The sequence below is a fragment of the Choristoneura fumiferana genome, chromosome Z (assembly GCF_025370935.1).
Source record: "Choristoneura fumiferana chromosome Z, NRCan_CFum_1, whole genome shotgun sequence".
Lineage (NCBI taxonomy): Eukaryota > Metazoa > Arthropoda > Insecta > Lepidoptera > Tortricidae > Choristoneura > Choristoneura fumiferana.
Window position 1 is genome coordinate 15,867,362 of NC_133472.1, and position 1,065,794 is coordinate 16,933,155.

The 1,065,794-nt window shown below is 37.6% G+C and overlaps 46 protein-coding genes, 2 long non-coding RNA genes and 2 pseudogenes across 105 annotated transcripts; 26 read left to right on the plus strand and 24 right to left on the minus strand.

Moving 5' to 3' along the window:
• Positions 1-7,527: 7,527 nt before the first annotated feature.
• On the minus strand, positions 7,528-21,028 carry LOC141429209 (uncharacterized). The gene is made up of 7 exons (XM_074089483.1): positions 20,610-21,028; positions 19,135-19,264; positions 17,513-17,728; positions 15,930-16,119; positions 15,482-15,708; positions 11,843-12,020; positions 7,528-10,108 (listed from the first exon to the last, which is right to left on the minus strand). The coding sequence occupies exons 1-7, from the start codon at positions 20,950-20,952 to the stop codon at positions 9,542-9,544; spliced, it is 1,851 nt and encodes a 616-aa protein (XP_073945584.1). The 5' UTR covers positions 20,953-21,028; the 3' UTR covers positions 7,528-9,541.
• A 578-nt stretch (positions 21,029-21,606) lies between these two features.
• Positions 21,607-78,372, plus strand: hyd (E3 ubiquitin-protein ligase hyd). The gene is given in 52 exon segments (XM_074089495.1): positions 21,607-21,890; positions 29,010-29,359; positions 30,343-30,497; positions 33,083-33,306; positions 33,561-33,727; positions 33,935-34,125; positions 38,877-39,027; positions 39,568-39,703; positions 40,664-40,821; positions 41,031-41,173; positions 43,907-44,069; positions 44,184-44,377; positions 44,475-44,663; positions 45,367-45,540; positions 45,899-46,087; positions 47,236-47,347; positions 47,551-47,658; positions 47,872-48,022; positions 48,112-48,255; positions 48,333-48,570; positions 48,870-48,935; positions 52,500-52,672; positions 52,980-53,170; positions 53,393-53,547; positions 53,862-54,028; positions 54,334-54,579; positions 55,934-56,164; positions 56,478-56,656; positions 56,939-57,140; positions 57,278-57,456; positions 57,550-57,733; positions 57,811-57,968; positions 60,929-61,128; positions 62,367-62,532; positions 62,856-63,005; positions 63,189-63,307; positions 63,583-63,698; positions 64,919-65,058; positions 65,419-65,507; positions 66,021-66,142; positions 72,686-72,908; positions 72,991-73,313; positions 73,455-73,568; positions 73,794-73,920; positions 74,005-74,109; positions 74,191-74,353; positions 74,795-74,862; positions 74,864-75,036; positions 75,122-75,328; positions 75,680-75,827; positions 76,915-77,145; positions 77,550-78,372. Coding segments are annotated over 52 exon segments (8,727 nt in total). The 5' UTR covers positions 21,607-21,828; the 3' UTR covers positions 77,763-78,372.
• Positions 78,373-85,337: 6,965 nt separating this feature from the next.
• Alg3 (Alg3, alpha-1,3- mannosyltransferase) lies at positions 85,338-87,062 on the minus strand. The gene has a single exon (XM_074089505.1). The coding sequence runs from the start codon at positions 86,853-86,855 to the stop codon at positions 85,356-85,358; it is 1,500 nt and encodes a 499-aa protein (XP_073945606.1). The 5' UTR covers positions 86,856-87,062; the 3' UTR covers positions 85,338-85,355.
• Positions 87,063-89,655: 2,593 nt separating this feature from the next.
• On the plus strand, positions 89,656-93,533 carry LOC141438762 (uncharacterized). Its single transcript, XM_074102714.1, has 7 exons — positions 89,656-89,689; positions 89,818-89,908; positions 91,237-91,498; positions 91,626-91,759; positions 91,869-91,932; positions 92,559-92,673; positions 93,117-93,533. Exons 2-7 carry the CDS (start codon positions 89,827-89,829, stop codon positions 93,300-93,302), a joined length of 843 nt encoding a protein of 280 aa, XP_073958815.1. The 5' UTR covers positions 89,656-89,689; positions 89,818-89,826; the 3' UTR covers positions 93,303-93,533.
• A 1,808-nt stretch (positions 93,534-95,341) lies between these two features.
• Positions 95,342-103,939, plus strand: CycC (cyclin C). 2 transcript variants are annotated; one of them, XM_074089524.1, is made up of 4 exons: positions 95,342-95,469; positions 95,591-96,181; positions 98,244-98,336; positions 101,170-103,939. In XM_074089524.1, the coding sequence occupies exons 2-4, from the start codon at positions 95,591-95,593 to the stop codon at positions 101,290-101,292; spliced, it is 807 nt and encodes a 268-aa protein (XP_073945625.1). In that variant the 5' UTR covers positions 95,342-95,469; the 3' UTR covers positions 101,293-103,939. The 2 variants fall into 2 exon arrangements, with proteins under 2 accessions (XP_073945625.1, XP_073945617.1); XM_074089516.1 differs by having other exon boundaries at positions 95,342-96,181.
• Positions 103,940-111,305: 7,366 nt separating this feature from the next.
• On the plus strand, positions 111,306-113,649 carry LOC141438767 (uncharacterized). Its single transcript, XM_074102727.1, has 3 exons — positions 111,306-111,437; positions 112,213-112,450; positions 113,388-113,649. The coding sequence occupies exons 1-3, from the start codon at positions 111,334-111,336 to the stop codon at positions 113,541-113,543; spliced, it is 498 nt and encodes a 165-aa protein (XP_073958828.1). The 5' UTR covers positions 111,306-111,333; the 3' UTR covers positions 113,544-113,649.
• A 3,776-nt stretch (positions 113,650-117,425) lies between these two features.
• On the minus strand, positions 117,426-120,811 carry LOC141429254 (uncharacterized). The gene is made up of 4 exons (XM_074089536.1): positions 120,497-120,811; positions 118,058-119,305; positions 117,670-117,985; positions 117,426-117,594 (listed from the first exon to the last, which is right to left on the minus strand). The coding sequence occupies exons 2-4, from the start codon at positions 119,295-119,297 to the stop codon at positions 117,447-117,449; spliced, it is 1,704 nt and encodes a 567-aa protein (XP_073945637.1). The 5' UTR covers positions 119,298-119,305; positions 120,497-120,811; the 3' UTR covers positions 117,426-117,446.
• LOC141429263 (phosphatidate cytidylyltransferase, mitochondrial) lies at positions 119,358-120,503 on the minus strand. Its single transcript, XM_074089546.1, has one exon. It carries the CDS (start codon positions 120,447-120,449, stop codon positions 119,439-119,441), a length of 1,011 nt encoding a protein of 336 aa, XP_073945647.1. The 5' UTR covers positions 120,450-120,503; the 3' UTR covers positions 119,358-119,438.
• Positions 120,812-121,359: 548 nt separating the features above from the next.
• Positions 121,360-128,514, plus strand: CSN6 (COP9 signalosome subunit 6). Of its 4 annotated transcripts, none has more exons than XM_074089579.1 (7): positions 121,360-121,376; positions 121,884-122,141; positions 123,305-123,436; positions 124,057-124,208; positions 124,284-124,449; positions 125,663-125,856; positions 126,180-128,514. In XM_074089579.1, the coding sequence occupies exons 2-7, from the start codon at positions 121,898-121,900 to the stop codon at positions 126,318-126,320; spliced, it is 1,029 nt and encodes a 342-aa protein (XP_073945680.1). In that variant the 5' UTR covers positions 121,360-121,376; positions 121,884-121,897; the 3' UTR covers positions 126,321-128,514. The 4 variants fall into 4 exon arrangements, with proteins under 4 accessions (XP_073945680.1, XP_073945674.1, XP_073945668.1 ...); XM_074089573.1 differs by lacking the exon at positions 121,360-121,376 and adding an exon at positions 121,441-121,525; XM_074089567.1 differs by lacking the exon at positions 121,360-121,376 and adding an exon at positions 121,581-121,680.
• A 2,826-nt stretch (positions 128,515-131,340) lies between these two features.
• On the minus strand, positions 131,341-153,293 carry LOC141429302 (uncharacterized). 4 transcript variants are annotated; one of them, XM_074089611.1, is made up of 17 exons: positions 153,075-153,293; positions 142,636-142,767; positions 142,326-142,522; positions 142,091-142,232; positions 141,919-142,012; positions 141,482-141,661; positions 141,105-141,269; positions 140,767-140,932; positions 140,073-140,219; positions 139,451-139,675; positions 137,662-137,893; positions 137,431-137,571; positions 137,232-137,351; positions 136,673-136,853; positions 136,236-136,487; positions 135,457-135,645; positions 131,341-134,126 (listed from the first exon to the last, which is right to left on the minus strand). In XM_074089611.1, exons 2-17 carry the CDS (start codon positions 142,764-142,766, stop codon positions 133,956-133,958), a joined length of 2,733 nt encoding a protein of 910 aa, XP_073945712.1. In that variant the 5' UTR covers position 142,767; positions 153,075-153,293; the 3' UTR covers positions 131,341-133,955. The 4 variants fall into 4 exon arrangements, with proteins under 4 accessions (XP_073945712.1, XP_073945703.1, XP_073945719.1 ...); XM_074089602.1 differs by lacking the exon at positions 153,075-153,293 and adding an exon at positions 152,182-152,397; XM_074089618.1 differs by lacking the exon at positions 153,075-153,293 and adding an exon at positions 142,866-142,886.
• Positions 145,826-147,745, plus strand: Ak3 (Adenylate kinase 3). The gene has a single exon (XM_074089655.1). The coding sequence runs from the start codon at positions 146,274-146,276 to the stop codon at positions 146,931-146,933; it is 660 nt and encodes a 219-aa protein (XP_073945756.1). The 5' UTR covers positions 145,826-146,273; the 3' UTR covers positions 146,934-147,745.
• Positions 153,294-164,009: 10,716 nt separating the features above from the next.
• On the plus strand, positions 164,010-171,514 carry LOC141429372 (uncharacterized). The gene is made up of 3 exons (XM_074089666.1): positions 164,010-164,399; positions 169,828-170,020; positions 170,822-171,514. Exons 1-3 carry the CDS (start codon positions 164,121-164,123, stop codon positions 171,121-171,123), a joined length of 774 nt encoding a protein of 257 aa, XP_073945767.1. The 5' UTR covers positions 164,010-164,120; the 3' UTR covers positions 171,124-171,514.
• Positions 171,515-173,474: 1,960 nt separating this feature from the next.
• LOC141438776 (uncharacterized) lies at positions 173,475-178,558 on the plus strand. The gene is made up of 4 exons (XM_074102736.1): positions 173,475-173,777; positions 175,066-175,330; positions 176,455-176,587; positions 177,509-178,558. Exons 1-4 carry the CDS (start codon positions 173,532-173,534, stop codon positions 177,678-177,680), a joined length of 816 nt encoding a protein of 271 aa, XP_073958837.1. The 5' UTR covers positions 173,475-173,531; the 3' UTR covers positions 177,681-178,558.
• A 970-nt stretch (positions 178,559-179,528) lies between these two features.
• Positions 179,529-181,995, minus strand: LOC141438783 (uncharacterized). The gene has a single exon (XM_074102747.1). It carries the CDS (start codon positions 181,712-181,714, stop codon positions 179,912-179,914), a length of 1,803 nt encoding a protein of 600 aa, XP_073958848.1. The 5' UTR covers positions 181,715-181,995; the 3' UTR covers positions 179,529-179,911.
• A 751-nt stretch (positions 181,996-182,746) lies between these two features.
• Positions 182,747-184,270, minus strand: LOC141440994 (uncharacterized). The gene is made up of 2 exons (XM_074105598.1): positions 184,203-184,270; positions 182,747-184,077 (listed from the first exon to the last, which is right to left on the minus strand). Exon 2 carries the CDS (start codon positions 184,070-184,072, stop codon positions 182,747-182,749), a length of 1,326 nt encoding a protein of 441 aa, XP_073961699.1. The 5' UTR covers positions 184,073-184,077; positions 184,203-184,270.
• A 4,840-nt stretch (positions 184,271-189,110) lies between these two features.
• Positions 189,111-202,078, plus strand: LOC141429380 (uncharacterized). The gene is made up of 3 exons (XM_074089678.1): positions 189,111-189,797; positions 196,729-196,897; positions 200,657-202,078. Exons 1-3 carry the CDS (start codon positions 189,246-189,248, stop codon positions 200,977-200,979), a joined length of 1,044 nt encoding a protein of 347 aa, XP_073945779.1. The 5' UTR covers positions 189,111-189,245; the 3' UTR covers positions 200,980-202,078.
• Positions 202,079-212,612: 10,534 nt separating this feature from the next.
• Positions 212,613-232,839, minus strand: LOC141429389 (MFS-type transporter SLC18B1-like). Of its 2 annotated transcripts, none has more exons than XM_074089685.1 (12): positions 232,256-232,839; positions 226,707-226,947; positions 225,961-226,034; positions 224,379-224,595; positions 224,080-224,170; positions 223,596-223,830; positions 223,413-223,511; positions 222,996-223,091; positions 220,035-220,206; positions 218,773-218,959; positions 218,060-218,592; positions 212,613-216,344 (listed from the first exon to the last, which is right to left on the minus strand). In XM_074089685.1, exons 1-12 carry the CDS (start codon positions 232,516-232,518, stop codon positions 216,264-216,266), a joined length of 2,289 nt encoding a protein of 762 aa, XP_073945786.1. In that variant the 5' UTR covers positions 232,519-232,839; the 3' UTR covers positions 212,613-216,263. The 2 variants fall into 2 exon arrangements, with proteins under 2 accessions (XP_073945786.1, XP_073945793.1); XM_074089692.1 differs by lacking the exon at positions 232,256-232,839 and adding an exon at positions 230,832-230,933.
• Positions 232,840-235,374: 2,535 nt separating this feature from the next.
• On the minus strand, positions 235,375-246,217 carry eIF2A (eukaryotic translation initiation factor 2A). The gene is made up of 12 exons (XM_074089703.1): positions 246,051-246,217; positions 245,737-245,878; positions 245,433-245,568; positions 244,835-244,914; positions 243,660-243,838; positions 243,241-243,395; positions 242,918-243,002; positions 239,385-239,560; positions 238,619-238,794; positions 237,016-237,269; positions 236,349-236,524; positions 235,375-235,650 (listed from the first exon to the last, which is right to left on the minus strand). Exons 1-12 carry the CDS (start codon positions 246,073-246,075, stop codon positions 235,525-235,527), a joined length of 1,710 nt encoding a protein of 569 aa, XP_073945804.1. The 5' UTR covers positions 246,076-246,217; the 3' UTR covers positions 235,375-235,524.
• An 810-nt stretch (positions 246,218-247,027) lies between these two features.
• On the plus strand, positions 247,028-251,781 carry LOC141441003 (uncharacterized). The gene is made up of 4 exons (XM_074105612.1): positions 247,028-247,497; positions 247,592-247,762; positions 250,004-250,246; positions 250,305-251,781. The coding sequence occupies exons 1-4, from the start codon at positions 247,389-247,391 to the stop codon at positions 250,769-250,771; spliced, it is 990 nt and encodes a 329-aa protein (XP_073961713.1). The 5' UTR covers positions 247,028-247,388; the 3' UTR covers positions 250,772-251,781.
• Positions 251,782-255,362: 3,581 nt separating this feature from the next.
• On the plus strand, positions 255,363-259,981 carry Fcp3C (Follicle cell protein 3C). Its single transcript, XM_074089716.1, has 4 exons — positions 255,363-255,470; positions 257,601-257,766; positions 258,720-258,899; positions 259,762-259,981. The coding sequence occupies exons 2-4, from the start codon at positions 257,626-257,628 to the stop codon at positions 259,933-259,935; spliced, it is 495 nt and encodes a 164-aa protein (XP_073945817.1). The 5' UTR covers positions 255,363-255,470; positions 257,601-257,625; the 3' UTR covers positions 259,936-259,981.
• An 11,857-nt stretch (positions 259,982-271,838) lies between these two features.
• Positions 271,839-356,946, plus strand: LOC141429439 (uncharacterized). Its single transcript, XM_074089747.1, has 5 exons — positions 271,839-272,125; positions 272,258-272,316; positions 345,869-346,321; positions 349,880-350,125; positions 350,490-356,946. The coding sequence occupies exons 3-5, from the start codon at positions 345,910-345,912 to the stop codon at positions 350,645-350,647; spliced, it is 816 nt and encodes a 271-aa protein (XP_073945848.1). The 5' UTR covers positions 271,839-272,125; positions 272,258-272,316; positions 345,869-345,909; the 3' UTR covers positions 350,648-356,946.
• Positions 320,658-345,762, plus strand: ttk (zinc finger and BTB domain-containing protein ttk). Of its 3 annotated transcripts, none has more exons than XM_074089730.1 (3): positions 320,658-321,131; positions 331,360-332,436; positions 333,251-341,564. In XM_074089730.1, the coding sequence occupies exons 2-3, from the start codon at positions 331,572-331,574 to the stop codon at positions 334,048-334,050; spliced, it is 1,665 nt and encodes a 554-aa protein (XP_073945831.1). In that variant the 5' UTR covers positions 320,658-321,131; positions 331,360-331,571; the 3' UTR covers positions 334,051-341,564. The 3 variants fall into 3 exon arrangements, with proteins under 3 accessions (XP_073945831.1, XP_073945824.1, XP_073945839.1); XM_074089723.1 differs by lacking the exon at positions 320,658-321,131 and adding an exon at positions 321,382-321,552; XM_074089738.1 differs by lacking the exons at positions 320,658-321,131; positions 333,251-341,564 and adding exons at positions 321,390-321,552; positions 341,728-345,762.
• A 2,945-nt stretch (positions 356,947-359,891) lies between the features above and the next one.
• On the plus strand, positions 359,892-361,462 carry LOC141429604 (MRN complex-interacting protein). The gene is made up of 2 exons (XM_074090004.1): positions 359,892-360,117; positions 360,545-361,462. The coding sequence occupies exons 1-2, from the start codon at positions 360,067-360,069 to the stop codon at positions 361,274-361,276; spliced, it is 783 nt and encodes a 260-aa protein (XP_073946105.1). The 5' UTR covers positions 359,892-360,066; the 3' UTR covers positions 361,277-361,462.
• On the minus strand, positions 361,452-437,176 carry Sulf1 (Extracellular sulfatase Sulf1). The gene is made up of 17 exons (XM_074089793.1): positions 436,894-437,176; positions 398,458-399,295; positions 397,986-398,125; positions 381,217-381,368; positions 380,026-380,195; positions 369,379-369,517; positions 369,073-369,260; positions 368,414-368,578; positions 367,770-367,944; positions 367,407-367,578; positions 367,099-367,250; positions 365,529-367,003; positions 364,969-365,083; positions 364,670-364,889; positions 364,409-364,540; positions 362,916-362,988; positions 361,452-362,178 (listed from the first exon to the last, which is right to left on the minus strand). Exons 2-17 carry the CDS (start codon positions 399,138-399,140, stop codon positions 362,097-362,099), a joined length of 4,233 nt encoding a protein of 1,410 aa, XP_073945894.1. The 5' UTR covers positions 399,141-399,295; positions 436,894-437,176; the 3' UTR covers positions 361,452-362,096.
• An 8,219-nt stretch (positions 437,177-445,395) lies between these two features.
• LOC141429463 (uncharacterized) lies at positions 445,396-464,468 on the plus strand. Of its 2 annotated transcripts, none has more exons than XM_074089774.1 (21): positions 445,396-445,524; positions 446,800-446,858; positions 447,650-447,829; positions 448,871-448,904; positions 449,112-449,141; positions 449,226-449,249; positions 450,468-450,762; positions 450,939-451,106; positions 451,806-451,996; positions 453,603-453,790; positions 453,953-454,061; positions 455,263-455,375; positions 455,871-456,056; positions 457,514-457,701; positions 457,780-457,901; positions 460,149-460,254; positions 461,707-461,866; positions 463,841-463,883; positions 463,973-464,052; positions 464,173-464,229; positions 464,322-464,468. In XM_074089774.1, exons 1-20 carry the CDS (start codon positions 445,518-445,520, stop codon positions 464,191-464,193), a joined length of 2,304 nt encoding a protein of 767 aa, XP_073945875.1. In that variant the 5' UTR covers positions 445,396-445,517; the 3' UTR covers positions 464,194-464,229; positions 464,322-464,468. The 2 variants fall into 2 exon arrangements, with proteins under 2 accessions (XP_073945875.1, XP_073945883.1); XM_074089782.1 differs by having other exon boundaries at positions 453,606-453,790.
• On the minus strand, positions 464,271-483,727 carry LOC141429447 (uncharacterized). 2 transcript variants are annotated; one of them, XM_074089765.1, is made up of 8 exons: positions 483,200-483,727; positions 482,979-483,119; positions 479,181-482,159; positions 478,691-478,850; positions 478,361-478,466; positions 475,648-475,728; positions 475,306-475,443; positions 464,271-471,479 (listed from the first exon to the last, which is right to left on the minus strand). In XM_074089765.1, exons 1-8 carry the CDS (start codon positions 483,470-483,472, stop codon positions 471,320-471,322), a joined length of 4,038 nt encoding a protein of 1,345 aa, XP_073945866.1. In that variant the 5' UTR covers positions 483,473-483,727; the 3' UTR covers positions 464,271-471,319. The 2 variants fall into 2 exon arrangements, with proteins under 2 accessions (XP_073945866.1, XP_073945857.1); XM_074089756.1 differs by having other exon boundaries at positions 464,271-471,482.
• Positions 483,728-484,905: 1,178 nt separating this feature from the next.
• LOC141429599 (transcription factor E2F7-like) lies at positions 484,906-496,792 on the plus strand. The gene is made up of 3 exons (XM_074089990.1): positions 484,906-485,387; positions 491,223-491,556; positions 491,869-496,792. The coding sequence occupies exons 1-3, from the start codon at positions 485,200-485,202 to the stop codon at positions 492,352-492,354; spliced, it is 1,008 nt and encodes a 335-aa protein (XP_073946091.1). The 5' UTR covers positions 484,906-485,199; the 3' UTR covers positions 492,355-496,792.
• An 805-nt stretch (positions 496,793-497,597) lies between these two features.
• Positions 497,598-506,314, minus strand: LOC141429613 (prenylated Rab acceptor protein 1). Of its 2 annotated transcripts, none has more exons than XM_074090025.1 (7): positions 506,217-506,314; positions 505,934-506,087; positions 503,897-503,999; positions 503,719-503,822; positions 503,326-503,410; positions 499,856-499,964; positions 497,598-497,877 (listed from the first exon to the last, which is right to left on the minus strand). In XM_074090025.1, the coding sequence occupies exons 2-7, from the start codon at positions 506,002-506,004 to the stop codon at positions 497,777-497,779; spliced, it is 573 nt and encodes a 190-aa protein (XP_073946126.1). In that variant the 5' UTR covers positions 506,005-506,087; positions 506,217-506,314; the 3' UTR covers positions 497,598-497,776. The 2 variants fall into 2 exon arrangements, with proteins under 2 accessions (XP_073946126.1, XP_073946117.1); XM_074090016.1 differs by having other exon boundaries at positions 505,913-506,087; positions 506,217-506,313.
• Positions 506,315-507,347: 1,033 nt separating this feature from the next.
• Positions 507,348-511,311, plus strand: LOC141429624 (protein cereblon-like). The gene is made up of 4 exons (XM_074090038.1): positions 507,348-507,681; positions 507,767-507,984; positions 508,193-508,358; positions 510,893-511,311. The coding sequence occupies exons 1-4, from the start codon at positions 507,555-507,557 to the stop codon at positions 510,928-510,930; spliced, it is 549 nt and encodes a 182-aa protein (XP_073946139.1). The 5' UTR covers positions 507,348-507,554; the 3' UTR covers positions 510,931-511,311.
• Positions 511,312-511,855: 544 nt separating this feature from the next.
• mtd (TLD domain-containing protein mustard) lies at positions 511,856-692,934 on the minus strand. 23 transcript variants are annotated; one of them, XM_074089886.1, is made up of 27 exons: positions 692,854-692,934; positions 692,104-692,230; positions 667,936-668,243; positions 577,515-577,577; positions 575,589-575,686; positions 570,716-570,777; positions 570,145-570,280; positions 568,176-568,268; positions 565,630-565,733; positions 564,045-564,238; positions 563,300-563,372; positions 562,673-562,822; positions 562,369-562,461; positions 561,972-562,220; positions 560,626-560,820; positions 556,007-556,140; positions 555,329-555,421; positions 551,959-552,086; positions 549,773-549,935; positions 548,108-548,243; positions 545,092-545,148; positions 544,125-544,217; positions 516,460-516,578; positions 515,840-515,999; positions 515,063-515,210; positions 514,129-514,234; positions 511,856-513,185 (listed from the first exon to the last, which is right to left on the minus strand). In XM_074089886.1, the coding sequence occupies exons 3-27, from the start codon at positions 668,154-668,156 to the stop codon at positions 513,050-513,052; spliced, it is 3,204 nt and encodes a 1,067-aa protein (XP_073945987.1). In that variant the 5' UTR covers positions 668,157-668,243; positions 692,104-692,230; positions 692,854-692,934; the 3' UTR covers positions 511,856-513,049. The 23 variants fall into 23 exon arrangements, with proteins under 23 accessions (XP_073945987.1, XP_073945971.1, XP_073946003.1 ...); XM_074089870.1 differs by having other exon boundaries at positions 692,799-692,886; XM_074089902.1 differs by having other exon boundaries at positions 692,844-692,860.
• Positions 541,228-544,105, minus strand: LOC141429634 (uncharacterized). Its single transcript, XR_012451558.1, has 2 exons — positions 542,206-544,105; positions 541,228-541,434 (listed from the first exon to the last, which is right to left on the minus strand). It is a non-coding gene; the product is annotated as an uncharacterized lncRNA (long non-coding RNA).
• Positions 692,935-693,441: 507 nt separating the features above from the next.
• On the plus strand, positions 693,442-696,621 carry LOC141429637 (ankyrin repeat domain-containing protein 13C). The gene has a single exon (XM_074090057.1). It carries the CDS (start codon positions 693,837-693,839, stop codon positions 695,169-695,171), a length of 1,335 nt encoding a protein of 444 aa, XP_073946158.1. The 5' UTR covers positions 693,442-693,836; the 3' UTR covers positions 695,172-696,621.
• Positions 696,622-702,216: 5,595 nt separating this feature from the next.
• Positions 702,217-721,871, minus strand: Ccdc39 (Coiled-coil domain containing protein 39). Its single transcript, XM_074090069.1, has 25 exons — positions 721,753-721,871; positions 721,545-721,681; positions 721,356-721,464; positions 720,488-720,635; positions 719,717-719,874; positions 719,495-719,614; positions 719,303-719,404; positions 718,679-718,870; positions 718,021-718,146; positions 717,739-717,828; positions 717,332-717,458; positions 717,024-717,112; positions 716,521-716,618; positions 715,564-715,693; positions 715,056-715,250; positions 713,895-714,034; positions 712,716-712,791; positions 712,169-712,328; positions 711,057-711,222; positions 710,330-710,477; positions 709,547-709,722; positions 708,501-708,556; positions 707,752-707,870; positions 704,337-704,361; positions 702,217-702,701 (listed from the first exon to the last, which is right to left on the minus strand). Exons 2-25 carry the CDS (start codon positions 721,670-721,672, stop codon positions 702,592-702,594), a joined length of 2,988 nt encoding a protein of 995 aa, XP_073946170.1. The 5' UTR covers positions 721,673-721,681; positions 721,753-721,871; the 3' UTR covers positions 702,217-702,591.
• A 1,773-nt stretch (positions 721,872-723,644) lies between these two features.
• On the plus strand, positions 723,645-728,668 carry LOC141429652 (uncharacterized). The gene is made up of 4 exons (XM_074090080.1): positions 723,645-724,557; positions 725,635-725,832; positions 727,151-727,254; positions 727,991-728,668. The coding sequence occupies exons 1-4, from the start codon at positions 723,705-723,707 to the stop codon at positions 728,468-728,470; spliced, it is 1,635 nt and encodes a 544-aa protein (XP_073946181.1). The 5' UTR covers positions 723,645-723,704; the 3' UTR covers positions 728,471-728,668.
• Positions 728,669-732,245: 3,577 nt separating this feature from the next.
• Positions 732,246-824,999, plus strand: ctrip (E3 ubiquitin-protein ligase ctrip). Of its 6 annotated transcripts, none has more exons than XM_074090249.1 (38): positions 732,246-732,592; positions 770,812-771,121; positions 775,554-776,452; positions 776,624-776,737; positions 776,986-777,077; positions 781,482-781,580; positions 783,473-783,578; positions 783,699-783,772; positions 783,842-783,938; positions 785,072-785,305; positions 785,497-785,687; positions 789,125-789,313; positions 789,631-789,779; positions 789,872-790,007; positions 792,337-792,501; positions 797,800-797,974; positions 799,187-799,408; positions 800,648-800,826; positions 801,496-801,750; positions 802,700-802,829; positions 803,131-803,248; positions 803,641-803,816; positions 804,801-804,972; positions 808,933-809,125; positions 812,700-812,884; positions 813,425-813,602; positions 813,998-814,095; positions 814,417-814,551; positions 814,899-815,023; positions 816,754-816,906; positions 820,215-820,471; positions 820,558-820,649; positions 821,134-821,839; positions 821,921-822,109; positions 822,590-822,758; positions 823,147-823,263; positions 823,479-823,658; positions 824,184-824,999. In XM_074090249.1, the coding sequence occupies exons 2-38, from the start codon at positions 771,060-771,062 to the stop codon at positions 824,378-824,380; spliced, it is 7,008 nt and encodes a 2,335-aa protein (XP_073946350.1). In that variant the 5' UTR covers positions 732,246-732,592; positions 770,812-771,059; the 3' UTR covers positions 824,381-824,999. The 6 variants fall into 6 exon arrangements, with proteins under 6 accessions (XP_073946350.1, XP_073946375.1, XP_073946365.1 ...); XM_074090274.1 differs by having other exon boundaries at positions 803,131-803,212; XM_074090264.1 differs by having other exon boundaries at positions 803,134-803,248.
• Positions 825,000-832,272: 7,273 nt separating this feature from the next.
• Positions 832,273-834,270, minus strand: LOC141429662 (transmembrane protein 256). 2 transcript variants are annotated; one of them, XM_074090091.1, is made up of 3 exons: positions 834,078-834,270; positions 833,633-833,908; positions 832,273-832,784 (listed from the first exon to the last, which is right to left on the minus strand). In XM_074090091.1, the coding sequence occupies exons 1-3, from the start codon at positions 834,147-834,149 to the stop codon at positions 832,641-832,643; spliced, it is 492 nt and encodes a 163-aa protein (XP_073946192.1). In that variant the 5' UTR covers positions 834,150-834,270; the 3' UTR covers positions 832,273-832,640. The 2 variants fall into 2 exon arrangements, with proteins under 2 accessions (XP_073946192.1, XP_073946199.1); XM_074090098.1 differs by having other exon boundaries at positions 834,152-834,268.
• Positions 834,271-839,933: 5,663 nt separating this feature from the next.
• LOC141429772 (inter alpha-trypsin inhibitor, heavy chain 4-like) lies at positions 839,934-876,050 on the minus strand. Of its 8 annotated transcripts, none has more exons than XM_074090319.1 (22): positions 875,890-876,049; positions 868,395-868,511; positions 867,849-868,069; positions 867,193-867,303; positions 866,567-866,820; positions 864,030-864,133; positions 863,661-863,786; positions 863,107-863,307; positions 862,262-862,433; positions 861,933-862,139; positions 861,220-861,363; positions 856,826-856,992; positions 856,429-856,575; positions 854,327-854,506; positions 852,776-852,863; positions 850,862-850,882; positions 850,712-850,765; positions 847,167-847,265; positions 845,593-845,685; positions 842,297-842,589; positions 841,609-841,760; positions 839,934-840,526 (listed from the first exon to the last, which is right to left on the minus strand). In XM_074090319.1, exons 2-22 carry the CDS (start codon positions 868,506-868,508, stop codon positions 840,460-840,462), a joined length of 3,015 nt encoding a protein of 1,004 aa, XP_073946420.1. In that variant the 5' UTR covers positions 868,509-868,511; positions 875,890-876,049; the 3' UTR covers positions 839,934-840,459. The 8 variants fall into 8 exon arrangements, with proteins under 8 accessions (XP_073946420.1, XP_073946411.1, XP_073946403.1 ...); XM_074090310.1 differs by having other exon boundaries at positions 842,297-842,628; XM_074090302.1 differs by having other exon boundaries at positions 842,297-842,637.
• Positions 876,051-893,600: 17,550 nt separating this feature from the next.
• Positions 893,601-895,161, minus strand: LOC141429682 (histone-lysine N-methyltransferase SETMAR-like). The gene is made up of 2 exons (XM_074090122.1): positions 895,070-895,161; positions 893,601-894,898 (listed from the first exon to the last, which is right to left on the minus strand). The coding sequence occupies exon 2, from the start codon at positions 894,650-894,652 to the stop codon at positions 893,816-893,818; it is 837 nt and encodes a 278-aa protein (XP_073946223.1). The 5' UTR covers positions 894,653-894,898; positions 895,070-895,161; the 3' UTR covers positions 893,601-893,815.
• Positions 895,081-895,351, plus strand: LOC141429689 (uncharacterized). The gene is made up of 2 exons (XR_012451566.1): positions 895,081-895,164; positions 895,322-895,351. It is a non-coding gene; the product is annotated as an uncharacterized lncRNA (long non-coding RNA).
• Positions 895,352-897,847: 2,496 nt separating this feature from the next.
• On the minus strand, positions 897,848-901,440 carry LOC141429675 (uncharacterized; annotated as a pseudogene).
• Positions 901,441-903,172: 1,732 nt separating this feature from the next.
• RasGAP1 (Ras GTPase activating protein 1) lies at positions 903,173-947,978 on the plus strand. Its single transcript, XM_074090141.1, is given in 17 exon segments — positions 903,173-903,694; positions 924,070-924,190; positions 932,390-933,194; positions 933,311-933,423; positions 934,039-934,231; positions 936,725-936,873; positions 937,411-937,627; positions 938,083-938,286; positions 938,598-938,741; positions 938,847-938,941; positions 939,598-939,708; positions 940,656-940,792; positions 942,036-942,177; positions 943,363-943,553; positions 944,022-944,154; positions 944,332-944,900; positions 944,903-947,978. Coding segments are annotated over 17 exon segments (4,326 nt in total). The 5' UTR covers positions 903,173-903,609; the 3' UTR covers positions 945,820-947,978.
• On the minus strand, positions 934,912-936,661 carry LOC141429702 (uncharacterized). The gene has a single exon (XM_074090154.1). It carries the CDS (start codon positions 936,459-936,461, stop codon positions 935,619-935,621), a length of 843 nt encoding a protein of 280 aa, XP_073946255.1. The 5' UTR covers positions 936,462-936,661; the 3' UTR covers positions 934,912-935,618.
• A 2,647-nt stretch (positions 947,979-950,625) lies between the features above and the next one.
• LOC141429826 (uncharacterized) lies at positions 950,626-958,621 on the plus strand (annotated as a pseudogene).
• A 779-nt stretch (positions 958,622-959,400) lies between these two features.
• LOC141429834 (protein cereblon-like) lies at positions 959,401-961,245 on the minus strand. Its single transcript, XM_074090401.1, has 5 exons — positions 961,196-961,245; positions 960,796-961,108; positions 960,480-960,679; positions 959,834-960,008; positions 959,401-959,463 (listed from the first exon to the last, which is right to left on the minus strand). The coding sequence occupies exons 2-5, from the start codon at positions 960,923-960,925 to the stop codon at positions 959,417-959,419; spliced, it is 552 nt and encodes a 183-aa protein (XP_073946502.1). The 5' UTR covers positions 960,926-961,108; positions 961,196-961,245; the 3' UTR covers positions 959,401-959,416.
• A 651-nt stretch (positions 961,246-961,896) lies between these two features.
• Positions 961,897-965,856, plus strand: Plekhm1 (Pleckstrin homology and RUN domain containing M1). Its single transcript, XM_074090367.1, has one exon. The coding sequence runs from the start codon at positions 962,101-962,103 to the stop codon at positions 964,195-964,197; it is 2,097 nt and encodes a 698-aa protein (XP_073946468.1). The 5' UTR covers positions 961,897-962,100; the 3' UTR covers positions 964,198-965,856.
• A 2,298-nt stretch (positions 965,857-968,154) lies between these two features.
• On the minus strand, positions 968,155-976,359 carry mtDNA-helicase (mitochondrial DNA helicase). Its single transcript, XM_074090379.1, has 9 exons — positions 975,645-976,359; positions 974,213-974,713; positions 973,736-973,883; positions 973,056-973,212; positions 972,543-972,692; positions 971,429-971,617; positions 969,920-970,102; positions 969,312-969,398; positions 968,155-968,510 (listed from the first exon to the last, which is right to left on the minus strand). The coding sequence occupies exons 1-9, from the start codon at positions 975,904-975,906 to the stop codon at positions 968,235-968,237; spliced, it is 1,953 nt and encodes a 650-aa protein (XP_073946480.1). The 5' UTR covers positions 975,907-976,359; the 3' UTR covers positions 968,155-968,234.
• A 2,793-nt stretch (positions 976,360-979,152) lies between these two features.
• On the minus strand, positions 979,153-1,020,862 carry LOC141429709 (mediator of RNA polymerase II transcription subunit 12-like). Of its 9 annotated transcripts, none has more exons than XM_074090213.1 (50): positions 1,020,635-1,020,862; positions 1,020,327-1,020,538; positions 1,019,947-1,020,106; positions 1,019,674-1,019,865; positions 1,018,014-1,018,127; positions 1,017,819-1,017,923; positions 1,017,423-1,017,606; positions 1,016,981-1,017,162; positions 1,016,522-1,016,904; positions 1,016,291-1,016,440; positions 1,016,115-1,016,202; positions 1,015,669-1,015,814; positions 1,014,533-1,014,686; positions 1,011,173-1,011,280; positions 1,010,613-1,010,738; positions 1,009,388-1,009,524; positions 1,008,741-1,008,877; positions 1,008,572-1,008,654; positions 1,006,957-1,007,163; positions 1,005,861-1,005,973; positions 1,004,300-1,004,482; positions 1,002,918-1,003,062; positions 1,001,498-1,001,687; positions 1,000,854-1,000,945; positions 1,000,672-1,000,780; positions 998,621-998,841; positions 997,515-997,694; positions 997,012-997,152; positions 995,528-995,648; positions 994,575-994,613; positions 993,351-993,536; positions 993,064-993,151; positions 992,485-992,648; positions 991,630-991,753; positions 990,984-991,096; positions 990,417-990,570; positions 989,604-989,848; positions 989,017-989,212; positions 988,435-988,515; positions 987,920-988,059; positions 987,560-987,662; positions 987,288-987,389; positions 986,250-986,373; positions 985,927-985,983; positions 985,048-985,157; positions 984,862-984,959; positions 984,514-984,781; positions 984,124-984,420; positions 983,574-983,651; positions 979,153-981,629 (listed from the first exon to the last, which is right to left on the minus strand). In XM_074090213.1, the coding sequence occupies exons 1-50, from the start codon at positions 1,020,639-1,020,641 to the stop codon at positions 981,432-981,434; spliced, it is 7,335 nt and encodes a 2,444-aa protein (XP_073946314.1). In that variant the 5' UTR covers positions 1,020,642-1,020,862; the 3' UTR covers positions 979,153-981,431. The 9 variants fall into 9 exon arrangements, with proteins under 9 accessions (XP_073946314.1, XP_073946305.1, XP_073946295.1 ...); XM_074090204.1 differs by having other exon boundaries at positions 1,006,957-1,007,172; XM_074090194.1 differs by having other exon boundaries at positions 1,015,669-1,015,835.
• Positions 1,020,863-1,022,918: 2,056 nt separating this feature from the next.
• On the plus strand, positions 1,022,919-1,030,085 carry LOC141429844 (peptidyl-prolyl cis-trans isomerase NIMA-interacting 4). The gene is made up of 3 exons (XM_074090410.1): positions 1,022,919-1,023,185; positions 1,028,815-1,029,303; positions 1,029,879-1,030,085. Exons 1-2 carry the CDS (start codon positions 1,023,122-1,023,124, stop codon positions 1,029,132-1,029,134), a joined length of 384 nt encoding a protein of 127 aa, XP_073946511.1. The 5' UTR covers positions 1,022,919-1,023,121; the 3' UTR covers positions 1,029,135-1,029,303; positions 1,029,879-1,030,085.
• Positions 1,030,086-1,031,925: 1,840 nt separating this feature from the next.
• On the minus strand, positions 1,031,926-1,046,873 carry LOC141429855 (uncharacterized). Of its 2 annotated transcripts, none has more exons than XM_074090426.1 (5): positions 1,046,853-1,046,873; positions 1,038,999-1,039,134; positions 1,035,944-1,036,104; positions 1,034,189-1,034,377; positions 1,031,926-1,032,557 (listed from the first exon to the last, which is right to left on the minus strand). In XM_074090426.1, exons 2-5 carry the CDS (start codon positions 1,039,129-1,039,131, stop codon positions 1,032,384-1,032,386), a joined length of 657 nt encoding a protein of 218 aa, XP_073946527.1. In that variant the 5' UTR covers positions 1,039,132-1,039,134; positions 1,046,853-1,046,873; the 3' UTR covers positions 1,031,926-1,032,383. The 2 variants fall into 2 exon arrangements, with proteins under 2 accessions (XP_073946527.1, XP_073946519.1); XM_074090418.1 differs by lacking the exon at positions 1,046,853-1,046,873 and adding an exon at positions 1,040,790-1,040,890.
• Positions 1,046,874-1,048,693: 1,820 nt separating this feature from the next.
• Positions 1,048,694-1,055,244, plus strand: LOC141429871 (SPRY domain-containing protein 7). The gene is made up of 4 exons (XM_074090433.1): positions 1,048,694-1,048,986; positions 1,049,462-1,049,632; positions 1,052,372-1,052,680; positions 1,053,246-1,055,244. Exons 1-4 carry the CDS (start codon positions 1,048,884-1,048,886, stop codon positions 1,053,341-1,053,343), a joined length of 681 nt encoding a protein of 226 aa, XP_073946534.1. The 5' UTR covers positions 1,048,694-1,048,883; the 3' UTR covers positions 1,053,344-1,055,244.
• Positions 1,055,245-1,065,794: the final 10,550 nt, after the last annotated feature.

The following is a 1,065,794-nucleotide window of genomic DNA, read 5'->3' on the forward strand; positions in this document are numbered from 1 at the left end:
ATCACAATGTCATGAGATCTAGACCCAAAGTCGTACATATCCAATAGAAGTTTAATTTTAACTAAAATTAACAGTAATCAATAAAACGATTTACCACCGTAGCTTTTGTCGCGAATGTAAAGTCATACATGTATTTTAAAGCCAGTCGCGTGCTTTTTACCGCAATACACGCCACCTGGGCTACTACGAAACTCGAAATCGAATTCGTATCGTACAGTCACGTCTAAAAGTATGTATACACAAAAAAAATTTGAAAAAATATGTAGCCACACATTTTCATCATAAATATGTATCTATTACTGACACCAAAAAATTGTATTCATTAAACTGTTTCAGTATTATGTAATCACAAAATGCTTCAGAAAGTTGCATACTTAAATAAATTCCATTTAAATGTATCCACCTCGTAGGCAAAAATAAGTATACATGAATGGGTTCCATATACATATAACCACACCAATTTGGCAATATTTGTATACGCCGTTTGATTCATAAATATGTATCCAGACTGCAACAACAAACTTGTCTGACTGGCATAGAATCGTAAGTTGTATATTTAACTGATTTGACAATTCACGAAAACAGTGCGGACTTGTCACTGCATACGTCTATCTCACGATTATTCTATGACGCACTTGACAGTCCTTAGATTGAATTGACTTGTAAATATGGAGTATTTCAGTTTAGGGTCATTCTCAGAAAGGTGCACTAAGCATTTTTTTGTTTTTATTTTAATTATATTGTTAATTGTTAGTGGTAGAGCCGCACTGTAGCCAGTTCTTGGTTTGCAGTACGAATGGGCGAGACATCATTTGCACTTGTCCACACTTCCAACACTTCACATTAAAGTGAATAGATAAAGATGTATAGACTAAAGATAGAAAACACTACCTATTTGTAACTTCAGATAGGTTATATATTATAAAAGAAAGTCACTGGCTTCATGGAAGAACTTCATTTTAAAATCAATTACTTACATATACTTATACTGTCAAGTGCAAGATCGCCATTCTGTCATCGTCATTCAGAAGCTGTCTTCTATAATTAAAATTACAATGATTAAAGATTGCAAATTATAGATGCTTCAGTGGATCTGTCCTCAGTGGATGACCCGAACAACTTGATCGCTTTGGCTTAGTCGATATTAATGACCACTCTGGACGTATCCAAGTATTTGGTGATCTTGATGGCGTATAAAAAATTAAATATATCCATACCAAATTTCATCCAGCTCACTCCAGTCAGTTCATCCCCCATTTTCTCCCCTTAAGGGTTGCTTTTGGAGATAAAAACTAAGTACCCTATGTTCAGCCCCTTGACAGTCGAAACCAGTCGGTTTCGACGTGATACCGGAACAGACAGAGTTACTTTCAATTCATCACTCCATAGTATAAAACAAAGTCGCTTTTTTTGTCTGTACGCTTAGATCTTTCAAACTACGCAACGGATTTTGATGCGGTTTTCACAAATAAATAGTGTGATTCACGGCGTCTATGTATACCGTAACCGTGTTGTGCCGGAACGGGTCACCAGTATATAATATTATTTTAATGGAGTATGGATTCGTAGTATGTATGTCCCTGCCCGCATGCAGGTTACGAAAGAGACAGACATGTAATCTTAACAAAACAGTAATTCTTCAAAACGAATCAAAATATCAAATCGTGTTTACATATTTATGAATCAAACGGCGTATACAAATATTTGCCAAATTGGTGTGGTTATATGTATATGGAACCCATTCATGTATACTTATTTTTGCCTACGAGGTGGATACATTTAAATGGAATTTATTTAAGTATGCAACTTTCTGAAGCATTTTGTGATTACATAATACTGAAAAAGTTTAATGAATACAATTTTTTTGGTGTCAGTAATAGATAAATATTTTTGATACAATGTATGACTACATATTTATGCAACCTTGTTTTTGTATACATATTTTTAGACGTGACTGTACCGTCCCGCTGACGCTTATATTATTTAATACGAGAGTGATAGGGACGGTACGATACGAACTTCGATTTTCGAGTTTCGTAGCAGCCCTGCAGGGTTACTACCAACGCAATGAGGGCTATCGTTTTTTGTCTCACCAGATGGCGCACTGTTGCGTGAGGTTTTAAGTGTGGCTTTCAGAGTCTGTTATTACGGGCGTTAAAACAAAGTTTAGATTAAAATCATATTTAATACACCTTAAAACCGTACCATAAAAATATCCAGCAACCAGTGTAGCTTAGTCCCGTTTTGTTCGGAAAAAAAGGGAGGACAAAAGTTTCCGAAAGACAAAACTGTCTCAAAACACAGACATTCATTGCGCCGTAACGCATAATTGCCATAATTAATTTCAGGTAATGCAAAATATTCACAAAATTATTCTAATTATAAATAAACCCGCGTAGCTCACCCAAAAACTATGAGATTTGACATTTCGGAGACCTCACGCTACACTAGCGCCTCTAGCGGCGAATTCATTCTATAAAAGGATCCAAAGCACTGTCATGTTATTCTTAAAATTGGCTTTTGTTCCTACTGAAAGTATAGATCCAAAATTAAAAAAAACTAATTGTTGAGGGTTGGATCCTTTTCGTTAAACTAGGTCCAATTACAAATGCAAATAAATAAAGATGAGAGGGCAGAGGGCTATCGCGTATGAATTCGCCACTAGAGGCGCTAGTGTAGCGTGCGGTCTCCGAAATGTCAAATCTCATAGTTTCTGGTGAGCTACGCGGGTTTATTTATAATTAGAATAATTTTGTGAATATTTTGCAATATCTGAAATTAATTATGGCAAATATGCGTTCCGGGGCAATGAATGTCTGTGTTTTGAGACAGTTTTGTCTTTCGGAAACCTTTGTCCTCCCTTTTTTCCGAACAAAACGGGGACTATGGAACACTGTGGCATGCTCGATATTTTTATGGTACGGTTTTAAAGTGTATTAAATATGATTTTAATCTAATCTTTGTTTTCACGCCCGTAATAACAGACTTTGAAAGACATACTTAAAAACCTCACACAACAGTGCGCTATCTAGTGAGACAAAAAACGATAGCCCTCATTATGTAAAATTGTCATGGTTATGATTATGAAACAAACAGATATAATTTTATATTCTTTTTTTTTTTAAAGATGCAGAGCGGCTATTACCTACGGGTGGCCGCAACCCACCTTTATATTGGCGCTAATAGCGATTTTATTTTTTAACATATACGGTAAGAATTAAATATTTTTCCGTATTAGTAGTTCAGAATAGTTTCGATAGGTAGTCGCAAAAAGTAGCTAGCTTCGCTATTATTCATGGTTTCATGGATTTAAAATGTCGAATTCTGTAAGTAACAAAGCGACCAAGAAGAAATATTCTGTGCGTTCAAACATGTAATAATACTATTCATCAATTTCTCAAGTTATTTAACATTTGCATGGAATCCCATGTGATTGCGTGATTGCGTCAAGTAGATGGGTGATTAAGATTGGTTTTTGGAGTCTTTTGTATTTTTTATTTCAACTCCAAATTTAACTTTTACGGTCATCCCGTAAAATCCATATCGAAAATACAAACTGAAACATAGATGCACAGACAAACCAGAAAAGAGAATAATAAATCTTAATTTGATAGCGACATCACTTGTCCGGGGATACGCAGCGGGCCTATGAGGCCCTCAGGGTCCAGTACAACAATGCGTTCCGGGAGTTGATGGGGCTGCCTCGTTTCTGCAACGCATCAGGGATGTTCGCGGAGGCACGCGTCGATTGTTTTTACGCGGCATTGCGCAAGCGCGCTGTGTCCCTGGTGCGCCGGGTGCGCGCCAGCCCCAACCGCGTCCTGTCAATGATCGCGGTCAGGCTGGACTGTGCCTATATATGACACATTGTGGGAAACTACATGTCCCCACTAGTGTCATAATGTGGTGAACTCCCTATTTATCGTTAATTTAATATATATGTATAACTAACACTTAGATTAAGTCAAACTAACAACATATGTATCTAAAAAACATGAGATAAATGGTTTTTATTTTTTTATTTTAGTTCCAATGGAGTGTTGAAAGTTTCTCGATGAAGGCTACAACATAAATGTCGCTAGTGTCGCTGCTTAAGTGACTTAATAAGAAAACAAACAAGCTGAGACATGTGGTGCATGGGAGAAATTTGTGTCTGTACTCCTGTCCAGTGGTTTGTAGAGGTATATTATAGCACGCAGCACGGAATGCAGAGGACCTGGGTTCGATTCCCAGCGCTGGTCTCTTTTTCTGGTTTTTCTGTGCATCTATGTTTCAGTTTGTATTTGCAAATGGGTGATGTCCAGCAGAGGTCAAAGATATCTTTACACTTTAGTACAACCTCGTGACAAGGTCCTTGTCACTGTATGTCCTCTGTCCAAACATGAAGTAACTGTGACAAGGTAGTAAAGTGTAAAGATCTTTTGACCTCGACTGTCTTAGTACTACTAGTAGACTCAGCAAGCAAAAAACAAATGGTCGTATTTGCCTTTGACCCATTCACATCTATCTACACATGTTAACAAGATACAAGGTGTAGCTACTGTTCGAACATAGATTAATTAATAAAAAGAAAATACCTTCTTATATCTTATGTTCGCGTGAGTTCTCAATATTTAATTAGTCATTATTTGGATTGTCTAAAAGTAATACTAGAGGTAATATCTTCTGCGTAACATACACTGCTCAAAACAAAATAAGGGCCACACGAATTTAAAAAATACTAATAAATATAACATTCCTTGTCTAAAAATGGTTTTATTAATACAACATACCACAGTACAAATACTTTTCATTCAATGAAATGTATTCAATTAAAAACCCAAACATATTTATGATTTAGTTTTACTGGTAAACTTCAAGTGGCCCTTATGAATATAGTATTTGAGTACCTAGTATATAATTTTGATCTTTATTTCTGTAACAGTTCTGTCGTGATTCAGAATTATCGACGAGAGGAATGAAGGGCTAAACAGTTTTTTTTTTAATAGCATCCTCTCACAGAGAACCTCTTTACAGGGAACTAATTTTTTTTCTAAAACTTTACAAAAAAACCACTATCACAAAAAAACTATTCTTTTGAAACCAGCTTGCATCGAACTAAAAAGTTGTTTGCTGTGTATGTAAACCTGTAAAAGATTATCAGTATTTTTTTAACCCCGTAGTTAATATTTACACAGTACCTACACAGTCTGACTAAAGCAATGGACAGTTAATACATTTGTAAATTTAGTATAAATACAAATATGTTTGAAACTCAGGTGTTTGTGACTAATATTAACCCTTAAATAAGATTCACAGCACTAAACATTAACATCATTCAAAGAGATAACCAAAACCAATAACCCTAATTCGGGCAGTCGAGTAAAAAATAAGAGAGATTTACTGCTTATAAAGCATTACTGTGCGATATGTTACAAAGCGTTCAAATTCAATTTTTTTTTTGTAAATTTTGCCTCCCTCATTAACATGTAAAAAATAGTGAACAATATGAAAAAAATGTCGTATTAAAATAAGCTACTCGCAGTTTAGTTAATTTAGTAATATGCAATACCCGAAATATATACTTAATAGCATTTTAGTGACAACACTTTTGCAGTATAAGTTATAAAACTTACAAAATATAAAATGGCACCTTTAATTTTATGATTATATATCTAAGTTTTAGATCTGCGTCTAAATTTCTGATTAACCTAATTTAATTTAGGTATTTGATTCCTTAATTCTACAAGGACTTATTTGAGGCTGAGAAATCTGAAGATAATAAACTGATTACCCTTTTTTATAAATTTTAACAAAATTAAAAAATCCTAAAGGAATTTTACATCGTTAAAGACAGAGTTTAAAAAAAGATCAGTTATTATTTAATAAATATATTAAAACAAAGTAACAGCAGCATGCAAAGCATTTTTTCACAACAATTATTAATACCTACGCCAAAAACCTTTGCTTGCATATTATGCCTTATGGGTTAGTGCCTTCCTGTTAATGCTTTAGCTCCAAAGATTATAATATTTATAATAGAGAGTATGAAGTGACAGCGACAAGGTAGTAAAGTGTAAAGATATCTTTGACCTGGACTGTATCTACTCAGCAAGCTCATGTTTTATATTAAAGTGATTTTGTTGTTATACAGGTTACAGGTTACGTTCGAATCACAGCATAAATTTCTTCATCTACATATGATGATACGATTTAAAAGTCATACATTTTTGATGCGAACTTACGGGTGACACTTTCCCGACCCGGATATGTGTCACCCCAAACTTAATAAACTCTTAAATGCATGATTTCTTGTCTCCTTTTGATACCAGATGGCGTAATAAATATGAGAAATAATAAAAAGTCTATGGATTTATATTGTGAATATTGTAATAAAATAATTAACAAATGTTAAATGCAAAATCAAATAGTTCGTATTCACGTGTATGATAGATTCGAAATCAAAAATGTTTGAGCGAATATATAAATACAGTCTCCTTTTTATAGACTAACAGATGTCCAATTAAAACAAGAATTTACTCAACACCCGAATATTGACTAAAAGTCACCTGCAATTTTATATTTCGTTGTTAACCACTTGCATTTAAGGGTTAAAGGATTAAGCCTTTTCGAAGTATTTTTGATATGTATTTTAAATAAACCCTTTTGTAACATATATTTCTTTCTATACAAAACTAAAATGGTTGATCTAAAGTTTACATAGCTATAAAAAATATCGTTATCACTACCGGAAAAGTTACATTTCGGACTGATGTACCTAGTTAAATAAAACGAAATTAAATAAGTTTCATGTAAGCAAGAGTTGACATAAAAGTACAGGGAACTCACTATGTATATCAAACGATAAACTCACAAGTTTTTTATACTATTAATAATCAATAATTTAGCGCCTTTAACATAGATTTAAACGTGAAACCTACAAATTAAATGAAATAAACGCATTGTTTTATTTTTATCGCACAAAATCAAGATAAAATAAAATTTAGATAATAAATTAATAAAGTTGAAGTGGGCTAAGATCCCATGTAATGTCAACCATCTTCGCCCATCTGTCTACTAAAACTATTTTATAACAAAGATGACGTGTATCTTTATATATTGCAAATGAATTTCTAAAAAATATGGCCCAGGCCATAATTACAAATAAACATCTGTATTACTTGTTTACCAACAAATTAGATTTCAATTATTCGGTAAAAAGATAGGCGAATGTCGACTTTCTACGTATCCTCTACTAGTTATGCTACATTTACACGCTTGCCGAGGCTTGCCAAGCATCTACCAACTCCAAACCTATACAAAAGCTTGAATGCCATTTACAAGCTTGCAAGCGCGTCAGTGTATTCCGGACAGGCAAGCATGGCAGACGTGGATCTCGAAGTTGCTTCGGCTCTTGTGTTGAGCTTGACATATATTTTTATTTAAAGAGAAAGGGTAAAATTTCTTCGTTCGTCCTATTGGACTGGCATTCATAATGGTCACTATAATTTATTTCAATGTACATCCGTACGGCGTGATCTCCTGAGCGACACTAATCACTTAACACGAGCCAACGTGTAAACACGTCGCAAGCGCTTGCCGCAAGTTCCTTTGATCTGTGTTGAAAAACCGACTCCGGCCCGGATCGGCGGCAAGCGCTAGCAAGCTCACGCAAGCCTATCCAAACGGGCCGTTTACACGCTTGTGCTGGTGAGAGCTTGCCGAAGCTTGGCAAGGGTGTAAATATAGCATTAGAATCAACTGCCATCACTGCAACGCAGAGCTTTATTCCGTAATAACCATTACATACGTACCCATGCAGTCGTTTCGGGAAATCTTAGTTTTACGAAGTGGTAATTGAAAAATTAAAACGTTAGGTACTTATTATTTTTTTATAGTTCCATATCTCAAGAGGAAATAAACAAGGACCACACTTGTGTCCATCTGTAATAGCCTATTCGCTCCGAATCCACCACCGCTTAAGTAGAAATATGGGGATTGATTCTGTAAATCACGTCTGTAAAAATAAAAATTATTGTTGTGACCCAAACACGGACATACAATGGTCATATCAAATGAAAGGATTTTTATGTTATGACGATTTGTTATACAAGTTTTTAAATATTAAATACAGTTATTTATTTACTTCGGTATGACATCTTTTCTACTAAGTTTTAAATGTACTTCGATCAAAAAACTAATATACCATTACCACATGCCTGGACTCCTTCATTTATTTTGATAGTAAAATAATATTATATATAGGTACCAAAAATTATTAGGAATTTCTCTTACATATATACACTAGGTTTAATAAAATTCACATGTGTTATAGGTAGTGCCGCGACAGTTGAAGTGAATGATCACACACACAGCTACATAAAGAACTGATTGCATAAAAGGAGAATGAATTAAATGTCACTACATGACATGTTCTCGTGTGCGTAACCTCAACTCTGGTGGCACTACCTTTACCTGCATTTGTGTAAGGATTGTGTTAAAAATTCACGACTATTATTGTAAAATTTCTGGGGGCCATATTCTTATTATAATTTAAATTTATCTTGGTGTTAAAAATTATGACAGTGGTAACAAATTAGTGCTAAGTGCTAACAGATGGGAACAGTCCAATTTTTTGGCCATAAGCTTCCTAACCATAATAATAATAATCATATACCTGCTCCTCAGTAAAATGATCATCTAGTAGTAACTAACAATTACATATCATAACTTGATTGATGTTATCTGTGATGATCTATGATGTTTCTGAAAGACTATAATTGGCTCTCCATAATTGTGTGGCCCTTTCTTAATTGCGTTTTCTGTGCAGGAACAGCAGGACTACTACGAAACTCGAAGTTCGTGTCGTGCGGTCCCTCTCGCTCTCGTATTATAAGTGTCAGAGGGACCGCACGACACGAACTTCGAGTTTCGTAGTAGCCCTGCTAGCCCTATACTACGAAGTGCAAAATTCGAATTTCCTACCTTGCCGTCCCGCTGACGCTAATAATTATTATTTAATACGGGAGTGAGAGTAGTGAGATTTTCGAATTTCGTAGCAGCCGCCCCATTATCTAAGCGCATTATTTTGCTTGGTTATGATCTTTTAATGCGTGGCGGTAGATTTACATTTTTAAATACCTTTTACCCCAAAAAAAATGTTCATTTCATCACACCATTGAAAAATAAAAACAGAAAAATGGGTTAGTTACCGTTTCGCCGGATTCTTGTTTCGTCGGATTCTTGCTTGTTTGTTGTTGCATCTTCGATTGCCTAGAAATCGGTTAGATTCATATTTTTAGGGAAATTGCATAATTTTTCAGGAAAAATACCACTTTAGTCCTCAATAATATGATTTAAACCACGACATTTCCATAGTTTTGTTTAAATGAAAAATTCTGACGAAACAAGAATCCGGCGAATCGGGAACTTACCAAAAAAGACGATATTTCTACATAATGTTTTAGGCGTTTGCTTTATAATATATAGATTTTTTCTTACGTTTGACTGAAGGGCCGCACTTGTATTTTAAGTCGATTACAGTCTTTGTAATGTGGAAGATTTAAGCCTTAAGTTTTTTAGCAGGCCGTAGAGCATAGGAGAGCGGCACGTGGCGCTTGACCGCCGGGCGGCGCAGGCGCATACGTCCGTTTAACTCGGCGTCTACCTTACACGCTAACTCTAGGTCAGTTTTTTCCTGCTCCATTTGTTTGACAATGCGAAGTTGTTCTTCAAAAATCTTCTTAACATCACAATGCTGCAATGGACTAGATAAATTCTTTACAGCTAAGTTTACCTTATTATTATTAACAGAGTCTGTATTTAATGATGGGCTTTTCAGTTCTTTTTTGGCGTTCAGTTTTTTGGATTCACTTCTCAAGTATGGTTTTTTTTCTGATGATACTTGCCTGAGTTTGGGCTTTGCTTTTTTTGGAGTTGTTTCGTTTTCTTCTTTTGGAATGCTTCCCATAGAGCGTGTACGTCTTAAAGTACTTTCTTCATTTAATTTAGTGATGCCATCAACTTGAATGGAATGTTTACCTTTAGATAACGAGGGCCGAGTTGAACATGTAGTTGTGCACTGCTTTACTCTCGATTTCGTACGTGATTGGCTTTTGTTTGTATGTTCCTGAAATTTATTTTATTCAAATAATAACATGTACTTCGCTATGTTGGGTTACTTTTGGTACGGAACCCAAACGGTTTAAAACGGATATAGTTCTTTTGCTATATTTAGGGGCTGTTTCACCATCCATTGCTTAGTGTTAACTGGCGGTTAAATGTGATGCCGTCTCCGTCTATTCGAACAAAACAAATAGAGACGGCATCACATTTAACCGTCAGTTAACACTAATCAATGGATGGTGAAACAGCTCCTTAATCTTTGTCATCCTACTATTCCCACTAATATTATAAATGCGAAAGTTTGTGAGTGAGTGAGTGAGTATGTTTGTTACTCCTTCACGCTAAAACGGCTGGACGGATTTGGATGAAAATTAGTATGTAGATAGTTGGACATCTGGAATAAAACATAGGCTACTTTTTTCCCGATATTCCCACGGGATAGGGATAAAATCTCGAAATAACAACCACTGAGCTTAGAGTAATAAAATTTGGGATGGTTGTTTTTAATGCAACGTCAATGAAAACCACGATCATCATCATCATCATACTTGCATGCTTGCTTTGCTTACATTATTGCTTGCACTTTTGGCAGTATGCTTGCTTGATCTTTTGATTGCATGCTTGCTTGCATTCTGGCTTGCATGCTTGCTTGCATGCTTGCTTGCAACTTTGGGAGTATGCTTGCTTGATCTGTTGTTTGCATTCTGGCTTGCATGCTCGCTTGCATGCCTGCTTGCATGCCTGCTTGCATGCTTGCTTGCATGCTTGCTTGCATTTTGGCTTGCATGTTTGCCTATATGCTTGCTTGCATGCTTGCTTACGTGCTCACTCGCATGCTTGCTTGAATGCTTGCTTGCAAGCTTGCTTAGATGCTTGATTGCATGCTTGCTTGCATGCTTGCTTGCATTATTTTTTTCACATTTGAGACCATGCTTGCCTGATTTTTGGTTTGCATGCTTGCTTGCATGCCTGCTTGCATGCATGCTTGCTTAAATTAAATGCTCACTTGCATGCTTGCATGCATGCTTGAATAGAGCCTTGAATGCAGCTTGAATACAGCCTTGAATGCATGCTTGCTTGCACTATTTTTTGTACATTTGAGACTATGCTTGCTTGATTTCTTGTTTGCATACTTGCATGCATGTATGCCTATATGCTTGATTGCATGCTTGCTTGCAAGTTGGCTTAGATGCTTACTTGCATGCTTGCTTGCATTCTAGCTTGCATGTTTGCCTATATGCTTGCTTGCATGCTTGCTTACATGCTCACTTGCGTGCTTGCTTGAATGCTTGCTTGCAAGCTTGCTTAGATGCTTGATAGCATGCTTGCTTGCATGCTTGAATACAGCCCTAAATGCATGCTTGCTTGCACTCTTTTTTTCACATTTGAGACTATGCTTGCCTGATTTTTTGTTTGCATGCTTGCTTGCTTACATGCCTGCTTGCATGCTTGCTTGCATGCTCACTTGCATGCTTGCTTCTTTAAAATGTTTATGGTTCACGCGAGCGAAGCATGCTCACTTGCAAGCTTGCTTAGATGTTTGCTTGCATGCTTGCTTGCGTGCTTGCCTGCGTGCTTGCTTGCGTGCTTGCTTAATTGCTTGCTTCTTTGAACTGTTTTTGGTTCACGCAAGCGAAGCTGCGGGTAAAAGCTAGTTTATTAGATAAGACTTTCTACTTTGGCACTGGGCACATTGTTGGAAACGAGTTATTTTCTAAAGTACAACGGAAACTCTTACCTTATTGAGTGCTATAACAAACGCGGAGGGCAAGTTTTGAGCAAGGGACAAATTACGAAGAAGGCACAACCCTTCGACGTACTGCATACGTGTAGGCGACTCCTTCTGGGTGAGAGCTGTTGACTTCTCCAAACGCATAACGGGAACACGAATTGGAAAACCGCGCTTAGCATTATAACTGAAACAAACGTTTCTATTTTTAATAGTTTTTAATTTCACAGTTAACTTAATCACTTACGGGCCACTTGCAGCAAAAAACTTCACATTTGTTCACATTTTTGGACATTATTGACCCGTGCCGCCTGGGGTTATTTTAGATGATTACTGACATAGCCAGACAGACGAAAAATAACATTTTCAGACCTTTCTTACTAGTTGTGTTGGGCTATAAGATCTACATAATCATAACAAATTTCAAGTTTCTAAGACAAATGGATTTTTGCCTAAGCGGCTAGACGGTTTTCAACATGACATATCATTAAGCCTAGTTTAAACCTAAAATATAAATGTAATTTGCATTGCATTGCGAGGCCGTAGCGAACGAGTATAAAGTGGTTAATCGAACGCCTCTTAATGCAACTTGCACGATTATTCTTGCAGGTCTCAACTGGGCTTTAAATTCATCAACAGTCGGAGTGACATAGGGTATACAATATTTAAAATGGCGGCCGCGAAATAAAAGTGAGGAGGAGGATTCAATATTTTTTTACTTTTAACAATATAGGTATCAAATCAAATGATGTTAATAATTAGCCTCTTCCAAATATACCTGTATGCTATAAGACTTTTAAGCCACCCTTTTTACAGAAATATCAAAAACAAACTTAGGAAATAAAAAAATGAAAAAAAATCAAGAAACCCAAATACCTTACTAACTTTAAATAGAAACTAAAAACGAAAAACAAGCCTAACATTCTAAACCTTTGTTAAATAGGTAACTTGAAGTTAATTAAAGTAGGTAACCGTTACTGGAAATTAATATTTGTTACGATTTCACTATTTAAGTGCTCAACCGATCATGACCATTTTTGGTATGAAGATAAGTCATGCTCCCAGGAAACCCCAGTCTGTTTTGTGATTTATTAAGACATAAAGCTGATGTACGCAATATGTACTACAAACATAGCACTATAGCCTTTTTATAGCGGCAACATTTCTTATTGTTATTTTTACTAATTATGTGTCATTGCTGTTATAAATAAATTATTTTGTTTCTTTCTTTCTAAAGGAGGCGTTTTGAGGGCACATCAGTTGGTAACATTTACAAAAAATACATTTTAATATACTAGTATCCGTGCTAAGTATTTATAAATTACCTAGTATTTTAACTCGTTATGTCGAAATAATGTAAATATCAAAATTAAATCTGTCTCAATTTGACAACATAATGCGTAAAAAATGGACTGTCAAAACATTAGAAAAAATATTAATTATGTATTTCCAATATATGCCAAGGTAATATATAAAATCCATATATCCATACTAATATTATAAATGCGAAAGTGTGTTTGTATGTTTGTGTGTTTGTCCGTCTTTCACGCCGTAACGGAGCGACGGATCGACGTGATTTTTGGCATAGAGATAGTTTATGGGCCCGAGAGTGACATAGGTACATAAAGCACAGTTCCCGAGGGAACAGCGCGCGATAACCGAATACCACGCGGGCGGAGTCGCGGGCAAAAGCTAGTATTTATATAATGTTCTATATCTATCTATCTATCTAATACCTTTAAACGAGCAATTCTTGTATATACATATAAATATATACATTTCTGGGATCCCGGAAACGGCTCCGACGATTTCAATGAAATTTCGTATGTTGGGGTTTTCGGGGATGAAAAATCGATTTAGCTTGGTCTTATCACTGGGAAAACGCTTGTTACCGAGTTCCAGCCCGAGCTCGGTCGCCCAGGTACTTACTTGTTTTATTTAAAACATATTGACTTTTGTACATTCGGCTACCTAGGTACCTAACGTACAGCACCTATTAATAAGTATGGAGTAAAAATACTAAGTATAAATACTGTCTTCTGAAAACTCGAAAATTCCTCTAGTGCTATGTTTGGACTTTTAGTACCTACCTACTTTAAAAAAAGTACCTCAACATAATCGAGAGTACAATAAACTGAATTTGGGGTTGCTGTAGAGCATCTCTCCTGGAATTCCAAAATTAAATTTAAGTCTCATGGATACTTAGTTTTTCAGTAAACAAGAGGACAAAAAAATTGTACTGCGGTTATTACTGTTAAATAAGTTGGTTATGTTATGGCCAGGACGCGAGCAACTCCACTGCAGTACTGTTGGTATTTAATCAAAAAACCGGCCAAGATAGGGTTCTGTAGCCATAAAATGAAGTAATAGTTTAGACGCTCGGTTTTTATGAAAATTTGCTCTTTAGATTGAATACTTCGCAAACAGATTATTGCATCGAAAAATTTTCGTCTGTCACAGGGCTCTATCTCTTGCGCCGTAATAGCTAGGCACTTAAAATTTTCACAGATTATGTATTAACAGTGGCCGCTACAACAACAAATACTAAAAATAAAATAAAGTTACAAATTAAAGGGGGTCGTCATACAAGAAACGTGTTAGGCTGCCAAGATGACGGCCGTCAGTTGCTAGGGGAAACGCCAGTGACCCTATGTTGTTTTGTTTAACTACTTATTAATTTGCGATTTTATTAGTGCTATTTTGTAATGTTTGTTCTCGGGTCTTGGGTGTTTAATATGTATTTAAGTATGTATCTATATAATTATATTTATCCGTTGCTTAGTACCCATAACACAAGCTTTGCTAAGCTTACTTTGGGACTAGGTCAATTGGTGTGAATTGTCCCGTGATATTTATTTATTATTTTATAAAACCTTCGATAATTATAATAATTGTCTCTAAGACCGTAGTTTATTTTTTTGTGCAGCATTAAGACTATATAACAATTTATGATCAACAAACCACCGACACACACTACACACACTTCACAAAAGCCAACTTCAATAAAGCACTCACAGCCGCTGTGTTACACACAAAAACATTTTACTTTACACTAAAAAATGACTGTTATAATTCATACTAAGTAACACTATTAACATAACTTTTATTTATGTAATCTTTTTGTTTTTCCTTTTTGTACAATAAAGAGTATAAACAAACAAACAAACAAACAAACAAACTATTTATTTACAAGGTCAAAATTTTAAATCAGGTTAAGATTTCACTATTATTAATTTACGCGTCTGTGAACTTTTTGTGCAATGAAGGAGAATGCGAATTTATTACACTTTAAAATATAATAATTGTGCATTTTGCCAATGTTGAAATCGTCGCAAGATATTTTCTGTGGCAAATTTGTAATATAACAATGACATTAACATTAAAATATTTTAGTTATTATTAATTAATTTCCATTCTTCCTGTTTCATTCTCAACAATAAATCCAACAACTAGTTACGAATGCCACTATAGTTTTTTGTGCATAAGCCATAGTTGACTGACAACCCTAAAGCGAACGCCGAGCGTAGGTATGAAAATAAAATTAAAACAAACATCCATCTGATGTTTTTTTTTTTAATCTGGTGATTTAAAACCCGTTATATATTTAAAATTGTTATGTACATAAAACAGGTAAATGCATATACCAACCTCGTAGCAGTGGTACCTTGTACTGGCTTGAAATAACATAACTCTTGCCGCATGGAGTCAACGCTTCCGCTTCCAATGCTTCTTTTATCTATTGTATTAATCTTATGTTGAAGTATACCAGTGTACGGAAGAGACACCGGCAAGGACTGGGTAGCAGTTTGAATTTTATCCAAATCTTTAACATCCGTGGAAAGTACATTATTTAAGTGAGGTAGTAATTCGGTTTTCTGAAAATATTTTTTTTTCTTTTATCTACTCAATAAAAAAAAACAAGCATCGCAGAGGCTTAACACACAGATGCGTAAATATGTTAAGAGTTTAAAGAGTATTGATCATTCATATTACACAAATTATTTTACATATAAATCGGAAATAAAGAGTGTTAAGAAATAACTAAGAAGGTAAATAAAAGGTGATCTTATTGTTCTGTAGTAAATTAAAAATTTACCTTTGTTTTATAGTTGTCACCATTTTCTTTATTCCAAAACCCAGAAAAGTTACGGACTTTTTTATCCAACTTGTTTTTTAGAAATTTACTATAACTTGGAACCATTTCCGGTGATCCTCGATCTTCCGAGTGTGCTGGCGACTTTACGGAATCTGAACTATTTGTACTGTCGTCTATTAGGACTGCAGTCCTGAAAGTTAGTAATGTAATTACATTGTAAGTATTTTTATAATTCAATGAACTAAAAGAATTTCCTTGCTCATTCGCGACCTTACGATAGCTAAGCTTATGCAAAATATGCGTGTTCATGCAACAACAACTGACAACTGGAGTCTAACAACTGGTAGCATTGTGTACGGTTGTGTCACTCTGAAGATGAGCTCTGGTTGAGTTCGAAACGCGTCAGTGTAGTGTGGTGGTGGTGATGGATGGGTTTGTGTGATTTGTGTGTGTTCTTACAGTGTGGAGGTGGAGGAACTGCATGAACACGCATATTTTGCATAAACTTAGCTATGGTAAGGTCGCGGGTAAGTAAGGAAATTCTTTTAGTTCATTGATATGGACCTCCGCAAAGTAACACCTGATTCAATAAATTATTTTTTATAATTCAACCTTTCCAGACTATATTGGTGGATCAGAATATCATTGGTATTATATATAACTAATTAATACAATTACAATGCAGTATCAATTTTTTATGATAGGTGGTAATATTTGTGTTAATTGCAATGAAATATGTATGTATGTAAACAGTTTATTGTACAAAAATAAGGAAACAAAGAAAATTGTCAAAAATTTAGCTATATTTATTTATGTATAAAGGTGAACTCCTTCTCACTCTTTCTCTACCAGTTAAACTATGAGTGGACGAGTGTAATATATCAAAGTGTTTTAGGGCGTTTTAAAAAAGAGTGTAAGTACCCATTCTTTTTTTTTTCAAATTTTGGAAAAAATTGGTTTTTCCTACTCAGAATCCGGGGTACACGATCGATTCCGATCGTTTATCCACTCACATGCTTTCGGCAAATCTAGTTGCCTGTCACAAGTACTGCCTTTTCGCAACATAACGTTTGGCAACCGGTTTCATTTCGCAAACTCTAAAACTGTAAATATTTCAGGATCTATTTCAGGGCCATCATGTAGAACCCTTTAGGTTAGGTTAGGTTAGTTTTATAAAAATCCTGAAATATTTACAGTCTCAGAAATATTAAACAGTTGAGAAATGAAAAGTTGCGAAATGAAACAGGTTGCCAAACGTTATTCGCCGAAACATTAGTAAACCTGCCTGTCAATGCTCTTATTTTGTTAATGAATAGAGTTCAACTCAAAATTCAAAGCATGTGAGTGGTTATAAAAATATCCTCATTTTTTCATACAAAATTTTATGAGTCAGTTTTGTCACGCCCATACTGTGTATGAAAAAAAGTCGCAAAACTGTCAATATTTTTTTGGGGACATCTTTTTAAACTATCGAATCGATTGTGTCCTTGATTCTGAGTAGGACAAACCATATTTTTTCCAAAATTTCGAAAAAAACTTACTTTTTATAATGGTTAATTTTTCACCACTTCTTAAATACTTACGTTTTCATGAAACTAGGTGTTGACTTTTTGGTTAAGAAAGCATCTATCTTGGAGGATTTCAATCTTGGTTTTATAACAGCTTCAGGTTGACTAAGTTTTTTCACGGAAGTACCACTTTTATTGTGTTCTTTTTGGATTTGTTGTGCCAAACTTTCGTCTTGTTTGCACCTGTTAAAATACTTCTTACGAGTTTCAGCCTCCTCTTCCTGAATTTTCCTAAAATTATTTCAATAAAAATAAATTATCAAATAAAGCAGGAGCTTAATCTTACTTAGAACAGGAACTGGCATGAACTTTATTTTATAAATACACCTTGTTATTATTATTGATGTTAACTTTATGGGAAGCTATTTCTGGTGAATTGATATTAATATTCTTGCTTGTTTTGTTTTTGTTTAAGGGATAAAATGAAATCAGTAATGCTTGGTAAACCATTGACCATTGAGCTAGCTTCCTTGTTTAACAAGGAGATTAAAGAAGTCAGTTTCTTTCCATTAAGTTTTTTTTTTTCTATTATGTCTCATGTCAAAGTTGTGGTTTAACCAAATGAAGTGGCCAATTATCGGCACAGTAGTAGTCTACGAAAAATAATGGCATGTTATGGTGGTCAAGTGGTGATCAACTAAAAAAAAAACAATGATTTACTTGACACTAACTTTTGACTAACTGTAAAGGGCTATTTATGTAAATAAAAAAATTGCTAGTTCTTGTTATATGTAGCTAGTGATAACAATAGTTGAAGTATGAATGTTATTGCATTTTTTGTGTCTATCCGGAAGTTCATTAAAAAGAAGTTGTTGTGTTGTGTGAAATGAAATATTTTTTATTCACAATGAACATATGGTTAGATTAGTTGTTATATTATTATACATAGTATATTGCTTCCCATGACATGTTCAGCCAAGTTAGGCATGTGAAAATCTGAGGTTGGTGATTTTGTCACCCAGACACAAGTAGGGTCTTTTGACTTAGTAATTATTACCTAATTAAATTGTGTTTGAGGCATACAATAAATTAATATAATGTCATTGCAAGCATATTAAGATAAAATTTATTAACGTCATAATTATTCTGAATATAATATGTAAAATAAAATCATGAATTGTTAAATAAATTTCTCTAATAATAAAATAGAACAGAACAAATGTCACTAAAATAAAAAAAATCCAAACTATACTCAGCAGCACAAAATTTGGCCCACCCTTCATACAAAATTACTGATTCTGCATACATTTGAGGGCCCGATTTTCAGCCGCTCAGTATATTTACATTATTCTGTATCATGCATCTCTTCAAATTTGTGTATTAAAAATTCCTTAATACTATAGAATCATTTTTCAGTGAGCATTTTGCATAACTTGGTTTTAAATTCATGACATGGTAATATTCTAAAGGCGCTAGGTAATTTATTAAAAATGTTTATGCATTGCATTACACACAACAGAACACACACATTATATAAATGAAAACATGAAAATTAATTAATTCTGTTCAGGTGAATCAGGTGTCTCTTGTTCAGGAGTATTCAAACAAGTACATTTGTAAAAGTAAAAATAAAACATTTTAAAAGCATAATGAAATCAGAGTCCAAAAAATATTAATATTGAATGATATTTACTAACTTAATTAAGACTGTGGATTCGTGAAGTTGTTTTTGCTCAAGCTGTAGTCGCTCCTCCTGCAACCTCTTGAGCTCGGCTTCATATTCTGCCCTGATTTCTCCTGGCTCACTCAATAATACTCTAGATTGCTCTGAAAACAAAAAAATTACAATGATTCAGACTGTAGTTACAGAAAACTAAAAATATCATAATTTTTAGGTTTCTGTAACTATACTCTTTACCAGTTTTAAAATAAAATCCAAGTGTGTATCAAATAATCCATAATATTAGAAGTAGATTGAGTAATTCAAGAGGTTGTTGCAAGTAAGTACACTCTTATACATTAGTAATCATCTAGGCTTATGTATATCCCACTGGAGGGCACAGGCCTCCTCTCAGAATGAGAGAACATAGGACATAGTTCCTATGCAAGCTCAGTGTGGAACAATTTATAGTAGGTAATAAACTGTCTAAAATTATCTTAACAAGTAATAAATAGTAAAATGCAGATTTTTCTTTTCTATTAACACTAAACTTCATATTTTTAGCTTTGCAGAAAATTGATAAATCCAGTGACAGCATTTAGTAGAAAATATTGCTCTTTATTTCCAAGTGGTTTATATTGACAAAAAATTCTTACTATTATATATTTTTTTATTAACAAGATTATGTGAATTAACTCTTTTAAATGATAAATGATTTTAGAACATCAAGAACTATCAAACAAAGGAGGGAGGTATCAATTTAAAAGTGCTAGGGATATTAAGAAACCTGACCAAGTACAAGTCTAGTCTAGTCTAGCGCTCAGATTTACAGTACCAGGCGCTAAAGATTGCACATCGGTCTTTGGAAAGAGACAATTGGCTGCTTACAACACTGATCCACAGGGTAGCAGACCTGAGTATTTTATATAAATTTCAGCTTGAAACCTCCCCACGTTCCTGAGAAAAGTTTCTTAACAGGCGTACAGACCAGTGGTGTAGCTATCGTAGGGCCAGTAGGTGCAGTGTACCAGGGCCCCGGAACTCAAGGGGCCCTCAAAAGTCCCTCAAACAGCCCTTCAAAAGAGGAGCATAAAAGAAAAAGACAAAAAATAAATTGTGAGCAGGCTCAAACCTCAATCCTACCAGGGATAAGTTCAACTCACAGTATCCTATTTTTATTCCAATCTATAATTTTGAAGGCCAATATGAGTTCAAGCTATGCACGTGAAGAGAGGGGATGGGGGCCCAATTCTTTCTCTATGCACCGGGGCCTTTGAAAACCTAGCTACGCCACTAGTACAGACTACAGACAGACAGATGGACAAGAAAATGACTATAAGGGATCCGTTTTTGCCAACTGAGCTAATGGAGCCCTAAAAGCAATGTATTTTCGTAAATCTTGCTTAACAGGAGCCAAATATAACCTAGGTCAAGGAACAAAACAATTTACTAGTTACTAGTTATCTACCAGTAGAATACAGATAATCCAATATCAACATTAAAGTAGCTTACCTTGACTTAAGACTACGTCTTCTCCTAGAGATTTAGCGTTGACTTCACGCGGAAATTTTGACTTGATGAAGTCCCAAAGCTTAATGTTAATTATCTTCTCTTGTTTAGTTGCTGTTCTTAGCCAAGACCCGATTCGCAACCGACATAGAGGACAACACAAAGCATTATTTTCTATGCTACCTTTGAAGCAACAATGACAAAAGTTATGGTGACATGGTAACGTCACCGGTTCTAAAAGAATGGACTGGCAAATTGAACAGATGATATCACTCAATTGAATTTTATCGAATTCTAATAATTTATTTTCAGATTTGAGGAGTCGTTTCCTTGACTTGGCCGCCATTTTTCCAACTATTTATTTTCTTCCTGAGTTGACATTACAGACGTGACAGACCAAGAGAAGCACAGACTGGCACAGAGCCACAGACTACTATTATAAGAGTAAGAGGCACAAGAGAAGCACAGACTACTAAGAGATGAAGAGAAGAGACTTTTATTTTTATTTTTTCTGCGCGCTCTAGGCGCATTTAGCCAAACGGGGAAACGGAATTAGATAAGGGAAATGCGTAAGGATCGGCATTTCGAAAAATGGGCTGGAAAAGATCAGGTAGGGTAAAAGATAAATTATAATACTTAGGGGCTGTTTCATCATCCATTGATTAGTGTTAACTGGCGGTTAGGTGTGATGCCGTCTCTATTTGTTTGGTTCGAATAGACGGAGAGGGCTTCACATTTAACCGGCGGTTAACACTAGTCAATGGATGGTGAAACAGCCCCTTATAGTTTTATATTGTTATGAGATATAAATGTATATACAGCTTTAAATATATATAAGGAATTATCATTAATTAAAAGAAGGGATGGAACAGATACGGGAAAAGAGTTAATATCTGGTAATGTGCGCCAATGTTTAGTTTAAGTTTGATAATTAATGGAATCTTTAAAGTAATACCAACATACACATAATTACGCTTTAGTTGCCATGTTGATATTTTCTTTCTTTTTCCGTCACGCACCGCCTCACATGTATTTGAGACGAGAACGACATCGAGAAACGATCGCGAAAGAAACCACGAGAACAATGGTGGCTGTTGAATTATTGTAGATGGTGGTGTTCTCTTGGGTATGGCAGTATCGTGTCATTTCATTAAATGGATTTAACAAATGTTAAAGTTTAACCGCAGAAATCTATTACGAATACAGAACAGGACCTTTGGAAATGTCTACAATGCATTTTATGGTCCATCCTTTGCCTGGCACTGAAGATCAATTAATAGACAGGTAAGCATATTTTTAAGTGTATGTATTTTACACAAGTTTCATGCAAACTACAAATGAATTGGGATATACTTTCCACATGCAGACACCATTAAAGTTTCGTGATCGTTGCTATATCTATGGAGGCCACGTTTTGATTATTTCGTAAATATTGTCGCATTTAAAAATGTCGCCTGTCTTAAAACGCGGATGGTGGATGAAGGTTTGCCAAATGGAGACATGATGGCGTAATGTATTTGAGAGTTGTCGCGATCAAATCATACACCCTGAATTTGTCAGTACCTACATGACTAAGATGCTATGACCAATATTATAACTAACGCATACACATGTACCTGTATCTTTTATTGTAGGTACTTGTATAGTTTTTAATAATATCAATATAAATATCACTGATGTCAATTTGTCAAATATTTACCTGATATCCTTATCTTCTTAGCATAATAATTTGAAATAAGCATTGTTAAATTACCCTCTAGCCTTCTATTTATATGACATCAAGAATTTTCCTCTGCAGTAGTGCCTTGTCTAGAAAACATGATTTTTATCTTTTGAGTAATAATTAATTCAACAACAGTGATCAGCCTCTTTCAGTTGCATTTGTATGGCATTTTTGATTTAAGATAAAAATAAAAAGTAGTGGAAGTAAAATTTCCATACAAACTTATTTGCCATATTCAAGCATGACCAGTGGCATTTAATTACTACTTAGTATTATCAAACAGTTAAGTATTATTTTACTATAAAATAATGGTATTCATTACAATGTGATTAATATACTTTTACTACTTGATTGCCCAACAAAATGCAATAAGCTTCTATAGTTGAAGATTTGTTATATAAAAACTGTAATTGCAAAATCTCTTGTATATTTTCTTATTTATCTATGTATGTTAAACAAGGTATCTTAACATTTATTCAGAATATGTCAGCAGATGGTTGGTTTAGTTTTACTGAACACTAAAAGTTTTAATTTTTGAACAGGCCTTTATTTGACTTGCTATGTATGTATGGGTCAAATATCTTACAATTGAACTTTGACCCACCTCCAGTGGTCAGATTTACGATTTATGGAAATTTGGTGACAATACAATAATCTGGCAGTTACAACCTTGTGGTCTGGTCAGGATTGTCTCAAATATTATAGTCTCAATGATTAATGGCATGGACTTGGTATGGATATGTACTAGTTTAGATGACAATGCAACTAGTCAACAATAAAAATAAAAAAAATCAAGAACCTGACTGCTTAAAAACTAAAAAGAAAAAAACCGGGCAAGTGCGAGTCGGGCTCGCGCACCAAGGGTTCCATACACATTTATAGGTATGTAAGTAAACGGGAATTGTGTGTGTCTTGAAGATATTTCTCGCTTTTTACGAGTGATTTAATACATCCAGTGTATGCAGAGCCCTACTCTTAAGCAAAATGTACGCAGTGTGGGGTCAGATTATATTGGTCATTGATATTTACAAACAGACAAAAAATCATGATTTTTCAGACTTTTCTAGTTGGTTGTGTTATATGCTACCTTCATACAAAATGTCAAGATTCTGAGTTCACGGGAAGTGTTGATTCCCTTGCGAGTTTTGAAAATTTGCAGCATAAACGGCTGCATCTTTTGATTTTGTTGGCTTAGAAGTTTGATTTTTTCACAGCTCCAAGGGACAGTAGACCTCAGTATTTGATATAAATTTCAGCTTGATACCTCCTATACGCGTTCCCGAGAAAAAGGGTCTTGACAGATAGACAGATGGACAAACGGTGATCCTATATGGGTTCCGTTTTTCCTTTTGAGGTACGGAACCCTAAAATATAAGTTTAGTGGTCTAGAATCTGTTAAGTAATTTAAAGTTTAACAGCCAGGACCTATGCAAAATCGTGACCAGCTCTAAAATTCTTGGTAAAGGGTCCCAACTGTCCAACTAAGTTCAACATTTAATATAATAAAACTAGCTTGTTGCTTGTTGTATAATAAAACTAGATTTTTTTTATCTCTATCCTGCGGGAACTATGCAATTTTCCAGGAACTCTTACTATCTATATATCGAATTCCATCCGAATCGGTTCAGCAGCTTAGACATGATGAGGTAACAAACAAACTGACTTTCGCGTAATATAATATTAGTGGGATACTGATAATATTTTAGACAAATATTTAAAAAGCATATCTGACTGAGGCTTCCCCAAACAAGCTTAATTTATGTATGCCCAAATGTATGACTAAGTGTAAATTATGGAGTTTCATGTAAAATAAATATTGTTAGGGTACCTTATACCTCAAAAGCAAAAGAGAACACTTAAAGGATCACTTTCATGCCTGTTTATCTGCATATCCATTTGCCTGTCACAGCTAATTTTCTATCATCATCATCATCCCAGCCTATATAGGTCCCACTGCAGGGCACAGGCCTCCCCTCAGAATGAGAGGGCTTGGGCCATAGTTCCCACGCGGGCCCAGTGCGGATTGGGAACTTCACACACACCATTGAATTGCTTCAATTGCTTGGATTAAATAAACTGATAAATTTAAGGAATCAAAAACCTGACTGTCCCTACAGTTGAAGTTATTATTTAACAAAGGATTCTAGACTGCTAGACTTGTTTTTTCCTTTTTTGGGTTCTTGGGTAAAAACAGAACCTTATAGTTTTAATGGTTTTAAAGTCGAGCGTTCCCCCTCCCTACTTTCTAAAAGCTAAACCGTTGGTTATAAAATTTTGAAAAAAATCATGATCGTAGTAAGTATATCAAACTTACAAGGAAAATTATATAACAGCTAAGTTTGCTTGAGAATTTTTACTAGTTTAACAGTAAATAGTATAAAATATACCTAAACTTAGAGGATTCCGAACAAAATAGCTACAATTACTACATTTTATCATAATGGCCCCTATCTTGGGCGTGTCGGACATGCTCTGGAGCGGTTTTTTTTTAATTTCAACTAGCTGTCTTGTCGAACTTCGTCCTGCCTACTTAACAGACAATGAATGTCGTGTTAACTTTTAGCTAAACTTTTGATGTACGATTTTGTTAACGTAATTAAATGAGTACCAATAAATCTTAAGTTAATAGTTTATTAAGATATATAAGTCAGGTTAGGACACCAGTATTATAACAAGAGAACAGAATTAAACTTATCAACCTCCGAATTTCGATATACATACATATATCAATACACAACATAGGTACTAAAGAAGATTAAAAGTAGAGGTTAACAATAGGCGGCCTTAAGTTAAAGAGCGATACCTTCCAATAAACTTTCGAGCAGTTGAAAATGTGAAATAGGCATGACATAAAAATGAAATGAAATGAAAAAATAAATTATATGAAATGAATGGATAACAATTTCTAATTTAATAATTTCAGTTCAGTTTTTTTTTCAACTTCATGTGTAAATTCTTCTGTTGTAATGTTAACAGTGTTCCTTTAATGTCACTATAAAATAGTTTTTTTTTTCATATTTTCCAGTTTTAAATTTTCCCTTTTTCAGGCTATAGTACATAATTATAGCAACCACATAAACATAGTAAAAGAGCACAAGTAGGCTCACTACGAACAAAAGTACATCGCGCCGGTACGCACGCACCCGCCGCACGCACCTGCCGCACGCACACACTGATAATTTTTTTAAGGAGGATTAAGTTTTCTTCAGTCATGGCTGCGCTTCCGTCGGTGCCGCACGTTTCGATTTTAGCTCGTTCGTCTTGCGCTCGCTTCGCGAGATGATCACCTTTTACGTTCGCGTTCTCGTACTTACCTATTTTTTGTATTAAGTATAGTTGTAAATTAGTGGTATATAAGTGTAGTGTAATAGTTTCGTGCAAGGACACAAAAAATAATAGATACCTACCTACCTATAAACAATATAATTATAATAAACATGAGTAGTATGTATACAGTCGCCATCACCATTACAGCGAATTTATAAATAATATTTTTAAATTTAGTATAATAATAATATGGTATATGACAACTTCTGATTTTGCCATATCTTAATATTATTATGAAAATATAGATAAACAGATAGTGTTTAGCGAAGAGAAAATTTAAATCGGTTGAAAATTGGATTTATAGTGATTTTTTGAAAAATCTATATACGCGTCTCTTTCTCAAACGCTTTTCTCTATGCAGCAAGTATGGCGGTATTGGCGTGTGACGTCACATGCCAGTATGTCTTTCTCTGTCTAATCTTGAATTTCAAACCTTTATAACTTTGTTATTTATAAAGGTAGCTTAAAAATTGTTCTTCCATTCTATAACAGGCATTTAATTACATATACAAAATAGTCAAATATCGTATTATTATAAAGGCATACAATCTGTCTCTAGACACAGACATTAGACAATTTTAAGTTAACTTTCGTGCTAAAATTATTTGCCGGTAGGTAATTAATCTAAAAAAGACATCGACAACCTTAAGCGTCCGCGCCGGAGTAGGCAGTTAAGTCTCCTAAAGGGTCGGAGTGCACCTACTTGTTCTCTTACTATGACCACAGAATATAAAATAGTAGCGCAGATTGCAGGAAAACCGCAGTTACTACTTTATATATCGAAAATACCATAGGTGTCCTACAATATTTGAAGTTCCCTTGATTTTTTTTTTAGGATCCAACCATCCGATCCTGATTTTATGCTTATGGGAATTGGAGTATTCCTACACAAACGATTTTTTTTTTCAAATCGATTCATAAGTAAATGACGGGAGTTCTGAGGTAACAACCAAAAAAATACAACCAAATTGATAACCTCCTTTTCTTTTAAATCGCTTACAACAACAAGCTGTCATTATCAATATATGACACGTCATTGAATAGATGTAAGAAGTGATCCGTTTGAACGTCAGTCAGGTTGTCATCTGACATTGCATCACGCGAGCCAACCAATCCCTGCATTCTTTCTGAATTTTAACCAATCAACAAGCATGTCTATTTGCAACCTCGAAATTGATCGTATTTGAATCATAAGTCGTCTTGGCTTTACGTATGGCCACTTTTTGTGTGGAATTTGTTCAGAGTTACGCTTCCTGATATTATTTGTTCGTAGGTATCCTGAAAAATAACGCTTTTACATAACATGATATCATCATTATCATCATCATACCCGGAAAACGTCCACTGCTGGACAAAGGCCTCTCCTTTAGAACGTCACAATGATCGACAACTGGCCATTTGCATCCACCGGTTTCCCGCAACTCTCACGATGTCGTCAGTCTACCTGGTGGGAGGCCTGCCAACGCTTCGTCTTCCGGTTCGTGGTCGCCACTCGAGGACTTTTCTCCCCCAACGGTTATCTGTTCTTCGAGCGATATGGCCTGCCCATTGCCACTTCAATTTGCATATTTTTCAGCTATGTTCTCTCTATGTCTGTTCCAGTGGTTTTAGTTCTTCGACGAATTTCCGTATTCCGGATTCTATCGCGCAAAAAAACTCCAAGCATAGCTCTCTCCATAGCTCGTTGCGTGACTCTGAGCCTCTCTTAGAGGCCAACAGTCAAGGACCACGTCTCAGCGCCATAAGTCATCACTGGCAACACACACTGGTCGAAGACTAGTCTTCAGGCACTGCGGAATAACATGATAAGTGTTTAAGACGATCTAAAGTCTAATATATCGACATCACTTAGGTAGAGTCGATAAGTGAAAAGTCACTATGACAGGTCAAAAAATGCTATGAAAATTCCGCTCTCTGATTTGACTGGCCGGACAGATTTTGATGGATGGTAACTAAAATTGACTGAATGATCTGTAATCTAATGATTGAAACCAATGGATTAGACATTTTTAATTCAGATGGTATTACGTCGCTTACTATATCCGCAACTAAGTTGTATGTATTTTTATTGCCGAATCATAATAAAATAAAAATAAAAAATTTGGGTCGGGCCGCCATTAACACTTAGGGGTATGAAAAATAGCTTGTGTCCTATTCCCAGACCTACCTAATATACACAAAACAAAACATAAAAATCGGTCAAGATACCTTAGGCTGCTATTTACTCTTAAACTTCTAATAATTCTCAAGCAATTTTAGCCGTTATAATTTTCCTTGGAAGTTTGATATACTTACTACCATCCTGAATTTGTACAAATTTTTCCACCCAACAGTTTAGATTTTAGGGGGGGGCTCGATTTAAAAAAAAAACTGTATGGAAGGCACCCTAATATTTTTTTTTTATTTTTCTTATTTTATTTTACCACCGTCGTCGGTGTAACTGATTTGCATATTCATGCCAAATTACAGCTTTCTAGTACTAACGGTCTTTGAGCTCAGCCGCGGACGGACGGATAGACAGATAGACGCACAGACATGGCGAAACTATAAGGATTCTTAGTTGACCACGGAACCCTAAAAATATAGAGCCAGCAAGCTATAACGTAAATCTGTTCCCTAAGTTGAATTACAACACTAGATCGCTACCATTACAGCTTATTGGAAAATTTATATGTAAACTAGCCAAATCAATCCGCGCAGAATTCTTTTATCACTGTCCAGAGGGAACTATGCAATTTTCCGGGATAAAAACTATCTTATGTCCTTCTCCGGGACTCGAATTATATGTATACCGAATTTCATCTTAATCGGTTCAGTGGGCTTAGACGTGATGAAGCAACAAACAAACAGACTTACAAACTCGCATTTATAATATTAGTAGGATGTTATAGCGGGATAAAAAATTGTTCTCACTTCTCATGCTCGTAAAGTTGGTGTTTATGCTGGATCTAGGCGACATAAAATGGCTTTTTATGATCTAGTGCATAAAGTAAAATCTTCTAAGACCAAGGCAATCAGGTGTAAACAGCAACAAACTAAGAAATTTCTACATATTTTTTTTTAAAAATAAAACTGAAAGTCAATCAAATCAATCAAATTGGATCAATAAAACTTATAATTATAATAGTAATGCGTGAACAATAAAAGGTACATACTAAGTGAACAATTGTCTCCACTGTTGCAGTGTAAAACTCAAGCATTAAACCCAATTTCCCCTTGACGTGTCTATCCACCCTCACCATACCGGCTCGGGTGGCTATATGAACGTCTTGCGTAAAATGGCTCGTTTTATGCTCTTGTTGTATAATGTACTATTTATCATGATCTATTTAATAAGCCATTACTTTTTCCAGACTTAAAGAAGTAGCAGAGCGTTGGAATCGGTATGGGACCGGTGCTGGGTCGTCGGCTCTCAGTTCCCTACGCGGCGTGCGGGCAGTGGCCGCAGGCCCGGCCCATATCGCCTGCTTGCTCGAGGACGGCACCATATGCCGTGCCGCTTTCTCTATCATCCCGGATCGACTAGACTTGAGCAAGACTGACGCCAGCAAGAGCGGCGGAAATGGAGGTGGGGGTAGTGGGGGCGGAGGCACAAGTGGAGGCAAGCAGAGTGGCAGCGGCGGAGGATGCGGCTCTAGGCAACAACCCCGTACCAGAGCCCGTATTATGAGGAACACTATTCGCACTGCCACAAGCTCACAGGGTAAATTAATAAAGCAATTTCTACAATAGAAAATTTTATAACAAAAAATTGAACCAACTACTAAAAACCATGAAAATATTTTTCTGCCAGTCTGAAGTCGGTGCCTCAGCACGAGCCAGCAGGAGTAGACCTATAGTCGTCTACCTCACCTTTTTAGTGTACTTAAAAGATCTATGATACAATAGTTTAATGTCAACTGCTCATCACCTTTTACGAAAAATTGCTTTTTCCGATGCAGAGATGTTCATTATTGAGGAGTCCTGCTGCTTCATCTCCCGTTCCATTTCACCATATGCATTACGATGAGCATAAATTGCATAGCAACTGTGTTAAAGTACTTAATTGAAATTCAACCCATGAAGTACTTGTTATTGAGTAGTTGCTCCGTTGGTCAAATGTGCTCTTCATCATCAGCTCCAGTTCGCCAAATAATGATTTTCAAAAGCAAATGCACAAGTTACTACTACTATATCGAAATTACCATAGGTGTCCCTACAATATTTGAAGAGTTCCCTTGATTTCCTTAGGATCCAATCATCAGATCTTGATTTGGTGCTTATGGGACCTAATTGAAAGCATTAGTAGACGAACGAAAAAATTGTTTTTTCAAATCGGTTCATAAACGACAGAGTTCTGAGGTAACAAACATAAATAAAACAATACAACCAAATTGATAACCTTCTTTTTTTGAAGTCGGTAAAAAAAAATGCGGAGAGCCAAAATTGGTGGATATCTCACTCAACAGGAGGTAGTCAAGGCAATAAAGGTCTCCTGTCTGAGGTTTATGTTACTTGAATGAAAGAGATCGGACATATTTTTTTTCAGTCATTTGAAGTTTTGGAAAATAAAGTGGTACAAAATGCTCTATCCATAATATGTCGATGTTTACTTCTAATATTGCCATTAATTTGGCCAGTTTAATAGCAGTTTTGACATTTTATTGATAGCTTGAAATATTACACACGATACCTAAATATGTTTAGGTTCTACGAGCCGCGCTGCGGGTGTTATAATTGGAGCGTCGGGGTCTGGACGCGTGGTTTCCGTGCCGGCGCCTTTCGTACCCGAAGACCTGGTCACGCAGGCGCAAGTGGTTCTGCAGGGGAAGAGTCGCAGTCTCATTGTTAGGGAATTACAAGTGAGTGAACATTTTGTTTTGCAGTTAATAGAATTTCACATTAATTTATACAGTGTTTTTTTATTTCCTTTAACTTTTAGTAAGGGAATATTCGGCAGATCAACTGAAGTTAATTTCTCCAAGACTAGTGGCCTACCTAACTCTTAGGGTCTGTTTCACCATCCACTGATTAGTGTTAACTGACGGTTAAATGTGATGCCATCTCTATGTGCTTTGTTCGAATAGACGGAGACGGCATCAAATTTAACCATCAGTTAACACTAATCAATGGATGGTGAAACAGCCCCTTAATGTTTAAAAGATAACCTCGAATTAAGTTATGCACAGTGAAACGGTATAAAAAAAGTGTTCACACGTATTTAGCAAAAGAAGATTAAAGAGTGAGTTTTTGACGTCTCTCGTATGTGTCACGAACGTCACTGGTCAAGATAGTCAATTTTATCCATGACTGAACTTATATCACATAATAAATAAATCATTTTTTTTTTTCATTTAGGTCATAAGCTATATATAATTTAATTACCAGGTAGTTTCTATCAATGAATTGAGCTGTCTGTCGTAGTTAACGGAATTCAAGAAAAACACTATGTATACAGGGCAGCCCATTTAGATCGGTCAGTCTATGGCCATTGGCCACCTATATTATAAAATCAAGATGAGAATACCATTCGAAAGTACCGCTAGCACAGCAGCACATACTCAATAAATATAATGATAAAGTTAATCTATGATATATTCATAGTTTGAGCGCAGACACTTCTAGATAATAGATTTACAAAGTATGCTCAATCATAATCGGTCACTATACTTGGTTTGGATAGGTATTTAACTAAATGTAAACAAACTTCAACTGCCAGAATTGGTACACACATTCAAGGATTTAATAGTTATTTATGTGGCTGGTGCATAATGAGAATTGAGAGGCATTAAAGTAGGAAAGTGGTTTTATGAAACGAGCCGAAGGCGAGTTTCATAATAAGATCACACGAGTGTTTTAATGCCTAATTATGTATAGCCGCATACATAACTTTATCTACATGCATATCATAAGTTTTCTATAATATGTTCAGATATGGCCTGTATTTTGACTTTGACTTTGACTTTGACTTTGCCTTTGACTTTGACTTGACTGACTGACTTTGAATAATAATTATTATCTACATACATGTATCCTCATTTCAGATAGTAACTGGTAGTTATCCCACCGAAAACTGGCTGATTATCTAACAAGTCGTCCACCTACCCATTGTGTCTCTGTCAACCTCGACACTGGCAGAATCATCAAAAAATTGATGGAGCCACTTTTTCTAAATTTGAATTGAATACATGCATGTCATAAGTTTTCTACAATATGTACAGATATGCATTGTTAAAAAAAGTATTACCGATACTTTAATGTAAACATTAAGATGCACTGTACTTTAATGTGAACATAAAGATGCACCCGCAGATACCAGGTTTCTTAATAAAGGCCATTTGATAGTCGTTTCTGAACATATAATAGGGAAGCTATGATATGCATGTAGATAAAACATTTTACTTATCTATCTATCATTGTAATACGAACTAGACTAGTGTATTTCTATACACTAAGTAAATGATTCATGGGGGAATTTCAATGTTTAAGACACCAATTGACGTTGTTTTGTTTACATTTCGTTAAATACCTATCCAAACCAAATATACGTATGTATTTATAATAACTCAATTCTTGTTGGATGCTGTGTTGTGTCACTTTTTTATATAAAAAATATTAAAGTATTTGACAAATTTGTCATTATTTTTGTAGTAATTTTCGTTTTATTGATTCGCTGTATTTATCAAAAATAAATTAATAAAAATATATTAATTGTAAAGGATTTAACAGTATCCCTATAATAACTTATTTAATTTAATAATATAATTTAAATATTAGTTAATAATACAAATTATATTTTTTCTTACCTTTTGAACATCTTTGTACTAAAATAAGTACATATTATATTATCATTTACCTACACACTACCATTGGCAATGTCATGTCATGTAATAATTCAAAAACGACATATAATATTTGCTCGATCGTATTCTAATCGCGATTTTGTATACACAACATTGAAATAGAAATAATGTAAATTTTTTGGCTCCAATATTGCCCGAGCTCGATTCCTGAACTGAGTAAGAGTTTTTTTTTATGTATGAGTGCAGTTTTTCTTTTCACTAAAATCGATCACATATAGTTCCTTAGTACAGATCTTTCTGTATCTTATATATTGCAGAGTTCCTCACTCTGTCTGACCCATCTATATAGGTTATCCTGTATATTTTCGAAGAAGTTATTCTACCTGGTTGTTATTGTTACTAAATTATTCAGCATGGACATAATGCAGTCGCATAAGGAGATTCATTTCGGAATTAGGTAGAGATAATAAGCTGGAAACTCGTATACAGCTTCATTTTGGTGTCCTTTTTAATATGGGTGCAAATCTGACAAGGGGGCGGATCCGCGTATTTTTGTTTGTCTTATTCGTGCTAAAACCAACTTAATTACAAGCATTAAAATGAGATTTGTGAAAAATTACGTATTGTGTCGTATTGTGATGCAGCGTACAAACCTGGACGTGAACTTGGCGGTGAACAACCTGTTGTCCCGCGACGACGAGGAGGGCGAGGAGCCGGAGAGCGGCGAGGGCGGCGACGGGTACGTGCCCGAGGACCTCATCTCGCTGCTGGACGGCGGCTTCCACGCGGCGCAGCAGGACAACTCCGTCATCATCGACGCCGACGCCATGTTCTCCGAGGACATCTTCGGGTACGCGGCCATCAGAAGGTACACCCGCCACGCTCTGCTCTCCTCTCTCTCCCCGCCTGACCTGCTTCTACTACACGTTAGATGCCGACACCTGCCGCACAACCCGTTCTAATGGCACGCTCTCATGCTTACGCCGTTCTATTGTTTAATCATTGGGTGACGTTGTTTTATTTTGTTTTTATTTCGCACTGTTTCACTTTTAATTTGTTTTTCTTAGATGCTTTTTGTGGCTTTCTCGTTAAAAAATGTGGTAAATAATGATGATTATGTAGTCGCAGTGGCGGTAATAACAGCGGGCGCGGTGGCGCCAACCGTGAGAGCAGCAGCTCGGGTCAGGAGCGCCCGTCTGAGTTCAGCCGGTGGCGCGATCGCCAGTACTTCGGCCCGCGCAGGTGGCTCGAGTCGGCTCTGCGTGACACATCTTGGGACAAGGACAACAGTAAGATTTTATGAGATACAATGAGAATTATTAAAATAAAATTGATTACAATTGTTTCTTGAACGTTTATCACACAGTCTTCTTGTCTTATTTTGTCGCTGGGTCTCAGCAGCCGACTGCTCCTCCTTAGCCATCTATACCTACTTATTTAGAGAAATTCGTGCATGTTCTCAAATAGTTTCCAATCATAGTTTTTTTTTCTTTTAGCTGAAAGCAAGAAGAAAGATTCGGCTATGGCCGCATCCCCGCTTTGGGTGTCCGAGGAACTGGAGTATTGGGACAGCAACATCAGATTTACGCACATTGCCGCTACTTACAGCGAGCTCGTCGCCATTTCCACCCAGGGACAGCTCCACCAGTGGCGTTGGGCTGACGCTCATCCGTACCAACGCACTGACGTAAGTATATTTATTTATTTATAATATTTCTCTTTGTCATGAAGGTGCCCGACCGAAAATTAATGTGATAATTAGGATTAATTTAGGATCATACTCAACTCTGATATTCTTTTTGAGTTTAAGTTGGCTTTCTCTTTCAAGTCTCTTGTAAAAAAAATTTAGCATAGCGAATTAATGTAGTGGTTTTGGGAAAATTCATTGGATATACATAAAATTATGTAAGTGAATGTTTTTAAATTATGTAAACATTATTATTAATAAAAAAACACGTCTTAAATGCTTTTACTGCCTGGCGAACAGTATTCCCGCTGCCGTGCTATTTAGAAATATTAAATAAATATTTTTATGTGTCATAATCAATATTCTAGTGATGTGGTGAATGAGACAACAAAAATACGTTTTGTTAGAAATTTCATTTATAATGCAAGTTTTTTTTGCATTGTCATCCAAACTATACATCTATACCAAATTTCAAGTCAAACCAATTACCAGAAGTGAATGAGATTCGACTTGCAAATATTTGATTTTAAGTAATAAATAAATATCATTTGACACCAATTGACCTAGTCCCAAACTAACAAAGCTTGTACATTGGTACTTGGCAACGGGTAAATATTATTACGTCCAGGACCCGAGAGCATATATTCGTATTATTCGTACAAATATCTTCCCCGACTGTGGATCGAACCCGGGAGCGATCGAGCTTCATAGTCAGATTCTCTAACCACTTGGCCATCCGATCGTCGAATATACTACACCTACATAATTATTTATTACTAGCTTTTACCCGCGGCTTCGCACGCGTAAACTTTTCGGTCTGGTAGTTGCAATTCAAATTTTCGGGATTTTACAAAATTCCCCTGGAAATTTTCAAAATTTATATCGTGGTCTTCATTGAGGTTGTGTTGTGAATGACTGTACAAAATTCAAGACCCTAAAACCCAGTGCTGAAATTTCAATTTTTTTCCCAAGCCAAATTCAAATTTAAAATTCAAATTCATTCATTCAGTAAATAGGCCGCAATGGGCACTTTTACACGTTATTTTTAAACTACCAGCGCTTTCGGAAAGACCATCATTGCCAAGAAGAATGCGCCGCAAGAAACTTGGCAGAACGTCATTTTTTCAAAATAAAATACTTAAAACTACAGTATACAGTTAAAGAAATAAATACAAAATAATAATAATAATAATATAGGGATGTATGGGGTCCCTTAGTTACAAAACTATCCCGTGGGAATATCGGGATAAAAAGTAGCGTATGTGTTATTCCAGACGTCCGGCTACCTACATACCAAATTTCATGCCTCTAAGCCCAGCGGTTGTTATTTCGACATTTTATCCCTAGGTATCCCGTGGGAATATCGTGTCAAAAAATCGTCTGTGTTTTTTTTTACCAAATTTCATGACTCTAAGCCCAGCGGTTATTATTTCGAGATTTTATCCCTATCCCTATAAAAAGTATCCTATGTTTTAATCCAGGTTATAAACTAACTTTTCGCCAAATTTCATCCAAATCCGGCCAGCCGTTTCAGCGTGAAAAAGTAACAAACATACTCACTCACTCACTCACTCACAAACTTTCACATTTATAATATTAGTAGGATGTACATACAAACCCTTGCACTTGCAGAGTACGTTGTCGGCACACTGGCATGCTATTGGAAGCGAATGAATTCAAAAACTTCTGTTTCCTACATTTTGATTTTTTCGGATTCATATCACTTATTTATAATATATATTATTATTATATTCAAAAAATTGGTCAATAATAATAAAAAAGCAATATACAATTGCAGCTTTGGTGATCCTTTGTGTTGACGTACTCACTAACTAAATTAGTACAAACTCAAGTCAAGCCCACTAAAGAAAGAAAAAAAAAACAGAAAATTAAGCATTTTCATTCAAGCAAAGATCTACTCTGGGTGTAATTGTTTTTCAATCAATGTCAAATTTCAATTTTCAGTCTCATCAATAAAAAAAAATATGAATCTATTTAATTTTATGTTTAGTTTTGATGTTGAATCCGTCATATTTCAGGCAGGTGTTGCCTTATTCAAGTTTATAACCCTGCAAAAAAAAAACAATTTATGAAAAGAGTAAACAAAGACGCCATTTATTCGACTGCAGACATTCAATGATGTGAAAACCTAGAACCTATTGCAAAATAGTTAATCTGTTCAGTAAATCGATTAATTTATTAATTGAATAGATCAAAATATTTTCGTCTATTTTATTATTTACAATACTTGATTTTATTCCAAAGACTATTTATTCAATTATAAAAGCAGTAACTATTTTTTCATTTTACGGAAACTAAATAAAAATCGCTTATACATCCGCGCATTAATCGATTTTTAAAATGTCAAATTTTCCACCATCTCTACGCTAGTCTATGCTACTATAGATTATACACATGTTTCAATCAAGAAATAACATCAGATTATGACGAAGATTTTTCAAATGTAAAATAAATATTGAAATCAAGTGAATTTTGGTGAAAACAGTGATTAGACATCTAGTTAAAAGACACGAATTATAGATAAATGTGTTATTGATTCGATCCAGTGAGTGTTTATACAAGAATTTTGATGAAATCGGTTTGTTTACACTTCTCATAAATTGGATCGAAATACAATATAGTCTTAAATGGAGATCGGCAAATGTTTCATTTTATTTGGTAAATGTTTCAAGTGTAAGGCATCAAAAACGTGACATCACTAGAAATTGTAAATTTCTGTGCAAAATCTTTGCAAGGAAAGACACAGTCGCGGAATGAAAAGGTAGACCACCTTAAGGTCTGTTTTTGCTTGCTCAGTATAACTGCTTTATCAACCGACTCTTCGCTAGAATGTAATTTTTGTCCAAATCATCGTCTGTCATAATTTTTTTCCCACTGAAACCTTACAGTTTTCTGAAACTTTTAAATGGTCATCCTATAGATAACTATAGGTTAGGTTTGTTTTATAACAATTCTGAATAATTATTGGATTCAGAGAAAAAAGAATTATGACAAATGATCTTTTTGACAAACATTACATTCGGTCTTCCAATTAATGTGCGAGCCGATATGGACCCATGACATTTTCCGTCATAAATAGTCATTACGTCATTCAAAACATGTGCTTGCAACGTCTAAACGAATTTATTTGAAAACTAGTCAACCTTAATTGCGCCACTGTACGGTCACGAGCGTTAATTTGGGACCCATTTCGTCAAAAAATCCTTTGAATTGTCATACAAAATGACAGATAGTCGATCTTAAGTGGATCCTAAATTAACGCTCGTGACTGTACTTGCCCAAACCTTTGCTAAAATAGCCTGGATTAATTTTATAACACTTTGTACTTCCGACATGAATATTAAGTTCAAGTCTGTTCAACAGATTGTCATCATTTCTTTTTTTCTTCATTATTAAATTTTGTGTTCGTCTATACTAATATTACAAAGAGGAAAGATTTGGATTTTCGGATGTTTGTTACGAATAAACTCAAAAACTACTGGATCGATTTCAAAAATTCTTACACTATTAGAAAGCTAAATTATCCTAAAGTGCCATAGGCTATATTTATTACCAGAGAAAAATAGAGTTCTGTACTAAAACTTAAATAAATCATTTCATATTCAAGACTGTTTCAATACTTGTAGATTACTTTTTGAATTATTCAAATCGGACATTCCATTCAAAATGAATTACGAATTTTAAAATATCTATCCAATCAAAAAATGCATGAGATTTAGTTTATAGTTTTTGGGAAAAGGAGCTGAAAAATATGTGTGAAGTGCCTTTGAGATCTTTTTACTGGACTGTCCAAAGTAAGGTTATTTTGAAAATTTTACCCTTGAAGCCGGGGCGGGGCGCTAGTTATTGATAAAATAATAATTACAAGCTAATTTATGATCATGCGATTTTATTATTATTTCGTGACTGCTGGGAAAATAAGCCCGTATCCCAAAATCAATAAACTACCATGATTATTTTACTTCATTTGTTTTAAGATTCAGTTTGCTTTGCTATTCAATTTCAGATACGAGCTTTTTTATGTGCTTTATTTCACTTAAGTTACAATTAACTTGTGAGAACATTATGATAAGGCGTCTACATCGAATGACAAATAAGTTTAATTTTTACTTTTTGTTACTAAAAAAGATCCGTAGTAATTTTAGTATTTTATTTATTTTTACAGTACCTGGGCGATAAAACTCGATAATAAGCGTTTTCCCAGAGATAACACCAAGCTAAATCGATTTGTCATCCCTGAAAACCCCCACATACCAAATTTCATTGAAATCGTTGGAGCCGTTTCCGAGATTCTGGTTATACAAGTATACAATAATTGCTCGTTTAAAGGTATTAGGGGGCGTTCAATACGTAACGCAATTTTTGGAGATTTTTTATGCAACACCTCTGGTATCCCACTAATATTATAAATGCGAAAGTTTGTAAGTCTCTTATTTGTTTGTGCCTACCTTATCACCATCACATCTAAACTGTTGAACCGATGAAGATGAAATTCGGTACATAGATAGCTTAGAGTCCCAGGGATGGACATAGGATAGTTTTTATCCAGGAAAATTGTAAATTGTATAAAATTGTCAGAACGGTTACAGTGACAAGGTACTAAAGTGTAAAAGATATTTTGACCTCGACTGTGTACAGGCGATTACATCTGAATCATGTATTTTTTTTCCGCGTTCAATAGTAGGTTCCGAACTAGTTATTTGAATGAGGCACTATGTTCTGTTTTCAAGGCGTCGGGGTTGGGCTGCGCGTTCCACCCGCGCTCCAACTGGCTGGGGCTCGCACTCGGCGAGCGCATCGTCAACATCGGCGCGGCCGGCATCCGCGTCTCCGTGCTCACTGACACCGGGAGGATTGCCACCTACCTCGATGAGTCCATTGGTAAATAAAACTACTTACTATGGATAAGTACAGAATAATGACAGAGATCACAGGAACAGTTCAAGTAGTTCCTACATTACCAGCGGATAGAATACACGAACTATGCCAAATTATTATTTACATACGTACATAAAATCACGCCTTTTTCCCAACGGGGTAGGCAGAGACTACGTCCTGCCATTTGCTACGATCCTGGCATACAACTCTCGCTTTCTCTACATTAATCAATCTTTTCGAGGACATTCTGAAGAAAGGTCCTGTCAGGAGTACTCAAAACCGACGTGCATGCAAATATTATTTGATATCTGCTGTATTGATTTATGCATAATACTATAGTCATCACATTGTAGGGTGAGAATTAATCCGTCTCAGAATAAGGCTGTCATCTTTTTTGTTGTGTTCTTAAACTACCGTAGTATTTCACGATAAAATGTAGATTTAGGAACTATCTACCATTCCTAGTTCAGTATGTTTTAAAATAGTTACTTTCTTAAAGTCTTTTACTGTTCTGAAACTTAATCAAATCTATGTTTTTTACAGCTCATGCCTTAGGTGCATCTCGCTTAGAACATCCTTTACAGACATTCTCGGAATTTGGCTCCGACAGGGCTATATCACTGCACGTCTGTTCACTGTATACTGTTGCTAGACTGGAATCTGGAGCACTTTATTGGTGGTGAGTAAAACTACATTTTAAGATGTAGGTAGTGGAATAATCTTCCTAATTAAGAGTTAAGATTTTGTTAAATTTAGCATTGAGCTATGAAAGTTGGGTAGGGTGAACTAGAACACAGAAAACTTCAATCACATGAGCGTGCTAGATCAGGTTCTTACTATACATGTAACGTTTGGACATAAATATGGAATAATAAACACTGCATCTGAAAATATTCGTTTTTAAAGTCAAATCCAGCTGTTCCACTTTCATTAATGAATATGTGATTTGCTGATGACGATAGTATTATTCTAGCGATCATTGTGAGCAAAATCATGTTGCTGGGGGGTATATTATATACGTGACTTGGTATTTTTTTCAAAATAAATATATATTTTATAGGAATGTTAAAGATAAAACCTTACTACAGATCTGAGTACATGATATACTATTGGCATTGTTTTCTTTAGCCTGTAGAATGAGTTATCACGGAAAATTCAATAGTTAATGCGGGCCCGCTATAAACGAATTCTTCTCAGACGAATTCATGGGCAACAGCTATACTTCGTTATTTTTAGCATTAGAAAAAGGGTAAACAACCTTGACGAGTCTTTTTATTCAAAAACGTTTCAAAGAAAATAGTAACTATTACTTATGATACCAAAACCATGTAAATGATCATATGTCCTTGCAAATTGTTACATATTTAATATTTGCTATGACTTATTTTTCAAAAAATTTTGAATAAGAAGACACGTCAAGATCGCTTACTTTTTTTCTAATGCAAAAAAAAAACTAAGTATATTGATAAATCTGATTTTTTCTTTGAAATTCCTTCATTTTTAAAGTTAATCCGGCAGTTATCTAAAAAGTGTTTGTGAATGAAACTACAACACAAGATAGTTAAGCAGTAACTAGGATAGTTAAGTATGTAGGTAAACTTTACTATGTCGATATATTAAATGCGAGCGCGGTGCGCAGGGGCGTATTGCCGCTGGGTCAGCGAGCGCGGTTGTGGGAGAAGCATCGCGCGCGCTCGCGCAAGCAGCGCGGCCACGCGTCCGCGGCCCCGCAGGACCTGCAGGCCGGACAAAGCGTCACTATGAAGAACGCCCCAATGTACCAGCCTGGGGCCGTCGGTAAGTTCACAACATTTTATTCACTTTTGTACTGAACAATCGACCACATTGCATTAGTTATTGCAGTAATTGCGTATTTTTTTGTGAAAGGACAGTGTGATATGTTTGATGCATACATCTTGAGGTTTGATGTAGTGATCAGTGATTTAATTGACTAGCATGGATCAACTCAGTTAAGCGTAATATTCAGAATGACCTTCTATTTTTAGGATTTAACATGTCGACGGGAGTGCCAAAAGTAGGCGTCCTACAGAATGCAGCTTGGAATCTGTCCGACACTTGCCGGTTCAAGTTGCTGCCTCCGCCGCAACCAGATCGGTCACTATCCGATAAGGACAAGCGAGATTTACAGGTGAGTCTTCGCAATCAAATCATCGAGTACTATACTCAACGCCGTATTTAGATTCCAAAAAAGTTACTAAAGATGGCCGAACATCACTGTCACAAGTGTCATTGTCATTGTGGCGTTCCAGATGTAACCAACCCATGCACATTAATAAAAAAATATTTTTATAATATTTTTTTTTTTAAGACCTTAAATGGGTCGGTACCGCAACAGAAAACTTAACAGGAAACAAAAACTGAAGAACGAAAATTACCACGAGTATAGAAAGCATTCGATCAATCCAAACGTCAGGCCATCTACGAAAAATAATAAGTCAGGAATTGTAACTGCGTTATAAAAATGGAAACTGTGTCCTGCGCTAAGGTGCGCATGCGTGTCATTTAATTTTGACTGAAATTAAAATAAATAAATATCATGGGACACTTGACAGCAATTGACCTAGTCCCAAACTAAGCAAAGCTTGTACTATGGACACTAGGCAACGGATAAACATACTTATATAGATAAATACATACTTAAATAAATACATATTAAACATCCAAGACCCGAGAACAAACATTCGTATTATTCATACAAATATCTGCACCGGCCGGGATTCGAACCCGGGACCTCAAGCTTCGTAGTCAGGTTCTCTAACCACTTAGCCATTCGTCGTCGTCGTCGTCGTTCGGTTATTTTGCAACTTTAGTGAGTTCACGTCAAATTTTCGCATTTTTGATTGTGAACAGCTCCTATTATCATGCCAACGTGTGTTATGAAGTGGTGCAGGAACGCAAAATTAAAATGTCCAAGGATCACTTTCCACTAGTAAGTAGTAAAATTAGATTTATATTAAAAAATGTTCAGATACATTATCAGTTGGAGTTGGTCAGTATCAAGTCTGTGGTCTATGGCTCACATAATGTAAATGACAGTTTTCTCACCCCTCTTCATACTATGTTTGGCTCAGGATGACTTTGTCCACAGTCCCATTTCGTCACCTTCTTAAATCGTCCACAGTGTTATATGTCGTTAGCCTACAATTCTTAAATCGTCACCTTCCTAACTCGTCCACTTTATGATATCGTCCATATCCCATTTTGTCTACATTCCTATTTCGACCACAGTGTCAACTCGTCCACTTTCTTTTATAGACCACAGTACTACTTGGACAGCAGTGCCAACTCTTCCACGTTTAGCAGTCGTTGTCTCACAGATATGGTCAATTTAAGCGCTTAAATAGCAAAATATCCCGAGAATAATTTGCAAAAAAGCCCCTTTTCAATAATCATTTATAGAGCATTTATATTAGTCTGGATAGTGAACGATGCAATAATATTGACGAGTTGGCACTGTGGTCTAAATTGGAATGTTGACGTGTTAGCACTGTAGTCGAAATAAGACTGTTGACGACTTGGTACTGTGGCCCACGTAAGAAAGCGGACAAGATAGGAAAGTAACGATGTGGGAATGTTAGCGAATCAGAATAGTAGACTGTATGAGAATGAGGACGATTTAAGAAGGTGGCAAAATGGGACTGTGGACGAAGTTTATATTTTTCACGATTTTTTATGTGAATAATATAAGATACAATAGTTTGTTTAATGTCAACTGTTCATCACCTTTTCCGAAAGATTGCTTTTTCCGATGCAGCGACGTTCATTATTCAAGAGTCCTGGTGCTTCACCACCCGTTCCATTTCACCATGTGCATTACGAGGAGCATAAATTGCTTAGGAACTGTGTTAAAATAATTGAAATTAAACCCGTGAAATACTTGTTATTGAGTAGTACCTAACTCCGGTGGTCAACTGTGGTCTTCACTTATCTTTATCATTAGTTCCACTACATCAAATGATGATGTTTAAGAGAAAATGCACGAGTTACTACTAAATATATCCAAATTACCATAGGTGTCCATCTGTAGTAACTCGTCTATTTGTAACCTTGAAATTAATTCGTATTTGATTCATAAGTCGTTTTGGTTTTAGGTATGGCCACTTTTTGTGTGGAATTTGTTCAGAGTTACGTTTCCTGACTATTATTTGTTCGTAGCAGGCCATACTACGAAGTGCAAAATTCGAACTTCGTAACTTGCCATCCCGCTGAGGCTTAAGTCATTTAATACGAGAGTCAAGAGAGACAATACCAATATTACCAATACGATACGAACTTTGATTTTCGAATTTCGTGGTAGTCCCTCAATGAATAGTATATAGTATATACGCAAATTATGAGATTAATATAGTATCCAAATGTTGTTTAAACCTGAAGTATTACCACTGCAGCACTGTAATATGAACTTTTCTTCTTCTAAACAGTTTCAACCATATATCTGTTGGTGAAATTAATTATTATTATTATTGTTAGCCTATTCTGTCCCACTGCTGAGCAAAGGCCTCCCCCCAATACTGGTGAAATTAATATTAACATTAAATTATTTATTTATGCAGTTGCATTTAATTTTAGCTTTACAATTATATAAATAATTTACTTATGTAAGTACATTATCTAGAAAAGTTAGAACTTACCGAATGCAAAACTTTTTCATTGTATTGGCAACACATGAGTAGTTTTTTTGGAATCTGTATACGGCGTTGAGTACAGTTCCATTGAAGCATACCTACCAAAAAATCGATAAGCGTACTGTTTAATCTAAACATATTTGTGTTTTCGTTGATATACAACGAAAGTAATTCTTTATGTTAATTTGATATAGTACACGATGAAACACTAAATTCCTAAATGGTTGTTTACACAGAACCAGTCCCCGCTCACAGTATCTTCAGTGAAAGCGTCATCATCTAGCAGTTCTAGTAAGGACACAGGCAAGGACAGTAACAAGGATATGGCGGACCGACTCGACATGCCGCCGCCGCCCAGTCCCGCCTCGTCTACTTGCAGTGACACTAGCACCTCCCACAGTAAGTAATAGTTATACAAAACATCTTTTTTCTTTCTTTCTGAATATACAGGTTTTCATAGACGCCTATTCTCACATTCAATGTGGTTAGTTTACTTAAAGATGCTTATTACAGAACGTGCTAAACGCGTGACCGTCCGTGGAGAGGAGGGTTCATCGAATGATGGTTCCAAACGCGACGAGGAGGAATGGCCGCTCAAGGAGGTCGTATTTCTTGAGGACGTCAAAAGTGTGCCGCTTGGACGCGTCCTAAAGGTTGACGGCGCCTATGCTGCTGTTCGCTTCCCGACCATTGGCAAAGATGGCAAGGTAACTAACTCTTCCTTTTTTTTCAAAATTCTCTTTTCTATTGTTGATCTTGAGCTTCCTAATATAAAACAACTAATACATACATTGGATACCATAGGAGGTTGTTCCATCTACGCCTGAAGATTGGACGGCTTTACTGCAAGATTGTCGGTTGGTCCGCAAAGATGACTTAGTTGCTGCGAAGTGGGGATCGTGTGGCACAGTGGGCCCCCGCGGCCCGGATTGTCTGCAGCGTTCACCGAGAAAAATTGCACTTCCAGCTGACGTCCAAGTTATTTCGATTGCCGTAAGTATTACTTTTTAACCCTTAAGCAGGTTCAACTGAAGTAGCCCCAGAATTTAAAAATCAATTACAGCGCCCATTCTCATTCATAATGGACTGTTATACATATAATGTACATATTATGTATACCAGTCCATTAAACCCCATTTAGACCATTCAAGAACTTGCATACAAGTTGCATTAGGTACATCGCATACTATTGACGAACAATGAATTACTCATAAGTTTATTAAACAAATACCGCAAAGTAGTGAAACTTGCATGCAAGTTCTTGAATGGTCTAAAAGGGGCTTTACCATATCGCTTTTACCCGCGCAATAGTGTCACGGTAATTAAAGTGAGTGCACAGATGAATGAGAATGTACATTGGCGTGAATTGGGTCCATTCCAGGGTAGGCAGTTGGTAGTTTCCGCCGCGGCAGCGCGCCACCATCGCTAGCGCTGCCTACCCTGCTGCCTACTCAATAGTTTTTGAATAAATTGAAATTTCATGAAATGTATCATGTTGATACAAATTTCAATATGTGGTTAATAAATCACCTCTACCTTGTGATAAGGGTTAATTTATATATCATTTTTCCCATTTCGAACTTTGCCGTAATTTTCAGTCCTCGTTGCTTCGGTATCAAGTTTCAATGAGTCCTCAGCATTCATAATGATTGTAAGAGTTTGTTTGAGATATGTATTACTTGTGTGTTGGTGTCAGGTGGACGGACGCGGAGTGCACGCGGTCGTGCGGCGGCCGGGCGGCGCGCTCGCGTACGCCGTGTACGCGGTGGGTGCCACGCGCGCGCTCACGGACAGCGCCTTCCCCACCGACCACCAGGCGCTGCTCGGACACTCCAACGGGCAGGCCATACAGCTCACCACTGCCGCGGAGGTACGTTTGCCAACTAGCCGACAGCGTGCCGTGAACGCTTGACCACTACCGTTACTTGCTCAGCTGCTGGCGGTGTTGGATGACTACCCTCATTGCATGCTGACTAGCCTTTACATTACCCCAGCTTCGCTCACCTCATAGGAAATTAAATGAATTTTAAAAAGGTACAAACTCATTCCCATTATTTCAGGGGCACTTTTACTATTTTTCTGTGGTAGCGCATTAACTACAGTTTTAAAAACCTACAACAGACAGATTTCAATTCTTTTTTTTCTTTTTTTTTTCGATATCTTCAATGTCAGTATCATCGGCTATTTTATTATCATTTGCTGAAATGAGTGTTGCGTTTGTGATGTAGGGTAGCGAGCCAGTGGTGATGATGTTGGACGGCAACGGCGCGCTGTACCCGATCGGGCGCGACTGCGTGGGCATGGTGCGCGAGCCGCCGCCGCTGAACCTGCCGCCGGCGCGCGCGCTCGCCGCGCACGCGCTGCCGCTGCACCCGCACGGCGCCCACCACACGCACCACACCGCGCTCAAGTCACAGGTAAGGGAGCCAAGGGCGAATGATAATCTTGTAGACTTGTGACGACACACTTTCACGGTCCATTTCAAATTGATGCGCGGAAAAAAGGAAATAATTAAATTCAAAAGTCGTTCATGAGTGACTTCGTATGAGTCTGATTCGCGCTTGGCCGATTTCCAGGTGGCTGTGACTGTGACTACAATCTTTTTTGAGGGCTGGATCCGTGCCTAAAGGCAGCCAGACTTATTTTAACTTAGCACGCTAATGTGAGCTCCTATTTAGCTGAACTTGGACTGACGTTAAGGGAGAACAGCAAACTGATGGATTCTTTATATTACCATCGTTTTGGAAAGTCTACATCACGCCTGGCTGCGAGGAAACGAAGAAACTCAGTCAGGCTGTAGGTCATGCATAATACAGGCCCTCTAACACCGTGGGTGTATTGGCGAACATACGGCCTAGAAGCAGCCGCAACGCGATCAATTGAATTTTCTTAAAAAATGTCGCGTGCAAAGAGTCGCTAAATATAATGTAGACAATGGAAAAAAAAACCGCGGTTCTGTTTGATAGTTCACACTGCTAATACAAAAACTAGGATAATAAATGCTTTGTACATACGCAACGCATTGTCCCCTCTTCATTGTTGCTGGTAAAAGTGCTTGTACGCAATTTACTGTTGCGAATAAGACAGAGGGCGCTCCGCTCACACTAGAAACCCCAATGACTCCCATAGCTTAGCCGGGGGTGACTGGGCGTTTCTGTTTACGAAATAGTCACTCTCAGTACCAGTACGTTTATTGGTTTATAAAAACACCCACATTTTTTTTTATTCGACTGGATGGCAAACGAGCAAGTGGGTCTCCTGATGGTAAGAGATCAGCACCGCCCATAAACATCTGCAACACCAGGGGTATTGCAGATGCGTTGCCAACCTAGAGGCCTAAGATGGGATACCTCAAGTGCCAGTAATTTCACCGGCTGTCTTACTCTCCACGCCGAAACACAACAGTGCAAGCACTGCTGTTTCACGACAGGATTAGCGAGCAAGATGGTGGTAGCAATCCGGGCGGACCTTGCACAAGGTCCTACCACCTGCGAATGCACATGGGTGTACTTTTAGAAATACTCTTTTTCTGCCAGTAAAATAATTACATGTTACGATTTTTTAGGTGGCGCTTATAATTTTGGTGCCCGAGCCGCAGTTAATGATGCCACGTGTGTTACGCTGTGATCTTGATGGGATTCGTCAACTTCTGCACCAGTTGGAATCAGACGTCACCAGTAAGTCATTGACTGAAAAATAATTACTTCTTTAAGCCGAGCGCAAAAACGCACGGCCGCCGTGATATTAAATGTGAACAAAAATAGTGTAGACATTAAATACACCAAGAATCACTAAAGTTATGCTCCAACATTATTCATTGCGGAGTGAATGCTACTGACTAGAGTTTTGTAATATGTATATCGTTTTTTACTTTTTCTAGAGCAACAAGTTCTATCCATACTGCAAGAACGTTGCGATGGCAACAGGAACATACTACATGCCTGCGTACACATGTGTGCGCCGACATCGAATAAAGAACCTGATATCGGTATGTATTTAGTCTCATCATAAACGTTTCTAAATAAATAAATCTAATATTCCATAGTTTAATAAATATAAAGTATTATGCCTTCTTGGTTGAAAATGTGACCTTCTGCCGAAAACTGAGAAAACGTGATTTAATCGTATTTATCTCATTTATTTACCAACATGTGCATATCTATCGGGTTCATGGACATTCCGCTTTTTTTTTGTTGAATAGTGGAAAATGCTACCACTTTGCCTAACCTGGCCGTGGCTACCGGCGGGAGCAGCTCTAGCGCCGAAGAAACTGTACCGGCGCTTTCATGGCCGCCAGAGACCTTTGAAGCCTCTGGCGACGAGGACAGCCTCATGGGGCTAACTAGTAACGGGTGAGTGACTCTCATTACAGCGCAGTTATGGCCAATATTCATTTATAGTACTGTAAATAAAAGCAATGTAATAGGACTTTCATTTACAGAAAAATGCAAGGTGGTAGCAATAACGGCGGAGGCATAGTCAGCGCTGACCCGGCCGAGCGGCGCGGCAACGCACTCTCAGCGTTGAGGGCCATGTGCGAGAGCCCTGCCCTGCAGCCCTATCTCATGCAACTGCTGTCTGCAACGTAAGTGATGATTGGCATTTAGGTGGTAGAGTGTGTATCATCGTATCCTGGTGTAGCTGATCAAAGTATTGTGACAGCGACGGCATGGGGCAGACGCCCCTGATGGCGGCGGTGGCGGAGCGCGCGTACCGCGCGGCGGTGGTGCTGCTGGACGCGATCCGTGCGGGCTGCGAGGGCGAGGGCGAGGCGCAGGACGCGCAGCGCGCGGCCGCCATCTTCCCGCCCAACGCCCACCCCGACCACTCGCCGCTGCTCGTGCTCTGCTGCAACGACACCTGCAGCTTCACCTGGACGGGACAGGAACATATCAACCAGGTACGAACTGGGCTTATACATACAAATCTTTCAAAGGGTTCCTTACCTGAAAAGGTAAACGGAACTCTTGGATGATCGCTCGTAAATCTTTCTTCTAATGCTGGTACGTGATGCATTTGTGCTATAAATGTATACATTATTACTATGTTGCGTTGGCGCGTCGTGGCCAGAGACAGACGATTTACATCACGAACATAAAATAGTCTTATAGTATGTACGTCATGTTTAACGTCAGTCTATATTCATGACGCGCCAACTCAACGTGATAATACTGTAAAACAATTTTATTTTCTTCTCAGGACATTTTTGAATGTAAAACATGTGGACTGACCGGATCTCTATGCTGCTGCACGGAGTGCGCCAAGGTAATGTTCTACCGCAACCTTCGGCGTTGCACAGCTTTAAGTTTGGTTATGGGTCTCCACTATCTAAATCTGGTGTTGGAAGGCGATGCTTTGCGAGTAGATTTAACTAATACATAAGTAATAATAGTAGTAGCGCCGGCAAGGACGTAATGAAAAATTTAAAAATAAATTAGTATGTAGTTCGATAAACTCCGCATGCGTGTGAATTCTGTGGCTGATGCCAGTGGTAACTCAGTATAACACCACTTGCATATGAAGGATATGTACCTAGTCAAAATACATTTAGAAAGTTTGTAAAACTTTTTATACCTAATTTCAGTGTGGCCTCAATCTTGCTTTATGCACGTTCAAAACACTTTGTGACTTTAGTTAGAGAAACAGGTCTGATGTGGTCATGATCATCACTACATCACGAACGGCGTGTTTAAATTCCTGTATTCTTGCCTAAGACAGGACTGCGATAAGCATGCAAGATCAGCTCTTAAGCATCACCATAACTAATAAACAAATAAGTAGCTCCAATGCCAAAAAAACTTGCAGGCGTTTACTTTTGTTTTTCAGTTTTTTTCTTTAACTTGTGACAGGTTTAACAAAAACATTTCAATCTAAATTAATTGGAGAAAAAATTATAAAATAGTAGGACTTACTGGTGATATGAGATCCCGTCTGCCTTTCTGGCGTTTCGGGTATTATTAACGCACTTTTTTATCACGCAAGACGGCATTTTTTACTATATTTTTCCTTGAGAATCTCCTGTCACGGGCATTAACAAACTAAAGTGCGTCCGTTTACCAAATCGCGATTCGCGATTGTGAACTGCTATGATGCGCCGTTTTACTGTTATGAAACATGCAGTCTATTGATAGATGTCGATGGTCGAACGATTTGTTCCACAAAAATGCTTGTATTTTCCGATTAAAAAAAGAAGTAGGTGGTAGCGTAATGCCATACTTCTCCGGTGTGACTTACAGCCCGCCATACCGATGCGAATACATTAATAAAAAAAAAACAATCAACCATTTGTTCCAGGCTAATTTTTGCACAGCTAATCATCGTCGAGTAGCCTTTCACGGAAATCACCTTGCCATACTTTTCCGACGATTCCCAGTGGCCGCCATACCGCCGCAAAGGAATATTTTTTTTTGCAAAACGATTTGTACCAGCCTTATTTTTTTTTAACAATCTGAGACGAAAGATATATCATCTCCAAATAGTGTTATAAGACTCTCAAAAGGTGATAATTTTCAATTTTCCTTTTTTAATATAATATTTATGTCCCATAGATGATAGAAGTATTATGTACTTACTGGTTTATATATAACAAAAACTGCATATTATTATACAAAATATTACTCGAAATTAAATAAAAGTTTAATAATTAAATTAAGTAAAGAGGACCGGGAGACGAGCTGACGGTAGGCCTCCATTTAATTGGAGCGACGACCTGGTTAAGATCGCGGGATCGCGGTGGATGTGGAAAGCACAAAACCGGTCTGAGTAGAGAGCCTTGGGGAGGCCTATATCCAGCAGTGGACGCCTTTCGGCTGACTTGATGATTATGAAATAAAAGTTTTATCCATCTTACGCTTTCGTGACCATATCCGCCCTTTACTTATTATTATTATGAATTTATAAAGCTCGTCACAGAAAAGACTTACTTACGGGCGGTAAGTTAAAACACGTAGTATTTTATTTCAGGCTTTACGATGAAGCATAATTAATAGTGACAATTTATCTTCCTTTATCAAAATTGTAGTGATAATATCACTATCACAAACCATGATATTCAAGTTAAATATTACTTGTATAATTAAGATATGGGGAAGAACAGGACAACGTTTGCAATGGTCGCAACACAGAGTTGTCTCGGATGTGTAAACATCAAGATTCTCAGTTCTCAGGTATGGGGTGTCGTTCTACTTTCTAAAAAAAGGACCGTGTCCGTGATAACTGCGTACGATGATTGTTAAATTTGTGTCACTAAAAAAAAAGTACGGTGACGATAACTTGAATAAAAGTCTTACAAAATTCCGTATTGGCTGTGGGCCCAGGTCAGTTATCCTAAGAACAGGCAGTGTCTTGGCCATGACTCACTGCAACAGTAGAAAATAAAAAAAACTTTAAAATTTAGTAGGTAGTGTTATACTTACAGGTTGGCTAGGGATGTAATTTAGATCATTTTATGCTAACTTACTGTAGTTCAATTTAAAGTTATTTTTTTCGTTAATAATCTTATAGTAAGTTAAGTTAAAATAGATGGGCCAACAAACGTAGCCTCTTGTCCAATAGTTTAACAGTTGCTGTAGCCGAAATCGGCCCAGAATTCCGTTAACGAGTAAGGTGCAAGATTCAGAATGATCGCTGCTAATAATTAATAATTATCAGAGTGTTTCGATTATAGGTATATTATGAAACTCTTCATAATTTAATATTATAAAGAAAATTGACGTCTCTGTATTTATTTTAGAACGTAACCAAACCTTTACTATTAAAACTAAGGCGGACAGGACAAGGATTGTTTATTTGTTATTCATTCGTATTGTTGCTTTTGTCACTGCACTCACAATTAATTGTTTGCACATTTACAAACATATTTGCAACTAAGCCGCAAATGCTGCCTACCAAAACTCATAATGCTTTTTCATATGTATTTGTTCATCCAGTGTAATCAAGTATTGCAACTCAATCATCAATATTACTAATTTAAGATTTTTATGTAAGGCTCCATTAAGTCATTACATTATTTTTGTTTGGTCAAGGATATTCATTATGACTGGTCTTCTTCAGTAAGCTCCAAATGGACGTACTAGCAAGATATTCAGCATGTTTCTTCAATAGATTTTTTACAGGAAGTCATTAAGGGAATCTTATGAATTTAAGAATTCATGGAAGGTGCCTAATTTATCAGAACTTAGAAAACTACTAAAATAATAACCCTGTTATTCATAAACGCTTAATTTTATTTACATTGTAACGCAAACCTGTATTCCATGTTATATTAATGAACACAAGCTTTTACGAGAAAATTGGTGAAATTTGTTTATTGGTATTAACTTTGCAAATCAGCGTATTATATAAAAGAAGTTTATAACCGTTTATGAATACGGGGTAAGTATTTATCATTTGTTAGTTGCAACGTAGTTCACATAATGACCTGTGCAAATCGATAACTTTTTGAAAGGCGTATAGATTGTTTGTGTATGCCAAAGGCATTATTGATATAACCTGGGCCTGGATTTTATCCTTTTTTCCATTTGGCAGTTTTATTGGCAATTTTTGGAAATCGCGGATAATTCTTGTATGCTAAAATGCACATTCGTATGTCTGTTTGGATCAGATTCCTGTTTGCACTTGTAAAATCATTAATTGGAATGAAAGTTTGTCAAAAATTATTTACTGCCTACTCATCTTAATCATCAAATTGACTGGGTAAGCTATTCCATAGCATTGTCGTAATGATTTCTAACGTGCACAGAGCTAAACAAAGAGTTGAAAGTATAGCCTTGAAGTTTTGCCCTGGGATTTATAACAGATACAATTATTTAAGATTGATTATTTTCACAGGTTTGCCACAAAGGCCACGATTGCAAGCTAAAGCGGACCTCGCCTACGGCGTATTGCGACTGTTGGGAGAAGTGTCGCTGCAAGGCGCTTGTTGGCGGCAACTGGGCAGCTCGTTGCGATTTGCTTATTCGGCTCGCCAAGGATACTCAGCTTGCAACACACTTCAATTCAAGGTCAGCGTTAATGATATTAAAGCACATTGAAACCTACGCATTACCTTTTTTTCACGTTCCATGTTTGAATCAAAAAACGAAAACCTAAAAGACTCACTTGTGTATTTGTCTAGTTGCACAATTTTGCACAGAATATACACTTGGTTAAATTGAAATTTGATACACGTACAAAAAATATGACTGGTAGGTAGGTACTGATCCCATTCAGCAGGGGTAATGTTTAGTTGTAAGTGTTTCTCATTGGTCTAAAGTCGTTTAGGTTTTTCTAAGATGTGTTTTAGATTCATCTAACCTGTGTTATTTTCAGGGGCGAATCGATCCTGTTATTCCTCGTCCAAACGGTCGGGCGTCAAGCGGTCGAACAGCGACAGTTCAGGGCCGGCGGCGGGCGCGGCCGCGGCCCGCGCAAACAGCCCGGCTCGGACGCCGAGGTCGATGCGCCAGACCACGATTTGGAACCACCAAGATTTGCACGACGTGCCCTATTGTTCTTACTGAGTAAGTGCTAATGTATACAATCCTATTAACATTATAAATTCGAAAGTTTGTGAATGCGTGCATGCATTACGTGAATCTGTGCTAAAAATGTAAAAAAATTAAAACATTATAATGTGTATGATGCTTAAATTTATAATTATTTTACATTATTTATTAACTGAAGGAAGTTTCATTTAATTACACTTTGAATTACTTTTTCACGAGTTGCTTTGTTTGTGTTAGGTGATTGGGCAGCGGTAGAAGCGGCCGTATCATGCGGGGCCGGGGGTAGCACCAGCGAAAGTGACAGCCGCCCTGGCAGCCCTGCGCCGCACCAGTCGGGCACTACATTACTTGACAAATTCACACATGCACTAATCGTCAAGTGCACCAATGAAGTAAGTCAACGATTTATGAAACTGGCTCTGTCATGCGTTGGGCCAGGACGGGCGCGCTTCGCATTTTAAGTATGAAGCTACAAGTACCAGGCGGCATCGTCTGAACGGACTAATTTCAAAAGGCTTCCGCGCGCCCTTCGGGGCGCAAAACTGTCAGCCTGTTGTCAGTTGCTTAATCGCGTGATAAAAAACGACTTGAAAAAAAATGTCTTCGTATTGAAACAATTCACGTATTTGTATTCATCCGCTTACTGCCTACAGTTAGTTATTAACAAGTCTGAAGTGCACAAGTCAGTGACATATTTGTTTTTCAGATGCTGGACACTCTTTTGAACACATTAATTAGAGAGCAACAAAATGACACCATCCCCGGACGGCCAGAAAGGGCACGCGAAGTTGCGCGGAGATTTGTACGCTCCGTCGCTCGGATATTTGTAATATTCAGTGTTGAAATGGCACCTGGCGCCGCTAAAAAGAAAGGGTAAGTTAACTCGTGTATTTCGACTGAATTGCTTTTGCAGTTATGTAATAGGCTAGTGTCCTTAAAAAATCTAACTAGTCCGTCAGTTAGATTATCTATCACAACATATAATGATTTATTGAATCACAATGAAATAAAATAATTTCTTTGCTCGCCCAAAAAATAAACAAAAAAAGCAAAGAAATTCTTTTAGTTCATTAAATAGAATAATATTTTTTTACTCAGGAAACTACCCAATTGACCCGTCTATAAATACGTTTTTCACCGAGTGCAGATGGAAAATACAATCGTAGTCTTGTCCACAGACCTCTATCGATAACATCTTCCTTAGTCCGCTGCCGACGCGTGTTCGCTGCATTAGTTGCACTCGCCGTGGAAGAGCTAGTTGAAGCGGCTGACGCACTGCTGGCCCCCGTGCGTTTAGGCGTCGTGCGTCCTACGGCTCCTTTTCCACTGGCGACCACTTTCGTGGACCTCGTGAACGGAAGCGAAGATCTGTTTGGAGTTGAGCCACTTTCCACTGCTGCCACTCGTCTTGCGCATTCAAGAAGGTACGTCAATTTTTATATTTTATTTGTCATAAAAATCTCTTTATTCAAATAGATTTAGATGCCAATTCATTTATTGATCCACTACACTTAATATAAAAAAATGACCATAGTAAACATGTCGCTCGTTTCGACATTTTAGATTGTGCAGAATTTTGACTTGTATTCAGAATTTATTAATTTTACATCGGTTTTTTTTTTTAAACAATCTTGAATTTGGGTGCTGCCAGATGTAAAAAAATAATTAAAAAGTGATGTTTACAGTTCTTATTCTTAATTGTGCTTCTTATTCTTAACTATTTGACTTCTGATAAATAAGGATTACACTTTGTCACACACGTGGTCAGCTTAAAAAATGTTCGTTTAATAGATTTTTTAAAAATGGTAAATATTAGAAAAAAGCACAAAGTAAGCTAGTATAACTACCCAAACTAACTTGAAACGCGAGCTGTATCAGAATAGATTTAATGCATTTAGTTTAGAGCTTTTAAAATCTTCGATTTCAGTTATTTTATCCACAAAGTAAAACGGCAAGTACTAACAGGAATCGCGCATCAAATGTTCCGGATTAATTTGTGTATTAAAAATAGTACGATGGATGCGTCAACCTTAATAAAGACCGAATTAGGCCGGGTGATTGATTTCTTATCCCCAAAACATACATTGTGCTATAACAGGGTAAGACACTGCTAGAAGGAGTAAATTAGTGTTGGGGTATTCCTGGACATTCACTGTTCAAAAATTTCTTGTTTAATTTTCAGTCTATACTAAATATTTTAATTGAAATCTTCCATCTTGCATTTTATTCTTGTAGCATTTTAATTTCTTATTTTGTTTTAGTTTCCATATCCTGTTATTAATTCTCTTCAATATTCACCTGGTCTTCATTCTTCAAACATTTTTTAATTTTTCTGCACTTCATGTGTTCTTGATGTTTGTTTTTGGTAGCTCGATGGTGCATTCTGTGTACAGGATCGCTATAATAGTCTTACTCTAGTCTCATTTATCGCTAGCGAGGAAATGGTCGCGATGAGAGACCTGATTATGTAAACTAAAATAATCAAATTTGACAATATAACCCACCGCGAAGGTGATGCGTTATTGCACTCTTTTTTTTCTCGGATAAGTTCATCTTCGTGTGTGTGTTGACGAATGATCCTAATAGGTACTCCTACCATATGACCTCAGTGCTGGTAAATCACTACCCTAAAATGCAAAAGTACTGCTTTGGTCGTTGTATCAGCTCGGCCTTGGCTTACTGGGAATCGTTACACCAGCGTTTCTCAGGGGTGCCGCGAGGTCGACTCATTTTGCATAAAATGCATAACGCTTCTGTAACGCGCATTGCCTTGTTTAGAGAGTCCAATGCAGCGCCGGGTCGTGGTACAGCTGCCGGTGGCACTTCGATGGGCAGTTCAACGTTAGTTGCGGACAGATCGTCGACCCCGGTGGCGACCGAGTATGCGGATGAAGTTGCAGGCGAAGCTCTAGGCGGCGATGACGACGCCTCCGAGACCGACGAGCCCATTTCTGCGGCTCCCGTGCCGCCCGCCGATAACCAACACCATGATGACCCTATGGGTGATAGGTAAACGCGACGTTCTCACAACGACGACGCTTGGGCTTTGCACAATGTTATACAGTTCTATTTTTGCTGTATATTATTTAGGTATTTTTTTTGTTTCTGCTTGCTTCTTTGTGTTCTACAATAGTATTAACTCGCTAATTCAGTAGAGCATGACTTCCTCATCGGTAATCGACAAGCGAGTGAAACGCTACTACTAAATAACTCTTGTAGTCCTGTGACAAAATAATATGGTTGTGTTTTTTATGTTTACTTTAGGTTTATTTGTTAGGATTGCTGTATTCTGATTTTATTTAAATGAATCATATTTTTTCAGGGGTCAAGATCAACACGTAGTGGTAGAAAATGGTACCGAACGCGTGGAGGGTGGGGAAAGTGAGAGTGAATTGGACTTGCTGGCTGAAGCGGAAACTGAAAGCGATTCCGATGACCAGGACAACACTGACACTGCCCAGAGGAGTGTCCAGGCCGGAACAACTCAAGGATCAGATGCAGGTAAAACTTTAAACCAAAATTATCAGTAAGTTGCCAAATGGTTATATTTACCCGGTGCCATTAAGATTGAGCAATTAAATATTAAAGTATAATTACCTTAACAAATCGTCCTATTTAAACATAAGAATTTGATCAAGTCACCTTAAAATCAACTTCTGTGTTTTATCTATACAATTTATTTTTCTTGCGGAATGAATTCAACAAGCTGTAACATCATGTAGCTTTCTTAGGGCTTCCAATGGGCTCAGAGTCCTTTGAGAAAAGGAAAATTTTGTTGTACAGGAATCGCTTCTCTTCTTCTATACCCAGAAGACGAGAGCGGCGACTCGACGCAGCCCGAGGACGAGGACTCGGAGGCGGGGGAGACCGACGAGCAGGACGCGGAGACCGAGCCGCCGCTGCACGACGGCGAGCCACTGGAGCGCCGCAGCGCGCCGCCGGCGCGCCCCAACCTTGCGCCGCACTCTATGCAATGGGCTATTCGGTAATTATGTGGTGACATAAAGACAAAGTTAACACTGATTCTTTGAGTTTTTTTTTCTTTACTAGTTGTTGGCATTGATATCATTCATCAAGTGTTAAAGTTGAATTGTAATTGCAAGAGTGTATCGTCGTCGTCAGGTCCCGCGAGAGCGCGCGCGGCACAAGCAGTAGCGCGGGCGGCGTGCGGCTGGCGGGCGGCTCCTCGCTGGTGTTCATAGACCCCGCGTCCCTGCGCCGCTCGGCTGCCGCCGCCGCCGCGGGCGCGCACGATCCCCACTCAACTTCCACCACCGCTTCCTACCTGGCCAGAGCTTTCGGTTCGTATATAAACCATAGATATAAACAAAAAGGGTTATTTTGACAAATCATGGTCATCGCTAATATTAATTAATTCGTTTTCTCTCCCACAGGAATAGTTGTCCGACAGATTGCTGACCTACTCTGGGAATATGAGCGCGTCACACTACCGATACCGCGCATGCTACCACTTTCATATCGAGAAGCACTACGATTGCAATGTTACCTCGAGAGGCAGCTCAAACCAACTTGGGATTGGTTAGTGACCGTCATGGACGCTACAGAAGCACAACTGAGGTAACTATTAGGTCCTACAAAAATTGAATTAGATTTTACTGACTTCCAGATTACTGTAATGATGTTGTTTATTAAAGGTTTGGGGCATCTTTGACTTCCAACAACGCTACGCCAGCAGCAGCCGAAACTGGTCGGCCGAACGCACCTGCTGTGAGGCGCGCGACGTCGTTCACTTCCACTGCGACGAGGATTATAGGTTTTTCAGAGGGACCCCGTACTAGAGACCGTGAACAAGGTAAATCCTAAAACTATGTTTGTATAAAAGCATGTTTTTTTTGTTATTATTTTAAACGAACCTTAAGCGGAAATTACACTTTGTTGTTCGCCTAATGCGGTCGCCGAACTTGTTTCAAACTACTTCGGCGAACGACCGTCGCCTTTACATTAGTCTATCCATCTACTGCGGCGGCCGTATTAATGCGGTGGCAGCTGTCGATCGTCGAATGCGGCCGACTACAGTGTTCTTCACACTTTTGCGGTCGCCGCATGCAGCATGCGGCGAACAACAAAGTGTAATTTCTGCTGTAGTCGAGAGGATTGTGATATAAATCCGAAAAACTATCCTTATCGTACAAACGATGATAACGGTTCCCAACCCCTAAAACTTTAAGGTGGGGCCACATGCCGTCGCTCGACGTTGGTTTCCAACGTCTAATCTGGTCACGTGACATGTAGCGATAAAGCTGAAAATGTTGAGCTTTATCGCTGGCAAAAAAACCTTCAATTTCGGTAAAAACGAGTGTTATTTATTTTTTTATTCACTCTAATTTCTTTTATTTGTACCACTACCACGACTACTACTAAATGAGATTAAGAAATCAGCTGTAAAGACCAAGACTATTCCTGCAAGCAGCCATCTTGTCGCTGCGGCGGCGGCAGCGGCGACCTGACGCTACTTTTTTGAGTCGCGGGAAATTCAAAATCACCTTTAAAATTTCACGTCACGTGACCAGATTTATCGCTGCAAACGAGCGACTAGCGACTGTTTGGGGGCACCCTTACTTGTCAATCAAAAGAAAATGTTACTTCGTACGTTTTACTTCTTGAAACATTGATTATTAATTATTAAATACAATTTCCATGAAAACGGAGTCGGTTTTACTTTTTTGTTAAAAATTTTCTTTATTTCTCACTTTTTAGTGATTCGTAGCCAAAGAACATCTCACAATGACTCCATTAAGCCCAAACAGTTAAGTTATAACAGAGTTCCGTTGCCTACCTTCCGGCTTCAGCATCAGATCAGTTCGAAAGAATCATTAACTTAAAGCTCCTTCTTAGTCGCTTATATAGGTATATTGATCATGATCGTTTATAGACGAGAGAGCATTACTTAGCTTTGACGAGTTCCATTGGTCATCTACGGTCTTCTTCATCAGGTCCAGTTTACCAAATGATACTTTCTGAATGTAAATGCTTATTTTAATGCTAAAAATGCCAAAATCGTCATAGGTGTACCTGTAAAATTTGAGGTTTGCCCTCGATTTCCTTTGGATCCCGTCATCAGATCTTGACTTGGTGACAATGGGACCACCTCAGAAGAGTACCCTTTCGAATAAAAAAAGAATTTTGAACACAATTGACAGTGAGAACATACATAAAAAAACCTCCTCCTTTGTTGGAACATAAAACCTCCTTTTTTGAAATCGGTTAAAAATGAAAGTTATTGAAAAATAAACCTTCAATCCTAGCTTTAGTGTTGACTAACAAAACGTCAAAATATTGGACAAAATTTTATACTGAATCTTCCAAGTTTAGGTATATTTTATACCTTAGGCTGCTATTTACTCTTAAACTACTAATAATTCTCAAGCAAACTTAGCCGTTATAGTTTTCCTTGAAAGTTTGATATACTTACTATCATCCTGAATTTTTTCATTTTTCTACTCACCGTTTTAGATTTTAGATTTTCATGAAAATTTGCACTTTAAAGTAGAATATTTTGCAAAGAAATCGCTGAATCAAAAAATTGACTTCGCAAACCCCTAATGGTTTTAAAAGACCTATCGAACGATACCCCACACTATAAGGTTGGATGAGAAAAAAAAAGCACCCCTACTTTACGTCTATGGGAGGTACCCTAAAAAAAATTTTTTTTTTATTTTTTTATTGTACCATTTTGTCGGCATAGTTTACATATATATCCGTGCAAAATTACAGCTTTCTAGCATTGATAGTCCCTGAGCAGAGTCGCGGACGGACGGACAGACAGACAGCCAGACATGGCGAAACTATAAGGTTTCCGTTTTTGCCATTTTGGCTCCGGAACCGTAAAAAGGATGGGTAAAAAAAATGTAGCAATGCACACAACGAAAAAATGTTGACTTTATTAAGAATGCATGGAGTTGGACCCATTAGGAAAATTGACGGCAACTTGGACCAATTTCAATATAAAATTATACTGAAGGAAACCATGTTACCGTATGCTGAGGAACATCTTCCGGTTATTTAAACGTCCCAGCATGATAATGACCCGAAACATACTGCAAGATCAGTCATGTTCCTTACTAGTTAATCGTATTCGTTCTAGATTGGCCTGCGAATAAAAATAAATAAAAAAAATGTGGATTTGCTACAGTTTATTAAAAATTACGCCATCGTAACCTGAAATGGTTGATATTTTTTACACCTTATAAGAAAACACATGTTTTCTTTACTAAATTTAAATTTATTTTACTATTTTGCTGGTGTCCCTAATTAAATGTCCAGCTGTATGTGGGACTTGAAACATTTCATTCTTATTTGTGATGACATATTTTACACTTGCCAGTTTTCATTTCTGTATGTTTCTATGGCATATAAATCTAAGTAAGCACTGTAAATAATTAAGACAGGAAATTAATAGGTTTCGTAATTTTAAGTTCATAATCAGACGCTAACTCATTTTTCCACACAGGTTCCTAATTAGTTGTCCACAACTGTATATGACCACCATTCAACTCGAAATTAATCCTTCTGCAATGGAATTAAAAATCAAGTTGATTTGTCGCTGGTTTTTTTCCTGTGGCGGTGAAGAGGCTAATGTATTTCCTACATTCTCCGACTTGGATAAATAAGAAATATTCTTTATCTATCTCGTGTTCTTATGGATTTGTGTGACAGCAACAATGTTTTGTCCTCGCTCGATCTTTTGTCTGACCGCTCCCAGCTCCGGCTGCATTGGAGCGATATTAACAATAGAGGTGCCGTTTCCAGCAGGCGTGGAAGCGGGCAGCGCGCGGCGCGAGTTCCTAGCGTACTGCCTGTCGCTGCTGCGCGCGCACAGCGCCGAGCACGCGGAGCAGCTGCCGGTGCTGGACGTGGCCGCGCTCAAGCACGTCGCGTACGTGCTGGACGCGCTCGTCTACTACATGCGCGCCGCGCAGCCGCAGCCGCACCACCACCACCTCTGGTCCTCGGTCAGTACGCAGCACACTACACTACCCAACACAACTCCATACACTACCACAGGGCGGCCACGCCATACAAAATACGCGTTCTTGAATCTACATAGGCACGACGACGTCTGTACTCGCGTCAACGTGTGCGTAAGATACACAGGGCTGACTATCGCAAAACCCTAGTACTATAGGGTATGTAGGTATGGCTTAGATGTGTAAATAAATGTAATCGTTAATCATATATTTTTATTTAAACCTACTTAAAATGTGTCTGTCTATGTATTTAAGCATTATTATTTTACATTACAATATATCCATTATAATATGACTACAAACTTGAACGAATTATTCGGTACATACCTAATTAGTTATTTCATGTACTAATCGCGATACTTTTAGACAATTTGTTGTAAGACGTCTATTTATACATTATAGGTACACACTTTTAAACCTAGGTATTGGTTTTTTCCTCAGTTACCTAATACCTAAGTACATTGTACATGTTGCTAATTAAAGTTGGTTAGGTACTTTACCTACCTTTTTTCGTCCTTCGGAAATCGAAAAAAACTCCTTTTTTTGTCTTTGGCTGTTGACAAACACCCATACAACGCACAGTACATCACCATTTCGCAAAGTTATGGCTCCCGAACTTAGTGCCGTGCGACGGTGCGACCGACATACATCGCGTTGCGCACCCGACTGCTTTCCTGCGGTTTTCCTGCAATCTGCGCTTGAGGGGTGGGGTAACTCGAACAGGTGCGGGGCGGAGCGTGGCCATTCTGTACGTCAGTACTATTTTATATTCTGTGACACTACTTAACACGAGGCTGCGACTACAACTGCGGTATACTATAACAACACTCACTCACAGATTAGTGTTTGATTTTCTGAGTGAGGTTTCGACGCAGTAACTGTTCGAGTACACAATCCTTACTAGGCAGCCTCACACATTTCGGTACAGCTAAACAAGACGAGACGCAACACACACGACTGATGACCGAGTGTTGGGTGTTGCGTGTTCGCGGTTCTGGCGTGCTGTCTCATGTCAAACAAACTGCACCAAGCGGCATCCACGCTAAATTGTTGTTCGCATTTTTCGGACTTGAAAACCTAAACAAATACTACAGATGCGACTCAAACGGGTTAATCACAATACATGTTGGATTTTAAATTGATATTTATGCTATTAATGTATACATATCCACTGTGCACTCATTGTGTGAACCCTGTCATTTTGAAAATTACCGATTTTACAGGATGAAAACGAGAACGAGGAGGGTGACGAGGATATGGTCGTCGGTGGCGCAGCGGCGGCCGAATCCGATGGCGAGGGAGAAGGCCCGCGCGGCCGCGCGCACAACTTCTTCCAGCGTTCTGACTCCACTCTGTGTCTGGGTTGCCCGCCTCCGGATCCCTTCAACAGTAAGTTTACCATCGAGGCCTTTACTCGCGGCCATTTCATGAGCGCACATTTGCATCGATCGTAGGGCCCAAACAAACGGCCAATTAGGTATTTATGCTTATTCTATGAGATGAACAAACTGCAGGGCTACTACGAAACTCGAAGTTCGTATCGTACCGTCCCTCTCGCTCTCGTATTAAATAGTTTAAGTGTCAGAGGGACCGCACGACACGAACTTCGAGTTTCGTAGTAGCTTTGCTGGATTTATGTTCGACAGTGATTATTTGTTACCATGTCTTATGAATGTTTTAAGGCGTAATCACCAATGAATGTTTGTTCACAGTGACGATGCAAGAAGCGCTGCCGCTGGCTGACCAGCCGCAACTTCTGCAACCAAACGCGCGCCGCGAGGAGCTGTTCGGGATGCCGCGCCAGCCCGTCACCGTGCCCGCCGCCGGAGACGCGCCGCCCGGCGTTAACAATCCACTCGAAGGTTTCACCATAAACTTATTACTTATCTTAATAAAAAGATACCATTATTCGATTATATCGTTACAATCCGCAATTTAAATAATCAGCTGTTCAAGTTGAAGCTTCAAATCCGTAGATATGAGTGGGGATACGGTAGAGTTTAGCTTTGATGGAGCATAGCGTTAAATCAAGTTTGTATTGGCAGTGGTGCCTCGCCGTCTCGGGCTGTCGACGCGCGGCGCGGAGCGCAGCTGGTGGCCGCCGGCGCGGCCCGCCTCCGCGCCCCCGACGCACTCGCATTCCATGGGCCGGGACGAGCCTCAGGTAACACGATTTGACCACTCTTTGCGTAACAATCTCAATGTAATTATAAATAGATAAGTGTACAAATGCTATACTGATAAGTTTTGGATAAATACCTAATTTTTAATACAACCTTTTTGTGCTGACTGTACTTTATGTTGACTGTTCTTGTATTGTCATCCAATCTATATTTTATACAAAATTTCAAGTCCGCTAGGTAATTTTTAATAAAAACCAGCCAAGTCCGTCTTTCACTTGCCTTGTTTTATTTTATTAATTGTATCTTTTTCTACCAGGATTTATCTTGCGCAAAGGACGCTTTAGGCAAAATGGATGTCGACACTGATGGCGAATATTTGTCCGACTCTGATTCAAATGAAGCGCGTCACATCTCTAGAAAGAAACCTCACAGGTACTATACTAATTTATTGTATTTCTTTAATGGTAACGCTTAGTGGAGCGCTAAACTTTGTTTTCTAATTCATGTTTTCTCAGAGAAGACACATACTTATACGTGAACTTTTCTCATGGGATCGATTATCCGCCCCCTAAAACCGATTTCCGAAATAAATAACTACTACACAAATATATGATTAGATAACTCATTTGACGCCAGAAACAGCCGTCCAAGTTTTCACTTTTGGCCACATCAAGCACAGCGATCGCTTTCGTTGTTCCTACTCGACCCATGCACCTAGCCAATAGCGTTAGGTATTTCGGCTAGAAAAATAAATCTCTATAAATAAAGTTGATGTAATAAAGGCCCTTCGGCTACTTTGGAAACCAAAGGTTCAAGACCAATTTAGAAAACAGAATTGTTTTTCTTTTCCAGAAACCTGGTTTCGAATGAAGAAAAATAATTCTGTTTTCTGAACTGGTTTCCCATACAGAATATAGAATCTTCGTTTGAAGCTTATTCACGCATTATGTAATAAAGTATACAATCTTATTTTCACAATCACGTTTTGTTTTTCCATTTTAATCGACACAGAAACAGGTAGGTTTAGGTTATGTTAAGTTTGCATCAGTCCGAAGGGCCAAAACTACACAAAAGTACACTGTGCCTGTGTTGAATCTGATTGAAAAAAATGCTACTGTGAAAATAAGCTTCAGTAAAAAAACCAGAAGTCGATCACTGATCATAGTTTCGCGCAAGATCAAAAAGTGTTCTTTGGTAACTGGTATCGTATAAAAATGGTTTTTGTTCGCAACCGCTTTCGAACAAGACCGAAAAAAAATTCTTCCGCAACTGGTTACGAAACTCCGGTTACGTACGGGGCCGAAGGGAATAAAGGCGACGGATTGTTTTGTTAATAACTTTTGTCAGTGTCAGTATATGAAATGTATAAGAAATTCGATTAGTAATTTTAGATAAATGTCCTAAAGTAGATGTTACACTACATGACTCGTTACTGTACTCCAAAATAGATGAGATGACACAACACATACACACAGAATACACCCATATTCCAACACATACCAAATATTCAAATTTCATATAGGAGGTTGACTCAGAGACCCGTTGTTCTATCTTTCATACCACTTTTACAATGGGCTTGCTACCATCCCAATTAAACATATGGGCATAAATGATGTTGCGACGTAAAGTAGTAGTTTTTTGTTTTCGTTGAGACACCCGCATTCGGTGACGAGTGGGTTAGGCGCACTGGCTGAGCCTACGCCGCCCTCCGAGTTCCACACGCTCGTCAACACAGCTGTCTCCATCATCGAGGCTCCACACCGGCAGGGACTCGCGTCCTTGGCTTCTCCAGGTATGCCATGTACACCACACCATCTATGCAGAATACGATATTTGTTTTTCTTTTTCAATGTTGAAATCACTATCTGACAATGCATATTATGATATTATCGAATAGAAAAATGCTAGCGTCACACCTCAGTAGTGCCATACCTACTGCTTTAAGAACTGCGTTTTATAAAGAGACATAAAATATATAGTATTCGACTGATTCTTTTTTCGCTACATATTGTCTGTGTGTATTGATAATAAAAATAATATAAGATAATATATAATATAGGATATTGCAAATTTAGGAGCTGTTAAATACCTTATTAACTTCAGTCATTTATTAGCTTTATTGCAGTAATTCTAGCCTTGTATTTGATCGCAGGTCCGAGCGGATCGGGTGTCGGCATCGCCATTACAGAGCCGCGCGCGTCGTCCTCCCGCAGTCCGATCAAGACTGTCATTGTACGTGCTGTAAGTCACTCCACTTTTATGGGGGACTTTACTTATCAAAATTAAACCCTGATCCTTCTATTGGAATTTGCTCCCTTCAGCCGCCTGGCATTTCGATCAATAATAATATAATGCGATAAATAAAATGACCTCCACTAGTGAAGTGCCACTGCGTAAGTTTTCTGTCTTTGCTCATTTACTTTTTCGCTTCTTCGTGATTTTTGTTAATAATTTGATTCTTAGACTAACGTCAAACCATATAACAATGAATGTATTCAATTGATCAATTCAGGGTGACGTTACTGAGGTCGATGTCAATGAATAACCTTTTGCCTAGCTACTCCGCAACCACTGTTCATTGCGGGTGGTAGTAGGTTGCGGAGTAGTGAGGTAAAAGGTTGGATGGTTTATTAACAAATGAGGAAATATTTATTCACATTTTCTTATAATCTCTCAGCGATCAGTGGCGAAATGGTTCTTCAGTCATTGACACGTTGTTATTGCTCGTGAAATAAAACTTAGCACTCAATACAGGGCGAGTTATTGAGCGCGGCAGATCCACTAGAGTCCCAAGAAATATCAGCGCACGTCACCGTCGAGACCACCGGCCTGCCACCGCCGCCGCTGCTGCCGCAAATCAATACTCCGCAACAACCGTAAGTCATTTACGACGGAAATTTATTGCTTCTTGTAAGATCGCCATAAACTTTAAAGTAAAATAATTGTTTGAAATTTGAAATTGAAATTGTTTATTATAAAGAAGTTAGTAAGCGCTGAAACTATGTCTAGGTTTTAGTAAACAATAAACCGATATACTAGGTACACTTTTGACTCAATATAATACAAGTGTGTAGAGCTAACTAGAACACTGAGTACCTAAACGTAATACAATATCATGCTAATTCATAAATAACTGAGGGTTTATACCTGCTGAGCTGGCAACGTTGTATTTTTGTTAGTTTTTCTCGATTATTCCATAAAAATTGAATGAAAATTAATAATGTTGTCTGATAGAACCTTTCTTAATATATAAGTTAATGTGTCTACTCCAATTATTATTCATTAGACTTTTTATAAAAAAAAACTGGTCATAAACATTAATTCGTTTTTAAGGAACATAAAAGTCTATCACGAATAATTATTGGAGTAGACACATTAACTTATATACTAAGAAGGGATCTAACAGACAACATCATTAATTTTCATTCAATTTTTATGGAATAATCGAGAAAAACTAACAAAAATGCAACGTTTCCAGCTCAGCAGGTATAAACGCTCTTAAATGCCTAAACTAGGATACAAAAATCGGTCAAGTGCGAGTGCGAGCGACTCGCGCATGAAGCGTTCCGCACCTCCGTACAGTCAGCCAAGAAATTGGTCTACCACCCTACGGTCGATGTTTATTTGAACGTCATGAGACAACAAGGTCGATTTCCCCTTGCAGTAATGTTATGACAGTGACAATTGCTCTCTTTTTCATTATGTATTTACGTCATGTGATGTGTCAAGTTTGAATTGACAACTGACATCGTCGTGTTTTGTTTAAGCATTATTTCAATAAGAGTCTGCCACTTCGTAAACGGCTGAAGTTACTATGGGGTTCAAAAGTCACTTTGGTTATTCTCGAATTAACTAATTCAATTATCATTTATTATCGCGAATTTAGAGCCAATTTTCAAGTTTATTCCTATCTATCAGCGTAACTAGAACAGTGCTCGTCTATGAATATATTTGTATTAAAATGTAATTTTTTGCTCTGTTTTATTTACTGTAAAATAATTAACAATGATAGAAGAAACTTCAGCTGTCAGTCTTTATTTCTGGTTGTGAGAAAACAAAAATATAAAATTATCCTATTAATATCTAGTGTATCCGCCATCAGCGTCAATTACTGCTTGAAGACGGTCTCTCATTGAGCCTACTAGCTGTAGGCAGAGATCGGACCCGCGGGTTGCCTCCCATACTTCATTACAGTGTCGCTCAAGAGCTTCGCGTGTTCGCTCGTGGCGGTTGCACCATCTTTGAACCATAAGGCCCCAAAGGTTTTCGATTGGGTTTAAATCAGGGGATTTTGCTGGCCAAGCAATTAACCTTATTTCCGGGTGTGCATCGAACCAGGCACGCGTCACCAACGCTTTATGCAAAGAAGAATTGTCCTGGCAATAATTAAATTGTGGCATTTCATTTTCTGGATAAAAAGTCCGGACAGTGGGCAACATTGAATTTTGCAGGACATCTACATAATCAAGTGCCCTTGCTCGCGGTGGCATACAGCACAGCTCTCCAACTCCGTCAGCAGTCATCCAACCATAAATGTTAACCGAAATGCGGCCCGATTCCTTATTCGGTATAACATGGTCTTCTGTGTAACGTGTCCCATCGCGACGCCATAGCTGTAAACGTCCATGCTGGCTGGACTTAAAAGTTTTCTCGTCGCAGAACACAGTATTACTCCAATCGAAATCTAAGTGCTGTCTGGCAAAATTCAATCGAGCATTTTTATGATTTTCAGTCATATCAACTTTTTTTGCGTAATGTCTATAATGCAAGCCCACATAATGCAAGTGATTTCTGATTGTTTGAGTAGTAACGTCAAACATTGTTGCAAAATATTTAGTCGGCACGAAACCATTATTATCATATTCACGTCTCATCATTTCTCTTTGATCGTCTGAGATTTCACGACGTCGACCGCTGCGATGACGATCATTTAAGTTTCCCTCTTCGCCATCACGTGTAATCCATAAACGAACTGCTTGCCTCTAAAATTAAGACTTAAATAAATATAGGAGTAATAAGAATAAGTGTAATGTTTAAACTACGTCAGCGGTGGCCTCAGGGGGTGGCGGACAGGGCAATCGCCCGGGGCCTCGCTCTTGCAGGGGCCTCGCACAACAACCCAAGCACATTTAAAAACTATGGATTTATTTAACTATATTTTCGCTTCACATACTTTTCACGAAGGACAAAGGACCTCGTAAAGACCTGCCGCCCGGAGCCTCGCAATGGGTAAGGCCGCCGCTGAACTACGTCGTGGTGAACTAAATGACACTTACGGACACATTTAGATGCCTAGAAATCCAACTATTACTGAAGCCCTCGTTATGGAGTGCTATAATATTAGCTCGTTCGGCTCTTGATAAATTACGAGGCATTACCGAAAGAAATTAGAATAATATATAAGAACACTTTTGTTGAATTTACGTCGATAAAAATACGTGACACTTGTCAGTGATAATTTATTTTTCAGTTGCAAAAAGTTTTTCTTGAAAAAGATCGAAATGGTTTTAATTGAAGGGAATCATATTATAACATTACCGCAAAATAATAGCCTACTGCATTTATAACAAAGGTCAAAATCAAAATAATATATGACTTTAAATGTCAGGAATCTCAAATAATAGACGATACGTCATATTTGTGCATCTCTTACACTCCGTTAGAAAAGTCAACCTTAGTGATAATTTGATCTCACAGAAACTTTTGTCAAAACTGGTAGACCACTTTCTTGGCCGACTGTACAATGTTTTAAAAACAAATAGTTCAGTAATCATTTTTTGTAAAAAAATCGAATACAAGCTTTTTTGTTGGCGGTGCTTTTTGCCCCTGGTTACCAAAGTAGGTAGTAGTCAAGACGAAACAAATGAGACCAAAATCGATGCGGTCGTGTCGTTTTATTACAGCGTTCCTATGGCCAACATCTAACTTCATCATCAGATCAGCTCTACGTCATAATAATATTGCATTGTCATCGGATTTATACTTCATGCAAAATTTCAGCTCCATCGGTTGAATATATCTTCAACCTTAAGTTGAAATATTTAATATTTAAGATTTTAATATTTTATTTAAATTATTTAATTCCACCTGAACAAACATAATTAGTTACATTACATTACAAGTTAATAAAAACATATCACCAAAATGTAAGCACTAGGTGCAAGTATTTTGAATAAAGAACAATTTTAAATTCTCATCCTCTTTGGCTATCGCCCTGTCGGAGGCTGGATAGCGCTTTAGACTCTTGCCCTGCGCCGAAAAAAAAAATTGGCTGAACGCAGTAATTCGGCCGAACGGCGCGTACTTATTATGAATTAGTGAATAAATCTAAACCTGATTTTAAATTTTGACCTTGTAAATAAATAGTGTTACTTAGGGGCTGTTTCACCATCCATTGATTAGCGTTAACCGACGGTTAAATGTGATGCCGTCTCCTTCTATTCAAACAAAACAAATAGAGACGGCATCACACCTAACCGCCAGTTAACACTAATCAATGGTTGGTGAAACAGCCCCTTAGTATGAATTATAAAAGAACATTTTTAATGTAAAAAACATTAAATACAGCAGCTGTGAGTGCTTAATTGAAGTTGGCTTTTGTGAAGTGTGTGTCGGAGGTTTGTGGATCATAAATTGTTATATAGTCTTAATGCTGCACAAAAAAATAAACCACGGTCTTAGAGAAAATTATTATAATTATCGAAGGTTTTATAAAATAGCACTAATAAAATCGCAAATTAATAAATAGTAAAACATTTAACAACATAGGGTCACGGGCGTTGCCCCTAGCAACTGACGGCCGTCATCTTGGCAGCCTAGCAATCAAAAACCGCTGAATGAAACACGTTTCTTGTATGACGACTCCCTTTAATTTGTAACTTTATTTTATTTTTAGTATTTGTTGTTGATGCGGCCACTGTAATACATAATCTGTGAAAATTTCAAGTGCCTAGCTATTACGGCTCAAGAGATAGAGCCCTGTGACAGACGGACGGACAGACAGACAGACAGACAGCGGAATCTCAGTAATAGGGTTCCGTTGGCACAAAAAGGCAAATAAAAATGTGGGCTTAAAACATAACATAAATGATAGTAACAATTTATTTCATCGCGTTTCGCAAATATACAAGTAAAAAATTAAGCTATACAACTATCATAAGGTTTTCAGTTTCCTCATAAGACATGTCCATTAGCCACTCTTTTAGTTTCAATATACAGCTACGATAGTTTAAATCATAAATAATTAGAAGTCTGTTAATTTTATTGTAAAGTAGCTTTTACGCGCAGCTTCGCACGCTTAAACTATTCGGTCTGGTAGTTGCAATTGAAATTTTCGGAATTTTACAAAATTCCCCTGGAAATTTCCAAAATTTATATTGTGGTCTTCATTGAGGTTGTGTTGTGAATAACTGTACAAAAATCAAGACTCTAAACCCAGTCTGAAATTTCAAAAATTTTCCCTATCCAAATTCAAATCATTTATTCAGTAAATAGGTTGCAATGGGCACATTTACACGTAATTTTTTAAACTACCAGCGCTTTCGGAAAGAACATCATTGCCAAGAAGAATGCGCCGCAAGAAACTTGGCAGTTTTTTTTTTTTCAAAATAAAATAATTACAAATAAAATACTTAAAAACTACAGTATACAATTAAAGAAAAAAACTCTAAACTCAGTGCTGAAATTTCAAAAATTGTCCCTATCCAAATTCAAATCATTTATTCAGTAAATAGGCTGCAATGGGCACTTTTACACGTAATTTTTTAAACTACCAGCGCTTTCGGAAAGACCATCATTGCCAAGAAGAATGCGCCGCAAGAAACTTGGCAAAAAGTTTTTTTTTTTCAAAATAAAATAATTACAAATAAAATACTTAAAAATTACAGTATACAATTAAAGAAAAAAATACTAAATAATAATAATAATAGTAATACAGGGATGTATGGGGTCCTTTGGTTACAAAACTATCCCGTGGGAATATCGGGATAAAAAGTAGCGTATGTGTTATTCCAGAGGTCCAGCTCCTACATACTAAATTTCATGGCTCTAAGCCCAGCGGTTGTTATTTCAAAATTTTATCCCTAAGTATCCCGTGGGAATATCGGGTCAAAAAGTCGCCTATGTGTTATTCCAGACATACAACTACCTACATACCAAATTTCATGACTCTAAGCCCAGCGGTTGTTATTTCGAGAGTTTATATCCCGTGGGAATAGCGGGATAAAAAGTATCCTATGTTTTAATCCAGGTTATAAACTAACTTTTCGCTAAATTTCATTCAAATTGGTCCAGCCGTTTTAGCGTGAAAAAGTAACAAACATACTCACTCACTCACTCTCTGACTCACTCACAAACTTTCACATTTATAATAATTATAATATTAGTAGGATGAGAGGACCCGAAAAAGTTGAGAACTTGCGCATAAACGCGGAATTGGCGCGCGGTTTTTTAAAAACTATGTCCGATCGCCTTTTTTATAGACATCGGGGTTGTAGGGGGCAAGTTTATGCTGTTCTAAGATCAAATTCATGATAAAAAGCTGGCCAACCGTGAGCACTTCACATGACTGGAACAACTCTTTGGTGGGAAAGAAGAACGGTCGGAAAGTTGACACCTTTAGAATAGCTCTTTGAGAACAATAAGCGAAGAAAAAATAATACTTTGATGTTTGATTCTCCAGTAAGTTAGGTAACCCGTGTAACTGCTAAAGCTGAGTATCGTCAATCAAATAGTTAACTACCTACGTTAATCACTAATTACTTACATATCGGTACATTAAAAAAAGGTAACGTTAATCATTAACTGGTGATAGTAATTCTAACTTACATGATATTGCGTTGGTATTACATTTTTTCTACTCCTATACTGTAATCTGTGATTAACTTAATCACGAACAGTAATACAACAGCATACAAAACAACATTCTGGAAAATTCTATATTGTGTATTCCCCATAACAGCACTGTATCGTAATGTTGTTAAAACGATACTGCAACCACTTGCTTTTTTATTATTAATTCGTACGTGAGGACAGGCTAAGGTGCAGCCAGTTACATATTTTATATGGTTTTTATACAGAATAATAGGCTGGGATGATGGGAACATATATAGGCTGGGATGATGAATAATTATTTAGAGATCAAGATAAAATAAAAACAGTGCAGATCCGTCGACGCGATGTCTTTGGCGAAAAGTAGGGGGAATTAACGCTTTAACCGCCATTGTCTGAATTATAAGAAAAATTATCCAGCTCATTTCGCCGCAGTCTTATAATTAAGACAAAATGTCATATAGTTTCGGTGTAGGTGGCGATACGGGCTCGTACAAATGAAAACGTATTGGCGGTTAAAAGGTTAAGGATTAATGGACGCTTTTGTAACTGTTTTGTAACGTTTGTGTAACGTGTGTTGTGGTGCGCAGGCGCGCGTGTCCGTCGCTGGGCGCGTCGGTATCGCACGACCTACTGCTGGGGCGCTGGCGGCTCTCACTTGACCTGTTCGGCCGCGTGTTCACCGAGGATGTGGGCCTGGAGCCTGGCTCCGTGGTGGCCGAACTCGGCGGCTTCCCCGTTAAGGAGGTCAAGTTCCGTCGCGATATGGAGAAACTACGCAACTCGCAGCAGAGAGATCTCACCCTGCACAAGGTAATTCGTTGATTCTCACGTTACACTTATCTTATGTCTGGACTTTTTTCCTTAGTTTTGGTATCACCGTTTTATTGTTTAGATGGAGCGCGATCGTGCCAAGCTCCTCCAGCAAACGTTTGCCGAACTGAACAGTGCATTTACTGGGCAAAACCGACGCGTGCATAGCGCGCAGCCACCGCTGGCTGTCAACCGCGTGAAGGTGACATTCCGCGACGAACCTGGCGAGGGCAGCGGCGTCGCGCGGTCTTTCTACACCAGTGTCGCCGAAGCGCTGCTCGCCAATGAGAAGCTGCCGCCGCTCGAGCCCGCGACCGGCAGCGGCAGTGGCAGCGCCGGCGCCACCGGGGCCGCTGGTGGCGCTGCCGGCCCCGCGGGCAGCGGCGGACCTAACACCGGAACACGGTAAATATTCTTATCCTATACAGAGACCCTGTTGTGCTTATTTATTTTATAGTTCTTTATTTTGATGATTGCTTGTATTTTATGTCATGACAATTTCTTGGGTCTCGGCGCTGACTCAAACTAAGAATGATTGTATATCAGGGGTGTAAGTGGTCCCCGGATGAAGAATTTAGCCCGTCGGTCTCCGACGACTGACGGCGCGTCTAGCGCGGCCGGCGCAGCTGCTGGCGGAGGGAGCAGCAACAGTGGCACACGGTAAATAGACAACAATAAACAAGTATTAATTATCCTTATTCGCTTTCTAATCGCAATCCAAAGTCACCATGAAAGTGGATTAGTAAAATGAAGGAACATAATATGCTCTTTTATTAAATTATGTATTTTTAATCTTTCTTCACGCACTGTATTGCATTAGAACATGACTTTAATTTGAATGTGTTCGTCTTCTGGTATTGATTATTTTGTGCTCGGTTGTGGCAGCAGTGGGCCCGGGCCGCGCATGAAGAACCTCGCGCGACGCTCCCCGAGCGGACCCGCGCCGCGCCCGCCCGCCTCCCGCGAGCCGCGTCGCGCGCTCAGCGTAGACGCACGACCATACTCGCCACAGGTGCCTTATTTATACCTCAAATAGTTTTTATTTATATATGAAACTCTTCAGATGTTATATAAATAACTTATTGCATTTTACTAGGCCGCGCCAGGTACGGAAGGAGCTGGTTACAGTGGTGATAGACAAGGTCATAACGAACATCTGACATTACATCAAGCTCAGCTAGGCGAAAGGCTATATCCAAAAGTAAGTAAAGCTTTTGAGAACATGGATAATATTATTATTGATAAAGCAGCCTCATATTTATGCCCTATTTACTTTGTTAAGGTACATTCACTTCACCCTTCCTTTGCTGGTAAAATCACTGGCATGTTGTTGGAGCTGACGCCGGCGCAGCTGCTGGTGCTCCTGGCCAGCGAGGACGCGCTGCAGCAGAAAGTGCGGGAGGCCATGGACCTCATCGTCATGCACCCCTCCGAGGCGATACTGGGTGAGTGCTCGCAGGCCTCGCTGCTCATAGGCACGACCGCATCTTTCCTTTGTGGCAACGCATTTTATCTTATAATTGCACTCATATTACAAATGCAAAAGCGTGTGTATATTATCTCAGCTAGAGCTGGGGACACACATAGGGTACTTTTTATTCCAATATTCCCACGGGATCAAAATATATTCTAAACCACTAAGGAAACATAAAATGTTGCGCAGATGTTCACCATACAATGTAAATTTTGGTAATTCTCATGACAATACCGGATTTTCAATACAATTACTATGCAGACCTAACGGTTCAAAAGAGCGAAGCGATATTTCTTTCAGAATAATTTATGCGTTTGATTAAAAAATTATTTATTTCATTCTTAAGCTTTGGGCCACGCGTATGACTTCGAGCAGTTTAAAATGTGACTTCATATAGTTGTTTTGGGTGCAGATCTCGACGTATTTTCGCTATCGGAACGTAGTGCTGCTGCGGCGGCCGCGAGCGGGGCGGGCGGGGCGGTGGCGGCGCGGGGGCGGCGGCGGCGGCGCGGGCGCGGGGCCGCCCGTCGCGGCGCCCCCAGTGCCCGACGACGCCGCACCCCTCTTCTATTCGCCAGGCAAACGTGGCTACTACTCTCCGCGGCAAGGCCGCGCGACGCCCGAACGGATTAACGCCTTTAGGAATGTCGGCAGGTGAGGAACAAGACAATATACTACAAAATGAACTTTATCCACCACATAATTTTTCGGCTGTTAATGCATTATTTATTATTTACAGAATCATTGGTCTCTGTCTGCTGCAAAACGAATTGTGTCCAATGTTCCTGAACCGACACGTATTGAAATATGTCCTCGGTCGGCCAGTTCGGTTTCACGACCTGGCATTCTTCGATCCCGTCGTGTACGAAAGTCTCAGGCAGCTCGTCGTAGATGCCGAAACGGGAGATTCTCATTCGCTGTTTGCTGCTCTAGATCTCAACTTTAGGTAATTGCTCTGATTATTCATTTGTTACCCCAGATTAATGTAGCCATTCATACTTTCCCGAAAGTATGAAGTATAAAATAAAATATTCTAAGAACAGTTGTAAATCTTAACTTCCTGGCACCACTCTTGTTTAACCCTTTTCCAGGTTCCGCTAATTTGAATAAGCTAATTCAAAATGATAATGAATCATAGTTTTATATTATTTAGGGTATTTTAACGACATCAATTTAATTTTGTACCTTATTGTAAATTGAGTAAAGTCGAATATTTGTGTATATTTATATACTAAACGCACTGCCTGGAAAAGGGTTAAAAAGCTTCAGAGCTCAACAACATTAACTTGTGTTACAGTTTGGAAATGTGCGAGGAAGAGGGAGGCGGGTGCGTGGAGCTGGTGGCGGGCGGGCGCGAGCTGGAGGTCACTGCCCTCAACGTGTACGACTACGTGCGCAAGTACGCGCAGCACCGCATGCTGCTCTCACAGGAGAAGGCGCTCGAGGTACTTGCCTTTGAGTTTATTAGCAGAACGAGATGGTCCGGGATGTAATAGTGCCCTCAGCATTAATCTCATAGTGATGTCTTTCTTACGTTGTTTTTCCTTCAGCGAAAATCTCATGGTCATTTTGGGACGTTATTTCACGCATAGATTACAGAAAACTACAAAATTAATGAGAAAATCAAAAATTATATTTAAATTTAGTAATTTTCTTATGAAAGATTTCAATCGTTTTTATCACTGGCAACACACACTGGTCGAAGACTCTATTCTTCAGGCACTGCGGAATATTGGACGAGAAGATATCACGAAGTTTCCGGAACGTTGGTGGTCTTTTTCGTGTGTTGCCAGTGATGACTTATGGCGCTGAGACGTGGTCCTTGACTTTTGGCCTCTTAGAGAGGCTCAGAGACACGCAACGAGCTATGGAGAGAGCTATGCTTGGAGTTTCTTTGCGCGATCGAATCTGGAATACGGAAATTCGTCGAAGAACTAAAGTCACTGACATAGCTGGAAAAATATACAAATTGAAGTGGCAATGGGCAGGCCACATCGCTCGAAGAACAGATAACCGTTGGGGGAGAAAAGTCTTCAAGTGGCGACCACGAACCGGAAGACGAAGCGTTGGCAGGCCTCCCACCAGGTGGACTGACGACATCGTGAGAGTGGCGGGAAACCGGTGGATGCAAGTGGCGAGTTTTCGTTCATTGTGGCGTTCTAAGTGGACGTCTTCCGGCTGATGACGATGATGATGAATCGTTTTTATGTTATATTCATAAAATCCATAATGTTATTTTTGGGAATTCCTACGATTTTTCGAAATCCCGGAATTTCAGTTCAACTGCTAATCCCAATCCGCGAAGCGGCTAAGACCAGTAGATCACATTATAATAAATACAGTGCCTAAATACAGTGAACAATATGGACATTCTAGTAGCGAAAAACGGCACATTTTGCGAAAGGTGCCGCCCAGTAACGTCCGGTCAATACCAGAACCATAAAGCACGCAAGCACGGTTCTACATCAGGTTGCCAAAACAATTTATTTGCAGAAAAATTAACACTAGCTTTTGTTTAATCTGTGGTTGCAGGCAATGCGCGTAGGAGTGCTAGACGTGCTGCCCGAGTCCGCCCTGGAAGGCTTGACGGCAGAGGACCTGCGGCTGCTGTTGAACGGCGTCGGCGACATCAACGTGGCGGCGCTCGTCTCCTACACGAGCTTCAACGACGAGAGCGGAGAGCCCCCCGAGCGGCTCGCGCGCTTCAAGCGCTGGCTCTGGGCCATTGTCGACAAAATGACGCATCTCGAGAGACAAGACTTGGTTAGTTATTTTACTTAACCGCAGGCGCGAAAAGTAAAAAAAAACTGCATTCTAAATTCGTTTGTCTCAAATGATGTAAAGTTAAACGAATTCATATGTTATATTAAATGTTAGCTAACGTTTCTGTTAATGTTAGTGTTTGCTAGTTATCGTGAGGTCCGTTTGACATCTTAACATTTGTATCAAGTTTGTGATTGTTTAAATAACTGAAGAACTCATTGCTTTTGTAAATTCATGGAAAAAAAAACAAATGCAATTCCTTCAAGTCCCAATTACTACCTGAATCACTATTGCCCAAGCACTAACGAAAGTGAAAAAATACACGTAATGTGAAATGTTGGTGATTCAATTTAATATTTATTTTTTAAGTAGTATTAAACACGATACGTGGTGTTGTAACGCAGGTATATTTCTGGACTGGGTCGCCCGCGCTGCCGGCGAGCGAGGAAGGGTTCCAGCCGATGCCGTCGGTGACGATCCGGCCGGCCGATGACGCGCACCTGCCCACCGCCAACACATGCATCTCCCGGCTCTACATACCGCTTTACTCCTCCCGGCACGTGCTCAAGCACAAATTATTACTTGCAATCAAAACGAAAAATTTTGGTTTCGTATAATTTAGCATTCATTCATTATATATTTTTCCTTTACTTTTAAGCCCAGTCTCAAGACTTGTTATTATATGTATTTCGCGTTTATTTTTCTATTCACTGAGGTGATGGGGATCCGTAAAAACGACTAGTCCTTCCAATGTGCATCGATGACAAATCAGTTTTCATCTGACGCAACAATAAGAAATAGCCAAGTGCTAGTAAATAGCACAAAAAAAAACTAGCAACCGCTAACCTTCGTTTTCATTATCTTACTTTCCCTTATAAACGAGTGTTTAATTGATTCACTCATTATCAAAATAGAAAATTTTGGCGGACTATGGCCATCATTAAACTTAATTTACCCAATTTTGTGCTAAGTCTAGTTTTATTTTCTGACTGATTATATCGTTCTTGAATTTCGCGTCGAATTAAACGTTTACAAGTTGTAATATCAGTTTTTATTATACCGTATGGGAAGAATTAAAGCTAAAAATTATAAGACACAGTCCTTTTGGATCCTATTTTTAGATAATTTGACCTCTTAAGATGAATATTAGTATGTATTCATAAGCGCGCTGCGCCGCACCTCCTACCTGCTTTACTTAGTTATATTAAATGAGCGTGTGCATATAACTACGATGTGTTTCACTTGTGTTCCACTGACGTACTAGTTATCAATTATCATACATATATACTAGTTGATCGATAAGGCTTGTATCAAAAACTAAAATAAACCTGCTGCCATAGCATTAAATGCTGCTTAAGATAAGTTCCCGACCTATTAACTATAACAATTCTCAAAATTCATGCTGCGGCTAGGTTTTAGAACAGTTATAAAAAAAAACGAGGAAACTTTTATAAACCGCTCACTTTCACAAAACTATTGATAATTTATTTGTAACGAAGCAAAACTTTGTAAGTCTTACTTGAAAATATTAAATATTATTCCTAAGAAAACTGATACTCATCCCGCCACATGCTGTTTTTTTAATCATTTAAGTAACCGTAAACATTACATTTGTGTATCAGATCCTATAGTTACAATTTTTTCCGAGTCGCTTATGATGCTGATCTATGAATAACACCTTTAACGTTTGTGACCTCGAGCGCGTGCACGATATTTATTCAGCATTTATAGCGTAACAACTCCGTTAAAATTCAGAACTACAGAGTCTGACTCACACTTGCAAAAGACAGTTATTTCGTCTTGAGATGTAATTTGACTAGACAGCCTACTGGTGTCTGGACAACTATGATTTTGTTGATTACTTAATTATCTGCTGGTACTCTATTAAACTTAGAATAGTAAACTTAAATACTTATAGAACTGTAAATCATAAATAAAGCATTTACTTTTTTTTTCTGCCTATTCAGTGAGCAGAATCCAAAATAGGTACTTTTATTAATTTTCTATTATTATGATGATTATGGGTTTGAAAATAATGTTTATTGCCTGTGCTCAGCTGTGCGACTGCGACTGTACAAGGGAGCATTGCTTTTTTTCAAAATGGCTTTTTTCGAGAAATCAAGGTAAACTTCTAAACACGGGTTACGTTTCAATATTTGTATTATTAAAAAAATAAGCCATTTGATTTTTGAACAAAGATACTTTTTAGAAACTTACGTCTTACAGAATATATAAATAAATAATTGGTCTGTTTTTCATAGTTTACAAAAGTAAAGGTGGAAATTAGCCCTTTTGAAAAGATTACTCAGTTTTACTATTTTGTATAGTAACTGTTTTAATGAACTGAATTTAACTGTCTTTGAGAATACCGTTTTTTACGAGGTACCTATGGTGATTCACGTACCATTTCGGGAGTAGGTTTTCTGGTAAAGTTTCAGTCATCGTATTTCATAGTAATGTAATAATGTTTTATACAGTTAATGCAGGTAACTTTGAGACTTTAATTTGTTTTACTTTTAAAATTAATATGAATATTGCCAAGAGTATCGAGATTAAGAAAATATTATAATGTGTACAGTCTCGCATAAATACAGTCGGGTATAAATATCTATACAGCTCTAGCATCAAATATATGTAGACATCGACCTTATGGTTAGTGGCATAAAGGTGAATAGATATTTTTGACGTCTTGCTGACTGTACCTTGCCACTTGCCAGGCATGCATTCAGAAATTTCCGTTTGTAAAAAATTTTTTGCTACATTTTGTTGATTACCACTATATGATTCTAATGCAAATTTGACGCTTAATGTAATCTAAGTAAGCACAAGTTGTAATTTGCACTGCTTGTTAAATAATAAACGGTGTTAAACTTCCTAGATCGCCGGTGAAAACAGATGGCGAGTTAAACACTGAAACTAGAATTAAATTTATAATATTATATTTTAATAAATGCGTAATTACTTTCGCACTTATCTACGTCAAACACTACCTACCCCTTAAATATTTTTTTAAAAAAAGCTGTCATAGTGTACCACTTATGGACAAAAATAAACTTCATGATGTTTCCTCTTATTGTTTTTCGGCATAGAACTTCATCAACTTTATAGTCCTACTAATATTATAAAAGCTTACTTCATCACACCTAAACTGCTGAACGGATTTAGATGAAATTCGGTATGCAAATAGTTTGAGTCCCGGGGAAGGACATAGGATAGTTTTTATCCCGGAAAATTGCATAGTTCCCGCGGGATAGCGATAGCCCAATTCTACCCAGACAGTCACGGGTAACGGCTAGTATAAAGTCTGTACACGATAAAATTTGGCCAATGCTAATTTTCAAGCAGCACTTTTTTAAGTAATTAGTGGTTATGAAACTACTACAATCATAATAAAATGTCAAGGGCGTCTGTGAGTTTAAGCTTTATGTATTTCACTGTGACTAAATTATTTTGTAAAGCGTTTTTTGATAATCTTCACGTGTTTCCAACTCCAATGCCACAATTGTATTTATTTATATTGTCACAAGCTGTTTTAAGCTCATCACATAAAGATAATATCACTTTTAAATTATTATTATTATTATTAACAGCCTATACTGTCCCACTGCTGAGCAAAGGCCTCCCCCCGATACTTCCACTGCTCTCTGTCCGCTGCATATAAGGGCCGGTCCTTCTAGAAGTCGTCCAGTTCATCCCGCCATCGCCGTCTAGGTCTGCCAGGTCGCTTTCTCGATTTGGTGGGCGTCGACTCGGTGGTTATCTTGGCCCAAATAGGCTCTGTGAAATATAAAGCTAAAACTCACAGACGCCCTAACTTTTTATTATGATTATATTTTTATTCTGTAGTTTCAACCATTAAAATAACTACTAAAAATGTGCTGCTTGAAAATTAGCATTCATTGTAAAATAACACCAGAGGCCATATTGCCTAAAGTTTCTGACGCTCGCGATCGCAATCAAATGACAGATTTCGCATACAAAAACTGTCATTTGATTGCGATCGCGAGCGTCAGAAACGTTAGGCAATACGGCTTCAGATCATGCATGGCCAGATTTTATCATGTACAGCTTTAGTAAAAAGTCTACACTGCAGACGCATATGATTCCTTTGAGAAGTCGTTATATTTTGTTAAAATGTACCTATTTCAACGTAACCATTTTTTATTGGTATGCCTTCGGTCCTACTTACAGCGTATTTTCTTTACTATCATAGCTAATGAAATTAAAACTCAACAATAAGTAATTTTGAACTGAACACAGAATATTGAAGCACGTCGAAATGCACTTCTTCATGGCGAGATATGCACAAAATTATTAGCTCTTGTTATTTCTACTTAATGACCACTTACTGAAAAAAAATCTCGATTTACTGTTCAACTCTGTTTGATATTGTCAAAGTGAACACATGATATGGACTGAACGTTAATTATCTTTTACTTAAGTTTTATAGCATTTGTTCAAAGTTGCCTCCAAATTCAAAGTTACTCGCATTAACTGTAACGTTTCAATCTTTATTTAACTGAGCTCAAAATCCATGCGCGATACAGGTTTGGTACTTAAACTTCTTTGTATGTCCGTTATGAGACCATGGCTCTTATAATAAGTGAAAATTATTTATTGAAAAGCGACATTAAATGAATATATTTTCAATTTAATGTTGCTTTCTGGGACTCGCCCTTTCAAAATAAATATGCAATAAACTACAATAAATCAGTATCTATTTAGCATGGAAATAAATTAATACATAAAACAAAAGATTTATTAATTTATTCTACGTCACTACTTTGAGTTCTTTAATCACATAATAATTTGAGATTTATTTTTGGATAAGAGCTTTTTTATTTAAAGAAGTGATGTCGCACCAATTTAATTTCAAATGAGAACGAAAAAGCCTACTTAAATTTCCGATCGACAGGTAGGGACGGCTCTTGTGTTCATTTGGTACCAATCCATTCTGGGTTTTTTATCTTTTGTTGTTTGAATTATATTATACATACGTTTGACGCATTTTCGGAGGGAACCGGAGCAGTACTATTAGTTATTCTGGGCCGGAGCTATGGCAACATCGATAAACGATGCAGTTCACTAGTGTTGTGACTTGTATGATACCCACCCTGGCATCTGGGTACCTACACGATTCAGTTTCCTCGACTGTGACTGTACCTTTTCATAATATATTTCACTATGATTTCTTCGGCAAATGTATGGCATGTCAACATGATGTTAGTAACACAAAAGTTCCACACAGTCACCATCAGATATTTCGGATTATAGAATACTTTGAGGTCATGTCTTTGTGGTAGTTGAGCCCTGCCATCGTGCCATCAATAACTTCATAGCCCTATACACTATAATTTTGTTTTCCAGTTCTGTCAGTAACGAAGCGCCAATCGATTAATTACTGCAAAAATGTTAAACTTAGGTATCCTACTAATTACTGAGCGGCAAAAAATCTGGCCCTCAAATGTAAGTAAGTATGCAGTAACAGGTAATATACAGGGTTATTGGTAAGTCGTCCAATTCCCGTTAAGGGGTTATAGGGGAGGTCATTTGCAATCATTTTTGTCCCATAAAGCCCCATGCAAAAGTCAACCATTTCTGAAATAATCGCAATTATTTTTTTTTGAAAAAAAAGTCAGGTACCTACGCATCTTAAAAAATAAGCAATATTCTTAATTTTATCTACATGACAAAATTGCTGTATTATGCAATATTAAAAGTAGAATTATCTGTAGGTACACGTTTAAGAATGCGAGAACAAAAAGTTAAAAAAAACGGCCAAGAGCGTGTCGGACACGCCCGAAATAGGATTCCGTAGCCATGACGAAAAAATTACTTAAGTAATATTTTTCTAAGGATTTCGTATTTTGTACGGAATATTCCAAGTTTAGATATATTTTATACCTTAGGCTGCTATTTACTCTTAAACTACTAATAATTCCCAAGAAAACTTAACCGTTATAGTTTTCCTTGTAAGTTTGATGTATTTACTACCATTCTGAATTGTTCAAATTTTTCCAACCACCGGTTTAAATTTTTCCACCCACCGGTTTAGATTTTGAGGGGGACGCTCTATTTTAATGAAAATTTGCAATTTAAAGTTCAATATTTTGCATACAAATCATTGAATCGAAAAATCGTTTTAGCAACCCCCGTGTCGTTTTAAAAGACCTATCCAATGATACCCCACACTACAAGGTTGGATGAGAAAAAAAATCCCCCCCACTTTACGTCTATGGGAGGTAATGTTAAGTGCATAAAGTCATGTATATATATTTTTGCAACTTTGGCCGTGTCGATATCTTTGCCCTTGACTGTACCTAACCTAAAAAATAAAAATTATTGTACCATTTTGTCGGCATAGTTTGCATATATATTCGTGCAAAATTACAGCTTTCTAGCATTGATAGTCCCTGAGCAAAGCCGCGGATGGACAAACAGACAGACAGACAGGCAGACATGGCGCAACTATAAGGGTTCCGTTTTTGCCATTTTGGCTCCGGAACCCTAAAAACGAAAACATATTTTTGATTTCATTTTACTGGTAAAATTCAAGTGGCCCTTATATTCTTTTGAGTAATAAGTAATATCACAAAGTAGATAATGTAATATGTAAGTTTTTATTTTATGTAGGTATAAGTTTGTTAAGTATAGGACTGTTTTTGATTGAATACATTTAATATCTATACACCTACTTCCATAGGCTGGAGCGATTAGACATTTGATATAAGTAAATATTTAAGTTGGATTACAAGTGCATTGTACCGAGTAATAAGTATATTTACATGCAATGTAATGTAACTAACTATGTTTGCTCGGGTGGAATCTTTCAATCAACTCAAATTTGAAGTGGATATCTTCAACCGATTGAGCTGAAATTTAACACGCATGTATGAATCCGATGACAATGCAATATTATTATGCCATGGAGTTGATTTGATGATAAAGCTAGAGGGTGACCATAGGAACTCTTGTGATGAACAACACAAATGCATCGGGTTTGGACTTGTTTGATTTGTCTTGACAAGTACTTTGGTAACCAGGGGCATAAAGTACAGTCAGGAAAAAAAAGTTATTTTAGAAGAATTTTAGGAAACATTTACTGAACTGTTTACGGAACCCTTCATGTACGAGTCCGACTCGTACTGGACCGATTTTTTAGTATCACCTGTCCCGTTGTCTGTCTGTAATCAAATCTTGCAAGTTAAATTAGACCAAAATTCAGTAGTTGGATTGACTTGAAATTTGGTATACTTATGTAAATGCGTGACAATACAATAATCTGGTAGTGACATCCTGGTAGTCCAGCCAGGATTGTCTCCACAGGATGGATACTCTCCAACGGTTAATGGCATAAACTTGAAATTTGGTATGCTAATAAATAACAAGTACAGTCCACGAAAAGTACAGTCGACAAAAAAAATCTTGTATTAAAAATGATTTTTTTACCAAAAACTTGTTTATTAACCTATAGAAACGCTTCATTTACCTCCCCTCGCTCCGCTCAGCTGTTGCACTACTTTGCACCAGAGAATGCTGTGCGTTGATGGATAAATGAATTGAAGTGTTTCTATTGGTTCATGAAAACACATTCCTCGCACATCTTTGGTGGAAACGCAGTTTTAGGCTGCTGAGGTAAACAAAGACAACCGAGGCATCTTTAGGCACACATAGTGACGTTGAAGCTTACCTAAGGCTGGCAAAGCAGCCTCAGGGCTTCTATACCTAACCGAGCCATGCCGATAGTGGGCCTTTACTACTGCAATAAGGTTGATGTAAGTACTTTTGCCACACTGTGTGGGTATAAACAGCCACCACCACAGTTAACACTGGCAATGTTGGCTGAACGTGGCTATGCTAAAGGTGAAAATGCCCGCAGAAATCGTAATAGGTAATATTCCAGGTGACTATTACAGCCTCATAGGTGCATACATAGTTTCCTTCTCAAGGAACAAATCAATAAAATGGTATATGCTGTTTGCCTTGTGTGATGATGATATTGCGAGTGAGAGGAATGGTGCAATATGAACCTCAATCTATGAATTTAGTAATAGTCCCCCTGCTTTGTTAGTCAGGCCATGGAGTCCCCAAGGACTTCTTCTCAGGACACATTTTAATAACGTATGGGACAAGTCATCAAACTCCAAGATTTGATTACAGCAATCACAGGATAAGTGAATGAAAACAAAAGCTTGTAAAATAGTTTAATTTTATTGTACTTTAGAAGCAAATTTTAATTCTGTTGATATTTTAGTATAAACACCAAATAAGATAGATAGATGACATAAATGCAACAGCAGGCTAGATAACACAGTACTTGGGTAGGTATTCCATGAAAATTCAATCAGAGCTAATATTAAAAATTTAAAAATAACTGAATAGTTTGTGGACCACAAAAGGTAAGGCAAGCTGTGGAAGTACCAAGAATAGAACTGATAATGAAGACTTCTTGCACACACAATGCCAATAAAGTTCACTATAAACATAGGCAAAATAAACAATTGCGAAAGTATATCGAAATTAATGTGATATTTTGTTTGTTCTTTCACCTCAACTGGTTTTTTAACCTTTTTGTGGTGGGTGCCTTTCTGAGAAGACTTTTGTAACATGTTTTCAAAGGAGTTTAAAAAGTCTTCTTGTTCTTTGGTTAAGTTTTCAGCTTCCTTTGCAACAATCTTGCTCTCTTTACTGTTTTGCTTTTTTTTAAGTTGAGCTTTTCTAACATTAGCCCGATTCTCTGCATCAATTTGGGGTTGAACTTGTTTCTCTACATACTTCAAACGACAATAGGTTTGGAAGTATTTAGTACAAAGAGGCAGAAATATAAGGAGGAGTATCACATGTATTGCTAATAAGGTCAAATGAAAGCACTGGTTTTCAAATATGTCAACCTCTAAGAACCTGTAGTTAACTGTCCAAGTGTGATTAAAAACTCTACCAATATCAAAGCTTCCTTTTAAATATGCCACTGGATCACTTAGCAGAAAAGGTGTGCCTAAAATTAATTGAATCATGCCACAAACAAATAGCTGCTTAATGGTTTCCTTCCAACCCAAATTAATCAGATAGAAAAAAAAGAGGGCTGGAGCATAAAGCAGTATGTTCATCTTGACTGACACCCCCAAACTATAAAATATGCTACCAAAGTACCAGTAATTATCTATAAACAAATTTAATGCAGCATACAGAAAAAGAACAGCAATTGGATCATTGAACAGACGTAACACATAAATTGAATGAATTCTATATGATGTGAGAATTGTAAATGCTAGAACATATGGTGGTACTTTCTTGGTTTTTATATAAATTCTAAGTACAAGAAATAGTTGCATCAAGTAAATCACTATAAACATGTACTGAGCAAGAACAATGTTTTTACCCTGGTCAGTTAGGAAGTAAAATAGAGAATAAATGTACACAAATCCAGCTGGATAAACCAGAGGGCCGGTGTCACCACGAAGCTTGCTGTAGTCGAAAGTTCCATTCAGAAAGCCTTCACATTCCTGCATGTATGCCTTCCAATCGATCTCGGTGTACGGCACTCGCTCAACCACCAAAATGTTGACCACTAAATCAATAACCATAATCAGAATCGCCACGAACCATAGCTGCGCTGGGTTCACAACCAGACCTTTCACATAATTCCACGTGAATATCTTCTTGAAGTCCAGCTCCAGAAACATGTCTTGCACTTTGTTTCGTTTGTTCATAATGGACACCTTCGAGAAAGCATTTAATTTTCAAGTAATAGTTACGTAATAAAATTCAGAGCACTTCGATAGCTCATTAATTTTTCTATTTTTGGATTAGGTCACCGTGTAAAGTTATTTACGATTACAACCTAGCGGGATACGGGGACAGTAAATAGAATAGGCAGTGCTAGCTAGCTATAGTGCCGGCCACAAAGGTTAAAGTTGTCACTGTCAAGTCAACTGTCACTTCTAAACTGCCCAAGTTCTATTTTTCCCTGCCGGATAAAAATGAACTTGTAACAACTGCAAATTTTCTGCAAGAATACATTGATACCCGCCCTGTCCTACTCAATATCTTTATTTCGATACCTTTATGTTATTTCGGCTCTGCATGCATACACCAAAGAGTAAAACTGTAAAATAATGTTATGTTACTATGCTAAAATTTACTGTCGTGTCCACTCTACTTTGACATTTAAATGCGCTTTACCATTACCCATACCATATATACCATTTAAATGGTACAATACCCAATTATTACCTAATGTTTCTGACGCTTGCGATCGCAATCAAATGACAGTTTTTGTATGCTAAATATGTCATTTGATTGCGATCGCGAGCGTCAGAAACGTTAGGCAATACGGCCTCAGAATAGGCTACGCTGTACCACAGATTACTAATATGTAGCGCTGTACGCTACACTTTCTACATAGGTACTTATACTCTTTGGCTGCACTGCAACGAGGCAGGCAGTGCTTTTCCTTTATCTTAAGTAGGTAATTAGTAATTAGCGTATTTTAAAATGTCAAACTAGAGTACACTCTTCTTCTTCTTCTTAACAGGGTAATGAGGGCTATCGTTTTTTTGTCTCACTAGATGGCGCACTGTTGCGTGAGGTTTTTAAGTATGGCTTTCAAAGTCTGTTGTTACGGGCGTGAAAACAAAGATTAGATTAAAATCATATTTAATACACCTTAAAACCGTAGCATAAAAATTTCGAGCATGCCACAGTGTTGCATAGTTCCCGTTTTGTTCGGTAAAAAGGGAGGACGAAGGTTTCCGAAAGACAAAACTGTCTCAAAACACAGACATTCATTGCCCCGGAACGCATATTTGCCATAATTAATTTGAGGTATTGCAAAATATTCACAAAATTATTCTAATTATAAATAAACCCGCGTTGCTCTCCCAAAAACTATGAGATTTGACATTTCGGAGACCTCACGCTACACTAGCGCCTCTAGTGGTGAATTTATACGCGATAGCCCTCATTACATTCCCTGAATATACTCCGTGACTCGTGAGCTCTTAAAAAAACCTTCGGATTTTAGAAGCATGCTTCGGGTCGGAAATTGACGAAGACACGCGATCGTGTTCATGATAAGTAGGTATGCGGGTCTGTTCTGTTATATAAACTTGCAAAACTTTTCAAAGTTAAGTAAAGAATAACCATGAGTAAGTAGGTACAAAAAAAACCTTACTGTAATAATATTACTTACGCTTCTTTCTTTTTCTAATTTGAATACTATATTACTTTTTGTCATGATACAAATAAAACAAAATCAGCATTTTCGAATTCTGCATCGTTAATTTAAATTGAGAACACCCGGCCTTAACACTATTTTATTTGCTGTTGTTATACTGTATATAATTCTCTTGGGTATGTCCTGTGGATTGCTACTAAGTCAAAAAGACAATTATCATTTTCTACCTTTGTTTTCTACTAACGAATCCTTCCGATTTCCCCCGAAACCCGAAGGTTTTTCTAAGAGCTCACGGATTGTACCAGCGGGACTACCACGAAATTCGAAGTTCATGTCGCTCCGTAACTTTCAGTCTCGTATTAAGTAAATAATATAAGCATCAGCGGGACGGCTAGATACGAAGTTCGAATTTTGCACTTCGTATACTCCATGTTTATTTTAACATTTGAAACTTAACGGTATAATTTGTACACTTATTTAAATGAAACAACGGTACCTTTGAACGGAACTATCACGCAAGGCATGACACCTCACCGCCAGCACAGAATAAGTAATATGCCGCCAGTTAACACTAGTCAATGGATGGTGAAACAGCCCCTAAGACTAAATAGCAGCAAGGTATAAAAATATAGGTACCTACCTAAACTTGGAGGATTCCATACACAATATATACGTAAGAAATCATTAGAAAAATATTACTTGTTTTGTTCGTACCTAATGGCTACAGAAACCTATCTTGGGCGTGTCCAATACGCTCTTGGCCGGTTTTTTTAACTAGCCTGTAGGGCTATACGAAACTCGAAACTCGAAGTTCGTATCGTACCGTCCCTCTCGCTCTCGTATTAAATTGTATAAGTGTCAGAGGGCCGCACGACACGAATTTCGAGTTTCGAGTTTCGTAGTAGCCCTGCTGGTCCAACTTCTGGGCAAAGGCCCCTCTTCTTGACCTCCACACCTAGTCTAGAGCAATGTCAGGCCAATTCCTTGCTAGGCACGTGTCCCAATCGTCCCGCCATCTCCATCTCTACCTGCCTCGCCCTCAATGAAGGTCCTGTGAGGTACTTATCGAGTACTAACACCAAGTGCTACCACTAAATACTTAGGCTTATACTACCAATAATTTCTTTATCTGACAATACATAAGTATTGTAGGTACTTTTATTGCAAAGCAAAATCTGTTAACATGTAATCCATTAGGATTACACACTAGATAAAAACTGATGAATAGATAGATTGGCCCACCTACCATGTAAATTTTAATCGAAAACAGCTGCTTATCTTATCCTGTTTCTGATTGATTGACAAACAAACATATTAAAAGGAAGCTTTAACGACTAATGAATTCAAATTGACTAAAAGCTAAGACAGGTATGTACTTACCTACTCGTAGACTGGAATTTAAAGATTCTCTTTTAAATATTATATTGATGACAAGTAGGTAGTAGTTGTTTTAGCGTAAAATTGCTATCTACTAACTTTATTTATTTATTTTACAGTGTTTAAACATGAAAGCCCTATTTCTGGTTCCTATGTTGCTGTGCACATACGTGCAAGCGGCTGTCTTAGTCAATAATGAGGCACCCGTTGGTACGTACCATCTTGATTACCTATATAAGTTGCTATGCTATATGTAAAATAGCTCAATGTCTACGGACGGATACCCTTGGAGCAGGTCCGACTACTCTAAGTAGACTACCACTATGCTGCGCACGAGCGCAGTCCCGGCCTTGTGGGCTGACCTTACACCAAATTTTTTTTTGTCAACCATTAAAAGCATGAATTAAAAACTACTTAGGATATTCATACAAACGGTAGGTAATAACGTTTTTGCGTTAACGTTTGACGTCAATGCAAATTATTTTTATTATAGAAACATTAACGCACTCTTAAAAAATCTTTCACTGCTGAAAAGGTAGGTACCTAACCGCTGATGAGCAATCTCTTTTATAAGTGTTACACTCAGAGTGGTTGTGGCTTGAGGACCCGTAGCGTGGTGGTGTCCCCTTACCTACCTTCCACGCCGTAGTGCTGGAGTCCGGAGTTCGTAGTTGGCAATAGCGAGCGATGCTGCCCGCTCTCATATCCGAGGCCTTACTGTCTAACGCACTTGAAATCACAATCATTTTCACCACTTCTTTCTAAGCCGCCTTTTATGATATCGACAGAAAGAGATGGGTTCGTCCTGTGGATTCGTTCGTCCTATTACGGCACGGACATTATCCTATTTATCCCAGGAAAGTGCAAAATGTCCTAGGGACTAATTTTAATTAATAAGTTACAAACATGAATAAAGTAATTTTACTCGTACGTATATATATGTTAACTAAATTATCATTCTTATACTAAGCGTCCACTGTATCGGAATCGAGCCGTACGAAACGGACGGATTTGTTGCTTTGTATATATTTCTATGGTACCTACTGTGTGCACTGGATCGGCATTTCTGCGCCATAGAAATATATACAAAGCAACAAATCTGTCCGCTCCGTACGGTGCGTACGCTTATATTTCGATGCATTGGACGCGCAGCTTTATAATCGGGAGTAGAAACTGCGTGATCGTCGTTTGTTTATAAGCCGTGAACTGTCATCAACATCATTTCGGCCTAGATAAGTACATATCTTTGATAAGTATTCGTCCTCCTGCAGACAGATCTCCTCTTAGAATAAATAGGCTTTTGCCGTAGTTCTCTCGCGGGTCCAGTGTGGATTGGGAACTTCGCACACGCTATTAAATTTCTTCGCTGACGTGTAAAAGTTTCCTCAAGATGTTTTTCTTCACCGTAAAGGTCATGATAAATTTTAAATGTAATCGCACCTAAATTCCGAAAAACGAGTTACAAGCCCGAAGAACTTTTGTTGTTTGTGTGTGAACTAACACAACACTTTTAAATTGACGAAGATATTTTTTTTTAGAGTCCGCTACCACATGCTTCAAAATCGAAGATATGCATCTTAATATGTTAGCTGCGAACAGTGCTTTTACTAAGGAAGACCAGTTGACAGCAGATGAATTGTCAGCCTTAGACGCAATGGCTTTAAATGCTGTCGAAACCATGATTCGGGACCTTCTCGAAAGCTTCAGACCGATCGTCGTCAACGGCAATGACTATCTGCCGCCTTTGGATCCTTTGATGATAGAGTCTGCGGGCCCCTTCGTGGTGGAAGTGGCTACTGGGTCAGTACATATTTCTCTGAAGATATTGTTTAAGAATAAAATTGAGGTAGGTATATAAGTACTTATTTTCTATTTAAAGTAAAATTTTCAGTGTTCCGGTAACGATAACAGGTTTTTTTTTACTTAGAACTCGGGCCAACATAGCCATCCACAACTTCCTAATGGACGGGCTTCGCTGGTATGTCGTGGACGACGTCAATTTCAGCCCCCTTCGCCTCACCTTTGGCTTGCACATGACCCTGCCCTGGCTTACGTTCACTGGTAAGTAATTAAGTAATAATTAAAATAACAATCAAAATATATTGCCGCATTAGTTAACATTCGATTTCAAACGATACCTATTATTACTAGACCACAAACAATTTTTCAGGTAGCTACGAAGCTGACGCCAGGATTGGACCTCTAGTAGTGCATAGAGCTAGTGGTAACTACAGGTATGTATTGATAATGAATGACGTAATTTGGTGTGAATTGTCCCATGATATTTATTTATTTATTATTTATAATTTCACTAGAGACGCGGGTACTTAATTAAAGGTTGAGAGAAACATGGCGGATCTAAATTTGCCGCGGGTAAGATATTATAGGTACCTACCATATTATACTGGGCGGCAAAAAATCTGGCCCTGAAATGTATGCAGTTGGTAACAGGAAAATTTGTATGTGGCATGGGCACGATAGCCTTTTATTTGGGCAACTTGGGCTATTCTATTTGGACTATTGTTGGGCCCTTTCGAGTCGTGAGGCCCCTCGGACTGCGACACCGCGAGGCCGTAGCCGAGGGGCTGCTTTGCCCCCGCGTATGCTAAATATATATAAATATCTATGTAGATACTGGTCACAAACACAAATTTTATTATAATCAACGGATCGACTGCCTACCTGTTACCAATAATGATAGTAAGTATACCTATTTGACAATGACCCGCAACACACGCTATCTTGCGATTTTCACTTAAAATACTCGATTTTTTTTATTCTAGGTAAGTATACGACGAGTATATTATATATTCAAATACTTTTTACCAAAAAAAATATACAAAAATTTATTTCATTGCAGAATTTTCATCAATCGTTTTGAGTTGGGCGTAGAGATGAGACTCGGAACCAACTTGTTAGGTGGACACCTGCTGCTCAGGACCCTTGACATTAAGCTCGACGTCCAGGATGTCAACGTAAGTTAATGCTAATTACATTATGAAGTTTTGATTTCTCTGCATTTAGAAGATACTTTAACCAACATACCTATTACATGTAGGAAAAAAATGTAGCTCGAATTGCAGCCGTGGATTAGACCTAGGAAATGTTACCTACTATTATTGTAGGTATAAGCATCAGCGGGAAATTAGAATTTTGCATTTCGTAGTATAGGGCCAGCTCATTTCCGACGTCAATGGCTTTGTGTCAATGCTTCGATCAAAAATTAGTACTAATTTTTGATCGAAGTGTCAATGGCAATGGCAATTTTAAGGAGCCATAACTTCAATCGTTCGTTTCAATTCGTGATATTGAACGGTTTTGATACCTACCTCATCCAACTAGGAAGAACTATGACCTATGATGTAAAAATTATTAATAAATGTTTCGTCAATTTTTTTCATTTGTTTTTTTTTTCCAGATCCGAGTCGATGGTATGGTGGGGTCCAACCTGATCAACGCCTTTATCAACAACTTGGTGCAGAGCATCACCCAGGACGTCGTGCAAAATGAAATGGAAAACATAAGCCAAATGCTCAGCGAAGAATTATTTGACGTTATCAATGAATTCCTAAAAGACTATACTTTGGCGGATCTCCTTGACTAATTAGAACAAAATTGTACTTACTGCAAAACAACCTTTGTTTCATGTCCTTATTACTCGTAGGTATGTACCTAGGTACATATACCTACCTAGATGAAGCTGAATAAAGTAAATCAGTGCTGTGATTGCCTGATTGAGTAAAATAACTGGCTATAATTATTTGATATTGTAAGATGATAACTACTCTTATGTCTATTACCTAATCCGATTAAAATTTTAATCCTTCTTAGACTACCAACGATTATTTATTTCGGGGATCACGCGTAAAGGACTCTAACCATTTCAATGAAATTTAAATTGCTGTGTGGATATTCGGGAACGAACAATTGATCTACCTATATATAGCTTGGTCTTATGTCTGGGAAAACCCGGAAAACCAACGGAAAACGCGTGTTCAAATTATCCCATGACCCGTTCGCAATATGCTCCAATCGCAAAATGTGCTGTATACCGCTTAAATTATAATATACAATACAATACCATGACTCTTTATTGTACACCAGAAATAGTAAGCGATACATAAAACAGGTACACGTTACACAGAGAGAAAATTACAAGGTACCTACCTAAGCAATAGACGGCCTTATTGCGATCTCCATACCTACTTAATTAAAAAAACATGAATACTTAAGCCAACACATTGAAATAAGCTCACAAGCTAGCTACCTAGATCTTTTTAGGCTTACCTATATGTATACCTACCTAGTCCGTATAAGTATGTTGTATGTTGTATCTTCTGTGGTACTACTTATGTGTGTACCTATGATCTGATCATGAGGAAAATCATGCTTGGTTTCATGGTAATTCTTGAGGTCGTAAATAAAAACTAATACTTATTTCAACATTTACCTAGTCCATACTCCACACCATGTAGGTACACCTACTGTAGGCAGTACAATACAAATATTTAATTAACTGTTGCCAGCAGCGGCAGTAACTGCGTCCCCGGGAACTTTGCACGAGACGAAAAGTGGCTTATGTTAATCAAGAAATAGTTATTTAAGATAATTTCATTCCGCAAATTTTAGGGACTACCTACCACCAGAGGCCACACCTACTTATACACCTTACCTTACTCTTGGAATCACAATCGTTTTTACCACTTCTTTCTGTCACATGGTATAAGACGAGGATATTCATCATTCCTGTCTCATCTCATCCAATGTACGGTCACCCTGTAGTTAGGTACCCCAAGGACACTCATATTTTTACGTCATGGAGTCGCGTATTTACCTACTAATGGCTGACTGGCAGATATTCCTTCAGGGATAAGTCCACCTTTGTACTTAGCACTTTTTTATAATCTTTTCGTACAATAAAGAGTAGAAACAAACAAACTTACCGCATCCATCAAGCTGGGAGCTGAGACCTCTTTCTTGTTTTTTTTTTACTTAAACTTTAAAAATGTGCTGATAAAAAATAAATATTTAATAAATTTGCCCGACAGGGCAATCGAACCCGGGACCCAAAGCTTCGTAGTCAGGTTCTCTAACCACTAGGCCATCTGGTCGGGTGACACTCTTTCCCGGCCCGGATAATACCGAGATGGAAATACCGACCCTATTTTTCGTTTAAACGCCCCAAACACGCCCATAGAAATTGACAGGAGCTTCTATGGGCGTGTTTGGGGCGTGTACACGAAAAACAGAGTCGGTATTTCCATCCCGGTATTATTCGGGTCGGGAAAGAGTGTCACCCCATCTGGTCGTCTGCTAAATATGAAAATGAAAACCATAGTGATGTACCAACCAACATACGATCTATTTCAGGGGTTGCCAACTTGATAAGACCCAAGATCTAATGTTTAGTGACGAAACCCTGTGCGATCTATCATGTACTAATTAATTACATACTTCTTGAAATCTTAAATGAAACAGCATAGTTCAGTATTTATATTTTTTCACCTGCCACGTTCGACTGGACTAGCGATTGACTGGTCTATTTTAAATTCGATTATCAGACTCGCTGCTGTATAGGCTTAGTACCTTTTGTCGATGTAGGAGGGATCTTAAAAAAAAAAGTTTGACGTTTTCCCGTTTCGTTTCGGGCTCGTTTGGTTGGTTGGCTTAGCTTGGTTGGTATCATAACCAAACTGGTAAAGCAAAAAGTATAGCTAAATTAGCAAAGCAAGTTTAATTTAAGCAAGGATCTGAGACAACACTTCAGAAAGGTAAATTTGGAACCCTCGAGAATTCATCATCTAGTCGTTAAAGGCAGGTGATGAGCAAAGCAAAAGACTGCAGATTGTATTTATGACAAGGCCGTCCTTTTCATTTTACTTTTGCTTTAAGATGGCAGGCAATTTTTGGCAAAGTTCACATCATCAGCAATGGATATTGGATAAACAAGACCTCATTAGAGACCGCCAACATGACCTTAATATATTGACAGAGGAAGAATACCAAAAACTTTTCAACTTCTTTGCTAGCATCATACAGATTTTAGGAGAGCAATTGAAGCTTCGCCAACAAGTGATCGCCACGGCAACAGTTTACTTTAAGAGATTTTATTCTAAAAACTCGCTAAAATGCATTGATCCATTGCTATTAGCCCCGACATGCGTATTTCTCGCGTCAAAAGTGGAAGAGTTTGGGGTTATTTCTAATTCTCGCCTTATAACTACTTGCCAAACAGTGATCAAGAACAAATTCAACTATGCATATGGCCAGCAAGAATTCCCTTACAGGACAAATCATATTTTGGAATGTGAATTCTATTTACTGGAGAACTTGGATTGCTGTCTCATAGTCTATCAACCATACAGGCCACTGCTGCTCTTTGTGCAAGATATTGGTCAAGATGACCAGCTTCTCACTTATGCATGGCGAGTAGTGAATGACTCACTGCGGACTGATGTTAGTTTGCTTTATCCACCTTACCAGGTAAGTGATTAACATACTTAGTACATAGTTTTTCTTTAGCTGAAGTAACAATGTTTTATATAGGACATGGAAACTGTTCTGTTAACCGAGAATACCGAGCAACCGTCCAGTTTGGAACCCAGTTTTCAACTAAAGCAAACCTGGGTTTTTTGGTTTTGCCAAAAACTTTTTAAATGTATGGTGTAGTCGGTGTATTGTGGTGTAATGAGCCATTTTCGTTACTAATAGCGCCATCTATCAGTACACTGGAACTGGCGTATGTTGCAAATATTGCATTATGCGCTTCAGTCGGACACAGTCTGCTTCTTTAGGTTTCTCCAAACTTTGTGAGACTACACAAACAGCATATGCAATGTCAGGTCTAGTGCATACCATCAAGTAAGCCAAGGCTCCAACGATTTGCCTGTAGTTACTCTTCAAGTAAGTCATATCCACTTTCTCACTTGATGTACCATCTTTTACGATTGGCGTAGAATTCAGCATTGAGGTGATTTAAACCATAAAGAGTTTCCGTAAAAGACAAACTGTACCAGAGTCATCATCATAGCCTTCCGGTTATTTCATTAAAAAAAAAATCTAGGGAGCCAGATATATACAGAAAGGCAGTCGAGAACTGTAGCATAGCCATTCCTTCGTTAGCTGCTACACTCAGCCAACAAACAGTACCCATCCTGGTGACCGGGCTAAATGTTTGCTCATAGTCAATCCCCTTTTTCTGATGAAAACCTTTTATGCCCAGTCTTGCCTTGTATTTGTCTATAGAGCCATCAACATCTTTACTCGAATTACCCACTTGCTTTTTGTCTCTTAGGTAGACTTACAGGCTTCCACTTATCATTTTCCTGTAAAGTGTTCATCTCATTATCCATGGCTTCTTTCCATAAACTTTTCTCTGGGCTTCTAAAAGCATCCTTATGCAACATTGGTTCGTTGTATCCTATTATAGCACTCATTATAGTCTTTGAATCGATCTGGAGGACGTAACAAAGAACGGTCTCGAAGTACCATCTGCTCCCGGAACACATTTTCGTGATCATCACTCCTCTCTCCTCTGCTTTGGTACATGCGCATAACAAGGCGAGTCGATTATCCTCAAGTGTTTTATCTGAGGTTTTTTGTTTAACCAAAGCTCATAAAGCAACTTAAGTTCCACTAAAGTTGGTCCTGTCCTGTTTAATATATACACAGCAGTGTTTACCATCTCTACATTACATTACATTACAATGAATAAATAAATGAATTACATCCATCTCGTTGCCGTAAACTTCAATCTTCAGTTTGGACAAGCTTACCAAAGCGCACCGAAAGCATGCTATTACTAGGTAGAATTTTACAGACATACACTTGGAGTCCACACAAGGGACAATTTGGTCCATTTCCGAACTTATTCTCTCCCAAAGGCACTGGACTTTACACCGCACTAAAACCAGAATACCTAAGTACTAATTTATTTTTAAATTATTGCATCAAATCACAACGCACGCTACGGCCCACGGTTCGAAATAAACAATCATGAAATTAGTTTCTCGCCCGCGCACTCGTGTTCCAAACCAAACGCAACAAACTTCACATCACACTGTAAGCCAGATTCAAAATTGCAAAGAAAGTGCTACATATGCAGCTATACATAGATATTTGAAAAACTAACGTTTTCCTAAGTATGAAGAAAGCGTTTGGAAGCCCCGTAAAAGCCCACGAGAGCGAGCGAGATGTCGTGCTATTTACAATGTACGCCACTATCGCCGCGTAGACTCGCCGCGCCGCCGGGCGGTCGGGAAGGGACCACAGACGTCTGAGTGTATGCGTTTACCAGGTTTTGTAGCTTTTTCGCGAACACCAAATGGTTGCCTGTGCGCTTTGAGCACACTCATAGACAGATGTAGAAATCAAGAGGTTAGGCTTTTGTCCGGCAGTGGTACACTTACACCGACTAATAAAAAACAATGAAAATACTTGATTGTCTGAAACCAGGTTATCTGAAAAAGAGAAACCGGAAAACCGATTTTTTAAATGACTCGGTTTACGCATGCCCTAGTTTTATATAATTATTCAATTTTTTCAGATAGCGATTGCAGCCCTTCACATAGCTTGTGTGATGTTGGGTAAAGAAAATCTCAAGCCTTGGTTTGCTGAACTAAATGTTGATTTGGACAAGGTAATACCAGCAAGCTGCCTTCCGTTTACTGCACAATACATATCTATGTGACATAAATGAATATATAAGTAAGTCAGTCAGTCAGTTTATATATATATAGCTTTATATATATATCTTATATCTATATATATAAAAGAAGAAACTGACTGACTGACTGACTGACTGACTTACTTATAGATCAACGCACAGCCCAAACTGCTGGGTCTAGAAACATGAAATTTGGAATATATGTTCCTTAATAGGTGTAGACGCGCACTAAGAAAGGATTTTTCGAAATTCCATCCATTATGGGATAGGGTATAAATGGGATCTATATTTTCACTTCAAAATGGCCCTATTTCCGTAACTATAATTATTAGAAACTTCAAATTTGGCATGCAAGTAGGTAATACTAACAGCTAAGAACACTTTTCAGGATTTTACGAAATTCCCACGGGATAGTGAATAAATGGGATTTGTATTTTCACTTTTAATTAATTACCCTATTTCCGTAACTATAATTATTAAAGACTTCAAATTTGGCGAACAAGTAGGTAATACTAACAGCTAAAAACAATTTTCAGGATTTATCAAAATTCCAATGGTATGGGGAATAAAATGGAATTTATATTTTCAATTCAAAATGGCCCTATTTGCGTAACATAATTATTAGAAGCTTCAAATTTGGCTGCAAGTAGGTAATACTAACAGCTAAAAACGGTTTTCAGGATTTTCCATAATTCCCACGAGATAGTGAATAAATGGGATTTGTATTTTCACTTTCAATTATTGACCCTTTTACCGTAGGTAACTATAATTATTAGAGACTTCGAGTTTGGCGAGCAAGTAGGTATACTAACAGCTATAAACAATTTTCAGGATTTATCAAAATTCCTACGGGATAGGGAATAAAATGGGATTTATATTTTCGCTTCAAAGTGGCCCTAACTCCGTAATTATAAATATTAGAGACTTCAAATTTGGCATGCAGGTAGATAATACTAATCGGTAAAAACTGTTTCAAAGATTTTCCGAATATCCCATGGGATAAAACGAATAAAGAGGATTTTATATACCAACTGAATCAGAAAACGCACAAGCTAAACCAATAAAACTGGGAACTGGAGATTAGGCAAACTGATGTAAATCTGGTAACAATTATTTAGCAGTGACATACTGCTCATCCTGGCGAGGATCGTCTCCGTAGAAGGGAACTCCTCAAAAGTTAATGGCACACGCAAGACTTTACGTGATTGTTAAATTTCAATGACAATGCGTTTATATGATATACACCGCCTGATGCTGAAGCCAGGGTCGTCTGCTGATGACGGAACTCCTCAAGGGCTGATAGCATAGATATGAAATTTTACATGTACGTTCAACGAGCTGACACAATTACTTTGCTCACCCGCGACCATGCAATGTGTGTTCATGCAGTTCCTCGACCTCCACACTGTAAGAACACACACAAATCACACAAATCCATCTATCACCACCACGACTTTACATGACGCGTTTCGAACTCAACCAGAGCTCATCTTCAGAGCAACATAACCATTCAGCATGCTACGGTGTGAAATTTGGCATAGATGGACCTAAAGTAATACAGAGGTGTACTAGGGAAAGATTTTTAGAAAATCCCATCCCATTTGTTTGTTGGGGGTAACCTCTAAAACTATTAAGCTGATTTAAATAATTCTTCTATCAATAGAAAGATACACTATTCCTGATTGACAATAGACTACTTTAAAAATGCAAACTTTCTGCAGAATAAAAATAAGTTTCAATTTTGAGGCTGATTTTCAAAAATTATTTCAATAATAGAAAGCTACAATGTGTCTCTAATCGATAATTAAGAATATTAAAATAGATCATAACAGTAATTAATGTCCCGCGGGAACTTTACAATTTCTCGGCATATAATCCTATATTCGCGATGAAGTCGCGGGCAAAAGAGACGCGTAGTACTTTAACGTTTTCTAAAATTCCAAGCCTGAATCAGCGAAGCAGGGTTTCAAAGTTGGTAAGAATCATAACTAATTACGTATGTAGGTTGATTTTTATACTACAATACATACCCTTATACACACTTGCAAGTTAAATAAAAGTTGTAAAATGTATTTCCTTTCACTTATGATCCACACAATCCGAAATAACAACGAAAAAAATGAGCAGAGATGATAACATACTTTACAGAGATTTTGACCAGGTTGATTCCCATTTCCCGGTTATGTATGAGAGTAAAATAAAAAAAAAAATTAAATGCCATTTTTATTAAATCTTAAATCGAAATCATGTTTCCTAAGACCAGATTTCGCTATCTCTCATAGTTTCTGACTTCTCCCTATTGACCCATTTGGATTGATCATCCTGTATATATCATACCTTCAGTAGTACAAGGCCATAATTGTCTATAAATCTAAAAATTACTTATTATCGCACCTTTGATAGAACAAGGGCATTATTGTCTATATGAAAAAAATAGAAAAAGTGGATTATGCCTTTGTTCTACCGCATGATGATAGTTTATCGGAAAGGCCAATCAAAAGTATCTGAACTGAATTGGCAAAAACACAAAAAGTCAGGTTTATTTATATACATTATTTTAACCATTTTCTTGGCATTGTATCATATACTTATGATACATAATTTTAGACTATCTTTTAGTATTTTTGTCAAGTTATTTTTTTTAGCTCCACAAGAATCCATGAGGCTTGAATTCAGTACACTTGTTTCAACTTGCCAAGATAAGGGTTAAGAGTTTTGCTGGCGCTTTTATGGTGCCTGTAGCTCTCAATTTGTTCTGTCACTTGCAGATTGAAACAATACAAAGAAAAATATTATTTGTTTCCAGATACAGGAGATTGTAAGATCCATTATCAACTTGTATGAAATGTGGAAAAGCTATGATGAAAAAAAAGAGATCCAAGGCTTACTGGGCAAGATGCCTAAACCGAAACCTGCACCACAAAGATAATATCCGAGATAATATCTACAGTAGATGATTTGAATAACAATTGATGACTGTAGATAAAGTGACTGCATTAAGAAGTGAGTGACTTGAACAGTAATTTACTCTGGTGTTGTTGAACATAGCTCTTGTACACTAGTTTGGTTTGTGAATACACAGGTGGGTAGATATTTACTCATGCTACTTGCAAGAACAAACTGTAGGGAGTCTTATTATCCTGACTTCTGTGAATTTACTTCACTTTTAAGTCATAAATTCATAAGCATGAGTAGATTTAAGAAAAACTGCACTAAGTAACTACGTTAAAAATAATATGGTAAAATATTATCAACTTATTTCCTTAAATGAACTTTATATTTTACTGACAAGCTATTTATCATTTAGTTGATGTTTTTATCAGATTATCAGTTTAGAAAATTAAGTTTAAGCAGAAGTAGAATAATTGTCAGATATTGATGTGATGGTTACATATGTGTATAGATTATAGGCAAAGTAATTACTTAAGCACTAAGAAAAATTACTTGGTGACATTATATATATATATATTTAATCAATTGAGCTGTGTTTCTGTATTATGAAGCTCCATAGTCCATGACTTGTATCAAACTAATATATTTTCAATGAACCGAAACAAACTTTGCTCACCCGCGCCCTTAAGGCAGTGAGCCAAGTAAAAATTGTTTCATTTCATTGCTATGGACCTGCACAAAGTAACGCCTGATTCAATCAATTATTTCATATATTTTCGTAAGGCAATTCAGTTAAATTTAAGTTGATACTGAGTAATATTAAAAAATACATGAAAACCCCTTCTACAGGGCCCTATTTCCCACGCTGACGGGTGCAACTATTACTTTCGTAGAGAGCCATTTTGAAAATACGCCTATGTTTACACTTTGGACACTAAAAATCCTTTTTTAGTGTCCAAAATGATTTATTTTTCACAATTCAGTACCAATTTCACGTGAAGAGGCGATCATTGTTTAAAAAAAAGTAAAACAATTTACTTATAATATAATTTACTGGGCCGAAACTATTGCAAACTAGCTCTACCAACCTTCTTAAAGGAAAGATTAAAATAAACAGCGTGTTTCTACTCTGCTGCTGTCTTGTTTTACATAGCACCTAATTTTAACTTACCTATATTGTCGCTTCAACTGTGACGGTCCTGTATGGTGTTGCCTAATGGCTGAGCACATCGTAGTGGATCATGCTGTAAGACTTACAGCATGGTCCACTTACAGTGTAAGTGAATATGTATAAATTAATCAATCAAATATATTTCTGGTAGGGGATTGTTTTTGTGTTTGATGTTTTATAAAGTTATAAGTATGTGTATCAGTTTATTACTTATTATAGGGCTAGCAATTGACTGTATAAAAATGTATAGTTTTGATTTTCATAATGTAGGTATACTAGCAATCCACTGTACCATGAAATAAAAAAAAACAGTAGGTAGTAGATATATGTGTAGGTCTGTTATGGATTATCAGTTGTCATATATTATATTAAAATAAAGAAATGATGCTACACTTGTACTATGTATTTATACACCGAGTTGTTGTGCAACATGGACGGGAAACTACGTTAAATATTATTAGGATATTTTGCTTTATCGAAACTTTGTTAGCATGATTGATTATTATTATGTATGAACCCACCCATATCAAATAACAGATTTCTAGTATTAAGAGTCTGAATGCTTTTAACCGCAGATAGACAGGACAGACAGACTGACGGACACGGACAAGGCGAAACTATAAGATGGGTAAAAATTATACCTAACTTATAGTTTCATCTTGTCCGTCCGATTATATTGTATAATTGGGGTACATTCCCTCCATGTCACTTAGCCGTGGACGGCCTGAATGCTGCAAGCATGTTAAAATATTTTTTGGAACATGGTGAGCACAAGTATGTATATAATACTGGGTGTGGCCTGTAATACAAGCAAAAAATTAAAACATAGATCCTCTCGTCAAACTGAACATCTTCAGTTCAGCGACTTTTAAAAATAATGGAGTCTTTGAATCTTCCTTTTTTCATACAAATTACGCTCCAAAGATCAATCAACAAAAACGGTAATAAAAATTAAAAAACAACTACATATTTTTAAAAGTCGCTGAACTAATGGTGTTCAGTTTGACGAGGAGGATCACATATATAGTACCACATGTATACAGTTTTATCTGCCTAGGTTTTACACGATAATTGTATATTTTACAACAACATGATGAATTATTGCCATGGAACCACAATCAAGTGCATTCTTACCTTGTATCTTTGTACACATTGCAGAGCTATAATTTGTAATTATTTTATACGGATTCTCTAAGCTTAGTTAATTTCATTATTAGCCCGGTCCCCACTGAGCGACAAGCCTCGCGAGATAAGCGCATGAGACATGACTTTGTTCGAGACAGGGCTCAAAGTCGTACCGAAAATGAGCTGCCTCGCTCGGAGAGGACCCGGCAATTCGTGTTCTTGTATTGAAATCGTCTGTTCGTTTACAATACATAAGATATGTTGGAGCGGCCAAGGTGATCAAAAATATCGAAACATGAACTCTAATAGGTACCTCAATAATAGAGTGCATGTTCCCATATTTTTGACTACCTTGGTCGCTCCGAAATATATGATGGTGACTGTACAATGACTTTTTATTGAACACCACAATACCTATAGAAAGCAGCACAGGTAACCTAACCTAACCAACAAAAAGTTGGAAAAATCCCCGACATTGTCACTTCAAAGTTCAATATCTCAAACTGAACCGATTTTGATAAAAGATGTCTAAGAACCATCGCTAGAAAACCTGTTTTCAATTGAAAAAAAAAACCGCATTCTTATCGATCCACCCGTTTAAGAGCTACGGTGCCACAGACAGACAGACATATAGACACACAGACACATAGCGGTCAAACATAACACCCCTCTTTTTTGCGTCGGGGGTTAAAAACAGGCGTAGGTAAACATAGAAAAATTACCAAGATAAACTATAGGCGGCCTTATCGCTTCAAAGCGACTTCTTCCAGGCAACCAGGCAAGTTTAATTTTTTAATTACTTTTTTATTTCTGAACGATTAGCCATTGCAGTTGAAACAATTACGACGTACGGAGCCCATCGTTACGCGTGATCCGACACGCACGATTGTGATTTGATTACGTTTGTGACAAAGTTGAAAAATCCATTAAGCATTTAAGACCTGTTTTGCAATTGTCTTAGCTTTGGCTTTGAACTATTTTTAACCGACTTCAAAAAAGATGTATGTTCGCCGATTATACAGTCAATTGTGGACCGATTTTCAAAATTCTGTTTTTATTCGAAAGGGTACTCTTCTGAGGTGGTCCCATTGTCATCAAGTCAAGATCTGATGATGGGATCCTAGGAAAAACGAGGGCAAACCTCAAATTTTATAGGCACATCTACTTATGGCGATTTTGGCATTTTTAGCATTAAGATAAGCATTTACATTCAGAAAGTATCATTTGATAAACTGGACCTGATGAAGAAGACCGTAGATGACCAATGGAACTCGTCAAAGCTAAGTACCTAATGCTCGCTCGTCTATAAATGATCATTATTAATATACCTAGATAAGCGACTAAGGAGCTTTAAGTTAATGATTCTTTCGAACTGATCTGATGCTGAAGCTGGAAGGTAGGCAACGGAACTCTGTTATAAAACAACGTACCTAAGCAGTGTTTTGGCTTAATGGAATCGTTGTGAGATTTTCTTTGGCTACGGATCACTAAAGAGTGAGAAATAAAGATTTTTTGAACAAAAAACTAAAACCAATTCCAAAAAAATAACAAAAAATGGAACCGACTACAAAGCCCTTGAATATATTTTTCTAGCACTAGGTACCTACTAACTCGAAGTCTGTGTCTCAGCACGATCCAGCGGGATGGATTGATTCAATCAATGGTTGGTTTTGTACTGTTCCATTTTTATTTTTAATTTTTTGGAGTCACTTTTACTTGTTTGTTAAAAAAATCTTTTGTGTTGTACCTTTATCTTTGTACTACCACCACCGACGGACGGACTTAGTACATTATATCATAGTGGACGACATAAGGTAGTTATGTATGATAAGCGAGCGTGTCTATTTTTGAACACTTCATTAGCACATACATATCAGTTAAAAATATATATGAACATTTTGTCAGCCGCGGGATTTACGAGTAATGAGATTCGCATAACGCACCATTGCTTCTGTTAAATTTACGCGTCGTATGGCAGCACAATTTAACCACAGTATATTATAAGCTAAAGCAGTATGGAAGCTAGGCATATTTTTTGAGATAAATACCTACGCTCCAATGGAGCGTTATGGTTGTCCACTTATTTTTGTAAATTTGAAAATAAAATGTTTAGTTCGCGCTGTATCTCAGCTTATTTGGCCTTTTATTACAAGCTTTTAACTTGCAATTGTATGTATTGTGTCAGTATATTTGTATATTCTGGTCAAATCGGGATTGTCTGGGGCGCACGCAATGAGGGCTATCGTTTTATGTCTCACTAGATGGCGCATTGTTGCGTGAGGTTTTTAAGTATGGCTTTCAAAGTCTGTTATTACGGGCGTGAAAACAAAGTTTAGATTAAAATCATATTTAATACACCTTAAAACCGTACCATAAAAATATCGAGCATGCCACAGTGTTGCATAGTCCCCGTTTTGTTCGGAAAAAAGGGAGGACAAAGGTTTCCGAAAGACAAAACTGTCTCAAAACCAGACATTCATAGCCCCGTAACGCATAATTGCCATAATTAATTTCAGGTAATACAAAATATTCACAAAATTATTCTAATTATAAATAAACCCGCGCAGCTCACCCAAAACCTATGAGATTTGACATTTCGGAGACCTCACGCTACACTAGCGCCTCTAGCGGCGAATTCATTCGCGATAGCCCTCATTGAAACAACGCAACGCGGCCACTACTCGTCTCGACGCGTCCCTCGCGACTGCAGCAGGGCTACTACGAATACGATACTCGAAACTCGTGTCGTGCGCTCCCTCTGATACTTACACTATTTAATACGAGAGCGAGAGGGACCGCACGACACGAACTTCGAGTTTCGTAGTAGCCTTGCAGTACCGCGAGACCCCCTTAGGGGCCGTGTAGAGCGCGCGTCTGCAGGGCTACTACGAAACTCGAAGTTCGTGTCGTGCGGTCGCTCTGACACATACTATTTAATACGAGAGCGAGAGGGTCAGTATGATACGAACTTCGAGTTTCATAGTAGCCCTGCTGCTGTGTGAGTGTGTTCGTTTCGATCGATTTGTTCGTAGCTTCCCTACTGCTTTAGCATATTATATATACTTGACTACTGTTCAGTCAGGCAAATTCAAGTTTGACTCAGGGTTAATAAAATAACAATATAATTAAAACAACAATAAACACTGATTTATTCGAATGAAATCGATTCTGTTTTCATATTTTTTTAAGTCGGAAATTAATTAAATTATTCTAAAATCATTAATTAAATCATTATTTCGATTTAGTAATTTTGATGATAATTTTATTTCCTTGTGTTACTAACCCTTTTAAATGAGATTACATGTTACTAACAATCTATGGACCCTGGTCTGCAATAAACGTTTATTATTATTATTGTTATTAAATACCGAACCAATTCCCCTATGACAATGCGTAAATTCCCTGTAGTAGCGTCCCAATACCCGCAAGATAGGTGTGTAAGAATTGGCCTCTTTTACATACATATTCGTATAGGTCCATGTTTGTGTTTGTCACACTGGGCCATGAACATGAATGCTAGGGCTAAGGTATTAACACGGACTTGAAATACTAGGATGTAATTATATTTCAGTTTAAAAAGTTATTTTGATTGAATTATACCTACTTGTAAGTACACGATAAACATGTAATATGGTCTGAAATACAAATTAAATTATATTGATTGTTTTATTTTGTCTCATTTGAACTCTTTTGAAATCCACATTTGAAGGAGCAGTGTTCTAAAAATATTAATCTTTTGCAGTTCGTAAACCATTTCTTTTGTCGATGTTCTGTTAATATTTCAGGCGGGTTGCCTTACATTTTAGATGTCTAGAACTAATTAATATTATATTTTCGAAATTCGTTCCGGTGGTTTGACAGGCGTATTTAGTTCCTAGTCTCTTGAGACTAACTCGATCCTTGGGCGGACCCAGATGGGGGCGGGGGGTCTTGGGGGCCATAATCCCCTCCTGGCCCTGAGCTGGGTCTAGGCAAACAGTAAGAAGATATTTTTCCAAACTCGTTAGTTAATTTTAAATTTTTCTGTCTTTCTGCGACAAAAGAGGAGAATGCATTTTGTTAGCGAAAAAATAACTAAATATCTAACATTTTGGGTTTTTTGGGTGGTATGGTACCTTTTAATAGGTGTTCCTAATTTCTATAAAATGGAAGCAATTTCGTTTTAAATTTCTTATCAGAATGGGGTTCTCTTTTTGGTAATCCTTTATTATATTTGATGGTAAAAAGTAGGTAAGTTAAGTTAGCACTAATCTTATATTTGATGATCAATCCTGGAACCTGGAACAGAACACCTGGAGTAACACATGGCTACTACTACTATACATTTTTTAAATCTCATCCGCTGGCCATGTGGCACGGTTGTTTTTAATGTACCTTATGTCAATGAAGACCACGAGTCATTTTTTGTGAATTCCCACGGGAATTTCTTTTTGTTAGGTACACTACCACGCTAAAACGAAATTTGGTATGTAGATAGCTGGGGGTCTGGAACAACACAGGTTGGTTTTACCTCGATATTTTCACAGTTATATATTAAAACCCCGCAATTTCAATTGAACTGCTAAACGCTAGTATAACGGTTACCCTTACCCTATACTCCGTTTAATTTAAGGTTTGAATTAACGGTCAAATTGAATACACGTTTCTCGATATTTCGAACACAAATAGCCTAAAAATACCTACATGTACATTTATTAGCGTTATTTATTATGTTTTTATTATAGGAGTTCACACAATTTTTAACAGTTCCGTTGTTTCATTAAAAAAAGTGTGCAAATTTTACCGTTAAGGTTCAAAAAAATAAATGGAGTATAATTAATTTTATGGGTTTCTGAAAATGCTAATATGCAGGTTCACTAAACTATGGTACAAACAAAAACTCATTGGGAAGAATATCATCATCAGCACAAAAGCATTGTATGGCATGGTTAGTAGTACCGTGGTAGTACCTACCTGCAGGTGTCAATGGCTAATAATGGTTTCCGTACATGATATCATTTATATCATGTGATCGTATGTAGTGGTCTAATTACTTATACAAATCCGGTAATTGCTTATTGTATAGACTTGTATAACCACAACAACACGCTCTCCAACTCGAAGCAAATTGAAAACATCGCACCGACCGTGAAACACTAGCCATGCTTTCGAAATCTTGTAGACATTCTTCGCTTTAGTTGGTTAATTTTACATTCAGTCTTAAATAAGGAAATAAATAAGTTACTAGACGATTTACAGCTATAGGTAAATTTGGTTCCAATTTAATGCAGGCGTGCAATATAGGAGGAGACCTGTGGGGAGAGGCTGCAGTAGAGAGATCTCTCTCCAGGGAGAGCCCAATTGCATACTAAAGTATAGTAGGGTAGACCGGGGACAATAGAAACACGTCATGATTGAAACAAGTCAAATTTCTCGATAACTATAATACCTACGGGTACCTATGACCCAACACTCAGAACACGCGGTCGGCCACGGCTGAATCCTCGACCAATAGCGCTCGAGCGACCGAGCGGCGTGGTCTTGTCGAGGAACCGTCGAAATTTTTCGCAGTCATAAGCAAGAATTTGTGATCAACTATGTTTTCATATAACTTTGTTTACTCTTGTATTTTGACTGATTAAATTATTGGAGGGTTATAGTAAGGAATACGGTGTTTTGATTGTTATGGATCAGCTTTAGAGTGTCTTTGATGAGTAATATTTGACCTTGAATTAAAAAATGTGATGTGGGTACGGTAGAAATAACTTGCTTGTCGACGATTGAAACGTTTCTATCGTCCACGCGTTTTAATCGTCCCCAAAAGTAACCCACTTCAAATATAAGGTTCTGTGTTCGATGCACATGCTGTTCACAAACATTACTGCTATTTTTGACCTAGTTAAAATATTTTATTTAGTAGTGTCAATTTAAAACCGCTAAATAATAATACTTTTTAATATATATTTGAAAGGATAGTATTTAAACGCACATAAAAAAAACTTTTTTTACCCAAAAAAAAAAATCCGGATCAAAATTACGGATAACACAGCAAAATACTCCACTCAAAATATTACGTAATACAAAAAAAATACAACACCTTGTAACTTTTTTTTTATCGAAAATACGAACTGAGACAGTATTTTTTTTAATATAGCTTCTATTTTTGTACATCAAATATATAATTACCTATCAATTTATTTTTAGCATGTATAGGTATATTTTTACATAACCAGCGCTAGTAGGGGCCAAATAAATAAGGTTCTGGTCACAATTGTACCTAACGCTCGTCATAGGCGTATAGAGGGGGGGCCGGGTGGGCCGTGCCCACCCCCAGTATGGTCTATTGCCCACCCCAAGCTGTTGGACTACCGATTCAAATTCTATAAAACTGATATCCACACAAAAATCGAGGCCAGGCCCTTCCTGAAAAATAACTCTAGATACACCAATGACGCTCCTTCTCGCTCCGTTCGCCGTCGTACCTACCTAATTTTCTGGTGCCAAATTAACAGTAAAAGTTATTTTGCTATGAGAATGAGTATCATCTACGCACGCTCTAGTTAATTTGCCGTGGAGTCAGTATTTTTGATGTGATTGTAGTATTTTTGTATAGTTTGTGTTGATGTATATTTTCGAATTATCTGCAGTACTAGTTTTGTTAAACATTTAGTTTATTTGAAATGATGTCGTTCGAGCTATTCAGCGATTCGCGGAGTGGGTGGCAACCAAAAGTGACAACCAATACACATTATAGACTGTTAGCCGGCAAAAAAAAAACCGGTTAATTCCATTAATATGTACCTTAGTCGAGATAAATTGCAATGTGGCTTTATTTTATAAGGGAAGAGATGACAACTCTGTCGAAAGTGCGATTAAAAAAAAACTAAGCCAAAGGGAGCGAAATATCTAAAATCGCGATTTTTGTTACATCAATGGATACTTTAAAACGCAACGCACAGCATAGGGGCGTAAGGGCGTTATTTTGGTTTAGCGTTTATTCTGGTCGTTTTTGGCATACCTACTGACTGATGCGCTTACACGCGCGTTAAATTAAACAGAAAGCGCGTGTAATGAAACGCTACTCTGAACCGCCCTAAAGCAAAGAACGACTCGAAATTTGGCAGACATATTTATTTCTTGAGGGTCATAGATAGAGGAAGGATAGATAATAAGGAATAGATGGGATTTACGTTTTAATACTTTTATCCTACCTATCGCCGTTACTATAAGGGAGCTATGGAGACTCAAAGCCGGGCATATTGGCGAAAATCTTAAAAATAGGTACTTCAGTATTATCGATTTGTTTTGGAAACGAAAACCTTTAAAGTAGTGAAGAGTTGTGAGCAAAAATTTGATCAAAAATATCTGAACACGCTTCTACCTACGCCGCTAACAATAGACTCGCCATCAGATATTTTTGATCCAAATTTTGCTCACAAGTTTATGAACTCCTACTCCTACTTTTTGTCAAGGAAATCACAGTGAAATTGATTATTAAAAGGTTCCATTATGGTATATGAATCAGTTATTCGACTGTATCTACCTACATAACACCGAATTTAAAAGGATATTGAATGAAACCACACACTGCGCGTAGCCGATACGGACTTAGCCGGTTTTATAAAAACTAGTGGGAATATATGATTTTGTAGAGCGTTCGGATGTACACTTCTAAGTTACAACTGAAGAATATAAAGCGAATGTTTGTCATGTCTGCATTGATGCGGTAGCGTGTATACCCTACGGCGGCGGCAAGCGCGGGTATATATCCCACGGGCGGTCACTCCCCCGACATCTACCGCCATGTCTTCGCTCAAGATGCTCGCCTGCATCAACGCCGGCCTCATCCTGCTTTTTGGTCTCACTCTCGCGCTGCCAGAACAGGAACAACCACCGCAGCCAGATAGGTAAAGTGACTTACGGCATCTAATACCAGGGCAGCCTGAATGCGTAGGAATACCAATCTGTTCCGCCTTATGCAACCCGCAGCAGTCGCTAGCTGCTTCTATTTAGAAACATGAAAATTATTAATTTAACCCTTGAAATTAAAACAACCTTGTTGTTATACCTATCTAGTGTTTTGTTTAAGTATCCATACTAATATTACAAATGCGAAAGTGTGTGTGTTTGTATGTTTGTCCGTCTTTTACGTCGAAGCGGAGCGACGGATCGACGTGATTTTTGGCATAGAGATAGTTTATGGGCCAGAGAGTGTAGGGTACTTTTATTCCCGAAAAATTGCAGTTTCCAAGGGAACAGCGCGCGATAACCGAATTCCACGCGGGCGAAGCCGCGGGCCAAAGCTAGTTTGTAAATAAATTTTCAAGAACACAATAGTATTATCGATTTGTTTTGGAAACGAAACCTTTAAACCATAGTGAAGTTGAACAGTCGAGTTCATAGAAATGTGAGCAAAAATTTGATCAAAAATATCTGAACACGCTTCTACGCCGCCATCAGATATTATATTATATTCAGATATTTTTGATCAAAATGATTCAATAAAGTATTATTTTTGTCGCATCAGTATTAACATTTATGTGATTGATTTGCATCGATTTCGTTAATGTATATCCGAAGAACGACTAGGTATGTAGCTCGAATTCTATAAAGCAGAAGCAGTTGGCTATAGAACATGAGTGTTTCAGAGCGGAGTAAAATTATACTAACTGTTTTTGGCAGCACAACATCAGCGGGAGACGATGGTCCAAGAGGCAACTGCTCGTGCGGTGGTTTCCCTACAGCTACGCCTAACGCTACCCAGCAGCCGCTACTGTCGCAGACGCCCGGCCTCGTGGTCAAATGCGGCGACGAGGGCAACAATACCTGCAAAAACCTTTGTACCGCTCTCGCGACAGCCACGAAAGCTAAGGGGCCAGAGATATTGTGCAATAGGCTCAACAATTGTGATGAACTGAAGGTATCGTGATTATTTTGGTACTTTATGATGGGCACGTAAGTACCCTGCCAAAAGTATCATTGAGGAGGGGGTCCCCATAGAAAACAGTAGCACAGAAAGTTCAAGCCAAAAAATATATCCGAAAGTAAATTTACTAATTCCTATATTTATTCACTATCTTGTCACCACAGTAATCTTAATAGAACAAGTAAAGTATTTTTCATTTTAAATTTTGTGTTGTTTTATGAGCAATTAGAGCAATTTATAATTTGAAGACGCGTGAATCTTTAAGATCTTTTTTTAAGGAACAAAAATATCGTAACCCAGGCGTCGCTTTATGTTTTTGAAATAATCATGTATATTAGGAAGAGCATATGTGATTTACCCACTAATGTCGATAAGCCAAAGGCTACTAGAAACACAGGGAAGCTTAAAGTTCCATCTTACAGACTGGCTAAACCAGAAAGTCGTTTCCGGGAAGTTGCATACGTTTTTATAATAAAATTCCCAAAAATATTATAAATGAAACGGACGGGAAAATTCAGATCTAAGTATTGTCAAGAAGACATTAATATCTAAGGCGTACTATAAAGTTAATGATTATATCATGGACAGGGATATTTGGAAATAATTCCGATCCGCATTGGCGATCCCTTCCCATAGCGAACCTACTGTGTTAAATACTTGTGATGTATCTAGATATCATCACGGCGTCTGCGTCGACGCATTTTTGTACCGATACAAACGCGATACGCATGCGAGTTGTATAGCTGCTCTATGGAAAAAAACGCGCTGAATCGCGCGCCGACGTGTTTAAAAAACACAGAAATCTACTTATAAGTAGGAAACTTAGATTTTTGGGTACTCAAATAAGCATAAGAATCATTTTTGCTTGTCGGTGTCACAAAAGAACGTGTAAAATTTGAGTACAGTTACAAATTAAACATTTTTTGTGCAGCTCTCCGCATTCTACAAGATTTGTGACGGCCCGTGGGTTTACGCAGACATGACGGCTGAGGAGCCGCTGTGCTGCGAAGACTCCAAAGTGAAGACCTGCGCCTCCACTAAGACCGTCAATGCAACTCAAACCGTCGACGCAAACACTCCCATGTAAATGAGGTGCCTTCACCGACCTCCGTCCCAAATGGAATGGAATGTATCACAAAGTGTTAATTATTCATGATTAATAAATATTAAAGCTACAAGGCCATTGATTTTAACGCCAAACATTTCATTTTTTGAGGAAAAATAAACAACGTTTCCTTGAGACCATGTACTTATTACATTTACTTAATCAATAATTTAAAATTTAATTTTGCTTAAAATAAATTTATTTGTATATACTTATATCGGTTAAAAGAAACATAAAAGTCGCTGGAGCCACAAAAAAAGTTGTAGTCATTTTTATTTCATCGTTATTATTGCTGTGATCTACTTAGGGTTACCATTTAAAAATTCGACTCGTCCTGACTAAAAGCCGGACAAAAGTTACAGGGCATAATAGCTTGAGGGGGGGATTGACGACGACTGCGCGGCAATGGTGTCAAGTTACCAAATTTATACAAGAAAACAATTATTATTTTAAATTATGTAATAATCCGGACTATGGGCTTAAAGTCTGGACATGTCTAGGTAACCCTATGCGTACTACATTCTATTGGAAATAACAATTTACATAGCAGTTGTATGCGACTTTAAAACTTTCGAAGTGGGTATAATAAGGAGTATAACATTTAGCGGTACCGAGTATTTTGAATAAATTTAACCATTGATAAAGTGTCTTACAAATATTTTGCTTCGCGGATCCTATAAGATTTGATGTTTGCGCCTCGTCGAACCTACTTGCAGGTCCACGCGGCTGAACCGCCGTTCCTGCTCGCTTTGTCAGATTTCTACAAATTCATAATTAATGAAAATAACGGTAGATTTGTGTACAGCCCAGCCTCCTTACCTTCTTTTTCTTTTTTAACTTCCTTTCATGCATTTCGAGTAAGGATTCATCTGTTTGGGAACGTTTTTTAAGTTTTACTTCTGTTTCGTCCCGTCGTGGCTATAACGATCGCCCGACAGCTTCCCCGTCTTCTGTCAGATATACAGCTTCTAACGTGTACACGAATTTCCATGTATTAGATTTGGGTAAATCCTACGAACCTCAAGCGGAATCGTGACCTTTCAAAACTTTAACTCCGACTTTTCGAGCGGCTCGCCTCGCTCTTTCATCGCTCCGTTTTTCGTCGGCGGATCGGATCGAGGGCTCTTGAAGTTGTATCGTACCGTTTCCTTGTATTAAATAGTATAAGTTTCGTGTTCGATTTTGGAGTTTTGCGGATGGATCTTGGACTTGGTTCTTATTCTTTCGGCCCTGCGGACCGATCCCCGGCCTCGGTACTTGACTAACGAACAAATCTTTCTCTCTCTCCGTTCTGTACTTCAGTTCAGTCAGCGGGGTACCGTACCGACAAACCGGAGCGGATCATAGTTTAAAATCGCTCGAAAGAACGATTCAATAGGGGAAAGATCTATATCCCCGCGGAGTGATAGTCGGTGTTATACAAAATGTACCCATTCCACCTAACAAATATTCGACCTTGCTAAATTTACAATATGGTATAAAATCAATGAGGGCTATCGTTTTTTATCTTTCTAGATGGCGCCACTGTTGCGTGAGGTTTTTCAGTTTGACATTTCGAAGACCTCACGCTACACTAACGCCTTTAGCGGCGAATTCATACGCGATAGCCCTCATTGAAATTAGTGATGTAACGAATATTTCTGCATATTCGCATTTGCATTCGCCAACTTTCTGCGAATGTTTTGCGAAAATAAATATCATAAAAAGTACAATTATTACATAATAGATAGGTTAATAAAATCAAAATACATTCATTTCTTATGTTTTTTATACAAAAAAATAACTTAATCTCGTAATCACATTATCAGTCTTCACTTAATCATTTGGTATTATTTATTTATTTACTTTGCGATGCGTTCGTATAAACTGGGTAATTCTCGGAACAAAGTACAAACGGAACGCACTTCGTTCGAACGACTGCCATAGACAATTTGGCGCCAAAACGAAAAACTGAATCGCGAATGCGAATTGTCGGTAGCTGATAATCGTATTCGCATTCGCATTCGGAATGTTAAAAAAATTACATTCGTTATATCACTAATTGAAATCGTCAAAAATATTATTAGTTTTTAAATTAATCCCTTATAGGTTAACAATATTTAACTGTGATCCATTTTGTGGTAGCTTATCTAAATTCACGGGGCCTGGAAAATGGTAAAATTAGTGGTAGCCTTGTGAATCCAAAATCACTATACTAGGCTACAATACAACTCTGAGAGACCATGAGGTTAAATCAGTGATTAACCAGATGATTGTGGGTTTATTTCTGTTTTTCAGAATTTATGTGGAAAATAACATTTTAAATATACCTACCATAACTTTTTTTCGTGAAGGAAAACAGCGTGAGGCAACTTGCGCACACCTGCGACGCAGTTTAATGTGTGCGCGAAGTAGCAATAAATACTGGACCCTCGCGGGTACTAAAACACTGCTCATCTTATTCTGAGAATAGGCCTGTGCGTGCCCCGTGCCCCAGCAGTGGCATGTATACATTGACTGGGCGTATACATTATATTGGCTGGAGACCATTTTAGCTTTCTCACGACCATGAGATGTGTAAGGACTGCAAGATCGAAACGTCATAAACTTGACTAACTGTTATTTTATTTGCAAAGATAGCAAATAAATAAAATAACCCTAAAGTTGTATTTCAATACAGACTGAGCTAAAGGTCGATGCAGATATTGTAAAGGGTAATTATGGAATGCATTTAGATTATTTCTATACAAACAAACCTACTTTTGGACAAAAGTTTACGGTTATCGAGTTATTCATGAATTTTCGATTTTCGGAAAACTAATTTTTTAGGGTTTCATATTTCAGTTGGCAAAAATTGAACCATTATACTCGTATCAGATCATTTTGAGGTCCGTCTGTCTTTCTCAAGAACACGTGGAGCAATCAAGCTGAAGTTAATATCAAATAGTCAGGTCTGCTACCCCTTGGAGCAGTGAAAAAATCTAACTTGTAAGTCAACGCAATTTAAAGATTTCTATCCCACTAATATTATAAATGCGACAGTTTGTAAGTCTGGTTGTTTGTTACTTCATCACATCTAAACCGCCGAAACGATTTAGATGATATTCGGTATACAGATAGTTTGCCTCCCGGGGAAGGATATAATAATAATAATAATAATAATAATAAATTTATTTCATAAGCCTCTTAAAAAAGAAATAGACAATATGAATTCAAATATTAATAATATACGGGGCCTGCTATTATAAATACAGTAAAATTGTTCCCTGGCCTTCATGCTAGGGTAACCTGTGATATGAAGGACAGTGGTTTGGAGCTCGAGACACGGGTTAGCACTTCGAAGCATGGATTCGAAATTCTATAATACTGATATCTTCACACATAAATCCAGGCTAGGCCCCCCCTCAAAAATAACCCTAGATACCTACGCTGATGAATTTTTAGAAGGATAAAATTACGATTATTAAATTGTGTGTATATGTGTGTGTGTGTGTGTGTGTGTGTGTGTGTGTGTGTTTTTGTGCGTGTTTTATGTTGGTGAACTCATGTGATGACAATATTTACTTGCATTATGATAATATAGGATAGTTTTTTATCCCGGAAAATTGCATATTTCCCGCGGATAGCGATAACCAAATTCTACGCGGAAGGAGGCGCGGGTAACTGCTAGTTAACTAATAAAAAAGGTGTTTCCATAGAAATTGCCGGGGAATCATTATCATAACCCTATAGGGTACTACCAGTTGTCCCAGCCTAGAGACTTGAAATTTAGTAAGAAAATAGTTCTTATAGCTCAACCAATAAGAAAAGTGTAAAAACCTTAATTTATCATGTCTGTCTAAATCTATAGCCATCTAAAAGGACCCCAACTGCGTACATTTTGCTTAGGAAAGGGGTTATATAGACTTACCTGACTGCCCTCTCTTGGTCCTCATCTCTGCTGGCGATCTGACGAGTTCTTGATTCTTGCTGAAGCACTACATCCAAGTCTTCTTCTTTTTCCAGCCCAGCTCTCTTTCGAGCTTTCTGTTCTGGGGTTTCAGTCCAGCTTGACCTAGAATATGAAATTTATTAAAAGCAATCAAAATAAATAATTGAAGAACAAAAAAAAATTGTTTTTCTTTTGTACCTATCTGACATATCAGGCCCTTCTTTCGCCCTAAAACTACGAGCTTCAAGACCTAAATATTTCGCTTTTGCCTCAGGCAGCTCCAGCATCCATTCTTCTCGAGATTTGACCTTGGAGGTGTGCATTGAACGCCCGTCCATAGTCCTTATTTTCATGTCCAAAGCCCTTTCCTCTAACTGTCGATGCGCATCAGACCACTTTTCTTCAGCCCCAACAGGTAGTGGACCAATCCCATCGTCGTCGGAACTCTCGCATTTGATTATTTCGCAGTTATCTTTTGCTAATTCGATGCGCAATTGATCAGGTATAGAGGGCCCTGTAAAAAAGAAGTTTGTTAGTGTATGTGTTCTGCAATCAAAAATAGGAAACCAGATGTGTAAAAATTTACCTATTTTCCTCTCAGATTTACGAAGGTGTGGAGGCAAAGCTGGCCCTTCAGTTTCAGCAGAGCGGCGTTTATTAGTTTGTTTCGCCAAGTGGGGAGGCAATGCTGGCCCACAAACATCAGATTTAAACTTTACTTTTTCACGTAAATCCATTGATTCAACAGCTTCGGCTTTCGGAACAGAGCGTTTCAGTTTATGACGCAGATCAGATGGGTCAATATCTAAACCAGTTTGGGATTCGTCATCACTAATTATTTCTCCTTCTTCATTACTTTCTATTTGACTATTTTTCTGTGTGGATGTTACTTCTGCAGTGTCAACATGAGTACTGGAATCCCCAATTTTTATTTTATCTTGAATATCAGTGGTACTAGTCACTTCAACAGGTGTTGGAGTTTCAATATCTTTATCATCTTTACTGGACTTGCCTTTCTTTCTGTGTTTTTTCTTGTGTTTCTTCTTCTTTGCTTGATGGAGCTCTTTTTCCAAATTTAAGAGTTTAGCTCGGAGTTTTTCATCATCAGAAGAATCTATTTCACTTGACTCCTCTGATTTTTCTTTGACGACAGTTGGCATCATGCTATAGTAAGAGCCTGGTTGGACTTCCTCTGAAACATTACCATCACTATCTTTTTCTTGGACAACTATAGGGCTTTTGCTTTTCCTTCTGTTTTCTGTAGGAGCAGGTTTATATATTTCAGATTTTTTTACATTAACCTCAAGAGAAGATGAACGCTTGTCTCGAGATCCTCTGTCAAATTTATCTGAGCTTTTTAGTTTTGTAGACAACAGGTTAGTTTTTTCCTCTCTAGGGACACACTTAATTTCTTCTCTTATATCCCTTCTATGCTCAGCTGGTTTGTGTGATCTGGACCTAGACTTACGACGCCTGTCTCTACTATTACTTCTATAGTCTTTTACTTTTGATCTTTCTCTTGATGTTCTTCTATGCCTTTCATGAGATTTTTTTCTATTTGGACTTCTCTCAGCAGAACGTCTTCTTCTTATGGGTGAATGTCTGGAATATCTAAGTCTTTCTCTAGGTAATCTGTCAGATCGATCTTTATCATCCCATTTCCTATCAATATCCCTACGAAATCTATCATTTTCAGAATGTCTATCTCTTCCAGTGGATCTGTGACTATCTCTTTGGGTGGTACTTCTACTTTGTTGGTCTGTTTTTTCGGATTTACCTTTGAATCTACCTGTCTCTGAATCACTGCTAGATTCATCAGAAATCATTTTGGAACCTAGAATCAAACAAGGTTTTGTTAAACTAGGTAGGTAAAAATAGACTACATATATTTTAAATACTAACTTTATTAAGCTATAGTAAATATTAAGTAAAATAATTAACACTTCAAAGTGACAATATTTTTACTTTTAGAACATTTTTGCAATTTTTTTAGCACTATATCTAATAGACTTGAGGAATCCTGCAGTAAGAACCCCTTTTAACGACTGCCTTACACTTGATTGCCATACCAAATCTTTAAGAATTTGACGTAATATTATAGCACAGTCTATATCATATGCAACAGCACGGAGAACATCTTCCATATCTTGTTGAATACCGCCATGGTTCCAAAACTTGACTATCCGTTGTTGTGGTACCATGGGCAGCTGCATCAAATGGTGGAGTTTTGTCTCTGGATGCAAATCTTGATGGCACTGAGCTTCTCCAGTAGGAAAGTCTACATAGGAATGGAATTGTTGCAAGATCGGCCTGTAAAGCTCACGAAAATTTGCTAATTGAGGCTGCACAATGTTCCTTACTTTATTCTTATTTTCTCCAAACGTCATTCTAAAGTCCCCAGCATAACTCAAATTGGAAATGGCAAAGTAAAAGTCATACTCCGAAAATGTTTCTGGTAGAATAAGTAAGGTAGTGTGAACAGCTGCACGCAAGTTGGACTGCAAGGCATTTTGTAACTGGGAACTGTTGGTCTCCTTGATAATCTCCACAGGTTTATGAAGCCGACCTGCTAGATACAGATCATTCCAATCTAGAAGATCAGCAATTAAGTCTTTTTGTGAAACTACTCCATATTTAATAGTTACATTTTCTTCTTTGAGTTCCACTAAAGTGTTAAAATAAACCTTAGCTCCCCAGTTTTCTTGAAATCTCGCAACAAATCCTTTGCCTAAGTATCGTAGCGCAGAGTAATGTGCGGGGTTTTGTTCGATGTTAGCTCCATGCCATCGGTGCGAGTTATCAACGCAGTAGATTAGGTCGATCATATTGTGCTTTTTCACATTGCCTATTTGTGGTTTTACAGCTGATCCGTACGCAAAGCAAAACGTGAAATTTTGTGGAAATTTTGATAGAATTCTATAGTATAAAGGGCATACGTCTCTTGCTATTCCTGCCACTTTTACCGCTGCCGATGTCATTTTAAAATTTGTACGATATATTTAAGATTATGAAGTTAACAGCTGACCTGCAAAGTGGCCAAGGAGTTAATCTGATCAGTTGAAGGGTCAACGCTGAATAAGATCGATTTCTTGATCGAAGAGAAGCACGTAGTCTGCTTTTTCTTCTCTTTTCTTTAGACAAACTGCAATGTTCTTAAGAGTATATGCAGTTAATTGATGTAAGTTTTAATAAATGCTCACAAACACGTTGATTTAATAACGTACACGCACATATAAGATAACCCTGATAAAACACATTTCTGGTTTTCTGGAGTTATGCTTTTTCGCTGCCGACTTGGTTGGGTCAAGAAGCAACAACCATAGTAATAGTCAGTCAGACAGCCTTATAGAGTTGCCAGGTTTTAACAGTTAGCTAATTTAGCTACTTCTTGCGATCATTCCTCATCTAGTTTTAAAATTGGGTATTTTCTAGCATTTAATATTTTGCATTGTTGTGGACTAAGAACCTAACATTACTATAATTAAATATTAAAAGTCAAGAAATTATGGGTTCAGACCGTAAAATTTTATATTTCTACTATTTTATTCACTGTTATTTCTAACAGCTTATTTTTTTTTCGAGACGCTTGGCCACATTTAGCTATTTGACTTCAAACTACCACGCTGCTTTAAGTTGTTCGCATCGCATATGCCACCCTCTGTGACCCTCTGCGGGGCTACTCCGAAATTCGAAAATCGAAGTTCGTGTCGTTCCACCCCTCTGACACTTATACTATTTAACACGAGAATGAGAGGGGCGGTACGATATTATTTCGATTTTCGAGTCTCGGAGTAGGCCCTCTGGTGTTTGCATGGTGTTTGTCTTTGTCAATGGTACACTTCTTACCACAGATAGAGTAAAGAACGAAAAATATTTTACGGTGATTTGTTAAAGCCATCAAAATAGTAAGTATTACTATTTATTTCGATGGTTTAAGCACATGATAACTTATAACGTAGCTGATCTGGCCATGTCTGGACTGGAACCTTTACATTTTATATAGGGTCTAGTTGTTTACTTTAGAGCTATATTAGATCCGTTGTTTAAATTTTCGGTACGTATTATAAAAATATAGGAAGATACGAAGCGGTATGGACTAAGACTTCTTAGTCTTTTCCAGAGGGAGGGGACAAAAAAATATGTCGATGACAATTTTTTTGGTATTTCATCCCTATTCAGCCAAAAGTCAAAAACCTACTATTATTATAGGTACTATTACTATTTTGATTTGACATTAAAAATTTCAAGGTAGGAATGAAATTAGCTGTTACTTCTGTTAGTCTTGTTTTTGTAGGTTTTTTTTCACCAACGTTACTACCAGTATAATATCCTCTTTGCATTCTTAAAACTGTACTATAGGTAACGTTTGATAGTTTATCTTTCATGTTAAGGGAACGATTTTAAATATTTAGACTGATCACACATTATGTCGAGTGCGGACCGGATTGATTTCGAAATGGAAGTCGAGGTAGAAAGTGCTTCGTCGGGTCCTGCTGCGGAGCCTCCGAACCCGACGTCTCCGGCAGCGCCCGTCTCCGCCGGCAACAAGAGCGTGGTGGTAACCACGGCTACTTCAGGCTCCGTCACTGTATCCTTGCACCCTTTAGTCATTATGAACGTGTCTGAACATTGGACTCGACTGCGAGCACAGGAAGGCTCACCACAAACCGGTAAGCTATAAAAACAAGTGTGGTACAGTAATATTGTGTTTTATTCAAAAAGTGGATAGACAACCTAACATTTTAACCTCAACTTGAATTAAACCTGAGCGTTGACATGTTATTTGTTCATTGCTATTGATAATTCTATTATATTATAAATATTGGATATTGTTATAACCAGAGTCGTCATAGGGAACGCCAAGGCCCTTGGGCATCGACAAATATGGAGACTCATAACAAATTCATTAGTTTTGTGTATATCCAACTTGTAATTTACCAATTTGATGCATCAATGTTATTTACTTCAAGCCCTAGAATCCTTTCCCAATCATTTTTATACTATGACTCTCTTTACATGCTGTATTTTTCCTGTGTTGCCCTTGTTAAAGAAAGTTGCTGCGTGTAGCTTATGCATGCAACCAAACACCATATCACAATGCCCAATGCAGCAATATGGAATCCCCATGCATCTAGTCACTTAAATATCATGCTTGCCTGTCTAATTATCATTTAGTTATTTTAGTTGATCCGATACACCTATTAGTAACCTATGTAGTTTGAATAACATTGGATTGTTAGTTTGAAAAACAGAGTTGCGGCTTGCCGTAGCATTATGCTGAGTCGGGCCCACTTTATACTATTTGATTTTATTTTTTTATTCTTTCCATCTATTGTATTTTTATGTGTATCGAATATGTGTAAATAAATGTTTCTCTCTCTTTTAGTTGATCATTTAAACCGAAATTCACCCTTGTAACCATTTCTAAACTGTTTGCTTTGAAAAAATAAGTAAATGTGCAAAATTTTAGATGTCTTTAAAATCAATTATTCTATTGATGCAGGGCCGGAATAATAGGTAACTGCCTAGGGGCCCCACTTTGGCTAGGGCGCATATACTAAAGAAATTGAGAATGTTTCATGAATTAAAATCTATTGAAAAATATGCATCCTTTCCTCGCATTCTGTCAGTTAATTTGATTGAACTTTGAATAAAGAGCTGATAATCTTCTAATGGCTGAAAGGGGCCCCGAGAAGTTGCATTGCCTAGAGGCCATAACATGGTTAATCTGGCCCTGGTTTGATGCCCTGTTTGTGTAATCCCAAATAGTCATGTTGTATGGGGTAGTAATGCCTTAGTTATTTACGTTTAATATTTGTCTTGTTCTTTTCAGTAATTGGAGCTTTAATAGGAAAGCAAAAAGGCCGTAACATTGAAGTTATGAACTCCTTTGAATTAGTCTTCAGTGTTATTGAAAATGACATTATTATAGAGAGAGATTATTATAATTTAAAAGAAGGACAGTGTAAGTAAAAAAAAAAAACCCATAGAATGTCCAATTATTTTAATTCACCAATACAATTTTAGTATAAGTAAAGACACATTTCTTACCTACAATTTTACTCTAGGTTACAATCCTGTTCACTACTCATGATAACTTCATGCTGAGTATCATGTGGAAAAAGATGTTCTTGTGTTTACAGACAGCATACTATGTCATAGGGTGACATATGCTTATTACAGTCTATAAGTAATAATCAACTAGTCTGCATGTTTTTGGCAATCATGGTCTTTCTGAAAGTGCTGGTAGTAAAAAAATGTGGCATGTCAAAGCCTACTTACAGAATAAACACTTGGGTTTTGATTATTACCATAAATTTATCTCATTGAAGAGAAATATAGTTTACTAGCTTTTGCCTGCGGCTTCGCCCGCGTGGAATTCGGCTATCGCGCGCTGTTCCCTCGGGAACTGCGCATTTTTCCGGGATAAAAAGTTGCCTATGTCACTCTCTGGCCCATAAACTATCTTTGTGTCAAAAATATCGTCAAAACGGAGCGACGGATCAACAAACACACACACTTTTCCGTTTATAATATTAGTATGGATATTAAAGGAAAAGAATAAAAAGCTTTGTCATTTTCCAGTCAAACAAGTCTTCTCGGATATGGACTTCTTGGGTTGGTATACCACAGGAGATACACCCACAGAGCGAGACATTGCAGTGCATAGACAAATTTGTGACATAAATGAGTGCCCTGTCATGTTAATGTTAAACCCTGCTGGGGGAAATGGTGATGTGAGTGTTGTTATAATTGCTATCTTTGTTGTGGTTTTGATGCTTGTTTTTATTCAAACTGTATTTTTTTTTCAGCAACTTCCTGTAGTATTGTACGAGTCTGTGATTGATGTTGTGAATGGCAGAGCAACAATGCTGCTAGCACCACTCACTTACACATTGGCTGCAGAAGAGGCAGAGAGGATTGGTGTGGACCATGTGGCAAGAGTATCATCTGGAGAAGCTGCTCTGAATAGTTTAGGTAAAATATAGTTTTTGAATCAAATATCAAATTAAATATGTGCAAGGTTAAAATAAATAAATATCATGGGACACTTGACACTTGACCTAGTCCCAAACTAAACAAAGCTCACAGTAATTTAATTTGTATTAGTGTTGATATTGTGATACTTGTATACAATGAACAGCCACAATAATAGTACATTACTGCAGAGGCCGGGAAAGAAAGGCTTGCAGGCCGAGTATGTATAGACATATGATAGGTATACGAGGCTGGCATGTTCTTTCACGCCGAGGCTTGTAAAGTGCTTTTCTCAAACATGCACTAAAATAAATAAAAACTCCTAGAATTCAATGTTTTATTCTCAAGACAACTAAAATTGTACCAGACTCAAATTATAACTACCATCTAAATAAGTGTTTATTTCATTCTAACATGAATTTTTAAAACATAAAAATAATCCCAAAAAAATCGCATTGCTTTAAAATATGTAGATATAAAGGACTGCAAAAATAAAAAAATCACGTATCACGTTTCTAAACGAAACTTGAAATGACAATGGCACTTAATTGCAAAATGGCTAAAGCCCAAGTCCAGTCCATCTTTGACGTTTTGCATTAAAACAAAAGACTGTTGTCTTGCAGGCCTAGGCCTGCAACAGTATATTTTGAAGCCGGTTTTAAGGAACACAACATAAACATTACATAGCATGTTTGAGAAATAAAAATTGGAGCTGGTATTAAAAAGCTAGCATGGGTGCTTAGCACCATGACACCAATTGATTGAATAATTAATTTAAAAAATATCTATTCTACTTAACTCTAATAAATGTAAAATGCGAAAATTCGTGCGTCTCTGTGTAGCTGGATGGATCTAGTAAACAACACAGGCTACTTTACACTGATATTTTCACAGGATAACTGGTTTTTTAACAGGAAGGATTTCTTCTCGTTAGAAAACGAGCTGGGATCTGGAACTGAACATTGATGTTATTATAACAAAACCAGTTTTTGCCCGCGACTCCGTCCGCGTAGAATTATGAAAAATAGTTTACGTCCTATTCTCAGATCTACCGAATAAAAATTTCATTGAAATCGGTCACAAACATTATGACACGAGAATTTTGTATATTAGACAATATTTATATCAGTAGGTGTTATTTATTAATGTAAAATACTATTTAATTGCATACAACTTGGCGGGAGTATATTAATGTGCGGTGTTTGATATGCAGTGGCGGAGCACCTGACGGCGCAGCGGTCGGCGATCAAGATGCTGGTGTCGCGCGTGCGCGCGGTGCTGGCGACGGTGCGCGCGATGCGCGACGGCGCGCTGCCGCCGCGGCCGGCGCTGCTGCGCGAGGCGCGCGCGCTCGCCAACCGCCTCCCGCTGCTCACCTCGCACCAGTTCCGCACGCATTTCTACCACGTATGTCCTATGCTCGCCTTGTTACCCATCTTCAACACGGGGCCGGATTAACCAGCGCGGCGCCCCTAGGCAATGCAATTCTCTGCTCTTTTCAAATCAACTGATAGCATGTGTCGACAAAAATGAAATACCTACTAGCTATTGGCATTAACAATATTTTCTAATATTTTTTTTACTCTATAAATCACTTAATTAAAACTGTTTACGGTTTTGTGCTTTCTTTCGATTTTCTGACGGCTGAAAATTGCAGTAATATTCCCTAATATGTGGTTCGTATTAGATAGGCTCAACCATGTATCATTAAATTTGAATCTTGTTTACAGCAATGCAATGATGTGGCCCTGATGACATACCTCGGCACCATAACGAAGGGGTGCAACGCTATCAACCAATTAGTAAATCGGTTCAACGTTCTCTACGACAGACAGGGGATGGGCCGCCGCATGAGAGGCCTCTTTTTTTAAGTTTAACAGCACTTTAAACAACGGGTTCATAATAAACATCAATAACAGACTAACTGCCTGCCTTGTTTCAAGTTTATACTGAGACTGTAATTGTTCTCACAAACTGACCGATAGAGAGGATGATGATTTGCTTCATAGTGAAATGTGTATATAGCTATGTTGATGTACCCATTGAGCTGCGTCTCTCAGCCTATCAGGTAAAAATGTGAGTTTCATTAATAATGTGCACTGGGAATAGCTATTTATAAATCATACAATTAAAACGATCACCGTATGGAGAGTCTTATTAATTTACATCTCATGCTCTCTACGATAACAGTAATTTTACGATGATCCTTGATGCAGGGTTTCCAAACTTAAGTATATTTCGCCAAGGCTCCCCTAACAAAAAGAAATATTTTCATGCCCCCTTAAGTTTCAACAAAAATAAGAAACACACATCTTGCGATTGACGGCAATTCGGAACAGCGTTAAATAGTTTTTTTTTCGGAAATGCAAAGTTTCCTATTACGCCCCCCCAGGGGAGCGTGCCCCCTTGGTTGGGAAGTCCTGCTTGATAGTATGTAACACTTTAGAAACAAAATATCGACTTTTTGACCTCACTATGAAATTTATTAATTACTGAAAGTGTTTCACGGATCATTGTAATAAAAAATGTCTATCGTGTGGTAATTTCTTCTGTATTAATTCAGAATACCTACTCTGATTCTCCCGAGTAACATTAATTTATTTCAAAATACTAGCCTTATGGTATGGCACAATATATATAGGCTTTATATATATTTTACTTAATGTCCCTTGGCACATTTAGGAATTGTAATGAGCCACGAAGAATAAATACTCTTGTTAGTTTCAATACCTCGTCTAATTACAAAAATCATCGACAATTTTAGAGTTCTGAATTGCAAATTATGCAAACACACGCGGCAGGCACTTGGCAGGTATGCACCATGCGCGGGTCAGTCAATGGATAATTATATTACGTTTAGGTAATGCTAGGATGCTAGGGATTTTTGGGCTCACGCTGTTTTTCAAATATATTTTGTTTTGTAGATGGAATTAGTAAAAATAAAAGAAGACGACAAAAATCTTACTTATAGATATGATCGATTCTTATCAACATAATTATTTATGTATAGATATAAGTGTTATAAATATACCTATAACATCCTAAATCGTCTTGAAATAGTATCTTAACATTTTGTACTTTTGCTGGAAAATTGGTAATCATTTATAAACAGTAGTGCCTTTGCGAATTGAAACAACAATAGTGACTTGTTCCCAATGTGTCTTACAATAGTTAAAAATATAGCTTCAATTTCTTAAACTTACTTTATCTAGTTGTCAGAACGACTAATTAATGCTTATTAATTATTATTAATTTACGTACATAGCTCTCCTTCTAGTCCAGCTATACTTGACCTGCCGCCCGCCGTGCATCTATAACTAGAATAATCTAACCATAAAAAAACATTTTTAATACAAGCTTTTTATGCTGACTATACTTTTAGTTAACTGTACCTACTTGCATTGTCACCCAAACTACATTTGAATATCAAATTTCAAGTCGATGCTATTAGCGGTTGAAGAGTTCCGTCCTGCGGAGACGATCATGGCTGGACTACCAGGATGTCACTAGTGATAATCAATGCGTTTCGCAGCACCATTGTTACAACTCATTTGTAGCACATACCAAAAAAGGTTGAGCATGGCTGCTCTAGCCCTTGTTCTCTATGCAAAACTTTAATCTTGTTCCACGAATCTTACATTACCTGAATGATAGTAACTTACAGTTTATGTGCAGGAGTTACCAGTCTGCTATTTACCTAGAACTAATTTCAGTTCCAACTCTTCTAAATTGACAGCAGATTACTACGAATAAGTAGATAGAGGTGCGCATAACAATGAAAATACATAGAGGCGGCCAGTCGTGCAGGCCTTTTCATGATAAAGCATTCATTTATTTTTTTCCAATGGTTACGCACTACGTAGGTACACTCAAGTTTTAATCCAAAGTTCAAAAAAATATGCATCAAGAACAAGATACAATAAAAATATTATTGCATCCTATTCTTGGGACATTGTGCTGTATACCTACTTATTGGATACCTTGACGGATTTCATTGTGTAGTGCTGGAATATTTTTTTGTATATTTTTTTATATCAAATAAATAAAATAATGTTTTAAGTGCAATGTTTGGTTTTCTTTTTAGATCAGTACCTAAGTACGATTTCGTTACCCTACTATTTATTAGGTAAGCTTGATTTATTACTATTCTTTTGATTGTTTATTCTTATTTAATGTGAGGTGGTCGCGGGACTCACCGTTAACAGCTATAATATGCAAGCCTGCTCATTTTTGCAAACTGCCGGCCCACGTGCGTCTTATACAAATCGACACAAGCGTGCACGCTGGCTACTAGCCCAGCAGGAACTTGTGCAAGCTAAAGCCACGTGTGCGGTGTATCTCTGTTCTTTTTACTTCAATGCCTTCTTCTTCTTTGCTTGTGCGAAAAACAATACCTTGCTTTTTTGCTTACGCGAATACTTAATGTGAATTTAACATTGAAGTGGGCAATGGGTAACTTCAGTTGGTTGGTATAATGTTGGTATTAAATATCGTAACGGTTTCCGTCCCCTTAAAGAATTGGTAATTGGTATATACCTATATTTAAATATTATTTACTTACCTACTAATGGACCCAACATCATGTGGTTTAATTGTGGATCGATTTTGAATCGTAGATAGATTGTACAATAAGTGCATTGTATAAAACTTACTATTTTATCCGAGGCGTATACATACAGGTGATCAATCCAAATGGGTCAGTAGGAAGAAGTCAGAAACTATGAGAGATAAGTAGCGAAATCCATTTTTAGGAACCACGCCATCGATTTTAGATTTAGACAAAATGGCATTAATTTTTTTTAACCGGGATTCGAACCCAAACTCGAAATTAAATGAGATTTTTTTTTATCGTCATGTCTAGAGCTTTTTTAATCGGTCTAGCTGTAGTAGGCGTTTATTTGAATTTATTTTGAATAGCTAACACTAAAAATTAACTCAATACAGGCTCTACAGGGTGTTAAATAAAAAAAAAACTGGCGAACGGAGTAAAATTAAAAAAAAACTTATATCGAATAAAAAAGTGAATATCTCTAAAACCGTGAAACTTAGCACTATCGTAAATGTGGTCAAAAATGTTCAGAATGGCTTTAACTAACATCCCTAAAAACCCCTACACCCGACTAGCAAACACTGCATATTATCGAAAACATTTTTTTAAACTATCGGTATTGATTGTGCTCTTGATTATGAGTAGGAAAAACCATATTTTTTCCAAAATTTCAAAAATAATGAAAGGGTACACGTTTTTTTTCAAAACGCCCTTATATGGGAATTATTTATAATGCACAGGCATTATGAATTATGATTACCTATACTGGGCAAAGCAATAATTAATATCTAAACTTCATTATTTAACACATTGTCCGGTCATTACATGATCGTTGGGCAATTTGATCAGTTGTAATCTTTTGACCAACTGAAGTCTAATTCAATCAATCGGGAAGTTAGGTGCGACGACGAGCGAGGAGGAGCGTGTTAGATTGAACTGCCACCAAAACAAGAATTGAATTTGACAAGTATAGGTAACTTACTTTACAGGTTTTGATAGATATTTCATTATATGTATAGATAAATGAATCTTTAAAACGAAGGAATTTCAAGTCAAAAATACAAAAAATAAAATGAAGCATATTATTTTTATTACTCTGCCCAATAGGTGATAGGCATTATGTGTAATGTCCGGGCAATTTAATTATTTTAACAGTTATTATCAAATTGCCATCTAATGTTGGTCATTTTACATAATGCCTGGGCATTATGAAAAATGCCCGATTTATCACTTGGTCCACAACATATTCGTTACCAAAACGTTAAAAATATCTATGTAGGTGGCAGATCGTAAAATCCGCCACACAATGGCGCCATTTTATGATTTGGCTAAGGGATTTCCGCCATATCGTTAAAAACTCACCGTTCAACGATTAGCCTAGTGACGTTTAGACAGATCATTTTGGTAGAAAATTTCAAGCAAAAGTACCTACCTATATAGTATGGAGCCAGGACTTAAAAAATTTGAAGTACATTTTGATCAAACAATAGCTAAGGTTAACGACTTAATTCGGTTCTGGCACTTCGCCGGCCGCTGCAACGGCACGCTCGCTTCGCTCGCTCGGCTCATGCGTGTGATCACAATTAATAATAACCACTCCTCGCTTCGCTCGTCGTACCTAAATTATTTTGGATTACAGAGATAGATTTATTTTCATCACACTTGCTCGTAAACAGTGTCGTAACATGCAGGCTACCTTGGTTGCAACCTGCCAAATAAAACCCTCGACCTTAATGTGCTTGTCCGTTGTCATGAAACCCGTGGTCGGTAAATGAGTCATTGCACGTACTTATTTTCTTGTCATGAAGCCCAAGGTCGGTAAATGAGTCATTGCACGTACTAATTTTCTTGTCATGAAGCTCAAGGTCGGTAAATGAGTCACTGCCCGTACTGATACTGCTGCGCGCGCGCCAGCAGGACCACATGCACACGCACATAAGGCGCATGCTGCGGGAGGGGGAGGGCGGCTTTTTAATTTTTTTCTCGCAAATGTGATAAAAAATATTGTATGAGGCACGGGCGGTACTAGAATTACGAACATCGACTCAATAAAGCCCCCAGTCTTCAACTTCAGGCTTCTAATAGACTCTCGTTCGTAATTCCTTATTTACCGCCCTTATTAAGACACAATGTACTATTATGCCTTCGACTGTACCAACAGAAGGTGTATCTAGCATAGGTGTAGGGCAGGTAGTATATTTATAGTATAAATTTAAAATAAATATTTACTTAAGAAAATATAAGAATAGGTAAGTACGACCTAAGTAAAAGGAATATAAAGACGTTCCTATATGAGCTGGGATGATGATGAAACGGGATATAAAGCGAAGAAAAAAAAACGATTTAATATTACGCAATAATTTTATTCTTTTCAGCAATAAAATTATTTCCTCAAACGAGGTCCAAGTTCAATATATGGGTATGCAAAATGTATTTCATTCGAGCACATTACTAGGAACGGAAGACTATTGTGTTAATTTGTTTTATACAATTTCTGTAAATTGGTGAAACACTGAGCGACAACTGAGCAGCAAAAACTTAGTGCTGTGATTTATTAACAGAATCACTGAAAGTGTACCTCAAAAGTGCTAATGCTAATGACCACAATAGCAAAGCCGGACCAGTGCGAGTTAAACCGAGGGTTTTGTACAGTCGCCATCTGTTATTCACTTATTTCGGAGTGGACAGAGATTTTCAAGGTAACAGAGTACATGTTTCGATATTATTATTGTTTAAAATTTGGCCCACTCTACGTACAAAATTACCTATTACTGCATACATTTGAGGGCCAGATTTTTGCCGCTCAGTATATATTTTTGTTACCTTAGCCACTCTGAAATAACTGATGGCGACTGTACCAACCACCAAATAACATTTATGTACAATCACTATACCTATATCGATCGGCTAACGTGTAACGTGCTAAATCTTTCAATCAATAAAGAAGGGCCTTGAGAATTTTGCAATTATTTTATAAATAGAACTTATAATGGTAGGTACAACTGGTTCAAGTAATCCTTGCAGTCAATGTCAAACTTCGAAAACGTAATAGGTAGGTACAGCTAAGAGGTACCTGCATTATGCACGTAATACTACTGTACAGCCTTGGATTAACTAATTAATTCACTAAAGACGAAACCGAGAGTTCTGGTAAGGACGTATCATAGGGATGGCATTATTATAGCAAACATTATGTACAAGAATTTTCTTAGTTTCGTTTTTAATGTTACTAGCTCTGCCGGTCGTAGCACACGCAACTCGCACTGACTGATGCTCGTTCTACTGTAGGTAACTTTCTATTCTTTATGATTCATTCCATTAATATGTTCGTCTAATGATGACTCGAGTTTAAATATTGCTTTTAATTGTAGGTACCTAGTTGTACTTTAATTGATATTCCGTTTCAATTATATTTAACCAGTACTTAGATAATTTTATGTATTTATCTATTACTTATTGCTATACAAAGTTACTGTATCTACCTATTAGGTAAAGATAATCACCGATTTCGTAAAAAATGTTAGCTGAGGGTTTTATACCTAAAATATTTGCTTATGTTAATTTGATTGCTATATTTTACTCGCTTATTTCACATATTATTTGTATAGATAATATATGTGACCCCTGTACCCTGCACACCTAACATGATATCTATAGACCTCGTACTGTAGGGCGCTAGTTAGGTATATTAAAGTTTAAATGCAAAACAGTAAACACTAGATATCAGATTCAGTTTACGAGTTTTAATAATATGGTTAATTAAAAAGTAGTTGGCTGTCCGTTTTTCGGGTTCCGTAGTCAACTAGGAACCCTTATTTATAAGTACCTATGTAAGGATAGCTAAAAAACTTTAAAGGAAGGCCCCTTTCGCTAGTACCTTAACCGTGACAGTTTAGACAAGTTGGCGTTCCAAATTAGGAAAATCTGTACATGACCTAAGTACTAAATACAGGAATTGCCTTTCTCAAGTTTTTCATCTATAAATATTTATAATAATAATTAAGTATTATGTTCTGTACAAGGCGACTTTATTCACGAAGGCTATTGGTTTGAACTTCATGAATTTAATGTTTCACCATATTTTATTAATCAGAGGGCTGATTTTTTAAATCATATCTGAAAACCGAGTGCAGTACTTAGCAGAAAATTACCGGCCTATAGTTCACTTCCAATACAAAGTAGTAAAGAAATTAACTGGAGCAGTAGTAATTAATTGAATCAGGCGTTACTTTGCGGAGGTCCCATATCAATGAACTAAAATAATTTCTTTGCTCATTCGCGGCCTTACGATAGCTAAGTTTATGCAAGATATGTGTGTTCATGCAATTCCTCCACCTCCACACTGTCAGAACACACAAATCACACAAACCCATCTATCACCACACCACACTACACTGACGCGTTTCGATCTCAACCAGAGCTTCATCTTCAGAGCAACACAACCATGCTACCAGATGTTAGACTCAAACTTGCGGGTGAGCAAAGAAATTCTTTTAGTTCGAGCAGTAGTTTTGGAGTACCTACCTAGTATCATCAGCCAAATATGTGGTCTACGACCCTAAAGTTGATATCAAATCGTTTTCATGTCATAAAACAATAATGCCAATAGACGTGTCTGTCAACTTGAAAGTTGCATTTGATAGGAACTTGTTTAAAAATTGATAGACCATTTATTTGGCTGATGGTACCTAAGTACCTACATACACTACACAGACTCACATGTTCGGATATCATTCACAGATATGGTTTCAAAAATCGGTCCCCAGGCCTATGTTATGGCCTAGTATAAACACTTTTGCAAGCTGTATTTCGCATACAAGGTATATAGACAGTCTGCCCACGTCTGCCTCTGCTTTAGAGCGGGCGAGCGAGATATTACTAAACTCCACCACCCAGACAGAGCTTGAAAGCGTGCTCATTCCTTGTATTTTTCGCCGAACAGCTTGAGATACTGCTGCTAGAGTTCCTCGGGTATTTTCTCGATGCCGATGAGGTCGTCGAAGAGCGAATGTGAGTCGTGCGGGGCGCGCGGCTCCCGCAGCGTGCGGCGCGCGTACTGGAGCACCGCGCGTGTTAGCTGCCCCACCGTCCACTTGCGGTCCACCACCACGCGCGCCACCGTGTCCAACTAAAAGTTATCACCATGGTATCTTAGGCTGCGTACGCAGTATGCGGCTAACCGTGCGGTTTGAGCGCGTCGTCTCTTTCTCAAGCGATAGGTACTTTGAAGAGGGACGGCACGCTAAAACCGCGCGGCTAACCGCATATTTAGTGCGTACGCGGTGTAGAGACTCCTAGCGCCATCTAGTGAGCACTTTTTTTTTATTCGACTGGATGGCACACGAGCAAGTGGGTCTCCTGATGGTAAGAGATCACCACCGCCCAAAAACATCTGCAACACCAGGGGTATTGCAGACGCGTGGCCAACCTAGAGGCCTAAGATGGGATACCTCACGTGCCAGTAATTTCACCGGCTGTCTTACTCTCCACGCCAAAACACAACAGTGCACGCACTGCTGCTTCACGGTAGGATTAGCGAGCAATATGGTGGTAGCAATCCGGGCGGACCTTGCACAAGGTCCTACCACCTGGAAAACCTCAACCATGTTCTACATCGCGCATTTATTTACATATAGAAACTCCAACCATGTTTTACATCGCGCTATCGAAGTTTCACAACTCGGACGCGAATATACAACTACCGACGCTCGTCCTTCGGACTTTCGTTCCCAGGCATAAAGGTGGTTTTCCACTGGCGAGGCGAGACGAGAATTGAAATTTGTATGGCGGCGCCCGCAGCGGCCTGCGGCGGCTCGCGGCGGGCGCGCGATAATGCATACATATTTCAATTCTCGTCTCGCCTCGTCTCGTCTCGCTTCGCCGGTGGAAAATCACCATAACACCTGCCTGGAGAGAGATCTCTCTATTGGAGCCTCCCCCCTCAGCGGCCTTAAAGCTGCGCGTCCACTGCATCGGAATCGAGCTGTATAGAGCGAACGGATTTGTTGCTTTGTATAGATTTCAATGGTACTGCGTGCAAAGGACCGGCATTTCTGCGCCTTAGATCACAAAGCAACAAATCTGTCTGCTCCGTATGGTGCGTTCGCTCAAATTTCGATGCAGTGGACGCGCAGCTTTAGTCTGACCTATGGCCCTCAGAGCTAGTATGGACATGGACGGTGCCGCTAGGTATTCATAATTTAGCCGTATTTTACATACACATAGTAAAAATATTGTCATTAATAAACCAGAATAGCATTACACGGCTTAATTACGAACATTGGCAAGTAGCTGAAGAATTACGGTTCGCGACTGTACGTTCTGTAATTGACGATCTGAAATGAATGATATGTATACAAGTATATACATATAGTATATACATATCTGCCCCAGCCGGGAATCGAACCCGGGACCTCATGCTTCGTAGTCAGGTTCTCTAACCACTTGGCCATTGTTACCTTGACCAGTTTCTCGTTCGCGTAGGTGTAGTATATGAGCGCGGGCACGCCGGCGACGCTGGCGGCGAGCCACTGCAGCAGCAGCTTGAGCTGCGGGTGCCCGCGCTGCCGCTGCCCGCAGCCCCAGTTGCCCGTGGCCACGGGCCTGCACGACCCGCCCGATACTATCTTGTGAGCCAGTTGGCTCAGCTGCAGGCAACGGAAATGATTTCTCCAGTTGTATATAATTATTATGCGGCGATGTTAATAAATAACTAGCAGCTGACAACCGAGCAGAGTGAGTTTTAAACTATGGAAATTAAATAAATTGTACGAGTATGTAGTTAAATGACCAACAGAGGCTAGGGGTGTATTCAAACTGACTAGGATTCTGTTGCTATTTGGAGGTCGGTAGAAAAAAGGTCGACGTCTATGTAAGTGATTAAATCAAAATTCCTAAAGCGTACCTACTTGGATGCCACCTATGTTGAATACTCAAAGGAAATTCACGATAATTTGCGTTATGTACACCTATACTACATAATAGTAAGACTGTCGTAGGTAGGTATCTACTTAACTTAGTCGATGATTTGAGTTACAGTGCAGTTGGTGATGTCATGCAAATTGTAATTATTAGCCGATAAAGCAAAGCCTATAAGAAGGATGTAAACTGCGGTGAAGTTAAATTAGGTAGATATTTAAATAGACATGTTACGTGTCGATGATAAGTTACAATTAATTTACTGGCATGGTTCGTTTTGATTGAAAATTAGCGACAGACGAGAGCAGTGCCTGCTAACCTTTGGTTTTTTTAGCTTAATTGTTACCGGTTCACATTCAACATGTTCTTCTATTGTTTCTACTATCATGTTTATCATCCAATTTAACTTTTTCTTTCTGATACTCGGGCATGATACTTGTGTGGAGTTTGTTTCTGTGGAATTACTAAACGAAGTCAAATCGAGTTCGTTTGTTTCGAAATCGCCATCTGTGTCACTAGTCAGCTCTTTTTGTAATATCTTCTCCGGTACAAATTCTTTTATTTTGCGTTTCTGTCAAAACACATTTAAGTAATTTGAAATCACGGTGCTCCTGGACCGCGAAAGGTTCCGCGATCGATTGATACCAGGCGCAAATAGGCTTGTTGTGGCAATGCGATATTGATACATTTTACTAAGTATTATGCGTGTTTCTATGCATTGGGCAGTGTTGAACATTGGATGGGATCGCAACTTACCAGTTGGGCGGCCAGGCGGTGGCGATGGCGTGCCAGCTCGAGCGACAGCGAACGCGCGGCGAGCGCGAGGCGGCGCGGCGCGGCGCGATCGCGCGGGTACAGCTCCGCCGCCTCGGCCTCGTCCGTGCCGCCACCCGCCACAGATTCACTCAGCGTGCGCTTCAAAAGCGAACCTGCGAATCTGAAACAAAGTTGCAGGTATATAAATTTTAGTTCGAATTGTCCAGCAAATGTGAGCCGCCATACAGCATGTCACCGTAACAGACCTAGAGATCTTACTTACTTACGCTAGTTAACAGTTGTCTCGTGTGTACTTCCTTATGTAATGCGGGAACTGACATATCAACGGGGAACGAATGAACTGATTTTAAAGTGCTAAGAGTACTTAAATGTATGCATGCATACGTGCATACTGTGGGAGTGCTGAAAACTGCGTTAAATAAGTAGGTAGGTAAGTATCATGATTATTACAAGACCTAGGTACCTACCCGGTCACTAAGTAGGTACCACTTAATTTAGGTCAAGTTCTTTTGATAAATTTATCTCTTACTTTACCGACCTTATTACAGCTAAGTCTCGTGAGTCCATTTCACGTGGTTTGTGTTCGCCTGATTCACTATCAACTATAGGGTCGTTTAGCCAATGATTAAATTGTTCATAAACTTCTTCTAGTTCCGATCTGAAACAACAAACAATATTTTTATTATTCATAGTTCACCCAAGATCCTATTCAGTCTTTTATAGGTAAAAGTACTAACGTGTATTCAGTACTAAAACTATACTTGGAACTGTTGCCGGTTTCTTTTCTTCCTAGAGGGCGATGTCTTGGTGATCGATTGCCATTGCTGACCGTTTCCTTTTCTGTCAGCACGAAACCGACGGAACCGCCCCGTTTAACTCTAAAACATACCAAAATAACTATTTATGAAAAAAGGGCTTACGCAAAGTGAAATAGGGGGTCGATTTTCAAATTTTAAATAGACACTGACCTAATGTCGTTATCATTAAGTTCAGCGCCGGATATGCTAATACCGACGGCATAGCTGGAGCTGTCTGTGGACCAGTCGCCGGTGGTGCTGCTGGAGTTGTCCGCCTCGCGTTGCAGCGCCTCGCGCAGCCGGCCCGCGAAGCTTAGACGTCTCTCCTCGGTCGATAACTCTTTACAATATTGGAATGAATTTGGCCGAGCACTCTCGCCCTTTCCCTCGTCTTCACTACCATCTGGAAGATTAGTGCCGCACTCTTAAATAATCATTTATGAACGAAATTAAAATGTGAGGTACTTAATGTTTCCACCCGCGGGTGCTTCTGTGGGTAGGTAGTTACCTAAAGCGTCAATGACACTACTTCGTTCACCTTCCAGGTGGTAGGACCTTGTGCAAGCAATCCGGTTGCTACCACCATCTTGCTTGCTAATCTTGCCGTGAAGCAGCAGTGTTTGCACTGTTGCGTTTCGGCGTGGAGAGTAAGACAAGCGGTGAAATTACTGGCCCTTGAGGTATCCCATCTTAGGCCTCTAGGTTGGCAATGCATTTGCAATCCGCCTGTTGTTGCAGGTGTCTATGGGCAGTGGTGATCTCTTACCATCAGGAGACCCACTTGCTCACATGCCATCCAGTCGAATAAAAAAAAACCTAACGGTCGCCGCACTTGTGTTAAATACTTCTTTCAACTAACGTCGTCTTTACATTAGTCTGTCTTCCTACTGCGGTGCGGTTGCCATCATACATAACAGGATGTTGTATTTAGTTATCGCTATCGCTATTTGAATGCGGCCGGCTGCCGTAGGTATTCTTTTCTTTGCACTGTTGCTGTCACCGCATGTTGCATGCGGGTGACACTATTTACCGGCACGGATAATACCGACATGGAAATAACGACCCGATATTTCGTGTACACACCCATACAAACTGGTGTCGAAGTGTGTTGTACGTCCGGGAAAAAGTGTCACCCTTGCATGCGATTTTCCACCGGCGAGGCGAGATGAGACGAGGCGAGAATTGAAATCACACTGGCCCTTTTCCACTAAAAATTTACGTTAATAACTACTAGCCCGCGCGAGCTCGCGATTGGCAATAAGTAATAGTCACCGCGGGAGTTAAAAAGTGGGTACCTACTTACTCCATGAACACAAAAGAGCCGTGCAACCATCTACGCCACGCACAAATACGATACTTAAGTATGATAAGGACGTTCATGGCTTGTACTAAAATTTAAGTTCGTATCGGAGCGTCCCTCCGAAGCTTATATTATTTAATACGAGAGTGAGAAGGACGGCATATACCATAAGAAATTAGATTTTTAGTAGTAACACCTATCGCGCGAAGCGTGTTGCTGTTGCATTCTCGCGCGCCCGCCGCGAGCCACCGCGGGCCGCCGCGGGCGCCGCCATACAAAAATTTCAATTCTCGTCTCGTCCCTCCTCGTCTCGCCTCGCCGGTGGAAAAGCACATTTAATTTATACTCTATGTTGGAAGCAATACGGTTTATTTTTACAACAACAAATATTAATATATAATATATGGTGCGTGCGAAGTTCCCAATCCGCACTGGGCCCGCGTGGGAACTATGGCCCAAGCCCTCTTGTTCTGAGAGGAGGCCTGTGCCCAGCAGTGGGATGTATATAGGCTGGGATGATGATGATGATGAACTATTAAAAGTTGAATCAAAGCTTTGGTCGTAAAGATAACAAAGACTTTTTTCGCGCAACCTTTTGCGTCATAATCATAACACATTATAAAAGTGTTCGAAATCATGCATAACGAAGAGTTTATTTACATTTTCCGTAATCAAAGCTATCATTGGCACTGTGGAACTCTTCATCGCTTGAGTTGCAACTCGAGTAGAGGCTGTCCTCCTGGCCGTCGAGTTGTCCGTGGACTGGACTCCTCGTCACTGGAAGACATTCGCCCGAAGATCCTAGGACTATGAACCTGCCTCGACGATTGTTCAGAGTCGCGACGTCTGGTGTTAACCAGCATTTCCGTTTTAATATTTCAACACCTAAAAATAATAAAAATATTAAGTATTACTTAATTTTTGCCCGTGTAACTTCATCACTATCGCGCGCCCTCAAGAATGATTCAGATTTCGGGATAAAATGTACCTATCCTTCTTTTTATTCTTAACTTCTAATATGATGTAAGTATACAACAATTCATGATAAAATAATGTTTATTTGCATGTCTTAGTGATAAATTACGCATACGCTTTTTAGCTGAAACGCGAAGTTCAAGCCTAGTCACTTGGAGAGTGTCTAAATCAATGAGAGGAATAATAAGGAATGGCGAATACTTATAGCTTGTATCACAGTTAAACTACAGTCTTGCCAATGTATTGAGAGCAGTGAGTAGGATGATTGCAACGTTGTTTAGAATATTCGACGGATTTTGTAGCTTACTCGGGTCGTTAAGATTGAGCGTGTTGGCGCAATAGTTTTGCGGCGACGGACTCCGGCTGTTGCAGCTGTTCAGAGTGCTGCAAGAGGACGCCTGTTTTATTACTACACTGGCTTCTACTTCGGGAGGGGTGTGACTGAACGATTCCCCTGGAAATAGATGTACATTCCTGATTAGTTTTTATATTATAACTTTATAGTACTTACCATAGTATGTAGGTAGTTAATATTTAGTAGCTCAAATGGAAGTTACGATCGTCTTGTAGCAAAATCAAATTAAATAAAATAAATGTAATTTTTGTTAAGTTTACTTCCATCAAAATATATATGAGACAGTCAAGCTTTAAACCAGGTTAAAAAAATAAATCAACCTTCAACTTTTGCTGCAAGTCTCCATAAGAAATATCAAAAAGTGCTTATAATGTGTACGCAATCCAAATTTAGATATTTTAACTACTTATGCCTTCGTTCCAGAACCTCCATATAACACAACTTCCTGAATTTAGTAGGTACCTAATCGACTAATCTTAGGTAGAGAAAGTCCCACTGGAAGATCAGATCACAACACAATTTCCTTGAGAAAGGTTCTCTACAACGTGGGTAGGCAAGTAGGTAAGGTAAGAGTATAGTTGATTCGGGATTGCGCTTCTCGGAAGGTTCGTTGAGATTTGGAATTATTAAATTAAAATGAACTAACCTATTGGAGACAGCCTTCGTTCATGCCTCTGAGTATCACGAGATTGCATGGGGGTTTGTTGAAAACCGAGAAGACACTTGTTGAGTTCACGCAAAACGTTGTCTTCTTCCCATTGACTTAATGGTAAAGCGCTATAATCTTCAGCGTCCATCATACACACTGTAACCTGTTTGAGCAAAAACATACAGTTAGGTAGGTACTAAATTACATGAAAATCCAATATTAACTAACACAAGAAAAGTATCAAGAACAAGGAGCATCCACTTTTCGCAAACAATTAAAATCAATGTCTATTTAAAATGCGATTTTTCAATTCAGGTAAGTAAATAGCTAGTTACCGTTGTGGGCTCCTCCAAAAATTCTATGTTGCTTTTGTGTTTCCTATCTGAGATTCTGCTAAATATTCTGACGTTTTCCACCTTTAAAACTTCATTATCTTCTAGAGCTTCTACCGATAACATGACCGGCAGGAGTTCGGGCATCATGAACATGGATAGAGATTCCTGTAATGAAAGCAGAACAGCGATTCATCAAGAGCATTAAACGATCCCTTATTTCTGCTCATCCACGTTTCCGGTGCAGCGCGTGCGACAACTCACATTGGTTTGGACGCAACACTCATTAACGCATCTTGCGGACGCTATGAGTAAGTAAGGTACGCTGCGCTCAAAAATGAATGAATGAAAGGCAAAAAAAACTTATGAATACAATGAACCTGAGATTCTCCGTCAATGAGCACATCTCCGCCAACTCGGTTCGTGGCAAAGCAGACCCTGAGAGCATCCTCGCTCTCGCAGCGCTCCGGCCTTCCCTCATGCCGCACCAGCAACTTGCACAGCGGCAGCGTACACTCCAGCCAGTCTTCAATAGTCAACCATTGTTTTGCGGTCATCACCTGAAACCATTTATACAAAATTGGCAGTGCTGTCACGTCAAATTGATTTAACACAATATTTAATCTACCAATTCGCAAGTGCATATTACCGAATCATATATATTAAATAGGTATACTATCTCAGAACCCATATGATGAATGTTGTGACCTACTTAAAGTTTTTTTTTTAAATTTGCAGTAAGTATTGGTTAAAAATGTACTTTAGTGGATTAGTAAAATTAATAACTACGAAATGTAAAATCGTGAGAAAAAATTACCTGGCGGCTTATCTTTATGGATCCCTCATTATTGTTTTTATCTAACCACTCAAAATAGTGAAGTAAGCTTTTTAGCTTATGTATTTGTGATTTCCTGTAAACATTTTATAAAACTTATAAGATTGTATTCATTAAAAAATAGTATATCACTAAGTCCCAAATAAAGGAATACCTGTGTAAATTTTTAAAAAAATTGGTAAAATTGAAGTCTTGTAAAGTAGGATGCGTCTTTAACGTCCTTTTAGGAAGGGTCGAGAAGAAAGCATGAGCTATCAGAGAAGATACGAAATTGTATTCTAATTCAGTCACGTCACCTGCAAACATTGAGCACGAAATAATAACTATAGTCCAGGTTCAATTCAGGATCGAAATTAACGTTTCGGTAAAAATATAGAATAGTAGCGTACTTTGCTGCTGTAAACTGAACATAAGTCCTTTCGGGGGCCGCCATCTTTTTAAATGTAATGCTCGATTCACCATAATTCTAATAGTATTATCTAAAAAATGTCTGCGCTCCTCTTCCTCCATTTCTTCAGTTAGGAACTGTTCTAAACCTTTCATCAGCTCAGGATCTTTGACATCGTCTTCTGGATCTATTCCAATGCTGTAACAGGATTTTATTTGAAGATATAACTTATACACTTACTGATCTCATTCATTTTTTTACGTAAATTTTAGAAAAATATGTACTTATATGCAAATTTTCGAAAAACCTACTTGCACATGTCGTGAATTTTTAACATGCTGGCCGCCAGCTTAGCAGGAGACGACGCAAGTAGGAGGTGCTTGAGGTGACGCTGCACTGATGTCCACCAGGGCAGGTCACACGGCAGCATGACAAGAGCCATCCTGGAAAGAAAAAGTTAAGATAGATTAACTTTCAAATGGTTTTTTTTCGAGACGTCATCAAATACATAAATATAAAAGACAAATAAGAAGGTAAATACTCAAAAATATCTACAAGACTAGACCATTAAACACTTAATAACTTTTTTGATCGCTGAGATGGGTATGAATTGCACCTAGGTATAGGTGCAATTCATAGGCGTAGCCAAGTTTTGATATAGGGGAGGAGGGTAGTTCAAGAAAACAAAGCAAGGCAAGGTTAGGCAAGGTTTGTTTGAACTGAACCCCAACCAACACCCACTCTACCTCGGTGGTGCAATCAATTCAAAAATCGAGTTCTAAGTAAATAAGTATATGTAATCCTTAATTACATCATGATTGTATAATACTTGTAGTTAAGTTATTTTTAGAATAGTTTTTACCACAGCATAAGTAATAGTACCAGATTTTACTTCAATTTGTATCATCATACTAATGAGTGTGCTTAGATAAATTAGATGAGTGCAGATAAAAGTCTCGAGAAAGGACATGACAGTTTTATCTCGGAAAATGTCATAGTTCCGTAAAAGTCATCTGGTGTAAAATACATAACTGCTCTTACAAAAATGTCTACGATAGAGAAATAAAGGTAGGTACCTGCCTACATAGGTAGGTTCATTCTAAAAAAATACAACGACCGTGTTTAGTTGTTTAGTCATCATCATCATCCCAGCCTATACACGTCCCACTGCTGGGCACAGGCTTCCTCTCAGAACAAGAGGGCTCGGGCCATAATTCCCACGCGGGCCCAGTGCGGATTGGGAACTTCACACGCACCATTGAATTGCTTCGAAGGTTTGTACAGGTTTCCTCACGATGTTTTCCTTCACCGCAAAGCTCGTGGTAAATTTCAAATGTAATTCCGCACATGAATTTTGAAAAACTCAGAGGTGCGAGCCGAGGTTTGAAGTTGAACCCACGACCCTCTGCTTGAGAGGCGATAGGTCAAACCACTAGGCCACCACGGCTTGTTTAGTTTTTTAGTTGTTTAGTATTCGGGTTAATTTGCTTGTGAACGCACTTATTAGGATTCCAGAAGTAGGTACCTATGTAGATATTTATATTAGTTATTCATCTTACTTATTGTCGATTAAAGTTCTTTTTTTTCTTAAAGAATGACAAGCATTGACAAGCATTAGATAAAGATGAATAGGTATTATCTTCATCGATACGGTGTAAGATTAGTTCTGTATACCTACCCATACTGAGACTCAAGGCTATAATGGTAATTTTCCACCGGCGAAGCGAGACGAGACGAGGCGAGACGAGAATTGAAATTTGTATTCATTCTCGGGCGCCCGCCGCGGGCGCTGCCATACAAAGTTCATTTCTCGTGGAAAACCACCTTATGGCTAACAATAAGATAAGAATTTACCTGAAAAGGTAGAGGTTCTTCTAATAGTAACTATTTAGGTAGGTACATTTAATTTCCGATTGTCAAATGTAGTTACTTATAAGTACTACACCTACTATTTGATGAACACAGAAAGCCAGAAAAGGAAACATTACGAGTATTAGACGTACACAATGCGTACACAATAAACGCAACTTGGGGTGCTGTGCAGGCGAACGAGTTAGATAAACATTTGGTAGAAGCGCCAGAAGGGTAGTACGGGAGGGGTAGTGTACCTAGTAGTAAGACAAGTGCGCTATGTATGTAATTTGCACTTAAACATTCTCATTAGGTATAACTTTACTTGATGTTTTGAAATCTCCAATTAACGGTGGATTTAACACTAGGTATATACATATCTCTGTAGATATTATTTCTCAGCACCCTTACACGACAAAATTAAATAATATAATTATACTTGGTTTGGATAGGTATTTAACTAAATGAAATATAAATAAAACAACGTCAATTTTATTGGTGTCTTACATATTGAAATTTCCCCATTAAACTATATAAACAGCTACATTTCTGTATTGAAATACACTAGTCTAGTTTGTATTACAATGATAGATAAGTAAAATGTTTAAAAACCTTGAATGTACCAAATCTGGCAGCTGAAGTTTGTTTATATTTAGTTAAATACCTATCCAAACAAAGTACATAGGTCTCAGTCCCACATTTTTATCATTTCTTTCTAATATGATCAATATTGTATTGATCAAATACTTATGTATATATAATAAAATATTATATGTATGAATTAATTAGACCAGCAATTCTGCTGGAAATATGAAATAGTCAAAAATAATTTATTTAATAGCGGTTGTAGGTAAATCGCAATACTTAGGCGGAGCCACTTTAAAATAAACCATTTTATTAGGTATTGTGTCGGCTTTTATTTATGGTTCTTATGTATAGCTTTAATACTGATCCTATACTAGGAAGTGCACAACTCTAACTTCGTATGTTCCTTTCGCTGACGCTTAGGTATGTCATTTAATACGCGAGTGAAAGGGATGGCGCGTTTCTATTTGCGAGTTTCGTAGTAGCTCCTCTATACCTATAGCCTCTGCTATAGCCCCATAGTCTATAGGCCCTCTGGCCTACTCCGAAATTCGAAAAATCGAAGTTCGTATCGCACCGTCCCTCTCACTCTCGTATTAAATAATATAAGCGTCAGCGGGACGGCAAGAACTAAGTTCGAAATTTGGACTAGCAGGGCTACTACGAAATTCGAAAATCGAAGTTCGTGTCGTTCGGTCCCTCTGACACTTATACTTACGAGAGCGAGAGGGACGGTACGATACGAAGTAGGCCCTCAGGCGTTGGCAGCCCATGCTCGGGAATTAATTATCACCGAATCACACCTTGGCTGGTTGTTATAATTTCCCCAGAATTTCCCGCGATTTTGTGTTTCAGTGAAGTTAGAAATAACCATTAATGGTGTTTACTGTGCATCGCACTTATTAATTTGGATTATCATTTGTGTTTTTTATAGTTGTCGATGTAGTATTAAAGTATTAATAGAAGAGAATAGGTCAACTTTAGACGCTTTTAGATCCTTGCAATCAGTGGGCGACAAACGGTGGGCTACTCGAACCGACTACTGAGCGCGCCGTGCTGTCAGTTTGATTTGACATTTCAATTCAAGTTTTATTTGAAGTTTGCACTTTGAACACTGAACTTGCGCAAAATTTAAATTGCATATTAATTTGTTACATTACCTGGATTAGTGTCTGAATACATAAACACACATGCAATTATATCTGAGACTGTGACATTTATATCAACTATACGAAATTAATTAAGTGACCTTTGGCGCCTTCCCAAGTTACGAAGTATTTATTGATACTGCAAGTTACGCGAGGTACTTTATTTCATTTATTTTTATCTAATTCACTAATTAGTTAAGTGGTATTGACCTTATACATATCAATTGCTTTCAATTCATCGTTTTAATTAATCCTGTTGACTGTTATCTGACTTGTATAGTATAGGTTATGTCGTGTAAAATAGTGCAGGTGTAGATAAACGATAAGCATTAAGTAACGAGTGGAGCAAAGGTCGCTAAATAATCATGACGCTAAAAGCAAAATTATTAAAAGCCCTAATTTTGGGTGCACCTGCCTCTGGAAAAGGCACAATTTCATCTAGAATTGTGAAAAAGTACAAGATAGAACATGTATCCAGTGGAGACAAGTTAAGGGATCATATACAGAACCAAACAGACCTTGGAAAGGAAGTGAAAAAATATTTGAATGACGGCAAACTAGTTCCAGATGACTTAATGATCAAGTTTATGACAACGGAACTGAAAAAGGTTGACAATAAGCCATGGTTACTAGATGGTTTCCCCAGAACTGTTGGACAAGCTGATGCTTTATGGAAAATACAACCAGTGGATGTAGTGCTGAATCTGGTGGTGCCATTTGATGTCATTATCGACAGAGTTAAGAATCGCTGGGTCCACCTACCTTCAGGCAGAGTTTATAACATTGGTTTTAATACCCCAAAAGTTGCTGGTAAGGACGATGTGACCAACGAGAACTTAGTGCAACGCCCTGATGACAGGCCAGAGGCAGTGATGCAACGTCTTCAGATATATGATGATATTACTCGTCCAGTTATTAATTATTATAAGGAAAAAGGAATTCTAAAAGAATTTGAAGGACGCACTTCGGATGAAATATGGCCTAAGGTTGTTGCCTTCTTAGATCCTTTATTTGATAAGAAATAGCGCTCAGAATATCGCAATAGAAATAAAATAAAAAACTTGGTGCTAGGCAGGTTAGAAGTTAGGTTGACTTTATTAGCTGTGTCTGTGTAAAAGTTCTGTTCCAAAAAAGTCAAGTAGATTGAGTAGATACAAAAGTTATACAATTTGCTTAGTCATGTAAGGTAATAATTAGTGTTTTCATTTTATTTATAGTTAAATATTTAAGATTCAAGTACCAAAGCAGCTGTATGCACAAAACTGCCATAACTTGTGGTGATGAACATGGATAATTAAAGCCATATTAGTGTCAATGAACTTTTTTTGATGGTTATTATGTATATACATAGATAATAATAAGCATAAATTTGTTAAATTGGTTGCCTACTTTTTGCTAAACATATTGTAAGTCTTCCATATTTCTAAGACTACAATAGTTTTTTGTGTGAATGTAAAAATGTACAATTAGTAATAGGGATACAGACAAAACATAAATTATTCTTTTAGATAAATATTTGAACCATTTTATCAGGATGGCCACTGTGGCTATATTTTTATCATTGTAGCCATGTTATGATATACATTTTAGTTAAATATACAATGTTAGACAGAAATGTTGTTTTTTTTTTAACTTTTCACCTAATGTAATTTTTACTAAAATAATACATTTTGACCATTTCTGTATTTATTGTATATGTTGTGGATCAAGTGATAAATTGGTTATTTTTCATAATGCCCGGGCAATATGAGATAGCAATTTGATAAAAATCATTCAATTAATTACTTTGCGGGCATTATACATAATTGGGAAAAGTAATAAAAAACATGTCTCATTACTATTTTTTTTATTTTTACATTTAATTTAATGAATCTATAAACATCTATAAAAATCTGTAATTTAATTCTGGCACTGGCCAGCCGCTCCCGCGATTTACCCAAGACTTTATTGATTTATATAAAAGTAAAAATCAATCAAATCAATCAAAATAAATCAATAAAACTATAAATTTATAATTATTTATATAGTATTGCATGAAAAATAAAAGGTACATAGTAAGTGAACAATTGTTTCCACTGTTGCTATTTAATTTCCTCATAATCCAAGTGAAAAGCAGCGTAAAAGCTAAGCTTACTTTGGGACTAGGTCAATTGGTGTAAATTGTCCCGTGATATTTATTATTATTATTATTTATTATTTATTTGTATGGATGTTTCTTTTTTAGTGACTATCTTCTGATCGCGTTGACACAGAAGTTTTATTACCTAATAATTCAAAGCTTGAAAGTTTGTAGATGCTCCCATTTTCCCAATTATTCTGTTAACTAGATTATCAGAAAAAAATATTGGTCAAGTATTTTTTCTTTCCACGTGAAGTTACTTTGTGCGACAATTTGAAGCACGGCGTCACGTGACGTCACACGGCGCCCCCCACTCCCGAACTTTGACGCGCTTCATCTTAATCTTTGTCATTTTTATTTGATTGGCAAAAGAAATAATACATAGGTAAGTATCTAATATTTTCTGATAATCTATCTGACCTACTAAATTACCCGTCACGCGTCCCAGAGACTACATTACTTAGTCCCTAACTTTTTTTGTGCGGGAAAAGTCCTAGAGACTACTGGTAGTCTACCAGTTTGGGATATAATGTTTTTTTTACCCAGGAAACTATAGATAACCAATTGGCCCAAAGCAAACACTCGTACGTCGTACTGTGGGAGCGACATTAAGGCTCCTATACCTAGTATAGGTAGTGCCACGAGAGTTGAAGTGAATGATTGATTATTACACACACAGCTACAACAACAACATATCGTGTAATGACAGCAGGATTTTGACATTTACTCATTCATTTCATTCTTTCCCCTTTTGTGCAATCAGTTCTTTTTGTAGCTGTGTGTGTGTAATCATTCACTTACACTCGTGGCACATCTACTCGTAAGTATACTTTCTTTTTGCAACCGACTATTATAGTACCTACCTTCGTTCTCGTATTCTATTTCTCTGTTACGAGTACTCACTCTCCTTATTATATTGTTACCATTCTTGGATTTTATTTATTACCTACGTTACTCGCTCATGCTCGTGGCTTTGCCCTTGTGAGTGACTAAATGACACCTATGTTAGTTCCCTATTTAATTAATTTAAAAATATCCGTTCTTGTACCCGTTTGCGATACAATTGTAAGCCCAAAATTCAGGTTTTTAGTTTTATTGTCGTTTTGGTCGTGCGTTGCGTTGATAGATCAATCAGTGAGGACAAAAGACATTGTAAGTTTAAATATGTAAGATGACAAGGTGCACAAGTTGTTAGTTATTTCGTTTAAGTACTTATGTCGATAGAATTAGTAGGTACCTATTTAGTACCTCTATTTAAATTTCGTTGGTACCTCAATGAGGGTTATCGCGTATGAATTCGCCGCTAGAGGCGCTAGTATAGCGTGAGGTCTCCGAAATGTCAAATCTCATAGTTTTTGGGTGAGCTACGCGGGTTTATTTATAATTAGAATAATTTTGTGAATATTTTGCATTACCGTAAATTAATTATGGCAATTATGCGTTACGGGGCAATGAATGTCTGTGTTTTGAGACAGTTTTGTCTTTCGGAAACTTTTGTCCTCCCTTTTTTCCGAACAAAACGGGACTAAGCAACACTATGGTTGCTGGATATTTTTATGGTACGGTTTTAAGGTGTATTAAATATGATTTTAATCTAAACTTTGTTTTAACACCCGTAATAACAGACTCTGAAAGCCACACTTAAACACCCCACGCAACAGTGTCGCCATCTAGAAAGACAAAAAACGATAGCCCTCATTGGTTTAACAGTGCCTCCAGTGAAAAAGGGAATAACTCAAAATAGCTTACTTTTCAGTAGAGGCAAAAACCTTTCTTTGGTCGTTTTTTAGGTCTTTAGATTTTTTTATGGTTTCAGGCTATATAGGCAGGTATAGGTTACAATTTTGTTTAATGGGTATTGTTTTAACATTTAGTTATTCTATACACATATTTTTTAAGTTTTCTTTTAGTTATGCTCTTTGTCACTAAAGCATAATGGTATAACAGGAATTGACAAGATTTCATATTTCTAAGACTATAATTTGATTCGTTCTCTGTATTCTGTTTGGAAAGAGAAAGACGCTGATATTTTTAAAATTTCGCTACGATTATTAATTAATTTATTTTTTAAAGATGTGCTTATTCTAAAAGGGCATAACTCCAAAACTACCACATAATAGATCCATTACTTTGGTCTAGTCTCTATTAAAAAAAAGATCACGTAAATCAAGCGTAAATCCAAAGATATATTATTCCACCAGTCTCTCCTTCCTCTTTGCTCTTTGCGTAAATCTGACGTAGACGATGTCAAATTTATGACAGCTCTTTTTTCTGGTGAAAAAGGCAAAGGAAACATGTCTATTCTGTGGTAGTGTTGGCAAATTCAGATATATTTTTTAAATTTTTTGTATTTTTAAAAATGGAGAAATAAATTATAATAAATATTTTCCCATGTTCAGGAGGCAAAACTCTTTCGATTCCTTTAGTAATTTACAGGTGTTAAAAAATGTAATCTTGTCAATTGTGTTAGTTCATATTGTGATACCTTAAACATAAGACGACTGATCTATGGTTACAACAATACTTATTCTACCCTAGTTATGCCTTTATGTATGTCTATTTATGTCCACATTGTTACGGAACAACACAAGTTATGTCTTTGTAAAAAAAAGATAACTGCAGACGTGTCTATAGGATGGATGTTTTTTTGAGTTAAAAGCACTTGTACCTTTAGACTTATAGAAAATTGCAGATAAGTAGAAATATGCCTTTAGAAACGGTGAGTTATGCCCATAGCGTAATCGAAAAAACTGGGTGAGAGGATAGCTAGATATATGTCATTTTGTCACAATATATAACCAAACACGCTGAATCCAATGGTGTAATAAAAACATAAGGGTATAACTCCGGCATATAACGGTGTCATCTTTATTGGTTAATGTTAGATCTATATAAGTTTGTTAGATCTAGGTTAAATTGCACCGTTTGTGCCCAAATAAACAATAAAACACCTATGGCTCACGCAATTGCGTGATTTAAATCACGCAAAATAGGCGCACTTAGACGTCGAATTGCGGAAAACAGCCCGCTAATACCTACCTATACCTATACCTAACAACCTATGGCTTCAGATACTGTTAGAGCAGAGGTTCGTGAATTCGAACTCAAGCTCGCACCATTAAGTTTTTCGTACAATTGTAATTTAATACAAATTTTGATGGATGGAATCAGGATGTTGGGCTACCGATTCGAAATTCTATAATACTGATATCTTCACACAAAAATCCAGGCTAGGCCCCCCCTCAAAAATAACCCTAGGTACCTACGCCGATGAATTTTTAGAAGGATAAAATTACGAGATATTAAATTGTGTATGTGTGTGTGTGTGTGTGTGTGTGTGTGTGTGTGTGTGTGTGTGTGTGTGTGTGTGTGTGTGTGTGTGTGTGTGTGTGTGTGTGTGTGTGAGAAGTTCCCAATCCGGAGGCCCGCAACTGTGGGACTGTGGGAACTACAGCTCAAGTCCTCTTTTTTTTGAGACGACGCCATGTCCAGCAGTAGGACATAAGGTATATATATGACGGCCGTGCTGATCTGGTTAATGGACTCTGAAATATAGTCTATATTTACTACATTATATATTAGGACTAATTAATTAGTACTTAGTATTATAATGCTTCGAAAAAATTAAAAAAATGTCTGTGAATGACTAAGATTGCAAATATTTTTGAGTTCTTGTTTACGCTGTCATTTTGTGACGCCGATTGTACATATAAGTTATTTCCGAAGTACTTAGCAAATATGAGCACTACTAGACCTTGGCATGGTTAGTTTACAAAACGGATAAAAAATAATCTGTTTAACATTTATTCGTTGGTTTTTTTCATAGGTACCTAGGTAGTCCTTGGAACCGATGTTTGAAATTAGATCAGTCGAAAATACCGTTCGAAAGTGGTAAATCCGAAATTTAATACTCGATTACTCGATTACCTAGTTAGTTTACAATGTTGATTTAAGCTGTAATTTTTTACTAGCTACTCCTCGTATTACAAATTCAGCATGATTTTTCAGAGCTGTTATTTCAAATATCGGCCCCTTCGAGTCACTTCAGTGGGTTGGGTTAGCAAAAGTTAACAGATCCGGTTGCATCTAATAATTACCGTGATCCAGCGTGGTAAATAATAAAGTGATTTATATAGTGAGCTATGCCTCCTCACCTGTGGCGAGTCCTACTCCGTAGGAGCCGTAAACATGAACTGTACCGGAGTCACTGTTTATGTTGAGCCGCTACGCGACAATCTCCTTTTTACGCACTTTTTTCATTGTCTATAAGAGACCCGTCCACAGATCTTACTTTGCACATACAACATCTTATTGCTTTCTTATAGACAGAAATAGTGTAGTGAGTGAAAACGCGGCCGGCCGCGGGCGAGACGCGAGCGCGCGAACCCCAGTTATTTTTAGCCGCTTTCATGCATCGATGCTGAAATTAGATTGTAAATAAAAATTTTGGGCTACAAAGTCGTAGTCCTCATTTTCCACGCAGCTAGGTCGTTATATGCTGCCTTACTGCTCGCAAAGTCTAGTACTTTAGCAATAGTTGTTTATTCCCTTAGGTGCCTTACGTTTATCTAGAACAGATGAAACCTCAGTAAAATGCCTGGCCGGACATTTCATGGCCACTACGAGTAGGTTACACTCACGTTACACTATTTGAAGTAAAAATATTTTTGGTGCATTTTTAAATTTTAATTTGCTAAACGATACCTATCTTCATTTGATAATTTAATTTAATTTAATTTAAAATTAAGTAATAATCACTTAGTACCTATTTACTTATGTAGGTACTTACTATGTCGATTTTTTTTCTATTACCTAAGTACTTAAATATGTTTTTAATTCATAGATTTATTTTTAAAACTTTCTTTTGGTTTTAACCAGATACGTAACATGATTATGAAAGTAACGTTTTCAGACTAACGCACTAATGCACAAAAAACTTAGTTAAAGATTAGGTACCGCAGGAAATTCGGAATTTCTATCAAAATCGAGAGAACATTATTGCATTATATTGGTAGGTTACGTATTTAAACTAATACTTAACACTCACTTGAGACACAAAAACGAGTAGCGACGCTCTGACTTGTACTTTTTCAGTAATTTATTCTTCTTAAAATAACAACAAGACACGAAAATTGCAGGTTATTTTGCTCGTAGTACATATTGGTATCGAGGATTAAAGCGTGCGGTTCAGCAAGCGATTCCGGCTGTACTGACGTCGTTGTGCCGACTTTCACTAGGGGAAGGCTACGACTACCCTTGCCCTGGCGGCCGGCGCGGCCGGAGCACCCTCCACCCTCGCGCGTGACGTCACTCGAGCCGCGTCACGACCTACGATGCCGGCGACGCGTCTGCCCGCCGTGCTGCCTCGTATCCACATCACGACAAATACAACCTACTTGCTAGTTCGTTATGTCGGTACTACCTTAGCTGCTATCCCACTAATATAAGTTTGTAAGCCTGTTTGTTTGTTTATTTGTTTGTTACTGCATCACGTGTATACCGCTGAACCGATTTAGATGAAATTCGGTATACAGATAGTTTGAGTCCCGGGGAAGGACATAGGATAGTTTTTATCCCGGAAAATTGCATAGTTCCCGCGGGAGAGTGAAAACCAAAATTTACGCGGACGGAATCGCGTCGAGTCCCGGGATAAAAATTATCCTATGTTCTTCCCCGGGACTCAAAATATCTGTGTAAACCATTTCATCTAAATCGGTTCAGCGGCTTAGATGCGCTGACGTAGGTAACAAACAAACAGACTTACAAACTTTCGCATTTATAATATTAGTAGAGAAATTATTTTTAAGTTTCACTCTTACACACGTCTTAAAGTGACGAGTACCTACCTAAGTATGTGAGACTGTGGCCCTTGTAACTTTTGTGGTAGGTTAGGTATCTACATAACATCTACATATACAAAAGTAGGTTTTGTATCCTGACATTTCAGCACATCGAGATATTTTTAAACTATTTCGCTCCGATAACTTTATAATTACTTACCTAATTCAATTTATTTATTTATCATAACATTTACGTATCAATGTAGGTAGGTACGTAATTTATTTCAGCCGCCATCACATGGCCGGTTCGTAGGGAAGCCACTTTTTAATTGAACGTCTTTTTAAGCGTCCCAATTACTATACTTAGAAGGCTATGAAGCCTAATAACGGCTACACGTGATGCCACTGAGCAACACCCTTCGCCAAACTTTGGGCATCTATGAGTTACTTAAATTTATGCCTACAGCGTGTATTTTTGTTACAACCGCAAACTTACAGACTTAGGGTAGTCGTAATAAAGGCCTTAATAAACATTATTTTAATGTTTTATTAAAAAAATACGACTTATTGAAGAATATATTATTTATTCAAGAACAACATACATTATTGTAATGATACAATGTAAATTAAAAACTATCCTAAAAATAACTAAGTACAAAAAAATATATATATTAATTTTGTTCCTAACGAACGAACTTGTTCTGTTTGTTTTCTAACGAAACGTCGCTATTTCTGACAAGACTATACCTATAATTTGAATTCAATGGAATTAAGCAATCTGGTAAACAAATGTGGTGACTGACATTGACACTTGACTGACGACTGGCTGACTGACTGACTGACGTTGGCTCTAGTGATGTGAAAGCTCTTTCAGATACTTCAATCAGCAGTAAATAATTATTTTGAATTTACTCATATTTCATTATTTAATGTTTTCCCTAAGTTTAATTTTTAAAAGTGGCGAATCACGTATTCTCTTAGTCCTGCTCAAGAGTCATTCACAATGTTTCCATGTCCCTTTTAACTTAAAACTTTTACTTCCATTTTTGCCAATTGAGGTACAGAATCCTAAAAAGGAAAGTTTTGAATAAATTGAAGAATCAGATCATGCAATTATTTTTCAGTTTACGTGCATTTTTAACCCCCGACGCAAAAGAGGGGTGTTATAAGTTTGACCTATATGTGTGTCTGGCTGTCTGTCTGTGGCACCGTAGCTCTTAAACGGGTGGACCGATTTGAATGCGATTTTTTTTATTTGAAACCAGGTTTTTTTCAAAATAGATTTTTGGACTGTATTTTGGTAAAATTCGTTAGTTTTCTGCTTCTCTGTCATCAACTGACACTCGTCGAGTGTCGGATACCTCATTGCACATCACCGTACTAGATTTACGCACGACTCGATCGCCGCACGCCGTGGGAATGAGGGCGCCCACCCAACGCTGCCGGCTGGCACATCAGCAGGGTTACTACGGAACTCGAAGTTCGTGTTGTGCGGTCCCTCCGCAGCAGGGCTACTAACGAAACTCGAAACTCGAAGTTCGTGTCGTGCGGTCCCTCTGACACTTATACTATTTAATACGAGAGCGAGAGGGACAGTACGATACGAACTTCGAGTTTCGAGTTTCGTAGTAGCTAGCCTGACAGTTATACTATTTAATACGAGAGCGAGAGGGACGGTACGATACGAACTTCGAGTTTCGAGTTTCGTAGTAGCCCTGCAGCATTGCTGCTGGCTTTTTGTATTAGGCTGTCATAAACGTGGGGTGGAACCGGCTATCTGAGCGGTAAATGGTCGGTTAATTATGTTTGCATTATATGGTAGGTAGGTACCTACATATAAAACAACTAGCTTTTACCCGCAGCTTCGCTCGCGTGAACCAAAAACAGTTCAAAGAAGCAAGCAATTAAGCAAGCACGCAAGCAAGCACGCAAGCAAGCACGCAGGCAAGCACGCAAGCAAGCACGCAAGGAAGCATGCAAGCAAACATCTAAGCAAGCTTGCAAGTGAGCATGCTTCGCTCGCGTGAACCATAAACATTTCAAAGAAGCAAGCAATCAAGCAAGCATCCAAGTGAGCATGTAAGCAAGCATGCAAGCAGGCATGTAAGCAAGCATGCAAACAAAAACCGGCCAAGAGCGTGTCGGACACGCCCAAAATAGGGTTTCGTAGCCATTACGAAAAAATTAAGTAATATTTTTCTAAGGATTTCGTATTTTATACGGAATCTTCCAAGTTTAGGTATATTTTATACCTTAGGCTGCTATTTACTCATAAACTACTAATAATTCTCAAGCAAACTTAGCCGTTATAGTTTTCCTTGAAAGTTTGATATACTTACTACCATCCTGAATTTTTTCAAATTTTTCCTCCCACGCGCTCGATTTTAGTGAAAATTTGCACTTTAAAGTTGAATACTTCGCAAACAAATCACTGCATCGAAAAATTGTTTTAGCAATTCCGTAATGGTTTTAAAAGACCTATCCAACGATACCCCACACTATAGGGTTGGATGAGAAAAAAAATCACCCCCACTTTACGTCTATGGGAGGTACCCTAAAAAAAATTATTTGTTTTTTTTTTCCTTGTACCATTTTGTCGGCATACAGCTTTCTAGCATTGATAATCCCTGAGGAAAGCCGCGGACGTACTGACAGACAGACAGACAGATATGGCGAAACTATAAGGGTTCCGTTTTTGCCATTTTGGCTACGGAACCCTAATAACTCGCTCGTCGTCACACTCTTGGCCGGTTTTATTTTGTAACATAGTTAAGTTTATATATAGTTTTAGTTTTGGAGGTTAGATAGTATTTATTTTACGCTTAACATATTTTTTTTGGATTAGAGTAAGTTAGTTTTAGTTATATTTTTATTTATTTTTGTTATTAAAGTAATATAGCGCAGGCACAACAAAATTTTCTGTGAAAGAGTTTTACATTGGTTTACGATTCAGTCGGTTCGATAGTATTAGGTACTAAGTACTTAATTTACTTATTTAAGGTCCCTAAATTAAAACGGGTGCGCATTTTTTTACATAACTTTTTAAGTCCTATTATCGGAAGTCCGAAAATGTTTCTCATACCATTTTACATCAGAACGATCACTTCATATTTTTTTTTAATACTAACGATCGGAACTCATAATCATCAGAATTCATAATATCACTAATCATACACCTTGTTCATAGTAATATTGGTTTTCATATAATTTCTTATACTAACGATCGAAACTCCTAATCATTCTTATTCATAATGCCAACATTCATAACTTTGTTAATACTAATATTTGTTTTCATATGACGCGCAGACGCGCAGGGACTTGGAAAATTTCCATTGGTGCAAAATGATGTATTTAAGGAAGGATTCCGTTAGGTACGACGACGAGCGAAGCAAGGAGTGTTAGGTAGAACTGTGACCCTACAGTGCGCTAGCCAAGCGAGCGAAGCGAGCGTGCCGCGGGAGCGGCCGGCGAAGCGCCAGGACCGAACATATTTTTCAAGTAATACTAATATAATATAAAATTAAATAATTAACGATAAAAGTAAATCTTATTTTGAATAGGTAGTTAACGTTATGAAAATGAGTTCAAATGTTTTCTTATCAATGCCATTATTATAAAGAAAATTAAGATACTTATTCGTCTGTTATGAAGAATTTTTTTCTGAAAAACAACATTATGAGTTGAGATGTGTTCTTAGTAATGACATTATGAGTAAAAAAATATGAATACTATCTGTTATGAGTTCCGAAGTTAGTAATAAAAATGTATGAACTAAAAAATTATAAAGAAAAAATTATGAATAGTGATTATTATGAACACAAATCGGTAGTAAAATAAAAAATAGGAATAAGAATTTTATGAGAGTCAATATGGACCCAATTAAAAGTGGTATAACGGCGCATTCGGCAACAAAGCGAATCAGGGTAGACTTATCGTGCGAACCGTTCGGATAATAAACAATACAAAAGTTCAAATTAATGGAGCCACGCATCGTGACTGCGTTGCGTTGAATTGGTTCAATAAATTTAACGCACGTTCATTCGAAATCGATGCTCAGCCTCGCTCGAGTGACGTCATAGGGCACGATATTGATTTTCTTTGCCGTACTTTTTCTCGTTCTTGTTGTCCTAGTACAAGCGGGGAACAAGGAAACCGTTTAGTCGTGGGAAACTCATAATGCCACAGAATACGGAAAACCTATGATTACCTACCTACATGATTGCAAGTCAGGAACGGTCCCACTAGTTTCGATCTATAGTTATATAAATCACTAGCCTGCTGCCCGCGACACCTCTGCGTAGCTAGAGTTCGTTTAACGCTATCCCGCGGGAACTATGCTATTTTCCGGGACAAAAACTACCTATCCTATGTTCTTCCCCGGAACTCAAACTATTTGTATACTTACCGTACCTATTTCATCTAATCTGATGAGGTAACGGAACGGAATCGTTTAAAAAAATAATTATGTCACAATAGAAAACTAAAATCGGCGGGAGCAACGCAGTCTTTGGATTGTTATTGTTTGTTTTGTGATACCTAAATGTTTTTATTTCCTTGCAATGGGCGTGAAAAGCACAATAAGGTAACGGGGCCTATTACCGGGGGTATCGAAATCGACGGCCATCACCGCGGCAATTTAAAATACGCATTTTATAACCAAACCGATAGATTTCTTAAAAAAATATATTTTACAAGACAAAAGCTTATTTAGTCGACTCACGTATCTATTAGCGCTAGTGTATGTGAATGAATCAAACATCTCGCAATTCGTGATTTTCCGAAATGGCACCGACGGAAGAGGATTTGCCAAACTAACGCGTGACACCACGTACAAGCAGACTCGAATCTTATTTAGTGTTTTACAAAATATTTATGGCAATTGAACCAATGTTATGGTTTTTAAATGGCTTTTTATAGTTTTTTATACAAGTTCTGAATACTTTTTGTACATTTTTGGGCCCGGAAATACGATTAAAATGGAAAATAAAATACAGCGGCGATAGGCGCCATTTTTAACTGTTGATTGTAATACCGTGGTATATCACGGTAATAGTTAAAGTGGTAGTTTTGGTTCTTCAAGCTTTATTTTTGGTATAAATTATCGTTTATATAATTTGTTACAGTTATTCCAATCTGGATCTATTCACGCTTTTAAAAAACTATTTCCGTGGTATAAAAAGTATTAACAAACTCTTAATTTTTAGCAAAAACTTCAATACTGAATTTGTAGTTTCTATAGAAACCGTTATTTTGCCAAGTTGTTTAAATATTGCGATGAAATTTTATATTTACTTACCAGTAATGTAATTTTGGTTATATGCCAAGGATGCAATAAGTATATTTGATTTGTAATTCAAACACAACTCTATCCTATAGTTTTTATAGGTCGGAATTAGATTTTGCAATACTCCAAATTAAGCCAATTAACGATGGTATGATCGCATAACCCTCGGTAATAGAATGTTTGGGAATCTATTACCGACCCATTCAATTGTCTTTGGGTCGGTAATAGGTTCTTAAAGAAGTCTCTATTACCGAGTGACATTTTATTTTTCTGTTAAAATAATTCACATTTGGGGTACCGTAAGTGCAGATTTTTTTGATAAAGTTGTGACTTTTACTCAGCATGCATACATCAAACTACAACTGGTGGCATGAGCATAATAAAATACAATGGGCTCGATACACTATTCGAATCATACTTTAGTTTTTTATTTAAATTTTCTCAAAAAATATTTGATGTACAATATATTATACAGAACCAAAGCCATTACCCTTTTTTAATCCCTCGGTATTAAGTTCCAAAACATGTGTCGGGTTCCTTTTACCGATGGTAGAAAATTGCCGTTTGTTTATACCCTCGGTAATAGAAGCTCAATTCGCGGTAATGGAATCACAGCCTGTCCATTACCACGGTAATAGAAGATTTGGGTATTTTGATTTCAATAATTATTTTATCAAATACTAATAACTAAAACGAGCCCAAAAAGTAACTGAAAGTTCAATAAACGCTCATAAATAAAAAATATATTCTCGTTTGTTAAGGAGCTTTGATACCCTTAATTTTTGGGACTCATTTGAAAACTTCCTTAAGTACCACGGTAATAGGCGCCGTTACCTTATTTAGTCTCGGCCAAAAATGCAACAGATGAACTCGTATTATCGAAGGCCTCCCCTTCGGGTCGGCCTTCGAACTAACTCGTTCATCCATTTGCTTACTTTCCAACCTCTACAACAACGTACAGGTACTATTGGTGCTTGGATTAAAAAGTTTTCCCGACTCCCCCAAGTAGAAACAGCACATCATCAATTTTTTGTGGAAAGATAATATATCCTGATGAGCGTAAAACAGCTTGTGAAAATATAAATACAATTTTTTTTTAATTTTTTTTTTATTTGACTGGATGGCAAACGAGCAAGTGGGTCTCCTGATGGTAAGAGATCACCACCGCCCATAGACACCTGCAATACCAGGGGGATTGCAGATGCGTTGCCAACCTAGAGGCTTAAGATGGGATACCTCAAGTGCCAGTAATTACAATTGTGGCATTGAAGTTGGAAACGAGTGAAGATTATCAAAAATGCTGCACTTACAAAACAATTTAGGTACAGTGAAATACATAAAGCCTCACAGACGCTCTAACATTTCATTATGTTGTATTTTTACATAACCACTTTCATAACAACATTCAACTACGTTTTTGTGATTCTTTATTTTAAGTAGTAGGTACTTAAGTTTTACAGCTAAACTCTAGTTTTGTATCGCGTGAGGTCTCCGAAATGTCAAATTTCATAGTTTTTGGGTGAGCTACGCAGGTTTATTTATAGTTAGAAATTTTTTGTGAATATTTTGCAATATTTGAAATTAATTATGGAAAATATGCGTTCCAGGGCAATGAATGTCTGTGTTTTGAGACAGTTTTGTCTTTCAAAAACCTTTGTCTTCCTTTTTTTCCGAACAAAACGGGGACTATGCAACACTGTGGCATGCTCGATATTTTTATGGTACAGTTTTAAGGTGTATTAAATATGATTTTAATCTAAACTTTGTTTTCACGCCCGTAATAACAGACTTTGAAAGCCATACTTAAAAACCTCACGCAACAGTGCGCCATCTAGTGAGACAAAAAACGATAGCCCTCATTGTATAATTTTTTACTGGTTCCCCGCGTTACAGGCGAAGCCTAGTGCGGGGACCTTAAAGACATTATCATAAGAACCACGGCACGCGTCATCGTGAATGACTCTACCTATATATGTCATGTAACCAGATTTGACAATGGAAACGAGCGTCGAGCGGCTGCATGCGACCGCACCTTTACAAGTTATAGATTATGCTGCATTCTTTATGTCTTGCCATATGTTAAGGGTTAAAGCGTTTTGAGGAATTGATTTCCAGCAAGCTGGAAATCCTTTTAATACCTTCATTTGGTATGGTTTTTGTTTGGTCATTTGGTCCCCTTTCCAGGTGTGCATAATACTTTTGAGAGCCAAAATATAACCTCGAAATTTATGCTCTTTTTACAGTTTTTTGCTCCTAGCAGAAAACGGTACGTCCGCCGGATATGCCATTCTATTAATATTAAAGAATGTAAAATTATGCGCCCGATATTATAAATGTTATTAAACCTTTCAATATGATTTTATTAAGATTTCTTTTACATAAACATAAATAGATTTGTTACAAATTCATTCAATTTGACAAATATTTATTCCAAATGTAGAGGCAGTATACGGAATTCTTTTATATAAAAAAAAAACAAGAGAAGCGGTTTTCGTGCAACGAGGTTGCATACTTTGTTAAAAGATCGGGAAAATTTACATTTTAGAAATATTTCGTTGTTATGTAATTTATTAGGTATCGATATATTTTTAATACCACAAATTTAATTTAAGATCAACACATTTGATACTCTCTCTCGCTTTTTTCGTGTTGAAGTGAAAGTGACAGATCAAAGTGAATTTCAAATATTTGGGATTCAGTGAGTAGACCCAACACTGTACTCAGTATTTAAAAAAAAAAATTAAAAAGTTACTTTGTCTCACGGAGTGAGCAAAATGCGATTTTGCTCACTGATTTCTCATAGCAAAACCTGCCTGTTTGAGGTGCTGAGGTGAAAACGTGATTTTTGGCGTTTTTTTGCTAATGTCTAATGTTGTACCTATATATAACGTCCGACTCGCACTTGGCCAGTTTTTTGTAAATTTTGCCCGTTAAAACTACGGGCTGCCGGCTCAGATTACCTACCTACACCCTGTACAGGTACAAAAATATTTTCAAAAATCTTCGTGCCTCTTGTAAAAAAAAATAATCCTCGAAAAAGTAGCTACCAGCATATAAATAAAGTACCAGTGCAATAAGTATAAGTACAAATTGTGGTGTCTATATAACGTGATATTGCATTCACTACTTTATTTTTCATTTCTCATGCTCTAAAAGTAGGTCAATTTAGCCGTACGAGGCGGGAGTAAAGTGAGTACTAGTCCCTAGGGAGTAAAAGTTTTTTTTTTAATTTACTTCGATTGACTTAGATAAACTCAAACAGCCAGTACTTGCTTAGTTTTTGGCATAAAATAACATTGTGTGTGGACCATTTTCATGACGAAAATGTTACGTTCTTAGTCTCATTCACCGATGCGATTTTGTTATATCTGTGTCTGACTGAAAAAAAAAAATACTTACCGCGAAAACTTTGAAATTGTTGTAGAGCGTAAATCATAAACGATTAAAATAAATTGATTATTCGCACAATGTCGTCAAGTGATAGTGAAAATTATGATGTCGAGCAAAGAACAAAAGATATAATTGATAATCTTTCGCCGACGAAATCTAGAAAGATTTATTTAAAAACCTATGAGAGTTTTATGGACTGGAGGAATAAGAAACGCATTAATTCTTTCACAGAAATGACTATTTTTTTCTCGCGATTTGGGCTTCACAGAAAACCAGCATTACTGCACATAATGTGCGGCAACACATGCTGAGTGGAGACCCTTTTTGGTATCCTGTCGTGTCACCAAGTAACATAGTTTTTTAACATAGTTTTAATGCTAGTTTTAGTCTTAGGAGGTACTTATGGAGCCAAAATAAATCTTTCTTTCTTTCTTCTTCAATCGAAGTGAAAAATAGAGTTTTAACCTCGAGACTAAACGTCAATATAAACCCTCGGATAAATAGACACCCTCGCTGAAGCTCGAGTGGCTAACCACCTCGGGTATATATTGGCGTAGTTTAGTCTCTCAATAAAAAATATACTATTATTCTATGGGGTTTTAAACAGGAGTAGGTAATCTGTTTCAAAAATGTGCATGTGGAAAGTTTGCACATTATTAAATGAGAAGTTTTCTCGGTTTCTATCGTTTGATTTCGGCTGTGCCACTGAATCGAATTTGAAGCTTTAGCTGCTCATTTTATAGTCTATTTTTTTGTTATAAATAATGATTGTTTGGGTGGGTACCTACTCTAACTTGAACAGTTTAGGTACCTAAAATTACACTATAAATGATGCCCTGATTTTAATTTCATTTTCCTAAATTACTCGAAAACAAAAGAAGACCGAGGATTGATATTAAGCATAGAATGTTCTTAGGGCCTGCCAAGTACACCACCTGAAAGAATGATCAAATCCGCCGTCGTCGCTACTCTAAAGTAATGCACACCTCCTGGAGAGGCGCAAACTCTGACTACTCTATTACTATTTAGGAATCATAGAAGGTGATTTCCAGCTTGTTGAAAATTAATTATTCGAAAAAAATCTAATTCTGTTGGCCTAATAGTTCCAATTTAAAGTTATATTATTATCCCAAGGGAACGCATCATTGGGATTTTAAGTACCCTACGATTCAATCCAGATCTTTGTATATCTGTATGCTAAGTTTTATATAAATTCGTTGTATCGTTATTTCGTGATTGAGTAACAAACATCTACAACTAAAGATCTTAACAAAATTGTTCATTTATAATATTAATTACCTACAGAGGGTTACGTCGCAGTCGCACAATAACCGCACCCATAAAAAGCGATTACGATTTTTTTTTGTTTAATCGTGACGATTTCCCCATAAAAGTGGAATAAATTCATCATTAAATTAAATGACTATTCTAGGTATGGAGATAGTGTTTTTCACGGGCCGCCTTCAATTGTATACTTATTTCAACGGCCGCCCACGTTCTGAGTTGAGCGGATCGCCTTGCCTGTTAACTTCCCAGTTAATCTATCAGACACCACCGCTCGCGTCTGGTCGCCTGTCTAGAACTCCCGGCTCGCTATATACGAACGTTTAAACTATTACTTATCAGTTATTTTCTTAGTATGTTTGGACAACTTATCCAAATGACATACAAACCATATATTGTGTTTTTCTTATGCTTAGGGTATGTCCTGTGCTACAATTATAATCACCAAAGTGGTTATAACTTTCAAAATCATGAGTACTGCGACGACCTGTCACCCTACCATGGAAATATAAGCCTGGACCAAATATCCGGCGTGTGGTACGGTGTTGAAAAAATACCGCATACTAAAGGCGAATATAGAATAGAACGTACTAAGGAATGTTTCTATATAGACATAAAGGAGCAAAACATTCAGGTAAGTATTAAAACAATATCCTTAATTATCATATTTTGATTATTGTGAAAAATATGCAGCGCATTTGCGAAGTTATTGCGCATTTTGAACCCGTCGCTTGTTTTAATTGAAGTTCGAAAGATTAGAAATAACAGAAACTGCATGTAGCTTTGCCTAATCATTAGGTAGGTACCTATACTTGTTTTAATAACTTTATAGCCTGTGGTCCGATTTTGGAAATCACATCAAAAATAGTCGAACGTTTTGAAAATGATAAAAATCAGCGTAAGTACCAATTGCAACAAAACGACAAATAAAGTGATGACGAGACTAATTAATATAATTACTCGAACTTCAAATTATACACCACTATTTTACTTAATGTTACTTATTTTCCAGTGACTTGATTTCATGAAACGGTGCTCAGATAATGTTTGTGATCTTAAAATGGGAAAAACCCTAATTTTTAATTTGAGTGTGTCGTTTTGAATAATACTTATTTCATATAATTTTGATTCGTATAATCTTATTTTGTATAATGTTTGATTGACATAATTATTTTTCGTCTAACACAAGTCCAGTTCTGGCGCTTCGCTGTTGTGGTCGCCCTTCTAACCTAACTGAACCTAATTTACTTAAAATAAAAATCGACAAATTAAGTAAGTTTAAAATAAAATAATATTCGACAAAACAAGTTATGCCGGCAGTCCTCGAGCCCAGCGGGCTGGCCAGGGATGACGGCAAGGAGGCCTGACGGATTGTCGCTGGTGCCTTGGAGCATGGGTCGGCCGCTAGTTTGGGATGCTACTTACGTTGATTACCCTGGCACCGTCCCATGTTCCAAGCACCAGCGTCACCGCTGGCGCTCCGGCATCCGCGGCTGAAAGCCTCAAACGCCGCAAATATGCCGCCCTAGGAACCAGCTACATGTTTGCGGCGTTTGGAGTTGAAACCATGGGGACAAGTGCGCGTCGGCTATTGACAAAGATTTGTCGACGCGCCTAATAGAGGCCTCGGGCGACCAGAGGGCTGGCCACTATTTCGCACAGCGAATAAATATCGCTATACAGCGAGGAAATACGGCCAGCCTTCTGGGCACCTTGCCCATTGACGGCGATTTAGGCCAAATTTTCTACCTATATTTTAAGATTTATTATGTTTGTTTTTGTTTATTCTGTGGAAAACAAAGTTATAGTTTAGTTATGAAAATGATCATTTAGGAAAAACGAAATTCGACAAAATAATAATTAAGTAAAATTAATATATACATATTGAATTACCTATAGTACACTGAAATTACACAAAATAAATTAGACAAGTCAAGGGAACACCGGAATAATCTTGTGGTAGCACAGGCTTATTTCACAACGTAGTTTATAACTGTAAATAATAAAAATAAAAAACATCTTGGGACAAATTACACCAATTGACCTAGTCCCAAACTAAGTAAAACTTGTACTATGGGTGCTAGATAGCGGATAGACATACATATATAGATAAATAATACTTAAATGCATAGAAACATCCAAGACTCAAGTACAAACATCCGTATTCATTAAACCTATAATAAAATTTAATTGAATTCTTCTTACATACTTACATTTATACCTAATACTTAGTTAAATCTTCGGATTGTGACTAATATGTACTTATTAGCCGGGTGGTGTAGAGCTAGGTACTTTTATAACTCCGAGCTAGCTCCCTCAGGTTAAGTAGAGTCAAAATGTATAAAACCTTCCACCCTAACTCAGGTATATCTATTTTTTTTTAATTCGCACCTTGTTAGTCTGCCCTAAAGATGTGCTACTCACTTTTTTCCTCAACCGTCACCCCGGTTTTCTTCTTACTAGATTTTTTTTACCTACATATTATGTACAGTCAAGGAAACTTAATCACCACCAAAATGGAACCTTTTCGTATCTTAACCAATTTCGCTATAATTTCTTTGGCAGATGTATGAGATGTCAACATGACTTTAGTAGCACAAAGGTACGTCCACCCTGGTACGTGATTCAGTTTCCTTGACTGTACCTAACATTAAAGCATGGTTCAGTTAGAATTGGCACATAACTAAATAATTAGGGATAAATTAAAAACTTATTCGTACCGTGTCGAAAAAAAAGAACATCGCAATTTGATGACAAGACTTTGACCTTTAAATGCTGAAACCGGTTTAGGGCTTGCTTTATGCATATTTTAGTTTTCGACACTGGGAATCGAAAATAGGAAATTAATCGTGAATAACGTACATAGAAAATCCTATTTTTTCCGGATACAAGATTGCTAAGGCCCTTAAAATTCTGTAAACCACCGTCTGCAGAATTATAAAATGATACAATACAAGGAGACCTTATCTTTCGATAAAGAGATTCAAACGAATCGAAGATCTGGCACCAAGGACAAAAACCTGTAGATGAAAATTATAAGGTCAGTTAAGCAAAATACTGGACTATCTGACTACGATTTAGCTCGAAAATTTAAGAAAACCCGGAGTATTGTAAGAAGGATTCACCTTCGAGCAGGCTACACAACCAAAGCCACAAACAGAACCGAACAGCCAAAAATCGAGCTCGACTACTGTACAACCAAATGTTGCCAAAATTTAACGGGTGCTTGTTGTTGGACGACGAGATGTAGGTACGTGAAACTCGATTTCAATCAACTACCGGGTACTAAATTTTATATGACGAACGCAAGAGAAAATGTTGATGAGAAATATAAGTTAGTCAAACATGAAAAGTTCGCAAAAAAAATGATATAAGTAGAGAGGAATCTGCAGCTGCGGTCTCAAGACTGGATTACGTACTGTGGGGACAGGGACTGTATTTCTCTAGAGCTTAGGTACGTGGAATCTACGTGCGTGGTTTTAAACTTAATCAAATATAAAGGATATTTCTTCAGTATCTTGTTTTATTCCTGTTACAATAATACTTTACAAAGATAGATTGAGGACGATTTTATCCATCAAAAACTATTGCGATCATCAAGAATTGGACCGCTGAACAGAAGCGAGTAGTTATCGCATTATACTTAGAGGGACCCGCGTTGTCCTGGTACAAGGCCAATTTTACGACATTGGAGTCGTATGATTTAATGAAGCAGAAATTGGCAGATTGCTCCCGAGTACTCACGACGGCCTGAAGGGCTGGATCTATCTTTGTAAAGTATTATTATAACAAGAATAAAACAAGAGACTGAAGAAATATCCTTTTTTAACCGACTTCAAAAAAGGAGGAGGTTATCAATTCGGTTGTATTTTTTTTATGTTTGTTAGAACTCCGTCGTTTATAAACCGATTTGATTTTTTTTGCGTTCGTCTAGGAATGTCTTCAATTGGGTCCCATAAGCGCTAAATCAGGATCTGATGATTGGCTCTTAAGGAAATCGAGGGAACTCTTCAAATGTTGTAGGGACACCTATAGTAAATTGGATATATTTAGTAGTAACTCGTGCATTTGCTCTTGAAAATCATAATTTGGTGTAGTGGAACTGATGATGAAGACCACAGTTTGACCATCGGAGTTACTACTCAATAATAAGTATTTTACGCGTTGATATTAAATTATTGTTATCTTAGATTATTTACACTAAAAAGCGTGAAAAAAAAATTATAACAAAGAATTGAACTGACTACAAAAAACCATGACAATATTTTTCTTCCAGTCTGAAGTCGGTCGGTGCCTCAGCACGAGCCAGCAGGAGTGATTGAAGCCCAATATATAGTATGTAGGTGAGGTAGATGACTATAGTTCTACTCCTGCTGGCTCGTGCTGAGGCACGGACCGACTTCAGACTGGTAGAAAATTATTTTCATGGTTTTTGTAGTCGGTTCAATTTTTTTTTAATTTTTTTTATTTAATGAAGTTTAAAGCCACGCGCGTAGATTCCACGTAGGTACCTAAGCTGTAGCAAAACTACATACCCCACAGTACCCAAAAAGATGAATCTCCCAAATTCTCCTCAGTGTAGACCAATCGAAAATTACTCTGGTCAATTTTATTATGAAGGGAAAATTAAACAAGACCGGCAAAATTGTTCAAAACATCGATTCATTACGATCCAAGTGGAACCAAGAGGCCAAGAAAGTGGACAAAAGTGTTGTTCAGACGAAGATGAAACCGATCACGACAAAACTCCGAATTTTTTTACACAACAAAGAAAAATTAATATCTCGTTACTTATAAATAATATATATAGCAGCAGGATGAGGGACAGAGGAGGTGAGGTGACCCCCGTTCCGGGTCGTACTTGGTCCAGCGGGTCTCGTTGGCCATACAACGGGGCAATGCCGCTGGAGTAATGGGTACGTTTGGGCCAAGTAGGTACGATGCGGACGGGTATGGAGTAGTTTTTGTTTTACTTTATTATATAATTTATTCTCTTTTTTTTGTGATTTTTGTCATTTTTTAATTGTATAAGTAACTGTTTTTTTATTATAATTATGATTAATGTTTTATTTCTTATATACTTAAGTACTTAATATATTTAGTTTCTACCAAAAAAAATTTTTTTATTGACAACTTCAAAATTATGAGTCCTTTGTTCCGTACGAATTCTAAATGTACTATGCTTTAATTATAGTGATTACTCGTATATTTATAAGTTTTAGTACTTTAAGTGTTTTATGACTTAAATAAGCTCCAGCTCCGAAATACGGTATTTTAATTATAGTATTTTAGGATCCCATACCTACGTACTAACCAATGCTCCAGAACAGGGTCACAATTATCTCGGCTGCACTAATTAGGAAATGTCTTATGCAGGTTCACCTCGTTGATTGGTGGGTCAGTAGATGACATTAGTTAATTTGATTAACAGCAGCATCTAGTCATAGTCCTCTCACCCCATCTCGAGCCGTAGGCGACCGCCAATGCGCTAGATTCAATAACCCGTCGTCCATCTAACATTTTACTAGTCTATTGTATGTAGATTAGATAGGTACCTATGTAATTCTATTGCACCCTTAAATAATTAATTATCTCTTTAATCTGGCTTGACACTTGCACTGCGAATAGCTACTGTCGATATACTGTCTACGTCGATATTCCTAGCTATATACCGGGCACATCGTGATAATGCCGAAAAAAGACAAATTTGTTTACGACGAGCGAAGCGAGGAGTGGTTAGTATGAATTGTGACCATAACGCACGAGCCAAGCGAGCGAAGCGAGCGTGCCGCGGCAGCGGCCGGCGAAGTGCCAGAACCGACATGGCGGCGTTTCATGATATGCCTAGGGATTTCGTAATCTGCCTAAACTGGACAAATCATGAATTGGCGGCGTTTCATGATATGCCTAGGAACCCTACCAATACCTTCAGATATTGCTCCTTTCAGATACAGATTTAAGAGGACAGTATTGTTGATATTCCCTTAATGATTGGTCATAAAATAGGTGTGCTACTTGTATACTCGTAGTGCTGACTGACTGAGTTGATATTTGTTTCACAGCCCACTCCTCCTCCACCATACCCTCCGCTGACCCACCCGTATGCGAACGCCGCTTACGGCTACGGTCTGTCGGAGCAGCATCGGATCAGATACTTCGTCCTCGAGTGGCACGAGGGTCTGTGGCAGGATGACTACCATTTTAAAGTTAACACGTCACACAAAGGGTTCTGGCAGACAGACGTCCCTAGCACTGGTATGTTGACTAGTACAAAAATAAAACATACGTGTTGACTTAAGTTATCAAGAATCTCCGTTTTTTTTCCGTCGGCGGAAAAAAGGTTTATCATACTTACTAAAAAGATCAAACGCGTAATTTTACAAGTTAACTGCGGTACATTAGTATGGGAATATTTTTCACTAATGTATTTTCAACACTTTTTTGTACAACGTTAACGTCATCAAGCAGATATAATGAGGGTACCGTTTTCGCGCTCACCAGTTGGCGCCCCTGTAGACAAAGGTCCTGCCTGAAGTAGGTATAGTGGTTAGTTTGTTATTACGGGCGTGAAAACAAAATTTACATTTAAATCATATTTAATGCCTTAAAACCGTACCATAAAAATATCGAGCATGGCGCAGTGTTGCGTAGGTACTTGCGTAGTTTCGTTTTGTTCGGAAAAAAGGGAGGACAAAGGTTTCCGAAAGATTAGTGTCTCAAAACACAGACATTCATTGCCCTGTAACGTATATTTGCCATAACTAATTTCAGGTATTGCAAAATATGCAAAAAATATTTTAATTATAAATAAACCCGCGTAGCTCACTCAAAAACAGTGACATTTGACAATTCGGGGACCTCTCGCTACACTAGCGCCTCTAGCGGCGAATTCATACGCGATAGCCCTCATTACCTAAACTTTTTTTTATATCCCATGATCTGTCTAGAGGTTATCTATAAGAAACTTGAATTTACCTTTCTACTGCAAATTATACCCATGTAATGTAAACTTATGATTATGATGATATTTCCTAACAACATCATATATTATTTCAGCCGTGGAAAACATGTACCGCTTTTTCGGCGGCGTGATTCAGGTTCTGAAGGTGGCCAACAACCACTTGGTTCTCAACTTCTGTATGAGGTTGCCGCACTCGCAGTTCTACAGTGTCGTGCTGTCAAGGAACGAGAACCAACTCACCCCCGAGGATCTGTCCAGCATCCACAGCATCTTCACCAGCAAACACCTCTCTACTTCAGCTCTGAAAAGAGTATGCGACAATTCAGGGGTAGCTCTTAAATTCTCCAGTCTTGCATTTGTACTAACTTGCATTTTAATTTGGAGGTCTAGGGCTTAAGTAATAAAAAATAAATAAACTACGACTAGGACGATAATTAAATTTTATGTCAATTACTTAGGCAAACTTGTAGGGAATTCGTTGCAAGATAAGCATCTACATCTACGTAATTTGTGTGTAATCTGAACTGAGTAACTGAGTAGTAATTTTAGTGAAAGAAATCGTAATAGGGATTTACCTAGATGTAAGTAAAAATATCTGATGTTTGTAAAATTCGATAGTTAAATAAACTGTGGACAGTAAACACTGACGTAATTCCCTTTAACTGTTTATAAAATTGCCAAGATTAGAGCTACACTTTATATATTTTGAACATGTATAATATTCTTGTTTTTGTATTTCTTTTATAGATATTGAATTTGTAAATTTATTTTTTATTAAACATGTACCTACTACTAAATAAATATGTCTGTTTCATTGTTTGAAAACCCATTTTGGAATAAGTGTAACTGTAGTTTACCTACCTACTCTCGGTCAGTATTGTTACTATGTCACATCGCTATAAGTGTATTGGTAGAGACAAGAGACATAATTTTTGTTAAAAAAATTACAAGCATTCTATTACTGACTGTACTTTAGTTGAGTGTACTAGCATTTTTGTCGGTATCTACCAAATTTCAAGTCAATCCTATCGTTGGATGTCGCTGAAATTCGACTTGTAAGATTTGAAAACCTCTTTTGAAGATCATGTCTTATACTCACGAGCGCTTAAGTGACACTAGGTATACAGTAGGTACAGTACGATTACTTGGAGTCAATGGAGTTAAAACTTGACAGATGGGCGTGCCTTCAGTCAATTTTCAACTTTGAGGTCATACAAATAAAATAGTTTTTACATAATCTGTAAATGTGGGTAGCTGTATACTCGTACTAAAAATGGCTTTATTTGTATGAAGTCAAAGTTGAAAATTGACTGAAGGCACGCCCATATGCCAAGTGTTAACTCCAAGTAATCATACTGAACATAAGAACATTGCGAGTGAAATAAAATTAAAAAAAAACTGTAAACTGTCTAGTTTATCACTAGAGCGACAGATAAGTAATGACTTATTGACCCAAACCCGAATAATAAAACACCAAGTACGAGTAGGTATACTGATATTATTGTGACCGTGATTGCTGAGCCTGGCATTAGAAGGTTATTTGAAGCGATTATAGATAGTAGGTACCTTATGTACTAACTGAAAATCCTACAGGTAACGAAAAATAAGTATATAATTGTTGTAGGTTCCCAGAGACATTAATCCATTTTTGGTAGTCTTTATTAGTACTAGACTTTAAATTTTCACAGATAATTTCCGTTTATTTCCGTTAAAATCTGAATACGAGTTGTACCAAGTTTATATAGGTTACGGTGGAACATAAAACAAACGGAGGTACATAGACTACAGAACTTTTTAGGCTTTGCCATCGTCGGGTAAAAATAAAAATAAAAAATATAATAAGAAATCAAACCGACTACGAAAAATCCATGAAAATATTTTTCTAGCAGTTTGAAGCCGGTGGCCTCAGCAAGAGCCAGCAGGAGTGATAGAAGTTCCAATAAATACTTTGCAGGTAAGGCAGATGTCGATTTCTTCAAACATATACTAGTATTTTCTAAATAGTGCTTTAATTAAAAAAACTCTAAACTAAAAACTATCTAACTAAAAAGTCTGGCTGCATCACATGCCGATTGTGGGATTTGGTGCAATTCTCAGCATTGTCTAGTCTCTACTTTTTGACTTTTTGCATACTATGTCTGAAACAAGGTACTGTAGGGACTAGGCTGTATACCGCTGGCAGGTGGTAAAACTGACCACCTGGCAGCGGTATACAGCCTAGTAGATGGCTCCCGACAGCCTGAGCGGCTGGACCTATCTCTGTAAACTAATAATAAGCTCTACAATAAATGTAAATAATTGAAGAAATATCCATTTTATTTGAACTAAGTTTAAAGTCACGCGCGTAGATCCCCATTACCTAAGCTCTTACCAAGTTACAGTCCCCACAGTACCTACCTGATTGTTGCCTATTGTTCCCTCTCTGCTTAAATTAAAGTATAAGGGGGCATAACTTTATACATGATGGGTCAAACTGCAGGAATATGGAGTACCGAACTACTCATAATATCTGCACACAGCACGAAAAAGTAAGATAAGTTAGTTTTTTTATTTAGTTTGTCATCGATCACAATACGACCGATCGGGCTACTAGAACTTTACTAGTTTCATTTAAGTATTGATGTTCATTCAAACAAACGCCCATGCACATCATCCGCCGTGTTGCACTGGGCTGCAAAGGTCACCACCACGTTGCAACATATTACCAAGTGATTGTTTTGCTTCTACCTGGGCCAGCCTGCTAATTGCTCGGTCGCGTCTTGGACTCGCGCTTTATCCCATTACGCGTGTAGCCCTGACGAGATCATGTTCATTGCGCTGCCATTTTGCTTAATGATTTTATCGATTGCCCTTCGAGTGCAATCTTTTTGCGGTGCTAGCGTGCGGTGGTCTCACTATTTGAATATCGAGGATGCTTACGGGGTGTGGTATGGCGTGGGTTACGCGCAGCACACTCCAGACATGACAAACAAACCTATAAGGTTAGGGTGCATCACCCTCTACGTAACTGATGCGACGGCAGGCCTACGAGACGATTGGAAGGACTGGTCCGTAAGTAGCCTTTACAATATTCGCTATCGATTGTTTTATTTAGAAACACCTACCTATGTGTATTAAAATTCATTCAGGACATTATAACAGATGTTTGCAAATTATTTTCAGGATTTTTACATTATAGTTAAGGATTTTTCCCCATTTATAGATCGATGTTCAAAGTGTACGGCGTCAAAATGGATTGCTTTTCTTCATCTAGGTAGAATCAAAAAATCAGATGAAAACTTTTACTGTGTAAATGTGCAATTGCTGAGATAACTATTCCACATATGTTTAAAAACACCTTGATAATACTCTTCGTTTTTCGATAAATTTATAGGTAGGTATTTAAGTAAACGCGATAGCCATGCTAGAATAAGTATTCGCGATAGAATGATAATAAATAGAGCACTTCAGTTGGAATCACTCTTTCAATTCTCGCACTATACTTCAGTTGAGATTTACATGCTTCATTAATTCAGTAATATCTATATCGTTTTGTTCCCCAACCCCAACTCAATCAGCCTTACCTAGTCTGAATCCTAGTCATGTATGAGGTAATTTTTGTGGTAGGTACTTGAGTGTAGACCGGTATTAACTGTGTAAATAACTGGGTATTGACTGTGTAAAACGTGCCGCGAGATGACTGTGTAAAACGTGCCGTGAGACGGGCGCAGGCTGAAAATCAGCGCTGCCGGTTGTCGACCGGCAGCTGTGAATGCTGAGCTTGAGCCTATTGCCACATATTTGTAACGTGTCTGTTGTTTTTTATTTTTGTATTTTTTTTTTAATGTGGCAATAAATGTCTTTTTATTTATTATTAAAATGAATTCTAAATACGTATTTTGGATTAAGTTTAAGTATCTATTTTAATATCTCTTTCCGCCGTTTGTCAGTTAGATAATTTTTCATGAAACGTTATTATTTGCACCATGTTTTTCTGACAGATAACTTAGTTTCTTGATAGGAACTACCCGGTTTTTAAATTTTTGGTCAAGTCGAAACATACAAAACATGTGTATCAATTTTCGTAAAATTTAATTTTAACCTCGGTGGTTTGACCCGCTGGAGTAGTTAGTATGTAGGTAGATACTAAAACGAGCTTTCGGCACCCAAAGCTACCGCATATTAGCAACCACAGTTGTTTTCATTGTCTTTTTCTACCTTCACCTCAACACATTTGACAGAGAGACACGATGATTGCAAATGCGACTGTGTGCGAGTAAACCAATAAGCATGTATATTTGTCTTGTCTTGTCTGATCTGTTTATAAATATTTATATACCTAATTAGTAAAACTTTGCAGATAAGACGAAGACTTCATAACGATAGTAGCTGGCGGTCACACAAGAGCAATCCTTGGTCTGGTAACTCTTTGTCAGGCTCATGGCGGGATGTGCGGTTCAAGCGGAGAAAGCGCGACATGTACCAGGAACGACGCCTACGAGTGTTGTGGGACGAAGACGGGCAAACCATGGAACAGACATACGTGTATTCACCGGACGAGCCAGGGCTCTGGACGGCTGAGCAGTGGAGGCCTGGGGAGAGGGAAATGAGATCCAGGGGTGTAGGTTGGTCCTTTTTGCAATGAAAATCAACAATACCCAAACCTTATTTATACCATTATCGAATCATTCGTATGGCTATCATCGTGTTCCTGCCTGGTAGCCACAATGCTAAAGACTTATAACTATTTTTTGTTATGCTCTTTGATAGGCATTTGTTAAATACTCTGCATTACTCATTATTCATCTCATTATTATTAATGTCGCTTTGTGTGGAATACCTATAAGATGCGAAGTGACCCAGCACAGCAGTTTTATTTTGCTCGTTAATGCTTATCTATCTATGACTTTAAATGAGAAATTTTTGTATACCACCGTATTTTCTTTGATATCCGTTAACTTTGGCAGACGACTCAGTTCATTGATATGAACTACCCGATAATAAACATTTTCAAGTAGTTGAAAAAAAAAATATTTTTCGAAATAATAATCTTTTTTTCTTGCATATAAATAGCTTCGCATTCATTTTTAATTGTTAAATTGTAAAATATACAAACTTGGCAAATTACATTGACGTGACACATAAGAGGCATCAAAAAAATCCACATATTAAACTTTCTTTTGCTACTCGTAAATATGTGTGAATTAAATACGAATTAGTTTTTGAAAAAAAAACATAAATTAAGGACCTTTACGCTGTTTTAATCCCAATAATTAATTATCTTAACTCTTGATTATCTTTTAAACAGTAAAAGTAAGGCCACTAGCGTCTTAGAGAAATTAACTTCATTTGAGCTGTGTAAATTGTCCCCTTAAAGTTAACGGATATCAAAAAAAAACGGTGTATATATACATATAATCAGAATCTCGGAAACGGCTCCAACGATTTCGATGAAATTTGATGTGTAGGGGTTTTCGGGGATGAAAAATCGATCTAGCTTATTCTTATCTCCGGTAAAACGCTTGTTACCGAGTTTGGAGCTCGATCGCCCAGGTACTACGAGTATTTATTTCTAATACAAAGAGCCATACGTCTAAAACACGATAACGAAAAGCGTTAATACCTAATGAATTAAAAATACAGTTTCTTTACTTATTTTTTTTCCATTTTGACGTCATTATTTTACCAGCAAGAAGGTGGTACTTAATGATTTTATTGTTTCTCAATTTTGCTACCGTATTTGTTTAAGACATGTGGTACCCGGACGATCCACCGCGACACCCGGAAGTCATCAGAGTTTTGAAACTCACTCCTGACAAGATGATTATCAACCACTGCACGGAGTTGGGGGATGGCGGGAGTTTCTCTCTAATTCTGCGCAGGTCTGTTGCACCTTTGTTATGTTGACTTGACATTGATACATTATCATGGAAAATGCAAATCGATCATGAATTATTACAATGAATAGAAGATAATTTTAATGGTGTCGCGACAACTTAATCCGTAAAACAAATAGGTACTTTTCACTGCATTAAATATGCGACATGCGACATGATTTTGATAATAACTATGTCTCTGACAGTTTTCAAATGATCTGTAATGTGAAACAGCGCTATTTCAATTAATAATAATCGCGTCGCTGCGGCATCACCGAGTGTCGCCATCGCTTCATCATTTAGGCCCCGACCTTCGTTTTAGTTAGATGTTTAGAGTTAAAAACTTAACCAAAGATCCCCCTACATCTTCTTAAAATGTGGACCTGCAACCCATGTAATGATAATTTATTTATCGACATATTACTAATTTACTTTGTTTTGCTAACTTAAATACTTAAAGGAATTGTTATTTACCGTAAACTACTTCAACTTTGCCCTCTGGCCCCAACATTGCCTGATTTGATTTAGAGTCGATAATTTAGCACTCTTATGGGTTTTAAACTTTTATCTACACGGGAATTATTATTACGGGGGGATAAAAGTTTAAAAACCTAAAGGGTGCTGAGTTATCGACTCTAAATCGAATCAGGCAATGTTAGGACCAGAGGGCAAAGTTGAAGTAGTTTACGGTACGTAACTATTGTTTTGAAAAAAAAAATGGCTATCTGCCAAGTTTCTTATGGCGCATTCTTCTTGACAATTACGGTCTTTACGAAAATGCGGGTAGTGTAAAAAAAATATGTGAGAGTTTGTGACCTATTAAACTATTAACAGAATAATCGTTTTGATTTTGTTTTGATGTTTTATCTAGTTGTGCTTTATAGGGTTTGCCTGTATTTAACAGTAAATAATTATATTCTTATTTAGGTCGCCAGTGAGGGTGGACCGCTGGGAGAAAAACGAATGGCAAAAGCTGCTTCTAAGCTACGGCCTCACCAACCCATACCGGTATATAGCCGTGTGCGCCGCCTGTGTTCAACTTAGTTCCTTAGTCAATTTATTTGTTATGCTATTGTTAATGTTTTTGCTATCACTATAAATATGCCCAACATATGAATAGCGCGTGCATTGTAAAAAAATATTGACTTTTTAATTGGTTATAGTATACGTTATGCCTATCCAATTTATTTAAAGTAAACCAAACCTATTTCATCAAAATTCTTGTATAAACACCCACTGGATCGAATCAATAACACATTTATCTATAATTCGTGTTATTTAACTAGACGTCCAATCACCTTTTTCACAAACAATCAATTGATTTTAATATTTATTTTTCATTTAAAAAATCTTCGTCAAAATATGAAGTTATTTATAGTTATTAGCGTTGAGATGGTGGAAAATTTGTAATTTTAAAAATCGATTAATGCGCGGATGAATAAGCGATTTTTATTTACTTTCCTTAAAATTAAAAAATAGCTAATGCTTTTATAATTGAATAAACAGTTTTTGGGATTAAATTAAGTATTGTAAATAATAAAATAGACAAAAATACGTTGATCTATTTCATTAATAAATAATCGATTTACTGAACAGATTAATTATTTTGCAATAGGTTCTAGGTTTTCACATCACTAAATGTCTCTATGGTTGGTTGGCGTCTTGGTTTACGCTTGTCATAAATTGGATTGGAATACAATATATCAGATTAGACGGATCCTGTCCAACTTAAAATAAAATGGAACGCAGTTAACTGCGCGTCATAGTGTGAACTGCAGGACACATTTGAACATCGACAATTCGAACGCACATAGCCGGCAGCCTTAAATCGATGAGTGGTTTACCTAATGTAAATGATATACTTTTACCATCGTGTTTATATTAATGTATATAATTAAGTAACTCGCTTATTGAAATAGAGATGTTTTAAAAGTGTTGACATATTTTTATTATCATTAAAACTAAAATTAAGCAAAATGTGTTTACTTACCTACTATTTACCCGCCCCTTGAAAGGAAGGAAACCTACGGCCTCTTCTGATTTGTTTCTTAATTAAAAAAAAACCGGCCAAGAGCGTGTTGGACACCGTCGTGTAGCCATTACGAAAAAAATCAAGTAGGTAATATTTTCTAAGGGTTTCGTGTTGTGTAGGTACGGAATCTTCCAAGTTCAGGGATATATTTTATGCCGTAGGTTATGCCGTTTACTCTTAAACTGCTAATAATTCAAGCAATCTTAGCCGTTACAATTTTCCTCGTAAATTTGTTCTTCCTTAATTTTTCCACCCAACAGTTTATATTTTATATGGGGCGCTCGATTTTAATGAAAATGTTCACTTTAAAGTTGAATATAAAGCAAATACATCTCTGAATCGAGTCTTCGTCCTGGCAACTCCCCAATGGTTTTAAAAGACCTATCCAACGGAACCCCACCCTATAGGATTAGTTGAGAAAAAAATCACCCTACTTTACGTCTATGGGAGGTAGGTACCCTAAAAAATTTTTTTATTTTTTTATGTTACCACTGTCGGCGTGACTACTATGTATATTCTTGCCAAATTACAGATTTCTAGTACTAACAGTGTCTGAGCTTAGCCGCAGATGGAAAGACAGACAGACAGACTGACAGACGGACAGACATAACGAAACTATAAGGGTTCCTAGTTGACTACGGAACCCTAAAAAGGCCAAGTACGAGTTGGATTCGGGCAATATAAAATTTATATGGGCGTTTTACCTTACAATAAAACGCTTATTAAATACTTACCTTATTCGAAGCCTACCAATATAATGAGAGAGGCGCTTCCGTTTCCTTAACGTATCATATAATTGTCTGTAGATTTTATTATCTCGCTACCCCCTCCACCGCCAGCCCTGGCGAGCGAGCTTATTTGTATTGCGCTGCTCGCTCCTTGCCTCATTGCGGCTCATTTTTCGCCAGGCAGGGCTTATTTGGTAGGCTTCGAATAAGGTAAGTATTTAATAAGCGTTTTATTGTAAGGTAAAACGCCCATATTAAATCCTGTACCGTTATTCGAAGCCTACCAATATAATGAGACGTGTTTGTTATCGCCTGGCGGTGGAAGACAAGACGCCAATGTGACCCCAAGTCGGGAGAGACACCCGTCTAACAGAAAACCTTATTATTTACTTAATTGACTTAGTAATTTACAGGTAAAGGGTAGCCTTAAAAATGCAATATTTACGAAATCATAGGTATTTATTTTCAATATAATATAGAAAAATCAAATTGATCTATGTCAGTGGCAATAGATGGAATATAATCAAGAATTATAAATTAAATTAACAATGAACTTCCATTCTTACATAATTATGTACATTGAAAAAGATTACTCAAATTATTTGATTCAACTCTAGGATTTGATTGAATGACTTCTCGACGGTAAAATAATCTGAAAGTGTCACCGGACCGCCAGTTACCTTGTTCCAAGATACTATCTAAGGGAAAATTGTCTACCCAATTCTTAGAGGCAACTGCTGCTCGAACACTTCCTGGTGTTGCTTTGATTCCAGCGTCACGTAGCATCGTTTTTACCCATCCTGCAATGATTGTTCGTGAAGCTGGTCTGGGGATCCCCGTGATAGTGAGAAAAAGATTAGAATTTTTACATACTTCTCGGCGCGGTTTAGAAAGTTCTATGAGCCTTTTGATCCAATAAACGGGATCTGCCGCTTGACATAGATTATTGGAGAAAAGCTTCCAGCCCGATTGTCTATAGTCGGCAGAGTCTGTTTTGGATCCAAATCGTGGCCACAGGATAGTGTGATCATCGGATTCAGTCATGTGGTCAGGATCAATGCACAAAAGCGTTAGGTCATGTACCCTTCTACCTGAGCATAAGAGTAGTATAGTAGCAGTATGTCTTGATACGTCATATAGATTTTCAGATCTTATTTGTCTAGATGACATGTAGGATACCAAAACCGAAGTATCCCACACTGGTGGTTTTGCGATTTTAGGCTTTTGTAGGGCAATTGCTTTGAGTACCTGTTTCACCAGCTTGTGAGAACTTAAAGTACCTGAATCATCAGCGTTACAAAGGGATGATACCACAGATTTATGTACCAAAATAGTACTGTAAGCAAGGCCATCCTTCTGATGTAGATCTGATAAATATCTAGCCAATATGGATCCTGTGGGCGCCGTGTGATTCACATTGTTATTCTGAGCCCAAAGAAACCATCGCTTCCATGCCGCTTCGTATGTTTTTAAGGTCGAAGGGCGCCAGCTCGATAAAAGCAGGGATTTTTGCTGCGTGGACCAGGTTTCTATATCCCTAGACCACCCCCACATCTCCAAACTTCCAGTGTCATGTCCCCCACCTTCGTCGGGGGATATCCGGTTGCAACGTCTATCAGAACCTTCTCTAGGTTCCATATCGTGTGTGGGGGTGACAGAGCTCGGCTCTTCAGATCCGCCCGCCAAAATACTCTGTCCCACTTCGGGGCTACGATTAAATATATCCCCGTGGCCTGATTCATATGGTGAAGGACTCTGGGAATTAGGCACGGTGGCGGGAAAACCCAGGCTAGCTTGAAGTTCCAAGTTTGGCTTAAGGCGTCGTAAAACGCTGCTTGATCGTCGTTTTGGTCTAGCGTGCAATAAACTGGTGTCACCTGTGCGATTTTGGATGCAAACAGGTCTATCTCCGGCGTTCCCCACTTGTGGAATATGGTCGCCGTTGCTTGCGGCAGCAAGTGCCACTCTGGAAGTACCTGGAGCCTCGAGAGATGATCGGCCTCGACATTGTATATTCCGGGGAGGTGGTAGACTCTTAGCTGAATCTGATACATATCCAAAAGCCGGAAAACTTGGTAAGTTAATTCCATTAATGTGTCCGATCGAGTGCCGCCTTCGTTTCTTAAGTACGCTACGACCGTTCGGCTGTCGCTCTGAACAAGTAATGAGGCTCTGAATAGTTCCCGCTTGCACGCCTGCTGTAACGTTTTGATTATGGCCATCATTTCCTTTTTGTTGCAATGAAGTTCCTTCTCGCGGGTAGTCCACAGACCCGAAAAATGCAGATTGTTTAGCTTTCCACCCCATGCCAAGTCCGATGCGTCGGTTGTCAGATAATGTGTAGGCGGGGGGATCTGTATTGATGACGAGCATTGGCAATTGCTCATCCACCAATCCATTTCCTTCACTAGTTCCTCGGTAAGTGGAAAACGCTTCTTCGAATCCTGGTGAAGAAGTTGGTTTATTCTTCTCTGTATGTATCGATAATTTAGGCGACCCCTTGGTACCACGAAACTGGCAAAATTCAATAACCCGGCTAGGGATTGGAGCTCCTTGAGAGTCGCAGACCTTTGGTGAAGAATTTTTGTGATGAAATTCAGGATTTTTTGTATTTTCTTTTTGGGGAGACTCTTTTCGTCTTTCCAGGGGTCCCATGTTACACCTAGATATTCGAGATAAGTCTGGGGGAGCAGAACGGATTTTTTCCAATTTATCTCCCATCCTAGTTTCTGCAGAGTTTTTACTGCCAGATCTGTGTGAACTTTTAGGGTATCGAGGCTCTGGTGAGCGATCAAAAAATCGTCCAAATAGACCAGGATTCTTGCTCCACTCTCCCTTAGAACCTGGGCAATCCAGTTCGAGACCGCCGCGAATATCTGAGGCGCCGAACTCAAGCCAAATGGTAGACAAGTCATTTGCAATAATTGGCCGTCGTAAACAAGGCGAAGGAACCTTCTGTGACTGTTTACAATTGGAATATGAAAGTACGCTTGTGACAGATCTATTTTCACTAGCCAGTCGTTGTTTTGAACAAAATCTGCGACCTTCATAACATTTATGAGGCGAAAACTCTTGGTTCGTACGAACCAGTTTAGGGGTCGAAGATTGAAAATAGGTCTGAGCGAGCCGTCGCTCTTTGTAACCATAAACATTGTTGACAGAAAACTGGGACTTTGTTTGACAGGTTCTAGAGCGCCCTGGTCCTTTAGTTTCTGAATTATTTCTGTCATCTCCGGTGACTTTGGCATCGAAAATCTCGAGTCTTGAGAAGGCATTATGAGAGGCGGTTTTTCTATGAATGGGATGCGGTAACCCCTTATTATTTTTAAAATGAACGGCGGAGCCCGTAATTTCACCCAGTGCTGGTAATAGGTTTGTATCTGACCCGCCTGAAAGGTCCCCGAGTCAAAACCGCCTCCGTTTTCCATACCTCTCCTTGTGGGTAGGGGATGCGCCACGTTTGGCGTTACGTGGCTCTTGTACGCCTCTGTTGGACCGCCAATTCCTGGGACGATAGGTGTTATTATCGGGTCGTGGATGTGCCCTCTGTCCCCCAAAATTGTTTGATCCTTGCGCAGGACAATGTTGGCAAAAACTGGAGCTTGGTCCCTGCGCGGGATGGTGGTTGCACATACCCTGCGCGGGTGTGCTTTGAGGAGGGCCACGCCTCTTATGGAATTGAACGCCTTGCGCAGGCAAATTAAAAGCGTTTGACCCCTGCGCGGGACGCTGCATGTTTCCACTGCTACCTGCTTGCGCAGCAGAAGCACCTGTGGTATGCTTCGGTCGGGGCCAGAATGCCTTGCGGACTCCGCCCGCTTTCTCCAATGCGGCTGTGAAACCCTGGGGCTCAAACAGGTTTGAAGCGGTAGGAGGGATCTTGCGTAAATTGGATTTGTCTAGGGGGTCCTTGACTGATCTCAAGATATGCTCGCGTCTTTGTTGAATCATGTCGGCTCTGTGGCCACACACAAGCTGCAAGGTATCGACGGAGACTTTATGAAAGTCCCCCGCGTCAAAAAGGCCCTCTAATTTGTTCTTAATTTGCGAAAAAGACAGTTCGTTACTATCTCTAGCCCAGTCAAGAAAAACACGTATGTTGTTTTCAATTGTTTCTTTCTGTTTGAGTAACGCAAAAGTAAGCGCAGCATACGACCTCTCCGTGTAAGATAACGTCTTGGATGTATCATAAGCTAATACCTCTTCATTAGTTTCTAACTCCACAAAACCCGGAGAATGAGTGTATTGTTTTTGTACGTCCAAATATCTAACCTCAGACCATGTCTTACTGGTGAACCGGTTTAATTTTTGTAAAACTTCGAGATAATTATCCGGGGTTCTAGGAATTGTAGGTTCCTTTAGAGAGGTCTCTAAATTTATTGAGAATAAGGACTGAGCCGGAGTTTCAGAGTCAGCGTTAATTTCGGGTTCTACGTCTTCATATAAATCGCGACTAATATTATGGTCAACGTACTCTGAATTCTGTTGAGAATGAGGGTAGATCGGGGTACTAGCGGTAGGATGATGAACTAAGTTACGTAATAGACTCACCTCCTTCGCTAATCTCTTTAACGCACGGTTCGAACTATTTTGACGGCGGCTTTTACGATGTCGCTTCTTTTTCTTTGATGATGATGAGTCACTACTGGAACTTGATGACGATGATGAACTTGAACTATCGGAGTCCCTTTGTTTCTTTGCCTCTTCCATATCGTCACGTGACATGTTCATCGTCGCTGCAAAATTAGTAACTGCACACACAATTTTCCCTACAGACGGGTTAAAACAGTTAATATTAGACACGAACGGCAATTACCGTTAAAATTGCTCAAAGTTCAAAGTAAAAAGTTCAAAAACTTACGATACGTAGAAGTAGCGGTCTTTTTTCGTAATTTAAAAATTGTAGCTAGTCTTAGTGACAGAGCTCGACCGTTCTTGACGGGAAACAAAACGCCAATGAGGCAAGGAGCGAGCAGCGCAATACAAATAAGCTCGCTCGCCAGGGCTGGCGGTGGAGGGGGTAGCGAGATAATAAAATCTACAGACAATTATATGATACGTTAAGGAAACGGAAGCGCCTCTCTCATTATATTGGTAGGCTTCGAATAACGGTACAGGATTTAATAAGTAATTACTTAACAAAGGCCATAGTCGGGTTTACGTAGTAAGTCGGCCCTTATCCTTATACCCGGTTCGGTTCACATTATTCCAGTAAAATCGTACCAGTGTAGCGATACATTGGAACGGTCTTACTGCCATGGAATAATGTGAACCGGGCATTACATCAAATGGGCTTGGGTTTTTTTTTGTGAGTACCTCTTATAGTGAAGAATATTTATGCTGAGTATGAACATCCTGCTTGTGACAGTTTTTGACTTATGACTTTTTTAAAGATTTCTTTTATTTATTTTTTCAAATTCAAATCCATTTATTGCCAGATTTACTTTTTGTTATAATTTTAACTTAGTCTAGTATATCATGTATAATGAAATTTGTCAATTAAAATTTAAGAGAATATTTTTTTATTTGGTCTATTTTTTCACACGGTATATACCTTACCTATCTATCACTACGTAGAAAGCTTGTAGAAAGTGATAATTTCACAGGCGTTTGAAAATCGATCCCTCTGCGCGGCAAGCGAGAAAATGGTATCTGTGCTACTTGACTGTTCCAATAATTTAGGTACATTAATCACTAGCCAGATTAACGTTTCATATAGGCGACATACTTACTTATGACCTCATCTCCAATGATTCCTCAGAGGTGAATATGTAACTGGGTTGATGAGCGTTAACAATTCTGTTTGTCAAGATGGACATGTGCCCCCCGACCTGGACGCAGGGCACGGGTCACGAGTTGACAGCGCGTCCAGGATCATGGCTTGCCAACAAATTTTATTCAATTACACCATTTAACATGTCTTAGTAGTAATGAGGAGGTCGTAGCCAGTAGAATTAATCGTAATACCTAGCATCCTGTATGACCAGCGTGCTCCCTGACCTGATTCTCACCTTGTTGTACAGTCATATGGGACTATTAGGCCACCGTGGAACCGTTTCGCAATAGTATGGTAATAATAATAATTGCCTGCTAATGAACATTAATTTATTTATTCATGTAGAAGATTAATTTGTTAGAATTACGGGTAATCTGTTCTAAGTAGTACCTTGGTGACTAGCTTTGTTTGGAGTTCTTTTATGGAATACCTAGTTTTAGTTTCATGGAAGTTAAAAAATAATTAGGTACCTGCTAAAAAAAAAAATAGTATAAAGAAATATAAAAATACTTCGTTAGGTAGGTATTTCTGAAGGGCATTCGAATTCGAAACCAAGACACCAATTTGTAGGGTACCTACTCGTACGTTTAGATCAGTGATTCCCAAAGTGGTCCAGGTGGACCCCCAGGGGTCCACGGGAGACTTGCTGGGGGTCTACGTAGGCGTGAACAAAAAATGGGGGTCCATAAGATGTTAATGGGGGTCCACGAAAATTTATCTGCTTTTGATATTAAAGAGCCAAAATGTAAGCATAGTTTTTATAAGGGCCTACCTACATTGTTTTAAGTACCTAACTAAGCAGATAAAATTTTAATAGGGCAAGCGACTGGACAGAACTCAGAAGCGACATAATTTTTATTTTTTGGCGACTTTAAGAATGTGGTAGAAATGTAGCAGCAGGGGGTCCACCGAAACCAGTAAAATTTTGAAAGTGGTCCACGAGAAAAATAAGTTTGGGAACTACTGGTTTAGATGAAAAGCGCTTAACACGCGTTTTGATAACGCGTGTTTACAACTACTTACATACATTTTATTCGGGCCGTAGGTACAAATGCTAATGTTATTAAAACGCTCGTTAGGATATGTACGGCCTGAATAAAATGTAGGTATGTGCCTAGTTGTAAACGCGCGCTGTCAAAACGCGCGTTAAGCGCTTGTCATCTGAACTTAGCCTTACCTATTAGAACGAAACCGACACAATTCAAAATGTTCTAATTTTAAAACTTGATCATGTTTTGTTTTATACAAAGTTTATTTTAGTAATGTGAATATTTCGTATTGTGTCGCTTTCATTCTAAAGGTGCGCTATATAGCCAGGCGACCGCGTTCTCGTTAATGGGAGGGAATGCAACTATCGATCTTATTGCGCACGAAAGGAAAACGAACGAAAACTCGAAAATACGCGTTTTCCTAGAATAAGACCATAGCTGGGATTGCCCGCCCCCGAAAACCCCCACTCAGCAAATTTTATCGAAAGTATTATACGAAATAAATAATTATACAAGAACTAGCTGTTGCCCGCGACTCCGTATACGCGTAGAAGTATGGAAAATAGTTTACATCCTATTCTCAGATCTACCGAATATAGGTACTTACACTTACAATAAATATTTAAGGTGTGTTCCCATAATAACGGCAACAGGTAGTTGCTTGAAATATTCATAGAATATTTATTTGTAAAAATAAATATTTAAGGTGGGCTCCCATACGGCAAACGTTTTATACTAATGTCTAATGTTGTAAAGTACGGAACCCTTCGTACGAGAATCCGACTCGCACTTGGCTGTTTTTTTTTTTACTTTGCCCGTGCAAGGCCGGGGCGGGTCGCTAGTCTAAAATAAAACTAGTACTTATATGTAACAAATTTAACTATCACAGCCTAGTAAGGCTTTACAAGTTAATGCGTAATATTCGATCTCGAACACTTAATACTGCGACAATTGTCTTTTTGACTTAGTAGTATTAGCAATCGATCACGCGAAGAGTGCACTCGTTGTGTTTTCATTGATTTATATAGAGCAGTTTAAACCACTACTTATTTATTTAGTTTGTTATTATTCGGAAATTGATTTCCATGGGGAGTCAACTTAAACAAAGTATTTCTGTAAATAGCCAATCACCGGAAATTGTTTATAATGTATATAAATATTTTGTAAAGTAACGATTAACGATTAATTAACGATTCGAGGCGGTCTTTTTTATAATATAAAATAGTTATTTGTGCAACAAGAGAGCAAAGTTGTTTTTTGTTGCGAGTGTTGATTTTGAATCCCGAGTAAGCGAAGGATTCTATAATTGAATCACGAGCGTCAGCGAGTGATTCTAGGTTAGAATCCTGAGAGCAACAAGGGATTCAAATACACGAGATGCAAAAAAACTTTGGTCTCGTGTGACACATACAATTTTTCACCTCAGCAGCGAGAACATAATTTAAATGTAACATAAGAATAAAACCACATATACCTACCTGTTTACAAAACAAACACATTTTTTTTAAATAGAATCCGAATATTAAAACAAATATACTTAATAATAACATTTAAAACCATGAAAAAGTGTCCAGTAGATACAATGCAAATCTCATACTCATAACATGCATTGTAAGAACTTCTTGTACTAATGTCACACTTATTTTTTAATACTGCAAAAAGCCTCATCTTGGGGTCATTAAAAAGGTTGAACAATAAACGTATAATTTATTATAAATGTTATTAAACCTTTAAATATGAATTTTATTAAGATTTACAAATTAAATTATATATTACATAAACATAAATAGATTTGTTAAAAATTAATTCAATTTAACAAATATTTATTCCAACTGTAGTAGTATACTGCCTAGTATACGGAATTCTTTTATAAAAAAAAACAAGAGAAGCGGCTTTCGTGCAACGAGGTTGCAAACTTTATTAAAAGGTCGGGAAAATTTACATTTTGGAAATATTTCGTTGTCATGTAATTTATTAGGTATCTATATATTTTTAATACCAAAAATTTAATTTAAGATTGTAATCAACACATTTGATCATATCTATCTCTCGCTATTTTCGTGTTGAAGTGAAATTATGACAGATCAAAGTAAAGTTCAAATCCTCTTTGGTTAAAATATTTGGAATTCAGTGAGTAGACCCAACACTGTACTCAGCATTTAAAAAAAAATAATTAAAAAGTTACTTTGTCTCACGGAGTGAGCAAAATGCGATTTTGCTCACTGATTTCTCATAGCAAAACCTGCCTGTTTGAGGTGCTGAGGTGAAAATATTATTTTTAAGTTAGCTAGTAGATTTATTATTTAGTAGTATTTAGCTCTTAGGTATATGATTGTATTTTCTATAAGTTTATATTGGTAAATAAATTTATTCATTCATTTTGTAAATAAACTGAAAGTTTCAAGAAAAGTGTTGATCGTAAATATTTTAAAAAGGTTCAAGACCGAGTTATAGAAGCAACGGGGATTTCGAAAAGTATTTTTTTTTATTAAAGTGTGTATTAGTGTGTTAAGGCGGAGTGTTCTCTATTTAAATTAACGATGGAAGAATTCGAAAATGCTGATTTTGTTTTATTTGTGTCATGACAAAAAGTCATATTGTGTTAATATTAGAAAAAGATAAAGAAGCGTAATATTATTACTATAAGGTTTATTTTGTACTGATGGTTATTTCTTTACATAACTTTTCACGGTAACTTTGAAAAATTTTGCAAGTTGATAACAGAACAGAACCGCATATCACGATCGCGTGTCATCGTCTATACCCGAAGCATGCTTCTAAAATCCGAAGGTTTTTTTAAACACGGAGTGTATACGGAACCCTACACTGCGCGTGACCAGACACATACTTGACTGGTTATTGTGTGCAAAATATCTATACTTTTGCACCTGTACGTTGGATATGATTTGCTGCACTTTCCGAGTATGAGAGATGAAAAGGCTATATATCTAATGGACATCCTGTGCACAGCAGCGGCTGGTAGTTATCTCTCCCACTATTAGCTCCGCCCACGAATGTTATCAATCTTAGTTAATTTACATCCTACTTCGTGGACTGTCTCAAGTAGTCACACATTATAGACCACTAAGTATCACGCGACGTGGGTCACTCAACGAATTTTAACGAATTATTTCGAAAAATGTACATTGTATTTATAATATTGAGTGTATTATTTCGCATCGGTAACTGTGCAAGTTATCAGCGCTACGATGAGAGCACCAGTGGGTATCCGGCGTACACATCTTTAAACGGCTACAATCAATATCAAAAACACCTGAATTATGAAGATCTCGCTTCCTTGCCGGAAGGTACTCGGTACCCAAATTATAACGTGCAGTCTTCTACGTCCAGATACAACAGCATGATCAACAGCCCTGTCTCAGACAATGCTTATTACCAAAACGGGTACAACACGCCGCGATATGCGGCTGGCTACGGGCAAAGCTACGGGCAAGGTTACGGACAAAATCCTGGCCAAAATTTCGGACAGGGGCTAAGTTCCTATGAATTACCGTTTGTTAGGAACAACAGGGACTATTGTATTAACAGGGTGCCTCAAACCGGGATCTGGGTGGACCGCCTGATGGGAATATGGTACGGAGTAGAGCTAGTTCAGCACTTGGCCGGGGATTCCAGGGTGGACTATGGCAGAACTTGCATCGTCATACACATATCAGAGCCAAAGGACGAGGTGAGAAATTTAAACATATTTGAAATTGTTGTCTAAAAATTTACCGCTGCCGAGCTCGAAAAATTTAATTACCTAAATCGAAATGGCGATTCACGATTTAATTTTTTTTTACATCGGAAATAATCAAATTATTTAATGACGTCTCATAACTGTAACACTATCAAGAACCTGCTATATTTTTGTTTAGATATGTTGCCAATGTTTTAAAATAAATTTGATTTGTTTTTCTTACCTAAACATAAAATGGTGATGATGTTTAAATAACGAATATTTTTATGATAATAATTAGCTTATGACCTTTATCAGCTTTATCTCTAATGCAAATGTTAGGTACAGTATCGTGCCTACTCTTACTTTTTTAAATGACCATTCGTACTACGAGTACGTGTAGGTAGGTACACAGTCAATGTTGTAAAAGGTTCTTGAAACTTAGCTAAGACCAATTCATTGACAGCAACGAATGTCATGTCCAGGTGGTATTAACGAGTATGTTCATTGTTGAACAATGCAAACACGTAATTTTATTCCAATAATAAACCCCAAATGAATTGTTTGTTTACTTTGATCGTAGGAGACAAGCTCGGGTTATCATTATCATGTCTGCGTGCATTTTACCCGAGCTGCGGCTGCGGCGAAATAGCCTAACAAAGACAATTAGGATTCATTCACATCTTGATCATGCGACGAGGCAACTCTCTTTATTGGTTGTATAGACTTCAGAAAGTGAAATACCTACTATTATACAACAAATAAAATATTCTTTTTATGTACTAAATATTTTGATTTTATGGATTTGTTTCGCAAAAGGGATATTTGTTTTCACGAAATTTTATATCAAAAATATATTTTATTTTTTATAACGCAATGCCGTACAGACGCAAGGAATAAGCCATCAATACTTTCACGGAGTGGTTTTGAACAAAATTTATTACGGTAGGTAGGTTAATGCTAGAAGGTATATATGTTGTGGACCAAGTGATAAATCGGACATTTTTCATAATGCCCGGGCATTATGTAAAATGACCAATATATTCAATTAATTACATTGCCCGAGCATTATACATTAATAAATAAATTATTATTATTATTAATATCTTTCCCCTATTGGGCAAAGTAAAAAAAAACAGGTCTCATTACTACTTTTTTTATCTTTATGTAAAATTTATTGAATCTATAAACATCTATTAAAATCTGTAAAGTAAGTTATTTTAATGGTAGAATTTAATTTAAATTAAATTTATGGTCACAGTTGAACCTAACATGCTCCTCGCTGCGCTCGTCGTCGCACCTAACTTTCCGATTGAATGAATCAGAAATTTCCCAACGATCATGTAGCAATATTCATAATGCCCGGACAATGTGATAAATAATCAAGTTTAGATAATAATTATCACTTTGCCCGGTATAGCTTGTCATTATTCATAATGCCCTTATTAATCGCTTGGTCCATAACATATATAATACTTGATTTCCAATTTAACTATTTTTGCTTAGTAAATACTTAAAATCTAGATACAAATTACATTTCAACGTATCCTTGTTATCCAACAAAATTGGACGACATAGGACCTACTCACTACTCCACCAACAAAGCCATTACTTATTTGCAATCGGTCTCCTTCCATCTGGAATGAAGCATATAGTTCAGAAAGTAGTGCCAGAAATTAAAATGGTACTTCTATTTGTATTTAACCGCGGGGTCAAATGATTGCGTCCAACGCAAGAGGCAAGCGCGCGCGCATCGACTGTCAGTAGACGTCGATCAGTTAAACAAGATATATTTTCGCGAACGCAGACCTTTAAAAACAAAACAGTTTTATAACTATATATGGTGTATCAATAAACAATGAAACTAATTAGTCCATTTCAAGTACGTTTTGTATTGCTTAACGCATTGTTAACTTTTGCTACTGACGGACGCGATTTAAACGAAACTAGTAGTGTGTCCTGCCACAATCAACATTATTATGATCAAATGAATATTAGTGAAGTACTAGGGACGTGGAAGGCGCTCGAAATATATATGCATTTATCGAGAGAAGGAGTTATTGTCATTAACAAGTGTCCGGTTGTCAAGATATGGGAATATTTCGAGGTTGGTATGATTGATGATAAATACTGGTACTGGTTAAGCCGTTCTTGAGATCAGCGGGAATATCTAAACGCACAGACATAGAGACAATAAATCTTAAAATCATGGTTATTGGTCCTATTGCGCTCATATAATAGTAAATATCCAGTAACAGTTTTTTAAATGACTTTCAACATACAGGCATCGACCAGTTACAGTTTCATTATATATAGATTAGTGCAAATTGAAAATAAATCTAAATAGATGGACGGAGACTGTGAAAAACTGGTTATTTTCCGATATATCCGGCCAGATGGGAACCCTAAACACGTATCCACTCATTAGATTTCATACGTGATTGATCCCTATACACGCATTTGACATGTTTATCTTTGTACTAACAAAATTTTATACTAACATACAGGATTATTCAACCATTGATCTGCGTTACTGGTGCAACTTTATTTTTATCCACATACTTATAATAATCAATTAGGTTTAAAAATTAAACTTAAACTTAAAAAAGTATGTGTGTACACTCTTTACTTATTAATTTTTTTAAGGACAAAATATTTTCGTTGTATAGTAAGAATTTTTTGAGGTGCAATTATAGGTAATAAAAAACGTCTAGGTACCATAAATTAAAAATGTGGAGAACTACAAGGAGATTGCTACCAAAAACGTCCATGCGGAAGTCGCTCCATAAAATATTTGTTTACCCCAGTGACACTTTTACAAATTGAAATTATGGCACTATCGATCTGACATATTTTTTTTATTCTACTGGATGACAAACGAGCAAGTGGGTCTCCTGGTGGTAAGAGATCACCACCGCCCATAAACATCTGCAACACCAGGAGTATTGCAGATGCGTTGCCAACCTAGAGGCCTAATATGGGATACCTCCAGTGCCAGTAATTTCACCGACTGTCTTACTCTCCACGCCGAAACACAACAGTGCAAGCACTGCTGCTTCACGGCAGGATTAGAGAGCAAGATGGTGGTAGCAATCCCGGCGGACCTTGCACAAGGTATGTTCCTAGTGTGACCATGCAGCTTGCGATGACTCACTACGCAGCGGTCGCAATAAAGAATACGCAAGCATTTTTTTTGTTTGTTCAAATAATATTACTAGCGGTTGCCTAGATGCAACTTAGTCTGCGAAGAATTTGTTTTTTTTACCGTCCCGGGCGGTATACAGTTTTTTTGGAATTAAACTATCCAACGTCCTTCTCAGGGTCTCAAACTATTTCCATACCAAATTTCATCAGTGCCCTTAGCGTAAGTTTTCGGTTACAAAATACGTCTCGATCGCGTTCGCGTAAAATCTCAATTTGTATGGAAACACGAACAGCGCCTCTAGCGGAACGTTTGCGATGTTCGTGTTTCCATACAAATTGAGATTTTACGCGAACGCGATCGAGACGTATTTTGTAACCAAAAAATTACACTAAGGGTACAGGACCGGTTGTCTACTTTAAGCATTTAACACAAATGAAGATACTCACATTTGCTTTTATAATATTAGTAGGTAAAGATTGATGACAAACCAAGTTAAGGTAGCATTTTTCTAATATCTTAATAAAATAGGAAGGGAACGTTTTATATTTCAATTAGGTAGAAAGAGAGATCTGGCGTTGACTATGACGTTATTTGACATAACTACGATAAAAAGTACAATTTTTTTTGAAGCAGATAGATGGAAACTTCAATTTTGTATCTGTTGTTAGATGTTTAATAGAAAATTGCTTAGCTTAAGTACCTGCAGCAAGGCAACGAATTTTTTTAAGCCTAACTTAGTAGTAGTAACTACTAAGGTTTAAATAATTACTACTAATTTTGTAAACTGTTTAACTTCAGGCATATTGCGGGATTGAATTGAAAACACCCGCTCGCTATTTCCACGGAGTTGCAGTTGTCCACAGCAGTTGTCGAAATATCGGACACAGTAGTTTTGTCTAGACATCGGGTGCTCGTGAATAACTTGCTAAAGTCAATTTTTGTAGCCAAAATGGCAAAAACGGAACCTTATAGTTTCATCGAGTCCGTCTGAATATAAATCCACTTTTTCCTTTCTGTAGGAATTTTCGAAAATTCTTAAACCTGTTTTATACAATTATAATCACCTACTTCTGTTCCAAATTTGAAGAGTCTAGTATTTATAGTTCGCAGGATTCCGTTGAACTGAATATATAAATCCCGTTTTTTCCCGTTCCCGTGGGAATTTCCAAAAATCCTTCCTTAATGGGTGCCTACATTGTATAAGGTATCTATGTGCAAAATTTCAAGTCTCTAGGTCTATCAACAGTCAGTCAGTTTAGAATTTTATATATAGATGTACATACTTCTTATTCTATATCAAATTCGAGTTCCCTATCGTGTATCGTATATGTTCGAACTCCCGATACGTGGTGCTGATACAAAATGCTTCTTCATCCGGGTGATTTGGGTAATCAACACCCTGCTTCCGATACGACGCTTCCCCGCTTCGGAGAGTCGCTCTCTACCTACACCGGCCTCATTATTTAATAACATCGTGCAGGAAAAATGTATGCGTCACATAACTACAAACTTCATTTCACTGATCTGGACCCTTAGTTTAGTTTAGTTTATTTATTCATTCAATACATCATTACATTATAATTTACATAAATGTCAGTTATAAGAATTTGTATTGAAATCGTCAAAGGTAATATGATTAGTAATAATTATAAAAAATAAAATTCTAAGCATGTCATGTGAATGGAAACAAGGTAATGTACTAGTACTATTTTTTACTCTCTAATTACGTGCATATGTAATGTACCTACAATACGATTGGTACGTAATTGGCCAATTGAGTCTCAAAAAGAAATAGGCACTTAAGAAGTTTTATTTCCAGACAAGCCTGTGTCATATAAATTGGAAAAAATAATATTTTTTTATTTTAATTGGCTAATATTTATTTTCGTTAGACACTTGAGAACTCCTTCAACAATTATTTCTCCATTGTTTTTACGATGAAATTCTTAGCATAAGCCTTACTTAAAAGCTTAGTTGATTGGCTTATAAAATAACAAAAAATAAAGTCGCTCTTTCAATAACAAAGAGCTTAGCTGAAAATAATCTTCTTCCTGTTGTTGATCTTAAGGTAAATACCTGGGAATTACTTAATTTTGAGCCGTAATTTATTTGTTCAGTTATTAGTACAGTCTAGAATTAAGTATGAGGATTTACAAGCAGCAGAGACGGTATTGAGTAGAATATTATGTACAACGTATGCTTGCCTGTTTAATGTTATTTATTGGAACAATTAATTTTGACCCGGACTAAGCAAGAGTGCCAGGACCCAAACTCCTACGCAAATTACGTAGTTGTGTGACTCAGACTATCAATGACATTGAAAAGGTTAAACTGACTAACCCACTTTGTACGCAATGCTCCGGCATAGTTTACACTGATGCGCTCAACTCCGTCCGTCCGCGGATTAGCTTTGAGACTGCTAGTGCTAAAAAGTAGTAAGTTTGTACGAGCTAAATACTTTAACCACGCTAACAAAGTGGTAAAGTAAAATAAAAAAAAAAGACGGGACCTCCCGTACACGAAGTGGGGTAATTTTTTTCTTGCCTAAACTCATAGTGTGGGATATAGTTGGACAGGTTTTTCAAAAATCATTTTATGTTTGTAATTTCTTGGATCCGTTTGCAAAACAGGCTTAAAGTAGGTACAAACATAGGTATGTTCCATTGCCAGTACTATTTTAGAACCCTATTATAGTACTGTCAATAGAACTCTTGGGAACACACCCGTACATACAATTTCTGTTAGAGCGCAGAATAGAGAGGTAATAGTGTTAGAGGGAAGTGCCCTCCTACCCCTTTCACAAGCTGAAGTGTTGGTTTGAAAAATCTTGATAAATCATGATGATATATAGGAATTTATAAGGAAAAATATAATCAGGTTAACGAGTAATAGTCGATCAAAACTTAATATTGATTATTTGCCGCATATTAGTCCGGACGGAATCCTACACCGCGCGTGACCCGACATGTGTTGATCCAATTCTTATTTTTAATAAGTGTCATGTTATAATTTTGTAAATTTTGTAATGCCAGTTAGATATTACAAAATTTTATTTAATTTCAATTGATATAGATACTTATTCTCTGCAGTCAGAATAATATTTTTAAAGTTTTAGGTATTTTTAGTAGTGATGTAACGAATGTCATTTTTTGAACATTCGCGAATGCGAATGTGAATGCGAATATTCAGTTTTTCGTTTTGGCGCCAAATTGTCTATGGCAGTCTCGTTCGAACGAAGTGCGTTCCGTTTGTACTTTGTTCCGAGAATTACCCAGTTTATACGAACGCATCGCAAAGTAAATAAATAAATAATACCAAAGATTAAGTGAAGACTGATAATGTGATTATGAGACTAAGTATTTTTTTTGTACCTATAAAAACATAAAAATCGATTTTATTAACCTATCTTTTATCTAATAATTGTATTTTTTCTGATATTCATATTCGCAAAACATTCGCGGAAATTTTGCGAATGCGAATACGGAAAAATATGCGAATATTCGCGAATGCGAATGCGAATGCGAATATTCGTTACATCACTAATTTTTAGTACTATATGTTGTACCTACTTGTACCTACATAATGAGCTTACTGCAATCTTAAGTGTAGTTTGAAGGTTTTAGGAAGGTCGTAATACGGATAGCAAAAGTGCATTACAACAGAATTTACTATGGTTCGTTGTGTCTTTGGAAACAGGGGGGCCTTTAGCTTTAAGTTTATGTATTGAATTTTACCTATCTGTAAAATTATTTCTAAAATAAAACGAATTTCCAAAATTTTCCAATTTTTTGTTTCCAGCTCATCACGAACAGGCAGTTGCACCACGTGGAGGCGCTAAATGCGCGCTTCCGGCAGCGATACCGGCACCTGCGGCTGCTGTGGGACGAGGAGGGCGATACCATCGAGTACTCGCTCTACTTCACCAACGACTCCGCCGGCTACTGGCAGGCTTTTGAGGGACAGAACGGTGAGCGCTGAGGGCCTACTCCGAAATTCGAAAACCGAAGTTCGTATCGTACCGTCCCTTTCACTCTCGTATTAAATAGTATAAGCGTCAGAGGGACGGAACGACAAGGATTAGTCGCTACTTAGTTTGGGTGTTAAATAATAAAAATAAACGTGTGACGCGATAACACCTTTCAAACGACTTTAATGTCCCTAAGTCAACATTGTCGCAAATAATCACTGAAATTGCAGAAACTATCTCCCCCCCCCCCCCATCTTCCAAACAGTTCAAAAAATATGAAAATATGACAATTGTGGAAATTAATTAATATAGTGTAAATCTTCCCAGGTGAATTTTTCGCTTCGAGCCCTTAATCTTTCAAACAAAGGCCATTGCCTCTATTATCGCAAAGCCGCTAGCTACCGAGTTAGCACGTGCCGCTACAACATTCATATTGAAAAACAAACGGTATCATCATAGTATTAAGGTTCAAATTTAATGTCACTGATATTCTAGATATTACGTTTTGGTTGTGTAGGACGATAGACCACCCCGAGGCAATACGGCACTCATATTATTTTGATACTTGGTGTTAAAAATGAAACACGGTTATTTGGTTATGGAACAATTACTCACCTGCGACCTTATGATAGCTACGTTTATGCAAGAAATGTGTTTTCACTTCCACACTGTAAGAACACACACAAATCACACAAATCCATCTATGACCACCAACACACCAGATGTAACATCTGGTAGCATGTTGAACGGTTGTGTTGCTCTGAAGATGAGCTTTGGTTGAGTTCGAAACGCGTCAGTGTAGTGTGCGGTGATGATAGATAGGTTTGTGTGATTAGTGTGTGTTCTTACAGTACCTACGTATTTACTCGTATCTATACAGATAACAAAGGCTCCATCCAGAAATGGTCTAATCAATCGAATAATCAATCTAATCTAGGTAACATACATAATGTTACAGAATCTTTTAACTTGATTTGCACCCACTTTTTAGGGTTCTGTAGTCCTTCCTACAAATGTCTGATGATGGCGCAGTTAGGCAGGCTTACCATTATAGCGTGTTTTTTAGTTTTTAAACCATGAAAAAATATATGATACGTGCAGAAGTTGATAAATTGTTGTACAAATAAATAAAACTGTATCTTATCTACTTCTGCTACCTACCAAATACGAAAATGGGATTAAAACACATGCATCACCGAGTTTTGTTCTAAGGATCGATAATTTACCTAGCGTACGTAGCCTTAATTTCGTTCAGTACCACTACCATGAGTTTACAGTGACCGTACTCGATAGCGACGGCGTAAATTATTTGTATGGAGAATTGTACAGCGCCTCTACAAATAATTCGGCGTAGTACGGTCACTGTAAACTCATGGTAGTGGTACAGTTACTTACCTATTCATTTTTCTGAATAATAATCATCTGCAGCAAGTAAATTAGAAAAAGTTACAAGGACATTTTTTTGCCACCCTTTGTTTTAAAGCAGAGTGGCAATAAGCTGTTGTGAAACCATCAATCAAATAAATAACTATTTTGAGGCCTCAAAGTGCGATTGTATAGTATTGTGTTTGGTTGTGTGAACTGAGACGTCAATATAGTCAATAGGTAAAATGCAAGCATTTTTTTTATTTACGTCTCTTGTTTGAAAAACCGGGTGTTCCTTCAACAACCCGGTGGCGGTTATTATTGTAACTCTTGAGTTTATAAAAGTCTAAAAAATTACGATAATATGGGCGTTTAAATTATCATTTAGACAAAGAGATCTGTCATGTAAATACTCGTACTATGACGTCATATAATATGTTTTCACCAGAATATTGATGATTTTTAGGATTCCGTATTACGTTATACGTTTTATTTGTATCACCGAGCATCACGTGAACCTATTTAAGGGATAATTCACTAACTGTACCTATATGTATTTATTTCTAAAATGGACACTAAAAAATAAATTTACAGGTAATGGAAACGGCCATTCTCATTTTATCGTGCACCTGTCTAATTAATGTTTTGTCAGGCAAAAGCGACACGGCACTGAAACTGAGTGCACATCTAGAAAAAGGCTGGCTGCCATTTACATTTAATTTATCTGTGCACTCAAGTCTCTAGTGCGGGAAAGAAGCGGTATGGTTGCACAATAAAATGAGAATGGCGGGAAAATAGATTAAGAAAAAAATATTTTGTAATATAGCTCTGTGTCTTGAAATTACTGGCAAATGATGTCAAACACCCTACTTTTTGTGTGGTTAAATGCAAGTGCGAAATCGAGGAAGAGGTCGAATTTAGATATTTAATTATTAACCTAAACTCAATTCCAATTAAATATTATAAATATATTTAGTAACTTTGAAACTTAGCGATTTTTTTACAAATATAAGATTATGGTGTCGATTTGCTTTATTGCTACGCCTTTTCAAAAACAATTTCAATAAATAGTATTCATAGGTGCTCAGATAACAATTTTATATTTCATATAGGGAATTATTATATAATAAATACCTAAATTTTGTCTGTGGTATACTATATTTATGTGCGCATGCATTTATTTTGTTTGCTCTGCGGATTTTTGAAAAACGTGAGCAAGTGCTAGTATATTGTATGTGCAATAGGTATTATGGAAATGCAATTCAGCGTATCTGTGGTGTGCGTAAATCCTGCACCTACTCGTACTACGTGACTGAGAGACCTAATCTAACTGCAATTAGGTAGGTAAGGTACTTAGATAATATTCTAAAACAAAGCAGTACCTGGCCACCTAGACTTAGATTAAAGTGTGTATGATTCCTATACAATCTAAAATTAATACGAAACGGAAAAAATCTTTTGCTAACGCCCATGCTCTAAAAGTAGGTCAATATAGCCTTACGAGGCGGGAACAAAGTGAGTACTTTAGTCCCTAGGGAGTAAAAGTAATTATTTTTTTACTTTACTTTGAGTGACTTAGCTAAACTCAAACAGCCAGTACGTTTTTGGCATAAAATAAGATTGTGTGTGGACCATTTTCATGACGAAAATGTTACGTTCTTTGTCTACGTGGTCTTAGTTCTATGCTTTTTCCGCATAGAAGGTGGCGCCATTCTATTTATTCAAGTTTGTGTATGATTCATTTCGCCGATGCGATTTTGTTATATTATCTGTGTCTGGTTGGAAAAAAATACTTACCGCGAAAACTTTGAAATTGTTGTAGAGCGTAAATCATAAACGATTAATGACTATTTTTTTCTCGCATTCGAAGTGAAAAATAGAGTTTTCACCTCAAAACTGAAAGTCAATATAAACCCTAGGATAAATAGACACCCTCGCTAGAGCTCGGGTGGCTAACCACCTCGGGTATATATTGGCTTATTTTATTCCCTCGATAAAAAATATACTATTGTATTCAGCCCAAGAAAACAAAAACTTAACTAGGTAGGTACCTACTAAATATACCACTTTTAAATTTTAAAAACTTGGCACGCCTGCTTATCGGAATATATTACTTATACGAAAGCAGTTAACTTTTTTCTGGATATGTACAAGAAATTAGAACAATAAATTAAACATTACCTACTGTAAATGTTTTGAAATATTCAGGGGCGGCTTGGGTTTGATTGAACTCCCAAAACCCTGAGCCTAGAGGTCTACGGCCGTATCTGCATAAACAAAGTTACTTTAGTTTACCCGTATATTTTTCTTGGGATGAGCTTAATTGGTGTTTAGTTCATAGTCTCTGATATAGTATTGTAAGAAGTTTACCCCTTAACGGTATTCCTATTACAGGTACAATGTCGCAACGTAATTCGTACAAGCAGTTTTCTGGCGTAGTGCAAGTGCTGAAGGCAGTGAACGATCACCTGGTGCTGAACTTCTGCCAGGAAGCCACGAACGGGAAGTCAGCAGAGTTGTACTCCGTATTGTTCTCGCGGGACCCTCGCGGCATGACCCGCTGGGAGGTAGAGTCGGTGCACAGTCTGCTGCAGAACAAAAATCTCTCCGTGGCCTCCCGGCGGATGGTGTGCGGAAACAGCGCTGGAAGACACTTCAATAGCTTTATGCTCTCGTTTTTGACGTGCTTATTTGCTTATATTGTTTGTTCTTCGTAAGTGACTAATTATAACTGCAGTAGCCAGCATTCTTAATTATGGTAGAGTCGTTTTATAATGATCTTGTCACAGTACGTAAACCTTCGTAAAAAAGATTTATCGACTTTTTGAATTTACTCTATCTATAAGAGCTATAATTGCAAGTGTCACAGGCATATTCGTGAAATGACTATGTGTTGGCGCATGAACCAAGGCCGGACCTATATTGAAGTGGTTGATATTTTAAGTACGGTAAAATGTAGGTACCTATGAGAATCCAACCCCAAATTTGTGATGACTGACTTGGTTTATGTAAACTTAACTTTGATATAAAAATAAGACTTAGGACGTGTTTATGATACGCGAAATAGCTCGACTGGCATCAATCACTTGGGTCCGTGGTACCATTTTTCTGATACCTGGGCCAATCAACTTTTTTTACCCACACTAACCTGTCCGCGACATTTTTCAAACAATTGCAGATTTTTGTAAGTATACCTAAACATGTTTTTTTCTGTAATTAATTATTTTTTAACTAAATTTAATACCGTAACTTTAATAACCGTGATATATCTTGTTGGAAGTACGATTTTTTGGTAACGCAGGAGACGCCCAAAGTGTCGGTAAAATAGTTGATTGGCCCACCTACCAAAATTAATACAAAAGTTTTTTTTTAATTCAAGTCAAGTGTTGCAAAAATACTATTTTATTGACCTTGGGTAACATGTTGCTTGCTTTAGGTCTGCTACGGAGTTGCCTGCACACCTTAAAATGTAATAAAATACGAACCGAAAAATAAAATACAAATATTAGTTGATTACCTTCACACTACATTAATTCGCATGTTATAGAAATGGTTATAAATGTAGTACGATGTGACCATTATTATTATTAATTTAATGCAGACTGTTTATTTTTAGGAGTAATAAATAATATTTACTACTAAGTTTTTTGTTAGAGTGTATTAATATCAAAGTATTTATTAAAAGTTCAAATATTTATATAATTACATATTTCTTAATAAATATACCTAGGTAGTTGTAATTGAGTTCACAAATAATATTATTTATGTGCTTACTAAGTACGTATTTTAGCATAACTATCAATTAAAAATGTACAGAAAGTACCTAATATTTTTCATTGCTTATTTAGAATAGAATAGAATAGAATAGAATAGAACATATTAGGCAACGGACCAGTGACTCTCCTTGAGGAGTTGTACTCATGGGTAGTGGTGTTCATTTCCCATCAGATGACGCGCTTGCTCGTTAGCCTCCCTCTCACAATAAAAAAAATATATTTTGAACAACTAAAATAATACAACTAAATTTTAAAACCATAAACATATGCATGAATGTAGGTAGGTAGTTGATACAAAAGAAGGACACCCCTCAGCATATTATACTATACTGGCTTTTGCCCGCGGCTTTGCCTGTGCATTTTTCCGGGATTAAAAGTATAGCCTATATCACTCTCTGGCCCATTAACTATCTCTATGCCAAAAATCACATCGATCCGTCGCTCCGTTTCGACGTAAAGACGGACAAACATACAAACACACAAACATACAAACACACAAAAACATACACTACTTAATAATATTACTAGCGTAAATAGACCAACATTGGTGCGTGTGAAGAAACCGATCCTTACGGCATAAGCTATGTGTGGGAAAGAGTTAAAATCAAAATGACAGCATGACCCGTTTTGAATCAGTTAGCCTCCTTTAGCCTCCAGTCAAAATTTTCGTCGTATTTGTTTTGTGTTTATTTCTGCAATCCTTTCGATTTTTTTCATACAGCGGTAGGATTCCAGAATGGTGTCGTGTTCTGTGTTGTGTTGTGATACAAGCTACTGCAATAACCCAAATAAACATACATTTCGCAGGTAAATATGATTGTTACAAGTACCATTTTCATAGCTCTTATTTTCATTGAATGTACCTATTCTCAAATTTACTTATTAATATGCTAATATGAAGCGGTAAACAGTCTATTTTATAAATATGGCTTGGTTTCTAATAATTGTGTCAAATAAAAATATATTGTATCCGTGAACTTAAGCACTTACGGCGTAGTTTGTTTATTTTTTATCGATACCTATATCGATATTCTTCCAATAAAGTTTTGTACTAAAATTTGTAGCTGCTTTTCTCCGATTTAAAGATTTGAGAAAATAAAAGTAAAATAACTTAACTTTGAGCGTTTAATGATTTTAAGTAAATAAAATAATTTTGAATATGAAACTACCGTGCGACTCATATTAAAATTTTGACCCGGATAACTCACGTCTTAAATCGAGTTTATATAGCTCGACATGTTTCGTGCTAACGTAGCCCTTCGTCTTCGGAGCAACGCGACTCAGCGGCTGCTGCAAGACGCGCACAACTAAAACAAAAAATAAACTAATAACTCTTTGTTTTCATTCAAAAATTCACTGTTTTTTTTTTTAGGTTTCCGTACCCAAATGGTGCCAAACGGGACCCTATTACTAAGCCTCCTCTGTCTGTCTGTCTGTCTGTCTGTGCGTCTGTCGCAGAGCTGTATCTTTGGAACCGCAAATAGGTAGAAATACTTGAAAAAAAAACTTCCAGGTTTCCTGTCAACCCAATGATCAAAGATAAGTGGATCAGAATTTTGAATCGAATAGGCTGGGAGCCTCACAAGAAATCTGTGGTGTGTAGTAAGTGTGTTTTATTCATTAGCTTACTATTTACGAATAATAGGTACCTAACTGTCTAGTGTAAAGTTAACGACGAGTGACATGAGTGGGAGTGACAGATATTTGCTGGCAATTTTTTTTTAATTTAGAAATGTTTATGAAGTTTCTAGTACCTACTTTACTGCAACAGCCCTTAAGATTTATTTGTACTGTGTACCTTAGGTACCTATTATGACGATACTGGATATACGGGGATAGTCAAAGTCAAATTCATGGGTGTATGTACGTATAGTACGGTGACTTTATATAGACGTTTATTTGCATCGCACCAAGCTTTTAGTGTGTTCAACCTTTTTTGAACAAAATCGTATTGGGTTTCGGGTTTTCAAACATAATTAATTATGCCTTCTCCGAATTGCTTTCTCCCGTGGCGAAAATTTGGTTGGCGTCTTCTTGGATGTTAAAGCGGCATATGACAATGTGGATCTTCCAATACTCAGGCAGAAAATGCTCAAGCTGAGTATCCCGGCGAGGATTATTAACATTGTTTGCAATATGTTCATGGGTCGATCCATTTGTGTCCGGCATGGCGGGAAGTTAACCCCTCCTCACTTCGTGTGGAAGGGGCTTCCGCAGGGGTCAGTTCTTAGCCCTCTTCTCTACAGCTTGTATACTGCTGACCTGGACACCTCAGTCAACTGCTTCTGCAAAATTCTCCAATATGCCGACGACATTGCCCTATATACATCTTCAAAATCTGTAACAGAATCTTCCAACTCCCTCAACTCTGCCCTCTACTATCTAGATGCCTGGCTCAGCGACCACGGTCTTTCTCTCTCCCCAGAAAAAAGTAGTGCCGTCGTTTTCACCCGCAAAAGAGCCGTCCCAGATGCAGACATCCTAGTTGACGCACACCCAATTGTAACCCAGGAAAAAGTAAAATTTTTAGGTATTATTTTGGACTCTAAACTATCAGGAATCGATCATCTAAATTACATTTGCCAAAAAGCCGAAAGAAACATTAATATCCTGCGTGCACTATCTGGTGTCAGGTGGGGCTCTCACCCGTACAGCCAGAAGCTTCTTTATAACGCGATCATTAGGAGCCATTTTGATTACGGAAGCTTCCTTCTGGAGCCCTGTAGCAAGTTGGCGTTGGCCAAATTAGACAGGATACAGGCTAGATGCCTCAGGATAATTACGGGTGCAATGAAATCCTCCCCAACAAAAGCCCTACAAATTGAATGTCTGGATCCGCCTTACCACCTCCGGAGACAATTTCTAGCAGATCGCTTCTTGCTAAAATCTCTTCAAATTTCCTCCCATCCCTTACTTCCCATCGTTGAGTCCCTTTCGCAGTTCGTTTCTTCTTCTCCTTATTGGTCCCATAAAGTTAAACCGTTGCTTGTAAACAGCTTTCAAAAAGTAAAAGACCTTCCTGTTCCTCTATTCCAAAGCTATAAAAATCCACTCTATGAAACAGACTACAATAGCTTAGTCTTCCAGCCAAATGTCCTTCTCAGCCTTGGCATTAAAAAAAATCAGATCAATGCTGACTGTAGCTTCAATAGAGTGATCGGAGAAAATTGGTCGGATTACCTTTTATTATTTACCGATGCGTCAAAACTACGGGAGGACGGCCCGGTGGGTGCCGCCGTGTGGATCCCTAAATATAAAATAATTTTAAATTTTAAGCTTTCTCCTGTTAATTCTGTTTTTTTCCGGGGAGGCAGTTGCCCTGCTCGAAGCCATCCTTTTTATCCACTCTCATAAAATTCCGAAATCCCTCATCCTCTCTGACTCCTTAAGTTGCCTGCAGGATATTGTAAAGCGTCCATTCCACGCTAAGGAGAATTTCTGCATCACGCTTCAGATAAAAGAAAGCCTTCACAAATGCCACCTCCAAAACCAAAAGGTAGTTCTTGCTTGGATCCCGGGTCACAGTGGCATAAAAGGTAACGAAGCTGCAGACTTGTGTGCTAAAGAGGCCATTGAATTAGGTTCTGACAAATACAAGCAGTGTTTCCCACGCGATGCGAGAGCGCTCGCTTTACCACAAATGCGTGATGCCTGGAACGCTAACTGGCAGGTTGCTCGCCTTCGTGTAGCCAAACATTATGGGATACTTCAACCAGAGCTGCCCACTAAGCCGTGGTTCTTCATATCCAGAACAATCCCCAAAGATATCACGTCCACTATTATCCGCTTACGTTTGGGACATGTTTGCTCCCCCAGTATTCCTTGCCAAAATACGGGTCCGAGACCATTCCATGTGTTAATGTGGCATGGACGAGGGCACCCTCGAGCACTTGTTCTTTCATTGCTCCAAAATAACCACTCCCTTATATGACCTCCTCCCTCCCCGATTCCCTCGCCCCGTAAACATAAATTTCCTTCTTGCTCTAGCACATACCCGTCTTATTAATGTATTATTTAAGTTTATAAAAATTAACAAACTATATTTGTAGGTAGTTTAACAAAATTTATGTTTGTGTTGTTTATTTTAGGTTCTCATCCGAGTACTGACCACCGGAGCTACCGTACAACGGCCAACCGATAGTGTCTTTTTCAACCTCGACATTGGCGGAATCATCGATAGTATCGATGGAGCTATATTTTTTTCTAAAAATTGAAGCAAATCAATCCCAAAATAACTTTCTACCCCTTTTTAAATGCTTTAGGGACTGAATTTCAATAAAATATGAAACACGTCTTCCATCAATTCTGTTAAAGAATGTTTATGCAAGATTTGAAGTAGATTGGACCAAGGAATCACGCTGTCTCATACAAACTTCGTCCCCCTTTTTCACCCCCTTAGGAATAGAACTTCGGAAAATCCTTTCTTATTGGATGCCTACGTCATACAAAGAACACATCATCCAAGTTTCAGGTCTCTACGATCAGCGGTTTAGGCTGTGCGTTGATCCGTCAGTCAGTCATACAGGACAAAGCATTTTGTATATGTATAGACTAGCTTTTACCCGCGGCTTCGCACGCGTAAACTATTCGGTCTGGTAGTTGCAATTAAAATTTTCGGGATTTTACAAAATTCCCCTGGAAAATTCCAAAATTTATATCGTGGTCTTCATTGAGGTTGTGTTGTGAATAACTGTACAAAATTCAAGACTCTAAACCCAGTGCTGAAATTTAAAAAAAAAATCCTATCCAAATTCAAATCATTTATTCAGTAAATAGGCCGCAATGGGCACTTTTATACGTCATTTTTTAAACTACCAGCGCTTTCGGAAAGACCATCATTGCCAAGAAGAATGCGCCGCAAGAACCTTGGCAGAAAGTCATTTTTTTTTTCAAAATAAAATACTTAAAAACTATAGTAAACAATTATAGAAAAAAAATCTAAATAATAGTAATAATAATAATACATGATGTATGGGGTCCCTTAGTTACAATACTATCCCGTGGGAATATCGGGATAAAAAGTAGCTTATGTGTAGGTATTCCAGACGTCCGGCTACCTACATACCAAATTTCATGACTCTAAGCTCAGCGGTTATTATTTCGAGATTTTATCCCTATCCCATGGAAATATCGGGATAAAAGTAGCCTATATGTTATTCCAGAGGTCCAGCTACCTACATACCAAATTTCATGGCTTTAAGCCCAGCGGTTGTTATTTCGACATTTTATCCCTATAGGTATCCCGTAGAAAATATCGGGTCAAAAAGTCGCTTATGTGTTATTCCAGACGTACAGCTACCTACATACCAAATTTCATGACTCTAAGCCCAGCGGTTATTATTTCGAGATTTATCCCTCCTATCCCGTGGGAATATCGGGATAAAAAGTAGCCTATGTGTTATTCCAGAGGTCCAGCTACCTACATACTAAATTTCATGGCTCTAAGCCCAGCGGTTGTTATTTAAGATTTTATCTCTAGGTAGGTATCCCGTGGAAATATCGGGTCAAAAAGTCGCCCGTGTTATTCCAGACGTCCAACTATCTACATGCCAAATTTCATGACTCTAAGCCCAGCGGTTGTTATTTCGAGATTTTATCCCTATCCCGTGGGAATATCGTGATAAAAAGTATACTATTTAATCCAGGTTATAAACTAACTTTTAGTCAAATTTCATCCAAATCCGTCCAGTCGTTTCAGCGTGAAGAAGTAACAAACATACTCACTCACTCACGCACTCACAAACTTTCCACATTTAGGGGCTGTTTCACCATCCATTGATTAGCGTTAACCGACGGTTAAATGTGATGCCGTCTTCGTCTATTCCAACAAAACAAATAGAGACGGCATCACACCTAACCGCCAGTTAACACTAATCAATGGATGGTGAAACAGCCCCTTATAATATTAAGTAGGATTATATTTTAATAGGTAGGTACTTACTAGTTAAGTAATCTGAATATCCTGAATAGTTGTATTGAATTGAGGCCACAAACCCAGCAAGGCACCTGCGTAATATAATGCGTAAGTTGTAACAAGTATAGTAAATAAACAATGAAAGTATGTGTAAATAAATCTATAATATTGGAAAACCGTTTAAGCAGTTAACATTCATTACAAGATTACTTACAATGCGGATTAAAACCACTGATCTCGACCGATCGCGTAAATTAAATAAATGTAGTCTCTATATTTAGGGTATAAAAGTTCCTTCTTCTTAGTCGTAATAACCAAGGCAAAGTACGAAGCCAAATGTCAGTTCAGTGGCCCGTCGACGATGACGTCATTGCCCCTCCCAAAGGGGAGGCAGCGCAGCAGCTCCCTGCTGTCACTGGAGAGGGGGGTGAGAACACAGCAAATCTTTTTGATTGTACAATTAATTAGTTGTAGCATTAGTAGCCGTTACGTACTTGAAAAATAACAAGTGTTGTTAGTTTTCATGTTTTACCCGACATACCTACTACTTAATAAATATTTCTTTATTCCTTTGTCTTTCAAATATGTGGCGAACCGAACTGTATTTAAAAACATTCTCAAAAGCATAAATTTGATATCGATGCAATAAGGTTTTGCTTCCGTTGCAGCTATCAGCAAAATGCTTCATGTCGAAAGGGAAGTATTTTTTCCGAAACCTTTAAAATTTATCGTATAACTCGAAATCACATAATTTAGACCCATGCTTGATTGGACCTTTTTTTTTTTGGCTCTTGTTTAACCTCCTATAAGGAATAGGTCGAATCACCAGTCACCCTTTATATTATATATAATTAATAATCTACTCATTCGAAACTTACCTATCTATTTTCTGTACTTGACTAATTAAATAATAAGCGACCTTTTTTTAGTATTTCTTTTCCTTTTTTCGATTTATTTCCACCTCCATTTGTCTTAATCAGAATCTATGATGAGGCAAAAATAACCAACCACTAAACAATCCTAGAAGGAAACAAGAAAACTTAGAATAACAAAAATTAGAATCGCGTCTTTCTAACATTTTGGAGTAACCTTGACTGTTTACTTGAAAAGTGTTTCCCGTTTAAACGCTTACCCAATATCTCTTAGCATTCTGTAGCTTTCTCGCACATCCGTTCCACAGGCTTAAAGCACTCGTATAGTGTGCTAATATATGATAAGAGAAGTCGCAGTGAATGCAAGATAAGGGTGCGACGTCACCGCGGCCCGGGTGGCGCTCTCACGCGCCGGCGTGCCTCTCCCACCACTGCCCACTCCACTGTACTCGCGCAACCACCCTGACCTTGGTCAGCACATACACAACATCATATCACAGGCACTGAGTTCAAAACTATCTGATCAGGACTGCTTATTACTACAGGAAAAATAGCATGTTTTGGCGGCAAGATATGTACCTACATCATGATTTTCATGATGTATTTCATGATTTGACAAACTTTGTGTAGTTCAACTTCAAATTTTTTGCTTAGTGGCAATCGGTCGCTTTTGGTTAGCGTCCATTACTGCCAATGACACCTGACTGATTTCTTTTTTTTTTAACATACGTTTCGCCAGGGCTGTGGTCTTTTTGAATGCGAGAAAGTTATCCAGGGACATATTTCCACAATATGCTCTCTCGGCTTCGTTCCTTTGGCGACTCATGTCCGGACATTCAGAATCCCACCAAGGTGGAGAGGACCTAGCCTTATAACGTTTTTTAGGGGGAATATTTGTGTTAGCTGCAAGTCTGCAACTATGAAGACATCGATCAGATTGTCGTGACAAATAGAAGCGTTTTCAGGTAAGACAGTGGGCATCTTGCTTACTGCTGCGTCCAAGTCCGCCGCGAACTGGTCCCAATCTACCTTGGGCAAGAAGTAATTCTAGTAGGTACTTCTTGCCCAAGTAGATTGGGACCAGTACTTGCGCAGCAGTAAGCAAGATACTGTCTTACTGAACGCTAATTCTAGTCGAATATATATATATATATATATATATATATATATATATATATATATATATATATATATATATATATATATATATATATATATAAGCTAAAGCAGTATGGAAGCTACGAACAAATCGATCGAAACGAACACACTCACACAGACGCGCGCCCTACACGGCCCCGAAGGGGGACTCGCGGTACTGCAGTCGCGTGTGCGTGTGACGCGTCGAGACGAGTACTTAGTGCACAAAAAACACGAAAAAAAATAGCACTAGGCCACTGATTACTGAACTTTTACAAACTAGGCGAGTGAGGTGGCATTTTGTAATTTTTTGCGCTGAACCGAATGAGACCGTGCCCATACTTTTAGGATCAATATTTTGCAAGATAGGAAGGGTTTTTGTTGCGGTACTAAATTTGACCCCTCCCCCCCCCCTCGTACAAAATTACCTATTACTGCATACATTTGAGGGCCACATTTTTTGCCGCTCAGTATTGTCAGTATATAATAGCTTGTATCCCACTGATAGATAAAAAAAAGTGTGCTCGTGTGTAAGTATTATTTTATTTCAGTGCTTACAATATGTACAGTTACAGAAACAAAAAGGCTCCGTCAACTGGGATCACTGGCGGTATAAGTATACCCAGAATTAACTTAATTTATTATAACTTTGAAACTGCCAATATACCTACTTAATTAGTAATTAGGTACCTATAGTAACTCGCACGTTCCCGGAACCAATTTGACTATTTCATCAGGGTCGGAGTAAATAATATTGTTTTCACCATCGAATGTTATACCAAATACGTTACGTATGTTCGCAATTTCCTCTAAATTGTGGCTTTGTTTATTGACAACATAAATGGAATGATTACCACAAAAGTAAGCTTCTCCGTCATTATTCAATGCTGCTCCACGGAAAAGTTTTTTATTAGAATAATGGATATGTTCTAATGTATCGTTTTTGATCCCGAACAGACCTTTGTCGGTCGTTATAAATTGATCACCATCTTTGTCAATGACGAATTGGTAAATCTTCTCTGTAATATGTGTCTGATGTTTGGGGGTTGCTTCTTTTTCACCAGTATCATACTTGTAAAGTTTTTGGGAAGGAAATTCGATAAAGTACAGATAATGACTTTTGAAGAACATATACCAAATGTTATGGCCGCTAATTACTTGATGCACTGCTTCTTCTTTCTTCTTTTGGTGGTAATTGTAAATGCCGTTACTGCCTCCTAGGTACACGTGATGGTTCGCTTCGTCCACCGCTGAAGCAAAGCCATTCTTTACTTTCGATATTTCCGTGAAATTCTTCTTATCTTTTTCAATATAGCCAAGTTTGAATGTATCTTCTACTTGTTTCCCGACGTTGTAACTAAAGAAAATTTTATGTTCCGGTTTATAAATAGACAGTTGGTAAGGAAGATCTAGTCCGCCAACCAAAACATCCTTTTTATGGTATTTACCGTGGACCAAAACTTGTTCACATTCAGTATCAGGATTTTTCTCGTCAGCAAAGACAAAAGCCACAGAAATAATTAATAAAATTTGTTTCATTGTGGGCGTCAATAATTGAACGCCGCCAACGGTATTCTGGTTGGTCTGGTTATGGTTCCAGTGCTATCAAAGTCGGTTCGGATTACTAGATTACATATCATTGAAAAAAAAAACAGTTACAAGGGGCGTATCATCTGAGTACTTGTTTATTGCGGAATCTGAATGGTTTTACCCTATGATTATAGTATTTAATTAACACTAAAGACTGTACACGATATAATCCATGCTGGGCTGGCGTGCATGATCTGGTGTTACTTCGCAATGAATGCAAATTTTCAAGCAGCACTTTTTTAAGTAATTAGTTATTATGAAACTACATAATCAAATATAATCATAATAAAAAGTCAGGACGTCTGAGAGTTTTAGCTTTAAATAAATATTTAAATCATAGTGCCTAAATTATTTTGACCAACATCTTCTGACGGTCTTTGCTAGGTTTTCATGTAAAAAATATATATATTTCTTAAATTCGACAATCTAATTTATAGCTTTACATGTTCTTTTGAGAACGTTGTTACACTTTTCTTACATTTGAAAACTGAATTACCAGGATCGCATGTTCACAAGAGTATGGATGCCTGAATAGGACAGAAATATCACATCTCCCTCACTCGGACTATGAGAGGGGTTGATTCCGTTATTTGAATTTCTCCACCCACACCCTCTAAACCCAAATGCGCCGCTTCCGCGAGACCGGTTAATATACATACATTTATATTGAGTAGGAACACAGATGTTTACAGATACATTAACAGAATATGAATGCCCAAACGGAGGGCTGCATTCCCCTCCGGCGTCTTACGTCAAAGTCGTAAAATGTCCAGGTGCCCAGGTTTTAGAATGGCCAGGTAGTAGAATGTCATGATCGTAAAATAACCAGGTCGTAGAATGTCAAGATCGTCAAATAACCAGGTAGTAGAATGTCAAGGTCGTAAAATAACCAGGTAGTAGAATGTCAAGGTCGTAATATAACCAGGTAAGTAGTAGAATGTCAAGATCGTAACATAACCAAGTAGTAGAATGTCAAGATCGTAACATAACCAGGTAGTTAAATGCCAGGTGCTGAATTGATATTAATAGTACATGGTACGAAATTTTAAATGTTAGAACCCTAAAGAAATATCACGATGAGAGTTAATAGAATCAACTTACAAGGAAAACTATCACGGCTAAGTTTGGATAACAATAAGTATGAAAAAATAAGTGCGAGTCGGACTCGCGCACCGAGGGTTCCATACATATTTATAGGTATGTAAGTAAAGGGGAAGCGTGTCTTGAAGATATTTCTTTGTTTTTCCAGAGCTCTACTCCTAAGCAAAATGCGCAGTATGGGGTCAGATTATATTGGTCATTGATATTTACAGACAGACATAAAAAAACAAGATTTTCAGACTTTTCTAGTTGGTTGTGTTATATAATAGTACCTTCATACCAAATTTCAAGATTCTGAGTTCACGGGAAGTACCCTGTAGGTTTTGATTCCCTTGCGAGTTTCGAAAATTTTCGGAAATTTGCGGCATAAACGGCTGCATCTTTTGATTGTGTTGACTTAGAAGTTTGATTTTTTCACAGCTCCAAGGGACAGTAGACCTCAGTATTTGATATAAATTTCAGCTTGATACCCCCACGCGTTCCCGAGAAGAAGGGTCTTGACAGACAGACAGACAGACAGACAGACATACGGACAAAAAGTGATCCTATATAAGGGTTCCGTTTTTTCCTTTTAAGGTACGGAACCCTAAAAAGTAAAAAAAAACTGAAACTTGACTACGGAAAAAATCTTTATTGTTCATTTTATATATTGGCTTGAAAATAATGGTTTATTTTAGGCTGTCTGGAAATACACTTGGACTTTCGGAGCTCATAGCTGATCAACACTTAAGTATCTTAAGCCAAAAATCTACTAAGAAACGTCTGGATCATTTTTTAAGACCTATCTAATTAGATAATATAATTATACCAGACGCGTCAGCTTACGATACAAAAATATTTTCAATAGTTCATTTTTTTTAATGTAAAATCAGACCCAATTTTTTTTAGACTGCTTTAATCATTACCTTTCTTTTTAGCTTTGCCGTCGGTAAAAATATGTAGTACAATAGTACAATCATATGTTAAAATTATATGCAACGACTTTTTCGTTACGGCTACGGAGCCCCGTCCTGGACGTGTCTGACAGCCTCTTGGCCGGTTTTTAATACTAAGTTAGACATTCCACGATTAGGACCGTCCGAGACATAGACATTAGTAAAGATTGGACATTTTACTACTTCGTCATTTCGCGATTTGGACCGTCCGAGACATAGACATTAGTAAAGATTGGACATTTTATTACTTAGACATTTCGCGATTTGGACCACCCGAGACTTGGACGTGGCACGACTTAGACGCTGTACTGTAAGACATGGACCTCTCACGATGTGGACGCAATTTCGACACTGAACATTTTACGACTTTGACGTAAGACGCCGGAGGGCTTCCAACGTTGGTGGCACTTGACAAAAAAAATGATTCTGATCTTCTAAGTATATGAGATATAAAAAAAAAAAATTAACAAAAAAGTAAAACCGACTCCAAATCATTACTCTTCCTTTGGCTTTGCCGTAGTCCAGTAAAAAATAAAAAATAGCAAAAAATGGAACCGACTACAAAACCCTTGAAAATATTTTTCTAGGTACCTACTAGCTCGAAGTCGGTGCCTCAGCACGAGCCAGCAGGCATGGAACAATATTCGTCTAACTCACCTATATCCTATGGGTTTCAATCCATCCTGCTGGGTCGTGCTGAGTCACCGACTTCGAGCTAGTAGGTACCTAGAAAAATATTTTCAAGGGTTTTGTAGTCGGTTCCTTTTTAGTTTTTTTTTTTTGGAGTCTGTTTCACTTTCTTGTTAAAAAATTCTTTATTTCTCACTTTTTAGTGATTCGTAGCCAAAGTACATCTCACAACGATTCCATTAAGCCCAAACACGGCTTAGTTACGTTGTTTTATAACAGATTTCCGTTGCCTACATTCCGGCTTCAGCATCAGATCAGTTCAAAAGAATCGTAGCTTAAAGCTCCTTCTTAGTCGCTTATCTAGGTATATTAATCATGATCGTTTATAGACGAGCGAGCATTACTTAGCTTTGACGTGTTCCATTGGTCATCCACAGTCTTTTTCATCAGGTTCAGTTTACCAAATGTTACTTTCGGAATGTAAATGCTTATCTTAATGCTAAAAATGCCAAAATCGCTATAGGTGTGCCTATACAATTTGAGGTTTTCCCTCGATTTCCCTAGGATCTCATCATCAGATCTAGACTGGGACCACCTCAAAAGAATACCCTTTCGATTAAAAAAATAATTTTGATAATCGGTCTACAATTGACTGAGTAATCGGTGAACATACATAAAAAACAACAACATTGGAACATAGAACCTCCTCCTTTTTTTGAAGTCGGTTAAAAATAATTAGTATATCAAACTTTCAAGGAAAACTATAACGGCTAAGTTTGCTTGAGAATTATTAGTAGTTTAAGAGCAAATAGCAGCCTAAGGTATAAAATATACCTAAACTTGGAAGATTCAGTATAAAATACGAAATTCTTTGAAAAATATTACTTAATTTGCTACGGCTACGGAACCCTATTTTGGGCGTCTCCGACATGCTTTTGGCCGGTTCTTTTATATATTTGGTAAGTGATCTGTCCACCTATTTTCCATTTAAGTTTGTCGTAGGTACTACTCACGGGACACCCTGCAGGATATAGTATTTTATGCAACAGTTGTATAACAGGGTTCAAAAAAGGTGAGTGGCGTGAGTTACGATGTGAGCTTTAGCGAACATCGTAAGAAAAAGACGCCACGAGCTTTTTTTGACTTACTTATACAACGTTGCATACAATAGGTACTTTTTTTTCGACTGGATACTTATAAATTACAATACAAAATTAGCCCGTGCGACATACAATGTTTTTCATCACATTTGCGAGTAAAATTTTATATTTCTAAAAGAAAAAATATTATTCTTCCAAATATTGGCGATATCATAGGCTGCGCTTTTGGCAGCGTCGCCCTCCCCCTCCCTCAGCATGTGCCTGAGCCGCGTGTGCATGTGGTCCTGCAGCAGCGCGCGCAGCACCATCAGTACGGGCACGGACTCATTTACCGACCTTGGGCTTCATGACAACAAAATTTGTACGCGCAATGACTCATTTACCGACCACGGGTTTCATCACAAGCACAGTAAGGTCGAGGGTTTTATTTGGGGGGTTGCAACCAAGGTAGCCTGCATGTTACGACGCTGTTTACGAGCAAGTGTGATGAAAAATATGTAACTGGCTGCACCTTAGCCTGTCCGAACGTACGAATTAAGAAAAAAAAAGTAAGTGGTTGCAGTTTGCAGTATCGTTTTAGCAACATTACGATACAGTGCTGTTATGGGGAATAGACAATATAGACTTTTCCAGAATCTTTTTATGTATGCTGTTATATTACTGTTCGTGATTAAGTAAATCACAGATTACAGAATAGGAGTAGAAAAAGATCATTACGAGTATGCAATGTAAGTTTCCATCTTTGCGTATCTGCTCTACGCAGATCAAAAAACATTTTTGCTATTCTAAAATTAAAGAAGTATGAGTAGAGTGTGAAGAATTATGCTAAGAGAACACAATGTGGATATTATTAAAGTTATCGTTCATTTTTAATCAACTGGTAAGTCCTTACAAAACATACCAAAATAAAATAATAAATTTAAATTGAAATTAAAATATGTCCGATCTAAACTTCACATGCGCCTGTTGAAGAAACTGCCACTGTTCCTCTGGCGTACGTGACCTCATCTTTGCACCCACAAGCGTTCTGTAAACAAACAAATGACGTTTTTTCATACAAACATTGTCCCCTGTTTTCTCCCTGGATAATGCCAATAGAGCATTTTTTTTTCAAAAATCAATGGCCACTATTAACATGTCCCTATGTTTTTATTTTTTTCATAAATTAATTATTAAAAGTGATATTAGCCTTTAAAAACCTAAAAAATGCCAGGTTTTCCGCTATTTTCAACAACCAGAAAACAAAGTTGCCTAAATTATATACCTAAAAAAAGGAAAACATAGGAACAAGGCCAAAGCCTTTCTTTAATTTTTACTGAAAACATTAGATAAATAGGCCAAATTTTGCAATAGAAATCAGGGGACTACGAAACGTTGATTTCATGTACTTTTAATAGGTATTTTCGGTCCAAGCTACAGTTATCTGTATCGCGCTCTGCTCGCGGTTGTTCGGCCACTGCGCGACAACAATAGATTTTATAAATACCTATTTGTACAATTCTCTCATCCTTGGACTGCGTTCTGACACGGCGGAAATCGCGCGATTTTGAGCGCCCTGTCTCTTTTCATAGTATTGCTTGAGAAAGAGACGGTGTACTTAAACCGCGAGATTCCCGCCGTGTCTGAACGCAGCCTTAGTGTTTCCTCTTGACATTATTAGGTAATATTTATTTTATAAACGATTTTAATTAAACTTCTATAAATTACATAGGTATATAGCAATCAGTCCCTTATTGATACAAATTTTGTATTTGACCAACCTTATAAAAAAATGCACTTTTGCAAACGGTTTCTTGGCCCCCAGTGGCTACATAACTACTCAGGTTACCCTTTGGAATAGTGAAAAACTCAGGCTTCTATGTCAACGCAATCAAAATACATACAATAGGTACAGTACAGTCATCGAAAAATGTGTTTCCAAACAATTAAAATCTTTATGGTAGGTAGGTACTTCCTGCTGTCCTAAAAACTTACCACACACACACACACACACAACACACACACAACCAATAAGAAAAAAATTGAAAAACTTGATCATTTTTGGGTCCGACTATAACAGTAACCAATCTTAAATGATTCACACTGCGTTAGCACTGCGTACCTACATTTTACTTAGGAACTGGGCAATGCTAACAATTCATAGTCCTACAAACGCCAATATTCATTAGTAAAAAAACAATTAACAATACAATAAAGGCCTTTCTTCCCGGCTGATCGACACCTCTGGGGACCCAAGAGCTGGTACGTATTTATCCCAGCGGATCGCACTTGCGGTCCAAAGGGATAATGCGGCCAGCATCATGGGAACTCTGCTTTGGCTTGCTTTGGCTTTGGTTTTGGACGGGGTTTTCTTTTTATAATTTTTATTTTTATAGTAACATATAGATATATTTAGTTAAGGTTTCTTAGGTAAGTTTTCTTTGTCTTCTTATTATTAGGTATATAGTAGTATATAGGTAGTATTAGGTATTCCTAAATAAATTTTTAATCAAATTATGAAACATGATCATAAGATAAAATTTTGCCATTTAAGACAATTTTAAATAATAAATACCACCATTAACAATTTGAACAACGGAATACTAACAAAGAATGCCAGTAGGAGATATAGGTAGGTAAGTATGTGCTATATTGCAACTGCTCGTTTATTACTTGAATCTATCTTCGATTAATTATATTGGTACGTACCCTTAAATATACGCATATAAATAAGTTTATTATTAAATCTAAGTATTTACTTACAAAAGTGTTTCCAGGAGAGCATTGATTATTTTTCTCGTAGAAATTAACTTTTTCCAGATTATGTCTGATAATATCTTCGGATCTCATCATGCCGGCATTGGGGTTCTCCGTTTTGGAGACCAAACCGTGGTGGTGTCTCTTGACCAGTAAATTATCAAGGTTCAAGTGTTCTAGGACAGCAGGGCTGCCGAAGATAGCGTTCTCTAGATACGAGCAGTAAGTGTCAGCGTCAGGGGTAGTTAGCTCGTCTGTTTTGTTATTGTTTTCGTTGATACAGCTGCTGGTTAGTGTCTTTTTAATAACATCACCTTCTTCCCGTTTCAAGTAGTCTTGATATAGATCAGAGTTAGGAACACGAACATTTGAGTTCACAGGCTTAGATTTTTTGCGGATTTCAACAATAACATTCGTTACGTATTGGAATTTTAGAATATTAACAACCGTGTCTGTAATACTGGCCGAACCACTTTTATTTGGGCTTTTATGCTTGATACACAGGCCTATCGGGGTAGATGTCGCGTTGGGATAATAACCTGTAACAATAAGAAAATATCAAACGTATTTCCGTTTTCCTTCTCCTTTAACAATGGACGTTGCACTTGCAAGATGTGCTGCTGGAGCCACGTCATCAGGAATATCCACTGGCTTTGTTCATGTTCTTCGGACGACTATTTGCGACTTGGACGGCAGCATAATTATCTACTAAGGCTCACAGTTCTTGGAGTAGCGTGAGCAGGATGTGAGCAGCGGCGAGGTGTCCAGGCGGGAGGGCGCGCTCCGGGTGCAGAATCGACTGCTGGTCCACGTGGAGTCCGAGCTCGGCAGCGACTCCGACCATGACTCAGTTGACAACCATTTTGACGACTCACGTAAAGTGAAAAAAGTAAGCGCTACCACGGCCTACAACAAAAGAAAGTAACGACGAATATTTGGTGAGACTTATAAGTATATTCTCACAGAAGTACTTAAATAGAAATTAAGGAGGTACTAAATCAACGGAAACAAATCAATATACTGCAGGCTGAGGAAACATGTTATTCGTTATCCAATAAATCAATGATTATTACAAAATCATATACCTAAGTATAAGTACAATAACATAACATGAGAAAGTACTGGCATTATGTGAAAACATAACAGTCTAAAATTTACACAATAAAATATTATTTTCAACTATAGTATACCTAGTAAATAAACAAAGATTATAATGAAAAAACGCCCTACCCTAAAGCTGTTGCTGGCGGCTATAATTGCAAAACCACACTTTTTATACTTTGCCGTGAGTGTTTTTTTTTTCAATTATTGTGCACTTTCTGTTCTTATTTAATAGGGGAAGAGAGAAATGCGGTGCGCTGAAGAATAGTACATTGATAACCAAGGGTGGAAAGTGACCCATTTCACCCGAGATGTTTCTGGCGCTCTCACTAAATAGTTCAAGGGGAAATGGGTAATTTCCCCTCGAACTGTGAGGAAAGTAAAATACTACACGCACATTTTATAAAAGAAGCATATTAATAAATATCAGTTAAAATTTCAAATGGATGTTCGGCGTTCAATCTTCAGTGTTGTATATAATAAGCTCCTTGGTCACGACGTGCATCAAGATGGCCATGCCGAAACGTGAAAAAAAAGTGTCACAGTATCATGGCATTATGGCGGGCAGCAGAATGGAAGAATTATTTTAATGTTGAATTTCTGTATTTGCGAAAAAAAATTAGACCAACTGTAAAATGTTTTTTCATCTCTCCTGTTCGGAAAGTTTAATTTTCATGGGTAGATAGCCGGGTGGAAAATTGCGTTTTCATCTCTAAAAATAAATTACTTTCCACCCTAGAGATGAAAACGCAATTTTCCACCCGGCTATCTACCCATGAAAATTAAACTTTCCGAACAGGAGAGATGAAAATTTGATTTTCCGCTTTTGAAAGGGCTCTTATCTTATCAACAAAAGTTGCGGGTGTAAACTGGGTTTTACCATGGTGAAGCAAGCCCCTGCGCAGATGGTGGCGCCGAGTGCGAACCCGTAGCGCTGGACCAGCGCGCCGCCCAGCACGGGGCCCGTGACCTCGCCCAGGGAGTAGCAGCACGACCACACCCCCGCCACCGCGCTGTACGTCGCCAGCGCCTCCGGACATCCCCCCTCGTAGCTGCGGACACAAACTCTCAAATACATTGTCATATTTATCAGATACCTAATTTATTAGGGTCTCCGCTAACACGCGCGGGTGCATGGCTGTTTTAATAGAGCAGCCCCGCCTCATTTGGAGCCCGCCTCGGATTTGTTCCTGATTTGTCATATTCTTAATTGTTCATGTTCAAACTTATAGGATTAGCAAATATACTTATATATATATATACATTTTTACTTTTGGTTAAAGCGGCAATCCCTAAACGCACAACATTAAAAAAACATACCTTTGTTACAATAGTAGATTATTGTCGTGGCCTGCAAGTAGGCAATTGCTGGCTGAGTATGAGTATTAAACGGACGAGCTTGCGAGAGAAAACACCACAAGCTATTTCAGACCCAATAGAAAAAGTCCGGAGTTCCAACTAAATATCTGATACCGGCCATTAGACTTGGCTGTATACGACTTGTGCCAACATTTCCATGGCCTTTTTAACTTTAAAAAAAAATGTGACTGATTGCAGGCGCGCTAATTCATTATTGTCGAGCTAGCGCGCCTGCAATCTTTTTAACTTTTTAATTTTTCGCTGACCATAAACTATGCACTTCACCTTCTGATATGTAAAGAATAATGTCAACTTTTACGGACATTTTTGAGAAAAATATTTAGCAGTCCAAGAAGAGCATTAAGTAAGTCTAACTAAATACACCTATTATGATTTGGACACAATTATTACTGGCTTTAGCTAAACGCAGAAAACAGTTTTTTTAATCAAGGTTTTTGTACGTGACTATGGCTGGCTGTATGGTGAATTTTCGGTCTTGGATGAAACTAAAAGTAAAAAAAAAATTGTAACAAATAATGGAACCTACTTCAAAAACCTTGAAAATAATTTTCTACAAGTTTGAAGTCGGTGCCTCAGCAGGAGCCAGCAGGAGTGGAACTATAGTCGTCTACCTCACCTACATACTATGTATTGGGCTTCAATCACTCCTGCTGGCTCGTGCTGAGGCACTGACTTCAAACTAGTAGAAAATTATTTTTCAAGGATTTTGAAGCCGGTTCCATTTTTTGTTAAAAAAATTTTTTTCTTAATTTTTAGTGTTTTGTAGCCAAAGTGCATCTTACGACGATTCCATTTAGCTCAAACACAGCATAGTTACTTATATCATTTTATAACAGAGTACCGCTACCTACGGTCTTCTTTATCAGAGTCTAGTTCACCTAATGATACTTTCTGAATGTCAAAATCGATATAGGTGATTTCTCTAAGATCCCATTATTAAATCCTGACTTGGTGTCAATGGGACCACCTCGGAAGTATGTGATATAGAACTAAAAAAGAATTTTGAAATTCGGCCCACAGTTGGCGGAGTTATCGCGTAACAAACATACAAAAAAAACATATACTTGAATTGAGAACCTCCTTTTTTGAAGTTGGTTAAAAACCTGCACAATAATAAACACTTCCCGGACATGTCCGGGAAGTAATGCCACTTTTTAGGGTTCCGGAGCCAAAATGGCAAAAACGGAACCCTTATAGTTTCGCCATGTCTGTCTGTCTGTCTGTCCGTCTGCGGCTTTGCTCAGGGACTATCAATGCTAGAAAGCTGTAAATTTGCACGGATATATAAGTAAACTATGCCGACTAGTGTGGGGTATCGTTGGATAGGTCTTTTAAAACCATGGGGGTTGCTGAGACGATTTTTCGATTCAGTGATTTGTTTGCGAAATATTCAACTTTAAAGTGCAAATTTTCATAAAAATTGAGCGTCCCCCCCCCCTCTAAAATCTAAACCGGTGAGGGGAAAATTTTAAAAAAATCAGGATGGTATTACTACCATCATGTATCATCCTCGTATATCAAACTTTCAAGGAAAACTATAACGGCTAAGTTTGCTTGAGAATTATTAGTAGTTTATGAGTAAATAGCAGCCTAAGGTATAACATATACCTAAACTTGGAAGATTCCGTATAAAATACGAAATCCTTAGAAAAATATTACTTAATTTTTTCGTAATGGCTACGGAACCCTATTTTGGGCGTGTCCGACACGCTCTTGGCCGGTTTTATTTATTTATTATCGCATCAACGCATATAACGATGGACTTCCCGGTCGATTTTTTCCAACATTAATGAGAACATTTCCGAGCAAGTTGGAGATAACATTTTTTACTGTATAAAGGTTGTATGTACTATAGTTTTTTTTTTTTACTTTAGGTTGTTTAAAATTGACTACATGCATAGGGCCTATATTTTTGGTTAGCCTTTTATCAACTGCTTTAAGTAAATAGATCATTATATGAGTTAAATTTTGCGGGTACCTATCAGGTCCGTTCTAATCACTATACCATCTTTTATACCTAGTGCCATCCACGAAGACGCGTGATTTTGTCAAAATTAGACATTAACGACATTGTATCTAATAAGAACCACGGCACGCGTCATCGTGAATAACTTTACCTCTACTCGCTAATTATACCACCAAGCAGCAGTGGTTGTGCTCCGGCGTTTAGACTATGACCGCCGGTGAAATTTGATGCACATAAGGAAGGTATTCTATCTTTTACCAGAAAGTTTTTTTTCTGTGCTGACTGTAGGAAATTTTTAAGCTCCAATGTTTGTTTAACTACAAACATCTTATGTTGGAACTATAAACAATTACATAATTAAAAGAATACCTACCTATGTTATGTAAGGAGGGATTATTAAATCCCTGTAATCACGAAATAATATTAGTAAATACGAAAATCACTAAGCACGGCAGTTTGCCGTTAATTTTTTAGCAAATATCAGCGAAGACTCACATTGAGCTGGCTAACACTCCTTGAAATGTAGGTAGAAGAGTCAACGCGACCGATATGCTTAAGATCGATAACGCCACTAAATCTAGCCAAAGATCTCTGAAAACAAAAGCAAAAAGTTAAAACCTTACATCTACACGATACTTATATAAAGACCAACGACTGGTAGTTGCCTAAAGATAAACCTTTATAAATAATGAATTGAATAAGTTAATTATTACTTGCGATATTTTACAGCAAAAAAATGATTTCTTAAAATAAATAAGTAACAGTGGTTAGCAAATATATCGAACCATTGCGTTGCTTTTGCGACCTATTTTTTAAAGTAATAAACTATGGTAAAGTACTAAGTCTAAGTAGTAGTATTTAGTAGGTACTTTTAAATTGAAATGTGCTTTATTTAATAGTTTATTTGCTTACGTCGGAATGCCGGGGATAAACGGGCAGGGTCCAAGCAGCAGCAACCCGAACGTGGTCAGGAACAGTCCCCAGACCATCATGCACCAGTGATTGTGTACCCTGTTGCGCAAACAATACAGGTTATTAAAAAAACTATATAACATTTCTACATAAACACCAAAGTTGCATTATGGTGGAACTCACCGATCCGCCACCCACCCCCAAAGAGGGCTAAATATACCATACAGGCTGGAAAACAACAGGAACACAAGTCCAATTTGTTTCGTCGACAGACCGAACTGTCGCAAATGTGGCTCCAGCGTGGGGTCGAGGAAAGCCCATGTGTTGGAGACTACCACGATCACCAAGCCTGTGATTATAATCGAAGGAATCTTGAACAAGCACAAAACAGAAGCAGATTTTGTGGTGGCCACCAATCCTGAAACAATTAAAAGCATAATTTATTTATTTATTTATAAAGTACATCCACATCACGTATATTACAATTTGAGCCATATTATAAACTATTTACAGGTACATTATTCCAATATACATGTCAATTGCGGATTACATTTCATTGACCATAAATGCGAGATTGCATAAATAATTGAAATGCCTAAGACTTCATAAATAATATTACAGATAAGTAAGTTTAGCTTGGCATATTGTTAAAATCACTCATACATACCGTCACAATCCGACAGTAAGAAGAAATTGATAGGCACCGTTAAGCACATTATAAAGCCGAGAGTGTAAAATGGCAGACCGAAACCTCCGATCTAACTGAAACAATTGATTAAACATTTTAGACATGGGTTGCTGATTTAAAATATAAATACGCGCAATGTTCCTACGGGTCAGCCATTACTGTTTATATGGAAATAACAAAGATTATGAAATCATTTCATCATCCCTTGTTGCGGAATCATTTGAACCGCTGACTGCAAAAAAAAATTGCCCAAGTGATTGGTTAATTTGAATGCGTACCGAATAGAGAAGCCCGCCGATGGCCGGGCCAACGGACATGCCGAGACCGACGAACGTCTCGAGAATGCCCAGCACCGAGCCGATGGCGTCAGGAAACGTCTGCACCACGAAGACGTAGCTGGCCGTAGAGTACGCGCTGGCACCCAGTGCCTCCGCGCCGCGCACCACAAAGCATAGCACGGTGAACATTGTCGTATCCTCAATCATCACCAGACTTCTGTTCATTCAAATCGAAGTATATAATCGTATTAGTACAGTTCCCATCAGATATTTGGGAGCGGCCAAGGTGGTCAAAAATATCGGCACAAACACCCTCTCTTATAAAGGTTTTGCCCGTGGCTCCGCCCGCGTGGTATTCAGTTATCGCACGCTGTTCCCTCGGCAACTGTGCATTTTTCCGGGATAAAAAGTAGCCTATGTCACTCTCGGGCCCATAAACTATCTCTATGCCAAAAATCACGTCGATCCGTCGCTCCGTTACGGCTTGAAAGACGGACAAACACACAAACACACTTTCGCATTTATAATATTAGTATGGATTAGAGTTCATATCTCGATATTGTCACCTTGGCCGCTCCGAAATATCTGATGACGACTGTAGAAATAGTTGGCCAATGTATGTATTTACTTAACGATTTAAAATATTAATATAATAGACTGAAAGATGACAAAGGAGAAGTTAGGTATCAATAAAAAGAGACCTCTCCCAACTTGCTCAGGGACTATCAATGCCAGAAAGCTGTAATTTTGCACGAATATATAATGTAAACTATGCCGAAAAAATGGTACAATAAAATATTCAAAAAAAAATTTTTTGCCGTACCTCCCATAGACGTAAAGTGGAGCGATTTTTTTTCTCATCCAATCTTGTAGTGTGGGGTATCGTTGGATAGGTCTTTTAAAACCATTAGGGGGTTGCTAAAACGATTTTTCGCCTCAGTAATTTTTTTGCAAAATTTTCAACTTTAAAAGTGCAAATTTTCATTAAAATCGAGCGTCCCCCCCTCCCCCCTCTAAAATCTAAACCGGTGGGTGGACAAATTTGAAAAATTCAGGATGGTAGTAAGTACATATCAAATTTACAAGGAAACTATAACGGTTAAGTTTTCTTGAGAATTATTAGTAGTTTAAGAGTAAATAACAGCCTAAGGTATAAAATATACCTAAACTTGGAATATTCCGTACAAAATACGAAATCCTTAGAAAAATATTACTTAATTTTTATCGTAATGGCTACAGAACCCTATTTTGGGCGTGTCCGACACGCTTTTGGCCGTTTTTTTTTTAGTTTTTTAAGAGGAGGAAATGTAAAATGAAATACTATACCTACCTACTCACTACTAATGCACAGAATAGGCATGTAACTACTCGTAAGTTGTGGTTTAAATGTTGTAGGTACCTCAAAAATCAAAATCAAAATCATTTATTCAGTAAATAGGCCGCAATGGGCACTTTGACACGTCATTTTTTAAACTACCAGCGCTTTCGGAAATACCATCATTGCCAAGAAGAATGCGCCGCAAGAAACCTACTGTACATAACATAGTTTTTAGGTTTAATTAATAGATATGAGATAACTTACCCAAATAAGACGTTACAAAATCCCGCTATAAACATCCCAGCGATGAACATAAACTTAGCACCCACCAACGGAATCTGGAATATAACAAAATTAGTCTTATTATAGTTGATAGATCTATTTCTGAATATACATTACGTATAAATTTATCCGTCTGATTATTTAATAATATAAAGGGAAATCAATGCTTAATTTGACCGTACTTTAATAGAAATAGGGAAGCTATTCGCATGCGTCAAGTTAGCGTACCTGCTCGTACCTACCTACTGGCGAAAGAGAAGCTATTATTATTCGCGATTTAATATTTCCGATAACCTACAGAGACAAGGAAGGTACGGATATTCTTTAATCCCAAAGATTACTAAGCTGCTCTTCGAAACCAAAAGGCGCTATCTCAAAAAAAAACACTGGATTTGGAGTTATCAACACCATGTCATTGTGATGAAAGAATCTCAAAAGCCGAGTTTAGACTTGCAAGAAAAATCGTGCAAGTTTCATTACATTGCGGCGCTCGATTAACCACTACAAACTCGTTGGCTTTACGGCCTCGCAATGTAGGTAATACAACTTGCACGATTTTTCTTGCAAGTCTAAAATCGGCTTTAAGCTACACAATAGTGCCTATTTAATAATTCAAAAGTGTTTTTTTGAGATAGCGCCTTTTGGCTTAGGAGGGCAGTAAGGTAAGCATTATTAATAATAAATCAAAGTCTTAATAGGTATAGGTATTTAATTTTAATTATTCTTACGAATTTCCCCAAAATCGGCGACGTTATGAATATCACCACAGCATAGAAGCTGAAGACGAAGCCACAGACGGTATTGGAGAGGCCCTTCTGGGAGGCTTCTCCGGGGAAGAACGGGGCCATGACGCTCATGGAGCAGAAGCTCATGAAGTCGACCAGCGCCAGCGACGCCAGGGTCAGCTGCTGCCGCCGCGACAGCTGTCGCATGGCCTCGGGCCGAGGCCGAGTCTGTGTACGCACTAATCTAAGTAGAAACAATGAGTGAATAGGTACATTATAGGTGTATTGGCTTTTTTAGGAAAGTTCTTTTGGAGCATACGAGTATATTGTGTACAGTTATTGCACTGCATAATTTAGGTTTATACCTACCCTAATTCAAAACTCAGTTTATTACCACACAAGTGCTATTAACTTTGGTACAATATTTATTTTCACAATCATGTTTTTTTAATCTATGTAGACTTTTATAATACTATGTATGTATGTATACAGGCACCGCACAGTCTTCAATAGCTGATTTATTCAACTGCCGTATTTAATTGACAAGTCTAGTACATAAATAAAATGGAGTATTACGAGAAGTAGTTACATTTACCTACTTGTCAATCTATCTACCTACCTTTGAAATTTCAACGCAAATTCATTTCTTTGAATATTTTTTTTTATTCGACTGGATGGCAAACGAGGTAGTGCCAGTAATTTCACCGACTGTCTTACTCTCCACGCCGAAACACAACAGTGCAAGCACTGCTGCTTAATGGCAGGATTAGCGAGCAAGATGGTGGTAGCAATCCGGGCGGACCTTGCACAAGGTCCTACCACCTGCAAACCTGAGGAGGTGGATGGATATTGCTATGAACATTTCATATAAAAAATAAATAATTCAACCATTAATATAAGTAGGTAGGCACACGCACTTTATATTGGGCTTCAATCACGTCGTTGGCTCGCGCTGAGGCACCAACCGACTTCAGTCAGACTGGTAGAAAATTATTTTCATGATTTTTTGTAGTCGGTTCAATCTAAGATACAATAGTTTAATATCAACTGCTCGTCACCTTTTACGACAGATTGCTTTTTCCGATGCAGAGACGTTCATTATTGAGGAGTCCTGGTGCTTCACCCGTTTTACCATATGCAATACGAGGAGCATAAATTGCTTAGCAACTGTGTCATCGTAATTAAAATTTAACCCGTGAAAACTTGTTATTGAGTACAAACTCCGATGGTCAACTGTGATGATGATTTACAAGAGCAAATGCACGAGTTACTACTAAATATATCCAATTTACTATAGGTGTCTCTACAACATTTGAAGAGTTCCCTCGATTTCCTTAAGATCCAATCATCAGATCCTGATTTGGTGCTTATGGGACCCAATTGAAGACATTTCTAGACGAACACAAAAAAAAACAAATCGGTTCATAAATGACAGAGTTCTGAGGTAACAAACATAACAAAAATACAGCCGAATTGATAACCTCCTCCTTTTTTGGAGTCGGTTTAAAATAAGCACAATTCTTTAAGTATGGCGATGGATGGACGTTTGTTACTCTTTCACGCTGAAACTACTGAACAGATTTGCATGAATGCTCCACCCCCACCCATCAGTACTTTTAGTATGTGGTTTAAAACACCATTCCCTACAACAATGCCAAAATTCGCTCATATACGAGTTTTTTCTCCTGAGATGCAGTTTTTGGTCTTCGTTGGGTAGGCTAATAATACAGGAAGCTTCTTAACGATAAATACAGTAAATGACTCAATATTTTTTTTTTACAAAACGGGAACGTTAAGCACCACCACCACCCATGATATCAGTATTTTATGATTGAATTTACTAAATTATTTCAGACGCTCTTGCTACTGTAGTGCCGCTCTGGAGGGATTTGGATTGGATAATGTGAGTGCAAACTGCACACTTATGAAACTTTGTACGGAACCCTCGGTGCGCGAGTCTTACTTACGCTTGGCCGGTTTTTTTCAATGGACCTCCTGAAATATGTACACCTTCAATAGGCCTAAATAATAAAGCCTTTGAAGACAAAAAAAACAAAAATGTTATTCCTATAGGTACAGTCGAGTTCATAAACTTGTGAGCAAAATTTTAATCAAAAATATCTGAGCACGACTCTATTGTTAACGGCGTAGGAGCGACTGTACAATCAGCGACTACCCTTTACAAGTATGGCTAGGTAATAGGTAGGTAAGTAGATACATATTTAAAAATCCAGTTGCAAATAGATACGTAGGTACATATCTTACTACTGTTTAAATAGTGTCGTTTATCTTAATGATAGCCATGATATGTAAGTGTTCAGAGGGCCTTCTACTGATTTTGCAGTGTACCTAAGTCTGTTATCTGCGATATTACAGGTTTTATAATACACATGTACAACTTCCATACTACTTAATTTATTTTTCTAATCATGTGCGCTTAAAAGGTAATTTGAAACTAAAATCACATAATTGTTAACGTTTATTTTGTTTTTTATTTACTTATAAAGAAAGCTTTTGATGAATAGCTTAATTTAGCTGATTATTTTATTTCATTTTTGTCAACATGTGAGTGGACGGCGGTCGGCGACACTATCGTAAGGCTCGGTTAGTTACCTAGTTAGAGTGTGCGTTGCGGCTACGTTGCCCACGCCGACAATTCCTTGCTAGGCGCCGTTTCCAGGTTTCCAGTGAAATTTGGAAGTACAGATGTCTTGTCAAAGCCGCTTAGTTTTGTAGTTAAATAACAAAAATAAATATTTATAGGGGGGGCACTCCATACACGTAACAGAAATTGAAAAAAAAAATTTAACTCGCATCAACGTGTGGCACATAGTTCGACAGCTCTTTTGAAAAGATAGTAAGGTTTCTCAAAAACTTTTTAAGTGAAGATTTCCAGAAATAATCGCTCCCAAAGTAGCAAAAATTGTGTCCCCCCCCCCCTATCTTGTAAACCGTTTGTCCAAATAATATTCAAAAAATATGTAAAGGTAACGTAATTGGTTTCAACATGATCGGATATACCATTTTGAGTTATTGCCGAAAAACTGCGCTTCTCAACAAAAGGACGTAAATGCCGTGAAGATACGCTCTTTTTCTGGTACTTAATAGATTTTAAGACTGTAGTGTTTTAATTGTGTTATAACGCACATATGATTTTGTTCGTAATGGCTACGGAACCCTATCTTGGGCGTGTCCGACACGCTCTTGGCCGGTTTTTTTAATTTTCGTCAGAAATTAGGAAGAAAATTACATGACGTGAACGTACTAACAAATAAGTACGGAAAATTGCATTTACGTGTAATAGACCAGCTTTTGCCCGCGACTTCGTCCGCGTGGAATAGTAACTTTGGGAAGTGTTTAATTTATTTAGAATACCTATTCTGCCAATAATAATAGTACATAGAAACTTCTACGGTTTACCGAAAACAACCTATTTTAATACATTGATATAAATATAAACTAAGTATTTTTTTTGTTCTTCCATCCATCCATTCATCCGATGTTCTTTGGTAAAATATAAATGTTTTGCGGGTAGCCACATTTTAGCAATACGACGTGTATCTACCCTGCCAACTCAAAAGGACTAATTTGACTTGACACCTGACGTTTATTGTAAGTTAGGAGTTTATTGCAAGTTTAATAAAGATTCATCGATTTATCTTCGATAATGACGACCTTCCATATAAACTTTCATCCCCTATTTCATCCCCTCACAGGTCGAATTTTCAAAAAAGCTCAAACAAATATCGACTTATTTCTTATTAAGTGCCTAAATGTCAAGTTTCATGGTTTTATCTTCGACAGCGACGAACTTCTACCGTATAAACTTTCATCCGCTATTTCAACCCCTTAAAGCATCTTTTTCGCGATAAAAGATAGCCTATGTTCTTTCCCAAAGTCTACTCTATCTCTGTACCAAATTTCATCAAAATCGGTTCAGCGGTTTAGGCGTGAAAGCGTAACAGACAGACAGACAGACGAGTTACTTTCGCATTTATAATATTATATATTAATAATTAATATAAAATATATAAATAAAAGTATGGATTAGTAGGGATAGACAAAGGATGCATGGTTTCTGGCTTTAGCTTTTCACACAGGATAAAATAAAAATAAAAAACATCTCACCTCATTTGTCAAATTTGTCAAGTAATATTTAATGAAACAAATATTCTTAGAACCAAATTTGTATTTTGTACTCGTATTGAAGTCTATCAACCTATCAACTTAACAAATCAATGTCAAGCAAAACACAATATCTGATGGCCAGTAAAAGCATAGGTAAAATAGGACTATATACGACAGTTAGGCGGCAAAACATGTAGGTACATCAATGAAACTTTAGCTTATAACTTTATGGACATTTCTCTCATTTCGTGCAATAAGCAATAATTTGCCTTTACCCTCTACCTACCTGAGTTGTGCGCGCTTAGGATAGACGCTAATGCAACTAGGTAGTCCAATATGCACTTTGAACATGACATCGAAATTAGCACAGTTTTGTTTACAACAAGTTACATTACAAGCATGTGTGCGAAAATATTTCAGTCGCCGCTGCCTTGTTGTTAAAAGTCAGTCAAAGTATTTTTTTAATTAAAATACGTCTGAAACTTAGTAGGATATATTACAAATTTCACGCTATTGGCGGTATGTTCATTTTTTTTTAATATCCACATTTTTATTCATAATAAAACGTGGTATTTGCTCACTAACGCCATCTACTGGCGCTGTAGTGCCTAGCTGACCGTGACGAACCACCTTCCATGTTTATTCTATATCTACCTTTATTATTTTATATTCTATTGAACAAGGCAGAACGCCTTAGGGCATGTCGGGGCACAACGAATATCCGTTGGAACAAAAAAAGTGATCACTATTGACAAAATTCACTGTTCTGTGTAAGCGAATCGAATACCTACATCGCAGTTTCGGGAAGGCTGTGTGGTCGGGTCCCTGGGCGTGGACCCGTGCCCTTAGAGGACTTATTTATTTTGCGTGACCGAAAGAGAGTCATAAGTACCTATGCCGTTTGTAGCGTGATCGACGGAGATGCGACAGTAAAGCTTTGGTTTCCTAGGATCAGCGGTGCCGTCATATAGCGGTCGTAATTGATACCGATCCTCCTCCTCCTCCTCCTAGAGAGCGGTAATTGACACCGCTCTCTAGGAAACCGCGCCATTTTGTTTACAGACAACGTTCTAGTGATGTTATTCACCGCTTATTACGGTCGCTATAATGACGGCACCGCTTGTCCTAGGAAACCAAAGCGCTACGAACTCATCACCCACTAAGTTAGGATGGTTATTAGGATATAGCTGAGTAAAGAGGGTAGTTAGTGCAGTATTTAGCCAAGGCAAAAGCTAAATTAAACAAAAATGCATCATCGTACTTACCTACAAGAGTTCTCTGATCTGATCGAAAAAATATTCAAAATAATGAGTGTCTCAAAACTATAACATGATTAATTTTAAATTGATGAATTAAGTATGGTGAAGAATACTTTGTTATTCTTGGCATTGATATCGAAGTTTACTGACACCTAAGTAGCTTACCGTTCTCGCAGTATTCTGATTTCGGAGCTGCCGTTGTCTGGTGGCACCGCGGACCAGGAGTGTGCCCGGCGGCGGCCCGTGCTCGGCGACGACGGCCGCCGTCCACCACACGCGCCCGCCATCGCTACCGCGTCCCAACACGCCTTCATCTCATCCGGGTCAGATCCAGTCGGCTTAACACTTGTCGAAGCACCATCATTCCTATTAACACCATTTGTAGTCCGAACATCAATTAAAGGCGATCTCTCACTCGGCGGTTCCATTTTGAAACGTTAGTCCTGATGCGAATATCACCACAATATACCGCATAAGCAACTCACGAGGCGTAACTAATGTAATAATATCCCGATCGTAAACAAATCACGTTATCAGTGTCAATACACCGCCCGACTGCTGCAGACGGAGCCTTACCTACTCGCTTGGCATATCAATTATGTATCGATATCTTATCATGTGTAAACAGAAGTCTCCGCAATAAATCGAGCACTAAATGGTGGTTAATTCTAGAACTGATGAAACGCCACACGTCAAGAGTCTTACGTTCGACAAAGAGGACGACGTCGTTGATAGGTGAATACGTAGGTAAATAAGCGAAGCGCGAAATCATCTCTACCCACGTGGGCTGCTGCATTTTGCTACTTGAATTTGTATTGTAGGTATGTACTCGTTAGTATAATCGACAGCAAACAGGCGTAGGGGTTGTAAATAAACTTTATTATCAACTGCTTCATACAGCTACTTACGCAATCCTTTTTGCACCAGATTTCTAGCGTGCCCGGAAACGCTGATTTTTGTGCTCGCTTTTGTGCCAATATGCAAAAATACTAGTAGTTTCGTCATGTTGGTTCGATTTTTTCTCCTTTCTCTATTATTAACCCGAAGAGAATCAAGACTCAATTGATCTATGATATGATATTGCCGCCAGTAGAAAATGATAAAAATTAAAATTTGATAATAGGTACTAAAGTGAAGGTCCAATATAAATGAAAGTTTAGAGATAGGTAGGTAGTTAGATTTCGAGACACTTAAGTTAATTAATTAAATTTATTTTCCGCCGCGGAAATCTCCAGCATGCGTAGACTGACATGTGTTTGGCTGGCTTTTTTAACTGTAGGCACAGAATATATAATAGTACTAACGTACAGCATGGCCACGCTCCGCTCCGCACCGGTTCGAGTTACCCCACCCCTCAAGCACAGATTAGATTGCAGGAAAACCGCAGGAAGAGGAAAGCAGTCGGGTGCGCAACGCGATGTAAGTATGTCGGCCGCACGGCACTAAGTTCGGGAGCAATTATTTTGCGAAATGGTAACGGTACCCTACCTACTTCCTTTTTCTAAATAAATAATGATTTCTGAAATCATCGCGATTAATACATGAAATAACTACCTACCGAATAATTCGTTTAAGTTTGTAGTCGTATATATCTATTGTAATTGAAAATAATAATGCTTAAATACATAGACAGACACATTTTAATTAGGTTTAAATAAATAGGTAAGATTACCGCTTACATTTATTTGCACTATCTAAGCCATACCTACATATAAGTACCTTTAAATGTCATTGGTAGCACTTATTAGGGTTTTGCGATAGTCAGCCCTTTGTTTTTTTTATGGTATAGGGGGCAAACGAGCAGGGGGATCGCCTGACGGTAAGCGATTACCGTCGCCCATGGACACCTGCAACGCCAGAAGAGTCACAAGTGCGTTGCCGGCCTTTAAGGTAGGAGTACGCTCTTTTCTTGAAAACTCGAAGGTCATATCGGTCCGGGAATACCGCAGGCGATAGTTCATTCCAGAGTTTTGTTTTGTTTTGTTTTGAGTTTTGTATCTTACGCACACATTGACGCGTGTACAGGCATCGCCGTGCCTATGTAGATTCAAGAACGCGTATTTTGTACGGCGTGTAGGTATGGTTAAAGTCAAAAAAAATTATTTCATCTCATAGTCTATAACATTTCACTGACATACGATCTGGGGGCACGGCAGTGCCCCCGCCAAGTCGAGCATTCATTTTACTTGACGTTTGAAAAAACTTTTTTCCCTACATTTATACAGTCGAAGAAAGTGAATAAAACCCTGTAACTGTAAATTGCATGATGACATTCCATACATCATGCAAAAAAATCGACGTGTTGCAAAAAGATCCGTCCTAGTGCGCGATCCAGTTTCCTCGACTGTACATGTACTTATTATTTATTACATTATGCTTATGTGTTATTAAATAATTATGTGTCCTTACAATGAATGGATAATGGTATGATTAAAACGACAAATTATGAGAAAACATTTATTTTAACTCGAAAAATAATTAATTACACTTAGATAATTAAACTAACAACAGTATAAAAGTAGAAGAATTTGATTATATCTCTTAATGCACGTAAAATTAATGAATTAATGGAAATTACGGGATATGTTGTTAATTATAAATTAATTTCATAGTAAGAGCCATTCGTTTTAGGTATTAGATATTAAAATATCTACTGATTATCATTAATTGTCATAAACGGTTTTCGTTTAATTATTTATTACTATGTTATCGCAAATATATAGCGCGACACCAGAACAGCACCGAATCAACTCAATCTCGGTTTCTCTCTTTCAATAGGCCATACAGCACCCAAATTTTCGTTTACAACCGAGATTGTGCAAGTCAGTTTGATTTTGAACACAGACACATGGCGCGCCATCGATTTAAAACACAAATCTTGCTCATATGGCAACATTCATTTATTTTACCTTAACTACAAAAACTGACGCTCGAGAGTGAATATATTTCAGTCCATTCGACCAGCAAGAGTCACTAGTGAACAATCCGTTTAGTCGCGGATAGACGATAAAAGGCGATACAATTTGACGCGCGGATATAATGGTGATTTACGACTTTTTGTCGTTCGACTTAAAATGATAAACTCAATCTAACCACAATCGATCGAAGTTCCACCACATGTCCGAACCTTACAAAATAATGTTTAGGCTTTACAAATAGAGATAACTACATGAGCGGTGTAAATACGAAGTGATGACTATATCAGAAGTGACGTTGTATCCCAAATGCAGGCTCAACAGGAAACTTAACATGTACACTAACATTGTTTACAAGAATATTTATTAAAAAAAAAACAATGCAACGAGTTATATTTAACAAGCGTTCATGGTTTCCATTATAGTAATAAGAAACGGCATAAGCTAGGAAAAAGGAGAAAACAATGCATAATTTTGCTTACAGCTATTCTGATTTTAGTTAGCCGGGTCCGAGTGTGATCATAACCGCAACTGTTCCAGCTCCTTAAGTAAAGCAGCCTCGCCTTCGATCTTGGCCTTCTGGTTAATCTCCAAAGCCTTTCCTGCTGCCTTGAGCTGCTTGAGTTTCTCAATGTCACTCAATTTCTAAAAATAAAGGTTAAATCTTAATGTAAAGTCCAGACAATGGAAGATTTACCCTTCGTACCCTTAGGCAAAAGGATCTGTGTAAAATTAAAAGCTAGCTGCTATATTTTTGGTTACATTTTTATTAATTCCCTGCACGTGTCCCCTAGGTGGTGCTAAACGAGTGACAAACATTAAGGCGATATACAAATAGGCAAATTAATATCAAAACAAACAATTAAATTAATATCAAATATTTGAGGCTAATGATACTAAATGGCACTTTTTTTTACCTTCCCCATACAAAGGGTAAAAATGAATAACTCGCTCCAGTCGCGTCAAATAGTGGTGTCAAATTTCGAATAGATATGATAAATAAATAAATAAATATCATGGGACACTTGACACCAATTGACCTAGTCCCCAACTATGCAAAGCTTGTACTATGGATACTAGGCAACGGATAAACATACTTATTTAAATAAATACATACTTACATACATATTAAACATCTAAGACCCGAGAACAACCATTCGTATTATTCATACAAATATCTGCGTCGGCCGGGAATCGAACCAGAGACCTCAAGCTTCGTAGTCAGGTTCTCTAACCAATTGGCCATCCGGTCGTCAAATATGATAATATTAAAACTATGATATTGTTGTCGTTCTTTTAATGTTGTATTGGAGTCTGGCGTCCTGTTATTTTAGTCAACTGACCTTATTAATATTCTTGATCTTCTTGTCCTTTTCCGGGTCGCCGGTGGAGACGAAGGCGGAGCGCGGCGGCGCAGGCGCCGGCGGCGACGTGTCGCCGGTCGCGCGCTCCTCTGCCTTACGAGCCTTGCGCGCCTCTCGCTTCTCCTTCTGCTTGATGGCTTGCTTCGACGGCGCCGCTGAAAATAAAAAAAATACTATGAATACCCACCTTTACCCGCGGCTTTGCTTGCGTGAACCATTACATCTGGCAGTTGAATTAAAATTCCGGGATGTTGCTAAAATCCCAAGAATACCGCGTGTACCGCGGTATTTATTTACGTTCACAAGGTATGAAGTACACGTTACTCGTGCAAAATTTAATGCATCCAGAGTTAGCAGGTTAAGATAAGGATTTTTATATGGATCCTATGGGAATTTTAAGATTAAGTTTCATATTTTCACGAACGTCTTTTTTGAAACTATGAACTATTCAGGATATATTTTCAGGAGTATCTTGTAGAAACATATAGGACTATAGGTTATGCTACAAGTTAGGTTAGTTTTATACGTACTAATAAGCGACGTAATAACAGTAAAATCCGCTGGGCAGCCCCTTAAGTTACATTAAACTTGTTTGATCGGCTTAAGAAGATTCCGCTACGGTAAACATGGGAAGATTCTTAGTTACCATTCGCATTTTCGCCAGGACGATGCGGCTTTTCGTGCTCGTGGAAGGTGAACGTAGAAGGCTTGTTCCTCGCACCGGGCGGGCGGTAGGCACCAGTGGGCGCGATGACGGCCTGCTCGATCCCGCGCGGCGCCGCCCGAGACAGCTCGCTCTTGGGGAACGTGCCGGGCTGCCAGTTGATTGCTAGCAGGACCTCCTTATCCGTACACTCACGTTTGTGCATTAGAGCGCCGGTGTAATGCCAAATTTTGTATCTGCGGAAAAATTATCAATAATGCTTTACAACATGCTTTTAAAAGCTTCACCTTGCTATTTGTAAAGTAATCAAATTTTGGAACCCAATTTTAACATACTGATTGTCGTATCGATTTGAAAAATGTCAGTTACACGTAGTTCTGATGACAATACAATAAATAAAATATCATCAAGCTGATCTGATGAGGGAGCCAAAAGCTGAACATCGGAACTATTCAATGGCTACTAGTAAAAACCTTCGAGTTTGGGCTCATTTAAACAATTTTGACAAATCCCACTTGGCAAGGGGAGATGATGGTGGAGCCAGGAGTTGGATAAAGCAGCATTTCCACCAATAATGTGCGAGGATGTGTTGCGAGGAATGTGTTTTTCATTAACCAATAGAAACGCTTCATTTACCTCGCCTCGCACAGCTCATCTCTGGTGGAAACAGCTGAGCGGAGCTAGGCGAGGTAAATGAAGCGTTTCTTTTAGTTAATGAAAAACACATTCTTCTCAACACATCCTCGGACATTATTGGTGGAAACGCTGCCTAAAGATGATATTCTCCGAAACTCCCAAGGGAGAGAAAGCTAGCCGAATTATTTTTATGCAACCGGAGCGAAGAAGCAAGAGGATTACTGACGAGAGTCTATTCTAATGACTCAAGTTTGTAATCCCCTTACGGCCCGTGATACACACAATGATTTTCATCACATTGCGAGGAAAAAAATGCAAAAAATTAAATTATTTTGTATCCAAACACTTCACAGCTCAGCAAAAGAAAGACGCTAAGCTAAGAAAACAACTGAATAAAATAATGGCTACTCCGCAATACAGGGGGCTACTACAAAATTCGAAAATCGAAGTTCATATCGTACCGTCCCTCTCACTCTCGTATTAAATAATATTAGCGTCAGGAAAATGGTATGATTTTGTAGTAGCAATGATTGTCACTTTTTTCGAGTCATCTACCATAGATACTATTAAGAACCGTGTTTAGTTTAGAATTCGAATGGTCTTACGACCAGATTATTCCAACATGCTAAAAACTATTTACTAAAATTATTGCAAAACAATTTATATAAATTTAAAATATAAAAATAACGAAGTTTCAGGAAGCGCGGCAAATTTTTATAGTGTAAAATTAGGTTAGTTATAGCTAAGTTTTAAAGATGTAAATAAAACGTTGGCTGACTTGAAACCTCTTTAGTCTCAAATGACGTACCTTACCTTGACGTAACTTCTTAAAACTAGTCATAACTCCCTTGGGGAGGAAAACTATACGTAAATCCATAATTCCCGCGGGCAGGCATGGAATAACATCATTGACGACCAAGTGTGATGAAAATAATAAAGTGTAGCTTACCCATTGCCAACGGTGAGCCGCGGGTAAGTAGTAGCGGTAAGGAAGCACTCCCCGCGCGGGTCCCACTGCAGCGCCGTGGTGTCGGGCGCCGCGCACTTGCCCAGCCGCTTGTACCCGCGGATGTCCCACACCTCGATGTGGCCCGTCGCTATGTTCCCGAAACCACCCAGCAACACATGTGCGCACGAGTTAAGGTTTTGCCTGCTAAAAGTCACGAGGGTCGTACTACGCACTAACCTTGCGAACAAACTATCTGTGTGTAATAAAAAATGTTGAACGTGTGTTGAACACGTGTCACTTTATATAAAACTGTAATTGTAGGTAACACCTAGACGCGTTAAATTTCTAGTCCAGCTGTGTTGGATTAAAGCATTTTTATCTCACCAAACCTACTTTTCCTTTATAGTCATATCCATATCATATAGGTAACCTAATCATAGTCAAACATGACCTCTGTTAATATTTTTTTATCATAATATGACACACATGCTTCTAGAACTCTGGGAAATATCTATATGTGCGTTAACACACATTCATGGTTGATAATGAATCAGAGTAGGTACATATACGAAGTAGAGGGAGCAGGTAAAATGGGTAGGCAGGTCATTCAGAGTTGGTACATTTTATCGGTGTCCAAATTCGCCGTTATCCGCCAATCTTCTCAAAGTCAATTAATATTAATATGAATTTAATTGACCTTAAGGAGAAGACGTCTAGTTCTAAATAATTCAAAAATTTGTATTGACGGTGGGTATTTAAAAAGGATATGAGTTCCCTCAGGAGGATAGTAAATGGTGTTCCATGATCCAGTTCCGAACTCGAAGAGCGGGTCGCATTTGGCGTTGAAGAGTGTCGCCTTGGCGGGAGCGTGGCCATATACCGCAAGCCACTCGTTCCAGTTGCCCGGGTTCCAGGCTAACGCATGCACTGGCCCTTCCTTATCTTAAACAACAATGAATCATTATAATCTAAATCCCCCTATATAGCAGTGCATGATGGCGGACAATGAGGGCTATCATTTTTTGTCTCACTAGATGGCGCACTGTTGCGTGAGGTTTTTAAGTATGTCTTTCAAAGTCTGTTATTACGGGCGTGAAAACAAAGTTTAGATTAAAATCATATTTAATACACCTTAAAACAGTACCATAAAAATATCGAGCATGCCACAATGTTGCATAGTCCCCGTTTTGTTCGGAAAAAAGGGAGGACAAAGGTTTCCGAAAGACAAAACTGTCTCAAAACACAGACATTCATTGCCCCGGAACGCATATTTGCCATAATTAATTTCAGATATTTCAATATATTCACAAAATTATTCTAATTATAAATAAAAATAATACTGACGCAAATGATCTCGCATTTTAATACCCATAAAATCATGCATCCACAGCAGTTCGGATTCACAAAAGGCAGGTCTACTACAGACGCGGGTCATAGTTTAGTTAAATTCATATTGCAAGCGTGGGAGGAATCACATGACGCTATAGGTGTATTCTGCGACCTTCGAAAGCTTTTGATTGTGTGGATCATGATACTTTAATTTGTAAGTTAAATTTTTATGGCATTCGTGGCCTCGCTTTAGAACTCATTAAATCTTACCTCACACAAAGAAAGCAAAAGGTAGCGATTAACGGAACGGTATCGGAGGGATCTGTGGTCGAAATGCCTCAAGGATCCATTCTTGCCCCATTCCTGTATCTTATTTATGTAAATGACCTTACTTATATGGTAAGCCAAAAGTCGGGTATAGTTATGTTTGCTGACGACACGTCTTTACTGTTCAAGGTTAGTAGAAAAGATACCGACTTCATTGAGCCCAATGAAACCCTGTCCGTGATATCCGCATGGTTTGCTGCCAATAATTTGTTACTAAATCCTAAGAAAACTAAATGTATTAAATTCTCGTTGATAAATTCATCTAGCTCGAATTCAGTTTCTAATATAAAGTTAAAGGGTCAAACTATTGAATTTGTAAAATCAACAGTATTTTTAGGAATAACGCTCGATTCTAATTTCCCTACAGTGGGGACCTCACGTTACAGCAATCGCGGGTAGATTGAGCTCTGCTGCTTTTGCAGTTTGGAAAATACGGCAGCTAACCGATGTGGCGACGGCACGGTTGGTGTATTTTGCTTACTTTAATAGCATTATTTCGTACGGCCTTATTTTATGGGGATCTGCTGCAGACATTGAGTCAATTTTTATCTTACAAAAGAGAGCAATTAGAGCAATTTATAATTTGAAGACGCGTGAATCTTTAAGATCTTTTTTTATGGAAACAGATATCCTAACCCTGCCGTCGCTTTATGTTTTTGAAATAATCATGTATGTTAGGAAGAACATATATATGTGATTTTCCCACTAACGTCGATAAGCCAAAGGCTACTAGAAACACAGGGAAGCTTAAAGTTCCATCTTACAGACTGGCTAAAACCAAAAAGTCTTTTCTGGGAAATTGCATACGTTTTTATAATAAAATTCCAAAAAATATTATAAATGAAACGGATACAAAATTCAGATCTATTGTCAAGAAGACATTAATATCAAAGGCGTATTATAAAGTTAATGATTATATCATGGACAGGGATATTTGGAAATAATTACGATCCGCATTAGCGATCCTTCAAATAGCGAACCTACTGTGTTAAAAATAAAGTTGTGTTAAATACTTGTGATGTAAGTATACATATCATTTAATAATATTGTAAATCTGTTTTAAAAAATATATATATATACCTCGTTGAGTTTCTTGCCGGATTCTTCTCAGCAGAGGTTTTTCGAACCGGTGGTAGATTTTTTTTTGACATTCATAAGTGCTTGTTATAGCCTAAATTGAATAAAGATATTTTGACTTTGACTTTGACTTTGACTTAAACCCGCGTAGCTCACTCAAAAACTATGAGATTTGACATTTCGTAGACCTCACGCTACACTAGCGCCTCTAGTGGCGAATTCATACGCGATAGCCCTCATTGCCATAGTAAAAAGAACCGTGGCGAGCTTTAGTAATGTAGCGATGGCGGTGCACGGACCATTGTTTACAAAAGCCATAATATTTATTATTTGTATTTATTTATTTATTCAGAAACAAGCAGTCTCATAGCTATATACGAGTATAGCAATACATTTTTTATGAAAACTAGACTTACAGTTTCCTGAAGAAAAAATTGCAACCTTACATTTATACTACAAAAAACTAAATAAATTACTAAGTGAAGCTGAAGCACCTTTACATACCAAAACAAAGATAAATTGTAATGTACGTATATTAAATGAAAGCTCAGCCTACTCACATTCTGCTATACACTGCATGAACTGTCTTTCAAACCTAATTAACTTATTAAATTAACCCGGGTTGGTCCTTACGAGAGTTGGCAACCCTAGATGCTTAGATTCAGTGTGCCGTGTTCTACGTAATCTTTACTTTTGAATTGTTTTCGCTCAGCTTATACTCGTATGTTTCCCATCACTAAATTACACTCATGACGTCAAAGTATCTACACTCTCGGTCTCCAAATAGTGCTGAACTCACTCATAAACTTTGTTTTTTTTTTTAATAATTTGATTTATAATTAGATTCGATAAAATCTTTATATATTAAGATCAGAGTCTAAGCGGAAGTTTTTTTTTTATTAAGTATTGAAATAAACAGATGAAATATTTTTTTTTTTTACTCCTACTATTTCTGCGCTAACAATATTATCCATGGTCACTCGGTCAGGTTCGCGTTCGCGTTATTATCATTGATTGCCTTTTATATATATAGATAATTATCAGCACGTAATTATCGACATAATTAGAAAAAAAGAAAGAAGAAATTTATTCACATTCACAAAGACACACAAATACAACAAAATCAAAACAAAAAAAAACAATAAACAGCAAACACAAATAAAACAAAAAGAAATACAAAAATAAAAATACACGATTTTGTGTGTCCCCGCAAAAGTGAAACGGCCGCTGACTCAGCATAATGCTGAGGCGTTAGACGCCTGCAGCGTTGATATTCTGTCAGAACTGCCATCTTGACAATTACCCCATGCAACCCTGTGCGTGCATGACAGTCCACGAATATTAGATTTTCGACTCGGCACAAGTAGCGGCTGATTTATGTTATCTCCAAAAAGAAAATTAAAATTCTTACAGTACAAGTTTCTTCTGTTTGGGGCACAAACAAAACCTTAAAATGGCTGAAACCAAAACCCAAGCCTTGGTCAGTGAAATGTAACCTGTTTAATATTTCTAGCACTGTGAAAAACCAGGTTGTAATACAAATTTAAATGAACTAAATCCACTTACTAAAGACCATGTTTCCTGCGTTTCCTTTCACATCCCCATAAGACAGTGATTGCTTTCCATAGTAAGACCCACCAGTCTTGTCTACCTACAAATAAAAATATATTAGACTCATACTTTGTAAATGTTGTAAACTAGCATTTGCTTGCGCGGCTTTGCCCTAATGTAGAACTCTCTATCACGCGGGAATTCCGCAAAACCTGTCGTTATTCTGTCATCTACAATATAAAAGTAAAAAAAAAGAAATGTGGTAAAGTTTAACTTAGTTTACTGACAAACATGTCAGTCAGTAAGTCAAGAATTCTGATGAATGTTTAAAAACTTACATCAGTTTGAGTCAAAGTGAGAATATTAGTGCCCCTGCGGTTCCAATAAAATTTGGCTTTGTCTGCTTGAAAACAAGTACGGCTGACCAATGCTTTATCTAGTTCGAAATTTGGGTATTGCAGTACTCTCCACACAGAAGGTTGGCCTGACTTCCCTGCAACAATATCATTATTAAGAAAGAAGTAAGAGTTATATGTATATAATGAAACAAAACTTGCTTGTAAGGTTTACTATTTTCGCTCCATATTAAGTTTTATAAAGTATATATCAGAGAATCTGCAGTATATTATAATAATGAGTTTACAATAATCATTTGTAATCATTTTTTTTATAATTGATTTGGTATTTCTTTAATTCAAACTTAGGTTTGACATCAGTCTAGGCCCTAGGCTAAAAAACAAATCATAGTGCTACTTACCCAAAGCAAAAATGGAGAAATAATAAGCAGGAGTTGTGCTTGGAGCAATGCTGAAGCAGTGTAGCTTCTCTGCATTAATTGTATGTGTGAATCTCTCCAAATTACCATCTTCATACACTAAAACTCTATTTCCAGCTTGAATGGCAAATAATTTTTCATCTTGTGACCATTTTGGTTCCCTGTAAATATAAACTGGATTAGGTATTTATTATAGTGATTTGTATTCTTCGCGAAATATAGAAGCAAGAGCATGATTTGGGCGATTCAAGTATAAATATATGTCGTTGAATGTCAACCAAAACTCACTAAGTACATGTTTATGAAAATACACTTTTTTTGGGTAGAAGGTACTATTCTTTTATATTTTAGCTACTAACAAACTCATAAATCTCATGCAAACAATTTATAACTAACTTATATTTTATAAATCATTAAAAACATATGTCAAACTACATTTGGCAGCAAAAACTCACTCACTCAGCCAAACTTGGATGAATCAGAATGGAGTGAATTTGAGTCCGAGTAAGGATTATTTGATTAGTTTTAAATGACAAATTATTTAATTTTATACCAAATAGGTTTCATTTTTGGTTAAAATGTATAATTAATTAAATTTTATTTGCTCACATATTTACTTATGTAATATTTCACTATTATACACTCTTTCTTCCAATATATGGCAGCTAAAAGTCACTAAGCACAATTACTAACAAACTATTGATAATATTATATAAATTTGTTTTTTCATATATCGGCCATAGTTACAAAAACTGAAATAAATATGTTTCATTTAATTTATTTCTTTAATTCTTTTAATTGTTTCTTTCTATTGTATCAATTTGGTACTTAGTGAGTATTGGGGGAGGCCTATGTCCAGCAGTGGGCATCATTCGGCTGACATGATGATGATGATGATGAGTATTGGTTGTCACCTGACAATGTATAAAGAAGTCTTAGGTAATTTTTGACCCCTTCCTTCCACTAGCCAGCCAAAGTAAGCAAATAAAGTACCCTACTATGATGTTTACATATTCAGCTTTTTTTTCATAATCTGTAAGGTTCAATCGAGATGGATTACCCAAGTCTTTTGGTGCTTACATAACACTTGAACAGTCTCGGCATTGACAATGTTTAAGTACTATAGATGAATTCCAAAGTAAAAGAATTTAACTTACCAACCAGTTTGATTTTTTTGTGTGAAAGATGCAATAATTTTTCCCTTTGCAATGTCGAACACATGTAAATTAGGTTTGCCCTGCAATATGAAAAATTTAGATTATACATAAAAGTGATTCAATTAGTTATAATATACTAGTTATAAGTTTATGAATAGTAATTTAAATATTTAATAAATGGATATTGTATCATTGTTCAATAAATAAATATTGATAAACTTTGATTAAGTTGATTTTTATTTGGGTATAAACTATTATGGTGCACCTGTTATAATTTTGTACATACCCATGTCAAATATTATGTTGTTTAAAATATTACTCATTTAATGTGCTACTAAAACCCTTTGGCTTTGATCCAACTACCTAGCTTGCTGAATTCCACTTTTCTATTGTTTGCATTTACAACCACATGCATACATAGAATTATTGATTCATATAATCAGTTGACACCATCGTTTTCCAATTCAATGATAAGAATATACCTATACTAATTTGTAATTGAAAATATGTATGTATGTGCTTCAGTTCATAAAGTTTGTATCTTGTGTTTTAATTTATTGGCTCAGTGTTTACTTTAGAAACTAAGGAAAGATCTTACCTGAGGTAGTTCCTTAGTAGCAATAAACATTTCCCAAACCGTAAAGTAGTTGTCCAAAGGAGAAAACAACATATCTTTTATGTTTCCCTCTATGGAAGCAGCTACAGACCAATCTGCACATTTTATTACTTCAGCCCTATAGAAAGAAGAATGGTTATTAACACGACAGTGGGACTGTAGGCTTTATTATTCAGGAAGACTAAATAAAAGGAGAGTTGAATTACATTGTTAAGTGTACAGTTAGGTTTACAGTCACAGCTGACCTTATTTATTTTGTAATGTATTAGAATTAGGTTTTTAATACCTTTTATCCGTTCTGTAAGCAAGATATCCGCCTTTTGTACTAAATATGATGCTACGAATATTAGTTGTAGTTTCATCTCGAAGATTTCGTTCAACATATGGTTCTTTAAACTCTACTAAGAAAATGTTCTTATTTGTTAAACCTGGAAATAATCGTAAAAATTAAGTACTTTAAGTATCTGACAATAATCTCATTTTCTAATTTATAATCCCAAGTCGGAGAAAACGACAATTTATATACCTGGTAAAGAAACACAACCTTAAATAAAATGTAAATTCTTATCACATGTTGCAATGTAAATAACATGAATATACCTGCAATGTGCGGTAAGGTCCCCATTTTATAAATAAATACTATACAATCTATTTAAAAAAGTAAATAACAAATTATTTAATGTAATTCTATTAGGTTATTTCGCCGTAACATATTTCTTCTTGACAGACAGGGTAGTAAGTGAGTAGTGTGTGTGTGTAGTGCACAGACTAAAGAGATAGTGTAGTGATGCGGCTCACTCGAGTCGAGCCGTTTTATTACTCGAGCGACCCGCTCGAGTGAATTTGTTAAGGCGCTGACGTTTGGTGCGTGTCTCTTGTAATAATTAATTAAATATTTGTCATAGACTATTTATAATACATGCAACTTATGTAAAAACATGTGAGAAACGTCATGCAAAGTGAAAAAAGAACGCAGCCCTGATTTTGAATTTATTATTAGCATATATTCGCCATTATCACAGCCATTATTGAATTTTCGTGGATTGGCCCATTTGTTTATATCCTATTCCTGACAAAGACAAATGTAAAAACACCAAAGTCATAAAATATACCCTTAATTTAGGGTAAAATACCCTGATACGGGGATACTGATATGAAGTGACAATAAAACAAAATGGAGGATGGCGTCTCTTCCGAAGTTAAGCATTTTTATCGGAAAGTTTCAAGAAAAACTTTTATTTAAAAATTAATTTCGTATTGAGTTTCTTTCTAACATCGATATTAAGTTTTTTTTTAATATCGATATACAGCACTGGCGTAACTGTGGCAGCATTTGTATGTAATGAACTGTCAAGTTCTGAGGGCAAGTTGGTTCGGTCGTACACTGTCTGTGGGTCGGTTGGACTCTCAGAGGAAATAAATCTATGGTTGGTTGGACCATGGACTTTGGACTCAAGCTCAGAGTCAGCAGGGCTACTACGATACGAAACTAGAAACTCGAAGTTCGTGTAGTGCGGTCTCTCTCGCTTTCGTATTAAATAGTGTGTCAGAGAGACCGCACGACACGAACTTCGAGTTTCGAGTTTCGTAGTAGCCCTGCAGAGTATAAGTCAAGTCATGTGTAAGTGTAAATTGCCCTCCGATGGACAGAGCCATATTTTTTTTACAATCAGTAGTCTGGGGGGGCTACCACGAAATTCGATCTTTGAAGTTCGTGTTCGTAATCTAACCGTTTTTTTAAGGTTTTGTTGGAAATTCATTGAGAGAGATGTGGCAACATTTCAACAAAATTTCGTGTATTGTGTTTTGTTTGGCTGGATTGGATTGGATCAATAAAATGGCGTCGGTAGCACATTTCAGATAATAGTGCGACGTATTTATTATCATTGTATAAAAATATTCAGTCAGAGCAAATGCTGATTATCAGCTGCCATTTCAATGTTCTCTAGTAATCAATATCTTCGGAAACGTACTCCTGAAAATGGTACTGACCGAGAAGATTTTTTGACGTTGCTAGTGGATGAATATTTGAATTCCAATTCATATGGTAATTATGTATTATAATCTAGACTGGTCTCAGCTGAATTTGTTCGTTAAAATTGCCTCACATATAAAATTAATATGTCCAATATTATTTTTAGATGCTAAGTGTCAAGTTCTAGCAAATCTGGCAAATTTTGGATACGACCCTGTGAACTATGATTACATACGTAGAGTTGGTGTGCTAGACGTACTCCTACATGTATTGAGGAATGAATCTAATGCTAAACTGCTTCATTTCGCCTCGGCAGGAATTTGCAACTGTTGCGTAGGTAAGATGGGTTTTTCTATGTAAACACTGAATATTGTCAATGGAAAACTTTTCATCCTTTAAGAGAGCATAAGTATGTGCGCAATAAATAATGCAGCAAACAATAAAGAAGTCTAAATCAATATCTATAAACTTCGGTGTATAATATAAATACTTGAAACTAATTGTTGTCTTTTTAATTAACTAATTCAGAATTGTTTAATATGTGTACTCTAAACATAAAATCTCAATATTTCAAATAATTATTGCTAATGTTAAACTAGTTAGAAGATTTTCAAAATAATTTCTTTCTCTTAAGCTGGTATAGTCAGCACCACACCATTTTTATCATTTTACTATATGCTGCCCAATTGCGAACTTGTATTGTGATGCATTGCACTAAAATGTAAGCTGTTAATTGTAATATTTATGGTTATTTCTTTGGTAAAAAAATGGTTGGTTAAAAGCAAGGCTGAATTCTGAGATGTAGGTAAAGGTAAAACAGCAAAAAAAAAAGTTGTTTGCTGTTTACTCGTCGGAATTTGAAAAAGAAACCTAAGTTTCTATTGTGGGTGCCCCTCTTTTGTTGCCCTCCCTTAATTCCGGCCTAACTATGTTGTGGGAACATTTAATTAAATATTAGCCATAAAATTAACTATAGTCTGTCGGTCGGTGCCAGGACAGTCATATTTGAAAAGGAAAAATCGTTTTATTTTATTTAGAATCTGTATTAATGTTACTTCTTGGTGTTTAATACTAATATTTAATACCTTACGATTAGAGATGTCACAAGTGTCTTAATAATCTAATAATAATCCTAAATTGCATTCACATTTGTATCACATTTGCAAATGTGAATATGAATATTAGGATGTGAATGTGCAAATGTGAATGCAAATATTAAGGAAGTACAGTAAAAACTCAACTTACATAATAACTTGTAATCATGTACCTACATATAATCATGCTTATTACATGAACACTCTTTAAGTGCACTCTCAGCGCTGAGGCAGAACGCCCCACCATCAAATAAATTTGACTGCATACAATACATTGCATGGTCTCGGTCTATAGTCGTAAAAAATCCCCATATTTCACCCTTCTTTCTCGGTGCCATAGTCTCAAATCAGTCAAAATAAGTCAAGAGTCTGAAGACTATTGAAAACACACTTATTTGTTTGTGTAAGCGCAACAAGTGACTGACTTGTAAGTGTGATATGTACCAAAAGTCCAAAACAAAACTAATCAAGCAATCACAAGCTACCTTCACAAGTAAAAGTGCTTTCTATTGGTCAAAATTAATCACTCTTGCTTACCTTGCCCATATTTGCATTCGCGAAATACTTGCATCGTTTTATGCGAATGCTGCTGATGCAAATATTTAAAATGATGCGAACTATACGGATATGCAAATGCGATTACAAATATTTGTGACATCCTTGCTTACTGTAAAAAATGGCAAGCAAAATTTTATTTTTATCGAATTATATATTCAACATTTGGTGTAATACTTATTTAGAATGCTTATAGACAGGCACTTGTGCACTAATTGGAAAATCATTGTCCTTGGCTTTTTTTGGAAAAACTTGTCTAGATAAATGCCAAAAAATAGTGTTTCTGTGTCTAATATTATATTCTGAGTGGCAAAAAATCTGGCCCTCAAATTTATGCAGAAATAGGTAATTTTGTATGTAGTGGGCCAAATTTTGTGCCGCTGAGTATATTGTACCAAAAATAAAACTACCTATTTAATTACAATTTTTCATAAACCTTTAAAAAACAGGCCCCTGACATGTCCCAGAATTTGATATGTATCAGATTATATTTAATGTCTTATCCTTTTTCTCCCATTACGGCCTTATTGACAATTTATATTGCTATTTTATGTTAGTAGTTTATGTATTGTATAAGTATTGCATGTATTATTATTGATTTTTTGTTTGTTTTTATTTTCTGTTTCTGTTTCTGCCACCTATTTTTGTAACACATAATTTCTTGTACCCAAATGGTTGTCTGGAAAAGATCGCTTTTAAGCGATAAGACCGCCTATTGTCTACCCTTAATCTAAGTGTTTATATTATAAGTTTTTTGTACTGCTTTATGGTGTGCAATAAAGAATATTTGTATTGTATTGTATTGTATAGTATAATGTATCCAATGGTCAAAAACGCTATTGCACCACAATGCCTCAGCATAATATTTGGTGAAGGAAATTTGTGATTATTAGATTTAATATTTAATATTTAAATTGCTGTACTTTCAGATCCATTGAATGCTGAATATATCTTGGCAAATGCTGGATTGAAGCATATAGTAGCTCTACTAAAAAGCGAGCATAGTGAAACATTGGCTGATGTAATCACTATTCTGATCAGTTTATTCAACGAGGAGACCAAATCTGAAATCAAGATCCCAGAAGTAATTGAGCGCATGACAGAAATTTCGAAATCCAACAATAAAATTCTTATAAATCTAGCTACATTGTTCTTGGAAAATGTTTGTAAAAGTAACTAAAGATATAAATTTGAGTACAAGATAGATTAGAAGTTGATAAACAAACATAATGTTATCAAACAGATTTCCATTTATAGTGGTGAACAATAAGAACTACCAGAAGATATGTAAATTACACACAACCTCATTCAGCAGCACAGCCTTTAAGGCTGGGGATAAAATACGAATACAGAAAACATTGACTCAAAAAGATTTAGACGCATTCTCGAATCTCACCAGTGATCATAATCCTTTGCACAAAAACAATGGTAATAAGAGGCCTATTGTGCACGGTGCCCTGCTCAACGGCTTGGTGGCTGGCCTGATTGGCACGCACCTACCTGGGCCCGGCACCGTCGTCGTTTCTCAAACCATGAAGTTTCCCAACAAGTGCTTTGTTGGAGAAAAGCTTACTATAAGCGTGGAACTAGTGGACGTGAGAAAGATCCTCAAAGTGAAGTTCTTTTGTATTGTTGAGGAGGAAAAGAAGGTTGTGTTTGAGGGGGAGGCTAAACTCATGTTAGCCAAAGACTGTTAATCATAAGTTAATGATTTTATAATAAGACATTTCCATATTTATTAAATCTTTAATAAAGTTTATAAGCGTAAGCGCTAATTACTAGTTACTGTTTATTACTACTGCATGTAAGGACAGAAAATACAATATGTGATGTAACATTTTTAACAGTGTGCCAATTAATTGTAATAAATACCATATAAGATTATGGAAATTATAAAATTTGTGAAGTACAATTAAGACATTATTTCATGGTAATTATATTGATAATCGCTGGTTAAACGCAATTAATGACTTTCAGTAAAAATGTCCATTAAATTCTATGATTGTAGTCAATAACCTGTTAAGACTGATAGTCCTAATTTTTATTTAGGTATTGTTTTTGCAACTGTTCACATCATTGAGATTGTAATTTTTAAGTTCAATGTGTGCAAGCCACAAACATGCAAAATGCATAGCCAACAGTGCTTTTTTACGTATTGTTAACATTATTCGTATAAAATGACTTTATCATTATCAATAACATTTCATATTTTTAAAACACTTCTACTAGGCATGTAGTGCAGATAAGATCGCGTTGAATAAGCTCGAAACATTTGAAATATTATAATTTTTAATGTTTTTACTATTATATTGCTTTGTCAATTCGTTTAAATATAGGTAGGTATGTGTAACCAATTGGCTCGGTCACGAGACTGGCAGTGCTCAGCGTGCAAGAGATTTTGAACAAATGTAACTGTATCAATATTTGCTACTCTTGTTAATGAGCAAATGTTTTATCTTTAATGTTTAATTTATTATAAATCATTAACTTTTGCATTTATTGCGTTTATTTATTTCAGTTTTATTTGCCACGTAACCAGCCAATGGGATCTCGCCGATCTTGTTATGGTATCGAACGGTTTCAAAATTGTCTCCTTTAACCTAACGGGCATATGTTTTGTTGTGTTTGATTTCTTGCATTTTATAAACGATTTTTCACATTTTTGCCAAATCAGAAATTTATGAAATAAAAAATGTTTTGTTGTTTTTCTAATTGTTTGCTAACTCAAAGAAATTGTTTCTTTTCCTGAACCTGTTTGAAGTTTAAGCATTGTACACTATTTAATCCCTAAACCACCGTAGAACGTTTTGACAGTTTTAATCGTACTTCGTATGTTGCCGTCCCCCTGACGCTTATCTCTTGTCATTTAATACGCGAGTGAAAGGGACGATGCGATACGAACTTCTGAATTTCTTCTGTTCTGAATTTAAAAATATTGGTTAACTTTTTTTGGAACATAACGTTAGCTTATATATTTCATAATATACATATATCGGTAGATAGTAAAAGAGGCTTGTTAGTGTACATTCGGAGGAAGCGTTGCGGGATACATAATTGTTGCATTTTAAACGAGTCGATGATAATTTAAGGTGTTGTTGCTACTAGAATCACCGGCCAAGGGTAATTAATTATGGCATGCGAAAAGTTACAACATTTTCTAAGATTAACATGAATACAACTCTTTGTAGTTGACTGTACCTGGGCGGCCGAGCTTCGCTCGGGCTAAAACTCGAAAACACGCGTTTTCCCAGAAATGAGACCAAGTTTGATCGACAGTTCGTCCCTGAAAATCCCCACATTTCAAAATTATGCATCATGCAGACGCTCGATGCTCGTTTCTAGCGTCAAATCGCTGGAAAAAAAAGTTATTATTTTTTTAATGCACTCCAATTTCTTTTATTTGTACCACTGCCACTACCTTTAGATTAAGAAATTAGCTTCCAAGACCAAGATCATTCCTGCAAGCAGCCATCTTGACGCTGCTGTTCGACGTGGCTACTTGACGCTGGGCTACTACGAAAATCGAAGTTCGTATCGTATCGTCTTTTTAGTATTTAATTATTTATTTGGCAAAAAACATAAAATACATAAGGCCTTATTCTAATAAGTCTATAATATTATGCACCCTGGTAGGGTATAGCCACATTTATAATAACTAAAAAAAACTTTCCCACTCATGTGAAATACTTAATAATTATTAGCGTCAGCGGGACGGTGATACGAACTTGGAATTTCGTAGTAGCCCTACTACTTTTTTGAGTCGCGGAAAATTCAAAATAGGGTCACGTGACCAGATTTATCGCTGGAAACGAGCGTCGAGCGATTTGCTTGTGGCCGCACCTTTACGTACAATTTCTTTGCGATTTTTTTACAGCCAGTGCGGCTACTTGTATAACATTCAATGTGTTACGCCAAAAACAAAAGAAAAGTGTACGTAACACACAAATTATTATTTCGGGCAGTATAAATAGGTAAGAGGTTAATTTTATCCCATGCCACCCACATGCATTTGTAGCGTCCCTAGGTACTAGGTATAGCTAATATAATATAGGTTTCATGAACAAATTGGTCGATTTTGGCAGCGCAGAAGATGCAGCGGTTGAAATGCTGAGAGGCCCTACTCATTTATAAATTACAGCCAAAACCGTGCCAAGTTTTACATGTAGTTTATTTTAAAAATATTTATCATATAAAGATGAATGTTGCTAACATAAAGCAATATCATCGATGGCTAACCGAGGGCGAATGTGGTTGATTAGTTTGTCAAATAGAAAATGAATAGGTATATAGGTAGGTATGTATTTTTTTAGTGGGTGTCGAGCCATGCGCATTGTAGGGTTTCGTAGGTACTAATTTAATTTGAGGCAAATATTGAGTATTAAGTTTTGACACTCGTTAACTTTTAAAACCTGCCGGGCTGCACTGCGCGTGGCCCGACGTATAGGTAGGTAGGTAGGTACTCGACAGGTTTCATACGACGAAAATCTCTAAAATCGAACTTAGGTGCCAGTGTAGGAACTGTATGTATGAACATTTTTGTTATGGTGGGTAGGGTACACACCGGCCCATCGAAAGCCAGCGAATGGGTTTCGTTGGTCCTGTCTGGACGGCTTAGCGAACGCCAACGATACGATTGTTCGTTGGCGTGTGCCGGCGATCCGAAGCGTGGCGGTAACATCAAAGGAATCGTACTATTACATCGAACTCAGTGTGGACGGTCGCCGAAGGCCAGCGAACGAACGAACGCTCAAGTTGAAGCGAAAGAGCGTAGGTAGCTTGCAGACGTCTGATTTATCCCTCTCGTATACCCCGTTTATATTTCACGCCGTTTACGTCACTTAAGTATGGAGAGCTCGAATCATTACAGTATATTAAACTATCAAATATAACCATAATCGTCGTCGTCCATTTTCAAATTGGGAATGCAAGCCGAAATCAGGTGCCAACGATCGCTTGCTTGACCACTAAATGTATTTTGACGCACCGTCGAAAGCCAACGAGCGTGCGGTATCCAACGTTGAATATCCTTCGTTGGCGTTCGTTGGGCCGGTGTGTACCCATCATTACATAACGCAATTTTTGCTTAGTAAAACTTTACGACACAACTGCACACTGACTGCAATTTAAATGTATGGGCAGTCGGCACTTGACAGTTACGTTGCAGCTGGAGTGCAGTCCGTCTATACTGGCCCTTACATGGGGGGGGGAGAGAGGGTCAATAATCTTCAAAAATTACGTTATTTAGGTAATATTTGAATCGCCCAAGATAAGGTTCCGTACGCATTACGAAAGAGTCAAGTAATATTTTCTTAAGGATTTCTAATTTTGTACGGAATTTTCCAAGTTTCGGTATATTTTATATACCTTAGGCTGCTATTTACTCTTAAACTACTAATAATTCTCAAGCAAACTTAGCCGCTATAGTTTTCCTTAAAAGTTTCATATACTTACTACCATTCTGAATTTTTCCAAATTATCCACCCACCGGTTTAGATTTTAGAGGGGGGGGGGAGCTCGATTTTAATGAAAATTTGCAATTTAAAGTTGAATATTTTGCAGACGAATCACTGAATCGAAAAATCGTTGTAGCAACCCCCTAATGATTTTCAAAGACCTATCCAACGATATCCCACACTTCAAGGTCGGATGAGAAAAAAAATCACCCCCACTTTACGTCTATGGGAGGAACACTAAAAATATTTTTTTTTCAATTTTATTGTACCATTTTGTCGGCATAGTTTTCATACATATTCGTGCAAAATTACAGCTTTCTAGCATTGATAGTCCCTGAGCAAAGCCGCGGACAGACGGACAGACAGACAGACATGGCGAAACTATAATGGTTCCGTTTTTGCCATTTTGGCACCGGAACCCTAAAAACGGCTTGAAATTTTGAAAAAAGTAAATAGCATCTTGGGTATAATTGTGACCACATAAGTAAATTTTAAATACGAGTACGGCGTACACTAGCCTATAATGACACATTTCTACGAATTAACATGAGTTGAATAAATGTTGAACGGTTGACTAAGTTTTTGTGATTGATAACCCCTAAGTACCTAGTGTGTGATAGGGCCCGGAATTGTCTCATGGAAAACAAGGTAAGTATTATGATAGAAATTTGCTGACGTTCAAAGTATCTTTATCAATCGGTTGTAAATCTGATTACCTTAGCATCACGTATTTACGTGAACTTCGCCGACGCACGTTTCGCGTTGAACCAGAAAACTGAGCTGTCAATTTTTATCAGAGCCACCGATACCTACCTGAGGAAACCTTATATACTCCAAGACGTGTTTTAACATTTGCAGTAGTGAATCAACCAAGGAACGGTTTGGAACGTTACAATCTATTTCAAAGTGTGATTTGGAAACCAGTGTCGTCGCCAAGTTTGAGGTACGTCTCAATCTCAAAGTATTATTTGCCTACATGGATAGTTACTTTTTTAGGGTTCCGTAGTCAACTAGGAACCCTTATAGTTTCGCCATGTCTGTCTGTCTGTCTGTCCGTCCGCGGCTAAGCTCAGAGACAGTTAGTACTAGAAAGCTGTAATTTGGCATGGATATATACATATCCGTCACGCCGACAGTGGTAAAGTAAAAGAAAGTAAAAAAATAATTTAAGGGTACCTCCCATAGGCGTAAAGTGGGGTGACTTTTTTTTCTCTATACTAACCCTATAGTGTGGGGTATCGTTGGATGTCTACCATTTCAACTTTAAAGTGCAAATTTTCATTAAAATCGAGCGTCCCCCACGCCCTCTAAAATCTAAACTGTTGGGTGGAAAAATTTGAAAAATTCATGATGGTGTAAATACATCAAATTTACAAGGAAAATTATAACGGCTAAGATTGCTTCCGTACACAATACGAAACCCTTAGAAAAATATTACTTGATTTTTTCGTAATAACTACGTAACTCTATCTTGGGCGTGTCCGACATGCTCTTGGCTGGGTTTTTTCATATTCTTGATAATGTACCAGTTGTCCGTCCGGCTATGTTTTTTTTTCTGTTGTTTTTTTTTTTTTTTTTTATTCGACTGGATGGAAAACGAGCAAGTGGGTCTCCTGATGGTAAGAGATCACCACCGCCCATAAACATCTGCAACACCAGGGGTATTGCAGATGCGTTGCCAACCTAGCCTAAGATGGAATACCTCAAGTGCCAGTAATTTCACCGGCTGTCTTACTCCCCGCGCCGAAGCACAACGGTGCAAGCACTGCTGCTTCCCGGTAGGATTAGCCAGCAAGATGGTGGTAGCAATCCGGGCAATCAATGTGTTTAAAAAAACACTGACAATCAGGCATAAAGATCACCTGTACCACTACCATGAGTTTACAGTGACGGTACTAAACATTTAGGTAGAAACAAATTATTATCGTGCCATACCTAATACATAATTTAACTTTGTGCAATTTCAATAATAGAAATATATTTTTTTTAAGTCTAGTATTTTTTAAGTAGTTTTTAGGCAGGGCTTTTAGTTGTGTATTAGATTTTAATTTCATACACAATAATTGTGGCTATACCCTACCAGGGTGCATAATTTCTGTAAGTACTAGTATTTATAAGTCTTATGTTTTTGCCAAATAAATGAATACTGAATACTGAATACTCGATAGCGACGGCGTAAATTATTTGTAGAGGCGCTGCACAAATTCTCCATACAAATAATTTACGCCCTACGGTCACTGTAAACTCATGGTAGTGCAAACATGGAATCTTTTCAATGTTTATGTTAATGTCAGTTCTACCTACATATCATATTATTGTTGCTAACGGCACGGTCGTTTTACTACTAACATCTTATTGGATCTAGATACCTCTCTAACTAGAAGGAACGCAACATTGATAATACACAAACATTATCATTAGGTTGCTTAGATGAATGATTGGTCTCGCGCGCTCGCTCAACTAGATACCGCCGGCGTACTTGTCAAATGCGGCAACAAATAGTACGTCGAATTCGGCGTACCCGAGCCCGAGTCGAGTCAGTCGCGTTGCAAACTGCGTAAGGTGAATGTACCGAATGTTTTAAATGATGTTATAACGGATAACTCACGTCTTAAACCGAGTTTAGCTCGACATGTTTCGGGCTATTTCGTAGCCCTTCCTCTCAGGAGCACGCGACTCGGCGGCTGCCGCAACACGCACACTACGCGCCACCGCTCTGCTCGCACGACTCACGTCGTCGGGGGTCGTGCGAGCAGAGCGCGCGAGACCAATCATTAATCTAAGTTAGGTTGTATATTTTTAACATATGTCATGGCAAGGGCTGTCACATAAGAAGCTACCGGTGGCAACGACAAACGGCCTGCTGACAGTGTACTAGGGTGTAGCGGGTCTAACCACTCCCTCGTAGATACAATGTATTAATAATGACGGCCATAACTATGTCTGTCGGTACCTGTAGCCTAAACCGTAAGCAGTAAGGTAAGGATAATCTTGCCAAGTATTTTCGTAGACGCTCGTCGGTGTTCGTAGGTTCTGGCGCTACCTAGAGCCTAATAATTTAACTCGCCTTCAGGTTAACCTGCAAGTGGCACAGCACAATGTGTGGTAATTGGTGGTGGATTGTGCTGGGCCTGAGCCTCTGCCTGGCGGTAGCCGACGCGCACCGCAAGACCAAGAGAGATGAATTCGAGAGTCTGAAGTCGACCGAAGACGGGGAGTATGATGACGATATCGATGGGGTAAGTGAACCTGCGCAGACTTTTTAGTAGATTGATAAACAAGGGTTGTAATTGATCATTTACACTCGAGTTGAACACTACTTTTCATCACAAATGCGACGAAATAAAGAAAAACCGTTATAAATGTATACGCAATTTGTACCAGAGCGGAAGAAAATTTATCGCGCCAAACCGTCTTTTGTTTTTTTTAATGGCCTCACGCTTTTTGGCTTTGGCACATTCAGCCAGCACTGGCCAGCAGCATCGGTTTGGAGGTAAGTATTACGCATTACAATCTCTTTGTTTACCTAGTTCGTGGATACAAAGGAGCACCATTCGATTTTTAATAGTACATTGTGTCTTAAGGGCGGTAAATTTGGAATTACGAACGAGAGTCGACTGAGGGCTTTAATGATTCGATGTTCGTAATTAATTCTAGTACCACCCGTGCGACATACAATGTTTTTCATCACATTTGCGAGCAAAATTTTATATTTCTAAATGAAAAACTATAATTGTTCCAAATATTGGCGATACCTTAGGCTGCGCTCTTGCGGTTTTACTCGCCCGTCGATCAGGGCCTTAAAGATGTAAATCGAATTTACAACACGGATTTTAAGTTAAATGCAACCTACTTTCAGAGTTTAAGTGATGAAAAGTACTTTTAATTAATCGTAGAAAAAATAGTACAGTACCTGAAAGGAATTTCTGCCAGTCAACCTTGTCTGTCTTCGTAAAGCCAAAAGCTGATATACAATATAGTATCTCGGCTTTTGGCTTTACGAAGACAAACAAGGTTGACTCTACACTGCCTATCTCTGAATAATTTGTAAAATAACATTGCTTACTGACTCTTCTAAAAAATAGAGTAAATAGGGAGCATTTTCCGATAATTAGATACTGCAGTTTTTTGTAGATTGAGTACAGGTGCACTTAAAGCTAGAAGGATATATCGAGTTAATTTTATCTGTCAGGTGGAGCCGTGCCAGTGCGGCGTGTTCATGTCGCAGCAAGTCGGTATCAAGGAGGGTCGCCGCGGCCGGCCGCGCGGGCCGCCGCAGGGCGAGCCCGTCGTCACCTACGACACCGACGCCCCCAGCCTGCCCTGCGGCTCAGCTGGCTTCAAGCACTGTATCAGCAAGTGCCTTGACGTGGTAAGTAACAGTTTGCAATGCTGTGAAGAAAACATTTGTATCACGAGTAGGACAGGCGATTCGCACAGTTCAACTTTTATCTAGGTAGATACTCTGATGCGTAAAGGCCCCTACACACTATTTTGACGGCCTTGCAGGCTGGTATGCGTTCAAGTAGGTAGGCAAGGGCCACTGTTTTTGCTCCCTTCATTCACACTTAAGAATATGCCATTAGAGTTTAAAGATTTGGTGAGCTGTTCATAAGGGAATCTACGAGTAAGTATACTTAATTAATTAGGTATACACCGAGAAGTGAAAATAAAGCCCGAATCGATTAAACTACTAATAAGTAGTAGGAAAAAAATGGCACCTTTACTATAAAATTACTATTCTAGATCTTTTTCGATTGTCCACAATATTGTTAACTTGAAGATTAACATAGATATGTGTATTTTTAGATAAACAAAGTATTCCCTTCGATATTATAACCTTTTAAAAGGTTTCACTGTCATCTGACATCCACAGGTGCCACCGACGCACATGTGCGTTCAAAATGTATGAATAATTATGATAGCGGCACTGGGCGAAGTTCCGAAAACGCATATACGCGTCGGTGGCAGTGAATGCGTTAAACACTTATGAAGGTAGTATGCTTAGTTTTTATTTATCATATTCTTCGATATAAATATATGTAGGGAGTGCTTTACGCTTGATGTTAAGTATATGAACTTTCGGTGACGTGTATCAAGTATGTGCTACAATACAAAACGTCGTCGTATTCCGAAGAGTAGGTACGAGTATAGGACTTCGGATTAATAATAATCATAATTACAATAAATAACCTCGATTAGGCATTGAAATTTAATCCTTAATTGATCGGCAGATTCTCAAGTACCTCCCTCGAGCGGGCCCCGTTATCTGCGGTGCGGTGGAGCGCGACGTGCACCGTGAGAAAGCATTTCTTTACATCAAGAACTGCGGCGGAGAGTGGACTCCCACCAACTTTTCTGCCGGCAAGGAGTTCTGTTGCACGGACGGGCAACACCACAAGTGCTGATGACGCGGCGACAGTATATACCAGGAAAAAAGCTTTTACGTACCCCACCTTCTCGCTATATAGATAGAGTCATTGCGATAGTTTTGCATCATTCGATTAAAAAACTTGCATAGTAACGACGCAATTTAGGTAGGTACTTTAGAATCAACTGAATTGTGATTGTGACCTACTATGGTACATTTTTCCAGAAAATATAAATATAAGATAATCATATATTATAAGATTTACTGTAAGAACGTTCAACAGTGGGTCGGAAAAGATAGAAATCAAATGGTTCGACTAAACATCGTCGGTACATACATAAATAATTTCTATCTTAAAGAAATAGGTATCACATAATCTATATGTATAAGCGTGTTTTTTTTATACGACGACATCACATAGCTCGAGGTAAGCAATATGATATATTATTGTGCTGATCCATTACTAGGTTTATTTTTAATATGCGTTGCGTAAGTATAATTGATGTGAAAAACAATGTTTTCGGAAATAATTGCTAATTATCTAGTAGGTACTTATATTATTATTAGTTCCGTCCTTCTTTATTTAAATATCTTTGAGTTGTTCATAAGTTATTTTATAATCTCTTAATTTGTTTATGATACGTGATCTAGAATAAATCAGCAGGGCTACTACGAAACTCGAAACTCGAAGTTCGTGTCGTGCGGCCTCTCTGACACTTATAATATTTAATACGAGAGCGAGAGGGACGGTACGATACGAACTTCGAGTTTCGTAGTAGCACTGCAGGTACGTGCATCAATCAATCAGTTGTCACTTTCAAAGTTCTGAGTTTAAAGAAAAAACAATACTAAAACAGACGTTTTATTTACCCTACTCCTTTAGCTATATAATATTATATAAAATTCAAAGTCCTGACTGACTGACTGATATATCAACGCACATCCCAAACCGCTGAAGCTAAACACTTGAAATTTGGCATTCATAATAATATACCTTAAGTGAACAAGAAACTACATTGAGATACTCATAGACCGGATAACTCATTTAAATCGAGTTTACCACATGTTTCTAATCCTAGCCCTTCGTTTCGGAGCAACGCGACTCAGCGGCTGCTGCAACACGCGCACTGCAGTGCGAGTGTTAGCCGCTCGTTGCTCCGAAACGAAGGGCTACGATTAAAACATGTCGAGCTAAACTTTTAAGACGTGAGTTTGTCCGGGTCATTTATTTAAAATACCTTAAGTGACGTAGAGATAGATAGATTTAGGTCCATTGATTTAAATTGTACGCGCAATGACCCATTTACCGACCACGGCTTTCATGACAAGCACATTAAGGTTTTTATTTGGCAACCAAGGTAGCCTGCATGTTTCGACACTGTTTACGAGCAAGTGTGATGAAAAAACAATTTTCAGAATTTACCGAAATTCCCACAGGATAAAGAAGAAGACTAGATGATTTAGAGACTTAATTGATATGACTTTCTGCCAAGTTTCTTGCGGCGCATTCTTCTTGGCAATGATGGTCTTGGTTGATGGCTGGTTGTTTAAACAATGACGTGTAAAAGTGCCCATTGCGGCCTATTTATTGAATAAATGATTTGAATTTTGAATTTGTATTTTGAATTTGAATTTTAAATTTGAATATGAATTTTGAATTTTGAATTTTGAATTTTGAATTTTGAATTTTGAATTTTGAATTTTGAATTTTGAATTTTGAATTTTGAATTGTAATTTTAATTTTTTGAATTTGATATTTGAAACATACTTACTTATATTGCCAGAGTCATAGGTAGGTAAAAGGCGAAATCGCGGGCAAAAGCTAGTTTACTACAAATCCTTAATTACCGTCTTAGGGAAACTAGGGGGACTTAGGGCCTAACTTATTATACAAAGATAGGTGTCTCTTTCATAGTTTTTGTACCTATGTCTATTATTATTATTAAATAATACAATAGTTCCAATGAATATTTCAAGCCGGTAAGTACTTTAGTACCTATGGCACAAAACATGGTAGAAATTAAATGAGAAGACGGCGCCACTTTCCTTGTAATTATTACACTTGTATCGAAAAATTCTTGAATATGAAAACAATTTCATATAGGTACCCACGAAAGTTTTATTTCCTCCTATATCCGTCTTTTCCTGTTTTAATCGTACTCTAGTCTAGGTACTATTTCTAACTAATTTAAATGATCCAATAAATCGATTTTCTCTAGCTACAGATCTTGTGTTATACAAACTTACCTTCCTAAGAATTGAAAAAATCTAGAAAATTCTTGATCATGCATCAGTGTGGAACCTTTTCACAATAAATTTCATAATAGTAGCTTAATAGCCGTGGGTTGCCATTATTATTTTATAGCTCACCCCTTTAAAACTAAAATGAAAGAATCCGATTTTTTTTTCATTTAAAAATTCCACCAGATAGTGTTTTATTTAAAGTTCATTTTGGAAATGTGAATATATAAAATTGTTTCACTTTAATTTTAAAGGTGCGAGCTATTCAATTCATGTTGAATTTTTCGGCTTCAAGTAGCAGTAGCGTGGATAAAACAATGAGGGTTTTCACAGAGGCGAAATATTGCTAGATGGCGTTAATATCGTGAGGTCCGTTTGACGTTTGCTTGCGATTGGCTCATTTAGTTATTTAACCAATCACGAGCAAACGTCAAACGGATCTAACGATACTAACGCCATCTAGCGATATTTCGCCTCTATTAAACCCTTATTACTTTAAGCAACCCGGAGTAAGAAGCGTTTATCAGGTTTATTTTCACATGCAATACTTGCAGTTAGTCAAAGACTTTGCTTGCCGTACATGGCAATCACTGATGTTAAGTATCTACTCAAAGAAGTTTGGCCAACCCGATGACGGTGCCACGTCAGTGCTGCGTTCAGCAGAAAAAAATATTTAGGTGTTAATTTTTGTTTATGTTTACAAATTCAAATTCAAATTCAAATATTTATTGATAGGTTGTGAGGTTAGTATACATAGTTTCTTATTGTTACATTTAGTACGTCACAATCTGCCAGGGTCCAGCATACAATATTTCAATCTTACAGACTTACAGTTTCATGCCTTATGGCTCTATTAAACTGAGCAAGTGTCCTTTATGGCGGACACTAGGTATAGGTGCCCAAAATTACTATTATTATTATTATTAATTCGTTTTATTTTTATTATTGTTTTGTTGTTTTCTTTTTGTATTATTTTTGTGTTTTAAGTACAATAAAGTATTTACATACATACATACATTACCCTTAATACGCTGAATCGCAGTCGACGATAAAGACATACGAGTATTCACATCCGCATCTTAACTATCGAGATACTAGGTATATTACTTACCTAATCCTACATAAAAAATATTAAGTTGAACTTAAATTTCACTCATAAGAGCGTCTTTTCTATTATTTCAAACGTTATACTCGCTCAATGACGGCGCCCGTATAAGCTGTGAAGTCCTGTATTCTGTGCGACAAGGAGTGCCTTATCCGTTGACCCGGTTCCATTATGGTGTCAATATAGTTCCCTTATCAAGGGCTAGTGTTAACTATTACGCACATGAAGTGAAGTGGCTAGGAGAGCGGGCGGGGTGAGGAGGGGAGAGCGGGGAACGCCGCCTGACCCGGATCGACAGGGTGAACAACCCCGACACGTGCCACTTTCTAAAAAGAAACGCGCGTCCGCGCATCCTTGCGTGGATGGCTGGATCTCTGTTTTTTCTATTACAAGATCCGTTTGACGCACCTGACTATAGCGTAGGGCTAGCAATATTACTAACTAGGTAGAGTCTTACTTGTTCTAGAGAAAAGGGAACGGATTTAAGTCCATTTTTAAATTTATTTTGAAACTAAATAACTACATAAATCAATCAGGACTCTTTTATACTATAAGTTATAAGAAGTTGAACTTTGTTCGTTTGTTTTACTATATTTTATTATTACATATTTTATTTTATTATTATAATCTATAGATACCACATGTTTATTTATAAACCGATTCTGTTCTTTTTTTCACTATTGTAGAATGCTAGACTATTACCTGCTTAGGCTACCTTTATTATTACTTAATTTAAGTACTTAATTCCAACACAGGACGAAGAGGAAGCTGCAGGCATCAGGTATATATTAATAGGTATTTAATGATATGATGATATTAATACAGACCGAATTGTAACAAAGATTGGTGTCTACTTTGTAACAATCAAAACTTTAACTATTTGGGTAGGTAGGTAGATACGACGTTAAAACCGTATATGGAACCGGTATGGAATTATTATACACGTGATCTTCTAATTCTTCACTCATCGAACATGAATTTTTCAAAGTACCAATGCAATAAAAAAATAAAGAAAAATAAGTACGGCGGTGAATTTTATTTTTCGCGCAGGTGACATGAACAAAACCGATAAATAAGCTACTAAAGTATTATAAATGTATTAACTTATAATATAGTTTGTATTTTGGTTATGCATATTAAGATTAATTTCGAGATAAAAAAAGAAATTCGTTGAGATGAAATATTAATTTATCTCTTTGAATGATTATTCACAGTTTTTGGACATAAAAAGTAAATTGAAATCAGAAAAAAGTACTTATTGCGATAATGTGCAGGCAGTCCACAACAAGTTTAACGAATCGATCGACTTTATTTAAATGAATACTTAATAATGTGAGGGACATCCAAGGAACATCAGTTCCTAGTTATGTAACCCATTCCGATATCTGATAATGAGTAGGTACGGGACTTGTCACGTCACTGTTCCCTGAATCGGTGCGCGCGGCGGATGACCCCGGGCGGCGCGGGCGCTGCGACCGCGGCACGCAATGTCGCGTTATTGTAATGCGTTGCGCAATGCACCGCCATCGCCCTCCCGGTTCCCCTGGCCATACCCCGAGACTCCGACTCATCTTATGCGGCTTAATGTTGGTACCTCTCTACAGGCTTTGGTTTCGTTAGAGCATAGGTTGTGTTGACTCAACATCTAAGGTTGGCTTACAATTACAATGAGAAAATAAATTATATTTTACGTTTTTGATGCGTCAAAAATTTCGCCTTGTTGCTAACTTTTAATAACTGACCTGAGCATAATTTATATTATGTCTTAAATTTTAGGGGATATTTGAAAACAAGAAATTTACTGACACGTCTATGATCTCTTGGTACCTACTGAATGATCTCAGTAGGTACTGAAAATGTGTTAAATAATTCGTAAGTGTGCATTAGACTTCAATTGCCAAGTGGCTCCAATCATTCAGTCCACTCATGATTATAATAATGAAATGCGGATGGTGTGGTTCAATACGTAAGGTCAACTATAAAATACATGAGCATCATTTGCCTCTTAACTGTATGCACAAACTTGTATTTAAATAACTACGTCCCTAGTTCGACGGAAAACTATAAAATGCATATATGGATGTTTTCCAACAGAGAGCGGGCGGCGGCGCGGGGTGCGGGCCGCGGGCGGGCCCGTCGACACACTTTCTGAAGGGCTCTAAAACTCCGGCTTTTGTGGCCGTCTTTATGAGCCATCTATTCGTGGACCTTTGATTTATCACTAACAGTAAGAGCTACCTATACCTACGTGATATTATGTGATGTCGACCTAGACGACCCATGCGGCCATGTTATTAAGTATTCAAGCTGTTGGTTTTTGTACCTTCTCAGAGGACCTCGTAATCTTGACGTAGTTTTCAGAAAGATTTTACATAAATATTGTTCATTGTGTGCCGGATTTTTCGAAATACCATCACACTCTTACAACTCTTACTCTTGCAACTTAGTGTATGTTTTAGCAAAAATAAAAATAATTGGTTTGATTTGATTTGACTACTATACCTAACAACTAGGTACTATACTTGTAATGTTACTTATTCTGTGGTACTACTAAAACATGAAATTAGAATTAGGGTAATTGTTTTAAATATTTGTCTTTTTGAGGAGCATAACTCAAACTTAAATGGCTGCAGTTCCAAGAAAATGTCACGTTATCACTCCAGCAACGTGATCATCTACTTACGTGCGACTGGGAATGAGTTTCTTATTCGAACAAACGAAACCGCATCTTCTCTGAGATAGATACATATTTTGAACTACTTATTAGCAAGTTTATTGAACGATGGTCAGTAATCTAATCGCTTAAACCAGGGCACGTTTACGCTAACCTTGGTACCTATACTTACTTACCTATGTATTTATATAGTTAAAAAATCTAGCTATGAATGTAGGTAAGGTAGGGTACCTTACCTTATGTACTAAATTTGGTAACCTATGTTTTATTTATTTTCGATTCCCATAACTAACAATTGGCCGCCGAATAAATATAAACTCTCCGCGGTGGGCTGTTTAATAATTCAGTGCGAACTTTATATCTATCTTTAACATAACAATCGAAATACCAATGCAGATAAAATTAACTTAAATATGCATGTGCAGACTGGGTACAGGTGTTTTACAACGCAAGAATATTTTAAGTGAAAATCAGAAGTGGAATACTCCTTTTCGAAAAAACGTAGTTCTCGGTGATATAGACATATATGTAGGTATGTACGTATATATTACCGACAACGTCGGAGGCAAACGACGCGAACATAAAAGAGGGAGGAAATAGGATAACGGTGAGGCTGCGCACCGCCTCGGCTTGCGCAAGAAGTTGTCAATATCTCGAACGGTTCCCGCGTCTGCCAGCAACAATGTGTCATTATAGTGGCACCGGTGTACGAGGCCTTCTCACCGCCCCCCGGCCGGCGCTACCAGGGTCGCAGCGGAGCGCAGCGATGCCTCACGCGGGCTCCTTTCTCATCGGTGGCCGCAGCCGCTGCTTCGGCGGTAGTCGCAGTCGTTGCTCCGCCCGTTGCTCCACCGTTCTCAACTTTTTGCTGTTACAAATGGAAAATGACAAGACACTAGGGTATATTGAGGCCAATATTCTAAGAAAGTACGTAGATTTGATTAGATAAAACTAAAATTGTAAAGCTGTGGCCAAAAAACTGAGTCAATAATATCTAAGAATTTTTAAAATTTTCAAAGACTATTTTATACTATTACTAGCTTTTGCCCGCGGCTTCGCTCGCGTTAAATTTGGGGTAACATAGATTTAATTTCTACGAATCTTTTTTCCGGGTTTTGATTGATTTTTCGGAGGATTACCTATATGGAAATACAAATAGAGGCAGATGTTTCAGACAGATGGTGCAAATTTTCGAATTAAAAAATCAACCTACTTACATAATCGTAATTCATACCAACTTTGAACTCCAGCTGTTTCACATATTCAGGAGCATTGAGGTACCTAGTGTTTCTTTTGACCGACACTTCGTACACGATAGTTATTAGATAATTCCCACGAGATAAGAATTAGGAAATACTATAGAAAGCTATTACTCTGTTTTAATTTTTTTTATCTTTATAGCCATTTCAGTCTTTCATTAAGTCATGTGTATCATCAAAACTGAACGTACATGACTGTAAAATTCCGTATCAGAGCTATCAACCTATGAGGAGTTCTCGTGGGCAGACGAGCTTTTTTTGGCTTTAGCATCAGATGGTGTCTATTAATATGAATTGTCATGGAAATAAATTGAATAATCTTGCAAAGTTTCTAGTGTGTGCCATTAACTTTTGAGGAGTTCGTTCGTGCGGAGACGATCATGGCCGGACTACCTGGATGTCACTGCCAGATTATTGTATTGTCACCAGATTTACATAAGTATGATAAATCTTACAGTCCTTAGGTTAATTAGTTTAGCTTGTGCGTTTTATGATTCAGTTAGTTTATACGTAAAATCATCTTAAAAACGTTTTAGCCCGTGGGAATTTTGGGAAATCTTGAAACAGTTTTTACCTGTTAGTATTACCTACCTGCATGCTATAAATATCTGAGGTGCGCTTTGAAGCGAAAATTTAAATCCCATTTATTCCCTATCCCGTGGGAATTCAGAAAAATCCTGATAATGGTTTTTAGCTGTTAGTATTACCTACTTGCATGCCAAATTTGAAGTCTCTTATAATTATAGTTACGTAAATAGAGCCATTTGAAAGTGAAAATGTAAATCCCATTTATTCCCTATCTCGTGGGAATTTCAAAAAATACCTTCTTAGTGTATCTCTATGTCACTTAAGGTTTCAGTTTCAGTTTCAGTTTAATTATTCAAAAACAATTTACATTGTGTATGAACAGAATACCTCAATATAAAATAATAAATAATAAAAATAAAAAAACAACCATTCAATGGTACACCTATAATCACCATTAATCAATTCTAAAAATAAAAAAATTACAACAATAAATTAAAACAACAAAAAACAAATCCATCAAAAGTCCAATATAAATTTACCTAAGCATGTACTCGTCTATACTGTAGTTAGCACTCCTTTAACAAAAACTGCTTTAAGCTATGTTTAAATTTATAATAGCTCACCACTTAATGTATATGTATGCCAAATTTCAAGCCTTTAGCTTCAGCGGTTTGGGCTGTGCGTTGATATATCAGTCAGTCAGTCATTTTAGATATATAAAATATACGGTATATAACTACGTTTTTTTAAAAAAATTGTGAATATTTAAGCTAGATTTATTAATTTTCAATAAACTTTTGACAAAATCATAAAGTAAGTTTGTTTGTGTCTACTTACAAATTAAATCGGCCAAGTGCGTACAGGGCCACGTGCAGTGCAGTGTTGGATTCGTTGTAGCAAATATTCAATACTGAGTTTTTATCGACAAGTACCTACTCTATAATTTACTCTAATATTTTAGTTATTATTAAGTAATTTATATTTCCTTTCTTTCCGTTTCATTCTCAACATAATAAATCCAACAACTAGATACGACGTGTGCCACTACCGTAATAGTTTTTTTTGTGTATAAGCCATAGTTGACAACCCTAGAGCGACCGCCGAGCGTAGGTATGAAAAGTGAAGTACTAGTACATACATGAGATTGACTTCTGTGCCTATCTGTTTCGTGCTTCTTTAGGGCTTACTTAGTTGAAAACGGATACAAAGGCCGAGAAACGGTTTTAGCAAACTTACAATGTCCTATTAAACTTATTAAAGGATACCACCACAGAAATAGTAAAAAGAGGATTTATTATTACTTCTGTGGATACCACAAACTATGGATTTACAAAAAGAAATTATCTCCAGATTACGTGCAGGGGACGTACCTAGGTAGGTCCTTTATAGCATACGGAACCTCAAAAGTTATGTTCTGTTATGGAACCAATACTCAATCGCGCTCAATATCTGACAAAATTAACTGGTAACACACGCATTTTGGTTTCTAAATAACTATAAAAGAACCAAAACGACTTTGATTCGCCCATGTTCTCTATGTTCAGCATTAATCTTTCGTTTACTTAACACACAGCCGTGAAGGAAACTAATTTAGTTTTCACAAAATAAGTATCTAATATTAATCAAAATCTACAACTTGCGCACGGTCACTGTACCACAGAATATGTAAGTAATTGTACTGTACTCGATAGTAAAGTTTCTTACTCGAGTACCTAAGCACTTCGCAGATATAATCACCCCCAATAAAAAGAACACTATCTCCTTTCACTCAATTCAATAGCTTATATTATGTCGCGGTAATAAGTTAATCTTTATGTCAATAAGGAAACCGTGTGCATTGCAAAGCAACTGATATTTAAGTATGCGCTATATAGCGTATGTTAGTGGGTGTGGAGACGTGCTCTATGCTGAAGAGGACAACAATAAGTAAATAATAGTTTTCACACAAGATATTTTTTTTAAATATGTAGGTTTATTTATGTTTAGTAATTCGTGCGTATCATTGATTGTTACTTTGTTAATGTATGAGTGTCCTAATACCAAACCGCTGATCTTCATAACAGGTTATCCTAGCATGAAGATCAGAGGATCTTTTCTTGAAGTATTTAACAAACCTTTTCATCTAATGCCTTTACTTTCATTGTTATGTATAATTCTTGCAACTAGATCTTATTATAGTTAAGATCTCAGATTTGTAAGTGCATGCGTGGTTTATTATCCAATAAATTATTATTATTTATTATTATTATTATTTTTATATTATATTAATTATAAGTAACTTTGCCTTTTCGGCTTTACAATTTAATTTTTTTCACACGAATAACCGGTATTAGTACAACGAAGAAGGAATCATTTTTAAATTGCTCAATTCTGACTTGTTTTCATTTACCAGCTGTGCTTGCTGTAGCAACTGTGTACTTACCTATTATACTGCTAACCGTGCGCAGTGCAAGTGCAACAACGCAGACATAAGAATCCTCAAGGGAGTAAGAGTAAGAGCTTTAATGTATATTCAACTACTGCTAATGCTACATAGCACGCATTAACTACTTCACAGGTATAAAATGAGCTGATAAAAATTAAGTTGTACCTACCTTTAATAATTGTCTGTTCTAAATAAGGAATTTTATTAAGTCATAAGCGTCATTTTAAGCGTCGCTGTTAAAATGTATTACTTAAGTGTTCAATCAAAGTATTATGTCTATGTGTATTAATTAATGGATCCATCTGAGCAAAATTATCCCTTATTAAATAGGAAGTTATTACTCTAATTACTTATTTATAACTGAATAGTACTTCAAAAAGGAGTGGGTCATTGACTCAAGTCTAATTTTTTTATACAAGTTAGTAGGAATGTCGAATTTCCTCGGCCCAACGATTCAAATGTTCAAGCGACGCCATACCTAAGTGTATGGCAATCCAATGGACTGCCCCGTATAACACGGAATGCACCGGCGCTTGCGCAACCGAAGCCGGGCTCTCAAACTTGTTGGTACACGAGGGAGACATAAAACGAAATATTTTATTGCTGAGCTACGGCGGTACCGCTAAATGTTCGGCAGGAGATAGCTCAGTGGCGTGGGCGAGAGCGCGGACAGTCCATCATTACGGCTGCATCACGGCACGGCTACGACTACCCTATGTACGCGCGACCCGCGGTGCGCTCAGTGTTTTTTCTCTGTTCATCGCGTTTGTTGCAAGGTTACTACTGTGCTGCGAGCATCTCGACCGTGCAGTGAACAGAGAAAACGCTCGACGGGCCGATCTGGTCGCGCGTACTGTACCTACTCGTGGACGGACTGTCACACGGGCCATAGCTGAGCCGGCGTTGGAAGCGGCTGCGCAGGCTGTGGATAAAGCACCACGGCTTATGAAAATACACAAAAAAAAGAACTAAGTAACCTTGTTTATGCTGAGCATTTCCTTTTCTTTCTCTATATGAATTCAACTTGAACGGTTTTATGAAATATTTCTAATCTTATTTATCTAATTATTTTAAGCAGGCTAGGCATTAATAGAGGCATGACGTGCTGATTGGTATAGGTGGCGCGGGCGCGGGCGGGTGCGACCTCGCAGGAAAGGGCAGGGCCGCGGTGACGCTGCGCCTTTGTGATAATTGAGCTGGTGCTGGTAGACCTATGAACTAGACGAAGCTGGTTCTACACTGATGCTAGTTAATTACATCCTTTATTAAATGATAGATATGGTACAGTAGCGTATCGTCACGTTGCAATATTATTACGAAATAAAATTTAAGAAATTTACTCAGTTTAAATTAACTGGTTAGGAATGAGCCCCTTTTTCATCCATAATTAATATCAATAAAAACCATGTTTGAAATGTTAAAAGTAATGTTTCGAAATATTTTTTTGCATTTAGTTAACAAAAGTATCATGCCATGTCTATTATTGCTGAAGGTGGCAGCGCAGCCGACAGCGACGTTTCCTGCCCGAGGCACAGTTTTACGGTGTCCGCGTTATATGTAAACACTGCACAAGCACCACTATTTAACAGAATTTAATTAAAACTTATTAAAATAATCTCAATCTTATCTCCATTAAATAATCTTTTCTTCTTTTCTTGAAAAAAAAGACCATGGTATACTGGTTTGAACTATGGCCTCTTAATCAAAGGATCGTGAATTCGAACCCATGTCCGAGTGGGAATTACAGAGCATAGGAATGATTTCACCAATCTTCATTTGCATGAATACTTACTATTAATCCTTAGGAACGCAGCTTAAAACTCCTTTGTCGGAGAATCAGCCTTAAGAAGACTAGCAATCTGTGTCCGTTCCGTACTAGTAGAGTAGGAAGCGTGCCGAGTGCCGGCCGACGCACGGGCCGGGCACGGGCGGTGAAGGTCGAGAGTCGCCCACGCTGCGACGCCAGCACCTATTCCACGAGTGGCAAAAATACAGGTCACATTATTTACTTTTAACAGAAACCACATACTATTTCATTAATATTATATTTACAACACCCTAATTGGTGTTCTAAATATTGAGATGGTAGGTAGATGTAAATGTTTTTACCCCTATTATTTTTTTCAGACATGTTGGCAAGCGCATCCAAAGTTAGGCGAACGCGATCCGGCAATACAATGATGTAGGTAAGTTTCGGCATGGCCGAAAGATTCGGCAATTTTTTTACATATTTTATAACAGTTAAAGTTATAGTTAATAATGTTATGCATATTTCAATTGTGCGTATTCATTATTATGCTAAAAAAGTGTTAAGTATGCTTCTTTATAACTATGCAAGTTCGCTGTTATGCACAATTATGTTATGCCAAATCTGTTATGCGAATTCATATTAGGACAATAAATTTTATGCGAAATAAGGGGCACACTTATTTTACAAAACATCAATTTATAAATTATTATTTGACAAACCTATTTAGGTACATAACATGTTTACATTGGTAGGATTTGGTTCTTATGGCTTGTTCTCGTTTCGCACTCCTTACGGTTGCAGTTCTAACCTAACCCACTCAACTACACTATAAAGTAACTACACTATGTCTCTGTACTGCTTTTGGTGATCAATAAAGAATATTTGTATTGTATTGTATTGTACACGACAGTAGTTAGTTTTTCTATGGGTCGCCGTTCTAACCTAACCTAACCTAACCTACTGTACTGGCAGCAGTTCGTTTTTTCTTAGGGTGCCAAATTATGCATTTCATTAAACGTTTTTTTCAAACGTTGATTTGACAAACGTGGTTTTGCCAAATGACGAAAATAATAAATTAATAGTTTGCCGGTCATCGTTCATCCACCATTACCTCTCATATTTCGTTTTCTAGAATTTTTATTACCGTACAACGGCAAAAACTACTAGACACTGGCAAAATTGTCCTCCGATGGACAGAGCCATATTTTTTTTTAAAGAAACAACAATAATAGTTTGCCAAGTAATAATGTTTTGTCAAATATTGTGTATGATGTATATTGGTTATATTATGATGGTTTGTCAAATAAAAAGTTTGTGAAATGATCAACGAAATGAAACGTTGTTCTTAAATGAATACCTATTTTTTGCCAAATGATTGGATACCGTGCAGAAGATACCAAGATAACATGAAACACCGCCTCTAATTTGACCTATAGGTAGGTAATTCATGCTTACTACTGCTTGTGCTTTACCTATGGTTACCTGGTTGAAATATGAATCTTAAAATGTGAATTTTCATTTTTTTCAAATGCCCTAACTCCCAATTAAATAGTTAGTTATGGAGACGTGAAAAAACAGTAAAGTAGTCTTTACTTTACAAGTTAAGAAGTATAGTCGATCTAGATTCAACATTGGATATTGGACGCATAGTTAGTACGTCACGGAACCACGCAGCTCTCGTGACCCGACACGCATTTTGGCCGATTTTTTTCTATTCGAGATTTTGCTTCCAAACATATTCGTCGTACTACAATCTCCTTCGTTCACACGATTACGCGAACGGCGAACACGGCCATCATTAGACGCACGAGAAGATTTGTTCTTGTTCCTTCACTCCTCTTGTTGAGTTCATTTTAATTTTTAAACAGTTAACGTGATATTTACGTGCTTTTCTTTCAAATTGTAGGCAGGCTTTCATTTTTAATTTACAACGACCTTTATACTTACCTATATTGTATTTCGATCCAATTTATGAAAAGTGTTAACAAAGACGCTATTTATCGGACCACAGACCTTCAATGATGTTAAAACATAGAACTTAAATTATTATAATAATAATACAATAATTCATGCTATTAAAGGGTCATAGCATTTTGTTAGTAATAAGAGCCTTAAAAACTTAAATTGAATAGATCAAAGTATTTTTGTCTATTTTATTATTTACAGTACTTAATTTCAACCCAAAGACTGTTTATTGAATTATAAAAGTATAACTATTTTTTAATTTTAAGGAAAGTAAATAAAAATCGCTTACTCATCCGCGCATAAATCGATTTTTAAAATATCAAATTTTCCACCATCTCTACGCTAGTCTATGCTACTACAGATTATACTTACACATGTTTCAACAAGAAATAACGTCAGATTTTGACGAAGGTTTTTCAAATGAAAAATAAATATTGAAATCAAGTGAATTTTGGTGAAAACAGTGATTAGACATCTAGTTAAAAGACACGAATTATAGATAAATGTGTCATTGATTCGATCCAGTGAGTGTTTATACATGAATTTTGATGAAATCGGTTTGTTTACACTTTTAATAAATTGGATAGGCATTCCTTTGTCGTCGGATAAATACTACATAGTACCTAATTTAGTCGTACAATTCAGTCCGATAAGGTCTTGCTTATTAATTGACTAGTAACGCGTTTAAATACAATTAGTCTGAACCGCTGCTGCGGTAAAGCACTTCGGCGAATGTATTAATAAAGCCTTCCAATGTATACTACATTGAATAAAGATGTTATTGGTCCCACTCAAATAGATTCATACTTTATTTACCCTTTGGTGTACGATTTTGTTTTTCGATCTTGTTGCTACTTTGATATAAAGAAACACCAACCTAAATAATCAAGATGTACTTAATGTAGTTTCAATCTAAAATTTAGATAAAGCTACAAAAAAAATTGCAGCATTTAGATTCTAAATGCAATTACTGGACCGTATTCTGGAATGGACGAAGAAGTGGTTTTTGACATTGAATGCTGATAAGTGCACTGTACTTCATATTGGCAACAATAATCCCAGGTATACCTACGTATTGGTCCAAAACCCTTACATCACGTTTTTTCTCAAAAGGATCTGGGTGTAATCATTACTGAAAACATAAAATGGGAAGAACATATATTAGGTGTTACTAAGAGAGCCAACTCCCTGTTATACGTAATTCGAAATTCCTTCCATCACATATGGACAAGAACCTCTTCCTTAAACTCTACAAGACTTATGTGAGACCATTGTTGGAGTATGTCTTCCAGATTTGCAACCCATACTACAAAAAGGACATTACCCTTTTAGAAAGAGTGCAAAGGAGAGCTACAAAAAATGTACTATGTCTGCGTAACAGGGAGTATAATAATAATAATATTTATTTCTAAACTCGAGGCTTCATATTAACAAAATCAAAATCAAAATAAAGGAATTACATGTCAGAGTTAGTAGAGTTGCCTTACGTCTAGTGTTAGTATGCATTACTGCCTGAGCGCACTGCAGTGGTTGAGATACACTCCATCCAACCTGCTGGCAAACATTGCTAGGATGCTGTTGGCGCTGGCTAAATGCATTATTATATTGGACTAGTAAGGCGAAGTACTGTTTCTGCGTGTAGTTCACCCACAGGCTAATTGTATAATAGAAAGACGTGCAGTATGAAGACAGGTTGAGAGAGTTGGGACTTACCACTTTGGAGAGGCGGAGGCAGCGTGGCGATATGATCGAAACCTACAAAAATATTGACCTGACGGACACTATAATGTCCCTGAACTAAGTGACATATTTACACGGAGCATGAATGAGCGACTGCGAGGTCACTCGCTGAAACTGATACGCACTCTAAGTACAAGCAAACCCAGGCGCCATTTCCTGGGCAACCGCATCGTGAAACAGTGGAACAGTTTGCCCGAGACAGTGATCAGTGCACCTTCAGTGAATTCTTTTAAAAACAGATTTGATAAGTACTTTGAAGACAATTACACAAGTGAACAATGATATGCACGCATCAGCTATAAGCTGCCTGTGCATTATCAATAATAATAATAATAATGAGAGACTGCGAGGTCACTCTGAAACTGATACGCACTCTAAGTACAAGCAACCCCAGGCGCCATTTCCTGGGCAACCGCATCGTGAAACAGTGGAACAGTTTGCCCGAGACAGTGATCAGTGCACCTTCAGTGAATTCTTTTAAAAACAGATTTGATAAGTACTTTGAAGACAATTACACAAGTGAACAATGATATGCACGCATCAGCTATAAGCTGCCTGTGCATTATCAATAATAATAATAATAATGAGAGACTGCGAGGTCACTCTGAAACTGATACGCACTCTAAGTACAAGCAACCCCAGCAGGCGCCATTTCCTGGGCAACCGCATCGTGAAACAGTGGAACAGTTTGCCCGAGACAGTGATCAGTGCACCTTCAGTGTTTTTTTTTATAAAAACAGACTTGATAAGTACTTTGAAGACTATTACTCAAGTGAACAATGATATGCACGCATCAGCTTTAAGATGCCTGTGCATTATAAATAATAATAATAATTATTATTATTTTACAGCTGTAGCTACCTTTAAAAACATACATAGTAAACTTTAATAAAGATACATAGTTCTACCATTGTATTATCTGATGTCAATAATATGGGTAGCTCGCTGGTAGGTAGATAGGTAATATCGACGTTGTACCTATCTTAAATTTTAACCGCTCCGCTGATGGAGGTGTGTACAAATGGTTTAATGTATTGCAAATATTAATTTCGAATTAGTACCTACTGCAGCATTACAACGCTGCATGTGAGTTGCGTGTTGCATACTTTTTGGTTATTTCTACGTTGTTCGATTTATGCCGGCCTGACTAAGGGCACCTTCTGTGTTCATGGGCTCTTAGTTATGCTGCACTACGTAATACCTAAATAATGCGTAATGTATTATTATATCCCGACTGATGATGATCTAATACAGTGAGGTTACCCTAGAAATGCAATGAAGTAGGTATCTACGAATTTATAAAACGTTATGTTTAGGTATTAGGTATTGCTTTGAAGTTTTGAGGATACATACATTATAGTTAGGTAATGGCACGCACGCGAGCAAGGCGAGCCGGTCGTCTAGAGAGAGGAGCATCGCGCACCACCCCCAAGGATGCTCATTTCCTTGTAGCTGATTACGGATCACTAAAAAAGTACAATCATAGTGCTCTCCGGCGCGGAACGCACTGTCCTCATTTGAATACAAACGTAATGCGCGTGCGCACACACCCTTAACTGTACACAGGCTCGCCTGCGCAACCGAATATCAACTCTGATCACTACTGTCGTATGGTGTGAATTACGCGCCTTAACCACAAAATACGTGCCCTCTTTTCAAAGTCGAAAGAAGAGGGACTCTGCGTGTGCTAGAATAGGAGGGAGCTACACGCGAGGAGGACGGAGGACGTTAAGGGCATTCACCCCATACCCCGTGGGTTGCGACTAGCGGCTCTACAAATGATGTACAAGCACATAGATGCCTTTCTCTATTTAGATGCGCACGAGTTTCGAAATAGTGGCCGTGGAACTTTTTTGTTAGGAGGTGGATCCTGTTTGGGTTGCGTCAGAGCATGGCGATAAGTTCGGCTATAGCTGCGCCAAGAATGCCATAGGTGCAGGTGTGTTTCAGACCCTTTCAAATGACCACGTGTGGTTGCTTAAAATAATGGGTCTTGGTAGGTAAAGTACAGATTTTACCAAGGCCTTTTATTAAGAAGGTTTTAATTATTTTTGCTAACACAAGTATCTACATAGAGGTAGTATTCCGATGAGGAAAAACTTGACTAAGTACTTGTGTGTACATCAGACATTTAATGTTTTATATGTAAAACGTATTCCTATAAAAACTTAGGGTACGTTATATGTAAGGGAAAAACTTCCTCGTGTAAGTAAAGATATCCCAGCTGGTTCCATATTATATGCCTACAAATAATACTTAATCCGTCTACTGAAATAGGTAAGTTAGTGATCGATTTATAAAATATACTTACAGAGCTCAACTAAGTCTAAGGGATATCGTTGGACATTCTGGTCTGATATTAAGCCACCCACCTGAAGAAACTACGAATTATATCAGTGCTGGTAAGTTGCAGAATTTGCAAAATACTCTTTTGTTCAGGTTAACTATTTTATATTATTTATTTATTGACGAAACATATGACTCCAATAAATCTTGCAACAGACAACCGAACATCTTGACATGATGACATGACAACTAATCATTGGTGGTGAAAGGTTCTCGAGTGGCGACCACGAACCGAAAGGCGAGGTGTTAGTGAAGCCCACTAGGTGGACTGATGCCATCACGAGAGTTGCGGGCAACTGGTGAATACAAATCGCTAACTAAGGGGGAGGCCTTTGCTTAACAGTGAAGGTCTTCCTTCAGGCTGTTAGTGATGATGATGCACCATGCAAATGAAATTACCTAGTTTCTAATTAAACTACAACTAAACTTGAACTATATAATCAGCACATTAAAATTGGGAACAAACAACGACTCACAAATATTATTTCCTCGCAAGCATCTTTGCACACTGCCGCCCAATCTCCACGCTACGTGTGTACCTACTAATGATCTGTTTGCGAAATATTCAACTTTAAATTGCAAATTTTCATTAAAATCGAGAACCCCCCCTAAAATCCCATTCCTTTACAACTAAGATTGCTTGAGAATTATTAGTAAGTAGTTTAAGAGTAAATAGCAGCCTCCTAAACTGTCCGATGGCGTGTCCGATACACTCTTGGCCATTTAAATCTCTTTCTCGCGAGAATTTCCAAAATATCCCTTTGAGACAGCCACTTAAACTGCCACTCTTAAGGCTCCCAAGGAATATAAATATGTGCCAAATCTTAAATCTCTGTATCAGCTGTCAATTTGTATTTAAATAAACTTTTTTAGTCCTTGTCCATACTACATACATACATATAACAACTAGTTTTCACAATCGTAGCTTGACCAATATATATTTTTTTGTTTATTCGGTAGGTCTGAGAATAAGATGTAAACTATTTTTCATACTTATACGCGGACGGAGTCGCGGGCAACAGCTAGTATTATATCATCCCAGTCTATATACGTCCCACTGCTGGGCACAGGCCTTCGCTGAGAACAAGAGGGCTTGGGCTATAGTTCCCACGCGGGCCCAGTGCGGATTGGGAACTTCACACGCACCATTGAATTGCTAGTCTTATATATTTTATCTAAATGCATCCGTACTCTATTTCACCTGTACAACGACTGACAAACGTCACATAAGTAGTGTGTGACAACGCTCTACGAAGCCAAAATTAGCCGCGTTTCTTTCCAAAGACCGATGTGTAATCTTCATCGCGGGTACTGTATGTTGTCATCTTATTCGAAACATACCTTAGTTTAAGTAAATTTGAAATTAAATAGATTGCCAAAACTACCAATACTACCAATTTTCGTTTAAGTATGTTTATGTAACTCGTAACACGAAATACAGTTGATACAATTTTTGATTCAAGTTGATGTTCCGTCACTTTTCAGCGTATTTTTTTTGTGAAATTAAGAAATTTTCATTCAAGAATTCGAGGTAAGGTAAAGGGCTAAAAATTATGTCGATTTTTTTTTCTTTATTTCTCACTTTTTAGTGATTCGTAGCCAAAGTACATCTCACAACGATCCCATTAAGCCCAAACACGGCTTAGTTACGTTGTTTTATAACAAAGTTCCGTTGCCTACCATCCGGCTTCAGCATCAAATCAGTTCGAAAGAATCATTAACTTATCCTCCTTCTTAGTCGCTTATCTAGGAATATTAATCATGATCGTTTATAGACGAGTGAGCATTACTTAGCTTTGACCAGTTCCATTGGTCATCTACGGTCTTCTTCATCAGGTCCAGTTTACCAAATGATACTTTCTGAATGTAAATGCTTATCTTAATGCTAAAAATGCCAAAATCGCCATAGGTGTGCCTATAAAATTTGAGGTTTGCCCTTGATTTCCCTAGGATCCCATCATCAGATCTTGACTTGGTGACAATGGGACCACCTCAGAATTGATTGAGTAACATACATAAAAAAATACAAACATTGGAACATAGAACCTCCTCCTTTTTTGAAGTCGGTTAAAAATACAAAAGATATTCGCTTCGACACAGAGACACAGATTAACTGGAGGTAGTCATGTCACAGTCACGACGCAAACAAAATTCAAGCACCTACATGAGACAGGATGTATTTTTAATAAAAATTGAACCTTATGGCAAGAAGAGGACGCCTCCTTGTGGTCTTAGATCAAGCCGTTTTTCGCATTGATGATGATGACTCATACTCCGAATGTATCATTTCTGAATAATTTAGTCCAATAGAAGTGTCATTTTGTTTGTGCTAGTTTATTGGAATCAAGGTAGAAGAGATCACAAGTACAGTAAAGAAACGTGTATTTATATATGTATTACTATTTTAGATACATACTCGCACATTACCCATACCTATTAAAAGTTTTTGGTAAAAAAAAACAATGCAAGTTTTTTTGGTGACTGTACTTTTTGACAACTTTACTTGCATTGTCTCCCGTACCCTTAGTGTAAGTTTTCGGTTACAAAATAAATACGTCTCGATCGCGTTTGCGTTAAAATCTCAATTTGTATGGAAACACGAACATCGCAAACGTTCCGCTAGAGGCGCTGTTCGTGCTTCCATACAAATTGAGATTTTAACGCGAACGTATTTAACTTGCAAGATTTGACTACAGACCGACAGAATTCAAAGTTGGATTGCTACCGGTGTTTGCACGAGCACTAAAATAATTAATCAGATTTCAAACCCTATGATGTTGAAGACAACCCAGGATAAATGTGGCCGTGACGATAACACATAAGTAGGCTACTTTTTATCCCGATATTCCCACGGGGTAGGGATAACATTTCGCAATAAAAACCGCTGGGATTAGAATCATGAAATTTGGCATGACTGTTTTAATTTAACGTCAATGAAAACCATGATGTAATTTTAGGGAATTCCCACGACAATTTAATAAAATCCCGGAATTTGAATTCAACTGCTGTATCTAATGATTTACGCGTGCGAAGCCGCGGGTAAACGCTAGTTGAAAATAATTTCTAGTAAGGTTGCAGTGATGGATCGTGTTCCGAGTTCTTGTGTTTATTTGGAGAATAAATGTTAATCTACGAGTTAGTGTGCGCAGGGCAAGAGCAATTCATGGCCATTTTTTTTTTCACGCGAGCAGCTGAGTGGTTATTAATAAAATGAAAAGTTTTTTGTAATACTCCTTAAGGCGAGGATAAGTGTAACGGTAGTATGTATAGTGGTCCCGGTAAGATAAATTATATCAATTCATATTCTACTCAGTAAATTTTCGCATTGTATTTGTTAGTAATAAGTTCAATAGGTACACAAGAAGAGGATTACATATTCTACATATAAATACGTACTTAATAACAAAAAGTACATATATTCTCTATTAGCATTTAGGAACTTTTGGAAAAGCAAATTGGCACAAACAGTGGCCGGTAAACCTAGTGTTGCTCTTTTTGTCAGAACAACGAGTACCTAGTTTAATTAGATATGCCAAATTTAAACTCAATCTGATCACTGGAATTGGGTCATAATTCGGTTGCAAGATTTGATTAACCCGATATAAAATAATAAGTTTAATAATAAAGGAAAATACCGACCAAGTACGAGTCGGACTCACGTACCGAGGGTCCCGTATAAATTAGTCGATATTTATATCTAGTGTCGTTCAGCCCTGCTCCTAAGCAAAAAGTACCTACGCAGTGTGGGATCATTTTAGATTGGTTATACTGACTGTCACCAAAATTAAGATTTTCAAACTTTTCTTATCGGCTGTGCTATACATACATATAAAAGCTATCTTCATGCTAAATTTAAAGTCTCTAGGACAACTGGAAGTAGGTAGGTACTCTATAAGATTTTTTTAAAGACTGTAGTACATATTTTTAGATTGTGTTTTATTTTTCACTACTCCCAAGGGTGAGACATGATTATTTCATTATTAATTTATGGTTGGTACCTTCACGCTATACTGAGGAATAGATTTTTTTACAGGCAGACAGATAGACATAACAAAGTGTAATTATAAGGTTTCCGTTTTGCCAACTGAGGGACGCAACCCTAAAAATGTACGATCACTTCGTATTATTAGTGTATTTTTGAATTAATTTCATATACTGGGACGACCGGATATCGGAGTAGTTAGAGAATCTGACTACAAAACTTGAGGTCCCGGGTTCGATTTCCGGTCGGGGCATATATTTGTATGAAAAATACGAATATTTGCTCTCGAGTTTTGTCCGCTGCCAAATTACCCATAACACAAGTTTAGCTTACTTTGGTTTAGGTTAATTAGTTTTAATTGTCCCGTGATATGCATTTATTTTTTTAAAGTGTCGAACAGTGTAATCAGGTAGAGCTTAGCTCAGCTATTGCTACGACGTATCGCAGCAATATTTAATTATGTTTAGCGCTTCGCCCTTAATCTTGTATATAAGGTACTTAGATGTCATTCTACTTATTTGTAATCCCGTAACTTTACTGTTCCTATCCACTAGCTCAAATGTGGGTGTGGAATAGATTTGGTAGTTTTCCATGGCGTTTATCGATCGGCGCAGATAAGTAGCTGACAGGCCGTGTCCTGGGACGAGGGGCTCCGGCAGCCGCGCCCTGCGAGCGCCCGGCACAGCCCGCATAGCAGCGGACCGGACTGCGACAATCGACTGAGGGTAACACCCTCCACTACACATTAGATTGTCTAATTGTATGGAACAATCCATTTAAGGTTATCGACTACGGACTACCGGCAGAAAATAGAGCAGTGCCACCAGCATTTTAACACGAGTCTATGTTTTGAGAGACTTTTTTTACCCTACCTAGGCAAAGTTTATATCGCTTCGTATATGTAAATCGAATTTATTAACCAATTTCAAAAAAGGGGGAGGTTCTCAATTTGTATTTTTTTACGTTTGCTACCTCAGAATTTCATCATTTATAAACAGATTTGTAAAAATACTTATGTTTATGATGAAAAGGAGATACCTATTTCCAATTTGGCCCCAATGTGATATACTTAGTCAGGATGTCATCACGCGGGCGTAGGCACAAAGAGGGCGCTTTTTAAATATAAGACCATATTCCAGTAATGATCTATTTATATTTTGTAGTAATTCCTGCATTTTCTCTTGGAAATCAACATATTGGAAATTTAATAGTTATTTTCACCTCACCAGCTCAAAAAAGCTCTCTTTATCCTTCGAAATCTGCGTGGAAAATCGCTTTTTATCCTCCTGGCTGGAAAGAGTTTTTGAAATTCGAACGGTATCGTGAACGGATGCCCCCTTGAAAATACATATCGACCGCTTACTTCCACAACCTCTTATCTGGCCACAAACAATTGCTTTAGAATCATCTTTATGTTAAGTATGACAGTGTTGATTTGTTGTACACAATTGGAGTAGATACGAGGTTGAGGAAGTAAGCGTTGAATAATGACGTGTTCACAAAGAAAGTTCGTCATAAAAGTAATATTTAAATCTGTTAATTAATCTGTTATTTTATTCTTATTACTAAACATTTTATTTAGCAATAATAAAACTAATTGTAGTTTTCTGAAATGTTTTCTGAAATTATTCCAAAAGCGTTTATAATTATAAAAAAAAACAGAACAAACAAGAAGAAAATAGATATTGAATGATGAAGAGAGATTGGGAAACGCACCCGAAAAAAAAGCACAATGACACGTTCTGAAACGCGGTTTGTCGTAAATTATTTCATTAATATAAATTCGTTAGAATTTTAAATTTTATATTTATTAATAAAAACTAACTAACTAATTTGGCTCAGGGACCCAAAGAGGGTCTTGGCCTTCGAAACGAGAGCATGCCATTTGTCCCGATCGTGCGCAGCCTCTTGCCAGTCGTCGACTTGGAGACGTCGCAGATCCGCCTGGACACTGTCCTCCCAGCGATACCTGGGTCGCCCAACCTTATTTATTAATAGCAATATTAAAATAAGATAGCACTTATTTACATTTTGTTGTATTACATAAGTTTTTTCGTCTTTTACAAAATTCACAAAAATAACGACAAATAGGTCATAGATATTGGTCAAATTCAGAACGCACCTACCGGAGTGAAAAAAGTTCACATTGTCAATATTATCAATTTTAGTACTTAATAATTATTTTAACTTTAAGTAGGTTTAGCTACTTGCATAATGAAATGTAAAAAACCGCTGGCATTAGCTAGCAAGCATAAAATGAAACTGATTTATTTTATTGATTTATTATTTTATTTGCTTCTATCTCCCTACTATTTTTCTCGTTGTCGTGAGGTGAAAAATTGTGTGTTTCGCTCGGCTGTAAAGTTCTTTAGCATCTCGTGCCTTTGAAACCTTCGACTACGCTCAGGATTCTTCTTTTGACCACTCGCTTCGCTCGTGGTTCAATCCTAGAATCCTTCGCTTGATCAGGTTTCAATATAAGCACTCGTGCCAAACAGTCACTTTCCAGCCTTGCATAACAAAGATATTTTAAGATCGTTTATTACTTACTTTTATTTTTTTCTTTAATCTGTACCGTAAGAACCATTTTTACCAGTAAACTTGGTTTTTGTGCCATAGTAGGTATTTTTATGTTTTTCATAAATTATCTTCGTGCGTAGAACTCGTACGCACTTCAAAGTTGAATTCATAATTTTGAAAATATTTGACAGCTGGACTGACATAGGTTATCTTTTACTTATACAACTTACATTTGTTGCACTCATCTCCTGCTTCAAGTGTTTGATTCTTATCAATTAGGTACTTAGGTATCTTAAGTACCTAACACATATCAGTTCCATTTTATTTAATCTACTTCTACTTCTACCTAAATATTCAAGATAGTCTTTGAGTACTTCACCGCAAAACTTATAAAAGTTCTCGGCCGCAATCGCCCTATTTTTCGCTAGTAAATTTACATTTTAGTTTTAACTGTTTTAGGTTCTAGTCTACGCAGGAAGCCTCCCAAAAAACTTAAAATACCATGAACAGCATACTGACCATGGACCGAGCGATCGAAATAAAAAGAATAAAAGGAGGACAAAAATAACAAAATGTACCCGGTCAACCCCCTCCGGTCGGGAACAAAAAGTACAAAAGTAGCCAGCCTCCCGCCGTCCCCAAGAATGCGTTATACCTACCTACGTCCCCTCCCTCTGAGGGACGAGCTGGCTTCGTTTCGTGGGAGAATTTTCATGATCATTAAGGCATGATTCTCATCATCGTCGGAAGTAGGTACTTTACTCTAATTACTCCAGCTTAACATGGCATATATACAAGATATTTTTTTTGGTAGAGGACCAAGAGAGGATCCGTTAGATATACTTAGGTGTCGACTTGTACCGACGAAGTAATCGGATGAAGTTTATTCAGGAAATAAAAGATGCTTACAAAGTAATACATATAATTATATAAAATCTGTTCAAGACTTCAAGGTTATGCGTATTTTTATTTTCATCTTCACCTATTACACAATAACCTAACCTAACCTAAAAACAGTAGCATTCGTTCATTTGATTAGTAGATCAGTGAAGATGCTAGTTTATACATATAGATAGGTAGGCGTCCATTCGACTATAGGATAGCTTAATAATACCTAGTCTTGAACAGAACAACCATCCTTATGTTTGCATATTCTGTAGATTTTGTACTACATTCTATGTACATACAACCGACTGGACTCAGTAATTTGACTATAACCGGTGTTTTGGTTTTAAAATAGTTTAAGGCTGGTTAGCAGGGGTAGGTATCAGACTGGAACGTAGTATGAATGAATGGTCTCCCCACGGCGAAGGTGCTGCGTCGCACGTAACGTCGTGACAGAGGCATTGCGATTGACCACGGACAGCGGCCATAACTCGCTAGAACAGCCATCTTCCAGTTTTGTTTTATATAATGTTGTGTGCTGAAACTCATCTTCCTACGTACCGTACCATGCTCGGAGCGTCAAAAATGGTGCTGGGATTTTTATGGGTTTGGCAAGCCGTTGACATGTTGTAGTTGTGTCGCGTTACATTCCGTGCCTGATACGTTCCTATTACAGTCATGGTATGATACCGCGTAGTGTGTAGAGACCTTTACGTGTTCTGCTATCCCTTATACACAGGTACCTTATTGTGTTACGATAGTAAAACTTTCATAATAAAGACTGTTACAACAATGTTCTTATTAGATATGAACTTCTCAGTATTTTCAAGAAATAAATTTAATCTAAGCTTTAATTAAACAATTGGGATTACCTACATTATGCAAATAATTCATCGAAAATTAAGTAACTTTCATGTGTCGTGAGATAAGAACATTATTTTGTACATTGTAAACTCTGACTTTAAGGTTGACTGGCACAGATCCAGGCGCGGTCGAAGCCTGAAATTTTGGAGGAGGTCACTAATAATAATACATCGCGGCTAGGGGCAAAAAACTGCTTTTTTTATTTAGGAAATATTTAGAAGATTTTTCAATTTGACGTGTACGATTTGGGGGGGGGGGTTATGCTCCCTGTGACCCGCCCTTCGGACCGCGCCTGCAGGGGATAAGTCCGCCTTTGTACTTTAGCACTTTTTTTGTAACATTTTTGTATTTTATTTTTGTAAAATAAAAAGTATAAAGAAACTCTTTATTTAATCATATTTCCCACTGATGGACTCATTTACATGTTTCAATTAAAGCGTGTGTCGCATCCAGCAAGCAACAATTGTAGACTTAGAACTGAACTGAGCACTTGTCGCGACACCATGCGCGCTCACCGCCAACTAGAATTACACCATCGAACCACGCACGGCAATGTCGCCTTTACGAGCTTGCTATGCCAGTGAAAGGATAGCATAGTCGACTGCACGCGTGACTAATGCTGATATTTGACCCCACGATAAGTGGCGAGGGGCGCCTGTGTTCATTAATAGGATCCACGAGGGGGAGTGCCCGCTCTGTTTTAATATTAAATAGCGATAACCACAGACTGTTTAGTATCAATAAGGGTTCCTAGTTGACTACGGAACCCTAAAAAGCATCACGGAATTCCGGAAACCGTCAAGTGCGTGACGGAAAGTAAGATGGACGGGAGTTTCGTACTAAAATTCCGCAAATTGTCAGTTTTAAATATAATCGATCGTAACTCGTAAAGCCTTCCTACTAAATTATTTAGTTGTGATAGTTTTCTCTTTAAACAAGGTGTTAATTAAATAACTGAAAACCAGAAAGTAGTTTGAAACTAGAGTAGAATCGATTACACTATGTTTAAAATTAGGTTGTGTTTGTTTAGTGTTTGTTTTTAAACCCCTTTTTTATTGTGCCCAGTCTAAAAATTACGACTGCAGCAGGCGACAATAAAATATTTTAGCGAGGTTGCATACTATTTCGATAATTTAACACTGGCCGTTTTGCTGTCACTGTGGGATTTTCTCATAACAACGTCAAAGCGCAACTGACAAAGACTAATTATGAGTGTAGAGTTAGAAGTGAAGTAGAATTACTGACTTAGCAAAACACACGAACAGGGCTCGAAGTTTAAAGTCCATTCAGGATAAAATTGGACTCTAGAATGTCACAGAAGAAGGGGTTCTAAACATTTTTTGTGAAGACGACTTTTATTACGAAATAACGACGATGATGACGATGAATAAAAGAAGTACTTAATAAGAATAAGATAGTCATAATTTTGTTTACTTTGTAAGTAGATTAATACGTAATGTACTTATAAAATAACACAATATTAAATACGTAATTTGTTAAATATTAATTCGATTTGTATTTATACCTACATAATTTAATAACTGTGTTTCGTAGACTCATCCGCTCTCATTCCCTGTTTAAAAAAATTCTACTCGTAGTTTCTGTTGTTAAGTTCAAGCTTTTTTCCATTCCAATTTTCATCAAATTTGGTGCAGTGCTTTAGTTGTGAAAAATTAACTATTCGTATAATGATTAAAGGTCATTTTGATCCAGACTGGCGATTAAAAACTATAAAAAGTACAGAATATTTCTTGAGTTAACAATATCATAAACGTTCCGTTTCTTGTAGAATGTTCTTTACCTCTGCCTCTTTGTTATCAATATTTTAATTAGAACTAAGTATAGACCGTATACTAAAAAATGCATTTTATTAAATGACTTCCTAAGGCGTGCATTATAAAGAGCCTATTTTCCTTCTGTCCATTTCTACATTGAACAGACTGTAAGTGCGGATGACATAAAATCACACGTAGGATGATTTCAAATAGTCTTTTCAGATTGAAGTTCAACTTCAAATTCAAATATTTTTATTTGCAATTGCATAATTTATTTCATAAACAATTACCACTTATTAACCTCTTTGCTTTATCGGTACAGCCACTTGAAGTGAGCAGCAGTACAGTCACCAGCACCAATATCTGACACAACAAGCGTGCATAAATATTTCTGATATTTTTGCACGCTCCGCTGTGGCAGATATTAATGCTGGTGACTGTACCTGGAAATACTTCTGTTGAAAAGAATCCAGTAATAAACTGAACAAGATCTGCTTTCAAAACAGATATTACAATGTTACTTAATGTAATAATTACTTGCATCATAAGTATTTTTCATCACACTTGCTCGTCAATGATGTTATTCCATGCCTGTATACTAAAGGACAATGGCCTCAATTGTTCCCGCGGAAACTATGGATTTACTTATTGTTTTTCTCCCCAAGGGAGTTATGACTTTAGTTTGAAAAAGTTAGTAGGTTCGTCATTTCGGACTAAAGAGGTTTCAAGTCAGCCAACGTTTTATTTACATCTTTAAAACTTAGCTATAACCCAACTTTACCCCATAAAAATTAGCCACGCTTCATGAAACTTCGTTATTTTAAAATTTATATCAAATTGTTTTGTAATCATTTTAATAAATACTTTTTTAGCACTTTGGAACAATTGAATTCTAAACTAAACACAGTTCACTCACATTTCTTAGCTTGGTAGACGACTCGAAAAAGTGACAATCAGGGGGGCTACTACGAAATTCGAAAATCGAAGTTCGTATCGTTTTCCTGACGCTAATATTATTTAATACGAGAGTGAGAGGGACGGTACGATACGAACCTCGATTTTCCTATTTGGTAGTAGCCCCCTGTATTGGCGGGTAGCCATTATTTTTATCAGTTATTTTCTTAGCGCCTTTCTTTTGCCGAGCTGTAAAGTGTTTGGACACAAAATAATTTCATTTTTTGCATTTTTCCTCGCAATGCGATGAAAATCATTGTGTGCCTCCGGCGTCGGGCTTCTAAAAGACTCTCGTTATAATCCCCTTCTTACGCCCCTTAATGCACAATGTAGGTATATAGCCAATATTTTTTTTAACACCAGAAGTGTAAACTATTTCAACTACCTAAGTAATAAGAGATCGCCAATGCGGATCGGAATTATTTCCATGATATAAGATGCATTAATTTTATAATATGCCTTAGAAATTAAGTAATATCTTTTTCACAATGGATTTGAATTTTGAGTTTTTTTTTATTTGGCTGGATGGCAAACGAGCAAGTGGGTCTCCTGATGGTAAGAGATCACCAACGCCAATAAACATCTGCAACACTAGGCTAGGCCTAAGATGGGATACCTCAAGTGCCAGTAATTTCATCGGCTGTCTTACTCTGCACGCCGAAACACAAAAGTGCAAGCACTGCTGCTTCACGGCAGGATTAGCGAGCAAGATGGTGGTATGGTAGCAATCCGGGCGGACCTTGCACAATGAATGAGAATGTTAGATTAGTAATACTTTTTATGGAATTTCGTTATAAAACGTATGCAATTACACAGATTATTTAGTTTTAGCCAGTCTGTAGGATAAGAGAGAACTTTAGCTTTCTGGTGTTTCTTTAACCTCAGCAATAGCTGTTGCTAAGCTTTACAAATACAACTATCACACCTTCATGTTGCTTTTTTTTGCCTCATTTGTTACTGAGTTTACGTTGCTGCTATTTTCACGTCTTTAATGCCTCAAAAAAGTTAAACTCTGAATGGGGAACAGTATGTAAACAGTTCGCTGCCCCCGATCCTACTACGGTAGAGTAGGTGATTTCAGTAGTCAGCCCGTAGCGCGAGTAGCAGCGGCAGGGGCTGAATGTAAACGAGTCACAAGTTAATTTAATAAATTGAAGTAGAAACAATAGATAAAAAAACAAAGAAGTCCTTGTTTTAAAAGTGTCCGCACTGTAAGTCTGTGTCAGGTACCTTCATTGTTTAGCGCCATCTCTGTAATAGTAGGTAATACAGGTACAAGACCACGATGGATCCGTTCAGTAAATCTTGTATATTCACTATGCGAGAGGGTAATGAAGTTATTTGTCAGCATTATTATATGTATAGCTATATACATATGCTCAACCAAGTGTGCTAATAACGAGCTCAGGCAGAAAGAGAAAATACTGATAAATATATTACTTATTAACTATCGTCGGGGCTATTAATTGTTCAACCACCGGGGAAACCTGCCAGTTGAACATTCTATGTATAATAACAAGTGTTTGCAAACTAACACAACCGTAAACAATAAAAATTTAAAACGTCCCGTGTACGCAGCATTCTTGATAGTTCATATTTGAGATCATCCAGCCGTGGTAGTAGTAGTGGTCCTTTAGCAAATGGTCGTCAGTTTCAACCCCAGCTCGGACATCTAAATTTTGCGGAATTTATTGCGAAATTGGACTTGAAGTTTATGCGAAAAAACTACACACCAACCCCCCACTCGGAAAGGAGGCATGCCCGCTGTTTGGAGTTGGATGTAAATATTCTGTTCATGTATTATTTTATTGTTGAGTGGAAGAGTTCGTTGATTCAATTTGTACCTAATCTCACCAAAATCTTTATGAAATCGTGTTACTTACCAATTACCTATTTGACAATTAAACCGTGATCGTAGAATCCCGCGAAGTACGATTCCTTACAAAAGTTCATACTGATTTTAGAGAACCGATTTCGTGCTGTGACATGCGGGTAAGACCCCATGCTTTCATTACCCGTATAGGTATCTAGACTATTAAAGTATATATTGCAAAGGGTGCATAGCAACTTTCATAAATCGGTTCATTTGACAACGCACATATGTTTAACCCACTTCAAAAAAGGAGGAGGTTATCAATTCGGTTGTAATTTTTTTTATGTTTGTTACCTCTCAGAACTCCGTCATTTATGGACCGATTTGAAAAAAAAATTGTAGTTCGTTTAGGAATGCCTTCAATTAGGTCCCATAACCACCAAATCAGAATCTAATAGTTGGATCCCAAGGAAATAGAGGGAACTCTTCAAATATTGTAGGGACACCTATGGTAATTTGGATATATTTAATAGCAATTCGTGCATTTGCTCTTGAAAATCATCATTTGGTGAAGTGGAACTGGTGATGGCCACATTTGATCAACAGAGCTATTACTCAATAACAAGTGCCTCACGGGTTGAATTTCAATTACATTAACACAGTTGCTTAGCAATTTATGTTCATCGTAATACATAGGTATGGTGAAATGGAATGGGTGATGAAGCACCAGGATTCCTCAATAATGAACGTCTCTGCACCGGAAAAAGCAATCTTTGGTAAAAGGTTACGAGTTACGAGCAGTTGACATTAGACTATTGTATCTTAAATAATTTACACTAAAAAGCATGAAAAATGAAATTATTAAAAAAAATTGAACCGACTACAAAAGACCATGAAAATAATTTTCTACCAGTAATGCCTCAGCACGAGCCAGCAGGAGTGATTGAAGCCCAATATATAGTATAATGTAGGTGAGGTAGACGACTATATAGGTCCACGGCTGCTGGCTCGTGCCGACTTCATGCTGGTTGAAAATTATTTTCATGGTTTTTTGTAGTCGGTAAAAAAATGTAGTAATATTTTAATACTCCTTGTCCTACCTGAGTAACGTAATGTTTGAAATTAAATCAAATCAATGTCAAATACAATGTGAACCCTTTATGTTTTCTACTACGCCAACGATATAAAATATAGGCAGATACAGAATAAATTAAAAAACTTAATAGCAATTAACTTCCTGTCATGGTGGCTTAGTTAATTTTATTCTATAACAGGTAAGTAAAATCAACTTAATATGGGAGGTTGGGAGGGTGTCCTTCCATGGGAGAGTGACCGCTTTGCCAACTACGCTCCATCACACTCCACCTGTGCTATTTTGGGGGAAACTCTCCGAGTTTTATTCGCTTCGTGATTTAATTAAGGAAGTATGGATACTTCCAAATAATAAAGAGCGCAAGATATTGTTTGCAATGAAATGTTTTCTTTATTTAGGGTTCAACGGAAAGGAAAGTTGCATAACACGTGATTGTTTTAAATTTTATTTCAGGGTAAGGTTTAAATTGTGCTGAAATGCGTCTCAATCTTTTCTGAGCAATGATTGTACCTGGAAAATGGACGTATTATCAACAGGCTCTTAGGATTTTTTTCTAATGTATTTAAGTACCTACTTAGTTGAAGGCGCAATGAAACGGACGCGTTATGAAACGGATAACTATAAATATCTTAAAAAATTATGACCAAAATATTAATGTCTTTTGGTTCTGGGCAACACTAATGACCTATTTATCTCTGAATTCTTTCAGGGCAGTTAACGAGTTCCTAAGTTTTTAAGTGCAGTATGTAATAATAATACTTCAAAGGTAAATGTCCATTTTATGGCGTATCCCCCCTAATTTGTTTATAATTTTTCTCTTGCAAGTTTTTTTCTATCGAATAAGGACCACTGCATTTCGAATTTGAAAGCATTTCAAAACAAAGAAATAAATACAAATGGAGTGTTTGCCCTCTGTGGGTTGCCCTCGGCGCGGGCGCACAAAGGGCTGTGATTACAAGGGCCACAGCGGGGCACGGCGGGCGCGGTGCAGGTCAACGACCCCTCGCCGGGGTGGCCGCCCCCTGCGTCCGCGCACGCTTGGTGGCTTGGGCGACCGTCTGTAACGTCCCTACATACCCTCACGTTCGAAAAAAGTGCTAAAGTGCTCTGCCCTGTGAATGCATCGTGCTTTCCCCGTTTTCTTGCCAATTAATAGATCCCAGCTACATTACAACTACAAGTTCTTATGCATCATCAAAAGTTCGTTAACACTTATCTTATTATTTACATCTATAGTTAACTATAGATTAACAAAAAACCGACCAAGTTCATGTCGGGTCACGCACAATAGGTATAGGGCCTAGGTAGTAAAATGCGGATGCACCATAATATTAATTAATATTCAATACTTGTATCCAATTTTGATCGATTATTATTCATTAAGTTGTAAAGCCTACTAGGCTTTGATAGTTATCTTTTTAAATTCATTATATTTATACTACCATCATGATCAGATTTTTTTTAACCAAAAGTTAAGGTTGTGGAGAGAATAGGACCATCAAGTACTTTGAAACATAAATTTATGTGCTCTTCGCAAAACTTCATTGTTAATGACAATTTTATTTTACGATGCCAACCTCATCTCAACCTCAGGGTTTAGACAAAAAAATCATCCCCTCTTGTTATGAAGGGGAGTTACCTGTTTATAAAAAAAAAACAATTTTATAATTATAAGGGTTTCGTGGATGACTACGGTACCTACTCTAAAAAAGATGTAAAAGGGAATGCCCATCCTTGCGCACTGATTCACAGACATCGGTGGCAGCGACCCCCACCTGTTGCATGCCCCCTACGCCGGAAGTCGGGAATTTGCATTACAATCAAATTTAGAACCCTCGTCGCGCGTAGCTTCCGGCTTGCCCTGAATGAACTGAGTTGATGGAGCAACATAACGCCATAAGCGCTATAATGTAAGTTTTCTTACCGTATATGTTGACAATTATGAACATTTAAAATAAACCATTTGTACCTTCTTCTGCGGCTGCTTCAGAAAATGTTACGGTTGGAAACCTCCCTTTTTCTACATATATATTAAATTTCGAGATACTAGCCCACAATCATCAGTAATGTGAATGAGCGATTGTGGAGCTAAAAATTATCCATCTCCAACCCCTTATTGCCTTGATAATAGAGTCGTGTCAATGTCCGTAATCGTTCATCCACTTCTGCTGGTGACTGCCCCTAGTAATGTAGCCAACAGTTTGCAGCAGGTAGCTGATATGTTATCGTTTATACAAACAAATGGACCACAAGAAACCCCCTTCTTTGCAACCCCATATCAAGGTAGTTTTCTAATAAAATTTATTGAACATTTATTTATTTAAATCTAAACTTGCTAATTAACCCTTTTTGAAAACTCGTGGAATAATACTTAGAAATAATAGTTTACGCACTCGTAATATATGTAAATACAACGAAAATGTGGCCATAGGTAACCTAAATCCAGTACACGAAACTGCTGCATTTCACAGCTGACTCATTTATGGCTTCCAAAACACGACAACAATGTAACAAATTACGATAACAGGTCGTATCAATATATGTATTTCAGAGTACGATACGATTTTTTAGAATATGTTTCAGAATTTTATTCCCGGCGTGCTGAAACGACAATTGGACCAATCAAAAGTAATCGTCTGCTGCATGTGAAATTATACTGACCAATGAGAATGCGTCATTTATGATTTTTATAAGGTATTTTTAGGGTTCCGCAGTCATCTAGGAACCCTTATAGTTTCATCATGTCTGGCCGTCTGTCTGTCTGTCCGCGGCTAAGCTCAGAGACCGTTAGTACTAGAAAGCTGTAATTTGGCATGAATATATACATATCAGACAATATCAGTCACGCCGACAAAGCGGTAAAATAAAAAAAAGCTAAAACAATTTTTTTTAGGGTACAGTCAAGTGTAAAAATATGAACTTATTCAAAGTTTCAAAAATAAGTACCACAGGCTCTTATTCCGACGCAATAAGGCCGTAGTAACATATTTTTGAGTAGTTCGAATAGATACTTATTTTTGCACTTGACTGTACCTCTCATAGACGTAAAGTGTGGGTGATCTAGACACGCGGTAGCGTGTCAAGCCAAGTTCAAGCTAACATAAGTGGTGAGCAGCACCGTGTAATTTTACCCGAACCATTTGGAGCCACTTTTGACCCCCTCATAATTCAAAAACTATTTCACATAAACATGTCAAATTTGGTTCATTTATTGAGACTTGTGATCTACATAATAATATTACTCCAAATTTCATAAACAATTTTTAAATTCAATTATTTCTGTACAAAAACTAATGATATCCCATCAAAACTGGTGCCCCTAATATCGCATAACAGATTTGGCATAACATAATTGTGCATAACAGCGAACTTGCATAATTATAAAAAAACAACACTTATTCAGCATAATAATGAATCCGCATACGTAATTGACATATGCATAACATTTTTAACTTAACTTAAACTGTTATAAAATGAATACGCATAATGTCATCAAGCGACTAAAATTAGCTTATTCAGGGCAATACCGACTCGGTTAGATTAGGTTCGGAAGGCTAATAGCAAATTAATGTTATGCGATTATGCGAATTAATGTTATGCGAATTAATAATTATGCGAAATAACGTTATGCGAATTTCAAATAGGACAATTAATTTATGCGAATTAATATAGATCCCATTAAAACATAAATGTGAAATGAGAGCCAAGTTCAATATTATGATATATGCCTTGATTGTTGAATTTAACTACAAAAGAAGTGAGATCTAAATGGGTGCCAAGTACCAAATTGTATGGTCAGTCCTGAAATTTATTTATACCTAACAATAGAAAATATTTTATAAGAACGTAAAATATCATTTCTTCTTATAGCTTAAGATAATATATTGAAGCCTAAGGTCGGATTTGGCTAGTATTCATATAGCCAGGCCCACGACGTTTTTAATATTTAAATATGTGGCTTAGTGTACTGGCCACTAAGAATGGACTCATTTAAAAAAAATCACAAAAGAAAACTAAAATCGGCGGGAGTTTGTTTTGTGATAAATATTCTACGAATAAATATTATTTGTTCGTAGAAAAATATTTTTTATTTTCTCTTAGTCCCGGCCAAAAGTGCAATAGATGAACTCGTATTATCGAAGGCCTCCTCTTCGGGTCGGCCTTCAAACTAACTCGTTCATCTATTGCTTACTTTCCAGCCTCTAGAACAATGTACTATAGATTCTGTATGCTCCTTTAAAAATACATTTTATGCCGGGAAATAAAAACTTGTGGGGTACTTTCCAGTTGGCCTATAATCTTGAAATTTGGTAGCTCTTACAACACAACTAAAAAAAAGTATAAAAATCTTACATTTTATGCCTGTCTGTCTAGTCAGTAAATGACTGCATACATTTTGCTTGGGAGAGGGGCTCGGCTAATACATACTAGATATTCATACTTGTACAGTACGAAACCCTCGAAGTCCGGACGGCTCTGTATTTCGCCATGCTCCTCAGATATCAAAAAGTCTCTGACTAATGTATTATTGGCTTAAGATATTAATCTTAAGCCAATAAGGTACAGTCAGCAACAAAGATACGAATACAGGCAGTGCCAAAAATATGTATACAGGACAGGACTTTATTGCCTGAACATGAAGGTCGTGTAAGTACCTGTACATTTTTTGGCCCTTATTCATATCTTTGTTGTACCTACTTATTTAGAAAACTGTTATTTACTCAGTGAGGAAATCACGCCGAAAAAATGTTAAAATCTAGAAAAAGAAGTGTTTAGAATGTAGGTCTACATCATGTTTTTTTGTCTCACCAATTTCATAGTAACTATTATCGTCGTTTACTAATGTTGCCGGTGTGTGAAAATAAACTAATGTGGTCTATAGATCATCTACTTACATAGGTATATGGTTCTAAAATTACCAAGTTAAAACCTATTACTAAACTATCAATCATTTCGAAACTTACAAATAACAAAGAAGAACTTCTGTTCAGTTCAGCGCCGTCACACGCGGATCCAGCCCTCAAAAAAGGTTGTGGTCACAGCCACCCGAAAATCGGTCAAGTACGAGTCGGAGCATAAACTCGCCCACGAACAATCATGATCACGTCATGACTCATGACTCATGCATGAACGGCTTTTGAATTTGATTATATTTCCCTTTTTCCGCGTATATCAAGACATTGGCCATACAAGCATCTCGATAGACAGTGAAAGTGTGTCGTCACAAGTCAAGTAGGGTTGTGGCCATGCCCATTGTGCCCATCAAAGTCAAAGTCAAAATCAAAATATCTTTATTCAGTTTAGGCTATAACAAGCACTATTGAACGTAAAAAAAAATCTACCACCGGTTCGGAAAAACCTCTGCTGAGAAGAATCCGGCAAGAAACTCAACGAGGTATATATATTTTTTTTAAACAGATTTACAATATTATTAAATGATATGTATACATCCCAAGCCCTCTTGATCTGAGAGGAGGCCTGTGCCCAGCAGTGGGACGTATATAGGCTGGGATGATGATGTATACATCACAAGTATTTAACACAACTTCATTTTTAACACAGTAGGTTCGCTATTTGAAGGGATCGCTAATGCGGATCGGAATTATTTCCAAATATCCCTGTCCATGATATAATCATTAACTTTATAACGGTGGATCCGCCCTTGAGCGCCATTATAAGGGCTCCGCGCTGAAAAAACTAATATTTACCAGGATCACTTGCGTTAGCATCACTCCGACTCTAACAATTTACGCCGTGTCTACTGGACCGATTAAAGTTGGTACACACACATGGTGTAATTACGTAATTATGAAATTCAAATATGGCCGTATAATGTAAATAGGTAGATGGATTTTGAATAAAATTTAAGATAAGGGTTGCATTCGAACTTCTCCTTGTGCTATTAGCTCCTTCGGAACCTTTAGTACGCGAGTCCAACTTGCCGTAGCGGCTGGGCAAGTTGGACTCAGGCTACTAGGCGGCTAGGGCCCAGCCGGTTATTTCTCATTTTGAGCAGTATTTACTCTGTCATCCAAATCGTCTATCGTACCGTACGTATTGTAGCATACATAGGTAAGCCATTAGGACATAGGTATGACACTAGGTCCTGCTTCCTCGTGGTTGAAGAACAACTGCTTTGGTGCAACTGCTGCTGAGGAAGGTACCTAACAAGTAGGTACATGTTTCGACGGCGCCGTAGATGATCCTTTTTGTTGGTCCATGGAAAGTTTTCATTAGATTATTTTGAACTTAAGTTAATACCCATATACCCTTGAGATACCTGGTTTTATCTAACATGTAATTTCTCCATAGTTCAACAGTTCCGGGTGGATGGATATTATAAATTAAAAAAACATGATTTCCTTTCGGTCGGAATACCTATTTGTCAATTAGCACTGGGTGTAAGCATGGTCGCACTATTAAAGCTATTGGTGGGTCGATTCGGAGAGTGAGTTTGCTAACGCAGCGCGCAGTGCGATATTTGTACAGCCGTGTCATAATATTTAGATAAATGCCCGGCTCTTGGTGGGTTTCATAGCAATGCGAGTGGCGAATGGCGCCTACTTTGTACAAGTAGGTATCAGTGACTATGGTATAGTGTATTCTGAGGTAGCTTTGGAATTATAGACCAATTCCGATGAGAAGAAGAGGTGTGTTCCCACTAGTTTCATTGACAGTACTATAATAGAGTTCTATAATAGTACACATTCTATGTGAAGAATTACAAGTAAGTACCTACCTGCTGAAATTGATAAATAACCAATAAGTTATCCAACCTTGAATCAATTTGGTATTGACTAGTTAGTTTCTATTTTTTTTTACATCGCAATACATTTTATTGTACTGTTAATAAACTTGAAAACAAGATTACTTAGTCATACGTTGAACCGACAGCCTTTTCCTTTTTTTGAAGTCAAAACATGATATAACTTCAAAGTCGATTACTCCTGCAATCAAATTACTTATAGGAAAATGTTCTCACGTATTCATATGTATGAATAAAGTATTAAGTAAGTTTAATCAACACAAAGTAGGATAATATCTTATTCATCAAACTAAGTATGAAACTATGAGAATACCTACATAGCGACACAAGTCATAATTTCCTCGGCGGTCACATGACGAGAGCAGGCGAACAGCATCAATTTTCCCGCGTGGCGCGGAGCCGGCAGGGCGGGGGGCGGCGGCGCAGGGTCGCGCGGGGCGCGGCGGCTGAGGGCGCGCGCGCACCCGCCGGGGCCTCTCGGTCTCCGTCGCCCGCGCAGCCGCCAATTCGCCTGTAATAACACTCTGCCGACGAGGGCAACTCGGGGGGAAATTTCGTTGCCTCCGCCGGTTGAGGCCGCTGCTGCTGCTTCGTCTCTAATGCATCGACGAACTTGCTTTGTTACCTTACCTGATTTTCTGATGTTGTATGTATATTTAATAATAAATAATATCCCTATTCATAAATATTAACCATTACTTATTATTTCTATGAGCCAAAAATAAACTCATGGCAGATAAACGTACTTAGGTATTATTTTAATTTTCAGTTAGATCTTGGTAAAATAATTGGAATCATTTGGAAAAGAAAAGAAACAAAACATAATTGACAAACAAAGAGATACTTGTACAAAGGTGGACTTATCCCTTTAAGGGATCTCTACCAGTCAACCTTTGAGTAGATGAGAGGAGTAACCAGTTAGTGTCCGACAGAGTAAGTTTATGAGTCAAAAATAGTGGAAGCTACTATACAGTCATTTAAACAATAGGTATAATTAGGGAGTGCAATCTTGCAGCAAAATCCTGAATCTCGGTATTTGCAAGATTTCAGAGGTCTAATCTCGCAAGATCTCGGTATTTTGCGATATTATTTTTAATTATTATAAGTCATAATCATTATCATCATCTCAGCGTAGCACGTCCACTATTGGACATAGGCCTCCCCCATAGACCTCCAGTCGCTTCGGTTGGCAGCGGCCTGCATCCACCGTGATGGTGGACGTCCTACGCTGCGCTTACCAATCCGCGGTCTCCACTCGAGAACTTTTCGGTCCCAACGGCCATCTGTTCTCTGTTCTCCGTATAAGTACCTATTCTATTGAAACTTCGTAGTTATTGTTCTAGGGACGAAACAATGCAATAATATACCTACCTACATATACAAAAATGCAGAATCATTTATAAAAAAAACTGGCTTATTCTGAAGAAAAAAAAACTTTTAGAAAAAATCTAGTGTCGTTTGCCGCTGCTGGGTAAGCGTGGAGTAGAGACTAGAGACGCTTGTTGGCACCACTGATGATAAGCATTGACAGAACAGATTGATTTCTTGTCTAACAAGTTTATCAAATAATGGACCAGTTACATGTGAAGGGTGCTCTTGAGGGTGGGCTTTCTAAATCATTTGTCAAATTTTTCATTAAGAGATAAAGGTATTTTTGAGGCTATTGTAGATAGAGGCATGTTATCATCATCATCGTCTGCTGGATCTACTGTTAAAATGAGTAAAAATGTATTGCTGTGCAATCTTGCAATATTGCGAGATCACGCATGATTTTGGGTGCAAGATTAATCTTGCAAAATTGGTTCAAGATCTCGGCAGTTCGATATCTCGGAATACCGAGATTGCACTCCCTAGGCATAATACATAAACTACAATATAAATAAATCAATAAACTACTATATATGACTACTATATATGTGGTATGATCTGCTACTTATTTGTTGTATAGTACCTACTATTGACATTGCATCCGCACGGGCACGTTCAGTACATGACATTGCCATTTTCTATTATTATTGTTAATTTTATTATTGAGTACATATTCTAAATCTTATATATTTTTATTTTTCTTCAATTTAAATGATTCAATGACATATAATGAGCGTATTAGCGTATCTGCCGAATATTGTGCGCCATACACTGGCTGATTGTGACGAACTTCAATGTAATTGTTACCATTTATGTAATCACTCACTTTCTGACAATAAATGATTGATTGATTGATATATATGTATATAATCACTATGGTACATACATTCGAATATAAAACAAAGGAATTGTCCTCAATTATTTAAGGAGAAGGTATAAGCAACATCCTTCTCAAGTCCTCCTTGAAAGATCCTACGGTGGGAGATTGCCTGATGGAGGTCGGTAACATTCCACAGCCGGGCAGATTGTACTATAAAAGGCTTAGAGTATGTTTTGGGTGAGGTAGAAGGACAGGCTAAAAGGAGATTGGTACTCGATCGTAACCGATACTGACTGCCAGCAGCCAAGTAGCTGAAACGCTCGGAAAGGTAAATGGAAGCAGAAGGATTAAAGAGAGTGTTAAAAAGTAATGACAGGATGAACGTGGATGTTCCTACGATCCTTTATAGGCAACCACTTCAGCGGTATCCTGAAATTAGACACGTGATCGTACTTTCGTAGTCCAAAATGTATCGAATACATACATTCTGAAGGCGGTCAAGCTTGTCAAGCAGCCCGTCACTCAGATCCAGATAGCCAATATCACCATAGTCAAGCAACGGAAGCAAAAGAGACTGAGCCCGAGTAATTTTCGTTTGGAGAGGTAGAAAATTCTGCAAGCGGCAAAAAGTTTACGACTGACATCAGTCACTTGGGCCGATCAAGAAAGCGTTGGTCCAATATGATCTCCAGTTTTCTGACGGTGGACGAAAAAGGAATAAATGTAACATCAAAATACAAGTTTCGAACCACCATCCGAGAGATAAAGTGTGGACTGCCAATAACTATTGCCTGAGTTTTCCTTGCGTTTACTTTGAGACCGAAACTCGCAGCCCAGTCACGAATGGTATTAAGGTCTGTGTTAATTTGGTCAATTAGCAAAGGAAAATCGTCAAGACTAGCGGCATCATAAATTTGTAGATCGTCCGCATACAGGTGGTAAGAAGAGTGCAAAGAAGAGGTGTTGCCGTTAATGTAAATAGAGAAAAGGAAAGGAGAGAGTACTCGTACACCCCCTTGACTTGAGAACACCAGCAGTAACATCGCACCAGCTTGAAAAAGCGTCTTCAACCTTGACTCGCTGTTGTCTCCCACAGAGGTAAGAACGTAACCAGGATAACGCAGTTGAAGAAATATTTAGAGAATTAAGGATACCAAGAAGTATATCGAAGTCAACGGTATTAAATGCACTACTGAAATCAAGTAGAACTAGGACTGTTAGCTTTTTGTTCTCAATATTCAGACAAATATCATCAGTAACTTTGACGAGGGCTGTGACTGTGCTATGCCCAGTACGGAAACCTAATTGGAAAGGATTAAGGAGATTATGTGCATTGAGATGTGAGGAGAGACGTCGATTTACAAGATGTTCGACTATTTTTGATTAAACTGGGAGAATTTATATAGGTCGATGTTCAGAGAGCTGTGGTGGCCTAGTGGTTTGACCTATCGCCTCTCAAGCAGAGAGTCGTGGGTTCAAGCACTTGCTCGCATCTCTGAGTTTTTCGACATTGATGTGCGGAATTACATTTGCAATTTACCACGAGCTTCGCGGTGAAGGAAAACATCGTGAGGAAACCTGTACAAACCTGCGAAGCAATTCAATGGTGCGTGGGAACTATGGCCCAAGCCCTCTTGTTCTGAGAGGAGGCCTGCGCCCAGCAGTGGATCGGGCTGGGATGGATGGATGGATGAATGGATGTTCAGAGAATGAGATAGGATTGGACGTTTTGGGAAGAGGAATTACGTGTGCACGTTTCCACAACGAATGGAATAACCCGAGGAAAAAGAAAAATAAATAATATGGGATAGATTTGGAAGAATAATTTCGGCCCCGAGTATAAGCATTTCCTTATCATAATCATAATTTTACACAAGAACTTTTATAAAGTTTAGCGAAAAACGACGCGCCTCCTCAGCCCTTGCTCTCTAGGCTTTGTAGCTTTGTATACCTACCTAAAAGAGTAGGTGAGGTTTGTTTTAAAATATCTTACATACTAACCAAACAATATATTGACCATGCTAACAGAGCGATGAAATCACCAGAACAATTTTGAAAAATTTTCGCATTCATTTAATGCTTCGCATACTAAATTATACCTATATTGATTTTTGAATAAGATTGAGTCGGTTATTTAGCCGATATATTTAGGAAAGGCTTCTTGGCTAAGAAAAAAAAACTATAAATCTTCATGACTTTGTGTTAAAATTGTAAGGAAAATAAATTAAGCACCAAAGCACACAAAAGATCCCAAGAAAGTCAAAGTTCATGATAAAATAAATAACTTTTCAAAACTAACATCAAGAGATTATGCCATGGATGAATTCGCTCTTGGCATGGGTAGGTACCATAAACATCTTTATCATAGCCATATATATATCATAGCCGAGTAATAGGGGAATAGCTCAACGTCACTAATTACACCGGAATTCTTTCCCGATCCTAATCGATTAAAATTAACAGCCGTCCAAGAGTTGCCCTTCCTCTCGTTTCTAGTTTTACGATAACGAATAGCGCTATAACACCCGGTGAGAAGTAGGAAAAAATAACGGTGCAAAGAATAATGAGTGAGCCTCTCTGATGCACACGTGGGACGCGTTTGCGCAAGGCGCCCAAACCAAGATCGATGAGCCGCGGACTGCGGAGAAGAGAAAGGTATCATTCATGCAAGTCACGCGATAGGACCAAACGCCGAGATTTTGATAACTTTTCTATGCCACATTACTTACACGGAAGACGAGCGATTTTGTGTTTTCTTACAAAAACGAGGGAGAGGGACTTTTGACTGCATACTACGAGTATTTACGCCATACCTAGTAGGTTAGATAGCCAGAAGCGACGGTTAGAGTTAGAAGTATAAGGATATAAGGATCTAAAAATTGCTTGAAGCATCGTATTTACTTTAATATTTCATTTTTTTAGGTTCCTTAACCATAATAAAATAGAACCAGTATCACCAGTGTCCATCGCTCACAGTCAATTCTTACAGCCAATTCTGCCGAATTCAAATCCGTTAAGTTGATTAAATTAAAATGTAGTGCAAAGATAAATCATTTCTACTAAAATGGAGAATTAGTTATTTCGTTAAATAATTACCTGAAAATTTCTTTGTGAAGGCACTATGATCTTAGCAAGGTGTTCAGCCTTTACGCCATAAATAGCATAAATGGTTGCGCCAAAGTTCATATACAATTGCAAATTCGATTATTGAAACTTCGAAAATGTATCTCATACAATTTTACATCCTTACAAATGTATAATGATCATTACTATAGGGACAGGTTACACATATGTATGCAATAAGCATGGTCAGCATTCCCCGCGGGCCTCCCTCATAAGGCTTAGCGCCCCGCTCCTATAATCGTCTCCCGGACACGGTTCGTAATATACGTAATTGAACCAAACCTCAGTATCTCATTTAACTCCCAGTATAATATCCCTAAATTTTTTATTTTAGATAATAATCATTGGAACTCCGAATTTATTATTCAACATAAAATACCTCTATTACTATAATTTATGTAAACATCATTATTCAACATATCAATTTAAGGCAATAACATTTGGTATTATATATATTTTAAAACATACATTTATTTATTCCTAATCTATCCATACCTAAATGCAAGTAAATTCAAAATAAGAACTAAAAAGAAAACTAAAAAGCCCGTTAGGTTAGAATTCACAAAATCTAAATGCTGCCAAAAATGGGTTAGGTTAGGTTAGAACTCCGACCCTCACGGAACCGAAATTCTGTCACAAAAGTGGGTTAGGTTAGGGTAAAACTGCGACCCTCACAGAACCGAAATACTGCAAGAAGTGGGTTAGGTTAGGTTAGAACTGCGACCCTCAGAGAACCGAAATTCTGCCAGAAAAGTGGGTTAGGATAGGTTAGAACTCCGACTCTCACAGAACCGAGATCCTGCCAGAAAAGTGTGTTAGGTTAGGTAAGAACTGCACTGATTATATAAAATAAGTTTATAAATAAAGAAATTCTCCCAAATAGCATTATGGGTATAGATAAAATCTCAGTGTTGACATTATGAGTAAAAAAAATGTCATCTATTTTTTTTGGTATTAATAAATAACAACAAGAATGAAAACACTAACGCATTTATATATTAATGAAATAATTTATGACAAACCACGTTTCAGAACGTGCCATTGTCTTTTTTTCGGGTGCGTTTCCAAATCGCTTTTCATCATTTGATATATTTTAGTTCTTCTTGTTTGTTCTGTAATTTATATGTTAAATTATAAACGCATTTGGAATAATTTAAGAAAACTGAAATGAGCTTTATTATTACTAAATAAATGTTTAGTAATAAGAATAAAATAACAGATTTATTTAAATATTACTTCAAAAATGTATGACGAACTTTCTGTGTAAACACGTCAATATTCAACGCTTACTTCCTCAACCTCGTATCTACCCGAATTGCATACAACAAATCAACACTATCGTACTTAACAGAAGGATGATTCTAAAGCAATTTTGAGGCCAGATACGAGGTCGTGAAAGTAAGCGGTCGATATGTATTTTCAAGGGGGCACCCGTTCACGATAACGTTCGAATTTCAAAAACTCTTTCCAGCCAAGGGGATAAAAAGCGATTTTACACGGAGATTTCGAAGGATAAAGGAAGCTTTTTCGAGCTAGTGAGATGAAAAAAATTGTATATGCGTCAATATGGACCCAGCATAAATTTGTAGAAAATCGTACTTAGGTAAGGATATTTTCTTTATTAATGTATAGAAAATATCCTTACCTAATTTTTCTACACATTTCCTTATGCTGTTAAAACAGGGTCATTGAACCACGTTTAGCTAAAAAAATTACATAGTTCAAAAACTTTACTTAAAAAATGTGTCATATAAGAATTTCGAGCTAACCCAACAAACTTCTATGAATCACATAATTATGACTCCATAAATGGGGAAGTTGCTATATTATAATACTAGCTTTTGCCCGCGACTCCGCCCGCGTGGTATTCGGTTATCGCGCGTTGTTCCTTCGGGAACTGTGCATTTTTTCGGGATAAAAGGTAGCCTATGTCACTCTCGGGCCCATGAACTATCTCTATGCCAAAAATCACGTCGATCCGTCGCTCCGTTACGGCATGAAAGACGGACAAACATACAAACATTCTATTTCTATTATTATTATTATTATTCTTATCCATGTCACGTCACGTCATGTAATGTCACGAATAAATCTTTTCTTTCTTTCTTTCATTCAAACATACTTTCGCATTTATAATATTAGTATGGATGGATGGTAAACAGTGTACAGTTTTACGCAGAACCCTGACTGAAATTTGGCAGATTTTTTCGTATCGACCACTTTACATGGTCATACTATGTAGATACATATAAAGAATTTATTTGATGTGCAATTAATAATATTCCATTATAAATTGTTTGTCATAGACTTAAAAACAACATAAAATATTGTCAGTAGTATAAAAGGTAGATTAGGTACAATAAAAAAAAACAAAAACTACATTAAAATTAAATAAGCTAAAACTGGACCCTGCGGCATGGTACCAAAGATGCTGGCAGCATTTCCCCGCTGGATCGTAAAGCGTTGAGCGAGGAAACTGCCAGCTCTTCGGTCTCCTTTGATAGATCTTTGAAGAGACTCAGAGCGCCAGGGCCCCACGGACCAAGGGTCTCGACGCCGAAAGGTACAAAATTATATTCGGCAAGAATAGGTAAATATTATTTAATAAAATTAAAAATGGATAAAACAGAGATCGTTTACCACAAACTAAAAATAATAGAGCTGGCATAAAATTTTAGACAATAATTATCAATACTTCAAACTTTTATTTTATTACGAAACCTTTATCATCAGCAGCTGATTGTTGGAATTTCGGTTAGAAATTATTTGTTCATATTCACAGAAAATCGATTGAATAAGGATTATGGTGGCATACACCGACGTGCCAGCAGCTACACGTGGTCGACATAAAAAGGCTCTTGGTGTTGCGCAACGCGCTGCTCGCTGCGCCCGCGCGTGTCGTAGCGTTACTTTCATACGGTCACTACCCTTTACGGAGGGACTTAGTTTAATATACGGACAAACTGGTCACTTTTGTGATGAGATTCAAAAGCGGGGTTGTGTATGTGTTCTTCAACTTCCAAATGATACAAAACTAAACATGAATGTATGCATTTGTTTTTTAATATGTAAGGGCCAAGCGGGTGATCGTCGGACGCATAATGTAGAGTCGCATATTTCGCATAATGTTGAATGTTAAAACAAAATTACAGTAACACTTCGTAGCTCTGCATGATAATTGTCCGTGTATATATATTAGTATGCGATAATTTGTTCGACAATATCAAAGTCGTGCTCAAAGAGTGGAGGATGTTCGTCAGCTTGCATTTTGCACTCGAAACATAATTAATTATACTACCCTACCTGTTTACTGCCTTTAAAATTATCGACATTTAGTTAAATTTTTATCATCGAGCCACTTTCTATTGATTGACTTGAAGTATCGAACGAATACTCGTATGTATAAAACTTCGTCAGTGCAATTTTAGTTTGATTTATGTTTTAAATTTCGTATGAGTAGGTACTTAGTATTTAATTAGGTGAGTGATATTGATAGTAAATCAATGACAGCATTAAAAAGCAAAATATTTAATATATTTAATTTCTAGAAAATTATTTAACTGAACTAAGTTGGACCTCTATTTGACCATGTTATACTAGATTGTACTTAAAAGTATACAGGAGACTTTTCACAATTGTTGCGGAAAACTCGCCACAAGTATTTGATAAAAGTTACGTCAGAGAAGTGATTGCATTTTCCGGCGTCAAAAACGCTTAATTATTCAGCTTAATTTGTCATTGAGGGGATCCTCAAACAAAGTGTAATATGCTAATACACTGCTAAGTAATATGTGTAGAGCGAATCTTGGATTTTACCAACACCTTTTACATTTATGTTTTATGTTCTTGTACTGCTGTCCTGTGGGTGTCGTGGAGGTGTCGGAGAGCGTTTTTAGGCCCTTTCAAAAATTTATTGCATTCATTTCGGTCTACGCAAAACAGCTACCTAAGATAAAACAGTAGTCTCATGATAATGATGAATTTAATAATGCGTAACTTTATTATGTAAATAAATAGTTACCCTAAAGTAAGCAATATTTCGGGATTGCTGCAAAAATCGTTAGGGATGACAATTAACATATAATCTTCTGAAGGTCACGATTATCATACAATAGCCACGAACTAATGGCGCTATGTAGATGTGCTGCCGTGACGCGGTGATTGAGCATGTAGTTATGTAATTAAATAAGTACCTAAGCCATACTCGTAACATTACATTGTTGGCATGGTATTAGTGCTTTGATGAATTATCCTTCACCAGTACAAGTTCTTTCAAATGTTTTTTTTCTTAATTCACAGCTACGCACCCCGTAGGTATGTACGTATGAAGAGGAAACACAAGGGCCGTTTTTCCTTACAAACGTAGTCCCCTGTTTTGTCCCTGGATAATGCCAGTAAAGCATTTTTTTTTACAAAAATCTATGGCTACTTTTGACATGTCTCTATGTTTTTATTTTTTTCATTTATTAATTAGGAACACGGCCATAACCTTTCTTTAATTTTTAAGGAAAAAAATAGTTAAATAGGTCAAGTTTTGGAGAAGAATTCAGGGGACTACGGAACGTTGATTTTATGTACTTTTAATAGGTATTTTCGGTCCAAGCTGCAGTTGTCTCTATCGCGCTCTGCTTGCGGTTGTTTGGGCACTGCGCGACAGCAAATAGATTTAACAAATACCTTTTTTTCATTTCTCTCGCCCTTTGTGTTTTCTCTTAAAGAAAGTAGCAGCTACGAATTTCAGATTAAACTTCTCAAATAAAACAGGTTAATGTCACAGTTTACTTTATTATAAACTCATTCGGAAATCGGATATTTGGTTCCAAAATCCAAATGAAAAAAAAACACCTACACGCGTGTCGCGGTGGGTCGTTGACCTCCCGTGGAACCACCCTGATTTCAAATTGTGCGTCTCTGTCTAGCGCGAAGGCGATTAGTACGACTGTACCGTTCACGTCGTCGCTCATTCTCACGTGCGCGCGCGCATCTTTATGTACCGCGCCGACTCTATTAAAGGAGCTCTATTCTTCTCTATTTCAATTAAGACAATTTCTTATTGCAGAAAAGCAGAAAATTAGTAGGTACTTACAGTAATTTTTAAGCCTGTTAAACATTTTCTTGATTTTGAAAAAGAGAAACAAAATTACAACACTACTTAAATTGTAGTAGCGATATCAGAAATACTTGAATATTATAACATATTTAATATTTAATAAAATATAAAAAAAACAGTGACAAATCTACGTAATAAATAATAAGTAAATAAATATCATGGGACACTTGACACCAATTGACCTAGCTCCAAACTAAGCAAAGCTTGTACTATGGACACTAGGCAACGGATAAACATACTTAAATAGATAAATACATACTTAAATAAATACAAGGTGTTAATTAAATAACTGAAAACCTCAGACCCCAAAAATATTTTTTCATTTTATGTTAGTTGATTACATTTATATAAAATATAATTATCCCGGATAACTCACGTCTGAAATCGAGTTTAGCCCGAAATGATATGATTACATTTGCTTTCGAATACCGTGATTATTTGCAAAAATATTCGAGTGTTTTGCTAAGTCAGTCATTCTACTTGATTTCTAAATCTACACAAATAATTTGTAGGTACTTATATGTCAGTTGTCCTCGACGTTTTTAGAAGAAAACCAAACTGACAGTAAAACGGCCAGTACTAAATTATCCAAATGCAACCTCACTAAAACATTTAATTGGCGCATGTTGCATTAGTAAATTTTAGACTGGGCACTATAAAGAAGGGATTTAAAAATACAAAACACATTTTGATTTAAAACGTAGTGTAATCGATTCTACTCTCTGTTCTGAGCAAATTACTTTCTGGTTTTCAGTTATTTAATTAACACCTTGTATATCTACGTATTCGTAATATATATTATGTATTAGTAATATATATTATTTAAATTGTCGCCCAGGTGCTACTCGTAGCACACATTTTAGGGGCACTGGAACAGAAATGTGTAAGTTTATAATAGGTGCATGCTAGTATGCATTATGTTCGATCACAGCCTCTTGCCATTGTCAGGCGTGTTCTGAGAGAATAGCATGTGATGTAAAGCGCTTTCCACTTACAAAAGTACGCGAATATTCTCACCGCATCGACCCCTTTACTTTAAGCGCCTCTTCCACGTTACCGTGGAAAAGTAGGAGAAATAAGGAATACACTTTTTTCTGTGGCTGTTTGATGCCAACTTCAAACTTATAATTTATTTAACCGGCTGGGTACAAAGAAAGTACCTAATTCTGTGTTAACATTAAAGTAGCTAAAACTTTTCAAATGGGTGCCTAATATTTAGTGTCAATTAAAATTAAAAGTAGTACTTACAACCATTAGAAAGGTAACTACGTTATAACTTCGTGAATCGGCTTTTCAAACCATACAGACTAATTTACTGCAAGTGTTTTGAGCCTACTAAGTTAGCGACCATAGCAAGTAAAGAGTTAAGAATTACGGCCGGCGGCATCGTGATAAGAAATTTATTTAAATGGCTAGTGCACCCCATGAAAGTGGATAATCACCGTCTCAAAAAAATTTTAACCTGTAGAATTAAGTACAAAATATCTCAGTATAAGCACTGGTTTTCAAACAAAATTGCTTTTATTTTTGCCAAGTTTTTTGCGGTGCATTGTTATTGGCTATGTATTTCTGAAAGCGTGCTTCCGGAGAGCACTGCGAGTCTGATAAAATACCGTGTTTAATAGCCCTTTAAGGCCTAAATACTTACAGAATATGCATTTTAAACATTTTTTATTATGGCCCAACTGTCAAAAAGGGTGAGTATGCTTGTGCATACCACATTTATTTATTTTATTAGGTACTTACTTGAGAGTTTTAGCCGATTGATGTTATAAAATGGTAGGCATGGATAGAAATTGAGAGGGTGTTTAGTTAATTATTAACTTTACATAAACCTGCAGGTATATGTACGTAGCGTCGTCGTCGTCGTGTCTGTGGTAAATAGTATACATTAGTACTAACCGACATACATACTATTATGAAGACGGTAATCACGTCAAACTTAGCCGCTTCAATAAACTACAAACCAGCCTGTTCAATATGAGCTGTTATGTAGTTTGATGACTGTACTAGTCTTATAAATGAGGTAGGTAGGCGTCGCCGCTCAAGGTCTCACGCCTTGATGGTGGTGGCAAAGATAATCTCTATTTATGTTTATGTACCTATTTCGCTTTAACTTTACAGCACACATACTACTTATATGAGGAGGCAGATTGTTGTTGTGCGTTGTTTCAGGGTCATTAAGCGACGAATAAGAACATGAAAAAATCGTGACATGCGACAACTACTCAGTATTTCGTTGATCGACTGTTACTCGTTAACTTGTTAAACTTTCTAAGCTGTGATAGTTTTCCTTTTAAATACATTATATACTTACTACCATAGTTTTTTTTTCAGATTTTTCAAGTCAAAGCTTTATCTTGTAAAGGGGGAGGATCACGGGAGGACACAACTCTAACAACACTTAGCACTATACGTATACGGGTGCCTACATCGAAAAATTGTATTCGAAAGTTTTAATGTTTTTATTAATTTTGTCTAAAGTACTCACTGTGGATTAAGACGAGAAAAAATATCGTACCCATTTTACGTGTAAGGTACCCTAAAGAAATATTTTTTCATAATTTTATATATATACTTACGGAACCTTAAAACCCTTGGTTGTCATCGAAGCAAAACACATCCTACCTATCTACTAAGACATTTTATAAATACTAGAAACATCCTTACCAAACTGGGTAAAAATTATATTAGGTACCAATATTTAGCATCACTGCAGGGCTACTACGAAATTCGAAAATCGAAGTCCGTATCGCACCGTCCCGCCGACGCTTACATTATTTAATACGGGAGTGAGAGGGACGGTACGATACGAACTTTGGTTTTCGAATTTCGTATAGCGAGTTTAGTGTTAGGTAGGTACTAAAATATTTACTTCAACGTTACTTAGTTTAGGAATTTTTATAAGCGATTGTCTTACTTACGATGTTTTAATGTTTAACGTCCACTTGCAGGCTTTTTAATTTAGGTTTAAGTAGTCTTAAGTACTGTCAGATCCATACAAGAACTGTCAGTTTAAGCCTTAATAAATCGAAAAATCTGAATAGCAAAATGTCCTTGGGCTGATCCTGTAAAAAAATGATATATTCCCCAATCATCGTTTGAAATATTGTGCTTGTGGGATACTAAACGTTTGTGGTCATTTAATACGAGCTTGATTACAGCAAGCAAGTGGGAACAGTCCTCCGAAGCGCTGACCTTGCCGCGTGGGAGCCGCGCTAGAAATCGGCCCCTTGCGCTTACGCAATCTCAACCACTCGGGCGCGCGCCTCCGCGTCCGCGCCCGCGCCTTGCCGCGCCGCCATATTGCATGCTTTGCCCTACTGCGCTGGCTACCATTATTATTTTATCTCTACGTAATTTAAGCTCCTTTATAGATAGATTATCTAACGAGACCTTACTTAGACCCTTGGATTACTTTATTAAATTTCCGGCTCTAAACCAAGGTAAAACTGTGAGGATATACGAGTTGCTATAACTTAAAGGGTTGAAATTTATCTTTGATCTTAATTAGACTATAATATATAACTACGAGTATCACCATTATCCGTGCCTATATAAATATACCAAGACGAAAGAATTGGTAAACTGCGCGGTGGTGGCTCAATATCCTTGTCAAAAAATAAAACAACAACCTTCGACTACGACACGATCTACTCGGAATATGTGTAGCGTGTAGCCTGTACGCAACCTAGCTCGTATAAGTCTAAGATCTATAGTTTCTTCGAGATGTGTGCCGGATATCATTTGGGGTTAATCGATTCACCGCCAAAAGTTGAGCTTTCGTGAGACGAGATTAGTGATGGGTCTCGAGTAACGGGATATCGCCGCTGCTGCTGGGCTATTCTTGCTACTACTGCCACTACTTCAGCGGAGGCGCAGGCGCGGCAGGTGTCCTGCTTACGCGTCGCGAGCAATGCGCGCGCACCTAACTCCAACCAATATTTAATTTTAATGTAATGACACTGGCAATAACGTTAGGCAATTTGACAAGTTTCCAAACTAATTTGGAAAAATAAAGCGGTTGCTAATGGCAAGGCATTTAGGAGAGTCCTTAATAGCAATTAACTTATTAAGAAAATAGGTACTTTAACGAGAAGTCATAAAGCATTCATTTGTAAAGCTATTGACAAATTAATTTTCATTGTTAGTGACTTACGTACATTAGTACGAAATTAAATTAGAAAATCAAATGCGTCAGACATTAGGACAAACCTGTTGATTCATTATTAAGGATGTTTCTAATCACGAGGAATATTATAATAGCAATAAAATTAAATGTACCCTTAGGTAGTAACAAATAGTATCTAGGTAGACACCTATATGTTTAGGTACTTATTCTTGAAATTGAAAATTGACGAATTAGGGGTGCTTCGATAATGCTTGACAAAAACAAAATAATCTGTTTTTTTTATTTATTAATTACGCTATACATGCAAACATAAAATCACACCTTTTTTCCAACGGGGTAGGCAGAGACTACATCCTCTCTAATCTATACTCTATCCCACTAATATTATTATAAATGCGAAAGTTTGTAAGTCTGTTTGTTTGTTTGTCTGTTCACGTCTAAACCACTGAACCGATTTAGATGAAATTCGGTTTTCAGATATTTTGAGTCCCGGCGAAGGACATAGGATAGTTTTTATCCCGGATAATTGCATAGTACCCGCGAGATAGCGATAAACTAATTCTACGCGGACGGAGTGGCGGGCAACGGCTAGTAGTATAATATGAAGATTACGAGGTAACAGATGAGTGAATTAAGTATTAACTAACAAGACAAGCAAGTATCTTTCCAAGCACAGAAGAAATCAGCATTAAATAATGTACGTATTACATTTTCTTAAAAAACAAATAACAGTAATGTAATTAGATTTTAAAATGTATAAATGAAAGCATGAAGAGCTTTGGTGAAGGCCTCGACCAATGGGCAGCCGCGGCGCCGGCGCAGCCTCGCCCGCGGACATTTCTTTCTCATTATTGCAGTGTGTTATTGCCGGCGTGAGATGTCTAACAGTATACACGGCGAAAATTGAGCGTCCGAATCGAGTCAATGAACCGAAAACTGACCGTTAGCCGCACCGATTCTAACAGGACGGGCCCTTCTACTTCCTACTATTTTTGTCCTCAATATCTTTTATGGGTAACTTTTTAACTCAGAAAATATTTCGAGATGGAGGCGTGAAGCTGATGCGCTTGAAAGAGGTGCTTCTTTTACTTACGTAGTACAGTTATTGAATTTCGGGAGAGTTTTGTATCGGAATCGATTGCGTGGCAGGTATAGGAGTTTACGTTAGAAGGTATTTGAGTCGAATTTGCGGGTTTCTTGAATGGTACGTATTCAGAGCTCCGTACCTACCCGAAGAATGATAAACGGAACCCTGTTACCATCACTTCGCTGTCCGTCTGTCTGCCTGTCACCTGGTCGAGAACCGTAATAAATAGATAGGTGACACCATAATGTGTATTTATTTATATTTGTCAATACAGCAGCAAACAATAAAAATAAATGTGTATTTGCGAATCAACAAATTATAAAAACCAGTCAAACGTGAGTCGATTTTAGGGAAACAAATTAAACTTTATAACTTGTCTGTCAGCGGCTGTACTCAAGAACTTATAATAGTAGTCAAAGAATCTCCACCACAAACTTTAATTTTGCTTATTGATATCGCGGGCAAAAGCTAATTAAAGTACCTACTCAAGTCTCCCGCCACCTGCACACCGCCAACGCCACTTCGCCATCCCAGCGTTAAAAGTGCAACTTAATAATATTCTATTAAAGTATTTTATTTTCCAGGATAATGGAATGAATAGTTTAAAAAAACAGTTTTCTTTTTAATTTTCCGCTAGAAATGCTTAGCAATAGGTGTTTCCAAAAGTTACGCACATTTATCGTTCGAGTTTGCTATCACAGCAACGCATTATCACTTTGAGCTTAATTTATTAAGATTTAGTTTAAAATGACGGGGACTCTATTTTATTAATGCAATAAGTGATTGCAATAAAAACCCGGCTTACGTCGTCAAGGGAAAGGTCTCGGCTTAGGGAACAAATAGATTTGCGAGCAACGACTAATGTTTTCTTACAATGCAAATAACACTTAGGATTACGAGCTAGTAGTAGAAGCAGAAAAAGATTTGATATTATACAATATACATGTTCTATGGAATTTAGACTGTGATTAGATTACTTTTGTTAAAGGTAAATCAGTCAAGTTACGAGGTACCTATTAGTATTAGAATTTAGAATTAGTTTAGTATGTCTAATAGTAGGTAATGTAATTAATCGTGAATCAATTAAAATTGTTCAGAGAATAATTTTAAATCCTTGCTTTGTAACAACCGAAAACAGTTTTAACGAGCTACGTTTGTATCCTTACCTTTTTGAATAGAAACGGTGAGACGGATATTGATGACAATTTGAGTGAATAAATAAGTTATACACCCAAAATTAAAACTTTACTGAATGATTAATTTCTAGTGGACGAAGTAACAAGAAGAAGCTAGGGTTGAAAAAATCTGGTATATAAATAGGTACCTATTGATTTAAGTTCCTCCAACCAATCCAATAAAAATATGAAGGATATTTTTTGCTCGCCACTTTTACCACAGGCGAAGTATAATATAGATGTAACAGTTACTGGCGACCGTTCGCTTCGGGCCGTTACTGCAAAATTTGCTTATTCATCGAACACTTGAAATATCTAAAGAGTAGCTAGCAGTTAGGTAGTACATACTCGTATATATGCACATACATAATTATATCAGAATGTAAGCGCTTTATGACAGCGTCTTAGCGCAGGATGAGGTTTTTCCAGTTAATGTGAATGAGATTTTGATAGGGTTATGTCAGCGCTCGTAAATTTAGTTTTTGGTTTTTAGGTATCCCGTGGGAGTTTACGAGAACCCCTTTAGGATACTCTAGAGTCTGATCTTCTAGACTCTACAGATGTCTAGAGTCTAGACATATGATTGCCAAATTCTAAGTCTATAAGTCCAATATATTAAAGGTCGTGCGTGTCTGTCAGGCAGTCACGTTATTATTTTGTAAATATAATAATGGATAATTACTAATTACGAGTAAGAGGTTCGGTCCCTCTAGGTACATGCAAGGGAAAATAATCTCTCTTTGTGAATAAATGTATACTTACTAGCATCTGAGGCAATAAATTAAATAATACGAACTATAATTAACGTCACATTAATTCAATACAAAATCACCAATATCGTTAACTTGTCTTTTGTTACGCTCGTGTCAGGATAAATCGAAATAAGGACTGAGGATACTTCATGGAAGACAATAAGAACTCATTATCACAAATTATCTGCAAGAAAACATGAAATGAAAAAAGTTATGATTAAGAAACTGAGTCGTATTGTTTCAAAACATCTCATCGCCACTCAGGTTTCACATTCATATGAAGCGCTAATTGCAGGTGCATTTTTCAGTGGTTTTCAGTCGACATGGGTATAATACAGGTTATGTTTATTTCAGAGCATAGTCGCTATTAGAAGGAAAGTGTGTTGGCAGGCAAGCTTTTTTGCATCAACCGCGGTGTGAAAACTGGGTCAGCCCGCTGTAAGGACTTCAGCCAACAGAAGCACGATGACCTAGCCTAGGTCAGGTCACTGAGAGCTGAATAATACTCGCTTCAGGCCGGTCGATACATCAGCCTACAAGCACAAACTATGATACAAATAGAATATATATTAAACCAACCCAATATCAACTACGGCGTGGATCAACGCTTAATGACAGGATTTGGGTACTCCGACATTCTGAATTATGCATTAGTCTAAGTTCCGTAAATTTAGTTTATTGTATGCTAACTATGTATGTACCTAGTCCTTCATATTATTAATATTTACGGCAAAATAAAATATATTCTTTTGTTTCTAATTATTTAAATCTCAAATCACATCGTATTAATACTATATTATGGAATTAAGAGAATAACGATTTTAATCATCAATCAATTGCAACTAATTAAAGCCACACTATTAAGGTTTTCGCAGGCTCATTCTACCTACACAGGTACATGTTTCCAAATAGTAGTACAAATTTAACTTTGACTAAGTAATTAACTATACATCTTAATGCCAAGAATATTTAACCGTTCATAAGTGACAATTTCGCATAAGGACCAACATTCCAAAATGGAACCAGTCTTTGATTAGTTTTCGTCATGCTGCTGGTAGTAGTCATTTGTTACTTACATTAATTAGGTTTATGGTAGGTAATATTAAGGAACCATAATACACGACGCACTATTTCAAGAAGGGTTCGAAAATAAACACAGTCCAAAACAGAATGTTCAAATTCTCAAGTTAAGGTCAATACTTTACTTATCTACTAAACTATACAAGTTGATCGGGATTAAAGAGATAGGTACGGTGAGGCAGGTAAAAATCAATATAACAAATTTCAGAACTTGTATTAAAGCTAAAGTTGTTCATAAACTTTTTGTAACTTTTGATGCATATACTTAAGTATACCTAATCCCAATTATTTAACAAAATACAAGTTCCATTATTTGTCCGTACAGGCATCTCGTGACGTTTTTTCATTCTCTACTCTACATACAGCACTCTTTGTCTCGTGGACACTTATATTATAGCCCTATTTTTCGGTTTTTAAATCCTGTACCACTACCATGAGTTTACAGTGACCGTATTCGATAGCGACGTCGTAAATGATTTGTATGGAGAATTGTACAGCGCATCTACAAATAATTTACGCCGTCGCTATCGAGTAGGTACGGTCACTGTAAACTCATGGTAGTGGTGGTAGTGGTACTGTAATCTGTGTAGTGTACCTAGTTTGACTCCCCCTTTGACTTACCCCTTCGATGTTCAAAATGTACCTATTCCGTCAAAAGTGGTTGTTAAAGAGTTTCTTGGTTCAGTCTATGGCAAGACGTAAGTAAGTAGGCAAAACAGGTATGGACTTTCGCATTACTCAGGGGATTAATTTTAATTCATCTATTGGAGTCTATGGAACTTTAATATATTACTGTGGCCTATGGGTTTTTATGTGTATCGAATATGTGTAAATAAATGTTTCTCTCTCTCTTTCTCTCTCTGTACGTACCAGTGTCGTGACAGTGTAACAACTCAGTTCCCACCGGAGTGCCTTAGCTTTACAACCTTTTATTTAACTTGCAACGTTCCTATGTTAATTTGTTTGTGGTGGTTTGAAGATTTGCAATTTTTTTTTAGCTTTTCTTCTTGGTATCTGATCGATTGAGTTGAAATTTGTAAAACTTATGTAAATTTTGAGGCAACACATTAATGTATTTTGTGTAAAATGTAGTTGATGTTACAATCCAAGTACAGTCAACAAAACGTGTAGTCAACTTATTGAAGTGAAGGCAGTTTGCATAGGTAAATAATTTACGATTTCCTCACTCCACGCCACTGGTGGTACCCCACTTTGATAGGGTGCCCCTGCCCAGTCCAGTAGTGGGACGTCGCATATCTACATATGGCTAGGCAGTGACGCTCCTGCAGCGGAGGACAGACGGACTTAAAACCCGACTCGGCGTCAGAACATAATGCAACACGACATACCGACGCGGTGATACAATTACGATACTCACTGACTCATCGAAAATTTTTATTAAATGCTGAAAAGAGCAAGATAAGTAGGTAATTAGCTTGCTTTGACAGATTTGTTGCAGCTAGCGGATGCAATTGGGACAATGCCTGATACATATTTTTTATTGTACTGATGTATTTAGTATTCGCTTCGCTCGTCGCTTCGTCGTACCTAACCAGACCTGCCCCAGTAGAATAGGCAGAAGCATCGAATTAAGGAACTGATCTATTTATTAGGTGACAGATCTATTATTTTGGTGATCAAATTTTGATGATCAAACTATAATTTAGGATACAAGTTTACATTAATCTGATGACTCCTACTTAGAGACAGTTTTGATTAATATGATGACTATATTTCTTAGGGATAGATATTATAGTTAGGGTATTGCAGTTTAGTGACAAATCTAAATTTAAGTGACAGAAAATATAGTTCCCTTTATTTTACGAGTAATTAAGTAAATTTGATTTTATCTATCTCAAAAATGTCTTCTCATCAGACAAGCATATAAAACATGCAGCGATGTAGGTACACTGCCAATTCGATATTTGTGGGCTTATTTTCTACGTTTGTGCTAGAAATTAGCTAGCCACAGAATGATAAACAAAATTAATCTCTCCTTTAACGTTAAATTTTTATTACAAAGAATACCTATATCTAGGGCAGACACCGTACGGTCAGCATTGTAAAAAGCTGAAGGCCGATTTTTGACAAGCCATCTGAGAAAATGCAATTCAAAAATAGTATCTAAAATATGTGCATAATTTGAAATGGGGTTATCTAAGAAGTAGAAAATGTGAACTCTAATTAATTTTGTCAACTGGTCGAAATTTAATTTGAGCTGAAGTTTGGTTTTGAATGGTCCGAGTAATGTAATCTCAAAATTCGGTAGGTACACAGGGTAGGTACTTTAGTACTTTGTAGTGTAGGTAGATCTTTTGTCACGTTCAAAAGTGTCACATTATTGTTGATTTGGTAATTGGAGTAAAAAGGCAACGTAAAAGTAGATGAATTTATTAGGAGTACCTACGAGTAGTAAGTAGGAGTATGTAGTAGGAGGTAGTTAAACAGGGTGACTTTTAATCGGTGACCAGGAACAACAAAAAGCGATAAGGACGGTCATACTGAAGAACTTTTCCCATGGGAACAATACGAAAATCGGGGTAAAAAAACAGCTATTTCATAGAAAACCTCAGCACCTCATCAGCCTCAATGAATGAAATCAGGGTTTTTTTTTCAAGTTGGCAAGTTTGGCTGATATTCACCATTTTCGAATGACATGTTCAAGTTCACAATTTACCAAAAATTTACTTATGCTTTTAAGAGCGTTTATACCTGCTGAGCTGCATTGCATTTTTGTTAGTTTTCTCGATTATTCCATAAAAATATAATGAAAATTAAAAATGTGGTCTGATAGAACACTTTTTAATATAATAAGTAAGTTAATGTGTCTACTTCAATAATTATTCGTGATAGACTTTTATTTTCTTTAAAAACAAAACATTTGTTCTTTTTTACATAATATAAAAGTCTCTCACGAATAATTATTAGAGTAGACACATTAACTTATATTATATATTAAGAAGAGTTCTATCAGACCACACTTTTGATGTTCATTCAATTTTTATGGAATAATCGAGGAAAACTAACAAAAATGCAACGTTTCCAGCTCAGCAGGTATAAACGCTCTTAATATTTTTATTTATTTTTCAGCTCTTTCACCTCACCTAAACATTAGTGATTTGATCTGTAACTACCTCTTTGATAGTAAATATCTGACCAAAGCTCAAACAAATAATAAAAGTTTTTTTTATGTATTCTGAACTTGGGCTTTTTTGTACTAAAATAAGTAGGTAAGCAAGGAATCGGTCCCAATTCCCGCGCGGTCCCTTGCGGTCTACGGCGCGCGTCATGACATCCCAGGACGTCGTTGCTACCTTGCGTGTTTTCCATGATTCTACTTTTGAAACTTTCTAACCCTGTGCCGGAGTGAAGCGGCAGGGAGGGGCGCGCGCGGGTGCCAGAGAGAGGGTACCGACCTCATTGCCCATTGCCACTCCTCCCGCCGAGGCGGCAGGCCATTTTATCAAAAATACTTTCGTGTTCCGTAAACGCGCGCGGGTTTCTGTTTTTCTTCCCCGAAGTTTATTTTTTTTCTATAAAGTTAATATATTATATTTTTTAAAGTGGACTAATTGCTTATCGTTTAAAACAAACAATAAATAAACATTGAATTGTAACACAACAACCCTTGAACATTTTAAAAAACAATAAGTGATGACATTTTGGTTTAATAAAAGTCTGTGCGCCCCGAGATTTGTTTTCCGTGCTAACTCGGGTGTGCTCGGTTGCGAAAAGTGGCTGCCCTCGGCAATCTCCGGCGGCGATCGTCACGAGGAGGGAGTTCAACCCCGCCCGTGAGAAACAGAGACAGAGAGCAGTGCTGACATGGCGACGACACGAATGGATTGATGTTTTTCTTCGGAAAATTCATCCCTCGATCGCCATTATCATGTACATACAGGTAAGTTTTGAATGATAATAATGTTATGGTAAACCTGTGTAATTTATTCAAATTCTCCGGTAGGTGGTAGGTAGAATTGCTGTGGGTAAGCCTGCAAACTGGTCAATAACTGTAAGGACCCAAGGTATTTTCGTCGAGCGAGAGGAAATCAATAAATTTCAACAAATCAATATTTTAGCCTGCACCCTGCGCCGAATATATCCTCTGCCGCCATTTCAATGATGACGGCGTATTTTTTGTGAGATATTCGAGTCGCGGAGCGAGTGCGAGTCGGTGTCTGTGCGCGCCGCGCGGCCGCGGGGTTGCGCCGTCAGTCGTCGGGCGAGCGGGGTGCGACGCAAACGCGGTCTCGGACTATGGCGGAAGGGCTGATCCTCATTCCCATAAAAGGGTCGAGTTGACTGTGGTGCGGATACGTTTGGTATGTCATCTAATATTAGTGCAGTGATATTGTATTTGCTTTGACGGCTCTTATCTCGGCGTAGCGTTTGAATCAATGTGAATATCATAGGTAATAATGCCATTGTGATGACGTAATGTAACGCGCTCGGCTGGGTGCGTAGTAATAATTCGAGCGCCCGTTTATACCGCGATAACGTTTGTGGTCAGCAAGCACCTGTGTATGTGTAGCAAGTAATCGTGTTTCTGCAAGTATAAAAAAAATGATTGTATTCTAATCAGAATCTTATTGGATTAGACGAAACATAAAGTAAAATGATGTTGTCCTGGTTTGTGGAAGCGTGAATTGTTTTAATGTTTTTATCATTTTCTTTGACTTCCGCCTAGTAATGTCAACGTTTTTTGTAGCTGGTAACTCGGTAGTTAGGTACCGGAGCGGAGCTACGATTGTTTTCTCACTGCATTTTGCGCGGCGTCGGCACCGAACGTTCGGTGGCACGGTGCGTTCGCGCCGCTCGAGTGACACTCGACCGCGGCGGGCGGGTCCTGCCGCTTGCCATTGCCACTAGAGGCGCCCTCGTTTCATTGTTTCAACTGTAGTGTCAATAGATCTTTTATTTGTTTTGAACCAGATATATTACTTGATGGACTTGTCATTCGTTTTGATACATAGATATGAACATAAATGTAATTTCGCTCTAGGTAGATACAAAACGTCTAAAAAACTTTTATACACCAACATAAACCTTACTAAATCTGGGTAAGGTAGGCAGGTAAATCCTGCCTTAGGTTTACCTGTGCAAAGCTTATCTAATATATAAAATTCTCGTGTCACGGTGGTTGCAACCAAACTTCTCCGAAACGGCTTGACCGATTTTTACGTTTTTTTTTTGTGCATAGTCGGTAAGGTCTGAGAATAGGACGTAAAACTATTTTTCATACTTCTACGCGGACAGAGTCGCAGGCAACAGCTAGTATTACGATGTAAAAACGTAGATACACAGATATCTACATAATACTTTTATACACATACTGTACGTATTACCGCTGTGCTCACTCAACATTATTAATGCTTTGCGCCTTTTTGAAATATTGTATATAAATAGGGACGAAAAATCGACTTTTGTGTTTACTTTTTGGTAGGTAGGTATTCACGTACGCTACGGTCTTTTAGTAAATAAGAAAAGTAAGTAGGTATCTACCCATTGCCCTTTTTCCTTCAGTTAGTAGGTAGGTATAAGTACTTACTAGACGTGACAGAATCTAATAGAATATTTACAGCGGAGTACTAGGCAGGTTTTTTTTTATTCGACTGGATGGCAAACGAGCAAGTGGGTCTCCTGATGGTAAGAGATCTCCACCGCCCCTAAACATCTGTAACACCAGGGGTATTGCAGATGCGTTGCTAATCTTCACCGGCTAATTTCACCGGCTATCTTACTCTTCACGCCGAAACACAACAGTGCAAGCACTGCTGCTTCACGGCAGGATTAGCGAGCAAGATGGTGGTAGCAGTAGCAATCCGGGCGGACCTTGCACAAGGTCCTACCACCTGTATAGATAGTAATTTATTTTATTTTATGGTAATGGTTGTCCAATTTTACCTAGGTATATAATATAATAGGTATCTATTTGAACGGCGTCCAAATAATTAAGCCATAAGTACCTACTTGAAAACAATTAAGCTCTTTTAAAGTAGGTAGGTAGGGTAATTACGCTGGTTTGCCGTCCAGTTCCACTTTTCGTCCATCTGACTGAGCAGCTACAAACAAGTGCATAAAATTGGAATACAAGCCACCTTCCCGCGCAGGTTAGTACTTGTTGTAATCCATAATGTCTAAGCAGCAGTTTAGTAAACGTAAAAATGAGATTTTAATAGTAGCGACTTCAAAAAAAAATACGGCGGTGGCCGCCTCAAATCTGTGCTCAGCAGACGTCATCGCGCCAGAAAAAAAAAGTGTCGATGGAAAAAGTTCATGATCAGCAGGGCTACTACGAAACTCGAAACTCGAAGTTCGTATCGTACGTCCCTCTCGCTCTCGTATTAAATAGTATAGTGCCAGAGGGACCGCACGACACGAACTTCGAGTTTCGAGTTTCGTAGTAGCCCTGCAGTTTAATTACTGTTTTAGCTAGTTTAGTTTGTTTTAGTTACCTAGTTAATGTTTTTGGCGCGCATGTCTATTTAAAAGCATGATATACATAATTATAAGTGTTTATTATGGTTTTTTTATGGAAATCTCAGTTAAATTTAGTGGACTAATACTAGCATATAATTTTTTCAAACTATTTGGTTTTCGTCCACGTGGACGGAAACCGAAGCAGCTAGGTCATTTGTATTTGTAATGGTCATTTTACTTCAACCGACATATAAAATACAGAATATATTCTCCTAATGTAATATTTAATGCTATTAGGTTTTTTATGGCTATTAGGTTAGAGCTGGATGAGAAAAAAAAATCACCCCCACTTTTTTTTATTATTATACCATTGTGTCGGCATAGTTTACATAAATATCCGTACAAAATTACAGATTTCTAGCATTGATATTCCCTGAGCAAAGCCGCGGACGGACAGACAGACAGACAGACATACATGGCCAAACTATAAGGGTTTCGTTTTTGCCATTTTGGCTACGGAACCCTAAAAAAATATCATGATGAGAGTTAATAGAACCAACTTACCTACAAGAAAAACATATAAGAATAAGTATAACAATAAGTATGAAAAAAAAGTCAAAAAACTGAAACTTGACTACGGAAAAACTGTCTTTATTGTTCATTTTATATATTGGCTTGACAATGGTTTAAGTATTTTAGGCTGTCTGGAAATACACTTGGACTTTTGGAGCTCATAGCTCCTCAATACATGTAAAATCTGTCAAATTTTTTTTAGACTGCTAAAATCATTAATTACCTTTCTTTTTAGCTTTGCCGACGTCGGGTAAAAATATGTAGTACAATAGTACAATCACATGTTAAAATTATATGCAACGACTTTTTCGTTACGGCTGCAGAGCCCCGTCCTGGACGTGTCTGACAGCCTCTTGGCCGGTTTTCAATACTAAGTTAGACATTCCACGATTAGGACCGTCCGAGACATATACGTTAGTAAAGATTGGACATTTTACTACTTTGTTATTTCGCGATTTGGACCGTCCGAGACATAGACATTAGTAAAGATTCAGCCAGCCTCTTGGCCGGTTTTCAATACTAAGTTAGACATTCCACGATTAGGACCGTCCGAGACATATACGTTAGTAAAGATTGGATATTTTATTACTTAGACATTTCGCGATTTGGACCACCCGAGACTTGGACGTGGCACGACTTAGACGCTGTAAGACATGGACCTCTCACGATGTGGACGCAATTTCGACACCGGACATTTTACTACTTTGACGTAAGACCGGCGGCGGGGGAAGCATTTTAGTAAGGGTACCTAACCTACTTCAAGATATTAATTTCGCATCACAAAGTTGGCAACTCCGATAATTGGACGAAAACCAGCGCAATGACCCTATGTAGTGTTGCCAACCGTTCTCTAAAATAGAGTATTGTACTCTATATTAATTCAAGAAATTAAAGTTCAGCTCCTGGACAGACATTCCATAATGATTCGCCAAATCGCACCTATGATAGTGAACTATTCCCTATTTTGCTAGGGACATGCATAGGTACATGACATCAAATCAATGACGCTACCTACAGGTAAACCACAAAAATTGGCATGTAACACAGACATCCAAAGGTCCATACCTGCTTTGCCTACTTACTTACGTCTTGCCATAGACTGAACTAAGACCCCTTAGGCATTCTTTAACAACCAACCTATACGGTTCAATGTGATTTACACTTAAACGCTTTACGTTTATTATTAATAGGCCTTGGTCTATTTCTTTCAGAAATCAATGCCACAATCAGCCTTCTTGCTTTTATTTTAGTGTCAAAGTCATCAAAGAATTTCATTGGTCTAGTTAAAACATTGTCATTCATAATAATGATTTATTGAGTCAGGCGTTACTTTGTGGAGGTCCATATATATCAATGAAAAAAGGAAAAAAAAAATGAATTAATGTATATGAAGGTCGCGGGTGAGCAATTCTTTTTCTGAAAAATGACCGTAAAAGTTGACATTATTCTTTACATATCAGAAGGTTTATGGTAAGCGAAAAGTTAAAAAGATTGCAGGCGCGCTAGCTCGACAATAATAAATTAGCGCGCCTGCAATCAGTCACATTTTTTTTTAAGTTAAAAAGGCCATGGAAGTGTTGGCACAAGTCGTATACAGCCAAGTCTAATGGCCGGTACCAGATAGAAAGACCGTCATTGAAATGTAAGATGAGCCGGAAGAAACATCATAATCTGAGGCCGTATTCCCTAACGTTTCTGAGACTCGCGATCACAAATATGACAGTTTCCGCACACAAACACTGTCATTTGATTGTGATAGCGATTGTCAGAAACGTTGGACAAGACGGCCTCTGTCTGATGTGCATTTCTGACTATACCCATCGAATGAAAGATCATCTTCAGTGAATTTCTTTGCTGTAGTAGTTAGCTTAGTGCCTACGAATAATAATTAGAGAATTATTATTCATAGCTTAGTGCCTATTTATAAGCACTAAGGTACTCAAAAAAATCACTCTAGCGTCAACTTTGTAGCACGGATCCTTACTAACCAAGTTCGAATACTTACTTAATAATTTCAGTCCATCAATATTAAAAAATAATGTACCTTCTTGGAATTAAACGTCAAAATTAGTAATACGTTAAGCATCCTGAACATGTCAATCGTGTCATACTTGTTTTTCTAACAATGTATTTAAACACATTACTCAACTCTTGCGCATCTCATATAAAGCAAGAAATCTTTAAACAATAATTAGTTAGTTGAACCAAAGAAATTAAATTATTTAAATGCTAGACTTTAACCGCTGCTTCGCAAGTGACTTCCATAGATCTGGCAGTACTTATTTCATTCTCACGAGAAGTCCCTATATTACATCGTGGTTCGTATTTGTAGTTTGAAGTTGCATTGCAAACATTCTGTTATTTTGTCTTTGTCTGATCTGTAATTTTGTACGGATAATAATGAAAAAAAGTGGGGGTGATTTTTTTTTCTCATCCAGCTCTAACCTAATAGCCATAAAAAAACCTAATAGCATTAAATATTACATTAGGAGAATATATTCTGTATTTTATATGTCGGTTGAAGTAAAATGACCATTACAAATACAAATGACCTAGCTGCTTCGGTTTCCGTCCACGTGGACGAAAACCAAATAGTTTGAAAAAATTGTATGCTAGTATTAGTCCACTAAATTTAACTGAGATTTCCATAAAAAACCCATAATAAACACTTATAATTATGTTTATATGCTTTTAAATAGACATGCGCGCCAAAAACATTAACTAGGTAACTAAAACAAACTAAACTAGCTAAAACAGTAATTAAACTGCAGGGCTACCACGAAACTCGAAACTCGAAGTTCGTGTCGTGAGGTCCCTCTGGCACTTATTTATACTATTTAATACGAGAGCGAGAAGGACGGTACGATACGAACTTCGAGTTTCGAGTTTCTCACGTTAAAACGGCTGTATGGATTTGGATGAAATTTGGTACGTAGATAGCTGGATATCTGGAATAACACATAACCTACTTTTTATCCCGATATTCCCACGGAATCGGGATAAAATCTGAAAATCCCAACCAGCTATCTACGTACCAAATTTCATCCAAACCCATACAGCCGTTTTAACGTGAAGGAGTAACAAACACATACACACACACAATCTTTCGCAGTTATAATATTAGTAGGATATCTCTTCTTAGTCGCTAAACTCTTGATAGAGTTAAAGCCACATTCACTTTTATCTGACGTAGTGTGTTGTGATTGTGATACACTCTCTCTCTATACCTTGTGATGCGACACAACACAAGCCGTCACCACAACACACTGCATCAGATAAATATGAGCGCAACCCTAATATAATGTATAAAACCGATACCGTTCTGATGCGTCACGATACAACAGGACACATAAATGTGAATGCAATATGTGGGGGGAGGCTCCAATAGCCCACAGCGGCTTTACACCAGTGTGCAGTTATGTGTGTTGTGACGGCTTGTGTTGTGTCGCATCACAAGCTACATATAGTCTTGGTCGTCGATTGAGGATCAGTAGAGAACCTTATAATAATTCGTATCTGAGAACTAGTCAAGTCAGACCTTAGGCTTCAATATATTATCCTAAGTTATAAGAAATCATATTTTAAATTGTTATAACATATTTTATATTGTTATAAAAAAAAACAGGACTGACCATTGAACTTGGCACGCATTTAGATCTCACTTCTTTTGTCGTTAAAGTCAGCAATCAAGGTATATAACATAACATTGAACTTGGCTCTCATTTCACATTTATGTTTTGATGGGATATTGCACTACTTAATTACACAATTAAATTTATGACATTCTTAAAAAAAGTGTGAGAATGATTACACACACAGCTACAACATGTCGTGTAATGACAGCAGGATTTTGTTTGTCATTTACTCATTCATTTCATTCATTCCCCTTTTGTGCAATCAGTTATTTTTGTAGCTGTGTGTGTAATCATTCACTTCAACTCTCATGGCACTATCTACAGTTTTTTTTGCTAGTCACTGAAATTGAATTCCCAAAAAAAGATACAAGCTTTTTATATCTGCTTATTAGGGCATTAGATACTGTGACCAACAATCCCTGCTGATGCTATGCCGGAATTTATTTTAACCCGGAAACCCAGAAATAAAATTCTGTAACTTTGTTTTTAATAGTTAGGTTAGGTTAGGTTGGCTAACAAGCTACATCAAAGGTCAGTGTTACAGGATTCTAAGTCTAACACATTAAAGCAATACTATTTACCCGTATACCGAAGTAAGATTTGGTTACTATTTTTTCCATTTATTATGCAATAGCTGATTCCCGCGACTTCGTCTACGAATAATTTTTGTCGCTTTCCTTCGGAAATTAGGGTATTTTCCGGATAATATTATCCTGTGTGCAAACGCAGATTATAAACTATATAAGTATATTATGTTAGTACTTTGATTAAACGTCCTTAAAACTATGCTTACTTATTCTCATAACACTTCAGCGACATTTTTTACATAATTATATCATATTACAAATGATTATTTTTTTTTTATTCGACTGGCAAACGAGCAAGTGGGTCTCCTGAATATAATGTTTTCTAATTATTTTATCAACAAAAACATTAAAAGGCACCGTTAAGATTATGAAAACTGGCTTCTATAACTACCTACTTCAACTTAATCTATTTGGTAATTTGGCAGTTCATTTTCGTATTTATCTCATTACCGATAGTTACGGCGATCCAATAAATAGAGTAATAAAATTGAACTATAGTGCTATTTATACTGTGATAGTTATTTATTTATGACGAAAGTGTTCCGGCACGCACTTGAATCCTACATGAATTAAATTTATAATAAATCAGTAAATTAGACACCTATAGAATAGTTATTTGTGCAACAAGAGAGCAAAGTTGTTTTTTGTTGCGAGTTATGATTTTATTTATTGATAAGAAACAAACAGTCTTGTACAGAATTATGAGCAGACTTAAATTAACACAATCTAGACCTATAGTTTGAATCCCGAGTAGGCGAAGGATTCTATAATTCAGAGCAGCAAGGGATTCAAACACACGAGATGCAAAAAAACTTTGGTCTCGTGTGACACATACAATTTTTCACCTCAGCAGCGAGAACATAATTTAAATGTAACATAAGAATAAAACCACATATACAAAAAAAAACACTTTTTTTAAATATAATCCGATTATTAAGATACAAATATAATAATCACATTAAAAACCCTAACTCAAAAATGATACATACAGTCGCGGATTAAGTACATCTTTAAAAAGTCACCAGAAAGTTAAGAATGTCAAATATTGTTCAAAAGTGGTAAGTAGAGAGGTTTTGAATTCGGAACGAAAAAGTGTCCAGTAGGTACAATATAAATCTCATACTCCTAACATGCATTGTAATTTGAACGTAGAACTACTTGTAAAATATGTCATACTCGTACTTATTTTTTAATACTGAAAAAGCCTCATCTTTGGGTCATTGAAAAGGTTGAACAAAAAACGTATAATTTATTATAAATGTTATTAAACCTTTAAATATGATTTTATTAAGATTTCTATTACATAAACATAATTAGAGATTTGTCACAAATTCATTCAATTTGATAAATATTTATTCCAACTGTAGAGGCAGTATACGGAATTCTTTTATATATAAAAAATAGTTGAGGCTTTCGTGCAACGAGGTTGATAATTTACATTTTGGAAATATTTCGTTTTCATGTAATTTATTAGGTAGGTAGCGATATATATATATATATATATTTAATACCATAAATTTAATTTAACTTTGTAATCAACATATTTGATCCTATCTCTCGCTTTTTTCGTGTTGAAGTGAAAGTCACAGATCAAAGTGAAGTTCAAATATTTGGAATTCAGTGAGTAGATCCAACACTATCCTCAGCATTAAAAAAATAATCAAAAAGTTACTTTGTCTCACGGAGTGAGCAAAATGCGATTTTGCTCACTGATTTCTCATAGCAAAACCTGCCTATTTGAGTTGCTGAGGTAAAAAAGAATCTTTGATGCAGTGATAATAGCGTTATAAAATATTTGAATGAGCAGTTAATAACTGAATGGCCCGTCCAAAGCTGGCCAACTCCAGTTTCATAAAAATAAATGTAGGTGAAAAGTATTTACTTGTATGTATTAAGTATAATTAATAGTAGAGAAGTAAAGTGGCATAGCTTTTGCCCCCGCGCGGGTGTCTTCTCAGACTATCTCCACACGACCAAATTTCATCTTAATCGGTTCAGCGGTTCAAGCTTGATGAGGTACGCCTATTTCCTTAAATAACTATAGAACTATTTATACTAAATTTCAGATTATCAATTTATTTTCAGCATTTATATACTTTTTACATCAAATAAATTACATAACCAGCACTAGTAGGGGCCAAATTATTTCCTATATAAACTAGGTTCTGGCGCTTCGCCGGCCGCTACCGCAGCACGCTCGCTTTGCTCGCTCGGCTCGCGCGTTGTGGTCGCAATTGTAGCTAACGCTCCTTCTCGCTTCGCTCGTCGTCGTACCTAATTTTCCGGTGCCAAATTGTCAATAAAAGTTATTTTGCCATGAGAATGAGTATCATCTACGCAGGCTCTAGTTAATTGGCTGTAATGGCTGTGCATTCAGTATTTTTAATGCGATAGTAGTATTTTTGTACCTAAAAAAAATTTATTTGTCTCGCATTAGAGGAAAAAAAGTAATGTCGTGCTAAATTTTCGTTTCGAATTATCTGCAGTACTAGTTTTGCTAAACATTTGTATTGAAATAATTTAATTGATGTACAAAAGTACATAAATGATTAGAATAAATTGATAGGCAATTATTTATTTGATGTGCAATTAATAATATTCCTTTTCAAATGAATCGGCCCAATAGTTTCGGAACACAACGGTTGTGATGTCTATCGCAGCCGTTATACAGGTGCAGCAACAGGATAGGTGTTAGGTACATCTCATTTCTATCTATTACTATTAACGTAACAACACTAACGGCAGAAACTCAGCTCACTGACTCGCATCGCACGAAATGAACTCTATTATAATCGAGTACTGATTAATTATGAACAGCACGAAAACTATCTATACAACAGTAAAGATATTATCTGATATATTTTGGTTCAGACAACAGTTGGACCTATACTAATTACCCTTTACTTTATTCCAGGTTCTCCTGCGCTCGTCACAAAATCTACGATACAGAAACTAGCTAAAATGGCACTTGGAAATTAAAAAAATACTGCTGTTGTTACTTTGTTGATTTGTTCATGGAACAAGAGAAAAACTTATGTATACATCATTGTCGATTGTTGGTATATTGGATAAGAAGTCTTAACGGGTAAATAGTAATCCTGTGGGAAAAGGAAATATACTCTCAAAATGGCTTCACAACGATTCTGTTTGCGGTGGAACAACCACCAGTCAAACATGTTGTCTGTATTTGACCAACTACTTCATGCAGAGACTTTTACTGATGTAACGTTGGCAGTGGACGGCCAGTTATTAAAAGCGCACAAGATGGTTTTATCAGCTTGTAGTCCATACTTTCAGGCGCTATTTGTAAACCATCAGGAAAAACATCCCATTGTGATTTTGAAAGACGTTCCATATTCCGACATGAAAAGCTTATTAGACTTCATGTACCGAGGAGAAGTAAGTGTTGACCAAGAACGATTGACAGCGTTCTTAAAAGTGGCTGAAAGCTTAAGAATAAAAGGTCTCACTGAAGTAAATGAGGAAAAGTGCGACATTCCAGCACTAACCAATTCTCTTATTCAACAACAGCAACAGACATCAGCATCCGCCCACACACCCCCTCCGCAACTTCATAGAATACATCCCTACATGCAACAAAAAAGACCAGCTTCTGGAATGCCAACTGGTGGAGCGCCACCAAATCTTTTGATGCCCTTGCTGGGAAATGCTCTAATGCAACCTAAAAGGAAAAGAGGGAGGCCAAGGAAACTGAGCGGAAGTTCGAGCGATGCATTGACCACAGCTGCTAGCCCCCCGGGTGAATTCGTTCCCGAGTCTGCTTCCCACGTATCTTCTAATCGACCCGGTGATCAATTGATTAGAGGTTCTCCAGAGATGCTGGAAGTGAAAATGTCTATGGATGGCTTCAGTGCCGAAGACGGCGCTACTTCCGGCGGCGAGGAGGCGGGGGAAGCCTTGCTGATCGATGAGGGCGACGACATACACTCCACAGATGCCCAGATGATCGGAAAAGACTCAGAATCTGCAGGTACGTCTATATCTTTGACCAAATAATTGTATTGGTTATGTCCTCCTAGTTGGTTTTTCGACGTCTGTTGTATAGCTTAAACTTGACTTTCAATATAAATCTATAATAAAAATAAATCACTAGCCCGATTCATATAAAAATGTACCTCGTTTATTTATGAAAACGTTATGCGGATATTTTATACATACTTGCATTTCTTTGTAAATACATAATAATCTTCCTTTCTGTTGACCTAACACTGTTAAATAACAGTTAAAATATGTTGAAAAAAAGGGAAAAGCTAATGGGATATAAGCTTTGATGTTAGGGAACTGTTTAAGTGTCCAGTGAAGTGTATACTGATAACTTATTTACATACCTATTTAAAGTTTATCCAAAAGGGGTAAGTCATTATGTATTAAATTATTTTTGACATATTCAAGTAACAAGCTTATTTCTTCTATCAAACAACAGTTTAACTATTGCTTGCTTTTCTGCTTTTGGGGAGAGCTATTAGAGGAATGGCCAGGGGCAAATTCGGTGTGGTAATGGTTTGGGTAATATTTATCTTTCTCCTAAAACTTATTTTATTACATATCATTTACATAAAGTTGACGTTAATTAAAAGGGAAAACAAACAAGGCTTATTCCCAATAGCTTTCCTTCATTAAAAGCAATTGGAAATATTTTAAGTAAAGTACTTACTAATATAATAAACAAAATTGAAATAAATCCTGATGTGCTTAAATATTTCCAATCAATTTCTAAGTTCAAATAATTTAAATTAAATAAGCAAGTGAATCCCAAAATAAGAGCTAAAATTGTAACATTGCAGATCCCGAAAAAGCATCAAATGGGGAATTACACCACAACAATAATTCAACAAACGGACCAATTCTCTCTATCGAAAATGGATCCATTAAACAGGAGCCAGCGACTGATGCTACCGATGGCTTTAATGAACCAACTGAATACAAATATAACCCGGACAGAAGCCGTGATAATTCTAATTCGCAGGACGGTCCTATTAAAGATGCAGATGAAAAAAACCGAATGGGCCGGAACTTGAAGCCAAAGAATAGTAAAAAATTACTACCCCAAATGTCAAAAATTAGAGCTCGAAACTTATTCAATCAATTATCTGGTCTTTCTAATTTGAACCCTGCTCTTAATAGCTTCGACAAATTCGCGCCGGAAACTGTGCTCATGCCCGCTCTTGCCACGCAGCTTTTTGCTGCCGAGCTCGACCACAACACTCTCAACAACTTGACTAATAATGAAGTGTCCGAGCTGGCCCAAACAAACTGGGAGCATCGCATATTTCCCTCTCCTATAAGGAAAAATAATATGAGTAATTTGGGGAATTATCACGAGGAAACTAATGAATCTGTAAGAGACTATTGTATCAAAGAAGGAGAAAATGTTTTTCGATGCAAAATTTGTTCGAGAGTTTATACTCATATAAGTAATTTTTGTCGGCACTATGTAACATCTCATAAGAAGGACGTGAAGGTCTTTCCGTGTCCCATTTGTTTTAAAGAATTCACTCGAAAAGATAATATGATCGCACACCTTAAAATAATTCACAAAAATCAATCGAATGCTAATGAACAGATGGCTAAGCAGGAGTCTTAATTGGGGGTTAAGGAGAATGTGGTCGAATACATAATTTCTCCATTATTTAACGATGATTTAAAGAGATCTGATTAAAGCTTGATTAAGATTACACTTGTTGCCTCATTACGCGATGTAATACAGCGATATTTTTAAATAAAATAGCGGCATTGAATTTGTGTTCGAGCTCTAGTTTCAAATATATACTTTAACTTAGTTTGTTGATAAGAAACGATGGAAGAGAAGTTGTTAATATTTATTTATTTTGTTCGAATTCATATCTCGGAGAGCTATCATCAAAGAGATTTATGAATTTTCTATTTAATTTACTTGTTATTTCGCACTTATGTACTTGTTACTTAATTTTATTACTTACAAAATTTCAGGGTACAAAATAATTACTCAAGGTGATCGTTAAATCAAATGGTAGTTTTAGATGACCGTATGTATGTGCTGATCATTATTTGCAATTCTCATTGAACTGAATTAGTGTAGGTTTCTTAGTTACTTATAGTTTGTTTATTGATGCCGTGGCCGCTGATTGAAGAAGGGCGGGCATAGGAAGGCGCGGCAGGAGTAGTTTATTTATTGTGCGGACACGTGACTTGTCCAGCAGAGGCTAGGCTAGCCGGCACCGGAGCGCACCGGCCCTCGGCCGGCGGGCCCTTCGAGGAGGGTGGAGGTGACCTCTTCTCTAGCTGAACTAGGAATGCGAACGTTACTAGTGGTTTCAATTGCATTTTCATTTGACTTGCCTTATTAGTGATTTTAGTTGTAAATATCGATTTGACTTCTTTGAAGTAAAACTCAACACAGGCTATGATTTTTATTTTCTAGAACTTGTTAAGGTTATTTTAAAATAGTTTATTCAATGTTGAAAGCTTTGGTTGTAAATGTAATTGTTATTCAATACAAATACATTATTAGAAACTAAATATTTATGAGTAAAAAATAAAATAGATTTTTAAAATCTCAGTAACAGCGAAAATTTAGTTTTAGATATACTTAAAACTGGTAAGGATTCAGTTCCTGAATATCTATTTATCTAATGGAAACATAGAAATGGCCCCAAATCTTGTAGCTGTTCTCTCCAGGCTATGCAAGAGACGCTAATCGTATTCTAACTAACTAATTTGGCTCAGGGACCCAAAGAGGGTCTTGGCCTCCGAAACGAGAGCACGCCACGTAATCGTATTCAAATAAATATATTGAAATGGAGAAACTATATACCTATTTACATAGAAATATATATATATATATAAAAGTATATAAAAAAAGTTATAGAAAAGTAGATCCACCTACTTACTAATTATGCCTATTATCTTTCAAAGACAATATTATGACGAAAAAGAAAATTTGTGTGAATTACACCTACATAGATCCAAGTTTCAAAAATTCACAATTATGAACACATTTTATTTTAAAATGTTAACACTTAATTGTAAATATAATCATTACAACAGAAGTTGTAAAAAGTGATCTTAGCAAGGTGCTTTGAAAGAAGTATATAAATGACAGGAATCATGAGATGATTTGTAAATTCTATTTTAGTAGAAATCAAATGCCTTAAATATGTAATAAGTAACAATACTTAAAATATTAATATAAAATTAGAGGCAAATGTAGTCTTCCATGTATCGATAGCAACACTTTATCTCGACTCAAACAGTAAGTAAATTTCACTTGTGACTTAAGTAAGTCATATTCATAAATTGGTAACGTTTTAGCGTCCACAACATCCTGTCGAGTAATGATTTTGTAGCAGGACATGGAAACAGCTAAACGATACTAAGTTTATTTTGAAAACAATATCAAACTCATACATCTAAAACCAGCCTTACTTATGATAGGTATGTAAATAATTGTGACCTTGCCGTACCTATTACGCACGATGTCTGATCAAGTCGCTTTTCCCATACAAATGTAGTACCGAAATTACGTTTTATACACATAATATATTGCTTAAACAAGAGAGGCACCGTTTCCAGAACTACATTTGTGTGGAACATGAAGCTGCAAATCAAAGCCTAGTGCTACGAGAGTGGTGCATATCGGATGTTCTTCACTTTTTATACTAAGAGATTTCCTACATGTGTGCTCAGCGATTAATATTAATTTACGTTATTTGAGTTCAATTAAGCAATGGTTGACACAAGTGACATGCTGCAGCTTCTTGTCAGCTTAATTTACATATATTAAATGTACAGATTTTGTTTGTCGATTTATTGTACCCCTACCTTTTGATCTTCATTTTAATAATTTTAACTGATTTTTCATTCAACACTGGATTTTGTTTAATGAAGATTAAAATGGGACACATATGTTATCAAATATTTGTTTTTCTCTTGCTTTCTTGCAAATATTTCTTCTTTGCCTGTACATTTCTAAATTGTATAGATTAAAGTGAGTTGCCATTGAGGTTTTGTTTGGCCTTTATCTAAGTAACTCAAAATGTTACAATTGTTTTAACTGCTTTCTATATTTTACGTTTTGTCTTATTTAAAACTGCACGCCAAGCGAATGTTTACGTAGTGTCTTAAGTACATAAATGCTCAAAACAGCTAAAGTGGAATATCATATTGGAAACGACTTTATGTCGCTCGGTACATTTGGGTCAATGTAATCTGGTTTTTCCTCAATGATTTAAAAAACAAACCTTTCAATATATCATAAAAGTAAAATAATTAATTTACAGTATTTATTCGAAAGTAACTTTTCCCCTAAAGATTTCAGCTGTACCTACTTACTTATTTTCGCGGCGTTATATTTTTCCTTGTTAATCCTGCTAGTCTTTTTATAAGACAATAAGACATCATTTTATTACACCTATTTATTGTTACATTCTCATTTAAGTATGTTGGGTTTGGGCAATAACAATAACTGCTTGCCAAGCATTTTGTCACTTTTGTCACCAGAAGACAAATTGTATGCGTTCACGTTACTTAATACAACTTTTGATAAGTTGTTGTAGCTATTGTACCTACTTGATTGAATATCCGATATGCATAGTGATATGTACGCCAATGTCTGCCACAGCATAATAGCGATTGTCTGAAGTGAGGCTGTCTAAGCATTGATATTTACTCGTAAGTATATATACATATTCATTCTCAACCCCACAAACCAAATTCTAGTAACATAAAGTAGGTCCGGGCTCCAGGAGACGCTTGCCTATTAGGGTGCCTTTACTTGTATATTAAATCATAAGTTAAATATTTATTGACTACTAGATTATTAAGAAATTTCAAAGAATGTTATGTAAAATTATTTATTTTAATTATTCAGAGTTTACAATATACTTTAAGAAGCTTCCTTAGGAATTTAGACACCTTTTAGACCCATGTAGAAAGACTAACGTCGTTGTACTTATCTGAATAAGAAATATATCATCTCATGTTTCCGACTTAATTTGGATAGTGAAAATCGTTCAAGATTTTGAAATGAATTACCTAAATTTTATGGATCGAGGCGAGAAGTCTTGATTGAATCAATATTAAGACTGTAAGAATTCTTAAAAACGAATTTATTGTACCTACCTTTCATAAGCTTTATATACAATTTAAATGGGGCATTCTTTGAAAGGTACATACCTAAAAGAAAATTTATATGGTAGGGGTGAGGCGATTATTGAACGTTTAAAAATTTCTTACTTATATAGTCAGCCAGTGCCTAAGCATACCTTATTCGAAATTTATATGCATCCTTTAATTTATCGTTTTGTCCTTAATTTATTAAGATCTTTTTATTTTATACATAGATTTATATTTTCTAAATCAACTCGATGTTATTTATTACATGTTATATCATCAATTGGTGCTAAATTATACTTAAGAAATGTTACATTTGATGTAACATTTGAAGCAAAATTCCCTATTTACGTTTCGTCAACATAAAAATAGAGTGTTACTTTTAGTCTCTATTTGTATGACTTTATGGTCAAAAGTTGGTTATCTGAATTTGATGTTGACTGTACATAAGTATTAAGTATATATTTTGTTTGTTGACGTTGTTATTTGAAAATAATACCGCATATTATATATTATCTATCCTGTTTTAACCATTGTCAAGTTACGATTATAAAGTGTAAAAAGATATTAAATTTATTTAATGAAAGGGATTAAAAAGAAACAAAGTACTCAATTCAGTCATAATACTGTGTATGAATAATTAAACAATCACACTTATATTTATTAAATACCTAACGAAAGGGTTAAAAGAGACTTAGGTAAGATAAAACGCAGTTCCATTACTGTTGCATATTAGAATGACACTTATTCAATACTGTACTATTGATTATCATCATCATCACCTCCTAAAAGCAATAAATAGAGTTTTACGTATCTAAAACGAATGTTTATGTCACTTACAGGATTCACTAAGAAAAGTTATTGATATTAAATACTGTAAGATGTTTGAATTATTGAAGATTATGAACGATGTTATTTCAAAAGACGATAAAGCCTTTAATACATAGCATCCATTTTAATAGACGAATTGAGAAACAGGTTAAAGTTAACTAGGAATGTATAGTTCTATCTTTTTAAGCTTAAAACCTTAAAAGCTGGGGAGAATCATACCAAAAGTAGTTCTGTTACTGTAGGTAGGTAGGTACTCGTGCGTACCCAAAACACGAATTAGTTCAGTGGTCCTGTGCGGCGACTGCCGTGCCTTATGCTTAATGACTTGCCGCTTCAGTACTGCCGTCAACAACACAGAAACAAATATCCAGTGATGTTGAGTATAATAAAAAGAACGAATGTTACGAAAAAGGAACTTATACATATACCGAACTAATTCCAGTGGCTAGATATATTGCTTGTAACGAGAAAACTGATAACTAGTACATCTCTAAATGCTAGGCTCTGATCTACGTAGGTATTTGCTATCATTGAAGCACCTAGTGTTAACTTATACAAGCGTGTTTTAATTTAAGTAGGTACTTACTGCATATTTTAATAGGTATGTAATTTCTTATAGAAAAGTAGGTCGTATCTATCTACTCTATGCTAAATCTGTTTCTCAATTCATAGAAGTACTAGATCTCATCGCAATATTTCTTTGATTGCTTGGCGTCCATTTAATCAGTTAAAACTAGACCCTTCTGCGATTAAATAATTCTATCAACGAAACGGGAAAAAGGTTCTTGAAATTTTTATTTAACGGATTTAATTAAGTTTCATAATTTTATGCAGCTTCTAATTAAGCATTAAATTGTATTGGGTGGCCTGAATTATATTTTCATACTGTTTGACATTCGATGGAACCACGATAAAACCATTCCTCAGCTCCACATCATACGTCATAGCTATGTGCGTAGAAATGTCGCGATGGGAACTTAGGCTGTAAGGGACACAATTGCGTAAGTACGGCGTAAGTACTTACTTTCTGAAAACATAAATAAATCATATTTATTGTTCGTGATCTAAATCAACTTGACACTAATACATTATTGTAATACCTAATCATAGTCTTTAGCCAAAAGGTACAACTTAAACAGTTTCTTTTATTAATTTGCACTTAGACAAAATAGCCAATGCAAAGAGTAATGTTTAGATACATTTTAGAATGGAAGTTACACGATATAGCATTACTTGTTAATGGAGGAATAAATTCTTAAGGTGTTAATTACTATTTTTAGAATCTTTAAAGAAAGTAATAAAAGTTACAGCAAAATTAGACGATCCTTTCAATTCATTTTATTGTTTCGTTTTTATTATTTGTTGTTTGTTAATTTATTTCACCTAGGTACTTAATTTTCTTACAGAGTTGAGAAAGTCTTAAATTGTAACTTATTCTCGATTGAGTAGAGGTTATAAATATTTATTTGGAGTGCCGTTTCTTCCTTAATTACTATGTAAATATTGTTCACATTAAAGTATGAGGTTGGTAGTTTAAATTATGTTCATTAGTGGGTCACGTCGAGTCTGTGGCGATCTCATAACATATCGCCGTGTCTCGCGGGTGTACCCGATATTCACGTTCAGACTTCAGAATAGCAAGCACACGCGGCTTTTTCTATTTTGCCGGTCATTGTTCCCTTATATTTCGGGATCAATCAGGAAAAGATGTACTGAGCGGCAAAGTCAGTAGTGGCCGACCGTGCTAGCGTTTTGTAAGCTGGCGGCCGTGATCGTACGTCACAGACGACGCGGGGGTGGGCTTCTTGCGCGTGCGCGCCGCACGCGTGAGAGAGCGCTTCGCAACGTGGAACAGAAATATACTCAGATCTGTCACTCGTTGTGTTTGCCTTGCCTACACGACACGGGATACTAAAGTGTCCAATTAAATTATTATATTATGTAGTAGCAAAGTAACAACACGGGTTATTAGTAAAGAATAGATTAAAAGTTAAGTTATTTATATTATAATTAGACATAAAATAGTGTTGTTAACATTTGAGTGAATTTTCTAAACTTAGAAAGCATTGTCAGTCACGAGAGTCTCGAAGAGAGGGCTGTTCAGGTATGTTATGACTTATCATATTGTGGTACTACTCTCAAGTTTCGTAGATGGTGGTGTGGTGAGAACCCTGGCGCTAGATTATCCACGTTAAACTCGCTTTCTATGTTGCTCAAACCGACAATCACTATGCGACAAAGTATTTTGGTTCAGTACAAATTATTGTTTTCTATTTTTTGTTGATTCTGTAGAAAATGTATTGCAACTTATCCATGAGGCTAAAAGATATTCCTGCTCATTCGTAATCGTATTTTTGGTTTGCTTACTTGACATGGGCAGCTTTTTTTCTGATTTCTAGAACCTGTAAGCTAACACCAATGGTACAATTTATATTATTTTACATCTTTGAGCCCACCTTATGTGATCTTAAGAGCTAAGTTTACTGAAGCGTTATTTTTATATGATGTACTTGCCGAAATAGTTCCAAATGCAAACACTTGAGTCCTATTATCATAGAGAATTCTGTTCTTTTTTGTTATATCATTTTTAATTTATTATTTTAGATTACGGTAATGTTAAATACCTAGTGTAAGCAGTTTGAATTTTACTTTTTTCTTTACAATTACAACGTATGCAGACATTTTATTTTGGGTCACTTAATGTATTGTTAACCATCATTAGTAGGACTGATGTTTTCTCATTTTTGGTTTAAATATACTTTGAACTCATCGTTTTAATTTAATTCAAATTTTTTATGTCAAATTGTTTTTAAGTAATAGATATATTCCGTGTTACCACAAAAACTTAGATAATCGTTGAGCATCCTGTTTAACACCTGTCAATCTATAGAAAACTATAATTTAGGAATGTCAAGCTTTTTGTGGTAAGGCTACTTATGTTTTATTGTTGTCTGTCATATTCCATGGACGAGTTTTTTTTTAATAAAGTGAAAAACGCTTAGGATTTTTCTGTCTAAGTGTATTATAAACGAAACGGTGCTAAAAAAAGAAGCTTTATGCATATTAAACTTGTCCGTGTAGTAAAGCCAGTTTTTTCATGGTTTTCTTTTTGTTGAAAAATCGTGTTGTAATTAATTTCATCATTCAATTTGAACAAATAAAGGTTTATATATTTTCTTTATCTGTTTTCTTTTTTGTTTCTTTCATAGCTTTGCTAGGCAATTAGCCCCATAGCAGCACTCGCTTACTTTTGTGTTTAGAAGGTACCCGTTGTTTTCAATAATTTATATTAAACTAAGTTTTTCATTCACCTGATTACTAAAATAAATTTCGTTTTCAGGGCGTGGTACTCCCGATTCTGAAAACAAGGACTCAAGATACGGGCATTCTCCTGGCAACGAAGGGCACAGCAAGATCCGCGTCAATCCGGCCACGCAAGGCGCCTCCACGTCGGGCGAGTACCACAGCGACTCGCTCAACAACAACACGCCGGGGCCCGGCACGCAGCTGCAGCGGCCCGCCGTGCGCCGCCGGATCCGGCGGAGAGCGAATTCCGCGTCCAATGACCCCGCCGAGCAACTCACGGAGATGTCCGTCAGAGGACTTAACCTCTTTCGATACGCATCGGTCAACGAAGGAGTTTACCAATGCACCGAGTGTGCTAAAGAGAACATACAAAAAACTTTCAAAAACAAATATTCATTCCAGAGGCACGCGTTTCTGTACCATGAGGGCCAGCAGAGAAAAGTTTTCCCGTGCCCCGTCTGTTGCAAAGAATTTTCCAGACCCGATAAAATGAAAAACCATATGAAGACCACCCACGACTGCTACGTGCCAAAAGACTGCGTGTATCCGCCGAACGCGTTCTTCATGCTGCCGGGCATGGAGGGCCAGCTGCCGCCCGGCATCAAGCTGGAGGCGGCGCCCGCGCAGACTGCGCCCGACCCGGCGCACGCCTGACCGCCTCACCTCGACCTTAATCTCGGATAAGTATTAACTATCAATTCCACTTACGATATATGTACAGTGCGGACCGATAGCCATTTGATAGCTCTTTAGGATTTCCTGCAATTCGTTTGCATTATATTTCTTATTATCAGAGTTCAATAGAAGTAGATATTCATTCTATTTTTTGAGTAAAATTTTTATGTACACTTTTACCGATTGCATATATTATATATGTTTTTCCAATCATACTGTTATGCATTTAATATCTAATGTTCGTTACATAAAGGTTATGCTTGTTAAAATTACGGTTGTGCAAATTATTAGACAATAAATGTTGAGGCCAGTTACGCAATAATTGCAAACAGCAAATTATTATATCTTTATAGTATGAGTAAGTAGCATTAAAGGGTGCTGTTCAAGTCTGATTCCTGCCTTCCATTTACGCACTGCTGTAAACCTGACAATAGCAATGTTATAATATTTTATCAGTGTTGTTGCCCAGAAATAGAGTACGCGTAGGTATGATACCGTAAGACATAACCAAAGACTGTAATTAACATATTAAACATATTTTTGCAATAGAAATTTAATCATGTTTTACTTGTCGAGCATATTACTTTGTGTGAAGTCTAAGAATTACTCCTGATAACGTTGCCGCGCCGTCGCCGGCGTCGCGCACGGCTCCTGATAACGGACCACTCTCACACATATTTATGTACCTATATAACTATATGTATAAAGAGGTTTTAATGTCGTTATAAAATAAAATACAAGAGGGCTTAACATATAAAAAATCAAGTGCCTAAAAATGTCGTTGTGCTGAATATTATCCAGACAGCTTAGCCACAAAATGAAAGACGATTTTAACATGCTCTTGTCTAATTTTAAGTGCCTTGAAATCTAGGATTATGTCGTTAACAAAAGATATCAATTTTATTGGTAATTGTTTATGATTGTGAAATTTTCATAACTATTTTAATAACTATTATCATGTCTCTTAAATTTTATGTATTAAAGACTTATTTTATAGATTAATATTATGTAAATGTTTAAAATATATTAGTGAGCCTATATTGTTAATACATAGCTGTAATTGTGAATCTTTGCGAGAGAAGTATATTTTCAGATTTATCGATAAATACCGGCCTAATTAGTAAGGTAGGTATGTATCTAAATACGCAAATAATTTGATCGTGCCATAGCACAAATGAATGTTGTATATTGCGGATGTTTCCGATCCCCGAAATCCCGCTATAGAGTAGGAACGCACGCGGCACGAGCCCGGCGGACGACAATCAATAGTTCTTCCATTAATAAGGGAATTCTAATGTTAAACTTTAATGATAATCTTACGACTAATCTCCATTTTAACTATAAGTAACTTGTTTGGGAATAATTCAGTGGAGTTAAGGAAAAAGGAGATGAGTCAAAAAAAAATTGACTCATCCCCTAATTGCCGTGACACATAATAGTGTTTTGAACCAATGAGTGCGAAAATCTCATTTTTCAATTATTTTTTTTGACTCATCTCCTATTTCCTTAACACCACAGAATTACTATTTGAGCAATTATATAATAAGGCACCGGACCTTTGAAAAGATTAATATGTATACTTATATTGGCTACAAATTGAGTTTTTGTATTTTAATAATTAGCGCACAAGTTTAACATACATAGTTTAGTATACGTTAAGTTTATTATAGATTTTGATAGGCCACTTTCTTGTATATAATTAACGGTATATTTACTTGGAGTAGTTTATTATGCACCACGAGGTATTAACGACGCGCAGCGGCGCCGCTCGGTGTCTCGCTCACAGCTAGCATATTTATGTATCTGGACACACAAATTCGGAAGTTTATTTTTTTTATTTCATCTTAAATTTTCCTCTGCAATTTATGCATTTTGAAATGTAATTAAACTGTGTTGAAGTGTTATTTTTTTTCTTCTTTTTGTAGTATTTTATTTTGTGATATTAGTGCTAACTAAGTTGGCTTTTCTGTTCATTGTTGAGTTATTATTATTCTTACTTTTTGTCTTAATCCATGCTGCAAGGCAGCACAGATTTAAATATATAAAAAACAGTAAATCCGTTAGTAGACATTGATAGTGCCTAAGTATTACAGTATCGTTTGACAAATCATATAAGTAACGTTACAGGTAGTGGTTATCTAAGGCCCGAATAGAAAATCTAATACGGCTGTCTTTTGTGTTCGACTTAATGGGGATACTTCTGTGTCCCTAGGTAGGTCGCAGAAACTTATCATCGGTTAAAACTACCTTGCCAACATTATTACAATTTAAATATATTTGAGTTAGGCATACAAACAAAGCAAATATTTCTATTTTAATATTTAAAGTCTTGCTTTTCCCTCCTGTCTTAAGTATCACCATCTATTTATCATTTTTCAGCAGCCATTTAAGGTTGTCCATTCAAGTTATTTTTTTACGATTTAATTAAGTGCAATTTAAATATATCAAAGTGTTGTTTTTTCTATATTCTATTGATTTTAGTTTACTAATCATGCTGATCAGAATTTTAACTAAATATTTCTTCTGTACTCTTGTTCAGAATAAAAGTATTAAAAATGTATAATTACCTGACTTCCAATTGTCTTAATAAAAACGTGTGCTGATAATAAATTAGTTACCGTGAGGTGCGACTTGTATAGAAGCTGCGCGGGAACCGCCCTGCGAGGCCTTCTTTGTTATCAGTTTATCGTTCCCGAAGGTGGAAGCTGAAAGCGAACTGTCTGCGTCACCACTTTCTTTAAAATAGTGTCTTAGACCTTAATCGCTAGAAAAAATTGAGTTGGTATTAATGTTAATTAAGCGAAATTACTAATTTCGGTCATATGCTTATTTAAGAGGTCATTCAATTTTTCATAGCAAATTTAGGTACGCCCCACTGCAAATCTATTAGAGTCAGCCAATCTAAGTACAGCCACACCACCAACATAGTTCATTCCGACTTGCGGTACTTCCGTATCTACTCAAAACGTAGCGTAGACCGTGCTACTGCATCCGGTGATGAATAACAATCAGAAGATATCCATTTGTGTGTGGCTGTCATGGCTGCCAACTGTCTACTTTCAATAGCGTGGCGTGTGGGGTTTTATGACAAATCCGAATCATTAATTTTATTTTCACTCCATTACGTAAAATCTAATTCAAAGTCTTTTTATTTAGATGGTACCGCGCTCTATCCGGTATTAATTTTATATATAGGTGTACTTTGTAATCGTTTGAGACATCAAAGCTTTAACGATTAATTGATGTTATTGAAACAAATTTATATTTTATTGTAACAGGAAGTCTAAAAATAGATTTTATATTGTAGAGAAGAGAAACGATCTTACCATCGCATTAAATAATGTGAAAACATGTAACATTACAAAATAATCCAAATAAAATATAAACAGAAAAACTTTCTTTTATTTCTACAATAGAGTATTACCTAACCCTTGATACTCGTAGTAAATTGCAGTTGAACGTTAACGAGATTTAAGTACTATGAGCAGCTCCAATTTCAGATTACGAGTTCACTTATGACGAAGAGGGAGACAGCAATGGCATGCCAGTAATAACATTAGAGGTTATGTCGGACTCATCAAACACTGATATGGGTCCTGATGGAAGCTCCAGTGACGTGTCATCTCACAACACGTCAGGATCGGATGCTCAAGACACTTCAAGCGCTCATTTAATGTCTAAAAAATGTCAAAACAATGGAGTTCATGACTCTGAAAATTCCGAAGAAAGCAAAGAACAGGAATCTGCTAATGAAAGTACAAAAGCTAAGAATGATCTGCTAGAATACATGACGAGGACGGACGGTAGTGTCGTATGCAAGTTGTGCGGAGAGATACTTCAGAGTCGAACGCATTGGTACAGACACAAGTACAAAAGACATGTCATACAGCCGCTGAATCCAACTCCACTCTTTCAATGCGAACAATGTCTCGTCTTCTTTAAGAGCAGAAAAGGTATATAAAACTTTCTAATACCTATTTACTTATTATCTTTTGTTTCACTGTGTTTCCATTAAGTAGACATGTACACACAACAAGACTTTCTGAAGATCAATCAAGCAGGAAAGCATAGGTATATCTCAATTGCATTTGATTCCTCGGCCATTCTCATTTTATTGTGCACCTGTCTAATTTCTGTACCGCTTTTGTACCGCACTAGTGACACGGTAATTAGACTTGAGTGCACTGATAAATGTAAATTTTATACGGAATCTTCCAAGTTAGGTATATTTTATTAAGGTATGAAACTGACTGCTATTTACTCATAAACTACTCATAATTCTCAAGCAAACTTAGCCGTTATAGTTTTCCTTGAAAGTTTGATATACTTACTACCATCCTGATTTTTTTTTAATTTTTCCACTCACCGGGTTAGATTTTAGAGGGGGGGACGCTCGATTTTTATGAAAATTTGCACTTTAATGTTGAATATTTCGCAAACAAATCACTGAATCGAAAAATCGTCTTAGCAACCCCTGGTTTTAAAATACCTATCCAACGATACCCCACACTATAGGGTTGGATGAGAAAAAAAATCACCCCCACTTTACGTCTATGGGAGGTACCCTAAAAAAAAATATTTTTGAATTTTTAATTGTACCATTTTGTCGGCATAGTTTACTTATATATCCATGCAAAATTACAGCTATCTAGCATTGATAGTCCCTGAGCAAAGCCGCGGACGGACAGACAGACATGGCGAAACTATAAGGGTTCCGTTTTTGCTATTTTGGTTTGGAACCCTAAAAAGCGGTACGGTATTTAGACAGGTGCACGACAAAATGAGAATGGCCGTCCTATAGACATTAGTGAGCCCGTTAAGTATATGATAGGTATAAATAAAATATATCTGAAGATTGTCACACCACACCAGCAATGCTGAAATGAAGGTGGGGCACTAGGTAGGTAACTGTTTTCTTGGACCGTTTCGTCTCATTTTCAAATCTCCGATATATTATGTGGTAGAGCCCCAATTCGCAGGATAAGATGTAGTTAGGGAACATAATGAAATAAGTACACTAAGAGGCAGTTTCACCACCCATTGATTAATTTTAATTGACAGATAAATTTGATGCCGTCTCCGCCTATTCGAAGAAAACAAACAGAAATGGCATCACATTTATCCGTCAAATAAATGTAATCAATGGATGGTGAAACAGGAGGTACGTATCATTGATACTTTAGATTTTATTGATACCTAAAATACGACGATTTGCCAGTCGCTCACGTGTTCATCGAAACCTTTGCTCCCCTTCGCGCTATCCTAGGAATCTGATATTAGCATGGAGCCTAGGATTTACATACAAAGAACAGAAAAGTCAAGAAATCTATAATTTTCGTCTTGCCACCCCTTTAAACGAAATGTGTGTGTGTGTTTGTATCGGTATATAAAACTATATATGTTAAAGTGAGAAAAGTTTTACAAGTCAGTTTATGACTTGGCGTAAAAACGGTTTCCAAAGATAAGTACCTATGTGCAATGTCTTAGAAAGCAGACATGTAATGTGAATAGGGTTGCCAGATACATGCATTTCATTTCCGGGACAATTCGAGGGTTACAAATCGGTAGTAATATCAATATCATCAATAAGTAAATATCAATACGAGCACAAAACCAACTATTTTCTTCAAATTGACGACAAAATCGTTACAGTTGGTCGTTTTAAAAAAGTGAGCCCAGATCTTGTCATTTGGCAAGTTTTTTGAAAGGACCTCAAAAACAGTTCTCAGGAATGTGCATTCTAAATACAAGCCGGCAATGTTAACCGCAGCTTCAATTTTTAATATGGAAGGCAATACTGCTGCGCTCTCGTATAGTCGAAACCCGGGACATGGAAGTGTAATTCCTGGACACGGGACAAAACACGTAATTCCGGGACAATCCCGGATGTCCCGGCCATCTGGCAACCCTAAATGTGAAGCCTATGATTTACGTACAAAGAACAGAAAAATTGAGAAATCTGCAACTTTCACGTTCACACCGCTATAAAGGGATCTGTAAATCAAAGCAGTAAAACTGGGGTACTTGCTGAAAGTTCTAAGAAAGACGAAATTTGAATTGCTAGCTGAGTATTGCACATAAATAACAAATAAAGTTGCAACTTTCACTCTCCAGCTTATAATTGAGGGTGAAGGCTTGCATAAGAACTAGTAAAATTATAGGCTATTTATAGGTACTTCCCAAACCACTAAATTTGCTACGCGTAGGTACTAGGATTTGTACAGACACATCAAAATAGTTGATCTAAACATAGGGCACCTTACAAAAATACCCTTTCCGCCCAAAACAAGACCCACCTGCGACAACCGCAGAGGGTCATGGCAGTAAGGGCAAACGAGGGCGTACCGTACCACCTCATTCGAGGCGGCCTGCGTACTAACGGGCACCCCACCGTGGGAGCTGGATGCTGAGGTGCTGACCGACGTCTACCGGCGGGTAGCCGAGGCACGCGCCAGAGGGAAACGGCCGTGCCCGGAAGAGATAAGGCGGTGGAGAGAGATCTCACGCCAAAGTCTCTTCCGGAAATGACTGTAGGCTCTAGAGGGGCTGAGCTCCGGCCACTGGACCATATCGGGAGTCCGACCCGTCCTTAAAGGATGGGTAGATAGGAGGTGGGGCGTTGTTTCCTTCCACCTGGCGCAGCTACTGTCTGGGCACGGCTGCTTCGGCAAGTACCTACCTGTGCAAGGTCGGTAGGAGGGAAACAACGCCCATGTCGCAGGCGAGTCGAGCGGAGACGGTTAAACTATGACTCCCGCATGGCGCATGGCACATGGCATATGGCACAAAGATGCCCGTCCCCCGCTGTTTGGGTCCCTTAGCTGGTAGGTGTACCAAGTTTTCCGGCGCGCCTGCAGCAGTGAAAACAGGAGACAGAAGGACTCCTGAAGTCGGACCCAAACACTGGACTACCGCCGTGCTGCTGGGCCATGGATGCGCATAGGCTGCAAAACGGCGATGAAGAGGATCATTCAGGGGCGGGAATCCCACATACCATCGTCAAGGCTTTTCCATAAAGGATTATTCCATAAAGCATCCATAAAGGATTTTCCCCAGGCAAAGAAAGGGCACTTTACAAAAAGAAATGAGATCCAACAAAAACATTTTATGCGAAATTGGCGGTCGTGACTCATAAGCTCATAACAATTTCGCTGTAAAAAAAGTTATTTTTATCCCGGGAAAAGCTAATTAATTCCCTAAGCCCTGACTTTTTTAACTCTACACCTGGTTTAAAAAGTAATGTCTTGACCGTTTCACATACCTACATATAACATGTCAGTTGTGAGGCTTGGGCGCTAATTTTACATAAAATATTTAGGCGGGATAAAAATTATCTCAATGCACACAGCAGATACCTATTACTCGTATTTCTAGTACGAGGAGCTGCCCTCTGTCTTTCCCTGTAGTGCCCACGCATTAAGTAGTTTAGGTTGGCGTTGGTAGATAGGTTATTAGAATCGTCAAGTCCTTTAAGCAGTGAGCGTAACAAATTCAAAACTTTTTTTTTCTAGGGTATATTGGGCATCTGGCTAGCAGACACAGTGAAGTTTTAACAGAACCAAGCCCGGTTATAACACGAACTGAAACTGAATCCGATCCTGAAACACTGTCACTACAGACGCTCGCGAATATGAAGCAGGAAACCGACCCTGAGCAAACACTACCCAAGTCAAGCGTACAGAATCATCAAGCACCTGCACACAGACATGCGGCGACCAAAACATCGGACTCTAAAAAGACTAGTAAGGGAACCAAAGGTAAATACCGTTCTTTATTTCAAGAACCAGCGTTTTTTTTTTCAATATTTCAACTACAGATTAACAAAAGACATTTTTTTTATTTCATTCACACACCTAAATAGTTAGTTTCCCACTTGAAATACATTGCTACGAGTTGGCTACGAAACTGAAAATCATTACCTATATTAGAATCGGGAAAGGGGGGGGAGTAGTTTATTTAAATAATTTTTCGTCAGCCTGTCCATTTCTCATCCAAGATACAAGTTAATATTGTATGAGTAAATTAAAAGACTAAATGATGGAATCTAATCCTGTAGATTTTGGGTGCCACATTACATTTTAATTAGGTTTTTTACATTACATTTTATTTTAAATATTCCAGATCATCGAAATAGGGAAGACTGGGAGGAGAGGCGTTATCAGGAGGAAAAGTTAGTAGCGGATATCATAGATCGCGTGAAAAGGGAATGCGAAGCTCAAGGTTCCGGAGGCGGTGCTCGCCGCGGCTACACTCGGCGCACCACGGTCATGCACACGTAGCGCCGCGCGCACGCCTCCATGTGACCGCGAGGTTACAGTCTGCCTGCCTGCGGCTCTACCGGCATCATTTTAAATTAGATGCTTGGTTATTCTATAAGTATACAATGTGCCAAGTAAATACCGTAGTATAACAACACGTCGAAGTACGCAACAAGCTGACGAAGATTACGAACGAACGAATGCCAAAATAATTAGCTCTAATTTTTTTTAGCTTCTTAACTTTTATTAAATCTAAGTATTACTTTTAAAAACTGTGACTCACAGAACGGCAGAAAAGTTCACTTCTAATTGTTTATAATTTCACTTGAGCTGTAATTTTTTACGACTTACAAATGTAATTTTCAAGTGAAGTAATTTCAAAAAAATTTAAGACTTATATGTTCATCTGATGCGCCAAACACTAATTAAATAAGGCCTAATGCTCTACAGATAATGATCATGTGAGTAAATTTCAATCAGTGATGCAACTGTAAACGCGACGTTGATTACAATCAACTGAGCCTTTATTCGACACCGTCCAAGTCATATCTTAAATGGCAACGTGCAAGCGATAATATGCGAAGTAAATATCTGAAACTTATCCAATGACTTAATCTGGTCATGTAGTCGCAAATATTGTTAATGATCGTGAATGAATTAATATGCGGTGACCGTTATAGCTTCAATTAAACCCAGTTTTCATTGACCCTTTTGATAATACTAATTTACTAGTTTATTACGACAAACTATTGAAATTTAAGTGCCAAAATCTAGTCCAAAATGTAAATAGTTTAGTATCTAAGTTAATACTTACAAGGATTGAAATTATTGTTACTGGAACTAGACATGCCCGGCCCGGTCCGTGAGATAATGCCAATGGTATAATTCGTGTCTGAATTGTCAAATTACACCTACAATGTAACAAATAATTTAATGAACGTGGCAAAAAACGGAACTACTTAACGCGGCTATCTTGCAAAACTTTTGTCTGTAACAGGCAGCTGTGTTATCTTTTGTTCGTAGGTTGTATTAATTATTCTGTGGTAGTTTTATAAATATTTTGAGACTAAAATACTAAAATTATAATACTATAAAGCGTCCTCGAAACATCACCCACGTTCATTAAGATCTTTGTCGCATCCAATCCACTGTCAAACTAAATTATCAAATGCATTTTTTGTTTCTAAATATGTACCTTACCTTACCTACTTACCTACCTTGTGTAGAACGAGTGACACTTGTGAGTATAAAAATAAATAATGATTACGAGTATAAATGGATAAGTATACCATGATAAAATATTTCTTTAACTTTTAGTAGGATATTGGAGGCTAGAAATCCACGAGTTTGAGGATTTTATGGTGGTGTCGTAGGGCACTGATACGACCAACGGCTAGCAGCCTAGCCTCGTGCATGGATATGGGCAGGCGCTTATACCATGTTAAAATAGCCAGGCTAACTAAAATTTAAGCGCTGCAAATAAAAAGTAACTGCGCCAAATGAGTACTTGCGTGAATTAAAATGTTGTGTAGGTACGATTGTATTCAAACTGTCGTTCGGTCCCTCTGACACTTAATAGTATTTGATGATTTGAGAGTCGAGGGACGGTACTTACGAACTTCGATTTTCGAATTTCGGAGTATGCCCTCTGGTTCCTAATTTATTCTTCGATATGTTGTTGACTCTGTGCAGAGTAATACATTAATATAATATTATACTGCTTCCGCCCTCGCGGTTCGCGTCTTCCATTATACAAATAGTTAAGTTTTACGTAGTTCGGGTACAAAAGTCTGGTTGTATTTATTTTGATGCATTATAATACGAGTATAATTTGATGTTAATAGTTATTTTCATCTTTCCTGTTCCGAAATTTTAATTTTCATGGGTAGATAGCCGGGTGGAAAATTACGTTAATCTCTTGCCCCCGAACGCATATTTGCCATAATTAATTTCAGATATTGCAAAATATTTACAAAATTATTCTAATTATAAATAAACCCGCGTAGCTCACCCAAAAACTATGAGATTTGTCAATTCAAAGACCTCACACTACACTAGCGCCTCTAGTGGCGAATCCATTCGCGATAGCCCTCATTACACTATACCGGGTGTTTCATGTAATAGAAACAACACGCTAAGCCAATGCTTCCTTACTAATGTAAGCACACGATGATTTAATGTTTCAAGGTCTTAAACAGCTACTGAAAGTCAACAGCGTGACAAAAGTCGCTGTCAAAAGGCCGTGCCAGGATAAGCTGTCATTCTGCTCCCAGCGAGTTTCGGCTTGCAATTTTTATGGATCATGTGGCACCACATTAGTAATTAATCTGCAAAACTTCAGCCCCTAAACTCTATAGTTAATAGTAGATTGATAAACAAGGGTTATAAGTGCGAGAGTGTAAGAGCGAGGGAGCTTATAGTTCGCGGGTGTAATTGATCATTTACCTACACTCGAGTTGAGCACTACTTTTCATCACAAATGCGAGGAAATAAAGATATATACGCAAAGATGTATACGCAATTTGTAACAGAGCGGAAGAAAATTTATCGCGCCAAACCGTCATATGTTTTTTTTTAATGGCCTCGCGCTCTTTAGCTTTGGCACTTTCAGCCAGCACTGGCCATCAGCATCAGGTATGCCAGCATGGAGGTTTGGAGGTTGGATCCCGTCCCATATTACTATACTCCGTTTAATTTAAGGTTTGAAATTGTAACATACTTTTCTCGGTATTTCGAACACAAATTGACTAAAAATACCTACATGTACATTTATTAGCGATATTTATTATTTATTATTATAGAAGTTAACACAATTTTAAATAGTTTCATTGTTTCATTTAAAAATCGGTCAAGTGCGAGTGCGAGCGACTCGCGCATGAAGGGTTCCGCACCTCCGTACAATGTTTTAAAAACAAATAGTTCAGTAATAATTTTTTGTAAAAAAATCTAATACAAGCTTTTTTGTTGGCGGTACTTTTTGCCCCTGGTTACCAAAGTAGGTAGTCGTCAAGACGAATCAAATGAGACCAAAATCGATGCGGTCATGTCCTTTTTTTTTACAGAGTTCCTATGGCCAACATCTAACTTCATCATCAGATCAGCTGTACGTCATAATAATATTGCATTGTCATCGGATTTATACATGCATGAAAAATTTCAGCTCAATCGGTTGAAGATAATAATTATCCACTTCAAATTTAAGTTGAAATATTTAATATTTTATTTAAATTATTTAATTCCACCTGAACAAACATAATTAGTTACATTACATTACAAGTTAATAAAAACATATCACCAAAATGTAAGCACTAGGTGCAAGTATTTTGAATGATGAACAATTTTAAATTCTCATCCTCTTTGGCTGTCGCCCTGTCGGAGGCTGAATAGCGCTTTAGGTACTAAATACTAACCACTTACATTTTATTACGTAACCATAAAAATGTCATTTTTAATACAAGCTTTTTTTTGCTGACTGTACTTTTTGTTGACTGTACTTGCCTTGTCACCCAAACTACTTTCGCATAGGTACCAAATTTCAGATCGATGCTATTAACCGTTGAAGTGTTCTGTCCTGCGGAGACGATCCTGGCTGGACTACCAGGATGTCACTACTAGATTAATGTATTGTCACGCGATTTACATATATCTAAATTTCAAGTCAATCTGACTACTGGAAATTGATCAAATTTAACTTGCAAGATTACACAGACAGACAGACAACGGGACAGGTGAAACTAAATAAAAGCTTGTAAAAAGACGTTTCGCAGCGGAATATGTAATTAACTCCTATCATACTATGTTGTTGTGTTGCCATTATTTCCGTTACCGTAAGACAACCGATAGGTTTTTTTTTAAATGTAATTGGCCAGTATTTAATAGGTGCAACATGCACGATTCTCTAAAGAGGTTTCAATCATTCCGCTTTACATTATAGCGTTTTTAGGATGTATGTTATACATTGTACATTGTGTCTCAAGGGCGGTGAATAAGTAATTACGAACGAGAGTCTAGACTGAGGGCTTTAATGAGTCGATGTTCGTAATTCTAGTACCGCCCGTGCGACATACAATGTTTTTTCATCACATTTGTGAGTAAAATTTTATATTTCTAAAAGAAAAAATAGAATTCTTCCAAATATTGGCGATACCTTAGGCTGCGCTCTTGGTAGCGCCGCTCTCCCTCCACCTCCCGCAGCATGTGCCTGACGTGCGTGTGCATGTGGTCCTGCAGCAGGAGCGCGCGCATGGCGCAGCACCTTCAGTACGGGCATTGACTCATTTACCGACCTTGGGCTTCATGACAGGAAAATTTGTACGCGCAATGACTCATTTACCGACCATACATTGTATGTCGCACGGGTGGTACTAGAATTACGAACATCGACTCATTAAAGCCCTCAGTCTTCGACTTCGGGCTTCTAATAGACTCTCGTTCGTAATTCCTTATTTACCGCCCTTAAGACACAATGTACTATTTCATACCTCTCCTTCAGAAAACTAACTTTTCCTCCCTGACGAGAAGGAGCAAAGTGCAACTTTTCTGTTCAAAGCTTTTCTAAGTTGCTTGTTCTTTAATAATATTTAAGTAGCTTTTTTTTTCATGTTTCTTAATGCTCGTTATGAAAACAACTTTTCATAAGCAGCTTTTCAGCAGTTTTTTTTTTCCTTTTTTCTACGGCTTGATGAAAATTACTGTAATTTATGTTATATATAATCATCATATTATTCCGTATTTGTTGTAACTATAGAGTTTAGGGGGCTGACATTTTGCAGATTAATTACTAATGTGGTGCCACATCATGCATAAAAATTACCTACAAGCCAAAACACGCTGGGGGCAGAAGAATCACATCATATCCTGGCACGGCCTTTGAGCATTTTTTGCCATTTTTAAATACAAAATTTTGCAAATGGTTGGTGCAATTAACTAAGTTAAAAAAATACCGTAAAAAAACCTTGAAAATGAAATTAATTAAACGTTTAGGTACTGAAAAGGTAAAATACCCATCTTTTTGGTAATTTATTGGTTCTTTACATAAAACTCCCTGAAACGTATGAGTGGACTGTAATAAATAACTAAAAGCAAACGAGGAAATAATATGATGAAATTGAAATATACTTGGTAACACAACCACACAACACAACGCAATAATGACAAGTAACAGAAAAAGATACAAAAAAAAGAACTTTACAAAAAATACAACAAAAAAAGTATGAAACTCCAAGGAGTTTGCTACACTCCCTGTACATTGACTGAAAGAAAGGCCTATTTTTAGTGACATTATTTTTCTACAGGTACTAATGAAATAGACTTGTTATTGGTACTATTACCTACTAAGAGATGTAACTCGTAAATAATAAACATGATAGGTACAATTTTACTTATTGTACTCACTCGCTGTAAGTACATCGTGCTCATCACTAAGTAAGATTAAGTATTTATCGTTATATTTTAACTCTCTCTCTATCTCTCTCTCTCTCTCTCTTATAATAGGTAATTAATATTATATTTCATTACCAATATTAATTGCGTGTAAATAACTATTTAAATTATGATAAATACTTACCTATTTATTTATAAGAATGAGAAGTGAGACTGTACTATAAATAATTGTAATGATAACGTTACAAAATATCTCCAATCCATCGTACCTAAGTAAGTATACCTTTTATAATTTTTAGAATGTGAGAGTTTTCTGAGTTGTTATGAATGCTCGTAATAAATCTATTTTAATGTCATCATAATATTTTATAGCAACTAGTAGGTCAGTAGGTAGGCAAATACCTAGGTACTCAGTACTTAATTCGGTCGGTCTAACAGTTTCAGAAGAAGCTTAAGGATGTAATTTGGCTCTAGATAGGTACTAAGGTACCTACTTACCAAAACGTTTATGTACCATGTACCTATGCTTAGTGGAGAAATGCGTCAAAAATATAGATACTTAGGTGCTTATTTTGTTTAACATCTTTTAACTGGTAATTATGTAAATTGATATTTAGGTACTAAACGATATGTAAAACTCTTACACACATACATACATTTATGTACTTAAGTATTATTAATTGTAACTACTACCTAATTATTATTACGGAGCGGGTACATGATGGATGTGTCAAATTTATTAAAATTAGTTATTACCTTAAAATAGTGCGATCGCGCTAATTGAATCTTACAATCATAGCTACATCAATGTTTATATAATGATGTAGGTATCATCTATTCAATTATCCACGACGGCAACGGCACGCCAAGTTAGCGTGGTCCTAGTCGTACTATACCTACCTATACGAAAGCTGTGATTAATGTGGCTAAAATAAATTATGTGAAACCTAAAGATAACAAAGCTTTTTAATTGTTATTGACATGTGCCTAAATTAGCATAATCTAGATTGTAGCACCTGTGCGACCGAGCGTGCACGGCATTTTTCGACTCTTTCTGCCAAACAGTACCCCTAGTGTAAGTTTTCGGTTACAAAATACGTCTCGATCGCGTTCGCGTTAAAATCTTAATTTATATGGAAACACGAACAGCGCCTCTAGCGGAACGTTTGCGATGTTCGTGTTTCTATACAAATTGAGATTTTAACGCGAACGCGATCGAGACGTATTTTGTAACCGATAACTTACACTAAGGGCACTGCGCACCTGAAGCTCAGAATATCATAATGTAAATATTGCAGCGTTAATTCTTCAATATTGCACTTATGAGAGGATATTAAAATATTTCTCACTTGCTGTGCCTTCACTACTATTTTTTGCAATCGGTAGGTGTACAGTCGAGTTCATAAACTTGTGAGCAAAATTTTTATCAAAAATATCTGACACGACTCTATTGTTAACGGCGTAGAAGCACAGTAGAAGCGTGTTCAAATCAAATCTTTGCTCACCAGTTAATGAACTCGACTCGACTGTACGTACGTATTATGTCTCCTGACTTCTTTGTAATGAAACAAAGAAAGTATAATTTTGACTTTTCTTCAGCCGACGCTGCGGCCCGCGTGGCGCTGTTCTTATGCCACATTTACACTCGCGTAAGCGAATACTCGTACGTAGGTACGAGTCGCGAGACGAGGCGCGAGGCGAGGTACGTGGTGAGGTGAGTGTGACCCAGACGCGCGCGCCTCGCCCCTTCCAACGCTCGCGTCCGGAGCGGTTTTTGGCCACGATCGCGACGAACGCGAGCTTGGTGTTTACTTACATTGCCGCTCTCGCTTCATTCGAGTTTGAACCTTGTGCTGCGCAGGTTGAAAGCTGAAAGATAACTGAACTCGTCACGAGAGTGTAAACAGGAAGCTCATGTACCATCGATCACACGAGCCGCGGGCTGAGATACGAGAAGAGCCGCGTGGTGAGGCACGAGGCGAGTGTACATTCCGCATTAGACTAAATAAGACAAAGTAGATAATCATTCATCTTCACTGAACTTCACTCTAGTTCTTACTTAACTCTTATTTGTTTTTAATGTTGTATAGGCACAGCTCAGTTCCCGATTTTCAAAAACATTATTTATGATAAAACATGTGTTAGCTGTATGGAATAAGTTTCTTTGATTTTCTTTGATTAGATTTAGCTGTAAGAAGCTTATAACCAACCACTTGACAGTGCGGAGCGCGCGACCGATATGCCTCAAACCGTTCGGGTTTTTTATCGACAGAGAGCAGACGGAACGCGCTGTGTCCACAATTTTGAACTAAGTACAAGGTTTTGAATAAAGAAGAAATACTGAGGCGTAAATTAATGTTTACTCATTCAAATACTATTTATAAATCAATAGCATTAGCCGTGGTGGCCGAGTGGTTTGACCTATGGCCTCTCAAGCAGAGGATCGTGGGTTCAAACCCCGGCTCGCACCTCTGAGTTTTTCGAAATTCATGTGCGGAATTACATTTGAAATTTACCACGAGCTTTACGGTGAAGGAAAACATCGTGAGGAAACCTGCACAAACCTGCAAAGCAATTCAATGGTGTGTGTGAAGTTCCCAATCCGCACTGGGCCCGCGTGGGAACTATGGCCCAAGCCCTCTTGTTCTGAGAGGAGGCCTGTGCCCAGCAGTGGGACGTATATAGGCTGGGATGGGGAAATCAATAGCATGTAAGTTATAATTTATTCACAAAATCAAGGTTAAACTTTACGACACTGACGGACGGTTTGAAGCATTTTGGTTTGATACCATGGTATCGTCGGACTGTCAAGTGGATAATAGACACTAGAGAGTGCAAGCTTGAACAATGTGTTGAAGTCTTTCTGACTTAATATTTTCATAAATTTATTTTATTGGCTATAATTTTGAGGCTTTCTTTAATAACTGAAACTAAACATAAAAAGGGATAATCAAAGTACATCGTAAACTCTAGTATAGAGTATTAAATTTTCTTGAATAAATATATTTAATATTCAAATAAACAGAATGGCTGTATGGATGTCTGATCTTTGCCTTTACCTAAATAAAAAGAGCGACACGGTAACGAAGCGGCAAAATACCGAAACGTTAAAGTCAAACAATTGAGTTCTTAACTTAAGCAAACTTGAAGTAGGGTCATCGTTCATCCACCATTACCTCTCATATTTCGTTTTATATATTTTTTTTACCGTACAACGGCAAAACCTACTAGACACTGACAAAATTGTCCTCCAATGGACAGGGCCATATTTTTCTAAAAAACCAACCAACTTGAAGTAGGTAGGTCATCGTTCATCCACCATTACCTCTAATATTTCGTTTTCTAGATTTTTGTTACCGTACAACGGCAAAACCTACTTTGTAGACACGGCAAAATTGTCCTCCAATGGTCAGAGCCCTATTTTTTTTAAAGAAACCAGAGGCGTCTTTACCTATAGTATAGTGCGTTGCACACAGGCGCAGCGTTATTAGGGACGCCGGCCGCGGCACTTTGTACCTATTCAATTTTGACCGCGCGCTTCCACGATGGCGTTAAAGTAATAATTGCACACGGGCGCTACATGGGCTAAAGACGCCGCTAAGAAACAACAACAACTTGGAAGTAAACAATGTTCACCGCACACACGTACAATACCGACATGATATTTTGTGATAAGCCCATAGAATAGAAACTCTTGTGTCAGTTTGACACCAGCAGGGCTACTACGAAACTCGAACCTCGAAGTTCGTATCGTACCGTCCCTGTCGCTCTCGTATTAAATAGTATAAGTGTCAGAGAGACCGCACGACAAGAACTTCAAGTTTCGTAGTAGCCCTGCAGTTTCTATGAGCGTGTACACGAAATATCGGTTCGGTATTTCCATGTCGGTATTATCCATGCCGGTAAATAGTGTCACTCCAATCAATCAAGTCAATATTATATTCAAACAATCCATAATTCCATAGTATTAGTACATACCTATGAATCAATCGCTTGTTGCTTGCATCGTGACTTCTTTGATAGAATTTAGTTACTTAGCTTTCAAGTGATTTCAAACTATGCCACAAACTTTCCAAGTGTTACGTTGTTTTCAATGTTTAATTTTTCAAGTAAGTATCTTTTAAAGTGTTTGTTTACTATTGAATTAATTAAAATTGACATTTAATTAACTAAGCAAGCAACACAATAACCACCCTGAAGGCCGCCTTACACATGCTCGTTACTAGCATGCTAATATGCATACATGTCCTATACACACATGCTAGTAGGTAGTATTTGCTCAATAATAGCATGCTTTCGTGCTAGTAACTAGCATGTGTACAGTACCTTGATTCTTTTATTTTCTTGAGACCATTTTGCTTACTGAGGTACATGGCCAAAAACAAAACTTTCTAGATTACGTTGTTAAAGTAACAGTCAAGCACCTGCCTGAATTAAATTATTTATTTTGTGTTTTTCTTGTTGGTACAAAATCGTACTGGGGTTTGCGATGTATTTACACATGTCTAATGATTACTTACACTTTTGTTTGTTTAGGTACATCCAACAAAGAAAGCCAACAAATGGAAATGTAAAATTTGTGGTGAAAACCAATCCATTAAAAGGTTTTATGGACTCGGTACAGGTAAGGAGTGCAGATTACATGTTCAAAAGCTCAATGAAATACAAGGAGATATTCACAATTCAAATTTAAAACTGGAGGACACAGACGAAAGTAGTAACTCTCAAGATGAAGAAACTATCTCAGACAGCAATGATCAAAATGAAACTGTTGTGAAAGAAATCAATAAAAAAAGCAAATGGACTGATTATGTAGATGTGGTCGAAGAAAATGACCAGGAAGTCCTTGACAAAAACATGTATCTAAATGAAACTGAAGTAGTATTGGAGTTGCCAAAAAAGAAACCACGGAAATCACAACATGTTGTTAATACACCTGATTCATCCAGTGAAAACAAATATGTACCAGCAACAAAAGTCAACAATAACTCTACAAAAGACAAAACTGTAGAATCTAAACAATTTAACAAATCCATTGTAAATTTAGGTCACACTGGTCTCACAGGCCCACCTGCAGCAACAGAAATCCGTAAAAAATTTGATCTATTGTCAAATCTCAACAAGTCTAAGTGGGCTCAATATGTAGAAGAAACAGAAATCCTAAATAATGAAAATCCAGCTATCAATGACCAAACTGATTTAAAAGATGCACCAAATATTTTTTCATTATTTGATGACGATAATCTTGATGCAGTCCTTGACTTTTAGTATTTAGATTTGGAAGTATTTAAAACAGAAAAATTAACTTGTTAGAATATTAGCAGGAACAGACCAGGAACCTACTATGTACAGCCTGCTATTTAAGTTTATCAGCAATTTTTTTTTTAGTATTCATATAAGTATTACACTACTTCTGTTTTCACAAGCCATTAAAACAACAAAATTATTTTAAAATGTTTTATTATTAAAACCAATACACATTTCATCACAATGGCAACAGTTTATTATCACTTAATATCCCTACTAAATAGCATACTTCCTACCATACAGACTGACTGATTAAATAATTTTACATTTTTAGGTGACAGCATGCCCTGCTTTAGATTGCTTTGGCAGACATGCTAGCAGCTCTGTATATTTAAGTATGTCTACAATTTAACAGCAATTATGACATATAATCTTAAAGGTTCTACATGCTTTTAGAAAATGGTAATAAGAATCCAATTAAAGCTTAACAATGGAGAGATCAGAAAACACACTTCTTATAATTATAACCTACACTGATTGATAATACCAACAGACTCCTGTCTCTCCACAAATGCAGTACCTATAATAAAAAAAGACTATGGGGTCACTTTCTTGTTTGAGTTATTTGACATTTGAATATTTTTATAGACAGACACATGTTAACTATAATAACAAGACAATGGCGCAAAATGCATGTGTATTGAACTAAAAAAATATGATATACTGAACTAATTTGTATTTGCCATCTTGTGGAATATTTTGTAACTGGAAATAACATTAAGGCCTGCTCATATGTTAACTGTTTGAAACAGTATCATGTTCTACAAAAGTAATAGTTGGACTAGTAAGATGACATGTGTCGGCGGCGATGCAGAGCCCTCGCGCGGGCGTACCGGCGCCCGTAGCCGCTCCAGCGCCACGCCCTGACAAAATAAATAAATAAAATAATATCTGTACTCAATTTAACGAATTATCCTGACTAACAATACTAGTAACATCATTACCACATACATCTCATTAGGAATTCGGTGGAGACATTCTGGTGATAATTATGTCTTAGGGTTATTCGCAGTTGTTCCTTCATCAGTACACTGGTTTTGTTATGTCAATCCAATTTATAGAAAGGGTAAACATACGCCATTAACCCGACCACAGACATTTAATGATGTGAAAATCTAGAATCTATTGCAAAATAATTAATCTGTTGATTTAATTCCAAAGACTGTTATAAAAAAGATGACTTCATAAATGTCTTTTTTTTCGTGCTACGGGTCAAATTAATTCTTATGGCCTAAAGATCAATCGTTCCGATTTTCATGCTTTTAACACCATGTGCAGCTTTTTTTGGCGTACACCGCTAGCACTAATTCTTGTTAAAACACAAAACCGAAACTTAAGGTACAATCGTTCCTTCATCACTTGTAATGGAACAAGTGCGAAAAAAATGCTGTAGTTCCTTTAAAAATACTGACGAAGGACTTACTTGCTACGACAATGTCACAAACATAAAGCGTATGAATATAATTTACTTATGTCATTATAAACAGTAAGTAAAACCCATAGATTGTTTTAGGGTCTACGATAACTGCTATTGTACAGCTGTTTCTGTTAATTGGTTGATTAATATAAAGAATTTTAGGTTCAAAAATTTATTAAATACCTCTCATTATACGGAACTGATTCCCCTCTGAACATTTGGTTATCGTCAAAACGCCTCCTGTCGTCAGTGAGACCTAAAATAAAGAAGGTTCATTAATATTTATTATTTCAGCCCTCAATATAATAATATCTAACAATAGAAACAATCCGAAAAACCGGCTATGTAATTTTGAACTGAGTCCCACTTCTGAATACTTCTGATGTGTTGGCGACTGGCTGGCTCGAAGTCTTCTCTTATACTCTATTTGTTCTAATAACATTATTCAAATGACACCATGATGATTACCTATGTATTTATTGTAAGGCGGTCGGTAGGTAACTATTATTTTATTTTTTCCAACAGAGATATAATGCTTGAAAAAATGAAATCACATTAAAACTGCAGATTGTTCGAATATTTGAACTCAAATTCGCTAACAAATTGTTAAATTACTGCGTAGGCACTTACTTTCTTTAATGAACGCCTTTACGAGTATAATGTTGTTTCAATAGGCCGTAATGAGGGCTATCGTTTTTCGTCTTTCTAGATGGCGCCACTGTTGCGCGAGGTTTTTAAGTGTGGCCCTCTGCTGCTTTTTTTATACCACATACATCCCAAAAAAAAAATTGTGTCGCATATCTTAGTTTTATCGCTTGCATATCATAACTGCCTATTATATTTCAGAAACAATATAAATGGCCCTTATTAAAAACTGGTATCCATTTTGCATCTTAATGTTCACATTAAAGTACAGTGCATCTTAATGTTTACATTAAAGTATCGGTAATACTTTTTTTAACAATGCATATCTGTACATATTGTAGAAAACTTATGACATGCATGTAGATAATAATTATTATTCAGTCAAGGTCAAAGTCAAAGTCAAGTCAAGTCAAAGTCAAAGTCAAAATACAGGCCATATCTGAACATATTATAGAAAACTTATGATAAAACCACACTCGTACTTTAATGCCTCTCATTATGCACCAGCCACATAAATAACTATTAAAATACAAATAAGACTTTCAGTTCGATAGCATAACGTTGCAACCAACAAATAATGCTATTGCCATTTTTAGCACTAGGTATACCTAATTACCTAGTGCCATCCACGAAGACGCGTGATTTTGACAAAATTAGACATTACTGACATTGTAATAAGAACCATGGCACGCGTCATCGTGAATGACTCTACCTATACATGCAAAAATATTGATAGTTTGCGTAACAGTGGGAGGGACTCTAGTTACGTCAGTTTGGCATCTGTCATTTGAATCATGTTAGTATGGTTTATGCATGTATATATTAATTACCATTATCCTTGTAAAATGATGAAGGGTCTCATTTATCAAAACATTCTGGATACATGCAGTTTAAATTCATCGTCAACATTTTGGTTCGCAACGTAACGTTACGTAAGGTTGATTGCCAAATCACCATTAAAATTTCAGGAATACAATTTAATTAAATAAAATCGATGGACACAGAGAAAAAAACACTATAAGAAAACTCACCTTGAGGGTTTGAGTACGAATGTCGTCGACACGAATACCCTCGACAACTTAATAATTGTTGAAGTTGATTATGGAAATATTCTCTTTCCATTGCAGTCAAAAATTTAACTCTGTTTTGTGTTTCAAAGGGATCTGAAAGCCAATACATGGCATTATCATGGGGGGCAATGTACTCGTAACCATGTCAATAAGTAGACCAACGTACGAGAATATAGTTCGAAAAGCTATAAAATTGTACTAAAATGCTAAATGTTAACTTACCGATTCGTAAATTATAGTAAGTTATAAGTCCAGTAACAAACTCGCAGTAAAGCAAATTGTGCGTGGCGTTAATAGTTCTGACACAATTGTAGGTGTTGTTGGAAGCGCTCATACAGAAGCAGAACGGTCCTGCAGTCCAGAGCGGCGCTGTTCGCCAGTGATAGTTGTCGTGCCGGAAACAATTCATTCGCTCAGACTCGCACAGCCTTTCCAACTCCGCCTGAAAATACATCAGAATTGGTCGTGGTTACCTCTAAATAATCCCAGAATTTTCAAAACATTATCCGGTAAGCTCCTACCTTTTTCTTTGCCTTTCGTAATTTCTTTCGAAGTCTCTGTTCCTTAAGTCTTCTACTTTCTTCTCTAGCTTTGTGTGCTGCCTCTATATAGCTATGCCCGAGGCCTCTCATTCGTCTGTGTATGCCAAAACAAATATTTTAGTCAAAGTTATCACTCATAGTAAATAACATTGGCAAGACAGCCCCAGACCCCTAATGTTTTTTGTGCAAGGAAATCGTTTTGATAACAAACCGAGTATTTTTGTCCAATATACCGACTTCAGAACGCCTTATGTTAAGAATTGTTATAAGAAAAACGTACTGGCAACCACCTTGAGGTAGAGCAGTGATGTTACTTGGACTATTATTTATTCAGTGGTGATGTTTTAGGATCACGCAGATGGTCGGAACTGGTCGAACGTACTGCGGCCGACAGCGCGGTAGCATATATCTGACTTATCTATAAGTCGTATTATAAGTGTTGTGTTGACTGAAACTGTTTGTGATTGTGGTACTAGACACTGTCTTGCTGATGGTGAATTATTAGATAAATGCGTATACCGTAAGGAAGATTAACCCACCTGTTTTCTTCGCAGTAGCAAACATGTTTATCTTCATTTTCTATAAACAAAGGATGTAGGCGTCTCTGAAAATCGTCCCTTGGTTTATTAAATATATTTGAGCTACCCATATCGATTGAAACCCCCTTATTAGGGTTTCTCTGTTCATATTCTGATGCGTCTAGTCTTGCCGGACCTAAGTTCGCCACTGGCGAGACTGTGCTTATTATTTCTGTTGCTGGTAAAATGGATGTCGTTTCTGTTTTTCCTATCATAGGTAACTCTGAAGATAAAAACTTGTCAATTGCTGAAGTAAAATTGTGAATAGTCTGTGAAAAATCAACAGGTAAGTGTTCTGTGGAGTGATCTGTTGGCGCTACATGTTTGGCAGTAGAGAATTCGAACTCCTGAATGGTTTCCGTGCTAGTTGTAACATCGGTAGTTGTTGCTACACTGTGTGATCCAATTTCTTCTAATGTTAAATCAGTCCTATCATATGTGTTTCGATCTATTATTATAGTAGTAACTTGCGGCTTTGGTAGTATAGTGTCTAAAATTAGTGAATCCTTTGTAGCATACCCTTCGTCTGTCATATTCATTTGGTTAGTCGAAAATACTTCTGGAATTGTGTCGTTTCTTAATTGTGAGTCAAATATATCATCTTTGGTATTAGCATTTATCGTAGGAATGACATATTCATTAGATTGGCGAAACTTTTTATCCAGATTAGTTCCGTTTCTGTGTTTTGATTTGACTCTATGCAATCTACCTTTTCTAAAGTATTCTTTTGAACTGTTCTGAGTAGGCACCTCACTTGTGTTGTGTAACTGGTTATTAGTCAATGTTGATTGTATGGGTATTGTTTCCACAATGTTTGAATTTGTAGCAGGTTTAGTCGTTTTCAGATGTCTTTTGATTTCCTTTAAATCTTCAAGTTTAGTTTTTAACTGTCTAATTTGATCTTCCAAACTTAATCGGTTAGTATGCCACGCTTTCAAATCCTTATATATTACTTGAGAACAATTTACTGTACCGTCTCTTTCTATTTTACATTCTAACGAAGTGTCGTTGCCATTGACGATCGCTTCATTGCGTTGTTTATATCTATTGCTCCAACCCTGAGCCTTGCGCTTTATTCTTGTTTTAACTATCTTATCTTTGGTTCGTTCATAAGCCTCTAAAAAGGCCTCAGTTTCCTGTATAAGTTTGTCAATTTTGTCTTTTAAATTTCTGTTTTCTAATTCGTTAATAGGTTCATTTTTGGAACTCAAATGACCAATGCTGGGATTTTCCTTAAGAATACTATCCACTGTGTTAGGTTCAAAAACGTCATTATCAATTGATCTACGGCTCCTAGTGTTGTTATCTTTAGTAGCTTCAGCTGGACGTCTAGCTATGGTGCCGTCCGTCTCTAGTCGGGTATAAACCAGGCCGCTCGGTGTAAAACACGCACACTTTTTGGTACTCATCTTCGGTGGCGTCACATTTATTTCGGACTGTAATCAAATAGTAAATATAGCTATAGACATAAAAGTGCTCACAGGAATAAAAAACAATTATTGATTTTCATAACCAAGTAACAGCACCTTACCTCATATTTACATTTATGTCTTCGCCACCTTCCATTGACAAATACGCATCTCCATTTGCGAGTGGCGGTGCAGGGTCCACGGACCTCCGCATTGGAGCAGTCATCCGCTAGTCGGGCTGCTTTTCCCGTCACTAAGCTTATATCAGCACTTTCTAAAAATGTCAATGATATTTTGCTTAAACATGATATTACGTATATATACTTTAAATATGAAAATAAAGTTATTTAAATTCATTGCCGGACTAATAATAGATACTAGCTAAAAGGATGGGGCTTCTAAAGATTGTCTAGATTATAGTTTTACTTACGGTCTAATTGTTTCTTTTCCAAAAGTGTTAAGAAACCTGGTCGAGTGTTTAAACTAGCCTCCTCTGATTCGAGAACTTTTTCAAAGCTCTCGTCCAAAATATGATTGTGACTTTCATTTGAGACAACTGCTTCAGATGATTTCTTCTCTTCAAAGTGGTCGGAATCCAAGTCCTGTAAAATCAATTCTTGTTTTACAATCCGGAGTAAGTAGTGGGGTATTTACTTAATTAATATTTGATTATGATTAACTAACATAGTATTATAAGTCAACCTTGCTACTAACAAATTATGAATTTAATTGTCTGAAATATATGATTTTTATTTATTAATTATTGTAAAATTTTAAATTGACGTGTGCTGACATCGTCGTCCTCCTCGTCGTCTGTGGGCTCGAGGAAGTCGTCGTCGGTCTCGTCGAAGTCGCCGCTCTCAGCCGACTGCGGCGCCTCGGTGCTGCTGCCGCCGTTCATCTCACGGCTGTACTTCTGCAAACGCCGGGCCTCCGCCAGGTGAGACTGCATCTCGCGGCGGCCAGAACTAAGAGAAAAAAGTTGACTCATACTTAGTGTTGAGATCTATGCACACGGCGTACTTTTTAGGCGCAGACGTGTGGTAAGTTTAGTGCGCCGAAAATCCATAACTAGCTATTATAAATGTCCCTGAATCTCGTTTGAAGCGCGTTAATTGCACGTCGTCTGCGCCTAAAAATACGCCATACGAGTACCTATGTGCATTTTTTTAAATTTACGTGCAATTAGATTATATTTGGTCTCTTCTACTTAGTAGGTATTTTTCGTTGTTTGTCTGTGGTTTTGTTTAGTTATTTATCAATGCTTATTAAAAAACAACTGCAAACTGAACTCCGTTTCCCAATTATTGTTTTTTTTTTTCATTATAGCCAGGAAGTAGCCAGGACATCTTTTTCTTTCTTTAGACAGTTAAAAAAACAACTAACTGCCTTGCTGTGATAGCAAAATTAAGCAATATAGGTACATAATATATATACCTCTCGACGAGGAAGGTGTCGGGCCAGTGTGCGGCGGCTTGTCTGCGCCGGCGCGGCTGCAGCAGAGGCAGCAGCGAGCGTCCGTCCATGTGGGCCGGCGGCACCACGCCGCCCATGTCAAGGAACGTCGGCGCCAAGTCGATGTTCAGCACTATGTCGTCCACACTACCGACATATTTGAATCAAGTCTATTGACAGATGCCTCACACGCGTTTGTATAGGTACCTGCTACTATGTATGTATATCATGCATGATGAAGTCTGAGTATTCGCTAATGTGTGTCAATAGGTAGTAATATAATAGGTAGTAATAGTAAAATACAGTACGCGTGTTTTTTTGTATGAAGGACTTAAATTTGTTAAACATGATGGCAGCTGTATTTTTTTTATTTTGTCCATGTTAGTGAGGGCCTTTCTAATCTAATAAATGACAGTTATACACCTATGATCAAAATGAGCAAAATACACGTATGTAATGATAGTAATTAAATAGAGGAGCTGTACCGGCGCAGATACTCGTATAGGTGAGTACAATTAGACATTATGTACTTTGCTTATTTACATTCTGATCTGACCTCTGATCTAAAGTTACTAAAGATTTTATGTAATCAAGCAACGGTCCTGTTTATGCGCCAATAAGGCAAATTGTAATTAACTTACACCGTGCCAGGTTCGACGCCGGGTCCTCGCACCAAGAATGGCACCCGGATGTCGAACTCGAAGGGGAAGCTCTTGCCTTTCACCAACCCGAATTGCCCCAGGTGATAGCCGTGGTCAGACGTGTACACCAGGTACGTGTTGTCTAATTCACCTAACGTTTTTAGTTCTTGATATACTCTCTCGACAGCCTGGAAATATACAAAAATGATATCGTCACGAAAAAATAACTGCAACATTTTTGCAAAATTAATTATAGGTGCGGACGACCGATGTCACTTCTGTCTTGATAATAAGATACGGCCTTACCATGTCGACACTCTGCAGTGTTTGTAGGCGTTTAGTCATGAGCAGGTCGGTGAACTGGCGGTGAATGGGCTTCATCTTCTCGGTCACGCGCAGGATCCATTGCTTGTCTGGGTTCGGGGCCATGTCGTAAGTGGGCGTGCTGGAAGTTAAAGAAACAACTGATGTCATTGATTGAGATGTCAGTTAATATGCGATGTACAAAATCATTGACATGGCGATAATTCCGTACCGACGTAAAGTCTAAGTTCAGCTGTCATCCATTTTCTTCCCTTAATTGTCACTCTCTAGCGACAACTTTGACAGCAACTCGCCTAATTACAGTGTCCATGCTTTATCTTTGAGAAATGCCGTTGGTTTTTGATGTTTATTAAAAAGCAGATTGGTGGGCGATCAAAAATTATCCTATAACCAATGTAAAAAATTGTAAGACCTGATAACCAAATTGTCTCTCATTTATATTATTCGATCGTGCCTATTATACTACATTTCAAATATCATTAAACATAAGACTTTTTTCATGGCAACCCTGGTGTGGCCTGTAATACGAGCAAATACATAATTAAAACATAGATCATACTCGTCAAACTGAACAACATTAGTACAGCGGCTTTTAAAAATAATTAGTTTTTAAATTATTATTATATACCTACACTTTTAAGTTTAATCGAAGAAGCAATGTAAAGCAAAATGCTTGATGTTTGTAGCGTGACAGGCGACGTCAGTTGTGTTCTATGATGGCGTACATTGATAGCAGTATTTAAATTGTATGAAAAGGGAAAATTCAAAGACTCCATTATTTTAAAAAGTCGCAAATGTTGTTCAGTTTAATTGACGAGGACGATCTATGTTTTAATTTTTCATCACACTTGCTCGTAAACAGTGTCGTAAAATGCAGGCTACCTTGGTCGCAACCCCCCAAATAAAACCCTCGACCTTAATGTGCTTGTCATGAAACCCGTGGTCGGTAAGTAAGTATTTGAGTCATTGCCCGTAGTACTAATTTTGTTGTCATGAAGCCCAAGATCGGTAAATGAGTTTGTTACTGCATGGTGTGCTGCTGCTCCGTGCGCGCGCTGCACACGCACGCCATGCACATGCTGCAGATTGCCAAGAGCGCAATCAGCGGTATCGGCAATTTTTGATAAAATATTAGTTTTTCTTTTACAAATATACAATTTTACTCGCAAATGTGATGAAAAACATTGTATGTCGCACGGGCGGTACTAGAATTACGAACATCGACTCATTAAAGCCCTCAGTCTTCGACTTCGGGCTTCTAATAGACTCTCGTTCGTAATTCCTTATTTACCGCCCTTAAGACACAATGTACTATTTTGCTCGTATTATAGGCCACACCCGGTATATGACGAAATTTCCTAGTATTTAATATGTAGGTACCATCAGTTACGTACTATGGAGAGCAATGTTTCTTTAATGTATTTGTAAACTTAACACTTAGAGCAATATTTACGACTGCCGCAACAGCATCCTGCGCGTACAGCACCCCGCCCGGTCTGAAAGGCACACGCAGCCTAACTACTTGCCAACACCTTATTGCTTGTTTTCGATTTAGATTTTGTACAAAGTAGGTAACCCTCAATATCAATCAATTAGGCCAACGTGTCTGTTCCAGACGAATTTTGGCGTATTGCCTGTGCCACAACGTCTTGTAACCCTCAATATAATGTAGGTAATATTATGTCTGAATAGATCAGATATATTTTTTAATGAACCCCCGTTTCGGAAGCCTGGCTTAACTCATCGATTTTAATAATATTGTGAGTGAGTTTGTGAGTGAGTATGTTTGGGTTTGGATGAAATTTGGGAGAAAGTTAGTTTATAACCTGGATTACAACATATTATAATACTTTTTATCCCGATATTCCCATGGGATAAGGATAAAATCTTTAAATAACAATCGCTGGGCTTAGAGTCATGAAATTTGGTATGTAGGTAGCTGGAATGCTGGAATAACACATAGGCTACTTTTTATCCCGATGTTCCCACGGGATAGGGATAAAATCTCTAACTAATAACCGCTGGGCTTAGAGTCATGAAATTTGGTATGCAGATAGCTGGATATCTGGAATTACACATAGGCTACTTTTTAATCCCGATATTCCCACGGGATAGGGATAAAATCTCGAAATAGCAAACGCTGGGCTTAGAGTCATGAAATTTGGTACGTAGATAGCTGGACATCTGGAATAACACCTAGGCTACTTTTTATCCGGATATTCCCACGGGATAGGGATAAAATCTCGAAATAACAACCGCTGGGTTTAGAGTCATGGAATTTTGCATGGGTGTTGTGATTTAACGTCAGTGAAAACCACGATGTAATTTTAGGGAAGAATTAATGAAAAAATTCAATTGAACTGCTGTAGGTATCTAATGAATTACGCGTGCGAACCCGCGGGTAAACGCTAGTCGTAAAATAAAAGAGGAATGATGATATCATTCGGGAAGGTCAACTCTAAGTCAGGTTTGCAACGGGCGGGTTTACAACTTGCAGTCGCCAGTCGCCAGTCACCGTGATGTGCTGCCTGCTGACTAGAGACCACACATCTCGGCTGCATTCGACATGAGTTCGCCGCGGCGGCGCCGGCGCCACCCCATCGCGAATACATTAAACAAAAGATTTCGCCGACCTACATGAATCATAATGGGATGAATAGGTATGATTCGATATTTATTGATGACATCTTAATTAACATAACCGAAAGCTTTGTATCAAAAGTTCTTTAGAGTAGAAACTTTATTTTTACGTTTTGATTACCTAAATAATAGCAATAAGTGTACGTGGTACTTATACAAAAATAGCAAACATTTTGTAGTTAATCGAAATTACTAATAGGTACCTATTAAAACCGAACCGGGGCTTGCTATTCTCCTAACTTACCTTACTACGAATAATAATCCTACTCTGATGTCGTTTGTGAGCATATAAGTAAGTATGTTTTTCGAATGAACGTAATGAATTTGTTTATTTAATGCAGATGGATTATATCCTGAAAACACGTATTCCGAAAATATCTTTAGCGAAATATGAGTAAGCACTACTTCTACGGAGGCGTATCGCGCGGGCAGGAGTTTCTTTTCATGAACAAACATAACAGCCATTCTTACTTATGTTATGATAAGAATAGATAACTACTACTTAAGCGAGTAAAATAATTTATGGCGGAAATCGCTTCAAGTGACCTTTTGAATATCGGACAAGGTCACCGTCCCAGCGTGCACTAATTTTGCCCCTTTTCTTCGCACTTTGTTAAGAAATAGTTATTAGATTTCAAATGGAAACATCTGTTTAATACAACTAAAAGTTGAAATAAAAATATAACTGATTGAGCCATTAATAAATAATTATTAAGTAAAAATAGAAATACGGAACCCTAAAAAACGGCACCGTTATATATAAATAACAATATATATTGTATTACTAATAGAATTCATTAATTTTAAACTTTTTTAAACATCCGAAATATAAACGAAGGTTTGCGAACGTATAAACACAGGGTTCCATTCAAATTATACCCTTTTAGGGCATTCGGCGGCTGTGAGCCCCTTAATAACGTTTAACATGTTATTGCAGTAACCCCGCGTAGTTGACTTATTCAAGGAGGTAGGTAGCATTATGCACCTACTAGCGTTATTGTATTCCATTCTTCAATTGTTACTTAGAAGCGTAAAATAAAACACTAGCATAAATTATAAAACAAAGCGCTACTCGAATTAAGTTTGTCCAATTCAGACGCTTCACTATTGTACGAGTAGAATACTGTGTCTATTATTTCAACAAACATAATATAGTATAAAAATAAAGGATAACGATTATGTAGATTAAAAAATATCTAAACCCTATATCTCTCCCACCCGGGGCATCGTGCCTAGTATGCTTGCGGCTAAGCTCAGCCTGTGGGCGAAAAAAGACCCGGCCCTGCAGGGCTACTGCGAAACTCGAAACTCGAAGTTCGTGTCGTGCGGTCCCTCTCGCTCTCGTATCAAACAGTATAAGTGTCAGAGGGACCGCACGACATGAACTTGGAGTTTCGAGTTTCGGAGTAGCCCTGCTGGGGTCGCCAGACGCCAACTAGTTTATCCGACACCTAGCGAACAAATTTTTAGGTGTCGGAAGACCACGTCTTAAAGTTTCTAGCGCAAGTGGCGCAAGTAATCATTCGTTAAAAACGCGTATCTATTTGCGGCACTTGGTTGTCTAGGCGTGGTCGGCAGCAGTCCCTGGCTTATTGGCAGAACCTCTGACGTAGGACGGAGCCAGTGTGTCTGAGCACGTAACGTACCACACCAAAGGCTTGCCTAAGCTCCAAGGCACCAATGTACAACCGTCGGGCCTCTTTCCGTCCGAGGCAGACATATACATCTATCTATACCGATTAACGTAGGTTGTATGTTGAGGCGGGACTGGATCGTTTATTTGCAGACCGCCGGCAAGAAGCTTTCATGTGGTCCCTTAATTTATGCGGCATCCTGCAACTCGGGTGGTACCTGCCTGCCAAGGTTCCGGCCCATTCCATTCGCTCATACCTATACGTAATACCAACTCCCGTTCCATGTCGCAGTGAAAGTACCTATAGTTCAAAAATAAAAAGGTCAAGTGATCTTTATTTGTGATTGCGTCAATGTTTTGGGCTTGATTTCATTTCGCTTGCTTTTATTATGTTAGTATTTTCATATTAGGTAGGTAGGTTAACCTATACACTTATAAACAAAAATAACGGAAGAATTTTCTACAATTTATGTAGGGAAAGTGATTTGATTGTACAAATTTGCTCGTCAATTATCCACGTTGTTTGGCTGGAGTATGTACCTAATCCATAATAATATGAAGTTTAAGAAACTAGGTATAGGTAAAAAACGTAAGAAGATAACCTGTTGTAATAATGTGTCCGTACCTATAGATAAGTCGACGTTCCATATTCGAAAAATGACCTAAGTCCCATATACACAGTGCACAGTGCATACCACAGAATAAGTAATAGTACAAGTACAGAAGATTATCTCTTTTGATGTTGACGAAAGCCGCCATTTTGTATGCCTACGTAATTTTTATAAGCAAAATCACCGCGCACCGTCAAGCAACATTGAACTCTAGTGCTGCGCGCTAAGGTCGTTATTATTCAGCACCAACGTTTTGGTTTAGGATAGGGTTGTAAATCAATAAAAAAATAATACTCACATATAACTTAAGAGTAAATTCGGACAAATACTTAGTTTTCTAGCATTTTTAAATTCACGCGCCTACGATATCCGACGGTCACAAAATGGACAAATAATTGTACAAGGTCGCGTTCCGAATGCGTCGTCGGCTGCCTCAAAGGTTTTGTACGCCCGCAGTGGGCATTGGTAAATCGCGAATTACCTATCTGTTCTTTTGTCACACTCGCACTTAATATGGTTTCGAACAGAATTGGGTTAGTTAGTGTAATGTTATGTACAGAATATGAATATATAAATAAAATGAATATTAAAGAAATATTTTTTTGCACTCATCGTGAATCAGTTTCACGAAAATCACACAGCTACACGTAGCGTTACGCGAAGCGACTAGTTCGAGCGGGAGTGCCAGCGGTGCTCATAGCCCTAGTGAGTTAACCCACGCCGGCGTGGGGTGTTTTGATACTTACAGAATCTTACCTATATCGCGGAGTGCGCCGCGCCTGGCACTACCTACTACGTACATACAACAGGTCATCTTAATTTTTCTTACCTATACGTTCCTACATAATGTGTAATTAAGTCCCTCAAAAGCCCGTCATGTCACTGCTGCAACGGTTTGATGCGAGGTTACTTTCTCTACGAAATAAAGAAACAGCATCACCATTTATTTAAAGATAACAACGATAACATTATAATTATTGTACTTATCTCTACACAAAAACTTTTAAATTGTATTAATAGAGACGTAGGTGCTTTCACTTCCATATTTCCGCATGATGATCAATCTACTTATTATTATTTGAACAGATGTTATTCAAATCAGGTTCCCAATTTACTGCGGCAATACAAAATGAAATTTGCATGAAGTTAAATCTGGGGCCGCACATTGCAGAACCAAGAATATACACAGTTTGGCAGCACAACATGAAAATCCAAACATTTTAATGTCATACTCACGTACACATATATCAATGCTAACATATTATTCCTAAACTTAACACACCCTAAAATGTCACATAGTATTTTTCCATTGCCCGAAAGTCGTACTACTTAGGACTTAAGTAATTCATACCTACTTACACGCCGGTGGACCGAAGTAATCATTTTCATCACACTTGCTCGTCAATGATGTTATTGCATGCATGTATGTATACCTACTAAAGGACAATGGCCTCAATTGTTCCCGGGGGAGTTATTGATTTACGTAAGATTTACGTCCAGTTTTTATTCCCAAGGGAGTTATGGCTTTAGTTTAAAAAAAAAGGCCAAGAGCGTGTCGGACACGCCCAGGATAGGGTACCGTAGCCATTACGAAAATATCAAGTAATATTTTTCTAAGAATTTCGCATTGCGTACGTAATCTTCCAAGTTTAGGTTCTGCTATTTTTACTCTTAAACTACTAATAATTCTCAAGCTATCTCAGCCGCTATCATTTTCCTTGTAAATTTGATATATTTACTACCATTCTGAATTTTAGTTTACATTTTAGGGGAGAGGGGCTCGATTTTAATAAAAATTTGCACTTTAAAGTTGAATATTTCGCAAACAGATCACTGAATTGAAAAATCGTCTTAGCAACGTCCCAATGGTGAAGACCTATCCAACGATACCCAACACTATAGGGTGTCGAGAAAAAAAAAACACCCCCACCTACGTCAATGGGAGGAATAACCCCTTTCTTACGCCCCTTATGCACAATGTACTATTATCTATCACCAGACCAGACATAAATCTAAGGCTGTACGAAAATATCCGTATGTGTGTTCGCGTCGCGCGCGGGTAAAATTGCGTAAAAACCCAAATAAACTGCCTATACGTAGGTATATGTCCCGCGCACATATTTATTGTTTTATTTTCATTACAATGACGTTTCCAGACGAAATTTAAGGAAAGTACCTGGGCGACCGAGCTCTGCTCGGGCTAAAACTCGGTAACAATCGTTTTCCCAGAGAAGACCAAGCTAGGTCGATTTTTCATCCCCGGAAACCCCTACCAAATTTCATCGAAATCGTTGGAGCCGTTTTCGAGATCCCCGTAATATATATATAAAAAAAAAATTATGAAAGAAGTGTTGGACAAACTAATCGGCGTATCTGGCGACCAAAGAGCAGACTTTTTCTTCGCCCAAAGACTGAGCCTTGCAGTGCAACGAGGCAACGCCGCTAGCGTCTTAGGTACAATGCCCCGCGCTGCGCTGCCTTTGGAAGAGGAAGCCCGTTTAGTTAATTTTATGTGTTTTTTATTTTTATTTGTATGTAAAAATTCATTGTTTAAATAAATAAATATACAAGAATTGCTCGTTTAAAGGTATTAGATATACTTAAAACTGGAATTCAAGACCAAAAAATCTACGACAATGTTGCCACTGAAATAAAATGTGTGTACAATAGTACATTCCTTTTTTTAAAACACACCATAGAATATTCTTATTATTAGTAATTTCGATTCTATAATTTAAAGAAGTAATTTTGTTTACTTACTTTTACATAAATACTAGACGCCTGAATAAAAACTTAATTATTTCGTAATTTTTGGTTGAAAAACTGGTATTGTGTTTGTATTTCTTCAGGTAACATTCGGTGCAATAATTTACAATTATGATAAAATCAAACTAATATTTGATTTAATTTTTTGCATAAGTACATTAAGCTAATCAACGAAACTGCAGAGTAATAGTGTGTAGCGCGCTTTATGGGGTTTATGGTGGCTAAAAATGGTGGTTACAACTGTTAAAAAAATATATCTCATTGAACCTTTTCAAACTCCTTTCCTGTGATTTAATATGAGGCTGAAAAGTTTATTTGACAGTGACAGTGACAGAAGTGACATTGAGAGATTGAACAGTGACATATCTGTCGTAGATTTTTTGATCTTGAATTCCAGTTTTTAGTAGGATTTCGTGCTGTCATCGTTCATCCACCATTACGTCTCATATTTCGTTTTGTAGATTTTTTTTACCGTACAACGGCAAAACCTACTAGACACTGGCAAAATTGACCTCCAATGGACAGCGCCATATTTTTCTAAAAAAACAACAACAACAACAACAGTTTTTAGTATAGATGTTGTCAGTCTATACTCCCTACTATAATTTGGTCAATTTCAACGAGATGTCGTTTTTCATTAAAATTTGTGAATTTGCTCTGCATTGCCTGTTGAAACTGACTCCCAAGTTCTAAATAATTTGACGAAAACCCAACTCGTCTCTCCTACTAACTATGCGCATCTGCATGGGACCTGGAACTGTCGAACGTCATCCAATCCAAAGTGTTCCGGCTAAATGTAAATAAGCATTGGAACTCGGCAATTTCCGAGCACAATCAATATTAGGTACTCGTACAATCCCAATATAGGAACTCGTCCTGTTTACAATAGGTATATCTAACCACTCCTGCCAATATTACCTAAAAATGCGAAGGTACAAACCTTCGCAAGTTGAACACTTCGCACATACAAATGTGCGAAGTGTTCAACTCTTTCACGTTAAAACAGCTGGACCTATTTGTATGGAATTTAGTACGCAACAGATATAGCCAGATATCTGGAATAACACTATAGGCTACTTTTTAGGGTTCCGTAGTCAACTAGGAACCCTTATAATTTCGCCATGTATGTCTGTCTGTCCGCGGCTATGCTCAGAGACAGTTAGTACTAGAAAGCTGTAATTTGGCATGAATATACATTTCTGTCACGCCAACAGTGTAAAAAAAAACTAAAATATTTTTTTAGGGTAAGTACCTCCCATACCTACACGTAAAGTGAGGGTGATTTCTTTTTCTCTAATAACCCTATAGAGTGGGGTATCGTTGGATAGGTTTTTTAAAACGATTTTTCGATTCAGTGAAGTGATCTGTTTGCGAAATATTTATTTATTTATTTTATTTATTTATTCAACTTTAAAGTGCAAATTTTCATTAAAATCATGCATCAGGGGATCTAAAATCTAAACTGTTTTTAGGTGGTGGTGGTGGTGGTAAATTTGAAAAAAATCAGAATGGTGGTAAATATATCAAAACAAGGAAAATTATAGCGGCTAAGATTGCTTGAGAATTATTATTTTGTAGTTTAAGAGTAAATAGCAGCCTAAGGTATAAAACATACCTGTGCCATCGCATGAGCTTATCTGAATCGTGCCGATAGGAATGCGTTATTGATCTCACGCGCATAGATTCAGATAGGTTACCGTAGATTAGCAGCTTAGTTAATAGATTAAAATTAGGTATATAAGCTGGTATTAAGAGTAATAAAGTTAGTTCAAGTAATCCCGACAAAGGTCCATATTTACTCTTCCACTCAACATTCCCTAAAATACCTAAACTTGGAAGATTACGTACACATGATTTTTTCGTAATGGCTACGGAACTATCCTGGGCGTGACCGACACGCACTTGGTCGGTTTTATCTGTATATTCCCATGAGATCGAGATAAAATCCCAATATTTCAACCGCTAAAGACATGACATTCGGCGTTTATTGTACAATGAAGAAATTAAATCCACGATGTACCTACTTAAGTACTTACCAAATTTTTGAAATTTAACTTGGGTCTTATAAAATCTCAGAATTTTTTATTCAACTGCCAGACCAACTTAATACTTTTTACGCGTGCGAAGCCGCGGGCAAACATTACTTGTTAAAAGTTTAAAATCGCTTTTAGGGCTGAAATCTTTTACGTAAGGCTGCTTAGGTTAGTAAAATTTAAAGCGGTTGCTAATGGGTCCTAACTTTCAGAACGTATTTATAAGTACTTTGTTGAATAGGATTTCGCGTTTTTCAGCAGTTGAAAGCTTATATTGCATGATGTACCTAAACCCTCAAAAACTCGGTCAACTCCTTTAATATTTAAAGAGAGGCAAGATGGCTGGGCGAACGCCAAAACGCGGCGCAATTACCTAGTGTTGTGTCTTGTTTATGTTGAAATATCTAATTTCTAACGCTTTTAAACCTACGAAAAGAAGGTAACTGACCTTTGGAAAAGCAAACTGAGATTAATTATGTTACATCCAAATTACCTTCTGCTTGGAGGGTATCGATTGGCAGAATGACCTTTCAAGTTTTCACGTTTTTCAAAGGACGCGAACGAGGTGCTTAAGCTCGAAGCGAAGTAAAAGATAATTATTATCGTTCCCTTTCTCCGTTGCTACGCAAAAAAAACTTGGCATTGTATAATGTGACTTTATTTATTTTAGGCTAAATGGACATTCTTATCCTTAATTCCTTTTTCAACAAATCTTAGACAACTCTGAAGTTGAGCAGGTAGGTACTTAAACTATCAAACTGTCATGTCGCATCCCGAGGGCATACTTTCATGGGTGATAGCAAATGATGATGATGATAAAAGTAAGACACGCGGGGGCAAATTTATAGTAGGTAAATGTGCAGTCGCAACGGTTGAGGCGACTGTGACGTCTATGGGGAATGGGGATCACGATTCGAAGTTCAATCAAACGGCAGCAGCGACTTACTGGTGAGTGGTGACATTGAAGAAGAGGTGCGAGTACTGCGGCGCCGAGTCCTCGGGCCCATGCGGCGCCGGGAATGACATCACCAGCAACACCGGCTTCCGCGCGAACCGCCGCTTGGAGGCTCGTAGGAACGCTATCGAGTCATTCGCTATCAAGTCCGGGTAATAGTCCTGGAAAATGATACATAATCATCTGACGACGAAACAAATCCGCACAGCGATGCTGATGCAGACAGTAAGGGTTTATGCACACGGCGTATTTTTTCTTTTGGCACTTGTCTTGGCATATTCATCAAAATATTTGAATGTGCGAAAGAGATGCAAAGCCAAGTGGTGTGCAACCTTTGGGCGCAGAAGGAAGACGCATAGCGTTGTCGCGTTTAAACGAGATTCAGTCACTTTTGTACTAGATTTTTGAGAATTTGCGGCTCCGTAAACGCGCTTTCAAGACACATGCGTCATCGGCACCTACTTATATAGGTAGTTGTTTACGCCATGTACAGTGCATAGGTCCTTAAGCCTTTCATACACAAGACTACGTGACCGTGTCCGTGTACGTGCCTCTATGAATTTGCATTGCGATAGTTGGCAGTTTTTAATGAATCGCGGTTATTTACACTTGATCTTTGTTATTAAAGGTAATCAAATCACGGTCTGATCTCATAGGTACTAAACACATCAAGTTGCTCAGAGACTAGACTCGTACTTCTCGGGTATTTAATAAATAAGCCTTACTTTGTTACCATGTCGCGTGTTAAAACTTGGTTAAAATTGAGTTAGGATTACCTAGGCAAATTTGTAACTTCGGCGTGTGCAGAACTACACAAAGTGAAATCAACGCGAAACTATTACACAGATATCTCATAAAGTAGACAGGTTAATGATGCGATCTTGTAAAACCTTATTAATGCATAATGTGTTTAAAGGGTAGCGTTGCTTTCAGGTGCAGTTCCACCTGAACTCTTTCCACAAATGGTAGAGCACTTAGAGCGAGTGCTAGTGAAAAATAAATAAGATCGTAATATTTATAAGTCACGTCCCTGGATACAGCTACCTATATTTAGACGGCACGTGAGGACAGCTACTGAGACACTAATAACATTATCGAACAAGCTATTTATGTAGAAATTATTATTACTGTTGGACATCATACACACTCGTAATGGATAAAGTTACTCGGCAACTGGCAAACCTTTTGATAATCTTCTCCATGTTTGATTCTCTTCCCATTCATGTTGATACTGTAGTTGTAGTACTTTGAGTTCATAATGAGGCCACCCCACTCGCGCCAGCCCGGTGGAATGTAGGAGCCGTTGTACTTGTTCAGATATTTGCCGAAGTAGCCTGCGCAAATAACATAATATCAAATAAGCAAAAAAACATAACCCTCCTTCGGGCAGTCGGGTAAAAATACCTACGTTGTAGATAGTAATGTGTTTTACTTAGAAACGTACGAGGTTTTGACCTTTCGAGATTTAGTTGAATACAACTAATTAATTGCACTGAAAAATAAATACGAACGTTTGTAAGACTGTAACCCACGTTATTTCCTTTTCAATTGGGTAAGAGACGCAGCTTTTTAGGGATCCGTAGTCAACTAGGAACCCTTATAGTTTCGCCATGTCTGTCCGTCCGCAGTTAAGCTCAGACACTGTTAGTACTAGAAAGCTGTAATTTGGCATGAATGTACATATATCAGTCACGCCGACAGTGGTAAAATTGAAAAAAAAATTAGGTTAAGTTGGCATCTCTCATAGACTTAAAGTGGGGGTGGTTTTTTTCCTCGGCTATAACCCTATAGTGTGGGGTGTCGTTGGATTGGTCTTTTAAAACGATTTTTCTATTCAGTGTTATGTTTGCGAAATATTCAACTTGAAAGTGCAAATTTTTATTTAAATCGAGCGTCCCTCCCCCCCCCCCCCATCTAAAATGTAACTGATGGGTGGAAAAAAAGAAAAAAAAAAGAATGGTATACTTACACCAAATTATATCAAATTTACAAGAAAAATTATAGGGTCTAAGATTGCTTGAGAATTATTAGTAGTTTAGGAGTAAATAGCAGCCTAAGGGGTAAAATATACCTAAACTTGGAAGATTGCGTAACCAACACGAAATCCTTAGAAAAATATTACTTGTTTTTTTCGTAATGGCTACGGAATCCTATCCTGGGCGTGTCCGACATGCTCTTGGCCGGTTTTTTTATGATGAACTTATACAATTTTATGTAACTGTTTGTGACAATAGGTAGATATGTTTTGGTTAAATTACCTCACAGAAACCCCCGGGTACCTACCTTTTAAATATCGGTTTACATGAAATACTAGAATTCCAATTATACGGCGGAAAGAAAACGATGGAGCCTCAAAATGAAAAGCTCTGCGAGGCAAGAAATCATTGTTCGTTGGGAGACAATGCTTCTCAAATTTTAATTTCGAAAGGTTTCATGCAAATGCACGGGGGGATTCAGACGAGGTTTTTTCATTTTCGGGTGGTGGTGGTGGTGGTGGTGGTAGTCTCGATGAATTTGCTAAGTAAATTCAGACAAGTTCATGGTCTCTGTTGAAACGTCACAATCATAAATATGTAAAACAATACTTTAAATAAAACAAGCCTACGACTAAGCCTTTTACTGTTACTTTTTTAAAATATAAATATTTACTAGCTGTTGCCCGCGACTCCGTCCGCGCAGAAGTATGAAAAATAGTTTACATCCTATTCTCAGACTAGTCTCAGACCTACCGAATATACACAAAAAAAACATTAAAATCGGTCAAGCCGTTCCGAAGGAGTTTGGCCACAAACATTTTTGACCCGAGAATTTTATATATTAGATTAAAATCAGTTATTTATTATTTTCTCCTGTTTTAATCCAATAGGTAGAGCATTTTAATTAAATCTATTTAAATTTGCGTGTCTTTATTGAACATCTACGCTTGGTCTGAAACTAAACATGACTATATATATGGTATCCCACTCATATTATAATTGCGAAAGTTCGGAAATCGGTTTGTTACTTCATCACGTCTAAACCGCTAAACTGATTTAGATGAAATTCGGTATACAGATAGTTTGAGTCCCGGAAAAGAATATAGGATAGTTTTTATCCCGGGAAATTGTATAGTTCCCGCGGGATAGCGATTACCGAATTCTACGCGGAAGGAGTAGCGGGTAACGGTTAGTTATGAATGAAACTAAATAACTTTTGTAGAGGTATCTGAGGTTCATTACACAGCTATTTAGATATAGCCACAGCGGTAGTTGCAGTCATGATACTCAAAGTGACTGGTGAGCTCTTACAAGTTACTTATCTAATCTTTAGCCGGGCGTTTGTTCGTGTTAATGTAGGCGAAGACGGCTGCCACTTGCAGCCACACCGATAGTTCACGGTACTTATATCTAGGTGCTATGGGTGATGACTGTGGTCTCTTCTCACTTAAGTGCCGCCTAACGCCTATGTACATTCCAAATCCTTTTATGTTGACACATTTTAAGTGACTAAGTCATAGAATATTCGAGCAAGTTTTAAATTACAAAACTAACTAGGTGACTTTGTTTGTAGTACGATAAAGCAACGTAAATGTCAAGAAGATCAAGGCAAAATTGTACCTAAACGTAGTAGGTACCACTCCGGCAATATTTATATCGTTTCATTAGAACAGGGGTCGCTGACAGCGGTGGCGTATATTGCGGGCTGTGAGTATATATTCGAGGTGCGCGGTGTCACCAGAGGTCGTGCACTATTTCTAGTGAAATTCCATTGAAAGTCGGCGACCTTCATCGCATTTTTCCATGGCATTGTCACTGCATAGTATGTTCCCGACTTTCACAATCGGGGTACCATCAGCAAAATAAGTGGTCTATCAATTTTTAAACAAGTTCCTATCAAATGAATACGTCGCTAAAGACGAACTTTCAAGTTGACAGACACGTCTATTGGCATGGCATTATTGTTTTATGACATGCAAACGATTATAAACTTTAGGGTGGTAGACCACATATTTGGTTGATTGTACCTACCGTAGAGTAGACTAGGAGAACTCATAATAGTAGGTATACCTACCTATGTAGGTATACTGGGTACTTACCTATACAGTACAGTTTAGTACAGTAAATATAAAAGACAAACTTTAAAACAGTGGATTATTAAAACGAAACCAATTCATTCTGATTACATTTGTTACAAGGTTCGCGAGTCTTTGTTCTACTTCTACACCTTGTCAGAAACTATAGTAGGTATGAGTAGGTATCGTGAACGAACCTGAATGGCTTAAGTGGGTATCGGATTCGTTGTCTATTTACTCGTCATGAATAGGGGTCTAAGCACTGACCACGGGTCAAAATCTGTGGGCTAAGATTTCTTTTGCATATATGTGGTACATGGTGTTCAAATGTCAAAACGTTGCCCGATACTCGATTGTGTACCTAATTGAGGTGCCAATACGCGACCGTCCTTGACGTTCAATACGACCGCCCACACACTGCAATGTCTCGGAAGAAGTCTTACTTCCAGCAAGCGATATATGTACGGAATAGGTACGTACACGACACGTTATTTTGTTTTGGTTGTTGTAATTTATACTGCTGCGTTAGTTCATCAAGCTTGCAATGTCGTATCTAATTACTTATGACTGATTGAAAAATTCTACCGACCTATTAGGGTGGACTTAAAGAAGATGGACGTTTTAAAACCATTTCAACCCCAAAATGGGGTTAAATATTATATCGTTGGTAATTTAACCATTTTCGTCATCCAAAAATTTGCGGTCGATGCTTGAAGCACGGTCAGAGGCTGTTTATGATTTTTAGGGTTCCATTATTTTACACAGAGTTAAGTTGCCCGACCATAAATTAATAATATGAATAGATACCTACCATGTTACAACAGAATTTCAAAGGCTGCTGCTCCCACCACAAACTTTAAATCGCTTTAAGTACCTATACTAGTAAATACTAGGATTTAAAGTTTATTTCTGTTGTTTCCATGTGCGATATAGTTTCCTATGTAAAGTAAAAACTATTTATCACTCAGTTAGATTAAGTATCAGAAAGTATTGAAATACATATTTTTTCTTTTGTCAATGAAACAAAAAATAAAAATATGAAGGGCGTCAAAGTTCGGGTGTGGGGGCCCGTGAGCGTGACGTTACGTTTGATATCACGCGAATTTTTAACTGGCTGTATCTTCAATTTTTTTTTGATTTATTGACACAGGAAAAATAAGTCTAAAAAAAGTTCTGATAATCTTGCTGACGGACTATTATAATTTAGGTCACTGTCCTATTAACGACTTCGTTGTACTGTAAGTATATACGTGCAATTAAGATGAAGCCGATTCAAAATTGAACCGATAATCTATGAAATCATTCAGGGGATTGGAAAAGCTGAACCTACGAGCTGAACTAATGACGGTTCTGTGTTGTTATAATCCATTTAACGAAAAATAAATTACGAAACAAACATAGATATTCTGATTTCGAGTCATAATCATAAATGTACTCTTTATAAATCCTACATTATTGTTTTATTAAATTGAAATTAAGCCTTGATATTTTTTATACTTATATATAATAGGTATGTTACGTGACCTGAAACACTAGCTGCCACGGTGAGACGGAATCTTTCACGTCACGTAAATACGGGAGCACAGACGAATAAACTGATTGATGTACCAAGATGGAACCTTTTAGTGCTTAATCAATTTCACTATACTAGACATTACCTAGTAGCAAAGAGGTAATAGAGGTACGCATTTCGTTGCTTCCCGCTGCACGCTGTACCAGGGTCCGATTGTTTTAGAGCTCTACCTAGTCATGCTACAGCCCGCGATCTCGGACGGCGTGTCCGCCGGCTCTCCCCGACTTCGTGGCACGGCACGTGTCATCTTTTCGTACCTACAACGCACACTCGCGCGCTTTCGATTAGAGTAGGTACGACATTATAGAGTAGAAACTAAGCGAGGGCAACTATGCAGGCAGTTAAGCGATTGATTTCTCGAATGTACCTACAGTGCCGATCTCGATAATGGTTTGGAACTAATTTATTTATAGTACAGTCGGAGAACACTTTTCTCGAGCAGTCAAAACAAGGTGCCTCCTGTGATAAGAAGCCCACATAATAAAAGCAATAACATCGAGAATAATAATTATCAGTTAGATAAGTCTCAGGTTAACAAACGAGCGCGGCGTGGGCGAACCTGCAAGCTTCTACGTTTCATTCACAACTAACCCACTTAACGTATCAATGAATAGTCCGTGACATCAAACGACAATAATATAACTCTCGGATAATGTAATGATATGATGTATATAATTTAATGGTAACGTTTATTTACGTGGTTTAATGTACCTAAGAATATATTGATTCATATAGTGAATTCCGATTAAATAGCTTTACTTACTACCAGTTTGTGTAGTAGCACATTAGTGTCCAATTTACGTGCGTGCGTTTAATAGAAAATGCAGCAGCTCTGTCACACGATATCCGATGTTAATCGTCCAAAATGTTTTCAACCTGTCGACAGGAAGAACACATTTCGCGCTTCATTACCTTCCAGGCGTTAGGATTGCGTTTTCGTCAGACAGACGTACATAGAAGATAAAAGTCCTTAATGTAATTAAATTGTTCGGTATCCGGCCGTTAAGCCGGACGTCCACGCACGGCTGTATTTTAACAAGACAATTACCGCAATTGACGCGACCAGAGACATGAAGAAATGCTCCGATGACAACAATAGCAATTATGAAAAAATTTAAATTATAGTCAATTGGGCTCCGCTCTTCACTGCTCCATAAGAACGATCAGATAGAGTAATAAAATATTACACCTCTATTTGATCTTGAACTAAGTAATTGTGAGTACCTAGGTATATAATAGGAGCTGTAGAGTAGTAGCAATACACAGAATTTTCCCATTTTCGAATTTATTTTTCAAGTGAAGTGATTACAAGAATAAATCCCCTGGCGTTTTAAACTATAGATTTTATTGAACCCAAGTACTCGTAACTAATTTAAACAAGCTACACGATTTTTTTATTTATAATAATGATAAGAAGATAATGGTCTCAGCGGGGACTATACTTAAATAAAATTGTAGTAGTATAACATAAAGACTATACCTATATACGAGTACTTATAATATATTCTTATACACTTTCTGTATGTCTTATGTGGTTATATGTATTAAATGAGGACTATTATACTTGATAGAGTAAGGCTACGAAATTTTTATCTGTTGCCTTTTTCCCATTGTTGTTACGTTCATTTAAAACGGAATTGTAAAACTCGAGACTAATCAATCAAGAATCCACGGATGTCGACTTGGCACCTCCATCGTGGCTGCTGCGTAGTACGTCGGCCGACCTATTCGCTCGCGCCCACGACCTTTTAGGGAAGGGCCACTCACTATTAACCATTCGCCCCACGCAAGTTCGCGCTGATTACGAAACATTTTGTGGAATATGAATGTTTCTTGGGTAAAGGTAGCATACTATTATTTTATAGTCTTTGTACACGAACTGTTTTCAGTACAAATTGGACGACTGGCTATGCACGTTTTTTATTGATTCCGTTCAATTATACCCTCGCACACTCACACCCGAACCCGAAACAATAAGTATTTAGTGTAACTGACATAAAATTGACGCGTAGGTACATTACACTCCTACTATAACGTACCTATAAATAGGTACTTAGTAAGTAAGTTTTAAGTAACGTATTTGCTAGATGTAATGTGATTTAAGACTTGATCGAGCCGTGTATTGCACGCGGAGTAAAGTAGAAAGACAGACGGGTTTGGTTTGAACCGTGACGTGAAAGCGCCTTCTTTTCTCCTGTAGCTACATCGTGTTTTTCTTTATTTCCGTATCTTTGACAGACGGCTCAGTTTATTGAAACTACATGGTAGGTAAATATTTTTTTTGGGTAAATCGAAGATTTTTTTTATCCAGCATATAACAACTTCACAGTCATTGCCAAAGGTCAAATAGTATTTTTTGTGACGAGCCACATTGTCGTGAGACATAGGAGAGACATCAAAATCAATTTCATCAAAAGATGGAATGATAATACAGTTAGCTTACATTAAAATAAAGCAAATAAGAAGTAAACAAGGCCAGGCAATAACCATATGCATACAATAATAATAACTAAGCAATATAGATATATGTAGCATGTAGCATGGAAACATATGTGAACATTATATTTTAATTATAGATGAGGGCTCGCCCACCCTTTGCACTCCTTAGTTATAAAATCTTAAATAATAAAGATTATTAGCTAAGTAATTATAAAATTTTTGTAATGATATTCTGATTTATAATAAACAGTTTAATTTTGATATTCTGATTTATAATAAACAGTTTAATTATTTTTTTCAAATAACTCACTTTTTTTCCTTCTATTGCTAATGTGTGAATTAAACACGGACTTTTAAATACTTAAACATGTCATAAATTACACTATTACCTTACCTTTACATTGTTTTACTGCGTATAATTAATTATCTTAAATCTTGCTTATTTTTTAAAGTAAGCCGTAAGCGGGCCACTAACTTCTTGGAGAAATTAACTAATAACTTAAATTTACCTGTTGAATGTTGCCTTTAAATTAACGGAAATCAAAAATAACACGGTGTTTAAGAGCTAGCTACAACAAGCATCTTCACGATGCAGAGTCCGTTCACGGCTGACCGAGGTGACCTTACCGTCAGTTAAATAAAGCACACAAAGTACCTAGATACTTATAGTTAAGTAAGCAAGTATGGCAACTAAAGATGGAAGGATTATGTTATTGCTGTTCGCTCTGTGCTCGTTGTTGCGCGAGCTGTAGCATGTTTGGTATGTGCGCGATTTATGTTCTATCTCATAAGTAGTAACTGTTTATACTATAGGTACAATAAGTTGCTGTTAAATGGGGTAAGTATGGTTAATCAAGGGCAGACTTACCTATCAGATAGTACTCCTTACTACCTATCGACTTACAGCGAACGTCTTAATAGGTAAAGTCTTTACTATTTAAACTGTGCCTATTAAAACAATAGCTATGTTTTTGCGAAAATAAAAGTGGCTATACCCACATTCGATATTTGCATTATCTCGGTCGTAGTAATTATATGTTTATTCATTTTTAATGTCCGCATTTCTTGATAGAGATATATGAAATGGAACTTCTTAAAATCACTAATTTGGCCACGGTATGAAAATAACCCGATAACGAACAAAGTAACGAACTTTATTCCAGAAGACAAAATTTATTAAAAAGTCCAATCGATATTTAAAGTGTCTTGAGTAGGAATAAAAATGCGGTTGGTCATGCGACACCGCGGTGGCTGCGAGGTCGCCGCGCGAAGGTGCAAGTGGTTTGCCCGCTGCGGAGCACTAGACAACACGGCGCTTCGTCGCCCACCGGCACAGCAGCGCGCAACTAGCTAGCGGAGAATTTATAGCACTAAACATTGAAACCACATAGATTTTTCATGAGATTTAAAATGTCTTACGTACTAGGGCCAATTGCCGAAGATACTTTTGTTTTCTTGCTCTCAATTAACGAGGGCATCAAGAAAGGTGCAAACACGGAACACCTTAAGGTATTTAACTGCTCACTATAATTTTAAAGTACGGCTTACCATGGCAGTATATTGATTGGAATTAGGTAAACAGTTCTTGCCTCATAGTACAACGGCCAGACTGTGAGGCGGCTGCTCCCACGCATCTCTCAATCGAGTCGTCGTTCACCTACGCACACCTAAATTCTTAATGATTGTCTATCTTGAAGCGAAAGAAGCATCATAGAGCAAACCTGATTGTTTTTTTTTTTGTAGTACTACCTCCTAAGCACTCGCTTACTATTATAAAGATTAACATACTCATAATGTCGGTAAAACAAGCATTGAACATGTTACTGTGTTACGTAGCCTTTGCCTTTTCTACAATAGAACCATCAGATTTAAAGATTGCGTTAAACGCAATCAACCGGAAACCTGATAGCAGACTGTTTGTGCATTACCTCGTTTTATAGTTTCGTTAGTGAATAGTGATTTTCTCGCGTTGGGTTCTGCTCTGCGGCACGGTCTACCTACTGCGGTTCCCCTTGTTTACCTACGCATATTTTTTATGTCATAATTCTGTTTTGCATAATCTGTTTACGCATAATACCGAAACTACCGTAACTTTTTATTTATTTATTTATTACCTAATGAAAAAAAAATACATTATAAATACATGTCAGGTAATTATAAGAAATTCACAAAAGGATCGTCAAATTGTGTACAAAATAATAATAATAGGTATATGATAGTATGGTACTGTTTTCGCATAACAGTTTACGCAGAATTCTCTTACGCATAACCAATGTAAGCCGAATGAGCTTTACGCATAATTTGTGAATTCCGAATATTGTTTAGGCAGAAAATTACTTACGCATAAGTAAATAAGTTACGCAGAAAGTTACTTTTGCATACTTAGGGGCTGTTTCACCAACCATTGATTAGTGTTAACTGACGGTTAAATGTGATGCCGTCTCCGTCTATTCGAACAAAACAAATAGAGACTGCATCACACTTAACCGTCGGTTAACACTAATCAATGGATGGTAAAACGGCCCCTTAATGTAAAACTGTATAAAATTGTTATTCCGAATATTGTTACCACTAATTTTATGTCTGAAACTGAACTGAACTTAACGACTGAGGCGAAATCGACGGAGCTCCGCTAAGCGGAGCTCCTATTCCGCCTAGTTAAGGCGCTTTGCGCCTTGACAAAATACTAACCTAACCTAACCCATAGTTGAGCAATCACGTTACCTGGGTTTTCTTTATTGCGGGGGGCTCCGCCCCCCATGTCCACCTTTACTGTTTCGCCTATCTAATTATCAAATATTCATTTTATTTTTCTAAAACCTTCGTTGGATTATGTTTGTTTTTTACATGGAGGCATGTATTGGGTATACATTAGGTAATTTATTTTCGGACATAGATTTGGACAGGATTTCGGCCTATCGAAATTCGGCTATATTACATATAATATAATGCTAAACAAGATTATGCATAATAAAACTGGGCCATGTTAATATTATGCTAAATTAAATTTCGGCAAGTTTAAGATTCGGCGTAAATAAATTATGCGAAACCTGTTACCTGTGTGTTGCGTACCTAATCAGTTTCGGACATTAAAACGTATGCCAAATAGATGTCACCCACCTACTGCAGGGTACCTAATCGAAGAGTACCTACGTAACAGCGACGTTATATATTGCTGCTTGGCATGATTTTAAAAACTTTAAAGGGGACTGATTTTTCATCCCTCGAAGATACCATTCGGATATGGTTAAATTTAAATATGTACTTACGCGAGACTTACGCATATAAATATTTTTTTATTTTGTTTCGCGTCAATACATTATTCATTTAAATGTGTATCATTTTAATTTGTACATATTTTATAAGTTTGAAGTAAGTATTCGGTATTCGGCCGAATACCGAATAGCAAATCATGAAATATAAAACGCATAATATTACCTACTTACTCTTAAAGATTTTTATTTTAGCAACAAATTAGCATAATAGCTACTTAAAACCTACTAGTGGTAGGGTAAGTTGTGATAAATTAAAACAATTTTTTCAGCATTTGGTTGATAGCAAACAATTGCGCTTTTCCTCATAAATTATACCTTCTTCCGAAAAAAGCCTCTCACGATATATAAACACTGCTACCGAGAGATGATAAATAAATCTAAGCAAATTCGGCTAGACGTGCATACATTTTTGGGTTTGCTGACCACCACTTGTAGGATCTGCTGTCCGATCTAGGCGAACATTGTTCATGTAAAAAGGTGTCGGTATCGCACGTACTTCACTGCTGCAGATTTAAACCTGTCATCCACGAAAACTACTAAGGGGCTGTTTCACCATCCATTGATTAGTGTTAACCGACGGTTAAATGTGATGCCGTCTCTGTTTGTTTGGTTCTAATAGACGGAGACGGCATCATATTTAACCGTCGGTTAACGCTAATCAATGGATGGTGAAACAGCCCCTAAGTGTTGCCGAATATTCGGCGCTTCGGCCATGAGCCTCACCGAATATTCGTTATTCGGTATTCAGCCAAATAATTATTCGTGGCATCTCTTATGTCTTTGACTATAGGTAGTTTAATAGTCGATAGATTTCCAGTAAATATAATATTTTTCGCTTCCCTTGTCCCTCATCATAATTTTAATTTAATTTTTAGTCGATTTTTAGCAACTAGATTCTTGGTCCTACAATTTTTTAACGCAACCTAAATGGTAAGTTAAAATACGATATTGCCTTTTCCTTCCTAAACTCTTTCAGCATAAGCTAACTTGAATTTTTCTCTTTTGAAAGACATAGCTCTAAGATCTCTATATGTGAGACATTCAACCCACGTACCTATATAGACCTACTTTCATCTTCGACCGGAAGAGTCCATCTGCACGCAGCGGCAGCGGCAGCAGTGAAGTATGCGCCATCCCGCTCCCGCACTCCCGCGGCGTAGGCCCTTCGCCCACCAGCCCGGAAGGGAAAGCACGGGCGAATTTATGATAGCTCGTACCACGTATAAATTTACAAGCCAAATAGACACAACAGCGTAGTGATAAATCGCCAACACGTGCTCCTTGACACGAAAAGCACTTATGTAAATGTCGTACTTCCAATGAACACTTAAAAAGTAACATTAAAAAATGTATTTATGAGATACTTAGAACTAGTTAGAGGACTGGTTTTGCGATGAGCTGTAGCACACTAAAACTGTTCGGCGTTTGGGCTTTGAAGAACAAACTAAGCGAGTATCTTTTCGACTTGTAAACCGCTATGATTATTATGGCCGCGCCTTCACGTGTATACCTATACGACGGGGGTGATGGATGATGGGTGATAAACCGATTCTGGGTTTCATTCAGGTTCTGGTACTGTTAAAAACTGAAGCTGCTCGTTGTCTCATGCTTCAGCGTATATGTAGTACCCAACCATTAATTTATTATAGTAATTACGATGTATTCTGCGCTTCGTTTTTTTTTAAATAAATTGTCTGAAATTCGATCTGTGCGTACCTACCTACCTACTAACATTATAAAGTAGTCATCAACATATCTCATAAATAAATAACGCACACAATATACTTAACTGTAAAATATCTACCTATTCGAAGAAGTGATAATTTTCGTATTCAAACTTAAGAACGTAGCTGCACAAACGTGAGCACGGATACATATTTAATAAACACTGGTACGAAACCAGTTTTTAGGGTTCCGTAGTCAACTAGGAACCCTTATAGTTTCGCCATGTCTGTTCGTCTGTCTGTTTGTCTCAGAGAACGAGATCGTTAGTACTAGAAAGCTGTACTTTGGCATGAATAATGTACAATCAGTCACGCCGACAAAGTGGTAAAACTGATTTTTTTTTCTCGACTTTTCCTATAGTGTGAGATGTCATTGGATAGGTCTCTTAAACCTTGCAAAAACGAATTTTCGTTTCAGTGATCTGTTTGAATATTCAACTTTAGTGCGAATTTTCATTAAAATCGAGCGCCCCCCGCCCTCTAAAATCTGAACTGTGGGTGAAAAAAAATGAAAAAAATCAGGATGGAATTTAGTAATTTACGACAAAAATTACTTTGAAGATTCCGTACACAATACGGCATCCTTAGGAAAACATTATTATTATCAGCCTATTCTGTCTCAATGCTGAGCAAAGGCCTCCCCCCGATACTTCCACTGCTCTCTGTCCGCTGCATATAAGGGCCGGTCCTTCAAGAAGTCGTCCAGTTCATCCCACCATCGCCGTCTAGGTCTGCCAGGTCGTCTTCTCGAGCTGGTGGGCGTCCACTCGGTGGTTATCTTGGCCCACAACTCATCCGGCACGCGGCAAACGTGGCCAGCGCAGTCCCACTTCAGCTTAGACGCCGTTCGACCTACATCAGTGATTTGAGTCATGGAGCACAGGGCGGTGTTTCGGATCCGATCCACTTGATTTTTTCGTAATGGCTACAGAACCCTATCTTGGGCGTGTCTGACACGCTCTTGGTCAGTTTTTATAATAGGCTAGAAATATAAATAAAATATAATAAATATCATGGGACACTTGACACCAATTGACCTAGCCCCAAACTAAGCAAAGCTTGTACTATGGATACTAGGCAACGGATAAACATACTTATATAGATAAATACGTACTTAAATACATATTAAACATCCAAGACCCGAGAGCAAATATTCGTGTTATTCACACAAATATCTGCCCCGGCTGGGAATCGAACCCGGGACCTCAAGCTTCGTAGTCAGGTTCTCTAACCACCTGGCCATCCGGTCGAATAAATTACGAGGAGATCGATATAATGAATTTTAATTATATCGATCTACTCGTACAAATATCATCGCACAATTTCAAAAATTAACGTTGTTTCTTGCGCTACCACATTTATCCTTTGCTTGTCCTTCCAGACTAAGGATGTTACGGAGCTTGGATCGTCAGATCTCCGGGTTTTCGGTGGATTTTACACCTCTGATTCAATCGTTTTGCAACGAAGATCGAAACGTAACGAGCAACCACAGCCAGTAAGGATATTTACTTTATATTTTATAGTTAGAAATTAACTTGTTACTGATGAATCCTTTTGAACTTATGACTACTAAGTAAGTATACCTACCCAGTGAATTGAAATTACTTGAGTTTTTCATTTATTCCACCTCGAACTCTGATTAACATAAATAAAAATCTCATTTAAACCTCTGGCTCCGGCACCGATTCCAGTATACCTACGATTGTAACATAACATCCCTAGTCCAGCGTATCGCAATAACGCAAATCTTCGTGCTATCGGTAATCTGGCCGCGGCACGCTCCGGCGAGCGCGTCCCGGTTCCGGCCGGCAACCGGCCTAGCCGATCAGTCTCACCTCACCCCAAATTCCTGCAAGGACACTCCCATCTGGATTTATTCGTACGCGCGTGGCACGGCGGTGATTCGTCGCAATAGCCGACGTCCGCCTGCCCACGTGCGCCCACGTCAAGACCTAATACGAAATTTAGAACAAATCTTACAAGTTCCTGGACGCTGGTACTTTAGAGACGATGGCAAATGACGCCGACGTCCTGGTATTGATTTACGGACGCTAGGGCTGCGGTAAATAAGTACTTACCCACTTTGGTATTACTTACACAAGTTTGTTTGTTTGCTCTTATATCGAGAATATCGAATAGGTGGTAGGTATGCTTAATGCTCATACTATATATGTTTACTACATATTATTAATAATTTTATCATAACATAAGGTAGGTACAATTTATGTTCTTGCTTTTTGGATATAAAACAGCAAGTAATTCTCTTATTGTTTTTTTACGCATTACCTATGACAAAATAGTTTTTTTTTTCATTCACAGATCTCAAGTAGGTAAATGTAGTTACATACACCTATTGATAAAATTTCACAAGTTATGAATATTTTTGAGAAAGCAATATTAGTCTAAATTAGTAGTAGCAGAATAGGATGGTGTAAAGCAAAGCCAACGAGACGAGATAACTTATGTCACGAGACAGAAAAGATGTGAGATAATAATAATTACTTCTCAGACTGAGACGAAGTATATCTGGTCTCGTTGGCTTTGTTTTAAAAACTAATACACGAAAAATATATTTTTTAAACTGGTCGTGTTTGGCCTCTTCATAGGGTAATAATCCTGTGGTCCCTAGCTTTAAAATAATAAAGGGTACGCTGACTGAAGCACGTCCAGCCTTCAGGCGCTACTTCGTACAGTCCGCATCAAGAGCAGCTACACACTTTAGTACCGATTGCCGTTTTATAATGTACAATTGTGTCAAAGAAAAAAAGTAATCTGCTACTTATGACTCTGACTGTACAAATCTTGAAAGCGTTTGGACTAATTTCGGTCCATTCTAACTTAAGACGGACCATAATTTCTGTCCGTTTCAGTCGAATACTGTCCGTTTACCATGGTTTCCTGGTTAGTTAACTTTCTTTACTACTAACGATTTCCAATTTTAGCTATATATTAAGTGGTCATGCGTGAGTCAGGGGTTCCGGGAGGCAGGCGACGGCATTCCTCGGGTTGCGTTGCATCACCGCAGCCGACGGCGGATAAGCGTTCTACGCACCGCCGTTATTAAACCGTAGCTCACTCACAAGCCTGGCCTGCTTCTAGGTAGGGTCACTACTACTGGCTAAGTTATAATTATAATCAATAAGATTCATTTACTTATATATCTACTTTGTGCTTATACATATAGTCAGTATTCCAGCATTCGAGGGGTTTTCTATGTGGTCATTTTTAACGGTGACAGAATGCTTGTACCTGTGGACAGCTCGGGTGTAGTGAACGTTGTTGTAAATTTTCAACCTTGTTTTTTTGATTCGGTAGACTAATATTAACGAAGGTCAATATTATTTTATTCGCGAAGTTTTTGTACGTATTTTTCCGATTTCGTGAACACTGAGTAGTTCGGTGGCCTATACAAGGTGTTAATTAAACAACTGAAAACCTCACAATCAACAAAAAAAATTTTTTCATTTAAATTAGTTGATTGCATTTGTTTTTGAATACCTTCATTATTTCAAAAGATATTCGTGTGTTTTGCTAAGTCAGTAATTCTACTTCATTTCTAACTCTTCACGTGCTCTTCACTCATAATTTGTATTTGTCAGTTGCGCTTTGACGTTTTTAGAAGAAAATTACACATAGACAGCAAAGAGGCCAGTATTAAATTATCGAAATAAGTAGTATGCAACCTCCCTAAAATATTTGATTGGCGCCTGTTACAATCGTAACTTTTAGACTGGGCACAATAAAAAAGGGATTTAAGAATACAAACACAACCTAATTTAAAACATATAAGATTCTACTCTCGATTCTGAGCAAAATACTTTCTGGTCTTCAGTTTTTTAATTAACGCCTTGTATAGGTACCTACCTACATTGTATTATTTATTAGTAAGTACTTGTACTGAAAATGTGAGTGATAAAATTGTAAGACAGACATTTTATGCTAAAAAATAGGTTTAGACGCTCTGCTCTAGTTTTGGCAAGGGCATGCCAAAACTAGAGCAAAACAAACGGATTTTATTCTACAGAGATCTTCGAAAGATATAGGTACATACATACTAACATGCCCAGCATAATAAGTAGCAGAGCAAGTGATACCTAACTCAAAATTGTAATTCATCAGCATCACAGAGAGACGCATTTCTGTGCATGAACATTTTTATGCAAGCGCCAGTTTTTAAACACTAATGAAACTACGTTAAACAGCAACAGCAAAAGTTGTATAAATAGCCAATAGAAACATTCCATAAACTACTGTAATGGTACCAGACTGCATAGCTACACAGGTATTGAAATTGCTACAGTAATACTCCTATAGTTTATGCGAAACCTATATGCAAGGTATAAAGACATTATAACGCTTGAGTTGCCAATTATCTAGCTTAACTCGACATAAAGACTCTATTAAACCCGATTATTTAAAAACCGTTCAAGTGCGAGCGAATCGGATCGGACTGTAGAAGTTCCATATTATAAATGATTATACAAATGTTGTTTTTTTGCGAGCTGAAATATTGCAACATATAAAAATATACCTCTGTTCCGATCTTTATCCGTTCCGGCCTATTTGTAGGACTAGCTTTAGGAAGAATAAGTGAGTACGTACAGTCGAGGAAACTGAATAATGTACCAAGGTGGAACCTTTTCATAACCAATTTTGCTATGATTTCTTTGGCAGATGTATATGAGATGTCAACATGACATTAGTAGCACAAAGGCTCCATCCTGGTACGTGATTCAGTTTCCTTGACTGGACATAGGTACCTAACTGCCTGGTATATGTACGTACCAAACCTAACTATCTGGATACACATACTGCTTATTTGCAAGTGGAATAATGCGCGGGAAATTATTGGCAACACAAAAGGCATTCGCAAAAACCGATCGACGTACCTGTTCGGTAACCAGCATTAGAGAGGTAGGTAGCGAAGGTCTTGGTCTCGTGCTTGGCCTGCCACGCCGGCGATGAGCAGTTGTCGTTGTTGGTATACACGTTGTGGTTGTGCACGTATACGCCCGTCAACAACGAGCTCCTGATGGACATATTATATCAGTTAAGTTCAATTTGGCCATTTGTGTAAGATCCACAGAGCATTACGCAACAAAAACACTCTTCGCAGCTCTTCGCTGGTCACTTTTCTAAGCAAATTGGTTTGTTATTAATATAAAACCATTACAGGAAATATTGGTTCGTTTCCTCACAAGTGTGATGAAAAACATTGTATGTTTCTCGGGCTGTAAGTATAAGAATTCCGAAGCTTAACCCAAAAAGCCTTCTAATTGAGTCTCTTCGTGAATCTTTACTTAGGTACCGCACTTACGACACAATGTACAATATGATAGAAAATATATTAGCTTTAATTACCTTGAAGGGCAACACATTGGTGTAGTGGTGTAAGCATGACGGAATTCAGCGCCCGCACTTCTGATCGCTTTCATGGTCCTCGGCATGAAGTTTAGACTGCCCAGCTCCACGTCCTGGTCGTCGGTGAGTATCATAATGATGTTGGGTTTGCGCTCTCTTTGCTGCGGGAATGGTATATATCCTCCAGTTTGCCACTTATTCGTCACTTTTCCTTTCGGGCGCGTAGAGTTATCTTTAACTGGCATCTGATGATTTCTCTCCTGCATTTTATTCTGGTTGAGAGTTTTCTTTCTGTCTGCAAGAGATTTGTCTGTATTGTTTTTCATCTGTTTATCTCCCTTACGTGGCTTTTTCTCCTTTTTAGCAAAGTCCGTGGTTCTATTGACTGCAGTTTCGCTTGACGAGTGGGCGTCGGGCCCTTTCCTCCGGTCCCGCCGGACCCCATACTCGCGGTCCCAGGCCCTGCGCCTGTCGCTACGAAACTTAGAACTGTTTCTGTGTCTCAGATTTCTCCTCTCGGGTAAGTCAGTGAGGGTTCCATTGAAAGTAGTTCGGTTGCGATTGTTTTCTCTATTTCGTACTTCTCGCGCCCTGATCGCTTCTTCGTCTTCAAATGAATCCCTACTCGCTGATATGAAAATGAAATTCCAAGTAAGGAGAAGCGGAATGACTTTTAAATTCATAGTGTACTTATCCTAATTACTTATCACAAATTTAAGCTTCTTTGTAGATTATTCAGTTATGTAGTCGAGTCGTAAGTTATAAGTTCCGTGCTGTTGGCAGCAACACCGCCTGGCAGCCAAACTTCACTAATCGCTCAGCCATTTTCAACCGCCACCTAAAACAACAACACAGAGATGAACAGATGGGTAAGATTGTCTGCACACACGTCTACCGTTGAGCGTAGGTTCATACTATCTACATGGATGAGGCCTTGAATTTTTCCATAAATAGCGCAGTAGGGACAAAAAAAATGTGCAACGGGAGCGCAGAACCAGCGCAATAAATTGGTGCCACCATGACACTTTCAAGATTTGTTTTAAAAGAAAGGTTAGCATATTAACCCTTTTCTCGGCAAGTTAAAACAAGTGTACCTACTGAATTTAAGCCTCGTTGGATTCTTGCAGAGCTAACAAAAATAACTTATAAAAAATACAAAAAGCTGTTTCCGCACCCGAGGCAGGCCATTGGCTGAACGCCTTGCCATCAAGGAACATTGGCTCTATTCTGGACCCAAGTACTTTGCGGATAGCAATTTCCCTAAGACATGGGGCCAGAATATGCATACCTCACATCTGCGCGTTAGCTACTGGGACGACAGGGTCTTTCATGTGTTAGAAGCGCCGGCCGTATGTTCCCCTAATAGCACCATAAATGACTAGTACGAGTACGTCGGTCGCTTGCCACCGCGTCAGTGCCTTCGGCTTTAGAGGCAGCTGGCATGGCAAGGGACGATGATTGAACAAAATAATCATTCAAAGAGCAAAGCAACCAAGTAAGACATTATAATTTTAGAACAGCAATTATGCAACAGTTCTCGCGCAGCGCTTGCCCTAAATACTATTTAAATAATTGAAACTGAAATATTGTCTTAAATTGTTAAATGATTAACTTCTATAAAAATTATAATATGGGCTTCAGATGTCGAAGTAGGATTAGAAAAGTAATTAAATAAGGATGCATTTTAATACTAAATATTTAAAGATCGAATTCAAACAAAAACTGCCCGAATCCAGTCGTTAACGTCAAAACGAGTTTTTCGTGGCGCGACAAATAGTAGGTAGTTAATTAAGACTGAACTAACTTATGGAAAGTAAACGGAAGCTGATGAGTACGTTGACAATTTTTTGAAGTTATCTCAGAAAGTTAATTTGTTACTCGAAATGTTATTTTTGTCAATTAACCATTTAGAGATTAAAGGTCTAGTGCCCAGCTATGAACATTTCACACACAGGAATAATTATGATTTTAATCTTTTAATGTTATTTCCTTTTTGAGATTATAAAAAAAATCCGCACCATGGTCTCTCTTAGACATAAATCTTGAGACAATTGTTCCATCACCTTATTCGCAGTTTTGAAATAAAGAAGTTAATATCCGGTTTTAAGAACTCAATTAAAAGGAAATTTTTGTTTGTACTTAATTGAAGACAATTATTAATTCTGTTCGACCAGTTATTATTATCCCATAAAAAAAAAACAATCATATCAATCCATACATACTCATAAATAAATTAAATCATGGCCACTTTTGTGGTCATTTACCTATCGCAAAATACGTTTTGGAAAACAAGTTTTATTCCACCGATCTCCGTTCTAGAAATTGAATATTCACGAATTCAAAAGGTAACATCCCTCGGCAGTCAATATGGGGCATTTAACGACCCTCAACCAGAGCATCACTCACGGGCGGCTTTTAACAGAATTGCTCGGGCCGGGGTAACGGCCAGTTTGGAAATAAATAGCGCATTACCCATCAAACGGGGTAAAATACCCCGTTACTGGTACACAAACGTTTTTAGACATCGCAGAAGCTATTTTGTTCGATGGGACGTAGGTACCCACCTAAGCAATTTACTATTATAATAGTGTTGTTTAGATTTATACTCCATTTATTTTAACATTTGAAACTTACCGGTAATTAATTGCACACGTTTTTAAAAGCAACGAAACTATTTAAATTTGGTTTAACTTCTATAATAAAAACATAATAAATACCGCTAGTAAATATACATGTAGGTATTTTTAGTTGGTGAGAATCGTGAGTTACAATTTGACCGTTAATTCAAACCTTAAATTAAAGGGCAACACACACAGAGAGCGGGCGCGGGTCGTGCGCGGGCCCGCGACGGGCGTATTTGCATGGCGGTATATGGACGCCTTCACACAGACGCGGGCGCGGGACGGGTCGTGCGCGGGCCCGCGCTCGTCTCCCGTCGTCACAAGAAGCGCGCGGGCCGAGCGCAGTTACCAACTCTCAAAAATATTTATCCCTAAAGCTTAAGTTAAAAACCCCTAAAATTGCTATAATTAATTGGAAATCCCCCTAAAACATGTTAGTATAGGTAGTACCACAAGAGTTGAAGTGAATGATTACACACAAAGCTACATGTCGTGTAATGACATCAGGATTTTGACATTTACTCATGCATTTAATTTATTGTTCTTTTGTGCAATGGTGGATTCATCCATCGCCCATCATTACATAAATTGGATTTAATTAAGTAAGTAAATAAAGTTTGACCTTGGTGCGCAAGCGCGTTTGTCGCTTTCCACATATATCTCGTGGCACTGCATAATTCTGTGTCGAGTTGACAAAAATGTCGTATCCATTATTGGTTCTCGAACTGTTTTAATTTGTACTCGTAAAAGTCGCCAGGTAAACCATTTTTGTCGTTAAAACTTTTTTGCGGTGGGTAAGATTTAAGCAAAAGTCGTCACTTCTAGGGACTAAGTCACTAAAACTGGCAACATTGATAGCCGCTGCGGGCCCGCGCCCGCTCTCTGTGTGAATACAACGAACCGCGCGGCTCACGCGGCGGACACGACCCGACCCGCGCACGCTTTCTGTGTGTGTTGCCCTTAAACGGAGTATAGATACATACAATAGTTTTGTATTCCAGGAATGGGATAAGCTAGTCTGGCCAGTATTCCTTGTCACGAGCAATGTTAAGCAAACCTTGTTTTGGCAACCCTAAAAATAGCCCCGGTACCGGTAAGCAGCAATGTAAATCAAATTAAATTGTAGCAACATTTTTATGATCATCTAGCATCTGCAGATAGGTTTTTTTTTAATCTAATAAGTTTTGATACTTTGATTACAAATAAGTCTCGAATTATTTTACCTTACATTTTATTTGTATTTCGCATGAAAAAATACATTGAAGTACATTTTTTTTCCTCTCAACACTTATTCACTTTTTTAAAAGGATTCAAATGTAAAAGTTGACGAATTTTTTAGTGTCTATATATAATTAAATCATTCAAAAATATTACAAATTTGACCATTTATTCTTATTTGAATATTAATAAAAATTGAAATGGGTATCACCTTTATTTATTCCATTCATTCACAGGATTACCAGTGTGAAAAAAAATTGTAACTGGTTATATTTTCGTTAAAATGTGGGTTACCAAGCCTATATTTTTTTAACCGACTTCAAAAAAAGGAGGAGGTTGTCAATTCGAGTATATGTTTTTTTTGTATGTTTGTTACGCGATAACTCCGCCAATTGTGCGCCGAATTTCAAAATTCTTTTTTAGCTCTAAAGGACATACTTCCGAGGTGGCCCCATTGACACCAAGTCAGGATCTGATGATGGGATCTTAGAGAAATCGAGGGTAACCCTCGAATTTTTAAGCACACCTATATCGATTTTGGCATTTTTAACATCAAGTCAAGTATTTACATTCAGAAAGTATCATTTGGTGAACTGGACCCTGATAAAGAAGACCGTAGGTACCGGTACTCTGTTATAAAATGATATAACTATGCTGTGTTTGAGTTTAATGCAGTCGTTGTGAGATGCACTTATAAAATGATATAACTATGCTGTTTGAGCTTAATTAAAAAAAATAGCAATAAATGGAACCGACTTCATAAACCTTGAAAATAATTTTCTACTATGTTTGAAGTCGGTGCCTCAGCACGAGTCGGCAGGAGTGATTGAAGCCCAATATATAGTATGTAGGTGAGGTAGACGACAATAGTTCCACTCCTGCTGGCTCGTGCTGAGGCAGACTTAAAACTGGAAGAAATTTTTTTTCAAGGTTTTTGAAGTCGGTTCCATTTTTTGTTGAAAACATTTTTTGCCGCTGTTTTCTATTGCCAACTTACGCTTTATACTTAAGTTCAGTTCAATCAAATAATGAACACTACGTTTCGTTGCGTTGCCGGTGCGGCGCGGGCGCGTGCTGGGCGCTGGCGCGGGGCAAGCCGGCAATTGGCGCTGATCTTGATTTATGTTCGGCGCTGGACCGAGCCGAGAGTAATTGATAGGGGCAGAGAACCGATCGATGACGGTCATCACATCACTAGCTTTACAAAGTTCACTTTTTGAAATACGTAAAGATAAACATTTTTGCAGAATCATGCGCTCTCGATTAATCCACGAATACAGCTATAGCTTGAAGCAATGAGCTATCAGAGTTTTGAGTAATTAACCCGAATTTTTAGGTTTTCTTAGTCAAAATGGCAAAAACGAAAACGTTCAAAAATATTACCGGCAGTTTTGCGAAAACCATTTAATTTATTCGGTTCATAATTCTGCAACCACCGATTTTTGCTAGTGTTCAATGTCCCTCCCGCTCCTTGTACGCTAAGTAGGTAAATCATCATTTTTGGTCGCGTCAAAGACTTGCAACGATCGTGACCAGATAGAACGGAGTGGAAGGTATCGTCATCACTGTTGTTTAGCCGCAAGCGTTTTCGCTTTGATCCTGGCTGGACACCTGTCACAGTACGCGGAGATCGTAACGTTTTGGTTTATTTGTCAATGTCAAATGTTTACCTTATTTGTATGCATAACGCATGCATAGCATTAACATGCAAATATTTTGCGTAATTAAATAGCATAATTTACCAATCTTTGAAACATTTGTTTTTACCTTGAACAATTATAAATATGGTGTGTAAATTGTCCCCGTGTCCTGATTTCGTTTCGTTTTGTACCGCAGCCATCGGTAATGAGCCTCTTAATAAATTACAACTTAATCACCCATTGGAAAGTTTATGATTCGCGCGCACTCGCTACTTCTTATGTAAATCTCCCTAATGATCTTTGCCAAAGTTGTTCTTTATTAACTTTCAGGCTAAAAACGTTCAAGCGATAAACTAAAAACATTTTGGATAAGACTCCAGTTTACCCCATTAGATACTGTCTTTTTAAGTTGTTGATGAGATGGATGGATGCAAGCTTAATAGTTGTTTCAAGGTTATTTAATATCAATTTTGATGAACAAGGTAGAAACTGAGTTATGAACATACTTATATAAATTTAAAATAAGCGCATTTGTTTTTAAGCAAATACACATAAGGTATTTTAAATTAATATTGAGTAAATTTAATCAAAATCTGCTAAATTGACAAATTACTTCTAAACCAAACTATGCCTGTATGTCTTTTCGCGTGTATTAGTCAGTAGGGACTAGGGATCTTAATATCGCTTACACTATCGCAGGTGGTAGGACCTTGTGCAAGGTACGCCCGGATTGCTACCACCATCTTGCTCGCTAATCCTGCCGTGAAGCAGCAGTGCTTGCACTGTTGTGTTTCGCGTGGAGAGTAAGACAGCCGGTGAAATTACTGGCACGTCAGGTATCCCATCTTAGGCCTCTAGGTTGGCAACGCGTCTGCAATACCCCCGGTGTTGCAGATGTTTGTGGGCGGTGGTGATCTCTTACCATCAGGAGACCCACTTGCTCGTTTGCCATCCAGTCGAATAAAAAAAAAAAAAAAAACACTTCCAAATTACAACGCGAATAGAGATACTCGTATACTCGCAAAATCAATAATGTTCAACCAAAGTGGTTTTCATGACTGACGAAAAATCTGTGGATGGTGTTAGTGTCCTGAGGTCCGTTTGACGTTAGTGTCTTGCTTGCGATTGGCTCATTTGGATGTTTTATTCAATCAGAAGCGTGAAAAAATGACAAAGTTGTCAATCGGATCTGAAGATACTGGTGCCAACTAAGTAACCTGTCACAGAAATGTCATTCTCAAATAAACAATCGCAAAGGCTCGCTGTGAATTCGCTATCATAGATATAAGATAGGTAGGTCCACACAGGTTACAGGTTCTACTTACATATTCATGAATACTACTTGTACTACTACTTATTCTGTGTTAATACGTAAATAACGTAATACTCTAAGAAATAAATGAGTACGTAAATACTTTTAGAAATAAATGTTACCTGTGTGAAATACCTACGTGAAACAGTTGGTGTTTATTTTAGTAGATACTTATTTAAAGAAAATTCCGTCTGCAATTGAATTTTCTTTTCACGTCCGTCTTTAAATGGCCCGTGGAGTTTTGAAATAAGTACCTACATAAAACAGATATTTAATTAACTAAATGTTCTTAAGCAAAAAAATACCGATGAAAATATCGTAGCAAATAGCAATTTGCGAAAGAGAGTAAAGACGTAACTACGTACATACCTACATCATACTATCAAGGAGGTAGGTTTACTTGTACCTACCTACAATGACCACTAATAACTGAAAATCGATAAGTCAGTAACGAGAGGAAAACTTGATTATATTATATGAGTGTGAGTATGACTTGCAGATGTGTTTAGTTTATATTTTGATAAAAGATTTTTTGACAAAACGTTACCATGCCCTTCCTAGCTCAGTGGGTATTGCAGTGTTTTGAAATAATTGCAAGAAATAAGGCGAAACGAGGACCGTTGCTGGAGGCTTTAATTAGGTTCGTCCTGGCGGAGCACGATCGCGCCGCCTGCTTGCAAAATACCAATTTTCTGAGACATACTCAGGCACGAACATAAATTTTCAGCCAGTCCTTTATATTTATAAGATTGTAAGGAGTTATAATCTACAAAGAATTAAAATAAAAATAAACTGCTTCATCTCATCATCGCCAGATTATACTGCAGGCCACAAGGCCACAACTCTCCTAACAACGCGAAGGTTTCGGCTCTATGTTCCCACGCGAGCTTGTTGCGATTGTTAACTTTTTACCGCCCATTAAAATGTTTTACATTTGTATGTGTATATAAGTAAATAGCTACCTCGTATCATTTTCCTTCAACAAACAGCTCATATCCTAGGTGTTCGAAGAGCCGATAGAATAAGGAACACTGAATTGCGCTCAAAAACCCGAATTGTTGATGTGGGGACGAAAACCGCCAAACTCAAGTGGGACTGGGCAGGACATGTCTGCCGGATGCATCCGGATCGTTGGGCCAAAATCACCACTGATTGGGTTCCAAGCGACGGACACCGGAGCAGAGGTAGGCCTAAAAGAAGGTGGCGAGACGATTTGGAGCGATTCCAGCCGGACTGGCAACATTTTGCCGAGGCCAGAGACGAGTGGAAGGAGAAAGGGGAGGCCTGTGCCCAGCAGTGGGACACTATATAGGCTATTAAAAAAAAAAAAAAAGCTCATGGCAAAAACACAAATACTTAAAGAAGGCACATGGGTCACTCACGTAACAATAGTCGACGCACTCGTATGACCAAAATATTTCGAGCCAAACCTTGGTGTTCACGGTAGGCTTTCCGTTCGAGCTCTCCTTGACAAGGAACCACGGATTGGTTCGAAACATGTCGGGCACACCACGACTATTAATATGCGTGAGTGGCCCGTGTACATTAACTATTTAAACTAGTCTGATCCTCACTGTAGTTTATTTAATTAGAGATACTTGACACACAATGTCGATATGTGCAAACACGGATTCGATATAATTAACGATAAACTGGAAGTGGGCTAGACATTTAATACGAGAACATGTTTGAAGGTTGATCTTTCAAATAACTCTATTATCTGTGTATTGCTAGCAAATTGCTGTTCAAATACATACTCGTATAGAAACCATTCCATCGCGTCCAAGTTAATGCGAGTTTTTAAGGTTTTTAGGTTGATTTCAGTTCCGCCACAGAGTACATATAGATTAGATTAGATTAGATTAGATTTATTTATTACCTTTTGAAAAAATACATTATAAGCACATGTCAGTTAATTACAAGAAATTCACAAAAGGATCGTCAAATGTATACAAAAATAAATAAATCTTATTAAGTATAATAAATAGTCAGCGAGAATAAAAAATAAATAAATTTAAAATGTCAAATTAGAATTCAATTCAATAATAATAATTAAAAGCAAAACAAGAATATTCTTAAATCTAAGTCAAATTTATGCAATAGGAACCAAACGAACAATCACATTTTTAAAATGTCAAAATACAATAAAATTAAATATGAAATTAAAATTCAGTTCACAAAACTGTGAAAAATTACAACAAAACAAAAACAAGAGTACAAAACAAGGTAAGTACATAAAAACAAAAATGAAATACATATATGATGTCAACATTAAATCTCACTGTATTCTTTTAAAGAGTACAATGACTTGTCTAAAAGAAGTTTTTTTAGTGTGCGTCCAAATGTCTCATCCGAACATTCATTTTTTATGTCCGCGGGTAGCCGTTCATAAAGCCAAGGGCCCAAGACGCGCGGGTTTTTATCAAGCAGCGCCAACCGCCGCGGCACTGCTTGCAGTCGCCCTATATAAGTTCCGCATAAGTTTAAATGACTAATTATCTATAATAATTGAACTATCTTTAGCGTTCAGTTGTCTCACTAAAATACGACCAAAGGCCGTATTGCCTAACGCGCTGACGTTCGCGATCGCAATCGCCATCTCTTTTCACCCTCGCCGTATACCGTGAGACAGAAAGAAGTGATGAAAACGAATATGATTCCAAATGTGTTAGACAATAATGCCTCACTCCGGTCTCTGTACTCGTAGCGTAGATTTTCGGGAAACCGTGGGAACTCTTCAAATTACTAAGTAAATCAAACTTTAAATTAATGTCCATAGTGATTTGGATATATTATTATTAAGAAACTCGTACATTTGCTCTTGCATGTATTGCGATTTAGTGAAGTGAATAGTGAAGTTATATAGTAACTATTTCACTGGTTGCGATTTATTGTTACTTTAACACAGTTGCTAAGATAATGCTTGTCGCACTGCATTCGTCGTTAAGTAGAAAGGATGGCAAAGCGTCAGGATTTATAAACTCGATACAGTTGCCAGTACCTATAATAAACAAGAGACTTTTTGTTTCGCCACCAAAAAGAGCGCATTTGATTATAATTCGCGGTTACAGTACACGATTGCATGGATTTAGATACTAACTTTTTTTTTTTTCACCTACGGAGATAGTAGGTATTTCACACAAATTTGGACTTGACACCTGGTGATAACGGACTAACGCATGCACGCACAAACAGACAACAAAGTGGTCAATTAGGGTTCATTTTGCTTTTTGAAGTACCCAGGCGATAAAGATTGCACATCGGTCTTTGAAAAAAGACAATTGGCTGTTTACAACGATTCCCTAACACTGACGACATTCCTTCAATCATCGTATTTATTAAGGGGATCCCATGCCCCAATGACCGTCGATCTGAATTCCTTAGTTTTCTAATGTTTTTTGTAGCTTATTTTATTCACAACAACGGCTTTAAGCAATATAGTATCCCATATTTACTTCAAAGTTCATTGTTTTCGAGATATTTGGCATCAAAGTTGAACAATTTTGCGCCAAAAACTGGTTTTCTGGCTATAACTTTTGTGTTAATTAGTTTCAAATGAGACGTCAAAGACGAACCCAAATATGTAGATTCACGTCAATGTGTGTTTTCAGACAATGTTTAAAAGAATCATACAAAATTAAATAGGTATTCATTTTTTTTTTCAAAATCCGGTAGACAAAAATGGAGATAAAAGATTGGAGAACCGATAGCCGTTTGACTTATAATTCTATCTGTAGTGCAAAAGTAGGAGATACGATTCGAAACTTGTCTAAAATCGATGAAAATCTCGGGTAGCCCCTTAAGTGACATTTTATATTAAAGACATACTGCACTTTATAAACTCTAGTTTAGGTCAAATAATGACATGTAAACTTCGGATATATACGTATACAACTACTAGAAAAAGGATAGTCCAAAAAGAGATGAGAGTAGATTAAAAGTCACCTATTATTCTATGAGTAGGTATTGTAAATAAAAAAAAACAAAGTTTATCTTTTAATGATTTTAGTGTCGGCAGTTCATTAAATCGTAAAATTCGTACACCATTTTTGGAATAACATCATATACTTAATCAAAATCGTCCAAATCCAAATAAAAATTATTTTTTTGTCTCCCTGTTTTCGGAGTACCAAACTAAACTGACGGGGAAGGTGCAGTGTTGACTTCGTTTAATATATTGTTCAAGGCTCTTCTTAAAATTCCAGAATTTGCAACTCGCTCTTGAACCTTACATTGTCATCCTCGACAAAAAAACATTGCGAATAATTTCGCGTGACTCAGTCTAAAATTGCTTCCCTCCTTTTCCTACAGATGCCGATTTCCTACAGATTCGTATTAACTATAATATTTTTATCGAAATGCGTCAGTACTTTACTGGACCTATACAACGACTGAAAAACGTCACATAAGTTGTTTGTGACAAAGCTCTACGAAGCCGAAATTAGCAGTCTCTTTCCAAAAACCGATGTCGATGTCTTTATCGCCGGGTAGGTACTGTAAAAAGATTATAAGACCGTTTTGCCGAAAAAAAAAAATCCTCGAGTAGACGTACCTACTACTACGTGATCTAATCACAGGACAATAACTAGGGAACAGTAGGATCTCACCCATAAGAGCATTTGGAAAGTACCTACCTAACTATGTACTTATTCCGGAGTGATCGGTCGAATGGCTGAATACCTAATGGAATAATGGAAAAGCGTTGTTAGTATTACGGCTCGCGCCGCGGCGACGCGGTGCTCGGGTTTCGGACTCCGTATTGACTGACATTCAAATTTTTTTTTGCGCACATCACAGTCAGTCACTTAACTTATAATGAAACAATTGAGGTTCATTCGAGCTTTTCGGGATTTAAATTTCCAGATTTAATTTCGAAAGCCCCGCACCACACGGTGGTTTTACAGCAAGTTTTTGTCGGGATTGGAAATACTTTAATATAGCCATATATCAAATCAATAAATAATTACATAAACTGAAGTGATTGGCCTTGAATCAAACCTAGTAAAGTAGGTAGTTAGTATCTATTTTCAGATACAAGATTTTGAAATAGTGATGGTATGTGGGCTTTGTTCACTAAAGAATGGAGAAGACAACACCATACCATTTTTTAGGGTTCCGGAGCCAAAATGGCAAAAACGGATCCCTTATAGTTTCGCCATGCCTGTCTGTCTGTCTGTCCGTCCGCGGCTTTGCTCAGGGACTATCGATGCTAGAAAGCTGTAATTTTGCACGAATATAAGTATATATGTAAACTAAGCCGACAACTGTTTTTTTTTTGAAAAAAGTAAATTTTTTTTGGGGTACCTCCCATAGACGTAAAGTAGGGGTTTTTTTTCTCATCCAACCCTATAGTGTGGGGTCTTTTAAATTAAAACCATTAGGGGGTTGCTAAAACGATTTTTCGATTCAGTGATTTGTTTGAAAAATATTCAACTTTAAAGTGCAATTTTTCATCCATTATTATTTTATCCATCGAACATTTGGATTTAAGTCGGACGTTGCTTATTGTGTCCGAGATCCGATCCATGACCACGAAAATACCGGTGTCGGTCGCTGAACTAAATCACTATTAGTAGGTACATAGGTACTTCCGCAATTTGAATCGGATGTGGTGTATAAGATTTTTATAAGTCTTTGTTATGTTCAGTAGAGCAGCTACCTACTACTTGAATATAAATCGTTGCCAATATTTTATTTATGTGCAAAAGTTCTTACAGCTGCTTACGGGTATTTCATAGAGTAAATTAATATACCTTAGATGGAATTCCTCATAATAGCCTGTTTGTATAAAGCCTAGCATGGACTCGTCTGATCAGCGATCAAGCAGTGTCTCTTATGGAGAAGCGGGGGCACGTTTTTGTCATGTTCAGCACACAGAATTCCGGTAGCACCGTATCTGGGAAACCATAAGCGTCATTACAGTACCGTAAGTAGCGTGAGGTATTAATAATTGTTTTTCATTGTCTTATTTAATATTCTGAGCATAATCAATGGGCGGCGACGAGAATTCAATGTTGCTATATGATTTAGGAGCGAGGTGATTAACTGAAGTAAATAACCTAGACTAGCCTATAAGTTAATTTAAAATATCTACTTAATTCAATAGCTAGTACTAGAAAAACATGTCACGGACTATGCATACAAACAATACAACCACTTAATTGCATCATAGTAATAAGAACAAACTTAATCTATTTTAGAACCAACTACAATACGCGCACTTTTATACAATACACCTTCTTCTAAAGAAACTGGCGCCTTGGGTCAAGTACCATTAGGCATTGTATAGTTGGCGCAGCCTAAAAGTTTTTTGTTCTCATAGGGTGGGATCCCACGGTAAAATTCTGCACCTACCAATTCTTTGACATAAATTTGGCTGAAAAGGGGCTTTCTCTGCATATAAAAGAATTCGACTATTTTCCCGAGATTATTACTTTAAAAAAATATATTTTTTATTTATACCGGTTCAATTTTGGACGAGGAAATCGTCGAGAACAAAACCTCGAATTTCACCATTTATCAACAGTAGATAAGTACGGGAGCGATCATGTCCTTATCGCACAGTATTTAGGGGTCGGGTCAGTATAATCAAGGCAATAGAATTTACAATTCTAGTCTTCTGTATGGAACGAAACACAACCATCACCTCCACTTAAATAATAGTTACAAATGGGGTCCCACGACGTTGACATATTCATTAATTATTTATTTCAAAGAAAATAAAGTGCCATAGAAAAGAGGTGGGAGGAAAATAGTTATTTATGCAACAAGAGAGCAAAGTTGTTTTTTGGTGCGAGTGTTGAATTTGAATCCCGAGCAAGCGAAGGATTCTATAATTGAATCACGAGCGTAGCGAGTGATTTTAGGTTAGAACCCTGAGAGCAGTGAGGGATTCAAACACACGAGATGCAAAAAACTTTGGTCTCTTGTGACACATACAACTTTTCACCTCAGCAGCGAGAACATAGGTTAGAATAAAATCACATATAACTACTTACCCATTTACGAAACAAACAATATAAAAAATACATAAATAATACGATTATTAAGAAACAAATATAATAATCATATTTAGAAACCTTTACTCAAAAATGATACGTACAGTCGCCTTTACATCTTTAAAAAGTCACCAAAAAGTTAACAATGCCAGACAATGATCAAAAACCTCCGGCAAGTAGAGAGGTTTTGAATTCGGAACGAAAAGGTGCCCAGTAGGTACGGTACAAATCTCGTACTCATAACATACATTGTAATTTGAACTTAAACTTACTTGTAAAATATGTCATACTTTTTAATACTAACTGCAAAAAGCCTCATCTTTGGGACATTAAAAAGGTTGAACAATAAACGTATAAATTATTATAAATGTTATTAAACCTTTGAATACGATTTTATTACGATTTATATTAAATAAACATAAATAGATTTAGTTGCAAATTCATTCAATTTGACAAATATTTATTCCAACCTCTAAGAGTTAGGCAGTATACGGAACGCTAGGTACAAAAAAAAACAAGAGCAGCGGCTTTCGTGCAACGACGTTGCATACTTTATTAAGAGCGGGAAAATTTTGACATTTTGGAAATATTTATTTTTCATGTAATTTATTATAGATATATTTTTAATACTTACTATAAATTTAATTTAACATTATAATCAACATATTTGATCCTACCTCGCTTTTTTCATGTTGAAGTGTAGTTTAAATATTTGTTACTCAGTAGAACCAGCACTGTCTAGAATAAAAAAAATAATTAAAAAGTTACTTTGTCTCACGGAGTGAGCAAAATGCGATTTTGCTCACTGATATATTATACAGCAAAACCTGCCTGCTTGAGCTGCTGAGGTGAAAAAGTTTTTTGCCACCTATATAGTCTGCAACAACTCATGGATTTCCCTACTAAGATTGCGACGGACGAAAAGTGGCAACATATTTTGTTCCCGATATTTCCATTCATGTTTTCTATGTCACTTCCTTTAGTTTCTAGACAAAGGAGTATGATAAAAAAAGTGTGACAGAAATAAATTTGAAAAATAGCAGATGTGGCAAGATTTTGCTATAGCGGGGGTTGTAGGTCGGTAGGTATTATTTCATTTCTAAACCAACTAGCCGTTACCCGCGACTCTGTCCGCGCAGAATTCGTTTATTGCTATCCCGCAGGAACTGTGCAATTTTCCGGGATAAAAAACTATCCTATGTCCTTTTAACTATTTGTACTTATACCGAATTTCATCTTAATCGGTTAAGTGGTTTAGACGTGATGAAACAGACTAGAAACACTCACATTTATAAAATTATACTGGGATGAAAATTTACAGCATTACAAGTCATACCAATGCGCTGTAAATTTAAAAACATGAAAATAAATCACAAATTATAACAAAATAAAAAATATACATGGGTTCAAGTTATTGAGGCGTGTCCCCACATGAAACCTTTATTGAAATTTTATTTTGATCAAAAAAAAGATAGGTGCAGAGCAGAATCTTGCGGTTGGATCTTAAGCTAGTTATTTACAACCGCGAAACCCATTTCTTGGTTTGAGCTTCTGAGGTCGTTATCTTTGTATAAAGTCACCCTAGTCATAACATCCATAAAATTTAATATTATATAATACTAGCTGTTGCCCGCGGCTCCGTCCGCGTAGAAGTATAAAAAATAGTTTACATCCTACTCTCAGACCTACCGAATACAAACCGAATATAAACAAAAAATGACATAAAAATCGGTCCAGCCGTTTCAAAGGAGTTACATTTTTGACCCGAAAAATTTATATATTAGATTAAGTATACATTATTATATATTATTTAATTTACTTATTGTTATTTTATTAATTTAGATTTTTAGTAGTTTTTTTATTGTTTTATATATATAACATTTCAATTGCAACTACCAGACCGAATAGTTTACGCGTGCGAAGCCGCTGATAAAAGCTAGTTTTTTATAAAGTTAAAAAGGCCATGGAAATGTTTGCACAAATCGTATACAGCCAAATCTAATGGCCGGTATCAGATATTTTGTTGGAACTCCGGACTTTATTGGGTCTGAAACAGCTTGTGGTGTTTTCGGTGGAAAAATACACCTGCAGTTCATTTTAAATGAAAAAAAGGCGGGAAAGCATAAAAAAAAACATTGGAATAAAATTAAATGTTACTTTGAGAAAAAGTTTATTCTATTTCAGAATTACTCACCATTTTTGAGAAAAGTTTTATATTACTCTCGGCTGGAATAGCAATTACTGGCTTCGTATTAGTTAAACGGACTCGCAAGCTCGACCGTTTAATACTCATACTCAGCCAGCAATTGCCTACTTCCAGGCCACGACAATAATCTACTAATATTGTCTATTCCCCATAACAGCACTGTAACACACACACTTTTTTTTCTTAAGTCGTACGTTCGGACAGGCTCTTAGTGCAGCAAGTTACACATTTTATATGGTTTTTATACAGAATAAAAACTTCCCGAACATAATCCATAGCCTTCCAACATAAGTAACGCATATTTTTAACATCGTCACAAGCAAGTAAACGTTAATAAAAAACAAAATTTAACTTAGACTAATTTTGACATTTTCATATTTCTCAGTTGTTTATTGTTGTTTATCTTCTCTTTGCTTTTGCCATACTTTTTACTAAAGTATGAAAACATTTAAAGTTTACTTTTTGTCTAATTTTGTATTGTAATTAATAAGTACCCAGTCGAAGAAAAAATATTGTATGCAACGTTGTATTTATAAGTCAAAAAAGCTCGTGGCGTCTTTTTCTTACGATGTCCTCTAAAGCTCACATCGCAACTCACGCCACTCACCTTTTTTGAACCCTGTTATACAACTGTTGCATAAAATACTATTTCGGATAGCTTGGGTACGGTGACACATATGTCATTAAGCAATTAAAGGGTTGTGACAATGTTTATTCAAATCGATTTATTGCGATTGTCGATTAAATATGCTAAGGGTGTGTAATCGATTTTATTAGTGATAGTTTATATGTTTAACTCATTTTTGCCTGCGGATTCGCCCGCGTAGCAACTGTTTTGCTTGTGTATCGGGATCTCACAAACCATGCGGTCTTCTTTGGCACTATATCAAAACTAATAAAATAACGGTAAAAAAATAGCAAAAACCGTAATAACAAAATTAAATAACAAAGTAACAGTTCAAAACATCAAACAATACGAAACACTCAAAACAAAGACGCCTGTCCTCTCCCAGAGGCACAAATTTGTGCCCAAATTCCTTTGATCCTGTTATCCTGGGAGATGACCGATTAAGAACCTTCGCTGCCGTACTAATAGACAGATGATGCGAGTCAAACGGTTTGACAAGATTGTAGAATCGATTCGGTCTATTGTAATTGAGTTCCGTTTTACGCGATGAAAGTTGACGAGATTAAAATTTATCTTTTATTATTACGAAATATTTTAAGCTACATGGAGATATTTTTTCTTGTTCTTTCAAGATTCAAGCATATTGTTTACAAAATGTTGGCCTGAAACATTCATGGCGTGGAATGGAAAAAAAGCAAATGTCACCGTACCCAAGCTATCCGAAAAGTACTAAGTATATCGTGTTGGGCACACCCACGTTTACCGTACATGGGTTACCTACATGGATTTAATGTTTTTTTTTAAGACGTAGAAAAAGAAAAGTTATTTCGTAGATTGAACTGAGCATGGCGAGTTGACTTGACACTGCAAAATTGAACACAAATGACAATGAACTGAAAAGAAAAAAAACAAACAAACAAATCGAGTGTAAAGAAGATACTAGTAAATAGAATCCAGTCTTAAATGGCCGGAACGCTGTTGGTGGCGCGGCTAACGATGTTGCGCCACGCGATTCTTTCATTACGCTCCATGGCCGTGGCCGGTGCTCTCCGTGTTGCACGTGCTAAAACCATTCAATCTAGTCTCGTTAGGCGAGGACCGGCGCCCAGCCGCGGATCGCCACCTGCCCCGATAAAGAACGCCATTAATTGTGATGATCACGATAAATGCGGGTGGCAAGACATTGTACGAGATCCGTCTGGATTGCTATCACCGACTTATTTATTAATTATTCGGCTAAGCAATAAAATTGGTTGCACTGTTGCGCTGCAGCGGAGGATAAAGTCACGAGATTATACTCGTAGCTTAGGTCCTAACTATCTATGGGCACATAAACCGAACACAACCGTTTTCATAGGGGAGCCCAAGAGGGGATTTTGCGTTTTACCTACTCAAGCGCGTCAGAAAACCATATAGGGAGAATCCTAGCATCCTGTAATGTGCCCCCTTTTTTATTTCATCCTTTTATATTTCATATTATATACTAGTCCATGCTTTTATTTCCATTTATTTTGACGTGGTAAAAGCCCACCGCACCTGAGCAGTGCTGCGCGGCACGCTCACAAGGACATAAAATATAACTTTCATTCACAGAAGGAAGAAAGAAAATAATTTATTTATAACAGCAGTGACGCACTACAAAGGTTAGAAAAATAATAATAAGTGTTGCCGCTATAAAAAGGTCCCGGCTCAGCAAATCGCTGGTTGAAAACCAGCAATGGTCTTCCGCCGGGCCACAGAAGAGTGAAATTACGGAATGTCACACAAAACAAACACAAAAATAGCTACGAGACTAAAATATTAGTTGGCTGTATAGCCCACATTATCATAGCCACAGTACATGTAAATGAAGAAGATAAGAATAAAAAAAAAACATTGACATATGACAATTATGACATCCAGCAGACAACATTCAATAACAATGAAATAGAGGTACATATTCAATCTTTGTCGGACCACTTACAAAAATTTCAAGCTACAATCAACAAAATCACGAGATAACGAGGAAATTGACCAAATAACTGAATGCAGTGACGATGAAGATGAAATAAACTTACTTTAAGCATTTTTTTCTTTAAATTATTTTTATATAAAGACATTTATATGGATATGTTATACTGTTATTACATTCAATAATAAAAGAAAACAGATAATAAACAATCAAACATTTTTATTCAACTTGTCAGATAAACGAATTCCCATGATGTAATTGTCAGATTTTAATTTAGGACGACTAGGGCATCAACCTAAACCGTCTATATAAAAATCTGACGCGCTTGAAAATTTAATTTCAAGGTCACTTTTTTTACATTTTCTAAAATCGATCATGAATTGGTCGCATCCAAATCGCCAGTTATTTTAATAGGATTTTTTTTGGGTTCACTCCCTATGAATATCTGACACGCTCGAATATCTTTTTTTTCTACCCCTCTACGGCCACCCCCACCAAACAACCCGTCAAATTAATACCTCTCGGCTATCATATAGACGTAGGACGTATATTCCATGAATGTCTGAGGCGCTCGAGTATTTCCATGTGCCTGTTTTTTTTTTAATTTTTTCAAAATTTGTCGTTGCTTTCCTCCCCACTAAAAGGGCATACTTAACATAAACTCTTTTTGTTTTTGCACTAATTTTCACAATCCAATAGGTCCCCATTACGCGTAACTACAAATTTAGCATACCGGCCACCCCTACTATTTCGTTCTTCGCATACTTCAGACATTTCTGACAAATTAACAGCAATAGCGTCTATACTTAAAATATGTATTGCCTTTTCAGACCACGCATAACTTCTTCTACTATGGCATAACAAAGGAGCAAGAGCTCTAAGACACAAGTTATCATTTTATAGAAGAATCATGATGCTTTAGTCCTTTTTAACAATGTCAGGTTTTCGGTGATACCTGCAAATTCCAAAAACAAGTTTCGTTTGAAGTAGGTACTTAATTTTTTTTTAGTTACTTTCTTTCGAGGTAAATATTTTTTGTCCTTAACAAACAAGTAAGTAGGTACCTTTAGATATTTCACCCGACTGCCTCGGAAGGAGGTGTTATGATTTTAAATATGTACATGTATGTATTAGCAGGAGTTGTTTGTTATACGGAGTGGAAACGATAAGTGATCTCATTCGATTATTAAACACAAGATATCGAAAAACTGGTTTTTGATCCTGAAAGTACAACAAGAGCTCTATCAAACGGTATCAATAATTTACAATCAATTAGTTCTGTTATAGAATAAACTGGGTCTATCCGAAAATTGAATATTACCAGCTTCCATACGACTAGTACCTACAGCCACAGCCACATAGCACTCATCTCTTGATAATACTATTGTAAGTTAAGCCTAAAACCAATGTTTCCCATAATAATTTTAAATAAGAATGCAATTTACGAGTTTATTATAAGAGTTTACTTTAATTATTTTTTTAACACTTCTGATATTGTTATCTTGTAACTGTGGCTGTACTAAATGAACGGAAGCTGGAAACATTGAATTTTTGGATGGATCCAGTTTATTCTATAACCTACTTATTATTGATACCGTTTGATGTTTCCATCCTGTATACATATTACTTAGCAGAAACGGTTTTGCATAATTGCAGGAAATGATATTGTAGTCGTGCTCTTAGTTTTTATTGTAAGAACCTAACTAAAATAAAGTTTCAAGAAAGTTTACAAAAATAGAATAGTGAAATCAACCATAATTGTATCAGATAAGTAATTTACCTCCGAAGCAATCATACGTCTAAACGACACACACTGTCGACAAGACAGAAGTTACGTTATTATACACGAGCATGACTTTAAAAAAATGACCTACAAATCAAATCATTCAAACATTTAACACATGTTTCAACAGAGCTCAGCAATTTATTGCCTGATTTGGAGAGAAGTGGCTTGATAGATTACAGATAAGATAAGGATCCGCCGGCATGTTTATATTATTTATAATATTTTATTAAAAAATATTAATAGATTTAAGTAGGTACTTATATTATAAATTTACGTGTTTAAATTTGATTTTTTTTGCAACCATGTGATAAATTGCAACTTATAATTGGTATGTAATTAAGTTTAATACACCAATTAAAAAAATATTGTAAAAAACTGTCATACTTTTTTGTACAAATTAGGATAACTATGTAACATACCTATTCGCATATGTATAGATAGGTACGGTACGGTAAGCTAATCGAGTAGGTAGGTAGGTACGAATCGAGTTGGTACGATGCCATACCACCGGTAGGTAAGGTACCTATGATACGGTATCATGCGGTTGGATCTTAGACTATTAGTACCTTACATCGTTCGTTACTCTGCTGTACGAGTGGCCGGAGATTCCCACGAGACCGCGTGCGCCGGCGCCGAAGCCATGTGCGCAACCTAACCGCGTCACAATTTATTTTATCGCCAACTAAAATAAATAATTTTAATTGCGCAGTTGTCGCCGTCAGCGGTAGACATAAACCCATGTGGTTTTTTCTCAGAGCTAACAATCATGCGCATGGCTAAACACGGCGCAACATTATGACATGATTTGCGACCTTTGCTTTGCTGAGATTCGCATGATGTACGTCAAAATTGCACTCAAAAGAATTTAAGGCAAGGCTATCTGAAATCTACCTATTATGTTCAACATTTTCAAATCAACTTCTTTTAAGGTACAAAATACTACTTATTTAAAACGCAAACGACAAACAGTAAGTAAAGGACTTTTTCATTGTTTTTTTCTTAAGTACACAATTCTTTTCTCGCAAAAAAAAGACATATAAAAGAATATTTAACGGTTACCTACCTTAAAATACAATTCTCTTTTATAAGCAAGATATAGAGTGAAGCTCGTGTGAATCCAGACGTGCGTAATTTTTGAGTAGTGTAGTGAGTTGCTGTTTTTGTTGTTGTATGATTTGCACTTCCAGTAGCGGCGTTAGGGTAAGGCGCGGTGGAGCGACCGCCCAGGGCGCCGGACCTAAAGGGCCTGAAGCCTATAGCCATCTATAGCTTCTAGAAAATTCCCAAAAGTTTGCGGCGCCGAGGAAATCCCTCCCAGGGCACTGCAAGTGCTAAAACCGGCACTGATGTTTTGTGTACAACTTATTTTAAGTCGTTGTTCAAGCTGGACTTTTATTAAACCAGATGCATCAGAAATTACGCGACCGATAGTACGGGACCTACGCTCGTCTGGCTTACCTTACCCATACTGTACTGTACCAAACCTAAATATTCATCAGCTTCTCGACACATAAATCGAAGCTCCTAATGCTTAAGGGACGCTGGCCCCTTACGTTTTATTATAATCTAAGGAGAAATATTTGCTAATTACCATAAATTCATGGTCGCTCCTGTCCTTTGTATATACCCTTCGGAAATTCCAGAGGGGAAATATGGTACCTGTGGGACATTATGTGATGCTCCTTGGTAGACATCGACATCTACATACATATGTGCCGTAAGGTACATAGATGTCAAGTCAATGTTGGTAGAAATAGTATAGATGTGACGTCTTTTGATTACAACCTGGGGCCGTATTGTCTAAAGTCTTTGACACTCTCGATCACAATCAAATGACAGTTTTTGTATGCGAAATCCCTCAACGGCTCAGGTGGCTTTATGAACGTCTCGGGTAAAATGGCTCGTTTTATGCTCTTAATTATGCTCTTAGTTAATTGTACAATTGACTATTTTTCAGTGCTTCAAAGGATATCAGACTGATTATTAATTTCAGCTTGATCCCTCCACGCTTTCCTGAGAAAAAGGGTCTGAACAGACTGAAGGACGGAGGCACAATACAAGTAATGTAAGACGGAGGGACGGGCGGACAGACAGACAGATGAATGAACCCTAAATACCAATTTGAAATGTTAAGAAATAATTGGTCACGAGGGTGACATAATTCTATTTCATTAATTAAACCGTTTGCTTTATGCCTATCGGTTTCCTATTTGGATGGGCCAATGGTTAGCATTTTCCTCTCTGGGATGATGTCAGGTCCTGTTTGGTAAAATTAGGTACAGAGTAGTAGGTAAGCACTCAGTGTTCAACTTTTTGATTGATTTCCTCAATAAAGCGATCGTAAACATGTACTCGCTAATAATCGTAACTTCTCGTCTCGTCCTTCAGTTAAATAGACATTGTAGAAACCCATAATCGTAACTGGGCGTTCCAATCAAGGCGTGTATGAATACTGTTATTTTTACTATCAACACTTGACACTGGCACCTATCAAGTATTACAACATTTTAAAGTAATGTGTAGGTATAAGTAGTTATTTACAAAGGGTAAACTTTCGTCAGCAAAATAAATTTAACGCACCGGCAAAAAAAATTGAAAAGAAACTCTTTCGGAACTAACCGCTCACCCAGACAGCTCTTTTTCTGGTTTTTCTGTGCATCCATGTCTCAGTTTGTATTTCCGATATGGTTTCACGGGATACCCGTAAAAGTAACAAATTTTGAGTTGAACAAAAAAAAATACAAAAAGACTCAAAAAAAAAACAATCATAATTTGATTGCTTAGTAGCGAGCGACATCTCTTGTCTGGGTGAGCGGTTAGTTCCGAAAGTGTGACGTCTGTCGACGAAACAGATGTCGCTTGTGCTGCTGCTTAAGTAGCATAGTAGAAATAAGCAACCTGAGATATGTATGCATAGGAAAAATTCGTGTCTAGATTCCTGTCCAGCAGTGGTATAGGGGTTATAGCACGCAGCACGGATTGCTGAGGACCTGGGTTCGATTCCCAGTGCTGGTCTCTTTTTCTGGTTTTTCTGTGCATCCATGTCTCAGTTTGTATTTTCGATATGGTTTCACGGGATACCCGTAAAAGTAACAAATTTGGAGTTGAAATAAAAAATGCAAAAAGACTCCAAAAAAACAATCTGTATATTCACGCCAAATTACAGCTCTCTCTCTAGTACCTACCACCGGTTTCTGAGCTTAGCCGCGGACAGACAGACAGACGGACAGACATGGCGAAACTATAAGGGTTCCTAGTTGACTACGGAACCCTAAAAATTAAAAAAACTTGTTCCAGTTACATTGATGAAAATCAGGATTTTCTTCAGATGACAGCGAAAAGGACCTTGCGTTCAAAAATTATGCTAACAGAGATGTTTGAATTCATTTTCTTGGTATTCTAGTAAAGGAAGTGCGAGGGTATCATTCTGAAAGTAATCTTTATCATTTAACAAAAACGTGAGCAGAGAAAATAGGTACCTAGTACTATATTTAACTAGTAACAAGTAATGATAGTTACATTTAATAATCAATTTAATTTAACAATATATTTAACAGCTGCTTAGTTTACTCGCCTCGCCTCGCCTATCGGGCTTAATGGCTAGAACGCAACTCTTAATAAACGGAGAGCTCGAGCAAACTGCGGTCCTTGCTCCGACATCACTTGCTCGTAATTTGCGACTACGAGTTACTTAACGAATTGATTACGAAATATATCTACGTGGATGAGCTCCACCGCAGTGCTTATTTACGTTTGAATTTAGAGGTGAATATACTCGTATTCGCTTGTATACCGGGTGTGGCCTGTAATACGAGCAAATAATTAAAACATAGATCGTCCTCGTCAAACTGAACAACATTAGTTCAGCGACTTTTAAAAATAATGGAGTCTTTGAATTTTTCCTTTTTTCATACAAATGGCGGCGTTTCACGATATGCCTAGGAATTTCGTGATCTGGCGGATTTTACAATCGGCCGCCGACATATACATACATAACAACTTAGGTCGGTAATAAGAGAAATGATAATTTATTGGAAAATCCATCAACATGTACATGTACTAAATATATGTATTTGTTTAACGCTTCAAAAATACAAGTATGCACAGACCATAATTTACGCTCCTACAGCTAGGACAAGCCGGCGCAAAGTCAAGCGTTTTCTCTGTTCATTGCGTGTGCTGCCAGAGAAACCGCAATGCCGCAATGTATAGAGAATACGCTGATCAGTCACGCTTATTTGTAGCCAGATTATTAGGGTCCATTTTTCTCCGAAGCGCGACGCAGCAGATTTCATTGATAGAATTCGGTCAACGAGTAGGGTACAGTCGAATGCAAAAATATATATATACGGTCATAGCGTCAAAATATGTGCACATCTACCTTATGTTTAGTGGCATAAAGGTGTATAGATATTTTAGACGTCTTGGTAACGCATATATATTTATGATGCTGACAGCACGGATCTAGTGAATAACGTTTTTCCATCGTATTTTATCAGATAAATTCGTATTTCTTTCTTAATTAGCTTCAGTAGACTTCATAAAGGGTAGTTGTGACAGCACGATAAATACGACTTATCCGACAAAATACGATTTCAAAACATCACGAGTATTCAATATATCTTGTACTCATTTGACGTATTCTCTCCATGACAGGCAAAATACTAGAATTTGGACGGAGTTTGGTATATATGTAGATACTCGTAGCTGGCTGAACGTCTGATATAACAGATAAGCTATTTTTTTTCCAAATTACGGGATCGGGAATAAATCTTAAACATTTAACCCCTACCATTAGAACCATGACATTTGGCGCGAGTTTTTTTAATTACTTAAATTGATATTTTTGGGGATTTTGATGCGTGCGAAACCAGGGTAAACAGACTTTTAATGGTTCAATAAGATAGAAATGCAAGTATACTCAGCCAGAAACCTTGTATTTTTCTTGAGCTAAATGTATACAATAATGTAATTTTGTATGTAGGGTGGCCAAAATTTTGTACCGCTGACTACTTATATATATAACAACCATCACAAATTTTCAATATCTAGACGCAATCTAGTCTACCTATAGATAGATGATTGTTGGGCATTTAGGCCTTTTTAGACCGAAACAAAACAGATCGCCTACATTATTTTGCTGTGGTATCATGCAGCCAATTTGCGAGTGTGATACTGGAATAATCGCAAACCCGCTACATGTCTATTATTAGATTGGCACCGTATGACATGAACTGAGATTAGCATAGCATTTATAGATAGGTATAAGAATGTATAGTTCGGCTCACGTAAAAAGAGCGCTGGGTGACAGTGGAGGGGATGTGTTTGCGCAGGGGTACCGTCGCGAACGAAAAGGTAAAGGTCAAGGTCGACTGCCGAGAACCAATAGCGCGACGGCACAGCCAAGCCCTCCCTCGCTCCTCACCCGCGCCTCACGTCTTTCCACCCGTTTGGTCGGTTAATTGCTCACTGCGCAGGTATATCGCCAGCGCTCTTTTTACGTGAGCCGAACTATTATACATAGGTAAGAAACTAAGAACTTAAGTGATGAGATGAATTTTTGGAGTTGTGGGTTATTTGCCTCTTATGTTGTATTTAACACATAAAACAGGCAAAAACAGGGCGACGAACATAAAAACGTGGAAATGTATTGTATGTCTTTAATTAGAAGTACCTGGGCGACGCTCGGGCTAAAACTCGATAACAAGGGTTTTCCTAGAGATAAGACCAAGCTAGATCGATTTGTCATCCCCGGAAACCCTTACATGGCAAATTTCATCGAAATCGTTGGAGCCGTTTCCGCGATTCTGATTATATATATTTTACCTCTAGATAGATAGATAGCTGAAGGTGACCGGTTACCATAACCACCACTATACCTACCAGGCCTACAATATAAAAATCAAAAACCCGACTGCCTTATAAAATTTAATAAGGAAAAAACAAGTCTAGTGGTCTAGGATCCTATTAAATAACTTAAAGTTCAGGTGTGGGGCCCCATTTTAAATCGTAGGCGGCTGAAAAGTTCTGAATACCTAATAGATCCCGACTGTTGAATTTTAAATCACTTAAAGGAATTGTAGACCACTAGACTTGTTTTTTTTTTCTTTCCTTTTCAGGCAGTCGAGTTTTTTGATTTCATAATATATATTTTTATTTCATACTTTTTTCACAGTATTATCAAATACTTAAAATAGCTTGAAACCCATATTGTTTTAATACGATTTTGTTATGTCGTCTATATGTGTTATAGTTTTTTTTTCATGGATGTATAAACGAGTATTGAAATATTATATACCCTAGGTCACTCCGATAGTAATGAATGACGAATCTAAATGATACCTCATATAGGTACGTTAAAATCTGTCCAGCCATTTGGGCTGCAGAGAGGAACAAAGAAAGACACATACACACCGCTAAAAATACATTTAACCCTCCTTCGAGCAGTCGGTTAAAAAGTTGAGAAGTCTTTACTATTATGTCAAACATGAAACACGACATTAGCCTCAGATCAGTTCGCGGAAGGATCCTGTGGCCCCGGCCAGCGAGGAGACGCCGCGCCCTGGGCGACGGCCAAGTCGAAACATCATCACTCACGTATTTCCTTGCCCCGATTTTGGAATTTAGAAATTGATGTTTCCTTGCGGCGGAGAGCTTTATTGTTCTTTGTGGAGTGCCAAATGGAACTGTGTGGAAAATGCGAATGTGTTGGTCCGTCTTTTGCGAATGCAAACAAACACCTTACACATTTATAGTAAACTGAAATGTCAACAACTTCTGATCGAGTAACGTCGTCGCTGTTGATGAACTCAGTGTTGCAACCGTTGCAGCTGAACGACAAGATAAAATTAAATAAAGTGTGTGGGCAGCTGCAGCAGTGGTTCTCAGCGAACGGGCTCATCATCATCATGAACCTCACCAAGTCGAACATCATGCGGTTCTCGGGTAGGGGTGTCGTGTCACCGCCATCGATTGGAGGCCCCATACCGCTATGCCAGCAGTGTAGGTTCCTGAGCTTCACCCAACATCCAAATTTGAATTGGAAGATTCATTATTGACTTGACTCCCTAAGTAGTGCAGCATTTCCATTTCCACTCGTTGCTTTCGTATGGCACCATACTTCGGGGAAACTCCACGGACTGGGGGTATGGTTCTGCAGAAACGGGCGGTGCGGGTCCTTGCCGGTATCAACCAAAGGCAGTCGTGCAATAAAGTATTCAAAGAACTAGGTATCATGACCCTATCTTCATTGTATTAGTCCCAAGTTATTATGTATACGAGCAAAAACATTTCTAGCTTTAGTCAATGGGCGTAGCCGGTAAAATTACTCCCAACACGGGCCGCTTACGGGCGGTCAGAACGGCATTAACGGGAAAAAACCCGTGCGTTATCGGCCCCAAATGCTATGAGCACCTTATACCCTCAGACCTAAAAAGGGAAAAGAGCGATGAAACGTTTAGCTGTCGTCTAAAAGACCTTTTGTTGGAAAATACATTTTATTACATTTTAATTTAATTCCAAATTTAAAATTATGTATTTTACTGTTTAATTTTTTTTTGTCATTTTAATTGTTAGTTATTGTAGGTATTAATTTTTATCCTTGACATTTTATTTTAAGCCTATATTCATGTTAATTTTAATGCGTTTTCGTTATGTATGACGATCCCTAGAGGAGAACCAATCTTATTTGAATTGTTATTTTTCGCATCATGACATGATTGGAATTTTATTTTTATATTATTATTAATTTTATTTATACCTTTGATGATTTCAATATAAATTCTTATACTTAACTGATTTATGTAAATTATAATGTAAGTAATCTTATATTGAATTAATAAATAAACTAAACTAAACAATACCAAAGTGTATACGAAATCCTTAGAAAAATATTACTTGTTTTTTTCGTAATTGCTACGGAACCCTATCTCGAGCGTGTCCGACATGCTCTTGGACGGTTTTTATTTTTATTTTTCAAGCTTTTATTTAGCTTGCCCTGTTTGTTTATTGAGCTAAATTTGACCCACTTCCAGTGGTACGATTGACTTGAACTTTGGCATACTTAAATGTAAATTTGGTGAAAATGCAGTATCAGGTAGTGATATTCTGGCAGTCTGGCCAGGATAGTCTCAGTCTCAGTCTCAGAACGGAATGCCTCAACGGTTAATGGCATCGACTTGGAATTTGGTACGGATATGAAGTAGTTTAGATGACGATAAAAGTACAGTCAAGAAAAATTGTATTAAAAAACAAAAACATTTCCAACAAAGGTACTTCATGCTTGAGCTTTGTAGTTCAGAAGCTTCAGAAGTTTAGATTTAACATCAGAAAGCAAGAGGGCAAGCGTAGCCATTTCTCGATCCCCCCGGCGGGCGCGTTTACTATTACGGGGCTTTTGTTGCGTCTGCGATGCAAATAAACACACTATAAACACGTCTCAGTCAGCCACTCGTCTATACTTGGAGCGAAATGTTTTGGCTCATGAGTAATTTCCACGAACTTATGCTTTCAAGACCTTACACAAGTATAATATTATTAGCCTATTTACTACTTCGCCCACGTAAAATTAAAGTTTGTAGTAGGTAAACTTCGTCATCTCTTTCTTTAAATAAATATTTTGTTACAACCTGCAACGGAGTTTTGAGTTGTTATAGGCAAATAATAATTATGTTCTCTTCTCGCAGTTCTTGCATGTCAAATTTGAGGATACCAGTATAATACTTAATTAAAGTTACAGAGAAAAGCCACTTTGAAGCGAATTCTTAATAATTTTCTGTATCCTTATCCCGTGGTAATTTCAATAAATTTTATCCGCATTACTCGCCTTGCCTGCATTTCATTCAACTTGTATTAAAAATTTCAGCCTTCTAGGAATAATGGTTTGGGCTGGGCGGGCATTGATGAGTCAATCAGTCATTCAGTCAGGATTTATCTTTTTATATGTATAATTAATACATTTTACATACAATTAATAATACATTTAATTCCTCGCCTAACTGCTAAGTTCGTATATTCCTTGTTTCAAAATTACGGAACTTCCAAACAAGCCTACCCCCGAGTACCCCCTTTTATCTGAACGCGAACGTTAAAAATTTCATATTTTACTCTAATTACATTTATTTCCAAACCTGTTGCAGAAAGATTTTACAGTAGCAAATTTGCTATTAACCTAATAATCACTAAGCAATTCCGATTTGCAACCGTCATCAGTCTACCGGATCTAATTATGGCAAAATTTTGTAATATATCAGTGACGAGCAAAAATAACGGGTCCATACAAAGTTATACGAAAAGTGTACCACTATTTTTGTAATTTAATCAGATACAATTTTAAATACTGTGGACCTACTGGCTGGAACGCAGCGCAACTCACGAAATACGTTCTCCGTGACACACCACTTAACCCTTACCTTACCTTACGTACCTTCACCGAACAAACCACACTTTCATAGGCCAGGTCCAATACGGGTCAAACTATGCACAAACTTGGGTCCGATTGAAATATGTGGGTGAATATTAGAAATTTGCTCTTTAGTTAGTTAAGGATTCTATCGTTAAGGAACATTAGTCAATGCTTTTACCTAAAAGATAAATAGGGAGCCTAACTGTAAACAATGAAACTTTTGAACGGTTTTTAAATAGACGTCATTGTTTTGTGTTGGTTGTCGGTTTAAAGTACAGTCCAATATTTTTTTGTGCTACTAATGTCATGTTGACATCCCATACCTTTGTCAAGGAAATCATAGTGAAATTTATTATTAAAAGGTTCCATCCTGGTATATGAATCAGTTTGTTTGACTGTACAAATCTAAACAAAAAATACATACCTACAAGAAAAACACAGTCCATTTAGTCTGGTAACTAATGGCCGGCAGTGCGTATTTTGGGGACAAAAAATGTAATCTAATTTGTCCTTATTATTTGAATTAGAAAGTACTTAAGTAGTTACATTTTATGCACATCGTGTCATGTTGAGTATGGAAGGAGCAGAAGGTGCAGCGTTGTGCGCCGGTTGGCCGTGGCGATGCTATTGTCATTCAATCGAGTCATTGTGGGAGCTCTTTGTAGGGCCGCGGTCGCGGTACCCTGCCTGCCGGGTGCTGCCGGGGACCCGGTCATTCGGCATGGGGAATAACTTACAGACTTTTATGATGTTGTAACTATTATTTAATACGTCCCTTTCTTTATGCTGTTAATGATTACAGAGTAACAGCAAGGGCGACACAATGTAGGTACTTCCAGTGATGCACTGCATGTAACATATATGAGCAAAAATAAGCGGTCACATCGTGCAGAAATATTTTACGAAAACCAATAACTTAAACTTTATTTCACTTCTCACTTAAACTTAATTAATGTTATAGATGCGAAAGTTTGTAAGTCTGTTTGTTTGATTCTTTATTTTTTGTTTCTTTGTTACTTCATCACGTCTAAACCACTGAACTGATTTAGATGAAATTCGGTATACAGATAGTTTGAGTCCCGGAGAAGGACATAGGATAGTTTTTATGCCGGAAAATCGCGTAGTTCCCGCGGGATAGCGATAAACGAATTCTGCGCGGACGGAGTCGCCTCGCGAGTAACGGCTAGTGCAAAATAAAGTTTTTCTTTTAATTAAATTATAACGGAATCGTATACAAGTATATATAATTTTTATACAATGTGAAGGAACTTTCAACACTCAAAGATCAAAAGCCTGTTGTGTTTGTGCAGAAGCCTCAAAAGTTTCAAGCCGTGTTGTTATTGAATCCGTTATTAGATTTATATTATATAATCGCACGTTAAATACCTACTGTTCTTTTCATTCATAAGAATGCTGAGTATAAGAAAAGGTACGTACGAAATAACGCAATGTACACATTTTTAAAAACAGTCTTGCGCACTCTATTATAGTATGTACCTAAATAAAATACATACTCAATCTGCTTCCTTACACTTACTGTTTGGGTGAATTCTTAAAAAAACTCAAGGCGTCCGTGTACAATGGACAATCATACCGGTGCAAAGCAGGTGCTCCCCGCTCGTCTTCGTTTAGTAAAAGCCGAACTGAGTCAGAGGTTTAACAATCGTGTCAAAGTACGTGGTGCTTAACCAGCACGAAAACATAATGTACCAACTTGTCTGTCATTCGTTGCATTACGGCGGTATACTCCATATTGCTCTTCGTGGAGTGGATTCACAGATTACCCCCTAGATGAGCTACGTATCCCGATCGACATGGAAGCGGAAGTGTAACGACCACGAATGACCGGAGAAACTAGTATGTACTACTGAACTGTCTATTTTTAGGGTTCCGTAGCCAAAATGGCAAAAACGGAACCCTTATAGTTTCGCCATGTCTGTCTGTCAGTCCGTCCGTCAATGTCTGATCCTTGTCATACTGTAAACATTGAGGTTGTTTAGTACTGGATGCATTTAGTAGTGTCTAAATATTTACTTTACTACAGTCGTATAAATACCTATCTAATTGTTTCAAATAATTGTACCATTGAAAATAATGTTTTTGCATATTGTTAAACCTTTAGAGCGAGCTCCGAAAGAAGCAATTATACGGGACCAAAAAAGTAGATTCTAAGAAAACATTGCTCTATTCCTGTGCCACTAGGTCCCAAAGTAAAATAAAAACTGGCCAAGTGCGTGTCGTATACGCCCAGGATCGGGTTCCGTAGCCATTACGAAGAAATCAAATAATATTTTTCTAAGGATTTCGTAAATTGTGTACTGAATCTTCCAAGTTTAGGTATATACTATACATTGGGCTGCTGTTTACTCTTAAACTACTAATAATACTCAACCAATCTTAGCCGCTATAATTTTCCTTCTATATTTGATATATTTATACCATTCTGAATTTTTTCAAATTTTTCCACCCAACACTAGATTTTAGAGGGGGGGGGGACGCTTAAAGTTGAATATTTCGCACAGATCACTGAATATAAAAATTGTCTTAGCAACCCCCTAATGGTTTTCAAAAGACCTATCCAACGATACCCCACAATATTGGGTTAGTCGACAAAAAAATATCACCCCCCCATTTTATGTCTATGGGAGGTACTCTAAAAAAAAATATTTTACTTTTTCTATTGTACCACTTTGTCGGCGTGACTGATATGTATATTCATGTCAAATACAGCTTTCTAGTACTAACGGTCTCTGAGCTTACCCGCGGACAGACAGACAGACAGACATACATGGCGAAAATATAAGGGTTCCTAGTTGAACTACGGAACCCTAAAAATGGTCTCTGCTCTGCCATCCATCTTAGGTCAGTGGTGGGGGGGTCAGTGCTTTGCGTGATGCCGATTACAGACTTACAGCGTGTGCTTGCTTCGAACATCATATTACTGGTTGGTACCATCAGCCAAATAAGTGATCTATCAATTTTTAAACAAGTTCCTATAAAATTAATATGTCGCTAAAGTCGAACTTTCAAGTTGAGAGCGGCGTGGCGGGACAGGCGGCCGGCGCCCGAGGAGCAGGAGAGGCCAAGGTGGCCGAGACGGTCCACTGGAGCCCCACAAGAAACACAATTGTGACTTTTTTTAATTAAAGTTTTAGTTTTAGTTATTTTAATTTAATAGTAGTTTTAGTCCTATGGATATTTTGTATTTTCTTAATAAATAATTTATAATAATAGCAGCCTAAGGTATAAAATATACCTTAACTATGGAAGATTCCGTATAAAATACGAAATTCTTAGAAAAATGTTACTTAATTTTTTCGTAATGGCTACGGAACCCTATTTTGGGCGTGTCCGACACGCTCTTGTCCGGTTTTTTTTAATAAGGTACGAGAGCAGTATTTCCTCCCATATTAAAAATTGAAGCTGCGGTTAACATTGACGCCCTGTTTTCAGAATTCACATGCCTGAGAACTATTTTTGAGGTCCTTACAAATGCCAACAATGATTTTGTCAATTTGTAGAAAATACTTTGTCTTGTGCTTTTATTTGAATCCCGGAAATGAAATGCCTGTATCTGGCAACCCTAGTGGTAGACCACATATTTGGCTTATGGAAATCATAATTTGATTGATTCGGGCGTTATTTTACGGAGGGCCATATCAATATGACCTAGCTAAGAGCTAAGCTAAGTATCTCAGCAGTTTTCGATTCCATGCGTAATGTCTACTCCGACTCCGTCTCCTTTCTATGATCACTCGTGGTATTTTCCAAACCCCTTTCCCTCCGTTCAACCAACTCGTGATTAATGGACCCCTCGCGTGGTCTAATTGTATCTATACAACTACATTTGTAGTAAGTTAGCCAGAGCCAGTCACCTGACGTTCCATTGTTTACATCTCACACTAGAAGAATTATTTATTTCTCGTATATATTTTTTTAATAAATAGTTTTATTCGTAAAAATGCATATGAGTGTGTTCCGTAAATTGTTAGGTATGTATCTACGTGGTATGTACCTATATTTGTAGATAAAATACGAAAAAAACAACATATTATGCAATAAATGGTTTGACTTGATTGATTCAAAATGGGAAGTAGCATTCCTTGCACATAATCGAGGGAGAAAAACAATATTGTAAACGTAAGGTACCTAATGTGTGGGTGGGACACGTTTGGATAAAATCTAAATAGAAGATGAATATTTGAGAAAGTGATATATATGCTCGTATTACTAATACATTTTAAACAAGTCACCAGGTTAGACCCTGTCGCAGTTAGCATTTCCCGCACTTTTCAAAAAAAATCTTGAAAAGGTTAACAAAGGCACCCTGCGACAGGGTTCCACCGAGTGCCACATACGAACTTGTCAAGGTATAGCATAATAGTAACTTGCATTTATAGACAACAAATAGGTTCTTTGCGCATATACTACCCACACGAAATAAGGCGAAAATATTAGGTATGGAAAGGTCTCCTGTTTACAGGAGATCTAATGTTTTTGGCCGACGTCTATTGTTCTACTGACAAAATATTCCACGATAATAGTAGCGAAAAAGGTTTTTAAGTGTTTGTTTGTTTATACTCTTTATTGTACAAAAAGGAAAAACAAAAAGGTTACACAAAAGTGTCAAGTACAAGTAGTGTGTGTTTAATTTAAGGTACAATGTATTTGCATTTCTTTTTTTTTTTTTAAAGATTTTATTTAAGGTGTTATAAACCCAATAATATTCTTTTTTTCTCAATCTTCTATTCTTGTAGTTAGGTACTTGATATTTCCTAGCATTTTCAAGTCAACCTGGCAACACTGAGTGAGAATTATGAGTGCACCCCTCGACCTTTGGCATTACAGTAGGGATTAGTATCCTGTGTGACCACTACCCTATGTAAAGCTATTTAACTACTTAATGTTGCACACGACCGACCATGAATGTCAAAGTCAGTGCCCTTAGTGTAAGTTTTCGGTTACAAAATGCGTCTCGATCGCGTTCGCGTTAAAATCTCAATTTGTATTGAAACACGAACATCGCCTCTAGTGGAACGTTTGCGATGTTCGTGTTTCCATATAAATTGTGATTTTAACGCGAACGCGATCGAGACGTATTTTGTAACCGAAGACTTACATTAAAGGGCAACACACACAGAAAGCGTGCGCGGGTCGGGTCGTGTCCGCCGCGTGAGCCGCGCGGTTCGTTGTATTCACACAGAGAGCGGGTCGGATCCGCGACGGGCCCGCAGCGGCTATCATTGTTGCCAGTTTAGTGACTTACAGCCTTATTCATAAAAAGTTAGAGCCTCCTTGAAGGCTCCTTGAAGGCCCGATACTAAAAAACATGATTCATAAACGTCTGTTAGCGCTAATCAGTCGATCAAGGCTCTGCTAAAGTTAGAGGACTGTAGACCCTCCTTTATCTCTCTGCTAAGTCACAAAATGGCCGCCACAAGTTTGAACAGCTGACTTTGACTAGAGCAAAAAACCATAGGTACCGAAGATATTTTTATAGTGAAGGCAGGGCTACGCAGATTAAAAAAAAAACAGGAAAATTTATTTTCAGGAATTTGTATTTAAAAATCCTCTAAATTAGCAACAATAAATTAACAATAAATATGAAAAAAAATAAGGATGATTAACATAATTATGGCTTTTTGCACAACATAAACATGCGGATCGGAAATGGCGGGAAAACAAACATCTCGCTTTTTATTTTTTTCCTGCTAATCTGCTGTCACTGCTATCAATTTTTTTTTTAATTATCGATTAGGCCATTTTTTGTCTTTGATTTGTCAAGGTGGCCAACATAACGCGTCTAATCCGTCTATCAGCAGCTCAACAACTAGCAGACTGCTAGCAAGCGTTTATGAATCATACTTCTTGACAACCGTCTAACAAGCTTAATCAGTCTGCTAAGTAACAGACCGATCAAACCTCAATTAAGGATTTTTTATGAATAAGGCTGTTAGTCCCTAGAAGTGACGACTTTTGCTTAAATCTTACCGACCGCAAAAAAGTTTTGACGAATAAAATGGTTTATCTGGCGACTTGGAGTACAAATTAAAACAGTTCTAGAACCAATAATAGATACGACATTTTTGACAACTCGACACAGAATTATACAGTGCCACGAGATATTTTTTTTTTATCGACAGGAATAAGCTTATACTAGTCAATGGAAAAAATAACAGATTTTTCTGTAGTACCAATTAATAAAAAAAATAAAATACTTAAATTTTATTCTCGCCAAAATGAACTAGTTACTGCGCATGAATACGATTTTTAGAGTTCCGTAGCCAAAATGGCAAAAACGGAGCCCTTATAGTTACGCCATGTCTGTCTGTCTGTCTGTCCGTCCGCGGCTTTGCTCAGGGACTATCAATGCTAGAAAGCTGTAATTTTGCACGGATATATATGAAAACTATCCCGACAAATTGTAAAATGAAAAATAAAAATAAAAATGTTATTTTGTCCCATACACGTAAAGTAGGGGTTTTTTTTTCATCCAACCCTATATTGTGGGGTTTTTTAAATTAAAACCATTAGGGAGTTACTGAGACGATTTTTTGATTCAGTGATTTGTTTGCGAAATATTCAACTTTAAAGTACAAATTTTCATTAAAATCGATTTTTAGGGGTTTTTAACTTAAGCTTTAGGGATAAATATTTTTGAGAGTTGGTAACTGCGCTCGGCCCGCGAGCTGTTTGTGACGACGGGCGACGGGCGCGGGCCCGCGCACGACCCGACCCGCGCCCGCGTTCTGCGTGAAGGCGTCCATATACCGCCATGCAATACGCCCGTCGCGGGCCCGCGCACGACCCGCGCCCGCTCTCTGTGTGTGTTGGCCTTAAGGGTACAATATAATATAGGTAGGAATAGCCTACGGCATAAGCTTACAACTTTCTTTGTAGTGCTAGCGGTAGGTCATACACCCCGAAATTCAGCAAAAAGCTGCACATGGTGTTAAAAGCATGACAATCGGAACTATTGATCTTTAGGCGATACGAATCAATTTGACCCCTAGCACGAAAAAAAAACAAAAAAGGAGAGGAGTTCTGACGTCATCTTTTTTTATTGTATGGGAAAAATATTTTTTTATTCTGAAACCTATCGTGAGTGAATGAAAGGGCTTACTAAGCCGATTCTATAAATATATCACATCGTTATATTTCAGTCACTTGTTTTAAATTAAAATAAAAATAATTATTGAAAACATACCAAGTTTGGGCTCCTCCATATATGATACGGTTGAATTGAATCATTATTTGTAAAACATACTTAAAATTATATGAAATAGCCACATATCCAACGCCAAGAAAGCAATTTTGAAAATATTTACATTTAGTACCTATTTTTTTATGATTTTTTGATATTACAAAATGTGATAAAATCGCAATTAGTTAAAACAGGTATAAAAAGTTATTTGCTCATTTATTAGCAATTATTATTATTGGTTTGCTTTTGATTCAAATGTTTGTCGTGAGCATGTACCCCGCCCCGCCTCCACTCCCCTGCCTGCTTTCCCTTTCTTGCTCGCTCGGCGGCAGGCGGCGCACTCAGTCACTCACGCGCTAAATGTAAATATTTTCAAAATTGCTTTCTTGGGGTTGGATATGAAGCTATTACATATCATTTTACGTATATTTTATAAATAATGATTCAACTGTTAGCATTGGAAGGAAAATAATTCACAATGTATAAAAGTATTTGTCATAGAAAAAGTCTGAGGGATTAGAAAATGAAAATATTCCTCTAAGTAACGTCACCGACACCGTTATCAATATGACTGTTAGGTATCGTAGTTATAGTAAGTGTAAAGAATGTTGCAATATAAAACGTAGAAGTGCTGTGCTGCCCTCGCGTCAGGTTTTTTTTTATATATTCCTGGTCAGCCTTATACGTACAGTACCTACAGCACAACTGAATATCGATATCCGAAGTACCTATCTACCAATGTACCAATTAGGTACAGTCAAGTGTAAAAATATGAACTTATACAAAGTTTAAAAAATAAGTACCACAGACTTACCTATTCCGACGCAATAAGGCCAACACATAGTAACATATTTTTGAGTGGTTTGATATATACTTATTTTTGCACTTGACTGTACCAACAGCGGTAGCACCGTGATACTTAACCTACGTCCCTAAGTACTTTTACTTATTTCTACCGCCTTTTGTAAGTGACTACCGTGTGTGTCAATTATTAAAATGATAATGCCAAATACTCACAAAGTTGGTTAGGAATTAAAAACATATTAAAAAAAGTACCTAGTTAGGAACTTACAACAAAGCAGTTAAAGCTAAAAAAATCTTAATTAAACAATTCACTTAAATAACACCAACGTTCTTCCTTGCGAATTAAAGTTCATTTCATATAAAATAACATAATAAGTTCAAGTAAAAAATTACATTCGCTTTGACGTATTTCTTAGATTTAGTAGGGCCATAGGTACGAGGACATAACGCGCAAAGCAAGTAGCATCCTACTGTAGACTACTAAGATACAAAATTAGTCCGTTCTTATACGACCTCCTATCCAATCCAACACAACAATACCAAATTTATTGTTATTCAAAAATGCGGTATCAAACTTTCCTTTTATTGTTTACACGAAGTGAACGTCTATGCACTATTTACCTTACACTTACACCCTAAAATATAGATTTTAAATATCCACTCACCGTTATTTAAAAGGTGCAGCAGATTCGAAACCCGCTGGAGCTGCTTTTCACAAAACTTATTAATTATGCTCTCGACACAAGCAAACTATAAACGAATATAAAAGAGTAGAGCCAGAAATGGCAGTTATTACTTAAAATGAGTCTTCGTCCAGGGGCATGAACCGAGTAGTCAGTACAGAACGTAAAGTTTTTGACGTGTGAACTGGTGCACGGCGGATATAAGCGAACCGCCAGACGTCAGTCTCTGCCCGCGCCGACAGAGGACTGTGGCGGTCGTATCGTATCTCTAGATACTCGCTCGCCGTCGCCGCGATCCTCGCGAGCTTTCGGAGTCGCGGCAGCCGTCCTGCTCGCGCAACCGGTAACATGCCCGTCTTGAAAAAACAAGAGAAGCCTCACATTTCGGAGAAACACGAACCAAACCAAACAGCACCTTAAACCTAAGACAGGTACGCGGCAACTTCGCTTACGTTGCGCATTGACATCCTTAAAGTTAAGGATAGATAGAGGCACGTTTGGTCGCGGACCGCGGCATAGGTACCTAACCTACTATGGCCACGCACTCCTCGGACTAGTTATCCTACCACAGAGTTGACAGTTCCCCTCTCCCTGGTGTATTTAATCCACTGCTTGATTAATCGACGTTCTGTGGTAGGTACTTATAGGTTATATCTCTGTATGTTGAATAACAGGAGTTATTAAAATTTCAATGCGCAAAACGTAGTGGCCATGCTCAGAGCAAAGACAGCTTTAGCACTGACATGATAATGAGCCAATCAAACAACGGGTTCATTTTTAGCGGTCGACCTGTAATCACTTGACCATCATTTCCGAGTATTCAATTCAATTAGACGTTGTTTTCTCGTTTTATCTCTGTTTAAAATACCTAAGGTCAATATTTACGATTACAAAGTCAAGAAACCACGGGTGGCTGACTGTTGACATAGGTCTCGCTATTGTGAAGCTAAACAAACGTGTATATCTACGGCGCGCTACCGTGTGCATGGGATATGGCATGGGGCTCGTATGGGGCCGCTCCGCTTCCTGTTTCAATTCGTTTAAGGGAAGAGTATGCAAATGATCCTCTCGCTATAAATAAACACATTATCAAAATTAAATTAAGACTTGAGGTCTTGATTCATTCAGCATAATTAACGAGATGTAAGGTAATTTCCAGTGGTTTTCGAATTGTATGTATGTATGTAAACTCTTTATTGTACAAAAGAAAATAAACAAAACACAATTGACAAACTTTGATATACTTGTACAAAGGCAGACTTATCCCTTTAAAGGATCTCTACCAGTCAACCTTTAAGTAGATGAGAGGAGTAACCAGTTGGGGTCCTACAAAGAGTGAGTTTAAGAGTAAATAATTGTGGAATCTACTATACAGTCTTTTAAACAATATAATACATAAACTACAATGTAAATAAATCAACAAACTACGAAAATATATGTGTGTGTGTATGTATATAACCATAATACATATTATACATGCGAATATAAAACAAAGGAAATGTCCTCAAATTTATTTAAGGAGAACACGGAGAAGGTGTAAGCCACATCCTTCTCAAGCCCTCCCTGAAAGATCCTACAGTGGGAGATTGCCTGATAGAGGTCGGTAACCGATTCCACAGCCTGGCAGCTTGCACTGTAAAAGATAGAGTATGTTTTGGAGGAGGTAGAAGGACTTGTTCGAGGAATTGTTTCTAAATTTCCAAACTGTTGCCCAAAAACGGTCGTTTATGTTATACCTACTTTAACTTGCGAGCAGATAACTAACAACCTTTGTTATTTCGTATCAGCCCGGACGAGACGCAAAATAGCCTTGAACTTTAGTTATTTATATGACTGCTCAAAGAAAGAAGTATAAGAAAAATATACCATAAGAAATTGAATTCCTGTCTAGTTCAGCACAAGCAAGATGTTGGAAGTTAGACAGTTAATTTAAACTCTTTTTTAACTACCTAGTCCACATTGTCACTTGGTTTCCTGTTATTTTTTTATTTATTTATTTTTCTTTTCCCGCGTTATATTTATGGCAACAATTTGCGTTGTTTTGCCGATGCCGGAGTTACTCAAACTCAGGCCACCAAGACTCAGGTCTTTCTTTACCTAGTTTGGGGGTCAGAATATTTGACCATTCCCGCGACTTCTCTGTACAAATTTTCCATACTCATTGATCATTGTATTTTGCTTCAAGTTGATTGTACAATAAATCATTTTTTTTTATTGTCGCCTCGAGGCATGATTGTGATCAAACGCAAGCCTATTTCTGTAATACAAAAATATTATAGGGAAGTCACCAAAAGTTGAACGATTAAGCGACTACCCCTCCTTTGAACCCTTTTTCGAAGTGTTGTAAGCCATATATGATAGTTTTTAGGGTTCCGGAGCCAAAAAATCAAAAACGGAACCCTTAGAGATTCGCTATGTCTGTCTGTCTGTCTGTCTGTCCGTCCGCGGCTTTGCTCAGGGACAATCAATGCTAGAAAGCTGTAATTTTGCACGGATATAAAAGTAAACTATGCCGACAAAATGGTACAATTGAAAATTCAAAAATATTTTTTTTTAGGGTACCTCCCATAGACGTAAAGTGGGGGTGATTTTTTTTTCTCATCCAACCCTATAGTGTGGGGTATCGTTGGATAGGTATTTGAAAACCATTAGGGGGTTGCTAAGACGATTTTTTGATTCAGTGATTTGTTTAACTTTAAAGTGTAAATTTTCATAAAAATCGAGCGTCCCCCCCCCCCCTCTAAAATCTAAACCGGTGAGTGGAAAAATTTGAAAAAAATCAGGATGGTAGTAAGTATATCAAACTTTCAAGGAAAACTATAACGGCTAAGTTTGCTTGAGAACTATTAGTAGTTTATGAGTAAATAGCAGCCTAAGGCATTGAATACCTAAACTTGGAAGATTCCGTATAAAATACGAAATCCTTAGAAAAATATTACTTAATTTTTTCGTAATGGCTACGGAACCCTATTTTGGGCGTGTCCGACACGCTCTTGGCCGGTTTTTTTTAGAACGCTAAGCACATAGTCGACTTTGCATTTCACACCTTCAATCAAACCAAACCCTTACAAACGGATGTATACAAAAAAAATATGTTTGTAAAATAAGGCAAATTGCCCTAAAGTTGAACAATGTGTTCTATTTATGAACGAATTGACCCCAAAAGATGAACTAATATATTGATTGAGTAATAAGTAGTGGATAGGTGGTCAACTTTGCCCTTCGTTGAACATTGCCCACTAAACAAATATACACGATTAAACGTTTAGTTATGTGTATTTCTGAAATAAACGAAAAAAATAAAAATAAATAAATATATTCCTAGTTTTTTTATATTGAAATAAATTAATGGATTTTACATGATAACAGAGAGAGATTATAATTACCTTGACACTTCTTTTGTAACAGATATTTTTATTGTGGAAAGTAGTATTTTCCACATGATAAATGTTATAACTATATTATAGATAATGATTGGAATGTCATCCTGTACAATCCTACTAGTATTAAGTATATATAAATGCGAAAGTTTGTGAGTGGCTGGACGGATTTAGATGAAATTTGGTATGCAGATTAGCTGGACGTCTGGAATAACACACATTTTTTTATCCCGATATTCCAACGGGATAGGGATAAAATCTTGCAATAACAACCGCTGGGCTTAGAGTCATGAAATTTGGTAGGTATGTAAGTAGCTGGACGTCTGAGATAACACATAGGCACACATTTTTTTTATTCCAATATTCCCACGCGATAAGGATAAAATCTTAAAATTTCAACCGCTGGGTTTAGAGTCGTGAAATTTTGTACAGTTGTTCTTAACACAACCTTAATGAAGATCGCGATATAAATTTTGATATTTCCCAGGGGAATTTCGTAAAATCCTGGAATTTAAAATTTAACTACCACATCAAATAGTATACGCGTGCGAAGCCGCGGGTAAACTCTAGTGGAATAAATAAAATCCAAATTTAACAAATCAGCCTTTATTGTTCCATTTTGTTTAGAGGATCCGACACAGGCCATCATTTTCGTGAATATGTGGCCGGCCACTATTTGCATCTTGCTTTATTTCGTACACAAAACCAAGATGCAAACAGTTGCAGAGAGTCATGAAATTCGGTATGTATGTATGTAGATAGCTGGATGTCTGAAATAACACATAGGCATATTATTCCAATATTCCCACGGGTTAGTTGGTCTTAACACAACACCTCAATGCAGATTACGATATAAATTTTGGGATTTCCCACGGGAATTTTGTAAAATCCCGGAATCTCAATTGTGACTACCAGATCGAATAGTTTACGCGTGCGAAGCCGCGGGTAAACTCTAGTGGAATTATATTTTTCACCTCGGCGAAGTGTTGCCGCATTATGAAAAAATATTCTCAAGCGTCTAAAATGTGCCAAGATTTAATTATTACGGGTTTTAGGCCAAACGTTCAACTTCTGGCCTGGGTGTTGTTCATTTTTTGGGTCCACTACTATTGTCACACGAAGTAATATTGAATTGGTGTAGTAAATGCAGCATACCGCTTCTTAAAACCAAGTTAGCCCGCTTGCAGCCCAAGCGAGGCATTAAGTTGGGAGTAGATGGTAGCCAGTAGATGGGCTGCAGAGTGGAAGCCAGCCAGAGGACCGCAAGTCGCAACCCGTCGCGACACGGCAAAGCACTCAACGCGCCGAGGCTTAAAATAAACTAGAAGCATCCGCAAACCGCCCGCCACTCTTAAATCCTATTACAGGAGCTCTTTTATTCATAGACTTTCACATCCCTCAAAGACATTTCTTATCGAAACGTATATTATTTTTATCTACATGCATATCATAACTTCCCTATTATATGTTCAGAAACGACTATCACATGGCCTTTATTAAGAAACCTGGTATCTGCGGGTGCATCTTAATGTTCACATTAAAGTACAGTGCATCTTAATGTTTACATTAAAGTATCGGTAAATCTTTTTTTAACAATGCATATCTGTACATATTGTAGAAAACTTATGGCATGCATGTAGATAATAATTATTATTCAAAGTCAAAGTCAAGTCAAGTCAAAGTCAAAGTCAAAGTCAAAGTCAAAGTCAAAGTCAAAGTCAAAATACAGGCCATATCTGAACATATTATAGAAAACTTATGATATGCATGTAGATAAAGTTATGTATGCGGCTATACATAATTAGGCATTAAAACACTCGTGTGATCTTATTATGAAACTCGCCTTGGGCTCGTTTCATAAAACCACACTCGCACTTTAATGCCTCTCATTATGCACCAGCCACATAAATAACTAATAATAAATTTTGTTTGCAGCGTATAAGCACCGTTAATTCGTGTGGTGCGACGCACATCCAGATACCGCCGGTCGCGTGTGACGGGCCTGAGAAACCAGGGCCTTAGTGATAATAGGTTAAAGCCGTTGAAAAGCCACCAACCCATCATACGGTAGAAAAGCAAAATGGAATAAAAGTCGCAGAAAAGCTTTCTATAAAGTCTAGATAAACTAATCAGGATAAGTTCACAATCACAGGTAATTTTATTCGGTTATAACTATGAACAAAAAGTGAATATTTTGATGGCATGTATCTTTTGTAAGCTGCTAGGCAGTCAAGACAATAACTGACTGAGATAAATCAAAGTCCACGCGGACGAAGTCGCGGGCACAGCTAGTATTTAATATATGGAAATTTTATTGGAAAATATGAAAGTACCTACGAATAGATACCTCTGATTAGATACGTGCATTATTCTCGCCTTCAGCATTATGTGGTATTTATAAATGTAAACTTAGCACTTTTATTTTGAAATGGACTAAAAATAATGACGGCCGACCGACCGGCTTGCAGTTTCCGTACGCGGCGAAACAAAAAGAAAGAACCGCCGGCCGCTGCGGCCGCCGCTCGGCCCGCTCGCTGCAGCCACTCGGCTCGCACTTAGCATATTTATTCAATGCGAAGTTGTCCCACACGGTGGGACGATTTATTCATAATACTTACTGATTGGTAACTATCCGCTCTATTGGAAATTGGTTACCGGCACCTCTGAATAAAATTAAACTAACATGTTATGCCTTGGGGGAGGCCTATGTCCAGCAGTGGACGTGTTTCGGCTGACATGATGATGATGATGACGATGACAGGTTATGCTGTATCCGTAAGAAAATGTAAATATTTAGTTTTTATATTATATGTACTAGCTTTTACCCGCGGCTTCGCTTGCGTGAGTCGTAAACATTCAAAGAAGCAAGCAATGAGGGCTATCGCGTATGAATTCGCCGCTAGAGGCGCTAGTGTAGCGTGAGGTATCCGAAATGTCAAATCTCATAGTTTTTGCGTGAGCTACGCGGGTTTATTTATAATAAGAATAATTTTGTGAATATTTTGCAATATCTGAAATTAATTATGGCAAATATGCGTTCCGGGGCAATGAATGTCTATGTTTTGAGACAGTTTTGTCTTTCGGAAACCTTTGTCCTCCCTTTTTTCCGAACAAAACGGGGACTATGGAACACTGTAGCATATTTTATGGTACGGTTTTAAGGTGTATTAAATATGATTTTAATCTAAACTTTGTTTTCACGCCCGTAATAACAGCCATACTTAAAAACCTCACGCAACAGTGCGCCATCTAGTGAGACAAAAAACGATAGCCCTCATTAAGCAAACATGCAAGTAAGCAAGCATGCATTCAAGGCTACATTCATAGGTGTATATATACATATAGAGGGTGGGCCGGGTGGGCCAAACAATCAAGCAAGCATGCCAGCAAGCATTCAAGCAAGTATACTCCCAAAGGTGCAAGCAATAATGCAAGCAAGCATGCAAATTATTTAGTTTAAATATGTATTACTCCCCCCCCTCCCACTCTCTCCCTCTCACTTTGTACTCTTTTTGTTTTGTTGTTTTCTTATGTATTATTTTTGTGTTTTATGTACAATAAAGTATTTACATGCATACATACATTACTTCGCAGGTGTAAATCATTAGATACAAAGGTTGAATTGAGATTCTGGGATTTAACAAAATTCCGTGGTACCTAATTCCCGAAAACTACATGGTGGTTTTCATTGACGTTGCATAAAAAACAACCATTCCAAATTTCATTAGGTACTCTAAGCTCAGCGGTTGTTATTTCGATTTAATCCATATCCCATGGGAATATCGGGATAAAAAGTAGCCTATATTTTATTCTAGATGTCCAATCTACATACCAAATTTCACCCAAATCCGTCGAACCGTTTCAGCGTGAAGGAGTAACAAACATACTCACTTACTCGCTCACAAACTTTCGCATTTATAATTTATAATATTAAGTATACACTGGCAAAATTTTCCTCTAATGGACAGAGCCATATTTATGAAACAAAAACAACAACAACCATGCTTTCCCGAAAAAAAAGAATCGATTGTGAAAGTCTCGCAACGCATTGAGGCTACAAGGGGCACGCGCAGGCGGTCTCTTTAGTCTGAGGAAGACGGCGGCGAGAGACTCAAGGGCGCTCTAGCCAACTGAAACGGCAAGCCAGCGCGAGTCTGGGTTGCAATCCCAAAGACATCGTACGCAATCTTTGAGATCGCTGGATGTAGGAAAATAGTAAGGGAGGATTATTCCTTGAGCATTATAGTGATACGTGGTCATCAGATTTTTCAGTGGATTGTTTAGCCGTAGTTTGATGGGATTTTTCGAAAATCCCACGGAAATGGGCAATGCGGGATATTAACCTCATTCCTATGGAATATTGTGTAAATATAAAAATCTACGCAGACGAAGTCGCGGGCAAAAGCTAGTTTATAATATTAGTAGGATTAGTAGGAAGGTCGACTGCCCCAAACTTTGAAGAAGTTTTCTGGGGCTTACCTACATGTGTGACTGACTGTATCAATAACCTCTCTTCTATTAATTATTATTTTTAACCGTTTAAATTGGGGAAATCGAGGGCAGTCTTTTAATATCGTAGGAGCAGATATTGTGATATGGGTAAATAAATATCTTAAAAATCGCCATTTGTTTAAGTAGAACTGATGAGGAAAACCTCAGTTGGCCATCGGAACTACTCATTAACAAGCTATGAACAAATAAACAAGGTATATATCCCGGGTTACGCTTCGATAGCGGATCGGAACTGACGGTGAAGCACTAATCAACAAATTAACGTGTCTGAATCAGGCCAATTAATATTTTGTAAAAGATGACGACCAGTTAACATTAAGTACCTCTACCCCTATTGTCCTTAGATAAGTAGTTACTTTGATTAAAACATTAACAACCTCTTCTTATTGAAAACTAAAATCAAATTTGTGTATTATAAACTGGTTTTTACTGAGGTTTTCGCACTATTCGATCCGATGTCGGTATCGGGCGACGATGGACGACACCAGATAGCCAATCCAACATACGGATTCTATTAAGACTGGCATTCAATAACCCAACGACACTGACAATGTCAGAATGACCTAAATTAATTTATTACCAACGAGTCTTGTCATTGAAAATTTGCATTGTTTACTATGATTTTTTAAAAATACTCCTACATTTTCGTATAATTTTAGATTTATTATTGATTGCGGTTTTACTATATAAACGAGTTGTATTTAATAAGTTACGATGGGAGGTAAGATTTTATTTGTACTTATAAATTAAAATTACTTAACTAAATTTCGCAAATAGAAAAATTAACAGCTTCCAACACTGGGTATTATACCCCGGGTAATAGGACGACCGGATAGCCAAGTGGTTAGAGATCCTGACTTCGAAGCTTGAGGTCCCGAGTTCGATTCCCGGCCGGGGCAGATATTTGTATGAATAATACGAATGTTTGTTCTCGGGTCTTGGATGTATTTAAGTATGTATCTATCTATATAAGTATGTTTATCCGTTGCCTAGTAATCCATAGTACAAGCTTTGCTTAGTTTGGGACTAGGTAATTGGTGTCAAGTGTCCCATGATGTTTATTATTATTACTATTATTATTGTACATAATACATGAAGATTGTGGTTTAATCCGTTTTCGCAATACTATGCACACATACAAAGGCATGTTTGGCAGAACATAACCGCCTCCATTAGCTAGAGGAATGAAAGCCAACCAAATCTGTACCTACTATAAGAATTTCGATATAGTAGATTGTTCAACAATCCCTTGTTCTTGGGAAAGAACCAATATCACACGAGATAACTTGGCACCCGAGCATGGCGATATTTCGAGTGTGATATTGGTGTTTTTCCCGAGTTAAGCACACTGCTTTTCATTTCGACTACAAGGAAAGTAAAAAATATGTATTATGAGAACAAAATTACCGAAGAAAATACTAAAATGAATAGAAAAAAAACATAATTCATAAAAGACAATGTCACTTTTTTAAGCATAGGTCGAAGGTCAGTGTGGTAATTAAAAAAAACAAAATTGACTTTATTGTTAAGCATAAATTATTTATTTAACAAAATTATAAATCACAATTTTTTACTTTTATGTTTTATATGTCTGCTTTATGTCTGCGTACAAGAAACTAAGTAATGAAAATGTATTAATAATACTAAAACTACTAATACTAATACTTGCTTGTATGCTAATACTTGCATTATAAAATATGTAAATGACTAATGAAGAAAAAACTCAATAATTATACCATGTAGGTATATACATATATGCCCTACCTATAGGCTGAATTCCTCGCCATCGAAGTGAAAAGCAGTGTAAAACTCGAGCATTAAACCCATTTCCCCCTCGACGTGTCTATCCACCCTCGCCGTACCGGCTCGGGTGGCTCTATAAACGCCTGGTAAAATGGCTCGTTTTACGCTTTCGTTGTACAATCTACTATTTTTATGTTCCGCTAAATATGTATGTGCTTAACACCAATAAATTGTTAGCTCTAATTGCGCACAGAAACGGCAATGCTGACTAATATCAGCGACATGATCGACTTGGCGATCGGCACGCCCGAGGTAAACATTTATCTTTTACTGCTCTGGGTACATTTAAGATGAGTGAAAAAGCCAATTAAATTCGAAGATGATTTAAAAACATTTAATCGAGCAATTCTTATTTATATAGAAAGCACCGGCTTAAAGCAGCAGCGAGGATGTGTTGCGAGTATGTTTTTCATGTCATGAACCAATAGAAACGCTTCATTTACTTTGCCTCGCTCCGCTCAGCTGCAGGGCTACTAAGAAACTCGAAACTCGAAGTTCGTGTCGTGCGGTCCCTCTGACACTTACCTATACTATTACGTAAGTACGTAGTACGAGAGTGAGAGGGACGGTACGATACGAACTTCGAGTTTCGAGTTTCGTAGTAGCCCTGCTGTTTCTACTAGAGATATGTGCTGTGCGAGGATGTGTTAATGAAGCGTTTCTATTGGTTAATGAGTATAACAACGCATTCAGAATGTTATTTAAGCTACTACGATACCGCAGTGCGTCTAGCATGTTTGCTGAGGCCAGGATCGATGGTTTCCATGCCATCATGAGGAAGCGTGTGGATCCATGTTGGGTCGCTGGCGCACTAGTGAGAATGGCATTATGAATGTGACAGGTGGGATTCGCCGTTGCTGACGAGGTGGATAACCCTTCATTTAAAATAGATATACCTGTATAATTATTATTATTATGTACTGGACATTTAATTAAATTAAATTTAAATGTCATCTTACTAACATTCGACAATACTTAATTGATTTTATATTTACTAACAAAATGGATAAATAATCTGAATAAATAACTGTTATCATTATTAGGTGGGCACCGTGGACTTCTGCATGCTGCAGACGGTGCTGCACTGCCTGGCGCAGCAGCTGGCCGTGCTGGACAAGAACGTGGAGCTGCGCAACACCGCGGGGCTGCTCGCTCTGCCGCCGGGGAAGGAGCTCGTGCACTCGGTCGCCGTCAACGAATACATCCTCGAAACCGATGATAAGGTATCGAGTTCAGAAATATCTTTGGGTCAATCAACTTTTTAGTGCAACCTGTTGCCATAGTAACGTCTCCTGATTTAGGTACTTATTAACCCTTTAACCGCCATTGTCTATATGATACAAATTATCCAGCTTATTTCGCCGCAGTCTTATAATTAAGACAAAATGTCATATAGGTGTAGGTGGCAACGCGGACGTACGAATGAAAACGTATTGGCGGTTAAAAGGTTAAAAGTATGATTTTATGGGGTACAAATCCACTAAAAGTTAGGAATTGTGACAGTTTTATTGATGGCTTCCTTCATCGCTCATCTTTTTTAAGCATGCTAAGTAATAGGAGGTATACATTGCAAAAAATGTTGTAGCAAAGTGTATCAGTGATGTCTCCTGCCTGAGTTACGGGACAGAGTAACAACACCGAAAAGTTGGTTGACCCCTTTACACTTTACTACCTTGTCGCTATCACTTTATGTTTGAACTTTTCTACAAAAATGACAGACGGCATACAGTGACAAGGTACTAAAGTATAAACTTATCTTTGATCTCGACTATGCAAGAGATCCATCGCTGCACCTACGAGTAACCTTCGTTTGGGGTAGAGCGAGAGCGAAGCAATAAGTCCCGAAGCTCACATGGTTACTGTGACTTTACTTAGTGGTAAATGCTGTATCAGTGTTTTTCAACCTGTGGGTCGCGACCCCCTGAGGGGGGTCGCCAAGCCTCTTTTGGGGGGTCGCGAAGCTCCTATAAGTTGCTGCGAAAACTACTTCGGTGAAAAAAAAAATAAGTTTAAAAATATTTATTAAGAAAATGTTAACTAATAATACTTAGCACTAAATAAAGTACCTACGTGAAAAAAAAACAATGATTAGGGCGGGTCGCGAAATATTTCTTCATACTAAAGGGGTCGTGTCACGAAAATGGTTGAAAAACACTGCTGTATAATGTATCGGAATAGCGACAGTTTGAAAGATACACATGTTTATAAGTTACATAGGTACAGACATAATATATGTTTATAGGTTAAAACCTTTTTGATTTCAGGCAGGAGACAAACCATTAAAGAAACACGAAAAACGTAAATACAATTTTTATCTTTAAATTTTGAACCGCTGAGAATATTATTGCAAGACCCAGATTTTACAGTCAAGGTCAAAGTTATGTTCACATTTTACAACCTTTTCGCCGACAGTACTTATTTAATTAGTAATTATATACATGTTTATGTCAAGTTTCGACAGAAATGAAAATCATTAACTCATCAAAATCTCTTTTCTTTCAACAGCGGCCGGAAAACCGGAAACGCTGTTGATTGGTAATTAAAAGGTTTTTCTAATTATTAAATTGTTCCTATCTCTTACACTGAAACCTCTTCACAGTAATATGTTTTTTCTTTCAGTTGAACGAATCAAGAAAGAAGGAAGTGAGTTTAATTTTGTATTTAAATAAACTAGCTAGAACTGGTGTTAGGGCCAGTTATAATCTACATTAAAATCATAAAATGCGATGTAAAGCTGCATTTTTGGTATGTTATTTAGACACGAGTACTGGCTTTTTGCAACGTAACGTTTGGCAACCTGTTTCATTTCGCAACTTTTCATTTCGTAAACATTTCAGGATTTATTTCAGGGCCATCGTGTAGAATCCCTTTGGGTTAGGTTAGTTTTATAAAAATCCTGAAATATTTACAGTTTCAGAATACTAAACAGTTGGGAAATGAAAAGATGCGAAATGAAACAGGTTGCCAAACGTTATTCGCCGAAATATTGTAAACCATTTAGACCCCATAGGGCAGTATGAAATTACGTTTTGCTAGCAAAATAAATTTATGCTCAGTACCTGCGTAATACGTCATCAATTTTTTTGTACGGGAATTAGAAATTATTTGTTCTAAAATCTTTCTTATTATACATCAATTAAAAGGTCTTGGTGAACTGAGTCCAAAGATATATCACATTATTACGTTAACGCTACACGTTTGAGAAAAAAGTGAAAAACATTATTCGAAACTTACCAAGTTTGAGCTCTTGTAGATGGATTTTTTTTTATTAATTATGTGTCAACTAACTCATAATAATATATTGTCCAACATTAACTGAGCATAAAACACAAATTTTTGTTCACGTTCAAAGTTTCACCCTATATATCAATAGTTTTTGAGTTACACTCGTAAAACTTGAAACCTATTGTCTTCGTCTTATTTATTTTGTTAGTAACTTTCACAATTTTTGGAAGATTTATCAAGAACTGACATGATTTGAACTTGTGAATCAAACTATCAATTACGTTGCTCGGAAGACATCCATATAAAAGTTCTAGACTTGGTGGTTGAGGCTTCTGGATTTTATCTGCGTAAATCCTGATCTCCTGAACACACCAGGATTGAAAGTATCTTAAGTAAGTATGTGTTATTATAGAGATACAGTCAATTGCATACCAAATTTCTTTCAAATCTATCCAGTCGCTTCGCCGCTGCCGTTTTAACACGAAATTGTTGCAACATATTAAGCTACGCACACATACGAACAAACTTACAAACTTTTACATATTTTATAGTTATAATATTAGAAGGACAGCCAAGACATTAAAAATTACAGCGTTAATGAATAGAACTGTTATTAATACCCCGTTTTATCGGCAGGCAGGGCCGAAGAAGTTCCTGCGTCAGCTGTGGAGACAGGGGCAGCAGCGGGAGCGCCCGGGGGCGCGGGCGGGGGCCAGCAGGGCGCGGGCGGGGGCCAGCAGGGCGCGCGTGGGCAGCTCTCCGCATCCGGGCAGCCTTCCTCCCGGACCTCTGTGTCCCACTTACCCGCTGGAGAAAAAATCTCTCTGGTGTCCTGGAGCAAGTTTAATTTGCTCGAGAGTGTAGTCGAGGATCTCAAAAACCGCGTCTACGGCAGCATGCCTAAGAACGAGGATATATTAGAAGAAGTCAGGTTGGTTTTCCGATGGCTAACGCTAATGTAATGCGCTGGTGCTAATCGTGAAAACTTGCACGCAGGTTCTCACTCAACTGACGCTTCGTAGAAAGCAATACGATTAACCTGGTAAATCTCTTTACAAACCTTGTTTTATTTCTTCACATATAAGGAGAGATGTATTTATTACGCAGATCACAAACCAACCTCAAAGCCATAACCGACATGTGGACGTCTTTGAACGTGTCGTCCCGGCTGGAAGCTGCTGAGACTGGCCTGACCAAGCTCAGCTCACTAGTGCAAGACCTCATCGGCGAGAGCACGAACCTGCAAGAAATGGCCAAACAACGCGATGCTAAGTCGTAAGAATTTAAGCTGACTTTTGATGTTAACCCACCCTCAACATACCCAGTACTTCTACAGTATCTACCAGTGCTTAGAGCTGCGTTTCCAGCTAAGATAGCGAGCTGTGGTGGCGTAGCTGAGCGGGCGACGGCGACGAGTGTAGCGAGGATGTAGAACGTTGAGATTGTTTCCTTTAGAGAGGTGCCAGGTATAGAGTTGCCATGCCAGCTATACTTTTAAAAATATTATTATACTGTTTTTCACTACATTATACTTTTTACTGTAGAACTAAAATAAAGTATGTAAAATACTGTTTCCAGCATCAACATTGCCTAACACTAGCACACACTAAGTCAGTACCTGCAGCATGTATAGTCACAATAGTGGTGGTTCAGAACAAATCTGCCAATGTTAATTTAATAAAAATTTACCTCCTTATTTATTCTAATTTTAGTTTTGATTCTGACGAGGCAGACCTCATTCATTCATTCATTTTTAAAGGACTCACTGATGAGGCTTTTAAAAATAAAACTAAAATGAACTTGTGCGAGAAGAACCCAAAAATTTGTCTTTAAAACATGAAAAGTAGAAAATACGGTTCATTTTTCTAAAATACTGTTTATTTCCCTTCTCAGACGTAAATATAATTTATATCTTGTAAAAAAGGTTGGCAACCCTAATTAACTGGTACCTATTTGGTTATTTGTAATTGTTAGGGCGCCCGAAGCAGCTGCAGCCGGTTTACCTGCCGGGGCTTCAGAGGAACTGGCCGCTGTCAAGGACGATATCAATCAGCTCCGCTCCGATCTGGACGACTTGGCCAACACTTTCAACACAGCTATGCAGGACATGGGCGGCGCCTCCCAATCGGAAGGCGCCACACCACGTGCCGCAGGCGCGGCACAAGGTAAGAAAATGTTTTTCATCACACTTGCTCGTAAACAATGTCGAAACATGCAGGCTACCTTGGTTGCAACCCCCCAAATAAAACCCTCGACCTTAATGTGCTTGTCATGAAACCCGTGGTCGGTAAATGAGTCAGTGCCCGTACTAATTTTGTTGTCATGAAGCCAAGAGCGCAGACAGCGGTATCGGCAATTTTTGACAAAATATTAGTTTTTCTTTTACACATATACAATTTTACTCGCAAATGTGATGAAAAACATTGTATGTCGCACGGGCGGAACTAGAATTACGAACATCGACTCATTAAAGCCCTCAGTCTTCGACTTCGGGCTTCTAATAGACTCTCGTTCGTAATTCCTTGTTTACCGCCCTTAAGACACAATGTACTATTACCTAGAGGTGGCAAGGTGTAAGTTTAATATTAAGAGGGTTTATACCACAGAAGCACTTGCACTATTACTTATTCTGTGACAGAAGTCCAAAAAAGGCAATTTGTCTTGTTTTCGCCCTCGATTTTCGTTTGTACTCTATGTGCAAGAACAAATAGGTAGGTATGTGGACCTGTAGGTACAGTAAACAGCTTATTGACTTTTAGTTATAAGTAGTATAAAGATTTTTACTTTACTTACTTCACTTTTATATGTGTAATTTCTTCTATAAATTTTATTGAGAGAGACTACATGACTACTAACTACTGTGAAATTTATTTCACAGTTGAATTTTTTTATTACTTAAGGCTACGTCTCAACGACAGATGTGCGAGGATGTGAAATGTGTTTTTCATGAACCAATCGAAACGCTTTATTTCTCCGCTCAGCTGTTTCCACTAGAGCTGTGCTGTGCGAGGATAAGTAAATGAAGCGTTTCTATTGGATCATAATCATATTATAACACATTAAAAACACATTTCTCGAACACATCCTATTACGTCTCTGGTTGACGTAATAATTGGTAATATGCACTGATGTATTAAACTGGTAATATGTGAAAAATCAATGTATTGTAATTATTTCAACAATTGAACATCGATGTTTACCTAGTAGTTCTGCCACTTGATACACTCATGAAGTGAATCATCGACAAAGTAATTTTGTTGAACGGTTTTTCTTATAAGTAAGAAAAATATATATGAATGGTACCTATGGCACAAAATAAAGCTAAACATAAATTTCATCATCCCAGCCTATATACGTCCCACTGCTGGGCACAGGCCTCCTCTCAGAACAAGAGGGCTTGGGCCATAGTTCCCACGCGGGCCCAGTGCGGATTGGGAACTTCACACGCACCATTGAATTGCTTCGCAGGTTTGTGCAGGTTTCCTCACGATGTTTTCCTTCACCGCAAAGCTCGTGGCAAATTTCAAATGTGATTCCGCACATGAATTTCGAAAAACTCAGAGGTGCGAGCCGGGGTTTGAACCCACGACCCTCTGCTTGAGAGGCGATAGGTCAAACCACTAGGCCACCACGGCTTTTTGCTAAACATAAATTTACTTAGTGTTTATTGGATGAACCGTTGTCGATGTTATGATATTCGATGAAAATTTTGTCGACAAAATAAGGGGCACACGCACCATGATCACTAAAATTTTCGCTCTTTATATAAAGCAGAAGCTGAAGGGCCCGAGGCAACTGAGCGTCGTCAGACACAGGTGCCGGAGCGCCGCCCCACGTCGGCTCGACGCCCTTCGAACTCAGCTGCTGCGGAAATGATGGAGCGGCTGGCCAAATTGGAGAAACGTATACAGCAGTGCTGTGACAGCATCAGTAAAAAAGACGGCACCAGTCAGGATCAGGTCCGTACAGTCATAGAAAATGTACCCCGTAACGACGATAACCACCTTTATAACTTGGACAATTGCATAGTTCCCGCAGGATAGTGATAAACGATTTTTTCTGAGACTGAGTCGCGAGCAAAAGCTAGTTAATTTTTACTTTTATCTTCCCTAATATTTCAGATGAGTAACTTCCAAGATCAATTGGAAGCTCTATCGAAGCAGATGGCAGATATCACCAAGGACCTGTCGGCTGGGAAGCTGTCACCGGATTTGGTAAAAGACTTGCAAGGTAACTCAACGCTAATTGCGTTAATTATTGCGTTTATCCTGGACTTCAAAACTGATAGATAGGTAGGTACGCACACTACCTCTATATAGGTCCCCAGCGTGTAGGTAACACTTTGTCTCTCTCATTGTTAGAGCAGGCCTGTTTCCAGCTGCGACGGGTATAAGAAAGCTAGCTTATTTATGGAATGAAATGGTTTTTAAAGTAGGTGCTATAAATTTTATAGAATTGTCACCTTTCACTTTCGAAACGATAATCGATGGTGCAACGGTAATATGTATTTCACACTATTAACCATAATTCCAAAACACAATTGCCACAAAAACATTAGGTAGGTACTGAATTTAAACCTCAGATCAGTTCAGTTCAGTCGCGATCGAAGGCATCTGCAGCAAAATTTCGGAATGTATTGTCAAAGTCTAAGAACTTACATTTTCTTACACTGTGGTATTGTTATTGTACCTACGGTCGGTTCCATAACCTATGTATATCAACTTTTCATACTAATTTGTTGCATAGAAAATTGTATACTGGATATAAGGGCGCGATTTAATAAGTGAAGTTCTAGCTTACATGATGTCAGTGTTCGTAATCGTGACAACTGACAGCCGGCAAACCGAACAGCAGCTAAGGATGCGTGCTATGACAAACACACATAAATGCCCGCTACACACGACAACGATTTATCGTAGCGATTTATCTGTTCAGTCCGTTTGCGCAGATTTATCGAACATGTATATGAAAAATTATCGCAGATTATTTCGTTTGCTCAGTTGATGACCGCAGTTACATTTTCTACTCGATAAATTATCTGTTTACGCAGTTGTACCTAATTAATGTAGCTTTCGGATGTTTTGTGGCACATGGTCAAAAAGTGTTTCTTTGCAACTTTCCACAGAATGTCAAAGGTCCAAGCTAAGTTTAAATCTACCTAGATACTTGTAAAAACGCCGTTTAAATCCGTTCGGTTAATTTACAGGTTTTTTTCGTTCTACTGTTTTATTATTACCTACATGTAAAAATGTGCAAATCAAAATTAATAACAATATTTTATTTAAATACTTCCCGTGCGACCCTTCATATAGGTCCGTCCGAACTGTGCAGGCTGGTATCGCTACGATATATTGTTACAGTATGTGGCGGGCCTTAGGTAGTGAAAGTTCTGTAGTTCAATTATTGAGGTTTAGACCTAACGAATATACAGGGCTGATGGAGCTCTTCAAGACCGTGCAGGACATGCAAGCGCAGCTGAAGGAGGTGCACGATACGGCGCTGCAGCTCGCCGCGGAGAAAGAGGACCGGCAAGCTCACATGAATGTAAATTACTGTTCAATTATTATTACTACCTACTCGAATCGTGAAAAGTTCTTGCCTAATATTTTTTTATGGACAATCAATGAATCATTTTCCTCGCACGAGCTAGCTATGTTGTAATTTTAAGATCTATGACTATTATAGTGTACATGATAAACTAAATATTATAGGTAAAAGCTATAATATGATGTTATGGACCTGTTTCGCCACTTGTTCCTGAATTCAGAAGTTTCCAATATTTTATATGACAGATACGTACGTAATATGCAATGTGATCTCTGTTTATTCGAACAAAATAAACAAAGACAGCATATTAATGAGTCGCATAAAATATGAGAGACGTTAGCAGAGTGGTGAAACAGGTCATATATTTTTTTCTACAAGTATCTCAATGCGGTACCTACACATAAAGCAATCCGGATACGCCACGTAGCCCTTTAGCTCAACCTTGTCATAGGTATGTTGAAGTTCCAGTTCTAAGTACTTAACAATTTTTAGGCACTCCTCGAGCAAATCGAGATCCTCAAGACAATCAAATTGGATCGAGAGGATATGGTGGAGGCGATGGCCGACAAGGCAGACCTGCGTATGTTGGCCCGCAAAGTATCCCACGATCAGTTCGAGATGGCGTGCGACGACTTGTCCAGAGGCTTAGAACACGCTATTGGGAAACTCAATGTCCAAGTAAAATAATGAATAAATTTATAATTACTTCCTCTTTTAAGTTGAAAAACCGGCCAAGAGCGTGTCGGACACGCCCGAAATAGGGTTTCGTAGCCATTACGAAAAAGTAAGTAATATTTTTTTCACCACAGCACCTCAAACAGGCAGGTTTTGCTATGAGAAATCAGTGAGCAAAATCGCATTTTGCTCACTCCGTGAGACAAAGTAACTTTTTAATTATTTTTTTTAAATGCTGAGTACAGTGTTGGGTCTACTCACTGAATTCCAAATATTTGAACTTTACTTTGATCTGTCATTTCACTTCAACTCGAAAAAAGCAAGAGATAGGATCAAATTTGTCGATTACAAACTTAAATTAAATTTATGGTATTAAAAATATATCGAAATATTTCCAAAATGTAAATTTTCCCGATCTTTTAATAAAGTATGCAACCTCGTTGCACGAAAGCCGCTTCTCTTGTTTTTTTTTTACAAAAGAATTCCGTATACTGCCTCTACAGTATAATTATTATTTGTTAAATTGAATGATTTTTTAACAAATCTATTTATGTTTATGTAATAGAAATCTTAATAAAAATCATATTTAAAGGTTTAATTGTTCAACCTTTTCAATTACCCCGAGATAAGGCTTTTTGCAGTATTAAAAAATAAGTGTGACATTAGTACAAGAAGTTAAGATTGCATGTTATAAGTATGCGATTTGTATTGTAGCTACTGGACTCTTTTTATGGTTTTAAATGTAATTATTATACTTATTTGATAATAATCGGATTCTATTTTAAAAAAATGTGTTTGTTTTGTAAACAGGTAGGTATATGTGGTTTTATTCTTATGTTACATTTAAATTATGTTCTCGCTGCTGAGGTGAAAAATTGTATGTGTCACACGAGACCAAAGTTTTTTTGCATCTCGTGTATTTCAATCCCTTGCTGATCTCAGGATTCTAACCTAGAATCACTCGCAAACGCTCGTGATTCAATTATAGAATCCTTCGCTTACTCGGGATTCAAAATCAACACTCGCAACAAAAAACAACTTTGCTCTCTTGTTGCACAAATAACTATTCTAAGGATTTCGTGTTTTGTACGGAATAATCCAAGTTTAAGTATATTTTATACCTCAGGCCGCTATTTACTCTTAAACTACTAACAATTCTCAAGAAAACTTAACCGTTATAGTTTTCCTTGTAAGTTTGATATACTTACTACCAACCTGAATTTTTAAAAAAAATTCCATCCACTGGTTTGGATTTTAATGAAAATTTGCACTTTAAAGCTGAATATTTTGCAAACGAATCACTGAATCGAAAAATCGTTTTAGCAACCCCCTAATGGTTTTAAGAGACCTATCCAACGATACAGATAGACATGGCGAAACTATAAGGGTTCCGTTTTTGCCATTTTGGCTCCGGAACCCTAAAAAACGGATTGTAATTTAAACCATGACTCCGTTGGCAGGAATCGCTCTGGCAACAGGCATTGGATGACATCCAACGAGAGATAGAAACCAAGCTGGATAAGATGGAACTCTCGCCTGTTAAAGAATTCTTCAACAATAAATTGCGCCAGCTTCAAGAACACCTCAAGAAAATGGCTTCACTTCGTCGGGAAGCGGAGGCAGCCGGTACTAAGAGGAAATTGCTGAGGTGTTTTCCTTTACAAAAGCATTACCTTTCTTCTACTGTGGGGTTCTTTATAAAAACTTAGTGTGATCGATGTTTCAGAGACGTGAACTGTATATCATGTGACGCTCAAGCCGTGATGCCTATGGAAGCTACAGGACAGGCTACCAGCAAGCCTTTAGCTGCCAATCTTTCAATGAAACCGTATCTTACCTATGAACTCGGTTCGTGTTCCTAAATACTTTTGTTTATGTTATACATCTTAAGCGAGCTAAATTAGCTCTGGGCTAGTAAATACTACTTATCTTTGCGTAGCGAGCACTTCATTTTGTTAGCCGCCACTAAAGCCAAGTTTAGACTTGCAAGGAAAGTCGTTCAAGTTGCGTTACATTGCGGCGCTCGATTGACCACTTACAAACTCGTTGGCTTTACGGCCTCGCAATGTAATGAAACTTGCACGATTTTTTTGCAAGTCTAAACTCGGCTTAACACTCTTAATGTGATTTGCGTTACTTTTCTTCATCTAGATATAAAAAACCGGCCAAGAGCATGTCGGACACGCCCGAAATAGGGTTCCGTAGCCATTACGAAAAAATTAAGTAATATTTTTCTAAGGATTTCGTATTTTATACGGAATCTTCCAAGTTTAGGTATATTAGTATATTATTAGTAGTTTTTTTTATCTATATATTTTTGGATATTTTTTGGAATTTTTGGGGCACCCCGGAATTTTGGACGGAATTTGATTTCAACCGCTAGCTGTTTTAATGAAATCGACGATACTTACAATTTTTGGCAATTTCCACGGGATTCTTCGCAAAATGCCGGAATTTTAATTCAGTTGTTAGGCCAAATGATTTACGCGTGTTTGTGAGGCCAGTACAGTCACCAGCATTAATATCTACCACAGCGGAGCGTGCTAAAATATCTGAACCGTCCTTCCGGCCGGCCCTAGAAATAGAGTCGTATCAGATATTTATGCACGCTTGTTGTGTCAGATAGGGTGCTGCTGGTGACTGTACTTTGTAAAGTTATTTATAAATTATATCAAGTCTTACTTATTACTAGCGACCCGCCCCGGCTTCGCACGGGAAAAATAAAAAAAACCGGCCAAGTGCAAGTCGGACTCCCACGACGCACGAAGGGTTCCGTACCTACCTATACAACATTAGAGATTAGCAAAAATCGACAAAAAAACACGTTTGCTGTACGGGAGCCCCCCTTAAGTATTTATTCTATTTTAATTATTTATTTTTAAAGTGAATGAAAATACAAATAATATTCTGTGAATATTTTAACCAACTGCCTGTTCTCGTAAAGAGCACCCTTAAATATTTATTTTATTCTGTTTTTAGTATTTGTTGTTATAGCGGCAACAGAAATACATTATCTGTGAAAATTTCAACTGTCTTGCTATCGCGGTTCATGAGATACAGCCTAGTGACAGACAGACGGACAGTGGAGTCTTAGTAATAGGGTCCCGTTTTTATTACCCTTTGGGCACAGAACTCTAAAAAGGTCTATCTAATCAATGGCACTTCACACACATTTTTCAGCTACAATTCCCAAAAACTACACCCGACCTGCCCGAAGCCGGGGAGTGTCAACGTTTATTCTGGAGTACCTAAATGCATTTTTTGGCTAGATTGATATTTTTAAATTCGTAATATATTTTGAATGGAATGTGCGATTTGAATAATTCAAAAAGCAATCTACAGGTATTGAAACTGCCTTAAATATGAAATTATTTATTTGGATAAAGATACAAAGGTATGGATAACATGGTCATATGTTAGTCGGCATTTCAGTCAACTTATAAAATGTAAAAAAGAAGTTTTTTGTAGATATTGATATATTCTCTAATATTGTAGAACGTTTTTTTGTTCTATCATCAATCGTTTCGACAGCGCATGCAATATGTTTTATGGCAACTTTTTTTACACTTTGAGTTACATTACTGAGGTTTTAGTACGGAACCCTATTTTTTTCTGGTAATAAATATAAGCCTATGGCACTTTGGAATAATATATCATTATAATAGAGAAAAAAAAATTAAAATCGGTCTAGTAGTTTTTGAGTTAATTCGTAAGAGGCATCCAAAAATACAAAAATCCAAATCTTTCCTCTTTATAATATTGGTACTTATAGACTAGCTTACAAAGAATGTTTTTAAAATTGGTGATTTTACACATCGAGCTTCGGCTAAAAAATATAGAGCTATCTTAGACCTATCACCCCTTGGCTTTAAAACTTTTCCCAGACTCTTAAATAAACTGTATTTTTGTGGAATGTTGGAAATATAGGTACATATAATTAATTGTGCGTTACGGAAACGCTTTCCTAGTTGCTCTCAAAAGTTTACTTACTTATATTTTATTTATTAACACAGTTAAGTATCTACCTACATAGTTGTGCACCCTTACCCGTAAGGACGTAACTTTATAGAATAACTTTCGAGTCTTCATTTACAGACGCTATACGCAAAGCGCAAGCCACCAATATGCCGCAGCGAAACTTGAACGACTGGGAAACAATTGACAAACAGATGTCGCAGCCGAAACCACCACAGAAAGTCAGGTACAGATGTGATAGTTAACACAAAGAAGGCCCGTTATACTTAGTTGCTATTACTTGACTGTAATTTTGCTTTCCTTTCGTACCCCAACATATATAACCAGCAGACGTATTGTCTAACGCTTTGACGTTCACGACCGCATCCACCATCTCTCTCTATCCTCATCTTACACCGTGTGTCAGAAAGAAATGGTGAAAACGATTATGATTTCAAGTGTGTCAGACCAGTGTTTTTCAACGGGGCAGGGGAGGGGGTCGCGAAGCCCCATAGTTGCTGGGAAAACTACTTTATAAAAAAAAACAATAAGTTTAAAAATATTTATTAAGAAAAATTTAACTAAAGGACATAACCAGTGGTAACAAATTTACAAAAAAAACCGGCCAAGAGCGTGTCGGACACGCCCAATATACGGAATCTTCCAAGTTTAGGTATATTTTATACCTTAGGCTGCTATTTACTCTTAAACTACTAATAATTCTCAAACAGACTTAGCCGTTATAGTTTTCCTAGAAAGTTTGATATACTTATTACCATTCTGAATTTTTTCAAATTTTTCCACCCACCGGTTTAGATTTTAGAGGGGGGGGGGACGCTCGATTTTAATGAAAATTTGCACTTTAAAGTTGAATATTTCGCAAACACATCACTGAATCGATAAATCGTTTTAGCAAATCCCTAATGGTTTTAAAAGACCTATCCAACGATACCCCACACTGTAGGGTTGGATGAGAAAATAAAAATCACCCCCACTTTACGTCTAATAGGAGGTACCGTAAAAAAATTTTTTTGTATATTTTATTGTACCATTTTGTCGGCATAGTTTACATATATATATCCGTGAAAAATTACAGCTTTCTAGCATTGATAGTACCTGTGCAAAGCCGCGGACGGACAGACAGACAGACAGACATGGCGAAACTATAAGGGTTACGTTTTTGCCATTTTGTGAAATAATTCTTCATTACTAAAGGGGTCTTGTCATGAATAAGTTTGAAACACACTGTTAGACAATAAGGCCTCAGTCAGGACCTATATTGTCCAAAGCGCTTGAAATCTCATCTTTTTATACCGTCTGACGCCGACAGTTATAATAGTGATATCGATTGCAACCGTGCACGCGTCAGTCAATATTCCAATTGTGTCCAATTATGTTTCTACGGACACAAAACGTATGACACGACAAACTGGCGTTAAGTCCAATGGATAACCTCTAAAATGGCGACAAACAATTCCAAAGAGTTGCTGGAATAGAAGTAGTTGCTTTACCTTCTGATGTTGATTAGAGGAGCCATTAAATAGAAATAGCACTTCTTATCTCGATCTCGAAGTTCGTATCGTACCGTCTCTCTCGCTCTCGTGTTAAATAGTATGAGTGTAAGAGGGACCGAACGACACGAACTACGAGTTTCGAATTCGTATACTTACCCCTTAAAAGTAGCCCTTCTGTCTTGCAGGTCTGAGACGGACAAGCACATATGCAATCGCTACTGCGGCGGGTCTCACACGGTAACGACGCCGGCGCAGCGCGTGGCGCGCACCGGCCATTTCATAAAGCAATGGGGTCCCGATGTCGTGCCCCTGTCGTCCGGATACGCCACTGGAGACGACGGCAGGGTCAGTGTCCGTTGCAATAGCACCCAACTCTCGCAGAACCAGCCAGCCAGGCGATGAACCAACCCGTTGCTTAGTACCCATAACACAAGCTTTGCTAAGCTTACTTTGGGACTAGGTCAATTGGTGTGAATTGTCCCGTGATATATATTTTATTATTTATCAACCACCATTATCATCATCAGCGTCATCGTCAAAATTATTATTACCAACCATCATCATCATCATCACCATCACTAACAATCATCATCATCATCATACCCCGGGGCTTTCGGGGCACGAACGATTTGCTAGAGTACATTAATACAAGTAGATAGGTTATTCTGACAAAACATCGTATTATGCCTAATGAATTACCTCACTGCGAATTGTATACTATACTAGTACTTTAGGTATAGTACCAACGCTTATGTTATGAGATAATAATAAAAAACCGGCCAAGTGCGAGTCGGACTCGCGTACCGAGGGTTCCGTATAAATATTTTTATTATATGATGTAACTAAATAATTTACGGTTTTCGCAATTCTTCCTCTGTCTGTGCTATAAGACGTTGTTTCGTACCAAATTTCAAGATTCTGAGTTCACAGGAAGTACCCTGTAGGTTTTGATTCCCTTGCGAGTTTCGAAAATTTGAGGAAATTTGCGGCATAAACGGCTGTATCTTTTGATTGCGTTGGCTTAGAAGTTTGTTTTTTTCACAGCTCCAATTTAAGGGACAGTAGACCTGATTATTTGATATAAATTTCAGCTTGATACCTCCACGCGTTCCTGAGAAAAAGGGTCTTGACAGACGGACGGGTTCCGTTTTTTCCTTTCGAGGCACGGAACCCTAAAAACGTTAATGAATTACCTGCAGTAAACGTAGTAGTTGATATGATTTTCGAAGTAAATTATTCATATCTTTTCTAAATTTGGAACAGTTAAGCAGTCTAGCTGTATGATCTTTCTACGTAGAAATATATTGTTGCATGATGTGTTTGCGATCGCAGTTCTTCTTCATTGCCTTGTAACAATTCGTTCATGATGCTTAGTGTGCTATAAAGAAATGGACGAGACACAATTTACCCTACATTTACGCGCCCTAGATTCGCACGGGTATAGTTTTTGGGAAAAGGAGCTGAAAGAACCGGCAAAGTGCGAGTCGGACTCGCGCTCGAAGGGTTCCGTACCATTATTTATACAACATTAGACATCAGCAAAAAACAACAAAAAGATCACGTTTGTTGTATTCTAGCCCCACATATATTTCATTTATTTTATTCCGTTTTTAGTATTTATTTCTTATAGCGCCAACAGAAATACATCATCTGTGAAAGTTTCAACTGTCTAGCTACCAAGGTTAATGAGATACACCCTAGTTACAGACAGACGGACAGTGGAGTCTTAGTAATAGGGTCCTGTGGGTACGTAACTCTAAAAATGTGGCTTCAACCACATTAAACCACAAAAAATGTGGTTCAAGTGTCTTTGAAACCTTTAAACCCGACTGTCCAAAGGAGATATATTTGGAAAATTGTAACTATGCGAAGCCAGGGCGGGGCGCTAGTATTGTTTTAAATATTATTGATTATAAATATGTATGTTAGTCTGTAAGGTATTTATTGTATGGGCCAAGTTGCCCGATATAAATGAATTTATTATTATTATTTTCTATATATTTTTTTTTATTCTTAGGATTAGGTTTTTATAATAGTTATAAAAAGTAAAATACAGAAAAATACATACAAAATAAAAATATTATAAAAACCTAACCTAGTTTGCCGCCGGTATCGAGGCAGGGCCCAAGCTACCGGTGGTCAGGGCCGCAGAGTGAGGAACCTCCGGACGATGCGTGCCGTGTCCAGAAGTACCGCCTTCTGTATCTGGCCCTTGATCTAGCCATCTAGCGAGAGTCTCTTGAGATGTCGGTCGAGACTCTTATTATTATTAAATATAATTAATCAGTAGTAAAATTAATATTAACTTTTTCTGTACAGTTGTACAAAGTGAGCCCCGTTGAAGGTGCCAACGTTGGTCCAGGTATGTGCTCAAAGAACAAATATGTAGGTAGTCTTTTTGTCTTATGTTTAGGCATAAAAATGTATATAAATTTGATTTCCTAACTTCAGGAGGGGCGGTGGACGCGGCTTGCACTAAGAAGCCGACGTCGGACGCCAAACCAGTCTCGAAGCCTTTAATCATTAGTGCGGTAAGGCTTATCTCTATACCTACCAACATTTTACAGCAGGTAAAACTACAGACTCCTACCACCCAAAACTAATTTGTGTATTTGAACATGACTTAAAAGCTAATTCAAAACGATTTTCAGGAATGCCGCTGCTTGGAATAAACGGCCAGAAAACCCCTTCTTTTTTACTCTTCAAAGGTATGTCCCCACTTTATTGTTTCATTCATCTTTTTTCATGGTTCAGATTGATATAACATTTTTTATTCACGTTAGCATTTTATGTGTTACAGATATTGCCACTGACTGATGACAAATCAGGTTGATGTGATTATTACAAGAAAACGACTTACTACTCTCATAAAATCACTGTATTTTTGTTTTGACACAACTAATATTATGTTGATTCATTCCTAAATTAAAAGCAATACTTTCTAGTATTTCCCATGTTTTGACGTTATTGCATTTACGAACCATTACTATAGGTAGATAAGAATTATTTATACTCATTCCTCTATATCTAAATTATTCTATCTAGATTTAATGGAGAACAATGAATGTCATTACAATCAGAAATTTGACATAGCACATTAATTTCTACCGTCTTTACTAAATAAAATTATTAAACCCCCAAAATGTAAATAAGTTGATTTTTCACAACATTTGCTTATGTGTTTGGTTGATTTGTAATGTATGAAGATTGAATGACGCTGCGAATATAGTCAGCGAAAAAGCTTGTATTAAAAACAGCAAAAACACATTTTTACGACACGCCAGCAGTAGATAAGTTTTCTCAGATTTATTAGATATAGCCGAGCGGACCAGGTGCTCAAATATATTTTATGTGAATTCAACCCATTTGCAAATAGCGTTAAAGTATCTTGAAATATTCTTGAGGACCTTGTTCACTATGATACATGCTTCACAGCGGATATCAAAGATGTATTCTAATTTTGGTGCCTTACTCCATTGCACTTATATAGGTAAATACAAGAAAAACATGTTTAACGCCACTGGGCACACAAAATGGGATTGTAATGTGGGAGAGAAGAGAACTAACTCAACATATCCTGCAAACGAAAAGAGAGTGTAATTCTAAATGTCGTTATCGCAGTATAACTATGTACCTATTAACACTTTTAAACTGTCCGAGCATTCCATGTAATGCACCGTTAAACTAGCTCTGCCACGTCTACGTGACGTCAGGAATGGATAATTCTGTACATTTGTGCATTACCTGTAATGCACGGTCGTATCGACCCATGACAGGTGGCTAAGGCGAGCGACTGTTAGTGTTAATAACCGTCGGGTTAGATCAATGAATGCCTCACCGCTGGTCTCGAATATAATGTAGGTACAGTGACAGCAACATGATCACACGCTAATAACATGAAGGCGACATTTGATATCACAGAATCACACAAGATCTTCTATGATAGTAGTCATCGTTATAAATAATTACATAAATGCCGTGACAGACGACTTGTTTTTCAAAAATAAATAGGATTGCCTTTTCTAGCACGTAGGTACATGATGGGATCAGGCACTGTGAAGTACAAAATTCGAACTTCGTGTCTTGCCGTCCCACGCTTATATTGTTTAAAACGAGAGTGAGAGGGACGGTACGATACGAACTTTAATTTTCAAATTTCGTAGTAGCCTCTCAGATCTTCCAGGAGATCAGCTCAAATACAGGGTTAGCGTGAAAAAGAAACACCAACAGATCCCACTTTAACCAACATTTTTCTGACTGTATGCGACGGTTAGTAGAAAATCAGTGCAAACGCTATTTTTGAAATGACATCGACACGACAGTGAAATAATTCCAAATGAAAAAAAAACGGACTTATGCGATACTTAGTACAGCACAGAATAACGTATGCGGTTGTCCTAATGCGGAAAAGTATTTTGGTTTCCATAATGCAATGACGGTAGGAATTAAACGAGTACATAATGGTATACTGTATTATATACAAGGTGTTAATTAAATAACTGAAAACCTCACGACACCCCAAAAATATTATTTTCATTTAATGTTAGTTGCTTGCATTTATTTTTGAATAACTTCATTATTTTAAAAGATATTCGTATATTTTGCTAAGTCAGTAATTCTGCCTCATTTCTAACTCTACACTCATAATTTGTGTTTGTCAGTTGCGCTTTGACGTTTTTAGAATAAAATCATACATTGACGGCAAAATGGCCAGTATTAAATTATCTAAATAGTATGCAACATCGCTGAAATGTTTAATTGGCGCCTGTTGCAGTCATAACTTTTAGACTGGGCACAATATAAAAAGAGGGATTTAAGAACACAAACACAACATAATTTTAAACAAAATGTAATTGATTCTACTCTCGATTCTGAGCAAACTACTTTCTGGCTTTCAGTTATTTAATTAACAACTTGTAAAATGTAGGTACACAAAAATGACGATGTAGCATATGAGGCTATAATCAATGCTGAAAGTTGAATAAAACCGTTTATTTTTCACAAATTATTGCGTCAAACAATTTTCTGAGAGACTACGCAGTTTAAAATAAATATTTACAAGAATAATGTAGTACCGGATCTGATTGCAAGTTTACGTATGCCACCGAGTGTCACACGGGGACAAGGTATTATAATCGTCCCAAAGTTACGTAAAAAAAACAATTCTGCCTTAGTTACATTGGCCAGTTTAATAGGCTGGGGTTTTTTTGGGTCAAAATTAGGTCATAGAGTACCCGAACAAGAATGGTACAGTCGGCATCAAAAGTAGCAGATCACTTTTTTACTTTGTCGTATTAGCACAATTTTGTTAAATTTGTATGGTGTTAAGTATCTATGTTGCTGTAAAACGACAAAGTACAAAAGTATGCAGCTACTTTTGATGCTGACCCCCAGCAGTTGATCCCTGGTCTAACATGGTCCTATTCTGGTATATTACATTGTAACAAGGCTGATCAAGCCTTGTCGATTGTTAACCTCTACCTCATTTCATGTTTTGGTTCGTTTTAAAAATTCAATTCAAATCTCAATTTTCGAATATCTTTAAAACTGTTCTTTCAAATTCAGCGCTTTGTTTTTAACTTTTTGTCAAAATTTATTCTGCGATCAGCAGCCATACTATAAGGACGTGCTAAATATTTTTGTTATGTTGACATCAATAGCTATTCGATCACATATCATAACAGTTTCACAGTGCAGTTAATTACAGTCTCCCTACATGTGTATCCCTGTTTTACTTAACCCTCTAAGGGATCTTGAAGGCACAATTGTAAGTCCTACAACTTTTGTAACCGTTTAAGCTTATATACAACGTCCCAAATTTATTACTTTTTTATATTAAGTTTGTTTTTGTATGCATTGTTACAGGTGCCTTCTATCTTACCTTTAAAATATACATCCTTGAACATCATCTCGTTTTACTTCTCTACACATCCTCATCAACGGTCGCTCACATCGTGACAAATTAACGTAAGTAATGAGGTTGAAAGGCCACCTCCATCGACATCTGTCTTGCACTTCTGACCAGGTAAGAAGTGGCAGACTTAATTTTTTTTACTCAATGGACCTTTGGTCAACTGCTGGTATCATTCTAGTTCGGGTACTCTATGACTTTTTTACGTAGCTTTGTGATGGTTAAAGGCATATAATTGCTCTCATGTGGTACTCGATGACGTAGGTAATCTTTAACCCCTAAAAAGGTAGAGGCGATTTAGGGACCACATACATTGACTTGGAAATTCAACTCTATTGTTTTAATTATAAGTTACAATATTCATTGTAATTATTGAAAATACTACTAGCTTCAAAAATATCCTTTCTCAAAGACGTACGTATTCGATAGCTACTTTTGATTCTGAGCATAGTAGTATGCTCCAATAAATTGGGCCTTATTAAGGGTTAAATCAGATCCCGAACTAAAGTTTAATCACAATCAACTCAGCATCATCCCGAGTGACGAACCTCAAGCCGACGCCAGCACCAGCGAACTTATTTAACGCATTCAGAATCACAATCATTTTCACCATTTGTTTTTGTCACACGATATATGATGATTGAAAAAGATGGTGCAAGCGCGAGCGCCCCACCGTCAGGACAATATTGCTGAGGCCTTGGGTCTGGTAATCGAAATCGCCCGCACCAAGTACAGTCGATCACATACATAAAGATGATATTATTCCAATGCACTGCGATAAGCTGACCATCATCGATCACTACAGGGCTCAGGCCTGAAATATCAGTTTTCTAAAATGTATTTTTCGCAAAATGTCTGCTTTTCTGAATGTCAACACGTCTTTTGCATAATGTCAGCTTCTCAAAATGTCAGCTATTTAAAATTGCCTGTCTCCAAGAATGACAGTTTTTGTATAATGTTCGCTTTTCAGAAAGTGCTTATTCTCAAAATGTCTGCAACCTCAAAATATCCACCTTTATATAACGTTGGCATTCCAGAAAAGGTCCCAAAATGTCTCCAACCATGGTCTTCAAATTTCATCTAAATCGGTTCAGCGGTTTAGCCGTGAAAGAGTAACAGACATACAGACAGACTGAGCTACTTTCGCATTTATTAGCATTGATTTTAGTAAAAAACGAAACTACGAAAATCCCTTCGTTCGGGTACGAAACCGGTTGAGAACGAAAAATATTTTGTTCTAAAGCTGTAATTTAATATTAGTTATAATTAATATGAAATAGTAAGTATGCAAGCAATTAAACTTTTTACATTTAGAACATTGATTTGAAAATAAAGCAGACATTATGGGAAAACAGACATAACAAGACTATAGCCTATTTAAAAAAGCGAACATAACGGGAAAGCAGAAATTATGGTAATGCTAATATTATAGGAATGTAAACATTATGAATAGACGACTTCCTGAAATTGTACACATTTTAATTAGCAGACATTTTGAGAAAGCTGACAAAATAGAAATGTTAACATTGTGAAAACGCCGACGTTTTGAGAATTGTACATTTTAGGAAAACAGACATTTCGGGCCTGAGCCCACTACAGCACGCATACGCGGTGTAAAGGGTGGACAGACTCAACATAAAACAAGCTAAACCGGAAATACTAACAGTCACAGATTTAAAACTTCATCGAAACCAATCGCAGAAACGATCAATTTCATTCATGGCTTTAATTGTTTTCATCTACTACTGCCACCCTACCTACTTTTCAGGCCGTATGCGTTGCACCCTTCTTATTTCCATGTTTATAAAATCACTTAGTATCATCAGTAAAACCAAAACTTCTTGTTCATTACAAAACCAACATATAAAATCTTCATAAACAGAAAATATTGAGATAATTTCCAAACGCTTTTTTTTTCTTGACGACTCAAATAGCTTGAGATATCTAGTCGCTGACCAAGTAAGTATACCTAGCCTCATTTCTATTCAAATTTCAGCAATATAAACGGCAGTTAGGTTATTCTGACTATATGATATTATTTATTATACTCTATCAAATATTTTTACATACCGAAAAAAAATTAGGCTGGCCCGACACAATAGGAATATCTATTAAACTGTAACTCGCAGCTGATTGATAAATAACGCATAGCCTTAATCAGTGAAGCTAAACACGTTAAATTTGGCAGAGTTTATATACCTTGATATATTTTTACGCTATGTAGGCAGTGATTACTGATTACCTTTATTAACAAGACTCATAAATCAGCTATAGCTCAACATCGTATTGAATTTGAAACTAATCACTGGATTGAGTTACACAGCCCAAAGGTCATCACGACGAAACGCCATTACTGGCATTACCTCCCAAGACTGGTAAGAAGAGAAGCGGTTCAGAAATACACAAAATTAAATTATTGTGACGGGTTGAGATTATCGAATGTGGAATTCAGTGATTTCTTTGTGTAAACCTCTTCTGGAGTTCAAGTGTAAAACCGTGAATCATTAAAAACTCTTTATGTACTTTGAGTAAAATATATATACATATAACCTACATATGTCTATATTCTTATTTTATTATGATTAATTCAAGTTAAGGTTACCTACTGAGAGGAGTCAGCCTTCAGTATAAAACTAAGTCAACATTAACCCATTCATTGCCGATCGCCAAATTACGTACTTCGCCGCGATGCCGATGCTTTTGTAGACAGACGCCCATCCACGTCCGCGGAAACTAGATAAAGCTAAATTGGATGCCCATCGGCGTCTGCCGAATTATATTAGGGTCCACCAAGACGCCAATGCGCGTCAAACGCACTGAATGGGTTTAAATAAAATGTGGCACCTGCTCACCGCTTTACATAATGTGAATAACCAAAAATGTCTGCTGGTATGTAAAGAAATCGGTCACTATTTGTAAATCCATCTCCGAATATAAACTTAGAAAATAAAAATTACAAAAGGTATTTAGTACAGTCTAGTACCATGTATCAGTCTAACGCAATATCGTTCGGAACATTTTAATTGTGGATGCATTTCGGGTTTAAAAATGGGGATGTTTATGTGTGCAATCTTCGCCTGATTAGGGCACCCACAGACGAACGCTCACATTCTTATCTTTTAAATGTAATATATACAGGGTGTAACATTCATATCGGTCAGTATGGGAAAGTCTGAAACTATAAGACATATGAAGATCTGTCCTTAGAAACCATGTCATCGATTTTAATAAGAATAAAAACTGTATTCCTACATTTACAAAAAAAAAAAACTTACTCAGTTCGGGAATTGAACCCGGTCGTTTAGAAAAATAAAACATACATTATTTCTATTTCGATATCGGTAGTCATAAGCAATAAATGTTACTATGAAACACGATATCTAGAATGAATAAATGCATTGTATTTCACATTCTTTAATAATGTAAGTTTTATTTTCAAAAGATCCGGGTTCCGGGTTCGATTCCCGAGCTGAGTACAAGTTTTTGAAAATGTATGGTTGCAGTTTTTCTTGTTATTAAAATCAATGACATGTGTGTGTGTGTGTGTGTGTGTGTGTGTGTGTGTGTGTGTGTATGTGTGGTAGTTTCAGACTTTCCCATACTGACCGATATGAATGTTACACCCTGTATATAACAATCATTAGCAGCGTTAAAATGACTGATTATTATTTGAGACAGCCCGCTCGGTTCGCGATACGTGCGTGCAGCAGTCACAGCTGAATAAAGGTCAGCTCATTTATACAAAACAGTTATAGTTTTAACACGCAACTTAAAATTAATCATTAACTTAAGAATTAAATGGGTATATCTAGTAGGTGACTTAAAGTAAAGGTGTTGTGTACATGGCCCTTCCGGCAGGCTGAGTACAAGTGTAGTGTAGCGATAGTTTAGCGGTGTCGGCCGCGCGCGCCGAAGTAGTTGCCGGCAGAGTCGCGGCTGTAGCGACGCTCCTTGCGGTCGGGCCGGTCGGGGCGGTCGCGGCTGGTGCGCCCGGCGCGCCGCTCGTGCTCGCGCGACCGCTCCTTGTCACGAGATGACTCCCGACCTCTGCTGACACGTTACACACTGATTGTTGTAGCAAACATCAATGGGACTACTTGCATAAGCGCGATTTTAAAAAGGTAAAAGTACGCAGCGTAGGAATGCTTAAAGTTACATGACAAATAATTAATCACTAAATCATAATTTATGATTCCCTGGAATTCTGACGTTTCTTGGTATTACCAGGGAAAGAACATTGCACATCAGTTATAAATAAATAAATATCATGGGACACTTGACACCAATTGACCTAGTCCCAAACTAAGCAAAGCTTGTACTATGGACACTAGGCAACAGATAAACATACTTATATAGATTAATACATATGTACTTAAATCATATTAAACACCCAAGACCTGAGAACAAACATTCGTATTTATTCGTACAAATATCTGCCCCGGCCGGGATTCGAACCCGGGACCTTAAGCTTCGTAGTCAGGTTTTCTAACCACTTGGCCATCCGGTCGTCCGACCGGAGTTCTGAGAATGTCAGGGATAAATAAATAATTTATTTGTATGTTGTAACTTAAATAGTATGGCCGGTCTGCCATTGTAAAACAGGCCCTGGTTGAAAGCGTGTTTCTTATTCATTTTATTTCTTATTATAAGACATGTGGACTTTGTGGACTAAATTAAACCTGGATTTTTAATCCCATGGAAAAAATTTAAACAAAATTTCCTTATTGTCAAAGTGACATTTCAGGGGATCTCAAGTTATGGGCCAGCTAGAAATATTATATAAAGTTCTGTTGTTACCATGTTTTTTCTATTTCCGATAAAAATAACGTTTAATAACAATGAACGAAAAACAACGGAAAACGTAACAATGAACAATTTAACTGCAATAAAAACATAACAACAACGTCAACAATGTTAGTGCATTGAGTGACGTCTCGCGTCAAGCGGACTACAGCTTAAAAACCCGGGTGTAATACCAGGACAATAAATAAATTATGCATACGAAAACAGTATTCTCTTTGTAAATGAATATATCAAAGTGTAAATGCCATTATAAAGATTTCCATCAATAAATATTATTTTATCTTGATTATGAAATACAGTTTTTAATAAAAGTCGAGTTCTGACAAATGTGGAAATAATAAATACCTTAAATAAATATATTTTCCATGGAATTAAAAATCCTGGTTTAACCTTACCTCGTTAAAAAAAAAAGTGTTATTGACGTAATTGTGATACGATTTTTTGTAATTTTGTTACAGTCTTACTAATTTGAACGCGTAAATGTTTCCATGATTTAAGGAAAACCTCGTTTCTAGCAAACCGTATCCGAAAGGTAACAAACAGAACCTAATTATCGCCACTTTGCTGTCCGTCCGTCTGTCTGTCTGTCACAGGGCTGTAGGTATCTCGAGAAAAAAATAACACAATGTTTTTTTGGCAATGAGTATGGCGGAAGGAATATGGTGGTTTATAATACTTTTCGGATAGGATGGGTACGATGACACATGTCATTAAGCAATTAAAGGTTTGTGACAATGTAAAACGATTTATTGCGATTCTCGATTAAATATGCTAAGGGTGTGTAATGGATTTTATTAGTGATAGTTTATATTTTTAACTATTTTTTGCCTGCGGCTTCACCCGCGTAGCAAGTGTTTTTGCTTGTGTATCGGGATCTCACAAACCATGTGGTCTTCTTTGGCACTATATCAAAACTAATAACTACAACAAAAACCATAATAACAAAATTGAATAACAAAGTAACAGTTCAAAACATCAAACAATACGAAACACTCGATACAAAGACGCATTTAAGGACCTTTGCTCTCGTACTAATTGACAGATGATGCGAGTCAAACTATTTGATAAGATTGTGGAATCGATTCGGTCGATAAGCAGTCAAGCTCTATGGAAATAGAGATCCGTTTTACGCGATGAAAGTTGACGAGATTACAATTTATCTTTTTAGTTTTAAAACATAATAATAATCATATTCATATTCATTTATTCATAAAATTAAAAATTAATATATTTTTAAGTGATTTTTGTTTATTATTACGAAATCTTTTAAGCCATAATATATTTTTTTATAAATTATTGGCCTGAAACGTTCATGGCGTGGAATTGAAAAAACGCAAGTGTCACCGTACCCAGGATGGGATCCGAAAAGTACTATAGGTGCTCGAGGGAGGTGGTACATGGTGGAAGCTCGCAATGGGGCAGAGCCAAGATTACTACTTTAAACGTTGATGCCCGTGATGCATGTCATGCCACTCGGCTTCCGACTTGAATGTTTTGGTCTCTTTTTTTCTATTAACTCGTAACGTAGAACATACACAGCATGACAACTGTCAAAATTTCAAGGAATGAAAAATCGCATTTAGTAATCTCGCTCAGCCAAATAACCTACTAATTAGTTTATAAGGATATAAAACAAATACATGAAGTAAAAACTAGGGCAATTTAATCCTCTTGACCTAGTCCTTAACTAAGACCCATTTGCCTTGCACACGGTATTCCACGAATTGACTTTATAAAGAAAATAACAAAAGAGTAGAAACACTTCTTTCCAAACTGTCACATTATAAAAATAAAATGGGTGAACAAGTCAGCAATTTCGTAGGTAAAATTTGAATTCCTTCTTCAATTATTATTGTAAATCTGTTTAAAAAAAAATATATACCTCGTTGAGTTTCTTGCCGGATTCTTCTCAGCAGAGGTTTTTCCGAACCGGTGGTAGATTTTTTTTTTGACATTCATAAGTGCTTAGCCTAAATTGAATAAAGATATTTTGACTTTGACTTTGAATGCTGTTTGTTATTTGATGTCGTACTCTTGAAGTCCATTTTCCATTATAATTATTATCTTTTTTTATTAAGATATAAAAATGAATCACCATTTAGCTAATTCTTTTTTTGTTGTGTTTGCTATTGTCAGGAGAAGGTTAAGGATAAAAGATTTAGAAAATTTAAAAAAAAACTACACCAGGGGCGAAGCCGCGGGCACCAGCTAGTAAGCAATAAAACGTATGTACAGGTCGACTCACAAAAGCTGGCACAAATGGATTGAATAAGTGAATGAAATCTATATCTGTTCCTTCTTTGCATACTCTTCACACAAATATCAAAATGACATGCATCTGTCATTTTCCTACAAAAATGTCTAAACGACATTACATTTACTCAATGTATTCGTGACAGCCCTTGTGAATCGACCTCTACTCTACGTTACGGCTGCGTAAGAAATCCCAAATTATTGTTTAGAAGTTTTACAACTTTCTTCAGTTGCTATAAAATTAAATTCGCTAAATGCAATATATATATGTATTTAGTAAAACTTTCGCTAATGGCAAACGCGTTAACCCTTAGATAGACTAGTTTTGACTTTATAATAATCAGATTTGTATGATAAAAGCAGTAATTCAAGTTTACTTTTAAAAATGTACATATAAATGGGAAACTAATATTGCAATGCATGTACGGGTTGATTCACAAGAGCTGCCACGAATTCATTGAATGAGTGAATGAAAGTATCTGCGTGTTACCTATTTCAATACACTTCACACAAATATGAAAATGACATGAATCTGTCATTTTCCAACAAAAATGTCTAAGTGACATTACTTTTATTCAATGCATTTGTGCCAGCTCTTGTTGTGAATCGACCTGTACTATACGTACCAGAAAACAGATAAACAGACTTAGTTAGATAAATACATTCTTACACATTATATGTACATATAGTGTAGGGTTAGCCACAGACGGGCGGTCATGACGAAGGTATGTAAATAAAATATGGTAATTTTTATGTTCTAAAGGTGTCTAACTCACCTTCTAGAAGTAATTAATTGTTGCAATGAGTTAAAACAAACCTAGATTCCCCAGCGGAGCGGGAGTCCCGCTTGCGGCGCGGCGCCGTGGCGCGCGCGTGCGCGTGCGGCGAGCGCGAGCGGCGCGACGGCGACCGCGCCGGAGAGTCGCGCTCGCTGTTCAGGTTGAAGTCGTCGAACCTAAGCAACCACCATCAATACAAAACCCATACAACCCCTCGGATTCCAAAACGACGTAGATGTTTTTTTTAAGGAGACGCATAACATTTTTATGCGTTTATGGGTTGATAATAGGACTTTTAAACCAAGACTTTATTTAAGAGAAGTCCGTTGTTCATTCACTTTGTTCTAAAATACAGATTTAATAACAATTATAGTACTTACTTATTTTTAGGCGCTTCTGCAGAGCTGTGACTAGAGCTGGAACTGGAGGAGGAGCTGGACGATGACGAGGAACTTCGCGATCTTTGCCATGAAAATAACATTGATAAATAAAATTAAAACACCGCCTTTTGTACCACAATAGATAAATCTCTCTCCTAGCTACAATATAAGGTAAGGCAGATTAATAGTTTAAAATGATACCTAAACCTTACCTAATCACATACAGCCCTGGCCAACAGTATTAGCACCCTATAAAAAATATTATGTGCATCAAAATTGTATTTACAATGCACGTGCTCGGAAAGTGCCTCTTGACGTGGGTCAACATATCCATAGAAAATTAGTGATTCCTGCACGCATCCACAAGTGTGCAGAAAAGTTGTATGGATTTTACTTTCCGCACTTGTCCAAACTATTGTTAAAAAAATAAGTCTAAAGAGTCGTTATAGTTAGGCTTTGAACAAATAAGAAAACGTTTGATGCAACCAACTGAATATTTACTGATAAGATAATACAGATTAAACGCGACAGAAAAGGGAATATTTTTCTTTTTTTTCATGTAAACTCGTATTTTGATTCCGTCTAAAGTTATGAAAAAAAGGAAATAAATTCTTTAGTCCAATTCGGACCGTGCGACGACAAGCGCGCGCACTCGAAAGTTAACCAATGAGCTTCTAGTGCGCGCGCACGACGTAGCACGAACCAATCATGGTTACCCGTTCGCGCTTGTCATGAAACCCCGCCAAAGTAATGTTCATGAGTTCAGTCCGGTGAATTAATTTTTGATAAGTAAATTAAAATGAACAGTTCAAATGATGAATTTATATCTGACTTGACGCCGTCTTACGTCCTCGACGAAGCACATATTGTCAGTGACAAACTCAATGCTGAAATACGTGAACTATAATATACATTAGACATGGGTAATCTCAACTCCGCGAAGTGATCTGACTCACTAGATGCAGCTCCGGTGTCGGTACCGAATCCGCTTATTGAATCCGACTCCTTTATTGACTCCGGTTCTTTCGAGCGATTATTAATTTATCTATGGCCGATCCGCCCCACCCGCTGACTGAACTGAAGTACAGATTCGTGAGAGAGAGAAAGATTCGTTCGTTAGTCCAAGTCCGAGTACCGAACCGAACCACCTCTAATATACATACCAAAGTTAATAAACATCGTAAATTGATAGAATAATCTACTTCTACACACATGAATATTATAACATCTACCGGTACGTCTTATTCTTATTTATTTGCTTTTATCTATTAGAATTAGTGAACCCATTCTGAATTATTTACAGTTCCAAAGCTAAACAATCTCAGATTTACGGTAACTTTTTGTTAATAGCTGGTAGATTAGATACATAATATAAAAAAATTACTTGATGATAATTAACTATTACACGGATTTATTCACGGGTTGCACTGATATTTAGCATTATAGGAGCGTGCAGGAGATAAGGTCTAGCCAATATAAGTGTGGAAAATGTCAAGCAACAAGGGCTAATAATTAATCATAAAAAATCACGATACTAAAACAAAGTCTCCTTTACCTATCATTAGTAGCTGTAGCTGTTCTAATCTTCTGAGTCAATCATTGTTATGAAAGTTGGTTTAATAAAGTGTATACGTTAGCGATTTTGGTTTACCGTGCATGTCGTTATGCAGACGACCAGATGGCCTAGTGGTTAGAGAACTTGACTACGAAGCTTGAGGTCCCGGGTTCGATTCCCGTGTCGGGGCAGATATTTGTATGAAAAATACGAATGTTTGTTCTCGGGTCTTGGGTGTTTAATATGTATTTAAGTATGTATCTATCTATATAATTATATTTATCCGTTGCTTAGTACCCATAACACAAGCTTTGCTAAGCTTACTTTGGGACTAGGTCAATTGGTGTGCATTGTCCAGTGATATATATTTATTTATTTATTTATATCTACTGCATGCTACTGTAGTAAAAGGAGTCATCATCATCATCATTATTAGTAAATATACCTACATAGTTTTAGACACAATAAATGGCATGCTGGTTCGCAATAAAGCAAAACCTGTAATTAAAATGTATAACACTTTTTTCTTTAATCGGTTCTGGTTCCCTTATATCGAACTTGATCACACGCCAAATTAAATAATTGTTTTTGCTTTGTGCAAGGAAAAAAATATTTATTATCCATCTAATATGCCCAAAAAAAGAGAACTTACGTTGTTGTGTATATACAGCATTGGCCAAAAGTTGTGCCTACCTATGATATTTGTACGCGTAAGTTCTATTTTTTAGGCATATTAAAAGGATAATATACATTTTATTCTTGCACGAAGCAAAAACTATTATTTTTTACTGGCGTATTACGTGTTCAAGTTTGATGTAAGCGAAGCAGAAACGATTTAAAAAAAAGGGTTTTAATTTTATTTACACGTTTTGTTTTATTGCAAACCAGCATTCCATTTTTAGAGTATAAAACTATGCATGTGTATATTTACTAATAATCTGTAAATATTATATACAATTTGGATGCACATATTTTGTGGATTTATATTTTGAATAAGGTGCTAATATTTTTGGCCAAGGCTGTATGAGGGGTTGTATTCCATGAAGGCAAAATTTCCCATTTTATTTTTAAACTTCTGTGTCAGTTGCTCTTTGTTATCAACATCCATATTGAATTAGCACAACTATTAATTTTGTTATTAAATTTTAATAAACAAACCTTCTGTTGGTGGTCTTGCTATCAACTGGAGCTGCTTTGCCGTTTTTGTTTGTCGGATCAGAGCTACCTTCTTTGTCGTCTTTATCTTGATTTTTGTCTGCCGTTTCTGAAATGTTTAACTCATTACTTGTGAACTTATTGCAGCCCATTCCATTTTAATCAGTATTCTGCAGACCACTAAATGTGCGTAAAAGCCCCAGAAATCACCGAATTAAGTGTTTAGTTTTTACCATATGTTATATATAATTTATTCCCAGCAAAAATCAATAGGCAATTTTAAGGGGAAATGATCGGTAATACATGGTGAGACGTGACAGATGGAGGTGGCACCTGGTTTGGAGGAGCGCGGGCGGTCGTCGTCATCGCTGCCCCACAGGTCGTACTTGGACAAGTCGGCGTCGTCGCCGGACTCCTCCTCGTCGCCCTCCTCCGCTGCCTCCACCGCCTCTGCCGCTCCGCTCTCTTCCTCTTGCCCGTCCGACGGTTGACTCTGAAACAAATCATTAAAGCACCATCAGATAGACACTTGGTCAATGCATACAATACAGGATTTCGAGAGGTAATTAATTAAACATGACGGCGATGTAATAGATTGGCTTTATTAGCCATCGTAACAAAAACATTAAGGGCCTGTTTTACCACACATTGTTGAATTTTATGTGACATATTAATTTGATACCGTTACCGTTTATTGCGACAAAACAGAGACAGCATCCTAGACATCTATCACATAAAATTGATCAATGACTGGTGAAACAGGGGGTAAATCTTGTAAAACTTGTGAAGCATTAAAACCAAAACATTTAAATGAAATACAAACCTTTCTTTTTCTTTTCCGTTTTCTTCCATCAGCAGTATGCTTTACGGTCTTGTCTGCGGGTTTTATTGTCAATTTGAGCCTATTCAACATAATTGGTTTTGGTAACGCAAAACTTTTGAAATTGCCTATAACAGCCGTATTTTCGTTTGTTTCTGAGAGGTCATTATCTACATTTGGCTGCAAGTTGATATTTAATTTTTTTGCAACATTTGGTGGAATTATGACTGGGCCAGGATCAAAAATATCACTTAAAAAAGGTGTGTCGCCAGTATTTCCATGTAATCTTTTCAACTGTCTTTCTACACTCCCTTCTTTATCGGACTCCTTTTCCCAGTCTTCATCATTGGTCAGGTTGATAGTCTCCACTGGGTCTGCATTGTCTTCCACATTGTTTTTTATTGTTTGACCATTTTGTTTGTTAGCATCATCAGATTTTTGTGTTATTTGTTGCAGATTTTGAAGAGCTAATAACAATGTATCTGTATTAATACCAGCCAATATATTGGATAAATTAACGGCAGTTTGTGGGGTTTCCTGTGAAGTTAAATCTTCCTTCACAGCATTTTGTATAGATTTTGTATTATTTGCCAAGGTTGTGGTTGCAGATTGAGGTTTGATCGAGTTCTGTGCAGTAACATTTTCAGGAATATTTATTACCTGTGGTTTAAGAGTTATTGATTCAATAACCTTAATTATTTTTGATTTATTAGGAGTGCTGTGAACATTCTCATTAAAAGTTTCATTTTCAAGTGATTCTGTCTGAGTAACCTGACCATCGCGTGTTTCGCCCAACAGCATATTATTGTCTCTACCAGAATGCGGCTGTATAACCTGGCTGAGAACACTTCTTGTGTCCTTATACTTGTTTGGTGAGTTTGCTGCTGTAGAACACTTTATGACTAACTCAACCCCAGAATCTGTTATATCTTGACACTTACTCGAATTTATATCTTTATTTTCTACTTCAAAACCAAACAAAACATTATTTGAATTCAAAAGTTGCTGCTTGGGGTTAACTGGAGACATAATGTGGCTACTCAAATTTTGTAATCCTAATTCATCTGAATCATTGTAGAGAGCATCATCATCTTCATCCCAGACCATTGTATAGGGTTTGCTAGTACTATTCTCTGAAGGATTCCTTTCTGGACTAACACAATGTTGACCAAGATCAAAAATTTCCATTATACTTCTATTTTTTGTAGCTGCATCAGACTGTACCAAGTCAAAAATGCGAGAGGAATTTTCAGATGACGTCATAGTAGTTTCAGTAGCTTGGACCATACTTGCACTTTCATTTTGCAATGGCTTATCAAATGAGGTGTAATTATTAGTAATAGCTATTTGTTCAAAATCATCATTTGTAAAATCAACTCCATGTGGCTCAATACCTGACAAATGATCTGGACCACACCCAGGAATGATATTTAAGGGCTCATTATCAGCAACTGAATTGAGCAGAGGAATACTGGACACATTATTCAGTATTACAGGAGCAATATTTGCTGTGCCATGATCATTCTTAGTTTTATCTAACACCTGACTATTTTTGCGAAATTTTGCACAATTTCCTTTTGCCCAAAATCCTTTTTTCTTAACATTATTCTTGAAATCTTGATAGTTTTTGATAGTTGAAGACCCAAGTTTAGTAGGTACGTACTCTGCCATGGAACTGTCCGCATCTGCAAAGCTTGTATTTCCCTTGACATGCATATTTCGCACATTTGAAGTGTAGATATTTGCTGTAGCTAATGGTGATTGTTCTGATTTTTTCACAGTGCAGTAGCCTTGAAATATTTGAAGGTCATTTAATTGACATTTTGATTTTTCATCTAAAGGTGTTTGTCTTTTTGATAGTTTACGCTCTGGCTTCTTTCCCTCTCCATAAACTCTTGAAAGGAAATCAACATAATCACTATCATAAGAAATAGAATCTGATTCGGAATTTGACACAGTACTTGATTGCTTATTCTGAACGGAATCACGGCTATCTGGTATGATTTTAGACTTCATAGTAGCTGAACCTCCTTTTTCTAAATCACTGTCAGGGTAGTTAGAGTCCTGGGTGTCACGTGAACTAGAACGTCTGAAGCGTGGGGACATACTCCTTGGCTGGTCGTCAGCATTACTAGCTGAACTACCAGATGCTTTTTGATTATTGCAAATTACTAATGTTTCAGTACTTATGCTTCTTTGTAGTGTTGTAGCTTGAACGCTATTTGTTTTTGTCTTATTTTTAATACACTCAGTATCACTGTCGTCTGAAGATATAGGTATCTCATCTGGATTAGGCTGTGGTTTGGAATGACTGATTTTAGTTTTGTTAGAACATGGTGGACTAATGTGGGTATCAATTAAACATCCTGTTGACAGAAGACGTTGCCTCCAAGCAAAAATTGTTTTAAAATCTGGTGCAGGTTTATCATATAATGATTCAAATTTTTCTGTACTTATTTTACAATTGTTATGTACAATAGCAAATGCTGCTACTTTCACACGCTCTTCAATAGAATAAGTAACTTCATAATTGGCTGTAGGAGTGCCTGCTGTAAACTTATAGACAACATCATCTTTTGATGGTTGTAATCGGTTTTCTATACTTTGATCATGAAATTTTGGTGTTTTATTCGAAATATGCCTTGGCCTTTTTGGTGGATTTCCTGACGATTCAATCAGATCCTGGTCTGTAGAACTAGTAAATCTTTTACGCATGTAATTTCCATTGGTTTTATAAGATGGTAACATATGATTTTGTCTGTGATAGTTTGTTTGATTTTGAAGTTGATGCCTTCTAAATGCCATTTTACTGAGTGGAGGTAGCTCTGATATAGAACTGTCACTTAGACTGCCCCTTATTTTATCGAAATCTTTGTTGCTGACAACATTTGGTGCAGGATCTTCCTTTGCATCCATATTTAGTTCCATCTGCAGCAATGTTGGTGGCAATTTTTTGACAAGAGGTCCTTCAGTGATGCCGACCTGAAGGCAGGAAAAATTATCTCCACTTTAGTATTTATGTGCATCAAATTATTGCACTTATATATAAATAAAAGTCTTCTCTGCTTCAAATTCCCAACATCCTCTGAATTTTCAATAAAATATTTATTTATGCAAAATGTCCTTAGGAAATGCTGAGTGATGTGATGTAAGAAATACAGTATTAGGTCTTGTAAACAATAGAAGTCTGCAGGAGAGCTGTTACTGTCAGTTACAAATTTTCACCGCTCATAAAGTTGTAATAACATTTGATACCAAAATGGATAATTTTGTAACATTTACAGTAAAATTTATTATTTTATATCTAAATAGTACATACATTTATGTTTTGACTTGATGAAATTATCAAATTACTGTAAAGTATGCCAAAACTTTTTTTGCTACATTTGATCCAGTGTCTTAGTAGGTAGAATTTGAATGTCTCCAAGTCTGAATTTAATCCAAAAATTAATGTCAAGCAAATATGTAATTCTCTTTGTTTAAAAATATGTAGAAATAAGATCCCTGAAATTTATTGCACTCTCTTTTTCACTAATTTTTTTTAAACAATATAGGCTTTCATTTGGCCACAATTTAATAGAACAAAGATGCCACTGTTTGCACATGTCACAAAACTGCAGTTGTCTTGAGATTTAAAAACAGCACATATTCTTGCAGACTTCTCATGTTGTTTTGTTGTTGTTTTGATGTGAATTGCTATTTAATTGGGTTTCAATTAATATTAAAAAAGGGCATGCTTGTTGCAAGATATAACAAGGGTATTCAGGGTTATAAAGCATACACAGTAGGTAGAATACACACCACATTCTGCGCCTCGGGTTTGCGTTTTCGTTTCTTTCTTCCAAATTCATCATATTCGTCATCAGATGAGGGCTCCCGCCTGCGGTACTCGACCACCCCGCGCTCGTTGTAGCCACCGCCGTAGCCGGTGCGTGCTTCCACCTAGTAAAATATTACAACCAATGTATTTAGTGAAACACTCCGAATAAAAATGGTTTTAATTTAATTATTGCGATATTTACTTCACCAAACTTTGGAGCATTGCAAACATTGCAGGTTGTGCGCCGGGCCCAATTTACGTTCGCACATTTATTGCATTGCCAGTCATCAGCATTGAACAAGCCGCGGCTCTTCTCAGCTGCCGATTTACCTATTTCTGTGCCAAGTTTCTTTTTGAACATTTTTCCGCCATCGGGTCTATCTTTATTACAACGATAACATGATACTCGACGCGCAAAATTTATGTTCCCACAACTCTGATCACTACATATCCAATCACCTGCGCCTTCGTTCATTGTGATACAAACGTATGTAAGCCTTCACTACACAATTATTGTCAATTACATATTACCCTGCACTACTATTTACGACAAGTAACACAAAACTACGAGTATATTTGCAAGAAGTTGTAAATAGAAGTTTATTTGACGGATATCACTACCAAAGAAAACTAAGCACTCTTTCGTTCGTGAGGAAAGAAATCAAGCAAAGCAAGCTTCATTTCATGCCAGCCATGACATGACGCAGGCTGAGGATGGAAGAGATGTAGAGAATAGAACGTTCTTTCCATAGACAAACTACCCTCTAGACATTGTTCTTGTCTATGGAATTTGCAAAATGCCAACAGTACAACAGCAGGGCTACTACGAAGCACGTAACTCGAAGTTCGTGTCGTGCGGTCTCTCTGACACTTATACTATTTAATACGAGAGCGAGAGAGACGGTACGATACGAACTCAAGGTTAAAGTTTCGTAGTAGCCCTGCAGGTACAAACGTAATGCTACATTTACACGCTTGCCAAGCTTCGGCAAGCTCTCACAATTACAAGTGTGTAAACAGTTTGGATAGGCTTGCGTGAGCTTGCCAGCGCTTGCTGCCGATCCGGGACGGGTCACACACACGCACCACACACGCACACACAGCAGGGCTACTACGAAACTCGAAGTTCGTACTTCGTATCGTAGCGTCTCTCTCGCTCTCGTATTAACTAGTATAAGTGTCAGAGGGATTTTAGTGACCATTATGAGTGCTTGGACTGAAGAAGAAATTTTGTCCTTTAAATAAAAATACATCAAGACAACTCAACACTAGAGCTGAAGTAAAGCAACTTCAAGATCCACGTCTGCCATGCTTGCCTGTCTGGAGTACATACACTGACGCATTTGCAAGCGTGTGGCATTCAAGCGCATATATAGGCTTGAAGTTTGTAGATGTTGGCTAGGGTGTAAATGTAGCATTATAATGCCCGATTCAAAATAAATAAAAAAAGTTGGATATTGTGATTTGTGATCATGTTTGTGATATTGAAATCAGGGGGTGCTGTAAGAAATTTAAAATATTCTATCTTACCGTCCCTCTCACTCGTATTAATATATATGAGCGTTGGTGGCACGGTACGACACGAATTCAATTTTCGACTTTCACGTTACGAACGACTTATCTTGCCGTCCCGCCCGCTGACGCTCATTTATTTAAATACAAAAAAAAATACAAGCATTGGAACATAGAACCTCCTCCTTTTATGAAGTCTGTTAAAAATACAATAGGTACTGAATACGATAATACGAAAGAGGGATGCAGGGCTACTACGAAATTCGAAACTCGAAGTTCGTATCGTGCTGTCCCTCTCGCTCTCGTATTAAATAGTATAAGTGTCAGAGGAACCGCACGACACGAACTTCGAGGTTCGAGTTTCGTAGTAGCCCGTCAGATTGAAATTGAAGTGAAATATAGAAAGCGGGCACAGGCAAGGCACGCTCAGGGCTCGCGCTCGCGCGCATTTAATGTATCTGTCAAAAATGTATACAGAGAGGTTATTGCAGTGAATAATAAAAAAATGTTTCATAAAAACAAGTTGCCCTTTTAAATAAATTACGTACAATATCGAGATCCTAAAAGTTTATGATTAGATTACGTATTGAAACCACATCGTCCCTCTTGGTGTACGGCCAACTAGATTAGTGCAGTCTCTCAAAACTACCCGTATCTTTCTGGTCCTGGAATTTTACAGAATGTTATCGCATGATGTATGAAGATGACAACATAACTTCCACTCCAAAGCGCTGCGTGCTCACTGAAGTAACCAATTCGACCAATGTGTCTCCCACGGCGAACTTGAAGTTGTTGACGAATGTCGCGCTGCTGTATCCGACGCCGCCGCCGAGCGCCGTGCACCGCAAGGAGAAGTCTTTGCAAATATTGTGCGATAGGTAAAACATTTTCGTGCTTTATCTTTAACTTACTTTATATGATTACAAGCTATCGTAATTTTGGCAGCGTCCAGCGAGAACTTTGCATTTTCTCGGGATATAAAGAACTCCATGATATTGTTATGGCTATATCAGGGATAGTGGCGCTTTCTTAAAAATATTTTTTAACAATAGATATTTTGAAGAACTGTTACTGACTAACACTGTTTTTTGTTAAACTATGATTCAACAAAGCTGTTTGTACTATTTCTTTAATTCATAATATAATTGTAATAATCTTCTTGTGTAGACAACTTTTTCTTCTAAATATAGTGCCAGTTCATAAAATCTGTTTTCCTCTTGTTTAGTTGGCAGTCATTTTGTGATGGTCTCTATTACACTTGCAGTTATTGAACAGTGCTACATTGTTTATATCTTGCTTCTCAGCTACTAACATTGCACCACAGCTACATTAGTTTGGCACATAATATAATATGTTATCATATCAAACCCACATATAACAATACATATTATTATGTGCCTGTAACAATATAAATGGGCTTGTATAACATATGTATTGTTTTATATGAAAGACAAGGGGGGGTATTCTGCATGTGAACCCTTTTCTACTCGCCATTTATAGAAATGTAAAAAAATATATTTATTTATCATACCAGCTTAGTTTTAACACGCACACACAAACATCACACGTATTCCCAAATGGGGTAGGCAGAGCACACGAAATGTTACTGCTCCGGAGCCACTTTTAGCAATTTTAGGTTTTATGCATGACAAAAACGGTTCAATAGTGACAGGTTGTTAGCCTATCGCCTATGGTATACCTTAACCTATATCCTTAGTCGCCTCTTACGACATCCACTGAAGAAATGGAGAGGTGTAATTCTAACCCGACACAATAAGGCTTGTTTTAACCTGAAGAATATATTCTAATGTTTATTTATAGTAAATGTTAAATCTATATACAGTGGTGGACATATAATTAGAAACACTTAGTACAATTTATAAATTCTTAATTCAAGCAATACTTTAAGAGCATTTTTTGTGTGACATCAAAGAATATTTAATACTTGTTAGTACTTAAACAGTAGAGCATCTAATATCGGACGTTTTTTGCAATACCGGTATTTTTTCGATACCGAAAATTTAAATACCGGTATTCCGGTATTTCGATATTTTTTAGATATTCGTATTATTAAAGTAAAATTAATGAGTCTCCCACTTCCAAAACCTTTCCAGTTCCGACTATCTTAAGTATGAGTGGGTACCTAAGATTATTTCAAAGATGTCTAAAATTATTTCAAATTACAATGAACAAACACGCGCACCTTTAAAATTAAACTGAAAAAATTCGAAATTCTCTCATTTCAAAATTCAACCAGATTGTTTTATTTAAAGTTTATTTTCGAACTGTGAATATTTCGAGTTGTTTCAGTTTAATTTTAAAGGTGCAACGTAAGTAAAGTATTTTTATACAAATTTCGAGATACTCGTACTCCGTTTGATGATACACGTTTGTTATTGTCTAAATGAGTCGAGATCTACTTATGTGTAACATAGGGATATTATTTTATTCCTGCGAATTTAATATTTCTTTATCCCTAGTAAAAACATTGCTTTAAAATAACTTATTTATTACTATATTTACTATTTTAAAAATCAGGTGATCCATGAACTAAGATAACGCAACTAAGCAATAATAATAGAAATGTGTGAAGGTAGAACACACTACTAAAACGCGACGCCATGCTACGCTACCTGACTCGTGTTAGTACAATCAATCCCACACATTTCCTATGGCCAGGTGCAGATATAAGACACGCCACGGAATGACACGCGGTTTTCTCATAGGCATCGTTCATAATCTTTATAAAAAGTAGATTCTAATTTAATTTATTGTAAATAAAAATATTAATTAAATAAGTATTCACGAATTTTTGACTTTTGAGTGTTGAGACTGTAATACTCTATTTAAAAACAAAATAATTGGTATTTAGAGATCAATATCGAAATTATCGAAATACCGGTATTATACAATGTCAATACCGGTTTTGCCAATATCGGGATTTTGCTCCGATATTCCGGTTTTTCGGTATTATCGAATACCGGTATTCATGCTCTATTAAACAGCTCTAGCTTCAAAATTAAATAACATTATTTAACACTCAATGGAAATTAAAAAAGAAAACCCGGTATCATAACAATTATCAATTTCTTTAACATTGGCAGCTTGGACAACTAATTAGAAACAGAGCAATTTAAAGAATGGCTAGTGTTCGAAATTTGAATGTTTAGAAAAAACAACACTACTTTCGCAGCATTACGCGTTTTGCCGCCTTTTTCACTGTTTATCATTAATTTTTGCGTGATTTAATAGTTGAAAATGGATAAGAACAAAAGTTGTGATGCTTCAACAAGAAAAATTATAGAATATGAATCGAAAATAGACGAATAGAAAGATTGCAGACCATATGGGTTGTTCACTAAAGATGGTGTTTAATGCAGTCACACGTTAAAAACAACACAGAACATCAGAAAATGTTCCTAGAAAAGTTAGGCCCAGGAAGACTACACCACATGAAGACAAGCTCATCATTCATTTAGCTAAGAAGGACCAGTTCCAGTATAAAACCATGTTAGAAGAGAATGATTCCACATTCCAACAGTAATTTACCAGTCACATGGATATTTCAACATGACAATGATCCAAGGCACACAGCAAGAAGCGTGAAAGCATTCCTTAGCGAACAGTTGGTGAGTGTTGGAATGGCCTGCCAACAGCTCGGATTTAAATGCCATAGAAAATCTGTGGCACATTGTGCAGAAAACATTGTCTAATAAACAACTCATCAGCATCGACGAACTTTATTACGCCTTTGTTGAAGCTTGGCATAGACAAAGTATAGTACTAAGTATATGTTCATGAGCTTGGTCAACTATTCCTGTGGCAATGTGTGAAAAGTTGATAGTGTCAATGCGACATCGTTGTATAGCTGTAATAGATAACAACGGCTACCAAACTAAATACTAAAATTCTATGGATAAGGTGATGGACCTACCCTCTTACCCTTCTTTTTGTTTGCTTACCTTTGCTCATGTTAATTACTAAGGATATGTCATGTTTCTAATTAGTTGTCCACTATATAACACACTGTTTTTTTACTTAAATTTATAATTTGATAGAATTATCGCAAAACCGTTGTTTGATTTTCGCAAAACCGCCGAAATAATACACAAAAGCGATGATTCATTATAGACAAACGAAAACGAACCCTATTATGCTAAGTAAAAAAAATACATCAAGTTAGTTTAATTTGAAATTTTGAAATAATATGTTGTTTCTAATTATATGTTCACCACTGTATATAAAAAATTCAGTCCTGACTGACTGACTGATATATCAACGCACAGCCCAAACCGCTGAAGCTAAAATGCTTGAAATTTGGCATACATATACCTTAAGTGACATAGAAGTGCACTAAGAAAGGATTTTTCGAAATTCCCACGGGATAGGGAATAAATGGGATTTATATTTTTAAAATTACCCTATTTCTGTAACTATTATCAAGAGACTTCAAATTTGGCATGCAAGTAGCTAATACCACAGAATAAGTAATAGCTAATAGGTAGTAACAGCTAAAACAATTTTCAGAATTTACTGAAATTTCCACGGGATAAGGAATAAAGCGTACTATTTTATACTAGCCAACTAGATGATTTAGAGACTTGATATTTCTAGAGAGTCATAGAGGTAGGTAGGTAAAAAGGAATTTTTCAATTTCTTTCAATGACTATTCATATGATAGACACCACCTGATGCTATAGCCAAGTTCGTCTGCTCATGAGGGACCCCTCACAGGTTGATAGCTCTGATACGTAATTTTACAGCCATGTACGTTCAGTTTTAATGAAAGAATGAAATAGCTATATAAAGATTAAAAAAAAATTAAAAACAGTGTAGCTTTCTATTGTATTTACAAATTCTTATCTCGCGGGAATTATCTAATAACCATCGTGTACGAAGTTGCGATCAAAAGAAACACGTAGTCACTTTAATGTTTTTCGAAATCTACTCCTAAATATGTGAAACAGCTGGAGTTCAAAGTTGATATGAATTACGATTATGTAGGTTGATTTTTCAATTCGAAAATTTGAACCATCTGTCTGAAACGTCTGTCTCTATTTGTATTTGATATTTTTTTTTGATTGAAAATTTAGTAATTTTAGGAAAATACCCAGAATTTGATAGTCAGGGGGCAATATTGCCCCAATGAGCGTTAATTTGTAAACAATATCTTTTATTTCGGATAGTTTAATGTGTATTGGACCAAATGAAATAATTTTTAAGTGTCTTTCTTGCCACAAAAACAAAATGGAGGCATTCGAAATTACTAAAAATGTGTTTGGTTGGAACAGTCATATTTTTTTGTGCCATAAAAAAAAATCCTTGAATTGTTCAAACATTTTTAAAAACATGCCTGTTTATTGTCCTTTCTTTTAAGGTATCACTCATTCATATTGCTTACTAAATCATAGCACTTTTATAGAATTTCTTCATCAGACTGTAAATGGACTTTTTAATGTAAAATATTATTTTCAAATGAATTAATTTACTTTTCAAATCACAACAAACTGAAGATTAACGATTTTTTTTTACCTTTTTAGGGTTCCGTAGCCAAAATGGCAAAAACGGAACCCTTATAGTTTCGCCATGTCTGTCTGTCTGTCTGTCCGTCCGCCCGCGGCTTTGCTCAGGGACCATCAATGATAGAAAGCTGTAATTATGCACGAATATGTATATGTAAACTATGCCGACAAAATGGTACAATAAAATATATAAAAAAAAAATATGCACTTAAAGAGGGGGTGATTTTTTTATCGTTTGATAGGTCTTTTAAACCCATAAGAGGGTTGCTAAATCGAGCGCTAAAATCTAAATCGCTGGGTGGAATTTTTTTTAAAGAATCAGGATGGTAGTAAGTATATCAAACTTACAAGGAAAACTATAACGCTTAAGTTTTATTGAGAATTATTAGTAGTTTAATAGAAGTTTAAATAGCAGCCTAAGGTATAAAATATACCTAAACTTGGATGGAATACCTATTCGATAAATTTCGGCTAATACATAATATATAGCTAAAAATGGTCAAAATTTCTCGGTTATCACCCCCTTAAAGCTTTGAACCTAGCTACCAAACATCCTCTATATCCATTTTGTATGAAAGCCAAGCGACTATTTCTAACGACGCCATTAACGCCGGCAGAAGTGTTGCCATTAATGGATTAGAACCTACTATAAGGGAGTATCTTTTAACTACTCCAACGCCATCTACATTTGGGAAGTAGAAATACGGTAAACAAAGGCCAAAAGCTAGCCAAAAATTACTCAATAATATCAAATTTTTAAACCAATTTTTGTATTGACATATATCAAAAAAAACATTTGATGTATATCGTATATGTATATATCATGATATATATCCATTGATATATATCCTCGAACCCTGGTCGATAAGCCATCTAAAATGACCCCACATTGCGTAGGTACATTTTGCATAAGAGCTTAAAAGGCTCTGCTAACTCTGCATCATCCCCTCTGCTAACTTCCCCTATAGCCCAACTATTATTGTAGAATCCTAGTCACGTTATTTTAGTGTAGACTATATCCTAATAATGTAATAGTTCTGTATAAATTAATTGAAAATGACATTTAAATGTAAGATAAAAAAATGTATTAATGCCCACATCCCCAAATCCCCATTAAAAGTGCAAATAGGGCTGCAAATTAGACTAGGACTCCAAGCTTCTTTACTGGTAACAGAAAAAATCCTTTTACAGATTCCTCAACCTGTTCCCACTATATGGGCTTGGCACAGTAGAGATACAGCTGGACAGCACAGCAGCTCGGCTTGGTGTTGAAAAACGCCGAATGTATGACATCATTAACATCCTTGAAGCCATGCAATGTGCAGTCCATAAAAGAAAAAACACTTATCTTTGGCATGGAGGATCAAGACTGAATTCTTTTCTGAAAATGCTTAAAAAACAAGGGGAGAACTTGAGACTGTCAGCAGCATTACGCGGGAGAGCTCCAAAGCCACCTGCTCCTAAACATAAAACACTAGGAGTCTTGGCTCAAAGATTTCTGATGCTTTTTCTGGTAGAACCACCAGTAAGTTATTTCTATTGTATTAATCTGTAACTTACACCTAGTGCCATCCACGAAGACGCGTGATTTTGTCAAAATTAGCCATTAATGACATTGTAATAAGAACCACGGCACGCGTCATCGTGAATGACCTTACCTATAACTTCCGTTTAAGATTTCATCCTACTCGTGCTATAGCATTGCCTTCTTTGTCTTGCCTCAAACAGAAGTGTGTACTCATTCATTATCCATCTATCTGCAAAGAAGTATTCTTTAACTGAAGGTTTAGTGGGAGCTAGAATAAGTCAGTACCTAATAATACTACTTTTCTTTCAGAATACGCTTATTAACCTGGAGATGGCTGTGAGAGTACTGATAGACTCGTCTAATAAGAACAAAACTGCTCTTTCTCCGGAAATGCTAGATCGCCAGCACAAATCAAAAGTAAGGAGGCTGTATGACATTGCTAATGTATTCATTTCCATTGGTCTCATAGAAAAAGTGTGTGGTAATTCGATTTTGAAGAAACCTGTGTTTAAATATGTAGGGCCATTCAAAATGAAGAAGATTGAAAAGGTGATAATAAATACATCATCTCCAATTACTCCTAAAGTACTCAGTCACGACCAGCGTTTGACTCCTTGCCATGTATTCTCTGGTAGATCAAAACGTAAGTTAGAGTTCTCTAGCACTCCAAACAGCAATAAAGAAATCCAACTTGGTGTTACCACTCCACCTCACACTCCATCCCACAAATGGGACGAGATCTTATTGGTTGCAGATATGGAGCTAACTAGAATCAACAATGGAATTATTTTGTAAATATTTTTGAAGAAATTATCCGTCCATGGAAATGGTTTAGGTGACAAGGAGGGTTTACTCTGACTTTCTGCGGGTTTATTCCATTGTTATTGTACCGACGTTTTAGTGGATATAGACCATAAAAAGTTATTCTCGTTCGTTCTTACAAAGAAAATTTCACAATGTATGTCTAATTGATCTCAAATCTCGATGACAGTTCAAGATCAGGATGTATATCTTATGTTAATTTAATGTAATTTTATTTAAAAAATACCTTAGGGAGTTAGGTTCAGTTTGGTTTTACTGAATTGAAACTTGATTCCGTGGTTCGCGAATCGTAAGTAGGCAGACTCAATAATTGCGCGGCGGACGTTGCCCTGTATAAAATATACAATCAACATTTTCCTGTTGTTTCCCCGCTCTGTCCCTCGGGCAACAACATAACATTACAGCTAGCGCTGGTAACCGCACATGAATACGTAAATCAATTGCTTGTATCTGCAACTTGGCCTGAATGAAATATTATCGTGTCCCGCAGGAACTTGCATTCTTTCAGCAAAGAAAATATACCTTCACAAGTACTTTAGAAAGAACTAATTTATTTTACGAGTACAGTCTCAACATGGATACTCTTTCGTTTAAAAAATCGCCAATTTCGGTTCAGCGACGCTTGCGTGTAGAGGTAACCGAATTACTTTCACATTTATTTATAATATTGCATAGTATGAATACTTATGGATTAGATTAGTACGGATTGCTAATAGCTTTTACTGTAAGATATTATCACTACAGGGTGACCTAAATAAAGACCGATTCTGATATTGTACAGTGTGGTTAGGGAGGTTTTTTTAGATCATTCTTATGGAAACGCTTGTGGTCCAATAGTTTATGCTTTCCAAGATAATCATAAACTTGAGATTTTTCTCTAAATCAGCATTTTTGACACTAGACCAAATGACCAACAATTCATAAGTATCTCGGAAACAGTTTTAAGTATAAAACTTAATAAGTTGAAAATATGGTTGAATGACATTTTTAACCAAATGGCACAATAATGTATACCTATATTTTCAGGTCACCCTGTGTTTATGTTTACATAATAATAAATTAACTTAAAATCAATGGAGCATAATTAATGATATGCTCATTCTTAGCAACTCTTCTCGTGTCAAATCACTCGCTGTAAACGTGATATCTTTTGATTAGTGGTAGTGTGTTTTACTACTACGGGACAAATCTAGTGTGGGGCGTCATAAATAAATTAATAATTCACTATGCAAATGAAAAGTTTGTATCGACATCCTTTATTGTACCTACGCTACACTAAATGTGCGTTTAGACCAAAATAACATAGAACCAGAGCAGAAGCACGACCATAATATCATGTTTTAGGATTCCATGACTTAAATGGAAAAAGTAAATCCTTTTGAGATCACTTTGCTGGCCGTCCATGCGTGCTTGTGTGCGTATATGTATATCTCAGGGACGGGTAGAGGTATCAAGTCAATATTAATATAAAATACTTACTAAGGGACATGGTCTCTTGCAGCTGTTAAAGCGAAGGATTTTTTTAAGTCCATGTTATCAAGAGATACCAAGAGGTAAGACTCATTTGTATTGTATAATGAGGTAATCTATTTACTAATTTCCGGTAGTAATGAGAATAAGATTTTTATTTTAGCAAGCATACCTAAACAGTGATGTTTTCTGTGGTACATAAATTATATACAGCGTGTTTTTTTGATATTACCTCAAACTTTAAGGGTAGTTAGTGAAGGCCCTAATAATCACATATTACTATGTTTTAGTAAAAAAAATGAAATTATTTTCCTTACAAAATTAATTAGCACGCAATGTATCACTACGTGATACTGCTTTTTTTTTATTCAAAACGTCGCACTTGTTGACGTGACAGCTGTCACAGAACGTTTTTCTCTAAGTTCTCTCGTATCAAATTATTGTACGTACTACATTGCTGCTCGAAAATATTTCAAAAATTAATCACGGCTTGGTAGTTAATTTTAAATTAACAATTTTTTTTGATATCGGTTCACAGCACCTAAATCTTCGTCTGGTTACAGTTTGAGGTAGTATCGAAAATACACGCTGTATAGGCCGAAATGTGAAGCGCAAAATCTAAAAGTATAAATAATTATACTTGTTTATTTATACGAACCCCTCAGAATATATTTTTGTTTCTCATTTGTCCTTGAAGAACATAAGCTTGAAACGCACTGATAGCGGTGGTGGAGCGGTGCGGCGCGGCGCGGAGGCGGTACTTGGCACTTTACTACGAAGTGCAAAATTCGAACTTTGTCTTGCCGCCCCGCTGACGCTTATGATATTTAAAACGAGAGTGAGAGGGACGGAACGATACAAATTTCGTAGCAGCCCTGCGGGGCTACTACGAAACTCGAAGTTCGTGTCGTGCGGTCCCTTTGACACTTATACTATTTAATACGAGAGCGAGAGGTACGGTACGATATTAACTTCGAGTTTCATAGTAGCCCTGCAGGTTGTAAAATTCGAGCTAACTTGAGAGAGTCCGCATCGCGCTGCGCTTACTTCCCGCGTGGTATTCTATACAGACTATTTCATGTTACCTCGAATATTACAACCGGTACCGCTTCCGCGCCGGGCCGCACCGCTTCGCCACCGTTGTCAGTGCGTTTCAAGCGTTAGAAGATGAATTCATCTTTTAGGTTTTTTAGCGTAATTGGAAAAAGACATGTTTTAGATTGAGCAATTTTGTCGTCGATTGGCGACTATTGCTGTTCTGTTGGTTCTCTTTCTAGGTAATTCTTTGATACAAAATGAGAAACACGAATTTTCGTTCAAGTGCATGGAAAAAACAAAAGAACGCTTGTGTTCCTACTCAGGCTCTTTGTAATTTTAGTATACACGAACTTTATTAAGTCGCCCGTGCATAGAGTGCTCATTTGTTTGTTTGGTCTAAATGCACCTCAAGGTGAATCTTTAGATTTTTTTTTAGTAAGTATAATGTATTTTTGTGTTGACCTTGAACTGCTTAAGTCGTCTTCCAGGAAGTGCTTCAAATTGATGAAGTATTAGATATCCTCTCAAACATTAATCAATCATGAACAACAGTTATTATGTTCCTTTGTTAAAATTTTATTATTGTTGCTCAGAAAAGAGTTTTATTGATTTCAGAGACTAGTGGTGCAATTAGATAATTATTGACTTATATAAAAGCATAATGTATTAAGTAAATAACTTTATAAAGACGTATAAAAAATCATTTTAAATGAGTTGTAAAATTACGGTAAAAGTCAATTTAGGTAGGCATTTATAAAGTTTTACCTGTAAAAGCATGACTTATTATTGCCTTAGAGGGAGGATATTTTTTAATATTTTTTTACATATATAGATGTTAAATACAATCGATTGTTACAATATTTACATAGAATGCGTGCTTATTGGAATTAAATTTTAATGGTATATGTAATAATATAATTTTATTAATAAATGTTTAATAGTTCAAAAACTTTCAGTATGAACAGAGTACATAAAGCATATTATTATAAACCTGTAAATATTTTACAATTGACACACCTTGCCCTTACTGTTGCATATGGATTGATTGGATACGCCTTCACGCCGTGCCCCGTAGTAATGCCGTAATCCAGTCAGTTCCGGAAAACGAGCGAGGATAAGTGTTCTGAGCTTTTCTCACCAGATCAACGTAGTCGACAAGTTTCGCATTTTTCTTTACTAACTTATCTTTTGAAAGTAGAACTGTAAAGTGAGTGAAATAAAAAAATAACCTAAGTACTTCATAAATGCGACTCTGGAACGAAAACATAAATTTTTAAAATTACCTATTATATGACTGAATACCTATAAAATAATGCGTTCACCGTAGTAGCGCTGCACCTCGTGGTTAGATCAGTGTTACTGACTAGAATGGACAGAATCAGTGTAGAATAGGTTTGCCAAGGCAACCTTTTGGACTTACCACATACTTTCCCTTATCTTTAGGTATGTTTATGTTTTGAATTCCGTTGTTTTTTTTGTATAATCGCATTTGTAGTAAAACGCAGTAGGTAACTAAGTACGATACTTAGCATGGCTTTCAAGCAGTTAGCGGAAATCATAAGTGGGTGCGCTTATGGCACCCGGGACGCGTGACGCGTGACGTGAGACCTTCCCGCTAAAGAGATCACGCGTACCTATTGATTGCCGTGCTCAACAACTATGCTTGGTATTGTACCCGACATGGGTGCGTCTTCGTAACATCGTGGTTATACTGTTGATTTATTAAGGCAAAGGACTTACTCATAGATATAATGAGCCGTGATAATCGTAACAATGTCTTCGTTAGCTGCAGTTAAATGAATGCATTGAAAGTTTCTAATATTTTTAAGGCGTTTAAAGCTACTTTTCATGCTCTATTTGTTGCTAAGCTATATCTGTAATATTAAAAGTAACATGAAATTAATTCATACTTGTTTAATTACTCCTTTCCTTACCTACTATTCTACGACAGCGTGAAAAAGTTTCAACACACGCCAATCTGCCTACATATTTTGGACCGTTACGATAAATAAGTACATTTTATTCTCCTGAGCAGCTGAGTCCTCGCGTATCTACTTTATAAAGGACCAATTAACACTAAGAATAACGGCCTAACGTACTTTATAAAGTACAAATTGTTCATTGAATAAAGAAATCTATGAATTTTGAAATAATATCCAAAATAACAAAGCAGGTCAACCACGCCTAGGTCTTCAGCACTAAGTTGTTAAAAAAATGACAGGAGGTTAAATTTGGTTGTAATACCAATATATACCTAGTGCCATCCACGAAGACGCGTGATTTTGTCAAAATTAGAAATTAATGACATTGTAATAAGAACCACGAACCCACCTATAGACGGGTAATGTGAAATGAGTACCTGCGGGTAATTTATGTATCTAAATATGTAAAAAGCATTTAACAATTTCAAAAAATACCAGCCTTACGGCTGCTTCCTAGGCGGCTTAGTATGTTATTCTCATTGTGTTTAAAATAGTAGTAGGCTTTAGGCATAATCTCATATACATATATCACGTGTGAAATCAGTAAATAATAAATAGCTTTTCTGCAGATTAAAAAATCGCACTCAAAGACCCGTGATTTCAATGGTACTATCCACATGGTAATACATCAGTGGTACTATCCATATACCTACCTAATGCATAAAATGGAATTAAACTACACATTGAAGCGCTTAACTTCACATTCCGAAAAATAAAAATTAAAAAAATATTTAACTATTTATTATTTAATTTGATATCTTAATAAAATAATTATGATACAAGCCAATGTTACAGTTATTTTAAGAAATAATAAATAAATACAGTTTATTGTGGAAGATTAATGGCATAGTTTTTGTGTGAGGTCTCGCAGTGGGGGCGGAGTCGCACGAGCATCGGAGCAGCCGTCACACCTGCTCGATTGTAGGAAAAGCGGCGTCTTCGGGCGGCGGCAGCGCGTCCGCGTCGAACAGGCTCGCGTGCAGCGCCACCACCGTCACCGTCACTCCTGGAACACCAACCAAAACGTCTATCACTTACATACACATTTGACGACCTATTATCCATTTTAGCTTTTATTTAGTTTCAGCTGTCTCATTGACTGTCTGTCTGTAGTCACGATAGTAGATACGAGTTAGGAGTTAGTAGTGTGCCCATTAGGATATTTTCATCACTACTTGTAGAACTCATTTTCGTAAAAATAACACGGCATTAAATCTTTGACAAAATGAAATTCACATTCCCGCCTCAATTTCGACATTAAAGATTTGGGTCCGAATCGTATATTTAGTACCACCACATTTAAGTTCGCACAGCTGTGATGTTTTCAGGCGTGACCGCTGTTCTTGGTCGACCTGCAGAAGGAATAGTGCTGAACGACACACGACCGCGTCGGAACTCGGCATACCAGCGGTATAGTGTCGTTTGACCCGGTGCTTCAACATCATAAATCGAAACAAGTTCGCCGAGACATTTATCTTGAGATAAGCCGCGACGAAAATTGTGATAAAATATGTCACGGAAATGTTCACGCGTGAGCTCCATTTCTGTTAACGACGTGTCAACTTTAAGACAAAATAATTGCCCCTCGTAATTGAAAAATTTAATTAACAAATACTATAGGTACATAACACGACTCTATTCATCTTGTTCCATTGCCGTGTTGCGATTGTTTTTCGATGACCTGTTCACCTGTCCGAGCTATGATCATGTCATATTATGACTGATGGATGTCGCTATAAGTCGCGTCCACTTAAGGTAAATGTCCACTTGTCGGTATCCGTTACGTCCGAAGCGTACGATACGGATAAAGGTCTACCTTTATCCGCATCGTACGCTTCGGACGTATCGGATTTGTTGCTTTGTATAGAAATGTGCGATGCTTACGATGCGGACAGGTGGACGCACTTATACGAGTTTCTATACAAAGAATACTACGATTCGTTGCGTGCGATGCGTTCGATGCGTACGATACCGACAAGTGGACGTTTACCTATAATCAGTTTTGACTGATTTTTTTATAGTCACGCCCTGAACTCACGTCAATTACGATTATTAGGTACTTATGCGTAATAAATAGTTTACACATCAAGTTCACTCATTGCAGGGTATCAAAATCAGGTGTGTATAACAACTTTTGATATATTTTCACTGGATATCAACATTTAATATAATTTCATTGAATATAATCACTCAAGGGACATAATAAACTTTTGGTAATAACAACAATCAGTATAATTTCATAGCGTAGGTATAATGTTCAAATAGTATAATACATTTTTGATATAACGTTTAATGGATATAATGTATATTGGATTTAAGTTAGTGGTATAATGTTTTGTAAGATATATATTTTTTTCGGTTGCAATCTGTTTAGAAGGAAAATATATGCACTATTTTTATTTATTAATAAAAAAACTATAGTATTGTTCAAAAGAGTCGGTTTTGGCGCTTCGCCGGCCGCTGGCGCCGCACGCTCGCTTCGCTCGCTCGGCTCGCGCGCTCACAGTTCCGCCTAACACTCCTCGCTTCGCTCGTCGTCGTAAACTAACCTAACCCAAAATACATCAAATCAAATCGAATTAATAACAATAGAAATAATAGTAAATATCAGAAGACCCACTTGCTCCTTTGCCATCCAGTCGAATAGCAAAAATAATAATAAATAGTTATACTTAGTAAGAAATAATAGTAGTAAGTATTCCAGATTATGTCAATAGTACATTATACCAACTGAGCTTTATATCGAACAAAGTTATATCCCATGTATGTTATACGTTATGAATGTTAGATTAATAGTTGTTATATTACAAGTTCAAGTAAATGATGCTATATCAAAAGTGCATTATATTCTTTAATCGTTATATCCAGTGAAAATATATCAATAGTTTTTATATCGATCGTTACGCATCCATCAAAATCCTTCCTTAAATCTAAAGGTGATTTTAGTTGGTAGTTAAATGGACGGTTTGTACAGGGGTACGTACCTAAGACCCAGAAAACTACAGCGCCCACCCCAGCAAACCAGCACACCGCCACACTACCCGCGGCCGCCACGGCGTACTGCTGCGTCTTTGTCAGCTCCCAGCTACCGATCTATAATAGTAAATTACTGTAGAGGCCGGGAAGTAGGGGGTTGCCGGATGGCCGTGCGTACTACGCGTACTACTGCGTAGCGAGGCCGGCAACCCCACGATCCGGCCGATGCTTGTTTGTAGTGCTTTTCAAAACATGACATTAAATAAAATGAAAAAAAAAAACAATAAATCAAGCTGGCGGAACGCTAGTCTCGTCGCCCTGTTGTGCGCACGTCGCACTGGCTGCTGGCGCGGCGGTTGCGGGGCGGGTGATGCTAGCAGCGGGCGCGGGCCGTACCGCAGAGCGCGCGTTCAAACAAAAGACGGCCGCATTGCCTGCCGGCCAGCGACCGGGAAAGTTGTGTAAAGTCTCTTTGCAGGCCCCTAGACTAGTGACCGCGCGCCCGCAGCAGAGCCGCAGCGCCTGCAGCGCGATAATTCCCAGCCTATTTGTAAATTGTAACACTATTTCATGTTATGTTTGAGAAAAAAAAAATATTTTTCACCTCAGCTCTTTCCCGGCCCGGATAACACAGACATGGAAATACCGGCCCTGTTTTTTGTGTACCCGCCCATAGAAACTGACAGGAGCTTCTACGGGCGTGTACACGAAAAACAGGGTCGGTATTTCCATCCCGGTATTATCCGGGCCGGAAAAGTGTCACCCACCTCAGCACCTCAAACAGGCAGGTTTTGCTATGAGAAATCAGTGAGCAAAATGCTGAGGATAGTGTTGGGCCTACTCACTGAATTCCAAATATTTGAACTTCACTTTGATCTGTCACTTTCACTTCAACACGAAAAAAGCGAGAGATAGGATCAAATGCGTTGACTACAATCTTAAATTAAATTTATGGTATTAAATATATATCTATACCTAATAAATTACATGACAACGAAATATTTCCAAAAAGTAATTTTTTCCGTTCTTTTAATAAAGTATGCAACCTCGTTGCACGAAAGCCGCTTCTCTTGTTTTTTTTTTTATCTACAGTTGGAATAAATATTTGTCAAATTGAATGAGTTTGTAACAAATCTATTTAACTAAGTATGTAATAGAAAGAAATCTTAATAAAATCAATATTTAAAGGTTTAATAAAAGTTTTAATAAATTATACGTTTATTGTTCAACCTTTTCAATGGCCCAAAGGTAAGGCTTTTTCCAGTGTTAAAAAATAAGTATGACATATTTTACAAGTAGTTCTAACATAGTTCTAAGTTCAAATTACAATGCATGTTATGAGTATGAGATTTGTATTGTACCTACCTACTGGACAATTTTTCGTTCCGAATTCAAAACCTCTCTACTTACTGCTTTTGAACAATGTTTGGCATTCTTAACTTTCTGGTGACTTTTAAAGATGTAATCGCGTCGCGACTGTATGTATCATTTTTGAGTAAAGGTTTTAAATGTGATTATTATTATTTATTTATTAATAATCGGATTATATTTAAACAGGTAGGTTTCTGTGTTTTTATTCTTGTTACATTTAAATTATGTTCTCGCTGCTGAGGTGAAAAATTGTATGTGTCACACGAGACCAAAGTTTTTTTGCATCTCGTGTTTGATTGAATCCCTTGCTGCTCTCAGGATTCTAACCAAGAATCACTCGCTACGCTCGTTAAGTCGTGATTCAATTATAGAATCCTTCGCTTACTCGGGATTCAAAATCAACACTCACAACAAAAAATAACTATTGTGCTTTATTTGGTGTGCAGTTCCAAATCCCGTGATACGGATGTAATGTGGGTGCCAAAACCAAGCTGAAGTGCTCTGCCGGAAAGATGAACCCAAAACGCAATGCTATCAAAAAATATTATCCTAGGCATGAAGAAGTAAACCTAAAAGAAAAATGCTGGACTGTAGGCATTTCCTAGGCTAGAAATGGCCTCAGAATGGAAAGTTGGAGAATGAAGCACAGAATTTTGCCTAGGCCTTAGACACTACACTTTTCTGCTGTGCTAAGCGCAGAAGTGGTGCCTAGCCTAACTTACCTATCTCATAACATAAAAATTCGTGGTCACAAGCGCGGTAAATTACAGCTATACTTTACTCCATTTATTTTAACATTTGAAACTTAACGGTAAAATTAGCACACGTTTTTAAATAAAACAATGAAACTATTTAAAATTGTGTTTACTTCTATAGTAAAAATATAATTAATACCGCTAATAAATGTAAATGTTGGTATTTTTAGTCAACTTGTGTTCGAAATACCGAGAAACGTGACCGTTAATTCAAATCTTAAATTAAACGGAATATAGAGACATGAAAATTTGGTACGGTTTATGCAACGTTAATGAAAGTCAGTAATTAATTTCATTGTAATTTCCATGGCATTTTTTGCGGAATCCCGGAGCTTCAATTCAATTGCTAGGCTTAATGGAAAGGCTAGTTATGAAATAAAATTTATAAAAAAAAACTCAAAGAATAAATACAATCACCTGCATCAATATCTGCCACAGCGAAGCGTGCAAAAATATCTGTCACGTCCACGTCCTTCTGGCCCCGACAGAAATAGAGTCGTAACAGATACCTATTTATGCACGCTTATTGTGTCAGATATTAGTGCTGGTGACTGTACATAAATGATAAAAATGAAAAATACAGTAATGATATGATAATACAATAATGCCAAAGATAAGGTTTTTGTTGCAGCAGCAGGAGAAAGAACTTGTGCAAGGAAGAATGGACTGAAGGAATAACTTTAACATTCTGAATGAATAAAATAACTTACTTTAGGCTGGAATTAAAAAACAAACTAATGAATCGTTTTAGTACTGAAATCCAACATTCCTAAAAGTCCCAGATTAACAAAATGCAAAACAGCTATTTATCTTACCTTTAGCTACCTTTTATTTACCTAGGTATCTACTATATAGCACAGTGGGCTCCGTGCGTGCCTTTATAAGGCGGTCATAATTAAATCTTTAATCGTTTATTTTTACCATTAGAAATTCGCTTACAATACATGCCATTAGACGATTTTTAACACATAAAATAATAAAAAGACTTTGTGTTCATCAAACTGTACGGTTCTTGCGTGCGCGTGCGTGATAATAAGGCAGCGAGCAACAGCTTTACTAAAGCAAAGCCGAGGAGACATGATATAGGTACAGTCAAGGAAACTTAATCATGTGCCAGGGTGGAACCTTTTCGTAATAAATTTCACTGTTATTTTTTAGCAAATATATGGGATGTTAAGATAATATGTAGCGTCCCAAGGTACGCGATTCAGTTTCCTTGACTGTACTTTTTCCTTATGTCATTAAGTCATTATTCGTATCTGGCGTTTTTACTTTACTCCATTATGATGCTATAATTTATTTCTTCTCATTGGCATTACTTTAGTGTATAGGTTACATTGCAAAATACTTACTTTCCATGTGTTTGGACCAGAAGTTAATTTCCTGTAGCCGAAAAAACTTGCAACCATAGCTATTAACAGTAATGGAGAAGTGACACTGAAAAATTATAAATTTTTAGGTATACTGAGCAAAATAAATGAATGGAATTGGAAAATAAAAAGTAAAAAGAAATAAAAGTTGTTAAGCTGACTTTTGTTCAATTGACATGGATAGAAAATCTAGTATGTACAGTCACCATCAGATATTTCGGAGCGGCCAAGGTGATCAAAAATATCAGAACATGCACCCTATTATCAATATTTTTGATTACCTTGGTCGCTCCGAAATATCTGTTGGCAACTGTACAAGCAACTATTTACAGAGTTCAGTTGATAGATCAAAAAATTATGTTTTAATACACTCACAGACAATATACAAATAGTCCCAGAAAGACCATAAAATAATTGGCCTGGAAATATTCCACATTTCGATAGAATCGGCGTGTCAACCTTGGCAGTGAAGCAGGAGGCTAAAAAAATTATAAATTTATACTTCAGAATAAGGTATCAAGGATGTGTGGCAATCTGCAGGAGTGTAGCTTACCTTAAAGTTATCAGTAGCAACAAACTGAGTCCATGGCCTTCGTGATGCTAAAAATCCCATCAACAGTGCCTGCCCACCACCACTGCGGACATGCTGCATCAACCTTAAACCATATTGCATATTATTAATACAGCCATTCACAAATCACCACAACAGATTTAAAAATGGATGGCTAAGCTGCAATAAAAACAAGCTTATAGTTAGCTGTAATAAATCTGATAATTAGGAATCACTCAATTGGCAGCAATTTGAAAATAAGAGTGCAGTAGAGATGTAGTTACTTGCTTACTTTTATGGTTGTGGATTGAGTGAGCCAATGAATTTTTAAACAATTTATCATTATTGATATAAACCAGCTATTATTGTAGGTATACAGGGTGTTCGGCACATGGACAGTCAAATTTTTTTGGGATATTGTTGGGTTATTTGCTATCTTTTCACCTTTGTATTTGGAGATTTAATTTTTTAATGTTTTTCTTAAATTTACCGAAATTCCGCCTTTTAACGTTCGTAACATATGTAAAATTATTATTTTTTGTATTTAATAAGTGGTAATACATGCTTGTTCAAATAATAATAGTTTTTTATTATAATTCATAGTCTCAGAGGGACGTAAAGGGTTTTTTATTCCAAAAATTTATTGATTGTGTGAATGAAATCCTACTTCGAAAATAAATTATATAAAAGCTAAAGACAATTGAGCAGTTCATTTTTTAAAATTACTTATCTAGCTCATAACCTTTCTAATAATATGCTACACATTGATTAAAAAAAAATCTGACAAATTACGAGGCTATTCGGTCAATGGGGCGGAAATTGTTCGGAGTCAGCGAATATAATAAAGTTGCTTTTATTTTTATGATAGTTTTTTTTTAAATGGTTGGTTAAATAGAACTTTATTTAATACTTAACTGTGTTCTAGTTAACTTTTTTTCTTCTAACTGTTCTCCCCTGTTTCTAATGCACGCCCAACATCTCTTTCTTACTTGTTCAGTTATGGTAACTAGCTGCATTTCGGCTTTCATTGTCGTAAAAGCTGCGTTTATCCTTTCAATTAATACCTCTCGCACTGTCACCTCCTTAACATAGACTAATGTCCTTCCCCGGACATAAAAGTCTAAGGGCGATAGGTCTGGAGACCGTGCGGGCCAAGGTATCGGGCCGCTTCTGCCTATCCACAAGCTAGGAAAGGAGTTATCCAGGTGCTCTCGAACTTCTCTTTGAAAATGTACAAGGCAATCATTATGCTGGAAAACAATTGGTACGTCTTCATTAATTACAGGGACTTCAATTAACAGCTCTGCCAACGCAGTTTGTAAGAATTACAAATAAGCAGGCCCAGTCAGTCAAAATAAAATCAACTGGATTACTTTTTTTCTAACTCGTGGATAGGCAGAAGCGACTCGATACCTTGGCACGCACAGTCTCCAGACCAAACACCCTTTGACTTTTATGTCTGGGAACAGGCGAAAGAGTTATTTTATGATACGGAGGTGACCACGGTATTAATTGAAAGGATAAACAGCTTTTATGACAATGAAAGCCGAAATTCAACCCCACATTTAAAAAAAAAACAGCCAATTGTCTCAATTATTGCAGTCACTATGAGCACATAGGTCTCAATGGTCGCATTCTAGTAGAAAAATTAGAAAAAAAGCCATGACTCCCTAAACTATCCAAAAATCGCAGAACATACATGAGGGTGATTTGGGTGCACCTTAAGGTCCTCTACCTCTAGTCAGCTTGACACTATTTCGTGGGACACCCTATAGAAATTTGTTTATTATTTAAATCTGCAATTATTATAAGAAATATGAATGTGGGTGAATCAATGAAAACTACATGTTTTGAAACTAAAACTGCAACAATGGTATAGGCCAGGCAATGGTTTATAATTTTTTTGCCTTTGAAATTGCTTTCATAATACATTCATGTAGGTGACGTAAACAATTCATTCTAAGAAGCAGGATCAACATAACGCCACACAATGAAAAATTATTATTTATTTAAACTTACAATTCCACATCATTCACATACTTTTGTAATCCCTTTTTTTCCACTGAAGCATTTATTTCTCCAGAAAGATCGATATTCACACTCTCGGACATTCTTGAAATGTTTTATATCTTCTTGCGTTACAATGAATGAATATCCAACTTTAAAAACAAATCAAAACCACCTTAATTTTAATCTGAAATAAAACATTTTGATTCATTGAATAAATTACAGATGAGGTATTGATGTTTATTTAATAAATAATCCTGTTAACGTGCACTTAAATGTAAACAAAATAGCACAAAATAGTTCACCACTCACTCACCCTAAAAAAATATTATGAAATAAATAAAAGGCGCGGCCACATGCAAATCGCTTGACGCTCGTTTCCAGTGTCAAATCAGCAGGGCTACTACGAAATACGAAACGGGAAACTCGAAGTTCGTGTCGTGCGGTCCCTCTGACACTTATACTATTTAATACGAGAGCGAGAGGGACCGTACGATACGAACATCGAGTTTAGAGTTTCATAGTAGCCCTGCTGGTCACGTGACAAATAGCGATAAAGCTGAAAATGTTTTTATTTATTTATTTATTTATCGCTGAAAAAAAAACCTCTCCAATTTCGGCAAAAACAGTTATTTTTTTCATTCTCTCTAATTTCTTTTACTTATACAACTGCCAAGACTGCTACTAAGTAAATCAGATTAAGAAATCAGCTTCCAAGACCAAGATCATTCCTGCCAGTAGCCAATCTAGCCATCTTGTCGCTGCTGCTCGACGTGGCGACTTGACGCTACATTTTCGAGTCGCGGGAAATGCCAAAAAATAACAGTGTTTCCTTCGAAATTGAAGATATTTTTTCCAGCGATAAAGTTTAACATTTTCAGAGGGCCTACTCCGAAATTCGAAAATCGAAGTTCGTATCGTACCGTCCCTTTCATTCTCGTATTAAATATTATTTAAGTGTCATAAGTATCCAGCAGGGCTACTACGAAACTCGTAACTCGAGTTTCGTGTCGTTCAGTCCCTCTGACACTTGTACTTTTTGTTGTGATATAGCGTGAAAGAAACCCAGTCAATGGAATTTAAAATACATACGAATAACCAAACGAATAACGATTTTTATTTTGGTTTAAGTTACAAGACAAACACAACAGTTAATAACAAAAAGTTGCTAAGGAAAGAACCATAGAGTTTAACAATATTTAATACGAGAGCGAGAGGGACGAAACGACACGAACTTCGAGTTTCAAGTTTCGTAGTAGCCCTGCAGGGACGGAACGTCAAAAACCTCGATTTTCGAATTTCGGAGTAGGCCCGCTGAAATCGAGCGACGAGCGACCGCATGTAGCCGCACCTTGAGTTTAGTAGTCTGTGGTCAAGTTAATAATTCACATGCTTGATGCTTGTACTTTGCATAAACTTCACTTCAGTTCAGTCAGTAGGTAGTCCAACTAGTGGTTATATTCTCTTCTCTAAATATAGAGATAGAGAAATCAGTGATCATTCATAAAATTCTTTGCTCGTCGCTAGACTGGAAGTCGTAAGCGTTCGATTTTCTATATCGATACGTGTACAACAAGATAAGATATAATTATCTATAATTGAGCTGAAGACTAGTCAAATAATCAAAATCTAGTAAGTGTAAAAAGATGTCACCATGAATTTAAAATGCGCTCTATTTCTTAAGTTTGCAATAATTATTGTTATACCTGCTAACTCTGAACTCTCTACAATCATATATGATAACGAGTTTACGAACCAAGCCAGCCAAAATAATGACACAGGTAACATAAAACGATACATTAGCCTTATTTAATAACGACGTGATTCATAGTACTTGTTTACTAAACTACTAATTACAATTTTCAGAGATTCACTATGAGGAAAATGTTTTGTGTCGTGGATGTGGAAGTGAAGTTGCGTCGACCAATTTCATAATATCGAAATTGAGTCCAGCTTCTCTTTATTCTTTTAATGATACTTTATTCAGTAAAGAGTCAGTTCTTGTACAGGTGGTGTCAAATGATTACATTTTCCAATTTCCAGTGATTGTCTTTGAGCAATCAACTTGTGTAGGAATTGGGGAGGTATGTTATCATCAGTAATTGGGTCATTATCATTAATTATCTTATCACCTAAAAATATTACTGTATCTCAGTTTATCCACTATTACTACCTGTTTTTTGAATATTTTTATATTGCTCATATCCATGCCTAACTCGAAATAACTGTGGAAACAATTTAATATGATCAGAATTTCTGAGTATTGTTATGCCTGTGATGTGTATATTGCAGTGGGAAGCTGATAATTCATGGTTCCCAGGCTACCAATGGAAGCTGTGTGTCTGCCCAGATTGTGCAGCTTTTCTTGGATGGATATTTGAACCCATTAACCCTAGAATCCGAAATTCACCTGATAAGATTTTCAGTCTTATTTTGACTAGCCTAATTGGCGAATCTTGTAACTATATTTTATTTAATATTCCTTTATTGTGGGGGAGCTTTTATTGTTTTTGTCCAATTAATCATTGTTTCATAAACATAATTAATGTGAGGTAATGCTGTACATTAATTGTCTGTCTTTCAATAAATTTGGTTTCTCACTTGCAGTGCCATCATCAGTGTTGTGTTGTAAAAGATAACAAGGGAAAGCAGTTTTATAATGCTTTTGTCTCTGTGAACTTTTATTGTAATCACAAAGACCATAATCTTGAGGCCTTTTCATCTGATGCCCTTTTTATTTGAAGGGCCTGTTATTGTGAGGATTATTTTGCATTACGGCCATTTTCTAGAAAAATTAGTGTTTAGCACAAATAAGTAGTGTTAAAATGTATGAAACAGACAAGCTTTTAAACCAGGTTTAGCAACCTTTATAGGTATTTCGGTTACAACAATTTGTATGGAAACATAATGGGATTGTATTTTCGATATGGTTTTACGGGTGACTATAAAAGTAACAAAATTTGGAGTTGAAATAAAACTAAAAAAATAACCAATCATAATTTGATTGCTTAGTATCAACATCTCTTGTCTGGGTGAGCGGTTAGTTCCGAGTGTTACGTCTCTCGATGAGAGCGAAACATAGATGTTGCTAGTGCTGCTGATTAAGTACTGTACTGGAGAAAAAAAAAAGCAACAATATTTGTGCATAGGAGAAATTCGTGTCTGTACTCCTGTCCAGTGGTAGTGTAGGGGTATGGCACGCAGCATGGAATGCTGAGGACCAGGGTTTGATTCCCAGCGCTGGTCTCTCTTCTGGATTTTCTGTGTTTGATATGGTTTTATGGGATGACCGTAAAAGTAACAAATTTGGAGTTGAAATAAAAATACAAAAAGATTCCAAATAACCAATCATAATTAATTTACTAACCAAATTCTGGAAAAGAACAAATAAATAAAAAGGCTCAATTTAATTTAAGTATTGACTTAGAAGTTAAATTTTTTCACTGCTTTAAGGGGTAGCAGAGGAAAGAAAGAAAGAAAATAATTTATTTATAACAGCAGTGACATATTACACAGGTTAGAAAAAATAATAAGAAGTGTTGCCGCTATAAAAAGCAATAAGGCTTAAACAATGTTTAATTGAAAGTAGTGTCCATCAATGTGATATGATAAGTATTTGGTATTCATTTCAGCCTGATACCTCCATGCGTTTCTAAGACAAAGCCTTGACGGACAGACAGAGAGACATGGACCACAAAGTGATCCTCATCAGGAACCCCAAAAAAACAAAAATAAATAAGTTTTTCTTGCTTTAGCTACTAGATATTCTTAATTCAAAAGGTTAATTATCTTCTTTCAAACAAGTTATTTCTGCGTAAATTTTCAATACATTACTCAAAATTTACTGATTATTTAGTTTTTGACCATGAGAAATTATTATTGAAGATTAAATGTTTGTTCAATGTTTATGTTTGGTTTGCATGGTTGAGTTCGAAAGTCATTCATGAATGGTGAAGGTGATCTCATCAGTCGTCATGGAAATAGATATCTTGTGTCTGTTTTGTAAACTTGTGCCCTCTTACAGGTATAAATTCAGATTTAATTTAGTGTCAAGCTCAATTTAATACTTACTAAGATCAGCGTGCGATGACCGAATTCCACGCGGGCAAAAGCTAGTCCGATATAAACAAATAAGTTATCTCTCTAATATTATAAATGCGAAAGTTTGTAAGTCTGTTACCTCTTCACGTCTAAGCCGCTGAACCGATTTCGATGTAATTCGGTACAGATTCGGGGAAGGACATAGGATAGTTTGTATCCCGGAAAATGGCATAGTTCCCGCAAATTCTATGCGGACGGAGTCGTGGGCAACAGCTAGTAAGTTAATAAAATGAATACTTCACCATTTCTTTTGTACGTTCGCGGCTTAGCTGACTGTGAGTGCTAGGAGGCAGCAGTAAGTAAGTATGCATTAACCACGCGGACAAAGTGGTAAAATAAAAAATAGAGAAGAAACCTAATCCCACTTCAAGTGTAGATGTACTTGAAGTGGGATGATTTTATTTTCGTTCTATACCGATAGTGTGGGGAATTGTTATTATTGGTCTTAAAAAACATTTGATTTACTAAGAATACTTTTAGATATAGAGATCCGTTTGTAAAATATACATATTAAGCTATAAAGTGCTACATTTTGTTAGTCAAGTGTGGGGGACACGTTAAATGGTGTGTTCAAGTCATCAATAAAAATCAAATCATAAATAAAAATAAAATATGAAAAAAACCATAATTATGTAATTCTAAAATAGTAGTAAATAAATTGTATAACAAATTCAAAAGGAAAATTATCACAGTTCAGTAACCTCTACAAGTTACCGAGTAATAATAAGCAACGAAATACTCAATCGAACTGTGCCAAATGTTAGTACAGAACCTTGCTTACTACTACATTTGGCCCTACACGCATTTGGCCGGTTTTAATTATTTTCTGCATCTGGTATGACCGACTGATTGCGTGACCTTACCAAACACTACAATAAATAATATTTGCAGTTACAGATTCTCTGGCGCAGCATCCTGTGAAGTTATAAAAAGAAACTATGACTTCTGAAGCTTTATCCAATGACCAAATTTTTTTGGCTAGTTGTGAAGAATTACTTAAAGATAGATACACTGAAAAAGATGAAGAATATATGAAAGTTTTTAATGCAGAGCCAAGCATGCCTCCCATTGTCGAATCCTGGTGGGTTTCGAACAGCCGCGGCCGGCGGAACGACCGGCGCCCCTACGGCCGCCGCGGGCACGACAACCGCGGCCACGACCACCGTCGGGGATACGACAACAGAAATTACGGCCATCAAAGTAACCGACCAAGATATTAGGTTGCCTCATATCAGTTTCAATTAAATGTTTGGTATACTGAATTATAAATAAAAACTCTAGTTTTTCTCAAAATAATATACTCTCAATTATTATGGCTTTGATTTACATTTTAACAACTTATAAATAACATAATCACCACGAAAATTATGCAGCTACAGCAATCTTATAGTGAAACTCAAACTGAATAAATAAATATATTTTAATTTGTCACAGCTACTCAACAAGTCTAATTATTTATAAATTTGTAACAATAATAACTTATGCAGACAACCTTAAAACAATGTGCTTCATGCGGGACGTGTGGCGCTGAGGTGACGCGCGTTTCGGAAAATACCAATCATTCTTGTAACTAACTGATATTAATGCTTCTGCGAGGACCAAGTATTTTAAGCACATTGCTTCAAAATATCCTTTCTCAATATATTTTCTACCATTACATAATCACATTAATATTATTTCGCGTGGCTTCTCGCAAAATATATAACTCCAATAATCTCAAATAGGAATAGTCTGTATATTACATGACATGCATGACAAGCATAAAGTCCGTGCGAGCGGGACAGTGGGCCTGAGCGCGCGCTCGCTCGCACCGACTGCAGTATGCGACACGACCAGATAGATCCGCGTAAGATCTTGCTAACTGACACGATTACTAAGCACAATGACGATTATATTCATCAAGCTCTCTAAGTTAACTAGTTTTTCCACTAATTTTATATTAAATATCTGCTACTCATTTCTGTGCTGAATATGGTTTACTCTGATGTAATAACAAAATTCACTTCTACTCTAAGTCAAAATAATATAATACGGATCATGCTTGTGAACCGTTCCTTCTTCAATTACCAAAAAAAAGTAGCTTTTTTAAATAGTGTTATAATAAAATGCAACCATATAAATGAAATCACAGGACGATGTAAAATATGCTCACTAAAAACAATTATTATGACTCCAGTTAATGAGATAAGACGTTGTAATTAACAATTCAAAAATCCTCAACGATAAATAGAAAAGGTGCGGCCGTTACAAAGGCATCGTCGTACAGATTCAGACTAGGCCGGCGCTCCACTTGGCGAGATCACTAAGCTTCCGCCACCGGTCGCGGATCTGCCCTCCAAACTCCGCTACGCCACTAGGCAACCACGACACCTCAACAAGACGGCGGTTCCTTACATAAAAAACTGCTACATAACATTATACATTGATTTATTACCGTAACAAATATGTTTTATTTTTCCTTAATAACAATGCACAATAGTAATTGTATGAATTGACACGTAATCAGTATTGGGCTGGTCAAGGTGCGGCTGGCGGAGGCGCGGCGCGCGCGGTCACGCCGCAATGCGAACTATTCGACGTCTACCCTAGAGCTCACGCTAACAGCTCTCTCCGTCTCTACAAACCTTCAACTTAGATACGAGTGACAATTGACTAGGATTAATGCACTTGCTCTACTCGCGAGCGGTCGCCTGCGCGCGGCAAGCGCCTCATAGCGGCGACGGCGCTCCATCCGAACACGCCACTAAATTCGAAGAGGATCAAAACATTGGTCAGGTTTCAGTACATTTGACTAGAAATGCGCTTAGAAGTTTCGATATATTGTCTTCGTTGCGGCCTATCGATGTCGATCTACGCCGATCGAGTCACGACGTGAATACAAAATCGTTTTCAGACTCAACGGTACTATAGTCGAAAAGATTGACTTGTAAAAGTGTCAAATCTTTGTAGCAAATTTCATAAGATAGTCTAAAGCTTATGTTGTCGTGTTGTGTTAAGGTGGAGCGGCGTGACGGTACAGGCGACGGGGCGAGGGGGGCGGGCGGCCGCTCAGATGAAGGTCCAGCACTCCATGATCTTGACGATGAAGTCCTCGCGCGTCGTGAGCGGCTCGTTGCCGTACGTGGTGCAGCGCTGCGTGCGGCCCAAGTACAAGTCGCCGTCCAACCACAGCCCGAACTTGCCGCTGCCGGACAAACGATCACAATACAATATATACGAGAATACGGTGTCCTGATGCTGATGCCTACTTGACATCATCACCTAATCATTCCAAGATAATTTCTAAACACTTCATTGTGGTCTTTTAGTTGCAATACATAAATAACTAAAAAAGTTTAATTTATAACATGACCGACAATCGTTAGAGCCAACGACTTCTGGAGTTGGAGCTCGCGTTAGGGAAAGTCGAGTGGGACGTATGGGGACTAGTTGGAGTGATAATCTTAAAATTGACTTTTGGCTGAATAAAGGAAGCCAAGGATAGAAAGTTGCGACTTAACATGAAGGGGGCCTACATTCAGCAGTGAACGAACTGTAGTTGTTGAAAATTCATTGATCGTAAATAGTGGTCGAAATTGACCGCAATGTTATCATCGGAATTCCCCGTGTGGTGTCGGGTTAGAATTACACCTCTTCATTTCTTCGGTGGATGTCGTAAGAGGCGACAAGGTATAACGTAGGCGACAGGCTAGCAACCTGTCACTATTGTACCTTATTTTATGTCAAACTTTAAACCTAAAATTGCTAAAAGTGGCTCCGAAACGTTTCGTGTGCTCCGCCTACCCCATTTGGGAATACAGGCGTGATGTTTGTGTGTGTGTTATCGGATGGCAGCGTATATCTGATCTATCAGAAAGATGGCAAAAACTGTTTATTAATAGTCGTGTAGTGAGTCATTTAGTCGTGTATAAGAGATAGCAATTTGAAATGAAACCGATGGGGTTTTAGAAAAAAATTTTTTTAGTTATGAATTCTAAAAATTTATTCACTTATACAAAGACACCTGATTAACGTAGACTGCCTTTACGCGTTTTTATCCTGCAAAAATACCAAATCCCGCGGGACGCAGACAAAGTAGGTACTAGGTAGAGGAAAATAGTATAACATAATATTGACGAAGTACTCACTCGCCGGCACCAATGGAGATGTTGTCGTTGCTGCCACGAATGAAATACATGTTATCGCCTGTCCAGCCCCAGTACTTGAATTTTGTTTTCACCGGCGCCGATAGATCTGTAAATTTAAACAACAGGATTCTTAAAGTTGCACTTTTTAAGGTTCCGTAGTCTTAAACGAACCATTATTGGTTTCGCCATGGCCGTCCGTTCGCGGCTTAGCTTAGAGACTGTTAGTTAGTACTTGAAAACTGTAATTTTGCATGAGTAATCTTAACCACGCCGACAGTGATAAAATATTTTTTTGGAATTTTTTTATTGCCCCTCTCCTATGAATGAATGAGTTAGGCATGCTACAGAATGATACTGGCAGTGTCAATTCTTCGAATAGCTAAGCTGAACCGCCGAGGAAGCACTTCGGTCTTTGTAATATCTTTTTCATCACACTTGCTCGTAAACAGCGTCGAAACATGCAGGCTACCTTGGTTGCAACCCCCCAAATATAACCCTCGACCTTAATGTGCTTGTCATGAAACCCTTGGTCGGTAAATAAGTCATTGCGCGTACAAATTTTCTTGTCATGAAGCCCAAGGTCGGTAAATGAGCCAGCGCCCGTACTGATGGCGCAGCAGCAGGCCCACATGCACACGCGGCTCAGGCACATGCTGAGGGAGGGGGAGGGCGGCGCTGCCAAGAGCGCAGCCTAAGGTATCGCCAATATTTGGAACAATTATATTTTTTCTTTTAGAAATATACAATTTTACCCGCAAATGCGATGAAAAATATTATATGTCTCACGGGCGGTACTGGAATTACGAACATCGACTCATTAAAGCTCTGTCTTCGACTTCGGGCTTCTAATAGAATGTTGTTCGTAATTCTTCACTTACCGCCCTTAAGACAGTGTACTATTGATATACAGAGTATTCGGTAGTAAGCAAGTGACCTTGTTTATCGTCGGTGGAGTCGTGGTCGGCGGGCGCGGGCGCGGGCGCGGGCAGCTCCTCGCGCTGGAAGGAGAACAGCAGCGACTCGCCGGTGCCGTAGAAATGCTCCGAGGGGTGCAGCGCGCACGAAGTCAGCGCGCCGAACACCTGCGACGCGGAATCCAGTTTATAGCACCGATAACACGTAACATGAATGTGTTCCTTAGAATAATGTCAATATTATGAAATAATGGCAGCAAGCAATTTTTATTACAATATCGGTTAGGTACTCTGGTTGCAAGTGTCGTGTGTTCGATCATTCATTACGGTCCCCGTCCCCCTTGAAGTGAGGAAAAATAGTGAATGGACCGATGCAACAAGGGCAACACCGGCTAACTAACGTATGAAATAAATTAATCAGCCGTTGGTTAATCTACTTCAGGTAGACAGTAAAAATTTCAGAACTGGCCAAATTCTAGATTAAAATCAATCGAATGAAATCGATTGGAAAAAGAAAATCAAATGCTACATTACTCGTAAATGTCAGACACTCAAAATCACATCCTTTTTGGAGTTCTGTATCCAAAACTGTCCGTGCGTTACAGTTCTTTTTATCTGTCTTTTGAATGCAATAGCTTTGTCATCAAAACTATGCATGATTGTCAAGTTTCGTGTCAATATCACCATAAGAAGTGGATGAAAATCAAGTTCAAAGATTCCGTTACATTATAAAATACACAGTTAAAGGTGAAGCTAATATAGAAGCGTGTAAAAATGAAATAGAACGAAGTATTCACATTGTTGTGCGTGTCCTGTATGACGAGGAGCACGGGGCTGTCGACGCGCTGCATCTTGCGGTACATGGACGCGAGCGAGAAGCCGTGCTGGCTGGTGCTGAACGCCAGCGACCACATGTAGCCCTGCGCGCGCGCCGGCAGCACGCCGCACAGCTTCTCTCTGTAACACAACCACGTCTCATAAGGCCAGGCCATCTTACACTAACATTTCTTAAAGATGAAAGACTACGAGATGTTCCGATCGCTAGACGGAATTCGCCCGCACCTCCTGTGGCACGCCAGAGGTATCCTACCAACGGGACCACAGGAGAATCCGACCGACCAACTGAAAACTAAATCGCTTGTATACGCCAACGCCAACAATGACGTGGGGTGGCATCCACTGGAACTTCCAGTCATATTATTAAATTATGGAACTAGATATACATATAGGTATGGCATTAAGGATCGGACGCGTAGGTAGGTATCTATTAATTAATGAGACCGCATTGAGACTAGGTACATATAGCAATAAGATTAGTGATTCACTTATGCCGAAATGTATGAAATTACAGATCTGTCAATCCTACATCTTCCGGTATAAAAAATAAACTTGAAGGTATGTTGCAAGATGTAGGTACCTGTGTTCCATGGTGAATATCTCGGAGGTGCCGAGCAGGTCGGGCGGCGAGAACTCCATATCGACGGAGGAGCCCGTCGAGTAAAGCGCGCGGCGCAACTCATCGCTCATCGACAGCACCTATTTGTGAAAAATCTTATACTTAGTGCCGAATAATGCTAAGTAGCTAGGTAGTGCCTAAGTCGGCTCGATTTTATTTGGTTGACATTTTGGGAGTTCAAGACTCGACACAAAGCAAAGTGCCCAACCTATAGTCCTAAGATAGCAGCTTGTCAAGTGCCGAGAATGTGTAGCAACCGGCAAGCAATCTGTTGCACGTAAAATTAGATAAAGCCAGCGCTGGATCGTACTTTTTTATGCTTAAGGCTAAATTATACGAGAGTACAATGTTAATATAATTTAACTACCTATTTGTGTAGGTATTATTTGTCAGCTTCGTTTTTAAATTTAAGTATTAAAAAAAGTTTTGACCTACGTTCGTTCCGCTTCCTAAATTCCTTAACAGGTTTCCTCTCCCATGAATAATGCTTCATAAACGTAGTTTTATCACTGGTTTGACACGTACACGAGTCTGGATTATTTAATTTGGACTTTTCGAGTTAAGCAATGGACGCAAGACAGTGAAAGTGCAATCTGGCAAGGGGACAGGGAACCTGTTAATAAGGTTAAAAAGTTTCTGAATTGCCGCGGTGACATGCTGATTCGCCAATATGCAGCTAAACTGGTTACTTGTTGTATAGTTATTGGTCTCTAAGACTAAGATCACACCATTAAATTCGGTACCTATGTGATATTTGATCGAATTATGACTTTATTTTCCATTTAAATAGGTATTTAGATCAAGCTCTATTTCTAAAGCAATTCATTTCCTTTCTAGGTAAAGAAATGATTGTATCTACTTAACAAAAAACAATTGTGTTAGAAGTTCTAAAACTATGTAGATATAAGTACATTCGTGGTAAGATTTTGCTAGACAAAGAACTCTGAGGTATCTTATTTAATTTACATTTTGATCAAATAACAGAGAGATGCAGATTTTTGTGGTGAGATCTTACACTGTATTAAACCCATTTGACCGATTCTAGATAGGTAACCAGCCTTTATTTACGTGTGCATTAATTTAGAAGTCGTTCGAAGTTCGTCTAAACTACATATAGCATACATGCAAATTACATATCAGTAATTAATATCACAAGTCACTTATTGTTAAATTTAAAGTGCGTACCTAGATCAAGCAATTCAATAAATCGGTAAGTATCAGGATGCTCTTCTCAAAAGGTAGGTGTAACAACATTGCCTTTGGGGGCCGAGATGACAATGGCAGTGATATTGTACAGTACAGACAAGGTGCTCTACGGTACTAGCGAGATGACAATGAGCGTAGAGTAGACCACTACAGTTCACATTCAACATGGAGATCACAGCGCGCAGCGGACGAACAGAACAGAGCGTGCTCTCATGCGCATCGCGCACTACATTACATTACGTAGGTGGCAACGTAACCTACTATGTAAATCATTTAAATATTTTACAAAATGTATGTGATTGAATCGTATGTCAAGTTACTGTTATCAAATAAGTCGCGCGGAAAAACATTTTGAGGCTTTTCTCATAGGTTAAATTTAGTCATAAAATAAATAAATAAATAAATATCACGGGACAATTCACACCAATTGACCTAGTCCCAAAGTAAGCTTAGCAAAGCTTGTGTTATGGGTACTAAGCAACGGATAAATATAATTATATAGATAGATACATACTTAGATACATATTAAACACCCAAGACCCGAGAACAAACATTCATATTTTTCATACAAATATCTGCCCCGACACGGGAATCGAACCCGGGACCTCAAGCTTCGTAGTCAGGTTCTCTAACCACTAGGCCATCTGGTCGTCTCAAAGTATCAAGACTATCAAGTATTAGCTAAACATTTTATTCTTAAAAAAAAGATACCACTTAGTTTTAGCCTAAGTGCCTGTAGGCCAATCCCTGTAGTTTTTTTTTGTATTTTTTTTTTAATTTAATTGTATACTGTAGTTTTTAAGTATTCTATTTGTAATTATTTTATGTTGAAAAAATGACTTTTTGCCAAGTTTCTTGCGGCGCATTCTTCTTGGTAATGATGGTTTTTCCGAAAGCACTGGTAGTTTAAAATTAAAACCGGCCAAAAGCGTGTCGTACACGCCCGGAATAGGGTTCCGTAGCCATCACGAAAAAGTTAAGTAATATTTTTCTAAGGATTTCGTATTTTATACGGAGTCTTCCAAGTTTAGGTATATTTTATACCTTGGACTGCTATTTAATCTTAAACTACTAATAACTCTTAAGCAAATTTAGCCGTTATAGTTTTCCTTGAAAGTTTGTAGTACATAAAAACTTTTTTATTTGACCGAACGTTATTGGCCATCAACAATGTGATTGTAGTTCCTTTTTTTAGAAGAAAATAAAAGGGTTGCTTTTCTGTCATAAGAAAGTTAACACGTATTTTTATTTCACAAATTAATTTTTCTCAAACATGCTCGGAAATGTATGCGTTAATGTCACGAAATGGAGACATGAAGTTTCTCATTTATGGCTCCCTACCACCTCCCTACATAACTTCTTGGCCTAGGCCATGAAGTATGTATGAAAATCCATTATTGTCCGCTGCTCTAACTTTTTAAATTTGCTTACTAACATTAAACTGACAAAGGAAAAATTACGAACAGCCAATCACCACTACTCTGTAAGCATTTGCGATACTGCGATGCGATGCGATGCGATGGATGGATGGATGGATGGATGGATGGGACGGACGAACGGACGGATGGATGGATGGAAGGAAGGACGGACGGACGGACGGACTGATGGATGGATGGACGGACGAACGAATGGATGGATGGAAGGACGGACGGACGGACCGACGGACGGATGGATGGAAGGAAGGACGGACGGACGGACGGACGGATGGATGAATGGATGGATGGATGGATGGACGGATGGATGGACGGACGGATGGACGGACGGATGGATGGATGAATGGAAGGACGGACGGACGGATGGATGGATGGATGGAAGGACGGACGGACGGACGGACAGATGGATGGATGGATGGAAGGACGGACGGACTGACGGACGGATGGATGGATAGATGGAAGGACGGACGGACGGACGGACGGATGGATGGACGGATGGAAGGACGGACGGACGGACGGACGGATGGATGGATGGATGGATGGAAGGACGGACGGACGGACGGATGGACGGATGGATGGATGGAAGGACGGTCGGACGGACGGACGGACGGATGGATGGATGGATGGATGGATGGATGGATGAAAGGACGGACGGACGGATGGATGGATGGATGGATGAATGAAATATTTCCTCACATTGTTTGAGAAAAGCACTATACAAACCTCGGCCAGAACAGGGATTGCTGGACTCGTTTTATCCGGCCTCGTCTACGACTCGGCCGTCTACCCCGAACTCGTCCATCAATCCCTTACTTCATGGCCTCTGCAGTAATGTACTATTTATGTTGTTATAAACAAATACGATTAGTACCAACCAAAAATATAATTTCAATTGAAAGTAAAATACTAATACTTTCAGTCGCCAAGTGCGATGTAGCTGCATAACAGAACTAGATTACCTATTGCATACCAGGGTGCAAAATATTGTAAGTTCTAGAATAAGCAATATTATTTGCTTTTGCCAAATAAATGAATACTGTTAAAAATATAATTATCTGTTTGCATAGATTTTTATTTTATATTAATTATTATCCAACTAATATTATTAATGTGGAAGTTTGGATATTTAAATGTTTGGACGTTTCTTACTATCACAAAGGATTTAGAAGATACATACCTAATTATTTTATAAACTGGATAATAAACTCTAATAGGATACTTTTTATCCCGGATAATTGCATCTTTCACGCAGAATAGCGATAAAGAAATTTGGGGGGAACAGCTAGTAAAGACTGTCCACGATAAAATCCGGCCATGCCTGATCTGGTGTATCTGTGTAATTAATGCTAATTTGGGGGGAACAGCTAGTAAAGACTGTCCACGATAAAATCCGGGCATGCCTGATCTGGTGTATCTGTGTAATTAATGCTAATTTGGGGGGAACAGCTAGTAAAGACTGTCCACGACAAAATCCGGGCATGCCTGATCTGGTGTACCTATCTGTGTAATTAATATTATTCAAACCGCACTTTTTTAAAGTAATTAGTGGTTATGAAACTACATAATAAAAATATAATCATAATAAAAAGTAAAGGGGGTCTGTGAGTTTTAGCTTTATATTTTAGACTGTGCCTAAATTATTTTGTACAGTGTCTTCTGACGGTCTTTTCTAGGTTTTTATATAAAGTTTATATATTTTTTAACATTGGACAATCCACTTTATAGCTTATAACATTATCTTTTTACGACAGCTAATATTTTTCGAATTGACTTCAGATTGAGGTACTTTGGAAGTGTTTTAACTTTGGTGAATTTGCCTTTTTGACAGAAAAATGCCTCCCATATAAAAATTACTTTAGTGCTTGGATTAGAAAGTTTTCCCGACTTCCCCAAGTAGAAAACAGTTAAGTACATCATGATTTTTATTGGAAAGATAATATCCTAATGAGCGTAAAACAGCTTGTGAAAATTTAAATACAATTGTGGCATTGAAGTTGAAAACGAGTGAAGATTATCAAAAAACGCTGTACAGAGCAATTTAGGCACAGTGAATTACATAAAGCTAACTCACAGACGCTCTAACATTTTATTGTGATTGTATTTTTGTTATGTAGTTGCATAACCACTGACTATTACAAAAAAGTGCTGCTTGAAAATTAGCATTCATTACAAAGATAGACCAGATCAGGCATGCCCGGATTTTATCGTGGACAGTCATTACAGATAAGCCAATACAATTAATATGTTCCAGTTATAAGTATACGTACAGGAAATAAATATTCGCTGTGCTACCTGTGACACAAAATTTTATCTTTATCTCACCTGGCATATGGAATGGATTGTGCCCCTGCGTATGCTGCGTTTGGCGGTTGTTCTGATGGAGCCTAAAGTCCCTCTCCTGCTTATGGAGTGCATCGTGCCTCTTCTGCGCACAGTCATGTTAAACATTAACATCTCTGCTTTTCGCAATTTTTCCATAAGCTGACGTGCTATTCTACGCACGAGACGAAACATTTTGGTTTTGGCTTTTCCTTTCGAAACTGCACTCTAGATCTTTTGAGATTTTGCTAATAAGATATATATTTTTAGCAATGATATGAAAGATATTTTACGCAGAGTACTATAGGCACTAGAGTATGGATGGTGGAAAAAGCACAAGTTGGCGACAATTGATGATGTATTTGAACGGTCGGTTACGTCATATTTAGCAGCTGCTAACTTATGGCTGGATTCCTACGAGAGCCATTGTTATAAAGAATGGCAGGCCTTTTTATTCTTCAAGTTCGCAACGAATCCAAACCCAGACTAAAACACGTTGACTTTACAACCAAAATATAAACTCATATTTATCTTGGGGCAATCAAAGTGCCACTTTTATCTAAATGCTTGCTTATGTGTACAACAATCGATGGATTATGTAAAGCTTAATCAGTAATTTACGATTTGAATTAGTGTATTGTGTGTTGTATGAACAATATTTTAATTGGTCTAACAGTATTGGTAACTTAGTATTAAATTTAAGAGATTTGACTGCATCCGAATCCGAGAATAAGCGCATTAAACGTAAAAAAATATTTTGTGATAAAAAAGTACCTACCTAACAGAGCTGACGCAGTTTGTTCAGTTCATTAAATAAATAAATATTATGGGATAACTCACACCTATTGACCTAGTCCCAAAGCAAACAAAGCTTGTGTATGGGTGGGTGTATATGCTGCGCTCCGGGAGGTGGCACGCAATGAGCGTGTTGCAACAGCCGCCAAGTCGCGTTGCTCCCAGACGAAGGGTTACGGATTAGCCCGAAACATGTCGATCTAAACTCAATTTCAGACGTGAGTTATCCGATATATTATTACGTAGTTAATATGAGTGAGTTTCACGGTAGGTTCATGTTCAAGAATAAAGAATATTTGATTTGTTCTTCTATGATATGAATTTGTAAATACATTTGATTTGTAACAAAGACCATTGATTTAAATTTCTTCAAAGTAAGTGTTCTGCGTATTGATTATTCTATGAAACGATAATATGAGAAGAAAAGTCTCCGAAACGAAATTGTCTGTAAAATTACGTACAACCCCATCCCTGCACTAGGCTATCTAGTAGTCAAAGTTCATTACAGCGACCAGGCAATGGCAGAATTTAAATAAAGAGGTAATTAAAACCCGTTTTGTCCAACTAAATTTGAGACATATTAGCTACCATTGTATGATCTCAGCCGCGTCGTACAATTTATTTAACTAAGGTTTATTTATTATCAGGACCACATCAGGCCATTAATCCAATATGTAAACTATTAATTTGGATCACAATGAATAGTTATCAACTTATCAAAGAAGCTAAAGTACTGATAGGACAGGACAACATGACGTTTTAATTTGTAACTAGATATTGTGTGTGACACACCGTCGTGGACTCGTTTCGGTGGTGTCAACTAGACCTTCGGACGTGTCAGGTCTCGACGTGCAGTGAAACACCTCTATTATAGCTCAGCCAGGATGCTGATTTTTTTAAATCGCCATTCAAAACTTGTTCAATCTAAGATGAATTCGAAATACAAGTAAAGTGATAGGAAAATTACCACACTTAGGTCTACCTATTAGGTATATTATTTTTCTCAATTGATAAAATCTTATTTTCAACGGATAGTTAGCAGCAAAAGGTAAGCCCACAGATTTTCACAATTTCATTCATGAGTGGTATTTTGCGGGTCTCATTTAAAACATCGTTTTTCAGCTACTTGCCGATGTCGCTAATTGTGGGGAATGAACGAAGCATTATGAAGAGAGAATGAAAAATATAGGTACGTATTAATTAATTACTTAGCTACTAAATAAGTATCTGCGTAGCCTATCCGATATAGGTTCAATATCGTATAATGTGTAATCAAATAAGTATAAATATCCAACTGTCATTAAAATGTGTCATGTGTGGGAAATTAGTATTAAGGTAGGCGTCCACTTATCCGCATCGTACGCTTCGGACGTATCGGATTTGTTGCTTTGTATAGAAATGTGCGATGCTTACGATGCGGACAGGTGGACGCACTTATATGAGTTTCTATACAAAGAATACTACGATCCGTTGCGTGCGATGCGTCCGATGCGTACGATACCGACAAGTGGACGTTTACCTTTACATTTCACTCGATTGCATCGATAATTTTTTTGGTTTTTGAATATTGATCAACTTACCTGATTCGATATTATTGACGGTTATTCCAACTGTAAATATATGCAGTTTATGCAGTAAATATTTCTATACGTATACTGAAATTTTCTACTTTTTTATAATAAAATGTTTCCAGCGGAAAAGATCACATGGTAGATAGAAAAAGGTGATCATAAGAGTTTTATTTTTACTTGTAAGTACAAGTAAGAATTAAAAATGTAACTTTTTTTTATTGAAGTTGTTGATTCAGCCATCGGCGATAAATAAATATCACCGAAATCGCAACAGATATGATACAGATCCTTACCTGATCTAAGACATTAATTAATCGAACCAAACAGAAGTTTCGCGAGGGCGTTCATATTATAAAAAAACCAGTCAAAAGCGTGTCGGGCACGCCGGAAATAATGTTCCGTAGCCATTATGAAAAAATTAAGTAATATATTCTAAGGATTTTGTATTTTGTACGGATTTTATACCTTAGGCTGCTATTTACTCTTAAACTACTAATAATTATCAAGAAAACTTAACCGTTATAGTTTTCCTTGTAAGTTTGATATTACTTACTACCATCCTAATTTTTTAAATTTTTTCCACCCGCCGGTTTAGATTTTAGAGGGGGGGGGGGGGGGACGCTCGATTTTAATGAAAATTAGCACTTTAAAGTTGAATATTTTGCAAACATGTCACTGAATTGAAAAATCAATTCAGCAACCCCGTAATGATTTTAAAAGACCTATCCAACGATACCCCACTACAAGGTTTGATGAGAAAAAAAATCACCCCCACTTTACGTCTATGGGAGGTACAGTCACCAGCATTAATATCTGCCACAGCGGAACGTGCAAAAATATCTGACACGTCCTTCCGGCCCTAGAAATAAAGTCGTATCAGATATTTATGCACGCTTGTTGTGTCAGATATTGGTGCTGGTGACTGTACTCTGAATTTTTTTTTCTAACTTTTTATTGTTGTCGGCATAGTTTTTATATAAATACAGTGTTTGTACAAAATTACAGCTTTCTAGCATAGATCGTAGTCCCTGAGCAAAGCCGCGGACGGAGACAGACAGACAGCAAACATGGCGAAACTATAAGGTTTCCGTTTTTGCCATTTTGGCCACGGAACCCTAAAGAGGATATGCTGTGTTTAATATTGAAGAAGTATTCTACATTACGCCTACTTAATAACAATGACGCTTACGTAAACGTAGGTATGAATGAGTGAAGTTCAGCTATTCATCAAATAGTGAGTAAACTCATGGATTGTTTTTTACGCAGGGGTACATCAGGAAACAAAACATGAAATATGTATATAGTTGTACCTTGTCTTGTCTTGTTATTACTCACTTTTTAAAAACGTTTAATTGTAAATAAAACGATATACTTACCTATCTACAGAAAGCAATTTATGATGCAAGATACGATATCATTTTTTTAATTTACCCCAATCATTGTACGTTTCAAAACATACATGGTGATGTCGTATTCGTGGCCGTATTTTTTGCGTGCAAGCAGCACCCGGTATCGCAACGCGCGGCCTCACCTTATCGCTGTCGAAAGTTGAAGACCTTTCCGTGGATGTAGGCCCGAGGCGCACCATCTCTATACATTTCATACTGTGCATTTGTATTAGTTCTCACGCACTACACAATAGCGAACTGCTCTGCAATGTGTCGCGGGTCGTTATGATGCACCAGAAAAACACGACGACGGCCACATTGGCCAAAGCTAATTTAGAATCACCCACGCGATTACAAGGTTTCGTAACTAAACACTGAACGACGGCTTCGTGACCGTCGGCTTATAAACAAAGTTCGTTATAATTGACGGTCGGCCGGTTTAACGAGCGCGTAGTTATCACGGAAACAATCGCCAATGATGTGTGCAGCTGACGGTCAGCGGAATTAATGGCTAACGTCCAAATGTTTTGAATAACATGCGGCGACTAAAGCGGCGCGGCGGGCACGGCAGAGCGCCGCTGCTGGGGAACTGGTCGCGCGCGGCGGCGCGGCGCCGTCGGCTCGCGGCCACCTGATGCCCATACGGGGAAAACGAATTCATTCTGCCTGCTGGCCAATTAAAATTTGTATGTTAAATATGGAGGTTTCCAGTGCTTATTAAAAGCTAGCCATCTATAAATTCGTTACATACATCTGTTCGGTATTTGCATCTAATAATTCCTGGGGTAATTGAGATTGCTGTTTACCTTACTTACGTAAAAATGCATTTAAGACGATAGCTTTATAAAAAGTAATTATTAATGATTGGTAATTAATGGATACTTCGTATTCTAAGTATGCTGATCGTTACCAGCAGTTTAAATCGAATTTTAAAGTGATGACTGGTGTGATGAGATGACAAATTGGTTGAAAATAGTGAAATGCATGTTTAATTATAAACGATTGGAAAGGCGCGAATCACTGACGACATTGAATGGAATGCGAGTCGTGGCTCGTGGCGCTCGAGGCCTGAGGCCTGAGGCGCGCGACGGCGGCGGTAGCGACGACTCGCGCCGCGTATCCGGATTAACGGAACTGCCGCGACGGCGACGTGCGGCGAAGCCAGCCGCCGGGAAAGGTTTGCGTCAACCCATTGCCAGCGTTCGCAAATATTACTAGGTTTAAGGTTATTTTATGAATATTCATACCAAAGACGTGTACAAAGGTTAATACTGAAAATAATATTTAATAATACAGTGAAACAAATAACAACTCAAAATACAATTGGATGTCATCTAAGAGTTCATTGTAGCCTTTTACTAACCTTATCGATAGTTATTAAAATACAGTAAGTAAGTATGTAAAACTTGGCACGATTCTAGATATCTATTTGCCTTATGATCTCTACTTTAACCTACGAACTGTGTATGAACACTAATCAAAATACCCTAGTAAATTAATATGAATATCATTCTCAGTTAATGCTAGAGGGACGAAAAATTTGCGTTATCTAACGGTGGTTGTTTGTAGCAACCCAATCTCTGCAATTTATTAAATGGATAGTCTGCTGGTTCGGTTAGAAAACATACCTAAGACACGTTATTTGCAGACGGGTTGAAATTTCTGCATTTTTCTCTGTACGCACAACACGCATTGCTTCAGGTGGCAAATTCAGAGGAAGAACCAAAGTCATTAATAGTCATACATAAAATATACGTATCGGATTAATAATGAAGACTAAAAAAAATACATAGGTACCTTGTACGTTTGCATAACAAAAATAATTCACACCAATTGATAATGATGATCATGTAGTCCTAGATAATCTCTTATAGACCCAATAAACGTTGTTTTTATGCGATCAAGAGTAAAAAGTATAAATAACAATTTAACAGACTCCGAAATTCAATTCCAAAATTCAATTCAATTCAATTCAAATTCTTTATTTCGGAAAAACAGAGTATCCATAGTGTATTAGTAATTAAATAAACAAAACAAAAGATAGGTTTACTAATGTATCGGCGAAAATTATTTAGCAAATTATTAACTCCGAAACTATTTATCCCATATTTTTATTTAGGCGAAATATTATTTCCCAACTCAACGTTTTGCACTAATATCATTTTCCAACTAATGATTCAATAAATTATTATTATGCAAATTATTATCTGGATTTTTTTTAAGATGTCATTTATGTTTTCGTCAAATGTATTGATTGGCATACCTTAATATAGCAACTTATTGAATGGCATCCAACCTACTTTTCTAGTGTCATTTATCCTGGCTGCTATAAAAAAAACCTAACATCGAAGGCTAAGGCGGGAGCTACGCTCCGCTTCGCTCCCGCCTTAGCCTTCTGAACCTAAACTATCCAAGTCGCTTCTGCTCCGAACCGTCTTGCTCGCTCGCTTCGCTCGCTCGCACAAATCAAATTAAAGTATAACTTTGCAATGTAAAAAATTGCCCAAATGTTATTTGACAATTTGTTATTTGCCTAAGCCAATCATTTGCTACATAATTATTTGCCACATAAATGTGTGATGAAGTAAAATTTTGCAATGTATAAATGTTGCGAAATAAAAAAAATGCGAAGTAAAGTTATGCCAAATATTAGTTTGCTAAATGAAACTTTGGCGAAAGGTTGGTTGCTAAGTGAAATTTTGCGAAACATATTTCGCCGAAAAGGCAGTACACCCAAAAGATAATACATTTTAAACTTATTCTAGTGTTAGTATTTAAGGACATATATTTATTATTATTATTATTATACTATCTATGTTACAAACTGCACCACACTCTTTATCTGCTCAGTCCAATAATTTAAGATCGGATAATCAAATCGGGCAGCAATTTCCTTCAGAATGCTGTTGGGACTTCGTCTCACCTCACACGGCTTAGTAATGAGACTATATGTATATTTATAAAAACACCACGAAATTTATTTATAAAATGCAAATAGTTATTAAATTTGTAGATTTATTCAAAGTAAGTATTTAACGCGCTGCCACGTAAACCAATCAAAATATGCTGCTATGTAATACGAGTATGTGTGTGTCTGGAGTTTGTTAGCAGGGAGTTTTTTGTGACTGAAATCTTGATTTAAGTTTTAGATTGATACTAGCAGTTGCCCACGACTCCGTGCGCGTAGAAGTATGAAAAATAGTTTACGTCCTATTCTCAGACCTACCAAATATACACAAAAAAAACATAAAAAACAGTCAAGCTGTTTCGGAGGAGTTTGGTCACAAACACTGTGACACGAGAATTATATGAAAAATTTATTTATTTACGAGAAATTTGTTTAATTAGGTGCTTAATAAAGTCTTGGTAAAAATTAAAGTACCTACACGAAAAAAAAGGAATTTTTTGACCAAGAATATTCATAGTCTCAGGAATATTGTTTAAATCTAAGTAATTATTTTATTTTAGTAAGATAATAGTCTTAACCCAAGATAATATTTTTCTTCATCCAATACAATATGGCGTCGGCTATATACGAAATATTATTGTCTTGACCAAGGGTAAAGGGTAAAGGGTAAGGGTCTAAGACATCCTTTTTTTCCGTGTATCACTTCTAGTGGAATTACCATTAAAATAACATACATAAACATTTTAAGTAGTGAAGAAGTATTAATTTTATGCTTTGCGAGTTGGTGAAATAAAACTTGCAATATTAGACATAAACCAACTATCAAACACCCGTTGTGTGTCCATTGCCTTGTATCCATAGTAAAAGCTTTGTTTAGTTTGGGACTCAAGGTCAATTGGTGTCAAGTGTCCCATGATATTTATTTATTTATTGTAAGTTAAATAAAGAAGTTTTAAGCTCATCGAACTGATGTTACTGATGTACGGTTACCTTATTTCGCTATCTCATATCTTTTAATTTAATATCACATTTTAAGCTCCTACGCAAAGAACGTTATATTTACACTCATTGCTAGATAAGTAATCCGAAGATTACAATTGGGGTTTTTAGACGTCACAGTGTTTTATCTATCTATGTAGCCCTAGCTTACCGTTTAACGATCAACAAATAATTTTAGTACGACTCAAGAGGAGAATCAAGAGGGAAGAGGGTGGAAATGTGAGGAAGGAAAATGCACAAAAAGATGTCAGATTATGATTAAAAAATTTCGTGGCTAACGAGCCTGGTAATATATGCATATCATTATCAAGCAGAACTAACGCTAATAATATGCCTAAGCATTTATTGTTTTAGCTGTCGCGATCTTCAATCATAAGTACTTACTACCACTTTCGGTACTAAATAACGAAAAACTGTTTAAATTACATCGACGTTTCGACCACAACCCAGCAGTCATAACGTGATAAGTCCTGGAATTGGTATTGGTTATACCCACATGAATTCGTTCGGTAAAACCTCACTTTAGCTACATCATTTACACTAAATTCACTTAGCTATTATTATTACAATATTATTGTACCGATAGCAGAGCAGCAAATCACAAAGCAGTTACCTTTTTGCACGCACTAGTGGTCCCCGACGCTACGGCACCAGAAATGCACATGGCTTGCGTTTCAAACCCGCCGCGTGCATAAATCATACGATGTGCTATGTCGGAGCAATGAGTTCGCGACAGGCTCTCAATTAGCAACGATTAACATCTTGACTGGACAGAATAATAACAATGATAAACCCGTTAAACTTCAATTGAAACATTACATTGGGTGTTAACTCGAAATGCAAATTGGTATCATCAACAATCAACATTCATCACTTAGGTGGCTGACACAAGTCGCCCGGATATAGACCAGAACGACTAGCATAGCATGGTCATCGGAGAGTCGGCTTGTTGCTGTTGGACTTTTTCCAACTACATGGCAGGAGGTAGAAAAAAAACTCACTAAACATAAAGCTGTTATGCTAACCGTACCAGCCGTCCTGACTCGATTATCTTATCTGTCACATATAGAATAGTGGCCAACCCTTCAAAGACATTCAATTTGATCTAGGTCCAATTCTCAGTGTCATCGAATCTATTACTATAATCACATTTTTAATTAAGTTTCACTATCAATCAATTACCTATTTAAACAAGCAGTCGCAAAAGTAATTAACGTGACGGATATAATTTTGTTTCGAGTGTTAAAAATAAGTTCCAACAATTTCGCAATATTGCTGCTCCATCCCATCCCACTAATATTATAAGTACGAAAGTTTGTAAAACTATTTGTTTGTTACCTCATCACGTGTAAACCGTTGAACCGATTTAGATGAATCTCGGTATACAGATGGTTTAAGTCCCGGGGAAGGATATAGGATAGTTTTTATCCCGCGAGAATTGCATAGTTCCCGCGGATAGCAAAAAATTTATTCTACGCGGACGGAGTTGCGAGGAACAGCTAGTACATAATAATGATTAGGCTTAATAGTTTTGTATTTTATCTGCAGTATGATCAGATCATGTTACTTTTAAAACGGTGAGTGGTCTCAAGTGTTAAAATACAAATGATAACTATAAACCTTTGCCCAGCATCGCAATGGCCCGTAAGGGATATAAAAGATTAAGATAAACATTAATGTAATTATAGCAATAGAAATCTCAAATAAAAAAGTAAGAAAAACATAAAAATTTCACAAGACATTTTACATCCGAGCAAATGCAGTGAGGTTGCCGATATTTGGATTTGTAACTGGGGTTTGCTCGAGTTAATCACAACGCTATCCAATTGGAAAATGAGGAAGGAACTAAAAATAAAACGACACCACAGAATACTCGTAACTAATAGTACTTACTACCGTACAGAAGGGACTCTCTCCAACAAACGTCAAGTTTAGGTATAAATCGTTGCCCACTCTTACGGCTTGCACGCGAAATTGAAACTTACCATGTTACAGGGCCTATTGAATAACTACTTCTCTGCCAATTGTATACAAACTGTGATACAATTTTATTTTAACTCATGTAGGGGGTACTATAATAATAATAATAAAATCATTGATTGCCACAGAAAATAAGAGAAGACTACACAAATAAAAACTTAAAACTTTAGCTTTACTACCAAGCCTTATGACATAATAATAAAAATAACATTAAAAATTACCTGCAGTACTAAATTTAGTAGTTAATACGCGATTTTCGGAATAAACTATGAATTACTAGCTTTTGCCCGCGACTTCGTCCGCGTGGAATAGTAACTTTGGAAAGTTTTTAATTTATTTAGGGTACCTATTCTGCCAATAATAGAACATAGAAACTTCTACGGTTTATGTAAAAATAATATATTTTAATATATTGCTTTATATCTCAACTAATTTTTTTTTGTTCTTCCATTTTTTGGTAAAACATATATATTTTGCGGGTAACCATATTTTAGCAATACGACGTGTATTCTACCCTGCCAACAACAAAAGGACTAATTCTTCATAGTGAACTCTTGACACCTTACGTCCTTTATTGTATAAGTTAGGAGGGTAAGTGTTATAATTAAGACGTCATTCTTACTAAGTATAGCTACATATTTTTCCGATAAATACACTTATAGTAAATTTTCAAGTACGAAAAAAGTCGAAATGTGAAAAGAGCCGGAACAAATGTTTTTTAGGGACCCGTACCTCAAAAGGAAAAAAATGAAACCCTTAGACCCTTTATCCCGTAAACGCGCGGAGTATGTATCGAGTTGAAATTAAAACCCTAAACTCAGGTCAAAGTCCCGGAAGCTGTGAAAAAATCGAACTTCTAAGTTAACGCAATCAAAAGCTACAGTCATTAAAAAGGTGTTTCCATACAAATCGCCTTAACAGAAAAAGGTTTAGGGTACTTCCCGCTGTCCTAGAAACTTGGAATTTTGTATAAAGGTAGCTCGATTAGCAATTTTTTTCCTAAAAATGTATATTCATTCATAAATACCTATGTACGGAACCCTTGCTGCGCGAGTCTGAGTCGAATTTAACCAGTTTTTTTTTGTTCCTATCCAATACCTAAACACAAAGATTCATCGATTTATCTGTGACAATGACGACGTTCCATATAAATATTCATCCCCTATTTCATCCCCTCGCAGGTAAAATTTTGAAAAACGCTTGAACAAATACCTATCTATTTTATTTTTTATAAGTGCCCAAATGCAGTTTCATAAAGTACAATCGATTTATCTTCGACAATGACGATCTTTATATATAAACTTTCATCCCCTATTTCACCCCCACACAGGTCGAATTTTTAAAGAAAACTTACAAATACCGACTTATTTTTTATTAAGTTCCTAAATGCCAACTTTCATGGTTTTATCTTCGACAGCGACGAACTTCCACCATATAAACTCTCATCCCCTATTTCAACCCCTTAAAGCCTCTTTTTCGCGATAAAAGATAGCCTATGTTCTTTCCCAAGGTCTATTCTATCTTTGTACCAAATTTCATCCAAATCGGTTCAGCGGTTTTGGCGTGAAAGCGTAACAGACAGACAGACAGACAGACAGACAGAGTTACTTTCGCATTTATAATATTATATAGTAAAGTAATATAGTATATATAGTAATATATAGTATATAGTATATATAGTATATAGTATATAGTATGGATTTTTTGTAAACATCCATTTCAACGAACTGTGCCTTTAGTGTAAGTTTTCGGTACAAAATACGTCTCGGTCGCGTTCGCGTTATAATCTCAATTTGTATGGAAACACGAACATTGCAAACGTTCCGCTAGAGGCGCTGTTCGTGTTTGCATACAAATTGAGATTTGAAGGCGAACTCGATCGAGACGTATTTTGTAACCGAAAACTTACACTAAGGGCACTGAACGATCTTTCTACGTCGGTAAGTTGTAATAGGCGCGAGTAGGGACTTAATCTCTTCAGGTTCATATCATAATGATTTATCTCTTTCAATTATATGATATTATGTTTTAATGTATTCTTTTTCAATTAATTACTCATTAGGCAGAAACCTGCTATATTGTATTTAGATCCAATTTATGAAAAGTGTAAACAAAGACGCCATTTAACCGACCAATGATGTGAAAACCTAGTACTTAAGTATTGCAAAATAATTAATGTGTTCAGTTAATCGATTAATTTATTAATTGAATAGATCAAAGTATTTTTGTCTATTTTATTATTTACAATACTTGATTTCATTCCAAAGAGTGTTTATTCAATTATAAAAGCAGTAACTATTTTTTAGTTTTAAGGAAAGTAAATAAAAATCGCTTATTCATCCGCGCCTTAGAGCAACACGGGCTTCCTACGGAAGGGAGTAGCCATTCGCCACGTTCCCCTCTGTCAAAGTACAGGCCCAACTGGGCATACGAATTTTGTAAAACAGCCTTGTTGCTTGCGCTCGGATTTCAAACTAGACCGAATAGAGTCGCGCGAGTGAACGCTGCAGTGCTAAAAATGCCGAATTGTTCAGTTTTCTGATATAAAAAGAGATCTGGGACATCAAGCTTGCAAAAAGATGGTGTTACATTTTACATGTAAGTAATTTGTTATCGTATTATTGCTATTTAATTAAATTTAAACAACAAAGTCGTACATTATTGTCCGACTCGTTTACCAACATCGAGTCCGCTAATCCGTACAAATTTCGGATCGGTCGAGCGATAAATCCGACTTTTCGCCGATGAACAACTTAGTGATGTTTTTTTTTTATTCGACTGGATGGCAAACGAGCAAGAGGGTCTCCTGATGGTAAGAGATCACCACCGCCCACAAACATCTGCAATACCAGGGGTATTTCAGATGCATTGCCAACCTAGAGACCTAAGATGGGATACCTCAAGTGCCAGTAATTTCACCGGCTGTCTTACTCTCCACGCCGAAACACAACAGTGCAAGCACCGCTGCTTCACGGCAGGACTACTACTGTCAATTTGTGAGTTTTGAGTCATCTGTACACGAATTATTAGTGTATTGTTGGATTATTTATGTGTTAACGTCGTCATTACAGTCAGGTGGCAGTTTTGTTTTTGCATGTAAGTATGCCCCCCCGCAGCAAACGCCAGAACTATTTTAAAGGTAATCTACCGCTAAGGCTACTCCCTTCCGGTAGGAAGCCTGCGTTGCTTTAAGATCCGCGCATTAACCGATTTTTAAAATGTCATATTTTCCACCATCTCTGTCTACGCTAGTCTATGCTACTACAGATTATACATACACATGTTTCAATCAAGAAATAACGTCAGATTTTGACAAAGATTTTTCAAATGAAAAATAAATATTGAACTCAAGTGAATTTTGGTGAAAAAAGTGATTAGACATCTAGTTAAAAGACACGAATTATAGATAAATGTGTTATTGATTCGATCCAGTGAGTGTTTATACAAGAATTTTGATGAAATCGGTTTGTTTACACTTTTAATAAATTGGATAGACATAACGTATATATATCTTTTGGTAATATGGTATCTAGTATCTATTAGGTAATTACTATTTTAAAAGTAGGCATATTAGTCTGAGATCTGCACTTAAATAGACCTTACCGGTCTGATAATAGAATGAAACGTATTATAAATTTAGTATATTAGAAAATACATTAAAAAATTAAGAGCACTACAATAACCCTCCATCGGGCAGTCGGGTAAAAACCGCATGCGCCATACCTATTATCATGTAACGAGTATGTTTTCGTTTATTAAATGAAATGATAAAAAAACGGTCAAGTAATTGTAACAAAAATTAGCACTTTTAACATAGTATTTTACAAAAGGATCCCAAAATCGAAGTGGTCTTAGAAAACTAGAAAACCTTCCAAAAGTGTTTTTGGAAGACATATAAATAATAAATAAATAAATATCACGGAACAATTCACAAACAACCTGCAGAAAGCCAATTTATCTCAAAACGATCTTGTACAGTCAAGGTCATTAATATAATGTAGGTACGCTTCCAAAACGTCAAGGACGTTTTCTGGTCAACACCATTTTTTACGTGGGGTGTCGTTGGATATATATTAGACGACCAGATGGTTTAGTGGTAAGAGAACCTGACTACAAAGTTTGAGGTCCCGGGTTCGATTCCCGTGTCGGGGCCGGGGCAGATATTTGTATGAAAAATACGAATGTTTGTTCTCGGGTCTTGGATGTTTAATATGTATTTAAGTATGTATCTATGTATATAATTACACAAAAAAAAAATTAACAACGAGACATGATTTGACAACCAGATGGCCTAGTGGTTAGAGAACCTGACTACAAAACTTGAGGTCCCGGGTTCGATTCCCGTGTCGGGGCAGATATTTGTATGAAAAATACGAATGTTTGTTCTCGGGTCTTGGATGGTTAATATGTATTTAAGTATGTATCTATATAATTATACAAAAAAAAAATAACAACCAGACATGATTTGACAACCAGATGGCCTAGTGGTTAGAGAACCTGACTACAAAGCTTGAGGTCCCGGGTTCGATTCCCGTGTCGGGGCAGATATTTGTATGAAAAATACAAATGTTTGTTCTCGGGTCTTGGATGTTTAATATGTATTTAAGTATGTATCTATCTATATAGTTATATTTATCCGTTGCTTAGTAGCCATAACACAAGCTTTGCTAAGCTTACTTTGGGACTAGGTCAATTGGTGTGAATTGTCCCATGATATTTATTTATTTATTATTTAAATTTAATAAATGATTTACATCTGTGTAAGTATTTTTCTTCCGTCCGTCTATTTAGCTTTATGAGATGATATAAAGTTATTTTTCCGAGGCACACCGACTAATGACCAAGGTAGGTACAGGTACACCAGTGAGCCGCGGCACACACTTTGTGGAACACTGTTAGACAATAAGGCCTTAAGATATTTTTTAGATGCAGTCGTTATTATACCGACCCATGCTAAGTTATAATTTTATAGTCTACTCGTGACGACGGAAATTGCAATAAGGCTGAAACATCACGGTAAACAAAACATGTTTTGTGTGCGGTAGATAAGGCCCGTGACAATATTTACATGTATAAGTAATTCGCATAAGTAATAAACAACATACGTTAGTTACTTACTACAGCATTAGGTAATTCTTATTTAGGTATACTGCGTAAAAGAAAATAGAGGGCACTTAGATTTCATCAATATAAATTTAATTAAATAAATGTTTGTGACTTCCTGAACACATCAAATCCCATAAAGGATATTTTGTTTAAAAATAAACATACGAGTATGTATTTATAAGTGGTCTCTAATAGTAGATTGATAAACAAGGGTTGTAATTGATCAATTGATCATTTACACTCGAGTTAAACAACTTTTCATCACAAATGTGAGAAAATAAATACAAACCGTTATAAATGCATACGCAATTTGTAACAGAGCTGAAGAAAATGTATCCAGAGGGGGAACACTTAAAACGTCACTTTTTTACGGGCACTTCAGCGCCTCTGTTATGAGATGCTAAAACGAAATTGACATAAATATGTCAAACGTCGACTTGGCAAAGAGAAATTAAGCTCAGCTTAGATCTGGAAGAAAAATTGTGCAAGTTGTATTATGTTGCTCGTCTCGACTGACCAAGTGACCACCTCAAACTCGTTTGTCGTTTGCTTTACTTACGGCCTCGAGATGTAATGCAACTTGCACAATTTTTCTTCAGGTCTAAACTGGGCTTTATGGACGTTAAGTTTGTTGTGTGCGTGCATGTGCATGTGTGTGTTATGTCAAATTTCGTTTTAGGTACACCCGCGAGATAGCGCTTACGCGCTACCAGTCATGCAAATCTGGCCATAGAGTTGCCACTCTTTTTCTACATAGGTACTTATGCTCTTTGAATGTATCGCGCCAAACCATCTTATTTTTTTTAATGGCCTCGCGCACTTTGTCTTTGGCACATTCAGCCAGCACTGGCCAGCAGTATTATGCCAGCATGGAGGTTTGGAGGTAGGTATTACGCATTACAATCTCCTTGTTTACCAGTTCGCGAATACAAAGGAGCAGCATTAGATTTTTAAATTTACTTACATCCTTAAAGATGTAAATCGAATTTACAACACGGATTTCAAGTTAAGGGGCTGTTTCACCATCCATTGATTAGTGTTAACTGGCGGTTAGGTGTGATGCCGTCACTATTTGTTTTGTTCGAATAGACGGAGACGGCATCACATTTAACCGGCAGTTAACTCTAATCAATGGATGGTGAAACAGCCCCTAAATGACTTAAATGCAACCTACTTTCAGAGCTTAAGTGATGAAAAACCTTTATATATGATTTTTTCAACTATATCATTACCAGAGAGTGACATATTTATTCTACTTATTATTTGATGACCGGATGACCAAGTGGTTAGCGAACCTCATAGTTAAAATGCCGCAAACGGGACTTATCTATCACGTTAAAACACGAGTAATATTTACCTCGACGTGTCAACCACATTACAGTGGCCGTGGTCACGAGTAGACTGAAATTTAGGGTGTCAAGTCTGCCTAGCAGCGCGAGTCCTTCGAACTACCCGCACTTGATCACAAAAAGTACCGGCACTCGTATCGTAGTTAGAGTCTGACGTTAATTAGGTATGTTCTTACATTACAAACAATAAATATGAACTTTACACGACAACAGTGTTAAAATTACTGATCCTCATTGGTACAGTCAGGTGTAAAAAAGTGTTTGGAAAAACTTGAATATATGTAGTACATTGTTGTAGAGGCTGGAAAGTAAGCAATAGATGAAAAGAAAGCTCCGGAATGCTCACGCCGAGTGACACTCTTTACCGGCTCGGATAATACCGACATGGAAATACCGACCCGACTTTTCTTGTACACGTCCATAGAAACTCATGTCAGTTTGACACGAGTTTGTATGGGCGTGTACACGAATAATCGGGTCGGTATTTCAATGTCGATATTATCCGGGCCAGTAAATAGTGCCACTCCTCCGGCCGATTTTAGTTTTTCTTTTGTGACATCATTCGGTTGGATTTGAAACTATTGGGGCGTTGCCAAGACGATTATTCGATTCAGTGATCTGTTTGCGAAATATTCAACTTTAAAGAGAAAAAAAAAAACATTAAAATTGAGCCCCCAATCTAAACTGTTGGGTGGAAAAAATATAAAAAATTCAGAATGGTAGCAAATATATCAAATTTACAAGGAAAATTATAGCGGCTAAGATTGCTTGAGAATTATTAGTAGTTCTAAGGTACAAAACATACCTAAACATGGAAGATTCCGTACACAATACGAAATCCTTAAAAATACATTACTTGACTATTTCGTAATGGCTACAAAACCCTCTCCTGGGCGTGGCCGACAAGCTCTTAGCCGGTTTTTTCATACTTAAAAAATTAAAACATTTTGTGCATATTATGCGTTTAAGAAAAAAAAACACAATAAAAGTCCTAAATGACGCATTCTCATTGGTCAATTTAATTTCACATGCAGCAGGCGATTACTTTTGATTGGGCCGATTGTCGTTTCAGCACGCCGGGAATGAAATTCTGAAATATACTCTAAAAAGTCGTATCGTACTATGAGATACATTTATTTGATACGACCTGTTACCGAAATGTGTTATATTGTTGTCGTGTTTTGCGAGCCATAAATGAGTCAGCTGCTAAATGTCCCTACATAAACTCGTATAGGCAGTTTTAGGTACTGGATTTAGGTTATTAGGCCACATTTTCGAGCAGTGTCGTGAAAAATAATTTATAGGTGTACCTACTCGTACTTTCATCCGATTAATGCAATAAATAACTCATTACAGAAAATAATTGAATTAATTTGCACTAGCATTTAGGGTAGACAGCTGAAAACTTGTTTCATGGATGACTATTCGCAACTAGCTACCTATTGCACAAAGCTTATGTTTTGAACTTGACTGTATCTACCTACTATCTTTCTATTTTCAGCCACTGACTAAATTACGACTGCATAAAAAGTTTACTTTTAGAAACTAAGCAACAACATAAATTGTGACCTCGAGAAAAAAACGATACAGCGGAATAAACCCACTAACATGGACAAGGTTGCATAATATTAGATGAATACAAACTTAAAAATGATTAACAAACAGAACAAATTGACCCTTCTCGCAGCGCAAGTTATCTATATAGCATCTCATCATATTACGTCGACGAGGCGCCTCCAGCGTCCCCATGAGACGGAAATGTCACTTCAAAACTGGTACAGTAACTATAACATTATAATTTAGAACGTTGTCAAATTAGGCAGTACGCTACTGGAGCTGGCTATTACTGTCGCACACAAAAGAGTTTGATGCTCAATTATGTCAAGACTAAATACAATATGGACGTTACCAGGTAGCGGGCACATAAATAGTTATTTATCTCCTCACTAGAGTTCCCCTGTGAATTGGAAAAAGACGTAATAGACATTTTACAAAATTAACGTTTTACAAAAAAAAAACTTTTACCATCCGATTTTTTTAATGTATTCGAACCTAAACACAGTTATAAGTAAAAACAAAGATAAGCATCAATTCTAAAGGTTTGGGCTGCATGCGCGTTTTTGTGTGCATTCACAGCATACGCTGAGCCCAATCCATTTATCACACTTATGAATAGTTATGTTTATAGTTATAAGTTAAATGCGGAAAATATCTTCCTTTTATTAATAATACTAGCTTTTGCCCGCGGCTCCACCTGCGTGGTATTCGGTTATCGCGCGCTGTTCCCTCGGGAACAGTGCATTTTCCGGGATAAAAAGTAGCATAGGTATGTCAGTCTCGGGCCCATAAACTATCTCTATGCCAAAAATCACGTCGATCCGTCGCTCCGTTACGGCGTGAAAGACGGACAAACACACAAACACACTTTCGCATTTATAATATTACTATATGGATTGTATCTTTTACTCAAAGTATGTTGATTAAGGCTTATTCTATTTTATTCTGTAGATAGTGAGACATAAAAACATTATAAACACATGTCAGATAATCATAAGAAATTGACTACCTACAGAATGTCGATATGTGATGAAGATTGGTTAAATATTTATTTAGTATGACTGCTTATCCTGTGCGACTACAGTTGACACCCCTAAAGCTAGGGTATTTTGATCTTTTAACGCATAACGCTGCGCTGCGAAGCGGCTGCTACACAGAGTGTCATCTCATCTCATCACGGTTGACGCACAAGCACAGCGACGGCATAAGAGACCATTGTTGCCATTTTTTACGCTCATGTGTCCGACACGGCACGGCATATCGCAGAGTTGGGCGTTACTACTTTTTATCTTAACATAAGTAACTGAACGGACAAGGAGGTAATCTGTAGGATCGACTCCGGAGTTTTGTGATAATAAATACCTAACCTTGGTTCCATTTCTATTCCACTACTTTCCTTATTTGTCTATAATATTACAAGTTTATTAACGAAATGCGAAGAAGCTAATGGCATATTGTGAAAATCATAGAACTAATAATTATAATATTTTAACGAATAATTACACATTCAATACGAGTACTACCACAATTTTAAGAAACGTATTAAAATACACAGGGGGTCTGAAATACTGATGTTGAAACTTTAGTTAGAAACTGATACACTGCAGTATTTGAAGAAGAGTTTGAACCCTAAATGCCTTAGTCCAATGTATGATTAGTTTAAAAATGTTATATACTAAAATTGTCATTAAAGATATAAGGTAAATGTACCGTATTACGGCATATTAAGATGTTTCCTACTTTGACTGAGGATTTTAAAAAAAATACGAAGATTCTAGATGTAGTAACTATCTTATTTTAGGTATATGTATTTTAAGATGGATGTAGGATATTATTTTACTTTTAATTTATAGAAATAAACGTTATTTCGCTAAACCCTTACTTTGTACCTTATTCCGTGATAGATTAAATTTGGCTCTGGACTTAATTCCGGGAGTCGTTGTACGTAATTCCGTGCTATCTTTAAAGTTCACATTGTTCAAGCATCTATCAAGATAATTGACTTAAAATACTTAAATAATTATTATAATGACGAAATAAATAAAAATTGTATTGCTTGAATTGGAGGAATTGGAATTGGAGGGGGAAATTTATTATACTCTTCTTAGGTAATCTAAATTAAAATGACAAAATGAATAACCTGCTTAGTTAAATTTATTGATTCAACTTAATAATTTGAATATATCAAATAATAAAATAACTTGTAGAAAAAAAATGAGATTTTGTTTGATAATCACATTAAAGTATGATGTCACTGTCCCATCATTTACATCTTAACGACTTTTGAAGTGTTTCGGTATATATTTAGATGAGGCCATTTTGTACCTGAAAAAGGTAACAATATATATGTATTAAGTATATTATATTTATATATGTATTATACCTATGCATATTTCAGCTTCCTAGTACTAATGATCACTGAGGCCGGACAGACAAACGGACATGGTGGATAACGGTTCCTAGTTGACTAAGGAAGCCTAAAAACAGAATGGACCCCTCCCCATAGTATTTTATTTTTGAACATATTTTACTATTCTTCATAATACCGGAATAAGAGACATTAGTACAAATGTCGTGTACTTAATTACGGGAGTCAAAAAAAAAATGGTTATAATAAATAAAAAAAAAGAAAATTTCTTAATAGATTGGAAGATAATATAACAATTATACTCACAAAATCGAAATAATACCTTTGTGGTTTGATTTTATAAAATAAAACAAATTTAATGTCGATGCCATGCTCCATTATTTCGCACGTAAATTACTTAACGAGTATACATTTCGTACTCAATTATAACACTCAAATTTTAAAAAACCATGTACCGTAACTACGTCACAATAATCTGCAGTCCGTACTTAACTTATTCACATCAAATATATAAATGAATTTAACCCTAGATAGAAACAAAAGATTAAAACATTTCGGACTGACTTTCACTTATTTCGTGATACTCACGCAATTAGGTACATCGCGTCAGATTGGTGTACATAATTACGGCAGCGAGTATTTTACTTAAAATATGCTTTCAGTTAACTTGAACGTCTATTAATAACTATATAACAACAATGATACAAATTTAGTATAAATAAACTCACCAGTATCACAGCAAATCCTTACGAAGTTCCGCTGCAACGTTACGCTCACTGACAACACGTGTTTTACGCGTAGTTAATGAAGATTGCATTCAATTATGATTTTACTGATTGTTTCCTTATTTTACGACCAAAACCAAAATATCACGGCATAATGTACCTACTATCCCGGAATAGTGTACCTTTACCTTAATTAATAATAAAGTGCAAAAAAAAAAATTAATCACCTCCTTCACAATTGAATGGTCAACCAATTAAATAATGGCGGGTCAGCTACAGTTCTGTCAGCTACACAAAAGTTACCTTGATCATTAGATAAATAGATTCTCTATGCCCTCTATCTATATTTTATTTGCTCCGCCGCCCAAAGGTCAAATGTCTGCACGGCGCGGCACATCGTCACATCAAATGTCAAGATCTTTATCATTTATCAATGTGAACCTAAGTGGATATTTGTATAAAAAATACGAATGTTTGTTCTCGGGTCTTGGGTGTTTAATATGTATTTAACTATGTATCTATCTATATAATTATATTTATCCGTTGCTTAGTACCCATAACACAAGCTTTGCTAAGCTTACTTTGGGGCTAGGTCAATTGGTGTGAATTGTCCCATGATATTTATATATTTATTTATTTAAGATGACGCGTGGTTTTTATTACAATGTCATTAATGTCTAATATATATACACTATACTTATGTTTAGTGGCATAAAGGTGTATAGATATTTTTGACGTCTTGGTAACGTATGTATATGTATATTTACATATGCTTTTGACCGTACATACTAAGTAGACGTTAAGCTGCTTGATCATCTCCGAACCACTGACCAATTATGGTGCATTCGGGTAGAGTAAATGTAAATAATACTGTATTTTTCTTTCAATGGATAAGTTTTGTTTTAAGATGTTGCTATCGAGTTTTATTGGACTTAGGAACTGGAGAATTTTAAAGTAAGTATGCTATTAATTAAAGAAAAAATTAAGCATATTAGTAACTTTCTAATTATTGTATTTTAATATACAATTTATAAACGCAAAAAATATTGTTATTGAGCACAAACGTGCTTTTTTGCTAGCGTGCGTCCGACTCGCACTAAAACGGTTTTTTAAATAGAACTAAATATGTACCTAGTTACACAATAATCACGGATGGTGAATGGAGGCTATATCAGCAGCGCTTCACGACGATTGATTACAATTACACATTATTATAAATTACAAATAATCACTTACAACGGATACAAGTGACACTACACTAAAACCTATAACTAACTTTTTTGGATTCTTGAAATTCCACTGCTAGTTTTTTGGTGTAGTTATAAATAAACAATAATTTAGTTTTGAAAGCAAATCATATTTACTTTTTTAATAGATATTCTAAATAGAGAACAATGGGAGAACATTCACACTAACATTAAGCTTGCTACTTATAACAGTCACACGATTTTGTTTAGCAGTCGTTTGGAGACTTTAGATCTAGGGTACTGAGTGCATTTTATACTAAATCATTCACTATGATAGGGTGCGTTACACTTACGCTACACGTGCGGGCGATTGTGACTCGGATAGTGCCATTGACAAATTTATATTTTTTCCCTTTACCGCTTTACACCATGAACGCAACACAGCATACAGAACAGTCATCTTCGGATTCACCCGGAACGAACGAAGTTGACAAAAATATTTGAAAAATTTGTAACTTCCGATGGGTCCGGAGTGGTCAAATATCTTCGAGTACAAACGTTGCCCGTTCCAATATGTCCAATGGTGACGGTTCTTTATGTCAAAATGTTGAATGTAATGAAGGTTGCTTTTGGGCAAGGCAATGGCAGATAGCTTAATGGGCCCTTGATAGTGCGGGACAGTAGGAAATTCGGCATATGGCGGTGGCACTCCGGGTCGCAGCCGCTCGCGGGTACCTCGGGCTGCGGCTCCTCGCCGAGCGAGTCGCCCAACGCCTCCGCCTGGCTCTTCATTATCGAATATATTTTCACGTACGGCGCCTTCAGCAGCTACGCGCATCAACAACCCCACATATATCACAATTAATAAACAATCGTCACCATAAGCCGACGCTATTGCACACAAGCATAATTGTAGTGGAAAAATAATATTTTTTTACGATTAAAATTTCGGTTTAAAGACATTTATTCCCATAAGAACATACAGTTCACTTCTATGAGATACAAAAATAAATAATAAATTTAAACTGCAAACGTGTTTTAATATTGTCGGATTATCGAGAACCTAAATAGTGACACGATGTGTTATATGGCCATGTGTATGCTCATGTTGTTTTGTTTTCAGTCTTAAGTAGGTATTAAGTTGTGCTAGTAGTAGCTCTCATACGTTTACAAAATATAACTATCACAGCAGGGGGCAGTCAATTACTTTCAATGTGTAACTGCTACTTATTCCAATTTTTCTTTTGTAGACAAAGTGAGACGGCATGTTTATTAAAATTAGTATGTTTGAACCAGTTAATTTATATTTGTCAATTAGCAACATAATGTAAATAAGTGATTCGCACACCTCAGTAACATTTGCGTATAGGGGTGGTAGGTAGGTTTAATAGTATTGTTTACATCGCTGACACGTGCTAAATATATAAGCGACGCGATACGTGCGCACCTCACCGGCACAATACAAATAAATCAAACATACATACTCATAATGAAATTGTAAAAAATAGATGCATTTAATTTATAAAATCAATCATGTTCAATGTGTACTGATGTGGAATGTGGGAGAAAGATGCAATGTCGAAGACAAAAAACGTGTATTATGATGCATTGTTAGTCACAAATCGAAGGTGTTTGTAAAATTTAGTATAATATGTAGTAAGTTAATAAAATCTGTAAAGAGATAAGATCATGTAGGACTCACCTCCCAGGACTCTCTTGTGAGGTCGGAGACGTCGCCGGAGCTGCCGCTGCGCTCGCCCTGCGGACACGCACATCGCTCAGCTCTCAGCGCAATACCACACTCACTAATTAGCACGCCGCGCGGGACAAGAGACGCGTAAGTCAATATGTCAACTCGCAACTTATCTTGATGACTGATTAAGTTATCCCTGTGATACTAGCCTATACGTTAAATCTAACGTTAGTTCAGCGTAGACTTTCAAAAATTAAAAATTATTTGCTGTATTTACCGCCGTTATTTTCAATTCGTGATTATTATCAGTCAAAATAGGTCGGTAGGGAGAAGCCAGAAACTACGAGAGATAGCGAGATCTGTTCTTACGAACCATGGCGTCGAGTTTAGATTTAGTAACCCTCCTTCGGGCAGTCGGATAAAAATGGCATTAAATTTTTTACTTAATATATAACCGGGGATCGAACCCGGTCAAAATCTCTGTAAACAATGATATAAAATCTGTTCAGTCTTTCGTTGCTATTGTTGATGGTGAGAATCATAAGGGAACAACAGATTTACAAGCTTTTATTTAACTTGCAGTGTGTATGTATGTATGTACGGGGCGAATCTTGCAAGTTCAATTTGACGCACTTCCAGTAGTACTGTACTGTACCATCAGCCCAATAAGTGGTCTATCAATTTTTAAACAAGTTCCTATCAAATGAATATGTCGCTTAAGTCGAACTTTCAAGTTGACAGAGACGTCTATTGGCACGAGTACTGCCTTTTCGCAACGTAACTTTTGGCAACCTGTTTCATTTCGCATTTCAGGATTTATTTCCGAGCCATCGTGTAGAACCCTTTAGGTTTAGATAGGTTAGTTTTAAACATTAGTAAACCCTATTGGCATTATTGTTTTATGACATGCAAACGATTATTAACTTTAGGGTGGTAGATTAGCATATTTAGCTGATGGTACAGTCAAGGTCAAAGATATCGACACGGCCAAAGTTACAAAAATATGTATACACGATTTTATGTACTTGACATTAAGGCCGTGCATACATATTTTTGAAACTTTGGCCGTGTCGATATCTTTGCCCTTGACTGTACATACACACATTGAAAGTTGAATAAAAGCTTGTAAAATGTGTTTCTGTTTACTTATGATATGATTCACACCATCAACAATAACAAAAAAATGTGCTAAATTTATAACAGTTCAAAGATTTTGACCTGGTTCGATTTCCGGCTATGTATGAGAGTTAAAACAATAAATTTGAATGCCATCTAAAATCGAAGCTATGGTTCCTAAGAACAGGTTTCGCTATCTCTCGTAGTTTCTGACTTCTTCCTACTGACCCTGAATTGATCATCCTGTATATATTATGAGGTACCTGTCTTACTAGTCTAAAATATTTGCCTTTTTTCAGGCATAGTGCGTATAGCGATCATATAAATCTACGCAAATATTAGACTTTGCCTGCTCTACAACGTAGTATAAAATCAATCGAATTTCTTAAAATACGCGCCTTTAAATTAATCCCTCAGAGGTGAACAATTCACCTATGTCTAAATTAGCAAGGCCTGAAAACATGTACATAACTACTTGTGAAATAGTCAAGTAGTAAAATAAACTTAAGAAAAACAGCAAGCCTCGGTACGCTGTATTGGTTCCACGTAACGAATGTGCTAACATAGCGCGCTTTATGTGGCGTGGAAAATTAATGAGTGGGTGCATAGTAAAGATGCCACCAACCTTTCAGATTGTGTCTATGTAAATGAGATTTTCTAAACGTAAACATATTTTTGAATTAGAACATAAGTATACTCAGCGGCACAAAATTTGACCCACTCTCTACATGCAAAATTAGCTATTACTGCATACATTAGAAGGCCAGTTTTTTTGCCGCTCAGTATATTTACTGCTTGGCGCTAGTGATTTAGACAGGCCATACATTTGATTCGAAGTCATCATCATCATAAAATCGGATATCACATCAGGGTAAAAGAGCAGCAGTTCCATACTATAACACAAGCACCAAACACAATGTCATACATGCGATGCATTCGTTCGCTTCGGACTGTTGGGATCGGTTGCGACTGTAGTGTGGGGTTTCAGTTTTTTGCGGGTTAGACGTTTCTTATGAACTTAATGACCCTTATGGACCGTGCCCTGTCTCGATATCCAAAACGGAATGTTCTCAAAATTCTACTGAATTAAAAATCAAACTAGGGTAAATCGTCAATTACTGGCCACCATCTAATAACTAGCCATCTTACACTAAAATACAAGAATTCTACTCACCTATAAACAGAGTTATTTTTAGTATAAGGTATCAATTACTGGCCCCCCTTCAAAAACTGGCCATCCCACCTTATACTAAAAGGAAATCTGGTCACAAATAAATAGAATTCATTTTCTTAGTATAAGGTGGCCATTGCAGTTATTGAAAGGTGGCCAGTTATTGTCGATTTACCCTATAGTGTATATACTAAGCCTCTCTTAGAATAATACGGTATTTGACAACTCCTGATTTTGCCATATCTTAATATTATTATGAAAATATAGATGAACAGATAGTGTTTAGCGAAGAGAAAATTTAAATCGGTTGAAAATTGGATTTATAGTGATTTTTTGAAAAATCTATATACCTGTCTCTTTCTCAAACGCTTTTCTCTATGCAGCAAGTATGGCGGTACTGGCGTGTGACGTCACATGCCAGTATGTCTTTCTCTGTCTAATCTTGAATTTCAAACCTTTATAACTTTTTTATTTGTAAAGGTAGCTTAAAAATTGTTTTTCTATTCGATAACAGGCATTGTGTAGTTTTAATTTATAAAACATATACAAAATAGTCAAATGCCGTATTCACAAAAAAGACGCAATTTTATATTCATACATTAGACCAAAATGGAAATAGGTAATAAAAAACTGATAATTTACGCAAATATATGTATAAAAAAACAGTTAACGGCCTCATAATCCTAGACGGGGAGTCGTAAATAGTTATTAGAGAGTTATGCTGAGAGTGTGACTGACCTTGTGCGGTTTCTGGTCGTCATCGTCCCACTCGGTGTCGCTGTCGATGAGCTCGAAGCCGTGCGCGGCGACGTCGCCGAGCGGCCCGTACCGGTCCGGCACCCAGTGCGTCAGGAACTTGAACAGGTCGTCCACCCTAGACACGAGCACGACAACACTTTAAACATAACAACTACCACGATTTAATGAATAACAGACGAAATAGCCTAAACCACTGAAGCCAAAGACTTGAAATTTGGAATGGAGTTCAACAATGCTCGAAATTTTAATTTTGATTGTGTTTGTTATTTAAAGATAAATGAACCTTATCAGTAACCCTTTCGACATGCTTCATAAAATACGGTATGCTATTTTTTGTCGCATTTGACCGGTTCGAGTCCCGAATGTATGTATGACCACGCATAACCTTTTACAGAGTAGTCCAATTTTGATAATTCTTTTTTTATTGGAAAGGGTATTATACCCCGAAGGTGATCCCATGCAAATTTGTAAAAAAATCCAACCCTAAGGGTAGGAAAACAGGGGATGATTGATTGTTCACTCACTGGTTGTAATGTAATGTATGACCACGCATAACTTTTTACAACGTAGTCCGATTTTGCTAATTCTTTTTTCATTGGATAGAGTATACCTCGAAGTTAGTACCATATAAATTTGGGAAAAAATGTTACCCCAAGATTAGGAAAAAAGTATAAAATAAAAACTTTTTACCAGAAAAATTAAACCGCCGAAAAAACTGAAAAGCAAAAAATAATTAATCTTTTTTTAATAAAAAATAATTGGATCCATACTCCGTTTGTTTGTCTGTCTGTCTGTTTTTCCGTGGCTAAGCTCGGAGATCGTTAGTACTAAAAAGCTGTAATTTGGCATTAATATACATATGAGTTCCCTCCCATAAACGTAGTGGGGGTGTTTTTTTTTCTTGACTAACCCTGCAGTGTGGGGTATCGTTGGATAGGTCTTTTAAAATCATTTTTCACTTTAAAGTGTTTTTTTTTTAATTTTCATAAAAATCGAGCGTCCCCCCCCACCTCTCTAAAAATCTAAAGTATTGGGTGGAACACTTTGAAAAAAAATCAAAAAGGTAGTAAATATATCATACAAGGAAAATTATAATGGCTAAGATTGCTTTAGAATTATTAGTTTTTTAAGAGTAAAATAACAGCCTAATATATAAAATATACCCAAACTTGGAAGATTCCGTATACAATACGAAATTCTTAGAAAAACATGACATGCGCTTTTTTGTAATGGCTATACGGATCTTAGGCGTGTCCGATACGCTCTTTGCCGGTTTTTTAACCTTAATCTAGATACTAGTTTGAAGTCGGTGCCTCAGCACTAGCCAGCAGGAGTGGACCTACAGTCGTCTATCTGATGGGCTTCTATCACTCCCCCTGGTTCGTACTGAGGCACCAACTTAAAACTTATATTATTTTTTGATTTTCAGTTTTTTCAGCGGTTCAATTTTTTTGTTATAATGTTTTTAAAAATAAAGGTAAGTCTCCTTTACACAGAATGTGCTATTTACAATATTTATAAGTCCCCCTCAAGCTCGCGTCCCCATATAAACGAAGTTTCGTTCTAATTACAATGGCATTCAATCTTTTCAGCCTGTATAAAAATATTCAGTGAAGTATTTTATTGATGAAGTTTAATTAATACCTGTTTCTGGGCACGCCGAACCAATACTCAGGCTTCATGCGCTTGCGGCCATAGGACATGAGCGGCGTGGTGCGCGGCAGCGGGCGGCCGGCCGGCTTGCCCATGCGCAGCCGCAGGTATAGCGGGGGGTCGTCGCTGGGTCGCGCCGGCCGCGGGATCAGCTCTGAAAGCCGCAGGAGGTTAGCCTACGTCTCTTCCTCAAGCGATAATTTGAAGAGGGACGGCACGCTAAAACCGCGCGCCCAACTGCTTAGTGCGTACGTAGCCTCGACGCGTTGGCTAACACAAGGGGGCTAGCATGCAAGCTCGCGTCGCGGACATCCTAATTATATTGGAAACTAGCCTTTACCCGCTGCTTCGCTCGCGTAAACCATTTGGTCTGTCAGTCGGATTGAAATTCCAGGATTATATTAAACTAGAGTTTACCCGCGGCTTCGCACGCTTAAACTATTCGATCTGGTGGTTAAAATTTGAATTCCGGGATTTTTCAAAATTCCCCTGGAAATTCCCAAAATTTATATCGTGGTCTTCATTGAGGTTGTGCTTAGAACAACTGTCCAAAATTTAATTACTCTAAACCCAGTTGAAATTTCGAGATTTTATTCCTATCCCGTGGGAATATCGGGATAAAAGTAGCCTATGTGTAATTCCAGACGCCCATTTATCTACGTACCAAATTTCATCTAAATGCATTTCATGTAAACACACACACACAAACTTTCGCATTTATAATATTAGTAGGATTAAAAAAACAGAAATTGCTCGAGCTCACAAAAGTTACAACGTGGTCTTCATTTACGTTGTTTAACGTACACCCTTGTAAAATATCTGGGTACGTATTATAATTTATAAATTTAAAATACATATCGGTTGAAATACATACAGTTAAAATACCGAAAATTATCAAATATAATGCATCAAAAATATATAGTTATTTGACATAAGTTCTAAACGCACAAGCTTGAAATGCATAGCGGTCAAAATATATAATAGTTACAATGCATAATGGTTCTTAGTCATATGGCACAAAATGCATATTTTGATACTGTATATGTTCAAAACCTATACAGTATGTTTTCTATAATGGTTAAAATATATTTTTTTATTCGATTGGATGGCAAACGAGCAAGTGGGTCTCCTGACGGTAAGAGATATCACCACCGCCCATAAACATCTGCAACACCAGGGGTATTGCAGATGCGTCGCCAACCTAGAGGCCTAAGATGGGATACCTCAAGTGCCAGTAATTTGACCGGCTGTCTTACTCTCGACGCCGAAACACAACAGTGCAAGCACTGCTGCTTCACGGCAGGATTAGCGAGCAAGATGGTGGTAGCAATCCGGGCGGACCTTGCACAAGGTACTACCACCTGCACAAAAATATGGCTTCCGATCAGTCGGTATCTTATAGGTTAGGTTAGGTTAGAGTTTTGTCCAGGCTCGACGCGTCTTAATTTCGCTGTCTTACAGTCCTTAATTTTTCAAAATTTAACATGTAAATACAACGTAAATCGACTGGAGATGATGATGAACATGGGCATTATACCGTATGTATTTTGACCATTATGAAAAACTTACTACAGGAATTTTAATTGTTATTTCTTTCAACTATTATATATTCGGATTGTATATATTTTGAACATATACATTGTGAACTTAGCCATTTTAATTGTATGTCTTTCGACCAATATGACAAACGTGCTATATGAATTTTGATTATTATTTATTTTAACCATTATATTTTACAATTTTCGGTATTTCAACTGCTTGTATTTCAACCGATATGTATTTTAAATTTATACATTACAATACGTAGGTACCCAAAATATCTCGTGTCTCTAGTCTAGACTTAGCGTTTAAGATTTTGGAATTTTATACCAATCCCGTGGAAAGGGATAAAACGGAGCCTATACACTCGTAAATACACAGACGTGAGTATGTTAGATACATATTCTAGACGGCCAACTATCTCCACACTAAATCCATCCATCCGTTTAGCGAGAATGAATAACAACACACACGCACGCACATACCTACTCAAAAACTTTTGCATTTACAACATTAGCAGGACTAGCGTTTTACCCGCAGCTTTGGCCGCTTCGCACTTTTTATCTCGATAAATATTTTTTATAGCGATGGCTTCAAGTCAAAATAAATTAGGATAGTATGTTAGTACAGTTACTCACTGTCAAAGGATGCGAAGAGGTCCGGCATGTCGTCGACGGAGACCATGCTCCGGTAGTCGAGCCGCGGCGGAGCGGGCCCGCTCGCCGACTTGGTGTGAGTGCGCCCAAACCCGCCCAGCGAACTGCGCCTGCGTACACACTCCAAAGTAATATCTACCGCCACATATATTCAGACCACATCAAACGAGGACACTGTTAACTAATGCTGACAATAGTAGATTGATAACCGAGGGTGGAAAGTGACCCATTTCACCCGAGATATTTCTGGCGCTCGATCGAAGTGAGAGCGCCAATAGTTCGAGGGGAAATGGGTAATTTCATTCACCCGAGTTAGACACTCTACTTGAAAAGTTTCGACTGTGAGGAAAGTAAAATACTACAAAAAAAAAAATGAGAATAATGATACACTGAATTTACTTATATCCAACCTCCAACGGTATCTTTTCGACCTGGCCACTTGCCACGGCCGACTATAAAAAAAATCGAGTTTGTTACGACCAAGGAGCTTATATACAAAACTGGAGGTTGAACGCCGAACGAAGAACTTTGATCTTCATTACTTATTTATATATTCCGTCTATTTCTTACACATTTCACGAATGACTGCCATCTCTTTTTTAACTTAACTAAAGAAAGCGATGGAATATGTTCGTGACGTAATAAAGATCAAATTTCTTGTTTCAAACGGATGTTTGGCGTTCAACCTCCAGTGTTGTATATAAGCTCCTTGGTCACGACGTGTATCTAAATGGCCATGCCGAAACGTGAAAAAAAAAAATTGTCTTTGACGTAGGTAGCTCAATTATCTTCGACTACGTGAAGAATTAAAACAAAAACACCTTACAGATGAAAACGCTATTTTCAACCAATGAAAAGAAACTTTCCGAACAGGAGAGATGAAAAACTAGTTTTATTTTACTTCTGATTTTTTTCTTTTTATGTTTTCGTATTATATTAGTCATCTACGAGGAAGAAAGGCAGCGAGGCGGGGTATAAGTTCTCTGCGTTATGGAAAATTCACATTTAATATGAATTCAATAAGCTATACGTACACAATTATTATCAATAGCTATTGTATTTTTCACCTAAGATGAGTTCTGTGACACTTGAAAATTTTCCGAATTACGCATACTATGTTCGCAAAATATTTTTTAAACATAATTTCTATTTTGAAGCAAAACAATAAAAAAAAATGAAAAAATGTACTTTTTAAAAACATATAGCAATATCAGTGTCCATTAAATAGACTTCATCGAAAACGATAAAAAATATATATTTTTTTTAAATGACGTAATGTGTGAAACGGAACAGAGTAGTGACGTGACACAACATTATCGGCATTTGCCGCGGTTCATTATTCAATAAAAATGAACACTAAGATATTTTAAAATTTTAAACAAAACTTGCAAAATTTTGTAAAAGCGGTTATTTGGAACACGGCCGCAGCCATCTTGTGCCTCTAGTGGCCGGTGCTTGTCATTATCACTGTCAGTACGAGTGCGTTTGCCTTTTATACGAGTTGAGTTTCCGTTGCATTTTCATTTCTTTCGTTATTCTCTGTTATTATTGTTGTTGTCTTTTGCTACTGTTTCTCGTTAAGTTTGTTGTTATTTTTTGGCAAAATGCCGAAACAGTTTAAAAAGACTGTTTTGAACTCCCAGAGTCGGGAATTTGTAATTCGTTTGAGGGATTACTTCGAGCGAGACCGAGAATACAGTGGCCCGGCGGGGGAAAAACTGGAAAAATATTATTTTTTTAAATATAATGCAACTTTTCCAAAAATAGGCACTAATAACTCTTAGCAAAATCGATAGTTCACTTGATAAATGGTACATCTCTAAAACTGTCAACTCGAAACGTCACAGAACTCATCATAGGTGAAAAATATTATATGTTGCAATTAACTTTATCAAGAATCTTGATTTAAGTAATATTTCTTCAATTATGATGAAGTTGTTTTAGAATAACATTTACTGATCTAGTGAATAATGTTTTGCCGTCGTATTTTTGTCGGATAATTTCGTTTTTAACTTGCTTTCTCAACTACCTTCAGTAAACTTCAGTAAGCTAATTGAAAAAGCAAGATAAATACGAACTTTTCTGTCAAAATACAATGGCAAAACATTATTCAATACATCTGTATGTTATGTATGTCAAATAATAATATATTTTTTTATTTGAAGAAAAGAAAATCCACACTTAAATTATCACTACAAAAATATAATAGTGTTCCAACGTTTTTGATCTATGCAGACGTAGGTTACCCTTTATTTACATCGGATGCTTCGGAATTCAATCAACAAACAACACCAAACCAAAGAAGCATATTATTGCACTGACGAATAACATTTCTATGTGGTCCATTGTTACTAGATGACGCCTGTTTCGTCGTTCACAGCTGAGGATGTATAAGCTAAACATGCCTTATTGTATTTTATCGCACAATAAACACAGATAAAGAAAGAAGTGCCATTATAATTGAAGTGCTGATGATATAATGATAATGCCGCATGATGGTGAGAAGTTCAAAAACACACGATAAAACTTAAAAAATTTATTACAACTGCCCTTATGATAATTTGATGATCTACTAAAGTGCGTCATGAACATTGAGATATTATGCTATACATCGTGATTCTTCTATAATATTATCCTAACATAAATACAACATGCCATTCAGCACAATAAAACCTCATTCTGGATAACTAAGCGAAAACTGATTTGAAAATAAAAAAAACCTTTTATATAAGTTACCGCAATAGAAAACCAGCTAACACACAACAATAGAAGTACAGAGACAGTTGGTGAAATTGTTTTCTAATAGAGAAATGTGAAAACATTAAAAAAGAACCACATTGACAGCAGCGACATATTGCGATTGGAGCTTGAATGTTTTAGTTTATCTTCATCAGTCAAGGCTCACTGAGAACACTATAATATCGGCCGAGAGGCAACTGAGCGTCGGCTAAATTCTTTGGATTCCATAGCGTAGCGGGCATGTATTAAAACATTTTTGATTTAGCTTTGCAATAAAAACATACCTGGTAAAGTTTTACTATTGCAAGTATCTACACAAATTATTATACGAGTACATATAAGACTAAATATTTCCTTACTGTTTCTTAAATTATGAGATAGGAGGTTTCATTTTTACCATGAACATTTTGTCAAATGATAGAAGAAAATGTTTGAAATCTTTAGCTACGGAATCCTAAAAGAATACTTCAGTAAAAAGCAGGAGGGAGATATAAAGTGGGTAATAAATAGCACGAGCCAGAACGATAATGTTGGTCCAGTTCTATGTTCAAGGCAGACATTCACACAGGGAGCTGGCACATGGAGAGTTTGGAGCGAGCGAGAGCGCACGTACCCCGGGCCGGCGACCACGTCCTGCGGCGCCTCCTCGGAGGGGGTTTTACTCAGGAACAAACCAGTACCGAACTCCACTAGGTTCATTGGCGAGCTTTACCGATCAATCAACACAGCGGAGTCGTCAAATCCAGTTAGCATCCACGGTAGCAAAACAAAAATGTATCATTGCAATCATTATTCTATTTTCGGTTCTAGCATATTAAATACCTTTTCGTGTATATGTTACAGTGTTTCCGTTACTTATGAATACGCGTAAGTGAAATGGACTACTGTTCAAGCGATTGGCAGATAATTAAGATTAATAAATACTATAGATGTATCGAAATTAAATAATTCAGAGCGTGTTCAGTTGGGGTTAAAGATGGTATTGGTGGATACTAGAAAGTCAGAAACGATGCTATGAGTTGGTTTGTGGAGCGCTGATGCTGATGAGGATGTCTGTTGATACGTGGCCTGCACGTCATCAACGACAGACCAACGCCAGCAAGCTTGTGCTCTGTAGCGAGATATGGAGTAGAATACTATTGTAAAGTCCACACTCCGTATTCCATTATGTAGTACAGACTGGTAGGCCAACCATGCATATCATTATAAATATGATAAGCAGGCCGGTAGCAGTTTGCGTAGTAGTTGCGGCCACACGGGAGGTGAGGGTGGCGGTGTCAACGAGGTATACCTGTTGAAGACTTTGGAGAAGACGCTGGTGTTGTGCGAGTCGGGCGCGGGCGGCGCGTCGGCCGCGTGCGCGGGCGCGCCTTCGCCCGTCAGCCCCTCCACCCACGACAGCGGGTACGACAGCCGCTTTAGCATCTGGCGACAATCAAATATGCAAGCTTTTATAAAACGCTTTTCGCAGAAAACCTATGTTCGCGTACAAAAATGGGCAAAACCATTCACGGTAAGAGGATACTTTTCATTTCATCTGTTTAGCTCTGGGAACTAACCGATACTTCGTGATTGTCAAACTGTGCCCATTGCATACAATGCGTATTTATTAAGGTGCATATTATTATCATTGTACAGTCGGAGTAAAAAAAGGTTCATCACCCTGAGATCTATTTTCCTTTGCTCAGTATGAGCGCTAATCTGTTTTACCGATTGAGTAGGACATACTGCGTCAACCTGTCAACCTGTTAAATATAATCAGGTAACAATAGCAACCCTACCACTACACCTTGGCACTGACAAACACTAACAATTAAATAGAACATTATTTGATTGAAACTCTTACGAAGTTGTTTATAAAAAAGTTTTTGTACTGATATAAAACTAGACATATGTTAGAGGTGTATACTATTTTGACCCTTGTTATCATGTCAAGTAAGTATAATTTGGTATGCACTTGTCTACTTAGTACTTTGGTTTCAAAACGTAACTATGACTTTGTAAAGGAATCTATTTAATAACTGACGAAGGTTTTCCTACCCCCACTGTACTGCGGTCTTACTTTGTACAGTTAAGGGCAAAGATATCGACACGGTCAAAGTTGCAAAAATATGTATAATTTATTTATTTACACAACTTTATGCACTTAACATTAAGGCCGTGTATACATATTTTTGCAACTTTGGCCGTGTCGATATCTTTGCCCTTGACTGTACCTAAACCATTTTCGATCCTGTCTGTGACGGATTATAAATCATTCAAAAGTGTAATTAACTATTTTACGGCGAAATCGATGATATCAAGTAAAACAAATCGAACCATGTATCAACATGGTTTTAATCGATTTTCTGCATTTGAGGTCAGACCATTTTCTTGAAATAGCATAAACCGTTTTTCCTTATGAAAAGGAAAGTGTGTCACTTGGTGGTAAGGAATCAAACTTTGATGTAATTTTATGTGCCTCCATACCAGATGGACGTTGCGATATGGCGAATATGGTCGCACTACAAAATATTTAAACAGGTGTTAGAAGTTTCCAATGAATTGTATTGTTCTATGATCGTCTATGTAGGTATTCGTGGTAAAACGAACGGATAAATAGTTTTGTTGCATATTCAAACCAATTATTTATTGTCGATGTTTTTTTAGAATTTTTGCGAAGCACGCCGCGCCGGTATAATCACGCCTTTTATCAAACGTAGCGGTAGCGATAAGGCAAGACTAGCAAGACGCTATTTTTATGACCCGGTTTCATGCAAACAATGAGAAAAATAAAGAAACTTAATTTAATAACAATATTTCGTGACGCTTGCTTGTATAAAAAAAATCGCTTATATCTACATAATTCAAGCAATGCCATAAGATAATTCGATTGTATCCTATAGGTAATTATTTTCACCGACCGATGCAATATTCTTTTGTCTGACGCGCTTATCAAAAATTTCCCGGTAATCTTATGATCTACAAGAGGACAAAGAAATGTGAGACCACCGACAGCTAACCTATATTTTTAGCCGATTAGGAGAAAAGATAACAGGTGAGATATGACATGATTTGATGAAACTAGAAAATGCGCGATATCGTCTGAAATGCGTAGAAATTGTAACAACAAAGCCTTATTGTTGTTAAATGAGATCATCAGTTCCTGGTAGTGGAACGTACACGCACATGTAGATTGGAGATTATAATATAATCTATCAATACAAATCTAATATCCTACACATAAATAAAATCGAAGTCTCTGGAAGTAGGTCAAAAATAACAGCTTTTAACTAATTGTATATGGAATGGAAGTATATGTACAGTCAAGGACTTTAATTCACGCATGAGCCACCATGAAACCATTTCACAGTAAAACGTAATAGTGACATCGCATTAATGGAGATTAAGGAAAATCGTAAAGATTTATTCTTTGAAAAGCTTCCATGGTGGCTCGTAAAATAAATTCCGTGACCGTACCTATCACAAAAACCAAAAGGACACTTTTATGGGTCGATTAATAGTACATGCATGAATGCAAAACTAAAAAAAGATAGTTCGGGGCAGAGCTTCAGACCGGCAGACCCCGTTATCAGTGGTGAAAATTTAATAAAAATGCTAGGATTGGCCAGTGCCAACAGCAGCAGCAGTGGGTTTTGCAGTCACAATAATATTACATTAATATTTTTAACGTGTATAATTTGATGTACGTATTTGATGTAAACAATATGCTTATTTTATTAAAAGATATATGCTTAGACAACGGGTTTAAAAAAAGGTTTATTGTCATTTATATGTCAAAAAATATGTTTGCCGTCATATAAATACTTTTTTTATATGGATTTCCTGGGTAATCTTGTTGAATTTTCTCAGTTCAAATAGCGCTAAAGGAACTAATAGCGAGCCTGGAAATGAACCGAATGCGACACGGAAATGATTAGTATAACTGTGCAATAGATGGCAAAAAAAATCGAATAAATAAGCGTATTTGATTACAGTTTTGTATTAAATCTTTTTTCTCCTGCAGATAATAACATGACATGATACAACTATGCAAATTATGTAATTACCAAAAATAATGTGAGATTAAAGGCAATATTAAAAATAGTTTTGTAACAAAAACTTTTAACACCAATATGTCAAATATACACGAATATAATTAATATTGTATGACAACCCTATGATTCGATTTCATTAAAGGGTTTAGCAGGCTAAGGAAGGACATGTGGCCTCTGTGAGGAATAGTTGAATTGGTAAATGTCAATTGTTTGTCGCCTCATTACTAGTAGCCTCCAACTTTCAGCCAGTCTTGAACTGTTAGAGAGATAATGTCAAAATGTATTTTCTTCACATTTTTTCTCAAACTCGTTTTTCTCCTAATACATAGCAGCTAAAGCATTGAAACAAAACCACAGCTACGTAGTTTCTGTAGGAGTATACCCTACAATTTTATTCATGTATTATACGTGAAAAACAAAAATAAAAAATAATTTATTTTTTGAGAGCTCTTTCCAACCAGTTTTTTCAAAGGTACAAAAAATCATATAAATGGCAAATAGTATTACCTACTACTAAACCGTGGTTCTATGTACCGGTTAAAATATCGGTATAAACCCCTTTAATATCGGCATTTTTGACCAAGCTTTGGTTTGAGGATACATAAATAACCAATGTTAGGTGAGTTCACGTCAATATGGTCGAGCATTTATTAGTTTATCCGCGGCTTCGCACGCGTTAACTATTCGATACAATTTAAATTCTGGGATCTTACAAAATTCCCCTGAGTTACCAAAATTTATACCGTGGTCTTCATTGAGGTTATGTTAAGAACAACTGTCCAAAATAACAAGAACCCAGCGGTTGAAATTTCAAGATTTTATCCTTGTCCCGTGGGAATATCGGGATAAAAAGTAGCCTATGTGTTATTCCAGACGTGCAGCTATATACATACCAAATTTCATCCAAATGCGTCGAGCCGTTTTAGCGTTAAGGAGTAACAAACATACACACATACACACACAAATTTTCGCATTTATAATATAAGTAGGACATATTATTAACTAGCGTTTAACCGCGGCTTCGCACGCATAAATCATTAGATACAGCAGTTGAATTGAAATTCCGGGATTTTATTAAATTCTCGAGGGAACTCCCTAAAATAACATCGTGGTGTTCATTTTTTTTTATTCGACTGGATGGCAGACGAGCAAGTGGGCCTCCTGGCGGTAAGAGATATCACCACCGCCCATAAACATCTGCAACACCAGGGGTATTGCAGATGCGTTGCCAACCTAGAGGCCTAAGATGGGATACCTCAAGTGCCAGTAATTTCACCGGCTGTCTTACACGCCGAAACACAACAGTGCAAGCACTGCTGCTTCACGGCAGGATTAGCAAGCAAGATTGTGGTATCAATCCGGGCGAACCTTACACAAGATCCTACCACCTGCATGACGTTAAATGAAAACACCTATGCCAAATTTCATGACTCTAAGCCCAGCGGTTATTAGTTCAAGATTTTATCCCTATCCCGTGGGAACATCGGGATAAAAATTAGCTTATGTATTATTTCAGACGTCCAGCTACTTACATAGCAAATTTCATGACTCTAAGCCCAGCGGTTATTAGTTCGAGATTTTATCCCAATCAAAGTCAAAGTCAAAGTCAAAATATCTTTATTCAATTTAGGCTATAACAAGCACTTATGAATGGAACTTATCCCGTGGGAACATCAGGATAAAAAGTAGCCTATGTGTTATTCCAGACGTCCAGCTACCTACATACCAAATTTCATGACTCTAAGCCCAGCGGTTGTTATTTAAAGATTTTATCCCTATCCCGTGGGAATATCGGGATAAAAAGTATCCTATATTTTAATCCAGATGTCCAGCTATCTACAGACATACCAAATATCAAATAACTCTTGAATACCTTGTTTTTCTTATCAGGTTTATTGGCGTCCTCCTTCTGAGCGTTTCCGTCGAGCGAGAAGGAGACGGCGGCGGGCTTGCGCGGCGCGCGCTCCGCCTCGCCGAGCGGCGGCGCCGACAGCGGCGGCTCCGAGCGCGGCAGGTACACCGGCGGCACCCAGTCAGCCGACAACACTATGTCTGCGTCGCTATAAACCTGCAAAATACGGTTAACTATTCAGCACTACAAATTAATACTGTCACATCCAACTTACCGTTTAGGACACGAACACGACACTTAGTAAATACTTAGTGGAATGTATCCAACCAAATGGTCCAACCAAATGGTTGGATACATTCCGTCTGATAGGTACAGTTTCAAAAAAATACGCATAAAATATTATTATAGGATTTCAGAGATGAAAGACTACATTTTTTTTTCAGCGGTGCCCACACCACACTCAAATCTTTCAGTACTAAAAGAATGTTTTGAAAAATGCGCTATTAATTCAGCTATTAGATTATTAAGTTAATGCGAATTGATCACTACACGTAAGACTGATCGTAAAGCCCCACACATCATATTGTGAAGAAATTTGTTTAAGCAAATACAAAAAGAAATTATACGGAAGCATCTTTGTATGGCACAAAGTACGAAGAAGGATGGTACTGGTACCGTACTCATAACATTACAAGTTAAGAAATAGACGACAAGAAATTTGGACATGACAAAAGACACATTGAAAGTACATATTTCAATCCAAAAAAAAAGAGAGAAATTGGATCACAAATAAGTGTCCCTTTTCACCAGCTTTTTTGAGAAAGGTCTCACCTCGTCGTGCGAGTCATACGGGCTCATATCAACATCGTGGTGTAAAAAACACGCAAGGAAATTTGCTTCGTACTTGATATCACACATGGTGTGGTCTTCGGGGGATTCGTATATCGTGTCTATTTCGTGAGCATAGTCATCGTGATATGAATCGTGATAATCCTAAAACATTGTGCATGTTAAAAGTGATACAGGCGCAGTAGCAACAAAAATTAAACGGATGTTAATTGAGTTGTTACATGTAATTAGTAAATTATTAAAAAATATAATGCATATTCTTATAATTTGATGTATCGTACATGTTACAAGGGGTGACATAAGACATAATGCGATTCTAGGCTAAGGCAGAGAAGGCCTTTTTGCCTCACACGTGCACTATCACAATCGTATTTAAATAACTCCCTGTTTTTATTACCTCTTAGGTATAACGTCTGAGAGATAGAAGTGACGAATACGATTTACTTGTGCGTTAGACTAAAAGGGCTACTAATAAAAAAATGTACTTAACGAAAAGCAATGAGAACGAAATTCTGTACCGTTTTAGACTTAGCAGGTGTCACATGCAGCAGCGGGTCGCGGATGTCGATCCCGGAGTCATGATAGGAGAGTTTGACCAGGTGCTGGGCGTCCGAGGGTGCGGCGACGGGCGCGGGGGCGGGCGGGGCGGCGAGCTCGGGGGCGGGCGCAGGGGAGGCCTCGGGCGCTCTCGTCGCTTCTGTTGACTCGGCGTCCTCCTTGCTCTCCCTATCGCCGTGCTCCGTCGACACCTGAAATACATCGTCGTTCTACTCTCAGCTCAAATAACAGCTCTTCGTCCAAACCATCAAAACTTTAGAAGGTATATTATACGTCGTTGTAAATATGTTTCAAGAACATTCTATTAAAAGTGGTGTGACGATTGTATAACAATTGATTACTAAAATTGATTGGTACCTCGCTTCCTTGGTCGATAGACATTCTGTCTTTGCTCGGTATAGCCCAGTGGTGATCCAAAAGAGATTTTCGCCTTTCTTCAGTAGATTGTTGCTAAAAAGAATACAAAGAAATATTATTAATATTTTGTAGCTAGGGAGTAAGTGATAGTAATGATACCTACGGTGGCACACCGCGACCCAGTCTATATTCCGCCAAGGCACGCGTCAAAAGGGTAGGTACGTCGGCGTCAAATCGGATAGCGGGTGCAGCGTAGACACGGACAACGTAACATTGAAGGTGGCCAATGCGTATAAGTGTGTACCTGCAGGGCCGTGGGCGTGACGAGCTCCCGCTCGAAGGCCTTGGGGAAGGCGGCGCCGCCGCGGTCCTCAGGATCGCCAGAGCCGGGTCGCTCGTCGCCGGCTGCCTCGCCCTCGCAGTTCGCCGCTTGCAGCTCGGGAAACGTCTCGTCCTGACACGATTAATTCGATATCAATACAAGTTTCATACCTACGCACACAACAATCACAAGCTGTCTCTAAAATAACGAGAAACTACACAGTTCAATTACTTAAACTACTTTACACTAGTCTTAAAACCTTAATAAAATTGTCTTTTAACCTTAGATTAGATACGAATATGTAGTTGATCTCTGTCTTGAAAATATCAATGGTTTTGATTATCTCACTAGGAATTAGTTGCTTTTGAGCTGTACTATATTTATGGTTTATTAAGTTTATCAAAGAATTCATTGTGCGCCAGGATTAAAAAATATTTCTTGTTATCGGCAGACATAATACGGCCTTCGCGTAAGGTCACGGCCGCTTACACGTGCAATGACGTGCATTCATTGACGTGTGGTGATTGGTGCAGTACTTAACAAGATCAAATACGGAATTTTGTTTGTTTTCTTTATTCTACGTGGTGAGTAGGTGTTTATAACACTAACCTTGACTAGAAGCGAGTCCTTTCCAGGCGAATGTTCGGCTTTATTCATGTAGTATATTTCAGCCGTTTCGGTTCTGGAATGATAAAAAAAAAGTTTTAACCTAAACTTGCAATTATCTACACTAACATAATAAAGAGGAAAACTTTGTGTGTTTGTGAACATAGCCCTTACATACTCTGCGGGACTACTGAAGTACTGAACGAGCAATGTCTCCGCGGGGCATAGACAAACTTGCGGACAACAACCAGTTCGTGGTAAAGTTAGAATAAGTATTAGCTGAATAGCACGTTTAGGAGAGTTTTGTAAGTACAAGCTATGTATCACAAGCGGGTAATCCTTGTTTATTACTTAGTAATAGACGTTAATTACGTTTAATTGTTACTCGTAGTTACATGAATAAACATCATTACTATGGCGCAACATCTTGAACGCCAGAGAACGGCAACTGACAAGACAGGCTTTAGAAATGGCGGATTGTTTTGTAACAATACGTATGCATTAGCACTGATGTGAGATTGTGCAAAATCTAGAATTCCAAAATGAGCAATGAATCTTGAACACCATCACCGCCTCGATCTAGCCCATACAACGACACACTATTGTGTACCAGGTTTCTCGTCATAATGAAATGGCTCGTAAGTACTTGTTGAACACGCATTATTGAATTGATTCACAGACGGCTGTATAATTTTAAGTAACAATTAGGAACACCTTAAAAATGGCTTTTAGAGTAGTGTCCACTCACTTTTGTGTGTTTTGATCAGGTCCGTGCGTACGCATGTGCGCGATATCGTAGAATATGGCCGCGTTGACGACGTACTCCATGGGCGCGATGACGCCGTAGGACTCGGGCCCGTGCTCCATGACCAGCGCGTCGGACACGTTGGGGTCGAACATGACGGCGTTGGGTGTGACCAGCAGCACGCCCGACACCACGCCCTGCAAACCATCGCACGTCAGCCCGGCCCGCAGCCCACGACATAACCTCACGTCTCGTACACAACTCCCGGATGCTGGGCTAAACTCGATGCATCATTCATGTATGTGTATGTGTCATAGTAAAAGCCCGAACATCTAGGATTTAAATACAATAGTTTTTTTTTTCTTTAATTGTATAATATAGTTTTTAAGTATTTTATTTGTAATTATAATATTATGAAAAAATGACTTTCTGCCAAGTTTCTTGCGGCGCATTCTTCTTGGCAATGATGGTCTTTCCGAAAGCGCTGGTAGTTTAAAAAATGACGTGTAAAAGTGCCCATTGCGGCCTATTTACTGAATAAATAATTTGAATTTTTGAATTTGAATTTGAGTAAAGGCCTGGTGCATTGTGGTGGGTTGTTTTTACTAAAATGCTGGTTACAAAACCATTTCAGTTCGCGTTATTTTCTAAGCTGGTTCAAATTTACAATTCTGCAATGCGATATCGATGAAATGCAGTTAGTAACACATAAAATAGATGGAAACAAAAATACGATTCGTTTTCGGAAACAAAAATACGAAGTTTCGAATCGGTCAGTCCAGGGTCACAATTTCACACATAAAATGAATAAAATTTTCCTGTAGCTGAACACGTTGCATGTATACATATAATTATATATGTATACCAATGTGAAACTCAAGTCGCTTGGCATGATTACACAGATAATATGAAAACCAACATAACAAGGTATTTTTGTTTAAGACATTACTCACTGTATTCAACAAAATTAAAATTATGTAACTATACGTATGCAGCATGATAAAAATATTCGCAAAGCTTCTAAGTTTACAAATTTACATTAATTAAAACACAAAAGTACATCACTCGCAAACGCAAATAGATTATTTAGTGTAGCAACATTTTTGAAAGAATCTTTCATTGAAAGTTAGTTATTATAAAAATATATGTTAGTGAAAATACAAACAGCAATATTATTTAGCTACATTGATTTTTAGTTACGACTGACTGAATCTGGATCTGGTATTAAGCTGTAGGTAAGGTTATAGTATTCAGGCAGTGAGACCTAGTTGATCCCGCTTTGCGTCGCCCGGCGCCGGCGACCCAATCGGAGCACACTGTCGCAGGATTACAGGCTTATGAAATAAATATCTTCATTTTTGCTAGCGGCAGCAGCGGTATTAGTGGTTTTGCAACACTATTCTATGTCGATAATAAAATTTATCCTAAAATGTAAGTGATATTGGATTGGTCGATTTTTTTTCCCAAAAATTAGTTACAAATAGGTAAAAAAATAGTAAAACATTAGTTAATAATAAGAGTTAGAACACAATTGGTTAATTTTATGTTCAGATTGAACGAGAAGTTATAAAGAGTTAAAATATGTGACCTGTCCGTCGGTGATGTGGCGCACGTTGATCTTGAGGAAGCGCTGCGGCGCGCTGCTGCAGGCCGGCGCCTCCGGCGACACGGGCCGAAGACTCTCCAGGATTTCTACAACGCGCCAAATTTACAATTTTCAATCGTTCCTCGCACAAATAAAACTTTTCTGAAGTTTACAATGCGCTCAAGAGTTATTGCCAGCTGACAAATGTAAATGTCACGTCAAAAATGCGGAAATCTTTTTAAGTAGTACCTGGATTCGTGTTGTCAACAATCATCATTCATCCGCCATTACCTCTCATGTTTTGTAAAATAGATTTTTTTACCGAATTTCTACGAATAAATTATAAGTCAGGAATAGAGAATATTACTGCAATTTTATCCCGTCAGAGTGCAGCACTAGCACATACTAGGTATATGTTTATGGTTTTTGTTTTTTGAGTATCTTATCCGCAGGATACCGTAATACCATATTATTTCAATAATTTTTTTGGAGATATAGCTCTATTGCTACTATCGATGTAAAATAATTTATTTTGTTACTCACAAATATGTTAGGATTTCTATAGGTATTTAATACTTTTTGGTCATGATCCGTCATGGCGATAAAACATAAAGAGAACTGACGTTGTCACGGCGGTTTCTTTACGGTTTGTGCTAGTGTCGCCCCCCGCGCAGAGCTTTGCCTAGGCCTTAGGTGTTCTTAGTAGGCGGGGCTTAAAATTGTGTTCTGCACATCATCTGACATTGCATCACGCGCGCAAGCCAAGCCCTGCTTTGTTTCTGAATTTTTACCAATCAAGAAGCACGTCTATTTGCAATCTCAAAAATGATTCGTATTTGAATCATAAGCCGGTGCGTGCGTATTTTTTTTTAATAGAGACTAGACAAAAGTAATGGATCTATTGTGTGGTAGTTTTGAAGTTATGACCTTTTAGAATAAGCACATCTTAAAAAAAAAAATAAAGTAATTAATAATCGTAGCGAAATTTTATAAATATCTTTAGCGTCTTTCTCTTTGCAAACAGAATACAGAGAACGAATCAAATTATAGTCTTAGAAATATGAAATGTTGTCAATTGTTACATAGGCGGCACTACAGTAGAGAGGTGGTAAACTTTAAAGTAAGCTTTACAACAATTAACACAGTAAAATAACACAATAATGTTCTTAACAGATCACGAAAATTAAACCACCGTCCACGTTTTCTCACCAGAATAACATTACTTTAGGATAGTTCATATTTACTAAATTACGAGTATTTCAGATATTCCTGCTACTCCACAGCACCATTCTGAAGGGATTTGGAACTATTATTTACTGTTTAAAGCTGGACACTTTTGCAACTTTTCCCTGTAATAGGTAAGAGATTGTCATCCTCTCTCCTACAATCCATGCAGTGCATGTAAAATTGGGACGGCCATAGAATATGTACAACCGTATACTTCAAGTTAACCGCCCAATTTTCATCGTAGTACAGTACATCAGATATTTCGGAGCGGCTAAGAGTGGTCAAAAATATCGGCACGTGCACTCTATTATTAAGATGTTAGAGTTAGTGTATCGATATTTTTGACCACCTTAGCCGCTCCGAAATATCTGATGGCGACTGTGAATCAAATTAAATTTAAAGTAAAAGTATACAAAGGCATTTTGTTTGGTATGATTATTCCATTTCACCTAACACCACAATATTACATAAGTACGTATGTCATCCGAATGCCACTCAAGTCCAATATATATATTTCATTGGGAACCATTCTTCTATTCCCATCTTTTAGTTGCCAGATTCCACGACAAAGACTGCAAATGCTGTATTAAAATACAGTGCGTGCACGCCAGAGTACAGCTAGCAGGATGTGAAGGAAGAATAAGGAGTGTGATAAATCTTGTATTTTTAAACAGATCATTTTCACATCACAGATTTTCTTTCATTACATCTGTCTTGCCTTGGAGCGTTAGAATTACTCCAGTGTTTGAAATAGTAAAAATATAAATAAAAATAACTATCAAATTGATTGTACTCTGTGCAATGCCTCACAAACGTATCGTAAACTTTGTAAGTTACTTTGGAAAGGTGATATGTCAAAGGTAAATAAACAAACCATCCCACGTGGTTTCATGGACCAATCATGAAGTAGATCTTATGTATGGTTGTTACTTGTTACGTAGTTAATTTCATTTCAGACGTTTTAATTATTAATTAGTCATCACAATGTGATGTAGCTGAGCACGCTTCCGGAGTTCACAATACAACATAGAAACAATTTACCGAAAAGTTCTTTATGACGACCGCGACCTTTGTCGATGTTGTCTTCAACGATTATAAACTTGTTCTATTGATTTAATTAAGTGGAAATAATTTATACTAAACTGTGTATTTATAATCGGCACAGTTGATTTTTTTTTATACTTTGTAATTGATTCCAATCGTAATAAAAAAGCTAAACAAAGTAGTTTGTCGCAAAATATATACACATAATTTGTTATCGTTATCACGCACCGCACTTGCATGTTGTCACAGATGTTAAATAAAAGTGGAGATTTTCGTACCTTTTTCTTGTGCCGGCTCACTCGGTAGGCCCTGTGTTGACTCAGATGTGTTGTCACCACTCTCTGACGGGCCATCAGAGTCCTTATCACCACCTGCGAAATAATAAATCATAATTACTAATTTATACTGTAACATATGTAACAGAAACGTCTATTATACTTGTTTCTGTACACTCTGCTCTGACAACAACAATACATTTAAGTAAATGATTACGGAGATTGATTGCATTGTAAATCTTTTAACATACCATTATACCAACGCTTCAGGAATTCAACACTGAACATATTGAAGAAGTTCTAAACAAGTTTCATTATACGGTGACACTTATCATGCATAGTAACTCAACGAATTAGATAAGTACATTATGGTTGTCAGCGTGGAAGCGCTGGCGCCGCTGATAGCTGCACAATTGGTTTTAGTACGGAGTAATTATAGACGACGACTGAAACTGAAGTATCTATAGAATAGGAACTCGTAGCGCGTGCGCGTGGCCTCCGTTCACTAGCGCGGCCGCAACTGCAGGCCCGCGGCGACGATGGAAACTCTTGTTTACTGTGCAAATAGGAGAAATATTTGTTTCATGTCTACGTCGCACATGAATGAATAACACCAAGGCTGAATGTTATTGTTATGCTTTACGCTGGCCGGACCATACTGAATCACGTCTCTAATCAATATTAGTGATATGACTATAGATATCAGCGTTCAAAAGTGTCGCGTCAGACATCGATAGTTCGTTTTATTATCATTAGGGTTTACTTATGTGATATTTATCAATTGTAAACGTCGCGCTTTTGTTCACGCTGGTCCCAGTAAAAAAAGTAGACGAGTAGTACCTGTACGAATTGCTGGGCTACATTTGGTTGAACTCTGTAGAAAACTTATCGATGTCACAGAGTGCGAGCGTACTGAATGCTATCAGTTCATGTTAAATTAAAAACAGGAAAACCAGCACTTTTTGTTACAGTCTTGACTAGTTATGTAAGAGTCTCATTGTCAGCTTAGTTGCTCATGGCATGGTATAAACTGAACGCTATTGCGTCTGCGTAAACGTTGACAACAAAGAAGGCTAAGTTTCGCAAAGCCTGTAAAAATTCGCGCAGCGAGTTGCACACGGTGCAGTTTTTACAACAGATTTTACTACCACAGCTTGCTCCTGAATAATTTATCAGCCTAGAAATACTCGTAAAAAGGATGTAATGTGTTAAATATATTTCCACGTGCTGTTTAACTTTATTTATAGAGATGTTATTTGTAGACAAGACATAGATTACTTTATTTATTGTATTTTGAAATTAAGCCGATATTATTTAATTAAAATTTTCTTTAACTCTTCATGGCAGTTTTAAAATATTACGAGTTAACATTTTGGATCTTGGTGCACGATATCTAAAAAACATAGCTCAAACATCACCGTCTAAACATATATACAGATGAGTCCAATATAAATAGTGGTAACCTCATGTTTCATTCAAACTAATGCGCTATAATAATCATATTTTCTTTTCAGTACATTATATTGCCACGCACCGCGTCTATTTCACGAGACCGCCTTGTAAGCCGGCAGGGCCAGTACCCTAAGTGTAAGATTTCGGTTATAAAATACGCATTTTATAACCGAAAACGTACACTAAGGGCACAGCATTAAGTGTATAAGTAAGTAGTTAGATGGCTGTAGTAGGTTGCGACTGATTTTAGCAGTCAAAATATCTAAGATAACTGATACAGCTCAGCTCTTATCTATAGTTTTCGAACTTAAACTGAAGTAGCCCCGCTAAACTTACAATGCAAGCAGACTTGTCGACTCGTCCTCCAAACCAGTTATCCAAACTTAAACCCTCTTGTTAACTCTGATAAGGATTTAGCAGGGCGGTTGGGGTAATACAAGTGCATCAAGTCGATGTTAGCAAGCAGATGTACTTACATCTCGAGTTACTGATGCATTGCATAGTATAAGAGGTAAATCACCTTTGTTCTTGTCAGGCACGAGCAACCTTTGTCCGGGGAAGATGAACTGTGTGGCGAGCCTGTTGAGCTTGGTCAGCTCCGAGGGAGTGGTGTCGAACCGTGCCGCCAGCGATGTCAGCGTGTCGCGGTCCCGGACCTATAATGATTAATTTTTATCAGTTTATGCTACAAATGTACTTATGTATAGAACATCTAGCCAAAGGTTATGTAAATCTGATATTTCTAAACTGGGCAAAAATGAATTTTGTTAGTTATATAATTTATACATCTACACTTAGGTAAAAAGTATAATTGGTACCTAAATATAGAAAACAAAATAAGCTGTTGTGTAAATAATACATACCTATGTTAAGGAGAAAACGATACTACAAGCACACCTTAAACTATCCTTATTTAAAAATATTTCATTGAATTGTTCTAAGAAATGTAAGTAATCTTAAATCTTAAGTCATCGAGGTTTTAACTTTTATAGTTTAACTGTTAAAAAAATTTAACAAGATACAAGAAGAATGTGTAGGGCTATATCAGCGTATTTAAAAAGTTCACAATACTAACAATAATATAAACTTACCGTGTAGGTAATGGTCTTAATAGGAGGCGGAGGTGGCAGCCGTTTCGCTTGATCGTCCTCATCTGAAACAGCCGCATAGTCAGGTTGCATGGTAATAATTATTAACGAAAGTAGTCGCAGGTAAAGCTATAGTAAATATAAATCGTAAACAGTGCCGCGGGGGGAGCGTTAACGTGCTGTGCACAAACGGGTCACCCATATCGATCGTCGTATTTCTAACTATGCCTCAGGTGTCGACCACGGGTTATATGTATTGTATAACGTATACGTACGTGTCATGAGCTTGATTTTACTACCACACATTTTTTCGGAGTTACCTCGACCATATATTTGATAATAAGTAGTACGCTGAAAGAAACCGCAATACGGAATCATATTTCTCTCCGTTTCACTAACTAATCTAGGTTTAAAATAAGTTGCGTAAGTAGACTAATTGGACTTCAAAAACGGATATTTCGGACACAAACAAGCAGAAACAAAACAAAAACTAATTGAGCAACCGCCAATTTATCATAGTTTTTAAACATCGTCCGTAAAACATTTCAAACAAAGTGACAGATTATGTAAACATTTAAAACGTACAAATATTAATAGAATCGTCGGGAACGAGCAGTAATTGCAATACTACATTTATAAAATGAGGTCATTATTTAGAAGCCTGACCGAGCTTAATTATAATTTACGACCGACTACGATTGCCACGAGCGACGCGATAGGCGTTAATAAAACCTAGTTCAGCTCACTGCTTACCGTCTCTTGGGTACATACTTATGGGAGGTGGTTCTGTGACGAAGCGTGACCGACCTTTAAGGTGGACATAAACAAACATATTATTACGAACCGAAAACTTGTTTTTTTTATGGAAACTGTTAAAAATCATCTGACTAACTTAAGTATCCCAAATTATACCTCGAAGTAAAAATTCTAATTAGAAAATAAATAACTTGGTGCAGTTAGCAAATAGAAACGGATAAGCGATTGTGGCGCTCAAAATGTTGCGAGAGGTGACTCTAACTACTGCCAAATTCCATCATTTTGACCAGTAACTACTGCTCATTTGAAAATGTCATCTGCTAACCATATTGATATACGATTGTACGGTCAAGGACTTTAATTCATTTGCCACCATGGAACCATTTCACAGTAAACGTCATAGTGATATGATATCGCATTAATTAACAATGAAACTGGTAATGACTTTTCCTTTGAAAAGGTTCGATGGTAGCTCTTCATGAGTCCTTGACCGTACCTACTTAACTATTTTAGCAAAATGCAAATAATATTATCGTTCCCGATGTATCAATAATGTTACAAACATGAAAGTTTGTCTTTACTCTTTATTCCGATATTCTCACGGGATCGGAATATATATACGCATATAAAATCTCCAAATCTCAACCTCTAAGTCCGACCTATTATAATTTAAAGACGGAACTTTTGGGAATTTCCAAAGGATTTTGGAATTTTAGTTGCACTGACAGATCTAATAGTACACGCGAGGCAAAGGCTTATAAATAATAATAATACGAGACTACTAGACTATTAGACTGTTTTCTCCAACCCTGCGTACCGTGTAGGGATAAAGTCACCATTGTAGAGTCGAACATTGGCTATTTTTATTTAACCGACAACAAAAAAAAAGGAGGAGGTTATCAATCCGTTTAATTTTTATATTTTATTTTATTATCATCATTATTATTTTTTTATGTTTGTTACCTCAGAGTTCCATAATTTGTAAACCGATTTAAAAAAAAAATCCGTTCGTATAGGAATACTTTCAATTAGGTCCCATAAGCACCAAATCAGGATATGATTGGATCCTAAGGAAATCGAGGAAACTTTTCAATTATTGTAGGGACACTTATGGTAATTTGGATATATTTAGTAGTAACTCGTGCATTTGCTTTTGAAATGATCATTTGGCGAAGTGGAACCGATGATGAAGACCACAGTTGACCATCGGAGTTACTACAAGTACTCAATAACAAGTATTTCACGGGTTGAAATTCAATTATTTTAACATAGTTTCTAAGCAATTTATGGTCATCGTAATGCATTATGGTGAAATGGAATGGGCGGTGAAGCACCAGGACTCCTCAATAATGAACGTCTCTGCATCGGGAAAACAATCTTTTGTAAAAGGTGACCAGCAGTTGACATTTAACTATTGTATCTTAGATTATTTACACTAAAAAGCGTGAAAAAAAATATATAACAAAATATTTAACTGACTACAAAAAACCATGAAAATAATTTTCTACCAGTCTGAAGACGGTGCCTCAGCACGAGCCAGCAAGAGTGATTGGAGCCCAATATATAGTTATAGAGCGTAGGTGAGGTAGACGACTATAGGTCCAACCCTGCTGGCTCGTAATGAGGCACGGACTTCAGACTAGTAGAAAATTATTTTCATGGTTTTTTGTAGTCAGTTCAATATTTTGCTATATATTTTTTTACCTACTTGAAAAATGCCCACACCGATCCAATTCTAAAGAGGGTACACACATAATTTCCACTATAGATAAACTATTGAGTGAATGAATCAGTGAATGATTTGTTTTATCATGGTTTCGCATTTTAATGTTTATTATAATAAAATGGAGTTGTGTTGGTATTTTGTTTGTTATAGGTTTCCAAAGGAGTACTATCAGAAAATATACGGATGAGGAAATCCTGTATCTTCCTGGAGTCAATCACTGTTATTGCCATTATAATCCTCATGCATTTCACCTGGAAGGCGGTATTATTGGGTCCCAGCTCTCGCCGCCTTCAGTCAGTATTTTTTTTTGTTTTGAAATAAAAGTTTATTAAATCCCTTATAAATGTTGTTTTATTATTTCATCTAAGATTCACTAGATAATATTATAACGAGATAACTAGACAAAGTGATTAATTCTGTGCTTGTACTTTGGATACCTATACTATCCGAATAATGAACAAAACTATCCAAAGGTATCATGTACCTATGTAAATCTACATATATATATTTACAAAAGAACTAGTACTTATGAAAAAATGTTGCTATGTATAAATCTTTCAATAAATCCCAGTACCAGTTTTCATTGAAGAAACTGAACAAATTTAAAACCTTTTCATCACACTTGCTCTTAAACAGTGTCAAAACATGAAGGCTACCTTGATTGCAACCCTCCAAAAAAACCGGCCAAGAGCGTGTCGCACACGCCCGAAATAGGGTCCCGTAGCTATTACGAAAAAATTAAGTAATATTTTTCTAAGGATTTCGTATTTTGTACGGAATATTCCAAGTTTAGGTATGTTTTATACCTTAGGCTACTTACTACTTACTCTTAAACTACAAATTATTCTCAAGAAAACTTAACCGTTATCGTATTCCTTGTAAGTTTGATATACTTACTACCATCCTCTCGATTTTAATGAACATTTGCACTTTAAAGTTGAATATTTTGCAAACAAATCACTGAATCGAAAAATCGTTTTAGCAACCCCCTAATGATTTTGAAGCGAGTACTGCCTTTCCGCAACCTGGCAACCTGTTTCATTTCGCAACTTTTCATTTCGCAAACTCTAAAACTGTAAATATTTCAGGTTTTATTTCAGGGCCATCGTCTAGAACTGAACTGGAATGACATACCTCCTCCTATACTCGGAGTGACTAGCAGGTACACCTTTGGGCGAAAGCTTAAAGGCTATTTGTTGGCATTTCAAAAGCTATAATTCCATTAATTCCTCTCCCTTCCAGCACTATTACACAAAACTTCTTTTTGTTTCGGTTGTTAATTTCATGTTTCCTTTTAGCTCCCGTACCTAACGGTGTTGTATATTTGGCAAGTGAGTGTATAATAGTTATAATAATTATGTTTATGTACTAATGTTAATGTCTTTCAAAGCCATAAAATAAATAATATGTTTCATTGTTTACAAATTATCTATTTATGTACAGTAATAAAACTGTGTAGTATATCTTTGTAGCGGTCCGAGGGTCACCAACGGTGCTGGCTGAAAATCAGCGCTGGGGTGTTTATTATTAACGCTTCAGCATTATGCTGAGCCAGTGTCCTATTCACAACCGCAATGACACATACTTTCCTACGTGTTGTCTATTTGTACTTAATACTATTGTTGTGTCTTGTGTTGTGAATAAATGTATTTTCTTTCTTTCTTTCTTTCTTTAAAACTAAAGGGTTAGGTTAGGTTAGTTTTATAAAAATCCTGAAATATGTACAGTTTCAGAAATATTAAACAGTTGGGAAATGAAAAGTTGCGAAATGAAACAGGTTGCCAAACGTTATTCGCCGAAACATTAGTAAACCGTTTTGAAGACCTATTCAACGAAACCGCACACTACAAATTTGGATGAGAAAAAAAAAACACCCCACTTTACGTTTATGGGAGGTGCTCTAAAAATTTATTTTTTTATTGTACCATTTTGTCGGCATAGGTTACATATATACTCGTGCAAAATTACAGTTTTCTAACATTGATAGTCCCTGAGCAAAGCGCGGGCGGACAGACAAACAGACAGACATGGCGAAACTATAAGGGTTCCGTTTTTGCATTTTGGCTACGGAACCCTAAAAATGGTTAGCAACCCATGAGTGATACCATCTCCGTTCTAGTTGAATACTCAGATATGTAGTCAAATATTATAATTACAACAGTCGTAAAACTCAATATATGAGATCATGCTGAAAATTATAATTTGACAGAAGTTTATTTACCTCAACAGCAACATTAATTATATCTTAAATAAATGAATAGCCGGATACAGTTTTATGACAGCAATATTTTAAAAAAATAAATGCGCAATATTTAGCGAGCTTCGTCGATGAGAGAAAATAAATGGATCTGTCTTATTTTACAGTATAATAAAGATGTATATGTGTGGACTAACCTCTGTTCACAGCATTGAACCTGCCCTCCACTTTCGAGCGGAGCGAGTCTAGCTCGAACGCGGCCGCAAACCCGTGGTCCACTGACCGGCTTTTGGACCTGCAAACGTACAAATTACACTTCTTAAACTAGTACAATATTATACAGTTATGCAGGTTATGATATGAGCGAGCCATTTTTATTATGCTATTGTATTGATATTTTGATAAGTTCTAAACTCGACTTTATAACTTATTCAACAAAGGAAAACAATTCAGTACCCCTAGTGTAAGTTTTCGGTTACAAAATACGTCTCGATCGCGTTCGCGTAAAATCTCAAGTTGTATGGAAACACGAACATCGCAAACGTTCCGCTAGAGGCGCTGTACATGTTTCCATACAAATTGAGATTTTAACGCGAACGCGATCGAAACGTATTTTGTAGCCGAAAACTTACACTAAGGGCACAGAGTAAAATATCAATATTATTTATTAATTTGCATGACTTTTACTTAGACGTCTGTGTGTAGCACTATACTAAAGATTCAGTTATTTATGGCTCAATTGAGAAATAGTGAAAAATGACATTTAAATGGTGAATGGGAAAAGTATTAATCATCATTTCAAGTTTCAACAAGCCTGTTTATATCTGTAAGTATGGTTTACCAAATAAATATAAATAATTAAGCACCTATTGACAAAAAATCTTAGAATGCAACCCACAGATAGTACAAGTATATTATAACCAATTAATCAGTGATCGGGGATTTGGATGCCATACTGTTGGATATCAAATAGAAAGAGTATCTAATATGGATACGCCGCGCCGTTTACCTACCCGCGATACCAATTAAACTGGTTGAAAAATAAATACTTTTTCCGTATTGGTTTTATATTTATAAAATAAACGAGATTAAATAATCAGTGTTGGTTGTGTTGTGATATAATATATGAATGATTCTACAAAAAAATAAAGTTCCACGAAAATGTACATAAAAAAGTCGTACTTTCATTTTATTCGTCAGGATGATGTTTGTCACTATAAATACGTCAATCATCGATGCCATAGAAATCTTTGGTGAAGTCCGGACAGTTTTAAGTGGGATTAATAACTTACGTATGGATACTAAAATAGAAGCAGTCATGGCTCGAAATCCGGATTTAGATGTTATCAGAGCAAACAAATATCTCGCGAATCGGCATGCAATGAAATTTCTATATACAAATTCGCCCCGCAAAAGTCTGTCAAAGTAGAGAGATCATTTTCAGCTTATAATTGGGTTTTAGATGTGAAACACAATAGATTAACACTAGAGAACATTGAGAAAATAATGGTTCGTTATTTAAATTTTATAGACTAAAAGTTAAAAAAAAAGAATATGCCTTGGTAATATTCGAAATTATTGCCTGTTTTTGTAGGTAACATTTTTAAGATTTTGAGTTAGTGTATGTAATCTATTACAGTTTTGTATTTTTTGATTATACTAAAGAACTTTTTTATATTAATCACAATGTTTAATTGTAAATCAGACTTAACCTAAACAAATTTAGAAGAATGTATTCAACAGAATTAACATTTATTTAACATTGACCCGTAATTGCAATAGTCAACATCAATATGTAGTCTGAGACAAAAAACTGTCATTTATCCCGCAATCCCGCGGCATATCCATACTAGCATAATGATTGAGGTCATTCACCCTGAGTGGCAACCAAATCCCCGGTCACTGATTATTATCATTATGTACATACGAGTATAATATGCAAAAAATTACGTTTCTCTCTAATAAATAAAGATGAACCGAGGTAGCAATATCTGTACCTGCTGTCAGCGAACTAACCAGTGGCTAATACGGTTCATGCTTGTACTAAAATGAAGTCGATTAATGAAAGTACAATGAATAAAAGCAAAGCTTGCAAGTACATACATGTGTAAAAGGTGTCATACCTTTTGAAGGACTGGTCGATACTCTCTGCGCTCCGTGACAACTGTTGCGACGCTCGCCTAGACCTGCATGCAATAGAGACCACGGGCTACACACAGGCACAGCATGCAATACAACATCTACTAATTCAAATCTATTCAGAAACAACTGTGTAACTCAAACATTAGCAACTCTTCAAAATAAAATTAATAGTAAATAAAAACTATTACAACGTGATACGAGTGTTTTCATATACTTAGTAATAAATTATCTTAAAAAAAATTGACAATGGATAAATTTCGTCGTGTAATATTTGATTAGTAAGATGTATGTGAGTGTTCAGTGTCACCAAACAATTAAACTAAAATTATGAATGATGCCGCTCATTCACATGTCCCCATCGAAGCCAAAGCTGATTGGGAGTTCAGATATTGGGACTTAAGGGCAACACAAACAGAAAGCGTGCGCGGGTCGGGTCGTGTCCGCCGCGTGAGTCGCGCGGTTCATTGTATTCACACAGAAAAGGGTCGTACCCGCGACGGGCCCGCAGCGGCTATCAATGTTGCCAGTTTAGTGACTTAGTCCCTAGAAGTGACGACTTTTGGTTAAATCTTAGAGACCGCAAAAAAAATTAACGACAAAAATGGTTTATCTGGTGACTTGGAGTACAAATTAAAACAGCTCTAGAACCAATAATAGATACGACATTTTTGTCAACTCGACACAGAATTATACAGTGCCGCGAGATATATATGGAAAACGACAAACGCGCTTGCGCACCAAGGTCAAACTTTATTTACTTACTTAATTAAATCCAATTTATGTAATGCTGGGCGATGGATGAATTTTTTAAAAGTGGCTGTTTTTTTTTATCGACAGGAATAAGCTTATACTAGTCAATGGAAAAAAATATCACATTTTTCTGCAGTACCAATTAATTAAAAAAAAAATACTTAGATTTTATTCTCACCAAAATGAACTAGCTACTGCGCATGAATACGGTTTTTAGGGTTCCGTACCCAAAATGGCAAAAACGGAACCCTTATAGTTTCGCCAAGTCTGTCTGTCTGTCTGTCCGTCCGCGGCTTTGCTCAGGGACTATCAATGCTAGAAAGCTGTAATTTTGCACGAATATATATGAAAACTATCCCGACAAAATGGTACAAAGAAAAATATAAAAAAACATTTTTTTTGGTACAGTCAGCGTCATATAGTACGTAGCAGTCAAGATCACCAAATATTTGGAAACATACAAAATAGTCATTACCAGGGACTCAGTCAAAGCGGTCAAATTGTTCGAGACATCCATCGTGTACAAATATACCGGAGCACGCCCGTCGTCAAATACTTTATAACATTCAAGCCGACATTAGTACCGTAGCAGCCAAAGTATCCAAAAGTATGGGACACTACAGAAAAAATGACTTTATTACATACCGTATAAGGTCCAATTATCTGGTTAGCTAGTCATCTTTAATACAACGTGAACGGTGTTCTATTTTCAGTCTCTTGGTGCAAAATGCACATGTCATTACCTTTTTAATTAAATAAAAACTCTTTTATATTGTAATTATACTGGCCAATTCAAGCCATATTTAAAAGGAAATCCGTTAATCCGAAATTCTGACAATGTAAATAAAAATGTGAAAATAAGGCGTCAGGCTTCAAATGAAAGAGACGGAACGATCACTGACAAGTTGGTACTCTTTTCGGTGATTGTCAAAAACGAAAAGTCGAATCTTATTACGTGTTACCTAATGTTATTTCGCACTCAACTCGAGATTAAACCTTAAACCTTATAAATAAAGCTCAGTTTTCTAGTGGGTCCCATACTTTTGGACATTATGGCTGCTACGCTACCAGTGGTGATGTGCGTGCTCCGATTTATTTGTACACGATGGATGTCCTGAGCAATTTGATCGCTTTGATTAGATCAATGTTAATGACTATTTTGATGTTTCCAAGTATTTGGTGATCTTGACTGCTACGCACTATATGACGCTGACTGTACCTCCCATAGTTGTAAAGTAGGGTTTTTTTTTGTCATCCAGCCCTATAGTGTGGGGTCTTTTAAATTAAAAATATTAGGGGTTTACTTAAACTATTTTTCGATTCAGTGATTTGTTTGCGAAATATTCAACTTTAAAGTACAAATTTTCATTAAAATCGAGTTTTAAGGGTTTTTAACTTAAGCTTTAAGGATAAATATTTTTGAGAGTTGGTAACTCTGCGCTCGGCCCGCGCGCTGTTTGTGACGACGGGCGACGGGCGCGGGCCCGCGCACGACCCGTCCCGCGCCCAACCCGCGCCCGCGTTCTGTGTGAAGGCGTCCATATACCGCCATGCAAATACGCACATCGCGAGCCCGCGCACGACCCGCGCCCGCTCTCTGTGTGTGTTGCCCTAAATGAGAAATTCGTGCACTTAATTGAAATGAATTTAAATTAAAATGGAGGCAGCCATCAGATTATCATACATAACCGTACCAGAAAATGAAACGCCGAATCCTTGCAGGATCACTTATTTATTCGTATGTACCTATGAAAGCAAGTATGCATGTATGCCCGTCGCGAACACGGTCGTAGAACGTAAATAAATATACTCAGCGGCACAAAATTTGGCCCACCCTTCATACAAAATTAACGATTCTGCATACATTTGAGGGCCAGATTTTTCGCATGGCTCTGTGACGACATCAGCGCCACCTAGCGTCCGCAACTTTTATGGCTCTGATGCTCTGACGTTTTGAAATTTAATCGCACATTGTGACAAAAATCAAACCTATAACGTATTAATTTATAATACAAAATTACTGTGATACCGTGATTTGGGTGGACAGGCTGTGAATTCATTTTTGGTCATTAAAATTAAATGAGGTAAGTAAAATTTATTCAAAAAGTGTGTTTTATTTTCGTTATGTTAGGGTTTGTTTACTTGTACTTTTACTGTAAAAAGAAAAGATAAAGCTATCTTATTGGTTTATTTGCATACAAGTAAAATTATATAATTGTTCTTATATCGCTAGTAATAAATTAAATATCGTTTTCAGATCAAAATGAGTATCATTTTGAAGACCGGTTTTGTAAGTATCACTCAATATAAAATGTCAACCACAAAATAAGGAAAATTGTTGCTGGACATGTCCGAGATGTAGAGGAATTAAGAACAAAACAGGGACAGTGTTAAATAATTAAAGCTCGCATCATAACACAAACATCTATAACTAAAAATAGGTAGTTAAAGTCTATACAAATTGCTGTTAATGACAGGTTCATATGAGTATGACAGATGACAGAGCCAGAACTATTTCTACTTTTGGCCACCATAAGCGCTGCGATAGATTTCATCACCCCCACCTAGTACTTCGCACCCTCACAATAAATATTATGAATAGATAAGCAATAAAGTAAGTCTATACTTCTATACTACTATTATGACGTAAAGTTTGTAATCTCTGGATCTACTAAACCTATTTAAATGAAATTTGGTATACAGATAGATTGAGTCCCGGGGAAGGACATAGGATAGTTTTTATCCCGAAAAATTGCAGTTTCCACGGGGTAGCGATAAACGAAGTCTACGCGGGCGGAGTCGCGGGCAACAGCTAGTTTGTAATAATAATAAACACATGAACATTTAATAATTTCAACACCTTATCTCCAAAACTATTGAGCCTATATTTCAAATCAGGTCTTAACTTGTCACGGGGTGGTGTCCGGGGAAGTTGTTTGGATGTAAAGGAAGAAGACGGGAATAGGGCAGACAGTGATATTTATTTAGGATAATAATAAAGGGCACGTTTCCGTGCCCAGTTCTTTATTTATATAAATCAATGGCACTGAAGTCCAGTAGTATTATTATCTAATGATCTTATGAAACTTCGCAAATGCACAGTACAATTATAAAAACTTTCTTCGTATAGGAGTAGTAAATTATGAGCTTATTATGGAGTTTTAAGAGATTTATAGGATCTAGGATAAGAAGGGTAAGTGTTCAGCTCGGAGGCTCTGAATAGAATGGCTACTTGACGTAAATTGAACAGGTGTGGAATTTAGAAAAAGAAATTTGAATTTAAATGTTATTTTTTCGAATATGTGCTAAACCAGACAGTACAAAGAGTTAGGATGAAACGAGCTGTATGACACCTCGTTACAATACCCGGCCTGCCCTGGAAGAAAAAATCCTGAGGGATGTTAAGTCCTGATGGGATTTTTTCGTTGTGTTAAAAAGAGTATAGTTAAGGTAATTAAGTGAATGATTGTAATTTAGAGAGTGCGTAATGATAATTTACAGTATGTGTATCTTACAAGAGAAACGATTCGAGGAAACACTCTGCATTCATTCATTCATTCATCTATCATTCATAATTTTGGTTAGTATTGACGGTAATTAACCAAAATATCTTGTGTAGGAGTATCCATTGATATTTAATGGCATACTCGTTAAATCGTTCTCGAATGGTATTAAGGCTTATTACAGTAACCACCCGCTGATGTGTGAAGGTGAACTTAACTAGAATAAAATAAGAGTATTACATACTCGAACTCATACACTTAAAGTATGTATGCACGTATATATGCAAGAAAAAATAATTCGAATACATCTTAAACGTAGTTGAATAATGAGACATGGATAACAATAAATAATTGAATCCAAGTATGGCTCAACATAGTTCTTAGATATCAGTTGACGCACTTCCAAACTGTTCCATCGGAACTACTATGACTTGGTAATTATCCTTTGTATTTATCAAAGGTAAAGTAATATTGATTAGACTAGGTCAACAATGTATTTTATTAATGAAGAATCGAAAAGAGTAATGAAATGAGAAAAAGGTGAATGGATAAATTATATACAGTATATATGTACATAGGTAAGTTTTTAAAAAAATAATGCTAGGAGAAAAGTAATAATGATTTTTATGGGAAAAAATATTGCCAAATGTGAATGAACTCTTCATATTAATTTTTAATTTTGGGAATCGGCTTTAGGTCTCTAACGTGCCATCGTCCCAGTGGTTTGTTAGACATGTCCGTTAATTCATAAACTAGTGGTGATATTTTTTGGGCAACCTCGCATTTAATAAATTTAGGAGCGAGTTTGGCAGAGTGATATTTACCTGCGTTGCCGATGGTATAATTATGTTTCCAGACAATATCACCGACATTGAATTCTATATGTTGATGATGTCTATTATATGTTGTTGAGTTTATTTGATGTGCTTTCCACAACCTGGCCTGAACTTCTGAGAAAATAGAGTGAAGGTGTCCCAAATTCTCGGCAAGTTCGTTTCTTGGCGCGAAGATAATTTCATCTGTGAGATCAGTGTTATTGTATACCGACCCACATGTGACCAATTCACGACCAAAGACTAAGAAAGCTGGCGTGTATTTTTTGGTTACCTCATTTACGGCTGTATTTATGGCGAATTGAATCTTGTGGATGTTTACGTCCCAAGTTCTGTGGTCGTTTTCAACAAATGAGGATATAGGGGTAATAATAGATTTATTGAACCTTTCGACTAAATTTACTTGTGGACAGTACCGTGGTGTATAATGAACCTTAGGTACTTGATAGGCTTGGAATAAATCAGTAATTTCCTGGCTTGTGAATTGAGCAGGTGTGGAATTTAGAAAAGGAAATTTAAATTTAAATGTTATTTTTTCGAATATGTGCTAAACCAGACAGTACAAAGAGTTAGGATGAAACGAGCTGTATGACACCTCGTTACAAACTTACAGATAATCGCTAGGATTGCAGGCAAACTTCTGTCGAGTGCAAGATCTTAATCTGAAATCACTCAATATTGTGCGCACTTACTTATATTTCCTAATGGAATTTCGAACTTAACTATATTGATTACACACCTACTCGTAGTTAACTCGCACTTATCCGGTTTACTTTCCTAAATAACCTATTCATAATATTGCTTAGCTTGTAAATGAAAGTTTTGTAAGAATGTTAATAAACTGGAGTTATATATTTAACTAATTTGCTTATTCCAAAGCATTATTTTTATTTAATTCAATTGAAAGGTAACGTAAAATCCGAATGACTTGATGAGTGATCTTGAGTGATAAAGTAACTACGACACTTTCGAAATCGTGAGCCCTACTCTTTCATACCTGACAGCCGAAACCAAGTCCCTTGGTGATCAAGAAAAAAGAGCTCAAGTAATAATGGACACAGTGGCAGCTACACATTCGCTAAGCAACAGCGTAGGTGACACCATGGCCACACCCTTGGTAGACGACCATCAACACAGTCAATTATAATTTTATAACATGTACAGATTTTTTATCAGTAAATACAAGTATCTAGTATCTACTCGTGTCTACCTTTACCATGATACCTTGAACAGATTAAAGAAGTCGGATTTTATCGAAACAACAAATTCTACGGGCACTTTATAAATTCACGATTAGTGTAGTACTTGATTAAAGTAACCTACACTAATTATTTATTATTTATTTTAGACACAAATCATTGCAGTCTTGCAAGCTTATGTTTTAAAGATATTGTTAAATAGATTAAGGTAATAATTTTGTAGTTGTCACATGTGGGTGAAACACGAAGCAGCAAAGCAATGGTTGTGTTTTTTTGGTGTGAAATCATATTTCTTGAGAATTTTTCCTCATCATCATCATCATTTGTCATAGCTTCACAACAAATAACACTTAAATAGGTACTACTCGTATGTCATTGCCGATCATTCAGATAAGAATGTCTGTGTCTGTGCTAAATGTAGTGGTCTTATATCAATACGAACACGCCATTTAACTGATGCGTAATAAAGAAGTTTAAATCAAAAATGAAAGAATGTCTAAGGAAAAATCTGTGTTACTTATGTCGTTTCCACATTTAAATATGATTTCGAAAAGAACGGGTATATCTATTTCCAGGAAGACTAAATTTTTTTAACGCTATGACGTCCTTCTATTTGATCAATTTTTACCCGACTGCTCGAAGGAGGGTTATGGTTTTCGAGCGTATGTATGTATGTATGTGGGTATGTATGTAGATTTCTTTGGTCTCCGCTGCAACCTAAACGGCTAGACGGATTTTAACATATGAGGTAAGTAGTGTTGGATTCGTCATAACTGTTGGAGTGAAATGGGCTATATAATATTTCAATATGGCGTCTGCGAAAAAAAATATGGCGGAGAAAAGAAAAAAAATTTTTTTTTTAACAATGGGTATCAAATGAAAGCTAATAATTATCCAATTCTAAATATAAAGGGGTTATCATACTTTTAATCTACTGTTTAGACATAAATATAAAAAAGTGTAAAATAAAACATTAAATTAAAAAAATCAAAGGAGGAAGAAAATAAGTCTAGTGGTCTAGAACTCTGTTATGTAGATAATTTAAAGTTCAAAAGTCGGGACCCATTTAAATCGTGACGCTCAAAAACTCTTAGTATAATGGGTCTCGACTGTTGAACTTTAAATTAGCTACTTAACAGAGTTCTAGACCACTAGACTTATTTTCTTCCTTTTAGTTTTGGAAATCGGGTTTTTTGATTTTTTTAATTGAATGTTTTATGATCTATAATATACTTATATTATAAAGAGGAAAGATTTGGATTTTTGTATTTTTGGATGTTTGTTACAAATTAACTCAAAAACTATATACTCGTAAGACCGATTTTTAAAATTCTCTTACATTTTAAAAGTTGACTGAAATGCCGACTAAAATCAGACCATGTTATCCATACCTTTGTATTATATTAACCCTTATCCAAATAAATAATTTTATATTCAAGACGGTTTCAATACCTGTAGATTACTTTTTAAATTATTCAAATCGGACATTCCATTCAAAAGATATTACGAAATTAAAAATATCAATCTAACCAAAAAATGCATTTACTCTACGTCGACGCGCCCCGGCTTCGCGCGGTTCAGGTTCGGGTGTAGTTATTGGGAAATGGAGCTGAAAAATTTGTGTGAAAAGCCCTTGATTTGAGACCTTTTTAGAGTGCTGTACCCAAAGGGTGATGAAAACGGGACCATATTACTAAGAGTCCACTGTCCGTCTGTCTGTCTGTCCATAGGCTGTATGTCATGAACCGTGATAGTTAGACAGTTAAGTTTTTACAGATGATGTAGGTACCTATTTCTGTTGCCGCTATAACAACAAATACTAAAAACAGAATAAAATAAATATTTAAGGGGGGCTCCCATACAACAAACGTGTTTTTTTGCAGTTTTTTCTCGATATTAATAACGGCAAACGGTACTTGTTGCTTGAAATATTCACAGAATATTTATTTTCATAATCATTCACGTTAAAAATAAATATTTAAGGGGGCTCCGAGTACTACAGCAAACGTAGTTTTTTTTTAGTTTTTTGCTAATGTCTAATGTTGTTTAGGTATGGAACCTTTCGTGCGGGAGTCCGACTCTCCCTTGGCCGATTTTTATTTTGCCCGTGCGATGCCGGGGCGGTCGCTAGTATCTAATAAAATCATTCCCCCGTCCCAACAGCATTCACCCATCATAAATTGGAATAAGTAACGATGACCATAACCAAGTTGTTATACAATACAAGTTACAAGTACATTCGTGTTAACCGCATTACATTGGTAATAAGATAGTGTAGGATAAAGTGACGCATGTGACAATCCCAGTAAGTACCTACTAAAATTGTGTATTACATGCACTGCACTTGTACATATTAACTTGCTGTGGCATCTGGTGAAAGTAAAGGAGTGCGCCAAATCTCACATTAATTGTCAGTCATAAGGGGGCAAGTTTTCAATTAATAGTTTCTTCCGTCCGTCTAGTCGCTTTGTTTGTCTGTCTATCTGTCTGATTGTCTGTCCATCCGTTCATTCGTCTGTGTCTTGACAGATCTTTTCGTTCTGGTGTCTCCGCTATACCAGGTACAAAAGTAAGATCTTCCCTTATTCTCAAGTACGCTGAAAAACTGAAATTAAAATCAAATACTAACACCCCTTGAAACAGTGAAAAAATCAAACTTCTTAGTCAACGCAATCTTATACCAACACCAATAAAAAAGTATGAGAACCGTAAATTGTAGCCACATCACAATAGTACAGTGTGCATTAAGGGCCGTAAGGAGGGGATTACTAACGAGTCGAGTCTATTAATTGGCCTACTCGTAGTCCCAAACTAATAAAAGCTTGTACTATGGATTCTAGGCAACGGATAAACAGAGTTATATAAATAAGTGCTTGCATTGTTGTGTTTCGGCGTGGAGAGTAAGACAGCCGGTGAAATTACTGGCACGTGAGGTATCCCATCTTAGGCCTCTAGGTTGGCAAAGCGTCTGCAATACCCCTGGTGTTGCAGATGTTTATGGGCGGTGGTGATCTCTTACCATCAGGAGACCCACTTGCTCGTTTGCCATCCAGTCGTATAAAAAAAAACACATACTTAAATAAATATTAAACGTTAAAATTTAATTTTACGATATAAATTTAAAATAGATATAAAAAACGAAGTTTCATGAAGCGTAGATAAGTTTTGTGGTGTAAAATTGGGTCATAGCTAAGTTTTAAAGATATAAATAAATCGTTGGCTGACTTGAATCCTACCAAATCTGAAATGACGTAACTTGTTTGCAATTTTTAAAACTAAACTTTTCCTCCCTGGGGAATAAACTATACGTAAATCCGTTGCCTCCCGGGGGAACAATTTAGGGCCTAAATTTTAGGCCATTATCCTTTCATTTCAACATCTTGACGAGCAAGTGTGATGAAAAATAATTACTTCATGCCATTGAAAGCTTACTTGCAACTAATCGCGACCGAAGTCGACGTATTACGGGGACAGGAGTTATTTCAACGGCAAAGTTAAGTACAGTTTACCTTTTCGTTAGATCAATGTTAGTGTTTACTTCTATTAAGTAGGTATGAAAAAAAAAATTATGTATGTTTGTCTATGTCAGTAACCAATTTCAAATTACCCCCGTATTTACTGCGTACATTTTGCATAACAAAGATACTTACTAATTTTATACGCAACCCTCGGTGCCCGAGTTCGACTCGCAATCGACCGGTTTTATAACTTGCGAGGTCGACATTTTTTTATTTTATGCTTTTGGTGTAAGTAATCTAAGGTACAATAGCTTAATTTCAACTGCTCGTCATCTTTTACATAACACTGCTTTTCAGTGACATTACCTAATTATTAAAGAGTCCTCCTGTTTCTTGACCATCAGTTCCACTTCTCGATAAATCGCTTAGAAATTGTGTTCAACTTATCGAATAGCAACCCATCAAATACTTGTTATCTACCACCGTGTATCTGCATACTGACCTTGTAATGCGATTAAGTTCGTGCAATAAAAGAAGAAAAAAGCGGTTGACGAGCTTCCGATTTTTTTCACGATTATACTCAACGGGAAGTTAATCAATGCAAAAAAACGGGTTAACTCATGTTCAATTGTAGTAATTATTGGCTTCGATTGATCAGCATTTGTGAGAAGGATTAAGTCCTACTATACTATAGTGACGCAGTGACTCGCTGTCATTGTGCAATGTGCAGTCGCCATTGTAAACAATCAAATGGAGCATTCTAAGTGGTCAAAAATATTATTATCTGAAGACATTCATGCAAAATGCAATTGACAATACGGTCGCGTTCAGGTATTTAGGAACACCTAGAGAGCTACGGTGTTCATGACGGCGACTCCAGGCAAGGAACTCATGAAGATTAAAATATTTTTAAGAAACACAGAACCCTAAATGGTCTATCAATTCATCAGGTGGTGAATGGTACATATTACGATGCAATATAATATAAATATAAATAATGCAAGGTGATTATTTTTGGACGAAATGGTATTTTTGTATGAAACTAAAAAACCATTACCATAATTTATGTGTATAATTGATTCTTAAGTTATTAATTACATACCCTGAAAATATCCGCACCTTATATATATAAATAAAAATAAAATCTACCATCGGTTTGGAAAAACCTCTGTTGAGAAGAATCCGGCAAGAAACTCAATGATATTCATAAGTGCTTGTTATAGCCTAAATTGTATAAAGATATTTCGACTTTGACTTTGATCGAATTGCTCATTGGAGCAAAAATTCCACATTTGAGCTACAATAATCATCTAGGTATGTGTCAAGGTGTATCTGTTTCCCACCATCGACTTACAGAGGTTTATAAAAGGTTTTCAATGGCCAGTCAATTTATTAATCTAGCTTTAGAACTTTCAAATTCTAAAAAAAACCGTGGAGGCACGTTTGAAGTATCGTAAACATAGTAAGGAACGTTTCTTGCTAAAGGCGTTATTGATCGAAACCGACCTTAATGACTAATATGTCCTTCCACCACACGACGATTCATTTAAGACAGACAGTACAATAAATCTATGTGGCCTTTGCAACATGCCTATTAAGACTATATCGGTTATGCCATGAATGAAAAAAGTATGCGCTTAACTATTTAAATGGACGTATTATTCGCTTTAAATTACTAGGTAGGTCTTTTAAGTTTATTTAGATAGCGTTTGGTTTTTAGTAGCAAGTCTTTTAGTAGTAGGTTGACTAGGTAGTACTAATAGCACTATTTTGAGCAGTTTGTACGGCCTATTTCGTTTATAAACAGAATTTCGCGCTCGACTGGACGATACGCTGTATGACAGATATAATACGTATATTTAAAAAAATGATTAGTAGATACTCGTAACTTTGATAGATATAAGATAACTTAGTTCTAAAAAGTGGTCATATTAAGTATACTTATTAACAATAACTAACCGTCTATATGTTTTTTTTTGTGTGTTTGTTACGCGATAACTCCGCCAATTGTGGGCTGAATTTCCAAATTCTTTTGTTGTTCTAAAGGACATACTTCCGAGGTGGTCCCATTGACACCAAGTCAGGATCTGATGATGGGATCTTAGAGAAATCGAAGGCAACCCTCGAATTTTTAAAGCACACCTATAGCGATTTGGGCATTTTTAACACCAAGTCAAGTATTAATATTCAGAAGGTAACATTTGGTGAACTGGGCCTGATAAAGAAGACCGTAGGTACCGGTACTCTGTTATAAAATAATGTAACTATGCCATGTTTGAGCTTAATGGAATCGTTATGACATGCATTTTGGGTACAAATAACTAAAAACCATGAAAAGAAAGAAAGAAAGAAAAATGAAATATTTTTTTTTACAAGAAATGGAACCGACTTCAAAAACCTTGAAAATATTTTTCTACTTGTTTGAACTCAGTGCCTCAGCACGAGCCAGCAGGAGTGATTGAAGCCCACTATAATATGTGGGTGATATAGACGCCTATAATACTCCTGCTGGCTCTTGCTGAGGCAATAACTTCAAACTAGTAGAAATTTTTTTTCAAGGTTTTCGAAGTCGGTTCGATTTAAAAAACAAAAAATGTATAATAAGTGTATACGTGTAGTATGCTAGTATGTGTAAAAAAAGACGGAATGTAAATGAAATGAATAATTGCATGTTAACATAAACCATTTGTCGCGTTATTTTATTACGTACCTACTAGCTGGTGCCCGCGGCTTCGCCCTGGACCCTACGGTGTAGTTTTTTTTAAATTGACAATAGCAAATACAACAAAAGAATTAGCGAAATCGGTCCAGCCATTCACGCGTGATGCCGTTACCAAGGGTAACAGGAATTCATTTTTATATGTAAAATAAAATGAAGAAGATTAACCTGTCGAAGAGCAATAAGATTCTGCATTTTAAGGGCAACACACACAGAAAGCGTGCGCGGGTCGGGTTGTGTCCGCCGCGTGAGCCGCGCGTTCGTTGTATTCACACAGAGCGGCTATCAATGTTGCCAGTTTAGTGACGTAGTCCCTAGAAGTGACGACTTTTGCTTAAATCTTAGCGCCCGAAAAAAAGTTTTGACGAATAAAATGGTTTATCTGGCGACTTTTGGAGAACAAATTAAAACAGTTCTAGAACCAATAATAGATACGACATTTTTGTCAACTCGACACAGAATTTATACAGTGCCGCGAGATATATGTGGTAAACGACAAACGCGCTTGCGCACCAAGGTCAAACTTTATTTTACTTACTTAATTAAATCCAATTTATGTAATGATGAGCGATGGATGAAATTTTATAAAAGTGGCTGATATTTTTTATCGACAGGAATAAGCTTATATTAGTCAATGGAAAAAAAAATCTGATTTTTCCGCAGTAACAATTAATTAAAAAATAAAATACTTATATTTTATTCTCGCCAAAATGAACTAGTTACTGCGCATGAATACGGTTTTTAGGGTTCCGTAGCCAAAATTCCAAAAACGGAAACCTTATAGTTTCGCCATGTCTGTCTGTCTGTCCGTCCGCGGCTTTGCTCAGGGACTATCAATGCTAGAAAGTTGTAATTTTGCACGGATATATGTATATGAAAACTATCCCGACAAAATGGTACAATGGTAAATTATTAAAAAAAAAAAATTGTGGTCCCATAGACGTAAAGTAGGGTTTTTTTTGTCATCCAGCCCTATAGTGTGGGGTCTTATAAATTAAAACCATTAGGGGGTTACTAAGACGATTTTTCGCTTCAGTGATTTGTTTGCGAAATATTCAACTTTAAATTACAAATTTTTATTAAAATCGAGTTTTAGGGGTTTTTAACTAAATTAGGGATAAATATTTTTGAGAGTTGGTAACTCTGCGCTCGGCCCGCGCGCTGTTTGTGACGATGGGCGACGGGCGCGGGCCCGCGCACGACCCGTCCCGCGCCCGCTTTCTGTGTGAAGGCGTCCATATACCTCCATGCAAATACGCCCGTCGCGGGCCCGCGCACGACCCGCGCCCGCTCTCTGTGTGTGTTGCCCTTTACTGCTGCACTGCAGCAACGCACACTTTAAAATGTGTTTTTTTTTATCCAAGAAGATTTTCATCAAAAATTGCCTAGAACGCATTTCTTTTCAATCCGTCAAAATATGAGTATTCAATGAAAAGACTTGAAAAATATAATCATCACACAAAATAAAAATCAAACTCAAGTGGCTGCCATCACAAAAACAACGTTAAGCAATATGTGTAACCGTCTGCTGTAACTTAATAGTTCATAAGCAGTAATTTTCATTTCATTTCGTTGTTAATTGTGAAACGACATCATCGTGATGATGATGACATTTCTAACCTTCACTAGTGTATTCCGGGCGTAGCAACCCTAGCACTAGATGTGCCGCGTGAGAGTGAACACGAGTTATGCGATAGACAGAGAAGCATAAAGTAGGCACGATTCTTATGCCTAAACGTCACTTTTGTACGGCAGAGAAGCTTCTGTACTTGTACTATTATCATTTATTCTGTGCCCATAGTAACAAAAATGGGTTGTTGATTCCATATACCTAAGCCATGGGAGTATGGGTTCAACAAGATTCATAGAGCGTGACTCTATTTTGCTACGAGCTCCCAGACCATGATGGTTTGTTTGCTAATTGCGCAGCGTCACAATTAGTACAGTGTCGTCTGTAAACGAGCACAATTGGCGCAATGGGAGGAAATGGACATCCATCCTCAAATACATGCCATATATAGATAGATGCACCAGAGTAGGTAAACATCAATATACTAACCAGGTGGGAATTTAGTTGAGTGAAAAAGTTACTTCAAAGTGTACAATGGCATGCTTACGATAAGATCCACGAATAAACACCTTATTTGCTTCTCAATTCTACCACATTCATCTATAGCCTATTGACTATCTTATGTTGTCTAATAAGTAATACTTACCTCTTATCACTACAGTTACCGTCGTCACCAGTTGTTTATAGTTCATATAATTTCTAAATAGTCAGTTGTCTGTGACAGAATCATGTAAATTTTATTCGGATGTATTTTGACATATTTATCTGATTGATAATGCATCAAGACTGCATTCAGCTGAAGATGACTTATTCAGGCGGAAGCCAATAAATCAATAATTGGTAGGTAAAGTCAAAGAAATTAATTGACGTCCCTGGGTGGAACCTTTTCATTATAATTTTTGACATTATTTCTCTAATATGACATTAGTATCACAAAGGTTCCACCCTGGGTAGTGATTTAATTTTCTTGACTGTACGTCGCAGTGCAATGATAATAAAAAAATAGTCAAGTGCGAGTGCGAGCGACTCGCGCATGAAGGGTTCCGCACCTCCGTACAATGTTTTAAAAACAAATAGTTCAGTAATCATTTTTTGTAAAAAAAATCTAATACAAAAATCTAATAAAAATTTATTACCGAGTTCCTATGAACAACATCTAAATTCATCATCAGATCAGCTCTACATCATAATAATAATAATGCATTGTCATCGGATTTATACATGCATGCAAAAATTTCAGCTAAATCGGTTGAAGATATCCACTTCAAATTTAAGTTGAAATATTAATTCCACCCGAACAAAAATAACTAGTTACATTACATTACAAAAGTTTATAAAACATATCACCAAAATGTAAGACTAGGTGCAAGTATTTTGAATAAAGAACAATTTTAAATTCTCATCCTCTTTGGCTGTCGCCTTCTCGGAGGCTGAAAAGCGCTTCAAACTCTTGCCATGCGCCGCAGCAGATAAAAAATTAGTTGTCAGGTTGGTTCATTCGCGGGAAATTGTGTTGTGTAATTAAATAATAGGAAGCTCGACTAGTGTAAATAAATTTTAAACTGTATTATAAACCTAGTAAATAGTGTTAAATACTTAGTATGATTTTTTTAGTGTAATAAACAATAGGTAAACAAAGTGATTATACGGCGTGGATTTGGCGAGCGCTTTATCAAAGTTGGATTCATTTAGGTTTGTGGTTCATAAATTGCTTTATTAATTTCGCACAAAAACGAATAAACCACACAATCAGACAGTCACTATATTATATTATCGAAGCTTTTATAAAACATCATTAAAATCGCAAACTTAAAAGGTTAATATTCAACAGAAATAGCTAGTCGTTGCTAGGCGTCTCGGTCGCCTTAGCAACGGCTAATAACGTCTAGCAACCAAAAAACGCTGAAAAAAACACGTTTTCACCTCAGCACCTCAAACAGGCAGGTTTTGCTATAAGAAATCAGTGAGCAAAATCGCATTTTGCTCACTCCGTGAGACAAAGTAACTTATTTTTTTTTTTTAAATACTGAGTACAGTGTTGGGTCTACTTACTGAATTCCAAATATTTGAACTTTACTTTGATCTGTCATTTCACTTCAACACGAAAAAAGCGAGAGATAGGATCAAATGTGTCGATTAAATTCTTCAACTAAATTTTTGATATTATAAATATATCGATAGATACCTAATAAATTACATGACAACGAAATATTTCCGATCTTTTAATAAAGTATGTAACCTCGTTGCACGAAAGCCGCTACTCTTTTTTTTTAAATAATTTCGTATACTGCCTCACAGTTGTAATAAATATTTGTTAAATTGAATGAATTTTTAACAAATATTTTTATGTTTATGTTATAAAAATCTTAATAAAATTCATATTTAAAGGTTTAATAACATTTATAATTATACGCTTATTGTTCAACCTTTTTAATGACTCCAAGATGAGGCTGTTTGCAGTATTAAAAAATAAGTGTGACATACCTAGCACAAGAAGTATGAGATATGTATTGTATTTCCTGGACACTTTTTTATGGTTTTGAATGTGATTATTATATTTGTTTCTTAATAATCGGATTATATTAAAAAAAATGTGTTTGTTTTGTAAACAAGTAGGTACATGTGGTTTAATAATTAAGTTACATTTAAATTATGTTCTCGCTGCCGAGGTGTGTCACACGAGACCAAAGTTTTTTTGCATCTCGTGTATTTGAATCCCTTGCTGCTCTTAGGATTCTAACTTAGAATCACTCGCTGACGCTCGTGATTCAATTATAGAATCCTTCGCTTACTCGGGATTCAAAATCAACACTCGCAACAAAAAACAACTTTGCTCTCTTGTTGCACAAATAACTATTCTTGTATGACGATGACGACCCCATTTTATTTGTAACTTTACTTTATATTTAGTATTTGTTGTTATAGTGGCCACATAATCTGTGAAAATTTCAAGTGTCTAACTTTTACGGCTTAAGAGATAGAGCCCTGTGACAGACAGACAGACAGAAAGACAGACAGACAGACAGACAGCGGAGTGTCAGTAATAGGGTCCCGTTGGCACCCTTTGGGTACGGAGCCCTTAAAACGAGGTTTGATTAAATCCTTTAGAGATATGATGAATTTACTTTATAAAATCAATTCAGTATTAGTTATTTTCTATATATAGAAAAAAATTGACCCTCAATAGATCAAATCTCCAAGTTGTTTTTGATCTTTTTTAGAGATTTGGTATAATTTTCGTTTTGCTTAAGACTATGACAAACATTTTTTATTCATATTGAAATACAGGACGTACCTATACTTATTAGGCGCAAATTTCGGTACGAAAAAGTAAGAAACTGTTATAGCCAAATTTTCAGAATTCATTCATTTCAGAAATCGTATATTGTCGTTTTAGAATTGCTAAGCCGGTTTTAGATTACTCTGTAACGGGCACCGGGTGCGCAGTTTTTCACATAACTTTTCAAGTCTTATTTATCGGAAGTCCGAAATTTTTTCTCATACCATTTTACATCATAATTATCAATCTTTATAATTTCTTTTAATACTTACTAACGATCGAAACTCGATCATTCTAATTCATAACAATTTTTCTGAAAAACAACATTATGAGTTGAGATTATGTTCTTAGTAATGAAATTATGAGTCAAAAAAAAATGAACACTGTCTGTTATGAGTTTGGATGTTAGCAATAATTTATGAATAAAAAAGGTATGAGGATAAAAATTATGAAGTGATTATTATGAATACAAATCGGTACTAAAATAAAAAATAGGAATGAGATTTTTACGAGTCAATATGGACCCCTCTGTACCACTGTTACGAATAGCTACATACATCTAAATAGAAAATAAGTATAATATAATTGTAGCTGTAGACATATTACATATATTTTTTATGTGGTCTTTGTCGATCAAGGCGTATAAATTTGCAATAAAATAAATACGAATGTGTGACACACATACATCTCGTAACCAGTGCATGAATGCAACCGTCCTTGTGTGGGACAACATCGTCAACGGCAAAGTTCTGCGTTCACTACACTGTTACACATGTAGGCCAGCCTCTTTCCGTAGTGCATTTGAACGCGGATTAACAAAAATGGTGTTGAGTAGTCATATCCGCCGATTCAATGAATGGCATAAATTAAATTCATTAACATTTGCTAACTTTTTACACACATACATTTTAATTAACCTTTAAAAAATTTGCAAACTGTAGTCAGACTCTTATGAAAAATAACGATTTGGTAAAATTTTACCAATAAATCTAGGCACTTTATATATATATGAAGGAGAGAATCGGCCAAGTTCTAAGCTAACCTACCTAATAAATGGGCATTTCTACACTAAGTGGAAAATAGTTGGCTTTGGCTTTTTTGAAAAAACGTGTTGAGACATTTTTAGATTCGTCTAATATTATACCAAAAATAAAACTACCTATACAATTATTATTTTTCAAACACCCCAAAAACAGTCCCCTGACGTGTCCCAAACCCAGAATATCAGTCAGATAATCAAATAATACGTATAATATACGTATAAATAATACGAGGGGCGGCTGAAAAGTTCTGAGCCTAAGTACTTGCATATGTGTTAGCGGTACTGGCCACTAAAAAGACCATTTAAAAAATAAATAATTAAGAGAAAAAAGTCGTGTTTCTTTTATTACATCTCGAGATATCTGACGATAAAGGTCATTATGTGTGAATTATCAACGCATATCACGAAAACTGAGCACCGTGCAGTCATTGAGTTCCTCACGAAAAGTGAAAAATCGCGGAAAAGTATTTTTGAAGAAATGGCTAGTATTTACGGCGCATCAGGCGCTTCTCATGCCACTGTTAAAAAATGGAGTCGACTTTTTAAGCTTGGACGGGAGTCGATAGAAGACGATCCTCGCTCAGGGAGGCCAATGTCGGTTGTGACTGAAGAAAATACTGAAAAAGTCAAGAAGTTAGTAGGTATTAGAGGATTGGAGAATTAAGGTTTGGCAAATAGCTGAAGCCTTAATCAACATTTGCATATGACAAAAATTAGTGCGCGTTGGGTGCCGAAAATGCTACCAGCTTTCGATAAAGAACGTCGTGTTCAAACTTGTCAGGCATTTTTAGAATTGTGTGAAGATGGTTTAGATGAAGTTTGTTCCCGTATAGTAACTGTTGATGAAACATGGAGCAGACAGTATGATCCAGAGTCGAAGTCTGAATCTATGCAGTGGATCGAAAAGAGTGAAAGGCTACCGAAGAAAATCAAGGTTCAAAGATCTAAAGGGGTCTAAGGTAATGGCCACCGTGTTTTTGGATTGCGAAGCCATTCTTTTAATAGACTATTTGGCTATAGGCTCTACAATAAATGCAGTTTATTATGCCGAGCTATTAAGAAAGGTGCGACAAGCCATAGTCGAGGAACAAAGGGGAAAACTGAGGAAAGGCATTTTGTTTTTGCAAGACAACGCCCCCGTTCACACCGCTCGTGTTGCCCAGCTTGCTCTGAAGGAAACTGGCTTCGAGGAAATTGATCATCCACCCTACAGTCTGATCTTGCCCCTAGAGATTATTTTCTATTCAGCAATTTGAATAAAGATTTAAGAGGAAAGCGATTTGGCGGTGATGAAGAAATGAAGGCGGCTGTACAGGAATATCTCGACAGCCAAAATAAAATTAATTATTTTAACGGTCTTAAAGCATTATTTTAAAATATGTAATAAATGCATTGAATTAAAGAGATATTATATTGAAAAATAAAAATAGTAAAAAAATCTGAATATTTTTTTTCTACCTTAGGCTTAGAACTTTTCAGCCGCCTCTCGTACAATTTGGCAAGATTTCTCTATGGAACTTAAAAAGATGATTACACCATTGATGATAATATAAAGTAGTATTTCAATTAAAATATGCATAACATTTTATTAACATTTTTAATTTAACATTGTCACAAGGTTTTTTTTGTCCTTCTTTCTTTCTACATATATTTTTGCATTCGACTGTACAAAAACAGTACCATGTAGCCTGATTATGATTAATATAAATAAAATTGATAAGATTGACATTTGTGCATACATTTATATAGTATTAGCTGTTGCCCACGACTCCGTCCGCGTAGAAGCATGAAAAATAGTTTACGTTCTATCTCACACCTACCGAATATACTTAAAAAGAAATATAAAGATTGGCCAAGTGCGAGTCGTACTCGTACATGAGGGTTCCGTAAACAGTTCAGTAAAAGTTTTAGTTTCAAGACGAATCAAACGCGTCCAAACTCGATGCGGCCGTGTCGTTTATCACAGAGTTCCTATGGTCAACCGATAGCTTTATCATCAGATCAACTCAATGTTATAATAATATTGCATTGTCATCGGATTTATACATGCGTGAAAAATTTCAGCTCAATCGGTTGACGATATCCACTTAAAACTTGAGTTGAAAGATTTCACCCGAGCAAACATAGTCACATTACACTGCAAATAAATATAATGCTTGTAATAAGTTTTTGTTAAAAATTTCAGTGTCATCTAAACTACATATCTGTACCAAATTTCAAGTCGGTACTATAACTATTGAGAAGTTCCCTCCTGCACAGGCAGCCCTGGCAGGACCACCAAGGTGTCACTACCAGATTATTGTATTGTCACCAAATTTACATAAGTATGCCAAATTTCAAGTCGATCGGACCACTGGAAGTGGGTCAAATATAGCTTCCAAGATTTGACCTAAACAAGCAAGCTCGACTAGTGTAAATAAATTTTAAACTGTATTATAAACCTTGTAAATTGTGTAAAATACTTAGTATAATTTTTTTAGTGTAAAAATCAATAGGTAAACATAGTGTTTAGAAGTACAGTGTGGATTTGGCGAGCGCTTTATCAAAGTTGGCTTCATTGAGGTTTGTGGTTCAAAAATTGCTTTATTAATTTTGCTCAAAAACGAATAAACTACACAATCAGACAGTCACTATATTATATTATCGAATCTTTTATAAAACATCATTAAAATCGCAAACTGAAAGATAATCGCAAATTCAAACGACATATATAGCTAGCCGTGTCGCCTTAGTAATGGCTAATAACGCCTAGCAACTAGAAACCAAAAAACGATGAAAAAACGTTTCTTGTATGACGACCCCCTTTAATTTGTAACTTTATTTTATTTTTAGGGTTCCGGAGCCAAAATGGCAAAAACGGAACCCTTATAGTTTCACCATGTCTGTCTGTCTGTCCGTCCGTCCGCAACTTTGCTCAAGGGCTATTAATGCTAGAAAGCTGTAATTTTGCACTAATATGTAAGTAAACTATGCCGACAAAATGGTACAATAAAATAAAAAAAAAAATTGTTTAGTGTACCTCCCATAGACGTAAAGTGGGGGTGATTTTTTTTCTCATCCAACCTTGTAGTGTGGGGTATCGTTGGATAGGTCTTTTAAAATCATTAGGGGGTTGCTAAAACGATTTTTTTGATTCAGTGATTTGTTTGAAAAATATTCAACTTTAAAGTGCATATTTTCATTAAAATCGAGCGTCACCCCCCGTCTAAAATCTAAACCAGCGGGTGAAAAATTTTGAAAAAATTCAGAATGGCAGTAAATATATCAAACTTTCAAGGAAAACTATAACGGTTAAGTTTGCTTGAGAATTATTAGTAGTTTACGAGTAAATAGCAGCCTAAGGTATAAAATATACCTAAACTTGGAAGATTCCGTATAAAATACGAAATTCTTAGAAAAAGATTACTTGATTTTTTCGTGTTGGCTACGGAACCCTATTTTGGGCGTGTCCGACACGCTCTTGGCCGGTTTTTAGAATTTGTTGTTATAGCGGCCACAGTAATACATAATCTGTGAAAATGTCAAGTGTCTAACTTTTACGGCTAGATTTTATAGATAGAGCCCTGTGACAGACGGACGGACGGATAGACAGACAGACAGACAGACAGCGAAGTCTCAGTAATAGGGTCCCGTTGGCACCCTTTGGGTAAGGAGTGTGAAGTGGTAGCTCTCATGATAGTCCTTAGTTAAATGAATACCAAACCCAAAAAATCTCTATCAAAATTTAATTTACTTTAGTCAATAGATTCAGGCTCGCAAGTGAAAACCAGTACATGGATCCAAATTAATAAATGGGTAAGGCTCACGAGCGTTTAGCCCGCATTTTCCAGTGTGTTTTGAATAGTGATGCATACGATAACTATTTGCGCCAACTTCTGATACAAGTAGTTTCTCTTTGAAGTGAAGTATTCATCCTTATATTAGTAGAAACGGGCCATCGTTCGTATGCATCAACATTCATAAAACACTGGGGCGGGAAAAACGCTCGTGAGCCTTGCCCAAATACAATGTCCACCACATCATGTGTGTCATGTGTACGACCAGATGGCCTAGTGGTTAGAGAACCTGACTACGAAGCTTGAGGTCGCAGGTTCGATTCCCGTATCGGGGCAGATATTTGTATGAAAAATACGAATGTTTGTTCTCGGGTCTTGGCTGTTTAATATGTATATAAGTATGTATCTATCTATATAATTATATTTATCCGTTGCTTAGTACCCATAACACAAGCTTTGCTAAGCTTACTTTGGGACTAGGTCAATTGGTGTGAATTGTCCCGTGATATTTTTTATTTATTTATTATTTAATGTAGATACTCCGCTCAACACCAATCAGAAAAGCGTTGTAGGTAGGAGTCGACAACGATCAATCAATAAGACTTGTGCTGTGACCACTGCTGTGACGTATAAAGTACATACCTGAAGACCGTCGGTCGGACACGCACGTAAATAGACATACCGAAACATTACAGATTAGACTAGTGTAAGTACAGAATTATATCAAAACAAAATTATTATAGAAACAGTCTAAGAGACTAACTAACATCGAAAACCATTAAAAAAATGAAATTTTATTGCGTGATAGATTTTGGCGTGATTTATGAACGGTTTTCAAATAGGCAGTAGTTTTATGGAATCCTTTATGTGCCAATTAATTGTCATTTAGCTGATTTATTTATTTAAAGAGGTGTACTATCCAACTTTTAGGCATATCATGAAATGGCGGCGTTTCATGATATGCCTAGGAATTTCGTGATCTGGCGGATTTTACGATCGGCCGCCGACATATATACTTCGAAGAGTATCCTTAAATGGGCTGTAATCAACGTCTCCTCAAGAGACGCAAAATTACAAAATCGACGCTACCCAAGTTCAGAGTTAATTTCAAGCTAATAAACCACTATTTTCAAATCTTCGACGACCGTGTTGCGTACTTGGCTTCGAGCCAGTCCCAGCAATTTCATTTTCACAACACAAATCTAAATATTCCACTTTCAAATAAGGAATTATAAATAGGTAACTCAATACGACGACTTTGAGGAGAGTCACTTTTCAAATAATTTGCTGCATAAAATTCAGAAAAAATACTTTATTCATTAGTGTTGTAAGTTTAAATCTTGCAAAGTACATGCTTGCATATACGTATTATTGACACCTAACGCAAAATTAATGTGTGCCGCATTGGCAATTCTGCAAAATTTCCAGCTACGCGGAGATTTGTTGAAATGCAAAATTTACAAATACAAGTCTCCTATAATACTCGCACGTGGGTGTCGCAGAACCGTAATAAAATCAACAGACAACAAAGCTCGCGACGTCTCCTTCAATCTTTATTTAGCCAATTGCATCAATAACACAAATAAAAGATATAAAATATGGCTTTTAAAAATATCACCTGTTTTATTTTACGAGAAGTACTGACTTAGCATCAAAATGAAAACCGAACATGATTTAACACATGGAAAAACGGGTAGATAGATAATCAAATGAGCGCTTTTTAAAGGTTCTGATTTATGTTAAAGAAAGGCTAAACTGCTGTCGTGTGCCCTTGCAGGATGTCATGGACCGATTTATACTTTATACTAATGTGATATCTTATTGTAATGAACATGAGTTGACAATAAATAAATAAATAAGGTGGGTACATGTCACCACACAGTGGATGCCTCACGATGGCTATCGGCGCCGCGGCAGGCTAACGGAGATGGCGGGACGACCTAGACGCGTTTTCCAGCGACTGTGCTAGACAAGTGCCGATAGGGCGAGTTGGAAATCCAGGAGAGAGGCCTCTGCGCAGCAGTGAGATTTAAAAGGCTAATAATAATAAAAGAAAATATTATTCGTAGTATCGAGTCCACTAGGCTGGCATTGGCCCAAAAACTATAAGACACATCGCTATGTTTGATCTTATTTGGACATGACAAACACGATATGTGTGACAGTATTTACTTTATGCTTGTCATGAAAATGCTAAAATATTTATAATTAAGAGGTAATCTAAGTTTATACGTCAGATATGTGTAGTAGGTAGATAACTTGTTCGTGTTTCTCCACGTCCATGAAGTAAACATACGTCGATCTATGTAAAAATTAAAAGTAAGAGCCAAAAGGTTTGGTCTAAATAGTTTAAAATAAGATAACACCGTTGGATAAGGTGAACGCACGATTGCGGAATCACGGCGAGATGGAGGCCAGAGAACGTGTGATGAAACGATGGGCCCCGGCGTGCCCGCGACGTCATGCATGGAGTGTCCAGAAGCGTAATGCCTGCATCATGTCAAATCATCGTCAAGGCTGGAATACATCGGTGCAACATCATGACATAATGCTCTTGAGAACATTATTCATAGCTCAGAAAAGCAATACGGCAATAGTTTGTAAGTATGTCACAACACAGCACAAAATAATAATAGCGTAACCACAACTTAATACCTTTGCAATAAAATAAAATAAAATGTAACTGCGGCATTATTACCTACGACAATTTGTAAGAAAGAAAATTAAAAAAAAAAAAATATTTGCCAGGTAGAAAAACAATTGATAAAAGTTTGTATGGGAACTTTTCATTTTTGAAAGTAAAAACTAAAACTTAGGTTTGAAAATAAAAATAAAGAATTACTTACGATGATTTAAGTTTTTCGGCTACAATCAATACTGGTGAATCACTTTCGACTCTTTAAGTACAAAATTTTAACTAATATGTTATATCACGGACCGAATAAGCTCCCAGTCAGTGGTGATGGCCGCAGGAGCCCAATGGAGGGGATTGGTTTTATTTTATATAGATATACTCGTAGAATTCCCGTGTGGTGTCGGGTTAGAATTACACCTCTCCATTTCTTCCGTGGTTGTCGTAAGAGGCGACTGAGGATATAGGTAGGTATACCGTAGGCGACAGGCTAGCAACCTGTCACTATTGTACCGTATTTATAAAACTTATAACCTAAAATTAAAATTGCTAAAAGTGGCTCCGAAGCGGCAACGGTTCGTGTGCTCTGCCTACCCTATTTGGGAATATAGGCGTGATGAACTTAACTACCAAGTTTCATATTATGACATTATTTATTTGGTTTACATTTTTTTGTTTTTACGCGGTGGAAATCGTGGGCCAAAGTTAATCTATCTATCTATATACATAAATGAATCGCCAAAATGTAAGTACGCTCATAACTTGAGAACGACGGCACCGAATTGGATAATTATTTTTTTGTTGTGTTCGTTATTGTCAGGACAAGGTTTGTGCAACCGCGGGCAACAGCTAGTTTGTGATATTTTCCGTCTAGGGCTCATTCACTTTTATAAGTTGTATAAGTGGCTAAGTTTTTCGTAAACAAAGTTTTTGTTTTACGTAGACAGTTTGAGAAAATGTACTCGTAGGTAAAAGGCGACAGAAAACGTTTACGCTGCGGTTACTGAACCCTAAAACCAATGAATTGAGCAGATGTTACGGACGACTTCATTAAGTACAAAATGTTTCAAAAAGATGAACAAAATTCTGGAGTTGAATAGAACTTGTATTTTAAGCTACCAGTGCACCTTCATTATAAAGGGATAATATATAATAGCCATGATAGGAACGGTGAACATAAATATTTGTTTAAAATTTCAAGAACAAAAACAGTATACCTACTCATACCAAGATAACATTAATGCCCACGTAAATCTAGATAGCGTCTGTTACTAATTTATCAAGATGACTAAAATCATAAATTTGTCACGTAGGTACATATAACAAAGTACACACTGGCAAACATATCTTCTACCTACAGACAAGAACAAAAACTTACGTAAACTTGCACGCGAACTAATATTAATTAAACTTATTACAATGACGTCATAAAACAACTTTAAATTAACCCCAGTACATTTAACAATTAATAAATTCAAACAAAATCTTAAATTATGCTGTGCATAATTTTAGCTGTTAACTTGTTATCAGGTACCAAAAAATATCGAAGGATTTCTTTCAACTTTATGCGACCAAGCAAAATTACTCGTACTATTATTTCTAACAGAAAATATAAATAAAAAAACTGTGGCAAAGTAAAAAATGTGATGACAGACAAAGAGAAATGATTATAATTTGATATGCTCTTTACTTTTTATTGGTTGTATTGTAACGAAGTAGACTGGTTTATGCTGATAATTTAGATACTTAAACACGAAAAATAATACAATGCAATTTATGGAAGTCATTTTCTCATTTAGTCTAGTACCTAGGTATACATTAGGGCCAAGACGAATCAGGAAATACATATTCCTAAATATATTTTATAAGGTAACCCGGGGCGAAAGCCACTGAGGCCAAAGTAACTAATTGAAGTTTCTCTCAATGTAATGGTTTTTATAAAAAGAGCCATCGGTTGGTGCGTAGTAAAATCATTGCTTTATAAAATAAAACACAGACGGCGTTCCTAGATCGCTCACTGTTGTACCGACAGACCAAATATTATCAGCCGCTATTTTTAAGTAACGCTTCACAGTGTCGTGTCTTTATTTTTGTGTTATAAACATATTACAAGCCGTTTTCTGGAAAAACACAAGTTCGTCCTAAAGAAAAGATGAAACGTAAGTGCTTTTAGTACGTATATTTGAACTGAAGGTCTTCCAATTTATATTTTATTGATATAGTTACATTAACTTTTCGGGTACATGGGGTATTTGCAACTACATATTTCCACAGTTGCAATAGCCTCCTATGGTATTGTATGAAAAATGCCATTCGCTAGTGAAGTGATATCCCGTGTCGATATTTCGATAAATGAATTTAACATTTTTTGTTACCATTTAAAATATTAGTGCGAAGCATGTAAGTCTTTATAACAAAAGACAAATGAAGTAGCTAAAATAAATAAAAAATTAAGCACAAAAAAGTTATTTAGATGGTTTGAAACAGCAAACCATTCAAATTGCAATAAAAACTCAAGCTGCATAGCTACACGATTTCAACAAATACTGAGGTCATGGAAATATCAGGTCAAAGAATGGTAAGGAAAAAATGTAAAAATAAATTGAAATTAATTCACAAAGAGTAGTGTAACTGAAGTTGAAACCGTTTATTGAAATGTGAGCAATTAAGTATATTTATTTGTATAACCCTTCTAATTATATAGCTCATGGTAGAGGGCGGCAATTGGCTTTAGTTGCGTTTGCTTTTGCCCCGGGTCACCTTACTTAAATATCTTTCGTTCCCTATCAATACTTAAGTAGAGTGTCATTCAGGAGACGCGTTAAGTTTTCAGTGCTACTGAAGACTGCATATAACCCGTCTTACGAGTTTAACAAGTCATGACCGAATTGACCGGCAAGGCCAATACGACGCCAGCTCCTTCCGTTTGCATAAGATATTGTCATTTTATTAACACGTTTAATCGATAAAGAAAATGCAGTATACCACAACAATAATTGGTGATTAAACATTAGTTATTGGTTTGCCCTGCTGATTATGTGATAAATCGGATATTTCATATTTTTAATTTATTTACGAAAACTACCAGTAAATAACAAATGCTTCAGACAGTACAATACCCCCGCCGCCCCCTCTTCCCTAGGCCTAGCTACGTACGCCACTGTGTACATACTCTTCATAAATAAATAAATAAAAATGAATCGCCAAAACATGCTAGATAACTGCACTGTCTTCCAAAAGACGGCACCAAATTGAATAATTTCATTTTTTGTGTTCGTTTTTGTCAAGAAAAGATACGTTAAAAAAAAATTGGAATGGGGGCGAAGCCGTGGGCAGGGCATCATCTAGTACTGTCTAGTAGGTATAAATTTTCTAGAAGAAAAAACTTTAATACGAGCTATTTTCTGACTGTACTTGCATTGCCAAACTACAGATCGAGTCACATATCGTAGTCATGGGCAACAATTCATAAAAGAAAGTAATATTGATGTCTTCGATATTTCAATTAGAATTAAGTTTGGACTTGGTACACAAAAAAAATGCAATTTACTAACTTCCTAAAGCGTGCACTATATAGAGCCTATTTTCCTTCTGTCCATTCCTATACTGAACAGACTGTAGAGCAAAAAAATGGCAAATCTTTGTGCCTAATACTACCAACCTTCTTTGGTGAAGTTCAAAAATTATCAATCGTAATTATCAATATTTAAAATGAAAGAAAATTCATTCTAAACAATCATGTTGAAACAAGTTTATTATCTCTGACTGACACAGCATCACTAAATTCGCCCCGTATCATGAAACGCAGTACTACCTACACGGAAATGATACAAATGTGCATGAAGGAAGAGTGATACGTATTGACCAAACGGTCACAGCGGAAGGACCAGCGTTGGCCTACACGGCCAACGCTATGCTGAGCCGGGACCGCTTCGCAATTTCGCAAAAAACTTGCTTTCTTTTTAAATTGTATACAGGGTGTTAAGTAATTAGTGAATAATCCTTGAACTACGAATAGAGGGCACTTAGGACGTTATAATAAAGCTAAAATAGGTTTAGTAAAAGTTGCACGGTTTCAGAGATATTTGGACTTTTAGGTTTTTTCGAAAATTAACACCCTTGTTCAATGTTTTGATCATAGCACCATTTTAAGCAAATATTTTTTAATTTTTATTTTTGTTCAATGTTCTTGAGTACTTGTGTGATCAGATGGGCATCCATTTTTGTGAGACTAATTTGAATTTAAAAAAGAACACAAACTTAATTTTTGCGTTTTCAATCGTACAACATTGATCGAGCTTTCAGCTGGTCAAAAAAAATACACTACCGTCTATTTGCCAATAAGTTTAAAACATGCCAATTTATTGACATGTATTCAGTTTGTGTATTCATAGTAATTACTATTTTTCAACTGAATTTAAAATCAAAATGCCAAAATAATAAGAAAAATACACGCTCATCCACATTTTTCCCGATTTACTATTTGTATCCCGGGCGTAGAATCCAAAACTTTTTGTTGTAAAAATAACATTACTGGCCACCTATTTAAATTCAATTGATTCCAAATAAAAAATAAAATGCCAAAATAAAAAAATATCCAATGTAGTCTCACAAAAATTGTGATGCTTATCTGATAACATAAGTACTCAAGAATATTGAGCAAAATGATTTTTTTTTTTGCTTAAAATTTGAAATGTACCGACTAGTCGGTAAGGCCAACTATCCGGTTTCTTACTTAGTATGTATTTTTCAATAAAAAATTCATTTTCATATATACGTAGAGGGGTAATTACATTACATAAAAACTTTAAGCTGTTCATTCTTGTAGTATTAACTGTTTTTCCTTGCCCACCACGAAAAATTGACATTTGGCATAAGTTACACTTGACTTTACGGGAATCACTGCCTAACAATTAGACAACTCTTTCACTCTAATGAACAACAGTAGGCATTATCTTTACACATTATGTTTTGCACAGAAACACCGCTTTGTTAGGTAGAGTCAGTCACAAAGATACGAATACAGCCAAAGTGCAAAAATATGTATACATACCTTAATGTTCAGACAATAAGTCTTGTATACATATATCTGGCACTTCAGATGCATATATATTTTTGTTGCTGACTGTACAAAAGAAAAATCTATAAACATTACGAACTACGAAGTAAGTAAATAAAACCCTTCAAACAGGCTCCGACACGCTTACAGGCGTCGGTTGCGACTTGCCGCGAATCAGCTGGTTAACGAAGCGGCACGGAAATTCCTGAAACCGTGATCGGCTTGGCCGTCTAGTCGGTTTCTTTACAACCGACTAATCGGCTAGTCGGCTAGTCGGCCATAGTCATAATCGGCACATCTGTACTTAAAATGGTGCCATGATCAAAACATTGAACAAGAGTGTTCATTTTCGAAAAACCTAAAAGTCCAAATGTCTCGGAAACAGTGCATCTTTTACTAAACCTATTGTAGATAGCTTTATTATAACGTCCTAAGAACCCTCTATCCGTAGTTCAAGGATTATCCACTCATTACCTAACACCCTGTATGTGTAAGTGTGTACGCTTTGAAATTGTATTGCGAATTGCGAATAAATGTTTCTAATTCTATTGTTTTGTTTTGACGCAAACATAATAGTTTGTGTCATTGTCAGTTTTTCGCCTGCCTTAGAAATGTTATTTTTTAAGTATTAGTAAATTTCCAGTTAAAACACGGAAATTTTAAGCCTACTACTGTTCATAATTTGGCCTTGTATATACATATATACTTCGTAGTAAATATTGTCATTAATAAACTTGATAAGCATTACACAGCCAAATTACGAGCAGCGGGCAAGTGGCTCAACAATCTCGCATTTGGACTGTACTAGTCACGCCAGTAATTAAAAACAAATAGCAATGCAAACATGTAAAAACGATAGACAAGGGTAGTATTTAAGTCAATATTAAGATTTGAGTCAATATTAATCACTTCAATCAGAGACATCCATTAACAGGAAATAATTAGATCCTTTTAGCCTGCTTTATACCGGGTGTGGCCTGTAACACGGGCAAATAATTTAAACATAGAGCGTACTCGTCGAACTGAACATTAGTTCGGCGACTTTTAAATATAATTTGTTTTTTATTTTTATTACACTAAGTTTATTCGAAGAAGTAATGTAAAGCAAACATAACAGCGTACTCGTCAAACTCAACATTAGTTCGGAGAGTTTTAAATATAATTTGTTTCTTATTTTTATTACACTAAGTTTATTCGAAGAAGTAATGTAAAGCAAACATACAGCGTACTCGTCAAACTCAACATTAGTTCGGAGACTTTTAAATATAATTTATTTTTTATTTTTATTACACTAAGTTTATTCGAAGAAGTAATGTAAAGCAAACATACAGCGTACTCGTCAAACTCAACATTAGTTCGGAGACTTTTAAATATAATTTGTTTTTTATTTTTATTACACTAAGTTTATTCGAAGAAGTAATGTAAAGCAAACATACAGCGTACTCGTCAAACTCAACATTAGTTCGGAGACTTTTAAATATAATTTGTTTTTTATTTTTATTACACTAAGTTTATTCGAAGAAGTAATGTAAAGCAAACATACAGCGTACTCGTCAAACTCAACATTAGTTCGGCGACTTTAAAATATAATTTGTTTTTTATTTTTATTACACTAAGTTTATTCGAAGAAGTAATGTAAAGCAAACATACAGCGTACTCGTCAAACTCAACATTAGTTCGGAGACTTTTAAATATAATTTGTTTTTTATTTTTATTACACTAAAGTTTATTCGTAGAAGCAATAATAATATAAAGCAAAATGTTTGATATTTGTAGCGTGACCGGCAACGTCAGTTGGGTTCTAGGATGACGTACATTGAATTTACGATTAAGTTTGTTAGAATAAAAAAGAGTTAAGTTTTGATTTTAAGTAAGTGGGACCATGATGATCCAATTACCGGTGACCAATAGAGCCTCTGTTTTTAATATTATTCCCGGTTCTGGGCCACACACTGTATTTAAACTTGAAAAATCGACCTGTTTGTAGTTGCTCTTGTAAGGCTTAACGCATTTACTGCTACGGACGCACGTATGCGTTTTCGGAACTTCGTCCAGGGTCGCTGTCATACATAATTACAGTTTGAACGCACACGTGCATCGGTGGCACGTGGCACCAAAGTCAGGTGGCAGTGAATGCGTTAAATGAACTCTGAGCGCGGCGAAATGAAAGGTTATTAAAATATGTATATACTGAGCGTAAAAGTATATGGTAAAAAAATTGCAAATTGCACGAGAACAGTAAGTTACACTAAATGTTTGCACGCTGTGGATAGAGACAGTAGACTTGATGTACATCAATTAATTGTATGTCAAGGTTATCTGTTCCTGTCCACGACGTACCAATGTTTTGCGGTTTAAATACAGCAACACCAACCTGTTTTTAATGTTGTCAGGGACAAAGACATTCCACCATGAAGGTCTTTTTTGCCTAACATAAACAGCGGAGTCACTTTCTTCGTCTGTATCATTCCCACCTCCAGATTTTCGTCTCTTTTTGCGCTCTAGTTGTAAGCGGGCCGCCCAGGAGCGTCGTCGACCTTTATCATTGGGGCCGTATCCGTCTGCTCCAACTGAAACAGAGAGCGAAGCACGTCGGGGAGCTTCCGGTGGCGGCGCATCGAAATCGTTAAGTTGTCTATATCGTTCTGCAAAAGATGCATCAGAGGCTCGTCGTCCACTAGCCGCGGGTCTGGGCGAGCCCGCAAGAACCATGTCGGAAAACGCCTCGTCTTCATCTGTGTCGGGGGTCAGCGGTTCATCGCTGAAACGGCGCGGAGTCTCATCGATGGACTCCTGCAGGCTGGCGAGCGGCAGGCTGGGGCGGTGCGAGCGCAGCCCGCGGGGCGCGCGTCCTGGCCGGCCTTGCAGCCGCGCCAGGGCCAGCGGCACCGGCGGCTCAGTTAACGTTGGCTCACTTCCACTCATCGCGCTTGCTATGTTTGCACTTGTTGCGGGTCCGAATGCAAAATGTCATTTAAACTGCATAACTCATAGTCATAGTCACCCCACCATTTTCAAAGTTTCGATTCAAATATTGTAAAAAATACTCTCTGAACTCTGAATTTTTAAAGTCTTGTACCTGCTGTATATTACGAATTGCGTTTTAATTTTATTGATCCCAGCATCCGTACGAAAAACAGCTTTTTTAAACAAAATAAATAGAAAAGTAACGACCTAGTGCCTAGGTTGGACTCGCGCACTGCTGGTCGTACTAAATTGAAATAGCACCAGAAATATTTAGGTACCTAATTCAAAAACGTATCTTTATGAAAAACGAGGTAAGTTTTTGCCGGATTTTTTCCTTTAATGTCATATATCTATTATATAAAAGTGAACCGCCAGAACGGGACAAAAAAATTAGACAGAGCAGGATGGCGCTCTACACTTTTGACACGTTTCTCCCAAACAACGCATTATTTCTCTGGAATTTCAAAGCAATTCGATTCTTTGACCATGGGAATCGCGAAAAACTTGAGAAAATATGATATTGGGTGTGCACATTTTGTATATTAAGCAAAATAAAATCACAAGTTCGAATTTATTGATCTATTATCTATGCCAGTGTTGCCATTCAGGGAAAAAGAAACCTATTCATTATCCTGCATTGCAGTCTGTAAAGCTCACCATTCATAGCCGCGCGCCAGCAGGGCTAGGGAAACTCGAAGTTCGTGTCGTGCGGTCCCTCTAACACTTATACTATTTAATACAAGAGCGAGAGGGACGGTACGATACGAACTTCGAGTTTCGAGTTTCGTAGTAGCCGTGCAGATTACGTACTTTGCTGCGGTGCCGACGCTTCTGCAGAACAGACGCCCATCGGTGTTTTCGGCACTCCAGTTGCAGATTTGTAGATATGCATAAGAAACAGTGTTCGTTAACCTTTTGTGATTTTTTATTATCACTGTTTTTGTACAGAAGTAATGAATAATGTATTTTGTTCGTATTTAAAGCCTGACCAGAAATATATGACTATTCGCCATGTTACGGAATTTCATTGGAACTCATTTCTTACACTGGCAATAATTTTAATGATCGTTAGTGTCACTGTGGCGGTTTCTTTGAACAATAACAAAAAATGCCCAAAACGATTTGTAGTCAACAACGGATCATTGTAAATAATGTTTTCACCTCAGCACCTCAAACAGGCAGGTTTTGCTATGAGAAATCGCATTTTGCTCACTGCGTGAGACACAGTAACTTTTTTTTTTTAAATGCTGAGTACAGGGTTGGGTCTACTCACTAAATTCCAAATATTTGAACTTTACTTTGATCTATCATTGCACTTCAACACGAAAAAAGCGAGAGATAGGATCAAATGCGTTGATTACGATCTTAAAATAAATTTTTGATATTAAAAATATATCGATATATATCTAATAAATTACATGACAAAGAAATATTTCCAAAATGTAAATCTTCCCGATGTTTTAATAAAGTATGCAACCTCGTTGCAAGAAAGCCGCTTCTCTTGTTTTTTTTTTTATAAAAGAATTCCGTATACTGCCTCTACAGTTGGAATAAATATTTGTTAAATTAAATGAATTTTTAACAAATCTATTTATGTTTATGTAATAGAAATCTTAATAAAATACATATTTAAAGGAAAATCTTAAAAATATTCATATTAAAAGGTTTAATAACATTTATTAGTAGATTATTGTCGTGGCCTGGAAGTAGGCAATTGCTGGCTGAGTATGAGTATTAAACGGACGAGCTTGCGAGTCCGTTTAACTAATACGAAGCCAGCAATTGCTATTCCAGCCGAGACTAATATAAAGCTTTTCTCAAAAATGGTGAATAATTCTGAAATAGAATAAACTTTTTCTCAAAATATATTGTAAAATTTAATTTTATTCCAATAATTTTCTTATGCTTTCCCGCCTTTTTTCATTAAAAAATAAACTGCAGGTGTATTTTTCCACCGAAAACACCACAAGCTATTTCAGACCCAATAGAAAAAGTCCGGAGTTCGAACAAAATATCTGATACCGGCCATTAGAGTTGGCTGTATGTATACGACTTGTGCCAATATTGCCATGGCCTTTTTAACTTTAAAAAAAATGCGACTGATTGCAGGCGCGCTAATTCATTATTGTCGAGCTAGCGCGCCTGCAATCGTTTTAACTTTTTAATTTTTCGCTGACCATAAACTAAGCACTTCACCTTCTGATATGTAAAGAATAATGTCAACTTTTACGGTCATTTTTGAAAAAATAAATTATACGTTTATTGTTCAACCTTTTTAATGACCCCAAGATGAGGCTTTTTGCAGTATTAAAAAATAAATGTGTCGTACGAGCACAAGAAGGTCTAAGTTCAAATAATTGCAATGCATGTTATGAGTATAAGATTTGTATTGTATCTACTGGGCACTTTTTTTTGGTTTTAAATGTAATTATTATATTTGTTTCATAATAATCTGATTATATTTAATAAAATTGTGTTTATTTTTTAAACAGGTAGGTATATGGGGTTTTACTCTTATGTCACATTTAAATGATGTTCTCACTGCTGAGGTGAAAAATTGTATGTGTCACACGAGACCAAAGTTTTTTGCATCTCGTGTATCTGAATCCCTTGCTGCTCTCAGGACTCTGACGCTCGTGATTCAATTATAGAATCCTTCGCTTACTCGGGATTCAACATCAACACTCGCAACAAAAAACAAGTTTGCTCACTTGTTGCACAAATAACTATTATAATAAACTACTGGAAAAAAACGCTTGGGGAATAAAACTATTTCGCTACAAAACCTTTTCAAATTAACATCGGAGCTAACAGGTAAACGTTGTAGACAAGTCAAGATGTCATTGTAGTCTGGTAAAAATAAGCAGTAATTATAGTTATTAATAAACTTTCTAGGTATATCGGAGTCATCGATTACGCGAATTATGAAAGAAGCTTCCTCTTCAGATTTTAGGTCGCCAAAGAAAAAAGAAAGCATCGTTCCGACTATACTGAACTAGTTGCCATATAAATAAGAACAATAGCGCCCTCTTGACAATAGTCATATTTTTGGTTTACCTTTAGGTATCTTGATACGATGAAAAAACATTATTTACTAGATCTATAAGCAGGTAAGTGACTATCCTAGTAATCCTACTTATCCTACTTATACTATATTATCCCTAAATGTGTTCTAAATTAATTAATAATAATGTAGTATTTTTTAAGCATACCATATTGCTTAACAAAAAGGCGAAAATGGAGCATTGCTGCCGGAACAAAAGCTGCTAAAGCCCAACAAGCATTCCGCGGCATTGTTCGGAGCGGGGCTGACAAATTAGCTCACTTCCCCGGCAATGCGTTAACTAGTTAGCGCTAATGGTCCACAATGAATGACAATATTAAACCATAACGGGACCTATACATTTACTATGTCACATGGCATTGCACGGTTTTAATTTATCAGTCTAGTTGAACAATATATAGGTAATTATGGTGTCAAGTGAGAATGGAATGCGTCATTTTTATGTTTGTCGTGTTTCAAAGAACAATACATACTTATAATTCAAAGCGCACACAATTGAGGAATCGATAATTATGTTCTTCTTATAAATACCTACACAAAAAAATACCAACTAACCTTACATACTGTTGCAGAACCTTTTTGGCTTTTTGGTAGTAACCTTTACCATTTTTTAACCGACTTCAAAAAAGGAGGACGTTCTATGTTCCAATGTTCGTATTTTTTTTTAATGTATGTTCACCGATTACTCAGTCAATTGTGGACCGATTTTCAAAATTATTTTTTTATTCGAAAGAGTACTCTTCTGAACTGGTCCCATTGTCACCAAGTCAAGATCTGATGATGGGATCCTAGGGAAATCGAGGGCAAACCTCAAATTTTATAGCCACACCTATGGCGATTTTGGCATTTTTAGCATTAAGATAAGCATTTACATTCAGAAAGTATCATTTGGTAAACGGACTTGACGAAGAAGACCGTAGATGACCAATAGAACTCGTCAAAGCTAAGTAATGCTCGCTCGTCTATAAACGATCATGATTAATATATCTAGGTAAGCCTCTAAGAAGAAACTTTAAGTTAATGATTCTTTCGAACTGATCTGACGCTGAAGCCGGAAGGTAGGCAACGGAACTCTGTTATAAAACAACGTAACTAAGCCGTGTTTGGGCTTAATGGAATCGATGTGAGATGTTCTTTGGCTACAAATCACTAAAAAGTGAGAAATAAAGATTTTTTTTAACAAAAAAGTAAAACCGACTCCAAAAAAATAAAAAAAATACCAAAAAATGGCACCGACTACAAAACCTTTGAAAATATTTTTCTAGGTACCTACTAGCTCGAAGTCAGTGACTCAGCACGACCCAGCAGGCGGATTGAAACCCATAGTATGTAGGTGAGGTAGACGATTGTGGTTCCACCGAGCTAGAGGTACCTAGAAAAATATTATCAAGGGTTTTGTAGTCGATTCTATTTCTTGTTATTTCTTTATTCTTTTGGAATCGGTTTCACTTTGTTGTTCAAAAATTTTCTTTATTGAATCATGATTTGTTTGTAAATGATACTCTCTTGACTTGACAATAAACCGTAAAAGACTATCGAAGGATTATTGCTTGATTAAATTGATAGATACAAAGATGAGTTTCAAATCAGCAAAGCTTGAACTTGGAATATATTGATTGACACTACTAAATGCCTATGCACACATAGCATTTTTAAAAATAATTATAATTTACCATGTCGTGCTCCGTGGTCAAGTATTCTAACGACTATGCCAGCGGACGCCAACTATTGGTAAGCATAAGCCACAATACTGACAAATTGACGTAGAAGAAAGCCGCACTTATTCATAATTTTAAATTGTATTATCTACTTTTATGAGCAGTGGTGTGTCCTTTCTGATCGCTGGACTTAGCTATCCTGTTTGTAAATATTGCTTTAAATTAATATTTACAAAGTTCCAAGGTAGCAAATAACGTGGCGCTGGCGCTATGCCTTAAGCAGCTGGCTGGTGTAGCTTTCGTAATTGTATAGTATGCGGCCGCCGGCGCACGCGCAACTCGACTATTATGCGGGGAAAGTTGCTACCTTCTTGCATAAATAGATTTCGTTTGTGCTTGTCAATTTATCTTATGATTTAAGTTTAAAAGTATATCTTATCTTCTACATACAATGCTGCTACACCTGAATACACCTCTGATATTGGGAGAATTAGTTATCCAGTACCACCTGAGCAAACGAGATTTGCTTAGAATTATTTTATGCTAAACCTGTAAACAAGCGTTTTCACAGAGATGATAACAAGCTTGTTCGACTGTTCGTCCCCGAAATCCCTCACATAACAAATTTCATCGAAATCTTTAAAGCCGTTTCCGAGAGCACAAAAATATATCGCAATGTCGCAATTAGTAAGTTGAATCCTCATCATCATCATCACCATGACTAACAATCATCATCATCATCACCGTCAACCATCATCAATCATCATCATCATCATTATCACCATCACCATCATCACTAACGTCATCATCACATCACAATCACCGTCTTTTCATTATCACCATCATCATCATTTTTGAGAAAAGCACTATACAAGCTTCGACCAGTAATCGCCATCCTAGCCTCGTATCATTGATGGCCTCACCTACTAGTCCAGGATGGCAATACTTACTGGCGTCTGCAGTAATGTACTATTGTGAATGTGTAGGTATTTACTTTTTAATCTATTATTGGACTAGATTATTTAATTACATTAAATCAGGTATGCAATATAATAAACAAGGATTGACATTTATTGTTAATAATTTATTAAAATAACAAATAACCAAGGTATCGTAATTTTTTAATAAATAAAATAATCTCAAGATTTGGTGGCAAAAACATTAACCCAAACTGCTTACAAAAAAAATTGATGAAAAAGATTAGGTATTTTGGCGGGAATAGAAAAAAAAACAAATACTTAAACGGTTTATACCTAAACTAAAACGAGTGGTTTTTAATTCAAATAAGTTTTATATTCTTCATTATGAGTTCATTATCAAGTGACATGGTGACATGGTATTATTTCCTTGGATTTATTTGAGAAAAGCACTATACAAGCCTCGTCCGCGATCGTATCCTCGTATCTCTAGATGGCCTCCTTAACACTCGGCCATCTATGACTATGACTATTCGGCCGGCAATCCCCTATCTCGCGGCCTCTGCAGTAATGTAGGTACTATTCTTTTTCATACCTACATTATGATATGAATAAATATTCATCTGTAATATGTAACATTAGGTACAGTAGAGGAAACTGAATCACGTACCATGGTGGAAACTTTGTGCTACTAATGTCATGTTGACATCCATAGTCTGCCAAAGAAATCATAACTAAATTTATTATGACAAGGTTCCAATCCTGGTACGTGATTCAAGTTCCTCGACTGTACTTAGGGCTTGCTGAAAGCTTCTGTATCGGGCACTTACAAGAAAAACAAAAAACAATTACGAAATCAGTAAAAGGAACTCTCACAGTTGGTTACTTTTTCATTTATCGGAGTACCTATCACAAACGTGTCATATAGGTACTCCGGGTATGATGCCCTAAAAACGATACCACCACACGGAAGCACTTTTTAATGGGAAAAAATATTTACACACACATAGTCGCCTTTTGCAATGTTGTGTGGCTAAATTACGAAGTGGGTATGTACAGTCACCAGCACCAATATCTGACATAACAAGCGTGCATAAATATCTGATACGACTCTATTTCTAGGGCCGAAGAAGGACGTGTCAGATATTTATGCACGCTCCGCTGTGGCAGATATTAATGCCGGTGACTGTACAAAGTTGTTATTGAGATAAGTACTTTGATTGAAAGATAAATGATGCGCAAACAAAACAGCGTAGGCATGTATAAATATCTCCAAGGATTGCGTAGGGTTTCAGCTCTTTTGAATGGCTTCTTCCTTAGTTATATACTTACTCGACTTACTTATCTACATCTGAACTTTCTAAATGAGTCAGAATATGTCAGAATGAAGAAGTTTAATTTTTCTTTTTTTATTTAGCGATATTATATCAATTAAGAGAATACTCTTCGTTCCATTCTCCATACAAACGTAGTCCCGGTCTCCTTTGAAAACTAACAACAGAAATAGATGAAATTTTGTAAGTATGGACTAGGACTAATTATTTATGCCTGTGGTTTTTCAGATTTTCATATAAATATTTAATATCAGACTTACAGGAGCTCGATAAAAAAAAGATGTCAACTTTGCACGAGAATTACAGACTAATAAAGCAATTAATATTCCAATGTTTACAACATTAAAACAATTTTACGCTTTTTTCACTGTTCGGCAGGTTGTTTAGAAGTTTACTACGCGAATAAAAAAAAACGTAATAATTTCCTATTCAGCCAGACACTTGGCCGTATGGTGTTTTACGACGATATGTAAAGATTTACGATGTATAAGGTATGTTAGCAGCAGTTTTAATGTCGTAAACAATCCGTCAGAAGTTTTGCAAACAGTCATAGGGTAAATACTAGTACGTGCCTAGCTCATTACCTAGAAGAATGTACAACGCAGCATGTCTAGCTGGACATTAAGACTAAAGAAAGAGCTACCGGGCTAGCAATAAAATAGTTAATATAAATAGCATCAATAAAAATCGGCTAAGAACGTGTCATGTAAAGATATCTTTGACTTCAACTGTACCCATGTAAAATAGCAACATTCTGGGGAGTAAATATTAAGCCCCCGAGCTAATCTCTAACCACGGAACCCTAAAAGGCGCGAAATCCCGAAACCAAAAATTAATTAAAAATAAAAAACTATACGCAAAATCTTTGAATACGTTTGATGCAAGTAGAATATTTTAATTCAAGCATCGTTGCGTGGATGACCGCTTAAAAGATAAAATACCTAGCATTTAGTAGTTACACACACAAACATCAGACATCACGCCACGAGAATACCCAAATAGGGTAGGCAGAGATTTTAAGTTTTAAGTTTGACAAAAACAAAAAAAGCGAAACGAAAAATTCAGTAGTTAGAAGTAGAAAATACAACTTTAAAGTTCCCCCGACGCAATTAAAATATCCTACTACGTAGTATCAAAAGTAAAATATTTTTTACTTTTAGAAGGTTTTCATTTTTGTTGTTTTTTCTGTATTTTTGTTGTTATTGTTTTTTGTATTTTTTTTCTCTAATTGTATAATATAGTTTTTAAGTATTTTATTTGTAATTATATTACTTATTATGAAAAAAATGACTTTCTGCCAAGTTTCTTGCGGCGCATTCTTCTTGGCAATGATGGTCTTTCCCAAAAGCGCTGGTAGTTTAAAAAAATGACGTGTAAAAGTGCCCATTGCGGACTATTTACTGAATAAATCATTTGAATTTCAATTTTAAGTGTTTTAAACTTGTTGAGCTCTTAAAACATACATACTCGTATATTACTTGTTTATCCTGATAAGAACAGTGATAAATCAGAAGTAATTCTGATGCTGAGGGGTATGACCCCTGTACCCCCCTTGTGATTATCTTAATGCGTCGTACCTAGGGTGTATACCTACTTAGTTAGGAACTCATATTGGTAACAATATACAAAAGTTGAAAAACCCTCGCCCCTGCCATTTTAAGAGTTTAATATATCATAAAAGGGTTGAATCGATTTTAATGAAACTTAGAGAACTAAGAACCATCTAGACTGAATTAGCTTTCGCAAAAAACCGCATCAAAATCGGTTCATAACTTTGGGAGCTATGACACACAGACAAAAGTCAAACTCATTACACCCCTTTTTTGTGTCGGGGCTTAAATATAGCAAGGTGTATATGTCATGGGACAAAGTGATTAATAAGGGCATTATATATAATGGCCAGGCATTTTGAATAATGACAAGCTATACCGGGCAAAGTGATAATAAGTAATTATCAAAATTGTCCGGGCATTATGAATAATGCTACATGATTGTTGGGCAATTTGATTACAATTGATTCTTGGCTAGCTGAAGTCTGATTTATTCTATCGGAAAGTTAGGTTAGGTTAGCGACGAGCGCAGCGAGGGGAGCGTGTTAGGTTTAACTGTGACCAAAACAAGCACGAGCCGAGCGAGCGAAGCGAGCGTGCTGCGGCAGCGGCCGGCGGGAGCCAGAATAAAATTATACTATTAAGATAACTTACTTTACAGATTTAGATAGATGTTTAAAAATCTTTGAAAGATTCATTACATTTTACGTATAAATAAATAGTAATGGCATTTTTTTTATTACTTTGCCCAATAGGGGATAGACATTATGTATAATGCCCGGGCAATGTAATTAATTGAATAGTTTTTATCAAATTGCTATCTCATATTGGTCATTATTCATAATGCCCAGGCATTAAGAATAATGACAAATTTATCACTTGGTCCACAACATATTTATAAATGTAAGTAATTCGCGAAACTCTATAGAACAGTACTTTTCCTTCCTGATATTTCTTTCTTCTTCTGAGTGGATAACTATTTATAGGTGTATCTATATCTTGGGTCTAAAGACACGCCACGGCTACAAAAAAGTACTAAATATTATTAGCTATTAGCTGAAGCCTAAACGCTTTATTTTTTGTGTACGATAAGCATCCATGCGATTTTACAACCGGAAATAATCCAAACACCACCAATGACACATGTAAAAAAATTCAAAAACGATTGAGCCTAAAAAGCTCCTAAAGACAAAATGACACTGTCAATTTAGTATTTAAATAGCCATCAAAAAGACATTAACATCTATCCACTAAAGTTACTTTATTTCAATCGTAGCCCTAACATCTACAAATTGTAATTATTTTCTAAGGCTAGAGATAGGTACATATTTGTGACAAGGGCAAAGGCACAAAGCAAAAAAGTTGACTCTTCATTTTATATTTCCGGCATATATCTACGTTGTGTATACCTAGCAGATAATGTAGAAAACGAAAAATACATATATGACAACCAACGAATATCGGGCGATTTGATAGCATTTGCGTCACTTGCATCAGAACGATAGGTACCTAAGGAGCAATCTCATTCTCGCTTACGAATGGCAAAACACGAATAGCTAAGCATAGACATGGCGTAGACTAGCGATATTCTGTCTCTTTTAAATGAAAGGCAACTGACAAAACATTCTTGCGTAAATGTGGACCCACATTAGACTGCAAATTGCGATTACACGATTCTCATGACAAACAAATTATTTTTAGCAAACGTTTGAAGAATCGAGAACGGTTTTGAAGTTTTCACATTTACTCAATCATAACATAACTATGGAAAATGTTTGAACTAACACGCCTTTTCAGTTCTGCTGTGAGCTGTGAGCTAGAGGAAAATGTGCCTCGCCTTCAACATTCTTAGTCATTTGGATTTGGAACTTATTTTAAATAAATAAGTTATTTATGATATGACATCCTACTAATCCTACTTATATTATAAATGCGAAAGTTTGTGAGTGAGTGAGTATGTTTGTTACTCCTTCACGCTGAAACGGCTGAACGGATTTGGATTAAATTTGGTATGTAGGTAGCTGGACATCTGGAATAAAACATATGCTACATTTTATTCCAATATTCCCACGGGATAGGGATAACATCTCGAAACAACAACCACTGGGCTTACGAGTCATGAAATTTGCCATGGGTGTTTTAATTGAACGTCAATGAAAATCACGATGTAATTTTAGGGAATTCCCACGAGAATTTAATAAAATCCCGGAATTTCAATTCAACTGCTGTATCTAATGATTTACGCGTGCGAAGCCGCGGGTAAACGCTAGTTATTATATTAATAAATGTGAAAATATTTGAATTAAGGTAGGTAATAAACATAATTTTAAAGTGAAAGTAAAACGTATAGTCTAAAAAGTTCTGATCATTTGTCGTCACGCCACAAAGTCGATGTACAGTCAGCAACAGAAGTGGATGAACGGTTGTACAACTAAAAATGAGCTACAAATTATTATCATTGCATCGATAGTAGAGGTTTATGTAGTTCGTTTCGAGGTTTACAATAGTTCATCCAATTCTTCTGTTGACTACACATGATGTTAGGTTTGAAGGTGATTGGTATTTGCAACATGTGACTTAACGGGTCACTTGTTTGCGTTGTAACTGAGAACACATTAACGAGAGCAAAACAAGAGACAATGACAGTCTTCTATATTAACGCGCATAGGTAAACAACAAGCAGGAGCGGCGCTCAGAATACCGATTAATTGTTTGAACTACAAATAGACTTACGTACGCAGGACAAAGAAGATGTCAAGCTTACTAAGTCATTTGATCTGAACAAAGAGTCCATAACAATGGCTTACATTTAAAGGATATTGAAATCACGAACAAAGCAGTGTACAATAACAGGCTGTGCGAAACAACCAGTTACGACGATTAGAAAATGATGTCAGCTAAACTTTGTTCAATATGAATATATGTCAGCTAATAAAACTGTGAGTTAAAACTTTTATTTTCGATATTAATTAGGAATAATAACGTATTGTAAGAGCTTGAGATGTTTAAAGATATATATTAAGTAAAGCATGAACGAATATAAAACACGATATTTTATATTTTAGGTCTATCTGTTATTTTTCGCATATGTAATAAAAATTAGTTTTTTATACCAAAAATTACAGATAGATAAATATATTTGTTAAGTTTCTGACTGGCAAAAAGAAAGAGTTATTAATAAATTGTACTAATACATAATACAATTCCATAATAAAAATACATTGAGCGAAATAATTCGCATAAGTACCGTGAGCCGGCAGTATTATTATTAGTTGATGCCCTCGATAATGTTTCGCCATTCGCTAAATATGTCAGTGTGAGAAGGTATTAGAAAAACTTCACAAGGATTATAGCTAGTAATTTGTTTGTATCTAGATAAGCTTTTTAGAAAAGTGGAAAGCCTTCTAGTATGCTTTGAATTGTAATATTTTAGTAAACCCAACGCATCTGCAATCCCCCTGGTATTGCAGGTGTCTATGGGCGGTGGTGATCTCTTACCATCAGGAGACCCACTTGCTCGTTTGCCATCCAGTCAAATAAAAAAAAAAAAAAAAAAACCCACTCAGAATAACGGTGGGTACTAGATTATTGGACATTCAAGTTAATCAGACAATTGGAAGTAATTTTTATTTATTGTTCGTAAAACTTAAGTTTTCAATTGTATTTTGTGTCTTTTCTTTTGTACAATAAAGAGTTTACAATACATAAATGCTTTTTTATACAAATCTATGGTCAAAACTTTTTGATAATCGTACATTTATAAATAATCTTTACGGGCGAAGAACCATTTTGGGTTCCTTTCCCACGGCCGCGGCCGGCCGTCACGGTTACGAAGTTGATCTTCAAGAATACTGCAATAATGTAACATTTAATTATTATAATAAACTACGTAAAATATATGAAGTAATTGATGGTATCCCGTTTGATTTAGATAAATTCTTCGAAAACATTATCAGACTTTTATTATGTTTATATTAAAATCAAACGTTCATTATCAGGATGCATCATTAAAAAGGAGGTTCCAAAATATATTACATCTGTAAGCTAAATTTTACGAGTGAGTTGTATAACATTATCTACTATTGAAGTTGATGTCCTGACCTGGTAGGAGTGGTAAACTGTGTCACATAATTATAATACTTAGACGTTATTTTAGCCCATTAAAGTGTAAATCAAAAATATATCTACGCGTTTTATTGACTTTCCGTTCTAAGAATGGCAACACGTGACCGGTAGTTTAACGCACAGCACAATTATTTATAACCGATTACCTATTGATAAGATAAACCATTCAATCCCGTTCTGATTTTATCATTCTTACGACTTATCGAAAATACAGTATCAAACAAATCCAATCGAAGGGGCACGCACGATTTTATGTTATAAGAAGATTATTTACAACATTTATAATTCAATGCTAACGCTAGACATATTTGTTGTTAGTTGTCTGTACGTAAGATCAACTTTGATGCGCCGCCATTTGATTTTCCCCCTCTTTAGAAATTGGCAAAATGTTTGGACAAGTAAAGTACCACAGATAATTATTAATTAATATCGAAATGAGTGTTGTTTTGGTTTTTTTGTAAGACAGTAACACGTTGTGGAACAATTGAAATTAATACATCATCATTCTATAACGGCATATAATTATATTAGGTTTGCAATATCTGTACTCCTAGGAGAAGTCTACGTTATGGTTTACCGGGTATGTACGTGACCATTTCTTATTTGGTCTATACTTGCAACTGATGTGGCTCTGGGCAGTTTACTGTGCAACATATTTTAAACGCAGACTCACGAAGTATTGAACATGAATATGCATGAATGACATACAACGTCCTTCCACGTATTTATGTCCAAGATCAGTGGAATAAAGGGGAGAGAGGTAATCTCTTTATTCTGTTAAATCGGGTTTAATTGTAGTGGTAGGTATATTGGGTAAACAAATATGAATGCACTTGACGAAGCGACGTTTTTACAACTAAAGCAATTTTATAAATTGATAACCACGGCCTATGCATGAGTTTCTGAACAAATGTAGAGTAGTAACATGGTTTGTTTACATGTTTTTCCATATTGGAGCCGAGTTCAGAAAATACAGTACTTATAGTAAATTGGAGTAGGTACTTAGATGATTTTATAGGCAATAACGTAATTTACGCATTTCAGTAGTTATAATCAAAGTGCAATAATAAAATTACCTACATAGTTTTATATAAGTGTTAAAATTGCATTAGATTATATGATGCAGAAATAAATTTATTATAATCATAGGACAGCAAATGCACTAGTCAGAGATACACATCGACTTTTAAGTGAAATATTATTATTTTCCATCTATTTATAAGACCTATAAATAATTGGGAATTACATCATTTGGCTGTTTTACACTCATAACTTTTTTTTTGTAAATTAGTTTAATCAGTTTTCTATATAGTTTCCAATGTATTGAGGGACATTATATAAGTAGATAATAATAGCTCTAACTTCGTGCCTACATCCTTCCTTTGGGAAGGACATAAGATATTATAATTGGACACTGATGTCCTTTGTAAAGTACATAGTGAAAAACTAGTAGGAAAAGCCGGAGATTTTTTCCTGTATTTTTCCTGAACATCTTAAACTTTAAGCAATATAATTTGAAAGTTTCAAAAAGATATGCCAAAAAAAAGTACCTCTGATAGGCAGGAGGCTAAAGGAATAAAGAAAGACCCATTTATGAGACGGTTTACCATGTTGCAGAAACGTTTAGTTTTAAACAATTTTCTTCATATGATGTTTGGTTATCACTGTAATATATACTTTTAAGTCCTAGACCAGAGGCAAATGGATACAATTTCATTTTAGTTTATAATTGCAGTAACAGTACTATCAAAAATTTTGATAGGAAATAAATACATTTGGTCGCAATAAGTTTTCACGGTTAATACGTACTCGTATACCTATGCAAGTGCAAAAAATCTATATTTAAACCCAATATAAAAGGACCCGAAATTCTAAGCTTAATAGCCACACGGATGCTGGGATCGCTATATTCGCAATTTACACTGTTCGGACAGGTTGCGGCCAAGCAATGACCTCCTTTTCTTGCTGTACTGGCGCAACGCATAAACAATAACTAGACGAAAACGATGGCACACGAAAACGTTAAACTTACGCGCAACTTTCACTGTGGGCGCAGTGCGCTTGCGCATATGTGGCGTGCGAGGCGCGCGACGCTGCGAATGCTACTGAATCGACAGCAGCCGCGCCGCGTTTGTGTTGGGCTGTGGTGGGGAAATTTCGCTGTCAGCATGTGACTTGTCAGTTGGTCTGAAAATCAACCCTCCATTACTTTAAACGCCTTATCAAATAACCTGCGTACTTAATCAGTGTTCTCTATTTGCTTGTCATCTATATTTCATCCAGGTAAACTATTAAACTCGGTCCGTCGTCTTAAAACTTGCTCAATCCCACTCCTATACACCTAAAAAAGAGTGTGAGAGAAAAATTTGACCTACCCTATCGAGTGGAGTATCGTTATATAGAATTATGTTATATATAGTTATGAATTAAAAAAAGTAGGAGCTGTCCAGCTTCCAATGTCACAAATTTTTCCATTTTCTTTCGATTCTGACGTTAGAAATCCCTCTGGTCTGGCCACGTGGTCCGATCGGTAGGATGAAGCGGAATCACAACTCCTGGTAGTCCGATTAATCGAACCAACCGGGAAAAAAGATCATGTGGTCCGATCGGTAGGACAAAGGCAGTAGGACCACGTGGCCAGAGTTAGTTAACATAGTATTTCTTTGAAACTATAAATTAAGTTAAGATTTTGTCTTTCAGAGTTCGTTGTCTATTTTTTTAATATTAAACTATCTCAATGAAAATAAGATGACAATAGAATACGCAAGCATTTGAGATAAAATAAAAATTTATTTTCATTTAAAAAAAAGATAGGTAGGCAAACGAAATGATAAAAACCTTTAGGAAAATACCTAAAAGATTTTGAATAAGGGATGATTGTTAATTGGCCAATGACCCTACCTACCCAGCATAGTAATTTACTGTCAAACATCTGACAACTAGACAATTCATTTCCATCTTATGCCTTTACTTTTATTTCATTCTTGCAACTAGAACTTATTATAGATAAGATCTCAGATTTGTAAGTGCATGCGTGGTTTAATATCCAATAAATTATGATTATTATTCATTTGATATGTCACACAGTATATTTAGACATCTACTTTTTTTTACCCTCAAAAGATTTTTTAAACCTTGTTTTAAATTCATTTACTTATTAATATTACACGTCCATCTTGGGGTCCACGACTCACATATGTTGTACTATTTTTTTACTTCATCGGTTCACGAGTTTCGGAGCACATTGGCTGTGACAGATGGACATACAAACCCGCAAGTGATTCTATAAGGGTTCTGTTTTTTCTAGTGAAGTACGGAACCCTAAATATCCATATCAATTGTGCGAATCGTCATGATTTTTTTTTAAAGGTTTTTGTCTTATTTATTTCGATGTTCACGTTTGTAGAATCCTCCTCCTCGCTAGATGAAGTTTTGCGCTGTTTAGAATCTCGTTTAGGTGCAGTGAACACTGGACAAAGGATGGCACCCCAAAATAAGTGATAAATGTTAAGTGCTTCCTTAGTACGATAACATAAGGAGCAGCCACACCGCTGCTTAAAAAACGCAGTGACGCAACGTATGCGCACCGTTTTTATCGCATGCACTCCACACCGCTGCTCAAAATACGCAGACGGTGCGGAATCGCAGTGACGTGCCGAAAACGTCACGACTTTAGGTGGAGACCATACGGTAAAGTCCTGTCGTTTACGGCACACGGCACGTCACTATGCGATTCCGTACCATCACTGTTTTTTAAGCAGTGGTGTGGCTGCTCCGTAAGACATTCCCAGTTTATGTTTGACACATTTTATTTTCTTATATGTCTGTAACTCGCAATTTCAATCCATAACTCAGAAATAATTTAGACCACAGTCAATTCATAGAAAACAAGTATTTCTTGCTATCTTTTAAGATATCATTCAGAGTGAGTAGCACTATTATTGAGAATAATGTTACACATGATAACAAATAGTTATTGCGGTCACAAAAACATGTTATATCTAAAACAAAAATATAATAAAGAAAAGTTTTAACAAAAAAGTATAACCGACTCCTAAAAAATTACCCAAAATGAAACCGACTACAAAACCCTTGAAAATATTTTTCTAGGTACGTACTATGTAGCTCGAAGTCGGTGCCTCAGCACGAGCCAGCAGGAGTGGGACAATAGTCGTCTACCTCACCTACATATTACTATGGGTTTCAATCCCTCCTGCTGGGTCGTGCTGAGTCACCGACTTCGAGCTACATAGTACGTACCTAGAGAGAAATTTTCAAGGGTTTTGTAGTCGGTTCCATTTTTTGTTATTTTTTTATTTTTTTGGAGTCGGTTTTACTTTTTTGTTAAAAATTTTCTTTATTTCTCACTTTTTAGTGATTCGTAGCCAAAGTACATCTCACAACGATTCCATTAAGCCAAAACACGACTTAGTTGCGTTGTTTTATAACAGAGTTCCGTTACCTACCTTCTGGAGTTAGCATCAGATCAGTTCGAAAGAATCATTAACTTAAAGCTTCTTCTTAGTCGCGTATCTAGGTATAATCATGATCGTTTTTAGACGAGCGAGCATTACTTAGCTTTGATGAGTTCCATTGGTCATCTACAGTCTTCTTCATCAGGTCCAGGTTACCAAATGATACTTTCTGATTGTAAATGCTCATCTTAATGCTAAAAATGCCAAAATCGCCATAGGTGTGCCTATAAAATTTGAGGTTTGCCCTCGATTTCCCTAGGATTCCATCATCAGATCTTGACTTGGTGACAATGGGACCACTTCAGAAGAATACTCTTTCGATTAAAAAAAGAATTTTGAGTAATCGGTGAACATACATAAAAAAATACAAACATTGGAACATAGAATCTCCTCGTTTTTTGAAGTCGGTTAAAAATTAGAGCATGCACATGTGTATGCCGCTTTCTAAATTTAATTAATTGTTATGGTTTAAAACACGTTTAAAATATTCGATTTACTACAGAAACTTATTCCTTTCAGTTTTCAATTATCCTTATCAATAATTTGACGCAATTTCTATGCGTAATCTATTAAAATGTTACTGTCAGAAATCGTTTTAGATAGGTAGGAACTAAAATACAAAACATGCGTCACTAGTACACTTGAGACTGAGAATCTACATAAACAATCCGCACTAATGAATAGACCGGAAGATGGTGACACAAAATATTAGGTCATTTGTACCAGTAGGTATATGGCGGTTCTTCAGGGGTCTAATTACGGAACGACAAAAAAGAAAATGATGGTCATAGCGCTGGTACCCGCGGCCCAATCGCGTGGGCGTTAATCAAACGTGTCGGATAAATAACGAGTGTCGAACGATTTGTTACTAATTTTACTCTCACTTTTTAGTGATTCGTAGCCAAAGTAAGATTCCATTAAGCCCAAACACGGCTTAGTTACGTTGTTTTATAACAGAGTTCCGTTGCCTACCTTCCGGCTTCAGCGTCAGATCAGTTCGAAAGAATCATTAAACTTAAAGCTTCTTCTTAGCTTATCTAAGTTTATTAAGCAATTAAGCATGATCGTTTATAGACGCGCGAGCATTACTTAACTTTGACGAGTTCCGCCATCTACGGTCTTCTTCATCAGGTACGGTTGATAGTACTTACTTTCGGAATGTAAATGCTTATCTAAGGACGACTTATAGACTTTTTTAAATCTCGATTTAAGGCTTAAACTGAAAGTTCTTCTATGGATCTGACAGGACTTAAGACCACCTAAACCTAGATTAAACAGCCTGCAAGTGGACGTTAATGCTAAAAATGCCAAAATCGCCATAGGTGTGCCTATAATTTGAGGTTTGCCCTCGTTTTCCCTAAGATCCCATCATCAGATCTTGACATGGTGATAATGGGACCACTTCAGAAGAGTACTCTTTCAAATAGCAAAAGAATTTTGAAAATCGGTCCACAATTGACTGAGTAATCAGTGAACATACATAAAAAAAATACAAACATTGGAACATAGAACCTCCTCCTGTTTTGAAGTCGGTTAAAAATGCAGTCAAAGTCTTGCCCTGGATCTCTTAAAAAACTATCATACTAATAGATATAACACTGTTACTCGTAGAATAGCTAACATGATTCCAACCAAATATGGTACAGCACAGGGCTCAATACTCGGACCAACGGATTACTTAATTTATGTAAATGACATGTGTAAAATATTCAAACAGGGCTCAGTATACCAATTTGCTGATAATACTTGCCTAATATTAACACATAAAAGTGTAGAGACAGCGCAAAGCATGATGCAAAATAATTTTGATCTGCTATGCATGCAAGTGGCCTCATGGTGTAGGGTTATTAATTAATTATAAGAAAACTAAGTTAATGCACATATGCATTCACGATATTTAAAAACTGTAATCACTCCTAAGATCGTGGTCCATGAGCACACTTGCATGCACCAGAATAATGCTTCTTGTTGTTGTGCTGTACTTGATATGGTGAACATACTTACCTTGGGCTCCACATATTGATCAAGTATGTAGCAAGCTTAGATCTATTTTATCCAAATCCTACTAATCATGTAAATGTGAAAGTTTGTGAGTGAGCGAGTGAGTGAGTATGTTTGTTACTTTTTCACGTTGAAACGGCTGGGCGGATTTTTAGGAAATTTGGCAAAAAGTTAGTTTATAACCTGGATTAAAACATGGAATACTTTTTATCCCGATATTCCCACAGGGTGGGGATAAAATCTGTAAAAAACAACCACTGGGCTTAGAGTATTTGGTATGTAGGTAGCTGGACGTCTGAAATAACACATAGGCTACTTTTTATCCCGATTTTCAAACTAATAACCGCTGGGTTTAGTCATGAAATTTAGTATGTAGATAAATGGACATACGGAATGTCACATAGGCTACTTTTTATCTCGATATTCCCACGGTATAGGGATAAAAACTCAAAATAACAACCGCTGGGTTTAGAGTCATGAAATTTGGCATGGGTGTTTTAATTTAAACGTCAATGAAAACCACGATGTAATTTTAGGGAATTCAACTGCTGTATCTAATCATTTACGCGTGCGAAGCCGCGGGTCAACGCTAGTTGTCTATACTTTAAAATAAGCTGCCTTACAGCACGCTAAGATTGCTTTATATGGCACTGGCCGATTCTATCATATGTACATAACATAAGTTATGGTATGTCTAGTTATGGTAGGACTTATAAGACTTAGTTGAATTGTATATATATTACAAATACCGTTGTTAAAAACCATTGATCCATTAAAAATGAAATATATGTACAGAAATAATTATGGAAGTGTATTCAAATACTGTAGGGTGTTGCGTAAACGACAACGTAGATATTTGGACATCGCGATCCAGTACAGAGATAATATACCGCTAATAACTAAAAAAAAATCGGTCAAGTGCGAGTGCGAGCGACTCGTGCATGAAGGGTTCCGCACCTCCGTACAATGTTTTAAAAACAAATAGTTTAGTAATAATTTTTTGTAAAAAAATCTATTACAAGCTTTTAAGTTGGAGGTACTTTTTGCCCCTGGTTACCAAAGTGGGTAGTCGTCAAGACGAATCAAATGAGACCAAAATCGATGCGGTCGTGTCGTTTTATTACAGAGTTCCTATGGCCAACATCTAACTTCATGATCAGATCAGCTGTACGTCTTAATAATATTGCATTGTCATCGGATTTATACATGCATGCAAAATTTCAGTTTAATCGGTTGAAGATATCCACTTCAAATTTAAGTTGAAATATTCAATATTTAATATTTTAATATTTTATTTAAATTATTTAATTCCACCTGAACAAACATAATTAGTTACATTAAATTACAAGTTAATAAAAACATATCACCAAAATGTAAGTAGGTACTAGGTGGCAAGCATTTTGAATAAAGAACAATTTTAAATTCTCATCCTCTTTGGCTGTCGCCCTGTCGGAGGCTGAATAGCGCTTTAGACTCTTGCCATGCGCAAAAAAAAACCGGCCAAGAGCGTGTTGGACACGCCCAAAATAGGGTTCCGTAGCCATTACGAACAAAAATAAGTAATATTTTGCTAAGGATTTCGTATTTTATATGGAATCTTCCAAGTTTAGGTATATTTTATACCTTAGGCTGCAATTTACTCTTAAAGTACTTAAAAGCCGTTATAGTTTTCCTTGAAAGTTTGATAATTTTACTACCGTTCTGATTTTTTTCAAAATTTTCCAACCACCGGTTAGATTTTAATGAAAACTAGCACTTTAAAGTTGAATATTTTGCAAACAAATCACTGAATCGAAAAATCGTTTCAGTAAACCCCTAATGATTTTGAAAGCCTATCCAACGATACCCCACTTTACAAGTTAGAATGAGACAAAAAAATCACCCCCCCTTTACGTCTATGGGAGGTACACTAAAAATATATATTTTTGTAATTTTTATTGTACCATTTTGTCGGCATAGTTTACATACATATTCGTGCAAAATTACAGCTTTCTAGCATTTATAGTCCCTGAGCAAAGCCGCGGACGGACGGACAGACAGACAGACAGACAGAAAGACATGGAGAAACTATAAGGGTTCCGTTTTTGCCATTTTGGCTCCGGAATCCTAAAAAGTGGCTGAACGCGGTAATTCGGCCTTATTATGAATTATAAATAAATCTTAACCTGATTTTAAATTTTGACCTTGTAAATAAATAGTGTTACTTAGTATGAATTATAACGGACATTTTTTAGCGTAAAAACATTGAATACAGCAGGTGAGTGCTTTATTGAAGTTGGCTTTTGTGAAGTGTGTGTCGGAGGTTTGTGGATCATAAATTGTTATTTACCTAGTCTTAAAGCTGCACAAAAAAATAAACCACGGTCTTAGAGACAATTATTATAATATTTATATTACGAAGGTTTTATAAAATAGCACTAATAAAATCGCAAATTAATAAGTAGTTAAACATTAAACAACATAGGGTCACGGGCGTTGCCCCTAGCAACTGACGGCCGTCGTTTTGGCAGCCTAGCAATCAAAAACCGCCGATAGAAACACGTTTCCTGTATGACGACTCCCTTTAATTTGTAACTTTATTTTATTTTTAGTATTTGTTGTTGTCGCGGCCACCGTAATACATAATCTGTGAAAATTTCAAGTGCCTAGCTATTACGGCTCAAGAAATAGAGCCCTGTGACCAGATGGACAGACAGACAGACAGACAGACAGCGGAGTCTCAGTAATAGGGTTCCACTGGCGCCCTGTGGGTACGAAACCCTAAAAACATAGACCAGATAATTTACGGAATTTATCATAAGTAGGTATCTCCCAACACTCATAATACCTTCAAGTTATAGCAATGACTACGGAAGGAGTGTGGACACACGCTCTGTCACGCGCTTTAAGTAGACTCCCATATGACTCAATGCAAAACAAAACTGGAAAGCAATTGGTAAACACATAAAAAACGCTGATAAACCGCCTTTCCGATTAGTAGTGTAGGTATCCTACAATTCATTTCATTTCATTCAAATTAGATTCGTTAAAATCTTTAAAAACTAAGATTACAATCTAAGTGGAAGATTTTTGTAATTCAGTGAAATAAACAGTTTTTTTGTCAAATCAATCAATATAGGTACAAAAAATGTAGTGAAATGAAATTTAAAAATCAGTGTCGACTGCCTTAAAAAAAAAAAACAAAAAAAGAAGAAAACTAGTATCATAGAATTCTGTTAAGTAACATAAAGTTCAAAAGTCGGAAACCATTCGAAATGTGACTTGTTTAAAAAAATTACAGTATTTTGGTCCCGACCCCACTCTTGAACTTTACAGTTACTTTAGAGAATTCAAGACTACTATTTCTTCTTTTTAGTTTTTGAAGGCAGTAGGTTTTTTGATTTTATTAAATTTACTATTTTATTTCATACTTTTTCATATTTCAGTGAAAATGGTATAAAGTATTATAATTATAACAAATATATATTTAGAATAAACTAATTATTCGCTTTCTTTTGATACCTTACAATAAAATATTTTTTTATTCCCTCGCCATATATTTTTCGCAGATGCTATACTGAAATATTACATACCTACCCCAATGTCACTCCCGACAGTTGTAACAAATCTAATCAGACGTCATATATTAAAATCTGTCTAACCGTTTATTGTGCAGAGAGAACCAAACATACATACGCTCGAAAAACATAACCCTCCTTGAGGCAGTCGGGTAAAAAAACCACGACCGAGAGACCGTATTGCCTTACGTTTCTGTCATTTGATTGCGATTGCGAGTATTAGAGAAGTTAGGCAGCCTCAGGTTCAGTAGGAAATAAATCGGCCAAGAGCGTGTCGGACACGCCCAAAATAGGGTTCGTAGCCATTACGAAAAAATTAAGTAATAGTTTTCTAAGGATTTTATACGGAATCTTGCAAGTTTAGGCATATTTTATACCTTAGGCTGCTATTTACTCATAAACTACCAATAATTCTCAAGCAAACTTAGCCGTTATAGTTTTCCTTGAAAGTTTGATATACTTACTACCATCCTGAATTTTTTCAAATTTTTCCACCCACCGGTTGAGATTTTAGAGGGGGGGGGGACGCCCGATTTTCATGAAAATTTGCACTTTAAAGTTGAATATTTCGCAAACAAATCACGTATTGAATCAAAAATTGTCTTAGCAAACCCGTAATGGTTTTAAAAGACCTATCCAACCATACCCCACACTATAGGGTTGGATGAGAAAAAAAAAACACTCCCAATTTACGTCTATGGGAGGTACCCTAAAAAAAGTTTTTTTTTTAATTTTTCATTGTACTATCTTGTCGGTATACGAGTAGTTTACACATATATCCGTGCAAAATTACAGCTTTCTAGCATTGATAGTCCCTGAGCAAAGCCGCGAACGGACGGACAGACAGACATGGCGAAACTATAAGGGTTCCGTTTTTGCCATTTTGGCTCCGGAACCTTAAAAAATGGATTCGCCAACAACATTTTGCGTTTTTCACAAAACTGTTATAATATGTTTTGGCATTTACTGCGATATATTATTCTACTTGTCTGCGCTCGGAAGTGAACAGTAAATATACACAAGAAAGAAAAATAATGGTTAAAGGTGATCGATAGAGGGTCTAAAATACTCCAAAACCTTAAGTTAAATGAGAAGCAAAAGTTATCATTGAGCGCAAGCAATCAAGGGAAAAAATATATGTATTTAGATAGCTTAGATAGCTGCGACTAACGGTAGGTTGAAACGGGCAAAACGTGCGACCGAAGAAAGTACTCGCAACGGTACACCGATTGCAACAAAATTCGGACTATTGAGGCCGTGGTACCCGTGGAGATCTAAACGAGACTTTTTGCTGCAACAATTGTAATAAATTGTAGATCAGCTCAATGAGTCATTAATGTGATTTTTGGGGCAAAATAAAATGAATTCCTTTTTCTGTAAATTTAAATGTGCTTATTCCTCAATTTTTTGCATTGGTAACTTAGGACTGTGGTACTCGTAGCCCTAAGTTATGGTTTCAAGCCCAAGCTCAAATCTGTTTCTTTTTTTTTCGGAATTGAAATATTTGAAATTCTACTCATCCAAAAATTAATACATCTAAAAAACTTTGAAATGCTAAGTGACACTGGCTGGAATACCCCCAAAACACAATTCCTGCTTGAATAAGCCCAATCTCCTAAGAACATCTGTGAGTTGTTAAAGTTCACAGTTTTTTACCAATAATGTATAGTATAACGAAGGAGCGTGCATAATTTCTTTAAACATGATTTATTGGTAACCCTTAAGGTCAGGGTTAGTTAACCATATACCAGAGGGCATACGTGCATTTAACACAAAGGGTAACTGAATTTATTACCCATTGGTTTAAAATTAAACCTCGCTACCATACAAATAAAGCTGAAAGCACCGTCGCGTCAGTAATATAGTAAGTACTTTATTCAATAAATATAAACAAGACATGGCAGTTATTTAATATTTAGTCACTAAACTTCATCCATCGATCCTGTTTTCAGAATACCTTATTACGCAGATAGCCTACACCTACAAATAGTACAATTTATTTGTGCCGAATTTTTTTTTTTGTGATCTGATCACGTATCGTAGATATTATTATATTTTTCATCACACTTGCTCGTCAATGATGTTATTCCATGCCTGTATACTAAAGGACAATGGCCTCAATTGTTCCCGCGGGATTTATGGATTTACGTATAGTTTTTCTCCCCAAGGGAGTTACGACTAGTTTTAAAACCGGCCCAGAGCGTGTCGGAACGCCCAAAATAGAGTTCCGTAGCCAATACGAAAAAATTAAGTAATATTTTTCTATGGATTTCGTATTTTATACGGAATCTTCCAAGTTTAGGTATATTTTATACCTTAGGCTGCTATTTACTCTTAAACTACTAATAATTATCAAGCAAACTTAGCCGTTATAGTTTTCCTTGAAAGTTTGATATACTTACTACCATCCTGATTTTTTTCTAATTTTTCCACCCACCGGTTTAGATTTTAGAGGGGGGGGGGGATCGATTTTAATGAAAAATTGCACTTTAAAGTTGATTATTTCGCAAAAAAAATAATGAATCGAAAAATCGTAGTAGCAAACCCTTATGGTTTTATAAGACCAATCCAACGATATCCCACACTATAGGGTTGGATGAGATGGATCACCCCCACTTTACGTCTATGGGAGGTACCCTAAAAAAAAAAATTTTTTTTATTGTACCATTTTGTCGGCATAGTTTACACATATATCCGTGCAAAATTACAGCTTTCTAGCATTGATAGTCCCTGCGCAAAGCCGCGGATGGACGAACAGACAGACAGAAAGACAGACATGGCGAAACTATAAGGGTTCCGTTTTTGCCATTTTAGTTCCGAAACCCTAATTAGTAGGTAGATACGTCATTTCGGACTAAAGAGGTTTCAAATCAGCCAACGCTTTATCTTTAAAACTTTGCTATAACCCAATTTTACCCCATAAAAATTAGCCACGCTAAGTGTTGGGCAAAATTTAGTTGACTAATGATTGATGACTAGGGCCACGCTTCATGAAACTTCGATATTTTTATATTTTAAATTTATATCAAATTGTTTTGCAATAATGTTAGTAAATATTGTTTAGCTCCTTGGAAACCCCCTTACTGCACAACCCCCCCTCCTTTTTACGTCCCTTAATGCACAATGTACTATGGTTCGTTCCTACGCATCCCTTCGATAAATTAATAGACGAAAAAGAACAATACTAGGGTAAGATGGGGGAATAGCGGCCACTTAAGCAGCAATCCATTTTTTATTTTATTCCAGGCATTTACGGTATAGGTAACTGGCTTAATATATAGCTTTAGTGGACTAAAGATATACAAAATATAAGGCACATTATCAATTTACTGCGGGTTTCTTATTTTTTAATCATTTTGTAAAACCCTTCATTGACCGCTATTACTCGCAGGTCATTCAAAATTGACACAAATTTGCTTTTAAAATGTACCAAAATAAAATGAAACATTTTATTTATATTATATTTATTTTTTTATATTTTAATCAAAATTAACCATAACCTTTTTATATTTTAACCAAAATTAACTATTTTTTATAATAAACTGAACAATTAATTAATTATTTATATTTCTACTTTTAAAATCACAGATTGAGATGCATAGAAACTTTCTTTTGCTTAGTTTGTAACTATATTATCCTTATTTTTTATATTTTTACCAAATGTAATAAAACTCGTCTCGAAACTCGTCCGTCTTGTTGTTTCAGTAATTGTATGTATGTCAATGTCTCGAATAAATGTAATTTATTTCTTTCAGATACATTTTCTAATAATTCCTGTATGAAGAGTAACCGAGATTAGAGATCTCGGAATCCAACTAGAGAAGGGACTATTATTCTCATCTCACATCCAGCAAATTACTGCGAAGGCTTATAAAATGATGGGATTTATGTTTAGTTTAGGCAGGGAAGTGATTTTAAAAACATTGATATTTTTAAACTTTTATATAAAGCTCTTGAACGCTCTCAATTGGAATATGCATCTACAACTTGGAGTCCACAATATCACTGTTATATTGACTCTATTGAACGCATCCAACGCAAGTTCATAAAACGACTGAGTTATAGGTTTAGGGATGTTGCTCTCGACGATATTATTCCTCTTCAAAAACGTAGGGAACATAATGACCAGGTCTTATTGTACAAAATTATCAATAATATTGTTGATTCCCCATATCTCCTAGGTAACATATCACTTGAATGCTCTGGCCTGCGTACTCGCTCCAAATATACTTTTGCTGTTAGGTCTTGTAGGTGTAACTATGCAAGGAATCGCTTTCTCATAAGAGCTTGTTCCACACATAATAGTGATTATAATAACCATACTGATATTTTTCATCAAAAGTATAATAGTTATGTGGCCGCAATAAGAAGCACTTTATAGTTGTTTAGTGACTGTTTTCTGCATGTTTTCAAGGAATTAGGTTTGTCTTAAAAAAAAAAGATATTGTCATCATTCCTTTCGTTTGTTTTTAACTTACTTTATTTACTTTGTGCATAATACTTACTTTTGGGGGTCGAAATCGCTCGCGTCCGTAGGTTTACCCTCGAGACCCTACACGTGACCCCTGGGTGGTGCTAAACGAGCGATACAACTCCGGTGGTAGGCTTCGGCCGTGGCTGGTTACCACCCTATAGGTTGAGCCTGGCTGCCAAGCGACTCGTCGTGTTCCAGCCAGTTGCCTATAGTAGCCTTTTTGGAGGAAGGGTCTGAGCAGTTGTGCAGCGCGCGCGTACCGGTTACGGTGCCCCGTACTTTGTTGCGCTGGATCTGGCTGGTCATGGAGGGTAGCGGGATCCGAGGCACGGTTCTCCGCTGGCCGACCGCAGGTAGTAGGGGGCCCAAGTATTGGGTTAGCCACCTATGAAAGGCTGCCCCGCCACCTCGCGAAAAATCCCGGGATGCTCCATCGTGCCGGTTGGCGACCGGATGAAAGGACCCGATGGCCATCTTTGGGGGGGCTCGGGCGTCCCCGCGCGCTCCAGATCAGCCACCCATTAGCGTTGCGGTACGGTTCGCACTGCTTGGGGGCGAGTGCAACACCTCGCTCAACTGCCTTCTTTCTGCTTATTTCCCCTAAATCAATTATGGAAAAATGAGGCCAAATAAAAGAATAGTTAAACAGCGGTTGCACGTCCTTTCATTGAAAGTGCACCTCTCTAACATTCGAGGACTGCACTCCAATCTCGACGCGGTCCACCACCACCTAGAGACCGAGAAGCCTCATTTGCTGGTGCTTACGGAGACGCAAATTCGATGTCCAGCTGACACCGCATACCTTAACTACCCGGGTTATATCTTGGAGCACAATTTCAAACCTCGTGCCGGTGTCTGCCTCTATGCTCGCGATGACATCTGTTGCCGACGCCTCCGTAATCTTGAAGTCGCCAGTTTCTCAGTTCTGTGGATTATGGTCGACACAGGTATGGAGAAAATTGTTTATGCTTGCCTATACCGATCGCACAGCGGTGATGTGGAGACAACTAGGCTGTTCTCTTATCTCAGTGACTCAGCTGAGGTGGCCCAGCAGCGGTTCCCTACGGCGCAGCTTGTGCTTCTGGGGGATTTTAATGCACATCACCAGGAATGGCTATTCCCGTACCAGAAGACTGACCATGCTGGGAGAGAAGCATATGCTTTTGCTCTATCGTTAAATCTCTCGCAGCTGGTGAACTGTGCTACACGGGTCCCTGACACTGATGGCCAGACCGCCAATTGCTTGGACCTTCTGCTGACTACGGATCCGGACCGCTACCAAGTGTCAGTTTGTGCCCCTTTAGGTACTTCAGACCACTGTCTGGTGAAGTCTGTATCTGTCCACTCTCCGACTGATCCTGGCCCGCGGGGCGTCAGGCGAGTGTGGCGATACAAGTCAGCAGATTGGGATGAGATGCGGCACTTCTTTGCATCTTATCCATGGGGAAAAATGTGCTTTTCTTCGGAAAATCCGTCGAGCTGCGAGAATGCGATTGTTGAGGTGATACGTCAGGCTATGGAGTATTTCATACCCTACTTTGATACTTCTCACAATAGCAAAGCGCGCCCTTGGTACAATGCAAGATGCGCTAGTGCAGAGGCATTTAAACGCACTGCATTTCAGGTCTGGGCTGACGCTCGTAGACGCAAAGCTCCGGAATGTCAAGCCTTGAAGAAAGCCTTTAACAAAGCCGCCAAGTCCTGCAAAAAGGTATTGCGAAAGGCTCGCTTTGACCACGTTGGCCGCATTGGCGCCAGACTTGCTTCTTTTCCCTCTGGGAGCAAAGCATTCTGGTCCTTAGCCAAATCAGTTGAAGCGAATTTTTGCCGCCCGTCACTTCCGCCACTGCTGAAACCCGATGGGTCGCTCGCGCACTCTGCTAAGGAGAAGGCCGATTTGTTTGCCTCTCTTTTTGCAGAGAATTCACGTCTAGATGCTACACACCAGTCACCTCCAAGCGTACCTCGTTGCGAACATACAATGGGTAAAGTGTGTATTCGCCAGAACGAGGTCCTCAAAGTGCTTCGCGCACTAGACGTGAACAAGGCGAGTGGTCCTGACGGCATCCCAGCCATTGTTTTGCGGACCTGCGCTCCTGAACTGTCTCCTGTCCTAACACGCCTGTATCGCCTCTCTCTGAACCAAGGTAGAGTCCCCGAGTCCTGGAAGGTTGCGAATGTCCAGCCCGTACCGAAGAAAGGTAGTCGTGCCAACCCTGCCGATTATAGACCAATTGCTATCACCTCTATTCTCTGCAAGACCATGGAGCGTGTATTAAACAACCGTCTCCTTGCGTACCTGGAAGCCAGTGATCTCCTTAGTGACCATCAATATGGTTTTCGTCGGGGTAGATCCACTGGTGACCTTCTAATTTACGCAACACATTTGTGGGGACAGGCCATTGAGAAGCACGGAGAGGCTCTTGCTGTCTCTCTGGACGTCTCGAAGGCTTTCGACAGGGTTTGGCACGATGGTCTTGTGGGTAAACTCCCTTCTTATGGGATTCCTGCTGGCTTGTGCACCTGGATAGCTGACTTCCTGCGGGGTAGGTCTTTTAGGGTTGTGATCGATGGCTGTTCGTCCGATCCTATGGACATTAATGCTGGTGTTCCTCAGGGATCAGTGCTTTCTGCCACTCTATTCTTGCTGCACATAAATGACCTGTTGGTATATCCCGGTATTTTTGGATATGCCGATGACAGCACAGTGTCGGAAAGATATTTGTCCGATGCTCCAGCGAGTGGTTCGGATACCAACGTTCTCAGAGAGGCTATGATAGGTAATTTGAACCGAACTCTTCAGGCAGTGTCCGATTGGGGCGAAGCCAATTTAGTCGGTTTCAATGCCTCTAAAACCCAGGCGTGTTTATTTTCGGCAAAACGTAGTGCATTTAATCTAACTCCAACCTTTCGAGGTCTGCCTGTACCAATATCTGACCACCTTCAGCTCCTTGGTTTAGAACTCTCAGCTAAACTGAACTTTGGGAGTTACATCGAATCCTTGGCAAAAACCGCTGCGAAAAAGCTTGGTATCCTATCCAAGGTTAGGCGATACTTCACTACGGACCAGCTCATTGGTCTTTACCGAGCCCAAGTCCGATCCTGCATGGAGTATTGCTGCCACCTTTGGGACGGTTCTGCTGAATATCAGCTAGCTGCTTTGGATTCGGTAGAACAGCGAGCGAAAAGGCTCATCGGCGATGCGGATTTTTGTCGTCAGAGCCTTCGTCATCGCAGAAGAGTGGCTTCCCTGTCGGTATTCTACAGGCTACATTTCGGAGAATGTGCTTCGGAATTGCACGACCTTATTCCACCTGCTCCTTTCTTCCACAGGTCGACCAGAAGTAGGCGGGGTCTCCACCCTTACGTTGTCAGTATTCCCAAAATCCGCACAAAGCGTTTTCGCTCTTCCTTCATCAACCGCACAGCAAAAGAGTGGAATTCCCTGCCTGCGACTGTGTTTCCTGAACACTACAATTTGGCCGCTTTCAAGTCTAGGGTGAATGAGCATTTACTAGGCAAGCGTGCTCCATCGTAGGCCTCATCCTCGCTTTCCATCAGGCGTGATTGTGGCCAAACGCAAGCCTATATTGTATAAAAAAAAAAAAAAAAAAAAAAAAAAAAATATTTTCCTAATAAGTGTAGTCATATCAGTGAAAACTTTACTGGCTCATGATTTACCTGCATGTATACTAGCTTCATGTATGATTGTATTGCTGTTTGTTTTCCTCAATAAAGAAAAATAATATAAAATGAAATTATTGACAGGTATTGCCCGCTTAGAATTATTGAAATAACCCTAAAATACGAAAACGTTTTCTTTGGTTGGTCACGAAAAACCATTTCAATTCATTCATTTCTATATTTCATTTTTTTTCATAAAGTCCAACAAGCACACGGGACTAATAAATGTACTCGTATACTAATTAACTTTAAGAAAGTTATTAATTGGTATAAATCACTTTAAGCTTACGTTTCACCGAATTTTCGATTTTATTACAACAAAACACGTCCGAAGCTTTACATTACACAGCTGTCAAGTCAAACACACGGCGCGCGATGCAAAATGGCGCCGCTTGGTAAATAAGTTTACTCGGCCGCATACTAGATAGCGACACTAGTAGCGATAGCAGAATGTTTTTGGAAGTTTTCGATTTTGACGTGACCGGAATTGCCCGCTGACCGCCATTCCCCCATTCTACCATGTATTTACGTTACAATTCCAAACATTTCGAAATATTATTACATTAATCTGTTTAATTGTTAAGAATATCGTCCCTGCCGCAGCTTATGAAGCATCTGTTTGATAAGTAATTAACAAAAAAAGATTTATATACCTATTAGCAATAAATAACTATAAAACAATTATTATTCATTAAGTTTTTAACTAGTTGTATAGAAAGGTTAAAAATCCAGGTAGGTAATTCTAGGTTTACTTTGGTTTAGACTTAAGTATGTCAGTCATGATTAGATCTCGAGTGACGTCGTCCATTTGTGCCACAACTTTTTTGATTAAGTGAAGATTTCCGGAAATAATCGCTCTTAAAGTAGCAAAAATTGTGTCACCGCCCGCCCCTCTATCTTGTAAACCGTTTTTCCAAAAAATATGCAAAAATATGAAAAGGTAACGCTTAATAAATACTTTAACGAAAATTGGTTTGAACATGATCGGATATACCGTTTTTTTTAAAACGTTCATGGGGGCTTTATTCGACTTAACGACCCCGCCCTATATACCCCCTCTTCCCTCTTGGTGATATGTGAGATTTTGCTCGCCCCCTCCCTCGTTAATATCACGTACCGTTCCCGAAACAGGTATTTTTCATGTGAATTGATTAGTTTATATATTGACAAGTTTGCCATGTAGAATCCAGCCGTACTTTTATTACAGAAACTACCTATTTCTGTTATACGTATCTAATTTATAGAGGCCCCCTTATCTTTACAACACCCTCCCCTGCAAATAAGTAACTAACAGATAATATATTCAAATCTTGGAAGCTAATTCTAATTAATTTTCTGTGGTCTGATTTTTCTAATTCGGTTATGTACCTACATGTAGAGCTGCGAAGTGAAAGTATTAACTTTAAGCTGTCAAGAAAAAAGCAAGGGAGGATAAAATATTATTTTCACCTCAGCACCTCAAAAAGATAGGTTTTGCTTAGAAAATTGAGTGAGCAAAGTAGCATTTTGCTCACTCCGTGAGACAAAGTAACTTTTTAAACATTTTTTTTTAATGATGAGTACAGTCAAGGGCAAAGATATCGACACGGCCAAAGTTACAAAAATATGTATACACGACCTTAATGTTAAGTGCATACAGTCGTGTATACATATTTTTGTAACTTTAGCCGTGTCGATATCTATGCCCTTGACTGTACAGTGCTGAGTCCACTGACTGAATTCCTAATATTTAAACTTCACTTTGATTTGTCTCACTTCAACACGAAAAAAAGCAAGAGAAAGGATTAAATGTGTTAATTATAATCTTCAATTTAATTTAGTTAACGAAATATTCCCAAAATGTCAAAATTATCCCGCTCTTTTAATAAAGTTCAACCTCGTTGCACGAAAGGCGTTGCTTTGTTTTTTTTTTCGTGTTTTTGAGATTTGTATCATACTGACCCTATACTACGAAGTGCAAAATTCGAACTTCGTATCTTGCCGTCCCGCTGACGCTATATTATTTAATACGAGAGGGAAAGGGATTTTACGATACGAACTTCGATTTACGAATTTCGTAGTAGCCCCTCTGGATACTTTTTTATTCTGCAGGGCTACTACGAAACTCGAAGCTCGAAGTTCGTGTCGTACGGTCCCTCTGTCACTTATACTATTTAATACGAGAGCGAGAGGGGCGGTACGATACGAACTTCGAGTTTCAAGTTTCGTAGTAGCCCTGCTGAATTCAAAACCTCTCTACTTATCGGAGACTTTGAATCGTTGTGTGGCATTCCTAACTTTCTGGTAACTTTTTAGAGACATAATGGCGACTGTACGTATCATTTTTGAGTAAAGGTTTTAAATGTGATTTTTATATTTGTTTCTTAATAATCGGATTATTATATCGGATATTTTAAAGTTTTGTATTGATTTTGTAAATAGGTAGGTATATGTGGTTTCATTCTAACCTTTAAATTATGTTCTCGCTGCTGCTGAGGTGAAAAGTTGTATGTGTCACATGAGACCAAAGTTTTTTTGCATCTCGTGTGTTTGAATCCCTCACTGCTCTCAGGATTCTAACCTAGAATCACTCGCTACGCTCGTGATTCAATCATAGAATCCTTCGCTTACACACAACAAGAAACAACTTTACTCTCTTGTTGCACAAATAACTATTTTTTTACAACAAATATTTCTTTAACCGATTTCTGTTTTGCATTATATTGCCAGCAAATGCTGTAGCACAGGTAGTTACCTACCAAGGATGATATGACTAGATCGTAGGTAAGTGTTTATAAAACAAGCCCCGTCTACTAGTCATACTCGTATGTGCGATTTTTTGCAATTAATATTTAAGATAAATTCAGTTGTAATGGAGTGCGCGTAATATGACAGTACAGGTACCTATCGAATCATCAATATCTAACTATAAAAAAATGTTTCTGATGAAATTTAGAACCGATGAATTATTTCTCTTGCCATTTAAATGATTGGATTTTTCGTTAGATTTTTATATGAGAAAACTTATTAAGATCCCTGAATAAGCATAATAAATAGTACTGAGCTCAGACCTCCCTGGGAAAATACTGCAAGTCAATGGAAGACAGTTTTTGATTACCGATATACTTACATACATTCAATCAAGTGTAAAAATATATGTATCTAATTTAACCACTCGAAAATATGTTACCACGTCCTTATTACGTCGGAATAAGAGTCTGTAGTACATATTTTTAAAGGATTAGATAAGCCTATATTTTGAAACTACATTACACATTATGTGCAAAAAATTTATAGTAAAGATAATTAAAAAAGATACAATTTGAACGTTTAGTACCTGTTTGAAATTATTACAAAATAAGAATTTGCAGTGTTCACAGTAATTTAAATCAACGAGACAATAATAAAGAACGTGAACCTTCTCTTGCCTCCATATCGAACAATAGCTGTATGGACTATACAAACACTCAACTGTTATCTTGACAAGTTTGCCTCATAATATGTGTACACGACTACCCGATGTGCGCGAGCAAACATAGCTTCTCAGAAAAGTGTTAGCATATTTTAAAATGGAAACACTGTCAGATAGAAATGTATTTTCTTATGATCTACTTAGGAAGTTTGTCACTAAACTGGCAGCATATCTAATACGCAATTTCCTTATTCGGCTCATCACTCAGTGAACTGCTTTCCTTCCTACTCACTCGATTGACGTGCTCCAAACTTCCATGATGTCATCATCTTCCAAAATACCGACAAGCTTATTGATATTTCTAGAACTCATATTTTTGTCACATGATTGGCCTGAAAGTTAAAGAAAGAAAAGAAAGAAAGAAAATACATTTATTCACAACACAAGACACAACAATAGTATTAAGTACAAATAGACAACACGTAGGAAAGTATGTGTCATTGCGGTTGTGAATAGGACACTGGCTCAGCATAATGCTGAAAGACGGTCTCATTAATGAATAGATTTTAACTCATGTTGTAGTAAAAGGTTATACCCGCCCCAAAAGTATGAATCACAGAAACTAAAATAAGTTGTGAAAACACATAACATATACATACCCGTAAGTATTCGTAATTGTAATTATTCATGTAAGGGTCTCACTAAACCTCTTGGTCATTCATAAGTCGTAGTGTAACCAAGAAGACGCCACTGGTATATCGTCAGAAATTTTGATACGACGCCTAAAACTAAAAGTAACCTCCTCGTTTATTAGATTTTTAGTCCATTAAAATAATGAAGCACTGGAGATTATGTATACATTTAATTATGATTTAAGCAACTCTTGACTAACCTATGTTTTAGGAAAAATAAAGGTTTTGGGCCTTATAAATTACTGTTCGTCTAATGCAATGACTGGAGTGTTTTAATCGAGACCGATAGCGGAATCCTGACCATCACATATTGATATTAACTTATCAGAGATACAGTGCAATTGCCAAAGATATCGCAACGATTAAACAAGTTTTATATGAAGGAGACTTAAGGTTATGTGTCATTATCAATAGTTGCCGTTTAGTATCGAATCGATACATATATGAGACTATCGTAATATAGGTAATTGTACGATTGACGTAGAAAATGGAAGCATTAACTAAAGTGGTAGTCAATGATGTGATATAGCGCAGCTGCACTGTAGTGTACGCTACTCTGCCGCCTGCACATCGTCTTCTCAAGAGAGGGATGTTTTTACAAGAGGAAACTCTGGTTAAAATAATCAAATGCTGACGAACATAACATGAAATAATTGATCGCGATAACTATAGTATGGACTTATATTATTATGGAATACAAGAAGGTCGCGATTTGAATTAAAAAGTCCAAATACTTACCACACGACGACGATGAAAGCTAGTTACTACTACTGACGATCAAAATATAAGACATTTTTGGATACGACTTTAATTAAGCAATCAATTATATAACTTATTCCTATCCTTTGTTATACATATTTTAGCACAAACAAGTTCGTAATTGAAACTAAAAAATATAGTTTCAACTAATACGCGCAATGAAGTTAAGAAGTTTCAGAATTAATATAATATTTTATTCAACCGCTGCATAATGAGGGGTCTTAAAAGTACTGTGTCTAAGCCGAAAGGATTGGTCGAGTGGTTTAATTAAAGGATGAGATTTTAAAAGACTTAATTAAGTATGTATTAATTGTCCACAATACAATACTTGTCCCGCGAGTCAAAATAGTGACACTAACCAATATCTTAAAATTATAAATAAACATATTGCTAAATTATCTCTTTCTTACAAGTAGTTTATAGCTTGTTTAGTAGGAGAGTAAAATTTTTTGTAGTTCGTTTAAAATTTTCTTAAATTAACATAGACATTTAAAAAAATTGAGTAGTACCTACTGGATAAAATACTGTCTTCCAATCAATGTAAATGTTAACTTATTCGTCAATAAACGCTACAAAAACACCAACATGAAATTAACATCGTCCAAATTAATTGTCTGTGATTAATCAAATTAATTTAACGAATCACAATCACAAGGCACCAGAATGGTTTGGTATTAACTAATTTCAATCAATCAGGAAGCAGCAGAGCTCTTCTGTCACGTCATATTTGACAAATCCAGTCGGATAAAAGTAAACGACTATAACGAAGAACTTTGATGTACTGTACCAGACCACAGAATATATAATAGTACTGACGTACAGAATCACACCATTAAACTAGGAATAATCGAAGCTAAAAGAAGAGAAATAAATAGAACTATTTGTCATGGTTCATTTAGGACCCTAAACCGTGCTTGTATTATTGTCACATCGTAATGCCACAGATTATGTTATGTACGATCTTGGTACGATCTGAATTTTTCCAGGTATTGGAACGTGGCTGTCTCACTGTGACGTCATCTAGCGTATATCGTAATAAAAATATAAAAAACTAGCTTATGCCCGCAACTTCATCTTCGCGGATCTAGGTAATCGCGCGGTGGCGCCCTCTACCGGAATAAAAGGTATCCTATGTTGATTGTTGGGGTTCAAACTTCCTATATACCAAATTTCATCAAAATCGGTTCAGTGGTTTCGACGTGAAAGCGTAACAGACAGACAGAGTTACTTTCGCATTTATAATATTATATATAGTAGGGATTAAATACTCATCCAAATTCAAAATCGATGAGAATGGTATCTTAAAATATCCTATTCTTCCCAAAAATAAAACAAAAACTCTAGGTTATTTTTTTTTGGTGCATCCCAATTGTGAATTGAAATTTTTAAAAAATCTCAATTTACCTTTTAATGATTTTAGTGTCGGTAGTTCATAAAATATTATGTAAAAATCATATGTACACCAGTCTTCGAATTACATCACAATCGTCCATATCCAGATAAATTTATTTTTCAGATTCCCTGTTAGTGGCAAACTTAACTGACGTGGAAGGTGGCTCAGTACTGACTTCGGTTAATGTATTGTTGAAATGAAATTGAATTTATTTGCATTAAGCGTGGGATTACATTGATGTTAGTTATTCGTGTTATAGAACACACACTTCGCTATTTTAAGGCATGCAAAATTAATCGTCCTTAAACTAAATGTGAAGCTAAAATGACATAAACATGTCAGAGAATTAATAAAAACAATTACAATAATATATATTATTAATTTAAATATTTTCATGTCATAATAAAATATCACATAATCAAGAAAGCAATACCAATTATTTCCTAGTTATTATTGTTATGTTCTAAAAAATCCTTTACACTGTAAAAACATTTGTCTCTTAACCATTTTATTAATTATTTTCTAAATTTTGTCGAGTACTACCTTTTCGCAACGTATAACGATATTCGCCGAATTATTAGTAAACCAAATTTTGTTACTGTCGTGATTTGTCTAATTATTAAAGTTCATTTTGAAATTTGACCCGTGTGGTGTCGGGTTAGAATTACACCTCTCCATTTCTTCCGTGGATGTCGTAAGAGGCGACTGAGAATATAGGTTAAGGTATACCGTAGGCGACAGGCTAGCAACCTGTCACTATTGTACCGTTTTTGTCAAACTAAAAACCTAAAATTGCTAAAAGTGGCTCCGAAGCGGTAACGTTTCGTGTGCTCTGCCTACCTCATTTGGGAATACAGGCGTGATGTTTGTGTGTGTGTGTGTGTGTGACGTGAGTGTGTCTTTTTGAAATTCCAGTGGCATTTGCTTGCAACTCACTCGTGAACCTTCTTGAAATAATGACTTACATTGTCATCCTCAACCTTTTTAAAGTTGAAGGGTTTCAACAACTCTTATCTATATTCTATACTATTATTTTTAAAAGTTTTTTTTTGTTTGTTTGTATTGAATAGGCTCCGAAACTACTGGACCGATTAAAAAAATTCTGTCACCGTTGGAAATCTACACTATCTCTGTGTGTCACAAGCTATATATATAAAACAGTCCCTACAATATTTGAAGAGTTCCTCCGATTTCCAGATCCTAATTTGTTGCTTATGGGACCTAATTGAAGGCATACCTAGATGAATGCAAAAAAAAATTCAATTCGGTTCATAAATGACGGAGTTCTGAGGTAAAAACACATAAAATATAAATTTAAAAAAAAACAAATAGATAACCTCCTCCTTTTTTTGAAGTCGGTTAAAAAAATCTATGTACAGGAGTGAGCTACATTTTAAGTCTTATGTCGATATTAAAAATTATAATATGGACGATCCCAGAAATCTGGGTACCCAATTGTGTGATAGACTTGAAAAATGATAAATCCACGAGCTAAAAGTAAAACAATTTTAACCCTTTACTAGGCGAAGGGATATATTCCTCCCGCATCTTATATCGGTTACCGTAGTCAGGTTTTAACTCCAAACCTCCTACAAAATATTTTGTCAATCCCTGAAAATAGTATTTTATGATCTTCATTCACAACACGCTTCTAAATCGCGTAAATATCTTTGGCAGCCGTTTAAATTCACTTGAACTCCAATTTCAGTAAACTACGGAGAAATTAGAACACTTTCCTTAATTTTTATGAAACAGAAGTACATAGGTCGAACAATTTTTTTATATTTTGTAGATTTTGAGTGTTGAAAGGTAATGTAATCGTAAACATTGCTAATTATTCATGCATTATTGTGCAGAATTAGGATGTGGGTTGACATTATCCCATGGCCTTATTAGACTTTAACTGTGCGGGAGCTATTCGTCCCATGGCCCGATAAATTGTCTTGTCATGTCATAAAAGATACATTATTAGATTTTAAAGCGTGCCGTGAATGAAGGTCATAAAATAATGTTTTCAGTGATTAATATAATGTTTCGTAGTAGATTGTGGGAGGAATATATCCCTTCGCCTGCTCAAGAATATAATAAGACAAAATCGAGTATGACAGTTAATTACTTAGACAGGCGATGGAACAACTGTAACCCACATTTTTATTTCTGGTTTAAAGGAACATCTCCGACTTTCGTAAATACATTTTTTACAAGGCGTTCAATACGGTTGTAACAGTATATAAGAACGTATGAAGACACGCTAGTTCTTAGGGGCCTGGTAAAGGGTTAATACGGAACCCTGAAAAATCATTTTAATTCGTTTTGGTTCAAAATATTTACCATTGGCCAAAGGGCCTGTCAGTCTTTCAAGTATGACTTTCTTTAATGTTTACATATGTATTTAATGTCAGAGTTAGGTGAGTGTAATCGGTTTGCTAGAAGCCATTTTTATCTTATCTATTTAGTGCTCTCTTCTGATTAAACAATGAGAGTAGGTGATGACAAGAACAGAAGGCCGGGGGCTCGTCCACGGAATACCTTAGACACGACTGTCTAACAAATGCGCAGTAGTATATTTACACCTTATCTGTCCATTTGTAATAGTGCACACAATGTACTTACCTACTTACAATGTACCCACACATACAAGCATTTGTAGCTAAAACATCATATCACGCAAGAAGTTCAAATGTAAATGTTTGATAAACTTATATAGTTACGTTTAGTGAACCACTTATGTTTTACCATTTTTATCGATGTTCCTATTCTATATCAATAACAGAAATAGTATTTTATACAACCGTTGTTTATCGAGGGGGTCTTGAAGACGAGTATCGTGTTTCAGCCACAAGGCCGTGCCGAGTGGCCTAATTAAGGTACACGATTTTAAGACTGACCATTGAACTAGGCACCTTGGCACTTGGCACCCATTTACAGTGCTTTCATTGTAGCATGGTGCGGGTGACAGCTAGCAATATCACAAGACTAGAGAGTCAAAGTGTCGAAACTTGAGTCGATAAAAATAATAATTTTAAATCTTAATCATAATTAATGTAATCATTAATCCGATTATTACGCTATTTTTTATGAGAATATTAGTGAAATTCTAGCCTGGAATATTTTTGGCCACTTAAGTAAGGCTAAACGGAGTTTGCAAGAATATTCGTTACACCAATTAATAAGTATCTATATAACTCAAGATCCATTAGGTCCCATCACTTAACGTTACGTTACATGCATACTACGTTTCTTCATTTAATTGTGCTTTGAATTTAATTTATTGATTATAAAAATCTGATAGCTGAAATTTATTTCGTATAGCATACATATTATAATATACATATTTCGCATAACATATTTTAACATAGTTCTTTATGTTCAAATATTTTGCGCCAGTCATATTCAAGCTACAACTGAAATATACTTCCATATATTGAGAACGCAACAACTTTTTTTGACTAAAACGAAACGTGCATCAAGTGTGACCCGCACCATGCTACAATGAAAGAACTGTAGATCTCACTTCTTTTGTCGTTTAAGTCAACAATCAAGGCATATATCATAATACTAGGTTTTGCCCGCAGCTTCGCTCGCGTTAAATTTGGAGTAATATACATTTACTTTCTGCGATCCTTTTTTCGTGTTTTGATTAATTTTCGGAGGATTACATGGAAATACAAATACGGACAGATTTTCTTTTAGACAGATGGTGCAAATTTTGTAATACAAAAATCAACCTACATACGTAATTAATTATGATTCTTACCAGCTTTGAAACCCTGCTTCGCTGATTCAGAGTTGAAATTTTAGAAAACGTTAAAGTACTACGCGTTTCTTTTGCCCGCGATTTCATACACCATATAGGATTATATCCCGAGAAATTGTAAAGTAGTGCACCTCTGCATTACTTTAGGTCCATCTATGCCAAATTTCACACCGTAGCATGCTGAACGGTTGTGTTGCTCCGAAAATGAGCTCTGGTTGAGTTCGAAACGCGTCAGTGGTGGTGCTAGATGGATTTGTGTGATTTGTGTGTTCTTACAGTGTGGAGATGGAGGAACTGCATGAACACACATTGCATGGTCACAAAAGTAGCTATCATAAAGGTCGCGCGTGGGCAAAGTAATTGTGTCAGCTCGTTGAACGTACATGTAAAATTTCGTATCTATGCTGTCAGCCCTTGAGGAGTTCCGTCATCAGAAGACGACCCTGGCTGCAGCATCAGGCGGTGTATATAATATAAAAGCATTGTCATTGAAATTTAACAATCATGTAAAATCTTTTGCGTGTGCCATTAACTTTTGAGGAGTTCCCTTCTACGGAGACGATCCTCGCCAGGATGAGCAGGATGTCACTGCTAAATAATTGTTACCAGATTTACATCAGTTTGCCAAATCTCCAGTCCCCAGTTTTATTGCATTAGCTTATGCGTTTTCTGATTCAGTTGCTATATAAAATTCTCTTTATTCGTTTTATCCCGTGGGATATTCGGAAAATCTTTGAAACAGTTTTTACCTATTAGTATTATCTACCTGCATGCCAAATTTGAAGTCCCTAATAATTATAGTTACGGAAATAGGGTCATTAATTAAAAGTGAAAATACAAATCCCATTTATTCACTATCCCGTGGGAATTTCGAAAAATCCTTTCTTAGCGGATGCCTACGTCATAACATCTACCTACATGCCAAATTTCAGCCCGATCCGTTCAGTGGTTTGGGCTGTGCGTTGATAGATCACTATGTCAGTCAGTCACCTTTGAGTTTTATATATTTAGATGATTGAACATTTTACATTTTACATTTATGTTTTGTGGGATATCATTACATTTTAAACCCCGACGCAAAAAGAGGGGTGTTATAAGTTTGGCCGCTATGTGTCTGTAAGTCTGTGTGTCTGTCTGTGGCATCGTAACTTTTATGTGTTAACTTAAAATACTTATAGCACATGTATTTTTTTTTCTTTGCATGTTCGATGAAACAGAAGTTAGTTGTGGTTACCTATAATTAGATAAACCTATACCTGGAATCTCTTCTACTCGATATTTATGTTTTTGTATGATGTATTATGTGTTGGTGATCCTTAATAAATAAATAAAATAAAAATAAAAAATAAACGGGTGGACCGATTTGAATGCGTTTTTTTATTTGTAAGCAGGTTTTCTAGTGATGGTTCTTAGACATGTTGTATCAGAATCGGTTAAGCCGTTTTGGAAATATTGAACTTTGAAGAGACAAAGGAGCAAAAGGGGGTTTCCCAACTTTTTGTTGGTTAGGTTAGTTGTACAGAAATAATTTAATTTAAAAATTAAAATTAAATGATAAAAATTTACTAGTTTCTGATTTATTTCTTTGTGTTCTCCCAATTACCTATCTGGATGTCAAATTGGAACTTTCTACATTATCTGGAACTGAATTAGAGTTTTGATCTACATATAGGTGAGTCAGATGAATTATCAAATTAGGCTGGAAGTGTCTACACAGATTATCATATAGGTGAGTCAGTGATAAAATTACGGTTTTTGAACGTTAATATCTAAATCACTGTTTGAGGTGTGTGTATGAAATTTGAAGTATATGTGTAACTCGCAAGTCTCAATAAATGAGCCAAATTTGACATGTTTATGTGAAATAGTTTTTGATTTATGAGGGGTCAAAAGTGAATCCAATTCTCCAAATGGTTCGGGTAAAATTACACACGGTGCTGCTCGCCAGTTATGTTAGCTTCAACTTGGCTTGACACTTGACACACTGCCGCGTGTCTAGATTGGTAACTTGTTATGTACCTAGTTAGTGACTTACAGATGGTCAATTCATGTTTCCTGGACTATGGTTATTCGCCAGTGAACGCATGGTCAAGTAAGTTGCATATTTCTGGATGCTACTTTTCTAAGTCCCGTAAATTATTTGAGCGCCTTTAACATCTTCATGAGAATTACTTGTTAAAATTCCGCTTCTTAGTCAATTTAATCACTTAATCGCCAATAGACGCATGTTCAAGTAAGGTGAATATTTCTGTATGTTAGTTTTTTGTCACGTGTCCATCTGTCTGTCCTATGTCAAACAGGTTTTACAGTCAAACGCTTGGAGCTACAGTCCTTAATTTTTCATAAGATAAGCGCAGTTTAAGACTGTGGAGCACGGTTTTAGCGGGGAAGAAAGGTAAATTAATTAGTGTAGATTAGTACCCAAACTCATAGGTACCTACCAATTGTCAAAAACAATTAAAAAAATTAAAGTTTTTAAGCCTCTCAGGGGAAAAAATCGTGTATGAGCGAATTTTGGCATAGTTGTAGGGAATGGTGTTTTAAACCACATACTAAAACTACTGATGGGTGGGTGTGGAGCTAACTTGGGTGTAAATGTCCCATTTTTTAGCTTTTCGTAAATAACTCGTAAACGCTGACCCACAGCAAAAAAATTTTTAAGACACAAGTAATCAACATAAAATTCTCTACAAAAAAGATTCTATACATTTTGTCTCCAAGATCAATATTTCACGAGATATGGTGGGAAGAAGATGGACAATAAAAATAAGAACATTTCTTTAAGTATGGCGGGCAAAGAAAAAAGCCTACCATGCAGCTAACGGTGAGGGTGAAAAAAAGTTGACCTACCCCATTGAATTGAGTATCGTTGTTAAGAGCTCGTTGAGTAGATGAATTTCGCATTTCTGTTTTAAAAATATTGGAAAACAACATAATGAGATTACAAAAATTTGTTACGAAGAATTTTTAAACTATTGACCTCTTAACTTAAAATTTAGTGGAATGTTTATTATTTTTCATCACACTTGCTCGTCAATAATGTTATTCCATGCCTGTAAACTAAAGGACAATGGCCTCAATTGTTCCCGCGGGAACTATAATTTTACCCCATAAAAATTTGCCACGCTTCATGAAACTTCGTCATTTTTATATTTTAAATTTATATCAAATTGTTTTGCAAAAATTTTAGTAAATATTTCTAGCAAGCTGGAAAAATCTGGCCGTAACCATTTGAATTCTTAACTAAACACAGTTCTTAGCATTATCTATGGCAGACGACTCGAAAAAAGTGTACGAAAGTGGCAATCAGGGGGGCCACTACTAAATTCGAAAATGGAAGTTCATATCGTTTTCCTGACGCTAATATTATTTAATACGAGAGTGAGAGGGACGGTACGATACGAACTTCGATTTTCGAATTTTGTAGTAGCCCCCTGTATTGGCGGGTAGACATTATTTTATTCAGTTGTTTTCTTAGCGCCTTTCTTTTGCCGACCTGTGAAGTGTTTGGACACAAAAAAATATTTTTTTGCATTTTTTTCCTCACAATGTGATGAAAATCATTGTGTGTATCACGGGCCGTAAGGGGATTACAAACTCGAGTCATTAAAAGCCCTTCGCCGCCGGCGTCGGGCTTCTAATAGACTCTCGTTAGTAATCCCCTTCTTAGGCCCCTTGATGCACAATGTACTAAAGTATAATCTTACAAGTAATACCATTATATTTGATTTTTTTCTTTTGCCTATTATTTCTGAGACATACGGAATCCTCGGTGCGCGAGTCCGATTCACACTTGGCCGGTTTTCTTTATCTCTTTTCAGATCTCTGCGCAGACCTTTGCCGACGATTTTCGATACAGTAGCCATTTCTAGTAGGGACTGTTTTGATAGAAACTGCGTAATTTAAATCGTAACTCTCGCACCGTTCAAAACCCGCCCTTCGCAGCGTTTGGCGTTTAGTCAAAGAAATAAATTTAACGCGGCCCTTATTTTTGCTCATGCGGACTACAGAGGTTGCTTGATGAAATTAAACTTCGCCTATTAAAAGTATATGAGTAGAACATCAAACTATTATTCTGACTGTCACATTGACTTGAAAGGGAAAAGAGTCTTTAATAATTTTTAAAGCCGTTATCAGTTAAGAACCTTAGGGTGATTAAGGAATTTCTCGGAGGGCGAAGTTCAAAGAGGTTAACATTTGAGGACCAGATGGCCAAGTGCGAAGCATGAGGTCCCGGGTTGGATTCCCGGCCGGGGCAGATATTTGTATGAATAATACGAAGCTCGGGTCCTGGATGTTTATGTATTTAAGTATGTACTTTACATATATAAGTATGTTTAACCGTTGCCTAGTATCCATAGTACAAGCTTTACTTAGTTTGGGACTAGGTCAATTGGTGTCAAGTGTCCCATGATTTTTATTTATTTAATATTATAGCCCGTAGATGGTTAAAAATAGTTAGAAAAAATTGTGTTGTGTGACAGACTAATAAACCAAGCCTGCACAACGGAACTTTTCGAGGCCATAGTTCTGTATGGTTCACTCCACCGATGTACTAGATATGATTTTATAATGAAAATAATGATTATTAGACGTACATTTAAGCTACAGCAACATCGAAACATTATATTTAGCCAAGGCCTGATTAAAATTTCAGAAGGGTATTTCATGGGGATTCATGCTAATGAATGACTTAGTATTTATTATGGAGCGACACTAGATGCACTCGTAAGGAACGTGTCCGTAAGAAATTGATTTAACCACGCTAACTTGACAACAAAGCAGTGCGTATTGTACGACTTGGGCCGCGCGTGACGCTTTGGTTATTCGATACATTCAATGTGACAATGGACACGCGGCCTCGGCACCCGCCGCCGTCACGATCACGGACCGGATAAAACCCCACCTGCTTCCTTCTCATATATACAACTTTACAACCCACTGTTACAGCAACATGAGCCTATTAACACCGTAAGCAACTGCGATTTGGACTACGTCTGATGTAGGCTTCTCTACCTGCTGGAGAATAGCCGGAAGATTTTCTGCGCGAGTTTATGTTATTGTGTTTTTTTTTATTAAGAGACCCGAGAGATTTGCGAACGAGCACGTGGGCCATCTGATGGGAAATGATCACCACTGCCCCCATGGGCAGCCCATGGGTACCCATGTACCAAAGGTAGTTCTAGGGAAAAGTAAGTGTAAACTTTACGTGTTCTTTTTCAGATAAAAAGTTAGCCTTATCTGGATTAACATAGACAAGGCTACTTTTATCCTGGGAAAGAGCTTAAGTTACCATCATGGGGTGCAGATGAAATTGCGAGCAACAACAAATGCAACTCTTAGGGCCTGTTTCACCACTTACCGACTAACTTTAAGTGTCAGATAAAAGTAATGCCGTCTTTGTTTATTCGGAAAAAACAAACAGAGACGGCATCACTGATATCCGTCACTTAAAGTTAGTCGACAAGTGGTGAGTCAGGCCCTTAGGATCATAAAATGTAAAAACTTTTTTCTATAATTATAGTTTGATATTGGATAGCTACCTACTTTGCTGATGCTACTGTGATATCAACACGCAGAGCAACGGCACGAGCCATATCACAGGCTCACAGCTAACTTTTGTCGCGCCGTAGATGTTTTATGTAGGTACCGTTTTGCAAAATGGCGTACAAAATCAAATCAATAAGGAAATATTAACGAAATGAGACTTATGACTGGAATGGAAAGTAATGCCGTGTGATTGGTTTTATTTTTTTGAATGATTTATAGTAAGTAACAATAAAGCACTCGAAGGTATTTGGTACCCGAACGACAATTGGATTGCGACTTCGTCAATATTTAAGGCCCTGTGGGCCTAATTTGTGAGATAAATGCGCTAAAGACCTCCTGTCTAAGAGTCGCCTATTCTGTTACCATTTTACTTTGACCATGACCATGATAATGACGATGATCTGGCTGGACCATTTCAAGTCTTCAACAATGCACGGTATCCTATCCCGAGAAACCTTGATTTTAACTACTTATAAGTACATTGGTACAGTCTAGTTTATAAACTTGTGAGTAAAAATTTCATCAAAAAATATCTGACACGACTCTCTTGCGTAGAAGCAGGTGGTAGGACCTTGTGCAAGGTCCGCCCGGATTGCTACCACCATCTTGCTCGCTAATCCTGCCGTGAACCAGCAGTGCTTGCACTGTTGTGTTTCGGCGTGGAGAGTAAGACAGCCGGTGAAAGTACTGGCACTTGAGGTATCCCATCTTAGGCCTCTAGGTTGGCAACGCATCTGCAATTCCCCTGGTTTGCTGATGTTTATGGGCGGTGGTGATCTCTTACCATCAGGAGACCCACTTGCTCGTTTGCCATCCAGTCGTATAAAAAAAAAAAAAAAAAAGCGTGTTCAGATATTTTTGATCAAATTTTTGCTCACAAGTTTCTGAACTCGACTGTACAAAGTATTTAATGTCGCGTTTATAATTGACGATGGGTATGGGTAGGACAAAAGACGCAAGGAAAAAACTGAGAGACCCACACCCCGCCCGTTGCCCCCAACTCGCACTTCGTTCTCGGAAGTTCATGGAGCTGGACCCTTAAGATATTTTATATCGGCCAAGGCCGCTGCGAGGCATTGTCTATGTAGTGTAATCATGGCATGAGATATGCAAAAAGACTGCTAAAAGTATTAATCCTAATAATATTTATTTAAAAAAGTGTAGGGTTCTGTACTAACATGTATACGGTGAATATAAGTCTACCAGGCTGTGATAGTTATAATTTTGATTATGACCATGATTTTTTTTAGATTTTTCAAGCCAACGGTTTAGCTTGTAGGGGGGGGGGGGGAGGGGGGGGCGGATAACTTGCCGCTAACAAGTTAGCAGTTTAAAACCTAATGGATTTGAATTTTGGAAAATTTACTATTTTTGATATACATGTAGTATGTATGTATATTCAGCGATACCCCACACTTTAAATTTAGACATGAAACAAAATTCATCCCTGCTTTACGTGTCCTTTCTGTGTAACGTACCTCCTACCGTACTTTATCCGTGCATCGTACCGTGTACCGTACTTTTTCGACGTGGTTAAAGTATATAATCATGCAAAATTACAATTTTCTAGTACCAGCAGTCTCTTAGCTAAACCGTGGACGGAAGGACGGACGGAAATTCCGAAACTGTAAGGGTTCCTTGTAAAACTACGAAACCCCTAAAATGGCCTCGATTGATAAACATGCGGAAGCACAGCAAAGTAATCTTATAAGGGTACCTTTTTCACTCAACTTCCGGAGGATAGCGTGCTTTCTTTTAAAGTAGGAACTCCTGAAAATATATAATATTCATTCATAGCCGAGATTAGAAAAGCATAACTGAATAAAAGCTGAGCCAACTAATAACCTCTTTAAAGTTTTAAATTACAATATGTTATAACGGGAATGGCAAACAAGCGAGATTAAGTTTTGGAGGGCCACCGCACCGCTGGCTGAGGCTGCTAGAGGGGAGATAACGAGCCAGTAGGTGGAAGTAATGTACACAGCCAAGCAAGATAGGGAACGTTGCAGAATGCTAATATTTGGTGGCGTACCTAACCTAACGCTACCTGTCTGTGGACAACCGTAAAATACATCCCGTGTACCTTGTACAGTCGAGTTCATAAACTTGTGAGCAAAATTTTCATAAAAAATATCTGAACACGATTCTATTGTTAACGCCGTAGAAGCGTGTTCAGATATTTTTGATCAAATGTTTGGTCACAAGTTTATGAACTCGAGTGTACATAAATTCAGAACAAAATATTTTTACCCAGTTTATGGTTATTTTTTAACGTTACCGAGTTCTAAAACAAAATGAAAACTGTATAAAACTTACATAAAAAGGAGAACCTAATCTGAAAATGTCGATTAGTACTTGAAACTGTTTTACGCATTCCACATTACTTAATAAATAACTAGAAATTCAACATGACTCAGACATACTGAAAGATAGCAACTAACATTTGGACCTACCAGTTATTTGTTCGCAAAGGAAATAAATTGATACCCAGAAGGTCCAGGTCCAGGGCCACAAAATCTTGTCTTGCCGCAAGTACTCGTTGGTTTGTACCGAGCCATTTTCGTTACTACTAGCGCCATCTATCAGCACACTCGAACTACGGCGATCATTGATCAGGTATAGCGACATCTAGTAGAAGTGACGCTAACTAGCAACGATACTTGTAGGTTGATTAACATCTTTCGTTACAGAAATAAATACATCTTTTAATTTTGCTTTCAGGAATATCTGAGGGGGTTTTATTTACCTTTTTAAACTATTTTCAATACTTTTATATTTTTTTTCTGGAAGAGAAGAAGATATTTTTGTCCAAGTGCTCTGCTTCGTCTATGGTCACTGACGAGAGTTGGGACTGTGTTTGTGAGTGAGGTAATTAGCTGCGCTATCAGCTGTCGACGGTATATCGTCGGTTTCCGGGACATCCTGTATAAATAAATTGTAGTAATAGAGGTAGGTACGTATTTAAGTTGAATGAAATTATGAATATAATAAATTCGGAGTCCCAATGATTATTGTCTCAAAGAAAAATCATTAGGATGTCAAAATGTATGAGATACATTTTCGAAGTTTCAATAATCGAATTTTCAATTTTATATGTACTTTGGCGCACCCCACAGACAGGTGGAGTTAAGACACGCGAAGTGTGTCAAGGTCGCTGGACGGGTTAAATAATGGGGAATGGATGAAAATTTTAGAAACGCTTGAAACTTTTTTTATCGATAGGAATAACCTTTCTAATTAACAGAAAAAAATATAAGATTTTTATGTAACATTAATTAATTTTAAAAAAATCGGTCAAGTGCGACTGCGAGCAACTCTCTCATGAAGGGTTCCGCACCTCGATACAATGTCTTAAAACAAATAGTTCAGTAATCATTTTCTGTAAAAAAATCTAATACAAGCTTTTTTGTTGTCGGTACTTTTTGCCCCTGGTTACCAAAGTAGGTAATCGTCAAGACGAATCAAATGAGACTAAAACCGATGCGGTCGTGTCGTTTTATTACAGAGTTCCTATGGCCAACATCTAACTTCATCATCAGATCAGCTCTACGTCATAATAATATTGCATTGTCATCGGATTTACACATGCATGCAAAATTTCAGCTCAATAGGTTGAAGATATCCGCTTCAAATTTAAGTTGAAATATTAATTCCACCCGAACAAACATAAAGAACTACGAGTAGTTACATTATATTACAAGTTAATTAAAACATATCACCAAAATGTAAGCACTAGGTGCAAGTATTTTGAATAAAGAACAATTTTAAATTCTCATCTTCTATGGCTGTCGCCCTGTCGGAGGCTGAATGGGTTAGTCTCACTTCGTCTAAAAAGCAACTGGTCTATGTAGCATGTGGTCTAAAAAGCAGCTGGTCTAAGTAGCCAGTGGTCTATAAGGCAACTGGTCTAAGTAGCAAGTGGTCTAAAAGCAACTGGTCTAAGTAGCAAGTGGTCTATAAGAAAGCTGGTCCAATTAGCAAGTGGTCTATAAAGCAGCTAGTCTAAGTAGTAAGTGGTCTATAAGGCAACTGGTCTAATTATCAAGTGGTCTATAAAGCAGCTGGTCTAAGTAGCAAGTAATCTATAAAGCAGCTGGTCTAAGTGGATACTTGTTTAATTCATTATTATTTTTTAATTATCTTACTATATTTTCATTAGTAACTAAGTAATTATTAATTTATATCATATTCATAATACATTATAATTCTGTAAATTTATTTTCCTCACAGTCGAAATGAAAAGTAGAATGTTTAACTCGGGTAAAATTAAGTATACCCATTTTACCCTCGAACTATTTGCGCCAGAAATATCTCAGGTGGGATGGTTCACCTTCCACCCTGGTTATCAAACTAAAAACGAAAGCTGCAGGATTTATTAGAAATCATATTTCGAGTAGAAGCTATCCTATCAGACTATCACACATAAGTATGCATGCCAGCAAGCAATCTAAAATTCAAACTTTATTACGTGTATTTTATTGTTTATTCCGCCTGCAGTTTGACTCCCATTGATTTTTGATGTTGTAAGTTAATTTAATTTTATCCCACAGGAACACTTTACCGGGATAAAAATATTCTATGTCCTATCCTAGAAGACACACACTGAAATTTTGCACCGACCTACCTGCGTGCAAAATTTTAGCAAATTCCGTTCAGCTGTTTACGCGTGATTGTAACGAACAAACAAAGTTTCGCATTTATAATATTAGTGTGAAGTCGTAATGAAACCTACTCAAAAAGATTTCGTACGTATGGTAGTGAGTATAGGGAGACTAATTTGTGTTTAGACCAGTTGCATTTTAGACGAGAAGCGTTTTAGACGAGTAGCGTTATAGACGAGTTGTATTTTTAGACCAGTTGCGTTTTAGGCGAAAAGCGTTTAACACCAGCTTCCAGTTGCGTTTTAGACCACTTGCTACTTAGACCAGTTACCTTATAGACCACTTGCTCTTAGACCAGTTGCCTTATAGACCACTAGCTACTTAGACCAGCTGCTTTTTAGACCACATGCTACATAGACCAGTTGCTTTTTAGACGAAGTGAGACTAACCCGGCTGAATAGCGCTTTATCTACATGCATATCAAAACTTCCCTATTATATGTTCAGAAACAACTTTCAAATGGCCTTTATTAAGAAACCTGGTATCTGCGGGTGCATCTTAATGTTCACATTAAAGTACAGTGCATCTTAATGTTTACCTTAAAGTATCGGTAATACTTTTTTTAACAATGCATATCTGTACATATTGTAGAAAACAAGTCAAAGTCAAGTCAAAGTCAAAATACAGGCCATATCTGATCAATTATAGAAAACTTATGATATGCATGTAGATAAAGTTATGTATGCGGCTATACATAATTAGGCATTAAAACATTGGTGTGATCTTAGTATGAAACTCGCCTTCGGCTCGTTTCATAAAACCACACTCGTACTTTAATGCCTCTCATTATGCACCAGCCACATCAATAACTATTAGACTTGCCATACGGCGCGGCGCCCGGGGCAGAAAAAATAAAAATGGCGCTAATTCGGCCGAATGGCGCGTACTTATTATGAATTAGATTTTTGTCCTTGTAAATATATAGTGTTACTTAGTATGAATTATAACGGACATATTTTAATGTAAAAAAACATTACATACAGCGGCTGTGAGTGCTTAATGAGGGCTATCGTTTTTTATCTCACTAGATGGCGTACTGTTGCGTGAGGTTTTTAAGTATGGCTTTCAAAGTCTGTTATTACGGGCGTGAAAACAAAGTTTAGATTAAAATCATATTTAATACACCTTAAAACTGTACCATAAAAATATCGAACATGCCACAGTGTTGCATAGTCCCCGTTTTGTTCGGAAAAAAGGGAGGACAAAGGTTTCCGAAAGACAAAACTGTCTTAAAACACAGACATTCATTGCCCCGGAACGCATATTTGCCATAATTAATTTCACATATTGCAAAATATTCACAAAATTATTCTAATTATAAATAAACCCGCGTAGCTCACCCAAAAACTATGAGATTTGACAATTCGGAGACCTCACGCTACACTAGCGCCTCTAGTGGCGAATTCATACGCGATAGCCCTCATTGAAGTTGGCTTTTGTGAGGTGTATGTAGTGTGTGTCGGAGGTTTTTGTATCATAAATTGTTATTTAGTCTTAATGCTGCACAAAAAAATAAACCACGGTCTTAGAGACAATTATTATAATTATAGAAGGTTTTATAAAATAGCACTAATAAAATCGCAAATTAATAAGTAGTTAAACATTTAACAACATAGGGTCACGGGCGTTGCCCCTAGCAACTGACGGCCGTCATCTTGGCAGCGTAGCAACCAAAAACCGCTGAATGAAACACGTTTCTTGTATACGACCCCCTTTAATTTGTAACTTTATTTTATTTTTAATATTTGTTGTTGTAGCGGCCACTGTATTACATAATCTGTGAAAATTTCAAGTGCCTAGCTATTACGGCTCAAGAGATAGAGCCCTGTGACAGACGGACAGACAGACAGACAGCGGAGTCTCAGTAATAGGGTTCCGTTGGCACCCTTTGGGTACGAAACCCTAAAAACGAAAGAGATTTTTTTACCGACAAATTACGATAAAATCAGAATAAAAAAATAAAAAATGTGTCTTTGACTCGTTCGTTTTGACAGGTGACACTCTTTACCGGTCCGGATAATTCCAACATGGAAATACCGACCCTGTTGTGAAAAACCCTAGTACTATAAGTACCTACTACCAATGACATTTCAAATTTTATAACAAAAAATTGAACCGACTACAAAAAACCATGAAAATAATTTTCTACCAGTCTGAGGTCGGTCGGTGCCTCAGGACGAGCCAGCAGGAGTGGATCTATAGTCATCTACCTACCTACGCACGATATGTTGGGCTTCAATCACTCCTGCTGGCTCGTGCTGAGGCAACGACCAACTTCAGACTGGTTGAAAAACATATTCATGGCTTTTTGAAGTCGGTTCATTTTTTTGTTATAATTTTTTTTTCACGCTTTTTTGTGTAAATAATCTAAGATACAATAGTTTAATATCAACTGCTCGTCACCTTTTGCGAAAGATTGCTTTTTCCGATTCAGAGACGTTCATTATTGAGGAGTCCTGGTGCTTCACCACCCGTTTTACTATATGCGTTACAATGACCATAAATTACTTAGTTAATTAAAATTCAACCCGTGAAATACTTGTTGTTCAGTAGTAACTCCGATGGTCAACTTTGGTCTTCATCATCACTTGCACTTCACCGAATGATGATTTTCAAGAGCAAATGCACGAGTTACTACTAAATATATCCAATTTACTATAGGTGTCCCTACAACATTTGAAGAGTTCCCTCGATTTCCTTAAGATCCAATCATCAGATCCTGATTTGGTGCTTATTGAAGACCTAATTGAAGATATTCCTAGACGAACGCAAAAAAACATTTTCAAATCGGTTCAGAAATGACGGAGTCCTGAGGTAACAAACATAAAAAAAATACAACCGAATTGATAACCTCATTTTTTGAAGTCGGTTAAAAAAGGTACTTTATGGCTTAGATGTTCAAATAAATGTACCTAATCGTTAATCTTACCTATTTATTTAAGGGTATGATTTTATTGATCACCTAATAAATGCGTTTTCGGCGACCTAATAAATAATATTTGTTCCTAAAATAGTAGATCTGTCACCTAAATTGAATCACCAAATAATATTAAAACGGTTACCTAAATATTATTTAAAAATTACTCGGAAATAATATTGATCATCAAATAATTATATTGGGTTCCAAAATAATAGATGTGTCACTAAAACTGGATCACCAAACAATATACAAATAGCTTCCTAGAAATTAATTATAATCACTAGAAAATCATATTGATCATCAAATAGTCACAGTGAATCAGGCGTTACTTTGCGGAGGTCCATATCAATGAACTAAAATAATATTTATATTTATTTTAGTTCATCAAATAATTGAACTGAAATTTGACGATAATGATCGCTCGTTCCCTAAATACCAGAATTGCAAAATACAAGATTGCCAATTTACCCGATTTCTGAAATACTAAATTTCCAAAATACTAGATTTTCTTGTTACTGTCTTTCTTTTTATACCGGATTGCCAAAACAACGTGTTCTCAAAACATAGTTCCATTTAAAAACCGAATTCCCATAATACCAGATTTTGAAAACACCAGGCTCGCAAAACACGACGTACTTGAAACACGTAGTTTGTTACTCTACCAGAGACTCTAAATACCAGATTGCCAGTTTATTTTATTCTCAACACACAAGATGCTGATTATACTTGATTTTTGATACCCTTATTCTTAAAACACCAGATTTTTACTTTACCTTACCATTTACCTTATTTTTAGGTTACCATGCACTGCCCAGTGTAAATCTTGCAAAGGTGGCTGTATAAATCAAAAGTAAGTTAATATAATATTCAATGCAGGGTTATTTTGTATGCTGGCCACTGATTTCCACAGGTAAGCACAAAATTTTAGATCTAATGATAATCAACTAGGCACAAAAATAATTCAACAGTAATCTACAGCACAGCAACACAGTGCGTGTCTAAAATATCCGTGATTTTGTAGTATTGGAATAGCACAAGTACTTCAAAACGACTTTTCCTTTTCAGTTCTACATCTGCCGATGAACCGGACTTATAATTTTTAATTCAAATATTTGATAAAGATTGATGTAAGTAGTCTTTTTTATTTCAAATGTGAAATATCTATAAGCTGTAGTCCTATCAGATAAAAAGCTAATTTTTAAATAAATTCGCCAACTACTAAGCAATATATATTACATCTCAGAACCAACTATGCCGGAAACGGTATAGTTTTTATTTTTTGTCTTAATAATTACTAATTTTAAAGAAATTATATTTTTTCGTAACACCAGGAAAACACTTTTTATTCATTTTTTTAATAAATTAGGTAATTTCTTTCTTCTTTTAATTTATCATTAAACATTAAAATCAGAGTACTAGTTTCACTTGAAAATTTCGTTGAAATTTATTTGTAAGAAAAGCGTGCACAATTAAAATTAAATATTTCGTGAAGTATGAAAGGTATGGGTGTCGGGTTTTTTTTAAAATACTTGTTATTAACTCAGAAATATATATAGATATGCATTAAACCATTCATGTTGCATACAACATACAATGTTTTAAGCAATCAAGTAAAAACTAGCAATCAGGTAAGAAAAAAAAACTTAAGATGGCGTTTTTTGACAAAAGTTTTTAGTAAATATTTTGTAAGTATTTTTTTGTAAGTAACTTATATAATAGGCTCTCATTTGAGATATTAAACATTGAAATCGGTCTATTAGTTTAGCTTGTAGAATTTTTTGAAATATATTAAAGAAGTGGCGCCATCTCTGTTCCTAAGGGGTGAAACTTCCGCTGCTGCGGGTCAAATCACTCAGTTTAGCCTGTACTATCGCTGTGCAAAGCGGCTTGCTTTCTTCACGAAGTGCAGCATTTATTTTGTCTCTAACAAGTAGGTATGACTAAGATCTCTTTAACGGTTAATAGCATCGAATTGAAACTTGGCACGGATATAATATAATATTTATTTTTCATAAAAATGCAAATACAGTAAAAAACTACAGTCAGTAAAAAAATATTGTAGTTATTGCAAATGATTTTTTGTACAAAAATATTTTAGTGATTTATTCTCATCAAAAAAACGAAAATACGATTGTTACATACATTCACTGTTTTTATGTTTATCGCAAAACTAGAAAATAAATTACAGTATAAATTAAGTGGGACCTGGATGAGTGAGAAACCTTCATAGCTGGAACTCATGGTGAGGTCCCGATAGTTTAGCACTGAATTACCTCTGTTAGTGGTATAAAACAAACCTCTATATCTGGGATTAGTTCTTTCGATTTTACCGTCATAATTACCTCTATAGTGTATTTTACCTTTTTTACTGAGACTTCATTTTAAAGAATACTTTTTTATAGAGGTATGACCTCTGCAACTGAGATAACGTTAATTTATTTATTTCTCTATAGTACGATTACTTGGAGTTAACATTTGACAGATGGGCAGTAAAAGCATTAGAAACTTTGCACATCTATTATGAAATGTCAACAATTCGTGACAAAACATATTTGATAAAATTTACATCCTTGAAAAAGACAAACTAAAATGATAGATTTTTTGGTTGACGCATTTTCTACGCATTTTTGTACTGTTTATAAAAAGTATTTTTTTTATTATAAAAGGTTAAAGCTAATTATGATGTTTACAAAATACGTTATTTTATTTAATAATTGCACCTCCATAACGGAAATAACCTCTATTCACACCTCTACTTATTAATGGAACCCTCCGTAAATCAGACAGATAATTTATTTATACCTGGATATCTGAGACACTGGGTAAGTGGAATACCTCTATAAGAGACAAATTTGCAGGTCCCTTAGTGTCTCAGTTACCCAGGTTTCACATTTTTAAATAAGTTAGGGTTTATTTCTTTCGCACCAAAACACACGTATCGTATGATGAACAGATGTTTTTACTGTGAAATAAAATATACTCAGCGGCACAAAATTTGGCCCACTCTACGTACAAAATTACCTATTACTGCATACATTTGAGGGCCAGATTTTTTGCCGCTCAGTATATGTACCTCAGATCATACAAACAAGGGAGATATGCCATGGGGGCGTGGCACGTGCGAACGCATCTGACGTAAAACTAGCTTGATGCGAGTTTCTGTCATCAGTCAAATGTCAGTCCCGGTACAGCTACACTACTCTTGATTTTTGACAAAATGCCGCGTTGTTCCGTGGCTGTTTGTAATAATACCAGATGTAACGTGAACTATTAAAAGATGGAATTTCGTTTTACACCTAGAGACTTCAATATAATTACGCAATGATGCGCCGCCCTTTTTTGCATGTGAAATAGTAGTAACTTTATTAGTAGGTATTGTTGCATTTTTAAGTGTGCGTGGGAAAAATGAATTTGTATGCCGTATTTGAAGTTTATTTTTTTATTTTTTTGTGTTAGTGAAAGGAGTGGGAGACATTTGGAGACATGCGTACTCGTAAAATGAGCGTATTGGGGCATATCTCCCTTGATCGTATGACCTGATAAACAAGTATGCATGCTTTGATGAAATTAAAATCGTGCCTTGTCAAACTCAAGCTATGGGTAAAACGTGTTACTGCCACAATAGCCATGTACTGAAGAGTTGAGTACTCACTGCCAGTGGAAAGGTCCAGTAATTCCCTCTCGCAGGCGATCTTTAAGGGAACGCTGTCGCGAGGGCCCTGGTCCTGGCGGCGGCAGCGTAGCAGAGCCGGGCGGCACAGCGGGAGCGGCGGGTGCGCCGGGAGCGGCCGGCACAGGAGGCGCGGGAGACGTTCCGGGCGCGGCGGGCGCAGCCGGTGCCGGCGTCGGCGGTGCGCGAGCCGGCGACGACATCGCAGCCACACGAGGCGCGGTCGCACTACCAGCCGCCAAAGCACAATAACATCACACTGCACCGCCACACACCTCTAGAAACGCGCGCTGCAACACAACAGAGACATTCGAAGCCAAATAAATATAAATAAAGCTAGAAGCTACATACATCACCATAATAATAGCAAGCGAATGAAAGAACATGCGGGATAAAGCAGGGACATGACCATACTTAGTGAAACATCATGCAACTTATGAAATTTCCATACGCCTAAGCGGGCACAGAGCAATATGTCGGAGAACAACCAAGTTAAAATTAAATATGCATAGTTTCCAGGCGCTTCAGTCACGCCTTAATTTCTGATTATTATGAATAGATTATATTTTAATAAATGACTTTAATGTAATAGCATGAAATATAACGCAATGCGAAATGTTGTTTTACATCGAAATCATCAGTCCTAAAATATCCACGACTGTTAGCGAACCTAGTTTAGGATTTCTTAAGAGCGTGCAAACAAAAAATTGCCCATTCAGGTGGTTTTGAGGATTTCTCTTCTCGCTCGAAATAATCCCTCAAACTAATTACAAACTCCTGACTCTGGGAGTTCAAAACAGTCTTTTTATACCGTTTCGGCATTTTGCCAAAAAATGCCTAAAAATAACAACAAATTGTGTAAATAACAACAAAATGTTTTATTTTGCAATACCCCGGTTACTATCGATTATTTCTGGAAGTAATTATTACCTACTCATGATAACAAGTAAATTTAACCTTTACTCGAAATCCACGTCTTGACATGTCTGTTCAGGCTCGTCCTCAGGATGAACACAAAGCTGGGCAAACGAGACGGTGAAGACCTGAGAGTGGGGGAATTTGGAATGGGGCGTAGGAATCACCGGGGGCACCTACTGGGGGGCCTACAGGTCTCGTTTGCCCAGCTTTGTGTTAAAGTCCCCTATAACAACCGTGAAATGAGTTCTCGAGCTATGTATGGCCCTGGAAATATCCTCATACATAGGCTCCACCTCATCGTCAGAGTACGTCAAGGTCGGAGCGTATACCTGTATGACCTTCAACGAATATCGTTGGGCCATTCTGTCTGAGTACATACAAGGCACGCTACCCTGGTCGACACACTCGATCTTCACCACGTTGTTCCCTTGTGGACCACCACGTTGTCCAAGGGACTTGTGAACGATAAACCCGACACCTCCCTGAGACTGGCGGTCGCCCTCCCGGACTTCAGGGTTATCGTGTCCTCCCCTCTCTACGGACTTCTGACAACCCTATTATTCCCCATCGTAACCTGCTCAATGCTTCGTCGAGTTACAGTATCGTTTCGTCGGTCTGCAGTGTTCGGCAGTTATATGTTGCCAGGGCCAAAGGTTGTCTTTGGTAGCCGGGCCTCTGCCGTTTATTAACCCCCGTTACCATGGCCGCTACCGGACCTAGGAATAGCATGGCCACCGGGGACTAGGGGTCTAGGCTGATTTTGTGGGTTACTTTTTATTCGTTTTTAGAGTTCCGGAGCCAAAATGGCAAAAACGGAACCCTCATAGTTTCGCCATGTCTGTCTGTCCGTCCGCGGCTTTGCTCAGGGACTATCAATGCTAGAAAGCTGTAATTTTGCACGGATAGATATGTAAACTATGCTGACGAAATGGTACATTAAAAAATTCAAAAATATTTTTTTAGGATACCTTCCATAGACGTAAAGTGGGGGTGATTTTTTTTTCTCATCCAACCCTATAGTTTGGAGTATCGTTGGATAGGTATTTTTAAACCATTAGGGGTTTGCTAATACGTTTTTTCGATTCAGTGATTTGTTTGCGAAATATTCAACCTTAAAGTGCAAATTGTACACACATCTTATTTCAGTGGCAAAATTGTCGTAGATTTTTTGGTCTTGAATTTCAGTTTTAAGTATACTTAATTTTTTCGTAATGGCTACTGAACCCTATTTTGGGCGTATCCGACACGCTCTTGGCCGGTTTTATTTATCTTGTACCATTGGGTGGGAAATGCCTTAGTCGCCACGCTTGACAGACGGGCTGGCGACCGCAGTTATACCAGATAGTTCGCGGAGGATGCTGCTGCCCATCCTACGGTTTATCCCTTACTTGGCCTATCTTACGACACCTACGGGAACACACACACACAGTAGGTACAGACAGTCTCCTTTTTCCTGTAACAGGCGCAGGTAGCGGGGTGCGCGCCTTGGCAGGAGTCACAATCACAAGGTTATCCTTGCCTATAAGCTTTCCACCTTCGGCTTCCGACATGGTATTAAGTAGTAACAGTTTATTGTTATTTTTATGTATTTCATCGGCTCATTTGAAATACTTACTGTCCCTGGTTTGCTAAAACGTGCTTTTACTCTGAAAATGTTTAGACATCACGCCAGAATTAACAAGAACTAGGTACGAGTATAATAAAATTGTAAAGGCAATTTAAAATACCTATCTTAACAGATGTAAGTCCATAAATGACAAAGTGAAGTTATATATTAAACTAGCTGGTGCCCGCGGATTCGCCCCCGGTGTAGTTTTTTTATTTTATTTTCTAAATCTTCTTTTATAAGAACCTTCTCCTGACAACAGCAAACAACAAAAAAAAGAATTAGCGAAATCGGTCCAGCCGTTCACCAAGGACCAAGGGAAATAGGGATTAATTTTTAGGGTTCCGTAGTCAACTAGAAACCCATATAGTTTCGCCATGTCTGTCCGTCTGTCTGTCCGCGGGTAAGCTCAGAGACCGTTAGTACTAGAAAGCTGTAATTTGACATGAATATACATATCAGTCACGCCGACAAAGTGGTATAATAAAAGTAAAGATTTTTTTTTAGGGCACCTCCCATAGACAAAGTGGGGGTAACTTTTTTTTCTCGGCTAACCCTGTGTTGTGGGGTATCGTTGGATAGGTCTTTTAAAACCATTGGGGGATTGCTTAGACAATTTTTCTATTCAGTGATCTGTTTGCGAAATATTCAACTTTAAAGTGAAAATTTTCATTGAAATTGTTGGGTGGAAAATTTTTAAAAACTCAGAATGGTAGTAAATGTATCAAATTTACAAGGAAAATTATAGCGGCTAAGATTGCTTGAGAATTATTTGTAGTTTAAGAGTAAATAGCAGTCTAAGGTATAAAATTTACCTAAACTTGGAAGATTCAGTACACAATAAGAAATCCTTAGAAAAATATTACTTGATTTTTTCGTAATAGCTACGGAACCCTATCCTGGGCGTGTACGACACGGTCTTGGGCGGTTTATATTATACAGATTGCAAGCAGACATACATTTTCTGATAGGTGCAGGATAACAGATCCATGTAGCTCTAGAAAGTAACTATTTCTGATCAAAATTTCACAACAGTACTGCTGACACCGAAGCCTGACATGAAATCACCAGCCCTGGGACTCCCTCTCTTCCTCAGACGGCAAGGACCGGACCAAAGCCTATTAAAGATATTTTACGGAGAGACGTGCGCTAGTAAACACAGAACCTTATTTTGTAGCTTTTCTAGCACCAAGCCCGTCTATTTTTTAACTAAGTAACTACCCCGGGCCCGTTTCACCACTTGTCGGCTAGCTTTAAGTGTCAGATAAAAGTAATGCTGTCTTTGTTTGTTCGAACAAAACAAACAGAGACGGCATCACTGATATCCATCATTTAAAGTTAGTCGACAAGTGGTGAAACAGGCCCTAAATGTGTTTTATTAGTTTTTATATCCTCTCGGATATAGTTGGCTGAGAAATTCCTTTAGCGCCCTAAGATGTAATATTATTTGTAGAGTAAGAGTACAAAACGTTATTAGACTTATGCCTTATGTCATTTAGAATAAGTCAATGTGGCAATGAGTAATACTTTTTTTCTGATACAGGAACTGCCATAAAAATGGTAAAGAGCATGGTCGACTATACAAATGTAGGGTAGAGAGGGGCACGTTGAGCAATTTTGTTTTTATCATCTTCTCATTTCATGAAGGTTTACATTAGAAATATGATACCTGCTTTGATTGTTAGGAAATTTACATGGGAATAAATGGTTCTGACTGTTTTTTTTCTACTCTTTATTGTTTAACAGAATAAGTATCTAAAGTGACTAGTCAGACATGCTCAACTCGCCTTAACAGTGAGGTAAGTTGAGCAAGGTAAGAATAACATACCTGAAAAATGAAGTCACCATTACATTTATTTATTTTTATCAAGAAACAACAATCAGTCTTATAATTAAACACATTCAGAAAGTTTTTGTCTCGTAAATCACTTTTTAGTCGTGTGTTTGTTACTAGTTAGGTATCTTATAATCTATTTAATCTTCACTATAATCAATACCCCTGGTGTTGCAGATGTTTATGGGCGGTGGTGATCTCTTACCATCAGGAGACCCACTTGATCGTTTGCCATCCAGTCAATAAAAAATAAAACATTTTTCTGCAGAAAAAAACATACCTAGGTGTTTGAGCCTATTGTTGGACCACATGTACTTACTAGGATTCATTAATTTTTTTAAATATCTAGTTAACGTCATTCTTTTAATTTGTAATTGCAATGCTCCACGAGCCTCGTGCTACGTTTTTTTAGTAAATGATAGGTTATAATAAAATGAGTAATACTTGTTTATGTTAATTGTGTTTTAATACCTATGAAACACAATAAACAGGCAAATTTGCTGAGTATTAATGCTTTCCTGTTTCCTGAGACAGCTCTCTATGCAATTTTAGAGGAAAAATACTACAGTTTGGTTGTTTTACTTTTGAGTCAGAACAAAAACAAACGAAGCCTGCGACTGCGACTAATTCTTGCGCCACGTGGCAATTAGTAATTGCGGATTGTGTTCTCCTTCCGCGGACCTCAATTTCCGCCATATTGAGTCCGCGTCACATTTTTAGTTTTGGAGATTATTTTGATTGCCCAACTTACCGTCTTGCTCAACATGCCCTGCCCTACAATACGTGCATTAGCAATTTCTTAACTAAAACGCCTTAAGTTTAAGGAGCTAAATTTCAACCTGATCAAAAACGCGTCAGTAAATCCGTATTATACATATAAGAGACAAACAGTTTCCAATTTACAGTACCAAATACCCTCCGTCGGGCAGTCGGGTAAAAGTATTTTTGGTCAGACATACTCGTACTCGCAAATAATATAATATCATCAATAACAAAAATGAAAGCACTATAATATAAGTACATAGAAGGAACGTACGTATTTGTACTGTAAACTTCGAGCGAACACACCGAAACGATAGGCCGAAAGCATTTATCGATCTGCCCTTAGTACCGTCCCGCTTCACCCGGACCCCACCCCCTCTCCTGCTCGTCCCGCGAGCCTTACGTAAGCTCAGCTGATCATACCAACCCAGTAACCTTGACAACGAGCCTTGTGCTTCATTCCTGGATGTGATGTGTTTAACCGTTCCCAGTAAATTTATACCTATAGCTATCGCAGCTATCGTTAGATGACAACGCTGCAAACCAGCATAAGACAGTTAAATAAAACACTGAACTTTTTATGATATGACTCTACTACAGGGATGGCGAACGAAGCACGCGTTTAAGGCATGGCAAGCGACAAAAGAATTTGGACACATCACTAATAAATATTTGGATTTAATGAACTGTGAATTCAGACATAATTATTAAATTAGGTACACCACGGATCACTTACTTATTAAAGTCGAGGTATGTCCGAACTGTTTCGAGCCAATCCATTCGAGTTCACCTTCAAAATGAGCTATGGATTGACTCGAGACAAGTCGGCTATACCTCGACGATTAATATGTGAGTGACCCGTGTATCTATTTTGATAATTACGTCACTAATCAATAATCATCCAATGTGTGTACTTTATTGATAAGTAGTTTGATTTGGGTTAGGCTCGAAATCTCACATTCGCGAAACGTACACTTTCTCTAAAAGTGAACTTTCCGCTTGCCAATTTGCTTGCAATTGGGGTACTTTTGGAAAGGTGCACTATTTCAAAAAACTACACTTTTCTAAAACGCACCTTTTTTCAAAAATTACATTTTCCCAATTGAGGCACTATATCTAAAAGTAGACCAAATCAAAAGTGCACTTTTACAAAGCGCACACATTTGGTGTATGTATGTATATAATACACGCCGACAATAATTGAAAAAAAAAAAAAAAAAATTTGGGGTTACATTTTTTAATAGCTCCTGTGTGGGGTTCTTTTGAAGATCTTGTAAAAATGGTAAGGGTCTTCAAATACTATTTTTCGATATAATTAACAGTTTCGGAAAATAATCGCTCGGAAAGTTTATACATATGCGTCAACCCCCCTTCTAACTTTTGAACCTATTGTGAAGGTATACCTTACAGTCTTACACTAAGCATGACTTTACTGACATGCGCTTGCCCGGCTTTATTAAATAGCAGAATAGCCCTTGAAAAATTGCTCCCAAAGTTTTCAGTTTGAAACTATAGTCAAACGATTCCAAGGACATATGATCAGTTCTTAGTTCTTAAGACGCAATGTACTATTATGCCACTTTACTTACTTACTTTACAACACCTTTGACAGTTGTTGTCATTGAGATGGTACCACGTTACGTACTACCCGCAATTTATTAGATAAACTGAAAACATTAGCCTCCTTTTTTGGTAGTCGGATAAAAGAGGAAATACGTTAATCCAGGGTGTCGGCTACCTCCATATTCAATTTCATCAAGGTCTGTCCAACCCCAGCTGTTCTTGAGTTATATTATAAACAGTGTAACTAATACGACTTTATTATAGACATAATCTAACTACGTAATATATAAAATTCTCGGGTCGAAGTGTTCGTGACCAAACTCCTTTGATACGGCTTGACCGATTTTTATGTTTTTTTTTTGTGTATATTCGGTAGGTCTGAGAAAAGCATGTAAATTATTTTTCATACTACTTCGCGGACGGAGTTTAGATATAAACATGTGGAATTTTAATTTTTGGTGATCGAATTCGTTGTAGACTATAAACCTGCGTTCTCATCCAAAATACATTAGCATATTTTACAAATTTCAATCGGACCACTTGTGATTAATTAATTTTAAACATTGCAAGTTAATTAAAAGCTTGTAAAATATATAACATTCCTACATCTAAATAAATAAATAAATCTGCAGGCCTGTGCCTTGCAGTGAGACTTTTCACATAATATAATATATTATAAGCCGAAATGTAAATCTGGTGACAATGCAATAATCTGGTAGTGAAATTCTGGTGGTCTAGGCAAGAACGTCTCTGCAGGACGGAACTCCTCAACGGTTTATGGCATCGACTTGAAATTTGGCACGCAAATGTAAGGCCTATTTACACTATAAAACTTTGTTGTACAAGAATCGGCAATAAATGTATACAATAATTTTGTTGCAATAATAGTATTCAAGGATTGAACCGAAGCATTTACACACGAGCAATAATCATTAACTTGATCACAAGTATTGAATACAAGTAATGACGGGAAATAATTTCTACCCTACTTTGTTTACATTTATGACATTATTGCACGAAAATAATTGTATACAAGTCTTGCCAAGTATAAATGTTCTAATTGTACAACATTGATATTTGACGTGTTGCTGCAATTATTGCATGTATTTGCAGCCGCAGATTTTTATTCAAAATTGAACGTTCGATATGTGGTAAAAAAAGTGAACTAAAAAGGAAAACAATCTAAGGAATATTGGTCATATAATATGTACCTATACTGTCGTAAGAATATTCTAGGTTCAGGATAGCCCCTTTTGTGGTTACTCATTTATCATTATAAGAAAGCGTGTGTAGATAGGCAACTTCTAGTGGCATATATAAAATATGTACAGTCAAGTGTAAAGATATGTATACCTAGTGTCATCCACGAAGACGCGTGATTTTGTCAAAATTAGACATTATGACATTGTAATAAGAACCACGGCACGCGTCATCTTGAATGACTCTACCTACATACAAGTATTGTTAATAAAAATCAGTAACCATTTAAAACTGCACAAAATTGGAATCATCCTAATGCTAATTATTATGTACACATTGAAGAACTCATAAATATGTATACTAAACGAACTACCAGTTGTTAGACTCTAACAACTAGTGTGTCTAACAACTGGTAGCATGGTGTACGGTTGTATCACTCTGAAGATGAGCTCTGGTTGAGTTCGAAACGCGTCAGTGTAGTGTGGTGGTGGTGATAGATGTGTTTGTGTGATTTGTGTGTGTTCTTACAGTGTGGAGGTGGAGGAACTTTGAGACTTCGGGATGCACTAGACTGTACTTTCAAAAACGTAAAATACATATAAAGAAAGAAAGAAAGAAAAAGAAAATACATTTATTCACAACACAAGACAACAATATTATTAGGTACTAAAAAAACAACACAAAGGTATGTGTCATTGCGGTTGTGAATCGGACACTGGCTCAGCATAATGCTGAAGCGTTAAAAACACCCCAGAGCTGATTTTCAGCCAGCACCGTAGGCAACCCTCGGGCCGTTATAAAGACATACTACACACCATTAACAACATAAGACTACATAAATAAATAGATAATTTGTAAACTATAAAACCAATTTATTGTGTGACTTTAAAAACATAAAAATAAAATATCAAATAAATATAAATATCATTTTAAAAGCTAGAGTGACCTATGTAGGTACACTATATTTGATTCAGGTTTAGTAGTTGGTATGTATTTTTACCACCTCCTGTTATATGATGACTGCGCACTTACTCCATCATGAGCTTGGGCAGTTACTCGCAACATGGTTAATTAAGACCTTGCGTATCATCCAGGTCCAGAGTACTTATGAAGACAAATCAAACGAGCCCAAACTCGACGGGATTATATTGTGAAAAAAAAAGTAAATGGAGCGACAATTCTTGCATTTTTTTTGGGTTAAGAAATTGCATTCACTAACTGTAGGCGTCTGTTCACACCTATGCTAGTATTGAATAAAAGTTGCTTTTTAAATGCAAGAATAACGTTAGGTTTTAAGGGCTGTTTCACCATCCATTGATTAGTGTTAACTGACGGTTAAATGTGATGCCGTCTCTATTTGTTTTGATCGAATAGACGGAGACGGCATCACATTTAACCGTCAGTTAACACTAATTAATGGATGGTGAAACAGCCCCTTAGACAACAATTTTTTTCTGAAAAAAATTTAATGTATGGAATATGCCAAGAAAGTTGTATAATGTAAATAGGCACTAGTTTGGATGACAATGCACGTACGTAACAATCTGCAAAAAGCTTGTATTAAAAATGAAAATTTTAACAAAAGTCTTATTTTTAAAGTCAGCTTTGTAGATGTAGAGCAGATGTGAAGTCGATAAGTAATACTTAAGAGTTTGGATCCTTCAACGAGACAGCTAATAAAACCTTTTTAAGAAAAAAAATAAGCCGCCGAAGAAACTGAAATGCAAAAAATAATAATGTTTTAATGTTTATTTGTTTAATAATCCTTTTTTCCTTTCTCTCCTATTTAACCTTAATCTAGGTAGGTACCTACTATATGATTAGGTACTAGATTAAGGTTGAATAGGAGAGAAAGGAAAAAATATGAAATAAATAAAAAAGGTTTATTATTTTTCGCTTTCCGGTTTTTCGGCGGTTTAAATAAATAAAGATTTCTGAAATTATCGCGATTAATACATGAAATAACTACCTACCGAATAATTCGTTTAAGTTTGTAGTCGGATTTCTATTGTAATTGAAAATAATAATGCTGAAATACACAGACAGACACATTTTAAGTAGGTTTAAATAAAAAGGTAAGATTAACGATTACATTTATTTGCACATATCGAAGCCATACTTACATATAAGTACCTTTAAATGTCATTGGTAGTACTTATAGTACTAGGGTTTTGCGATAGTCAGCCCTGTGTATCTTACGCACACATTGACGCGTGTACAGACGTCGTCGTGCTTATGTAGATTTTAGAACGCGTATTTACGCGTAGTTACGTCGTGGCCGCCGCATGCTCCGGGTATACGCTTTCCAATTAAAAATGAATTATCAAAATCGGACTACTCTGTAAAAAGTTATGCGTGGTCATAGGTACATAAAAAATATATATATACGCGTCGACTTGAGAACCTCCTTCGTTTTGTTCGTCGGTTAAAAATACTGATTTACACCTGCACTTAGAGATTGTAGTTACAAAGATTAGCTTATGATCAGAATTTGTCTTTAGGTACATCTTATCAATGAACCCCGTAAAGATAATAATAGGCCACAAAAATGTAAGAAGAGATAAGTATAACATTGTGTACAGATATTGTTATCGTTGTGGTTGATTGATATATTTTTGCAACATTGCTGAGATTAATTCTAAGTCGCTACATTGATTTCATTTCTGTGTACTTACTTACATAAGGATTATTTTATGGTAGCAAATAATGGTCAATAAATATTAAGAATAACCACCGACCAGTCTCGATTGTAGTGCTACATGGCGAGTTCAGGTAGAATCTACTAGAAGTATAAAATGCCGGACCGGACGCGTGAGGCTTGCTTAATATTTGACCCGTGCCGCTCGATACAAACGACCTTGCGGCTGTGGCGCGCCTGCTCTTTGCCGAGTGGCGCCCAGCGTAGGGCCCGCGATCAGCTGTTACCCACCCACGCGACTTCTCCGTCAACAAAGCTTTTGGGTTTATGCCTGTACTCGACATCTACGTCAAAACAGATAATCAAATAGGCGTCACTTGAAAATCGTGAAAACTTTACCACATTTAAAAAAAAACTGTTTAATTTTGCACAGTAAAATAACAATACTTTATAGAAAATTATATATTTTTAATCACTCTTATCGTTTTGATGTGACCGCAATTAATTCAATTTATTAATAGGTACGCATAACCGTCGTAAGTTATTTATGTTTTTAGCATCTTTAAACCAATTTACAAAGATGTAAGCTACCACTTCGAAGTACTAAGAATTAATTCTAATAAATTGTTTGAAATGATCACACAAAACACAATTTAGATTTAAAGTAAATCGTATTTACTACGTAATAATGACTGATATATTGCTATTGTACGAACGGTTGGCAGTGATCTTAATGAATAAATATGCATTTATTAATGAATATGGAACTAATTTCCCTAAATGATGAAAAACAATGACTATGAGACATCATGGAACATTAATAAGTCTCTATCTTCTTCATGAATAAGATGAATAATGAAGTGCATTTTAAGCATCTAATGTGGTCCATGCATCGATGCAACGAACCGCAGACGATGCACAAGGTTTGAGAGAAGAAGCGCTGGCTGGAGGTTATACGGCATAACGCTTACACGAACTGCCTCGATGGCTGGAAGCGTGCAACTGATGTTAGATAGAGATAGGAGCGCCGGGCAGGGCCAGGGTGCGCGGGTGGCGACCGGCGGCTCGAGCGCCCCGCGCCGCCCAACGTAATCACAGGACGGGTTTACGACACCTACACTGATGCCATGCCATATAGGTACAGTGGAGAATTTGACACTTCAGCACTATCATAACTCAAGACAAGTAGCAAAATTCCCTTATAATATCAAGCTTACCTGACTAAAAGTCATATAATTGGCATATAAAAGATTTTTTATTGCAAAATACCTTTTAGTGGCATAAGTGGGTTTTGGCTATATGTCTCCAGTTCTTAAAACTTTGTCGTATAAGCGTTATAAAGCTGAATAATATGATTTTTATAAAACGTCTGTCGAAGATTCTTCTTATAACAGTCAATTATACTGCCTTTTAGCCATATAATATTAAAAGCTTTGTAAAGGTTTCGTAACATACTTTTAAACTTGTAACGGTCATATACGTACTCAGGATAGTTACAAAGATTATTTTTCTTATAAAAGTCTGTTATTATGAAAAAGTATTTCTAGTCGTTTATAAAGTATTTATAAGAGTTAAATTTTTTTCTAGCCACTTCAAACTCAAAACTCAAACCCACAACAATTATTGACAACAAAAAAATATATACCGTCATTAAAAGTATACTACTCTTCACATTGTCATATAACTTTTTAATACAACCAATGTGGCCATTTAACTGACGATAAAACTGTATCTACTGACTACACGAAAATCGTTAAAAATTGATTCGGAAACGTCGAAAAAAGTACTACTTATAGAAGAAAGTAAATTCATGAAAAGTACTACTTATAGAAGAAAAGTGAAACAGAAATACGAAGTGATGGTACATAAAAATTAACCTACCACTATTTCTTCGTCCAAAGCGATACTAAATTTAAAAACCCAACGGAAAATGCCAGTGGTTCCGTACAAAATAAAAATAAGACTTGTGATTTGAAGCAAAGTGAAAATACTGATAACCAAAATAATGATAGTAGTAACGAATACGAATGCGCAAATAAACTCAACATGTTCATGATTAATTTATCAAATGTAATGGTATGCCGGTCAAACTTGGATAATTGCAATTGTAACTTCATCTTTTCTTTGCCTTATTCCCTTTATTTGGGGTCGACCCTCCTGGTTCTCTTGCGTCAGGACCGGATAATTGCAATTGTAACATTTATCTCTTATTATAAGATGTGTGATTTGCCATGGCCAATTGGCCAGAGCGCTTTTTGTACTCGTACATAATACAAGTCATCTCTGCATAAAAACTTGTCCACATCCAATAAATCAATCTTTTTCTTGATTTCGACAGATCTGGGAAAAGAGGTTCACTTGGTCATTAAAGAACCCTAAAATCAGTCATTATGGAGAAAGTATGGCACATTATAGACCTTTATAAGGTATTTGATTTTATAGATATCTTATATACTTATGTTTTATAACTTGCTATAAGACTTATACTAGCAATTATCACAGGCGCGACTAATTAATTTAATTATTTTTCATAATAAAACAACTTCTATTCACGGGCGCCTTTAAAATACAACATAAATCACAATAGATATTCTCATAAAAAAAAATAAAAAAATATGGAACCGACTACAAAATCCTCGAAAATATTTTTCTAGGTACGTTCTAGCTTGAAGTCGGTGCCTCAGCACGAGCCAGCAGGAGTGGAACAATAGTAGTCTACCTCACCTTCATACTATGGGTTTCAATCCCTCCTGCTGGGTCGTGCTGAGTCACCGTCATCAAGCTAGTAGGTACGTACCTAGAAAAATATTTTCAAGGGTTTTGTGGTCGGTTCCATATTTTGTTATTTTTTTTTATTTTTAAGGAGTCGGTTTAACTTTTTTGTTAAAAAAAATCTTTATTTCTCACTTTTTAGTGATTCGTAGCCAAAGAACATCTTACAACGATTCCATTAAGCCCAAACACGACTAAGTTACGTTGTTTTATAACAGAGTTCCGTTGCCTACCTTCTGGATTTAGCATCAGATCAGTTCGAAAAAATCATTAACTTAAAGCTTCTTCTTAGTCGCTTATCTAGGCATAATCATGATCGTTTATATACGAGCGAGCATTACTTAGCTTTGATGAGTTCCATTGGTCATCTACGGTCTTCTTCATCAGGTCCAGGTTACCAAATGATACTTTTTGAATGTAAATGCTTATCTTAATGCTAAAAATGTCAAAATCGCTATACGTGTGCCTATAAAATTTGAGGTTTGCCCTCGATTTCCCTAGGATCCCATCAGCAGATCGTGACTTGGTGACAATGGGACCACCTCAGAAGAATACGCTTATAAATAAAAAAAGAATTTTGGAAATCGGTCCACAATTGGCTGAGTAATCGGCGAACATACATAAAAAAAATACACACATTGGAACATAGAACCTCCTCCTTTTTTGAAGTCGGTTAAAAATGAGCCGCCACATGAATTTTGATATGAAATACATAAAAGTCGGCCAAGTGCGAGTGCGAGCGACTCGCGCATGAAGGGTTCCGCACCTCCGTACAATGTTTTAAAAACAAATAGTTCAGTAATAATTTTTTGTAAAAAATTCTAATACAAACTTTTTTGCTGGCGGTACTTTTTGCCCTTGGTTACCAAAGTAGTCGTCAAGACAAATCAAATGAGACTAAAATCGATGCGTTCGTGTCGTTTTATTACAGAGTTCCTAAGGCCAACATGGTCATAATAATATTGCATTCTCATCGGATTTATACATGCATGCAAAATTTCAGCTCAATCGGTAGAAGATATCCACTTCAAATTTAAGTTAAAATATTAATTCCACCCGAACAAAAATAACTAGTTACATTACATTACAAGTTAATAAAAATATATCCCCAAAATGCTGAATTACAAACGCTGAATAAAACACGTTTCTTGTATGACGACCCTCTTTAATTTTTAACTTTATTTTATTTTTAGTATTTGTTGTTGTAGCGGCCACTGTAATACATAATCAAACAAATTTCAAGTGCCTAGCTATTACGGCTCAAGAGATAGAGCCCTGTGACAGACGGACAGACAGACAGCGGAGTCTCAGTAATAGGGTTCCGTTGGCACCCTTTGGGTACGGAACCCTAAAATTCTAATCATAAATAAGATTACTCAGTTACCTTAATCAAAATGATGACTGCTTAAAAAATACAAGAATTGCACAGAGTTTTATGCTGCATCGCTTTACTGAAACACAATAACTTTTCAACGGTCAATTTTTCTTGTAAACGGTTCAAACATGACAGTAACAAGGGCATTCGCCCTTATAAGCATGGTTAATATGATATTTATAAGGAAACCACACTTATTATTGGCCATAATAAGACTTTTAAAAGGAAAATTTGGTAATTTATAAAGCACTAATATGATTGCTATAAGTTTTATTACCTTATAGAGACAGAATATGGCTGTTTTAAGAGCAAAATTTTTGGGCTATAAAGCCATTATAAAACCAATTTTTGTTACTTGGTTTAATTTCATTATGACGAATGTACTTTACCTTCGAGAAGAAGAAGAAGACAAACTCAGTCTAACTTCAGTACAACGACAAAGAAATGAATATTAATTACACTGGTTTACCATACTATCCTCATAATAACTAGCTACTAAATTAATCCGCACCGTTTTCATATACTAAAATCTGGATTCGTAAGCCTATCGGATGCGAATAAGAATTATTCCAAATTTAACTTAATTTATACGTTTTATACCGTTTTCTAGTTTGCCTTATTCGTAATAAGCAGTGCGAGCCGTTACAGCTTACGCTCTCACAGCAAACAATATCGACATACGGTCGTCCAATGATTCGCAGTTAAAGGCTCTAATAAATCAATTCTAATAAGTAAGCGTCAGTGTACATCGTTGAGCAAATAACATCAGGAGTGTAGACTACTGTAATGGTCTCGAAGGCTTCATGTTTAAATCTTCTGTATTTTTATGCGTTTATGTAAACTAAGTATTTATCTACGTACATTTGTTAATCAGGTACAGTCAACGTCATAAATAAGTGATCACTTTTGTACCTCGTCATTTTAACGTCATGTTTGAAAAGCAATACGAAATTGTGTACCGACTGAAAGAAAGCGACAATGTACAAAAATGCAACCTTCCCATCCCATAGTACAACAATGCTTTTATGACGACCGGATGGCCAAGTGGTTAGAAAATCTGTCTACGAATGTTGAGGCACAATAGTTTGACTCATACGTATTCTTGAAATTTATACCTACGACGACTTGGAGACATGGCGACTACAAAAAGTAAAACAGAAGCTACCACATGCTCAGCCGAACTCCCCATAAATTTTATTATTAATTTGTATTTATTTATTTTCCTAAAATATTCAAATATTACAGGTTAGACCTAATGCGTTAGATAGAACATCAAAAACTTAACTTAAATGACTAAGTAAGTATGTACAAATATTTTTTTTCCGATTTACGTGTAACATACGTCCTTGTGAATTCACTCTGAGTGCAACAAAAAAGATCAATTCGTTGCGCAACGAGGTTGGTGGGGCGAATGGTTTCGAATTAGGTACCTATTTATTTACGAGGGGCGGCTGAAAAGTTCTAAGCCTAAGGTAGGAAAAAATATTCAGATTTTTTACTATTTTTATTTTTCAATATAATCTCCCTTTAATTCAATGCATTTATTACATTTTTTTAATAATGCTTTTAGACCGTTAAAAAAATAATTTTATGTTGGCTGTCGAAATGTTCCTGTACACTGCCTTCATTTCTTCATCACCGCCAAATCGCTTTCCCCTTAAATCTTTCGTCAAATTGCTGAATAGAAAATAATCGCTAGGGGCCAGATCTGGCCTGTAGGGTGGATGATCAATTTCCCCGAAGCCAGTTTCCTTCGGAGCAAGCTTGGTAACACGAGCGGTGTGAACGGGGGCGTTGTCTTGCAAAAACTGCACTGCATAGATTCAGACTTCTACTCTGGATCATACTGTCTGCTCCATGTTTCATCAACAGTTACTATACGGGAACAAACTTCATCTAAACCATCTTCACTCAATTCTAAAAATGCTTGACAAGTTTGAACTCTTTATCGAAAGCTGCAAACATTTTCGGCACCCAACGCGCACTAACTTTTGTCATATGCAAATGTTGATGCAAAATCTCTCCAACTCTTTCCTTACTAATAATACCTACCTAAGACTTCAGCTATTTGCCAAACCTTAATTCTCCGATCCTCTAATACTAACTTCTTGACTTTTTGCCCCCCTGAGCGAGGATCGTCTTCGATCGACTCCCATCCAAGTTTAAAAAGTCGACTCCATTTTTTAACAATCGCTTGTGCAGCGCCTGATGCGCCTTAAATACTAGCCATTTCTTCAAAAATACTTTTTGGCGATTTGCCACTTTTCGTGAGGAACTTAATGACTGCACGGTGCTCAATTTTCGTGATATGCGTTGATAATTCACTCTTAGTGACCTTTATCGTCGGATATCTAGAGATGTAATAAAAGAAACACGATATATATATTTTTATTATGGATGCAAGGCAGTTCGCCAATTCTATAAAAAATAAATTGAGACTATCGTGTCACCGCCGTATTATTTATTGGTTGGTGTTTGTTTACAAATAACTGAATATCAAATAAACAGACATCGTGATACTGGTGATAATGCCCAGCCAGAGTGGTGTCTGCCGAATGAAAAATAAATAATTTCGTTATCTTTCAATAGCAGGAGTTAACATATTTTATAATAAATAAAATCATTCGAAGCGAACATCAAGCGCGCTTAAGTACTTAGTACCATGTCATGTCAAACCCTTTCTCGAGGTGTTACCTAGTGAAAATATTGGTATGACAGCAACTTCGATACTTATGATATTTTCATAGGCTTTTACAGTTGTAGCTTAGTTAAGCACAGATGGAAAGTGTTTTACGAAAATATGTCTCTACTTTTCAGACCAACATCTACTCATTCCCGTAGTTATACATAGTGAATAAAACGAACATCACCATAGCGAAAATTAAAAAGGTTTTTCGAGATCCAAGACATGGTAGATAGTTCGCCCACGTGTGATTACGGCTGATTTACATTTTATGAAGCATCATTTTGCGACCAAGTCATCGTTCTAACAGTTTTCGACAGTGTCATTTTTGTAAGAATAACAGCTTCGTGATATTTGCAGGGTTTATGTGTTCGCGTTGGAAAGTTTTAGTAAGTAGAGCTGTCAATGGACTTCTAGTTGCCAACGGCAACCTACGTGCAACAGATTTTCTCATTGCAGATGTAAATAGGAAAACAACCGGCCAATTACGCAGCGTAGGAATTCATTATTATTTTTACATTTTGATCAACTGCTACTCAGCGAACTTGTGCAGCCTATTAGGCTGTGGATGATAATTTTAATAAATTGGCATTGATCACTATTTTTTACTACTCTTTTTTATCTTATTTTCTTAAGATATAGATCATCATCATCATCATCATCCCAGCCTATATAAGTCCCACTGCAGGGCACAGGCCTCCCCTCAGAATGAGAGGGCTTGGGCCATAGTTCCCACGCGGGCCCAGTGCGGATTGGGAACTTCACAAACACCATTGAATTGCTTCGCAGGTTTGTGCAGGTTTCCTCACTATGTTTTCCTTCACCGCAAAGCTCGTGGTAAATTTCAAATGTAACTCCATGTAAGATATAGATAAATTCAAGATATTGATTTGAATATCTTGGCATAAAAAGGCATAGTTAGATTTAAATATTTTTTTTAAAATATCAGATACGGCGTCTCGTAATTTACACATGATGACTGAAACCAAGTGAAAGGCCAAGTAAAATAATATTTTTAAAAAAACGAGCTAGTTGTCAATGTCAATAGATGCTAACTGTCCGTGTCACATTCAATCGGATATTGTTTTGACAAAGAATAGAGGTAAACAGATAGGTTAAGTCTGAAAAGAATCATTATGCCTATTGAATAACTACCTCTCTGCAAATTGTATACAAACTATGATAAAATTTTATTTTAACTCATGTATATAACAGTTAAGCTACGGCGTCTTTCTTTTAACATCTATTTCAACGAACTGAACGATCTTTCTACGTCTTTAGTTGTAATAGGCTGGAGTAGGGACTTAATCTCTTCAGGTTCATATCATAATGACATCTCTTTAATTTATATAATATTATGTTTTAGTGTATTCTTTTTTCAATAAATTCCTCATTAGGTAGAAAACTGCTAGAGTACATTCTGTTTTTTTATGTCAATATCTACTCTTTGGCTAATGTGACAACTGGCTGACATCAATGTCTGCCTGCGACCTGCGAACTACGGATACTACGAATTCGAAAATCGAAGTTCGTGTCGTTATGTCCCTCTCTCTCTCGTATTGAATAATATAAGCGTCAGCGGGACGGCAAGATACGAAGTTCGAATTTTGCACTTTGTAATACGGGCCCTGCGTGACAGATATCATAGATAAACCTAGATACTTATGGATTTACTTTTCAGGTAAAGGGATTCATCCCATAATGAAAATACGAAGGCCAAACTAAGGTCAAACATATTTTTGCCTATATATTCGTAATCCTTAAGTATTTTTAGATCAGAATTGGACAAAACTGTTTAAGAGCCCTATCCCTCGAAATGGTTTTCGAATCAGGGTACATTGGTAAAATATGAACAATGCCAATTCATTAAAATATACTTCGGTCATGATCTTTCAGAATATTTTAAGCTTACGGTTTAGTTTGTGGGAGGGGGGCCCTTGCCGCTAACAAAAGTAAGCTTTAAAGCCTAATAGTTTGCAAACAAATAACTACAGTACCGGCCAAAAATATATCACCTTTACGTTTTTTTACCTAAACCTGTTTCTGTACTGTACCTGTTTGTTTAATGATGTCATAGTAAATAGATATTTTTTATTAAAATCTGATATTTACTTTTTTATATTTACTTGTAACCTCGTAATTTAATAATTTAATTTGTAAAAATACATTGGAAATACTCGTATACATTTCGGACTTTACGATAAATGACAACTGTTTAAAGCCGGGTGCGCATCATGTGATTAAAGTTTTATCTTTGTCACTCTTTGCTATTATCAGCAGGACAGCAACATTTCAAACTGTCAATTTGCTTTAGAGTGTAGACTTGCTTTATAACTGCCTTTGTGACGGGGACACTGCAGGGGTCAAATGAAGGTAATTACTTAAATTTTGTTTATTTAATTCTGTTTATCATATTTTTGGAATGTGATTTCTGAAAACGCTTCACAAAGCCTATTTCTCCAAACGGTTTTCGATTTATTATACGTTGTCAAAAATTGGGACATCCCAATTGCATTTGCTAAAATGTAGAGAGTACAAAAATTTAACATATTTCTAATTATAAATAATACATATTATAATATAAGTAGGTAGTCATTGAGTGAAAATATTCACTCTGATAAACTTATTTTGCTTTACCTGATAACCTTTAGTTGGCTGATAAGGTTAAATCTGTTCATGCTATAAACAAGTTTCTTTATAATTACATTGTAAATAATCATACATAACCATGTACCAAATGAAGCTAAAAAATGGCAGAAATATCAACAAGTTTCGAGTATCATAATTCAAGACGCTTAAAGAGATATGAGATGGTATAAAAATAAACAAAAAAATACTTTTTATCTCTCCTGTTCGGAAAGTTTAATTTTCATGGGTAGATAGCTGGGTGGAAAATTGCGTTTTCATCTCTAGGGTGGAAAGTATTTTATTTTTAATTTTTCGATTGGCCTTGGATTTGAAGATAATTGAGTTAAGTCAATGACACTTTTTTTCCCGTTTCGGCATGGTCATCTAGATGCACGTCGTGACCAAGGAGCTTATATGCAACGCTGGAGGTTGAACGCCGAACATCAGTTTGAAACAAAAAATTTGATCTTTATTACGTCACGAACATATTCCATCTCTTTCCTTAGTTAGGTTAAGAAAGAGATGGAATATATAAATAAGTAATAAAGGTCAAACTTCTTCGTTCGGCGTTCAGCCTCCAGTCTTGTATAGGTATAAGCTCCTTGGTCGTGACCAACTCGATTTTTTTTATAGTCGGCCGTGGCAAGTGGCCAGGTCGAAAATGTACCGTTGGAGGTTGGATATAAGTAAATTCAATTTATTATTATTCTCATTTTTTTTGTAGTAGGTATTTGACTTTCCTCACAGTCGAAATGAAAAGTAGTGTCTAACTCGGGTGAAATTACCTATTTCCCCTCGAACTATGGTGAAACGGGTCACTTTCCACCCTTGGTTATCAATCTACTATTTCATCTCTCCTGTTCGGAAAGTTTCATTTTCATGGGTAGATAGATAGCCGGGTGGAAAATTGCGTTTTCATCTCTATGGTGGAAAGTATTATATTTTCAATTTTTACGATTAGCCACGGACTCGAAGATAATGGAGTTACGTCATAATTATTAAAATAAAAGGTTTTCATATATATAAACTCAGCTATACATTAAACGACGTGTTATTGCAATTTATAAGTTCACATTAAAAACATTTTATTTACAACAACATTTCAAATCAACATTTAAAATGATTCCTCTATTTTGCTGCTCGCCATAATGCCATGATAGCATGTCATTTTTTTTCACGTTTCGGCATGGCCATCTAGATGCACGTCGTGACGTGACCAAGGAGCTTACCTATGTATGTATATACTTACAACACTGGAGATTGAACACCGAACATTAGTTTGAAATTTTAATTGATTTATTCTTAGTATACCTCTTTTATAAAATGTTCGTGTAGTATTTTACTTTCCTCGCAATCGAAATTAAAACTAGAATGTCTAACACGGGTGACATTAGTCACTTCCCCTCGAACTATTGGCGCTTGGGTAAATATTCGAGCGTTTTCACCGGTCGGTTAAACGTCATTACCATCCCACATTTATTAGCACAAAGGAAGAACAAATCGCAAGCATTTTGAGCACGCTAGATTAAGCATTGGTATTGTCTTTAGTTTTCATAATTCTCTTATATAATATTTGTCAAACGGAAGTGACGAAAAAAAACGCCGAAAAAAATGCTGAACATTTACCCGCTTTCACTTCGATCGAGCGCCAGAAATATCTCAGGGTAAAATGGGTCACTTTCAACCCTTGGTTATCAATCTACTATTCTTGCAGTTTATATCTATCATCATCATCATCAGCCGAAAGACGTCTACTGCTGAACAAAGGCCATAAACTCGCCACGCCACTTGCACCCACCAGTTTCTCGCACCGCAACTCACAATATCTTCAGTCCACCTGGTGGGAGGCCTGCCTTGTGTTTATCCCGAAAACTTGTATAGTTCCCGCGGGCGAAACCAATTTACGCAGGCGAACTCGCGGACAACAGCTAATAATATTATAAATACGAAAGTATGTGTGAGTATGCATGTTTGATACTCTTTCATGCCAAAACGTCTAGACATAGTAAAATGGCTGGACGAAGTTTTATTTTGCTGGTTGATTGTGATTTGGTATATAAAGTTGAAAATCTGAAACTTTTTATCCTGATATTCCCGCAGGATGTTTGCATATAAAATCCCAAAATTATAAAAAAAATTGGGAATTCACAGTCAGTTCACATGCGTGAAGCTGCCAGGCTAATTTGAAATGAAGTTGTACAAATTACACCTATTAAGGTCATTTACTTTTTAAGTATTATATTATAATAGAAAGAAAAACTAAGATAAATCTTTTAAATTGCTAAATGAACAAAAACTGGGTCTAAATTAAATGCATTTGTAGAAGAATTTACCTACTGATGTATACAGTTGAAAGAATATCTGAATTCATATGAGACCTTAGTTGACATCTATAGCCCAACAAATTCGTCGCGACCGTCCCTAAGAAGGAGACGCGGTAGCGGGGGCAAGGTAGCACGTCCGTCATGACAGCGCGTGATTACACACGTAGATAAATTTGCCGAAGACATATCTCAGGATAAGAAGTAACTATTTATGAGACCTAGAAGTAAGACCACAAAATGAGTGCCTAATTTAAAGTTTCCTTATCAAGAGCAGGAAATAGAAAGATGGTTAAAACTGTTGTCACATTATGAAGTTATGACAGCGTAACACTGTTAAGTAACGCTTTCCGCGAAATTATCTAAGTCAATTCTTTTCATGGCATGATGATTTTTTGTAGCGATTTAACAGATCCGCTGGTGCCCTGTATTTCCATCAATTTAGGGTGTTTAACAACTTTTTTTTTGTGGTCTGCAAAAAACCACTCGCGTCAGAGACGGTTTTTGCCATATGAATGTCATTGCCACATTACGATCAAGAACTGTAATTTCTGCATAGTGCAAAATATTTTTACACATTATACACAACCTACTTTATCTGTCGATTCATCTCCGGATTATAATCTCATGTGCTTCTAATGTTTTGTAACATAGCCTCTGTAAACCGTGTAGCTGCTACAACTGTGCGGCCGCGACTGAATGCGAGTGACGTGCATTACGCACGGTGTTACTTGCTACCCCTCCAGTCCCTGCTGACGTCTATAGTAACTCGCCCCCACCACCGCGTCCTATTCCTAGCTAGGGACAGTTGCGCACGAGGTTGTCCGACAATATTTTATCAGATAAAAAAAAAAATATATATATATATATAGTATGCCAACCTCGTGCACAACCCTCCCTAGGAATGAGACTATAATATACTATACTGAATGGACTATAATGAACTGCCATCAAATGTGACAACTTTATCTTCTGTAAGCAACTGTACCTGTATATCCCATAGTGACTAAATATGTCATCACTTAATAAAAGTAGCTAATAAAAACTCCAGGTGAAACCATATTTTGTCACCAAAAGTAGACTGAGACAAAGCCGAATACAGTAGGCTAAGTTGCCACTTTTGACGGCACATACCTTGGACTTGTGAAATATGGAAACGTCACAAGCACTTTCAGTCCTTTACCTTATCTTGGTACAAGATTTTGGCTGCTACTTGATGTGTGGGGGGGGAGACATACACATGTGCAGCGGATGTCTACAGACTATACTCACGTCAAAAACACTTTGAAACCAAGTTGCAATGTTACTTATTACCTACAAAATCACAACCAAACTCTCATAAAAATGTGAAACACCTACATAATCAAACATTTACTATGGTCATTACCTAACATTTATTGGATGATGGAAAATGCACTACCATCTCCTGTAACTCTGTAACAAGTGTGTTGTTGAATCTTGTTGCTTGGAATAGTCATAAACTTTTAAAATAGACTTACAATTTCGAAGTCTGGAAATTCTGACATGCCTTGACCAGGCATTTAAAAAGTTGAGACATTCAATAAGAACTATAATAAAAATAAATATTGTGTATGGAGTGCAGTTTTCTACACTATTAAAAGTCAGAACAACTTTAAAAACCAGAATGAAGTTTAGATATTCTGAAAAATCCATTCCAATTACAACTATAGTCACAAGATGGATATGTTTGATCCTTAGGAACCCAATATGAATTTAGAAATGTATGTATGTAATTAGGTAAGTAGATAAATGTTAAGAACTACTTTTCTCCACACCAAGATAAAACATGCAAAATACCTGTTTATTATATTATTAAAATAAATACTCACATTATGATGTTGATTATGGTGTTACACAATGTGTAGTCCAGCTGAGTCTGATGGCTGACTTTTTAATTTGAACACAAACTGTCTCATTCAATGACTTGTAACATTTATAATACAGTGATAATGTTCACTACCCTCAAAAGTAAATTGTCACACAAATTCACAATACACCGCAGAATAATTGATACACAAAATGGTTAGTGCTTAGTGCCAGTTATAATTTATTTAAAAAGTCTGTAAGTAGTAAATTCACAATATTAAGCAGAGATTTTAGAGTTTTCTTTTTTTAAGTAACAGCTTCATCAACGACTTTTTTAATTTTATTGATGGTTAAATAAAAATATTTAGATCAGATATTTTTTTTACAAAGAAAAATAATTATATTTGTAAGCACATAACTTTATAAGTAAATAAACGTTAGGTCAGCACGGAATTATTTTATTTGCAACTAAGTGCATGGAAAAACACATCGCATAAAAAAATACGTAGAAACGATTAGACGGATATAATTTAACGGATATAATAACTGGCAGAAAGCACGAGTCCATAATATGTTACTAAACGAATAAATGAATGAATAAACTATATAATATAGATTTGGCAATTAAAATATAACTGTTCAATTTAACGTCAATGAATTCGGTTTGTATAGTTCTATAGTCTTTTAAAATTTAGTCACTTATAAATAGTTCACTAACACAAACAGTAAGTTTTTATCAAGCAACAGCATATTTTGTAATTACACTGACTAACATGAAAAAAAGGCGTTCCAGTACATACTTCCAACAAGGTATGCGCATCTGTCAATGTTTTTATCCGTAGTTTCACCAAAACAATACTGTCAGCGCCATCTTGTATCGATACTTTATGTTAAAGATCAAGGTTAAGCTAGGCCGTTTTAATAAAAAAAAAGAATTGCAGAAATGACAATCAAAAATACATTTTCCTTTTTTTTAAGTCTTGTAAATAATTGTTGTTATAACAATTTAGCAAATTTTATTGAATTTATTTACATATGGTAAATAGTTCAAACCACAGACTAATAAGAGATAGGGAAACGTACTGCACTGGGTGGCTACTAAGAAATTTGAAAATCAAAGTTCGTTCGTATCGTACCGTCCCTCTCACTCTCGTATAAGCGCCAATATAAGCGCCAGCGGGGTTACTACGAAATTAGAAAATCGCAGTTCGTGTTGTGCAATCCCTCTGACACATACTATTTAATATGAGAGCGAGAGAGACGGTACGATACGAACTTCAAGTTTCGTAGTAGCAGACTGACAGGAAAGAGGAGCTTCTATATCTATGGGCGTATACACGAAAAACAGGGTCGGTATTTCTATGTCGCTATTATCCGGGCCGGGAAAGAGTGTCAGTCGTCCGTCAAGTAGACTCAACGACAAAACCACAAAAAGGACGATTGACAAATAGTTTAGTTTTGATCATCGTTGCAGTAATGTTAGGGCATATTGTAACGAAAATGTTGACTAAACGTTGTTAAAATGGTTTTATTTTATTGAGAGTAAATATCGTCATGGCACCTAAATTGTATGAATAACTTGTATCAGTGTTGAACTTTTGCGATATCTTTCGTCGAACCTAAAAGCGATTATGATGTACTTAGCTGATACATTTTCTGTAAAAAGTAATCTAATCTCGTAGATAAAATTATTTGCCATTGCGTCTAATTATGATGTGTAATTGTGCAGGAGTGATCTAGGTGTGGTAACAGCAAAATGTCTAATTCAAAGTGTGCTGATGAGGAGGTTGAGACGTTTCCTCTGCACGAGTGTGTGTTCAGTGGCGACGTGCGCAAGCTGTCGTCTCTGCTGCGGCTCGAAGACGTGGCACGCAAGGACAAGCACGGCAACTCGGCGCTGCACCTCGCCGTGATGCTCGGGCGGCGCGAGTGCGCACAGTTGCTGCTGGCGCACGGTGCGCCTGTTAAGCTCAAGAACCTCGCCGGCTGGTCCCCGCTCGCCGAGGCCATCAGCTACGGCGACCGCCAGACCATCTCCAGCCTCGTGCGCAAGCTCAAACAGCAAGCCCGTGAACAAATGGAACACAGAAGACCTGATCTCATCAGAGCATTAGCTCAAATACAAGATTTCTACATGGAATTGAAATGGGATTTTCACTCATGGGTTCCCCTTGTCTCTAGAATTTTGCCTTCTGATGTTTGTAAGATTTACAAATCTGGCTCTGGAATCAGATTAGATACTACTTTGGTTGATTTTACTGATATGAAATGGGAACGGGGAGACATATCATTCATCTTTCAAGGTGAGAAGCAGCCTAGTGAGTCACTCACCGTTCTTGATAATAAAGCCAAAGTGTATCAAAAAGTGAGATACGAAGAGACAGAAAACGAGATAGAAGATGAGGTGGATATCCTTATGTCAAGTGACATTTTGGCAGCTCAAATGTCCACGAAAGGTATTGCATTCATGAGAGCACAATCTGGTTGGATATTTCGTGAGGACAGAAAAGAAACAGTTGCTGGTCTTTACAAAAGCGATGTTTACACAATATCTGGCCTTGTTCTGGAATCACGAAAACGACGGGAACATTTGTCTACTGATGACTTACAGAAAAATAAAGCTATAATTGAAAGTCTCACTAAGGGCAATACACAAAATTTAGACACTAATGGAGAGCCAACCAGACGTGCATCTTTAAATCCACCACCAGAGAGTGGGGTTGACTGGGTCACATACAATGCAGCTCCTCCAGGCCAATACCCTAGTTTAGGCAGAGAACTTGTTTACAAAGAATCATCCAGAAATTTTCGAGCAACTATAGCCATGAGTGATGAATTTCCACTAAGTGTGGATATGTTATTGAATGTTCTAGAAGTCATTGCTCCATTTAAACATTTTGCTAAGTTGCGGCAGTTTGTTGCTATGAAACTCCCTAACGGTTTTCCTGTAAAAATTGATATACCAATATTGCCTACAGTCACTGCCAAAATAACCTTTCAAAAGTTTGAGTTTCAAGATGACATACCGCATGATTTGTTTGTCATCCCAGATGATTATGTGGAAGATCCACTACGATTTCCTGATTTATGACGCTTCGATGTTCTAACCCTCTTTGAAGTAAGTGAAAGGCCAGTTTGGCGGCGAGAGTTAAGACGTGGGCAGGTTCTGAGGATGGTGAGAACATCGTGCTACAAGCCCTCAGCACAGGGCCTCATCACCATTGAGTTTCCCATGTTATTCTGCCTAGGCAGCTCCTATTCCAGCCATTGTGTCCTCTTTGTGGAGTAAGTCTTACAAAAATTTAATGGAAGGAAAAAAAATTACATTGTGAACATGTTTTAGATGTTGCAACCTCTGTTCAAGAACTGGAGTTGAAATAAATTGTGCAAGTGACAGAATTATTAGATAAATAACTTAACATGTAGTTAATTTAGCGAAACAGCCTTACTCCAAAACCTCATTGATAGTCTTGAATAGACTGATATTTTATGTTTAAGGGGATTATAATGTATATTAATATAATATTGGTAATTGCAGAATTGTAGAAAAATATATAAAATATTAGTGTAATTTATACAATCATTAGTATAATTGCTCACCAAATGCATAATAGTTGCATAATGTTTTAGAGCATTGCCGTTCTGGGTTTGCCTTCATTTTCATAGTTTTACACATGCTCTATTTATTTCTGCTTAATATACTCTCATAAGAGGATTTTATTGTTTTCAACCAATGTTTGATTATAAATACATATTATTATGTATGTTGTTAGTTTGTATTATTAGGTATATTACTGAAAAGGAAATGAGGGTCAATTAAGTTTCATCCTTAAAATGAAAATAAAAAATACATTTGCATTGTCTGAACATATTTAATGCAAGGATATTTGTATTACCTTATATTACAGGTATAAACATAAATCCTTTTTAAAAAAAAGAAATGTTAGGAATAATTAATTACAGCTAATTGTATTACGATTTAACTTATGAAACTCAAATGACCTCTATTTTCTTTTGATTAGTATATCTTAACTTTCAAATGGTTATGGCCTATGAATCACATTTGATTTGTAGCTAAATTCTTTATTGTGAAACCCCCAATTCTACAACATGTTATTTTTAATTTCTATTAACTTTGAGGGAACATTCAACATGTCAAATGATGTTAATTTTTTCATGACACTAGGGTCTAACTCTTAATCTTTAAATGATAATCAAATATTAAGAAAATTATGTGCAATAAAACAGGGTAAAGGTTTTTAATTTATGTATGACGTGTTTTTAAAGTCCGTAATTAAAGTGTTTTTAACTCGCACATATTTAGCAAAAAACTTTAATAAATTCGTTTTTTGATGTCACTTATGTGTCATGCATGTCAATCTAGGGCTGCCATCCGTCCGGGTTTCCCTGGATTTGTCCTAGTTTAGAGGGCGTCTGGGGAGAGTCTGGGCAGGGTTTTTTCATGTGTAGTCCGGGTTTAAAAATATTTTTTATTTTTAGGCCAATGCAATCAGAATTTTTCGAAGAATTAATTTCCAGCAAGCTATTAAAACGATTTATCATTTTAATAGTTTCATTAGGTCCTAAAAGCGTGTAATCCGAGTCTTCCCCCTTTCCAGGAGGTGTTGTTTGTGAAAAGCTAGACCACAAACCGCGAAGGGTCTTGATTCCCAAAAATAGGGGGCGCCTTGCAAATCTCGCCCAGGGCCCTGGAAGAGCTAAAATCGGCACTAATCCGGGGTTTTCACGCGTCTTGTCCTGGTAGTCAAATTTTAGAGATGGCAGTCCTATGTCAATCGTCAAGTTTGGGAATTTTATAAATTGATCTTTAACAATGACTGAAAAGTGATATTTGTATGTCCAGTCGCCATCAGATGTTTCGGAGCAGCCAAAGTGGTCAAAAATATCAGCACGTGGACTCTATAGTTAAGGTATTAGAGTTTGTTTCAATATTTTTGATCACCTCGGCCGCACCGAAAAATCTCATATTTAGTAACTTTTGAAAAAAAAATTTTGGGCATTAAAAATAAACTAACAATTACCAAGAAGTTTCTATAAATTAACTGAACTTAGCAGTCTGTCGAAGCCACCGGAAATAAATAAAAAGGCGGAGTATAATTTATTATATATTTGTATCATATCATATTGAATGAAATACTTTGTAATTCCCATATAAGCACTCTTCCTAAGGTTTTACATACAGTCAAGGGCAAAGATGTCGATACGGCCAAAGTTACAAAAATATGTATACACGACTTTATGCACTTAACATTAAGGCAGTGTTTATACATATTTTTGCAACTTTGGCCGTGTCGATATCTTTGCCCTTGACTGTACATAGATATAGCAACAAAATTATTTTATGACCAGAAAACTATTAAGCTAGAAACACACTGACGGTACCGTCTCCGCGCCGCGCCGCAGCGCTCCGCCTCCGTCGTCAGTGTATTTCTAGCTATATACTTACAACAACACTTTATTTTGTAAAAATAAAATAATTGCATGAAGGATACTGCTTTACAACTAGTGACATCATTGAAACGCCAGTATAAAAAAAAAATAGTTGTTACTAAAAGTTAAAAATCATAATTAGGCTTAGAGTAGTCACTACACTATATTGTGACCGTAGAACTCTGGTATACAGTGTATGTGTTTGTGTGGCTCAAACATAAAGTAATTCACTTTGAAAGGTGTCGATTTACTTCAGTTGGCTCAGGATGACTTCGTCCACAATCCTATATCGTTACCTTCTTAAATCGTCCACAGTGCCATGTCGTCAGCCTACAATTCCTAAATCGTCACCTTCCTAACTCGTCCACTTTCTGATATCGTCCATATCCCATTTTGTCTACATTCTTATTTCGACCACAGTGCCAACTCGTCCACTTTCTTTAATAGACCACAGTACTACTTGGTCAGCATTGCCAACTCGTCCACGTTTACCAGACGTTGTCTCACAGAGATGGTCAATTTAAGCATTTAAATAGCACAAAATATCCCGAGAGAGTAATTTGGAAAAAAGCCCCTTTTCAATAATCATTTATAGAGATTCATATTAGCCGGATAGTGAACGATGCAATAATGTTGACGAGTTGGCACTGTGGTCTAAATTGGAATGTTGACGTGTTAGCACTGTATTAGAAAAAAGACTGTTGACGAGTTGGTACTGTGGCCCACGTATAAAAACGGACAAGATAGGAAAGTGACGATGTAGGAATGTTGGCGAATCAGAACAGTTGACTATATGAGAATGAGAACGATTTAAGAAGGTGACGAAATGGGACTGTGGACGAAGTCATCCTGAGCCCTTCAGTTTTACCTAGAGGCTGCAATCCTTTGTGCCTTCAGCGTTTCTATTTAGTAGACAATATATATAAATTATACAATAATGGAACATATTATGCATTTGTGTAATCTTTACTGACTCAAAAATGTTGTCATGGTTCTTTATCTGTACTTCATACGAGGGGCGGCAAAAGTTCTAAGCCTAAGGTAGAAAAAAAATATTCAGATTTTCAATATCATCTTCCTATAATTCAATGCGTTTATTACATTTTTTAAATAATGATTTTAGACGTTAAAAAATATATATATTTTTTGGCTGTCGAAATGTTCCTGTACAGCCGCCTTCATTTCTTCATCACTGCCAAATCGCTTTTCCCTTAAATCTTTCTTCAAATTGCTGAATAGAAAATAATCGCTAGGGGCCTGATCGGACTGTAGGGTGGATGATCAATTTCCTCGAAGCCAGTTTCCTTCAGAGCAAGCTGGGCAACAGGAGCGGTGTGAACGGGGGCGTTGTCTTGTAAAAACAAAATGCCTTTGCTCAGTTTGCCCCTTCGTTTCTCGACTATGGCTTGTCGCACATTTCTTAATAGCTCTGCATAATAAACTGCATTTATTGTAGAGCCTTTTGCCGAATAGTCTATTAAAATAATGCCTTCGCAATCCCAAAACACGGTGGCTATTAGCTTAGACGCCGATCTTGAACCTTGATTTTCTTCGGTGGCCTTTCACTCTTTTCGATCCACTGCATAAAGTCAAAGTCAAAATATCTTTATTCAATTTAGGCTATAACAAGCACTTATGAATGTCAAAAAAAAAACTACCACCAGACATAGATTCAGACTTCGACTTTGGATCATACTGTCTGATCCATGTTTCATCAACAGTTACTATACGGGAACAAACTTCAACTAAGTAAACCATCTTCACACAATTCTAAAAATGCCTGACAAGTTTGAACACGTTCTTTATCGAAAACTGTGAGCATTTTCGGCACCCAACGCGCACTAACTTTTGTCATATGCAAATGTTGATGCAAAATCTCTCCAACTCTTTTCTTACCAATACCTAAGGCTTCAGCTATTTGCCAAACCTTAATTCTCCGATCCTCTAATACTAACTTCTTGACTTTTTCAGTATTTTCTTCAGTCACAACCCCCCTCCCCTCTATATACGCCTATGGCAGCATGTCCCTCAAATCGCCATCAAAATTACTCTTCTCGCTCGGACCGGCTCTGGCTATTGTCGGAACTTTACAACCCGTTAAAGTTCACTTAGTCTGACGACTTCAGCATTTGTGCGTGGTTATATTATAGTATAGTATAGAAGACATACACTGCCAGACTGCCACCCATGTAGATGTTACGAGTGTTAAAGTTTGCGTAGGATTCATTTTTGACTTTAGGAAGTTTGAATACCATTGACCTTTACCCATACCCAATTACTTATGGTTATGACAAAATTGTCAACATGTGTTGGAATTTCTTTACTTAAATAATAAAAAACTATTGCTACTTTGTTATTTCCAAAGCTAGATTATTTAGATAGTGGCACCTAGATGGTAGCGTAGATACTACTTGTCCGTGAAAAAGCTGAAAATACTTAGATTACATGACTTTATTTCAGTAGAATACCACGCAATAGATGTATATTAAGAAACCGTTATATAACGGATATATACTTACGTTATATCACACCTAAACAGATTTTCACATTGTTCGCATCATAATTTCTTGCCAGAAAGGAAGCAACCAGTATAATATAAGCAGGTAACTAGATGTATAATGTAATTAACTTTGACAGAAGTAAAAAACTTGGCTACATATTTGGAATACCTATTTCAATGGAATAAAAGAATTTAATGTTGTAATAAAAAATGAGTACCCCACAGATTTGTATTTAAAATTTTCCCTTCATGAAATAGAGTAATACTGGCTGTAGTGATCATCATCATCAATATTATCGCTTACACCGTAAGATTATGATTGCATGTACAGTCAGCCAATTTTATTCCTAGGCCACCACATAACCGTGTCGTAATGACATTTAACGTCATTCGATGAACATTGTTATAGACAATAGTTATTTGTGCAACAAGAGGGCAAAGTCGTTATTTGGTGCGAGTGTTGATTTTGAATCCAGAGTAAGCGAAGGATTCTAACAATTGAATCACGAGCGACAGCGAGTGATTCTAGGTTAGAATCCTGAGATCAGCGAGGTATTCAAACACGAGATGCAACATAACTTTGGTCTCGTGTGACACATACAACTTTTCACCTGAGCGGCGAGAACATTTAAATTAAAAGGTTAAAATAAAACCACATATTATATTTAGAAGACAAAAAATATCAAAAACTTTAAAATATAATCCGATTGTTAATAAATAAATATAGTACTTAATCATATTTAAAACTTTTTCTCAAAAATGATTCATACAGTTGCTATTACATCTTTAAAAAGTTACTTAAGAATGCCAGACAACGATCAAGTCTCCGGTAAGTACACATGTTTTGAATACGGAACGAAAAAGTATCCAGTAGGTACGATACAAATCTCATACTCGTAACATCAACATTTTAGGGTTCCGGAGCCAAAATGGCAAAAACATAACCCTTATAGTTTCGCCATGTCTGTCTGTCTGTCCGTCCAAAGCTTTGCTCAGAGACTATCAATGCTAGAAAGCTGTAATTTGTTTGCTAAAACGATTTTTCGATTCAGTGATTTGTTTGCAAAATATTCAACTTTAAAATGCAAATTTTCATTAAAATCGAGCGTGCCCCCCCCCCCCCTCTCTAAAATCAAAACCGGTAGGTGGAAAAATTTGAAAAAATTTAGAATGGTAGTAAGTATATCAAACTTTCAAGGAATACTATAACGGATAAGTTTGCTTGCGAATTATTAGTAGTTTAAGAGTAAATAGCTGCCTAAGGTATAAAATATACCTAAACTTGGAAGATTCCGTATAAAATACGAATCCTTAGAAAAATATTACTTATTTTTTTCGTAATGGCTACAGAAAACATATTTAGGGCGTGTCCGACATGCTCTTGGCAGGTTTTTAATACTGCAAAAACTTCATCTCTGGGTTATTAAAAACGTTGACAATAAACGTATTTTTTTTTAAATATGATTTTATTAGGATTTATATTGTTTGAAACATGAATATAAATAGATTACTTGCAAATTCATACAATTTGACAAATATTTGATTCAACTTTAAGAGAGGCAGTATACGGAACGATTTTATTTAAAAAAAATCAAGAGCAGCGGCTTTCTTACAACGAGGTTGCATAATTTATTAAAAGAGTGGGAAAATTGTAACATTTCGGAAATATTTCATATAATTCACTGTTTTTTTAATTTCACCTCGTGTTTTTCTTTTTCAATTTGTCCTTATCCATTACGTATAATTAATTCATTATTGACATATTTTTAATTCTGAAGGTCAACACAGCATTCTTTGTGAGGTTGGTATAATCCGTCTTGTTTTATTAAAAAGTTAAAAATTAAAATAAAAAAAGCAAAATTGAGCAGGATATTCGTTCATTTATGCTCGATTTGTTTGCTAATTTATCTTTGTAATAGGGAAATTCGTGTCGGTACCGTTGACCATCAGTGGTGTAGCGGTATAGCACGCGGTACGGATTACCGAGGACCTGGGTTCGATTCCCAGTGATGGTCTTATTTTTCTGTTTTTTCTGTGCGTCTATATTTCAGTTTGTATTTTCAATTTCGGTTTTACGGGATGACCGTAAAAGTAAAAATTTGGAATTGAAGTCAAATTCCATGTTGAATTTCGTAGATCCGGCACTAATAAAATAATACGTAGGATTAGGGAAAAATAAACAAAATAAATTTATTTTTTTATATTAAAAGTAGTAAATACAACCAGCTGTGCATTTAGGCATGAAAGTAATAAACAACTATAATGTATAAATAACAAATCAGAAATTTACTGTGGCTTCACTTCATGACCTTCAACTAGAATCCACACTTTCCCAAATGTTAGCGAACGTGTGCGTACTTTCTTGAAAATGAAGTATAATTAACTACCAATGGGAACACTTCATACTCGTACTAACGTACATATAGGTAAGAAATAAATACCGTAACAAATCAATTCACACGAACAAGTTGTATACGTGAAAATGGAACTATTAACGCGTTTTTGTTGTGCGCATAAAGTATGATGCTATATTTGATATGGCATGGATGGGTGCAGGTATTTATCGGAACGATTTTTGGAATCGGGGCGGGGCTGTGATGGAGGGTGCAGGCGGCAGCGCTTCTTCCAACCCCAGGGTCACGACGCGCAGCGACACCGTGGACCGCCGGGCTGTGCAACACATCCAAATTTTGTTGTAATGTTCAGTCAAGTTATATGCATGGCTACAGCAGATGAGTAGGGCATCTAAAATACATGACAATTATAAAGTAGGATAACCAAGTTTTTCCTTTCATGGGTAACTTCAGTTTTTCATACAATAAAATAATAGTTATCATCGTTTGGAAGTACAGTCACCAGCACCAATATCTGACACAACAAGCGTGCATAAATATCTGATACGACTCTATTTCTAGGGCCGGAAGGACGTGTCAGATATTTTTGCACGCTGCGCTGTGGCAGATATTATTACTGGTGACTGTACTTGTTAGTACAGTTTGATTCATTTGAGTTAACACTTGACAGATGGGCGTGCCTTCAGTCAATTTTCAACTTTGACGTCATACAAATAAAGCCATTTTTAGTATACCACTACCCACGTTTACAGATTATGTAAAAACTATTTTATTTGCATGATGTCAAAGTTGAAAATTGACTGAAGGCACGCCCATCTGTCAAGCGTTAACTCCAAGTAATCGTACTGTATTTTACTTCAAAAGCATAAATTCCTTGTAGCGATTCACCAAATAGCATTACACCTCGAACTAACAAAAATTCTTTACAATCTTGTACTTGACGCATTTCGCCGTGATCGATGTTTGCTTGAGACTCTTAATTAATTTGACGTGTTAATAGATGTTTGCACTAAAATACACTACTACTACACGATCGAGGTGAAATGCGACTAAAACTAATAGCGAGTAAAGAACTAACAAATGTTTGGTTCGCCATATTTGGGCAATATCTACTTCTCTACTCCAAAACTGCAAGTATGCAAGGTGCGTTCTTTTTAAAATGCCATGTGAGAAAATATCATTCAAAAGTGGCCAACTTTTTCTTGTTTGTTGTTCTGTCCCATTGTCCAAGAGACAACAGGGACAGTTTCTTAAAAAATCTTATAGTAGTAATAAATACTATTTGTTGCTAGAAGAAAGTCCATGAAAAATGTGTACGCTCGATGAATGTTAACCAAACATAGAAACTCGTGGTTTTATTTAAAGAGTTGTCCAGGGGCGAAACCTTGTGATTTGTTTGCAAAATATTCAACTTTAAAATGCTAATTTTCATTAAAATCGAGCGTCCATCCCCCCCTCTAAAATCTAAATCGGTGGGTGGAAAATTTTGAAAAATTCAGGATGGTAGGTATCTAGTAAGTATATTAAACTTACAAGGAAAACTATAACGGTTAAGTTTTCTTGAGAATTATTAGTAAGTAGCTTAAGAGTCAATAGCAAATAAAATATACCTAAACTGGGAATATTCCGTACAAAATACGAAATCCTTAGAAAAATATTACTTAATTTTCTCGTAATGGCTACGGAACCCTATTTCGGGCGTGTCCGACACGCTCTTGGTCGGTTTTATTCCGGAAAATGCACAGTTCCCGAGGGAACAGTGCGCGATAACCGAATTCCACGTGGGCGAAGCCACGGACAAAAACTAGTAGCCTATATGTAGGTATTTGTACATACATAAAACCAACATACTATCAGCTCTAGCAAAACATGAACTTGAATATATAATACCTCTAATTGTTCAATTATATATATTATCTAATAATAAATAGGCGAATAAGTGGCTAATTACCTTGTTCAGGAATGTCGTCGATCAGCTGCAATTGAAACACAAAGCGTTGTGAATATTTGTTATTAAACACCAGCACGGATATTAGCTTCCACGCGCATTGAAAACCGAATATTTATAAATTTGTAGCATTGAGCGTCATGATATCTTTATTAAATAAATTTACAAGCTTCATTTGATGATTGTTTGAGTAGAAAAACATAGTGAGGAAAACTGCACACTTTTTACGAAGCAATTCATTCAATGTATGCGAAGAACTCAATCAGCAAGTCTCAATTCCAAGTCTGGTATTCCGGATGAGGCCTAGCCTTTCAGTAGGAGACATAAATAGATTAGTTTATTACAAATCTCTAACGCAGCAAGGATGAAGGTTTTTAGTTAGGTAATAGTTTTTAAATCCATAAATCGTAATTATCGATCGACCATTGTCAGACAAGTTTCACGATAAAATCAGTTTAATAGTTTATTAATGTTATCTAACGTGATTTATGGTTTCATCAGGTGTCTACGTTTTTATACACAGGATAAGTAACCTGATAAATCTAGTTTTCACCTCCCTAGCTCAAAAAGGCTGCGTTACGGGTGTCAGATTACATGTAATGTAATCAAGTGAAACGGGACATTACCATTACATATTATGGAATCCGTAATTATCTATACAAATATTATAATTACATACTAGTAACTGGGAAATTGTCGATTTCAAAGTACTGGAATTGTTGACTAGATTACTTCCAGATTACTTATATATATTAAGTTTAAATAAATTTAACGGAGTTAAAATTGGGCGGGAGTTCGGTCGGTCAGTCGGTCAGTCCATCCCTCATTCTGGCCGTTACCTTTTACACTTAACCCTTTTTTTATCGTACTTAATTGGCATTTCCTTGACGAAGTTGAATTATTTCTAATTTTGCCATAAGTTCCCTTTTAAAACAACGAAATTTCTCGACATCAATAATGCATGCCTTTGTGTATATAACATAATATACACCGTGTTTTTTTTTAAATCCCTTAACTTCGACAGACGGCTCATTTCATATGAATTAACTGATAGTTAACTTTTTCATCAAATCGAATTGCATATAATAACTTCAGTCATTGGTAATAGTAAAATATAAACAAACTTGACAAGTGACTTTGACGTGACACATAAGAGAGACATCAAAAAAATCCACATGTGTAACTTTCTTTTGCTAAATATGTGTGAATTAAAAACGGATTAGTTATGAACTTTGAAAAAACGTCAAAAATTAAGAACTTTTACGCTGTTTTTCTGCAAATAATTAATTATCTTAACTCTTGATTATCTTTGAAACAGTAAGAGTTAGAGCAAGTCCCCTTAAAGTAAACGGATATCAAAAATAACACAGTGTATACATATAAAAATATAAGTCTTATTTGAATCATAAGTCGTTTTGATTAAGGTATGGCCACTTTTTGCGTGGAATTTGTTCTGAGTTACGCTTCCTGTTCGTTAGTTAGCCCCTTATCAACGGATTCAACACCAAAATTTAATGTGAAAGTCATAGATATAGATATACACTAGATAGATAACGCAAATGCATCTTTCTTCAATATATTATATATCAATAATCGATTTTAATCGATATCGGACAGAAGAATGATAATAACTATTATAGAAAAAGGCAATTTATTAGTTATTGATAAAAACAAGCTCATGTCATGTCTTAATTTTACACGAGAGACCTATATATAAACAACACACACACACACACACACACACACACACACACACACAAACATCATGCCTTTTTTATGTGAATTTATGTTTTTATACTTTTTTACCATTTTTTAATAATTTTGTATGTTCTATTAGGCAGTCTCATTAAAGATACGTACCAGTTAACACGTGTTTTGCATTTAGTAGGCTCGCAGACCCTTAAGGCCCAGTTTTAGCCCTTAAGGCACCAGACCGTAACACCTGCCATGTTATTTTGTTATGACGATTAAAGTTTCTATCTATCTATCTATCTATCTACCTGTGTTCCCAAATGGGGTAGGCAGAGCACACGAGACGTTACCGCTTCAGAGCCACTTTTAGCAATTTTAGATTTTAAGTTTGACAAAAACGGTACAATAGTGACAGATTGCTAGCCTGTCGCCTACGGTATACCTAAACCTATATCCTCAGTCGCCTCTTACAACACCCACGGAAGAAACGGAGAGATAATTCTAACCCGACACCACAAGGGTAAACACACACACACAAACACACACACACACACACACACACACATAAACAAAGTATAAGAAACAATATTTTTTTAGAATAAGAATAGATTGATTTTTAATATTAATTATTTAATAATGCCGTTTAATATCATTCATCTGTCTATATCATTCGTCTGTCAGAAAATCGATGTCATTCATGTTAATCGATATACTGTACTGGTGATTGCTGGCGCGGTTGGCGAGGATGTAAAATCTATGAGTATGAGTAGTTGAATCGTTTGAATCGAGCTGAGCGGAGGGGCATCGGCAGCATCTCATTTGAATTTCCCGTTACTAAATTTCGCCTGTGGCGTTACAGTAGGCGCTAAAAAATCGGCACGCTTAGTTTGAATGCAAATCGTGATACTTGCGTTATCTATGTGAATCTATGTCTGTGGTGAAAGGAAATGCTAGAATGAGACAAAACAAAACAAAAAAATTATAAAATAAGGTTTGTCAATGAAGTAATCTAGTCTGGAACTGGAGTAAAGTAATTCAGACAACTTAATTACTTGATTACCGAGGAATCAAGATTACAGTAGTGGTTTACAATACCGATTCTAAAGGAATGGATTACAAATGTAATCATAGTTCAGTATTACAGTAATTTTGATTAACTAAGTAATTGATTACTGAGGAATCAGTATTACTGAAATGTAATCGTGTAAATTATTCCAAAAGTAATTGATTACGCCCAACTTTGCTTCGAAATCTGCGTGGAAAAACGCCTTTTCTCCTCTTGGCTGGAAAAGGCTTTTAAAATTCGAACGTTGTCATGACCAGGGGGCTCCTACGAAATTCGAAGTTCCTATCGCACCGTCCCTCATACTCTTGTATTAAATAATATAAGCGGCAGCAGGACGGCAAGAGACCAAATTCGAATTTTGTACTTCATAGTATAGGGCCAAGCCCTTCCTAGGATCCTTCGCTAATCCTTTGCTTGCTCGCGTTACAATAAAAGTACTCGCGCCAAACAGTAACTTTCCACCCCTGCATAACAAATAACTATTATTGACTCACGTATACGTTCGCAAGGGCTCGCTTTTTTTTTATTGCAAAGACTAAGATGATGTCATGGTTTGTTTTAACCATTCTAAAATAGAAACATTCACCTGCATTAATGTGCATAAACGAAACCAGACATGCACGGTGACTAAGAAGAAATAAGAGAGTAGTAAAAACGTACTGATTGCTCTTGAACTTTCATGGCGAGCGACTTTCGGAACATTGAAAGCCTCTTAGTGTATCCGCTAGCCACGCTTACACCGCTCTTCGTGGACTCGTCTGAAGTAGAGAATATGGACTCTGGAAAACAAAGTTACAGGGTTACCCACAAGTAGTTGCCTCAAGCAAGTAAGTGCATTGGTAAAATTGAGAAAATAGGTTTTTATAACCGTCGTTTTTCTTCTCATTCATTATCCTCCTAATATTATAAATGCGAAAGTTTGTAAGTCTGTTTGTTTGATTGTTACTTCATCATTTCTATACCGCTGATCCAGTTTAGATGAAATTCGGTGTAAAGATAGTTTGCGTCCCGGAGAAGGACATAGGATAGTTGTTATCCCGGAAAATTGTATAGTTCCCGCGGGATAGTGAAAACCGAATTCTACGCGGGTGAAGCCGCGGGCAAAAGCTAGTAATATTATAAATGTGAAAGTTTGTATGTCTGTTTGTTTGTTACTTCTTCACGCTTAAACCGCAGAACCGATTTAGATGAAATTCGGTATACAGATAGTTTGAGTCCCGGGGAAGGACATAGGATAGTTTTTATTCCGAATAATTGAATATTTCCCGCGGGATAGCGATAAAAGAATTCTACACGGACAGAGTCTTCTATGTTACGGTTCTTATTCGCACAACGTTTCCCCAACCACAGCAACAACCGCAGCAGTTTATTGTCATATTTATTTAAAGACTAAACCTAAACGTCCTTACCGTCAACTTCAATAGTAGTCTCTTTTGTTTGAGGTATATCCGTATCTGCTATAATCCTGTCAACAAACAATAGCAGTTGAGTTATTATAAGAATGATAATTGATAATGATAATGGTTCCGTACTAACTACTACTAACTACTAATATGCAGAGTTTTAATCGACTATTACCCATCAACTTGTAAAGTCTGCTAAGCTGTGATAGGTTTAGCTAGTACCTAGGTGGGGGGTGGAGATTTACTTTTAACAAAAGTTAGCACTTGTAAAGCCTGATAATTTATAAACGGACCCTTACATCGAAAAATGGTCTTAGCAAGCTTCTAACTAAAGACCTATCCAACGATACCCCACACTACGGTTTAAATATTTTTTTTTGAATGAAATCGCTTTTGTACATGTATCTCAACGCGGGCTGTCCTGTTTATACAGCCGGTTTTCTTCACTAGTTGTTTTTATTGTTTGATAGCAATGATACTGGATATCACACACACATACAGTTATTCCATATTTAAGTCATAATCATAAATCATAATGTATATGAAGTCCCCTTTAATGCAATTCTAGTCATTGGCGTGCAGTGAGTCAATTCCTGGGTAGGCACCGGTAGTTTGCGTCTGCAGCAGCACGCCACCCTCCTGCAGCAGGGTAGGCAACGCTAGCGCTGTGCTACCTACCTTCTCTCAATGCACGCCATAGATCTAATATGCTGCATTTACACTCGCGTACGAGTCGCGAGACGAGGCGCGAGGCGAGGTACGAGATGAGAGTGTGACGACGCGCGTGGCTCGCAGCACTCGCGTCCGGAGCGGTTTTTGGGCACGAGTCAAAGGACCTCGCGACGATCGCGAGCTTGATGTTTACATTCGCGCTCGCGCTTCGTTCGAGTTTGAACCTTGTGTGAAAGACAACTAACTCGCCACGGGAGTGTACACAGGAAGCTCATTTCAATCGATCACGCGAGCCGCGGGCCGGAGGCGACGCACAAGACGAGAGTGTAAATCCCGTATAAGCGTAATAGTAGACTGCCAGTAGTTAAACAGCAAGTTACCGCTGCACGAAGGTTAGCAGTTTGCGCTGGTGCCTCGTGAGATGGCGCTGCAGGTCGGTGGAGGCGAGGAGCGCGGCGAAGCGCGAGAATACGCGCGCGGCGCCCGCGCACGCGTCCGCCAGCGCGTGCAGCGCCGCCGCCGCCGCCTCCGCGTAGTCACGCACCCACAGCGCCAACTGACCGACACACAGAGTATGCAAATGTTAATCACACAGAGTATGTAAATTGACTAAGGGGTGGATGAGCCAAATCGTAAAGTTTTTGGATTTCGATCACTAAAGCGGGCTTGCGCGAAGCAAAGTGAACTGCTATTCAGGCTTACTATTGTCAAAATGTATTGAACCTTCGACCTTAACCCTGGTAACTACAACAGCCTTACCCGCAGTTTTGCTCGTTTTAACCAATTAAATCTAGTATTTGAGATTAAATTCAGTTTTGGCAAAAAAAAAATGGTACTCAATATCCTTGCATAGGAATAATCCGTGTCAAATTTAAAGCTTCTGAACCCAGCCGTTGAGATTTCGCGATTTTATCCCGACTCCGTGGGAAGTTATATCAGAGAATACAAAATTATCTCTAAATCCAGCGTTTGTAGCGATTTTGAAGTAACATACGCACGCACATGGACTTTTTTATTTTAGTATTTTATTATTAGTAGGTATACGAATGTTGGCGAATGCAGTCTTAACTTCTATGAATACACGTATATTAATAACATATCTATTTCTCTTTTTTTTCTTGGTAAAAGGCTCGCTTGCCGAAGTAGCTCCATGGAAGTCTCACCTGGAATATGCGCCACTCATCGATACCTTCAACGAGTTTTTTCGCACGCTTTGCGTTGTGCTTGACAATGTCTTGCGCATTCTGCAAACGGCCCTCCTGCCTAGATAACTTTTCCCGGAGGCTCTCCAGATCGTTCTCAGTCTCGGATCTAGAGACAAAAAGAACGAACCAATGTTTATTAACGATTTTTAATAGTACATTGTGTCTTAAGAATGGTAAATAAGGAATTACGAACGAGAGTCTATTAGAAGCCCAAAGTCGAAGGGCTTTAATGAGTCGATATTCGTAATTCTAGTACCGCCCGTGCGACATACAATGTTTTTCATCACATTTGCGAGTAAAATTTTATATATCTAAAAGAAAAAATATAATTGTTCCAAATATTGGCGATACCTTAGGCTGCGCTCTTGGTAGCGCCGCCCTCCCTTCCCCCCCCCCCCCACAGCATGCACCGCAGCGTGCGTATGCGGGTGGGCCAGCGCATGCAGCACCATTAGTACGGGCATTGACTCACTTACCGACCTTGGGCTTCATGACAAGAAAATTTGTACGCGCAATGACTCATTTACCGACCACGGGCTTCAAGACAAGCACATTAAGGTCGCGGGTTTTATTTGGGGGGTTGCAACCAAGGTAGCCTGCATGTTACGACACTGTTTACGAGCAAGTGTGATGAAAACATCTTTATGACTTTCATATAGGAAAGGTATAGGTAAATCAGACTTACTGTCTATTTGTGAGCTGTTTGTTCTTGTCGTTAAGTATCGTAAGCCTTGAAGTGGAATCTGATAAATTTTGCTCCAAAGTCGCCGTTGTCGCCAATATTTCTTTCAGCTCATCACGCATCTCGTAATACTGTTTTGTAAGCTCGTTGAGTTGTTCTATCTCGGGCGCTGTGGGAATGAGATGTAATTAAATAAGTAGGTAAATACTATCCAATCAACTGTTTACAACAAATACCATAGTGATGTAACATACTTATATTATAAGAGACATTATTTATTTTTCATTAATTACATAATAGTTCCAAGATACAGACTTGATATATGTAAAAAAAAACTTATTTTATCCCTCAACACCACATCAGCTTTGAAACATATAAATATATATTTTAGTTGTAGGCAATTGAGCAGTCAAATAAGTGACATTAGTGCTCACTATAACTGTACAAAATCCATGGGAAGCCTGCCTTCCACCCGGGAAAGTGATTCAGTTTCTTCGCCTGTACAGCTATTCAAGACTTTTTTTTATCCTGAAACGCAAAAGTGTCCAAAGCGCGCTTTTTTAAACGACCAATATGTACAAACTTCGGCTCGAAAGTAAGGCGATTACTATTAACTTGGGGCATCCTGCGCATGGACCATTCGCGCACGCTAATCAGCGCTAACGCTTGTCACGCGCACCCTCCCCGCGCGTCGCTCAGTCCTCCGCGATACCTTATTTTTCATCATACTTTCTTGTAAACAGTGTCGTAGCATGTAAGCTAACTTGTTTGCAATCCCCTAAATAAAACACAAGGACTTTTTTGCGTATAACGCCTAAGGGCGTGACACGGGCGTAATGAGCTTGATATTATGTACTACTGGGCTCTTGAGCTGAGCACCGCCTTCCCGCACTTTAGGCACCCTGCTGAACTGCAGCTGCCCCCGAACTGCACGCCAAGCACAGTATCGAAATTTTTTGTACAAATATATATATTTTTTGTCTTACAAATATAAAATTAAACTCACAAATGTGATGTAATAACATTTTATATAGCACTAATGGGCCGCCCTTAAGACACGATTTACTGTTCTTCCCTGCTGCGGGTTGTTATAACAGGTGTAAAAGTGGTGTTACTATCGTCGGCGAGCGGCGAGATGTGGTGCATGAAGTGGCGATGCGCGGCGTGCACGACGCGCAGCGTGGCCTCGAGCGCCGAGATGTCGCGCTCGCGCCGCCCGATGTCCACGTCCAGCGCCGCGCCGCGCTCGCGCAGCTCCGCGCGCTCCGCCGCGAACTAACCAACGCAACACACCGATTACTATTCGCTGGGTGCGAAGTACTAGGTGGGGGTGATGAAATCTATCGCAGCGCTCATAGTGAACTAAAGTAGAAATAATGTAGGCTCTGTCATCTGTCATACTCAAGGTATCTGTCATTAACAAATCAATTGGGATGTCCCAAAATCTTTCAGTGATAACCGGTTGCGGCACATCACTATTTATGAGACTTAAAAAACAGACCATAAATAAAAATATTACAAGTAGCTGCCTATATATAAGGAGCGTCACTTCCTTACTCCGTACCTGCCTAATTAATTACACAATAAATAACGAACAATGTATACCCATCCATAAGTATCATAAGTAATGGACACACAATTCAAACATGACAGCGTAGGTACCTTTATTTTGAAGAAAGTAACAGATAGCTGCTGCCCAGATTCATCTTTTCCAAGTGAGGCAATGAAAATGTCGTATCTGTAACAAAAAAAAAACAAATTTTTATTTCTTGCCCTGATCTCACGGCGGTAGGCTGATACTGGTCATTCCATAGGTAACCTACATACATGTACATGTACATATGTTAGACGATTTTTTTAGACGACCAGATGGCCTAGTGTTTAGAAAACCTGACTAACGTATTCAAAAGATGTTGTAATCGTTTCACCCAGAATATGGGTGCTACGTCAGAATACGGACGTCGTTGCGGAAGGCACGGGGGGGGACAGCTGCGAGCGGTTATGTCACAAGCGATACAGACAACAATATCGTAGTCCCCCTGATATTCACTTTTTTCGAGTCGTCTACCATAGATAATGCTAAGCTTATTATTTCAACATGCTAAAAAAAATATTTGCTAAAATGATTGCAAAACAATGTGATATAAATTTTAATTATAAAAATAACGAAGTTTCATGATGTGTGGAAAATTTGTATGGAGTTAAATTGGATCAAGTTTTAATGATGTAAATAAAACGTTGGCTGACTTGAAACCACTTTGGTCTGAAATGACGTACCTACTTACTTTATAACCGACTTAAAAAAAGGAGGAGGTTCTATGTTTCAATGTTTGTATTTAAAACTGAAGTCATACCTGACTTGAGAACAAAAACTATACGTAAATCCATAATTCCCGCGGGAACTATAGTGGCCTTTGTCCTTTAGTGTGTATGTACAGTACAGGCATGGAATAACATTATTGACGAGCAAGTGTGATGAAAATTAGATTTTTGAAACCTTTCGCTTCCGTCGAATAATGAGTTTACAAAAAATCGTCGATACCGCGTTGGCGCAGGTAGGGGATGAATAGTAGATTCTACAACAAGAGCATAAATCGACCCATTTTACCCAAGGCGTTCATATATTAAATTAAGAAATATTTATATGTAAAAACTTTTTTGTTTGTGGCTGTTGATACTGATTACCTTGGTCCTAGACGAAGATTTTACTTTATGCACTAGAGCATAAAAAGTCATTTTATGTCGCCTAGATCTAGCTTAAACACGAACATTACGAGCATGAGAAGGGAAAAATATTTCTTATTGTTATTCTAGTAAGCAGTAGGGCTGTATAATGCGCACCTCTTCTTGAGCTGTTCGATGCGCTGCTCGCGCTCCTTGATCTCTCCGCGCAGCTTGCCGCAGTCCTCGCGCAGCGCGCGCGCCTGCACTGCGAACATCTCGCGGCGCGCTGCTATCTCCACCAGCCGCTCGTTCATTGCCTGCGATCACAAATTATATCTCATTCGTTTTTTCCCGCGGCTTCGGACTAATTCGTTCACCTATCGCTTACTTTCTAGCCTTTACAACAATTTTATAATTCTAAACAAATTAAAAATCGTCACTACTTTTAAAAAAAGCTCGTAACTTAAAATTATAATTATTCTAAATGAACTTTATGCGCCTTATTTTAAGGGTCGATTTTATTGACGTATTGATTGGAGATACGACATTTTTTCAAAGTAGCGACGAAATGTTGCTAGAACTATCTAGGCATAATGTGTGAATGTTTAAGTGAAATAATTAAAAGAAAGTTTATAACTTAAATAAGTAAGTTATTGTAATTTGTAATTGTCATTTATGAAACAGCAATTACTTTACTTACAATAACCATCAAACTGTGCCAATTGCCCCCATGGCTCCCTATTTTTCCATCATTGCTAAGCTTTTTCAATCTTTGCCAAGCTTATTTTGGGACTAGGTCAATTGGTGTGAATTGTCCCGTGATGTATATTTTTTTTATCATTGCCCTGAGATGTCGAGGTCTGAAGCTAGCTCCACAATGCTTGCGAAATTGAACGAAGTTAGGCGAATACTATATTGTGGAGAGGCACTTCGTCTTACTTCGTCCAACTTCGTCAACAAGTACCACAGACTCGTATTCCGACGCAATAAGGCCGTAGTAACATATCGTCACTACTTTGAAAAAATCTCGTATCTCAAATCAATACGTCAACAAAATGTAACCTTGACGTAATGGTCATAAAGTGCACTCAGAAAAATTATCCATTTTGAGATAAGAGTTTTTTTTAAAGTAGTGACGATATGTTACTACGGCCTTATTGCGTCGGAATACGAGTCTGTGGTACTTATTCTGAAACTTTGAATAATTTCATTTTTTTTTTTACACTTGACTGTACACGAAAAATCGGATCGGTATTATTCGGACCGGTAAACAGTGTCAACCGTGTGGAGCTAGGGTGATGATGAGTTGATGATCAGTCGTGCGGGCCGCGTGCTTACCGCGTCGAGCTGCAGCCGCTGCGTGTCGGCGCTGAAGGCGTGGTCCTCGAGCGCGGCGAGCGCGCGCGCCGCGTGCGCCACGCGCAGCCGCATCAGCGCCTCCTCCACGCGCCGCTTGCGCCACTCGTCGCGGGCGGCGCGCGCCTCCTTGTCGCCGCCCTCCACCGTCAGCATTGACGACTTCAAACGACTTTGCTGAAAACACAACACATCACTTTTAAAACACGTTGATCGATCACCATTATACTTGTAGGTATGCTTTAACACACAAAATATTTCGTCATTATTGTCAGATGTTGTAAGTATAGGTACGTAATACTGCGCCACTTTGGATGCTGACAAGATGCCGATGTAGCATATGCCTCTCTGTTCATAGGCTTATTAATTCAGTACAAATTTATTTTTGACATAGCATAACGAAGATGAAGCACCAATACCGGGCGGAATTGGTGCTTCATCTTCGTTACTCTGATTGCCGTGGCAAGTGACGCCAGCGCGGCACACGCACCAGCTGCACGTGCGTCTGGCTGCACGCCTCCAGCTCGCGCGTCAGCCGGCGCATGTCGTCGTGCAGCCGCGCGGCGTGCCGCTCTAGCAGCGCCACGCGCGCCGCGTGCCGCCCGCACACTTCCTTTAACCTGGAACACACAGTATAACCTACCAACCGCGGGTCTATTTTGCAATGGTTGATGATGATGGATGACACCAGTTCAATGAGAGCTACCGTTTTCCCGCTCACCAGTTGGCGCCACTGTAGACAAAGGTCCTGCCCGAGGTATAATGGTTAGTTTGTTATTAACTTATCACGGGCATGAAAACAAACATTTAATTCATATTTAATACATAAAATAAATAAAATTAAAATATCGAGCATGCCAGTATTGCGTAGTCCCGTTTTGTTCGGAAAAAAAGACCGAACCCCGAATTTCCGAAAGACAAAACTGTCACAAAACACAAACATTCAGTGGCCCGTAACGCATATTTGCCATAATTAATTTCAGGTATTGCTAAATAGTCACAAACTTATTCTAAATATAAATAAACCAGCGTAGCTCACCACCCAAAAACAGTGACATTTCGGAGACCTCTCGCTACATTAGCGCATCTAGCGGCGAATTCATACGCGATAGCCCTCATTACAATGAAATGTATAAGAACGATGTGGTTTTAAGTCATGAGCTTCTCGTCTTTTGTGAATGAAAGGGTTAATTTTTGCTGAAGATGGCTCTGAAGCTCTAATTTCTTAGGCTAACGGTGCCATCATTATATCAGCCGTAAGACAGTAAATGATTGTCACTAGAAAGAACGTTGTCAATGTATGTAAACTGCGGTTTACTACATTGCTTTGGCCAAATTGTTTACATAGACGTTTTAGTGACGTCATCCATAGCTATATTACGGCCGCTATTATGATGGCACCGCTAACCTAGAAAAACAGAGCTTTAGTACTGGTACTGGTGCTAACCTGGCCTCCCGCTCTAGAAGCTCGGCAGAGCACTCGCGTTCAGCTTGAGCGCCCTCCATATGCGCAACCTGGGCTCCTATAGTCTCCACTTGGTAGCACTAAAATCATTTAATACAACTGTTACATACAAGATATACTATTGTCATTGGTACTGGCGGTTCCAAATTAATTAAATACAAATAGCAAAATGGATTTATTCGAAATCGGTAGGTACTAGGTTTAAATTTATTACCAAACTATCTGTTGCCCGTGATTCCATCCGCGTACAATTAGAATTTGTTTTCCGCTATCTCGCGGGAACTATGCCATTTTCCGGCATAAAAACTATCCTAAGTCCTTCCCCGGGACTCAAACTACCGTTTAGACGTGAAGAGGAGACAAACAAACATAGATCTACAAACCTACGCATTTATAGTAATATTTGTGGATGATTTATAACAGTTTATAAGCAGTTTTAACTTTTAATTCAAGCCATTTCTTAGTTTCGACCTGAGAGTACTTACTATACCGTAAAGGGATTCCTTCTGGCTCTGCAGACTTCTGAGAACACCGCGCTGTTTAGTTTCCAGTTTACTCATGATGGCTTTGGAAGCTAAAACATCGAGTTTTTTGTAACAATTCATATACTATAGTCGTTTTTGTTCAATCATTGTATAACAAAGATCTGGCGGTTTCTTGTGTTGTAATTTCAGATATCATTTATTTTAACTCTGCCACACCACGAAATTAAAACACTAAAATATCTGATCATCTAAAATGTAAAGCAGACAGATCAGGAAAAATACAAACAATTATACAAGAGAATAAATACCTTTAAGCTGCATATGAAAAAGTTTCTCCTCGTTTTTGAGAGCCAAAAGCTTCTGTTGTTCGACGAAGGAGCAATGCATAGCGCGCTGCTGGTTCATCGTCAAGTTACTCGCGTAACGCTCCTCCTCCTATAGACCAAATCACGTAAAATACAGCGGATTATCTACCACTGCAGTAACAGTTTGTGTTTAACGATTCACGACTGTGTATTTATTACGGCTCTTGATTACCGTTGAAGAACTCCCGATATTTTAATGCATTTGAATGCATCCCGTCCCGCCCCGTCCCGGGGGAGCTCTTGAAAGGTGACCAATGTCTACATACCGTAATAAACATATCAAGTCTACCACTGCATCTTGACGCATAATCAATAATAAGCTATATTTTATACAGTGTCAATATACGCACATTTAAAATAGTCTCGAGCTCCTTAACTCGTTTTTCAGAAGATTTGCTTTTGTCCATTGAATCCGCCATTTTCTCTTTTAGCTCTCTTATCTGAAACAAATTCGAATAGTTAAAAGAATAAGCTACTTAAATTTAATAACGCAAAGGTCTTCATTTGTTTAAAAAAAACAACAACACAAACACTGCGTTACAAGATATGATGTGTCAATATAATGTACTCGTATTTATGTAAATGCTAAACATGTCTGTCTGAAGTAGGTAAATAAACTAGATGTACTGTACCTTGGATAAGACTGCCTTGACGGCCATTTCCTTGCGATGCTGTTCTTCCATTATCCTGCGGTTTTCCATGTGCAGCTTCTCTAGTGTATTTCGCATGTTGCTCAGTTCGCGCTGCAGACTCTGTGCCTAAAAACAAAAGGACACCCCGTCGCACAGTATTTGAATAAAACAAATATTTTATGCCAGAAAAATAGTAAATAGGTAATTTGTTCAACAAGAGAGAAAATGCACCGTTGCACCACGAGATATGGCACCTAAGCTTAACGAAGGTCCCACGCTGCTGCTTCGAGTTTCAAATTGGTATGACGATGATGGATGATGTGTTCCTGTTATCCCTCACTAAGTACATACGGCTATTGGTACTGCCTTTAATTTCAAGTATGAGCCAAATAAAAAAAAATTGTGTCAAAGATATGAAATTAAAAATTAGCTTTTGTTTTATTAAGTTTAAAGGATGCTACGCCCAAAGGCCGCGCTTTAGATAATTATGGCCTCAATTTTAGCTGCAGCTAACTGTGTCTATTTAAATCTGCCAACCTAATTACCAAAGCCAAATGTAATCTCAGTGGATTCCTTAGTCCTTGCACGTGTAGCTACTTAGTATGTCATGATCTGGATGAGCTAGTCTACAAGATACGAAATAGAAATAAATAGTTACCTCGCTGTCCGCGGTCACGTTCATATCCATCAGTTGCTGGTATGCCAAGCGGGTGTTTGACAGCTGCTGAGACAGGCCCATGTTCTCCCGCAGGGCGTCCGCGTTGTTGCTGCGTTGCTGGTCGCAGAAGGCTTGGTGCTCGCGGCACTGCTCCGCTATATTATTGGCCTCGGCTTCCAGCACCGCATAATCCTTTAGCAATAACAACGCCCATGTTAATAAAGGTAACCTATATTTTTCTAAATTCACACAAAAAAGGAGCTCCCATCTTTGTATAACAATATTTTGTTATTTTTGTAATTGATTTTATTTTTAATTACCTAGAAAAGTGTAAAAACAAAAATTATTAGAAAATTTTAACCACTTGTTATGTACGCTACGTGCCTACGGATCGCTAATCTAGCGACATCGCTGCAACCGAGCAGCATTAGCTGACGAAGCAAAGTAAATTGCTAGCATCGAATTGCCTCGGGCTCTTAGGTTAAGTTAGGTTTAAGAACTATTTAATGAAATTTTTATGTTTTAAGTAAATACATTCCATCTAATTGGGTTTTTGGATGGACCCTTTGCTTACAACTCCCATATTTCTCCCATAATAAATAACTGATAAACAAGTGTAGCTACCTCTCTTATGTGCCTTATGTCCGTGTCCCTTTGCCTTAAGTTTTCAACTGCTGAAGTCCACATTACCATCATTTGCTTCCTTTGTTCCAGTCCTTCTATTACCTATACAACATAAACAGAATATTTGATTTATCCTTGATTTATAGCGAAGTTACTTTGAAAACAATAAAATAACAATATGTTTATGGTTACCTGAACTGATATCCTCTCACATGCTCTTTCCTCAGAACTTAGATTTGAAACAAGTTGGTTCAACCGGTCTAGCATGTGGTCATGTTCTACCTTGAGCTTCTGACGCTTGTTTTCTAAAGCCTAAAACAGAGAAACATAATGTTACAAACATTACAACAAGAATGTATGTTACAACAATACCAACATGATTATCCCCACATCTGCCTCCATAAAATCAATTACCTTTGCTTTTGAGACATCTTGCTTAGTAAATTGCTCAATAGCTGTAATATCGCCAGCATTTCTTTCTAGTTGAGCTCGCCATTCTTGCAAAGCCCCACGTTCACCACACACTTCCGTTTTCAGAGTGTCGGCCTTCTTCAATAATCGAGCAATACTCACTGTCATCAAAAAATTCATGTAAGCTTTATTAAATTTATATTGTAATGTTTATTTCGAACATGATAAGAAGGAGGAATAACGAAATATTATTAAAGTTTGTGAGTATGCGCATCTGAGTGTGTGTTTAATACTCTCTCACGCTAGTGGCTGCATAGATTCGAAAACCTCAACTGCTGGGTTAAGAATCATGAAATATGGCACAGTTGATTTTAATGCAATGCTAAAGACCACAACAGATTTTTCAGGAATTCCTGCCAGAATTTTCACAAGACCTTGGAATTTCAATCCATGTGCCAGATGTAATGAATTAATGATTAACACAAGTGACTTTTCAGTACACCAAATGTGACTATGTCAGGCTCATGGGGAGCCTCAGATACATGTTACACACTGTCTTGTACCAAAACCTAATCTCTGGATGCAAAGGCCTTTCTTATATATATAAACTTTTGTACTAAGATAAATGTTAAAAGTTAACCTTTGGGAGACTATTTCTCATTAACTTGTATTACCTATTGTTTGTGTTATCTTGACTATAGAACCCTAAAACACCTGTGATTTTGTGGAATTGTTACGATTACTTACCTTCTCTGATGATTCATAAAGAATTACCTTGGAGTCTGTCTACACGAGAAGTAGTATCTTTGCTTTGCTTGTGGCAATCATTAATTTCTCGATCAAGTGCATCAGCTTCATTGCATGACAATTGGCGCAGCTTGACTTCTTGCTCCAACTGTTGCTTATGTGCAAATAAGAGACGCTGTGGGAGGCACACAAACCTTAATCATTACACACACCATATTCAGCTAACATTTTTAACATTCAATAAGTTGCCATACATTTTAAAATAACAGGGTTTAATGCTCTACTCAAAATAAAATTTAGTTTGTCATCCTTAATTATTTTATTCCAAACTTGTTAATGACCAGAGATCAGAATCCTCATAGCAAAAAAAATGCCTATATAATGTGACACAATTTGTACACAAGAATGATAGGTAACTAGAAAGTTAAACACAAATTGCTGTGAGAATTCCTCTTTCTAAGAAAAAAATTGCAAGGAGCACTCCTTGGTATAAAAGAAAACCTGCAGAAGATGCAATGAACCCCCAAAAAATCCTGCCAGTGCGTTGCCTATAGCTGGCTTCATACCTTAAAGAGATTATCATGACCTCAGAACAACTAACAGGAATTAATTTTGTAAAATTACTAAATTAAACAGTTCAACTCACGATTATAAGTCGATTATAATGTGAAGTATTGGGAGTTGAACCATTTAATTTAGTAATTTTATCAAATATGTCTAACGAGATCTTAAATAATACGAATAATTTTCTACTTTAGACTTTTCTTTATGTCTGCAGTATCAGAAAGCAGTAATTTTACCTTAGTAGTAATTCAAATTCAATCAGTAAATAGGCCGCAATGGGCACTTTTAAACATCATTTTTTAAACTACCATATCAAATCAAATATACTCACCGCATTTTCTTGGTATTCTGTATGAACATGATGCTTGTACTTATTGAGATCATCGCGTTTTTGGTTTTGAAGCGCAAGAGCTTCTTTCAAACTCTGTATTTCATTTTGTCTGTAATAGAAGTACAAGTGCTAATTACCAAAACTCGTGACTTTTGCGTTACTTCGTAAAAACTTCATCAAGTTAAATACCTGTTAATTAACAGAGTTTCCAGGACCTCGTTATCAGGATTAGCTAAAGGGATTCGTGTTCCCTGATTCCACCCAAGTGCATCTAACAGTTGGGCCATATACCCAGGAACTTTCTGTTCCACACTCATTCTTAGGAGCTTCAAAGAAACCCAAAATAAAACATACAAATTAAAAACATATTACAAAGAGATCTGTTAAATCAATGTACCTGCCACAGAATACCAGGACGACCAATCTTTAATTCAAAGCACAGACATGCTTAGAAACGAGCATAGAAACAATCAAACAAAAACAAGAAACTTTCAGTGTAATGACATTGACAGTTGTATCCTGACATTGACGGCCGCGACGCTTGAAGTTGACAAACATTTAAAGGCGCGGCCTCATGCAAGTCGCTCGACGCTCGTTTCCAGCGATAAATCTGGTCACGTGACATATAGCGATAAAGCTGAAAATGTGCTGTATGCAATCGCTCATCGCTACAAATCTGGTCACGTGACATATAGCGATAAAGCTGAAAATGTGCTGTATGCAATCGCTCGTCGCTACAAATCTGGTCACGTGACATATAGCGATAAAGCTGAAAATGTGCTGTATGCAATCGCTCGTCGCTACAAATCTGGTCACGTGACATATAGCGATAAAGCTGAAAATGTGCTGTATGCAATCGCTCGTCGCTACAAATCTGGTCACGTGACATATAGCGATAAAGCTGAAAATGTGCTGTATGCAATCGCTCGTCGCTACAAATCTGGTCACGTGACATATAGCGATAAAGCTGAAAATGTGCTGTATGCAATCGCTCGTCGCTACAAATCTGGTCACGTGACATATAGCGATAAAGCTGAAAATGTGCTGTATGCAATCGCTCGTCGCTACAAATCTGGTCACGTCACATATAGCGATAAAGCTGAAAATGTGCTGTATGCAATCGCTCGTCGCTACAAATCTGGTCACGTGACATATAGCGATAAAGCTGAAAATTTTGAGCTACTGCTGTATACAATCGCTCGTCGCTACAAATCTGGTCACGTGGTATATAGCGATAAAGCTGAAAATGTTGAGCTTCAATATGGGAAGCATCAATGTGTTGACACTGATAAACCCATTTTTGGTACTTGTAAACAAACAACATTTCGTCAATTTCCAAACAAACACTGTCATTTTTTTTTCAAGCAGCCGCCATGTTGACGCTGCTGTTCGACGCGGCGACTTGACGCTACCTTTTTTGAGTCGTGGGAAATTCAAAACCACCTTCAAAATGGGGTCACGTGACCAGATTTATCGCTGCAAGCAAACGAGTGACTATATAGCAACTGCATGTGCTGTTATTGTCAATGTATGTGTGAGGTTTGAGTCATCTGTACACGAATGATTAGTGTATTGTTGGATTATTTATGTGTTAACGTCGTCATTACAGTCAGTTGGCATTTTTGTTTTTGCATAAAAATAATTATTTTGATAGTAAATTTGCTGATAACATTTTTGCTCAAAAAAAAACACCTATTTTACAATTATTTTTTTACCATCTTCTGGAACAAAATTTTGGATTCGAAAATATAGGTGCATAACTTTGTTCTTAAGTTCCCTATTCACGTAAAAGCCGTATACAAAAAATATCCTTATATCGAATTATTTCCAAAGAAAACTGAAGAATGACCAGTCTAAGTCGCGTGCGGACGGACGTACGGACAGACAGACTAACGAACAAGTCAAAACTTTAGGGTTTCTTAAAAAAATATGGAACTCAGACCAAACACTTTCTATATGACCTGGATTTAAAAAAAAAATTATAAAACTTTAAATTAAAAATGCCTATAGGTAGACAGAATTAGCATAATAATATTATTATGTACACACAACACAACATAGTTAAATTGAATAAGTACCTGAAGATATTTCGACTTCTACTTTGAAAACTTCATCATTAATTAAATAATATTAACGGATATTAATGCATGCTCTATACCTAGGTACCTAATGCTCGCTAATATCAAGGGTATGCGCGGCAGTAAATTTATATTATTGTGCTATTTGAAATGCAGCCAAAAGAATACGTACGCCGTTTTCCCAAAATAACTCATTAGAAGCTTAGTTTCGCGCTACCGTGGCAGCAAACTGCTGGTCTTGATCAAAAATTGATTCTGTTTTATTCAAACAATGAGTGCAGATGCAGCATCATTGCCGTGCCCCATTTGTCTACAAAGTGGAATTTTCGTATCAGTGCAGTCACTCAGAGACAGGCTTATTTACGTATCAACCAATAAGATACTGTGTCCCGTTTGTCAGGAAGAGGTATCTGGACTAGACAAATTGACTATACATTTATTTAGCCATGTGAAGTTATTAACGACTAAAGAGTGTGATAACAAAAATGGGTTTATGGAGGCAGCGTGTAAACCGAAACCAGAAACACAAGTCGTCGCTGGTCCACATAAGAAATCCAGAGGCCAGACGGCTAAAAATAAATCATCAACTTCTACGGCAAGCGTCCCCGTAAAATTCGTAAAAATATATCCAAAGTTGCCAGTGATGCCCCTAAATGCGGCGCCAGTTTTAGAAACATCGCGTGAACACGCGGACAGCGCTGTTCAAGTCAGTGCCTCGATTAAAACGGAAGCTGCCCTCTTACCAATTAACACAACTTGTGAGATATGCGGTCTACAATTTGTCGATTCGAATATTTTACAAATGCATAGATGTCTCATACATAACATAGACGATAATTCAAATCAAAATGTTACTAAATATCAATGTCACTTGTGCCCTAAAAACTTTAAAATGAGAGGATCCCTCATGGTTCACTTACGGGTTGCACATTACGGCTTCCAGCAAGATAACAGCAACTCACGAAGCGGTGATAGCGAAGTCGGGCCTGAAGAGAAAGATCTCCCCGCTGGGGATAAGCTCAAAACATTGGAGAAGAATGATAATAAACAATGGCAGTGCGATGTTTGTCGCAAGTGCTTTACTACAAAGTACTTTCTGAAGAAACATAAACGCCTTCATACAGGTTAAAATATATTGGTGTTAGTTTTGAGAGGTAATTTTACTAACAAGAGATAAAAAAAGAAGTCTGTAATCCTTTTCTTAAATTATCTATAAGTAATTTATTTATTTACGTTATGAACAAATTTAAAAACAAGATTTCTAAAAACACAATAGCTTAGGACAACGGGGACACTATTAGATTAGCACCGCTTTTTATTCTTATTAGTACTGACAATACTTACTTACTTCTTAGATGATTATGATTTATTTGCTTGAAGCTTGAAAATTAATATTTAATGCTCATCGTCATCAGCAAACAAATTCGAGGTGCTTATTTATTATGAAATGCAGCAAATCCCATATGTAGTGAATGGTCAATATATACTAAGTACTTAAAGTACTTAATAAAAATACTTCGGGCCTGTTTCACCACTTGTCGAATAACTTTTAGTGGCGGATATCAGTGATGCAGTCTCTGTTTGTTTTGTCCGAATAAACAAAGACGGCATTACTTTTATCTGACACTTAAAGTTAGCCGACAAGTGGTGAAACAGGCCCTTAATCTTATTTGAACAAAAAAAATACAATATTTTTGCAGAACTGCAGGGCTAATGAAATTCGAAAATCGAAGTTAGTGACGTTCCGTCCCTCAGGACGCCTATAGGCGTCTCTCTCTCTCTCACGTATGAAATAATATAGATATTATTTAATACGAGAGTGTGAGGGATGCGAACTTCGATTTTCGAATTTCGGAGTAGACCCTCTGTTAGATTGCATGTACATTTGAAACTAACTTTACTGAAAAGCAGCAGGTGGTAGGACCTTGTGCAAGGTCCGCCCGGATTGTTACCACCATCTTGCTCGCTAATCCTGCCGTGAAGCAGCAGTGCTTGCACTGTTGTGTTTCGGCGTGGAGAGTAAGACAGCCGGTGACATTACTGGCACTATCCTATCTTAGGCAATAGGCTGGTGTTGCAGGTGTCTATGGGCGGTGGTGATCTCTTACCATCAGGAGACCCTCTTGCTCGTTTTCCATCCAGTCGAATAAAAAAAAGAAAAGAAAATGCGGAAATGAACAAATTGATATCATTTATTTCAGGCGAAACTCCTTACGCTTGCGCGCAGTGCAACAAGACGTTCACGTTCCAACAGTCGTACCACAAGCACCTGCTCTACCACAACGACGAGAAGCCCCACTCCTGCGCACACTGCGGCCGCGCGTTCAAGGAGCTGTCCACGCTGCACAACCACCAGCGCATTCACACCGGAGAAAAACCCTTCTCCTGTGAAACTTGCGGTCAATTATTTTGTACAACCGTCTATCGGGACCTAATTTTCGGACCTTTTGCACAACGGATACTTATCATTTATTGCATCAGGCGTTACTTTGCGGAGGTCCATATCAATGAACTAAAACAAAAAATACTTTTCACCTCAGCAGCTCAAACAGGCAGGTTTGCTGTTAAAAATCAGTGAGAAAAATCGCATTTTACTGAAGCAGAAGCAGCAGAAGCTGTAATTTGTCATGAATATACATCAGTCACGCCGACAAAGTGGTACTTACAATAAAAAAGTAAAAAAAATGTTTTTAGGGTATCTCCCATAGACGTAAAGTAGGGGTGTTTTTTTTTCCCGACTAACCCTACATTGTGGGGTATCGTTGGATAGGTCTTTTAAAACCATTGGGGGGTTGCTAAGACAATGTTTCTATTCAGTGATCTGTTTGCGAAATATTCAACTTAAAATTGCAAATTTTCATTGAAATCGAGCGTCCCCCCCCCCCCTCTAAAATCTAAACTGATGGGTGGAAAAATTTGAAAAAATTCAGAATGGTTGTAAATATATCAAATTTACAGGGAAAAATATAGCGGCTAATATTGCTTGGGAATTATTAGTAGATGGCTAAGATTGCTTACATAGCCTATCTTAGCTGTACGGGCACTATGCACACCGTCCACGTAATTATAATAAATGGCAGCAGGTGGTTGAGACTTACTTACACTCGTTGCATTTAGCATCGAGGTCGGCTTTACGCTGTTCCTCAAAATCGCGAACTTGTCTCTGCAGCCTGTGCTGCCAAATCTTCCCATCGCGATGGCTCGATGCGACACCTTTCATATGTCGCATCTGCACACCTTTGAACGGAGTCCGCCGTGTTTCCGTTCACCCGCCTTCAGTTCTGAATAGAAGATGCGCTTAACCGCTCTTTTCTCCGCCATACGTAATAAGTGACCGCACCACCGCACGAAGCTGGCGACGCATTAAATAGGCTACAATGTCACCAAAATTGGCTCGCCGCTAAACTTCGGTATTAGCAGTTTAATACATCAGTGGGTATTAGGTACGCACTCGGTCGGACCATCTGATCTTCATGATGATGGTTCGGAGGCACTTAAGGTGGAATCGATCCAAAATGCGTATGTGACGCCGATATACACACCACATCTCGGAAGAATACAGGATATTTGGCAGCACAGTCAGTTGCCATGTAAGTAGATGGAAATTTTGGTGGTCAGCTTTAGGTCATATGAGCAGAAGACCTTAGAACACAGCTTTCCAAACGCCGCTGTTGCATAGGTATGTTAAATGATACTTATTATTTTCTTGTCCCACAGGTAAATGTTTTCGTCAGCGAGTGTCCTATCTTGTCCATCGACGGATCCACACAGGCGTTATGCCTTATAAATGCACTGCATGTGACAAAAGTTTTCGTTACAAGGTAAAAACATACAGCTATGCTATGCTTTATCTCAGCTACATACACCCACGGTACTGGTACCTAACTAATATTATACCTCTATGTTATTTGTATACTGACGAGTAGACGATAAGTTTAACCTATGTGTGTCTGTCTGTGGCACCGTAGCTCTTAAACGGGTGGACCGATTTCAATGAGAGTTTTTTTTATTTGAAAGCAGGTTTTCTAGCGATGGTTCTTAGACATGTTTAATCAACATCGGTTCAGCCGTTTTTGAAGTGACAAAGTCGGGGGTGTTACAACTTTTTGTTGGTTTTAGGTTATCGTATGGATCGTTTGTAATTAGGTATTTTAAATAACGTAAAATTGCTTGGTCTTCCTTTTATGCACGATGATGTTACTTCAAAAAAAAATTCTTGCGATTGAGCCTTTAGATCGGTGTCTTAAAATTACGGGTGTTTTTTAACCATTTGACGGGTTCGATTCCCGGTTCAGACAGATTATTCAAAAATCTTTGAATGCAGTTTTATAAAATTGTTTTAAATATCAAAATGAAGTGTCTTCAGTAAAATTGCCTATCTACAATATTTAAGATACTTCCCCTCCATAATATGTGGCATAGCCGTGGCACGCCTTGTATATACTTATTTCTGTAACGTAGGAGAAAGACGACAATATTTTCTGATGATGATGAAACCGGATATGTAGTTAAATACCTACCTACCTAGGTAATACATATTTAATTCATAAATTACAGGTATCACAAAGGACTCATAAATGTCAAGCGCAACCACCAGGTACCGTAGTACGGCAGAGTGGTGACCTTTTGGAAAAACTTAAAATTAAACACCCTACTCCAGTTGTTTTTGACTGCGTGGACTCTGCACGTGACGAGATCAATTATCACCACGTATCCGAAGCAAACGCAGAATTGGTACGAACCGGTGCAAAACTTTCCTTGGAAGACACAGAGACTGATAACTTTACTTTAATCGCTGAAGCATTTTATGACAGTAATAAGAATAATGTGACGGAATCAACACATCTCGTCGAACATAACATAATGAATTCAAATGTGGTTGGTGAATGTAACATGCCCATAATCGATAAAAATGTTCCATCGCCTTCAGAGATATTAAAAAACTTATGTTTGTCTAAAGATGAAAGTCTTACAGGAAATCGACAGGAGCGAGAAGAAATATATTACATGTATAAAGACTTTAATTTATTTTTGTAATAAGTAGTACTCCGGTGTGGCCTTTAACGCGGAAAAAAAACCTACTTAATGGGTAATTATAATTAACGACGATGTAGCGAAGACGGCGAAAGAATGGAAGGTAGGAAGAAGATGTGATCTCCTGCCTATCGCAGGCTCATAGCTACAGCTACAGGAGCTAATTAAGAATTTGATGTCGCTTATTGATTTAATACATATAAAAACAAAATACTTATAGGTGTTTTTTTTTGTTTTATCCAACCCTATAAAACGAAGTTAGACGTGTCCTAAGCTGGGTTACCCAAACAAACAGTGTTGCATAATCTCGCTGATAATTTAATGTCAAAGAACCAGCAGGGCTACTGCGAAACTCGAAACACGAAGTTCATGTCGTGCGGTGACACTTATACTATTTAATACGAAGAGCGAGATAGGTTAGATACCTACGAACTTCGAGTTTCGAGTTTCGTAGTAGCCCAGCAGAGACGAGTAAAGTTATCAAATCTCACGCAAGTAACTAGCTACACTCCGTGAGTTCTTATCTTAAAAAAACCTTTGGATTTTAGAAGCATTATTCGGGTATTGACGATGATACGCGATCGTGACATGCTGTGCTACTATTTTTTTTGTACTTTTAAATATTATAGAGGTAGTGTTTCTTATACGATCTCCTTGAAGAAACAACCAAACCACCATAAACACCATAACACACTATAGTACGACTAAGTATTGCCCTAAATATTTACTTTCTACATAGAGGTGTAACTTTTATTAGGTAGGATATTACTTGTTCTTAGCTAAGTTTCGTTAAAATTGGTTTTAACCTCCGTTGGTTCAACCGTTTTTGAGTTATTGAACTTTGAACTTACAGTACCTACTTCCATGGGACTTGCAATAGGTAGGTACGTCCATGGAACTTACTGAACAGGGGGTTTCCAACATTTTAAAGTTATATCTAAGTATTGGTTGTTTTTGATGGGATAGTGATGAAATGTCATGACTATAGTCTCGGCAAGTTTTCTAGCAAGGTGGCATCCACGTGGATGTCACTGTTATTCGTAAAATGACTTCAACGGCGAGCACCTTTTCGTAAGAGGGTAAACGGAGTGAGACGCCGTCACCGGTAGGTAATAGTCGAACAAACTGAATCGTGTACCAAGGCTAGAAACTTTGTAGGTACTACTAATGCTAAGGCAATCGTAGTAAAATCCCTGGGACATGAATCAATTTGTTAGACATCTAGTCAGATGTGTTGTGTTGTGTGCGATTCCGCACCAAAATCCGCAGATTTCTCTTGTCAGGCACGTGGACGAACGTGTCGCTCTCGCATCGGTCTAGTCAACCACCAAAGACGTTGTGCACAGGCAACGCGCCAAAATTCGTCTGAAACAGACGCGTAGGCCTGATTGATTGAGTTGTGTGCAGAGAAATCTATGGTGAGTACTATTTTCATACATTGTGTTTTTTGGTGCCTGTTTATGTAGGTATAACAGTGGCATTATGGTTTAATTATTTACATGTGTTCGTTAGTGTCCGGAATATCGAACAGCGGATACCGTGGGCACGTGACGAATAGTCAGATCAGAGGCCACGGGACGGGAACGAAGCGGGTTTGTCGGTCCTGACGACTCAAATCAAGGCAAGCTCAGTCAGGCGCGGTCCGAAGGGGGGGGGGTCATGTCCCCTGTGATCCCAAATTCACGTCAAATTGAAAAATCTTCTAAAAGTTTACAAAATAAAAAAGGCAAAGGCAAGGCCCCTAGCCGCGATGTATTATTTTTTATTATTAGTGGCCCCCTCCAAAATTTCAGGCTACGACCGCGCCTGAGCTCAGTTTAAGGAGAGAATTCAGAGAACTCATTACATTAGCAGTGTAGGTACAAAGCGTGGACTCGGAAGCGTCCACAAAGTGAGTGCCGCAGCCGCACTGGTACTGGTACCGTGCGTGGCCATCTACGCGGTCGCGCACTAATATTATAAATGCGTAAACTTGTTAATCTGTTTGTTTATTTGTAACATTTTCACGTCTAAACCGCTTAATCGATTTAGATGAAATTCAGTATGCAGACAATTTGAGTCCCGGGGAAGGTCATAGGATAATTTCTATCCCGTAAAGTTTAATACTACCCGCGGAATAGCGTTATACGGATTCTACGCGGACGGAGTAGAGGGCAACAGCTACCTAGAAGTGAAATAAATATAAAAAATTGGTGGTAGCTGTTTCCAAAAAAAAAATAAGCGTACAATTTCGCAAATATATCCCTGAAACCTGTTGCTTCATGTTGTTTCAGAAAAACCTACCTATCTAAAATGATGATGAGATACCACAAGATACCACACTATGAAATAGACGAGGAAGAAAAGGGTGACACTATTTACCGGCACGGATAATACCGACATGGAAATACCGACCCGATATTTCGTGTACACGCCATGGACGTACTAACTAAGTACTTAGGTATTACGTCCATGCTACACGTTCATACAAACCTCAATACAAACTAGTGTCAAACTGACAAGACTTTCTATTTGCTTTCTATCCATGGGCGTGTGGTGTGGGCGTGTATAGTAGGTATACGAAAGATCATGTCAGTCAGGCAGGGCTTCAAATATCGTTAAAAAGTTGGTAACGTTATCGCTTTCGAACAGATTTAACGGTAAATCGTAATTAACGTTTAACGATTTACCGTTACTTATACAACTTTTTACCGGTATAAAAATGGTAACGTTATCAGCTATTCATAAAATTAACCTTATTTAAAAAGTATTGTTAAATCATAATGTAAAGTAAATTTAATTTACCCTTAGATTATATATTACTTAAATACACAATCAGACGGAAAAAATGGGTACTACAAAACTCGGAAGTTTTCAACTGTGTTCCGAGTTATAGATTAGTCTTGTTTTGACCATAGATCGAGTCATTTGTCAACAATGGCTAAATGCAGCGTAAAAAATGTGTGAATACCGGGTAAAAAATAAAAAAAAGGATGGGATATTGTTAAAAAATTTCTTGGGAACTGTGTATCTAAGTAAATATATAATCTAAGAATTTACCGGTAAAAGTAACGTTAATTGGGTAACGATACTGTAATGTTCAGTTATCAACTAACGTTATATTTTATTACCTGTACACTGGGTATTTTTATGATTTTACCGTTATGTAACGTTACTTATAGTGTGAATTTGGTAACGTTAACAAGCCCTGATATCAGTATTCCCGTTACGGTACTGTACGTCCGGTAAATAGTGTCACCCGAAAAAAATACGAATTCTTTTTTTTGTTAACTACTTTTAAACCATTTTGGACACTTAGTTTATAACTACTCATGCAAAATTAGTCTTTGTTGTCTCGGAGAGACAGACTGGCATGGCTAAACTCTGAGGCTAAACTGGAGTAAAACTTGTTAGAGCTACGGGACTTCATTCAATTAATTATTAGGTACTGAAAGGTATTTTACTAAATCAATTCCCCTCACAAAAAAAGAAGCCGGAAAAATGGACCAAAAACTTATCCGGCATCCGGATTCCCATTGATGGAATTCTATCCTCGGATTTTGCCTAAGGATTTCGCACACTCGACTACCTCCAACGCTACGAACTCCAACGAGAAAACCGTGCTGAAAGTGATCATCACAGACTACTTAGAGAATAAAGTGATCATAGGTACTTATACTCTTTGAAAGTGATGAAGATGAAACGGAATGGAATGTTGCCTACTTCAATTTATAAATGTTCTGTTGGTAGTAGATATTGGGAATTAATGGTAGAAACTTAAATTTGGTTGGTGTCGCACAATTTCGAAGCTGTGGCTGGCACTTGTGGGGAGAAAAAACATGAGATACCAGCTGTTTTTGTTCTCTTTAACAGAGTTCTTGTAAAATCAGTATGGATCTAAATTGAATAGTGTCATTTCATCACGATAGTGACAATTTGTTAACCGAGTGTGATTATGTAATTTTCTTGGAAATTGGTGTAGAGTAGAAGAGACTAAGAATTTGTCATAAACCACTCATTGATATATGGACTACGTTTTGCGATTTATTACGTCTTATTTACGGTACATGCGATGTGTTAAATTAGGCCAACAGGCGAGGCCAGAGCCGATATCGTTGTTTCGGTTTCCGGAGGACATTTTCATCAGTAAGTAGATCAAATGTATACTATTAGCCGTATTTATAATGTAAGAGTAAGGTAGGTAGATACCTAAGTGTAACACTTCATGGATAGGTGATGCAACTCAAGTGGTTGCGAAATATGTCCACGTCGTAGCATTATATTTGTAGGCATTGGATACCTTCGACAAAATTATTTGACGAACCAGATAATCATTAAGCAAATGCGACACGAAAGAATGGCCATTTTACGTACGCCATTTTCTGCTATTTTAGATATTTATATCAGGTACAGCAGGCTTTCAATTAGTGTTAGTACAATAGGTTCTGTTTTAATTTATATTTCCTTTTCGTAATGTACATAAATTGTAATTTGTAAAGTTTGTAGCCAAGAACTAGCAATGTTAGTCAAAACCTCTGTGTAAATATGTTGCCATGTTAAAAATGTTACAACTTGCTTTTATGATGAAGTAAACAAACAAAGACCTAAGAAAGCTTGATATCCACTTAAAAAGCAATGCTGCAATTGTTTTTTTGTAATTATCCACTTATTTCAGGAATAAAAATAAATTGCACTGATTATAAAATACATTATTAAATACAGTGTAATGTGAAACTGCTAAATGAATGTGTGTCTTAAACTTATATACACAGCTGATAACTCTATCATAGCTATCATTGTGCTCAAGGATATTGATAGGAACTGATACATTTGTTTCTTTGTATAAAAATTAAAAAAAGGCATTGTGTTTGTTTGATGACTGGATGGCCAAGTGGTTAGAGAACCTGACTATGAAGCCGGGGCAGACATTTGTGTGAATAATATGAATGTTTGTTCTTGGGTCTTGGATGTTTAATTTTATTTTAAAGTTCATTTTTTAAAGATATTAAAAAAGAAAAGAGTAAAATGTCAGAACATAAATATATGATGAGTTGAAATTAAAACCATATACAGAAATCTATAGTCTCTTGAAGCTGTGAAAAAAACAAATTTCTAATTTAACTTTTAAAAAAAGATACAGCCGTTTAAGCAGCAAAAATCTTATGTTTCCACTCTCAAACTCAAAGGAATCAACATTTTTAGGGTACAATACAAACAGCAAATACTTTCCATTGACCTTAACACATATCTAATATACCTATAAAATTCTTGGGTCACAATGTGCCCACTCCTCCAAAACGGCGACTGATTTTTAAGTGTTTTTTTGTGGATATTTGGTAGGTCTGGGAATAGGACGTAAGACTTTTCATACCCCTACGTGTTAAGGATGGCCCAGTCCAAAAAAAATATTTATATATGTTGGATAATATTTTTTTATGATTTGGCATTAAAAATACATACAACCCTAAATTGAACCCTTCTACCACCAACCCCCATTTTTTAATAGCGATACAAAAAGCGATACTAAGGTACTTTAGTAATTTTCAACCCTTGGTGATCGATAACTGATCTGACTGACTCTCACTTCCTCGTATGTACTTTTCTCTAATTAAATATCAGTTATTTATTACCAACTGTAATGCGTGTATTTTAAGACAAAATATAGGGTAGGCACTTACTTTTTACCCAACTAAAAAAGGGGGTAATATTTTAGTGCATCAAATAAACTGCGGGTAGTCCGCGACGTAGTACCATCTCAATGATTTTGATGAAATTTGTTATAGAAGTAGCAGATACCCTGGTTTAACATATGCATAAGGTACTTCTTACCCGGCTACCCATAAAAGGGGGGTTATGTTTTTAGTATATTAAAATTTTACAAGTTGCGGGTAGTACGCGACGTAAAACCATCTCAATTACAACTGTCTAATCTATTGGTTTCAATCATTCAAAATCATACAATCAATTTTAGTACCATCCATCAAAATCTGTCTAGCCATTCTTGAGTTATATATAATAATGGTGTCTTAACCTGATTTTGTTTTATTTAAACCTTGTTATAAGCTTATAAACTATTAACTTAATATTTATTTGTACTCATTTAATTACGTTAATAAAATCCTACATTAATTAGCTAAAAGTTAACATGACATTCATTGTCTGTTAGGTAGGCGGTATGAAGTTCGCCGGGACAGCTTGTCTTAATGGTTCCCTTAATGGTTCCCTTGTTCATGCATATTTTTTTAAGTCATAATTCTAGTTTGCATAATCTGTTTTCGCATAATTATATTACGCAGAATTCTTTTACGCATTACCAATGTATGTAAGTCGAATAGGTTTGCGAATTCCGAATTCGGGCTTTGCTGGGCTTCTACTTTTAATCTGAGAGACATTAGGTAACTAACAAACTTATCCAGGTTAAAAGAGGGGAGGGAAGATTATGTTTGTCTATTAATGCGTGGGCTCCGCCACAAGAACACCCCTTTGGGGGGGCTTGGCCCCCTGTCCCCCCTTTTTATGCCTGTGCCTCTTACTGCTGTTCGTTTGGTTACAATTCTAACCTGACCTAATAACCTATTTTTGTCTATGATTTTTCTAGTCATAATTATATTGTTTTACCATTTACAGTTTTCATATTTACCGTTACTTACACTAATACGGACATCGCTAGTTTTCATATAGGAATTATATTATAGGCTTTGCATGTTGTAAATATGGAATTTCTTATTTTACTCTTCCGAAAATTTGGCTTGCTGGTAGAAACTAGCTATCGAACATAGGGATCTTCCATGACTGTTTTAGTAGGTACTTAATAATAATTCGTATATGAGAACTACCCAAGTCAGACCTTAGGATTCAATATATTATGCTAAGTTATAAAAGGAAAATATTTTAATTTGTTATAAAATATTTTATATTGTTATAATATAAATCAATTTCAGGACTGACCATTGAACTTGGCTCTCATTTCACATTTGTTTTGAGGGGATGTATTTAAATAATAGCTTCACTTTTATTAAGTGTTTCATAGTTAATTCGATGAAATGTAATTGAAGTTGTATGACTAACATATTTTGTAAACTTTTTTTATTAGTTCTACATGCATATGATTGAGGTGCAATACAAAAAATATAGAGTAGATCTCTTAATATGGATATGATGATTGATAAAAGTCCTGCAGCAATAGGTACTTACTGATTGACAACAAAAGCCATACATTGTAGTACCCAGTGTTTTCTTGATTTTCGTTAACTTCAGCAGATGGCCATTTCATTTTAAATGATATTGCTTAAACGGATGTTTGTTTATTGTTTACGAATAACTCGCATCTTAAATCGAGTTTAGCTCGACATGTTTCGGGCTATTTCATGGTACTGCACGGTACGGTCCGGGTTCGGGCTCACAGTAGTTTCATTCATGTACAAAAAATGGCTCATTTCATTGATAGAAACTACTTGGTATTTATATTATTGACAAATAAAAAGAAATCCAATATTTTTTATTTTTTCACACAAGTTATAACATCACAGTCATTGCTACAAGTCAAAATATAAAATTTACAAACTTTTTATTTACAGTCATTAAAAAGACCTATAGTAGCCTATACACTGTTCTATTGCGCATAATGAATTATATTGATTCTTGATTATCTTTTTATATAACAGTTAGGCCACTAGTGCCATGTTCTCTTAAAGTTAACGGAAATCGAAAATAACATGATGTATGTATTCAATTGCTTAATTTAATACCTAGTAGAATTATGTGATCACATGAAAATTATGGTTGTACAGTCAAGGGCAAAGATATTGACACGGCCAAAGTTGCAAAAATATGTATACACTGCCTTAATGTTAAGTGCATAAAGTCGTGTATACATATTTTTGTAACTTTGGCCGTGTCGATATCTTTGCCTTTGACTGTACCTTGTTTTGCCTAACAACTTTTAGCCTAATTATTCATTTTGTCTCATGTTTATTTGAGTTAGTCCTTTTGCATAATCCTTATTTCATTATAATGTTGTTTAGTATAATCTTATCTCGTATAATGTTTGATTGACATAATTATTTTTCGTCTTACATTATACTTGAGGTGCCCCATCTTAGGCCTCTAGGTTGGCAACGCATCTGCAATACCTTTAGTGTTGCAGATGTTTATGGGCGGTGGTGATCTCTTACCATCAGGAGACCCACTTGCTCGTTTGCCATCCAGTCAAATAAAAATAAAATAAATAAATATACTTCTAACATAAGTTCGGTTCTGGCGCTTCGTCGGCCGCTACCGTGGCATCCTCGCTCGACTCGCGAGCTATTGTAGTCGCAGTTCTAACCTAACCTAACCTAATCTAACTACAACTTTTACAAAAGAAAGTTTGAAATAAAATAATATTCGACGAAACAATAGTCATGGTCAGGGAGCGTAACTTTGGTGCGGGTGACGGCATTATGACGTGAAGTCACATATAGTATGTTTTTAAAACAAAAATACAACACTGCAATGACTTTTTAATTTAGTGGTGATGTAAATTTAAAATACCATGTGAATAAAATATTTTACTGGGTAATCTAATTGTAATGAACTAAAAGAATTTCCTTGCTCACCCGCGACTTTACGATAGCTAAGCTTATGCAAAATATGCGTGTTCATGCAGTTCCTACACACACAAATCACACAAACCCATCTATCACCACCACCACACTACACTGACGCGTTTCGAACTCAACCAGAGCTCATCTTCAGAGTGACACAACCGTACACCATGCTACCAGTTGTTAGACTCCAGTTAGTGTTGAGTCTATACCTATACCTATTTATTCGACTCGATAACGTTGAATGATTTAAACTTTTTTCTTTTCGTGCACGCGCATCTAATTTCACAAACAAATCCACAGAGGTGCTCTTAAACCGAATTTAAAAAAGGAGGAGGTATTATTTGGGTTGCATTTTTTTCCTCTTTTTTATGTTTGTTACCTCAGAACTCCGTCATTTATGAACCGATTTGTTTTTTTTTTTTAGTTCAATTAGGTCCAATAATTTGCAATCAATGTTTTTAAGAAAAAAATCATGCTGTCTCTGTTCATTAATTGTCATATAATTTTGTACAATGTAGTACGAATGTTTATGCGCTTGTGGCCCCCTGTTGCGTATTGTGGCCGATATAAATAAATATCATGGGACGACCAATTGACCTAGTCCCAAACTAAGCAAAGCTTGTGCTATAGCATGGCTTGTACCTATTTTTTTTTGTTTTAATTTAAAAGCCTGCTATGTCAACAACACGCAAAAACATATTTAGATTTAGGTTTATATAAGTGGTAGCAAATTAAATACTTTTTCATCACACTTGCTCGTCAATGATGTTATTCCATGCCTGTATACTAAAGGACAATGGCCTGAATTGTTCCCGCGGGAACTATGAATTAAAGTATAGTTTTTCTCTCGAAGGGAGTTATGACTAGTTTAAAAAAAGTAGTAGGTAAGGTACGTCATTTCAGACTAAAGAGGTTTCAAATCAGCCAACGTTTTATTTACATCTTTAAAACTTAACTATAATCTACATAATATTATCTAATATTAGCGTCAGGAGAACAATAAATAATAAATAATATTATTTAATACGAGAGTGAGAGGGACGGTACGATAAGAATTTCAATTTTTGTTCCTCGCAATGTGATGAAAAACAATGTGTGTATCACGGGCCGTAAGGGGATTACAAACTCGAGTCATTAACAGCCCTCCGCATCCGGCGACGGGCTTCTAATAGACCTAATTAGTAATCCCCATCTTACGCCCCTTAATGCACAATGTACTATTTCACTTCTCATGCTCGTAAAGTTCGTATTTATGCTATGTCTAGGGGACATAAAATAACTTTTTATGCTCTAGTGCATGAAGTAAAATCTTATTCTAAGGCCAAGGCAATTAGGTGTAAACAGCCACAAACCAAGAAGTTTCTACATATATTTTTTAATAGTTTTAATTTATATAAAACTACAAATCAATCAAAATAGATCAACAAAACTAAAAAATTATAATTATAATAGTAATGCGTGAACAATAAAAGGTACCTACTCGAGCATTAAACCCATTTTCCTCTCGGCGTGTCCACCCTCGCTGTACCGGCTCAGGTGGCTATTTGAACGTCTCGGGTAAAATGGATCGTTTTATGCTCTTGTTGTACAGTCTACCATTCTTAAATAAGTGAACTTAATTATGTAAAAGTTTGTTATGGAGTCTGTCTTATTTTTAACCCCGGACGCAAAAAGAGGGGTGTTATAAGTTTGACCGCTATGTGTGTCTGTGTATCTTTCTGTGGCACCGTAGCTCTTAAACGCATGGACTGATTTAAAGTCAGGTTTCTAGCGATGATTCTTAGACATGTTTCATCAAAATCGGTTCAACCGTTTTTGAGACATTAAACATTGAAGTGACAAAGTCGGAGGTTTTCAAAATTTTTGTTGGTTAGGTTATGTTATCTAGATTGTATTTTCGAACTTTAGCGTAGTTAATTAAAAGGTAAGTATCTATAAATTACATTAGCTTAATGACAACTGCTCGTCATCTTTAATAAATTATTGCTGATCCCGATGCAGAATCGTTCGTTAATCGTTGAGGAGTCCTGGATCAGTTCCACCGCCGTAAGCGTTGTAACGAGAAATACGAGCATATATTGCTTATCAACTGTATTAAAGTAATCGAATCGCATCCCGTGAAATACTTGTAATTAAGTAGTTCCAGAGGGCATTTGTGGTCTTCCTCATCATGTTTACGAATATTACTACTTCAACAATTTTTGACCCAGCCTTCGTTCAAATTTCAAATTATGTTAAAAATAGATTAGCGTTCGCTGAATTTTATTTGAAGTCCAATTTTAGATTCTTTCTTAAAACCATTATATAAAGATACGTTGGTTTCCTTGTGGAGATCCGTTAAACAAGAGGTTGTGCTAAGGGGTGTTGGCGGAGCGGGGTCTTTGTTAAATTGGCAAGGGGACAAGGCGGTAGGGCATCGAGCGGCTGGCTCGCATCTGTATCGATCCGGCGGGCTCCGACAGGCGCTCGCCACGGCACAGCCGCTCAGCGCATCTCGGCTCTCTAGTCTAGTGTTAGTTATTAGAATTACTTGCGGATACACAAAATAATAATTATTAATTCAAAACGTTAAAATTTTCAAATCAGATTTCGGTACCTATTCAAATCGTCACCTGAATTGACTTTGGAAAACATTATTTAACATGTTTATTGTTATAAATTAAAAAAACCGGCCAAGAGTGTGTTGGACACGCCCACGATAGGGTTCCGTATAGCCATTACGAAAAAAATCAAGTTATATTTTTCTAAGGATTGTGTATTGTGTATTGTTCGTATTGTGTACGGAATCTTCCCAGTTTAGGTATATTTTTTACGGCTGCTATTCACTCTTTAACTAATTTATAATTCTCGAGCAATTTTAGCCGTTATAATTTTTCTTGTAAATTTGATATATTTACTACGATTCTGAAGTTTTTCAAATTTTTCCACCCAACAGTTTAGATTTTAAAGGGGAGGGGACGCTCGATTTTAATGAAAATTTTGAATCGAAAAAAAGTCTGGGAAATTTTAGTACATTCTGTCTTAAGGGCGGTAAATAAGGAATTACGAACGAGAGTTTTTTAGAAGCCCTAAGTCGAAGACTTCGTAATTCTAGTACCGCCCGTGCGACAAATTTTATTTGTAAAAGAAAAAATATAATTGTTCCAAATATTGGCGATACCTTAGGCTGCGCTTTGGCAGCGCCGCCCTCCCTCTCCCGCAGCATGCGCCTGACGAGCGTGTGCATGTGCTCCTGCAGCTGCGCGCGCACGGGAACGGCGCAGCACCATTAGTACTGGCATGGACTCGTTTACCGACCTTGGGCTTCATGACAAGAAAAATTGTACGCGCAATGACTCATTTACCGACCACGGGTTTCATGACAAGCACATTAAAGCCGAGGGTTTTATTTGCGGGGTTGCAACCAAGGTAGCCTGCATGTTACGACACTGTTTACGAGCAAGTGTGATGAAAAAAAAATTTTTTTTTTACCTCTTTTTCAGCGTGACTAATGTGTTATTCTTGCCAAATTACAGCATTCTAGTACTAACTGCCTCTGTTCTGAGGCAATCGGCAATTATTTAAAAAAAAATGATAGTTTTTCTTTTACAAATATACAATTTTTTACTCGCAAATGTGATGAAAAACATTGTATGTCGCACGGGCGGTACTAGAATTACGAACATCGGCTCATAAAAGCTCTCAGTCTTCGACTTCGGGCTTCTAATAGACTCTCGTTCGTAATTCCTTGTTTACCGCCCTTAAGACACAATGTATTAAAACGGTGCTTTCGTTGGGCTCATTTCCTATTGTTGCTCGTCACCATGTTGATCAAGCCCTTCTATTCAATAAAAAAAATTGCTTCGTTGCTAACAACGCAGTGCTGTGGTATTTGATTATATATATTGTACATGCACTAGCTATTGCTTGCGACTTGTTCGCCAAGGAACAAAGGATAAAGGGCCTAGCCTATGTTAATCAGAGGTACCTATTTACAGAGATTACATCCTACAAACAAACGAACACCACAAAGTTTACCTGTTTATTACACGGCGTTGTGTTATTTTTACAAGTTTTGACGATCTCAGCATAAATTCTTATATAATCTGACTTAATGTATTTTTATAATGTAATTGTTATGTTGAGTGAATAAATAAACTAAACTAACTATTAGTAATTCTATTTATTGTGGATCTAGTATAGACATTGAAGAATTTAAATAGGTCAGAAGTTCTTTAGGCAAATCTTTTGGAAGTTAGTTAAAAAACAGTAAATATCTATCAGTCTTGCAGATATACAATCCCTCATTTACGTTGGAGGTTATAAATAGGCTCCCCGGGTCCGCATAATGGGTACTCCTTTCTGATGGCAACCCCGAACTTTGTTTCAGGAGTCGGGGGGGAGGCGGCGGATCTAATATACATAGATACGTCGTATTTATTTATTTAACTGATCGTGAATTGTTCCCATGTAGTGATCAGATCAGTGCTAGGAATTTTAATTATTTTGTGTAGAGTAGAAGGGAAACGCCCGTGTTTTTTCAGGGTTTCCCTATTACGCCCGTTTTAATTCTTTCTTCGTCAATTCTGTGTCCTTGTTTGCCGTTCACGTTGGATGTATTTTCAAGTAATTTTTCAAGTTGTGGATTTCCAACTGTGGGATATTTCGAACCACACTGCCCAAACCATATTTACAACAAAACATTACCTATATTTTAATAAAAAATATTCTATTTACTCATCCCGTTCGCTCTACCGTACTGGGAGTCCAAGGATGGATACTTTTCCTTGCCGAATGGCTATGCCCGCCTGCCCATACTTTAATCGAAGAATGAGCTAGGCCTAGGTAACTTTCTAATCCGATTCCTCTCCGAAAAGTGGGTGAAAGAAATTGGACTACAACAAGATTTGACTGAAACAGTTTTTTTCCGTAGTCCGAATTGCATAAGAAAAATAATGTTTGTTGTGGATCCTAAACATTAATTAATTTACGTATGTAGTTCACAATTTCTATTGCATCAATTATTAGTGTACATGATCTTGATCATTGTAAAATACTTTGAAAATTAACTAATTTTCAAGGCTCGCTTGCTGCTTGCGTTTAAATTAGTATTGTGCCCACCGTGCAGAAATCGGAATCGCTCTTGGCCGGTTTTATTTTATTGCATAGTTGTAATAATATTACGAAAAAACCGGCCAAGAGCGTGTCGGACACGTCCAAGATAGGGTTCCGTAGCCATTACGAAAAAAAACAATGTGCGTTATTGAAATCTATTACCAGAAAAAGAGCTTATCTTCACGGCACTTACGTCATTTTGTTAAGAAGCGCAGTTTTTCGGCAATAACTCAAAAACGGTATATCCGATCATGTTGAAACCAATTTTCTTTAAAAGTATTTATTAAGCGTTAACTTTCCATATTTTTTGGACAAATGGTTTACAAGATAGAGGGGGGGGGGGGTGCGGTGCACAATTTACCACAGGCGTACTTTGGGAGCGAGTATATCCGGAAATCTTTACTTAATCAAAAAAGTTTTCGAGAAACCTTACTATCTTTTCAAAAGAGCTGTCAAACTGTGAGCCACACGTTGATGTTCCAAAAAAATTTTTTTTTTCAATTTCTGTTTTTACGTGTATGGAGTGCCCCCCCTATAAATATTTATTATTGTAATTTAACTACAAAACTAAATAGCGGCATTGGCAAGACATCTGTACTCCAAATTTCATTGATATACATCTTTTAGTTTTCGAGTAAAATGCCTGTGACATACGGACGCACGGACAGACAGACAGGACTTGACGAAACTACAAGGGTTCCGTTTTTGCCATTTTGGCTCCGGAACCCTAAAATAATAATTTCTCCTTATGTAATGATGATTTTCCCATTGTTTCCTTTTTTATTTGTTAGTACATAGAACAGATGAACTATGTAATTATTGCCATGTTATAAAGTCATAATACGAAGCCCAATGTATTAATCATGCATGGCTACAACATTACCTCGTGCTGTATTGCTAGATCGATATTGTGTTTAATAAATATCTTTCGACTTGAGTTCTAAACAAATTCGAAAGCGTCACATTTATTTTTTCTAATATATTCGGCAATGCTCGATGTGCATGTGCAGATACCTATCATCAGCTTAGATCGGTGAACAAAGCGTTTATGATTATGATTAGTAGCACAGGCATACGTAAAGCCAACACTGGCCGGTCGCGGTAGGCAAATAGTCACGTGTTACAATATCAGCCGTCTAGTTGCGCGCGTTGCGTAACCGGCCGTAGACTTGGACTCGTTCTTCACACTGCTGGCACACTTCTCAATAATAGGCACACGATACTTGCTTGAATCCCACTAATATTATGAATGCGAAAGTCCATAAGTCTGTTTGTTTGTTTGTTACTTCATCACGTCTAAACTACTGAACCGATTAGGATGAAATTCGGTTTACAGATAGCTTGAGTCCCAGAGAAGGACATGGGATAGTTTTCATCCCGGAAAACTTTCATAATATATCTATGCTCTTAAAGTTACTGTAATTTTTCCCGAATTACGATTTGTCATCGAGTCAGTCGAGCTTGACTTCTAGCTTTACCACTTGTATGTATAATCGAGCTATATTCATGGATTATTTTGTATTCAACATTAATCGGCGGTCGTGGTGAACGCGGCCTATTATGCAAGAAGCACGAACTGCCGTCACGAAACATTTTGCCTCCAAAGAGCCGATGCCGTTGCGACACCATAGCTTTCTCTCTACTTTATTCAAACAGCAAGCGAGTGTTAGGGACATAGTGCATAAGTAGCAGAAATTCGTTAAGCCTATCGAAGTTAAAAATAATAAATTAGGCTAAAAAGAGTTAAAAAAAACACACACACACACACACGATTCGATAACTTATTTTTTTATATACCTATACAGTGTCCCACCACTGCTGGGCAAATACCTCCCCTTTCTCCTTCCACTCGCCTCTGGCTTAGGCAAAATGTTGCCAGTCCGGCTGGAATCGCTTCAAACCGTCCCACTACCTTCTTTTAGGCCTACCTCTGCTCCGGTTCCCGTCGCTTGAAACCCAATCAGTTGTGATTTTGGCCCAGCGATCCGGATGTATCCGGCAGACATAACCTGCCCTGTCCCACTTGAGTTTGGTGGTCTTTGTCCCCACATCAATAATTTGGGTTTTGGAGCGTAGTTCAGTGTTTCTGATTCTATTAGCTCCTCGAACACCTAGGATACTGCGCTCCATAGCCCGCTGGCAAACCTTGAGTTTGGACTTCGGGGCAGTCAAAGACCAGGTCTGAGCACCGTAGGTTTGAATAGTCAGGTACATACATCAATGGAATTGTTAATATTCATCGCGTATAGAAAGGGCAGTCAGTGGGCAGGACAGTACGCACGTTGCACGTGGCGGCGAGTCGTCCTCCAAACCTGGGAACTGGCTCTCCGGGCCTGCACATTCGCATCCGCGGAGGTGAAACTTGTCGCCTCCGCATCCGCCTCCGCCTCCGCCAAGAAGGCCTCCGTTACAACCCTAGTCCAGACTACAAACATTTAGTCTTATTTAGAGCAGAAGAGGCGGAGGAATCATTAAGAGACCAAAAGTGTGAGGAGTGGACCGAATATTTATGTTAAACTAGCTTTTGTCCGCGACTTCGTCCGCGTGGAATAGTAACTTTGGGAAGTATTTAATTTCGAAAATACAAACTGAGACATGGATGCACAGAAAAACCAGAAAAAGAGACCAGCGCTGGGAATCGAACCCAGGTCCTCAGCAATAGGTCCTGCTGCGTGCTATAACCCCTACACCACCGCTGGTCCACCAGCGGCGCCTGTGGTTTTTCTGTGCATCCATGTCTCAGTTTGTATTTTCGATATGGTTTCACGGGATACCCGTAAAAGTAACAAATTTGGAGTTGAAATTTATTTATTTATTTATTTAGGAGAACAACAGCGTTACAATTCATCTTAATTCTAATTTGAAACTGATACGTAAGGCCAATAACAGTTACTCCCTATATTATACAATTTTTAGCTTGGGCTGAATGAGCCTGAATGAGCAAATTAACTTGTAAGTAAGCTTAATAATGTATAAAAAAAAATACCGAAAAGACTCCAAAATAAAACCAATCATAGTATTTAATTTATTTAGGATACCTACTCTGCCAATAATAGACAATTAGACATAGAAACTTATCTATTTATCTTCTATTACCTGTGTGGCCAAATGGCGAGTTTAATGAAGATTCATCGATTTATCTTAAGCCGAGTTTAAACTTGCAAGAAAAATCGTGTAAGTTGCGGCTTACCAGTATCCACACTCTCATCTATGATTGCGGCGCTCGATTGACCAGTACACAAACTCTTTGGCTTTACGGCCTCCCTCACTCTGGTAATAAATGGTAATAAATGTCGGCGGGACGGTAACATACGAACTTCGATCTTCAAATTTCGTAGTAGCTTTGCTGATCCATATTTATTTTCGATTTCGATTCGTCTATTTCATACTGACGGTATCAGACACAAGTAAAAGCCCCTCAATTAATTCCGTGCAATATCTAATCGGTGTCAGAGCACAGCGTACCTATTAATAGTTCCAATCGTTTATTTAACTTTTGACAGCTCGAGTACTAATTAAAATAGTGATGCCCTGATGCGTTACCGATTCGATTTCTTTTAACAGTCGATTTTATTCATGAAGAAGTTTTAATCGATTTAACACATTCATATTTTATTTTTGCTCAACATTTTGCATTGTTTTATAAATATTTACAGGTGTTCAAGTAACTTTATCTTATAGATTAAAATAAACCATTCATGTTAATTTAATATGTTTATCACTTCCGTCGGTAATTTAGTAATTTTGACAATATGAAGCGGCAACACTGGACGCGGCAGCGACGCCAGTTTGTTGTCACTCACAACGAGACGCCCGTGGTAGGTATAATTAAAAATAGTATTACAGTGCCTATTTTAGTTGTTTTAACTTTTTAATCCCTAAAGGCATTTAATGTATTTATTATTTTTAAATGATTTTCATATAAAATATAATCACAATAACTTTAAATGTATGTTTTATTTATAAAATCGATTTACTTCAAAATTGTTTTTATAGTCTATGGTCATTCATTACGAATGGCACATCACTAAGTGGACTGTGCCCATCCATGAAGTACGGTATTCTCTGTAGTACATTGTACCGAAAATTATTGTAAAACTTCACGTGCGTGATCTGTCTAAAGTTAAATAAACTATTGGAACGACAATGTGTGGGAAACCTTACTTTCATTAAGTCCTGATTCGTCTGGTTGGTGCGTTTATAATTTGCTAGGGGCTGCATCGAAGGGTCGACAAAGGGTCGTTGAACCACTAGGGTTCCACAGACGCCCCGTGTGCAGCGGGGGCGCGGACGCCACACCACACTAGGCCGGTCGTTGACTCACGATGGGGTATTTACCCCGTCAAATTTGAGGATTGATCTCTAGTCAATCGTGTTCACAGTTTTTTTTTATATCTATACCTATGTGAATACGTACAGTCAACTTCATAGATCATTTCTGTACCTTGTCGCTTTCAGTCGTTACACACTATCGTATGGCTTTTCAAACATTACGTTAAAGTGACAAGGTACAAAAGTGATCACTTCTTATTTATGTCGTTGACTGTACCTATACTATACTAACTTGCTTATTACCCGTGTGTTTACAAGACTACAATTAAAATCTTGACATTGTTCGATCCACTAGTTACAATGAGCATGGAAGCATTATTAATGAGTACCTACTAGGACAAAGTCATTAAATAAAATAGGTAAGTTTTGCTGTGTTTATTCGGCATCGATTTTTATACGTACAAACATACGATACAAGTACACACATTATATTAAGTAGGTAGTACCCACTTTTTTTTTTGCCGTTTTTGTCAGGTAGATTGCTTGTTCGTGTAGGTAGCTTGTTTAGGGGTGTAGGCAGGTAGTTCTATATTATTATTATCAATAAAAAGTAAAAGTTGTTAGTATGATGTAGTAGTAAATCAATGCAACCACGGAACCAATTCAAAAAAATATTTTTCACTTCTCATGCTCGTAAAGTTCATATTTATGCTGGATCTAGGCGACATAAAACGACTTTTTATGCTCTAGTGCATAAAGTAAAATTTTCGTCTAAGACCAAGGCAATCAGGTGTAAACAGCCACAAACAAAGAAGTTTCTACATATTTTTAAAATATTTTTAAATTTATATTAAACTAAAAATCAATCAAATCAATCAAAATAAATCAATATAAAACCAAAAAAATATAATAGTAATGCGTGAACAATAAAAGGAACATAGTAAATGAATAATTGTTTCCACTGTTGCTATTTCATTTCCTCGCCATCTAAGTGAAAAGCAGAGTGTAAAACTCGAGCATTAAACCTATTTTCCCTCGACGTGTCTATCCACCCTCGGCTCTAGTGGCTATATGAACGTCTTGGGTAAAATGTCTCGTTCTATGCTCTTGTTGAACAATCTACTATTATTGACATAGGTATTGCTGCAATATCCCAGATTAGGAACTAAATAAAAATAGTTTTTATTTTATAATGACTTATACTCGTATATTTCATTAAAATTCCAGGGTTTCACCACGTTAAGCAATAACATCTTAACATTCCAATTCAGGCATGTCATATTCCAGCGATTGTGATAAGTGAGGAAATAATAAATAAACTGTTCGAATGCCGGCCGTTTAGTTTGTTTTATTTATGTATTGTTTTATTGGCAGTTTTGCATTGCAATCTTATCAGTAGGCACCGACTTTGCTCTGCCATGACGGGCTGCTGCGTTACTTACTGCTAACGAAAATATTTTGCTATCTGACTTCATAGTCATAGGGTTCCGTTCCGTATATCAGAAGGAAAAACTGGACTAAGTCGCGTGGAGAGGGTTCCATTTTTCTTGACACTGCAGAAATTCTTTGTTACCATAGACTTATTGAGATTTCCCTAGGATCCACTCATCAGATCTTAACTTGGTGACAATAGGACCTAATTAGATATATCCCCAGTCAAACGAATAAAAAATGTGTCATATTGGTTCATAAATGACGGAGTTTTAAGGTAACAAAACAAACATAAAGAATGATTTCTAACGGAAATGATACCGTCTTATGTTTTTAAGTCGGCTAAGAACTGATAAGGCTTCCCGATGACATAATAGTACATTGTGTCTTAAGGGCGGTAAATAAGAAATTACGAACAAGAGTCTATTAGAAGCCCGAAGTCGAAGACTGAGAGCTTTAATGAGTCGATGTTCGTAATTCTAGTACCGCCCGTGCGACATACAATGTTTTTCATCAAATTTGCGAGTAAAATTTTATATTTTTAAAAGAAAAAATATAATTGTTCCAAATATTGGCGATACCTTAGGCTGCGCTTTTGGCAGCGTCGCCCTCCCCCTCCCTCAGCATGTGCCTGAGCCGCGTGTGCATGTGGTCCTGCAGCAGCAGCGCGCGCAGCACCATCAGTACGCACATTGACTCATTTACCGACCTTGGGCTTCATGACAAGAAAATTTGTACGAGCAATGACTCATTTACCGACCACGGGCTTCATGACAAGCACATTAAGGTCGAGGGTTTTATTTGGGGGGTTGCAACCAAGGTAGCCTGCATGTTTCGACACTGTTCACGAGCAAGTGTGATGAAATAGTACATTGTGTCTTAAGGGCGGTAAATAAGGAATTACGAACGAGTCTATTAGAAGCCCGAAGTCGAAGACTGAGGGTTTTAATGAGTCGATGTTCGTAATTCTAGTACCGCCCGTGCGACATACAATGTTTTTCATCACATTTGCGAGTAATATTGTATATTTGTAAAAGAAAAACTATTATTTTTTCAAAAATTGCTGATACCGCTGACTGCGCTCTTGGTAGCGCTCTGCAGCATGTGCATGACGTGCGTGTGCAGCGCGCGCACGGAGCAGCAGCACACCATGCAGTAACAAACTCATTTACCAACCGTGGGCTTCATGACATGAAAATTAGTACGCGCAATTACTCATTTACCGACCACGGGTTTCATGACAAGCACATTAAGGTCGAGGGTTTTATTTGAGGGGTTGCAACCAAGGTAGCCTGCATGTTACGACACTATTTACGAGCAAGTGTGATGAAAAATTATGTTTACTACTTTATATATCGAAATTACCGTAGATGTCCCTACAATATTTAAAGAGTTCCCTTGATTTCCTTAGGATCTAATCATCAGATTCTGATTTGGTGCTTATGGGACCTAATTGAAAGCATTCTTGGACGGTTTTTTTTTTTTTCAAATCGGTTCATAAATGACGGAGTTCTGAGGTAACAAACATAAAAAAATTACACCCGAATTGATAACCTCCTCCTTTTTTAGGGTTCCGGAGCCAAAATGGAGAACCCTTATAGTTTCGTCAAGTCCGTCTGTCATGTCTGTCCGTCCGTATGACACAGGCATTTTACTCGGAAACTACAAGATGTACCTATATCAATGAAATTTGGAGTAAGGTCAATGTGGGCAAGACCGTCTATAAGGCAAGTCCGTCAACACGTTATAACTTTTGAATTTGAAAGCGGTTCCTGCTTTAGCGTCCAGTATATAAAGCAGTTTGTCGCGCTTGTTCCCTCACTCTAAAACAGATGGCGCTGTGACAACGAACTTCAGAGCAATCCGCCTAAACAAGTAATTGCATGTATGGAACTCGAAATGATAGTGCGACGGTCTCTGCTAACAAAATTGTTAAAAATAGTTCGTGACAAGATTTTGCACCAGAAAGTAACTACAGAAGTAATATAAGAACCAGCTATCTTTATTCTGTGTTTAATTTATCAGAAATTGGTTTACTTTTGTAATTATACGTACCATCATTTATCACAATAAAATTTCGTTAAGTTGGAAAGTCCGTCTACTATGTACAAGGCAAGTCCGTCATATGCCGGACTTCCCTTGAATCAGAAGTTACCAACTGTTTTTACGATTTCAATATTATTACGATTTCATAAGGCATTTTGATCTTGAAACTAGTACGGAAATGTGTCCCTCACCCTCAGCACTATGCTGTGGCACTATGTCACCGAAAATATAAATTAAAAATACCTATCAAATAAATAAATAATCAAATAAATATTAGCCCCAAACTAAGCAAAACTTGCACTATCAGTGCTAGGTGACCCTCTTTGATCTCAGTAAATTAAAAATTAAACTATTAAAATACAATTTAAAATTTCAATTGATCCTTTGTTTGGGAAACCTTATAAATAAGTAAGTACTTATTATATATTTTTTTGCCAAAAAAGGTTTACCACCCCATTTACGTAATATATTTGCTTTTTGACTTGCCTTTGAAAAAGAAAAATTGTGTTTATTCCGAATCTAAACCTTATGTTAACACGTTTAAAGTACACTTTTCATTGTCTTGATACATTTTTTTTAAGGATTCGAATACTTACATATAAGCACCCATAGTATGGCCGATATCATTACTAGACTCGCCGAATTTTAGAAAATACTATTTTTTTGCTTGATTTGTGAATAAAATGATCTGTCTCTATAGCTTAACTATTATTTATGAAATTCTTCATCGTATGCAAGTACAATTGTTAACGCAGGTGAATAATTAACGCAGCTAGATCACTCCGAGGTAAAAAAAAAATGAAGTATGCCGGTCTTGGCCACATTGACCTTACAGATGTCTTATCAAAGCCGCTATTTAGTTTTATATTAGTTAAATTACAACTGGGCACTCAATACACGTAACAGAAATTAAAAAAAAAAACTCGCATCAACGTGTGTCACATAGTTAGTCAGCTCTTTTGAAAAGATAGTAAGGTTTCTCAAAAACTTTTTTGATTAAGTGTAGGTTTCCGGAAATAATCGCTCGCTTAGCAAAAATTGTCCCCCCCCCCCCCTTGTAAACCGACCGTTTGTCTAAAAAATATGGAATTGTAACGCTTTATAAAAATACTTTCAACGAAAATTGGTTTCAACATGATCGGATATAATATACCATTTTTGAGTAATTTCCGAAAAACTGCGCTTCTCAACAAAAGGAAAAGGACGTGAGTGCCGTGAAGATACGCTCTTTTTCTGGTACTTAATAGATTTTATGACTGTAGTAAGTGTTTTAATTGTGTTATAACGCACATAATATTACTTGATTTTTTTCGTAATGGCTACGGAACCCTATCTTGGGCGTGTCCGACACGGTCTTGGCCGGTTTTTTTGAAGTCGGTTAAATATATAATCTCTATTCGTCGCTAAGTAATTCATGATAAATATTACTCAATTCGCCATGTTCTCTTCCTGTTGTGTTAATTGGGTGCACCCAATATTTTCTTCTTTTTTTAGAAGTTTCCTAGGCTTCACAAAAGCAGTGCTTCTTCGGAAGTGAATGATGAACTTTCTTGCGACATGTTGCACGTACGAAGTCATAAATGACAATGGAACGCAAGAATTTGATCCTCTCTTGTGTGCGTTGGAACTCTCGAGCAGTCAAAACGCAGTACCCCTAGTGTAAGTTTCGGTTAGAAAATACGTCTCGATCGCGTTCGCGTTAAAATCTCAATTTATATAGAAACATGAACAGCGCCTCTAGCGGAACGTTTGCGATGTTCGTGTTTCCATACAAATTAAAATTTTAACGCGAACGCGATCGAGACGTATTTTGTAAGCGAAAACTTACACTAAGGGCACAGAACTCTGACGCGGTACATTTCGAACATGGATCAATGTATGGGAACATTTGTTAAGCACAAACATTTACAGGAGAACTCGGTCTAAGTAATCAAGCCATTAGCTGAAATATTTCGGAATTATTTGAAAGCACCTTGTTACATCTGCGTACCCGGCGAGTGGTTGCAGTGGCTCAGTGCTCACAGTTGACGACAGAGCTGTGTAAGCTGCGTTGAGTTTAGCTGTGGCCGAGGTGAGCGGGTTTCGCACGTGGCCTCTGCATCACAGCCGGGTTGTCGACCCACCCGCGGCCTTGGGCGCGGCGCAGCGCAGCCCTCGCCGCTGCCGCCACCAAACATTCAATGTATTCTGATCAGTGGAGCTTAAGATTCAACTTTCCGTGTGCCTATATGCGGTTCTAATGTTTTTACCGTGAATTTCTGACAAAATACGTTTTTTTTTTAATGACATGATCCGTATATTTACAACTTATTCTTAACGGATATGAGTATTAATAGTTTAGAGAACAGAGATAGTGGTCTAGATTTACTTATCTAACCATTACGGATAATCGGTGTAGCATAGTCGATGTTGTAAAACTCACGAGTGCTTTTATTTTAAAGTTATATGGCTGTACTAAGTTATTTGCTATTTACCTACGTAACTATAAATAAAGAGTTTGATGCCAGACAGGACCATTTGTTTTAAATTGTACTAATGAATGTTATCACATGCTGATACTATTTGTAGATGTTGTTTGTTTTTAGGGTTCCATACATAGAAAGGAAAAACTTATGGTACTTCCGTTGCCCTAGAATCTTGAAATTTTGAAAGAAAGAAAGAAAATACATTTATTCATAACACAAGAGACAACAATATTATTAGGTACAAGGTACAAATACACAACACAAAGGTATGTGTCATTCATTGCGGTTGTGAATCGTACACTGGCTCAGCATGACGCTGAAGCGTTAAAAAACACCCCAGCGCTGATTTTCAGCCAGCATCGCCGGCAACCCCCGGACTGCTATAAAGACATACTCCACACCATTACATAAAACTACATAAATAAATAAATAGATAATTTGTAAACTGGAAAACAAATTTATTGTGTGACTTTAAAAACATAAAAATAAATGTATTACGTGAACATAATTTATTTTACAACTATTATTACGAACTATTTAGTACAAACGTAGCACTTGTAGCACGATCAATAACAAAAGAATCTGAAAATCTTATCTTTGTATATCTGGCTGATGTCAGTGTCTGTCAGTAACCATCTAAAATGATCCCACAATGCGTACATTTTACTTAGGATAAAGCTCAGCTAACACTGGATATTCGTAGATACCTACAAATTGGTACGGAGCCCTCAGTGTGCGAGTCTGTCTCACACTTGACGGTTTTTTTTTGCTTCCGTACCCAAAAGGTAAAAACGGAAATCCTATTACTAAGATTTCCGTCCGTCCGTCCGTCCGTACGTCTGTCACCAGGCTGTATCTCATGAACCGTGATAGTTAGACAGCTGAAATTTTCACAGATACTGTATAACTGTGACCGCTATCACATGAAATATAACTGAGCAGCAAAAAATAATAACTAATTAATTTTAATAGAGGTAATTTTTTGTATAGAGAGTGGGCGACATTTTGTGCCGCAAAGTATACTAAAAACAGAATGAAATAAATATTTAAGAGTGGCTCCCATACAACAAACTTGTTTATTTGCTAATGTCTAATGTTGCATAAATAATGGTGCGGAACCCTTCGTGCGCGAGTCCGACTCGCACTTAACCGGTTTTATTATTAAAAATGTGCAAAAGTACTGGCACGCGGACTACGCCACGTTAAACCAGTGCAATTATTAAAACAATGACTGAGAAGGGAGAGGAGGAGATAAACTGCGCGAGTCAAGGAAGGTCATTTTAAAATCACAAATCACCGGCTTCGCAAATCACGAGTTGTTTTTGCTACTTTTGGTTCGTTTCGGTTTCGGCCCACTCCGCACTTTGGCGCTCACGTGATCATACCCATACCTAATTATAATTACCAGTTGCAGCTCATACTTACCTACTAAACCATAACATAACTGATAACCTGAAGCAGTAGTATAAGATAAAGATAAGGAAGAGTAGGTAGGTGTACATGATGATTTTTGGAATAAGCTCGGTTGAATCAAAATTGATGGATACAAAATAATTGCTAATAGATTATATGCTGCGGTTTGAATAATATTTGCGTCATTTTAAGACTTCATAGCAATAACACTGTTAAACTTCTTTTGCGTAAAAAAAGAACGATAACATTTTAAAAGTCTTTTGCTTCCGTCTATTTATAACCCCAGACGCAAAAAGAGGGGTGTTATAAGTTTGACCGCTATGTGTGTCTGTCTGTTTGTGTGTGTTTGTCTGTGGCAATGGAAATCAGGTTTTCTAGCGATTGTTCTTTCTTAGACATGTTTCATCAAAGTCGGCTTAGCCGTTTTTGAGATATTGAACTTTGAAGGGACAAAGAGGTGTTATAAGTTTGACCGCTATGTATGTCTGTGTCTGTCTGTGCCACCATAGCTCTTAAACGGGTGAACCGATTCGAATGCGGTTTTTTTATTTGAAAGCTGGTTTTTTGTCATCGCACCAACCATCATTCTTAACCATCGTTCTTAGACATGTTTTATCAAAATCGATTCAGCCGTTTTTGAGATTTTGAACTGAAGTGACAAAGTCGGGGGTTTTTCAACTTTTTGTAGGTTAGGTTATTATCTCTACACATTACCATAGTAAAAGACGAGAAGTATGTAAACTCCGACCCTTTAGGAGACTTAACTGCCTACTCCGGCGCGGAGGCTTAGGGTTGTCGATGTCTATTTTTGATTAATTACCTACCGGCAAATAAATTTAGTACGAAAGTTAACTTAAAATTGTCTTATGTCAGTGTCTAGACAAACAATATTCTATGCCCCTATATTATTATTATTATACTAAATTTAAAAATATTATTTATAAATTCGCCGGAGTGGTGATGGCGGACTGTGTACGTACTACTCATGTTTACCTACGCCTAATACTATAACGATATTGTTTATAGCGAGGTAGGTATATATTATTTTTTCATGTGTCCCTGCACGAAACTATTACACTACACTTATATACTTACTACTAATTAACAACTATACCTAATACAAAAAAATACGCAAGTACGAGTATGCGAACGTAAAAGGTGATCATCTCGCGAAGCGAGCGCAAAACGAACGAGCTAAAATCAAAACGTACGGCATTGACTCGAAGGCAGCGCAGCAGCCTTGACTACAGAAAACTTAATCCACCTTAAATGATGTCTCCTCCTGTATCAGTGTGTGCATGCGGCGATTGCGGCGGGTGCGTTGCGTGCGTACCAGCGCCAACCGGCGCGCACACATTTAAGCCGTGCGATGTACTTTTGTTTGTAGTGAACTTACTTCACCTCTTTTACTATGACATTACTGACGTTATCTTGTAGGTACCTTTAAACGAGCAATCCTTCTTTATTTATTTATTTACTAGCTTTTGCCCGCGACTTCGTCCGCGTGGAATAGTAACTTTGGGAAGTATTTTATTTATTTAGGATACCTATTTTGCCAATAATAGCACATAGAAACTTCTACGTTTTACTGAAAATAATCTACTTAAAAACATTGCTATAAATATAAACTTTTTTTTTGTTCTTCCATCCATCCATTCATCCATCCATGTTCTTTAGTAAAACATAAATATTTTGCGGGAAGTCACATTTTAACAATACGACGTGTATTCTACCCTGCCAACACAAAAGGAGTACTTAATTCTTCATAGTGGACTCTTGACACCTTACGTCCTTTATTGTAAGTTAGGAGGGTAGTATTATAATTAAGACGCCATTTTTACTAAGCATAGCTATACATATTTCCGATAAATATACTCATAGTATTTGTTTGGAATTCCTTAAGAAATTTCATCCCCATATTTTCAAGTAATAAATAGGTCAAAATTTGAAAGCGCCGGAAAAAATGCTTTTTAGGGTTCTTTGCTGTCCGTCCGTCCGTATGTCGGTCAAGACCCTTTATCTCGTAAACGCGCGGAGTATCGGTATCGAGTTGAAATTGAAACCCTAAACTTAGGTCAATAGTCCCGAAAGCTGTGAAAAAATCAAACTTCTAGGTAAGTCAAGGCAATCAAAAGCTACAGTCATTAAAAAGGTGTTTCCATGTAAATCGCCTTAACAGAAAAAGTAATAGGGTACTACCGGCTATCCTGGAAACTTGGAATTTTGCATAAAGAGCTCTTATAGTAGCACAATAAAAAATAAAAATCTGAAAATTATAATTTTTCATGTCTGACTGTTGCTAACACTGCGTCATCCCCCCTGCTATCATCCCCTCTGCTAACATCACCTCACAGGTAAAATTTTCAAAAACGTGCCGTTCGTGCGTGCCGTTTCACGTGCCGAAATGCCAAGCTTCATAAAGAACCATCGATTTATCTTCGACAATGACGATCTTCCCTATAAACTTTCATCCCCTATTTCACCCCCTCACAGGATGAATTAAAAAAAAAACCGCGCGAATAAATATCTATTTATCTCTTATCACGTGCCCAAATGCCAAGTTTCATAGAGATCCATCGATTTATCTTCAACAATGATGATCTTCCATATAAACTTTCATCCCCTATTTCACCCCCTCAAAGGAAGAGTTTAAAAAACGCGCGAAAAAATATCTATTTACTTCTTATCACGTGCCGAAATGGCAAGTTTAATAAAGATTCATCGACTTGTCTTCGATAATGATGACCTTCCATATAAACTTTCATCCCCTATTTCACCTAACAGATCGAATTTTATCAAAAGCTCAAACAAATTTTAGATTTATTTCTTATTAAGTGCCGAAATGCAAAGTTTCATGTTTTTATCTTCGACAGCGACGAACTTCCACCTTATAAACTTCCACCCCCTATTTCAACCCCTTAAAGCCTTTATTTCGCGATAAAAGATAGCCTATGTTCTTTCCCAAGGTCTATTCTATCTCTGTACTAAATTTCATCAAAATCGGTTCAGCAGTTTAGGCGTGAAAGCGTAACAGACAGACAGACAGAGTTACTTTCGCATTTATAATATTAGTATGGAAGTATGGATTAAGTGCCTAAATGCAAAGTTTCATGGTTTTATCTTCGACAGCGACGATCTTCCACCTTATAAACTTTCACCCCCTATTTAAACCCCTTAAAGCCTTTATTTCGCGATAAAAGATAGCCTATGTTCTTTCCCAAGGTCTATTCTATCTCTGTACCAAATTTCATCAAAATCGGTTCAGCGGTTTAGGCGTGAAAGCGTAACAGACAGACAGACAGACAGACAGACAGACAGAGTTACTTTCGCATTTATAATATTAGTATGGATATGTCGAAAGATAAGATTTAGAGAGTCGGTATTCGACCAGGACATGATTAATGTGGGCAAACTATATCGGGGATCTCGGAATGACCGTAAAAGTGACAAATTTGGAGTTGAAATAAAAAATATAAAAAGCTTTTAATACTCGTCTCTATCAGCAGCCTGACGGAACTGTTCGACGGAAGCGATGCCGGTCCACTCTCGGATGTTCTGCAGCCCCGATTTTTTCCTTCGCCCAGCGCGTCTCTTTCCGTCCACTTTGCCCATCATTCTCAACTGCAGCAGCGTGTATCTGTCGTTCCTGAGGACGTGTCCAAGATACTCTATTCTTTCTTGCGTCTTTTGATAGATTGCATCAGTTCCCGAGACATACAAACGCGCTGAAGCACGGTTTCGTTTCTGACCTTTTGTGTCCAACTAATGCGCACATGCACCGGTAATACCACATCTCAAATGACTGTAAACATATGGTAGTGTCCTCTTTTAAGGTCCATGTTTCGCAACCGTCCATGACGATAGGCCAGATGTAACCGTACATGACGATAGGCCACAGCAGTAGCCGTACTCCAAGCTTTATGTTCAGTTGAAGACAGCATAGAATTTCCTCATTTTATTAACCAGCGCTGCCTATGTCCAGCACATGCTGAGATTGGGACCTATTGCCTCAAAAATGTGTTTTGTGTACTTTTTTTTGTTCATTGTTTATATTTGTGTTTATGGCAATAAAGCATATTCTTATTCGTATTAAAAGAGGCTCGAGTCATTTCGATCCGGGTCTTGATTTCGTGATCGCATTCATTCCAAGCCCAAGCCCTATTATACTGCTGTACCCACTCTAGTTGTTTCCCAACACCAAAAAACACTGAAATAAAATTTAGTTTGCGTTTTATTTAGCTTATTCATACATATGTACGTATCTTCTCCAAAAAAACACTTAAAAAAATACTCCAAGCGAAGCTCGGTCGTCCGGGTACTTCCTAAGGTTTATCCTACCCAATATGCAGCTTACTTTTTCTCTTAGGCTGCGTTTCCACCAGAGATGTGCGAGGTTGCGTTGCAATGAATGTGTTTGTCATGAACCAATGGAAATACTTCATTTACGTAAATGAACCGTTTATATTGGTTCATGAATTCATGACACACATTCCTCGCAACACATCCTCGCACATCTCTGGTGGAAACGCAGCCTTATGTCGGATCGGAGCAAGCTTGCATTAACATTTTGTCACTACTTTGAAAAAATCTCGTATCTAAAATCAATATGTCAGTCAACAAAATTTAACCTTGGTGTAATGTTCATGAAGTTCACTCAGAAAAATTATCTATTTTGAGGTAAGTACGAGTTTTTTTTTAAAGGAGTAACGATTTATCTGGATATACCTTACACCAGTAAGTACATGCGCCGGACATGGTAAATAAAGTCAAATATAAACTAACAACGTGGGTTGATAGTACATTGTTGTAGAGGCTGGAAAGTAAGCAATAGATAAACGAGTTAATTTGAAGTCCGATTCGAAGGGGAGGCCTTCGATAATACAAGTTCATCTATTGCTCTTTTGGCCGAGCGAGACTAAACATTATGCTTTTCACGACCTCTGCGTGAAAAAAAAAACATTTATCACAAAACAAACAATAACAATTCAAGGACTGCGTTGCACCCGCCGTGTGACACTCTTTACCGGCCCGGATAATACCGACCCGATTTTTCTTGTATACGCCCATTGAAACTCATGTCAGTTTGACACGAGTTTGTATGGGCGTGTACTCGAATAATAGGGTCGGTATTTCCATGTCGATATTATCCAGGCCGATAAATAGTGTCACCCCTCCCGCCAATTTTAGTTTTTCTTTTGTGACAATTTTTTTTTAAATGAATCCTTTCCTAGGGGCCAGTACCCCCAACCACATATTTAAAAATAATAACGTCATCCTCGTCATGTCAGATCTACTGCGATGCTGTGGCGTTTTTTCATACTTAAAAAAATTCACCCGTGTGGTGTCGGGTTAGAATTACACCTCTCCATTTCTTCCGTGGATGTCGTAAGAGGCGACTGAGGATATAGGTTAACGCATACCGTAGGCGACAGGCTAGCAACGTAGCAACCTGTCACTATTGTACCGTTTTTGTCAAATTTAAAACCTAAAGTTGCTAAAAGTGGCTCCGAAGCGGTAACGTTTCGTGTGCTCTGCCTGCCTTATTTGGGAATACAGTACAGACAATACAGTGTAAAAAGATGTAAGCATTTTGTGCATATTATGCTTTTAAGAAATAAAAAAAACACCTCATAAAAGTCATAAATGACGCATTCTCATTCAATTGGTCAATTTAATTTCACATGCAGCAGACGATTACTTTTGATTGGTCTGATTGTCGTTTCAGAACGCCGTGAATGAAATTATTAAATATATTCTAAAAAGTCGTATCGTACTATGAAATACATATATTGATACGCCATGTACCGTAAGGTGTTTACATTGTTGTCGTGTTTTGCGAGCCATAAATGAGTCAGCTGTTAAATGTAAATATTCATTCAGGTCAGGCCTAAAGATCTAGAAATAGTACTGAAGCGACTGGTGACTTGTTCTGTTGTAATGTTTTACAAGCTTTTCTTTATCTTGCCCTGTTTATTTATTTTCATCTCTCCTGTTCGGAAAGTTTAATTTTCATGGGTAGATAGATAGCCGGGTGGAAAATTGCGTTTTCATCTCTAGGGTGGAAAGTATTTTTTTTTTTTAATTTTCGATTAGCCACGGAGTCTAAGATAATTGAGTAACGTCAATGACACTTTTTTTTCACGTTTCGGCATGGCCATCTAGATGAACGTCGTGACCAAGGACTTTATATACCACACAGGACGTTGAACGCCGAACATCCGTTTGAAACAAGAAATTTGGTCTTTATTACGTCACGTACATATTCCATCTCTTTCTTTAGTTAGGTTCAGAAAGAGATGAAAGTCATTCGTGAAATGTGAAAGAAAGAGATGAAATATATAAATATAAATAAGTAATGAAGGTCAAACTTCTTCGTTCGGTGTTTAACTTCCAGTTTTGCATATTAGCTCCTTGGTCGTGACCAACTCGATTTTTTTTTATAGTCTGCCGTGGCAAGTGGCCAGTCGAAAAGATACCGTTGGAGGTTGGATATAAGTAAATTAAATTTATTATTATTCTAATTTTTTTTTGTAGTATTTTCATTTCCTCACAGTCGAAATGAAAAGTAGTGTCTAGCCCGGGTGAAATTACCCATTTCCCCTCGAACTATTGGCGCTCTCACTTCGTTCGAGCGCCAGAAATATCTCGGCTGAAATGGGTCACTTTCCACCCTTGGTTATCAATCTACTATTGTATATTTGTTTGTTTGGGCTGTGGTTTGGGTCAAATCCTGGAAGCTAAATTTGACCCGTTTCCAGTGGTCCGATTGGCTTGAAATTTGGCATACTTATGTAAACCTGGTGACAATACAATAATCTGCTAGTGAAATACTGTTCATCCAGTCAGGATCGTCTCCGCAGATCAGAACTCCTCAACGGTAAATAGCATCGACTTGAAATTTGGTACGGAAATGCAGTCAACAAAAAGTAAAGTCAGCAAAGAATCTTGTATTAAAATTTTTATTTTTAACAAAAACTTATTTTAATTACAATGATGTGACGTTGATAACATGGTGGCATTTTAATTAAAAAATTGATGAACCAATTAGTCCAAAGTATGATCGAATGCCACCCAGTGTATATGGGCATCATGGATATAAATAACTAGTTGGTAACTTGGTAGATATAGCTAGAATGTAATTTTATACTTTTCAACCGACTTCAAAAAAGGAGGAGGTTCTCAATTCGGATGTATGTTTTCTTTTGTATTTTTGTTACGCGATAACTCCGCCAATTGTGGGCCGAATTTCAAAATTCTTTCTTTGTTCTACAGCACATATTTCCGAGGTGGTCCCATTGACAAGGATCTGATGATGTAATCCTAGAGAAATCGAGGGCAACCCTTGAATTTTTAAAGCACACCTATAGCGATTTTGCCATTTTCTAACACGAAGTCAAGTATTTACTTTCATAAAGTATCATTTGGTGAACTGGACCTGATGATGAAGACCGTAGGTACCGTTACTCTGTTATAAAATAATATAACTATGCCGTATTTGAGCTTAATGGAATCGTTGTGAGATGCACTAACAAAAAATGCAGGAGTGATTAAAGCCAAATACTCGTACATATGTAGGTGAGGTAGACGACTATAATTCGACTCCTGCTGGCTCGTGCTGAGGCACCGACTTCACACTAGTAAAAATTTATTTACAATGTTTTTGAAGTCGGTTCCATTTTTTGTTATTTTTTTTGGTGTCTGCTTGTCCGTTCTATTCCTGAGAAAATAGTGCTTATAGAGCAAGCAAGCAACCTTGCAAGGGAGCATGTAAATTTGCAAGCAAGCATACAGGCCAGAAAGGAAGCAAGCCTGCTTTTTAACACATTATTAAAAAAAACGTTTGAGAAGAGAGTCAGCTCAGCGGTTAGAATACAAAACAAACTTTTGGTCATCCCTTGGGAACGGCATTTTTTTTTCGGGATAAAAAATATCCTGTTATTTATTCAGGACTTCTAATGTGACGTATGCAAAACTTCATAGGAATCGGTGGAGTAGTTACGGCGAGAAAGCGTAACAAACAAACAAACCCACTTTCCTCTTTATAAAAGTAAGGATTTTGAAACAAAAATCGGATTTTTCAAAGAACGTACTTAGACAAGTTTTTTCTGTGTACCTGTTGAATTTAAAATATACTCAGCGGCAAAAAATTTGGCCCACTCTACATACAAAATTACCTATACTGCATACATTTGTGGGCCAGATTTTTTGCCGCTCAGTATATCATGCATGTGATCCATTTTGTGTAATTCGTAAAGCCTCGCGTGATGCTGTAGAAGTTCGTTAGAAACATTAACGATTTTATTTGACTTTGAGTCAAGTTGGCTTGTTGATATTGGTCATGATCAGCGATATAGTCTAGATGCGTAAAAAAAGGTAGGCGTGAAGTGAAGGTAAGCCAGTGGGCACCGCGCGGGCCCTGTGTCAGTGCAGCGGACGCGGGGACAACTGCTCGGTGCCCGGCGCGCGGGGCGCCCGCGCCCGGTCGTTCACACGCCAGCCCGTCCGCTGATCCGCTCCCGTCCGCGCGCGGCTCGCAGGGCATCGGGCCCGATAGTTGGCCGGAGACTCGGCCCTGCTTGTTGCGTATTATCATATTCATTGACCCGAGCCGTTGCCACTATCAAGTGATTACAATTGCAATAGAAAACCTTATTATTCAAATTAATTTGCATGCCGAGCGCCGATTTAATGCAGTGTAATACCAATAAAACGGTGGGTGCACGCACACAAGGTACCTGTCGATATTCGTATCTGTCAGAGTCATTGTCTAAACAAACATGAATTATTTATAACCTGCGTATGATCGTACCATCTTACCATCAATGGCTACTTTTTATGTACGTATTAACAGACAAACGAGCAGACGGTTCTCCTGATGTTAAGTGATTACCGTCGCCAATAGACATCTGCAACACCATCAGGAATGCTGATGCGTTGCCGGCCTTGCATGAAATGGTACACTCGCTTTTTGAAGGTAGCCATATCGTAGTGAGTAGGAAAAAGCTCGGTCGCCAAACTGTTCCATTAAATTACATGTGCAAGGTAAAAAGGAACGCTTAAACGGCACGGTGGATGACCGCCACCCATCAAGATGATGCGATGGAAGCTACTTTTATGCCGAGTAGTGCTACTGCAATTGATTAAAATTTAATGCATCTATATAATGTTTACTTCATAAAGCTAAGGAGCGGCCATACCGCTGCTTTAAAAACGGTGACGGTACGGAATTACAGTGACGCATCATATGCGCACCGTTTTTTTGCATGCTTTCCACAACGCTGCTTAAAATACGCAAACGGTGCGGAATCGCAGTGACGTGTCGTAAACGTCACGACTTTTGTACGGTAACGTCGACGTTTACGGCACGTCGTCACCGTTTTTAAAGCAGCGGTGTGGTCGCTCCTTTACTTCACGTAAATATGTGTGAATTTTATTATAAAGGGGCTCCTACACGGGCCATATTTTCACTGCAATATGTGGCCGGCAACTATTGGTGTCCCTGTCCAACATGTGAGTAAGAGAGGGATACCAATAGTTGCCGGCCACAAATTGCAATGAAAATATGGCCCGTCTAGGAGCCACTTAAGGTACTCTCACTCATTTAATTAAATGATAGAATAGAACGGAATATGAACAGTTCCGAGTCCTCATTAGTATCTCCAGACGGACGCCTCGTAAAATGCATATCATGTATTTTTATTTCTGTGTTAAACATAGCTTTTCAATTGACAATATATCTATTGAAACTAACAGTATTAGTAAAATACACTGTATTTTACTTTTTTTTGGTACCTGCACTCTGCAGTTTTCATTTGTCGAAGGTCGCGGTCATTTAGTAATTTTATGATTTAATCCGGGTTTTGTTCCGCGTACCTTGATTTTACAGAAGCTCTATATTTCGGCACAGTTTACTGTGCAATGCAACTGTTGCACGAGACGACTCGTGTCATCTCGTGATCATGGCGCATGCAACTGTGCCGAAATATCGAGCTTCTCTAAAATCAAGGTACGCGGAACAAAACCCGAATTAAATCTTAAAACTTTAACATAGGACTATTTCAGCATTTTTCCCGCCACTATGTATTTGTTTTATTTTTGTTTACAATGTGTTAGGAGACGAGAGACGTCCTACTTTTCTCCAGCGCCGGCCGCCGGCCGCCCGCCGCTACGTCGCTGTCCTAAATATAGAACTGCACAATATAGTTATGAACAAGATCGGGCGGCGACCGGAGCTGTCGCTCTCCTCTCCACTTCACCGTTGGCCCGTTGGCTCCGTTGCTAACGCAATCCACGTCCCCGCTATGTCGCCCTACCCAACTACGTTAACGTTCAACTTTTTTTTTAGGGTTCCGTACGTATAGGGTGCCAACGGAACCCTATTACTGAGACTTCGCTGTCTGTCTGTCACTCTGTCTGTGCGTGCGTCTGTCACAGGGTTCTATCTCTTGAGTCGTAATAGTTAGACACAAAAAAAGGATTTAAAAACATAGTGTAGTCGATTCTACTTTCGATTCTGAGCAAACTACTTTCTTGTTTTCCGTTATTTAATTAACACCTTATTATTATTGTAATCATTTTTGTAATATTTTTTGTAATATTTGCATTTTGGCCTCTCCTAAAAGTCGCCATTTTACGTTAATGCATATTACAGGTGACGATATGTATATACAAAGGTACAACAAGATTATGATTGCATGTACAGTCAGCCAATTTTATTTCTAGGCCACCACAGAACCGTGTCGTAATGACATTAAACGTCATTCGATGAACATGGTTACAGTTTTTTTTTTTTTTACTATGATAGTAAGCTTCCGTAGTGGCTCAGAAATCAAATTGGTGACTGTACCTACCTAATTTAGGTATACTAGTTTCATTATTAGTTTTCCATTAAAAAATTTCAACTCGCTCTATTTTTTTAGTATGATTACGGGGACCAGTACCACTACCGTGAGTTTACAGTGACCGTAATCGATAGCGACGGCGTAAATTATTTGTAAGGGCGCTTTACAAATAATTTACGCCGTCGCTATCGATTACGGTCACTGTAAACTCATGGTAGTGGTACAGAATATACGTCAAAACCTAGATGTGTATTATCCCATTATATTTTGGTATTAATCCGGCACGTTGTTTTTAAGTATTAAGTACCAGCAGACGGCTGCAATGGAATTGCTCGCGTCCTGGCAACAATTAAGTAATTTTCATCACACTTGCTCGTAAACGTGTCGTAACATGCACGCTACTTTGGTTGCAACCCCCTAACTAAATAAAACCCTCGACCTTAATGTGCTTGTCATGAAGCCCATGGTCGGTAAATGAGTCTTTGCGCGTACAAATTTTCTTGTCATGAAGCCCAAGGTCGGTAAATGAGTTAGTGCCCGTACTGATACTGCCGCGCGCGCTGCTGCTGCAGGACCAGCACACGCACGTCAGGAGGGGGAGGGTGGCGCTACCAAGAGCGCAGCCTAAGGTATTGGCAATATTTAGAAGAATTATATTTTTTCTTTTACAAATATAAAATGTTACTAGCAAATGTGATAAAAACATTGTATGTCGCACGGTCTTCTAATAGACTCGCGTTCGTAATTCCTTATTTACCGCCCTTAAGACGGCATCACAGATATCTTTTACATAAAATATCAGGAACTTATAATAGTGGTAAATAAAACAAGGCCCGTACGGTATGGGAACGCCTCTCGAGCGCAGCGAAACCGATGCGATGCTGCTTCATTGTCATCTGTGTCATACTTTATCCGCCAGGTCTTCTTCTTCTTCTGTTTTAAAATATGGCTTTTCTGTCCTAATTAATAGAACAATTTCGCCAGTGTCAAGGTAAACTCTGTTTGAGAGGGACGTTGTACGGTGATTGTAGTTTTTGCAACTTGATAGTAAAATTCCAGAAACCACGTGGAGACAACTTGTGCATTAAAAAATGTCAGACACGGAAGCAATATAGAATTTTGTGATCACTGTTCACTGTTAAGGTTAATCGCCGCATAAAACACTAACAAAAAAAAAACGACTGAAAAATAACTCCACCAAAAAGAGACTTAAAAAGTAAATAATAATTATGCACTACCTAGCTGTTGCCCGCGACTTCATCTGCGAGGAGTTCGTTTATCCCTATCCCGCGGCGACTATGCTGATTTCCCGCAAAATTAGCCTAAGTTAATTTAGTATAAGTACCTAGTAATATTTATTTTTTTATCTATGCGTCAGCATTTTTAAGTGTCTTTTTGGCGGCGTTTTTTATTTTTGCTGGCGTTGTTTTGTGTCGGGGGTTTTTTTAAATTTTTAATTTAAGTTTTTTTATTTAATGTTTTTTAAACTGGTATATTAGTTTTTCAAAAGTGTACTAGTTTGTTGGATATCCTTGCTGCAGCATCAGCTCATCGTGTTGCCACCATTGCATTGTATGTAGAATCAAATACTGATCAAAAGAATTCAAACACGACATATCTGCTATTATTTTTTCAAGAGTATACTGGTGTGCTGGATATCCTGGCTGCAGCATCAGCTCGTCGTGTTGCCACCACTGCATTGTATGTAGAATCAAATACTGATCGAAACGAATCCAAAAATTGCATATGTGCTATTATTTTTTATAATGTGTGCTAGTGTGCTGGATATCCTGGCTACAGCATCAGCTTATCTTGTTGCCACCATTGCATTGTATGTAGAATCAAATACTGATCGAAACGAATCCAAATACGATATATCTGCTATGGTTTTATCAAGAGTATACTGGTGTTCTGGATATCCTGGCTCAGCATCAGGCCAAGAATACCATAATCTTGCATAGTTTTATAGCATACATGGTTGTTTCAAATTTTAGGTCCCAAATGTGTTTGAAAGTAAAGTAAGTACCCATTATGCGTCTAACATTCCTACCGCCGCGAACAAAAGAGCTGATGATCTTGAAACGGCTGAACCGATTTTGATAAAACATGTCTAAGATCCATCGCTGGAAAACCTGTTTTCAAATAAAAAAAAACCGCTTTCAAATCGGTCCACCCGTTTAGGAGCTACGGTGCCACAGACAGACACACAGACACATAGCGGTCAAACTTATAACACCCCTTTTTTGCGTCGGGGGTTAAAAAAAATTATATTGTCTACATCCGCCATGTTCGAATGTTACAAATCGAATCCCCATCCGCCAGTTCAGTTGAAGTACAAAACAGATACTTAGTTATCTATCTGTTTTGTGGTTAAAGCGAGTGCGAGTGTTGGTTGCGGCGGCAATGTCGCTTTGTTGCGAACTCCAGCCTAACGCTAAATGCACTATGCACACAACACGCTTTACAATTTCTTTAACCAAATATTTCGCATTTTGACAGATGGACTGTTTGCTAATTAATGCCAATGAAGGTTCCATTAGTATCAGCCAAATATGTGGTGTACATACCTGCCACCCTAAAGTGGATTATTGGTTGCTTGTTCCAAAACAATAATGTCGATAGGATGATGGTCTCTGTTAACTTGAGTTTTGAATGAATATTTTTACATTTCGCGCGTTTTGGTATACGCATTGTGTATGTTTTGCGAGTATTGGGTACCTATATTATTACACGTTATGCTCCGAAGGTAATCGAGAGAAAAGAGTGGGTGGCCGTGGATGAAGTGGAAAAAAAAATCCAGAAAAACAAAACGATCATATTTTACGGCGCTGACTCGCCTTACTCGGTGACTGTGTTACCGCCGCTGGTTGGTATATGTGTACGTGCTTGTAATGTTGGTAGTAAACAGTCGGTGTTGCTATGTATCGAAGAAAATGTTTTGATGGTAGATATTTTGTTCGGTGTCAATTGTTTATCACCATAATACATTTCTAATTTATTCAGTAAGATAAAGATAACATTTATACTCCGTTTAAATTAAAGTTTTGAATTAACGGTCAAATTGTAACACACTTTTCTCGGTATTTCGAACACAAATGTACTAAAAATACGTACATGTACTTACGTACACGTACTGTATTTAGAAGTTAACACAATTTTAAATAGTTTCCTTGTTTCATTTAAAAACGTGTCCAAATTTAACAATTATTTTTCAAACAAAAAAAAACTAAATTAAAATAAATTTTATAAATGGAGTATAGTTCCTGCATTGTTTACCATGCAGTACAAGGAGATTCAATGCGTGAATTACGTTAAAAATGTTCGTTGAATTACTGCTTTTTTTACCCGACTGCCCGAAGGAGCGTTATGTTTTTCGAGCGTATGTCCATTTGTTTGGTCCTCGCTGCAGCCCAAATGGCTGGACGGATTTTAACATATGAGGTATCATTGGATTCGTCATAAATGTCGGAGTGACAGGGTATATAAAATTTAAATACCTGTGGCACTGCAAAAAAAAATATGGTGGAGGAATAAAAAAAATATATTTTGTATTGTAACAATATGGGTATCAAATGTAAGCTAATAATTTAGCCCATTCTAAATATATGTGGGTTATATTATAATATTTTCAATCTACCTACCATTTTCACAGAAATATCAAAAAAGATATAAACAAAACATCAAATTTAAAAAGCAAAAAACACGTTTGCCTTAAAACTAAAAGGAAGAAAAAAAGTAGTGTATTTTGTATTAAGTAAAGAGTTTACATACATAATTCATACATTCGCTAAAGAGCTCTCTTAATGAACACACATTCAGACATGTACCCACGCAAACACACACATACATTCACACACACACACACACACACACACACACACACACACACACTCACACGACATGTACTCTTGGGCTTATATAATAACTATAAATATAATAACTAACAATTATTCATAACTATCTACTAATTTTTATACCTGTATTGTATGTTAAAATATTTAATTGCACTTCAAGTATTTTGATACATTTTTGCCTGTAAATATGTAATTGTCATTTTATGCGTCCTTGGGGTGAGAGCCTGGTGATCTGTAATACAGGTACCCACCTAGGTCAGACTCCAGTCTCTCGCAAAGGATTCTTCATGTTTAAAAATTGCATAAACAAACTTTTGTGAAAATGTATCGAATGTGGTCCTTTGTGAGTTGATAAATAAAACATTTTTTTTTATACATACATAAGTACCTTTGAATGTCATTGGTAGCACTTATTAGGGTTTTGCGATAGTCAGCCCTGTGTATCTTACGCACACATTGACGCGTGTACAGACATCATCGTGCCTATGTAGATTCAATAACGCGTATTTTGTACGGCGTGGCCGCCGTGGGGCTCAAGCTAAAACTCGATGATAAATAAGCGATTTTCCAGAGTTAAGACCAAGCTAGATCATCCCTACAACATTTGAAGAGTTCCCTCGATTTCCTTAAGATCCAATCATCAGATCGTGATTTGGTGCTTATGGGACCTAATTGAAGACGTTCCTAGATGAACGCAAAAAAAAAAACAATTTTTTTGAAGTCGGTTAAAAAGGAAATACAGGTAGCTTACAGACAAAAATAATTAGGTTTTTAGCTTGTCTCGCATTGTTCGTCAATATCAAATAGTGTAGAAAGTTTATGGCATTTTTGTAACTGTAGATAGTTTTAAGCGTATGGATGCAATTTATTTTTTTCGGTTTAACTCATTTCAACCAAGTTAAAATAATAACACTTGACTGAAAATATAATTAGAAAATTATCTTGAATACTGTTTGTAATTTCATATTTTTTTACATCAGCGGTAACTGTTTAGTTTTTCAGCTCTTTCTGTTTGAATTATTTCATTTGGCTTGCTCTGGATTCATTGTTACGTCTATTTTTTACACATTCGCGCTGTCTTCGTTCGTCCGTCATGTTCTCATATTTTATTTCCTATTTCTTTTTTTATAAAAAAAAAAAAACTGGCAGTTCTGTATTTGACTTCGGCAAAAATTGGCCTCAGGTCCCTCCCTAAACCACAAAGTGCAAAATTCGAACTTAAATATCATAACCTACTGTCCCGCTGACGCTTATATTATTTAATACTAGAGTATGATAGGAACTTCTATTTTCGAATTTCGTTGTAGTCCCCCTGATCATGGCCTACCAATCCCTACAAGCTATATTTAATACAAAAAAACAGCAATAGATGGCACTACTATTAATATTTGTAAATTATAAAATGTGAATAAGCCGAATTAAGTAGAAATATTAAGATTAAAATAAAAACTAGCATATTTTATAAACACAACTTCACATCAACCTTAATTCAACTCCTTAATTTAAAGATAAGAAACACCATGAAAATAATAAATTGAGAATACGAAAGTATAGGCTACATGTGGCTACATTTCAGCTATGAGGCTTTCGTAGTGTTTAGCAATTGTACCGCTAGATGGCGAATAACCGGAATGCGCTTGCTGGGCTTGCCCCGCGCTCGCTCACATTCGTCGAAACTATTTGAGAGAAACATGCCATTCTCTTCTAATGACGTAAATAAGACAGAGACATCATGCGTATCTCTAGTCGTCTAGGTTCAGTTGGTGAGCTTGTTGGTTGTTGTCAGTGTACCGTATCCTTAGTGTCTCATTAGATGGCAATACGTATCGTGTTATTTGTGTTCTCACTGGTGCCATCTGTTGGAAAATCGAAGGAAAGAAAAATAGCCAGTTGAATAGCCAGTATTAGGGTGATACCATTTCCTCGTACTAGGTGGTGTTGTTCTGTTATATATGTACTCTGTGCCCTGATGGTTCTGTCTGATAAACAGAACCATATAAAAAAAAAGCTTGTAAAAAAAAAACAACATTTTGGTAGGAGTTTTAGCCGATAATGGCAACACTGCCACTGACAGCTAGCCAGCTGTGTGGAATATATTGAAAAAATATCTCGATTTGCGTAGCGTAGCCGTCCTTGATGTGTCATCCATTATTTTATTACAATATTTTCGAACGTGTTGGTTCTAGTAATCTTAGTTTAACTATTTTTAAGTTCATTTATTGATATGCACTCGATGCGTATTATTTTTGTAACTTAGTTTTTAACTGTGTTGATGCGGAAGGTGGGCTCAGTTAAATACTTCGAATGTTTATATAACGTTTCATTGTTAGACTCGCTGAGTGTGTATTATCTTTGTTCCAGATAATTGTGCGCGTGTGTTGTTTGTGACGCTGATTGAAACAGCGGTGAGAGAGCGTTCACGACGAGATCCTTGGCGTGAATGGTGATTGGCGACAAGTGAGCTGGAATCAGAAGTGAGAGTTCACTGCACAGCGGTGGATGCTGAGGCCGCAGCGTAGCGCTCGCTCGGGCATGGTGCCGGGCAAGTAGCGCGCGGGCAGCCGGCTCAGGCCCCGACAAGCAGCCGCGTGTGTTCTCCAGCGTCGTCTATGGCCGAGCAACACATCACACCGTCCTCGTCACACTCTGCACTCTCGAGAGAGTCCACAAGGTAAATACCATGCTATAATTTTAGGCCCAAACTCAGGTCCATGATCAGTAGCAAATTATTAGCAGGCTTTGTTAAAAAGTAATTATTTATTATAATATGAAATTAGGCGCCACCCACCTGAGAAGTTTAACTTTATCTCCATCTGACCCATCTACCAAAAAGCAGTGCAGCGTTGGGTTATATTATATTTTGATCCAATTTATGAAAAGTGTAAACATAGCCGCCATTTATCGGACCATAGACATTCAATGATGTGAAAACCTAGAACCTATTGTAAAATAATTAATCTGTTCAGTAAATCGATTAATTTATTAATTGAATAGATCAAAGTATTTTTGTCTATTTTATTGTTTACAATATTTGATTTCATTCCAAAGACTGTTTATTCAATTATAAAAGCAGTAACTATTTTTTTATTTTAAGGAAAGTAAATAAAAATCGCTTATTCATCTGCGCATTAATTGAATTGATAATGTGAAGAGACAGACACTCACATCCTTCTGGAATGGTCTGGTGTGGCGAACTACAGGGCACTACACCTCGGATAACCGGGGTCACTGCAGGAAGTCGCCGGCAACGTGAAGGGTCTGCTAGGCTTCCTCCAGGAGCTAGGCTGGCATGAATAGTGCCTACAGCCTAATCACGCAAAATAGGCGCACTTAGACGTCGAGTTGCGGAAAACAGCCCGCTAATACCTATACCTATAATGTCAATTTTCCCACCATCTCTACGCTATCTATGCTACTACAGATTATACACAAGTTTCAATCAAGAAATAATGTCTGATTTTGACAAAGATTTTTCAAATCCTACTAATATTATAAATGTGAAAGTTTGTGAGTGACTGAGTGAGTATGTTTGTTACTTTTTCACGCTGAAACGGCTGGACGGATTTGGATGAAATTTGGCGAAAAGTTAGTTTATAACCTGGATTAAAACATAGGATACTTTTTATCCCGATATTCTCACGGGATAGGGATAAAATCTTGAAATAACAACCGCTGGGCTTAGAGCCATGAAATTTAGTATGTAGGTAGCTGGACCTCTGGAATAACACATAGGCTACTTTTTATCTCGATATTCCCACGGCATAGGGATAAAATCTCGAAAAACCAACTGCTGGGCTTAGAGTCATGAAATGTGGTATGTAGGTAGTTGGACGTCTGAAATAACACATAGGCGACTTTTTGACCCGATATTCCCACGGGATACCTAGGGATAAAATCTTGAAATAACAACCGCTGGGCTTAGAGCCAATAAATTTAGTATGTAGGTAGCTGGAGCTCTGTAATATCACATAGGCTACTTTTTATCCCGATATTCCCACGGAATAGGAATAAAATCTCGAAATATTAACCACTGAGCTTAGAGTCATGAAATTTGGTATGTAGGTAGCTGAACGTCTGGAATAACGCATAAGCGACTTTTTACCCGATATTCCCACAGGATACCTAGGGATAAAATATCGAAATAACAACCATTGGGCTTAGAGCTATGAAATTTGGTATGTAGGTAGCTGGGCCTCTGGAATAACACATAGGCTATTTTTTACCCCGATATTCCCACGGGATAGGGATACAATCTTGAAATAATAACCGCTGAGGTTAGAGGCATGAAATTTGGTATGTAGGTAGCTGGACATCTGGAATAACACATAAGTACGCTACTTTTTATCCCGATATTCCCACGGGATAGTTTTGTAACTAAGGGATCCATACATCTCTGTATTATTATTATTATTATTTTGTATTTTTTTCTTTAATTGTACACTGTAGTTTTTAAGTATTTTATTTGTAATTATTTTATTTTTAAAAAATGACTTTCTGCCACGTTACTTGCGGCGCATTCTTCTTGGCAATGATGGTCTTTCCGAAAGCGCTGGTACTTTAAAAAATGACGTGAATAAGTGCCCATTGCGGCCTATTTACTGAATAAATTATTTGAATTTGAATTTGGATAGGGAAAATTTTTGAAATTTCAGCACTGGGTTTAGTCTTGAATTTTGTACAGTTATTCACAACACAACCTCAATGAAGACCACGATATAAATTTTGGTAATTTCCAGGGGAATTTTGTAAAATCCCGAAAATTTCAATTGCAACTACCAGACCGAATAGTTTACGCGTGCGAAGCCGCGGGTAAAAGCTAGTGAAAAATAAATATTGAAATCAAGTGAATTTTGGTGAAAAAAGTGATTAGACATTTAGTTAAAAGACACGAATTGTAGATAAATGTGTTATTGATTTGATCCAGTGAGTGTTTATACAAGAATTTTGATGAAATTGGTTTGTTTAAACTTTTAATAAATTGGATAGGTATAACATATAGTTTAGACTTAACCTTTCAGTCAATACAAATTACAACTACTAATTATTATTGACCTTGTCACTACTGTCCATGTTAAATATTTATTTTCGTTAATCATACTTTGTGACCAGTAAAATCTACAAACTTGTTATTTGTCATTAACTGAAATGTTAAATTCAATTTACTAGTTGCTGTAATTCAATTTAATCAAAATATGGACTTTCTATATACTCTATTTACTTTGGGACTAGGTCAATTGGTGTCAAATGTCCCATGATATTTATTTATTTATTATTATTAAACCAAGATACTACAGTCTGTTCAATATAGGAATGGACAGAAGGAAAATAGGTTCTTTACAGTGCACGCTTTAGGAAGTAATTTAATAAATTGCATTTTTTTTGGGTATGGTCCAAACTTAATTCTAATTAAAATATCGAAGATATCAATATTAGTTTCATTCATTCATTAACTAGCTGTTGCCCACAACCCCATTCACATTGAATTCGTTTATTGCTAACCTGCGGTAACTATGCAATTTTCTGGAATAAAAACTATTCTATGTCCGTCTCCGGGACTTGTACTATCTGTATACCGAATTTCATCTAAATCAGTTCAGCGGTTAAGATGGGAAGAGGTAACAAACAAACATACCTAGACTTACAAACTTTTGCTTTGTAATAAATATTAGTGGGATTAACTTTGCTATTTTGCATATCCTAATTTAAAAACAATAAAAAAAGTTATCCTATTTTCTTATAAAATACCTGAAGAGGCAGGGGTAAACAACATTCTGCAAGGCAGGGACCGTTTATAATTATGGTTAACTATATATGGTTTATAAATATTCTGTATATTATTTTTATAGTTTTTCATCGCCAGTTTGGATGTAAATTTGATGACCTTTAATCATATATACAAATAATTAACTTTTCACAACTAAAACACTACACCAAATTTGGTGAAATTTGGAATGGAAAAAAGCTTCCTAGCGGAAACTACAAATAGAATATTTTTAAACAGGCAATGAGAGTGATGAGTGCATGAAACAGTTATTAAATGTATTTATTAATCAAATTAATATTACTTAGCAAATTAGTATTGTATTATTTTGTAAGTACATTACGTATTAATCTACTTACAAAATAAACAAAATTATGACTTCATCTTATTACTTCTTTTATATATCATCATCATTATTATGACTTCACAGTGTTCAGAACCCCTTCTTCTGTGACCTTCTTGAGTCCAATGTTATCTTGAATGAACTATAGTGACAGTATGAAATGTTAAATGTAAAAATAATGTGATCTGCATAATACGAATATTGCTGCTCTCAGATTTCGGTTTTCGACATTATTGCACATAATGATATTTTAAAATTCGTAATAATCTTTTGAATGGAACATCCAATTTGAATAATTCAAAAAGTAATCTACAGGTATTGAAACAGTCTTGAATATGAAATGATTTATTTAGATACAAAGGCATGAATAAAATGGTCTAATTTAAGTCAACATTTCTATTAACTTTTAAAATGTAAAAAAGTACTTATAGTGACATAACTACAATAGTTGGACATATGGTATTGTGAAGTTTTCTTTAATATTGTAGAACATTTTTTTGTTTTATCTTTTATAGTTTCCGCAGCGCATCAGATGAAAGACATTTGATGACTTTGTATCTGTAAATCAATTACCTTTCTAATCCACAACCACTTCCTCACTACTTTAAATGTTATATGTAAGGTGTATGTAATTCATTATTATTTACTTGCATTGAAGTAGAAATTAACATGGCACTTTATTAAAAAAAAAAATTTTTTTTTGAATGATACTGTTTACAAGTAACAAGTTTCGATTTTTGCTTGAATTTCAGTTCAGTTCAATATTTAATATAACATATTCATGCATTTTCTTTTACAAGGTTGTTGCAAAAATTACTACATGTAAAGAGACTCACAGATTGAAAAATACTGTGAATCTCTGCCTTTTATTACTAACTAATATTGATTTTATCAAAATAACCCGCCTTTGGGCAGAACTTCCTTGAAATGGTATCCAACTTCTGTACATAATAGAACATTTTGCTGTATATTTTGATAAATTATGAAATTTGTGTTCAGGTCTTCTCACAGCAGGGTGGTGGGCGGTCGGTGGTTGCGTCAGGAGCGTCGGATTCAGAGACGCAGCGCGACGTCGCCCCTGCCGCGCCCCACCAGCCGACACTCGGCGAGCCACGCCCCTGACGCCGATTCGCACGTTCGCGTCGAGCTGCGCAGGAGCTCCCGACTAGTCAGCGCTCTTCCCAGGTCCGACTACTCTATCACCGAGCGTTGGTCCTACGGGACAGATATATACGAAACACGTTACGACACTTCTGAGTACAGTGCTGGTGACGACACGACCAAGCCATCTACCAGAAGCCCAAAGAAACGCGGTAGAACGTCCTCGCATCATCACGAGTCGCATGATAGGAAGAAACAAAAGACCCATTCCTTTACGAGCAACGGTGCTGCTGACGAGTGTATTGCGTTCTGTACCCGCTCACGGACTGCTGTCAAACCAGGCGACACCTGTGTGAAATCGCCAAACAGTGTACAAACATTACATCCAGTTTCAAACAATCACGATTCCACTTTGTCTTCCACAGAATCAAATGTACAGTTTTCATTGAATAATTCAGAGAGTGGATTACTACCATTAGACGAGAGAGATTTTGCATATTCGCCATTTAGCTCTTCCACAGATTCAGACTTGCTTGATTCTGATTGTTCAGTATACAGTCCTAAAGCTAGTCGAAGGAAAGGAAGCAAAAGAAAACGATCATCACAGTCTTTGTCAAGTAAGAAGAGCAGTTACTTGATAAGAGGAAGCAGTAAACGGATTAAAATCGGAAAAAGCACCGTAGGAGTCACTGGAGATAGTCAATTATTTCATCCTGATAGGGAAGGAGACACGCCACAGAAATCCGCTAATCGCTACTCGTTACGGAAAACTCAACCTCGACATTCTGATCAACCAGGTAATTAATTAAATATTAAATTAATTATGCGCTAATTGTTTTTTTATTATTCATAGTTTTGTATTTTTTTAAATTGACTCTTAAGTAAATCATATTTACAATTTATCTCATGAGAATAACAATGTAAGAGTATATAGTTACTAGAGTTTTGTACATATCATGTGATTGCAGCATCATCCTCAAGAGCGAGTTGCACTGCACAGTCCAGTAAAGGAACTGAACGCAAGAGTACTACAGACAGTGGTGGGCGAGCTCTGACTCCTCCACTGCCTAGAGATTTTCAAGGTGATTAATTATTTGAATTATATTGATTTTATGCAGAAGGGCAGCTTTCTCGCGCAAAGAATCTCAATCGCAGTTCAACGTGGGAATGCTGCCTGCGTGATGGGCACCATGCCAAGAGGCCCACCTCTCTTTTTTAATTAAAGTTTTAGTTTTAGTTATTTTAATTTAATAGTAGTTTTAGTCCTATGGATATTTTGTATTTTCTTAATAAAAAACATTTTCAAGTGTGATTTTTAATCTGTTCGCAGAAGCGAGTACATCCAAAGGCCGCAGCTCGAGCAGCAAACTACTAATAGTACCTCGCGACCTCCCCTATTTACGTCAAACTAACGCCCGAAGGGTAAGTACTAATCTTATTTTATTTTTCTTATGTTACCCAAAACCAACACAGACAAAGTGCAGTTTATTTGCGTGTTGTTGACAAGTTTACAGCTAAAAACCGGGAATATACATACATGCGTACGACAATTTTTTTTTTTTGCAAAACTCAAGCGCACATTCTTCAATTCATATTTAAATTTAACACGCTACGCTGCGTGCGCTAAAATTTGCCAGCTGCCGGCATATGTGTGTTCTCACTGTTCTCGACTAAAACATGTAAGAAAATGCACGTAACAAAATAATAGAGGTCTCAATTGCTGTTTCTAACTAAGCTTGTTCTTTGCCTATTTGTTTCTGGTAATCTTAATCTATTCCAAACCTACTTCTATCGGTTAAACGCCGTCACATGTGATGTCATCACCACACATTAAAATTAAAACATTAACCTAGAGCGCCTATAAAACTATAAACGAGATAAAACCTATCTTCTTCCCAAAACCCTCATATAGCAAATTTCATCGCAATTCCGTAAAGGAAGTATCCCGTCGACCATTTTATTTTTATGTATATGATGGGGGGCAAACGAGATAATGTTGATAGATAACGCTCGCTGTTTTCGATCCTTTCGTTAGTAGTTCAGCCATTCGTCAAGAGATGGCTCTACATATTAAAATACTAATTTACCTAAAGCACGATTTTTATAGGATGGGACTTGAGAGAAATCTGGTTTTAACCCTCTAAAACCTCGACACAATAGTTGGCAAATGAGATATTGACCACAACAAGTGCAATATATAGTTCACATAATTACGTACATACAATATACAACATACACATTTCATCATGCACAAATCTATACCACTTTTAGAGTATTAATGAAATAGATAGTGCATTGTCTTAGAATCTAATCGAATTAATAAAATTATTAAATTTTGGATGTAAAAATTTCACATCAAGATTTTTATTTTTAGGTTATCCATTGATGCTTTAATTTACACTCATTTTACGATATTATTCGAGTTCTTTTATTTCAATCGATATACATATAAGAAAATATAATGTAAATACGTTATTTTATACGTGGTCACTTTTTCTTTGGGCTTTCGTAAAAATGTTATCATAAAGCAAGATCGAGTGTCTAGAAAAAAAGTTTAAATTAATTTGCGTTGAAGATGCATACAACTACCAAAACATTATAATTTGATGAATGATTTTCATCATATATGAAAGCAAAATATTTTAAAATTTTCAGTTAAATATAAGCAAAGGAACCTGACCTAAGCAGAGAAGTAGTGTCCAAATAAAGAAGATTTACACCTTGTTTTACTTGATTTCTGTTAACTGCGACAGATGGCTCAGTATGAACTGATACTACCTGGTAATTAAGTATTTTACCACATGTTCTTTTTTCCTGCTTAGTATAAATACAGTTATCTTTATTATGTCTATTTCTAAAATTAACAAACTGTACCGAAGAGAGATTTAAAACAAGTTTTTGGTAAAAAAAACCATTTTTAATACACAAGATTTTTTGCTGACTGTACTTTTTGTCGACTTTACTTGCATTGTCACCTAAACTACATTTGAGAGTTCCTTCCTGCGGAGAATATTGTGTTGTCACTCAATTTACATAAGTATTCCAAATTTCAAGTCAATCTGACTACTGGAAGTTGGTTAAATTTTACTTGCAAGATTTGGCTACAGAACTACAGTACAGACCGACAACGGGACAGGTGAAACTAAATAAAAGCTTGTAAAAACTGACTCTTTGAACCTTCTTTTGCTAAATAAATATTTATGAATCAAAAACACTTTTTTTACGAACTTTAGAAAGTATTGCAACTTAAATTAAAATATTTTACTCTGTTTTACGGCTCATAATTACTTATCTGAATTTTTGATTGTCTCTAAACAGTAAGAGTTGGCCACTAGTGTTTTAGAAAAAATTACTTTATTTGACCTGTTGAATGTTCCCACAAAGTTAACGGAGATCAAAAATAGCACAGAATATACTTTTCATCACTCTTGCTCATAAACAGTGTCGTAACATGCAGGCTACCTTGCTTGCAACCCCCCAAATAAAACCCTCGACCTTAATGTGCTCGTCATGAAACCCGTGGTCGGTAAATGAGTCCTTGCCCATACTAATTTTCTTGTCATGAAGCCCAAGGTCGGTAAATGAGTTTGTTACTGCATGGCGTGCTGCTCGTGCTGGCGTGCTGGTCGGGCACATGCTGCGGATGCACATGGCGCGAAGCTGGCGCTGCTAAGAGCGTGTTCAGCGGTATCGACAATTTCTGAAAAAATATTGGTTTTTCTTTTATAAATATACAATTTTACTCGCAAATGTGATGAAAAACATTGTATGTCGCACGGGCGGTACTAGAATTACGAACATCGACTCATTAAAGCCCTCAGTCTTCGACTTCGGGCTCCTAATAGAATCTCGTTCGTAATTCCTCATTTACCGCCCTTAAGACACAATGTACTATTATTTGTTAGCCCTTAGGAGATGAATTTCTAAAAACCCATCCTTAGTGTTCGTCTACTTATGAAAGGGAAGTCCCGTGCAAAATTCCTTCCTGTCCCCAGTAGTTTTGTGCGTTCTTATGTCAGTCAATAAATCATAATTCACTGAGCTTCTTTTTGTATAAACATGATAATGTTAAAAAATTAAAGGAGGTAGTCACTAAATAACCTTGGCTTCATAAGTTTGTATATTTATTTATATTTGGGGTAGCTTCATTGGCTATTGACATTTAAGTTTAATAAAATAACGTACCCCCATTTGACAGACACATGTTAAAAATACTTGGAGCGACTGCATATTGTAAATTATTCCTAATTCAATCATTTAAGAAATTGTTCTGTCTTTTTTTCTGCGGAAGTGTTCACATACCAGTTATCGTGTGATCAAATAATTTAGAGAAATATCATTTTTATTTCTTTCATTTCCTTCATCTAGTAAAGCCTTGTTAATCAGTGTTGCTGGAAGTTAAATTCAGGGTAAGTTGCCACAAAGAAAAACAAGTGGGAAAAATGTTATTTATTAACTATTTAATTTTCTTACTTCGTAACTATGTTTTTATTACATTTCGAAAATTTCGAATTAACGAAATGTTGTCTGTTATTATTTGACCAACCGTTTAAGCGTGCGGCAAAATAAAGACTTGACTATATGACAAATAGTTCTATCCGTACAGTAAACTCTCAACTGCCTCTCTGTTTGTATTTAATTCCTATGAATAAACAGTGCAAAGTGATAATTGGTAGTTTGATAGAATAGACATACAAGGAAGGGTACCCAACTGTCCGACTCCGATTTGATTTATTTTGTTATATATTATAGAGTAGTCTAAAATAACGGACACGTATTTTTTTTTAGCTGCCCAAACTCAACCTGTTTGTTCACCATTTGTATCTCTCAACAGAAATTAAGAAGGTTTAATCAATTTTCAGTTGAGAACATGACAAAATAATGCCTCCATTATTTTTTCATTTGTATCTCTCAACATATAAAGAATTTTCAGTGAAATGACAAAATCCAATTTTCTTGTTCAAATATAACAAACCAGTAAAATCATCAATTTTCTTGAACAAATCTCTCAACAGAAATCAGAAGGTTTGGTCAATTTTCAGTACTTAGAAGGACATTTTCTCCAAACAGGTTGAGTTTGGGCAGCTAAAAAAAAATACGTGTCCGTTATTTTAGACTACTCTATAATATATATCAAAATAAATCAAATCGGAGTCGGACAGTTGGGTACCCTTCCTTGTTAGCTTAGCGGTAAGAAAATGCTTCCGACTGTAGCCTAGGTGTTTCGGGTTTGAGTAAGGCAGAAAGGCACACTTTAACAGTGAACGAAAGTAGTCTCCTTCAATACGAATATTAACTATAAGCTGGGGTAGCCAGTGTAATGCGTAGTTAACTACATTTTTAAATCTGATTACAGATAACGATTACATGTAGTTTACTACAAGTAGTTAAGATTACAAGTTGTTAAGTAACCTAACTAACCTTAAGTACATGTAACCTAACTACATTAATCAGGTTACATAAGTTATAACTACTAACTACTTTAGTTTGCAGAATAATTTGTTTTGTTTTGCGATCACTGAAGAAATTCAGTCAAATACAACTTGCAAACCGTAAAATGTTAACTACATTTTACGGTTACTTTTTGTAATCTGTTGCTGAGATTACTAAATACAAAATTTAACCGCAATCAGTAATCTGTAATTAGGCTACATATTGCCCAATACTGAGGGTAGCATTGTATTAGTTGCTAACTTTTAGTTTACTAATAATTAGTCAAACGTTTTTTTTTATTGGTTCAATATTACTTACTAGAGATAACATCTAGTATACGAACAGACAAACTAAGTTTACCTTTTGATGATAAAATGATGTATGGTTAATTAGAGCATCGCTGCTGCGACGGGTGCTGCCCTGGGTGCTTGTCTGACGAGGAGAAGCAATACTTCTCAGCGCCACAGACAAGACACATCATCTAAGAGACAGGTAAAGCAATGCTCAAGTAAGTTTAAGTGTTTTGTTCTAATAACTGCATTAGTATAAACTTGTGTACTATATTTTATTTCCATCCAATTTATATAAAGTGTAAGTAAACAAAGACTCCATTAACCCGACCACAGACATGTGAAAACTTAGAAACTATTGCAAAATAATTAATCTGTTCAGTAAATCGATTTTTTTTATCAATTTAATAGATCAAAGTATTTTTGGCCATTTCATTATTTACAATACTTGATTTAATTCCAAAGACTGTTTATTCAATTATAAAAGCAGTAACTATTTTTTAATTTTAAGGTAAGTAAATAGAAATCGCTTATTCAGTCTAGCATTAATCGATTTTATATGAAATGTCTAATTTTCCACCATCTCTACGCTAGTCTATGCTAATACATATAATGTACATGTTTCATTCAAGAAAAAATGACAGATTTTGACAAAGATTTTACAAATGAAAGTTAAATATTAAAATCAAGTGCATTTTGGTGAAAAAAGAAATACCGGCCAAGAGCGTGTCGGACACGCCCAAGATAGCGTCCCGTAGCCAATACGAAAAAATAAAGTAATATTTTTCTGGGGGGTTCGTATTGTGTACGGAATCTTCCAAGTTTAGGTATATTTTACAAGCAATCTTAGCCGTTATAATTTTCTTTGTAAATTTGATATACTTTCTAGCTACCATCCTGAATTTTTTGAAATGTTTACCTATCCAACGATATCCCACATTATAGGGACGGTCGAGAAAAAAAAATCATCCCCACTTTACGTGTATGGGAGTAACAATATACATTTATTTCCACTATAAAAATACCTACCAATACAATGAACATTGAACGTAAACAAAAACAACAGATTATAAATAACCTAGCCTTACAAACAAAAAGTTGGAAAACCCCTGACTTTGTCACTTCAAAGTGTTTAAGTTAACCGATTTTGATGAAACATGTCTACGAACCATCGCTAGAAAACCTGATTACACACACACACACACGCACACGCATACGCATACGCACACGCACACGCACACGCACACGCACACGCACACACGCACACGCGCACGCACACACACAGACACAAACAGATACACAGACACACATAGCGGTCAAACTTATAACAATCAAAACGAACTCAAGTTGCATTTATTATTTGTACATTAATATAATACACGTCAATACGGTATTTGACTATTTTATATATGTTTTATAAATTAAAACTACACAATGCCTGTTATCGAATAGAAAAACAATTTTTAAGCTACCTTTAGAAATAACAAAGTTATAAGGGTTTAAATTCAAGATTAGACAGAGAAAGACATACTGGCATGTGACGTCACACGCCAGTACCGCCATACTTGCTGCATAGAGAAAAGCGTTTGAGAAAGAGACAGGTATATAGATTTTTCAAAAAATCACTATAAATCCAATTTTCAACCGATTTAAATTTTCTCTTCGCTAACACTGTCTGTATATCTATATTTTCATAATAATATTAAGATATGGCAAAATCAGGAGTTGTCAAATACCTTATTCACCAAAGCTAATATTCTAACTACATAGTAGGCGTATTGTCTGTCATAATATTACCTACTGGCTAAGTTTGTTTTGCACCAAGTTACTACGAGTATAACGATAAGCAATGTCAAACCTTTGGCTTCCGGAAATTTACTTGACCGGAGATTTGACAGCTGGTTTGATATTGGTCAGCGTAAGTAACTTGGTGAAACTCAGGGTAAGCAATATTGTATAAGCGTATTTTCGGATAGCAATTAAAAATCAGTACACGTGCGTTTACATGAAATAATTCCTCTCTGTTTGCCTGCGCTTTATTAGGTAATTTGGGATATAGCTAATGTATGTTGGTAAAAGTAAATGTGGTCGCAGGTGACAAGCAACGAGGGCGCAGGCGGGAGCGCGGCGGGCACTCAGCGGGCGCGGGCTCGCGACATGCCGCAGCCGCAGCCGGCGTCCACGCGACGAGACAAACGAGGTCATTTAAACAACTACCAAATAACAAAATAACACTTATCAGTACCATTCATGCATGAAGAATAAATATTTATTCGTCTTACGTACAAGTATGAATAAAATCTGTATTTTCTTCTATCAGGCAAAAACAGTCTGGGTTCCTGTGCGAGTACCGGTGGTGCGTCGAGCCGCTCCCACCCGCAGCCATTAAACACGGTAGGTAAACTGCTATACCGTATGTTTATTTGAAATGTGTGTATATGTATTTTTATTTTTGTGAAACAGGGTGCCGTCGCATCCACTTCGAATACACCGCCGCCATCAGCTTCTGCCGTTTCGATGCCTAATAACGCATCTGATGACGCCAAGCCAAAGAGCAAAGGTAAACAATATTTATGTTAATATTTGCCACCGATACTATATCACAATAGGTACTTACACACGGAACTATTGTATTTTTCACATTATGAGTTCTGTGACACTTGAAATTATTCCGAATTACGCATACTATGTTCGCAGAATATTATTTAAAATAATTTCTATTTTGATGCAAAATAATAAAAAGAAATTGTGCTTTTTAAAAATATAGCAATATCAGTGTCCATTAAATAAAATCCATCGAATACGATAGTTTTTTTTTTTATTGACGCAATGGGTGGAATGGAACAGAGTAGTGACGTGACACAACATTATGGGTAATTATCGCGGTTCATTATTCAATAACAATGAACACTAAGATCTTTTAAAATTTTAAACAAAACTTGCAAGATTTTGTAAACGCGGCTATTTGGAACGCGGCTGCAGCCATCTTGTGCCTCTTGTGGCCAATGCTTGTCAGTATCACTGTCAGTACGAATGCGTCTGCCTTGTATACGTGTTGAGTTTCCGTTGCATTTTCTTTTCATTGTATTCAATATTGTTCATTTATGTTATTATTATTGATGACTTTTGTTACTGTTTCTCGTAGTTTGATGTTATTTTTTGGCAAAGTTGAACGGTCTTAAAAGACTGTTTTGAACTCCCAGAGTCAGGAGTTTGTAATTAGTTTGAGGGATTATTTCGAGCGAGAAGAGAAAACCGTGGCCCGGTGGGCGGAAAACTAGAAAAATATTATTTTTTAAAAAACAATGCAACTTCTCCAACAATAGGCACTAGTAACTCTTAGAGCAATCGATAGTTCACTCGATAAATGGCACATCTCTAAAACTGTCTCAAACTCGAAACGTCACAGAAATCATCATAGGTGAAAAATATTATAATAGACAGTAATGAGAATCGAATGATAGTACAATGTATTTTATAATTAGTAGTGAAAGTTGGAAGTACTTACTCATTAAATTATGAGACTAATGTACTGGTCCTCTGTCATCGAATGTGCCTATCGAAAAATAACAGTCACTTTTGGCGATTCGGGCGACTGCACGGTTGCCGTGATCATATAATAAAACATATAAACAAATTCTATTTTTGATATGGTATAAGTAAACGTGAAAATGGGTTCTGTGTGTTGTGTAGCGTCGTCATCAGCTGAAGAGTGTGGCGGCGGTGGCGGTGGAGCGGGCGGGGGACTGGCGGGCGCGAGCGGCGGTGCGGCGGCCGCGGCCGCGGCCGAGGAGTCCTCCTCCGAGGAGGGCGAGGTCGGCCGCCTGCAGGCGCTGCTGGAGGCGCGCGGCCTGCCGCCGCATCTGCTCGGCGCACTAGGACCGCGCATGCAACATCTGTTGCACAGAACGGTCACCGCTAACTCAGGTAACTAATTCCACTCATTCAATTTATCTTTGGTGAGCTTGTAATTTGATAATGAAATGGCGAAACGGGTTGAGAATATACACGTGGAACTACAATTTAAAAGGATGAAAAAGTTGTTGAATGAAGTAAGTGATGCGGTAAAAATAAGCACCTTCAGCTCAGTCCGATAATGTGAATGTTTGTGTGCGTAGCGGCGTCGAAGGCGGCGCAGCTGCTGGCGGGGCTGCAGGCGACGGGCGACGAGGGGCAGCAGCTGCAGGCCGTGATCGAAATGTGCCAGCTGCTCGTCATGGGCAACGAGGACACGCTCGCCGGCTTCCCGGTGCGACAGGTCGTGCCCGCGCTCGTCAACCTGCTCGCCGCCGAACACAACTTCGATATGGTGAGTTGGTGATCGACTACCTTGCTCAATTTACTACAAACAAAAACATCACGCCTTTTGGCGAACTATCGGATGTATGCGCTAAGGCCGTCGATGTGATTTACAATGTTCGTTTGCTCTTGTTGTTTGCAATAGTAAGTGCTTATCAGTCCTCTATATATATTGGTTTCGATGACGACGACCCTGACTATATTTATTGTATAAAATGTTATGTACAAGTAATAAAAAAAAAAAAAAGATTATCAGTCCTAATATGTATCAAAGTTCAATGTTAGTTAATGATAGTTCATTGAGCGTTAGATCCTTATTCGTAATAAAACAGAAAGTTAACTATATACCTATATTTGTTTTATACTATGTTTATTATTATAACATCATCGAAAAATGTATACTAAAATATATATAAAATACGAATTAAGATTGGTTTTTAGAGTCTTTTTGTATTTTTTTTAGTTCAATTCCATGTTAGTTTTACGGTCATCCCGTAAAATCCACATCGAAAATACAAACTGAAATATAGATACACAGAAAAACCAGAAAAAGAGACCAGCGCTGAGAATTTAACCCAGGTCCTCAGCATTCCGATTCCGATTGTCCAATGGTGGTGTAGGGGTATGGCACGCGGCACGGAATCCTGAGGACCTGGGTTCGATTCCAAGCGCTGGTCTCTTTTTCTGGTTTTTCTGTGTATCGATCTATATTTCAGTTTGTATTTTCGATTAATAAAATACTAGCGATCCGCCCCAGCTTCGTACGGTCAAAGTAAAAAAAACGGCCAATTGTGAGTCGGACTCTCGTACGAAGGGTTTCGTACCTATACAACATTAGACATTAGCATAAAACGGCAAAACGTAAAACTTTAAAACCGCGTTTGCTATATGGGAGCCCACCTTAAATATTTATTTTATTTTAATTTAATTATTTATTTTTTAAGTACGTTTATACAAATAAATATTCTGTGAATATTTAAAGCAACTACCTCTAATCAAGGGCACTTCACACGCATTTTTCAGCTCAATTTCCCAAAAACTACATCCGACCCGCACCTAACCGGGGCGCGTCAACGTAGAGTAAATGCATTTTTTGGTTAGATTGATATTTTTAATTTCGTAATATCTTTTGAATGAAATGTCCGATTTGAATAATTCAAAAGAAGTACACGTATTAAAACCGTCTTGAATGTAAAAATATTTATTTGGATAAGGGTTAATACAAAGGTATAGATAACATGGTCTGATTTTAGTCGTCATTTCTGTCAACTTTTAAAATGTAAAAAAGTAGTTATAGTGACATAACTACAATAGTTGGACATATGGTTTCGCGAATTTTGTTTTTATAGATCTTGATGTATTCATTAATATCGTAAAACATTTTTTTGTTCTATAATCAATAGTTTCCACAGCGCATGCGATGAAAGATGTTTTTGGCAACTTTTTTTACACTTTGAGTTACAGTATGTTACAGTTATTGTAGTTTTAGTACGGAACCTTGATTTTTAGGGTTCCGTACCTAAAGGGTGCCAACGGGACCCTATTATGAGACTCCGCTGTCTGTCTGTCACAGGGCTCTATCTCTTAAGCCGTAAAAGTTAGACACTTGAAATTTTCACAGATTATGTATTACCGTGGCCGCTATAACAACAAATACTAAAAATAAAGTAAAGTTACAAATTACAGGGGCTCGTCATAAAAGAAACGTGTTTTTTTTCAGCGTTTTTTGGTTGCTAGACGTTATTAGCCGTTGCTAAGGCGACCGAGTCGCCTAGCAACGACTAGCTATTTCGGTTGAATATTTACCTTTTAAGTTTGCGATTTTAGTGATGTTTTATAAAAGCTTCGATAATATAATAAAGTGACTCTGATTGTGTGGTTTATTCGTTTTTGTGCAAAATTAATAAAGCAATTTATGAACCACAAACGTCAATGAAGCCAACTTTGATAAAGCGCTCGCCAAATCCACACCATATAATCACTATGTTTACCTATTGTAATTTACACTAAAAAAATCATACTAAGTCATCATCATCATCATCCCAGCCTATATACGTCCCAATGCTGGGCACAGGCCTCCTCTCAGAACAAGAGGGCTTGGGCCATAGTTCCCACGCGGGCCCAGTGCGGATTGGGAACTTCACACGCACCATTGAATTCCTTCGCAGGTTTGTGCAGGTTTCCTCACGATGTTTTCCTTCACCGCAAAGCTCGTGGTAAATTTCAAATGTAATTCCGCACATGAATTTCGAAAAACTCAGAGGTGCGAGCTGGGGTTTGAACCCCACGACCCTCTGTTTGAGAGGCGATAGGTCAAACCACTAGGCCACCACGGCATACTAAGTATTTAACACTATTTACAAGGTTTATAGTACAGTTTAAAATTTATTCACACTAGTCGTGCTTCTTATTATTTAAGTACACAACATACGAAGTCCACTGAATTTCCCGCGCATGAACCAAACTGACAGCTAATTTTTTTATCTGCTGCGGCGCATGGCAAGAGTCTGAAGCGCTATTCAGCCTCCGACAGGTCGACAGCCAAAGAGGATGAGAATTTAAAATTGTTCTTTAATATATCGTAATTGCACCTGTGCTTACATTTTGGTGATTTATTATTATGTATTTATTTATTTGCCAATAAAAAATTACAGCATTACAGTAAAACCAATGCGCTGTATAATTCAAATTATACTTACAATAAAAAACACAAAAAAATATGAGTGATATGTTTTTATTAACTTGTAATGTAATGTAACTAGTTATGTTTGTTCGGGTGGAATTAATATTTTAACTTAAATTTGAAGTGGATATCTTCAACCGATTGAGCTGAAATTTTGCATGCATGTATAAATCCGATGACAATGCAATATTATTATGACGTAGAGCTGATCTGATGATGAAGTTAGATGTTGGTCATAGGAACTCTGTAATAAAACGACACGATCACACGACTGCATCGATTTTGGTCTCATTTGATTCGTCTTGACGACTAGCTACTTTGGTAACCAGGGGCAAAAAGTACCGCCAGCAAAAAGCTTGTATTAGAACTTGTTAACAAAAAATTATTACTGAACTTTTTGTTTTTAAAACATTGTACGGAGGTGCGGAACCCTATCATGCGCGAGTCGCTCGCACTCGCACCTGACCGATTTTTTCTGTTTATAAATATTTGGCGCTTTGTAATAATTTAGCATTCTAATAGTGTTTTTTTTTTATAATCGGTCCAGTTGTTTTTGAGTTAATTCGTAACAAACATCCAAAAATCCAAAGCTTTCCTCTTTACAATATTAGTATAGATATAGACAACAGCTATACGAGTCACGTGGAAAGTAGCTAGGATATGAGGCGATTTTCGGGCGCGTGTCTAAAGATAGTAGAGGGCGGCACCAGAAATTTAGTCTAACCTTAGAATAATAGTGATAGCAGAGTTTTGTCCCGATGCAGATGAATCACGCGTGCCGCGCGCTCACATACATGCTAGAAGCTCTGCCGCGCAGCAGCGGCACTGTGGCCCTCGCCGTGCCCACCTTCCTGGACAAGCTCCAGGCCATCACCTGCATGGACGTGGCCGAGCAGAGCCTCACCGCGCTCGACATGCTGTCCCGCAGGCACTCCAAGGCGATCCTGCAAGCGGTGAGTGTCCCAAGCCTGTCGTAAACGTTGGATCTGTCTTGCCCATAAACACAACACTACCATATTCTATTACCGTTATTTTACTTATATTCATAAGTGTGTGTGATGCCGACTGTACCAACCCCATTTATCTTAACTAAATCCTTGGCGAAACCGTAGCTGGAAAAACTGAACTGCCACCCTGAAAAATAAATTTTCTTGTCTGATAGTTGATGCAGATTTATTAGTCGCTGAATCAAATATACGTGAAACGGACCTGGCTCTCTGTATAAAAGTTTTACATTTACGTACGTTCTCAACAATGTCTTTTTTTGTAGCGCGGCGTGTCTGCTTGTCTGACCTATTTGGACTTCTTCTCAATCAACGCGCAGCGAGCGGCGCTCTCCATCACGGCCAATTGCTGCCAGAATCTTACCCCGGACGAATTCCACCTCGTGAGGGACTCGCTGCAACTTCTTGCCAATAGGTCAGTCTTAGACTTTTACCTTGATAAATATTATTTTATCAGTATGTTTCAGTTTTTTTCCAAGTAAAATAAATGTCAATATTTTTGCGTAGATTGACTCAACAGGACAAAAAATCAGTAGAATGCGTTTGTCTCGCGTTCTCCCGTCTCGTGGACAGTTTCCAGCAAGACCCGGCGCGCTTGCAGGAAATTGCCACTCCAGAACTGCTTACTAATCTGCAACAATTGGTGAGTATAAAGTGCTTCTATTTTAAAGAAATGTCGTAAGACCAAAGGGGTTTACCCTTTTATAGTGCCATTATTACAATTGTTGTCATCTCATGCATTATTCACGCTCTTTAATCACTTTTGCTACAGCTACAAGAGCGCGAGCGACATTGTGGCGTACTAGAAACGTGGTATTATGACATTTGGTTGTAGTGAAGCGGTAACTAAAAAGCGTTTCTCGTCACTTTTACATTTCAACCATAAAGCTGATTTCTCATCGTGAGAGCCTTTCTGTAATGCTTAGAGAATAAATCAGTGATAAAACTAGGGCCTCTTTGGGGAATAGGTAAAGGTTTACAACTCCATTATAGTGCTAATCATGAACACTAATTAGCACGTTCTAAAATGTTCACAGGACTTTTATAATACTTAATTTTGTTACTTTGGGTCATTTTTATTCTGATTTAACTGTGATAAAAAAATGCTTAGATACTTTGAGTGGTTCATACCTATTAAAATTGTTAAGTAGTTAACAAAATGTTTACGAAATTTTATCGACTGACTATATTGTATTTCAAACCAATTTATGAAAAGTGTAAACAAAGACGCCATTAACCCGACCGAGAACCTATTGCAAAATAATTAATCGGTTCAGTAAATCGAATTTTTATGATATCGGTTTGTTTACACTTTTTATATTTTTTTTTATAATAATATAAAAATGAACCTCCAGAACGAAAAAAAAAACGAGACAGAGCAGGATGGCGCTCTACAACACCATTTTGACACGTTTCTCCCACGCATTATTTCTCTGGAATATTAAAGCAATTCGATTCTTTGACCTTGGGAATCGCGAAAAACTTGAGAAAATATGATATTGGGTGTGCACATTTGTTATATTCTTCTTCTTTGTCGTGTCGCTCTTGGCAGAGTGGTCGTGGTCACATTGAGGCGTCCGCGTCGGTGGTAGAGGCGGACACAGCTCTCCGTACGATCTCCCGCCATACCCTTCTGTTGGCAGACTGTCTGGCACAGTCAGATACGCCGTTTCCTACAGCGGCCTTCACTTGATCAGTCCAGCGCATAGGTGATCTGCCGCGCGACCTGGTTCCCTCCACCTTTCCCTGCACGACTAGCCGCTCTATGGAGTCGCCATCCCGCCTGGAGACATGTCCAAAGTACTGCAGTATGCGCGACTGTACTATGGTCGATAGACGCTGTGTGATGCCAAGCTCCTGGAGTATGGATGCGTTGGTGCGGAACTCCGTCCATGATATTCCAAGCATCCTTCTCCAGCACCACATCTCTAGAGCATCCACTTTACTCCTTTGTTATATTAAGCAAAATAAAATCACAAGTTCCAATTTCAAGCCAAAAGCGAGCGATCTATGATCTCTGCCAGTGTTACCATTCAGGGAAAAGAAATCCATTCATTATCCTGCATTGCAGTCTGTAAAGCTCTTTAAGCACTGACCTGCATATTAAATACCTGGACAGGGTCCTGTCGAGTTGTATATGTGCCTATTTGATAATCGCTATTTTTTTCCTTTCCTTCACTTCTTTAAAGCGTTGCCATTCGGGTACGAAATAGTACGAACGTACTATTTAGTAGTCTAACGTACTCTCGTACTCTTCTGCCAAATTGCGTACTATCACAGGCTGACTAAAATCCCAGTACTAACTTCACAGCATATCGTGGCGCAATAGTTTAGCTTTGCATGGCTGCGTGGAATAAGTTTCCTTTGCCTATCTCTGAATGGGTAGAAAAAAAAATGGGTACAAAAAGCTTATATACAACACTGGAGGTTGAACGCCGAACATCCGTTTGCTTGGTTGGGCCATGTATCGGAACGTGAACTCCCTTTGGTCTGGCCTCTGCTCTGGCAACATTGCTTCTTTCTTTTGCTGTGATGATTGGGATGTTTTTGTGCCTACATACATAGATTGTCTCGTAAAATTAATCAAGGAGTGGTGAAACAGTTCCTTAATTTTACGCCATATATAGCTCCTCGGTCAAGCTTACTTTAAATTAAATCGGCCAAGCTTATCAAGTGATAAATCGTCGCCCATCAATTTAGATAAAATGAAGACAAATCTCTAATCTACTTTTTAAAATTACTGAATAAGTTGATACGTGTGGGACTGTAGGTCAACCACCTGTGGGTCGCTTATACAGTCACCTGCATTAATATCTGCCACAGCGGAGCGTGCGAAAATATCTGGTTCGTCCTACCGGCCGTAGAAATAGAGTCGTATCAGATATTTATGCACGCCTTGTTGTATCAGATATTGGTGCTGGTGACTGTATACAGTCCAAGCGAAGTACAAATGTAAGAGTTTGTGTTCGCAGCTGGTGGTACAGCCGGCGCTGATCTCGGGCGGCACGTTCATCACGGTGCTGCGGCTGCTGTGGGTGATGTGCGCCGCATGCCCGCAGCTGGCGCTGGCGCTGCACCAGCGCTCCATCGCCGACACTCTGCTCTGTCTGCTCACCGGCACCACGCTGCACCAGGAGGTAATTATCGCGTTACGCCCGGTTTACATTATTTCAGTAAAATCGTGCCAGGAGCGATACATTACGGGGTCACAATCCAAACGAGTTACACAAGATCGATTGAGCACCGCAGTGTCATGCTACTGGGAAGATTTTACTGGAATAATGTGATCCGGGAATTAAACGTCGATGCCATAGCCTCGTGGTGTTTACGAACTACAAGCCAGCGAGTTCGCTAGCAGCTTGTAGACTAGCCCCTTTACGATTTGATTTGCTGACGACTTCATGTCATGACTTGGCTTGACTTGGCGATGGCCGTGCGTGTCGCATTGTGTACGATGTCCCATTACTAATGTAGTTTATAGTAATTTATATGACTGTTACATAATGAAGGGCATTAAAATACGAGTGTGGGTTTATGAAACGAGTCGACAGGCGAATTTCAAAATAACATCACTCGAGTGTTTTAATGCTTAACGCCTGATCGTAATTTGCGATTTTAAACGCATTATAGGGGCTTAATGGTATACGAGTGTAGATAATTAGGTTTTTTCTTCTAACTATGCTTTAATTTCATCATAACCGCACTAAATACCCAGCACAAAGCGGGACTTTTCTGCTCTAGAGCAGAAAATTTTTATGAACATGGATTGTGCATAAAGTCCACTGTCGTAACTCTTTTCATACTCGGCTGGGTTGGAAATGGATACATGTCTTTGTAGTTTACTGTAAAACGGTACATTTTTCATTTCGACATCAGACACCAATTAATAAAGTTACATATTAATGGTTACGAAAATGTCATTCGTTTAATGTAATAATTGATTGACACTTTTGGTGCCGTTTTATTCCGTTTGAGATAAGACTAAAAAAATTGAAAAAAAAGGAAAAACATGCAAAAATGGAAATGGAAGGAAATGGAAAACCATCGTGCACTACATCAGTGTTTACTTTTAATTGTTGCGTGGTGATTTGTGAACCTAACTAAAAAGTCACAAATAAGTAAAACAATCGCCACTTAATTATTTACTTTGCACAATCATGTAAAATAGAGTACCGAATAACAAATGATAATGTTGCTCTTAATCCAAACAGTCATTCGAGTTGTTGACGTACACGCGGTTCTATTACATAAATCTTATCATTTTCCTTGCTAGAAGTGACCTATTTTGATTTCTTGCGTTAAAATATTCATACAGTCTGTACAGTCAGCGTCGTAAGTACATGCTCATACAAAATTGATACGTGATTTAATTTAAGTACAAAAGTGATCAGCATCATTTGACGCTGACTATACTATGTGCTATAAATTATCATAATATCTGCGTCATTTTCTGTCATTGTAATTCATTGTATGCGTTTGCACAATTCATTGTTTTGATTTAAAGGACAAAGCAAAGCTAGATGGTGAATCGCTTCGTACTTGCATTATGCATGGTAGAATTGATTTTCAAATGCAATTGTTCTGCAATAGTCTATTTTTTCCTAACTAGAGTTTAATATTTTTTAAAGAATGTTGTCAGCTATAAGTTTAATTTTTAAAACGGTAATTCTAAATGCAATATATCCCTACCAAATGCCAAGTCAATCCGACCACTGGAAATTCGACAGATAGAATAAGATACGGATCACTTATTTATTTATTTACACGGTCATTGCAAGTTAACAAGCTACACACTTTATGTTCTCGAGCCTCGGATCGTTCATTAAAATGTCATTGGTCGCTTTCACGCTCTTACCGAATGTATATTAATTCATTTGACGAGTACAGTATTGGCGAATAATGTTTGCGAAATACATTTTCTGCATTCTAGAACCTTTTCACACGTTATTGAAAAAGGAAAGCGACTTGTTGCTAACAAATAACCTCTAGTGTTAGTTCGCTCGTGTATGCTCGGTCAATGGTCAAAATGTGTAGAAACGTTATCATTAACCCAGGTTTAAAAAATTATCAGATGCATATTTTCTGAGAATAAATGTAAGTCGTCACTATATGTCATCACATATATCTGTTTCACTTTTTTCTCTTCAATCATTTGACAGATGCCTCTCGATCACATCTCGGTCATCTCATTGTAACTAATTTGCTTTATAGCAAAACCTATATGAAGCCGAATTTACGAGTCATTTGTCAAGTCACGATTGGTCTCAAAAATAATCGTTTGCTGTCAAAACAGAGACCACGGGTTCAAATCTCAATCGACATAAACGTTACGAAAACATTTTTTATTTTATTTTCGGGTTTAATTTCTATTTTATGGCTTCTTATTAGTTTTAAGTTTGTTTTGCATTATTTTTTACGATTTTTTAATTTTTTTTGCCATATAATACAACAGAGACAAATTAGTACAGTAAATTCAACAAAATATAATAAGTATAGTAACATAACTTACGCTGCAAACTTGCCCCACGTAATCTACAGTCTGTTCAATATAAGAATGGACAGAAAGAAAATTGGCTCTTTTTACTTAATGCATTTAGAAATCATTTAATAAATTTTATTCTATGGGATATTAATTCGAAATGAAATAGTCAAATACACACTTATCACCATACAGTATATTTAAATCAACAGAAGTACAGAAGAAATTAATAATATATACAAAACGATGGGAAAACACAATTAAACTAAATAGGATTTAATTGCCAGTTTGAATCAAAATGTGATGACCTTGAGTCATATAAGAACAGTTAACTATTCACAACTAAAGCACTGCACCAAATTTGATGAAAATTGGAATGGAAAAAGCTTGAACTTCATAGCAGAAACTACGAGTAGAGTAGAATATTTTTAAACAGGGAATGAGAGCGGATGAGTCCACGAAACACAGTTATAAAATTATGAATAAATATAAATCGAATTCATAGTATGTAGCAAATTACGTATAAAAAAAAATTTTGTGAGTAAATTACGTATTAATCTAATCTACTTACAAAGTAAACGAAATTATGAGTTCATCTTATTACTTCTTTTATTCATCATCATCATTATTACGACTTCACAAAAAATGTTTAGAACCCTTTCTTCTGTGACCTTCTAGAGTCCAATGTTGTAGTAGTATTAGTTGTAGAGACTATAGTGCTACTGGGTTCCTTGGCGGCCAAAGCAATACATAATCGGGGAAATTTTCAAGTTGAAACATATTACGGTTTAAGAGATAGAGCCCTGTGACAGACAGACCGACAGCGTAGTCTTAGTAATGGGGTCCTGTTGGCATGCTGTGGGTACGGGACCCTAAAAATGAAATAATAAAAACTGATAAATAACGAAAATAGTTTTATTAAACTTAAAAACTTCACTACTGAATATTCACCACTGAACATCCCTCTAAAGCCCCAGCACAACCATCACATCAGAATCTCTTGTAACTTCTTTTGTACAGTCAGTGTGACAGTTTTACAGTAGGTATTAGCCTTATTTCATATGAGATGTTCAGAAAACTTTTACTCTTGCAGTGCAGACATGTTGGTTTCTGTTTAATGGCCGCGTAACCAATAAATGTTGTCTGTGTTGTAGGTATGCAGAATGATCAGTGTCCGTAATCATACCAAGTCGTTTTGAGGGAGAAAAATATTGTCGTCGTAGGAGTCGTATTGGTGTCCGAGACCAAACCAAAGAAGAGAAAAGTGTAGCTCGTCGTACATGCAGAGCGTACGGTGGTCTAGGTTCAGCAAATGTACTATTGGTTCACAACATGGTTGCCGGAATCCGGTATAAACACAGGCAGAGTTTTTTACTAGATTTAATTCGAATTTATTAATATAATATAATTTAATTAGATTTAAATCGAAACTCAATATTCGTTGCCTTGCAAAACAAGAATGACACTTTACCGGCACTGCCAAGCGAAGTGCTACATGTCAGATTGCGGTCCAAATCGTACTCCATAGTATCCCCCACGCGTAAATCGTGAATAATTTTAAATAATGCTATTCCACACAGCATAAAGTAAATAGTTTTATTAGGTTATGGCAATCAACGGTCTTCCACAATAGATCGGGTTTGGGGTCGCATCACCAAGGACCAGGGCCAGGGCATTTGGCGCTCGAATGAATATATAAACGCCATCTAGATATTTCGTTCTACAACGTAACTAAGGCTAGTAAACTCATAGAGGTACCTAAAGAGTTGAACATTATTGCCACCGTGCTTACATAGCGCAATGTCTCCACTGAAATTAGTTTTAATCACTTTTTAATAAATCTGACGAACTCAAGTTCGATTTTTCGTACTAAGCAACGAGGAACTATCTTTTGTATGGAGATTGCAGGTCTTTTACTATACTTTGTCTTTGGTAATACTTCTAGCTCCCATGGAAATCTTCGTTAATCCATTCTTAAGGTGTGTCTCGACTATATAAAATGTTATCGAACGAACGAGCGCGAAGCGCCTCCGTCTCAGCTTCAGCCAAATGGCTTTCGTATAACATAACGAGGTCCGGTCGATAACATAACTCACAGAGCCACTGGTATACTCGTAACTGTTCTATAACACGTCCACCCTTTCCAACGTTTGATGTAAGATATCGTCTTTACTAATGAAACATGCTTTACACGGTGTCTTTAAATTATTCCGGAATATTTAAGTATAGGGTATACATTTACTGAATACCCCTGTGAAGGATTTTCAGCTGAACTTTTTTTGTCATCCCCAAGTTCGGAAAGTTTAATTTTCATTGTGATTAGCCACACGTCGTGACCAAAGAACTTATGTACAACACTGAAGGTTGAATGCCGAACATTCGATTTAAATATTAACTGATTATTCTTAATATACCTCTTATAAAATGTGCGTGTAGTATTTTACTTTCCTCACAGCCGATATGAATCACCTTCACTTCACTTTGCTGGTAATAAATTATGAGTCAAATTTTCTTCGCATTCACTGATATCAGATATTTTTAAGCAAGAACAAAATTTTCCCACGAAAATTCGTACAACAAAACTAAACGTATGAATGGAATGGCGCTAAAACCCAGTACATCACTGCGCATGTGCGCGCTTGCGCTAAAGCGGGCGCTGCCACAGACAAGTGAAAATTGGAATCAAAACTTTTTGGATTTGCTCTGTATCGTAATGGTGAAAAAAATTGTATTATAACATTATTCCGTTAGAAGAAAAGTGTTATAATGTGTTTTTTATTTTATATTTCGGTATTGTGTTTAAAAAGTATGTAAATATAAACTAGTTTTGAGTTTGATAATTCGAATTTTACGATATGAGTGTAGATAAAAAATATGAATGAGTGGTGAAACAGGGAGTGCGAATCTAAATCTAAATTTGAGATTGTTTACGAATGTGTCCCCTGGTGTTCCACAGCAAGTTGAGCTGCTGCCGCGCTCGCCGCAGGAGTTGTACGAGATCACGTGCCTGATCGGCGAGCTGATGCCGCGGTTGCCGACGGACGGCATCTTCGCCGTGGACGCGCACCTCGACAGGCCCTGGTCCGCGCCCGCCGAGCGCGCCGCCCACTGGCAGTGGCGCGACGACAGAGGTACACACACAACCACATTACCTAGCATTAACTTTAGAATTCGTCAATAAATATATGCGGATGGAAGTTATATCAACTTTTAGGGAACTTCGAAAAACGTGCCTACACTTGTATTGCTTTCTGCCAGGTTTGCTCGTTTCCCCCTAACTTATAAAAAAATACCTTTTTTGTTTTAATCAACTCAAAAGCTTAGGGCACTTAGTCAGTGCAAAACAAAAACGTCATTTATTAAAAAAACCGGGTTGAACTTGTAAATTATTTGAGTTATAAAGTCAATAGGTATGTAATACGTATACGAACTACACGGAACCAATTCAAATTGTTGTGCGACTATTTTAGATACTTGTTGTTAGTAAATCATTACGAAAAAAAAACATGTCGTAATTATGCTGTCCTGTCCACTTAGTTGCTATTGTAAAGTTTAAATGCATTATACATTACTGTGGCGTGACGCACCGCAACCTGAGATAAAACTTGTTTTAACTAGTGTGCGATCCCCAATATCACCTAACTCACTTGATTTTCATTTAAACACCACTCAAATGCTTTGGCCTTGTCTGTAAACAGCTTCTGCCTTACCGTTGCGGTAATAATCGTGGAATGGTAATGAATTATCACGGGGTGGTGTCCGGGGAAGTTGTTCGGATGAAGGAAGAAGACAGGAATAGGGCAGATAATAATAAAAGGGCACCTGCGGACAAACAGACGCGGTCTTAAGTATCTAAAAGGTATGCTTTGACACTGCATCAACAATTATAAAAATACATAGTTAATCAACTTACGTTTCCGTGCCCAGTTCTTTATTTATATAAATCAATAGCAGTGAAGTCCAGTAGTATTATTATCTAATGATCTTATGAAACTTCACAAAATGCACTGTACAATTATAAAACCTTCCTTCGTATAGGAGTATACGAAGCTCGGACGGGCTTCGGATAGAGAATTATGAGCTTGTTATGGAGTTTTAAGAGATTTATAGGATCTAGGATAAAGAAAGGTAAGTGTTCAGCTCGGAGGCTCTGAATAGAATGGCTACTTGACGTAAATTGAACAGGTGTGGAATTTAGAAAAGGAAATTTGAATTTAACTGTTATTTTTTCGAATATGTGCTAAACCAGACAGTACAAAGAGTTAGGATGAAACGAGCTGTATGACACCTCGTTACAATACCCGGCCTGCCCTGTCATAACGCAGTATGTAACGCAATCTCAGGCTTATGGCGATCATACTCGTGGGCGGAATGCCGCGCGCTTGAAGCCGGTGCGACGGCCGGCGAAGAGGAGGTGTGCCTCACGACGCTGGGCCGCTCCTACACCGTGGACCTCACGGCCATGCAGCAACTCAACGACCACACGGGCACGGCGCGCCCCGTGCAGCGCGTCACGCCCGCGCCGCCCGCCGCCGACCACGCCAGCGCCGCCAGCGCCACGCCAGGTAAACTAGACATACACTGTGGAAAAATAAGTCGGGCCCAAGGAGGGAAACTACCTTAAATCCTTAAATTGCCTCATTTTACTTAAAGGAGACATTCCTTTGTTTTTAAAAATAAACAAAACTGCATTCAAAGATTTTCTAAAACTTGCTTGCCTCGCCCGGGACTCGAACCAACTAAAACTAAAAAAAACAAACGCTAGCTATTATATTATACTATTCGATAGGATTATTATTCAGGATAACATTTCTCTAACAAAAATTTCGTCTTACTCTCGTCTGCCATACATGATATCCATGAATATCTATTTAGTACAGAAATTCTTATATGAACATTACACTTACTGTTCATTTCGAACAATTTATCAGTTTAATAATTTAAGTATAACAAATTGATAATAAAATAAAATTAAATGTTAGATTTTACGATTATTTATATTCTTAAGACCAAATGTTTGTTAGAGACATTTTATCTTGATTAAAAATCCTATCGATTAGTATACTAAAATAGTGAGTGTTTGTTTTTTAATTTTAGTTGGGGCGAGTCCCGGGAGAGCCAAGCGGGTTTTAGAAAATCTTTGAATGCAGTCCTTTAAGTAAAATGAGACAACCTAAGAAATTAAGGCGGTTTCCCTCCAGGGCCCGACTTATTTTTCCACACTGTTTATTCCGAGAGTTGGTACATGTTTTGTCCGGCAAAGTCACCAGTTAATATCTGCCACAGCGGAGCGTGCAAAAATATATCACACGTACTACTGGCCCTAGAAATAGACTTGTATCGGATATTTATGCACGCTATGTTGTGTCAGATATTCGTTCTGGTGACTGTACGTATTTGAGGTAACGTATAAACTTGTGCAATGTTTTCTATACGATTTTTGACTAAGAAAACGCAGACCGGGCTGCGGGGCTGCTAGACCCTTGACTTACTATATAAACTTGGTATATAGTACGCCCCGTAGGAATGAGGTGGAGTTTTTAATATCTGTATTCAAATTCAGTTACCAATAAATCTGGTATTTCGTCAAATACATTTTAAAGGTTTTTGGTTTGAGATTGTCTAGCTAAGAAATAGACCCGACTAAATAATCTGATTAACGTCGAGAAATTGCCGAACAAGAGGCCAGACCGTCCGAATTCATTCTTTGCAGTCGAGTCGGTCGGTCCCGACCGACCAACCTTGAACCACTACACAGTACGATTAGCAATCCATTCCAACAGTAGTGTATTGTTTGGCTGCAGACCCGCGCATAGCGATGGTGCGCTGCAGCCCGTCGCTGGTGCGCGCTTTGCTGGCCGTGCTGCATGAGGTGTACTGGAGCTCGGCGGGCCCGGCCGTGCGCTCACAGGCGCTCAAGGCCATCCTGCGCTGCGTTTACTACGCTGATGCCGCGCTGCTGCGGCAGGTGCTCAAGATGCAGGTGAGGACACTTACGGGCTTACTCACCATACATTGATTAATTTTAGTTGACGGATAAATGTGATGCCCTTTCCGTCTATTCGAACAAAACTAACAGAGACGGCATCGCATTTATCCGTCAAATAAATTAATAATTGATGATGTAACGGGGGTTACTGCCAATGCCAACATATATTTTTTGTGGCCGGCCAGTACGGTTTGTGCTCGCAACAAGTTTACTTATATGTAGAATTGTAGGGACACAGTCGAGTACCCACAGAAACTAATATAAGAGTATGTAACTAATGTGAATTCTATAATTGTACAAAAAATGCAAATACAAATCGACAGATATTGAGTTACATGTGCAGAGCCGAACTTATCTCTTACTAGTCAACCTTTGAGTAGATAAGAATGTTCAGTTAAGGATGAGTTTAATAGTCAGAGATATTGAAAGATCCTTTCGGAAGTGACTTCGCTACTTTTTCGCACATTTTGATATAAATTATGCATACGAGTATGTGACGAATCAGTAGCCGAATGGTTACAGAACCTGACTACTAAACTTGAGATCGCCAGTCGGGGTAGACAAAAAACATTTGTTCTCGAATCTCGGATGTTCAGTGTCTATTTGATTATGGATATGGCGATTGTACGTGATGTTGTTAAATTAGCGTGTATGGTTGGTCAGGTGATATCGTCGCACATCGCGGGCATGATGGCGTCGACGGACCTGCGCATCGTGGTGGGCTCGTTGCAGCTGGCAGAGATCCTGATGCAGCGGCTGCCCGAGGAAATGGGCGCGCAGTTCCGCCGCGAGGGCGTGCTGCACCAGGTGGCGCTGCTGGCCGAACGCGCGCCCGCCGCCGCGCCCGCGCCCGCCGCCGCCCCCGCCGCCGCATCCGCGCCACCACAGCCTGCCTCCTCCCGACAGCCCAAGCTAAAGGTATTATACATTATTTATTAGTATTTGCGTACGGTGACTCCCCCCCTTGCACCCCATCAAATAAGACGTTTTTTAAAATGTAGTGCACATGACACTAAGTTTAAACTTATTTTTCATTTCAATATCATATATTTCTTCATTAGAACAAACTATTTTCCAGTTACATTAAAAGTTAATAGAAAACACTTCATTTGTTAGCTCCCACGGTGCTCCCATAATGAGGGCTATCGTTTTTTGTCTCACTAGATGGCGCACTGTTGCGTGAGGTTTTTAAGTATGGTTTTGAAAGTCTGTTATTACGGGCGTGGAAACAAAGTTTAGATTGAAATCATATTTAATACACCTTAAAACCGTACCATATAAATATCGAGCATGCCACAGTGTTGCATAGTCCCCGTTTTGTTCGAAAAAAAGGAAGGACAAAGGTTTCCGAAAGACAAAACTATCTCAAAACACAGACATTCATTGCCCCGGAACGCATATTTGCCATAATTAATTACAGATATTGCAAAATATTCACAAAATTATTCTAATTCTAAATAAACCCGCGTAGCTCACCCAAAAACTATGAGATTTGACATTTCGGAGACCTCACGCTACACTAGCGCCTCTAGCGGCGAATTCATTCGCGATAGCCCTCATTGAATAAGCAATATGTCGAAGTCAACTAATATAAAAACACGGTGTGTACAATCGCACCGAGAACCTACTTTTTGAACATTGCTAAAATAGTCTAGTTTCTAAGTCTGTTAAAACATACAAACGTTTTGAGACATTTTAGAATAACGTGTAATATAACGAAAGTTTCTCATTAAGTCAATGAGGTACAGTCCCAGTCCTATTTTTATAGACTTCAATGTGTACATAATCATGACTACTCGAGTCCGACTCGCAGTTAGCTGTACTTTTTTTAATAATTAGTGCATTGCATACTATGTCGTGTGTGCAGTCGGGCAGCTCGGCGAGCGCGCGCTCCAGCAGCGGCTCGTCGCCGCCGGCGTCCACCTCGGCCACCTCGCTGGACCACAACTTGTCGCTGGCGTTCTCCGCCTCCGGCTCCTTCATACCCACGTCGATGCGTAAGTTCACATGTACCTACCCTCATATTTATATGTTCATCACTGTATTTCCTATCGATATGTCATCTATTCTCAAAAGGAGCCTTCTAGGCTTGTATTTTGACATCATTTATCGGAATTTATGTGCGATATTTGATTTGAAATAAGATGAGGTCTTACGGTGAAGGGAAACGTTGTGAGCAAACCAGCATAAGGCTGTGTGTCCTGTTCCCAAAGCGCGCTTTTGAAAGGAGGCGTGTGCCTTGCCTAGCTGTTGGCATACATATAATTATGATGATGTCTTATTGTGCATTGTTCACAGCAGCACTGGGAAGCGAGGGCAGCGTGCCCGAGGCCGGGCCGGCCGCCGCCGCGCAGGCGCAAGCCCCAACCACCGCGCACAGGTCAGTTGTGTTGCCCTTCTCCACAATATTCGACAGGTGATTACTAGTTCAATATTTGTGTATTGCATCTCACAACCTTTTATAATATTAATGATAAATTGAGCTATCTGGCAGTTGCCAGGTTAAAGCTGAGTTTTTGCTATCTTAAGCACTTCCAAGTTCAGGTATGTTTTAGTGCCTCTTTCAAAACCATCTGCTTCGTTTTGTTAATTGAAACGAGTTCATTATGAATAAATAAATACTACAATTATTTTAGTTTTTAACCCACCCCCTCCACGCTTGAGCGCTCGTGATCGTATTTACCGTCTCTGACTACCCTCGTCGTATACAGTGTCAAGTGGTGAAAACAATTGTGAACACAATAAGGCCTCTAGGTATACTGCTTTAATATAGTGAAACGTGTGTGTTATTGGTGGTGTGTGGTTCAGGTCAGCGAGCCCGCTGCAGCTGGCGGAGATGCTGAAGCGCAAGCGCGCGGTGAAGCGGTCGGGCGGCGCGCCCTCGCGGCACGCGCGCCGCCGCGACGACGCCGCCGCGCACTCCTCGCAGGCCGCGCCGCCCCACCCCCACCCCCACGCGCACTCGCACGCCGCCTCCGCGCACAGTAAGTACTGCCCTTTACCGACACTACCCCTAGCTGCAGTATTCAACAATCTAAGGGACTGTTTCACCACCCATTGATCAATGGGTGGTGAAACAGCCCCTAAATGTGCGTTATGATATCAATCTGTTAGCTGTTGCTCGTAATGCGTCTGCGTTTCGTGGGAACTTTACACTTTCTCCGGTTAGTTAAGTATGGTATATGTCACTCGCTGATAATATGGCTTAATGCAGGTATAATTTTCTTTTCTCAAAAATGTCCGTAAAAGTTGACATTATTCTTTACATATCAGAAGGTGAAGTGCATAGATTGCAGGCGCGCTAGCTCGACAATAATGAATTAGCGCGCCTGCAATCAGTCACATTTTTTTTTAAAGTTAAAAAGGCCATGGAAATGTAGGCACAAGTCGTATACAGCCAAGTCTAATGGCCGGTATCAGATATTTTGTTGGAACTCCGGACTTTTTCTATTGGGTCTGAAATAGCTTGTGGTGTTTTCGGTGGAAAAATACACCTGAAGTTTATTTTTAATGAAAAAAGGCGGGAAAGCATAAGAAAAATATTGGAATAAAATTAAATTTTATAATATATTTTGAGAAAAAGTTTATTCTATTTCTGAATTATTCGCCATTTTTGAGAAAAGCTTTATATTAGTCTCGGCTGGAATAGCAATTGCTGGCTTCGTATTAGTTAAACGGACTCGCAAGTTCGTCCGTTTAATACTCATACTCAGCCAGCAATTGCCTACTTCCAGGCCACGACAATAATCTACTATTAACGGTTTAATACAATAATAATAAAAACTTTAATTTCGGGTATGATTTTTGTCGTGTGATTTCAGTAGTAAAGTTTAATAACAAAAATATACATTACATTGCAGATAGAAACACACCATCAGATATTATCTATTTATAAACGGAAACAAATTTTTTTTAACTGCATTTAAAAAAAATTACAAATTACAAAGGTGTAATTTTCGTCGTGACAGGTTCGAGCTCGACCGCGTCGTCGCGCGCGCCGCGCGTGCCGGGCGCGTCCAAGACGGCGTCGTTCCTGTCGTCGCTGAACCCGTCGCGCTGGGGCCGCGCGCCGCACGCGCACAAGGACGCCGGCCTGCTCGCCTCCCCGCACGCCTCCGCTAACCTTAGCGTGCAAAACAAGTATGTATTCTCACTCCGCACCCCCAAACCTCTGCTCAGCGAACGCAAACATTATTAGTATTGTATACTTATTATCAAGCGTACCGAATGCCTATTAGTGACGGATATTTTGTATAATACCAGCTGAGGCTATCGATTACAACGTGAAAATGTATGCCCTTACAAGTCTACCACGCTGCTTGTGACAATGTTTCGGATATATATGATAATGAGGAACGTGCTTTTAAGGCCCGGTAGAACAGATGCTCTGCTCTTATACATAGATCTGACGTTCGAAATTGAATATTGAGTTACTACAAAAACTTAAACAATGTTTAGTTATGTATTCCACTCACGCCAGTTAAAGAAACAAAAAGCTAATTTTTCACATTTTTAGAGCAAGTAAAGTCGAAACAATGTTTACTGAAGCTAGCAATATTAAATATCCTGGTGTGCATAAGTAAGGTGTACTTTTTACCCGACTGCCCGAAGGAGGGTTATTGCGAATGTAAAACGTATGGCGTTTCTGCGAATGTGATGCAGCGCAAGTAAATCTGTGTGTCTTTTTATTATTTTAAAAGCGTCAATGGTCTATTCAGAACTTAGATCATAATTAGCTGCTAGACTTAACATCGCCTGGCTAGATATTATTCCGCAAAGCGATTTTCTTCCTTTATGCTCTTGATCCTACTAATACATAATAATATTATAAATGCGAAAGTTTGTGTGTGCGTGCGTGCGTGCGTGCGTGCGTGCGTGCGTGCGTGCGTGCGTGCGTGCGTGCGTGCTTGCGTGTGTGTGTGTGTGTGTGTGTGTGTGTGTGTGTGTGTGTGTGTATGTTACTCCTTCACGCTAAAACGGCTGGACGGATTTGGATGAAATTTGTTATGTAGATAGCTCGACATCTAGAATTGTTATTCATAGGCTACTTTTTATCCCGGTATTCCCACGGGAAAGGGATATAATCTTGAAATTTCAACTGCTGGGCTTAGTCTTAAAATTTTGGATAGTTGTTCTTAATACAAACGCAGTGAAGACCACGATATACATTTTGGGAATTCCCAGGGGAATTTTATAAAATCCCGGAATTTAAATTGTACCAGATCGAACAGTTTACGCGTGCAAAGCCGCGGGTAACTCTAGTACTTTGATAGCTTATTGTGACCTTGTAGTCTTGGTTTCATATTATTTACTTTAGCACACATATATTGCACACTGTGATGACCTGATAAGTAACATAGATAGCGTAATTTATACAATCACGGGTTCTTTAATTTCCTGCATCGTGTGCTAAGTTGTAGATGTAAAATTTCCATTAAGTTCAGCAGCTGTGTGTAAAACTTTATTGCACTGCCTATAAAACTTATCTGTTTTTAACCTCTTTAACTTGTGTATCTGTGTGTCTGTCCATGGCACCGTAGCTCCTAAACGGGTGAACCGATTTGATTTGAATTGTTTTTTGGGATATTTAGATAATTATATAGAAACTTAAACGCAATTTCTGTGTACTATCTTTTTAGTGTGTTTTAACAGTATTATTGTTTTTCAAATTCCGCTATGCTGTTGCTGACAATAAACATATGAACGAAACAAACAAATACTTGAACAGATTATCGTAATAATATTCAATGATGATAACGCGTAAACGGCGCGTAAATGGCGCGTAGTGTGCGTGTTGCGGGAGCCGGCGAGTCGCGTGCTCCTGAGAAGAAGGGCTACGAAATAGTCCGAAACATGTCGAGCTAAGCTCGTTTTAAGACGTGAGCTATCCGTTACAATATCATTTAATATGAGTGAGTCTCACGGTAGTTTCATGTTCAAAAGATTATCGTAATATTATTAAAACTTAAACTTTTAAACAACGCGTACATCTTCAAAACGCAACTGAAGTTAAAACTTGAAAAGGAATTTGCTCTGGCATTTTTAAATCAATGTATCTACTGTTGTTATTTATTATTTTGCAATTTTGCAACAAGCTTGAGCGATTTTATGACATGTTAAATTACATATATAGTTGTCTCACCAAAGTACCAATAGTATGGTAAATGTGTTCAGACATGCTTTGTGTGCAACAAAAAGTGTTTTCTGCTTCTGCTAGCTCTATCGCGAATAAGCAGAAGTCGGACAGGGTGTGCTATCCTTTATGTCATTCATTTCAACGTTAAAGTTTTGTTATTTTTCATTATTAATTAAGCATTTTATGAGGGTTTTACGTAACGTACGATTAATAAACGGCTAAGCGGAGCGAAACGAAGCTGTGCGAAACTGACCAATCATGTTGCTTAGATTCATATTTGCTCATGTTCGTCTCAACAGCGACGCAGCCTGATTGATCGGTTTCACACCGGGACCGTCGCGTCTTAAGAGCGTTTATACCTGCTGAGCTGGCAACGTTGCATTTTTGTTAGTTTTTCTCGATTATTCCATAAAAATGTGATATGATAGAACTTTTCTTAATATATAAGCTAATGTGTCTACTGCAATAATTATTAAGAAGTAATTAATAATAATTATTAAGAATTATTGGAGTAGACACATTAACTTATATATTAAGAACAGTTCTATCAGACCACATTTTTAATTTTCATTAAATGTTTATGGAATAATCGAGAAAAACTAACACAAATGCAACGTTGCCAGCTCGGCAAGTATAAACGCTCTTAACTCACAGGTAGGTACTCGCGATACATAAAGAAGTGACAGATTTTGTTTGTCAATAAGGTCTCAGGTCCCCTCTGCTTCAATTAAAAGTCAATAGTAACAAAGTCACTTAATTACACAATAATAAATGTCAATTATTAATAATATCGTCACAATTTTGAAAAATCTCGTATCTCAATTCAATACATGAACAAAATCGACTTAAATAATTAATGTTCATTTTCATCACACTTGCTCGTCAATGATGTTATTCCATTCTTGTATACTAAAGGACAGTGGCTTCAATTGTTCCCGCGGGAGTTTTGGATTTACGTATATGTAGTTTTTTCTCCCAAGGGAATTATGACAGTTTAAAAAAGTTAGTAGGTACGGCGTTTCAGACTAAAGAGGTTTTAAGTCAGCCAACGTTTTATTTACATCTTTAAAACAGCTGTAACCCGATTTAACACCATAAAAAAATCCATGCTTCTTTGCTTCGTTATTTTTATATTTTAAATTTATATCAAGTTTTGGTTTTAGTATTTTTTTAACATTTTGAAATAATCTGGCCGCAAGACCATTCTAATTCTGAACTAAATACAGTTTTTAGCATTATCTATGTTAGATATCGATATAGAAAAAAGTGACGATCAGGGTGGCATATCGTTTGGCTGACGCTAATATTATTTAATACCGGAGTGAGAGATTGTACGATACGAACTTCGATTTTCGAATTTTGTGATAGCCCCCCCCTGTATTGACGGGTAGCCATTATTTTATTCAGTAGTTTTCTTAGCGTCATTCTTTTGCTGAGTTGTGAAGTGTTTGGACACAAAATAATTTAATTTTTTGCATATTTTTCCTCGCAATGTGATGAAAATCATTGTGTGTATCACGGGCCGTAACGGGATTACAACGAGAGTCATTAAAAGCCTTCCGCCTCCGTTGTCGGGCTTCTAATAGACTCTCGTTAGTAAGTAATCCCCTTCTTACGCCCCTTAATGCACAATTTACTATAAGTTCACTCACAAAATCAACGATTTTGAGGTGCGCGCTTTTTTAAAAGCAGTGTCGTTGACCATGACCATGTTTCACAAGTTTTCAAAACAGCATAACCTCTCCTACTTTTGGTAATAAATGGTACTATTTACCATTATTATGTTATGTTTATGTGTTTTGTAAATGTACTTAGTAATACTGTGTTGATGTGAGACATATTCTATACGAGACGTTGAATTAATACGGTAGCGTGAAAGATGATCACGGTCTATGCCTCGTGTAAAATATGTGTGACCGTAAATCATTAATACAAATAATTAATGTAATTGTGGTGTTGCGTAGAGAGAAAGTCCGCGAGTGGATCCAGTGGACGGCGGCGCGGCTACAGCGCGAGCGCGGCGCTCTGGGCGGCGCGGGCGGCGCGCTGGAACAGCTGGCCGCGCTCGCCACAGCGCTGCCGCACGCCGCGCACCAGCGGGCTGCGCTCGACCAGCTGCGGGACACGCTCATCAACCACGACGTGTCGCCCTTCGAGGTACGTAGAGAGACGGTCCGCGAGTGGACCCAGTGGACGGCGGCGCGGCGCGCTGTATTTGCACTTCTCATGCTCGTAAAGTTGGTTTTTAGGTTCCGTACCCAAAGGGTGCCAACGGGACCCTATTACTGAGACTCCGCTGTCTGTCTGTCTGTCCGTCTGTCACAGGACTCTATCTCTAAAGCCGTAAAAGTTAGACACTTGAAATTTTCACAGATTATGTATTACTGTGGCCGCTATAACAACAAATACTAAAAATAAAATAAAGTTACAAATTAAAGGGGGTCGTCATACAAGAAACGTGTTTTTTTCAGCGTTTTTTGGTTGCTAGGCGTTATTAGCCGTTGCTAAGGCGAGCCACGGCAAGCCTTTCAACGGGTAGCTATGTCGTTTGAAATTTACCTTTAAGGTTGCGATTTTAATGATGTTTTATAAAAGCTTCGATAGTATAATATAGTGTCTTATTGTGTGGTTTATTCGTTTTTGTGCAAAATAATAAATCAATTTATGAACCACAAACCTCAATGAAGCAAACTGTGATAAAGCGCTCGCCAAATCCACACCGTATTAATCACTATGTTTACCTATTGTTTTTTACACTAAAAAAATCATACTAAGTATTTAACACTATTTACAAGGTTATAATACAGTTTAAAATTTATTCACTGCTCTACTAGCTTCGTATTATTTAATTACACAACATACGAAGTCCGCCGAATTTCCCGCGAATGAACAGAGTTGACAGATATATTTTTTTTAGCCGCGCGCGGCAAGTTGCGGGCAATGGCTTCAGAAGCAAACAGCCAGAACCAAAGAGGATGAGAATAGAAATTGTTTTTTTTTTTTTTTTTTTTTTTCGATATACTTGCACAAGTGCTTAAATTTCGGCGATATTTTTAGAAGCTTTTCTATAGCTTGCCCTGTTTGTTTATTTATTTATTTATTTATTGTTTGTTTGTTTGTTTTGCTGAAATCTTGGAAGCTAAATTTGACCCACTTCCAGTGGTCCGATCGACTTGAAATTTTGCATACTTATGTAAATTTGGTGAAAATACAATAATCTGGTAGTGACATCTTGGTGGTCCTGCCAGGATCGTCTCTGCAGGAGATAACTCCTCAATAGTTAATAGTACCGACTGGAAATTTGGTACAGATATGTAGTTTAGACGACAGTGCAAGTACAGTCAACAAAAAGTACATTCGGCAAAAAAAAGCTTGTATTAAAAATGTTTTTTTTTTAAGAAAAACTTATTAAAAGCATTATATTTATTTGCAGTGTACCTAATGTAACTATATGTTTGCTCGGGTGGAATCTTTCAACTCTAATTTGAAGTGGATATCTTCAACCGATTGAGCTGAAATTTTACACGCATGTATAAATCCGATGACAATGCAATATTATTATAACATGGAGTTGATCTGATGATAAAGCTACCAGGTGACCATTTGAACTCTGTGATAAACGACACGACTGCATCGAGTTTGGACTCGTTTGTCGTCTTGACGAGTACTTTGGTAACCAGGGGCATAAATTAGTGAGCAAAAAAAAAACTTATATTAGAAGAATTTTAAGAAAAACATGTACTGAATTATTTACGGAACCCTTCATGTACGAGTCCGACTCGCACTTGACCAATTTTTATTCTGGATCTAGGAGACATAAATGGTACATTGTAGAGGCTGGAAAGTAAGCAATAGATAAATGAGTTAGTTCGAAGTCTGACCCGAAGAGGAGGCCCTCGATAATACGAGTTCATCTATCGCACTTTTGGCCGAGACTAAACATTGTGCTTTTCACGACTACTGCGAGTGATTGAAGCCCAATATTTAATATGTAGGTGAGATAGACGAATACAGGCCCACTCCTCCTGTCTCGTGCTGAGACACCTACTTTAAACTACTACCTAGGTTAAGGTTAAATGAAAAAAAGGTTTATTATTTTTTGCTTTTTAGTTCTTTCGGGGGTGTAATTTTTTGTTAAAAAGCTTTTATTTTTGCACCTGCGACTGGACCTGATCCCATTAAAGTCGAATTTGTTAGTGTTTTCGAAGAACCTCTTTTTTTGGCATATTAAAAGGATTACATACGTATGTATATTTGAGAAATAGTTATTTATGATACAAGTGCGGAAACTAGGCAATTCCCAACGAGTGGTAGAGAACTTGAAACACGAGCGAAGCGAGTGTTTATAGCCGGCACGAGTTGGGAATTTCCTATTTTCGACACGTATATCATACAACGTTTTACAATGCATTAAGCGAGGAAAAAAATCGAGGCAGTATTGGCCATACTCCTTTTACTAGCAGGCAGTAGATATACATACCGACATGCACGCCAAACCATAGTCGTTAACGTATACACTTTATTAAACCAACTTTCATAACAATCACTACAGCTACTAATGATAGGTAAAGGATACTTTGTTTTAGTATCGTGATTTTTTGTGATTAATTATTAGCCCTTGTTGCTTGACATTTCCCACACTTATATTCTAGCTAGCTAGTCCTTATCTCCTGCACGCTCCTATAATGCTAACTATCAGTGCAACCCGAGAATAAATCCGTGTAATAGTTAATTATCATCAAGTATATTTTTTATATTATGTATCTAATCCACCAGCTATTAACAAAAAGTTACCGTAAATCTGAGATTGTTTAGCTTTGGAACTGTAAATAATGCAAAATTGGTTCACTAATTCTAATAGATAAAAGCAAATTAATAAGAATAAGACGTACCGGTAGATGTTATAGTATCCATGTGTGTAGAAGTAGATTATTCTATCAATTTACGATGTTTATTAGCTTAGGTATGTATATTATAGTTCACGTATTTTGTTCAGCATTGAGTTTGTCACTGACAATATGTGCTTCGTGGAGGACGTAAGGCGGCGTAAAGTCAGATATAAATTCATCATTTAAACAAGATTTAAACTCTTCATTTTAATTTACTCATCAAAAATTAATTCACCGGACATAACTCATGAACATTACTTTATATTATATTATACTAGCTTATGCCCGCGACTACGTCTGCGCGGATCTAGGTTATCGCGCGGTGGCGCCCTCTACCGGAATAAAAGGTATCCTATGTTGATCCTTGGGGTTCAAACTACCTATATACCAGATTTCATCAAAATCGGTTCAGTGGTTTCGACGTGAAAGGGTAACAGACAGACAGACAGACAGACAGACAGACAGACAGACAGAGTTACTTTCGCATTTATAATATTAGTAGGGATTATATTATATTTTATTATTATTATATTTTCTTAATGTTTTTTATTTTATGTAAAACTAAAAATCAATCAAACCAATCAAAATAAATCAATTAAAAAAAAATATAATTATATAGCAATGCATAAAAATTAAAAATGACCTAGTAAGTGAACAATTGCTATTTAATTTCCTCTTAATCGAAGTGAAAAGCAGTGAAAAACTCTACCATTAAACCCATTTCCCCTCGACGTGTCTATTCACCCTCGCCATACCGGGTCGGGTGGCTATGTGATAGTCTCGGGTAAAATGGCTTGTTTAATGCGCTTGTTGTACAATCTACTATTAATTTATACTTGCAGGTAAATCACTCAGGCGTGCTCGGCGCGCTGCTGGCGTACCTGACGGGCGTGGAGGGCGACGCGGCGTCGAGCAGCAGCCGCGAGCGCGACGGCGAGGGTGAGGGCCGCGAGGGTCAGGTCGCCGCCTGCGAGGACCGCCTGCGCCTCTTCCTGCACGTGTTCGCCGACATGCCGCTCCACTCTGAGTTAGTACACGCACATACTTACTACAGAACGACTTATACTTACAGTCCGCATGTGACTTAGGAATCTGAGGCTGGAGTAGCTTCCTAACTCGCGCTCGCCCAATGCGAATGTTGGACTCGTCACAAGAACATGCTGACCAAATCTTGTGCTTTATATAGCAAGATGGACGAAGGTTGTGACTATTTACCGGCCCGTATAATAAAATCGACATGGAAATACCGACCCGATTATTACCGCCCATACAAACTCGTGTCAAACTGACGTGAGTTTCTATGGGCGTGTACACGAAAATTCGGGTCGATATTTCCATTTCCGTATTGTCCGGGCCGGTAAATAGTGTTGTGTTACCTGATGAAGAATCTGGTAAAGATCAAAGAAAGCTATTGTCTGTTCAAGGCTGTTGGCACCCCGATCATCGTAGATATCCTAAAGGTAGTCTTACATATCCAGCAACGGACGATGATAATGTTCTTTTGTTTAGTTTTGTAGCTGCAAAGTCCTTGCTACATTTTTAAGATACTGTGTTGTGTTGCGTGCAGTATCGGCGAGTGGAGCGAGGTGGGCATGACGGGCGGCGGCGGCGGCGCTCTGACCGCGCTCGTGGCCAAGGTCAACGCGTGCGTGTCGCACCTGGAGCAGTTCCCGGTGCGCGTGCACGACCTGCCCGCGCGCCCCGCCACCAGCGCGCTCAAATTCTTCAACACCCACCAGCTCATGGTAACTGATCTCATCCTACGTATGTTCATAAGAATGCGAAATATGGAATTGTTCGAGTGCTTGTCGTTGATACACTTTAAATCAAGTACCGGACCAAATAGTACAAGCGAGCGATGCCGCGGGTAAAAACTTTCTAATAGAATAAAAGTTTCTAAACGTAAAAGAATGAATGCATGGACCAAACAAAGATTAGCACTGCCCCGTACCCTGCACCGTGTAATCGTATAGGCCGAGTTACATTACTAAATAGTTGTTATTATTAGGAAATGCCAAAGTCAATCATGTCTCTTATTCCGATGGATATAAACGGATAGAGTAAAAGGGCACGTTTATGCACTTTGTACAATCTACTATTTGTGATTAATAAAATTGTTTATCCTTTTTTTCTTTTACAGTGTGATCTCAAACGCCACCCAAGTTGCACCAATCTCAAGCAATGGAAAGGAGGCGTAGTACGAATTGACCCCCTTGCCTTAGTGCAAGCTATTGAAAGGTAACAAACCAGAACATGAATTCATTGTACAATTGCCAACGATTGAGTTAGATTAGTTTTTACTTAAACGCTAATATGGTACTTTCTGGGGTCTGGTCGCTCTACCATGGTAAAGTGATCTAAAGCTAGAAATATAAGTTTTGACAACTAAATCCAAATAAGAAACTCCCGACCAGACCGTTTTAAGTCGATCCGATCACTGTGACTGAAATATGCCAACATATGAGTTAGCGACAGAAATATGCCAACAGCGCAACCGCAAGTGACTGGCTAGTTTTCGTTTTGTATAAAAATAGTTTTAACGTATGGTGTGTCGTTTAGATACTTGGCGCAGCGCGGATACGCGAGCGCGCGGTCGCGCGACGGCTCCGCGGCGGCGCACTCGGACGACGACGGCGGCTCCGACGACGACGTCGAGGACTCGCTGGCCACGCCCCCGCATCACCAGCCCTCAGAGTCAGTACATACGCCCTACCCGACACATTCCTTATGAATATCCTATCACATACATCACAATGCCAAATATAGATAAAGAGATGGTACCTTCTATTCGACCCAGTTATACAAGTTTACATGAGATGATTTTCAATATACATAATTATTTGAAAAATTTCTACAGAGATGAAGAATCTATAAAATTGGTTCTCAATCGATGAAAAAATAATAAAAAATCTTGTTGAAGTGCAGTAGTTAAAATTTAGCAATGGGGGTTTATCTTCTAATTCGCAATTGTAGTTTTTTAAGGATTTTTTTAAAGTAACAGTTGTAGCATTAGTATTAATAGCCCATGTTTGGATATGCAGATCGGACCACAAGCTAGAATTCCTAATCGGCGAGACGGTGCTGCCGTACAATATGACGGTGTACCAGGCCGTGCGCCAGTTCGGCGAGCACCCCGACGCCGACACCGACACCGAGACGCCGCTCGGTAAGCCACGCCGCCCGCGCCCTTACCCAGCATAAGACCATAGCTCGTGTTTTAATCTTGGGCCTTTGCTCTGCAACTTGCTGTTGTAAACACCATGATGAGATTACCTTGCCCAGTACCGGTATCGACGCGCTACGTGTAGAAATTACCCATCCGTCTTGCGGCTTTAGTCTTCCCACTCGAGCCTGGGTCTTATTATAACGAACTCCATCTTATGGTTGTGTACTATCGAACCAATTGAATCGTGACCCACTTTAGAAAATTTTCGTAGAAAAATTTATAGTGACATCGCGTTGCTTGACAAAGGAATTCATTATTGCACTTGCTCGCTAATCCTGCCGTGAACTTAAGGTACTTGAGGTATCCCATCTTAGGCCTCTAGGTTGGCAACGCATCTGCAATGCCCCTGGTGTTGCAGGTGTCTATGGGCGGTGGTGATCTCTTACCATCAGGAGACCCACTTGCTCGTTTGCCATCCAGTCAAATATAAAAAAAAAACTGTGAGAAAGTTCTACGGTGAGTTAGGAATCAAATGGTTCGACTTTACATAGTGAACACTACTTTAGATGCACTACTCTACATTATTGTATTTTTCACCTTAGATGAGTTCTGTGACACTTGAAAATTGCCCGAATTACGCATACAATGTTCGCAAAATATTTTTTTAAATAATTTTTATTTTGAAGCATAATAATCGAAAAAATGTAAAACTGTAGTTTTTTTAAATATATAGCAATATCAGTGTCCATTAAATAAAATCCATCGAATACGATATAAAATATATATTTTTTAAAATTACGCAATGTGTGAAACGGAACAGAGTAGTGACGTGACACAACATTATCGGCAATTGCCAAGGTTCATTATTCAATAGCAATGAACACTAAGATATTTTAAATTTTGAAACAAAACTTGCAAGATTTTGTAAACGCGGCTATTTGTAACGCGGCCGCAGCCATCTTGTGGCCAGCAGGGCTACTACGAAACTCGAAGTTCGTGTCGTACGGTTCCTCTGACACTTACACTATTTAATACGAGAGCGAGAGGGACGGTACGATACGAACTTCGAATTTCGTAGTAGCCCTGCAGTGCTTGTCAGTACAGTACGAGTGCGTCTGCCTTGTATACGAGTTGAGTCTCCGTTGCATTTTCTTAGCATTGTATTTTGTTATTGTTCATTTCTGTTATTATTATTGTTGACTTTTGTTACTGTTTCTCGGTAAGTTTGTTGTTATTTTTTGGCAAAATGTCGAAACGGTCTAAAAATACTGTTTTGAACTCCCAGACTCGGGAGTTTGTAATTCGTTTTGGGAATTATTTCGAGCGAGAACAAGAAAACGGTGGCCCGGTGGGCGGAAAAGTGAAAAAATAATATTGTTTTTAAATATACTCAGCGGCACAAAATTTGGCCCACCCTTCATACAAAGTTACCGATTCTGCACACATTTGAGGGCCAGATTTTTTGCCGCTCAGTATATAATGCAACTTCTCCAAAAATAGGCACTGATAACTCTTAGAAAAATCGATAGTTCACTCGATAAATGGTACATCTCTAAAACTGTCAAATTCGAGACGTCACAGAACTCATCATAGGTGAAAAATATTATAGTTCGTTTGTTTGTATTAGTCTGTTGGAAAAAATATGCCGCCCATATCGTAATAAACGTAATTGTATATTGTAAATACGTACGCCTACGAGTTTCCATTTAATGAAAATGTGTGTTTTGCAGCGAACGCGGGCATCTGGGTGCAGACGCACACAATTTACTACCGCGCCGTGGAGGCGGGTGAGCCGCCGCGCGTGGACTCCACCGCCACGCGCAAAGGCAAAGGGCAGCCTACCAAGCTCTCTTCGCGCCGCAAGCCCGACGTGCTCTGGAACGGTGAGTCACACCGCGCACCCCGAACCCTTTCCAACCACAACTCGAGGACTGTGCCCAGCAGTGGGGCTCATATAGGTTGACGGTGATGATAATAATAAAATAATAGTAATAATAATAAAATAGTGCTCTAAAATCATATTTATTTGTCTTTATAACTATCTTACCATTATAAACTGAATTAAGGGCAATACACACAGAAAGCGTGCGCGGGTCGAGTCGTGTCCGCCGCGTGAGCCGCGCGGTTCGTTGTATTCACACAGAGAGCGGGTCGGAACCGCGACGGGCCCGCGGCGGCTATCAATGTTGCCAGTTTAGTGACTAACAGCCTTATTCATAAAAAGTTAGAGCCTCCTTGAAGGCTCCTTGAAGGCTCCTTGAAGGCCCGATGCTAAAAAACATGATTCATAAACGTCTGTTAGCGCTAATCAGTCGATCAAGGCTCTGCTAAAGTTAGAGGACCGTAGACCCTCCTTTATCTCTCTGCTAAGTCACAAAATGGCCGCCACAAGTTTGAACAGCTGACTTTGACTAGAGCAAAAAACCATAGGTACCGAAGATATATGTGAAGGCAGGGCTACGCAGATTAAAAAAAAAAACAGGAAAATTTATTTTCAGGAATTTGTATTTAAAAATCCTCTAAATTAGCAACAATAAATTAACAATAAATATGAAAAAAAATAAGGATGATTAACATAATTATGGCTTTTTGCACAACATAAACATGCGGATCAGAAATGGCAGGAAAACAAACATCTCGCTTTTTATTTTTTTTCCTGGTAATTTGCTGTCACTGCTGTCAATTTTTTTTTAATTATCGATTATGGTCTGTCCCAGAATTTGAGATACTAAAATGACAGTCTGAAATGTCAAACGTAAAAATAATGTGGCCAGCATAAAAGGAACAGTGCTGCTCCGTGATTTCGGTTTCGTAAATAACCGATAAAATATTTATTTTACGATAGCAAAAATAACATTAATGCATTCAATATTCTACTTTCCATTTTACTTTATTATACGATAAAGTGATGAAATCTAAGCACAGGTAAAAATACAGTGTTCATCACTTTGTGCCAATGTAAAAAATAATACAGAGGGGCTACTACAAAACTAGAAAAACGAAGTTCGTATGGCACCGTCCCTTTCACTCGCGTGTTAAACGAGATAAGTGTCAGCGGGACGGCAACATACGAAGTTTGAGTTTTGCATTTCGTAGTCAGGGCCAGCAGGGCTACTACGAAATTCTAAAATCGAAGTTCGTGTCGTTCCGTCCTTCTGACACTACTATTTAATTTAATACGTAAGTGAGAGAGACGTTACGGTACGAACTTTGATTTTCGAATTCCGGAGTAGACCCTCAGATATCACACAACGTCATTGTTCATGTTTTTCGTATTCAAGTGGTATTCAACCGATTTTCGTTACTTTACTCGTATTGTCATCGGATGTGATCAGTGTGTTTTCTCGTATTATTGTTGCTGTTGACGTTATTTGTTAAATTTGTTGAGATAGTCTTTTTATTTGTTAATTTTGTTTTGTTTGGTCGTGTTTTTGTTGTTTTGTTTGATTAAACATGGACCCTGAGCAGCCAAGTACTTCGTCGCATAGACGGAGCAGCGAAGAAATACTTTCGCCTCGGAAAAAACGGAAACGTCAACCTCTTAGCAAAGCCGAGAAGTGTATGGTTGTAGAACTTACTTAGAATGAAATTGAAACTTAAACATCAACATCCATCAAAAGTCGAAATATCTCGAAAACGGTCGCATTTTTATTAGACCTATTTTACCTTTTCTAGAATGTCCTAAGTGCCCTACATTTGAGTACATCACGGATCCGTTCATATCTTAATATTTTACGACATACATACATTGGTACCTACAAAATCTTTCGGTGATAACCGGTTGCGGCACATCACTATTTATGAGACGCAAAAAACAGGTAACACATGAAACGTCATTTTAGTATCTCGAATTCTGGGACAGACCATAGGCCATTTTTTGTCTTTGATTTGTCAAGGTGGCCAACATAACGCGTCTAATCCGTCTATCAGCAGCTCAACAACTAGCAGACTGCTAGTAAGCGTTTATGAATCATACTTCTTGACAACCGTCTAATAAGCTTAATCAGTCCGCTAAGTAACAGACCGATCAAACCTCAATTAAGGATTTTTTATGAATAAGGCTGTTAGTCCCTAGAAGTGACGACTTTTGCTTAAATCTTAGCGACCGCAAAAAAGTTTTGACGACAGAAATGGTTTAGGTATCTGGCGACTTTTGGAGTACAAATTAAAACAGTTCTAGAACCAATAATAGATACGAAATTTTTGTCAACTCGACACAGAATTATACAGTGCCGCGAGATATATGTGGAAAACGACAAACGCGCTTGCGCACCAAGGTCAAACTTTATTTACTTACTTAATTAAATCCAATTTATGTAATGATGGGCGATGGATGAAATTTTTAAAAGTGGCTGATTTTTTTTTTATAGACAGGAATAAGCTTATACTAGTCAATGGAAAAAATAACAGATTTTTCTGTAGTACCTACCAATTAATTAAAAAAATAAAATAAATAAATTTTATTCTCCCCTAAATGAACTAGCTACTGCGCATGAATACGGTTTTTAGGGTTCCGTAGCCAAAATGGCAAAAACGGACCCCTATTAGTTTCGCCATGTCTGTCTGTCTGTCAGTCTGTCTGTCCGTCCGCGGCTTTGCTCAGGGACTATCAATGCTTCAAAGCTGTAATTTATGAAAACTATCCCAACAAAATGGTACAATGAAAAATTAAAAAAAAAATTTTTTTGGGTACCTCCCACTACTAAAGTAAGGGTTTTTTTTTCTCGTCCAACCCTATAGTGTAGGGTCTTTTAAATTATAAGCATTAGGGGGTTACTAAGACGATTTTTCGATTCAGTATTTTTTTTGCGAAATATTCAAATTTAAAGTAAACATTTTCATTAAAAACGAGTTTTAGGGGTTTTTAACTTAAGCTTTAGGGATAAATATTTTTGAGAGTTGGTAACACTCGCTCGGCTCGGGCCCGCGCACGACCCGTCCCGTGCCCGCGTTCTGTGTGAAGGCATCCATATACCGCCATGCAAATACGCCCGTCGCGGGCCCGCGCACGACCCGCGCCCGCTCTCTGTGTGTGTTGCCCTTTAACCTTATGTGATAGAATAGAATACTAAAAAACTCAAATTAACTAGATAAGTACTTCATTTTACATAAAATAAGGTCTTGTGTGGTATCAGGTCGTATTGATTTTAAAGCATAATAGAATTAAACTGATTTAATTTGTGTATCTCAGAGGGCGTAGTCCCGGCTCGCGAATCTCCCCTGGTGATGATCTTGCGGTCACCATTGCTGGCGGGAAGCGGTGGCAGTGGTGGCAGCGGTGGCGGCGGCGGCAGCGGCGGCGGCGAGGTGAAGGACGCGGCGCTGCCGGCGCTGGGGCTGCTGCGCGCGCTGCACGCGCTGTCGCGGCACTGGCCCTCGCTGTACCGCGCTGCCTGCCTGCCCGACCACCGCCCGCTCGTGCCCAACGCGGATTTCATCAACGCCAAGGTACCACGAACACTACCGCCAAACATATTAACGCTTATGTCCGCTTACATTGATTACCACACAATGATTTTTCTTTATTTGTTTAGCTCGCAGCGAAAGCCAACAGGCAGCTTCAAGATCCACTAGTTATAATGACTGGGAATCTTCCTCCGTGGCTGAAAAAGATCGCCTATGCTTGGTAAGTTGATAATTCAACAGGAATTATATGTATACTTGTGATGTGAGCTTTGTGTTGACATTTGAGTATGTATCAGTTCAGCCATTAGAGGGAGCCACTAGTGAGGAGAATGGAGAAACCGTTTTGTTTTCTTTTTCAATAGAATAGTGACATATTTATAGTTAGAATACAAATGTTGTTTGATAATTTATTTAAAACTCAGTTGCGTTTGTGAATTTGCTTTAATTTAAAAATGCAAAAGATGATTCAAGTTTTTATAATAAGAGTAGTAAAGCATGAACATTTAATTGTCGACTCTGTGTTTTAGGTTACTGACTATTTCATTACTTAGTTGATATTTGTTATGTAAAACTTATCTGTATTTAATAAATAAAACTCTGTTTTAGATGAATCACATTGTGTTATGCTTCAAGAAGAAAATAACTCATGATCTTATATACTTGATCAAATCATGTTGATATAGATAGTTTGTGTTCGTTTTCAGTCCGTTCATATTTCCGTTCGAGTGTCGTCACTTGCTGTTCTACGTGGTGTCGTTTGACCGCGACCGCGCGCTGCAGCGGCTGATCGAGGCGGGCGGCGAGCGCGGCGGCGCGGCGGCGGCCGGCGGCGCGGGCGCGGACGCGGAGCGCGTGGCGCCGCGCCTCGACCGCCGCAAGCGCACCGTGCAGCGCCAGAACGTGCTGCGACAAGCCGAACACGTCATGCATGAGTTCGCGCACTCCAAAGCTCTACTCGAAATACAATACGAAAACGAAGTCGGCACAGGCCTCGGCCCGACGCTCGAATTTTATGCGCTCGTCTCCCAGGAGCTGCAGCGCGCTGATCTTGACCTCTGGCACGGCAGCGAGAACTTTAAACAGAAGCCGACTTCGTTCGGAGGAGACATAGTGAAGAACCAGCCGGCCACGGTGACGGACCGCGGGTCGGCGGACGCGGCCGCGCGCCTGGCGTCCTCGGTGCGCGACGCGCTCAGCCTCAGCGAACAGCGCGCCGCCGAACCCTCCGACCTAGAGAAGGAAACCTCCATCCCCTCGCCGGCGCCCGACGCCACCTTCGTCTCCTGGCCCTGCGGCCTCTTCCCACAGGCCATCGGCCGCAACGCGCGCGCCAGCCATCTCTCACGCGTCAAGGCCAAATTCCGATTCTTAGGCAAATTTATGGCCAAGGCCGTCATGGATTCAAGGATGGTAAGAGCCTTTTTATCTTGTAAATGTATTGATTCTTATGTAGTTGTATAATATCATGTTTAACTGTCTGTATGTGTGCAGGTGGATATTCCGTTGTCGGTGTCGATGTACCGCTGGGTTGTGGGCGAGGAGCGCTGGCTGTGCCTGAGCGACGTGCGGCACGTGGCGCCCGAGCTGTGGCGCTCGCTGTGCCGTCTGCGCCGCGTGGCCGAGCGCGCCACCGCCATCGCCGAAGACGACTCGCACACTTCCGAACAGAAACAACACTTGGTAAACCCGAAATTCACCAACTAACTGTTAGACATTAGTTTTGTCAATTTCGTTGCCAAAATTAAGGATAATTCGAATAGTATAATAGTAGTTATAATTTTTGTCGAGAACACGCTAACGAACAATAATTATTAATTACTAGCTGTTGCCCGCGGCTTCACCCCCGTTGTATTTTTCTGTATTTTCTTCCATAAAAACCTTCTCAAGACAGTAATGAACACAACAAAAAAAGAATTAGTGAAATCGGTCCAGCCGTTCCAGAGTTTTACGCTTAGCAACACATATAATATATAGATAGATAGATATATTTCAAAGTGAACATGAACGCGCATGTGAGCATCTCCGGCAATACTGGTTTCGGTAGAAACCGACACTTATGACAATCATACTAATTCCAATTTTATCTGTGTTTTAATCAGTTAAAAAGCGTCATTGGTTTATTAGATAAGTATGTTGATGTTTGTTGTGTGTGGGGGGCAGATATCCGCCCTGGAGCTGGACGGCTGCCTGATCGAGGAGCTGGGCCTGGACTTCATCCTGCCGGGCGACGGCTGCACGGAGCTGCGCCGCGGCGGCCGCGACCTGCCCGTCACCGCGCACAACCTCAACGACTACATCACTCTCGTCACGCATTGGCTGCTCTACGAAGGTCCGCAACCCTTTTCAATGCCACTACACACATCAATTCACTGCCCATTTCCTTGGCTTTATCTTTTTGCTTAATTCCGAGTCTTACAGATGTACAGAATAATGTTTTTCCATCGTATTTTGTCGGATAAGTTAACTTATCTTGTTTTGTCAATTAACATCCGTAAACTATAGTTAGCTAGTTGAGAAAGCAAGATAAATACGACAAAATACGATGACAAAACATTATTGGCTACAACATCTTGTAGCCATAATATGTATCAATGCTATAAGACCCTACATCTGTAGGCATTGCTTACCAAACATTATGAGACCTATGAGAGCAGTCGACTAAATAGGAAACTAATAATTTAGAAATATCCGTTTTAAGTTTTTTTTTTTGCAAACAGGTGTGATAAGGCAACTGGACGCATTCAAAGAAGGATTTGAATCTGTATTCCCGTTAAGTAATCTCAAAATATTTTACCCAGAAGAATTGGAACAAGTGTTCTGCGGAAGTCCATCAGGTAAGGTCCAAATAGTTTTACATATATCTGACTAACATTTTCATTTATTCGCGCATTTATAGCGTTAAAATAAGAATTATTACAATGCAAGGCAAGGTACAAAAATATACCATGAGGATACTGGATTGACAAATCAGAAAGCTTGAAAGCTTTTTCGTCAGCATTCAGAATGGTTGTTGGGTGGATTAATTATTCGTTGGTGGTTGGTGACACAGGCGGGCGCGAGCAGCGCTGGGAGCCGCGCATGCTGGCGGAGTGCATCCGGCCCGACCACGGCTACACGGCGGAGTCGCGCGCCATCCGCATGCTCATCGACATCCTGGCCTCCTACTCGCGCGACCAGCAGCGCCTCTTCCTGCAGTTTGTCACCGGCAGCCCAAGGCTGCCCACCGGAGGTACGCCCGCCAACATCCTTACTAGTGCTAAATGCTAAAGTAACTCTGTCTGTTAGCTCTTCATACTTGAACCACTGAACCGAATTTAGGTATGGAGTTTGATACTTTTGTCCCGGAAAATTGCATTTTCCGCGGGATCGCGATAAACGAATTCTTCGCAGACGGAGTAGCCAGCAGCCGCGCGTTATTCATAATCCTACTAATATTATGTTTGTCAAGCAAATAAATTTAATTTCATTGGTTACTGCGTGCGTGCTTGATTGTTTCTTCTTAACGCTAAAATGGCTGCTGCTAAAACTGCTGGATTGGATCAGATAACTTAAATTTAGCACATGTGTTTTTATGCGATATTAATTAATATAACGATTTTATTTTTAAGGATTCCCTCGGAAATTTTTGCTAAATCCCGGTATTTCAATTGAACCGCTAGAGCTAATGGTTTACGCGTGCGAAGCCGCGGGTAAAGGCTTGTCATAAATAATAGTATTAAAGCAAGGCTATTTTAAAAAGTCGATGGTTTTCCAGGTTTCAAAGCGCTGAACCCGCCCCTAACAGTGGTGCGCAAGTCGCTGGAGTCGTCGCTGGACCCGGACGAGTACCTGCCGTCGGTGATGACGTGCGTCAACTACCTCAAGCTGCCCGACTACAGCAGCGCGGAGGTGATGCGCGCCAAGCTGCGGCTCGCCGCCTCGGAGGGCCAGCACTCCTTCCACCTCTCCTAAACGCGCCCCAGCAGCCGCTTCCGCCCATCACATCCCCTCCAGCGCGCAACGCTCGCCGCCCGCCGCCACTAAATTGATTCGGTTAACATCCTTCGATTCGCGGCAATAGTGGTCAGTGATATACCATCAGTGTGATACGTCGTTAGCGCCGCATGTTCGCTCCGGTTCCGGGCATCTAGTTTTTGTGCAATCAGAGTGATTTATATATTATACCTTTCGTAACAGACACTCAAAAGTGCTGTGCGTCATTTATGAATTTTGTTTTTTTCTCTTTGGATTATTTTTTACAATGAACATGTTTATACTATATTCTGTGTTAATGTAATGTGATAGCTTTGTATATTTCTTTATCATACTATAGGGAGACTAACGACTCTCAATAGAGTAGTATACGGTGTAAGTGTGTGACGTGATTATAGTCAGAGAAGTCAGGAGAAAAACTGCGAGTACTTGCGAAAGGCTGTTTTTTTCTTCTTTATTTGAGGTCATTTTTGAAGTTAACATAAATAGCCTTCCATCGTTCTTCTCGATTTTATGTTGTCTATCTTATCTTACAAAATGTTAATTGTTTTATTAAATTCATTTTCAGGTTTCAGGATAGTAGTTGCGATGTACGTTAGTGTGTTAGCCTTCCATTTGTCTTCGCGATTCCATAGTATTCAACTCTGCCTCAAACTAAATAAGAGTTTCTTAACCCTTATCTTGGCAAGTTGAAAGAAGTGTACTGGATTCAACCCTTGTTGGATTCTTGTAGAGCTAACAAAAATACAAAATGAAGGTCTAAAATTATGTCTCGCATGTGATACAATGCCAAGAAAAGGGTTAACTAGTGTATTGCTCGCAACTTCATTATCAGGTTTCAGATAGTAGTTGCATGTAGGTCACAGTTTTCTTTAAAAACTTTAGGCCATCCTCCACGCACAAAGCCAAAAGGAAATTCGCAGATTGGCGGAAGATTTGTTTACCTGCACTACTAATGTGGTCTAATTAAAAAATCAACTTTTTGAAAGTAGATGCAGTTTTTGTCCCTGAATTCTCCGCCTATTAGTTGTGGCGCGACTCGACGAGGTGCGCGGCGCCGCCCGCGGAGCCCTCGCCGGAAACTCGTCGCCTGTACCGCCATCATTGTTATATCATAGTTATATATTATAAAAATAAGCTCCATTATAGTTGAAGGACTTTTGAAATCACCCTTCAAGAATAAAGAGTTATAATAGCATTTATTACCAAACGGTGTATGTTTTTTTTTCATTTTATCATTTAAGTCTCATTAATGAATAAAGTGCAAAATTTTAATATGTAACAATTTCAATAAAGCATGTAAACATATTGAATCAGTCAATGCGTTTTATTTTTATCTAAGAATTTGGCTTCACAAAGGTGCCAAAGCTATGATGCCAGAAGTAAAGGCATTGAGCCAACATTCACTAGCCCCCACATCTTCCACCTGTAGACAAACAATCTAGTACCATACACGAGTATTAAATAAACTTACAAAACGAGCCAACAGCTTGCATTCACCATGCTACCAGCCATTCAAAGGTGCGGCTTCATGTAGCCGCTCGACGTTTCCAGCAACAAATCTGATCACGCGGCAAAGCTGAAAATATTGAGCTTTATCGCTGAAAAAAAAACTTAAATTTCCGAAAAAACAAATATTTTTTCCAATTTATTTTATTTGAACGACTGCCACTATTGTAGTTTCACCTATGATGAGTTCTGTGACACTTGGAAATTTTCCGAATTACGCATACTATGTTCCCAAAATATTTTTTAAAAATAATTTCTAGTAAAATTTAAAACTGTAAATTTTAAATATATATAGCAATACATATTTTAAATATATATAATAATAATGTTGTTGACTTTTTTTACTGTTTCTCGTTAGATTTGTTGTTATTTTTTGGCAAAATGCCGAAACGGTCTTAAAATACTGTTTTGAACTCCTAGAGTCGGGAGTTTGTAATTCGTTTGAGGGAATTTTTTGAGCGAGAACGAGAAAACGGTGTCCCGGTGGGCGGAAAATTGGAAAATATTATTTTTTTAAATATAATGCAACTTCTCCAAAAATAGGCACTAATAACTCTTAGAAAAATGGATAGTTCACTCGATAAATGGTAAATCTCCAAAACTTTCAAACTCGAAACGTCACAGAACTCATCATAGGTGAAATAGTAGATTATTGTCGTGGCCTGGAAGTAGGCAATTGCTGGCTGAGTATGAGTATCGCCAGCTCGCAACCTCGTCCGTTTAACTAATACGAAGCCAGCAGTTGCTATTCCAGCCGAGACTAATATAAAGCTTTTTTCAAAAATGTTGAATAATTCTGAAATAGAATAAACTTTTTCTCAAAATATATTATAAAATTTAATTTTATTCCAATATTTTTCTTATCCTTTCCCGCCTTTTTTCATTAAAAATAAACTGCAGGTGTATTTTTCCACCGAAAACACCACAAGCTATTTCAGACCCAATAGAAAAAGTCCGGAGTTCCAACAAAATATCTGATACCGGCCATTAGACTTGGCGGTATACGACTTGTGACAACATTTCCATGGCCTTTTTAACTTTAAAAAAAATGTGACTGATTGCAGGCGCGCTAATTCATTATTGTCGAGCTAGCGCGCCTGCAATCTTTTCAACTTTTTAATTTTTCGCTGACCATAAACTATGCACTTCACCTTCTGATATGTAAAGAATAATGTCAACTATTACGGACATTTTTGAGAAAAATATTATAAAGGAGGTTGAGACCAAAACCAAAATCATTCCTGCAAACAGCCATCTGGCCGCTGCTGTTCGACTCTGAGATTTATCGCTGCAAACGAGCGACGAGCGGCTGCATGAGGTTATTAAGCTTTCGCGTGCAGGAAAATGCACTGGTCTAAGTTTACCGAAATTTCCGATAAATTAGATAAAAGTGCAGGTTATTTCTATCTTATCCTTTTTTTCTCTGTAAAATTGGCTTTTCAGATAGAAATAAGAGAGATGCCCTAGAATTTTTCACAGATCTGCTAAGTACACAAAAGGTCAAGCGTATACACCATGTTATTTTTGACTTCCGTATACTTTAAGATAACATTCATCAGGTCAAATTAAGTTAATTTATCCAAGACAAAAAAAAATTAAGATAATAATGTACTAAAGGATCTTAATTTATGTTTTTTTTTTAATGTCAAGCGTAAAAAAGCGTTTTAAATTCACACATAATTAGCGTGAAGTTATTATACAGGGTGTTGGCACATGGACCGTCAAATTCTTTTGGGATATTAGTAGGTCATTCGCTATCTTTAGACCCTAAGGGTCACGGTTTTGGAGATATCAATATACCTATCTATCTTGTAACAAGGCCAAACAAAGGCTGATCAAGCCTTGTCGATTGTTAGTCTTCCTCATTTCATGTTTTTTTTTGTTATAAAAATTCAATTAAAATTTCAATTTTCGAATATCCACTGTACTTTCAAATGAAGGCTATCGTTTTTTGTCTCACTAGATGGCGCACTGTTGCGTGAGGTTTTTAAGTATGGCTTTCAGTCTGTTATTACGGGCGTGAAAACAAAGTTTAGATTAAAATCATATTTAATACACCTTAAAACCGTACCATAAAAATATCGAGCATGCCACAGTGTTGCATAGTCCCCGTTTTGTTCGGAAAAAAGGGAGGACAATGGTTTCCGAAAGACAACTGTCTCAAAACACAGACATTCATTGCCCCGGAACGCATATTTGCCATAATTAATTTCAGATATTGCAAAATATTCACTAAATTATTCTAATTATAAATAAACCCGCGTAACTCACCCAAAAACTATGAGATTTGACATTTCGGAGACCTCACGCTACACTAGCGCCTCTAGTGGCGAATTCATTCGCGATAGCCCTCATTCAGCACTTTGTTTTTAATGTCAAAATTCATTCTGCGATCAGCAGCCGTACTATAAGGACGTTATAAATATTTTTATTATTTTGACATCAATAGCTATTCGCTCACATATCATAATAGTTTCACAGTTCATTATTTTTAAATTACTTCTCTAGCTTATGACCTTTCTAACGATATGCTATACATTGATAAAAAATAAATTTGAGTCAAATTACAGGGGCATTCCGTCAATACGGCGGAAATTGTTCGGAATCAGTGAGTAAAGCAACTTTATTTTAATGGCCTTTTTTATAAACTGGTTGGACAAATTGAACTTTATTTCATACTTAACTGTGTTCTAGTTAACAATTTTTATTCTAACTGTTCTCCCCTGTTCCTAATGCACGCCCGACATCTTTTTCTTACTTGAACAGTTACGGTAGCTAGCCGCATTTCGGCTTTCATTGTCATAAAAGCTGTGTTTATCCTATCAATTGATACCTCTTGCACAGAATAAATAATAGTACTGCGTACAGAATTTGCGCTCCTGTGATCTTGAAGAAAGCCGCCGTTTTAATAGCCTATAGTGCTGCCTTTTGTTCCAAACATACCTACCTCGCCAACTGGAGTGTAAGGGTTATCACTTTGTCAGAAAATTAAAATAAAATAATCCGACTAAACGTTTAGAAATGTTATTTATTAAGCGACTTCAAAAAACTTAATTAAGGGGCTGTTTCACCATCCATTGATTAGCGTTAACGTTATGAGAGCGGAACATAGATGTCGCTAGTGCTGCTGCATAAGTAGCGTAGTAGAAATAAGCAACCTGAGATATGTATGCATGCATAACCGACGGTTAAATGTGATGCCGTCTCCGTCTATTCGAACAAAACAAATAGAGACGGCATTACACCTAACCGCCAGTTAACGCTAATCAATGGATGGTGAAAAAGCCCCTTAGTAATGTAAAAAGAGATAACTTCGAGTTCCTTCTTTTGTTTATTTCGACATTCGTCCACGCAACAGTTATTAGTATTACGATTCGCCGTTGTTACAAACGGTTCAGTGTAGTGTACCTACAGCAGGGCTATACGAAACTCGAAGTTCGTATCGTACCGTCCCTCTCGCTCTCGTATTAAATAGAATAAGTGTCAGAGGAACCGCACGACACGAACTTCGAGTTTCGAGTTTCGTAGTAGCCCTGCAGATGTAGTCAATAATGTTTTGCCATCGTATTTAGTCGGAAAAGTTCGTATTTATATTACTTTCTCAACTAGCTTACTGAATGGAAAATACAAACTGAGACATGGATGCACAGAAAAACCAGAAAAAGAGACCAGCGCTGGGAATCGAACCCAGGTCCTCAGCAATCCGTGCTGCGTGCTATAACCCCTACACCACCGCTGGACAGGAATCTAGACACGCATTTTTCCTATGCATACATATCTCAGGTTGCTTATTTCTTCTACGCTACTTATGCAGCAGCACTAGTTACTTCTATATTCCGCTCTCATCGAGAAACGTCACACTCTTTCGGAACCAACCGCTTACCCAGACAAGAGATGTCGCTACTAAGCAATCAAATTATGATTGGTTTTTTGGAGTCTTTTTGTATTTTTTATTTCATCTCCAACTTTGTTACTTTTACGGGTATTCCGTGAAACCATATCGAAAATACAAACTGAGACTTGGATGCACAGAAAAAGAGACCAGCGCTGGGAATCGAACCCAGGTCCTCAGCAATCCGTACTGCGTGCTATAACCCCTACACCACCGCTGGACAGGAATCTAGACACTAATTTTTCCTATGCATGCATACATATCTCGGGTTGCTTATTTCTACTACGGTACTTATGCAGCATCACTAGCGACATCTATGTTCCGCTCTCATCCAGAGACGTCACACTCTTTCGGAACCAACCGCTCACCCAAACAAGAGATGTCGCTACTACGGTTGTTCAAACTTCAAATGTTTTTTTCAAGAAATTTTGAAATTTACGTTTTTTTTTCGGTTTCTTTAAATTTTTTTAAATGAAAGTTTTATACCGAAAGTTATTATTTTCTACTACTTTTGCTGCCATCATCTGAGTCTATCAAGCCTGAATCGATGACGTCGTCGATACTGCATGAATTAATTTTCAAGTTCAAATTAGACCTAATATAAATTAGTTTATTTAGCCGTTCGTGCAAAAGGCGGTTTCTATCCTTGTGTGAGTGCGACCAAACAACGACCAGTTCCTCTCTGATGCGGCAGGTGACGGAGGAATACTGAGTAACCTTATGGCAATAGTTGACATTAGTTTTGTTGCACACAATCGTTTCCTACCAGTTCAGGGGACTTATGCTCATGAAGCCACCTTTTGCTTGGTATTCAGTTTTTTTTTCCACTAAATTGCAATCAGTCATGTAGAGATGCGACGTAGAGTTAGAGTAGGTAAATATGTAGGTTACTCGTAGCAAAAAAATAGCAAATGAGGGAATGTTACTATATTGAAAAGTAAACCATATGAGTACCCAAAAAAACTTGAAATGAATTAGTTACCTACGAGTAGGTACTTCAAGTAGTGTGTTTAGAAAGAGCGTAAGAAGTTAGACGATGAGTTATCTAATTTAGGTAAAACTTGATATAGGTACTTAGGTATAATAAAGTTGTAGGAGTGGTGCCTTGCCTTCTGTCCTGACACCGTCATTTCCATTGCTTTTTCTAACACTTTGAAAAGTAAGGATATAATATAAAATACTAGCGACCCGCCCCGGCTTCGAACGGGCATTTAAAAAAAACGGCCAAGTGCGAGTCGGACTCCCGCGCGAAAGGTTCCATACAACATTAGACATTAGTAAAAAAAACTACGTTTGCTGTATGGGAGCCCCTTAAATTTTTATTTTATTTTTATTTAATTATTTATTTTTAAAGTGAATGAATATGAAAAAAAATATTCTGTGAATATTTCAAGCAACTATATACCTGTTGCCGTTATTAATATCAAGCAAAAACGGCAAAAAAAAACACGTTTGTTGTATGGGAACCCCCCTTAAATATTTATTATATTCTGTTTTTAGTATTAAAATTTGTTGTTATAGCGGCAAAAGAAATACATCATCTGTTAAATCTTCAACTGTCTAACTATTACAGTTCATGAGATACAACCTATTGACAGACAGACAGTGGAGTCTTAGTAATAAGGTCCCGTTTTTATCACCCTTTGGGCACAGAACTCTAAAAAGGTCTCAAATAAACCGTCCTGAATATAAAATTCTTTATTTGGATAAGGATTAAAAAATCATCTCCAAAACCGTGACCCTAAGGACCCAAGCTCCAAAGATAGCAAATAACCCTAACATTATTCTAAAAAAATTTGACGGACCATGTGCCAAACACCGTGTTGTATACATATGCATGAAAAAAAAAACTTTTTTGCCATAAACCTTATTACCAGGTAATTTCTTTCAATAAACTGAGCCGTCTCTGCCGAAATTAACAGAAATCAAGAAAAGCACGCTGTATATTTCAAATAATAATGTGTAGAGAAAAGGAGAACAATCGCAGTATTCGCAGTGTATGCAAATGTGTACATCAAAGTGTTAAATAAGCAGTGCTATGGCAAGTAGCAAGAAAGCATTACAACAATAAATAAACAGTAAAATTATTCCATGTCTCTTTAACATAATATGACAAAAATTCAAGAACCATCCACATTTACTCACAACAGTATATTACAGGATATTTACCTTATTTTAGACACTTTGCTACTTTGGAGGGATTTGGAACTGTTATTTACCGCTTTAAAGCTGGACCTTTTTGCAACTTATCCTCGTAAAAGGTTATTTATTATCCTTGCCTCTACACTTTATAGGCAAAAGTAAAACAACAAAATGTAAAAAAAAAATTTTTTTCAATGTCAGCTACTTTCTCAATGGTAGTATCACCATAATAGAGCGCTAGAGATGTTTTTTTAATAATTATTTTATTATATAATTAGACCTAATTTAGTTTTTGTTTTATAGAAGGGTTTAGGAAAAACAAAACAAATAACCATAGATAATTAACATTATATTTAAATCCTACAGTACACTAAAAATAAAGCAAGAGCATATTAATTATTCTATAAATAAACTATGCATATACAACTCATTACTTATGCTTCTACATAATTTGGGATACATTACATAAAGTTACAAATACCACTTCACTATGCTATTTCAAAATAATGAAAAGTTCCAATCAAGCAATATCTGCAAGTCATCAAGTGATGTTTTGAGTAAAGTTGATACTTATAAAAAACAGCCCCTTATTTTAAGTTCCCAATACCACTCTTATGTTTGAAAACAAACACTATAACATCTATTTAGTCAAAGATACATAATGTGGCTAATCAATAAAATACACTGTCTCTGCTTTTAAAATACCATAGCTATCCAGCCCAGTATCAGGCATGAGCCCCCTATGGGTGTGAGACGTCTGAAGCTGCGGTCACCAGTGAAGGCATGGTAGTAGCAGGTGCCACAAAATAGTCCCATGCCAGCCATAAAGAATGCTCCAGCCTGTAATAACAATAATTGGACTAAACAGATGTGAATGTAAGGAATATTTTTAAAACAGAATCATTACTGAAAACTTTTTTGTTAACAGTCCTAAATAATGTATGCAAAATAGCTAAATGTTTTGCCACTGAAAGTGGATTGAAACCAAATTATGATATCACTCAAACATTAAGTAAAGTCAAAACTTTATAATAAAAGGGTTACCATCATTATTAAGGTTTACTCAAAAGCTTTATCTACTAGCTATAGGTACCATGCTCCCACAATATGATACCACATTTTTCAAAATGCTATTTTAATTTATTACATTCCCACTATATCAGATGTCCAAAATACGACATTTCACCAAAAAAATCACTTCCTTGTGTTAGCGTTTTAAGTTTTCTTAACTGTTTTACCAGTAGCTAAAACATCATCTTGATAGGACTGACAGGAGCGGTCAGTGGGGCGAGGGGGGTGTGCTTTTTGGTGGTAGCGAGAGAGTGCGTCTCGAGACTTTAATTAAAAATTAATAGCTTTCAGAGAGAATTTGTCAATGTGCAATTGAGTTGGAATAAATCTGTAAAGTGGAAAAATATCACTTTTATTTCGGAGGAGGAATTCATTACACTTGAGTAATCTTCGGTTTTGTCATCAGAACAAGAATCTTTTAAAGCAAGAAATGTGGTATATAGCTAATGTAGCACTTTCGGACCCAGCCGAGTATGAAAAGAGTTACAATGGACTTTATGTACAATCCATGTCAAGTTCAAAATTCAAATGTAATTAGCCCGCACAATCATATTGGCTGGGTTCGAAAGGGATAGGTAAATTGGATTATAATGAGAATTAAATAAAAACAATCTTACAATGTACGGCCTCTTACAAAGAGGGACTGTCATCAGAGCCAGAGTGTGCAGGAAGTGGAATCGGTTGGCAGTGTCAAATATTTTCCGGAGGTCTTCTTTGGTGTCTGTTTCGGGAAAAGTGCGATGCGCCCCCATGGCACCTAGCACCACTGCCGCAGCGCCGCTCAGCCCCGCGAGCCGCACGAACGGCCCTGCCTCTTGAGCTAACTCCCACAAGGGCATTCTGACTATTACTGTGGTAACTGGAGCCTCAATTTGCTTAGATTTAAACACTCCCTGTAAGCCCAATGTGAAACAATTGCTTTAATATAATTAATGCAAAACAACGTGATTTGCCCAATGCTAATGATTAAACGTCATACACAGGTTTGATAAGATTTGGTATTTGCCTGATCATTCAATACTGGTGATGACCTGATGACCAATTAATGATTTAGCAACTTACGATATGGCGCAAGAAATTCATAGCTCCGTCCGCCACCGTATTAATCATAAAAGTATCCGCCAAATTTACCATACCTTAAATTATTTTTAAATAAATTTATAAACAACGTAATAGTCAGACTAGACAGTTGAACCTGAATCATGCCTGAATCAATTCAATTGGTGACACTCTTTCCCGGCCCGGATAATACCAGGATGGAAATACCGACCTTGTTTTTCGTGTATACGCCCATAGAAGCTCCTGTCAGTTTCTATGGGCGATTACACAAAAAACAGGGACTGTATTTCCACGTCGGTGTTATCCGGGCCGGGAAAGAGTGTCACCCGAATCAATCAATAAGTTTTTTTTAATAGCTCCGCGATCATGGCAGAGCTTCAAATACCGTTAAAAAGTTGGTAACGTTATCGCTGTCAAACAGATATAACGGTAAATCGTAATTAACGTTAAACGAATTACCGTTACTTATACAACTTTTTAGCGGTATAAAAAAATAACGTTATCAACTATTCATAAAATTAACCTTAATTTAAAAGTATCGTTAATCATAATGTACAGTAAATTTAATTTACCCTTAGATTATATATTACTTAGATACACAATCAGACGGAAAAAATGGGTACTACAAAACTCGGAAGTTTTCAACTGTGTTCCGAGTTTTAGATTAGTCTTGTTTTGACCATAGATCGTGTCATTTGTCAACAATGGCTAAATGCTACGTAAAAAAATGTGTGAATACCGGCTCAAAAATGAGAAAAAAGAATGGGATATTGTTAGAAAGTTTTCTTCGGGACTGTGTACCTAAGTAAATATATAATCTAAGATTTTACCGTTAAAATTACCGGTAAAAGTAATGTTAAATGGGTAAAGATATTGTAATGTTCAGTTATCAATTAACGTTATATTTAAATACCGGTATTGGGTATTTTTATGATTTAACCGTTATGTAACGTTACTTATAGTGTGAATTTGGTAACGTTAACAAGCCCTGCATGGCGCATTTAGCCAAACCGGTAAGCTGAAATAAAAGTGGGAAACGTATAAGGATCAGAATAGAAAAAAGGGTTGGAAAATTTTGAACATGAAACTACCGTGAGACTCACTCCACCACACAGCAGACCCCTTGTCCTCCTGTTTCCTCATACTGCGTATGTGCTCCGATACCCTTGTGGAAACATTTCGTAGTCTCTCCAATATAGCTCTTGCCACAGGCACAGGGAATCATATATACCCCGGGACCACTCAGGGGCTCCTTATCCTTCGGCGAACGTACCAACTGTCTGAGCTGCATATGAGGACGGAAAATCGACTTGATGCTATATCTTCGGCGTAAGTGTCCGATTTTATCCGTCACCCCTTTTATACACGGTAAATATACCGGAACCCTCTCAGCTCTTGCACTTGTTCAACGGTTGCACTGCCTCCAGTTGTACCCATTGCTTTCCAAAACCCGTCTCACGTGACTTAGTTCACGATCCACAAACCAAACCGAAGGGCTACGGATTAGCCCGAAACATGTCAAGCTAAACTCGATTTAAGACGTGAGTTATCCGGGTCTTTATATTTAATATAGGGTTGGAAAAGATCAGAAAAGAGAACAGAAATAAATAACTCATAATATTTAATATTTTTTGGACATAGAGAAATGTAGGTAATGTTTTCAAAAAATGTAAGGGTACTTGAATTGTCGTCTAAACTACATATCTGTACCAAATTTCAAGTCAGTACTAATAACTTTTGAGGACTTCCCTCCTGCAGTGACGATCCTGGCAGGACCACCAATATGTCACTACCAGATTATTGTATTGTCACCAAATTTACATAAGTATGCCAAATTTCAAGTTGATCAGACCACTGGAAGTGTGTCAAATTTAGCTTCCAAGATTTGACCCAAATAAACAATAAATAAATAAATAAACAAACAGGGCAAGCTACAGAAAAGCTTCTAAAAATATCGCCGAAATGTAAGCACTTGTGCAAGTATTTCGAATAAAAAACAATTTGAATTCTCATCCTCCTTGGTTCTGGCTGTTTACTTCTGAAACCCCTGAAATCATAGCCAGCGCACGCCGCGCGCCTTTCGGAACGTTCTGTCCGTTTCCCAAAATACCCTTTCCCAAAACACAAGTTCCAAAATAACAGTTTCCTAAATCGACCATATGCCAAAAGACCCGTTTCTCATCGCATCAGAATGTCAAAACACCCAGTTTTCATAGCACCCGTATGCCAAAATATCCGTCGCTCATGACACCCGTATTCCCAAAAGACCCGTTTGTCGTCGCATCAGTATGTCAAAAGACCCGTTTATTATAGCATCCGTATGCCAAAAGATCCGTCTCTCATGACACCCGTATTCCCAAAAGACCCGTTTCTCGCCAAATGACTACCTAATTGCATAATCATTAGAGGTGTGGAAAGCCTCCCAAGGTCAAAATAACAGATTTTGCTCGACTTAGCGGTAGGGTTGCCATAATTATTGAAAACTGATACGGGATCAACAACGCAATTTTTTTGTTAAAGGTGGTGACGGGAACGGATGTTTTGGAAACGGGTATTTTGGGAAACGGATATCTTGACAAACGTATTTTTTGGGAAACGGATTATTTAGGAAAAGGTAGTGACGACAACGGATTTTTTGGGATTAGGTATTTTTGGGAAACGGACAGAACGTTCCGAAAGGGCCGCGCGCAGGTCAAAACAAATGGCTGTCTGTCAGCACAGGTCATTCGCGGGAAATTCGGCAGACTTCGTATGTTGTGTAAATAAATAATAAGAAGCTCGACTAGTGTGATTTTTTTTAACTGTATTATAAAACTTGTAAATAGTGTTAAATACTTAGTATGATTTTTTTAGTAGAAAAAACAATAGGTAAACGGTGTGGATTTGGTGAGCGCTTTTTCAAAGTTGGCTTCATTGAGGTTTGTGGTTCATAAAATTCTTTATTAATTTTGCACAAAAACGAATAAACCACACAATCAGACATTCAGTACATTATATTATCGAAACTTTTATTAAACATCATTAAAATCGCAAACTTAAAGGCAAATATTCCAAGGACATAGCCACAGGCAAATATTCCAAGGACATAGCCACAGTGTAAGAAAATGTTCTTAGACTTTGACATAGCTACTCGTTGCTAGGCGACTCGGTCGCCTTAGCAACGTTTAATATCGCCTAGCAACCAAAAAACGCTGAAAGTTGTATGACGACCTCCTTTAATTTTTAACTTTATTTTATTTTTAGTATTTGTTGTTATAGCGGCCACAGTAATACATAATCTGTGAAAATTTACAAGTGTCTAACTTTTACGGCTTCAGAGATAGAGCCCTGCTGTGACAGACGGACGGACAGACAGACAGACAGACAGCGGAGTCTCAGTAATAGGGTCCCGTTGGCACCCTTTGGGTACGGACGGAACCCTAAAAATTAACATCATTATCTACATCTGACAAAAAAAAACTCTGGAATCATTACCACTGAATGAATGTTACGTTCTGATTAATAGATAGCCGGGACTTCGCCGTTTTCTTAAAATTCTCAGCTCAAAGAAATGGTCAAAGCTAAAGCAATTTATTAAGTTTAGGTAATAATTAACTAAGTAGGTAAGCGAATCTTTTCGTTTGTCTCTCATTTTAAATACGCTATGCATGTGGTGAAAATAAAAAAGAAGTATACGTAGGCATCCACGCTGTTGGCCCACTGTTGGCATGTTGTGTGGAAATGTTACGAAATTTACGTATTTAGTTATTGACGCTGTTGGCCTATTGTTGGCAAGTTGTGTGAAAATATAACGAAATATACAAAGGCAATCTTGCTGTTGGCCCACTGCTGGCATGTTGTGTGGAATTGTTACGAAATTTGCCTAATTATTGATGCTGTTGGCCCATTGTTGGCAAGTAGTGTGAAAATATCGAAATATACGTAAGCATTCACGACGTTGGCACACTGTTGGCATGTTGTGTGGAAATGTTACGAAATTTACGTAGTTATTGACGCTGTTGGCCCATTGATGGCAAGTAGTGTGAAAATATAACAAAATATACGTAGGCAATCACGCTGTTGGCACATTGTTGGCATATTGTGTGAAAACGTAACAAAATATACGTAGGAAATCACGCTGTTGGCCCACTGTTGACATGTTGTGTGGAATTGTTACGAAATTTACGTAGTTATTGATGCTGTCGGCCCATTGTTGGCAAGTTGTGTGAAAATATAACGAAATATACGTACGCATCGACGCACTTGGCTCACGGTTGGCATGTTGTGTGGAAATGTTACGAAATTTACGTAGTTATTGATGCTGTTGGCCCATTGTTGGCAAGTAGTGTGAAAATATAACGAAATATGCGTAGGCAATCACGCTGTTGGCCCACTGTTGGCATATTGTGTGAAAATGTAACAAAATATACGTAGGAAATCACGCTGTTGGCCCACTGTTGGCATGTTGTGTGGAATTGTTACGAAATTTAAGTAATTATTGATGCTGTTGGCCCATTGTTGGCAAGTAGTGTGAAAATATAACGAAATATACAAAGGCAATCTTGCTGTTGGCCCACTGCTGGCATGTTGTGTGGAATTGTTACGAAATTTGCCTAATTATTGATGCTGTTGGCCCATTGTTGGCAAGTAGTGTGAAAATATCGAAATATACGTAAGCATTCACGACGTTGGCACACTGTTGGCATGTTGTGTGGAAATGTTACGAAATTTACGTAGTTATTGACGCTGTTGGCCCATTGATGGCAAGTAGTGTGAAAATATAACAAAATATACGTAGGCAATCACGCTGTTGGCACATTGTTGGCATATTGTGTGAAAACGTAACAAAATATACGTAGGAAATAACGCCGTTGGCCCACTGTTGACATGTTGTGTGGAATTGTTACGAAATTTACGTAGTTATTGATGCTGTCGGCCCATTGTTGGCAAGTTGTGTGAAAATATAACGAAATATACGTACGCATCGACGCACTTGGCTCACGGTTGGCATGTTGTGTGGAAATGTTACGAAATTTACGTAGTTATTGATGCTGTTGGCCCATTGTTGGCAAGTAGTGTGAAAATATAACGAAATATGCGTAGGCAATCACGCTGTTGGCCCACTGTTGGCATATTGTGTGAAAATGTAACAAAATATACGTAGGAAATCACGCTGTTGGCCCACTGTTGGCATGTTGTGTGGAATTGTTACGAAATTTAAGTAATTATTGATGCTGTTGGCCCATTGTTGGCAAGTAGTGTGAAAATATAACGAAATATACGTAGGCAATCACGCTGTTGGCCCATTGTTGGCAAATTGTGTGAAAATGTAACAAAATATACGTAGGAAATCACGCTGTTGGCCTACTTGTTGGCATGTTGTGTGGAATTGTTACGAAATTTAAGTAATTATTGATGCTGTTGGCCCATTGTTGGCAAGTAGTGTGAAAATATAACGAAATTAACGTAGGCAATCACGCTGTTGGCCCACTGTTGACGTATTGTGTGAAAGTATGCCGTAGGCTTTCCACTAATAGCCCATGCACAGTTGGGCCTTTGTTGGTAGAAACCGTAACATCTCCCAACCTTTTCCCAACTGTTGGGAAATCGTGGCCACAATTCCCCAACGCAAATTGTTACTAGGGTTGTAGAGTTAGAATCTTGGCTCTACATGAGATCTGATAACTTTTTGACAGTGCGAGTCATAATGGTCACGTCTTGGCAACATTTTACATGAAAATGCTTTTGGTGCAATTTTGGTGGGATATATATTTTATGACGCGAATTATTTTTCTCCAAACATAGGTTAGAAAACTGTTACGCAATCCGATATAATATTATTGTATTTTTGCAAAATAACTCTTAAAAATAAAAGACAACTTGTAAATGCTATTAAAGACTCTTTCTTTATTTATTATCTACTATGTATTAGGCGTGGACTTATTACTTAGTAGATAAGTATAACAACTAAAGTAGCATTATTATGTTATACCTAATTACATTTATTCGCTGAAAATGACTACGAATAAAATCCTAATAAGAGCTTAGTAAACAAAAATGCTTCAAATCATAATTCAATGTAGATGGGTTCAACTGATCATTAAATATTTTACTAAGACGATTCGTCTACCCAGTCGAAAGGGATGAATATGGCAACTGACCGGTTCTCTCCGTTCAATCTTTAATAGTCAGTTAAATATGTAATAATGGTTATAAACGGTTTTCGTAGTCATAAATTGTTAACGGCACGTAGTTATTTCGTAACAAGAGTCAGATTATAGAACTTAAATATATATATCACATTTTCTTCACAACAATGTTATGTAGTAAGAATAAGTATGTAAGTTTGTGCGAACACGATTGTCTAACTAAACAGTTTGCAGTAAGTAAGTAGATAAGTGCCACGTTAAGGCGTCGTCGGCTGCGGCTGCGGCCGGTCGACCTGCGCGCTCGGGCAGCACACTCCTGCGTACCTGAAACGTAAACATTAATTCTTATTATACATATACCTACATAGTTATTTAGGTATGTAAAAACAGTTTTTAATGATTTACCGTGATTCACCTCAGTCTATAAGTAAATGTCCCACTGCGAGGCATAAGCTTCTTTCTCGGCTTGAGGGGTTATAAGTCAAACCACTAGGCTACCAAGGCTTTTTATTCATTACATATTTGTTACAGGATGTACTTAAACCGTGATTACCTTTATGGGCTCCCGTCCGATTTTCTACGTCGACGCAGTTATATTATATGCATCATAATGAGGGCTATAGACTCAAATAAATAAATAAAATATCGCAATGTTCAATGTTCTTGAACATTAAATGTAATCACGTAAGTTTAAGTCAGGCAACACATAAATACATACGTAATTATACATACGTACGTTCTATATTTTTCATCTCTCCTGTTCGGAAAGTTTAATTTTCATGGGTAGATAGCCGAGTGGAAAATTGCGTTTTCATCTCTAGGGTGGAAAGTTTTTATTTTTATTTTTCGATTAGTCACGGTGTCGAAGATAATTGAGTTACGTCAATGACACTTTTTTCACGATTCGGCATGGCCATCTAGATGCACGTCGTGACCAAGGTGCTTATATACAACACTGGAGGTTGATCGCCGAACATCCGTTTGAAACAAGAAATTTGATCTTTATTACGTCACGAACATATGCCATCTCTTTCTTTAGTTCGGTTAAGAAAGAGATGGAAGTCATTCGTGAAATGTGAAAGAAAGAGATGGAATATATAAATAAGTAAAGTATAAGATAAAGGTCAAACTTCTTTCCTTGGTCGTGACCAACTCGATTTTTTTAAGTAAATTAAATTTATAATTATTCTCATTTTTTGTAGTATTTTACTTTCCTCACAGTCGAAATGAAAAGTAGAGCGTCTAACTGAAATTGCCGGAAATCTTACCTCGAAATATCTTGGGTGAATTGGGTCACTTTCCACCCTTGGTTATCAATCTACTATTTTAACATAATTACACAATAATCGTTGCACAAGGAACTTTTGAATGACAAAATAATTAGTGGTCTAGCGTTTGTTACTAACCCTTGATTGGAAGAGTCGACAGAGCAGTAAATGTCGAAGTAGTTTTGCTCTGTGATGTTCTTCGCAGAGTCGCAGCGCGTCAGGTAGACGCAGACTCCGGCGCCGCCGTCGGTGGAGCGCGCGCACGACGAGTCACTCGCATCTTTAGGTGCCTGCAAAAAATAGATAAGGTGTTTTCAATCGGCCGCCGATTGCGTTCAGAAATTTACTAGATTGTAGTATACTCAGCGGCACAAAACTTGGCCCTCTCTACATACAAAAATACCTATTACCCTAGACCATTAATTAGGCCAGAATATTATATTACTTATTCTGTGTGGTTATGTGCACAGGTGTGCGCACTGGGCGCTTGACGGGTTAACATAATTGTAACATCGCTAGACTGCAGTCAAACTTGATTGAGAGAGAAAGATTGAAAGAAAAAAGCGAATATTGCTGCTTGTTCATTGGGAGATACATTATACTTAGGTATGTTATGTAGGCAACAGTGGCGTGACGAGGTCACAATTCGAATTACATCTGGTAACTTGAATTTTTGGAATGATGTCAGGGTTGACAAAAGCGGCAAAAGCGAGGAGATACATCTGAAGACCTCACTCACGCTTTTTTCATTCTTTGGTTTGCCTAGATCGAAGACCCTACACCACTGGTGCTGAATTACTAGACAGGTAAGATGAAAGTTACTCACTTCATTGTTTTTAGTAAGCTTCAAGTTAATACGCGACGTCCCGTTGATCCGAAGAACAAGCTGATCAGAGTTGGCATCGAGTAAGTTTTTGGCCCAGCCATAATTCTCCAAGTGGTATGCTTGCAGGGAGTCGGCGGCGGGCGGGGCAGCCGGGCCCGGCGTGCCCTGGTCGACTGTGGGCTGCGGCGGCAGCGGCTTGGTGAGCACTGGCCCGCCGGGGCCTACCGCGCCTGCTTGCCCAGGCTGTATTGGCTGCACTGGTTGTCCTGGCTGTCCTGGCTGTCCCGGACCAGCTGGTGATCGTAACATACCGATGAGTCCAGGTGTAGCGGCTGTTTTCCCTCAAAACACGAAATTTTGATTAATTTCTTTATGAATGTCTTTACGAAATGTGTCTTAAAATGAAAACCGCAATATTTCGTCAAGTAGTTTGTTGGTGGGTTACCTCTGTAAATGATTTTCAGTTTTTAGGGTTTCGTAGCCAAATCGGCAAAAACGGAACCCTTATATTTTAGTTTCGCCATGCCTGTCTGTATGTCTATCCGTCCGCAGCTTTGCACAGAGACTATCAGAGCTAGAAAGCTTAATTTTACACGGATATAACTATGTAGCCAACTAAGCCGACAAAATGGTAAAGAAATTTATTTATATATGGGATAGGTCTTTTAAAATCAATTCGAGGTTGTGCAAAACGATTTTCCGATTCAGTAATCTGTTTGCGAAATATTCATTGTTGAAATTCAAATTTTCATTAAAAATCGAGCGTCCCCGAGTATAAAAGCCAAACTAGTCAATGGATTGAAAATTTTGAAAAAAAATCATAATGGTTGTAAGTATATCAAACTTATAAAGAATTACTTATGAATTATTAGTAGTTTAAGGGCCTGTTTCACCACTTGTCGACTAACTTTAAGTGTCAGATAAAAGTAATGCCGTCTTTGTTTATTGGGACAAAACAAACAAAGACGGCATCACTGATATCCGTCACTTAAAGTTAGTCGACAAGTGGTGAAACAGGCTCTAAGAGTAAATAGCAGCCTAAGGTATAAAATGGTTACATATTTTAATATCGAATGTCAAAATATCTACGGGTAAAATGTTGATCGAAAATTAAAATAACGAAAGTTTATATTGTCGAATGGTTAGATAGCCTACGTCCAATATATCGAAAATATATTTATCTACAAAAGTGACATCGAAAGATATAAATATCGAAGTCCATACAGAGTATCGAATATCCTATGTATGAACTACCACGTGACGGGGTCGACGGAAATCTGCTTCGCGGAGCTCCTATTCCGCTCAGTTGAGGCGCTTCGCGCCTTAACGCAATGCTAACCTAACCTAACCTTTTGAACATGAATTACCAAAATTATTTGGTTCGGTTAGGTTAGAACTGTGACCACTAGCGAGCGAAGCGAGCGTGCCACCGAAGCGGCCGGCGAGTGCTAAAAATTACTATAGATTATGTAAAATAAATGCTATTAAGAGAAAGGAACAATAAATAAAGCAGATTTGTATGTAGGTACGATATTTTAATTTTCGACATTCAAATATGTTGACATTTACAACTGAGAGATATTGGCTATCGACATTTTTACTCATTTGATATATTACTCAATCGACATTTCAAACTTAGACATTTTGTGATACAATCGATATTTTGAACATCGACATTTTAACCGTAGGTATTTTAATTTTCGATATTCAAATATGTAACCTATAAAATACATCAAAACTTGAAAGATTCCCCACAAAATACAAAATCCTTGGAAAAATATAACTTGATTTCTTCGTAACAGCCACGGAACCCTATATTGGACGTGTCCGACACGCTCTTGGCCGGTTTTTAGGGTTCCGTAGTCAACTAGGAACCCTTATAGTTTCGCAATATCTGACTGTCTGTCTGTCTGTCTGTCCACGGCTAGGCTCAAAGACAGTTTAGTACAAGAACGCTGTAATTTGGCATGAATATACATATCAGTCACGCCAACAAAGTGGTAAATTAAAAAAAATTAAGTAGTGTTGATGATTTTTTTTTTTCACTTCCACCCTGTTGTGGGGTATCGTTGGATATAGGTATTTGAAAATGAATCAGAGGTTTGCAAAAAACATTTTTTGATAAAGTGAATATTTTCGGAGATATTCACTCCGAATGTTCAAAAATTGTATCCCCCCCCCCTCATTTTTGAACCGCACGTCTAAAAAATATGAAAAAATCACGGAAGTTATGCTTAATCTGTCACGCGTCCTAGAGACTATATATTAGTCCCTAACTTTTTTGTGCGGGAAATGTCCTAGAGACTAGGTACTGGTAATAAAAAAAAATATTTCCAACTTAATCAGTTGAGCTATTTTAAAGTTAAGTCCGCCTATTGTGACGGTCGGGAACTACGGAACCCTACACTAAGCATGGCCCGACATGCTCTTGGCCTGTTTTTTTAAACTGGTTATTAAACATTGAATGATTCTAGTGTAACGCGTCAAAAGTGTGAAGACTAAATTTTAAATCAAATAAAAAAAAAGCTGGTACTGAACCAGTATGATACACCTTTGACCTCATCTGCATTTCTCATCAGGTGAGATAGGGGTCAATCGCAGGTCAGTTTTATGTAAAAAAAAGTGTCTGAAAAGTGTAACACAACAAGTCCGTTTTTAACATAATTTTAGTTTTTATACTGAGCGGCAGAAAATCTGGCCCTCGAATGTATGCAGTTGCAGTATATAGGTACTTAGGCAATTTTGTATGTAGAGTGCCCTAATTGAAATACACGCACACGTATAGGTACGAATACCGCAAGTAAAGTCCGCTCGCCGTTATGACAGCTAGAACACAGGCCTTATTGTTAATCACAATGGTTTTCACCACTTGTTCCTGTCGATCGGTAAGTATAGGATGAAGGTAGAAAGAGATGGTAGACAACAACAATATGGCCTCTGTACTTTACCAACGTTGATTAGAGTTGTGGGTAGTTACACCTAGTTAGATTATTGTCGCTTGTCAAAAGGCAACGCCGAGAGCAAGCATCTCAATAAAATTGTTCATACCTAGGTAGTCACCTAGAAATTAAATATTTATATTTTGATGTAATTTTAATTTTTGACGTAGGTACTAGACAGATAATAATTTTTAAGTTTTACAATAAATTATTTTTAGTTAAATTTTTCTTTATTTCTTGTAATGTCGTATTTGATACTTATTGTGTATATCGTGTGTTAAAATAAATATTTTTGATAATTTGAACAATGTATTAATTAAAAATAAGAATGTAAATAATTTTAATGTGAGTAGGTACCTGAATTTAGCATGTATTGCGGTCTACCGCGCCGAGATACTAGTAATGCGGGAAACTTTGGCGTGGAGATAAAGGCGGCCGTACGCATTGGCACTGAAAATTCAAAATTCAAAATAGCCAGTAAGTGGGATAAGTATTAATTATTATAAACGATGTGGCAGTGCGCCCTTATCAAAAAGCAAAAGTGTTTACCTGGAATATCAAAATCCATTTATGCAACATCCTGTTATGCTTTATACAAACTACATGCCGATACATACAATCATGCGTTATAATTAAATCAAAGAAAATCCATTTTGTTCCCAGGCAGCATTCAATTCTAGTATGCGACCAGTCGTATTATTAAAATGTTCGATGTTATGAATGTGAGAATGAGCTAAACATATGTATTATGTATGTATACATATTTATTTAGTATAAATCATGTGTTTTAGGTACTCGTCTATTTTTTTTTTGCCTAATTTTATTTCACTTTGTCAAACAACTTTTAGGTACAATAATGAATAATAAGTTTATTGTGTATAATTTCATTATTCATAATTTTTATTTTGTCGAATTTTCATTTTTACTAAATGATCACTTGCATAACTCTTGTTTTGTCGAATATTATTTTATCGAAAACTTACTTTGTCGATTCTTATTTTTATTAATCATCATTATAGCCGAATAACGTATTAACTAATACCATTTGCATAACTCTTGTTTTGTCGAATATTATTTTATCGAAAACACTTCGTTGACTCTTATTTTAACTAATCATCATATAGCCGAATAACGTATTAACTAATATCATTTTCAAAACTCTTGTTTTGTCGAATATTATTTTATCGAAAACTCACTTCGTCGATTCTCGTTTTGTCTACATCATATAGCCGAATAAAGTTTTAACTAGCATTACTTAACAATAAAGTCAATTGTTTTTTTTAAATGACCACATTAACCTTCGACCTAGGCATAAAAAAGTGTCATTGTCTTTTATGAATTTATTGTACAATTTTTTTTATTCATTTTAGTTTTTTTTATTCGATACATTTTTTCTTATGTACTTACGAGTATGTATAATTTTTTACTTTCCTTGTAGTCGAAATAAAAAGCAGTGTTTAACTCGGGAAAAACACCAATATCACACTCGAAATATTGGCACCCTCTAGCTATGCTCGGGTGCAAGTCGGGTGCCAAGTTATCTCGTGTGATTTTGGATCTTTTTCTCCCTTGTTGAACAACCTACTATTTTTTGTTCTTTCGGGATTCATGTATATTTTTTTATAAAGTATTGGTCTGAAACATTCATGACGTGGAATGAAAAAAAAACAAATGTCACCGTACCGTACGTACCCAAGCTATTTAAAAAGGATTATAGGATAATAATCATATCCGTGTTTGTCTGTCCGCAGCTTCGGTTACAGATTTTTACCAATAGAAAGCTGTAATTTGGCATCGATAACATTGCAACCCATGTTCTCATGTCCTTGCAAATATTTGTAAATGTTAGGTTCCCTTAATATTCCCTTCCCATAGGTATTTAAAATTGATGGAACCCGCGTGCCACCCCCACTGAGTAGGCGGGTACTCACCGAAACTATAATCGTAATCGAATGGTTCTTCCTGGGCGTCTGCGTTTAACTGGCCGGCCGTGAAGATCGGGGTGCTAATCGCCTGACTGTGCGCGATACCTCAATGAAAAACACACAAGCAGCAGCTAAGCATTTGAAAGTTGCAAGCATCACACGCCATGGCTATTTTAATCAAGCAGCCACTTAGTCGAGCTAGGCTAGGCGCTATGACCCACAACAACATGGATTTGGCTTTATCTCTTCAACCAAATAAAGAAATGAATTATATATTAGAAGTGGTCATTGCGATTAACCCTGCGAATGGCGAAAAACAGACATATATAGACAGGTTTTACAATTACAATAATATGCGGTCAATACAGAAACAAAACTGTGGCATTCCAATGATGTATATGTTATGGACCAAGTGATAAAACGCTGCGCTCTTCGTTCTAAACTTTCCAGATAAATTAATCACATTTCAGTTGGCCAAAAATCACTTGCAATCAATAGGGCATATTAGGTAAAGTTCTGTGCAGGGGGCGACACTAGCACATGTGCTTTGTACAAACCGCCATAACAACGTCAGTTCTCTTTATATTTTGTCGCTTTGACGGATCATGACCAAAGAGTATTATATACCTATAGAAATCATGACATATTGATTAATAACAAAATAAATATTTTTTACATCGATAGTAACGATAAGAGCTATATTTCCAAAAATTTAATTGAAATAATATGATATTATGGATCTATGGACATTTAACATAACTCAAATAGTACATTGTGTCTTAAGGGCGGTAAATAAGGAATTACGAACGAGAGTCTATTAGAAGCCCGAAGTCGAAGTCTGAGGGCTTTAATGAGTCGATGTTCGTAATTCTAGTACCGCCCGTGCGACATACAATGTTTTTCATCACATTTGCAAGTAAAATTTTATATTTGTAAAAGAAAAAATATAATTCTTCCAAATATTGCCGATACCTTAGGCTGTGCTCTTGGCAACGTCGCCCTCTAACTCCCTCGGCATGCGCCGCAACGTGCGTGTGCATGTGGTGGTCCATTTAGTCCTGCAGCAAGAGCGCGCGCAGCACAATCAGTACGGGCACCGACTCATTTACCGACCTTGGGCTTCATGACAAGACAATTCGTACGAGCAATGACTCATTTACCGATCACGGGTTTCATGACAAGCACATTAAGGTCGAGGGTTTTATTAGGGGGGTTGCAACCAAGGTAGCCTGAATGTTTCGACACTGTTTACGAGCAAGTGTGATGAAAAAACATAAACATATGGTATGTGCTAGTGCTGCACTCTGACGGCATAAAATTGCAGTAATATTGCCTATTTACCCAACGATCACGTATAGTTAAAGTGAGAAAAGTTTTTCCATGTCAAAGTCTTTATGACATTAGCATAAGATTAATTTTGACTTGGCCCGTGTCAACGTCAATTCATCATTCATCCACCATTACCTCTCATATTTCGTTTTCTAGTTTTTTTTTACCGTACAACGGCAAAAACTACTAGACACTGGCAAAATTGTCCTCCAATGAACAGAGCCATATTTTTGTAAAGAAGAAGAAGACTTGGCCCGTGTAAAAACTTTTTTCACTGTGTACATCTATAGCAATATTGATAATAACCAGGCAATGTTATAATAAATAATTAAATTTACATAAAATGTCACTTGGCCCGATAGACAAGCCTAGGTCAGCTTTATTCTAATGCTACATGATTATAAATAATGTCCTCATTAATCTAATCACTAGGTCCATGACATATACCTACCTACCTAAACGAGAATAAATAATTTAAGTTATCTTGCCATGGAAAGTAATGAACCACAAAAAGAGGAATGGTTGTAAATGAAATGACGCTGCTCATTTTGCGTCAGCACTAGGTATCAATAATTAATTACAATATACACGTCACAATCGGCACACTGTTAGATTTTTACAAAACACTAGTAAAATATGTCGTCTTAATTATATACATAAATACCTAGATTATCATGCACACTGGTCACCAAAACCCATGCATTGTATACTTTATTATCTAAATATTACTTATAAATTAACAAATGAAGCCCTATTTAAGTTTTACAATTAGTAACTGTTTTCGCAGGGTGACTATTTAACAACCAGTTGCCTAAAGGTTTCGATCAATAATACCATAGTAATCACTGGCCAAATGCGCTGTATGCGTTAGGTAAATGCTTATATAACAATACAATAGATCCACAACAGTCTAAATCTAAACCAACTTTAACAACGTTTATGCGGCAAAAAATTCCAAACTACTCTTTGAGCTGCTCGCACGGATTAAGGTTTAAAAAAAAAATTCAATCTAGATACTTAAGAGATGACATTTACTCAGATCCTAACACGAATTGGGTCTAGGCTAGGCTTAGCAGTTAACACGGAGGCTGTGACGGAGGTAAATATATTGTACCTACATGTATAAATATCCTTAATCATATCCTTGATCTTTGGTATAATTGATCGAACCGAAAGGTATGCATTGCATGGGTATTGTAACATTCGGGACATAGGTTCTATAAGTGCATTTCAATTTTCAGGACTAAAATATGCTGTCCTATTAGCTTACCAAGTAGCTATAGTCAACGGCCGTTATGAAGTCAATCTTGACAGTGTGCAAAACTATGAAGTTCCTAAATATAAACAATATGAATCCATATTAATATTATAAATGCGAAAATGTATGTGTTTGTGTGTTTGTATGTTTTTCCGTCATTTTTGGCATAGAGATAGTTAATGGGCCAGAGAGTGACATAGGCTACTTTTTATACCGAAAAAATGCACAGTTCCCGAGAGAACAGCGCGCGATAATCGAATGCCACGCGGGCGAAGACGCGGGCAAGAGCTAGTCATAGATAAAAATGCAATGCTTAGGTACTTCTTGCGTGCGACAGAGTAGTAAGTACTTAATTATACTTATAGCATATTTTTTCAATGGCTGACTTTAACAATAACCAGGAACTTCATAGTTGTGCAATTTGTTAGGACTGACTTCTTAGCGGCCGGGCCGGGCACTATAACGAGTATTAGTTTGATAAAAGCAGAGACAATTTTTGTTTAAGGATAGTGCGACCATCAGGCAAACTGCACTTTTCTAGATTAACTTACTTATGCATTGAATTTATAGGTAGGTAGTAGGTTCATCGTCGGTGCTACATCACATTATTATTTATTTCTAATATAATTGACAGATTCGCCTCTATCGCGAACTAAAATCCTCTAAAAGCTTTAAGATAGAAATACTATGTAATGATCTATCTCAGCAATACTTAACTTGTTTTGCATGGGCCAGAAATGTTTTGTAGATAAAAATGTTTTAGCATTTACAAGTAGGTTAGGTTGTCCATATGTCAGAATGGTTGGAAAACCGATAAGTAGGTCCGCTATGCAAGTTATTCATATACCTACAAGCTGGTAGGCCGCATGCGGCTGGCGGGCCACAGGTTCAGTATAGCTGGTCTATCATACTTATTTAATTTAACAGGCCATACCATTAAACTTATTTTTTTAAGTAGACTTACTTCCGAAGGCCATGTTTGACGACGGGTAGCTGCTGAAGCTTTGCGCTGCGATTACTGAAAACGTGCCCAAACCAACGAGATCACATAAACAAGCCTTCACCTCAAACAAACGTATAACATTGATCAAGATTACCGTATCTAGGTACTTACGTCCTCCATAGAATGGCCGATCTGAAAAAAGTAAAACATTTCAGTTACAATAAAAATAATTAGAATACAATCTATAGAGACATCATTTAATAATATAGACTTTTATATTGTACAATTATGAGTGCCATGGAAGCTCGGTAGGGCTCAAGTGTGGGACACGACATGCGTTGTGATACTTTCGCTCTGTCCCACAACCAGGCAACTAGCTCACAAGCCGGCGCTGCGGCTGATCAGGCTCAAATACTCAAGCGCCGCAAGTACTCCTCCTTTTTAAAGGATTACGAGTTTGCAGCGCTTGCTGTTGAGACCTTAGGGCCCTGGTCAGCCGACATGAAGTTTTTTATAAAGGCCCTGTCGTCCCGGTTGGTCAACGATTCTGGGGACCCAAGAGCTGGCGCGTACTTATCCCAGCGGATCTCACTTGCGGTCCAAAGGGGTAATGCGGCCAGCGTCATGGGAACCCTGCCACAGGCAGATCTTTTAGACGGGGTATTCTTTTTATAATTTTAATTGTTACAGTTAGTTAAGCTATCTTAGGTTAGTTCTTTTTTATGTATGTAAACTCATAATTGTACAATACAATTGCATTAGAAAAGAAAAGAATAAATTTATTCGCCAAATTCGCACAGCAAAAAGAAAAAAAAATACAATTCAAAATAAGACAACCTTATTACATACTCTTACATACTAAAAAAGAAAGAAAAAGAAAAAGACATTGTGCCGAAAGAAGCAAAAAGGGCCATAAGTATTTACTCAGCATGTTGCCACGGCAAGCCGCAGCGCTGGTTTTCAGTATGACCCTTTACCTTACAACTAAACTTAAAAGACTAATGCCGCGACGGCACGAACGTCAGAAGGCGGCACTAATCAAATAAAACTAAAATAAAAGAAAAACAAAAGTTGAAAATAATAATTTAAATGCATATCAACTACCTAATCAGTAACGTTTGTATGGCAACACTTGGGCGGTCGAATCGTTTAAACGCAATTAAACGCCACAAGAAGGCCAGCCGTTAATATTAATATTTAAAATAGACCATTATCAATTTTTATAGGTAAAAATTGTAATGCCGAGCAACGCTTACCAATTAGACACGAAATAATTAAATTAACCTATGTTATGACCAATAACTGTGACCAGCTCGGTTCATTATATAAAAAGTTGTGCTCAGATTGCGTACCGTCATATTATTATTCTATTACAATATAATTACAATATGATCAACATTACTCGAAAAGTACATATTTCTTTGTTTGTTCGCAAATATATATTTTAAAGTATATATTTTTAAAGTATTCACTACCGGATATACCTATTGTTGAAAAGATTTTTTTTTAATGTTTTCCCCATCCTTGGTTCTTACAGATTACAGATTAAGTAAATTAAGTATCCTTTTTACAAGCTTTTATTTAACTTGCACTTTCGTTTCGTATGTAAGTTGTGGTTTCAAATTGTGCTAATCATTTTCGACTATATCTGACTAATATTATGCAGGTGTATTCGGCAATCTGTTATATGATATTTACCCATGCGACGCGCATGCTATGGCCGCCTGTCTACTCACACTACTGATGAGAGTTTTGTCTGTGGTGTTATACATATAATAATCTGGTAGTGAATTTCTGATGGTCCAGCCACGATCGTCTTCAACGGCAATGGCATCGACTTGGCAGGTACGTCAACGAAAAGCGCAGTCACCAAAAAAGCTTGTAATTATTCAATTTTTAACAACCAATTATTTCCTGTTTAACTTCTCTAATAAAAACTGAACGAAATAATCTAAACTTTAGGAAAGTGAAACTTATAGTCACTGTATTTTACTTATTTTTTAGTCACTTCACTATCCCAGATACTTCGGCCTTCTGCCTCGGATAAATGTTATAGAATTAGGAAAATCTATTTCCAACTCTTACTTGGTTCGTCGACGGATTGCGTGTCGACTGCGCTGGTGGAGTTCGGCTTCACCACGACCAACGACGTCAGCGGGGTCACCAGCGAATACTGCCAACAGCACACATTGCCAACCATAAATACATAAATAAATACTTAGTTACTTACTTAGTGATTGCTTTTACCAGAATAAGAAATAATCACATTGCAGTGCATCCATCAATATGATAGTCTTTAAACATTCGACCAAGTTTGTTAAAAAATAACTCGTATGGGTAGGCTCGATTTTCGTTTATTTAAATTAAATATTTGATATTAAATATTTAAGAAAAAACTTAAGTAAAATACTGAAACAAAGACCGGGCGATTTTTAGGGTTCCGGAGCCTAAATGGCAAAAACGGAACCCTTATAGTTTCGCCATGTCTGTCTGTCTGTCTGTCCGTCCGTCCGCGGCTTTGCTCAAGGACTATCAATGCTAGAAAGCTATAATTTCGCACGAATATATATGTAAACTATGCCGACAAAAGGTACAATAAAAAATTAAAAAAAACATTTTTTAGGTTACCTCCCATTGACGTAAAGTGGGGGTGAATTTTTTTTCTCATCCAGCCCTATAGTGTGGGGTATCGCTGACTAGGTCTTTTAAAACCATTAGGGGTTTTCCAAGACGATTTTTCGATTCATTGATTTTTTGCGAAATATTCAACTTGAAAGTGTAAATTTTCATTAAAATCGAGCGTCCCCCCCCCCCCTCTAAAATCTTAACCGGTGGGTGGAAAAATTTGAAAAAAATCAGGATGCTAGAAAGTATATCAAACTTTCAAGGAAAATTATAACGACTAAGTTTGCTTGAGAATTATTAGTAGTTTAAGAATAAATAGCAGCATAAGTTATAAAATATACCTAAACTTGGAAGATTCCGTATAAAATACGAAATCCTTAGAAAAATATTACTTAATTTTTTCGTAATGGCTACGGAACCCTATTTTGGGCGTGTCCGACACGCTCTTGGCCGGTTTTTTAAAATTCTGATAACGACAGTAGGCCCATTCTGTAACGGCTAGTAATTTTATTCAGAATACAATAAATAACAGAGTTCGATAAAGATAAAAAAAAACGGCCAAGAGCGTGTCGTACACGCCCAGGATAGGGTTCCGTAGCCATTACGAAAAAAACAAATAATATTTTTCTAAGTATTTCGTGAGTATTGTGTACTGAATCTTCCAAGTTTAGGTATATTTTATACCTTATAGGCTGCTCTTTACTCTTAAACTACTAATAATTCTCAAGCAATCTTAGCCGCTATAATTTTCCTTGTAAATTTGATATATTTACTACCATGCTGAATTTTTTCAAATTTTTCCACCCAACAGTTTAGATTTTAGAGGGGGGGGCACACAGTTGAATATTTCGCAAACAGATCACTGAATAGAAAAATTGTCTTAGCAATAAAATCTTCGTCTAAGACCAAGGCGATCAGGTGTCTCGTTTGATGCTCTTGTACAATCAACTATTTCGAATAGATGGATAAAAATATTTTTTTAGTAGTAGTTGTAGAAAGTTTAGTAGTAACCTGCAAGGCAAGTTCCTTGGCCTTCTTCTCAGGGTCATCTTCGGCGGGCGGCGCGGCGCCGTCGGCGGCGTCCTTCTGGTCGAGCAGCTGCCGAATGGTGAGGTACACCCACAGGCGCTCCAGCGCGCCCGGCGCCGACGCGCGCGCCACCGGCACACGCGGGAACACCTCGTAGCGCTTCTGCTCAACACGACCGACGTTTAGTATTCTTTAAGGGCCATTGCAGTTACACGGGCCTACCAGGCATTAATTCTGTTTGAAGTAAGAATGCATGATGATAAGACGACAAAATAGGCTACTATAAAGACTGCAATAGTTTAATCCTATAGATAGACAATGTTTAAACATGCTACGACATTGTCACTCACTACTTTCCTCGGTCTCCCTTACAATTTCGTGTGGTATAAGACCTACAATAAATAAAGAGTTCTCATAAAGCTCAGCTGGCTCTGACAAATATGCCACAGTCACAGAATAAGTTTTCTACCCGGGTACCCGGATCCGAGTAAACTACTATTTCAGTGTCAGTCCCGGGTACCGCAGTACGCACTTTGATCAAAGAATTCATCAAAATCTCGGAAGATTATTAGTAAGTAACGCCTTAAAATGAAAATACATAGGTAACTTTAAAGTTAAGCAGTGCGGCCTATGCTTTGCGCAAATTAAAGCCCATTCTGGCAGATGGTGCACTAAAGCAAGCATACTTTGCGTATTTCCACTCGATGGCACTTGCGTAGAAGCGGGCAGTGCGGGTTATTGCCGGTATCAACCAAAGGCAGTCGTGCTATTCACAGAACTTGGTATCATTGTTGTATTTGTTTCAAGTTATTATGTATACGCGCACAAACATATCTAACTTCAGTCGAACGGGCGTAGCTGGTAAGACCACTCGCAGCACAGGTCGCTTACGGGCAGTCCCTCATAGAATGGCATTAGCGGGAAAAAACCCGCGCGTTATCGGCCCCAAATAAGTACTATGAACACCTACCCTCACACCTAAAAAGCGAAAAGAACGATGAAACGTTTAGCCGTCGACTAAAAGACCTTTTGTTGGAAAAAGCGTTTTATTCCGTAAATGAATTTATGAATCTGACATTATTATTTCTTGTTTTTATTTTATTGTTTTTACATTGACATTTTAATTGTTACTCAATTATTGCCTAATGTATTAATCTTTACATATCCTTGACATTTTCGCCATTATTCTTTATATACATTTCAATGTGTTTTTAGTCTGACGATCCCTTGAGGAGACCCAGTCTAATTTTAATTGTTTCCGTTCACATGACATGCTTAGAATTTTATTTTTTATAATTATTACTAATCTTATTACCTTTGACGATTTCAATACAAATTCTTATAACTGACATTTATGTAAATTATAATGTAATGATGTATTGAATGAATAAATAAACTAAACTAAAGAAGGCGGTGTTTTTTTTTTTACAAAATGCAGTAAATTCGAGGTTAGGTTTGATTACGTCGCCGACAGTCGCCGTGTTATGTTTTTATTTCATTGGAGTTTAAATTAAAAGGTTTTATTTCTATTATTTTCAAGCAGAGTTTATACTTGCAAGTCTTAACTCGGCTTGAAAATAATAGAAATAAAACCATGTAATTAAAACTCCAATTTTCCTAAATGTAGAACGGTGCGATACGAACTTCGATTTGCGAGTTTCGTAGTAGCCCATCAGAACTACGTGCGAAAAAGAAGTGACTCGACAACGTCTTCTCAATAATGAATTTGAAAAATATTTAAGTCCAGTTCCAAAAACACCGCGAATAGCAACTTTTTTGGCCTTGTACTAAAAAATAAACCATGATTGTCAATGATTATAAGAAAATGGTCTCTTTTTCGGCAAAAATTGAAAATACCCGGGTACCTGGGTATACTAGGGTATATGAAAAAAAATATCCGATACCCGTGTATTAAAAAAAGTCGGGTAGGTAGGTAAGCGAGAAAATCCTAATACTTAACCAATGAGTAGCTTAACTGTTAATTAATGAACTATAGATAACTCTTATGCCATAACCGAATCTGATGCGTATAGGTACTGAACGTACGTTGGGAAACGTCAGGTATCCGTCAGTGAGTCACGTACCTTGCCGACGCCGTCGTCGACCCCGCAGAAGGCCAGCACATGCGGCGTCAGCTCCTGCGCCGCGGGCTGCAGCTGCCCCGCCACAACCACCTCCGAGCCCTCGTAGTAAGTGCGGAATTTGTGCTTCGTCAAAGACTTATCTTTCACCTGCATAAATAAGGGAACATACCTAATAAGGAAAATTGGTAACTTGTTACCTATGTAGTTAGTGAAGCTTACAGATGGTTAATCCATATTTCCTCGACTGTACCAAGTAGTACGACTGGTAGATAAATGCGGTTGACAAATGCGAGGGTCGAGTCTGTTATGTAGCTAGTAACTATTATACAATCTGTGACCTTAGTGGGATCGTGATCCTTTGTAAATGGTACACAGACATGTGTCAGCGCCCGCGCACCTGATCAGGTGGGTAGGTGAAGGTGACGTCATCGAGCAGCGGCGAGGAGATCTGTCGGTAGAAGTCGCGCAGCTGCAGCGCCGCGTCCGCCGCCTCGTAGATGTGCCGCATGAAGCCCGCGTTGCGCAGCGACAGCTTGCGCAGGAACGCCTGGTCCGCGTCCTGGCCTGCAACACAACATGCACTCGCAAACAGGGCTCGAACGATTTGCATTGTGAATGTAGCAAGCATTGGAGCTTTGATATTTTTTTAAGGTCACTTCGAGAAAACCGTGAGTAACTTTGGATAAAAGCTCCTGTTCCACCTGGCCCCACTGGTAGAGATAGGTGGAAAAAATATCCGTATCTGTATTAACTATCCCCCCTGGATATATGGAATTATTTTCCAAATTTCCCTACTAGTAGGGCCAAGTGGACGTCTTATCTATCCCCTATTCCATCCGTCTCCCCTATAATATCTTTCTACTAGGATTGGTTTTTTTTTTGAGTCTTTTTGTATTTTTTATTTCAACTCCAAATTTGTTACTGTTACGGGTATTCCCACGGATCAGTATGGGGCAGCACGGATTGCTGAGGACCTGGGTTCGATTCCCAGCGCTGGTCTCTTTTTCTGGTTTTTCTGTGCATCCATGTCTCAGTTTGTATTTTCGATATCTTTCTACTAATCTGTTTGAAGTCGGTGCCTCAGGAGTAGACTCAGTAATTTAACTTACCTACACACCTAATATCCTCTGTTGGTCAATAGCTGTGGGACCACTAATCAAAATCATCATACTTACGATACTTTAAAGAGTTTTTATATCATATTATCTAGACATTTAAAAAAACACTTCATGCTTAGTAGAGATAGGTGGAATTACTTTGTGTAACTACCAGTAGAGATAAAAAGTCATAACATAATATTTCCACGTTAAACGCTAAAATACGAGCATCAAAATAGGTTCCACCTATCTCTACCATTGGGGATAGGTGGAGTAGGGGGATAAAAGTTACTCTCGGTTTAATGTTAAGCTCAATTTAGTGACGTTAATCTTAAACCAAGCCGTCAAGATTAAACAATGTAGGTATCTAATGTACCATCAGCCAAATATGTTTAATCTTAAAGTTGATAATCGTTTGCATGTCATAAAACAATAACGCCAATAGACATGTCTGTCAACCTGAAAGTTCGATTTTAGTGACATATTAATTTGATAGGAATTTGTTTAAAAATTATTAGACCACTTATTTGGCTGATGGTAAGTAAATACCTTAGACCTAGTTTTTTTTTGCAAGACGACGTAGTGCAGCTACATTAAACCTGCGGCCCGCCTCGCTTTTATGAGTGGCTCCCTTAACATAAATTTATATTGAAATACCGCTTCAATCAATGTTGCGGCTGCGGCCCACTTTACCATTGCTACAAAATTTCGTAGCCCATCTAGGATTTAAATTCACATGGTTGGAAAACCAAATAATAAGCGTTATCTGAGATAAATGATAAAACACAAATCTAACAATAAGTATGTGTGATTAAAGCGAGATCGTGTAGGTCATAAATATGGCAACAGCACTCGCAATCGTATTCTGTTCGTTGCTGTTGGCTGATGGCCGATGGCCGATGGCTAGCACGGAAGGCTGCCGTATTCGTATCTTTAGCTTTTATGTATACTTAAGGTAACGGCGCCTATTACCGTGGTACTTAAGGAAGTTTTCAAATGAGCCCCAAAAATTAAGGGTATCAAAGCTGCTTAACAAACGAGAATATTTTTTTTATTTAAGAGCGTTTATTGAACTTTCAGTGTCGTCACTTTTTGGGCTTGTTTCAGTTATTAGTATTTGATAAAATAATTATTGAAATCAAAATACCCAAATCTTCTATTACCGTGGTAATGGACAGGCTGTGATTCTATTACCGCGAATTGAGCTTCTATTAACGAGGGTATAAAAAACAGCAATTTTCTACCCTCGGTAAAAGGAACCCGACTCATGATTTGGAACTTAATACCGAGGGATTAAAAAAAGGTAATGGCTTTGGTTCTGTATATTATATTGTACACCAATTTTTTTTTTGAGAAAACTAAATAAAAAAACTAAAGTATGATTCGAATAGTCTATCCAGCCCACTGTATTTTTATGCTTATGCCACCAGTAATAGTTTGATGTATGCATGCCGAGTAAAAGTCACAACTTTATCAAAAAAATCTGCACTTACGGTACCCTAAATGTGAATTATTTTAACAGAAAAATAAAAAGTCACTCGGTAATAGGTACGTCTTTAAGAACCCTATTACCGACCCAAAGACAATTGAATGGGTCGGTAATAGATTCCCATACATTCTATTACCGAGGGTTAAGCGATCATACCATCGTTAATTGGCTTAATTTGGAGTATTGTAAAATCTAATTCCGACCCATACAAACAATATGATAGAGTTGTGTTTGCATTACAAATCAAAAATACTTATTACATCCTTGGCATGTAACCAAAATTACATAACTGGTAAGTAAATATAAAATTTCATCGCAATATTTAAACAACTTGCCAAAATAACGGTTTCTATAGAAACTACAAATTCAGTATTGAAGTTTTTGTTCAAAATTAAGAGTTTGTTAATACTTTTCATACCACGGAAAAAGTTTTTCAAAAGCGTGAATAGATCAAGATTGGAATAACTGTAACAAATTATATAAACGATAATTTATACCAAAAATAAAGCATGAAGAACCAAAATCACCACTTTAACTATTACCGTGGTATACCACGGTATTACAATCAACAGTTAAAAATGGCGCCTATCGCCGCTGTATTTTATTTTCCATTTTAATCGTATTTCCGGGCCAAAAAATATACAAAAAGTATTCAGAACTCGTACAAAAAACTATAAAAAGCCATTTAAAAACCATAACATTAGTTCAATTGCCATAACTATTTTGCAACTACATAAATGCGATTCGAGTCGCTTGTATGTGGTGTCACGCGTTAGTATGGCAAATCCTCTTCCGTCGGTGCCATTTCGGAAAATCACGAATTGGGAGATCTTTGAATCATTCACATACACTAGCGCTCATATGTAGATCCGTGAGTCGACTAAATAAGCTATTATCGTGTAAAATATATTTTTTAAGAAATCTATCGGTTTGATTATAAAATGCGTATTTTAAATTGCCGCGGTGATGGCCGTCGATTTCGATACCCCCGGTAATAGGCGCCGTTACCTTAATCCAATATTTCGGCCTGGCAATACTTAACATGCTTACTAGTGAGTAGGTATGTACCTATCGCCCAGCATGATACCATTCCATAAATATTTTTTGTACCTTGTTACTAGCTCACTGCTTCTCATTACCTACTCCTACAAATCTTACTTAGCTACCTATAGCTAGTGAGGCACATTGGTGTCCGGCCGGGCCGGGCCGAGATGTTAAAATTACGTGCAAAATGTAGCTGATTAAAATACCCAATACCTACCTGCTATGTATTTTGTATCATTATCTCTTGACCCCTAGGATAAACTTTGGGTGTGATGAGTGTCACATTTGTGCATAAATATACTCATATCATAATACCTAGTAAGTGGATGGATGCATAAACAATTCTAAGAATTGGTTTGATAATAAGTAATGTAAGCGATTCCGTGAATATTTTATAAAAGGGGGTACGTTTCCTTATAATGTTTGTTATGTAATCTAAGCTAATAATAGTACATTGTGTCTTAAGGGCGGTAAATAAGGAATTACGAACGAGAGTCTATTAGAAGCCCGAAGTCGAAGACTGAGGGCTTTAATGAGTCGATGTTCGTAATTCTAGTACCGCCCGTGCGACATACAATGTTTTTCATCACATTTGCGAGTATTTTTTTTATTTCTAAAAGAAAAAATATAATTGTTCGAAATATTGGCGATACCTTGGGCTGCGCTCTTGGCAGCGCTGCATGCCCTCCCCCTTCCGCAGCATGTGCCTGAGCCGCGTGTGCATGTGGTCCTGCTGCTACACCATGCGCAGCACCGCGCGCACGGCGCAGCACCATCAGTACGGGCACGGACTCATTTACCGACCTTGGGCTTCATGACAAGAAAATTTGTACGCACAATGACTCATTTACCAACCACGGGCTTCATGACAAGCACATTAAGGTCGAGGGTTTTATTTGGGGGGTTGCAACCAAGGTAGCCTGCATTTTTCGACGCTGTTTACGAGCAAGTGTGATGAAAATATATTTATATATCTACATGATTACTTTTGGTCAAACAAAAACAATATTTCTATTGAAAATTAGATGATTACATGATCGCGCCACCGCGCCAGTAGTCAAACTAATGTTAGTTTAGTTACCAATCTTAGGTAATGGATGGATAATGTGCGAGGTGGGCAGAGAAATTAGCCCCAGCCTGCAGTCTAATGGTGTGTGTTACCGAAGGCAAGAGAGAATATGGTGGCGCTGCGCGGGCCGGAGTTCTTCTCTGTGACGCTGTTGATGATGCGCTTGGGGTCGGTCTCGCCCACCGTGGGCTCGCCGTCCGTCAGGAACACGATGATGCTCTCAAGCTCTTGCTTCTCTGCAAACACAACATCATTAATTGTTAAGCAGTAACGTAATGGCAACAAGAATCAGCAATCAATCTGACTGTTACAACCTCTTTTAGAAAACCATAAACCAATAAAAGAAAATTGTAAGCCAAAGCCACGGCGCAAGCTGCTCAGTTCGTACAGTAAGGGAAACTGATCGCGCCATGTTGCCATCCCATACATTTTACAAAGAAATCACAATGAAACTGATTATGAAAAGGTTCCACTCTGGTATGCGAATTATACTCTTGTCTCGATCCAATATGATGACAGTGTAAACAAAAATGCCATTAAGCCGACCACAGACCATTAAGTGGCGGGTAAACCTAGAAACTATTGCAAAGTATTAATCGATTCAATAAATCGGTTCATTTCTTCACCGATTAAATCGCGTTATTTAATTCTTGAATAAATCAACGAATTTCATTTTATTTCATTTCCATTTATAAAAAAAACAGCATACTTATAGTTTCCTTTACTGGACATATAAATCCCTATAGATACACTTAATGTTTGAACGTGACTCAAGTTAGGTAAAAAAGATGCCTAGATAGATCACCTTCACTATCATCAACGTCTACCGAAGGTGCTTCTGTCATGGTCGCGGGGGAGTAGGGGCCCGCAGTTTGCGTTTCGCCGGTGGGCTGTGTCTCGCCGGTGGGCGCGGTGGGCGCGGTCGGCCCGGTCTCCCCCGGCCCCAGCGGACGCTTTACGCCTTTGCGGACGAGGTTGATCGCGACGTTAAGGGCGCTAGCTATGTTTGTTCCTAAACAAAAAGAAAGCCGGTCAAGTGCGAATCAAGGGTTCCGTATATGGTATATACTTATGGAAGTATCCCCGAATAGACTTGATTAGGTACTTATGTTGGGAGGTCGAACTAATACGCACCGCCTGAGGCATTAAGTCTGCTGACGATGACCCGCGCTTTCTCGATATTTTCCTTGTCGGCGCTGAAAGGCGGCAGAAGAGCCACGGGCTTGTCGTCGCTGAGACCATAGAACGGATAGTAGTTGTTACTTGTTGGCTTGGGCTCCTGGTCAGCTTCTTTGAGATCATGGACCTGTAAAAACCAGTCAAAATGTGGCCTCTTTTACGAACACTGACTCATTAACAGCGAAAAATTAAGGTGGATTGGATTGATTAATAACAAAAAAATGAACCGACTACAAAAAAACCATGAAATTAATTTTCTACCGGTCTGAAGTCGGTGCCTCAGCACGAGCCAGCAGGAGATCTATAGTTGTCTGTTACCTCACTTACATACTATAACTATATATTGGGCTTCAATTACTCCTGCTGGCTCGTGCTGAGGCACCGAATTCAGACTGGTAGAAAAATATTTTCATGGTTTTTTTGTAGTCGGTTCAATTTTTTGTTATTAATCAATCCAATCCACCCCAATTTTTCACTGTTAATCTTAATCTTATCGAGTACCCTGCTAAACTAACAGATGGCGCTGAAATTAATACGTTCTGTGTGGCATGAATTGAATAAGCCACTGAGAAAGGATTTTGCCAAATTAACTCTAAGTTTAGAAGGGGTATGGTACATCAACAATAGTTACTTGTGTCACGAGGGAGCAAAAATCGCGAAATCGAGCGAAAATCGTGCAAGTTGCATTACATTGCGGCGCTCGATTTACCACTACAAACTCGTTGGCTTTACGGCTGGCAGCTTTAGACTATACCTACAGGCACAGTTTAGGGTGTAATGAAAGTTTCGGTGTGGGTCACCTTAACGCCAGAGTTGAACTCGACAATGCTGAAGTAGTCACCGGGGTTGAGGTCGCCCAGGATGGTCTGCATGGCTTCGCGCAGCTGCACGATCTTGCGGTCCATCATGGAGCCCGACGTGTCCAGCACGAACACCACTAGCTTCTTCAGCGGCGGCAGATTCTCCGGCGCGAAGAAATGCACAAAGTACCCGTCGTTTATCTGACACCAAACATGTTTGCACTTCGTTTGACACAGTCTTATTACATTTATTAAGAGTTTTTTTGGGGTAGTCGCCTAAGGGCCAAAGACACTATGACCTTGCTTTTATTGATCTACTTGATATTAGTTTTAATTTTTTTAATGGTGCTTTTTATTGCTTTTTGCTATTACTTATTTAACATACATCAAAGTAAAATTTTCTCAGAATAATATACTTATTACTCTGTGCTGCAGTACCTGGCTAATCCACGATCTAGGTATCCCAAATTTTACTTTGATGTAACTTACCTACCTACTGGTAAGTACGAGTATAACGTAAAGCAATGTGAATTCTTTCTGCTACGCTAACTTACAAGAATATCACCGTTTTTGCTACGCTCAACGTCGTACTGCGTCACAAATTGGCCGAGGACTCCCTCTTGCTTGGGTTTGTCTGAAAAATATCTTCTCGAAGATTCCTGAGATTCTTTGGTTTTCTCCTGAAAACAAAAAAAAAGCGAGTTAATATGGTACAATAAAATAACAGTCAAGGACTTTCCCATAGGTACTGCTTCACTACTGCTATTTAGCAGCTTCAAACTACGGTAGGTTTATTACTCGTGTGATGGGACACGCCACGCATGTACTTGGTGCATACCTACCAAATAGAAGTCTACGGAACAGAATATACAAGGAAGTAAATAATTGAACTGAAAGGCATTTATTAAAGAGTATTTACTAACCTCGTAAACTTGCATGAGCCTTTTCTGCTCCTCCAAATCGGGTTTGAATGTGATGGTTGCTTCCCGATTGTCCGCAGAGCGCTCGATGACTGCAATGGCATTACCTAGGGAATAAAACGTAAATAACCCACTTTATTAATGGATTTTTATCTAAATACGGGACACTAAACTGGCCTGTGTCAGTGCATATTTAGTTTCTGTGACACCGAAATAATAATTTTGGATGGCATCTTGAATTCCACGCTGATACGAGTATTTAATTCACAGCAGAACGTTATGGCCAGGCCACTTTTTTCTTCGTTCATCGTTTTTTTTCTGCCAGACGACCACTGCGTGCCTTCGCCCTTCGCGGCGAGTGCGAGTGTCTTGGCCGTACATGGACCACGAAAACGCTCGCCGCCCTGGCGGTGGCCATGGCCAACAATCATGGCGGTCAAAATCAAAATTAAAACGGTTTCTAAATACGCCGCAACTCGCAAGGGACTCTTTTACATAGCTTGAAAAATCGGAAAAAAGAATTGTAATGATGAGATGATATCTATCACAGTTTACACCGCGAGCGGAGCGGACTCCGTACGGACTGAGTTTAACGTACAACGACCGGATCATGAAATACCGGCTCTATGATTTTTTTCGGTAAATTAAAGAGCGTTGAATTTTTGTTAATTTTTCTCGATTATTTCATAAAAATTTAATGAAAATTAAAAATGTGGTCTTATAGAACACTTCTTAATATATAGGTTAATGTGTCTACTTCAATAATTATTCGTTATAGACTTTTATTTTCTTTAAAAACCCTTAATTAACACACAACCACATTTTTAATTTTCATTAAACTAACAAAAATGCAACGTTGCCAGCTCAGCAGGTTGAGTCCGCTCCGGTCGCGGTGGAAACCGTACTTTAGTAACTATATTATAGTACATTGTGCATTATGGGGCGTAAGAAGGCGATTAACTACGAGAGTTAGTTAGAAGCTCGACGCCGGAGCTTTAATGACTCAAGAATCCTCTTACGGCCCGTGATACACACAATGATTTTCATCACATCACATTGCGAGGACAAAAATGCAAAAAAATAAATTAATTTGTGTCGAAACACTTCACAGCTCGGCAAAAGAAAGACGCTAAGATAACAACTGAATAAAATAATGGCTACAGGGGTACAACAAAATTCGAAAATCGAAGTTCGTATCATACCGTCCCTCTCACTCTCGTATTAATTAAATAATATTAGCGTCCGCAAAACGATACGAACTTCTATTTTCGAATTGCGTAGTACTAGTAGCCCCTCTGATTGTCAATTGTTTCGAGTCGTCTACCATGGATAATGCTATGCTAATAAAGTAGGTATTTCAACTTGTCAAAAAAAATACTGAAATTAAATTATTCCATGTTAAAAAAAAATGACTAAAATGATTGCAAAACAATTTGATATTTTAAAATATATATAAGAATGACGAAGTTTCATGATGCGTGGAGAATTATAATGGTGTAAAATTGGGTTATAGCTAAGTTTTACAGATGTAAATAAAACTTTGGCTGACTTGAAACCTCTTTAGTCTGAAATGACGGTAGGTACGTCCGTTCGTACGTTACTTTTTAACCGACTTCAAAAAAAGAGGTTATCAATTCGGTTTTTTTTTATGTTTGTTACCTCAGAACTCCGTCATTTATGAAAATTTGTTTAAAAAAAATTTTTGTGTTCGTCTAGGAATGTCTTTAATTAGGTCCCATAAGCACCAAATCAGGATCTGATGATTGGATCTTAAGGAAATCGAGAGAACTCCTCAAATGTTATAGGGACAAGTAAATTGGATATATTTAGTAGTAACTCGTGCATTTGCTCTTGAACATCATCATTTGGTGAAGTGGAACCGATGATGAAGACCACAGTAGGCCATCGGAGCTACTACTCAATTACAAGTATTTCACGGGTTGAATTTTAGTTACTTTGACACAGTTGCTAAGCAATTTATTCTCCTCGTAATGCATATGGTAAAACGGGTGGTGAAGCACCAGGACTCCTCAATAATGAACGTCTCTGCATCGGAAAAAGCAATCTTTCGTAAAAGGTAACGAGCATTTGATATTAAACTATTGTATCTTAGATTATTTACACTAAAAAGCGTGAAAAAAAAATGTATAACAAAAAATTTAACCGACTACAAAAAAACCATGAAAATATTTTTCTACCAGCCTGAATTCGGTCGGTGCCTCACCACGAGCCAGCAGGAGTGATTGAAGCCCAATATAAAGTGCGTAAGTATACTCGTAGGTCCACTCCTGCTGGCTCGTGCTGAGGCACCGACCGACTTCAGACTGGTAGAAAATTATTTCCATGGTTTTTTGTAGTCGGTTCAATTTTTTGACATATTTTTTAAAAAAATTATGACATAACTCCCTTGGGGAGGAAAATTATACGTCAATCCATAATTCCCGCGGGAACAATTGAGGCCATTATCTTTTAGTATACAGGCATGGAATACCGTCATTGATGAGGAAGTGTGATGGAATAGTACACAGTATTGGAATTACTGGGGTCAGTGTCGGTGGCGTCGACCTCGTTGCCGGTGCGCACCTCGGGCACGCGCAGCACGGTGAGCGGCGCGGGCTCGCGCACGTGCACGCGCACGGTCAGCTGAGCCACGAGCGCGCCCGGGTTCAGGTTGATGTTATGGTTGTACACGCCGTTGCGGCGCACCAGCAGCTCCTCGTACGTCAGGTTGAACCGCGCCACGCTGTTCGCCCCCACGTTCACAGTCACCACAAATTGGTTCGAGTCCCTAGCCCTAAAAATACATTGCGTTATAAAATCTCGCAGAAGCAAATTAAAGACATGCAATAGCTAGTACTAGTGGCGTGCCGCCGTTATAACACAATTCCCACCGGGGGGTGCACTCATTTTTGAAGTGATATCAGTGATGACAATCGTCACCTCTTTTGCCTAACGACAATATTCATTGCACCCTACTGATAGCTACATCAATTTAATGAATAGATAGATGTATCCGATAAAATTAATTAAAGCTGTAGGTAATTTACTACTTGATTTTATACCTGTGATTTGTGATGAAGTGATTTCTTCAGATGCCAATAGCGTGTGGTATCAAACAGGTACTAGTAAGATGGTATATGAATATAAGTGATATGATAAAACTTACTTAACAGCGACGTGGCCCGCACTTATCCCCTGCGACACCGCTTGGTCATATATCTGCTTGGCTTCTTCCTTGCCCTTAACGTACGCCTTGTATGTTACGTTGTCCAGGGTCCTTACAAAAAGAAATGATATCATGCATGTAAAAGCATAGATTAAAACTCTTTTAACTAGAAATATATCATCAGGCCATCAGCAAGTATTACTTAACTAAGTAATGTCACTTGTTATTGTTAGGATAGATACTTCTTCCGCCAAGATTATGTTCATTGCTATCTTAAGGTGGTTTTCCACCGGCGAGGCGAGACGAGACGCGGCGAGACCAGGATTGGCGGCGGCACGCGGCGGGCGCGCGAGAATGCATACAAATTTCAATTCTCGTCTCGCCTCGCCGGTGGAAAATCACCATTATGCAATTCAATATCAACTAAGTATGTAATTATCCGGGATAAAACCTCTTCTACAAGTGTTAAAAGACTTGTCCAGGAGGTTAGTTCTGACCTCGGGGGACTCTAGAGTTATAATATAATAAAATAAATACTTATAATAAAACTATAACTAGATGTAAATTTCACTATAGAGAACGGTTGGTTACTTTGCTAATTCTATTGAAATTAATGCTAATTTTGGTAACCGTTAAAGAAAACATCATCAACGTACATCTCAAATCCGCTGATGAAGGCGGTCTCAGGTATGAGCACACGGAAGACGGCCTCCTGTGCGCGATCGGCCGGGTTGCGCACGTCGGTAACGACGGCGGTGCGCGCGTACCGCAAGGCCACCTCCGAAGTGACGTCCATCGCCGTTAGCTTCAGCGGCGGCGGCGGCCCCTGCGTCGTCGGCGTCGGCGCCTCGGACGTGGGCGCCAAGCTTGAGCTCGACTGCCGCAATCAAAAGAATTCATACTGAACAACAATTTTAGTGGACAACATTCACGGCGTGCTTTCCCTAAATCGAAAAAAACTTATCACTACTTACTTATTAAACTTATAATTTATTATTAAAATATTACTTAGTCGCAATTTTATTTCTTTAATTTCAGTGGAAATATGTAAATAACTAGGCGTGGGTTAACAAAGAAAAAATATCAACATTTTCACCAAAATTTGCGTCACTAACCTGAATTTGACCAATGGGCAGTACAATGAAAGTTACACGTAACTGTCAGAGAGACCAAGGTAAAAACTGTGTGAGTGAAATACGTACATCGCCGTCGGCTGTAGTGACCACCAGCGGGGCGGGCGTACCGGCGGGCAGCGCGGCAGCGCACGCGCACGCGCACGCCAGCCAGGCCAGCAGGACGCACCGACGTCTCAGCATCCTCTGCACCACATACTTGGCCATTATTATCCACAGAAATAGGCGACACAAAGAAAAGAACAACATAAACTTTCAAGTTAAGAAATAAACTTGCTTTGGAGCTAACTGGAACTACATAAAATAATTTAAAATCAAATAATTATTATCTACTATTTACTTAACTTAAAACTTTACTTACTTAACTAAACATAGAAGATTATAAAGCTTTCTAAAGTAGTTTTTAGGTAAGAGTAGTTAAGCAGTTTTGAAAGTATAATGCCAAGAAAATTCGTACATCAATTCAGCAATTTCCAGGATGTTCATACCAAACTTTATCTTAATTTGTTTATGCAACCTCGGTAAAACATTAATGGCCTGGCGCATTCGGAACTTTTGGATTAAGGACAATAAAAAAATAATTAATAGACACAACCTGATTTAAGAAAAATATAGTGTACACTGTTTTTTACAAATACACTTTATTTGATTGTACTCTCGATTATGAGCAAACAACTTCCTGGTTTTCAGTTATTTCTTGTATAGGGTTCCGTTTGTCAGCTTTGGGTACGGAACCCTAAAAATATTAACTTGCGTGTAAAGTAATAATAAAAAATATTATCTTTATAGTTATCCTACTATCCTTCGTACTAATATTATAAATGTGAAAGTTTGTGACTGAGTGAGTATGTTTGTTACTCCTTCACGCCGAAACGGCTGGACAGATTTAGATGAAATTTGGCAAAAAATTTGTTTATAACCTGGATTAAAACATAGGATACTTTTTATTCCGATATTCTCACGGGATAGGGATAAAATCTCTACATAACAACCGCTGGGCTTAGCGTCATGAAAATTGGTATGTAGGTAGCTGGACGTCTGGAATTATGACGATTATCTCTCGGGATAGGGATAAAATATCGAACTAATAACCGCTGGGCTTAGAGTCATGAAATTCGGCATGGGTGTTTTAATTTAACGTCAATAAAACCACGATGTAATTTTAGGGAATTCCTACGAGAATTAAATAAAATCCCGGAATTTCAATTCAACTGCTGTATCTAATGATTTACGCGTGCGAAGCCGCGGGTAAACTCTAGTTATTCATATGTTGTTGATATTTTTCATATCGTAAATAGGTACCTAAGTCCTATTATTATTTACCCACCATATTAAGCAAATACAGTTTGTCGGTTGCAATAAAAGTAGATAGGTACATCATGTAAAACTTATAATAGGTATCTATGTCATTGTTTAGCCATGTCCAGTATTAAAGTAAAATAAAAAATAAGATAAGACGTTTACCTACGGCGTAAGTTTTATTGTACCATTTGTGCCCGAATAAACATGTAATGTAAATATTTAAATATAAACATTTACAAACGTGACAACATTGCATGAATTCTGATAAGTTAACGGTATTGACCCTCGTTACCGGGTAAACCGGGTTAGGTGTCACTGCGATACAGATAAACACAAGCGTTGCGTTGCGTTCGCCGGGAAATACCCAAACCCGACCACGCTGTACGCGGTTCCGAGTAAAAACCAAAGATTTAAGTGTCGAGGTCGGACAGAAACGGCAGTGGGGTAAAACGTAGCATCAGATTATTTTGCACCAGTAAAAATCGTCTCTAGCTCTACAAGGAAACATAGGTGTTAACATGCAGTCGACACTAAGGAATTTCTTTACCATCCTAAAGGTTCAGTGTTCTTTGTACGCCTACGGCATAAAAGAATACAGATTCCGAGGCGTCCTATTTTGTTAAATAATTAATATTGTTTTATCATTAAGGTGGATTACACGATTGGGGAAAATCCTTCACATCTTTTAAAGACGAAGCAAACATTTGCATAGAACAAAAACACAATTCTCAGGAAATGATGTACCTACGTAACAAAATTAAGAAAAAGTGTTATGGTATTGTTTAGGGTAAAATCGTGCTTTGATAGTTAATATTAACACTTATTATCTACCTACTAGATTTTACCAGCGGTCTCACACGCGTTATCCATTCGATCCGGTAAATAGTTGAATTGAAATCGGAGATCCAACAAAATTTTCGTTGGATTTCCCGAAAATTATGACGGTTTTTCCTGCATCAAAAAGAACCGTGCCGAGTTTTATGACCAGTGGATAAAACTTCGAGACTTTGTTCCGATGCCATGGGATTGGGATAGACGGACAAAAAGTAGCTGTCAGCTATCTACATAGCAAATTCTATTCAAATACGTCCAGCCTTTTTAGCGTTCATTCACACTTTTGCTTTTATGACATTAGGAAGTTAACAACCTTTTTTGGGCTACATACCGTCTCCTATACAGGATAAAAAATATCCACCGTCCCTCTTTACATAATAGTTAACTATATCAATTGTATGTCTGTCTGTTATTTATTTCTAATCACAAAATAAGAAAATTGAACCCTCGGGCGATACCGCCTCCGTTGGGAACCTATGATCTAAAGTTTAGATCATTTAGTTTAGATAATTAGATTCTTATTATTATTAGATTATTCTATAAAGGAATTTATGGATGAATGAAAATATCAGTAAATTTAAACAAATAAGTACATGTACTTATTATACGCATTTTTGAAAACAGAATATTATCGTGCCATAATAGTTTATAACAGTCTAATTTAATTTATAGCATAATGTAACCGTAGTTTTTAAGCTTTAATGCAAGTACGTAGGATGTCTTACTTTTTAGTTGCCTAATAGAATTAGATAACATTATTATAAATGTGGCTATACCCTACCAGGGTGCATAATATTGTAAGACTTATTAGAATAAGGCCTTATGTATTTTATGTTTTTTGCCAAATAAATAAATATTAAAATAATTAGATTCTAAACTAAGCCGACCGAACTGATGCATGCGTAAATGCAGTTTTTCTTAATGAGGTAAACATCGCTTGTGACTCGAGAACCGTTGAGCTTATTAACATATCACCATCAGTATTTATGACGCTCCATTTAGCAGAAATTAAGTATATTACCACCTTACAAGGTGTCTACAAGATTACAATTAGAACATTTATGGATGTATTATTTAGTATGTACTATTCTACTTACTCTTCGGGATTTCGAACTACTTAAATACTTATGAATAACCTATGTATATATATTGTATGTAGGGATTTCGAACTACTTAAATACTTATGAATAACCTATGTATATATATTGCGTAGGTATGTACCTACCTAAAGTATTATAGAGGTGCACTAAGGAAAGATTTTTAGAAATCCCAATTTTCCTATCCCGTTTCCTATCCTATAAAGTTTAGATATTTATCTAAACTTTATTTGCTCGGAGTAAACTGAAACTACCACACCGATTTAAGTGATTCTTTCACCAATAGAAAGCTACACTATCCTTCATTGGCATAGGCTACATTTTCTTAAAAAAAAATGCAAATTTCCTCGGAATAAAAATAAGTGAATTTCATTTCGGGGCATGTTTTCAAAAAAAATTCAATAATAAAAGCTACTCGAAATTAAGAATATTAAAAGTAGATCAAAACAGTAATTCATTGGAACTTTACAATTTCTCGCGTTAAAAGGAGATTACGTCAATCAAAAGCAGTGTAGCTTTCTTTAAAGATTTCTATGTCGAGGGAATTTTTCATTTTCCGGAGGAAAAAGTAGGTAGCTTTATATTAGTGAAAGTTTTTTTTAATTGATCTAGAGTTATTATCATACCGGGAGAATTTTGCAATTTCCCTGGAATGCCCTAAATAAAAGAAGCCTGTTTTAATTTACAGGGACAGTGTAGCTTTCTATGGAATTGAATTAACTATTCTTATCCCGCGAGAATAATCCTATGTCGTGTACGAAGTCGCGGGCAAAATAAACGCGTACTACCTTCTAGTTTAACGTTTTCTAAAATTCCACCCCTGAATATGTGAAACAAGGTTGCAAAGTTGGTACGGATTAATTAAATTATGCAGGTTGATTTTTCAATTCGTAAATTTGAAGCATCTGTCTAAAATAATGTCTGTCTGTATTTGTATTTATATAATCCTCCGAAAAATCAATTCAAAATACGAAAAAAAGGATCGCAGAAAATAAATATGTATGTTACCCCAAATTTACGCGAGCGAAGCCGCGGGCAAAAGCTATTATGATATACGAGTATTATAGGTATCGTTGGAGATCGATATTATGATACTATGACGCGACGTACAAGTTTTGCGAGTTTTGCGCGTACGTTTTCCTTGTTTAAAATTGGTACTACTATAGATAGAATACATTATGTTTACCCTATAATTTTAAGCTTCTTGGTTCTCCGAAAATAAATAAACACTGAATGACAAGTTGTCGCCGATACAACTGCAGGAAAACGGCGCATAGGTAAGGTATGCTAGATGTTGATATCTAGAGGTGCAAAACGAGACAATTCACCCGCGGGAGCGGGACTAACAAACGAATGCTAACGATTCGCGTTCGTTGGTTGGTATCCGCTGCGAAGAAGATCGTGACTTGCAGACTATACTGTGTGATCCCTCCTTTTTTACTTCGGCCGGTCTAACCAGTCAACAAATATATTCGAACATATACTTACATATAATAAACGAATCCTTAATTAGGACTATTTGCTTCGTATAAAAACAGGTAGGTAGGTAGGTTTTGATTAGAAAATAGTATAGGTAAAGTTGCTTTTCAAAAGCGTGCATTTACATTGATTGACTCAGATTCGGCAAAATGTTTTACTTGGGTACCTAAGTAGTTCTTAATCTTTCGAGTCGAGATGACCACATGACAAAAAGAGTAACTGTTCATTTACCTACATAATTTCAAAAATTGGAAACCAAGATTTTATTATAATATACGGAATAATAGTAGGTAGGTTTAAGGTTTAAGACAGCAACAAATAAAGTTGTATGAAAAGCAGCCCATTTTGCTCGTTAGTATACGTTATAGGGTACAATAGTTACAGGTTGGCTGTAGGCTTTATGGTGATTTTCCACCGGCGAGGCGAGACGAGACGAGGCGCGACGATAATTGAAATTTGTATGGCGGCGCCCGCGAGAATGCATACAAATTTTAATTCACGTCTCGCCTCGGCGGTGAAAAATCACCATTATAATTGGCGCAAATAGCAAAAATGTTTTCTTATGTCTTTAAGTCAGGCTGTTTTCATCTACAGGTCGCATTTTCAGCTGATTTTCGTGAAAATTTGTAAGCAGGTTCGATTATAAGTATATTTTTTTGGGTTCCGTAGCCAAAATGGCAAAAACGGAACCCTTATAGTTTCGCTATGTCTGTCTATACATATAAACTATGCCGACAAAATGGTACAATAAAAAAATCAAAAATATGTCCCATGGACGTAGTGGGGATGTTTTTTTTTTCTCATTCAATCTTGTAGTGTGGGGTATCGTTGGGTAGGTCTTTTAAAGCTATTAGGGGGTTGCTAAAACCATTTTTCATCAATTTTTCGATTCAGTGATTTGTTTGCAAAATATTCAACTTTAGAGTGCAAATTTTCATTTAAATCGAGCGTCGACTATACAATTTACTAGCTTTTGCCCGCGGCTTCGCCCGCGTGGAATTCGATTATCACGCGCTGTTCCCTCGGGAATTGAATTTTTCCGGGATAAAAAGTAGGCTATGTCACTCTCTGGCCCTATAAACTATCTCCATGCCAAAAATCATGTCGATCCGTCGCTCCGTTTCGACGTGAGAGACGGACAAATCTTCAAACAGACCCACTTTCGCATTTATAATATTAGTATGGATTTGTACAGCAAATCTGCCACACTGCACATGTGGAGGTACGGTGCAGTGTCCATGGCGTGTTCCGTTCCGTATTACCTAACTACTTAAAGACGATGAGACGATCCCCATTATTTTATTGGAAACCGTTTCCGGAATGGTCTTAACTGAATAAAACCTAGACGAAGCAGCATTTGTTTGTGAGGAAGGTGCCGTGTTGGCCGCGCGTTATGTCGGAAAAGCCTGTAAGAAGTCAGCTGTCTCAAGAGAACATACCTAAAGTATTCCAGGATTTATAAAGTAGGAAAACACCTGAGCAATGAGGGCTATCGTTTTTTGCCTCACTAGATGGCGCACTGTTGCGTGAGGTTTTTAAGTATGGCTTTCAAAGTCTGTTATTACGGGCGTGAAAACAAAGTTTAGATTAAAATCATATTTAATACACCTTAAAAACGTACCATAAAAATATCGAGCATGCCACAGTGTTGCATAGTCCCCGTTTTGTTCGGAAAAAAGGGAGGACAAAAGTTTCCGAAAGACAAAACTGTCTCAAAACACAGACATTCATTGTCCCGGAACGCATATTTGCCATAAATAATTTCAGATATTGCAAAATATTGACAAAATTATTCTAATTATAAATAAACCCGCGTAGCTCACCCAAAAACTATGAGATTTGACATTTCGGAGACCTCACGCTACACTAGCGCCTCTAGCGGCGAATTCATACGCGATAGCCCTCATTGTGTAAATTTATAACTCGCAGACATACCGAATAATCACAAAAAAAAAAAATTTTATTCATTTATTAATATTAGCACATACATAACAATATATTTACAGTACGCCAAACTGTAAAACAGTTTGTTGGCGTCGCGCTCTGATGCTAAAATTCTTGTGCAAAGTGATGCTTACATAACCAAACATAAACACAAAATATGTATAGGTACCAACGGAGACTCAATCATACACCTGTAGGTTCTATTGCGTTGCAAATAAGGTTTATATCCGTCTACCAATGGATAGTAGACTAACCCCCTCATCATAAAAATAGGACGAGCCGTTTCGGAGGAGTTTGATCACAAACACTGACACCAGAATTTAAAAAAAAAATTAATAGGAATTAAATTATTAAATTTCAAAAGTTACGCGCATGTTCCATTTTTTTTCAAGTAACTAGGTACTATGAAGTATGGATTTTAGAAATCACATCACACGAAATAAAATGTAGGTAGGTTTGCTACAAATAAAAAAAAATATTATCTTATTAAGATTAATTAAAACTGTAATTTTCTACTTATCTACGTTAATTAAAAATTCAGTAGTTACTACCAATTTATTGTACACCACTTTCCTAGGCGTTTTATTTTCGAGTGTTTTCATTCAAAAATCAGTCTCCAAAACCTGCAGTTTAGAAGAGACAAGCATTCAACCTTCTCAAAAACTTCCCGTTGATCGCATAAATATTTACTATTTATTGGTAAATTGCCGTGTCTGACTGTACCTATGTGTATCTAGGCAATATTTTCATGATGTAAATAGCAGGGTATATATCTGAGGCTAAAATAGAACAATCATAACATATAACAATATCAGATACAATGACAGGAAAAAACCAACCACGATTAATAGAGTCCTGGAGTCGTTGCTGGCAAGCAAGAGGCCAATATTACATAGAGACATACGTACCGGTTTGTTTACTCTCAACGAGATGATTGCTCCAATTGCCCCTCAAATTCTGGCACGTTCCTTTACCAGTCGAAGGTAAGTAAATAAATAATAGTGTGGTGTGACATGCAGCGTGTACACCCGTCGTCGGTCGCCACGCAACTCGCGGGGACGCTGCTCGCAGACAGCTTTAAGTATATCGCCCGATCGCCGGCCGCGTATGCGTTGCGCATGTGTTGGTTTCGACGCCTCGCAACTCCGGCGCAGCGGACGGCCATCGTGACAACTTATACCTACCTATGGCGGAGGAGTATGAGCGTATTGAGCGTATCGATAGCCAACACTCATATGACAGAATGGGTTACATTCCATTTAATGGCACACTTGATGCCGCGCCGCGTTCAGAACTTATTCTCTGTCACATTGATTACCTATCGCGGTTATACCTAGTGCCATCCACGAAGACGCGTGATTTTGTCAAAATTAGACATTAGTGTCATTCTAATAAGAACCACGGCACGGCACGCGTCATCGTGAATGACCTATACACCAGAATAATAATATTGAGGAAGACGGAGAGTGAAGACGAAGACAGTTTCATCACTAATTAACACTTTGCATCGTTGACTTTTATGCAGATAATGTACTTTCATACGAGCGTTAGTACAGGCGAGTTCATAAACTTGTGAGCAAAAGTTTGATCAAAAATATCTGAACATGCTTCCACACCGTTAAAAATAGAGTCGTGTTCAGATATTTTTAATCAAATGTTTACTCAGAAGTTTATGAACTCGACTGTACCTACCGGGTCCAGTCAATAATGTAGAGCACCATTGCTTTTTGTTTGAGCCAAGTTTGTTTGGCAAAACAAATAGATACATACCTAACTGTAACTACGACATAGTCTAGTTCGGGAATAGGCCTACCAAGCTATCTATGCTTGGCCCGGGATAAGGGGCGTAAGAAGGGGATTACTAACGAGAGGGATTTTAATGAGTCGAGTTTGTAATCCCCTTACGGCCCGTGACCGTGATGCACACAATGATTTTCATCACATTGCGAGGAAAAAATGCGAAAAATTAAATTATTATGTGTCCAAACACTACAGCTCGGCAAAAGAAAGGCGCTAAGAAAACAACTAAATAAAATAATGTCTACCCGCCAATACAGGGGGCTACTACAAAATTCGAACATCGAAGTTAGTATCGTACCGTGCCTCTCACTCTCGTATTAAATAATATTAGCGTCAGGAAAACGATATGAACTTCGATTTTCGAATTTCGTACCAGCTCCCCTGATTGTCACTTTTTAGGGTTCCGGAGCCAAAATGGCAAAAACGGAACCCTTATAGTTTCGCCATGTCTGTCTGTCTTTCTGTCTATCCGTTCGTCCGCGGCTTTGCTCAGGGACTATCAATGCTATAAAGCTGTAATTTTGCACGGATATATATGTAAACTATGCCGACAAAATGGTACAGTCACCAGCATTAATATCTGCCACAGCGGAGCGTGCAAAAATATCTGACACGTCCTTCCAGCCCTAGAAATAGAGTCGTATTAGACCGGTGGGTGGAAGAATTTCAAAAAATTCAAGAATGGTAGTAAGTATATCAAACTTTCAAGGAAAACTATAACGGCTAAAAGTTTGCTTGAGAATTACTTATTAGTAGTTTAACTCTTAAATAGCAGGCTGACTTGAAACCTCTTTAGTCCGTAATGACGTACCTACTAACTTTTTAAAACTAAGGTCATAAGTTATGAGTTATGACTCATAACTCCCTAGGGGAGAAAAACTATACGTAAATTCATAGTTCATTGTCCTTTAGTAGGAATAACATCATTGAAGAGCTAGTGTGATGAAAAATAAATAAATAGGACTATCACACTAATTGACCTAGTCCCAAACTAAGCAAAGCTTGTACGTAGGTACGAGGGTCAAACTGAAAGTTCTTAGAAAATCAAAAACTGAGCAAACTAGCAAGTTATTAGTTTTATTGTATCTTTTCAAAATAGTGTCCATTCACATCAATACACCGCTGCATCCGATGGAACCACTGAGAAAAGCACTTAGCCCACTCGTCCTTAGGGGTCTCTTCGACGGCCTTTTGAAACGCACCCACTGCTTCCTCGGTGTTCATAAAAAGTTTTCCTTGAAGTTTTTCTTTTATTTCCGGGAATAAATAAAAATCGCAAGGTGCGAGGTCGGGGTTATACGGCAGGTGACCGAGTAATTCCACGTCTGACGTCACTAAATAGTTGATCGTTCGCCTGGCGGTGTGCGACGAGGCGTTGTCGTGGTAAAGAAGGATCCTACTTCGAGGTCGTTTCTCTCGAACTTTTTCCAATACAAGTGGCAAACAATTGTTAGTGTACCACTCTGCAGTAACTGTTTTTTGATCCTCTAAAACAATTGTCGCATAGTGACCTGTCCTTCCGAAGAATGAGGCCACCATCTTTTTTCCCACGCTTCGACCTCTCTTCACTTTAGTTGGCAACTCCTCGAAAGGAAACACCCATTGAGCAGACTGTCTCTTGGTTTCTGGATCATAACAGTAAACCCAGCTTTCGTCACCCGTAAGTATGTCGAAAACAGAATTTGAGTCACCTCCGTTAAATCTTTGAATCATTTCACGGCACCAATCAACCCGACGGAGTATTTGGGCCTTGGACCTTGGTCAAATTATGAGGTATCCACCTCGCACAAAGCTTCCTGACCGCTAAATGTTCATGGAGGGTTTTATGCACTTGACTCATACCGATGCCTAAGCTTGTCCGAATCTGCTGATAAGTCACTCTTTTGTCAGTCTCTATCATACGCCGCACAACACTGATGTTATTTTCAGTCGTCGCCGTAGAAGACCGTCCCTCACGCAGATCATCGGTGAGATTAGTGCGACGACGTTTAAACTCATTAAACCAGTTGTAAATGGTCGCACGAGATGGGGCTTCATTTATTTATTCCTCTTAATGGCGGCCATAAGGCTTGGGCCAATGTCAGTTAAATTAAAGATAAATATATTCTTCTTATGCATGCTGTACGGTGATTGTAGTTTTTGCAACTTGATAGCAAAATTCCAGAAACCACGCGGAGACCACTTGCGCATTAAAAAATGTCAGACACGAGAGCAATATAGAATTTTGTGATCACTGTTTACTGTTAAGGTTAATCGCCGCATAAAACACTATCAAAATTATACTTCAACTAGCCAAAGAAGCAGAAATACCACAATTAGATATCGTCTACATCCGCCATGTTCGAATGCTACAAATCGAATTCCTGGGGCTTCATCATGAAAGGCCAATCGAAGTCTATCATAGCTTTCTTGTTGACTTAAATGACATCGAAAGTCATAAAAAATCATTGCACGAAAATTTTCTTGCGTTAAATTCATGTTGACGTGACACAGACAATTTTCAATTTGCCGCCAAATAGTAAAACAAATGACAAATTAATGAAATACATACTCAATAATATTGGCAAAGAGTTCCATTTTCAAAATTTAAACTTACCTTTTTACTAAATTGTTTACAAGTGGCCAGTTCTAAAAACTTTCAGTGTCGCCCTCGTACTATGAGTATTTACTAGACAACGGATAACCATACTTATATACATAGATAAATATATACTCAAATACTTAAACATCCAAGAACCGAGAATAAACATTCGTATCGTATTAAATTCATACAAATATCTGCCCCAGCTGGAGATCGAACTCGGGACCTCAAGCTTCGTAGGTAGGTTCTCTAACCACTTGGCCATCCGGTAGTAAGTATAACCAAGTTGTATGAAAATTGAGTGTCCCTTTTGAGAAAAGTTAACTACCCCCAACAAACAATTTGGCGATAAATATATGTAGAGCAATAGCTGTGGTGGCCTAGTGGTTTGACCTATCGCCTCTCAAGCAGAGGGTCGTGGGTTCAAACCCCGGCTCGCACCTCTGAGTTTTTTGAAATTCATGTGCGGAATTACATATGAAATTTACCACGAGCTTTGCGGTGAAGGAAAACATCGTGAGGAAACCTTCATAAACTTGCGAAGCAATGCAATGGTGCGCGTAAAGTTCCCGATCCGCACTTGGCCCGCGTGGGAACCATGGCCCAAGCCCTCTTGTTATAAGAGGAGGCCTGTGCCCAGCTGTGGGACGTATATAGGCTGGAATGATGATGATGATGATGATAGAGTAAATAGTAGCTTTGAGTCTTATAATAGCTTTATAAGGTCTACAGTAATCGTTTTTGGTGACACTATGGAGCTAATTGAATACATTAGTCAACTAACAATTAGTAAAGTGATTTAATAGAAATTAGAAAAATATAATATCTCGAAGCATTCAAGTGGTACTACAAGTTATCACGTTATAGATTATAGTTGCAGCTATTGGGTGATTTTATCACAGTGCTATTTTGGAGTATCTACTAACACGCTTAACGCTGTCGCTCTGTAAGAGTGTTATGTTTACCTTCTAGTGCTAAATGTCGCCTATAGTGTTAAATAAGCCGCAGGAAAATACTAAAGCTACACAAAGGTTATAATGGCAATTCTACTAACTCCCAATGAGAGAGTGATATAATGGAGTTAGGGTACCCCGTTTAAACACTGTGTAGCTGTTTTAGCGTTTATGGTGCTATAAAATAAATTGAAAGTACAGCTAATTAAGAGCTTCAAGTTCTTTAAGAACGTTTGTGTGACCTTACTTACTCTTTACGCCTGTTTAAGAGGTTTCATATGTAAGAGGCCCTATTGTATGACCAAAAGCTGTTTAACATGATTACTTGAAACTAAAAGTTGGAAACTAGGTTTTGATACATCTTTTTTCGTCTTCCGGTTCGTGGTCGCCACTCGAGGACTTTTCTCCCCCAACGGTTATCAGTTCTTCGAGCGATGTGGCCTGCCCATTGCCACTTCAATTTGCATATTTTTCCAGCTATGTCAGTGACTTTAGTTCTTCGACGAATTTCCGTATACGTTCCGTAGCGTTGGCAGGCCTCCCACCAGGTGGACTGACGATATCGTGAGAGTAGCGGGAAACCGGTGGATGCAAGTGGCGAGTTGTCGTTAATTGTGGCGTTCTAAGGGGGAGGCCTTTGTCCAGCAGTGGACGTCTTCCGGCTGATGATGATGATGATGATGATGACATCTTTTTTAACTCATACACAACTAAACTCTATTGATAGATTTTAATAATCATTTTAAGTGTTAAAATCGCTGCTATATCCATATTATCGGTTCAATAGAGATATTGGAATGATTAAGGTCGTCTTGTAGTCTTTTTTAAATCTCGATTTAAGGCTTAAACTGACAGTCCTTGTATGGATCTGACGGGACTTAAGACCACTTAAACCTAGATTAAAATGCCTGCAAGTGGACGTAAGAGTTACAGATAATAACGCCATTTTTGTTTACAAATAATAACCTTAAAATGCCAGACATATCATGGAAATTAAGTTCAATTTGCTGTATTACAGTCTTCAAAAATATAAGATCTAGTGACTTTAGTACTCCCATTTGAAAACCTAACCCATTAAATTAACTAATCGAAAAAAAATGGACCGTTGTATTTTTACTGTCTAACGTCCACTTGCAGACTTTTTAATCTAGGTTTAAGTGATGTTAAGTCCTGTCAGATCCATACAAAAACTGTCGATTTAAGCCTTGAATCGAGATTTAATTAAAAAAAGCCTACAAGACTTCCTAAAGTTTTAATCGAAACGTATAAATTTCTAAGGCGCTTGAAAATTGAGATGTAAAATATCATAGATAATAACAGGAAACTTACAACAGCAATAGTTTTTCACGTATCCACATAAAAATAATTGATATTAAAATCACGCGTTTATCGTTTATAATGTCTTTCCCGTCGCTATTACAATATTATAGCACACAGCACTCGCGTTTTGTTATTAATGACACATGTTAGTTTCTAGATACAAATATTTCTATACAATTGCATACAAAAGAGTACACTACCACGCAAAGAGTTTGTTTTCACCACTGTAGCTTTTTTGTAATTCTTTAAGAAAACATTCTACAGGTTTCATAGAACCTTTGTCACTCTTTATTTATCTCCTTTGGTAATATGTTTCGCTGCTGTAGTACTATTATACCACTTGTTTACCACTATTGGAGTTAATTCGAGCTACTAAAGAGCCTCTAAGTGATAACGTCTGTGCCAAAATCGGACTATAAGAGAGTTATAGCGTGCTATATCGCTAATATTTAGGTCGTGCTAGAGCTATAGGATTTTAGTAGATCTAATAAACGGCGGTTATAGAACTTATTTTATTGCCAAATTGTTGGCATGGCCATGCTTGTCTGGCCCAATACCGCACCAATAGAAGAAATACATACTTAAGTATTAGGTATCTTTACTAAATCTAGTGCCGCACCAGAAAATAATTATTTAAGGGAACAGAAAAAACACAGACACACACTACACAATTTAACCTTAACCCATTTCAATAGTAGGTAGCTGTTCGTTCCTTTAACTACCTATGTCATTATCCCATCTTAAGGTCAACGCTATTGTATTTATATGACTATGCAAAAGTATAATTCGGCTAAAAACAAATGTGAAACCTTTTATGTGAAGTGTATTTCGAAGAATCGATATTATGCAAGACAAAGGCAACCCGTTATTAGTGGTACAGCATCTATGCAGACACTAGTTAGCGGTAAGAGAATATACATATACATATATATGCAGACACTTACAATCTGGCCTAATGTAATACTATTTGACATTTTACACGGCTCGAGTGTTAATAGGAAGAGATCGCTCTTTAACTTAAGGTCGCCTATTGTTTACCTATCTTTACTTTTACTTACTTATACCTACTTTTACCTATGATTTTACTTACTTGTACCTATGATGTGTATAGATATAATGTATATCGGAAGTTGATAAGTGAGGAGTCACTATGACAGATCAAAAATGCCATGAAAATTCCGCTCACTGGTCATAAGTATCTTTTTAATGTTTACTGTACACTAAGATCGTTTCTTAAGTATTTTTTCATGTTTAAAAGGTAACTCTTGGACCATTTGTTGTCTTTATTTTGAATTAATAAATAAAATAAATATATTAGGCCCATAAGCACCAAATCAGGATCTGATGATTGGATCTTAAGGAAATCGAGGGAACTCTTCAAATATTGTAGTGACACCTACTTATGGTAAATTGGATATATATTTTAGTAGTAACTCGTGCATTTGCTCTTGAAAATAATCATTTGGTGAAGTGGAACTGATGTTGAAGACCACAGTTTGTCACCAAATTAGTTTTAAATATTAGATTATAAATATGTATGTTAGTCTGTAAGGTATTTATTTTATGGGCCAAGTTGCCCGAAATAAATGAATTTGTTATATTATTATTATTATTACAGTTGACCATCGGAGTTAGTACTCAATAACAAGTATTTCACGGGTTGAACTTCAATTACTTTAACACAGTTGCTAAGCAATTTATGCTTCTCGTAACGCATATAGTAAAATGGAACGGGTGGTGAAGCACCAGGACTCCTCAATAATGAACGTAACTGCATCGGAATAAGCAAACTTTCGTAAAAGGTGACGAACAGTTGACATTATCTTAGATTATTTACAATGAAAAGCGTGAAAAAAAAATTATACCAAAAAATTTAAACACACACGAACATCACACCTGTATTCCCAAATGGGGTAGGCAGAGCACACGAAACGTTACCGGTTCGGAGCCACTTTTATTTTAGGTTTAAAGTTTGACAAAAACGGTACAATAGTGACAGGTGGTAGGACCTTGTGCAAGGTCCGCCCGAATTGCTACCATCATCTTGCTCGCTAATCCTGCCTTGAAGCAGCAGTCCTTGCACTGTTGTGTTTCGGCGTGGAGTAAGACAGCCGGTGAAATTACTGGCACTTGAGGTATCCCAAATCCCAACTTAGGCCTCTAGGTTGGCAACGCATCTGCAATACCCCAGGTGTTGCAGTTGTTTATGGGCGTTGGTGATCTCTTACCATCAGGAGACCCACTTGCTCGTTTGCCATCCAGTCGAATAAAAAAAAAAAGGTTGCTAGCCTGTCGCCTACGGTAGGTATACCACACCCACGGAAGAAATGGAGAGGTGTAATTCTAACCCGAAACAGACGGGTACAAATTTAAAAGACTTCAAAAAGCCCTGAAAATAATTTTCTACCAGTCTGAGGTCGGTGCCTCAGCACGAGCCAGCAGGAGTGGACCTTTAGTCGTCTACCTCACCTACATACTACTTATACATTGGGCTTCAAGCAGGAGTGGACCTATAGTCGTCTACCTCACCTACATACTAAACATGGGCTTCCAATCACTCCAGGACCGAACATATTTTTTTAACTAATTACTTACATACTTACTTATAATAAGCTTTGTTGAGTTTTCGCCCGCTGATAGGTACGAAATTTTAAATATAAATAACTAAAATTAACGATATAAGTAAATCTTATCTTGAATAGGTAGGTAGGTAGTAAGCGATACATAAAACAGATACACAGAGAAAAAATATATTGAGTTCAAATAAAATAATAATAATATAATATTATGAGTTCAAATATTTTTTTTATTAATGACATTATTAATAAGACGATATTTGTCTGTTATGTACAAACTTATGAAGGAACATTTTCTGAAAAACAACATTAAGTATTAGTTGAGATATGTTCTTAGTAATGTATCGATATAAGTATGAGTAAAAAAAATATGAACACTGTGTGTTATGAGTTCCGACGTAAGTAATAAAAATTTATGAACAAAAAAGTAAGTATGAGGAAAAAATTACGAAGAGTAATTATGAACACAAATCGTTAGTAAAATAAAAAATAGGAATAAGAATTTTATGAAAGTCAATATGAACCCATAATGGGTAGGTATTTGCTTTTTTCTTGTCTTGATATAATAATATTTGCCCGCTTATGGGCGCTCCTTAATCATAAGTTTGCACAAGTGAAGATCAGTCCATTGTATTGTATATAATTTATCATCCACAAGAAAAACAGGTATACTTTTTACGGTAACAAGCCAGTAACAAGGAAAAAATATACCTACAGCAAAAATACGTAGAACTCTGAAATAAAAATTTAATCAACACGTCGTGTAATGTACCTACATTGTACGTGTTTTTTTGTTAACACCATGCTTTACATGTATAATACAGTGTCCGGAATAATGACATAGGAACTTCAAGTGGACTGTTACACACTAGTGTTACAAGTGAACTCAAAAATGCACTAATTTGAAAATAGCAACTAATGCATATTATGCTTACGCGCATACCGGGCTAAGTTATGGAATAATTTTGTGGGGGAATAGTCCACATGCCGGCGATCTCTTTATTCTTCAAAAAACATGTATTCGAATATTAGTCAACATAAAACAGACGGAGAGTTATAGACCACGTCACTTTACAGACTCAAAAATCCTGACTTTAACTAACATTTATTCCAACAGACATAGGATGACGGTTCGCAATCTCGGCATAGGAGTAGGAATAGCTAATCAATTCGTTTACCAAAATGCAAATTGTAAAATCAGGCACATATCATATGGCGGTAAGAGTGTACAATATTATTCCGATTAATGTAAAGGAAACGAGAAAACAATAAAAAAAATTGTACAAGACTGAAGAATTACTTGCTATCAAAGAGTTTTTTAGGGTTCCGGAGCCAAAATGGCAAAGCCGGAACCCATATAGTTTCGCCATGTCTATCTGTCTGTCTGTCCGTCCGCGGCATTGCTCAGGGACTATGAATGCTAGAAAAATGTAATTTTGCACGGATATATAGGTAATCTATGCCGACAAAATGTTACAATTAAAAATTCAAAAAACATTTTTAGGGTACCTCCCATAGACGTAGTGGGGGTGATTTTTTTTCTCATCCAACCCTAGTGTAGGGTATCGTTGGATAGGTCTTTTAAAACCATTAGGGGTTTGCTAAGACAATTTTTCGATTCAGTGAAATATTCAACTTTAAAATGCAAATTTTCATTAAAATCGAGCGTCCCTCTAAAGTCATAAAAAGTAGCCTATGAGGACCGACATACACCACACTTACAAACGTTCGTATTTATGATATTAGTAGGAAGTAGGATAGGATTAATAAGATAGGTATGCAAATAAATAAAATAAAAAATTTAACTGGCCTTCAAAAATAACTAAAGCCCACTTGCAATAAACACATAAATCTCGAGTTAGCGTTAAGCTCAGTTTAGTAGTGTCAAATTGTATGGAACTGTCAAGCTTAAGCCTGGATTAACTACTAAATCTAGATTTATTATTCCTGCAAGACGGCTTAAGTACTTACATACCTTTGCAGATTGCGTTTTTAAACTGCTTGTTGCTTTTTGTAGGAGCGCGTTTTTCTTTCCATAGAGCGCCATACCTCGCGTGCGTTGCGTTATCTCGCTTGTTACAACGGCGCGTTTATAAAACGCAGTGTGCTAAGTAAGTACGACTCTTAGGCGCCCTTAGGATTTTGGTGTTCCAATTATTCAAACATACAAACTTTATAAATGCTGTGTTATCCAATTGCACCAAAGGTATTTCGTGTTTCGAAAATACTGTCCAAACTACTAAAAATCTTAAAATAATATTTATTTTATTTGTTTCAATTGGTCCCATACTCCCCCATTATGACACTTATGACATATCACTGCCCTGAGATGGTCTAATAATAAATTAATATTAAATATAATTGTAGTTTTTTCGAAGGAATACGAAATGCGAGGTGCTTTTGATTTACTGTCCTTCGGTGCAAATGGAAAATAGTCCACTTGAATTGACATTTTGAATTTGGACCAAAACCAAATACTATTCGGACGACCGGATGGTCAAGTGGTTAGAAAACCTGACAACGAAGCTTGAGGTCCCGGGTTCGATTCCCGGTCGGGGCAGATATTTGTGTGAATAATACGAATGTTTGTTCTCGGGTCTTGGATGTTTAATATGTATTTATCTATATAAGTATGTTTATCTGTTGCCTAGTATCCATAGTACTTACAAGCTTTGCTTAGTTTGGGACTAGGTCAATTGATGTCAAGTGTCCCATGCTATTTATTTATCCAAAGTGAATTTTGTCAAAATATAATTGTGCTGAAAAATACTTACATACAACCAAATTTATTTTTGCTGTAAATAAATTAAACCCAAATGGAATATTGTCCATTATAAAGTATGAGCAAAATGATATAAGCAATAGGTAAATGAATGTTGTCTAAATCAAGTAATAAGTATGTAGACCCAAAACAAATTATTTCGGGTGGAACATATTTACAATCCGTCATATTTCTGAGTGTATGTAAATACAAATAGTAGTTTTTTTCGGCGTACATCAAATTTTGACAATTTTACCATGGGACAAGATTTAATTTTCGACTATATTCAAGATGGTCAATGTTCCTTGTTGATGTATTTCAAATTGTAAGTTTTCTGCTTTGACGTATAATTTCGAGTTGACCATTTTCCATTTGCACTATTAAATGACAGTAAATCGTCCTTTTTTATCAAAGTTTTTTATACCCGTATCGCCCTCTGTGTACAGCGTTGGCAACTTGTAGTGTTACTGTTGTTATCGATAACTGACCAATGACCAACAGCAACGTAAGAATACTAAGAACTATAATACAATGAGTTTCAAATTGCAATCAAAAATAATACAGGCTAGATATTGCTATTTATTTTAATACTAAGGTTTACTAAAGCTTAAGGCATTAGCCTAGTCAAATCAGATTCAAATTCAAATACAGGTAAAAAGTGAATGAAATTTAATCATTCATTATACATAAGATATTCTTTTATTAGCCTTATTCTCGTCAGTGAAAAAATAAATGATAAGCTTATGCAGGTTAGCTTCTAATTACTGACACTGAATTTGAGTTAAATAAATGAACAAAACCTGATAAAATTTTCGAGTATATTATGACAACCAGATGGCCAAGTGGTTAGAGAACCTAAGAAGTTCGACGTCCCGGGTTCAATTCCCGGTCAGGACAGATATTTTATGATTAATACTAATGTTTTTCTTGGGTCTTGGATGTTTAATATGTATTTAAGTATGTATTTATCTATACAAGTATGTTTATCCATTGCCTAGTATGCATAGTACAAGCTTTGCTTAGTTTGGGACTAGGTCAATTGGTGTCATGTGTCCCATGATATTTATTTCTTTATATTGATTGTGTATGTGTAAATATAAAAATCTAGTAACTACAACTAAGAAACAATAAATTTTTATCATTATAATACAATACAACACAAAAACTTTTTATTGAACTGTATTGAACACATAGTAATACAGAAAACACAGGTAAGTATATAATTTTTTTCCAAGGGAAGCAATAGGCGGCCTTCTCGCTTCAGAGTGATCTCTTCCAGGCAACCTTTACAATAGGTTTTTTTTTTTTTTTTTTTTTGTTCTTTCTGCAATGTGGCAATCTGTGAACTCAACACAATAAGCCACTTCTTTGTCTTTTCATGTCTCTGTCATCAACTGAGAAATACTCCACTGAGCATCCCTTCAAGTGCTGTCATTGAACCTGCTTGGTAAAGCAGGGACGCTGTGCTTCTTCAGTCTGTTGTAGTGCACGCTTCCTGTGCCTTTCAGTTTTGTTGCCAATTGATTTATGTGATTTGATAATCTGGCCTGGTACGATTTGCTATATTTTACAATTTCCTGCTTGATTGTGCTGATATTTAAGTCCAAGTGTATTAGCTTGTTGCTTATGTAAAAAGGTATGTTCAGCATTGTCCTCAACGTTTTATTCTGAAATCTTTGTAGTATTTCAATATTACTGTTGCTCGCCGTTCCCCATAGTTGTATTCCGTAGGTCCAAACGGGTTTCAGAATTGTTTTATATAGAGTGATTTTGCTGTCCATTGACAGTCTAGATTTACCCCCTGTCAGCCAGTACATTTCCCTTAGCCTTGTATCAAGTTGTTTGCGTTTAGTCCAAATATGTTTCTGCCATGTAAGTCGACGATCTAGGTGGATGCCTAAGTATTTGGCTGACTCTGCTTGGGTATTTCTTTGTCATATAGTTTGATCGCTGGACATGTCTGTCTTCTGAGTGTGAAAGTTACGTGGACAGACTTATCTTGGTTTGCTTTAATGCGCCATTTGTCAAGCCATTTTTCAACCAACTGTAGGTGTGCTTGTACATTTGCAGATGCAGCATTGGGCGTTTCATTGACTGATAATATAGCAGTGTCGTCTGCATAAGTTGCTGTGGTGTTTGTTTCAAAAGTGGGTAGGTCTGCCGTGTAGATCAAATACAAAACTGGCCCCAAGATGCTTCCCTGTGGTACTCCAGACTGTGCTTGAAAGAGTTGAGATGTTGCACTATTGTATTTAACTTCAATACATCGCATGGATAGGTATGATTTCATTAGGAGATAGAAGGAGTGTGGTAGCATTGTTTTGATTTTCAATAACAATCCTGCATGCCAGACTTTGTCAAATGCTTGTGAAATATCTAGGAACACAGCAGAACAGTACTGTTTATTTTCCAGTGCCCCACTAATCACATCAGTAAGTCGATGTACCTGTTCTATTGTTCCATGCTGCTCACGAAAACCAAACTGATGAGGTGGTATTATATCAGGTAATAGGGGTCGCATTCTGTTAAGGATAATTTTTTCCAGTAATTTACCTGTCACTGATAAAAGACAGGTCTATATGAGCTCACTTCGTTTGGCTTTTTCCCTGGCTTGGGCAACATAATTACTTGTGCTATTTTCCATTGTGCAGGATAGATTGAGAGTCTCAGACATGCATTGAAAATAATGGTGAGAAGGATAATTCCTTTCTTCGGTAGTTGTTTTAGTAAGGTAGCATCTATGAGGTCATATCCTGGTGATTTTCCTTCTTTCATTTTCAATATCTCCATGCGTATTTCGTTTGGAGTCGTTAATTTGAGGGGAAGACACATCTGCAGTGGAGAGTTCAGGCTTCTAATTAGTTCTTCATCTTTATCAGGGTCCTTACTAGGATTTGGCTTGAATACTGTTTTCAAGTGTTCCGCAAATGCATTTGCCTTCTCTTGTTCAGATCGAGCCCAGTTGCCACTATTTGATCGGATTGGTGTTATTTGATTTTTGGGTCTCTTTATTTTTCTGGTAGCTTTCCATAATGAGTAGTTTGTGTTCTCAGTTGGTGTAAGGTTGGCTAAATATGTCTGCAGATTTTCATTTGTGGATTCATCAATCATTCTTTTAAGCTCTTGTGTTGCCTTGTTAAATTTTGTTTTGTCACTTGGGTATCTAGTGTTCTGCCATATTTTTCGTAGTTTTCGTTTTTCATTTATTTTATCCTTTATGAATTTCGGATATCTATGTGGTGTTTCAGTTTTTTCTGGATAGGGTGGTGATGAGACATTAGCCGCAGTATGAATTAACCGGTTGAACATTTCTATTGCGTTTTCTATATCCTCATTCGTTTTTAATGGAACTCGGAGCTCTGCCTCTTTTGAAATTATGTTTCTGTATAAATCCCAATTAGTTTTATGGTTATACAATTTTGGTGGGTATTGAACAGGAAGTGCTTTGCAATTAATATTAAGTATCACTGGTGTGTGGTCTGAGGATAGGTCTGAAGACTCTTCAACTTTGTAGTGTGTGATATTTTTAATGATATAGAAGTCCAGCAAATCGGGTATCTTTTTATCATCGGTCGGCCAATATGTTGGAGAACCATGTGAGACGCTTTGGAGATTGAGGTCGTTAACAACGGTGTATAGCTCTCTTCCTCTTGGCAGAGTCAGTCTTGAGCCCCAATGGACATGCTTTGCATTCCAGTCTCCACCACAGATGAACTTATTGCCCAGAGTAGAAAAATAATTCTTAAAGTCTTCCCTCTTAGTCACATGTCTAGGCGGGCAGTATATTGCTGACAGGGTTGTTTCTAGAGAGTTGTCCTGTATTTTAATTGACGTAGCTTGTATCTTGTCAGTAGAATACTCCTCCATCGGATAATGCTTGATATTTTCTTTGATGACTATTGCTGTTCCCCCTTGCGTTTTCCCTGAGGGGTGATTTGTTGTGTATATGTTGTAGTTTTTTATTTTTATATGAGATCTAGATGTAAACCTAGTTTCAGCTATCAAAGCAATATCTATTCTCTCACTATTTAGAAAGACTTCAAGTTCCTGTCTACGTTCTGTAAGCCCGTTGGCATTCCATGTCACTATTCTAAGGTTTAGGGACATTTTGGAATTAGATGAGCGATAAGTTGAATCATACGATCCATCATGTTGTCTAGCATATTGCTAATTAGTTTTTGAAATCTATCAAACATTGAGTCTAGTAAGCTAACTAAATTGGCGTCATTGATTACAGGGTTGTTTTTTGATGCATCACAGGTTCTGTTGCCAGCGGCTACTTTTGCATATGTATTCTTTAATTTTTGTTTGTTGTTCAAGTTTAAGTCTTGTTGTTGCTGTGCTGGTTCTTCTTGTTCTTTTGTATCCTTGTCACTTTTTTGATGTTGTTTATGCTTTATTGGTTCTCGTTTTGTTTTAGTGTGGAGTTCTTTGTATTGTTGGTATTTTTTGCATCCCTTGTAGCTTGCAGGGTGCTTTTCTTGACAGTTGGCACATGTTGCCGGCAACTCTGGTGTCTTATTGCATGTATTTGTAGCATGTTCTTCACCGCATTTGACACATCTGAACGGTCGGAAACATTGGTTTTTAGTATGACCAAATCTTTGACATCTTTTACATTGAAGTATTTGTTTTTTGATGTATGGCGCTTCAAATGTAATCTTCATGTAATTCAATCTGTCCACTTTAAATATGTCCTGGTTGTTAGCATTTGGTTCAAGATCCACATAAAAAACAGATAGCGGTTCTTTTGTAGTCCTGTGTAACACATTTACAACTTGTCTTACTTTATGACCCAGTTTTTCAAGCTCTTCTTTGATAACTTCAGTATCTTCAGAGGCATGGAGACCTCTTAGGACTACTCGGTAGGCTCTTTCACACTTCAGTTTATAGGTGGTGTTTTATGTCACGATTAATGAACTCTTCTCGTATCTTTTTGTATGTGTCTATATCAATAGGCATTACTTTTACGATATGTCCACATCTCAGTGTATGTAGGGTGAACTTATTGGTATCAGTGATTTTAGGCATTATTTCTTTCAGTAACCTTATGTTGATAACGCCTGTCACATATATCCCTTCTGGTTTTGGCGGTCTTGGTTGGTTTTTCTCCCCAGTATCCGCATTATTATCCAGATCTAATATATCAAATTGATTCCGTGTTGGTATTTTCGATGCCACTTTGGTAATTTTGTTCAAATTATCTTGAGATTCCGGACTGTTGTTTGTCCTTTTTCGTTTTGTTTTTGGCACTTGATCTTTTTGCCATGACTCAGTCTTAGTGGAGATCCGTTCGTTCTGTTTTGTTGTGAATACTACTTCTGTTGGCATAGTACCAACTGAGTTGCTCCTGTTTCGCTCAAACATACTTTTATGGAATGTTTGTTGAACCATGTTAGGTACTTTTCCAGGATTATCGCTGTTAATATTCATTTTTATGCACTTATTTAACCGTTTTCAAAAGTATTTACACCAAACATCATGAGTAGCAACCAAAATAAAGTTGTTAAAATTTGAATATTTTTAGGTTATGTTGTTGTCAATGAAGTTGCACTTTTTCTCTCTTTTACCACTGATTTTTTTGTTGAAAAACACTGTGTATCTAGAAATTGAGGGTCGGTGCAATGATATTAATACTTTTTATGCGGAATTTGCTTTGAAAATAGAAAATATTTATTTTATTATGACGAGTTAGATGATTACGCGATTGCGTTCCGTTTCACATCCAAAATCAAATCTTTTTTATCAAAGTTTTTTATACCCGTATCGCCCTCTGTGTACAGCGTTGGCAACTTGTAGTGTTACTGTTGTTATCGATAACTGACCAATGACCAACAGCAACTTAAGAATACTAAGAACTATAATACAATGAGTTTCAAATTGCAATCAAAAATAATACAGGCTAGATATTGCTATTTATTTTAATACTAAGGTTTACTAAAGCTTAACCCCCCTTATTCATAAAACTTAACAAGCCTATGTTAACTAACAAATGCTTTGTCCCTTTCTAACAAATACAAATGTCGAAGTGACAGATAAGGACAAACGAATTTTAGCGGCATTTTAACTATAAAACAGGTTTGATTGTCGTTTATGAATAAGGGGGTAAGGCATTAGCCTAGTCAAATCAGATTCAAATCCAAATACAGGTAAAAAGTGAATGAAATTTAATCATTCATTATACATAAGATATTCTTTTATTAGCCTTATTCTCGTCAGTGAAAAAATAAATGATAAGCTTATGCAGGTTAGCTTCTAATTACTGACACTGAATTTGAGTTAAATAAATGAACAAAACCTGATAAAATTTTCGAGTATATTATGACAACCAGATGGCCAAGTGGTTAGAGAACCTAAGAAGTTCGACGTCCCGGGTTCAATTCCCGGTCAGGACAGATATTTTATGATTAATACTAATGTTTTTCTTGGGTCTTGGATGTTTAATATGTATTTAAGTATGTATTTATCTATACAAGTATGTTTATCCATTGCCTAGTATGCATAGTACAAGCTTTGCTTAGTTTGGGACTAGGTCAATTGGTGTCATGTGTCCCATGATATTTATTTCTTTATATTGATTGTGTATGTGTAAATATAAAAATCTAGTAACTACAACTATGAAACAATAAATTTTTATCATTATAATACAATACAACACAAAAACTTTTTATTGAACTGTATTGAACACATAGTAATACAGAAAACACAGGTAAGTATATAATTTTTTTCCAAGGGAAGCAATAGGCGGCCTTCTCGCTTCAGAGTGATCTCTTCCAGGCAACCTTTACAATAGAGAGAAGTAAGCTATAGATTTTAGTAGTCCTAGTTTAGTTAGGAATCTGTTTAATAGGCTTCATTAGGCATATAACCTATGCAGTTTTTTTTTTCACACAGACATTTTTTTCTATTTTTAATACTTTTACTTAAATTCATAATGTGAGAACCATAATTAAAAGTTATCTCTGAATTAGAAGGAATATCAACATTGCTAAATATGGCTAATTTAGGTAAAGGAGATTCAACTCTCACAGGAACAATAAAACAATTGGGCTCGCAGCTGTGGTTTATGTACCGACCTATGTTGCCGAAGTTACTGGGATCTACAATCGTTTGGGTCAGTGTACTGTTACTGAATTCATTTAAGCAAAATATATAGTTCATCCTCCCTTGCTCAAAGTTCATTTGGTTCCGCATTGCAGCCTGCTGGGGTGTGATGACTTCTCCAGCATATTCACATATGAAAGTACCCTTAGGTATTGCCTTAGAAGTAAAGAGGCCCATTCCCTTAGATGATACAGTACAAGGTTTAACAACTAAACATTTGATTGGCCCCTTCTGCACAACACGATTACCACAGTATTCAGAACACTTGCATAAACTATTACATTCCATTAATGGAAAAGAAATTGAACTACCAGTATATTTTTTAAAATTTAGCAGAATATGTGGGGACTGGTCTTCATCTCTGAACTCGTAGTTAGCTCCACCTGATCTTGATAAACATTTGCATGTATTTTTAACACAGTTTGTATCACAGTTGCAATGATCTGTCAACTGTGAATTAAAATTAGTTATTAAATTTGTGTATTCATCAGTATCTTCAATAGTTCCTGGGATATTTTCTTCGACATACATCACTGTGCAATTCACATGACCATATTCATCTTTCATTATTTTCATTTGGTATTAAGTACTTAAATACACGGACTTGGGTTGATGACAGTCTTTTACACAAACTGTTTAGCTTGCCCACTAACATTAAGAAATAAGGTTAAAGGAAATCACACTCCTTATTTTTATCTAGATCTTCACCAACGCCGGAGTGGCTGTGCAAGCAGTTGTGGTAAATCCAACCTTTAGATAACGTTTCTTCACTTTGTTTACCTGAGTCGAGCACGACGTAACCAACGGACATCGGTTGAACCTCTGGGAAAATTGAAGGAGTTTCAACGTTAATTAAATTCGATAAAAAATGTGTTTCTCCACAATTTTCAATATTAACTAATTATACTAGTAACACATATATTAGAGCTATTTACATAAAACTATTATTCGAAACTTAAAATACCTATATAAAAAAAATATAAATAAGAAAACCTGAAAGTTGTTGTCCATCGGAGGACAATTTTGCCAGTGTCTAGTAGTTTTTGCCGTTGTACGGTAAAAAAATTCTAGAAAACGAAATATGAGAGGTGTTGTTGTTAATTTAAAAAAATATGGCTCTGTCCATTTGAGGACAATTTTGCCAGTGTCTAGTAGTTTTTGCCGTTGTACGGTACAAAAATTCTAGAAAACGAAATATGAGAGGTAATGGTGGATGAACGATGACAGCGCGAAAAACTATGAGAGGTGATGGTGGATGAACGATGACAGCGTGAATCAACCTGAAAGTTAACTTGACATAGCAATCACACCAGAGAAGTATAATATACGGGGAAAAGAGAGCCCTCTCTCGTCTCATTCATGCAGACGGTTTTGAAGCGCCGTCTGCATTTCGTAACTAGTACCATTGATGTATATATCCATCCATACGTATAGCTATTAATAGTCACAGGTATTCTTTTACTTTACTGGTTTTGCTTCCCAGCTCAAACCACATAAAAACTAAAAACAGGGCTGCAAAATAGAAGTGAGACCGCTTGAATTCAGTCTTCTTAAGTTTAAACCAGCCTCAATTTTCCGTTTGCAGCACTGTCTTTACTTTTTATGTGGTCTGAGTTTCGATTGTAACGTAGCCATCTTGTTCCTTGTTGAGCGCGAATAGATACGTAGTATCTCTTATTAGTCTGTGGCGAATAGACGCCTGCAGGGCTACTCCGAAACTCTAAACTCGAAGTTCGTGTCGTGCGGTGCCTCTCGCTCTCGTATTAAATAGTGTAAGTGTCAGAGGGACCGCACGACACGAACTTCGAGTTTCGAGTTTCGGAGTAGCCCTGCTGGCCTGGCCTGACATAGAGGGTTGCTACACAAAAATATTTTTTTTTTTTTTTTTTTTTTTTTTTTTTTTTTTTTTTTTTTAATGGCAATATACAAGTTCGGATAGAACGACGATTGTGCCAATGTCAAAGTGAGGAAACGGAGCGGAATTTAATCAAAAAATATTACGGAATTTTGATAGGAAAGTTTAGGATCAGGATCGGGTTTGGACGGAATAGTTATACGTGAATACAAATTATAATGAGAGGCAGCATATTTATATTTTAATATCATTAGAAACAATGTATGAAGCAATGGAGGCATAGATACATGGGTTATTAGATGAAAGTAAGCAGGGAACGGATGTTGGTAATGGAATACTTTGTGATATAATACTGTTATAAAAAGTAACACGGTCATAAAGTGGACAAGATAAAATTATGTGGTTCAGATCACCTACCTCCGAACCACACTCACAAGCAGGGCTATCTATGATATTAATCTTCGCCAGGTGTTCCGGCGTGCAGACATGACCTAAACGCATTCTTATTAAAACACTAGTACTTCTTTTGCAAAATTTATACTTAAAAAACCAGGGTTTATTAGGAATGGAGGGCTGTATGCGGCTGTAAGTTTTACCTTTCAGGATACAACTTTGAGACCAACACTCTTGCCAGGAATGTTGGAGATATGTTCGCGGAAGATTGATTAGGTCATGAGTATAATTTTTGTACGGGAACATATCTCCGTCTTCAATTGCTTTATTGGCAATTTTGTCAGCCTTCTCATTACCTTTGATGCCGCAATGACTTGGAACCCAAGTAAAAACTACTGAGAAACCTTTAAGAAAGCATTGGAATAATTTAGTCTTGATTTCAATGATTACGGGGTATGATGGACTGGATCTACAAAATGGGTACTTTTCAAGAGCCTGCAGAGCACTAAGAGAGTCGGAGAAAATAACAGCTTCCCTTAGCTTCATGATAAGTATATATTCTACAGCCTTTAGGAGGCCAAACGCTTCCCCAGTAAAAACTGAAGTCTCAGGCGGAAATTTAACAAGTTGTGTTATTTTATACTGACTATGATAGATGCCAACACCAGTACACCCTGAAGGCGATCTTTTCGATGCATCAGTGAAGATATAATGCCATTCCGGCCAAATACTGTAAACCTTGCTATTAAAGTAAGTATTAGCATTCAAACTGCGTTTATCAATGTTTAAATTGTACTTAATGTTAGGAGAGAATATAAGAGCCTGATAGTCGCATGTAAATATAGGGAGAATGTGAGATCTATGAGTTGGAGCATCCAAAGAACGGAATTTTTGCAAACTTTTTACTAAACACGGAGAAGACTTATGCAACCAATAACGCGATGTTCTGATGTGTGAAGATAAATTTTCCAATTTATTTAGAATCGGATGTTGAGAAAACTGAATGGAACGATATAAGTATTTATCTGATAAAAACTGTCGTCTTAGTTTGAGTGGCGGATCACAACACTCTACTTGTAAAGCATTTATCGGGCTAGACTTCATGGCGCCAGTAATTAACCTGAGACATTTCGATTGAATTTGATCTAGTTTTTTTAAACCAGCGGAGTTACTTGGTTCCAATAAAAACGATCCGTAGTCTATCCTGCTTCTGATCAGGGCATTGTATATTAATTTTAAGGAAAATGGGTGCGAGCCCCACCAAACACCCGATAAACATCGAAGAATGTTTAATAGTTTTTCACACTTAGCAACAATATACTCGCAGTGTGGAAGCCCCGACATCTTAGAGTCAAATATAATTCCTAAAAATTTTGCTTGATATACTTGTGAAATTGGTTCATTGTTATATAATATGGTAGCTTCAGGAATAGCTCTCATTCTACTAAAAACCAATACTGAACTTTTGGTAGTTGACAACTCCATGCCATTTGAGCAAAGCCAGATGTGTAATCTGGTTAATGCAGAGTTGACAATATCCGTGGCTGTAGCAACATTGTCATCAGAGTAGTAAATTAAAAGGTCATCAGCATACTGTAAAATATTAACGGGGCTGTTAAGTGCTAATTCTAGATCATGAGTGTAGACGTTGTACAAGATAGGACTTAAAACCGAACCTTGTGGTAATCCCTTCCAAACGACTCTGTTTAGTTCTAACGAGCCTGTAGAAACGGTAATAAATCTTTCGGATAAGATGTTGATAATGAAATTAGACAAACAAATGGGAACCTTGAGTTTGTTGAGTTTTTCAAGCAGAATAGTTAAAATAACATTATCATATGCTGCAGAAACATCAAGGAAAACAGAAATAGTGTTATGATTAAGTGATAGTGCTGATCTTATATCTGTCGTGAATATGGATAAGCTATCCATCGTGCTTTTACCTCTTCGAAACCCAAATTGACTACTAGCTAATAGTCCGTTGGATTCCAAATACCATTCTAAACGGTTCTTGACTAAATGTTCTGCCAGTTTAAGGAGCACAGAAGATAAAGCTATAGGACGGTGTGAAGAAGACTCTGTTGGGGATTTATTCGATTTTAATATTGGTATAATTATTTGAACTTTCCACGACGGAGGAACGTTACCAGTGAGCAGAATAGTATTTATTATGTTTAAAAAATATGTTAATGCACAATCAGTAAGATTGCACAAGAATGAATACGGAATTCCGTCTTTCCCAGGCGAAGAGTCTTTAAGACCACGTAAAACACCTTTAAGTTCTAATAAAGAAAATGGAGACTCAATAGTAGAAACAGTTGGAAAATTATCGACTGAGGGACAAAAGGTAAATCGATTTAAGAGAATTTCCTGAGGAACTGAAGCTGGTGCTAGCTGGTCTAAAAATTTATCCGTCAAAGAAGGTGATAGCGAAGAGATATTAGTGTCACTAAAGGCTGATCTAAATCGTTTTACCTTTTGCCAAACCTCAGTTGAACTAGTTTGAGGCGAGATGGAAGTACAAAAGTTCCTCCAGCCTAGAATTTTTTTCTTTTTAAGTAGTTTCTTTGTACTGGCAACAATTTTAGAAAGATTTGATAGGTTGTCAAATGTCATATCTTTAGCATAAATTAGTTCAGCATTTTTGCGGGATTTTATTGCTGATGTGCATTCACTATCCCACCAGGGCGGAGAAGGCAGTTTTTCTGATCTAGTGCTTTTAACCGGAAAAACTTTATCTGCAGCGTCTATCAATGATTTAGCAAAATCGTCAGCACACTTAACCTCATTTCCCGGAACAACATTAGATAGTGAAGAAATTCTTTGTTCCACTTCTATGCTAAATTGGCGCCAGTTAGCATGTGTTAGAATATGTCTTAAACGAGGAGTACGAAGACAACGTTTTTGCATATTGAAGGAAGAGTTGTTTGGAATAGAAATGACTATTGGGAAATGGTCGCTGCCAAAGGTTGATGAGAGGACGTCCCATGAAAGAGAGGCCGCTAAAGTCGGGGTAGTAATTGACAGATCCACTGCGCTGACAGCAACATTTGGCTCGGTTCGACGCGTTGGGCTACCATTATTTATAAAACAAAGATTGTGGTTATTTAGAATGTCTAATAGAATTTTACCAAAATGGTTAGAATTGGCACTACCCCATGATTGATGATGACAATTGAAATCACCAAGAAGTATAAAGGGTTTGGGGATAGTGGATAAAATTGAATTTATTTCATTAAGTATGCTTGAAGATGGGCAGGGAATATAAATAGATAAAACTAAAATATTATTTAAATGAGCAGCAACAATAGAGTATTCAGCACTATGAGGAGGAAGGGAAAAAGGAGCAAAATGAAATGAATTGTTGATGAGTAGAGCAACGCCGCCATACCCATCAGATCTATCTTCACGCAAAACGGAAAAACCAGAGATTTTAAAGAAAAAATCTGGTTTTAGCCATGTTTCTTGTAGGGCTACTGCTATTGGACTGTATTTGTTCAATAAGAAAAGCAGATCGCTTTTCTTATTGATTATGCTGCGGCAATTCCACTGAACAATCTTTAAGTGATTGTCCATTGTGGATGTTCAAGAACTGGGTCAAAATTTCAAATAAGGGGGCAACGTTGGACGGTGTATTTTTATTTGATTGTGTTTGTGTTAAATAATTTAACAAAGCTATTAAGATATCTGAAATAGATGGAGTGTTATTTTGATTATTATTAGTTTGTATGTTTTGATTGTTAACAGCACAACCCTTACATGGAAGAGTCATGTTGTAATCTCTTATCAGGGCTTTATGAGCCTCTTGATCATAACCTTTGGATAGGATGCGGGGAGGACTTGGCTTTTGCAAAATTGTTTTTTTGTAAGATTTTGTGGGGGAACTACCTGGGGTAAATAACTGATTTCCTGATTGCACATGAGAATTATTTTGGCCATGAGATACCACATCTGCAAAAGATTTTGAAACAGCTGGGTGCAGTTTTGAAGCTTCAGCATAGGAGATGGAAGAAGTTGCCATGCTATGTTTAATTCTCTTTTGTCTGTCAAGTTCAGGGCAGGACCTACTATTAGCAAAGTGATGACCTGCACATAGGGAACAGGATGCATCCTCTGGTGTGATGTCGCAAGAAGACCCAGTGTGTCCTTGGCCACACTTAAAGCAACAAGGCTTTGACCTACATTGTATTTTGGTATGGCCAAAACGGCAACAGTTAAAACATTGTATGGTCGGAAAAATGTATAATTCCACCGGTAGGGCATTGTAGCACATAAAAACTTTTTTGGGCAGTGTTTGGCCATCGAAAGTAAGTACAACAGTTTGAGAAGGTTTCCACACTGGTGCACCTGAAACCATTACTTTGTAGTTTAGACGTCTTACTTTTATAATTTCACCACAACCTAGGGAACCTTAACATTTTCAATGACTTCCTCAGGGCTCCAATCATCAGGCACCCCACGAATAAGACCCATCCTGGTTACATTATAGGTAGGAATAAAAGCTCTCAGTTTATGGGTAGTCAAGTTAGCATCGGATATAAAAGCATTTGCATCTATAAAGTTCGAAAAAGCAACAGCAATCCTATTCCTACCAATTCGCTTAACACTGCCATTTACAATATTTTTGTACTTTTGTTTCAATAAGAAGTTGCCAAATGTAACTGGATGTAAGGTGGTATTGTCAGAAGGTGATGTCTCGATGCGCTGCACATGAATGAGGTAAGGAGAAGCATCCGATGGTTGGTAGGACTTTCTACCAATGGAGACCTTGCCTTGATTATCTTTAGAAATAGTCTCATCTGCTGAATTTGGTGTTACTTTTTCAGAAATAATTGTCGGGCTATCAGGGTCAGTGTCAGTATTGCAATTGCAAGATTTATTAGGGTCAGAGCCACTGTTATTCCGATGTCTCGTTTTTTTGTTACACGTTTTGCAAATGTGTCGAACAAAAGAACGTTTACGAGATGTTTTCGAATTTTCGGCCGATGCTGAAGCGTGAGACGCATCAGAATCAAAGCCCATGACTGAGTCATTGTCTTTGTGATTATCGTTGTTACCTTCGCTATTGTTGTTTACCGTAACATAATAAGCAGGTGATGGTGGTTGCAGTGAAGATGAACCCCAGGATCTGGGGGCTCCTCTTTACTCATATTTAAAGTATAAAAATTAACTAACTACTTACCAAATATTCTTCTAGAACTACACAAAATTAAATAAATATATACACAGAATCTAAATATTTTACTTTACACCTTATTTGATCCTATATTTACAGATAAAAAGAATATTTAAAAGAAATTTTCAAAAAAACGCGTCCGCCAAGTTTAACAGTTTCCCGCCTTTTCCAAAAAATATTTGTAACGACTGCTGAGCGGATACAATTATGTGACTTTTATATTAGAAATTACAATACCATTGTCAATTTCGAAAATAAAGTTCATTTTTGCGGTAATTATCAACGACAAAATATTTTTTAATAAATAAAATTTTGTGATCTCAAACTTACAGTGACATCTATCTGAAACAAACGACAACAATCTGTTTTATTTTAGGTTAAGCAAAGGAGATGGCGGCGCTATCGACATGAATTAGTACGGTATAGGCGACTGTCCCCCCCTCCCCCTGAATCACACCATCTATCAAAATATATACACACTCATCTATGAGTGAGGAGTTGGTCAGACAGGACAGGACCAAAGGTCGTATTGCCACAGAATATATAATAGTACTAACGTAGTAACTTATTGCAACGTTTCTGGCACTCGCGATCGCAATCAAATTACAGATTTCCCATACAAAAGCTGTCATTTGATTGCGATCGTGAGCGTCAGAAACGTTAGGCAATAGGGCCTCAGCAGGGCTACTACGAAACTCGAAACTCGAAGTTCGTTAGTGCGGTCCCTCTGATACTTACACTATTTAATACGAGAGCGAGAGAGACGGTACGATACGAACTTCGAGTTTCGAAGTAGCCCTGCTGGACAGTGAATCAGTGTTGTCAACTCCTAGAAACTCGAGTCGCTAAACTCAAAATCAAAAGTCGCTAGAAAGTCGCTAAAAAATTAAAGCCAGCGGAATCAGGACTTTGTCTGGGAGAGACACAAGAGGCCACTGGTGGTCTGAAAGTTTCGGATACGAAAAAAAGAAAAAAAAAAGGACAAATTAAAAGATTTCCGAATTCACTGAAATTGATTTAAATCTTTTTTAAATAGCCAAAACTAGCGCATAAACAAATAGAGCTTTAATTAAATAAAGTGTGAATTAGGTGCGCAAACGCGTTTGTCACTTTTCATAAAGATCTCTTGGCACTGTATAATTCTCGTCGTCGTCGAGTTGACAAAAAATTTATCTATTATAGGTCCTAGAACTGTTTAAATTTTTATACGAAAAGTCGCCAGATAAGTCGCTAAACTATTTTTGTCGCCAAAACTTTATTTTGGTCGCTAAGACTTAAGCAGAAGTTGTAAGTTCTAGCGACAAAGTTGCTAAATTGGCAACACTGGAGTGAATGACTGACTGCCAGAACCGCCCTATACTACGAAATGCAAAACATGAACCTCGTTCGTAAGTTGCCGTCCGCTGACGATTATCTCATTTAATACGCGAGTGAAAGGGACGGTGCGATACGAACTTCGTTTTTTTTTCTAGTTTTGTACCCACCTTTAATGTTTTATATTTGTTATATTTTATTTGCTCACAATGTAATTATTCTTTATAATTTTCTATAATTTTATTTTCCTACGAAAATAAATAGAGAAATATAATATTATACACTGGCAACAAACACGAATTATTCGTAATATTGCCACGCTTTGTATGTAACGATTAGTATTAGTACACATCCGCGCAGGCGCTATGTAGTGACGTGACGTAATTGTCCATTCATAATTTTTGTTCATTCAACAATTTGATGAACTTTATTTCGAGCTAGTTTTGAGAGGTGTTTCTTTCATCTAAAGTAGACTGTATTAAGTATACGTTCTAAAAACATAAATTATCCCTTATTAATGAACGTTATTCTATGTTAAAACCGGAGAGTGCATTCATTGATAAAATAATGCATTAGTTGCGCACATGCGCAATGCAAGCGGCAATTCATTTGTGCGTGCGTGATGACAAACTGTGTTGGAAAATGTGGATAAATGGAAGAATCTTTGTGTTTTGTTCATATGGATTTCAACCGCTCAGTAAAGCCATTTGAAAGCAGACTCGAACAGAACATTACGACACTCCGGAAGTGGCAGGACAGGCTCAGGCTCGTTCCGAAAGAGATAACAGCGGGCGGATGAAAGAGATAAACAGTAATGGATTTAACATGGCGGACGATACGAGTAAAGTGCGAGTCGAAGAACGATTAAAAATAAAGATCGGTAAGTACATTTCAACGTATTTCAATAAAAAACAGAAGAAAGTAACCTAATGACTAAATATTTTGACCTCATTCGTTGATTTTTTCTCTAATTTCGGTATTGTTTTCATCTTAGCGAACAGGTGGTATTAGGAAACTTTGTTTTCTGTCTTAAATAATGGATAGAATTTCTATCGTATTAATTATTCGACATGTTTGGCTATTTGTTGCCTGGAGGTAAAGTTTAACAGACAAAAACATGATTTGTTAGGAGCATACACATTCTTTGTTTGCAACTAGTGGTTTGACAGTTCACTCGCATTTATGAATGAATTGCCTTGCCTCGAATTCAATGAATATCGTGTTTATAGATCATGTGGTTATTGAATTCGTTACGGAGTATTTCAGATTGACCATTTTATAATTTTAAAGTAATACTTCAAAGCAGAGCTAGGTAACAAACATTACTACCTATGTTCTGTGTAATTATCTACTCAGACAACTCATGAATCATGCAAATTTAAAAGTAAGCCTCCTTTTTCATCTAAAGAATGTATGCCTAGTTAGTAGTTCATTTACACTTTTTTTATTTTTTTGGCGATTGGTGTACAAGGGCTCTGCACTTGTGGCCAAAGCATAGTCCACTGATGTACATAAGTTAATACTTACATTATGTGTGTTGGGATATGTTGTGGCACATATAACAAACTAGCTTTTGCTTGCAACTTGCAACTTTGTTAAATTCAAATTGGATGTGCAGCTTTATCTCTCATCACAAAATGGTCACAGGAAAGTTACTTCCATAACACAGTTTGTTGTTTCAACAAAATACCTATAGTCATTTTTGTGTGTTTGAGTAATAAATGTTCAGGGATGTAGAATAGTAGTTAGTTCTGATACCATTTATTTATTTTGGGTCTGGTTCACAAGGATGGGTATGAATGAATCACAGAAACACTGAGTGCTCAGTGTTTAATTGCCTAATGAGGGCTATCGCGTATGAATTCGCGACTACAGGCGCTAGTGTAGCGTGAGGTCTCCGAAATGTCAAATCTCATAGTTTTTGGGTGAGCTACGCGGGTATATTTATAATTAGAATAATTTTGTGAATATTTTGCTATATCTGTAATTAATTATGGCAAATATGCGTTCTGGGGCAATGAATGTCTGTGTTTTGGGACAGTTTTGTCTTTCGGAAACCTTTGTCCTCCCTTTTTTCTGAACAAAACGGGGACTATGCAACACTGTGGCCTGCTCGATATTTATATGGTACAGTTTTAAGGTGTATTAAATATGATTTTAATCTAAACTTTGTTTCCATGCCCGTAATAACAGACTTTCAAAACCATACTTAAAAACCTCACGCAACAGTGCGCCATCTAGTGAGACAAAAAACGATAGCCCTCATTCTGGCCGAACTATGCAAGGACTCAATATGATTGATATGATTGTATTCTGATAGCCGTTGTATTTATTTTAACTGAATTTTTAAGTAGTTGTGATTTTACTAACCTAACTACTAAGTTCTGTATTCCTTGCTTCAAAATTATGGAAGTTCCATACATTCTCATGTTCCCCTTTTCAACTTTTTAGTGGTTTCTTTTTATTACAGCTCTAGTCTATGAATTAATTTAAATTCTTAAAACTTTCAAAACAGAACTGAAAGGTAAACAAAAAGTTTCTGAATCATAATTATTTTATGCAAGAAATTCAGAATTCGGGTGACACTCTTTCCCGGCCCGGATAATACCTGGATAGAAATACCAACCATGTTTTTCGTGTACACGCTCATAGAAGCTCCTGTCAGTCTCAATAAAAGGATGTAAGTGGAAGATACACTCTTTTTCTGGTAATAGAATTTAAGACTGTAGTAAGTGCTTTAATTGTGTTATAACGCACATAATATTACTTGATTATTTTCATAACGGCTACGAAACACTATCTTGGGCGTGTCCGACATGCTCTTGGCCGGTTTTTAAAGATTAAATTGTAGAAATTTTTAGCAAAAAGTAAAATGGACTCAAAAAAACAAAAGAAACTGCCAGCTTGAAGTTGGTGTCTCAGCATGAGCCAGCAGGTGTTAGAATCCCATTAGGTACCTATATATGTATGTAGGTGAGGTAAACAACTATAGGTTACCACAATAGTTTAATGTCTGCTCGTCACCTTTTTCAAAAGTTTGTTTTATCTGATGTAGAATTGCAGACATGTTAATTATTGAGGTAAACCTCACAGCACTTAATTCCACTACACCATATGCATTGCGATAAGTTAAATTGTATAACAATAATTGTGTTGAGAGTGATTACTCTTTTCGCAGGTTGAGTTTAGATTTAATCTCAACCTGCGAAATACTTGTGTGTGGCCAACTGTGGTCATCCTCATCAGTTCCCACCAACATCCCAGCCTATATACATCCCGTTGCTGGGCACAGGCCTCCTCTCATAACAAGAGGGCTTGGTTCATAGTTCCCATGCGGGCCCAGTGCGGATTGGGAACTTCACACGCACCATTGAATTGCTTCAAAGTCAAAGTCAAAATATCTTTATTCAATTTAGGCTATAACAAGCACTTATGAATGTCAAAAAATCTTCCACCGGTTCGGCAAAACCCCTGTTGAGAAGAATCCAGCAAGAAACTCAATGAGGTATATTTTTTTTAAACAGATTTACAATATTATTAAATGATATCTATACATCTAAAGTATTTAACACGACTTTATTTTTAACACAGTAGGTTCACTATTTGAAGGGATTGCTAATGCGGCTCGGAATTATTTCTATCCCAGTCCATGATATAATCATTAACTTTATAATACGCCTTAGATATTAATGTCTTCTTGACAATAGATCTGAATTTTGTATCTGTTTCATTTGTAATATTTTTTGGAATTTAATTATAAAAACGTATGCAATTTCCCAGAAACAAACTTGAACTTGTTTTTTCTACTAACCTTGAACAGTAAAGACATGTAGTCAGCAAACATAACTATACCCGACTTTTGGCTTACCATATAAGTTAGGTCATTTACATAAATAAGATATAGGAATGGGGCAAGAATGGATCCTTGAGGTCCCATTTCGACCACAGATCCCTCCGATACCATTCCGTTAATCGCTGCCTTTTGCTTTCTTTGTGTGAGGTAAAATTTAATGAGTTCTAAAGCGAGGCCACAAATGCCATAAAAATTTAACTTACAAATTAAAGTATCATGATCCACACAATCAAAAGCTTTGGAAAGGTCGCAGAATACACCTATAGCGTCATGTGATTCCTCCCAAGCTTGCAATATGAAATTAACTAAAGTTTAGTTTAGTTACTAAACTATGACACGCGTCTGTAGTAGACCTGCCTTTTGTGCTTCTCAGGTTTTGCAGGTTTCCTTACGATGTTTTCCATCACCGCAATGCTTGTGGTAAATTTCAAATGTAATTCCGCACATGAATTTCGAAAAACTCATGTGCGAGCAGGGGTTTGAACCCACGACCCTCTGCTTTAGAGGCGATAGGTCAAACCAATAGGCCACCACGGTCATCCGTTCCACTTCACCAAAAAAATGTTGATTTCCAAGAGCAAAATACACAATTTACTACTAAATATACCCAAATCTCGTATAAGTGTAACAGTAATATTTTGAAAACTTCTCTCGATTTTCCTAGAATTTACGCATCAGATCCTGACTTGGTGACAATGGATATGGAACCTAACTGGAAATATTCCCGTTCAATTTGAAAAACACAAATTGGTTCTTAAATGCCGAAGTTCCGAGTTAACAAAAAAAAAATCAACTGAATCAATAACCTCGTCCTTATTTTTTACAAAGATGACGAGTTAAAAACCTCGCCCTTTTTATTAACTTTCTTTTGCTAAATATGAATTATAAAAACACTTTAGTTACAGATTTAAAAAAACATCAATTTACACTGAACTAAAAGAATTTCTTTGCTCACCCGAGAGACTATGGGTGAGTAAAGATTTTTTTTAGTTCATTGAAATGGACCTCCGTAAAGTAAGGCCTGATTCAATAAATTATCAATATAATTATTAATTATCTTAATTCTGTATTATCTTTTAAACAGTTAGAGTTAAATCACTACATTAGTGTCCTGGAGAAATTAACTTCATTTGACCTGTTGAAGGTTCTCTTAAACTTACTTAACCGAAATTAATAATAACATGTTTTCGTTTAAAAAATATATGGTCAGATTTTCATCTTAATAATAATATGTAGATTTACACTCAATATCTAAGCACGACGAGCGTTGGCCTTGCAGGGCCGCTATTATCCTTTCTTTACTTAATATGTCTGTTCGCTAATTTTTTACGCTTAATCTCTTCACCGCCACAAAACAAACAAAGTGACGTGCTCTGTACGCCACAGAAAAACCAGCTACAAATCAAGTTTATTTTTTAATTTCATCACACAAGATGGCCATGTATAGATGACCGTGGCGTGTGAGGCATTCTATTGGTTGTCATGACTGGATGACTCTGGCGGTGAAGAGGTTAAACCACTGGACTGATTTAGATGATATATCTGATATGGTGATAGCATGAGATCCTGGGAAGGGCATAAATGTGCCCCTTTTAAACACAATTTAAGAACAGAGTTTGTTTAATTTAGATTTTAAGTGTCAAGTAATGTAGTGCGTAAATTTACAATTTTTATTTTTATGTAAAAAAACATTGTTTAAATAAATAAGTCAATTTACAAAAGGGACTTTACTAACACTAAACCAAAGCATTTAACAAGAAAACAGGAAGTGCACCACAGTGCACAAACCATATTAAATATAAAAATTAAATTAAAAAGTAGAAAATAATAAAAGTAATTAATTTAAAATACTCATTTTCTTACACCCACCTCTAGATTGTAGTCCTTCGAAACTTGGCACGTTTTTACAAGCATTTATTAGAGAAATAAAATACCAGTCAAGTGCGAGCCTTACCCGTGCGCCGGTACCGAGTTTAGGTATAAGTGAAAAACGTAAGTAAATGAAATGACCTGTTGTATGCACAGAGTTAATTATGGAGCTTAAGTCATTTTTCGAATTTGGAACGTCAATTTGTTTATACGGACACATTGTTATGCATGTTTTAAAAATGTATTTCCTTAGGCTCCTATCATGAAATCTTGATTTGGTGACTATGGGACCTAATTAATTGGAGGTATTCCCATACCAACGAAAAAAAATTTACCCAAATTGATAGTCTCCTCATTTTTTTGAAGTCGGGTAAAAACGAAATGACATGACATGATACTGTTGAAAGGAACATCAATTGATAGGGATCCCCTTCAATCGCATATATTTTTTTAGACTATTATTGTTTCGCATATTGATTTGGCATAATTTGTATTGGCATAATAGTACTGTCGCATAGTAATACTTTGGCCTACTACTTTTTTGGCATATTAAACTATTAGAATAATTTCAGTTGGACTAATTTGTATTAGACTAATACACATTATGCATATTATTGTTTGGCCTATTGATTATTTGTTTTAAATGAACAACAAAATATTACGTTAGGTTAGATCACGTTAAGTACATTAGGTTAGTATGATATCCAGGCGCGAAGCGCCCAAAGGCAACGCACGCAGAATTAGAGGTCCGCTTCGCTTCGCGGACCTCCGTCGACCTCGCCTTAGTTCCTAAATATATTATTAACACAAAACTAACCTTTTCTCGTAGTGCATCAGGCTCGTGATTGTGGTTATGCACTTTGTATGATGCAAATTTATTATTATGACTTTTTGTGTTTATGCTATTTGACGTTAGTCTTCATGAAGACGAGCGATGCTTTCTGTATTTATGCTTTTTAATTTTATGCGTAATGATGTGTATGTCTGCACATCGCTAATTCGGCTTAAATCAATTATGCGTAACAATAATATTACAAATAATTGTATGCCATCCAATAGAGAACCCAATTGATACCTACGACTATGAGTCGGTAATGGCGCGAGAGCATAAATCGATGATAACGCAAAGTGTGTCTGGCGCGATAAGGGTGCAGTACGCCTTCCGTCCGGGGCGCGACCCGCTCCCCTCTCCCCGTCCCTGCCCACCAGCCCACCACCTCGCGCACCGCACACCACCCCGCGATATCACTCCAGCCAGACTGCAACATACGACCTAATCTATTACACTGACATAACATAGTATTCTTTCTACTGCTGGGATTAAAATCGTCTCTACTTTGAAAAAAGCTGGCAAATTAATAAATTTTAAGGGTCAGTTTTGTTGACTTGTTGATTTGAGATACGAGATTTTTTCAAAGTAGTGACGAAATGTAGTCATGGGTAAGGAAGGTCTAGTTAAGACGATCGTATTTTACGTTAGCTTGAGCACCATACCTATTCCAGTTTCAATCTATGTATAACTGCGTTCCTCAGGTTGCCTGCAGCCTACCATGTCTTTCAAACGGAAAATACAAAACGCCATATTAAAATGGCAGCAATTTCGAACATTTACTTAAACCAGAGTATAAGCAGGGGTGCGCCAAAGTGAAAATAATTTCGGTTACGGTTACGGATGTTAAATTATAACGGATTATCCGATAGTTTCGGTTTCGGTTACGGATATTGGATTTTAAAGGAAGCGTAAAAGTAAAATAGGAATAAATAAAAATACACCTACTCATATAATTTTGTAATTTTTTATTGTATTTTTATTTATTTTCTTTTGTACAATAAAGAGTATGCTTTCTAATAGTTATATAGATTTAAATTTTATTGTAATAGTTAAGAGTCGTAAATTACGACTTAGCAATAGAAAAATAATAAACAATAGATGCAGAAGACGCGCGCGGCTGTTTTGACGGCTCTGCCGGCCAAAAACAAAAACCTGCCGCAACATGTCGCATTTTGACTCCGCCCCTATCCGAAATTTTTATATCGGTTTCGGTTACGGTTACGGATAGTTTTTTATTTCGGATATCCGATAGTTTCGGTTACGGATACGGAGCTCCATAACCCCATAACATCCCTGATTGAAACATCGAAAATGTATCTCATACAATTTTATATCCTAATGATCATTATAAGTAAAACCCATATCGAAAATATAAACTGAAATATAGATGCATAGAAAAACCAGAAAAATAAGACCAATGCTGGGAATCGAACCCAGGTTCTCGGCATTCCGTGCCACGTGCTATACCACTACACCACCACTGGACAGTGATACAGACACGAATTTCTCCTATGCACCACATATCTCAGCTTATAATTCAATTCAATTCAATTTTTAGAAAAAATATAGCTCCATCGATACTATCGATGATTCCGCCAATGTCGAGGTTGAAAAAGACACTATCGGTTGGCCGTTGTACGGTAGCTTCGGTGTTCAGTACTCGGATGAGAACCTAAAATAAACAACACAAACATAAATTTTGTTAAACTACCTACAAATATAGTTTGTTAATTTTTATAAACTTAAATAATACATTTATAAGACGGGTATGTGCTAGAGCAAGAAGGAAATTTATGTTTACGGGGCGAGGGAATCGGGGAGGGAGGAGGTCATATAAGGGAGTGGTGATTTTGGAGCAATGAAAGAACAAGTGCTCGAGGGTGCCCTCGTCCATGCCACATTCACACATGAAATGGTCGCGGACCCGTATTTTGGTAGGGAAGACTGGGGAGCAAACATGTCCCAAACGTAAGCGGATAATAGTGGACGTGATATTTTTGGGGATTGTTCTGGATATGAAGAACCACGGCTTAGTGGGCAGCTCTGGTTGAAGTTTCCCATAATGTTTGGCTACACGAAGGCGAGCAACCTGCCAGTTAGCGTTCCAGGCATCACGCATTTGTGGTAAAGCGAGCGCTCTCGCATCGCGTGGGAAACACTGCTTGTATTTGTCAGAACCTAATTCAATGGCCTCTTTAGCACACAAGTCTGCAGTTTCGTTACCTTTTATGCCACTGTGACCCGGGACCCAAGCAAGAACTACCTTTTGGTTTTGGAGGTGGCATTTGTGAAGGCTTTCTTTTATCTGAATATCTCAGCTTATTTGTTTTCTTATTTTGTCACTTAAGCAGCGACACTAGTGACATCTATGCTGTAGGCGGCATCGAGAAACTTTCAGCACCCCATTGGAACTAACCGCTTACCCGGACAAGATGTCGTTATTAAGCAATCAAATTAAGATTGTTTTTTTGGAATCTTTTTGTATTTTTTATTTCAATTCCAAATTTTTTGTTACTTTTACGGTCATCCCGTAAAACCCATATCGAAAATACAAACTGAAATATAGATGCATAGAAAACCAGAAAAATAAGACCAATGCTGGGAATCGAACCCAGGTCCTCGGCCTTCATGTCGCGCTTAGCGGCTAGCGTTTCAGCTTGTAGGAGAGAAAGTAAACAATGAATTATCTGAAGACTCGATTTATTTATTCAGTTGCTTACAATTAGGCTCTCCTACAGAACGCGGCATGAGATTTCAGGGCGAAGGTTCGTACAAGTGGTTGATTCAGGAATTGCAGGCAGGCACTTCCCTTGGCCCGGGTGTTCAGGTGGCGCAGGTGGAGTAGCGGCTGAACGTGCTGGTCCATCTACTGTTGTTAAAATAAACGATCAGAATTTGTCCCAAATTTTCGGGCGTTAAACGTCTCCGTCTTGACTGATGAATCCATTTCAGGTGGCTGAATGACAAATAAATAAATAAATCATTTAAAATGTCTAAATATAAGCCATTAACAAATTCCAAAATACACCGCATTCTTCTTGCTTCTCGTACTCTTTTGTGCCTGATTGAAGGATTGAGGTATTGCGAGTTCATCCTCTTTAGTACCGAAACGTCAAAGGCTGAATTTTATTCCACGTTATCCGCAATGGAATTATCAGGTTGTTTCATAATTTTGGTCGAAAACAATATCAGTTTCTTTTTTCTTCATCGATATCTTGTGACAAAACTAGCGCATCATCACAGGTGCATCCCAATGCATGACTATAACGGAGCACTTTTAACCCGGCCTTTCTGCGTAGGTATACGTTATGCCTATCCTATTTATTATAAGTGTAAACAAACCGATTTCATCAAAATTCTTGTATAAACCCCCACTGGATCGAATCAATAACATATTTATCTATAATTCGTGTCTTTTAACTAGATGTCTAATCACTTTTTCACCAAAACTCACTTGATTTCAATATTTATTTTTCATTTGAAAAATCTTCGTCAAAATCTGACGTTATTTCTTGATTGAATCATGTGTATTAATTTGTAGTAGCATAGACTGGCCTAGAGATGGAGGAAAAACCGGCCAAGAGCGTGTCGGGCACGCCCAAAATAGGGTTCCGTAGCCATTACGAAAAAAATAGCAATATTTTTCTAAGAATTTCGTATTTTATACGGAATCTTTTAAGTTTAGGTATATTTTATACCTTAGGCTGCTATTTACTCTTAAACTAATAATTCTCAAGCAAACTTAGCCGTTATAGTTTTCCTTGAAAGTTTGATAAACTTACTACCATTCTGAATTTTTTCAAAATTTTCCACCCACCGGTTTAGATTTTAGAGGGGGGGGGGACGTTCGATTTTAATGAAAATTTGCTCTTTTAAAGTTGAATATTTTGCAAATAAATCACTGAATCGAAAAATCGTATTAGCAACCCCCTAATGATTTTGAAAGACCTATCCAACGATACCCCACACTACAAGTTTGGATGAGAAAAAAAAATCACCCCCACTTTACGTCTATGGGGGAGGTAAGTACACTAAAAATATATATATTTTTGATATTATTATTGTACCATTTTGTCGGCATAGTTTATATACATATTCGTGCAAAATTACAGCTTTCTAGCATTGATAGTCCCTGAGCAAAGCCGCGAACGGACGGACAGACAGACATGGCGAAACTATAAGGGTTCCGTTTTTGCCATTTTGGCTCCGGAACCCTAAAAATCGATTAATGCGCGGATGAATAAGTGATTTTTATTTATATTCCTTAAAATTATAAAATAGTTACTGTTTTTATAATAGAATAAACAGTCTTTGGAATTAAATCAAGTATTGTAAATAATAAAATAGACAAAAATGTTATTTACTGAACAGATTAATTATTTTGCAATAAGTTATAGGTTTTCACATCACTAAATGTCTATGGTCGGGTTAATGGCGTCTTTGTTTACGCTTATCATAAACGGGATAGTGAGTAACTGGGATTTGTATTTTCACTTCAAATTGATGACCCTATTTCCGTAACTATTAGAGATAGAGACTTCAAATTAGACAAGCAAGTAGGTAATACTAACAGCTAATAATGATTTTCAGGCTTTACCAAAATTCCCACGGGATAGGGAATAAATGGGATTTATATTTTCGCTTTAAAGTGGCCCTAACTCTGTAACTATAAATATTAGAGACTTAAAATTTGGCATGCAGGCACAGAATAAGTAATAGTACAACAAGTACAGAAGGTTCTCTCTTTTGATGTTGACGAAAGCCGCCATTTTATATGCCTACGTATTTTTTATTAGCAAAATCACCGCGCACCATTTAGCCCAACTACTCAGCACCAACGTTTTGGTTTAGGATAGGGTTGTACTTAGTTTTCTAGCATTTTTAAATTGACGCGCCTACGATCGCCGACGGTCACAAAATGGATAATTGTACAAGGTCGCGTGCCGAATGCGTCGTCGGCTGCCTCAAAGGTTTTGTACGCTCGCAGTGGGCATTGGAAAATCGCGAATTACCTATCTGTACTTTTGTTGCACTCGCACTTAATATGGTTTCGAACAGAATTAGGTTAGTTAGTGTAATGTTATGTACAGAATATGAATACATAAATAAAATAAATATGAATGCAATATTTTTTTGCACTCATCGTGAACCAGTTTCACGAAAATCACACAGCTACACGTAGCGTTACGCGACGCGACTAGTTCGAGCGAGACTGCGAGCGTACGTGCCGGGCGGTGCTCATAGCCCTAGTGAGTTAACCCACGCCGGCGTGGGGTGTTTTTGATACTTACAGAATCTTACCTATATCGCGGAGTGCGCCGCGCCTGTTGCAGGTAAATAATACCAACAGGTAAAAACTGTTTTAAAGATTTTCAGAATATCCCACGGGATAAAACGAATAAAGAGGATTTTATGTACTAACTGAATTAGAAAACGCGCAAGCTAAATTAATCGACAATTAAAATATTAAAATAGACCATAACAGTAATTCATGTCCCGCAGGGGCGGGAACTTTACAATTTCTCGGGATATAATTCTAAAATTCCACCCCTGAATCAGCAAAACAGGGTTTCAAAGATGGTATACGAATTATAATTAATTACGTATTTTTGAACCCCAAATTTAACGCGAGCGAAGCTGCGCTCAAAACCTAGTCCTTTATAAATAAAAAATGATGAGTAAAATTACCTAACGAAATACAAAAATACCTGCAAAATTAACTCTTTAAAAAAATTACATCCTAAATTAGGTACACTAAACTGATATAATAGTAAACAGAACTAGATCAATTCAGGAAATATAAAGGAAGTGATTTTATATCAGCGACAACGAAGTGTTTACTGTTCCACACGTAATGAGAATTAGGTAGGTAGGTATAGATATGCGGCAGGTCGATGAGTGATATATGGAGTAGCGGCGGACGCGGAATATAGGTACCTACATACTTATGTAGTTATCATGCTAACCCGCGTGCGGTGCCGCCGGTGAATGAGGCGCACCGAGTGTTTTCCATTCAGTCCACCCATTCATGGAAACTCGACGTTCCGTTAATGAAAAACGCACTTCGTTTATCGTCACTGCTGTTATCATCATATAGTTTCCACTCCGTGGCCACGTGCCCACTCATTAATAGGTGTAATGTCCATTGAAAACCGACTTGGCCCGTATCTACTTGCCTATCTATTGTCACTGATAAGATTAAGCCAATTTACGTAGATAAAGATCAGCCGGAAGGTATTATAACAACCAACATATCATTTCTTGCCTTTACTTTAATATTATTTTTCTGTGCCTCGATCTTTCTGCAATGCGGCAGTTATTTAGTGGCTGAATGTAGCCGATTGTATCGTTTTGCCTTTTGCATAGACCTAACATTACGACTAGACAGACTTAGACAGAATAAATGTGTTAACATTGGTATGTTTGTATATCGTATGCACAAGCTTGCCGTAAGTACCTAAATTCCGTCTACCTAAAAGCCGATGAAAAATTAATGTGTGCGCGTTCGCGCGTGTGTGTGTGTGTGTGTGTGTGTGTGTGTATATTTATGTCGGTGTATTTGTATTCTATAGTGTTGTGGTGTAACTTGGCAGTGTCCCGGCGCATTTCGTGTCTAGTTTCTGGTTCTGTTGCCGTTGTCCGCGTTGCAGAATTTAATTTAATAATATTTATTTGTTTGACATTTGGAGACCTTATACATCTCCATCTCTTTATTTTAATAATTATGAATAATTTTTGACCTTGGAGGCTTTTTACACCTCTGAAGATTGTATAATTTAATTAGTTTACTTTGACATTTAGAGACTATATACATCTCTGAATTGTTTAGATTAGGAATTTTATTATTAACTCAGGGACTTTATACATCCCCTTGCTATATTTAAGGCTGTATATTGTTAAGCCTATGGATTTTAAACTTGTATATTTTTAGTTTAATTTCTAGTCACAGGCTCGCGACGTCGAAGTTCCCAAGACAATTCCATAGACTAATGTAGAGTGTAGGCCGCAATCCGGCCAGCACGCAGCTACGCCTATTGTGCCTGCTACTTGGAGCTGAGAAACTGTGTCGGCTCCTACCCAACAGTACCAGCCCACTTAATACTGTATTTAAACCATTATGAAAACTAGCCGTTGCCCGCAACTTCGTCTGCGTCCCGCGAGAACTGCACTTTTATTTGAATTAGTAAAGCATTTATAAGTTAAAGAAATTTGAAATATTGGATTAGTATTTCCATAGATCACCCCGTACATATTTACATGCTGAAAAACAAATTTATAAAGTATAATTTTACTGTATAAATGGACTGCGAAAATATCGAATATTATTCTCCCGTTCGGGACCACTTATGTAGAATAATTTTGATTAGGTACCCAGTTTATCATGCAATAAATACAAGAAAAACTAAATAAGGTTTATTTTTTTCGTAACCGATCCATAACTGGCCGTACGATGTCACTAGTAAATAAATAATTAAAGTGAAATTACATTGTATCCATAAATAACAATTATGGTATTTGACAACTCCTGATTTTGCCATATCTTAATATTATTATGAAAATATAGATATACAGATAGTGTTTAGCGAATAGAAAATTTAAATTGGTTGAAAATTGGATTTTTAGTGATTTTTTGAAAAATCCATATACTTGTCTCTTTCTCAAACGCTTTTCTCTATGCAGCAAGTATGGCTGTACTGGCGAATGACGTCACATGCCAGTATTTCTTTCTCTGTCTAATTTTGAATTTCAAACCTTTATAACTTTGTTATTTGTAAAGGTAGCTTAAAAAATGTTTTCTATTCGATAACAGGTATTGTGTAGTTTTAATTTATAGAACATATACAAAATAGTCAAATACCGTATTTATACGGTGGTTCAAAAAGCCTCAGAGCAGGAATCCGTGTCGCCCATGCACGACTTTACTTCACTAAAAAAGTTACTTATAATTACGCATCCCTTGATACAGAGCTTTCAAAAGACGACGAAGTACTCTCGATTTCGACAGAAACGCTCTACGCACGTTGGGGAAATGTGTTAATGATTGCTATTGTGTCTAAATAGCAGTACATGTTGCGTTTACTAGTGCGATTATTTAGGAGTTCCCGTTTTTCTCCCACGATCCACTTCGTACCGTGTGTTACTGTCGTGATGATGATGACGCTGGTTTTTGCATCAGCAATTATGTACAAGTTTCTCTCGCAGACCAATTACGACGAATTTGTGGGAGTCTACAACCGTAGGAAGGCCTCTCCTTTGTTTGTGGATCTGCCCTAACAATCATAGCAGTAATCTTGCTTGCTACAATATAACGTATCGTAATTATACTAACATTTTAGTCATAATTGAGGTTAGAGAAATCTGTGAATTAGTGTGCTAGGCTTTTGAAGTGCACACTTTGCTCTTTGCATGCAATTAAAGAGTAAGAAGTCCTCTTATTTAAAAGTTGATATTTGCTCTTCACTTTTCATTTGTTTGCAATTGCAATGCTATTTTTTTAAGTTCTGGGTGCAAAGCAAACGGTAAGTATAAATAAAGGTGTAAAAAGTTGTAGAACTCAAAAATGCATAGAATAAAGCCTATCTGTTTTTGATTAGTCCTTTGAAGTCTACTCTGCAGGTATAGCAAATTGCATGCGGCATAGTAAATTGTTGCAGAGGCTGGAAAAAAAAGTAAGCAATAGATGAACGAGTTAGTTCGAAAACTGACCCGATGGGGAGGCCTTCGATAATACGAGTTCGAAACTTCGAAAACATTTATCACAAAACAATCAATTGTTTTAGTTTATTGTTAGGAAAAAAAAACATTTACTACAAAACAAACAAATTTTTTGTGATAAATGTTTTTTTTTCCTCGCAGTAGTAGTAAAAATCACAATGGTTAGTCCGGGCCAAAAGTCAAAGACTGCGTTACTCCCGCTTGGCTCCCGCAGATTTTTATTTTTCTATTGTTAAATCATTATTTTTAAACGAGCCCGTTCTTAGTGGCCAGTACCCAAAACCACATACAGATTAAAAAAATAAAAACTGTATTAAGGTCTCTGCTCACTAGGCAGCCTGGCTGTTCAGCCAGTGCAGTGCAGTGCGCGGCAGGCTTAAAAAGTTAATGCTGTGGCGTTATTTCATACTTCAAAAAATTAAAGCATTTGTGCATATTAAGCGTTTAAAAAAAATACCGCATAGAAGTCATAAATGACCCATTACCATTGGTTAATTAATAATAATAATAATAATAATGTTTATTGACAAAAAGTTACATTGTTAATAGTTATAACATGAGATGTAGGGTGATTAGTCTAAATATATACGACACCCTGGTGTCTAAACTAGGCTGAGCCTGTGTCTTAGACACCAGTTTCTTCCTATGACATTACTAATTGGCGAATGCGATTATTAACTACCATAAATAGTGCAACAATAAATAACAGAAAATAAAAACAATTACGTAAAATTAAATTACATTGTGGGTATCAATCTAATATAAATTAATATAAGAGGGTAAGAAGCATTGAGTTCGAACCAACTGGCAAAACAGGTATAAGGTACAACCACTGAAAGTTAGAACTCAAAATTCTTGACATTAATTTAATTATAGTTTTTAATTTTATTCGAAGTGTGAATTCAAAAAGAGACTTCTCCGCTCCGCGTTTAAGCGTGTTTGTGTGTGTGTGTGTGTGTGTGTGTGTGTGTGTGTGTGTGTGTGTGTGTGTGTGTGCGTGCGCGTGTGTGTGTGTGCGCGCGTGTGCTTGTGTGTAAAGTGTGAATTTATTTTGTCCTTGTAAATAGTTTTTCAATGTCTTCATAATTTTGAGTTTTAAGCCAAGCTGTTACTTTATTTTTGAGTTCTAATGAACTTAGGGGGTATATATTGATGATTTTATTAATTCTGTTGTAGAGTAAAGGGCCAAGGACACATTGAAACCTTAGACAAAATGCCGTTTTATATTTAGGTAGCGGACAGACCCTGCCCTTACGTCGACCCATACCACTGGCAGGGGTAAATTTAAGTTTAGAGTGTTGGGAGATTAATGTTTCTCTTATAAACAGTTGCCTAATCGACAAAACATCACAATTGGCATATAATTGAGTAGTTGGATAACGAAATGGTTTAAATGTCATTACTTTCAATAAAGCTCTTTGAGCTCTTTCAACCTTTAACAGGTGAGTCTTGGCAGCACCACCCCATGTGGTTAAACAGTAAGTAAAGATCGATTGTGCCAAAGCATAATACGTTGTTTTTAACAGTTTGTAGTCTACAATATGTCTAAGTGTTTTAAAAATATATATAAGTTTCCTAGACCTATCTGCCATTGCATCAATTTGAGGCTTCCAAGATAGAGTTTCATCTAAAGTTATGCCTAAATATCGCATAGTATTGGTTTTTTGTAGGCATTCACAGCCACAAGCAAGTGTTCTGTTTTCATTCCAATTACACTTGTGTAATTTAATTTGAATATCTGAAGGAATTTGTCGTTTAGTAATGGAGAACGTGACATATTTAGTTTTTGATATATTGAGGGTCAAAAAATTTTGGTGTAACCATTGAGAGACCATACGCAGGCCGAGTTCTGTATTTTTCCTAACCTCTTCCCAAGTTTCACCACAAAAAATGAGGGCTGTATCATCAGCATATGTAAAAGATTTACATTTATTAATATTATTATTACACAGATCGTTTATATAAATTAGAAAGAGGCTAGGACCAAGGACACTGCCCTGTGGCACACCAAAAGTGACAGGGGCGTCTGAGCTAACGTAATTTCCTATCTTGACCCTTTGCGTCCTGTTGGTTAGGTAATTCTTAAACAAGAGAAGGACATGCCCTCTGATTCCAATTTTTTCCAATTTTTTTAACAGCAAAGGAACAGAGACCGTGTCAAACGCCTTGGCTAAATCCAGAAAGACTCCAATACATTTATTTTTGCTAGCCAGATTCGTTGCGACATGTTCCGTAAGACTTGAGACCGCATCTCCAGTTGAAATACCGGCTCTGAAACCATATTGGTTTGGTGAAAGAATATTTTCCTTATCAAGGTATTCCAGGAGCCTTTTGTTCATTATTTTTTCTAGTATCTTAGAGAGAGCTGTAAGAACCGAAATAGGGCGATAATTACTGACACTGCCTTTATCTCCAGCCTTATAAATAGGATGAATAATAGACCTTTTAAAAACACTTGGGAAACAACCTGTTCTTATGCATAAATTTAAAACGTGCGTTAGTGGAGATATTATTGTATTTTTTGCAATTTTTAGGACTTTGGTAGAAATATTGTCGTATCCTACAGCACAATTTTTTAGGTTTGTAATGAGGCTTTCCACTTCTTCTTCTGTTGTTTCAAACATAACCATTGAATTAGGCTTAGAATGGGCTGCCGTGGTAAAGACAAGGTCGTGGTGAAGGCAAATAGGAAAATTAGATATTTTATTAGCTAATTCTTCCCCGACCGTGACAAAATACTGATTAACTTGAGCAACTGATAGTTCAGGAGAGGAATTCGTATTGAGGAGATCAACCTGGGGTAGCTTTTTAGTATCGCTGTTTGTAAATTTTTTAATTAGATTCCAGGTCATTTTTGGGTTATTAACGTGTTTTTGAATTTCATTACGCTCATGTATTCTTTTTAATCGCTTAAGTAAGTTGTTGCAGTAATTTTTGTAGCGATTGTAGGTTATACTTAGAATTTGGTTGTTAGGATCGAGTTTACAGTTTTTGTGCATTCTATCTCTGTTTCTAATACAACGCAATAACCCAGGTGTTATCCAGGGTTTAATACAGAGCCGTCTTTTAGGAATAATCAATGTACTCGTATTTTTAGAGATTATATTGGACAATACTTTCACTATTTCAGTAGCTGACCAATTGGGGTCATCGGAAATTAGAATTGAATCGAAGTTATGAGCCTCAATATCCGCAGCAATTCCCACATAGTCGACTTTGCTATAAGAAAGCTTTTTAGTATTTTTGGAAGAAATGGACTTGAGTTCTAAATTAAGTTTTTACTAAAACCCCTGAATGATCAGTTAATGGTGATGAAAGAACGATGGTAACAATTGGGAATTGGGCTTTAACCATAACATGATCGAGACAATTATTACCCCTGGTAGGAAGCCTGTGACCAGCTAAAATACCATGGGATGCCAATAAATTTAGATATTCGCTAGAATTTTCTGTATCATTTTCGTCTTTTATATCAATGTTAATATCACCCACGATGAGAATATTCTTACGTTCTGAATAAAGAGCAAGGAGCGAGTTTAGTGAATTAACAAAAGGGCGAGTGTTTCTATGCGAAGGAGATCTGTATACACAAACTATGAGAGTATCAACATTCGAATCAATTAGGAGACAAGTAGCTTCACTCAAGGCGTATTCCTTCACTAAAAAGCTATATTCCTGTTTTGTGTATACAACAATGCCGTCGTTTTGGTTCAAGTTATTTTTGGAATAATGAGAGTTGTAGCCAGTTAAGGAAGGTATTTGTGCAGTTTTAGCGTTCCAAGTTTCGGTAAGTATGCATATATCACATTCAAAACCGATTCTAGCCAACTGAGTTTCGAATTTCGAGAAGTTGTGGGATATACTCCTAATATTTTGAGTCATTATAACAATGTTATCATCAATCGAATTGTTACACGCAAAAATGGAATTGCAGGTCTCCGGAGAACTCAAATGGGCCTCTCCAACAGTAACATTATCCAAGTTTTTAGTAAGATCAACATCATTGATAGAGTTGAATTTTATTTGGTTTTGACTGAGACTCTAATTCATTGAACAGGGTGAACAGCTTGTTTGCAAGAAAACTTGAATGTGGATAAGTGTTAACAGATTGTAGGGAATGTGTTCGAGATTGTGTGTAATAAAGTGTAAGACAATATATGTAAATAAAACAGAGGAGCAGAGCCAACAGTAACAAAATCAACCGTATAGTGATCGCAAAAAAGTCAGTCATCATAAGCACTAGTGTAAAACCAAAACGATGGAAACAAAAGGATAGTCAATCCTTGCGCAGCAGACCACTTAGTTGGAATTCATCTTTGATTTCGATTGCTTCCGTGTTATCAAAATTCAATCAATCAATCAATATTCAAATCAAAATTTAATTTCACATGCATCAGACGATTAGATGATGTTATCCGCAGTAGAACTAAGGTTACCGATAAAACCTGAAGAATTGCGAAACTGAAGTGGCAGTGGGCGGGGCACATTGCTCGCAGGACTGATGGCCGATGGGGTCAGATCAGCAGGTTCTCGAATGGCGTCCGTGGACCGGGAGACGAGCTGTCGGTAGGCCTCCAACAATATGGACCGACGACCTGGTATAGATCGCGGGATCGCGGTGGATGCAAAAAGCACCAGACCGGTCTGAGTGGAGAGCGTTGGGGGAGACCCAATGTCCATCAGTGGTCGTCTTTCGGCTGACATGATGATGATGATGATGAGACGATTAGTTTTGATTGGTCGTTTCATCAGGCCAAAAAAAATATTCTGAAATATTTTCGATAAAGTCGTATTGCACTATGAAATGTATAATACAGATACAACTTGTTACCGTAACTTGCTACATTGTTGTCGTGTTTGCAAGCCATATATGAGTACAGCTGTCAAATGATCGAATGTAAGCAGTTTTGTGTACTGGATTTAGGTTATCTATTCTTCGAGCAATGAAGTGAAAAAAAACTTCCTCTGCATTTGTTACTTTCAATTCTTAAATGTTTAGAAATTCAATTTACTACTACTTACTACTGCTTTTTTTACATAAAACTGACCGTGATTGACCCCTATCTCACCTGATGTTAAGTGCAGATGAGGCCAAAGGTACAGTATATCCCTGGTTCAGTAACAGCCTAGTTTTTTCTTTTGACCGTGTTTTTAAATACATGATCCTAAGTGAGGGAGAGAATATAAAAAACAATACTAGTGATATGCAACCGCAGCGTTGATCTGTTCCACAACAAGATAACGTGATGACCGACTGACCTCGCGCCGAAACCTATACACGTATAGTTTCAATGCAATGGCTGCAAAGAATTCTCCAAACTATGTAGGTCATACCGGAATTGTTTTCTCAGTTTATATTATACATGTTGCTTCGTGGCTGGATATTTTTTATTTATTTTGAGTTACAGTAGTAGCGTAGTAACGCTTAGTTTAACCGTTTTAGAAACAAACCCTCAAACTCAATTTGAAATAATATGTCGATAGTCGAGTCAGCGGCGCAGGATCCTGCTTATAGGCCGGTGGTTGCCTCACCTTGGGTCTCCGGTTATAGCCATACTTGACGAGGTCGCTTCGCAACTTGCAGTTGCGCAACCCGGTTACCATATTATTATTATTTATTCCGCACTCCTTGTTATCTCAAGCTTTATGGTAATGTGTACCCCCAGTTTTTGTAAACTACCTATCCATTATTGAGGTGCAACACGAATTATTTTAGAAATAGCTGCATGAAGCACACATTTGGGGAATTCGAGAACAAATCAAGTGCGTTAAACTTAATTATTATTATTGTTAGTCTAGTCTGTCCCACTGCTGAAGAAACTAAACTCAATTTCTAAAAATATTCTGAAATAAACCGTGCACTAGTGCTTAAGCCCTGAGCGATCGAGTGGCTCATGTCTTTTGAGTTTGCAATTATTTAAATGTTTTTCAAAATAAATGTAGGTATGTGTTGACTGTGAATGGTATAGTAATGTTATTTTTGCAGGTGAAGCCAAAAACTTGCCGGCTCGCAGCCATGGCGCGGCCTGTCACCGCGACATCTACTGCGTGCTCTCGCTCGACCAGGAGGAGATATTTCGCACCTCGACCATGGAGAGGACTCTCAAGTAAGTATTTTTCTACTTTTGTTCTGGAAGCCACTGGAAGGTGTTCAATTGCGACTTCCAATATGTGATTACAACGTTAAGTAGGTAGTTACAAGTGCAGTTAATAGTTAAAAGCGTGGAAAAAAGAAGAGAAAGTTATCAAGTTCATGATCATATTAATGTTACTGAGAACGTAGGCATATCTATCCCCTCGATTAGCCTCAACCTTCTTTCCTTTTTTCACCTTCCTTTGTAGTACTCCCTACCTACGCAAAGATATTTGAAAGCATCGTCATTTGAACGATAATACTTACAATAAGATGTTATATATCGTTAAATATAATATATATATATGTTGGTGGCGTTGCGAATGCTATTTATAAGTTTCCGGCCGAGCCCCCATCGTTTATCTAGAGCGAACGTTTTCTCGCTCTAGTTTAACTCCAGAACCGACACAATAACGGGTCCTTTGTCCCGTGTCGTGTCCGCACTAGCTTCCGGTGTTATCGCTGTGGGAACTGTCTGCCGACTCATTTAGGGAGGGCAAATAAATTTACTGGGTCAAGGTTTGCTTAATTTAAATTTTTGTGAGTACCTATTTCTATTCCCACGGAGATCACGTTCGTTATAGATTATAACGAAGTTCCTCAAATGATTATTTTAATTAATTGAGGAACTACATTATCCTACAAAAAGCAATGCATTGGACTCGGGTGTGTTTGGTGATAGATAAATAGTTATGTCCGATTATCTTTATAAGGCATAGCTTCTTGAAATTAGTTCTATCCATAATTTGAGACAAACGAACGCATCATCTTCAAATAAGTAGCTCAATAATGTGTCGACAGCCCTCGGCGCGCATGTTCCTGTAAACAAAAGGTATCTACTGCTTCCGGTGCTTTCGCGTGTACATGATCATTGACTTCATAGCTCCTGGCATGATTTGACTTAACGAAACTGTACTCATATAAATTCATACTAATCATGAAAAATAATAATAATACTATTCATAAAAATAATAATAATATTCTTATATAGTAATAAGACTATTCATAAAAATATCACTGTGATTAAAATAATTTACTAATCTAAAATCCGAAGCCTTCTCATTTCATTAAACAAAGTTATTATGGCTTAATTGTTTTCTGCATAAGAAATAAATTCAGGAGCAAATTCAGCGAGCAGCCACTTTACTACCTACACTCTGTTATAAATGGAGTGTACGTAGGGAGGGGCATGTGCTCCGGCGCAGCGCGGCGGCCGAGGGGCGGCGACGGCGACCCACGTCCCGGATGCGTTTCCGTCGCTCGGGATCCCGCGCGTGACGTCTTCCTCGACACCCCTCGCCTTTCGTTTTTTCCAATTACAAAACATCCCAATTATATTAATTGCATCACAATGGCGCCGTTAAACGACGAGGGATGTCAAATGTCGCCTCAGCAGACACTGATAAATGCTTGTAGGTGATGTCAATCACATGTAGTAGGGTCACGTCATAATTATCGTACTGGTTTCCTTTTCGTTTTGTCAACGAACTATTTTATTTAAACAAGTAGATCTATCATCTACATCGTGTTGGAGCCTCTGCCCTCTCTATGCACTTAATGGCAAACATAAACTAAACAGACCATCTGTTTCCACACCTCGTTAGACCGTCCTAATTTACTGTTCTTTCTTCATGTAATACAATACAATAATATTGACGTAGCGAAACTAAAAGACGACCGATTTCCCCTAACGGAAATGGAAGATGATTCAAAGATGTAACCTTAGACAGAATTCACCAAGACTATCGGGTAATCGTATCGAAGGAAAATGTCAAATGATTTGACTTGTACATGTTCGCTTTATAGGTTCTTTGTCGTGCGGCACCTTATCGCTAGCACTGGTACAATATCGCTGTGAACGCCGACCAACGGCATGCTTGCTAATCACACGCATAGAGGCAGACCAGTTTAGTCGAAGGTTGATAATACTATGAATGGATGTCAATTACACCCATTTGCTGATAAAACTGTGAAAATAGTCGATGTACGCGACTGCTCCGTCTAGGTAGGTACTGTGCAGTACAAGTATAGCATACCTAATCAATTTATAGGTATAGTTTTATTAATTAATATTGTAAAGATAATGTAATGAATGAATGACTCTGCACTTTATATTTTCCAATAGTCTCTATCTCTAGCAGTACCGTCAAGTGTCAAATTTCTTTAGTCAACCAGGAAAGTGAGTAAAGCGTGAGCTAGACGTCTTCGGAAATTGAATGCATCACCTTGCTCTCAGCTTAGTTACACAACTGAAAAAAAAAATAGCGCTAACATGAAGGTGGGAATCAAGTTGTTACGGCGCCACGCCTCTGATCTCTAGTCCAGCATGAAAGTGGGATCCGCGCAGCCTTCGTATTCCGTTTCAAATCTAAACGAATGTCCATAGACCGAGGAATCGCGGATGAGCGGTCACAGTAAGTTCTACGTGGTTCTTTGGTTTACTGTATTCCGCTCAAATTAACCTTTTAGACTCCAACGACTCATATATACGCACCGCAGGTTCCACGCCTACGACCTGTATATATATATACGTCCATTATTTCAATGCAAAAGCAACCGTCGTTCAATTGCGTTAAGGTTAAATTTTAGGCATTACAATGGCGTATGGGTGATGGATGTCTTTTGTATTTGACGTGGCGGCGAAAAGGTTTAATATATAATATAAATACTCCCAATTGTGTCTGAAAGGATTCCGAAGGTTTTGGAACCGATGCTCTTTTATCGCTAATAAATCTAAAAGCATAATCATATTTTATATTCGAGAAGATTTCTTATTTCTTTCCTACTTTTGAGCAAAAATTTGATCAAAATATATGAACATGACTTTATTGATAACGACATAGAAGCAATAATTTAATGAACAAAATAATATTGAGATTAATAAAAGGGTGATTTTAGATATTTTTAGATTTTATCCAATTTATAATGGCTGTTCGGTAACATGCGCCATTATTTAAATTGAACTAGTGTGGCACGACGTTACGATTATCAAATAACGTCAGCCGGAGCTTGCTTCGCCCCGCATCTCCTGCGTAGATTACGAATGCAATATTATGTCGTACGTACTAAAATTTCAAAGTGCTCTTTGTCCAGTTGCTTTAGCGGAAGCTTTTAAGTGATAAATTGGTCCCGGAACATGGTAGCACGTAAAGTGATCATCGCGTGTGCGTGCGCCGGCATCGCCGGCTATCTTAAGTGCGCGCGGCGGCGGCGCGGGAGGTGTGGCTGCTTGCCTACCGCCAGGCGCCAATTACTGCGTTCCAGTTACACTACACCTGACTCACTGGTTGTATTAATCATTCCGTAAAATAATTTCTGTATCTAAAATACGCTAATAGTTATACAATTTAACACGGATTGACCACATTTCAATCAATTTCTTTAGTTGCTAAAATCGACAGGGGTTGATTATACACTATATATTAGTAGTAGTAGTAGCAAGCGTGGTGGGCCACACTGCCGCGCTTGCTGGTTCCGCCTCCGGTTTATAAATACCGGTCTGGCGCCGGATGCGCGCGCGCCCGGCGCGGCGCGGCGGGGGACGATGCGCTCAATCGATACACCTACTACCACAGTTGCACTTAATCTATCTATTAACATCCTACTTCCTACTGTAATTCTATAAACGCGAAATATTGTATGTGTGTTTGTGTGCGTCTGTTTATTACTACTTCACGCTAAAACGGCTGGACGGATTTGGATGAAAAGTATGTCGATAATTAATTGTTCATTTGGAATAACACTTATAAAATCTCGAAATACGAACCGCTGAGTATGGAGTTGCAAAATTTGGCGTTTTTGTTTATAAAGCAACGTCAATAAAGACTACGATGTAATTCCCACGAGTATTTTTTAAAATCCCGGAATTTCAATCCAAAAGCTATATCTAATGATTTACGCGTGTGAAACTTGCGGGAAAACACTAGTGTTACTATGAAATAAATACAACATGTCTTCCTGATAATGGTGAACCATTTTATACAGTTATCTGAAACAGGATGTTTATGTATTAGATGTTCCTGATGTAAAAACAAAACAACAAAGTATCCAAACGAAAGCTGATGAGAATGAGTTGTGTAGTTATGTATGATCTTATTACAGTCATAATTGATTTTGATTGCATTTAAATATCTTCGAAAACTTAATACGAACAATAGAAAATAAAATGTCTTATCACAAAGCTAGACAATTATTGACGAAATGACAATATAATAATGTATAATGGTCATTTTAATATCGAAAAATAAGTGCCAAGGTGAAGCCACTTACGGCAACGTTTTATTAGGCAACCCTGTGATATTGTACATTATACCCCTTGTGTTTTGTAACCTTTTATTTGAGTCACATTTTGATCAAATAACAGATAGATGCAGAATTTTACTGTGAGATCTTATACTATCTGTGTAATCATTGTTTGAAGAGTTTTGGTAGTCAAATAACTATATTATTCTGAGTAATAGTACATTGTGTCTTAAGGGCGGTAAATAAGGAATTACGAACGAGAGTCTATTAGAAGCCCGAAGTCGAAGACTGAGGGCTTTAATGAGTCGATGTTCGTAATTCTAGCACCGCCCGTGCGACATACAATGTTTTTCATCACATTTGCGAGTAAAATTGTATATTTGTAAAAGAAAAACTAATATTTTTTCCAAAATTGCCGATACCGCTGACTACGCTCTTGGCAGCGCTCTGCAACATGATGTGTATGGCGTGCGTGTGCAGCGCGCGCACGGAGCAGCAGCACACCATGCAGTAACAAACTCATTTACCGACCTTGGGCTTCATGACATGAAAATTAGTACGGGCAATGACTCATTTACCGACCACGGGTTTCATGACAAGCACATTAAGGTCAAGGGTTTTATTTGGGGGTTGCAACCAAGGTAGCCTGCATGTTACGACACTGTTTACGAGCAAGTGTGATATAAAAAAAAAACCAACTAATAAATTTAGGATTTGGATTCTCGTGGCATTTAGCGGTCACATATCTGAATATCGAAAGTTGTTATACCTATGGTTAAAATGTCTAAGATTGAAATATCGAATGATCCAAAATGTCGGCAACCATTATATCTGAGTTATAATTGGCAACATATTTCAATGTCGAAAATTAAAATATCTTACGTACAAATATTTGCTTTACATAATCGAGTCATTTCTAGGTCTATTTCTTTCTTCGTTGTTGTGGTCACAGTTCTAACCTAACCGAACCGAATATTTTTGGTAATTCATCATTTTACCGAAATGACTTTAAAGTTCAATAAACCTATAGAACTAGGTTAGGTTAGTATTGCATTAAGGCGCGAAGCACCTCAACTGCGCGGAATAGGAGCTCCGCGGCGGAGCTCCGTCGACCCTGTCACGTGATAGTTTACACATGGGATATTCGATACTCTGTGCTTCGATATTTACATCTGTCGATGCCATTTTTGTAGATAATTAGATTTTCGATATATTGGAAATAGGTTATGTAACCGTACGATAGCATAGACTTACGTTATTTTAATTTTCGTTATTTCGATACAGTCGAAATTTTTACTTTCGAAATTTTGAGCATCGACGTTTTACCCGTAGGTATTTTAATTTTCGATGTTTGAATATGTAACCGCATTTAGCACAAGAAGTCGCCATTATATATTTTTTTATTTGATGTAATGAAATTATTGAATGGTAAAAAAATATGATGTTGTTTTTCGAATAAAACACTTGACTCGTACAAAAAAAACTTGCATAATACTTGAATCGTTTTACAAATAAATAGGTATTCAAATAAAAATAAAAAAACAAACAGAGAAACCTTTCTATAATTCAACTTTCAACAACCCGAACCTCCTCTGTATAGTGGAACCTATTATTAGACAATGCGTTTAAATCTGACTTAAAATGCTCGGTTCTATCGACAATAATTTTAGGTTGAATGTTGAAAAATCATCATGACCTGACTGCTTATGGTGCAGCTAATTTGGCAATATTAAGTTAGTGTCGTGCTCGTGGGAGGCGAAGGCGTAGCCCCCACGCGTCTGCGAATAGAACTCCGCAATAAATATCTTGTCAGTCGAAACCCGATAACGATTGTTTAACTGTTACAGTCACCGTAAATAAATATTGCCTCTTGATAGCTGTGACAGTTGACACTATCATAGTAGTGTTATTACACGACTGCGTCGGTTCCATGTGTGCACTACAATCTGCACTAATAACATTTCCTGCACTTGCTCCTTGCTTTTATGCTTATAATGTAGGTATTATGGAACAATATTTTATTCTCGTAGGTACAGTCAAGTGAAAAGATATCGGAACACGGCCAAAGTTACAAAAATATGTGTACACGACCTTAATGTTAAGTGCATAAAGTCGTACCTATATGTTATTTATGTTATTGATTGCTCAGCAAAAAATAATTAAAGCAAAGCGAAATTGAAGTAATTTTATACCTTATAAGTGTTATTTTAGCACAAATGCATTCTATTACTTCTTTGTATAAGCTACCAATGAGGGCTATCGCGAATGAATTCGCCGCTAGAGGCGCTAGTGTAGCGTGAGGTCTCCGAAATGTCAAATCTCATAGTTTTTGGGTGAGCTACGCGGGTTTATTTATAATTAGAAAATTTTTGTGAATATTTTGCAATATCTGAAATTAATTATGGCAAATATGGGTTCCGGGGCAATGATTATCTGTATTTTGAGACAGTTTTGTCTTTCGGAAACCTTTGTCCTCCTTTTTTTCCGAACAAAACGGGGACTATGCAGCAATGTGGCATGCTCGATATTTTTATGGTACAGTTTTAAGGTGTATTATATATAATTTTAATCTAAACTTTGTTTTCACGCCCGTAATAACAGACTTTGAAAGCCATACTTAATAAAAAAAATTTTAACAAAAAATTAAAACCGACTCCAAAAAAATAAAAAAATAACAAAAAATGGAACCTACTACAAAACCCTTGAAAATATTTTTCTAGGTAAGTAGGTACGTACTAGCTCGAAGTCTCAGACTCAGCACGAGCTAGCAGGAGTGGGACAATTCACAATAGTCGTCTACCTCACCTACATACTATGGGTTTCAATCCCTCCTGCTGGGTCGTGCTGAGTCACCGACTTCGAGCTAGTACGTACCTACTTACCTAGAAAAATATTTTCAAGGGTTTTGTAGTCGGTTCCATTTTTTGTTATTTTTTTATTTTTTTGGAGTCGGTTTTAATTTTTTGTTAAAAAATTTTTATTTCTCACTTTTTAGTGATTCGTAGCCAAAGAACATCTCACAACTATTCCATTAAGCCCAAACACGACTTAGTTACGTTGTTTTATAACAGAGTTCCGTCGCCTACCTTCTGGCTTCAGCATCAGATCAGTTCGAAAGAATCATTAACTTAAAGCTTCTTCTTAGTCGCTTATCTAGGTAAGTATATTAATCATGATAATTTAAATTTAACCCGTGAAATACTTGTTATTGATAGTAGTAGTTCCGTTGGTCAAATCTGGTCTTCATCATCAGTTCCATTTCACCAAATTATGATTTGCAAGAGCAAATGCACGAGTTACTGCTAAATATATCCAAATTACCATAGGTGTCCCTACAATATTTGAAGAGTTCCCTCGATTTCCTTAAGATCCGATCATCAGATCCTAATTTGCTCCTTATGGGACCTAATTGAAAGCATTCCTAGACGAACTCAAAAAAAAAATTTCAAATCGGTTCATAAATGACGGAGTTCTGAGGTAACAAACATTAAAAAAAAAAAAATACAACCGAATTGATAACCTCCTCCTTTTTTTTAAGTCGGTTAAAAACCTCACGCAACAGTGCGCCATCTAGTGAGACAAAAAACGATAGCCCTCATTGCAGTTCGGCTATTTTCTGCCTTTGCAAATGAGTTGTTTAGTATACAAACTTGCGTCTTGCGAATGTGTTGTTTAAATATCGAGGCGAGTCATATCTTTATGGAATTTCTGCACACGCGCTGTTATTCGAGCAAATTCAAAATATTAATGAATCATCCAGTAAGGAACTTAATGCAGCGTTAGCTCATGCTAGAGTACTTATAAACATTATTAATTTGTGTTATTATTTATTTATCTAAATTATTATGTAGGCAAATTACAGCGCGCAGGTGTATATTTATGACCATAATTCCAGTACATTGTTAATAACCAATTTGTTATCTTGTTTCAGCCCTTTTTTTGGAGAGGAATTCCAATTCGAAGTACCTCGTAGATTTCGATATTTGTCCATATACGTGTTCGATCGGGACAAGCACAATCAAGACAGAGTGCTGGGCAAAGTGGCTATTAAACGAGAAGACTTGCACCGATACAACAACAAGGATCACTGGTTCGCGCTGCGACCTGTCGATGCCGACTCCGAAGTTCAGGGCAAGGCGTATATTGAACTATCACTCGAGGACTCGAGAAAGCGATTACGGATGGAGCCGAAACCACCAGATCCTGATCCGGCTGCGGACAGCTGCTCATCGAAAGCGAATAAAGGAAAAAATCTCGGCAGACTATCTGAATACTGTAAAGAAAATATGAGGTTCGGATCTTGTTCGAGTTCCACAAGTAAAAAGCTACTGAGCGCAGTCTCTACTGAGCCTGCCCTGTCGCTGTCGCGGTCGGAGAGTCTGAAAGACCGGGCGCAGTGGGCGGTGCGTGCCAAGCCACCCATGCACGCCATGTGCGAGTCGGAGTCGTCGCCCTCGCCCACCGCCGCCGACTACTGGTCCGACCCCGAGCGACACTGCGCCGCTCGCGCCGGCCCCGACACCATCCGCCTCCGAGTGCTCGAGTGCTCCGAACTCACCACGAAAAACGGACAGTGCGATCCCTTCGCTCTCGTCACCATTTTGTACTCGAACGGACGAAGAGTCGAAAGACGTACAAAACCCAAAAAGAAAACTGTCAATCCTCAATTCGATGAAATATTTTGTTTCGATCTCGTCATGGAAGCTGATCCGAAAGACAAAGACGGTTCTCAATCGGTGCGTTAACTTTCATATAGTTTCCTGTTTGAATATATTTAAATGATGTGTTGTTTTTGTTTTATTAATATAAATGTGATAATGTAATGTGAGTATGTAATGTGTTTATTGCGCAGGCGGGAGTGGCGAGTGAGGCACGCGTGTCGGTGTGGCACGACGCGGCCACGCCCGTGTTCCTGGGCGAGGTGCGGCTGCAGCTGCGGCAGCCCGCGCCCGCGCCGCGCGCCTGGTCAGTGCGCGAGCCTCACACACACACACACACACACACACACACACACACACACACACACACACACACACACACACACTCACTCCTCACGACACCACACAGGGACATCACATTACTGAAAACTGATCGCTTCTGTCCATCTCACGCTCATACATATATGTTCCAATCCAATGCTGGGCGCAAACCTCCACTCAGCTTGAGAGAGTATATAGCTGTAGTTCTCACGCGATTGGGTGTTGCTCTACAGGTGTGTGCGATGCCTTACGATGTTTTACTTCTCCGGAATGCTCCTACTAAATTTTAACTGTAATTTTGCACACGAATTCCGGGAAACACTGAAGAACCCGGACTGGTGAGACCCTCTGCGTCTGCTTTGGCCATAGGTAAAACTACTGGGCTACCACGCATATATTTGGCATCAATGATCGGCCTAATGTTTACCTCTACTTGTATCGATGAATGGATCGTAAGATACATTTAAGAATTTACTCTGAATTTTATTATTGTATGACAAGTAAGAAATTAAACTTCTACTTACTTGATCGTTTTCTGTCTACTTGGTCAGGCTACGGAAACCATGAAGTTCGATAGTTTGAGATATTGATGTATGTTCAGGTTTTTCCTGTCATCGCGCGCGGGCGGCGCGCTGTCGCGCGGCGCGACGCCGCCGGGCACGCGGCTGTCGGCGGCGGGCGGCGCGGCGCTGGGCTCGCTGCGGCTGCTGCTGCAGTACACCGTCGACCACGTGTTCGCCATCCACCACTACCGCCGCCTCGAGGAGCTCTTTCTCAGGAGCGTCACGCAAAAGGTTACACACACAAGCATGCTCTACACTTTCTTAACTACTGCCATACTTGAATACTTTATATTATTTTAATATCTATTATAGTATTTTATCTACACCCATATGATAAATCCTCAATTATGCGCTCAAAAACCATACTTAATGACCAGCATTACGACATTGGACTCTATTATGAACACGGCTGTATCGTAATGGCCATTACGATACAGAAATCTGTATCATAATGAGATTTCATACATCATTACAGCACGGGGGGGGGGGGGCCGCTACCACGTGCAGCAGCAGGACGACGCGCGCGCAGCTCGTGGGGCAGACGCACCCACCTAGTTCTCGTTAATGTAGGTCACTGTCAATGGTTCTTGAACACATGATGGAGTCCTCCATATATATGGATATAGATAAAATATTGTATGCAACTTTACGTAATTAGGCCTTAAAACACTCATGTGACCCTATTATGAATAAGGACCCCTATTACGATACAGTTGCATAAAATACTATTATGAAACAGTTGTATAACAGGGGTAAAAAAGGTGAGTGGCGTGAGTTACGATGTTCGATAAATTAGCGAACATCGTAAGAAAAAGACGCCACGTTCTTTTTTTGACTTATTTATACAATGTTGCATACAATACTTTTTCTGCGACTGGGAACTTATTAATTACAATCTTATATTTACTTAAAACATATTATCAGGTCAAACATAAATACTATGCGTCAGTGGATTTTTACTGGGTTAGTGTTGGTTCATAGATTGCTGATTAAGACATCATGTCTATTACATTTGACCTAGAAATTGTGCGATTGATTGTAAGTGTTGATAAAATGTGCATAATGAATATTAGGATTATAATTAACATCACATGGCCATGACTCCGACACAGAGAAATTATCTAGGTCATCAATCAATCGGTTAGTCATAAGTCATAATGTGTAAATAAATAAAGTTCTAAAATAATAATAATAAACTAATTTAAGTACGGCGCTCTTAGACACCGTCATAGTCAATGGTATTAAGGTACCTCTTTTCTGCAAGTAATCTAGCAGGACATTCGGAGTCACCCGTCTTATGGCCGCACGGTTTTTTGAAATGCAGACAAGTAGCACATTTTGGTGGTTCGGCTTTCCTGGTGCATTGTTTGATATCGTGCCCGGTTTCTCCACAGTGTCCACAAATGGATGTCTCCCGTCGGCAGGACTTGGCGGCGTGTCCGTACTGCTGGCATTTAAAACACCTCGTTACCAGGGTGAAATCTCTAACGGGACAGGATGACCAGTGCACGAACACTCTCTCCTTTGTAATTAAAGCCTTTCGTATTTGAGCAGGTACTTCTAATACGTAGTTACAGGTCTCGGCCTCTTTTTTCCCCGACTTATGGCTGAGTTTAATCTAGCTGATAAAGGTTTCGTATGTCATACCTTCAAATGTTCCGGCTAAGTTTTGTTGGAAGATGCAGTTGTACACTTCCGTTTCCTGCATATCTGAAGGCACTCCAACAACCACAATCCTCGGTTTGCGCTTGTGCGGTTCATCCATGGTAAGCCCCGACGAGGTCAGCTGCGCAGACTGCTTCAACTTCTCAATGTCCGCCTTGGTGTCAGTGCTGATGATTACTCCGCCATTTCTGGTCTTGTGTAAACCTCTTACCTGCAGCTTCAATTGTTCAGGTCTGATTAATTTCTGAACAAGGCTTTTTGTCTCCTCACTGGTCTTCATTTTGTCACTGGGATAGATCGCTACGGAGCTGACATTACTGGGCTGTATAAAGGTCCTCGCATTTCTTTTTATGACTTCGGCGAAGGAGACAGGTCCCGCTGTAGTTTTCGAAGATTCTTCGATACGTTTTTTAAGGTCCACTAACTGCTGTGAAAGGTCTCGATTGTCTTCCAGTACCTGAAGGGACTTATGAAACTGTAGAGTTTTCTGCTTCAATGCCTGGTACTGCACGGCCAATTGTGAAGTGCCATGACCTACTTTGCGGCAAAGATTGCTTATCCTCAGTTTCTGCTCAGAATTCAGTTTCCCTTCCGAGGATATGGCGCATACTTCATTCAAGCACTGCTCGATTGAGGTCATCCAGTTCTGGATCTCGGACGTCGATACGATTTCAGGAGGATCCTCTGGTCTAGCGGGCGTGCTGCGGGGGGCGGGGGCGGGGCCAGTCGCGCGCGCAGGCGAAGATGTCGGGCTGCGACGCGTTAGCCCGCTCCGATTAAATGGACTATTTTCCATTTTGTCAATTAATCAAGTTCACCACACATTATTTTATATAACTAAAACTAACTAAAAATTGTCCTATTAACACCAAAAGTATAAGACGCATAAAAACAATAAGTGTACTCAGCGTAAAACTAGGTCGCAATTCTGCAAGTAGTTGATTATATTATTTACAAAATTCATAAGACGACACGTCCGATCCGATCGGCAACGAGTATCAAACCAATATTGTACTCGTAATGTATGTATTTATATGTGTTTTATGTTGTTGTTCGCAGCCTATAACGTCGTCGGCGGTGTACATCCTGGGCGAGGTGGTGTCGAGCAAGACGGACGCGGCGCAGCCGCTGGTGCGCCTGTTCACTCACCACGACCTCATCGTGCCCATCGTGCGCGAGCTCGCCGACGCAGAGATATCTGTTCTCACGTTAGTGTCTAGCCTTGCTCTACTTGCTCTCTGCTACGGCGATTCTCTACTCAAATCGTTTGTACCTTTGCTTTGCAACCCAACCAGCAATAATTTTATTCGCTTTTTTTTCTTTGTCACAGCGTGGCGCGTTGTACATTGTTAAGTCTGTAGAATTTACTTAATATTAGGGCTATTTTAAAACTTATGAAAGTATTGTATTGTAAAACTCTTTATAGTACATTAATACCTGAAATTAACAGATAACAGGATAGTTAGAAGTCCAGTGAAATTTTTTTTCAACGTCGTAAGAACTTTCACTAAGACAAACTTAGTCATATGTTTAATTACTAAATGCATGGTGAGAGCCAACTATTTTATTTCTAAACAAAATTTCAAGTGAAGCCCGCACTTCACTTGGCGCTGCATGTTTGCGTTGCGCTATTGGTATCTTCTCTAACGAATAGTGCGTCTCTTTCGCTAACGCAAATATTTCAGCAGATACGTAATTGTAGTGGTGCGAGGTGGAATAATATGCGAGGTGTTGTATGCGTGCAGCGACGCGACAACGATCTTCCGCGGAAACACGCTGGTGTCGAAGATGATGGACGAGGCGATGCGGCTGAGCGGCGCCGCGTACCTGCGCGCCGTGTTGCGGCCCACGCTGCTGGCCGTGCTCGCGGAGCGCCGCCCCTGCGAGATCGACCCCGCGCGCGTCAAGCCCTCCGCCGCCGTCTCCACCAACCTCGCCAACCTCAAGGACTATGTCGAACGGGTATGATTAAAGCGCGCACTTCACTTAAAAAAACATACACACAAAAAATCGCGCTCGCGAAATATTCGTGAAATTGTATTGTTAGCCACAGTGTGTAAAATTTCAAAATTCTAATGATCATTGAGTCGCTGGTAATGCATGTCGCGCTTAACCTGGTCAATCGTGACCACTCGCCACTTGTTAAATGAGCAAGATTTTTAAAATACATATGTTATTTATATTATTTGCATGTAGCGCCGCTCCGCACCCGTGCCGCACCGGCCAATGTGCGAGAGTCAAACAAAATGCACAGCGCTACAACTCTTCGTCTATTTAAAACGCCTACATTAAGTAATTTTGTAAAAAAAAAATGCGATACCACTAGATTGCTGTTCTCTGATTGGCCGGTCCAAAATCAAACAGGATGGTAGGGTCAGGCAAGCAGATAATTCTGATCAATTTGGATACTGTGGCAGGTGTTCGACGCGATAACGTCGTCGCACGCGATGTGCCCGGCGGCGATGTGCCGGCTGTTCGACGCGCTGCGGCAGTGCGCGGCGCGGCACTTCCCGCGCAACGCGGAGGTGCGCTACTCCGTCGTGTCGGGCTTCATATTCCTGCGGTTCTTCGCGCCTGCCATCCTCGGCCCCAGACTCTTCGATCTCACCACCGAACAGATCGTGAGTTTTCTCTATCTAACACGCTTTACATATCTCTGTAAGTCCTTCTTGCGCTCTTACGGCCTAACAAGGCTTAATTGACCATTCGTGTATTTGCAGATTGTGCCGTTTGGTAATAGGTAGATAACAGAACTGAACCGCATGTAACGATCGCGTATCATCGTCAATACCCGAAGAATGCTTCTAAAATCCGAAAGTTTTTTTAAGAGCTCACGGAGTGTAAAGTACTTTGCTAGAGTGAGATTGTAGCCATTTGGACACAGGATTCAGGATGCCCTAAACAACCTATTACATCGAAATCGTTTTGCCAGGACCCGCAAACAAACCGCACGCTGACGCTGATCTCGAAAACTATCCAGTCGCTGGGCAACCTGGTGAGCAGCCGCTCGGCGCAACAGGTCTGCAAGGAGGAGTACATGGCCGAGCTCTATCGCAGCTTCTGCACTACCCGACATGTGCGTATTCACTCTAACCGCATTTTGTTTTTTTTTGTGTCCATCAAACCACCAACACCAAATAACATAATTGGGAGATTAGTGAAGAGTATGTTGTCTCGTCAGGTGCAAGCAATAAAGCAGTTTTTGGAGATAATCTCCAGCAGCTCGGAGCAGCGCGGCAGCGGCGTGCAGGAGTCGCCCGTGCTGCTCAAGGAAGGGTGAGTGCACGACCTCCGCCTCCGCCCCCACCCAGCCCCGCCCCTCCCCCGACTTACAACCCGCTAACTTGATGTTTCTTTGTTTGTGCCTCATCCGGATCAGATATGGGTATGGTTCATATTCATATCATTACGTAATGCCAACGGACGCTTTTGTTATTAAGGAAACGTGAAATTGGTAATGCTCGCCGTAATGTAGTGTTAGTCCAGTGATTATTTTACACGTATAGCAGTCCTCAATTAGTTCTGCTGTTACCCTGACCTAATTTTGTATACTTATACGCTAAGACTTCATTGGTAAAAAATATCGTAGGCTAGAAACAGATTCGTAGTTAGCTGTCACACGATGAGAAGAATGCACTGAATGCAATAAATATAGTCATGAATGATGTATGCACATGATTATTGTAGTTAAACACGATACTTGTGTTTAAACGGCTTTTGTAACCTATGTCCTGTAAAAAAAAAACCGTACTGCCTGAAGCGCGTAAATGAATTAAATCAGAGCAGCTATTTGTGCTTCTAAGAACTGGAAACCGCTTGAGCTTTTTTAGTTTGTGTGTAGAGATATCGAGTACGGCGGGCGTAGTACGGTATCGAGCTTAAGGTGTGTTGTGTCTGTTAAGGGGCTAGAGCGCGCGTCTTTGTGTTCGTAGGACGATGATCAAGCGGTCGGAGGGCGCGCGCGGCGGCGCCAGCTCGCCGCGGAAGCGCTGGGCGCGCGCCGCGCAGGCGCACGCCAAGAGGCGCCACTTCCGGCTCACCAGGTACCACGCCCACTCACCACTAGCACTAGCTGCTCCTAAATCAACAACCAAACACTACTACCTGGCTGCAGCTACTAGTATTTTTGACGTCACTCTAATACTGAGAGAGTCCAGTCACGAGACTGTATGGGCACGAATTTTTGTTTTACATATCCATGAGTTGTTCCAAAAGTAATTGTATTTTTATTTTGAAAATTGCTAAGGCCTAGCTTTGTGTCACGTCAAAGTCAATGAAAGTTTAGATCTACAAGATTCGATGACAAGTCGCACTTGACCAGTATTTTAAATGAAGACCTATTTAGATGATATTGTGAGAAATATCGTGTCCAATTATGACGAAAGTTTTTTCAACGTCCATCCTAGTCCGTCCGTCCAAACAACCTTTTAAGTTATACAAATTAATATTCATGAATGTATTCACATAATAGCACTTTAAAATCACGGTGCTTTTAATCAAGCAACGTTGGATTCACGTTAATCAGTGGATGGTGAGTCGATGATAGTTTGTGCATTAATATCTGCTACAGCGGAGCATGCAAAAAATATCTGGCACGTCCTACCGGCCGTAGAAATAAGAGTCGTATCGGATATTTATGCACGCCTTGTTGTGTCAGATATTGGTGGTGGTATTTAAAACAACGCTAAGATCGGTTTTTAACCCTTAAAAAGGTAGAGGCGATTTAGCGGCCACATGCAGTGGCTTTGAAATTCAACCTTATTGTTTTAGTTATAAGTTACAATATCCATTGTAATTATTGAAAATACTGCTAGCTTTAAAAATATTCCTTGTCAGGTTTGTATTCGATGGCTGCTTTTGATTCTGTGGCAATATGCTCCAATAAATGGTGCTCCAATTAAGGGTTAACGAGACGTTTTATGAGGTCTCGTGCGAATTGGGCGTAACTGAATATTTTGGTGGTGTGTGTGACGTGCGAGTGGTGTTGCAGCGGCGAGCTGACGTGGTCGCGCTGCGGCGCCAAGTCGGCGGCGCACCGGCTGCCGCTGGCCGGCGTGCTGGCCGTCGCGCCCGTCGACTGCCCGCCCGCCGGCGCGCCGCTCGGCACCAACAACATCTTCCAAATAGGTAACTCTCACACAACCCGACCCCCGACCGACCGAAACTAACATGTAGATGTATCATTCCGATGTTGGGGCCGCTGCGCGTGACTGCGACATGACGGCCCATTGTGTAACGTTTCCGACTCTCGCGATCACGATTAAGTGACAGTTTTTGTATGTGGAAAATGTCATTGCATATGTATGATCTTAGTGCTTCATATCGTAATAACCAGTGGGTCGCGAGACCCAGTCGCGGTCGCCAACATCGGAATGGTACTCGTACTTTTAATCCCAACCAAGCCTTATTACATTAGAGATTTTGTATGTATACGTTAGAGTAACTACTATACATATATTTCCTTCTCGCTCTAGCATAATTATAGCGTCCTTCAGAATGCCCGACGTTAGCCCAACATGTAGAGTGGACTTGAAGTCGCTGACAAGCGCCAAATACCTTAAGCTTCGCCATTTTTCGCACAAAATGAGTAGTATTGGTTTGCCTATAGTCGAAATAGAAACAATGACGTTGACGAAAAATAATAAAATGTAATATTAGGATGTGTTTATAAATAAATATTCGTAATGAAGTGTTTTCTATTTGAAAAGTACTTTTAGTAAGAGGTTACTTTGGCGCTAAGTTCTAACAACACGGCGGCCACGCCGTACAAAATACGCGTTCTTGAATCTACATAGGCACGACGATGTCTGTACACGCGTCAATGTGTGCGTAAGATACACAGGGTGACTATCGCAAAACCCTAATAAGTGCTACCAAAGACATTTACTGAACGACTTATATGTAGTGGCTTTGATAGTGCAAATAAATGAAATCGTTAATCTTACCTATTTATTTAAACCTACTTAAATGTGTCTGTCTGTGTATTTAAGCAATATACGACTACAAACTTAAACATATTATTCGGTAGGTAGTTATTTCGTGTATTAATCGCGATAATTTCAGAAATCATTATTTATTTAGAAAAAGGAATTAGGTAGGGTACCGTTACCATTTCGCAAAATAATTTCTCCCGAACTTAGTGCCGTGCGGCCGACATACATCGCGTTGCGCATCGGTTGCGCACCCGACTGCTTTCCTGCGGTTTTCCTGCAATCTGCGCTTGAGGGGTGGGGTAACTCGAACCGGTGCGGGGCGGAGCGTGGCCATGCTGTACGTTAGTACTATTATATATTCTGTGGTTCAAACGAACCAAGTTTACCCGATCGTGTTTCGGAACCGGACACTATGTAAGTGTTTGTTGTTTTGTCAGTGCACCGCGAGCGCGTCGTGTTCGTGCAGGCGAGCAACTGCGTGGAGCGCGCCGAGTGGGTGCGGCTGCTGACGGCGCTGTGCCGGCACTCGCCCGCCGCGCCGCCGCACACCGGATACTACGCCGACACCGAGTGGACCTGGTGCGTATACTACTTAAAACTAGTCGAGAAAAAAAAGTTGATGCCTTAGGGTGCCCCCACATGCAGTCGCTAGTCGCTCGTTTGCAGCGATAAATCAGGTCACGTGACCCCATTTTGAAGGTGATTTTGAATTTCCCGAGACTCTAAAAAGTAGCGTCAAGTCGCCGCGTCGAGCAGCAGCGAGAAGATGGCAGTGGTACAAATAAAATAAATTGGAGTGAATTAAAAAAAATAAAAAACAGTGTTTTATGCCGAAATTGAAGAGGTTTTTTTTCCAGCGATAAGCTCAACATTTTCAGCAACGTGACCAGATTTGACACTGGAAACGAGCATCGAGCGATTTCATGTGGCCGCTGCCTTAAGAACAAAAAATTGTATGCTCGAAATGAGCAACTGTTGATACTCTTGTGATATACCATCTTTGTACACAGCTTACAATTAACGAATTACTTACTTATTCTTATTACCACCATACCACGTACACGATTCCCACCGACTTGTCAAAAATTGTATGTATATTATATAGTCTTGTAAGGCTGCGTTTCCACCAGAGATATGCGAGGATTTGTTGTAAGGATTGTGTTTTTTATTAACCAATAGAAATAATTATAATTTATAATATCCTCGCATAGCACAGCTCTGGTGGAAACAGTCAGAAGTCTGTCTTTCTATGTCAGTAACAACCCACACTGCGCAAGTTTTGCTTATGAGACCTACTTTGTATGTAGGTACCTATTTTCGCGCGATTTCAACTCGTACTTAGCCTGCTTCTTTTTCGCTTTGTTACTCCTAGTCGATGTGTTCAATCAAATAATGATATCAAATGAAAGTGAGTCAGCTTTCCGATTCGATGGCACTGTTAGGGCTAACGCATAGATACTAGTTTTGCAATGACTAAACTATGTTTGTGCTAGCCCTTAGGCTCCGTACGCACTATGCAGCTAACCATGCGGTTACTCAAGCGATACTTTGAAGAGGCACGGCACGTTAAAACCGCGTAGTGCGTACGTAGCCTTACGCCTGGTTCACATTATTCCAGTAAAACCGTTCCAGTAGCATGACACTGCGGTGTTCGATCGATCTTGTGCAACTCGTTTGGATTGTGACCCCGGAATGTATCGTTATTGGCACGATTTTACTGGAATAATGTGAATCGGGCATTAGAGTTAGTGTTGTTGTTGGTAGTTGCGGGAGGCGCGAGGCGGAGGCGGAGGGGTGCGGCGGGTGCGAGGCGACGGAGGCGGGCGACCGCGAGACGCTGCGCGGGCCGGCGGCGCTGGCGCTGCGGCTGGACCCCGCGCGCGACCTGCAGCGGCTGCACGCGCTGCTCGTCGCGCACGCGCCCGCGCTCGACGACCGCGCCATCCGCCCGCCCGGTACTGTCTCCTGCTCCTCACACTCATACTATGAATATTAGTTTTATCCCGGAAAATTGCATAGTTCCCGCGGGATACCTATAAACGGATTCTACGCGGACGGACACGGAATTCTACAGACGCGTGGGGTTTCTTCACAGGCGAAATATCACTAGATGGCGTTAATTGAACTAATCACAAACATGACGCAAATAACAGGTTGTCAAACGGATCACATTATAGTAGCGTCAACTGGCCTGTTACAGGTTTCTGTACACCTCTGTCCTTGTGTTTTGTGTCGTCATTGGGGTGATTATTTATGGTGACATCTATCCTATTCAATCAGGTTGTATTTGAATGAAATGGAAAATACCTGCTGCCCACATCATGATGTGGCCTAGCCGGATCTATGAATATCAAAAAACTCTTCTTACCCGACTGGCCGAAGGAGGATTGTTTTATTACTAACTGTATACTTTTGTTTAGAAGAGGGCGCGAGCCCGGAGGAGCGCGAGGCGGCGGCGAGCACGCTGCGCGAGCTGCGCGAGGCTATGTTCAACCTGGAGCACCGCCACCGCGTCTACCAGCGCTCGCTCGCGCGCGAGACCAAATACGGCAGCAAGTCAGTACCCGCTCACTACCTACCTAACAATGACAACTACGACCAATAATCGCTTTAACAACACTTTGTTATCCACTCCGAAATTAGTGTTATTTGCGATTTAGGACGAAACATGCTGATATCGACGATAAGTATATGAACACACATCCTCACCATAATCTTTGTTATGTTATGCAGACAAGCTCCGATCGGTGACGACAACTACCTTCACCTGGCGGGGGCAGGGTCGGGCATGGCGGGCGTGGGCGTGGGCGCGGGCGAGGGCGGCGCCTTCCTGTGGCGCGGCTGGCGCGGGGAGGGCGAGGCGCCCGCGGCCGCGCCCGCGCCGCCGCCGCTCGTCGACCTCGCCTCCAGCACCGAGTCGCTCAAGCTAGCGCGCCACCTCGACGAGCGCTCCTCCGGCAAGTCCAACAAGTCCAGCGGCAGCGGCTACCTCACCATGTCCTGCCTCAAGCAAGAGCCCTCCGAGGACAGCGACAACTCCGGCGGACGGCCCGCGCGCCCACCCAAGCCGGCGCGGCTCTCACCCTCGCGTGCGCCTCTTCCTCCCGAGTGGCCCCCGCTCTGTGAGTACGTCGACGTCGAATTGAAACCTCCCGAAAGACGACCCAAGTCTGATGCCAGCCCACCTAAGCGACCCGACCCGGATGCGTCTTACCGTTGTAAGGAGTACGAGTTGATGATGAATTTCACTAGCCACGGCCGTCCCGAAGGCGAGGAGACGCCGCCGGCCGTGCCGCCGCGGGGCACTCGGCGGCGCGCGCGCGCCACCACCCCAAGCCCACGCCCGCCCCCGCGCCCACCCCCGCCCCTGCGCCCGACTACAGCTCCACCAGCAGCTTGCCGACCGATCTTGATGCCACCCTTGACCATCCTGAACCCAGGCCTGCCAGTAAAAGTGACACGCTTTCAAACGACGACAGCTTGTTAGATGAGCTACAAAGAGACACCTATTGTGTACTCAAAGTGTGCGAAGATGAGCGGGACGATTCCAATGAAATTAGTTGTGAAGAGACTACCACAGACCGCAAGGACAGAGAAGATTACGGAATATTTTCCAGAATTAGTATTCAGCGAAAATCGAATCCTATAAAACCACAAGCGAATCCAATCAAACCATTAAAAACTTCAAATTCTACATCGAATGTTCACGACACGGGATCAAACTCTTCTCGACCGCTCGCAGAACGGTTGACGCCTTTTTTTTTAAAGAAAAAACCTAAACAACCAGAGGAATCACAGTCATCGTCTGGCAAGTGTTCGCGAAAGGAAGATAACCTTATCGGTCGCTTAACGCCGCGGTTCGGCCAATCGCGGCTTTACGGGCGCGGACAATCGCTCGAGCTCGTGCCCTCCGAGACTCGCGCCAAGCGCATCGAACGTTCCGCCACCACCGTCAACGTACCGACCAGACCGATCAATTCATCGATTGTCGCCAATTTCAAGTTCATGAGCCTGCACCGATACGGGGCCCCGGAGGAGGTGCAGTGCCGCACGTTCGTGCGCAGCAGCGAGGCGGAGCTGGGCGCGGCGGGTGCGGGCGGCGCGGCGGGCGCGGGCGGCGCGGCGGGCGCGGGGGGCGCGCCCGACGCCGAGTACGCGGAGGCGTGGCGCGGCGCGCACCCGCCGCTCTTGGCCGCCGCCACCACCGACATCCGGCTGTAGCTGTAACACACGGACTGAGCCCTTCCTCGCGCATGCACCTTCGCTCCTAATGATAAAGGAGGCGATCGTTACGGCACAATTGTAAAGTAAATAAGTAGGCTAGAGATGTATTTATTTCTATTTCTATGATATTTTTTGAACTCCTTTTCGTCGACCTGAAGTGTGTGCCTCCCCTAGTTTGTAGTTTTCTGAAAGAATACTGGTATGGTTAAGTCTAAATGATAGCATTAATACTCAAAAGGTGCCAAGTGTTTTGTTATGTCGCCGGCGGATCCGACTCTCATTCCTGTAGCACGATAATAAGTGGAAATCTTAATGTTGTACTGAAGACTTTTATTGGCGTTCTCATCGCTTCTAATGTTTAACACAAAAGTCTAATTTTGAATCTAGAACTTTTTTTATTAAGTGCCCAAAATACTAAAATTTTCAAAGAAGAAAATAAAGTCGAACCAATTATTTTAAAATACACACTGTGTGTAATGTAATGTATACTGTACGTATATATAATTAATATATTATATAGGTACACGATATCATTTGTTTCTCGTATTTGCCAAAATAAATGAATAAAATGTTTTGATAAAATTAATGGGATATAGTATGACAGTAAGTTTGACAAATAGAAAACGGTCCAAAACGAACTTTTTTCGTAAGATATCGTTGCCATGTTCAAGCATTTCATGTCAAAAAGGTAACGGTTTCCAAAACAATGGCACCTTCGTTTAATTTGCACTTAGTTGTTATTGTCGTACTCTACCCCATCTCTACCCTAGTATCGCGGTTACATATCAACGCAAGGCTGCATGTAGCTGATCACTTTGCTCTGTTGCTGTTTTGGTAAGCGCTGCTCTTGCTCGGTTTGTAGCTGATTTGCCTCCATTTATTATTTATTGTTATGATTTAAGACAGCGGTTCACAAATGTTTTATTGACGGAGCCCTGTTGGAAAACTAATTATTTACCAGAGCCCTAAAACAACTACAAAAGCAATTAATTTGATAGGAGGTTGTACTCTGCAGCCTTACGGTACACCACAAGTATTTATTTTGATTATGGACTTGCGGAGCCCCCGCAGAAGCTTGGCGGACCCCGGGGCTCCGCGGAGCACATTTTGAGAATGGCTGATTTAAGAGAATATGCCATCTAACCCTACAGCTGCCAGTTAAGCTGGAAAGGACAGTTTTACTTTAGGCTTTAATTATTTTGGTAAAATTTTAATATGTAGTTAATTTGTTTCCCTTATTTTTCAATATCAAAATTTTAACAAAGAAGAAGAGAGAAGAAGCTTTAGTCGAAATGACAATTGTGTTGTAATTTGGCCTTTGTTTATAAATAAAAATACTCATTGTTGTCCAGTTTTCCATACTGAGCATATAATACTTTTTTTTTCATTTTGGTTCGTGAGTATTGTGTAAACTTAGATACACACATTTTGATAATAAATATCTCCAACATGCACAAAAATCCTTGCACTAGTCCCAAAATTCATACAGAAAACGGGGGATACGTCTTTTAAAACATATTTTGGGTCTCCTTTAGCATAATTTGTTCCTTGGAGGACTTAAAACCGATCATTAGTCGGGGCATTTAGTTTTTAACAAAGCGAAGTAAAGATCTTATGAACTCGATTGTACTTGTGACCTCGTCAATTGTTTCAAGCAATACTCTTATAATGTTTTGCATGACTAGCCTGTGTACTTAAGAATCGATGTGGCTTAACATAATGTACTGAGTACATGCATTGCATTATGAACTATTCTAAACTTGTGTACGCCGGGCCTTGCATTATGCGTAATAGTACGGCCTTGTAATTTGAGGTAGGAAAACACCATTCTAATAACTATTGACTGACTTTTTCGAATTGACTTGTTAAGGTTCTGTATTTAAATGTAACTTCCTTAAATGGCAGTCAATTTATAGATTTTAATGTCAAATATTATTGTAAAATGCACACTAGCTTAATTAATTTTTAGCAATTTATTAATTCTTTATATAGATGGTTCTGTCAAACGTTAACATTTGGTTTGTAAAACAAAGATTTCGTTTTTATTGTGCCTTGTAGGCCTCTGTTTATGGAGGTATACTTTGATTTAACTATGATGAAATAAAGTTATGTACAAATTAATATTTCACAAAAATATATTATGTTATTTATTTCAACTATTTTCATTTTGTTGAATAAAAACTCCACTCAACACCCATTTTTTATTAGATAAGACTTTATTTTTCAAAACACAGGCACACACAAACAGAAAAGATATAAGATATAAACATCAACGTACACGTCCGTCATATAGGTAGTCACAAAACAGATAGGTTAGTTATTATTAATTTATATTTCCATTCTTCCCGTTTCATTCTCAACAATAAATCCAACAACTAGATACCGATTACCGAGTGCCACTACCACAATAGTTTTTTGTGCATAAGCCATAGTTGACAACCCAAAGAGTATTAGTACCTATTGACAACCCTAGTTACCGCCGAGCCACAGTGTAAAAAAATGTATAGTGGTTAATGTTCTTTGTCTGAGCGCGAAATGCCGACAATCGGCTAGACACTGGAAATGTATCAGGGTTGTCACAAAAAAGTAATATGCAAGTACGTTCCTATAATAAGGTATGTATAAATTAATGTGGGTATAATTATGTACCTGCATTAATTACTGCCTATAGTCCATTCAAGATAACATTGGACTCTAGAAGGTCACAGAAGAAGGGGTTCATAACATTTTTTTTGAAGTCGTAATAATGATGATGATGATGAATAAAAAAAGTAATACGATGAAGTCGTAATTTTGTTTGTTTGTAAGTAGATATATTATTACTTAATATCGATGCCTTAGTTCACACTTATACCGAGTCGCGATTGTCGGGTATTATAAAGCGAATTGCCGCGCGGCGTTGGCGTTCTGCTGGGCTACTCCGAAACTCGAAGTTCGTGTCGTGCGGTCCCTCTGACACTTACACTGTTTGATGCGAGAGCGAGAGGGACCGCACGACACGAACTTCGAGTTTCGGAGTAGCCCTGCTGTTTCTTTTTGATAATGCCGCCACAGATGCCGCCTAGCAAGCAACCGCTCTAGGGATGCACGATACTATTGTATCGATACCTTGGATCGATTCGGATCGCGATTATGCGATACGATACTGGGATTGTATCGAATGGCTTCGATACTACGATCCTCTAAATATCGTATCGAATATGGAATCAATCAAATCAAGCGATTCTCTTTTAAATTAAGTAACTTTTTTTTTGTAATATACATATATAATTAGGTCCATCATATTTGTAGTTTCGGGGAAAATAGAAAATATCTAGAAACATCAATTTTCAAATCGTAGGCTATTTAGAAATAATAATCTTGATAAGCAGCTTCGATTTCTTCGATTTATTTGGTAGAGCCTTGTGGCTAAAAACATATTATACTAGCACAGAAAGTAAAACTATTAAAATAGATATTTAACAAAATGCTGTCACAGTGCTGAATACAATACGAATCAAATGAATTAGCGAGGTGAAGGTGTCAGCTATCCAATTCTAAACTAAAAGAAACTTACCCACCTATAAAAATAGTCATAATTAATAGGTACTCTTATTCCTTTGATTCCTTAGTCGAAAATTTATGCCGAACCGCGCCAGCGCTATTGTAATACGAGATGTGTATAAACGTTTTAAAAGGTACCCGTCCCATAAGTATTTTATTCAATACCTAAGCAATGGTTGAGATAATATCATGGAGATAATCAAAAATAGTGACTATAAGTACTTGTTTTTTTTTTTTTTTATTCGATTGGATGGCAAACGAGCAAGTGGGTCTCCTGATGGTAGGAGATCACCACCGCCCATAAACATCTGCAACACCAGGGGTATTGCAGACGCGTTGCCAACCTAGAGGCCTAAGATGGGATACCTCACGTGCCAGTAATTTCACCGGCTGTTTTACTCTCCACGCCGAAACACAACAGTGCAAGCACTGCTAAGCGCTGCTGCTGTTATGTGATAAGAAATTAGGTGTCATCGGTTTCCGATCCGTTTAATTCGATACTGGCAGTTTTGTATCGATCCAAGCAAAAATTGGATTCTTATGTATCGATACAAAAGATCGATGTATCGTATGATGTTGTATCGATACTTGAAAATATCGGATCGGATCGTGAAACCCTAAACCGCTCACACACAGTCTGCGCCGCGCGCCGTCGGAGGCTTTTTGGCAACCGTGTAGTGTAGCATCCCCTTTATTGTCTAAAAGTTCCTCGTGAACATTTTTTTTAATACTTAGGTAGTAGTTAATTACGTACACTTAACGGACAGAGCGGGGGATTTTATTTTACGTAATTTATGGAATCTCAATTGTCCATCATTACGGCTGTACGACGTTGACATACAGCCGTATACTTCACATGCACAACGCATGTATAATAAATTGGCCACTCCTGTATCGGAACAATAAATTATTAAATTATATTCACGAAAAATTGCGACACCCTTCGCAGCTAGTACCATCGCGCACTGAACGACGGGTGCACGGGGCGCCCGCGGGGCCACGCCCCTCTCCCCCGCACCGCACCTCATCATTGCTCTGTCTAGACGGCCGAGTTTAGTGACTTTAAGTTCTTAAGACTTTGCCACTTTGGCCGAGCGTAGGTATGATGAAGTACATACATACATTATTTCATAATATATTACTTAGACGAATACTTGAAGGGTAGGCTTTATTAATTTCTCAATGGCAACACCGAGTCACTAAGTAGTCTGTGGTGCTCGCTCATTCTCATTCATCTTTGTTCATTCACTACAGCGGGGGATTACTACGAAATTCGAAAATCGAAGTTTGTGTCGTTCCGTCCCTCTGACACTTACTATTTAATACGAGAGTGAGAAGGCCGATAAGATACGAACTTCAAATTTCGGAGTAGGTCCTCTGACTACACTGCTAGATAAAGAGATAACCGCAATAAATATCACTTGGCTGGCTTGGCTTTAGATGAAATCCCAAACCACTTGGATGGAAGTCGCTAAGTGTTGATATTATATGTGCCCTGCTGCCCTATTAATTTAAAACACCTAGTCAAACAAAACGCACTATATAGAACTGACAGTGTAACTAACTAAATAAACTCCTTGGTTGTACGATATTTTAATAAGTAATAACCTCAACGATGGCTGATTCAGTAAATATGTCATTAGGTAAGTTCTATTTTGAGATTGTATTAAAAAAAATACTTATTTTTGAACATTTCTGAATAGTTTATTATAAAATCCCACGGCAATAAATGACTTAAAATTATTTACCGCCAATTCATGCCGCGCCATTCAGTAATGACGTGCTTATAAAATTTGTGTAAATAACAACGTATGGTTAGGTTGAGATCGCATAAAGAATTATTTTATATTACTTTTGTGGAGATATATGTGACGTCGATGGCCAAAGATCGTCCATTTGTTCCGGTTTTGAGGTACCTACCCATCCAGATTTTAAGGAAGGTGACTAGATTACGGAGTATCCCTTATAGTAGTCTGTGACTAGGTTATCCCGCTATCGCCATTTACCTCATCGCTGCCATCTATCTTGTGGCATCCAGTCTGTGGCTGTCTGTCTGTCTGGAGCTATGCTAGCTAGGCCCTCTGGGCACATCCCCAAGGGTTAGCATCCTCAAGATTACAGTAGCTAAAAGTGATGCCTGAAAAAGCTTTGCAATCTGACACTTCTCAGTATGAACCTAGTATGAAAACATTTAGGGGCTGTTTCACCATCCATTGATTAGTGTTAACTGACGGTTAAATGTGAGGCTGTGAGCTGTCTCTATTTGTTTTGTTCGAATAGACGGAGACGGCATCACATTTAACCGTCAGTTAACAGTTATCAATGGATGGTGAAACAGCCCCTTAATATGACAGATATGGAAAAACTATAAAAATGTGTGCAAAATGGTGAAATCATGGCCCATCTACATCTTTTAAAATAGGAAGAAGTGCTTAGTATTTAAATAAAGTGCAGTTGACAATATATATTTTTAGGCTGCCTTTCCACCAGAGATATGCTAGGATGCGTTGCAAGGAATGTGTATGTCATGAACCAGTAGTAATACTTCATTTACCTATCCTCGCTCTATTGAGCTGTTTCCACTAGAGCTGTGCTGAGTGAGGATCTATGGTGTGGATTGAGTAGGCAGTACCTACTGCTGTCTACCCTGCTGTTCCTGCTGCTGCGGTGCAAACCACCATTTGCCTACCCTGGAACTGACCAAATGCACGCCAATGGTGAGGATAGGCAAAGGAAGTGTTTCGATTGGTTTATGACAAACACATTCCCTGCAACACATCCTCGCACATATCTGGTGGAATCGCAGCCTTGTCCATTACGTTGTTATTGTTAAATACTAGGGATGGGCCGAATATTCATTTTATATTTGGTATTCAGCAGGTTTACCGAATATTGGTATTCGGCTAAATAACCGAATGTTCAGCAAAATGGTACTCTAACTTTTTACTGTATTGAGCTATGTCTGAGTTGATGTTAAATGTGTTATTTTTATGAAGTACAATCAGGCTTTATGTTATGTTAAAAGAATCTTGTTAAAAGAGACTTTTGAAATAATAACCAAAACCAACCCATGTGTTGAAGTTTTACTATTTACTAGATGATGCAAGAACAACATCGGCTACAGCGGGGGTAGCGGGCGGGAGGGTTAGGCTTCCATCCGTGTGCTTTGCAACAATAAGTTCAGACTTGTATTTTTTATGTAAAGGAATCAATTATACCGAATATTTGGTTTGGTAAAAGTTTTGCCGAACATTCGGCCGAATATTCGTATTCGGTGAAACCCGTGTTTGGCCCATTTCTATTAAATACTGGAGGAAAAAACATTATAATAAATATTAAACATTATAGTAAATATTTTGTGACCCAAAGCTTAGTTGGTGAGCATGAATCCAAAAGAAGGGTTTGCTTTATCTAGTTCATTGAAACATGTCCAGTCAAGTGCAAAGATATAGACACGGCCAAAGTTACAAAAATATGTATACACAACCTTAATGTTAAGTGCATAAAGTTATGTATACATATTTTTGTAACTTCGGCCGTGTCAATATCTTTGCACTTGGCTGTACATGTATAATATTTGCAGATGATATAATAAGAGCGGGCAGATCACGCGGTAGAGGTGGTTCAGGCGTGCGCGGGCGAGGGCGCGGCGGCGGGACAGGGCGCGGTCGCGGGCGGGGCATCCGCCGCGGACGCTCCCAGACTCGCACCACCACCCCGGATTCACAGCTAGGGCGAGCAGGTTCGCGAGCCCGCTCGCGGTCGCGCTCGCGCTCGCAGGCAGAAGCGCGCGGGGGCGGCGGCGGCCGGGCGCGCGGGCGAGGGGCCGCGGGCGCCGCGCGCCGTCCCGCGCCCGCTCCCGCTCCCGCTCGCGCCAGCCAGGCCGCTCCGCTTCCCGTGCTCGGTCCGCATCGCGCTCACGCTCACAGCTCAGAGGACAGACCCCAGTACAAAACCCATTATTCCGAGGTACATACAGCACATTTACCTTTTCCTTTTAACCTCTCTAAAAACTATATTTGTCCACACATGCGAAACGCTCAGAAAACCAGAATTTATCATTCCATGGAATAACGTAATTACTAAAAGTTATTTCAGTCTTCAGAATACTCTTAAAAATTACAGAAGTACCTATACAAACCTGCATTTCCTATCTTACCTTGTTGCTAGACTTATTTCCAAAAGTCTGTTCTTATTCGTCACATAGATTTATAATCAGGTTTATAATAAGAGCTTCTATGCAAAATTTTAACCTTCTGGGTCAGGGGTTAGGTTCGGCGTTGATAAGTAAGTCAATCAATTAGTCAGAACTTTTCTTTTTATTAACCCCCGACGCAAAAAGAGGGGTGTTATAAGTTTGACCGCTATGTGTGTCTGTCTGTCTGTCTGTGGCACCGTAGCTCTTAAACGGGTACACCAATTTGAATGCGGTTTTTTTTATTGAAAGCAGGTTTTCTAGCGCTGGTTGTTAGACATGTTTTATCAAAATCGGTTCAGCCGTTTTTAGATATTGAACTTTGAAGTGACAAAGTCAGGGGTTTTCCCACTTTCGTTGGTTAGGTTATGTGCTTATAATATAATAAGCAAACTATGCGAAAAAAGTAGCTGTATGTTTTTTTATTGCTGATTTCACTTATTCATCCTTCCTGTCAAATGGCCGACAGTTAAGTATACTCTGTTCGTATTAACGCAATCGTTTTTGTGTTTGCAGCAGGAGGGCCTCAAGGCCGCCGCTCGCGCTCCATCCCGAAAGTGCGAGGAGACATCCACAGCAGACTCGGCGTCGCCACCCGCAGAGGGCTGGCCGTCAACGTCGGCAAACCTCTAGCGCTTGCCAAAAGGGGGATTTCGAAACGTGGTCGAGGCTTGACCACTCGCAATAGATATAGTATGGTGGGACTTAGATCTGATCAAATCCTGAAGGAGCAACGTCAGAATTTGCTATTTCAAAATAATGTTATTAGATCTCAAACTTTTACACGGTCAAGGAATAATTCACTTTCTAGAAATAATTCACGCTCTAGAAATAACTCTCGTTCTAGGAATAACTCTCTTTCTAGAAATAATACATTTAACTCACCAACTCAGTTAACCGTCAGCGTGGCTAACGACTTAGCTAAACGACGACGTCGTAATAGCAGTGGTAACACTAGCTATCTAAATGAACAAAGTCTCGTCCAGTTAACTAATCAATTAGGCGGCTACAGAAAACGAGGTGGCCCAGGAAGCGTGAACTCCGTTGGGTCCACTCGGTCGAACAGGTCCAACAAGTCCACCGGCAGCGGGCGGGCGCGCGCTCGCGGCCGCGGTCGGGGGCGCGCGCGCGGTCGTGGCGTCAGCGGCAGATTTTCAGTCAAACCGGTTCTAAATGCAAAACTTCAAAAAGAAATAGCAGCCATTCAGGGGAAAGCTTCAAACCAGAACCAGGCCGTGGCCGGCGAATCGCCGGCTGGCATAAACTGCACGCCCACGCCAGCGAGTACAACTCAAACCTTGCATCAAAGATTCGCTAGTTCATGAGCATTTTTGTTTTATTGTAGTTTTTATTTGAGTTAACAGTTTTAATTATGATTATGATAATCCTGAGTCCACGGAATTAAAGTCGTCAATAATGATAAAGTTAATTAAGGTTATGTATGATACACTTATCGACTGCATTGGATCGGCACCGTCTGAACTCGAGCCTCGAGCCAGTATTCTTAGGCTGAAAGTCGATTCTTAACAGCATTCAAATGGTCACCGCGCTTATTACGTTGGCTCGCTGCGGTAGTTTAGTTTCACATCCACGAGGGCGCGTGGATCGACGGGGGCCACATTCGGACACACCTCCCGCGAACGCCCCGCCACTTGCCTTCAAACTATTGCACGTCGACAATAGCTAACTTTGACCGCTAGTTATCAATCAGCCGACGTCTCGCCATAAGTGCGATGTCGATCTGATTGCCGGCCAGGCGGTAGCGATTCGTTGCCGCGCCTATGTGTTTGCGATACGATAACCTAAAACGTCTTCTATAAACCGATTTTTTGATAGACCGAATTACAAACTAAAACCATTATTATTGTCCAGAAAAAAATATAGGCTTCATGTAATAAAATGCCCATAACCCTCCCAATATCAGGATTTTTTGTCCGATTTATTTTTTGTTTACTATTTCAACAAACATAATATAAAGGGTGTCGCAAAAAGGACGCAAGATTTAAAATAGATGAAAAACACTTTTTTTTTCGTTATAATATATTTGTATATAAAATCTTGAAATACATAAAAAAGGATTATTTGTGGAATAATACGTCAGGCAAATGCCCTCCTCGGCTTTGCTGGCACATACGCACTCTTTTGTCAAAATTTTCTATGACCATTTTGCATAGATGCGGCTGAATTTCTCCAATGCAGCGTCGAATTTCCTCTTTTAAAGCATTGCCATTTGAACGGCTTATTTTTGGACGACCAGTGGAATGAACATCATGAATTGATCCACTCTCCCTGAATTTTGCAACCGCTCTGCTCACAGTTGATGAAATCAAGTTTTGCACGGAATTTTCGAACCGTACACGCCAAACTTCTCTTTCGTAAAACCCGCCATTTTTACAAACCCTAAACATTCAGCTGTCAAATAGTTTCTTTTTAGGGTTGCCAGCACTAGAATACAAAAATAGCGGCAAATTTAAATCTTGCGTCCTCTTTGGGACACCCGATAGTATAAAAAGAAACGATAAAAACTTATTTTTCTGTATCATACCGTTAATAAAACGAAATGAGAAAAGAGTAGATGGGGCTGGGAATCTAACCCAGTTACTCAGTTTGCGAATTACTGGGAAACTGGAATATCTTGGGCACTATCTGTGTGCGTGTTTATATGACATGGGCCCAATTGCAAAACAAATTACAAGCAAATAGTATTAGTGCCTTTCAATACAAAATCGCTAATACTATAAGCTTGCAATTTGTTATGCAATTGGGCCATACAATATCTATAGGACATTATACTGCTCACCTTGAAAAAAGCTCTTTTCAATCGATAGATCACTATTAATCTCTGAAATTTTACTTTCCGATTTTAGTTTTTATTTGTACTGTAGTTTTCTGATTTTTCTATTATAGTTTCATTGCCTTGAAAGCATAAAACCCACAAAATTTTGGTTAATAGGACGGAGAAAGACAAACGGTTAAAACAATACTGGGTTGCTTTTTTCACCTCTCTTTAGTATAAATTCCTTGCTGATGGTTTTGACGTTCGTTAAATAAATAAATAAAAACACTCGTCGTTTCTGAGTGCGGCTAAAAGTACAGTCGCCGACATTCTTAAACAACCGTTCCTGGACCTGATTGCAAGAATTACTTACAACGTGATAAATGTACGCTGATTGACAATTATTGGGTTGATGTTTATATTTTGGAATTTCTGACCTTGACTGTACTATAGGAATGAAGTAAGTATTAATTTTTAGGAATTACATTAATGCAATAACTTTCGACGAATTTCCATAAGCGTTTTACTAACGATTGACTGTAATTTATATTTGCAGCGCTCAGAGATGTCTATTTCTTTTGAATGGAACTTGAATTTGCTCCATTAAATAAGAATACTTCTACAGGACTAAATATTAATATAATACTCCCTGGGTACACCATTAATAAAAGAACATGTTAGCATCCAAAGTTGCTGCACATTTTTGCACCTTGTCGATTTATAGTCTCGCCTATGTAACGCCTTACAAGATAGACAAATAATACTCAAAAGGTTTAGGTAATTGACTAATGGGGGAATTTCAATATAAGACAAATAATTGACGTTTTGTTTACATTTAGTTAATTATCTAGACCTTTCAAGTACATATAGTTAATGCGCCAAAGCAAAATAATGATTTGCGAGACATGACCAGGGAATGATGGAGTTAAGTTACTTTAAGTACATTTTGGTTTGTAAGATTAGGAAGTAAATATGAATCTTGTAAGATACTCTTATAAAATAATGATTTTACCTTAATTGTTATATCGCCTAACTTTATACTAATGTTTTTATTATATTACCTCCTCCAGAAAATAATTTCTAACTGACCATTAAAGATAATTAGCTATTGCTGATATTTAGCAAGCTAAAACGGTTTGGGCTTTTCTTACAGTTCCGTCAGACCTGATCAGTTAATGTTATTGGTCGAATAGGTACGGTAATAATATAATGCTTTAGTGGGCATTTTTGCAATCTTGCTCCAACAAAATCATGTGTAACAATATCCATATTATTTCAAAAACTGCCACCCGAATGCTAAAAATATGAGTACGATATGTATGAATAACTTTACATTTGAAACTTAAGCTACCTTGAGACCCTAATTTAAGCGGATTTAATTAAGCTTGTCAAATTGTAAGATATACATATGTAAATAATAATTGTAGCAATTTATCTTACGGTATTTTTGGGCTTTTACAGAATGTTCCTTTTCTTTGTATTAAAGACTACAAAAAGTAGTCATCGCCACCCATGGACCTACCATTTTGACTTTGAATGCGTTGTCGGCCTTATATGATATAGCCTTTTCTGACGCGAGTTCTTAAGCGATATATTAAATATACTGCATCAGCATCGCATCGTCATCTGAAGAATTATCAATAAAATTAAATGCTATTAGGTATATAATCGATAAATCCATATTTTCACTTTTAGACACCTGTACACCTGAAATTGTGCTCTTGCTAAGACAGCAACGAGTATAATGATTGATTATATTACATATCTACGTTTTAAAATAGGGGAATAAGACTGGCGCACGTACAGACCAACAATGAAGTGATCCTATAACAAACTGTTCCGTTTCATTCCTTCTGAGTTATGGTGCCCTAAAATAAAACTGATTTTATAGTTTGGATTTTTTTTCCGCCTGTTCAGTGCGAACGGCTGTGGAAAAATATCTCATTGCTTATTACGCGAGGATAAATAAAATATCTGCAATTTAATAATATAACAAAAGGACAGGCCCTGCTAATCTCAATAAATTCATAGGATTGATTTGTTTAATTCAGCGAATGTCGTCAATATTATGTAAAAAGCTTGTGTCTGAAAATTTATAAATTAACTACGTAGTTTCTTTGTGACATAAAACACGTTTCATTGTTTTGTTACTTTCTTACCGATTTTCAGATACGAATTTTAAGTCCTTACTGAATAGTGACGATGCTATTGATAAAACAATGACCTTTTTTATGATTGCTTAATGTTTGTGTAATGTTTCGTGTTAATACAGTTATTTTTGAAAACCGTCTTCTTTTACATAGCTCACCCTCCCTCCCGACCCGTGGTCCAACTACTATGTCCAACTGGTTGTACCACGGGAACGTAACTACCCTATGATAAGCTATTATGCAATGCAATCTTTGTTTTGTGGTATGGAAAATGCACCATATGCATATATGGACGATACCCAGTAAAACCCACAGGAATTCTCTCGTTGCTATTGTGAAACGCCACGGGAGCACGAAGTGACACTGCGACGCCCACTGGCCGCCTGGGGACGTGGCTCTTCACGTCGCCACCGTGTGTGCAATTCAGGTTCGGTTCCCCGCCCTCCCCTGCTTGTGCCGGATTATTTATAGAGGATTACTCCTCGTAGCCACCGCAGCGGCTCACGTTCCCGGCCACCGACCAGCCGGGATTACGTGCCCTCACGTTTATTTTGATGTCCGATTCTGAAACCAAAGCGGAACAGAAGGCATTTTAGCGCTTACGCCCGAATGATTGACCCCTCCCCCACGTAAGAGCAAGTAAGATATCTCTGGGGTTTCTCCCTCTCCCTCCTCCATTTTATGTAAGATTTAATATGATTTCCCTACTTATTTTCCCCAACTTTTTGCTGTAAAAAATCCATCACTAGTTAGAAATCGCACATTTCGACTTGTAAAATGTAATGTAAAAACCACTTGACCTGTTAGATTTTTTCATGAGGTTTTTAAAATCCTTTGATTAAATTGACTGGATAAATCTGTTACAAAAATAATTTGATGGAATTGAATGGGCTGGTGTAACTGAATCACTCAAATTATTGCTTCATAGCTTTATTGTATTTTATAAATACTCGGCATCATTATGAGGGAATCTGTAACTAAAAAAAAAAACAGAAAATTAGCAAACAATTGAAAATTAATTTTGAAAATAAAAAAAATATCACAGCTAAGGTCGTACTTAATATAGTATAAGCAAAAAGACAATTTAGTCCATCCTTAGCCTTGATAAAAAGAAATGGTCTTTCATTTTGATTTCACTGGGGTGGTCTAAAATATCAGAACATAATCTATTCTCAAAGCCTTAGAGTTCAAGTTCCAATATTTTTGATCACTTTGGTCACTCCGAAATATCTGATGGTGACTGATCTGTACGTACCACACATTAATAATCAATTCATAAATCTTTGTCCTGACTTACTCAAATCATATTCTTTAAAAAAAGTAGATTGGACCTTGGAAAGTACTTACAATTTTCCCCAAGAATGTTGCTCAAAATAAGTCCATGAAATGTTTTGACTGATACAGGTTTATCAGTTGTTCCTAATGAAGTGTTCTCAAATGTCCAACCAAGGTGAGCCCCACAGTGCGGACATGTACAGATTTGCCAGGAGTAACCGGGGAACCATGAGTCCGCTCCTTGTGGCTAGCAAACACAAACAATACTATGACTCATTGATAACATCATCCCTAATCCTAGTTCCTAGTAGTAGTTCAGTTTATATTCAGTTTTAGGCTATAATTGTGTTTTGTATCATTTTTTGTAAGCAGCTAGTATGTGAATAAATACCTACTAATATTATGCCTACATAAAACGGCTGGACAGATTTTTGAAATATGTAAATGGACATGTGAAATAATAAACAAGCTACTTTTCATCCTGGTAATCTTAGCCTCAGGCCTCAGGAGCTTGCAGTATTTTTTTCAGAATTTAGTTGAATCCAAAGATTTTAATTTTACTGCCAGATTTTTTGACTTGACATGACATGAGATTGATCATTTATCAGATCAGACCAGTGTTATGCTACTGACATAATGTTCACAGCGCCTTAGTCAAGTGAAGCCGTGGGTAAATGCTAGTTCTAGAATAAACAATACCTATGAATGAGGTACTTACATGACCCATATTGTTACATCTAGCTTTTTCTGTAGTTATGACATCAAACTGCACACCAAATGGGTTTACTAAAGTTTGAACTGTTACATTTTTACCAAAAAGTTTTCTTTTTTGGGTTTTACGAGCTCCAGGACTCAGATGACTGAACAAGTAGTAAGAGTCCGCCACGTCGGTTCCACATTTACGGCAAAGCAGCAGTTCTACGAACAAGATTCAATAGTTGTTAGCAATACATTTAACGGATCAATTCTCATTTATTTTATTTAAGTACAAATTATATACGACTATATTTCATTATATTATGACAGCTATGTACCTTGACCATTATCTTCCGATTTTACAAGTTGTTCAGCAAGAGTGTACAAAATTTGTGACCCAAAACTAAACAATAACAAGTGTGTAAATTTGATCATGCCGTTGAATTTACTTAAAACTTTTTCATACATATAGATTGGACACGGTGGTTTTGAATTTATTCAATATCGTGTTGCTTTATATTTTGATAAACAAAATATTTCTATGTATACATTTGACAGAGTAGCACTAATACAATGTTCCTAACACCACGTAATAATAGCTATTTTCGAATAGCTGAGAGCCATGTCATTCTGTCTGTTTCTGCAGGGCTACTACGAAACTCGAAATTCGTGTCGTGCGGTCCCTCTTGACACTTATTCTATTCAATATGAGAGCGAGAGGAACGGTACGATACGAACTTCGAGTTTCGTAGTAGCCCTGCTGACGCTCGACCATTGACAAATTGTGGTCAGACTTCTCTCCTTCCACTTTGGTGATTACTTTACTACGAATGCCACGAATGGTACGAGTACGACAAAGATCGTAAAGGTGCGGCCTCTTGCAGTCGCTCGTTTGCAGCGATAAATCTGGTCACGTGACTCCATTTTGAATGTGATTTTGAAAGGGTAGTATATACGCACATCAAAGAAAGTCCTTTTTTATCCAAAAAAAAAACCGAATTCACATCAAAATTACTGATTGCACAGCAAAATACTCCACTCAAAATATAACGCACAGCAGTTTACATAAATGAAACAGCATTTTATTTGACATATCATTTTATTATTTATTAAGTACAACATATGTAGACCTATCAATTTATTTTCATATATACTTTTTACATTAGGTAAATTATATAACTATATAACCATAGCCAGCACTAGTAGGGGCCAAATTATTTCCTAAATTAGGTTCTGGCGTAGTAGTTTTCAGGCAACACTGAGTCTGTGTCTGCAGGGCTACTACGAAACTCGAAGTTCGTTTCGTACCGTCCCTCTCGCTCTCGTATTAAATAAGTAAGTGTCAGAGGGACCGCACAACACGAACTTCGAGTTTCGAGTTACGGAGTAGGCCTTCTGGCTGCCTGCTCGCCAAAGAGTATAAGTACCTACGTAGAAACTGCTCGCTGTTATGTTGCTTGCCTATACTCTACTATATATACTTTAAAGCGATTAGCGATTGCATTGTAGAACAGAACAGGCGTCATACTTATTGTTTACCTTTGATAAAATCCTTTGTGGTTTACGACGGTGTAATCTGTTAATTTCACAATATTTTTGGAGAGTGATGTTCATTTGCTGTTGTCTTGATTGATTTAAAAGTCATGTCCTTTTTCAAGAATGTAGCGTCTAGTTTCAGTGTACGCAGCCGTGACGCGATTTTAAAAGACTCATTGATAAGTAACTTGTCAGAATGCGTTAAAGATATTCAGTATAATAATCAGTTCGAAGAAAACTTTCATAGTGTTCTCGGATCGACCGACTCCACCAACACTTTGTGCACCGCTCTTGAAGCTGTTTTTCTACACGGTCTAAAAGATACTTTTTTACGGAAAGCAAAAAATGTTCTTTCTGGAGACCCCGATCATCGGCCACAGCCAAACTTCTGGCCGCTGGTGCTGGTGCTGTCGCACCGGCAGAACATCGACGAGATTTCGTCACTGCCGCAGATCAACACCGAAATCGGACAGTGCAGAGCGTGGCTCCGCATTGCTCTCAATGAATGTCTTCTGTCATCCTACATGGCTACCCTTCTGAGAAATATATCTGCAGTCAGACCATTCTATAATAAATCTGCTTTTGTTTGTGATTCTGAAATTTTAGAAGTGGCACAGAAACTCATTGAGGGCTTAGAAACATGCATTCAGTTTAATTTGCCAACAAACTCTAGTTTATTAAACTATTGGCCAGAGCCAGTGTTGATGCTGGCTGGTTTGTGGGTTCCCACCCTGCGTGCAGCTCCCATCAGTGCAGGCCTGGATGTGGCAAGCACTATGTGTGATGAGGACAATAAACCTAAGGTTGCATCCACTCCTACACATAATTCCACCATCACTGGTTTGGGAAGAATGCTTGCCCTTAATGAGGATGAGGCCTTAGATTTTATTTTGTCAAATTCCAATGACATTGCAAATGTAAATGCACAGAAGGAAATAGAACAAGAAAAAAAAGAAAGTGTTAAAAAAGAAACAAGTTATAACCAAGATGATGAAAACTATCTTCCACCCTCAGAACAACCATCTACAAGCCAAGAACACGACATTGTGGCTGACCATGGTATTAATACAGATGATGAACCATTGCTGGCTGGCACAGATTTATTGGTCACAGGAAACTCACTGAGTGGCAAAGGGTGGTCTATGGACAAAAATGATGAAATGAATTGTTCTATAAATTCTAACTCCTCTCATGGCAGTAGCCTCATTAAAACACCAGAGTTAAAAAGTCTGTCATCTCTTGTGGATAATACAAATAATTTGTCTGAAAAATGTGTCAACACCCCAAATCTACGAGATATAATGAAAGATATTCACAATGAATTGAAATTGAACACAGATGATACTGTACTTATAGAACCACAAACAGAAGCAGTCACACCAGAGGACCCCATGCTGCAGGGATTGGGCTTTGAGATTGTATCAAACTCTGTTACTGGATCTTTTACTGTAACAGAACTTCAAAAAATGATACAGCAACTTGGAACCCTCTCCAGAGAACATGGGCTTGATCATCAGAATTACCAGTGCAAAGGATGTCAAGATTTGTTGGGCAGCACAATTTCTAAAGCCAAAGTTTGTGCATTTACTGGGGAGTATTACTGTTCAAATTGTATGGACAACAACTTCTTTATTATTCCTGCCCGAGTGATACATAATTGGGACTTCAAGAGGTACCCAGTATCTAAAAAATCTGCTTTATTTTTGTTAGAATTCCAGCATCATCCATGGATTGATATGAAGAAACTGAATCCAAAGATATATTGTGGTGTATCTGATATGGCACAACTGCAGGAACTGAGAATTCAACTAAATTTTCTAAGAGCTTATATATTTACTTGCCGTGAACCAGTCATTGAAGAATTGCAGAAACGAGTATGGCCAAGGGAGTACCTGTATGACCATGTGCATTTGTACACTATATCTGATTTGGCACAAATACCTAATGGTTCTTTATTATTGCAGTTAGAAAAAGTTGTAAACTTTGCCAAAACACATGTTCTTAATTGTTGGCTTTGCAATCAGAAAGGTTTTATATGTGAAGTGTGCAGAGATCCAAAAATATTGTATCCATTTGAGACAAGCAGCACATACAGGTGTGATGAATGCTCCAGTGTATTTCACATAAAATGCTTTAACTCCAACATGCCATGTCCAAAATGTAAAAGGAAACAAAATCGCACAATCAATCCAATACTGTCTTAGACAAATTGCAGAGTACTAAGCGGTTTTTCTTATTTTAATATAGTTGTAAATTTGAGTTCGCTATTATCAAATACTATCACTCCGCCTACATCTTTCAATTTAAATATGTAGTTAAGTTCTTCAGTGTTTCAACTACAGATGAAAAAAGGACTTCAATTATCTATCTGGGTACAACGAACTATCTGGTTATTTAATCTTATCTCACCAAATCCTGTAATAGAAAGTCAGTTTTATTCCAGTACTTTAAAAGTTCATGCAGTTTTTGTTCCAACAATTTTGATCTAGTTATTTTGTCCCTTTCGCAAAAGGTCCCTTTTATAAATGTCCCATTCCCAAAACGGCCCTTCCACAAAATATCCCTTCACATAAATTACGTCCTTTTCGCAGAATGTCCCTTTCACAAAATATCCCGTTCGCAAGGCGTTCCTTTCGCAAAATGTCCCGAGCGCAAAATGTCCCGTTCGCAAAGTGTCCCATTCGCAAAAGTTTATTTCGCAAAATGTCCCGTGTACGCCATAGGTTTTACGATAAAGTCGTGATCAAATCATTTTGGGCTCTTCGTTTACTTCTGCTGTCTATGCCTAGCTGACTATACTATTTATTGTGGCGGTTAATAGCAGGAAAATCGTTAAGGGACGTTATGCGAATGGGATTTTTTGCATAAGGGGCCGTTTGCAAAGACGACTTACCGAGTGGGACGTAATTATGGCTGTGGGACGTTTTGCGAGTGGGACATAATGCGCCCAAACCATTTGGGAGTCTTTGAATATTATGTTGACTTTGTTCTTTTTGTATGCGTTGCAGCTATCTGCTGTCAATATATTTTAGTACATGTGACAAATTATTTAAATAATTGGCATGTTATTGTTTAAGATAAGATGTCACTAATGTAATTTATTTGCCGTTGTCTTGGCTTATACCTATTATAAGATAAAATTTAAAGACTTCAAAAAGGATGTGGGTTTCTTTTCTTGTTATTGTATTTTTTTTTTGTTAAAGTAAGCCAATTTGAATGATGAATTTCAATTTTTGTCAGTACATAGAGACAAAATATGACAAGTCGTGATGCACACAGAGACAAATTTAAAGGCCCAGTTGGGATATTGCTACACTACTGAGAATAAGAATTCCCAGCTATTTCCACTGTAAGTAGAAGAATAATCTCAGGTTACACCAAAGTAGTAGTAAAAGCTGGGACTAGCTCTCCAGGTATATAGCTTTCAGATTATAACAGTTAAAGGTTCAATCTATGCATTATCGTTCTGGGGTTGATAAGTTAGGAATTATTGATTAAAATACTACTAGCAATTCATATCAACTTACATTCACATTTGTAATTTCCTTTTACTTAGTACTATCATGTATCAAGTTTAATGTCAATACTGCAACAAACCACATTATAACAATCTTTTTTGTAGTTATTACCTATTTGTAAGTGAACTTATAATTAATATAGTATCATGAAACTCAAGATGTGTATGTACCTATTTTATTTATAGATAAAACGCGTTTCCTGATTACATTGTAATTTTTTAAGTGTGTCCAAAATGTCCAAATCAGGATAAAAAAAGGAGGGATAAATATATTAGCGGCTGATAATGTTAAGGATATTAGTCTGTCTGCATATAACAATAAATCTTATTTTATGTTTGAAAGTAATTTGCATTATTAATTACTTAGCAGTACAGTACATAGAAAAACTTGAGCGTATTCTGATTCTAATGGCAAATTAAACAACTTAATGCACATTAGGTATGTAACAATATGCTGTAACATTTTTCCGAAGTCTATTAACATTATCAACATAGAGAACTTGTTAAAATCTGTCTAAAATATCTGCGCGCTCAGTACCTAAACTGCAGGCCCCGCGCTGGTCAGGTTTTTGCCCCTCGTTCTTGAATTATTCATTTATGTTCATTCGATTTCACGTACAGATGCCATCAGATATTTCGGAGCGGCCGAGGTGGTCAAAAATATCGGCACATGCACTCTATTATTAAGGTATTAGAGTTCGCGTAGCGATATTTTTGATCACCTTGGCCGCTCCGAAATAACTGATGGCGACTGTACATATAACGAGAACCTTTTTTTGGATTAGAACGAATTGAATATCTGGCTGTTCTTATCGTTTCGGTAAGATATGGTCTGTATTTAGGTCTAATAGATTATAATGTGCAATTCTTAAATCACACAGAAACCTTGCTGCTGTTTGAAAAAAAGGTCACATCGCAATAATTAATTACGCAAGTTCATTGTGCAATATGGCCCGATAACAACACACACATGTTTCTTTATCGTTCGAGAACTTCGACACTCGATAGAATATCTATCTATTCACAGCTCAAATCATATCCACTTATAATTATATTAAGTATAGTTATAATTATAATAAGGTTAGGCTTGGTACTTGCTTGTGGTGCATATTGCACCGTGAACAGCACAGTTACGATATTTTCGAACCGGGCCCAAAGTGGACACTGGGCATCCTTGCTGGCTGTCTCGAGCGACTCAACGAGCAATACCCTTCTCCCTAGTTTGCAATGAGCAAGGTAATTGAAGATAAGGTATTTTATTCAATAGTAGCTGTTACCCGCCACTCCGTCCGCGTAGAATCCTTTCATCGCTATCCCGCGGGAATTAAGCAATTTTCTGGGATAAAAGCTATCCTATGTCCTTCTCAGGGACTCAAACTATCTGTAGAAGTGAATAGGGAACAACAGACTTACTCAATCCTCAGGCAGAACAGGGATTGGTGGACTTGTTTTATCCGGCCTCGCCTACGACTCTGCTGTCTACCCCAAAATCGTCACTCAATCCCTTACTTCATGGCCTCTGCAGTTATGTACTACTAGGTTTTGCCCGCGGGTTCGCTCGCGTTAAATTTGGGGTAACATAAATTTACTTTCTGCGATCCTTTTTTTGTGTTTGATTATTTTTTCGGAGGATTACATGGAAATACAAATAAAGACAGACGTTGTTTTAGACAATTCAGAAATCAAACTACATACGTAATTAATCGCAATTCGTACCAACTTTGAAACTGTTTCGCTGATTAAGGGGTAGTATTTTAGAAAACGTTAAAGTACTACGCCGCCGTCCGCTCCTAGGCTCCTAGCAACCTTGCGAGTGAGGCGATCCGGTGACGCTACGGAGTTGATGTAGTGAGCGCATGCCCATACAAATCCATATGAAGAATACTAACCGCTAGAGGCGTAGCGGTGCTGGTCGGGTGCCGGGTGGCTGTAATAAGCTGTGACCTTAAACTAGCTCAACTCAACACCTACCTGCGGCCGGGCTACTATGTCCTGATACTTATGCTAATAGGCGAAAGTTAACGTATTGTAATTGATGTAGCTATTACAACTAACAACACTATACTACACATCTAGTAGCTGCAATCTGACTATAAAATTGTAATTAAAGTTTTGCCATCTTTAATAAAACTTAAATATTATTTGTTGTTTTCCTACAGTATTTGCTTCTTTGATTTCAAGTCTGAATTTACTATCCCAAATAGGTACAATAAGGCTTATCGAATAAGCCATTGAAATGTCAAAATACTGAACTACGCTTGGACGCTCGAGCCCTACGGTTGTCGCGGGAAGTTTCTATTGTGCGTATAATTGCGTTATGCGCATATATTATACTGCAAATATGCCATCGTGTTTTTAATTAACTAATTTACGAACAGTGGCGGCGTTAGGCGCTGGCGACCGCCGACGGTCTCGTGCCTCTTGGGGCTTCGCAAGTGTTTTCATGAAGTTGATGTCTCCGATGCTTACAATATTCCTAGTGACATTATTTTACGAGTTTTTTTGCCAATCTACTTCAAACAACAAAGTATACATAAGTACTTATCGTTATATCTAGAAATTGCAGATGCTGTAATGGTCAAAGTGAATAAGCAATAGAGGTTTTGAAAATAGGCAGGCCATGCGCGAAAAGCAAACTAAGTACCACGGTTTAAAATCTCATTATAAATAGGTAGGTATATTTACATATTTTGTACAGTGTCCATTAATTTCACGAAACAAATGCTATCTAGTTCTATTTAAGTTTAATATGTCGGTGAGTGTATCTGGCGCGTCGCGGGGGGCGCGCGGCGCGGCGGCGCGGGGCGCAGCGCCCGGCACCGCAAAGTCCACAAAGCATTGTTCGAGCAACTCTTCAGATTTCACTTTGCTTTTTTTTTTCGCTTGGTAGCTGAGCGCGTCCTTGTCGAATTCCAAGGGCACGATACCGAGGTCTCCGCTGTATCGGTTTTTAGCGACTTGTAAGTATTTTTTGCCACGTACCGCAGTCAGGCGTTTGTCCTGAAAACAAGTGGTATTTATTACTATTTATAATAATATGTATGGGGTTGATGGTGGAGGAGGATGGCCTCCACGGCCTCAGTTGTCAGCGGTGTGCTGGCCGCTTCTCGCGGCATCACTGCATCAACGGCCTCATTTGCCGAGCGATGGTGCAAGCGAATGTGCCCTGTGTTGGAGCCTCCGGGGTTGATCGTAGTGACGGCAAGAGGGATGGGCTTACGTTGGTTCCTTGGCAGAGGGGACGTTGCCTCTTGTGGGATGCGACGTGCGTGAGTACCTTCGCGCCATCTCACTTAGGTTGCACGTCGAGGTCATCTGGAGTCGCGGCTGAGAATGCCGCGCGGTCTAAGCACCTCAAGTACTCAGCTTTGGAGCCAACGTATGACTTCGTGCCTTTTGCGGTCGAGACGGCTGGTCCTTGGGGGGGCTGAAGCGAAATCTTTGGTGTGGGAGCTGGGCCGTAGGCTACGGGACAGGGGTTGCGACCCCCGCTCCGGGTCGTACCTGGTTCAGCAGGTGGTGCTGGCCATACAGCGGGGAAATGCGGCTGGCATTATGGGCACCTTTGAGCCGGGTACGACGCGGAATGGTGGTTTTTAGGTTGTAGTTTAGGTCTTAGTTTGTAGTTTATATTATAGGTTTAGGTTAATTTTATTTTGTTTATTCTATACTGTAGCTTCTAAGGGGTTAATAATAATTATATTAATTATGTTAAAAATTAACTAGTTGATACTGCTTGGCTAAAAAGCAATTTGTATAGCACTTGACCAAAAGTTACTCTTCATTAAATGAAATGTTTACCTGTATGATAAGGACATTGTCTGCTTCTTGAGATGCTTTGGCGCTGCCGAATATTGAACTTGTTGAGAGATCTTCCGAATCACGTTCCTGGCAGGGAAAGGTAAGCAGTATTAGCGCTATTGTAAGAAACTACATAAACCCTTTCAAGACAGAGGCGATTTATCGACCCTATGAGTTAATTGTTATAATGAACATTAGTAGTCTATGTGATTAACAACTTGATACAAATTTTCTTGCATCTCAAGAAAATTCGCAAATTTAAAAACTATACCTACCTACGTCAATATACCTAACAAACAATGCTAGTTGGCGCGTGCGCGGGTACAGGTAAAATCCTATGCACGCGACGCGCGCAGTTAGCCCTGCTCATTATTTTTCAATAGCCGTCCACCAGCTCCGTGCAAACCGCGTCAGCTATATCTAGCTTGTGCGTGTTAAACAGTATAACCCTGTCGCAGTCAGCATTTACCGTATTAAAATAAATCTTGAGAGGCTCTTTGCGATAGGGTTCCACCGAGTGCAACATACGAACTAGGGAATTTGAGTTGAGTCAAACGCTACACACACGGCTGGGGGCTGGGGCAATGTCTAGTTTAGGCGGTAGGTACCTTCCTGGGATGCATGACGAGCGTGACGTGCGTGTGCCGCGTGGTGGCGAAGGCGCGGAACGCGGCCACGACGGCGTCCTGGCGCGCGTAGCGGTCCTCGCGCTCGTCCAGCCCGAGCATGAACTGCACGTTGTCCACCACCACGTGCCGGATGCCGTGCATGTAGCGCGCGTGCTCCACCGCCTGGACACCACAAGTGTTACACATGTACAATGTATTTCCATCACGTAAACTCAGATCACAATCGGAATACGACGGCACTCGAAGTGTCAATCAATTATTGTATTAAACGAGTGACAGTTTTTAGGGTTCGAAAATATATCCGATATATATCAAAAGTTGATATTTATAAATCCATTTTGTATTAAAGCCATATTATTATTTCTAAAATAAATTACGTAAAATTGTTTCTGCACTTTATCAATTACTTTCTTTGTAAAAAAATAATAGAATAAACAGAACAAAAACTTACTCTTTCGTAACGAAATTTTCTGACACGACGCCTAAGTATTATGGTATCTTTTAACTACTCCAACGCCATTTGGGAAGTAGAAATACAGTAACAAAGGCCAAAACGAGCTAAAAATTACTTAATAATATCAATTTTTTAAACCAATTTTTGTATTGATATATATATTAAAAAATCATTTGATATATATCGGATATATATCATGATATATGTCCTCGAACCCTCGGATCTTTATTATTTAGTATCAAATGCCAAAACGGCTGTACGATGGGTACTGAAGCTAATTGAGAGACCAACATAAATGCGAAGTTTTCCGATAATATACGATGGAAAACAACTGTACATAATACATTTGTTTTGTACACTTGCTTCTTCTTCTTCTTGTTTCACTTGACTATTAGGGCTAGTACAGACGGAATGCATTACAGCTACACTTTTCATTGCAGTTCCATTGCAGCCAGCACACTGCACGCTGGCTGCGATTGAAATAGGCAGATGCGGTTACGTTACAGTTGTAATGCAGTCCGCCTGGCCAGTAATAGCTAAGTTAGGTTGAAATGAAATTAAATGATTTATTACCAGTTAGGTCTAGCCAATGGTGGACTAACACTTTTTGAGGCCCGGGGCGATCTTTAATTTTGCTACACTAGATTTTACCGACCATTACATCATGGCGCTATTTTTAAAACAAACCAAACAATACGGAGCTTGGCTTCGATGCGAAAGAATGCGCTGAACTGGGCCGCAGCTACCTACGGCTACCTAAAAACAACGAATCGATTGATACTTCATTTATTAAAACCAGACCAGTAGTCTTTGTACTGCGATGGAAAACACACGAAAATACAAACATAAATTAATACTACTAAAATCGTAACACTTCCTTTTGACTTTACCGTTGTCGTATAATGAGTAAGTATGAGTGCATCGTAGTTACATGGCAGGTAAGAGAAGACAGAGCATAACTATCGTGATGGTCACTCGAAACCAATAAACACCTATTGAAAAACTAAAGCCCAGCAGATGATCACTAGTGTTACCTCCATTACAACTTTGATGGGCTGCTGTCCGTGGAAAGCGAGGTAGTAGATGGGTAGCTTCTGGAAGTCGTCGGCGAAGGTGTTGAAGTCGTGGAGGTGCTGCTCCAACGGGACGCCCGCCAGCTGCTGCAGCATGGTGCGCGCCAGACGCGAGTTGCGGATCTCGAAGCTGCCCCACAGAGTGGTCACCTGTGTGTACAACCTTATCACCCCGTGGTCAAAGATGATAGAATGAGGGCTACTTAACAGGCGAAATATCGCTAAGCAAGACCGTAACTTCAAACGGACGTGACGTCACGATACTAACGCCATCGAGGGATATTTCGCCTGTCAAGTAGCCAGTACCATTGAACTGTCTAAAGCCGATTTTAGACTTGCAAGAAAAATCGTGCAAGTAGCACTTCATTGCGAGGCTGTAAAGCCAACGAGTTTGTAGTGGTCATTCGAGCGCCGCAATGTAATGCAACTTGCATGATTTTTCATGTAAGTCTAAACTTGGCTTAAGAGCGCACTCAATGGTAGATAAGCAAGCTTCCAGCATAACTCGCTCGGTATATGTGCATCATGTCAACTTGTCGTAGTATATTTTAGGTAGGTGTCGAAAGGGTGCGCACTCGGCATACGGCAGCGAAATCGCTTAGTCGCGTCTTAACATTTGTATGTAGTCTGTCTGAATTTACCGCGGAATGGGACACGACCTACCACCAGCATTCAGAAGCCGTGTGCGAAGCTGCCCGGTAAAAATAGATAGAGCCTTACATAGTTTTTAGCCTGAGGTGCTTCGCGGTATTAACTCGCATCGCATTTTTATTCTCTTACGAGGGTACGAGCCTTTACCGATGTGCAAAGAAGTTGAACGGTGCTAAGTTGTGAAACGACATAGGAGCGGTACAAGGTCGCATAGTGACTCTTTTCAGAAAGGGCGCTGCTATGGAAGGCATGCACATATTTCTCACTCAGTCACAGAGTACATTTATGAGAGACAAAACTGTCAAAGAGACCTCTCTTCACTATGTGTCAACGATAACGGTAGGGACGTACTCTCGCGGCGATGCACTGAATCGGATCCTACACATTCTTCACTTATAAATAGGTGAGTGGTGAGGACGGTTACCCCTTGTTGCGCGAGGTCGAGCGACATCTCCGCGCAGAGCGTGGTCTTGCCGCAGCCGGTGGGGCCGGTGAGCACGGTCAGCTCGCCGCGCCGGTGCCCGCCCAGCAGCCGCGTCAGCGCCGGGAACCGCCGCCACTTCACGCCGCGCACCTGGACAGAACATACTAACAAATCATCATCATCATCAGTCTTTTAAACGCGCCGTTTCAGAGTTCTGCAACTAGCTTCAGCCAGCTATCTTTCGCATACAGTCACTTCACTTTGTCCACTCGGTTTGTTGAGCCGCGGTCTCTACTCAAGATCTTGCACCTACCCCGGCAGTGGTTTTTTAACACATTGTCATATGGCCAGTCCAGTGCCGGCACCTGTAGGACGGATGTTCTTCATGCAACGCAAATGAAGAGACCACAGTGGATATTTTGGCACTTGCTTGCACTGAATGTTTTGTGAACTATGTGGCCCTTGCCTGTCAAAAGGTTGCCACCCGCTGCTGTAGCCAATGTATCGCCATACCTTGTCGAGGTTGGTGAGGTCGGCATAGACGTCGTCCCTCAGCGCCGCGAACGTGGTGATGGCGCGGTGCGCGGCCGGGCGCGCCGCCGCCACCAGCGCGCGCAGCGACAGCCCCGCGCGTGCCGCCTCCGCCGCCGTCACCAGCCCGTCTGTCGGCCTGACGGAGTCACCCCTTTACGTGTTAATACAATCTAAACCTTCCTTCATCCATAAAATTACTTCACATATTTTTTTTTGTTGAGTACATGAGTTGCCTTAAGGGCATAAGACACTATGTCCTTGCTTTTATTTAAATTCTTGATTTTCATTTTTAAATTTTGTGTATATTAAGTGCTTTAATAGGAGACAGCTGCGTGCAGTCGGGAAAAACCATTATGGTTGACGGTGCCGGACTCTCACCAGCTAAAAAACTTGGTTGCGCGTCCCCAACTCCCTGGAACGTACGTCACATATTTAGAGGGATTTGGCTATTTGTAACAAACAACACAGTGTAATGAGTGAGACAAGTGGGATCTATATCCAATAGGGAGTAGGTAGGTAGGAAACGCAAATTATGTCTCAGCAAACATGGGGGCTTATTTTTTCATAACTTTTTTAACAAAAGGTAACAACACCAGTAGTTCCTTCTGCACTCAGAATCAGATAAGCCTTTTCATAATCAAATTATTTGAAACACTAACCTTATAAACCGGCATCTATCTTCACCCAATTTCTCAGCCACATCATGCATGTTCTCCCAGTCCCCCCACAGGCAGAGCTTTTGGTAGCTTTCAAGAGCAGGAAGCACTGTAGGAGGGAGGCTGCTGTTGCTTAACCATACTAGTGTGCCTGCATATTCAGAACATTATATTAGATTATTAAACAAACCAGTATAGAATATACCTAGTATAAGAAAAATCAAAAGTATCATGTAATTATTTTATACTTCATTAATTTTGTATTGCTTGTTAATTTAATGTCATTTAAATTTTTTTTTGCGAAAAAATAACTATCTGTTCAAATTTTGTTTGAATTATTTTTGCAAAGATATTCTTATTAAAAGTCCTCTTTGCGACCTAAGTAAGAACATGCAAAATAAACATTTAAATTAATAATTAGTAGAAATTTAACTTTGCACAAAGCAACACATTGTAATCACTGGTATGTTTTGAACGTACCATGCACCTTGTGAGCAGCTAAATGTAAAATATCATGTACACTGTTGACTAATATTGCCTGATCATTACGGCTTACTTTAGTAGCTCTGCCCCAAAACAGGCCAGCACCAGACAAGTCATGTGTTTCTGCTTCTTCCTCTTTACCAGCCTGTATTTTGCGATAGCCAACCACATTTTCCAAAGAGTTTTTTAATGGAAAATACAAAATCGTATGGTCTTTTGAGACCCGAACATCACATAAAACTTTGCTTGTATCCTTATCTGTCAGAGGTGCCGAAAATTCAAACAACTTTGATAATTCCAAGAGTTCAGATTCTGTTAGTCTCAACAGTGGAGATGTTTCACTAACTAGCACCTGCCAGTCTTTTTGAAATTGCTCATTTTGTTTCAGGCACTTTTCAATATATTCTTTTGTGGCAGAATCCACTTTAGTCTTCTTTACTTGTTTTTCCAAAATGTTCCAGTCCCCATGAACATTACAGTTTGGGCAGAGGAAATAACCTGTAACAATAAATACATAATGTCATGGGAAAATTTACACCAATAATATATACAGCCACCAGCACCAATATCTGACACAACAAGCGTGCATATCTGATACCACTTTATTTCTAGGGCCTGAAGGATGTGTCAGATATTTTTGCAAACATCGCTGTGGCAGATATTAATGCTGGTGACTGTACCTAGGGGTGTGTAAATTGGATCAATTCATGGTGCCTGCCCATGAGCTTGTGCCGCCAGCCCCCCAGCATGGTAGACAGGTCCAGGCCCTGCCTACCCTGGAATTTTCTGAAATGGTGTGATTTGCAATACACCTATGAGTGTAAAACTAAACAAAGCTTGTACTATGGATACTGGGCAACAGATTATCACAAGAATACATACTTAGCACTTGGGTAGATTTTACAAACATTAGCTTAATCAAATGTCATAAAACATACAAGACTTGTGAATAAATTCATAATATGAATATTATTCTTCATGTACATAATCTGCCTCATCCAGGGATCAACTCCAATAAATTAAACCAACTTTCCAACCTATGTAGGTCAATGCACCACAGTCCACTAATACATATCAAAATTTATCGTGTACTTGTTTATTACACATTTACTTTTGCATTTATAACATTAAGTAGGGATTTTGTGTCTTAGTATACCTGTATGACAAAAATTTTGTATGTCATGTCTACGGTTATTATCATTTTTATTTTTATGAATTTATAGTCACTAGTCAGTTGCAAAAAGCCTAACAAAAGCCGGACAGGCCGGACACTGTTTAATTTGGCCGGACAAGCATTGAAAAAGCCTAACTTTGCCAGCTTTATCCGGACGCCTAGCAACCCTAGTTACATGAACAGATACATAGGTAGACACCTAAATCAAAGATTTAGCTACTTTCAAATTAATACAATAAAACATTGCCTACTTACCATTCGTTTTGTTGATAAACAGTTTAGTTTCGCTACATTTTTCACCGGCCGTGCAGATAGTGCATTTCGTAGTGAGAGATGTAAATCCATCTTGCACGGGGAAACCTTTCTGTCTCAATAACTTACGAATTTCAGTAGCGGTTATCTTTGGAATATCGTTTAACTCTACATTGTGAACTCTCCTCCGCACACAATCGCAATTAAATGCATTAATAACTGATTTAACAGGTCGATGTTTTAATACTATTACAGATTTCAACATTATTCCGGCGGTTTAGCAATAATTTGATATTACAATTTCGATTAAACTAAACCATAAAATGTTTACAAAACATAACCTCACTTATGAAACGTTAGTATCTCTTAGTACTCTCACTGTTTTTTTTAAACCATTGATTCTTTCATAGGACAAAGGTAAAGAGCATAGGACAAAGGAGCAAAGATGTCACATTTTTTGGAGATTATGGCTTGGTAAGAAGACTTTAAGGAAAGCCAAGTCATTATTTTAGAAGTCCTTGTAGACTCTGCTTGGCTTGTAGATGAATGGACCTATTAAATTATACAAGCCTATAATTATCTTGAAAATGTTGTTTGGTTTGTATGAATGAAATTTTGCAAGAAGAATTTCAACCACTTCTATAGTGATGAGATTGACTTGAAAATTGACATGGATGGAGTGTTTTAATAATAGTAGACTGTACCTACTGTAACAGTAAGAGCAGAAAACGAGCCATTTTACCCGAGACGTTCATATAGCCATCCGAGCCGGTACGGCGAGGGTGGATAAACACGTCGAGGGGAAAGTAGGTATAATGCTAGAGTTTTACACTGTGCTTTTCACTACAATTGCGAGGAAATTATATAGAAACACTAGAAACAATCGTTCATTTACTAGGTACCTTTTTATTTTCATGCATTGCTATATAAGTACATATAATATTTTTAGTTTTATTGATTTATTTTTATTTACCTTTTTTTTGTGGCTGTTTGCACCTGATTGTCTTGGTCTTAGACGAAGATTTTACTTTATGCACTAGAGCATAAAAGTTATTTTAGGTCGTCTAGATCCAGCATAAGTAGTGGACCAAAGAGGCGATAATAGAATTTAAGGAAATAAGGATATATATGCAAGCATTTTATCATTTATCGATTTATATTTTTGTTGTTTGAGAAATTACGGTTTTCACGGAGGCGAAATATCGCTAGATGGCGTTAGTATCGTGAGGTCCTTTCATGGTCCGTTTGACGTTTGCTCGTGGTTGGTATCGCCCGATCAACGGACCGCACGATACTAACGCCATCTAGCGATATTTTGCCTATGTGAAAACCCTCATTGAGTTGTGAAAGAATTTTAGAAATTACATGGTCGGCATATGCCTCGACTGTAAAAAGTCTAAGGGGCTGTTTCACCATCCATTGATTAGTGTTAACTGACGGTTAAATGTGATGCCGTCTCCGTCTATTCGAACAAAACAAATAGATACGGCATCACACCTAACCGCCAGTTAACACTAATCAATGGATGGTGAAACAGCCCCTAAACTTACTAAATTTAATTTTTCTAGAAAGAGATGGAGCGCAAAGTTATTTTGCTTACATTATTATCTTTCATACTTTTCAACAGATATTGATTATTTTTAGGCCATTAATTTTATTTTCCAGCTTTGTATCACATTAAATTATCCGAATTAGAGCAGTTTTTCATAAAAAATGGTTTTTGTATGATGTGACATGAGAGGTGTCGGAAAGGCTATGAGAATATCCCTTAAATGACTACAAGGAAATCGAATTGTAATGGGAAAAGTTGATAAATTTATTGACAAATTAAACAGCTGATTTTCGTCACGTTCATTATATTTCTTATAACAATATTTACATAATCTACCATATTCGCATTATAAATACAAACCATATTGAAATTTCCATGGTAAAACACATTTCACCAGTTGTCTTAAAAAAATAGATATTTCCATAACATAAAAACTATAATAGGCATTCCGAATTACTATATGAGACCTAATTAATTGATTTGATTTAACTGTCAAGTTGATTCAGTGATTGAATTTAAATAATCATGAAATAAGTCAATAATCAAACATCTAAAATTTTGCAAAATAAACGCAATAAATACTTAATTATACCTCGCTTGTTATACTAACTTGATTTACATTTAACCTGCAAAACTACACGAGTTTGTAAGTAAGTTGTAGAGAAAACTGATGTTTTAAAATAACTAATAACATGAGAAAAATATTTTCTTTTGTTGCAATTTACAAAAACCTATGCGATTTTGACCGTTGAAACTGTACTCGTTAAATAAACCAAGGGAATGTTATTTTACTTAAGTACTGACACACTTAGTTAAATTTGTTTTATCAGTCATAGAAAAATAAAATTCCATAAAAGTGCGAGACTCGAAAAGACGTTATTTCCCAAGTCACTCAAGCGTCAATGAAACTTATTAGCCTTTGTTGAAGCCTAATAAATAATAATTACATTGCATACTCGTAATCTGGGTTAAAAAAGTGTTTACTTAAAATAGTAGCCCGCCTTCAAAAGAAAAAATAATTTTCAAATATTTTCAGAATAATTATGGTCATCTATTTTAATCATCGACATGGTTCTGTCAAGTGCAAAGGTATCGACACGGCCTAAGTTACAAAAATATTTTAATACACGACTTTATGCCCTTAACATTAAGGTCGTGTATTCATGTTTTCACTTCTCATGCTCGTAAAGTTCGTGTTTATGCTCGATCTAGGCGACATAAAATTACTTGTTATGCTCTAGTGCATAAAGTAAAATCTTCGTCTAAGACTAAGGCAATCAGTCGGAAACAGCCACAAACAAAGAAGTTTCTACAATATTATTTTTAATAATTTTTAATTTATATGTATAAAACTAAAAATCAATCAAAGCAATCAAAATAGATCAATAAAATGAAAAAATAAATTATAATAGTAATGCGTGAACAAAAAAAATACGACACGATACGATACGAAAATACAATTATTTCCACTGTTGTTATTTCATTTCCTCGCCATCGAAGTGAAAAGCAGAGTGTAAAACTCGAGCACTAAACCCATTTTAACCTCGATGTGTCTATATGAACGTCTCTGGTAAAATGGCTCGTTTTATGCTCTTGTTTTACAATCTAATATTGTAACTTTGGCCGTGTCGATAGTCTTGCACTTGACTCTACATAGATGTCGATTATTTTAATTGACATTTAAGTGACAAGGAAAATCTTATTTATCTCCAATACTACAAAACTAATAAGTAAATTTAAGTTACTGCTATAAACATGACATGATTGAAAATAACAGATACCGACCTCATTATTTACAATTTTGTACGATATATCGTCTCTAACACAGTCTCTAATAAACAAATAATTACTAATTGATATCTCTGAGTAAGACCCTTAGTGCAGCAGTAGAATATGTACTAAAAATATCGAGGTCCAATCAGTGGCAATACTGCTTGGAAATTATTCAAACGCTTCATAAAAAATAGTAACAAAATTACAATATTACACTAATACATTACATGGTACTTTGTATTTTATAGAATTAATAATACATTACACGCAGGGATGCACTTTAAAACTTAATACCTAACTAATAAAAATACACATGTTTACGAGACAGTATACAATTACATCAATAAACATATTGACTGAACCTTTCTTTTACAGATGATACGCAAAGCAAGATTGATAGAACAAAAACATTACTTACGAATAAGTAGCAGTATTAGTTACATGCAGTTGATGATTGTTATATCCGGACAGGTTTACGAGTATATGCAACTAGTATTACTACAGGTTGTCTAGGTGAAAACATAAGTAATACTAGATTCACACCAATATGGTTCCGTTCGGAAGAAAGGCGAAGCTATCATTGTGTGTTATAGATCGTAACTTGCAATTACAAAGCTGCATCTTTATTGCACGAGTTTAGTTAAGCGCAGAAGTGGACAAAAAAGATCGTGATCTGTGATGATTCTGTAATGTCAAGAGTGCCTAAAGAAATTCATGTCAACTCAGTACGTAATTTTTTTCTGTAAGCCTCGATTAAAGAAATCATGATGGATGAGTTTATTACGAAGTTCTTTAGAAGAAATTAGGACATAATAAAACTACGATAGAATTGTATTATTCGTAAGTTTATCAGCCTGCAGTTCATAGGTCAGTTGGTTTTGTGATAATTTTAGTCCACAATGGCAATCAACACAACGCATAATAATTCAAGAATTATATCATTGGCACAATATGTGATAATGGTCCTTCAAAGTTCGACGCTTAACCAAACAATAAACGAAGAAACGAGGTGCATAAATAAATCTTGTTGAAAGTAATCAGAATTGTTGTATTTTTTTTTGCTTGCATTTCTAATTCGTTTATTAAAACAATAAATCTACTTTGCTTTTTTTTAAACCAGTGCACATATTTTGACAAGCGATCAGTATCATTTAATAAACTATTTTTCATAATTTATTTATCATTTAAAAAAACATCGAACGTTTACTTACAATACAAGAACTATCAAAAATAAAAAAGGTAAAAAATTACATAAATATACACAAACATATTTTAACGATATTGAATAACATGACAAAATTTGTGCACCGCTTTATTCCTGCTCTGTTAGTTACAAAGTTGGATATTCCAATATAAAGACAATTAAACTCTTCACGGATACTTTATTCTGGAGATAATGGATGATTTCAGATACTTGTAAACAGTTGCCTGTGAACGAACATACAGGAGAATTCGAGTGTAACAATGGCGAGACGTATTTAGAGCATGAGGTAACGACCAGGCTGCTCACGACGGTTATCAATTGGAACAGTGACAACGAAACTAAATAGGGGGGTTTGGTTTGGAAGTTACATTTGCTATACAACGTACACACGAGCACAGCTGGGCCCGAGTACACTTGCGTTTATAGCGGTCGTAAAGCATTTATCCCATATACGCGTGCTGGCCAGAGAGGGACATATCGGCACTACTTTGGAAAAGCTCGTATTTCAAATAAAAAATATGTAAATTTGTTTGAAATTACAAATGCACTAAGTAGAGTTTACTTTGGCAGGATTGAACTGTTCAACTGAAAACCCTTGAAGTTTTTCAAGCATTTTCAATTGACTTTAACTTTATGTTAGTTGTTAATACTGGGTTAGGTTTCGACAAAATGTATGGTAGGTACTGTTCGTTTTAACCCAGGTTTAACTATTTTTTTTAACCCCAGGGCCATGTATGCGGTCCTCAGTATGATGCCCTTTTTGAGACACGAGGGTGTATGACGACATGTAAGCTTAACGGGCACGGCAGACTTCTGTGCCAGGCGGCCTGTTACGGCAGCCAGACTTGATTTACTTGCGTAAGTAGTTTGATTTGCACAAGTATATTGTAACACGAGTTGGAGAATATACTTGAGCAAATACAGTACAGTACAGTTACAGATGTAGTGCATTATAAGTTTTCCATCGTATTTTATCGGAAAAGTATGTTTGTATAGCGGTCTCTCAATTAGTTTCAGTACCCATGTACAGCCGTTTTGACATTTGACTCTAAATAATAAAGTTTAAATTTAATCGTCATTTTTATTCCAATAATTGATTGAAACTTCGGGTGCCGTCGTATTCCGACTGAGACCTGACCTTTCCCCATAGAAATACATTGTGCAGTACATCCGAACAGTATAGTTGTGCGTAAGTCGGGCGAGTGTAAACTGGCTAGGTGTATGGGTACGATTATTGTTAGGGCAAGCAGTAGTGAGGGGCTCAGTAGGGCGACTGGTACTGCTGGCGCTGCAGGTGCTGCACGAGCGGGCCCTGCTGCTGCATGGCGAGCATCTGCTGCCGCATGCGCTGCTGCTGCTGCGTCATCTGCTGCTGGTACTGCGCGCTCTGCTGCGGCTGCATGCCGCGCGGGTACGGCGGCGCCGGTCCGCCCATGCCGCCCATCGTCACGTTCGGCGCCTGACACATTGCACATGTTTACTTCTTGCAGTTTTTTTATGTACAGTGGGAGTAGGAAAACCTTCCGTCAGTTATTAAATTGATTCCTTTTTACAGTCATAGACTCTTAGTACGTTTTGAAACCAAAGCACTAAGTAGACAAGGGCATATCAAATTATACTTACTTGACATGATAATAAGGGTCAAAATAGTATACTTCTCTAACATATATCTAGTTTCATATCAATACCAAACTTTTTTAATAAACAGGGTTTAAGAGTTTGAATCAAATAATGTTCTATTTAATTGTCAGTGTTTGTCAGTGCCAAGGTGTAGTGGTAGGGTTGCTATGGTCACCTTTAAACAAGATTATGTTTAGCAGGTTGACAGTTTGATGCAGTATGTCATACTCAATTGGTAAAGTAGATTATTTTAGATCTTAAGGTGACGAACCTTTTTTTACTCTGACTGTACCTAGCCCTAATATTGTCTCCACACTGCTCGCGAAATTGAATGAGATTAGGCAAATACGATAGTACAAAGAGGCACTTCGTCCAACTCGGTCAGTACTTCAGTCAACTTTCCCGAGTACTTCGGCGAGGAATTTCGCGAGGAGGCATTAGTATGTCCCACTGCCGGGCAAAGGCCCCCCTTTGCCCCGCCAATCTTCCCTATCCTGGGCATGCACATGCCAATCAAGCTGAAGAGCGCTCAGGTCGTCCCGCCATCTCCTCTTGGGTTTGCCTCTGCATTTGTAAATGGTTCAACTTTATCAATTTTTTTTTATGAAATAATTGGCAAACGAGCACGTCACCCTTGGAAGCGCGGGGCCAAATGCCCCCAAATTTAAACAGGAGAGCGCAATTTTTAAGGAAACACGCTGCGTAGAACATTGACTGGAGGAAGCAATGAGCAAGTAAGTTCGCTCCCTCATAATGGAGTATTTTTTCGATCTTTGAACGACCAAGCAGGTAACGTGATAGTAAGTGAGCATCAACACCCATGGTTGTCGAACATAACTATATTCTATTTGTTCTAACATAGTTCAAATGACAGATGCCAAACTGACGGAACTAGAGTCCCTCCTACTGTTACGCAAACTATCGATACTTGCATGTACTAGTGCTAAAAGTGGCAATAGCGTTATTTGTTGGTTTAAACGTAAGGTACGCTATCGAACTGAAAGTCTTATTTGAATTTTAAAATATAATTTATTCAACACTTGGAGTGTCACTTTCCGACTCTGAAGAACAATCTTGCAAATTAATAATAAGTTCGTTTATTTTATCGCTTTTATTTTTACCGATAACCCTCATCTCTAGTAATTGCGGCCTATTGAAACAACATTGTAAGGGCGTTCATTAAAGAAAGTAAGTTAATATATAATACAGTGCCTACGCAGTAACTTAACAATTTGATAGCGCAAATTTGAGTTCAAATATTCGAACAATCAGCAGTTTTAATGTGATTTCATTTTTTCATGCATTATATCTGTTGGAAAAATAAAAAAAATTGTTACCGGCTCACAAAGTTACATAATTATCATGTGTCATTTGAATCACGTTAGAACAATAGAGTATAATAGTACTAAAGAATTTGCAGGTTCGTTGTCATTTTCGGTGGCCAAGTTAGAATACCTCATGTGCCAATAATTTTAATGGCTGTCATACTTCCGTGCCCAGAACATAGTAGCGCAAGTACCGCTGCCTAGCGGTAGGCGGTAAATACATACATGGACGGATGTCGCATGAGGTACAGTCACCAGCACCAATATCTGACACAACAAGGGTGCATAAATATCTGATACGACTCTATTTCTAGGGCCGGAAGGACGTGTCAGATATTTTTTCACGCTCCGCTGTGGCAGATATTAATGCTGGTGACTGTACCACGAAAAAGAACAGAGCGCTAAATAAATAAAGTAATTACTAATTTTGGAGCACTAATAAAATTAATTATGATTACCTGCATGTACTGCGGCCGAGCGTTCTGTCGTTGTGTCATGTACTGCGCTTCTTGACTGGACCGGCCACCCATCATATTCTGTAGAAAGAAGCTCGGTATAAAAGATGGATCCCCCATGTTCATAAAAGCTAGTTTCTTCTAAAAATATATATCTATAAATGTATAACTTGCAAGGTTTCTTTACGTTCAATCTTGCAAGTAGAATTTCTTTCATTTTTAGTGATCACAGACAGATTTATTTTATTTGAAATTTAGTACAGATAATACTTTGATGCAAATACAGTTAGTAAAAAGTAAAGTCAGTAGAAAAGCTTGTACGGTCAGCTGCAAAGAAAAGGTACCTCCCTATAAAGGTATTTTGCTATTTTTTTTTTAAATTTTGCTGCTTCCACCACTCCACCAGTTGTTCTTGTGAATCACTGAAAGTGTGACAGAGCTGTGGTGTTGACGCATGTTGCGTCTCAAACTAAGACCCGCCCCATTCTCCAGGGAAACAGACACACCGTTAGTTACTTTGTTTGTTAATTAGCTGCAAATGTAGTGAAGTTACCTGTTGGAATGTTTGCTGCCCTGCGAAGCCACCCATACCGTTGCCACCCTGTGGTCCCATACTGCCAGCTTGATTGGACATGGGCCCCATACCGCCGCCTTGTCCCATTTGTCCCATCTGTGTCATCGACTGGCCCATTTGACTCATGCCTTGGCCCATTTGTCCCATCGCTTGACCCATTTGAGCAGACTGTCCCACTCCTTGGTTTATCTGCCCAACATTTTGGCCGATAGAACCCACTCCTTGATTCATCGGGTTTACCTGCTGACTCATTTGATTTACGCCCTGACCTATGCCCTATTAAAAAAAATAGTATTATGTATTTACTCTGAATAAAAGAATCAAGTGATCCTTCAAGTAGGCTAATAGACTGTGGTGGTTGGTAGGTACCTGATTGATCATCTGTTGCTGAGTACCCTGCATCATTTGCTGCCCGTAGCCAGCATATCCCTGCTGCATGCCGCCATACTGCCCGCCGAACATCTGCCCGCCCATGCCACCCATCTGCCCGCCTCCCATCTGCCCGCCGCCCATCTGCGCGCCACCCATCTGACCGCCGCCCATCTGACCCGCGCTCATTTGCCCGGGACCCATCTGGACTCCACCCATTTGGCTCATTGGACCCATACTACCCATTGCGCCTATTGGATTCATTTGACTGTAAAATAAATGTATACATAAAAGATGTTGTCAGCGGCGTTCTTAGCCAAGACTTAAATATTTCGACAGTTAGCTTACTTTGATTGGATTTGTCCCATCTGATTGGGTTGCATTTGCCTCATACCCTGGCGAGGGAACGGGGCACGGGTGTGCGGCGCTCCGGGGTAACCCCCTCCCTGGATGGGAAATTTAAAACGTAAATATCAGGATATCAGCTATGGCACCTGTTATGATATATCACGTGGTTTGGTTTAACTGTTGTACCTGCATCTGTGTCATCTGGTTGTAAGGCAGGCGCTGACGCAGCATGTGGCTCAGCGCCTGCTTGGACTGCGTGTTAGCCGGCGGGACCACGCCGCGGGGGTTCGCGCCGCCTGAACAAGTGATTGCGCTGTTATTTCTCTCTCGCAGGTCTATTTTTTAAACGAAGCGGCTAGCGGAGGTTGTTTGACCAGCGAGTTTTGGCAGTAGCAATGTAAAACAAATATCGTTCTGGCAACTCTAAAAATCAGTCCAGCAAGCAGCAATCTAAATCAAAATTAAAACATATACAGATAGGTCATTCAAATTCGCTCGAATACGTGATCAACATTGAAAATGCTAACAAACAGAAGCACAAAATAATAAAAGAGAAATTTGAACTATTCCCCATCAATGACGACGAAAGTGATAGTGATAAATCATTTTTAGGCATTGAATTTCTTGAGTAAAATTTTGACTATGGCTCAGAAAATTTTAGAAGAATCAATTCTGTCTCTTTTCATTCATTTTCATTTCATAATACGAAGCTTTGCGTGCTTGTGTATGCTCCCTGTTACGTATTTGTGACCGATTTTTTTACCTGTGAAGTGTGTTGCCAATCCCTTTTTTTTTACTTGCCTCCATTTCAAGCTGCTACGATTCGCTTGTCCTACTCTAACCGTCATTTTTGAAGTTTGTAAGAAATCAAACAACCGCTGGTACTTGTGATTGCGATGGCAACGCCATTGCCACAGCATAGTTAGTAAATAATCGTGTAGATCATGGCAATGGTTGTCACACGGCAAGGAGATTTATTAATAAAATAGCCCTAAGCCAACGTTATTCTTATTTATTTTGCGAATATTATTAGCAAGTATATAGGTTACGCGATATGTAAAATACCTTGTTGTAATGCAACATTTTCATCGGCCACGGGTAGACTGGTGGCTGCGACGTCATCTTCGAATATAAGGGAAATAAACTAAAGTCTTTTGTTGGCTGTCAAATTCTTTAACGGGTGCGTAAGGTTCAAACTGAGCTCGTACAATTTCGTGAAAATGCGTGAATCACAACTAGTTGTAATATTTAAATACGCGACTGTTTTCCCAAACAGTAAAACTTCACAAATAATGAAAATATACTTTGGTTTGTGAATTTGTCTTTATACAATGTGAAGAGCAATTAGTATAGTGATATACGAGTATAGTGATTAAAAACTTGTGTACCTGGCGGGTTGTAGTAGTTCTGTCCGTGCTGCGGGAACCACTGCGGCGGCTGCTGCAGGAAGGGCGGCTGCGCCGGCGCCGGCACCAGGCCCGCCGGGCCCGCCGCCGCGCCCTGCCCGCTGGTCTACGCACAACACGCCGTTACGTCGCAAAAAGACACATCGACTTACCAAGCCCTCAACCACTACTGCCAATCACTTCACAAACGGCTCACAAAAAGCTCTACTTGGGGAATACCAATACCCCATCAATTTAGTACCTACCTACTAGAGATAAAAACCGGCTGCCTTACGAGGTAAGGGAATGCAATCGTGCGCTATAGTCGTGTACACCAAGACATACCCTCTTATTCATTGAGGTTCGTTAAACCAATTTTAGCTAAACATGATCTGTCTTTAATCTGCGATTACTCTTTGTAAAGAAGAAACAAACATGTGTTTCGTGCTCGACTTCGGCGGGAACACCGATTCTATAGTATCGACGCAACAACAACATAAAAAATGAATAATTGTATGTATCGACAAACCATATTCAAGCCATAGGAGGTTTATAACTATTTGTGAATAAGGGGGATTATGTTCATATATCAGTAAAAGTGCAAGGAAAACCAAAGAAATTATTAATTGATACAAAACGCTAGTTATTAATTGTTTATAAGTACAATATTATATTTGTTCAAAATGACACAACTGCACTTAATGGATCCATAGTAATAATTCAAAATACACATGCTCAAACTGATTCTAAGAAAAAATCCGCTTCCGCTTCGGGTTGACTTTTGTTAAAATTGTATCCTCCCAAGACAAGGCTTGTACTAAACACATGTTCTCTATGGTACACCTGAATGCTACTTGTGAGCGGCGCCAGTCTTGAGAGGCAAGCATTAACACAAGGTTTAAACACACTACTTGAAAGAGAATCCTTTAACAAAATAACCTCCTTGAGTTCTTACACTCAAGACCCGGTTTCGCAAGCAACCTCTGTCAATAAGCAGATTAAGATGAAACTGGCTCTACGTGTATTAGAACTATAACTTACCGGTGCTGTAACTTTTGGTTTCTTATTAATAATTTTCTTACTACAAGGTAACTTGCGACCTTTTCCAGAACCAGTTGGACTTGAATCGAAGCTTCCACTGTCCTGTATTCATACAGATTTATGAGACACAAAAAAATAAAATAACTAGGATCAAAACAAAAAGAGAATAAAACAAAACAGACAATGAAATCAAAGAGACCCGACACCAAGGAGGTAGGGATAACGGGTTAAAAGAGGAAGAAAAAAATAAAGTAAATAACGATCGCAATTACCTGTTTGGTGTCGTTAGTATCGAGGTCCTCGGGCGGCAGCGGCAGCGGCTCCAGGTAGTAGCTGAGGGGCTTCACGAGGCTGTGCGTGTGGTACTTCAACAACCTGCGAACACGCGCGCCGGTAAGGATGACTCGCTTGCCGTCGGAACCACCGGCACCGCCCGGCTCACTACACTTACGAGTATAGGAAGCGCAACCACAAGTGTGGCGTCGAATGGCATCTGTCATTTTATATCACCATAAGATTTACGTTGAAAGCTGAGAGGGCATCGAAAACAGAGTAAACAACATTGCAAAATCAAAGGGTGTGTCGTTTGTTTGTTTGGTGTGCCGTTGGGCGGAGTGCGGCAGTACTCGTACCTGTGCGCATTCTCGTAGGTAAGCGGCTTGCGCTCCACCTTGGTGGCACTGAACCAGGCCCAGGAGAGCGGCGCGGGGTTGCGCGCGCCCTCCACCAGCTCCCAGCCCGACACGCGTTGCTTCTCTGTCAGCCGCAGCCCCTGACAAAAAACGACCCCAATAAAAGAAGAGGTTTCACATTCTACTAAATAAGTAATTTGTTGTAGTTATACTTATCTGGAGTCGGGAAGTATGGGAGCCTGACATTAATGTTCTCCTACCCCAGACACCAGTCTCCGCCACACAGTAAATGTAATGTTTACCTTGGGGTGGAGAACTATTTCTCATACGTAAAGACTGGTGCAAGTTGTAAATGACAGGAAATAATTCGGATAAATGCTTCCATATAAATAACGACCTGCAGTTGAACACAGGATACATTTTATCCCGTAAAATTTAAAAAATCCCGTGCAAAATCTTTAAACATGTCATAAGGTCATGTTGTCTAGCAACAAAAACTATTTCAACTACAGTACCTGTTTCTTATCGCTGTCAAATGTAGTTATCTTGTTCCCCTTCTGGTCCACCAAGAGTCCGAGTGGTTCGCATGCTATGACCTGTAAATAATAGTTTTATCTGACTGACAACTCTATTTCTATTATCAGGAAATCATCATTAAATTGTGAAAGAAGCCCTGGGTAACTATCAAATTTTCTGCAGGTAAACTTGTCCCAACCTAAAAAAAAAAAGATGTTTCCGTTTACACTAACTTTCTGCCGTTATTTTAATGAAATGAATGATTTGCATTCAGCTATATTATATACCACAGATAATTATCGACTATCGGAATCGAAAAAAGATGCTTAATATTTATGTAACATTTGTAATAACGCGTGGTAACAGAGTGGTAGCTCGATACACAACACTACTGCGCAAAATTTGATAATGACCCCTCTTAAGACCTGTTTCACCAGTCATTGATGATTTTTATGAGACAGATATATGTAGTGCCGTTCCTGTTTGTTTTGTGCGAATAAACAGAGACGGCATCACATTTATCTGTCACAGATAATTTATCAATGGGTGGTGAAGCAGGCCCTTAGTAACAGAGGCCTTACCTCGATGATGGTGTTCTTTGAGAGCGGCAGCAGCTGGCGCACGCTCTGCGCAGCGGGCCCGTGCCGGTCGCCGATCTCTTTCTTGAGCTTCTTCATCAAGTTCTGGTAGTGCTTGCGGTTGTTGTCGTCAGCGCCCTCCGCCAGCGTCGCGTGGATCAGCGTCGCCAGCATGTCGATCAGCGTCGTAAACAGGTTGCTGGGCGGTCAAACAAAACTATTAGATTGCTAACGATGTTTTAGTTAGGTGGAAAAGCTTTTTGATAAGTTCATGTGAGTGCGGGTATGTATGTGACTATTCAAAATATTGTGTTACCATTTAAATGTCCAAATTATCGACATAGTCAAATTGATAGCCAGACCTCATGAAATTTTCAAGAACTGGGAATAGTTGGAGAGCTGACTGGTACATATGATTTTTCATGATTCATATCAATAAAGATGGAAACCGAGTACAGATGTAATGAATAATGTTTTACCTTCGTATTTTGTCGGAAAAGTTCGTAGCTTCAGTAAACTTCAGTAAGCTACTTGAGAAACATAAGTAAGAAGATTAAAATTGAGTTGTGATTAACCCACGCGACAGTTACCTGTTGTTGTACGCGTCGACCAGCTGGTGCGTAAGCAGCTGCGCCAGCAGCACGGCCCAGTCGGTGGTGAGCTGGTAGGAGCGGCGCACGGCGTCGAACATGCCGCCGGCGAGCGAGAACCGCAGCGCCAGCGCGTCCGGCGCCGCCTCCTCGGCCCACGCGTCGCCGCACGCCGCGCGCTCGTGCTCGCGCGCGTGCGTCAGGTAGTGCTGCAGCTGCGCGTGGATCGAGCTCAGCAGACCCTCCTGCATACAATAGTACATTGTGTCTTAAGGGCGTTAAACAAGGAATTACGAACGAGTCTATTAGAAGCCCGAAGACGAAGACTGAAGGCTTTAATGAGTCGATGTTCGTAATTCTAGTACCGCCCGTGCGACATACAATGTTTTTCATCACATTTGCGAGTGAGTAAAATTGTATATTTGTAAAAGAAAAACTAATATTTTTTCAAAAATTGCCGATACCGCTGAGGCTGTCGCTCTTGGCCTCCGCGCAGCCCCCCCCTCGCAGCATGTGCCCTACGTGCGCGCGCCGCGCTCCTGCACGCCATGCAGTATCACACTCATTTACCTACCTTGTTTCGACACTGTTTACGAGCAAGTGTGATGAAATAATAATAAATACACTTGCCACCTAGATCAAAAGTAAGCAAAGCTTGTGTTACACTGTGGCTTAAATTAAACACCCAAGACTAATAATGACAACATATTACTTGTTTTAAACTTTCGTGATTTTCAATCGCCAGGATTACTGTTCAGTATACTCGTGACGTGGCCACCGGCCACTGCAATGTGCGCTGGCCCAGTGGCGTACCTTCTGGTCGTCCTGGTGTCGCAGGCAGGTGAGCACGAGCGAGAGCAGCGGCTCGTTGGCGAGGCGCACGGCGCTGCCGCCGCCGCAGGTGCACGCGCCCGCGCAACTCGCGCCGCTCACGCCGCGCTTGCCGCCGCTGTTGCTGCTTGCCGATCTGGAAATGACACAAGACTAAGGGGCTGTTTCACCGTCCATTGATTAGTGTTAACTGGCGCTAAGGTGTGATGCCGTCTCTATTTGTTTTGTTTGAATAGACGGAGACGGCATCACATTTAACCGTCGGTTAACTCTAATCAATGGATGGTGAAACAGCCCCTTAGTAATATTATAAATGTAAAAGTTGCTGCATTTTTCATTCTTTCTCGCGGAACGGGTTGGACTGGGTTGGTACCTAATATATTGAACTTCATCATAGTATCTACGTTTGAGACAAAATTTGCAAGTCGAGATCATAAAAATGAATGACCGAAATGAAGATTGGATGAAAAAGACAAATGAAAATCAACAAAATTTACAATCAGCAAAAGCTTGTATTCGTATATTATAATTTTTGAAATATTATTTCACCCTTTGTAGCTGGGACTCTGATGGCTCTTGCAGTCGCGGTGCGAGCTGGCGCCGCTGCCGCCGCCGTTGCCGCAGCCGCCGTTGCAGCCCGCACCCCAACCACTCTCCAATATCTAGCAAGTCATATAAGTCTCTGTACGGATACTGCTTTTTATAAACTTAATATTTTAAATTAACGCTCCTAATGGTGCAGCTAGATTTTCCTTGAGAGGGAATTCTACATCGTAATAGTTTTACAGTGTTATATTACAGCGAGCGTTCATCCCTGTATGCCAAAAGGAGCTTAGTGCTCGAACGATTAATATGAACAGATACAGTGCTTAACAGCAGTACGCAAAGATATCCTGTTGAGTGGACACCGCGTACTGGCCGCAACGATCGAGCAGCTTCAGTGTCGCCACTTACACGGCAAGTTCTTGAGTCACTCGAGCGGCCAGCGATTCTCACAGTCACATGCATAAATATCTGCCACAGCGGAGCGTGCAAAAATATCTGACACCTCCTACCGGCCGTAGAAATAGAGTCGTATCAGAATAGGACTCTAAATAAAATGAGATAAAGTCAATAGAAGTCGCAGCAAGCCGTTCGGCGAGCTAGTCACCGGCGACCAGTCCAGTATTAGCTGTGTGAAGTGAGTCTGCGTCACCTGTCCAGCTTGCTTGAGCACGCGGCCCTGCACGGCCGGCGGCAGCTTGGCCACGAGCGGCGCCACCAGCCACACCGACTCCGACCACTTGCTGGTGCTGACCACGCCGCGCTCCGTGCCCGTCCTGTTCCGACAGACAACATTTGTTCAAACGACTTGCTCTGATCGTGTTATCGTAATAGGTCAGTCCAACCTTACACAAATAAAAACCTAAAAAAGCAAAACGTGATGTGAAGTTGAATTGATTTTTGGTATGTTGTTTGGAATTCTTAGGAGTATCAAAAACGCATTCTGCATAAATAGAAAACAAGAATTAAATACGTCGATTTTTTTTTAGTGTTTTTCACGTATTACGCAGTACGCTGGAAGTACAGCTTTCTTTTTAACACATTCTCCTTAGACTTTTAATAAAATACCCAAATGCAGCTTAAATCACGTTTACTCCTCTGTTTCACCATTAATTGATTGAATTTATTTGACAAATTTATTTGTCATGCCGTCTCTGTTTGTTTTGTTCGAATTTATCAATGGGTGGTGAAACAGCCCCTTAATGTTTTTAATGTAAAATTTTATTGGCCGATTATGTTATGGCCAGCCATTTCAATTTTAGCGGCGAAATATAAAACTCGCGATCTTCGTAGAGCTGGAATTTTTTGTTATGTTTTGTCGCGATGATGGGGTTTTTTGCCAGGCGAAATATCGCTAGATGGCGTTATTATCGTGACCGTGAGGTCCGTTTGACGTATCAGTCTTGCTTGCGATTGACTCGTTTAGTTAAATGTCAAACGGAGCTCACGATACTAATATTTCGCGTGTCGGAAAACCGTCATTGCGATCTCTGATTAGGGCGGTGACCTGTCCTTGTCGGGCGGCGGCGGCGCCGGCTGCTGGAACACGTCGACCACGGCGCGCGCCACCATGTCGAGCCACGCGCTCAGCTCCGACGAGCCGCTCGCAAACTGCTTGAACATCAGCTGCAGGTCCAGCCACGACATACGGAGCGACCACTGCTCCAGGTTCTGCGCACATTTACAGTTCATCTATAAAACTGGTTCCTAAACTTTCCTTGGAATTTACCTCTGAAAATTGTAGGTAGTTGTCATTTACTTCTTAAAACAAGTGCAGTGCGCCTCTTAAATCGCGTTTGTACTCACAATGTCTGATTGGCACCGGTATATTACCACTTACGAAACTGTTTTACCCCTCTGGGGGTTATTACGTCTAGAAACATGAAAATTTTCACGGGTGTTCGTCATACAACGTAAATGAAGACCACGTTGTAATGTTGGTAATTTGCATGGGAATTTAGTAATATCACGGAATTTTGATACGGCTGCCAGATCTAATGGATTACGCGAGCAAAGCTGCTGGTTAAGGCTAGTATATTTATAAATGACATTCATTTAACAATTTACCCGGATAAAATTACTTTACCTCTAATAAACGCGTGATCATTGTCTTTTGATCGATATCAGGGTGGGTGTGACTGGCCGAGTCCGGATAACAGATCATGTGCAGCAGTCTGTATAAACAAAAGCATTTTGATACTTGACACTGGTGAATTTCAGGAAGGCTAAAAACCGGTCTGTAACATTTTAACTCATGTATCACTATTATTAACAAACCAATATTATAGTGCATGATATTAAACAGGCAAAAAATCAAAAAATGTACTCATTTAGGTGGGAAGGGTAAAGCATGGTTATGTTTACGAGTTGTACCTTTGCGCCTGCTTTGGCGTTAGCATCGAGTCCAGTAGCATGTCGGGCTGGTAGAGCTCGTCGGGGTTCTGCAGACACTTCTGCAGCACCCACTCCTCGGAACATATCTCCGCGAGAACCCGCCTCGCTAACGATGACAGAGATTGCGAAGAATCTAACAATGTGGAGCCGACGCCACCGTTGCCCCTGAGGATGTAAGACGTGTTATAGTTCACCGACAACATTATTTTTCACCCATTTTAGCATTTTTCCCATAGATGTTATATGAACCGGATTAGTTTATGAACATATAAAGCACGTTTAGTGTCATCGAGCAAAACGCAGTAGACTCATTTCAGTTATTAATTACATTAAGACGACTTCAAAAAAGGAGTAGGTTATCAATTTAGTTGCTTTTTTATTGTGTGTATACGAGTATATTGGTAAATATTTACGGTAGCATGTGTTCTACAGCGCTTTGGATGATCGAAAACAGTTGTAATTTTGGTCAGAAATACCTAATGCAGACATCTAGGAACAAAATAGGAACACTTGACGTTGCTTAGTAGAACAACAGACAATATTATCACAAGTAAGTTACATTCAGCGGCGACACATAATTCGTCTCAGGAGTTCAACAATAAAGCAATGTTCAAGTGGTTTTATTATTTTGTATTTCATGGTGTTAGCCAGAGAACGGACTGACAGAGGCCGGGGAGCATATGACATCGACTGACACTGTTAGGAAGACAGCAGGACAGAATGCCACCAAGGTTAATCACAAAGGGGGTTTCCAACTAATTATAAACGACGACTGTGCTATGTGGGTATTAGTTAATGGGAAGTAGTAGTAGTAGAGACCAATTTACTCAGATTGGCTAAACCACGGACAGCAGAACGAAGCAACTGTGCGGCGGTAAGGGTCCCGTGATTGGACGCACACATATACAAGGTCGTGGACTTGGAGTAGGTAACAAAACATATAAGCAAAGCGGGGTGATGTGGTGGATAAAACTTTGACACGTACTGAGTGAGTTGCTTGTTATGATTTACCGTATACAGTTAATGCAACTGTTTCGTTTCAAAAAAGCAGTTTTGGCCATGACCAAAATATGACATGTCACTAGTACGTGCAAAGCGCGGAGGGGCCGAACATGAGGTGTGAAGGCCCCGTCGGCGGCGGCGCGCGCCGGGCGGCCCGGTGAGGGTGCAACCGTGAAACTCAATATTAAATCAAAAACAAACCTAGGAGTTCTATGGCCCCCACTCATCTCTGAGTCTATCCTAAGGATGAAAAACATTTGCTTGTCAATATAATATTTAAATCAAATTTTAAGATCACATTTTTACCGAAAATCAACTTTTCATCACTTGGGCCATTCCACGGAAAACTGGTTTATTTATTTGAATCAGTGATGGGGAAACAGATTACGAAGAGGGCAGTGACAAATCAGGAATACTACTTTTAAAAGCACTTGGCTCGCTAGTCATGTATTCCCCATCTCTTGATTAATTAATTATAGATGCACTTAACTAAAACCGCCGAATTCATACTTACAAACGTAGAGTTATTACAACATTATTTTGTTGTCTTTCAAGTAACGGCAACTATGTACTACGTATTGCACTTTCCTCAGACTAGTCGAGTCCTTCGAGTCGAAAATTTAATGTTGCATAATCATAAGAGATAAAAAGCTATAATTGTTGTACGAATTTCCTGCACGTTACCGTGGGATGCTCCTTTGATCTGATCGTCATAAAACTAAAAATGGATAAAAATACAATTTAAAATATTTCTGAATGCCTTCTTAAAAAGCATGAGGGTAGTGAGGGTTCAAATTATGTATTCGTAAACTGCATTCGACGAATAATAGTCAAGAATACACGTAACTTGAATACTATAATATTCCCGCTGATCACAATTTTTACAAATATTTCATCAGCTTTGGGGTCACATTACCTACTCAGCCTAAAGTCATAATGGACAGTGTAAAGCGAAAACAGCCATGTTGCATTAGTTACTTTTGCCATTACTATGTATTCGCCTACGTTGTTGACATAGTAAAATGGTTGTCTTCGCCAACGTCCAGCAAAGCTTTGGCTGTTTCCGCATTGCACATTACCATAAAATAAAATGAGTTCTTGAAAATCAAATATTCGAAGATAATTTTTAGGGCTATTAGAAGGTGGATGCTCACGAGATAAGGTCGAGCTGCGCGTCGGTGGGCACGGCGTCGCTGGTGCCGAGGATGTGCGACAGCTCGCACGACTTCTTGCCGCCGCCCTTGCCATTTTCGCGCGCAGTCGAATCACCCACCACTGACACAATTTTTATTATTTACTTATAAAAAAATACATCACAATATTTGTGGTCATTATTGTTAACCCATTTAGTGCCATTGACGCCCATCGGCGTCTTGGTGGACCATAATATAATACCGCAGACGCCGATGAGCGTCTGTCTACAGAAGCGTCGGCATCGCGGCAAAGTAACGTAATCTGGCGCTCGGCAATGAATGGGTTAAGTATTCAAAAGAGAGCAAAAATATTATCGCTGGTCAGTTCGAAACTTCAACTTTGGTGAATCAATAATGGAATATTTTGTGCGAGTTACATATTTTATGTTACGCCAAAATACTATACCTTAATTCAACCAAATCGTCGAACTTTTGACTACTGGTTGGATATTCGTGATTTGACACTGGTTCGACATTGATTATAGTATTAGTAACTTGATGTATCTCAAATAGTCAAACTTAGATGACATGTCGCAACTTATAGCGCTTAAAATACATTCTACCCAGAGAGAGAACCGCATGACTTTGTGAATGAAGTAAACTTAAACCCGCCAGTGCAGCCGCTTGCATTAGTTTACTTGGTCGCAAAGTCACGCGGTTAAAAACCGCGGCGGTGTAGCCGTAGCGCGGCCTAGGCCTTGGTGTGGGTAAGGAAGCTTGACCTCTGCGGCAGACGGTGGTCAGTCAGTCGTTTAGGGTGTTCCCTTCTTTCGCAGACAGAAATTTCATAGAATTTCGTTTCGCAGAAAATGTTTCATATAATATTTGGTCCTTGTATTTTTACTTTGAATATTATTGTTTCAACGAATATTGACTTGAATGAAACATATTTAACAGAAAAACTATTCAATTAATCTTATTGGGATCACTTTATTATTTATCAAATTTATTAAATTGTAGAATTATTTTTTTACAAATATTATTTGTTCGATAAAATATATTAGAATAGGTTAGAAAGCGCTACCAGAAAAGTTGGTTAGGTTAGGTTAGGCTAGAACAGTAACCTCGTCAGAAACGACTCACTACTAGAAAAGTATGTTAGGTTAGGCTAAAACTGCGACCACATCAGAAAATGAATTGCATGTTTTTCTTGGCAATAAGTTTTATAATAACTAAATAATATGAGAATAATGAATATTTGATTTGTTATTCTTTGATATAAATATCTAATCAAAAATTTATATTTGTAACAAAAATCAATGATTTAAACTTCTTCAAAGTAAGTGTTCTGCGTATTGATTATTCTATGAAACGATAATATGATAAAAAACATCTGTTAAACGAAATTCTGTTAAAATGATGTCTGTAAAACAACGTACAACCATCCACAGCACACTGCAGAACACCCCTAAACGACCCGCCGTTTACCCGTCGTGGATACTTACTGAGTATGGCTTTGAGAGTGGCTAACACGGGGCCCACGCCGATGTTCTTGTGCGCGGCGGCGAGCAGGTGCCGGTCGCAGGAGAGCCGCACGCCCGCCGCGCCGCCACCCGGCCCCGGCGACGTCGACACGCTGTACAATCCTGGCGACAACACAATCCTTTAGACTAGTGTTGCCGGCCGCCCCGTATTTAACAGGACGTCCGGCATTTTAATAAATGATCAGTATTATTTTGATTACACCACGTTAACATTTTAAGAGTTGACTAGTGTATTGTTAAAGTGAATTTAAGCGTACCAATGTCGACGCTTCTAGTGTAAACGGGTATTTAGGACGTCATGATTCTTGGAAAACATTTTGAAACGCGTGTTTCCAAAGCGCTCCTTTAAAAGCCCAATGTGCACCAGCTGTTAGGCTACATACGCAGTATGGGGCTAACCACGCAGAATAGCGCGCCGTCCCTTTTCAATGTATAGCTTGAGAAAGAGATGGCGATGTAGTTACCGGGTTGCGGCGTGTCGACGGTCTTGAACAGCCGCAGTAGCAGATGGCAGGTGAGCCGCGCGCCGGTGTCGGGCGACGGCGCGTTGGCGGGGTTGCCGGCCGCGCCGCCCCCGCACGCCTTCACCAGCGACGGCAGCGCCGCGTGACGCACGAAGTCCTCCAGAGAGAAACAGTGGCGCGCTGCACGACAACATTTGTGTTAGGACTATGGGCGGTAAGGCACAGTATGAGCGTGAAAACAACGTGCCGAATTTGTACTCAAACACTTACCTATACACAGTCACTACAGTCGTGTCCAAGTTATATCACTGCGAGAGAGCGAGGAGAAAAGCGGGCAGGCTCGCATTCATGAGTACAGATAAATCTTTGAAGATTACCTACATACTCATTTGGGTGATCACACAGCTAGCTAACGCATCCGAACCATGCGAGCGATGTCCGAGCGGCTGACATGAGCGAGTAGCAGTACTACTACGAAATTCGAAAATCGAAGTTCGTGTTGTTCGGTCCCTCTGACACTTGTACTATTTAATACGAGAGCGAGAGGGACGGTACGATACGAACCTCGATTTTCGAACTTCGAAGTAGGCCCTCAGGTCAATATAAAAACATTAACCCTTTATAAGGCCCCATTTATTGGAGCATACCTGACAAAGAATATTTTTAAAGCTAGTCGTATTTTTAATAATTACAATGGAAATTGTGACGTCGCTAAATCGCCTCTACCTTATTAAGGGTTAAAATAACTCGGAAGCGAGCTACTATGCAACTCGCACGTCCGTTTCCACCTATACTTGCCTTTATGTTTAACGTTAGTGTCACAATGGAATTTTTTCCAGTAAGTAATTTTGTATGATTAACTACGATTCTCGGTCCAACTTTTTAGTGTTCACCCAGGTATTTTGCACCCACCGTATTTTGTCGGATAAGGTCGTATTTATCTTACTATCTCAATCAGCTTCAGTAAACTTCAGTAAGCTAGTTTAGAGAGCAAGATAAATACGAACATTTCCGACAAAATACGATGACAACACATTATTGACTGCATCTGTACGTCCATAGAGCGTATAGTATGTACGTGTTGTATGTTATTGTGAGTGACTGACCGACGAGGATGCAGGTGAAGACGGCGAGCGCGTCGTGCGCGGCGGCGTCGTGCAGGTCGCGGTGGTGCAGCAGGTCGGGGTAGAGCGGCGGCGGCGCGGCGTGCGGCGCCGCCGGGTAGTGCTGCGCGCCGCACAGCGCCACCAGCGCGCCCAGCCACTCCGCCGCCAGCCCGCTGCACCACGCCGTCATCTCCGCGCACAGCACTCCCAGCTCGTTCACGCTGCCCCACATCGACACTAATGTTTTGCAACTAACGTTTGGCAAGCAGAGGCCGCATTGCCTAACGTTTCTGACGCTCGCGGTCGTCATTTTATTGCGCCAGAAATGTTTAGGCAATACGGCCTCTGATTGATTTCGCAACTGTTTAATATTTCTGAAACTGTAAATATTTCAGGATTTTTATAAAACTAACCTAACCTAATGAAAGGGTGCTGCACGATGACCCTGAAATATTTACAGTTTTACAGCCTTATTCATAAAAAGTTAGAGCCTCCTTGAAGGCTCCTTGAAGGCCCGATGCTAAAAAACGTAATTCATAAACTTCTGTTAGCGCTAATCAGTCGATCAAGGCTCTGCTAAAGTTAGAGGACCGTAAGGACCGTAGACCCTCCTTTATCTCCCTGCTAAGTCACAAAATGGCCGCCACAAGTTTGAACAGCTGACTTTGACAAGAGCAAAAAACCATACCGAAGATATTTTTAGTGAAGGGTGAAGTTACGCAAAGATTAAAAAAAAACCTGGAAAAATTATTTTCTGTATTTGTATTTAAAAATCTTTTAAATTAGGTACTTATTACTGCTACTTTACTACTTTACTAACAATAAATATGAAAAAAAAAAAAAAAAAAAAAAGGATGATTAACATAATTACGGCTTTTTGCACTTAAACATAAACATGCGGATCGGAAATGGCGGGAAAACAAACAGCTCGCTTTTTATTCCTGCTAATTTGCTGTCACTGCTGTCAATTTTTTAAAAAAAATTATCGATGAGGCCATTTTTTGTCTTTGATTTGTCAAGATGGTCAACATAACGCGTCTAATCCGTCTATCAGCAGCTCAACAACTAGCAGACTGCTAGCAAGCGTTTATGAATCATACTTCTTGACAACCGTCTAACAAGTTTAATCAGTCTGCTAAGTAACAGACCGATCAAACCTCAATTAAGGATTTTTTATGAATAAGGCTGTTAGAGTTTGCGAAATGAATCTGGTTGCCAAACGTTGGTTACGAAATGAACGGATACCCGACACCTTACTTAGGGCCTCCGCTAACTCGCGCGGAAGCACGAAGCGAACGCCCGCGTCTAAAGGTACTGCATGCACTAGATTAGCATTTCTGCGCCTTAGAAATCTATACAAAGCAACAAATCCGTCCGCTTCGTACGGTGCGTACTGCGTACGCTCCGATTCCGACGCAGTAATAACCCCTAATTTAATAAGGCAGCTCACCCGCCTGACGCAGCGCTGCTCTATTAGACAGCATAAACCAAACACGCTTTGCGGGCGTGCATTTGCGCGAGTTAGCGGAGGGCGATAGAGCGGTAATAGAACGAAAACAATGGGGGTCCCTATACGAAAAACGTACTGTTATCGTCTTAGCACTATAACGTTTAAATACATACATACACGTAAGTATATTGCAAATCAACGACTAATTACAACCTAGGTCAAGGTAAGGTTACAGATGAGCAAAAGTATTTTTTTTATTGTAAATAATCAAGCGTCAGTCGGTCTTAGAGAAAAAATGTAATCTTTGTGATTTTCCTGTTAGCGGCTGTGTGTACTGTATGAACTTAAACAGATAGTCAGTTTTTTTTTTGTGGTATACAGATACGCACTCCTAGATCAACAGCGAATCCAATTATTTTGGCTTAATTCAACTTCTGGAAAGTCTAATTATTAATTTGACCCACTGCTGATCTGGAAGTGCGAATAATAATATAGCATTTTTGCTTCTGACTGTACGGATCCGTGGGTGCGCGAGCCCGACTCGCACTTGGCCGGTTTTTTAGCTTGTTTCAGCATGAACCGATCCAATAATTGTCCTCACCGGTCGTTGTCCACCTCACGGCACACAGCCAGCATGGCCGAGCACACGAAACTGTAGCGGTTCGCGGCTGACTCTCCGACCTGCCGCGCCCACGCCATTTCTAATTTACCTGCAAATTGTTTTTTTTTTCAAACATGGTAAGTAACCAATGCATAGATGTATGAAAAAGGTTCATAGCGTACCCTTGCGTGGATTCGCAAAGAACTCGCTGAGGAACTGCGGATTGTAGACATAGTTCGAGGGGGTCGGCTGTAGCGGGGAGTAGAGAGCTTGCCTAGAACAAAGAATAAAATAAATAACACGGCGCAATCGCAATAAAAATAAATCTACAGTATAGGTTTGATAGCGGTATCGTTCGACATCAAAGGTATTTTCAACATATTATATTGACAGAACTGCCAAATATGTAAATTTGGCAGTTCTCTAAATATTTAAGCACCATTTCTTTGCCCGTGTATCCTAGTTTAGGCATTCTATTCTAGTTAATGACTAGTTAAGTCTTGTTGTAGTAGGCGTTTATTAAAGTTAAATTTTTAGGCCGTCTTGCAGGAAAAAATAAATCTAGATTTTGTAGTTAAACCTGGCTTAAGCTTAACACTTCCATACATTTTGACACTACTAAACTGAGCTTAACACTAATTCGAGATTTATGCGTTTCCAGCAAGTAGCCATTAGTATAGTACCAAGATATAATACGTAACAAAGATTAAGTGAAATGCCTAGCAATAATTATAAAAATGTTCTTCAATTGTTTAAATATATGAAAAAAAAAGATATTATCTTATAATTGTTAGCAGTAATAAACTAGTCGAACTGTGGTACTGACTTGATCTTGGGGTAGGCGTTGGCGAAGGTGTCGGCATGCGGCGCGTGGCAGAGATGCGCCGCCGCCTTGTACAGGTCGTGCAGCTGCGCCAGCACGCACCGCTCCGCCGAGCCGCAGTCGCCGGGGTTCACCACGCACTTCACCAGCCGGCACAGCTGCTCGAACACCGCCGACGTCTGCTCCACGCACACTAACACAAACAACGTGCGTACACTACAGGTAAAAAACTTAAGTGGAGCCCCCCTTCTGTGTGCGGGTCAATCGGTCAATGTACACGAAAAACAGGGTCTGTATTTCCATGTAGGTATTATCCGGGCCGGTTAATAGTGTCACCCGGTCAATCCACTTTTTAGTGTAGCTTGTTGCCATGGTAACGTCTCCCGAGTTACTTATTAAAATAGTGATTTTATAACGTACAAATCTACTAAAAGTTAGGAGTTGTAACAGTTTTAAGGCATGCTAATAGAATGCCGAAATTGCAAACATTTTTCTAACAAAGTATATCACTGATGTCCTTTGAGTTACGGGACAGGATAACATACACTAAAAAGTTGATTGACCCCGCATAAGACTGATACGGAATTTAAGTCATTTTTTGTGTTACTTAAATATACAATTTATACCAGTGAGCACCATGAGGTGCACACAAACAAAGAAAAAAGAGAAACAACACTTAAACAACTAAAAGAAAAGACGCAATTAAACCAATGTCGGCACCCCGGTACCTACCTACCCTCACTCAAGGAACTTGCAACTGCGTCAACCTACAGACACTAAGTACCCATTTAACTCACAGGCCCACAAATATACAAAATAAACATCTAAAAGAAAATACTAATTTAAACCAAAAAGTCCAATAGTTGTATCCCGGAAAATTCTTAGTTTCCGCGAGACAGCAGAAAAAGAAATCTACGCGGACGGAGTTGAGGGCAACAGCTAGTACAAAATAATCTAATACGAGTAGGTATGTATCTACCAAGTCACAACAAATAAAAACAATAAAAAACGTTACAGAAAATAAAGTAATAACCATAGATAGACAGAATAGATATAATTTGTTAAATTGGTAAAATTCGGGGTGTTGAGCGATGCAACTGCGTTCGATGCGAGGTGCAGCAGGTGTTGTATTAAATGCCGCATACAATTATAATACGGTATTTGACATTAAGTTTTTAACCCCCTATGCAAAGGAGGGAAGTTATAAATTTATCGTGTCTGTGTCTCTGTGGCAACACAGCCACCAAATGGATGAACCCATTTTGACGTGTTTTTTATTTTCTTTAAAAATTCGCCCCTTCTGCACACTCGAGTGCTCAATTAAAAATCTACGCTTTAAATACTTCTCCAGGGTATCGATGACTTAATGTAACTATGGCTCCTGGTAGCATCTCGTATAATATTTGTGAAAAGCTATACTTACGTAAAAGGCATGAGTGGTATCTCCTTAGAGCGCCAACGGTGTATAAAGCCAGCGCCGATGTGTAAGCGCGCGGCGCGGCGAGGCTCGTGCTCGGGGCGCCGCGGGCAACCAACGCGGCCTCCACTTCTGACAGCTCCTTTAGAATCTGCGAGGCAGTGTAGAAGTGATGGGCATTAAAAGGAAAATTGTGGTATCCCACTAATATTATGTGTAATTGCGAAAGTTTGTGAATGTATGTGTTTCTATCCCTATCACAAAAAAGTAGCTAAAGGATTTGGACTATATTTGGCACGTAGACAGATCTCTGGAATAAACATATGCTACATACGCTTCATCAAGATATTTCTGCGGCATCGGTAATTACGAATGTCAAAACTAAAATTTATATCGCTTAGTTTAGTGACGTGATATTTTGCACGGGATGTTCTTCATGTAGCGTAAATGATGATTAGTATGATTACGATATATTTTTGGAAATTCGCCAAAGGGATCCAATTAATTTTAATTCGACTGCCGCATACCATGACAACAGGTTGTAACAAAACCTTTTTATATTCAACTAGCTTCTCGCCCCGGCTCCGCACGGGTAATTTAAAAAAACCCCTCCTTTGGACAATCGGGTAAAGAGGTCACTGAAAGGCACTTTATAGACACATTTTTCAGCTCCATTTGCCAAAAACTATACAATACCCGCGCGAAGCCGGGCTGGGGCACATCGACGCAGAGTAAATTGTATCTCATGCATTTTTTTATTGGACTGATATTTTTAAATTCGTAATATCTTTTGAATGGAACGTCCGATTTGAATAATTCAAAAGTACACGTATTGAAACAGTCTTGAATATGAAATGATTTATTTGGAAAGGATTAATGCAAAGGTATGGATAACATGATCTAATTTTGGTCTGCATTTCTGACAACTTTTAAAACGTAAAAAAGTAGTTATAGTGACATAAACTACAATAGTTGGACATATGGTATCGCGAAGTTTTTTGTAGATATTGATGTGTTCTTTAATATCGTAGAACAGTTTTTGGTTCTATCATCAATAGTTTCCGCAGCGCATGCGATGAGATATGGCAACTTTTTTATACTTTTGAACAGTTACATTATTGAAGTTTTAGTTAATTTTATTTTTTTCTGGTAATAAAAATAGCCTATGGCACTGGGATAATTTAGAATTCTAATGGTGAAATAATATTTGAAATCGGTCCAATACTTTCTGAATTTAAACGTAACAAACATGCAAAAATACAAAAATCTAAATCTTTCCTCTTTATAATATTAGTATAGATGAAAGAGATCAAAAAGAATGACCACAAATTTGAATTCAGCAAAAGCTAGAATTGGTAGCTGGCATTGGCACGTAGAAGAGAGTGTACCTGTATACAGGTCTCTATGAGGCCGTGCACGTTGAGCGCTATCTCCATGAGGTCGAGCGCGAACGCGACGTGCTCGGGCTGCGGCAGGTAGGTGGTGGCGCCCGCGGCGTACGCGGCCAGCGCCTCGCACACCGCGCCGCCCACCGCCCACGACACCGCGCCCTGCTCGTACAGCGACATCGCCTGCAACACACGCCGTCTCACTCGCCGCCCAAGCGCCGCACGCCGCACGCCGCGCACAACACATACAAGCGGGATGCCACAGATATCTAAATAAATAGACAACCGCTCACCGCCAGGCGACGCGTGCCCCATCAGCGTCAAAGGGCTAAGTCGAATGACAACATAACCGTAACTTAACCCGCTCGCTAGTAGACATTATGACAAAGCGAACGAATATGTCTGTGTGCCGGGTCAGGATCTAAGGCGCTATCCACGCAAAAGAGACGTGAGACGGGGGCGCGGCGCAGTCGCGGCGTCCCTTGAATCAGTTTTCATACTAAATGTATAGAAACGTCGCGATCCAAAGCAGACAGAACGAGGCAAAGACGCGTCGCGGACGTGACGCTTCGACGTCTGCGCCTCTCCGCCCTGTCCGAGACGCGCGCTCGTCCCACGACGTCTCTTCTGTGTGGCTTGCGCCTAAAACGACTCAAACGCCGTTTCCCGAGTGTTACGAAAGTCTAAGGTACTAAAACCAATTGCAACTCTGCGACCATACACCATACCTCTGTGACCATACCACACGTGGTGATGGTGATTGGGATTTTTAGTTGACGTTCATACCCATTAGTCAATTTTCGTAATACACGAGAAACGGCGGTTGAAGCTGTTCCACCCGACCCGCATGTGAGTTGACTTGTGTGAAAAAAAAATAACAAATGTGTCATATATGTGTTCGTGTTGTTCAAGGATGCTGTTGATTGATATCGACTTCCACAAAATAACGCCTGAATCAATCAGTTATTATATAAAACGGAATCAGGTGTCCAGACGTTGGTAAATCAACGCAACACTAGAGACATCTGACTCCGTATAATGTGAAGGAGTGAAAGGGTCGTGTTATGGTTGTCTGTCGACCGAATCGCTGAATCTGCGGATGCGGTTTGTTTCAGAAAATAACATAGCAAGAAGGGATCGTTACTCAGCGCTACTCACCTCACAGAGTCCGTTTCATAAAGGCGTATAGGCGACATGCTGTGACGACACGAGTTGAAAGAGAGTGTAGGTATTTCCATTGGCTATTTATTTAGATTTCTGTGCGGGATACCAACAGGGGGACACTTCACACTGACACCGGAGGCCCCACTGTGCCGCAGCGCGGTGTCAGGTTAACATTATGCGGGGATAACGTCGAAAGATCATTTCAATATAGCAAAACGTTTATAGACAACAAACAACGAAACGAAGAAATATAGTAAACAATTTTTAAAACATACGCTGGAATCATCTTCGCGCCAGGGGCCCCAATCATTGTATTGTAAGACCTGTCATCGCACGAATTCGTCACTAAGTACTTTTATGTTTTTATATCGACAAGTAATTTATTAAGGACACGTACTTGGAACTTTTGCGTGACGGCTTCGAAGTTGAATTCGCTACGCGCGTGCTTCTTGATCTTGCCGCCTTCTGCTAAGTCGATGGAAAACTTTTTCGAGAATAATTTACAAATTTCTGTAACAAAATTTTTACTTCAATTAAATTAAAGAAATATTTAAGTTTATTGTTTTGAATTAAATTAAATAATTGTATGAATTGAAGTGATAAGTGAAGTGATAAGTGAGCAGATAAGTGAGTTGACGGTCGTGTCAGAATTAAGGCTGATTTACATTTTGTCTAGTAGGAAGTGTATACCTAGTGCCATCTACGAAGACGCGTGATTTTGTCAAAATTAGACATTAATGACACTGTAATAAAAACCACGGCACGCGTCATCGTGAATGATTCTACCTATAGGTGTTAAGTATCAGTAAAATTAACTAACTCAACCGTAAACTTTATTAACAAAGGTTTTACTTTTCACCTAGTTTAGACATAATGTATTTACTTCACTTGCATTATCAAATATCGTTACTGGGCCAATCAACTATTTTGCGTCTCCTGCGTTACCAAAAAATCGTACTTCCAACAAGATATTTCACGGTTGAATAGCTTAAACTTACGTAGGATGGCATGTATTCATGTACTCCATGTATTAAATTACAGAAAAAACATGTTTACTTACAACAATCTGCAATTGTTTGAAAAGTGTTGCCAACAGATTAGTGTCGGTAAAAAAGTTGATTGGCCCTACTACTTTGAAAAAGTCTCATATCTTAGACCATTACGTCAGTAAAATTTACCCTTTTAATAACGTTCATAAAGTTCACTCAGAATAAATATTGATTTTAAAATACCAGCATTTTAAAAAGTAGTGACGACATTAATGTAGAAATAAATATCATTGGACAACTTTGGATACTAGGCAACAACTAGGGTATAAACAAACTTATATAAATAAATACATACTTAAATACATATTAAACATCCAAGACCCGAGAACAAACATACGTATATTAATCATAAAAATATCTGCCTAGAACCGGGAATCGAACCCGGGGCCACAAGCTTCATAGTCAGGAACTCTAACCAGTCGGCTCTCCGGTGTCAAATGTTACCTTTGGTCATTTTCTTGACGGCGTGTTTGGCGTCGTCCCGCTGGCGGCCGACGCCGTGCAGCAGGATGTGCCGCTGGTTGGCGTCGTGCGGCGCGTGCTCGGGCTCCGTCGGCGGCAGCGGGAAATGCATCGTGTAGCTGTAGTGCCGCGACGCCGCCGCCGGCGCCGCGCCCGCGCTCGCCTCGCCCGCGCTCCCGCCGCGCATGCCTGCAACTGCTACTCGCTTGACTCACTATCATCATCGTCGTCGCCCGAAACATGCCCGCGCCCGCTGCTGGACATACGCCATAACAGCAGGGCTACTACGAAACTCGAAGTTCCAGTCGTGTGGCCCCTCTGAAGCTTATAACTATTTAATACGAGAGCGAGAGGGACGGTACGATACGAACTTCGAGTTTCGTTGTACCCTGCAGAATGAAATTAAGGTATAGTGGAACTGCCCCTGGCTGAAATAAATAGCTTTCTTAGGTGCATTCATTTGTCTTATTATAAGATAACATTTTATCGAATAAACACAGGCAAAGAAAGCTATTCATTTCATTTAGAGAGGAGTGGATTGCGGCCGGAACCTTTATTGCGGTTTTAGATTGCAGGTACTGACGCTTCAAATAATATTTTCAATTAACCCTTCCTTTACAAAAGTACACGCCTGCTAAAAAATAAAAGCCTGCCAAGTGCGAGTCGGACTCGCGCTCGAAGGGTTCCGTACCATTTTCTATACAACATTATTAAACATTAGCAAAAAAACGGCAAAAAATCAAGTTTGATGTATGGGAGCCCCTCTTTAATATTTATTTTATTCTGTTTTTAGTATTTGTTTTTATAGCGGCCACAGTAATACATAATCTGTGAAAATTTCAAGTGTATAACTACTAAGACTCAAGAGATAGAACCCTCTGACAGACAGACGGACAGACAGACAGACAGACAGCGGAGTCTCAGCAATAGGGTTCCGTTGGCACCATTTGGGTACGGAACCCTAAAAAATGGTTTAAAGTGTTGATCAATTTTTTCTAGTCCAAAACCATAATTTTCTATAGGTATGTTTAATGGTTAAAATTCATAAAACGTACATTTTCCTCGTAATTATAAATAAGCCCATTATTTTATCTCCTAAGCTCATTAGTAGTATACATTATAACAGTATTTTAAGAAACTCTGTCACTATTGATTCTTAGACAACGGGACACAATAATAAAATGCGTGTTGTGTAAGAAAGAAAAAGGATATAGGTACGTCTAATCATATCTAATTTTTCCAAATGGCACCTGTACCATTAAAGTTTCTTTGTTTTCAATAAAACAACCGAGGGCCAATAAGCAAATGAAATAATAAGTTTTTCTTTTAAATTTCATTTTTAATACAAGCTTTCTGCTGACTGTACCTTTTAGTCGACTTTACTTGTATTGTCACCCAAACTACATTTGCTTACCAAATTTCAAGTCGATGCCATTAACCGTTGAAGAGTTCCGCCCTGCGGAGACGATTCTAGCCGGACTACCAGGATGTCACTACCAGTTTCGTCTTTTAGTGTATACATGATGTATTAAAAAGAAAACTAAGTATACTATTATGGTTACAATAAATATGTAAATAAAAAGTGTGAACAGATTACCTGACACGGACATTGGACCCATTCCCATCGAGTTCATACCGGGTATGCTCATGCTGCTGGATCCCATCATCGGGGAATTCACACTGCGAAGCACCAATATCAGAATTAGAATTAGCGAATTTTAACAATTCTACTTTACTAGAACCTCATCGTTATTTAACACTCAAACCTGTGTGATGATTCCCCAGGGTCCTTCGGGCTGTCTGGTGCGTCCATAGAGTTTTGTTGATCCTCTTTGATATGTTGTAATAGTTTGTCTAGGTCATCATCTATTTTTGAGTCGTCCAAATCCATTCGAACATTTTCCTGCAAGTAAAACATATGTTGAACTACACAACAATCGACACCTTTCTTCCAGGTAACATTTAGAAACAACAGATATTACGCCATGCAGACTCACGATGAAAAATACTGCATCATTTCCCATACAAAGTTGTTTGAAAAGTGATGCAGTAGTTTTGCTCGTGAGTACTTTAACACCACTGTCAATGTATTGTGGAGGAGGCGAAGAAATTCGTTTATTTGCACGTAAGACTGTAACTTAATCAAACATCCAAGCTACAGACATTTTACATAATATAACAGACATCGGTTTATCGTTTAAATTCAACCGTCCATCTATAGGAGAACGCGAGCAGAATCGTATAAAGACGTAATCAAAGACTCGTTCTTGTACTCGACGTCAGTTTACCGAAAATCAATCTTTCTCAAGCAACAACTCTACCATCGAGATCAAAATGACGGTAGGCAAATATACCTTCAAAATGTTTTTTTTTTTCATTTACTTATCTAGCATACTGTAGAGCACTGATTTACCTCCATCTTGGGCTTGAGGTCGATCCCAGCGAAGATGTCATCGTCTACGGAGTGCGCGGCGCTCGCACCGGCGGCGGCCGGCGGGGCTGCGTTCGAGCCGCCCGAAGACGACGGCTCCGTCGGCGATACCAGGTCGCCTACACGTGATACAACGAAAACGGACATATTATTTACACATTTTAAAACAGAGTTTTAGAAAAGAAATGTAAAGTAGTGTATTGAAGTGGATGACATACAAGTAACAGGCAGCGTGCCAATTCTGGAAAAAAACACATTCGGCACATTAAATTCTAAAATAATTGCATTTCTGTCAGCCGCCTGTATTCCCGATTCACATATTTTACCAATTTTCATTACTTTACTGATAAACATAACCGCCGCCTGGCAACATATACACAGGTTTAGGCAGAGTTTGAAGTTGACAAAAAAAAAGGTAGGACGTGCTTATGGCGCGTTAGATTGACCGGCATCATCCACTGTGAATCAGGTCCGTGATCCAATGATTACAATGGCAAATGGAAAGAGACGCACCGCGTGATAAACCAGAGAGTGACAATCGAGCTAGCCACCCAATAATTAATTCTTGCTAATTTAAGATAAATTCAAAAATAATTCCATTGTAACTTTGACATATTATAACATATGCATATTCATCAGTACACGACGACAGTACCATTGCGATGGCCTGCTGTAGACCGTACTGTATTGAGCGCAATGGCGCACGATGGTGGATAATTGCCCACTGGTAATGGATCGTAGCAAGCGATGACGATTAAGTCGGTTTTTCGACACACTTAAAATGATTCGCGCTCAAGAGTTTCCCCAGTGGATTATACATACAATGTTTTTCATCACATTTGCGAGTATAATTGTATATTTGTAAAAGAAAAACTAATATTTTTACAAAAATACCGATACCTACCGCTGGCTGCGCTCTTGGCAGCGCCAGCTCCCCGCCGCCCTCCCTCCCCCCTCTGCAGCATGCGTCTGACGTGCGTGCGCGAGGTCCTCCTGCAGATCGTGCAGCAGCAGCACGCGCAGCAGTATTAGTACGGGCAATGATTCATTTACCGACCTTGGGTTTCATGTCATGACAAGAACAAAAGGTCTAGGCCTTTATTTGGGAGGTTGCAACCATGGTAGCCTGCATGTTGCGACACTATTTACGAGCAAGTGTGATGAAAAAAACCGTGATTTCGGTAACGTTATTAAGCCAGCACATCACCTCGTGAGATAAGCGTGCACATGTAGGCGTCGTGCGAGAACACGTCGCGCCGGATCAGCTCCCCGAACAGGTGTACCAGGTTCGCGAACTGCTGCCGGTTGCTCGGCGCCGCGCTCGGACTGTCATCTGATACACAGAGGACTGATAAAATAAAGCACATACTCCTTGACTAATACGTATTTACATCTATTTGTATTTGGTTTTGTAGAACAGTGAATGTTCAACATGGGTAGTTGGTTTTTGATCTTTGCTCTGGTTGAGGTAAATGGAAATTTAATCACACCAAAGCATCGTTTTCGCACGCAACTTAAACAACACAGAAGTTTAAACAACGCCGAACGAAATTTTACACAGAGACTCATCTATTGACTCGCGTTTTTGACACCGACGAGAGTTATCACATGTGTACCCAATTTACTTTTTGTGATTTAAACGTAGCGCAAATTACGAAGCGTCGGGGTAATTAACTTCTAACGTGATTGATGCTTTGTACAGACAATATGAATTTAATATAAAGTAAAAGAGGATAAATACAATGTATAATGCACAAATGCCTATACCTAGCACGGGTGCATCGTTGTCCAAAAATCGCAAAAGCAGACTTTGGAAAATCGGTGGTCCATTGTAAAGTCCATTGCCCGACGTAACCGACTCCTTGTCGTCGGATCCTGGAATCACAAAATGCTCAGTTTCATAGACATCTTATAAAATGGCAGCGAGATCATTGATTAGACTCTAATCATTAGAGTCTGGCTAATGAAAGCTGAACCTGCAAAAACCCGGCAAATTAAAAAAAAACTTTCATATGGTATTACCTCATAATAAGTAATAGTACAAGTACAGACGCTACTCTGCCGTACAAAAGTGACTAGTAATTGTCCTGAGCATAAAGTTTAGCTATACCTAGTGCCATCCACGAAGACGCGTGATTTTGTCAAAATTAGACATTAAATGACATTGTAATAAGAACTACGGCACGCGTCATCGTGAATGAATCTACCTATAGTGGCGTTAGCGACGAGAGAGTTAAATTAATGTGATTCGTGACGACAAACGTTAGTTGATGCATATGAAATACTGTAGGTACAACATATTAAAAAAATGACCAGGCTTCAGTATTTGTACTCAACTTCTTTGTCGATGTCATGATTTAGTAAATAGCGTTGCAATTATTTGAGCATAATGTTTTTCTAATACGAGTACATCAAAAACAGCAATTGACAATAAAGTTAACTTTGAATTATCACCGCATTTAAGTCGCATATTGTTACTTAAACATAATAGTGTATTATTCAACAAGTGCATTGAATGCGCCCCTGATGCGCAAGTTCATAAACGCCTGCGGCTCGGGTATCAAGTGTCTCGTAAAATGTGTTTTATTAACAAGTTATACACTGTTTTTCACTTCGATTGCGAGGAAATTAAAAAGCAACTTAACTTATTAAGTAGTATAAACAAGTTTTATTAATATACGAGTAAAACACAAATTGTTAATTGACGGTTGCCTTGGTCTTGACGAAGATTTTACGACTTTTGCACGGAGAGAATGAAAAGTAATTTCTTGTGGCCTAGATCCAGCATAAATAAGAAGTTTGCGAGAATTAGAAGTGAAAATATTTTTACACTATACTTGCTGTAAGTGTACTAATAGTACCCTAATAAAAGGCTTGAAAGTCGTTCATTAAACCTTCTCGAAAATCTAGGCACATATGAAATTTCATTACTAACTTGCAGGCAGTGGAACAACATATAGGCTACATTTTATCCCGATCCGATATATTTCAAACGCTAAGTTTAATGAAAACCAACTTGTGGTCTTTGGAAATTCACACGAGAAATTTTACAAAATCTCGGAATTTCAACTCTAACGCCACCCTTTTTCCGCTTTGACACACGCGTAAATCGGAACCTACGAAACGGGGCATCTTCATTTTCTGGTATTGTCTAATTTCTTTTGAATATACTTGAAATTTGGTAGATACAGTCCTTAAGGATCATAGAGGCGCACTAGGGATTTTTGACAATGCTCAAGGGACAATACAATACATGAATCTTTATTGTACACCAGAAATAATAAGCGATACAGAAAACAGGTACACAGAAAGAAAATTACAAGGTAAACACTCGGCGGCCTTATTGCTTAAGAGCGACATAGAACTAGCTTAAGTATTTTGCAGTCTACCACGGGGCTAAAAAGCGGGTACAGTACAAGCTAGTAGTAAAGTAGGTAAATTGTTAATTTCTCCTGTATCAATAACGTCATTTTATCTGCAATTCTAGTTATCAAAACTTTATATAAAATATATTAAATACTAAAAGTATTCCAAATGATTCCCAAGAACCCAGACACGCCTCGGTGAAAATAGCCGCAGCAAAATCGGTTCAGTATTTTTCAAGTTTATCGCGTTTATCTTAGGTTTATACTATTTATAGGAGTAGACGTAAGCGGCGATTACACTGAGTCGTTCACCTAACGCGGTCGCTGAACTTGTTTCAAACTACTTCGGCGAATGAACGTCGTCTTTACATTAGTCTGTCCGTCTACTGCGGCGGCGAAGGCGGTGGCAGCTGTCCCTTGCCGAATGCGACCGACTACCGTGTTCTTTACACTTCTACGGTCGCCGCATGCAGCATGCGGCGAACGACTTAGTGTAATTGCCGCTAAAGTTTCGCAAAGCTTGCTGCCCAGTCTCACCAGTCTTTGCTCATAGATTTGTCGCATAGCACGAACGCACCTTAAAAAAATGGCGGCCTGTGGCGTAACATTAGTGGTTTCGCGTCGCATAAAATTATACATAACTCAAAAAATATCGGGCACACAAAAAAATAAAATCATTTAATAAATATTAGCATGAAAAAAAAATTGGCAGTAATGAAATAAGGAGCAATGCTATTAAAACTAAAACTAATTATTCTCAGTGATTACAATATTGGATCAAAGTTTTTATGTATTTAATGGATTGTCCATTTTCCTTTTTTCTTTTTAAGTAAATTTAAACACTGGATCTAATTTGATGGAACTAAATTAATTTTAGAAAAAACGTCCAGCTATCTCCAATTACTAAAGATTTCATTCCAATTCCAATGCATTCCAAATTCCAAAAATTCAGCTAGTAAAAGAACAAGTGGAAACAAATTGATTCTTCATTTACAAAACTGGTAAGACTAAAATTGACAGTTAGTAAAGCGGTTCGCAAATCCAATCTAATTGTTCATTCAATCGCATCGCATCGCTTATAATATAGAAACATTGTACTGTAACATAATGGCAATCTTAACTAGTATTATGAATACAAAGTGAGTATATTTGTTTGTGTTTATTTCTTTCGCTTTTAGGCTTAAAATACTGAAGTAATTCGCTTATTTAGATATTAGTTGCAATTGTACCTACTTTTAAGGAAGAGCCTCCGCACTTATCACAGGTATATTTTTTACCTAAAAAGAGGCTCCAGCCACTTATCAATGTAATACGCAATGGTTACTGAATAAATTATTAGTATCATTATTAATTCCGGAATTCATTACACAGCAAAGCATGAAAAATAAACTGTTGCTATTTATTTAATTTCCTCTCAATCGAAGCGAAAAGTAGATTGTAAAACTCGTGCATTAAACCCATTTTCCCCTCGACATGTCTATCCACCTTCGCCATACCGGCTCGGGTAGCTATATGAATGAACGTCTCGGGTAAAATAGCTCGTTTTATGCTCTTGTGTTGTACAATCTACTATTCGTTGTTTTGTTTTGTCATCGAAAACATTTTGAGTAGAGTTTTTTGCATGGGACAATTTGCATGAGACACCACGTTTTATTATTTGTTTGTTAGAAGACAGAAATAATTTCGAGACAGAGTGTTCAGATTAGAAAGAAAGCAACGAAAATAATTTAGAGCCAAGAACCTAATGTATAAGTATAGTTACCGGTGGCGTGCAGGTCGTGGTGCTGATGCAGCAGCTGCTGCTGGCGCTTGTCGAGCAGCGCGGCCGCCGCCATGGCGCGGTGCTCGCCCCAGCGCGCGCCGCACACCGCCCACTCGCACAGCACGCGCACCACCGCGTACGAGCAGCCCCATTCCTGACACCACACACAGACCATCAACCCTACCTCACACTGCGACAAACATCTTAATGTTTCGAATGCGGAAGCTAAAAACCCTGCATTATAGACCAACAGGCACCTGACACCACACACACAAGAGCTTCAACCCTACAGCCACACAGTGCGCTAAAAATCTTAACTTTTCGAATGCGGAAGCTAAAAACCCTGCATTCTAACCTCCTTACCAACGGCAATTATTTTTTTTGTATTTTTTGCCTATGTTTTATTATTATCAAGTAAATATTTCTGATTTCTTAGTCTCAAATAATACCTTTCAATAACGCGGATTAAGGTAAAAGTAGAAAAACATATCCTTAAATTTTGCACTGATCAGTGCCTATAACATAATATGAAAGATTAATAAATGTGGCAGAAAACCGAATTATTGCGGCTATCTTGCAAAAATTCACATGTGACAGTTCGCCGTGAACGCTGTTTGTATCTTTAGTAGGTGGCTGTATACCAAATTTCAAGTCGACGCCATTAACCGGAGACGCGGATTGCGGAGACGATCCTGGCCGGACCAGAATGTCACTACCAGATTATTGTATTGTCTGTCACGCAATTTACATAAGTATGCCAAATTTGAAGTCAATCCGACTACTGGAAGTTGGTCGAATTTAACTTGCAAGATTTGACTACAGACAGACAGACAACGGTACAGGTGAAACTAAACAAACGCTTGTAAAAATAAAACGGCCTGGTGCGAACGGCACCCACTTTCATTAAGATATGTGTCGCACTGTGCCCCACGGCTTCCGTAATTATTTTCTAAGTTAAATCAAACTAGAGGTTTTTGTCTAACACACCTGAGATCACAATCGTTTTCACCACTTCTTTATGTTACACGGTTTAAGATAAGGGTAGAAAGAAAGAGCTGGTGACTGTGATCGCGAACGCCTTACAGTTAGACAATACGGTCACAGCTTTTAATCTGAACAAAATATAAGTTTCTTACCGGGTCCTTAATGTCGGTGTTCAAATCTTTGACGGGCGGCGAGCAGTGCGCGAACACCTCCTTATACAGCGTGTCCAGGTTGTTGTTGGGATCCACGCGGTCAAAGCAGTGCCGGTCCAACGCCTCCAACACGGCCAACACGCGTGCTGGACATTCAAGCATGCTTCCTATAGAATAGCTTCACACATAACTAATAGCGACAGCGCATTTTTACAGATCTCAAGCATTTGTCACAACAAAATAATCTGAAACTTGTGATATCTACATATAGTAACTACTACGGATAAAAGAAAACGTATTTCATTTAATGGTGTAAAAGAAAAAAATACTCGCATGTGTGTTAAGGTTTGTTTCTACTAATAAAATACGATCTATTTTTGTCGCAGATTACATTACTAATTGCAAGCAAGAGTTTATGGAAGAATTGACACAATTAGCAAAAGTACCTTGAGAGCTAGTCTGCCATTTATCTGTGCACCATTTACTTTCCGCTTTTTTACTTCTCGAAGCTATTTTTTGTTCAGCTTCGTATACCTATAAAATGAAACGAAGTTGATTCATATTAACTAATCAAAAAAATTGGAGGGAAAAAAAAGCCAAATGCTCAAAATAATTATTTTACCATCTTTCGGTGCTCTTCTGTTATCTGAGAGTCCATGTGGGGCATGGGCAGTGCGGACGGCGGAAGGGGAAGCAAGTCTAGGGGCGAGCCTTGTAAAGACGACCCGCATCCCGACCACACCATCGCCGTGGGGCATTCTATACAAATTATCTGCAAACAGAGCAAAACGTTACTAACATCTAACTATTTGATACTTCCATGTGAATGATCTTCAACGTAAGTAGCAAGCACCTGTAAGATGGCGGCGAGTTGAATGATGCTGTCTCTGTGGTGGGGACAGTTCAGTACTTCGCCGAAGCCAACCTGCACTGGATTCAGAGCAGCCGTGACGACCGTTGTTAGAGTGGTTTTTGTATCTCTTGGAGGTGAACAGTTCTCTTCTTTAATGGTTCTACTATATTCTTCCTTGATCTCTAAGCCTTGCGTCGGATTTGGTGTGCCTAATGGATTGGGTGTTCCTAGTGAATGTGTAGGATTAGGAGTCCCTAGTGAGTGATTAGAACTAAGCGGACCTTGGCTATGATCGGCGGGCGTCCCCGATCGCTTGATTTGTGATATGTTTGGTTTAATATCACTGTTTTGCTCTGTCGACGGCGAAATTGGTCTTTGTATATCTGAAAATAGTGAAATCAAAATTAATATTCTATGGATTTTCGTAAAATAAAATGCATATTGTAACATTAATATTACCTCCAGGTTTATCTGTGGTTTTGGTGAACACAGCTGGTTGGTTGAGCGTACGCAAGGTGCTGTCTGACAGCACGGAGCAAATAGCGGCCGCTTTCTTAGCGCACGAGGTCGCCAAGCGCCGAGACAACCCTTCACAGTGAACGAACTCGTTCATGTGTTGAAGTGCCAAAGGGAGAAAGAGTCTGTAAAAAACATGAAAGAAAATACTATAGAGATTTGTTTGAAATAAGCGGGAACGTAACTTTTTATGTTCTAATTCTTCAACGCCCAGCTGAACGAAACCCTTGCATAGCATTGCACAGATAGAGGTTCCATCCATGTGTCATGTAGACACGGAATATGGACGAATATTTTGAAATTCACACGGGATATGTAGTTCTGCATAGGCTTATTACAGCTATAAGGTCACAGGTGTACCTACAGGCTGTGAAACGTTTGTTACCTTAGCAGTCCATCGTCAGCGACCCGCTTGTCGAGCAAGTCGATAATCCAGGTGAGGAAGTCATGCCTGTCTAGAAGCCCCTCGTCCAGCAGGTACTTGGCTAGTCGACAGCAGTAATTCCATAATTTTAGCGCTTGCCGCCAATCAGTGCTTTCTGAAGAATTGGGAGTTGAAGACCCAAGAACTGATAAACGAAATAAAATGTTAATTATGATGTGTAATAACAACAGGATACATGTTCCTTAACTTGTTGTATGTTTCAGACACATTGATGCTAAAAAAGGTTTATTTTTCTATTTTTATTTTAATCTATAAAATAAGAATTAAGTATTTGAAACAAACAAAACTAGAAAACTCAAGTGAATTCTTTGGACAAACTGATTGTGGATGACATACTATTGGAATTTCCTGGCGAGTGCATAGAATTAGGTACATTTGAACTATTAGGTGTAGAGCCTCCAGGAGGGTTTCCAGACGAGTTATGGCTTGGTGTGCCCTGACCTGTAAACATTTGAGAGGGTTTAAATAGCACAATAAGCAATTATTTTTAATTTGTTACCCTAAATAGTCTTATAATGTTAAGGTACTTGCCTGACTGGGAAGGAGGTGTCTTGTCTGATACGGTTCCCGGGACAGCACACTGGTAGTGCTCTGCTAGCTTTGGTATTTGATCTTTGAGAAATTTTATTAATGTAGATGTCCACTCTGCAACAGAAAAACTTAAATGCATAAACGGAATATGTAAATATACAATTGGTAGCTAATAACTATAATGCCAGTTGAAGAAAGGTGAAATAAGAATATCCATTAATAGCCTGCCGCAGCAGTCACAACGCGAAGTGCATCATGCAACCGTAGCGGAAGGCTGACTATTGGGCTCCACTTTCACAATAAGCTTATCTAGAGATAACCTAGATATATTCATGTGCACTTTGGTTTAACTAACTGGACCGTGTAGGCATTTTACTATGTAAGCGCATTTACATAAAGACTACATTTTATCCAGATTACAATTAAACTGAAGATTAAATATTTTGAGCCAGAGACCATAGTTCACAAAAAAATAGTAGACAAAAACACTTAGGGACTGTAATCCAGTGACGCAGATAGTCGGGACGACAGGAGTGGGTGCACAAAGTGCAGCTACACATTGTTTATCACATTGTTTATCATAGTTGTTTCTTAATTTAACTTTTATATACTTAACAATTCCTCAGGCGTTTCAGTCTCGGGATAAAGGACAATCCATCACCCAAAAGTATGATGCCAGTTCTGTTAATATTCTTTTATAAAAAGCTAGCAATGGAAATATTAATCACCATAGTAAAAAATTGCACAGTTATTCAGCAATTCTATCTCATAGAGCATAAAGGTATAGTTCAAAACTAAGATATCCAAGAACAGTATCATTGTATATTACAGGGGCTGAGTACAGGGATGAGGCAGCCGAGGACATAATGGTTGCCTACCTGTAGTGTAGCATTTCAACTCTTTTATCACACATTACAGATGTTTCAACTATGAATTTTAACCATCAGAACTTTAGCTATAAGCAGCGTTTCCACCAGAGATATGCGAGTATGTGTTGTGAGGAATATGTTTTTCATCAACCAATAGAAATGCTTCATTTACCTCGCCTAGCTCCGCTCAGCTGTTTCCACCAGAGATGTGCTGTGCGAGGATGTGTAAATTAAGCATTTCTATTGGTTAATGAAAAACACATCCTCACACATTATTGGTGGAACCGCTGCTTTAGCTTATAACACAGCTGTATTATTTGTATATTAAGTAATTTGTTCTTACTTGCCTTACAATCAGTGTCGTCAATATAAATCCACTAGAAGGTTTAGTATACTGATGATGATGATTTGACCCATTTTGGCCATGGCAACCACTTCAACTCCTAATTACTTGATTGGTGCTCATGGATTAGTATACACCAACCTCTTTACCACTGACTATGACTATACAATTTGAGCAAATATGTTTAATTTCAATACATATTTCTAGATAATTATACCTGTTTTTTGAATTTTGCCTTTCCAGTTGTTTCATTAATTTTAGTTCCTTACTTTAAGCTCCGAGCTGTTATATTACATAATAATAAATAATTACAATACAAAGTAAGTGAATATTTAATTGTTATCAACTAATTAATAGTACACTTTATTTTAGTTTAATATTTAAATATATTTTATAAGAACTGCAAAACCTAACAGAAGGTTAATTTTCAGTGATTAAGCTAAATTACCTGTGGTAGGATCTGGTAGTTGTCTTTTTTTAATTTTCGCCTCAGACACAGCCACTGTGTATGCTGAACTCAACTTTATGAACCAGGCAGCTCTCGGCATAGTGACCTGATATTCTGTCAATGTTATGAAGATTTCTTCTTTTTTGTTGAAATTAGGAGCTTTTTTGGCCAGCTGTGATAGTGGTTTACTTCCTACAACAAACAATATTAGTAGTAATAGGTAAAATTTGTTTTTTTAATTTATCCAAGTAAATAATTCACAATGTTTAGTACCTGCCAAATCCTTAAACCATGCCTCAATCTGAGCTTTGGTGCGGGCTGTGGCTGGCCAAAAATTATCTTTTGGATTCACTTGCTGCCTTTTTCTACCACAATCAGGAAGTGTGTTAAGCTCTTCTTTTTTTGATAATATGCCAGAGAAAAATTGACCAATCTGAAAATAAACATCTGAGTCTACATCATCGTTATTACTTTTCTCTTTACTATTATTAGCTATGGATTCTGTGCATCAGAATCACTGTTTTTATTTACGGGTTTATTAAGTATTTCCCTCATTAAGCACATCTAAGTGACAATATAATATGTATGTTTTGAAGAATAATTATGATTCAAAACATAATTGGTTACTGTACTATTTTATGTATGTTATGTACCTTTGAAGCTGAATAGTTGAAATTTCTGGCGGTTCCAAACTCATCGCTAGAATGCGGCGTGGTTGAGAAGCCTTGCTTCACGTTGGTGGACGTGAGCTCGTCCTCCTTCTGGCGAGGCTCTTGCGGATAAACGTCCGGAGGGCCCAGGCGGGGCCTCTTCAGAGGACGTTTTTCGTACATGATCCCCATGGTATCGGGATATAGTGATTGGTCTGCGTGTTTTACAATCAAATCATCAGTAAAACTGTCTGAGCGCAAGAAGAAACTTGATTACAACGCAAAATTTATGAGCTTGATGAACTACTTACCTTTCATTTGAGTTATTCTTTACATTCAATCATTATAGCAATAAATCCTATCTTCCACCGCAAACTATACAAGCAAAACAAATTATGTATGCAAGATATCGTTACATTTTCGATAATAATGTTAAAATGCTAAGACTATAAGCGAGGCAAACGCAAAGTACATCGTCCACATATCATCTCCACCAATACAATATACAATACAAGTACATGTACAGTGCAATACTACATACAACAAGTAGCAAGTAGCAACAGAACCACAGACTAGATAGATAACAAGTCGGTGAGCGAGCCCGACTAATTCGAGTCGAGATAAGGTTAAAAGAATGAGGGCTATCGCGTATGAATTCGCCACTAGAGGCGCTAGTGTATCGTGAGGTCTCCGAAATGTCAAATCTCATAGTTTTTGGGTGAGCTACGCGGGTTTATTTATAATTAGAATAATTTTGTGAATATTTTGCAATATCTGAAATTAATTATGGCAAATATGAATGTCTGTGTTTTGAGACAGTTTTGTCTTTAGGAAACCTTTTTCCTCCCTTTTTTCCGAACAAAACGGGGACTATGCAACACTGTGGCATGCTCGATATTTTCATAGTACGGTTTGAAGGTGTATTAAATATGATTTTAATCTAAACTTTGTTTTCACGCCCGTAATAACAGACTTTGAAAGTCATACTTAAAAACATCACGCAACAGAGCGCCATCTAGTGAGACAAAAAACGATAGCCCTCATTGAACTATTTTGATGTGAATGAAAATAATAAACAATTGAAATTAAATAAAAATATTAAAAATCTGTACCCAACAATTTAATAGCTATAAAATTCAAGACACGAAATAGTCTAGACATTGGTTACACGCTTATGCTACATTTACACGCTTGCCAAGCGTCGGCAAGCTCTCACCAGCACAAGCCGTTTGGCTGCAGGGCAATACGAAACTCGAAACTCGAAGTTGGTATCGTACCATCCCTCTCACTCTCGTATCAAATAATATAAGCGTCAGCGGGACGGTACAGCACGAACTTCGAGTTTCAAGTTTCGTAGTAGCCCTGCTGCTGTCGGTTTTTCAACACAGATCAAAGGAACTTGCGGCAAACGCTTGCGACGTGTTTACACGTTGGCTCGTGTTCAGTGTCACTAAATAATAATAATAATAATAATAATAATAGTCCTCCACATCGGTTTCGATGACGGCGACCCCGACTAAATATATCCATTGTATAAAAATTTTCAAAAACCAATTATAATAACAAAGAAAAACACTTATTTTCTAGCGTGCGCTCTAATATGGCTCGCGAGACCGAACTTAGTCTTGAAAACTCTAGTGTCAACTGAGGAGATCAAACCGTACGGTCGTACATATTTTAAGTGACCATGCTGAAGCTTGGCAAGCGTGTAAATGTAGCATAACCCTTAATAGGCCTTAATGGGGCACCGGTAATATATTTTTCATCACACTTGCTTTGCTGTAACATGCATGTGTGTGTAACATGCGGGCTACCTTGGTTGCAACTCCGCAAATAAAACCCTCGACCTTAATGTGCTTGCATGAAACCCCTTTGAGTATTTATCTAGATAAATACTCAAAGTGAAACCAAACAAATACTCAAAGTGAGTCCCATTCGAGTTTCGTAGTAGCCCTGCTGGCGCATGCTGCGGGAAGGGGAGGGTGGCGCTGCCAAGTGCGCAGCCCAAAGGCGCAGCCTAAGGTATTTCCAATAACTATTTGGAAGAATTATATTTTTTCTTTTACAAATATAAAAATTAACTCGCAAAAGTGATGAAAAACATTGTTTGTCGCACAGGCGTTACTAGAATTACGAACATCGACTCATTAAAGCCCTCAGTCTTCGACTTCGGGCTTCTAATAGACGCTCGTTCGTAATTCCTTATTTACCGCCCTTAAGACACAATGTACTATACCACCAAAGAAAAATCAAAGCCATTTATTTACTACAGTCCAAAATCAAATTTCTTGACAAGGTTGTCACTGTATAAAAATGCACTGCATAAAAAATGCAATGTATAATTTTTTTTTAAATTATCTCACAATAACGAATGCTCACTACAATAATTAGCACAAGAGTACAATATTTCTAGTCAACTTCAATGGTAGTAGTAGCAATAGTATTTTCTGTTTCAATTTTAGCTACTACAAATCATTATTTCTTATGGACTGGAGCATCTTTGACTATTCTGGTGCTAAAAAAAGAGGGCTGTCAAGTTTGACAATGACTTGGCAGTCGAAGCAATCAAACAAATGTCAGTGAACTGAACGCTGAACGGACAGTGAGTTGAGTGACGTACAGGAGTAGTTCAGTCAGACAGATCACAGACTAATAAGAGATAGACAGATGTTCAAATTATATTTTATTCAGATAAATAGTTTTGTAACACATGTCATGCCATAAATATACAATAGTCAAGCTACATTAAGTTTCAAATATATTAAAGAAGTGACCTGCGTGGCTTATACCTACTAAAAATGCCTCCTAAGAAGCAGGCTGAAAAAGGTGGAAAAGGAGGCAAATCAGGCGGCGACGCGAAAGGTTATTATTCTCTAGCTTATATCCGCCGACAACACACTATAAGACTATGCTTACTATCATAACTAAAATAAATAAGGCATGGTAAGCCAGGCCAAACCATGTTTGTATCCTCCAAAATGAGGAACTTTTGAAAGCTTATATTGCTTTATATTTTTTCATACTGATCTATTGACTGTCTCACCTGTACTGTTAGTACACTAGGTTTATTGCTTACCTAAAACGCCGAAATGATATGGGGACAACAGCTGCTAAAACTAAACAAGTAGAATAACAATATTCTAGTTTTAATTACTTCTAATTAGTTGACAGACCTTATTAATTTACAGATTGTAGGGAGAGAGCACCGCTTTTTATCGATGTTATCGACAAATCGATAGTTTTGTAAATTAAATAAAACCTCAAACTTTCCGTTGATACATACTTTTTTCAGCGGTCAATGATGAAAAAAGTTTGAAATATCGGAAAGTTTAATTCTTTTAAATTGCTTTATTGAAATCACTATAATGAATGCATGTTAGCTAGTGTTCTCAATAATGTACATAGATATAATGACATGCTAAAATGTAATGTTGATTACTTGGCAAATAAATAATCTGAATCTGAATTACGAATACCTTTATATTTTATAAGTTAACAAACCATCCCTCTGAGACCACTGAACGTTACGTAGCTTATTTGCCTACACTTTGATAAATTAAAAGAGAAAATATTATTTTGTATTCCTTCAGTTCTATCATAGCCAATATAAAGTATTTTGTAATAATAATATTCCAAGCAAAAATATATTTTCAATTATGTATTTAAGTTAAAACATAAATAAAAAAAACAATTGATTTGTTGATAACATCGTTAAAAAGCGGTGCTCTCTCCCTACAATCTGTCAATAGTCAAACGCAAAATTCTGAGCCCTACTTATAATATTTTTTCATTTGTTATAGTGTGATTCCCACAGCAGTGTTCACTCGAAAGGGGTTTTCCACAAAATTATTTCCTTGGAGCTGCCTAACTGTTGGTTGTTCTACAAAATCAACTGTACCCCTGTTATTGTAACTGACATTTGCTTAAGACTTAAAGGCCACCATTCAGGGGAATAATAATAAAATGCTTCCTGCTTGGCCACAGCTTAGCAATTGTAGAGGAATATCATAGTGTATTAGGTTAGGGGATAGACTTCTATAGTTACGTCCATCTCATTTATAATATATGGTACCAAAAGCCACCATGTTGGTTTCATAGCCATGAATGCCTTTAAAAAAAAGGGGCACCCATGGGCCCGTGATCAAAAATCTTTACCAACAATAATAATAAAGTTATGCAAAATGCTGGATACATTTTTTTGTCCAAAATTTTAAAGTTTATAGTTTTTTACTTAAGCCCATAAGTAAGTTATACGGTCTGGACACAAGGCTTAATGGTACCATGGCAATTGAGAATGCAGACAGCTCTTGATGAACACTTGCACAGTAACTTAAATTTAAATTACTTACTTAAATTAAATTAAATTGCTCACATGCATTTTTTCTCATGTAACTCTCTCACTTAATCACCTGGTAGGTAGAATGGTTTGCCCTTGTTTAGAATAGAGTAAAATACCTGGTTATTGACTATTTACACACTTTAAACATATTGACACACAAAAAAATAGTGAATGTGACAAAGAACAAACAACAAATGCATTATTTGCAGATGCAATACTGTATATCAGCAATTGATATTATTATTGCTACTAAATATTTACTAGGTACTATTTTATTACAGCCAAATAAGGTTTTGTATGGAATATTCACAGCTTTTAGTTAATACTTAAATATGATTTATAAAAATGTAATGTAAGAAAAATCATCCCAACACAGGTTATAGTGAGTGATTGCTTGAGTCGATTATAGTGTTTTTCTTAAAGTCATCATCATCATCCCAGCCTATATACGTCCCACTGCTGGGCACAGGCCTCCTCTCAGAACAAGAGGGCTTTTCTTAAAGTACTTTTTTTAAATTGTAAAATTATACATTTTTTGTACTTCAATTTGCCTCAAACATATTCTTTAATTTTTTCGAAAGCAGGTTTTTAACTAAATAAATCTGGTTTATTTATTTTTTAACTCTTTGTATATTCAATTTAATCTTCAATTAAGGGGAGGCTTTTGCTCAGCAGTGAGACACACCACAAGCAAAATAAAAAAAAACTATTTCATGATTTAAATTTTAGATTGCCTCGAAGATATATTTTTTGCAATAAAAAATTGTAACTAGGAAATATATAAGGGTTAATGTAGTTTAGCTCCAATATCTACTCCCGACTGCAGTTACGAGTATGTGTTAAGCTTAGGGGGATATAGGAGAGGTGCAGGAGAAGTTTTCAGCTTACCTGAAATGCCTACCCAAAGAGGACAACCAGCTCTCCTTCTATAGTGTTTTCATTCTTTAAGTCCCTTAAAACTAGAAATGCAGTTAAAATTTTACAAATGCAATCCTATTCCTAATTAAGAATATTATAAATGCGAAAGTTTGTGTGTATGCATGTGTTTGTGAGTGTATGTTTGTTACTCCTTCACGCTAAAGCGGCTGAATGGATTTGGCTGGAATTTGGTACGTAGATAGCTGGACATGTGGAATAACATATAGGCTACTTTTATCCCAATATTCCTACGAGATAGGGATAAAATATCGAAATAACAACTTTTGGGCTTAGTCATGAAATTTAAAGAAAGAAATATTTAATTCGGACCTCGCACATTACATAAAAAACGTAATTGAAATACATTAAAAAAAAGTAAAATACAAAAGAAAAAACAACAATAATATAAAGAAAGAAATAAAAAGAAGTATTATGCATATGCGAGATCGCGAAGCGGCCCCAGCTCAGCATAGTGTTGGCCGTATATAGGCCAACGCTGGTCTTCCGCTGTGACCGCTTGGCGAGTTCACGGATGGCGAATAAAAAAAAATAAAAAATAAAATAACAAACTAAACAAAAACCAATAAAATCAAAATTCAAAACCAAATTAAATAAAAGAGTAAAAAACACTAACTATCCATAGACCACAGACGCCGACAAATTTGGCATGGTTGTATTTAATGCAACGTCAATGAAAACTACTAAGTATAATATTTTTTGGGAATTCCCATGAGAATTTAATAAAATCTCGGAATTTCAATTCAAATAAATAAAATAAAATATTTTCACAGACACATGTAAACATACCGTAATTTAAATAATTAAGTACCGAATCCGGTCACCACGTTACAGGCCCAGCCTAGTGTGGGACCAACAGATATTTGTAACCCTATTGTATGTGTTGTTTCTTGTAATAAACAATTTTTAATTTTTTAATTTTTTTTTTTAAATGCTGGGTCTAAAAATTGATTTGGATTGCGAAGCCTCGGGTTAACACTAGTTGCATTTAAATCCGCATCAAATTGTTAATTACTAGTGTTTTTCTCCGGCTTCGCATTTAAATTCGGGGTCTTTCACAAATCCGTCCAGCCGTTTTAGCGTTAAGGAGTAACAAACATACAAACACATACTCACAAACTTTCGCATTTATAATATGAGTAGGAATAAATATATTATATCATACATAGCTATAGGAAACTATTAGGTATATGAATAAACTGATCAACAAAATGTCTAACTCGAGATCATTATGTAATAAACTAACTTAGGGACCTTCCTCACGACGTTTTTCTTACGCTCATTTGTATTGATACAAACGCAAACGCTCAGCACACGCAAGGAAGCCGGCACGTTTTAACTTTAACCTTACACACAATCCTTGCGTTTGTACCACGTTTTTTTCGAACGCAAGCGTTTGTATCGCGTCTGTATCGCGTTTGTATCGCGTCTATCTAAACGTGCGTTCGAAGTTCGTTTCAAATGCATTTGTATCGATAGAAACGCGCGCTTAAAGCGAGTTTCATTTACGACAAAAAACGTGTGCAATCAGCCAAAACGCGATGAAAAAGCGCAGAGGACGCGCACATCAAAAACGCGCGTCGGCATCAGTGCGTAAAAAAAACGGGGTGTGGAAGTTCCCTTATTGAAGACTACATATTTTACTACCTATTTGTGCGATGCGTAACATGGATAAGTATATCAATTTCGTAGTTTTCACTATATTCATTTCTTTCTCAAATGGACAATTTCTCTTAGTTGTCTTGGATGTTTAAATTGAAGTAGGTATTCAAATAATTTTACAGCTCGGGCTGAAATTCGAAAACACGCGTTTTCTCTTCTGGGAAATCCTACCTCTATAAGACCAAGTAGATCGATTCTTCGCCCCCGAAAACCCTCTCATAGCAAATTTCATAGAAATCGTATGCGCCGTTTCCGAAATCCCTGAATTAAATAGATTAATTAATATACAAACTTAGCTTGTTTAAAGTTATTACATATATAGGTATTCTAACAATATTCTATCAACTACTGCATATTTTGCAGTAGACCAAAGACGGCAATCATAGTGGTATCTGTAAGTATAGGTAATCTGTATACAAGGTGTTAATTTTAATTAATTTGAGTAGTTTTTTATTTTATTTTAGTTATTTATAACTGTAAACCAGAAAGTAGTTTGCTCAGAATCGAGAGTAGAATCGTATACTATGTTTTAAATAAGGTTGTGTTTGTGTTTTAAAAATCCCTTTTTTATTGCGCCCAGTCTAAAAGTTAGTACTGCAACATGCGCCAATTAAATATTTTAGTGAGGTTGCATACTATTTCGATATAATATTGAATACTGGCCGTTTTGCTTTCAATGTGTGTTTTTCTTCTAAAAACTTCAAAGCGCAACTGACGAAAATACAAATTATAAGTGTAGAGTTAGAAATAAAGTAGAATTGCTGACTTAGAAAAACACACGAATATCTGTTAAAATAATGATGGTATTCAAAAATAAACGCAATCAACGGACTGAAAATTTGGGGTGTCTGAGGTTTTTAGTTATTTAATTAACACCTTATAGGTACTGTGCCCGGCTGGCCCTGTACCTGCTACGAACTGCAAAATTCGAACTTCGTATCTTGCCGTTCTGCTGACGCTAATATTGTTTAATACGGGAGTGAGACGGACGGTACGATACGAACTTCGATTTTCGAATTTCGTAGTAGCCCCGCTGCCTCTTCTAACTAGTGCGGCCGCCAGAACATGCGCTAAAGTGCTCGACGAGCAGGGCGGGCGGCGCTTCTGAGATTTCCCCGCACTTCCCCCTTATCACTAGCTAAATCATTGGATCATTTCATAACGCCTAAACACTGTTAACACGCTTTACACACGTCATACTCGTTGGGTATGTGTGTGTATACTAACTAGACCTATGACTATGATGAATTGATGACAGTCTGTCTGTTCTGTATTTAAAAACTGTTCAATCGTGTCAACTTTTATTTTACTGTGAATAATTTATTTTTTTAGAAAATGAAACCTTTGTACCCACATCAAACAAACTGCGCCTTTGATTTTATGGTATAGATCCGTATTTGTATGGAACACGATTACAACTTTCACTCTTTCACCTTGTTAACGTTTCATAAAATGGTCATAACATAACATAATAAATATATTTTATTTTGCATCAGAAAAGATAAAATGTATTTATTGTTGTTATTTATAGCTCACTTTCTATTTTGAATTCAGAATCGGGCGCAAAAGAGAAAAAAGGGGGGACAGCTGTCAAAGTCCGACACATACTATGTGAGAAACAGTCAAAATGTTTAGAAGCTTTGGAAAAAATAAAAGCGGGTCAGAAGTTTCCTGATGTAGCAGCCGCGTATAGTGAGGACAAAGCCAGGCAAGGCGGAGACCTCGGCTGGATGACGCGCGGGTCTATGGTGGGGCCCTTCCAGGATGCGGCGTTCGCCTTGCCCATCTCTACGGTTGCCAACCCGGTGTACACAGACCCTCCGATCAAGACTAAATTCGGATATCACATTATTATGGTTGAAGGGAAAAAATGACCGATATGGTTTTTGAATTTGAGTATTTCTGGGCGATACTTTTGTTGTTTATTATGGAAAGAATCTGCTGTCTGCAGGAGCAATTCGATAAGGACTTTACTATACTACCGGACCCGCAGAGGTCTACCGAGTCTATCAATTCGGATCTAGAAGACTTTTCTAATAGAGAGTAAGTAGTTTTGATGTGATACTGTCATGTTTGGAACATTTTTCTAGTACTTTTATTTATTTTATGACAATTCCCCTATGAACAGCGACCGTTAAAATTCGATACGGTCGCCAACGGGGAGTACTAGCAATTAACCGCCGCTGATTCACTACCCGTTCCCAATTCTTTACCGCAGGAAAAATAAGCCTGCAAGGGCTACTACGAAACTCGAAGTTCGTATCGTACCGTCCCTCGTTCTCGTATTAAATAGTATAAGTGTCAGAGGGACCGCACGACACGAACTTCGAGTTTTGAGTTTTGTAGTAGCACTGCTGTTGCTCTAGTAACCGATCCCATGGGCATCAACTTTAAAAGGATTTCCAGTGCCGGGAACGTACTCGTAGATCTCACCGTTTCCCCCTTTGATTTTAGTCCACATCTGTATTTTACCAGTAAGTTTCAGAGAATATAATCTATCCACTTTCAAATTTTAATGGCTAGTGTACAATAGTCTACATTTTAATATTGATTACGTGATTTAGGTAATGCGGTAGCAAGTTGTACTTATCTAGAGGTAACTGTGTTTTGTATTGCAGTGGCGGGTTGAAGCTGAGCTTCCTCCGACTGTGCCGGCTGGCGCACGTTTCCATGCTGCTGACTCTCGTGTACTTCTGCAACATCTGTCTCTGGTTCATAATGACCAAGAAGACTTCGCCCAGAGCCTTGACTTACAAGTTCAAAGTTTCTATTCCATCATGATTTAAACGTAAGCTCCGCAATAAAAAAATACTGATAAAACTTAAGTTGTGTTTTATTAGATTCGAATTAGGTATTTCAATTGCTGGACGTATTATTCCTTGAGACTATACATCGGTTTTTCGCTTTAGAGAAAAGATATACATTATTTCAGTAAAAGCATCAATGAAATAAAAATACCTACACGTAAACATTATTCACCTTTAAACATCACATAACGTTTGAAAAAACGTTTCCAATACAAATGATCTACATACCGAATATCATGCAAATTTGTCCCGCCGCTTTAGTGTGAAAGAGTACCAAATGGCCATGGGAATATTGGGATAAAATGTAGTATATGTGTTATTTCAGACGTCCAGCTATCTAAGATACCAAATTTCATCGAATCCGTTCAGTCCTTTTAATTTGAAGGAGTAACAAAAAAACGTACATACAAACATGCGCATTTATAGTTATAAATGCGCATGTTTGTATGTACGTTTTTTAAGCTTTTCAAGTTAAATAAGCTGAGTGGCAAAAAATCTGGCCCGCAAATGTATGCCAAATTTGTGTCGATGAGTCTATAATATTAATTGGATATTGAATGATATTATATAACATAATAAGTACCTAGTACATTACTGTAGAGGCAGCGACACAGGGGATTGCCGGCCGAGTAGTAATATAGAGATACGAGACCGACAATCCAGACGGGCTACTACGAAAATCGAAGTTCGTATCGCACCGTCCCTTTCCCTCGCGTATTAAAAGGCATAAGCGTCAGCGGGACGCCGACATGCGAAGTTCGAGTATGGCCTGTTCGGACGAGGCTTGTATACCTAGTGCTTTTCTCTAATAAATCTAAGAAAATAATACCATGTCACCATGTCACTTGATAATTAACTCATAACGGAAACAATAACAGTTATTTGAATTAAAAACCACTCGTTTTTGTTTTTTTTTCTATTCCCCCCAAATTACTCTTTTTCATCTATTTTTTTATAAGCTGTGCGGGTTAATGTTTTTGCCATGACGATACCTTAGTACATTCTTATTTTAATAAATTATTAACAATAAATGTCAATCCTTGTTTATTATATTGAATAACTGATGTAGGGGCTGTTTCACCATACATTGATTAATTTTATTTGAAGGATAAATGTGATGCCGTCTCCGTCTATTCGAATAAAACAAACAGAGATGGCATCACATTTTATCCGTCAAATAAATTATTTAATCAATGGATACATCTAATTAAATAATCTAGTCAAATAAGAGTTTAAAAAGTAAATACACATTCGCAAACTATGTTTTTTTAATTGGCTGTTTTTTGTTGTTGGCCATAAAACAACAAAAAAACAGTGAAACAAAACAAAAGACAATCACTTTGCTGGCCATGGCAGGCAATGTTGTTTCAAATTCCATTACTGCCCTCTAATTTGAAATTAGAACGAATGTTCAATAAGTGGTATACATAGACGTACTTCGCTTTCTATCGTCACGAATATAAGGACATTTCCTTGGATGTTTGAGAAAAAGGGTATTATAGTGTCCTAAAAAATTTACTAAGGTACCTCGTCCGTCTGTTTCCTTTTGTCAATAACAAATAATGATGCAGATATAGCTAGTTGAAGGTCCGCGTGCCGTCACGCCATGCGACGTGCTGTGATTTCTTTGGCAAGGGTATGTAATGTCAAAGTGACATTAGTAGCACAATGGTTCCACCCTGGTATGTGATTCAGTTTCCTTGACTGTACAAGACTGCAACGTCAAACGAACCTCTTGATACTAACCGAACAGTATCATGACGCTAGCTCCATATAGGCGAGATCTAGCCATATTCCATCCGACAAAAAACACTCATTGATGTTCTAGGAAGTAAAAATAAATAAATAAAAAATCAAAAAATGATAGCAGTCTTTATTGACAGTAAGTACTTATTCAGTAAAACATACAAAACTGCCGCATTAGTCTACTATTCTTTAAAGAATACTTCAATAATAAATATAGAAAGCTCTTTATGAACTTCTAATTTTAATAGAAAGATACTTAATAAATAAAACGATAAATATTACTCTATTGACACTGATCAGATCAACCGTGCTTAAATATGTGAATTGGTTTTTCAAACTAATCTATTAGTTACGAGGTACTTTTAAAGCTTTTACTTAGTAAATATTTAATGTAGGTTTTTGTAAAAACTGACAAACTGAGGCAGTGTTTGGGGTTCTCGGCAGTGTCTGTAGCTATTCATTGTTTTATATTTTTGGTTATTATTTTTGCTCTGCTATCCATAAAGCAGCTTTGAGATCCGAAATTAATGTCTGATCTTTAGGAATCGGATGCAGTGTGATGTACTCATATTAGACCCTGAGGTTGGGGTTGGTGTAACGGACATATTTCAGGAGGGCGTCGTTCTCCTCGCAGACGAAGGGCTTGCGGTGGTGGCAGGCCACGTCGTGCCAATGCACGCCGTCGTTGTAGAAGTTGTTAAGGATGGCCACGCAATGCTCGGCGGCGCCGCCCTGGATCAGCTCCTAAAAGAAACGCCATTAGTAAAGACTTGTTTACATTTTGTGAAGTAGCAAGTGTAGATCAGGTGATAAAAGCAGTTCATTTGTCTTTAGGGTGTTAAGTATTACGATCACAATGGTTTGAGCGATTTGCTACGCTGGATGTTTTCTGCGTGCTGCGAGGTCCGTTGGATCCATTCGAATTTACACAAAATATATGCGTCCAGGGTAAATTAGTGTTTTACCTGGGGGTAGGTGATGCTGGCAATATTATACATTAACAGTAAATGCAGAGAGGATAGCCAGCGGTATACTCTGCTGGTGGTCGTAATAGCCGTAACAGACGATCGAACGGTCCAGCGGACCGAGAGGGACGCAGCCATCTGTTAGAATGGGATATCCATACCACCATCTTACTCTAACAGACAGTTGTGTCCCTCTCGGTCCGCCGGACCGTTCGTTCGTCTGTTACGGCTTTAACGGCTGCATGCGCTCACTGCACGCCACCCTTATTTGTTGAAATTACTTTGATTCAATTTACGGCTTCCATACGCAATTTCATCTAAATATGAACATTCTATATTTTATCCTTTTTATTAGATTAATTTCAACAAACGCATTACATTGTCCAGCAATAAATGAGTAGATAAAATACTAATTTTGTATCACGCTTAAAAGTTCATTCTGTATATACGGCTAGTTAGTGGTATTAACACAGGGTCGGGTTCCGTGTTGCGTTAATTTGTTATAAGGTGAACAAAATAAATAAATAAACACTGTTATGTCCACAAATGACCAAAAGTGAAATAAAAACAGCTGCACAGTAAAACAAGTGAAACATGAACCACATGCATTTTATGAATTGTTTGTGAGAAGTTAGACGAAATAATAATGATATAATGTAGGCAACAATAGAATAGATTCGTAAAACGTTTATCATAATTCCTCTTCCCATAGTTATCGCGAAGGTTGCAGAGAATCTCGTGCATATTATGAATTATATGAAGTTATACGAAATCATATCAAATAATGTAACCGTAGAATATATTCATAAAAGTTTATTTACAATATTCTTCCCATGATTATCGTGAAGGTTGCAGGTAGTAAATCATGTAATATTTAGCCTTGGATGTCGTGAGTGAAGCTACAAAAAGCGGAAGCGGATGAACCGGGCCGGGAGTGGCGCGACCGCAGCGGATTACGTTATTGTTTATTCCGCGGCTCCGCGGGCTGCGCAGTCGCAACCGCCGCGGGGAAAGTGCCGCGCCGGCAGTAAGCGCACCGACGACGCACTCCGAATAACGATGAGGTCTTTTTGTAAAGCTTGGAGCTGCTTGTTTGTAGAAAGTGGAGCCTGGAGGCCTACATGCGGGTACGCCCTTCGGCGAATATTTCGCACGCCTATAAATATTCACGTCGCTTTCGTTTTCATTGCGTGACATCCGCGGGACACTATGAATGCATTATCGAGTGGGGCGGTGGGTGTTTTATGACACGCATTACTTAACTTCTCGGTTCAGTCTTGGCTCCGTTGCATCACAAGGAACATCGGATGTTGCAATGTCAATTTAGTTACGCCTTAATACCAATTAAATTACTCAAGTCACAGTAGTAGTCACCCAAAATGAGTAATGAGAAGGAATGGCAACACTTACTCTGTTGTCGGGTTGTGGTTTCCCGATGCCGCCACCTTCAGACCAGTCGTTTTGCTGGCGGTTGGTCGTGGGAGCCAGCTTCTGTAGTTCGGCGGTCCAGAACCATCCATTGACCTCGTTAGGGAGCAAGTCGGGTCGGTTGCAGCCTTTGAAATCGCACAAACGACCGGATGTCCAGATGTATTTCACCTAAAAACGAATAATATCAAGCAATGGCGATGAGTGTTCAAGAAAACGTTGTGTCCACAGCGTTCGTGACGAATTTCGTATTTACTGTTGACAATGTAGGCTGTGCTCTCTTCACAACCGGGCTGTTAACCTTTTGTTTAAGTTAAAGTTGGTACACCTTAAGTGTGTAGGTAGCTACGAGTATAATTATACTGCCTAAAGTGTCCGACTAACTGCAAGGACAAAGTATGATGAAATCCATGGGTCCTTATTATCTGTTATCACTATTGTTGTTTGTTGTATGCAATATCTAAATGAAGAGGGTACATAAGTAGGTACCTACGGTTCTTTGCTGTGTAACACCTAGGAAGTTCTGTATTTTATTACAACTATATAGGTACTCTTACAGACTTAGCAAGAAAGAACACAAATTTGATCTTTTGTCGATTAGAACAACTGACGTAAGTTAGATAGCTAAGTAAGTAGAGGGATCTACTACGCCTATACTCATTACCATAACAATAATATGGTGTCGACGGAGCAATGGCCAATTTGGCATCGGGACAATCGAATCATTTACTTAGCATAAATACCCGTATGTTACGTGAATGAATGAGTGGTAATTTAAAACGACAGGTCTTCTAACAATGGTAACGGAAAGTTGCATTCTTGACCTGTCTACAGATGGAGGACATTATTATCTTTGACAAAACATGTCAAGAATAATTGCTCATACATACATAATAAATTTGATTTAGCTTTATTTGATCTATTGCCATAGTTCTATATGGCCAATATACATTGGTCAATGTAGAACATGTAATACGATATAGGTACGAGTGGTAACCCGTGATCATCTTAAGGTGTTGATCATGATGAATCCATACCTATACGTGTGTAGCAACGTAATTTATACCATTTTACTAAGTTATATTAAATATCAAGTCTGAAATATTGTCATTTTAACATTGCCACCCATGCAGTTAACAGCAAGGAAACTTTCGTTATTTTTTATGACGTGAAAGTTATCACAGCGGCGTACCTACAGTAATCGTGCTACCTTCCACGAATATTTAAGTAGAGCGGGAGAGTTCGGTCCGGTACACGGTACCTATATAGGTATATGATACGTGGGTAGAACCACGCAATACGGCGGAATACGCATTGCTTACACATTGACAAAATTAAGCGCATTCCTCAGCAACAGCATACAGACTGACGTGTGTGACATGACGTTGCTCTTTCAACTCTTTCCAAACCACACAGCAACGCTGGCGTCGTTACAAAAAACAAAATGGTTTTTGAAAATTGTGACTTCGTTCTAATGAGTCACTTTCTATTTCTTTATCGCTTAAGTGGCTTTGAATGTCATTTGAAGCGGTTGGCCACGGTGAGGTTTGTCCTATACAAAGTGCCACGCGTGAACGTTTTGCTAATTCTCTGAGCTGGCAAGTAGCGCCATAGGTGACCACGCAGGTCAAGGATGAGTGTAAGGAAAATTTTGTAAAGATAATTGTGAAAGAAGCTTAAACAAGGAATTCTGTAATGAAGCAGCTTTCCAAGTGTGTAATGGTTGGAGCAGCTTACCTTGTCCTGTACTATGCGCGCCTTGACCCACTCGTTCTCGTTGCTGGTCTCCAGGGAGACGAGGTCCATGCAGCGCTGGCGGCAGTAGTTGCGCGCGCTCAGCCAGTCCTCCTCCACGCCGCGCAGCGCGGGCTCCCGCCACGAGAAAAAGTACCCTTTGTCTGTGGACACGCGCAAATTACGAGTATTGTCGTTAAAAATTTACAACTAAATAATACTCAACTTCCTTCGAGTATGATTGAAAATTATTCATATTAATTTTATTAAAGTAAAAAGTATTCAAACCAACATATTTTTCACTTCTCATGCTCGTCAAGTTCGTGTTTATGCTGGATCTAGGCGACATGATGATGATGATGATGATGAATGACAGTGTAGTAACGCTTGCATCTTAGTTTTATTCAGTTAGAATGTAAGATTGTGAATATAGTAGGTACTCCAGCTCCTACTAGTAGTTACCTAATGAATCGCACTTGCTAGGTAGGTATTAGACCTAGGTATAACAACATCCACAGTTTTAATTGTTTGTGTAAGTTAGTATCAGCGTGGGAAGTGTTACGGGAAAAGGAATACATACTAGAAAACTCGCTGCTTTCGATATTGTAAAAGAAAGATGAAAAGCATTCTCGATATGCCTATTGTCTATCAACCTAATTGCGAGAGTTTGAAATTGTAATGTTAGGCAAGTATTTATCTATCACTTTCAAATGTTTCCTTCAACGAACATATATATAAGAATATACATACTCATATCTCAGGGATAAAAGATATTATTATGTAGGTACACTTGTATAAAAAAGCATTTACAATTGTTTAAAATGTATTCCGACCAACGTCAACGTATACCTACATTATTTATTATCTTCGCTTCTAAGAAGGGAATTGTTTGCACGGGCTGCCCTTATCGGAAGAATTTCGGGCATTTCCTTCGAGAGACTAAAAATATAGGCTATCACAAAAACTTTAAGCTCATTTCCTGTCTCCGATATCTCTTTAAAATAAGTATCTTGTCTTCACATAATCGCATTCATATATTAAGTTGGTAAGTATTTATGAGTATTTCCCCTACCTATATGTATAAGTATAGCATATCTTTTGTATAATTAATATACTACATTTATACATATATATTTATTTTATACGTATTTACGTCCTATGCTTAAAAAACCGTTGACTATTTGAACAACACTACTTCTGTAAAATGACGTGTGAAGACTCTACCTACTTCTCTTTACCTTAGATACGGTGCAAAAAGACAGTTATGTATGATGAAAACAAATCACATGCAGTCTAAGAGCCCGTTCCCACATGTCGGGGACTAAGAAAAGAAAAACCTATACGGTACTTCCAGCTGTCATAGAAACTTGAAATTGGGTATGAATGTAGCTCTTAGAAGGTAGCATAACCATTAAGAAAAGTCTGCTAATCTTCGAGTCTCACTTGCCCGGTTTTTTCTTTTACCTCCTTTACTGCAAAAGGGTTAAGTAGATACTTAATAACAGCAGGGCTACTACGAAACTCGAAACTCGAAGTTCGTGTCGTGCGCTCCCTTTTACGGTACGATACGAACTTCGAGTTTCGAGTTTCGTAGTAGCCCTGCAGGCTGGCTTACTGACAGTAAACGCATAGCCTAAATGCTGTTTTGCAATACTGAGTCAAACCCACTGTCATTTAGCAATACAATGTCAACTGTAAAAATCCTTTTGTAAGGGTTGATAATGCATTGCAGAATTAATCGGGGTTAACACACTATTGCTTACGAATAACAGCATCCGTAAACCACTGGAGCGAGCGACTTGAAATTTGGCTTGATATTATATTCCTTGAGGCTCATAAAGGTGTAAAAAAAGGGATTTTTAGAAATTTCCACGGGTTTATGAAATAGGTAAAGGTAAATCCCTTTACCTTTACATTTTCACTGTAAAATGGCCGTACAACCGTAACTGTGTTTATTTTATCAAACTTAATTTTTTTTTGTATTTGAATGATTTTTTTATGCTAACTGACTCATACAATGCACAGTCTAAATCAATGGAACTAACGAAGAACTGAAATTTGGTAGAATAAGTCTTTAAGGGGCATAGACGCGAAAAAGAAGGGATTTTTAGGATCTCCCGCGGGAAAGGGATAAAAGGTTTTTTAATACTATCTGACTAGCTGATAAATGTTAATGAGACTTGATATTTGGCACATATATTCCTTGAGGATCATAGAGCTGCATTAAGAATGAATTTTTCGAAATTCTTTAGGGATAGGGACTAAAACGGATTTACGCTTGTCTTTTATTCTGCCCTCCTAAGCCGAAAGGCGCTATGTCAAAAAAAAACGCTTTTCTGTCATTTACACCATGTGATGCAGAATGTTTTAAGCTACACATATAATTAATAACTCAAAAGTGTTTTTTCTTTGAGATAGCGCCTTTTGGCTAAGGAGGGCAGAATTAGTCTTTTGCTTGTTTTGTCACCCTTGAACGCCAAAATCTCATAAGTTGTCACCTAGAAGCTGTGTCGACACCATGTCAAACGCAAACTTGAACTTTGTGCATAAGTTCATAGGTCGCTATTGCACTGTGAAGTTCCTACGACTGCTCAGGTCGTCAGGTCGGGTGACGTTCAAGGCTCGACAGTTCAATAGTTTAATACCTAGACGGCAAAGGCTTTTTCAAAAGCTGAAATACTCATGTTGACGATTTAAATAAAAAAGCACGGGATTTCGATGGTTTTTACTCTTTTAACTATAATATGAAGGAAATCAAAGGGAATAATGTTGGCGCAACCAATCTCACAGAGCAAATGACTAGATGTAAGTAATCTGTCAAAAAATTGTCTGGTCTGGGCCTCCTTGGGGCTTTGTCCCGACCAGTCGCCAACATATAGTTTAGTGGGTACGTTAGTTCTTGTCGCGCACACAGTAGGTTTATAGGTATATCCCTTTCTTTGCGTGGACGTAGGGACCCGGGAATAGATACTTTACGTCCACGATAAACGCAAAAAAATATGCAAGAGGTTAAAGAGGCCTAAGCCAGGGAATTATGGGAAATTAAAAAAAAACTTACTGTCAGCATATCTTTCATGGATGACACGCTGCACGCACTGTGACGGCACCGGCGGCTCTAGGATGCGGCCATTGGGAAACTGCGCGTGCGCCGCCGCTACCAGCACCACCACTAACACCGTCAATTGTTGCATTGTCTGGAAGAAGCATTCCGGTTAGGATCTAGAGTAAAAACAGTCTGCTAACCTATCGTCAGTCTAAAGAAACTTTAAACTGAACTTATGGTAGTACTTAGTTATTTACTTATAGTCGTTGGCCTCTATGAAGTAAATCCTGACATAAGTATAGCACAATTTGGAAGGTCTTATGGTCCTTGTTATGAAATTTGTGATTATTGACAATATGAACCATAAAAAAAATGCATTGCTTACTTGTTGTGTGCGACAGAATACTAAGTAAGTATAGTACTTACCTATTTATTCCAATCGTTCGCATTGTTTAAATCTAAGGTTAAATTCAGAAACTTCATAGTTGTGTAATGTGTCAGGACTTATTTTATAACGGCCGTTGAATATACTTTCTTAACTAATTTCAGTTTTTATTTTATTTAGCATTACTAATATTAAACGAATATTTATATGTCTACTAAACATTAAGGCAGGCAGATTCAGGTTCGCCTTTAGCAGCGATTTAGATTAGCAGGCGTTGATATATATTAGATATTTTATTGTTAGTAATTGTCGTAGTAGCTTTTTAAACTTCATTTATACATTTTTTTAAAGGAGCCGTCAGAGATCACAGAACGCAGCATTTGCCAAAGTATAATTTATTATACACGGAATCCTGCCTACTAGCTTACAGCTAAGCACCGGCCTAGTGATCATAGTGCCCCGGCAAACGCAAAACGAGTTTGAAACTTAACGTTTTCGAGTATAATAGGTGGTAGACTGCGGGTAGAGATAGGATAGTGGCATAAATTATGCGTATACCTAAATATACTAATGTATACAAAATAACTAGTTTTACAGGTAGCATAAGCAAGCATTAACATATAATTTTATAAAAAAAACGGTGGTGTCTGGTATAAGATCCTTTTACGAGATATCATAATGTAGGTACGTCGGCGACACGACTGATGAAGATTCAGAAGGGGCTGCAAGGGACGCGCTACCGGAGCCGTGTTAACTTTCTTTGAAAATATGCTGGTTGGTCTGCCTGAGCCGCCGGGACTGAGACCGGTCCCGGGGCGTTTAGAAAGCGACCTTGCCCTGGAGAGGTTCATTCCACCCACGACCTTCGGGGTCAGTAAGATTGATCTCGCTTAATTGTATAAAATTTTAATGAAGTTAGTTTTAACTCGCATCTCAAGTTCATAAAAAACCTTCGCAGCAATATTATGTAACGGCACAGCTGTTAGATAAATACCAGAAAGAATTAATAATAGGTAAATAACTTAGTGGTCAGTGGTCATCAACGCTGTCTCATTTTTCATGGTTTTTATAGATCCGGTATATTTTTGTTTGATGGTACTAAAAGACATGTTGTTTTGGAAACGTAGCATATTTTATGGATCCACAAAAAATACAACCAGTCAAGCTTTTTAACTAACTTTAAATTTAAATTTAAATTAACCATAAAAAATATGGATTAAAATCTTTTCTTTTTAAAATTACTTTAAAAGTGATCTATTAATGAAAAAATAAATAAAGCTTTACAATATAATAAAATATCTTATTCCTAGTTACGTTCCTTGATAAATATTTTAAATTAAATCCTTGTAAGTATGGTCCGGTACCGGTAAAGAAATGAAATGATCGACAACGTCAGTGTTATGATGTGTGAGAGTACTCACCACGTCGTGAGGTGCGTCTGCTTCGTGAATCCGTCACAAACTGATGTGAGAGTGCGACGCGGACGTTTTATATGGTGGAAATATGCGCGCGCACCCGCCGGCGCTTGCGCATCCTCGCAAACAATCGATGAAAACTTTTGGGAAAACACTGCAAGTATTTTCCTCACGGAAGATTGCCTCAGTTTTAATTTTTAATGTATCCAGTATATAAAAGCAAAGTTTAATCAAATTATCATACTTAATTATTATCTCATTTGGAATCTTGACAGGCGTAAACTTGCATCCGCAAATAGATAGATATTTTTTCTTGAAATACATAATAAGTAATGATATTTACCTATCAGCGTTTGGTCATTGATGGCCGTCAATATTTTTCCTCAAAAAGCAAAACCTTGATAATTCCAATTTGATAGGCATTTAAATACTAGTAGTTAACTGGCAATTATCCGAATCTTGATAAAATATTTAGGTATTTACTGCTTTCAAAATTATTCTAAGTTAAATTTCTGCATTGCAAACTTAGTTAAGTAACACAATTAAGACTATTTTTATCATTAGTTTAGTTTATATATAGTTTTAGTTTTGGATGTTAGATAGTTTTTGGTAATAAAATATTTTTAATAAAAGTTTTTTTTGCTGACTGTACGTTTTGTCGACTTTACTTGCATTGTCACCCAAACTACATTTGCATACCAAATTTCAAATTGATGCCATTCATAAACCGTTGAAGAGTTCCGTCCTGCGGAGACGATCTTCGCCGGCCTACCAGGATGTCACTACCAGATTACTGTATTGTCACGCAATTTACATAAGTATGGCAAAGTTCAAGTCAATCCGATTACTGGAAGTTGGTCGAATTTAACTTGCAAGATTTGACTATGTACAGACAGACAGACAACGGGGCAGGTGAAACTAAATAAAAGCTTGTAATAATAAATGTTGAAAATAGCCTGAATGGCTTCGAGAAAAGTATGGTACGGCCGTGCCTTGCCGTGCCTTTGTTTTTGTTTTACTCGACTTGGATTTACAATGTGGTTAGGTTATTAGCATAGTATGTATGTACATAGTTATAAAGTTTATCGAAAAATTGCATTCTAATCTGACCACAAAATAATCTTTTTTGGCTTAGGTGAGTATTTACTTGCCAGATGTTATCGAATTCTTTAATTTTACAATGGAGTCGGTATATAGATAGATATAAGTAAATAGGTAGTAGGTGCAAATTACATGGCAAGGTACCTTTATTACGTTAGCTTTATTTTTTATTCCGTTCTGTATTTATACCTACTTTGAAGTAAAAATTTATGTCAATTTCGCTAAGTGTGACTGTCTAAAAATATTCTCGAATATTCTGTGGCAGGTGTTGTCAGGGCAATCACGCATTTACGTGGTAGCGTTGCAAACGAGGCGGGCCGTCGGCGCGGGCGCAGCGCGTGGCTTTCCATGCGGCGGCGACGCCGGCGGCGTCACGTGAGACCCGACCTCGCTGGATTTTCGGGCATATACAATGTTAGATTTACCGTAGATAACAAGGGTGAAAATGTAGTAAGTATAGTTCCTGTCGTTGATGGGAAAAAATATCGGTAAATGTTTTATCATTGTACTCGCAATGTTCGACTGCTTGCTGTTATGCTATGGAATGTATAATCGTTACAATTATAGGATTAAGGATGAACTTTTTTTCAATAAAATTGTAATCGCTCGTATAGGGTCACCGACATAGCCAAGCGAATCAGCTCGTCGAAGTGGCAATGGGCGGGCCATATAGCACGGAGAACGGATGGCCGTTGAGGCCGAAAGGTTCTCGAGTGAAGGCCGCGGATCGGCAAGCGCAGCGTAGGACGTCCACCAACAAGATGGACGGATGACCTGGTTAAAGCCGCAGGTTCACGGTGGATGCAGGCCGCTGCCAACCGAAGCAACTGGAGGTCTGTGGGAGAGGCCTATGTCCAACAGTGGACGTCCTACGGCTGAGATGATGATGATGATGATGACAATCATCCTTCTGTATTGTTTTGTCGAGTTGTAATACAAGCACGATGAGAATGCCCAATCGTGTGCTACGTCAGATATGCTTTTTAACGTATTCTGCTTATGGTTAGCATGGCACAAAACAACGGTTCCGTGTGCGGCGCGGGCGCAGACGGAAAGGCATCCTTCGGCCGCCGAAGTGACTCAGGCGCAGGCGCGCGGCGAGAGCTCTCTCTGCCCACGCCCCCCCTGACCACATCGCGGTATTGTGATACTGACGCGTCAACTGCTTACATTATCAGACGTAATGTTCAGGTATTGCTGCCTAAATAACTGTTTAAATCTAATTTAAATTTAATAAGCTGAACCAAATTTAAATATGCAATTGAAACCAGAACGGTTGAAATGTCATGCCTATATTCGTAGCGTAGAAAATTATATATACTTATTATTGATTATTGTGCTTGAATGTGCTTGGAGGAATCTGCAACGCCTTAGGCAGAAACGTTATCCTGAATCAGCTGAAAAGTTGGCACTCCCTTGTTTGGAGTTCCGTAACCATAATGGTAAAAGCGAAACCATTATAGTTTCGTCATGTCCGTCCTTCTGTCCGAAAGCCAAGATCTACGATTCAGTCTACAATTTCGGGCTTTTAACAGTCTCGTTCGTAATTCCTTAATGTTTACAATACTGTATACATGTAAGACAAGACGTTAATACTGTTGTCGTTTTTTGCACGGGTTTCACGTACGCGAATAATATTTCGAAATTTACGGTGAAGAAAAATATTGTGAGAAAACCTGCACAAACCTGCGAAGCAATTCAATTGTGTGTATGAAGTACCCAATCCGCAATGGGCCTGCGTGAGAACTACGGCCCAAGCCCTCTCATTCTGAGAGGAGGCCTGTGCCCAGCAGTGGGAGGTATATAGGCCGGGATGAGTGTTTTCTGCACACTTAATATCTATAGGAGAGTCGATCGGATTTAAAAGAATAGTGTGTTAATAACGTTATACAAACACCAAAAAAGTGCTCTGTCTAGTGGCCACTTTGTTAGAGGTAGAGCTCTTACATAATCCAATTAATTATAACGATAAATAAAGGAGTCGATCGTAGAACAAATATTTACCAGCGTTTAAATAACGACAGAGTCAATATGTGCTAAACATCCAATTCATATCCTTGCTATTACGAAGGTGAATATTAATTTAAATGTCGAATTAATGGAACCGATTTGCATTTCAGGAAGTTTTTTGTTTTCCCGTATGTTAGTGGAGATACTCAGATTACAATATAGGAGGGAATGCTCTCCGATGCAGCTTTAGAGACACAGATGATCTCGAATTTCGTAAAATCATTTACTTAGTATTAAGTGGGTGGAATTGTTTAGGTACCGTTCGTGTGTCACCTAAACACACGTGTTTGTTTTATAATGATTAGTGGTTTTCTCAATTAACGCAGTACACATAGTGTATTAGCATAAGTTGGATTACAAATATTAGATTGCATAGTTTTTTCGTGAATCCGAAGCCTGTAAAAAACAACCGAGTCATGGAAACGTATTACTTTAAAAATCTAACCCAATAATCATGGACATGTATTGTCAAGTATAAAATATTAGGTACGTGTGCCAATACCGCTTTTGTCTCAAATCTACGTAAAAGCAGCGTTGGTAGAGGTTAGTCACAGGCTACTTTATTCCACATGTATTAACTTTGTACAAAAAAAATATATTTTGTAGATTAAGTACCTATTAATTTGCAAAAGACTTAAAACTACCGAAGTATCTTTTAACACTGATGGAGGATTCTATCTAATGGGCAATCAATACTATAAGAAAGCAAGTTATTAACAAAAGCAAAACTTAGAGGATAACGGGCGAATATTTTGATAAAGTATAAAAAAAATCTCCAAAATCACGATTCAGGTCCGTCCGTCCGTCTGAAGCTTTTGTCAAGTGTGGAATTAAAAACGCTAGAGCTTTTTTGCAAATGATAGCGGGCATGGCAAATTTCACGTAAAAAGTGACGATGGTGACCGTTGAGGCCGTAAGATTCCAGGGTAGCTACCTCGCAACGCAAAGTGAAGTTTTAGTAGGCTAGTGGACGGACGATCTGGTGACTGGTCTGATAAAGAGCGGGGGAAGCCATCGGCTGTTTGAAACACAAAGTTGATCGACATAGAGATCCTTGGGGAAGGTCTAAGTACGTGGTCTAAGTCCAGCAGTGGATGTCTTCCGGCTAATATGAGAATGATGGTGAAATCTGTGATACCTACTAAGCAAGAAGAGGGCGGTCTTCACTCGCGACTTCTGCTAGCATTAAAGCAACGCGCCGCAAGCGAAAACCTGTCCAGGTCCTATTTACACGCAAGTATATCTACGTACGTATCTTTATACGTGGGTCCATATTGACTCACATAACATTTTTATTCCTATTAAGTACCTAATGTTTTACTATCGATTTGTGTTCATAATAATCACTCTTCATATTTTTTTATTAATAAGAAAATATTTGAAATCATAATATTGTTTTTCATAACGGTTACGAGTTCAAAATAAGATTTACTTATATCGTTAATTATTTATATTATAGGTAAGTATTAGTTAAAAATATGTGCGGTCTCAGTTCTACCTTCGCTCGTCATTGTAGGTACCAAACGGATTCCTTCCTTAAATAGGTTCTAACCATTTCACACCATCACCTTCATATGTGATTCAATAATTCGGATAAATAAGTATGATTAAGAAATATATATGAAAACAAATATTGAGTAATAAAAGAAATTTATGAATTGGCCTTATGAATTAGAATGATTAGGAGTTTCGTTCGTTAGTATAAGAAAATACATAGATGAATAGGACTTAAAAAGATATGTGAAAAAATGCGCACCTAAGTAAGTAACTAACTATATCGACTACTTCATTTAATGATTTTAGGATTTCGAGAATTTTTAGTTTACTTTGGTTTATCAAATTTTGGTAGCCTAAGTAAATCTAGGTTTCCCAGAAAGTGTGATGAAGGCGTGGGCTGGGCGTATGGGCGTGCATGGCTCATTTTAAGGTTAACGGTGTTCCATCCACTCCATACCTACCGCGGCAAACGATTGAAGGACTAATCGAGTTTAACCAAAATGTCAACACCTGCGTACTTTCTCTTCCAGACTTTAACAATTTCACTTTAGATTGCTTCATTTACTAGTAGGGTCAAAACTGTCTGGTCAAATAGAAAATCGGCGCGATGCTTACATATCGGCCACGTGGAACGGGAAAAAGATTCATCCCCACTTTAGGACTGCGTACTTATTGGTAATCTAAAATTTCTACGTAAACCTAAAAATAAAAAAAACCTAGTAGTAAATAAAAATACCTAGTAAGTACATCTATAAACTTTAGTCACTAATATTAGTCATAACATTTAGGGGCTGTTTCACCACCCATTAATTAGTCTTAACTGACAGTTAAATGTGATGCCGTCTCTATTTGTTTTGTTCGAATAGACGGAGACGGCATTGCATCACATTTATCCGTCAGTTAAGACTAATCAATGGGTGGTGAAACAGCCCCTTAGTATCTTATTATACTTGTGATATAGGCCGGGAAGCCCTGAACTTATCTTTGAACCTTACAAACATTTTCAATAATGGGTGACTTCGTAGTACCTACACCTACTTAACTACTGTCATACGCATGCAAAAAAAGTGCAACAAGTCGTCGATTTGCCGAGAGGGCCAATTTCTTAAATCAATATACCACTCGATAGTGGGAATAATTAGTGAATTTCAATAAATTGAAGCTGTGGACCATTTGCTATTTAGTAGTATTTCCTAATTTTCACCCTTATTTCGAGCTTTTATCAGCTTCAGCTTTCAGCCTGCATAAAACTAGAAGTCAAAATTTACCCACTTCAAACATGACTTCGTGGATAGATTGATTTGGCATAGGTACTTGTGTAAGTCTGGTGACTATACAATAATCCGATAGTGCAGTTCTGGTCACCTGCCATGATCGTCTCCGCAGAGCGGAACTCTTCGATGGTTTATGGCATCGAGTTGAAATTAAAGTACGGAAAGTTATTTATTTTGGATTACTTACAGTCAGCGGCGAAAGAGCTTGAATATTTTTTTATTTATTTAACAAAAACTTAAATGGTATTTTATAAACAATTACTTAACACGCCCACCCGTTCGCAACCTTACGATAAAAATGAAAAAATAAATCATTTATTGCCGCAACATAATTACCACATAATTACATAGATACTTAGTTGAGTTGAGTATCAATCAAATTCGGTACAAGATCAAAAAATAGTAAAAAAATTACTTAAAATAACAAGTAACAAACGAAAGTAATTACAAATAAAAAACAAGCATATAGTCTGATTATATCAATGTTTCGTTACGTTTCGAGACCAAATCAGGGACGTCTTGAAAAAAGGCCAGGTCAAGAGTACCCTAAACCGAAGAGCATGTATGAAGGGAATAATGAGAGTGGACGAAGCAAAACAAGTATGTAAGGATCGTAGCAAGAGGAAAGAAGTGGTCTCTGCCTACCCCTACGGGAAAGAGGCGTGATTATATGTATGTATGTATATCAATGTTGAAAGTGTGATAAGTGTGTGGGTATGTGTGTGAGCGTGTGCGTGCGTGCGTGTGTCGTGTTTGCGTGTTGTGTTTGTGAGAGATGTGAGACCTTGTGAGTACATTAGTGATAGTTGAGCTTATGCAACAAATGTGTGTTCATGGAACTCCTTCACCTCCACTCTGTAAGAACACACAAATCACACAAACCCAACTACATATCACCACAACCATACTACGCCGACGCGTTTCGAACTCAATCAGAGTGCATTCTCAGAGCAACACAAACGTTAACTATGCTACCAGATAGGTACCTATTAAACTAACGAACCAAAACAATTAATTAAATTTGTCATTACAAATCCGCAAGTACATACCCACTTTATTTTTCTTAAACAAACTACTATACTCGTACCTCCACGACTGTCACTTAAACTACATACCTTCAAATTTTATTTATTTACTGTGAAGGCATGTATTGCTATGCATGTAACTAATTATTTTCATGCATTCCAAGCCGCACTTAATAATCTTGATTTGTATCAAAAAACCGCCCTGTATAAAACACGGAACCGCATCTCCGTGCGGAGCGGAGGTTGTGGGGCGCGGGCGCGTGACGGTCGGTAGTGTGATAATCATTCAAATTATGATCAGTTTTTCCTATTATTTAGAGTTACTCAGTACGTGAGTCCGACTTGCATTTGCTGTTTTTTTAGGGTTCCGTAGCCAAAATGGCAAAAACGGAACCCTAATAGTTTCGCCATGTCTGTCTGTCCGTCCGCGGCTTTGCTCAGGGACTATCAATGCTAGAAAGCTTTAATTTGGCACGAATATATATGTAAGTAAACTATGCCGACAAAATGGTACAATAATAAATTTAAAAAAATATATATTTTAGAGTAGGTACCTCCGATAGACGTAAAGTGGGGGCGATTTTTTTTTCTCATCCAATCTTGTAGTGTGGGGTATCGTTGAATAGGTCTTTTAAAACCATTAGGGGGTTGCTAAAACGATTTTTCGATTCAGTGATTTGTTTGCTAAATATTCAACTTTACTTAGTGCAAATTTTCATTAAAATCGAGCATGGCCCCTCTAAAATCTAAACCGATGGTTGGAAAATATTACTTATGTAATTTTTTCGTAATGGCTACGGAACCCCATTTCGGGCGTGTCCGACACGCTCTTTGCCGGTTTTTTTACCTCAAGTTTCGATAGCTCTAGTGTTGCCATCAAATAATAATAAAATATACGTTTACTCAAAGTATTTTGCATATTGTAGTTCCATTCGAACTTCAAAAACAAATTGCGCATCCGATTCGGTTCAGGGTGACGTTCCGTTACCATGGATCAACCATGGATGGGTAAATGAATCGTAACGTCAGTTGCGTCGTGAATGAAACTGTCATACTGTCAATCGATCTTGCGTAGGCTGTCAAAAAGAGGAGATGACGATTGTTTAGATATTAAATTTAATGCAACAAAACATCCGTAATCTATTTTAAGTAACAGTTTATTGATCTGTACGGGGGTTAAGTTAAAAGTGACAATGTTCTGTTGTCTTAAGGGATGCCTGAACGGGTTTACCCTGACGCCGAGTGTCCCTATACGAATCAAAGAAAATCCGGTTCAGCTTGATACACTACACATGGGTATGAAACTTTTTACTTGAAAAGTATTATACAGTGAGATACAATACGCACAGCTTTTTGTTAAATAGTCAGCTAAGTAATTGCTGTATTCCAAGAATAGCACATAAGTAAAAATTGTTTGTTAAAATGTCCGTATGAATTAAATAAATCGAAGCTTGTCATAAAATATTAACCACAGTTGGCTTTACAAAATGATGTTACTTTATAAAGCGACCAGTTCCCAAAAACAAAAAAGTTTAAGTACCTTTTATCAATTAATATTTGCATAAAATGAAAAACTTACTTTTTGAAATTAATTCAACAACAGTAATCAATCATTATGTCCAGCTGTGGACCTCCTATGGCTGATATGATAATGATGGTGATGATATGACTTATAATTAGGGCCTTATAATCAAGTGCTTAACAACATACGGAGTAATTATTATGTGGATAATTTTCTCGAGTATTGAAATGAATTGGGGCTTGTATCCAGGTCATGAGGTGGTGGTGGTGAAGGGCGGGCAGCGTGTGTGCGGGTCAGGCTGCACACTTGGCAATGCACCGCTCGTGCAGAACAAAGCCTACTTCGAGGTGAAGCTGCAGCAGGGTGGAGTGTGGGCTGTCGGGCTCGCTACCAGGGAGACTGATCTCAACCGAGTACATGGTATTTATCTATTTCTAATTCACAGTATTTAGACCCAAGCTGTTGTTATATGAAAGTATACTGACATTGGATTTCAATAAAAATCAATTAGGTATAAACGTGATAGAATTTTCAAAAGCAATTTTGATACTACTGCCATCCTACTAATGTTATAATGCAAAAGTTTGCGAGTATGTGTCTGTCTGTGTATGCATTTATGTGTATATGTGTGCTTGTCACTCCTTAACATTAAAAGGACTGCACAGAAACATGTCTGTGATAATTATGCGGCAAATAGCTGGATGTCAGAGACATTCAATATGGCACATGTGTATGTCTTACAATAATTTTTATCCTAATATTCCTACAGGATCCATATAAAATCTTAGAATCTTAACTGTTAAGTCTAGAGACATGAGATTTTGCACCGGTGTTTGTCATTATAATGTGACCATTGTAATTTTTGGGAATTTTCATAAGCCACAGCCAAATTCTAATTCAAAGATATTTTGGCTTTCAAGACACATGTGTTTGCATCAAAACATACAGAGGTATACCTGAGGTACACATATCTCCACAAACTCTAACTAAAATATTTATGTAACTTAAGCCCACAGGACCTTTCCATGCAATACATAAATGTATTATTTTATGTGAGTGTGTATTATCTAGTGTTACTTGTTTATAATATAAAAATCTTAAATATTTGTTAGGTATAATGTATTTTAGATAAATATTTAGGTTTAATCTAAATACTACAGTTATAGTACATTATTGCAGAAGCCGGGATGAAGCGATTTGTGGACAAATAGTTTCAGCTACGCTTCGTCTGTCAATAAATACTAATCTATGAATTGCCATTTCTGCTGAGGCATATAGGTATAGTGCTTTTCTCCATCATGCGAGGAAATACAGCAAAATTGTTATAATATTAAATTAATGCTTGGGCACGGTTTTTAAATTTAATGTTTTTTGGCCTTATACTTTCCCGCAATACTTGTTTTTTTTTGTTTAAGTACACAACCTGACTCACAATGCCAATTCATTAGAAATATAATTCTATTAGGTATATCAATTGAAAAATATATATTTAAATGCAATGAAGCTTGGTAAAACTAAATTATTTGCAGTTTACTACAGGTACAGCTTACAGGGTAGTGAGCGCTTTTTACTTAATTAAATTCGGCAATTTACCTTTTTTTCGGTATTTGAATTGTGTTCGAACCGAAATATTTAAAAAAACCGACCAAAAGCTTGTCAGACACGCTTAAGATAGGGTTCCGGAGCCATTACGAAAAAATCAAGTACTTATATTTTTCTAAGGATTTCGTATTATGTACGGAATCTTCTAAGTTTAGGTATATTTTATACCTTAGGCTGCTATTTACTCTACTAATATTCTCAAGCAATTACTAAATATATAATAAATTGATAAAAAAATTGCACTTTATAGTTTAATAATTCGCAAACAGATCACTGAATGCAAAAATCGTCTGGACTACCGCCCAATGGTTTTAAAAGACCTATCGAACGATACCCCACACTAGGGTTAGTCGAGAAAAAAACACTCCTTTTTTTATTTTATCACTGTTGGGATGACTGATATGTATATTCATGGCAAATTACAGCTTTCTAGTACTAACGGTCTCTGAGCTTGGCCGTGGACAGACAGGCAGACCGTACGGAACCCTAAAAAAGAGTGAAACGTTTCTTTCTAATTTTAATCTCAGTATAGGAATTTAAAAAAAATCGGTAGAAGGAATTTTATCTTTACGAATATTTGGCTGTTTGGAATAACTTATTGTAGTCAAAACGTGAATGAAAAAAATAAAAATAAAACTATGTATGTTACGTACAGTAATAGAATTTCATACAATTTGATACAAGCGATTTTGTTTTTTTTTATTTATGTCATTCTATAAGGAAGAACTTCGTGCACTATATTTGCAACAGTTAGGCGGATATTGCCGAGCATATTGAAGAAAATATAATTTTATGCCCACCTGGCGATATTGGCCATTCCGTGAATGGGAATCGTAAGGAGCTACTCCCAGAGGAGTACAGTTCTTTATATTTGTGTGGTCAGTTTATATGCTGGCCACCTCCTCCTTTGATCATCTCATCTGACGACGATTTGAGACAAGGCATCTTTGCCTGGACTCTTAATATATCAGAAGCTAAAGTTCAGCTACTTATCATTCAGAATGTATGTGTGGGTCAATGCAAGGCTCTGCGCGCGCGGGTACAAGTGGGGCACGTGACACAACGCTCGCCCATAATAAGCTCTGCGTTAACACAACCATGAATCACCCTTAAAGAAGCACTCTAGTTAGAAATGCAGTTGTGCTGCCAAAATAAATATGTAGTGTGCCAATATTGTGACATTGGTTTTTCTATGGAGTCATTGTTAGAATAATAATTATTAATATTCTTGTCGACAATACCAACACTGACAATTTTAAAATGTTACTTACTGGAAAATTTATGATATTTCTGCAAAGCAAATCCTTTGTCTGCACAAGCGAAAGTGAAAATTTTTAAAGCATGCCGAATTCAGATGAAACAACTTTAACACATGTTCAAGCGAAAGTAAAGAATAACGCTATGCTTCCTATTTATTTAACCTGGTTGCAAAATGTTTTACCCAGAACTTTGGCGAGTTTTTTTTTCTATTGTTCTTGTTGTATTCATACAAAAGTACCTACTTACATTCTTAGATTAAAACACATAGTCATAAAAAAATCTGGCTGGGGATTGCAGGCGGCGTAGACAAGGAGTCGTGGTGCTTGAACAGTGACGGTACAGTGCGGCACGGCAACGCCGAGCTGTACCACCTGTCTGCGGCGCCACGGGAGTCGCCCGTGGCGGACCTGCTGGGTGCCGAGGGCTCGCCGGCGCGCGCGCCCGCCGCGCCCGACGCCGCCGCCGCCGCCGACGCTGTCATGCCCGTAGAGGGCGATACCATCGGCGTCGCGTACGACCATGTTGAGCTCAATTTCTTCGTCAACGGCAAGAACATGGAAATACCCGTTAGGAATATCAGAGGAACAGTTTACCCTGCACTCTATGGTAAGTAAAATAAAGAATAAACTACCTACTATGTAGAAGCAGGGGCATATTTACCCTAGGGCCAAGGGGGCCATGCCATGCCCCGGGGCGGCATGCGGGGGCCAAGCCACTTATTGCACGTTTTTTTTCTTAAATGAAATACGTACGTGTAGCTCGCCTCCGTATGGAAGCATTTATTAATTATAGCAATTTTAAAACTACGAGGAGAATCTTGAACTATTGTTAATCCTTTCATACAGACAGATAACACAGCTAAGAAATAAACACATTATTTTTTTGTCACAAGTTTGATTGATAATGGGTATCTGGGTCGAGCAACTTTTTCTTGTAACCTGAGTAACTCTTTAAACTGTAAGTTTATAGGGCTAAAATTTGCCAAACATGCATTTTTGTGGTTGTTTTAAGCCCTTTCTATAATTGGTCATCTAATAAGCATGTTAGTATAATGTGACACAACATTTCTTCTATTAAACTGTACTACTTTTGTCCCCTCGCTGACGGGACAGAATAACAACAAGAAATAGTTAATCCACCCATATAACAACATGCCATTTCTTGATTTCAGTGGATGATGGTGCTATACTGGACATTATACTTGAAAACTTTTTGTATCCACCACCAACAGGTTATGAAAAAATCATGGTTGAACAATCCCTGCTCTAACCGAAGGAAGGACTCTGCTAAAGATCAAATGTGTGCATGAACACTAACGTAAATCAAATGGCAACCACAGAGTTTTATCACTGTCACAATTGTTTTTTTGACTGTGCTTAATTAGTGTGGCGAAGGATACCCTTCTTAATTATAAGTATTACCTCAAGGAGTTTCGTGGACTATGCTTTACTTTGCTCCTTCTCTTTGAGTCAGTACAGGTTAGTTGTAAGACTTTTGTTTGACTGTGTTTGTATTTTGGTTTGTATCTACGGAGAGTTTTACTAGTTGATTATTTGGACTGTAAAATTAACTCGAATCGGATTTATTTAGACATGGCTCATCCATAAATTAGCACTGAGTGGCCAAATCATGTGTTGTTAAAAATGTATATATAATTAGAAATAATCAGTTTGAATTATTGGGATTATAAATGTTTTTAAGATAATGTCTCTTCTTAAGCTTGACATAATATTGTTAGTTTATTAGTCCTAATAAAATGAAACCGAAATCAATCATACAGTGAGCAGGACCAGTTGTGGAGCTCAAGGTAATAAAAGAATTAGTAGATCATTTTGAGCTTCACAACCATGATTCCACTTCTGTTGCTGATTTTATGAAAGAGTCAAATCCTAACTGACCATTAGACTGGAATGACAGCACGGAAGGAAAGAGATGAAGAAAATGTAGAATAGAATAGGTACATATGTATTTATAGTTGTTATTATGAAATTAAAATATCCGTCCCTTTCAATCAATAATATTTTTAACTTTGGCCAAATTTTACTTAATGATTATATTTGAATTATTGTAGCTATGCGGTTCTCTTTGGTCATAATGAATAGACATATTCTTCAATCAGCACCGAATCGTTTATGTAGCAAAATGTCCAGCACAACGACGACGATTCGGTACTGAGCCATATTCTATCGGTAATTCATTTCTCTCAGCCCCCTTGCTAATGGTTGGATGGATGAGTCTTTCTATTTGATTGCGCAGATCTAGTGAATAATGTATTTCCATTGTGTTTCATCAGATAGATAGATAAATACGAACTTTTCAGACAAAATACGATATCAAAACATTATTGACTCCGTCTGTAATATAACCTGCTACATTTTAGTGTATTGACTGTATCATGTGCTTATTAGCTGCGCATTCCATGCTGAGGCGGAGCGACATATGGAGCCGAGCCCGATTGAAATCCCATTCAGAGAATGTGACGTGTTTCTTCATATCACTAGTTCGTAGTGCAGAAGTTTGCTACTGCTATTTATGTAATAGTTTACCGCACCGTTGACCGCACGGCGACTTGGTGATGTAGACGAGATGCAGGTCGTCACAGTTAAGGTGCTGGCATTTGACTGTCGTGAATTGTTACTGTCACATGTTGCAAATGAACTACAGAAATAAGTGTTTCTAGCTCGCAACGCATATAATAATAATAACTCAATTGTTTAAATTAATTTGACTGAATATTGTCACTTTGTTGAAAGCAAGAAACTCGAAAGTATGGACACCCTAACTAAATTGAATAAGACTAATAAAAACATTAAGTTAATGCATTCTAGTGCCTGTCTAGCTTGAGCTGAGCTAGTAACAGCAGTTTTGTATTCCGCAAAAAAATACCTTCAATTTTACATCCCTTAAAAAAGTCGTGTGGAGTTTGGGATCTGTTATAAAGACGCTGCGAGCAATTGCGCTTAATACCAGTCATTCTAGGCAATGAAAAGATTAATGAGGGTATATGCTGTGGAACCGGGATGAAAAGCTTGTGTGATCTCTGTTGGGAGTGTTTGATTTATATACTTACTTATACATTATATATCGTTTAAATCGTAAGATTGTTATGGCTGGATTGTAAAGTACTTTTCTAATTGTGTAGTACAGTAACGCATATACATGAAACGTTACTGATGTATCATTGTTTTAAGCGGCAGTCCAAGTGAGATCGAGAATTATTTGGCGATGACGATTCACAATAAGGTTTTGATCTTTACTCAGTCAAACTTGAACGTTAACGTCGTATTATTTTCTAAGGACGTCTTGTAGGCTTTTTTAAATCTCGATTTAAGGCTTAAACTGACAGTTCTTGTAGAGATCTGACAGGACTTAAGACCACTTAAACATAGATTAAAAATCCTGCAAGTGGACGTAAATGTACTAATATAGATTGTTTACATTCAGTATTGGAATGACACGTGTCAGTGATTAGTAAGAGTAAAATAGTACCGAAACTTGCATGTGGCATATTTAAGCACTAGCGGTTTGGGCCGATGCTGCACTTCCGGGATTGAAAACAAAACTTAATGGCTGCTTTGTACATGTTTAAGAAGTGAGACTATACAATGAATACAAAAAAAACTGGCCGAGAGCGTGTCGGACACGCTCGAAATAGGGTTCCGTAGCCATTACGAAAAAAATAAGTAACATTTATCTAAGGTTTTCGTATTTTGTACGGAATATTGCAAGTTTAGGTAAACTTAACCTTTATAGTTTTCATTTAAAGTTTGATATACTTACTATCATTCTGAATTTTTTAAAATTTTTCCAACCACCGGTTTAGATTTTAGAGGGGTGGGGGGGGGGGGGGCGCACGATTTTAACGAAAATTTGCACTTTAAAGTTGAATATTTCGCAAACAGATCACTGAATAGAAAAATTGTCTTAGCAACCCCCCAATGATTTTAAAAGACCTATCCAACGATACAAGGTTGGATGAAAAAAAACCCCCACTTTACGTCTATGGGGGGTAATCTATTTTTTTTTTATTGTACATAAGTACTACTGTTTTGCCGGCATAGTTTACATAAATATTCGTGCAAAATTACAGCTTTCTAGCAACGCCTCGGACGGACAGACAGACAGACAGACATGGCGAAACTATAAGGGTTCCGTTTTTGCCATTTTGCTACGGAACCCTAAAAAGAGGGTGTCAAATTTAGATCAAATGTAATTTTGAGAAATATCTACCTTTGATTGCAGCGCGAATAATTATTTGCGTTATCCAGCGTTAAGTTGTGTTTTTACTTTATCCTTATCTCATCAGTTGTTACTTACTCGTGTCTGACGAAAATGGCTGGCTTGCTTGTTAATTATATAACTAATCAATCTGATTGCTGCTTCAAACTATAATCATATAAAGTCTATTTTTGTATGAATGTATGTAGGCATCAAATGGAGTGGATATATTTAATCAATAGTCTGTAAATTGAAATATCAACATCTTGTTATAATATGGTATAAATTGATGTATATTGTAGTTATATAGAAAACTACATCATCGGCTTAAGTGTTAAACCCACTTGTACCCCAATATGTAATCCCAGGTACAAGTGGTAAAGAAAAATTGCTTTTCCCATTTTGCACCCCGTGGAGATAGTGAAATAATAATTTAAAAAGCATCTAGTGGCGTCTGGAATAATACTTTAGGGAGAGTACAAGTGTAAGCCTTCTTGGCCTAGAAAGAAAAAAACCGGCCAAGAGCGTGTCGGACTCGCCCGAAATAGGGTTCCGTAGCCATTACGAAAAAATTAAGTAATATTTTTCTAAGGATTTCGTATCTTATACGGAATATTGCAAGTTTAGGTATATTTTATACCTTATATCGGCTGCTATTTACTCTTAAACTAGTAATATTCTTAACAAAACTTAACCGTTATAGTTTTCCTTGTAAGTTTGATATACTTACTACCATCCTGAATTTTTTCGAATTTTTCTACCTACCGGTTTAGATTTTAGAGGGGGGGAGGACGCTCGATTTTAATGAAAATTTGCACTTTAAAGTTGAATACTTTGCAAACAGATCACTAAATCGAAAAATAATTTTAGTAACCCTTAATAGTTTTAAAATACCTATAACGACACCCCACACTATAAGATTGGATGAGAAAAAAAAATCACCCCCACTTTTCGTCTATTGGAGGTATTCTAAAAATTTTTTTAATGTTTTATTGTACCATTTTGTCAGCATAGTTTACGTGCAAAATTACAGCTTTCTAGCATTGATAGTCTCTGAGCAAAGCCGCAGACAGACAGACAGACACAGACATGGCGAAACTCTAAGGGTTCCGTTTATGCCATTTTGGCTACTGAACCCTAAAAACGGAAGATGTTCCTAAGCATTTTAAAACCCAGTGAAAGCAACATATTCGATGTTTGCAAAGTAGTTGATTGCTTTATGAGTCACCGAAAACCTAGCGCTGGGTGTACTTACTTTAATTCTCATAATAAAGGTCGACATATTTAAGATTAACCAATGTGACTGCGCAGTGGCACAGTGTTTGAAGTCTTTGAAGTCTTTGACCAGTGTGTGTTGCCAGTGATGACTTACGGATTTGAGACGTGGGCGCTAACTATGGCCCTCTTAAGGAAACTCAAAGTTACTCAGAGGGCGATGAAGAGGGCTATGCTCGGGATTTCTCTGCGGGATAGAATCAGAAACGGTGATATCCGCAGCAGAACTAAGGTTAGCGACATAACCGGAAGAATTGCGAAACTGAAGTGCAGTGGGCGGGGCACATCGCTCGTAGGACTGATGGCCGATGGGGTCAGAAGGTTCCATGATGGCGTCCGCGGACCGGGAGACGAGCTGTCGGTAGGCCTCCAATAAGATGGAGCGACGACCTGGTTAAGATCGCGGGATCGCGGTGGATGCGGAAAGCACAAGACCGGTCTGAGTGGAGAGCCTTGGGGGAGGCCTATGTCCAGCAGTGGACGTCTTTCGGCTGACACATTCATCATCATTGTCACCTGCTGTCGTGTCGTCCTTGTTTTTTTTTATAAATTAAATTGCAATTGTCTTTTAAATCTGATCTAAAAGGCAAAAGGCGTGCAACTAAACAAATAGTTATTCAATTTACCAGAAGAGATACCATAAATGAAATACTAATGTAATTATTCAAGTGAAGTACCTACTGTGTATTAAAGACAGTGAATACAAACTTATATTATATGCTGAGCGGCAAAAAATCTGGTCCTCAAATGTATGCAGAATCGGTAATTTTGTATGAAGGGTGAGCCAAATTTTGTGCGGCTGAGTATATTAGATAAGATGACCCCTCTGCAGTGATCCAAAACTATCAGAATATGTAAATTGTTGTCAAGTTCGTTGAGTCCAAGCAGTCGCAAGCAAGTCGACTTGAACTTGGTCACAGGTCGTGTACTAACCCTCTCATGTTCCTGCCACGCCCTTATTAATATACTACCATCTCTTAGAGTTGAAACTAAGGACTAGCTATTATACCTACTATTACGCCGTAGTTTTGCCGCATTGTTAGTGCGGGTTTAGCAACGAATGTGCTGCTTTACTCACTTGCGACAGCTCAAAACCATGTGTATACATACGGGTGGCTCCAATGTACCCACTTTTAAATCGGCCCCATTTTATAATAATGCTGCCAAAAATAAGAAGAGCTTTGATTACGTCATGCAATAATGCGGCATGTGACTAATAACTATTAAATAACAAGGGGGTCGGGTTGACAAAATAGATCTACGCGGGGTAGGGGTAGACGCAGATCTCAAATACAATCTCACGCTGCATTCAAACGTAGACTAACACTTCGTTACTACTTTGAAAATCCAGAACCTCAAAATCAGTGTGTACACTAAACTTAATTTTATTCACACTGAGTTATAATGACTCGATAACAATATCGATTTGAATATATGAGCTGAAAAGTAGTGACGATATAACGTAAAAAATGTGCCACCACGAGTAAAACACGAGTGCCCCGTCGCATCATTACAGTCCTCCTAAGTTTCTAATGTTAACATGTTCTTAATAAACATTAAATAATGTAAAAGAATGTTAAGTTCGAGACGAAGTGCAACAGCTGCATCGAATATCTATCACTGTCCAAATTACTCGCTCACGTTCCAAAATTCATTTGTTTATTCGAAACACGGTATCTGTCAAAGGCATTAATTAAGAAACTAGAAACACTGTACCTACAGTACATACAGTACATACCTAGGTGTAGGTAGTTACCTACATCGGAGATTTTAGATGCGAAACCATGCTGAAAATAAGTGTAAGCAGCTTAATTTGTACCTACGTTCTATCCACAGGATACTCGTAATGTCTGCTACAGCATGTATTGTCTGCAGGGCTACTACGAAAGTCGAAACTCGAAGTTCGTATCGTGCCGTCCCTCTCGCTCTCGTATTAAATAGTATAAGTATCAGAGGGACCGCACGACACGAACTTCGAGTTTCGACTTTCGTAGTAGCCCTGCTGTTCCTTGGAATGGTTAATTTTATTTTTTAATCTGGAAGTCATGGATAAGAAATCATGTGAATAAGGGCCTAATTATAATGAAATCAATGATACCATCTTGCTAGATTAATAACTGCAAATGTTTTTCTCCTAATAAAACCTGAAATATGACGAAAATGTGTTCGTTTTCTTTTTTTCAAAGCCGGTTAACAGCATGGGGCATTTTTCCCTTTACAAAGTTATTTTAGTACCTACCGTCGAATGAAATTGTAAGTTCTATTACCTATGTATATTTTCATTGTCATGTCAACTAACACATAATAACCATATCTGGAAACAAATAATTGTATACATTATTTATTAAGAATATTTATTAATAAAAAGACATTATAAACGGAAAATAAATTTATCATACCTTATTTCTTGTTTGATTTTGTAGGTCTATTATTACAGGGTAGATAGTTGAGATGGGTCATCTAAAACTTAGTAGTTAGCTTAGATGACGTAGCTGCAAGGATAACCACGTGATAGCGGCCTTAAGGAGCCGTCACCAACGTTTTGAAATTGAGGGATATTTACCTATACTAGAGCTGATAGCAGTTATATACTCTTAAATACTCTTCTTGAAAGTTTATGTAGCATAACTGTATATTAGATTGGATCTGCTGGAAATCAACGCTGGCATCATATCAGGGCCTCCAAAGACTACCGCAGCAAAAATGGTATCAACTTGAAATTTGAACTGTACCAAGGAGAAAATATTTGTCACTTATTGGCTCTAGCTAGAAGAGCGGAAAAGCGTTTTACCCCGCTATCGAGTTTTTTTTTTAAATTTGAACTTTAAACTGTGGTGAATCGAAGTTTTTCTTTAAAAACAGTACCTGGGCGAGCGAGCTTTGCTCGGGCTGAAACTCGATAACAAGTCGCGTTTTCCCATAGATAAGACCAAGCTTAATCGACATACCATATTTCATCGAAATCGTTGGAGCCGTTTCCGAGGTCCCCGAAATATATATATAAATATATATATACAAGAATTGCTCGTTTAAAGGTATTAGATATTGATGACATTTTATTCTTATTATTATTAGAAGCCGTCTAACAAATCAAGTAGAGTACTCGTATCTACCTAGTAGAAAAGTACAGTTAAGAGCTGATTAGATTATATTTAATCTTGTAAACAAACACATCGGAAACAAAGACTGCTTATAAGGTCTCCCCTCTTTATTTTTCTTCTGTAGAAACGGACAACAGCTGTTTGCTGAGTACCGACTAAATTAACTTATTTTTGAACGGCAATTTACTTTGTCATACAATACCGGCTGGGTATTGTTTTAAAATCATTTAAAAGTCAACAAAGGCTAGGATATCGCGATAAATCGAACGGATTTCAGTAACACGGTCCAAAGGGTCGGCCTTGTCTCACAGGAAATTAAAGGCGTATTAATTAACGTCCACGCTAAATTTGTATTTCCCATTCAGTCTTGTAGGTATAAAAATAAAGAGTAGTTACTTATCTATATTGCGTTATCACTAATTCTTATTTATGCCATTAAATTTTGTGGGGATTAAATTAAATTTTCCAAGATTCAGGCTTTTATCATTATAATGCTCAAATAGTAGATTGTTCAACAAGGGACTAAAACAAGTCATGGATGTTTAGTCTCGCGTTAAACACTACTTTTAACTTTGAATGCGAGGAAAAAAAACGACGTTCTATACAAAATTTATGAACCTAACCAAATAATAACCCAATTAATACGTTAATACTTAACCTTTTCGATAAAAGTGACCTACCTACCTATACGTTGTATTAAATCGAGAACGGCAAGGTTCTGAACGATGGTTTCATATTACAGTGAGCCATTATTATTTGACGATCCAGGCCGTATCAGTTTGCACAAAGCCCTTAGCAAATCTCGCTCGGATGGGTCGCCGCGAGCAGCGGCGCGTGGCAGACTGGCAGCCGCTGGGTGCAAAAAGCGCGTGAAATACACGATATTGCGCTTGAATTGGTTTCCACCTCATAGTTCTGTAGCAGCTAAAGATTTAAAAGATTAATAAGTACCTAAGCCCAAGCTAGTGACCGCACTAATAGGTATATAAATGCCAAATAGTGCTAGCGGTACACCCGGAAATTCAGTAAAAAGCTGCACGTATGGTGTTAAAAGCATGAAATTCGGAACGATTGATCTTTAGACCATACGAATTAATTTGATCCGTAGCACGAAAAAAAACAAAAAGGAAAGGAGTTATGACGTCATCTTTTTTTTGTATGGGAAAAACTTTTTTTTGTTCTGAAACCTATCGTGTGTGGTATCTAATAAAAGGGCTTACTAAGCCGATTCTGAAAATGCTCATTTCAGATCACATTATTATATTTCAGTCACTTGTTTTCAATTAAAATAAAAATCATTTTCAAAACATACCAAGTTTGGGCTCCTTCAGAAATGATAAGGTACGGTTAAATTATTATTTGTAAAATATACCTAAAATGATAATGTAATAGCCTCATATCCAACCCCAAGAAATAGCCATCGTACTGTACATCATATTGTACTTGACTTCTATCGCTTTCCGGAAAGTTCTATTGTTTTAGCTATTGTAACGGCCTCATTAACGTCTTGAATGTTCTCTTTTTGTATAAGATTTTCTTTAATAGTCTCGTTTTTTATACCTATGATAAACATGTCCTTTACAAGTGACTCTTTAAGATTTTCGAACTTGCAACTTGCTGCTAAGTTATTCAATATGGTCACGTATTCATCAAGGGATTCTTCCTTTTGGTATCTCGTGAAAAATTGTTAGCTTTCTACTGTGGTGTTCTTACAGGCGTTGAATTTGTTGTCAAATTTTTCCAAAATTGGCGTTAAAGTTTCCGTTGACCTTTGAACGTTGAACGAGTCATAGATCTCAAGTCCCTCGTCTCCTATCGCGTTGAGCAAAATTGCGATCATTTTCTTTTCTGGGAGCTTCTCGAGATCGTTTGCCTCACAATATATTTCGAATTTCTGCTTCCATTTTCTCCATTTTTCTGAGTTAGCGCACTCCGAAGATGAATCGCCATTTTGAATACAAGACGTAACGGTTTCAATCCGTTAGCTAGGATTAAATTTTGAGTTTTTTCTGTTTCTTTTTGCATTTTCTTTGACATCTTTCTTGACTTTCTTTTTCTTCTGACACCATGTGTGATTGGGATGTCGGTTTTAGTGGGCTTCGACGACTCTGAATATATTTGATTACAATTTGGAAAGGAGCGCAAATCAGACACCGGCCATGTTCGATCAAAGACTATTTTTATTTTTAAAATCATTCTTTACCACAGACAATGATACACCGTGGAGTATGGGAAAGGTCCTGGTGTGGGATGCTGCCTGTGTAGACACACTGGCCCCTTCGCATCTCCACCGGACCTCCACAAGGGCAGCAGCCGCAGCAGAGGCAGCCGAAACCGCCAAGATAAGCAAATATAGTGGTCTCGGCGCCGAATATAATTCCGTCCCTTTCGGTGTCAATCGAGACCCTTGGTCCGTGGGGCCCAGGAGCACTAAACCGAATCGTGCGCGGCGTGCTGCACGTACGTCTCGTATCATTTGAAGTCGATTAATAAGTTAGGCCTGCTGAAAACTAAAATTCTAGCTGTCCATATTTTTCTGACTGGCCTGCGGCGATCGTTCATCGCGTGGGTCGCAATCGCCGCAATAGCCAGAGCTTGTGATGAATGCGCCCGACGCGCGGAAAATTGGAAAAGCGTCGACGATCAGTTGCAGTCGCGCCCGCCTCGCCGCGCGCCGCAGCGCGTATTAAACTTCGGATCGGACCGTGTTTGTCTAGCATAAAGTTGTATGGTAGACAATACAAACATTATGACGATGATAAGCAGCAACGACCATCAGCAATGCCACTCTTCACACGTAAGGTCGGTTGCCTGTAACGATGCCACGGCAGTGCCGTTTGTAATACAGAAAATATAATGTTAAATATACCAACAATACGCGTCGTATGATGTCTAAGTTTTGTGTATGAGTTGTATGAGTTGTTATGTTGTTATGAGTTGGACGTAGGTATTTGTCTTATGAATTGTAGAGACGTTCGAGTAACAAGAATAAAGATTTAGGACTGCTTAAAAGACATTTAAGAATATAAGTAACTTTACATCATATCGTGTATTGAAAACGTGTAGGTAAACGAATGAAATAATGAATATTAAAGTATTTAGTTAGGTAATATTTCTTTTCCTAGTAAAACGGTTTTTGTAAAAAAAACTGTTTAATAAATAAACCGATTTACTTACCTATATTGTGATCAGACGCGTATCTACAAACTATGTTACAGGTGATAATTTTATAGTCGCGTCCACCAAAGAGCTCAGTAAATTATGATTTGATTAATGCAAAGCAGGTACCTACTTAACAAATTTTTCTCAAAAATGACCGTAAAAGTCGACATTATTCCTTACGTATCAGAAGGCTAAGTGCATAGTTTATGGTGAGCGAGAAATTAAAAAGATTGCAGGCGCGCTAGCTCGACAATAATAATCTTATTATTGTCGAGTCTCAAACTTTCAACCGACTTCAAAAAAGGAGGAGGTTCTATGTTCCAATGTTCGTATTTTTTTTGAAGTGAAAACGGCCATGGGAATGTTGGCACACGTATACAGCCAACTCAAATGGCTGCTACTGCTATCAGTTATTTTGTTGGAACTCCAGACTTTTTTTTATTGGAGTGGTGTTTTCGGTGGAAAATACACCTGCTGGTTTTTTAAATAAAAAAAGCAGGAAAACATGAAAATTTTTAATGGAATAAAATTAAATGTCATAATGTATTTTGTTGAGAAAAGGTATTGTATTGTATTGTAAACTCTTTATTGTACATAAAAGCACATGAAATAACATAACACAGGATAATAAGATGTACAAAGGCGAACTTATCCCTTAAAGGGATCTCTTCCAGTTAACCTTTAAACGATTGACAGGACATCAGACACAAGAGTAGACACTACAAGTACAATGAAAAGGTAAAAGAACCGAAATTTAAATTAACTAAAAAAAAAAATCATTTCAAATACACATACATAACCTCAGCCATATGGGCATATGGGCCTCAGCCTACAGCCTCTCGGTTTAAGGCCTCGTCCCTGTATAGTTTTTGTTTTTTTTTTCACATCTAAACATCCGTCATCTAATGTGTGGTGTGCCATCATCGAACCTCGCAAATTTTTTCTTGCCCACGCCTTTTTAGGGTTCCGGAGCCAAAATGGCCAAAACGGAACCCTTATAGTTTCGCCATGTCGGTCTGTCTGTCCGTCCGTCCGTCCGCGGCTTTGCTCAGGGACTATTAATGCTAGAAAGCTGTAATTTTGCACGGATATATATATGTAAAGTATGCCGACAAAATAATACAATAAAAAATTTATAAAAACGTTTTTTATGGTACCTCCCATAGACGTAAAGTAGGGGTGATTTTTTTATGCTCATTCAACCCTATAGTGTGGGGTATAGTTGGAGGTCTCAATTCAGGTTCGATTCAGTGATTTGTTTGCGAAATATTCAACTTTAAAGTGCAAATTTTCATGATAATTGAGCGTCCCCCCCCCCTCTAAAATCTAAACCGGTGGGTGGAAAAATTTGAAAAATTCAGGATGATAGTAATAAGTATATCAAACTTTCAAGGAAAACTATAACGGCTAAGTTTGCTTGAGAATTATTAGTAGTTAAGAGTAAATAGCAGCCTAAGGTATAAAATATAACTAAACATGGAGATTCCGCATAAAATACGAAATCCTTCGAAAAAATACTTAATTTTTTCGTAATGGCTACGGAACCCTATTTTGGGCGTGTCCGACACGATCTTGGCCGGTGGTTTTAGATCCTTCACCGCCACTGGTTCTTAGAGAGTCATAAGGGCTTGCTAAACAAATTGAAAAGCAAACCCTAAATAGAAATAGAATAGGTGCATTGGTACTTGTAGGTACGTATAACATTATGTTTCATGTTCACGATCGATGCATCGTGCGGTCACTCGACATGACGTTTAATTTAATTAAACAACAGGACAAATCCTGTTGACTGGTGAGCCAATTTGATGCTGGTACATCCATATTTACGAGTAGGTGTGTACAATAAACAGTTTACATTGAGTATTATAATTTGCTAGCTTTTACCGCGATTTCGTGCGCGTAGACAACATAAGTACCTATTACAATATATTGTTTTTTTTTAATGGAAGGTTATGTAAAAGTTT

Excerpts from the sequence above, each read along its gene's own strand:
- LOC141429682 (XM_074090122.1), bottom strand. The coding sequence starts at position 894,652 with ATGAAAATAATGAAAGATGAATATGGTCATGTGAATTGCACAGTGATG.
- LOC141429599 (XM_074089990.1), top strand. The coding sequence starts at position 485,200 with ATGATGTATGAAGATGACAACATAACTTCCACTCCAAAGCGCTGCGTG. Across the intron at positions 485,388-491,222 it reads TTGCAAATATTGTGCGATAG|ATTCCTCAACCTGTTCCCAC; the intron begins GTAAAACATTTT and ends ATCCTTTTACAG. Across the intron at positions 491,557-491,868 it reads TTTTTCTGGTAGAACCACCA|AATACGCTTATTAACCTGGA; the intron begins GTAAGTTATTTC and ends CTTTTCTTTCAG.
- LOC141429652 (XM_074090080.1), top strand. The coding sequence starts at position 723,705 with ATGAGTGCAGATGCAGCATCATTGCCGTGCCCCATTTGTCTACAAAGT. Across the intron at positions 724,558-725,634 it reads ACATAAACGCCTTCATACAG|GCGAAACTCCTTACGCTTGC; the intron begins GTTAAAATATAT and ends CATTTATTTCAG. Across the intron at positions 727,255-727,990 it reads ACAAAAGTTTTCGTTACAAG|GTATCACAAAGGACTCATAA; the intron begins GTAAAAACATAC and ends CATAAATTACAG.
- LOC141440994 (XM_074105598.1), bottom strand. The coding sequence starts at position 184,072 with ATGAACATGTCACGTGACGATATGGAAGAGGCAAAGAAACAAAGGGAC.
- Plekhm1 (XM_074090367.1), top strand. The coding sequence starts at position 962,101 with ATGTCCTTTTTCAAGAATGTAGCGTCTAGTTTCAGTGTACGCAGCCGT.
- LOC141438767 (XM_074102727.1), top strand. The coding sequence starts at position 111,334 with ATGTCTTCGCTCAAGATGCTCGCCTGCATCAACGCCGGCCTCATCCTG. Across the intron at positions 111,438-112,212 it reads CAACCACCGCAGCCAGATAG|CACAACATCAGCGGGAGACG; the intron begins GTAAAGTGACTT and ends TGTTTTTGGCAG. Across the intron at positions 112,451-113,387 it reads ACAATTGTGATGAACTGAAG|CTCTCCGCATTCTACAAGAT; the intron begins GTATCGTGATTA and ends TTTTTTGTGCAG.
- LOC141429772 (XM_074090302.1), bottom strand. The coding sequence starts at position 868,508 with ATGCTGAGACGTCGGTGCGTCCTGCTGGCCTGGCTGGCGTGCGCGTGC. Across the intron at positions 861,364-861,932 it reads AGACGTTGATGATAGTGAAG|AGAAGCAAGAGCTTGAGAGC; the intron begins GTGATCTATCTA and ends TTGTGTTTGCAG. Across the intron at positions 850,883-852,775 it reads GCAATCCGTCGACGAACCAA|ATCGGCCATTCTATGGAGGA; the intron begins GTAAGAGTTGGA and ends TACTTTTTTCAG.
- LOC141429624 (XM_074090038.1), top strand. The coding sequence starts at position 507,555 with ATGAATTTAAAATGCGCTCTATTTCTTAAGTTTGCAATAATTATTGTT. Across the intron at positions 507,985-508,192 it reads CTTGTGTAGGAATTGGGGAG|TGGGAAGCTGATAATTCATG; the intron begins GTATGTTATCAT and ends TGTATATTGCAG. Across the intron at positions 508,359-510,892 it reads TAGCCTAATTGGCGAATCTT|TTACAGATTCTCTGGCGCAG; the intron begins GTAACTATATTT and ends TAATATTTGCAG.
- mtd (XM_074089804.1), bottom strand. The coding sequence starts at position 610,279 with ATGAGTGGAAGTGAGCCAACGTTAACTGAGCCGCCGGTGCCGCTGGCC. Across the intron at positions 570,281-570,715 it reads TTAAGACCATTACCTACACG|GTCCGGGACCGCGACACGCT; the intron begins GTAAGTTTATAT and ends TAATCATTATAG. Across the intron at positions 552,087-555,328 it reads GACGTGGTCGCCGGCCCGGG|GCGCAGTTCGCTGGGCGGGT; the intron begins GTACGTGCGCTC and ends GTGTGTACGCAG.
- Ccdc39 (XM_074090069.1), bottom strand. The coding sequence starts at position 721,672 with ATGAGTGTGGAACAGAAAGTTCCTGGGTATATGGCCCAACTGTTAGAT. Across the intron at positions 719,405-719,494 it reads GTGAGAGGATATCAGTTCAG|GTAATAGAAGGACTGGAACA; the intron begins GTAACCATAAAC and ends TATGTTGTATAG. Across the intron at positions 707,871-708,500 it reads GACTACTATTGAAGTTGACG|AGTCCATATTCTCTACTTCA; the intron begins GTAAGGACGTTT and ends TTTGTTTTCCAG.
- LOC141429871 (XM_074090433.1), top strand. The coding sequence starts at position 1,048,884 with ATGTTCTGTTGTCTTAAGGGATGCCTGAACGGGTTTACCCTGACGCCG. Across the intron at positions 1,048,987-1,049,461 it reads GCTTGATACACTACACATGG|GTCATGAGGTGGTGGTGGTG; the intron begins GTATGAAACTTT and ends GCTTGTATCCAG. Across the intron at positions 1,049,633-1,052,371 it reads TGATCTCAACCGAGTACATG|GCGGCGTAGACAAGGAGTCG; the intron begins GTATTTATCTAT and ends TGGGGATTGCAG.
- LOC141429702 (XM_074090154.1), bottom strand. The coding sequence starts at position 936,461 with ATGGAAAATAGTCCATTTAATCGGAGCGGGCTAACGCGTCGCAGCCCG.
- LOC141429834 (XM_074090401.1), bottom strand. The coding sequence starts at position 960,925 with ATGTATGAAAAAGTTTTAAGTAAATTCAACGGCATGATCAAATTTACA. Across the intron at positions 960,680-960,795 it reads ATCGGAAGATAATGGTCAAG|AACTGCTGCTTTGCCGTAAA; the intron begins GTACATAGCTGT and ends TCTTGTTCGTAG. Across the intron at positions 959,464-959,833 it reads CAACATTCTTGGGGAAAATT|TTACAGATTCCCTCATAATG; the intron begins GTAAGTACTTTC and ends TTTTTTTTTTAG.
- Ak3 (XM_074089655.1), top strand. The coding sequence starts at position 146,274 with ATGACGCTAAAAGCAAAATTATTAAAAGCCCTAATTTTGGGTGCACCT.
- LOC141429372 (XM_074089666.1), top strand. The coding sequence starts at position 164,121 with ATGTTTGGACAACTTATCCAAATGACATACAAACCATATATTGTGTTT. Across the intron at positions 164,400-169,827 it reads TAAAGGAGCAAAACATTCAG|CCCACTCCTCCTCCACCATA; the intron begins GTAAGTATTAAA and ends TTTGTTTCACAG. Across the intron at positions 170,021-170,821 it reads GACAGACGTCCCTAGCACTG|CCGTGGAAAACATGTACCGC; the intron begins GTATGTTGACTA and ends ATATTATTTCAG.
- ctrip (XM_074090249.1), top strand. The coding sequence starts at position 771,060 with ATGGCCGAGCAACACATCACACCGTCCTCGTCACACTCTGCACTCTCG. Across the intron at positions 804,973-808,932 it reads AACCTTAGCGTGCAAAACAA|AGAGAAAGTCCGCGAGTGGA; the intron begins GTATGTATTCTC and ends GGTGTTGCGTAG. Across the intron at positions 809,126-812,699 it reads ACGACGTGTCGCCCTTCGAG|GTAAATCACTCAGGCGTGCT; the intron begins GTACGTAGAGAG and ends TTATACTTGCAG.
- LOC141429855 (XM_074090426.1), bottom strand. The coding sequence starts at position 1,039,131 with ATGCAACAATTGACGGTGTTAGTGGTGGTGCTGGTAGCGGCGGCGCAC. Across the intron at positions 1,036,105-1,038,998 it reads CCATGAAAGATATGCTGACA|ACAAAGGGTACTTTTTCTCG; the intron begins GTAAGTTTTTTT and ends GCGTGTCCACAG. Across the intron at positions 1,034,378-1,035,943 it reads CGCGCATAGTACAGGACAAG|GTGAAATACATCTGGACATC; the intron begins GTAAGCTGCTCC and ends ATTCGTTTTTAG.
- LOC141429709 (XM_074090168.1), bottom strand. Across the intron at positions 1,017,924-1,018,013 it reads GACACCTCCTTCCCAGTCAG|GTCAGGGCACACCAAGCCAT; the intron begins GCAAGTACCTTA and ends AAATGTTTACAG. Across the intron at positions 993,152-993,350 it reads ACGCCAAAGCAGGCGCAAAG|ACTGCTGCACATGATCTGTT; the intron begins GTACAACTCGTA and ends TTGTTTATACAG.
- LOC141429254 (XM_074089536.1), bottom strand. The coding sequence starts at position 119,297 with ATGATTTCTGATGAATCTAGCAGTGATTCAGAGACAGGTAGATTCAAA. Across the intron at positions 117,986-118,057 it reads TAAATCTGAGAGGAAAATAG|GGCCCTCTATACCTGATCAA; the intron begins GTAAATTTTTAC and ends TCTTTTTTACAG. Across the intron at positions 117,595-117,669 it reads GGGCCTGATATGTCAGATAG|GTCAAGCTGGACTGAAACCC; the intron begins GTACAAAAGAAA and ends TTCATATTCTAG.
- LOC141438776 (XM_074102736.1), top strand. The coding sequence starts at position 173,532 with ATGTTCATTGCGCTGCCATTTTGCTTAATGATTTTATCGATTGCCCTT. Across the intron at positions 175,331-176,454 it reads AATGAGATCCAGGGGTGTAG|ACATGTGGTACCCGGACGAT; the intron begins GTTGGTCCTTTT and ends TATTTGTTTAAG. Across the intron at positions 176,588-177,508 it reads TTCTCTCTAATTCTGCGCAG|GTCGCCAGTGAGGGTGGACC; the intron begins GTCTGTTGCACC and ends ATTCTTATTTAG.
- LOC141429302 (XM_074089611.1), bottom strand. The coding sequence starts at position 142,766 with ATGGCTCTTGTCATGCTGCCGTGTGACCTGCCCTGGTGGACATCAGTG. Across the intron at positions 140,933-141,104 it reads TTTTGGAGGAGCCCACAACG|GTTACAGTGTGTATGATGGA; the intron begins GTAACTAGCTAT and ends TTGCTCAAACAG. Across the intron at positions 140,220-140,766 it reads ACGAAGGCTGTCTCCAATAG|GGGAATCGTTCAGTCACACC; the intron begins GTTAGTTCATTT and ends ATCTATTTCCAG.
- LOC141429389 (XM_074089685.1), bottom strand. The coding sequence starts at position 232,518 with ATGGAACCGCCGAGTGAGAGATCGCCTTTAATTGATGTTCGGACTACA. Across the intron at positions 220,207-222,995 it reads GGAGTGTTAGCCAGCTCAAT|CTACGAGGGGGGATGTCCGG; the intron begins GTGAGTCTTCGC and ends TTGTGTCCGCAG. Across the intron at positions 216,345-218,059 it reads GCTCTCCTGGAAACACTTTT|AACGCTTGTGGGTGCAAAGA; the intron begins GTAAGTAAATAC and ends GTTTGTTTACAG.
- LOC141429463 (XM_074089774.1), top strand. Across the intron at positions 447,830-448,870 it reads TCCTCGAAACCGATGATAAG|GCAGGAGACAAACCATTAAA; the intron begins GTATCGAGTTCA and ends TTTTGATTTCAG. Across the intron at positions 463,884-463,972 it reads AGGTGCCAACGTTGGTCCAG|GAGGGGCGGTGGACGCGGCT; the intron begins GTATGTGCTCAA and ends TCCTAACTTCAG.
- Fcp3C (XM_074089716.1), top strand. The coding sequence starts at position 257,626 with ATGTGTGGTAATTGGTGGTGGATTGTGCTGGGCCTGAGCCTCTGCCTG. Across the intron at positions 257,767-258,719 it reads ATGATGACGATATCGATGGG|GTGGAGCCGTGCCAGTGCGG; the intron begins GTAAGTGAACCT and ends TTTATCTGTCAG. Across the intron at positions 258,900-259,761 it reads TCAGCAAGTGCCTTGACGTG|ATTCTCAAGTACCTCCCTCG; the intron begins GTAAGTAACAGT and ends ATTGATCGGCAG.
- Alg3 (XM_074089505.1), bottom strand. The coding sequence starts at position 86,855 with ATGAACAAACGAAACAAAGTGCAAGACATGTTTCTGGAGCTGGACTTC.
- LOC141438783 (XM_074102747.1), bottom strand. The coding sequence starts at position 181,714 with ATGCTCGTCATCAATACAGATCCCCCCGCCTACACATTATCTGACAAC.
- LOC141429439 (XM_074089747.1), top strand. The coding sequence starts at position 345,910 with ATGCCAGTAATAACATTAGAGGTTATGTCGGACTCATCAAACACTGAT. Across the intron at positions 346,322-349,879 it reads CTTCTTTAAGAGCAGAAAAG|GGTATATTGGGCATCTGGCT; the intron begins GTATATAAAACT and ends TTTTTTTTCTAG. Across the intron at positions 350,126-350,489 it reads GACTAGTAAGGGAACCAAAG|ATCATCGAAATAGGGAAGAC; the intron begins GTAAATACCGTT and ends TAAATATTCCAG.
- ttk (XM_074089730.1), top strand. The coding sequence starts at position 331,572 with ATGGCTTCACAACGATTCTGTTTGCGGTGGAACAACCACCAGTCAAAC. Across the intron at positions 332,437-333,250 it reads AAAAGACTCAGAATCTGCAG|ATCCCGAAAAAGCATCAAAT; the intron begins GTACGTCTATAT and ends GTAACATTGCAG.
- CSN6 (XM_074089579.1), top strand. The coding sequence starts at position 121,898 with ATGTCGAGTGCGGACCGGATTGATTTCGAAATGGAAGTCGAGGTAGAA. Across the intron at positions 123,437-124,056 it reads TAATTTAAAAGAAGGACAGT|TCAAACAAGTCTTCTCGGAT; the intron begins GTAAGTAAAAAA and ends GTCATTTTCCAG. Across the intron at positions 124,209-124,283 it reads CTGCTGGGGGAAATGGTGAT|CAACTTCCTGTAGTATTGTA; the intron begins GTGAGTGTTGTT and ends TTTTTTTTTCAG.
- LOC141429263 (XM_074089546.1), bottom strand. The coding sequence starts at position 120,449 with ATGACATCGGCAGCGGTAAAAGTGGCAGGAATAGCAAGAGACGTATGC.
- eIF2A (XM_074089703.1), bottom strand. The coding sequence starts at position 246,075 with ATGGGGACCTTACCGCACATTGCAG. Across the intron at positions 243,396-243,659 it reads TTTCTCCATTTTTGCTTTGG|GGAAGTCAGGCCAACCTTCT; the intron begins GTAAGTAGCACT and ends ATATTGTTGCAG. Across the intron at positions 237,270-238,618 it reads CGGCTCACCGTTGGCAATGG|ATACAAAATTTGGCATTACA; the intron begins GTAAGCTACACT and ends ATTTTTCCGCAG.
- Sulf1 (XM_074089793.1), bottom strand. The coding sequence starts at position 399,140 with ATGAATTTAAAAGTCATTCCGCTTCTCCTTACTTGGAATTTCATTTTC. Across the intron at positions 365,084-365,528 it reads TGCTACTGCGAAGAAAACAG|ACGAATGAGAGGCCTCGGGC; the intron begins GTGGGTTAATCT and ends TGGCATACACAG. Across the intron at positions 362,989-364,408 it reads TTCGTACTCAAACCCTCAAG|GTCTCACTGACGACAGGAGG; the intron begins GTGAGTTTTCTT and ends TCTTTATTTTAG.
- LOC141429844 (XM_074090410.1), top strand. The coding sequence starts at position 1,023,122 with ATGCCTCCTAAGAAGCAGGCTGAAAAAGGTGGAAAAGGAGGCAAATCA. Across the intron at positions 1,023,186-1,028,814 it reads ATCAGGCGGCGACGCGAAAG|AATCGGGCGCAAAAGAGAAA; the intron begins GTTATTATTCTC and ends TTTTGAATTCAG.
- LOC141441003 (XM_074105612.1), top strand. The coding sequence starts at position 247,389 with ATGTTCTCTAGTAATCAATATCTTCGGAAACGTACTCCTGAAAATGGT. Across the intron at positions 247,763-250,003 it reads AATTTGCAACTGTTGCGTAG|ATCCATTGAATGCTGAATAT; the intron begins GTAAGATGGGTT and ends CTGTACTTTCAG. Across the intron at positions 250,247-250,304 it reads CTTGGAAAATGTTTGTAAAA|TGTTATCAAACAGATTTCCA; the intron begins GTAACTAAAGAT and ends AAACAAACATAA.
- LOC141429209 (XM_074089483.1), bottom strand. The coding sequence starts at position 20,952 with ATGGCGGCCAAGTCAAGGAAACGACTCCTCAAATCTGAAAATAAATTA. Across the intron at positions 17,729-19,134 it reads GAATCCACAGTCTTAATTAA|GAAAATTCAGGAAGAGGAGG; the intron begins GTTAGTAAATAT and ends AAATAATTTTAG. Across the intron at positions 16,120-17,512 it reads ACACCTAGTTTCATGAAAAC|GACTGCAGTCCTAATAGACG; the intron begins GTAAGTATTTAA and ends ACTAACTTTCAG.
- LOC141438762 (XM_074102714.1), top strand. The coding sequence starts at position 89,827 with ATGAAAGCCCTATTTCTGGTTCCTATGTTGCTGTGCACATACGTGCAA. Across the intron at positions 91,499-91,625 it reads GTGGTGGAAGTGGCTACTGG|AACTCGGGCCAACATAGCCA; the intron begins GTCAGTACATAT and ends TTTTTTACTTAG. Across the intron at positions 92,674-93,116 it reads TCGACGTCCAGGATGTCAAC|ATCCGAGTCGATGGTATGGT; the intron begins GTAAGTTAATGC and ends TTTTTTTTCCAG.
- CycC (XM_074089516.1), top strand. The coding sequence starts at position 95,552 with ATGACAAGGCCGTCCTTTTCATTTTACTTTTGCTTTAAGATGGCAGGC. Across the intron at positions 96,182-98,243 it reads TGCTTTATCCACCTTACCAG|ATAGCGATTGCAGCCCTTCA; the intron begins GTAAGTGATTAA and ends CAATTTTTTCAG. Across the intron at positions 98,337-101,169 it reads TAAATGTTGATTTGGACAAG|ATACAGGAGATTGTAAGATC; the intron begins GTAATACCAGCA and ends ATTTGTTTCCAG.
- LOC141429380 (XM_074089678.1), top strand. The coding sequence starts at position 189,246 with ATGTACATTGTATTTATAATATTGAGTGTATTATTTCGCATCGGTAAC. Across the intron at positions 189,798-196,728 it reads TATCAGAGCCAAAGGACGAG|CTCATCACGAACAGGCAGTT; the intron begins GTGAGAAATTTA and ends TTTTGTTTCCAG. Across the intron at positions 196,898-200,656 it reads GGCTTTTGAGGGACAGAACG|GTACAATGTCGCAACGTAAT; the intron begins GTGAGCGCTGAG and ends TTCCTATTACAG.
- LOC141429447 (XM_074089756.1), bottom strand. The coding sequence starts at position 483,472 with ATGAACGAAGGCGCAGGTGATTGGATATGTAGTGATCAGAGTTGTGGG. Across the intron at positions 483,120-483,199 it reads ATGCTCCAAAGTTTGGTGAA|GTGGAAGCACGCACCGGCTA; the intron begins GTAAATATCGCA and ends ATATTTTACTAG. Across the intron at positions 475,444-475,647 it reads GCAGAAGCGCCTAAAAATAA|GTTCGACGACTTCAACCTGA; the intron begins GTAAGTACTATA and ends GTGGTTGCTTAG.
- mtDNA-helicase (XM_074090379.1), bottom strand. The coding sequence starts at position 975,906 with ATGTTGAAATCTGTAATAGTATTAAAACATCGACCTGTTAAATCAGTT. Across the intron at positions 972,693-973,055 it reads ACCTCACCAACCTCGACAAG|GTGCGCGGCGTGAAGTGGCG; the intron begins GTATGGCGATAC and ends TGTTCTGTCCAG. Across the intron at positions 969,399-969,919 it reads TCGTCATGCATCCCAGGAAG|GAACGTGATTCGGAAGATCT; the intron begins GTACCTACCGCC and ends TTTCCCTGCCAG.
- LOC141429613 (XM_074090016.1), bottom strand. The coding sequence starts at position 506,004 with ATGTCCGAGAGTGTGAATATCGATCTTTCTGGAGAAATAAATGCTTCA. Across the intron at positions 503,823-503,896 it reads TTGCTACTGATAACTTTAAG|CCTCCTGCTTCACTGCCAAG; the intron begins GTAAGCTACACT and ends TAATTTTTTTAG. Across the intron at positions 503,411-503,718 it reads GGACTATTTGTATATTGTCT|TGTCACTTCTCCATTACTGT; the intron begins GTGAGTGTATTA and ends ATAATTTTTCAG.
- LOC141429604 (XM_074090004.1), top strand. The coding sequence starts at position 360,067 with ATGCCACAAACTTTCCAAGTGTTACGTTGTTTTCAATGTTTAATTTTT. Across the intron at positions 360,118-360,544 it reads TTCAATGTTTAATTTTTCAA|GTACATCCAACAAAGAAAGC; the intron begins GTAAGTATCTTT and ends TTGTTTGTTTAG.
- LOC141429662 (XM_074090091.1), bottom strand. The coding sequence starts at position 834,149 with ATGGTAAATTTGGCGGATACTTTTATGATTAATACGGTGGCGGACGGA. Across the intron at positions 833,909-834,077 it reads TGAATTTCTTGCGCCATATC|GGAGTGTTTAAATCTAAGCA; the intron begins GTAAGTTGCTAA and ends TTGGGCTTACAG. Across the intron at positions 832,785-833,632 it reads TTTGTAAGAGGCCGTACATT|GCTGGAGCATTCTTTATGGC; the intron begins GTAAGATTGTTT and ends TTGTTATTACAG.
- LOC141429637 (XM_074090057.1), top strand. The coding sequence starts at position 693,837 with ATGTCTAATTCAAAGTGTGCTGATGAGGAGGTTGAGACGTTTCCTCTG.